This window comes from Aythya marila (genome assembly GCF_965140915.1).
Source record: "Aythya marila genome assembly, chromosome: 2".
Lineage (NCBI taxonomy): Eukaryota > Metazoa > Chordata > Aves > Anseriformes > Anatidae > Aythya > Aythya marila.
Window position 1 is genome coordinate 9,688,348 of NC_139043.1, and position 1,151,794 is coordinate 10,840,141.

The window sequence follows — 1,151,794 nt, forward strand, 5'->3', positions numbered from 1 at the left end:
AAATGCCACCAAATGACTTGGAGATGGCAGAGACACAACACAGAAATCAATTTACTTAAAGGGCTGTGAACATTGGCATGTGGGGAGATTTGCTTTGATAACCTATCAAAAGGTACTGGAAAGGCTGGTACTGCCTGGCTGCCTTTCCATTTTTTTTTTTTTCAGTAAGAGGATTTGGTGGAAAAAGCTGGTTTCATCTGTAACTTGAAGCATTTAGGAATTAGGCACATGTCTACACCAGCCACTTGGGGTCCCTCTACATTCAGTGAAAGCGACAGACACCTTCAGCCCTCTTTGTGTGGGCTCTCAGAGATGGTTATGCCAAGGATCCACTCCTTGATTTTGGGCTGTCCATCCTCAGGAAGATCTAATTCTCCTCTACTGTCCTCTGGTTGTACTGGTTGTCCAAAATGTGGCCTTCCAAAGGAAAAAAAAAAGTCAAAAAGTTCATCTTTAAATGCCTTTTTCATGAAAACCTGTGTGTTCTTTGAAAAGGTTGTGATCCTCCACTTTGAACAGTATTAAAACACTGAAATAAAAGCTAAGCAATGTCTTATTGCTGATTTTATTTTTGCATATTCGAAAGCTCCCTCCTTTCTCTCCATTTTTCTCCTTATTTTCCTTTGCTTTTCCAGCAGAGAGAAATCAGAACATAAAATATGGAGGGAGAGGAAGATGAAGCCTATTTAACCGCAGTGTTAAAGGATCTCTGAACACAAAGCCAGGGATGCACCCAGGACTTTCGGGGTGAGCCTGACTTCACCGTAGGATATTCTCTGCGGAGTTGCATGGGATGAGGTGACAAGGTTACCTCTTCGCTTCCGACTCGGCCATTAACCCCCAGCAAGGTGCTCTTCGTACTCCTGGATTTCGGAGTCAAAAGGATGAGAGAGAATTTGCAGTAACGGCTCGCTCCTGCCAGCCCTGGGCCCTGGCAGCAGACAGGCTGCTCCTTTCATCCACCCGGTGGCTCAAAGCAGGCAGGATGCTGCATGTCAGACCCAGCAGCCCGGCTGATTGTTCTGCAAATATTTTGCTTTTTTTTTTTTTTTTTTTTTTTCAAATTTGCTTACCTATCAAAATATGGGGTTAGCTGATAAAAGCCAACAGCTCCATCAGAGTCCATTACAATCTATCAGGCAAATACTCAGTCATTTCCAAATTAGTACCCGGGCTACAGTACGTTCAAGTGATCTTTATAATCTCTCCCGTTAAAAAAAATAATAATAATCTACTGTTACAAGAATTACCTGAAAATGGATTTACTAGGCAGATAGCTTGCAATGTAAATGCCTTGTGTTTGGATAGGTAGAATGCAGAGCAAAATGCATGCTCAAATGAGAGACCATATTGACTCTTTCCAAGCTGTTATGGTCTATTAGATAAATATTATCTCGGTTCGGGATTGTGGTACTTTTCTATATGCACAGCTTCCTGATAAGCCATATGGGCTCTCCGATAAAATTGTGTCTTCAGATTTAGAAAGTGATATGGCTGAATAGCTGTAATGAGTACGCGGGAGCTCCTGTTAACCAATTAATCAGAATGTGTCAGTGGATCCCCCTCCCCTTTTCTGTTAATATGTGCCATAATACATACGTAAGACATTGGAGTTTCAGCACACATGCGTTGCTTTGTGGTATTTTGACAAAAAATACGTTCTAAAGGCATGGCAACCAGTCCCTGTGGGGATAAAAATACAACCACAACTATTGGTTGTAGTTGTATCACAGCAGGATAGGGATAAAAATACAACCATAACCCCCCGCGATTCCAGCCATCTTTCTGGTTGTTTTCCATATCATTCATACAAATGTACATATATTTACAACCAAAACTCACTGAAATTAGCAGAAAGAACTTCACTGGTTTCAAAGGCATGGATTTCAGCCATGCATTGACCTCTTTCACTTAATAATAATGGTCCAAATACATTTTTCATGGACTAAATGCATTTTTTATTCCTCAATGGTAAAAGTTCAGTTGATTCATGGCAATTCTCCTACAAGGAACATGAGCTGCAGGGAGCCCTGTGCGACCTGTGAAGAGTTCACATGAACAGACCAAGGGCACTTGGAGAACCATCTGCTGAGCCCAGGTCCTAACTTTGCATGTGACACACCTGGCTCTTCTTCTGTCCTTCATAAATGTGGGGACTTGCTCGGTGCATTTGTACTGTCAGTGGGAGAAATCAGGTGATGAGTTCCAGCTTGTTTCAAGTGACTCTTTACCTTTAGGGTGACTATTTTTTCTTCTGCTTTGCACATCTTCTTCCAAAGGAGACCTCTACCTACTACCTAAACAACTCCTACCTGGAAATGACATAAAGGATCTATTTTTTTCTGGACAAATGCACTTTTATCCAGCTTTCTCTGCATGGTTAAAGTAGCAGGTTTTCTTCTGAAGGACAATGGTTCAGCAGCCAAAGTACCTCAGGTACCACAGGCCTTATAAATGATGACCGGAGCATTTCACCCTAAACTGTTGCTCAGAACAGCAACATATCAATACATAAATATCTTGTAAAAAAGTTTCTAAAAGGATCTAAGATTTTCTAACCTGAAAGAGTTAGCCATGAGAAGCCCAGCCCAGCTTGAACCCTGCTCAGGCCAGGAGCCATCCACTCTGTGCTCTGGTTCCTCAGAAAATCTCTCCAGTGTCCTTTCCATGCTCCCTAGAAGTTGGGAGGTGGGAACATGTAGTTTATGCCAAAGGGATGTAGTGGGATATAGTTTTGATGTTAAATGCATGCATGTTGTCTTCTCACGGACACTTTTAGATTCAAATGTGCTTGCTCTGTTCTGCTTCCTACTTGCGTACATTCGTATTTATGAGGCCTTAACTGGGAAACAGTTTTTTTTTTTTTTTCTATTTTTTTTTCCCCCCTAAGAATATCCATATTCTTGGTGAAGCAAAGGAAGCCCAGGGTGAACAGAAGTGTTTTATGTTTTGTATCTTAAGTTTCCTGTTCAGGATTTTCCAGTCCCTTGCTTCGGCGCATGGAGTCACCCAGCAATCCACCTGCTCACCAACCAGTGGCCAGTAAGCAAAGGCCACCTCCACGATAATTCTCCCCTGATGGCTGCTAATGTAAAAAGAAAAATGTCCCAGGCTGCAGGGAGCTGCCAGAGGTCTACAACCACCAAACCTGCCCACACTCCTCCCAGCAGAAGTCCTGCACGAGTAGGATGCTCCTGGATAGCAGGGGATACTGCTGGGTAGGGTGCTCCCAAATAGTGGGGGAGAGTGGTCCCACTTTGGGGAAGGGATGGTCCAGATACAGGCAAGGGTTAAGCAGCTTTATTTCAGACCAATGCTTATTTCATTTCTGGACGCTACAACCTAAGGCAACAGATGGCACACTGAGAAAGTAATTTTAACAGGTGAGGGCTGTATCTTCATTTTGTCCCCTGTTCCATGACTTTCTTCTTTTCTTAATATTATTTAAAAGTAGCTCTGCCTTGAATAGCTAAATTTGTTCTCCGAAGCGTGCTGCGGGAATGTAAACATCATACAACTTTGATTTCCTATGAATATAGAACACATGCTGTTACTGAAAAGAACATACAAGATTGCCACGCTTTTGGAAATCGAATGTTAATTATGAGCTGGGGTTGGAGGATGCAGCTTTTGCCCATTCACTGAGGCCACAGATAATTTCCAAGCAAAATTTACACTTTGTAGATTTGTCTGGGTTCGGGTATTTTACAGCGAGAGCAGTGTTTCCAGCTCCCAGTCCTTCCATAGGGAGCTCTGGCTGTGGGCACTAACATCTCTGCTTACCTGGGTGATGTTTGCTCACAAACATCTTCCCCAAATGAGGGCTCAGACACGCAGCTTTTAAGCAGCTCTGCAATGTTGCAAATGTGCTCTTGACATTTTTACAGAGCTATGTTACACAATGGGTTTTTCATAAAAAAAAAAAAAAAAAAAAAAAAAAGTAATTATTTCTGTGAATATTAGTCTGCGTGTCCAGCTTGGAATGAGGAAATAAAGCAGATGTGAACCTGAAGCATCAAGAGGTGTCAAAATGAAAGCAAGGGCAAACAGGCACCTCTTGTCTAAGACAAGACAAGGAACTGGTTTTAAGTAGTGACCTGATCCACTGAAACACACAACTTACAAATCAAAGTGGCTCGCTTTGTAGATATTTTGGCCTCCCCTTGCTTCTCCAATATTTTACGCAGGTTGTTTTAACTAATGTGAAAACAAATGAGAAAGAGTCGAGCAGTGATAATAACGCTTTGTAGTTCTCCTAAAGAACACTGTAAATGAAAAAATGTTTGTTGACCCCCCCAAACCCTATTGGTAAATGCAGCACCCCCATTTCCAACACATACATCATGTGGGAAGAACTCACGGCTCTGGGCAGACAATAAATGGTAGGAAATAACGCATGCTTTATTCCTGCTGCCACAACATAGGTTATTACAAGAACTCATAATCTCTTTTTTTGTTTTGTTTTGTTTTGTTTTGTTTTTGTTTTTTGGAAAGAGGCTACGTTTCTGCACCTTGTATTTTGGTACACCTTGTGCAGTGTCAGGCTGGCTGTTCCGAAGACAGCTATCCCCTCTGCTCTCCAGGAAATGCTGTTCTCATGAGATTTCCAGCGCAGCCCGTGCTCTGTTCAAAAGGCTCGGATAGGCTTGAATAAACACCTGACCTTCTTGAGGAAGAAAATGTAAACCTCCCTCCCCTCCCACCCCAGCTGTGATCCTTTTGAGGTCCTTTGCTGCTATTTGTCTTTATTTATCAAGCAAAGGCAATGCGTTTGACCCTATATAAGGCTTCCAGACTTAAAGAGGCTTTCGGCTAGAATGGAAACGAGAAGTTCAAAATTGTTAATAGATACAAAGTTTCCAGGATGGATTTTTTTTTATTTTCAGTTTTTACATTGTGAAGAATACACAGAGCAAATAAACACCCCTGTGCTTCTACGTACGCAGCGTGTGCTGAGCCCCATCCCCGGCTCAGCGTGACAAGTGCTCCTATAATTACACCGCAGGTTTTGTGGAAGAATGCAGAACGGTGGGGCTTTATCAGCCAGGATTTGGAAGGTCTTTCATGTTTTTATTTTACCCGAGCAGTGCTATTTTCAGCCAATTTTAATGTGTGCCATTAAAACCCGAAGCAACTTAAATAGATGCGAGTTTTCTGTTTTATTAAATGTATGCTTTTTCACCTGCCTTTTTTTTTTTTTTTTTTTCACTGAACATTTCATGTCCTCCTTCAAGTTGTTCTAGGTTCAGCCTCCAAGCGAGTAGGGAAAATCAGGCCATTTAAAAATAAAATAGATTACTTCTGCACAGCTTTCTTTAATCAAAACCATTATAACTGATGGCTCAGAGCCTTGATTACACCTCTTCAGAGGGCACCCCTTGATTTTGCACGACATCCCTGATTATTTTATTTACTTATTTATTTATTTAATAGCTTTTACTTTCTGCCTTGATTTCTAGGTCACCGAGTTGAGGCTCATTCTTGCTTTAAATGGAGTCGCTTGTTTCTCAGTGGCAGGTTATTTTTCTTACAGGGGTTATGAAGTAAACATGCCCCTCTTTCAGAAGGAGACAAAAATTCCCGTGATCGCGTATACCCGGAGTTCACTCTCTCTCTCTTTTTTCCCCTTAGCCCCTGTGGAGAGCAAGATTGGACCAAGAGTCATTCCTCCCGACCTCTCCCGAGCCCCTGCGGAGCTAAGGGCCAAAAGGTCATTTTCTCAGGTTCCCTCTGGAGGCAGAATCCAAAGGTCACTCCCTCCCTCCCCGACTCACCCCAAGTGCAGCTGAGAGCCATTTCAAACTGCTTTGAAGAGGGAGCAGCGCAACCGGGTCCATATGCTTCACCTACGGCCCCTCAGCGGCACAGAGATGTGAGCCAGGGCTGGGCGTGAGATGGTCACCTCAGAGAGCCGACTTATTTAGGCCTGCGAGGTTTGGCACCCTTTGAACTTCAGCAGGGATGGGCTGAGGTTGCTGACACAGCTGAGAAGTGGGCCTAACTGCTCCTGCTTCCTTTCCATTCCCAAAATCAGCCTTCTCCATCCTCAGGGTCCTCCTTTTTCTACACACAGGCCTGGGTTTCTCAAGGAGCTGACCAGATGCCATGAGGTGGTGGGGCTGAACAGCTCTGAACCTCCTGATGAATGGAGCCTGCTCCTAATTCTTGGGAACGGAGCTGCAGGGATCATTTAATGGGTCTCCTTGGAAATCAAAGCAAGGGGGACTCACACAGCCACATTCAGTGACAAAATTGATGCCCCCTCCCTCTGTCACCTGTGAACGCCGTGGTCTGGTTTTGGAAGCACCCTGCGTTTCCCAGGACAGAAGTGAACAGTGAAAACTCAGCATCTCTAAATTTCTTGCTCACCCATTTCAAGGAAAAAGCTTTTTTTTTTTTTTTTTTTTTTTTTTTCCTGGCTCTAATGACAAAATAAAAGCGAGGGATTTCTCAGCCTTAATTTCCCTGCCCCGCCGGAGGAAGAAAGGAAGGAAGAGAAGAGCAACAGTTATTTCACAAGGTCCCCCGCAGGAGCGGGGCAGTAAGGGTCACTTCCTCTCAATCTGTGCCCTCCGAAGGAGAGCAGGCAGGCTGTGTCAATGCCACGGTCCCTTTTGTGGCGGGTCGGCAGCCGGAGGTCAGCCCCTGCCCCAGCCGTGCTCTCGCTGCGGACGCACACCCTCTCCGCCGCGCCGGCTTTCTCTCGCGCACGGGGGGCGGGAGGGATTATTTCTTCTTCTTTTTTTTTTTCTTCCCCTCTCTGCTTTGTGTAGAGGCAGCTCACAAGTCACTACCTAGGCCCCTTTTGGAAAGAAACAATAACAAAAGGGCCGTTCCCAGTTTTCTTTTCTGAGGAATGTTCAGGGAGGCTGCCGGGGCACGGTAGCATTGGCCGAACGAAGCTTTAAAAGCCAAATCAAAGGGAAATGCTGCGGTGGAGGTTTGGTGTCGTTTGGGGGTCGTGGTGGCACTGCCCAGAGCAGCTGCAAATCCATAGAGAAATTTCTACTGACCTCTGTGTACACAGCAGAACTAGGATACAATAAAAAATGGCTCTCCTGCCTGATGTTTGGGGTTTGAGATGCTGCAGGGGACCCCTTTAGAGCCTGACCCAAATCTTTTGAAATCAGTGCAAGTGTTATGGCTGAATTTCACACGCTTTGGTTTGTGCCATGAGCAGGCTTCCATCTTTGAATGAGTCTCTGGGAATACCTTTAAGGAGCTGATCTGGAATTAAGATCCCTCGTCAAGAGCTATGTTTTCACAGTTGATCTGATTCTTTCATGTCCTAGGGCCAAATTAATCAGAATTTGGGTTTGCAGTTCCCACTGAAGTCCACGAGCTGGTCTTTGCCACCTCTAAAGCAGAGCCATGGGAAATAAGCACTGTGTAGCTGCTCACCTTGGAACAAGAATTTAGCCCTAAGACTAAAGTAGAAAGTGCACTTCCGCACCATGGAGGCATTCTAAAATTTCAGCCTTCACTGTTTTAAATGACAGGAACAGCGAGCTGCTCACAGAAGACCCACAGACTTTCTACATGCTTACAAGACTGGCTGAGCAGAGAAACCAATTCGTCAGTGTAAATTAATTTGTACTCAGATCCTGCATGTGAATTGCTTAGCAAGATTCAGAGATCCTCTTGGAGAAGCCCAAGACCATTTACGGGAGAATAAATTGGAATCAAGACATTTTCTTTTTTTCTTTTCTTTTCTTTTCTTTTCTTTTCTTTTCTTTTCTTTTCTTTTCTTTTCTTTTCTTTTCTTTTCTTTTCTTTTCTTTTCTTTTTTCTTTTCTTTTTTCTTTTTTTTTTTCTTTTCTTTTTGTCTCCTTCCTTCCTTCCTTCCTTCCTTCCTTCCTTCCTTCCTTCCTTCCTTCCTTCCTTCCTTCCTTCCTTCCTTCCTCCCTCCCTCCCTCCCTCCCTCCCTCCCTTCCTCCTTTCTTTTGCTCTCTTTTTTCTTCCTTTTTCTCTTCCTTTCTTCCCTTCTTCCTTCCTCCATCTCCCTCCCTCTCCCTCTTTCTTCCCTCCCCCCGCCTTCTCCTTCATACTTCTTCTGTGGAGTCTGAACGTCTTCTTTTAAGGCGGATGTTGACCCCTGGCAGTGTGATTGCAGTTTGCTCATGTCAGTGCACTGAAATCATTCAAGACTTTCCCATCCAGCCCCTGAGATAATGCATTGTCTCCATGGAGGTAGCAGTGCTTAAATGTGGAACAACGTAGTTTTTATTCCCTAAGTGAAATATATCTACGTGACACCGTGAAGCTTGGGCAGTGAATGGCTGCAAAATGCTTTAGGATCTCTGTGGAAGTGTGCAGTATTATTATTCTACAGCACCTCACCATCGTGGAGCTGAGGGCAGATGCCAGTCATCAGTGCTTTAGATGAAACCCTGAACGAACGAAGGACTTTGTCTTTGCAAAGAGAAATGAAGCATTATTCTGCATGCTTTGTTGCATCTAAGTGGGGTGCTGGAGCTCCTATTCTCACCCATGTCTGCGGATCTGTGGCTCTGCCTTGGAATGTCCCATGCTTCAAATTGAGGATGCCGGGATCCTTTATTAATTGTGATGGTTTCATTGAGGAAGTCACTGCCATGCAGCGTTCCTTGCTAGGAGTAACACAGCGAATTTCAGTCTTTGCAGTATCCTTTCCTCCCCTCCCTCCCCAAACGCAAAGTACAAATCCACTTAAAAAGCTGAGATCTTTTGACTTCTACCAGAAACTTTTATCCGCATAAGAGGATAAGAAATTCATTAGCTTAAGTTGTGTGATTGTAACAGCTCATTAGAGAACACTGCCTTTCAGAGGGAGCAAGCCTCCAGCCCTGCACTGAATCTGTCAAAGTTAAGGATAAAGGTATGGGACAACTTAACCATCCTGGAAGGCGATTTCTTATTTTTAACTATGCAGACCACAGGGTTCATTAAATGATTTTAATGAACAGTCATAGGCCTGATGTTCAAGTCTTCATTTGTGTCTAATTGCAAGTAAAATATGAAATTGCTAAATTGATCCTTCTTGCAAGGGGAAAAAAATATAAATTTTAATTTACAGCCAGTAATTATTTTTCAGACTCATTGCGTCTAATTGTTGTTGTTGTTTGTTTCTTAGGGTAAAATAAACATTTTGATTTCAGGTTCAAATGCTGCAAGACACTGCTGCAAAAATCTTCAGTGTCTTCTCTTCAAGCAAAGGAAAACCAGCTACTTTTAAACAGAAAGCATCGTAATTAGTCCTACTAATTTGTTGAAAGAAATGAATGATAAAGAAGAGTTCTCAGCCATTTGCCAGACCCCAAAAGTTAGTGATAAGGTATTTTTTTCAACTGTGCAATCTCAGAAGGCATGGCCTTGACAAAACAGGTCATTTGCAACATTTTATAAAATACATGAGGGTAGATTGGAATGTATTTTTCAATCTTCCCTTGGCAGCCTTCATGGCTTTAGTCAATGTATGCATCATCTGTTAAAGTTCAATACAGGGCACTGGGTCCCAAAATGTGCTTTGAAGCATCCATAGCAAATCTTCTAATCTCAGCTTTCACTATCTGAGCAACATATGCATTAGAGTGGAATTTGGGATCAGCTTTTAGGTTGAGGGTGAAACGCTTGCCTAGATAACCTGCGGTATTGTGGCTTCAAGTGCCATGTTCAGGTTTGGATAAATGATTGCTTTTCATTTTCCCCAAAGATAAACGATAACAGATACAGTTTTATACAAGGCTTTATAGACCTCTGTACCTGCGTATACACGGATATGCAGTATTTTAAAATTTCCGTTAAATACAAATATTGCAAAAAAAGTATTACCTATGTCATTCTGAGAAAAAATAGAATTATTTTACAGAACACTATAGCTGTAATAAGCTACCATCCTGTGCCTTTAGTGATCAAGGAGGTTTTTCTGGCATTCTTATTTAATTTACACAAAGCTCAGTACCTTTCCTCCCCCTCAAAGAAAGGAAATCACGCATTTTTACGCATGTAGCAGTACTACGGCTTTACAGCACTTAAAACTTCGTGAATGCACTGCACGTGGGAAGGCTCAAAACACTTTCTGCACTTTTGTTTCCAAGCACGGCTTCTACGACACCGTTATTTTTTGGTTGTTTTTGCAACTCTTCGTCGTCCCCACTTCCTGCGTTTTTGCTTTGTTCTCCCGTATGTCAGAGCAGAACAATGGAAGTGTCACACGAGGCAAGAGGAGCTATTAGCAGGAAGGGCAACGTCGCTGTGCATTAATTATTGTTGGAGGGTGCAACTCAGGGAAAAAAATCTGTTTTTTAAGCTGAGCCTTTCAAAAGCACATCTCGCAGTGGTGGTGTATTAGTAGTAGCAGGTTATTTCTGCTTCACAGAAATCAACTGTTTCAAGAGCATGAAATCACGCATTTTACATTACCCAAGTATTTGCAGTTGAAAATGTTTATTAGGGAAGAGCTTTGAACAGGTTTGCATTAGGTATATACATAGCTTTTCTCCTCAAAACAGGTTTGTGTTAGGTATATCCATAGTTTTTCTCCTCAGAACAGGTTTGCCTTAGGTATATCCATAGCTTTTCTCCTCAGAACAGGTTTGCCTTAGGTATATACACAACTTTTTTCCTCAGAAAAGTCATCCTCGAAGTAAAAACGCCTTAGAATACGTGCTCCTGCCTACAATTAAAGGCAACCAATCGTTATTCCACGCCCCACTGATCAAAAGTCACCACACTTTTTAGCGTCAACACACTTGGCGCGCACTCTAACTATACTGTTAGGGTTTGGTTGGTCAGGCTTTGAAAAACCACCCAATTTTCCCCAAAACAAACGCGCCTCCACCCCCGCCCAACCCGGCCCTGTCAGGCGCCGGGCGAGCCGTTAACGGCCCCGCCTCGCGTAAAATCCCGCCCGACCGCGCGGGCCCGTCGGGCGCCGGCTCCTTCGCTTCTGTTGCCTCACGGGATTGGCTGAGCGGCGCCTGAAAGGTGCCCGCCGATTGGCTGGGGCCGGCTGCCGTTGCTATGCCTCTTGTTGCTAGGGCCTGGGCCGTCTCCAGGCCCTGCAGGAAACATGTAATGAATTATGGATGCGTGGCTCGCTCAAAGAGGCCTGATCTGTAATGCAGATGAGCTGCAAGACCCCCCCCCCCCCCCCTTTTTTTTTTTTCTTCTGGGTTCTTAAAAAAAATAATAATAAAAAAAATAATAAAAAAAATCTGAGTTTTAAATCAGAATCTGGCATTTGCGGAGTCCCCAGTCGCAGCGGTGACTCCTGAATACTGATGCTAATTCTTATGCAAAGATGGGGCCAGAGGTCACTGTCTGTTATTTGTTCAGGAAAAGCTTGTAGGATTTTCACTGAACTCTGTGACCCGTTGGGGTATTATTTTTCCCCCTCCTTTGGTTCAGAGACCAAATGGGATACAAACAGCAGAAGTGGTATTTTCTAGCAGTTGGAGAAATTGTCCCCTCGGAGCGCGATGGTGTCAGAGGAGTCGAGCAGCCAGGCTGGGCAGTTCCCTGGGTTTTCTTGCCTCATGAACGATGCCTTTACCCAAATATAACTTAAGAACCTCCTGCCTGCATAGTTCAGGCTGTCACTAATGGTTTCAGCAGCTTTGGCTGGAGAGGGGCGCTCTGTGACTGCCCCGTCTCCCCCATGCCTGCTCCTCACCACTGCAAAGCCACTGTTATTGCCCACAGATGACTCCCCAGCTGGACCCCCTGTGCAAACAAAGCATCTCACACTTTACACCTGAATAAACAGGTTGCTACCATCCATTTAATTTCCCCAATCTTCGTCTATTACGAAGTATGGGGCATGTTATGCTACAGAAATTATTATATTTTCCTATACCTAATGAATACTGGTATCAAAGCAGACACCTCTCTTGTGCCTAAGCAAAGTTTAGAATTTTTTTTTTCTTACTCATGACAAATGACTTCAATCCTCTCTGTGTCAAGCCTCTGTGGACAAATATAAATTGAAAAATTATTTGTCTGGTTTAGGGAAAACAATGAGCCCGATCCTTATTTTGTGTTAGATGTAAGCATGTGTAATTCTGCCATACATTAGCACACAGGCCAGACTCAGCCAAGTGTGGGCATCCTCAGCTGTCCAAATATTGACCACATCAGGGGCTCTTGGTACCTTGAAGGTTCATGACTGATGTGAGGGAAGAGTTGGCCCCAGTCCCCTAAAAGCCCTGCTTTTAAGGTGACCACACACTAAGCAATTTACTCAGCAAGGAAATGAATAGGCAATTAGATGAAATTCTACAGTTTTTGTATTGTAGAATTCATGCTTTTTAGACCTCAGATCCTGACTGGTTCATGGTTCTTCCTCAGGGAGAAGTAAATGACTTAAGTGAGAGTTCTGAGACGAAAATGAAATATATCTGACCCTCTTGTGATTCAGAGTAGAACGATACCTTATTTCTAGGATTATTAAACAAAATGTTCTGTTGTGTAAAAACCAATGAGCACTGAAAAAATAATAAACGAAGAAAGTCTGTGAAACACTGTGTACAGATGTAGAAAACACATTTAACTCTGGCCATCAGCTGGCCTAAAAGCTTCAATTGTGATGCCCCTTACCTTTTATTATTTCCTATTATTAAAATGTTTTATACTGAAGAAAATGCTTAAGGAGAAACTGCATTGCCTATCCCACCCATTCCTGACAGGGCATTCATCAAAATCCATTAAAATAAAAAAAATCCAAGCTATAGATGTGCCATTAGAGACCCAATGGTGCTTAAAGCTCAGAAATGTCTGAGAGATGCAGTATGCTGAAAACAGAGCATTAACATTTGTGTATATGGATGTATTAAATTTGATTTTGTGTGTGTGTGTATGTGAGAGACAACGGTTCTGTGCAACATACATTAAAATGAAGACTACATTAAGAGTTTATATTTGCAGGAAATGTAGGTCATGTTTTTGTGAACCAAATAATTGTGTTTTAAAGTTTTCATTTAGAGATCTTTATTTTTATATGTAATATTCTATTCCTAACCCATTGGAAGATGATTATTCCCACACCTTTATAAATGGAGCATGCACCATGAGATTGGAATAGCTTAAACAGTCAGCAAAGAGGCAGCAAATGACTTAAGCACATATGCAATTTAAGCACATACATACTTCCAGTGCTGTAAATGGCCCTAGTATCTCTCCATGACTTCTACTGAGGAAGCACAAGAAATTCAAACAGATGTGGCCTAGCTCTTTTGGAGGCTGTGCTGCCAGGTTGTGGAAAAGTCTTAGAAAAAACAAGCATCATAATGATGTCTGCAGTCTATCTTCTACTTTCATGAATTGGTCCTAATGTCACTAAAGAGTGCCTGAACCTGCTGAGCAGAGAGACCTCAACTCCAGCAAGCCCTGTGACTCTCCCAGGACATTTTGTAAGCGGCTCCTCAAGAGGAACCTGGCTGAGTTTTCCTGGTTAAGATTTTATAGTTACCTGGCTGTGTTTGTTTGCTGAGGGGTGCAGGAGGGTCTGGAGGCCTTTATGGTATGGACCTAACAATCTGACTCAAATGGATACAATACATACCAGACAATAGCGACAATAGTTCGAGTGCAAGAAGGTCCAGAGCCATCGACAGGGAGAAAAGTGATGCAGGAAGCTTTCACAAAAGCAGCAGCTCTTAGGGAAGGAGCTGAATGAGGGAAGGGAACTTTTTGGCACATGATGAGTGGGAGGTTGGTGTGTGGCCATGGCCATGAGGCAGTCTTCAGAAAGAAGGAGTGGTTATGACAAAGGAAAGTGAGGAAGTGAATTGTATTTTATTTTCTTTATATCTGTACCATCTAATTGAAAAAAAAAAAATCAAATACATGTCCACTAAAAATATCAGTTATATTTTTCTCTTTGAAAATTTTCAATGCTGTTATTTCAGCAGAAGTTTCTTACTTTTAAAATCACAGGGCTTTTTTTTTTTTTTTTCAATTTGCTTTGAAAAAAAATAAAAACTTTCTAAGGATCCTTTTCTATTAAGGACTCTGCAAACACAAAAGCTTTGCATTTTTTAACTAGAACAATGCTAAAACAGTGCTTTAGCACAAGCATATTCTTCACAACAATGCTTTTGTATTTTAAAGCATTTTCTGTAATTTCAACTGGTTTATATCGTCAATAATCTTCATCGAGTTTACATTAATCCACAAACATTGTATGGTGTGATGAAGCTGATGAGAATCAACAAAGGATAAAGTAGAGTACCGCAGCCCAGATAAAGAAACCCACTGTTTAATGCCAGCTGCTCAGGAAATGTCAAAAGCAAAGTGAGTTTCAGGTCAAGGGCACTGGGAACACTCTGTTAGCAAACCCTAAGACAGGCAGCTCTTGTTATTAGTATGAACAGGGATATGGTGAGTCCTTTTTTAATCTATCCCTGGGCCTCTGTCTAGGTTCCCAGACGCAAACCCGTCCCATTTGGGCTCACCTCTTTGAGGCTGCTGGGAGTTTTCCCAAACATACCGTCTTTAGAAAGAGCAAAGTTCCCCTTCAGGTTTGCTAAAGACTGGGATTTCAGTGAAAATCCTGCTCATAGGCTCAGTGCCACGACTGTTGAAGGTGTAGAAAATAGCGGGCAATTGCTCATTTTTAACTTTAAAGGATAGCAAGGATCTTCCTTCACCCCTTATTTTTCTGCAACAGCATTTAATAGCACCTGTGTCAAGCCCATTTCCATCTTGCACACCCTTGCCTTGGAGCACTTGCTGGAGCTTTTAGATGGTGGGTGGTGAGTGTGCTTTGTTTACCACCTGTCCAACCTCTTCCTACAAGGCTAAATTGGCAGGCAAGACTTCTGAAGAAATAGGACAAGAAGGTGGATATGTTAACAGCTTCACAAACCTTTCTATAGGCAGCCCTTTCATGGCAGAGGGGACGCTATTTCATGTGACTAGGAGGCTGAGGATCTGATTAAAGAGGACCAACACCATATGCGTGGATACGGTTTGAGACAATGCCCCCAGTGAGGTGCTGCAAAATTAGAGGAATATTGATATCCTCCCTGGAATGACGGCAAAACAACTTGGCCCCTTAACTTTAGGGCCATGGCACTTTCTGTACCTTAATTTCCTGTGTGTGGCCTGTAGATGTGCGCCAAGTGTGCTGTGAAATACAAGGAATTTTGCAACGATTGTTCATCATTTTACAGGTTAATGGCATGGTTTGACTCTTTCTGTTACTGATGTCTGTATTATCTCTTTGGATTTTCAGGAGATCCTAAACGAAAAATTTAGTCCTTGAATGCTATGTTTTGTACTGGAGGAAAAATGCTGATGTAAAACTGTGCCTTGTACTTCTCAACGTGCATGCCACTTACATATGATGGAATATGGCTCACATATTTGTGATAGAGCTCTAGGAAAAAAATTCTTCTAGTATAAAGTCCAGAAGCTTAGCCAGACTGGTCCAGCTGATGAGGCCTGCTCGTTTAAAAGTTGTCATAATATACAAAAGTGTTGTAACACTTTTACTGTTTGGATGGGAGGATATTGGGAGATACAGACTGGGAAGAGAGATCAGAGTGGCTCAGACACTGCTGGTGCCACAGAGGTTTTTGTTTCTTAGAGCAAGGCAATGTTTCACATTTGATCCTGTTTCATCCTTCTGTGTGTCAGCAGTGAAATGAAGTAAAGCCACTACAGTGCAATCTAATAGAGACCCAGTCCTTCCCCTTCATGGTGATGGGATTTATCTCATTTTAGGTTAGACGTTTACACATAAGACATCTACAGCAGATCTAGTGAGCCCAGACAATGGAGATAAACAAGCCCTTTGTGCACGTAATTCACCTGCTATATTTAATTCTGTCTTCCTCAGGTTGAGATGAGCCCATGTCCCGGAAGGCTGCACATTGGGATCACCAGACCCAAAACAACACGCTGTCACGATGGGCTGAAAACATTAAAGCTCTTCAGAAAACTCACTTTCACAGAATCACAGAAACACAGAATTGTAGGGGTTGGAAGGGACCTCCAGAGATCATCAGGTCCAACACCCCTGCCAAAGCAGGTTCCCTAGAGCAGGCTGCCCAGTTTGGCATCCAGATGGGCCTTGAATATCTCCAGAGAAGGAGACTCCACAACCTCCCTGGGCAGCCTGTCCCAGAGCTCCGTCACCCTCACCGTGAAGTTCTTTTGCATGTTGGTGCAGAACTTCCTGTGATTCATTTTGTGGCCATTGACCCTTGTCCTGTCCTCACAGACCACTGAAAAGAGGTTGGCCAAATCCCACTGTCTCCTACACTTAAGATATTTGTAAACATTGATAAGATACCCTCTAAGTCTTCTCAAGACTGAAAAGTCTCAAGAAGAAAAGACTGAGAGGGGATCTTATCAATGTTTGCATTGTCTTCAATGTAAATGCCTTCTTTTCATTGTCTTTACATTTGTCTTCTTCAAAAGAGCTGTGTGTCATCTCAAAACTTCTTGGCCATGCTCATCTTTGCTGTCTGCTGCACAACCCTCTTCCATGCACAACCATGCTTTCCTGAGCTCGGAAAGAGCCTTTTTCTGAACAAGACAGAAAAAGTTATTCCAAAGCAACTGGTTACTGGCCTTCCTTCCCACTCCTGCAACAGCTGGTGGTAGGATCACTGCAAGCATAGCCACAAAAACTGCTTTAAAAGCAGCTCAGTGGACTGGTAGGTGACTTGGAAAGATGAAGCTAGCCGGTAGGGAGATGTCTAATGCATCTCCAGAAACCACTGCATATTTGCAATGATTGCCATAGTGACCCAGCACACTGTTTTGTCCATGATCAAATAGAATGATGATCAAATAGAATAGGTCAAAATGTTGCCATTTATCCCAAACTGAGATAAAACAATGACATAAGAGGGATAATGGGACTTTGGATATGGTCCCCATATCCCATAATTCCGCCGGATTTCAAATAGCTGCCATTATGCATCTCACAATGGCCTGGGGAAAAAAAGTTCCATGGTGTGTAGGATTCCTCTGTAGACAAGGCCACAATAGCAGAATTCTGGATGTTTCATAAGGAGCAAATGCCCACGTTACAGAAACATTGATACCAGTTGTGTGAATAGAAGTAGCACAGATAATTAATGTGTAATAGTTAATGCTATTTGTGAGCGAGAGCCCCAATTCCCTGTCAGCAAATCCCGTGTGACACAGTGGGCTGCTGCATTGTGTATTGTCTGAGCTTCTCAGGAAGGTCTTGAACTCACAGCCATTAGCAAAGTAAGTTGGCGTGTTCACGTCATGCCTACGTTAGCTTTGAATTTATAGGAATTTTGTTGACGCTGGTGTCAAAACTCATATTGTGATCAATGGAAACAACATTGAGCCTTAATTTCTCAGAGTAATTTCCTCGAGGATAAGGAAGAACCATAAGATCATCTAGCTTGATATCCTGCACAATGCAATCTACTCAGTGCAGCACGATTTTAGATTAAAGCCCTAATGTCTTCGGGGATAACAGTTGTGTGCTACAGGCATGGGGCAGAAAGAGCAAGCTGTAGTGCCAAGTATGTGCGAGGCCACAGCAATGAGTTTATTAAATGGGACGTGCCTAATTGATCACAATTAGTGAAAGTAATACCTTCTCCCATCTTTTAACTAACTTCTTTCCAATTTGACCCGAAAAAAATCTTTCCAATCTTAAATCTGCCAATCAATATGATTCTCTGCATGTAAGCCAGAAATACTTATCAGGTATCTAGGAACATCTTTTTGTATCTGTTCAGAATACAGATCCAGTTTGTTTGGTGCCTTCTTGTCTGTGATGGCTAGTCTGCAATTTCGAATAAAATAAAATAAAATAAAATAAAATAAAATAAAATAAAATAAAATAAAATAAAATAAAATAAAATAAAATAAAATAATAAAATAAAATAAAATAAAATAAAATAAAATAAAATAAAATAAAATAAAATAAAATAAAATAAAATAAAATAAAATAAAATAAAATAAAATAAAATAAAATATCCCTAACCCCCCAGTTACATACACCCAGCCAATTGTGCATGAGAGAGAAAGGGAATCCTTTTCCCCCACTGAGGCTGAATTGAACCACATCTTTTAGGAAGGTGTCTGCTATCACCTTAAAACCTCCAGCCAGCAGTGAGATCCCCACCTTCACTGATAATCTTTTAGTGTTTAATTACCCTGTCTACCAGAAAATTACGTCTTGTTTCAAGGCTGAATTTGTCTAACTTCAACTTCCAGCCATTCAATCTTGTTCAAGCTTTTGTCAACAAGATTGAAAGCCCATTATTAGGTATCTTTTCCACAAGTAAATACCTATATAAATTGATAGAGTAATTCTATAACTTACCTGAGGTTCTGCTTCTGAAAAAGCACTTCCTAACCCTTGCTCTCCCCACATCTCCCTGACAGAGCTTCCTTTCTTCTACGTGCTGCATGGTTGGAAACCAATGCTGTCTTCTAGCAAGTGATGGGGAAAAGGAAAGAAATTATCTAGGAAAGAAAGAAGAAAGGTTCAAAAGGAATTGTCTGGTGATTGATCACTGTTCGTGTATTTTAAACAGACATTTTCTCTTGCAAAGCAAATCTCTGCTGGACACTCTCTCCTTCGCCCAAACAGCCTGTCAGCTCATTTCTACAATTCTGGGAGGTAATGCTTGCAATGCAGTCCCCTGTCTTAGACCACATCTGCCATAAATCAGCTAAGCTCTGGTGAGGTCATGTCCTGCCAGTGGAGATCTCACACTTTATATCATTTGCAGATGTAGAAAGTGCTTCATAAAGAGGTGTGTGGTTGATAATGAGCATTGGCTTTAGCAGTGATAACCTGTAGCATTCTGTACAGTGTTAGGTGTCCTTAGCTCTCCAGCAAAAATAAAGGGGCCAAACGACCATGAATGGGTTCACAGAAAATCCCAACCACTTAATTTAGCAAGTCTGTATCAAACATAAAGGAATAATAAACATTTCACCTTCAATCTTCTGTTCATAATTTTTTTTTCTCATCCTGCCCATCCAGTTATTCAAGTATTCATTTACTGCTTAACTGTTACATTATGAAAATATCAAGATAGAGCTGCCAGTGTAAGACATCACTAGATTAGGACAGAAACGTATCACTGTCCCACTGCAGAAAGCTTGTGGGGCTGTAACATAAACTATTTATAGCTGACCAGATCAAAGCATTTAGAGTAGAAGGAACAAGGGAGCCAAAATAAGAAGGTGAGTGCAGCTCTTCCCCAAGGAGGAGCCATGATCAGAATTCAACATTTGCTGGTGTTGTAGTTTCTGTGTGTACCCTACAGGGGTACATTTTGCAGCAGTGATTTATTTCAAACATTTTTTTTTTTTTTTTTTTTTTTTTCTCCCAGGATGAAGCAAATGTTTTAAATTACAGCTATGGAGAGAGAATGTAACTAAAGCTCAAATATGAGTCACAAAAACGTTTGTGCCTTATTTTGAGGGTAATAACTAAACACCTGCTAAATTACATTTAAAAAAATTACCCAGTATTTCACAGTGCATTTTATTCTTTTGTTTGTTATTTTGTCTCTCAAGCCCCCCCCTTGATCTGCGTAGGAAGATTGCCTCATCCATGCAGAGCTCCCAAAGCTCAGCAGAGCTCTGCATGGGCGATGCTCTGCCCAGGTGGGTCTGATTATGGGACAGTGTCTGAGGTCTGGGACACACAGGGACATCATCAGGCACATCAGGGACGTGCACTTCAGTGCACATTAGGCGTGGTCCTGGCATAACACTGTGCACCAGCACAACGTGAGAGAAGAGATCATTACACACACACACAAATAAAACAGTTATTTTTTGAAAACTTGTGCAACTGAAATAAGAATTACCATTAAAAGTGACTCATCCATGCTGACTCCATTTAACCTTTACTTTCCCACGTTTTGCTGTTTTCCTCTGTTAACAACTTTAGTGTAGTGAAAGAGTTGCCGAGGAGGAGAATGCTGTAGGGTGGCATTATCTCCCTTAAGATGTGGAGTGCTTATTTGCTTCCTGAGCCTCTTGGGAACATGGTGGAGGGCTCGCGCTCAGTTTTCTGGTCTGCTTTTTATGTTTTCTTTAGTTGTTTTTCATTTTGGCACTGAGTGGGCAGACAAGACTCTTGAACAATCTGTAATTATATAGTGTCACAGTTGATGAGGTTACAAAGGAGTAAATATGTAGTTGGTATTAGAGCGGATATTTTTAACAATACTCAACTCTACATCTAATGGAGTGCATCTGTGTCCTCTGCGGGCACTCTGCCTCAGATCATAGAAAAGGAGAGCAATGGGGAAGAGAGCAGCATAATAATATCTGCATAGTCTTCAGCAGAATCAGTTTCTGCAAATACACACTTGACATCTGAACTCTTTCATACCCGTGCTGCTCCTATTGATGCCAGTGGCATCTTTGCCCTTGAATAGGAATGGGATTGAATTTTGACTGTTGAATCTCTTATGACAAGAGAGGTGGAAGTTTCCCAGCGTGATCTGATTGCCATAGTCAAAGAGAAGAGTTTTATTAGGCCACGGTGTCAGTGATTCTTGACCTGGGGTCATGACTGTGTCTCGGGGAGGCACAACAACTCTCCCTTCTTTTTGGCTCGTAGGGAGAGAACGGCAATCTGATATATTTTTTCTGCTGTAACATGGGTCATGGCACAGAACAGAATAAAGCAGTTTCATCAGCCTGCCTCTGCTGGGTTCTTACCTGCTGTGTTTCCACTTCTGCTAGCCAAATTTTGGCGTCTCAGTGACACAGAACAGCCTGCTCTGGACAGCACCGCATGTCTATGGTCATGAAATCATATTGTATTTATACCACTCGGAGCTGAGGGAAACAAGCTTTTAAAGAGTCAAGGGCCAATTTTATTTTATGATGGCAATGAGAAAGGATTTGTTTAAAAGGCCTTTGCATGCTGATGCCTGATATTCCAAGACTGAAGCAGTTTCTAGGCATTCTCTTGGTCATCTTTATTAATTATTTGTACTCCAACATCACCCACAAATTCAGGTATCTCGTCCAAACATACAAACTGCCTTTACTTGCAAGTCCATCATTTCCTTGTTTTGGGGCAGATGTGAGAATAACTAGTCCGAGTGCCATGAAACAGTGCCAGTTCACCTCGTCGTTAGCTCAGCAGTGACACGCTGAGGATGTGACTCAGGCTGTTGGGAACATCCCCCCACCTCTCAGCCTCACCATTCAGCTGATGTTCAGCAATGACATTCCTCCCTGTGCACATCACAACAAAACGGCAGGACTCCCCTGTGTACGGGGATATTATTCTTTGACTTACTGCACAGCAGTAAAGGGGAAAAAAAAAGCACTTTTCAAAACACCTTTAAGGAAATAAGGGAAAATTGAGAAAGGGCAGCAGTGTGCTCACTTTGCCAAAACCCAGGCAGAAGTGCAGACCCGCACAATTTTCTGAATTCCTAAAGAAATTATTAATCATTTGTTTTCAGTCTCCTTGCCATGCTTCGTCTCTTTCTTCCTCAAATCCTGATGGCTTTCGGCATCTGACAATAGCACCACCTACGCAATACAGCAGCAGTGATAAAAAAATAAGGGGAGTGGTTAGAGGATCCGCTTCTCCAGCAGCTTGCTAAAAGCCATCTTCTCTATGAATGAGAGGAGTCAGAAACTGGATAGGTGAAACCCAGCAGAGCTTGCTTGCTTTCCTCCCCTCCTTTCCACTAGCCACAGGAGTGGACCAAAGCAATCCCAATCCCCCTGGGCCTGTTGTGGCATGAAGGGATTATCCCTTCCCCCAGCATGAAGGGTTACTTGTGACTTCTTTTGTCTGCCATCTTCTCCATTTTCCCTGTCTGGAGGATTTCTTTCTCTCCTTTACACCGCCTTGCTCCAGTTTTGGCTGCAAGGTGCACAGGATGTGGCAGAGCCACTCCTGCCTCCATCTTTTTAGGAAAGGCAAAATGGAAATGATCCTTTTCCCTTTGGCTTCAGCATATTTGGTGGGATCTCTGCCTGAGCCGCACCGCTGCCTTTCTCCGCCTCTGCTCCTCCTTTGCTCTGCCCATTCAGACCTTCCTCCTGCTGCTCTTTCCCCCCTTGTCCCCGAAAACCTCGATGTTCAGGGAATGAATGCCGTCTCACCTCTTTCTCTCTACTCACATTTCTGTGGGGTGAATGAACCTAGTGACAACAGAAAGGAGGCGATCAGAAATCCCCCGAAGAAATATCACGGATATTTAAAACAATTTGGAGCAAAAATCCCTGCAGGTTTATCGAAAACACCCCCTTCCCCGACACACACGGGTTTATCTATCAGCTTTACTGCATTTTGCTTACGTCAAGAGCTGGTTTGCTCCCGGACAGCCCCCTCGCCGGGCAGATAATTGCTACATATTCTTTTGTATTGCTGCCACCACCTCCACCATCGGGTGCTTTCTCAAACAATCGCCTGCGCAGCCTTGCCGCGATCCATCTCGCTGCAGACAGGGGTTGGGGGGAGGACGGTGCTTTGATATCAGGGGTCTCCCAGGAGCAGGTGAGAGCCTTGCCTCTTCCCTTGGAAACCAAACACAGGAAATGCCGTGCGTTTCTCCTGCCTTTTCCAGATCATTAGCAGAGATGTTAAAATGAAACCGGGCCGTCGCGGTGACAGCTCCAGCCTCTTTGCGATGGTATCTCGTTGGCCGTCACTGCCACGCAGACACAGCGGCCCGGTGCTGTGTCATTTATCATTACCTTTTGTTTACAGCCACTCAGCCGCTTGTCACTCTGTGTGACCATGCCCATATTCGAGCCAGTATGAATTTAGTTCTCAAGGAAGACTTTCGGAGTGCAAAGCTCATGCCTCACCGAGGATCAAGACCTTTTCCTCCACCATCACCCATCGTATTTCCCATTAAACAAATCATAGCACAGCGTGGCCTCTCTGCTCATGCTATTTACTGCCCAGGGTGTCTTCTATGTGCTCATGCTTGTCTTCTCATCTCAATGTTCATTAAATTCTCTTGCTATATGTTTAGGCTATGGCAATTTTTAGGCTTTCTTTGATTTGCTCCACCACCCGCAGGCCAGGTATCGCTCCCAGGCAGCACACAGGTACCAGCCTCTTCATCTGGACAGCGGACGGGCAGGAGGACTTGTTCACCTGCTTCATTTGCTGAGCTGTCTTCTGGATAAAGCACACCTACAGGCATTTCTTGGCCATGAGATATGTCAGAAGCACGTTCAGCAAAGCAGTTTGCTCCACTGCAGACAAGTAGAGGTTCTCCTTCCACTTTTTTTCCACCGTGGTTAATTTGGGTTGGTTTTCCCATTCGTTGCCGAAGTAAATATTTCATCGCCCAGACTGCTGTAGCCTAAATACCATTCTTTACTTATGTGCTCCCTCCCTGATGGTCTCCTATCCCAACAGCATGCCTGGTGATGGAAAATTGTGCACAAAAATTGGAGGACTATGGACATACCTTAAACATCCTCCAGTTTGTCTACAACTTCAAAATTAAGATAGGAACCACATCCAGGGCCCAAAATACAGAGCTGTGAGAACTTCTTTATTTAAAATTTCTGACAAACCTGGAAGATTTATTGATATTAAGTCTACAGAATACACTTATTTCACTGAGATATTTGTTATAATTTCATAGGCAGTATGCTTCTTTTTAACAGCGTCAGGGTGGTATATTCCCTGTTTTTTATCAGAAAATACATTTCAGCTAGAAATGGTATGAAAATTAATATCAAAACAGTTTAAAATGCTTATATCACAAAGAAACTAAATTATTTTGGCAAATGAAGCATTTTGTTTTACCTGCTACAACGATTCTAAAAATATCTCCCTGTTTGCTGATAACTGGCAGGCCAATTTGGAGTGAGACACAATAACTTCAATGACATTTTTCCAGAGCTACCAGTGAGATAGAAATCCATTACCTATAAAGCTCAGAGTAGATGGTCTCAGTCATGAAGGTTGTGCTGAAAGCATCTTAAGGTCTTTAGGCGGTAGATTTATATATATCATATATAAATGCACATATGTTTAGATATATATACATGTATGAGTGAGTGTACATCTGTAAACAAAAAGAGATTTTGCTGTGGCAGTTTTGTCCCCAAATATAGTAGCTCAATATAGCTTGTGGAGGGGCACGCAGTCTACATTGTTAAGGATATAATTTCTTTACAGCTTTGGACCCAGTCCAAGATTTAAGCCCATACTCATGTCTGAGCGCATCGGTAATCTCACAGAGCTTTGCTTGGAAGTTTTCCTTAAGTCTTTTCTAAAAGTCTTCCATGAATATAGAGTGTGGGGTTTCGTTGCTAACCCTCCTAACAGTCATATCCTGCCTTTTCTTCTGTTTTGTAAACCACCCCAACCCTGCCACGGCAAAGCATGTGCAGCATAGAGCTGTGTGCTGTGTGTGCTGAGTGCATCCCAGCTTTTCTCCATAGTTTCCTTGAGCAGGACCACTTGTAAGAGCAGACAAGACCAGCAGGGCTACTGGTTGGGGTGAGACACGGCGTTGAGGGTCCCAGCTCCTGTTTGGGGTGAGAGAAGCACAGCTCTTGGAGGAGTGCTCACTGCCACCCTTGGCAGGATCAGCATCAGTAATTCCAGCACCAAATCCCCTCCGGTGCCCACAGACCCAGCAACCTGACCCCGTTCCTTCATCCTCAAGGCAAAAATCTCAGTTTTACCTTCCTGCCTGAGACAGACTGAGCAGCCTTTTGGCCCCCATCTCTACAAAGCTTGTGTTGAGCAGAAGGCACAGCCATGCGAGCACAACCTGCTGAGCCATGCTCGACGTCGGGGCTCTGCCGAGGCTCAGGTGCCACCTCGTTCCTTAGGGGACCCCAAAGCAGTCCCCAGTGGCCGGCTCCCCACTGCCGGACAGAAGCGCATTGTGGAGGCAGCGTAGCGTGGCTTGTTTAATGCTGCATTATGATAATGCGTACCGGAGAGCCATTAACACAAGGAAGCTTAGATTTAAAGTATAATGAAGCACACAGTTCAATGTTTTGGAGCAATGTGTACTCTGGAGCCATAAGCACACAATTTTTTGATCAAGTTTCAGCCCAAAGCAAATTTTCACAGCTAAGTAGCTCTCTAATCTGTCTATCCACAAATATATGTATTTGTTTTTAATAAAATTTGTTAATATTTACCAGACGCTTAATGGGACTGTTATTTTTACCCAGGGTGCATACTTTACCTATTAAATGCTATAAAATCTTTTTAAAACCAAATTAAGCAAAAAGATTAGCATCAATCCTTTGTGTGTAGGCACTGTTTTTAACATGTAGATGTTTTCAAACACCAGAGTAAATAGAAAAAATATTGCTGCCTTGTCTGTCAGATTACATTTCTTTCCCATTGAAGCTAAGTGGGTTAAATTAAGTGATTAATTAACTATGCATCTGCACAATTAGGTGGGCATTTTTATTCCATTTAGCTTATATGTTTATTTCTAGCTTGGGAAGAAAGGAGCCATAACAGGACAAAGGGAAAAACATCTACCAGAATTAAGGGATTCCCAATAGCACTGTTATAATATAGGTTTTCTATCATTTCCTGTGTACCATTGTCAATTCATTGGGTTTATAACTTAGCCATGAACATTTGCCCCATGGTGAAATTTCTCAGCTAAAGAAAAAATTTTGCTAGATTTTGTTCACAGTTGTTTGTGGACTAGGAATGCTGTACCAATGGCTAACAAAAGTAACCACCTTTGTGGCAGGTTTTCTGAGTTTCTTCTTGCCATCAGCTGACTTGGCCCAGTCTATCATTGAGGTGCAATTTCTAAAACCAGCTCCTGAGCTGCTACCAAGAATCGTGGTAGTGGCATGGATGGAGGGAAGTAAAGGCTGATGCTGCATTGCAGCTCAGGAACTACTTGTATTACCACACAAGTGTAAGGTAACAGCAACCACAAATTCAGTTTCCTCAATCCTCCTCTGACTTCACAAGTGCACGTGGATGCCCATAGACCCACCCTTAATGTTCACTGGCAGAATTGCACCAACTTGGGTCGAAGCAACAGCAGATTTTATGCAACTCATGCCCTGCAGCCCTCCTGCCGCGGGACGTGGCGAGGAACTTCTCCCTCCCCACTGCAGTTGGACGCTGCCTTGTGCTGGATTTCCCAGCGAATTCCCCCCGAACAGCAAAAACAGGAGTGCTTTTCAGCACTGCCATTTGCCCAGCCTCCTTTCAGACACCGTTTTTATCCCCATCCCTGCCAGAAGCCTGGTAACGGGCTAGGACAAATGCTGTAAATGGACTAATGTGGGTCCAGCAAGTGCCGGACCTACTGCTTTGAGCTGTGCCTTTGAAAATAATGAGCTGGATTGTCCCAGCCCTCGGCCAGCAAGGCAAGAGAATGAGAACCCCACTGCTCCTCTGCTCGCTTTGCGACTCCAGCTGCCGGCAGTGGCAGCCATTCAGCTGAAATTCCCTCCAGTGAGAAAGGGCTTTGGCAACATGGATTTTTTTTTCCTCTGCCCTGTAACTTTTGGTTTTTTTTTTTTTTTTTTTTTTTTTTTTGGCATCAGCTGCCTTGTGTCCTCATACAAAAGTTTTTTTTTTTTTTTTTTTTTTTTTTTTTATGCTGACATTTTGATTCTGCTTTAATTAAACCACTTTGGAAGCAGCATGACTCTGTTTTGGAATGAGTTGCGCTGCTCCAAGTTTTGTGCGGAGGCATCTCTATTTCAGAGTGACTACATCCCTCCTGACAGTCCTCCCACAGTTAGCCCACCTTGCCTTGCTTCAGGCCTCCATTAGCCTGGTTTTAATTCTTACCTGCACGAATCCCACTGCTCCACAAGCATCCTGACCGATGTCACAGGGCAGTTTCTGTGCCAAGAGGCAAACATTTTGCTTTCCTGCTTGCCTGACACCCCTCTTGCTCCTGCCCCCTCCTCCCCTCATCCACTCAATTACTGACCCAGCATGATGCCATGCCCCAGGATCTCCCAGAACTTTTTTCTCTCCCGGAGTAGACCACATCCAATTCTTACTGGATTGTGGTCACTGTGGTGCTGTCACCAACCAGTAGCTGGGGCAGAGCATGCAGGAGAAAAGCAACCATGGGGACAAAGGCAAGAATGCCACTACAACCAAGGAACATCCAGGCATCACTAGAAGCCAAGAGCTCTCTTACTGTCCTAAACCTAAAGTTCTGCACCTGTTTTCTGCAAAGTTACAAGTAGGTATAAATAGTAGTAGTTATAAGATCAGCATTTCTCTTTTTGATGTTTCCCTTCAAACCCGCCCCCAGCCTGCCCTGCTCATATGGTGCTCCTACAGCTTCATACTTTTAACAGCTTTGTTTTCTTCAGAGTGTCTAATTCTGCAATAATTGGCCAAATGGCACACCTTTTCCACATGTCTGCGTGCTTTAACTTTCTCTGTTGTGTCTGTTTAACCACTGTCACCTTCTTCCCCCCCTCCATACAACAGAGTAGGCATCAGGTATCAATATTTTTCATGGCATGTTTAGTAGGGTGGGTTTATGCCTTGGAAAACCCTACTTTTGTCCATGAAAACACAAGTGAACACTGTATTAATTTCTTAACTACATTTATAGTAGAGGAGGTAAATTGCCAAGATTAAACCATGATGGCATTACAAAAATCCACAGGGACGATAAGACAGAAATTCCCAGACATCTTCTCTTGGGGCTCCACTTCCAAGCTCATGAGCTCATCCCCACCAGCATTTCCTGCTTGGGCTGGGTGCTTCAGTCTGCGAAGCACCATTATCAGGAATTCTTAGCTATTTTTAATCGGATCCCTGGGATTTTTAACAATTCAGATTCCTATCTACTATTATTAGGTCTATTTATTTTGAAGTGTGCTTTTAGCATTGAGAAACATATGAAAGAGGATTTAAGGAGAATTTTTTGCTCAGTTTCAGCGCCTGGGTTTTAGAATAATGCACAGCCTCCTCTCAGGGCTGTATTCATTCAGTGTTTCCTTCCTACTCCAGCAAGGTCTTTCTGAGCACTGGTCTGGTACATGAACATTGCTCCATTTTCTGTGTCTTTTAAAGCCTTTTCAAGCAATAACCATTTCTGTTTCACAGCCCAACATTTCCAGAAATGATCCACTTACAGAAAGGAAGTCCATGGAGGTTAAGAGAAATAATTACAAGTCTGTGCAGAACTGTTATAATTACAAATATTTTTACCCTGTGCTGGTAGTTAGTGGTTTGAAAATTGGGCACACTGGAAGAATTAAATGAAATGAAGAAGGAAGAATATTGGGAAGTGATGAGCTGGTCCCTGTGTCCTGGAAGTCCTGCAGTGCACTACAAGGAAATTCACAGCATCCCTGGAGCCAAATGGCCAAATGCTATACCAGAGTATGTCTTCATAGGACACTGCACAGTTATTTTGAAAAAATAAAAAATAAAAAAAAACCAACAATAAACATGAGAATTATCTTAAAAATCTCACAGAATATGGTTAATAAAAACAAACAAACAAAACAAAAAAAAACTTGTTTCGAATACGTTTTCTTAGGCATGAGGCTTAACTGGATAAGAAGATAGAAGGCAAACTAGGTAAGTTGAGTTCTGGCTTGATGATCTCTCTCTTAGAGAAGAGTGACAAAAGAAGCACTTTAATTTCACAAAAAGTAAAGCAGATATTTCTTCCTTGAGCAAGCAAAAAGAGAGGGAAATAGTGAACATTCCCTGTTCTGCCCCTGCTTCAGAGCAGCTACAGGCTGTCTCATGTTCAGGGCAGGCAGTGAAATTACAGCCTAGCACAGCCTCGTGGGGTTGCTTGCTGCCATAACAGCTATGTTTAGTGGTGGGTATTTTCAGAATCAGGACTATGTGTTGTAGTCCGCGTCACACAGCACCTGACTGGCAGATGTCTGGATATGCAGAGAAGCTTTGAGGAATTGGTAGCTTGAAAATGCTGAAGATTTTTTTAAAGCGACTGTTTTGATCACATTGTCTTTATTCCAAAAGTGAATTTCTAACTACACCCACAGGTCTAGGTCAGCAATAAGCTATAGTTCACATAAAAACACTCTCATTTTTAAAGCTATAGAAATGTCAAGATCTTAAAAAATCCCAGATCATTAATAAATTGTAATCCCATGTCAACTTGCTTTGAAATAATTCAGTAGATGAGATCTCATTTAGCTGATAACCAAATGAATTTTAGAACACTCAAAGTGCTTTTTTTTTTTTTAAAAAAAATCTTGTTTTCATTTATGATTGCTTGTATATGTTTATATCAATTTAATAACTAAAAAGCATGTCCACAATCTGCTCCTGGCTGAATTCCTCTGAATAGTTCACTTGTTCAGAGTAGCATTGGCCTGGCTTGTTGGTTCAGTGATCAGCACGATTTTTGAATCAATGTAACACAGGAGAGGGTTTACATTACTGCTGCCACAAAATGTAATCAACCGCCTAGCATATTTGTCTGAAGAATTATTAAAGCATAGAATGCAAGTGGCAGAAATAGAAGTATAATTCTGGTAAAATCATCAAAGGATGCAATAACTGAGTTAGAAAATGCAGTGACAGATCTAATTAACGAACTAAATTACAATTCAGTCCAAAAATAATTGTCATTAGAAGTAAAATCACATTTCTGTCTGAAGCGTCTCAGCATGTTTGCCATAGTGATTGGTAAAACTAGAAAGAAACCCACTCTCATTATTTTTTTAATGCAATTATTACACACAAAAATCAGTCATGAAATCGAATATGCCAGTTGAGCAAGCCATTCCCAGTTACGAGCCTTCCCTCTCACACCACAAGGCAGAGGTTTAGGCGAGTGCTGCTGGCTTACAACATTCTTCTTTTGTGCTCATGTTGATGTCAATGCTATTTTGGGACCGACTCCTTCCTCCCAAAGACTTTTTCATTTTTTGAATCAAAACAACAGACCAGCTAATTTTAATATTGACCTATTTGTGTTTCTGAACCATTTGGAAGATGTATAACAAAAAGAAAATACTAACAGGACATGTGCCAATTACAGTTTAAGTTGGTCTGCTTTTAATATAAACTGAAGAGCTTTTGTATTAACCTCTAACAATGGGTAATACAGCCGCTGAGCTGATTACTTAAGCAACTTCTGGATATATTCACACAACAAATTTGAATTCTAAGTATTTTGCATATTGTTTCCACCTATATAATTGTCCGCTGCCCCTTATCATTATTTATTATGCAAAAAGGATTTTTTTTTTGAAGCGTGAAGAATGAAGTAATTTAGTATGCAAACAGTTAAAACTCTCATGTGGATTCCGATTTCGTATGTGTTGATAAATTCACTTACGATGACTGACAGTGTGAGATTTTTTGGGGTCATATCGGTCACTCTTTCCATGACACTGATGAAAATGATAAACTAAATGCCAGAAGTGTCCCTGGCGCATCATAGGATGAAATGTGTAAAATGTCAATGTCTAGCCGGTGTCTATTAATAACTAAATATGATTGCGTGTAATGAGCAGAGATTTTCATGTTGATTGAAGTATGATTTCTTTTGATCTTCCAGATGTTGCTGCTTAGAAATTCATATTGCTCTTTTGCTGCTAAATGCATAATGACCTTTTAAAACCTTTTAACTGTTAAAAACCCTATTATTTTCAACAACGAAGTCAAGTTTCAAGCTCTCTTTTTGTCTTGATTGGAAGTTCCTCTCTCTCCCCCTTCCTAACCTTCCCTTTTTGCTTTCTCTAGCCGCCTCTTCCTCTCTCCTTGTTCTACCCTTTAAATATATTTCCACCCTTTTAACCAGTAACTCTAATACATATTTCTAACAAAGTTCATGACAGCACACCCCTTCCTGTCCTCAGAGGGACCGGTGGCATAGGATTTCTGGACCCCATTGCCACTTGTGCCCATGCTGCTCCCTTATAGCCCCAGGGAGCCACCCAGCATTGCTGGGAAATTTGGCCCAAGCAGCCATTTCATGCAAACACACAGTCACCTCGCTTCTGAGGTAAAAAAGACACAAAGGCAGGTGTCAGAAACAAAGAATCTTGTAGCTGATGTTGATAGCGGAGTGATCTGCTCTGAAGAAAGGAATTGCAGAGCATTGTAAGCTGTCTGCATGAATAATGCATTCGTGTCGCTCATTTTTGGGCTTAGTCACACCCTGCCTTCCACATTTGGCCCCTTTATAGTTGCACCTGTGCATGAATAGTGACTGGCTGAGAGCTTGCAAGAATAAAACAAGTCCCTGAGTAAAGGCAGCAGCAGCAGCATAAGCTTCCCTTCATTATTCAGCTTTTGTGCCAGCCCCGTGTTAGCGGAAGGCTGCCGCTGGCCTTTATGACTCAGCCATGTTAACGCAGGGAGCTGCTTCTGCACTGTGAAGCTGTTTTAAGGTCTTCACCGATTCATTTGTTGGCCACTGTGTGAAGCCAGCAAAGAAGGGTCTCTGTACTCCTGGCACTTTTGGCCATATGAGCTTTTGGATGCTTCAAAACCTCTGAAAGGGGCCTCTCAGGGCCCAGGCCTCCACCCCTCACCACACAGTCCCAGAGTCGTTCACACAGACGTGGGCCATGGGAGACCGCCTAATCCAGCTTCCACTCCAAGCAGGCCCAGGACTGGCTTGAGGCTTATTTTCCCCCACCCATTTAAAGTATTTTGGATGGGCCTGGAAGGAGAACTCTATCTGGCATGTTTCGTTTGGTACGGTATATGGGTTATGAACCAAATGGGTTAAGAACCAAATCCGCTTATTAGTCCTATTCTGAGCAAATGCAATGTCTTCAAGCAGCATTTACTCCTGGAAATTAACACAAGTATGAATCTGCTTGGAATAGCTTGACCAACTCCCTGAAAAAGACCTGTCCTATCTCATTACTTCCAAACCATCCTCTGGGCCCACTGTCATCCAGCCTAGGAATTGGTTCAGTGCCTCTTATTGCCTGGACATTGGTAAATGATGGGAGGTTGCCAAGGGAAAGAATGAAGTCTAGGGCCACCCTGAGGTATACTTTAGCCTCTGAAATGGGGACATGGCTCGTGGATCTGGTTTAGCTGCTGTGTAACAGGGCAGGAAAATGTGCTAGGCAGAAAAGACAGTAAAGCAAAGTAAAGCACCTAGCAAAATAAATCCCATCTCACAAAGTTTTTTTACACCTAGGAAGCACTGAACAAATTATTCTCGTTTTAATCACAGGTTCTGTGGCACATATGCTATACAATGCCAGACTTGAGATCTTAGATTCCTGGAGGACCCATACGAGTTACCATGGCTCAAGTAAAGAGCTGCTCCCTGTGGCTCCAGTGGTTGATATATGAAATTATGCCAGATTTTTTTTTTGTGTTCTCAAGCAAAAAATGCTGCCCATTGTCTGGCACTTTTGCAGTGTCTTCAGGAAAAGGGCCACATCTTTTACCATCTTCCAATTGGATCTGTTTGCCCCTAATGCAATACTGGCAGTCTAGGGACCCTATTGCTCTCAGCTACTTCTGGTTCCTGTGCAGTGTAGTGTGTCATTCATTATATATGCTGGCCCCATCTGGTCTGACAAGGCTTCTCCATCCTCAGAAGCGATTACAAATAATAATGATGACAAAACCCAGAGAATTTTTGCTTTATTTTGCAAGTGATTGTTTTGTGTTACATGACGGCGCCTCCTGCGTATCTCCAGGGTCACCTGGCAACCATTTGCTAGCCTCCTGCCATCACATCCATATCAAGCAAGGGCATCTGGAAGCTCATTTGGGATGGGAACTGCTCCCTTTCACCATCCCTGCTGGCCTTCCGTGCCTGGAGGTGAGGCTACTGTACGATGGATTCATGACCATTACTGTGAGAGCGGCTATTTAAACACTGTAACAGTTTCATTTGTGTGCTGCCAAAATATTAAAAGAAAAGCTGATGCTAATACTGTATCAACCACCAACACTGCATAATTAAGCATGAATTATTTGCAGTTGATGTTTGTCTGTTTAATAGAATTAGGGATAATTAAGAGAAAACAGTAAGAAGACATCATTGCACAATATAACAACCTACCAAAGCAAGAGAAAGAGTGAAAGCAACATCTCAGAGTAGGATTGATCACCCTGTGTGTTGTTAGCTCCTTGGTTTCTTTAATGGATCACTTAATAGTAAAAAATACGCATTTATATATATACACACATGCACATGTATGCATGTATATACTTATATTAATTGAAGAAGTGGTTGGGGCACATTAGGGCTTTAAAAGCTCTCTTTAAATAGGACACTAATATTTTGAGATAGAAGAACCATTTGCCACGTAAGATGGACACATCCACATTTGTCTCGTCCAGCATCCCTTCCTTTTGTTCAGACTCTAACGCCCTGTGACTGTTCCTGTCTGATCACATTCTCCATTCCCCTCACCCTGAAGCTGAATCTGTGAATTGACTGGAGTAAGTCCAAAGGATGTTAAACACTGGTTTGGCCACATGGGTTTTGCTGCGGGACTGAAAATGGACGAATGGTTTATGTAAATCCATATCTCCGTAAAAACATTTTATTTTGATGTTCCACCTTGGTGCTAAGTCTCTGGCTGTGGTGTCTCAGTTATAAATCACCTTTCTGTTGGTGGGTCTGTCTTCGCTTTAAGGGTCTGTTTCTTTAATGAATATCAGTAAGGACAGCAGAGGGAGTGAGGCTAAGGATGTATTTACTTGAAACATCAAGAGTTCTGAATATATCACCAACATGGGCCAGAATGGCCTGGGGAACATCTGTGCTTCAGCTTTGCTCAACAAAGACAAATATGTCTCAGTGCTTCGCTCTTGTATTAGTTTCCATATTGGTAGAAATAATTCAATGTATCTTGGTAATTCTGTTAAGGCAGGCTTGCCAGTTCCTCCACCTCAGATTCAATAGTAATTGGGTTGATATTACCTGCAGGTATCTTTGTAAGAAGATGCTGTTAATGTCACTACTCCAGAAGCTTTATCAATACATTAATTGGTGCTAGAAAGTTGACAGCCTACCCTTATGAGTATCTGGCTTTGAGCAACCTGAAACTTAAATTATTATTTGAAATTATTTTTGTTTTGGAAGATTATGCACTACAGAGGGACAGTAAGAGGCAGCATCCTTAGACATCCCCAGTTTGATGAATGGATACCTAATGCAATCACTATTTTTATTTGTTCCTGTAGTAAAGGCACACCCAGGGGCTTAGGTGAGGATTAGGGCCTCTGTGCTCAGTACTGTGTACAAATCTTGCAATCAAATGTGGATTCATATATAAGAAAATGAAACCAGCCATTGCCTTTCAGAAAAAAAATGAATTCCCTTCCCCACAGGTTGATAATGCAAGCTCAGGTGGTGGTAGTTGAAGCCACAGTGTGCTGGGAAGCTTCCTTGGGAAGGTCCCTTACCTCCATAGGGCTCCAGCAAGATGAATCTTGGCTCCTGGACAAAGCTTTTGGGAAAAATTGTGCTCCAAGATAGAAGCTTACCCCTCAGTCTTCATTCCTGCAGGGCCACCTTTACGGACAGGCACAGCTGGTGGGTGCCTGCAGCAGCAGGGGCTGGCAGGCTGCCTCGCTCTGCTGACCGGAGTGAGGCATGTGGCATAGCACTGCCCTGGTCCCAGTCTGGCCAGTCACTATCTGCACAGCTACAGAGACTGTAGGAGCCAACAATTACTACTTTAGAGGTCAGCTCCCCCCTTTCCTCCTCCTCAGCAACAATCAAAGTAGAAAGTTCTGCTCTCCTTCCCAGGCCTGTCTTCCTTCTGCATCTCCAGCAGAAGGTCCAGCATCTCCAGTTCTCCACTCACACAACATTTAGGCAGATGGTCCAGTAGCTCAAAGAGAACTTAGAAAAGTGATTTTTTCCCCAGTATGGTGACTCCCATTTTCCTTCCTACAAACCTCCTCAAAAGCTGCATTTTTTCCTCCGGCTTTTTGCAGAACCGAATTTTTCCTGCAGTAAGGATCAGCCTTGAGCTGGCTCTGCACTCATCAGAGAGCTGATACCCAAATGTACTTTTTCCACCTGGATTTTGCAGAGCTTTCTAAGGTCTGGTCCTCCTGACTCTGCACAGAAAGACCTGTTGGGATAATCTCAAAGGGGCAGTGAGGACTACCGCCAGCAGCCAGAACCCAACTGGTTTAATTTGCACACATGGCTGAAATTTAGTAGCCTGGGATGAAGAAAAAGGGAGGGAAACACCCACCTAAATCTCTTCCAGGCAATGCTAAGGCATAAGCAACTATAAAAACCTGCAGAGGTGGCTTCTGTCTGCCTGACTTGTGAGGTATAAGGAAAGTAGAGAAAGCCATGTTAGTTGTCTTCATGCCTTTGAAATCTACTCTATTCCCCTTTCCTAAAGACAGGCGTCTAGTGCTGGTGGTGCCACTTCTCATGTTTTGAATGATGTGGCAGTAGGGCACCGAACTAGGAGGGGGAATATCCATCTCTCCATCTCGCTGCTTTCCTCAACCGGAGGTGGAAATGTTCTCCCATTTCCAGGACCTCCAGAGTGCTGTGACCAGCAGACCACCCTGTATCCTGGTCGAGAGCATTCACCACCTCGTCTTTTCATGCCAAGCCATGCAATAAAGAGAGAACCAGGCAGCAGCCAGGTTAGGCATTCGTCAGGCATACAAGAGCAGTGCTGGGTTTTGCCAAGACTTTTAGATGTTTTTTGCCAAGGCTGGTTTTAGATGTCAAATGCCCAAATCTGTGATTGTTGCAAAGGAACAGTTTTAACAAACTGGACCAGTGCCTGATGTTTGTAAGGCAGAATGTGTATGTGTTATATTTATTCGCACCATTCTCCAATGTTCCAGTTCCCAGATTGGTGTGAGGATAGTTCCTCGGAAATTAATAACTGTTAGAGCTCTGTGGTTCAGTGAATTGTTTACTTCCTTATATCATTAATACTATCCTTGTAAGGAGAAGGAGTGTTGGAAATAACAAACACTCTTTCCTTCATTAATATTCTGAAGACTAAGGCAGCAGAGGCAAGACATGACTGCTAGCTACCGTGGGGCCTCAAAATACACAGCTTCCAGCTGGTGCTTTGGTCCATGTTCGTGTCTTTTCTTGTCACCGTAATAAAAAAGTGCTATCAGTAAACAAGACAAAGTTTGCTTCTTTTCTGGCATAGCAGCTCTTCTGTTGTCTGTCTCTCTTTGTGTATATACATACTGTGTATACATTGCTTAGAAAACACGCCGGTTTTCACATGTGAGGCGTGGGTGATGCATCTGCTGGGCAGTCACCCCTGAGCTGGTGGAGCTGAGGGTGCAGTAGGTGGCACTATTTGCTCTTGATTTAGGACCAAGCCCGAGTCCCAGCACGGTCTGCGTGGAGGCTGGAAGGCTGAAAGTGCCCTGCTTCAGTCCGTTAGCAGGGCTGCTTCTTTCTCTATGACATGCAAAGCTGCATTTCTGGCCTTGGGTGGGAGGAGGACTAACCTTGGCATTGTGGCTAAAATTAAAGTGTCATTTCAGTCTGATTGTATAAATCCCTTTTGTATTGTATTGCTTCACTTTCTGTCCTAGAAACTGTTGTCTGGTATTCAATATATTGCACTAATTGTCTTAAACCAGTTATTGCTGTCTACCACAGAGATGGCTGCATTCCTACAGTGGAAAAGAAATGTGTCCCTACACATTCCTCCCCTCACAACGTTGAATCTTAATTAATTGCCACTTAGAAAGTGTTTTGAGATCCCCAGAGGAAAAGAAAAAAAATACACCAAAACCAACCAACCAACAACAACAAAAACATAAAACTCTATGGAAGTGCAAAATATTATTAATTGTTATTATATCGCTTTAAAAGCATGGCCCTGGCCCTGAAAACCAGCCATAAAAATGCTCTAATTCCAAATTCTGCATGAGAAAACTCGAGGCCACAAGGGAATTTGAAAGGTTCCTAATTAGGCAGAATTCACAAGGCAGACAAAAAACTGGAAGACAAAGGTTAGACAAAAGAGGCAGGAATATATTTCCTATGAATCCAAAAGAGAAGCAGAGAGAGGCAGTGACAGACAGACAGACACTTGGTGTGGACTGCAGACCAGCTGCAGGTTCACCCGGGGAGATGCAGGCGCAGCAGCGCTTCCTGCACTGGTAAATGTACGGGGCAAGCCCATGCCCCAAGTAGCTCCAGCAACCTCGAGCAACGGGATCCTCTTGGTCTCTTTTGTTTAGCTGCTATCACACTAAGGGAGACGGGGGATTCAGCTGATACTGATAACTGCCTGCAGTACAGTCAGGGGATGGAGCAATCATTTGTGTGCTGCTGACACTGCCCCATAGGGTGCTTGGATCTTATGTTTTTCTTGCCCTATTATTCTTTTACTATTTTTGGTAAATCCTAGAGAGAAGGAGCAAGTGGTTAAAAACATTAACTTGGAATCACAAACAAGCAACAGACCTGGGGCTGGATTTACAAGGACAGCTTAGGATACTCACAGCAGTTTTATGTTCTAAGTACAAATGTAAATCCTCTTTTTCTCTTCTCCTCTCCCTTCACAGAAAGCACTTAATTGCCTAAAAGACAAACTTTTTGTTGGTAAAGTTTGCCATTTGGGCTTGTATAGATGGATCTTCCCCTACAATCTGATGACTGAGGTGCTTGACATCCATTTCACTGATGAATTTTCCCTTACCTAGACAAGGGGATCCTGCAACTATTCTTGGAGCTGCTTTCCTCTGCCTCCCTGCACCTTCTCACAAAACACAGTGAAACACCCCTCTGTGCTCACACCATTTCTCTCACACCCTTCCTGCAGTTCTTCTTTCAATGGTGAGGAGAACACCTTGAGTCAAATGCCTACTCTGCCTGATCTGGGACAGAAACTCACAGCTGGATCTCCCCTCTTTCTGGAGACTTTCTACCCAGTGGGGTATGGCAGGATGGAGCAGTCTCAATCAATCCTATAAAAGTCATTTTCCCATTTTGTAGGACCCATATCTTTGCACATGTAATTCAGCATTCAGAGAATGAAGGCCCCAGTGCTGCCTCTCCCCCCATGAAGGAATCCAGCCTCCAAGGCTGCAGAATCGGCTCCTTACGGCTTCTTGTTCCCTGCAACTTAATGAATATTTATGTCTTTATTGCAGTGTGGAATAGCTCAGGTCCCATGAGCACAGCAAGCAGGGGAATGTTTGATTTGTGAGCCTGAGATAGGGAGCAGCAGCAGCAGAAATTCAGGTGCCATAGGGACTCCTGTAGGGGAAGGGAGAGCCCAGGCATCTATGTAATTTAGGTACTGAGAAGGTTTGGAGGATAGCTGGTCTGGAAGTTAATACACAAAATAGTACTTGGACACCTCCAACACCCTGGTGAATCTAGTTCCAGAGGCTCTGGCACTATTTGCAATCCATATTCACATAGTTTGATTATTCAGAAAGATTCTTATCTCCCCTGAAAATTAAGCACAAAGCATCTAATTCTAGATGCTTCAGCAATAAAACTCTTGATAAGTATCACTGGTCGATCAGCAAAACAGCGTTTCTTTGAGAAGGGGATTTATTCCTTACCTACCCAGATAACAGTATTGTCATCAAACTAATCCATATGCTGACAGAAGAAAGTCTCTTGTTTTACAGTTGCTGTAACGTTTCCTCTTTGGATGTTCGCTGCAAATCTAAAGGCTCTTCGGAAAATAGAGAACTTCTCTTTCCTTGCCACACTTTGGCTGATTTAACCTGTTCTCAAAATGCAACAGTCAGTGTCCATTTTCATGACGTAAAATACAGCAGATAAGTGCAATATCCTTAACAGAATACCTCAAACACTCGCTGGGAGGGTACAACATTTACCTGTTGGGCTGGATCTTCACAGGCTTTTGATGTTAAACGTCCTGATGAAGATGTTAAGATCACAGTGACCAGAGTTCACTTTCCTTTATGTGCCTCCAGTGAGTGACAACCCAGGTGTTTCTTTACCTGCCTGTGAAACTTCACCTTGGAGGTGAATAGATGTCATTGCTTCCAGCAGAGCTCCCTGTCCAGCAGGGATACAACAAACTGGACCCAAATGCTTTAATGAGAGCACGCTACTATTGCACATACCACAAAGCAATCTGAGATGGGGAGAGAGAAGACCTAACAAGTGGTGTTGGCTGTGTCAAGAGAACATGGACTTTTTTTCCCTCTGTGTTTGAGCCTAATTGTTGTACTGAGAGTCTGTCTCCACTGGTGTCTTGGAGCTTTAAGGCTCTGTGCTGAAAGCAGGGTAAGTGCCAGTAGCAAAGGAAAAGGGTACTCAGCACCAGAACAACAAAAACATCTTCATGAAGGCAGTGACCTGCAGGACTCTAATTAGCTGTGGTAGCAGCAGGGCCCAGCTGTGATGCTGAACACAGATCTGAAGCTCGAAGAGACTCTGGCCAGCCATAAGCAGGCTGCATGACCATGCCAGAAGAGAAGGGAACAGAGGAAACTTCTACCACAGTGACATGAAAGAGTGCTCAAAAGGTGTCTCGGGCTCTCATGCCAGCTGGCTGAGTGGTTGCAGAGTCTAGGTGTAGAGGCTAATTTCTGGGAAGTGTAAAGACATCTATGGTGAACATTAGAGATTTTGACCCATTTTGTCTGTTTGCTGCCCCAACTGCATGACCATACAAAGGCTCTAATCTTCTTTCATAAGACCTTCAATCATCTGTTGGGAAACCCCTTTTTAAGATGAATTCAGGAGGTTTTGTTTCAGAAATTTTGCTAACGGAGATAAAAACAACTTCTGTGCTGCATTTGCCCATCTGTCCTGTGAGACCAAACATGAGGCAAATAACCCAAATGGCAGACTTTTCAGTCTTAGATCATTCTGACCTTACACTACAGTCTCCATATTTTCTTGAACACGGCCATCTGAGAACCTAACCCTTGCCATGTTTTCATAAATCTGTGTCTGTTCATCACATTTCTCTGGGCAATTCCACTTCCATTTTCTACTTGATGCCATAGTTTTGATTGGCATGTCAAGTTGCCTATTTCTTTGCTTTTGCACATTTTTTTTAGCAAAAATTTCTTTCAGTCTCTCGAATTTACTCATGACTCTGCCATTAATCCCTCAAAAAAATAAAAATTAAAAATAAAAAGGTACAAAATTCATAGACTCTTCCAGAACCTGGTGAAATGAGAATCCTGAGGAACATCAATGCTAAAAGCTGACGTTTATCCATGCACTCCAAATGAATTGATAGGTTACAAAATCAAGACGAGTTTAAGTTAAACAGACGACTTTGTCACTTTGTGGATGACAAGCCTTTAGACTCACAAAATTAATAAGACAATTGAAGCATGGCATGACTGCTGAACATATTTCTCCTTATGTTCCTGCAGAAGCTTGTGCAATTGTGTATTAATGTAAAAGGCACTTTCCTTCCTGTGATTATTTATGTAATCAGTAGGAAAAAATTCATGATGAACTAAACTCTGCGGGTCAGCCTCTGATCACTCTAATTTGAATGCTGGATGAAGAAAAAATGTCACAGGCAGCCAATATCCTGCAAAAGGGAAGGTCTGCAGGGACACTGACAGGGGACTGGCAGTGAGTTGTCACAGTAGACTTCTTTGGTTATTTGCTGTCTTTCTCTCTGTGTATCATCTGCTCTTTTGCTCCTGAATTACTAGCTTAGGCTCCCCTGCATGCAAGACAGATGCCTAATTTGTGGATACCAACAGGAGTCATGTCTGAAATAGATGCTGAACTGCTCAGACTTGTTAAAACTGAGAAACTTCTGGGAATGTCCAAAAATACAACATTAGTTGCCTCAGGAAAACTGATGTTTGAGGTTGTGATGCCCACAGATTTTTAGGTGCCACCAGGTTTCATAAAGCAGTGGTTTAGGGGTGCTACATCTTGAGAACTTAAGCTTCAAAGAGATTTAGTTGTGGTGTGAGCTTGTAAGTCAATTTATGAATCAAGGCAAGCCCTTTTACCCCCTTTTAGTGAAGGAAAGCAGAAATACATTAGCACTTGGTCAACACAGAAGTGATTCCAATGTGGCCACAGCAGCCTATACACTCATCATTTGTCCAGTGATAGCTTACAAAATCTTTCATAATCTCCATAATCCCACCCTGATGTCCTTTGCCCTCATGTCCTTCAATGATAAAGCTGCCCACATTGTTGATGCCCTCTGTCCTGAAGCTCTCCCCAGTGAGAGTAGGAGGACTTAGCTGTGAGAGTGGCAGAGTTTCACAGGATCCTTACCGCAGTTCAGGGAAACAACTTATTGTCACTGCTCAAAGACGGGTCATTAATGGCTTGATGACTGGTTGGTGAGCAGAGTCCCTCAGGGTAGATACTAGGGCTTAATTTATTTATTTACTTATTTATTTTTTCAGAACTTCCTGTGATCCATTTTGTGGCCATTGCCCCTTGTCCTGTTCTCACAGACCACTGAAAAGAGGTTGGCCAAATCCCTGTGTCTCCCACACTTAAGATATTTGTAAACATTGATAAGATCCCCTCTCAGTCTTCTCTTCTCAAGGCTGAACAGACCCAGGTCTCTCAGCCTTTCCTCATAGGGAAGATGCTTCAGGCCCTGTATCATCTTTGTAGCCCTCTGCTGGACTCTTTCCAGGAGATCCCTGTCTTTTTTTTGTACCGGGGAGCCCAGAACTGGACACAGTACTCCAGGTGAAGCCTAAACAGGGCAGAGTAGAAGGGGAGGACCACCTCCCTTGACCTGCTGGCCACACTCCTTTTAATGCATGCCAGGATCCCATTGGCCTTCTTGGCCACCAGGCTCATGGTCAACCTGTCATCCACCAGGACCCCTAGGTCCTTCTCTGCAGAGCTACTCCCGAGCAGATTTTTTTTTTTTTCTTGCACCTGGGAAGGAATAACCACATGTATTCAGGTTGTTCATCATCTTCAACAACAGCCTAGGCAGTGACACATTTTTGCACAACAGAGTTGCAGGGGAGAAAAAAAAGAAACGGGAGTGTGATACAATAGATGTCAGAGTCTCAAAACAAAGAGATAGGAGTCTCAAGACAAAAGGATGTTGGTCAGCTTGAGGTCAGGAGCCAACAGAAAGCTCAGGAGCTTTATTAGAAGAGTGAAGTCTTACATCTTGGGCAGAATTAAGCCTTGCACGGGTGCAGGCTGGGAATAGAGTGGCTGAGCCACAACCCCGCTGGAGAGGTCCTGCTGGAGGGAGATAATATTGGCAGAATATGTGCCAGTGCTGAGCTCTCACTGCAAATAAGGGGTATTAATATAGTCTACTGGGCTATGTTAAGAGGAGTGTGGTCAGCAGACTGAAGAAAGAAGGAAGCAGATACCCTCTGTACTGGGCTCTGGTGAGGTCCCATCAGGGATTCTGTGCCTGGTTTGGGTCCCCAGCTGGAGAGGGACAGAGAGAAGCAGCAGAGGGCCTGATGGAGGGCTGCCAAAATGGCCTGAGGCTGCGAGCTTGTGGCTCACAAGGAGAGGCTGAGGGAGCTGGGCTTGTTTGGCCTCTGCAGAGAAGAGACTAGCAGACAGACTAATGACTAAAATGTCTTGTTGGGCAGCTACAAAGATGGAAAATGTAAATCCTTCTTGGTAGTGCCAGGACAAAGACCACACACTGTGATTTGGGATTTGAGTTTGGACATTAAGAAAACATATTTCAGCAGGAGGGCACAGCAGCAGCAGCAAAGCTCAGTGGCAAGGTTGTGCAACCTCCGTGATTCGACATTTGTGAGTCTCAGCTATACAAAGCCATGGAACTGTTTGTGTGTGGGTGATTGTCCAGCTGAGTAGGAAGATGGAGACTGGAGACATCCAGAGATCCATTCCAATCACCTTTTCTGATTCTGTGATTTAGAAAATTTTGGTAATTTTTGTAGCTGTTATGTAGCACAAATGCAATTCCAGGCTTCTGAAATGACAGAGTCAGACCAGGAGACTAGAACAAAAAGAAAAAAAAAAATTCCAAGAGCAAAAGTGTTATCTAAAAAATCACTGTAGCAGATGACTGGAAGAATCTCATCCATAAACTGGTATAAAATGAAGGGCTGCATGTTCACCATTACATATGAATGGACTGACTGTGAGTTTCCCGTCATGGTACAAAGAGCTGGGGATAATTTCAGAAGGAAATCTGCTGGAAGGAGATGCTGCGTGCTGCAGTGGAGAAAAGCTGCCTCTCAGCTGTCAGCAGAACAAAGTCTTTTTATGCTCTGAAATGATTCTTATAGAGACTGAGGAGCTGCTGTGTAGGGGAGCCCCATCCGACTCTCGACAGTGGTGGTGCTCTGGATTAAAATGTTAGGAAGAGAGAAGGAAATACCCTAAGGAAAGAAGTCTGCATTCATTTTACTTTTACCGGGTTTGGGAGTGAGTAATATCGAAGTCTCACACTTGCAGTCATCCATGTAGCAATAGCCCCCAATTTAGTCTGCAGCAAAGAAGTCTGCTGTCAACACATACACGTCTACACCACCTTTCAAATACCTACTAGCACTGCTCACCAGTTGCTTCCTATGTGATTAACACATTCCCCATGAGTGGGCAAAAGTAGCATTTCCAGGTTTCACTGCACGACAAGTCTTTGACTGTATGGGCTGCCTGCTGCACGGGGAGCAGAGAGTGCGCTGCCATTTCACCTAATCCCGTGTATCAACCCAAAGAAGCAGATTGAAGCTATGGTAGGCACACATCAGTAGGCATGGATATGAAACCTAAAAAAGAAATAAACTTGTAGATCTCTGCGGATCTATTTAAACACAATATTTTATTCTGTTCCATGTAGCTTTTTATACAGTTTTTATCACCATAGCAACAGAGGTCCAGCTCTTCAAAGGGTTTTTAGGAATCCTTCAGCACCCAAATCTGCCAGATAGGTGCTATTGTAGTCACTAAAATCGTATTAAGCTGACACACACTTCTTTGTGTGCTCAAGGTGCCCAAGTAAATATGCTGCCTATAGCTAAGCAGCACCTAGGGGCTTCAGCTCAAGCCAAAAGAGGACCTGAAGATAGGTCCTCAAAGTGAGAGTTTCTCCACTTGAATCTCCAGTGCCTTGAAAACACCTTGGGAAGATGGTTAAATGGGATGTGGCTCACCCAGCAGACAGCATAAGGACAAGTATGTCCATGTATTCATTTCTATATATGCCAGTCTGTATACATCCTAGCCCAGCACAGCTTGGTGGTTAAAGCACTGATGTGTGACAGGCAGGTTCAAAATTTACTCTGAATCATTTGAAGCAGAAAAGTACACCTCCTCCTCCCACATCCTACCATAAACCTACTTCCAGTTCTCCCTGTTTGAATGAACAGGCTGAAGCAAAAAGAATTCCTCTGCAGAACTCTTTCCCCCCAGGGGAAAGGTTCAAATCTTGCCTCAAATGAAGCAAAAACAGGGAGCTGAACTAGAGTTTCCTGCAGCACAAGATTAACAATCATCTGTCATGGTTTTGTCCTGCTATCTATTTTGCAAAAGGAGATATGTGTGCAGTAGAATTTTTAAAATATACATATTTCTGTGCATATAAATTGTGTGCTTCTCTGCATGTTTCTGCTTCTATGCATAGTGTATGTATATTTAGCTGCATTGTGCCGATATTGTATGAATAAAGTTTGCCACGTACATTTTTTATTTCCCCTTCTCTAAATACCTCAATATATATTGCATACAGTGATGTTTATATTTGGTGTGCAAGGGCTGCGTGTGCATGTGCCCTGCTTGATGGAGGAAGGGGATTTCCTTGATACAATACTTATTAGTATCATCAATCATCAGGGGTGTCATTTCCAAATTCCCTTTCCCTTACCTAATTTGCTAAACCTAATTCTTTATCACACTACAGAACCCAGCATGAGAGATGGAAGTGATAATGAGAGGTGGCTTGCTCATCCATGCTCTACTGTACGGAGGCAATGTCAGCCAGACAACTTCTAGAGAGAGATTTACCATTTTCTTTCTCCTTCCACGTAGGGTGATCCGTACCTGCTCAACCCATAGCAATGAACAGCCCATTGCATCACCTTTGCTCTGTGGCTCTATTTACTTCTGGCTCCTCTGTGTGCTCTTAAGTTGCTGTGGAGTTCCTAAGTCAAACGTCTTGCACTGCTCTTAGCTGATGCTTTCTTGGCTTAGATGCATTTGCTAATGCATCCAGTTCAGGACACCTCCAAAATGTGCTTCATTAATCTCAACAACCTAAGGCTATATATATTTTTCCAACACTGGTACTAAATTAACAAAAGACCTTTATCAAAAACTTGCCTTATTGAATTTGCCAGTCCTGTTCTTTTTGTGCAAATAATTACACGTCTTTAAAACTTGCAGGGAAGAAAACAACGAACCATGAGGGGAATCTAAACTACCAACTTCAAACTCCCATCCCTGACATGAGCAGGGCCAGGATTTCATCCTGTATGTGCTGTCACTCCCACCCTACATGCAAGTCTTGTTCTTGTCAATATTTTTAACCCTCCAGAAGTCATTGATTTCCCTGAGTTTATTCACAGGAATGTCCCACACACTGAATCCTAATGGAATTAGTGGATCTGCATCCTGCCCACATAAATTACAGCACTGGATTAGGACAATTATTCACAGATGTGATTTGTTTCACCAACAAGCCTTTAAAATATGCAGTTTCTTCTCACAGAGGAAGCCATAAGAAGAATATAGGAAGATATGAGAACAGTAATAAGGCAGGGCAAGAGCCATAGTAAGAAAATGACCTTCAAAATCTCATACACCTTAAGGAAAAACCCACAATCTCTATTTTGCATAGGATGGGGAATGTCATCCAGTGCATGAAGCTTTTAACACCAACACAAAGAATCATTGAAGCCTGACTCTTCTATTTGATGAGGAATGAGTAAGACTCAGAATACAAAGATGTCACCAATTAGCAGCATCTCAGCTAGAAGTGTGAATATTTTTAGAAACATGGAAAGAATGAGAGATTTATTTTTAAACAAAGAACAGATATTAATCAGATAGAGAAATAGATATTATGGGGGATGCTTTACAAAAACCCTATGGGAATTTGGTTGCCTGGTGTCAGGAGGAATGGTACCTAACTCTTTTTTTTTTTTTCCTTTTTTTTTTTTTTTTCACTTTGGACATTTATGATTTCCCCAGTGACAACACAGCCCTGCAAGCTAGCCCATTTTTTGTTCAGACACAGTCAAGATGACATCAGTCTATGTAAGAACACAGGAAATAACATGATGAAGGCACAAAGTACTGAAGCTTCACAAAACAAAATAAAACAAAACACAAAACAAAACACAGAAGTGGAATCTTTATACAAATACAGTAAAAAAGATCACTTTGGGAAGGACCTACTCAAGAGGTAAAAAGTCACATCAGTACTTCAGGCCGGCAGCAGTCAGGATTTATCAGAAAATTGGAAGAGAACATTTCTGACACAGAAGTAGAGATAAGAGGAAATGTACAGTGAAGGGTCTGTTTTGATAACTGGATTCACGGTGGTGCACCTTACCTACCCCGTGTGTCCCCCTGAGGCAGGCAGTGAGATGTGCAGGAAAAACTATGTCACTCGGACACCTTGTGAGCAGCAACAAGAATTCTGACCATCAACTCAGCTATTTGCTCAGAGGCCCTGAGACCCCAAAGACTGCTTTTCCTTCACCAAGCTAGTACCTGTTTGCTCAGCTTCACAGATGAAAATTGTGCTACAGCTCTAGCTATAAATAAAGGCTTAAACAATGGTATTTGACTACTATAATGAACCAATATTCCTTAGTCTACTCTTGATTGGCTTTTGGGCACCTCTGTAAAATTTATTCTCCAAGAAAAATATCAAAAACTTAAAGGCTAGAAAATTTGCAATATTCCTGTATGAGAAGTACCAAGCATAAGGGAGAACATGTACTTGATACAACCTAGACCTTCATGGCAAATTGTGCTCTGATCCAGCCATTTCATGCCCAAAGGGTTCATGCTAATGACAACGTCCAAGGAAAGGGTCTGCCAGACTCCTTATGTCCTGTTGGATGGTCCATAGATGAGCTTGCTTGATCAAGCCCTCTTTCCTGGCAGCTGCAAGTGGAAATGGTTTTAGCATAGGGAAGCAACAGGGAAAGAAGTAAAACTGACATGGAAAGTGCAAACTGATGGTTCATAGCTTTTTGTTTTCCCAGTGCCAGAGGTCTGATTGTCTTTCACAGTGCATGTTCCAATATTTAGATTGTCTTAGAAATACTAGTATTTTATTAGCCATTTTTTACCAGAACTGTAGAGAAAAAAATCATAAAACAAAGTGTAAGCTTAACACTAAACGTGATGAGACATATACAAAGACAATCAGAATGCTAGCAATACACCTCAATTCCTCAGTATTGAAATAGTCCTTGCAATTCTTTTCCTCCCTTCAACCCTAAAATTGTCCTGTTGGCAGTGTCCAGCTGAGTGTCTCATTGACTTATGTCCTAAAGACAACATTTCACTAAGGGATGTGTGTGGTCTCTCACACCTATAAAAGAGAGGAAGGAGCAACCCCTATGCAGACGAGCAACTCAAGAACTAATTGGTTTAGACCAACTGCAAAGATGGATGAAGCTCCAGCCCATGGTGCTTGTGTTTCCAGTCCACAAAAGCAAGCAGAAGTTGCCCAGGTCTCAGGTGGTTTTTAGTCTGTAGAGTTTTAATGAAGTCACCAAATTATTGCAGGGATAAATCTTTCTCACATACTTTGAAACTGAAAAATATTATACTTCATGGGAAAGAGTTTTTTGACAGCTAAGTACCTCATGATTCACATTTTACTTTCATCAATCACAGTAAAAGTCAGGTAAGGCAAGTTAATACTGCGCCTGGTAGATTTTTCTCAACCAGTCTGCAAGACCAAATGTTTCTACTATTTTATCTAGATAACTGCCACAGCCACCTACAATGGGATGGTTTGTACTAAGAAAAGTCTTACGGATTTTGCAGATCCACCAGGTTATGCACTGGGGTGTAATTTAGGCTAGCATGGTTATGATGGCAGTAGTCACAAGACCCGTGCTTCTCAAAAGTCTGTAAAAATTTTGGCCCAGGAGCCAGCTGTGCAGTGGGTCAAAACACCAGTAATGTTCACCTTGGGGTAAGGTTTAGTGGAACTCATTGGTTTTAATTTGCAGCTTTGAGAAGTGTAACCATCTATGTTTTATAGATTTTTCTTTTCCTGTGAGGGAACTCATCAACTTTGATGTCTGTAACTATTGATTCTCTTTATTAAGGGATTGGTAAAACAGATTAACCACAATAGCATGTTAATTAAGACCATGTTTCAGCTTTCCAAAATTACTCTCTTTTTGCAGAAAACTGATGAGTTGACTGGCATTAGAGACCATCCAAACCAAGGCGTCAGAAGCTACCTATCACAAGGGAAATCGGCTGCATACCCGAGAGAAAGTCTTGGGACAATGCAATTCCATTTTCCCTATGTCATGCGTGGAGCTGTGATATCCAGATCTTTAGTGCTGCTAACAGAGTGCTTTGCACAGGCAGAGCCCTGCCAGCTCTTCAGACTGGGACTGAATTTGCCACTAGAGCAAATCACAGGATGAGGATTCAAAATTAGGAACAGGACTTTGTCCCACAGAAAGCTCTTCTGCCAAGCAAGCCCAGGGTGTCAAGCTGGGAACCTATTCAGGTTTTCTACATTATATTCAGCTAAATCAATCATTTGGTTGCTGCCATCCTTAACTTTAATTTCTCTTGTCTGATTAGGCATCATCCTCTTTGGAGCAGACTCCTGTGGTGGGTTTGTGCCTGGTATAGAGGGTGCAAATCTGAGCCAGGGACATAATGGCTGCCCTTGGATAAATCACAATTTTCATCTGAAAAGCAAATGCAAATGTCTTCTGTGTCTTGTCCTCCCAGACCCCTGCTCTGGGGACAGGACCCTCTGCCTCCTTTCATTCCAGCTTTGCTCTGCCTTTCCCAAGCCCCGTTTCTGACTGCATTCTCACCAATTATTTTTTTCAGAGCCTGTAAACCTCAGTGCCAGCTCAGCTTGCATTAGTGTCAGAGAAGTATCTCTTGGCAGTTTACAAAAGAGAAAATGGAAAGTTGAGCGTTATTTAAGGTGAAATGCGGTACTGTGCCTGTGCTGAACTTCCCTGAGAGGCCTGAGGCTCCGGCTACCTGAAAAAGCTGGCAAAAGCTGCTGTCATCCGGTGATTCAGCTCTCCTCTCTGCCACGGCTCTGGACCTGCTTTGCGTGGGCATCTTACAACATGCATGAACTCTGGTTTTGATTCAGAGTAGAAGCTAGCAGGGATATTCACCCAGCTTTCTCTTGTGTAGAAGTGTTGGTTGGCTTTTCAACTGCCCAGTGTTCTTTTGAAGGTGTATATAGCCAAGAAAATTATGTGTATTTGCTTGTAGATTGCTTTTTAGTTATCCCAGCTAGGAGTGAGAAAACCTGGACTGATGCTCAAGGGATGGCTCTGGTGCTGGTTCATGCCAGTCTGATTCCCTCTTGGAAAGGACAACAGTGCGTGGTGCTAAGAGTCACCTTCGGCAGGCAAAACCTCCTCTCCATGTCTCCACCATCTCCTTCACCCATTATGAGGGCATCCAGCACCTGCAGGCTCTTGTCCCTTGTAGCATGAAGCAAGCTGGGGTGTGGGTTGGGTTTCCAGGAAGAAATACTGCAAGCACAACTCCTCAGGGTTGTGTAGGCACTTATATTCAGTTAATTCCATTTCAATTTAGGTATTGAAAAACTGAGGACAGTGAGCCAAACAGCTTAGGAATATTTCTTAAACATGCATTTTTCCAGGGCAGAAGGAAATGTGCACAGTGTGGAGACCTTTTGAAGAAGCCTCAGTTTTATTATTTCAATTATTTTACACTTCCAGCCTTTTCTGGAAGGGAGAGGGATGTTTGGTTCAGAAGTCATTTTAGCAGGTTCTATCTATTTTGCTGAACTGAATTCCTCCCCCCTCCCGAAAAGCTTTTCTTTTTAATAACAGTAGTTATTTCTTTCCAAGTGCCAAGAAGAGGAGTGCAATAAGCCCTTTCTTGGGTTGCTTCCAGAAAGAAAAAACATTTCGGCTGTCATTCAGGCCCGGCTTTTCATTATTTCTATTTCAATGTGTTTTATATGACCACGCATCTGCCTTTGCAACAGCGAGGAATCTCAGTGGGACACAGCAGCTTAATCGATCAGCAATCCTGGTCACCCAGAAAGGGTGTTAATTGGCCTTGGTACTTGAAGCATGTGACACCACCTGACCTAATCATCAGAACTAGAGAAGTCAATAAATTAGAGGAGAAATGCAGATGGATGAAATAAGGACCCAGTTCCATAGAGCACGCTGTGAACATTCCTTCTGAAACCAAGAGCACTGTATGGAGGAGTCAAGCCAAGCATTTGCTGGATAAGGCCCAGGGGAGCGAAGAACAAGAATAATTTTTTTGTTGTCAGAGCTTTACCTTTTAGTCCTCCGTCACGTACATTCGGTATGTTTTAGCAATTTATCTGAAAGCTCCTAACTGGAGCTGTGAAAATTATACATTCTTCCACCCCAGTGACCCAGCAATGCAGCCTGCCTTGCCCTGGTGAGGCCAGGCTCCCCACCACGCTCCCCGGGGAGGGCCTCAGGCAGCTGAAGCTGCCATCACCTGGCCAGAGGGCTGGCACGGACTCACCAAGGAGTTGGCATGTGCAAGTACATGCTGTCCAGATGAGTGAGGGGAAGGATTACCCTACATACACACACGGGGCTTTCAGCAGGTGGCTGGGTCAGGCAGAGGCTGACAAGACAAAGAGTCCAATATCCCAGCCTGTGTGGGAAGAGAGGCCAGCCCTCTTGAAGTATAAGGCACCTGCCTCCCTTCTGAAAGACTAGATGGTCTCAGTATTGGGTTGGGATTAATAAAACTATTCATTCCTGCCTGCTCCAAAGGCAGCAAGGACTGCAATGAATCCTAAACTTTCCCTTAAAGGAAAAGAAGGAAGCAAAGAGTATCCCTGACCATCTCTTGTGTTCATGGTGAAAGCACAATAGCAGCACTGGGGTGCACCAGCACCTTCAGAGAGGACATCTGAAAGGAGATACTGGCTTCAACGTGTTCATGGCAAGGCCCATGTCCCCAGGACATACCTGTGGAGGATGCAATGAGAAAAACCCTTGATGGTGCATGTATGCAAGCCCGGTTTGGTCTGTGGTCCTCCCAGCAGCCACCTAGGAATGTGAGCAACTCCTCAGTGTGTATAATGCCCACAGCTGGCAGGTTCTGCTGGGATGTGGCAAGTGACACAAGCTTCTCGGATGGTGGGAGAAGAAGCCAGGGCACATATGTCAGTCTTAGGCATGGAACCATTAAAGACTGAAGCTCCAAGGGTGAGGATACTTAAAGTTACATCTACCACAGCTTCTGAACATTAATTTGGGTTCAAAATTATCTTCTAGTTTTTAAGGCTAATAGTAGGAAAGCTACTTGTGACAATTCATGCAGCCATGAGGACAAAGCTCCCCATAGCTGGAATGATTTTGTGATGAAACATTTCTGGCCATGGTAGGTGGCAACTTTTCCCCCCAGAACTTTATGGCATTCTACTACAGTCTTCCGTCTACAGCATGTGCAGAATCTAGACAGCATTTTTATGCAGCTGAAAGTAAAATTGGAGAGTTTCTTATGTAGACCAATAGCTGTAGGGACTGGGCTAAAGTCTCAGTTTGGGATAGCCAAGCCTCAGGGAAGGGTCCTTTGAACCTTGAAGAGGTTCAGCATTTTGAAGAGCAAATATTCAGTTATTTTTTTTTTTTTTTCCCATCGATTTATCACCAAATACTGTATTGTTCAGTAGACATTGGTCAGTTTTGCAACTAACTCTCAAGCTACTTGGAAGCCAGGCATCAATTTTTTTTTAAAAAATGTTCCAATTAAAAATTTTCCAATTGTTTTTTATGTTAGCTCCAGGAATACTTGCAGCAATTAAGGTATCTTAACTTTGTGTTTTGCATCCTGACCCACACGAGGGAGAGAGAAGAATTAACTGCAGATTCTGTCACTATATATACAAACCTCAGAGTAGTTAGCAAAGATGAGCCTCACCATCCCTATTTTATACCTGGAGGAATGCGAGTGTTTATTCATCCTTGAAGATCCATTAGGAAAGTGACTTTCACGTTAGCACTAACTGTCTTGCTTTTTATTAATTTAAACCCATCAAAACTACAGCTACGATGAGAGAGGTTACTGGGAGGTTATTGGGTTTGCAGTTTCCTACCAGTCAGGACCACCTTGTGTTGGTGGAGTCAGCACAGGGAGCTGGTGGGAGAGGGACTGCTGCCAGCCAGGCACAGAGACACCAACTGGGACAGGCAAAATTACTCCCAGCTCCTAGCAGAGCCAAGATGGTAGCGAAGGGGTGGACGTCTCCTACACCAAAAAGCTATAGATGCCCGATCATGAGTAAGTGAACATGTGCTTGGTAGGAGTGCTGTGACGCTATTTTATCCAGCACAAATGTCTGGAGGTGCACGTATCCATCTGTTGGCTATCCACATAGCTGTGCTCTTGATATATATATACATTTTTTTTTTTTCTGTTGTTGTTTATGTGTATATATATCTCTGATATATATAACAGCTCCAGAGATGTTTGTGGAGGCAAACGTCTGTATGCAAGGTATGGTCTGCAGTGGGACAAAACCACTGTGTTAGCAGAAGAGTTAACAACATTTGCAGTCCCATTAGTTGCGATTGCCCAACAAAATGCATTTTCAAATGTAAACAAAGCATAAAAAAAAAGAAGATAATATCAGGAAAAAAAGTGAGCTAGACCTTACAAACTCACTTTGCTGCCCTTTAAGTGCCTGGAGGTGTTTAGAGACAGTAGAGCCATTTATGCTAAGTCAAATACGGAAGGAAAGTAGACCAGATTATAGTGGCCTGGCAGACAGGAAGGAGGAAGGACATAAGGAATAGGGGCAATAAAATCTCCAGACCAGCCAGGTGAAAAGTGCAAACCTGTCCTGTCCTCTCCTTGCCATACCTTTTTGTTTTTTTCCTTTTTTTTTTTTTTTTTTTTTTTTTTTTTTTTTTTTTCCCAGAGACAACAAAAATATCCTTTATCTGCTAGCCTCTCAGTGGGGAAGATAGATTTTAAAAAATAACAATAATAAAGCTTTCCATTTGTATTTTAATGAGGAAACATTCCTTTTTATCAGATTACCAGGCCTGTCATGACTCACCTCTGAGCCCTTCATTTGGCTAATGAATTTATGTCCCTTTCTCCAGGGGCAAAAGCTCTTGTCATTCATGAAACGGTGCCATTATCAGCATATCAGATGCTGAAGGGAGGCAGGGAAAGAAATCCCCTGTGTTGCTTCATTTGTGCGGGTCTCTCCTTCTTCCTCCTGTACTGGGTTGTAAGGGGGCAGGTTCTCATTTGGCTCTGATGCTGCTCTCCTCAAAGACTGCTGCCCCATCTCAGAGCCTTTGAGGTCAGGATGGACCACTGCAAGCTATGAAAAATAACCCACCACCTTTCTGAGATTTTACCCTGATATGGTGCAAAAAGCTTCATTGATCCAACTTGGGTGAAAACCAAGTGAAATAGGCTCCCCTCCCCCATGGCCTAACATACCCCATTGTGTACAAAAACGTTGAACCACGGGTGTAATATTGGCTGAAATGTTGTCTCAGTTGGGCTGGGAGGTGACCCTGTGTCTCTGGTGTGGACACACGGCCACAGTGTCACTCAGGCGGCTTTATCTGGTTCCTAACTTAATTAAGGACAGTTTGTCTTCCATTCCCACTTAGCCATTTCACACCACACCAGGGCAGCTTCTCAGCTTGGGTTCACAGTCCTGGAGGTACCACCTACCACCTGCACTCCTATCATGAACATCCTGTAAACTTAAGTTCAAAGTTGCCAGAAGCTCAAAACTACACCACAATGCTCCCATCAGAGATGCTCTTTTGCTGACCAGAGACCCAGGCATGCTGGGGAACAGCAGCTTTCTGGGGAGACATAAAGACGCAGCTTTCAGGGAGATGTCTTTCCACATCTTGTGATGCTTTCCTTCTGCAGGAGAGGCTATTTCAGTAAAGTCCTGCCTACCTAACGCCCAGCCTGTGTTTTCCACTGGGAACAGTTTTTTTCCACTTTCAGCCCCCAAACAATTCTGGGCTAAATAACAGTGCTTATCTGTCTGCTGATTTGGGAGGAAGCCGAAAGGATTAGCTAAGACTATCACTTAATTTTTAGCTGGCTGGATTAGGGGAAGCAAATCCCACCCTCCATGCCTACAATGCAGGCTGAAGTGTTTGGGAGCAGATGGGATGGGGAGAGGAAAGTATGAGTGTGTGCGTGTGCCCCTGCACTTACACAGCTGGACAGTGGTGTTTGGGGAGTGAATACAAACAACTGGTGCGTTAATTGTCCTTTGTGCATGACCTGACAGAGCATGACTATGGTTTGTTTGTTTGTTTGTTTGTTTTTAATGTTTCTGAATGAAGGTGGATAAGAGATGCAGCAAACAATGCAGCTGTGGGCAATGCCTAAACACCAAGTGCTTCAGACAGGTAATGCCTGAGGAGCTTGGTGCAGTGATTCACAGAAACACAGCCCAAGAGAGACATTCAGCAAATATGTATTGGTGTGTTTCCAAAAATATGTATTAGTGAGACTCTTCTGTGCTGTTATCTATCATCTGCTGGAACATCTAACCTGCACAGAGGCACCAGGCGTTCCCTAATCGCAGGTACATACAGGAGGAGTTTATCAAGATCCTGGTGCTTCCTTTCCCTCCTGCTCATCCCTCTCACTGTACATTAAAAGGAAACACAGAAAACGAATTCAATTAATTTTCCCTGATTAAAAACCAAACCAAACCAAAATCAACAACAAAAAACACGTTAATGATATTAAACGAGCTTTCACAGATGCCAAAAGTAAAAGCTATAATAACATTTTCAGCCAGCATTAAATTGTTAATTAATTGATATACATTAGAAATAGTGTAACAAAGAGCAACAGCCATCTATTCAGAACAAACCTCTAAAACGTGGTGATCTTAGTGACTCGTGCTGGTCAGACCCAGCCAAACTTGTATACATGGCTGTAGGAGTCTGCTTTAGGATGGGGGGAATAGTATCCGTTATTTGTGACAGGGCTGTTGGTGCCTGCCATTTTCACAAGACCTGCTTTTACAGGGAGTAAAAGGAGCTTTGTGGACACTGGTTTTGTGCACTTTAGGTGTTGTGTTACCTACTTGCAGAAAAGCAAGTTTGGGTGGATGCGGAACTGTGAAGGTGTCCCAGGGTAAAAACCAACAGCACTGACAAAAAATGTGTTCTTTTTACTGAGAAGAACAAGATTATTAGAGACTAGGACATGCCCAGATGGTGAGAAGACAACAGTGGCAGATCACAACAGAGGTTTCCATCCCATTCCTTGGCAGATGGCATGGTATGGGTTTGCTGATGCAACCCTACTGCAGAGCAAGGATCCACATTTTTCCTGCAGAGATCACATTAACAGCATTCTTATCTTCAAGGTTTCTATTCTTATGCCTTAAACATTCATGACAGGGGGGCCCAAGCCATGTCCAACTCGCATGTGGAAGTCAAGCATAAGGAGAGGAGAGCAGGGCAGGAACTTGGCATGACTGAGATTCCAAGTGCTATTGTCACTGAAGAGCTTCGCAAGGAAAATTTAGGGCTTTTTAAAATTTATTTTAAAATTTATTTTATTTGTGAGCTTGGAAGCCTTCAGGTTGGCTTTCCCCACAGGTAAAAAAGAAGTGGCAAGAAAGAAACCTGCCCTCTGAAGGTCTCAAGGATTCTGAGTGCAGAACTCATGAGATAGGAAAGGAGAAAACACAATGGAGAATTAGTGGTGAGATGTGGTGACATAAGAAAGTGCAGCAAGATATGATGTAAACTCTGGGGTAGCAAACACAACTGTAACAAAGTATTTCAGAGTGAAATACCTGTAAGTACACACATCAGCAGTGCATACTTCTAGAGTCATCTCAGTATCTTATCAGGTTGATTTATTAGGCCTTTACTCCTTCAACTTCAGATGACTTCTTTATGTTTTTAAAGAAGGTGACTTAACATAACAGACGTAAGTGTTTCTTTAAAAGGCTCAACATTTAGTGTTAAAACTGTAATGAAGGCCAAGTTCTAGCTAATGGCTTGGGAACAGTTTGGTTTGGTTGTCTTTCTTGTTGGTCTTTGCAATAGAGATATACGGGACAGGCAGAACAGTCCTTTATTTCAAAAGAATCCTAGTAGCTCCCATTTCCTTCAACCATGGCTAAACACACCAGATGTTGTTAGCTTCCCTTTTCAAAAAGAGCAGTGTATTACTGCTCATGGAAACAAACCTATACGTAATGAAAAAGCAAATCTGGAAAAAGTGTTGGTTTGCTTTCCCCCTTTGGCCACTTATGAGAGCACTGGTTTCCTTTCAGCCTTGGCAATGCTTTTATCAGGATTGCAAAGATTTGGATCCGCTTTGGCTTCTGCCCAACAGATTAGGTGTAACATCAGTAACGCTGCAAGAACTGGTCTTGCTCATGCTCACATGTTGTGATAATATCCGTGTGCAGGAACAAACATTTCTAACCTGGACAACACAACTGAAATCTGCTGGAAAATGAAGTAGGTTTCCTGCATGAAGGAAATGGATGCCACATTTAGAAACAAGCACTACTAGAACACTGCTGTTCACTTTTTTTTTTTTTTTTTTTTTTTTTTTAACATGAACTCAAAAGTCATATTTTACCATATTTTTTTGGCCACTTTTCCCTTTTTTCCACTCTTGTTCTGCAAAGGAACATTGCCTATGCTCCCACACAGGTCTGTCACCAGCTATGAGGTTCACCAAGCCATTCAGTGCCACCCAGCATAAAGGCTATTCTCCAGTTGTGCCCTGCTGCTGTCACTGCAGCACCTCGTACCCAGGCTTGGCGTACACTCAAACAATACTGTCTGCTGCAGAAGTCATAGCTCTCCCTCTAATCCAGTACTGATAGGTGTTCAAACAGGCATAATGAGGGGTTTCAAAAGCTGCTGCAAGTTTGAGGGTGGTAGGTTATGTTTGGGAAGCTGCTGTCCTGTCAAATTCCCTCCCATACCTTGAATTTCAGTAGAAGCTACAGAGTACAACGGGAAGACACATGATGTGGGATTCAGTTCCCTAAACAGATACACCTAGTGTCATTTGAGGCACCCTGAGAGATTTAAGCCATCAGCACAGAGTTTGCAAACAGAACACAAGCCTTCAGACCTTCAGCTGTTTGGCATGAGTGCTGGAGGCCAAGCAAGACACCCACAGCATCCACAACGCCATTGAACACTTAGAAACAAGCACTGAATCCTGCCCAGAGGGTGGGATTTAACCTACGGATTAAGATACTTACATATAAATGCTTCCATGTGTGCTACATGTCTGAGTACCTGCTACAGTGAATGACAGCCTTGCTGGTGGAGCTGAAAGGGATTTGGCTGGCCAAACATAGGTGTCTCCTTTTGGGGAGCTGCATAGCTACCAATTTGCATCAAGGTAAATTTCTAGTTGGTTTTCAAAAGATATTTTTCACAAATGGACCCAGGAGAATCTGTATCTGTGGATATTCAACACTCACTGGGAAATAACCCTGAGCAACTCGTTCTAAGTGCTGCCACTGCTTTGGATGGGAGGTTGGACTAGCTGAACTGCCAAGCTTCCTAAGACTTTTCAAGTCCATTCAGCAACGCTCCACTAACTCCAAGAGAATACTGAAGTCATTTTAATTTAAATGTCTTACTCAATAAGCAACATCCAACCCCTTGTGTCTAGATCCTATGTAACTGATGGCATAAAGGGGATGTAGAAGCAGCACAGCTTTTGCAGAGGGAAGTCATGTCTCAAAAGCCTGCTAAGAGGCTTTGAAGGAACCAGTAAGTGCTCTGATATGGGTAATTTAGTTGATTTTGTGTATTTGGTTTTCCTAAAAGTGTTTGGCAAAGGCTGTCACATGAAAGGTTCTTACAGAAACTGAGCTGCCATGGGATTACCGGGAAGTTGTTTTGTCGATTAATGAGTGGTTAAAAGACAAGAAACAGGTTGGGAAGAAATGGGCAGTTTTTGAAGTGGTGGTGATTCCCCAGTATAAACAACGTGAAAAAGGAGGAGGTGATAGTGAGGTGACAGAGTGTGGATGACACATATTATCTAGAATCATAAAAACAAAAGTAAGTGTGAAGTGTCATAGAGAGATCTTGTGATAATGCATGACTCTGTGAAGATGGCAGATGAAGTTGCTGTTGATAAACATAAAGAAATGCGCATTGTGAAAGACATCCCTAACAATAAAGACACAATGATGACCTCTGGGCAAGCCAGGGAGACAAGGAAGCTTGGTATTGCTATGCTATTGCTATGAATGAAATTCCAAAGAAAAGATAAAGAAAAACATCACTACATGACAGTGCACTGTAGCCTGGGCCCTATGCACCTCAGAGCAAGCATAATAGAAATAGAAACCATAGATTCGTGGAAGAATAGAATAATCTGAGTTGGAAGGGACCCACTAGGATCATCTAGTCCAACTCTTGGCTCCACACAGGACCACTCAAAACTCAGCCTCTGTGTCTGAGAGCGCTGTCCAAACACTCCTTGAACTCCTGCAACTTGGTGCCATGCCCACAGCCCTGGGGAGCCTGTCCCAGCGCCCAACCACCTCTGGGTGCAGAACCTTTCCCTAACCCCCGGCCTGACCCTCCCCTGTCCCAGCTCCATGTCGCTATCCCCAGAGAGCTCAGTGCCTGCCCCTCCGCTACCCTCGTGAGGGAGCTGCAGGCCGCCATGAGGCCTCCCCTCGGCCTGCTCTGCTCTGGGCTGAACAAACCCAGGGACCTCAGCCGCTCCTCATGTGTCATCCCCTCTAGACCCATCACCATCTTCATAACCTTCCTTTGGACAATCCCTCATAGTTTTATGTCCTTCTTATATTGTGAATGGAAAAGGTAAGGTTTGGGGTAGCAAAGTTGATCAGGCATGGAACTACTTCTGTAAGAGGAAACATGTCTTTGGTATAGTACAGGAAAAGCTGAGAAAGAATAAACTAAGGATGTCTATAAAATCATGACTGGTGTACAAAATCAGAAATGACTTTCCTTTTTCTCGCAAGTGATCTGATGTATGTATAAGGAAACAGGTTTACAGTATCAAAACGAAATTCTTTTCTACCAAACCATCAGCAAACTTTGGAACTCCCTGTTTCAGGGTATGGAGTGAATAGCATGACTCACCTTAAGGTAAAGTAGACATTCAAACCAGATTAGATAAATTACACCTTAGAAGTGGTAATTTTCCTCCATTGACTACAAAGGATGGTTATGATGAGTTTGCAGAAGTCTCAGCTAAACATACACAAAGGTTGGTTAAGATAAAGCCCACCTCTAACCTCTGCTGGAAATGATGGAGTACCACAGTCCTGTATCTTTGAGAGCTATGGTCAAATCTGTTGCAGAGAAAAATCTGGTGCAGGGCAGAGACATCAGCTATATATCCCAAAACTTAGTTTAAATCTGTATCTCCCAGGATGGTATTCCACACAGAGCCTCTTTGCTGTATTGCTGATTTATTTACCCATGTGTGGGGGATAGCCAGTGCTTTCTCAAGGGAAGAAGTTAATTTTTGGCTTAACTTCACTGCAATAAGAAGAATTTCCCCAAGGATTCAGCTGTTTGAAGCACACAATGTACTGGTACTAGCACTAAACCAAGAATAAACACAGCCTACTGGTTACCCCTCCCTGTAGATGCATAGCTCTTTATATTTGTTCAGCATGCAAAACACAAATACCAACCCCATCAGCGCTCAAATTTTACAGCAAGTTCTAAAAATGAAACCCCAAGGTTCTTTGCATAACGTGAGAAGTCTCTGTTTTTCATACTGTATAGGGGATGGCAATAGCTAAAGATAGCTGCAGCTACTGTGTAGGGGCAGCAATAGCTGCACTGGCAGGGTAGTGGATGGGGCAGTTCTTTCCTGCTGCCACCAGATTGTTGAGGGGAAGATGGGCTGGCATTAGGAGCAGGGGCATGCCACAGCTCCTTGTGTGCTGGGATTCACACAGCACACCCCTTGCTGCTGGGATTCACACTCACTAGTGTTAGCTGACTCAAACCCAGCTCTTTCCTGAGCCCAAACAGCCAATGCTCAGTCTGCCTTAGGTAGAGCCATAAATACGAAAACAAGCATAAAAGCCACAAAGCAATGCCCCTTGACAGCAGCTGAGACAGTAACCTACCATCTGAGACCACTGTAAAAAGTGAGACTACATTTATCTGTGTAGCATGAAGCAAAAGCAAGTGTTGGCTGCACAAATCGATGTATGTACAACTGATAGCTTTAGTGTTTGCCTAGAATATACATAATGCTCCAGTAGTTACATAGTTAAATGTATTTCTCATTTAGTCCTCCATCTGATGTTTCCAGAGGCTTCAGAAGGCTATCTTGCAGATGAAAGGCCTCCTAAATTACACCACCAGGAAAATAGCTATGATGGTGTATATATTTTGCTTCCAAGATGAAAGTCACCTTCTTACACTGAGAAAGACACAGATATAAAAACATGCAACTACATAAACAAGGTTAAAGAATGTAAAATATGATTCTTCTGATGGTAAGGGAGTGAACTGGGCCAGGATGGTTTCTACCTTCCTGTTTATTTATATTTTTCAAGTTATTTTCAGGTAAGTGGCAAACTATCTGGAGTCTCCTTCAAAACACAAGTGAAGTTTTAGCACACAATACAGCACCATGCAAATTGCCATAGCAGGGCTGCCTAATCCTAAAGACTGCCTCTGGTAACAGCTAACAATAGATACTTCATGCAAAGATACAGACCTTCATAAAATGGACAGTGTTTATGGGAAAAATCACTTCCTATCCCCAGGGAAAAACTGGTTATTTTATGCTTTGCGGGAACCTTAGTAACCGTGAGTATTTTCCAACACCCATTCTAATCCTTCAGTGAATCCTGCTGCTATTTTAAATCTGAAACCTTGGAGAGCTCACACCACCCATTTTACGATGTTCTGACCCATCAGCCTGCCCTCTCTACAAACATCTCCCTGCCTTTAATGTTACAGAAAGAGGGACTATATACTCCATTTGTTATCTTGCATGCTCTGTGATGCACACTCATGGATTACTGAAGTAGAGTCCAAATTCTTTCCCCTCCCTGTCTGGAGCACCATGACCCCCACCTCCATCAGTGTTGGAAGCTGCACTGTAAGAGGCCATACACCACAGCCAGAGGTGGCTGCAACCTCTTTTGTTCACAGAAAATGAAGCATGGACCTCTATGGGGTCGGCAGGACACCTGAGCCCCTCTTTGTTGGCCCCACCTGGACATCTTGGGAATTCAGAATCCAGCACTAGAGGGAGGAGCCCACCCACCCCCAAATAAAAGCAAAGCACCAGCTACTAATGCTGCATTCACGATACTGCACTCCACAGACAATATGACTTTATTCACAAATATGATTTTTACAGAGGTAGAACAAAATACTTTGTATAATCTTTTTCATTTTTTTACTCTTTTTTTTTTTTAACTATATACAGAAAGAATATAATAGAATGACAAGAAGGAAAAGGTTGTAAATGAAACAATATTATGCCATCAAATACAGTACAAACAGCATGCAAGAACAGCTTCAAATGAAATCTTGCTGGTGTAAATTTATTTCTAATGTGGTAAATGAAGAGTAGTAAAGAGTCATGCTCTAATTGGATTGAGTATGCCACAGCTCTGCAATTTTGTTTTAATTATTTTTTTCTTTTACAATAAACCAACAGGATAGCTTTCTTTTCACTGTGGTGGGGAATGCTTTTGTAATGTCCAATGTAATCTTAACAGAAAAATATAATAATCAAATCTACAAAGTGTACTCTCATTTAAAAAGCAAAACCATAGAAACTGTACAGTTTTAAAAAGCGAATTATCTCAACTGCTTCTTAAGAGAATTTTCTAAACAAAGAATAAAATATGCAGAATAAAAATTAGGAGAGCTATTGTTCTGTAACAAACCTAATCAAATACTTGTTTTCTATTCCAATAAACATTTTTTTTTAATTAATGACTATTCTGGAAATTATGGAGTGGGCTGGGTTTTATTAATGTTCCACTTGACTAATAAAGCATGAACTCCTTACAGGTACTATAACTGTCATTCCCCTGGGGATGGATGGAGATTGGTTCTGCATGCGTGCTAGAGACAGGAACAAGGTTTAGGCATTGGTGTAGATTTTAAAAAATATTTTAAAGTGTCTTAAACCATTAGTAGCATCTATAAAAATAATCTTGCATGTTTTGCTACTGAATTAAGATTTGGATATGGGATTTTCTGGGGTTTTCAATTCATTCTTGGCCCTCAGGATTGCCCAGGACTTCCACTGGATGTTACCCAGGCTGCACCAGGTTCCCCCACAAATGATGGTCAAGGGCAATGGTTAGAATTCATGCCTGAAACAAGTGCAGTTGACAGCAAAACCCACGCTGCTTTCCCCCTGGCAAGTGCCAAACCCCAAACATCTGGGCTTTGGGTAACTGTGCTGTCCTTTCCCTCTGTCCCTCCAAATTCTGGTCATGTTGTGGGAAGGGTGAAGACTGGAGAGGACAATTGGTGACAACCACCTCCCCATCCAACATGTTGACACCTTCTGGGACTACGTAAGCATGGGTTTATGGTCCAGTCACCACCACCATCCTTGGTGCCAACCAGCCATGCTCACTGCCATGCTTGTGGGACAAGTTATTTTCCCTCTGCTTTGAATAGTGAGGAAGGAAACTGAGCACTGGGGTTAAATCATCCTCCTGCAGCTCCCCTCTTAAATGTCATTAAAAAGTTCAACTGCATAAACAGCACCTGTAGATTCAATTTGTCTTCATCAAGAACACGAGGACAGTCAATATTAAACACATGCTGTTTATGGCTGAGCATCAGGCACCAGCACAAGCTTCAATCACAATCCGTTTACTAAAGATCAAGCAGAATATTGAACGGGGAAGAAGTGTGGGTCTCATTTGACCCTGGGCTCTTGTATCATCTTGGCTTCCAGGAAGAAGCTCTGCTCAACTTCACTTGCGAGGGAACATGGGGCAGGTCCCACCTCCAGTGTTAATTGGCCTGGGGCAGCCTGAACAACATCCTTTGCCCATTTGCAGTGAGAAGGGTAAAGAAATACCTGCCCCGCATGAGAAATCTATCTCTGGGGTTCATCAGGTTTGTATTTCCATGGCTTTGGCATCTCCCAGAAAATGGATTGTCAAACCCCTCCGGATCACCCTGGTGCAACGGAAACAACATTTCATTTGTAGGCTCTGCAGCAAAGGCTCACCCCCAGAAGCAGGGCATTTAGTGAGAGGTATCAACAATATCCTACCTGCACAGATGAAATTATCTGTGAGGTAAGTTACATTCAACAGAATAAGCCTGGCACCTTTTTGTGGAAGAACTGTGCAAAACATGGCTGAAATAACAGGATTGTCAATGACATTCAGTGGGAGATATCCCAACCCTCTAAGTAACACTGCATCCTTCTGTTGTGTAAACCAGGCTACCAGTATGAATAAAACAATACATCCCTGCCCCATTAGCCTTGGGGAAGATTAATGCCCTCTAATTTACGCTAGATAAACTCCAAAGCCTGAAGACCAATATTTTAGTCTCACACTCAGCTGCTTGTGAATTAATAGGGATCACCCTGAAATTGCTATTATGAAATGCAAATATTTGCAAAAGAACAATTAAAAAATATTCCTGAAGTGCAAACGAACGGCTTGTCAGCCATGTTTGTAGTATGCACAGGGACGGTCAGAAGGCGAACACTAATGAATCCCAGGGCAGAAATTTGTGCTAAAAACCCATTATCCCATTGGCAGTAGGTAATGGTACAGCATCTTGCACTGGGAAATAATTTTATCTGACAATGGGAGGGCTTGGCTTAGGATGCCCTAATTTTGAGTCCTTGGACTGTTTGTATGGATATAACTACCTGTATTTTCAGAAAGATGCAGTACATGGCTCACAGTAAATCTACTTCAAACACTTGCTGATACTGCTCAAACGGATCTCATCTGCCCTGATCTGCAATTTTGTGTTAGCTAAAGTAATAAAAGAATCCTGTTAAACCTAAATTATCAAATGAAAAAGGCAATTTTCTCATTCATACTCCATTAGTTTTTTTAGTTATTGCTAGGAAAGCTCTAAAATGCTTAGGCCATAAAATAAACATGTGGCTTAATGTACAGTATGTGTACTTAAGAGGATGATGGCATCTGCAGTAACTGCTCTGTACTGCTGTAGTAATGGGATGCACAAATTAAGCAACAGCACATACCAAGAAAAGCATACAGAAAAGTATGGAGAAAAGTAACAAGTTTTCTGCTTTTTTTTTTTTTTTTTTTTTTTTAATAACTCTTTAATTGCTAAAAAGAAGAAATCACCAATATTCACACCTACAACACAAAACTGCAACATGGTTGATTCTGATAGATGCCTGTTACCTCTGTGCCATCAATACTCTCCAATATTGCATTTTTAACATTTCACTGATTATAAATTTATAAAGGCTTCCTCCTTCCTAAATTCAATTCAATTCTGTATTTTCCAGTGCTGAGGTAAATCAATTAGCCTAATATAGTTTCAAGCATACAACACTGTCAAGATTTTGGAAAAAAATAAATTCTTAAATCACAGAAATGTAGAATAGTGTATGAAAAAGTGTCCAAGTGTTCACTTTTGAAAATGAAATTCAGAGCCTATATCACCTAAGAACATTTGATAATGTTACTCTCTGGCCCTACATTCAAACAAATAAGAGTACTTGCCATCAGTAGTTTCATTCCCTTTAGCAGAGTGCCACAACTAAAACTGTGAATTCATATAAGCAGAATTGCATAACCAAGCCATTTACAGACATATTTTAGCATTACTTCACAACAGTAGGCATTAGGATTTTGAGAACACAAGAATCTCTGATATTCAAACTGTGTGCTTCTTTATCCCTTAATAGTTAAAGTAGGCATCATTCAGAACAAGGAAAGAGCAGAAAGGTGCAACAAATGTCTGGCTCAGACAAATGCAATGAGGATCATACAATGCAGACCTGTGATTCTGCATCTTCAGCCAGGCTTTTATAGAAATATACTTCCCTGGCTGAAAAGGATGGCACAGCACAGCTTTACAGAGGGAAATGCAAAAATATAAAGAGGAGAGTCCCATTTTCTTCCTCAGTAATCCCATAAAGTCAAGAATCTGTGTCCATACCAGCTCTGGACATGTACCTGATGCCTGGAAGTGCGTCTACGCTCGCCTGCTCCACTCTGTAGGTACCCGGCCAGAGCTGCCGTGCTCACTGTCCCCCAGGTTCCCATTAACGTGACCAGCTTGTTCTCCCCAGTTGCAACAACTGTGAAGGCCTATTTACTTATAGCTCAGATTTTCTTCCATTCACAGCACAAAGCTGAAAAGTAAACAACAGTTAAGAAAATGTTTGCTTGCCAAAGCCCAGCATGAGAAGGTGCAAGCTCCCTTTGCCAGAGCCTGGACCTGTGTTTACTCACACCCTCAGCACTGCTTCGTGCCCTCGCTCGGCATTGTGTAGGAACAATCACCATCCCTTTCAGGCCCCCCACTCTTGTTCAGCCTTTGAGGAGTTCCAAAATATAACAAAACACTGTTTTCTGAGACTATATTGACTGCACTAATTACCCACAATACTGTATATTTGCTATTAAGAACATGAATGTGTGCTTTCAGAAAGTGACATTCAGGGCTTCCAGGATGTGAAAGGAATTAGATGGTCTATTCTGTCACTTAATCCGAGGCTTCAATGTACTTTTTAAAATTTATTTTAAAACCCAAAAAACAGAATACACATTTCTAACTGTTGAACTTTTACCAGCTAAAGGAGTTTGTAAGGACCCTATCACTATGTGGTTACAACAGAAGATACACAGTTAAGGTCAGGTCGTGGTGTCCAAGAACATTCACAGGGACCGAGGATGAGGAAACGAGGAATGGATCCTGCGGGAACCTCCGGGAGAACGAGCTGCTCACTGTGGAAGTGCCTTGAGTATTGCATTCACTTCTTCTGCAACTGCTGTCAAAGCAAACTCAAACTGCTCCTGCGGAGAGAGCAAACGCATACACTGAATAATAAAACAAAAAAAATTTCCGACAGCCTGGCGCACTGTTCTGCACCCGAGCATCCTCAAGACATTGCTGAAAATATGAATATGCAGGATGAACTCCACACTGCAATGGAAAGGAGTGAAATGTTTAGGGATTATTGATGCTATATAACACGTTTGACAGCATCTTGAAACCAGTCATTTTAATGGAGAAAAATGTTGGTAGCACAAACTAAGCTACTGGGACACGATGATGTATTGCGATTGCTTGGTCAGAAGCATTTGGGAGTAGTTGATCACCAGCCATTTCCTTCTGACACTAAGATGGAAACTTGTTAACGTAGTTGAGATATGAAACAGGTGAGATGCTGCAAAGGAGAGTCTTTGGCTTCTCTCAGGACTATTTCTAGCAGAAATCAGCTAAATAACTATTTCCTCACATTATATCTACCATATAAAACAATGTCTGCTTTTTCCTTTACCTGTTATTTTTCTTTTTCTCCTTTTTTTTTTTTTTAACTACTCTTCTGCACCCACAAATTACCTAGCAATGTTTAGTCCACTTTATTTCTGCTTAGGGAATATTTGGGAACATTTCTGCTACAAATTTACTGTAAGCATAAAACCAAAATTACTAACAGATTTCTGTGCTGGGTTAACAGAGGTGTGAAGGACACAGGCAGGCATGGCCACAACATCTAAGTGTGTCCCTAACATGCTCCTGAACTCTCTAGTCCTACAGAAGGACAAAGGAGCTTTACTTCCTCAAGGTTAACAGGGGGTGTATTTTCTAAGCGAGTAATCCTTCTCAGAAATTTAGCTTACTGAGATATCTGACAGGATGATTTTCTGGTTGTTTCTTATCAGAGTGAAAAAGAAATGTGCATGGTTTACTTGGAGTATAAGCAACTTCAGGATACCATTCACGGACTGTGCAAAACTATTGAGATTTTCTAGAAGTGCTCCAGCGGCTTAAGCCAATGGGGGCTAAGGGCTTTGGAAGAACCAACTTTGAGAATCGAGGTCTGATATACACCCTGCAAAGATCGCTGCTGGGATGCTGTCTGTGCCTCCAATTAGGAAGTGAATGGTCCAGCAGGTGCCTCCAGCAGGAGCTGCCAGGGCTGTGTAGGAAGAACGCAGGTATGGATGCAGCAGTGGCACACAGCTGCAGGATGCAGCCAACCCCACAGCTGATTACTGGATTAATAGCATTCACTTGCAACAGTGGAAATCTGCAGCAAGGATGAGAGAACAAATTACAAGTAAACAACTTGTAGTTCATAAATGGCTAACTTCTAATTCTTGCTTTACATCACCACTCTTCTCTGCCCTGTCTTACCCCACTTCAGAATAATCTCCTGTGTGGAGATGCCTCAGAGAGAAGCGACATGAAGCACAGTTCCAGAGAGGAAAAAGAAGTTTAAAACTGAGAATAATTTCTCAGAGAAACCAACGTTCACGGATTTTGCTCTCTGCCTGGTGCTGTCAAAGTGGCATCCTTGCACATTTGCTGGACTGCATCCAGCAGTTTTTAATCAGACATCAATTCACCCTAAAGAGTAGGACTCACCCTCATTAGGCATAGAAAATGGTGTATACGCTTGCCTGTGCCTGCCTCAAGGTCTCTGCAATTAGAGGAGATGCTGGAAATGCTGGTGGCCATCCAGGAGCAGCAGTTATATTTTGAGCAAGAATCAAAATATACTCTCACCGAATGCGTGAGAGTAGCTGGAGGGCAGAGGAGGCAGAGGAGGCATTCATCTGGACATGCCACGCCAGAACCAAACTGGTGCCATGGCAGTGAGGCTGTCTAACGTGCTCTTCATCCGAGTGTTTTACTGTGAGGAAAAGCTTGTAATATAGGGACTACAATACTTTAATAATAGTCCCATTGCTGAAAATAACTCTTAAGTCTTTCGCTCAGGAAATCTGCCCTTAAGCCCTGTTGGTCCGACACATGTCCACCTCATTGTGAAGAGCTGCCAGCCTGGAGACCTGGGACCTCAAGCAACTCTGCCTCTCACTGATGGGTGCCCCACAGGGCATCACTACACCATGGAGAAGCTGCTATGCCACATGAGGACTTGGACTGATTAACAGCAACTCCCAATTTCAGATGTGGATTTTGGAGACAAGCTCAGTGGAGTCCAGCACCTTTCATTAGGCGTGACCCTAAATCAGTGAGGCTGATCAGAGCATCTTTACAGCCAGAGCTCAAACCTGACTGTGAAACTGCCATAAAGGGGACAACAAAGAAGGCGAGGTGAGGACTTGGTCTTTCTGGGATGGTGCAACTGAGCTCTTCCCCCTCCTTCTTTCTGCACAATACACACAGGCAAGCAGCAGACTGTGCAGCTCCCATTGATGTGTGTCCCCACCCTCCAAAGAAAAGCCTTCACACCCCTCCCGCACCACTGCATGAGAGCAACCACAGATAGATAGACGTAATAGCAATTTTAAAGAGGCTTAGTTTGATGTTTTGTACAGCTCATTCACATGCACTACTCACATATACAAGATTGACTTAGATATCTAGGCTATCAGAAACAGAAATATCTAGGTATTTCTAGGCTTTGCCTAGAAGACAGAGCTGGGCAGGCATATCGTGTTGTCAGTCCACCTATAATGCAGAGGCAACATTAATATATTTAGAAGTAATATATTTAGATAAAAAGAAAAAAGCTTCATTTCATTAAGTCTTCAAATAAAAATTCCCTGGAAAACACAGTAGGTGCATGCAGCATATATGCCAAAATAAAGAACCTCAGCTAAACATTACAGATTGCACGTGGAAAGATACAGGAGAGAGAGAAAGAAAATGAAGAATATTTTTCTCATCACAGAGAATACACTTCCTCCTTCATTAATTTTTCCTCTCACATGTGGCATATCAATTCTATTTTACAATTCCCCTGCAAAAAAATAACAAAACCACAAACCTTCTATTATGCTTCTCAGAAATGCAGAATGTCGTTATGATAATTTCATTACCATTTATTATATACAGTGCTTTTGAATTAAAGATCCCTACCAGAAGACAAAATGTTGCAAGCAAATCTTTCACATGCTTATTGAAAATGTGGAGCGCTGCCTGCTGGAAACACAATAACATTGCTAAAGTAAGTTGGTGTTTATTTTGCCTAGGGATATTCTGTAATTGGCATTTCTAACCTGACTTTTAATCCATTGTTTTAAATTACTCCAGGAGTCTAATATTCCTCATTTGTATTCAGCTGGGAAAGCACAGGGGTTTGTTTAAATCCGTCAGAAAAATTCTCTGGGGATAGTGCCTTGCTAGCATGTAACCAGATATTTATAATTTGCAAGACATTAGCTTGAATAAGTGATTTGGGTGGTTTTGAGAAAATGACAATGATGGAAGAAGGAGCAAGAGGAGAGATAAGCAATATCCTGAGAAAATTTTTCATCCTGGGTGAAACCACTGGATACATTTGCCTTTCTGGAGCTCTTCCAGATAAATGTTTGGAGGGGAGAAACATGTCTTTAGTGAGCTTTTCATGGGACTCGGGTAACTATTTCTGAGCTAAGTAAAAGAAGTTGTTCACATAACCTCATTCTTTGGTACCAGAGCTATGCTTTTTTTTTTCTTTTGTTGAAGGCAACAAACTGTAATTTCTCTGAACTGAGAGACAAATCAGAATCAGAGCCCTGTATTTCTACAGAGCTGCCATATAAATTGGATGCATTTACAGAGTAGCTCAGGACTTGCATCTTTCCGCAGAATAAATATATGTGACATTGGATGCTGTGTGCTATATCCATTTTTTTTTTTTCTCAGTCTGAATAATCAAAGCAGAAGAAAGATTTGTGCAATTTTGTGTCTTGCTTGCTAATAAAGCTTAGCTAGCTTTGGCTGGCTCATCTTAATTTTTCATGCACTTACTTAACTGGTAAATAATAATTAATCCTTCCTTCCCCACCCCTCCCTTGTTCTGCAGCATCACTTCTAATATTAGTGGGAAGATAAAATGATTAAGAAGAGATTCAGAAAAAGTTATGAGCCAATGATTCCTGCAAAACAGATTTATTTCACCTTTGTCCCTCAGCAACTGCAACTCCCTAAATGCTGCAGATGTTCCTATCAGTTCCTGCCTGACCAAGACAGAGTGCTGTCACATCGTTCTGGATACTCAGTTTGGGGTTATAACTTTCATTCAGTATTTTACAGTGTCATATTCAGATTTATTTGGCCTCTATGTTATGAACAGGTTTCTTTACTGTCATATTTGAAGCTCTTAACTTGCAGCAAATACCCAAAATATTCCACACGTCACTGAGAATCACAATAGAAAGTTTCATTCCTGATGTAAGGAACTACAATCACAATATCAGCTATCTTTAAAAGTTATAAATTACATAAAAGTTCGAGACTATTACAACTGACAGTCATTATAGCGTAAGATATTCAACTCACCACGGGGTATAAATGCAGTCACCATGCTACATCCATAAAGGACATTGCTTTAGGCATGGCATAACCTTTTTCTTCAGTGATACTAAAAATGACTTGATTTCCCTCAAAACTGTATTTTCTTTAATTCAAAACTTCCTTTTCAGAAAAAAGCATCAGCAGTTACACTTTCTTTAATGAGTTGAAGCCTTTTAAAAATATTACATGCACAGTTAGGCAGAGATGCTCTAAGAAAACAATCCATATTCAGGATTTAAGCAAGAACATTTTTTTCACGTACGCATTTTCCTTAGTAGACTATACAGTGCTGTCTTGATTGCCCTTCATATATGGTAATCAAGATAGATGTTGGAGATGTTACAAGAAAGAGCAGTAAACACCAAAGAAAGTAGCCTAGATAAATCTTCAGCATAAATAAACCTCAGTTGGTAGGAAGCCAAACAGAGTAATCAGCAAGCGACCTGTGTTAAATTAGGTCATACCCTCTCTCTTCTGTCATGAAAACAACTACTGTGAAAGACCTTTAATGTATTTAAAATCCCGGTGGATTTATTGACAGTACCTTTGTCTGGACCATGCCTGGTCTCTGGTCCCTCAAGTGCTCCAGGGTAGCAGCAATATCAATCTCTTTAGCACCTGCAACAAACCACAAATTGGGCTGAGTTCAGAGCACAAGATAATCCATGCTGCATCTGTCAATCTCTTGCTATCAGGTTCCCTTTGGGCTAACAGTCCGATTGAAAATTATTACATCCATCTCTCAACAGACTTGGCAGGCAGCTGCAATTTTTGTGTTCATATAGAAAAATAAGACGTAGGGGCAGTTTTTATTAACATTAATTCATGAAAAGCCAGAGAAAAACAAATTCTTAAGAACCCCCCTGTACCTAGAGCAGAATATATTTAGCAGAACCTCAGGGTCTGCTGTGGTCGTGCCACCAAGTGCCCCTTTGCCACTTTTAAGAGTAGGCCCGACCCATGCAAATACTCATGCCGTTAAAACAAGATTTAGGTGAACTTTTGCCACCTGCAGCTAAAGATCTAGCTCAGCACCTGGCAGCCTCTTGCTGCATGAGTGCTGTTTGAGATGGCAAAACCCACGGCATTTTCTTTAGGTTTTACTTTGAGTGTCTGGCCAGTGCTGAACAGCAAGGCCAGGATGCAGGAAACAGGCAGGCAGAGCCTAACTGCAGTGGGGACTGGCTTCTTGCCTCAGTGCAAATGGAGGAACTTTCTTCTAAAACATCATCTGTGAAGAGCAAAGTGAGTCCTCATCTTTCTCATCATAACCCGGAGAAACAAAGGGGACAGTGCAGTGTCATTTTCCTCCTCAATTTCCTCTTCAGTTTGAGATGCTTCCCCCTCATTTTCCTTGAGTGCCTAACCAGATACATGCTATTGGAGGGGACTGAGAGAAAATAAGAGTTTGGGTTCCTCCTGTCAATCCCTGTATGAACTGCAAGAGTAGAAGCAGGGCTGGAAACCCTCACTGCTGAGGAGTTAGAGTTTGGCTCTCTCATACTGGTCCCCTTCTGCGCCTTGCAAGAACATCTTGCAGTGCCAAGGCATCAGGCAGGTGGGCAGAGGGTCACCCTGACCATGGTGTGACTGCCCCATATCCACTCCCCCATCCCCTACTGCCCTCGTCTGCACATTCTTCCAGGGCAGCTCTAGAAGGATAATCAATAGCAAGTGCCTCCTTGAAAATACGTTCTTCAGCTGTATCAGAAATGGAATGAATTCATTCAGTAAATATAACAGTGACAACTTAGAAAAGGTATCTGATATAGATATTTTTGCTAACTGCCATGGTTTGAGGCATCACACATTGCCCATGCCCCATTCCCCACCCCCCCATACAATGTACAGGAATTTATGGGAAAGTGTGCTGGACAAAGTAGTAAACTTTTTTTTTTTTTTAAAGTAAAAACAAAACAAAACAAAAAACACATCCTTACAACGGACCACAATACATACCAACATATGCTTTCAAGTCTAAAAACAGTGGTAGTAGTAGTAATTATACCTTAAGTGTGTTGTGGGTTTTAGAGTTGCAATTCATCTGGAAATCATCAGTAAAGGTAGAACCTTTGTGAACCCTAGCACTGGTGTAACACAGTAGCTCATTTCAGTGTTTGTTCTCACACATGCACAAATTAGGTAGGAATTTCCTGTTCCATTACAGCTTTCCATGGGAGCAGAGCAATATGAGTACCGCACGTGCTTTACAGCCTTACTAGTGGCCTCATTAAATTCCCAGGAATTAAAATCATCCTGGTTCAACATAAAAGCAATTCTCTTTCTCAGAAATTAAGATATGAGACACTGACATCCATGGACAAGGTTAATTGTGGTCCTGTACGAGCCTCCGTGGTGTGCTGCAAGGATGAACCCGGAGAAGATTCTCCCAATGGAGCTGGCATGCTCGTGTGTCACGTGGGCTTCCCTGTGGCTGCAGACACTTGTGTTCCCCCTCCAGCGAGGGATGCTCTTTATTTGAAACTCCTGTAGCCTCAGGACAGCACATTAACACATTAGGAACTGGGAAAAGGTTTATGACAAGACCTCATGACACTCCTTATTGGCCAGACAGGCTCCTGAGCCTGCCTTTGAAAGAGTTAATTTCTCCATCTTGGAGATGCAGATTGCAGGCGTTCACTAGTGAACTGCTGCTTACTTTTTTATCATCATTAACAGAATGACACGCCTAATAGTATGAACAATGCCTGGTCATAAAACCCTGATTTAGCAAAACACCAAAGCAATATGCTTTCGCACTGGAACATGAGAATAGTCCTGGTGGGCCAGTGTGCTTAATGGGAAGTTTGCTTTGAAGTGTTTTGCCAGTACAAATCTGAATCAACGTTTTTTACTGATCATTGTTCCCAAACCCATGGGTTGTGATTAGCATGGCACCCTCAAGCCCTTCTGATGTCCACAGCCACAGCTAATAGAAAACAAAAAGTGAGCAAAGCATGGTTTTGCCCAAAGAGGCAAGGCAAAGCAAAGGCCAAGATCGGTCTGCTACCTTTTTTTTTTTTTTTTTTTTTTTTTTTAATGTTTCTGCATGCCTTTGATACTCTGATGATGGGAAGTACCTGAGCCCCTAAAGAAGCTGATCACCAAAACCTAGTGCTGCAAGCATGGTGAGCTGTTTTGGAAGAAAAATATCTTGGAACAAGGAACTTCACAGCAAAAAAGATGAAATCAACAGCACAGGATGAAGCCAGCCTGACTTGCTTTCCCTCCACATTAGCAAACCTCTCTTCCTCTTCCGCATCCACAACTACATGTTCTCCATCTATTCCCTTATTGTGCCTAAAACAAATGAGTTTAAATGTATATATTCCAAGTCCACTATTAAACCTCATTTTGTGATGACAGCTTTTTTTTTTTTTTTTGTTCTATTCAAACTTATGTTAGATTGCTGCTATATTATGTAAATTCAGCTCCCTTCCACTGTGTGCAGTAGTCTGTAGAAAGTTCTCTGGTGACAAGAGGCAGAGAAAGAAGATATTTTCGAGGCATAAAGGGAGGCCTGAGCCCAACCTGCATTCACAGATGATGGGAGCTCAGTGTTTGACTGCATTCGGAGCTTTCAACCCTCTTTTGAATTGTTTTATTGCAATATGCAACAAATTCAACATCTTTGCCATGCTGAGGCTTTCCTTTTAATCTGGGAGTATAACAGCACAGTATAACATGTTTTCATTCTCTAGTACCTAATAATACCTTATTTATGCTTTTAAGCCATTTCAGGTGACAGAATGCACCATGTATTATTACACGACACTTGGAGAGAGCGAAATTGCATCTAAGGACATTAGGGTCAAACCATGTTCTTACTGAGATGGCCCCAAAATATTCACACGCTACAAAGGTATTTTAAACATTGCTTATCTGGAAACCCCACATACAAACTAAATTTGATATAATGTTTTAGAGTAAAAGCAGGAAGAATTTGCCCCAGTGATTACAAGGATATCCCACTACCGGAAATGTTTTCCTCAGGCTACTGAACTGTGAAGTCTAGTGACAGACTTTCATTAATATACATTAATTTATTATCATGCAGCAAATAATCTAGAGGAGGGGTTAAAAATACTAGGCTGGACAGCTCTGCAGAAAATTGTAAGAAAACACAAAATGTGCCCAAACCAGAAGATTTTTTATCTTTTTGCCCCTCCAATATGTATGTTTGTTTAACAATGCTACTGTTTCAGAAAATAACAGGGGGATAAAGGGTGAGCATTTAAAGAATAATAGTTGCCTTTTCACCTCTAACTGTATTTTATGCTATAGGGATTAAATTTGAGTTCTGTTTGTGATAGGTTCCTTTTTCACATGGAATTTCATTGCTTTCTTCAAATGAATGGAAGACTGTAATGTAGAGTGAGGCTGAAGTAACATTGTACTGGTAGTAATGTAAAAAATCATCCATGCAATCCCTTTTTTTTATTTTTTAACAAAACAAAACAAAAACCCACAAACACACAGAACACGTTTGCAATAATTCACTGTGAGCAAGATGCCCATAGCCTTTTCCCCGCCCTCAGCAGCTCAGTGAGCTAGCTGAGCAAATACCTCCGAGAACACTTCCATACCAGTGCAAGGCAGATTTTAACTTCACCAATTAACTGTCATATTTCTCAAGGCTTTAAGCATTCACAGTGAGTGCACAACAATCTGCATCAGAACCACATGGATACACGGAGAGAAAGCAAGAGAAGATGCAAGCTGAATTATATTTTGCCCCCAAGGAGAGCAGCGGTTTCTGAAGTTTAGGGTCATATCCTTTTCAACCCGTACTCTTCCCGCAGGCACCAATGCAGGAAGCACACTGGCACTTAACAGCTGGTGCTCCCGATTAGCAGACCTCAAGGGGTTAAAGTGTTTGCCCTTAGACAGTCGCATGAGTGGAGTATCCAGCATGTCATGAAAACATGGAAAAAGTTGAATTTCCCATTCCTCATGCAATAAATAACAAGCTAGCCAAATACTGCTGCAATAAACTCCACAAGGTGATCAGCAGCAGCTCGCAATATTTAAAATTATTACGAATTACCTAATGTTAGCTTTACTACTATAATAATGAAATCTTTCCTCTTGTCTCCTCCCCCTAAACATGGCAGGGGACCAGTTTTGAAAGGCACAAGACACATGAGAAGCACTCGGTGGAGGATAATCCCTTCCACATTGCAGCAGCATTGAGGCCACCACGATGGTACAGGAATGTGACAAAGTTTGTAGAGAGGTGCAATGTGTTTTAACATATCAGCTGGGAAGAAATGATGATGGTGTATCATTAAAAAGTGTTATTGAGATTAAGAAACTACAGAGATCGTGCACCTGGAAGCACAATGATTTTTTTTCCCAGTTAAAATAATATTCAGCATTTGTTAAATATAAGATTGAAAATTTTGGCTTAATTGAAGCAAGCTTTGAGATTTTATTTTTAAGTAATAAGCTTGAACATACTTGCACTGAAAGCAAAGTCAAAAATCCTATTTTATTCATTACTGATGAAAAGTGCAGCACAGATTCTGTGAAACTGATAGAATTTTATATTAAAGCACTATATTAAAAGGAATATTTTAGATTCTAGATGCTCTGAATTTTCTGTATATTTATAAAAATAAAATGATCCTTAAATACTTCATCAAAGCAGTTATTTGTGGGGGGTTTCTTTTTAAATTACCCAAACTGAGGAGTTTTCTTTGTGAATGTTTCACAAATATGTATCACTCATAAATATTACATTAAAAAGGATTTTTCTAGCCGGGAAAAACTTTCAGATCTACAGGCACATAGCCTCAAAAAGATACAATTATAAGTCTGCAGAATGGCTATAAATCTGCTACTGTGAAACCTACATGGTAGCTTGGTCATTAGGGTGCTATGTTTAGATACATTTGACTTCTCTCCCAGCCTGAGACTCTGACTTCCCACATCACTTTAGTTAAATCATTAAATTCACCCTATGTTTCACACCATCATTTATAAAATGATCCATTTTTTTCCTACCTAATTAATTGTTATAAAGGTAAATCCGTTTACAAGCTACTTGGATAGTAGAGAGGTGAGGACTGAGATAAATACTCTTTTTGTTGTTGTTTTTTCAATACCCTCTGCACCTTTCTCAGCCCTCTTTCTGATCCCCTTGATCATAAAGTGATTCCAAAGCTGAATATATGATGTATGAGTCATGGCAAGCAGTTGTAAATATGGGATTATTAGTACTGGTACCATTTCTTCTTAAGGTGACGATGATGATCTGTGTGGGAAGAAGCATTTATCCCAACAGAAAAAAAAAAAAAAAAGGGTAGTAAGGGGAATACAGAAATGACCAGTCAAGTGACTTTATTTATGTGGCAGTAAGTATTTGGTTTCATTCTAGTCAGATATTACCTTCTTAATGCATGTTTTGATATTTATTACATTTCACAGATTTTGAATTAGGCCTAAAAGTGCAAAGAGACTTGTTAGGTCAGATTAAAAAGCAGCTTGTTAAAATCTTGAAGGAAGGGTCCCTAATACCGTTCTTTCCAATGATGTTGCTAGAAGCTGAAAAAGATCCAATTAATATTTGCAAGAGGCTGCTGATCGGCAGCGTTTTAGCCTCAGAGTCACGCAGTCGGGAACGCTGGGGAAGAATCGCATCTAACAGGACGAAAGAGTGAGAATACAAGTGAGAGAAAAAATAAGGGCAAAAATACGGTGTCAGCAAGGACAAGCAGCTGTCTCATCACTGTGTGTCTGCATTTAGGAAGAATACAAGTCGTTTTTGTGTTGGGTGATGACTGCAACACTCACACCTAAAAGCGATGCTTCATGGCCAAACCAGGTTTGTGCACAGCGGCTTTGTGCTCCCTTTCTTCCCTCCCCACATGAACACTCTGACAAATTGGCTTTCTCGGGTTTAGCACAACACTTTCTGGCCCTTTTCTGCACTCAGCTTTGCCTTAGCAAGGAGGCAGACAGTGAACTGCGGAGAACCAAGGACAGACCCCTCCTGAAGAAGGACAGACACTACCTAGAGCTAGGTCTGCCATGAGCCTAATACACAAAAAATACACATCTATACAGCTTGCTGTGGTACGGTATATGGAAACAGCAGTGGGCTCTCTGGAGAGTTAGCAACGTAAATCAGCACTCACGGCCTATTACACTGTCACAGCTATGGTGTTTCTAGCGCCCAAGCCAGCTGGACGTAGTATGGCTATGCTGTAGATTTGCAGTGCCCCCAAAGCCCTAGATGCCTCCAGCTTCCCACTGACAGCTTGTAAAGGACAGCTCGCATAGCTGCTCCAGCCAGTGTTTGCCCCATTGAGTGCCTAATGTTGCTGCAAAACATTTAATCACACCATATGAGGGGCAAACTCAATCTGATTAAAGAAGAAAGGGTCATAACTAGGGGGAGTGTAACACCACTTCTTCACTGACCATTAGTTTTAATGGCACACTGGTAGTATTTACTAACTAGCTTAGTCTCAAAGGCCCAGCCTCATCTTATCTATTCCAGCCATCCCTGAAGTTCGAATCTGAGTTAGTCATCTCCTCTCCCAACAGCTAAGAGAGAGAGGGAGAGCCCTGGTGGGCAATTCATTTGCCTGAGAATTATTCTCCAGAGGTGTTTATCATTCTCCATCAGCAACTGAGGAGACCTAGACAACTAGGTTAGCGGAGACGCTTAACATTAAATGGTTTATATGGCTAAAGTTAGCTCTAATGAACCTGGGTTGAAAAGAGATGAGTTTTTGCACTGTGGTTTCAGGCTCATGAATGCTGGGATCTGTCAAATCTAATGGTGTTTGAGATCTGTGCTCTGTGGCTGCTGCCTTCCCCTTCCTCCCTAAGGTTTGGAAACCTTAACAGAAATGGCAAAGGAAAAAGCACCAAGGAACCACAAACAAAAGATAAACCATCTGCAGTACAATGTAGGGAGTACCACAGAAGTGAAGAATGTTTTGTAAGAGTAATTGCTGGTTGTAACTGCTGGTTTGTAACTGCTGTAATATAAAACAAAAGCCAACCAACCAAAAACAAACAAACAAACAAACAAACAAAAACAAGAGTATTTTCTTGCTTCAACTTTCATTGTCTGAGTTCCTAGTAAGTAAAAACACCTGTAAATATTAGAGTTAAAAAGGGGAGCTGAACAACAGCTACAAACTACAAAACCAAAACCATGTTTTATTTGTACTTATCCAGACATCTACTGCTGTAGCTGCTGGAATTCTGCTATTGGCCAGGAGGATCTTTTGATGCTTTTCATGGAAAGAAATGAGCATTAGCTAAAGAACCAATGAGGGACTCACTTTTAAAGATAACAAAAAAGATAAATGCATTCAGGCTGGCATTTTCATTAAACACTTACTCTCTCTGAGATGAACAAAATCTGTGTGCATGTGTGTATGTAGTTAGGGATGGACCCAACCCATACCTGAATCTATGAACAGTCTTTACTCTCAGTCAAAATACATAAGTGCTACTATACACTTAAAAAAGACCCAAATTAAAATTTCACTACCATTATTAATACCAAACCAAACAAAACCATAAAACAAACCAAAACAACAAGAAAAAACACCATCCAAAAACCCAATTGGCAAAGGAAGCATACAAATGGAGAAGGGAGTACTAAAAGTAATAAAAGTGAAGAAGAGAAAAATACTGTGACATTCATGCACATGCACACAGAGTATACATTGCATAATGTGTTATTGGTAGCATATTTTATATTAATATTTTAAAACTGCATTTGAACATAACCTGTATGTATAAATGTAAGTTATGTGGCTTTATGCAATCCAAAGGAAGGCGATAATGAAAAAGGAGCAGCCTGGTATTTTAAAAACTGCTACAGGACACTAATTCTTCTGAGCATTCAGTGATTTACAGGGAGAGAAATTCACTACTGACATGACAGTTTTTAAGCTAATATCCTTTGTCAATGCAGAAAAAACATGCAGAAACCACTCACTGTAACTGCATGCAAATGGGTGCTAATGTGAGACCCAATCCTCACTTCCACTGTGCATGAGATTAAGTCAAATCACAGTTTATACCATACAGAAATTGTTTCTCTGTTACATCTAGATTTTATCCAAAAGCTAAAAGCAATAGGAATATGCCTAAATTACTAAATTTGAGAAATAGAAGTTAATAAGCTGTATTCTGTATATGGGCAGATATCCTATAATCACCCATGATCACTCTAGAAAATACTATGGCATGCACCTAAATTTAATTTATGCATGCACGCGTGCACCCACACACACAAAGGGGATGATGAGTCAGCAAGGATCGAGGATGTGCTGCTACTGCCTGTGTATAGGTGTTCCCCCGTGTCAACTCCTATAGAGCTCTAAACAATCTGCTTCCTTCAGCACCTCTTCTACAAAATGTCAGCTAATTACCTCAAAAGCAGTTCATCTCCATGTGCTGAGTCAAACGTGAACAAAGTTAAGATGCTGACTGCAAAAATCACATTTCTGAAAACGCGCCTCAGTTTGCCCTAAGAAATCTTGGAGTCCCCTTTGGAAAATGAGAATTTACTTTGCAGGGCACTCAGAGGCAGCTCGCCCACGTCCAACTATTAAATTGTAAGAACTACATTTCACATTGCTTTCATTTCATGTTGCACGTAGGTGGTAATGCTTTCACGACAGTACATGGATTGAGTATAAAAGATGCAACTACTATGGATTTGTTCTTTAACAGAGTGTATTCTTAAAAGTGACTAAACTGGTCCAGTTTTAGAAGCTGTGGAATAATCACACTTTAGTTTGGTAATATACATTGTACCCTTCAAAGTCAGAAGACTACCATCTTGGTCAATTAAACACTTCTCTTCAAATCATCTACAGACTACTTGCGTGAGATTAACTACAAAGTAGTTCTTCACTCTGTGTGTAACCCTCCTTTTCCAAACATTTGCCCAGCTGGTTCTCAAACTGATAGTACTGTACTTCTGTGACCAGCTTTTCCACTTTTCGATATTCTAACCTACACTTTGTGTGAAAAAAAAATGCTGCCCAAATTCCTTATCTGCTTGTCTCCTCCTTAGTTTCAGTCAATGACCTCTTGTTTTCAAATTAGTCACTATCTCAAGCTGCTTACTGACATCAATACATTCCTTTCAGGGTCTCCTAACGCTCTATGGGGACCCCCCTTCGTGCTCCCTTTCCCAAGGAATAGTCCATGTCTGATCAGTCTTTCTTCACAATTCATTTGCCCCAAAACTTGAATAATTAGGTTTGCTTTCTACCACACTTTTCTAGTCCCACTTCTGTTTCAATAAAATCTTGAGAACAGCAAAGAAGTCAGAAATACAGCTCTTTTAGGGTAATGCCTCACCACTAAACTGTATAAAAGGAAAAAAAAAAAAACAAACAACAACAACCAACCTACAAAGAAATTACATCAATAATGTCTTTGCTTTTGTTTGAAATCTCTATATTCCATCTGGGAATCCATCTAAAAACACAGTCCACACAACATACACAAAGAAACATCAACCAACACCACCTTCCCCATTGTCACTTATTCATTTTATAACCAGAGTTTGTAGAATGTTCTAGGTTTTTATCTTAATTTTATGAACTATTAATCAATGAGCACAGTGTCAATAATGTGGAAAAACCTTAAAAGTTTACGCATCAACATGTATTTTGCAGAGGAAACAAATACTATTTTTAACAGTTTTTTTTTTTTTTTTTCTAAATAGTGAGGTTTCCCTTAGCATCACAGCCTGGACTGTAAAAAGCTGCCCTATACGTTCCCTTTACACTTTTGCATGTAGCTGGGGGCCCAGCTCTCATTGTGATTAATTATCTGCTGGGAAACGCTGCAAGAATGAGCACTATTTGCCTAATTGTGTTTCCAGGGTAACTCATTACATAAAAGTTACAATACATAAATGCAGCTCACTTGAAAAACAGGCCTTATAACATATGATATGTTTACAAGGACACTAAGAACTTCCTTCAGAAAATGAAATAGCCACGTTTCAGAATTCTATGGTTAACATCACTGCTAAGAACTGAGGCAGTCTTGTGGGTAGCACAATAGCACACAAATCAAAAGCTAATTTTTTTGGCTTTACCGGCCTGCATTTTTTCCTAGAGATAATCATCTAACTCCCACAAACCTCAAAGAGCAGTGATGGAATAGATTCAAACTTAGAACATGAAAATAATTACATTCTAAAGTCTTCTGCTGTAAATTCTTCTCAAGAATTTCAATTAATTCTAATTCCAATTTTTGCTCTTTTAACATTAAATACTATTAAAAAAAAAAATCTCTCCTTTACACTACATATTCTCTCAACCACTGTGTGACACTTGTAGTATATTAAGTTTTAAATTTACAGGAGAAACTGTATCATGGGCTGAAGAAATACTTTCTCATTCACCAAGAGTATGTCAGAAACAGACTGCTCTTGACTTGGATCTCTAACACTTAAGACTAGAATATTCTCAGACTTTGCATAAAGGTTGAAGAATAAGCAGATTGTATCCATTTTAACATGAATATGGGCAAGTATTTTCTTTCATAAAATCCTTTCAGAGAGGATCCAACCCTACAACTTCATTATGATTGTTAAATCCACACAGCAGATAAGCAAAACCTCAGCAAGGGTTCAGATTAGCCAAAATCATTTGATCATGATGAGTCAGAAGGCGAACTAGAGAATCTTTTGTTTTGCCTTAAAATGTCATGGTAGAAACTGCATCTGTTCAGGAGCTGACTCACAAGACCCTCAGACAATAGTGTAGTGGGGGCAAGGAAAGGACTTGCAGAGATAACCTCCACAGCCAGCCCAGGCCAGAGTGTGTGCGCTCATCAATTATAATCCAGGGTTTTGAATGGGAGAGAAGAAACCATTGGTTCAGCTTCATTAAATCAAATCTTTTTGCTAGGTTTTAGAATTCTGAAATCAATACTTTAAAAGGATTTTAAAATTCATATTTACTTTCCCTTTCACTCATCTCATTCCAGCTAGTTCAAACATAAGAAAATGGATGGTCAGCAAACCCCGAACAGCTGCTAGCTGGATTAATATCTAAAAATCAAACTTTTATCCACACTATCCAAGCCTTTCAGTTCAGAAGAATGAAAGTAGGAATAATCTTTTTTTACCCGTAATCTTTCTTTTTTCTTTTCCATGACAGAAAATATTAATACAAGTATTTTGAAATATATCAAACTTTTAGTTACTAATACATGCCTGCAGGAAAGACAATAAATGATAAATTTCCCACTTTTTCTCTAAATCACATACAAAAAATCCCCAAAACTGATCAGCTCAGAGTTACTTTGAATTTGGGGTGAGGAAGGAATATCAAGTAGACTCATCTAAAACAGTTTGTCCTCCCTAGTAACAAAAGATAAAATTTGTAAGTACATTAAGAATGTTAAAATTCTCAGCAGAAATCATCCTTTAAAAAGTCCCTGTCAAAAATCCAGCAAGCATTGTTATCTACAAAAACAATCAATTATCATTTTCTGTACTTATTTAAATCATGAAAGCGCACATACAGTTGAAATACATAATTTCTGAACTTTTCACTCAAAAATAAAACTTGCCCTAAGCTGTCTGTCAGGGAAATTGGAGGTAACTTTGATAACTCTTACAATTTTCATATTCATGTAAAAATAGTATGCTACTGGAAGGCCTGTCTCTACCACATAGTTTTTGTTATTACTTTGATGAGGACAGGATTAGGGCCTTGTAACCGTTCTGCTTATGAATCTAGCAATAAAAATAATTATGGTAATAAACTACATGATAAATAGCACTGCTGGGTTACTGGAACAACTAAACACAAGGACACACTTGCATTTAAAACTTTCCACTGACACGACACAGGAATGACAGGACTGAATAGACATCGTTGTTCTCGAACTGTTCCAGTTACCTAATAAGATTATTTAATGTAGCTATTTGGAGTGAATACACAGATGCAGCCATTATATTTATTGTGGAGAGGACAGAGAAATTCATTAAAACCCCCACCCAACAGGAAACCCTTCGTGCAGAGCCTCAGGGAGGCCCAAGGGCCGGTAAGGCAGCTGGGGCCAGGCCAGGCTTGCTAGGCACAGGGATCCTTGTGGGACTCTGTGTGCCCTCCTGCCACCCAAACCCTTGCCCAGGGGACACAAGGACCCTGTGGAGACATTGCCACCCTCCCAACCTTTACCATGCACTAAAATAGGGTGCTTCTTTTCTTTTCTTTTCTTTTTTTTTTTTTTTTAAGTTCCATTCCTGTTTTGGGGCTGTCAGCCTGGTGTGGCAGATGTCAAGCATAAAAGCCCTCAATTTTTTTCTCCCTACTTTAGGAGCAGGTTGCTTCCCGGTGGTTTTCAGCGTATAAAATAACATGAGACACGGCAACAGGCGAGATAGTAGAAGATACCAATTTATAACATGCTTAATAGACTAAGTATTAGCACTAATTCAATGAGCGGTAGGGGAAAAAATTGTTAATGACAAAAGCATTTACAGTTAACTGTCCAAGAGAATGTAGGGAAGTAAATCATTACATGAAAAAAGGAGCTCCTTTTCTCCATCTACCCCATTAAAAACCCCACTAAAGAGCCAAGGCATTTATTGATTGCTTTCTACTTTCCCACTGCCGAAACTAAGTACTCCTCTATTTACTTTGATTTAAAAATGCATTATTGTCTACTTTCTAATAAACCAGACAGTGGAACAAGAAACTCAAATTATTCTAAGTTTATTCTTAAAAGTCCTTTTTTTTTTTTTTTTTTTTTTTTTTTTGAAAGACTGAAGGCCTTAATCCTTAAAAGCCTTTTTGAAAGAAATGTTACTAGATGCTGGCCTTGCAGCTGGGCCCAGATTGAAAGTGCACTTACATTTTTATGTTTAGCACTGAAGGACTCTGAAGTTAGCCCTCGCACTCCACATAAAAGCTTTGGAAACGGCATTCTTTGCCACTCGTGCAATTCATTCTCTAAGAAAAGGAAATGGAAAGAAAGATTTCATGTCCAGGGCTTCAGGCCTTTGATCATTTGATGAACATTGGATCCTCAACCTGGGCCTCCAGCTTCTCAGGCCAGACAAAGAGGGCCCCGGCCGCACAGGCTGGGCCGCGATTCCCGCCCGAACAAAACCTTTGGCGGCCGCACAGTGTGACAGCCTGGGAAAGGCCCACCTCAGCAGGGCTGAGATGCCCGCTCTGCCCTTTGATCTTTCATTTAAACCCCAGCCAAAGCACCAGGTCAGGGGATTTCACGTTGCACACCCCCATCGGCAGAGGGGAGCAGGTCAAGAACAAAATGGGGGTGACCGATCTCCAAAAAGCCCTGTGACGCCTTTCTCTGGCCAGTTTCACATGACTTGTCTCGTATTGTGAAACACTAAGCCCGCACTTAAAATGGAATTTGACATTACATGCTACAATGGAGTCAATAAATGGCATTCTTCAGTGCTTTTACAACAAAGTCAACCCTCCCTTAAGTGCCTGAAAGCCTGTAGCTAGAAAATACTTCTCATTTACTTCTTTATGCAAGTAAATTGCATATACTTTAAATTTAGTTTTCATTACAGCTTCTTGTTGCTGACGACTGAAGTGAGCTGAACAAACACCTAACAAAGGTGTACATTAATTTTACTACATACCATTGCTTCTGTTTTCAAAGACTAGGTTGTCACGTGGAAAAGTGCTGCAAATATCTCCATGTTCTTTCACTGAGGGAAAACCTATTTTCCAGTAAGCATGAAAAACTGATCTCATCCCACTGGAAAATCTCCAGGACAGGGCTAAGGAGAAGGCAGACACAGGAGAAGAGAAGGCCAACTTCTTTTAACATCAGGAGCAAGTTCCCTATGATGCTCATGGACAGAAAACATACCCCTTTATGTGCATGTGTGACCAGACGCATTAACATTCAGAATACAGAGGAAAAAATGCTAAATTCTTCTTTCTGATGGGGCACCAGGTCATTATGTCCCACAGGACTGAGATATGTGGATGCAATATATGACTGCAAAGTGTGGAGTGTATTTTTAAAATAAATCTAAAAATATGACTACTTTAGAAGGTTTAAAACAACCGTAAAGTGATTAGAAATCAAAGGTTTATTATTTCATATAAATTAATTTATGTTATTACAATTAATCCTTTTTCTTTAAACACAAACACATTGCACACAATGGCAGATCAAGGTAGCTTAAGAACTTAGCACAAGAATTAGAAAGGCTAATGACAATTTTTTATTTTCAACCTCAGGGATTACTCTTCCTCTTAAAATGCAGTTCTATGACAGTGTAATATAAACAGTGTGGGAAAGGGGTATGATATATCAAGTTGACAATTATGTCTTTTTAACATACAGTCAGGTTTACTTGCCCACTTTTACCCTCCTTCCTTTTGAAGACTGTGTCAGTATTAAAAATTTGGTTTAATTGTATCATACCTAGATTATTTCAGGGTATCTTAAGCACTTCTCATTGTGAACCATATAATGATCAATAAAAATAATGATTCTAATGTCTAGAGGATCTATAGATTTTTACTTTTAACACGAACATTAAGACATTTCATTATTTCATGAAACACATTTCACTGACAAGGAAACCAAGGTATAGGAAAGTTAAATAAGTTGTTCAACATTGAACATAGAGGGGCAGAACTGCAAACAGAGCACTACAATTTTCCAAAGAGACAAATTTGTGCAAATTTGTGCACTTTGTGCATGGGGACCTGTCTGGTACCAGATTTTCTAGGCACTATGGTGCCAATGGCCAGCTACAAGAAAAAGCAAATGTGCTTGACCATTGTGGCTTAGTAGGTGACAATACTCTGGGCAATAGTCATGAAGCAGCCCAGGACCTAACTAACGAAACCACTAAATAAGGATTGTACAGCCTCGAAGTATCTTCTTCTAAAAACTGCACTATTTAAATGGTAAAGTTAGAAAATTCAAATAGTTCTCAACAGCACAAGAACATCTGCTCATTCACAAAGCATTTGCATTTGGGTTTGTTGTTTGAAATCACTATGAAAATGAAACTTAAGAACATTCAGGAAAAAGTACAATTTGCCTCTAATTTATTCTCAGGTTTTCTGTGAATATTGCTCCCCACGTTGTCATGGCAACACAAGCACATCTTTCAGTACCAACAAAGTAACAAGCCTTTTGATTCTCACCTTTAGCCATTTTATTGAGAACCATGTCAATTAGAATGTAGGTTCCACTTCTTCCTGCACCATCACTGCCAACAGAAAGGGAAAAAGAAAAAATAAGGCCTATCAATGTGCATCTAGATTCAACATAAAGGTACCTGCCATTATGTTATACTGTTACACAAGGACTGAATGAGGGGAAATGTAGGGTACTGAGAAGGGGAGAAAGAGCTTGCCCTGAATTAACACAAGTTGTTCAAGGAAGATTAGCCTGCATGGATACAAGGGCTTTGTTTTGATTTTTTAAGCCAAGCTGTGTTTATGCAATAAAAACATTTTAAGCAACATTGGAAAAGCCAGTAACATTAAACCCCTAAAAGGATGTAATTTTTGTTCTTCAAGTGTAAATATAATGTGCTTATAGTCACTTGCACTTGAGTTCAAGAACTGCAGAATAAGCTAGACCAGCACATTATCCAACACTGTCCCAAAATGTTGTGGATTGCATTTGAACACAGCGGCCAGAGAATACATTGAGACACCAGTCTAAGAACTGATATATCTGATTACTGATGGACTGCAGTCTTTCTTCACTATATATCACAAGTGATTCTTCTTTTTTACCGTTTGCTTCAACTCTTCCGTAGTTGCAACAATCAGAAAAAAATATTATGCAATTCCTGAGAAACAGCTTTAACTTTTGTGTGCCATCAGTCTTGCCTCAGAGATGAGAGACCAAGCCTTGGGAGTGGAAAAGCTCCCTAATGGGAATGCAGCTTGTGTCCCTTTCAGACATCAACATATAATTGCCAGTGTGATGTTCTTTTAGAGCTGCTGTTAGCAAACATAATTAAGACCTTAAGTAAAAGCTTTTTTCTTTCCCTTCCCCCAAACTTTTAAAAGGTGCATGTGTGACCAATTAGACTGTATATAGTTTTATTAATTAAGCCCTTATTTTTATTGATAGCTCAATTTGTGTACAAGAATACATGAAAGGAAAAATAATAGAACAGTGTGAGGCACATTATTTCATTCTGTTTATAGGCAGGCAGGCTATGAAACTTCATTTTTATTAAGTCTTTGTAGAAAGGCTTTTTCTCTTTCAGTTACTAGATGACTTCTTAGAGAGGGAGGTAATGGTAATATATTTTTTTTCCTATGGCTGTGAAGGGAACAAAGGCATAATCTCATTAGTTAAGCTGAATGGTGAGAGACAAAGCAGTGATCAAGCTCAATAAAAACAAAACAAAAACAAAACAAAAAAACAACAACAGAAAACTACTGAGCGAATGGTAGACATTTTCATCCATCATCATAAGAGAGGAACAAGAAACTTTAAGGCTCTTCACTCTGTGTCAAATGTTTCTTTTCTTAGGATTCCTAAAAGCACAGTAAAGGAGCCTGCTCCAGGCTGTTTTCATCTGCAGAATGCCTCCTGGCATCTGGGGGAAGGTGACTGCTGAGCCACTGGTGACACAACACGTTCCCTCTCCTCCCTCCCACAAAAAGTGGAATGTCACGTCAAACAACCTGCCTCTTAGCAGGGCTTTGTTGTTTCTATTTTCCTTGTCTACAAGAGTATTTTGAATAATTAAGTGCAATGTTCTCCTTAAAACTCACAATGTCCAAAATCAAACATTAATGTTACTATGGCAAAATTTTCCATTGACCTACCCAATAGGTTTCCATTGCATCTAGCAGAGTTTGAGGCCTAAAAATAACCTGTGCTTAAAGGATTACTCAATCTGTGGGTTGGTCTCCACTCCCCATCACCACCCTCCTCTTACCATGATCAATGAAAGCAAGTGAAGAAGAAAAAAAATTAACTGAGTGCTAATAAAGGCTAAATTGGGAGGGAATGCATGGAACCACTATCATTTTGTAGGAGATGATTGAAGGAATCAAAGTACTTCTTATATTTGAAAGGCATTAGCCATGCATTCTTAGTTCAAGACACAACATCTACAAAAGCACAGGAAAGGATAATTTTATTAGGAAAACAGACCCTAAACATTATTTAGCATTAAAGAACAGATGATTTATATTTCCTACCTTCAGCCTACCTTACTGTCTTGTTAGTGATTTATTTAAAGCTTTAATTTACCCATTTTGTTTTTACCTACATGAAATTCTTGCACAAAAATCTCTCTGAAGCTATTTTAGAAATTGTACTTGCCTGCAATGAACAACTACTGGACAAGAGCGACCCCTGTAGCACTTGTTTACTTTTCTGAAATAAAACAGACACAAAAAATTAATTAAGCATATTACATACTGTTTCTTTAGCCAACTGTCAAAAATAAGCAATAAGAAAAAGCAAATATTGCAGCCCTTAAAAAAAAGTCCAGTTTATAATTTCCTGATATAACAAGCAGTTGTTACATACATAATCTTGTTTAAAGTTTGCTTCTGCTTTGCTGCTGTAGAAATCCTTGGTAACATCCCATTACCAGTGTTGGTTAAGCAAATGAAATAATCTCTTTTCTCAAATGTCTCATGTGTTAGCTCCAAACTAAGGTTATCACAAGATGCTTTAATTTTAAAGCCAACTATGAGTTCATGAATTTGCTCATGAAGCAACAATAAAAACAAAGCTATAGAACAGGTCTGCCAATATGTAAGTTCAATGAAGGAATTAGCTAGTGCTGAAGCAAACCAAGATGCCCAGTCTAAGAATAAAGCTTGCACAATTGTTTTAAAACTAATTAAACTGCCCTACAAAAATCCAAATCCCAAATCCCTCTTCTGCTCTAGAATGTATTTTACATATGAAGTTTGTTACATACCAAAAAAACACCAAATATGTGTGCATATGTTAACAAGGCAAGCTGAATAAAGGATTAATTGGGAAAGCATTTCCTCAGGAAATCAAAACCTTTCACTTTCCTTGATGAGATGCTTGAGTTTACCAGAGCTAGAAGATCTCCTATATAACCATTTCTTAGGGCAGCTCCATGAGATGCCCAGTTACTCCAATGGTCCCCAGCTTTGCCAAGTGTTGCAGAGGATCCTAACTGCTAAACTGATGAAGTGAACTGCCAGAATTTGGCAACTGTGCAACAATGTTATTATGAATTTGAAAGCATAACTAACCTCCTGAATCATTTAGTTCTTGGCTCTTCATCTATTCACTAACATCTGTGCTGTTAAAGCATGCATATATCTTTAAACATTGCTTACAGTATAGCCTGAAGATGCCTAAACTTCTAAATCTGACAAGGAGTCTGGATATTTGGAAGTCAATGCAAGCAGGCTATGGAGATGCTGATGATGTCCCAGGAAACTGGGTTTTCACATTCTGCCTTTTACTATTCAAGATTCTAACCAAACTTGATAACAATATTAAGTTCTCTTAATGATTCCCTTTAAACACTATGATTTAGGATTTTTCACAATCCTTACTCTCTTCTGCTCATTTATGTGAATTCATATCCACAGAGACATTCTGTCTCTTTTTATACTACTCGTATGTAAGTAATGCAATAGAATAACTTTATCCTTTCTATGAAATAAATGGCAAGCCATTGAGAAGCACCTGACTTTGAAAATTAAATGGGACAATTATTTGTCCATAATACATATACAGCCACTATCAAGCAAAACTCTGCCTCCCACCATGTGCACTAGGAGAAGAGCAGTTTTTGCACTTAAGGTATTACTTAAAAGCTAATAATTACAGAGGGGTATTTACCATTTCTTTTTCTGCTTATGTGGTTCCTTTGTTCCCTGTATGGCACTACTATACTTGCATGTTGTGACTAGCCACCTACCAAAGTCCTAATGTACTTTCAGTGACAAACTTGAACTGAACCTATCAGAAAATCAGACAGCCAGAGACGCATGTTAGGGAAAGACACCTTATGTTTACCAGTTTTATTGAACAGTTTCAAACATTTTAATTATCACACATTTCAGAAAACATAGTAAAACAAAGGGTTTCAATACAGCTGGTTCATAGTTTTGTCTACATATAGTTTATGAAAATATTTAAAAGTGCAGCAACGTCTCATGTCATTCTTAGTTCTGGCTAATGAGAGTGAGCTGAAAATTCATCAATAAGCAAAGTTCTTGAATGTTGAAGAAAATATATATAATATATATATAAACATATACAGGAAGAATTAACTTAGAAAGAATGATTAGTAATACAAACCAACCCTTGGCTCATTGAGTGAAAAAGAAATCATCATGCAAACCATCAGCAAGCAAAGGTCAGAGGTCGTTAGAGGCTCAGAAAAGGGGTTTCCCACATTGTCCCTGCAGCAGAGTCACAGTTTCCAATGATCACTTTTGTGACTATGCAACTGGGCTCATATTACTAGCTGCAACATCACAAAAATGACACTGGCAACCGCTAATTAGCTGGCAAAATAAGAATTTGTCCATTTTTAAAGTGAGCAGTGTTAGTAAATGCCATTGCACACAGCAAGAAGTGATAGCATAATAGATATATATTTTAAGCAAAGCCCTCACATGTGATGCTAATTATCTTTTAGCTTAGCAGTCCCTCTTTAAAGTGTAAATGTGCTCCCTCTGGGCTCAAGAAATATTTAATTACACATATCAGTGCATGACTAACAAGCTAGTCCAGAGCAATAATGATTGGTCTATTGTTCAAAATGAAATTAGGACTCCAGAAGCATTTAAAACTGACCAGTGATTTCTGTAGTAGCCTCACCTCTCAGGGACTGGCTTTGGCACAGATTTTTGAAATATGTAGAATAATCTCTTTTTGGCAATTTATACCTACATTATGAAAGTGTGATAGATTATTCCTCAAGGTTTAATGCATCTGCTAAATACTAAAACACTGTCTGATACACAGTAAGAGAAATGTAAGCTTTCAGTTTTCAAAGAGACTTGAAAAATTTCCTTGAATAAAAATTATAAGGTCCATATTCCCACAGACTCTGGGCAAGGTAATTTTGGGAATCCAATTTTTCTTGGTGATGAATTATAAAAAATAGAGGGTTGGTTATGTATATGCTTAATTTCATATATGTATGTGAATATATAAATATACACACATATCCATATATATATACAAACACACTGAATGCACATAAAAACATAGATAGATTAAAAGAAATGAGAGCAGCCCCTTCCTAGCACCACCTTACTACAAGTATGGCAGTGCTGTCAGACATTCAGGGGGCTTTATGACTCAGCTGTCGTAATCCAGCAGAGCTCATACTTTAAATAGGAAGCTTCAGGTGCAAAAGATGTATTGTATAAATGAATTCCAAATACATTCCTTTTTTTTTTTGTCCTTAAAAAAACAGCAAAATTAGATGACCAAGAAAACTGAGATTCATAGACCAGCCATAGTGCATGCCAAAATTCCTTTTCAGAAGGAATTTTACTATGCATTCAGTATTATGAGTTCATCGTACAAAATCTGCACATAGCAAATGATTACGGTACCCTACGCTGGACTGTGAATACATATTAAATGAACACTCAGAATTCAATTAAATCTTAACAGGTTCATTCCCATACTTGCTTTAAATGGAAAGAATGGCAGCTCAGCTACTTTTCTCATCTAGTTATAATTTTGCTTTTTCAAAGTATCACACAACACTTCTTCAATGAGGCTATTTCATGCTCGCACAGTGTCACTAAGCAGCACGTTCCTGGTGATGTGAACTATGATCTACTCTAGACCTAATCCTGCAGTTCATGCACGGACCTTGAGTCTTATTGAACCAAACAGGAGCTGCAGTGCTCCAAGTTTCAGATGTCCTAGCTGATTTGTAGCCTAGTTAGAAACGATAGCAAATTTCCCATTTAATTCAGAAGGGGTAGAATTGGATGCTGGGTTGCACCAGTGCTGCAGCCTTGCATGGCTTAGTGCAACTCATTCAGCATTTTCACCACAAAAATTCACTACAGGCAACTTCCACAGTGCCAAAAGCACAGGAAAATCAACGTAAAAAATCACATTAAAATCTGTATTTGAACCCAGAGAACCGTTGTAAAATTCTCCATTCTATGGCCCTGTTTCCTTCCTCTGCTATTGCTTTTGTGGTGTAACCCTGGAGCATGTCCAGATGTTCTTACCTAGCCCCAGTTCACAGCGACTGCTGCACTCTGTCACTTGACCTGTAATGCATGAGATGATTCTCTGCTCTGAAAAATCCTTGCTATACATACAAGAACACTGATGGATAAAGAGTGGCATTTAGCCCTCAGTTTCTAAGGGTAAAATATTGCCAACAGACAACTGTGCAGCCAGCTCCCATTGGACATAAGCCAGCTTCTCCCCTCGGGTGCCGATGCGTAACTCCTACCAGCATCAGCCAGAGCTCCGAGCGCTTACTGAAAGAAACAAGTTTGGACCTTTTGAGCACTGAGCCCTGTATAATCACTTCAGGGGGCTGTGGATAATATTGTAGCACGGAGAGGAAAACAGGAGATCCCCGAGGCCGCTTGTGGATTGAGAACCAACTCCCCAAACCTCCTGGAGATTCTTTTCATTAGTCATAAGCGCATCGCTGTGGATTAGCTGGTACATGCTAACACCTACACGCGATGCACTGGGCACGGTTTGCAATCAAGAAAAGATTATTTCACTCCAGTATTTATCATGTATGGCTTTAATTTTCAAATTAAAATTTAGATAGACACAGCAAACATTAGAGAAGGTGACAAGGACTTTCACAGGTTTTGCCTTTGTATGTTTCTATTTTAGAGCCACGCTGACTTCCTTTAAAATTCCAAAGGGCATGCTTTGTCAACATTTTCATCTGCTTTCTCAAATCTCCACCTTTCTTCAGCCAAAAAATGTCTAGAAGCTTCACTGCTTGATCCTCACAAGCAAACACTACCATGGGAATGCCGTTATTGCCATATGACTCCATCGTGACTTTTTTTTTAAAGTGTGTTGATACTACATAATTTATTTGTGAGATTCCTGCGATAAGGATCATAGGGGAGCCACACAAAAGGCTTGGAAGTTGCAGATGGCTAAATACTTGGAAAACAAAGAAATACAGAAGCACTGAAGAGCTGTACAAAGGAAAGAAGGCATCAATCTCTAAATAGGAAGTGAGTGTGTCTATTTGTGAGGCAACACCAAAAATCAATCTATTGCAGATTTTTATGTTAGTTTATCATTGCAGCATCACAGGCTGAGGGCACTCTTTCAAAAAAGAATTACTTAAAGCACTACTAGAAGTACAGACAGTTCAAGTTTAGTTCCTCAGATTTGGATCATCTTAAATAAACTGCCATACTTTGTGCTTTACCTGCGGAAATCCAGAAGTGATCTCGTGGAAGCAGGAACTCTCTGATCGTTCCAGCTGAGGAAATGGAACTGTGTCACCGTGCGGGTCTCATTTGTCTGCAGGTTCTTCAAGTAGAAGCTCCTCACTAGGAAATCCTCACACCAGATGTGCTCAGAAACAAGGTTTACCTACACCACAGAGAATAAATGGGAATCAGGGATTTTGCTTGCATCTTCAGAATTGTAGGTGTGAGTTGTCTTGGATGAAGGAAGTGCACCAAATTTTATTAGCAAATTGGCCAATGAGGTGAAAATATTTTTTTTATTTAGCAATTAATGTTGTCAGGAAGGGGTTTGCTGCCACTCCTATTTAATTGAAAATATTAAAAAATTACTGTCAATTTTAATGGAAAAGAAAAAAAAATCACTAAATTGAAACCTGACGCTGTGGCCGTGCCTTTTGTATTCATGTAACATCATACACATCAGACTGCCAGGTGCTTTTCACATGAAGATGCCCACAAAGCATTGCTCAGGCCACATCTGAGTGATCTTAAAAATCTCACAGGAATTCACATGAGAAGTTAAAAGTCAAATTTTTCACCCACATAGAAAAATAAACATAAAAATACAGCTTATTTTCAGAGTTAGTTTTTCAGATAGAAAGTTTTTTCACATGTTGGTTTAAATGACAATATTTCTTCACATTTTCCTACTCATATTTGGCATTGTGTTGTTATTTTCTTCCTCTGGTCAGCCAGACAACTGGAAAAACATGACAGCCATTCTCAAGGTTACACTTCCAGAAAACTGGTGATATGGTATTTTGGGGTAGCAATGCAAAGCAGAAAATAAAAATCTGTATTTATTGTTGTGACTGAGGCAAGAGGTAAAAATAGCATTAATTACTAAAGCTATACAGAGGCTTTTCCACAAACATATGCATATGGCTTTCCTAGGGCAAAATTCACTAGTTTTAAAAATACTAATTTCCTATAAAATATAAATATGGGCTTTTATATTTCAACCACTTGCAAAAACATTTTAAAGACAAAATCATTGTCTTTTTTTTTCCCGGCACCACTTGGCTCATTATTTACTAGATTTTACCCAGCGCAAACTACCGGGTAATGAAAACAACGCCCAAATTTCCCACAAATCTAAAACTACTCAAAGACACACCAAGGGGATTTAAGAGACCTCAACTCGATGTACAGCTCAGATCAGCTGAAACAGCATTTTGCCCCGTATGAAATCGAGCCATACCCTTCCTGTCACGTTTACAACCCGGCATTTTGTTTAGGTACCTCGTAGATGTGGTAGAGGTTTGACCCTTCGTCTGGCCAATAGTGGTAGCACTGCTTGACTCCGTTTTCCGCGAGGGGTGTCAGCATGACAATAACGACACAGCCGTTCTCCCAGACCATCTGCAGACAAAGAAAGACACCGTGGCCACATTGTGACTGCCTAATTACTGCGTGACATGTATAATTACTGCACTCAGACACACAATCAAAATTTATTCCATTCACAGGAAATTTATTTCATTTTCATTAGACACTTTTACTCTGCAGCTGCTTTCAAATCCCTGAATAAACTGGCACCATATTTTGCAGGCGTCCATGAAATATTAAAGAATTTCCAGCAATTTCAATTTGTATCTTCTACAAAATCTCTCCTTTTTCTCGGTACTTTGTTCAGCTGCTTTTCTGTCAAACTTTCAGATCCACAAAGGAAATACTGAACAATGCTTGCAAAACACACGGCTATGTGGTGTTTGATACTAAACACCAAAGGAGCATGGACACACCACTAAGAGCATATTGACCTGCTAAAGTTGCATTTGCTGAAACCCATTTGTACCTTCAGTCTTGTTTCTCTTTACAGTGTGCCACAAAGCAAAAGCTACAAAACCGCTGCATTGCTGAAAGAATCATAAAAGTTGCACCTAAACAACAAAGACACAATTACAAAAGATTTGCTGCAAATGTGCATTACTTTTTTACTTTCTCTTTATTCTCCTCTTTCTTTCTTTCTTTCTTTCTCTTTCTTTCTTTCTTTCTTTCTTTCTTTCTTTCTTTCTTTCTTTCTTTCTTTCTTTCTTTCTTTCTTTCTTTCTTTCTTTCTTTCTTTCTTTCTTTCTTTCTTTCTTTCTTTCTTTCTTTCTTTCTTTTTCTTTCCTTCCTTCCTTCCTTCCTTCCTTCCTTCCTTCCTTCCTTCCTTCCTTCCTTCCTTCCTTCCTTCCTTCCTTCCTTCCTTCCTTCCCCTTTTCTTTTTCATTGATTTTATTATTTTTCTTTCATTCTCTCCCTCTCCCCCACTCCTCTTCCCTCTTTTTATTTTTCCTTTTATTTTTTTCTCATTTTCTGGAGCTACAAGGGAAGCCCAACCCATGCTGCAAACCGTGCACTGTCAGAGCACAGGTATAGCAGAAACAGGAGGAAACTCTTGTATCTTCGCTATCAGCACAATCTCCTAACAATTTAGACTAGCCATGGTCCAGGATACAGGAATCCAACACATCTTCAGCTAAAAGATCTGCGGATGCCTCACACAAACAGCAGAACAAGCAGAGATACTCTGGTCTGGTGCATCTCCCTTCCAAACACAGCCCATGGCTGAACAAAAAGGCTCCTATGAATTAATACCAAACAGCATAATGACTAAAAACTGTTATTATTATGCTGTACATTGATGTTATATTTGCATACAACTTTCATTGTCTTTTTGCTAGCATATAAAATTACTGAATGAAGAATAAACTACTCTTTTTGTGAAGGGTTATGTTTATTTCACAGAAATATTTATAAGCAACTGTATTGACATGTAAATTTTGTAAACAAAAAAGGCCTTTGTCTAAACTGTGCAAAGATGAGATGATACATTCAATTCAAGGATTATTTTTTTTAATTACATATCAAATAAAAGGTTTCCTATTCATGGATAATGATGTTGTCTTCTCTTTTAAGAATAGCTTGCATATATAGAAACAAATAGCATTTTTCTTTGCCTTTTTTTTCTTTTCTTTTCCATTTTGTAACATAATTGAAATAACTTTTAAAAACAGCTTAGAATTATTTAGAGAAATTAATCTAGGGTTTGCATAGAATAGGGCTATTTATAATTTATATAGATAGAACTGAGGAAAGAAATTGTAGTTGGATATAAGGAATAGAAAAAAACTTCTTTTTTTCTTTTTTTTTCCCTTGAAAAGATTTTTCAAATCAAACTATCTGTAATCCGCTCATCCTCCTGTTAAAAAACTGACAATACTGCAAAAACACCAAAAAATGCTATAAATTGATAGATAATTTATTTTTTCAGACAGATGCAGATTTATCATTTGTATCTTTTTTTGTCTTTGCATGTGTTTTAGACCGCAGCTGGCAACCTTCTTTGTATGTAAGGAAGATGAATTGGTTTTCATTCATTCTATCATAGTTTCACCTTTTTTAGTTAGCAATCAGACTAAGATCAGAATTCAAAACATGTATCTTACTTTAAAACTAGCCCCACTAAATCAGTACTTTCATCACATAACGATTTAATGTGCCTCTAGAAGGTATAGAAGCTCATTGAAGCCATTACGAAAATGAGGAGAAACACAGTTTTTATGAGTGTAATAAAAATACAATGATCTAGACCATAAACTAATCATCTAGCACTCTGCTTGTGCCACCCAAGTGTAACATTATAAAAGCCCACTCGTTTAGAGAGGAATCCTTACAGTTTGGCAGCCCTGTTCATTGGTTCAAAGATACAGCATTTCATTAGAGAGGGGCTGTCTGCATCTCTGAAGATTTCATTAAGCATAAATCCAAATGAAAGTTAATTTAAACAAACAATTTCAAAGTTACTCCGGGGTATAATATTTCTTTTAGGTCATAGCGCGAAAATGTAGAAGTCAAATCTACTAAATCAAGAAGGCAATACAATGTAGTGGCATCACCCCTGTTACAAGCAATTGTCATCGCATCTTGTGTGCTTACCATTGAGATGGGATCTTTACTAAGACTCACAGGCTGCGACTTGAGGACTACCACTCTTATTTGTTTCCTTAATAATTTAAGTATTAGACCATGGGGATGTTATCTGTATTTCTAGCCAAATAAAGCAGAAGAGGGGTAAGTTAGAGGCAGCTCACAGTTTTATACTGTGGCCAGTTCATCACCCCATCTTTAACTTAGTGATGAGTTCAGGCACTTCAGGTCCCAACACCCAACACTCTGCTGTGCCCAGTGTGCAGAAAGGGCTGTGTGCTAGGAGGTGGCCCCAGCCAGTGCGTCCCTGTACTGGAGGAGCAGGTAGCACAGCCTCAGTCTGTACAGCACCAGTACAGCTTCTGGGGAAGTGCCTTTGGTTACCAAAGTGACATTTTGTCTGGGCTCAGAGAAGAAAAAAGGAGGTTCAGACACAATTTCACAATAATTCACATAATTCTGAACTTTATATGCTTCCACAATTGAAAGTAAGCTATTGTATATGATACTAAATTAAATAGAAAGTAAGGTCCTCTGGGCAGAGGCTTTTCTTTTTAGGTATTTGTGTAGAGCCTATCAAAATTAAGCCTTAGGCTCTAAGCGTTAACTACTGTTAGGCAAATAACCATATAAAACTAAACTTCTCTAGATCACTTTGCATAGGCAGCTTCATGTTTGTAATTTATGGCAATACTTGGAGGAAAACAACGTGGAATGGAATCTTCTGAATGAAAGTGATAAAGTCTGAGTTACGCATAAGAGCTAACTATAGAGCTCTGCAGTGCATGCTTTGTGGAAAAGGGAAAACTGTATAATTGTGTGACATGTCTACCTTCAGCCTATATGCCATGTTAATTATCTTTAATGAGGTTCTGCTGTATGCATCATTCTCAAAACATTCCTTAGACAAGAATAACACCATCCCTTTCCATTTACTGCAAATTAAAGGCTGAATCCTGCAACCCAAAGATGAGCAGTGCATTTGACATCCGCAGGATTCCCTGTTGATGAAACCCACCACATGGAGAGACCTCCTGCTGTGGCTATCGAGCATGCCAGTCCCATACAAAGGACTTCTGCATTGGGAAGAATTAAATTTAGTATGAATTACTTGTAAAGGAGCACAGAACTGCTTTTTCAAATAAGGAAAAAAATAAAGGCACAAACAGAATCAGTGCTACAACTGCCACAAATCCTATAAAACAAGCATTTTTGAAAGCTTGTATGCATATTTACAAATTCTGTTGTTTACTAGCTTGTAAATAAAATAGTTGATATGAATCCTCTTATTTTTGTCAGACACTTGATCATTTTGAAACTTCTTTTTATAATTACGGATCCACCCCAAAACCCCTTTTCAGCCATTTTCTTCTTTGTTTTAGTGATAGGGAAATGATAAGATATGTGTTCCAATCAGATGCTGTTCTTTTGACAGGGACTGGTGGAGAAGTTTCTAAAATGTGATGATTTAAAAGTAGAAAATAACTAGGAAAATCGGTTAAATCCAGCCTGTTCACTAAAAATAACAGGCTAATCACACCAGCTGCATTCTGAAAGAGATCTCCAGTAAACTGAAGAATCTACCTTCTCTGTCTTTTAAGTTTCCCAAATAGTTGGTAAATGTAACTGTTTGGAAAAGCGGAAAACAAACAAACAAATTCTAATTCCTAATGGTGATCAAAAATCAACAAAAATAAAAACAATTCCTAAAACTGCAACAAGTAAGGTATTACCACTTACAGGATCAGATTGTACACATCCTATTACACATCTCAACTCTAATTTCTTTCAAGTTCTCCACTGGAAATAGAAAATGTTGTATTGAGACAGTCAGAAAATGGTATTTTCTGGAATATTTTAAAAATAAACCTCAACATTTTAATTAGTTTAAAAGAAAAGAGGGGAGCTTTTAACTTAAAAAAATATTTTTTGGGATTTAGAATTTTGTTTGCTTGCAAAACAAGCTTTTTGCAAAATATTTTGGTTGACGATAGCTTAGCCTTTTGATGTGAAATGGGTCAAATCTGCCAAAATCAGTGTCCGTTTGCAGAGTCACAGGTGTGCCAGAGGACCAAGAAAATCCATAGTTTTAAAAATTAGCTATACGTTTTATGTTTAATTAGAAATTACAGTTAAAAGGACATTTTAAAACATGAAGTGAATGGAAATCATTCCATACGCCGCGTGAAAACAGTACTCCATGTTGAAGTTGAATTCAGGAGCTATGACTCAGAGCTTTCCTCAGTCTGGCCAGGAGCAGCCACACTGCAGCAGTGATGACTTCAGAGAAGATCATATATAAGCAGGTGGCAGTCAGGCTGGCTGCATGCATTATGCTCCTGCTGCTGCAGCAACCCTTCTTTGGAAGTCAATGAGGAAGGCAGACTCAAGATGACTGCATGTGTTGCTGTACCTTCTGCTGTCTCTGAGAGACATGAACTGCTCTTATTCTTCTCAGTAGATGGATAACTCAAGCCTTATTATTAAATAATTTAAATACTCTGTTTAGTATTGCAGTGCTGACAAAACCACATTAAAAGGGGACAGTCTCACCAAAACTTCCATAAATTAGCTTTTCACTTTAGTATTGGAGAGGTGGAACTCCAAAATTAAAGGGGTATTTTTAAAAGGACCACTTCTAATTACCTTCTCTGACCTAAGCCTTAATTAGAAGTGAGCATGGTAAATGCACACTCCTACACAGAACGCCTATGGAATTCCTAATGCAATATTTATTTCACATGGCTTGATAAGTTACTAGAGCTCTAGGGGCTACTGTTCTGTGCCTCTCTCTCCCTTGCTGTTTTTCTTTTATTAAATTAAAATATGCATATTTTACACATTGAATTGCTCTGTTTCTCTTTTCATCTGCTTTTCTTTCTGAAGGTGAAAACTGATTAGACATGCAGGAAGTCCTGTTCCAGGCAAGGAAAATAAAACTTGGGAATCAAGACTGCTTGAAAGTGTTGTGTTCTGCACAGATGAACAAAATGGAGAAAAATAATCTAGTCTGAAAATTAATTTCAGCATTCACAAAACATGCTGAACTGGGAACACAGAAACCAGCAATCAGAGCAGAGTTTGGTACAGTTGCTCTTACTCAACCCATGGGCTTGGAACACCAATTTTGCAAGGAGACTCATTCAGCTACAGCCACATGGTCTTTTGTCCATGGGGATTTGCCTTTGGAGATCACTGATGACTAATCTTTTTTAACACAGGAAACAATCAACTGTCAGTATTTTGTATTTGTTTTTCTGAATTGCAAAATTGGAAGAGAAAAGCAAATGGTGCCAAACAGACATGCAAACATTTATCAAGTCCTCAAGTCTGAAATTCAGGAATTGGGTTCTTTACATGCTGGTGTGATCTGGGAGTAAAACGACAGACAAATTTTGAACTGACTCTGACAATATATTGAATATGGATAGAAAAAAATAGTATAAAATAGTTTTAGATTTAGAAAAGCAGAATAGGGGGCAATGAAAATTAAATGGCAATGGAATTCCATGGCTCAGATCAGGGCTTTGGTCTTTACTCCTGGGACTCTTTCTGCAATTTACATTTAATAGTCTTGCAATAAAAATAGAAAATAATCAAAGGAGCAGAGATGAGGTCTCACCATGCCCAGCTGGAGGCCCCAGTCACAACAGCACAAACCTCTGCTGCAGTTGGCAATAGTGTGTCTTTAACAAGAAGAGCAAAGATCTCAATTTCAAGAATATTTCATGTATTGGTGAGTAGTGAAGGAAAGATGGGGTAATGAAAATCATGTATTTGATTCAAAACATGTCAGATGAAGCTCTTTTTCATATCCTGGAAGAGCATCCTAAGTTCAAAGGGTCAACACCTGCAGTCTGTCCTCCGGGTGCTGTAATGGATTCAGCACTGTTCATGTGTGGTACCTGCTCCAAGACTCCAGTCAGACTGGGACCCTCCAGGGGGATTAAGGCATTGGGAGAACTATCTGGCCTGAGCTACAGATCTTTTCAGGTAAAAGGGCTGGGGATTTCCTAGTCCAAATTATAATTGTTGACTGCATTTAATCCGATGGCTCATTGTTGTAGGTCCTTTGAACCCTTTTGTTTCTCTGTCAAATAAGGAGAATTGTATTTCTCTGTTCCTTCCATAGAAGTCATACGATGTTCATATACTTTGTTAATTATGTTGGTCATGAACACAGGAAATCACAGAAAGACAACAAATACTTATGTAAATATATATCATACTTGATTTGATTTTCCAGGGAAATTACGAGGCCACTTGGCAGGAACTGCTTCATCCCTCCCTCTATTTCACCTACTGTGGTAAAATTAAAAAAAAAAAAAAAAAGTAGTGAAACTGCGCTTCCCTCCAAGAAGAGGAAGGGCAAATGTTTAATAAAAGGCTGAAGGGTAGATGATTAATAAAAGCAAAGCATAATGTGGGTACTACCAGTTCTAAAGGGAGAATAAGACTGTATTTTCCAGCGGGAAAAGCTTATGGACTCCTAAAGAAACCTCCATTTTCAGACAATGAACTTTAACAGATATGCAATTTATAAAACTGGCATAATTAAGAACATTTCTTTCGTGTAAGGACAGTTGGCTCTAAATATTCTAACTCCAAGGAACAGTTTCTTGCATATTATCATCCCTAGTCTTCTTAGAATGCTTTAAAAGTTAAGGCATGTACTTCATGTCAAATACTTCATGGAATTATAACCCAGCACATATGGAAAATAATAAAATTTTATGCCTCCAGAATTATTCACAACATGGAACTCCTGCTGCGAAAACTTGTTATAGATCAGAAATGTTCTGCGTCCTCTTTCTTTTGAATTATGTTCAAAGAGATGTTGAATTTTAATAGTGTTATGTGAAAGAGCTCAGTGAAATCTCACTGAAGCTGCTGGACAAAATCATCACCTTTCATTCAAGATAAATGCAAGAAACAAGCAAGCTCTTTTATGGAGCTTGATAACTGAAATTACAGAAGTTATCATCAAAAACAAGACAAATGTGAAGCATGTGGGCCCATGAGTTTTTCTAGAAACTGATATGCTTAATGCAGAGAGAGAGGCATTAATCAAGGCAAGATGATTAATCAAGATAAGCAGAAAAAAAAACATATGTAAAAGGAATAAAGAAATCACCAGCACAGCTCGACAACCTAACATTGTGATCATGGTAGAAAAAAAGCTGAAAGAGAAGTTGGGGGTAAAATACTGGGTGAAAGAGGTCTGTGAAAGAAGAAAAAAAAAAAAAAAGAATTCATTGCCTGTTATTTGATTCTGTCTCTGTTCAAGGAAATAAAACTCCATACTTTTTTTTGTAAATAAAATGGAACTACATCAAAGCAAAACCCTGTCCTGATGATGAATTCTCTTTCCAGCTGAGAAGAAAACAACACACAGACCTGGCAAATTGTTTAACCACTCAGGTAAAAATGGATTAATACCATGTGAGAAGAGGCATCCAGTTTTCAAGAAAGGGAACTGTGAGGTGGAATTCCCACTGAACCAAAATAGAATCAATGAAGGAAGTATCTCTCACAAATAGTAATTGGTAAAAAGAGATGAAAACAAGACCAGATGAAATTAAAAGAAGACCTAAATCAGCTGGAGGCCTTTCAAAATTAATTAAAGTAGTGGCTGGAAAATTTCCAGAGCAGTCTAAGAGATGACATGCAGTCAGAGATGAAATCTCTGCTTGAGCCGCAAACACAGAGTAACCAGACAGATTAGGAAGCCCTGTGGCAAAACAGATCAATGAGGTGACTGACAACACATCTGCTGCAGGCGAGAAAGTTTTCAAAGAAAAAGGTAAACCAGAAAAGTTGGAACTAACTTCGGGCTTGCTGGCTGATAAGAGCTATGGCAAAGATATAAAGGGTTGGAGAAGAGAACTGGAACAGAGGGGCAGACAACTGTGCAAGTCTGATGCCTGGAAATGGCCTTAAAGCATTGTAAAAGCCACACTAAGACCCATGTCTTTTTCTTTAGCACTATTATTTTTTACAACATAAATAAAGTTGGTTTGAAAACTGTTTGAAAATGATCTATGTACAAGAATTTGGACTATCTCCAGCTCAGAGACTGCATCTTTGAAAGAAAAAATTCCAGCAAGCTAATCCTTCTCAGACTAACATTAAAACCCAAATGAACAGAAATGTACAGAAAATGTTGAATCTAATCACCAGCTCTAATGGCCTAAGTGAGATGGGACTGAAGAACAATACCTGCTGTTCTTCCTCACATTACCAAAAAGGACATAATCTTTCAAGAAGTGATCACTAGTGAGAAGACTGAAACTGGTCCCTCTCCTGTCCCACAGGGGTACTAGGTATGGATCTGTTCATCAGGAGTAAGAATGCTAAACAGGATGAGCTTGGGTAAAGCATCAGCAATGATTTAGGAAAGATTTTTGCCTGGAAGACAGAGAAGACACTATCTTCATTCAGATCCCGGCAACGTGAAAGTAGTAAATGGGAGATTGATTACTGAGTGTCTAACAGCACTTGCACAAAAATACTGGGCACTGGATCAACATAACTGGTTGTAGATGGGCCTGCCAATAAAAACAGGAAAAAAGACTATCCAAAACTAAATAATCTGTTCGGTCTTAAATAGAGATAATGAATGTGACCACATGATCATGCAGAAAACATAGACATGAAGAAGAGCAGGCACTGCTGAACAGTGTTGGAGCTCAGGAACTGGGTTCCTTTTGCATGCAAATACATTGGAAAAAGAGATCCAGAAGTATCCATAGCCTTACCCCCTGCCAACATGCCTTTGGTCCATCAGACCAACAAAAAATTGGTCCAAAGTAAAACCCACAAAGTATAATATAGCATGACTGATGGGTGGAAGAATCCAATGCAAATTTAAGACAAACTGCATTTAGAAACTGTGTGTCTGGAATTTAGCATGAAAACTAGATAGTCAGGACAGATCAGGAGCAGTTCAGATTTTGTGATGGATATCAGCTGTGCTGTAAATGCCAGGAAAGTTGTTTTACATTTACGCTTTCATGCTAAACAAATACTTTGTAGACAAGTGTTTTAGAGAAAACAGCTTGATTTGCTTACAGGAGTGGAAACAATTATACCTGTTTCTTGCTGGGGTAGCCTTACAGACAAGGAAAAATTGACTGGATGGTGCCCACCATGCAACTAGGATCTAAGGCTACAAAAAGAGAAAGCAATAGATCTAGTAAATATTGGCAAAGGGTACGCCACACTCCAAGAGTCTCTGTTGGAATTGCTAAAGCATGACATTATGCCTTTAGACAAGGAGCAGCAGATTAATCCCAGGTCTCTGCTCTGGAATCGGTCACTGTTGTTACTATCAGTAGGATAAATACTTCACTGAGCATACAGACGGGGAAGAAAGAAGCACAGCTCAGTATCAGCTGGTTCTGAGTGGAGGAGGGAGAGGGAGGAGAACCACTGAGAAGATGTTTCAGGAATGAATAATTGAATTCAAACAATCCCTGGTGGCAGTACCACAATGTGTATAAACTACAGAAAACTGTATTCAAGTGAACATCAAAGAATTCTGCCTCGAAAGGAGTTAATACCCTATTCTCCTTAGCAAGTTCAGGTTTGCCTTTCTTTATCTTAAATAGCTACTGTTTGGTGAAAAATGGATATAAACTTTGTTCCTGCATCTGGACATTAACCATAACAACTGAACCAGCATATTGACATGTGATCTGCAGGAAGTTTAAAAAAAAAAACAACCAAAGAAAAGTGGGTCATGGTTGAATCTGACATAGGAAGCTTGTTATTTTGAAGTGACAAACATCATCAAAATAAATGTAACAAATACGCTTGAATGGAAACCAATAGAAGAACCAGTAAAATATCACATATCAAGTATATCACATGAAGAGTGGACACATAGCCACACTTGGGAAGCAGCTGATATTGCCAAATAGTGTCCATGAAGCAGCAGACCTGGTGCCGATGGAGAGATTTTTACTGGGATGAGAAATAGCTAAGGAGAACAAAAAGAAAGTGAAAGAAAACGAAGAAATTCAAGTAACAAATGGCATGAAGAACAGAAGTTGAGAGAGACTTTTGACAATGGAGTTGGATAGAAACAGCTTGGGTCACAGAACGAAGAAATAACTTTTCATTTCTAGTCACTCTCTCTGCAAATATGTTGCCTAACTGTTCAATTTAGAATGGTAGAAGAATAAAATATATTCTTCATACTATGGTGGGATGATTAATTCTGATTTCTGTGTTGGCAGCAATGCTCATAAAAGTTTGTTCTTTAAATGCTTCCTTTAAAAATGATAATGTATAATTTTTCAACATGTAAGGATGTAAAAGCTAGAGGTAAAAATATACAAATATGAAAAAATATACAATTTAAAATCTGCTATTACAGGATAGCTAACATGGTATTTGATTTTGTATGTTTAACTTAAAAAATATATTTTCAGGTAGCATGCCTGATATAAGGAATGCACTCAGCAAGGGAATAAAAAAAAGTCTTCTCAACTGTGTCTAATTGCCAAATATTTAAGACAAAAATCACAAGTTACTTGAAAATTTAGGCTGGAACAACTGCTCAACTTACTTCAAGCAGAATGCATTTGCTCTGCACTTCTAAAAACAAGGCCCAAAATATCTCAGATTGAGCATTTAAATATCTAGACACCCAAAATCAAACAAACTTTTTGAAAATTTATCAGAGAAATGGTAGGAAATTGTGCTATGAAGAGCATATAAAGTTGTCTTTAACAGGGCTCAGGCGATAGTTTAAAATCACAGACCAAGTGATGCAGATGACAAAATACGATGATTTCAACTGAATGCAAGCTCCTAAAATACAACAGCTTTCCTAAAATTTTTCCTCAGATATTCTCTATCTTCAGAACAAAAGTTTCTAAATTCATAATGCAAAACAGAAAATAAAAACATATGCTTGTGTTGTTAATAAGCCCTAGTTAGCTGCAACACTTCCTCCATAAACAGCTTTCATAAGCTTCCAGGCAGACTTTTACACTTACAAAGGAATACTGAATGCAGATACCCATCATGCAAACAGACAGCCTGTTATGTAGGCACACACCTAGCCTGGTCCTGTGTGTATGTTCAAATCCGAGAGCTGAACGAGCACATAAAACGACTGCGAGCAAAGTAAGCCCATATTTGCGCATTGGTAATGAGTGTTTTTAGCCTTGCAAAAATTTGTGGATCTACTTAACTTTATGCAGCAGGATTTTAACTCAACACTTAACTTTATGTGGTAGGGAAAATGTGTAAAAAATTAAGCATTTTGGGGAACCAAAGCATGTGAGAAGTAGATTTTCATGCAAAAATCCACAGCAAACTGTGCTGGGTCCTTTTTGATCCGGAGAATGACAATGAATTCTGACTATGCCCTTAAGAAGGTCAGAGCCTCTAAAATCATCCAGTTCTTGGCAACAGTTTAATTATGGACTCTGGCCTTAAGTTTGGCACTAAAATATGAATACTTTACCCTGAGTTTTTTCTATATATTTTCCAGATCAACTCTTCTTTGACAGGGCTTGTTACATACATAAAATATAATATCCAAATACTAAACTTTAGGAAGACTTTTCATCAAAGTTTTTTTCAAATTCTGAGACTCAAGCACAACAGATTTTACATTAGTTATGTTTTGAGAAGCACAGAAAAACACATGGCTTATAAACTAATCTCAGTTCTCAAGGAGATGTTTAACTTACCTGCCAGAAGTCAGCAACAGTAGCAGGGAGAGGGCCCTGGGTGGCAATATATGCTGGGTTTCGGGGGTCATGGTCCATCTGAAATAAGGAAAGAGAACACAGACTGGATTTGTTTGAAGGAAAATCCCTTGCTGTGTTAGAGACAGAAAGTATGCCAGGGTACTAACAAGTGACTTCCTGAAGGACTGTTTTGCCCCTCCATCCTTCATTGGCAAGCAAAGAATTTTATTTCTATTTATAAACTCAGAGGAGACCTTTTTCCACAAAAGACTGATGCTACCACATGAATATCAGCACACATGATGAGCAACAGCCTATGTCTTCAGTGTGCAGCGTAAGATCATTCATGGTGGTTGACAAAGGCATTTATTTGAGATCAGTACTCGTGGTTTCATAGCAACCTAGGAGCCATATGAAACATTTTTCTACACTGACTGTTAAGAATGCTCCATACAACTAAATATGTTCTCCATTTCCACCGTGCCAGTCAAGGGCACATGTAACTCAGAAAAAGCAAAAATGGGGAACAAATTCAGTTTCTGGCTTTTTCTGGTTAGCTGAGTTGTCTAAATGCATGGATTTGGCCTCAACAGAGGAAGTTCTGCTTAAAGGCCTTAATTATAGCATTTAATTCAAGGAGCAGAAAATTCACTGAGCAGAAAAAATAAAGAATCTAAGAAACAAAGCCATCAAGAGTAAATAGGATTAGTGTGTTACAATGAATGTTTTTGAAGTGATGGGTGGCTTTCTTGGTTCTAAATCATAGGAACCATTCTGCTGAAAAAGAAGATCTGCTGATGGGATTAAAAAACAAACAAACTCATTCTAAACCTGAACTGGGCAATACAAAACTTTGAACATAAAGAAAAAAGACCTGGTTCAGCTCCCAAATGTGTGGTTGTGACTCAGTGACACTGACAACAGCGAGAGTTAACTTATACCCATGTAGCTGAAGGCAAAATTTGTTTCAATACATGATTTTCTTCTATAAATAAAGATCTGAATAAGAATGAATGTGAGTCACATTTGCATTATCAGGAATCTACTGAATTTATTCATAGCCTATCAAAATTTTCAGTGATGGTACATGTCAGTGTAAAAGAAGGCACCTCATAATTAAAAGAGGGAAGAACCATAAAGAACAGATGTAAGTTATTCTAACAGAACAACAATATGATGAATGTTGCAAAAAGGAAGAAAACCCTTTTATGATTCTAATTTTCTGATGTATAATTAAACCAGACTTAATATTAAAATTCTCCATGACAACACAACACAGGTAAAATGAAGTCACTTGAAGCCATTTGGAATAAAAGCTTACACTTCTAATTCACCATGGTTATCAGAAACCTTGACCATAGTGTCTATAATACCATCATTTTATTCTGAGCTTCATTAAGATGCTCCTCTGATCAGCAAACAACTCTTCACAACAAGCAACTGCTCAAAACAAATTTCAACCTTGCCTTTTGACAAAAGCAATTTGATAGCAGGACATTTACTACTGCAGGTATTTTGACACTAGGAAAAAAGTCAAAAAGTAACTTTCTTCAGAAAGCAGTATTAGCAGAAAAAACTTAGGAACTATTTCAAAATGGGCAATTTTTTTTTTTTTTCTTTGTTTTGTTTTGTTTTGCTTGTTTCCTTTCAGAATTGAGGCACCAAACTAAACACTGAAAGCAACAACAAATGCGATTAAGCAAAGTCAGGCTTAAAATTTATTTTGCTCTATGATGGATGAAATAATTTCTGTTGTTTTGTTTTGAATCCCACAGAGATCCATAGGATTTAATCATCTGCTTAAATGTTTTCCTGCACTGTAACTAAAAATCTTAGCTTAGAAAAAGTGATCTGCACTGAGAAGGACTTAAAACTCCCCATAGAAACTGCTGTAAGCTGCATGTACATGAAAATGACATCACCTCACTATTCGTGAGCTCAAGAGCCTGACTTGGAAACAACCAACAGTGAATACACCCAACTTTATAAAAATAATAGTTTACTTTGAATTTCTCCTTAAAATAAATTCTTTTGTATATATACATGCCAGAAAACAAAGGCAGAAGAAATCAAGGATGATGCAAATAGCGCTGTCATGGAAGAAATACTTCTCAACATTCAGCTGATAAATCAGGAATAGGACAATCTTGGCATTTCAGCATTAATCAACCTCTGTCACAAAGGTGCTGTTGGAACGTGGCAAACATTACAATAAGCACAGAGTAGTGAAGTGTATCAGCAGTTTAACAATAATTCAAAAGACAACTACAATTATTACATTCCAAGCACATTGTGTTGTGCAGAAAACAATCATGAGCAGAAACTCTTCTTGCTTGGAGCAAATAGAAGGCAGCAGAAAGCCCTATCACACTATTAAATGATCTTTAACTAAACAACAGTAAGAGCAAAGATTAAACTAATTAAATGAAATTCCTGGTTTCATCAATTTTCTATTATATGTACTGTTTTAAGGCTGAGTATTTTGAGAAAAATGTAAAAAATCACTACTCTGGTCACATTCAAATTAACATGAGCAGGCGACAGCGAAGGACAGTTCTTCAATGTTTTTGTTATGTTCTTTTCTATTCTCTCAAGGTCACCAAGAACACCAACAGCATCTTAATCTATCAAAGTTAACAAAAGTTTGAATAAAGAAATAAAGTCAGTAATGGGTTTTAAACTAACTAATCAAGGATCAAGTAAAAAGCTTTTTTATGTCAGTAGTCATTACCTTCTTTCAAGAATCCCTGAGATCTCTCACTTCACCAAAATAAAGCAAAAAATATATTCTCCAAGAAGAATAGAGAACACCAGGCTCCATACCACCAAGTATTATTAAAACAAAAATCAACTGTTTGTTAATATTTGACTTAGGAAAATTCTTCAGAAATCATCCTACTAGCAATTGCTTAAAAATAACAAGATTTTTCCCTTTATGTTTTATTATGTGCTTTTTATCAAAGAAAAAAATTCACATGAGTAACATTAGAACTGGGCAGAACAGCCATTTTTGGCAAGAAAAAAAGGTGCAATTATTACTTCAGTTTTATTATGGATGAATTCTCATTTTCTGCAGTGATACAACGAAGGCAAGCCTGGTGATAATGGTTCAATCTAGGTTTCCTTAATATTGTATTAAGGGGAAAAAGGGATCAAGGATTACTGCAACTGATCATGCAATTAACTGTGGTCATTTTGGTGGTCATTTTTGGTCATTTTGCCACTGTCAAAGATGGAAACAAACAGGATGAGCATTCATGTTCATTGTTGGAAAAGAAATACCACAGAAAACAGTCCCTAACTATTAGATATGTTAGTATCTAATATAAAAACAAACAAACAAACAAACAAAACAACTAAAAATAACTAATAAAAACTTGTATTTTTCTATAGTAATTTTTTTTCTTTGTAATTATAGCTGTATCTTAAGGTAGGAAAATATGGGAAGAACACTATCACAATTAGTTGCAACTTTGTTAAATTAATACCAGACCACAGACCAAAACTACCCTATTTTTTCTTACAAGAGCTCTAATATCCAGTTGCTTTATTTTTGCATGGTTTCCCTGAAGACTCCTGAATTTTTGTGAGTTTTTACATAGACTTCCTAGCACTGCATGATTTCACTGATAATGCTGATGAAATACAGCAATATCAATACATACTGGGAGAAAATCCTGGTACATATAGATTCTTGTTAAGCAGTTTTGTGTCATTGTAAGCATTGAGTATCAATGACTATTTTGGACTCTCACATAAATGATCCATCGATTTATTCCTGCCCTTTACCTTCCCCATCAGCTTGTCCAATCCTTACTTGCCACAGAGAAAAATGCTCCCAGTTACACTGTATTTGCCTTGATCTAAATCTTCTGTGTCTGGCTGAAATATTCCTAAATCATATGAGAGCAGAACGAGATCCAGTGGAGACTAAACACGATGGAAAGAAAGCTGAACTCTGATTAATTAATGCCTTAAGAATTTGTATGGATTCAAGGTACTGAGTAGTTTCCAGATTCAATGTGTTTATCATGCCAATAAAATCTACTTTCACGTATCTAATTAATGCACTCTAAAGAGTATAGATAATCTATAAAAGTAAAAGTAAAAAAAAAAAAAAAAAAAAAAAAAAAAGTTGTAAAACAAATTGTATCCAGCAGATACTGGTGAACTTTGTAATCACATTTCAGCATTAAAACTAAAAAGGTAGACCAGTCCTCATTTTCATGTTTGAATTAAAATTTAAAACAATTTTTAAATCCTTCTTTTAAAACCCCTAATGGAATGAAAGAAGTAAATCTGGCTGTGAATGCCATTATGAATTTTGGAGTCTATTCTTCGTGATGAAATTTGTATGCTGTGTTTGAACAAACTGTCACGTTAATGACATTCCTCAGTCTGGTGTCTTCAATAATAAGCAAACTGAGTTTTTAAATGTAGTTGATGGGATTTTTTTTCTCTCTCAGACACCCTATGAGGAAAAACAGAATTCCCATTTACTTTCATGACCTCTGATTTAAAAGCAAAGATTGCACATTATTTACTACTGGATGATTTTCCTGAAATTTAATGAGGACTAAGTACAAATATGACAGATGTAATTATCACAGTTTTATTCTGCACAGTCAGGGTCTCCTTGTGCTGTAATTGCAAGCTTTTCATTCAGCTGCCGATAGCAGAGTTATTATCATAGTACTTTATGTTATTTCAGAGAGGAGGGAAACAGATTTCTACCCCACTTTTACCCTGCAAATTCTCCCAAGGACTCATTTTGCCTGGCCTGATGCTACATTGAAGTTAAATGGCTACAGGAAGAACTTGGACTAAATCTCTGCTGATTCTCCTCACCAACCTCCAGCTGTGGTGAGGCCATCAATCTAACCCCAGTTTTCACAACATATTGGAGGGAAAGGAGGTCTTGAGGGGGTAGCATTTTTTAAAAGGCAGGAACATGTGGGCAGGTGGCCAGCCCATTGTCTAGCGAGGGGATTTTTTTACTGTGTTCTGCTGCACTCATTTAGACTTAAGTTAAGGTTGAGTGAGCCCCAGCTGGAGGCTGGACCACTGACCCAGAAGCTGGAGATACCCTGCGACTTGTACGCGACTGGAAGCCTCCCTACCCGAAGCTCAAATATAATTACTTTATTTCACACTCTTCCCTTGCCAGACAGCTCACACGCGCAGGGAGGAGAAATCCTCTTCTCGTCAGTTCAGGCTGTACTGGTCCTCTGCTTTTAGTGCCCATCTTGCAGCCCACTACAACGCTCGCTTCCAACCCAAAAACAGAAGCAACATCACCATATTGACATGGTAATTACTGAGGTTATTTAAGTTGAAAGGCAGCATTCTTAAAGAAAGAAATTGCAGGATTTTTTCAAGAGTGATTAAAGGCAGACTTGCTCACAAAGAAGTGGATCAAATGTGTGTGCTAACAGAAAATGTCTCAAATAAACAGCAGTAGTAACAGTAAGTATGTCCAGCTCAGGCTGCAGAAAATACTGCAGAATCAAGTGCCCAATATAATATTTCAGTAGGTATCTCAGGTTGTAAGCAGCTCATAAAGTCTCTATCACTCCTATATTCTACCTCACTGTTCACAAACAATTCCAGATTAACAAATACAATTACACTAACACTAACTTTAAGATATCTCATTTGTCTTGAAATGAAACAGTTTGCAGGGAGTCTTTCCAAACTATGAGCTTGCAAAGTAGTGATTTCCTCCTACCAACCTCCCACTGCATCACCTTCAGGAAACACACATTTTATCTATGGCTTCCAAAATAGTGAAATGACTACTGAGTTAGCACAAAACCATCTGGAGCATCTCTTTCCTTGGAATAACAGGTCGTCTACGTAAATGTTGGCTGTGGCACTCCTTCCCACACATCAGGATCCCTATCCTACCAAGAGGTAGAGGAGATCATAAGTTTCTCTTGGCAGTTTTCTATGGCTATGCAAGATCCTGAGTGTTCATCTTAACCCAGTGAAACACTTGTGCGCCCACTTATCTCTGAGTATACAAATACTGCCATAAGAGATAGGGAGACAACTAGAACTTTGCTTCATCACTGTGACTTATTTGGACAAAACTCTTGAGTATGAGAAAGCTATAAAAATCTTCTAGTCTCGCAGAAGAAAATACCCTTGTGTGCTGGATGGAGTGGCAAGACTACAACTCCCTGTTAAAACATTACTTAAAAGCTGTGAAAGTGGAGATCCTCTCCCTTCACTACCACAGGGCATCCAGACAAAGCAAACTACTTCCCAGTTATGTCAATGGAATATCTTGGTCTTGCTTCTCCACCCACAACACTACCCAATCTCAAACTTTTCTCATCAGTGTAATTAAGGGAATAACTACAGTATAATCTAAAAATATAATTGCAACAGGCATATACACACATGCAAGCTTTCACCCCTTACCCATGCTAATCTGTGTATTAAAACCAGGATGTGTCCACAATAACTTTTGGGCAAGTTGCAGAAACCCATCCTGGTGTCTTTGGTAAAAACTCCTGCCATCTGTGCTGCTGCCAGTGTTGAACCTGGCTTAGCCCCATGTCTACAAATGCTGCAATTCCACTTCCTGTAGTCATGTGAATGACAACCGAGCTCTTAAAAGAATATGGTATCTTAATTACCGCATACATCTTGCACTTGCTATGAAACCTCTCAGATTTACTACCAAATTAAGGCTTGAACTCACCCAATATTCCTTGGAGCTCCAAGTTACTTTGATGATCTTCTAATCCTAGGGCCAGATAAGAGCTTGGTCTAGGCAGAGACAGACTTAAAAGTAGTCTAAAAACTGCATTAATCTTTGTGCATCTATCCTTGTTTTCTAAAATGACAGCTGGCAATCCCTGAAACATGCAGGTGCTTTGGTCTACCCTCTACCCTAAGCCAAAGACAAAAACATCCTGAAGATGCCCGTTGAGTTCTATGTGTTTTTAAACGCGTATTTATGTGAATAAAACATTTTTATATATTCAAGGAAATGAGGCTTTTGAACTCCACTGAAAGTAAAGACGATGAAGCTCACAGAACCGTTTATATATATATATATATAAAGATATATATATATATATTTTTTTTTTTTTCTGTTTTGGAAGAAGCATTCTCAACAACATTAGAAGGAAGGAAGCAGCCTGTAATTTCATGCTGTTGCAAATTGTCAGCTGCCTTGCCCACATGAATTGATTTAACTGGGGGAGTGATGCTCCCCAGGAAAATGAGACAGTAATGGCATACACAACCCGCTACAGTGAGAGCTAATTCTCCATCTTAAATTCTTTCTCACACAGTTTCCCTATAATAATTTAGATACTTAAGTAATGTGAAAAAGAACCAAGTGCAAAGTGACTCCCATACTTTTTCTCCCTCAAATGTTATCTTGACACTTCCATTGAGAAGCTAGGACAGGGCAATACTACTGGCTCCATCATAGCTGTTTTGTTTCTAATAGTGGAGACCTCTTCTTGTCACTTTTCATTGACAAGAAAGGATCCATATTCAGTTTGCATAGGGTGAGAAAGGGCAGCTGGGCCAGGCTGGAGTATTCAGAGGCAAAAACTGGGCAGACCTATTTTGCAGATTGAATGGACACATGAGTGGAGAGGGAACTTGTTCTTCCTTTTGAAACAGCAAGCTCAGAGAAGAACCAGGAGAGCTACAGAAACATAGAGCTACACATTGGGAAGGCGGTAGATGAGGAAAGCTAAGAGGAAATGTCCAGAAATTCAGAAGCTCATGGAGCTCAGTTGTCTGCACCTGCATAAACCATTCCTCCTCTGACAGCAGTAGGACTAGGTAAAAAATGAGTGAAAAACAAGAAAGCTTTACCTCCTCAGAAAAGGAAAGCCATACTAAGGGTATATTGCTGAATTTTATGATCAGTAAATTACTAACATCAAGCACAGAAAACCTGACATTATTACGAGGTAGAAGAACGACCATCTAGTGACTATTTTCTTAGTACATAATCCTTAAGAGTATTGAACACATTTGTAGGATATTTCTTTCTCTTCAAAGAGAAAGTACACTGAGACATCAGTGTTGTGCGGCAGTGAGGTACCTCAAGTTATCATATTTTAACAACAGGGAAAGACAGGGACCGAATTTGGATTATTTCTCTTAGGTTGTTGTACTTACAATTGGGCTAGCATTAATGTAGTCTGAATTGTCGTGGCTATTTTCAGCTTTCAGACATATCCTGGAATGATCATCTGCAAAGGCAAAAATAAAGAGATGAAAGTTTCTATACAAATATTTTACTCATTGTAAGTTAAACAATGCGAAGTCAGATTTATGTGTTATTTCAAGACAGCTAAACAGTGTATATCGCAGACAGGATATTTCCTTCTGATTCCTAACCTAGCATAGCTTTGATGGAAACACCGAGTCAAAGCCTGACTCAGGAACGAAGCTCTATGATAGTTCGGAGGATGCGTAAGAGAAAGCATGTCTTCATTAGAGAAGGCCTTGTTAGTGTTAGGTCAGAGGTTGGACTAGGTGATCTTGGAGTTCTCTTCCAACCTAGACTATTCTGTGATTCTGTGATTCTACGAGATACACCATAATATGGTGTTGTTCAGGGAGTTTAAGATTTAAACTAGGAAAATTACTAGGAAAAAAAAAAAAAAACAAACAGTATTACAGAAAACATTCCTGTGTTTGCAGGGTCATGGAAGAAGTAAGCTGATGGATTTGGTCCATCTGGTTTCTCTATAAAATGAACAGCCGGAACATCGAAGTACAATTTAGAGCTGGACAGAAAGTTAATGTGACCTGATCAAACACCATTGCTGTGTGGTGCTACATGTGATGTGAGGAGACAATATGACTTGGCGGTGCTCACAGGAGAGACAAAATCAGATAACAGCTACAAATAAAAGTATGATGGGAACACATACAGATGTTCCTGCGCTGTTAGTAATATAGCCAGTTCAGGCACTACTAGTAAAGAAAACAGCAACTCTGGACGTAAAAGATTTACTCATGTTGTTTGTCCATCATCACGATTCTTTTACTGTGTTTTAGCTGGTATTTTACTGGTTCTTGTTCAGTTATGCTTAGAGTAGATATCGTTGCCCTTTAAATTCTTTAATCTTCAAACTCTAGCCCTTTTTTAAAATTTCAGGGTATATATAATGGATGGCATTTATTTGTCTGTATGTATTGAGTGACAATGCAGATGTCTGCATCTGTTCCAGTCATCTAGATTCACTTTTCGTTAAGAGAAAAAAATATTTCTAGGTGATGAATCATCTCATCTTGATTTAGCTGTCTCAGGCCAGACAAATTACACACCAGAAGTTCCTTTTTCTTTCTTTTGACTACAGAGAGAAGACCAGACCACATACAGATAATTTATGCAAGAAATGTCTACATCTTTAAATACGAATTCCAAACAACTTGTATATGATACATAATCAGCATGGTTCACACATCTCAGCAAACCTACCCTGCACAGTGTAGTGTGGAGAGAAGTTGTGGAGCTGCCCTTCCAGTAATCTTCTACTTTGGGTGTTTCCAAGTTGAACATGGAAACTGATGTTTTGAGAGGATCTTTCCACCAGTTACTCAAAAAGCCAAAGTAAGGGTACATAAACATACCTTGACCCCCTTTGTATCTTGTCTAGTGACCATCATGATACCATTCCTAATAGCAGAACTACAAGTTGGCTTTTGAAATTATTAAGTACTCTTATGTTAATAGTAAGTAACAATAAATGGGGTATCAAACATCGTAAGTAGTACACAGGAAAGTAAAGATGGGGTTTGAGCACTACTTATATTTATTCACCAGTAATCTCATGGCAGTTCAATATGTGAAAGGCAAATGTGAACAACATTCTTCTGGAATAAGACTAGAAGTGTAACAAATAAAGCATGACAAATAAATGAAGAACCATTCATTACTATTCACATAAAATTATTTCCTCTGGTGAGTTTTAAACAGAACATGAAGGTCAAGAAGATGAGAAAGGGAGCATGGTCATGGATACTGTTCACCTTTACTTTGGCACCACTGCCCCCAAAAAAATGAAACAGAACAATGAACATCTGAGATCTTGGGACTACCCAAGATTTTTTACAGGATGCTTTACAGTAAGCATTTTCACAGAGTGCTTGAGGAAGATCTACAGATCTGAAACAAGTTTCAAAATGTATAACCAAAAATGGCTATTGGAGATACACAGGTTAAATGCATAAAATCTCACCTCTCACATATCTTAGGCTAGGTAAGCTCTTAAGAACAGACGCATCCATTATACAGCAAAAGTGTTTGAACTAATCACCAAAGAAAATTCGTGAGGTGTTTTCAAGTAATGGATGTGGGAGACATCAGGGACTATGACTCATTGGTATTTAGCAAACAGATGTTAGTGTGGTTCTCCAATAAAAAGTCAAGTATCAGATCTGTAATTTTGGAAATCTTTTCTTTTCTTAAACATAATATTTTATCCAGATTCCCCCCTTTTAGTGTACCTTATCATTATCTTGCTGTCTTGTAGGGTTTATCAGAGGGTGACACAAGTTAATGCTTTCATAGTAGTGAGACTTTGTACTTGCTTTCAGGAAAAAAAAAAAAAAAAAGAAAAAAGAAAAAAACAAACAGGTGCAAAAAAGGTTGGACATGTGTTTTCTGCATATAGCAAGAGTTTTCACCCATGTGTAGTTCAGTTGCAGCATTAAGTGTTCATATTGACAATGAACAGATTGTGCTTGTCTATGCCTGTTATCACCTCAAAGCTTCTAGGAACTAGCATAATAGCTCTCCAGAAACAGGCAGAAAAGGAAAAAAAAATACCACAGACACCCGTTTGCTAAGAATTACATTAAAAATTAGCAATGTTAGCATAAGCAATAAGCAACTATGGGGAAATGCCAAATGTACAAGGTTTTTTGTTTTTGTTTTGTCAACTACACATTGATTATGTCACAGGCAATGAAAAAGGAGCTGGAAAATGAGGAGATACAAAGAGAAAGGAAGGGGATGAAAGAAAAGTAAGAAATATAAGATCAATCTAAAAAGCAAGCAAGAAAGATGAATGAAGAAATAGGAGGGGAGAGGGAAGATAATAAGGAAGTGAGAGAAAAGACAAATGCTGTTACTAGCTACTGCAATCTGGGCAAGCTACAACTAGCCATCATTTCAAATATCTACAATAGCTACAGACAAATGCTGCACTACTTTGCATTTGTTATCGCTCGAGCCAAACCACAGCTGAGAGAAAAATAAAATGTATAGATAGACGTGTGTGGCAGAGAGAGGCTTCCTAAACAAGAAGGCTACTACTAACATATAGCTGAGGAGAAATACAACACAATGTGGTATTTTATACGCATAAGGAATAAAGTGTAGAGAATAGAAGATAAACGATAAAATATAAAGCAAACACAAGTTTGCAATATATAAAAACTCAGCTTATAAACTGAGACACCTAAATTAAGTTGTTTACATAATGGTATCTATGTATACTAGGTCACAGTTAATGGGACTTGAATTAGTTGGCTAAACATCAACTCCATAACATATGAGAAACTGTAGAGTAGATGTTTGCACAAGGTTAACAAATATGACACAAAACCTAAAGGCTTCTTTCCTATTGGACCAGCATCTGAAACTCACACAGGCTATCTGAAGGTCATCCTAGAGCTATTAATTCCACTGTAAACCAGAAGCCTATTTTTGGGCATTGCATAGCTCTTTCAGTACCACTGCACTGACTGAGCACTTCAACGGTGGTAATGGGAGTTTTGACATTTGGTTCACATGGAGCCAACTACATAGAGCCACTTAAATTTATGCATCTTAATCTATGATTTCACAGAATCATGCTCACACTGAATCATTAATTTGATGCTTCAGTGCATATGGGAGACTTTTGGTTGTCTGAAACCTGGCATCGCATAGCAGGGCATCACTCCCAACAACCAAGATGGCACCTTTTGCCTGGACCATTGTTTTCCTCTGTACAGATTTAGACTGGCATTTTCCCCTCTACATACATGCAGATATAAAAGCACTCTACAGAACTACACTGAAGTAAGAAAGTGAAGAACTATTGAGGAGCAAAAGTGGAACAGTCTGAAGACTGTGAAGAATCATGATGAAGAATCACGAATAAGCAGCTTGCTCTAATATATACCACGACCTGTGGACAGAGTGATGATAGACAAGATGCTCACTGCAAAGAATATTTCCCAGATGTTTAAAATGCATGTATATATCTATGGTATACACACATACTCTCATATATAACAACATGCAGTATTGATCCTATTGATGTGTTTTTCAGAGATGCAAGAAGAGAAAATTAAATGCAAAAACCATTTTTTTTTTGACATCAACAAATGGGGCTGTTCATGTGTTCATACAGAAAAGGAGGCACTGCATTACCCTAAATTATGGCAACCTTCCTGTTGCTTGCATAAAATGATGAAATTTTATTAATTTGGAAGGTCTGAGTTACTTCACTTTGAATATTTTAAACTAGTAATTAATTAACTAAGTGCAGTGTTGAGATGCTTCTGCCACCAAATATTTTAGAATCTGTAAAGAGAGAAGACACGTAAAAGAATAAGATAGGATAGAATTGTGAGCTTAAAGATCTTGTTTATCTAGAAATGACATCAGTTATGTAATCAGTAAGAATACTATCCCAATATTTTAGGAGTGGTTGAGAAAGGAAAAAGTGAAGTAAATACAACGTGATATGAAAGCTTCTTTGAAGCCTTCCTAAGATGAAATCTTTTGCATGAATTGGCAATCTTGTTTTACCTTGTCAAGGTGATTATGAATATGAAAAGGGTAAGGAAATGCTAACAAGGCATTACTCTGAGAATACTTTGAATATAGCATAACAACTTAGTAGCATATCAAAAGAATATCAACTTTGCTTCTTAATTTATTCAGGAGCAAATCTGTGACTTTTTGCTACAGTTTTCATGTCAGTCAAAACCTGGGCAAACTGGGCTCTTTCTCAAGTCGGTCTAATCCTAGAATGTACAATAACCACCATCTTATCAAAATTTATTATTGTTTAAGCTATGTGCCATGCTTTTCACCTATCATCAAAGTAGTTTGAGGGGTATAACATGACAGCTGTTTACCAGTACACAGCAACTTTGGAAAGTAAGAGCAGGTAATTTTGTGCAACTCAGTCACAATGGAAAGTTCCAAGTATGCTAATAGCCAGAACAGAAGTTTTCATGTTGTAACAAAGCCATGAAATAGCATTTTCCTCTTGTAGAAGTACTAAGAGACTTTAAGTGCACTAAAACATTTATAATTAAAGCTTTAAATAAACTGCAGACACCCTGTTGGTGTCCAAATACCTTCATGAGTAGTATTGATTCAGTCTGGACTCAGTGCTGAGAAGAACAGGGATACAATGCACCATGGAAGAAGCAAGGGGCAGGGATTTGTAAACTGATGGCTGATCACTGTAGGCTGATTCATCCACTTGGTACAATATGATGAAAAAAAGCTATCAGCTCTGCTCTGAAAATAGCTCAGCTCTCTAGCGTGGCATGACACCCAAGCTCAAATTTTCTGCTCTTTAGCCCTGCTACAGCTATAATGCTTCTGGACTCATGACTAGACTGTTCTAGTCTGAAGGTCCCTATCTCACTGCTCATTGTATCATGCAGACATATTTACTGCATCATCTGAATAACCAGCATCAATTTCTGGCAACACCTGCGACTCCCATGCTGTCTCCAAGGCAGCAAATAGAAACAATCTGGCTTAACTTTGGAACAGGGTCTTGAAACAGCTTAAGATGGTCCACACTGTAAGTTCACATTGACAAGAACAACTTAAGCAAGAAGATCAATTTGGATCAATACACATTATCATGGAACAATTTTCACTTTGTATTATGTCCATTAAATTTTTTCGGGACACAAAAGAGCACAGAAGTCTTGCACTCATTTAACTTTCTTGCATACGTTTTTAGAATTTTCCAATAGGTCTGATCCCCAAACAAATGAAGTCAGTCAGGTGTTGCTTGCAGACTTTTGACCAGCACCATATTGTTCAGGAGAATTTATATTGCCAAACTACTGCACTCCTCTCCCAAGCAGTACAGTACAGCAGAAGGAACGTCTACACTAAGGAGAGCCAAATCCTGCTGAAACAAATATGCAGGCACTGATGGGCTCAGCGAAATTATGCAGCTCCAAACAATCTTCACTCCAAATCTGGCTCTGACATTTACTTAATGTGTTACCTGTCATTTCCCCATTTCTAATGGAGGAATAGTACTTACTCTAGGCTCTCATAGGGAAAATTAATGTTTTCAGGGCACTTTAAAATTTAAAATAGCTATATGTGTTTGCCAAGCTACCCAGTTGGATTGTGGGCACACTGATTGAGAGCATTTTTGTTGCTGTGGTCTCTGCATATATTCTCAGTTTCAGTTTTGTTTCATTGGTTGCTTAATAAAATGTGTGGCCATGGACTACCAGTGTAATCTATGAGATATATATTTGCATAAGAAATTGAGTTTTTATTTCAAGCTCAAAAAAAGTGGCTGCTTACAGGAAAAAGCAAATTCTAGGAATATAAACACTGTCTGCTTTTTTTTCTTTTTTTTTTTTTTTCTTTTTCCTTTCCTTTTCATCGTAAGCCTAGAAGAGAGAGAAGCCAGTTTGCAAGCTTATCCACTGAAACCTAAAGGGGCTCATTCAGTACAGCTGAGTATCTGATAAACAGATCATCTAGCTCTGATTATAGACTGCTGGTATTACTGTTGGATGGACATGATACCAACTTGTCTAAACACAAGCCAAACTTCTTTCTGTTGAATGGCTACAGATGCCACTCTTGCACAGAAAGTATATTCCAGCATTGAAAAACACCCTGGCTATTGAATTTCATGAGACAGCACAGCTGCAGCAGCAGTGCTGGGTGACATACTTGTGCATTTTTGTAACATATATGCAACTTCTAAGGAGATAAACAGCATCTGAAATGAGAACAGGACATGCACCCAGCCAATATTTATAGCTATTATCTTCTAGTACACATATACACAACTCTGTATTCTGTTTGCCTGTCATCTGTAGCTCTCAAACCACTGTGCAAAGGGTATTGAGAATTGTATTGAGAACTTAAAGTGTAACCATGCAAAGTAAAGCATACATACATGGTACCACAGCCCGTGAGCGATTCTTCTGGATATTTTCCTCCTGCTGTGCGGTGGTGGTGGCATTGGGTTCAGCCTGGTAAGCACAAAGAGCTTCCCACTCTTTCTCCAGACGATTCTTATTTTTCAGATGATCTTCCATGTAGGACTGGAAATAAAAGAATACTGTATTAAGCATTGGCTTATCTGGTCTCAAAGCGAAGCTAAAAGGATGTATCTCAGAATAGAAAGCAGAATGGGAAGACTTCAGGTACAATTCAGAGCTTATCCAAGTACTTGCTCAGAGTTTGTTTCCAAGTTTTAAAACTGTTGAAAGTTCAGAAACTTGGACTTTATCCTAAAGGGAGGGAAGAATGGTCAGGAGTCAAAAATCAGAGCACAGGAGTCCTGAGCTTTGGGGACACAGCACACTCAGTCTTATTACTAATTCATTTACTGAAGAGAGATTATGTCAGGCTCATTTGTGCTACTCAAAATATGAACACTACAATGCACCAGCACTAACTGAGAAGAAATGCTTGAAACCCCCAGTCATGGAGCTTTGGGAGCAAGCTATTTCTTCTTCAGTACACAGAAAATACACAGTACACAGGCAGTGGAAAAGAAACAACAGTCCATGGATAAAAATGACTTCATACAACAACAGCTCAAGACAAACTGAAGTTTTTAAAACTAAAGTTCAAGCACACATATGCAAGTTACATGAAACCTGAATCATCAACAATACATCTGCTGAGAAGAATTAAAAAATTGCCAGGCTAAGTGTCATAGTTCAGGTCCTGGGTCATGAGGAGCTCCTACTACACAGGGATAGGCATGGAGCAGGTCTTGAACTAAGAAGGTGGTGTTAATTAATATTAATATTAATATTAATATTAATATATGTTGTCAAGGACTGTGCCTTGTACCTGGCACTCAGCAAAGTCAATAGTGTTAGGAGAAGCATCTCCAAAGAAAATTTAACAGGCTGTCCCAGGAATGAGAATATTGGTGTAGGTTTTGCAGATCTCACAAGACTGGAGGTTCAGTACAGACCCAGATCAGTTCAGTTCCAGTGGTTTGCCAACAGTGAAATAAAATCCTGCTCCTTCATCTCATGGTCCTGAAAATTGTTCCAAGTAGGTAATAGGAAGAGAGGAAGAAGGAGGAATGGTGGGGAAGAACAGATATTGTTTCTTCCCTTTAACAGTCACATAAAGAAAACTATCACCTGGTACTTAAAGCCTACTTATGCAGACAAAATAACCTTTCAGAGCAACAGAAAAATTGCAGATTACACCCAAGTTAACATCCTTAAACAGACTGAAAAACAGAACAGGTTGTTTAGGGGTGAGCTGAGGATCTGGAGAGGAGTCAGGAACAGAGCTGTGGATACCTCAGGGCCCCATGTTAGTCCAAGGGATTCCTGCTGGAGCATATACTGATGCTGTCTAGAAAACCTCCTTGTAAAAAATTACCAAAAAGTATAAAAAGCCATTTAACTGCTTAGAAAACCAGAGAGCACCTCTGTTATGTCAAAGAGTCCTTCCCTGACATGCTTTAAAGAAAGAAGGCTATCCTGCCCTCTTGGCAGGTTTAACAGAAGGTGCAGAAAGCTCCAAACTCATCTGCCAAATGTGAGCGTTGCTAAAGCTGTCATTCGCTGCACTCCCCACCAAACAGGTGAAGCAGGTTGCTGGAATTTTTTTTTTTTTTGGTTACAAAAGAGCTTCTGACACAGCTTTGTCTTGTGCAAGGTTTGTCAGATGCGTGCATCTTTATACGAGATTTTTAAATCGTGCCCGTTTGTGAAAAGCTACTCAAGAAGTGATGCTTCCAGAAAGACTACCTGAATGCTTCTTTAAGGACACAGAAACATATTGCGTTGGAAGAAGGGTTTCTGAAGGAGGTACAAAATAGTGGTGGCCTAGATACAATCAAAACACCTACTGTGTGACTGCTTCCTTGCTCAAATGAAGCAAAAAACATGGCAGGGAACAGGGCCTTGACCTGACTGATGGGGAGCCAAGGGAGCTGCGTGGCCCCATCTCTCAGTGGGTCAGAAAATGTGAGCCCAGCCCTAAGCTGCAGGCTGCTGGGAGGATCCCAACCTCTGACAGTTCGCTTGTCCTTGCCAAATGGGTGTTGCTGCTGGGAAAAGGATCTCTATCCTGCTCTTTTCTCCAGGTAAATCTGTGCCTGGACCTGTACACTGAACGTCATCAGAAAAAGATAATTCCTCCTACACAGAGATATGGGCATATAAGAATTTGTTATGAGGAAAAGGGGGAAAAATGGTGAAATCTTAGAGTACCACAGGGCCAGGACTCTTGCCTCAGGAAAGCAGTTCTGCACGTGGCAGGCAGAGATCAGGCAGGCAAGGGGCAGATACCAGATCTTCCCCATTTTAAACCACAGTTTTGTAATCTGATTCACTTTGACATGCCCATCACCAATGTCTCACTGACTTCAGTGACATTTTATGAAGATACATGGGTCTGCCAACACCAAACCTTTCCAAAATACTGTGAGGTCCATGAAACTGTAGGAAAAGCTTCAGGAATGTTTCACAAGTTCAAGGACTGTGTTTTAAAAATAAAATAAAATTGCTAAATATGTCACAGTTAAGGTATTTTGATTGCTTTTAGTGGATATGAATTTGTAAACAACTCACCTCTTCTTTAAAAGGAAAACTTTTTACTTTTACCTTCCTTTTTAAGGAAATCCTGAGTGTTTTAAAAATGAAAGTACAAATGAAAACACACTGCAATCTTTACTTTCACCAGACAGCCACTTTTCATGTAGTTTCGACACCTGCATCGTGTGGATCAGATTCACAGAACACTTCCTGACAGATCTTGAAAAGCATTTGACTATTTGAACGGACCTGTGGAAGGCTCAGCTCAGTATGAACATCTGCTTTATGCACATGTTTAAATAGCTACTGAGAAAGAAGCCTGCTCGAAAACATTCAGAAGTCAGACAATTCCCTCAGAGTTAAGTAATCTTTCATTTACAGTCCTTCTGAGCCCCTGCTCTCATCCCCATTTTGCTAAACAGAAGCTTAGTGATTTTGAAATGCTCTCGTGGGAACTGCTGGATGTACATTAAATTGAGTGGAACTTCTGATATTTTAGAGATTGTGTGTCTACTCAGATCCACTCCTTAATTAGGATGTTTTCATGAGACATTCTGCAGCGTTTGCCTGGTACAAAAGAAATTCATTACCAACATGTCAAACATGCGCATGATTTTCCTTGTCCCACAGCAGCTGGCAAAATAAATAGAGGTTGTCACCACCATTATTGTAATGCACCACAAAGCTCCTCAAAGCAAAGGGTGGAAGTCTGGTCTCACCAAGATGCCCACATCAAGACATGCCCTGTAATCCCAAGCATGTGCTGATATTTAAACACAACTGCCTGCTCGGCTAGATCTCCTGACATATCTTAATTTTCATTAAGTTCCTTCCACAAGGCCTCAACTGCAAGGACAACTGACATCCCAGTTTATACTTTCTCTTCTATGCACAGATGAGATACTCTCACTACCCAACTTTTCATGGTGTTAAGGAGGATGCAAAGTCACCCCCTCTCCCAGCAATGTATGTGGAGAGGGGACATGCTGTAAAAGCTTGTGTATGTTGTATGTTGTGTAAGACATACCAGTTGCAATGCAACAGATTAGCTTTCAGAGAGAGGATGAAAAAGCATCCCAGGGACAATGAATCTCTGGCCAAGAGAACCAGTACCTGTGGCAAATGCTATGACAGACTCAACATGCCTGATGGGGCTCAGTAGGTCAGGGTGATGGTTGGACTTGGTGATCTTGAAAGTCTTTTCAAACCTAGATGATACCACGAGTCTATAGGCACAAAGAGTACAACGGCCTGGCTTGAATTTGGTAAAGCTTCCTGAGTTCTCGGTTGATATTGTAATATTGTGTCAAACCACTTTATTTTCCTGTACTTTTTTCTTTGCTCAAGGAGTGGCATCCAATGCTTGCTCCATGGCTAAATTAAGGTTAACAAATATCACAGTTAAATTCTATCTCCATGTGGGGGTTTTACCGTGCTGGGCAGCTAAACACCACAACTGTTCTCTCACTCCCCCTCCTTAGATGAGACCCAGTACACTCCAAATACCTTCTTCAGAGATGCTATGGTTTGTATCTGTCAAGTTGTTTGTTTCAAAAATGTCTACTTTATTAGCTGATGTTCAGCTATTTCAAAAAGCAATTGTTTTTGACAACATATTCCAATATGGTACTTGATTAGACACCCTTTTCCTGACTGAGGATGTCTCCTTTAATGAAAAGATAGGGAACTCTTAAATTGACAGGCCTCGACAGGTCTAATTCAATCTCAAATGTCAGCTGAAAAAGTGGATGGGACATTATCCTAATCCTTGTGAACAGTGACTGCTCAAATTCACACCCTTCACCTAACAACGTGAGAACCACTTCTCTGAAACTCTTGCTGCTTTTTCTGGAGGTACAGAGAGAAAATCAAAGCAAGAATTGGATGTGACAGCATCTAAGCTGTTGTTGCTCTGTGCCTCAGTACTTCAGCAGGGAACAGGCACATGGGTGAGCACAGCATTGCTGCCAGGTACATAATGTACTATTTCTCCAACTAAGAAAAATAAGTCTACATCATAAATCCCAGTTGGCCTGGGATACTTTCCATGCTCAGCCTCTGCTCATCCTGCTATATACTCCCTGGACAATAGTAAAAAAGTGAACTACCCAAAATTGGGTGAGAGGAAAAGCAGTTTTACACACCTCTAGGGCATATAACTTCCAGAGGGATCAGTTCCTCCAAAACAGGCATCCTCAGCAAAAGCTGTGAGACCCTCTGCCCTTCCTCCTCTCATTTTTTCCACCAGACCCCCAGAACAGCACAGCACATGCTGCAGGCTTTGGAGAAATGAAACCTTTCAACAGTGGTAGCTGGTCCTGCCTTGCTATGTAGAGGTGGTGGGGACAGAGAAGACCACAGGGCAATGCCATGGTGCTTCACCAGCTTCCTCAGAAGGGATGTAGATGGGAGAGAACTGGCCTTAGCTATTATATAGCAACTGCAAAAATGCTATAAACACCAAAAGACCATATGTGAAAAAGTTATTTTTATTATTCTCTCCTATTGACTTATGTAAAGTTTTTTTTTTTTTTTTTTTTTTTTGGGGGGGGGGGGGGGCTTTGTTTATTGCTAATTTGTAGGCTACGCTGTTCTCTGCAGTTTTGTTATTCAGCTTAGACTTTTGCCCTCCTCCCGCGTATTTCATTAACCATATATAATCACTGTATGTAAAGCGTATTTCATTTCTCTAGGTAAATCCAATTTACTTTCAACACAGCACATGAATCTCTCCTTCTTTTTAATGCCTTACCACTAGTGGCTTCAAAGTAAATTTATCTTTTTCCACTCATACCATTCTCCCTGCCTGCTACAGAAGTTAGAGACTGAAGAGCCCACTCTGGTTACCTGCGTCAAGGCCTTGTTTTCTCTACTTCATGAAGAAACTTTGCTAGCTACAGTTAGGTGCCCCATATCTAAAGTAGGAACCTAAACCACGGCTCATTACTATTCCTTGGGACACAAACTGTTCTGGACTATACATTTTACTCCTGGAAGTATTCAAGTATTTCCAATAAGGGATAGTGCTCCTTATTGGAGATGGCTTTTTCAAAGGCATCCCAAAACTATGGCTTTCCTATTGCAAGCTTAATTTGCTACTGATTGTCACCCTTCCATTCATTACAGCTCTAGTTTGCTTACAAAGTATGTTGGTGTTCTTTATAATTTCCTCTTGTATATATTTCAATATCTTCACTGTATTGATCCATGACTAAATGGACCTATGCAAACTATACACCTCTCCTCTTCTGGTTGTTTTCTTGAAAGATAATTTAACCATGTTTGTTGTACGTGTTTTCAGGTGTATGTTTTCCAAGCTCCTGGATTATCCCTCTGTCATCACTTCTGTGCAGCACCTTGCAGTGCAATACCATTTGTAAAAGTCACTCGTCATTTCCATCCACTTCCAGATGTGGATGTTCCAAAAGTTAAACAGAACTATATCTAACACCAATTCCTGTACTTTTCCAAGATACTACCATATAGCTTTTAATCATTACTCTTTGTGCATCATCCTTTAGCCACATTTCAATCCATATAATTGTCTTCTAAAAAAACCCTGACATTAATTTTTCAATTAACTACTCATGAGACAGTTTCAAGGCTTTATTAAAATTCAGGTATATTACATCTGTTGTTTTCACTTCATCTACTGGTTTTGTAATTTTAGTTAAATAAAAAGTAATCAAGTTTGTCCAGGCAAGATTTAGTCTTTATAAAATTATGCACATTCTTACTCATTGTGCAGTTATTCAATGGAAAGGATGGAGGAGATTAGCAAACACACAAAGGAAAGACTCCAGTCTTCCCCATCATCTTAAATGAGACCCTCACACTTATCTCTCTTTTGTGCCCTTGAAAAATCTCTCGCTAGATAATCACAAATTTCTTTTTTAATATATGCCCCATTACATTCAAGGGTTGGAGTCTGCTCTCATGCAATAGCAACAGAAAGGAACATTTCTCTTCTCTTTCCTTCTCCCCATTCCTCTTTTTTAAAATTATGATTACATTATTCTTCTATTCTCATGCACCCACACTTGTCCAGTACTGCTCAAATAAAGCTCCCTAAGATGTGTCACTATTAGAATTCCAAAAGAACCATATGCAGACCACACAGACATTTTTTCACATTGTATAAGCATTTCCTCTATCTCCTAACACAGTTTCATAGAAATACTGAAGTTACGTTGGGCTCTTCCTTGTATACAGAAGGTCAGCTCTTTACTTCTGAGCTGCTGTGATGCTCCTGCAGATGATGGCTGCAAGCTCACCACGTGTGCTTCCATATTCACAGTGGTGTCCCATGAAAGAAAGTACGGAACCAGACCATACATACATGCCCATTTCTTTCCTACATTTCGTGCTTAATAAAGCAGACCATAAAGACAGGAAGCACTACTTCAATCAATATAGTTCCTTCAGTCAACCAATACACTAAGAAAATCCCAGTTTTCTCCAATAGTTACAGTTCTGTTAAAACAACATAGGTGTTCTTGACGATCTGATCCAACCAACCTGCAATAATGCAGAGTATATACTTGTTCCCAAGAGATGATACGTATCAGATTTCACTCTGTAACTGTTAAAAGCACTAACTTTACTTCTAACATGGCAAATCCAGTTTTCAATTTTACCTGTAGAGAACTGTGACTTTACACAATATATATCTATGAAATAAAATCAAAATTCTGTTGTGGCAACTCATTCTCAGTATCTCACAGAACTCATACCTGGAAGAAACTTCAGTAAATTAACATCTGGCTATACATTCTCAAATACGTTCAATCCTGGGGAACATTCTGCATCTACTTATGTCAATGGCAATACTCCTGGTTTCACTGGAGCCAGGATTTCATCATCTGATTTGTCAACTCTTTTCATAATGGAGGTCCCTTTTTCTCTTCTCACTTGTACCATGTTATTCTGGATCTCCCGATGTTATAATTGAGAACTGTCTAAAGTAACCACAAATAAAAAAAATCTAGGAAAAAAAAACACTGGAGGCGTGCTTTTTGTCTTTATAAAATACGCTGAGAAAATATTCTACTTCTTCAGTGCTTGGAGACATATTACTAAAGTAACATATTTTGATCTATTTTTTCTCATATTTCTCAGTATCTGAATACAACAGTGAAAAGAGTAATTTTGAAGCCTTTTTAATTAAGTATTGAAAGCTACTATGCAGCTTTACTTGTAGCTTGGCATAAACCACTACTAATATCACATATAATAAGGTAGGTGATGAAGGAAAACTAAAAACATAGAGGGAGGCAATTGTCTGACAAGGCAACTACTCAGTCTGGCTGAGAAAAATTCCATTATGTTTCAAATCAGGTGTATTATTAGGAAATAAATAACCTTCAATGGTGATGTCAGCCAACAATAAAAAATGACATTACAAAGTTTCGACTATGTATTTTTAGATGTAAAGATTGCTGTAAACAACTAAGCATGTACGCAGAGCGCACAGTCATGCTTCAGGCATGCCATCTAAAATAATTCAAAACAATTGCCCTTGGGTTTCTAGAGAAATATCATCCTTGCCTGCGCAGTGTATGACATTATGCATGAAATGACTACTGTGCAACTTTTGTGAGAATAACTGTAATTCACAAGTACATTAAATGGCAACCTATGTTCTGTTTACCTAAATTAATATACCCTTAATGTAGCATATATCACTGCCTCCCCCTCTGTTAATGCTCTGATAATAGAGTTTTGTAACTCGTAAAAGGATTACTTCAATCCAATCAGCAGGTGCTGGGATCACTGTGTGTCAGACAAACACTTGCTAATCCCTTTTCTTACAGCTCCCAGCTGCCAAAGGTGCTCAATGAAATCCCAGTGAAATGGATGGATACAACCTGGTGTGGACTGCTGGAGGCTTTCAGCTCTAGAGGAAATCTTGGAAAATACATGTGACATAAACATTGCTCAAGATGGGAATAATGGAAGCAGGTATATGTTTGAAATGAAACATAGCTAAGAAATTAAACATTTTAAAAAATAGCTTAATTATGAAATACTCGACAAAGCTTTTCCTAAATATAGCAGAAGGGAAAGAAATTCACTCAACAAAGAAACCCTTCTCAAGGATTATCATCTACTTAATGGTGTCTTCTGGGCCTTAAAATACAACCACCTCCATCTCCTCCTCCTTACCCCCTTTCTTGAAATCTAAATTATGCCTACGAAGTTTCACCCCTGCAATTACTTTGCTTTAAATAAACCTCAACAAAAAGGAGAAGATGATTACCATAAAAGGAATATAATTTGCTCCCTTACAGTCTCTGTATTTCTATAGCTCCTTCTGTCCAGCTGTCTGAAAGTACTCACATTACTTCTGCAGGGGAGGCAAGTATCATCGATGCTTCACAGACGTGAAAATGAAAGGGCAGAAACATTGAAGTGAATTTCCCAGGGTCAGAGAATATGCTTCTAACACAGCTACTTTGCAGGGAAATTTAGAGCTCAGTCTTCTCGACCACTGGTTTTTACTTTTCTTATGATCATGTTTATAGAAAGAACTAAAGGTTATGCAGCCTTCACGAATACATATCTGATAACATTTTGGTAACTAGAACATATCAAATGTTCTAATTCTAATGGAATTATGACAGCTTTTTTTTTTGTTGTTGTTGTTCTCTTTTATTTTATTTTATTTTATTTTATTTTGTTGTTTTGTTTAGAAGCAGAAGGTTTAAGTGGTTGACAAATTCAGGAATATAATTTATGCACATTAGATTCTATTTATACAAGACGTGCCAAACTAAGTAATAAAAATGTAAAAGATGAATTAGCCAGAATCAGTTGCCAGTCTTTCTGTACTTCTTGGAGTAGATTTCACAATAAAACTCCTAAATAATTAATAAGCTTTAAATAAAAGAAGAATATTATTTTGAAAAATAGGGGGTTAGACCATAGTCAAATACTGCTGTTTCACAGCATGTGATATAACATTTCTTAAAACCAAAAATAAATTCAAAACAAATACCCAAACCTCTCTATTAAAGACAATTCTGCGCTGTACGAACTGACACCAAGGACAGTGTTAGCTGAATTCTTCAAATGGGGCATCTTGAGAAGAGCTTTTGGTAGTTTTGTTAAACAGCAAAAGCACAAGCTATACAGTTGAATAAAAAGTAGTAGGAAAACTGCAACAAACAAACAAACAAACAAACGAACAAAACCACCACCACCAAAAAAGTCAAGTCCTTGAACTCTACAATAAATATTGGATGTCCAATTCCAATCTCACAAGAAATTTTAATTTTCTTCTTACACATTAATCCTATTTTTCAGATTATCTCTTCAGTATATATTTTTACTAATGGTTTGAACATCATACCACAATCCAAGACATATCTGATTTATTTATATGCCTGCTAATGATGTTGTAAGTCTGAAAAGAAAATTTTAAAAATATATTACTACACATGCTAATTACACCTTGCTGAAAACACAAAACCAAATTCCCTGCCTTCTTCCTCTACAAGCTCTGCTAACTCAATTAAGCATCTAAATTTGGGTTCCCGGTTGGATACTGTATTTGCAAATTTAGATTTTAATGAATTAAAGTCTGTGTTTCTTTTCAGAGCACTAGTACAGTCATCTTCATTTACTATATATAAAAATTACCAGGAGATAAATATAGAATTCTGAAAACGTCATGTTTAAAAATAATATTTTCTTCAAGCATGGTCAAGTTCTTCAGAGATAATGAGAGTAGGAAAACCCATGCAACCATGACCAAGTACATCAAAGTGATACAGCACATGATGTGATTTATAGACAGTTGGGCAAATTATGACTCTACTAGACAGTGGCCATCTCGAGGGTGGAAGGAAAATATTATTTCTATGGATATAACATCCCTTCTAGAGCAAAGGGATAAGGAGCGATACTCTTACTACCCTTCTTAAATGTGTGAATAAAAGTGAAACAGTATTCCTCCAGGACCAAATCATGACTCACAAAGGAAAATCCCTCTACTTTTCAGTTTTTCTTTCTTTCTTTCTTTCTTTTTTTTTAAGGTATAAAAATTGGTAATGTGAGTTTGTATATATAAACGCACACAGGTTTGTGTGAAAATTGAGAATCTGTAATATGACATCTAAGAAGTCTTGCAACCCATATTATATCCACAGCCTAGCTGCAGAATATACACAAATGCAAGTGAACATATGGTCACCTGTGAGAAAAAGCAAGGGAAGAACAGACTGGATAATCAGCTTTTTTCTTAGAAAACTCACATAACAGGCAGAGCCAGGAAACTTCAAATTCCAGAAATGGTCAAATCTTAGCACTCAAAGACCAGTTTGGAACTACATCCCAGACCTAGGAAGATCCATGTTTGCAAATTGCTGTCATAGAATCATAGAATGGCTTGGGTTGGAAGGCACCTTAAAAATCACCTAGTTCCAAGCCCCTGCCATGGACAGGGATGCCACCCACTACAGCAGGTTGCCCAGGGCACCATCCATCATGGCCTTGAACACCTCCAGGGATAGGGCAGCCACAGCTTCTCCGGACAACCTGTGCCAGTGCCTCACTACCCTCACTATAAAGAGTTTCTTCCTAATGTCTAATCTAAATTCTTCTTCTTTTAGTTTAAGACCATTCCCCCTAGTCCTATCATTATCTACCTAAGTAAAGAGTCCTTCTCCATCCTTTCTATAAGACCCCTTTAAGCACTGAAAGGCCACACCAAGGTCTCCCCGGAGCCTTCTCTACTCTAGGTTGAACATCCCCAGCTCTCTCAGCTTTTCTTCATAGGACAAAGCTTTCCCACCCACAGATTTCTCAGCCCATGTAGCTATATTGGCAGATGAAGTCTCAGCCATTCACCAGCCAGCGACCCAGACTCTCCTCTTGTGGTGTGGGGAAAGTTTCTACCTGCAGACAAGCAACCCAACTAGAGTAACTGCCAGTGAGGACAATAAGCACCGAAGAAACTCTTTTTTCTTCAGAAGTACTTTCAATACTTTCAGAGACAACTGTGGGAGAAGACTAACCTGGCTCTCCCCTCTCCATGTCACACTCATGGCTATGGCTGAACCGCCATGCAGTAGGAGGCTAATCAATGCTGGTCATGAGAAAGATGTAGCTGGTATCTACTCAGCTCCCAAATGTACAGGAAATATCCCACTTTTAGGTTATCTTTAATCTATGCTCCATGAGATTTTCAGTTGAGGTTGGCCTAGCTCAGTGATGTTCAAGTATTTTTCTCATGCCAGCATTCAAAAGGGGCTGTGAAGTAGTGGTAGAAAAGCTTTAGAAGTATGCAAGCTGAAGACATCTTACCTACTCCTTGGACTCTTGGGTTTACTTGACAGCATGTGAGCCAGTAAGAGACCAAACCATAAAGAAGTTTGAGGAACACTAGTCTAATCTACAAATGAGAATATTTAAAGTGGCAAAAAGAAAATAATAAGGGAAATGCAATGTGAAAGAGGACAGAAAAAGAAGCCAAGAGATGGCTGTAGAGGCCAACAAAGATGTAAAAAGAAGAAAGAAGGCACTGTACTGGTAAGAAAGGAAATCAGAAAAACAAAACAAAGAAACATAAACCAAACAAACAATGCTATGGAAAGAAGCTAATTTGGCTTATAACCAGTAACAGTTCAAATTTCCCTGTGTTCTGTGCCTTTTCATTGGAACACTTTGCTTCCTGAACCAAGGAAAAAAACACTGACACCAGTAGTTTTGAGTAGACAACACAAGTACTACTTACTGCTAAACAGAAGGAAAAAGCAAATTAAAGAATCAAAAACTTGTGGTATGTGTGTGCAGGTCTGCAATGGCTATGATCTAGCAGATTGAAAATACAATCTTCAAGAACACTTATAAATTTAAAAGAGACCCAAAAATGAGTAGATGGCATCCTTTTACATCACAGGGATAACTAACCATAGACTGTACATCATTGGTTTGGTTTTCATAAGGTTTCCACTGTGTATTTAATATTTTTCAGCCAGCTCTCCAAATATGGAATAGTTTGCTCTTAGATAATGAGGCCAAAACTAAACTTGCAGAATCAAACATGACAAACCCAGGTGCAGAACTCCCATATTATTTTATGTCATGCTTTCATGTCCTTAAAAAAGACTAATGAGGGACAAAAAAGGGCAAAAATATTACCCTTCGATATGATCCCTTGTTTATTAGAGCCAATGTGATTAGCTGTGAGAGCAGAGCATTGTAACACCAGAGAATGGTGGTTTACTCCTGGCTCTGCTTCTGACCTTAAGGTTAGTCGTGGTCAGACAGTTCCTTATCCATGCCTGTGCTTCCTAGAATAAAGAGACAGGATAATGATACTGACCTTTAAAAAGAGCTTTGAACCTACTGATCAAAAATGCTATGTAAGAGTCAGCTTATTATTATTTTGGTTACTGAAGTTAGTTGAAAGGCTCCCTGTGGCTTTAATCAAAATTTCTCATTTCAGGCTCCCAAATCCTACCTGAAGGACAAAGTTTCCCAAAATTCAGTTGTTAAGACACACATGTACTAAGTCATTGGTCATTGGCCATCAGCCCAAAGATTTTATGTTCCTGCTTCTCTGTGGCACTTGTGGTTAAACAAATTAGTTCTTCTGGGTGTCTTTCTACTAAAGGAAAGCAACAGATAAATACCTGCATCAGAAATACTCCTGTGTTTAGGAAGATTTTGATTTAGGATTTGGCAATAATTTCATCCTTGACAAATTTTGCCTCTTAACTACAGCCTACCAAGCTGTACCAAGACCACATATTGTGGTCTACAGGGAGTGTTGGGATTTTTACAGATTAAAAAGAAATCTTTATGTCCTTGACCCAACATGTAATTATATTATATACAAAACATGCTCTTATAAAGAAAGTGCTTATTCAGGTAATGTTACTGCGTGCTGTTTAACAACTGCTATGTTTAAGCTAAACACCCTTTGATTTTGCCTGATGAATGAAGTGTAGATACAGCCTACAGTGCTTCCTGCTACCATATCACTGCAAGAATGTTGCAAACGAACATTCATAGGACTACAGACACTAGGTTCACTCTGTAACCTTTCATTTTCTGAGTGAGCCCAGAGAAGTTCCACAAGTCCCCAGAGAGGTACAGCTCAGAGCAGCCTCCTGGTAGAGCAGGTACTTGGGGGTTGTTGTGTTGATGGTACCTTTATGCAACGTCCATCTACTTGCACATATAGTGTCTTAATCAAAGCATTTAAGTGATCTCTATCTATTCAGCTGGTAAGATTTGTCACTGCCAAATGCATGTGACATCTCTTACATTAGTGTTCTTCTTTAATGAGATGAAAGCAAATGAATAGTGTTGTTTAACATATACCTTCTTCAGTCCTTATGTGGCTTAGACCACCGCAAATTACACTCTGTAACTAATCACTCCTTTGCTTTTCACCATTTACGTCCCTATATATTTTAAATTTCCTCATCCTGAGCAATGACAACAACCTTGTCAGCTTCAATTGTGTGCTTCTGTAAGAGATGAAAATTCCAGACTTCACAGAAAAGTTTTAGTTTTTGAAATGTCAAGTAGTTTTCATTAATATTTGAAAGATATATACATTATATGTATTATATCTCAGCTCACAAATATTTATCTATATGTCTATGAGGATATAATTACTGTATATGATATTGGTACACAAGCATATATATAGGTTGCAAGTGCCCATTACTGAATACTCATCTTAAGGTACGTGACCATGGTAAAAATATATGAAAATTGAAAATATACCACAATGCAAAGGAGTAAGAGGGCCTATCTAAACATGAAATAACTATGTTACCAGACAATAATTATAGGCTTTTTTTGTCACATTAAAATATCACCAAGATCTGGGGCCCAATTTTGACGCAGCTCCCACCTGCTAATCAGCACTGTGCAGATGCAGCCTGGGGCACAATTTCAGTTCTCAGATGCTGTGCTATGTTTTTTTTTCTATTGTTATCTCAGTCGACATCTTTACTTTTGTAAGATGGATATTGTACTACCACCCTGCTACACATTCCAGGAATATGCACACAGCAAGCAGCTCGGCATCAGCTCACACATGAACAGCCTTAGCTCCCATAAAATATTCATTCATTTAAAAAATATTTGCACCCTGCTGTCAAACTTAGACAAATTCATACTGAGCTTCAGAAAATAGCTGTTTTAATGGTAAATGATGTTCCAGAAACCTCTTTCAGGCTAAACACTCTCGTCAAAATTATTTTAATAAGAAAGATTAACAATTTCAACATTAGCTGTTAATCCCCTTTCATTTGAAACTGTGCTGATAAAATTCTTTGCTTGTCATTCAAATAGTAAGTAATAATTATAGATTTGGGGCCTCCATCTCTTGCTTCATTAATAGTAAATTGCATGGAAGTCTGAAGCATAAAGTCAGCTTTGATACATCTCAAAATGCAATTTCCATAGCTTTCCTTAGCTATGTACAATTAATTACAGAGTTAATAAGGGGAATATGTTAATGAAAGGAAAATTATTCACTCAGACCACCTGGTCTTATCAAATTTCTTCAATATGTTTTCTTCTTTCTGTGAATTTGGATGACAGCAACAACACAACTCGTGGTATGTCTTGTTGCTCCTTCAGTGTTTTTTTTTTTTTTTTTTTTAACTAGCTAAGATCCACTGAAATTAAATAAGAAAAGAATGTAAGAACTAGTCAGTACTAATTAACTGACTATTTGTATTCTCACATTCAGAATCTTCTAATTATAAAGCAAAAATGTCTTTGTAATGACCAGATTCTCCTCAATCTCAGAGTCTAACTATATTGCATCCAGTAAGGAGACTTATTTTATTTTATTTTATTGTTTTCTTTAAAGGACTGAGTTGCATATGCATGTATTTAATCAAATAAGTACAGGTGCCTACTTCAGTTCACTGCACTGTAACAGCTATAGGAGCTTAGTTGCTCTGCACATTAGGGTTATTGGATGTTCATGGGAATGCTTTTGATAGTACAAACAGCCAGGTCAAAAGTAGGAAAACCTTTACATAATTAAAGTTATACAGTTGTGATACATGGTCAGAGAAATGTTTTTTAAAGACATGGTGAATCTAGAAACCAACCGTCTTTAACAGACCTTAGTGGATTTACTACTAACCAGACTGAGAACAGAAACATTTTAGTACCTTGGTGCCAGCCCTCATAGCTATTCCAGTAAGAAAAGGGCAGGGAATAATTCCCAGAGCAGTAACAAGTCACGCTTGAAGGAGGTGATGCTTGTGAGAGCTTTTTCACCCCTCCTTTCTATTCTTAGTTCAGTGAAATGGTACAGCAAGCAGCCAGAAACAAGAGGCAACTCTTAGTTCTTCCCACCATTGATTTGTTTTCTTTTGGCCAGCTGGGCAACCTCATGAAGCACCAGCACACAGTTTTAGGACAAGAGGATGAGAGAGATGGGACACCATAGAGGGAGAGCTATCAACTAGAAAAAATGAGGAGATATTAACCCAACTTGAAACAAACAAACAAAAAGACTTATATAAAAGAGAGAAATTTATTGCAAAAGTATGTGTTTTATAAAGACATGCTAGGGATGATGGAATATTTGAGGGTAATAGCCTTCCACTTTATCTGTTTTTGACCAAAAAATAACACAGTACTCTCTTATAAAGCACAAATACTATGTCATCCATAACCATACTTCACAGATTATTTTAATGTTTATCTCCTTATTTAAAAAATTTCCCACAGCTGTGTCGTGGGTGCATATGTAAAATTTGATCGTCACAAGAGCAGTTTGCCTGTGTCCTACACATTAAATTTTCAAAATACCACCCAAATTCAGATACCTCACTTATAAAACACTGCCAAATGAAGGCTTTATCCCAGAAAGAGTTTCATAAAGTGAAGTATATGTATATTTTTTTAATCTTGCCCTGAAAATGAGCATAAACAGAATCTTGAATCAATGGATTAAGGTGTCTTTAGCGGCATCTTAACCAGAGCATTTCCAATAACTTCTGCTGGCATAGCCCACAAGAAGAGAAGAAGATCTTCAAGATACTACTGGAGACTTCCTGGGTAGCTTAAACTGCAACTGGTACGTTAGTGCAAAAACACAGTGCCAATATGATATCATAGAATCATATGAATCATAGAATCATCAGTTTGGGTTGGAAAGGACATTAAAGACTATTGGGTTCCAACCCCCTGCCATGGGCAGGGATGCCACCCAGTAGATCAGACTGCCCAGGGCCTCATCCAGCATGGCCTTGAACACCTCCAGGGATGGGGCATCCACAGCTTTTCTGAGCAACCTGTTCCAGTGCCTCACCATCCTCTGAGTGAAGAATTTCTTCCTAACCGCTAATCTAAATCTCCCCGTTTTCATTTTAAAACCAGTCCCCCAAATGATATCTCTTCCTTATAAGTACCATTATGCTAACTCCAGTTTCATCCCAAACTGTTATGTATTTTCAGAAGATCTGAAGTTTAGTCCCATTTACCACACGTTGTTTGATCTTAATGGTGCACCATCTATGCAACCTGCATGAGCCCTTTCATTATCCCACGATGAGTCAAAATTCACTTCCTTTCAATGCCTGAACTCTGCTACCAGCTCAGAAATATATAACTTGTATTATCATCTCAGGACTCCTGCCTGAGAAATCCTTCTGAGCCACCTCCTTTTTAGTGCCCTTTTCCTTATAAATAGGCATTTCCACCTGTTAGATACCAAATATGATCAACTGCTATATCTGCTACACTGTGTTATCAATGACTTTATAGAATAGGAGAAATACAGAGAAAAATATTTTGTTACTTCGGACAAGTCTGGAAACAAAAGAAAAGACCAGTAGCCTCCTTGACGAGTGTTCATCTCTGGTTTTTATCCCTAGTGAGACTTTAACAGCAGCTGTGGACCAAGGAACATCCCTTGTTTTCAATCTGAAGAATCGAAGAGCAAATCTTTTTCAACAACCTCCTATCACCTCTTTTGCTGCTTGCTGCAACTGGTACCAGTCTTGTCTTGACACCAGTTGGACCTTCACTAGAAATTGAGAGAACCTGAGAGAAAAGACCAGGTAGCCACCAGGCTTTTGTGTCAGCTGTGGCTACGATCCCCTTTTACTTTGTGCACATAGCTGCACGAGCTAGTTCAGTATCAAATATTTCTCCCAATGTCACACTTTTAACATTAGCACTCTAGAATGTTAATAGAGATGCTTTCTTCATCTTTCTACTAAAAGCCTTTTTTTTTTTTTTTTTCCTTATGGAACGGGAAGGTACATGATAGCTAAAAGTGTTCAACCAAAGCAGCTTGTACAGAGCTGAAATAAACACCTCACTGTCAAGCACCAGATGAAGATGTATTCACAGAAATTTGGCAAGTTATTGCTAATCATGAATACATTTGGGAAAAATAACCAACAGGGAGAAATTTAGGGAAAAAAAAAGATTTTGAAATTAATTTTGTACAGTATTCGAGATTAATGTTTTTCTTGACTTAACACTGACTCTGTAATTGTCATTTCCTAAGGACCATTCAACAATGTAGAAAAAGGGAGGCAACTGAACATGAAACAAATAAAAATGGAAGAACCAAAGGGTAACGTGTTCATGAATATGTTTTCTGAGTTTTATTGAAGAAATCTATGTACAACATACATCCATTTATTAGATTTATGGTTCTATTAGTTAAGCTGTTTTTCTATGCAAGAAGACTTTTTGTACTTTTCTTTGTAGCTTTTCTTTGTTCCTGTATCTCAAGTCCTGGGTTTAAACAAACAGAAGCAAATGTCTCCAAATGATTTGAAAAGTGAGGGAGGAAAAAAATGGAAATGAAAGGATAAATGCCATTTCATCAGCAAAAAATCTTTCAGGAGGCAACCAGCTCTGCTTGTTCCTAAAAACATGACAACTCAGGGTGAGGGGTAAAGATTTTCCCATCCACAGTATTTATGTCTTTGGGGGATATTGGCTATCTTGTCACTGAGTAATGCTATATGCACAACAGCTTTTTCCCACATGGCTTCTCTAGTCTGACTGTCCGTGATGAAATGGCTTTTAGGTCCAAAGACTTCTTGAGACTTGCATTTTGTGAGACTACTACAACTATTTATACTGGTGGAATTGAAAAATAAACTGGGATTCAGATCCACTTAGCACATGTGTAAGGAGTTCATGCTTTTAACTAAACTTTGCCACTGACTTTTCTCTTTTCTCATGTGAGGGAGGATTTTTGTTTGTTTGTTTTCTCAGTCAGAAGCTTTTTTAAACATGGTATTTATAGTCTTTGAATTCATGAAGAATTACAGCGAAAATAATGGTGGTAGAAGGAAAAAAAAAAAAGAAAACAATCAAACAGAAACACTAAATAATCAAGCATACCATAATTGTGACAAAGACCTTGTTTTCCCTACCTGTACTCCTCACCTTTGTCTCTGCTATCATTAATCACGCCTGCAGCATGTGTCCCCAGGCAGTGCAGTGTGCTTGCATACTGTTCATCATGCTCCTTCACTCAGGAAATGTTTTGTGTGCATAGGGATTAAATTGAAGGTGGAAAGTACACCTGCATCTAGCATAGTGCTCACATCCTGAAATTTGTCTCTTTATTTAGAGAAGTGCACTTAGATGCCTTTTGCTCATGCTTTTATTACATCTTTAGGAGTAAAATCTAGGAATTTCAACAAAATGTAGTGGAGGATTTAACATGCACTTTTTTCTTGTTAGAATGCATCTTGTATCACACAACTCCACACTCTTCCACATTCAATTAAAAGAAAATCTATAGCAGCAACCCCACAGAGTTCATTTTCAAACAAGATTTATTTTAAAAAACGAGAGTGAGGGGAAAATTGCTTTTAACCATCTAAAAGTTATCATGCAGAGACTGTAAGATACCAATGTTATCAAAAAGCCCCAGGTGCAACCTTGGAAACTATTCCCTCCTTGTCATCCTTCTCAGTCCCCACAGCAAGTCTTCCATTGATTAAGCATAACAATGGAACTGGATGCAAAATCCAACATCGTGGGTATGATTGGTTTCCCAGCTGCAGGTCTCTGTCCCATGTCCCCCTGGATGGGATTGTGTCCCAGGATGTGCTCAAAGGCCAAAAGGTGACTCTCCTTTGACAAGAAGTTCTTATATGAGGCCATCCTTTCCTTCTCTATGGGGAAGGTCCTTTTGTTTTTTTTTTTTGTAAGCATATTGCCAAGGGCAAGAGGATCAAGTGGCCTTACACCTCCTCCACACAAGGCCCTTGATTTCAGTCTCTAGTTCATTTGCTCCCACTACCTCATTCCGCCCCATTACAGTACTTTCTTCTCCTTCTGAAATGTAGAGTATGAAAGAACTATCGCAGACAGTTTACCAGCTTTATACCCTCAGAGAGGACTCCTCAGACTTCCACCTTAAACTACTACCAAAAAGGGTCTTTTGGAAATTCACACTTTCTGAAACTCTGGTTTATGTACAATGTTTCAAATGTTGCATGTCTTTCTTTACAAGGGAAAAATAATAAAAGAAAAAACACAGGAAATAAGTTCTGCTTCTGCAAATTCCCTCTCATATATGGTACTCAGAGAATTAACTCAAAATGTTGCCAAAAGCATGCATTCCCTTTTTGCAGCACAGTTCTTCATTAAAAAAAAAAGAAAAAGAAAAAAAGAAAAAAAAAGGTTATAATTATTTCAAGCAAACAAGCATGGAATCAAGCAGATGTGGGACACAACCTCCCTAACTTGTGCTGAACTTGTGCTTCAGCATGAAAAAAGAAACTCCTCGATCTAAGCTGGAGATCCTTGGAGACACTGAAAAACCATCTGGACATGGTCCTGGGCAACTGGATCTAGGTGTCCGGGCTTGAGTAGGGGGGTTGGACAGGGTGACCTCCAGAGTTCCCTTCCAACCTCAAACACTGTGATTCTGTAAGTTGCGTATGTCAGTGGGATAGTGAAAGCAGAATGGGAGGCCTCCAAAGAGAAAACCTCTGTCTGCCTAGTTCTCTGGAGACTTTCATAGCCACCCACTCCCTTCACCAACTAGAAAGTGAATTTATGGAATCAAGTCAAAAACACCACTTCAGAAAGTGCCTAAACTGTAGGTATCAATTAGGAGCCCAAGTCAAGTAGACTAAATCTCTCCTGGACACCTTCAACCCCCTCGGTCCTTTTGCTGGACTACAGTGGAAGTGTGGCATGTTATTAGGCTTCTCCTGGCACTTGCAATACAGATGTACATATGGGAATAAAGTGGATGGATATCCATTTCTGAGTTTCTATTCCTTCCCTTGCTCTGACCTTCTGAAGAACTATTATTTTCATGCAAAACCAATGGTGACTGAAATGAGGGCACGTCTTTGCTGTTGTTGATGCTGAAACCAGCCAGTCAGTGCCACAAACACGACTGCATAAAACATGCTCCTCTAATTACACTTTCCAAAGTGCTTGGATCTTTTAGAAAGATGATGGAATCAGAAAGTGCCATATGGGCCATCCTCCTGCTGCAAATATGAGGAAAAAGAACGTGAAAAAGGAAAAAAAAGCTCCGAATGTTGTTATCACCGTCCTTCTGGGCCTCCTGAGTCCTCCCTACTTTCTACTGCCAATAGTATAAACTACCTCATGCTACTGTCAGCAGTATGGAGATATTGTCTTTGCTGTATAGGAAACTGTCAGAAATGCAGATTTTTTTCTTTGAAAGACTGACTTGAGTCTAAGTGAGGAGACTGCCCCACAGGCACATGGGCTTGGAAGTTTGCTGGTTTCTCCAGACCTTAAGTACTATAAATGTTTGGCTAACCTAAGGTAGCCAGTCCTCTAAGAAAACAGTACCTGTGGCCCACCACCAACTCCAACAAACCTAACGTTCGTGCATTTTGGACATCTCAGGTACAACCTGCTGGCTCTTTCCAGCAAACTAAATCAGCTTTACAGAAGCATTTCTGACCAACAGTACCTGTGGGCAAGAAAGGGATTACATGGAGTCATTCAGCAGTTGCAGATAGATTTCTTCAAAGTTATTTCCATTAAAGGATTATTCTGTTTATATATCAAAATAAAATATTTCCTGCTTCCACTTTATACAGTAATCCATTGTTTCACATTCTCTGGGGAGGCCTTGGCACCTATGAACAATAAAGACTGAGGAGCCCTAACTCAGCTAACTGCTGATTCTCTGCACACTGTGGAGCTGAAAAACACATTTACAGAGCTATAAGTGCATTTACCCTGCAAAGCAGATGGCATTTGCCATTCTTACTGGGTCCCTTGCTAATATATCTTGTTGCTTTTTTTAGGCGTTGAGATATCTTTCATGAAAAATATCCATAAAAATTCAAAAGGTAAGAGGATTTTGGCAGTAGGAAATAGGAAGAACTGGAAAAGTCCTTGCACTGAATGATCTAAAAGTTGCAAAGTGGGACCCCTCGCTCCCCTTGACTTGTAGCTGCAGGACAAAGGGAGAAAAAGCTCATCTCTGGCAAGCCTTTTCTACTGCTGAAGTTCAACAAGCTACTGTGTCTCCAGAGAGAGAAAAATTCAGGCAAATAAATATTACAGATACATGTCTTTATTTTTGAGGAAAACATAAATTGGGTCAGCTCTCCAGTTTCAGTGTGACCCACAGTGACACAAAACATGAGCAATTCTGATCAAGTCCAATCATCTGCCCTAGTGCTGTAGCTGCATGATGCTGATCTTCCCGTGTAAACCTAGCCTAGCTTCGCCTTCATCAAATCTTGATTTTATGGTTTAACTACTTCCCTTAAGTAAACAACCCCACTGCCTGCCTGACCCTCCTATTAGGCTTGCCCTGATATCCAAGCTAAATGCATCCTTTCGACTCTAACCCATATTTTCTTCCTAATTGTATCATCTGTGTCCATTAAGAACAATTTTTCCCCATCCCATATTTCAAAGCACAATATGCAGACTCCCCTGAATCACTGATTTTTGTTTGTTCAGTTTAGACTAAACAAATTAACTATTTTTATTCTCTCTGTGTGGTTTGTACTCTCAAGACACTACAGTGTTTCTTTTACCCTTCACTGAACCCTCACCACCTAAGAAATAACATATGCTGCTAGATCACTAACATATGTATGAGTTCATTCAGGGTTAAATAGGATTGGCTGAATTATGGACGCTGAACACAAGAGTGATCTTGTCCAACCTCATCCTTTTCTAAAGTTTATTCACAGACAGAAGAAAAAATTCTTTCTTGCAATTTTGCAGAAAATTACATATCTAGAATAAGTGGTACCCATATGCAATTTTCTCTCCTTTAAATTTGATATTGTGATTTTTAAAAAGATTTTCATAATAATATAATCAAAAATAAATTTCCTCAATTTAAAGTAGTAGGATTTGTTTGGAAATATCAAGTGCATATTTCCATCTATATAGGATTTTTTTTTTTATTTCCATAGAAATATACTGCCTCAGAACCTTACCACAGGAATTTGTATTTATTTTCAGGTTGGACAATTAGAGTACTTTTAGATTACTAGAGTACTTCTCTAATAATCTACTTCTAGTAGATTACTAGGGTACTTTTTTTTTCTCAGGCATTTCAGTTAACTATGAAATGAAACCCAAGTTTATTTTGTACTAGTTAGGCAAAAGTGGGACAGTAGAAACTGTGACATATAATTTTCTGCCTTGGCAGCTCCCCTTCCAAAACACGCTTGTGTATCAGTGTTTAATACAAGATTTAATTTACTCTTTGGGGGGAAAAGACTGGGCAAGGGAAGAAGTATTTACTCAGGGTGACACACTGGTATGGAGTCTGGTTTTCAAACCTGTCCTGCTTTTGCTCAGTTTTATAGCTGACCTGACCAAGGCTGAAGAAGGTCAGTAATGTAGCTGGAGTCAAATTAGCTCTTTGGGTTTTACCTGACTTCATTCCATCTTCTGTTAGGTGAGGTGGCTTAAAAGAACTCAAAGAGTATCTGAGAAAACTGTACTTCCAAAAATAAATCCCGAAAAAGAGAAAGAAGTTGAAAAACTATGACCCAAATGTATGGAATCATGGAGAGAACCTTCCTTCTCAGAAATACCCCTTGTAAATCTTCAGAATTGCATAAATACAATAGGGAAGTTTCCAAAAGCATGGCAATGCTACCAACTGGAAAGGGTGCTTACATGAGGTCAGTACTACTAATAAGTTGCAGAAATCAAATATAGAAAGCAAAATAACACCTGACTTATTATCTTCACCATCACCTAGCTTCTTCTCAGCCAATTTCAATGTAGTCTACAAAGACAGCAAATAATTAAAGGAGGAGGAAAATAAGGCACAAAACCCAGGGGACTGCTCCCCAGCTCTCCCAGCAGGATGCTAAGAGTGACAGAGAGACAGAAGCAAACAGCAAGTCCCAACCACTAGACTCTGTCCTGGGCTGCTAACATACAGTCAGATCTTCATGTGTCAATCTTCTACACTGATACCAATTGCAAGTCATGCTTGGAAGTAACCCAAGTTTTCCAACGCAGACTCCATTAATAGAAGGTATTTGTATCATTTCAAACATAAAAGAGATACAGCTTAGAAGAAATCCTGATAAGGATAACTAAAATCAGGCTAGTCTCAAAATTCAGGTCCCTCTCCATTCAAACGGTAATGAAAAAAAAACGTTCCGTATTGCTAATATTCTGTTGCATTCTCAGCTTAGATACCTCCACACAATAACGACACACAAGAAAAAGAAGCTGATCAGAAATTCAGCAGTTTTCTTCAGTTGTCCAAGCTGAGTTAACCATAAATTAATAGCACAAAAGGACAAAGCGTGACTTATCTTTTTTAAAGCAAGCACAAAAATAATTTGTATGTCTGAGATAAAAGAATATTCCCCAGAGAGAAAAATAAACAATATAATGAGAAAGAAATGGAAATAAAAATCCTCTTAGTTTTAATTATACAAGGCTAAGCTTACCAGTGAAGCTCAGGAACACTTTTGATGTGTGAACAGACAGCTTCTGTTCCCTTAAAAGTTAACTCTTGTCATAAGCTGAGCAGGCATCTCACATTCTGACAATATTGTATGTGCCGTGAAGAAAAAACACCTTACCAAGATCATGTGGCCGGTGGAGATGTCCATGTTGGACTGGACAGGCTCCTCGCACCAGGACGAGGTGCTGCTGCGGGCCGAGGGGCTGGGAATGGGCCCATCGCTAAATTGTGAAGAAACACTATTGATTCGAGAGGCGTGCAGCGGCTCCGGGCGATCAGATGTCTTCACTGCCATGCGCTGACGGCATAGCTCCTAGAGAGAGAAAGGAAGAAACAACCTACGGTTAAGAGTAATTACAGGATACACTCTACTGAAGACATATGATTTACAATATGTTTCCAGGGCTGGAAGTGTTTTCCCCCTCACCGCAGTGATTTTTGGGAGGCTGTCTGTTCTGTTCTGTACATCTACAAAGATTAAATTCTCAATGAAATTACTACATGCTGGCTCTCCTAACCTTTCAAAAGTTTAATTACAACTGTGTGCCCATTGCCTTTCATGATAACAAAAAATAATATTCTGGAGCTTGACATTCCCAACAGATCTCCCTTTTTCCCCTACCACCGCCCTGCGATCAGTGCAGCCACTTTTGAACTGTGCAACCTACTGAAGTTAATGGGGTTGCACAGGAGTAATCGAGAGCACTGCTTGGCCCGGAATATGCAAACTCAGCAAGCTCAAGGCAACTGAATTGATGTGCCTTACTCTATAAATTCCAGTTGATAGATGCATCATTTCTCTTCATTAAAATAGCAAACTCACAACGCTTCCTCCCTGATGTGGGGCAGAGAGGATGAAGAATGACATTAATGAAGAATAAAAACAGAAATCTGTCATTGTATTGTTTAAGCAGCTTTGGCAAAGAAAGAAAATTCAAGCTATCACACACTCTAATGCAAGCCATGTAAAAACACCAAAATGGATTGCACCGTGAATATATATTTTCACTTGTGCCCGTGCATAGAATTCACTTAAAAATACAGAATTATAGTTAGGTAACACAAAATCCTACTGGCAAAAGCAACTCCCTACAGTACAAAATTCTGACTAATGGGATAAACAGACCCACAGTTATGCTGCGATTGTTATAATGCTCTTAGAATCACTTATGTGTGGTAAAATCTCAGAGACTATAATAAAATTATCATTTTTAACATATGTCTATTGTCCATGAGAGACACTTGGCTGCCTGTGTTGCACAGCAAGAGCGGCTAGTCCATGGGATCTGGACATATTGCACACGCGGTGTGGCTGCACATTTGTCTCGGATTACTCATTCTGCACAGACGAGTCCTAAGAGCGCAGCCTCTTGCCTCAGGCTAACAAAATAATACAGTCTGAAGAATTCATACTGTTGAAATGCTGGAGCCTTTGTTTTTGTATTCACTGATAATACAGTTACAGCCCAAGTGCCATCAGTAGGATGATCTAAAAAACTCCATATATCAACTGCTATAAAATCTTTTTTTCATATGGGAGTTAGAAACGTAACTTTAGGAGTATTTTTTTTTTGACCTTGAAAACTTTAGGACACTGAAGAGGGATCCTAATTCATTCAGTAGCAAGCATTGAGACTCCTCTTGCCTCAATGTGGCAATGATTAAAGACCCATCCAAACATTTTCCATTTGTCTGCCTTTTACCAGAACATCTGTTTGATTTGCCATTAGAGGTGCTTATGTAGAAGTTTTCTGTATTTACAAAATGTAGGTTTTTTTCCTCACTTCCACTTGAATGCTTTCTGTCACTTGGTACCTTAGTTTCTTAGTTATGTACTGACTTTATCTATTTAAGGCCAAGTATTAGAAAACACAAACAGCAACAACAAACCTTGAATATCAGTGTTAAATAGGTCAGTTAAACTATCAGCATAAAATATGATTAATACAATGATTTTTTTTTTTTAATTTATTTTTTAATATAGGGCCAAGGAAAAAAAAATTCTCCTTTTTTTATGAAGGATCACACACGTCATCAGAAAAGACAGCAATAGAACAAAATGGCTATTGCTAACCTTGGAATGACCTTGCGGTAGTGTAATTTCAAATCCCTACTTTTAGCAGATTTGGGGAAAAGCATAACAGTACGGAAACTTTTTAGACAGAAAAATAAATCTGTAGAAAACCAAAAAGCTATTCAGATGTTCAGATACCAGCCATTCTCACAGGGAATAGTTTACTGGACTAGACAAAACTACAAAAAGTAAAAGGTATAAAAATATGTACTCTATCACACAACTGCTGTAAGGATGTGTCTTCTGGCTAGCATGCCATGTGGCGTAAATATGAATTTGTCTTATTCTAATAGACATCCTGCCACTTGACTCACCCCAACTCTCTACTAACAATAGCATTTATACTCAGACAGGATCTTTGTTTTTAAGTTGATCTGTTCCTGCTGCTCATATCCTGCCCCAAGTCATAATCCTCTGCTTTTACAAGTGGTTGCTGTGGAAAGGATTACAGACCTCTGCTAACAAAAAAGAATCAGAAACAAGTGAACTTGAAGAAATTAATATTAGGAAATGTAAGCAGTAAAAGAAGTAATATTATAACCAACTGGTTCTAGATCAGATTAACCTCCAACTAAAAATGCTTTGGACAAATTATTTAATATGCTACTGAGAAAATTTGTTTTCAAGCCAGAGTTTAACATTAATGGTCCTCATGAAGGATGGAAAGGTTGAGAAGCATGACAAATTTTAAGTTTAAAGAAAAACGTAACTTTATTAACGTATTTGTTTCCTGACATATATACAACCAGAACAATTATTCCCAGAACTGTTGTAACTGTCAAATACCTTAAACAAAGCAAGCACGTCACTGTACACCGCCAGAAAAATGTTTAATGTAAACAGGAAGGTCAAATCAGAGTTGCAGCAAAAACACCACTGAGTTTCTTGATTGGTGTTTTAAATCACCAAGACAATGGTTTTTTCCCTGCCTGTAAACAGATTTTTTTGTTTAATTAATCTCTAGATTAGTCTAATGGCCCTTGGCAACTCTTCCTTCCCCCAGTCCCAGCCAGCCCAGGCTGAGGAACCTGCCTATACCCACATGCTAGGGACACCTACAGCTTTATCAAAGCCACCCCTCTACTAAGCCTGACCATCTTGCCCCCTCTTGGGGTTTTTCATGTAGCTCCATCTACACCACCATCTACAAAAGCTTCAACATGTTTTGTTTTGAGGGTCCAAATGGATTCATTCAGGACACATGGACTAGGTATGTCCAACTCAGGGCAGGTATGTATCTAAATGTGGGGTTTGGGTTTGTTTCATCCTTGTGTCGGGCTGCTCTGGCCCTCTCCTGGCTTTGGGACTAGTGGGGTTTCAACATGTGGGGTGTTTCTCTTCTGGTGCTCTCAAGAAGCACTATCCCTGAGCACTGAGGTGGGACCATTTCACAGGCACGCAAAGCCCCAAGTGGTTAAAACCCCCATTACTATCCCCCATACCTATTGTTATAGATAACAATTTGTACACCTCTCTGCATGCTCAGGTATGCTCTTCCCTTTCTCCAAAATCTTGACTCTCATAAGCGTTTAGCAAAACAGCCATCTACCAAACCACAATCAGAGTTCAGACTTGACTAAAACGTCAAAGCTGCATACTGCATGAATGACACAAACAGACGTATTTCTGTATCGTCTCAGCACTTGCACCATTAAAAATATTTTCTAAGAATGAATTCAGTTTACTGCTGCACTTCTATATTTAGCAGAGTGGCTGAGGCTATTTCTGCCATATAGCAACTCTGTAATGTCTAGCCTTTGTTTGTATATAGTTCGGGTGCCATTCTTCATTTAAAAACATCATTTACACCTAAAAAAGCAATCATAATGCATACAGTGAAATATGAAGAAATGATCCTCCTGACCCTTCAGGCTATGATCTAATGGATGGGTTGGACGTAAACATTTATTTAAAAGGTAATTTGAAGTTTATGACATTATTTCCCATCACATGGGAATTGCTATCATACTGAGGCACTTACTCTGTTTTTTATTTCCCAACATTTATTATCAAACTTATGTGGCGGTCACATGCAATATATAATGGAAAAGTAATATCGCTGTGTGACAAAAACTGCCATAACCAAGATAAATATTCTGTAAATAATGTCCAGTTAAATGAGTTCAAAGTACAGCACAATGATCATCTGTAGAGAGCTTTTTATTTGAAACATAATTGATAACCTTAAACAAACCATAAAGAGTATTCTCAGAAAAACCCTGGACCTCTTCCAACAAGGTTTTAAAGTGTTTCTAATACTTGGTTGTCCTCACAGAGATACAGAGAAGCAGAAAGCAGCAATTATTTCCTAAGGTACAAGAAATGGATTTTCAGATCCATACAGTCCACTTGTGAATGAACCACATCACAGCATAAATGTAGTTTATCCAAATTGAATGAAGGGCATCAATAGAGTTGTTGTGCCTAATGGACAACAACTCATGGACAGAGAGCCAGTCTTACCATGCTGCTTTGTTAGATGGGGTCTCTGAACCTGAAGAGAAGAATAAGAAACTCTCCTCTCGACCAAGGAGGCATTGTGCCTCTTCGGAAATGAACGCCACAGACACCTTACCATGTGGTTTACCAAAATATTTGTTTTTGGAGAGGAAACACTGTATAAACCCTGGTAGGGAGTAAGAGGATAGGAGAGTGTGACACTAAAACCAGCCTGGAGGATGGACAGTATTGAATCTTTTCCCCTTGTATTCAGTTTCTACAGGAGCAGAGTTTTGAACCCTGCCAGAGAAGACACCACAGGACCTCAGGAAAGGAGTCCCCACGCGTGAGAGTGGGCTGCTGTCGGGCCAGCACAGACTGGTGAAGGACTCACTCCTGCTGGCTGGGGACAAAGCCTCCCAGGAGTGGCTCTGCTGATGGTGCACAGAGCAAAAATGTCTCCCACACCAATAAAACCCTACACAACTGCACGACACAATCATTATCTCACCCAGGCAAAAGCATGATGTCCACCATCTGTTGCTACTATTTGTAAAAGTGGAATTTAAGGCAAAAAGCAGCCACCTCAAGGCAGATAGTCACAGGCAAAGGACCTACACTGGGCATCCCAGTTAAGGGACAGCCAACATGCACCTCGGTGTTATGTTCATTCCTTGTAAAGATGAGCCACTTCACCTCCAAGCTGCCTGGAGTTAGGATACTGCTGTTCATTAAAATACCCATTTCATGCAATAATCTTCAGGCAGCCCTAGTTCAGCCACCAACTGTGGCATGTGCATTGTTCGCATCCAGCTGGTACCAGGCGTACTATAAAATGAAAAATTTCAGTCCAAAGTAAATAAAAGTAGCTTCCTATCTAAAATACAGTTGTCCTTCCCCAGTCACAATCACCTCAGATTTGTTCAACAGGAACCTGGGATCTGAGGGAAATTCCAACGTTCTAGTTTATATATACATGTATAAATAAATAAATATATATATATACACACAATTTCATTACTATATATTCATGAGTCTTTTTTTTTTAAACCGAGTCCCAGACTTACGTAATTCCAAAAATAAAGTTAAAGAAATAGGCCTGACATTTCCAGTCTTTTCAAAATCTTTTGCTTGACAAATTCAAATGGGTATCACCTGACCTAGTCCAGAAACAAGAGTGGCACAATTATTTTCAGAATTTAAAAAATGTAAGAAAGAATAAACACTTCCATAGTACAATTATTAAGAAAATGCAGAGAAATTAAACCAAGAAAAATGTTGTTTATTAAAACTGGTAGATGAGCGTACACAAAGCCCTTTCAACTTGACCTGCCTTATGTTCTAGCAGAAACAAGTAATAAATGTACAGAAACCCTGTATTTAATTTACATGTGAAACAAAATTGTTTTGCAGAAGTTTTAAATTAAAAATGCTAAATATTAATTCTAAAAGATCCTAGGCTACACTTTTTAACAAAATAATGAAAACTAAGAATATACATAACCTCTTGTAAGCGAGGTGTGGAAAAAAAAGATCTTTAAGAATTCTATTCTTCTCGGTTTTAATACATTTAAGTGAATATTAATCTTTCATTTCCTTTACATTAAGGATGTATCATTCACTGGATGAAGTGAAGTCTGTACTGACAGCATGGAGTTAACCATTTTGCGATAGATGTAGTTATAATGCAGTGAGATTTAAAAAATGAAAAAACAAAGTAAGCTCATTTTTTTTAAACAAATGAATCTAGGACTACAAACATCATTATTCTCTAACCAAATTTGCTTAGTGTTACTACAGGGTGAAGCTAAAGTCATTTGGCTGCCTTTGTTTTGCTTTTGCATACTTAATATGCTTGCAGGTGTTATAAATTTAACTTTAACTTATTTACTGTGTTTGTAGCTTTGGGGATAATTACAGCTTTATTACCATTTATTTTTGAGTTATTGAAACATACTTTCAAGCTTTAGTTTCATTTTAACATGCTTTTTGTCCAGCCGTAAAAGAGCTATTTATATGTGTGGAATATTTACATGCATTTTCTATCAGTGCCAGAAAAGGCAACTACTGAGATCAGCTTGCCTTCAAGAAAGGAACAGAGGGACATAGTGGAAAAATGTTTGTAAGCCATATTTTGAGAGATCACACCTCTGCCACAGCATCAAACGTAGCATTCCATAGCCACACTCTGTTCATTTTGTATTTATGCAGACATGTATGTGATGGATCCCAGAGGGTGGGGAAAAAAATAATTAGACCACAGAATGTATATATTTAATTGTCAGTATAGATTTGGTCTGCAGTGCTCAATTTACTACCCATACTCTCGTACCACACCACTAACCATACATCTTGAGCCCCAGAGTAGGACTTTTGCTTTGTTTTGATTTTAAGAGGCCTAAAACGCAGGGCTGGTGTTTCTCTTTGAGAGAAGTGCAGTCAAGCACCCATTTTCCTAACAAAACCCCAATTTTGATTATGACTTCTGAAATTAAAAAGTTGTATTTTTTTTTTTATTTTTGTTAGCATTCTAAGTGTTTCCTGGTGGGAACTCATGCAATTATCATTCTCCTTTCATCAGAAAAAAAGAGAAAAGAAAAAGAAAGTAAAGGCCATGTGGGAGGGGAAAGGCAAAGAAAACATAGCTATCCCTCAGATGGAAAATGACTCTTCCTTCATTTCTGTATATTTACTTCCTCTTTTTAAATTCAATCATTTGCACTGCCTTATCCCACCGAATCAAACAAACAGCCATATTCCATCATGGTCTTACTCTATGAGGTCCAGCACACATGAACATCTCTGATTTGCACACAACCAGAGACACTGATTAAGTGATACAGTTTGAGGAAAATATTCTTATTTAAATTCTTTCAGTGACTCTCATCAATGGGGTGGACATCTAAACAGCCAGCTGGTTACTCAGTAAGGAGGATATGGCAGCACAGGTCAGACGATATTGCCCTAAAATATTGTTTTCTCTGCTTACCACACCAGGAAAGCGTAAGCTTCTTTGCAGACAATACTACTTGCCAGGGGATCAGGGCAATTTCACGACCATGTTTGGGTGACTATGCTGGGGATTTTCATCCTACACAACATTACAAGAGACCACTCTAAGTGGGCCTGTGAGAACAAGACAGTTCCACCTTTGGTTTCTGAAAGAGGGAAGAGTTTCATCAAACAGATGCCTGGCTTAACATGAGGGCAGTGTAAAGGACTTCACAGACAGAAGATAAAAAGGAAAAAAAAAAAAAAAGGAATATATTTTTTGGTGGTTTCAACCAAACCTGGTGCCTGAATTGCATTTCCCACCTTGCAAGTGTGGATGCATAAGGTATGTAAAAAGTAAATGATAAGTGGGAAGCAAGGAGAGGAAAGATATGTTAAGGAGTAACTAGGACGTTGAGAAATAAAGAGTTCAGCCCTCAGCTCTGCTAAGAAACTTGAATGTAGTGTCCAGATAGGAGCATCCCCACTGGTTCAGTCCTGTATCCATAGCAATCTGCAAAACTGGCCCTACAACCAGTACAACTGTCCCTTTATGTGTAAAACACACATAACCTTTTCTATGGTTTGTTCATATTTAACTAACTCCGATGCCTGCTGACGTGGCCCCAGCTGCTGCATAATATGAATTCGGACAGTAAATTCACCGCACAGTATGGTTCACAAATAAACAGTATTAACGACTGAATTAACCTGCAAGGCCATGCAGAACCACGTGCAAATTTCTCACGTATTTTGACTTTAGCTCACACCCCCGAAAGCTGGACCAGCCTCCAGCAGATGCCCCTGCTCTAAAAGAGAACCGCCACAAATGTTTCCTTTTCCACTCCCAGCGTTTATAGCTGCCTGGGGCCCAAAGCAGGCAAAAAACGCAGTCCCCAGCCAGCTGTAGTTTCTCAAGAAAAATATACATTAAGGCTGTGAAGTCCACTTTTTTATTGTCCTGCAGGACTGAAAATGGGAGACTATTTCTGGTAGAAGTGAGAATTCCCAGCTTGCCGGCAGAACTCAGCATCCACTTCTAGCTCAGAAAGAAACAAACATACAGCCACAACTTGATGTCTAAAAATGCTGTTTTACCCCATTCCAAGGGTTATTATTGCTTCTCCTAAAGTCTGTGTAACTGCATTCCTGGTAACAGAGGCACTAAAACCAAGCAGAGAAATACAAAAAGAAGCCCTAAAAGCTTCCAAAAAGCTCAAATCCTTTTTTTCATGGAAGGCGGCTATACACAGCAGACATGATGCTGGGATAAGGAAGTATTTATCAAAGATGGCCATCGGCGACATTTGTTTTTCATAACATCATCTATCATGACAGTTGAAGGTGCCAGTCATTACCCTCTCCTGACATGAAAACTAACGTCATTGCTTTCCACCCATTCTCCACTGAAAATAAAAGTGAAATCACGGTTTAGCTCTGCTAGGAATAACAAATGCAAATTTTGCGAACAAGGAAACAGCAGAGAAAAAGGAATATATAAAGTACAGTGTTGTTAGTAAGTTAAAGAGGTTATTAGGAGCTAAAAACTTGGTATTTTATTGAAACCCTCCTAAATTCTAAAAAAAAAAATAATAAAAATGTATGAGTTCTATCATATCTCTGAGCACAGACATTCTTTCTATCAGACACAGCAAAAGCCTTCAAGGATTAAAAATGTTGGTCAATATTTCTACACATCCACTTTATTACATTACAGGAGATACTGGAAAAAGTGAGAGGGATTTTGTACTCAGATCTTAGTACTGATGTTCAGAGATACAGGGAGACCTCCCATTCAGAAAAAGCAGCAATAGCACCAAGAGGTTTTATGCATTTAGCATCACTAAATCACTAGTCTTTGCCCTAGGTGTTATGCAGAATTGAGAGTAAGAGTTTTGCTTTTTCTTCAGCTCCTCATCTTATACACATCTTACTTTTCTACAGTGCCACTTTGTTACTGTTTTATAAGAAATAACCTGTCTTTTCAGTCTCTCTTTGTATGAGTTTTCACTACCATTAATCATTCTTGTCACATTTTCCTCCCCCCCCCTCTATTTCTGCAGCGTTCCTTCTGAGATGGAGTGACCAGCACCTACAGAAGCCTCAATCATTGATTTTCACTTAATTAACTTCTAAGGTCTTCGAACAAACAAACAAAATTATTAGTCAACAATGCTTAGAGAGCCACTGGGTTGACCCAGACCTTCAAAAACAAGCTCAAATTTGGAACAGGTTGGTAGGCAACCCTTCTATGTATTTTAATTCCATACACAAGAGCTTTCCAGTGAGGTTAATTAGGAATTGCAGCTCTTTATTTCACTCTAGTGGGTGACAGTATATGGACTTTACACACTCCCATTCCCATTTTACTACATATATTATTTCCCCAGAGTATAGGAGAGATGCTATATGACATAATTTCACTATATCACATGAACTGACATTTGTAAATTGCTCTTGATCCCAAAACTTCATTCAGCTTCATCACATCATTCCTCCTACCCTTTGTGGAGAGCCAGCCACTGGCACCTTCTGCTATGTTCCACTGCAATGAAACCTCCCCCAGCAGATCCCCCCTTTTCACTCAGAATCAGGCATTTTCCCTTCACAGTGAGCCAGGATGAAGTCCAGCTGAGAAGCTGGAAAAAGGCAAAATCCAAGTTTTGGCTCCCCATGCTGTCAAAAAAGCAGTGGCATACTGATTTTTTCCTTTTCATCTTTCCCTCGCTCTTCTATCCATAGTTAGTAGAAAAGATCTATATTTCTCTGATGTGAATATTCTCCCTGATACATTTTGGAAGATTAGTAGGATGTTCAAACCAGCCTAGTAGAAAATAGGTAGGGTTGGTAGTTATGGCTCTGCTGCTGCCCACTTCAAACCAAGTATTTCAGCTGTTATCAGACAGCCTGACCAAGGAAGAGCCTTCGTGCCTCCATGAAATGAATAAATCTCCAAGTTAGGTGACATTCAATGCTTAACCAGCCAAGGTAAGCATGCAAACCCAATACTGAAAGTGAGTTTTATCATGGTAATGATGAGCTTGTCCATGCTTTGCAGGATAAGAGCAGCCACTTCTGAGATCTACATGTTGCTGCACACAGTTCTGCAAAGCAGCAGCACTCTGATGTAGAATGAAAAAGCAGGAATCATCAGGAAGCCTGGAACTAAGTTAGCTAGGTATGAACACAGAAAAATAAAAACCACACAGAACATGAATAGGATTTTATCCATCTGAAATATTAAAAATTTAACAAACTATTTCCCTGATCAAAATCTCTGCTTGTTCAAAATGCTGGCATCCCAAGCAAACATCAATAAAACATCACTGATATGTCCTGCAGAAAATCTAGAAACTGGACAGGAAGGCTTAGAGAAAACCTAATGCATTTTCCCCTTTGGTCAAGCCACCTACACTAAATTTGATTTTCTCTGATTCAAAAGCTGTTCCTTCCCATCCTCCCCCTCCCCCCCAAAGTTAATTTTATTTCTTTGAAAGATTTCACTTCTAAACACACTCCTTTACAGCCTCTCTTCTTTAATCTTGGCTTGGTTATTTTCTAAAAATGCAGGTGATGAACACAAGCTCTACATGTTGCAAGCTGAGAACCTGAACTGGATTACGCATAACTGCAGAAATACCCAAGCAGTTGCATTCACTGCTGCTGTGAGAGTTTAGGACCTGTAATAGCAAATATCACAGCACAAAGAAGTCAGATGAATTGTGTCCGTCCCTTAAACTAGAAAGAATTTAGAGCTCTGTTGTGCCTGTAAATGTATGGAAAACATCTGGGGTAAGAGGTCCTTATCCCCTGAGCTTTGCCCCTGCTGATAGGAACAAGATGAGGCCTCCTGTCCAGCCGGCACAGACCACATCCTCCTTCTACCTCCAGCTCCTGGCAGCTCTGCACAAAGCCCACCCGTGGGTGCCTCTGCTCCCACACATCCCATGAGGTCACCACCTCACCCGGTCTCTTTGGGAAGACTGGGGCAATTGTGCAGCACAACCCCAGCAGAGCTCCAGCCTACTCTACCCAAACTCCTTCTCGTATGGTTTACATCGCAAGAAAACCAACAAAAATGTCACAGCCCACCCAGAATATTTGGCTTTGCAACATTCACTTCCCTCCAAGAGCTGCACAAGCAGGCTACAGGCCAAGAGGGAAGCTGAGGATTCAAACCCTACTTCTGCCCCTCTGTCCCATCCAGCAGCAAAGTCTGCATGGCTTACCAGGGAAAAAACTCAGGTGGCCATGGTCAGCTTCAAATCCTTCATGAAGGCTGAGTACAAACACACGGAGCAGAGAGGACAAAAGATTCCCCACTTCCCTGTGTGAGATCGATGTGCAGAATGAACAGAAGCAGTAAGAAGAACACCTTTTTTTGCACCCTCAGGCTTCAGAGAACACACTGCAACCTGTTCCTGCTCCCAGGCAGGGAGATGCTACAAGACCTGACAGATATCACCTGCAACAGTTGCTTATGTAGGCAAAATTAACCTCTGCTTTCTTCCAGGGAACGCGACCCCAATACAAGATTTATTCTGCAAAATAAAAACCTTCCCAGTTAAAAACTTTTAAGAACATTTTTTTTTTCCTCCCCATCCCCCCCTCATTTTTTTTTCCTTCCAGCATAGCACTTGAAGGGAATAATAGGAAGGGCTCAGAAAGCCAGATCACAGCACTAGCTGCTGAGTGTTGAGAGAGTACACAATAGACAAATGTGTCAAATATGAAACACAGTAACATAGCTGCTCAAAATAAATAAATAAATAAATAAATCTGAAAACAGAAAAAAGGGGCAGGGATATGTTGGAAAGAGAGGCCTGATTATCCTCTGCATAACATCAGGAAAAATGCCACTGAAGACACTACAGTCATTCCAGAAAGAAATCAGGACACTTGAAATGATGTACTGCCTGGGACTACAGATCAAATACTCTCCAGCCCATTAGGCAAGGCTGTGGTTATCTTTGGCTTCTCTCAAAGGTCCAGGCCCTGGGACATAATCGATTTATGGGAGGGAGACGATCCATTGTGCAAACCAAGCCCCGCGGCATGGCCAGGAGCAGCGCAGGGGCTCTGCAGCAGGGGCTGGATGCTCGGGGCTCATGGCTGGTAAAGCAGTAATAAAATTCACCCTCTAAACAGCCTGGGCACAGCCAAACTATTCAGAAGACTGCCCAGAGAATGGATATATGTCTTTTTCTTGGCCTATGCTAACTGTGTGCAAGAGATTGTTTGGGAAAAAGCTGGGCGGCTTGGCCTGAAGCCATGCCAGGACTGTTTGAGCAATTTACTGGTTTAATTTACCAGGCGAGATGCAGCCTGCCAGGCCAGAGCACCTCCAGCACATTTTCTAAGAAAGACCTGCTTGGGTAAGGACTCTGAATTTCCCAGTAATTAAAAATGAGTCACTAACTTCATTTCCCCTCTGACTATTCGTTTTTCTTTGCACTTTTCTACATCCAAAATACCCCAAAATGATACCGTGAGATGCATGGAGCCTTTCTTCTCTTGCTCCACAATACACCAACCCCTTTTTTTTTCCTTTAGACAGGGAAAAATGAAGCAAGTGTGGCAAGGGAAGAGGCCGACCATCACCTGCTCTCTGCTATTTCATGCTCTCTCTGTGCAAACCAACAGCTGACTGCTTGATAAAGATGGATTGCATCCTTCAAACCTAAACCCACATGGCACCTCCTCACCCATGCTCTTCCAGGAGTTGTGTGTGTACCCATTTGCCTTTCAAAAAAAACCCTCTCCCTCTACCTGCCCTCTCTAAGGAAAAGAGCATTTCACCAAGAAGTATTGCTGCACTGCCCCTGCTGCAGCACCTGGCTGGGACAAGCCCCGTTCTCTGGCACGCAGTCACTGACAAAAGTTGTATTCCTCAATATATTCTTCAGTTATATTCTTCTTCTTGGAAGACAGCTATTTGTAATGAGCACAAGAAATATCTTCTACCCATAGGAAGGGGTTCCTTGCAGCTCCCTGCTGCTGGGAGCTTAAAATCATAAAAAAGTTAATAAGTAGGTTGGATCTGCATGCATACACCTCTCGTTTTGCCTCATTGTGCTTTGGCTGTCCACCGTCTGACACCAACAAAATATTTTAATAAAAGGTAAACTCTCTTCTTGCCACCTTTAAACACTTCCCAGCTCTTTCTTTCGTATTGCTACGTATACTTCTGTGCAAACTGTTTGGAAGATTCTAAAAACTGTCTCACCTTAAAGTTCAGTGCTTTATGTAACAACATTACATACAGTGCATTTGCAGGTTACTGGGAATTTATTTTAAGACCAAATTCTAATTAACATTCACAGTAAACAGCCTTAAATGGACAAAGACAACTCTTCTGAAACATATACCACCCATGTTTTATAGCAAACAATTAGTCATTTTACACAGTCACATGAGATAACTTTTTTTCTCTTTTAATAAGGACAGGAAAGGATTAAAAATGCGTTATGTCCCTTGTTTTCCCTGAAGACAACACAAACAAGCCCTTTGCAGCATTGAGCCTTAAGGCAAAATTTTCATCTATCCAAAATCCTTACTAAATGTATTCCTTACTGACATGTTTACTAAATACTCATGTAGTGAATGCTTCAATCCTCAGTGATGCTGAAGTGTAGTGAAGGTCCTTGAAAAGGAAGCAGTCTTACATAGATGCGAAGCACTGCTTTAGGGCACTGATCATTCCCTGTTTGCCAGCTTACTTTGCTCTCGGTCCTGATGTTAATTTGAATATTACCGAGAACTTGAGAAATAGCAGCTCATTTTTCCTTTTTTTTTCATTTCACTTAGTTCACAAAATTCAATTTTCCAAGGACTTGATAAATAATATTGCTCTAATGTTAAGATCTAATACGATAATAACATATTTGCTTATGAAAGTCAGTCTAGAGTCTAAAACCTGAAGCCATATTAGATGCAATGTATTATCTGTATTTAAATACACCAAATAGGCATGATGGCTAAGCAGATTCTTTCTGATGGAGCCTTTAAAAATATTTGCAGCAAAATCCCTATTGTAACTGTTGTGAATACTGTTTTCTTAAAGTCTCTGTCTAACCAAAAATACCAGCAGGATCAAATCTTTAAAAGCACAGAGTTTTTAGTGGCTTTGAATCCAAAAGGATCATGTAATTAATAAGTATGAATTTGACAAAGGAGTATATAATTTATATATAACATAATACATGTAATAATATGGAATTTAACATATAATTTACAATTATATGCCTGCCAAATCAAGTTATTTGAACAAGTTTTAAAACAGCGGATGATGTAACCCAGCTGCATTGATGGTGCACGGCTCATGTAACCTTGAATACCTCAGGCAGCTGCAGAAGGACTTCATTGTAAACTGTTTGGTCTTTGCCCCCTTGCTTTCTAAAGGAAGTTCTTTTGGCTGAGATCAAGGAAAATTAAAAAGCACATTATTGACATAAAATATTAACAGGGAGGCTCGCTGAAGCTAGCTTCAACGCATTTCAACTTTTGCCTTTAAATTCCATTATGGCCAACATTTTGTAGAGCATTAGCAGTGATGCAGAAGATTATGCTCACAGGAAAGTTCTGCAGCTCGACGTATAAAATATGCTGATGATTTAACATCTTGCACAACCCAGCACTCTCCACACAGGGGTCAAAAGCCAGGGTTCAGCTGGACTCACAAATACATCACCCTGAATCCAACGGAGCATCTCTAAATAGCAGCAGCCGCTAATATACACTCATTACGTTAATAAATTGCTCGCTAATGGGAGCGGTGACAAGTAAGATGTGCACTTAGTGGCCCTGCTCACAGCCTGCCCCCCATGTCTGAATGCCCGTTTTTCTCTGGGTGATGTTCGAAAGGCTTCAAAGTGCGGGAGGAAAAATCTGCTCGGCGCTGTGAAATAAATCAAAGGGGCTCTGCTGAAAATTCCTAAAACGCTTCTGCCCTAATCTCCTGGACCAGAGAGGGGACTTGCAGCATACTAAACTTGCTTTTCAGAGAAGATCAAAGCGACACGAGCAACAATTAACAACACAAGCGTAGGTGTGCGCATGTGCACAGGCGCAGAGAGGGTGGCTCGAACCTCTTTTTAGTCATCCACGAACGCTGATGCTGACTTATCTAATCGTTACACATGTGATTTGAAAGGACAGGAGACGTGTTTAAAAGGTACACAAAAAGTGTCCGCCTTTGTGTAAGCTGTGTTTCATGCACATGTAGTGTTTTACGAGATACACTGCTGCCATTCATTCTGAAAAGCTCCTTAGCCACAGTCTAATTAAACCAGGCTATAATTTGCCGTTTGCTTAGTGATTCAAAGATAAATGAAGTTGCAGTTGTGTATCTATCCTTCCTAATGTTATTCTTCAAATAGGGTTAGTCTCGCAGACCTTATTTTAACGCTTTCTAAGCCAGCTGCTTGCCTCAGGAAACCTCCAAAGAAACCTCCAGACCTCAACTCAACCACCTCCATCAGTCTTGGTCCACCTGCCTGGTTAGCGAAGGCACCCCTGGAGTTTTATTTGCCCGCTTCAACTTCTAAGTGGTGTTGGCCATTCTGCCTAAACCCAGTCTGCCTCTACAACAAAAACCCTTGTGCTGGTATGTAGGTGCTCTCGCACAAGACGCACTTGGGCAGTGATGTGGAGTGACACTGGACATCCCCACGGAGCAGGCGCGGGGTCCCTGGTGCAGGAGCTGGCAGGGAACTGGTGCAGAGCAGCAGCTTGGGCTGGCTCCCAGATCTCGCCAGCAGCATCTTAGGAGACTTAGCAGCCAACCTGCTATTTCCCTGAAATACGATTTGTCTGTTTTCCCCTTTTTAATCTGGTATTTCACTGTGTAAACTGCAAGGAAAAAAAAAAAAAAAAAACACACCACAAAATGAAACAAACAAACAAAACGCAACCAACCAAAAAAAAGAAACCACCAGCCAAATAGCTGTGGGAAAAACCTCCTCCAAGTTCACAGGGTGAGGAAGAAATGAGTAAAACCCCGAGTGAACTCTCCTGGCTGAACTGGGTTAGGATGAAAAATGTCTCGGCTAAATCTTAAAAATTTAGGTCAGTCGTGTTTAAGTGAAGATATAAACCACTGACATTTTGAGAAGCACATGAACCAATGTGATGTTTCAGTGCTCTCTCTGAATCACACTGGGCCACTAGGCCCTTTTATACTGACCAATTCTGCACCCCCCCTTCAAATTAAAAAAAATAAATCTGAATTGTCACTTAAGCTGTAACCAGCAACATACTGTGAGTATCATGCTTTAAAGTCTAGCGGCAGCAGCTGCTGAAATATTTCATATTTTTAAAATATACCGAGTTAACTGAGTAGATACTTGTGAAGCCTTTAACTGATACAGAAGAGAACCAAGTAGGTGCAATTTTCAAAGCTATCTGCTTTTTTCTTTCCCCCTATGAATACGGGTCACATTATAGCCCTATGAATATCAGAGAAGATGAGGAAAAGGATAATTGATGCTTTTCTGAGACCTAATTGATGTTATCCAAAACATGCACCACACCAGATACCCATTACATTTAAATCACAGCTCAGCACACGGTGATGTTGACTGTGTGAACAGGGCTCAGTCCTAATTTCTCTTCAAATCCACGTGAATAGTTTATTATATACAAAATGAGGCCTGGTGATTCATTTTGATAAAACGCTACTTAGCAGCATCAGAACTGCTCAAGTATTTTGTCTGCCTGTACTGGGGCCTCCCACTGCTGCCATTGAAACAAATGGCAAAATTCCCATCTACTTCCACGGGAGGAGAGCCAGGCCCTTGGAAACCTTTGTATTTAAGGAAAAACATTTTTCCTCCTCCTCATGACCACAGTTCTCCTGAAAAACCAATGGAAATGTTTAAGAAGTCAGGTGGTTAGGACTGGGCCCAAAGGTCAGGAACAAAGAATATTAAAGCAGTCCTGCCATGGGAACACTGAGCATCCTCAAAACATCGCCTGTTTTGGTTTTCAAACAGAAAATTACTCTCTCAGATCTAAGGAGGGAGATTTTAAAATATATATAAATCCGGGAAGAAGAAATGAAGCACACATTTCATTTAGTGTCTGGATTACAGATTCTTATTAAACAAACCAGAGCTCATTATAAAATCAATATCAACTTAACCACTATACTCCCCAGAGAAACGGCAAAAAAGGTCACTCCAAGAAATTCAAACAATTTTCCTGCTGGAAGGGCACGATTTTAATTACAGATACTATTAATTAGAGCTGTCACTAGGAAGATTGTCCTGTTAATTATCACAAATTCAGTTTCAAGTGTGATTTTGGAACCTGGAGGGCTTTTTTTTTTGAAATTAAGAATTCTTGTATTTATGTTTAATGAAAAAAAAAGACTACCTATTACTTGTGTGGTTTGAATAAGTCAACAGCATGTTCCCTATTAAAAACAAAATTATTTATAGCCAAGGTCTCCTCGGCCAACAAAACTAACCTGACAAACTGCTGGTTTATTCACACTTTGTCCTGTAGGACACTCCATTTTTCCCCTGGAAACGCCTTTGATCTACCTCTCTTTTGCTTTGGAAGTCATTAAATTGAAAGATTTAAAGGAGATTTGTAGATGAAAGTAGATTTGAAGATTTAAAGTAATCTAAAGATTTTTATTTTTATTTTTATTTTTTTTTTACAGTAAGCATTCCATTTAAACTGAAAAGCAAAGCCATTCCTGAGAATGCTAATTGTTACGGAAACATTTGTATTTACCATTCATTACTAAAACCTCCCTGAACTATGGAGAGGCACTGAACATGCCCAATTTTGACCCAGGAGAGGTCCAGAGAGACACAAACTTTGCAAGGAAATAGGAGTTTCCTCCCGTATGACTCCCTGCTGCCGATTTGAATCCATCTGAGCCCCGGAATACCGAAAGGCCATAAGGTCTGATGCTGAGCAGGGCAAGAAGGTAAAACAAAACTTGACGGAAAAGTGCCATTAGCGGGACCCTATCGGTGCAGAGCAGACACGGATACTCCAGCAACGATGTTTACACATTCTCAAATTCTTTTTCTAGCCACTCTCCAAATATTTTGGGAAAGCAGACCAGGGCTGCATGGCACAGGACCACAACACATGCACCACCTCACCACTGCACACACCAGACCTGTACCGGTACCTAAAGCAAACTTCAGGAAGCTGCAGCCTCTCTCTCCACCCCATACTTTTGAAAGTGAAAGAGAAACCCTGAGGTTCCTGATTTATTTCAGCAAACCTCAGCGCAGCGCTCCCGCACTACCGGGGACACAGCTGCTACCATTGTTCTCCTGGAAACGGCCCCGCTTTACCTCCCCATCTATCAGCATTAGGTTTCATTTTATCTGAATAATGGCAGAAGGTGGCAACAGATCGGGTCAAAGGCTCTTTTCATATCAGACCCTGAAGAAGTCGATTACTCAAAAAGAGAGACATCTTCAGATAACCGTGCAATCCATTCCTCATAAACGGTAAAGATTTTTCGTTATTAATAGTGGCAGGGGTGACAGATTATGGATATTAATGTTATTTTTTTCAGAGAATTCCAGTGGCGAGGGATTTTTTTTCTTTTTTTTTTTTTTTTTCCCCCCTTTTAATGTTTCTAATTAGCCACAAATTTACAGCAACCACCAGAATAGCCGAGATTAATCCCCGGCAGTAAGAAGCCGGTCCGGTGAATCTATGAGGATATTCATGGGAGAAAGGGGGGGGGGGCGTGGAAAACAAAACAAGCCCGACCGAGAGAGGGGTCCGGGGAGGAGGAGGAGAAGGAGGAAGAGAAGAAAGGCTGCTGCTTACCTGATAAGCAGCGGTGGCGTCGGAGCCGGCGTCTGCCCCCAGGGCCGAGAGCTTCTCCTTGAGGCGGTGGTGGGCGCGGTGCCGGAGGCAGTAGACGACCCCCGACGCCGCCAGGACCCCGGCGATGCAAGCGAGGGAGAGGAGGGTGAGGAGGAAGAACTTGGCGGACTCTGCCTCTTCCCCGCGCTGTGGGAGCGGCGGGACGTGGCTCTTCTGCAGGGGAGGAGAGAGAGGCAGCGCCTGAGTGGCGAGGAGGGCGGGGGGGGACCCGTCGGGGGAAGCCCCCGGCAGCGCCAACTTTCCGCCGGGGATGGAGCCGAGGGGACGGGCAGGGACAGCATCGCTCGTCCTTCCCCCCTCTTGTCCCCTCCCGTCCCCTCCCGCGGTATTTAAGCAGCGACAAGCGACTAGGCGGGGGGGGGGCGCATTGGATGCGCGCAAAGCCCGCAGCCCCAGGTCCCCCCCCCACCAGCCCCACAGAGAGGGGGCAACGAAGGAAAATCAGATTTTTTTTTTTTTTTTTTTCCTACAGTGAAAAATAAAACACGAAAACACACACAATAAAAATAGTAGGTGGCGGTCCTTCCTTTTGTCTGGTGTAGAAGGAAAGGATTGAAAAAAAAGCCCGATAGTTCCAAACTCCTCCGGATTACTATTATTTTTTTTGCAGCAATAGGAGAGGATCCTTCTCGTGCATTTCACTTGTCTCCATGCGCTAAAAAGTTGTACGATAATTTCCCCTCATTAGCTTCATTATAAGCTATATTAGCAACAATTAAAAACGCAACATGAAAATGAAAAGACCAGGCGCGCAAATTGCAGCAAGACTCATTTGGCCCGCGTTCCCCCTCTCACAATTACCGGGGAAATGAATTGAAAAGCACGCCCCTGCCTCAGTCCTGGTTGCTACAAGATGAGAACAATTAGCAAACTCCTTTCCACCACCTCATTTCGCGTGGTAACAAAATGGATTTTTCCCCATGAATGCCTAGCCGGCCTATTCATTATCTCTCCTCTATTAGTAATTTTCTGCTCCGCATTCAGCTAGCCAGCTCTTAATTTCCTCCTGTCTTGCAGTGTACACAGTGGCTCTTATGTCAGGCCCGGTCCATTTTTATCTTGTAATCATAAAGGCCACCAAAGCAATTATCGCCGGTCTTGACTGTAAAAGCTTGTCATTAATTAGCCTCCTTGCCTTCAGTGCCGCGGATTAGCCGGGGCTGAGGCTGAGTTAATGGCAATGCGGGGTTCACGCAGCCCTCCCGGCTTTTCCTCGCTGCCCGAGCCCAGCGCAGGAGGGCGGCCGCCTTCGGCAGCCCCCGGGCGGCGGGGGGCGGGAGCGGGGCTCGACGGGGCGAGGCGAGGCTTTGCGCAGCCCCCCCCCAAAGCCCGGATCCACCGCCTCCCCGCCCCCCTCCCCACCCGGTAACGGCCCCTCCTCCAAATCCCAACAGCCTCCAGGAGGATGGGGCTGCCCCCCCCGGCTCTTCCCCATCCTCTGTCGTCCCCGTCCCGCGGGGCTCCAGGGTATCGGGGCACCTCCTTGTGTGTCCCCCCCCTTTCTACTATGACCGGCACCTGCCCCGGCTCCCCGGCCCCGGGTGGGGGAAAAGGGGGCTCGCAAACAGCCGGGGCGGGGGGGCATCACCGACGGCAGCAGCCGCCGCTTTCGGCCCCGGGGGCCCGGGGAGGTGAAGGGCCGCCGCGCTTTGCCATTAGCATTTCGGTGAAAGGCCGCCGTCCCCTCGGGGCCAGGGGTCGCGATCTGCATCTCAATAGGCAGCCCCCGCAAAAAAAAAAAAAAAAGAAAAAAGTGCCGGAGACCCCCCCGCCCCATCGACGGCTGCGCCCCGGGACGTTAATCCGCCTCGGCGCTGTGTTTGGCCTCCCATCAGCGAGGCGGGGGGATGCTGACCCCCAGGCCGGGCCCCCCGCGGTGTCCACGACCCCTTCAGACCCCCCCTTTACCCTCCCCTACGCCCCCAGCCCCGGGGGCGCGCCCCACCTCCCCCCCTCCGGGCCGCTCCATCCCCGCTCCCCGGAGCAGGGACGGTGAGGAAGAGGCTGGGGGACACCGCTCGCGGCTCCCCCCTTCCTCTGCTCCCCCCACGGCGATTTTTAACGATTCTCCTTCCCCCGTCGCCGTGTGAGAAAGAGCCTCGCAAACGCCAAGGGGTGGAAAGGGCTGCACGAGGGAAACAATGCGAAGGACGGGAGCAAAGTGCTGTCAAGCGCCCTGGGTAAACACAGGGGAGAGAAAGAGCGTGCTTCGCCTTCTCCTGCCGTAGTTATAGTGACCCGGGATGCTGCTCGCCAGCTCGGCCACGCACTTTTTCCCCGCAGAGCCGGGCTGCGGGAAGAGGCTGGCCCCGGGACAAAGGCGCTGGTGGAGACCCGCACGGCCCCAGAGCCCCGCTGGGAGCCAGAAACTGGGGAAAGAGCTCGAATCCTGTCCATGGGGGGAGGCTGCAGGGGGGTCTTTAGCCTCGTTCACACAACGTCGGGAGGCATTTTCCACGGGGAGCCCACGTAGCCGTGTCCCTAGTGCCGGGCATCGGGCTGCCGAGGCAGGCAAAGGCTTGCAAAAATAAAAATTAATAATAATACTATATAAAAAAAAAATAAATCACGTTTGGGGGATTGGGGCAGCAGCCCCCGCATCACCGCCCCGTCGGGGGCTCGGCCGCGGGGCTCCCTGCCCTGCTTCCCGCTGCCGTCGGGGCGCGGAGGTTCCCCCTCTCCCCTCCCTGCTGCCGAGGGTCGGTGTTTAGGGTCACACACACACATACACGGGGATCGGGGCAGCCCTGCTCCCCGATCCCGCTCCGCCGTCGGGTCCCGCTTCGGCACCGGGCGTGGGGCTGCAGCGACGCCCGGCCCCCCCCCCGCGATGGGTCCCGGCAGGAGAAACGGCCCCCACTGCTCCCAGGTCAGCCCGATAAACCCGCTGCCCCCTCACCCAGCTTGTGTCCGACCAAGCATCAAAGTCTGAAAGGGGTAAAAACGAACCGAGGCGGCTCGCTGCAAGCTCCCTCCCTCCGTCCCTCCCTCCCCCTCCCAGGCAGGAGCAGAGATTTCCCCACCTCGCCTGAACCTCGGGTTTCTCCCTGCAATAAGGCCCCAGCCTGAAACGGAGCCCAGGGTTAATTAGAGGCGTCCTGTCAGACTTGACTCGAAATTGAAAGAAAAATGTTTAAATATTTATGAATTTGACATTTACAGTCGGATGTCTTTTAAGGCAGAACACCTCTCCCTGCACTCGTCCAGGCTGCCATGGTGTGTGTGCCTGGGGTGGAAGGGGAACAATAGCTGTTGCATAACAAGAAAAACAAATCACCTTTTTTTTCTTCCCCCTAAGGCTTAACAAATAAATAGACCACATAAATTACACGTAATTAAATATTAAACCCAGCTCCATGTAGCTATGCGTTTTCTCAACTTTATGTAACAGCATATATTGACATCCCCCTGAAAGATTGCCTTTTTGGAAAAATGGGTAGCACCACAGAGTCCCAGGGAAGGGAAAACAGCTAATTCCTAATCGGGTGGCTTAGGAAGTGACTCTGAATACGCAGGCTTTGGAGATTCAGCCAGGCTTTGCTTCCTTTCAAACAGCCCGGTCCACACTGAAATGCTCGAAGGCAAAGCTTCACCCTGCCTCAGCCCAACATCACACCTACCACTTCCACCCAACAGTGCTTGCTTGAGCTACACCGCTCCTCTGAGGTTGTTCTGTTGTTGCTGTTGTTCAAGAGGGGAAAAAAAATGCATGGGATCTGATCTCACGGAGGCTTTCCCGGTCCCTTGACAGAACGCGCTTGATGCACACCAAAAAGTGCATCAGTAAATAGAAGCAGCCGTGCCGCTGGAGCCACAAATCACTGCTCTAATCAAAGAGCAGCGTCCCGATCCGCGGTGTCATCCCGTGATGCAGCACAACAGCCGACATTTCAAACAAATTCCAGGCAAATGTCAGTAAATATTTAATGCACGCTTTCATGTAAATAAGTTCTCACACCTATGTTGGAAAGTGTGGAGGAAACACACTTTGTAAGAGCTCCCGTGCAGTGATGTGGAAGCTCACCTTCCAGATGCCTCAGCAGAATTACACTTCGTTATCTCCTCTAGGTCACAGGGCCTGATTCTGGTCCTTGCCAAAACAAAACTCTAACTGAAGTTGAGGTTTTATTCCCCTTTGTAAATTTAAAAGGGTATTTCTGAGTCAAAGCCCATCTTGCCAGTTACTGCGCCCAACCTTTCTTTCAGTTAGTAAAGGAAAAATCACTACAATTCATTTAGAAATAACCCGATGGTATATTTTTAGGATTTTTTGCATAGCTTGATTTTTACATTGATATTAGACAGTTTAGTTTCTGAGCAATAATAAAAAAAATGGATTTCTTAGTAAACATGGGCAAAAAGAGGAACTTCAGAATATGATTTGTTTCAAAATATTAGAACGTTAAAAAACTCGAGAGGTGCTATTTTTAATTTGGAATTCACTATAGAATCTAATAAATGAGAGAAGTGAGGCGGAAATAATCATGTATTAATTCTGTGCATTACAAAATCTTTTCAGAAGCTATTATCAGAGCAAGAGGCATTGTGGTTTGGATTCAGGGTGGGAGAAATCCTTTGTGCAACTGAAAGCTATTGTTCCTCTGTGCAGATGAAATTGTACTTGCAAATCTGCCATTCAAGGAGGGAAAAAAGTGCCTAGGCAGAAGAAAAGAATTCTACAAGAAAATCGTTTTTCTTGAAAATAAACTTCAGTAAAATAAGTTTTAGTTCACCATTTTTTTTTTTTTCTAAAAGGACCTTTGCCAAGTCTCGGCCACTGGTATTAGAAGGATGTGTGTGTTATTTCCTTAATACAGAAAACATGAAGAAAGGGATGTGTGTGGGTGTGTATGCATGTACATACAACATGTATTCATATACACCCGTTTTGGCTGCTTGCTGAAATAAATCTAAACTTAAATTCACTTCTAGCAAATTCCCGCTACGAGGTTACTGGGGATAGAGGTTGGGATGCACTGTGCTGCCTAAGTTTTGATAGGTTACTGGAAAACCCGAGAAACACTTTACATCAGGACAAACCTGGCTACCCCCATCTGTCCTCAGGAAGCCTACAGGCAGGGTATTCCTTCAGTAAAATAGGAATGCAAAAAGAAGGGAGAGGAAAGCAGCACTTCCATCAGTCTTGGTCCCTGCTTCTCCTCGCCTGCCTTACACTCCCCCTTGGGTCAGTGTGGGGCAGCAGGGCCTGGGGGTGCTCATCTCAAGAGCACACTGGGATTTTGAGGGTCAGCACTGTGCGTCCGAGCTACATGGTCCAGGCTACTTGTTGGTGTTTTAAGGCATGATTTTTAGAGTTAGTATGGGGTTTCTGGGGCTGCTGTCCTCTGCCTCCCTCTTCACCCCTCCCCAGAAAGCTCGCCTGATGCCAGAATCACTTTCAGCAGATGTCAGTTTGTCACCTGAAATGAGGTCAATTTAAGGCTTTTACTTGGGAGGGTGAAATCGGACGGGAAGGTACTTTTTGCATCTTCCAGGGGTCGGGAAGATTAGACAAATCAACCAACACAAAAGGCAGATGGGTTTCTGGGAACTGCAGCTTATTCAAATCGCTGAGAAAGGTCACTGCAAGAGCCACAGATCTATTCATCTGTAGGAGTACAATGATCTTTCCGCAACCTTCAACACCACAAAGCACTCTGGAGCATCTCTATACCTTTTAGTAGGATTAATACCACGAACAATGACTGAATACAATCAAGAATTCAGCGAGTTCAAAGATCCATTGCTCAGTGGTAGATATTTTCCTCTGGCTTCCTAAAGGCAAACAGAAGTGAAGTTTCTGGTTAGAGTTACAAGGAACGATAGCCATTGTCCTGAATCCCACTACAAGGTGATGCTGAAACGCCAAAATATCCGAGAGCCCCAAAGAAGTTTGTGGTGTGGAAGGCACACGGCTACGAAAGAGGAAAATCAGAGAGCTTCAAGACTTTCCTGAGGATCGAGTCGGGATTTAGGCAAAGCACCGCATGAGAGCCTACAGCATCACTGAGACACCGGGGATAACGCACGGCTCAGGGAACCGGACGGCCACATCCTTGCCCGCGGAGGAGGTAGGTGAGACAGAGATGCCGGAGCACAGCCCGTCCTGCCCGAAGCTGCGCAGCGCCTCTGGGGTGGCAGCAAGAAGAGAAGGCACCACGGTGGAGAAACTTCCATTCCCAGCCCTAGGGGCTCAGCAGCGGTTACGGGTAAGCGGAGGAAGGGGAGCACCAGGAAGCAGATTTCCTCCTTGGCCCCGAGTGAAACATAAACAGAGGGACAGAGCAGGTCCAAGCCACAAAGTGTCAGAGCCCAAGCGCCAAGAGGACGGCCAGACAGAGCTGAGCGTAACCAAGCGTCTTCAGCAAGAGCAACCCAAGCCGCTGTGCCAGCGCTGACCTCATGCTGATGCTGAAGGCACATCCAGAATTTCGGGATTAGATAAAGCGCTCTCAAAGCCCAGTGCCAGCGGGCGAGCCGCCCCTCGGAACCACGTCGGGAGAACGAGAGGCCCCCCCGCGGCCGCCCCGTCTCACCGGGACCGGGCTGGGGCTCCGGAGGCGGCCTCCGACCCCCCTCCCTCCCCGGGCCTAGAGGGGGTCCGGGGGGGAATGCAGCGTCCCGGCCCCGCCGGGTGCCCCCTGCCCGCCCCTCGACGGTTTGATGTCCCCCACCCGGGTACCGCTCGGCCGGAGGCGTCCGGGTTTTGGGGTCCGGAAGGAGGCTTCGGGGGGGTCCAGGAGGAGGTTGTGGGGGGGAGCGGGGGAGGGGGGCGGGCGCTGAGAGGGCTCCGCACCGCGGGCCCCCGACCCGATGCGACCCGACCCGACGGGGCGGCCGGCCGTTCCCCTTGCGCCCCCCCATCCTTCCCCCTCCTCCACGCCCCCCCCGCTCCCAAACCTCTCTCCCCCTACCTCTCCCCCCCCCCCCCCCCCCCCCCTTAGCACCGCATTTACCTTGCTGCCATGGCGCTGCGACCCACGGCTCCTCCCTCGGAGGGCTCGGCGCACCTCAGCGGGTTCCAGCAATCCTCCTCCGGTGCCAAAACTTCCCCCTTTCCCCCTCCCTCTCCCCTTCCCCTCTCCCCTCCTCGGCGGAGACAAAGGCGGCGGCAGGCACAGGCGCTCCCCGGGCGGTGGCGGGGGCCGGCCGGGGGGAACCGGCGGTCCCGGGCGGCCCCGGGGGGCGCGGGCGGAGGATGCCGGCGCGCCCCGGCTCTGCCCTCCTTATATCGGGCGGCTCGCAGCCCCTGCCGGCTGCCGCACATGGCCCATCCACCGGTTGCTATAGCGATGCCTCCCCTCCACATGTTGCTGGCAGCAATTGGCTAAGGAGGTCTGGGCTGTTCAGAAAGCCTTCGCCGGAGTGAGGCGATGAATGGACACGGGCTGTGTCACTCATTTGGAAAAGCTGGTTGGGGTTTCTGTTGTGGATGCGGGATTTTTTTTTTTTCCCCCTACGTGTTGTCCCCCCTCCCATCTTTTCTTTTTTTTTTTTTTTTTTTTTTTTTTTGGGTGTCACTCTTGCAAGATGGAAGCGGGGCTAGAACAATGACGGGGGAGCCAAAAATAAATAAATAAATAAAATCAAAGAATCAAAGCAGGACAGCAAGGAAAACCCAAAGATCATTTGCATGACAATACAGGAAAAAAAAATCCCGCAACGTTTCTTCCTGCAAAGACTTTCCTCCATTAAAAAAATAATAAATAAAATAATTAAAAAAAAATCACAGTAAGGAGGAAAGGAGGTGCAAACTTTTCCCCCTCCCGCCCAGGCTCCCCAAAGAGCCCGCCGAAGGAGCGGGGAGAAATCACGGCAGGGACTCGGCGAGCGGGGCCGCTCTGTGCCCGGCGCTGCACACGCGGGGCCGCGCTCGCGGCGCTTTCCGCGCAGGTGCCAGGGCAGCACCACCCCCCAGAAGGAAACCGACCCCCCCCGGTCCTGCCCGTCCCCCCCAGATTGTAGCACGACGCCTCCAAGCACGCTGCGGGGGCGCCCCCGAAGCATCCCCGGCTGCGGGAGCGGGACGAGGGAGAAGGAGTGGGGGGCTGCTGGGTGCAGGGGACAAGCCCTTGGGAGGCTCCTTTAGCACCCCCCCCATCCCGTGAATCGCCCCCCCGCTTCCCTCTCCCCATTGTTTCCCCTTGCCACGACAGCTGGAGGTGGCCGGCAGGGCACAGCCGGCACTCCGCTGTCCGCGGGCGGGGAGGTCCCCTTCCCCTTCCCCTTCCCCTTCCCCTTCCCCTTCCCCTTCCCCTTCCCCTTCCCCTTCCCCTTCCCCTTCCCCTTCCCCTTCCCCTTCCCCTTCCCCTTCCCCTTCCCCTTCCCCTTCCCCTTCCCCTTCCCCTTCCCCTTCCCCTTCCCCTTCCCCTCCCAAGCTCCCCGGACTGAGGGGCAGCAGTCCCTGCACTCCTCACCCTCCTAAGCTGAGAGAGCCCCAAATCACTGGAGGATCTGGGAGGGGAGCTGCCACCTCCCACCCCGAGGTCCCCCCTTCCCGTCAGGACACAGCCGAGAGGGCTTTGTGCCTTCTTGGCGGCCTTTTTATGGCTTCCCTGGTGACACTGCAGCAACCCCGTGGGTAGCTTTCCCTTTTCTCCCTTTTTTTCCCTATTCATTTTTTTTTTCCCCTTCCCCAGTGATACTCCCCCCACGGCCCCTGTGAGGACAAGGGGCCTGTCCTGATAGCCATGGCGAGGTGGCCCCAGAGAGTCCACCCTGCCCCGGAGTGACACTTAACCCTGGAGGACAGCACAGAAAATGGCATCACCATCGGCTTTATGGGGTCGTTCTACCACACTCCAAGAGTGAGGAGTTGTTGTGCCATAGGCTCAGCCCTGAAAACCATGCTTGGACCCTTCCCGTTTCAGATTTAGGATGATGTTCTTTGCATCAGCAAAACATGAGTTTTGACAACAGAGTTTTGGGGGAGAACAGGTACTCCTGGCGCTCCTACCCAGCTTCTGCTCACAAAAATCCTTTAGCCTCCCCCCAGATTAATGCAAACTTGGCTTCTCCAAACATTTAATCAGCTCCATTTTCAGTGCACGGTACCAACTTATTACTTTGTCAGTCTGTCAGCCTGATAGCACTGCTCTTCTTCCAACATCATCCTGCCCCAGGAAGAGATGCAGCATACATAATTTGCTCACTAACCTGTATTACTTAAGTTGAAAGACAAATGAACCCGCCAAGACATTTCATTAAAAGGACACGTGTGTTTGCATATTGATCCTTTTAATGAACTGTCTAAAACTGATAAATACTTCCATTAGCTTTGTAGTTTATATTTCTTATTTACAAATATTGCAATTATCATTTCCTGGGCAAATATTGCATCTTCCCAGAACTGTTTGGGGACGAACTGCTTGCACAGGAAATAGACTGGCCAAAAGACTCAAGAGACAGCAAAATACTACTTAAAATGCACTTTTTTTTTTTTTTTTTTTTTTTTTCAAACAGTGAAATTTTGAGGAATTTCAAGTGAAATTTAAAATACTTTTCATTTTCATGTACTTTTCATTACTGTCATCACTTGCTAAATACAACATTTGAAAGGATGGCAAATATATTTGAGAGTAAAATCACAGGGAAGAAATTATTTTAACAGATTAGTTAATGTGCTATTCATTAAAACCTAGGATGTGTTGCCAGTTAGAAATAATTTTGAATATTTTACTAATTTAAAACTTCTAAAATGTTTTTAAAGTCCTCATAGAACTGCTACTCACAGCCCTCATTTGTGAATCAGCTTACTGGTACTTGATAACAACTCATTTTCCATTGAATAACATACATTTAGGCGATCTAAGTACATCTTTTCATATGATTTAATGCATTTGTAAATGGAAAACAAAAACCCTGATATCAGCACCATTTCAGTAAAGAATTTCTACAATTTTTCATGCTTTTTTTTTTCTTTGGAAAATACTTGAAATCAAAACTAAAAATGACTTTGAGACACTTTGTCTGTTTTCAGCACATCTAAATTACCGGTATTTTGAAGATTCAGAGCAACATTCATCCAAAATAAAGAGCTGCATTTGAACTATACCTAAACTCAAATTTTTCTAGAACTTACTATTTGAATGGGAATGATTCGGCAACATAATTCCAGTTTGAACAGAACAAACCTCTTGTCTGAGAACGAGCAATATCTGTTTGGACTTCCTAAAAGTCTGTCCTTCATAACTGGATACTAAAAACCACTCTGACCTTTTTCCTGGATTTCTCACTAATTTTCTCTCAGAAATCTGCCTGCAATTCCTTATTTTCAGTTACATCTTTCTGCAAATGCATACATACTGTACAGCATGAAATAGATTTTCACTTTTAAAGGATGTGTGGTAAAGCTAAAACACTATTTAATCAGATTTTTTGTTTTGTTATTTTCTTGCTGAAAAGTTTTACCTAACATCCCTTGCAGCCCTGCTATTTAAATACCAATCCAAGAACGTTGCAGAGGATTTTCCACAGATTTTTCTGTCCACAACGATCTTAAAATCAAAGTTGAATTTCCTTCACTCTTATGAAGAAAAATATTTTCCAAATATTCACTTCCTAAACACAGGTTTTTAAATTAACTTAACTTTGGGAACCCATGTATTAAGGAAGAGAGAGGGCTCCTGTGCCAAGGAAACACCGCACCTTTCTTATAAACAAAACCAACATCTAGGACCACGATTTGAAAATGGACATAGTAGTATTATAACCTCTAAACTTCACTGAGTTTTCTGTCTTATCTTCTCATGCTCATCTATGAAGATCAACACCAGCCACTTTCTACTTCCAAGCAAATTCTAGAGCTCTTAGCTTTATTAAGAAAATGATTTCATTCTGGCTAAGATTTGAATCTAATTAATGTCTTGCATTTTTAAAATGATCAACTAAATTTAAGCTGCATACAATTCTTCAGAGACAGCTTAAAATACTAATTACATAAAGAGTGCATTTTCCATTTATTTTAATTACATTAATACAGTTTCAATAAATAAAATAGTTCTATGCTTCATCAAATCAAACAAACTTGAATGTAATTTTTTCTATTGATCATTTCTCTGTTCACACTGGCCCTTTTGACTTTTATTTTTAAACAGGAAAGTGATGCAGAAATGTTTTAGGGTTCCTGTTTGTGAAATGAGGTCCAACTTTCTAAGGAGATCAACTAAGCCCTTTAGTTGGTTGATACAATCCTATAAAAGTGTCACTCTAATAAGGTATTGCTTGTAGAGATAATCAGTGATTAAAAAAAAAAAAAAAAAAAAAAAAAAAAGGATACCTTGATACCTTTATATACATTTTTAAACAGACTAAGATTTTGTTTTATTACACTTTTCCAAGCTAAGAAAAAAAACAGATCCTTGTGATCCATTTGTCTGCTACAGATAGTGATCCACAGACAAAACATCACAAAGCAAGTAGATGAACTGAATTGTGAATTTTCAATTAAATTAAAGTTGGAATGTTTTAGATTTGCAGGTGAACCTCTTTCTCAAGATAAACCACAGGACAAGATGGAGGCAGCTTTATTAGTAGTTAGATCAAAAAAAAAAAAAAGTGTCATTCTACATAATTCAGTAATAATTCTATCTTTCAAATATTTGAGCAGCAGCAGCAGTTGAAGGAAAACTAAATATTGGAGAAAAAGTTTCAAAATACCTGGGGAGTTACAGCAGGTGTTTTGAAACATGTCCTTCATCTATTTCAGAACAGTTTGTGTCCCTTTGTAATTCAGGGCCCAATCCTGCCAAACCCAGTCTGAGAGCTTCTTTATAAATCAACAGTACTAATCAGAATAGCAACTGGAACACAATACTAAATGTTTTGGGGGTCAGGCTTTGTGTAAATCAATATTTCACCAAAATGCTTGCAATACTGAAACCCTAATTGCATTATGATAAGGTTTATATTCAGAAAATATAAAAATATTAATTGAAGTTTTAACATGAGAGATTAAATACTGTCATTATGAAAGCCTGATTAAGAAGGTTCTATAAAAATGCCAACTCAAAACCTGTTTAATGGTAAAACATTATGAGAAATGCATGTTTTTATACAGGGATCTTGTTGTAACTAAACGTGGCAATGCTGAACTTTACGCATCAACACTATACATGCCAAGAATTCAGAGAACTGTTAGGTATCATTTTTTTCTTCTGTAACATAAGCAGATTAGTTTTGTTAAAGCGCTTTTTTAATATTGTAGTCAAAAGGATATTTATTTTCTCTTTCCTGAGATGAAAACAAACTAGCACCTTTTACATGAGAAAAAGTATTTCCAGAATAGTAGCCACTGCTGCAAATCCATATGAGATCTGAAATCAAGACGTGTTTTTTTCTGCCTTTGACACAAATATTGCTCTATCTTATCTTCTAATACTGATAGCCTCAGGACAAACACAGATTATGTTAGAAAATTGTTCTTCATTATATTGATCGAAAATCACCTCCAACCTGCCTGAATCTAATGTAAGAACATTTTTATTAGTTTTAAATTGTTTACATTATAAATTTAAAATAACTAAATGTTTTTATAAATAGTTTAAAGTTCTAAAGCAGATGTTTTTCGAAGTTTTTATGTGTTTCATGTACTCCCATTGAGTTTCTTTTTGCACTGACCTTCCCTTTCTGCATGCAGAAAAAGACCATATTTGTAGAAAACATGGCAATGCCTTTCATGAGAATGCATCCAGACAGCATTTTAATTGGTATATGAAGTTGTTTTAATGATTGTCAGATTTAATGAGCACTGTTAGGCCAACTCCAGTTTATGCACCAGTAGGTACTCTGCTCTACTGAATTTAAGATTTCTGCTTGTTTACCATTATTTTAGGGTCCTTTAACAGGGTCTTTCTGTCATACTGGTCCTGGGCTTTAACTGGTAATTTGGCAAAGGTGCCAGAGACCCAGTAAAATCCTTCATATACTTGCACTACTTCTAATGAAGTCATCGTGTCACCCCACACCTCACCCCACACACTCAGTTCCATATTTTAGAATCCAACTTATTTCCAGATTTATTTATTTTTTTAATTTTCTCCTCCTGCTGAATCAAATGACAAAATGCCCCTTGATTTCAACTGGTGTACTGGCCCTTGGGCAGTACAGCAAGCAGGCATGTGTTCTGTGTCATTTTTCATATAAGTACACTCCTGAAAGTACAAAAACTTGCCAAAAAGAGAAAGGAAGGGAGATAGACTGGATAACTTTCAGAAGGGCCCTTTTCTTCTCTGAGTCACACAAGCTTTGAAGAGCATTATAACATTCTCACCTTTTCTGGCTATAGGAATGGAAAAATGACTACATCGGTTTATGCAACCAGAAGCTATAAACCTAGAAAAATAATCACGTGTGGCAGCACGTTAAAATAAATACATCACACAGTCATTTAAAAAATATGTGCTTTAAATGTATGCCTTCAGATTACATATGGAATCATGAAGATGATTAAAAAAGTACTTATCCTATGTTTTGCATTTTTCATTTTTCATGTAATGAGGCATACACATACACATTTATTATATTTTTTTTTCTATGAATTTCAAAACAAAATTCTAAAGCTTTAAAATCCTACTTAAACCAGTGAGATTTTAGAGTTATTGCTTTACTGATTCAGGCATGTCAATGTACACTAAATGTAGCTGTGCTCCCCAGGCTTTCACCTACACTCAGTCACTTGGTGTTTGAAATGATTAGCACCAAAGGCTTCTTGTGTTAAATGGAAGAAGAGCAACACTGGTGATTTACACAAGCAGGAGCTTTTATCCTTAAACAGTGGTTTTAGAAGAGGTACTGAGAGCTACGTCCACATGCCTGTCACTGGATTCCCATAACTTCATCAGAAGTTTCCAAAGGGCAAAGGACACATGGATCATGCCAGAGCTTGGTAAGACATGCACTGACAAGCCTCTCATGCAAAGCTAATTACAGAGGGAAAGTCAGAGCTTCTGAAAAGATCTTCTGTTTATCACTTTCCTGCACAATACCTGCCCTAATAGATAAGGCATATACGATAATAATTGAAGAAATTAAAGGCTGAGCATGAACTTTCTTTTTAAACTTAATATTTTAAATAGGATCAGCTGTAGTTCTCCTATTTACTACTATAAGATTGTATGACAAGAATATAAGAAATTTTCTCATTTATGTTCTTGCTGTAGGCTTGTAGCTGGGTGGTTGATGAAACTCCAGCTGACTTCACTGGGAACGACATGCACTGGGTGATGGATTTCTCAGGCTTTTGAAAGAAAAGATAATCTTTCCTCATCCCTCCTTTTAGTTACCCATTCTATATGTGATTACTTTGTTCAAAAATCTTTCTAACAAATCTCAAAGATTCCTCTTAAATAAATATAAAATTCTAAATTGTCAGTAATATTAATGTTACAACCCTTTCAAATGCAGAGCTCAGGAAAATGTAGGGGTTCTTGCACGATCTCAAACTACATATGGAATTTAGTTTCCAAAATGGATTACATATTCTCCAACATAGCTGCTCCTAAGCTTTATGTATTACGTTTCTGTGAGAATTCAAAGGAATTAATGAAACAGTACATGTGGAAAACCTTCCTTTGGATGTCTTTCCAGACTCCTTGATCCTGTTCTCTGTGCTCCTGTGGAGATCTCTGGGTGGACTTTAAGCACACCCAGGAAAGAGTTGCAGGTTTGGTGCCTGGATCAAACATTTTGTGAATGAGAGCATAAGTCTACACCAAGCACGACAGAGCCTGTAAATGCAGGCCACAGCTGAAGCTTAGACCTTCTCCTACTACTTAGCACTGCTTATGGGACAAAAGCACATTAGGGCACAGTAGAAAGGAAATTGAATCTGAAAGTATTCCATTGTTTAAAATGTAAATTTACTGAAAGTTTTTAATATTATAACCTTATGGTTAATAGAAACATTCTGCAGCTCAGCTCTTTGAGCAAATTGAGAAGATGCCATAGAGAAAAGGACAGACAAAGGCATTCTTTAGGGTCTTGATTTTCGTAAGTCATTCTCTTTAATTCACTATGTTTAATAATGTTCCTTTAGCTAAGTTAATTCTTGGGAATTATTACCCTGTTTTCTATTTCGCTAAGCCAAATATTTGACCCTGCATTGCTGGGGACTACTTGTACGCCCATGTCCTTGTACATCCATGCCTCCTAACCATGTTCCCAGTTGTATGCCTGTTCCTTTCACCCTGTTTTCTTGCTTTCCAACACACAAATCAAGTCCAAGAAGCACAGAAAGCCCTTTAGACCCCTACTTAAGGGCTTAAGTGAGGAGCAGCCTGTCCCTTGGCATCCTACTGGTCCAAAAGGGCTCATAACAAATAAAATTGATTCTCATTTACATTAAATATAGTCATTACTCTACTGTTGATCGCAATTAAAAACCAACTGAAACAAATACCGTCTTTTTAGAAAAGTTACCATAGAAACAACACCAGAGAATTCCCTTTAAAAATGTCAAGATTTCCCTCACATTTAAATATGAACTCTCAGGCATTACTCATGCACCATTAAAAACTGCAACATATCCAGTGAGTCATTAGTTTAAAAATATATACATAAATACACACTCTTTCAAAGATAGAGACATTTTTGACTCAGTAAATATGTATTACATGACCCAACTTTTGATTTTATCTCGTTCCATTTTGCATCTCTAGAGAAAACTTGAACACTGTCATCCCTCATTCAGACACCTGATTGAGGAAGGAGAGGACAAAAATCAAGAAGGACAAAATGCACAGAATATGAGAAACACCAGCAAAAGCTAGTCAGAGACAAAGAATAATTTTGAATAGATATGTACATAGAAGTCAACAAGATGAATGGAAAGAAAAATGTCTGAAATGAGACAGTGCAGACAATCTCCACAAACAGAGAGAATTTCAATGTGGTGTCTCGAAATAAGAAATTTTCAAATTGAGAAATTTCCTAATTTAAGCTAACAGAGGCTATGATACTCATTTTCTGTCCTATAGCAGATAATTTCAATTTCTTTGTGCCAATATGTAGTATAACATTAATCTTACTTACTTTTCTACTCCATCATTCGTCTGTGGGATCACTGGCAAACTCTCACAGATTCTGATGAAGTAGAAGAATGTCCATCTACATAAGACACTGATCATATGTAAGAGGAAGAAAATGTGCCAGAGTCAAAGTGTAAGGTACTCCCCAGGTAATAATAATGCAAATGTAAAGAAAATTCAGAGTTGGTCACAAAGAAAGCGGATAAATATTTTATTCATAAACTCTTGCATATTTAGAGAAGATAATAATATAAGGCATTGTGTCTTTCCTTTGCATTACTGGCTCTGCTGTAGATAAATAGCATGGCTGAATGGAACCAGATTAATGATAATAAAGATAGTTTTCTCATTTTCTTTGTAGTAGAGCCAACCTGAAAATGAGGAAAAACAACAAAATTGAACTAATTTTTGTTCTGCGGGCTCTTATAGAAATGTTTCATTTCTTTCATTTTCTTAATGCAAGAATTCTTCAGAAGTTTGCTTCTGAAGTTTTAGTAGTAGTAGTCTTCCCATTCCTTCTTTGTCCCCCCCCCACTTTTTTTTTCCTGTTTCCCCCATTTTACCTCCTGTTTATTGTTTGCTCAGAGAGAGAAGTAAACTCTGAAGGCCAGGCACTTTAAAAAATAGCAAACAAAATTATTTGTTTTTCTTCCAATAATCCAGTCCAAATAGCTATTTGAATTATCAAAGGTACTTTAACCTTTTCCCACATTAAAGAGAAATCTGAAATTAAGTATTTTATTGCAATTTTAGCTATTTTTTAACGTACATAATCATCATACTATTATAGTTACAATATACCTTTTGTTCTTTGCTGTCAGAATTGTCTTTTTTATTCCCACCTCAACTGTAGGACATGGACAAAGAAGAATAAACCCAAGGAATGAATCTGAGATGGAGTGAAGATAAGAAGAGGTGCGGTATCAGGAAAGGTATATGTAAGGCTGGAGACATCAACAGAAAAAAAAAAAAGTTTCGTCAGTGGCAACACATTTTAAATTAAGTTTTAGATTTTGATTATATATTTCTTTGATTATATATTCTGCCAACCGGAAAGATAAGCATTTGTAGTGTTCTTCCTCCTCAAACCAGGAAGGGCCATGCACAGTAGTACAGCTGTAGCTGAGTAATCTTTGATATCATGCTTCTGATCTAATTTCTAAAAGGAAAGACCACATTTGAGAAATATTTAGGTATCTTTTTTTCATCAGCACTTCACATCACTGGTGTCATGAAGAGTTGCATTCCCACATTTAGCCCAGATTGTGCCTCAGCCGCACCGAACCAAGGCTTTGCTCCATAGGCATCTAGCAAGAGGCAGAAGGGTACAGCTCCCAGCAAGGAAAGGCTGAGATATGATACACAGGCATATCTTGGCAAGTTTTCAGTTGGAAGCCAATTTTAAATCTTTAGTAATTATGTTTATATTCAGTGCCGTACAAGAAGTTTCACATAGAAATAAATTGCTTTAAAACACAGGTGTTCCACCTTGTCTGGATCAGCAAAATACAGTTACTGGTTCAGGGACTCAATGCCACAAAATCACGTGGTCCTTGTGAAAGACATATCTTGAATTTCAATATCAAATTTAGGTGATTAACATGCTGAAATCGCCCTGACAGAGAGCTCCTTGCTGACCACATGTGAGCATGGACTATTTTTAGGTGAAGTGTGAGAACTGCTAAAGGGAGGTGCTGGTTTCTTCAGCAGACCTCCTCACCTTGGTTTTTCAGCAGGAGATATTAACTTTCTCTTTCTTTGGGAGAGTTTTTCCATGTTCTACTCTTTAGTCAACTGCCTTCAGACGGGAGAAAAAATGCAAATAGGGACCAACATGAAGGCCTGAGGTTCAGCCCTGAAACCCTGAGTTTTTCTGTAGCTTTGCCATGTATGAGTAACACAGCTCAACAAAATTCTCCGTGCCACTTCTCTGGTCTTCTCTCCAAAACACAAGTCGCTGGAGCTGCGACAGTTTACACTAGGGAAGATCTGTCCTCATCTATTTTTATTCACATGGATGAATCACACTTCCATACACCACAGATAGAAATAAAGCAGTAGTCCACCTCAAAGCTTTAAACTGCTTAGAGCTTAATTAAGAGTATGATAGAATAAATATCAAATTTAAGATGCAGTCAATGGGTAAATTACTGTAGACACAAACTCATGTGACTGCTGTATACCTCAATCTGTTAGTTTCATGCAGAACAAATTTCCCACTCATTTTTCCCCCTAGACATAACATAGAGTAGCGTAATAACTATGATTAACATTATATGAAAATTAAACAATTTTGAAATTGCAGGGTTTGGAAACATGACTATCATATGTATGACAAAGAAAAATGATATCTTTCTACATCAGTTTCTCTTGTACTTGGATGAGGGTTGGATCTTGGCCCACTCGAATTGCTTTGTGATACTCTGCATTTCTAAAGCAACTGCAGGGCTGGCTTAGGCAGGTCCCTGAGAACCCTCCTGCATGAAAGAGGCAGAAGAGTGGCTGCATATCGATTCTTTCCAGCCACTATATAAAGGTTACTCCTTCAGGGTAGAAGTACAGCACGGGTGCATTAAAACACGTTAAAAACACCATGCTTCTTTTTTTAGAGAGCCCCCTTTCACTTGTAATTAGGGTGATGCTGGGTGACTGGTCCCTTGAAAGGGGAAATGTCTCAGAAAGATGACCAAATTCTTCTTCTATCTTATCCGTGTGGGATGACAAATCCAGCATGCTCTTCACAAGCTCAAGCATTCATGCACATGGAAATAAGAGATGGAAGAAGGCCCCAAATTACTTCTCATCTTTGCCATTGGAGTTGGCACTTTTTTCAATGAGACTCCTAGCTCAAATGGAACTATTCTACAGGAAAGTTCCCCTGTGCACTAGGCTGCCTGCAATAAATGCATGGTGGGGCTAAAATACAGCAGATTATCCAGCTGCCTTGATAGCATTTTGGTTCCTTTAGCTGATGAAGCAATACAGGGGATAAGCTTAGGAACAAGCTATACCTTATTTCCCAATATCTGACCAACTTTGGATTTCTCTTTGCAGTGCCTATTCTGTCTCACCATTTATACCACCTATGAAACAATCTCTACATGCCACTTTGGATAATAAAAGGTGATTCATCTTCCTGAAGGCTAATAAGCAGGAAAGAAAGCAAAGCAAAGCAAAACAAAAAGAACAACAATAACAACAACAAAAAAGAAAACAACAACAAAACCTTCAAGACTGTTATTTGTTTTTAATGTTTAATTTCTGTGGGTTTCCCACCAAGTTCTAAATTTTGCTCCCTGTTGCTAAAAAAACAAACAAACAAGCAAACCCACCCAACAACAGAAGAAGACCAAGGATCTAAAATTAAGGTTCTGTTACTTTACATCCCATTACAATACTGCATGAAGAGATCCTAAAGTTTGGCTTTAGTCCTGGCTGTGCAAGCCTTGTTGCTGACATGTGGTAAGGGGGATAAGAGAAATTCTTAAGAGTGTAAGTACTAACAAAATATGGTTTTGATTGCAATTTTGTTAACATGTTAACATGTTTAACAAAATAGATGTTAAACAAAATAAACTCTACATTTGTCCAGAAAGCTGGACCTCATTTTTATCAAGAGCTAGAGAACAACAATGCTATAAATTGCTTTCCAGTCACTGGGAAAGGAAATAAATCTAAAGTCCTTTTCACAGGAGAAGAAATCAGGCAACTGTACTATTTCACAGTTACAGTGTGTGGTTTAGGGCTACAATTACAGATCATCATTTTCAAGGGTGAGCTACCTGAATGAAGAAAACAGGCTGAGTGACCATGTCCCTCAGCTGCATGCTAAGGAATCGTGCCTGGACTGACAGCATTGACACAGCAGCTGCCGTAGCTCCCCTGCATCAGCAGGTCACTGCTAGCTGCAGATGTTCAGAGCAATGCAGTGTCTACTCTCTGGCATGCTCAGAGCTGGGTACTTGTTCCTTTCCCCTCTCCATGCAGTATTTGGCTGAGGACAGGCTTCTTATAGATTTGAGCCATGCTTTTTTGCAGAAGAGAGAGAACATTGCTGGAAGCAGACATGATAGTACTTGAAGGGAGGAGGGTCACAGCTTCCAGGAACTCACACACCTGAGATAAATTTGGCACTGAACATGGGAGACAGCAGGTCAGAAGGCAGGTCCAGAGCTCAGGGCCTGCTTTTTCTCCCCAGCACACATGACACTTGGAGCAGAGAAGCAAAGGATCACCTCCACACCATCGCTCATGCCTCTAAAAGAGACTTTTTTTTTTTTTTTTTTTTTTTTTTTTTTTTTTTTTTTTGTAGCCCTCAGCACATCGCCAAGCTCTGACACACAGAACTGCCCCTGTCTAAACACCAGAGACCTTTACCGCCTCATCACAGAAACATCCCGTGGCCATCATGGGGCAAGTAGGCCAGCCAGGCTTCCTCACAGAGAGACCCGATGGGGATGACAAAAACCAGCATGGACATTGCAGCTAGATGAGTTATAAAAGTTCACACTCTCTTACGAACGCACAGATTCAGAGCATCTTGGGTATAATGACAGGCAATAACTGGAGGAAAGCGAAGTGGGGGCAGCTGGACTGCCACTTTGGATGTTGGCATTTCTCACTTCAGGCTCCTAAATCCTGTAGTGAATTTAGCCACAATTTCAGGGGCAGCAGCTGCTGGCACTACATATTTTCCCTTAGTATCAGCTCTCAAGCTTCTACGAGCAGGGAGAACGTATTCATCATCTTCAGAACTGCTGGATTATTTATCATTGAAGCAAATCAAGCACTCTTACTGATACATTAATTTAAAATATTAATATGAATCTATTTGTCAGCAAAACTCTAAATGGTTATAAAGTATGTGTGGTGCAGCAGTTTTTACTTACAGGAACACCAAAGCATACTTTAGCGTCTCTTTTGTTGGAATTCAGCTATAAACTCCGTGACTAAGATGTGCTTTGACTCTAACACCTTTCCAGCGGCTTGCTGCTTTTCTTTATTAAAAAGGATCCCAGTAGAGTACTTTTTCTTGTTACAGATCACTTTTTGCCCCTTCTAGTAGAAAATGTGTTCTCACACTAATTTCTATGTACCAGCTTATTATTATTATTTTTGCGATGATCATATCTGAACAACTTGTCCTGGCAGAATGATTTATGCATCTCATTTCAATAAGAATAGGACTCAATTTGATTTTAAAGGAAAAATTGGATTTTTTTTTTTTAAACAACTGAAGTAAAAGAGGATTAAAATAAGAGATGAAAACATTTTATTTATTTCCTTACATTTGCCTAATAGGATTGTCAGCCCAACAATAACAACAACAAATTGGAGGCCTGGAGGATTTTTTTTTAGCACAGTTGGTATTGTAGGCTTTTAATGGTAGGTGTAGGCTAGAATGGCCAGGGAGGATTTGGGCAGATGGGAGGGGGACTGCAGATATTATGAGCTGATGGGACCACTTGGAGGAGAAATTAAGATGCTTGTCTGGGGAAAAGTCAAGGTACCTTTATGGAGAGTCCTGTTCAACCTCTCCTGGCCTGCATACTCAAGAAAAATCAGCATCAGCATAAAACCATCTCACAAGGTGGACCAATAAATCCTTAGTGGAAACTGGTATCAGTACACCTACTCCAGGCTAAGGACACAACTGAAAACTTCCGTAACAACAAATTCCTAATGTTACTTGCAGGGCTTATTAGCCTGCTCTGAATCCCCCAAAGTGCCCATCCCCAAACTAAACAATGCATTTTTTGAAATAATAATCTCCTTTTCAAACTAAAGTAATTTGGGGGGCAGATACTATGGTGATCTCCATCTTCAGACTGATGCCAGATCTCATCAGAGCAGCATACAAAGCCCTCCAGAGTTAACAATGACTGGAAGGCATTTTGTTCTACAGATTTCCATACATTTTTGGAACCTGGGAAGGTGAAGTGGTAAGTGGTCATAGAGTTTCTAGTTTGATTCCCATGTCTGTCCATGACACATGGTATAACCTTCTGCAAATCGTTACATTTCTCAGCTCCTGTATTTTCTTATTTGTAAAATGGACACAGAAGAACTTCTGTCCCTCACAAGGCTGTTGTAGAGTTCAATTCATTAAAATTTATAAGATGCATTCAAGTTTTTTGCCAAAAGTTGCTGTATAAATTGCAAAGCCTCACCATCAAATCTTGAAACATCTGTTTCCCTACACAGCAGAATACAAACTAGAAGAAAAAAAAAGTGTGTACAGGTTTTCTTGTACTACCACAACCATCTTCTATCTGTTTCTCTATTGCCCAAGCTGACAAGTTATAGGTATTCACAAGTGGCACGTTCTTTTTGAACAAGATGTGACTCCCCTTTAGGACCACCAAAAGAGACCTCTCTCTAGATTGTGTGGATTTCTAGCAAACAAAAATCATGAACTCACTGTCTGTGGTGTCAAATCTCTGAGCTTGCTGCAAAACTTTGACACAATACCACTAACAAGAAATTGAGTATATAAGACTGGGCACTGAAAAAAATATAATTAAATTAAACAAGATGTCCAAGTATTTTTATCCTGGCTTAAAAATAAGCAAGATGGACACCTTACAGTTAATTTAAATATCACAGCTGATGGACAGATGTTCAGACAGATTCCTGTAACAAGTGCCATAAAGCAGGAATAAACAAAGGTGACTTTGTGAGAAATGCCAAGAACAGAATGACAAGGGACAAAGAGGAATCCTTTTATTTTATTTTATTTAAAATATTATATTTTTCTTTTCTTTTCTTTTCTTTTCTTTTCTTTTCTTTTCTTTTCTTTTCTTTTCTTTTCTTTTCTTTTCTTTTCTTTTCTTTTCTTTTCTTTTCTATTTAAAAGAAAGTATAACTGGACTTCAGAATGATTCAAAGTTCACTCATATCATTATAGTGTCAACACTGCAATTTCATGATCTTGCTGGTATCTTATAATATGCTATGGATATGAGACATCAGACAACCTATCTCACCTCCACCCATAAAATATAACATACAACATATCCTCAGTTTAATGAGGTGTCTGCTAAAGGACAGATAGTTTCATTCAACAACAAGAACAACCTGTTGTTTCAATGTAGTCTTGGAGTGAAAGAGGAAAAAACAAAGAGATAGGAAATAATAAAGAGAAATCGCAAAACCTAAATATACGAATATCTGGACAATGAATTTGTTAATGTGGGCTGGCCAATGGAATGGAGTGCTTGCTGTACCTAGGAAAGCGTGATATGTAATAAGACTCTCACATTCTAGTAATGTGAAAAAATAACAACAATCAACCAACCAACCAAATATCCACCCCCAAACAGAGGAAATGTTGCATACAATCAGTAGCAAATTTATTTTGAGGCCAGAACTCCCAGGCTCTATTGCTAGCTCTTGACATCTCCTGGGCATGCAATTTAACCTCCCTATGAAAGATTTTTCATAAACACCAGAGGGATTCAGAAACATGTCTCATTAATTTTCAATAGATTTGTGCAACTCCACCCTTTGGGTCCTTCAAAAATCTCCCATCCTGTGTTTTATAGTTGACTCCCCTGTTAAGTAAGACTAATAATTTCAACCGATCAACCTGTTTAACTGTTAAGTACAGTTATAATATCACTATTATCTTCATAGATTATATTCAGCACTGAAATAAATGCATCATAATAAATAATGCACAAGTTTAACATCTGTTCTGGTTAGTAAATAATTCACAAGTCAATAATTAATTTTCTAGATGTTCATTTATAATTCATAAATATTTGCCAAATATTCACAATCTGAAATTTTTTATCTGAACTATTATACGAACCTTTTCTTTTAATTATTACATATTCACTATTTGTGTCATTTAGTTTTCCATCTAATTAACATGGTATTATTTCATTTATCCTGAATCAATGAATGAAATTTTTTGAATGTTACAAAAAAAAAGTCACTGTCAACAGCAAATCATGAATATTCACTTTGTGACTTTTTGGTGCCCACAAAAACTCACAGTGCTCTACAGATTCACTAGTGTTTTCACAAACATGATTTGTGGAGTCAGTGCGTTTATTCACAGCACATGCACTGGTACAATTTGACTTTACCAACCAATTTGCCTACCTCTCATCTTTTCCATTAGTCAGTTCTTCAATTCTGTCCCAGTGCTTACCCTACTTCTGTTAACTAATACATGCATGATTATTTGGGATTTGATGATTAAAATATATATATATATATATATATATATATTTGAACAATACCATCATTTACAGAAAAAATATACCTTTATCATATTCATTCCATCATTCCCCAAGACCTTAAATGCCATTCATAAACCTGCCACATTAGGAAATGCGATAAAGCCATCTTTGACACATCAGGTGTTGGCTGTCTTCACACACACAAAAGACCCCAAAAATCAATAACTGCTTTTTGTTCTGTAAAACATGCATTGCTAAACACTGCAGATAACCATTGCCATCAGTGTGCATTTGTAATGGAGCTTAGCAGAAAAAGACCTTAAAGATTCGGATTATACAACCTGAGGCACCTTCCCTGGCCAGTTAAACTGGGTAATTAGTTTCTGTAGGCTATGGGGGCCACAGAAAGAAGCAAATCTGCTCTACAAGGCAGTTCTGGCTGCGGGGTGAAACGTTTTGTAGAGGCACACCTCATTCTTCCTCCATTGACTTCACAGGGCCAGAGCAGCTATGCTTTTTCATGGGGAAACTGAGCCCTTAACTGCCACTGGACATGTTCCTGTTCTTTCAAAACTAGGACAGATAAATATTCACTTGCTACTTTTCCCCTTAAAAGAGATCACTGCATTCACCAAGTGTTCCCGAAATAGTTCTGATATAGTCTGGAATCAAAATGAATAATTCTAGTCAGATTCTCTAGAGGACTCAAAATATGAAACTAGTTTACATCTGGATTGAAATATTTGTTCAGAACAACATTATATGTGCAGACACATCCAAGCTCCTGCTTGTGCAGGTGCATGGGTAAGGGTACAGGAGTTAAAAATGGCACTGGAGGACAGGCTCAGGGCATAGCCTTCTGTCTGCAGCACTGATGGCTGTACTTCATTCACTAATTAGACCTCGTTCACATTAATCATGCACGCAGTCCTACTCAATGCAATGGGACTACTGCTGGGGACAAAAATAAAATGCAAGTTTAAGTGCTGCAGGTGGTTAGATCGTTGATAACTAGAGCCAGAACCTTTCATACAGAAACTCAAGTGGGGAGAGGCTCTTTCCTACCCAGTATTTCCATACCTATTACTTCACCAGAACCATTAGGATTGTTATACAGTGAATATCCCTGAAACAGTAAAGTATCATTATAATGGATTTTTTTTTGTTAAGAGTTCATAGCATCCATAAGCCTATTCACACACCAATGTGCAGCCATAAAGCTTTGAAGAGTGGGGTTTAGAGAGTGGAAAAGTAGCACAAAGGTAATTCAATAAGATGTTGGTCTCGCAAACAGTATCAAAAGACTAACTTTTACATAGAACGTGACATTTACTTTTAAAGCTAAGAAGATTTTTCTTGCGCATATTACTTTCATTAGGAAGCTACACTTGTTATGGATTTTCTTCCACTCAGGCACAGATGAATGAGACAAAAAGCAAGATATTTAAAACATTAGTATAATGGCCTGACACACTGTAAATAAAGCTTTGTCGATTATCCATTTGCTTTAAATGTCTCTTTTGTTAAAACACCATATTTAGGTCATCTCTGTAGTTTAATCCAAAATAGCTGTAACAGGTACTAGCCCTTGAATATAAGCATCACCTACAGATGTAGAAAGCAGACGGCAGGTGTGTTCATTGTACTCTGCTGTGAGGGTCTTTGCACCTTTTGAAAGGGATTTGGTGCAACCTAGGGTAGGGCCTTCATTGTTATTAATGATAGCATAAATTAAATTAGCTTTGGAACAACCTAAATACTGAGAGCAATCCCACTGTTAAGGCTGCCAAAGGCACTGCTACCAGTTACCTTACAGTGGTCTAGGCATTTGTATGCCTGTTTACCAATGGACACATACAGGTTTGATTCTCTCAGTCTGAGAAGAGAATAAAAGAAGAAGCAAAGAAGAAGAAGGAAAGCTCTACAGTGGTTGCCTATGGTGGCATGTGTCCCCTTGAAGATCAAAGATCTAAGTTCTATGTAACTTATTCTCTAGTCATTTAGAGTATACATACAGTTTTCAAAGATTTCTTTTTATCTGCTGCCTGTCTCTAGAGGTCTCGAAGAACCGTAAGCTGTCAGGTTATCAGAGAAGATAACCACTCTTTTCATAACCATGTAAAGGGCTGTTATTGGGTCTGTTCTAATACTAGTGGTGCTAGGAAGGGGGATGATGAAATCTACTGGAATCTGCAGACCAGCAATCCCTCTGCCTGTTTGGTAGGTCCCTGCTCTCACAAATACTTAAAATGAAATGGACTTTCATAGGCAGAAGGTCTCCATGCTTCACTGTAGAGAGCATCCTAACTATGATGCTGACCTTCTAGCCCATTAATTCTTCAATGTACAATGCAACTTGAATAGGACAGCTTCAAAGAGTAGGTCTGAGAATGCTCTGGTAAGTTAAAACATTTCCAGGAGATAGGGCATGTATAATCTCAAAACATGAAAATTGAGACTGAGTGGAAACTGGTGACCTACAGGACAGAAGATAAAGCATCGGCTGTTGTCTCCAACTGCTGCTGTTATATTTTTCCTTGAAAACAGTCTGATGGGTAAAAATCTACTACTAGAAGAAAGTTCAGGTTTTTAATTCCCATCTAGATCTCCTGATCTTCTGTTTCCTGAGAGCTATGTAGTTTTTGCACCACTCTTTGCACCACTTAAACAGATCCCTGCTCAGCATGCTAATTTTATAGATCTCTTGTGTATGTAAGCCCTCCTACTGAATGGGTAACCTGGACTCTGAATTCTTCTGAGAGAGTGGACACCCGGAAGCGCAGGTGCTAAAACACTCAGAACAGGAGTCTTACGTCCTTCTGTGGGATTAGCTTTAACTGACTTCCCTGACTCAGAGCAACATTTTGAATCAACCTTGTGAGCACTGTGCTACTGTCATAATCAAAGGACTATTCTCCTAGAAGAATAGTCCTTTAGAAGCTTCCTACCAACACATTCAGGCTTGTTAAATAAACTAGTTGGCATAATCGTGAGATTTTTAACCAAAAAAATGGAGAAAGTTATTTTGAAAAAGAGTGCTTATGTATCACATCCCCATTATTGTAACCACACTGATAAGGTAAGGCTAAAAGAGGATACATCTAATGAAATCCATGTTGCATCTAAAGGAGTAATCTAAGTCACAACTGTTCCAAGGACCAAAGTATGATGACTTCACACTTGAAAAGAATTGATAAATTCTGAAAGTATGCAAAAGTTGATAAAGATGCCTATTTCAGGTGAAAGCAAGATAGAACAGATCTAGGCAGGCTTATATTAGGAGGAGCAAATGAACTCACTAGAGTTAGACCAACATCTTCCTCTAATTTCAGAAATAATACATGATTAAAAACGAGAGCAAGCCAACATATCATCACCTGATGTACCTTCCTCTCATAAGTTACATCACCATGTAGATTCCCAAAGTATTGATTCACAAAGATGCAGCAAACCTTTTGTCCAAGCCTTTTTAAGAATCATACAACATGCTATTGGAAATAATTTCACATACAACATCAAGTTCACCCTAAGCATATTTGGTAGCATGAGTTCCTAACAAATTGTAAGGCTAGAGATGTATAAGGAAAAGGAAGCTTAGTAAGTCCTTTGCTGCAAAGGGACTAGCATTTTCTTTTTCTGAAGCTATGACATTTTGCCTTTGGATGATTTTCTTGGCAAATACTATAGATGAGTGTCAGAAGGGGAGGAGAAAAAGAGCAACTGTACAATACTTTCTATTATATGCATCACATGGTATCTTCTGGTTCAGTAGACATAAACAGCTTTAAAGTTCAAGGCTAATTCAAACTGGATTTTAGAAACACACAGTCTTAAAACAGTTGCACCAAACTAAGGGATTACACTCTTATCTTATCCTTAGAAAAGCTTTTGAAAAAAATATGTTAGCTCAGTTTTTAAATTGGGTCTTCAAAACCCTCTTGTCTGTAGCTGTGTCATCTGCTTGGTTGCCTATTGTCAAAAGCTAAAATGTCTTATAGAGAGAAGGATTTGCATAAATTGCTATCACCTGCTGGACATCCCAGGTTAATGAAAGTGGGGGAAAAAATAAATGCACAAAGCCTTTGAACCTCAACTTTCTTGATTGTTTCTGTGCCAACACAGATGAGCAAACTCTTACTGTGGTTATCTTCTTAACTTGCAGATCATTTACAACCTGGTCCTACTTTCACTCCTTGCTACCGCTGAAATCTTTATCTCCACCTGCTGAAATCAGTCATCAGAAGATGGAGGAAGCTTTTCATAGTACAGATGCTTTTAGACTTATCCTACCCTAGTGGACTTGAAAAGATGTAGTACAGGATACTGTGGGAACAAGATGTACTAAAAGAAAATTCACCCTTAGTGTTTGAGTTAAGCATAAACATCAATAGGACAGGCTAGAAATAACACACAAACAGAAAGCATATTAGGCAAACACACATATTCTAAGTTAATTGTGCAGGAGGAGAAGGGGAGTTGAAAGGGTTAGTTACAAAGATGGAAGAACCAAACTCTTTGTGGCAGTGCTAGACCACATACTGAGGACAATGGTCAGCAGCTGAGGTAATGAAGGTGGTGACTAGATGAAGAAAGCAGCCCACAGAGGCTGTGAAATCTCCACTCTTTGTGGTTTTGAAGACTCAAGAGGACCATACCATGACTGACCCGAGAGCATGCTGGTGATATCTGCAGTTTGAGCTGGAAGTTGGCCTAGACCTGCTCATGTCCTTTCCAATCACCATTTCTGTGGCTTTATATAATGCTAAGTAGAAAAGTTAACTTGGAAAATATAGCTATTTACACAAAAGATAACAACAAGAATAGCAATTGTGAAAGCATTAATTTAGTTCAGAAGTATAAAGAATGGTGCTGACAATTTACTATGGTATAAGGCTTTTTAACCAGTCATGTCAAATAATTTGGTTTTAATACTGTCTGTTCTTTCCTGTTTAGACAATTCACAGGAATCTACTATTAATATTCATAAGGATTTTCTATTTACATCAGAAGAACAGATCACAAAATAATAGACAACACTCACCTACAGATGAGTGTCATTTCAAAAGCAGTCTCCACACTGCACTCTACTGTCTAACAAAGTTTCCCAAGTATTTTGACTTTCCAAAGTTTACTGTCTTTTGTGCAGAAGAAAGGGTAATTTGTCTTATTGTTGACAACTTTTAAACAGCTGTGGTATTGACCAAAGCTTTGCCTAGAAATCTCACAGAAAAAGTCACGGCACGTGTGCCAGTCAGTTCTGTTTTATATGCTATATTAAACATATTATCACATACGTTGAAACACATTGAGCTGCAATTTATTATAGTAGTGAAAACCTGGATTATGCATTGTAGAGTTGATATATCCACAAGAAAGGTGTTTGAGGCCTGTCTGTGTTATTGCACATGGATAGATTGACTATGCAGTGATTTTACTGCTGCTTGGTGTATCCCAACTGCACCCAGCTCACAGCACGTGCAATGCAACATGTATATTTCTTTCAGGGAACTCTGATAGATCTGTAGGACACATATCTGACTGTTTGAATGAGCATAAGAAGCAGTCTTGTTGTACGTGCGGTGCAAGGAATGCGCACAGAAGGTTAATCCATTCTCAAAATTTGCTAAGAAACAGTACCCTGAATCAGGCTCACTAACCACTGGACAACTCATCTCCAAAATGGCTTGTGCTTTATTGGCTGAACATCACTATTTCCTGATAGTCTGTTTGGGCAGTAGGGGTTGAGGGAGAGGGAGAAAGCACCAGCTTAACTTACATCACCAGAGAATACGACTTTCTCTCACAATTTTGAAGTTTGAATTAACATCTCAGTAAAAACTCCCTAGTTATGAGAAAACTCATTGAATTCTAGACTGGTATATACTAGTATGCCAAACATTATTCACTCCAACTACAATAGCACTATCTTTTTAGAATGTTCAAAATTCATTAAAAGGCAGCTGAAGTAAATTTGATTTTGTCAAGCTATCATGTGAGTGCGGTATTACACAGAGAATGAAGTGCACTTATGTTTTGCATATCCTAGGTACATCATTTCTGTTTGCTGGAGGCTATTTTCTAGCTGCCAGGGATTTTTTTCCCCCTTTTTAAAGACAGAATCAATCAAGTCCCCTCTTCTCCCAGCACACAGGTAAATACCTTTGCACTAGCAATAGGATTAAGGTCAAAAACATAACCAACATTCTCCTGTAAATACACAAGATTAAAATAAATGTATTTCTATTAATGCTGTTTGAAATCTCTTCAACATTTGAATGCTGTGACATTTGAACAATAATAATCTTTCTACCTCTCAGTGAGACGTGCATTTTTGTCAGCAAATACTGTAATATATGGCTTTACTATTCAAAAGAAAAAACAAAACAAAACCAAACCTAAATAAAAAAATCTCGTAGCATACCTTTACATAAATTAAGGACAAGACCAAAGCCAAGGGACGTACATTTGGTTCATGGATGCCATTCTAATGTCTATTTCAAAAACATTAAAAAAAATATAAAAGATACTGGTTCATGTAAAACATACTGAACGTGCCATTCCTTGTGGTGAAAGCTGTATTTTACCAGAGTTTGGCAGCAAGTGCTTCTGTAACTGAAATAAAAATCAATATAATTTGTTGCATAACTTAGACATAGCTTTATCTTCTGCTATTGATATTAATATATAGGTTAGCGATTTATATGCCAAGTCTCAGCTCTCAGGGATTAGAAACAGCTGAGATATACTGCAGCATTGAGGTTTATGATGTGAAAATGCTGACAAAATCAAATAAAATGGCACTGCTGCTACATCAGGTGGGTAACTTGATCCATGAACTGTTATTGGTTGGGTGTAAATGTCTAAATAACTATCCATAGTTTCAGTCCTAAGGGTTGAGGTTTGCACAGGGGGCATTAATTTTCAAATACTCTTCAAAGTAATATTGTACCTTAGGTGAGCTTCAGCTACTTCCAGAAAAAGTATGCTGTAGTGGATCACCAGCACAAGGCTTACATGACAGCTGAGCCTGCTTAACACCTTAAAGAAGGGATTAACAGATGTATTTTCTCAAGCACTGTGTGTGTCTCCTCCTTCCTTCTTTCTCCTCCACCTCTGTCTCAGGACAGCAGTGTGGCGTCTGCCCTGCTCTGACACCCCACATGCCTGCTTACAGCAACGAGATGTCCAGTTCAAAGGCATCCCGATGGAAAAGGACATCCTTCCTAAATGCAGTTTTTGCTCTGTGGCATTTCCCTAAAGCTGGAATGCCGGGATTACGCGGAAGCTCACGGCTAGACCTCAAGCTAATCCCTCTGGATGAGGGTGTTGTGGCTTCCACTCACTAAAGCTCATTGTCAACATTAGTTTGCAGTGCAGCATGTTCATTTTATCTAGGAGCTCTTCTCAGTGCATCCTGGCCATCCTGGGCAGTTACAAAAAAAAAAAAAAAAAATCAACTGCAGCCACTGTATTTGATCCCCACATTGATCATTAGAACACAGCTAAATACGGCTTGTGGTGCCTTGGGACTATAAGGATACTTTTTTATTTCATGGTGCATCTATGCTTCCTACAATACTTCCCCTCAAAAGTAAAAAAAAAAAAAAAAAAAAAAAAAAATGTAGCAAAATAAAAACAAAATGTAAGGAAGAAGACTTCAAATGCTGCACTAAGCATAAAATTCCCCGAGGTGTGAGGTAATTGCAGCACCTAGCTGTCATGGTAACAGGCGCTACAGCAATTAATAAAATTTAAAGTGTGCTATCTTTGGAGATGTGGAAGAGGTTCAGTAGAAATCTCCATCAGCCTGTTTGTTTAAAGCCACTCCCACCTTTCCCTATGTGAAAACTTGCCTGATGCATCAGATTTTCTCAGGACATTTCAAACCTTTGTGCAAACCCAATGCCAGATTGTATAAACAGAATAATGCTAAATTTCTTAGCCCTAAGGAATAATACCAAACACTTATAATTTGGAGAACAGAACCTTCAGTTTTCTATGATGTGTGAATACCAGGAACTTGAATTCTCTTGAATACCAGGAACTAATTTAATATTGTGCAAACCTTTCACCACTCAGCTTTACAGGCATCACATCGGCGTGGTTTTCTAGCCAATGTCATGCTGCCCTGAAACAGAGAAAATCAATGAAGGTTAAACTCACACACATGAAGGCGTTTTGTTGATCTGCACTGCCATTAATTTAAACCATTTGGGGAGACTAAAAAGCAACCCGATTGTTTTCTATTTGCAATGCTACTGTAGGGCTAATACACAGAGCAATGCCTAGTATACAAGGAAATGTAAATCTGTCAGTTTATTGCTAAGTGACCCAGCTTATACAGATGTAATTAGAAAGTTATTAAACCTGAGTCCCTTTAGCCTTGGCTTCAATTGAACAGCTCTGCTGTTAATACTATCCATTAAATTGCATTCATTTATAGCTTGAGCACTATCACTTTTTAATAGCGTTATTCCTAACAATCAACCAGAATACGCTGTTTTGAGCATTAATCTTTGCCTTCCATTGACTATTTATAAACACAATATAAATTAAAATTAAAATAACTATAGTAGTGTTCTTGCAGGTTGTGGTTATGAGGGCAAAATTTAGCAGAAACCAGTCAGTTAACCCTCTCATCAAGTTGTAGCTTATTTTCTGTCCTGGGAGAATTTGGGCCCATACTTGGCCTATCTGCAAACAGCCCAAAGGATCACAGAGCAACCTGACCCAAAATGCAGCGGGGCATAGGGATTTATGCCACACAATTAGACACAGTCTCTCTTCTCTGCCTAGTCCTCCAGAGAAGTTAAATTCTGTCCCCAGGAAAGATGTTCTCGTTATTCCACAGTTCCTTTACTGACACCTTTGGGTACATTTCTAAAATTCAAACTTGTACACAGGTCCATACATGAGTTCATTAGATCCACAAAAAAATCTTCAAAATAGGTTCAATGGGATGCAAATGAAGGCCTTTGGCAAGAAGATGAATTCCCTCTTTTTCCGAGTTGACCTTTTATATTTTCATCCATACTGACTGATCTACATTAGCATGAGAAACAGCATAATTTCAGGTGCAGCTCTTATTAAAATCGAGTGTTTTCCTAACTTCCTGCCCTATCTGTAGGAAGGACATTTTACTAGAGATTGAATCTAGAAGCATCCAGGCTTCTGAGGTAGAACTGCATGGAATAGTTTAATTAGGTAATGGTACATCAGTATTTTTAGGAGAACTTTCATTTATTACACGGGAGTGATCATAAAAGTTGAATGAGCTCTGGAAATAACTTGTTCTTTTCTGAGACTATTCAAAATCTCATCTTTATTTTTAGATTTAAAATACATCTTAGCTTTAAACTGTATAGATACAGCATACTTAGAACATACATAAATACATAATTAGAAATGAGAAGTCTAGATTGCTCTAGATCAGGAGCTGATTTTTTTTTTTCCCCCAAGACTGACAGTTGCACTGAGTGCAGCTTAAGACCAGAGAGAAAGTATTGCTTTGTAATAAAATGGTTTGATTCTCTCTTTTTTTTTCCTTTTTCTCTCTCTCTCTTTTTTTTTTTTTTTTTTTTTTTTTTTTTTTTCAGTCACAGTCATCCATCAGCTGGGTCTGCCAGATCTAACCTCAATTTCAAAGGTATCAAAGCAAACAAAAATAGAGGAATTCTCCTCCTATTGCATCCTCTATTCTTTTCTCTCAACATTTCCCATTGCATGGGCTCTGGTATTAAACTCTAAGCACAAAGGCTACATTAGCCTCTAATGAATTTACCCACCAGTACAATGCACTGGAAGTCCTGCTCTTCCCATGCACCTGTGGAATTTCCTTTCCATTCTGTAGAAACTGTATGTGTCTGATCATATAGGTTTATACACTGATTTGCTATGAAAGCATGCTGATGTAGACCAAAGATTTTTAAAAATGGAAGTATTCATCTCCTATACCCCAAAAGCATGAAATACTAATATACAAAGAGAATCTGTGCTTGAGAAAACATTTCTAAGAAAAGGCCGCAAGCTCCAGTGGGTAAGGCTCCCTGGCATTATGCAGTAGAAGATCTTAGAAGTAACAAATCAAAGAAGTGATGCAGTGCTAAAATACTAATAATGGCACCAGAACCACAGGTCTTGAAGAACTAAGAAATATATGTGCGTTGTCTCATCAGAAATATTCAAGTGAACACTGGAAATATTAACGTGGAAAGAATTGATACAGAAAAAAACCTCAGAGTATGGCAGGCTTTACTGGAGCATGCTGTCTTTAACCATCATTGGAGTTGAGTACTACTCCACCGAGTGGAGTAGTCTTTTGACAGAGAGGTGAGCAAACTTAATTGCCCTGTCCCTCACAATACTGGAAAATCTATAGTGTAGACCACAATATGGCACGATTTTAAGTAAGCTGTATAAAATTCTTGCATGTCTCTTTTCTAATTTCTGCTTGTTAAGTAGTGATTGCATGGACATTGAAGATGATAAATGCCTTGCTGTATTAGATGTTTTATGCTTCCTTGTTACAGCAGTGGACTATATATATCTAAATGTTTTATAAGAGAAGGACACAAAGGTCCTGTCAGGAGAGAACTCCCAAGCCTGCGTATTACCCTGTGATATTATATAACCAGGTCTGACCTGGTGTGGCAGCTTGCTGATATATCGCTGTAAGTAATAACTACGTATATGCATTGTAATACAGTTAAGGCCATTACGAATAAAAGTCAGTTATCTGGCCTCTGACATTTATACAAGTCATAAATATCAAGAAGTAAGGAAGCTAGATCTTTATTTCTTCATTCTTCTCTTCCTGATGATGCAGGGTTTTTTTTCAAACTTGTTAACAATCCTGTGTCCAAGAGCTGTTCCACTTTATGCAGTGGAACACTTTATGCAGTCATTGTGGATGTTTCCATTTGCCTAAAATAAATGCAAACATTTCAGTGAAGCTTTATAAGAGCAATTTTTCTTTCTGTGATTTTGACACCTAAGTTATACTTTCTCTGTGCTGTAAAATGAAAATTCTTAGAGGTTTTGGCACTAAATAATCCAGTTTTGATGTTTGTGTGGGACTCGCTTCTCTCCCAGGAACCTCTTTTCATATCATAAAGCCAAAGCTTGTACAGCAGACCAAAATGATTAAATATTGCAAAATATATAAATAAATAAAAAAATGTACAATAAAAATAGATTTTTTTTTTAAGTTAATGAAGTAGAATTGCAAAGTGTATTTTTCAAAAACATGTAGCCTATATTAGGTACAGTCTGACAAGCTCTGTTTCACTGTTACTCTGAAACTGTGTTCGTAAGTCTCCCCAGGCATTCATGAAATTTAAAAATACTTCTGTTGAACCTTGACACAGCAACACTTAAAAGATGCGTTGGATAGTTTAATACATTTACGAAACATCGTAAGTCACTTGGTTCAGATAAAATCTAGGTAAACACAAGCAAGTCTCCTGTACCATACTTAAAATATTCATTCTGAGCAGTTTTAGCTCAGCAATAAAATACACAAAAATTTCTGAATATCCTGATCTATCCTGAATATCCTGTTGGTACTCAGAAGTCATTCTAATTTGAGGCTTCAGGTAATGAGTACTTTGAGAATTACACTTATTTTAATGTCTAAACATGAGCCTTGCTGCCTAACTTGACTGCCACAGTTACAAGTGCTGGAAACCCCATTGCCCATGCCTGGCGAAGTCAGAGCCCCTAAAGACAAAAAGACCCCCTAAAAAGACCCCAAAGACAAAACTGCACTCCAATCATAGAATCACAGAATGGTTGGCTTGGATGGGACCTTAAACATCATTTAATTCCAACCCCTCTACTATGAATGGTGTGCAACAAGCTATTGCCCAGTTGCGGCCAACAGCTCTTTCCAAGCAGCCAGTTGCTTTCTACCAAATTTTGTAGAGAGGCCTCATCCTAGCTTGCTGGTATCTGAAATCCTCATTTCAAAAAAGGCTCCTTCCTTGACCCTTGGTTTGACTCTTTCATGACATCTCAGATTCTTGGTTTTGTTAAGATTTATCCCGACTTCTTTCACTCTGATTCAACTGAGGTTAACCAACAGGTAGAAACACAAATAGTAGTTTGTCACTTGTAGTTGTGACAAACTAAATCAATGAGTACTTGCTTCTACCAAGTTTGAGAGCCCCGACTACCGTAAATATATAATAAAAACAACTTGTGGGGATTGGAAGACTCTACACTCTGCTCAGTGTAATATTTTCTGTTGAATATAACACGATAAATTTAGGGAACAGCACATCTGCTCTCCTCCACCTTTTCAAGGGGAAAGTTTGAAGCAAGTTGAAGAAAGAAAAATGTATCAAAGGCTATTAACACAAAGATACCATCTGTGGTTCTGGAAGTCCCTTGACTGCAAATCACCTAAAGCTGGGGAAATACATGCATATAAGTGAAGTATCACTGCACACTGGACCTACTCCATCCTGAGGTTGCCTGCAGTTGGACACAGACTTACACGGCCCAAGACGCTCTTCTGTTCTCAGGTAACCAGGGGAAAATTATCACCAATATTTATAACCAATTGTGTTTACCGGGGGAAACCCAGAAAACTGAAAGTGTGACTCCTACCATCCGCTTAGTACAGTCACTGCCTCAGGTACCTCTGCAATTGCTTGAATGCCAAAGAACTGACTGATGGTACCAACAGACATATTCCAAAACAATATTCCTAAATGAAGATCTCCCCATAAAGTTTAAGGGGACCTGCCTCCTAGCCAGAAATAAGGATGGTGGTCGGGACAGGCACCTATGCTCAAGCAGTCTGTTAAAGGGAAGGCAGCAGAGGACCTGCAGATCTCAGCAGGGGAACTGAAGGGAGAAGAAAAGGGGTCAGCCAGACTGCAACAATTCCCTCACCCCAGCCAGTCTTTTGCACAGGTTAGAGGAAATGCAAGCAAGCAGTACCCCAGGCATAGAGAGGAAGCTCGTTTTATGGCCTCCATAAGCAAAGGAGGCCAGAAAGTACAATCCCTAAGCTGGGCAATAACCTTGGATGACAGAATCCCCAATACAAGCAACCCTCCCGTTATATGGTGCATATTGAAGCCTCCCAATCAGGGGAAAGGTGGAATTAGATAACACATTTTGGAGTCTTGCTAAAAGAGTAACGAAGATCAAAGAAGGGAGACCAAGACCTACAGGTGGAGAGCTCTGGTTGCTGGAGAGGCACATGGCAGCTGGGCTGCACCACTGCATGGACTGACGTGTGCCCCAGCCCAGGGCTGTCTGGGGATAGCCCCAACAGCTGGCAAGTCCATTTGCAGCAATGTTCTACACCATTTGTCCAAGATATTCTCATTTCTTCCTTCTCATGACTCTTGTGCAGCAACCTAGGAAGAGCCCAGATCCAATGCAATTAGCACAAACATCGGAAAATGTCTCCCTGTCACAGAGCTCCCTATAGCCAGGACACAGCTTAGATGTGTTTATTCTGTGTGAAGCTTACGAAGAATTTGCATTAGAAAACAGAGACAAATGGAAATTTTGGCTTTTGCTGCTGTTTTAAAAGCAAATGTCACCTAAAGAGCTATTTACCTATTATCTAGATTCTGTTGTTGATAATGTTAGCTTTGCAATATGAATTTAAAAAAAAATATTTTCAAGCAATATTAGGAAATGCATTTTGCACTATATAATTATATTAATAAAGAAATTTGTTTGATGATAAATATTTATTCTTCTCTCACTGTAATCATACTTTTGATGCTGCATACATTTACAATGAAAAAATGCATTTCAAATGTCTGCAACCTGGTTTTATGATTATTTGTTAATCACAATTCATTAAAAACCTTAAGGTTTTGAGTGGAGGTTTTGGATTTTTTTTTTTAATTGTTTTTAATTTTGAATGGTCTGTTTTGCTTTGGTTGGCACTGTGAAAAGAAAAAACTAATTTGGGTTTAGCATGTAGAATTTAACTAAGCTTTATTTATTTTATTGTCAGAAGTAATAATAGGGAGTAATTTAAGTACTTTGAAGATGTGCATTTAGTGGTCTTTGAAGCATAATCCCATTAAGATTAATAATGAATTACATCTGAGAAAGACTATGTCCCTTAATGCTAATGTCTTTTGCAAGGTGGATAAATCGCTCAATTTAACAGCAAAGACAAATGTATAGAGGAGCTGTAGTTACACTGGCTTATTTGACATTGGGGGGTTGTAACTTTGTTTTCTGGGGGGTAGGTGGGTGATTGTTTGTATCTAGAAGATCCTGAGACTGTGAGACTCTTGATCACTGAAAAGGTTTGAGGATAGCCGTACGCAGGGATGGGCAGCTCCCTAGAAAGTCATCGCCCACTTCCCATGACTGCAAGCCTTGTAAATATTTCATCCACTGCCAAATACTTCTGTTTCCCAGGTCTTGTTTGTGATGTGCATGGAAAGCCAGAAGCAGTCAAGATGTGCTGAAGAGCTAAACAATGAAGAGAATGTACATGGCCTATTTCTAATCTGTCTCAATAAACTGCTTTTATTAAGTGTTCTACGTGGTCTTTCACAGGAACCAGTGTTCAGGATACCAACTTCAAACTCCACTTAGTTGTACTGCAGAATTTCAGAGGGAAGAGATTGCCTGGAATCACAATATTTTTTTTTTTTTTTTTTTTTGTGTGTGTGTGATGCACATAGCTATGAAGTAAAAGGTAAATGTAAAAAGTGGCCTGACTCTTTAAAGAGCAAGCAGGATGAACCCAAGGACAGAAACAGAGTCTGCAAAGTGAAGGACTGAGTTATGGCTCGCACCCACAAGACTGAACTAAGGCAGAAGCAATCTCTCCTCAGCCTCCTTCCAGGTCTAATGTTGCAGTAGGGACCTGGCGGGATGGATCTCTGTTCTCACTCAGGTAGGATAAGTATCATGGACATGATATGAGGCAGTACCTCCTTCCGTGCCTTTCTATTACACGTGTCCATCAGCTATGTCTTTATCCTGCTTAGTTTGTAAGAGCTAAAGGGATCACATGGGTGCAACTGCAAAATCAGGGCTGTTTTACCCAATAAACAATGGTCTATGTCGCTTCCGATTACAAGCGGTTCAAGGAGGCAACACACCTCACAGTATGTGCAGCCTTCAAAGCGCCTATTAAAAATACATTTTTATGTTGTAATTTCTTGCTAAGATAGATGCATTGATTTCTTTCCCCCACATCTGAGAAGTAATTGCACAGACTTATATTCAGAAGAATGCACATAATATACTTGAAAAACTAAGCATGAAGAATCAGTTTAAATTTCACTGAGTGTGAATTTGGGGAGAAAAATTATGCTTCCACCTTCTCACTACTAATGCAGTAGGGTTTATTTTTGAATGAAAGCAATATGAGCTTAAATTAAATGTCAAATATAATTTAACATTAAAGCATGAAGTGGCTGAGTGTGTGCGTGGCAAAACTAGCAGCTCTTCTGAGTGGTTAATTGCTATCTACAAAATAATAACCTATAAAAAGATCTCTCATTTTCAGTTGTGAGGCTTAAATTTACTGTGCTGGAATAATTCTAACAAAATAGAGCTCAGAAGCCTTTTTAGTTACCCATGCCACATGAAGACACACAATGCCAAATAAAAACATCTGCAATCTGGCTGACTACTTTTCTGGGAGATGTCTAGACTCCTTTTATAATCAGCTATGAGAAATAGACACTTCTAGGCTGCAGTTCATCTTGTCCTAAACTAGATATCTAAAATATACCAGAAAAATCACATCTGAAAAATGCCTATTTTCCTCCACTGACTGTAAAGGAAGCCAGAAGTGATTAATTCAGTGGCAGAAAGCTACACTGCAATGTGTAGTTTTGATCTTTTTCTGCCAATAACATCAACTAAACAATGATACAATTATATATATATATATATTTACCCACTTACACCTGATAGGTAATTACTATTAGTACTAGAAAATGGCTTCTATATGCAACATGCTGGTCACCTCAGAAATCAACAAAATCCTTGCCAAAAGAAACTTCAGCTCCTCTTAGAAGGCATTATAACAAACCAAACAGCTAAAACTGAGGAAAACTGTTCTGAAGGATCGAACCTTATGTACATTTGTACTTCTGCTTAATTCTTGCAAAAAATTGTCCCATAGAGGAGATCCAGACACCATTTTAATGAAGTTGTTGGTTACCAGTGGGCAAAGGTCTGCACTCTGTAGTACAAGGGTCTAGTACAAGGGAGCTCAGTTTTACCAGAAGGATGGGACAGTTTTGATACTGGTAAACAAAACAGAGAGGGCATCACAAGCTTTTTGTATCTGTACATATATTGATACATGTATACCTCCTTTTTGGTGCTCTGCAGTAGGTGAGTTACTGATATTGACGAATCACTTTAGAGAAACCTTGAAAGGTTCTTTTTCTCTGGGAGTTAAGATACTTAAGGCAAACTTGAATGGAACATCTGATACATGTTCAAATGACATAGGGATCAGTTATTACTTGCCTTTATGTCCTAATTTTCTTCTTTTGTGATATTCCTAAATATATAACAGCATAAATAATACAGAAGATCCAGCCCCAAATGAATTGGAACAGCTAGGCAAAATCCTGATATGCATGAAGTTAACAGCTAAGCTATCGCTGACTTAAATTGATTCATTACTCCAATCCTTCAGCATTTATAGCAACCGAAAACCTACAGGGGGTTCCAGAATATGAAATAACAACACGTCATTGTAATGGCTCTGAACAACTGCTTCTGATAGAAGAAGGAAGAGATTTGAGATCGGAGAAGAACAGAAATCAGTTCGGTAAAGATATTATTATTGGAGTCAATGAATATAAAAACGATAGCCTATAATTTTAATTGTGATTTGCTGTACATCTTCAAGATTACTTTTCAGATGTGTAACACAATTGAACAATTTCTATGTGGTGACAAGGACTTGCTAGGTTCATTTGGGCATATCCACTGTTACAGAAATTTTGACAAGTAAGTCCATTAGGATCACATAAGACACATGATGGAGAGACCACGAGTGCTGGAAAGTTAAATCAATAAAATCACTTCAAAATGAAATATATCTTAAATTAAGAATGACTATGTAATCAGAAAAGCATCTTTCACATGCTAGGTATAAAATGGAGCAAGTGATAGAAGTGAAAGAAACAGAGGGTAAACATCCTGGAATCACAAGGGAAGGAGTAAGCAATTCCTGTCCAAACTTTCCTACTAAAACAGATGCATCCAAGCCCTAAAGAGCTGCCTTTTTTATTTTAAGATGAAGAATTCTGAAATGTAAGCAAGTCTCACTGAAAGGTACTGTTTTGTTTGGTCCCCTAAGTCTGAAGCCAGAGCTGACAGCAGGCAAGCAGCCTGGTGCAGGATGAGGCCAGAGACAGCTCGTGGCTCTGGTAGCACAATCACACTCTGACTGGCCACTGCCAAATGTGAGGATCTGCATGAAAGTTTTACACAGTGCCACAAGCCTCAGGCATGGTGCTGACATCTGAGCCTGCTTGCCAGCTTGGCCTTCCCTGTGGATCACCTGGTGCCAGCCATGAGCAGTTTTGAGTGGATCCCAGCAATTTCTGCCTGCTGTGTCTGAAACGAGGTGCTGCCACATTGGCAACAGCATTGAAGCACCATGAGAGCAGCCCTGAACTGCCTCATTTGCAGCAGCAGGAGCACAGAGCTTCGTCTGCCAAAGCAAAGGTCACTCTAGATAGTTGGGGAGGTTACAGCGGTTCCTCACTGCTGTGATCTCTGACTGATAATGAAAAGCTGTGTTTTTTACAAGCCATAGAACAGCATGCACAGGACACACAGCCTCCTCTGCTGCCACCTCTCCCCCTTGACATACCACAGGCATGCAGAGAAGGTATTAGGGCTACATTGTGCTCCCTAATGAGGCCTAAGGTGGAGGATGATGATGTACTCCAGATTTCCAGTTTGGCTACTGATATGGCACCTCCTCCACGTGCAGCTTGTATGAAGCCTTTTACAACCTCAATGCACTTCTTTCTTCATGACTTCTGTCTACCCTTCACTGTTCTGGCTCATGATGGGACACAGGGACAACCTGCCCTATTACCAGCTGCGAGTCCACACCACTCAAAGTAGAAGCACAAGAAGTAAAATTCCTTGATAATCATATCTTTCTTGTTTTACAGGTATCTGTCGTGGTTCCGCTCGAGTGGACAGCCGAGCTCCACCACAGCTGCTCTCTCACTCCCCCTCCTCAAAGAGGAATGGGGAGAAAATATGTGAAAAGGGCTCAAGGATTGAGATAAGGATGAGAAAATCACGCAATAATTATTGTAACGGGCAAAACAGACTCGGCATAAGGAGATAGTAAGATTTATTGCCTATTACTAACAAGTGAGAGAAGTGAGAAAACAAAGGAAAAAAAAAAACAAAAGCACCTTCCCCTCATCCACCCTCTTCCACCTCCTCCCCCCGAGCGGCGCAGGGGAACAGGGGAATGGGGTTTATGGCCAGTCTACAGCATTTCTTCTCTGCCGCTCCTTCTCGGTCACTCTCGTCCCCTGTGCTGTGGGGTCCCACCCACGGGATGCAGTCCTTGATGAACTGATCCGGCGTGGGCTTCCCACAGGCAGCAGCTCTTCCAGAACTGCTCCAGATATGGGTCCGTACCACGGGGTCCATCCCTCAGGAGAAAACTGCTCCAACCTGGCTCCCCTACGGGCAGCAGCTCCTGCCAGGTCACCTGCTCCTGCGTGGTCTCCTCTCCACGGGCTACAGGTCCGGCCCGGAATCTGCTCCAGCAGGGGTCTTCCACAGGCGGCAGCCTCCGTCGGTGCAGGGCCACCTGCTCCACCGTGGTCTCCTCCACGGGCTGCAGCGTGGAACCCTGCTCCACCGTGGTACTCCATGGGCTGCAGGGGGACATCCTGCTTCACCATTGTCCTCACCGCAGGCCGCAGGGGACTTCTGCTCCGGCGCCTGGAGCACCTCTCCCCCTCCTTCTACACTGACCTTGGCGCCTGCAAGGCTGTTCTCCCACTCCTGGCTGCTGTCTGGCGCAGCGTTTTTTTTCCCTGTCTTAAATATGCTCTCACAGAGGCACAAAACAACATCGCTTATTGGCTCAGATCTGGAAAACAATGGGGCCCTTCCCAAACATGGGGCAGCTTCTAGATCTTTCTCACAGAAACCACCCCTATGGCTCCCTGCTACCAAAACCTTGCCACATAAACCCACTACAGTATCCCATGCATTGATATGCAACTACTCTTGACAGCCCAACACAGAAAAAGCCAAAAGAAGACTGGTACTTTGTTGCGCAAGGTAGAGAAAACACTTTGGTGAAAAAACTAACCAGATGCAACAGCACCACATGGAATGACACACATTGAACATGCATTGAAAGAGGGACATGAAAATCTTTGTGCAGGGACTCTAGTGATTAAGTTTTGAGAATGGAAAAGAAAAGGCCTATATGGAAACTGCAGGAGATGAAGTAAATGGGCACAGGCAAATGTTCCTTAGTCTGGCATAAGGTCTGCTGGCATAAGCCCAGCCAGCAATATGATCTGTTTCCATGTTAGCAATTCTGAACTGGTGCATTGTGGTTTAGAGTAATTAATGGTTTGTGTCATGTTTATTTTATTTTAATTATTATTATTATTATTATTTTCCTCCAGCAGAACACCAAAAGTCCTTTTGCTTACTGTCCAGCTACAGTCTTCTGTTCTCAAGCTACTTTAGAGATCTTGGAAGATTTCAGCTACAGTCTGGTAACCTGATCCTATCAGTGACATGATGTTTCATTTGCTTAATTCATTCAGCAGCAGCTCTGTCTTCTATGTATTTGAAGTAACAATCAAAGTTTTAAAATGATAATCACTTTGCCAAGAAGGCACCTGACCACCTTAGAATATTAGTCTTCAGATTAAAAAACTACCTACAATATTTCAATGCACGGTCTCCTATTCTTCTACAAGCTAAACTGCATCACAAATAATTAAGAACTTTCCCTGAAACCTGAAGATATGCTGATTTATCAGAAAAGATGGGCTGTAAGAGATGAAATCTAGCAAATTTTGTTGAAGTGGTTTAGATATTACTGCTCTCAGTTATTTTTTCAAGCCTTCTGCCAAAGTTACTATCCCTGGACAGAAGAGCAAACCAAAATGCGGGCTTGTATTGCACAGCCCCTTCAAACCACTGGGATATCAGTCTGCAAAGTGATGCCCTTGAAGTACAAGAGTCCAGTCCTTTTTGTTCACCCTTCTACAGGGCAGGGTTAAAAGAAATACCTTCAGTAAAAGCCTTAAAACCAAAAGCTGGTAAAATAGAAATGTCTCAGAACTACCTGTTTTCTGTCCCACTTGTTCTCCCAATGAATTCAAGTTATAGCCCTACTCTCTACAGCTGTCCTGTCTCTGCCAGCTGCTAATTTTATCCAGGGTCCTCTGTTACAGAGCATGATGAAAAGGAAACTATGTAAGTATGGGATCCATCGCTTTCCTAAACCTTTCATATTTTTTAAGTCAGCTTCCCAAAGTCAGCTTCCAAATATATTTTCCCCAGTCAGCTTCCAAATATATTTTCTGGTTCTATCACAATTCCAGCATACAGAATGGAAATACAAAGTGCCAAACAGATTCAGCTATTTGTAAGAAAAAGCCAAAACCTTCTGTCCTCTCTCAATGATCTCTGACTTTCAGAATCTTGCCTGAACATTCATCAAATATTCCCTTTGTCTGTTGTCATCCCTCTTAAATACATAAAGAACTCATTCATGAATGTATAAACTTTTGTCAGTCTCCAAAGTAAACGGAGTTTTCTTTTAAAAGGCTTTCTTTAAATCAAAATCACTCAGTGCATGGTGCTCTGTACTGTTATCCTCCTTTCTTCAGAGAGTGTGTCTGCTTTTGATCCTTTATTCCAGACTTCTTCTCAGCACTGATTTTCTCTGTCAATTTGGGAGCTGTGCTCTGTGTTAATGTTTAGATAGCATATTTTGATGTTTTTCCTTTCTCTCTCTCTCTATTTTTTTTTTTTTTAATCTCTTTTAATATCAGTGCTGATAAAGGTTAAAGAAGCTCAAGGATAATGTGATTGAGGTTTTTGTTCAGCCTCCCCATTCCCACTGTTACTTGAAGGACCAGCCAAGCTACTTCAGGTGGGCCAAAAACTGCATTTGAGTTTGTCAGTCTCTACACCTACGTAGACAGGAACCAGGCTTTGGTCCATTCTACTATAGAATAACGGACTAAACTCATCAAGGTATGAAGAATGTAGTCAAGAAATAAGGATGTCGTTCCTCTTCTAGAAGCATAAATCATTCTCTTAGTTTCTCACTTGGAAATCCTCTGTCCGGTGTATTACAAGCCGAAAGAATTACAATCTCACCGTAAACCCTTTGTGTCACATTCTGCAAAGAGACTGCTACTCAGGATTCAGGAGTCATCTCAGCTGTTTCCAAACAACATTCTTCATGTAATACCTTCCTCTAATGGCTAAATTGTCTTTATTCATCTATTTAGAAGAGTGACAACAAGGTTGGAGAGACTGAGCCAACTCCGAAACAGAACAGAGCCAAAAGAGTAAAGAAATCTTCCTCTGGCTGAATTGCAACTTCTGTTTATATATATATAAACTTCTGTTATACATGTAAGAAAATATATTTTAAATAAACTTTTGCATTGCACTCACTTTCAGAGATAGAGAAATCTCTGTTAAGAAGCGATGGAGAACTCTGAGATAGAGTAATTGGAAATGTGTCCTTCTGCAGCTCCTATTCACTGCTGGTGTTCAGCAATAAAAAGAGAATTGCAACCATGAATCACAAACAGTACCGTGCTGTCTTAATACCGCCTTTCAAGAACTGAAGAGACAAATACCATTTAGACAAGGAGAAACCCTCATATACCCGATATACCTCCAAATGCTCTGTGATTAATCTTTTTTCTTAAAAACAAATAAAACAAAACAAACACTGGTTGAACAAAAAACCCTACATCCAACAAGCTAGGTTTCTAAAGCTTTGATGGAATGAGACCATTGGTAAGCAATAGTACAACTTTACATAGAAAAAAATCCAAACACTTTACGAAGGCTATCAAAAGAGCTATTATTTTAGTTAGTTTTGGAGTAAATAAAACAACACTTACTCCTTTAAGTGATTTGTTTGCATTAAATGATTCATTTGCATTTATTTGTCTAATCCCAGAGAGGTTATTGTGCTGCAGCATACTCACACATTCAATCAGGCTATTCTTTAAAGCCAAGTGCTGTGGCTTCTTAAGTGGGAGCGTGGATGCTGGATTTCAGCAGAGTTGGAATCCACTACATAAATTAAAGAGTTTGCTATTCTGTATTATCCGTATCATGCTTGCTTGTTGAAACAACAACAACCTTTCAGCAGTGGGAATCGGGTGGCCCTGGGGAGCAGGAGGGATTCCTGACATGCCGCGTGGCTCCTTGGGAATCGCTGAGAGATGTGTTTGCAAAAGCTCTGGTGGCTGCCACTGTTCTTGCTGTGAACACTTTTTGAACAGCCTCCATAAGCCTCTTCGGGATTATGGTCCTGTAGTGCAGACTGGAAGGCAGTTTGAGTTTCAAGTGCAGATCCCTTCCCAAAGTCAAGCACACCCTTCATGCCTCAAGGTGGGGCTTGAGTTTTTGGTCAGTCTAGCTTTCACTGCCATTTCTGCCTATGTGCTTTTTCTACTTCTGCCCCAGCACTGGATCAGGGAGCTGAACTGGTAAAAGACTATGAAAATATGAAATTAACAAATTTTCACCCATTTAGCAGTCCGAGCTGGCTCATCATGGGTGACCACCAGCTTAGTGGAAGAAAGGAAGTAGTAGCACGTGGCTGGGGTAGGACAGAAGAGAGTTTTCACACCAGTTTAATTATATTGTTAAACCACACCCTCAGTTTATCCATCAGTAAATAGGAGTAAAGGTCCTTCTCGAACACAATGCTTTAGGAGCTGTGGTTGTAAAAGACACTTACGTAAGTGCTAATGCAATCTGAATAAATGGTGGCATTTAGGCAGGGGCAATGGGGAGGGGAGACAGCCATTACATAATATAATTGGAGATTTATCCACCAAAGATTTACATCTTGAGTGGGACAAACTGGATGTCCTAGAAACCAGCAGTTAAACAAACACCAAATTTGTAAATCCCATTCAGAATTTGTAGAAAGTATTGTTGTTTTATTACAGTTATTTATCTTGATCGCGTTTGTTCTGCTTAGAAGAAATAAAACACAGGCACTCTTTGCTTTAATTGCTGGGCCTATTCTTTAGTAAACAATGAAAAGTGATTAGAGATGTTTTTTGGCATGCACAGTCCAAAACCACCTAGTGAGAGTTCAAAGAACAAAGCAAATGCTTATTGGAAGAAATTACTCAGCTAACTAAACTTGTATATCTTTGAGTCAGACATTTTTTCAGCATCTTTACCCCATTTATCAATGCACAATTACTGTCACTATTGTGTTGTGTCATTAGGCGTAAGGTTACAAGTGCCAGTTGGAATAAAAAAATTGCAGTAATGTTGGCATAATTTTTCATTATCATCTTCATTAACCACAGCTAGTGGGAGTAAGAGTTTATCCTTGCTGTTGTCATCGTCATGACAACGCTTCCAAAGCTTGTCTGCTGAGAGTCCAGCAGATACAAAAAACTGAATGTCCTCATTATTCCGCTTCTCACACTCTCACCCATGCCAAGGGTGATCCGAGATGCACAGGGCCCTTGATTTATCCCCTGTGATTTCTCTTGACAGCCTGGTATGGTGTCTCAGCTTAAGGCAATCGGTCTGATTTCACAGTTTAATTACTGCTAATCTGAAGGAGCGTGGCCAATGCTAATGAGCCAGCAGCAATCAAAGCAATAATGGCTAAACTCACCCTGTTTCATTCTTCTCTTTTTATTAAACCACCCCTGCCCTGAAATAAGCAAGTAATTTCTCCCTCTCTGCACAACTGCACTGAGAGAACAGACAAGTCTGATGTATGATTTTGTGTTATTCCAAAAGGAGACCGTAAGATTCCTTTATATTTTACACTTAAAACCCTGTTTAATGTTAGTTTCTAAGCAGCTTTGACTCAATAAGTGAATCAATAGCTGGAAGAATCACTAGGACGACTCATTAAGGGATCACTAGCTTGACTGCAGAGCATCTACAGTGTCACCATGGGCCAAATTTGGGATGGAGACCTCTTTGATTTTTACAACTGGTCGTCAATGAATTATGTGGAACATGAAAGTATCTATGACAGCCCACTGAAGAAAACCTAGAATATTCAGAAAGGGTTTTACTGCAAAAGGAGCTAGTTGTAAAACTGGGTAACAATCTACCCTGTGAAATGAACAGTGCCCTCCATCACCATCATCCAAAGGCAGTGACTTGAACATTCTCTGTTTTCCTGAGCTTTTCTCCTATTGCTGAAATAGATGAAGAAAAGTCTAGAAAAAATCTTCAGGACTGATTCTTCTCCTTCATACCAGCACAAAAACCATGAGTAACCAGGAAAATAAAAAGATCCAGGCCCCATATCCATCTTTCTGCCCATCCATAGGCTGTGTCACGAGTTCCTTCAGATAAATTTTCATTGTCCATTTTCTTCCTCAGAGCAGAACCTCTGTTTAAAATATTTACCTAACTACCCTGAAATGACTTGATCAATGTATAAAACCTTTTACATGTTAATGTTTAACCAAACAGATAGTCATGTATTACAAACAAGGGCCCCAAAATCCTTGTAAATCTTATGTATTTCAGGCAACTCTCATAGAACTATTTCATATTTACTCTGGTGAGCCATAAGCAAACTCTGGCCAATTTTGAATTAAGCAGAAAAACTGTGTTTTAGTGACACTATGTGTAATTTATGATATATAAATAGGAGGTTAGGCAGTATTTTGCTTGTTAAATGACACAGAAGGAAGAATGATAGATAAATCAGCCATAAATGAAAGGCTTCTGAGCAAATTTTGAAGAATGTGAACTGCTTGTCTGGTTCTTGTCTCCAGATTTGTCTGTCATTAACTAACATTTGGTGTTGTTCAGTTAACCTGAGGGAAAATAGCTTTTTAAGAATTTTGTGTGCACCTGGAATACTGGACCAGAGTGGAAAAACCATTTCGTCTTTGCAGATAAAGGTGTTTAATAAAACAATAAATATTAGAGCGTACCATTTGCTTTTTACAGCAGTGTCAATTTAAATGTGCAATATAGCTAGACAATGTCACTTTACAGGATTAAGTCTATTATAAATCATTTTATCTCATCCATTCATTCAAGAACTGTTCATTCAGTGATCATTTTCGCATTCACAATATTGTATTTAAAAATAGAAAAGACCAGACTGCAATGCTTCAGAGATGTTATTTCGCAGTGTTTCTCAACCTGTCTTACCTGTCTTTTATCACAAGAGAAATAATGTTATGGGTACTCACAAAACATGGCTATTTCCATAAGATATATGAGAGAGCGAGTGTCACAAGAGGGAAACATCATTCTAATAATATTTTGTACTTCATCATAGGACTGTCAGGAGATGCCAATGGAGAATCCAAGTCATTTTAAAGAACCACTTCATTTACAGGGAAGAAGTTCACTCCTAATTAAGTTGGAAGGCCTCTGGGGCTTTCTTCAGCCTTTGCAATTCTGATTTCCTTGGAGAACTCCTGGTAAATCTAAGAGATCCAGAGATTTCAGTGTGATTAAGGCCCTGTTGACACAGACATTAAAACGCCGCTAGTCAAACTATGCCATAAACCTTACAGAAAAACTCCCTGTCCACAACAGCTCAGGGAACCTGAACTAGAAGTCTGCTGGCAATGACAGTAAGATGGTATAACTATGAGGCCCAAGTGGTAACAAGGAAAAGGAGAAGAAAAAACACAGCTTAGGATCTTGCTTGTCTCTATTGGCACACCTGCTCGATATTCATCTGTCTTAGCTAGCTGAGGAACTGGGAAGTGTTGGTGTAAAGTGGGGAAAAAAAAAAAAAAAAAAAAAATGTAATGCACAGAATTGGAAATTTCAAACTGCGTACTAAACAGTTATAATTCCCTGATATTCTAACCTACAATTGTTCTATATGGCAAGAAAGTATTCTTTTTCTCAAGCTATATGGCAAGAATGTATTCTGGAGTCACCAGACTAATCAGACTAATGCTACACAGAAGATCTCAAGCCCTTTAATTGTTAAATTATTCAAATCTCAAGATCTTCAAATAGAATGGCTGTTTCTATGTAAGGCTGAATTCCCTTATTGGGTTCACTAGAAAACTTCACAAACTACATCAGTACACCAGGTGAAAGTGAAGGAAGAAAGATGAGAAAAAAAAAAAAAAGCATACAACTATAAATGGGAATTGAATAACTTGAATTCCACTTAAGCCCCTGTATTATTTGAGTGGGTTGTCCATAAAGAGGCATCCCAACAGAGAAGGCAAGCAAATATCCACTCTCAATTGTAATATTTGAATTGAAATATCTACTCTCATTGGTGTTCCCCTTTTATTTAATATCCATCAGGAGGTCTAGGCTGATAAGAAGTTGTCAGTCAAGAGTAGGCAGCAGACACAAGGACTTTGGCAAAATTGAGGCTTTGTAAATTTGGGTCAAAGAGAGCAAGTTACATTGAAAAGCTGCAGTATAGCAAAGGACTAATATAATGTTTTTCTGAATAATGGAGAATATCACAGCCATTGAGTCATCCTCCTTTTCCTATAAATGGGATTTGATGGCACAAATGTAAAGCTCTTTTGTTTTTTTTTTTTTTTTTTGGTCTCTGAAGTGATAGTCATCAAATAAGAGATGTCATTAGCAAATGTAAGATATTTTAGTAAAATGTGATTTGATGGACCCCATGACAAAGGAAACATAATAATGAGCAAAGGCTTCTAAAATACAATGCAAGGACACATTAGTTGCATGGAAGCAATGCAAACAAAAGAACAGACTGGCAAGAAATCTGAGCTAATTTCCTTCTGGGTGTTGTGAATTTGTAGAAGTCATCGTCTATGGCTAGCTGTGGTTGTGGCATCCTGATACTCTCCCTCAAAAAGAAATTTCTCAGAGATCTACCAAGTGGCCAGACCCAGAGCTATTGAGACCTCACTTCTTGTACAGATTGAACTGGTTCAATTTTTAAGCTGTACTAAAGCAACTGCCTTCTATTATTCTAAAACAATGTTTCTTTTTTTTTTTTTTTTTCTTTTTTCTAAAAGAATGTTTTGTTTTGTTTTCTTTTTCCTCTCTCTTCCAAAACAAGAGTGAGATAGCAGTGGCAGGTCACTGCCATGGAATGAAGGAATCTGAGGAATCATACATGTATGAAAGAAACAGAAGAGATGGTGTTTGAAGGAAACACAAAGAGAGAAAAACAAAATGAATAAAATTGGAGAGATCTTCAAAAAGAAAGAAACGTCAGAGGCAAAGGAAAATAAAAGAAACCAAACTTGGTTTGTTTAGCAACCAAGACTAATTCCCTTTCCCGTTAGAAAAGACCTTCATAGATCAAAGTATTAGAGCGCTCTGAATTCCACTTGGGCAACCAGCGATATCCTGATTAGATTTGTATTTAAACAGAATTCTCATACATTTCAATTATTAGAATCATTGGAGCCAAGTGCTCTTTCAAGTTAGACCTAAATTATCCACTCCTTAACAGAAAGTGAAAAGGCATACAATATTGATACCAAGCATTGTTCTGTAGAGCCATATATACTTCAGCAGTCATGAGCATAAATGGAAGCACTCAGTATTCATGCGGTTTCACTGGCTAGTTGAAAACTTGCTATAGCAAAGAAAAGCTAGCATATTCTTGTGTTTTAATTGCTAAAATATTCAAAGTACAATCTTTTAGGCTAGTCTTCAAAATTATTCTGAAGAATAACTACTTCTGTATGCACAAAGACAAAAGACAAAAGAAAAAGAAATACTACAAAAGGGACTGATTTTCATATATTGGGGCTCAGCACATTGCAAAAGTAAATGCCCTTGACGGCATGCCATTTGAGGATGCAAAGACAGATGTACCCCCAAACCAGGAGCCTCTTTAAGTGATGATGTCCGGCCAATTGTTTTTCATTTTTAGCTAACCTTAATCATAAACAGGAATCTAAAGATGTACTGAAACAGTGCTGGAACAGCTTATTCACAGTTATTAAAGAATAGCATAACAGGTTTGTTTCCACCAAACAAAACATAGAGGTCAGGATCTCTATAAGAGTTCTGGGAGTCGGTGGAAATTACAGACTTTCTTTTAATGCAAATGAATAAAGGGAGGGGACAAAACACACATTGTTCACTTTAAACTTAAACCGTAAATTTTGTAAATAACTGCTTCTTAGACTCAACATCCACATTTTGAATCTAGGATATAAAAATGACAAAGACCTTTATATTTCTTTTGTAACTTGCTTCCATTTTTAGGATATCACTACTACTACTTAAAAATTATGATTTTATAATCTTCTACTTTGATTTCCTTAAAGTACTGTATGAGGTTTAATATCTCAACTTTTATTTCTTGCTATTCAGTAGACCCCAGGGGTCATGCTGTTACTACATTTTATGCTGTCTGTAAATTATGAAGTGTGTGCAGGATAATGGTGAGAATTCAAAAACAGGATATTTTCAGTGAATAATCTTCCTAGATTCAGGGAACTACCTCCCTCCTCCTACTTCCCAGTCTTTTACCACTGAGAAAGATGACTGTGAATCATGATACAGCAAAATGAGTTTAATTAGTGTTTGTTCCTGTCTTGAACCTGTAACTGCTTTGTAGCTACTCCCATACTTTTTACTCTATTGCTAAAAGCAACCTCTTTTCCTCACTGTACTTTCTCACAGGTTCTCTCCGGAGCATCTGCACAACATCCTACCTACTTGTATTCCCAGACACTTTCCTTATTGCAGCAATTTTCTCAAAAAGATGACACTATCTCATCTACAAAAAGCAAAAGAATGCAAAAAATGTTTAAAAATGTCACAGTCATTTGGATATATCCTTCTTAGGAATCTCCCCTTCAATGTCTTCTTGTGAGTCTTAGTTTCTCTGTTGTAACTAATGCAGTTACCTGGACAAGAAACTAGCTTTTTTCCTATCTTAAAAGAAACCTTACATATCTTTGAAATCCTAAAAATAAGAATAAATAATAATAATAAACAAAGAATGCTTGTAACTTTTCCCTTAACCTGATGAAATTCCAAATGAAGCAAACCTAAACACATCAGCAGTATATCTGAATTACATTTTTCTCTCATTTGATAGTTTAAATAATTTAGAAAAGTTTTAGGTGTACACCTGCTGTTTCCACCACATAATTCCTCCAGAAGGAAATAACCCTACTCACATTTGCAATTCTCTTACACGGAAAAATAAACAAGAACTGTATTATGAATTAACCAGTCAGGTTCAGGTCTTATTTCAAGTAAGTAAAATGTCTGGGTTGGAACATTTTGATGTAATTCAAATGTACAGTGGATAAAAAAGTGTTGGTCTGAAAAGAAAACCCCAAAACTTAAGAGTAGAATAAAAATGGCAGATCTTGCTAATCTTTCCCATTTTCTGTATGTATAAATTACTATTTTATTTCTTTGGAGGGCTAAGCTCATTTTATTAGCTCATATGCTTAACTGATACTGGTTTTAGCTATCAGTATAGATATTTATACCACATTGGATCCTGTGTCCTCTTTGAATCTGGTCTTATCATATGTTAAGTGTCTGTTACTATGTTCTACCTCACCAGGCAAAATTTCAGAGTTCCAGTTTGCTTTTAGACACTGAGAGGGTGAAACACCCAAGTACTTTCCACTGCTAGAGAGAAATAGAGTCGTCATCATCATTAAAGGCAATAACAGCTTAAGGTGGATGCTCAGAACCTCTGCAGAGTTGGAAATGCAGCACTGACAAGCCCAGATGTAAATTGTTTTGGATTATCCAAAGCCCTTCTGCGCAGCATTTCTCCCTTTTAAAACCTTTTCATACAAAACAGAAGCATCTCTCTCTAGAAAGGATGTCTGCAGTCTTTTTCCTATCGCTGTGGCAATACTTCGTATTCACTCTGAGGGACTTTTTGGGGTGTCACTAGCTGCAGGTGCCATATTTGTGTGGTCCACAACTGAGGTTTGCAGCCTTATAAGCCCTAGTGAGCTCACCAGCCTGCAGCCTCGAATTTAGCAGGCTGCCACATTTAGCCAATGAGCTACAGAAATGACAAAAAGCAGGAAAGGTCTCTCCTAAAACTATTAAGGAAACACCAATCCCCATGAAGCACTATTATGTTAGGCACAGGACACTAAGAGATTACAAATAAATCCTTCCAAAAGGATATATACACATTTATATATAAAAATAACATGAAGGTGAGAAAAATATCAAAATTCCTTAATTTTGAGCAGCTTACCCACTTCAGTTGAAATAACGGACTAAGACATTTTACCTAGTATTTAATTCTCTCTCTCACATTATATGTACTGTGCCATCCTCTACAATAATCTCTGTAGGACAGGAAGAAAAACAAACACCCACCTTCCAATTCAAATTATTTTTAATAGGACATATGAATCATCTTTGTCAACATAACCCAGAGGATATTGAAAGCCTTTATAAAAACTAATACAGGTTACTGTTTCTATCACATCATTAAGCATGTCAAGAGTTCTTTAAATCATGCTCTGTCAAATATTTTTGGGGAAAAAGATATTAAGCTTCTTAACCATGTTCTTCAAATAAGAAGAGATCTGATTTTTCTGAAATACGTTATTTATAGACAGGTAAAAAGGAGAAATAAGTACATGTACAAGCAATCTTTAGGCTCCCTGTTTCATATCTCACATGATTCAATAAATAACTAGAGATGCAAGAGATATACATGTTTAAAGCAGCTTTAGTGATGCTAGGGAATGATCATTGTGAAGCACCAAAATGAATGTATTAGTCAGCCTTTATTGTAGAGGCTTGAACTGCAAAAAGGTCAGGGAAAAATAAAAAGCTTATCCAGACCAGACATTAAGTCCTGCTAAGGGCTTGGACAGCCTGCTGGGCTCTTGGTCAGAGCCCCAAAGGGATTTAGACATGTAGCTCTTTTGGAGGTGCCCAGCTCATAATCCCAAGGGGACTTCAGTGCTTAAAGGCCATGGAGGATATCTTTGTGCTTTGTTTTTTCCCAGCTGTGTGATATCAGAAACAGGATGGTAGCAAGCACTTGCACTGAACATGAGTATATTATTTTATTAATATATAACATTTTAAAATACATATTATCTACCTCTCTCCTTGAAAGTTCTTAGCAGTGAAAGAGACAATATCATCCTAACTGGACGTCAGGTAATTCATCACTGCGATGAAGGCAGCCTGCTTCTCTCTTGTTTTAGACCATCTTGTGACTCAGTCTGGTCTGTTTACACTTAATTTACCTCATCATTATCTTTTCAACCATAAAAAGATGATGACTTCTTTGTTACTTAAACAGAGACTCAGGACATAACCAAACTTTCCCTGCAGACAAAACCTCTCTGGTTTAAGACGTGTTAATTTTCTCTGCTTAAAAATAATAATACAAAAAAAAAAAAAGTATGGACATTTCTCATTCATCCTAAGGCAAAGGCACCTGGGTTACTGCAAAAAGCAAGTCTTCCCTCAAAGAAACTTTAGAGTTTGCGCCCTTACAATTTGCTACTCAAGCTGTTCAACTGATTTTTAGCTCTTGCTTAAGGATCTGCCTATCCCTGCACCAAGTTGTCTTCCAAAAAGTCTCAGGCAAACAGAAAAAGTCTAAGGGATAACAGTAGAAAGAAGATGCAGAGCTGCATCTGTGGGGAGCTGGAAGAATGGAGAGAGGGAAAATGAGTTTGTGTTTCCTGAGGTTAACCAGCAGCACACACTGAAGCAGGGTGTGGGTGCAGGGAAGGTTACTCGAAGAACCTTTTCCCTTCAGAGACATGGAAAACGTATACAAATACAGTTTTCCAAGCTCAATTCTCAGTGGTCCATTCTTTAGAAAGAAAGCTTCTGAGATATCCAGAAAAAATGAAGAAAGCTGAAAATTCATCTATTTAGTAATCCATCTTCATTTAGCTGAAAGTTGTAAGATGGTATTTCCCTCATGTAATCTTCTAGCTTCTGTCAGTCAAAGAATTTGAGTTTTCCCTGAACTGGAGTTGTATCCAGAACACTGCATTTAATAACCTTTGATGCATCTTTCTGTCTTGAATTTGTCTAGTAATTTCTTAAACCCCTTTAAAATGTTCATCTCTTCTCTGCACCCTCTGGATCATTAATACTTTTATACACCTTTAAACACCATTGAGGTCCACTGTCTCATGCATTTCAAGAGATGACTCCTTCCCCAGAATGAAGAGATTTTGTGCAGTCTCACCTTGCAGAGAAGCTTAATTCCTCTGCTCAAGCATTCACCTTCCAGTTCCATAACATCCTGCTGGAGAGAGGCTAGCAGAAGCTGCACACAGCACACAAACCAGACACACATCACATGTTAGAGCCGCAAAGGTATTTTCTGTACTATTCTGTACATATTCTGTACTATTTTCCAGTAGCTCCTTTTCATTTGATGAGGTTGCATTTCTACACACTTCTGGGCTGTATGCCAGCATGATGTGAGATGACTTGACATTTTTCTGTGTAATTTTTCTAAGCCCCGGCCTCTCTGCAGTTGGCCATGCTGCAGGATGGCTTCCTGGGAAAGAAACAAATTGGCCACAACGGAAGAGCCACAGCTACCAGTGCATAAGGCACCCCTGCTATTGATTTTGCCTGAAAGCAAGTGTTGCTGCTCTGGAAAGGTCCCTCTGGGAGAAGGCGGGTCACACCACGGCTGAGCGGCTGCATTAGATGCTGCAGTATTCTAATGTAATTAGAAAACAGCTGCGAAGGAACAGCCAATTGTTTTTTGGCAGTCACGGCCAATTTTGCACCAATAGAAATGATGAATCAAATCCTGCAAGTTTACAATATCTGCTGAGAGCGTAATGGCAGAAGCCATGCTAATGATTTTAAATCTCATTTATACCATTTTTGGCTGATGGAGTAGTCCCTCATCTCCCAGAAGCCTCTGGTGTGAAGGAATTCCCATAGACTTCACTATAACACCTCTTTGGATGGGGAGAGGAGAACCAATGGGTTGGGTATGGAAACTATGTGGCTCCTTTTAAACCACAGTTTAAATATAGGGCATCCTTCCTTTCCAGAGCAGGAGCTGTGCTATTGAGCCATGCATTACTCACCCTTACCAAAAAAAAGATAAAATTGGCAAGAGAGAATAACATAACACACACAGTTACTACTGGGCTCCACCTGACTACCAAACCCTGTCCACCCACTGTGTATTAACGCATCAGAAATACTCATCCAGGAGAAGAGTGTTATTCTTTTAAACATGTTCCTCATGCCAGTTCCTTTAACAAATAAACACCCAGCTCCATTAAGGCTATCAAATATCAGCCTGTGAACTATCATCTCCTCCTAAAATGTGTGCAACTTTACTGTCTGAACAATGAAAATAATCTCTAGGGCCACATTTTCTTGCTGAGGCCCCCACAAGATCTTCCAGAATTACTGCTTGTGTCAGCTGGGATTGGAAATACTTCTTAGCAGGATAACTGCTAAAAGCATATTTTTGCATTTGTCTCAGCGCCTATTAACATGAACAAATGCAATCCAGTTGGCAATATGCTCACATAAAGTGCAAACTTTGTGATAAAGATGTTAGAAACAACATTTGAAAATGGCCCTTTGCCCTTCTTGTTCTGGCCTGAAAATAGCTACATGTCAGTCTTTAGAAGGCAGTATTTTTGGCCAGATAGACAATAATTTTAATAGAATTAGCATGGGACAGAAATACCATCCAAAAATGGATTCATGTTTAATCTGGTAATCTGATCCCATATGGCACTTTAAAGAGTGGGAGGAATTAGTGTTTGCTGCTTAAAGAAATTACCCAGAAAATGACTGCTGAAGACAGACCCAATAGCATCTCATCAGCATTCAGTGTGAAGAAGACAAACAGCACTGGAACAAGAGAAGTTAAAAGGTGAGCCAGCAAAGAAAGCCAAAATTTGTTCCTGCATGACTGGGAAAGGGATAACAATTGGATGATAAAGGCAACCTCACAGAACACTGGATATGGCTAAGAAGGCATTAGAATATGTTGCACAGAAGGACAGAAGGCAGCTGGAAAGCCAAATCTATCGATACGTCAAGCTCCAGCCTTAAATACTCATTCACCTTCTCTGTTAAGAATGCATCTAAAAGCACAGTTTGTTTCCATATTTATTTCTAATCATTCTGATAAGGGAAATGGAGGTCTCAGACACCAGGCTCACAATGGTCCTCGTTCTCACAACTGTCCTAGTTCTGACCCTTGGCTGTGCTTCAGGTCATAGTCTCAGGGACTTTTTTCTAGGAGGCAAAACAGGGCAGCATGGTTCTCCCTCCCTGACCACATTCCTCAGTACTGCTGATCCATTTGTCTGTAGGGTCTTGTGGTGAACTAGATCGGAAACTCACCTCACCACTAAGTCTGTTCAAGAATTAAAAAAAAAAAAAAGGACTGAGCATCTTTTTAATTCAGCTGAGGTCACCCAGTTCAGCTGCAGCCCTGCAAAAAGTGGCCACGGCACAACTGAGGTGCCACCCTTGGAAGGAACAGTTGGGGATGAATGGAATAAACAGATGGGGATGAAAAGGAGGAGAGTGGGAACAGCTCATGCTGCCTTTGATGCCAAGAGCAATGTCTGCAGAAATGCAGCCTCAAAACTCCCAGTGTGTGATGTCTCTGGAAGCATGTTAATATCTGTGAAAACATAGCAAATATGGCCTCTGTGCTAAAAATAATGATAATAATAACAATGACCAGAAGGGATAAAAATAGCTAAGAGATGAGATGTGATGAACATCCAAAGCACTTCAGATTCTGGGAAGGCATGTCAATGATTTCACGATGCTTTTTCCTATGTTCTTCTCCTTCTATCAAGATGTACAGATTCTCTGACCTGCCCCACGCTGGAAAGCCTCCTTTCATGACACTCAGCTCATCCCCAAAAATCCTGCAAGGCATTAAGAGCCTTCTCCTTCGCTGAAATTTTGGAAGCTGAAGGGCACCAAAATTGTGGCTGGTGAAGTTGCAGCTAAACCAAAGCAGGATTTTGTCTGCTTGCAGGTTGCAAATCTATTTAGTGATCCTGTAATGTGACATAGATGCATAGCACAGGTTAAAAAAACAAAGAAAAGCTATGTCTACCCTCTCACCTACCAGGAAAGGGAAGCATTTAGCAGAACAAAGCGCTTGTTGTAAAATGAAATAAGATGTGAGTGTTGCCATATGGAGATTACACAAACTATACCTCTAAAAAATTATTCTGTTGCTTACTTCTAGGGTAAGAGTACGGGATTTATCTGTAAAAGCAGCTCAGACTAGGGCAGTGCAGTGGCTAATGAAACCCTTGCCAGTATGTGTCCAAATCCTTTCCTTTGTGTCACCAGTTCAAGCACACCAATTTGTGACAGAGCTACGAAATGAAAAATCACAGCCCAGTGCACAGAGATAATATAGACAATAACTAAGCTTTTGCTGCGTGCTTATGCACACATGCAACACCCAGCATTCAGCTCGGCTGGCTCACCAAAGCCAACAGCCCTGAGATAAGAAGTTCAAATTAGAGGAAAAAATAAATAATTTAAAATCTGAATAAAATCTGTCAGGTTCAGTCAGCAAACATGACAAAACACAATACTTTTTTTACTCTTATCCTGTGGTTCTGATCAGCCACAGCCCTTGGGTCCTGCGCAAATATCCAATGTCAGGATTAGTGCTATGGTATTATGTACTTAATGGATATACACTTTCCTCTTAATTCTCCCTTTCCTGCCACCTGCCTCCTCTCCTTCCTTTTAAACTACTTAAAGATGTCCAAAAACTTTGAAAAATATACTTTAAGAAACAAAATTAACAGCATCTATAAGGTCATTTCATAGCTTTGCTGAGTAAAACATCCTTTTTTTAATTTATTTTATTAGTTTTTTGTTTGTTTGTTTGTTTGTTTGTTTTTTAGGTGACAACTAAAGCAGAGGCAGGACAATAGTCATTCCTCATCATAAATAAATAGATAAAATTATTGTGAGATTCCTTAAATTAAATGTACCTCAAGTGTCCATAGGAACATGCTTAGCGAAAAAAGCCCCCTAAATTGTGCTGATATCATAGTGAGCCCACACTAGCCTTTTGCATGTCCCCATTTACAAGCCTGCTTTCCACAGTCCAGTGGCTCTGGACTGGGTGTTAGAACAGCCAGCACTGGCTCTCTCTTATGTTAGCATGGATCACCATTATTTGACACTTCTAAAACCTCTTTAATGAGTAAAAACCAAACCAAACCAAAACAACAACAACAAAAAAATTTATGTGAACATAGTAATGTCTACTCATTAACAGTGCATGGCATGTTAAGGGGGTAGAAAACACAATAAAGGTGTATAAACAGGTTTCCTCCTCATCCAGCCCTTCCTACAGTTTTCTAATCTGCGAGACACAGCACTGCAACCTGCTCTCAGGTTCCCTTTCGCTAAGGAGTGGCCACTTCTGCAACTCCATAAGCCCTCCGTCTCCTTCCACTACCAGACAATTACATGGGTCAGTATTTTATGCGATTAGAGGTTTGGCCTGGTAAGATTACAATTTGCCAGGCTAGCTGGAGCCAAGCTAGAGGGATTCCCCAATTAACAGCAATCCTGTTGTTATCAAGTGACCCTGCCCGGGCTGTGCTCCATTCCCCTTGTCCCACTTCTTTCCCTCCTCCAAAGGCCTTGTTTAACTCTTTGCAGAAAAATACCAAACAGGTCAACCAAGATGACATAAAAGCAATTTCCCTACACCCATCTTTTTTGTGCTCTGGTCAGCCAGGATTTCCTTATTTCACATAAGAGAAAATAGAGCAATGCATCTCTAAACCCACATTTTGTTTGCCCAGCATGCTAACAGGTTGTGTCACTATCAGCATGTCTGGCTCAATAACAGCGCAGTGGTTGCTGCCCATCAGCTTTTGTAAAAGAGAATTTATTGACAGGTCAGAGAGCAAAAATGGCAGATTCAGTATACCTACAGCAACTGTAACTCTAATCCTTTACTAAACCTATCCTAGAAGTGTCCTTCAGTTTCTACAGTGTGATTAAGATGAGGGAGTCAGTATACGGCTTATTTATTTATTTATTTATTTATTTTAGTATCAGGATTTGTCTAAAATAAGGAAGATACCTTGTCTTTTTGACTGCTATGTTATTTTCTTTAAGGTTTTTGCTTTGCTCTCCTTTTTTACATTGATTAAGAAGTAACCAGGTCTTCTTTACGGGCATGTACTGCAGTGTGTCCTGCAGTGGGTACGATAGAAGAAGGACCCTTGCTTCAGCTCAATAACCTTATCCAATTATTGAGACTTCAGGACAGATGTTTGAGACAAGTTCAGAAGAATAACAATGCTGAATTCAATACTTTTATCTAGGTTCAAAACAAGACGGGAGCCAAGTCACAGATTATTGGAGACTTTGGCAAGGCAATCAGGACACTGAGCCCACCCCTTCAAAGGAATTAGCCACTGCTTTAAATTTAGCATGAGTTCCCATGACTTTCACCAAGGAAAATAGAAATATCATCATTTTGCATCCCTGAAAGGAATCACATTAAAAAAAAAATAAGTCAAGCAATTAAACTATGTGATCTAGAAAGACCTAATTGTCCTTGTATCTCTGCAAGTACTTTTCTTTTACAAAAGTTCAGACTGTTACTTAACATGAAAAGCACATGCTGGAGGATGGGAAAGGAGATGGGTTAGACATGTGTCATGAAAAAAAGCTAGAATTAAGGGATGAGTCTCATCAATCTCAGCTTGTATTTGTGATGAAGACAGTGCAAAGTGAATATACACCTTAAATAAGAAAGGGAATGTCAAAAACATGACAGTTATAAATCCAAGGTCAACAGTTGCCTTGAAAGAGCTTTCTTAAGCAGTTGTGACGGATTCACAATTTGCAGAAAGTCTTACGTAAGACAGCTTGACACTTTATTGCCACAAGTTCCACAGCATGAAAATTTCAAGGCTTTCAGCTAACAGCAGATACATTTGAAGGAGATTATAGCCCCTCAACCTCATGTTTGGTACCTATGTTAGTTAGTTCATGAAAAAGTTCCCAAAACATACAGGAGTGCTAAAATTTGCTAAGCAATGACACTCATTTCCTTACTTTGAGTACTTATAAAAACCTGTTTATTCTAAGCCAAAGCCCACAGAATTCTTGGCAAATCTTACCATTGAGTTTCAGATAAAACCCAGTGTCCTTTTCATCCTGAAGGACATGCACACATTCCACACGTTGATACACTCCTGAAGTTCTGCAGCTTTCAAAATTGATACAGAGCAAGCAACTGTTTCACAGTGTAGAGCAAACCCACACTACTTGGAAGAAAATGCGATTTTTTTTCCCTTAGATAGGTATTGTGTAGCCACTGACATATTTTAGCAGCATATGCTTTGCCTTGAATCTCTAGGTAGTCCCTCTGAGAATGTAACCTCATTTGACCTTGTGTTGTTTTTTGTTGTTGTTATTTTAAAACCGATCCCTGTAGCTTTACCCTGTTCTCTCATGGCTCTTTCAGTCTACCCCAAAGTCCCTAACCTCCAGGTGAGGTCTCTAGCCTTCAGGAAACTGCACAGCAGGTCAGGACAGGCTTCCCATGAAAGCCAGCACCTGCAGTTTGCTGGAGTGTGTCTGCCTTATCTGCTTCAGTCCCTGCGGTCCTTCCAGTTTCATCTTCCCACCCCTGATCTGCCATCAGTATTCCTACGTTGTTAACACTGCAGCTGATTCGTTGCAGTAGTGGGCAACCTAGCTCTGTATTTTCCTCCTTCCATCAGTTTTCCATTGTTCAAATATATATTTTTTTCCTGTCTTCAGCGATGTCTATACCTTCACAATTCTACTGCAATTCACTCATACCAGCTCAGAGGACAGATGTTAGATACATGGGCAGACAGACAGACACACAGATGTAATTATAATTGGGATTCCTTCCCATTTCCTTCACGTCTAGGTCAAAATAAGAAATTATTTTTTTCCCCACAGTATATACTGGGAATTAAAACGTGAAAGCAGAAATAGAAACTGATAGTAATTCTACAGAATTACCAGAACAGAGAACTTACATTCGTACTGTCACTCATATTGGCACCAGTTACAGAACAGTATATCCAAGCACTGAAATGTGTCATGGTCTCATTTCCAACAATGGATGCTAAATATGCATCTAGTCTGAAAGATAATTTTCATGAGCAACCAACCTCCTGCTACCAATATTGACTTCAACTGAAGGAAACCCACTTTTGGTGTGTCTGTTTTCTTGCACACCTCCCAAGGGACCTGATCCTTCGCTGCCTTGCCTAGATATCTACACTTCTCCACAAAAGCCATTACATGCTGCAGTTCTTGTGGCAGCACTCACTCCTGCCTTCCTCTCCTGCTGAGCAGGTGAAAATGAGCACACAAGCTGCAAGGCTGCAGAGTACAAATCCTTACACCTGCTCTTTCATCACCAAATCTTTGCTATTGGAATCACAGCATTTAAAACCTAGGAGAGAAGAGAATATTTTTTAAAGAAAGCAAAATTATCTTTTTTTTTTTTTTTTTCCTGCTCAAGTTGCACAAATGCAACCCTATTTGTTGCCCAAAGGCCCTATTTGTTTTAACCTGTGCTGAAATTTTGAAAATGATAGTTACAACTTAGAAAGTAAACAGTGTTATTATCTTTAATAAATTTGAAAAACGCTTGTTTTCTTAAAAAACACATCTTAGAGGTATTTTTTCTTTTTTTGGGGGGGGGGGAGAATGGGGCTTGAGGAAGAGTATCCCTTCCTAGTTTGGCATCTCTCACAGCTTCTTTGCTTCTCCTTGAACCTCATGCGTGAGCTCAGTGCTGCTGTTGGTAATAGCAATCACAGGCAGCAGGGGGGGCTCACACACAGGGTTACTTCGGCCATGTATATTTTCATGTTCATTTTCACACTTTGCTGCTGGTAATGGCAGAACAGAGACTTTCCATCTCAGTACTAAACTCTGCAACCTAATTTTTCTGATAATTTTCCTTGGAATTTCTGTACATGAACACTTTTGATGATAATTTATATCTATTTCTTGCATCGAGACATTCATCAGTAAATCTCAAAGCACTTTAGAAAGGAGATCAATGTCATTATCATCATTTTGAAATTAGCTTAGCAAGAGATTATTATTTCTGCCATGATGTGATTGCTAATATAAAAGCAGTACAAATGCAATGGCATTTGCCTTTGTGCCATAAGATTAAGGCTGCTATCTAAAGATTTCTTGAACCAAATCAGAATAAAACAGCCTTAGCCTTTTCTGCTATCCTAAAATAAATAAATAAATAAAAATTGAAGGAAAGAAGACAGGAGGAGATATTACTATTTTTGACTAATTAAAAAAAAAAAAAAAACAAACAACAAAAAAATAAACAACACATAGTATTACTATATATTTTACTTAATTGCAAATATATAGTTCCAGAGACTGAAAACACTTGCTCGCCAAGTCCTCCACAGAAAGGGCTTCACTGACACCTATTGTGAATGGTGGCCTGACCTAGGGTAATGCTGGGCTTGCTCTCTCACCACAGGGAACAGCCTCCTTCAGAGAATTTCATGCTAAAATGCCATATTGAAAATTGTTGTGTACCATTAGCCATTGTTCTGGGCTGCATCCCTGACAGGGCTTAGACGTTGCCCTTACAATGCAATGCAGCGCTCCTGCAAGCCGTGATAACTCCCTGCAAGTGAGGGAAGATGGAAGGAAGACATTACAAATAAGAAACAGCCACCAATGTCTTCCTGAGGAGTATGATCTCTTACTAACACCTTTAGCACAACACCTTCCTAAATTGTACTTTTGTATATTTTTGCAGTAAGAACATGAGGAAACAAACAAACAAACGAAAAGCATTAATTACATGGGAATTGTACCAGTAATTGTTAACCACAAATAGTCATTTTTGTACTGCCAGAAGAAAATAAAAAAGCAGACAAGCATGTGTTTTGAAACAAACAGAATATGAAGAGATTCTTATTTTAAATCGAAGTGAAAAATGCGGGTTTTAAGAACTCAGCTGTTTCTACTATTCAAGACGAAAAGCACAAAAAGCAAGAGAAAGTTCTGTAACCTTTTCAATATTCTTCATTAGACACCACCAGTCCCAGCCCCTAGAGTGAACTGCATCATCAAATCAATTGCACCAAAGCCTCCTCTGACTTATGAAAGGCCTCACCACGGAGTTTTCATATACCAGTTATTTAAGTACTGAAAAGTCTTACCTATAGATCCTCAAGTAATTACATACTGAGAGAGCTCACGCAGAGCAGATTTCCAGCAAAGGGAGGCCACTGTAGGAACAAAAGCCTTTTACAGCTGAAATCAGGCATGTATTACAGGTTTGTGTTTTTATAGAACTGCATTAAGATCTGAGCCCTGAGACTAGCTCAAAATGAGCACAATGGGACTTTCTCCAGCCATAAATTTGAGGAGTTATAAAGGCATTTCCAGGACGACCACCATGATGAAAGCCAGGTTCAGGGTTTTCCCTTTTCAACTGTCCGATCAAATAATCTTTTTGATGACCACTGGTAGCACACATACATAGACATGTATGTGGTAATTCTTACAAATAATATCACCTTTCCACACTTTTTCATGTTTGGAAAAAAATAAAGAAAAAATTGAATGATCTCATGATTGTTATCCTCTCATCCCCAGCTAGCACAGACAAGAAGAGAACATCCAAGTTACTGTTTGCAGGAACAGCATCTGCTGCACTCCTGCTTCTGGCATTTGTGTGCGTGGCTCCCAGTCTCCACAGTGGTGGAGCATTTCCTCTGAAACCTGTCTTTTAAACAGAGCAGAAACAGTTTTTTAAAATGCTTTTCAAGGGAGAAATATCAATTTGGTGTCTCAGTTCTTTCCGGCTAAGTAAGGATTCCCCCCTCTGCAAAAGAAAAAAACAGCAAAAGAAACTTCAACATCCTCTTCTTTACCAGGGGAGACTATTTGTCACCATTTTCTTCCCTGTCCAAAGTCTTTTTGAGACAGGACTTTGCAGAACCTTAGCTATGAAGTCAAACCAACTTAACCCCTCTGCTTAAATTCAGTCACTTCAGTTGGTAGGTTTTAAATTCATTGATGTTTTGGGAAGATCTCTGCATATTGTGGCTCCCCCAGAAATATCCAGCTTTCCCCAACAGCCAAATTGATCTATGATGCTTCAGAGTTAGTTGCCTCTGCTCATTACTGACAAATAGTTACACATAACCAAATTATATAGAAATATATTTTATAAGTCCCTACCAATGTGTAGCTACAATTTAAGTACAGAAGACTAAGCCATTGTGACTCTGATGCAACTCATGTGAGCAAGGTTTTTAAGATATTAAAAAGTCATTGGTTTAGTTTTTACCTGAAATGTTTATATATAAATATATATTCATTTGGCTATAATTTGATTGATATCCCAGAAGCTTTTGATGGGTGTCTATAGATTTTTTTCCAAGTAATCGAATATCACAGACTGCATTTTGATGGTATTTAAAACAGCTGTTTGACAAAGTCACTCACCTGCTGCATCCCAATTGTTACCAAATAAAATCCACACCTGGGCCATGTTAGTTAGCTAAAAACAACCCAACATCTTCCTACATAACAGAGGGATTAGGAGAAACAGGAGGTCCCAACACAAGTGAGCTAAAAGGTCTCAAAGTACTTGCAGGTGGATGAAAAAGGCATCCTTGAAGTATGGCCTGACCTAAGGCCAAGAAGAAATAGCCTGAAACCTATTCAAGTGTAGTTAGCAGAATACCTTTTATTTAAAATACTTTGGGAATCTGATAATTAGTTTTAATTATAATTAGTTTGTTCAGTCATGAGTTGGAGAAGGCCAGAATAAGTATACTGTCCTGACTACAAACCCTTCCTACAAACTGAAAGGGGCAGGTATTTTGAAATGGTAAAGTACATGAATTTGTTCTGTACTTGTGCTTACACATACCACTGTCTTCACCTTAGCATCTTTCATATAAGGCCTATATAAGGCCTTTCTAATGAAAGCCTTATATAGGTCTTATGTCTACTTTATGTAGACTTAGAAGAGGATTTTCAAAGGATTGAAGCCCTAACTCCATTTAGCATCTTTTCCTTAAACCCTAATCCTAATTGCTCAATGGGATCTTTCACTGACTGCTGTATCTTTACTATTTTTAAAATGCAAAGGCAGCAGAGCTGAGGTTTGGGTCTATCTATAAGAACCTGGAAAAAAAATACAGCATCTGGTCACAGAGATTTTGCTCTCAGAAGCGACTGATGTTTCTGATTTGTCATTGATTGAAGTGCAATTTATCTTCCTAAGGGAAATAAAAATGACTGTGTTTTTCAACAGGTGTGACTAACCATTTTCCTCGAACAAACTTTTACAGGCGAAATTATCATCAGATTTGGCAATGGATGCACTGGTTTTCCTACAACTGCTATTATAGCAGCACTAATGACTTCCACTTGTGCTGGATCACACTGAACAACCGTACCATGAGGCTCCCTGTATCCCGAGGGATGCTCTAGCTCCTCGGCAGCACATACATAACCTGATGTCAGACAGCACCGTCTCCAACGGCAGCAGCATCCATCAGCTGCCATGAGCCAGGAAAGAAAGCAGCTGTTTCCAAATCTTTTTGAAATGATGTGTAATACACTCAGTTGAACCTCCCTTGCTCTCCCCTGGGATGTATTCTAAATATTATGAATTTGTATTATTAATACTGTATGAGTGTTAGAATATTTATTGTAAGTGTGGGGCCTTAACATTTGTACAACTCAAGTGTGCCTAGGGATTCTCTCACTAAGTGCTGATATGCAACTGCTCCCAGATCAGTGTAAATATCACAGAACAAGACTGCAGAAGACTTTAAGGCAGAAAGTAAAAAATGTCATATTATCCAGCAGAACTGATGCTGGAAAGTATGCAGATGCGTGACAGGCAGCCAAGAGTGAATTTTGACAGTGCGTTAGGCAGCCAGTCTGGCAAAAGTGCAATGAGATTGTTAATGAACGAGAGATCAATAGTCTTTTAATTTCTCCACCTGAAGTGCTGCAAAATGCTCTCTGTAACACAAGGTTTTCCACAAAAGGATGTCAACCGCTTGCTAATCAAAACTACTTTCTGCAGCAGTGGTGTGCCTCACAAATCGCCCTCTAAGAAACTGTTCCTGATTTAGTTGTGAATCAAATTGCACTTGCGGTCCAGTGTGGGTATGCTGTAACAGGAGAAAGCAACAAGGGAGGACACCTACTGATATATTAGTTTCTATTTTATTAGCAGAAACCGTGTTAAAGCCAATTAAATTTCATTGAACGGAAAACAGTTGTGCTCTTATGGAGATTCCTGTGAAGGTTTCAAGATAAAATTGAGTGTCACCAACAGAAGCTGTTAATTATAATTGTTCTTAATAAAGAGGGAGCAAAAATGAAGCCAGAATTTGAAACTATTGCTGCTGATTTAGCAGATCTTTTAATAAGGATTCATGTATGAAATCTGTTCTCAAAACTCAAGCTAATATTCCAGCAACACCAAAACTGCTCATCACAAGCAAGCTAATTTTTTGATTTTCAGTCTGCAAGAATGCATTAAATTTTTATTTATTTGATTTTAACATTTCTGTCATAACTTTCTGTTTCATAAGATACTCATTAAGGGGCTTGAAATGCCTGTTAAAATGTATTTTTCCTATTTGGATGCAAAGAACATTCTGCTGGATATTAATTCTCAGAATTAATTCTCAAACAGGAATGCTTTCTAGTGCCCACATTGTTAAGTGTTCAAGAAACTGAGCTAACAAAGTTTAACTTAAATTGCTAAACACATAATGTTTTAGCTTTTAAAGCAGTAAGCTGTAATTTCTATTTTTAATTATATATATATATAAACACAAAACACCTTATTCTGTTTTAAGAAATTCCTCTGACAAAACATAAATTATTTGCATTTCCATTTTTTTCAGATGCTTTTTTTTTTTTTTTTTTTAACTTAAGACAATGTGATCAGGTGTTACTTCAGCAAAGAGCATTTTGTACAGCCATCCCCATAAAGTGGCAACTGTTTCACTGCTGAATTAAAAAAATCCACACAAGGCCAAGTCAGACTATTCCTGCTATATAATCACCAGGCTGCTTGCAGACTCAACAGCTGCAAAATTCTTCTTCTGACCTGAGCAAGCCCTGGCTTTTCAGATTTTGGCAGCTGCCACCCACCTTCTCATATGTACCACATCATCACATCAAACAAATGTTCCTTTAGTCTCATGACTTGGTCCAAAAAATTCTATCATTTTAAAAATTCTGCAGGAATTTGCATCCATCACCATCACAGGCTTCCTCACCACTGGTATTAATTTTCCCAGTTTGTTCTGATCGTTTTGGACCACCACACATCTTTTTTCCATCTGACATAATGTCTTATGATCTTCCACTAGAGTCTATCAGCCCAGACTGAACAGCTACATTTGTGTTCTCCTTGGACTTCTGCCACTTGGACCTACCCCTCACTACTGTGACTTGGCTCCCATCTCTTCCCTTTTCAAAGAACTTTTGTTTCTTTCCTACATACATACAAATAGACATACAAGCATACATATATTGTATAGAAAAAACAGAATATATAAAAAATTCTATTTTTCTTTTTTGTTATTAGTTTATTTATTCTTGTAACAAACTGTGTAAATTCTTCCTGTAAATCAGAAATCAGCTTTATGAAGTTTATAGGAACATGAAAGGTTAAGACTATCTACAAAATTCTACCTGATCTTTTTTGTTTGTTTGTTTGTTTGTTTGCTTGTTTTCCTGTGGGGGAAAAAAAAGAGACATTAATTCCATTAAAAACATTCAGGATAACATTCTGACTCCCTGTTGAAGCCTCATGATGTGAATAGTGTTGTGTGGAATAGTGTTTACTTCCCCTTTTCTGCTCTGTCATAACCTTATTTCCCCTACACAAAGTGTTCACACTGTAGTAAGATGTATGCTATGTAGTAGTATGGGCTTTCCAGCTGCCACCTTCTGGGAGAATAACATTTGCTTTAAAATCTGCTTTAAATCTGCTTTAAAAATGGGTCATTTTTATTCATGCATTTGGCACTTTAAAGCCATGATATATAATTTAATACAAAAATACAAAATCAATAATGATTTAGTTCTAACTATAAAGCAAGTCTCGAGCATAGATCAATTTTCATAACATGCTAGTAATCATTTAAACACCAACTGATGCCTGAATAAAAACAAAACAAAACAAAACCTCCAAGAAACATTTTGACGGTTCTGAATTTAGGAAACATGACTTCTGAGAGAGGATTCTGCATTCAGTAAAAGACCCTTCACTCTGTAGCCCCTTTCTCACTCCATTATTCCTCAGTTAGGATCACCATCCAAGAAGCACTGGATTAGGACTTCACAAAGAACAGTGATATTCTAGCATGTCATGCAAGATTAACAATTTTCAGTCTCAGAAGCTTTCATAGAGCTGTGGTTCTGATGTTAAGTAATCTCAAAAATGCAGGATTAGGTATGCTGTATAAACCTTGCCAATTAGGATAGCTAATGTTATGGAAATGACAATAAGGGTCAGCCTTTCTAAGAGCTGCCAAGACTCCATAAACGTGGACCTTGCACTGCTGAGTATGAATCAATAAAATGGAGATGTTTGGGCTATTTTCAGGGCAAACACGAACAGTCATCATGGGATTCTCATTCTGTTCTTGTAAAATAAATAAAAACAGTACTAAACATATATGCATTTAATCACACTTTAGAATGCCTAGTGTACACTTGTTCGATTCATAGTAAGCTCCAATATGGAACACCCGTATCTCCAAGACAAGGCATCAACCTCAAACCAGCTGTAACTTCTGTTCCTAAACAAGATTCCAGGACTTTTGAGCCCTGAGACATCCCTGTGTCTTTCTAGGCTTGGAACCTGCTGCCTAAAACCACAGGGACAATAACACAGTACATGAATGAGGTTGCCTGAAACTAGCTTGGTGTAGGCATCTTCTAGTGGCCCCTGAGTCTTGCATGCAAAACCCCAAAGTCCAGAAGGCATTTTGGAGCTTGATGTACTCCTTTTTGCCTGGGAAAAGGGAAATCATCTTCCTTTTCTGGAGAAATCAAAGCCAAGAGGAAGTCCTCCAGCTTCCAATTCAACTAACTCTTTTCAGTAAAGCAAACAACATGTATAGCCTGCAACTTGCTAATTATGCCTTCACCACAGTAAGACTAATTTCAGATTCTTTCTTTCGCATAGCATTTTGTTTTGAGCTAACAGAAATACTTAAATGAAAATTTGTTATTCAGTTTTAGTCGACCTTGGATAGGTAACAGCTAGCTAAAGTCAATGGATAAATCAGACATTATGGTATATATCAGATGTTACAATAAAGAGTCTTCCTCTTCAGATCTAGTTTACGAGGAAAGTTAAGCCTTTGCAAAAGTGAAGTCTTCACTAGAAACCAGAATTCCCCCATGAAGGAACATAGGCTCATAAAATGGAGCAGCCTGCACTCACCTTCTCCCACTGTTTCTAGAAGCCTTATATGTGTTTTCTCATACTTTAATTAAAAAATTGGCAAAGCTCCCAATACCCTCAAATCCATGATATTCATCTTTCCCTAGTAAACTGCATCTCGATTTACTTTGGGGACTGTAACATGATCAACTCTAGTAGTCATTTCTCTATTGAGTTTTTTAGTTTGATCTTATTTAAGATTAAAAAATGGAACACCTTTTTAAACTGAGAATTTCAATAGAGAAATGTCACTTTTGCAGAGATATCTAGTGACAGAGATGTTTCTTTACATAGTATTTATAGAGCAAAAGCAAGTATCTCAGAAATACATGACTGTCCTAAAGCAGCAGCTCAGCAAATTATTGTTAGTGCTGACAATTTCCAAGTTCCTCATATTAACACATGAAATTGTGTGGGATTGTGTGAAAGCATTTTTAGGATCGGTTCTGCTCATCTGCATAATAAAACTTACTTTTATGTATTTCCTGTCATCTGAAAGATCTCACAGTCCTTCACAAACCTGAATATAAAAAATAGACTGACAAACATTAATTCCTCCCAGAAAGTCAGCTTCTGTTTAACAATGCCAAATATGAAATCATCTTGTTTTCTCATACCTACTTCTACAAGAGGTAATGAGACATTAATGAACAGAAAAAGATGAGCTCGCTAGAGTACAAGGCAAGCATCTATGAAATTCTGTTGAAAAATAAGAAATAAATTAAGACATCAATACCAGCAAAAAGAAAATAATCCAATCATAGATGTTTTACCCGTTTGGACCTGAGAGAATTTATGTCCCCTTGCAAGAGTCACATTCTTCTGATCTAGATGGAAAATAGAAGAAACTTCACACTGCTGTGGGATGAATATGGAGGCTGTGTCCTCCCACTGAGTCTGGCATATGCTTACACTTGCCTGTAATGAGCAGCACTTGGAAGAAGAGTGGCAGCCCTGCAGACCTTTCTGAAATGAGGATGGCTTTCACCCTGACAGTGTGAAAGAAAGCAAGGCCCGTCAAAGTCTGGGTGTATGGAGGGATATGGCTCATTTTTTCTCTTTCAAAGATCAAAATGAGGGCTATGATCAAATTGAGGGCTATGAAGATGGTGAAGGGCCTGGAGGGGAAGATGTATGAGGAGCGTCTGAGGTTACTTGGCCTGTTCAGCCTGGAAAAGAGGAGGCTGAGGGGAGACTTCATCACAGCCTACAGCTTCCTCATGAGCGGGGGTGGAGGGGCAGGTGCCGATCTATTCTCTTTAGTCACCAGTGTTAGGACCCGCAGAAGTAGTGTCAAGCTGAGGCAGGGGAGGTTCAGGTTGGATATCAGGAAGAGGTTCTTCACTGAGAGGGTTGTTGCACACTGGAACATGCTCCCCAGGGACATAGTCACTGCACCAAGCCTGTTGGAGTTTAAGAAGTGTTTGGACTCTTAGTCATGTGGTCTGAATTTTTGGGTAGACCTATGTGGTGCCAGGAGTTGGACTCGATGATCCTTGTGGGTCCCTTCCAATTCGGGATATTCTGTGATTCTATGAAAATGGGGATTGACCTCTCACAGAATCACAGAATCACAGAATCACAGAATTTTCTAGGTTGGAAGAGACCTCAAGGTCATCGAGTCCAACCTCCATCCTAACGCTAACAGCCCTCCACTAAACCATATCCCTAAGCTCTACATCTAAACGTCTTTTGAAGACTTCCAAGGATGGTGACTCCACCACTTCCCTGGGCAGCCTGTTCCAATGCCTCACAACCCTTTCAGTGAAGAAGTTCTTCCTAACATCTAGCCTAAAACTCCCCTGGCTCAACTTAAACCCATTCCCCCTCGTCCTGTCACCAGGCACGTGGGAGAACAGATCAACCCCCACCTCGCTACAGCCTCCCTTGAGGTACCTAAAAAGAGCGATAAGGTCGCCCCTGAGCCTCCTCTTCTCCAGGCTGAACAAGCCCAGCTCCCTCAGCCGCTCCTCGTAGGACTTGTTCTCCAGGCCCCTCACCAGCTTCGTCGCCCTTCTCTGCACCCGCTCAAGCACCTCGATGTCCTTCTTGTAGCGAGGGGCCCAAAACTGAACACAGTACTCGAGGTGCGGCCTCACCAGAGCTGAGTACAGGGGGACGATCACCTCCCTAGCCCTGCTGGTCATGCTGTTCCTAATACAAGCCAGGATGCCGTTGGCCTTCTTGGCCACCTGAGCACACTGCTGGCTCATATTCAGCCGACTGTCCACCATCACTCCCAGGTCCTTCTCTGCCTGGCAGCTTTCCAACCATTCCTCTCCCAGCCTGTAGCTCTGCTTGGGGTTATTGCGCCCCAGGTGCAGGACCCGGCACTTGGCCTTGTTAAACTTCATGCAGTTGACCTCAGCCCATCGGTCCAGCCTATCCAGATCCTCCTGCAGAGCTTTCCTACCCTCGAGCAGATCAACACAGCGCATAGCTTGGTGTCATCTGCGAACTTACTGAGGGTGCACTCGATGCCCTCGTCCAGATCATCGATGAAGATATTAAAGAGGACCGGCCCCAGCACCGAGCCCTGGGGGACGCCACTAGTGACTGGCCTCCAACTGGACTTGGCTCCATTCACCACGACTCTTTGGGCCCGGCTATCCAGCCAGTTTCTAACCCAACGAAGCGTGCGCCAGTCCAAGCCAAGAGCAGCCAGTTTCTTGAGGAGAATGCTGTGGGAGACGGTGTCAAAAGCCTTGCTGAAGTCAAGGTAGACCACATCCACAGCCTTTCCCTCATCCACCCAGCGCGTCACTCTGTCATAGAAGGAGATCAGGTTCGTCAGGCATGACCTGCCTTTCATAAAGCCATGCTGACTGGGCCTGATCGCCTGCTTCCCCTTCAAGTGCTGCATGATGACTCTCAGGAGGATCTGCTCCATGAGCTTTCCTGGCACTGAGGTCAAACTGACAGGCCTGTAGTTTCCTGGGTCAGCCCTCCGGCCCTTCTTGTAGATGGGCGTCACGTTTGCTAGCCGCCAGTCGATTGGGACCTCCCCCGATAGCCAGGACTGTTGATAAATGATGGACAGTGGCTTGGCCAGCTCCTCTGCCAGTTCCCTCAGTACCCTTGGGTGGATCCCATCTGGCCCCATCGACTTGTGCACATCTAAGTGCCGTAGTAGGTCACCAACCAGTTCTTCATGGATAATGAGGGCCACATCCTGCTCCCCATCCCCTTCCACCAGCTCAGGGTACTGGGTATCCAGAGAACATCCGGTATTGCCGCTAAAGACTGAGGCAAAGAAGGCATTGAGCACCTCCGCCTTTTCCTCATCTCTTGTAACTAAGTTTCCCCCCGCATCCAGTAAAGGATGGAGATTCTCCTTAGTCCTCCTTTTTGTGTTGATGTATTTATAGAAACGTTTTTTGTTATCTTTAACGGCAGTAGCCAGATTGAGCTCCAGATGAGCTTTGGCCTTCCTAATTTTGTCCCTGCACAGCCTCGCTACTTCTTTAAAGTCCTCCTTAGTGGCCTGCCCACTTTTCCAAAGCTTATAAACCCTCTTTTTCCTCCTAAGATCAAGCCACAATTCTCTGTTGAGCCAGGCCGGTCTTCTTCCCCGCCAGCTCGTCTTTGGGCACGTGGGAACAGACCGTTCCTGCGCCATTAAGACTTCCCTCTTGAAGAGCGCCCAGCCTTCCTGGACCCCTCTGCCCTTCAGAACCGCCTCCCAAGGGACTCCACCAACCAGTGTCCTGAGCAGCTCAAAGTCAGCCCTCCGAAAGTCCAATACAGCGGTTTTACTGGTCCCCTTCCTGGCCTCGCCAAGAATAGTGAACTCCACCATTGCGTGGTCACTCTGCCCTAGACAGCTCCCGACGATCACGTCCTCCACCAGTCCTTCTCTGTTTGTGAAGAGAAGGTCTAGCGGGGCACCTCCCCTGGTAGGCTCACTAACCAGCTGCGTCAGGAAGCTATCTTCCACGCTCTCCAGAAACCTCCTAGACTGCTTTCTCAGGGCTGTGTTGTGCTTCCAGGATATGTCAGGGAAGTTGAAGTCCCCCACGAGTACAAGAGCTGATGATTTTGCAACCTCTGTCAGCTGCCTGTAGAATTCCTCATCCGTCTCCTCATCCTGGTTCGGCGGTCTATAGCAGACCCCGACCAGGACACTAGCCTTGTTGTCCCTGCCGATCCTAACCCAAAGGGACTCGACCTTGTCATTCCCAACCTCGAGTTCTACAACCTCGAAAGACTCTCTAATATAGAGAGCCACACCACCACCCCTTCTATGCTGCCTGTCCCTTCTATAGAGCTTATAGCCAGGCATTGCAGCACTCCAGTCATGAGACTGGTCCCACCACGTCTCCGTGATGGCAACCAAGTCGTAGCCTGCCTGCCGCACGATGGCTTCCAGCTCCTCCTGTTTGTTACCCATGCTGCGTGCATTGGTGTAGATGCACTTCAGCTGGGCCATTGCCTTATCCTCCGGCCTTGCCATTGTTCCCCTTGGCACAGCCCCAACAATCCTAGCCTCAGCCCCATCCCCCTTCCTACCTAGTTTAAAGCCCTCTCAATGAGCCCTGCCAGTTCCTGGCCCAGGATCCTTTTTCCCCTAAAAGATAGGGACCCGTCTGCGGCCATCAGGCCAGGTGCTGAGTAAAGTGCCCCATGATCAAAAAACCCAAGATTTCTGCGTTGGCACCAGCCCCGGAGCCACGTGTTTAACAGGTGGGCTTTCCGTGTCCTCTCTGAACTCCTCCCTGCCACCATAGGGATGGACGAAAACACCACCTGCACTCCCGCTCCATCCACTAACCGACCCAGCCCCCTAAAGTCCCTTTTGATAGCCTTGAGGCTTCTCTCTTCGATGTTATCACTGCCCGCCTGGACTATCAAAAGGGGGTAATAGTCAGAGGGGCGTACCAGGTTAGGAAGCTTCCTGGCAACGTCCCTGACCCTGGCCCCAGGGAGACAGCAGACTTCCCTACGGGGCCTGGGGTCCTGGATGTAGATTTGGGTCTGAAACCTTGCAGTTGGTAGGCTGCAGGATCACAGACCCAGTGTTTCAGTCTGCATTTTGTGTATGCCATCCTTTTGGAATTATTTCTGAACTACATCATTCTTTTCTCTAAATTTAAACAGATTTTCAGTCTTTCTTATGAGTGCTTTTTTATTTTAATTTTTTGACTACAAGCATCAGTTTCACAGAGGGTGAGTATTCTCTACAGCAAGCTAGATAATTAGTGGATTATTGGTAACACTTTTGTATTGCAACCTTTTCTATTCTGAAATAGTTATTTAGAAATGTATATTTTCATTCTTTATCAGTTTTACCATTGTTATCTACCTTCAAGAATATTAAAATCTGAGGTTTTCAGTGTTTCTTGCACTTTTGTGAAATTGAAATTTTGGAAAAGTGGGAAAAAAAAGACTCACAAAACTATGCTTTAAGTGTATTAAATCCACACACATCACACTGATGGTATATGATTAGATGCCATAATTATTTTCAGAATGCCTACTTTTCACCTTAAGAGTGCCACACAGTATTTAAAGATTTAAATGCAGAGCCAATATCATTGTATAATTTCACTTCCTGAGCATCAATATAATTTTTTTTTTTCACTTCTAAATAATAAAAATTAATTCAAGACTAATCTGCTTATAAATAAGTGTAAATAACTGGAAGCACTAAAAGGTGAGCTACTGCTACAGACAGTGGAAATGCTTTCATCCCCAACACTGGAAGCCTGACCCAGACCCCTGATGTGATTCCTTGTGTAAGCAAAGCAAAACTGAGGAAGGAGTCAGTGACTGGAACCAAGCTCTGTGTCAGAAGCCTTTGTGGGCAATATATTCCAGTTCCTTGTTCTCTTTTTCGGTGTTCAAGCCATACCTCTCTTTTCCCATTCCTTTTATCCCCCTCCTGAATTGTATTTCAGGATCAGAAATATTTTATTTGGTCTATTCAAAAATGAGTTGTCTATTTCTCTCCCACAGCTACAAAATCCACAGCTGACCTTCACACTGCATTTCAGGATGGCATTGCTTCATTTTTCATGCATAATCTGATTTCATTATACAGGTCAGAATTACTCATAATGAAAAGTAGAACTAATAACAAGGGGCACCATTGATGCTTCTTGTCTCCTCATTAAAGGACTTCAGTTTATTATAAATGGAACCACAACAGAATATACATGCATAGGAATCACCACAGATTTAAGCATTTTGTTCTTTTTCCCCACCTTTCTCTCACTTAAATAAAAAATTCTTATTTTCTGAGTACAGAATAATCGTCTTGGTTTACTTCGTTTTATTTAGATTGGAAAGATTGTCATTAATCCGGTTTGGTAAGATGTTCCGCTCACAATACAACAGCAGCAGCACAGTTTTTAATGCACAACTCTGCATGAAAACAGAACACAAATCCCCAGCTCTCCACCCACTGTGCAGTGGAATCTGTGGGTGACAAAGTGCAGTCAGAAAAGCACATTTGCAGTCTGTAACAAAACAAATGCTATGACGGAGAAGAGAGGAAAAAAGGAAGGAATTTTTAGAAAGGACCCAAACCATCATTTACTCTAGCAGGAATATGTGACTGACTTGCTACTTTATAGCTTTATTGATTAATAAGATTTGAGGATACAGCATTGCTAGATTTTTTTTTTTTTTAAATAACTTCAAAAGATGGTTCGCAGCTATTCAAAGTTGCTCACATTTACTTTGGGATTGAAATGAAGCCTTTGAGCATCAGGAATCCATTCCAGAGGGAATGAATGATGTATTTTGATTTTTTGACTTGCTATTGTACTTTTAACAGATCTTTTTGCAACAATTCAAATTTTTTTTTATTTAGTTTTAAATTGGAATGACTTGCTTATCTGTGGTTGAACACACCAAAGCAGAGGAGCCACTGTTCCTATATGCTACTGTGGGAAATGGGATGCTTACTGTTTGATAAACACAAAACAAAGCTCTAGGTCTGCAACTGACTCCAAGTCTGCAGCCAGCATACATTGAAAAGTCAATTGCATGATCTAAGCTTCCATGTTATCTAAAATATATGGTTTTTATTACCCTGAAAATAGGAGGTAATTGTAAATTACTCTAAATTATAAATTATTTTCACATGAAGACCCTGGCCATTATTGGATCCAGTCAATGTATGTCTGTGTCTGACCTCAACCTCTGACAATTAGGTCTTGAAGAAAACAAATGAATAGGTCTGGAAGAAAATAGTGCAGTTTAATTCTATACTAGTTGTAGCAATGAGTATTTTCCCTAATGCATTTAAAAAAAAAACAAACTAATTCTGATGTGACTGCCACTGCCCATGCCAGACTAGAGAGTCACACTGATATAAAGCTGAAGCAAGAGAAAGCAAGGACCAAAAGAATTTATATTTCTTCCAGCTATTTTCAGTTTTACTTATTAGTTCTTTTATATCACATACAAGAAAGGGTTCTCTTTTTCTTCCCCACAACACTTTCATTAAAACAGAAATAATAAATAAATAAACCAGTAATTCAAAGCTCAGAAAAAAATAAAGGATACCAGATTTCAAGAGTGAAAGATTCCACCCCCCCTCCCCCCTTTCCTTCTTAAAATGTCCTGGTTAAGAGTTCAAAGTACTTTTTTTTTTCCTTACAAGCTAGGCTGGAATAAAATACCATGCCCAAGATTTGAAGAAGCACAATTTTTAAACCACATGTGGAATTCAGTTTGTCAACAGTAGGGGAAACTGGATATGTAAGAAAAATATCCATTTCTTCAGTGTCCCTGGCATTTTTGCAATTTTTAAAGAGTTTTTAAGATATTAGGGAAGTGAACCACAATAACCAAGTTACATTTCCCATCCATTTGATTTAAAGCCACCTGTTTCTACCAAGGACACAGTCACCAAGCAGCTCACCTCTGGCCATCAGCAGGCCAGTGGCAGAGCTGGGGAGGGAACCTAAATCCCTGTGCCCCAACAGAGCATTCATTGTATTCATTAAGCATCACAGCTCTCTGATTTGTAAGCCCCATTTTAATGCCTCTAGTTTTGCATAAGAAATGGAGGCAACCAGCATATCCAGAAAGTTTGAAGATTCTCAGTATTGAAATTAAAATGGAAGCTTTGAAGAAAGACAAGGAAATAACAAAAAAGTGTCAAAGGATGGTGGCTGATGTGCAGATTTTTCTTTGTATTAAACTGAGTTGACAGAAAACCATCAACGATGGCTGTGTCTCTATTCTCTGTCATATCACTTGAAAAAAATGATCTTTTTTTAAAGAAGCTGTTATTTTCTCTGCGGAGCTTAAAACTTCTGCTTTGTAGCACCTTATTAAAGGTCTACACTAATTTTTAGACAATCATATTTACAAGTGCCACAGGAAAGGGGCTTCTAGAGGTAGGAGTCTCTAAAGCAGTAAATCTCTAGCAGCAAGGCTGTTCATTGTGCTATGGACGTTACAAGAGCCATTATTTGTAAAAGCCTCCTGTGGCCAACATTAAAAGTTCAGTTATTGGTCAGTGTTGAGTCCTCAGGGAAACATCATGAACAGCAGAGTTAGAGTTTTTTAAAAGCCTGGGATGCCTTAATTGTGAAGTTTGTATTTGTCTCTGTGTCTAACTGCAAAAACAAAGCCCAATGCAGGCTGTACTGATTCCCACTAGCTGTAGAATGAGCAATCTGCACATTTGCTCTGATTCTGCAACTCCTGTGTCACTTCATAAAGATCCCTGCCATTTCTCAAGAGATGCAAGGCTATCCTACAAGAAACTGACACTGCCCTAATTCAGATTTTTTTCTCCTCTAGAATTCATCAGAGCTTTATGTGGTCTTATACAGATACATCCTTTATGTAACCAGATACATTCAAGACTAGCTACTGATTTCACCCCACACTGCCATTTCCATAAACAGCTGTCCTGCAACATATTCATGCCCACAGAGATGCAACCTGATGTATTAAAAAGCTCAGATCCAAATTATGTCTTCATTTTTCCCTTGAAGCAGTTGTTTCCTATCAAATCAAACAAAAGCTTTTGTTTCAACTGTGTTGAGTGGTGCCTGAAAAGATGGTTTTAAAAACTGTCTTGGAAAACAAACAAACACAAATCCATAAATAATCTTGCACGTCCTCTTGCTCTTTCTGAATAATGTCATAACCTGCCTCATTTGTGAGGTTCATATTACTACTTTGGAAATTTTGGCTGTTGTCCTATTAGATGCCTGTTAATATATTAAGTAAATTGCTGTTGTGCGTGAAAGCAACCAAATTTGACTATTCGAGTGCTAAAACAACTAGCAGTTTCTGTTTATTTCATAGCTGATTAGAAATCTGCCTTTTGAACTGAAGCAGTATTTACAGGATATTCATGTAGCAGACAGACAGTGTAATCTTCTTTCTCTGCAGCTGACAGCACACAGAGATGTTCAATGTAAAACTCAATGATGTACAAAGAATTTGACTGCTATGAGATAACTGGTCCTTTTCTTAACCCTCTCCTGATGGATTGTGGGAGGCAGACAAAATAAGGATCTGCTACCAAGCTGATAAGTCATTTCTGTTCTCTAAAATAGGAAAGCAGGGCCATATTAAAGGTGAAACCACTTATAAATATAGCCTTGTGGAGAAGGAGATGGACAAAAGGTTATATATGATGTTTGAGTACCTATTAAAAGGAGCAGGAACACAAAAACTGAGCAGATCAAGATTTGTGTTTGCATATCCCTATTAATTTTTGAGACAATCTTTTAAAGTATGCTAGCCAATATATTCAAGCTTGAGTAACAGAAATTGGACTAAGTTCACAGCTAAGCACTTAGTAAGTCACTTGATTTTCAGAGGATATTTGAAACTCAAATACAAATTGTAATTGCCTACCTTTGGGCATCAAATAATGAAACAGCTGAGAAAATTACTAATCTTAGCAGCCATGAGTTCAAGGAAGCTCAAAGACTTAGATTCATACACAGGCAAGATTTCTTTTTTGCATGTTTCTCTACAATGTCTTCCATGTTCCAAACTTTTACAGATAGAATCAATACATAATATGCTAAAGCGACAGCCAGAGTGGACATTTAGTGAGTCTGATGGAAACGTTCACATTTACTTCCAGGGCTACTGCTCTGGTCTGCATCCCTTTCTTTGCAGAGCTTCTTATTGTAAAGTCAGTTCTCTCCTTTAGGATTAAAAATTTGTGTAAAAAAGATGTGCTCATCTCTCTAGGATTTAAGAGCAATAATGAGATGCTCTCTTCCCAGAAAACTTTTTCTATGTCTGTATATATACACACACACTCATAAATGCATGTGTGTGTGTATGGGATAGATCCAATATATATTATATTACCTTGAAGTAGTCCTTCCTTCAAATATATAATGATATAATCATCTGGAAAAAAAAAAAAAAAAAGCCCTTGCAATGTACTTTTTTCAACATAACATTCTATCATAAGCCAATGATAGAACAGGAACTTGATGGCAGGTGCTCTGATCAGAGCCCTACCTCTAGGAATTTTTGAAAATGTTTCCTCTTTACACTCTTGTAGAGGGATGGAGATATCTAAAGCGTACTAGTACATAATCACAAGAACTAGGGCAGGAATTGTTCCTAAGTAAAATGTAATTAAACTCTTTAATAATAAAATATTTTATAAGAATACTTCTTCAATAATTATTTTGGTACATATTGGGTTTCTCTATTTCTTTTATCATTAGTTAAAAAGCTAATCTATCATATTTTTTACTTAATCTGTTATAAATTATCTTGGTTTCCTGGTTCCTTGACTGTTCTGCCTAGCATGGCAGGACTGAGATAGAGTTCTATAAAAACATATTTTCAAATCTACATCTTATTAAAAAGGCACAGCAATGTTCTATGGCTTGGATTTTGTAGAAGCCTGTTCTGACAAAACCTATATATTTTAGATCTAACACTTTTTCTTACATGCATTGATTAAAAAGGACACACATACTCAAACACATTTTCTTCTCCACAGGAGCCATGTTTTGTTTCAGTTTCAAACTTCACTGGCAGCATCAGACAACAAACCTTTGCCTCAGAAATTTCAGGCTGCACAGGCAGTTTCTGAAGGACATGCAAGAGTTTTATTTGCATGTTTTCTGTCTCTGTCTTTACTCCAACTGAGCTAACCATTGTGAAGAGAATATGTAAGCATGGATAAAGAGGGTTTGGGTGATTAAGACCCAAGAACACCTTTATTGGTTATTTAAAGTCATACAGTTTGATATTTAAAACAAATATACTGACAGACATCCCCATTTGTTTTCAAAATGCTCTAAATATTCCTTGTAATTTCTCTCCGATTTCCTCACCTCACCTGTATTTGGCAGATAACTTGCATTCAAGTGGAAAGAGACTCAAAATTTCCTTGGAATGGGAAAAATTGGATCATGGAAAGAAACCCTCTTCTCCTTGCCTTTCACCAGGAAGAAACCCTCTTCTCCTTACCTTTCCCCATGGACTGACTTCCCCGTTGGAGAGACAAAAAGGTGCTTTGGGCTCCTATCCAGTGCCCAGAAGGCAGGGAAGCCTCTTGGTCTCAGCAGGTTCAGAAGAGGACTCATCTGTGCCTTCTGATGCCCACCCTGACTGATGTACTGCACTTTCAGAAGAAACATATTAAATATTAAGATTACAGAGACAAGCACTCAAAAATTAGGAAATACCAAAATCTGTCTAGCTCATGAATATGTATCTCGATGCTGTCATTAATTACACAATCACAAACCACTTTTTCACAAAGTCCTCAGCTGGTGCTCCATGAGTAAGCAACTGCTGAATATTTTATCTGCACTTTTTGTCCTGAGCCTTGGGAAAGAAGCAAGAGAAGGAAACCTTCATTATCCATGAAGTCCAAGTATTCACAGGAACAACTGCCATAACAGAGACGAACATGCTTTTGTGTTGCCCGGTTGTGGTAACTTTGCTGTAGCCTAACCAGTTAATTGCATTCTTGGAAAGTATCACACAAATGTATACACTACTTACTGAGGAAATGCCTGTAAAATCATTTCTAAGGAAAAGTTCAGGTTTAACAAAGTAAGGATTGTTTTATTTATAGAAAAAAATGCAAGGATGATCTTATTCTGGAGAGTTTTAGGCAATCATATTGATAGGTGGTGACTCCAGTTCTCCATACACATTAAATCTCTTGAAGCTTTTTTTTTTTACTTATTCTGTACAATTAAAACGAATTGGTACAATACTGGCCAAGCCCTATGTAGAGGCAGTCAGACGAAATTAATTTAGGAAAAAAACAGTAATTAATGGATCTATATTCATCTGGAATGTTAAGACTTTTCAAACGGAAACATTGCTCTTCAGTGCTCAATGAACACAGAAAATTTTCATGGGGAAAGATAATTATATAAAAATAATTCAAAATTGAAAGATAAAATGGAAATCACTACAAACTAGTAAATACAGATTGCCTGATTTTGAAAGCTTAAAGCTGTCTTTATGAATGCAAAAGAATTATCTATATATTATTGAAATTATTACTGCTGAAGTAAGCATAAGCCACTGATTATGCCAATGATTCATTGGATCTCTTAGTCAGAGTAAAGTACTGCTCCCATCAAAGTGGTTAGAAAGGTACAGATTTCACTTCAGCATTACTGAATATCTAAAGAAAATTTAGGACTAGGGGACTCCATTGGAGCTCAGATGGTTGGCTTGATTTGCAGTGAAGATGCTACTAGTAAGGAAGAAAATAGTGCCCTAAATTGCTTCAAGTCTTCTCAAAAGCTTCTCCTTTTCTATCACACACAATGCAACCAAGCTGAGCTGGAAACAGTCTTTCTTGCCTCATAGAAAATCAAGGGATTTCAAAAACTGAATTGTATTAATTGGATTGATTTTGACACATTGCAAATTTTACTAAATTATTTGGATCATCATAAACACTTTAAATAATTTACAATGTTTTGTTGTTTTGGCCATTTTCAAGTTCTAAAATAGCTTCTAAAATATCAGAAAAAAATGGTTGTAGTTATGAAAACATTCCCAAATCCATACCTCAACATTTCAAAACTGATTTTTAAAAACAATTTTTGAGGTCATATAATTCTTTTAAATTGTCTATGAAAATTTTAAAAACCATAGTTTTTTCTAGTAACATTTAAGAGGAAAATTCCAGACTAGTCCCATAAAGTGAACCACATGTGGTGCTTAAAACTGGGTGCTAATTCTAGTTTTTTATTGAGCTTGGAAAGAACATTTCTAAGTGTTTTTGAACATTTTATTTTATTACCATTATTTATTTTGGGCAAACATTCAGAAGTGCCTGGCTGGGACCTTGTCTCATCTCCCAGTGTGCCAAACTGCTGTGCAACAGTTCTGCAGTATCTATGTCCATGTCCTGCCTCCTAGCAAAAGGGAAGATGCCTGAAGAAGCTCGTCTTATCTGTGCATCACCTTTACAAGAATCTTAAGTATCAAAAAAAGTGCTCCTTGCCATAAGGATATTGCTCACCACTAAATTGAATGATCCAAAAGGCAAGGGAAATTTAGTTCAAGGGGCAAAAAATGCAACTGTTCCCAGTGGTCTCTTCTGGCCTCCTACCAGCTTCCCTGGCTGTGACAGAAGTGTCAGAAAAAAATGTGCCTGCACCTCTGTGCTAAATTGAAAGGTTTAATGGCCAGGAGCAAGGGTTCATATTAACCCTCCAACTTTGCATCAAGGGATGTGAGTGTACACCTCCTCCTTCCAGGTCCTCTGTGCAGGTTGTAGCCTTCAGCAGAAGGAGGTAACTGGGACCTGGTGATTTCCTAAGCTGCCTAGAGCTGGGCTTCCCAGTGCTCAGGCCTTGCTGCCAAATTAAACCAGGCTGATGTTACAGAATAACTACTGTTGGTCATATCATTCATAGAATGATGGAATGGTTTGGGTTGGGATGGACTTTTAAAGATCATTGAGATGGTAAGATCTTTATTCTCCATGTAGCTCTGTTATAGACAAACAGAAGTACAAAGAAATATACACAATGAAGGAAAATTTTTGAAATCCAGAGAAACTGTTCTCCCAGCATGAGTAAACATTAGTAGATTTTGATTAATCTGAGTTTTCCTTGACAAGGGTTAGCAGATTCAGATGCATTTTATCTCAGTACTTTAAGCACTGCACTATTTATTGCTATTCTTTCTTATTATTATTTTTAATTGCAATGCTGGAGTTAATGTAATGAACAAGAGCATTAGCATACCAAAGACAATGATGAGGAAACTTCCCTTGTAGCTGTGCCCCCGCAGCCTCAGGCTAATCTCCTGCTTGCACCCCCTGTCCTGATAATGCCAGCTCTCTCCCACACAAACACTTCACAACTTGTTGATATTCAGAATAGGAATTAGGGCAGACCGTTTTTGTTTGTGGCTGCATATTGAAGCTAGTGAAGCAATTAGGAGTGCCCTACAAGTCAGATTTAGTTAAGACTACAGGAATACCCAAGAGCCAAAAAAAAAAACCCACCTCATCTTGTTGAACACAGATCTGTTCTAACAGCCCTCCAGCAAGTATATATTCATCAGCGCCTCTAGGAAGAACATTCACAAAACAGTGTGGACTGCCATATAAAAGTGATTGCTTTAGTATGTGAATAGCTGTATGTGTAAAATTCAAACTGTGCTAGTCCAGCAAACATACCCCCCCCCCCCAAAAAAAAATAAAAAAAAAAAAAAATATATATATATATATATATTGCACTGTGGCATTGCAGATTTAATTAATAATCTTCCCTTACACTTTTGTGGGCCACCTCTCAGCACTATCACACATTTCCTTCAGCACGCTTGCTTGCTTTTGGAGAAACAGCCACAAGATTGACAAGTGCATGAAACAAAATTACCCCCCTCAAACCAGAGTAGGGTGTCCTCTCAAGGTCACGTTCAGACAAATAGCATGAGCTGTGTGCTAAATCTCCAGCAATTTACCTGAGCCCTTCAGTATCCTCTGAAGCTCTAATGCCAACCCCTCCTCCTTCTCCTCCTCCATCTCCAGTATCAAATTCATTGTGAAGTTTCAAGGGGTAAAAGTATTCACAAAGGTTATTGTGAAGCTCAAATCTAAATGTATTTTTAAGCACTGCTGAACTCACTGCAGATGCCATACACAAGACAAAGAGAGGCAGAAGGCCCACAATAATACGCTAATTCCATTGCTAGAAGAAAGGGAGAAGACTTCAATCAATCTTGAAATTAATTTTGCATTTAAAAATGTAACAGCCTCTGCACTGCGTAGAGTGTCAATTCTTTTATCATGATTACTTGTTATGTATCAAACCATTTAGTCTCACCTCCTATTGTGCCATGATTGAGTTCATGGCAGCAAACATACTGGTCATAAAAACGATGAAAGCTTGAATGCTGCCCTAAATATTTGTTCCACCGAAGCTGAATAATCAAATGCACATTATGATTTTTTGTCAACAACTTTTATTTAGTTCTTTTTAACTGATTGCCTATGCTTTACTCATTTTTTTTGCTATATAAAGGAGTCCTGTAGGACAAACAAGAAGTAAAGACAATAGATTAGGCTCATCTTCCTGTAAATAAAATCATGGCCGAGAGCTTTTTGCTTATGTGCTTCTTCCACAAACACTTCCTTTTTCTCACAGTATGTCTTTTGCCTGTTGGATCCAACTGCTGGTTTTAAACCAGTCAACCTGGATTCTTAAAATGTTTTCACTGACCTAAAAACCCATTGAAGTTTTGAAGACTTGGATTGCTCATAGCACATATGATGGTGTGTTCCTTCCCTGTCCCAACTTCTTGCCTTCAGTCTGGCCATTGCCTTGCTAAACAGGGGCTGTTGCACCCAAGGTCTTGCTCAGGCAGATAGTGACCACAGTATCAGCTCAAACTGGGTGCTAGAAGAACTGACAGACAGATGTCTTGCTCAGCAGCTGAGGGCCAATGGAAAAAGCACCAAAAAAGAAAAAATGCAACAGTATCACTGTTAGCTCATCATCTACCCCATAAACAGTGAGTAGGCCAAGGGCCCTTTGAGCTCCTCTGCACAGTCCCTGGCTGCACGACAGGATCTCCCCCTGAGCAGGGATGCTTCTCAAGGTCACACCTGCTGCAGAGATCCCTTACTCCTCCTGAGAGATTCCTCGCCACAACAGATCCTTGGTTAGTAATTAATAGCTTTCTAAACATCATAAACTTTGCTAAGATTTTATCTTGGATTGATTCTGCACATGTAATCCTCAAACCTCTAGACATAAAACCACTGACCAAGTCTGGGACTATGAGTGGATTCAGCTGCCCCGGGCTGCTTAACTCTTTGACTCAAGGAGTTTGGAAAGCAAGGAGTCCACTATGAACCTTTCAACTCAATGGGAGGGTCTACCTGACATGTCTGATTAACCCTGCCCTCTACGCAGTAAATAATCAAGTGTACCTTGCCATCTTGAATCTTGTTAAGTTGCAGTTTTATTTACTGCTTTGTTAGATCACTGCATTATATCAACAAATGTATTGCTTCTTCTCTCTTAGAAGTATATAATTTCATCTGTGACAGCACATATGAAATTGTTTCTTTTAGACATGTCTTGGTGGTTCAAAGTCAGGGAACATCTGGACTACCTGGAACTTACTGCCTGGTGAATGTACCAGTAGGAGTAGCAGAAGCAAATGTGCTCCCTCAAGCGGACTGCAGTAACACAGAGGCAAAGTTCCAACTCATCTGCCATACTCAGCAGCCTTGGTGAGAGGTTGTGCTTTCCACTAGTGGAGGATGTTAGAGCCCCCAGGGAGGGCCACTGGTGCAGGGGGCACAGAGGGGATGTAAGCATCAAACCTCAAGTGCTTCTGAGATCAGGAATATCCTTGGCCCCTTTCACATCTTAGGGCATGCAGGTATAAAGGCATATTGCATACAAAGAGGAAAGTTGACTGAAGTGGCCAAGAAGAGAAAACTAACATCTAGAACTCCAGACCATGCTCCTAATCCTCTGAGAACTGGCATGTCCACAACAGCAGTAGACAGGGGATCCTATGAACCCTATTAGGTTTATTTGTTTGTTCTACTTTCTTAAGACATTTCTTTTTGAAGATGCAGAAAGCTCTAAAATTTCTGTTACAACTATTATGCAAAATCCCTTTATTTGAAGACTTGTGTGAAATTTGTTAAAATTTCTCTGTATTTCTCTGTCCACCAACAGCCTCCCCAACAATTAAACAAATGTTGTGTTCTAGAAATGTAGTAAAATTTTTATCAAATTCCAGTTTGATAAGAAACATTTTACTCTTTCTGTGAAGCTAGGTGCAAATCTTAGTTTCCCTTGTTTATTGCAAAGATATTTTCACCTAGAAAATGAAAATGACATTTTAGCCTTGCTGTGCCAGTGTGGATATTTGAATACAGTTTCATAAATAAATGAAGAAGCATGCCAAGGTGAATATATAAAGAGATCAAAAAAAAAAAAAAAAAAAAAAAAAGAGCTGTTTTGGCTGTGGTTTAGAGCAGAAAACAGGGAAGCAACAGAGTGTCCAAGGCTCCAAGGCCAGCATTGGAATTCACTGTGAATTTTTGCAGATCATTTCCTCTGTTCACAACCTCTAAGTGCTGGTCCACTTTTTAACCTACTCCACAGACCTGAGTGCACCACAGATCTGCCCACAATGCTACTTTATTAACTGCACATAATGAGGTATGCAACACTTCGAATAACAATGCATCAGTCAGCAGTACAGGAAGCCAAACTCCCAGCTTGGCTTGGCTTGCTCTGCACCATCACTCAAACAATTATAATGGCTTAAAGCTGAGCCTGGAAAAATAAAAGATGGTATCATTCCTTTTTTTGTTGTTGTTGTTGCTATTTTTTTTTTGTTATTTTTCTCAAAGAAAAACTTTGTAACAAAGAAAAGTGATGTGATTTTTTAAAGTTGAATTTATGTTTCTTATTAATACTTTACTGGATTATACATTTTTATTTTATACATAGGCAAAGCTAGAGGCAATGTAAGTCCTTTGGTTTCTCTGGCCACTTTCTCTGTGCTAGAGCGCTTTAAATTTAAATTGCAACCACAGTCTAGCAATGATATAGGGAATGGCTTTTGGAAGCAAGGCTGAAGGCTAGGAAGAGTTAGTTTCCTATCTCCTGGCTGCATTGATATGGAAAAAATCCTCATTATAATGATATGGAAAAATCCTCTTGAGCACCTAAACCCAGGTAGGGAATGAACAGTAACTATAGATTTCAAACCCTAGGATCAACAGCAAATGAAAAGTAAGGTAAAAGGGGATAACTACATTGTCCTTTAAAAACCCATTCAGCTTGGCCTGATTTCCACTGGAATGGCTACTGTGTTGTGAAGTCAGACTGCAGGATCGCAACTGTCCTTCTGGGCTTTCCCTCTTTTTCTCTTTTAGTTCCACAGCCCTTGCTCAAGCAAATCCAAGGAATGACCTTCTGGCTCACAGACTGCTTCAGGGTAAGCAAGGAGATAACCAGATATCTCCCACCAGCAGATGACACTAACAACCACTTTCTAGCAATTAACAGGCAAAATAATCTCTTTTTCCCAAAGGGTTTTGAACCAGGAAGGTTTTGAACTTTAAAGATGTTATTGAAATTCAATATGAGATCTATGATACCAGTATAGAAATTAATCTTCCAGAGGGCTTTGACTCAAGTAGCTGCTAGATTATGAAACCTACAGGCCAGGTATTTCCATATGAGTGTTTAAATTTGAGCATTTAAATGGTGATATTTTAACTTCAGACAGGTGAATTTGAAAAGACTTGTATAAACAATTCACAAAATTCAGACTCACAATTTTATGCCCACAGAAAGGGGCATTCATTGTGAGTTAAGGTTACATGGAAGAGGAAGAGCTAAGACCTTTCTTCTTCCTTAAACTGCATTATTGTGCAATGTTACCCTAACCCAGGTGCTGGTGACATTTTCAATAAGCTGTCACAAAACTCAAACTAATTATGGAGACAGAAAATAGTGAGTGGGAAAAAAAAATAAGAAAGAAAGCACTGAGGTAAACTTCTCACAAAAACAGTATTTTGCATCATCAAGACCTTTCTTGACAAGCTCTATCTCTGCTCTTTATATACATAGAAAATTAGCATATCATTTGATAATGACCTATCAAAATCTATGCTTTGATTACAAGCAGCTGCTTTTGATTACAATCAATGAATCACTAATTTGTGCTCAACCACAGAACAGTTGGACTCCATCTATTATTCATTCTTGAAGTGGAGATCCTATTTAGAACTGGATTCCAAATTTCACTAAAGCTTTTACCCTCTTGGCTATTAATAATTTTGTTTTGAAGTTAGGTCTCTAAGGTTTCATTGTGGCCTCTTTTGTTACGCTTATATTCTGAAATAATATGCTCAGCTGTTGCCCAGATCTGTGCATCTTTCTCCCTGACCGTATGTCTAGAATGGGCTAATTCAAGTCTAACAACCACATGGTATGGTTGTCCTTTTCAAAGGCCATCGTCTTTATGTATAGTATAACTGAGCTACACTTACATGAGACTAATATAATATGGTCTGTGACTGTGTGACCCAGGATTTGCACGTTTATGAAGTTCTTTACAGGGTATGTATACATGATATGATAAAAAAAATACACAAATATTAGATGACTTCTCAATTCGAGGTACTTAGCTTTGAGTTGTAGGATATAAAGCATTGTGTGCATAATGTGTGCATAAACACATTATTCAGATAAATCCAAACCTTTTGAGCTCCAAGATCACATGTTCAACAAGCTTTGATTACATTATTTCTAGTTCAAGATAAGAAACCATGTAGTATTTCTTAGATTATCAGCGAGACTTTTATGAGAATGTATGAATGACTTCTAATGTGGAAATAGCCCTCTCTCTTGTGTAAACTGTTTCTAGTGTAAGTCTGTCTGGCTCACAAATTTGCATGGGTCCATCAACCATTGACCCATCAAGTAGCATCTCATTTGATAAATGGATGATGACTAGACTCAAAATGAAACTAATAATCAACATGAGTTAGTTTTCTATAAAAACAAACAAACAAACAACACAACACAACACAATAAATGTTGACCATCCACTAGGCAAACTAATTTACAAGCCAAAAATGTCAAAAAGATCCTGGTACTCAATTTGGGTGGTAGGTCTGATTGATGTATACTTCTAACTTAAAAGATCTACTCTAAACAACTGTTAAACTCATAAATATGTATGGATACATTTTCAAAATGCAGCTCATACCACAAACCCTGAATATTGTTCTTAGGTTAAATCTGAAGCAGACTGCTCAGGCTTGGGTCTCATTTTCCAAACACATTGCCAGCACTTGGTGCATGGAATCACAACCCCACTTTCCTATCAGGAAAAATGTTTTTACTGTGAGGGTGGTCAGACACTGGAACAGGATTTCTAGTGAACTGGTTGATGCCCCAAGCTTGTTCAAGAGGCATTTGGATAAAACCCTTAATAATATGCTTTAACTTCTGGTTAGCCTTGAAGTGGTCAGGCAGCTGGACTTGATGATCTTTGTAGGTCCCTTCCAACTGAACTGTTCTATTCCTATTCTATGCTACACTACACTACACTACACTATTCTTTTTCAGCCGTGAACATTCTCCTCAGAGTCCCTCCTGAAATGTGGCAGAAGCAAAGTCACCAAAAAAACAGCTAGAAACCTGTACCAAACATTCTGGAATACATCCCCCAAACTGTAAACCTGGGAAAAGAAAATGTAGGTAGCTGTTTATGAGCAGTGAAGCCCCCCAAAAAAGTTGATTTTTACAATAGAATAAAACACTCTGCCAATATCCTCTCTTAAATTAATTTATAAATTGGATTCTAATTCTGCAAGTGAGATTTCGTAGAGCTTAGGGATATGGTTTAGTGGGGACTGTTAGTGTTAGGTCAGAGGCTGGACTCGATGATCTTGAGGTCTCTTCCAACCTAGAAATTCTGTGATTCTGTGATTCTGTGATTTACTGCCCATGATAAAAAGCTGAGAGAAAGTGAGATACCTTGTTAGTTCAAAACTGCGGGCACAATTCATTGCAAGTGTGAAGTGGTACCCACAAAACCAAAGACACAATTTAAAAATCACACCTCAAACTTGACCAACACAGGCTCCCAGGGACGCTGGTGCAGTCTGTCTCTCTAATGAATATTTCCTGCTCCTCCTATCTCTCTGCCCATTGACTTTAATATAAATTGTGTCTCGTGATTTTTTAAACAGTCAACAGAATGCTGTAATCTGTAACTCTTACTCATGTTAATAAGTACTTAATCATCTCAATAGGATTGAGATACACATTGGGACTGCTCCTGAGAATAAATTACTTCCCATTGAACATGAGGACTCAGGCCCATTTTTATTTACACATTGTATGTGAGATTCACAAAACAACTGTGAAAATTCAGCCAGAAGCCTCATTATAAGAGTTGCTGGGAGCTAAGTGCCTTTGAATATCTGGCACATAGTACCAAACATCTGACAATCAATCCATAAGATACAAAATTTGCCCTCAGATGTACGTTGCTCCCTCTGAATTCAGCAAGAGTTACACATACTTCACCAGGGAATTTGACCATAATATAGTTGTTAAGGCAGGCTGGCATTTTATTGTTCATTTTTAAGTAAGGCAGTTCATTAGAAAAATAGCCATGTAACTAAATGTTTAACCACCAACATATAGATTTGAAATGTCAGGGAGGAATAAATGTTATGTTTGAAAGTCTTTATTTCCCAGGGAAAGCTACATAACTCACTAGGCTTTTTACAAACAAACAAACAAAAAGAGGAAAAGAAATGGCTTCATGCTCTTGAAACACCTCTGGGAAGCAGACTGGCTGAGCAGAGCAGCGCAGCAATTCAACTACAATGGCCAGTACCTTCAAACAACACAAAGCCTGCATAAATGTCAGATTTCCATTGCTGGCAGACTGAAGTCTTTGCAGTAGAGTTGTTTCTGTTAAGATTCAACATCACATGCACTTTAATTACTGTTAAAATACTGTCTATCATGTCAGAAATCTTGCAATTTATAAACATATCTGCAGCTAGGGGCTCAGATGGATACACAGACAGTATACACCAAATCTGCTACTGATGGTTATCATCACAATAAATGAAGCAGGCAAAAATGACTCACCAAAGTGATAGACATGGGTTTGGTGCTTACTGCTCTCTGTAACAGACTTTTTAGGACTCTGGGATCAGATCCCAGAAGTTACAGCCCCTGCTTTATAAGATATGGTCTGCAAACTAAAGCTGAACATCTGTGGCCAATTGTAGAAGCCTAGGTTGAGGGAATTAAACTAATGAAATCTATGTATTGAGCACCCTTATCTTATTTTATATGCTTCTTGGTTCAACTGAATTTGCCCATATGTAAGTTAAAACAAATATGAGACCCTATAAAATTGATCTAAAGGATCCTGAAATGTCTCATGCTGTTTTAAACATATGGATATAAAATATCTATGTGGTTATAAACTTACTTTCCTATGAAGACAAAGAAGAAGGTAGGATGAGTTTGTATTGACAGAAGTATTATGAATTATCATTATTTGCTATACCACAGAAATACAAATTTGTTGCTAGAAAATGCACAATCATGTGAAACAGCAAAGATCGATTCAATTCAAAAACAGGTTCCTTTTTGTTTTCCGAGGATGTTTGCCTAAGTGTGGGGTTCTACTGCCAGAATGTGCTACCAAATCATGCAATACACATACGCAGTTGTGGGAAGTAACCCTCCTCAATATTAGGATTTGGGGTTGTGGCAGACCGTGTCATTACATTTCTAGAAGCCTGCTGTTGGCTGTATGTGTCTGTCTCTTCACATGTTTTTGTTCATGGAGCATTCGATTTGTTCGATGAATACACACAAGGCAGCACACATTGCTCTTTCATTCAATGTTTATTTATTTTTTTAAATCTCTTAGCTTTCTGGGCATAACCAAAAAAACTTAGCAAAAGTGAAGAAATAGCAAATCATGTAATTAAAATTCAGTAATTGGTAAGTTTTGAGTGCTGCTTCAGAACATGAGTGGGGTGATATTTTAATGCAATTATTAATGAAAAGAAGTCTTATTGGTAGGATGAGCATGATATGCAGCACTAAAAGACTGATATTTTCCAGAGGTAGCAATTATCTGATGTGAGATTTTAAAAACAACAGTGAAATGTATGTGACTTACTTTTCACGTGATAGATAATTGCACATTCCCTAAATTTCCTTATGAAATTCTGGTGTTTTTTGAAAATCAAGTTCATCAAAGTAACAATATGAAAGACAGAGTCTTTTATAAATAGCTTTCTATTAACTACCTTTCTTGTCATCTTACTATAATCTTTTGTGACATATCTGCCCATTTTGCCATAGGAATAAGGAACCATGGATAAGGAGGCCACTGAGAGGAGCAAGTAATTTTCAAGGCCTGTAGGTACCCCCATATGATCTTCCTCTGTCTGTTGTGTGATTAGTAATTTCATATTTTTATTACCCTTGTATCTTTACCTCTAGTTAGGGCTTCTTTGTAACACTGCTAGAGATCTAGGGATAAACCGAGTTTTATTTATCATCAGATTTTTGATAAGCATGAAAAAGCAGACAGGAGAAATGCTGTGCACAACAATCTGCATAAAAGCAGACAGCAAAACAGCAGCTACCTTCAGAAAACAGTATTGTTCCTAGAAAAGCGCTTTGCTGTACCTTAATCCACACAAATTTTTCTGCCATCCCTCAGTCTAGTGCTGGTCAGATTTCCTGGTCTTGTATTTGTGTTTTCTGGAGGCTTTCAGAAGGAGAGGCAGGGCCATAGCAAAAAGAGAATATCATTCTGATTTTAAAAGAAGAAAACTATAGTTCCCTGGTATCCACCTGGATTAGTATATTGTGAGTAAAAAGGATGTTAATTAATGGTGAATTTTAAAACACTAAGCTTGCAAAAATTGGAAAACCTGGACAGTTTGTACAATCAAAGTGGAAAGATATAGATACCCACTGCCTACTGCCCGGTGAGCAAAGGGGGTGTAGCTGCAAGAGCAAGAAACTGGTTGTGTCCTTTTTTCTCCAAAGTTCACTCCCACAGAAAAAGATGGTCACAGCTTGGCTTTATCTTTCAGGAAGAGTATATCAGAGACATCATTTCAAACCTGGCTATGGTGAAAGTTTAATTAAAAGAATGTCAGCATTCCTGATTGCCTTTCCTTTAGAAAGAAGGTGCACAACCTAGGAACCTAGAATAAACCAATACATTTTTTAAATTCAGCTTGTAGACTGATGGTTGAACTGGTTTCAGAACCATCTTCCTTCTATTTGAATTTTCTTTTACTGAGGGAAATGAAAAGCGGAAGACATATTTTCTGAGAGAAAAATAAACAGCAGAGATTAAAGCTAGTTTTGTGTGTTCTACCTGCAATGCTAAAACAATCTTTCAGATTACTGCTACAAAATTTCAGATTACTGCTTAAAGGGAACTGAAAGCATGACCTATACATTTATTTTTGCTCACACTTTTCACTGTGCTGTTGGTTTTTATTGCAAGGCTTAATTAAAATTAATAGAGAATCAGGCTGGCTACAGATTGGAAATGCTACACAACAATTGTATTGTATCTCCACCTACTGTTAGCACTCTGTTATCTTGAGAAGGCTACATCTGCAGCATCTTAAAGTACTAACACGTGTGATGCTCCAGGATACAAGCTGGACAGGTCATGAAAAAAAAAGAGAAACAAACAAACAAACAAACACAAAAATCAACAAAACACAAAAACCCCACAAAAAACAGCAGACTGAATCGATGGGAAAACTCTAGTTTAGGCTAAAATCCATGTGTTATTACTCCCAAAGGGCTGCAACTGAGAGCTGTGAGCTTCTTCTGTCTAGTGTTTCCTTTCTTGTGTCAAAGTCAGGTGCATTCATGCAAGAGGAGCATTTCCTCTGATTTCCATATATTACTTTGGAGATTTTCTCCTCTTTTGTATATATGGGAAAGTTTCTTGTGAAGCAAGGCCTCTCAGAAGCATCAGCGTGCTTTGAAGTGCATAGTTTAAACACACTTCAGAAAAGGTTTCTCAGGAACAACCTTGTGTCTTACATTAATGAAAAGCTTTCCTCTGAGATTATGCAGATTTCCCAGCAGATGCTACCTATCAACATGTGGACTACATCTTCCCCATCCCTAAATATCCCCCCACCCCCCTCTTTTTTTTTTTTTTTTTAATATATCCTTGAGCTAGAGTAACCCAAGGAAGTTAGGCAGCTTCATTGCAACAACTACCTCTCAGACACCCTGTTGCTGAGATCATTTCCCAACTCCGAATTAGGCAATTTGGGTTACAAAAAAGGCCAGACTGAAAGGTTCACAGCTACCGCCTAACTGGATCACCTCACTACCCAGCCTACTGAGTAGAATCACAGAATAAGATGTCAGATATTTAGGTATGGGTTCAGCCCTGCCTCACTCAGGGAGTCACTAGCACAGGGGCATTTATTTGCACTTAGGGTTCACATACAAACATTATTCTGAAATGAGATAGCTACACCCCTTGTTTAGAGAAGCAAAGAAGGTCTGGTCTTTTCAAAGGATGAGGACAAGATGATAGTGCCCCTTTTCATCTAGTAGCTCAGTAATTAGAGCAGCTGTCTATCTGGTGTGGGCCCCTACCTTGATCAAACAGCTCCTCCACCTATGGGATCAGGACTTGTTCCTCCTGCTGGTAAGCTGAAGCCACCAGAGCTGGGGTTTCCCACTGAGGTCTCTCTCAGCCCATTCTGCTGAAACTCTTCCTCTTTGCTTGGCCCAATTAAATATTCATTGGGCCAGAGAGTGAGCATTGCACTGCAGCTTAGTAGCTGTGATGTTCCCCAGGGAGAGATTCCCATCTCTCTCTGATGAATGTTGAAGTATTTTCTATGAAGTATTTACTGGAACAAAGACACGACAGCATTCAGTTCAGTGCACAGCCCAGAGGAAAGTGCGTGGGTGAAGTGCTGCAGCAGGGTGGAGGGATTTGACTTTTCATTCTGCATCTGGGATGCAGGAAAAGTCAGCTGATACTTCCCAAAACGAGAGTTTTGTTAGTGTCCTGTGGGACTTACCTGCTGCTCTCTGCTGGAACAAACTGTTCCTGAGAAACCTTTTAATTACTGGGCTGAGGTTGGAAAAACAAGCACTCAAATGGCAGGAAAAGCCAGGATTGAGGTTACCTATTCAGCTCAGTCTTGTGCTTATATTTTGAATTTATGTTTTTTCTCAAAGATTTGTCTGCGCTCACAGCCCTTAGTAGTTCACCACTACTGAAGAGTTGTGCAGTGCATTTATGTCTATATTTGTGTTTATCCATTGGCCTTATTTACCTTACATTACACAAAGCCTTCTCTGATGACAGTTATCAGCCGTAACGATAGATTAATATTTTTCAATATTTTCATTTCCTTCTTTGGTACTCATTACTCCAGTATACAACCACTCCAGAATTTTAATATCCTGCCTATGACATGAGTGGGCCTTATTCCCTCTTTAAAAAGAGGATCTGAGGCACGGAGAGATTTATGTCAAAAAGTACTTAGTTTTTGGGTACCCAGTTTGAGATAGCTCTGTATTCTGTAGTACTTCATACATTCACACGCACTCTCCAATTCATATTTTTTTTTGGTTAAGTGCTCAACAACCTGATGATTCAGACCCTGTGCAGAGTGTCTTCTGTATCTAGAATATGAGAAAGAAATATCTCTTTCTGACATAACTGGGCTAAGGGAACTATCTAAGTACATATAAAGACTCTTGTAAAAACAGAATAATTTTGCTGTTTTAACCGAGAGCTGTTTTAACTATCCAATCTCATTCACTCTGCGTTTTCTAACTTACTTAACAAATGAGGTAGTGGCCTCTTAATCATTTGCTTTACCACCAAGTCCTAGTTCACTGCCAAACCTGGCGCTTTCTGCATACAAATGAAGCTGGAGTCTGTAATTAAAGATTTCATCTTAATATACATGGAAAAGTGGGACAAATTAAGGGTGCATAAACAATATAATTCAGGTGTTTTCTAATTTTGAGGGCTTAACTTCACAATGATGTTCTTTCAGAATAATAAAAAAAACAACCACCAAATTTTGATTACAATAAACAAGCAAACAAAAAACAAAAACAGACACAAATACCCTCTCTCTAGTTTGAATAAATGTACCTTTACAGCTCATCACAGAACTTAATATCCATAATCCAGACCTCCACTGTTTGAGTTACTGGAATACACTAAGAACAGTGAAAGAGGTGAAGCGTTACAAGTGTCCCCATGTATGCATGTGCTGATGTAGGACTCTGAGACAAAACCTGTGACTTCAGACCAGAATGTTGAGGAAGGTACTATAGGCAAAGTTTTTGTGACTACTGCCTTCTAAATATGAACCCTTCTTTTTCCTTGCCCCTTGTTCCTTGCCTATCCAATCCTAGATCCTTCTGCTAGGGTGTCTCTGTAGTGCCTTGGTTGTAGCTTCCCTGGTCATTTCCTCTGCAGCCTCAACTGATTGTGTGGTCTGTAACAAACTCCCGAGTTCATGACCCACAACCAACTTTTTGTTCATCCCCATCTGTCCACCCATAGGGATGTATTCCCTGGTGAATTCAGATACTAAAATACCACCAGTTTCTTTAGGGCGTGTTCAAACCACACATATACACAGATTTAAAACTAATTTGGAAAAAATTATCTGGGTTTCCATAAAGAAAGAGCAAAAGGCAAATTCTTGTCACATGGATCGCACGGCCAATCAGCTCTGAGCTAAGGTATCAGGGATGGACCGCTGGAATATTTGAAAGAAAAAAGCACCATAACTTTTTCACAGTTGGCTAAGGCTAATTTTCCCTAGTGCAATTCTGAAATCTCTGGGTTGTTTGTGTTGAAATCTTCCTAAGAAAATTCAGCCATAGACAGAGAGTAGATGCTGGAAATTTCCAAATGATGAAAGCTTGCAGCAGAAAGCACCAAGAAACTGTAATGGTTGGTAATCCTGTCCAACCTGCTCCTAGGTATAAGCTATAAACAAACTACCTAATAAAGAAATTTCATTTTGTCTAGATGGGACATATTTTCACCGTACTTTGTATGTTACCATGAATGAAGACAGTCTGTACTTCCATCAAAAGTGTCTTTTATCTTCCAAAGAGGAAACACACAGCATACAAATGTATCGTCTGTACTGCTTCCAAAGCAGAAAACAAGAACAACTTCAAAAACTGAGCAAATACTCAATATAAGAGCACAAGCTACAGTGCTCAGCTCTTGTGCTGCATTGTTTCACATTCAAGTGAATTAATTTAGGAATTGCAGTTGTCATAATTATCTGTTAAGCTCTCAAGGATGGCAGAGACAGCTAGCTTAGAGGGAGATTAGAATAAGCATCAGCAAGTACTGCTGACAGTCCCAAAACAAATGAAAAAAGGAATGGTCCAGAGTTTTGTGGGGCCCTGGTAGCAGCCTGGTCTTTATAACGTATACCATAATGGATTTATGATATATGGTTCAAAATGGGTGCAACCTTTCCTTTCTATTTATTGGTTATGCTTTCTGGGTTACCTCTTTTAAGTTAAGGCTGTGATTAACTTTGATGTGTCTATCACCACTAGATCATAGGCTTACTTATCCAGTACTGCTGGGGAGCTGAAATATTTTAATGACAGTCTAGAAATGAGAAAAACATTAAAGAAAAAAAAAAAAAAAGTACAGTCCCAGTAAGTAAGATAACATTACATAAAAGCCTTCTTCTAGGGTACCCATGTACACCTCAAACACCCATTAGAAGACAGAGATGAACCTTAAACTTCAGTGTTGCTAAGCAGTCTGTCAACTATTGACTACTATTTGCATCATGAATACCATGTGAGTTGAATGACAGTCCAAAATTCTGTATCATTACTCAAAAATTATGAAACTACTAGATTATGAAAATACAACCTAATTATCACAACTTTTAACTTCTGCAGATCTTACCCAAGCAGCAATCCATAACTTTAAACAATCTTTGTGAGAAATTCCAAAGGATGGCACAGATCTATCAAAGCCTCCTGGAACATGAATTCCTGATTGACTGCATCAAAAAACAAGCTACATTCACACTGAGTTATTTGAATAGTCCCAGGAGTCAGTTTTATCTGTAAAAGCTAATGCCAGTAGGAACAGGTATTTTGTGTCTCAAAGTGATTCAAAGATAATGATATAATTACTGTTTCTTATCTGATTTTTTTTTTTTTTTCTAATACTTTGTAGCATAGTTTGTTATTTTAAGCAGCCTCGTGGTATCTCCCTATGTGTGAGGCAGGGCTTCCTCCTCCTGGAGCCACCTACTCCAATGTTGATTTAGAGGTATGTGCTGGAGCCAGATGTCTGTGGGAATCAAAGGTCCTTAAGAAAATCAGCCTTGCGCTCAGGAAAAAAATATCTTTCTTAAAAGACCTCCTCCCCCAACATTGCAATGGTAATTTTAAATGGGGGGTGGGATTTCTCCTTTTATGTTTTCCAGTGATTGTGCTGATGCTAGCAGAAGATGCAGAAGAATGTTGTGTTATTGCAAACAACTTTAATTTTGATGTATGTAATTCATTTTTAATCAGGACAACTACATATTTTTCCTTAGAAATGTTTTTTAAAAGAGTCTGTAATAAGCCGCATTCTACGAAGCAAAGCTATTTATAGGCAAAAACAAAAATCCAAGTATGCTGTTTTCAAAGAAATTGCTTAAGCAGGTGCATACTAAAAAGCTGATTTTGTTTGTGCACAAAAGCCTATAGACTTTTATTGGTAATTCAGAAACTTGTTTTGTGTGTAGGTGGGTTTAAAAGCAGCAAGTATACAATATTTCCATATCAAACAAATTTTAATATGAAAGATTACTGCAAAATATAAAAAAGCAACAACTTTCCCTATAAATAGGGATTCTGTCTTCAGAAACAAGTTTTTAAGATTACATTACTGAAAATGGAGGAAGGTGACAAAGGATCTCAAATGAGATGCCCAACTACAGTGGCTTAGTGCCGCTTCAGCCTCACCACTTTGAAGGCTGTCCCTGTATTCCCCAGAACTCAACTACCTTGCTTTCAGCTCCTGACTACATGGTGGGAACTATAATGCTTGGGTTCACAACTATTCCAGAGGCTGTAGGATACAGTGGTTTATGCCCTACAAATATTGTTGGAGTAATACCAAAACCACCTTTATTTATGCTTGAACAATTAGTCATGGCCTAGGGGTTTTAAATTTGGGTGCTAATGCAAGTAGAAACTACAAAGATTAGGTTGGCTTCCTTAGTGGTCTGTCCCTTGGAACAAAACTAAGAATTCTGCAGCAAAAAAAAATAAAGGAGTATGTCGGAAGAGTAAGCAGGTTGGCCAATTTGCCCATTGTTATGACCAAAGAGATCAGGGTTTTCATACTGGTATTCTGATTTTAACATACCCCATTGCCAGAATTGAATAATGCACTCCAGGATCTTCTATAGTCTTTAGTTCCTGTTATTTGTCACCTGGACCTTGCCTGCTACATGCCATGCTTGCATGCAGTTCATTGATGTGAGGACACTATCTGGTGTCATGAGGCCAGAAAAAATGCATCAAGTTCCTTGGGTGCTTCAAGGGAGAGAAGTGGATGAGAGGCTCGTGATGGTCTTCAGTGCCCATTTAAATTGTACTGGTACAAAGGACAGTAGAATAACCAAAAATAAATAGTGAATGATGACATTTGTAGGTTAAACTCTACTTTTAAAAAGAAATGTACTGGACATTATTGGCCTAAAGCCTTATGTGAATTTCTATGTTGTGTTTTCAGAAATAAGAGGATTTTTTGAGTTGTTCAGAGGCAGCTATACTTTTCAAAATGGCTTGTACTGTAACTGTACTTTACACTGCACTAATGGACTTTCCTGATGTAGCAGTTCTAATCCACTTGGGTTGCTATGGATGGCTACATTTCTGTAAACTGAAGATAGTTTTGTCCCCGGTTCAAAAGTGGATTTGAATGAACATTAGTGATCAAACTGAAATTCTGGAGGTGTGGTTTGGTTTGAAAAAAAATAGATAAATTACTTATCCAAACCTCGGGGGCTTATAGAAAATGCAACTGCAAGTGGTCTTAGGAAAAGAAAAGCTTTATGACACTTTCAGCATTTCATGTATCCAGTGGAAACTAAACCCACAGATACAGGAAATGCAAGAGAATAAAAATGTATTGTTCAAATAATTACTTGAATATCACTAAACTTTTGTTAAAGTTTTGGGTTACATCAGTCTGGAAGATGAAGAAATATCTGGTTCATTTATTCGTACTTCTATTAAAATAAGGCTGGAGGGTATCAGGGAGTGTGTTGACAGTATTTCCATGCTGCTTGTTTTGACTTTTTAGTTTCCAGGATGTGTGATATTGCTCTGGAAGCATCTTCTCTGATATACCAATGAAAATCTAAAACCCCTAGCATTCTCTCAGGGCATTTTCTCATTTTCTCAGCAACATTTTCTCAGCAACAAACACATTCAGCTGTTATTACTGCCTAGTCTATATCATCCTGCTGATATTGTCTGCACATACAGTCAGTTTACTGAAGAAGAGGTATTATGCAACCTGTCCAAGGGCACACATCAGGTCAGTGGTAAAGACCCAGGAGTTTGCCCAGGAAGCACTTAGGCACATGTAAGCTGGGCAATGGAATGAGTGAGGAAGAAAGCCAGGGCTGAGGGGGCTGTGGTGGCTCTGAACTGTGGCAGCACAACACAACCCCCTGTATTGCCAAGCATCCCAGACATGCCACAGGGTGGCACTTTCATGTTGAAACCAAGCTGCAAAAAGTTCATTGCACTCATGATAAGAATAGGAAATATGTGGATGCAGATAGAAATGCTTCACAGATTTCAAGTCTTTGGGTATTTCTTGATGCCTGTCAGGTGCCATCCAGAATCATCTCCTTTAAAAATATATATATTCTTTCTGAAGTATGTTGATTTCAAAATTTCTGTAACAATAATGGATGTATATCTTTTTCTCTACACTAACTAAACTGATTATTAATCTATATTATAACTTTTATGAATTTATTCCTATACAGAGAGGGAGATTTTATTTGGAGTTGATCTCTTATGCCTAGGAACACATTTGCCAACAGTGCTGTAAAGGTGCAGGAGGGATCCTGATTTGATTATTTAATTCATACCATGAGTTGCTGTAGGTCTATTGACTTCTGAATGCCTTAATTTAGGAATAATGGCATAAATAGTGTCCAAAGGGAAGGGCAAAAGTAGGTATTTGTCATAGCCTCAGCCTTATGAAAGACAAATGATGATTTGGATGCTTCTGGAAAGAAGAAACAGAACTAGAAAAATATATTGAAAACATCTTTTGGGAAAAATGTTGACCATGTCTTTAAAGGAATGCTGTTTGCCTTTCTGCTGATAAAAGCCTCATAGAAAAGCAAGCCACAGTTATGGCTTTTTTCCCCTTTGCCTTTCCTCCAGATTTCTTACAAATCTTTCTTTAAAAACAGCATCCAAGTAATTTTTGCCAGAGAAAGAAATGGGAAAATCTATGCTACTTCTTTTCTTCTTCTTTTCCTTTTCAAATTAGCTACATTTGGTCTTACCTCATTACCTCATATAAGTACAACTTGTTATGAATGGCTGAAAGCAGGGGAGTGCAATTACAAAAAAAAATATACAAAAAATAAAAACAAATAAAAATGCAGCTATTAGAAGGAAATATTTTTGCTTTGATAAGAGTATACAGTTTGACATAGCTTAAAAAGCAGACAGAAGTAGTATAAATACACATTAATTTGGGGGGAGGTCTGGAAAAATATTTCAAGTAATTCATATTGATTTTTCAATATAAAAGATGAGCCAAATATGCAAATTTTGTCTAAAATGTACTTCCAAATTCCAAAGTAATCACAGATAAATGCACTTGGCTAGTAAATTTTTTTGTAACTAAAGGTGATGGCAAGTTTTGGGCATTCCAAATGCATTCCTGACCTTGTCAGGCCAGTGACAACCAGCACCCCTACTCGTATTTTCTGGACTGACAGACTTCGATGCTGCCTCATGTATTATTCAATACCAAGAAGGACAATGAATGAAATAGACTTAAAAGATCTCTTAAAAAAGAAAACCGTGATAGAAAAATAAAGGTTAATCAGAGAACCCAATATTTTTTTTCCTACAATTTATAAAAAAAATTGCAGCTTTTATAGAGTTGGAAGTGTCCTTACTGGTTATTACAGGAACACCTTCAATTTTGTGCATTTCTCCATGCTGACTTGCAGTCCACAGGGTGCTTGTAGAACAGCATATGGTACACTGTGGACATTTTTTTTTCCTTACTAGAGAACTGTAGTACAGCTTTAGCAAGCAAGCATTTTAAGGATCAACAGAAAACCTGGGAGTTTATTTTCTGTGCTGGTCCAATTAGAGTTACCCTGAAACTCCCAGAGTCTTTCCATTCTCTGACCTGACATAGCTGTCAGGAAATTGGAAGTGTGTACTCATTTAAATCGATACCAGATTGTCTTAAACACACACACAGATACAGTATACTTTAGACTGTTATTCTCTATGAGTCGGTATGAGGTCTGTAAGACAGTTCCATGTTTCCTTTATGTAAGGTCTTTTTTTTTTTTTTTTTTTTTTTTTTTTTAAATTAATTTCCATTTAGACCTCTTACCTAGTGTTGATTATTAAATGTAATGCTTTCACTCTACAAAGATGATGCGGAATATGTATATGAACCCCATGCAAATATTTGCTATAGCTAGCACACCGATATATTTTAAAAAAGAAACACAAATGGACATGCACAGCCTTTGTCCAAGTATGGAGAGTAAAAAACATTTATTTGCATCTAGTTTTGTATTTCTGTGTTTTGTGCAATATTTTCATCTATAAGTTTCTAAAAACAAAACTATGTGCTCATCTGATGTATATAGGCATTAGCATATTGCTATTGCAGTTAATGGGTGTCTCATTTGCTAAAAGTCAAACGTGCTTGAAAAAAATTGAGATTTCTCCACATCTAAAGGACTCAGGCTAAAAGATAATTGGAATGCAGTTATACTGGAGATTTAGAAATTCAGTTCCATTCAAACTAGTAGTCCCACTGATTTTTCTATTTTTTTTTTTTCTTTTTTCACAAATTCTTTGAGAGCATGAGAATCTGATGCATGATATATGGGATGCTACTTTTATATGTATGCACAGGCCCTGAGAACTCTATATAAGAAATTACACTAATAGAATTGAAGACCAGCTGGCAATACATGTTGGGTAAAAAAGGAAGATGTGACAACTTCAGCTAAGCCAACAGTCAGAATCACTTGATTTGGTCTCTGCACATCCTTAAAATCATGCTCTGTGAACATTGTTATGACAGGGAAAAACAAGATTTTTTTCCCTGTAAAATTAAATGTCACTCTTGATAGCATAATATCTGAAACATCATCCTTCCAAGTCCACACCAATACTTTACACAGAAAATTAAACTCTCTCTCTGTTTATTGAGTGGATAATGCAGTCTTCGAATGTGTGAGAACCCCTGCTAGGTGAGAAATTAAAAAAGAAGCACTATAAAGTCTAATGGTATGTATGAAATACAAAAAAGAGAGGAAAAGGTAACTTAATTGGTAATCAGAAGAAATCATAAAACTAATCATGCAATTAATGTCTTAAAAAGCCAGCATATGAGGTGTGTATAATTACCAGAAAACAATGCAGTGATGGTTTCAAGGATTAATGAATTAATGATTGTTGGGGGAGGAGGATTTGATCTGCAATTTTATATGTTAGCATTAAATCCATCCACTATTACTTTGCTTTGTTTACAGGAAATGCCCTCACCTTACATGTAGAATTTATCTTTGAAATTAGTGTTTTTCTTAATATTAGATTTACAAATTTGCATTGAGAGAGACGCAGATGTGTTTCCTTCTCCTTCATATAGCTCCCCATCCTCCCCTCTTGTTCATGAAAATAGAAGACACTTTGCAAGGGGAAGAGTTTGGACAGCACATACATCAAAATGACACAAAGCCCAGAGAAATTCACCAATTGCAGGTGCTGGAATAAATTAACAAATATATTAACATACATAAATATTTCTATTTTCCCTTTAAAAATGTGAAGTGCTACACCACACATTAACAATTGCCCTTTGTTTTGTACACACATTAAAATATAAATTTGTGTTCTGGTGCTGATTGCCAATTTACTGATGATCTTATATATCAAGATGTTAATTTGTTGATAAAAGGAGGTGATAGAAAATTACAAATGATTTAAGACTGCTGTACATCAAAACATAAGTATTCCTTTGATTTAGTTGCCAACTACAAAGATTTCAAACCATCCTATGGTAAACATTGGTCTTTGTTCCTTTTTACTTTTCATGTGGTTCAAATGTGTGCATCTGCTTCTCAATGTGATAGCAATGCATGACGGACGGATGGATGGATGAAAGGATGGAAGTGTTTGTTTTTTTTTTTTTTTTTTTTGAGAGTAGAGTCCCATAATTCCATAATTCAACAATCTTCAAGGACGGGCAGAGAGAGGATTGCCAAGTGATGAGGGAGCTGGTCTAGGACTGGGAAGACCTGGATTAGCAAATGCATCCTCTGGGACTAGGGCTAGCACAGCCTCTCTATCACTCCATTTGTAAGTAAAGGATATGCAATACTTCCCTACCTTGATGGACAGTCAAAAAACAAATACTTTCAACACTACTAGGTAGCTGGATTCTATAGTAAGAGCACACAGCTGAGTAGCATGAGTACAAACTGATAAAATAGTTTGGCGAACAAATTAGAGATTTTTTTAAACTAAAAAATGAATGAGTCCTTGTGAAATGTGCAATTGGTAGGAATGAAAGCCCTTTCTATGAGAAGTTTGACAGAGGATGATTCCCACAAGACCTGTGAACCATGGTGCTCATGGAAGGAGCAACTCCTTCCTAAGTCCCCAGATATTGCTTTCAGTCAGAAAAAGGAGCACAGTATGGAAAAAGAACAAGAAAGAACACAAAAAAGAGGGTACAGAAATGAGACTGAGAAGAAATGAAGCTAATTCTCAGGTCTGGTGCTGACTTTCCGTGTGGGCTTAGTCACTCACAGTGAATTTCTACGCTCCAGCTCCCAGCTGTAGGAGTGATTATAATACTTGACTGCGCCTCAGAGGGGTTCCCAGCATCCCTTCATTAACGTCTGGGAGCACTCACACCATGGCAGTAATGGGGGCTATAAGAGAGGCAGAATTAGTATCACACGTGAAAATGGTGTTTGCAGATAGCTGTATGCTAAGAACTTGTGCGAGGCTGGATAACAATAGCCACTTCATATCAAATAGCCACCTAGGTCTGATAAACCCTACTTCCCAAAATCAAGACTGATTCAGCCGCTAGTTGCTGCAGCCTCATTGTTTTCCATGTAGCAGGAGGGAGGCACCAGAAAGAACAGGACCATCACACCCAGGGGTCAAGGTCCCAAAGGCCACCACTTGACCCAGAGAGAATCCAAAAGGAAAATGAAGAGCTGTGATTTTTGGCAGGGCATTTTCTTCCTTCAGTGAGTTTGGGACTGTTTTCTATGAAAGTTAAAGAGTCTTACAGATATTTGGATATTTCTAGATAACATTTTCTGTTTTGCTGTTGCTGGGATGTTTGTGACCCACCATGTGAGACAGTGACTGCCCAGTCATCCCAATGAAGTAAGTGGCACAAGGCTGCTGGGAGGACTGGGTAGGGTCATATTTTGAGTTGGCATGCTAACAACTTCACTAAACTTCACCACTGAGAGTAACTGACCTTGTTTGTTTTTGCACAGAGTTGGGCTTCTGCAGTCCTTTGAAATCACAATTTTGGTCACATAAATAGGATTTAGTTTTAGAACCATAGAATCATTTAGATTGGAAAAGACCCTTAAGATCAAGTCCAGCCATCAAACCGACCTACCAAGTCCCATCACTAAACCATGCCCCACAGAGCCACATCCACATGTCTCAAATATCTCAGGGACTGGATCTCCACCACTTCCCTGGGCAGTCTGTTCCAATGCTTCACTACCCTGCCCATGATGAGATTTTTCCTCATGTCCAGTTTAATATCCAGTCTAGCTCTGGATATCAATCTGCTGGACATGGACAGATGTAACAGTTGCAGACAAGAAAGACATAATTTTTCAGGATGGAAGTACTGCTATGGGTTGCAGGGGGACAGCCTGCTCCACCAGGAGCCTCTCCACAGGCCACAGGGGAACTTGTGCTGCATGCCTGGAGCACCTCCTGCCCTCCTGCTTCACTCACCTTGGGGGCTGCAGGGCTGCTTCTCACTCCTCTCTCCCAGCTTCTGTAGCACAGAAGTTTTTTCCCTTTCTTAACTCTGCTCTCCCAGAGGCACAATCAGGGTCACTCATGGCTGGGCTCTGGCTAGCAGCAGGTCCTTTTGGGGATGGCTGTCTGGAGTTGGCTGCTGGGCCCTGCTCACAGAGGCCACCCCTGCAGCCCCCTGCTATCAAAACTTTGCTACTTAAACCCAATACAGCATCTGATTGGCAGAGACATAAATAAATAGAATTTCCATAATTTATTGTTTCAATAAGGAAATCGTTGTTTGTTATTTGAGGAGGAGAATGTCTGTATGCCATATGAACAAGTGGGATAAGCAAAGTTGGCATATCAATTTCTATCAAAACCAGCTGCACCTTTGCAGAAAGGAATGAAGTTCAACTAAAGGTATGAAACTACTTGACTAGGCAGGTCCAAATCAGCTGTCTTAAAAATGAAAAACTGATGCGGTGGAGCATGCACAGAGGTATGATTTCTTGCACCATTTGCTATCGCTTGTAGCTATAAAAAGTGAATGTTCAACATCACTATCCACATTTGGGAGCACTCTATTCCCACTTTGCATAAGTGTAGTTAACTACCTATAACTATATAGCTCTGGTGGGATTAGCCATTAGAAGAGAGCACATCTGAATTTTATTCAAAAAACAAAAACAAAATGAACAAACAAACAAACAAACAACAACAACAAAAACACAGCATAAGCAGCAGTTCAAAAGAGAGGCACTGTTCTGTAACTTCCTCATTTGGAAGAGAGGGTTGGCTGGAAAGGGGGAAATTCAGAAGGACCACCCTTGTATCTCTCATAGATGATAATTAGGAAGAAATTTTAGAACTTTTATATCCACTCATAATCTTAAGAAATCCAGGAATAGAGCACTACTGGGTAATGCACCAGGATTATCAAAACCACAGTTACTCCTGCTGTGATATCCCTATCACTGGCTATGATAAACAGCTTGGTAAGGATCATGTGCAAGTTGGTTTTCATGGAGACATCTCTGGAAATCCTATTATTGGGATTTGTGTAAATGCCCTGCTACTGAAATTCTGTATTACAGTGGGGAAGCCAGTTCACTGGTTTCTGCCTCTCTGTCTCCAGCAGTTTTCTATTTTGCATACTGCAGGACAAGGCTTATCTTTTCCTACATTTGAACAGAAGATATATATAAGCATCTTTCTACAAAAGCAGAATCTGATCTTTTCTTAATTACTAAATGAAACTTGAGATGTAGATTTCTTTAAAAATGTAGAAGTGGCCATACTAAGGTAGAGCAAAAAGGCATGTAGTACAAAACACCACCTGTAGCAGCAGTGTTAGGGGGTACCTGTATAAAAGTATAAGAACAGCTGGAGAGGCAAGTCACAATGCTTTCTCACATCGTTCATGATCTTTCCAGTATACATCCTACAACACGGTGGGATTTAGGTTGGCGGCTGAAGGATCTTGAGCTCTTCTGTGGACACCACATGATATGAAACACGCTCTGGTATCCCATTATCTGCTCACACACGTTCATGCCTCTAAACAGATGAGGGATGTGTATTACTGCACCTCACAATGTACAAGCACCCTGTTTATATGGACTTCATATATTGAAGTTCAGAAATCTCTCATCTAGTTAGAACAACCTCATTTTTTTTTTTTTAATGACAGTGTAGATGGAGATTTGACTGCTATGCTTTATCAAGTGGAGCTTACATTCAACATTTAATTCCCAAACATAACAATTTCTTGAGATGAGAAAGTACTGTAAAGAAAGTCTGAACCAACTGATCCTACAGTTCTGTAGTGGTTGTCTGTCTCCTTAACCATATCCTGCAAAATGATGCAACATTATCCAAGAAATTTGATAGAATTATGCTTTGCTCTGACCACCCATAAATCCAACAAAAATTTAACTCCTTCATCTAAATGAATCTGCCTTGTCAAATATACAACACCAAGAAAATTCTATTTCTGGAGCCAACAGGAAATTTTTCAGCGTGTCTTTTCTAGGCACCAGAGCCGCTGACAACATGTTCACTCTAAAATAGCTAGGTCAGTCAGTTTTCCTTCTCAAGTATTGAATGCTCAAAATTGCCAATTTAATATCATATAATCTGAAAAGTTACCATTTCAAGTTGATGTAACTTTTCAAAACAAAATTCAAATTAGTTTTAGTGAATTCATTCTTAAATACTAAATGTGGAAATAAATGTTTTAATTATTAGGACTTAGTAATGCATGAGATGGAAAACTAGAAATTACAGAAATTTCTACTCTAAAACCACATTTACTATTTAAGGAAATTCTAAAAATAGGAGCGTTGTGGTTTAACCCAGCAGGCAGCTAAGCACCACACAGCCATTCATTCACTCCTTCCCAGTCCCATCAGAGGGATGGGACAGAGAATTGGGAAAAAAAGGTAAAAAATCATGGGTTGAGATAAACACAGTTTAATAGGACAGAAAACAAAGAGGTGATAATAATGATAATAATAATAATGATAAAAGAAAATAAAAAGCAAGTGATGTACAATGCAATTTTTCACCATCCTCTGAACAGCACCCAGCCAGACTCCCATCAGCGCCCCTGAACAACTCCACCCCAGTTTTATTGTTCAGCACAATGCTATGTGATATGGGACATCCCTTTAGCCAATTAAGGTCAGCTGTCCTGTGTCTCCTCCCAGCTCCTTTTGTACCTGCAGCTTTCTCACTGTCAGGGCAGCACAAGAAACTGAAATGTCCTTGACTTAGTGTAAGCACTGCTCTGCAACAACTGAAACATCAGTTTGCTATCAGAATTATTATCATCCTAAATCCGAAACACAGCACCATAACTCTATCCCAGCTGAAATCAGGACAATATCCACCCATTATTTTCTACCATCAACATCATACTCAGGTCCCACACTTCCTGATGCATCCCAATTAATCACCACCACCTTTCCTGTCTTTCTAAAAAATCTGAAGAGTTCAAAATTGAAAAGTATTTTTGAAACTCCATCTGTAAGAGCCTCAGCAAGAAAGAAAAATACAGTTTTTGGCAGCATAAAAGAAATTCTGAGTCTCCTAGCTACCAATGCTCAGCCATGGCCACAGGACTATTCTTTACACCTCTAAGTCATGATCTGCTTTGGAGAATGCTAATGTCTTCTGTTGCTGAGTTGTTCCTTAGACCAATCTTTCCTGATTGTTTGTGTTTTTCTAAGCAATTCAGCAAGATTTAATCTTAAATGACACTCAGACAGTGACTTAATAATTAATATGCCAAGCAAAGCAGGTAAACTAAATCACCACTTAAATTAAGAAACCAGATCCTTTCTATTAGAGCATAAACATAATTTAAAACATTGGTCTTAATAACTCATGCTCTATTAAGAAAAGAGCAGGTGGCTTAGCGTTGCTAATGCTGAATTGATATTACAGAAAAATATGAGAATCTTAGGTTGGTGTATAATGTACTTCAGTTGCTTGCTAGCTGTACCATCAGCATTTAAATCATGAAATTACATTCCTATTCATGAGCCACACTCTTCTGAATTTTAAGATGCATATTATAATTATTTTTAGAAATTAAGGGATAACGTTTATTCCCATTGGATACTCTTTATACTCTTTTTTTAAAAATTATTATTATTATTATTATTATTATTATTATTATTATTATTATTTTATTTTTGGTCTCATTAAAATAGTGTGTTTTTAAACATTAGCTACCTAACTGCAGGAAGCAGTGCAAATATCCACTCCCTGAGTCAATAATCAAACATGCTCTTTCCATTAGCAGGTTGGGTGAAAACAGAAGCTAAGCTGAATTCAGTGTACACTGAAGTGCCCCCATCATTAAAAGGTCAGGAAGTCTCACTGGTGAGACTGCAGACAGCTTTATTTCACTCTTATTTCCTCAATTATCATTTAAAGTTTTTATTTTGATCTTTTGTGTTCACAGACCTGCACCATAAAGCTCCTGTGCATAGTTTGGCTGCTGCTCAGCATGCCTTCCAGGCAAACACTGACAAATTTGTCTCCTACTTGTTCCACAAGCCAAAATTTAATCTTAGGTTCTGCAGCATAGCTTTGTTGTAAGTCAGTACCTTACACTGGTTACATATTATTGAGAGTAGTGAGACCTTGTCTTTTGCTGGGCTGTGCATCAGTTTTGCACTGTTTTTTTTGCACTTTGATGGTGAAAATGTAGTATTGAAATTATATACTGTAAAGCAAGGATGAAAACAGATGCCTAAAAGCTGGTACACAGAATGTACTGTCATGTCTTCATAAATTATGAACATAAATTTATCACAACAACCATTTACTCATAGAAGTTTCCTGATTTCCTGGTGTATATTTTTGAACCTTCAGGCATTCATTCACTTTCCATCTAGTGAAACAAAACCTCTGTTAAAATACTGTCAGTTTTTACAGATAGTTCTCTGGATTGATGTAAATGGATACATTGGATGGATGTAAATGACATATTTAGTAACACGACAACAGAATGAAACTATCATAGAGAAGAAATGCCACAGGAGGAAAAATATTTGTACTGTGAAGTGCAAAATAAGATTATCTATTTACTTAAGCCTAGTATGAAATGCCTTATCATACGACCTGTAACAACCCTGTGAGAAATGAACTCCCAACCTGGATGTTGAATCACTCGTTTTAATTTCAGCAGGAATACCACTTCAGACCAATCCCTAAGTTTACTCTTTTAGGTTAAATATAAAGAGAAAGCAAGAAGCAAACAAACAAACAAACAACAACAAAAAAAAACAAACACCACCACAACCACCAAAATAAATAAATAAATAAATAGATAGGTAAACTGACCAAAAATCCACCTACAATAATGGATGTCTCCTGTTGGAGTTCTTTACTTGATAAGTTAATGGCATGGTCTAGGGCTTTCTTCTGATTCATCATCACCCATGCCAAGCCTATGTAGTTTAAATACTATAAGATTTTCATTAAACATGACACCAAGGGTTGACAGAAATTGTTATGAATTTAACACTAGGATGGAGACAGAGTTAGTGATCTCACAGATAATTTAACTTCAGACAAGTCCTTTCACAGGGAACACAATTTTCGAAAGAGAGACCACTAAGAGCTCACCAGTGAATGTTAGAGGTGGATGTTAGGGGCAGATGCTGCTCACATCTGCCAGGCTAGCATTTGTGTCAGGGTACGTGATACAGACTTCAGGTAAACCACTTATTATTTATCTGTTATTTGTATCTAGGATGACTTGTTTTTTCAAGTATTTTGGATGTGAAGGCTCGGCTCTCAATATTAACCACTTATACATGTATGCACAAGCTGGTAAAACAGGTGTCTAAAAAAAGGGAATTAAAACTTTTGTTACCCAAAGCCAGTGGATGCAGAAGCTCCCACATTCAATGCTTTTGTTGACTGTGAAATATGGCATTAAAACAGAAATAAACACATAGCAGAATACTAACCTGGGAGATAAAAAACCTTAACGCAGTCATTGTTAAATAATACACTCATGTCAAATTGAAAAATAAATATGACCAGTGCCAAAAAAGCCTGGCATGTGAAGTTGTCACTTAAATAACAAGGCAGTGCTTCTCCAGTGCACGGCACAGGGTTGTGTACACTCCCCTGAGGATGACAGGAAAGCTCCATTCAAAATGTCATTAGTAACTCCAAACCTGTCTGCTAGGATTTGAAAACCATTTATTATGAAAGAATAAAAAAGGATATTTGAACATGGGGATGAGGGACAGGAGTCTTTGGTCCCAATTTTGATCTCATTTTTATCGGGTTAATTTAACAAATAACTTCCTGTAACTTCATGCTGCTGCTTGAAAACTGCTTTTGATGAGACCAGAAGCAATCCACCTCCCTGTACTTTCAGGCAGGGCTTGCATCCAATGCAGTCAGTTAAAAAGCTAATGAGGCAGGGCTGTAGCAACAGCTCCTTTCACCGGGCAGATCGACCACTTTACAAATGAACATGGTAGTTTTTTTTTAAAAAAAGCCAAGCATGCTAAAATGGTAGTTAAGTAAATCTCCAGCTACATTTCCCCCTCAAAACACAAAGAAATGAATGATCTAAAGTTGCTGTGCAGCTGACTGAAAGAAAGTCAGAAACACAAAAAATACTGTTCTGTGGAGAACAGCACCTGTGGTGTAGCACCACATAGTGGTCTGGGGCTGCTGTTTGATAAATGAGAGCACAAATCCTGCTGCAATCCCATAGAAAAACTTCTGCAAGGCCAAACATCTTGTATATGGGCAGTGATAACCACACATTACAGAATGAAGCATAAATGGCAATATCCATCTGTTGTACCTGCAGTTTATATTTAATACTGTGCAATAACATATCTCAGAAGTCACATAAATCATTATGACAATCGAATCTAACCCTTGTGATCTCTGTTTAGAAATCTCAGCAGCTGTCTTTAAGTGTCCTTTCCAACAGTAACAAAATCTGACCCTATTAATGAGAGCAAATCTTAAAATGACTAGATAGTAGTCAAAGATAATTATTGTTCTAATTGCCAAAATGCAACCCTTGCATCCATAAAGCACTTCACATTTTGCTAAACTATAAATATATTCTTCTTTAACTAACTTAAAAGTATCAGTAGGAACATGATGCATAGGTGGGGATCATGGTCTAGGAATTAGAGTAGGAGCATAAAGTTTATAAAAATGAGTCATATATCTTTATCTTGAGTTCACAGCACACAAAGAATTATTTTCTACATTCACTTTTTTTATCAACTTATATTGTCCTCATCACCATTAGAATTAGAGCAAGCTTCCGTAAAAAATACAAGCTGAACAAATCTCTGTCTTTTCTGTGCATGTAAGAACAGCTTGCAAAGGTACATAAGATACAAATAACAGTTTGTTTTAGTTTTCAAAAGTCTTGAATCTGAAGTTATCCAAAACACAATCCATCCTTTAAAGGCTTGCAAAGGTTATGTGGTGGGTACTTAAAAGTCAGACTAAGGTTGTTTGGAGTGTGTCCACACCAGAAACCTGAGGAGGATCCCTGAAGGAACCATGACAATGCAACAGGCAGCTACACCACTCCTTCCAGTGGGGCCAGCTCTGCTGAGTACTATAGTACTATATATAGCACTACATATATATATTTAACAAGTTTGTCCAGTGGTGTTTTTGGCTTGAAATTAGGCCAGAAAAGTGGACCTGAGGGAGTGGGGTTATATGGGAAAGCTTCTCATTCTCCTTGTCTTTCCCTTTTATGCAGACACAGTTGGGTATAGTAGACTTTCTACTATCTGTGCTTTATCTTGTATCCTAATGACCCTGATGCATTTGTGTGGCACCTAATTCAAAGCAATTCTTCCATTGATTTCACTGCATTTCAAATCAGATCTATTGTAGGCTCACGGTACTGAGCTTCTTCAGAGCTGGCAGCAGGCACAGGGGAATGAGCTCTAATAGCGACAGTGTCCAGAACAATTCCAGTCAATTCTAAAAGTTTCACTAGGGCCAAATAAGACTGCAGCACACTCATCCAAAGCCCCTGGTAATTGATAGAGGGAAAATAGCTGCAGGGAACTTTAGATTTGTTTGTCAAGGCTAGCTTGCACCAGCCAGTCCACAAGGTAGCAAGAGAGTCATAAAAATGACCGCTTTCCTCACCCTATGTGGGAGCACTGGGCCATCACCATCCTGGCCAGGTAGGAATGGAAAGGATGCTTTCTGGGCTCACTGGTGATCATAAGCCCAAAGACATCTGTGACAGATATTTATATTGCATGCAGAGTCTTTGATGTATACCTTTGAGTATGGATTTTGAGCAGGTTAAGAAAGACAAAGAGAACAGTGTTATTTATCATGTGTCAAATGATAGCAATGCCAAGTTCAAGGTCATTGTCCTGGGAACACACCAAGGTCATCAGAAGTCAGCAAAACTCAAAGATCCTAGAAAACGAGTCTTCAGAAAAGACATAAGGCCAGTTTGCACAGGAAGTTAGTACTAGGCTTCACCTATACTTCACCTGAAGGATGACATTTTCTTACATGTAAAGTAGTAGTTCACTCTTTTCCTTCTGTCTTCACATTTAGTCCTTATCTACTAACACTGAACCTCAAGCTGCCTGTACAAGAAGGAAATCTGCTTGATACAGCATTGGCAACTGCACTGTTTTGAGCAGGAGATGGGACTAAGTGATTCCAGGTCCCTTCAGCCAATGTTTTCATAATTTTGTTTTCAGTTCTCTAGATGCTTTCTGGAGTGAAAAAAAAAAAAAAAAAAAAAAAAAAAAGGTGAAATATGAGAGCAATATGAACAAATTTGACCATACTTCTCTGAAACATCCTCGCAGGTGGCCAAGGAAGGGCATTACAGTCATGGTTATTTGGGCTATGGGAAGAATGAGGCAGAGCTGACAGTACACTGGGAACTAGAGATGCTCCTGTCCCTCTTATGGGCTACAGGCTTCATACAGAACCAGATGCTGTACATCTGATGAATGTCTGATTCAGCTAAGCAGTACAAAAGTCTGCTTTTCCTGCCAGGCTAGGGAATGCATCCCTCCAATTTCAGAAAGTCATCATACAGAAGAGAGAGGATTTGTTAGGTATTAGACAAAAACCTTATGCTCAAAGCTAAAGGATCTTTTGCGAACAAAAGCAGTTACAGACAAAAAAAAAAAAAAAAGTACATGATTTTACTTGAGCTAAGCATGTGGCAGTCACCTCCCATTTATGCCATGTTGTAAAACCTGCAAAGGGTGGGTCATGACTGCTAAATCTGAAAGACCTCTCCTCTTGCGCAGACCTAGTATGGTATGAGAGATGCGGACAGTAAGTTCTTTAAACACTTCTCACGTAAAATTTAAAATATGAACAAAGTTCCAGAAAATTACACTGATATCTTTTTGGGACTTCATAATTTTCTCTTGATAATGTGCTTAAGTTGTAGCAATCACTTGGAAGACATAAAATATGATAGAAAACGTGGGTGAAGGAAAGGAAGCACTTACTGGTAACTACATACTGAATAGATAAGCAACCGTCATGATCTGACCTGATTTTAATTTCTGTATGAGAAGGGGTTTTCAGAAGAAACCAAATGCTAAAGACTTGGATATAATTGTACAATCTGTAACCTGTGAAGTCATGGACTATTAACTAATCACTATACTTCAGCTAATGACAGCAAACAGTCACTAGGTGACTCTTGACCAGACATGTGCATTGCTGCCTGAGAAGTACTAGAGAGAAGTGATTCCCTCCACCACCATCAAAACCATCTCTGACTCAAACTGATTACACAGGATTTTCTGTTTTGACTGATTTTACAGGAGATAAATGCTGACTGCATTGTGTTGAGACAGACAAAATCTACATACTGGTTGATAAAACCTAAACAAATGCAGTCGCTGAAGTACATTTGTTGCTTTTTCAAGGGTTTCATTTACCCCTGACATTGTCATGCTGCATACTGGAATCCTGAGATCTCTGACTGATTTATTTTTATATACTGTGTTATATTTCATAAGATGTGAAGCATCAGATGGCTGGAAGCTGACGCTGAAAATCAATGAGGAACTGGCATATATGAGTAAAATTGCCCTTTTGCAATTTTAAAATACTTTTATACTCTCTGTGTCACACTACTGCAATTATGTGTTTGATAGAAACCTGAAATTTAATCCTATTTGAGCAACCTTATTCTTGATTTTGGCTTACCAAGGTAATGTTAAATGAAAATGAATGCTAAGCCAATTCAGTAAACAGTTTTTGAGGGAATATTATACTGTCTGATTTGTTCGGAATAAACAAACAAACAAACAAAAAATAGACAGGGAAAAGATGTCCCCAATATGAAGAAATGCATGGACATGGCTTGCAGAATATACTACGTTTGATGCTTTTTAACCAACTAGTATTCAGTATAGTACATATGCTCCACAAACTCTTAGCAAATAAACTTGTTCTGTCACTAAGAATGATTTTTAATACTATTCCTTTTCCTGGAAAATCAGGCCTTCTCCAGCAAGTTATTTAAAAGGCATTCAGACAACTTCAAAGCTATTTCACCGTTCTGCTCATGACTTCTATAATGTGTGTGCGTTGTCTCCCTCTTCTGGCTCAACCAGACACCCTAAGGGACCTACAACGCTTCCCCTTCAGATGTATTAGGCTACAGGTTTGGTGCAGAGAGCCCAGGCCCAGCTTCTCTGTGTCTGTGAGTTTTTATGCAGACAGCAGTATCTACCTACAGGTACGGATTTGCAACTGCACATTTTCTTCATGCTATAGCACTCTGTCCTCTACCATAACACTACCTATCATCCCCTAGGAAGGGCTGAGCAAGCAATGAAAGAAAGAACAAAATAAAAGATGACAACATTATATTTTTCTTGTGAGTTAGCTTTGAGGTTAGGGAACACACTAGGGGTTTCTACACTACCTGAAGAGAAACACAGTTGTTTGCATACACTACAAGTGGCATGACTATTTTTGTATCCCAATCACACATCTCCTCTGTTGGCATCTGCCAGGGCTCTTCCCATGCCATACATTGCTCACAGCTTGATGCAACAAACTGCCCAACAACTATATTGAGAAACAGCTTGTTTTGCTTTTCTAATTTGGAAAACAAAGGTGTGCTGCAAGCTGTGCTGACTGGGAAGTCATACATCTTTAACACAAAGGAAAAAGGAAAAGAAAAGAAGGAAGTATCCCCTAGTTACAGCAGACGCCTTCCTCTCTCCTCTCAAAGTGCCCTGTCAGCATGGCCACCCTCAAGCCACTTTTCAACACCAGCTGAAAATAAATGAAATCTTTATTGTCTTTGTGTTTCAGACAAAGACAATATTTGGCAATTTGTTGCCTGTAAGGAGAGGGCTTCAGGTTGCTAGAAGAGACTCTTTCTCCAGTGGGATCAGCTATGAAACTGATGTAGATTATCGAATAGTGGCTGCAAAGGCCAGAGTGTCTCACAGGGCTGACATGGAAGGTAAGTTGACCACTGGGGTATCAAGATGCAGCCTGGTCCAAAATAGCATGGTGCAGTCTGAAGTCAGTCTTCATCTTCCCTCACATTCAGAGTCTCACCTTCTTCTCCCAGAGAAATCCCTCCCACAACAGGGGCCATTTCAACCCCATTCCAAGAAATCACCTCAACCAAGTATTAGAGATAGGGAGCTTAGGACAGGCCTGAAAATGGCCTCTTATGGCCTTTCAGAAGTGTATAGGATCTGGGAGACCTGCTGGGCTTTGATAAACTGACTGTTCCAGCTTGGTGTGCTCACACAGTCCAGTAAAAACACAGCCTCAGTGCTCAGATAATCAAGGATCATAGAATCATAGAATCATAGAATCATAGAATATCCTGAGTTGGAAGGGACCCTTAAGGATCATCAAGTCCAACTCTTGACACCGCACAGGTCTACCCAAAAGTTCAGACCATGTGCCTAAGTTCACAGTCCAATCTCTTCTTAAATTCAGACAGGCTCGGTGCAGTGACCACTTCCCTGGGGAGCCTGTTCCAGTGTGCAACCACCCTCTCTGTGAAGAACCCCCTCCTGATGTCAAGCCTAATGCCCACAAATGGTTAAAGATCACACTTGGAAATCCTCAGAACAAGCTCAGCAGACCAATATGGAATGAGACAAACATGATTTCTACCATTCACATCTTCAATGAACTGATTGCAGGCAGATTCTGATATCTCAAATTTACCTAGTTATTTGTATGACAGGTTCATCTTGGCACCTCAGATCCAGTGGAGATCCAACCTATTAAATCTTAGCTTTGAAACTAAATCCCATTTAACTATGCAACTAAACCTTTGTCTTTCCCTGTAATCACAGGTGGGAAATAGAAGGCAATTCCAATCATGGCTGGACTCTGCTGATTATAAAGCTCAGTTGACTACACTCCAATCATAGATGATTCAGTTAAATGTCTGTACAACTAAGCTGGGGGGACAAGGGTAGCTACTAATAGACCTTTCTAATCAGTGGGCTCACAGCTTACTGGAGCAGGTAAGGATGGAGGGAAGGCTTGGAAACTGCGAACCAGTCTTGGTTTGTATTTACACTATTTTAAATGCTCTGGAAACTGGGAGCCTGGAAACTGGGTGCCTGCATCTGCCTGCTCCTCCAGTGTCCTGTGAAACAGAGTTGGAGTGCAATTTCTGCAAATGAACAGAACTGCACCAATGAAATAACTTGCATTTATCATTCATCTTCTCAGGAAACCCAAGTATTTACTCATCTGTCAGGTATTTAGCGTGAGGGAATCCAGTCTGGCAGTTCCCTGTAGGTGCTGCGTAATAGTAATTAATAAGAAATATATTGGACATTGGCCATGCATCATGAATGAACTGGGTGGGAGAAAAAAGTTCATACATTACAAATTAGTACTTTTACAACAGAGGAATTCTGTTGTGCCACATCTCCTGAGCCAGAAAAACCATGGCTGATACAATTTTTCTGTCTGCGCTCCTGATGTGTAGTCTGATGGCAGGTTTCTAAGATCATGTTTTAAATCAAGGCCAGGTGCCAATACAATATATCATTGTGTCACTGTATACCTAAAGGTGGCTGCCTTCCTCTGTTTCCTGGAGGTTATTCACATTCTGAATCAGTGAGAAAATTTGGCTGAGCAAATCTGGGAGTCCCCAAGATAAAGCAGAAATTTCAGTGGAAACTTAATTGCTTGAAATGTATCAAGTTGCCATATTTTGTTTATTTCCTGAGATTCAATTACGAAATTGCCAGGCTGCAACTCCAAATTGCATGACAACTGTTGAACTTACAGTCTCGCAAGAATAATCACCCCAGAGCACAACAACACACACATCACTCCACTACCATAAATTAATATAAGCTGCCAGTAATTGAAAAAGGCAGAATAAACTCCACACCTCCTTCATTCACTGACTGGTATAATGAGGATATCAGTTTATTGTCTCCTGGGTGGGATCTTTTGCCACCTCTGTTGTTACAGGTTTTTTCTAGACACATTGGGTACAAATATGGTTTCTCTTCACAAAATGTCTCTGTGCCCTCACCAGTCTGTTCATCCTTGTCAAATCAGGATTTCACACATTGTTTTCTGCACATTCCCTAATCTTAGCAAAAGTTTCATTTCCCCAGCCCATTGCCATAGGCTATTAGTCTGGCACAAAACTCAGGCTCAAAATGAAAAAGATAAAACAGAAAAGACAGCAGCCATAGCTACTGTTGCTCTGCTTTCTCTTGTCTCAGCTAACAAAATATGCTTAGCAGCTCCATTGTGTTACTGGAGAGCCAAAGAGACAGGTGTATCTCATCATGCCCTAAAAATATTACTGATTCCTGAAATATATCAGTCCTATATCAGTCCATTAATGTTTCCAAAGTTCACAACAATGAAGAGATGTATGTTTTGTTGTCTATTAGATACAAAACAGCAATAGCATCGTGGCATTAACCACTGTGGATGCTACTGACTAGAGAGGGCACAAACCACACCTGGATCAGCTCGAAGCTTTGACAACTGAAACCAAAATACCTATATATGTATTATGTATGTGTAATGACAGTTCAAAATTTCACACATTAATTATTCATGTTTTTTCTTATTTTATTTTATTTTATTTTATTTTATTTTATTTTATTTTATTTTATTTTATTTTATTTTATTTTATTTTATTTTGGAACCTTCATAAGATCTTATTTATCCAACAAATTTCTATCATTTTTGTCTACTTCACAGAATCATGGAATCACAGAAAGGTTAAAGGTTGGAAGGTTCCTCTGAAAGTCATCTAGACCAATCCTCATGCTCAAACAGGAACACTTGGTATCAGCAAAGAAATTGAATTTGTTTAGAAAAGAGCTGAAATTATCTTGCATTAAAAGACAAATATGTTTCAAAATGTAATGAAATCCTGACAATTTGTTTTAAAAAACTTGCTGGCAGATTCTGGCTTTTATAGGTGAAAAACACTCTTCTCTGATTTAAAAAAGAATGATTTTCCTTTTAGCATTCAAATTTGCATGCCAATGCACTTTGCATATAATTTACATACCACACCATACTGCAGCCACTTTGTCTCTTATTGTAAAATCCAAGATCAGCTCCTAGCATTTCACAGCTAGGATTATTAAAACATTTTGTTAAGTCAAGTCTGAAGATAAGCTTTCTTCCTGATGTTCCTGGAATTGCATACTAATGGACAGGAAAGGCAAGCATCTGGTTCAGGCACTGGATTGGGCTTTGGTATTTCTCACAGACTTGTTTTCAAGTTCAGGCAATTTCATTTAATATAACTCAGAACCTTATTTCTAAAACAAGAACAGTGACAATTTTTATTCCCTTTCTTTTCTAGTTTTGACTTTTTGAGTGATTATCTGTAATCACTCAAAGGCAGAGTTTTTCTACCACTCTGTGTGTGGGAATGTACCCAGTGAGATCCCAATCCTGTTTAGAAAGTGTTACTGTAATGTCCCTGTGACTCAAATCTACTCAGCCTATTTTTTAATTAAATGACTTATACAAGGAAATATCAGTTTGGTACAGAATGATTTTTTTCTTGGATCCACACAGGTTGAAGGCAACTTTGAACAGTGAATTTCTTTCATGCCAAAGATTTGACTTTTTGTTAGAAGTTGGGTGGCAGAAAGCTTTACTACAGCTTTACTACATCTACAGCTTAGTGTCAGAGCATTCCTGTGGGAAATCAAAGTTCAAGCCTTCACCTGCTTGACTCAGAATAAGCATCTTGGTGTGAACAAGGAGCTATATTGAATACCCATTTGTCCCAGGTTCTCATAAAAAGTCCAGAATATTAAAACACCTGCATAAAGTGAAATAGTCACAGGAAGCTACTACCCAGTGCAGTTAGTGATGGTTGTTCCATTGAACTGAGACTTGGAGGAAGAGGAGTGCAGAAAATCTGAGTCTTCTTCCTTCTGCATGAGGACTTAGAATTCTAGTCTAGCCTGGCTTTCTGCTATTGTGCTTTCACCAAACACACAACAAAACAAAAGAAAACAAACAAAACAACAACAAACACACACACGCACACACACACAAAACACCAAAAAAACCCAGCAACAACAATAACAAAAAACAACAACCCAACCACTAGGTAAAGACTTGATTTCATCTTAAATGGAAACCACGAATGCTCCAGAATATGAAAAAGCTCTGCAGCACACAGAACTGTGTCCTTCTGAACATGTGTATGTACTTTTATGGGGAAAATGATAGCACACATCTATAAGCTACCTGTGTTACTTTAATAGTCAGTGTGAGTAGCAGCTGTCCACCAAGAAGGTGGCTAGAAAAGGGGCCTGGGACAACTGAGGACACTGAGGGCTGTGGAGCACCTGTTGTCTCTCCCTTGCCTGTGGTGAGAACCCAAAGACATTACTCACTACAAAGTATCTTAAGCAGTTAAAATAGGTTATGGAGGTTAATGGTGTGAGTACTCGGTATTGTATATATTAATTATAGGAAACACTGTATTGCTTTTCCTCTTGCTTGAGATGTATTGCAGCTTAATGCTTCTCTAAACAATGTATCGTCATCATCCCTCTACTTGAGCTAAATTTAAATCAGTATTTCAGTAGAAGCTACTATAACTGAATAGATCTTTTACCCTAAATATTGATCTATTGTAGTTAAAGTTACTTAGTTGCATATGAGGCATTCCTTATTCTCTTGGTGATGAAACAGGTTTTATTTACACTAAGATTAGTAGCAAAACATGTAAGAAGGTGAAGTGAAAGAAGAACTTGAATCAAGTTGTACAGCCTCATCTGCTGCTTTTCTGCTGCAGAAGACAATAACCTTAAGAGAACCAATTTAATATCTTGTGGAAACATAAAAAGGTAGCTCTGGTCTAAGCACCTTTATGGTCAAATGGGTAACAGAAGAGATCATTAATACTCCCAGGCACATGTCTTTCTAGTGCAGGTGGCACTGGACGAATAGGTGACTCTTTCTTTTAAGAACAAGTAATGGGATTTCCAATAAAATATCTAAATGGCCTTACAGTTTCTGATACCTGTGTGCCAGACACCTGTATGCTGTTGAATACCCATCTGCGTATATGCCACATGCATTTCTTTTTTTTTTTTTTTTTTTTTTTTAATTTTCTTTTTCCTATTTTTTTTAAGCTTGGTAAAGCAGTTGATTAGGAAGATAAAGTCTCTGGAAAACATTTTGGACAAAGATGTCAGTATAGATTACACATTAAAAGATACCGGGTCTGCCAGTGCAAGCACACCACACTCTGCAGGCTGCTTATACTTGCCTATCAATGATTTACTGCACAATTATTGGAATACTGAAATAGTACAAGCCATATCTCTGTATTTCTATTTGCTATAGATTTGATAATGAAAGGATGCAACTTCCTCAACAAGCAGTATTTATATTATAGCTATTCTCCTCCTTTGGTCAGCAAGAATACCCTTTCTTTCAGAGCAGTCTCTGCTTATCTTTCCTTTCTGCTCTTTCCTGCTACAGGCAATAAAACTGAATGCTCCTGATATGACTGTTGTCCAGTTCCAAATCTAAAAAACATACCTTATGCAGGACAATGTCTCCAGGAATTAAATAAACTTACTGGTGTTGTTTGGAGTTTTAAAAGGACTGGTCATCCATAACTTTTGTATGCACAGTGATCAGTGCCAGATGGTACTGCCAAGTGGCCAGTAACACTCACTTGTAGATCTAAGTAAGTAGATCTAAGAAAACAAAACATCCTCTTATAAAAGGATGTTCTCATACAGGTGTAAATTTTTGGAATATCGGGAACTTAATGATATATTTAATTTAAAAACTAGGTCATAAAAATCACAGAAAGTACAAGGAAGGACAAGAAGCTATGTACAACTACTGGGTTTCCCAGTTCGGACCATTGGAAAACATCATGTGTACTTGTTGTAGAATAAAATAAATAAATAAATAATCTGAAAAAAAAAAGTCGAGGCAAACATTTCTGTTTGGAGACAAAAAATACAGTGTCAAGATGTATTTTTTAATGGAATGTTTTAACAGTATTAATTGAATATATTAACTGATACAGAAAGCGTACTACGCTCACTTTTTGGACATATAACAATACATTTTATTCATGTGATACATTTTTTACTGTAAAGAACCTATTTTGTTCTCCAGCTGCTAATTGCCCGACTCTTCCATTCAGTGCACAACACTAAAGTAGTCAGAAAGGTTAGCTCTTCAGGTTGTGCATATACACAGCTACATAGATACACACACAAAACCCTAAAGCAGCATACTGCACTTATCTTCTTCCCATTTTTAGATCATACATATTTCATTAAGCTTCATGCAGAGTGTCTTCTGATTTATGGTAATTGTCAACAAAAGCAAAAAATGCCAACAATTTTAATCCTGCAGTACTGAGGATTTAACTGGGATAAAATTAAAACGTCTGGGGGAGGGGTAGGGGGAACAACCCAACACCCTATGCCACTGGGAGGTTGACCCTTGAGATGTTGTCAATTTTTTATTTTATTTTATTGTGTTTGTTGTCTGTAGAAGCAGATGCCAGCAGCAACATCTGATGTACCGGACACCTCCAGTGTTATCCCAGCATGCTCATGGCCTGGAGGACTTGGAGTGAGACTAATTTCCATATCAAACCCAATTTAGATGAAACATCTTGGTTTAAAAAAAAAAAAAGGAAAAAAAAAAAAAAGGAAAAAAAAAGCCAGCGCATCAATAGCCCCTTGATTAGATTTCCATCTCCTGAGCAGACAAATATGAATATTTATTACCATGAATGCAGATTTCCCTCTTTCCATTGCTCTGATCTTGAATATTACCCACTGCTAATTTTTATGAAAATTTGGGCAACATAATGTTTTCACATAAACTGACAGTTCTTGAGATAATCCCGTTATTGTTTGGTGGGAAATGACAGTTTCCGCTTATTCATGTGTTAACAAGGGATTAAATATTGTTTTTCATCACCATAATCTAAGATGGACTGGAAATTAAAATTCAAACATTGTGCATTATCAGAGCTTTGAGGACCAGGATTTGTTTGCATTCACTTAGTAAAGATCTGTAAATTAACAGTTTAACAACCAAGTGAAACCAGTATCATAAAAACAGCACTGACATTTGTGAAATGAAGTCATTACTCCACCTGCTAAAGGTAAAGAGCCAGAGAAAGAAGTTGTTCACAAAATGACATCCTTTTGCAAGAGCAAAGTGCACACTGAACTGTTGTCAGCCACAATGATCCTCAGGCATAAATGGACCAGGTCATTTTTCCGTGGCACAGAATCACCTCCCTTTTCCTTGTCACAAGTTCTGATGCTCGAACACTTGATATCCTCAGCTCACATTGAAAAATCGCTCCATGATAGATCCATTCATTGCACTAAAAGCAGTCATACTGACCCAGGAGCTGTTTTCCTGCATGCCAAAGTGCTGTGCTCACACCTACCTGTACAGGTCTTGGTGTGCAATACCTAGGCACATACAATTCTTCACTGATATGGGTATTTTTCTGGAGCTGCAGTGTATAGCTATAAAGTAAGTTACTTTCTCAGTGCCTCTGCCTAATGTCCAGCAATGCCAATCAGAGATACCTGCATGTGCCAAAGTGAAAATAAAGAGCCCTATCTGATATTCTGCAGTTCATGAGCCATTACTTTGCTTAATGTTTCCATAAAACTTTGAGTTACAATTTCAGTAAATTCACAGTCCTATTTAAAAAGCAGCATTCCCCTTTGATATCAGTCAAAATACAAAAATACAAACAAAACTAAAACTATGCTTAGTGAAAGCAACACAAACATCCGCCTAACTAAATCTTTAAACTACTTCCTCAGTAAACACATTGCTGATACAAGGGAAAAAAAAAAAAAAAAAAAAAAAAAAAGCTGATTCACTACCTGCAACTCAGGCTTGAATTCTAAGGAAAACAGATGCCTTAATGTTTGTAATGCCCAAAACAGATCACAGTGAAGCTGTCTGTCATGGATGGTCCCTGACCTGGATCTTCCTTAGGCTTAGACTTGCAGGGTCATTGCAGAACATTTGGTGCCTAGGTATTGCTACAGGTATGGGGAAGGAATGGGAACTGCCACCTCTTCCTCTCCTTAGATTACCAAATATGTATTTGAGATTGCTTGAAATCCATGTGTTCCTCCCAGGATTGAGCACCACCCTCTGGAGGTGGCAGGATCTCCCTTCCCAAAATTTCTGACCAGCTCTGTCACAATCGAACAGAATTTAATCTTCATGTGCAGCTTCCCCAGCCATCCCATCACAATGAAAATTTTGTTTCCCTTTGAGTCACAACGAGCTGGCTGCTGGTAGAGGGAGGATGCTGAATTTCATGAATCAGTAAGATATCTAGTACAAACAATCACATCTTCCTACGTAAAGATCTTACATATCTTCTCTATGAATATATCAAATGCAGGCTGCTAAATCATAGGGTAGATAATAACATTGATTTTTAAGCAGAATTACACTGCATTTTGCTTATGTAGTCGATGCTAGTATCTAAATCTTTTTCTCTGCAGATTTATAATGGTTTTTAAACAATGCTTGGCTTTAAAAACAGTGGCATGACATGGCCTAAAAAAATATATATATATATATATAAAAAGACAAATACTTAAAACAAACATATGCTATTTTTTAAAGGAACAATGTTAAAAAAGACAAAAAGAAACAACATGGGTAGGATGCATAAGTTCCTGAAGCCACAAGGCAAACAGTATCTTGTTTCATTTTACATGATACTGAATAAAAATTGAATTGCTGCAGTTGCTATAGCAACTGCCACATCACTTGGCACTTCTGCTCCTTTAAATCACACAGTGCTACTGTAAAGGAATTCATGAACCAACATGACACTTGAATACTTGTGCTTTTTTACAATATTTCATGAGGAAAACATAAATCAATATACACTGAGTGTTGTCTCTGAAAATTGGGTTTGCTATACTTTTCTTAACATTATAATCTCCTCATTTTCTTGTCGTGTTCTCTACAAATTTGCAAAGAAGGTGGAGGGCGTTGTCACAATCAGAGCACAAGAAAAGAAATTACTACTGACACCTGATTTTCAAACTGAAGCTGTGACCTGTCACTCAGATGTCAAAATACCTCTGCTATGCAATATTCAAATCAAATACAGGGGATAAATATTGGAATTTTGCCCCTCCACAGCCAGAGATGGTGTGATATGTGACAGAAGACAGTCTCAGTAGCAACCAGGCATCTCTTTAAACTTATCAGTAGCTTAAAAGGGAAGTCTAATGATACATCTACAGCTAAGCATATTCAAAATATTTGCAGAGTTTTGGCCATGATTTGTATTGTTTAAGAATGTCCTGCATACAAAATGCAGTCACAGAAGGTATATGACAAAATAATGGGGTAAAACAATATATATATATTATGGTGTATATTTTTTGTTTTTATTTTGCCATTTATTAACACTCTGGATGCAATTTATTAGAAAAGCAGCCCTCTAGTGGGCTATGTACCATAATGAATAGTTAATAAATAGCATTAACATTATCTCTAAATATTAGCTAAAATGCATTTTGCAAAAACATACAAGATCTTAAATAAATGAGCCATAGAGCTCCATCATTCTCTTTGGAGAAATTTAATGTTCTGTTTAGCTTTATTTCTTAAAGCCCTTGAAGCATTACTTTTAAATGCTGTTTTATGACCAACTTCTGATTAGTATCAGTCTACAATACATGTATATTCACAAAACTGTAAGAGCGCGATATTATTCACTGTCAGTAAGACTCCATAAAAGATGTATATAACTAGTAGAATTCTATTTAATATATAATCTATGAGTTTTTAAGGATTACACAGCTTTAGAATCTAAATTTGTGAGTGGGGGTAGAGGGAATAAAGTAAATCATCCTCATTTTGTCTTTGCCAAGAATATTTCAAAGATTGTACTCCTTGAAGTTTTTCATTTAATTATTTTTCCTGTCTCCGTAGCCCTACAGTTACATGCCATAAGGCAAAGAATCCATCTGTGACCTGAAGCGTGCCTTGCCCATAGCAATGTTTGTTGGTCCAAAACACTGTCCTCCTGGAAAACCCTGTTCAACTCTTAAACAACACAGCCACACCAATTAGCAACAGCCAACACTGAGAGCCTGCTGCAGGATATGTGATCACACGTTGCAAGTACCAAGGAAAAAATGAATCTGATTTTTTGATCCCTTAGCTATGTTAGTTTTTTGTTTTTGTCCTTTCCACACTCCCCCCCCCCCAACCCGTGGCTACATTGCTGTCCATATCAGAGCTAAGTGACCTTGGGTCCAATGTCTCTTTCTATGTCAGTGCACCACCTCTGGGTAACATACCTGTTGCATATCAGGAGCATTGCAAAGATGGCACTGTAAGAAAGTCAGCTAGCATAGGTCCCTGGATAATTTGGGCTTTGCAAGCCAAAAGCCAACCATTGGAGATGCTACTCAGCAGTCAGAGAAGATCAGAAAAAAAATGGTACCTTACTCTTTGGCAAATGATTTGTCAAGTTCTTCACTCACTCTATTTTTTTAAAGGAACTAAACTCCAATATCATTCTGGATCACATCTGGATACACAGACATTAATGACAAAATCTGGCAAAAATGAGAGATAATAATTTAGAAATCTGACCTCTCCCAAAGATTGCACATTATTATTGCAAATCTTCTAGCCTCACTAGAATGCAAATTCTAGTTGCAAATGCAAAAGAAAAAACTAGAGTTTTTAAATGCACATTTATTTTGTTTATTGTAATAACATCACTTTATGCAATATCAATATAATTCTAGGCCTATCAAAATTTCTATAATTGTGAATATCCCAAAACACCAAAATATCACTGATCTATTTTAGAACATCTATAGATATGGTGAAATGTTCATTTCACATATATTTTGGGTTAATTCTGCTTTGTTTAAAAAACTTTTAAAATTTGTATATCGGTCATAATGTTAGAAAAATGTTTCAAATTCTACAAACATATTTACAGGTTGAGTGATAAGTATATTTTGTGTTAATTTAAAATAATATATTCCAGGGTGGGTGCAGTTTTACCAGGTCAGAGACTGTGCCATTCCCTTGGTTTGTTTTGGGCCTTAATTCAGAAACATTATTATTTGAATCACACTCCTAGCCCCCCAAACCTGATTCGAAACATTATGATTTCTTGAGCCATTGGAGACCCCGACTTGAAATTGTGGAAATTTCAGCTGAAAGCTGGCTTAAGCAGTTATTTTTGCATGTATTTGAACAACCATTTGAATATTTCTTGAACTGGAACTGGGATTGAACCAGAGAAACGCTGATCACAGCTAAACTCAGAGTGGCACTGAACTGAGAAATACTGTGGTTTTGTAATAATTTCAAAGTGCTTAAAAGGCGAGGGGGGAAAAAAAAAAAAAAAAAAAAAAAAAAAAAGTGGTTAAATTCCTAAAGGTTTTGGAAGGACTTCCAGGTCGCCCAGTGGACTCTGTGTGGGCCCATGGATATTGGTGCCTGCCGAGCTCCCTAGAGCTGCTGAAGCTCCTGGGTACAAGCCCAGTGGGATGACCTCTGCATGGGATGGGGATCCCAGCCCTGCTGAACCCTGAACTCAGCTGGAGTCATGCAGCACCCTCCACATGGGACACAACACTCCCTGTCACTTTGGGAGACATGAGAATGAGTCCTGCAGTTTGGTTATTCAGGCTTCTTACCAGTGCCAAGCCTCTTATAGCATTCTGTAAATAGGAAACAGATACAACAATATTTACGCTTACATTTTCACATACACTCAACCATGGGAGGTTCTTGAACTACTAAAGGTGACCTTAGGACTGTAGAGATTTGCTTCACAAGGGGGAGATCAAAAGAAAATACCTCAAAGGCATCTACATCCTATCTGAATAACCAGGAAGGTGTGAAAATCTCATGATGAATTTGTGACGCACAAACACCATACATGACAATCATAGAGTCATTAAGGTTGGAAGAGATCTTCAAGATCATCTGGTCCAACCATCCCCCTACCACCCATGTCACCACTAAACCATGTCCCTAAGCACCACGTCCAACCTTTCCTTGAATGCCCCCAGGGACAGTGACTCCACCACCTCCCTGGGCAACCCATCCCAATGTCTGAGAATGACTCAAGCAAACCTTGGAGGGCTACCATTTAGGAGTTTCAGAGTGTTGTAGGTGCTGGAAAACTGTGAGTAGAAAATAGATGTCTTGGCAAATACAATGCCATAGGTAATTGGTACTATAGCGATGTGCACACATCTTCAGGATTTTTACATTGGCACTGGTTTTCTCTACAGCAGTTATTACTTTTTTTTTTTTTTTTTTTTTTTTTTTTTCTGGTATAGCCATCTTACAAAAGAGATAGGTGCCAAAATAATTAGCTCTTTAGGAGTGATGCACAGCATCTCAAATCGCAGTCCAACTCTGTGGCTTTCCAGAACCCTGAATATTCTGACAGCAAATGTTAGATGTTGAAGCAAATTTGCTGTAAAAGGGTCTGTTTGCAGTAAGGGTCTGTTGTTCTGCAATGACCTAAAAGCTCTGCTTATCTGCACTAGTTACCAGACCATGCCTTGCACTACATCACAGAATGGCTGATGCTGGAGGAGGCCTCCAGAGGTCACCTGGTCCAAACCCTTTCCTCCAGCAGGGCCACCTAGAACAGGGTGCCCAGGTTCATGTCCAGGTGGCTTTTGAAGATCCCCGAGGAAGAAGAAATATATATATCAACCAAACCTTAACATGAAATGTATAGAGCTTTTAAGCTAACATCCTGACACATGAACTGCTTTTCTTGCAGATAATGAACTCATTTTTATTCCTCCTGAATTAGAGCCAGAACCTACTCTAAACTTACACAGTGCAGCTAAATTCAGCTGTATCCAAAAGACTCACTGAGGCTGTGGAAATCTTCTGTATGACATAGGGATAATGAAGTGCGTTGTAACAGTGGTAAACTTCAGACCCATATTGTTAATGACTGTATGGCACATGTTTATGCAGTGGCATAATAGGAATTCATCAGCCCTTCCTAGAGTTGCCTGAATGGTTCAGTAAACTTGGCGTGAATTGTATTGCTGCTTTTGAAATGCTTTTCTTGAGAGAGAGGCTGAGGAGCTCTGAGAAGCATTTCACCTCTCCATAAGAGAGAGAACATTTCCTTCTACCAAAGCATTTCTCCTCACTATAAGAGAGAGTTTCCTTCACCCAAAGCCTGGCATCTAAATGTTTCTAGCACAAATCCTGTTCATAAGAGACCAAGACCTAAACCAGATTCCACTGTCCAGAGCAACACATGAATTATTACTGAGCTTAGAACAGTTCCTGTATTTGTTTATATAGCTGTTCCATTTGCCACCAGTATCTCAGCCATTTTTCTCTTGAGCTATTTCAGATATGAAACTTGCCATACAAAATAATCCCTTTTATTTTACAGTCCCGCATGTGAAGATTTTATATCCATTAATTTTGTCATGAATCTGACCTACTGTCCAAACAAAAAGGCCATTTCTCATTCTGAAACTGAAGTTTATTCTAAGTACTAGAATAGATCTGAGTATCTTGATTGAAATTTACAGTTAGTATTACATATACATTTATTCTTACAGTGTGAAGCTAAAAATCTCCTTATTCAATAATTTTTTTTTTTCATTGTGTTAAAATATGTACTTTGCTATTTCAATGTTGTTAAACACCAGGATGAATCAATAACACACTGCAGAAATGGATTAACATAGTTTGATTTAACCTGAAGTAAACTGAATCTGATACTCTATCAACAAAGAAACAACTTGGTTACAGCACTCCATTATTTTTCATGTAGGTGAGACTGCAGAAATGTATTCATTATGTACACAATCATAAGTGATAAGACATAGAAACAGGAATATACACAACTGGAAGAATTCACATCTAACAGAAAAATATATATATATAAACAGCTGAATAAATGCTCTTCCATCACCTTAATTTTTCCAAATGTAACCTGTAATATATTAGGCCTCAAATGTCTTCTTCTCTTTTGTTAATTCATTTTCACTTTTTGCCTTCTAAAAATACATATTTGGCAGAGTGTGCAACACAAGTTTCTGTCAAAGGCTTTATTAAATCAAGTAGTGTCACCATTAAAAAAATATGATAACCTAAATATATGAGAGGTGAGTTCTGCAGTGACAAGTGACTACTTTTACTAGCCCAAGCACAAGAACCAGAGTAAGGAGATCTCTAGCCTAAAAGCTTTCAATTTTTCCCAGTCCTACCAGCTGGTCTTAAAAGAACTAGGAGCTCCTTGAAGCTATGTTGCCAATACATGCTTAGACTACCATGTTTACAACAACCATATTATTACAACATGGATTAATGATGCATTTAACAGGTGGCGATTCCTTGCATTTCAAATGCCTGAAAGTCCTTTCTTTCTCCATTGACTGTTATATGTATAAAATAACAGTTCATTTAATGGTAAGCCAGCTGGAATCCATTCAGTGATAGGAATTAAGTGAAATACATGGAGGTATTTCATCAGCATGCAGAATTCCATTGAATTCTGGGTAACAAAATGTACTAGATATGGCTTCCATAGTATAAGCAACAGTCGTAGTTCTCCTGTTGTTTACCAGAAAAGAAAGCTTGGGATTACCACAAACACAAGCTTCACTCTGGCCTGAAGTCAAGACATCCTGAGGTGTGCATTCATGCTCCAGGATACACCTCCCAACTCTTGAGTTGAGGCACCCTTGAATCCCTCAACTAGTTAAATCAGCTTCAGTTAAGGAGAGATGCTGGCTTTCATTTTCTAATGATTTTACCTACATTGTTTCTGAAGATCAAATTCAAGTTTTGACCCCAAGAATCTCATCATGTCTTACTGATAGTGCCTCTTCAGGACCAAGTCTTTTCAAAATGAAAATAAAGTTATACAAAGAATCTCAGAAATACTGGCAAGGTAAGTTCTTAAGCATGAACTTATAAAAACCAGAAATATCGAAAATAAAAATCAGTAGGAAAAAAAACCAACACAGTTGAATTCCTTCAGTATGTTACAAGTTATTCATTATTCTCAATACTTAGAATAATGTAATCACAAGAAAAAGGCATTTGTCTAGCCCTATGAGCATTCACCACTAGAAAAATTACTTAAATGGAAAGGAAAAAAAAAAAAGATAACTGTGTACACAAAATTAGCACGAGAATTAGCAATCAACTGTAGTTCATACAAGGTTCTTAGCAGATAGCATCATCTTTATTAATAAATGATGAACTGCTTAGTGGAGTTTTTGCTTAGTGATATCACCATAATAACAGACACGTTTTATTTATGTTTCAAGTTGCATCCAAAATAACCAAATCATTCACTGACAGATTCTCTCTAACAGCTGAAGAGACTTTACCCCAAATTTAAACTTTCATTGATCTAGATGAGCTACCACTCCAACAAAACCAAGGGGAATAATACAATGACTTCAATTGCTGTGCTCATCTTTGGGGATTTTGTTCCTGTGATACAACAAAGCAAAAAACTGCATTTCTGAAAGCCGGCTGCACTTTCCTCATAAGGATGGTATTTTTTTCTCTGTGGGATACAGTGCTATTTGTGCAGCAGATTGTATTTTGACAGATGCAACTGTATCATAAAAAGGCCCTTAGCACTATCAGACTGGTAGTTCACAAACGTTCATGAGCTCCAGGATTTCATAAAAAAAACCACAACAATTAAAATGTTTTTGAGAGTGTAAAATGCCCCCAAGCCACTTACCTCCCCCACGCCAGTCTGCAAAATTCTCAGCCCAGTTGTTTTCTCAAGCTTCTCTTTGTTCAGGGCTGCAAGGAAAATTAAGATTGAAAGAGTTATGGGAAAGCTGAAATATGCACATTTTTGCAGCACTTATAATATAACCAACCTTCCTTCCTATCCTCCATCATCAAATTCATGACAGTCCCTACCTACACCATCTATGGAATATTTTTCTCTGATAGCAACTCCATCTATTCAGTGTTTTGAATACATAAGTGTGCCATTAATTGTTCACTGTTATATAAAAAAGCAAGCCAAATTAATTTTTGCTCCCTTGTATACAGAGTATCACATATTTAACACATGCACAATATATATGGGAAGTTCTCTTTTGTAGAAGCTTCACACTTTCTTGCAGCAAGGAGCAGAGCAGCATCTTACCACTGCAACGGAACTGTCACTGTGTAAGACATTTCAGAATAAATGACAGTCTCACCTAGCAGGGAAGATAAATAGTTTATCTGACAACACTGGAATGTGATGCACAATATTTTTCTTTCTAAAATTGAGATATTTTCATATTTATCAGCTTCCATATCAGTAAAAGCATCCAAAAATAATCAAGTATAAAACAGCATAGAAATATAAAATAGAGATAGTAATAACTAAAACTACATCTGTACTTGTAACCTAAAAATGTCCTGGGCATGGACTTGAGCACTATTGCCCATACTAAACACGTATGAGATTATTTTCAGCTGAGAGTATGGGTAAGGTCACCCTGTTTTGGACAGGAAGATGTTAACTATCTAGATGCACACTGTGTCAGTTGGACTCCTGGCCAAAAAAACAGACTCCTGGCCTGTTTTATTTACTAATAACAATGAAACCTTACAGCCGTATTAAACTCTCCTTACTTTAGCCGTCTAGTCATTGACTATCTAATCCAAGTGAGTCATCTAGGTTCTCTCTGCAGTCAATGGAAAGAGATGGACATTTAATACGGTGAGTCATTCCACATATCTTACACACATCAGGAGGCACCCTTCTCTTTCCATTGATTACTAGGACAATTGGGACAGACTTAGCTTCTCAATTTATGTTGGCTGAGGGAAATATTCCTACCAGAAAGCACAAGAAGTGTGTCAGAATATATCATAAACAGTTAAATTACTGCTGAAAAAATATCTTTTTTGTTGTTTTCATTTTGGAAAAATACGCTTTAATTGCTGTTGCTTGAAACATTCAGAAAAAATCACGTTGCAGCAGACAGTTCTTAGAAACAATATTGTGAGCTGATGTTTTATTTAGTTTGTCTAAAGTGCAACCCAAATGACTCAAATTTATATCAGAGGCGAGTCATTTCATCAGGTCTCATTTTCACCTCATATATCCAAAATGTGAAATTATTTTTGTAAGGCTTCATATGTGCAAAGAATCAAATGTAAAAATTCAAGCAATTGTAATACCAAGAAACTTTCCTGACTTCCTCCATCAAGGGATGAATTTTTCACATGGTTTAAATGGAGAGGAAAGCTCTGTCCAGCTTTTTGACCCAGCTGTTGAGCTGATGGGAGCATGGAGTCCCTAGACCAAACACATGGTTTGCTGGATTTGAGCCTAAAAAATAGGCACAATACTCATATACTTAATAGTTATACCATGCTTTACACATTCACAAACATATTTATCCCACCCAGAGTCACTGGGACTGCACTACAAGCAGAGCTGCCTGGATCACATGATTTGAGGCTTTTAGTATTTCTTTTGTTATATATGTTGTGCAGTAGCAATTTCCAAAAAGTAAATCTTTGCAACCAAGCTTGATTTTCATCCTTGAGATGGACTCTAGACTGTGTTGCTTCATGCATGGCTGATGACCTGCCATGCTGACATTTGCCTCTTTGGATGTGCTACGTCATTGAAAGATGTGCCAATCTAGCACACCAACAGTCTCTCACCCAACATGTAACGGCAGATTTCTAACAAATGCAAAAATTTAGAAGATTTATAAAAACAAGAGGCTCTGTGGCGTCCTTCAAATAAACTGGAGTCTGAAAAATCATTCTTCAGTAGTTTGGGATAAATAAAATGTTGGAGCAAAGTGGCTGCAAAATAAATGATGTACAAGTAAACAAAAAGGCTTAAATCCCAGTGTATAATTTTCTATCACACGAATAGGTGACAGAAAATACTAGGTCTGCTGAATCACTGGGTTTTGTAATTACTATCACATATTTGACCAACCTTCTTCTCACGGGTTTCCTGCAGACTTTATTTTCTGAAGCTTTGCTACATAAAGTGTATTTAACACTCCCTTCCCCCTTGATATTGGCTAAAAGAAAAAGGACAGCTCTGACAGTCATGCTAACATAAACCCTGCTGAAATTAAGAGGCATGAAGTCACGATGTGTTACTGATTAAATCAGAACCTGAAAATGGTCAACTCAGGCACTGTCAGATTGTGGAGAGAGAGACAGCCAACTGTCTCCAGCATCTTCACTCCAGGCGTGTACAGGAGCATATTTTAGCTACCCTTGAACTCCACAAGCAGTTCAGGAAGGTCAACAAATTCTGTCAAAAACAGTGGTGCCAAGGCTAAAGCGTCAACCACATATTGAGATGCTGCTTGAAGCTGCTGAACATTGAATAGAACTTCTTAACTTTTGCTATCTGTAGTTGAGAATTTAAGACAAAACACAGTCGATAGCCTATAAATAGATGAGGAAGGAGTGGTGGGATATTAGATTCAGATATTTAGAACAATCTACTAATCCTTTGAAAACTGGTCTACATTTTAAAGGGTATTTTAGTGTAGTACCTACGAGTTTGTACTCCAATACAAATATTCAGCAGACAATGTTTTTGCTGCAATGTCATGAACTAGAAACAATAATCCTAGGTAACATGGTATATTACACATTCCACAAAAGTTGATATTTTATGGCCATGGCTTATGGTCCAGAAATAATAATGCAGGACTCATGCACACTCATCAGCAAAGAAGAATAATAAAAATAGCTACTCAATAAATAAATAAATAAATAAAGAAGAAAAAAAAAATCCTAACCCAGTTAGCTACATATAAATCTCCTTTTTTTTAATCTTCCACTGAAACAAAAAGGGCTTCCAAACACACAAAAAAGGAGGCCTTTAAATTAAATTCACTAGATGAAGGATATGCAAATTACCTGGAGAAGCGGAGCCCTATAATGTTCTCAAAATTCTGCAATAGCCTATTTAATTAGTATTTTAATTTATCAGAATAATTCTTTGCACTTGACAATTTATGCAGTATTCCATATAATTAAGCACGTAGCTACAGTGGAATAATTTTGCCTACTCTCTGTATACCAGTTATTTTAACCTGAAAAAATCTGTGGAAGTCTCTTCTGTGATCTAAATTACAATGGGGACAACTTAATGGCTTTGCTCTATTAGAGAGCACGATGAGGGTGTTACTGAGTGTTTAAGGGTAGCGATTGTCACTGTTCATAGTCTTCACTAACCGGAGGGAGGTCTGATGTGTTTTCTGAGGGCTAACATTTATTTCCTTCAGCAAAGTTATCCGGCAGTGGCATAGTCAGGAATTTGAGTGCCTAGTTTTGTCATTGGCAGGTTTGACCTCAGAGCCTGTTGGTTATTAGGAGAAGCAAGTTACAGATGGCTTTGAGCAGACCTCCAGTCTCATTACAGCACTTCTGGAAGAAGAAAGTACTAAGAAATGAGTAGTTCACAAAGCTTTGCTTTAAAGCAGGTTGCCAAGCACAACTGCACCCTTCGGTGTACTTGTGGGAGCGGCGTGCACACTGGCACAATTGGGATGAGGGAAGGGTTTCTGCAGGAGGCTTTTGCAGTCCATCTCCTGCAGTGCTGCAGGATTTACCCACTCCAGGGAAGAAACCATCCTAAGTATGAAAAGTATTTATGGGAAGATGGTGTCACTCACTAGGATACTTTATTTTTCTGCTGTGAATCTTACTTTGAGGGTGTGTTTTACCTAATTAAACACAAAAAACAAAAGTACTTACAGACATACAATTCCCCTGACCTCTATTATATGCCCATTTTAGAATAAGTCAATTCATGCCCTGGACTCACTAACTATATTGACTGGACCTCCAGTCAATAAAACGATAGAGATAAATTAATTCAGATTTACTGTCTGATGAATTCTATACCAACCGTCCTCTTTCCATATTTTTGTTGTAATGCCCCTTTCATAAAGACGCATTCAGAATAATTTCATCTATTTTCCTGTCTTTGAGGAAAGAAAAGGGAAAAGGAGGAAGGGAAATCCAGGAAGATGGTATTTATTACAGCTTTAAACTTTTAAACACATTTCCCAAATCTAACACAAGCAGATGTTGCCTTTATTTACACCAAGTTAGTTTTTGCTTCCTCCTGCCCTACCTTCAGATTATATAGAAAGTTTTTTTTTATAAAGTGAACAAGAAAGTCTGTCTTTATGCCTGGTGGACCCATGCACATGGGTGGCTTGCATACACGGCAGATACAAAAGCCTTTGTCTCTTGTGATTCAATGAAAACGGATTCCCATAATGCTCAGCCTTTCTGTTGAGAAGTCCCAGGGTAAGCCTGCTTTTGCATGGTTGATGCACCTCCTGAAACTGCTGAGGCATTCACACCACTAAATGAAAGGAAGCAGATTTAAAAAAGACACAGGCAGTTCAGCACTCTCTAAGTTTTTTAGAATATTGGATATCTGGATATGTTATATTGGTTTTCCCACCTGCTGTACTTGTTGTTGTTGGAAGTAATTAAAGTGAATTTTAATGAACTTTGAATTAGATACTTAGGTACCCCCATGTTCAGAAGAACAGCATACACCTATGCGCCTCCCTGGGCTCTCCTTCTAGGAGATGCACCCTGTGAACTCTTCTCCCTAGGCAAGAGTAGAACCAGGCTGCAAGTAAATAAGTCATGAAACACAACATAAGAATCCAAAATGCTCCAGCTAGGAACAAAAATGACTAACTGAAGTAGATACAAGGAGAAGAAGGTTCCTTTTACCCAATTTTACGATTCAGTTAGTGATGGACAAGTAAGTTTACAGGCTGTGGGCAAAAGGTATTTTGTCCTCCATTCGTTACTGGGTGATGAAGTGAGATTGTAGCTTCATATGTAATTTCTAGTTAACTGGCAGCCAGGCCTAGAATGAAAATGGTTACAGAGAAGTCAAAGCCACATATCTGCACTAGCGACAGCCTGCTAAATATTATGTCATATTCAATTTTCAAGTCATTTTTCAAATGATTTTAATTAGATATTGTTTCAATCTCACGTGCATTAATTTAATTTCTGATATCAACATTTCAGCTTTCAATCTGCTCAGACGCAGTACCTTGCTGCCTGGAGTAATTTAAAATATCGTTTGCATCTCCAGCAATTTTCAGGGCACACATCCTTTACAACCTGCTCTAGCCAATAAAACTAACAGATGGAAATTCAGGCAGTGTTCACCACTCCCAGTGCACCTTTGGAATCTCACAGTTTTTGGTACAAGATAGACAAATCTACATGTACACAATCAAGGAATTTTCCTTCTCTGTTTGTCTTTAATTCTGTTAAAAAATACACAAAAACTCAATTTGTCAGGCAAATAGCACTGCATACTACCATAAGAGAAAAATTGGTGCATACTTGAGTAGCTAGCAAGATCTGTATGTTTTTTTTAAACCCTTTCACTAAAATGACGTCACTTTTTCTTCTCTAAAACATTTACCTCCCATGTCCCCAGAGTCCCATGGACAGATAATATTGAAGCTGAGAGCTGCAAAGATCTAATATATCAGGACCTCACATAGCTCTCTGTTTGCATAGATTAGACATGTATTTTAAGCATATTCTTTTTGCCTGACTGCTTGTATTGATTTATTTTTACTGATTTAATAAATAGCTGCTCAATTATATGTTTTCTCGTATATGTTCTTTAAAATGAGCACACTACTATTTTAAAATATGATATTTAAGTTATAGTAAAGGAGTTTGGTATATATTAGATAATATTCTCGCATTTCTCCGGAGCATTTATGTTAATAGCGGGATCCCTCTCTGCTTACTCTATCTGTCTCAATTAAAATGTCAGTTAAAGTTCCTTCACTAGTCACAAGGAGCAAACAGGTATCACCTGAGGTTGACTTATCTCATCTTGAGATAGGTATCATTTTCTCATCATATAGAAACATATATGATGAATATATATGATCATATAAATGAGATACATATGTAAATATCTTGGGTCAACCAATCCATTTTTTTTTTTTTTTCCACAGGCAAACCCTTGTAAGAAATGTATATATACAAGCTCCAAAATACTTCAGCAGTAAAACAGCCTTACAGACTTAACAGCTACAGAGAGGAGCTTCGAAGGCACAGTATCAACTTGGGGCAGCTTCTGGACTCCTCTCACAGACGCCAACCCTGCAGCCCCACTGCTACCAAACCCTTGCCAAGAAAACCCAATACAATGCAAGGGTTGTGTTCCTGAAGTATAAACAATACCAGTTTATATGAATTAGCATTGTAGAAATGCATATCCTTTATCTGTTGTAGATACTGTCTTGCAGAGCTTCAGAAACCCATTTTCAAAAATAGTCTCCTAAATTATATGTCTATATGCATCAACAGAAGAGTATTTTATATATATAATATATATTACTAAGAATAAAAATAACCATGTTTTAGTAGTGTATGTTCTACAATAAAGAACATACTTCAATGATTTTTCAACAATGACAACTTTTAATACTGTTAACCACTTTATCAGTAATAATTACATGTTGCATGATTCCTTATGCTTTATACAGTGTATGTATGTATAATAATTTGCTTCCATACTTAAAATATGGATCCAATATTTACAGCTAAAGATAAATATTACCTTTAAATAGGTAAATAAAGGTAAATATTACAGTTCAGCCCGTGTTAGCAGAAAATGAAAAAACAAACAAACAAACAACAACAGTGTTGTTCCACCATGGGGAATCAGAAACCAAAACATTAAAATTTGTTCAAATAAAGATTTGGTAAAAAAATAAAGAGTTGGCAAATAAAGTATGGCAAGTTTCATCTCCATACAGAAAACTCAGATAAAACACTGCAGCATGTTGAGCAGAAGCCAGAGCAGAATATATTCAAGTAGACCAATGCAGCATGAGCACTGATGCAAGTGCAGACCATTTTTCTCAGTGATCTCCTTTCTGGGCTGATTGCTAATGTCTAGACCAACATTTTAATTGTACTTTTTAAAGTCCCAGTCAGCTTAACATTAAACTTCACCATCATATGTTCAGCCTTAACATTTACAAATTACAAGGCAAGCTTTGTGGTCCCAGGGGATGGAGGGTAAGAAGGACCATCTGGATCTCTCTCAGCTTTTCCTAGTGCGGGAAAGGCTTTGCCTCCTCACCTTCACAACACTGTGGAAAATATAACACTCCATAAAATGAGCTTAAGGCCAAAGCTGCTTCTTTTTCCTTTAAAATGAACAGGATTTTGGAATAGCATTATAGAAGACCAGTTTAGCTGCCTTCTTTTATTTATAGTTAAGGATTTAACAGATTGTTTTAATTTTCTTGTGATGAAAATACTACATAAAATCAAACACTGAGATAACAGTTAGTTGGCTTTTCAAGGGCAGCTACATATTCTAGAGTTGTGTATCTGCTTTTTGCTTCTATTTGAATATTTTCTCCTTCCATATACCTCATTTTAGTCCCTCAGGATATCCACTGCATCTCCTTTCTGTGTATTATTGTTTTCATATAGGCATTGTCTGTACTCTTGAAAAATATAAACTGCTATGTAAGATCTGTTCCTTGTCCTTTCAGCATTTTAGGAAAAGTGGAAAAATTAGAATTTTCTATGGCTATCTCCATCTAATGGGAACAAAAATGTCTAACTACCTAGTGTCTGGGGAGAGTAATATCTAAAATATATTTTCTTGCATGTTCTCTCTTTTCTAACAATATTAATTGTGGTGTTTTCTAAGCAGAAAGGACCAGCAAAGTGATTCAGAAGTTGCTACTTATGATGGTTGCAGCTTCACAGAAATTAAAGAATTACAGCTATCTGGACTTTAACTGCACTTATGTGGTTTCTCTGAAATGGATATGTCATTGAGGCAAGGGAAAGGATTAGACCACGTAGCCTACCAGCTACGTTTTCTATCATTTCCATTATTTTTTTTCAATATGAAACAAATGAAAAGACTCAGGAAAAGAGAACTAAGAACTATTGTTGCTCATTTATAGCAGGGTTCCACTCCTCTGAAGACTACCCTGGTAAGTACACTGACCCTCTTTGGTATTACAACACAGAATATTTAAAAGTACACATATCGGCTTCTAGCTGGTAAGCCTCATCTTCATTATGCTATACTTTTTTAGCATTCCTGTTTATACCACTTGGAGACTTCTCATGGTAACAGCCTGAAAGGTAGTGTGTAAAGCACACTACAGCCTGTAGATGCTGTAGCGTGTTTGCTTTGGTATATGAGAAATTTAAGGGGCAATACCACTAATTCTCAGCATGCCAAACTGTCTCTATTTTTAATAAATACACATGCAAGAACTGTCATTTTTTTCCCATTTTTTTCTTCAACTTCCACAGTTAATAAAGCAGTACCCTCTAGGTTCATTTCTTTAATGATCCAAAACAAGACTACAAGCCATGCTATTTGTTATTCATCTGCAACTACACTTAATGTCATCCTCATGGCACAAATGTAACAAGACTGAGTTGGGAAAACATTAGCAATATTTCAACTGACTGGTTCACTAAATCATGAATAACACAGCTAATGCACAAGGTCATTCACTAACAAAATCTATTTGCTGTGCCCTCAGCATAAAATGAAAATATTTATTACCAAGGATGCCACTAGTAACAAGAGTCACAATAAAGCTTTCAGGTGGGAGTGAACAGGGATGATGTTAACTTGCCTATCATTACTCATAATGATTTTTCATAATACTATTACAATGAAAATCTGGAAGGCGATTTTGCTAGCTTTAAAGAGTTACTTCAAAAAAAAAAAAAAAAAAAGCAAAAAGTGGAAGATTCTGGAAAACCTGATTGTAAATTCCAAAATACTGGCCCAATGTTTTTTTAAGAGCACTTTAATCACATAATAAAAAAGCATCATGTTTACTGTTGGATTGGTGAAGTACGAAATAAGAGGATGAATGCTTGTCTACAGAAATGACTGAGTCCTAAATGCATTTATATAATTTGCATATGCATGTGTGCACATGTATGCACATTTGATAGGAACGATGAGAAGGATTTAACGGAAAAGACCTATGTATGTGAAGAATTGTTACTTTGCAGGCCATGGGGACAGCTTTACAGGGAAAGGTTAAAGCCCTTATTGCCAGTCTCAGAAGGTTTTTCTTCAGAGTTTGTTGAGTAGCTATCAGAAGTACAAATCCTGTACACCAAAAAACCCAGTGAGCGTTTCTACATTTTCTTTTTCCCACAACCATCCTTACTTTAGGCAGAAAGGATTGCTGAAGTCATACTCAAAATATTACTATCTCTACTATTATTACATAATAACTTCTTCTTCTTCTTCTTCTTCTTCTTCTTCTTCTTCTTCTTCTTCTTCTTCTTCTTCTTCTTCTTCTTCTTCTTCTTCTTCTTCTTCTTCTTCTTCTTAATGTTGTTATTGTTAATTATTAATTGTTATTAATGTATCACCTATTCTTCTCAGAGCCAGGAACCTCAAGCATATAACACTGTGCAACACAAAACTAACAGGTGGTTCCTGTGCAAATGGCCTTAAATCTACCAAACATCTGGAGACAGTGAATAGCTACAGACAGGAATAAAATGACAAAGAATTAATATTAGGTAATAAAATAGCAGGATACCAAAGCAACATCCATCCACACAGCATTCTTTCTCTTATGTTTTTTGTTTTTTGGCACAGGAAATGATGTGATCAGCTAAGCCTTATAAATCCTTTAAAAGCTGCAGCACTTTCCCCGCTTTAATGTTTAGAGGAGCAGAAGAGATTTATTGGCAGGGGTTAAAATAAGGAGAAATGGCAGGAAAGGGCACTATGATCAGCTCTCCCAGAACTGCTGGAAGCAAAAGCAAAGCTTTCCTTTTCTGTAATTGGAGTGATGGGGAGATCTCTCTTTTGCAGTAGGCTTAACCCAGTGCGTATTGGCATGAGTCTCTGCTGGCATTGTCTCTCCTCTAACAATGCTCTGAAAACATTTTTTCAGACTTCTTTACAAAGTGTTAAAAAGGATACCTGGGTTTCCCTGCTCCCTGTAGGTTCTGTTCAACCCTAGTGGATTATAGGTCAGATTATAAACCTCTTGTTGGGCAAAATGCCATTCTGTATTTCAGAGCTCTGTCCACTTTGTGGGGAAATTGTACATTCAGAAAGAAAAGCATTTCTGTCACATTTTTAAAAAGAAATCATTAAGAAACTGAAGAAATATTAGAACTGAAGAAGATTAATTGAGAGTGGGAGGTTGTGGAGTAATACTCTTTATCAAGAGGTAGCCCTGCAGGTAAAAACATTTACTGTCACTTAAAATGCCAGCTACGCACTCTTATGAGTACTCCTTCATCCTTTTGACAAAATGTGCATCATTAGCAAAAAATCTTCCATTTGTACTTTCTGAGCTTTCCTGGTAAACTTTGACTGACATGGTTTACAGAGCAATGGCAGAGGCAGTTCCACCATCTGATACCAGATACGAGGCAAAGGTAACCTCTGTCAAGGGTACGAAAACAACTTTCATTGGCATTGATGCATTCAGAAGAGGACATCGGCCCACAGCCTTTATGAGACTGTCAGACTTGTATGGATTATGCAATTTAACACATAGAAATCATTACTGCATACAATTTACGATAAATGTAAATGAAATGACTATGCACTTTATGCATACACGGGCATAGGTCACTATTAGAGTGTCAGCAATTTCAAGCAATTTCTGTATGCCATTTTCTGCAAAAATTAGCACAATAGCTTCCTTATGGGGTGAAAATCTATAGGAGAGTTAAAAGCTTGGTGAGATGTTTGTTCCATTTGGGCAGGCAGACTTTCTCCCACCAGGACAGGTTCTAAGGCCACCTAGGGCTATGCATGAAGCCATCCATGCAGCACCCTCCCCTGCCTCTGCACAGGCAGGTTTCTATAGCTTCCACTGCATGCACCTTACAATAAGTATTTGCTACTGGAGAAGCGAAGGAACTATCAAAAGGCCAGTACAGACAACAACTTCCTCAGGAAATAATTTTGTGAGGAAATGGTTTGCATATATTCTGACTCCTCATTTGTAGCCTGCTGGATCCATGACTGATTTCTAAAGGAAAGGATGCTCTTGTGAAAGCAATTTTAAATTCCTTACACATACAAATAATATATATATTATATATATATAATACACCAGGGTCCTACACCAATCCAAACATATGCATGTAACATACATAACATATATGTCTCAACATAAGATATATACATATTGCTTATTCCACCCACTACGCTTCAGAAATGACTACAGAACAGCAATATAAACATAAATTAAGTATGAGGTATACATCTCCACCAATCCAGATGAATGTATATTATTATCCCTTGACCCCTTCTTAATGTTCCATTTTACCATGTTTCTAAAATATTTATACCATACAGGGTGTTAAATTATAGCAATTAAGACCATAGTATGGTTTTATTAATATTTCATCAAGAATGTTTCATAATTTGAATTTCCCCGGTGCCCTTCTATTGCTTTGCTGTACACTGTGGGGATGGAGGGCAGTTCTGTTTCGTTCCTCTTCATCTTTGCAGAACTGTACCAGCATTCAGCTTTATTTAGCCAATGTTTTGCAGCTACTGTTTTTTTACTCAGTGATGGATTCATGTAATATGCTGGGGTCCTTAATGTCCAGTTCTTCCCCCCTGAAAACTAAAGACATCAGCAAACTGGAGAGAGACCAGAGAAGGGCCACTGAACAGGTGGGAGCATGACTATGAGAAGAGGCAGATGGGTTTGTTCAGCCTGGGGAAGAGGAAGCTACATAGTGATTTCACTGCTGCCATCTGACACCTAGGCATGGATATAAAAAGACAGAGGCAGACTTTTGCGGAGACTCATACCAAAAGGATGTAAGGCAAAGTTCACGTCACAAGTTGGTATGTAGGAAAATCTTGTTGGGCAAAAGGAAGAAACTGTTCACTTAGTGAGGTGGTGATGGTTAAGCTCTGGGGCAGGTTGTCCTGAGAGACTGTAGAATATTTATGTCTTGATATTTCCAAAATTCAGGTGGAGCAAGGCCCCAAGAAGCCTAACTTCAGATTTGGCATTGCTTTCCACAGGATGTTGGACCAAATGACCTCCAGAGGTCCTTTCCAACTTAAATTTTTCTATGACTACAAATATACATATAGCATCTTTAAAGGCAGTGATTCTTCACAAGAGACTATAATTCCATCCTGTCATTTTTGAAATACTGAAAAACCCTTACTTGAAATGGGCACTGCTTGTTTTTATGAGGAAAGGTTGCTGTCCTCCAGAGTGCCATCACCGCTCAGACTCTGGTTCAGCAAAGCGTTTTTATTTCTGGTTCAGTCTGTTCTCAAGCACTTTAAGATATGTTCAACTGATGAGTCACGGTCCAAAAGCAGTAGAGCAGAGTGAAGAATAGAAACACAGAAATTTGGAAAAAATCAAACCAAACTAATATTTGGGGTCCTCACAGACCCCAAACCCAGCTGGGTTTGCTACATTTTGACAGCAAAACCAGAGAGTTTGGGGAAAAAGGTAGAGGGGTAACGAAGACAGACTCAAGGAAAGAGAGTGATGAAGGTTATGGAAAAATTACCCAGGACTTCTGATTAACTTTGGCTATATTTTGCATTCTGTATTCCAAAGATGGACTCACAATGCACTTTTAAACATCTAGAAAGTAGGCATTTAGTAAAAGCTTCTTACCTACTTTCCCTACAGCTGACAGAGAGATAGAGGCTCTTCCAGACAGTACTTCATCCTTTCTTAGAAAAACATTCACGTGTGGTATGGAAATAAGTAATAAATATCAGTATTATTTCTCTATCTATATACTTGTATTTTCTTTTTTTACATAATGCATGATATTATGTAGTAGTGAATAAGACTGATGATTGACTAAATTTAGCAATGAAATGCAAGAGTTAAAATTATATTTGCAAAATATTTAATTATTTTTCAGAAATAAAGGACAGTTTTTACCAGGAACAGACTAATTTTTTTCCTAAATAATTAAATTATCTTTTTGTGTGTGTGTGTGTGTGTGTGCGTGTGTGTGTGTGTGTTGCAATTATGCTGCATTAAATACTTTGATGACTTGTTTCAGTCAATACTCAGCACCTTATTTTCAAGCTAATGGAATGTTACAGTTGTTATATTTTGATTTGAAACACACAGCATTTTGTGTATTGTAGGAATCAATTTTGATTAATTTCTGATAAGGTCTACAAAAGCTTCCACCCCCAAAAAGTTTTCTGAACAAACAAAGTTGACAAATTATGACAAGGAACAAATGCCTGCAGGGTTATCCTGAAAGGATTTGGATGTTCTGGGAATTTATATAAATGAAGGCACCAGCAAAACAGCACAGCTCTCTATATTACATTGTCACATAGCAGGAAGAGTTGATGCTCCTTCAGGTAACATTGTGCCACATATAAAAAACGAGCAAATCTGAGCAATTAGTTTCACCAAATGTTGAATGAGAATCTGAACTTCCTGCTGTCTTGCAAGAGAAGCTATGAAGGAGAAAGGAGACTTGTTTGTCACTTTTAGGATGGGTGAGAAGATGAATGCAAGATAATTAACAGGTTGCTGCATCTCTTGTTTCTGATAGCCAACTTAATTAGATGTTCTGTAATTTTGTATCTGGACAATTCCTTGGGTCAAGTTAGGAATTTAATTCCCACAAAACCTCATCTATAATGGGTAAAAGTGCCAAGGTCTTGTAAAATGGAGATATATGTAGGATATAATTATATGTAAAGTGTATGTGTTTTGTGTATATGATGTATGGTGCTGGAATAGGATTTGCATATATTTGAATATTCATTAGATCTTCAATATCTTGTGAAACAAAATGCAATAAAGGAAGGAATAGAAACAGAGATAACAAGGAGAAGATGCATCTCTTTCATTTTCCTAATTTCACACTGTATAATGATCTACCCATCTATTTTCTTATTTAAAAATATCAACAAGATGTTTTATATTATAAATAACATTAAATAATAGACATTAATAATGCATGATAACCTTGCATTCAATTACAATCTTTAAATTAAATTCAAACATATTAATACTTAAATAATAATTATTATAAAATTAAGCTTTAAATATAGGACTGTAATACTTTGTGGAAATTATATTAGTAGTTATAGTTCAAATACCTTAAGAACATAAACCTATCTAAATCAAACAGCAAGCACTGTTGACAGTTCATCAGAAGGAATCAAAATCCACCACTTATCTGACAATTACAAAATATAAATACATTTTCCTTTATCATATCAATCATAATACTGCATGTACCCCATTCTGTTAAACTATTATTACCTGTACAATTTTATTATCGACTTAAAACACACTATGCCACATTTTAAAATTATTATTTCAGCAGCAGTAGTGCTAAAGGAAAGTAGCATTTTTATAAAACCTAATACATCTGAAGGGAAAAGCACTCAGAGTATCTAAATATGTTTTTTATGCACAGGTTGAACTCCAGCTGTTCAAAGTGAAGTGTCGCCTTTGGTGTGGAACATGAAGTACTTGGGATAGAAAAGCAGAACAGCATCAAAGGAAGACCAACCATCTGATGCCACCAAATACATTTATTGATTTCAGATTCTGAAGGATTCCTTTACCTTCAGTATTTGGCAGATCTAATGAAAGTTTGAACTGACCCCAGTAAGTTTAAATCCTGCTTTAACTAATGCAGTCTTTGAGAAGGACATACAAGTTATTCTATCATTATGCTTGCTATCAGAAATTGTAATAGGAAGAAGATAGTAATTCAGAGAGAGATACATGACACATTGGGCCTTTGGACTACAGACATTACAAAAACTACAAATGTTACCCACATTTACAATCCTCACTAGACCATGAAAAATAAACTATTTTGAAATATTTTTTATAGAGTAGGTTACTTTTTTTTTAATTATTATTATTATTATTTTTTTTTAACATCATCATACTTAAAATTCTTAAATAACCCATTTTTTCCCCCAATGGTTAATATTATATATCATGTTTTCAGCATTAGACAAACTATAAAGAAATTAAATTAATTTGGGAATCGAACTTTAGCATTGAGTCTTTTTTCACACTTACTGAAGCTTTTCATTCTATTCACTATTTATTTTACTTATTAGTAAATATTGACTTTCAAAAGGACCGTGTTCATTACTTCATTTGTAATAAAATCAGGACTTCCTTGTAGAACAAAGAAATTACAGAAACAAGCATAGAAACAAACACACACATGCAATAAATAAAGAAAAATAAAAATGCAAGATTTAACTTGAAAAACACAATATTTTTACTTTGTTCACCATTTATTTTGATTTTTTTTCTAGAACTAAACACTTTAAAGGCCAGAACAGAGATTAAAGCACAACTGAAACCATGTATTTAATTCTAATAGAAATCATGCAAGGTGATGTTGAAAAGGAGACAATTGCTCTTTACCTAAACCAAATTAAAGACAATCTTTTGCTGTTTTGGCTAGCAGGAAAAATATAATCCAGTCTCCATCCCTTTCTACATCTCTGAGTCACGTTTAAGGTGATAAATAATAAATTACATAATAAAGGAACTATAATTTGATTTGGCTATTCTACTGAATCAGTTTGGAGCAGTCTTTATCTGGAATTGAGACATTATAAAAAAATGTCTTTCTTTGCATGAAGTGAAGATGCACCAGTATGGGAGGAAGCATTGCACATATGTTCAACAATTTTTTTTGAAGAACCAGAGAAAATGATTTTATGAAAAGTGAGAACAAAACAAGTAGACAACTCTCTTTAGCTTCCTTTATTGCCTTTGCTTTAAGTGTATTTTAAAATATGTTTTCTTAATGGATATAATTCTTGCCATTGTTCATATAATTCACATCTGATCCATACACAGGCAAGCTCCCTGGCAGAGTCTGGAGCACATACTTGGGGGAACCTAAGACATTGCTAAATAATCGTTGCATCTAGTAGTCCATTCATACAAATTGCTATTGTAGAGCAGAGTATGAGTGCCCAAGCTGCCAAGGTGAAATTCTGCATCGCAGAATTCTCTGCCCTCCCCAAGACTGGCAGTGACAGGGGATGGCTGGACACATGCCCCAGTCGGTTGATCTGCCATGGAAATGATAGCCCTTGGCAGAATGAATGAGTAGGAGCCATACATAACATTTCACATTTTGCAGCTAAAGCTATCTGAGCATGTCTGGCCGAGTCCTGTAGCTGAAACTATCCTGTGTGCATCTCTGCACAGCCCAATTAATCTCACTTTATTAGGAATTCAACTCTGGAAAAAAAAAAAAAAAAAAGACATTTTCCCTACTGAGCTTGCATTTTTTTTTCTGTTTTGCTACTTTGTTTGAGCACAGTGTTGGTTACCTGCCTGATAAGACCAAAGGTGACTGAATAATTTGCAGTTATCATGATAGCATTTAAAAATAAATATGACTTTATTATACAAAATTCTTTTACATGTTTGTAAATCCTCCCCAAACAGGTTGGAATTATGTCTTTGTTAGATCTAATTTGAAAAACAGTGCTTTTAATAATTTTAAAATTATGGCATAATTTTTATGCCATAACTCACAATTTGATTCAGGAATGAATCTTGGTGTAAGGTCATAACTATTTTGTGCCTCACTGAATTCACTGCCATGATCCATAGAGGCACTGTCAAATGGGAAACTTACCCTCTTTTACAGGGTCACATTTTCATAGGGGTTCAGTTCAATTCATTTGAAATGTAACTGTTGTGCATTGATTATAGTTGGACACAAAAGGAAACAGAGCTGCTTCTGTTTTGTGATTTGGAAGGAAATATATCCTTTATACAATCATACCTATGTCAGTTAAAGCCTTCGTCTTCAATATGAGATGGGAAGGTTGTGAACAAATGAGATAAAAGTGATTTGCCCCAAGTCACCCAGCAGCCTACTACCAGAACTGGAAATTCCTCACTGTCCTGAAGCCAGATTTAGTGATACTACATTACATCCCTTGGTTCAGCAGTGAAAAATGTCTATAAGTATTGATTGTTTAACATGTTCACCCCAGCCTGGAATTTGCAATCAAACACTACCATGGAGTATTTCAGAATGAAAAAATATATATGCAAAAGTAAAGCAAAATTATAGAGCTAAAGAAAACTGGACAAAATACCTCGTATTTACCCTCAGCTAACTGCCATTTTTCTGAAGAAAGATAAATAAAATTATTCTGGGAAAAGGAGAAGCTACCTTTGACAGAACAGCAGCAATCAATGCACAATAATAAAATCATAGATTAACTGAAGGGTTCTTTATTATAAATACATCTAACAATTCATTGTACTTGGTACTTTGGGCCCATTTAAAATTGAGCTGATAAAGCAACACTATTTCTTAGACTGATAACCAGCACACTTATTTTCAGAGAGGTCAGAGGCTTACTTGTTTATTTATCTGAAGTAGTCTTTTAGCTCTCTGATCTCCCCAGTCTATTGTCATTATTAGTCTTCCTCGAGTTCTGCTTTTCAAATACCTTGTCTCCTGCTCACTTTGCATTTCCTATTCAGCAATTTAACCCTACAGACAGTTTATAAAACAAGATAAAAATCCATAAATTAGGCATCCATGGGTGCTTGTGCCCTATATCTTTGTCAAGGATGATCACAATCAAATGCTTGTTTCTTGAGACAGGCTGTCAGCAAGCACAATTACAGGTTCTCAACTTGTCCTGCCTTAACACAAGGTAGAAGTAAGGCTCTTGTAGCAAGGGAAATAGCTTCATACTCATTCTTCATCTTTTTCTTTGTGCCTATTTTGTTAATTCTATTTATTTTCTTTAAAGTTTCTAATTAATACTCTTTTGTAAAAGCAAAACACAATTACATATGCAAAATTTATATTCCTTTCAGAGACAGCATGACAACTGGAGTGTAATGCAAATGCAGCCAAGTCAGGTTTAACCCGGGGCTTTGGCAGCTCTGCCATGTCACCACAACAGTGTGAATGAATGCCAAGGTTAGGTGCTGGTCCAAGGTGCCACCTTTAAACTGCCAACAGAACCCCCAGTAGTTTAAAACCTTTGGAACATTGGTATACTTCTGATCTTTTATTTCCTCACGTGAAGGCCAAATCCCACCATCATTATGTTGAGCAGAAATTTTGCTGTGGACTTGAGATCAAAATTTAAATATATATATATTTATATATATGTATGTATGCATATATATACATATAACTTGACTTTAGACGAAGACATACTCTTAGGACAGAGAATGTGACTTAAAACCATGATCCCTGACCCTTGGATAGTAGGAAGAGTAGACTCAGAAGTATATGTCCTGTAGTGATAATTTTTGGATGTATGCTGTGGACCACCATCATCTGAAGCAGGACCTATTACAACAAATTCCAAATTGTGATCTATGGAGCATGAAAGATGATAAGGTTGTTATAAAACCCTAAATACCACAGGTCATTATGATGAAGTTTAGTGGGAGGGGAAAAAATATTCTTCTCAGAGGAAATTCACACTTTTAAAAGATTCATCCTAAAGTGAGTCTTAGTACATTGCCAAAAAGAAAAAAAAAAAAATCAAACAACAACAACAACAACAACAAAACTCCTTTCCTTGATACCCGTCTCCCATCCTCACCCTAATATGCTCCCTAAGGAATCCTCACAGGACAGGCTCACAGTCTTCTGTCAGAGTAACTATTTGAAGAGTCTACAGACACCTGTGGATTTAAGACCCCTGCATTCTGCAAACATTTAAATATAAGTCTCTCAACTTAATTTCCTATTTCTTCTTAAAGGGAGCAAATATCTCATCTTTAATATGAGCAAGCATCTAGACAGCCAAGCAATGTACTGACACTGGGGTACATCTTGGTCATGACTTCCACTGCTCTCTCCTGGCTGTCACATTTTCTGCTTCTAGAAAATATTGCTGGTTACACAATGTTTTTTCAGTCATAACATACAAACCATTAATTAGCTCCCTTTGATTCCAGTAATTCAGGCAGTTTTTTACCCTTGTACTAATCCACTCACTGAGACTGAAATGTCTGAATGTGAATTCTGACATAGGAGACTATGTCAATAGCCTTGCTTAGGTCAAAGTAGATAAAATCCACTGTTCTGTGTTCATCCACTGAGACTGTCATTTCATTGCAGAAGGCAGTAAGGTTGGTCAGGCATGATTAGCCCTTGATTAATCCATGCTGGCTAGTCCCAGTCATTGTCTTGTCCTTCATTTGCCCAGAAACAGCTTCCAAGAGAACACAGTTGATAATATTCTTTAGACCAAAGTGGCCTCTAGTTTCCTGGGTCATTCTTTTTGCTCTTTTCAAAGATGAGTGCAATATTTGCATTTCTCCAGCCTTGCCTCCATATCTTTCTACCATTTAAGAGGATAGAGTGGCCTTTTGGTGATTTCAGCTACCTTTTTCTGCACCTTTGTACGCATCCCATCTTGTCCCAGCGACTTTTCTGTATTAAGATTTCTCAAGAGTTCTTTGACTCAGTCACCTTCTATTGTTGTAGATTCTCTTCTTGAAAACTGTCTCTGCATGTAAAGTCCCAGCAGACCTTTTTGGTGGAGGTCACAAAGACAATACTGAATATATCTGCCTATCTGCATTTGCTGTCACTAAATCACCTGCCTCCTTCAGCCTTCATGAGAGCCCTCATCATTTTCCTCTTTTTTTTTTTTTTTTTCTTCTTCTTCCTAATTCAGTGGTAGAACCTCTCTTCTTGTTGCACTTGATGTCTCTTGCCAGTTTGAACTCTGGTGCAGATTGTCTTTCCTAGCACCATCCTGGGTTCTGTATTATTTCTATATGTCTACATTGCCTTTCTTTCCTGTATATAACCTGTTTGTACTGGAAGTCATTTTCCTGAGTAACAGGACAGAGCATTCTCCTGCTTTGTTGTTCCTAGAGACCTGCCAGCTCCCCTGAACTGTTTTGTCTTTTTTCTTCCACAGAATCCTACCTAGTGGTTTCCTGATAAGTCTTATCTCCTGACGTCTAGGGTCTACTACCTGTCTTCTCCATTCCCCTCTAAATCACAAACTCCTTGATTTCATGGCCAGTACTTAGCATGTATTTACTACAATTATATATTTTGATATGAGTAGAGAAAATTGGCTCATTCTATCAGGATTTTCACTTTTCCTACAAGATTCAAAGTGTGTTTACACTTTATTCAGAGAACCTAGGAAGAACCATCAGGGTGTAGTAGCAGGCTTGCTATTCACCTACATTGTACAAGGTTACTGGCCTCCTTGTGCCTTAAAAACACCCTCCTTATGACCATACTCTGAATTCACTCTGACTTCACTCTGACTGCATTCCCTTTTGTTTCAATGTTATGGCTCATAAATTGCAACAGTCCATACCTTGGCACCATATGCTGTCATTTACAATTTCTGCAAGGTATTTGCTTCTAAATCAGACAAGCTACACAGCTATAAATTAGATGTGAGGCAGGAAAGAATCAAATCAGTGAAAAGCAATGCTGTCTTGACTGATGTTGTCTGTGTTTTGGAAAATCTGTTTTGTCCTGGTGAGGCGGGGCACGCAGAATGGCATCCTAAGTTTTACTGCTTCACATTGTTTTTCAGTCTTGCCTTTTTGAAAAGGTTTAAAAAATTTGTATTCCACCTTATCTTAGGCATCATGGGCTTTATTCATCCTAACTTACAGATACATTTTTTAGAGAACTTAAAGATACATTTTTTGAGAATTTTAACATTTTTTAAGTGCATCATACTCTAAATTAATTCAGACAGGTGACCCCAAAATGCAAAGGCAACAATATTTGAGGCCTCAGAGCTCTTGTGGTCTCGGCATTATCTCATCTCACAGAATTTCAAAGTCTTCAAACAAGTATTCAGCCCATCTAAAAAATCTTTCTGCCTTCAGGAACCAAAGCTCCAGGGTTTTTGATCTCAACTCTTTAAGTCTTTCCTTAATCTTAAAGGCTTTAGATTTGGTAACTCCTTCTCTGCTGACAGACCTTGTTACTAGAACATGCAGGGTCAGAATCAGATAGCTGGTTCCCATTTCAAATGACTCTTTCTATGTGATTATTTATTTATTACAACTAATATTTTTTTTTCTCCTATGGACACCAGATAACTGGAAAATTATTACTCCTTTGGTCTTTACTTGACATTTACCAAAAGGCACTACTGAGGAATGAATATTAAAATTATCACCACGTGACTCCTGAACTCCTGATGCTCTTGTGGTTCTCTCTTTTTTTTTATTTTTTTTCTCCCCAAATTAAAAAAGCCTATAAAATAAACAGTTTGGAATTCTGTATATCTCAAGAATGCAAAGGTTTCCGAGTAGAGGAAATGATATGGAGCCCTTCCTATAAACCAAATGGAAATTTGTTCCATGCTGATCTTTGTTTTCATTTTGCCAACACCAGTCCCCTTCAGACCTTGCCTCCACCCTGTAGTTCTTAGTGCTGAATTTGCGTTTGAATGGATGAGCCAGAGGGGGATGAAGCAAAAGGCCCTATCTCAAGCAGTAGATAAGGGTAACTTGAGGTAGGTTTGGGAAAGGAGAACCCTTGCTAGCAATTTGAAGCATATAAATAACTAAGAAGAGCAATTCTCTCAGAAAGCCCATAGAGATTTTTGCACAGGACTGGAGTGGAATTCAGATAAGATGCATTAATATAAGTTCAGGAAAAAATAATTCCTAAAGGTGAGATCTATTAGGTTGTGAAACAGTCTCCTGCTGGAAGTGGTGAGAGGTGAATGGTTTGGGTCATTTAAAATTGAAATGGACAAAATGCTGAAGGATAGTTAGAAAGGCTGTTATATCATTGAAATGCTTCACATGGAAGTATATTTACACTGTCAACACCAAGCATTTCCATTTAAAAAAAATTGCTGCTATACATGTGTGTCAAACAGTCTATGTTTAGAAAAGCAAAAGGTAATATTCTCTTTATCACCCATTCTATGTTTCTTGTTATTATTCTGCTTACCAGTGGGAATGGTTTTATTGCTTTCTTTAATACAGATGCCAAAGAGAAGAACTGCAAAATGCATAGTGTTTATAACATTATAGACAGTTAGAGTTTTGATTTTTTTCTTCTTTTGGAGCGTAAAGATCAGAATGAAAATGTCTTCTGCGATTTGATGATTTTTTATTTTTATTTTTTTCCTGAATGGAAGAACACCTGAAGTTTTGAAGTGTAATTTGGTGCAGAATATGCAATGTTACATTGCAAGCAATGTATTTCCCAAAGAACTTTTCTTAAGGCAGATATGTAACTGCCACTGACAACAGAAATTACACATCTGCCATAGCAAACTGCTGTGTCGTGCCCTTATATGGCCATTTTGTTACACCAGTATTTCAAACACTTCACATCCTTCACTAACCATAAGAATATCACATACACATGATTTTTAATTAGCATAAAATTTTATATATGGAAACACAGAGACTTATCATTGTTGCTTACTAATGTCTACACTTTAGAAGCATAATTTCTATGGGGAAAAAAAATAAAAATCTGCATGCAAATACAAAAGAACACTTCATACGAAACTAGGCTGAAAATCCGCAGGTGTTTTACAGTATGTATCTGTTTGAACAGAGAATGTAACATTACCTTCTATACAAACCCCAGATAGCTGAGAGGGGTTTGGTCAAACCTAAGAGCTGAGCATCTCAGCACAGCTCTGCAATCCTGGCTCTCCATGGCTGCTCTAGGGCCCCAGCAGGACTTTGCTGATAGCTGGTAGCCCAGATGACTTCTCATAGTAAATTTGACACCAAGCAGATATAGGAGGTTCTCTTTTAAAAAGAGTTTTGTTACACTTGGTAGCAAAGCCATTTAATCTGGCACTTTGCCGAGGTTAATTAGTCCTGCAGAGAAGATGAGTAAATCAGTTCAAATCACCATAATGTAACCAACCTGTTCTTCGTACCTGAGCTGGCTCACTAAATGCTCTCTTAGGTATCTGTTCAGGGTGCTGCAATTGTGGGTTATTATGTAGTGGTGTATCCTAACACATCAAAACACAAAAGGAAGCAAGCTAACCAGAATGTGGAGAAAGAAGTCAAAATCCCATTTTCTATTGCATTTAGTCTCTCCAACATATAATTATCTTTGAAATAGAAAACTGGGACAAAGCTCTTGACTGGACAAACCTATTTTCAAATCTTGGGCTTGTATGAAGGTAAAGTAGTGCAACAAGTCTGATGAACACATTTCATGGACATGTAAATTATATTTCCCAGAAAATTATTAGATCTATTTTTAAAATATCTGTAGGTTGAATATTTTCTGGAATGTTACTATGGCCAGAGCATTAATTATAACTTTCTTGGCTTACATTGATGCAGTTTTCAAATTTACAAAGAAAACTGGCCAAAAAAAAAAAAATAATGGAGAAAGTTATTGTAGAAATGGAATAAAAATTTTGTGTATAGATGCAATTGATTTTGAAGTCACAGTGAGGTAAAGAACATCGACATGACAAAAGATATATCTATTTATTTATTATTTATTTATTTATTATATAATAATATTTATATATTATTCTTAATAATTCTAATCTAAACTTAAAAAATACAGCTAATAAAGTAAATCCTATTGCTAGTTCTATTAGCACAGAAGAAAGAAAGAGTCACAGGTTTCAAGGGCATAACTCCAGACATCTGAAATGTAAGCATCCTCTTTAATACTGCTGGGGAAGAAACACAAAGTATTTGAGATGGACTTGAATGCTGAAGTTGTCCTGTTCTGATCTTATGTTTAACTAGCCCAGGAATTATTGCTTCCTTCTGCATTTTCCACAATGAATATTTATTCATTTAACAACTGTTGGAGCTTGTAAGATTCTATGATCTAAATTAATGTTAACTACTGTCACAGTCACAGAAAATCATAAATTCAAAACAATAGGTTGCTGAGAACGTTGTCAGAACAAAGTTACTCACTGCATGACCAAATTTGATCGTATTTCATATTGGTTACTTTGGTATTCATTCGTGGTTTTAGAAATCCCACTAGTCTGCTTACTTGCCCATGCTTTTCATTTATGTGGATGACACCTACTTATCACAGGTCATCTAACACTTCCTAAATGCTTTTGTAATTTTACTGCTACTGCTTCAACTCAAAGTGCAATGTTGCTTGGAATAGTATTTGATCTATATCAGTCACAGTATTTAATTCTTTGCTTCAAAGAATATTCTGGTATCATAATATAAATCCTATGGATTTCTAAATGTTGTTTCAAAGATCAAGCTTTACATCTCAAGCGATAAGCTTGTGTGATTTTATTTATTAGTGTTTGTATACATGCACTCTTATTAGTAACAGTATTGTTGCTTTTCAAGCTCAGAACAAGATGCAATGAAAACTTTGAATCATCAGAGCCTAAGGCTCTGTTTCTGCTTTCCCTGGATCACCTTTGATCCAAGATTTTGCATGAGTTATGAATGTGTTGGCACTACGCTGGCACTGAACAAAATGTGTAGTGGCAGAAGGAGAAAGCCTGCAGTGATCAAGGCAAGGACACTGATGTGCAGGTTGCAACTTTCATGTGAAGGAGAAGGGCATTAAGCTAAAGAGACCACATTTGAAGCCAGTCTACAACTAATAATTAGCTGGTTGACATTTTAAACTTCAGTGTTTCCTACTGACTGTTCTGTTTCATACTTAAAGAAAAGATACTGCCACCACCATCTACTTATAGTACATTCAGATCCACCTGCTGTGGTGCTAAGTGATGCAAAGAAAAAACCTCTAACTAGAAAATCTGAATCATGGATTTGTGATAGCTCACTGTTCAAAACTGAGATGTTGAAGTCCACACTTTATCACCTGTGTAATGACACAGGCAGATCTAGAAGGAAAATCTCTGTCATATCCTGGATACCTACCTTGAAATAAGGCAAACAGAGGTACCTTCCTCTCTCTACTGACTACAAGGGAATATAAAGTGACTAACACAGACTGACATGGCTAATTTTTGATGTTTAGATCACAGCAGATAAATGCTCTCCACACTGTGAAAGAAAAAGTGACTTAGAAGGATGGAGCAGAGAACAATCAAATATACGCATCATAATTTTTTATTATTATAAAAGAAGAATTGTAAACACCATCTATATTCATCTGTCCCAACCTGCCCACTAAGTGATTTATGTTGACACTTACTATGAGACAAGATTTGTAAAACAAGGCAACATCTTTTATTCAATGGATTATGCATTTTACTTGTTTTTTTTTACAGCTATAACAGTGGGTCCAAAATATTTTCACCATTAGAGTCCTTCCTCCTCTCACATCCTTAAGGATCACTACTGTAAAAATTTTACTATACAAAGAAAATAAGTGACAGTAAAGATACATTTTTAAGAGTAATTGAAGAAGAAAATACTGGCTATTAAGACAGGTTTAGGAGTTCCAAGTCTCAAATTAGGTAAAGGAAAGAGTTATTATTTCCATAAAAATAGAAAATTAAAAAATCAGAGTCATTACATAATGTACTTATTCAAATAACAGGTCAGGATAAACACTGATTATACAACCCTGTGAGAACGATTTGCATTCTAGCACATGCACACAGTAAATTAGAGGCTGGGGTGCTATCAAACACAAACTCCTAAGAGAAATTATTGTATTTGTTGGTCCTCATCAAGTAATTCAATCAGTGTAGAGTTCAAACTGAGCCAAGTCTTAACACAAAAATATATTGTAAGTCCATTACAGGAATAGCTCTAGTGAAGGTTGACCTTCTGGGAGTTGCACCTCTGCTCATCATGGCAATCTCAGCTGGCATCAGAGTTAGACGGACAAATCATAACATCCACTCTGAATAGTCATGCACCACTTCCCTATCTCTGCAATCAACTGAGCAATCCCTTCTGTATTTCTTCCTACCGGACACGTAAAACAATGAATTTCTGCATGCCCTTGTAACAACCTGTATTTGTTAGAACCACAGAGTCCAATAAACTTCAGTGCAGAAGAAAAAGCCAATAAAAATACTGATTAAAATGAAAGAAATGGCTTTGCCAGTAAAGCACACTGGAAAACCAGCACTTCCGTGCTTGTGTGCTGATTGCTACATGTCTGATAGGATCATGCTTTATCATCAGCTTCTTTATTGTAAAACCATAGAGAAAGGACAAGAGAAAAGAGCTGGGACTTTGGTGAGAAATCTAATATGTAACAAAAACAGAAGCACTGAAACAAAAATAGTGACATTCAGAACAAATTCTATGAACCTGCTTGAAATGGAAGATACTGGGTTGTGGGCTTTCTTGTCTCCCCCACAGAAAACTGAAGAAAAGACAAAGGGCAAATTCTGTTTGAGAACAGAAAGATGGTTGTGGAAAATAGAGAGGACATCAAAAAGGTTCTTCAGCATTTCCTGGACAGTGAGCAAAGTCTGGAAGTGCAGTGCCCAGTCACAGCTCCCAGGGACGAATATCAGTGGTGGCTTTAACCTGTTGGCCTGTGGTGGCTCATGAGATGTTCCCATCACCAACACCCAGCTGCCATCTTCCTCTTTTTCAGTGATTTGCACTGAGTGGTGTTGAGGAACAGTACTTTCTGTGCTCTCCAGTGCAGTATACATTTTCATGCTTCATCCCCTGACCTCACATCCTAGTGATGACATTCCCCACAGAACACAAAATTGGATAAATATGGAAAAAGTTATTATGTGAGCTTTGGCGGAAGGGTTTTTTCCCCCAGTGTCAAGTTAAAAGAGGCTCCAGGTGAGAGGAAGCCAGCTGCATCTTCCAGGATAAAAAAGGCAGCTATTTGAACCTAATTTGATATTTTATTTCCAGCAGCCTAAAAAGCCTTCAGTTAACTAAAGGCCAAGTGATACTCAGCAGAAGAAAATTAAAAAAACTGTAGAGAGAGAAGGACACTTTTTAGTCCCTCTAAAGTGAAATGCTGTGAACCATACAATTCCAATTTCAACCTCCCACTTAAGTATTCATGTGGATATCCTTTGCACTGCAGTGGGAGTAAAGGCACTCCCAAAGTCACAGTAATATAGCTCTTTCTCATGGCAATATACTTCAAAGGAATAGGTTTACAGATCTACTTACAGGTGCTTAGGATCGATTTGAAAATGTGTGAGGCATCAAGGCTCAGCTGACCTCACAGATTAAACATGATATGTCATTTCTGCAATAACTTGGGAAACCTTCCCAGGGCTGTCTGCCTCCCATAAATCTTGGGTTTAGTTAACCAAACAGTGAATAGGAACTTCTGTCTGTTTGCAAGTGGCTCTATAAGATATTTGATCATCAGAGGACTCAGTCACACTGTGAAGTATGTCACAGATACGGAAGCAACAAACATTATAGTAACATCCATTAATGCAAAAGAAGAAGAAAACAACCAAATCTGGAAATCAGAACAAGGGAAGTGGATTTTCTAATTTTATGCAGTCAGATCAATTAAAAAATGTATTCATGACCTAACAGAATGAGGTCAGTTCAGAGCAGAGAAAAGAAAGGTTCAGACTGAGCAGTGTGGGAGTGAGATGTGGTACAATTTATGATACTATTTCTCACAGGCAAGTACAATGTTAAAACGTTTATGTTGTCTTTTGAAGCTGTAAACACTCCAAATATTTCTATTAACTAGAGAGAAGTTACTCTTCCAATTAAAAAAATATTACACAGTAATGCTAACAGTCCTCCCGCAATAGATTTTTAGGCATATGAAAGAAGAGAAGGTGACTGGGAACAGTCAGGATGAATTCACCAAAGGTAAAACATGCCTGATCAACCTCACTGCCTTCTCTGAAAAAATGGATTTGTGCACATGCAAAAATGTTTCCCTCATTTAAGTGCACTCTTGGCAGTAAAGAGAACATGCTTAGGAATAATAGTTATCTTGCAGTTCTAGGTCATGATGTATATTTAAGTTTCAGCATATCTGAGACACCAGGAAGAAGCCTTACTTCATGGCAGAAAACATCAAAAACTTGAATATCAAATTATGATGCTATTGCAGTAAAGCTCATTTCATTCTGAAAACCCAAATCCTATTTCTATTTTTCCTTTAATGAGCATTTTACTGAGGAACTCCGATACTGTGAAGTTAAATAGCATCATTAATTTCTCAGAGACAGTCAGAGGCCAAGCAGGATTCCATTAGTTCTCAGAAGCCTTTGATGAGGTGAGATCCAAAATACTACTCTACATATAGCACTTGATGGACCCAAAATGCAGTGACTCCAATAGCTTCTTTCTATCAAACCTGAAAGAGTTCTCCAGGATTGCTCTTCCTTCCTTTAACAAAAATCACAGAATCATAGGATCATTTAAGCTGGAAAAAACCTCTAAGATCATCAAGGCCAACTGTTAACCTAGCACTGTCAAATCTACCACCAAACCATGTCGCTAAGCACCACATCTACACTTTTTTTGATTTCCTTCAGGGACAGTGACTCAAATACTTCCCTAGGCAGCCTGTTCCAATGACTCACAGCCCCTTCTGTGAAGACTTTTTTCCCAATATCCAACCCAAACCTCCCTTGGTGCAACTTGAGGCCATTTCATCTTGTCCTATCACTTGTAACTTGGGGGAAGACAGTGACTCCCACCCAGCTATAACCTCCTTTGAGGTAGCTGTAGAGAGCAATAAGGTCTCCCCTGAGCCTCATTTTCTCCAGGCTAAACAACCCCAGTTCACTCTACCACTGGTCACAGGATTTGTTCTCTAGACCCTTCACCAGCTTCACTGCCCTGGACATGTTCCAGCACCTCAATGCCCTTCCTGCAGTGAGGGGCCCAAAACTGAGCACAGTATTCAAGGTGTGGCCTCACCAGAGCTGAATACAAGGGGACAGTCGCTTTTCTAGAGATTCTGCCCACTCTATTTATGATACAATCCAGGATGCTGTTGGCCTTCTTGGCCACCTGGGAACACTGCTGGCTCATGTTCAGATGGCTGTCAATCAATGCCCTGAGGTCCCTTTCTCCTGGGCAACTTTCCAGCCACTCTACCCCAGCCTGTAGTGTTGCATGGGGTTGTTGTGCCCCAAGTGCAGAACCCAACAATTAGCCTTGTTGAACCTCATACAGTTGCTTTCAGCCAATTGGTCCAGCCTATCCAGATCCCTCTGCAGAACCTTCCTATCCTCGAGCAAATCAACACTCGTGCCTAACTTGCTGTTGTTGCCTGCAAGCTTACTGAGGGTACACTTGATCCCCTCATCCAGATCATTGATAAAGATATTTTTAAAAAATATATGAATAGTAAATTAAATATAAATATGAAATAATATTAAAATTAAAGATATAAAATCATCATTTGTGGAAAACCATACTTTTGTCTCTTCCTTTCTTGCTCCAGGAAAGATATACATTGAATAAGTAGTAGAAGTTGCTGATATTCAACTGTAAACTTTGTTCTTCACTGACCATCACCACAATAACATTAGAATACCAACAAGAATCAACATCAAAAATCATCGTACGTAAAAAGAGCAGCTCTGAAGAGCTAGGGATGTGTTCACTCTACCTTCAGCTGAAGGCAGGCCTTCCATTTCCCAGGGCTGTGCAAACCTTTGTGTTTTATCGCTTTCCAAAATGCAATTTTGGATTGCATTAAACATATATTTTTAAATCGTTTGTAGCCTTCAAGGATTGTCACTTCATGCTAGACAAGGTATTAGTCATATATATGAGCCATTTGTGTTACTTCCTCTAGGCTGGACTATTTTGATTTACTATATCTGAAACTGAATGTGAAAATACTATACTGCTGTTTCAGAATTAGAAAGACCCACTGATCAGCTTAAATAATACTATTTTAAATAGAGAGTAATTACGGGACGGAAAGCACTAATTAGAGTAATGGGATGGAATTGTCAAAAAACACTAGTTACTTTGCACTGTGAGGCCGAAGCAAAGCATCCATTGGTACCATTTATGCCACAGGGTCATTCACCTTTGCTTTCCAATACCAGAACAATATGGTTCAGCAACCCTGACAGAAACACAAATGTTTATTTTATATAAATGTTAATTTGTGCAGCATAGATGGTATTAATTCTTTTTTAGATATACACGAGAAGGCAACATAAATTAGGCAAAACAAATTTTATATTTGTCAAACTGTTTTATGGAAGTAACAAGAACTACAACATTATGAAAATGAAGCAAATAGAAGGGAAAAAAAGGTGTCAAACCATCACCAAGAGAATTCATTCTTTCTGGTGATAAGGAAAATAAAATTTAAAAGAACAAATAACTCTGACTCCCTGTCACTATTAATGAAATTTCATTTACCTTTTCTATTTAGCAGCTATCAGTCTTCATATATCAAATTTAATTTTGCACAGTTATACATTATTTTTCAGTTGTATCAATAAATTAACCTCATGGATTGTAGAGACAGATGGGACCACTGCGATCATCTAATCAGACCTCATAAACCAAAGAACATTTTTGTTGATTAAGTTCAAGCTCAGCGTGTGTGTGTGTGCACGTGCACTTGTATACATATATATATGTATATTTTTTAAAATGAGTCCCTACAATTATAACAAAACCAAGGTCTACTAAATCCGGTGGATGATGGATCACAGCCTTAAGACTGACATTTTAAACAAATATAAACACATTTTCCTTCTTTGGTTATTTGGCTGCCAAATTGGAAAGATGTTGTCAGCTGCCTTTTAGCATACATATTTCAGTGTGGGAAAAGAATCTACATTTTAAAATTAAAATTCATCGTTACCTTTTACTTACAGCACCTGAATAATTGTTAAAAACAACTAATTACCTGCATACCAGAAAGCACATTTAATTAGCTGCTCATAAACAGAGTACATTTCAAAAGCCCTCCAGGGGAGATAGGTGCAGAAATTCCATTAACCAAAGTTGTGCGTGAATTTGAGCACTTCCTCGAAAATATACTCTGGAGAACACTTTTATGCATATTAGCTTTTCTCTTCAAAGTACTTTCCTTCTTCCGCATGTGCATGAATGAAAAGATCTGTCCACCTACAAAGGTACAGGTTTTTATGAATGGAGGAGTTGGAGTGGGGTGTGATGTCTCTTGTAATTGCACTGTTAAGCACTTTTTTAGTGAAAAGTTATAGAAATTAATTCATCAGAATGGGGTGGAATATGGAACATTCATATTTAAGAGATTAGTCTTATCCACAGAGGGACCCTGGAATTAGCTTTTTGGGTTTGCCAGGCAGCTCTGTCTGAGATCATGAGTCATTCAAAGCATCCTACCCTGCTTCACTACAATACTAAGACAAATAACATGTGAGAAAGCACACACTCCCTCTCTCACCCCAGTGATATTATGACCACTGAGACACATGCACACACATACATTTGATCTCTCCCATGCATTCACTCAATCCCATTTCTTCCTCTTTACAGTCCAAAATGAAGCTGCAGCTAACATAAAACTTACTGAAACAAACAAATGTACAATCCCCTTCTCTTTTAAAAGAAATAAGTTATCTGGATTTCCTTTTGACGCAGTAACATCAGTGCTTGTCTACCTTATTCCTTCACCACAGAAATTGTCACCTTCAAAATTAATGGTCCTTTCCAGAGGAGTGCCTATCTCAAAGCATTTATCTGATAGAGCTGGAAACATTTTTCCAAAGACCAACCCTCAACAGAAAATGCTGTTTCATTGAAATTGGAAGTTTTAAGTGAACATGTTGATTTTTATAGTATTTGACAGAAAAATTCAAATGCTTCAAATAAAAAATGGAACATTGGACTTTCTTACCTGATTTTGTCCTGTTGATACAATCTTGTTCCATTTCTATTTGCACTTATTTTAAAATGTAATCTCTAAATAATGCAATATTGTTTCCTATAATTCAATATTACATTCTAATGTGCTGAGATTGTCAGGCTTAACTGTTTGGATGTTACTGAAATGAAATTTCTAGCAAGAGTGACCTAGATGCTTTAAAATACATCTATTTCAAAATTTCTTCTTGGAATTTTGTAAATTGCACCTTCTTATTTCAATGCAGATTGAGACGAAGTTAAAATATTGGTATTTTCCCAAAGGAGAAATTTTATTTTTGATGAAATTTATAATAATTGTATAAATAATTGCATAAATAATTATAGATAGTTTAGATAGTTTTGTATATAGTGCTTCCCCCCCCCCTTGGTACAATTAGTTCAATATGTTCTGCAATGATAAAACAAACACATGGGAAGCTTCCACATACACATAATGACCAATAGATTTCCTGCAGTCTATAAATATTATTATCTTTGTTGCTTAAAGAAGGCATTTTTAACTAAGCTATTTGTATCTGGTTGGAGAAAATTATTTAAATCTATAACTCATATATTTGCATTTACATGCATATTCCTGTATAAACATTTACCCCCATCCCCTGTTAAGTTTTGACTACACAGTTACTTCCCTGAGTAAATGTTTCCCTCCTTCTTTTGTATCCAATGTAATGAGCTGTGAGCTGTGATGACGTAAGAATACTTTAGATAAATCCCTTATGGGAAGCCTCCCAGTTTGACTATCTAAGTGATAAATTAGAAGGTAAAGCCAAATTTATTCCTGTGTTATTGATCTGCTATAACCAAAGCAGCTGCATTTTCTTAATCACAAGGGTATTTTCTCTCCTGTGATTTCTGCATTAATATGCAATTTTATTGTAGTCTTAGGCACTTCTTATATTGCAATAACAGTGTCAAATAGCCTAATTATAACATGATTGATCTCCTGGTCAGAAGAGGTGAAAAGTTGTTGAGTAGGCAAGATGATGAATGAAACCTATCCATTTGCCTGGAAATACTAAATCCCTCAGCAGACTGCTGATTTATCTTAGGTAGCAAACAGTGATAATGTTTGGAGAAAGCTACACATTTCACATGTACTTTTGCAAAGGTTCAGCCACCTATTGACTATGTTGTGGCCAGGTCTCCTGGCTCAGTTGGTACAAAAGAAACCACTCTGTCACCTCCATTTCCTTGCCTTTGAAGCATAAAACTCCACAGTCAAACACCTCCCTCCTTCAGTGGGTAATTTTCCTTCCGCTTTTATTTAGCCCAAATCTATATAATTTATCCTGAGGAATTAAAAATTATATATATATATAAAGAACGATCAACAAGCCCCCGAATGTGTCTAGCTATGAATTTAAAGTTTATCTTCATGCACACTTCTCAGATAAAGTTGGTCACCATGCATGCTCTCCAAAATGAGCCAAAATTCAGTCTGAAAAGTTTCACCATTTCTTTTGCACAAAAGACAAAATACATAGAACAAATTATTGTTGATATTTAAAGCTGTATGTATTAAAGAATAAAGTTTTGCTTGTTTTTTGTTTGTTTACATTGTTATAGCACTTTGAAGCTACAAACATAATTATTAGTTCTCTGGAATTTCTTATAATAGCATTAGTCATGATGAAATCATTCATGGTAAATTAGGAGTTCTCAGATACCTCCACAGTATTTCCACTGTAACTCAACATTAAGTGAGTAAAGTATCACAGCGATTTTTACCATCAGCTAAGGGATGATGCATTTCATATCTGCATTAAGACACAGCTCCTAAATAAATAAATAAATTAAATAATAATAAAAAAAAAAAAGTGTTGTGTTGCTATGAGAAGCCTGTGGTGAAATAGCAAGGTTTTTCTGGCCCGAGGCTACCACAGCTACTAGTTTAACTCGATGGTCAGAGCACTCCCTGGGGAAACAAGCCTTAATTCTACTACTGCCAGTAACTTTCCCTTTGTTAGCACCACATGTAAAAAATTATTTTTAAAATAACATCATATGTATTACGCACTCACTCCAAGGTAACTTATAAAAACAATGTTCCATATGTGCAAATGAGATTTTGGCAAGCACAAAATTATATGCAGAAATTTCATTTGGGTATGGAAAGACTCTTTTCACTAACCCAGATAGATATTTAATTTCTATGGGATAAATTGCATGCTACCTATTCACTAACATAATTTTCCCACCGATGATTGACATTTAGATATCAAAGAGGAAAAAAGATAGCATAACATTAGATTGCACATCTCGGAGGAGTAAAAGGTATTCATTAGACTAGGTATTCCAGCAAATGGCATGCTAAAGTCTTGACAAAAATCATGTCAAATGTCATGTCAATCTTTTTTTTTTTTTTCCTGCTACTTCAAAAGCACATCTGTCTGTGGATGACAATCACTCATGCTGGCACCTGAAATATAACAAATAATACCCACTCTCGAAAAGATGAAAGCCAGAATCACTGTGCGATACACAGCATTGCTGACCGGTATTCAAGGACATGAAAATGCAAATAAACAATGCCAGAGTATTCCCACTGGGAAGGCATGCAGTGAGGGGCAATATGCAAAGAAGGAAACCATGGCAAAGGGACTCAAGCTCTCAAGGGTGTTTAACCCTCCAGGAGAGGTGCAATGCAGAAACAGCAGTAAAGCCCTGGAGCAGGGGGCAATTGCCACATGCCCCTCAGCAGCACTTCTTTCAGCCAGTTGAGAAATAGTGTATCCTGACTCCAGAGAGAATACAAGCCAGTGCCTGTAGCTAAGAAGAAGATGGTGTTTTTGATTAAGCCTTACCAATTTTTGTGCAAGGGTTAAGTCGTAGGGAAAATGAGGAGTAATTTTTTAGAACTTTAACAAGGACGGAGAAAAATCAGAATTCTCCCCCTGGGACAAAGCCAGGACCTATGTTAAGAAAATAGAGTGCTGCATTGCAGAATAGCTGGACAAAAATGACTTCCTCACACCAGCCTGAACTATTCAGAAGAGATGCACTATGTATGGGAACATGTATCCTGCAGCTACTGCCTAGCTAGGCTTCCCTCAAAATGAATAATGCTAATATAACAATAGCAAGATAATACAGAAAAAGGGGAAGATTTGTGTTATCTGTGTTCATTAACCCGAACTATAATGCTTCCCTTAAATATTAAATACCTTTCTATCATTAGATATACAATGTGAAAGGCTAAAGAAATATATTATGGATATATTATGTGGTAGATTTTTTTTTTTAAAGATTTTATTTATTTATTTTTTTTATTTTTTTTTAGAGACAATGAGAAAATCAACACAGCTCCTTTAATCCTGTAATCTCTCTGGTAGCAATCAGCTTGGGGTACATTTCAGTTTGTTCACTTGTCATCTACATTAAGAGTCCTTCAATGAGCTTTTCTTTTAAAGTAAATACAGAATGACACATTTATAATTAGATCTCTCTGGCCATTCCTTTTTAGGTTTGAAGGATATGAAATGTGGACATGTCATGCAGTCCTCACTCCTGATCAGTGTGCTAAGGAGCTTAGACTTTCACTGTTGATTAGTGAATTTTAAAACAACTGAAAAATATACTATGGGTGCTGCTGTTTCAGATATTGTTGTCTCAGTCGTTCCCTGCAAGAGAGAACAGTCAGAAACTCAAGAAATATTTTGAACAGCACTGAAAAAAATGTTAAAACCAACCCTGAATTTCAACCAAAGATTATTGAATCATTTAAGAGCAACATAGACCCTTGTGAACATACTAGAAAGAAAAACTCCTGTTTCTGTTGAGCCTAAGAACAGTAGGTATGTTTTAAGATCATTAGGAATACAGTACAGTATTATATGTTAGTGTTTGTAATTCATATCATGTCATAACATCCGTGGCTATTCAAACTGTCCATAACATGATTTGTCACTGAGGGATAATTTTTTTTCTATTTATTTTTTGTTCATTCCCTCATGGTTTTAATCATTTATGGCTTCAGTATCTCTGAGTAAATTTCTCAACAAATGTATTATATAATTTTCTTTGATAGTCTGGGAATAGTCTAAGGATGCTGAATTTTCATAATTTTTTCAAAATAATATTTTTTTTCAAAATAAGAACTGTATTCCAATAGAAATATCTGTGCTTGTCAGCTGTTTTTTTTTTTTTTTTTTTTAAACTTTACTTTTACTGCCTTAAAACAAAAATCAAAAATATTTGCCCCAAAGGTGTTCCTTGCTTGTATTCACTGATCAGGGGAAAATATAAGAATCATCCAGTACTTCAGCTGTGTCCCTATAATATTACTAAGGGAAGTCAGCTCTGGAGATTTAATGAATCAGCAACCTTCTTTAGCCTTCTGATTTTTACCAGGACTATTCAGCAGTAACACAGACCTCCTGGGACCCCAACTCTTCCACTTCCATCAAGACTATAATGGTAAAAACAGCTTAAATTTGCCACTGTTCCAGCCTCACTCATTATAACATGAAAGCCATTTATAACTTCCCCCTTTTTTTAACCACAAGTAAAACTTTCTATACCAATGCTCTATAGCCAAAATATTTTTATTTTGTCCTGCAACATACACTTTCATCCAATCTTCACATTGTGGTTTACCAACTCCCCACACAGTATCATCTAGAATTTTGACATCTATGCTCTATTTTTGACTCAAACCTACTATTTATTGACTCTTGTCCATAAAATCTCTTTTCAAACAATGACATTATTACAAATCCTAAGAATCCTAATCCTCCAGCTCGTGTAACCATGGCAAGTCCTCTGGAGCTAAATAAAACATGTCTAGTGACTGAGCCCCTGAGGCCCCTTCAACTCTACCCCACACTTGGTCTCCTCTGGGCCCTCCGTGACCATAATTATTAATATTTAATTATTAACATAGTAAAATCTTTCTTATAAGTCCCCTTAAAGTACTGAAAGTTTGCAGTGAGGTCACCCATAGCCTTCTCTTCTGTAAGCTGAACAGCTCCAGATATCTCAGCCTTCATAGGAGAGGTGCTCTAGTCTCTTGATCATCTTTGTGGCCCTCCTCTGGACTCGCTCTAACAGTTCAACATCCTTCTTGTACTGGGGGCTTCAGATCTGGATGCAGTACTCCAAGTGGGGCCTCAGAAGGACAGAGTAGAGGGGGACAATTATCTGCTGGCCACTCTTCTTTTGATGCAGCCCAGAATGCAGTTGGCCTTCTGAGCTGCATGTGTGCACTGCAGGCTCATGTCAAGCTTTTTGTCCAGCTTGACATGAGTCAAGTCCCCAAGTCCTTCTCTGCAGGGCTGCTCTCAATGAGTTCTTGTCCCAGTGAAGCACTACCTCTGTATAAAGAACATACACTACCTCTGTTATCTCCTTTCCATATATCTTTCTGCAAGGAACAGAGGATCCTCCAAAAGATAAGCTGAGATAAGAACTGAAAACATCTTAACTAAAGTATGCAGTCTGAAAACAGTCTATTGCGCCTGAATTTAAAGACATTCTGATGATTATTTCAATAGGTCCAGAGCTTTAGCTGAAATTCCTTAGTTGGCAACAATTATCTCTCATACATACCAGGCCCTGGAAAGAACTATTACACCATCATAATGCATATTATGTGTCATATAATATTTGGGATTCTGAGAACGCTGAAGTCAAATCACTGTTTGAAAGTCATATTGCCAATAATTCCTAATCCAGTATTACACTTCACAATTCCCTCTCAAGTAAGTAAATTTTTACCGCAATGAAATATTTTATTTCCAATTATCACAAAATCTACAGTCCTGATTTCCTTGGGCACTACAAGTGCACAGCTCTTCAGAAGAAAAAGATTTTTTTTAGATGTGGACCATTAAGGTCCACATTAAGTGGATTTGGAAGCTTAATTTTAGACATTTAGCTTTATAGACTAGAAATCTTACTTGGAAGACTATTAGAATAAAGAACTAAGAAGCATGACTGAGTAATGACCAATGCATACAGGCCAGGGAGAACCAAATAAGGAAGGCTGTAAAGAATGCAACACAACATTACTATATAAGACTACATATATATATATATATGTTTATGTGCAGCCTATAGATGAAAAATGAAAAAGTGAAAAGAATTGTAGATGACTCCCAGGTTGATGGGGAAGATGTTGCCATCAGCAGTATATCTATTCCAGCAGTTACATACATGTATGTCTATTTTCTAAAAGTTACAGGCCAAAATTGAAGAGGAGAAGTTCAATGTATTTATCTTTTTTTTTTTTTTTCTTTCTAAAAGTCTTTTTATTTATTTATTTATTTTAAAACTCAGCTCTGGGATGCAGATTGCCTACGCTAAATACTACAATTCAGTCACAAATTTTCCAGAAAATACTGAGGGGGTATCCCTTGGAAAAAAATAGATAAAATAGTTCAAGTGAAGCCCATACTAGCTGCCAGCAGAACACTGCCAGTTTACTCCATGCAAGATTCTGAATCAATACATCTGACTGATCTCTCCAAACCAAGACAGAGATTGACATTAAAATACAAGAATCATAAACAGGCAATGAATGAGTACAGTGACAATGTATGGCATTAAAAAAATAATAATAATAAAGTGATTTTCCTTTTAATGTCTTATTACTAGTAAAAACAGCAACAAATTAAAAATCATGCTGATTTTCTGAATTAATAGAATTACAGATGAGAAAACAGTGGACTTGATTTTACATTCATAGAATTTAATATGAGATCAGAACATCTCATACTGGTACAGTTCCATTGGTTTCAATTAATTTAACCTTCTGACTAACTATAGAGAACACAAACAGGACCAATTAGTCTCAATGAGCATGAGTGTCACAAGGAGCCAACAAACCTTTCAATTTAGGCAATATTTTACAGCTCTCTGTGGAAGACACTAAGCAGTCAGTGTTAGCTTTGTATGGGTTTTCATAAGCCCATGTACTAGAAAAAACATCTTAATTAAGCTAATTTAGAAATGTTCTTTCTGATCAATGTATTGATTTAGTTATAATTTGATTCCTGGCCTGGTGATCATCTTTATGTAGCTCTGTAAGTGTATTGTGAATTTGAAATGCACACATTTAATGTAATGAAATCCATTAACTAATAAAACAATGATCAGTCAATTCATGACGAATGGTGCAGATTTTCAAGATAAATGGCTAGTCTGCTGGTTGGGATTCTTGCACAAACATTTCATAGTCCACTGCTTCAGCACCATCTTATTTAATAGTGAGAGAACTATTATAAAGGACAGAAGCTTGCTATTCATCATTAACTCTAGAAGAAAATCCATCTGCAGAAAATTCCTGCTGAAGCCAAATGTAGAGTTGAAGTTGTTCTTTTATGTAGGACACTAAGTACACACCAATATTCCATTAGCACATTTTTTTTTTTTAAATACATTCTCTGTTTTCATTGGACCTCAGTAAGGTTCTACTTTGAAGTGCTGAATTGGTTTTCCTGTTCACTAACAATTCCCTAAAATTGTGTGAATCTACTTAAAAAAATAATTGAAGTCTGATCTTGCTCACATTTATTGAGTACTCCCACAGAAATTGTGTTCTTAAGGTGAATATTGTTACTAAGCTGATGTTTACAGCGTGAAAACTAGTGCGTAACCAGTAGATGCATTTGGACCTCACATCACTGTAATTCAAATCTCTTATAGTCTTTGCAATTAATCTAGTCTAAATTAGATGATTTTGATTTCCTCTCAAAGTGTTCCTGATTTCCTTCTGCACAACAAAGAACAGAATGATTTCCCTGAGACTACCATAGCTCAGGGGATTTGTCAGTAGCTCTTCTGTCTGCATTGGGCACAAAATCTCCAATTTTCTTTGACATACTAGGAGCAGAAACATTTCTTTTTCTATCCTTCATATTGTGTTCTAGCAAACAGTGGAATTTTACTAGAATTACAAAAGTTGTAACTTGAACCTTATTATTTCCCAGCCTCTCAGGATCATTACTTCCTTGCATTCAAAATCTCAATTCAAGTTGAGCTGGAGGCAAAGTTAGGTTTTTGACTTTAGATTTTCATTCGAGCTCATCTTTCAAGCACTTATTATTTTTCTTGCTGGCGTATGTTTGCCCATCGTCAGTTAGAATCTGCATGATTTTACATTTATAAAGAAAAGTTAAGCAATTTAACCAAAAACATAAACTTTTTTTTTTCTTTTTTTTTTTTTTTTTCTAAGGACCAAAGTAGCAGTTTTCTCATTACATATCAATTTACAGCTCAAAATCAGGAATAGATCAATGCTAACCATCTGCACCTTGCAAGTTTTAACATATCTCCCTTTCGTCACTCTCAGTAAAGCAGAGGAAGTTATGCAGAGCATGTGGTCTGCTTTCACAAATAATTTCTATGGAAAACAGCAGTCAGACAGTAATACAGGCCCAAGGTGACCTCATTACTGAAATTTGTTCTAGTTGTCATTAGACATATCACACTGTGTCACTCAAATCAGGAAAGGAATAAGAGATACTGACACGCAGCACCAGTGATTAGAGATGAAAAATACTGTTACACCATAAGAATCCCTTGGTGGAAAAGAAATATGTATAGTGTTTGAGATTCAGTCACCCCCTGATCTGTCACTGCTGCCTTTATGGCTCTATTCTTTTTCTAGTTGTTAATTCTCCTTCACAAGGGACAACACCTTTTCTTGAACAATATTTCATAGGCAGATGTTCACTGGCCAGCTACCTCATATAAAATATTGATGAATTCTCAATAGCAAAGCCCTCATGTTGTGTAAAGATATTTACTGCAGTTATAGCAGGCCAACTTGGACAACTGCTTTTTTGTGTTTATTGTCACTGCCTAACTTTAGACATGGCTTCATTCTTCAGATTTGTAAGCTATGGTTAAACTAGACAAAAACTTTACCTGATCTTTAAGTCCATAAACTAAAAGGAATCATATCAGCCATTTAGAAACTGGTACCTTGTTAGCCAAGAGCAAAGCATGGTTGGCAAAGAATTTAGCAGAAGGAATTAAACTGTCCAGCCAACTGTCAGTTCCCATTTTTAGCTTTTACCACCTTGGTAACCAAAGATCTGGGTCAACATGGCCTTTGGGATTTAGTCCCACTTGTATTCTTGATAAATATTCTCCTGCTGTGCATCCCCATGGACGGAGTCAAAGTCCCTCAGTAGTTTCAGGACACACCTCTTAAGGCACGATAATTTCAGAGAGACTTAGTACCAGTTGCTAAGCCTTTGCTGATTTATCTTGACTGAAAAGAAAAAAAAAAAGGTCCTTAAAGCCAGGTGCTCACCATTTATCATTATCAAAGATAGCAAGATGCTTTTTGCAGCAGTGTCCAGACTAAGAGCAAAAGTACTGGAGATCATCCCAAACGTTATGGCCAAATTCCAGTTTCACTAATTACATTCTGCTTACCAAAATTCTCACTGCTAAGCAAAAGGAAAGGGATTTACTTTCCATTTCTGGCCTTGATAGTTGTTACTGTGCACTTTAACACTATTTTTTCACCTGAGAGCATATCAGTCAAGGGACATCTTCATGCGAAAGATCTGTGGAGTACAGGATGAAAGACTTTTCTTTACAGACTTTTGTAGCTGTTTTGCTGCTGCAAATAATTAATTTTTACACTGACCTCGATTTGGGAGGGGAAAGATGAAACTTACAAGAATTTTGTGAAATGCTTAAAACAGATGAGATCAACCACGAAACAACAACAACAACAAAATTTTATCTCGATTACTTAACTATAAAGCTCCCTTTTAAAAGTTTCATCTTTCATGCCTCAAATTATTTTAACCTGGCCTCCTCATCTTCTCTTGAAAGTATTTCAGTTATTTTTGCCATTCAGACATCTGTTCCAGTTGCATGTTTTCTTGAAAAAAAAAAAAAAAAAAAAAAAAGAAAAGTATTTATGGTTACCCTCCTCTTTCTGAAGTCTAATTTTGATCACTGCCTTCAGAAGGCCACTATTTGATTTTCAGTCAAATCTAAATACAATCTTTCTTAAGATTCTCATATTTTAGAAATTTTCAGTAAAATTCTTTCCAACGTTAACAGTACTGCAACATGTGAAAATATCTACATTTCATTCAACCATAATACTGATTGGCTAAATTTTTCTCAAGGTGTATATATTTTATCAGTGTATTTTCAGGTTGGTACCTACTACTTTTATTAGTCCTATCTGAAATCAGTGACAGTCCTGCCATTAACTTCACTAACAAAAATATAGTACAATCTAAAAATGAGAAGTCCAGTCTGAGACAGTTCATCATGCATTATAAACCAGCCTCAGTGCAACTGTGGGTAAACTGTCTCTTGTGAACAGTTCTACAGCTGTTAAGGTTCATGTTGGTCCCTTATAAACTAGAAATAGGAATTTTTATTACCTCTGGCCATAATTTAAATTGCATGAGCCTAGCTCCATGCTGCAGATTAGTATACTGCCATGCAGCCTGGCTTTTATTTTGGCATACTACAATGCAGCTCACACATGAACTTCACCATCAGTAGACATGTGATAGGAAAAGAAAGGATAAATACACACAGTATTAAAAATGCTAGAACAAAACCTTAGGTCTATAAAGAATTATTATTGCACTTGCACCTACTCTCATAGGTTATATTCTTGGCAGCTTTACATCACTAGAGTGGATGGTTCAAGCACTTCGCTCGTACTCAACAAACACTCTAAAGGTCAGTGCTGTCACCTTTTCACTAAACATCACCAAAAATAGCTACCTAGCTGTTCTAGGAGCTCTCGCTTCATTTATTAAATAAAACTTGTGCTATATATGTTTTTTTCTAAGTCTTACATTGAAAAAATAAAAAAAAAAAAAGGGAATTTTTTAACAATGCTTAAAAGTCAGAATTTGTGAGATATCTGTGCAAATAAAAAATCTATTTCGCTCCGTTATTCTTCAAGATTAATGTACTTTCAAAAATGTAAAACGTAACCTATCAAGACTAAGAATGGCTTTGCTCTTCACAAAAAATATCACACACTCCCCCTCCTCCTTACATGTCTAAGTATAAAAAGGGATTATTTAAGAAATATGGAGAAGCCACAAGAGAAATAAAAGATGTAGTCCAACTTGCAGTTATCTGAGACAAAAAGAAATAACAATTTCATAAATATCAGCAAGAAGCTGAAGTTGTCCCTGCGTAGATTTAACCTGAAATCTGTCCTTTCCCACTCAAGTGTAAGCAGAAAAACATAATTTGGCACGTACATTTATAAAAATAAATGTTATAATCTTTTTATTATTATTATTATTATTTTCTTGTACAAAATAGTATATTCATTACATTCTTCTGTGAAGTCTTACACTTTGATATACCTTACAGTGAACAGCATTTTATATGCTGCCAGAACACAAAAGAACATGAATGTTACCTAAGCCTGTTTCAGCAACTTGCTTTAGAAAGTCATAAACATTATGGCTAATTAACAACCTAATGGAACACTGAGAATGAAGGTCTTGCTTCCCTGTGCACTTCTGGGCTCACCTTTAATTGGTAAGAAATTTCCAGGGCTATAAACAGAATGCCACATCTAAGCAACATACAAAATTTACTCCTAGCTTTTCATCTCAAATAAAAATAAGAATTATCATTAGCTTTCTGATCATTTTTTGTAACTCATCATGGCTTGGATAAAGAGTTCCTCAAATCCAAGATATGGATTAAGGATTTTTGCATGTCTTCTCTTTGATTTCACTTGTTTCTTCATTGTAGGAAATGATGTCTAAATGAGCAATTATTCCTTTGTTTTGATTGCAGGACAAAATGTATCAGACAATCATGGTTTCATGTCAAGGATTTGTGGTGGTTAAAATGAGGACCTGGATTCATAAACTCTCAGGAGTCTCATTCCCTGCTCTGCCCCAGATTGAGCCACATGACCTTGAGCTAACAGCTCACTCTCCCCCTGCAATGACGAATAATAAGCATTCCCATCCTTGTCTCTTGAGACCACATGCTCAAAAAAAGTAGGGTGGCATCAAACCCAGATTTGCATACAGCCTTGGACAGCCCAACATATGACTAATTTTGCTGAACTGTTCTCATCCTCATTAGGAATATTGAATTATTTCAAAAAGCAGTCCATGAGAAGTATTTCCCACAGCTTTTTAATGGTATATAAAACATCTGATAAAATCTTTTAAGATGTGCAGCATGTGCAGTGAACAGACATGATTTCCTTCAGGAATGAATAAATACAATTCTGGCTCTAAAGAACCAAAGGAATTGGTCAACAGTTTGAAAATAAAAACAAAGAGATTTTTGTTTGTTTGTTTTTATTCCCAAACAAAACAAAACAACAATTCCAGATGTGAGCCTTACCAATACTTGTTTATTAAATGCGAGGCCTTGCTCCAGCAATTAAAACCTTCGGGAGTGTATGCAAACCAGAACATTTGCATTTGGCCTTGAGCGATATACCTTCTGCACGACAGTGTGCTCCCCACAGTTTTGAACATGCTGACAGACTAAACTAACCAAACCTCCAGAGAACCAATGGCTAGAACCTGCAATAATCCAACAGGAAGGATTACAGGCTTTATAAATAATAACATGGCAAACTAGCAGAAAGTTTGTGCAAGATCCAGGCTCTGAGGTGACCATTACTATAAAGGCCGAAAGGTTTTATCATGGGTGCCAGACACACAAAGGTAGAATAATAAAAACAGGGGAAGACTCATTATTTTGGAGCTGATGAATGCAATTTCTGTTGTTGACCTTTCAGGGCCAGATTCTGATCTCAAGGGAATAGGCTGACTGTACAGCTTCTGTTGTCAGCTGCATGAGCTCACACAGATCTAATGATAACGTGCTTGTGTGACCTATCTGGCCAATTGCTGTCTTTAGGCTAGGAGTTCATAATCTTTGAAATTAAAATGCATTTTAATATCTTTAGAAATGACTCAAACAGTTTCTAAAGAAAAAATCTTGTTTCACCCTGAACAGAATAATCATGGGAGTTTTTATTTATATACAAATAAAAAATTAGGTTGAATTTTGAATCTGTAGCTATTCTTACTTTTATTTGCTCACTTGTGAGAAAAAGTGTGCTTTCTTTTTTTTTTTTTTTTTTTTTTTTTCAATCTGTCCACAGATCAATAGAGATCTATGGAACTCAGTTTGATAAACTCTACTCCTAGATAAGGTTAATTTTATTCCTGAACAATCAGCAGGACATCGTCTACTTTTTTATCACAGAATCTTGAGAACAGAATTTTAGTGGACACAAACACTGAGGGCTTATTCAGTCAGTGGCTTATTCTCACATTCCTTTTACATCTTGGTACACATGAGTTACATAACTCATTTCTATGCAAACTGTTAATGATCCTCATAAATTCTAAACACTTATAGCACATATCACACATAGCACATATCCTAAAATGAAATGAAATAAATAAATAAACAAATAATCTGATTAGACCAGAATGAAGGCCAAAAAGATGCTTGACATTACATAACTTTTAAAGCTATAGTTTAAAATTAAAAAAAAAAATAATCTCTAAAAATTCATGGGGATGGATTTCAACCAACAAAAGAGATGTAAAAGTCACAGCAGAAATCACGATCAATGTGATCTTAATTCTTGAGCATAATTTATTTATTAAGAAAAAAAAAAGTCAATAAGGTTCTTAAGAGTTACCAGGAAACTTAAAAGAAATTCTATTTTCATGTGAGGCACAGCTGCAGTAGGCAAACAGAAACCTGGGTGACTTTGAAGGAAAATATACAATATGCAAGCAAGCCATAGCTTCTTTTGCGATCTGACATGCACTAATAGCTAACAAACGAGAGGCTATTTCAAATGAGCTGGTCCTGCACAGCTGAATTATGATAGGCAAATGGGATAGGAATAAATTATAGAGCAACACTCCCTGTCACAATTCTCCTTTGCAAAAGCTACTTCTCTTCATAAGTTATCGGCACCTGCCAAAGTCACAGGGATTATCCTTTCCCTAAGGCAGCATGTAACAGGAGAGGACATTTTGGCTCCTGACCAAGAAACCAGAAACTGAAAAATATACTAACAAGCGAAGTGAGAAAGCTAAGCCAAAATTCTTTAGGAAAGTAATAGATTTAGCTGTGCCCAAACCTGACTCATTGACTTTTAGCCTCTGCACTGCAGCATTAAAACTGTTCATAGAGCACTGTGGAAAATGGCAGACAAATCAGGATATAAAACGTTATGCTTCATCACATAGCCAGGAGTAGGTTAAGAACATGAAATTCATTGAAGTTTGTCCCACCAGTATCCTCCATCCCACATGTAAAAAATTGACATTATATCATGTGACCCCCAAAAGCCGAGTCTAAGCATGGCAGGAAGCCCTGCCCTATGGGAAGTATGGGATTGGTGGTGGGCTGATGCCAGCTTCACCCAGAGGCATTGCTCTGAGCTGATCTTCAAAGGACACTGATGTAGCCTGGGACATCTACCCAGTGAGAAACTCTGAATTTCTGTTGGAGGGAGAGAGAATCTGGAGCCCTTCAGAAAGGAGAGTGTGGGACACCACATGATTTCCCAACTCCAGGCACTCTCCTCTGCATTCCAGCTTTCTGAAGGTCCTCAAGAACGTAAAAGCATTTCAGCTCAGTTACGTACTACTCCTATTCTCCAAACATTGTTATCACTTGTAGAACCTAGATAGCTCACGCCCTCGCCTCTTTTCCTTTTATCAGTTCCTGCAACCTGTTAATTAGCAAATATACCTGTCCACAGAGAAATATTATGTTCTGAAGTGCATGATGGCAAAAAATCAGTGAAGAAGGGGCAGAACTTGTGTAGAGTGAAGGGACAAACAAGGTACACAAGGAGAGAAAGATAACCTAGCCTTCAGAGTTGATAGGTCTTCCCTGTCTACACTGAAGATCCCTCTAGACTTCTATGCAAAGGCAGAGGTTTCTTTTTTTTTTTTTTTTTTGAAAAGAATGTGCACTTCATTTTCACTCTAGTGACTGATTCCTATAAAAGTTAAGTAGCCGTCTATGAATAACATTTACTTTAAGAGCTCAGGTGCTAGTCGTCTCCACTATAACAATGAAGATATAAATTCTGATTATCTAAGCTGAAGTAAAGTATTGTTCAACAGAAGGGAAATTCTGTTTTACTGTTTCTTTTCAAAGTATCAGAAATAATTACTAAGGATGCCATTCAAATTCAAGTATTCAAAAGGTAGGAAATACCAGATTAAAATTGCTTATGCAACTCAATTTGGACCTCTTCAACATATCTACTATGAAACCATCTTCAATTATGTGATCACAGACTATTTTTCCATGGCATAGCTGCGGCTCTTTTTGTGTGCACTGTGGACAGTATTCTGAGAAATGGTATTCTGGGAATGAATCAGGTTTATGTAGTGAATGAGGCTTTCATTTCTCTCTGCCTCATTTGTTTCAGGAACTGGAAGGTATATAATGAACCAGCAAGGGACTACAGAATGAGAAAATAAGATTTAATGGTTAAGGCAGCTGCCACTGAAGACCTGAATTCCATTTCTGGATCTGCCACAGAGTTCCTATGTGATGTTGGACAAATCACTTCACATTTTCTATAGATGACTATTAGTTTGATGTTCCTCATTTTCTGGCCTCTATACAAGACAATTGAGCTGTGCTATTAAACACTTACAGCTGCAATTGATGTCGATTAAAACTGTACTTATATACACATAAAGATTGATTACAATTATGAAAAAAAATATTATTTAGAAATTAGCTGGTACATTGTCAACTATTTTATTCTTCATCTGTCAGTGCCTCTGTCCATCACCTGTGAAACGGGGATAACAAAACCATGAATGACCAGGGCGTTATGCAGATACTGTCATTACTCTGTGTGAGGTATTAAGGTATGATAGCCATGAGAATAATGAAGCAACTAATAATTTTGTATTCGTTGCAGGTTTTGAATGTTGTGTGGTAAGAAAAGCCCTGGGGTCACATACTACATGAAGAGGATGGAAAGAAACACAAGCTAACTGCTTATAAAGCAGGGTCATGTGGAAAAAACAGTATTTGTTTTTAAAAGACTGTCATGGTGCCTGCACTCAAAGGGGCCAAATTAATTTTTGCAGAAGCAACCTTGGTTCTAACATTACGTAGTTTCTGTGTGGGCTTGATTTTTTCAATTCACACAGGTGGCAAGTGGTCTTGTCTGCTTCTAAGAAGCAATCAAATTAATAATGTAGGATTTTTGTGAAGAAGAGAAGAATCCAGGCACCTACCACCCCTCCCATTTCTAAACTAGATAAAACAGGAAACGGAGTTGGAGTCTAAACCTATGTTTCATACAGGTGTGAAAGAGGTGTCTGATGAACGTGTCATACAGGTCTGATGAAGGTTCCCTTGGCCTTGGGAATTAAAAGAGACCCTCTTGTGTCTTTGCCATCTTGACAGGTTGCATCTAAGCTTGTCCTCAGAGACAGGTCTGCCTCATCTTGGTCTACAAAAGCTAGAGGATCCTATGGGGAAAAGATACCCTCTTGGTATCTGGACCTCATTTTCTTCATCATTCCCTCAGGTAGAGCAAGGATGAGTAGCCAAACACCCTAGACTGACATCCAGTCATTATTTCATGAGCTCAGAGGATGTTAAACCTGAGCTGATCCATGAGATGGGATAGCCAGGCTGCGATCTGCCATGGGGCTCATCTTTTACTTCACAGCATGCCTAAGCTGGGCAACTCTTCCACAATGTTTGCCATATCTGGGACAGGGAGTGTGACCACATTTAAAGTATTTTCTGTCTGATTAATGTACCTGCACTTAGGCCTCCCACTTTTACTTGTGTAGATGAAAAAATAAATGAGGGAGAATTGCTCTTTCTTATTAATAGAAACAGATTCAAGAGGCAGAAGTAGGTAATTTTTGTAGGTACTCTGGCAGTTCAGTAAAGCTTGGAGTTATGATAAGAAAATCACAATGCAGGGAAGTCCTATCTTGTTACTAACTTTTCTATTATATGAAAGCCATAAAAGAAATGGATATTGTGACGGGGTCATGACTTTGCTTATAAAACCTGCATATTAAGTTGTGAGAAAGATTACTGCTGATGCCTTGTTGTACTTTCTACCATGCTTTGCAGCCTTCTATTTTCTTATACCTCCTATAGCTGATTCTCACTTTGCCAAAATATATCAGAGGCCATACAGATCGTATATCAGCAAATAATGGAATCAAGTTAAAAGTTTCCTATAATGAACTAAAACAGCCCATTTGCATGTTAAGTTCAGGTGTTATGTCAGGAGAGGACATACACCTTTGGGTACATTTTAAATTTTATTGCCTATGAGAATGCAAATATGTAACTTCAAAGTTTCAGGAAAACATGTCTGCTTTTCTAAAACTTAAAGCACTTTCATTCATGAGGTGTATATTTTGTCAAAGTATTTTCACTAGATTTGCATGCAAATTATGAAATACAAAACCTAGTTAGCACAGCAAAGAAAATGATTTCAATCACTATGGGAAATAAAAGTAACTTTTACCTAGAGCATGAGAAGAAAGGAAAAGCAAACAAGAGATTCAAACTATCCTCTCTTGATGAATTCCAAAGTTTGGCCTAGAGAAAATTAGCCAGAAGAGGAAAAAATATTTAAAAAAAAATATTCATAAAAATTACCTATCCTAAGTCTACAGGCTGAATAAATTAAATATTCCTAATTTTTCACATCTTCATTCTAAGCTTTCCGTATCAGAGCAGAATAAAAAGTATAAGTTGGATCTTTGGACCAAGCACTGGCAAGAAGTTGCTAATTCTAACTCCATCTGGCAGAAATCATCATAGACTCATCAAAGTCCTTTGAGCTGTGGTATTTACACTATATGAAGAATCAGCCCTGCATTACTTCCCTCTCTATATTAGTTTATGACTATGTTTATTTTGGATCACACCAAACCTGTCTGCATTCTGCTACCAGTATTCAAGCTGATGAAGTAATCCGATGTTCATGCGTTAGTTAAAACAGTGTTTTAGTACTGAGGTTGTAAGACAACAAACTGAGGGGAGTAGTTTAACACTCAATTGAAAACCTTCAACCAAGTATATGTATCTCACCTAGCATCTTATTCATATCTGGAAAAAAATACAATTCCAGATTTAAAAGTAGATGGCCTTTCTCTTCCTTCTCAAATACATGCACATACATGCACAATTTTAAGCACAACAGCACAGTAAGAGAACCAAACAATGACTACCCTCTTAATAACTGTTACCAAAATATAAAACAGGTTAATTCTACCTATTCAGTAACATTCTGATTACAAACAGACGTTTTAAAGAGTCTTCTCATTCATTTCTGTTTTAGTATCAAGAAGTCAGAAGTACATGGCTATTTTTGTTAATTTGGCTGATCACCTTGCAAGCAATGAATGATCTATGGACAAGAGGTATAATACCTTCCAGGATTGAAATAACATATTTATTTAACAGACAGAGTTAGATCCAGGTAAATAGGCTTCTTTGATTTTTGATCTAAGCACCAGGAAGCTTCTTTCAGCCAGTATTTTTTTGTCTGGCTACGTAACAAAACAGTTTTACATTCCTGGACAGAGTATTAATATATTTAGACATACATGTAAACTTCTAGTATGTTACCTTTTTGTATTATTTTAATGACTACATTGCCCAACCAGTATTATGTTTATGTTTTGGCAATTGCTGTAGGAATATAGCAGAAACAAAAAAGGCAATTTATTTATTTATTTATTTATTTATTTATTATTTTTTTTTCTTATACTTCCTTGTGGACCTTCCAAGATCAGAAGAGGAATGATGATAATGATGACGATGATTTGTCAAACACCTTACAAAATACATGACACGACAAGGTTTTAGGAAAATGCAAGAGAGAAAAGGAAAAAGCAGAGAGCAACTTTAGAAAACTGTCTAATTTCTTATGGCAGTAAATATGCAGCAAAAACAGCTTTAATGGAGCTAAATGGTTTTGTATGTGTTCATCACAGATATAGTAGATAAAATAACAGGAAAAAACATTGTCTTCTACCACTGAACACTTTGGAGACCAAGAGTAGCATTTATTTAATGCACGGAGAGCCACAGCCCCTTACTGGTTCTATAAAAGGAAAGAGAATTTCCATAAAACTTGAGAGAACCATTGCTCAGTCAAGTTTATGCACTGCACAGCACAGCAGAACACTGGCAACCATGCATGACCGCAATGAGAATAAATAGCAGCAGTAAAGCTGGAGCTCTTGCTGCTCCTGCCACCACTGCTTTCAAACAGAGGTACTTAATCTTGTGGTGTAAGGAGGGGAACCCACAGGTAAGCAGGATGAAGGCCCTCACACCTACCTCTGACTTCAGTCTCACCAACAGCAGGATAAAGATCATTTGGGAAATGTCCATTGCAGTCAGCAAGGGATACAGTGGTATTTGCAATGAGCAAATATAAAATACATCAAATTCCAGCATATGGATATCGCTCTTAAAAAAGACACACTGTGAACCATTTCTTTAGGCAACTTCTTGACTTGTGAAATCAGCCAGAGGTACTCAAAGACACAGGAAATCATCAGCCTATCTCAGGAAAGCAACTAATTTCTGTTTGCACTAAAGCAATATCTTAAGATTTGTTTCCTAGAATAGTGGTACAATCTGACAAATGTCTGGCATGATATGTAGAAAGTCCTGATGTGCAAGTACTCCTTAACACAAATCATCGCATAATTTTAGATACATGTGAAGAGAAAACTCCACACTAAGGAGATTTGATTTTATTTGATGAAATGAGCCACAGATGTTCATCAACCCAAAGGGATGGATTAATTTGCAAGGGAAGGAAACACACAAAACTGGAGCAGCACAGAGCTATCACATTCAAGCCATGACGCAAATATGAAAAGCATGTATGGATGGGAGCAGCTACCTGTACTACTTTGAAGTCTATAGAAACAGACTCTACATAACTCTGCTTCCCAGCTGCACAGCAAGGCCTTAATTAATTAATTAATTAATTAATTTATTTTTGCCCGCTTCTTGTTTTTCTTTTCTATTTAGACACAAAAGCTCCTGAATTGAAGGACCACCATTACCCACACCACTCTGCTCCACCATGGTTGCAGCAATTGGAGGCCACTGGCATACAAACACAGGGCTGTGTGTCATGGTGCGGGTGTAGTCAGCATTAGGAGGATCTCACTATGCACGTACTCCTACAATACGAGCAAGCACAGTCATTTCATGCATGAATTAAGCCTGCATGACAATCAGAAAATTCAGCTCTTCACACCTTTTAATGCTATAGCTGATACTCAGTGCAAAATGACAGCAGATTTCCCCTTTCATGTGAAGTTTACATAGGAACATTAAGGTGCAATTCTTAATATAGAGGATGGAGTGTATGTTTTGAATATTTTTAAAAGCTCGCTTTTACCAAGTGGAGTTGAAGGAAGAATTTTTCATTCAATGTTTTGTAATAGCTTTTGTGTACTTATCATCATTAATATTTAAACAAACTATTTAAAAACAAGGCTATTCTTTACTGAGATGCATTAGTCCAAGACATTTACCTGCAATTAAAGTGGTAAAATATTACAAAAAAATAGCAATTATTACTATGGAACTTTAATATAACTGCAGAATTATTTAATTCACAATTTATCTTAAATGCACAATAACTTTTAGAGCTTTGAAATTAACACCAAGGTATGCATTTTACTCCCTATAAAAGAGACTGAAAATAGATTTCTTTTGATATTTATGGAGGAGCTGAAGTGGGACTTAAGTTTTCTTAAAGAAAAACATGAAAACTCGCCAAAAATTACAGGTTACTTTTCCTGAAGCCAATGCCTCAGGAAGATACTAATGAAGAGTACATCAACAGAAGTGCAAGAGCTCCTGACTATTTGGTTGAGAATGACCCCGGGAAACTTGTGCTAATACTGGAGACTTAGGCCCCAGAATTTCTGAAGAACCAATTTGGTTTAATTGCATTCTGCACACCTAATTCACCCCCCTAAACTCCTAAACTAACTGTATCTTCCTAAACACCTAATGCACTTCAACATAGGAACCTTTGACATTCTTTGCCTATATTTCTGTGTTTGATTACATATATTTGCTGTATTTTGGGGAAGCGTTGTTTTGCAATAAAAGCCATTCCAAACATAAGTTTTTAATTTTGGTAGAAGAACCATGAGACTATCAAACTGAATATGGACAGAATAGTATTACATGAAAAAAAAAATAGTGTGCAGGGATTTTTATTTCTGGAATTTATTTAACATTCTCCTTTTGTGTTGGCTGTTTCTTAAAAAAGTAAATGGTACCATCTGTATAGACCATCTGAACTGAACTGGCCCTGAACAGGAACATGAACAGAATGAACCTACAGATAATCCACAGCACTTTGTCAAGCCTGATGGTAGCTAATTTACTTCCAGATAATATGGACAGGCAATTATTACCAGAAAACTTTAATGAATAAAAATTGAGAAGAATTCTGCTACTTCTGCAAACATTCCTTTCTACAGGAACTCAGTCCAAAGCAAAGTTTTCAGCAATACAAAAACATAAAGAAACAAGTCATAGGGGTTGGTTCTGAAACAAGCATCTGTTTTCCCAGCCCTGTCAAAATCGTTTACCATTATTTAGTGTGAAGTTTGGCTTGCACATTAGTAAAGCCTATGATACAGAGTATCAGTATATGCTTATGAGAATTGCATACGCTGCACAGACATCTCCAGTGTGCCTGTGTGTCCAGTCCCACAACTGCTGCTGGTTCTCCATATGCTACCCATAGCAGCGAATAACAAGCAAAGAGAGGCAGATGAAGAATAATTATGTTTAGGGAATGGGGCAAGACACCGAAGAAGATCATCACACATCAAGACATCCCTGAGTAGATCTTGGTTTGTGTGCTTTGGTTTCATTGTCTCTTGGCCCTGAAAAGCTCTGTCTCTTCCTTCCCTCTGCTAGCACCCGGCCTTTGGGTGCTCCATCCCCCCACAAGGGCTGGTGGCATGAAGGGAAGTCACTGGTACAATTCTACATCCTAATTTCCTCCAAATGCTCAGCTGCTGCTGCACAACCAGTCTGTGCAGGTCTGGAGCTTGTCTGCCCCGCAGGGTAGTCAGGATAACTCGATTTGCTCCTGTCAAGGAGATGGGTGCCAAGCCAAGAGATTTGCTTCTGCCGAGCCCTTGGCACTGAAATCAAGCCTGCGGTTCTGTCATGCCCTTTCTGTTGCTTGGATTCACAAGGAAAGTCTGTAGGACTGTTTCCTCTCCCTGCACAACTAAACCGTACCACCGTGGGAGGCTTGAACTGTGTTTTTAAACAGGCTCCCTGCTGTTCTGTGTCACATTCTTTCTTCTTCTCCTTCCACAGCAATTTCATATATATTACATTCTAAAACAAAGGGCAAACTCCAAAAATGAGCATCCTGCACACAATTTTCCGATGTTCATGGCCAATTTGCTGTGTTCTGCTGTGAATTCCACAACAATGAATTCAGAAAGTATTAATATTGCATTTGATCCCTCCTCCTTTTTCCCTTGTACCCATCAATGCTTGTGTTGCACAATATGTGAAACAAGACAGGGGTGTGTCCAAATTCTAAAATGTTACTGCTTGTGCATTTTTATGTGAATTAAATTAAGCCTGCTATAATGATCAGCTGACTTTAAGAAAAAATAAAATTAAAAAAAAAAAAGAAGAAAAGATGATAATTGATATTACTACAAAGGGAACACCAATTAATGTATTTAGTCATGTTCATTGGATCATGTTTAGTCATGATCCAATGTAGAATTTAGATTTATTTATGCTTAATTCTCATTTTAAAATTGTGTATCTTTTTAGTAATGTAAAATAGGCAACATGTTAAATTCGCTGCTAGCCTTACACTAAGAATTACAATGTATTTTCATACAGTGAGGTGCTTCACAAGAGAGAATTAATGCTAATCATAAAGGTAGGAAAAAGTTAAAATCATAGGATCTCTTTGTCTGTTAGTTCATTATTGCCAAATACATACATATGGTTGTGTATATATATGTATATATATATAAAATTGGAAGCAGTGAAATAAAGATTTTCTTTGATTTAATTTCAAGAAAAATGTCAAACGCAAAGACTCATCTTCTATCCTTTCCTAGACATCAAAGCTATTTTCAACAGAAGGGTCTCTGCTCAGCCAAAAATATAGTCTGTTTCCATACTGCAGCTGAAGTCTGCAAAAGCTCAGAGAGAAAGAAGAAAAAAAAAATCAGTTTTCATGGCCATGTACCAATTTCTACAGGATGAAAGATGAAAGCATTTTTGGTTGAATCAGCCAGTATCTTTTAATTAGGAAAAGCGTTTCCAAAAGTGTCTAGCTGTCTCTAGGAACACAAGTCTCGGTCAGTGACTTCAATTTTCGAACAAAAATTACACTATGACTTAGCGACATCTTTCACAAAAATGGGTCAATTTTTCTTTCATAAAAAATGCACAAAAACCTGCCTTTCAAGTCATTTGGCCTTTTATTATAATATATTACATCCCATGCACCGTCTTGATGACATTTACTGTTTCTTATGCAGGATCCCACAGTATGTACAAGTTGTCCGAAGTTCAAAGAGGGCAATCATTAAAATTTGACATTTATGTCAATATGTACACAGGGAGTTTGCCTTTTCATTAGCTGCGTATACATGTATATATATATATATATTTTTTTTTTTTTTTTTTCTGGTGAAAGATGCTGGATATGAAGTCATGAAGGACTTGGAGCAATCACTTTAGTGTGATCCCAATTGAGCCTAATGGGTAATTCTATATGATTGCAATTGAGATTACTGGGTAAAGGAATTGATTAAAGATTTTTTTGCTGTTGTTATTTGTTGAGTTGTCAGGAGGTGTTGAGTCATGCTGTGAGAAGTTTGAGCGCTGAACCTTCTGCTGTCATATACAGAAATGTCATGTTATATTACACAGCCTACAAAACCTAGTTAAAAAAATCTTTGTACATATCGCAGTAGTTTGGTAAACAGAACCTATCAACTTTACAACTCTGGTTCTCCTTCCAATTGTATGCTATTTTTGATGCCTGATAAGCTCAGTTTTTCCCAGTGCACAAGTCCTAGCAGATGTCTTTCTCCAGATGAGCAAAGTGACTGGAATACAGTAATGATGTACATGTTGTCAACCAAGCTTTAATAGGTCTTTCTTTTGGTTATGAACTGTTTCTCAAAGTCCTTCTGAAAACAAACTGCATGTGTTGCAGGTTTTCCTTGTTTGGCCAGGGCAAGACAGTTCAGAAAACTTCTGCCTCTTAACTCATCCCAAAATACTTCCATAATTGCATTGTGATTTACTGAGAAGACAGAGACTGATGGTTATGCAACATCCAGTATCAGCTTGCAGACCCAAGGGAACAGTTTTTATGCCTGGCATAAAAAAAAAAAACTGGTACACTCAACATGAAGATGACTGCAGGAAGTTTTGCTGTGACTTTTACCATTAACCAGCTTAGCTCAGATCAAACAGCACAGCCAAAATGCCATAAAGGAGTCTTGGCTTGCACACAGCTACACAGCTGGGCTCTCCCCATTGGGAGGGAAAAACAGAGCCACTTGGAGGAAAAAAAAAAAAAAAAAAAAAAAAAAAAAAAAAAAAAAAAGTTGCCTGTGGCTCATGTGGCTGTGAAGGTCAATAGTGACTCCTCATGGGCTTTATAGAGAAATCACCTGGAAGAAAAGCATCCTGACCTCCAAAGCCTGGCACAAAGGAAGTTGGGGATGATTACCCATGTTCCATTTAGAAATTCTTCCTGCAGGAGCCCAGCCCATCTGGCAATATCTAGCCAAACCTTTTGCATTAGTTCTTATTTGGTCTAACTCTAATCTTGTTCTTTAATCCTGTGATTAGAAGGTAGGCTAGGAACTTTAGGAAGAATTTTCTAAAATTATCTCTGTGCTCAATAGAGTCAGTGAGCATTATACTTGTGAATTTTCTCAGCAACATGAACACAAACAGGTCTCTCCTGTTATATTAAAGGCAAGACTTTGCCATGCAAAAAAATATGGACACATATTTGAGAGGAGGAAGAGAATCAATGATCTAAGTGTATTCAGGAGCCCACATTCAGTAACTCTTATTCAAGGGCATTTAAGAGGGCAAATTTGTCTTTTACAAGTGGATTCATGATAAGCAATCAAATAAATGTTCTTATATAGCCAGTATTCCTTGCCTGCAACCTTGGTGAGCTGAGACTTGATACCAGGCACCAAAATCCACCTTTCCAGGAAGAGTTCCAGAAAAAGTTATTTCAATATGATTTGTTAAGGAGCAAAATACTACATAATGTGAGCAAGAGTGGAAAGAACTGGCTGAATCAGTCCAATAGGTAGTATTAGGCAAAACTTACAAAATGACAGGTGTTTTACTTCAGAGCTTTTCTATGTATTGTTAATATCTTTACTTAAGAAAGAGAACATCAATTAGGTAATTTTCATCTGAGCTCTCTGCTTTTATTATATTTGGCGTATAATAAAAGCTTGTACAAATTACAGAAGACTTTTAAAGCAGCAAACTAGAGAATATAACATAAATAAAACTCATTAATTTTCATTTCTGCAGAAAACTTAAGAAGGAAAACTACTCAATCAAGATAAAGCAGAAATTCATACCTTCTAAAATCTTCTAAAAATGAGATTTTTTTCCAATTAGATCAGTACAAGTATCCTCTACATCTCCATTCTGAATTTCTATAATGTTAATAATTTGTATGCTTAATAATAATAATAATAATAATAATAATAATTTTTCTCTATTTTGTTATTAATCTGATTGCCTCAGTAGTGAGAGGACTTTGATAAGAATATTTCAATCCCCAATATGGCCATCCACAATACAATTCAATGAAGGTATAATTCGGGCCAGAGTACCATGCCCTTCCATTTTTTTCCATCTCTCTCTTTAGAAATAAACAATCTAACTTTAAAAATCTTTATTTAAATATCTGTGTTGCATTTAGTGTTGAAATAGTTGTTCTGATAGTTCTTTTGGACTAGTATGTATACATAATTATTATCATAGATGCAAAATAAGAGACTTTAAAAGCTGCCCAAAACAGGGTGTGGGGTATGTGTGTGGGGGGGTTGAAGTTAAAAATTTTGTGGCTGCAGGTAAAGGTTTCACTTTGCTCAGTTTCCCTGTGCTACTTTTACTAACTAGCGTGCAGCTTCTAACACTCTGCTGCCAGCCACATTTTAGATTTCTATAAATCTTTTAAAGACAATTACTGAATTTACCCAATGAGCTAGACTAGGAGCATCCTAATACGAGTGTGAAAGGCTAACAAGCTGGAAGCCTTTGAGGTGGCATCAGTGTCTCACATCTCTTGATGTCAGTGAGTTGATAATATTGTTACTAGTTCAAGGAGGCACGCACCCATGGTTTCTCCTTTCAGGCATTCCCTTCAACTAAGGCTAGATAGTTAAGGTCTTGTATTTCAGATGCAGTAAGTGGGCTGAAATGTCGGAATTCACTCCCAGGGAACTTCATAAACAAGGGAGTTTTATGTTGCAAGGAGGACTGAGCTGTTAGCTGTAGGGAAAATTGTCTCATTCCCAACTCACCTATAATTTTTTTATAAAGTGAATGCCATCTCCAGCTTCCTTACCCCTATAATCTAAGCAAGGTGTTGATGAAAAGACAAAAGTTCTTTTAAAGTCTATTCTTTCCTGGAAACATCAAGCACGATGCAGCTGTTAATTGGTCACGTTTGGTCTGACAATCCTCAGTTGAGAGAAAAGACATCCACTACATGTTCAGCCCAGGAAACCACTCAAGTCTGTGAAAACCATCCAAGATTTAACTTCTCAGAGCTGACAGCCTCCCAGCACGGGAGCGGAGTCAGCCAGCCTTGCTCCTTGCCAGGCTTTCTGCATTGCCTCACTGACATCAGTGGGATTATTTCAGCTGCGGGTACAATTTGCTGGGAGCCAAAATAGCAGAACTTAACACGGAGCTCTGCTAATAATCATAACAACAGTAATAATTAACCCAGCAGCTTCTGCGTTCAGTAAAACTGTGAACGTGTCCACTATCAAAGAGAAATAGTGAATGTCACCACCACCACCACCAGCCATTAAGAGTTAGGAGCACACAGGTATATGAGAATTCAGGGCAGCAAGTAGGGACTATGTAGTTGACTCTGCAAGTACCTTTTGCGTAAACTCTGCCTACTGAAATTGGATGTAAACAAAGATACCGGTCCTGGTATCTCATATAGAAAACAACTAGCACTGTATAAAGGGCTAGATTGATGCAGAGCAAAGAGTGCCACCTACAGAATTACTAGCAACATTTCCTTCAACACATTAGGTCCCTTTCCACTTGCAGACCATCTACTACGATGTTTATTTAGCACTGTCTGTGAGCTCAAATCCAAGCTGCAGTGTTCCCAGGAAATTAACTGGAAAATGAAGTAATATAAGAGAAAAGCTGCAAAATGGAAATAAATGTTTTTAAAAATTGCTAATACTACAAGAAATAATCTTATGACTTCAGAACAAACCTGGTTTGGAAGTATAGTCTTCCCATGTGCTTGATAGTAATACTACACATTTAGTACAGAAAATCTGCAAGGCTTAGCACCACGAGAAAACCTCAGAAGTACTGCAACTGTGATTTTAGCTTCATAAGGGCACGCAGGATTACAAGATCTCAATGAAAGGAAGCACAGAAGTTAAAATCTATGCATTTCTTCCTATTCTGCCTCCTTTAGCAGAAGACCAGAAATATGCTGTGCAGTAAGGCTAACTGGATGGCAGCTTTCTCAGTAACTAGCAGCTAGTTGGCAGTTCAGAAACAGATGGTAGGTTAAATTGTCTCAGCTGGTAGGAGTTTTTGCTTTGGTCTTTTCCACTTCCCTTTAGACTAATATATGACCATATTGTGGCAGGAAGATTTTAAGTAGTAGTCAAAAAGTACAACAGGCGGCCCTTATCCACATGCAAATATTTCCCTATCCAGCCCAGAAACTGCTGTCGTCCATTTAATGATGACCGTAGAGATAATACTAATTACGTGCCTGGACTGTGAGCTCCAAATTCTGTTAACAAATATGGTTGTTCTGGGGGTGGTAATACTCAGGTATTGGGTCTAAAATAAACAAGGAGAGCAGAGCACCATGGCAGAGAAGACGGACAAAAAATATATATATATCTTTCCTTTTGCATCCAATATCTGTAAAAAGTTTTAAGAACATTTTTTTTGGTGAATGTGTCATATGGCTTGTGTATCCTGAAAAATCAGACTATTTGGGGCTGAATCTCCTCAGTCTGCTCAGCTACTATGTGTCTGCCAAGGTCTGAGCCAGTAACATATTGCAAGAGCCAGTGCAGTAATTATACAATCTGATCTCTGCATGCTACCAAAATAAACTCATAGCTAATGATGGCAGTGCTACCACCATTTAGCAGGTTGAAGATGTGTGGCATATTTAATGCCTCCTCATGAGATTGGTTTCCTAATCTGAAAGAGATTTAAGACACTTAGAGGGAAACGTGCAGCTACTCCTTTCGGCTGTTTTCAAACTCCTGGCCACACCGGTCCTCTGCTCTATCCTTCAAATAAACAGAAAAGCTGCTTTCACAGCTCATCTCCAGATACAAAATTACTTTCATGGTGGCTGAGCGCTCTCTGTTATCCAAATTTCTCACAGAAAGCATTGCTTTCATTTTCTTGTGCTTCTGAGCTGAACAAAGATAAAAGGAGTCAAATCAAGATTATTGATTTAATGTTATCATTTATCATTCTTTCTCCTCCTTAGGAGTATTGTTGTGTATTTTATACCAACATATGCAGGGGCAGCAATGCTGTGAACAAGTCAGCTTTGTGACAACTTGCAGGCTTGAGTTATCAGCAGCTACCTGTGCCGTACGCTGTACTGAAGAATTAGTGATTTGGAAAATTATCCGATCCATACTATCAAATCAAGGGGAAGATCTACTGTTTGCAATTACTCTCTCAGACTTTGATGCTTCTCCTCCTTGCATGTGATAAAATTCAGCTAGTGAACTACAGAACTGGCCCTTTGCAAGCGAGAGTTCATCTGGCTTTATAAGTATATTCTCAATGCCGCAAACTCAGATAGAATTATTACTAAGAGATAATTGTAATGCTTTTTTCCTCTCATGTTGAAGTTAGGTTGTACAATTGAGAAATTATGGTTTCATCCCCATTCCTGCCATGTATACAAACCGAAACAAATATGAAAATTAGAAATGCAGTGTTGCAAAAGATAACATCCTCCATGATTGTCACTGATAACAAGAAAAAAGTGGTTTTCTCACTTTTTTTTGTAGATGCCTCATGGGGCAACCTCTCAAGATTCAGAACGCAAGCAGGCATGAGGCCTCACCAATGCCTTTCTAACAGTGCCATTAACATGGGTTCATTAAATACTTCCATGAAGGGTAGAAAAATAAGACCCTGTCCCCAACTGGAGATTTTGATTTTATGGACCCTGAATCTTGATAAAATCCCGGTATAGTCAATGTCTCAACATCTGTGAAATGCAAAACACTGCAAGTGTTTATTGGAAAGAAGCCTCAATAACTGAAGACTTTTTTCCTGAAAGAAAGAAAGAGAGAAAAGGAGAGAAAGAAGAGAGAGAGAAAGAAGAGAGAGAGAAAGAGAGAGAGAGAAAGAGAGAGAGAGAAAGAGAGAGAGAGAAAGAGAGAGAGAGAAAGAGAGAGAGAAAGAGAGAGAGAAAGAGAGAAAGAGAGAAAGAGAGAAAAGGGAAAGGGAAGGGAAGGGAAGGGAAGGGAAGGGAAGGGAAGGGAAGGGAAGGGAAGGGAAGGGAAGGGAAGGGAAGGGAAGGGAAGGGAAGGGAAGGGAAGGGAAGGGAAGGGAAGGGAAGGGAAGGGAAGGGAAGGGAAGGGAAGGGAAGGGAAGGGAAGGGAAGGGAAGGGAAGGGAAGGGAAGGGAAGGGAAGGGAAGGGAAGGGAAGGGAAGGGAAGGGAAGGGAAGGAAACTCATCACATAATCACATGACTTTAAAAGTGAAAACTAAGAACAGTGAAAGCTGTACTTTATGAATGTAGACCGTCTTTCACTGTTTTGGAAACAGTTGGATACATTTAAATTTCAGGAAGGCAGACTTTACATTTGTATTGCTAAGTACACAACCCATGCTTTAGCATGTATTTTATGACAGATTGGGAATAGAAACAGGCTAACACAGTTCCCCGCTTAGGACAGACACCTCAGGCTGTGGTGAAACATGACCTTTATAGATATCTAGCAAAAAACATTTAAGAAGCAGATATAACATCATGACCTTTTTAGATATATAGCACAAAACATCTAAGGGGAAAATCCTGCCCCTCTTCTATTCTGCCAGAGAAGCCAGGGACATAGAGGAACTGCTCAAGGGGCTGGTGGTGATATTGGGAGATGCAGGTTTTACTGAATCCCCAAATGCTAATAACAGCAGGACTGATTACACCCAATTTTGCCACCTGTGTATCTGTTTTTTAATGCTCTGTCTATAGTTGCTGGAGGCAGGCAGGCAGCTCTAGAAGTGGAGTTTAAAATAAATGTCTAAACCAGAATATATGACTTGTAAACCAGAGTATCTGAATTGTTTTTTGGAGGTACTTCCAATGCACTGACTGCAGAGGGACTACTAGTTACTAACCAGAGTTAACTCAGATGGCCTGCACCTCAAGGGATGGCACTATTATCATATCTTTTGGTGACCAGAGGCTGTTTATATTGCTCTAGCATGCAGGAGAGCTTGCATTTAAATGGAATTGATAAAGGACACGAGACTTCCTCAGTTGAACAGTAGCCAAGGGTTAGCATTATTTTTCTGCTGTTGCTACATCAAATACTTTTGGTTCTTAATGGAAAATAATTTTGTAAAAATGGAATTCTCTGTCACAGATTTTTGTTTCTTTTCCTCCCATTGTAATGGCATAAAAAGCAAATGAGAGTTTATTCTCTCTTGTAAGTCTGAGATAATAAAGATGGGAATCCTAGGAAGCACTGGTGTGCTTAAAGAAAAATTACGAGGGTATCAAAAGGCCTGATGGAGAAGGCATATGATGAGAATAAATACTTAATGGCAAGATTCAATAGGTCCGTTAAGTTGGATGAAAATTATTAAAAATTTGGAAGTAAAGTATTTGATAGAGACACAATGAAAGCTACAACCACAAAGAGGAAAATCTGAGACCCTAAAATGATTTTGAATTGAAAGCCAAATAAAAGATACTTGGAGGATATGAGAATGAGAATGATAAAAAAAAATTTGCTCAAGACTACCAAAATGTAATGTATCAGTGAAGGAAGGGAAAGGTCCACCTGACAAGCCAAATGATCATTTGCCTCAGTGAAAGAGGAGGCTCATGCTCCTTTCCAGTAACTAAGATGAAATACTGTCAAAATGGTGATGCCAGGCATTCTGCAAGAAATAGCAAGTATCCAAAGCTCTTGTAAAGCTTTTTTGAGCTCATCTACAAGTTATTTGAAATGTTTATAAAATGTACTCTGCTGCTTCTGCTGCATGCAGCACACCACAGCTATATTTAAAATCAATCCAGAGCTATAGAATCACTCCAGTCAATTACTGACCAGTAGATGTGACAGTTCAAATCAGAAAAAACAAAACACTTGGAAGATGATGATAATAAAGGGGCTAATCAGCACTGTTTCTGTGAAGAAACACCATGTCTTGTCTGATAGAATATAGCTGTTTTACTTTCTAGTAAAGCTATCTTCAATAGTCCACCCCCATGATTTCTACTCCTTTGACATATTTTATAATGCCCTTAACCATTGCACTAATACAGTTGTTGGAGAATTAGTATGTCACTTAGATCAGAAGTAAAAAGAACCCCACCCCCCAAACACACACACAAAGAAAACTTGAAAATGATATTGCGTAATAAATTTTAAAATCAGCTCATATAACCCTTCTCCATAAACTGTTGTGTTCACTACAGAGGCGGTGGTAATAGTGGCATAGAACAAAAAACAAGCAAGATGTTCTTTGAGTTTGGTTTTGCACTGAAAAAAACATGTCTTAGAAACTTTATATGTTGATAAAGTAGTGAGAAAAAAAAAAAAAAAAAGAACATTTTGATCTACTTTATTCAGATTGGCAAAATGATTTTTAAGGTCCCTTATATACAAGTATAGGTAAAGAGACGTAAAGTAAAGATCAAAAGTAAAGTAAAATAAATACAAATAAATAATTATAGTGTCCAGAAGAGAAAAACAACAAAGAACATGATTAAATGGTGCATTTTTATCATAGTGAAAAGTTAATGACAGGGCATCTCATGGTTACTTTCTAGGTCCCTAGCTATTTAATAGATTCATCAATAATTTAGAAAGGGATGGTGCATAGGTAGGCAGCAAAACAGGTACATAGTAGTTTTTCAGGTTATTCAGGACAGAGAATATAGCGAGTTCAGAGTTTTGACATAATATAGGTTTGGCTGTTTTCTGACTATTCTGTATTAAGTTTTCACTAACTAACACCACCAGTCTAAAAACTAAAAACTAACTAAAAACCACCAGTCTTCTCAATGTAGAATGCAATAATTTTATCATCATGCAATTCTTTATCAACTAGAAAATATTTTGATTTCACCAAATAAGCCTACAAGTTACACATATCAGTTGTATATTTTATTTTCTCTCCTCCTTTTTTCTTTCAGCAAATCTACCAGAAAACAATGTAGAGTTTAGCAATAACACTAATTAAGATATCAAAATCAAATATCAAGAAACTCCAGAAACTCCAGGCTTAATCCAATAATGTAGATTTATCAATGCTGAACTTACAGATTCTTTCTATTTTTTCCTTTGCCCTTTAAACACTAATCCCCCTTATTTGACCTATCCTCTTCTTCTGACAAAGGAAAGGAAATACAGTATTAATATTTTTTTTCTTTTTAAAATTTTTTTCATTCTCTCAAATATTGCATACAAACAACAACAAACTTATTTTTAAGTAAAATCAAAACTAATCATGAAAATGATCCTGTTCTTACCAGATTTCTGTACCTTTACACCTTTAAACTTTTATATTTAGAAACAGAAGTTTATTTTTGAGGAAATATTCAGAAAAGTTTGCTTTTACAATGCAAGGTTTGGGAGATTCATCTGCCTTTCTGTCTTGTGTGAACACAGAGACTTTATAATATATCTTCTAATTTCTTTGTCCCTCACAGCCCTAAGAACAGAAAAATCGTCAAGTTCTTGAAATCAGCACAGCAGCCTTACCCTGTATACAAGTGTGGAATCATAAGGCTGTTTCTTAAGGTCAGTGCAGCTTATGGTAATGAATATGGAAAGGTTACTATTGTTGTCTTTTGTTGATTTCTCCTCAAAAAATGCAAAGAACAAAAAGGTCACTAAGCAATGTTTCTAAGCTACTTTGGAATTTACTAATCTATCATTGAAGAAAATAAAAAAGGGTTAATAAAATATATTGTAGACACAGAAAATCAGATTAGAGGTGGCATTTCACTGTGAAACCTTCTTTAGACAGAGAAAAAATAACCCAAAAATCAGAAAGGAAAGCTACTTTCAGACCTTGATCACTAAATAAATATTTACAAACCGAATAAAGCTTTTTAAAGTACAATGCTGTAGCGCTATAACACGTCACTGAGAAACACATCTGTGACAGTGGAGCTGACATCTAATACCATAATGCATGCTAGATGCAACAATTTTTTTGAATACTGTACTTGCCCATATCAGTGAAAGAAGTTCCTGTATATGGAGTTTTACAGACCCAACCTCTACTGGAAGGTGACAACGTAACGGCAAGAAGAGACTGTAGCATTACACACCAAATTGCCAATTGAGAGATTTTGCACTCTGATTCCAAGGAGGATGCAAACCGGCATTGTTAAGATTGAATATCAAAAGATTTTGTTTGAAATTAGAGGAACTTTGAAATGAGAGAAGAAGAAACCCAACTGAAGGCAGTCTAGATTCACAGGCTAGCAAAGGGACAAAGGGACCAGGACTCTGCAAAGCATGTCTAAAGGCACTGCTCATTTTTGCATCCAGGCTGGGGAAAACTTAGATGCAGTCTAAGTTAAAACACAGGTTTCTCTGCTCTGATATGCTTTTTTTCCTAAATAAACGATGAATGGCTTTCAAGTCATTATTTGGTTCCTGCCAGTGTCTCAAAGTGAACACATCAAGGTCTGCAAATAAGTCAGATCGACAACAGAAGCACCTGTTGATATCTCAGAACTCTAAGGTGCACTCTGAGGTGCACTTCAGGAGCTATCTGAAATAGTGTGAATAAAAGGTAACATTTAACCATGGAAAATTAGTAAGTGACCAATTGTGTTTCTATATGGATATATATGTCAACAGAATATGAACAGCATAGATTCTGAGTTATTGCATATATTTATACTTCTGTTGTATTCTCAAGTTGTGTGGCAATTTAGCTTTGCAATAACTTGCCTACCTATTTGTTCTGTCAATGACAGAGTGGAATAAGCGGCATAATCTTGACATTTTGGCATTACTCTTCATCTATCTTGTCTTCTGTGGCCATTACTATGTTATTTAAAATGCCAAATGTTCAGACTGTATAGATAAGCCAAATTCCATGAATTTTAATGGGAATATTTTATACTTTAAACTCAAAATAGTTCTCTTGTTTGAATGGAGGATCAGCTTTGAAAATAAGTGCACAAATAGTGACATCGTTGAATTGAGCCATTTGGTAGAATAAGTTTTTTATGAAGTTTTTAACATATAAGTATTTTCATGAAGCAGCCTTTTGACTGTTTTAGGATGGGTTAATCTATTAAAAATTCTAAAACTCATAAAGCAATGTAAGTTTTCTATGTAATGGCTGATGCTGCAGGATTTATGTGATCATTTGTTCATATTATGTTGAAAAATAGAGATTACAGAATTAAGGGACATAATTAGCCATGTTGCACTGGAAATAAGCACCACTAATTTATCCATTTTCTATTATAGAGAATGACATGTTTAACAAAAGGATATTTAAATAGAATTTTTAAATGGTAGGACAATTTTCTCATGCTACGCTTATTCTTTTGTGTGTGTGTATATAGGCAAAGACTTGAGACTGAATTTGCTTCTCAAGCAAAATTTATATTGAAACCACACATGATGTTACGTACAGATGAAGTGTACTGAGAACAAATGAATTTCAGGTCTCATCTGAATTTTCATTTCAGTTTATATGTCAAATGCTTTCCCTGGTTTCGATAAAGGTCAAGAAAACACAGAGATTTTTGTTTTATCTTAAGAGTTTTTGTAAAGCCAGGAAAATGTAGCTGGCATGTTTTAGAAATGAGTTTCTTTTGAAATTCTCTATAGTGGTCAATTCAATTCCTGAAAATATAGTTTAAATGTTGGAAGATGTATTCTACACTGATAGAGCCTTAACTTCTCCTTTGTACTGCAAAGAGGAATGAGCACAAACTGAAAAACATGACAGTCTGACACGAACTGTTCCAGAATAATGGAGAAGGTACTGAGCATAGCAGTTCTGCACAAAGAGAAAAGTGAAATAAAATAATTATTTGTCCTTTTCCTCTGTAATATTGTCCTCCAAAGTCTCTGTGGAAACTTAGCTGTGGATGTATGCTATTTACTTCAATAGCTTGAAGTTAACCACGTGTATAAAAATGAGGATTTAGGAAATGTAGCCCTCCTTATCATTAAATTGTACCTTTAAATATTGCAACCAATAAATGTTTAATATTTATTTACTTTTCCCATTACTTCAGAAGCTATTATATTTGGCAAGGTATTTATAACAAAATTGAATAAGTACAAGACTAAACTGAATACATTCCAAAAAGATTCCCTTCAGTTTAACTTCTGCATCTGTCTCAAATTATTATGGGACATGTCAGTTTTCTTTTTTCTGAAACAATTACGAGGTTGATACCTGTGTTATTTACCTGCTTTCAGGGTGTTGTAATGATTGACTAACTCACACTTGGACAGAATGGCAGCAGAAAACCCGTGCATTAGCTGGACAAAATCAGTAAAGCACTCTGTAACTGATGACGATAATGACTCAACAGTGATTCACCACCACAAGTTATCAAGGTAGCAAGGGATGAAAAACTACTTGAGTACTCCTGTAAGAAAGCAGTCATAATGCCTTTTCACTCACTATGGGAAAAATAAAAAAGATACATTATTTTGTGTCATGTGTGCTGGAAAAAAAAAAAAAAAAAAAGGTATAAAATATAGCAAAAATTACCTAATCTCCTTTTACATTTTGTTTATATCTACAAATACACTAGGTTGAAAGTTAGGTATAGAAAAGTGGCTCTAATTTGATTTCTAGAAAGAATTACCATCATTATAACCAAAGTGAATAATAAATGGAATAACTTAATTTCAATGATTTCTATCAAGCATAAACAAAAATAGATCAATTTTTTCATATATCATTAAGATGACAGACAATATCAAGCACAAATTATTCAGGCAGTCCAGAATTTATTTTTTTTTCCTCCCACAATAATGTAGAATTCTTTAAAAAAATGGAACTGTTTGAACAATGAAATCAGACATGTCAACATATATATGCACAAGAATAACAAATTTGACATAAATTCTTACACAGAAATGTTTCTTTATGTGAATATATCAGATATGAACAAGGAAAAAAATAATTGAGAATTAAAAATGTGCCTCTTTTTTTTTGTATTTATTAGAATGGAAACTTAAAAAGTTTCAAACGTAGTGGAAAAGCAACTTTAATAAAATATTTTGTATCAGACCAAAGACTATGTTTCCATTCTGACATATTTTATTTACTTTCTATAAAAATGTAACATTGGTTTTTCAATATATTTTCAATGTATTTTGATGCCAGAATCTTTTCATATATATATATATACACTGAAAAAAAAAAAAAAAAAGTCAAACTGTTGTTGGCTTGATTAACATGAGCCTAAGTATGTACAGCAATATAGACGTGGCACATTCATATCTTTTAGAGTTAGATACTAAGGAAAGATTGTCTTACTGAGACAGAATATACATGTTAGAAAACTGTAAATAGCAGCAATATTCACAGAAATCCTTTTCTAGTTCGAGGGACAAAATTCAGCTTTCCATTTCTGCTCCCTTATCTCTTTTAAAGTGCAAATAATACATTTCCTATAACCATGCTTTTCAAGCAGAAAACAGCCAATGGATTGTGTTTTGTTGCTGTTGTTGTTTTTAAAGGAGCCTTTTCAGAGAACACCATAACTAAGAGAAATGGAACAATTTAGAACTTTGTGCTTCCTCACTGAAGACTTTGAATTGACTTTACTGGCATTGGGATTAGTGCCTTAAAGAGGACGTAGAAATTAGGTTTGAACAGCCTACTAAGTAGCTCTATCTGTACTCCTTGACCAGATACAAAGCTGATCATTAATAAGCTGGTAATTTAGGGGAAAAAAATCAGGGTTCTCAAGCACTTTTCAGAACTAGACTGGAGGACTGCATTCAAGGAATAATGACAGAAAGGAAAGAATAAAACTGCAACTGCTTTTCTTCCTATAAAAAAAAAATAAATCAATTTCTAGATAAACCGAGGGTCTCAGACACTCTTCACACAGGAGAACAGAAGGCATTGCCATTATTTTTTTTGAAATATATATGAAGATAAATACCTTAATTGGTGAAAGAGAAGCACCTGACAGTGATTTGAAGGAGATTTTCGTTTTTGTGAACATAAGTCAACTCTTGTAAAGAAGGTCAGCAGAACTTCAAAAGGATAAAAAAAATAAATCAGTCTAGCCTTTACTTTATGCATTTTTCTATCTCATTGAGAGAAGAATCAAAGTCCTGCATGAAAATGCCTGTTTTGTTCCAATAACACATAGCAGGGTCTCTTCCTGAAGCCCTTCTACAAATAAACAGCTTTGAATTGCAGCCACTGCTAAGTTATCACACCGTTCTGTTAGGCTGAAGAAGCTGCAGCCAACAATTTAAATCAAATTTATAAAATGCAGGGATTGGTATTTTCAAAAGAAAAGAACAGCTAATACAGATGAAAATAAAAGAAGGGTTTATATTAATCTCCAGTTTATTTCATTTTAAAGAACAAAGCTTGGAATGGGGAGGGGGTCAAGCTTAGAAATTATCCATTGTGAATGCAAGGTGATTTGATACTGCACCAAATGACCAAATTTTGTCAAGGGAGGCTTGGAATGACAAGGAGGGACTGAAAGCTCATTCAGCAAAGGTTTAAAATAAATTCTCTGCAGCTCAGCTAAGGAAACACCTGATATCTCAGTACAGGTTTCATCCCTTTTCCCCAGCAAGCTGGTGCCATAGCCCCATGGGAGAGCTGCAGCAGGAGATGAGCACCTTCAGGACCACAGACACAGGCTGGTGCCATTCACTAAGATTTGCTTAAGATTCGAAGACTTGACCCCCGAGCAGACTTGTAGATCTTTGGTATTTCTGACATATTTCCTACACTGTGATAATAATAAAAGAACAAAGGGACTTGTTATAATAGGGACATAGCCCCCTGTATATTATTTATCTCATTTCTTTATTAATTGCAAGGATCAAAACTTTCAAATCAAAGATTTTTAAGTGAGGAAATAAAAATTTGAGCATGCTGGTAGACAAAACATTCCATATAGTTCGCCTATTAAAAACAGTCCCTTTTTATTCCCTCTTATTCCCTCTGTTTCAATATCTTCTCGGCATTCTTGATGATCTTCACCATCCCCACTCACTTGAATGGTGGAGGTGGATATAGGTAGCTGGGTCATTTCCAAATTATTGCAGAGTAATTTTATTTTTTTTTTTTCCTGAGTTCAGCTTCTTTTCCTTGCTTCTTGTCATTTTCTGTTTTTCTCCTCAACTCCCAGTCTTTATTCAATCTTTCTTTGTCAGGTGTTTCTCTGTGGGGTCTCTCTACCTTCAGAGCCTCTGTCTCCCCCATGGGAGATGCTTTCAAAAGTGCCTACTCATGGACTGCTTGCAGGGCAGGGGAAGAGGCATGGCGCCAGCTTTCCCAGTTCTCTCCTCCAGGCAAGAAGCAGCAAACTTCAGGAAGTAGCAATGTTTCAAAGCGGAAGCCAGCCCCTCTCCTGCACATCTCCCTTCCACTCCACATTGTGTGGCCCTCGCACCTTGGAGGCAGGAGATGCACCACCTTGGTGATGCTTTTCCCTTAGACTGCATCTCAAAGCCAAGGATATTTCCTAGTTAACAATTAATACATAAAGGCCAAAACTCTACCTGGTCAACATGAATATTCTGCCTAACACTGAGGTGCCATTTGGTCTGTAGGATTTGAAAACAAACCCACAATGCTCTGTATGAGTTTGACAGCTCCTATATTAATTGGCTATCATATGGCATCCATGCATGCAGTGCTGGTAATTAAGGCAGAGTCAACAGTTATACACCCCCAGATTTAAAGAAAGATTGCTTGGTTAATTAGGATACAGTTTGGTTTTGTATGCTTCTGTAGTGTTCCAATAATGTTTGTGTACTACTATTGCCAAATTCAAAACAGTCAGCAAAGCAGCTACAATTGTTTCTGACTTAAAAGCATGTAAGAATTTTGAGAATTATCTTTTTAATTGTATCAGAAACAACATTCTTCAGGTTTAAAAGACTGAGTCTAAATGGGCTTAAAAAGAAGTGGAAAGTCAGGTTTCTCCCTATTTTTCCATGATAACACATCTTACTCAATTTCTCTTTTATTATTATTATTATTATTTTTTTTAATCAGATTTAGATTAAAAAAAACCATTATTACAGCCAAAACTGTGACAAATTCCCGTATCTCAATAGAAGTAGTTGCAGTTTAAGGACCACAAAAACTTTGCATACTGTACCTGATACACCGTATCTGTTACCAAAGATATGCATCTAAGCACTGCAAATTGTAATTTTTGGGGCAACACATAGCAGGGAACAGCAAAGAAGGAAAGAAAACCACAACAGCATAAGCTACAATAATAGAGTTTAGGATGTAATCACTTAGCTGCTGTCTCTGACCACAGTGGTAGAATACTACTTTCCAGCTGAGTTTAGTCTCTGAAGGTCATTAGAGATGTGTACCAATAAACATGCACTCTGCTATCAGATTAGCAGACAAAACAGTTTCCATGGCAACCATTGGACAAGAGAGCTTGCCTGCATTCAGCATTAATTTAAAATATTTTTTTTTCCTCCCTCAGTCTCCTTGGAGTCAGTACTGTGAAACACAAGTGCTTGCAAGCTCTCTAATCTGCGGCTGTCTTTGAAAACCCATCCAATGTGTGTTGAAGCTGAGCCAATTAACGTTACGAGAATTGGGTGAATTGCAGAGAATCTGGCAAGGCTGTGTTTACCAATTAGGGTTTTTTTTATGATGCAAATGTTGCACACCATGCAGCAGGAATAAAAGCCAGCTATGCTGAATATGAAACTGTTAATTGCATTTTTCAGAGACACAGCTACAAGGTGAAACTAATCATACAAATGATAACTGGGTTTTACCACCTACAGTGCTTTGGTATTGCACTTTCACTAATCTGTATTAAGATAGCCCATAAATTTTTACAGCGAAGGAAAACGCAGACCTTAGTACACCCTTCTGAATTTTGGGGGACATAAGGAACCAGGGAAATTAGATATAGCTAAAAGGGAAAGCAATCAAATTATTGTTAATAAATGCCAAACTGTTTTTTCTGTTTGTTTGTTTGTTTGTTTGTTTGTTTTTTTAAGAAAAGATACATTTGCTACAAAACAGAGAGAAGTATAATCTCAAATAAAAATCCTCCTGGTAAAAGAGACTGGTAAAGATGTCAATCAGTAAGAAGTTTCCTTGATGAATTGGTTCAAAAGAAGATTGGGGATGAGGATGGAAGATGCTTGGATCAAAACTCCTACAGAAAAAAATATAACGTATATTTATGGAGAAGTTTACTAGACACTTTACTAACAGCAGGGAAGTCCAATATATAAAGTCCCACGCTGATGACAGGATTTAGGCTTACCTGAAGAGAGGCTTATGAAGAGGTCTAACCAGTCTGAATATGTAGCTTTTTTTTTTTTTTTTTTTTTTTAAGCGAAATATTATTCATTTTCTAGTAGCATAAATCAGTATAAGATAGGCAGGCAAATGAATATGGTAACTAGACCCTCCCATAAGTTAAAGCTCTCCAACAGTAAAACTCACCTCAGTTAGGGGACCTGTTCATAAGAAATATCTTGAAAAAAAAAAAGTTAAATGAAATCTTTCGATAAAGATTTTGATGGTATAGCAGTATTTAGAAAAAAAAAAAAAAAAAAAAAAGTGAAATTTTACTTGAATTGTATTTCTCCCTCAAAAATTTCTCAGTATGGAAAATGTCAAAGCAAATTTGTTTTCTACCTTATTCTCCTGTATGTGACACATCGAAGTTTAATCATTAGATAAAACCATTATATTACTTTTCTGATATTGCACCTCTTGAATAATTTGACAGAAAGATCACCTCAATCTGTTACACCTAACTCTACCAGTAAACCACACATATTGCCACCAACACTACCACTATCTTAGCCACTTGGCTAGGTATGAAGTACATTACAGATACGTAGCTAATTGTTTGCTGTGACAACTTAAACTGATGAAAAATAAAACCAGAGCCCAAGCACATTTGAATAAGTAGTCTTAATTGTCTTCAGGTCTGATAAAGACCACAGAGTCCCAAAACGATCAAGAAACTTAAATCAATTCTTCTTTGCTGAAACTTTATGAGAAAAAGCAGTAAGATCTTTCCTGTTCTGCAGATAATTTGCATACCTCACTTTCCCTAATTATCTCAGTCACATAGAATTAGAAATAGATCCAAAATCTCCTGTCATCAATTGATTTGTCAAAAAATTGTCCCTATGCCTGTACTTTTGTGTTTTAGAAGACAATGCATGCATCACGACAAACATTTGGAAAGCACAAATATTTGTTAAACTAATGTATTTTGTGGTCAGCAATCACATGTACATGACACTTAGTAAAAGAAGAAAAGCATCCGGCAAAGAGGGGTTTCAAATGCTGCATTTAGAGAAGAGGATCAAAGTAAATGCTGCAAAGAATAACCACAACTGGAGTAATACACTAGACAACTTCAATTGAAAGTGGCATGGCTTAAAGTAACAAGATAATAGAGTTGAATAATGCAAATGACCATATCCCATGTGGGTTTGCACTACAAGAGATCCTAAAACCACAGAAAATTAGGAAAAGGCATTGAAGAGGAGATTCTTGAAGAGATTTTCCTAAAAGAATAGAGAAAATGAGGACAGCTGGGAACCTTGAATGCACAGCAGGATGAGGGGCAAGGGAATGATTTGCTCTATAATAAGAACTGAGAGAAACAGTGACAATTGTAGAAAGTGCATGAAGAAAACTAGCCAGGAATGAATGGCCCATGTGTTTCTGAACTGCACAGGCAATCAATCATCTATTTTCCAGCAAAAGACAAAATACAAATTTGAATCGCAACTGCTGCCAGAATGTGCTTAGCCCAGATCGGTACAGCATTAAGACAGCAAGAGAAACTCTGTCAGACTTGATAAAATGGTTATTAGGAAGGACTAGTTTTTGTGTGCTTTGGGAGACAGATGGGTCATGTCAGAAATGAACTGCTTCTAAATGACGTGCTTCTCTTGGTTCTTTTGTGTATTTATTTACTTGAGCTTTTCATATTCCTGGGTTGATTAATAGGACACTAAAGACATCCAATACCACTGGCATATACACCTCTGATAGCTAAAGGTTTGAATTCTGTTCAGAGTTTTCTTCTAATCAGGAATTTACTGCAGGTCTGTTCACTTCCATTGTCCCTAATGTTAAAAGATAAAGATTTGTAAAATTTGTTTTGCAAGAACTTAGCAGCTACTCAAAAGTGGCCAGAAATCATTTTGATTTCTATTGTTGCACTGTATAAATTTGAAGACCTTGAATCTTGGGCTAAAAGAGAAAGAGAAAAATTAAAGTAATCAAGATAATGATCAATGGATAACAAAACACAATTGTTACTGAGGATTATAAAGCACTGAAAAATCTGACTGATTATCTCTGCAAACAAGCTATCAGATTGCTGGAAATTGCTGGAAGTGTGGAGGCTATTAGGAAAGGATAGCTTTGCAGTGAATGATAAAATTATGATCTGCTTTGTATCCCTGAAGTTGTAGAGAGATGAGCAACAAATCCTCTGATTTTTTGAGAAGGAAATCTCACTTTAAAATTATTTCATGAAAAATTACTTCATGCCCAGTGTCTGTGTATAATGAAACTCACCTCTTTCCAATAAGATTACTTGGCAACAGAAAGCAACTAGGACAGGCAGAACATAAAGTGAGTATTACAAACTATTAGTTTATGGTTGTAATAAGTTAGATGCAGGACATTTCCCAACACTTAACTGATCAGGTGGGAAGTACTCATATACTCAAGTAATAAAGTCAAGGAAGTACTTTAGGCCAGAAGATCACCAAGATTAAAACTGCAATCTTTCAAAATTCTCTCTTTCTTTTCAAAGATGTTTTCTGTTGCTTTTCACTTTGTTGTTGTTGTTTGTTTGCCTTTTGCAAATAGGAAAATACAGTTTTGCATATAATGTAAGAACAATACAAACCCAGCCCTTTAATTTTATAATGTAGAAATAAAAAAAAAAAAAAAAATAGGGCCAACAAACACATAGAAGGATGGATGATGCCTGTCTTGAAATTTGTTTGATACTAAAAAGACAAGAAAGAAGGAAGAAGGTAAGAAGGGAAATATAAAAATCATTAAAATGATAACTGGTCAAGATTTCATGGTGCTGCTGATTATCCTTGAATGCACTTGGATGGGAATGCATGCCTGAGGATACACTGCTCCTTGTTCTTAATGTCAGTTAGCTTGGCTCTTACTGGTGTTGTAGAAAGGATTCAAAACCAGAAAATAATGCACCTTAAGTGATCTAGCCCAGGAAGAGATGCCCCATCCTTTTAAAGAAGTCTGAGAAAGATGTGACTATCTAGGACATGGATAAATCAAATAAAACTATTATTTTCTATTGCTGGAACCCAGATGTTTCATCCTGCTCCAAAGTTTGTAATACCAGCATAATGTGCCTATACACAACAGGTAGTAGAAATGCATTCTGAGTATACTGGAAATCTGGGTTGTTGCTTCTTTATTATTTTCTACTCAGTGTTGCTACTTTTAAGACGTGATATCACAGATGACAATCTTTACTATGTTAACAGGGAACTTCTCCAAGTTATTATTATACAGAAATGTTTTCTCCCTCCCAGGCACCATGGTGACTGCAGCACTAAAAATAAGCACTGTCTACAGAGAGATGAATGAAGATATGAACGTGGCATTCTGCAAGCCACAGCCAATAAAATCACTGAAGTTTGGATGGAAATGATATGGAAAGAAAACTCACTGTCATTTTGCCAACAAGCGTTTGAAATTCAAGTATCACAGAGATGGAACCACATCAGCATGAGTCAGTAGAATCATACCTGGCCTTCCACTAACTGAGACAGTTTGAACAAACTTCTACACACAGTTGATATAATTGCTCTTGACTCAGACTGGATACTATAGTGGCTCTAGGGGTTGTAGTTTCTTAAGATTACAAAATATAGAAAAATATATTAATGACAAACCTAGTAAGTAAAATATCTAGACAATTTGCTCTTGCCTAAGATGAATCTCATTTCCATGCTATTTCTGCTTCTCTCAAGTTCCATGGGTTAAACCTGTGCTTTCTGAGTTATAGGATTAGGTACAATATGTACCAGAGTAACTCATTTGATAAGTTATGTAGCTTCTGTAAAAAACCTACTGGACATAAAAATGTTAAGAATACCCGAAGACTGTATATGTTGAGAAATATTTTTTTGAACCAGGAAGTATTTAGATTTTTAATCTGACCCTTGTTATTGTGTATATGTGTGTACTACTGGTATCTGTAAAAATAGAGTGAAAAAGAGCTGTTCTTCTCTAAAGGTCATTGAGACCTCCACAGAGAGGAGGAACAATCAAAGTCCAGGATAAGTCTGAATAGTGTATAATTTACAATACAAAGCAGTATTGTTCATTAGATTTCCAAAATCACCTGCTACACAGATTTGAGGTAATACAGGAAAATAAAATTCTGGCTTATTCCTGCAAGGTTTCCACAAGTGGAGTTTGGAAGATTCACCTACTGAATAGAAAAGCTTTAGTTTTCTGAGAAATAATAGGAAAAAGAACATTTTCACTTGTGGATTGAAAGTAAATGAAAAAAAGTGATGCTAGAACATCCCTTAATCTGTGTTCCCAGACTTCTATTACTATTATGCCTTTCACTACTCCAAGTGGTATGGTTATCAAGTCAAAAGTAAACTGACACGCACATAATACATAAAGACCATGTCAGTTTTCAAAAGTCTGAAAGGCATAAATTTTTTGGAGAGTGCAACATTAATCTCCCACCCTAGCTGTATACATAACTGCAGTGTCAACCTGCAGTTATGGGACGATTGAGAAAACAGATGTAGCCAATTCAGACACCACTGTGAACATTGGGATCTAGCAGCAAACCACTGTTGGACAGAAGAGGACACACCAAGTCCAGCTGGAGGCTCACTATACGGGACTGCCATTACATGTGACAAGGCTGGTGATTTGGTTGTGTGCAACCGTATGGATTCACTGGGCTGAAACAAACAGCTAAGATAACAAAGGTAAAACAAACAAAATGTAACAAAACAAAACAAACAAAAACAAACAAACAACAACATGGCCTTGCAAGAGGTACCACAGCTAATCTCAATAGTTAAGTTAGAAATGTTCAAGTGTTAGTACTGAAAGTTTATAGAAATGCTTTGGTGTAATTTTAGGTGTACTGAAATATTTCAATACAATTTGCAATAAATTCAGTAAAGATACCTTGCATAAATAAAATTGTAGCTACTGAATCTGCACATATTTTAAATAACATCATATGGATTTAGAAGAGCAAAATACATATGACGCATGTACTGGAAATTCTCAGTGGGAATGAGAATCTCTTTGGGATGACCGCAGATAGCAATCTGTTATGTTAAATACGTAAAAAAAGATATTATTATTACTTTTTAATTCTAGTCTCCTCAGACCTATCAATGAAAGATTATTAATGCCATGGGAATGAAAGAATGGGAATATATAATGTTTAAACAGCATACTGAAAATAGAGATAGAAACTAAAAAGAAACCCAAATAAATAAATAAATAAATCCTTGCACCATTTTCTTTCATCTTTCTCACTTTTTTTAAGGATTTCTTCTCAAGTAACAGCACAGTGTACAGTCATGATTACTAGAGTGGTTGCTCAAGAGTTGCAAATGTATATTTGTATATATAATAATGGTCCTCAGATTCTGAAAGTAAAGACAAGAGATGTATGGCACTTTTACTGTACTGATTGACCTTTGTGTATGACAGAAAAATGCCATTACTTTTTGAACAAATCTTAAAAACAAAACAAAACAAAACTAAGGCAATTTGGACTCACAGACTTCAGTTTCTTTTTCAAACTACAGTAAAGACCAAAATACAGTTCCACTGCTCCAGTGTAAACACAAATTGAATGAAATTTAATGTTTCCTAGAGCCCCCTCAAATTTGGGAAGAAAAGCTTACTGATAAATGTGTTACAACCACATATTCCTCTGAGTCCCAGCCCAGGCAGAAGTGTGGAACACAGCCCTCTTTGTAGGTCCCATCCAACTGAACTATTCTAAATTCTAAATTTTCTAGAGCAATGAATGCGAGCAAAGGAAAACCTGGTGTTCCCAGTACATGGGAACTGCACATCAGCTGTGGCCATGTTTGAAATATGAAACTCTTTGTTCTCTTTGAGATATCATCAGGACAGGCTACTTTTCAAAAGCCAGGACAGGTTATTCAAAATCTGCATCACAGAAAACAGGCTGTCCTAGTTCACAAAGTTTGCACCTGTACCTACAACTGATGTCACATGCAAAAAATATGTCCTTTAACAGTAGAGAAATATTGTGACTGCTGAGTCATTATTTGAGAAATACTCTGAGATTTAATAGCTCCCTGTTAATCCACCTCAGGAAGACTTAAAAATGAGGAAACAAACCTACTTCACCTTTTACAAAGCTGCTACCCAGGAAGCATTTCCTTTCCCAGTGATATGATAAAACAATCATATTTTGCCAGAGGCTTGTTTTGTCTCCCATACATTTTCAGCCCTGGCTGAAATAATACAACCACACAACAGTTAGGAAGTCCTCATCAATCCCTGAATTTTAGAAACTGGCTGATATTTCTGTTGCAGGATCTTGTAAGACATGTCACCAGTCATTACATTTTATTTCACTGTTTTCATTTATAGTACTCAAAATAATAATTCAAATATTCTCACTTATTTCCAGTACTGCTACAGGGAAAGGAATGGAACTATAACTTTAATGATGGCTCAAAATTAAATTACTGCTGTGGATACAAATATTTCTCCATTACATCAACAAAAAGACAGAGACCAAAAAAAAAAAAAAAAAAAGGGAGAAGGACAAAAAAACAACAAGCACTAAAATCACATAGCAGGCTAAATTCATTTATGTCTATAAGAAATGCAGTATGTTGTCAAAAAATCATGTAGTAAAAGAGATAAAGACAAGAGACAAATGCAAATAAAGATTTTTTTTAAAGTATATATTACCAAAGTTAAGCTTTCTGGGTCCCTTCCAACTAAGGATATTGTATTCTATGAGAAAACCTGCTATGAATCAAGAACAAAAATTTCCCTTCGTTTTATTTTCTGTTGTATGGGTTACTTTTCCATTTCACTGACTTTTGTAATGGAAGCAATTGGTCGTTATTGACCATTTATATGGGGCTTCATTGGCAGTAGCATTTTGAGGGACAAAATACCTTTCCAAAAGATCCTATGTTGCTTTAAAGCATGTAACAGTTTCAGTATGCCAAATGCACGTCGTGCTGTGAGCCATCACAGCAGTACACAGATATTGATTTAGATAGAAACCAGAGGGCTGGGGAAGATAGAAAGGGCACAGTGTGCTTTCTGATGTGTATGCATTATTTAGCTTTCATAGTTTCATCTGAAGTTAGTGCCTATTTAGATAAAATTATAGAATTGGTATCACTGCGTTCAATACAGGTACATCAAATTACTTCAGAACTAAGGAGATACAGACGACATGACTTATTTGTTCTTATGGCTACCAAGAAAGTGGCTTTTAGTGATGATCTATTTTTGTTTCTTTTTGAAAAATACACCTGGAAAAAAGTGTTTCACCATATTGTGAGAAACAAAGAAAACTACAGTCTTATCAGCTTGGTTCACAAACATGTTTTCTGGAGAACTCTCTCATACAAATTCCGCTGATGCTAATACCTAGAAATCTCAGATGATTGATTTGAGACAACTAATTGGGAATTTCTCTAAGATTGAAACCTGCTAAAATTCACAGAAAATGAGAGGCAAAGGAAAAAAAAAAAAAAAAAAAGGAAGATGTATTCAGCTAATAAAGGTAGGAAAGAATAGAAAGGTCAGAAGAAATCATAATATTTACATTAGTTATTTGGATTAAAGTTCAATTTTTTTTACTGCTATTTTCAGATTTTCCTAACATGTATTTTACTGAAATAGACAAAGAGTCAAAACTTAACTCAAATGAATATATTTGCTCTATACAGCCCTACTTCATATATATAATATTTTTATTGGGCCCGATTTTGCACCTGAAAATGAAATCACAGTAATTTATGCAATATTTTATGACTTCACATGGGTAAAAATGAACATGAGAAAAAGCTGAGACCCTTAGATGCCACTGAAAGATATTTTGAATACCATTTGATATCTAGAGTGCCATATTTTGCAACACTTGGCACACTTATTTTTATAGGGACGTGTTAGAATGATTGACCAAAGCTAGAGATGTCCACTACCTTTATATTTACCTGTTCAATGTAATCCTGATCTACCAGCCACTTGTACAGAAAAAGTCTAAAATAACAGTATTACTATTGGAAGGAATTATTCTTGAATAAGAACTTGCAGACCAGACTGAAACACTGCAAAATCTCTGATAACAAACTGGTGAATAAATGTATTCACATGGAAACACTTATTTGAGTTAGTAGTGCAGAAACATCAACTTCCAGTCAAACACACATGAGCAGATGATTCTTGCACATTAGCCTATTAGGGATAAAAATCTCTAATAGTGATGAGTAGTTTTAAAATAAACAAATGAACTGCCTCCTGTTATATCTTTCTACCAAAATATTAGATATGGATTCAGTAAACTTTAATATTTAGATTATGATTCACCTGACATGTAAGTTCTTTTTTTCAAGCAAAAATAAACCAACTATGACTGTCAAAAGCATCTTCACCAACTGCATAACATAAATTCATACCATAATGTAAAGTTATATAAATATATGTATGTATTTAGTATAACATTAAGGAAATAATAATAATAAAAAGCCCAATATTGATACCATCAAAAATATAAATTATAACTGCAGGTGATTTTTACACTGAAAATTACCTACAACCATCATAAGAATAAGAGGGGATAGAGTACTCCAATATTGCATGGTATAAGGAGAAACATAATTTAATCAAAAAGAAAAGTTTCCAACAGCCATTAACACCAGCCATTGCATTTTATAATGCTGATGATACCTTATAAACATGGAATCCTTCTGGGCACATTTAAATTTGTATCTTTTAAGTTAGGATTCTATCTTTATTAGAAATGTTATTATTTATAACCTTTCATAGAAGTGTGCAAATAGACTGAAAGCATATATTTTGCTGTGGAACTGCATGTGAAAAACATTGCTACAGTGGCTTCTTTTCTATTATCTATTTTCTAATTTATAAATCCCTTGAAGGCCTTAGCTAAATTAATGAACTGATATCCAGCAAAACTTCAAAATGACATTTAAAATTAGAAAGAAGCAATATTTTATTATTTAAATGGAATTTTAATCACATTTTGTCTAAGAAAAATACCAAAATACCCCCCCCACACACACACACACAATAAAACACACACAAACACGCAAATACCCCAAATCATATCTTTTCCAAAATTTACTTGGAGAACATTTCTAATAGCAAGACGAAGTCCTGAACATCATGCTGTAAATATCAGTTAGGAAGATGGGCAAGTCAGGACTGGCAAAATATCCTTTCCCACCCTTAGACCTTATAGAAACAACAAGAATGGACAGTTCACCAGCATCATTATTTGGGGCCTGGGTCCAGCTAGCTTTTCTGTGCACTTTTCCTGCTGAAAACATCACAAGACCAGCTGCTTTCACAGGATTTTTCATGAAGTCTCAGGGGATCTTCTTGTTATGTTACTGCAGTATTTTGAATGACAGTCAGCCAGCAAAAAAACAACAAGAACAAGATCCAAAGAGAGGAATGAGTGGGGATAGGGGACATAAAAAGACAGGGAAGTAGAAAGAAAGCTAAGGAAAAAATGGATTACAAAAATGGAAGGATCAGAGAACATCAGCAAAAATATACTGCAGAACCAGAAAATGAGGCAAAAATAGAAATGAGGTAAAAAATATTTAGAGGAAAGAAGATTTTTAAATAAGATAAATGAAAAAGAAAATCCGACATTGCACTACATAATTTAATAAAAAATTAAAAAAGAATTATAAGAAGAATTAAAATGGAAGGACAGAATAAGTCCTGAATGAAACTTGCAGTAAAATCTAAGGGAGGCATATAGACACTGTCTAACCAGAAAGAAAGAATAATCAAATGGTGAAAAATAAATGACATTCACAAAGCTAGCCCAGCTAAGAATACATGTGTTATTTTATTTTCAATTGGTAATAGATGGGTGTGTTGAGTTTTCTAGTATCCATTTATATCTTCCCTAAAACACTGTAAGAACAGGTAGGACTAATTGTCTGACACAAGTCTGGTAAACAATGATTGATATTTGTATATTTATAAATCATAGTTTTCGTATGCACTTCTTCCATTCTTTGTAGTAACATTGATGAAAAGTCAAAATGCATTGTCCACACACACATATAAATGTAAAGTGAAGATGTGTTTGTTTCTTTTGCACAACATCAAAAAATAACTTTACAAATACTGATATTGTATAAATTATTGCACTAGAAAGACAACAGTAAGCCAGTACCAGCAAAAGGACTGCTACTGACTCTTAAAGCACAGCTGAACTTTGATCCTGATGTTTACCGGGCGCTGGGGAACCATCTATGGTGGGACAAGATGTAGCCATAACAGTGGATACTCAGATAGGAGAGGGAACAGATGAGTCATGATTTGAATCATGACATGAGAGTCATGATTCGAAAAGAGGACTTGAAAAGGAATTAAAGGTAGCAGCAATCATTGTGTGTGTTAAGCCTGAGATAAGGGCTATGGATGTCAGGCAGAAAGCTTTCATTAGCAGCTGTGGCCTCTGACTCGAGTTCTTTTACATCCCGGAGGACAGGAAGGATCATGTTTTGGAAAGCTGAGAGATTGAAATCTTGCTACACAGGTTTAAAAACACTTCTTCTCTGCCTTCAACACAGCATCCCAGTCGTGGTCCTGGGGCAGGAGTCAGCCTGGAAACTGAGCCCTGGCCATGAGAGTACAGCTGCATACAAATAACCTATCAAAGCTGGACAATATTTTCATATTTTTTCTCAAGTTACCTCACCAGCTATTTTTCCCTCTTCTTCCTATTGTTAGTGAAAATAACACAGAAACATATATATATATTAGAATGTCTAGTTCTGTGGTGTTTCTATAAAATAATTGCTTCCTTCAGATTCTTATAAAAGTAATGTTAACGATAAGATGGTATTTTGACTAATTGGTGAAATTACATTTCTTCAATATTAATCACAGAATCACAGAATTTCTAGGTTGGAAGAGACCTCAAGATCATCGAGTCCAACCTCTGACCTAACGCTAGCAGTCCCCACTAAACCATATCCCTAAGCTCTACATCTAAACGTCTTTTAAAGACTTCCAGGGATGGTGACTCCACCACCTCCCTGGGCAGCCTGTTCCAATGCCTCACAACCCTTTCAGTGAAGAAGTTCTTCCTAACATCTAACCTAAAACTCCCCTGGCTCAACTTAAGCCCATTCCCCCTCGTCCTGTCACCAGGCACGTGGGAGAACAGACCAACCCCCACCTCGCTACAGCCTCCCTTGAGGTACCTATAAAGAGCGATAAGGTCGCCCCTGAGCCTCCTCTTCTCCAGGCTGAACAAGCCCAGCTCCCTCAGCCGCTCCTCGTAGGACTTGTTCTCCAGGCCCCTCACCAGCTTCGTCGCCCTTCTCTGCACCCGCTCAAGCACCTCCATGTCCTTCTTGTAGCGAGGGGCCCAAAACTGAACACAGTACTCGAGGTGCGGCCTCACCAGAGCTGAGTACAGGGGGTCGATCACCTCCCTAGCCCTGCTGGTCACACTGTTTAAGTTCTACCTTTTCTCATCAATGAATATTTTAGAGAAAAATTAAAAATGTTTTATAAAAGAGGAAATATGTGTTCTAATTAGGTAATAATTCTTAAGTCTCTACTGACAAAAATGGCTTAATAAAATGCAAAATGTTATGTTTGCTCTAGCCTCCCTCTCGTTTCTTTCTCCCCCTACCCCAAGTCACCAAAATACATTTGAAAAAAATCTAATGACAGCATGAATAAAAAAGTGAGACTCTCAGAATAATTTCGTATCTATATATTTTTCTCATGCAGTTGTCTAGAAATAGCTTTCCAAAGGGGAAAAAAAAATACATTATTGTTTCTAAATCTCTCTTTTCTATCTTAAAATATTGAACTATTGCATGAACTGAGAGGGTTATGTCTATTTTTACTTTAGAGAACATAGATAAAAGGAAGGCAAAGCATTTTTTTTTTCCTGGACTGCTTCACATGCACATACACCCCTTTCCAATGTTGTTTTAATCTCAACTGGAGGTGACTACTCATTTGTAAGAGAAAAGAGGTTAAGAGGCACTAAATAAAGATGACAGATAGCTTCATAAAATAATTTAAATTACTCTGAAACAGAACTGGGTAGAAAACAAAGATGATGCTGTTTACAGTAACAATATTTAAAATGTATTAATTAAACCCAGAGCAGAACTACAAAAGAGAGAGGTGCTTTGAAGATGGAAAGCTCTGAATGCCACAGGAAGCTTTGAAGTTTCTCAGTTTCCTTTGTTTCTCACTCATAATACATGAGGACACTCTGCAGTAGCTAAGCTTTAACTTTCAAGGGACCTTTTTCTGTTTGTACCACCATTAATGAGAAAAAAAAAAAAATCATACCCCGCTCTTGCTATCAGTCTTTAGAATTCATGGCAGAGAGATTCACTGCTGCTGTGAGAGTTTCTGGTTCCTATTTGGATAGGCTGATTTAATCTATTGAAGGTTACTCTGTAGTCAGTTGTGCCAAATATATGCCAGATTTTTGCATAAATTAATCAAAGAAGTCACCTAGTACTGTTTCAGTAGTACTAAGGAGGTAGCAACACTAGAGCCAAGGCTGGTTTCAAACCTGCTCTTAAAACTGAAGCTAAAAATATCAGCTTCATATTCAATTATTTGATTTTGTCTCCTCTGGCAATCATTTAGCAGAAAGTCGTGTCAACAGTAGGCAACACTGTCTAGTGGTACCATCTTCATGTGTGAGGATCGAGGAATTCAGAGATCTGGAAAAGGAAGTTTTAAGCGTGTTTTTTTCATTCCATATGATCTTCCTAGAAGCTGTTGTTGACTTCAGTATTTGAAAATATTGAATCAAAAGGTGAACTCATTCACACTTACAGGTTTCTTGAACTTCTAGTTCACCTAGGGGAAAAAAATGCCTTCATTTCTTATACACGATCCCTTCAGCAACAAAGTTGATTTCCCTACACCTCTTCCTCCAGCCCACTTTATAGGTTTGGGTAGAGCAGTTCCACTATGTGTTCTATGTGCATTATCTCCAGAGATAACACCATCACATTGTCATGCAAACATGCAAATCACCACTTCTAGTTGCCATGGTTTCAAATTGAAACACTGGCATCCTTTTATCATGGCCCAGCATAACTTAAAAAAAAAAAAAAAAAAAAAGAAAAAAAAGCAACTCCTGGCCTAGCTTGCATTACAATAGAGGAATTTACATAGCTGTATTTTGTAGAGGACTAGGTATATATTTTTTAACTTCCACTAGAACTTCTGATGCTGCGACTGGGTCCTGTTAATTAAAACATTTTTACATAAACTGACTCACATTGCCTCTAATTTAAACCTTAATGAAAGGAAGGAAAGTCAGGTTCCCAGCCACAGGACAATACCACTGGGAATGTTCAATCTTCCAGTTTAATGCTCAGGAAATACTTCATTAATGCGGTCAGAGTAGCTTTATGTTAAAAAGAAGAAAAATAAAGTTTTACAAGTATATTTATTGATTGCTTTTACAAAGGCTTAAGAATGAAATACCACAGAAGAGGTGAAATCCAGGAAAGGGCAGCACAAAAGTCTGTGTTGTCCTGACAAGACATTCCTGTAGCCATCAGTATGGGCTGGAAACAGTGACACAACATCGCTGTCAGTGCCAGGACTGGACTGTTGGAGGGATGCGGAAAGAATAGTAAGACTTCAGATTTTCTTATATAAAATTAGCCAGCAGATGCTAACAATCTTGAATATCTATTAGCATAAAATAGGTCCAAAAGAGGAGAATAACTGCCATTACTGTCTCACCAACCTGTATTCCACCACTGGGCATCTCATTAATGTTAGGCATCTAACTTGCGGTGCTTATATGAAGATGGAAAGAAAGAACCTCCTACACAGAGCAATTCAGAGTTGCAGCTTAATTTAGATTCTCTGAGTTGTCCTTTGGGGAAACTTCTCATAGTGCAAGGTCTACATAAGGAGACTGTGCTCCTAATTTAGTTATATAAATTAGGTAGTCTGAAGGCTGGGACCTGGAAGGGCTTCCCAAGAACTCAATAACCTGTGTATAGATAGGAACTTATAAAATGAGATTAACCATACAAAATGGGATTAACCATAAAGGACAGGTTACAGAGGGCACCTCTGGTTATGGAAAGCCCCAGGATGAGACCTGGAGGACCCGTCTTGCCCTTATTCTGAGAAAATAAGAATTTTAAAATAAGAAAATAAGAACTTTACTGTGTCCAGTTCTGGGCTCCCCAGTACAAAAGCAGACGGATCTCCTGGAAAGTTGCGTAGGGCAACAAAGATGTTATGGGGCCTGGAGCATCTCCCCTATGAAGGAAGGCTGAGAGACCTGGGTTTATTCAGCCTTGAGAAGGCTGAGAGGGGATCTTATCAGTGTTTACAAATATCTTAAGCGTGGGAGACAGAGGGATTTGGCCAACCTCTTTTCAGTGGTTTGTGGGGACAGGACAAGGGGCAATGGCCAAAAAATGGAGCACAGGAAGTTCTGCACCAATATGCAAAAGAACTTCTTCCTGGTGAGGGTGACAGAGCACTGGAACAGGCTGCGCAGGGAGGTTGTTGATTCTCCTTCTCTGGGCCCGTCTGGATGCCTACCTGGGCAACCTGCTTTAGAGAACCTGCTTTGGGAGGGGGGTTGTACTTGATGATCTCTGGAGGTCCATTCCAACCCCTTCTGTGATTCTGTGAATTAAAGGAGCCTGGGCATGGTCCTCTGCAATAGTTAGCATGGAGAAGCTGCTGCTGCATGTATGGATGTGGCTGTGATGTGACAATGCCTTGTTCCTGTTTTCTCTCCCAGAGCAATGTTTTCTGAGGGTCTATGCCTCAAAAACATGAAATGAGTGTTTTGAATGCATTTCATCCGAGATGAGCAAAAACAAAATCATTTATCTGGGAGTTAATAAAACCCTAACATTCTACATCTAAAAACAGAACCTGAACTCAGATTTACAGTATTTACTGTACAAGAATGCTTACTGTTGTCTTCTCTCCCCAAAATTAATATTTATTATATTTAATTAAACTCTCTCTTACATCCATGTATAATATACACTTCAAGCCTGAATACTAAATGTTATTAATAATTATGGCTAGTACACTGATTCATGCAAACACAAATCACATATCTCTAGAGTCCAAAGAGGTAGTCAGTTTTCATTAGGAGAAATCCCAAGACATGAGCTCTGGCACTCCTGATTTTATGGAAGATTTTCTGTATGTTTGTGCCTTCTTTCAGGAAGTTAAAATAGCATGTAACTTCATATTACTTTGAAGCCTCTTGTGGCTTTTTTCAGCAGCTTGAGGGTAACCTTTTCACTGCCTGTGGCAACTGTGTTCTGCACCCTTATGTCAATGCCAAAGAACAGAATCTTTTTGTAAGTTGTAATTTTAGTGTCAAAGAGAGATGTGATCTCTTTGTCCACTGCTGAGACAGAGAAGCATAGTCCAAAAGAAGTGAATATTCTAGCAATGACTTCAGACAAACCACCAGTCTCCAGCCTGAAAGGGCCTTCAGTGGTCATTCTATGGTGGTTTTGTTGTTGTTGTATTATTTCATTTACAGTTGCCATATGAGTCAAACAAGAATTTTGACACTTTTACAACAGACTACATTGTGTTATAATTAACAAACCTAATCTTCAACCAGAAAAACAAAACAAAACCAAAAAAAAAAAAAAACACTAAAAATCTATTATAAACAACAAAAAAAATCTATTATAAAAAATCTATTATAAACAAAAATAGTATTTTAAAATAAAATAGCAGCAATTAATCCTAACAGTTTTGTTTCTATTACACCTTCTGACTAGTATCCAATTGCTTTCAGTTGTCATCTCACTTCTCTCTTAATACCATATTTGAGGGGCCAATTACTCAAAAAAATTCAAATGGACTAAAAGAAGTTTTGATTTAAGGAGATGGGGGCTAGGGCACTCAAGAATCCTTATCATCCTTTTAAAGAAGGGTAAATGAAATTTTCACGCCTAGGAAGCCTTATCATCCTTTTAAAGAAGGGTAAATGAAATTTTCACACCCAGGAAACACACATTAACAAAAGTATATCCAAATACTGCTTTTTTTCTACTTTATCTTCAACATATGACACTTTCCCTGGAAAAAGATAGCATATGATTTGTCTTAAGTAGGAAAAGAAGCATAATTTTAATGTCTATTTTTGTATTAAGTCTCCTAAGGCAAATGTTCTGCCCCATCTGTCAGCACAAACCAAAAGGATTCAAAATTCTTTCCTCTCCAATTTTCATTGATGTTTATTCTGCAATGTGTTCTCTTCACATACTCTCTTTTTGCCACATGTGCTTGTCAGATGATTTGAAAGTATGTAACTACCTTGTGGCTTCTCTATTTGAAATATCTTTACCAGCCACATCTATATAACATCTTAGTCTTTGAAACCAATAGAGGAAAACAATTGTCCTAAAGCAGACTTTATAACCGTTGTTACTTCATTGATTTCAGATAAATTCAAGTATAAATATATCTGGACCAACAGGATTCTAAATGGCATTATTCTGTTAGCAGCCCTTAAAGATTTCCTAATTAGTCTAAATTGTTATTATGATACCAAGCTGTAAATGTAAACATCTTGTTTATTAAGTTGAAAAATGTAAATGCAGAGCCCAAAATGCAATACAGAAGTGGCAGAAAGCTAATACAAGGCAGGATACGTAAGTCACTTGACACAGTTGATGGCACAAGTAACTTGCCTTCCCTGCCTGCAGTATATTAAAGCAGTCATAGTGAGTCAGAATGAAGTTCCATTTAGACTAAAACCCTGTCTCTAATGATAACCAGTCCTAAATATTTAGGGAAGCCTAGGCCAAAAAAGGCAAAAAGGGAGACCTGTAGATGTATTGTCCAGAACAGTGCTGCAATCAACTGCAGCTGAGCCAGAGCTGCTTTTTATTTGTTTGTTTGGTTTTTGTTTTTGTTCCATAAAAATTTAAGATTCCATATAAAATGTCATATTCACAACAAACTTTGGCAAAGACTTTGTCAGATTAATACTAGGCATTGTTTGAAAAAAAAAAAAAAAAAGAAAAAAACAAACACAAAAACAAACACTTTGTTTTGGGTTTTTGTCAGCTTGTTTCCCAATAGTCAGCACTAAGGATGTTGTATATGCAGTGTTTAAAGGACTGTTTGTCATACAAAAGATAACAAAACTGATGGCCCCTAGTTCTTGTTTGGAAGAAAAGATATATTAAAATTCTACACAACTTCTCCATGCCAGACATGATTTTATAGACCTCTATCATATCTTTCTATCAGTCACATAGCTTTAAATAGGCTTCTATTCTATTTAATCATTCCCTGTTCACCAGATGTTCCATACCTTTGATCTTCCTTGTCACTCCTCTCTATACCTTTGCCCATAATAATATACCTTTCTGAGAGGAGGAGCAGAACTCCATGCACTTACATGGGCACAATGTGGATTTGTAAAAATGACAAAATAATGTTTTCTCTTTTTTTCCTCTCTTCATTTCCCTAACACCTAATTTGCTTTCACTGCTGCTGTTGAGCACTGAGCTGGCATTTTCACAGAACTATATATTATATCTTCAAATGTCACTCCTGAGTACTTACAGTGAGCTCAGTGTCCATCACTGTATATGTAACACTAGGATTGAGGCTTTTTTCACCCCTAAATATCACATAACGTTTTTAAAAACTGAATTTGCTGATTTATTGCCCAGTCACTCATATGCCCTTCTTAAACATTACACAGTCTTGAATATCCTGAATATTTCAACATCCTCAGCAAATGATTCTCGCCCTTTTACAGACCATTTGTAAGTCTGTTGAAGACCAGAAATCTCTGTGGAATTCATCTGGTGACAACATTGCATTGTGAAAACGGCACGTTTGTTCTTACCCTCTGCTTCCTTTCTTTCTCCTGACTATTTATCCATGTGAAGAGCTCTCTATTATCCCAGAGCAACTTGGTTTCTTTGGTGAGTGATACTGTCAAAAGCCTTTTGGAATTCCATGGGAACCGCATCAATGGCATCTTCCTCCTCCACACGCTCATTATTGAATTCAACAACCCAAAGCTGGGAGACAGGACTTTCCTTTTCAAAACCTGAGTCATCCTCAATATACCATACACACCCATGTGTCCACTAATCTTGTACTTGGAATAATTTATACTAATTTATTCAATGTAGAAATTGCATTTAGTAATTTGTAGTTCCTGTGAATCTCCTCTGATGTCTCTCCTAAAAACCGGTATTATATTTGCTATCTTCTGGCCTGTTAGGATGAGGCTTTCTCATCACACTTAGTACCTCAACTACTCCAGACTGGAGATTTGTTTGAATTATTTTGTGCAAGTATCTTCTAGCCTTCTGAATCTGGCCTATTTGTTCCATAGATTCAATTTCAGAAATTGTCTACATAAGGAAAAAATTATTTCATAGAAAGCTTGCTAAATGCTTGAATAGTGACCATAGCTTTATAAAGTTAACTTTTTTTTTTTTTTTCACTTATGGTGTCTTTTTTTTTTTTTTTTTGTAGGCTATTAATAAATACCTTCAATCCCATGGGCTCTGTCAATGGCTTCTAGCACCTGAATCATTTGGAAGTGATTTCTTATCAGGTTTTACGAATTTTCAAAGTTGCTTTTCCAATCTTTTTGTTTGTTTGTTTGTTTGGGGGGGGGGGGGGGGTCTATTTCACTGTTTTTGTATTTAACTTGCCATTACTATTCTTCCTATTTTTCTCACATGAATGTACTTTTGGTTTCTTCTCATAATTTCCATTCTCATTCTGTTTTACTGTATTGGCTCAATTTTGGCCTTTCTCAAGTTTGTTTTTTTTTTTTTTTACTACATGGTAAAAAGAGTTTGGTTTGAGTTTCTAGTATGATGTCTTTAAATAATCGCCATAAAACTTGAACATATATAGAATTTTTCACTAACTCTTTAGTATATTTTTAACCATATTTCTTCCCACTTAATGCATTTTCTGTCTTCAAAATTAAGTGAGGGAACAGTGAATTTTTGTGCCTTTGCCGGGATTTGAAACTAAGTAAAACATGGTTTCTGTTACAGAGCAGTTCACTGACAGGAACATTTTAATTCTTTCACTAGTGTTCATGACCAAGCTTCTACTTCATACAGGTTCCCTGCCTGCCCAGTTCCATCAACCAATCATTAATGGGGTCAACGAAATGATCTATGGCAATTCATCCAGACAGGACAAAGACTTTCTAAGGTCACTCAGCAAGTCTCACTGTATCCACTAATCCATAATAAATCTAACATCATAGTTCCCCTACTGCACCACATATTTTATTAGTTGTGTATAGCATTTATTTGTTTTCTGTTTTACTTTCTTTCTCCTGTGTGAGCATGAAATTTCAATCATAACTTGCTGACATGGCTTTGCATGTCGTACTAATCTGATTGTCAGCTTCAGCATTAAAAGCCTTGAAACTGAAACTCCACCAAATTCACAAAGACACCCATACTGTCCTTTGCATATTTGGTACCCTAACACTGCCTTCCTTCCAAATTTGTCATATGTTTCTCACGTCAATTGTTAGATATTCAGTTTGCACTTCAGCTGAGGGTGAGTCTTGGGACTCCTTCTATCCCTATTGCTCTTGCAGAGAGATAAGGCTAGGTTACTAGGTGCAAAGAGTCTGAATGAAACCCATGTCTATACCTTGGACAGGCAGAGGAAAATGAACTGGTGCTGTATTTTTGGAGCAGCCTGCAATTCAAAGCACTCTGTGTGTACTTCATGACCTTGCATGAAGATGTAACTATTAGGAATCATTAGCTTTGGTAAAAGAACACTACAAAGATTCATTTTTTCTTAGTAGGGTAAAATGGCAAGACAGAAGAACATTTATGGATAACATATTCATTGATTTACTGAATAATAAAAACAGCAAGCATCATTAAAAGGTTATGTTACGTATCAATGCCATTTATCTAGACACAATCCACCAACAGAAACATCATAAAATACTTTTTACAATTCAGAAAACTATGGCATGATACACACACAGGTTTTAATAACATCGCGGGTAGGCAAAAAATACACAGAAGTTGAAGCTCAGGTGTTGAATACATAGAAGCCTTAGCAATTTTTGATATTACCACTCTGGAAATCTCAGTAACATCCAAGTTCTAAAATATATTTTCCATACATTGTACATGCAGAGATGACATGCAAATTTCCATGCCTTAAGCCTCCTCCCATTTCAAGGGGAAAAAATGCACACATGTTCTGCCTTCATCTGTGCTGAAGATACAGAATCTTAACTACCAAAGATTAAATTGTAAATCTTCCCCATGCTCTGTGGCATGCAGAGGAAGTGTGTATTTTCATGCCTCTTAAGCAGGCCAATACACAGGAGCACTATACGGCCAACTCTGAGTAAAGAAATGTCACTATTTACTGTTGCTGTTCACAGACAGCGAGGAATCTGAAATAAAAGCCAATAACTGTTGGGTATACAGCAGCTGTGCAACCAGGGATGTGTTTTTCATCACTCCACGTGTTACATAATTCGTGCATTAGAACTTCTTCTCCTTTGACAGTCGCACAGCCCTTTGCAAACTTTATCAAAGCTCAGAAACTTGTCTCTCTGGCTTAGGCCTTCTGTTATTTTTCCCACTTAAAAGATGATCAAAGGGACTTCACCAGGGTCACACAAATGGCACTGGTTAAACTAAAGGTGTGTTTCAAACTGACTGAGTTTAATACGCAGAAGATTGTGAGAGACTAACACACACTGGTCCTCTCAATTCATTTGGCCTTACCCCAAAAGAAACCCAGAAAGTCAGCTAATGTAAGCAAAATAACAGTGTCTACAAAGAAGTACACATTAGCTTAACTAGGCAGCTTTAAAAATATTTCATCTAAACTATTTAAACTAATTGCTTCCCTATTTTATGTTTCAAACATAGCTTTTTTTTTCTTTTTTTTTTTTTCTTTTTTTTTTTTCCTTTAAATATATACAGGTAAAAAGTAAATAAAGCAACATCAGGAAAGTTAGAATTTCACAATGAAAAATTACAACATACACATAAATAGATTTGTATCAGCAATTTTCACCAGTTTTCCCCATCCCTTCAATGGCAAGCCAACGATTTAGAGACCCTATGGCTTTATTTATACTCGTAGTTGTCTTTTTCTTGTGTTTGAAATCTAAGCAAAATTTTACAAATTAGAGGATGACTAAGCATAGCCATCCATAGAACAGAAAATAACAAGAGTTAGTCAGAAGTGGCCACAAAAGAACAGATCCCAGAGCATGTTTTAAAAACAAACAAACAAACATGAGTTAAAGAGTATCATCTTTAAAACTGCCTTTAACAGTGAAATTCAGGCATCAGTGGTAAATGACCAGAAAAGGAATGCAAGAGTTTTGTAGGTTTGTTTATACTTATACCTATATTGTAGAGGCTTTATACCAGCATAGGTTGTTTTCTCTTTAGAGTAAACCCATTGCACCTGAATAAGTTTGAGATTTTCCTATAAAATTATATTTTAAAAATGTATTAAAAATACTTGAGCAAATCCCCAGGGCAGACAGGGCTGAAGTCTAAATGTCATTGCTCTTTTGGAGACAAGATCAACCTATAACCTTATCAGAACACAAATGATGTCAGTGAACAACATCCAAAACCTGCAGAGGCATTTCAGAGATTTTTGGCATTCTAATTTATGGCTTTCTTGCTGTTTTATAACTTTCGAGTTGCTCCTTTGTAGAATTTTTTTTTTTCTTTTATATTTTCCTTATTGGTTACAAAAGTCCTGAAAATCTATCACTTTTATCTTTGCACTTTTTTATGATGCATAATGCTGATTAGAAAGCGTCTCAGCTGGTAATAAGTTCCCTTCATATTTTTTTTTCAAATGCTGTTTTTATGCAGTTCATACAGGAATCCAATTAGCATATCATTGTGACTGATTAAATATGCCACACGTAAATTTACATGTCAAAATACATACTGTACTTAAACAAACAGACAAGGATGCCAGTCTTCTGTAAACAGCTTTGCATGCATAAGCTAACTGAAAAGCACAAAAGCTTATATTTAAATTCTCAATGACTACCTGAATAAAGATAGAGTGAAAGGGAGACTGAAAGGTAATGTTACTCATGCATGAAGTGAGAGAATGAATATAGACATTTGTCTCTCTTTGTCTCTGAAGAAAACTATTGACAAGAGATTCCCCATCTGCATATGAGGCTGTCACGTCAGATTAGCTCATCAGGTAATGGAAATTTGGCCTCTGATCCAGAAAAGGTCCCTATGCAATAAGAATCGAGACTGTTTCAAAGAGATTGTATTATCTTAGACAGCAGGATTAAATTAATATGGGAATGACTTCTACTGGAGGAAATTTTTTGTTAAACATGTGCTAATGTTTATTATGCATAGCATCCACTTCTCATAAGTGATCTTTCTTGACATTTATTCATTACTTTTTGACCTTCCTGGCAACTGAAAAACAAACAAGTGAAGTGCACCCCCTATGAAGCATGGATGATATGGTTCACACCAAAACCTCTAAATACACATTCATACTAGAGCATATTATGAAACAGAGAAGAAATTACACCATTGTCAGATAGATTGAATTTATCCCCCCTAAACTGAAAAAATTATTGAGGTCAGTCAAAAAAAGACTATTCACAAAATGGATGTTATTACTATAGTTCTCAAGCAGCAAAAGGAAGACCTTAGTTTCAGTCCTTTCTCCAATGAATAGTTCACTAATTTACATTAAGTATGCAAAGAAGGAAGGATTTGGAAATGAGTAATGAAACTCCTGGGAAGCACCTGCATACCAGGCTACAGTGCATTGCTTCTTTTTGCTCTCATGAACCCCAGGCCAGTGAACATTTAATTACTCCATCCAGGGTGGGACAGCTTCTAGAGGAAAGGCTGAGAATCTCCTCCCAATACTTTACCAGCATGTTGATTGAGGCTATAGCTTCAGACTCCCAAGTCAGATGAAAACAGTGAACCCATACCTATATCCTGGCCCAGTGCATTTCTGAGATGAAAGCTGAGATGAAAGCTGAGAGCTTTCATCTATAGAAATTAATCAGGAAGTCCAATTATACATATTTACACTGTGTTTTTTATTACAGACCAGAAGGAATAAGTATGTCAAAAAAATAGTCAGCGGTTGTAGTTTACAAGACAAAAAAAAGAAAAAAAAGAAAAAAAAAAAAACAATGTAAATGCCTAGGTATGTTTAACAGCTGTGAACCAGAACCATTCCATGTGAAGTCAAAAGTCTTTTCAATGACTTTGTTAGAAAATTGGTTAGGCTATTACTGAGCATGCCAGAAAAAACAGAGACCACTTCACAGCTTTGATTTTAATCATGTTGCACATGTAAATGAACAAGGAATTAATTTGACCCATATCATCTGCTTCTGATGTCACACAAACCAGAAAGGAATGAGAAGACAAATAGACAGCATGGAGATATTTTCTGTAGAGTAATGTTATGTCTCATAAGGGTGAAAGAATCTAATTGCATATGCATATTAGTATTATAGCGCCTCAATCTTCTTTATGGAAGATTCCACACTAGTATGGAAAGATGAACTACGTAACTCAAGAAAGGGAATGAATTAAGAGATGTGATTGAGGGGCATTTCAAAATAAATGTAGCATGTTGAAATAATAGAAATATCGGGACAATGAAATGACATCTTATTGACATTATGAAAAGCCCTGGTCCCATTTCATCTAAAATAATTGATATGCATCAGTGATTGTTATTAAATCTAGATACAGGTTCTGTTATTTTATTTGATATATCAAAAATTTAGAACAGATTCCTGCACTTTCCAGTATCTAAAATCGGTAATTTAGAATATTTCTTTGCCAGATTTAATATTAGTAGAATTAAATGTAGTTTAATTTTTATCCCAAAAGTGAAGAAATATTTTTAATGAGGTTGACTCTACATTATAACCTTCAGTCTATATTAATAGCAATCTGAATTGTGAATGTTCTAAAAGAAACTAAAAACAGAAATGTATTGTTATAGCTCTAATTGCTGTCAAAGGGATGATGATGTTATAATACTGACAGTGATAAATGATGTCGAATTTTCAAATGATACAGAAAGGAGAAAAATGTTATTTTAGTGAATTCAAATCAACTGCCTACCCATTTATTTTATCTTTGCTAGAAGCCAGGTATAGATGCTTAAAAAAGTACAATGAATTGTGACTGGACAATCACAGAAGAAAAATCACCTTTTCACTTCTTCCTGTTTCTAAAAATGAAGCATATCCATTCACGAACACTTACCACTTGCATTGTGTTACCAGTGTGTTATCGCTAAAAACACAAAGCAACTAGCAATGTTTTCATTACTCGTGGAAAGCAACAGACAAGCTCTTATCTTAATAAAATAAATTAGTTCCCCAACTTTTGTTTATGACTAACTGGAAATCTGAAGGATGTCTCACACGGTTTCTACTGAAAATTTTGGCCTGTGCCACACAATAAGTGTTGACAATTCTTTTGGTGCTTAATAAGTAGAAATATTAAGAACTCTGGTACACCAAATTCAGTTGAAGTTATGAATGGAACTTTGCCCTCGAATTAAGACATCTAACCCTCAGTGCCTACGCAGATATGCCTGCATACTAGCTGGTTGCCTAAGTTCCCAATGTAGTTAATAAAAGACAAAGCTAATAGAGTTTTGAGGGCTATTCAGATCTCTCTGAATCAGACACCTACTTTTGTCCATCTGAATAGCTCACTGCTTTACTCACTGCAGATTGTTGAGAAATACGGAGTCCGACTTAGCAAACTAAATGTCTAGTCCTCTTTCAAGTGTTGCTGGTTACCCTTCCTGGCCTCTAGAAAGATGCAAACATCCCATAGGTGAAGCCCCAGGCAGGTATCTTGGATTGCTACAGCACCTCAAGTGGCCCCAGATGTTTCCATGTGGTGACTGAATCCCACGGATGTTATAATGAATGCTTACACATATAGGTCACATGTGGACACAGGTATAAATCCACTTCTAAGTAGGTATCATTATGAGCCAAATATCATTTGAAACACGCCTTCAAAGTCCCATCCCCTTCTTTCTTCCCAAAAAGTACTTCAGGATCAAGCCCATGGAAAGAGACAGAAATATAAAAGATAGAACATGCTCAAATGCATGTTCCAACCATTCCAAAATTTCCAGCCATTTTGGTTGGAAATTGCTTTTAGTAACACTACTTATTCAGTAGTATATCTAAGCACTTTCTTCTGATAAGCCTGTGCTTACATTCACACACATGAGAAACTAAAGATGCATTCACCTATGTGGAAATTTCTGAGAAAATAATCTACCCCACAAAAATTGTTTGAAAGAAAGTTAGTATTTGATCTTCATTTAGATTGTGTCATTAACAATTGTAAAAATGGTGGAATATATCAGTAATTACACTCCATGAAAAAAAAAAAAAGATTTTGCTTTGGATTACTGAGAGAAAAATCCACTATTATACAGACTAAAAGAATATGTATGTATGCTGTGTGAAAAGAAGTATATATATGATTTTCCAGAGGGGATTTGTCTTCAAAGCAGTGTGAAATTACATATCTTGTGGCTTAAAAATATATTATTTCAGCTTTATCTTCAATGAAGACATAGCTTACTCTATGTAAAAAAAGAATGTCCACAGAAAAGCTTCATTAGAGAAATACATCTTTTATGTGTTAATAACTCTGTAATTTGTTTCTCTTAACAATCAGCACTATGAAATTTGTACCTTGTAGTTTTCAGAGAATGTATAAGTTTTGCAGATGGTTACTTTCAGATTCTGTTTGTCTACAACAGGGAAACAACTAAATCACAATTCTACTAACAATGCACATATTATTCCTATTCAAGCTAAGAGAAATCACAAGAAAATACTGAAAAATCAAAAATCACAGTGAATAAAAGTGATAAAATCAACATCTGTCATGTAGGAGAATACGATTTTTTTTTCTTATTTTGTAAGAGCAATGGCATTTTAAGCCGCTAAATAAGATAATACATTCAAAATGGGAATTCATGAAGGTTTTATTCATAACTCAAGTAAAATTTGAATTACTCTCAGAATAATAAAAAGATTGTTTAATAACATAGTAGCTTATTTGATTAGAAAGTGGCACAAATAAGAGGAAGAAAGGCACTGCATGCTCAAGCAGCATAACAACATGAATTTAATGGCTGATAGAATTTTATATGCTGAAACATCCTCTTCCAAGTAGAACACCCAAATATCCTACTTTTTTTTGTTTCTTTTGTTATCAAATCCAAACTTCAGTGAGGTGATGGCTTCAGCAAAAGACAAGGCAAGGCTAAAACATGCTCGTCTAGGAGAAATGACCACAACAGGGATACAACATTTCCAAGGAAGAAATGAATAAATTTCAATGGAATAATGATGTTCTGCTGCTTTTATCAACAAGTGAGACAGAGATTTAGTTATATATGTGCATTAGGTGTAGGAAACTGCATTTCTTATTTATATTAGAAGATTTTATAAAACCCATGGAATTTGAAAGAACACTTGGAGATGATCCAGGCCACAACAATGCAAAGAGTTGCTCCTGATTTGAAGAAGACAGAGGGGAAAAAGAGTAAAAAGAAGTAACACTTTATATGAGAACCAAGCTAGCCTTTAAAATAAATTTATTTCAATATTGACTGCAACCTACCAGAAAACATCTTTCAAAAATGCCTGCTGTTCTCATGCACTGATGTGCAAACTGATGACTTCACGTTTATCAAATTTTGCCAACTGTTGCCAAAAAAATGGCAGTTCTCTTGGAGCAGAGTCAATGTAGAGCCAATGACTGCTACAGAAGCACTAGAATTGCAACAGGCAATTCTGTAAGGACATTTTAGGTTTTGTTTGTGCTTTTCATAGAATTTGAAAGGAAGAATATGTACTACTTAGTTATTTTTAAGTGGATGGAGTTTTTCTCAGCAGAAGCCAGATGTGCATTGAAGTAGAAGAAACCATTACAAAATGACCTGCAACTCCTTTTGAACACCCAGGATACTCAGAATTAAAAAGCCACCCAAAATAAATAATTCTGTACTGATCTAACATAAAAGCAGATATATGCAGGTGAACACTATGACCTACCTTGCCACTAACATTTATCTTCACTTACATACTTATGTTAGTTATTTCTATTCTCAGACCATTTTCTTTAATTTGTAAAGGATCGAAAATATCTCACATCTCCTTAATTAAGAGTATGGGCTTCCATAAATAAATAAAATAAGTTTAAAATTCAAAACATATGTCCCAGTGGTGGTGGCTTAGAAGGTCAAGGTCTTCCAGAGAATTTGCAATTACAAACTTCATTACCAATTCAGTAATATTCTAACTGAAAGGAAAGAGTCATAGCTCAACTACATAGGGCCGGAAATCTCCTAAGACTCAAGCAGGCTTAGAACAAGTCTTTTCAGATGCTAAGAAATTTGTCAGTGTGAATAGGGCTACACAGACACTGAAGAATATTTTCACTGCCTTACACTCATCCTAAACCTTACCTCACGTGCATAGGCAGATGCACAAGTGAAGCAGGTGCCATGATTAACAAAATGACACCCTTCCTCCTTTTCCCCCATTTTTCTATTCTGTTGACTAAACACACATGACCTTGGAGATGGCCCAAGCACCTCAGGTATCAGCATGGGACTGGCAGAGATAACACAAAACCCTGAGAAAGCCGTCACTTTTCAGAAGCAGCATTTGACAGCATAACACAGGATATTGCTCAGTGCCCACACTGCTTCCAGAATGTAGAATTTAGAGAACTGCGTCCCATCTTCTTTGCACAAAGGAAGGCAGAAATATCTTGCTCCATAAAAATGGTACCTATCCCTCAGCAACAGATTTTTGTCTATATTAATTCTGAAATGTGCTCTAAAGGTGCTTGAGACAGATCTAAGGGATTTGCTTTCATTAGGAGATCTTGGTTGGCCTTAAATTTAAGCAACACTCCCATTGTAGTCAATGGAGAATAACAGGATCCTCAAGGGAATGATATACTCGACCTATCTTAGACACCAATCATAAGTGCAATAGACATGTATGAGATAGATGAGATATAGGAGATACAGATGAAACAGACACCTCTCATGGGATGAAATGAATTACCCTCTGGAAGCACTTATTACATTCAACTGATTGTGAAGGGAGCTGAGGTTGACTAGCTTACACTTAAAGTACCTAAAAGACAGACACCTGAGTTAGAGAAGATGAAATCCACTCTTACGTTTAAATTTGATTACAAATAATTGAGTTAGCTGACACAATGCTGACCATGACTGATTGGGTCCGTGCACAGAAGGACAACTCCAATTCAATGCAGAGCTGCAAGGCAGACACTGTAATTAGTTGACACAATGCTAAACACAACTTTTTTTTTTTTACTTTTTTTTTTCCCCCTAAGACATACACTCAACTCATTTTTAACACAAGCAGAATTGTTTACCAGTCAAATGATGCTAGTCTCAGAAATATAGGACAGTTGAGGATGATGCAACTGAGATTTTTATGTGAAAAATACATTGCAGTTCCATTCTGGACACTCTTTAATATAAAATATAAACATCATTAAATACAAGCACAGTACCATTTCATTAAAAACATTTGAAATGGGAAATTACATATCTTCTGATGAACACATGAATTAGTTTGGAAATAAAACCTAGAATTTGTAATTGCCAAACTGAACACTTTTTTTGAAAAGCAGGACTGTATGAATTCAAAAATTGACACATTTTGTGTAAACCCATATTTGTTTTTTTTTCTTTAAAATAAAATGTGAAATTAGATTCCATGGTGTTATAAGCTGTGTAAAGATATCTGTTTCTAAACAGAAAAATTTTTGTTACCATAAGGAGAGACAAGAGAGTTTATACATGTATTGAAACTTTTAAACACCAGTACAGCTTATACATATTAAAATCTTTATGTAAAATACAGGCATAGAATTATAAAGAGAAACAAGTGACAGCATTAATGCATGAATGGCATTTTATGTTTTGCTAGAGATGACTAACGAACTGAATTCCTATGGAAATATAGCATGCATGACATTCTCATACCTACCCAATGAGTTCATAATGATTACTGCTATTACAATGAATACAAAATTAATGAATAATAAATTAAATCCTTACACTAAATTGATATTAGGAGCCTCTTTAAGTCATTAATTTTTTGTAACAGTCAAGTCACAATCCATAATAACCTTCTGAGAATAACAAGTTACGGATTTAATTACAGATAAAAAGAAATGTCTTCTATTAAAAATGTGGGAAATTATGCCCTAAAAAATTAAAAATGGAGCAGATCTTGGAAAGTAGCAAAGAATGTTCATAAACTAAAATAATAACATTAATAAAAAAGGAAATTAGAATGTCATATTTTTACTTGTGATACTTTCAAAAGAAATATTCCAGGATTAGGATAAAAGATGAACTAGCCAAGCATATTTCTCAAAGTTTGATTGGTTTATGACATGTCAAGTGCAGAGAAACTCATTTTTATACACCAAAATCCTGTCATAAGAATTTAGTTAACAATCACAATAAATGTCATATCTAAATCTGGCAATTCTCACTCAGGATTTACCAGGAATCTAAAATACTAAAGTGAATTTTTCTCCATCTGATCTTCCCAGATATCTTCCTAAATAAAAAATAACTGTCAGCTTTAGAGATATATGGAATTTTATAGGTTTAAGCCTTCATGGAAATAAAAAGTAAAATTTTTTTAAGCCGGCGTGTTCTACCTCTGTGTGCTACCACATTTACAGCTAGAAACTCTGTACACCAATAGTTTAAGCAATGTGGACAACTTTCAGAATTAAAAATAACTATTTCACAAAAAACAGAGATTTTGATTTACCATAATAAATACTATCCTCTTAGAAGTGATCCTGAGAGAGGAGCACAATATACACTGAGCTCAATTTACACTGAGCCTATACAAGAGCATAGGCTCAATGTAATGCCAGAGGAGACCTGTGCTTTCCATCACCCTTAGTGCAAGGGCAGAACCTATCCTTGTCTTTTGTAATACATTCAAGAACTCTTTTAGATCCGTGAATAGAAGAAACATTAAAAGTGCAGGATGCACAAAAGGCCAAGTATTTTCCATATGTTAAAAATGTAACCAAATTCAAGATCATTCCATTTCAATGAAACATTTTTGAATTTCTAGCAGGTATAATATCTGTTTCTTTAAAAATAACAGTGGACAATGGCAATCTAATGGAATTCCTTGTATTGTTTGCTGTATGAAGTTCAGGCATGAAAAAATGAGAATTATACAGTGAAGGATATATTACCCTTAAAAATGCGAAGTGATGTTTTGCTAGAGTTGGTTTCTATATGAATGGCCATATCTGGTTCCTTTAGCCATCTGTTTGATCTCCAACAGTGTTCAAAAGAAAAATACCAGGCAAATTCAGATCTAGCTGGTTTCACTTTTTTCTTTTTTTTTTTTTTTTCTCTTCTGGATATGTAAGTTACTTTCCATATACTATCTCTTTAATGAAATAAGGTGTCAAGGAGTGTAGAGTATATATAAATATAAAAGGTATAACTGTGCTACCAAAGTCTGAGTATAAACATAGACAATTTCTCCCACTTAATTGCCTGGGTGTGGTTAGGGTTTGACAAACAGAAGTTCACACATCTCTAACACAAACTCAAATTTGCCTCTTGTGATAACAGCCACTAACAGTAGTTTTATATACATATGTAAAATGCATATGTTTATACAGAAGTGGAAGTAGGAAGGATTCTCAGCAACAGTAACAGTACATTCTGAGAAAGGCTGATACTCATTACCAGATGGGTACTAAGGGCCAAAGAGAAGCTATACCTAGGGGCACCAGCATCTGGACTTGAATGTGTGTAACATGTGCTAGCGAAAGCAAGCCGTGGACTGTCTGTGTTACTAATCAATCTGTCTTGATATTTTCCACTTTTTTTTTTTTTCATTTTCTTTATGGAGAAATCTGAGATCTAACATCTTTTGGAATGAGGAGTCTTAGATACCTACTGCCTTATTTTTAAAGCAAATGTTTATTTAACAGTATGGCAGTACTCCACTCAGTTTGTTTAAAACTCTTTGGGACAACTTATAATTCATTTTGACACATAAGCTTTTACACATAAATATATGTCAATTCTAATGCTTATGATTGCTTGCAGTATTACAGATCTAAAAGACCAAATGAGGGTTCTTAAATTCTGCGATAGTCTTTACCTAACAAGCAACACACCAAGAAACCACTATAACATAAAAGATGGGTGCATTTATTAATTCTGGCAAAGAGTAACTGGAGCAGTATGTTCAACAAAATGTGATAAATATGCAAACTCTGCCTCATCACTAACCTCACCAGTTCAATAACAAGAGAAAATGATCAACTTCCTCATCCATACATCACTTCTGGAAATAGCTACCTGTACCTCTGATATTCTAGGCTTCCAACATCTCTCAACTTTCACTTATTTTTTGTCCACTCAGCTGATTTCAAATGTGTAATTATCCTATGAGAGAGTTGTTTCTAGCAGGAAAAATAGCAATGGATAGAATATGAGAGGAAAAGGGACCGGAAAGGAAAAGCAGAATCACAGGAACACTGAGAAAACCCTTACAAACATTAGAATTCGTTCATGTTCTTTACCTGATAACATAACAAAATATGAATTTACCGTCATATAATAATCATTAATGTATTTTCCTAAGGCTTATATAAGGCAGAGTATTGGGAGCTGCCATGTTAATGAAATGCCTAAAATGTCACCTAACTTTGAAAACATTATGCTGAAATATAAAATAACTGTTTTCACAGCAGGTAGATTTCTCAATTTGAAATGCATTAAAAATAATGTTAAAATACTTTTAATTTAACATGAAATAATACAATAACCCAGTCGAATTCTCAGCTCCTAAGTGGAAGTAATTCTTGTTTGAACATGCCAATCCGTTTTACAGCCAAGGGTAGTAACTACACTGAGTGTGGTTGATTTGAGCTGCACATTTCCCATTAATGTTAATGTGAGTTTCACAGCTATATCGCTGCACATGGGCAGAGAATATACCCTCAAGTTGTTAAATGGCAATGAAAGACGAGAATGAATATGTGGTGATTCCTCTGAAGAGGAAAAATGCCAAGGAAAGAAATGTCACAAAGAGTAACATAATACACAAAATCCATTCAGAGAAGGAAGGACAGAAGGAAAAAAAAAAAAAAAAAAAAAGCATTCTCTGATCTCCTTCCAAAACCAGTATGTTCTGGATTTCCTGCAATGATTTTACAATTGAAAAAGACTTAACTGCCTCCTATAAAAGCCCTATCATGAAATCCAGAAGAAATAAGCATCTTTTTTTCTCAATTAAAGTCTATGTTTTAGATGGATCTACTGCTCTTCAGACATATATGTCTTTATCTCTTATTTTTATTCTTTATCTACAAGCTTTAAATCACATGTAAAGTCAAAAAGAAGTACAGGAATATTTTCATGAGTGTTGCATCCTTGTTATTATTGGTGACATCCCTGGCTTTGTTGGTGACAGTTCAACAGTTTGTCTGGCAGAGCTGATCAAGGTTAACAACAACTTGGCAAAAAAAATGGTCCTTTTTGTCTGGTACTACTACAAGGTTCCTGTCCAGCTCCAATTGCAGCCTCTAACATAATACATCTTTATCTTCCTACATTTAGATCAAGGATTAGGCTATCCAATCGTGACCTGAATTCCAACAGTACATGTCAGTCTGTCCAAAGATTTTTAAAGATCTGCAAGGTCACCACATTAGCTATTTCACTTAAAGAAGCAAAATTAGAGGGTATGAACAATTAAGTATGTGTGAAATCACTGCAGGCTTGAGGTCATACCCGGGGTTTGGGAGCATAGCTGAACACCTCGAGCTCCTATGAAAAACTCCCTATTTATCTCTTTCTGTCTTACCCACACATACCTGTACACAGACACACTTATTGTTGCACAAAGAATAGTACAGCCGCACAAAAAAAATTACAGAATGGTATTTTTTTTTTACTTAATCCCAATTAGAACTGGAATATAATGCCTTGAAGAGGTAGTCAAAACTAAAAAATATATACTTTTTATAAAAATCATAATTTTCATAATTATTTTATTTTATTTTATTTTATTTTATTTTATTTTATTTTATTGAGGGGGTGCTTACTTTCTTATATTTCCCCAGAGTACGTTATCAGTTTAAAATCCGTAATAGGAGTTCATTCATAGGGTTAAGTGCATTAAGTGACTGATATGTCTCATAAGAAAAACAGTTTTTCACATGTACTGAATTTTTGCATATGAAATTTACAGCAAAATTCAGCAGCCTAGTCTAGTTCTATAAATACATTTTTTTTGTTGTTTTCTTTGACTTTATTTTATGACCAACTTTTTTTTTTCAATTTAAATTGAAAGTACTAGCATTATGCATCTCTGTTTATATGTATATTCAGCTACACACACACATACAATATATACATACATGTGTGTATATATACCATACTAATATATACGCATTTATACAACACCATACATACATAAATATGCATACAAATATATATTTCATTTGTACCACAATATCAGTTTTCCCATAGTTCTCCAATTTCACATGGTTTGCCTACTTCTAGACATCCATTTAGCTAATTTTGTAAACTATGATAAATGAAATTACTCTGCATTATTAGTTCACTTCTACTCAGTACCTAACTACAGTGAAAACTGGTTTCCACAACTTCTAATTACAAAACATTAGCTACCTGAGTCTTCTCCAGCTGAGCAGATTAGCATAGATCTTCTGCACTGACAGCTTTGACCTTCACTCCAGCAAACACTTGTCAAAATGCCAAAAGTAATTACCTGGGTGTTTAGGAAGGAGTAATGGGGTGTAGCTACCTACCTTTTCTTGTTACTGATCTAAAATGTCTATAAAACTTTGCCAAGAGGCACCCTCCGGATTTTGGCACACACATTTTTTTTTTCTCATCTGTCTTTTCCTTTTTTTTTTTTTTTTTTTTAATTTAATAGACTATCAAATATTAGCTATATGATCTTCTGCCAACCAATCTCATCACAATTCTGGAGGATAGGCTAAATAACCTACTAGATGGATCTTTCAACCAAAATGATTTTATGATTGCTGTCATCCTGATGCAACCAGGGAAAAAATACAGAAAAGCAGCAGAGCTAGCACAGGAACAAATGACAATAATTATGCAACAGAAGAACATATTGCCAATTCTCTGAATTATCTTTTAAAAATCATTATGTTACAGTCTTTTGTTCATAAAAAAGCCTTTTTCCTATACACATTTCAGATTCAGAATTAAGAAAATAGAGGCACAGAGAATTTATAAGTACTTCTTGAAAATCTGTAGCTAGATTAAATCTAGCATGTCTTCTGACGTTAGCCAACGAAAAGCTATACAATCTCTTAATCTAGAACATTCAAATTTATAGAAAACATTTTCTAAAGAGAACAAATGGATTTAGCATGTTTTCCTAAAGACTAGATAATACTAGAAAGATTAAGTATTTGTAGATTATTACAATGGTCATTAATCTCTAAATCCTGCATACAGTTTTCGTCAGACAATAGCAAACATCATCTCCAAATAAAATCAAGATCAAAGGTCTATAAATCTGATTCTATCTTATCTTACATGTCAGAACGGATGCCTGAGGTTCAGAAAGGTTAGGAAAAAAAAAAAAAAAAGAAAAAAAAAAAAAGAAACTAACTTTATTTGACTACCAACAGTCCAGAAAACAAACACCTAATGAACATCAGATCACTTGCCTTGTAGTCATGACATAACCTAACAATTTTGCAGGTTCTTAGGTGGCAGCAACAGCAGCTGCTGGAACAACCTTCAATCCAGAGGAGAAAGACTGCTCCAAATGAAGGCAGTATTAAAATGCAGGACTGCATTCTACTGACCAGTGTGCCCTTGTGAGTGCACCCAACAAACTTCTCTTCGCAAACTCTCCAAAAGCTCTCAAATAATTCCTTGTCCCACTGTCAAGAGCTCATTATTTCCCTTCTCAGATACATTCCCCCATGAGCTATCAGCAGTAGGTCATGCAAGTGGTTATTTTCAAGACAGATGACACATGAATCTTCTGGACCTCCTAACTAAGCATTTGTCAGGCAAAAATCCTGCACCTGCCCTTTCATCCCAGGTCATATTTGTGCCTCCTTCCCAAGATGTCATCCAAAAATAAATTGTCCTCTACCAAGAAAACAGATTCAGGTCAGCCACCCCTGCACACTGTTACCAATAACCGTGCTTTGGGAGAAGTGCTTTTCAATGTTATTACTTTTTTTTTTTTTCCAACAAAAACGGATCACAGTCTGATTCTAAGCAGAATTCTATTCTCTGTGTAACTGATTTTTTTGTTGTTGTTGTTCTTGTGTTTTAAATAACAGTTATTTTTCATAGATCTCTGAAGTAGCACTGCTCTGCCTATTTTATTTTGTTGATAGGAAAGCCAACACTTACAAGATTGCTAATCATCCAATTTTATATATTAAAAGTAGGATATTTAGTTATATCAGATAAAGAACATTTTCTTGTTTGTACCAACTAAAGTTGCTGGCATGACCTTGTTCTCTGCTCCACATAGTGCCCACTGTTTATTTGCATGCATAGTTTAAAATTACTAGTTTTATCTTTTTTTCCTCATTTTGAAAAATTATGGTGGTTGAAAATCTACTGGTTGTTCTTCTCCAGATAAAGATTAGGCTATAATACTATCTGACCTGTTTCTTCAATTGCCTTGTTTATCCTTACCTAACAAGGTACATATGGGGGTTGGCCTGTTCTCCCACGTGCCTGGTGACAGGACGAGGGGGAATGGGCTTAAGTTGAGCCAGGGGAGTTTTAGGTTAGATGTTAGGAAGAACTTCTTCACTGAAAGGGTTGTGAGGCACTGGAACAGGCTGCCCAGGGAAGTGGTGGAGTCACCATCCCTGGAAGTCTTCAAAAGACGCTTAGATGTAGAGCTTAGGGATATGGTTTAGTGGAGGGCTGTTAGTGTTAGGTTGGAGGTTGGACTCGATGACCTTGAGGTCTCTTCCAACCTAGAAATTCTGTGATTCTGTGTGATATTTAGCAATAAATAAATAAATAAATAAATGAATATTAGATCAGCCTACCTATTCTTTACAGAAAAGCTAGCATGATAGAGGTCTTTTCCTCACCAGATTTCTTCTTGTATCACTTTTAAATAATTTCTTTAAGTATGCTTAGGATCTGCTGTGAACAGAGATAGTCTCTTAAGTGTACTGGACGCAAATACGTAACATTTTATTGAAGGAATATAATGTTTAAAGATGTCTGGAATTGTGTTATTTTTGTTTATGACATATTGTATATATATTTCTAATATATATATTTTCCTGGAAAAATGGTAGCTCATCCTAAAAATGTTAAACAAAATAGCAGCAATTTTGCCAAATAATATCATGAAATATGATATTAAGCAGGTTGTTTTGGACTTGGCGATTTCTGCTTGCTTTGCTGTAAATTATAATATAATTTAGTTCTCAAATATTTTATTATAGGGACTTTTTGATACTGTCTTCATAGTTGGATCATAAAGTACCAATGCTACACCAAAAATAAAAAAAATGAAAAATTGTTTCAATCACCCATTCTCAGTGCTAAGAGCTCCAGAGCATCTATTTGTTGATTCATATCAGCTGGAAACAGTGCTTTTAAAGTTTACAGGTCAGTTTGAGATATCTGTGAAAGGAAATACGTAGCAAGTTTAATATGGAAAAAGACTTTTCATTTCCATAGTAAAAAATGTACTGTGAGATTTCACAAACTTGAAAGAAAACCACTTTGCACTTAAACATAACTGTTTCACGTTACAAGCTGTAGGTGTGAACAAGCTGACTGCAGGAATTTGGTTGTTTAACAATATTATAGATGGTAATATTTCTTAAACTCAAAATCTTTTTAAATTTTCCCAATCTTAAATTAATTTGGATTTCTTAGAGAGCTTTCAGTATGTTACCCAAAGGTATTGTTAACAAAGGAGACCTAAGCAGAAGAATAAAAGGTTTGCTCTAGAAGACTTAAGAGATCTAGAAACAGAAAAAATATTTTTGAATATGTTACCATACAGAAAGATCCTGAAAAATTCTACAATCCTGACTTCAAACAATTACCCTAGATTTATCTGCAGTATTTACATATGGCAGTCCTATCATCAGCATCTATGCACCAAACAATAAATATTTTTTCCTTGAATGTAGAGCAATCTACACAACTAGTTTAGAATAAATATCTAACTTTCAGACAGCTGCAACTGAGTTAGATAAATTCTACCCTACCATGCATTATATTACCAGAGGGCTCTTAAACAAAGTCAACCCTGTAATCATGATTAACCTTTAAACTTTCTTTTAAAACCTTTAAACCTTTAAATTACTTTAACAAAGACCCAAATTTTACCTGTCTTTATAGGCCTGCCTATCACAGTCAGAAGGAAGTCACTGGGGAAGAGTCATAACCAGAGACATTTCCTCTGTTAAGGTCTGAGGCACATTTACCAAATGGTAGCACCCATCACAACTGCTAAAAGTCATTCCAGGATAAAGAGGATATTGGCTGGCATAGTTGTAATGTTTTTTCAGTAAAAGAACAAGGTGGGAAGGAAATGCCATCTAAAAAATTGTTAATCATAGTAACAGATATTTGATAGTGCAGGAGACAGTTCACATTTTGAATAATACTTCAAAAATATAATGACATCCTACATTCAGCACAGGAAGGATTTGAGGAAAATACTTCAGATAGATTTGACAATACAGTAGGAGAAAGGCAATTGATCCACTACAGAGGGGACAAGAGGTGAAAAAGGACAATGTGAACTAAGGAGCCTTGAGTGGAAGAAATCAGGACTTGCACCAAAAGATTTAAGAGACTAGAAACAGAAAAAGAGCTGTCAAAATTATACGTTTCACATTAAAGACCAAAGAATCGTAATCCTTCTTATACCAGGGCAACAGCAAATGCAATCAGATGGACCCCATAGCCTCCTGGCTACAGTGTTCAAAGTTTCTGACATAGAAGCTGTCAGTTCACTTCAAAGATCAACCTCAAATTATTCATAGACACTCAACTTCTTACCAACTCAGAGAGAAAGATATCTAATTGCACGATCTACAAAAATCTAGATAGAGGGAAGGGATTCAACCGCAGACTTTCATCTTGCTTCGTTCACTTCATCACAGCTGAATTATGAGTCTGACAATGACTTGCCAATGAATATTTTCAAAACAATCCATCTCACTGTTGTAGGACAGAAAAAGGAAACCAAGACAGTGTGCTACCACGTACATTTTTGTGACAAAAGCCACAGAGTTCATCTTTCTGAGACTTTTCACGAGACATGCAAAACTTGTGCTAAAAATCAACATTTTCTGGATTGTCTTAATCCAGAAATAATTCACGAAGGACCTCTTCAAGAGGAAAACTTTTAGCATAGAAATGTATTTCCTGCTTGTATGGATGATCACCATGAAAAAAAAGGTGGCAAGTTGCCACTGAAGTATGTTATCCAAAGAACATCTAACCAAAAATGGTTTAACAATAGACAAAGGCCAGACAGTGTTTAATCACAAGCAAAAATAATGAGAGAAATATTACGAACTCTTTGTATCAATTGACATTTCCCAGGTTTTGCTCAAATTCCTTGACATTGGAATTTGATGACTAGAAGAAATATTAGTAATATCAATTATTCTAAACATGCTTTTAACTAAAGACATGTATATCTACTACAAACTTTGCATAATCTTCTTGATGATTTATTCCTCACTGACATGCTGTCGCTATTTCTCCCTCTACATTTCTCTTCACACGTACATATTGTATGTAGTTATTATATGAAGATACAATAATATATGAAAATACATCTAAAGAGAGTTCTCTCTCTTTTTCCTTCCTGAAAGCTTTCTAAATTTTTGTTGTTGTTGTTGCTAATAATGAATAATAAAATAAAGGTATATATAATTTTTCTGTCCACAGTGGTATGGTCAGTGGCCATAGTTATTGTTTAGAGAGCAAAGTGAGCCTCTGGAGTGTTTCTAGAAATTAAACAATTTAAGCTGTATACCGGATCCTCACCAATTGATTCTCTGATGTAGGGTAAATTCTCTTCCCTCTCTTCTTTATTTTGCTAAATTTCAGACCATTAAGTTCATTATGTTTATTCACATTCTGTAGTAAACTGAAAAGATAATCCCCACCACCACCAATACAAAGAGGACCACACTTCATGACTAGAATGAATACAAGAGAATATTCATATAAAATTATCTGTAATATCTTAGACTTACGTTTGCTAAAGTTGAAATACATCTTTCAGTTATGCTGCACTTGCTGCAAACAGCTAAAAATGTGCCATTGATATAAACCATTCATTTGTACTTTATAATTAATTCTTTTAAATATATCTGTAATGGATGTTTGTACCAGTGAATTTATAATAAAATGAAAATACATTCATGTCAGTCTCAGCCCTTTTCAGCAGGGCTCAGACTGGATGTGTGACAAAACTGTGATTCTGCTGAATCCGCTTTACAGATGGGAGTAATAAACTGGAGTTTCTTCAGTGGTTGTGTGCTCATTACAATCGATGAGGCAGGTTTCTCATCAATATTTTCATATTCATATTTTTCAGAATTAAGATTTTCTTTCTTTTTTTTTTTTTTTTAAACATCTGCAGTTGTTTAAAATTCTGAAGGAATTCTATATGCATGTTATTATCCATTCTAATACTTATCAGGCTGTATCTGTATTCAAATTAACTTGTCATACAGTTTAATTTTAATGATAATGATTTTTTTTTCCTCCCCAAGGGGAATTAATTCTCCAGTGCATTTTTTGCAGAGTTAGAAAGTTGGTAGATAAATAAATTTTAGACAAGAAGTTTATATGATTCAGCAACTCACTCCTTAAGTTATGATTAATGGTCCAATCAATCCATGCACTTTTGGAAAAACTGTGTTTTACCAGCAAGACAAGAGAAAATTAAAGAAACATAAATCAATAGCCTAGTTAAAAGTTAGAGGAATTTAAAATAAATAAATAAATAAAACAAAAATCTAAATATTCTAATATATGTTGAAAACCCCCTATTTACAACAATGAAATCAAGATTTTTGAATTGCTATAATTATATATATCACATATAGACACAAGAAGCTGCATACAAGATCTGCTAATTCGCTAATATCTGGTTTTTCATTGCCTTCCTCTGTGCTACCAGTTCCCCTTTACTAATATACCCATGTTATGAATACATTGTTTTGTTCTTCGGTCCTCTTATTTTTTTTTAAACACCTAAACTGTTGCATTTTTATACAATAGTAAATAAAATACAAGCAAAATTCTTATTTGTTAAAGGCTGCAACTACACATAAGCAATTGCTTTTATTTCATTTTGGCAATGCTGAGTACTGTGCACAGACTTTTCTCTCCTGCATCTCCTCTTCATGTGAGCAGTATATATGTTGTAGCCACCCTATCCAAAAATTCTGTATTTGGAAACTTCAGACGATTCTTATTTTCTAATTACCATTGTTACTTTACATGTCTTTGAATAAATTGTGTAATTCTGGACTACATATTAAGTTGTACAAATTCAAATTTATTGCTTATTACTATAGTGACTATATTGCAATTTTAGATAAATTGAGTTATCTTACTGATAGTTGTTCTCTGCTAGATTTCTCCTAACCTTTAAACTGAAGAGAAATTAAATCCATACTCATTTGTCTAAATGATGTCATGTGCCAAGTGTAATTACTTCTAGAGCAGGTCATCTATGTCTAGAGAAAGTTTATTTCATCAAAATGTTGAGATGCACCATTGAGCCTGACTTATTAAACAGAAATAGGCCAGAGGACAGCTACACCATGCAAGATATGTTCTGTATTATGAACATCAGTGTGCAATGCAGGCAAAACATTGGCAGTCCTTCTGCTCTGCAGTGAAAGAGCAAATAAAGGTATTGTTAATGGTATTTTGTATAGCCTGCTTTCTCAGGCTGTACAAAAATTTAAATTATTCTGTTGTCAGGTTTCCCTGTAGAATTATGTAGCCCTAGAAAATGCAAAAAGAAAAGTAATCAAAACATTTACTTAGCATAGGAACTATGGATTACTAGAAAACAAAAATGTTTTACCAGCAAGAATATGGCTGAAGGATTTTAGGGAGCTTTTTCTCTGCTCAGTGTGGTTGTTGTGCACACTGAGAAGAATGGATCTCAAATGCTAGGAGAATACAGTAAACTATTTTTATTATCGTACTTCCCTATTTCTATTTTTCAGTAGATATTCTAAGTCAAACATCTATTTGCAAAGCTGCTGTGGAGTCCCATGCCTTCTCTAATCTGCACATTTGTCAGACTCCACAGGGGAGGATGGAAAACTTTAAATATAGTTCCCCATATGGAAACTTAAATAATGCAAAGAAAGGAGCAATTTATTCATTTTGGTAACAAAACTATATATACTACAAAAATAATGAGAGCAAGTTCCTGCAAAGAACCTGTTGCCACAGATAATAACGAGACATGGACATTATAGAAATAGATTCCTTTTGGAAATCTGGATAATTTAAATTCTCATAATTACTATGGCATCTGATTACCTCAATTTCTAAGTTCTTTGAGTTTCTAAGGATGTGATGAATGGTGAAATTCTTCACTCAGTTAGGTCTATAAACAAGATCTGCTTTCAGATTTCCTGGATGAATGTTGTTACCTAATAGCAGGACACCATGGAGTAATACATTTACCCATGCCTGGAAGTATGCACCAATTTATTCTGCATCAGTTTCCTTTGGTAAATTACATTTTTGGAATGATTTTCTTTAAGACATTGTTGACTTTTAACATTTATAATTGCAGCTAAAACCTGAAAAAAAAAATCTTATGTAAGTATGTACTGCTGTTGCTCGTTTTACTATTTATATTTTTGGCTTTAGATATCTGCAAGTTCACAAAAAGTTTGCTAAAAATAAAACAAACTGATTAGCAAGTACATTGATAGGCTACTGCAACTTTATTTACTGGTTAGAAAAGAGAAAATTGATACTTTTAAAATTTAGAATGTTTGACTCTTGGGCATATATCTAATTTTATTTATTTATATATTCATTTAGGCAAAAGGCTAATTTTCAAAAAAAAAAAAACCACAACAATTTCCTTGTTTGATAATGACTGAATTGTTTTCATTAATCTATTACTACACTAAGATCTTATTTCAGAGCAGTAATAGTCTATTCAGACCCACAACTTCATATTTAAATCTTTTTTTTTTTCTCCATTTGAATTTTTTACATTAATCTCTAATGAAACTCATCTGCCATTTTGAGTCCAGTCACTCAGTCTAGTATGTTTTTTATACATTTCTAAGATCAAGTTTCACCTTTAATACTGTAAATAATTTAGTACTCTTAGCAGGCTTTCTCATCACACTGCTCACCATTCTTTTTCAGCTCATTTGTATGTTGCATGACACAGTCCCAGCAGAGATCTATTTTTTTTGAGAAAACTAGTAAGTTATTCTTACTCTCTGTTTTTTATTTGCCTCTTAACCAGTTACTGATCTGTGTATTTCTTGTTCCATATTCTAAGAAACAATTAGTTTCCTCAGAAACTTTTACTGAAAGACCTTGCCAAAAGTCTTTGGAAACCCAGGCAGGCTGTACCAGCTGCATCATATTTGTTGATCTCTTCAGAGACAGTCAACAGGTTTACAAAGTAGGACACTGCTATATTAATTTTTACCAGATAAATCATACAGATTTGGGTGTCCCATAATTCAATAATTTATTGTAATTTCCTAATTTTGATATATTTTTTTCTTTTATTATTATTTTTTTCATGTTAAACCTACTTAAAAGTGAGTTTGTTACTCTACTCACCAGTTAACAAGAAATTTCAAAGTGAAGAGTTTCACACTACCAGTGCTTAACCATTTTGTCCTTGTGCTACTTAAAACCGGAGTGGATACTTTATGGTGTTGGTAACCTCTACACATTCATTTGACTGTTTTTCATACCCTAATTTCATACCCCTCAACACATTGAGACAGATCCTCCAGAGCCCCGCACAAAGAATGGTTCTGGCACTGGAACTACCCCAGTTCCTTCTACAGCTGAATTCATCCATAAGGAAGCAGGAGTTGTTAATGGACAGTTTGGGGCTCCCAAATGTTTATTTAAATGAACTTCTTTTATTCCTATTTGCAAGCAACATTGTAACTTGTTTATTCGTAATTTTTAAAACCTATCAATTGGGTAATTTGAAATCATTTATCAATTCAGTTACTTTGCAGAAATGATTTCTTTCAGTCAACAGCTCCTCCATAATACTGTTAGTAGCCAAATTGATAAGAAGCCAAGAGCAGTACATAGAACAGCAGTATTTATTCAGAAGCAGTTTAGCTCCAGATATACAATGTTTACTCTCAAGATTAACGGGTCATGGAAATTGCCTAAACCGCACACCAACAAAGGTACCGTCTTTTGATCCAGAAATTAAGGCTAACATGTAATACCGTTTTTGTTTCCTGGAACAAAGTATCAGAAAAGCAAGGGTATTAAATTCTCATTTGCAAATATCTAATCTGTTTTTCTGAGGTCATGACAACACTGAAGAGTTTTTCACCATGCTAAGCTGTGTCTCCATGTCTGTATTTAATCCATTTCCTCTACAAACAATGAAGTCTCAGGCAGTTTTAATTGACTCAGAGACGTTACACTTCATTTTCCCATATGTGCCACTCACCCCTCAGCCACTCTCCCTAAACGCCAATCTTCCTGGGAAAGTGTGCTGCCTCCATCCATGTTGTCTGACTACAGTCCTCTAAACTGAAGAGTGGAAGGCCAGTTTGGGAATGGAGGATAAGGACTCTTACCTGCTGCTTTGGCAATATCTGCAGTTGAAATGTTTTGGAGGTTTGAGTGCACTCTGAAGGTCACAGCTGGTCCCAGCACGCTAGAAGAGATTATTAAAAAATGTAAGACTCATAATCAAGAGACATAGCATAATATTCCTTTTCAAAATAGGTTTTTAAGGAGAAACTATTAAGACACCATTTAGCCCTCTTCCTTTTGCTTCATTAGCTACATTTGCATACATTTATATACCTCTTGTGGAAGTTTGTGTGTATCTTGTCTTGTGCCTTTCTGAAAGAATTTCAGTGACATTAACTAAACTTCAAAACATTCCTGTAAATACTATTCCCATTACAAAAATGGCAAAATAGAGGCACAGAAATTGTTATTCTCTCCAGAACACCACAGAACATCACTGGAATTCAACACCTAAAGATTACATAAAGCTTCAAATTTTATTTGCCTAACCTTCACTCAAGCTTGTTATGAATCTCAGTCAGAGAGACAATAAAGAGAGTCAGAATATTTATCTTGATCATGCTCTACAAGAACATATTTGGAGAAAAGACTTTGGATGTATCTGATCCAAATGTCTGATTTGGAAAGATGGCAAAAATTACTTAACTTATAACAATAGACGTAATAATCTATTTGGACAATTTATAAAGAGAAGTGATGGAACTCTGTGGTGAACTTTTTTGGTGTAGCCTGATGGTCTTTTATGGCTTAAAAACCTATGAGGCATTACAGAGCACAGTACTAATTAACTAGATGAAGAATGGCATAGTAAGGTATTCAGGGTTTCAAAAAAATGTTCATTGTGTGTTTTTGCAGAAAAATAAATCCATATACGTAATGTTGCATTCATTCTCCACCCATCCCAATAATATCCAACCTATATGCACATCTGAGGAAAGGAATAAAGAACTTTCAGTTGTCATATTATGCTAAAGTACATATATATGAAAATCGTAAGAAAAATGTACACACAAAACTATAGTAAAAGTATTTTAAAGAAAATTTCCAGTTAATAAGCCACAGTAGAAAATATAATATAAATTCAGAGGAGCACAGTTCAAGGGCTGAACAAACAAGAAAACTGGCATGTATTAAATGTTTACATGCATACCGTGTTTTGTGTGAGTGCCTTAGTTTTTATTACTCACACAATCAGTGAGAAGAATTACATTTATACTATGAATAATACCTGCTTCATGTGTTTCAGTGGTTAAGCACTTTGGCAGGAGCCATACATGTAAAATGCTTTGACCTACTATAGCTGTGGCTTATGAGAGAATGAAATCTGAAAAATTGCTACGTAGAAGAAGTTGAAAAATATTTTTGCTGCAGGGCTTGAAATGAAGTATTAAATTATTCTTTTACTACCATTCTGCATTTGTATTTTGAACTCATACAACTGAGAGCAGTTAATGAAGTGCACTTAATTGCATCACATATATCCTAGACAGCAATACCTTTAAACTTTTTAAATTTTAGGCTGAAGAAAACTATTATTGATTGTAAGACTTGGCTTTGAGGTCACAGAGGGATTCAAAGTAATACTAAGGAGCATCCTTTGAATCTTTTACTGGCAGAGCCTGTCCTGTGCACATTCTATTCCACAGTTAACAGGAACTGTCATTAATCAATCATTTTTCTTTAAATACTCTTCTGGGTGGGAGAAAAATAAAGCAGAGATTATATTGCTGAAGGACACTCCAGATGTCAAGTCATTAATGTGCAAGAAATGTATTTTAATAATGTTAGATAATTATAAAGCATTTGTCAGCATCATTTAAATAGTACGTTCAGCTATAATACTCAACAATTGCAAAGTATATCTTACTTAAGATACATAAACTTCTTTAAAAAATTCAGGCCATTCCCCGATTCCATTACTAACACAATCTAAGACAATCTAACTAAGACAATCAACCACAACAGACACCTGGGAGTCTTATGATACCATGCACTGAATATAACCAGCCTTTCACTGTCCTTCTTTCTGTATTCCCAGCCCAAGAGAAATGATGATTCCTCTCTGGCTGTTCAGACACTTAGAGTGTAATTAGCAATCTGCTTCAAATAAAAGCAGGCAACAACCCAGTACACAGCTGTCCCATGACAAGGACTGTGTAAACAAACAACTTCAGATATTCCTTCCAAATTATCATAGAATCACAAAATCACAGGATGGTTAGGGTTGGAAGGGACCTTAAAGACCATCTAAATCCCACCCCCTGCCATGGGCAGGGCCCCCTTCCACCAGCCCAGGCTGCCCCCAGCCCCATCCAACCTGGCCATGGGCACTGCCAGGGATGGGGCAGCCACAGCTACTCTGGGCAGCCTGGGCCAGGGCCTCACCACCCTCTGAGTGAAGAATTTCCTCCTAATGTCTAATCTAAACCTACCCTGTTTTAGTTTAAAGCTCTTACTCCTTGTTCTGTCACCACACCCCCTGAGAAAGAGTCCCTTCCCAGCTTTCCTGTAGGCCCCGTTCAGGTACTGGCAGGCCACTGTAAGGTCTCCCTGGGGCATTCGCCTCTCCAGGCTGAACAACTCCAACTCCCTCAGCATGTCTTCATAGGAGAGGTGCTCCAGCCCTCTGAGCATCTTTGTGACCCTCCTCTGGACCCACTCAAACAGGTCCACATCTTTCTAGTGCTGAGGGCCCCAAACCTGAACATGTGAAAGCTATACCACATATTCCATTACAGTCAAGAGCCTGGAATTGATGCCAGCTTTCAAGCATGATGGCTTTATCTGCAAAGACACAAAATGTTTCCTCTGCTCCTCCAATTGCCTGAGTTTTTTGCTTCTGTCTCTGGTCCAGATCTCATTCATTCCTCAGTTGTGCACTGCAGCTCACTGCAGCTATGCACTTAGCAGCATCATTAAAATCATACAGATTACAACTGGATCCTTTCACATATCCAGCTCCAGCAGGGATTTTGGACAAGCAAGCCCTGATGCTGCAGCTCCAGGGACCATTACAATTCTCCAGTAACTCCACCTGGGTAAGCCAGGAGCACACCAGGACCCAGTGTAGATGAAGTCTGCCCATGTAAGTACTGCCACAGGCACTGGCAATGCTCCTTATGTGCTTATGGAGAGAATGTAGGTAAAGAGAGGAAAAACAGGGTGGGATAAAAATTCCTTATGGGACAGGGAAGATATTAGTTAATAACCATCTTTTTTTTTGTGGGAAAGAAGGAATCAGAATCATTCCAAATGCCCATTCTTACAATCTTGAGAGGGATAATAAGGAATATAAGGTATAAGGAATTACTCAAGCACAACATAAGCCCAACTTCACTAAGAATATTTGCAAAATATAGAAAATAAAGCAGCTCCTGTCACAACTTTTTACATATTGGCATTCTGATGATTATTTAAAAGTAAACAAAAGACCTTGAGATTGTTTGGCCAAAATTGCATTTCTGCTAGATGTTTTGGGAACTGACTGCTTGAGGAGCTCATAAAATGAGATTTTTCTCATGGGGGGCTTCTGGCAAAAGCACTCAATAAATAAACATTTCAATAACAATAGATGCCCTCTGGGGAATTCCTCATTGTTCATTATGTGTTGGACGAGAACATTTAAACAAAACCAGTAATTATTTGACTGCAAAATATTTTTCAAAAAGACTCTTTAACAAGATGGTAAACCTGCCTGAGAGAGGGTTCAAAGCTGTACAAAATGCACCCCTGGTACCTCCTAACCAGGAACTTTACGTTAGATAGGCAAGACTGCTTTCTCATGCAGCTGTCAAACCCTCTGCAGCCTAGCTAATATTAATGGCAGTTGTCTTTACATCACTCTAAATACCGAGGCTTGCTGAAGTGCACACTAGCGTTTATGACCAGATGAATTGCAAACAAACCACTGCCACAAATCAAGGCTGGTGTGTCCCTGCTCAGTGGCAGGCAACATCACGCCAGTGCTCAGCCAGCTGTGCTCAGGAAAGCAACTGCAAATGTAAAACACACCTGAAACGTAAACTAAATCTAATACACGTGATGTAATGTTTCTTCTGCTCTAACCAAGAGATTAAAAGTGTTAGGTAGCAGCACCTTTAATCTAGAAAGACAATATTTTATATTACATTTTTTGTTTAACTTCTTTTTTTTCCAAACAAGGTGTATGTTACTACAGTTACACCTATATAAATGTGTAGTTGACTGTACTGACATAAATGAACTGAAACACAACTAAATAAGATCGTGAGTTTAGAAGGTATTTGGACTATATTATTATAACCATACCTACCTTTTTTTTTTTTTTTTTTTTTTTTTTTTTTTTCAGAATACCATTTTATGATTTATTTTTGAATAAAGGTAAGCAACTCTGTTGCCAAGGCCAATAAATGGTGACTTCTCCCTGTGCAAAACGTAATGTCTGTTGCAATGACCTGCTAAATTTATTACTTGAAATTTACTGACTAATTAGCCCCTCTGTTGGCTGTCACAACTTCTGCTTTTTTTTTTTTTTTTTTAATTTCAATAATGTTGCCTTCAGCCATAATAGTTTTTTTTTAACAAAGACATTCAAAGCATATTGCAAATTGTCACCCTTATGTGCTGTTGTCTTATATTCTGTTTACTAGAGATGAAATAATTACAGTGTTTATACCAAAATGACTTGAAGGTTGATTGCTGATTTAATAATATTCCCTCCCCTTGGGTTTATATTTCCCATCTGAAGGTGGGAGGGTGCACAACATGTACAGAAATAAACAATATTCTTTGTGTGAAATAGAAGTATTTCTTTTATTTAATTGTTTTACAGACTAACAACATTCTTATTCTATTTTGTCTGTCAGGAAATGAATGATCTGAATAAACAGAGCTGGAGCATGATCAATATGGCAAGGTCCGTATTACTTTCAAGCCTTTGGTTATAATTATATTTATGAATGACAGGGTTTGAATCTCCATAAATTATGTACCACGCTTTGCATGCCCATTCTTCTCCCTCATGTGTGTGTACTACAATATCATATGAAAGGTTTACTGTGAAATACAGTCACAGTCTATCATACCCCCTAGTGGAAAAGGATTTGAGAAACAAGTGCCAACATGGTTATGTGTATTCTTGAAGATGAGACATAGAGCTGATGCCAGATGGAAATGAGTTGAGATTGCACCAGATTTTTAAAAAATACAGGCAGAGTGCTATTTCTCAAGATTGGAGTAAGATGAGGAGATCAGGATTGGATACTGTCAACATTAAACATTCTCTTAATGACCCTATTTCGTAAAACAGAGCTTGCCTTAATAAAGCTTAGATTTGAAATTAGAGTCACCACTTGTCTATATGTTCATTTCAAAATCCTTTAATCTCTGGGGGTTAAGAAAAGCAATTAGTAATGCTCCAGAGGCTTGTGCAAAGTAAATTTTATAGCAGCAAAGGTAATTGTCTCAGGAAATGTTTGGTGGGCTTGAACTAATGACTTGCAACGTGTACACATTTCTGTGCTTCCCGTGTTTAGGAATTTGAAGTTTTATGTCCATTGTTTATGTTGCACCAAAACCTCCTTTTCACCTTCTCAATTTTGGAAAAACTAAAATGGTCACACTTGTGTAAGTGGGTTACATACTTCACATATTGGTTATAAACATATTTATGTCAAATCAGATTGACAGAAAAAAGCTCATCATTAACAGAGGCACTTTCGTAATACAGTATGTTTGAATAACATGATTTACAGAGCAAGGCAAAGGCAGAGCAGTGCAGCTGGTCATCCTTATATAATACATAGAAGGATTAAAAAGCGTACTCATGCTATTTTGGGCTCCTTCTGTTATTCAATCTAGCTATAATCTCATCAGTCACTTGATTCAGGTCTCGCCGATATTTTTGACCAGAACTTTTGACCAACATTTATTTTGTGGATCATTGCTTCACATTCTATTTATATTATGTAAGCAGGTACTGACTAAAGCTCAAACATTCCAGAAACCAGTGAAGAATGTATTGTGAAGAATGTATTGTTAAAACCTGTGAAGAATGTATTCTACAAAATAACTTCCCCGAACTGTTGACTAGCATATATTGATCATCACCTAGATATATTACTAAAAAAAAAATAAAAATAAAAATTAAAATTAAAATTAAAAAAAAACCCTCATCTTTAATACCTTTACTTTTAAAAAGTTTGCCTAATTTTCTTTCTGAATGGATCAAAAGTCAATATACAGCCATATCTATTCTCACATTTCTGCTTACATGTATATATTATGCACGTGTGTTACAGACAACGATCAATTAAAAAAATTTTTCCTATTACAGCTAATTGAGCTTCTTGTGTCTTGCCAGTTCTTGGAGATGGAAACTCTTAAACTGCAGAATGGCACAGTGTTCCACAACATGCTGCATTATTGCCTCAAATACATTTTCTTAACTATTCATATTTATATCATCATATTCTAAGTATGCATTTGCAACACTGTCTGCAGAAATATGGAAATATTTTCTTGTATTCAACTTGCAGCTAGCATAGAGAGAGAAAGTTAAAGAAGATTATGTTGTATCAACACCTGACAATGGCCAAGTACTAAAGAAGAAAAAGCAAAATCTCTGCTACAGTAAAGACACTAATTCTTACCAATTCACCAGTTAGTGGATGACTTTGTATTATCAATTACATTTCAGCAGAATAATATAAACAATGCAGCTGGGTGTGGTGGATTCAGCAGACAGATTAGAAAGATCAGATAGATTGACAGTTTCCAAGCAATCACATCTTGCAAATGTAACTACATGGAAACAAAACTTATGGCTGGATTTGATGGTTGCAGCTCAGATTTACCTCTGTAAGCCCCATATACATGTACAGCTGTCATAAATCAGGTAATTATCTGGACACCTTGTACTGCCCTCTTCTCTTCCCCTGAAATTATTCTCCATGAAGTCACCCTGCTGCACTGATCTCACTGATTCTCATGCTGTGTTTTGGAGTTTTGATAAAAACAGTGCTGATAATTCACTGATATTTTTAGTTCTTGCAGAGCAGCGTTCACACAGAGCCAAGGACTTTTCAGCTTCTCGTGTTGCCCTGCCAGCGAGGAGGCTGGGGGTGCACTAGAGATTGGGAGGGGACACAGCCAAGACAGCTGACCTAAACTGGCCAAAGGGATGATGTCCCATACCATGTAGCATCATGTTCAGCAATAAAAGATGGGGGAAAAAAGGAGGAAGGGGGAGGATGTTCAGAGTGCTGGCATTTGTCTTCCCAAGAAATCATTGTATATGATGATCTCCTTTCCTGGAGGTGGCTGAATGCTGTCTGCTGATGGCAAGTGGTGATCATTCCTTGTTTTGCTTTGATTGCACACACAGCTTTTGTTTTACCTAGTAAAATGCCTTTATCTCAACCCATGAGTTCTCACACTTCTACCTTTCCAATTCTCTCCCACATCCCACATGGGGAGAGTGAGCTAGCTGCTGTGTGGTGCTCAGCTGCCTGCCAGGGTTAAACCACAACATTCTCTTTGCTTCTTTAGGCTTCCTGCTTGTGTTTGCATTTGTCTAGGAGCTCATTGCTCCTCCATGCAGAACTCCTGGCATTTTTGCCTGGCTTCAATTTTTTCAAATCATTTTTTTTTCTAAATACACGAATGCTCATTTACAATGCAAACGATGATGAAGGGGTATTTTAAAGATTTTACAATTCAATTCATCTAAGGTGAAGATTTTTTGCTAAGCTGACAATTTAAATGATTTAAAAAATGGACAACACTCAATTTAGAGATTGAAGCTATACTCAGTTTTTCCTATTTTTATTCTTCACAAAATGCAACCTCTGATGATTACTCAAGATCTATGAATAATTTGCAGAGTTTTAAAATAATTTTTCTATTAATCTGTCACAAACCATGAAATTTGACACTTTCACCACGCTGAGTACATGAAAGTTGCCAGCTTTGCCCGCAATGCAAATAAGGTTCTTAATTACAGTATTTAAAGGAACAAAACATACAAGTGCTATATTTTTTTACAGGAAAAGACTGTTTGGACCCTTCGAGAGTGGGAAAATGATCTAAAAATACTGCTTGAATGTACAGTGATTTTTTTTTTCACCCTCCACTGGTTAAGCTAAATAATAATAAATTTATGTGATTAAAAATTATATATATAATTGTATTCTATTTATACTTCCATTCATTATACCTTTTGGTGGTCTGGCTAGTATGCAGCAGTCTTAGGTTTTCAATGTATTTTGCTGACATCAGGCCCACTTATCTTTAGCACACCTGTGTTAATGGTATCTTGAACTCACATGTAAAATCTGTCTTCTGTACTGATAGTCTCCCTGCCCTGAGTTTGCACAAGTGACTTTTATTCGTAGTATCATAGAATGGCTTGGGTTAGAAGGGACCTTAAAGATCATTTATCTCCAACCCCCCTGCCATAGGCAGGGATGCCACCCACTAGATCAGGTTGGCCAGGGCCCCATCCAGCCTGGCCTTGAACACCTCCAGGGATGGGGCATCCACAACATTTCTGGGAAACCTGTGCCAGTGCTTCACTACCCTTACAGTGAAGAACTTCCTCCTAATGTCTAATCTAAATCTATCCTCTTTTAGTTTAAGACCATTCCCCCTTGTACCGTCACTATCTACCCGCATAAAGAGTCTTTCTCCATCTTTTTTATAAGACCCTTTTAAGCAATAGACCCTTTTAACTTCAATAGGAGCCTGATAGGCCACAAATTTCTTTGATTGATTAGACAGCACAACAGAAGACCAAAGAAAACAAACTTTACTACAGCCTCAATTTAAAAATCTTTGAAACTTTGAGCTAGAGTGCTACTGTGTCCTACTGCTTGCCCTCTCAAGAACCTGTTGGCTTCTCCTTTAGTTCTGAGAAGACCACCTAGAAGATTTGATCTTGGGATTCCTCCACCAGCTGTGAAAGAGAGACATTTGGCATCAACCTACTTCCTTTACAAAGGAGGCACTTCAAGGGGAAATTATTGGGATCTTTCAGTCACACCTGCAACAGTGCATTTGTTCCCACTGCATTTATGATTTCTTGGGAATACAAACTCTTTCTAGGTAGGTTGTGGTGCAGCTCATGGGTTTGGATACAAAATATTTACTGGCTAGGTGTTAAATAGAAAATGTGAAAAAGAATGATTTATCTATTCAACATGGCCAGCAGGTCTGTAATATTTATTTTATTAATCTACCCATCCATAAGGTAATGGAGAGAGAGAAAATGAGAAAAGGAGAGAGAAAAGGAGATCAAGAAGCCAAGGGAGAGAGGATCAAGAAAGTCATAATTTGTATATTTCTTCATTTCATATATTTTTAATGAATTATACTTTTAAACAAATCTTTCAAAGAATCTTTTCTTAAAAATATATATAACCAGTTTCCCTACATGATAATCTTTTTCCATTTCTAATATTGGTTGTGCTATTTGTAAAGCAAGTTTTAGTTCAAGAGTGAGAATCACAGTTCTATGTTTCTATTCTCATATCTGTCACCAAGTTCTGTACCATTTGGGGGAATATCAAGAAAACTGTCTTGAGTTTCAATTTACCCATCTGTAGAATGGAAATAATTACATGTTAATATGTGAAATGTTATATAAATTCAACGGAATGGCACATATTCAGTGTCTTGCTTCAGACAAAGCAGTTTATCCACCATAGCATATTATATTATGGAATTTAATTTTGTTTAAAAAATGGTTATGATGTACAGACAGTAATATAGAGAGAAAGCAGAGAAAAAAGAGGTTAAAAATTGATAAATTTTAGAAGCTCACTTATCCATAAAAAATCTTCTCTTGAGTAGAGACCTATGAGTACATGGATCTGTATCTATAACATGGGATTTCATTCTCCTTTTGATTACAAAGGTACAAATCCTCTGATTTAATTAGATTAAATGTTGTAATGGAAAGCCAAACTTACTACATTTTTATTTATAAGAGTCTCTGTAGATTTTTATGGTCTTTCTATTTTGTCACCTAGAATTCATAAAATGCTGCAGGCCAAAGTCCTTCTTGTTATTTTAATATATTTTTATATTTTTCTAGCAGGAAAGTTACAGTGGAGAAGGCAAAATGATCTTGGTTATATGCACATTTATTAAAGAAAAGCACACAAAATATATTATACCTCAGGGGAAAAATCCACAAGACTAATGTATTGCTAAGGCTGAGAAATCACTCATTTTTAAGTAAAGGAATGCAGAGTTGAAACTTCCACCTTATTTTTGTTTCCTTACCCTAATTTCTTTAAAAATTGATGCATCTTTATATTATAAATTAGTTGTCAAATAAGACAATATGTACCAGAAAACACAATGTAATTTCTTATAAAAGCCTGCATGCAATGAGTTACAGCAGTACATTTTTCAGACAATTTGTTTTCCAGACTCATTAAATCTGTAGAAGAAGTCAAGTTTGAATAAAAGTGGTACCATTATTTCTGAGTTATGCTTTTATAACATTTTAAACAAGATTATGCCAAATAGCCTTAGTCTGTTGGTTTGCTATTTAAAATCAAGGAATAGATGACAAATATTTTTCAACTTTTTTGAAAGGTATTTGTTTATTGAAACCAAGCATAGTAGAGTTCAAACTGGAATAAAAATGTTGCTTAATATCCGGACAGTAAATGCAATGCAATGCAGATAAAAATTCAACCTATTCCTAGGCAATGGTGCTGCATATTATAGCACCCTAAGGAGAACAGCATGGACTGTATGTTTTTTCTTTAAAAGCACAATATTTTGAAAATTTCTCTCAGTAGTAAATCTAAATGCTATAGATGGCAGAATCTGCCAATCTGGGGAAAAAAAAAAAAAAAAAAAAAAAAATCTTTGCAAGAAGATTCACCCACAGGTGTCCAAGAAAAAGGAAAAAATTAATCATACTTAATCATGGAAAAATGAATAATTGCGCTTCCACAGTAGAGTGAAGTTTACATGTTACAGGTTGATACCAAAAGAGAAAGAAACTGAAGAAAACATTGTACTGCCTGTCCCACTACAGATCACCAGGTTAAATAAGCCTCCATCACACTATCCTGCCTCTTAAGCTACCGACAATTTCCTGAGATGTTCACATTTAGAGTGTACATATACCAAATGTCATAATCCATCAGCATGATGAAGTGAAAATACCAAGTACCGTTCCAGTGTTTAGGTTCTGGATGACTGAATATGATTAACTGGCTGATTGAGTTTTTCAGGTGTTAGAAAAATATGACAAACAATGAACAAAACCTATACAGCACAATTAGGACACTACAGCCAATGCACATGTTCATAATAGGTGAGGCTGGGAGCTCCACTCATCAGTGTGCCTACTCAACACTTCTGATTTGAACACATTTAAAGCTTTTCCGAACTTTCACCACTTAGTTTGATTTTCAAAGACCTTCCTCAGTCCAAGTTCTTTTTACAGGGATGGTTCGCTGACTTTTCAGATTGTATTATTCCAGCCCAACCGTTCCAGACCTTCCTAAGAACAAAGATAAAGATAGGTACTGTTTGGCTATGTGAGACCTTTTCTTTGAATAGTGGAAAGTGTTTCTAATCACACTACTTAGAAACAGATTTTAAGTATATCAAGAATGTGTTCACAGCTGCCCTCATGATGACGACCCAAATTCAATCTTTTGTTAGATCACTGCTTATATAGAATACTTAGAAACATAGTTGATGCTAAGGACATGCCAGAGTATAAAAGGAAAAATCAGTCTTGACTTATTTTGTATCTACAGATGCAGCTTTTCTCTTCAAAGTGGTGTTTTGTTGTTGTTGTCGTTGCTGTTGTTGTTCTATGTTGTTTTCCAGTAATATTCCTAATGAATGGTGGTCAAGTGCTAGATAAAAAAAATATATATATATTTCAAGGGGCCTCAATGTCATTGCTGGCAGACCTCAGGTAATATTTTGCAAACCAGGCATGTTACTACAAGGACATAAAGGTCTATCATTATCTTGAATTCTGCTGGTACCATCCAGTTCTGCTTCAGATTCAGATTCAGATTCAGATTCAGATTCAGATTCAGATTCAGATTCAGTTCATTTGAAGCCAGGTCATTTCAGGCATATTTTTTTTTATGGAAGCAGGTAGCATTGTCTAAATTGACAGCTGACTTCTGGGACTGCTGAGCACTTAGAATGGTAACTGAAGGCAACGGGACTTGTGTCTCAACGTGTGAAGATCTTCACAGAAGAGGCTGTATAAACCACACTCAAAGCCATTGGACTGGACACCTTGAATTAGTAGATACTATGACATTAATCTTTTCATGCATAAATGCCAGCTCTGTATGGTCCTTATAATACACCATATCTCGTGTGAGCTAAGTGTATCAATTTATGTTAGTCAAATGTTTTGATAGCCTTGTGAAAAGCACCGTAGGAAAACAAACCAAACCAACCAACCAACCAACCAAAACAGAACAAAAAACAACGAGCAGAAATGGGTTTTCTGACCTCAGAGCAGGATTTGAATAATGTGCAGTAAATAAAGCCTGAAGCCACACATTGAACAATGAGGATAAAATGGAACACTGAAGATCTGCTCATTAACTGAGCATTTTATTTCCTGCATATGGAGTAAGACAGAGGTCTGCTAAAAAAAAAAAAAAAAAAAAAGTATTTCAAGGCTATATCATAATTCGTGATTATTGAAAGACTGGTATTTTTGGTCAGCTGAAAAAAAAAAAAAACACAACAAACAAAACAATCACTTGAGTTCAGTCGGAAATCAATGTTTTTGTTTATTTTGCATTTGCCTTATAAGCCAAACATAATTAAATTTTGAAATGAGTCATTACCTTGAACTGAAAAATTATAGCATTTTACTTTCAAAATGTCAAACCACACTGCTGTGGCTGCTAGAAATTTTGAAAGGTGTTTGCCAGCTTAAGCTTCCATATAGTTTTCATACATAGCTTCAGTTAACCTGAATTTTCATTTTTCATGGAATACACTATTCAGCTAAAACACTGAGTTCATCTCTAGTCTCAGTGTGGATGGGGGAAACAATCAGGTGAAAGCCGAACAACCAGCTTGAGGCTTCTGAGTTTGAGCTTTAGACACTAAAAGCTTGGTGAGGGGTTTTCTTAACTTCGCCTTGGATATGGATTGACATACATTTGCCTTGACACACATGCAAACTGTACATGATAAGGAATATATTGGTTAAATTTTATGTTTTTGCAATCCAGTTCATATTAGATAATTAGAATGATCTTTCAAAATCTATTTACATTAGCACTTGAAATTTAGCATAAGCATCCTGTTCATCCCCAAAATTACATACATAGATTATATGCTCATATAGACAATTACTGTTACACTCCAAAACAATGGTAGCAGATAAATATTAATGTTTTTATGGAAGGAATACAGGATGTTCTACTACAGGTTTTCCATTGAAAAATTATGGCACACTTTGTCAAGTTATCACCTCTCCTGGAAGGACAGTTCTTTGAGTACTGTCCATTAAGATGTACAGATGGAGGAAGCCAAAACAGTAGAACAAGATTGGAAAATAGAGACACGGACAGTAAGAGATCTTCAATAACCATAGGGAAAATCATATAAGTCTTAAGAGAGAAATAATAAGGAAAAGAAAAATAATACAGTATTACTGCAACATCCATCAAAGGATGAAATATTCAGCAGAAAATTTCACTTTTAGCTGGAGGCTGAGAATGCTGAGAATGGTAGGATATACAGTCTGAAATACTATGACATCTGAATGTCATGTGCTTTCTTTCTATGTAAAGGTATTCAGCTAAATTGAGCTGAACCCCTCCCATTAGCAATGTTCACAGTAAATATCTCAAGTATAAGAACTTTACATAAGAGCATAACAATGATTTGTATTTCTCTGAGAACCCAAAGAAGTCATATATGTTCTAACCCAGTGTCTTTGATTTCCACTACCTTCACAGTTGAGCTACCAGATTTAAGTAGTTTTATTATATTTGGACTTCTGTTGACAATCTCTTATGTTTGTAAGTTTTTTCTATAATGTGTGAAGAACTGTAATTACAGGAAGAAGGTCAATGTTGCAGATTGCAGTGGTAAAATTATTTTTTAAATAAATACAAACTCTCCTAGTACTACCACCCATCTGACTTCAATCCATGATACCAGTCCAACAATCAATCACCAGAGGCATTGGACACCCATAATTAGATTTTAAAATCATAACTATAGTCATTTTACGTCTGCTTGCATAATTACATCAGCATGCTAATATCCTTTTAATGGTCTCTAATGATGTAATAAGAAATAATGGAATTTATTTGACAGCTACATAACCATTAACAAAACATATTAAGCATAACTATTACTTCCATAAAGATTCAGGCTGTATCCAAAAGTGACAGCTAGCATGTTGGATCTTTTCTTCAATGTTGAAGTATTTCTAATTATGTATTCTCCAAATCTATTCCCAATCATCTGCTTCACAGGGTGAGCAAAGTTTATATCAATGCAAACTTGACAACAAACCAACTGTAGAAGTGGACTGAACGCTCTGGGAGCCAAGCCTGAGGCTACACTGTGAATTGCAGGCCATCGGTTAAAACTGGCAGGATTGTGAAAGAGAAGATAAGATAAGCTGATTACTACCATGTATAAACTAAAATCAAGAACTAACACGGGAATCGGTAAAAACCCATGGCAAAAGCTACTGTTCATTTAGCCAAACTCCAAGGCAAATGAAAAAAGTAAATATATATATATATATATAGGGAAGAATGAAAGATATTTGCAGACAAAACTAAGTAAATGCAGTAATGTATTTGCAAAGCAGTGCATTTTAAATCACTTTTTTTTTTTTTTCCAGAGAAAAGGACAAGAACATTTTATTTGAGAATTTAAAGAACTTTAAAAGAACTTAACATTTTAAAATAACTCATCCTCTGTCCTCAGTTCTTCTTACACTATTACTATTGAATATGATTGCTTTGTTTGTACTCTGAAATTAATGAGAACTCTGGTTCCCATTAAAATTACTTTAATCTGAAATCTTTGGAATAGTCTAAAATTTTCAGCCCTATATTGTCTCTTCCTTTTGAGAATTCCTGGAAGACTAAGAGAGTTGAAAATTTTAATCCAAGTTCATGCTCAGGTCAGAGTTCCAACTAAAATAGTTTATTTTCCCATTTCCTCTATAAATCTTTGGTCTCGAGCTTATTAATACTTTTTTTTTTTTTTTTTTTTTTTTTTTTATGAATCTCTGAGAAAAAAGAAAGCTAATAAAATAAAATATTTCCTGAGAGGTCTCATTTTCATCCTTCATTATGTCAAAGATGGATAAGGAATAACCATGACATCAAGTCTTTCCTGAAACCCCTCTACATGAGGCCATTCAGAAGGTAACCAGAGCCTTCAAGTAAATACAGTTTTCCAATAATGGATGATGATGGAAGAACAAATCCAAAAAGCGTTTATTCTTTTCTCGGTGAAGCCTTTTTCTAAAACTTTGAGTTCTACTCTATCTGCTGTCTGTCTCCACATTTCTGTAGCACTTCAGGGGTTTAACCTGAGTCAAAACACCTCATTTTCTTGAGTAAATACCATTTGTTTTGGACAAATTCTTCTCTTACTTGGGATTTGAGATAACCTTTTACAGATACATAAAAACCAATGAAAGCTTTGTGCTGATAGACAGAATACTCCTGTCCTGTTTGGAATTATCACCGTTTATAACACAATTTTAAAATACTGACCATACTATACCAGTAATTTTGGTACTGTCATATGACTGTATGTTAATGGATGCAAAATAAGCAGCTTCCCTAAAGTCACATATTAAAGAAAAGAAAAGGGTTTTTCATAGCTTGCTATTTCACTGGAGGGATATTTTCCATTAGAGAATGAATCTACAGCTTGCCAATTGCAATGCTGTTGTGATTTATCAAATAAAAAAAATAACCAAAAGGCTTTATGCTAACAATTAGAAAGGTAGGTGAAAGTGCTCTTGTATGGTAAATGAATGAAGTTAATGAAGCAGAACCCATTGATTCCAGCAGAGAACTTGTTCCATGGAATTATCCCTTTAAATGTACAGCAGACATTGATTTATCTGCTACTATTCAAATTCAAGGTTGCAAATTCTTTTTATAAGGAAAGCCATAAAATATTGTCATTTTTTGTAATTACAAAACTCAGTTTTCATAAAAAGTACATTTCATAAAATACAAGTAAAAAGTCATTCAGCGATGTAAAGAATAGCTCTAAAAATATATATATATAAATAAATAAATAAATAAAAATGTGAATATTTTCCTTCTAAACAACTAAACTTTATATGCCTTGTATTTGTCAGATTTCTAAAATGACTCTTACCAGTAATCTATTTCCCACCATATATTCAGATATAGAAGGGGTAGATTTTTTTTTTTCCTGATTAATAACAAACTCTTCCAGCAAAGATGCAACATCTTCAGACTACTGCTTAAAACATAGCATTAAATGATGAATTATATTAACTGGAGATGAAGGTTAAGCAAAAGCACAAGTAAGGCTGAGAAAGACAATGCCTTTCAGCAACACGACTCATGGGGAAAAGCAAGCAACCCCAAACACTCTGAAACAGGCAGAAATTGGATGTTACACAAACATTGGTCATTTTCTGTGAGCCAAGTTATGACTTCTTTTCTAGCAAGCTGTCACAAGCCACCCACAGCTGACCCTTCTTTTCTGTTACTTCTCTATCAAACTAGTTTTACTTTCTGTTTTATGAAGGAAGGAGTAAAATTTTGCAAAGTAAATGCTCCTACCAAAATATTTGAAGAAAATCCCAATCTAAATTTTTTTACCAGACATGGTAAATCATAAGCTTGTAGCTTAGGTGATTAACATGCAGAACATTTATCAGTACAGATAATATGAAGAAAAAAGGGTTCTCAGCATAGCTGAACTCCCTGTGACTTGTTAAATGAGTAGCTGTCCAGGAGGCATGACCTGTTGTGCCACATGCCAGACTGAAATCCAGGGACTGAAGTTCTTCTCCATCTGTTGGGAACAACCCATGTTGTTTCCCTGTCAGCAACACTAGGTATGATGACCGTTCACAATATTTGCCTTACCCAGATCCTGTTAAATAAGATAGTAATATTTTTACAGCACTTTGAATAGACTGTTTTTCCCTGTGGGAGCATAGGGTTATTTCAGTCTTTATAGTGTTTATTAAATAATTTGTTTCTAACTGTGTGTAGGAGACATTATAAAAATCATCACAATATTCTTTTTTTCTCTCACATGCTCTAATTAATTTTGACATTAAAGAGTAGATATTTCCTTGTAAGACAAAACATTCAAAAACAATAAGAAATCCAATAAAGTAAAAAGGGCCAAATTCCATGTACATACTTGACATCATCGAAGGCACTCATCTGCAGCTTCAGGAGATCTGCCACATCCTTTATTAACTCCAAGCCCTTTTCCACACTCAGGGGGCTGTTGAAAGGGAGCAAGAAAACAGACCGTTACGAAAATGGAACTCATCAATACTTGAGAGGCTAAAAGTCCCAAAAGAGTTATCACCTTGGCCTCTTAGAGCCTGAAAGCCACTACTAACTGTATTCCTGTCACATAGTGATCGTGATATCAAGGGAATTGGGATCAGGTGCTTCTTCAGGCATGATGAATCACCTGAATTTTCCAGCAATAAGACAAACAATAAGGTGTAAATGGAATTGTTAGGAAGTGTAATGGGCCCATGATGCAGCAACCAGTTCATCTCAGTCCTCAATAAAAAATGTAATAAAGTAAAAGGACAGAAAGAGAGAAAAGGATTGATGAGACAAGGAGGGAAACAAACAATGAAAGTCAAATTGCAGCTCAGTATCAAATGGACAAGGGAAAAGCATATTTTTAAATTCATTAGTTTTTAAAATGAATCTTTGCCCAGTGAAAGGATACAAAATTATTATGGATTTGAGAGTAAACAATGGAGCAAGGCACACAGTCCAGAGGACACTGATTAGATACATAGGATTTGGTTTGGTGTGTGTATGCACTGCTGACAGAACCCACTGTAAATCTTTTTAACCTTTGTCAATGCCGCATTTACATTTTTTAATTTAGAAAACAGGTTGCAATCAAGCATAACACAAGAGGACTGCTATCATTTAAAAAAGCAGTTATCTAGATGCAAAATTTGTATTTATAAAAAATCAGGTTATTAGAGTTGCTACCACTCTACAGATGTTATGAATGTTGTCCCTAATAGACAGATCATAACTTGTTTAACTGTTGTTCAGTACTGTGAAACCAAATACAGAAGTATTAAGAAAGTAAAAAGAAAATAAAATGATATCTCAGTGTCTAGTGAGAAAAACAGATACAACATGCTCTAAATTGTGATTATAGAATTATTCTCAAGCCCCAACACTCATAGAATTAAACCTTACAAGCCTGATACTTATCTGACTTATGCCACTTTAAATCAGAAACAACTTAGATGAAGCTAACCCAGGGGAAACAAGGTTCTGTATTTTTCCTTCAAGGGTTTATAACAAGTAGGAGAAGGAGGTGTCAGAAAAGTACGTACTGTTAGACATGATCTTTTCAACTGGACTAAGGGGGAAAAGATTTGTCAAAGCTCTGTACCTAGGTTATTATTTCTGCTTCATATTGAAAGTTTTTGAATCTAATTTTATAGCACTGTAATCATGGCCACAAATTTATTTATTGTCTGCAATGAGTACTGTTTATTTATTTATTTATTTTCACTGGGTTCTGCATACACTGCCCTAAGGGCACCTCTATTTAAATAATGGGATGTCTCGTGGATCTTGGTTAGGATGGAATTGTTCAGCCTCCCTTCACGCTACTAACCCAAAATGCTCAAGAGACCTCCTGTCACACAGGCAGAGGTAGCCCCTCAAGGCACCAGATAAATTTAGAGTTTTTCTAGATGTCTGAGACAGAAATGTTCTTGTCTGAAAGTAACAAAAGAATCTGATTGTTTCTGTAAGGAAAAAAAAATGTACTATAGATTATTCATAAAACCCCTATATTTCAAGGACTGACAGTGGGTAAAAATGTGATTATTCCCATCACTATAAAAGCAGATTATCATAGTGACTCAGGGGCTTATGTGTTAATTAAATCTTTTCTCCCAAAGATGTTGGCTTAAATTTTACGGAAATGATTGGTGTCAGCAAGTGGGCTTTTACTGTAATAGCAAGTATGCACAGAGGTGCAGGGAAAGTCTGCTGCATACATTGGTGTCATTTTTAACCAAGGGAGTCTTATTTGTAAAAGCTCAACCTCCCATTCCGTGCTTACCCCCTCCTCCCCTGCAAAAGCTTGCTCCAACCTCAAAAACGAGGTATGCCGCTACAAGCCAATATAGTAACTGTAAGGTGGGATGCAATCAGAGCATTTGAATGCTACAACACAGCAAGAATACAGGAGAGGAAATAAGAAAGAAAATGGTGCTGGAAAGCCATTCTTTTGGAAGCCTGAGCAGTCTTAGTAATTTTAATCCAATAGAAAACTAAGGCACACAGGTTCACAAGCTCACGTAGGGTATGTTAGGCTAAGAAACCATCATTCATGACAGCATGGCAGAACTGCAGAACTGGTACCTGTGTACTTTACAAAGGCATAGTGCTATCTATTATCCTCTTTGGTACCAGTACTATTATTGATCACACTGTCACATTTGAGGACTCACATCAAGAATAAGTAACTTACGCCAGAGTAATTTCCAATATTATTTTTCCAACTTCTAAACACTGCCATATACTTTTTCTGCTTATTACAGTTCTGTGACATTTTTGCTATAGATGAGCTGAATATTCAAAATCTTTCTCTAAAAATGCCACAACATCATTACCCGCACTTTATTTCCCTCCTGCTTTGATTCATGTTGAATTTTGCTCAGTGTTATACAGTATGTGCTTGTACAGTGATTGCCTCTAGCTTGGTTTACGCTGAGTGAGTACACTGTTCCCACCAGCATGGCATCAAGCAGACTAGCCTACATTGTGACAGCTCCGTACACCCACATCACCCATCTAACCCACTTTATTCAAGGACTGTTAAAAGAACACAATTTACAAACATCTCCCATCCTCCCGCACACAGTCTTCCCATTCCCCCACTGGTGCACGCACACAATAAATGTGGAGCAGTTGTTAGTTGGGATCTTTCGTGTACTGTGCTCAGTTTTCTGCTTGCTTGATTCAGCCCTACATGGAATGAAGTTTCTGTATTACAAAGGTGAGAAAAACTGAGAAGTATCAGTGTCATTATTCATGAATATGATTCTTCTATTGATAGTGAGGATTCATCTACTACAGAATTAATATAAGCAAAGTGTTACATAAATCAAGTAGCAAAGAGAAAAAAAAAAAAAAAAAAAAAAAAAAAAAAAAAAAGTGGTTTGGGTAAGGAACCAATAGACAGGCAGAAATTGTAGCAATAGAAAGACTCTTTGGATTCAATCATGATGACAAAATAATTTTATCAAGACCAAATACTTGGGGGAATGATTGGGGTAGGATTCCCACGACTTTATTTGAACCATTAAGCTTGTGATTTCAGTTCCTTAAAGTGAGGAAAGGTCAAGGGCCCTGGAAAAAGAAAAGTAGTAAGACCTACCAATGGGGGCTATTTATGCTTTGCAAATTCTCTTGAGGCTGTCTAACCTTTTATTGTCAAAGAAAAATAATGTCTCATGTTGTGTCTTTAACAGTCCTTGGTTTTGCCACTCCAATTTTTTTTTTTTTTTGGATTGCCTTTGAAGTTTCTGATCACATCCAGTCTAGATTTTGGCCTTAGGAACAATAAACTGTTGGATGGCATTGCGCCTTTTTGAAGATGACGTGGCTGTTGCTATCCAAGATCTCAAGATAGTTCTTACTTTAGGTTTTCTATCTTTGCTCTCATTTCACTTGCAGTAGATTTCTCTTTTGCATCTTCAAGTTAACTGTGCTAAGATCGCAAAATCACAGAAGGGCTGAGGCTGGAAGGGATCTCTGGGGGTCATCTGGTCCAGCCCCTGTTCTAGCAGAGCCACCTAGAGATGGTTGCCCAAGATTATGTTCGGGAGGCTTTTAAGATCTACAAGGACACAATCTCTCTGGCAACCTGTTCAGTTGAGTACAATAACAACTGTGTTCAGTTGAGTACAATAACAACTAAACCAAAATGTAATACATCTCATAGTTTTTTATATATGTATATGTCTTTAATATGTTATATATATGTATATGTCTTTTCAGCTTTCTGGCTTCAGTTCTCTACAGCTTGGAAAACAAAAGGAGAATCAGAAAGTATGGAAAATTCACATACAACTAACTTTCTTCTATTGCTTTGTCTTCCAATGCCATCTCTTTCTGTAAGTCTAAATACTATTGTTCAGCTGACAAATTCAGATCCTACTGAACCAGTAGCAGAACTCTGTTTCACTCAGATGACAATCTCTATCTCATATTATTTGTAGAATATACTTTGATGGATTAAAGACAATGAAGAAATAAAGGGGGAATGAAGTATAAACATTTCCTTTAGAGTTGATATAGATACAAAGTTTTTAAGTCTGGAACAGCCTCATCTGAAAAATATTTCACTGCTGCTTTTGTTTAATCTCACTTTGCAGCAAAAAGCTTTTTACAGAACTAGTTATACCTGGTAGAGCATATGGTTTATCTTTCCGCTAAACACGGCCAACATTATATGGTAGCACTTCATCATGTCTTCAGATGAAATGACTCCTCAGCTCATTGCAAGATTTTGATGTCATGATTTGACATCGTGACATAGCTATGAAAACTCCCATATCCATTTACACATTGTGAAAAACAACTAGCCCTATACATAGCTACTTGTCTGTGCTAAAATACTCATGATCCAATCAACTTGATTTAAATTCATCATGAGTTTTGTCTAATAAGGAAAGCAGACTGAGGCTATAAAGCTATTTTATTTAGGGATGAATCTTAAATGAAAGGGGAGGAATAAATATCCCTTTACCTTAATGTGAACTGTTGAGCACTTCTGAAAATTAAGTAATCCACTGAAATGCTCAAGAGAAGATTTGGGAGACCAACTTTATGTAATTGTTTGTTAAAATGTTTCCACAAATCGTACTGGACATTGAACAGGAAATTAGATTGCCTGGTGAAAATAATATTCTGTATCTTCCCATGCCTAAATCCCCTTCATTGAGGGAGCTGAAAACAAAAATTTTAAGGAACAATCCACTTACAGGGGTAATTCAAATAATAGAACATTGGATTATAATCTTCCTCTGCTATTGTCTATTAAATATTTCACTTTTCATTTGCTCAATTTACCAGAAAAATACAGGAATGAGGAGTCATTTCTAAAATCTCGTTCCAAAAATTTGGCATGACCTAGAACAGTCATATTAAGTGATTTCCTTCTCAGTCATTGCTACATATGAATTTTGCTAGCCTTTTTTTTTTTTTTTTTTTTTTACTCATGTAAACAATCCCATTGTCTTCGGTCACTTTACACATAAGTGAGAATATCTGCTGTTGAACAAAGGATGAATGAGGAAAAAAAAAAAATGTTTTCATCTGGAAGAGGCCTATCAGGTGACCCTGGTCAAGACATCTTTGTGACCCTCAATTTCACCATCTGTAAAATGAAGGCAATGAGACCAACTTTCTATGTCAGATGTCTAGTATTGTTAAATAAAAGACTATTATCATTTGACTTGCTTGCTTTCTGGATCCAAGAATAATAGAGTTGCAGTACTGGGGACAATTAGTCCCCAAAGGCTAAGCATATTTCTCCCTACCAAATAAGGAGAAGATACAGTAGCAAAGACCAAATAACCTGAAAAATATTTTTTAGCTATAATAGAAACTTCCCTCATTTTCCTACCAAAAAAAAAAATATATATAAACTTTTTCAGCACAGTGGATCTGACTGTCTTTACAGTATATCTGACTGATTTTACAGCATATTTAGAGCACCTGGATCCAGGGGAAAATAACTTCTCTCTCTCTGCTGAATTGGTAGCCTTGCTAAATGGCTGCTGTAGGCAAATGGACTAGGAGTCAACAGTTTTATGGACCAGATGTGCCTCACAAATGGCCGATTAGACCATTCCAAAAAATAGTAGGGCTGAATATTGGATGCTGATCTCAAGACCTGGTCAGCTTCATGCCACAATTATCCAAACAATGCTACAGACGGATGCCACATTTCCAATAAATTCCCAAGATAAACTAGAAATCTGATGAGCAAGAACAACCATTTTGAATAATGAATTGTGTATTTTTGACCTGGACCTAATGATTTATGCATTCAAGGCTCAAAACTTCCCCTCCTGGTTAAAGAACAAGGAAGAAACATGTAAATGAGGAAACAGGAGGAGTTCTGCAGGGAGCAGACACTAGCAGCATGTCCAGTTCTGCATGCTGAGTTAAATGGAGCTCAGACTCTAATAAAAGCCAGTGGGCAATGTCAAAGGGAACAAGAGGAAAAACAGAAGTAAACAATGATGAAAACTATATGTTCTGTATTTCCCAACATGCTTGTCAAAATAATCCCATAAATTGATCAATTTTGGTTGTGAAAAATCTGATCCAGTTATACAGATGGTTTGATTGCTAACGTTTGCCAAGCCTGCTCCCAGCAAGGAGAGCAACTTGTAGCTCAAAGTTATGCTGAGGTTATGTCAGTCTCCCAAGCAGTTGCTCTCATTTGTTTATCCTCCTCCCAACTGCCAAGTGTCTTCAAAAACCTACTTACCAGACTCTAAAATTCTCCCTTAGTGCCATCATTCAAATTATGTATTGTCTTTACCAGTCTGTACCTAGTGCCCTTCCAATATTCTGTTTAGCAATTGTAATGCAGCACTATAATGGACATCCAGTCAGCCCTGTCAGATTAGTTCAATTGAATCATTTTCTGTAAAAATGAAGAATAATCTACAGTACAGAAATAGGCCTGACATAGGGAATTGCACTCCTTAAACCCAAATGTCAGTCTAGTCCCCAGTGAAATCTTAAGGTAGGATTCAATCCACCTAAAATTTGTTTAAATCAGGACATAAGCAATGAAGTCCAGTTCACCTATTTTTAAGTGCTGAGCCTTGCACCCAAATTACCAGGCATGACTACAGCCTGAAAGTTGCCTGAGTGCTTAACTACAGCCCTCCAAGCAGTATCAAAAAGCGCATTTTCTATACAGGTAAGTGTCACTCACACACAGCCTCTCTTTTGCTATCCAAAGTCAAGCACAGTGGCAGCTCCACTCCACCTACTTCCCCTGAAGAAGGTTTGAAAGTGTGGTTACACCTGTGTTCAGATAGGTTGAATCTGCACCTCAGCTGGAGGAAAGCAGAACCTGAATCTAGCACCTAGTACTTTTGGGAGGAGAGATTTTTGATTTAGTCTAATGTTTACTTCAAAAACTTTTCTAATGTTTACTTATGCAAAACACACACATGCTCAAAAACTGTTTGGGACAGCTGCTTTTCTTCCAAGTGATGTGAGTTACAGTTATATTCTCTCTTGCACTTTGCCCACCTTCCCCTGTCACTTCTATGCTTGAAGATTAACCACAGTGCCATCAAGAGGATAATGGACCTTAGGGCTGGTACGCAGAGCACCCTCGATGATGTACAGAATCACAGAATCACAGAATTTCTAGGTTGGAAGAGACCTCAAGATCATCGAGTCCAACCTCTGACGTAACACTAACAGTCCCCACTAAACCATATCCCTAAGCTCTACATCTAAACGCCTTTAAAGACTTCCAGGGATGGTGACTCCACCACCTCCCTGGGCAGCCGGTTCCAATGTCTAACAACCCTTTCGGTAAAGAAGTTCTTCCTAACATCCAACCTAAAACTCCCCTGGCGCAACTTAAGCCCATTCCCCCTCGTCCTGTCACCAGGCACGTGGGAGAACAGACCAACCCCCACCTCGCTACAGCCTCCTTTAAGGTACCTGTAGAGAGCAATAAGGTCGCCCCTGAGCCTCCTTTTCTCCAGGCTGAACAAGCCCAGCTCCCTCAGCCGCTCCTCATAGGACTTGTTCTCCAGGCCCCTCACCAGCTTTGTCGCCCTTCTCTGGATTCGCTCGAGCACCTCCATGTCCTTCTTGTAGCGAGGGGCCCAAAACTGAACACAGTACTCGAGGTGCGGCCTCACCAGAGCCGAGTACAGGGGGTCGATCACTTCCCTAGCCCTGCTGGCCACACTGCTTCTTATGCAAGCTAGGATGCTGTTCGCTTTCTTGGCCACCTGAGCACACTGCTGGCTCATATTCAGCTGACTATCAACCAATACTCCCAGGTCCTTCTCCATCAGGCAGCTTTCCAACCATTCCTCTCCCAGCCTGTAGCTCTGCTTGGGGTTACTGCACCCCAGGTACGAGTTAAAACTGCTCAGAGTAAGTCCCGTAAGATTTCTTTCACCTCCTGCTTCATTTTCTAACCCTGTAGTAATAAGAAGAAGGCAGTCGGGATACACTCCAAAAAAGGTACCTTTCAGCGCAGGCCTGCTGGATAAGGTGGATCCAATAATAACCTGTTATTATATTATTACTGGATCCAGTAATAATGCTTTGGCATGTCTCAATGAAGCCAAGAATATTCTACCAAAAGATCTTGTCTGACAATTGCCTAGGAGGGTTCACCAATGTCAGCATCTTCTAGTGTTGGTACTTTGCTCTAGAATTTAATCTGAGGTTCGAGCTGCCAAACATAATTTTGTTTGTCCTGCATACCTCTGAATTTGAGCATTTGTATCTAAGATATTTTTAAGCAGTTGTTAACATAGCAGGAACATACGGGAACATCTTGGTAGAAGGTTTTTTTGTTTGTTTGTTTGTTTGTTTGTTTTTTTAATAAATGAATTCTTTAGTTTAAAATACCTACTTAACAAAGTTCAGCCTGGCCATTTTTCAATGCTGTCTGTACATTGACATCAAATAGGCTTCCCTTCATTGACAGAGCAATGCTCTATAATGGCATCAATTTCTTAATATGCAGCAGAATCTCCTTAATACAAGGTAAATCTTTATAAATAACTAAATAAATAAATAAATGAAAGGGAAAGTTCAGAAATATGTGTCTGGAATACCATATGGAGTGCTTTAGAGAGTCCAGTATTCAAGAGGCCACCTTTAGAAAGAGTAAAGTTGATGACCAGTTTGCTCCATCTGCTTAAACCACTTGCCAGCAGCATGAGCATTGATTAGGCTGCAAGCAAGCACCCTGCTGATGGGTGATGGGTAATTGGCAGCAGCAACCTGGCCAGCTCCAGCACAAGCTGCCATCCTTCCTCAGTTCCTGGGAAATAGCAGGTATGTTGGGTACATTCTGGTCACAGGGATGAGACTCTGAATGTATGGATGTCTTTCAGAGCTTCTTCGAAATGACTTACAGATACACGAGGAACTGTCTCTTTTTTTTTTTTTTACTATTATTTTCTCTAGTGAATGCAGTAGATTAATTCCAGTAGAGGTGCACTATTTGAATAAGTGACAGTAGCTTCAGCCCTTTTAACCACCCACATTGATCAATTGCAGGATCAATTGCTGCAGGGTACACATCCCCAGTAGTACGTACTAACCCCAGACCTAGAGGCACTTCTCAGCAGTAGCAAGGAGCACAAGATGGGAGATTGTTTTTAAACAACTTGGGCATGCTACTGCCTGATTTTCTTAATCCAGTAGTAAGAACAGGAGAGTTCAAAAATAAGAACCAAGAAATAAAATGAAATCCAAGATAATGCTAGAAAAGTTCTAAAGAAGAAGGGTGAGAGTAGTGCTTTTTTAGACACAGCTTTGCAAGGACTATCTAGGGAGCAATCTACCCTGAGAAAAACAATGCTGTGACAAACAGAAACTTAGTTTTGTTTGTTTGTTTTCCTCTTGAGTACTGTTTCATTCATGCTGCTAAAAGTCAAGGAACTAAGATGTTAAGGTAGTTGTCCAGAAACTGTACTCAGCATTGGCCTCAGTTCCCAGAGGAACTGCTATGAAATTGTCAGTAGTCTGGCAGTTTTCCAAAACTCACTCAAAAAGTAGCAGAACACCCTACCTCAGAATTAGCAGTTAATTATTAACCTAATAAATGAGAATGTTACACGAGAAAATGCCAGATTCCAGCCAATCCAGTATCTGACTCCAGAGGCACAAGAACAGTGACAATTTTTCCTTGCTTGTTCCTTGTGAAATGCACAAATCCCATGTTTCCACATTGGGATGATAATGCACTCTATCACCATGCACACCCACTACACTGCAGCCTAGAGAAAGATTGGAGAGAGATCAGGAATTGGTCCCTCTTGCCTTATACCCCGCACCAAAACTATTCCTTCTAAAAATAAGTACAATTATTGCTGGATTCTACAAATAATTGTGATTATGTATGTACTCATTATTTACTAAAATCTTTCTCTTTTTTAAAATCTCCTGCTGAATTCTTGACCTCAGTGATACATTGGACAGATTTGTGTTTTAGAGATGGGCTGCTTAATTCAGGATTTGCATGCCTTCTTTTAAATTTTCAAGTCTGGAAACATGTCCCACAATACCAATGGATTCATGTATCTAAAAACAGAAAATCTTCTCTTCAAAATTTTCCACTGCCTCAGAGCCTCAGAGTCCAGACCATGAGGAGTTTTAAGAATATCTTTTTATTATTATTATTTTTTTTTTTTCCCAAAAGGACTATTTTTGTTAATGTCTATTATTCTGTCACACTTATTCGAGCTGAATTTCATCTACCATTGTGCTCCTTAATCCCTCAATGTATTTAAATCCATCTGGAATTTTTCTAAATCCTCCATAGTTCTTCCTAACAGAGACAATTTGCCCATGGGGTACCACTAATCCCTCTTACATGCTGAGAAGCAGCAGTTCATGACGAATCTTTCTCTCCTATCTCATAACCAGTCCTTAATCTGCAGTGACACCCTGGCCCTTGCTCTGTGAGTCACACTCCTTAAAGTCGGTATGAAGAGCATCCCATTTATCTCCTGTTGATTTGGAGGGTAGGTACAACTTGTGGTTTTGCTGCAGCAGCAGCTTTTCTGCCAGGAGAGTCTGACGCATCCCATCAGAAGGCACTTTGCTCCCAAGGGGCTCTCAGGCCTGGTGTTGCCACAGAGGAACAGAGAGGGTCCCTGGCATGGTTTTCTGGAGGCTGAGGCACAGAGGTCTTCAGATATAAATAACCAAGACATATGATGTGAAAGTGGCTTATCACTGATGTGGTTTCAGAGACTGATCACAGCAAATCTGCAGCTCAGAGAAGCTGAAAACCTTAGAAGACCTTTTATTTTAAGGACACGGCGTTTTTTATTCATTTTTCATTTTTTCTCTTTTTTTCTTCATTTTTGTTCTGTTAAGACTAGTAAATATTTTAACATGCAACATAATTGGAAATTCAGTTACTGAAGTATGAAATAGAAAGATGTGAACCTCTCTTTGTGTGCAAATTTCAATAGTAACTGAACTATGGAAGAGCTACTGATACCATCACAATACGCAGACACAGCTTCAACAAGGTTCCTCGAGAGACCTTCAGTCCCATCTTCCCATTGACTCCTGTCTCCAGGAAACTGGCTTGATGATGCTTTTCCTCATGCCACAACTACTCTCTGACTCCAGAGGTCACTTAAAAACTGGCTGATTTAGCTGCTAGCCACCAACACAGGCTTTGTGATCCAGAGGAAAGCCGTTGTGTTTTCCAGAGGGAGTAAATGGTGCATGGTGTCAGCTACACATGCTCCACGGTAGAAGAGTGGAGCATGTGCTCCTGCACCTTTAGGTGACATGGCAAGTCAGAGAAGACATGGCAGCACAGGGGTGATGACTCTCTCCCATTCTCATTAGGTCTGCAACAGCCAGTATAAACTACAACCAGTATAAACTGCCTTCATCAACTCTTAGTTCTCATTTTCTAGACACAAAGGGAGTCTCACTCAACCCAAGACAGATCCCATACAAAGGAGAAGAAACTGAGACATTACAGGGGTTCATTTCAGGTCACAGAGGAAGTAAGTGTTACAGCAAGGACTACTGGGACCATTTTAACATCAAAGTAATTTATGGTGTTACCATTAAACTCTTCCCGAGCCCACCAAGCCTAAAAGATATTTAGACACCAAAATTGTATTTGTTTCTCTTGTCTGGCATTGCCCCTGAGAGTAACTCACATGACAATCTATAATGTAAGTCCTGGGCACTGGTGCTTCATCAAGCCCACAGTGTTACAACAGCCTGCCTTGTCTGTCTGAGTTTGTGTCTTTTGTCCATGTTTCAGTGTAGTTTCACACATCTTGAAATACTCATTCCCAGTAAATACTTAGAGAAGAAATGTATTTCAGCACTGAACAGATTTTGTCTGGTTTGAACTCAAGTCTGTGCCTTAAATTTAGTTATATCATAATGAATTTTGTAAATTGTTCACATTTATCCAAGATTCATGAAAGTAACCAAATAATTTTTGAGCACAGAGTGAGTCACCGGATTGTTTGAGAGCTGCTTCACATCATGACAGTGTTATCATAATCATTTTAAGGACACTGCAGTTTTATTGCATTAGTCTGCAGATTTTTTTTTTTTCCTATGTTTGTTTTCCCAGAGGCTTTATTAGCCTTTAAACACTTTAAAATTTACTTTTATTTTGACAACTCAGCAATTTCCCACTTTTCATATTTTTCCCTCTTTTCCCACCACCAATAAGTGTGAATTTAAACCCCTTAATACAGACAGATTCAAGTCCAGACCAATTTGTAACACATATGACACCTGGTAAAAATCGATGGCAGTGGTAAGGCTATGAAGGTCAGAGAGATAACAGCATCATGGAAACACAAGAGTGATTGAGAAGTCGAGAAGGATCAACTCTCTAGAGTTATAATTGAAGCGTGACCCTGTGCCAGCTTGTACTTGTATTGCTTCAAGTAAGCACTACCCCCAGCTATGTTAATAGTGACAAATTCATACAGACACTTTGTTACTGGCAGAAACATGGAAATAATGGCAATAATCTCTGCTATAATAATGGTATCTTTCTTTCAGAGTCTGGACCCCAACAAAGCACTCCTTAATGGATTTTTTTTAAGCTGGATGCATGAAACAGTGGTGAAGTTCACTTGTCACAAGCCCTAAACCTCAGATACAAAAAAGCCCTGAAAATACAGAATTGTTTTTTCAAATCCAACTACTCCATCATACAAGTAATTAATAAATGAGACTGAGGGCAAGTGGTGATACACATTTTAATGCACCTCTGACTTTTCGTATCTTCCCTTTCTTAATATCTCAAAAATGAGTGAAATTTAAACCTCTTCCTTCAAGGCAACGTAAAGCTCAGATCAACACAATGCAGATTGTTTAAATTACAGAAGACCAAGAATGTCCAGCAGCATAACATTAATATAATGAAATTAAAGAAACACAAACATTTCTGTAACAGATCCAAATATTTAAGATTTTTAAAATGGACTTTTCCTAAAATCAATCTCCGTTCTATTAAGAAATTAACTCCAAATTTATTTCTTAAGCAGATACACACAGTCCTTAGATTGTGCCATACCTTATTCCAAAAAGTGCAAATGGAAATATCTACTTAATAGGTAAATTGAGTTATTTTCTCTGTTCTGATTCATTCTTGGTGTTCTGAATTAGTCTTCATTGAACTCCTACTTAAAAAGTTTTTATTTGTTTGTTTTTTGCATGTCATAAAAATGATTTAGAGTGAGATAAAAATGACTTCATTCTAATTTTTAGTGGTCAGATGTTTACATTGTATACACATTATCTGAGTCAGGAAATTCAAAAACTTTATCAGGCATGAAAATTAAATTATTGCATCTTTATAGCTGAACCTTGCAGAACTGGGCAGAACAGCACTGATGAAAAAGTACTGGGAGATAATCGACTGCATTAAAATACAGTTTGATGCATTCCCAGGAATCCCAGTCTTTGTCTTTCTCCTTCTCACACATTTCAAAAGCTTAAAATTCATCACTCTTTTATAATGAACTACATGGTAATTACCAGAAAAACACTGTAATGCACTAGAAGTATTGACCATATGGTATTGTGAGATACTGCAGCATCTCAGGGATTTAATGACTACCACTGTTGATAAAAACAAAACACAGCTTACCACCCCATTCCTATCTCAGAGATATGTAACATGCAGCCCCACCACCTAAGGGTTGGTAGTGTGGAGACAGCATAGTGACCTGAACCTGTTCACAGAGAGCTTGTGGTATCCTTGCACTGGCTGCAGGTGCATGAGACACAAAGTGAGGTTGCTAATGCAGCACATTAGGTATGGAAAGAGAGAAGGGTGGAACAAGGAACATCTTCCAGCTATCTCTTCTCAGCTAAGCAGAGAGATACAAACATGAGCTAGTCATTGTGACAGTTATGTCAAGTCAAACTCTGGCTCTGGATCTTTCTCTAGAAGTGAAAATATAAAGTTTGACCTAATAGCAAGTGGAGCAAAATACCTGGGGAGGTGAAGAGCTAAGAGAGATAGATAGATCCCTAGAAGGACTCTTCTCTTGTAGAGCAATCTACTTCAGCAGATGAGAACCATGTTCCAGGATACACATTTTGGAGGCAAAAAAGCTAAGGGAAACAGAATTAGAACAGACTATCATATTACCTCTGAAAAAAGAAAAGAAAAAAAAAAAAAAAAAAGAGTATATGAGCCGGCTATATGGTCTTGCAGCCTAGCAAGCCAGTTTTGTCCTGGATTTTATAAAAGGAAGTGTGGCCAGCAGGTCAAGGGAGGGGATTCTTCCTCTCTGCTCTGCTCTCTTGAGCCACCACTTGGAGTGCTGCATTCAGCTCTGGGGCCAGCAGCACAAGAAGGACATGGATGTGGTAGAATGAGTCCAGAGGAGGCCACAAGGATGATCAGAGGCCTGGAGCACCTCTCCTATCTCCTACAGGCTAAGGAGGTTGGGGTTGTTCAGCCTGGAGATGAGAAGGCTCAAAGAAGGCCTTACAGTGAGGCCAGGGGCCTACAGGAAAGGTGGGAAGAGACTCTTTTTCAGGGGTTGTGGTGATAGGACAAGGGGGGAATGCCCCATCCCTGGCAGTGCCCAAGGCCAGGCTGGATGGGGCTGGGGGCAGCCTGGGCTGGTGGGAGGGGTCCCTCCCTGCCCATGGCAGAGGGAGCTGGGGGAGTGGTGTGAAATCACATTATCCTTAAGGTCCCTTCCAACCCAAACCATTCAATGATTTTATGATTCTATTTTGTGCTCTCTACGGCATAGTTACACATAACTACTGTATTTCGGTTATTTTCTTGTGCACAAATAAAATGCATAAAATATTATTTTCCTGTGGGAATATATATCATCAGAATTAAGGTGAAACACTACATTAAAGCAGTGATGTAGGGGATGTGATTTCTGCCACCAATATCACAAGGATACTGGAGGATTAAAGAGAAAAGAAGAAAAAAAAAAAAAAAAAAAAAAAAAAAAGATTTTATGTCTAAAAAACACTAGGGATTATAAATAATTACATGTGAACAGTTAACCAAGGAAGATTCTAGATTTACATTTATCTATTGATTATGGTGCTGAGAAAATGACAGAATAGTTTCTTGTCAATAAATTCATAGATAAGTATTTTCCACTTGTATCATTTACATCATCATGCCACTTGTAGGGAGTCAAACTGTATTATCAGAAGCAAAACTTTTGGCTTTAAATTCAATGATGGACACTTATGGAACCTGTTTATACAAGAGCAGAGTCTTTTAGTGAAAATGATAAAGTAGGCAATAAAAAATTTCCTTTTTTTTCCTTTCCTGTGTGCAGTGCAATCCGTTGCTGATCTTAACAGACTTTAGTACCAAGAGCTTTTCTGTTTTATGTATGTTTAGAATTTCCCGTAGTTTAAAAGTAGTTGACGAAGTTAAGTGAAAAATATGCACAAATCTTTTCCCCTTGATAATTCCATATGGAATAATAATTTCAAAGAAGACATTGAGATATGCAGAGAAGGTCAAATCAGTGTTTCTGTTTGTATATATGTATTAAAGGACAAGAACATTCTGTTATTATTTCTAAAGAGACCTGAAAAGCCTTGTGGAATACAAAAACTCAGCTTCTAAGAAACATCAAGACCTTCCAGTAACAAAGAATAAAACCTATCATTCTTGTTTCATTGCTGTATATATTGTGATTCATTTTTATTTCATATTTCATTTTGAAATGCAATTAAAATGCCCTACATATCTCTGTTTGAGATAACAAATGATGAAGACCATAAAATACAATTCTTTAATGACTTGCCTAGGAAAACAGAAAACTTGGTGAATAAACTAAGAGTTCTGTACAATGCAGCTTCAGGGTCCTAACCTGACCATCATCCTGTGGAAAGTAATCATTATATGCAAAGCAGTATCATTTAGCACCTTTGTAAAGGTGCAGAAATAGTATCAAGCATTTAGAATTAACCTAACCCTTTGCACATTAAATGGGTCAGACTAATCATCTTTCATAGCAGTTTCATACTATGAACTGTAGATCAATTTTCAGCTTTTTCAGAGTAACTGAACAGAATTCCAGCTATCTCAAATTAAAAGCACAGAAATGATTGTATGATCCAATTAAGTTACAATGTTGTGAACAGATTTACAACCTATATAATTTTATATAGACAGTCCAGAATTGAGAGTTAACATATGACAAAACATAAAATATCTAGGAATTGACTAATGCAATAGTGCTAGAAGTTGGTTCACAAGCCAATATGAGCAGTCTGCAATCTTGAATGTACATGAAAAGCCTTAGAATATAGATGAAAAATCTTAGAATTTAGAATAGTTCAGTTACAAGGATCCCTAGAAGATTCTCTAGCCTAACTTCTTAACCTCTTCAGGGTTAACCAAAAGTTAAAATTTATTACTGAGGGCATTATCAAAATGCCTCTTGAATGCCGACAGGTTTGGGGCATCAACCACCTCTTTAGGAAGCCTGTTTCAGTGTTTGACCACCCTCACAGTTAATATTTTTTTCCTAGCATCCACTCTGAAATTCCCCTGGCACAGCTTCATGACATTCCCCTGCATCCTAGCATTGGTTATGAGGGAGAAGAGACCAGCACCTCCCTCTCCATTTCCCCTCCTCAGGAAGATGTAGAGAGCAATGAGGTTCCTCTTAGCTTTTTTTTTTCTTCTCCAAACTAGACAAACCAGGTCTCTTCAGTCTATCCTCATAGAACATGTCTTCCAGTCCATGCCTTAAAGCATTTATATTTATAATTTAATGGGTGTCATCCCTGCCTATGGCAGGAGGGGTGGAGTTAGATGGTCCCTTCCAAGCCAAGCCATTCTATGATTCTATGATATTATGATAAAATACAAAATAGGGTGTGTTCCTCTGCACTGGAGGAACTGGGTGTCCAAGCTTGGCTTCAGAAAAGTATGACTTGGCTTTGAAGCCCAAAAGATTATGATTGTTAAGCAGTGAAAACAGATGAACTTTCTATTCTCAAATTAGAATTTCCCTTAGTGAATTTAAGTCTAGCTACTCCATCTCATATTTTAAAAATTGCACACAAACTTAACTACTTAAACTGTTGAGCAAGCAGAAGTTAGTTTAATTTTTCTTGAGATGGCAAGAACTACATGTTCTGGCTTTGGATTGCCTCATGAGGGACTCAGGAGCCTAAACACTGTTTAAAATGTTTTGAAGATACTGGCCCTCAGCTTAGAGCGTATCCTGCCAGAAAAATGGAAGTGCTGGCATTTTTTCCAGTTAAAAAAAAAAAAAAAGAAAAAAAAAAAGTTTTCCATACATGAAGAACTAGAATTTGGGAAAATAGGAAGAGTTCTTTGGTCCCACATTTCTCTGACTTATTCTCACTGTATATTACCACGCATATATTCCCACTTTAACATGCAGATATTTTATAATTATGGCCGAAGCACCATGCAAGTGAAAATAATACCTTACGGATATCAGTATTTTATAAGATTACTTTAAAATTTCAGAGTTAGAATTAGTAGAAACAGATCAAAGCACTTACACTGAGAAAGAAACACACTTCTTTCACACAAATCCTACAGTGGTAGAATACCAATTTTCTGAAGGAGAAAAGAGTAAACAAAGTAAATCACTCAATTTGATTGGTTTCTCAGCATAATAAAGTGCTGAAGCAGCACGGTGGAGGATTTGCTGGACAATTTTCTACACTGAAACTGTCAATTCATTCCGAAGCTTAGTGCTGATGGATATTATGGATTGGTATGGATTGCACTGCTCCAACCATCTGAAAGGTCACTAGACAAACACAGCAGGAGTGACCTATTGTTCTTGCCATTGACAACCACACTGCCATTTTGACAAGTCTTTAAACTATCACAAATCTTTTCTTCAAGTATTACATGGAAATGTTTATCTTTGCTTTGTGGCACAATTAAAAGCTGGCATCTTAGGAGTTCACTGAAGCAGTCTTAATATCTCCTTGGGTCACACTCGCAAAGCCATGGAAGCCTGAGAATCTAATAGTGAATGGATCACCCCTGACATCTGTCAACTATACCACCAAGTATAATCTTTTCAGTTCCATTTTTAGATCACAAGGTGAAAAGAACTCAAGCTATTATCCTCAGTGTACAAGTATGCTGGACTACTTCCTTTCTCACCAAAAGACCACTGTTTCAGTCATGAAAAAGAAGCTTTGCCGCTCCAAAAAAATCATGGCCAATAAAATTGATGGATTGGAACAATGACCTGTTAGTTTATGGAGGAAGAAGAAAGCATACAAAGACACTATTACAGGAAAATAAATAAGTACCTCTGCTGTTATATTTCAGGATTTCATTTCATGTGCACAAGTTAAGGTTCAACTAAAAGAAAGAAACCACACCCAAATCATAATTTTAAATCGATACTCTTAAATGTGTTCATTACTGCTAGAAAAATACTTCACATATGACTTTGTCTAAAACTCAGGCTGTTAGGCAAATATAAGTCATACTTTCCCTTATATTTAAAATAGAGCATTTTTAAAAAAGCATAAATATCTAAACACAAAGTATCAAAGATCAGTTGTGAAATCAATTTTCTGAGTATTTACAGACTTTAATCACCTCTCAAGCAGCAGTTATTCCAGACTGACATAGATTAAAGAATTTACTAGGAATAGGTCCAGTCCCTTTACTTCATTGTCTGAGAGTAGATGTACAGTTACATACAAATGTGTAGCATACACTTATTGCAAAGACATTTACTACAGTTATTTATTTACTGCAGACACCCAGTAAGATTTTCAGTACAAAAGCAAACTCATACAGGAAATTTACTAAAGAAATGTTCATTAAATGAACATTAACATTTCCCTTCTGTGCAATAATAGTTAACAAACATTATCACTCTCTCTACCCTCTCTCCCCCCAGAAAAAGTACAATTGCAGCAACATTCATGAAAAGAAGTATTTACTAAAACTCTCAGCTACAGTGACCCAATTGCTCTCTAAGGCCACTTTATGTACTAAAGAAATGGTTCTGGGAAATATTAGTAAGTAATAGATCCATCTTCCACTGCAGAAAATATTTCACTGTTCCTGCATGGTGGGCAGGTCCATTTTTAGCATGTAGAAACTCCTGAACAGGTTTCATTATCCTTAAAAAAACATATCCCTATAAAATTCCAGAATATATAAAAACTTATTTTGAAAAAGTATGAGGTTTTCATTTTACTCTTACATTTCAGTTAAACCTATTTAATACAAGTAAGTTTAACCTCCCACCTTTTGTTTGGGGAATGCCCCAAACAACACAAAACAAAAAAGTGTATGTTGGTAACTGAAGTTCTGAGGAAAGTCACAGAAAATCACAGAAAAGTTACAAGCCACTGGCTAAGAACCCTGCAATAGTTTGCTGTAGAAATTAAATTTCATTCTGGTTAATAAATAAATAAATAAATAAATTACTTTAGTTCATCTTAATCATATAATTCTCTTTAACAATTAAACTTTCTTGATTAGGAACTGAAAAAAGCATTAAAATATATTCTCATTTTCTCTACAGTGTCTTTGGAGAAGATGAGATCTAGTAGTTCTCAGAGTGCTAAGAATGTAGTGAACAGTTAATTTAACTGGATGCTGGTCATATGTGCTTTGTGAAACAAGCTGGTTAACGTTATAAACAAAAATTGTTTGTTTGTAAAAATTGAACTTTTGGGTTCAAAACATTTGAAGTAGCTTCATCTAACATTACAAAATGCACCTGAGAATTTTTAACCACATCCTTATATTTACCTAAAAGCATCTTGCCTGACAGTTACTAAAAAATCTAATAATCTAGTATGTAAGAAATGTCTTTTTGTCTTTCTTGTATTAAAATTAGTAAAGGAGATGAATAAAACTACACTAAATTGTATTTGTGTCCTCTAGGACCAGGAAACCTTGAACAAAAGAACCTCTTTAGCAAGTTTAATTGCATGATATTAGACACAAGTTGGGGGAAGACAATCAGCTGGGGGCTAGCAAGGAAGAATAACAGGTAAAACGAGTGGAGAATCTGCCTGCTATGAAGACTGGAAGTCCGAGCATCACTCTTACAGATAGTTGTGAAAGCTCTAAGCTTTTAGAGAATTTATGAGCCACGTACATCAGGATGGTCAAGGGAGGTGTTGTTAACAGAATACTGTTGGACACAAAGTTAACTTCCAGACTGAGGTGAGTTTAAAGGCCTTGGGAGAAATAGCACTGAGATGGCGGGGAAAAAAAAAAAAAAAAAAAAAAGAGAGAGAGAGAGAGAAAGAAATTCTAGTGCTTCAAGTAGCATTCATATGCAGGACACAAGAGATGTGGTTAAACTAGGGAACTAGGGTCTCCCATCAATTTCTGGTAACCTGGTCTCAAAAATTCAGAAGGAGATTCCTGAGTGCCCCACTGGCAACCTACCTGATGGACCAAGATATGACGTAAACAAAAGACTAGAAGTATAATCTGTTAATTATCTGTAGTTTGAATAAACATGTTAATTGACGATCAGAGGGCTGGAGCACCTCTCCTGTGAAGGAAGGCTGAGATAGCTGGGGATGTTCAGCCTGGAGAAAAGAAAGCTCCAGGGAGACCTCTTTGCAGCCTTTCAGTAATTAAAGAGGTCTTATAAAAAGGATGGAGAAGGGCTCTTTACACAGGTAAATAATAATAAGACAAGGGGAGATGGTCTTAAACTAAAAGAGGATAGATTTAGATTAGACATTAGGAGGAAATTTTTCACTGTAAGGGTAGTAAGGCTGCCCAGAGAAGCTGTGGGTGCCCCATTCCTGGAGGTGTTCAACGCCATGCTGGATGAAGCCTTAGCAAACCTGATCTAGTAGGTGGCATCCCTGTCTATGGCAGGGGAGTTGGAGTTAGATGGTCTTTAAGGTCCCTTCTAACCCCAGCCATTCTATGTTTAACAGAATCACAGAATAGCCAAGGTTGGAAGGGACCTTTGAAGATCATCTAGTCCAACCCACCTGCTGAACAGGATCACCTATGGTTCTGTGATTCTATGATTAAAAACAAGCTTTCTCCATAAGGAGGTTTTAGAGAATGATTGGTGGGGCTAGGGGTTCCAGCAGGAAGAAGTCAAAGAGGCTGAACACGTTACATGAAAACAACAGAAAATGGTAATTGAAAAAGCAACTTACACTGGTTAATTAAATCCAAAGCACTTGATTAAGTGATCAACAATGGCTATTGACACACAGAAAAACTAACAGAAGTATGAGAGGAGGACAAATCATTTGGGACTTCCCTTAGAGCACATACTCCAAAATTCCCAAAAGATTCTTTCTAGAATTGGGTTTATTTAAAAGGGAATTGAATTAAATTTCACACTAAAATGGTAAAATTAAAAGTCAGAATGAGACATAATAGCAATTCAAGCATCTGCTAACATAACTCTCCCTCCTTCTGTGTCCTTGTAAGTTGAACCCTTGCCTTCAGGATTTCAAATTCTGATAACTTTTATTTTCTGAAGGGTTACCTCAGAGTCCTTATGAAATATATTCCTTCCATTATCTCTGAGAGCAGGTCTTTGTTCCCTACTTTTTGCCAAGCCACTGTCTATCTCTGGCTCTCTCTCTGATGTTTGCATGCTGCCGAGCCTCAGCTTTCACTCTCTACTGTCTGTCTCTCCATGCATTACATAAAAACTCTTCCCCAAAACGTCATCCTTTGTGTGTGTGTGTGTGTGTGTGTGTGTGTGTGTGTGATCCCATCTTTTTCAAGTGTAGCCCCTTGGAAAATGCCACAAGCATTTCAAAGCAACACAGTGTGGTCAAAACAAGAACATTCCACAATCCTGCTGCCTTCAATCCCATTAATAAATTTTAATAGGCCAAAAGAATCTATCCAGGCTATAAAAGTTTCTGTCTCAGTTTCTTGAAATGCTGGGCAGATATTGTAAGGTCATCCTAGAAATTCCTTATTTCTCACACCGAAGTGTTAGGATGGATAATCAAGTAAATATAACATTATTCTTACAGGGGGATGAGGATGTAAAAATGCTCACAGTGTTCTAAACTCTCAAATGCTCCTATAACAAACTGTGTATCACTAGGGGAAAAAAAGATGCCTTTTGAAAGTATGGTATTAAATGTCAAATTCATTAGTGACATGACCTGAAATCATTAGGTCTTTCTTTCTAAACTAGCTGCATATGTGATGTTTGGATTCCTATTTGTGTTATTTTCAGATCAAAATGAAACCACACAGAAAATATTGTACTTTATTATTGTGTGTCTTTTTTTTTTTTTTTTCAAAGAATGACTCAGGCCTTGATATTTAGGCTACTTTCAAGTCAAATATTTAAAGCCCACATCCTAACCATAAGCACACTTACTGACATATTGGAAGGTCACTGGAACATGAGAAGATAGAGTGAGGTCTAAGCAAAAGACCTACAAACTAAATATCTTCCACACTGGAAGAAAGGCAACTGTAAAAAACTAGAACTGTTTTCTTATATTTTCATCAAAGTACAGAACCAGTTGCAAACAGTTTCAGATGTATTAAAAATCAAGCCTGTGGCATTTTCTGCTTGTGCATTCATATTTCATTAGGTGCAATGACTTTATCTTTTATCCAGCTAAAAATGCCATTCAAATTGGCTGCTATACTTACTCTTTCACTGTCACAATATAGCCATATTCTTTCTCCTCGGTAGACTTCACTTCAAGCTGTAAACCTTGTCCTGCATTTTTCTGAGGCTGTTCATAGGAGTTTCCATCCTGCATCAAAGCATTCTTAATCCAGTAGTGGGTCTCATTCGGGTCTTTGGAGTCAGATTCGGTGCTCTTTTCAGATGTCAGCTCCCTGGAGAAAGTCTCGCTTTTTACATTTTCCACACCCACATTTATTTCTTCTGAAGAAGCAGAGTCAGTGTCTTCAGATTTTTTGGTTTCTGACTTGGTAGATTCTTCAGGTATTACATCTTTAGGCATATTTTCAGGTATTGCATTCTCTTTCAATATCTTAACTAGTTTTGAAGTGTTCTCCTGTATTAAAAGAATATTATTATTTATAAAACTAAACACGTGTTATAATGAACCGAACCTGGATATAATCCTTCAAATTCACACTAATATGATAGTGTCTATCCTTACAGATGACTTATGGTCATTTTCTTAATTTCTATATTCTGCAAAACTATGCAATAACACAATATTTATTCAGTAATAATAAAAGAACATTAAATTATGCCACTGTTCAGTAGGTGAAGAAATTCTATTAATAGTTATTTCCTTCTTCAAATATCACAGAATCTTGATAGCCCTTTCTTTGTCTTGAACAGCTAGAAAAAAATGCTGATGAAATTTTTCATAGTGTTCATTTTCATGAGTGTGTGTTTAAGTGTCGATAAGAGTGGAAGTTTGTTATCAAATAGGTTGATGAAAAGGAGAAATACTAGAAATATCCATGAATATTTGCAAAAGTGTTGGAACTGGAAACATGCATATCTCTTTTGGGTCTCAGAAGTCATAACACAGGAAAGGAAATATAATAAACATATAAAGGAAAACACATGTAATTATGTGACAAATTATATTTCACTTATTCATATCCAGAAACTGTTGTGAGAAAATCTTTGTGAGTGATCCACTAAGTTACAAATATAATCCCTGAGAAAATCTGTCTCATACCCTTAAACAATAAGCAAATGAGTAAATGTCAAAACACATGCCTGGAACAACTCGTTAGCTAGTTTCATTACACAAAAATTTGTTGCAGCCAAACATTTGAGATGAGATGATGGTTTATGGGCACTTTGTGCTCTGCGTCACAATACATTCTTTTCTGTCACATCCACTATTCAAACTGTCACCAAGAAATCTACACATAGGATCCTCTATAAATCAATGGTGAATGCAGCACTTCATCCCTACAAATAATTTCATGTGGGTGGTTAAATCTCCTGCCAATTTGCCCACCTGTGTGTTTTCCTTGCTTGGTAGATGGGCAGCTATTGAAGAGATTTTACTGTGAACAGGAGAGGGTTTACCTATTTTGATTCTTGCAGTTTTAATTTTTGATAGAGGATATAGCAGGAAAACTTTCACTTCAGTTTTTAAAAATGTCTCTTTGAGATCTCTGTGCAACGCAGAAAAAGAAAGATAAATAGACCTTGGAAATGGCTGATTATAGGACATAAGCCTATAGGGTATGATTCAAAGCTCAGGAGGAATTGTCATGGTTTTGGCTTGGGACAGAGTTAATTTTCTTCGTAGAGGCTTGTATGATGCTGTGCTTTGGAATTCTAATGAAAATAATGGTGATAACCCACCAACGCTTTAGTTGTTGCAGAGCAGCACTCACACAGAGCCAAGGATTCTTCAGTTTCTTGTGCTGCCCTGCCAGCGAGGAGGCTGGGGGTGCACTAGAGACTGGGAGGGGACACAGCTATCCTAAATCTGATGTTACTACCTGGGGAATTGGTTTTAATGCCTAAACCTTTGTAAATATCTCTGATACTCAACAATTTGGAAGAATTAATTATAAAGTGAAAAACTGAAGAATGATAGATACCACGCAAGGGGAGGGAATTTTGAACCCTCCCATATGTGTGTGCCTTCATGTTTACTCCAGTGTTTACTCATCTGCCTCTCAAAACCAGAAATTATCTGAGCAATGTCACTTACATTCCCCAGAACCAGAAACCAAATGACAGGGGAAAGTAGGGTGTTCTTAATAGAACACCTCAATACTCAAAATTTACTAACCAGGGGAGAAGTCTGAATTTGTCTGAACTTTGGGATCTCTTATAAACTCTGAGTATTTACAACTGAAAGAAAGGCAAAACAGGACTTGATTTTTTCTTTAAACTGCAACACCTGTCTTGGTTAAGGTTTAGAAAAATCTTCATCTAATATTTCAATGTATCAACAACAATCTCTTTATGCTGTGATACTGAATTATACCCGCACAAGATATAAAACCAGTCTTATGATTCAAAAGTGTGTTTTTGACTTTCAATGTATATAGACCTAATATTCTGACATGGAATACTTGTGTTTTAAAATACTGGTACTCTACCTCTTGATCAGTTCTGGCACTGGCTTCATGCAATCCATTGTCTGTAAGATGTGAAAAGCACAAATACATAGTTATGAAGGGAAAACATCATATGTGAAACAAACACTGCTTATAGGCTGTTTTATTTGTAGCAGTGGCCTTTTCATGCAATTTAAACATTAAGACATCAAAGCTGAAAGGGCAAAGTAAAGAGCACTGTATAATTCAGTATTGTTATTCTAACCCCACTTTGATAGCCAATTAATGCAAGATCAATAGACGGGGTACTTCAAGAGCCAATCTAATGGTGTTATTTTGCTAATTAAGTGTCTGATCTTCATATCAGTTTATCAATATCTAAGAAAAATAATTATTTTAGCTGGCTGAATGGGTCATTAAAGAAAAAAGAAACATATACACCCCTCACACATATTTTCGTCATGAAAAAGAGCTATTTCTACGTACTATTTTCTACCAAAACTGTGTTACAGTTTAACTACAGTGATGATATGCGGTCACATCATTAACCTCAGTCAAATAATGCTGGCTCTTTGGTTTATGAACTAAGACTTATTCATTTCTCCCAGCATGAGTCAGGACAAGCCCTCAAGACTGCTCATTTTAATCTACAAACAGAATTGGCAATTAAAATAACCAGAGTATCCCTCATAAGTAAGGCTTTAAATATATCACCATTGTAATAATTCTCCTACTTTTGACTGGAAAAAAAAGACTAGTTTAAAATCACTGTTTGTCACTAATATCATATGTTTTTAGGTGTCCTAGATATCGTAACATTCCTAAAGTAGACAATGGATAAATGGTAACTTAAGGACCATTCTGGAATCTGCTCATGGATGGTAAATACTGTGGCTCCTGGATTTGTATCAACATGAAAATATGTGTTCTGACAGAAGCAAATAACCATAATAACCTTTTTAGTTTCCTAAGCTTGAAAAGGAACAAGTTGTTTTCTATGTGTACCTGTCTAAGACTTTCTTCTGCAAAATAATTGTGGTATATTAAGGAGTTATTATCTGTAAAATGCAATTATTTTTTTTCCACATATTTTGAAACACATTCTTGGAATATAATCATTTTTCATTATCATTTTGCTTAAACATCTCATTTTCAAGAATGGAAAATTAGAACACACAGCATAAAGCAATTTGTCTTTCAATATAATTGAGTGTGTAGGTTTATCTTGTTTGTGAAGCTTGAAGGCCAAGGGTTCACAAAAAAGATGTATTTTAGGTAAATAAACAATACGCTGTAAAAAGAAAACAACAAAGCTAACATTTTGTAGCCTTTGGGGAAAAATACAAAAATGTTCCCTTCTGTCTTCTTTAAAAACAATTAAGAAAAAGTCTAGCACTAATATGAATGAAAGGAAAATTAGGATAGCTATCTTTTGCTGCACTTAATTCTCAGAATTAATACCTGGTATGTTAACATTGCTTTCCGTTAATGCATTATGGATTTCTGTTCTTCCTTGAGCATCTCCTGTCTTCATTTGTGCTTCCATTTTTTCTTCTCCATTTTTTCCAGCACTCTCTTCTGTTTCTTCCTGAATACCAGCAGTCTGAATTGCATTGGCAATAGTATCAGCAATCTCATCCAGTTCTGTTGAGCTGAGATTCTCCACATTCACTTGGTGTTTCTCTAGGTCCTTCAATACACCTTTAATAAGTGTTTCTGGATCACAAAACAACATAAGCACAAGATTTAGCTGCATACAAGAAGTATATGTGCTTGTATCTGTATCTTTCATTCTTTTCTGAAAGGTATCTTTTCCTTAACGAAGACTGTCTTTTTTTTTCAAAGTTCACTTATGAGGGACCTACAAAGATCATGTGGCTCAACTGCTTGACCAAAGTTAACCAAACGTTAAAGCATAGTATTGAGGACATTATCCAAATGCATCCTGAATGCTGACAAACTTGGGGCATCAGCCACCTCTCTAGGAATGCTGTTCCAGTGTCTGACCACCCTCACAGCAAAGAAATTTTTCCTGAAGTTCAACCTGATAAAGGGGAAAATATTATCAGATGGGTTAAAGAAAACGTTTTGCTTCTCATAGCACTAGGAAAGAAGAAGTAGTAAACGGCTCTTCTGCTCCAGGGAATAGGCAGCAGGACATCTGTGATTAATTGTCATTGGGAAAAGAGGATGAGATGTTGGACACATCTGTTTTGTTTTGTTTTGTTTTTCGGTTTGGTTTGGTTTTGTTTTGATCCCACAGTGTTAGAATCATAGAATCATCCAGTTTTAAACACACCTAAGTGTGACTCTTAATAAAGTTTTGTCAGACTGTGACAGCCAACAGAGATTATGGTACCACGCTGAAATAGTAGAGTATTTTGTGCAAGAAAACAAGTATTCAGTAATGAGAATCAAAGACTTAATCTGTGTCAAACTCTACAGGCCAAGATGCTTAGGACTAAAATTTGGTGGAAGCTAACAGCAAATGCTGAATATTTTCCTTTCTACTTTTTATTGTACTGTATCCATCCCCTATATAACAAAATACAGTACATACATAATGACTAAATGCTTTAATTTAGAAAGACAATCTGCAAGATAAAATTGATCTAAACTGCAAAAAAAAGTTTTCACCAGACCTGATCAAACTGAATTCAAGAAACTTTTTCAAGAAGCACACCAGCTGTTTAGAAGATGGTCATTAGGAAAGGGTGCATAGCAGAAATGCAGGAAATTAAGCTGTAGGATATACCAGCACTGCCAGATTACTACAGAAGTTTTGTTTCTGCTTAGGTATCACTTGTGTTCTTATGTTTTATAGAACTATCGACCAATAACATGACAGAAAAACCTAAATTATTGAAGCAGAGCTAATAAAGTCAGCAAAGAAAAGACAGAATACATGTCAGTTCAAAATCAAAACTAAAACTTTTCAACTAAATGTATAAAGACACATTGCAGGGCACATCACAGTAGCAAAAAGTATTCTTGGAACACTCTTTGATTACCTGACATCACTGCATCTACAAAAGAATGAAAACCACCATGATTTCAGTGACTGTGTTTTTAAAGAGCTTGTATCCATTTATCCATTAATATGAATAAGCCATGATGTATAGCAGTTAAAAATCTATGAATTAAATTTTGAAGGTTTTTGAAAACATCTGCAATAATATTTAGAATTGTTAATGACCATATTTAGTGCAGATGAAGGATCTACCTCTGTATTTCTGAACTCCTTTGAAAATGTGGTATGGACATGCAAAATGTCTATGCCAAGAGTGAGAGACTTCTAAGAAAACCCATCATTCATTCATGTCATTTTCTTCTTACACAAACATACCCAAAACATCTGATTAGAGCTCCATACGTGAGTTTCCCACAAGCCAGATGTGTTTCCTAACTATTGAATGATTCTGACAGCTTTAGGGTCCCTCACCTTTTTGAAGCATTTTTGATTTGTTCAGCTTCAGAACAAAAACCACATTTCTTTCCTGTTGCATTAGAATCCCTGTTTTCTAGCCATAACACATTGAGAAAAATGTCGATCTGGTTCTGTGGCTTCCAAGCTATTAGTAAACATTTTACCTAGAAATTAAATTTATGAAAAACTTTCAAAAACACATACATGTGTTTAAACAATTGAAGTACTTCAGTGTTTAGTAATACTATAAAATTTTTAGTAAAATGCATAGGGAGACGTTTCCATCAAATCTGAGCAAACAGAACACAATGAAAGCCAATGTCATTGAGTAAAAGTTGTATAAACTATGTACATTCATTCAAGATAAACAAGCCAGTTCAAAGTACAGGTATTCTGTAAGAGACTCAAGTCTAAAGAAGCTCGTAATTCTGATTTGAAAAATCAGCAATGTGGGGTTTCCAAGCAGAAAGTAAGTTTTGAGTCTCAGAAAAATAACTCACTCCTGCATTTGCCTGTCAAGTTTTATTCAAGCTAGGTTCTGGCCATTATATCAATATTTTAAGACAAATCTTGTTTAAAAATTTGTTTATTCTTGCAGATCATTAGCAAATGATTGGACAAGGCTGATACACAAATAAATATAAATGCATCTATTAAAAAAACACTCTTGGGTAATTTAAAAGAATTATTATGAATTTCCTAAAATCAGAAAATATTGTTATAGAAAGATCAAAAAGCAGTGTGATACTGCAATGGGACAGCAGTTAAAGAGCACATGTACTTGAATACACATATGCCTGTATACTCATATGCCTTTATACTCTCCCTCAAACCACTTTGAAAAAGAGTCAGCAATGCTCAGCCATGTTTCACAGGACTTATACTGCAATACAGATACATTTCTGCTTTAGCTCCAGCTTCTGAATTGAAGGAGGCACACTGTGTTCCGTAGTTACTATGGAACTGTGATGACCTTAAAAGCACATATATCATAGATGATATAAATTTTAATATCAGTTTCACCAGTTGAATTCCCCCTAGTAGATAACAATAGCAGCTTAGCAAGGGAAAACAGCTTTTTATTGTAGAGCACATAAATCATGCTCCATACACCACTGATGCAACTGCCAAAGCCAGTTTGCTCAACAACAAGTGGTGTGGCAACAGTAACTTTACTGAAATCATAATGCATCCCTTCCTCCTCAGGATGAGTAGTCCCACATGGTGGACTGTCCCTTTCTAACCCATCATAACACCACATATCAGCTGTCCTCAGCAGTTGAGAATCACCCAGACAAGACAGATCTGCAAGACAGAGAACATACACAAATATTTGTGTTCCATAAAACATCTGAATTACTAATTTTGTGACCTTAACAAAGCAATGGAGAGAGATATATTCTGTAGTATTTAATGCACTGAAAATGAGTAGACTAGAACAAATCACTTAAAACTGAGGCAAATTCTAAATACTGCTGGTGCAGAAAGCATATTAATGATTCCCCTATTGCACTGTGACTACAAAGGCAGCACCCACACATATCACGCTACTCCTAGAAGTAATAGTTTCCAAATCTGATAAAAAGTAGCTCCACATTTTCTTCTCTTGTATTCCTCCCTCAGGGTGCCTTGTTAGCTAATTTACCTGCCACTGTTCCACCACGATTCTCAGTGTTAATCTGCTCAGTACCTTCTGGATTGTTCTGCCAGTTAATTTACTTTGTCTAATCCTGTATTAGATGCAGCAGAGAACTGAGGTCATGTGACTGCCCTGCATACTTTCCAGTTTTTGAACAGTTCTGTGGTTTAGATAATGTAAGAGAGAAACAAACGACAAATACACAAAAATCCTGAAGCACCAGAGAGACTGGAGAAAGACTAAAAGCAGAAAGTGATCTTAAAGTCAGCCTGGCAAATGTGAATCCAAACCATCATCATTCCAACAGACAGCACTTCAGACCATGAAGACAATGTTATCTGTCCTCACTGCTTCCTTAAGAGACTATTAAGTGGCTCAAAAATACAAAGGAATCCATATTATTTCCTACTCAAATGATCAGAATTTTATATCTATGCAACATTTAAAAGCTAATGCAACAGAAGAAGTTCCTACAGGGCACGTTATGTATGTGAAGTCAAAGCAGCACAACCCAATGAATTGTGAAACATGTTATTCCCTCTAAGTGTTAAGCATTTTTTTCCCAGTTGGCTCCTACCAGGAAAGGTGAAGTGGAACAGCTGGAGGATAATGAAACCAGCATGTGCCTAGTTTGTTTTGAGTCTAGCAACAAAATTGTCTAACCTGTGCAAGAGACTTACAGTGCCACCTGGATTTGATTTTACATTATAGTTCGTTCTTTGAAACCTATTATCTCTGGGCACCATACCAAGAATGCTTTCACTTCTGAGCATCCGTTAGATTGCAAGCATTATCTTTTCTCTGCTGCAACTTTGATGTTTTTGTGTGTTCTGGTTTTGTTGATTTCAAAATTAAAACAAATAAAAATAAAAACAATCAAACTGAAAAAGAAAAGAAAAGAAAAGAAAAGAAAAGAAAAGAAAAGAAAAGAAAAGAAAAGAAAAGAAAAGAAAAGAAAAGAAAAGAAAAGAAAAGAAAAGAAAAGAAAAGAAAAGAAAAGAAAAGAAAAGAAAAGAAAAGAAAAGGAGAACCATACCCACAAATCAAAGAACCTTAAACTTTATGGAGGATACTAACTACAGAGGCAACTCAAAAACAAAACAAAACAAAACAAAAACTCATATATCACTAAATTCATTGGAGTACTGTTAACTACAGTGTAACATATGTAATTGCTTGGCAATGGCTGAGAAAAAATTCTATCATTTTTCAGGCATTTTTGACCACTGGAATAACATCAATAGTTAGGTTAGTTTAGAGAAAAAATGAAGTGAATGAGAGGTTTTTTTTCTAAACTCTTCTTGATCCGCAGCCATGACATGAAAATCCACCTTGCATTGCAAAGCAGCACTTAAAATGCTTCACAGCATCCTATGAGATGTTACGCTCCATGTTCATTTAAATATCTGTCAAACTATCACATACAAAAGAAATCAGGATGTTGTCATAGTTAAGTAGCATTAGCAAAAAATAAAAAAGATGCAAATTCAGCAAATGGGTTGGTCATTATATATTGTCCAGCCACATCTTACTATAAACCTAGCTGTTTGGATTACTGTTTTTCCACATAGCCACATAACTGAGAGATTCCTCCCCTTTGTTCTATGTTCTGTGCCAAAATTTATGTCAGTGTTAATTTCTGTGTCTAACTGAATTTTACCCATGGTCCTTGAATTTCTAGTTAGACATGGAAAAATTTAACAAAACTAGGCATTTCTATATTACCTATATATAGTGTGGGATGCATGCATAAGAACAGATGTGACAGCAAAGATATACCCATAATTATGTGTTGTTTGTAAAATGCTTTGAAAATATAATGAGTTACATAAATGCTACGGCTTACCAAGTGCCATATATTTCTGCATGCATATGGAAGGTGGGTTGAAGAATGTGGGTAGATGTTTGCAGGAAAAGAGTAGTTAGGATGGAGAACATTAGTATTCTCAGTATTATGGTAGAAAGATATAAATATGTCAATAGCAAGAGATGTATCTGAATAACTGTATATATATATTTCAAAAATGCTCAGTGAACATGAGGGAAACATCAGGTACATTAAAATAGATAAATATCAACTTTACCATCCACTACACTCAGAGGGTCCTTTGGTTCATCCTGGGAAGCAGATTTATGATTCAGCTTCTCAGAGGTTGGCCCCAGCACTCCAGACGCAGGCTTTGTCTGGAACGGTTTCTTCATTTTGAAATCTTCTGCTTTTCCTTTGGCAAAAGTTCCATCAAAAGGGCTGACTGGAGAAGAGTAGAATCTACCAGCATAAATGTGAGACCCTTTAGTCCTGCTGTGAGAGCTTTTATCATTGCTTTGTGCTGACAAGTTCTGAGTGATGTACGTATGCAGCGCAGCCATCAGAGTTTTTTGGTCAAGCCCCACTTCTGGGTCTGATGAGAACTTGTCTGGCTGAGGCTGGTTGAAGGTTCTCCCATGGGGATTTTCAGCGTACTGTTGATGGGATGTTGATGTGTGGGCCAAAGGAGGTGCTCTTTCTTTGGGTTTTTGCATCATGTAGTACCTAATAGGATCATTATAGATGTAGCTCTAGAGAGAGTAGAAGGTAGAAATAAAGGCCTGGGTCAGTATTGCTTTGTAACTGTTATTGTTATGCAGGAATCACAGGCACAACCCTATGTGTTTTACTGATCGGGAAAACAAGAATTAGAATCTGTAATGTGTACACAGATTGCAACCCTTAAACTGTTAAGTTTGCAAAGAGGCACTATCACTTTGGTAAAAATTTTGCAAAACAATTTGTTAGATTATTAAAAAGTAAGAGACAGAGATTAGAGAGAGAAAGATAATATTCAAACTTGATGTTAACTGTGTATCCACTTTTTGTATTCAGTTGGACAAAGACAATTCAGTAAAAGCAATTCTCCTTTGTATTTCACTAGACTTCAGAGAATAACTTTTTTTTCTTAATTACTTACCAAAAACTAGCAAGAAAAAATGAAAATGACATTTTTTAAAGAACACTGAGAAAATGTAAAAAAAATGTTGTATATAAAAGATACTTTGTTCTATTTTAAATGAAATTGTTCATTTTTTCACTAAATTAAATTTGTAATCAGGATGTCCTTTGAAAGTATAAAGAAACGTAAAAGCAGCCATTAAATAGATTTTGAACTCCTTGATTATATTTAAGTAAAACAACTCAGCAAATTAAACAGAAATGTGTAAGATGGTTCAATTACCCTAAAGACACATTTTAATTTGAATAAATGCTGGGGAAAAAAAAAAAAAAAAAAAAAAAAAAAAAAGTGGTAAGAGTGGGCTGCCACTAAAGTTTTCTATACTCAGTTTCAGATTTTCAAAGATGTACCAAAAGAAAATCCAAAATTGCAAGACAATATCTGTTGTTTTCATGTACTACTTTTTGTTGAAGAAATTTAATTTTGAGGACAAATTATAAATGCCCCATAACCACTTTAAACCTTAAGAAAACTTTTATTAGTGTTACATATACTATAATTTAATCCTAAAATCATTTTTTTTTAATGATTGCAGCCTGGAGGCAGGATTTTATCTTTTTAAGAAACTAGTTTTACCATCTCTGCTGTGTTATTTTTTTGTTGTTTGTTTGTTTGTTTGTTTTGGTTGGTCAAATGGTCATACAAACCACACGACAGCCTGGGAAACTTCAGATAGTAATAATTTCAACTCTCAGTTCTATGAGTTATAGCAGATCTCTCGTGTCTCTGCACTGACAGCAGAATGGTTTGGGACAGAAACCTGTGATATACATCCACAGAAATGCAAAAACTGCACACCAGAGGAGAGAAATTAGTAGAATTCAGATAGAAAATTCATGATTTATATATTTCCTATTAGAGTTTTTAAAGGCAAAATATATAAGGTCATGAAACTATTCCAGAAATGAATAAAATACTTTATATTTTATCTAGTTCCTTATTTATGGACAGCAATTTTTCTCTCCATCTGAACAATGCATTTCTTCTGATAACAGATAGTTGATTTTATAATGCCCTCAAGGGTTATCCTCCCCCTGAGAAGTGACTGAAGAGGTTCAATCCATGATTCCATATCATAATTTGTATATTTATGGCTCATGAAACTTTTATTACCAAAAAAAAAAAAAAAAAAGGCATTTGGCTTCTTTGGCCTGTGATCCACCAACACAAGGCTTTTGACTTTTGCTGTAACATAGCATAGCATGTTTTGTTAATGCCAAGAAATTGGACTAGAGTAAGACAGTGTCAAAGAATATAGCGTTAGAGATCAAGCAGCCGCGTGTGTGAAATATTTTGATGTCCCCCGGGACCTGTATCAAACAGCAGCACTGTGGCTCTGGTTCAGTGCCCCAGCTGCAGGCAACGCATGGCTCTGCTCAACACCAAGGGGGGAGCCAGTTGTCAGAATACAAGTTGAATGCTATCTACATACTTAATGGCAAATCCTGGATGTGAAAAACTACTAGTCAAGCATATTTCTGTCTCAGTGTCCATGGGTCTTTGCATGGGGTAATTAACTCTTAATGACACCACCCAGGAGGAAGTGCAGAGGACAACACAAAGCAGACACAGACACCAAGCGCTCTGCAGACACGTGCACCCTGTCACCCTTCCCTACCTCCATGCTCCCTACCTTGCCATCTTTCAGAGGACCTTTTGGGGACTAGGGCAGGGAGAATATGGAAAGAGAGAAACATGACAGGGGGAGAGGATGTCTTCAGCCAGGGAAAGACATTATATCAGTTTGATCTATCTCGTGTAACTATACCCTGATTTGGATTGCTCTCTGATGTACAGCCTCCTCTTTTGCATTTAAGGATTTAACAATAAACCAAATCCTAGGGAGAGCATAACTGCTCGACACTCTCAACCACTTCTGAAAGATTAGGGTCAGGTGATTTGGGCTGGCTTTTGATGAGCTATTTAACAAGTCTAAATACCCTTTAACAGTAACAGATCTATGATTTTCTGCTCTTGCAGACAAGCACATCTAGAAAGAAAATGCAACACCGAGTGATTGTATACAAATTGCATATAAGTAAGAGCCAGTCCTGGGTTCAGAGCTGCACCTCTGTCAAGAAGGGGCAGCGTCTCGGCAGCTTGACAGGTCACACTTTGGGCAGCAAAGGATAAAATATTAGAAGTTCTAATTAAAGCCTAGCATCGACAGCTCAGCTGTCTTCCCAGTGCACTCAGTTACCAGCCCATCTGATGTAGCTTAGACTGACTTAATTAAGGTTCTCTCACAGCTGTATGGCAATCCTTAACTTGGATGACAAAAAAACAAACAAAAAAAAAAAAAACTTCCTTAAAGCCTTCCTTGCTCCTCACCATCTCAAAGAAAACAGCACCAAAAATGTATATGCCAACAGAAATGTGCAAGATACATAAAAACGCAGCAACGGATAACTGCAGCCCTAGACTACAAGAGTGTAGAACTACAAGATTGCAGAACTACTAAAAAATACTCTACTAAGTATAAAACTGGTTTATACAGAGTAAGGTTAGTATATAATTCCCTATTATTATGACGAACAATTTTTTAAACAGATAAGGTACTGTTCAATTATCTCATGTCATTGATATAACATCTTTAAAAAATACTCTGAATTGCTAAAACACTCATTTAAAAAAAATATTTCTCCATCTGCAAAAGATTTTCCTCTTGTTCACCACCTTTCAAATAAGTTATCTCAATAATTCACACATTATCAAAAAAAAACCCACAACACACTAACCTTTCTGAAGATAGAATTGTTAGGGCAATGTCTTCTGTAGTTTAGGTATGTAGGTAACTGACATTTTCTGTATGAAAGTTCACAGAAGGGCACGTTAAATTACACCTTGCAAATGCATTCTGCAAGTCTATGAACTATATTTTTGTTTTTCAAGAAATAAAATAAAAGGGGGAAGGATGAGATACATACATCACAAGGCATAGATAAATACTATGCAATTTATCCACCAAGGAGCAGACAGATTTGAATGTCTGGCCCAAGAGCAGAAGGAATGGAATTAAATTTATGACAAAATGGTTAATTTCTTGAGAATACATCTGCTCAATGTTATAGGGAAATAGGCTAACAAAAATTATATAGGAATGCAGAAGGAAAATATGTCCCTCCCTCAATTTCATTTAGCCTTTTCTCTTTGTTTTCTGTTGTTGTTGGTTGGTTGGTTGGTTGTTTTTGTTTGTTTGTTTGTTTGTTTTTTTTTCAGTTATTAATTCATGTTTGCTGCCACATAAATTTGGTTGGACTATGACTCCACCCACATTGTTTTATTTACTGTGTCTATGTGAGATAGTGACATTACACTCCCTAAAATTAGAAAACACAACAAACACTAGCACCAGGCCTTCCCTCATCAACAGTGAGTTAAAATAAAAGTTTCCAAGGGCTACTAAAAATAAAATGATCTCATACTTAACTCACTGTGTGGAGGGAAAGGAGTTTAGCTTTTTCTGTCAGAAGCAGTCTAAGTACTTTGCAAACCACACACACTTGCCTCATTTCAACCTGCTACATGAGAACTTGCACGTACTCATGTGAACCCCAATCTCACCTGCAGCACAACAGAACCAGCCGATTGCTAGACCAAAGTGTGAGCTGCGAATTCATACACCTCCATTTACCTTTGCCTTGAGAGAAATTCAGCCAACAATGAAATATGAGGGCTGTATCAGTGTTGTGGAGTGGATCACAGTGCAAAAGTCCTTGGGATGGAGCTGGGTAAGCAGTAGCCATCTCTTTACAGCATCACTGCTAAAGCAGCCAGTCTTGCACAGCCCCACACTAACAAAGGTTTAATTCTTCACTGTTCCCAGGCAGTGCTGCACTGTCAGGAGGATACCTTAGCAGGCTTCAAGCTAGCTGAAGGGGAAATCTTTGCTTTACAAACCTGTGTGTGCTGTAGACACGATGTTACACACTGCACCAAGTTCATTGTTAGGTTTGTCTGAAAATAACAGGCAAGCCCAATGAAAAAATTCAATTTTCTGAGAAATAGTGGAACAAAAGCCTTTTCTACCAACTGATAATGGCCTTTTTGCATAGAGTAGAGAGTGATATTATATCATGCAAGAAATCACTGGGGGGGGGGGGGGGAAATAAAAAAAAAAAAACTAGGAAGATGAATATATAATCCAGATTCCACTAAAGAGGCCAAGACAGTGCCTCCTGCAGCAATGGTACAATACCAGGCCCATGGTCTTCTGACAGATTCACAAGCTTAAGGCAACAGGGGCTATTACGGTCATCTCATATGATCTATTATTTCACTAATAATTTTCTGTAGCTATCTCATATTTTCTCCCTGAGAATTATAACAGCTTTGAAACTATTTAAGGACTACATCAGAGAAGTAAAGATGGCAAAGATTGTTAATTAACATCCTGTAGTTTGCAATGCCAAAAGCCTGATCAAGCAAAAGGACTTCTCAGAATCTCCTTTGGTCAAAACAAGTGATGACTTTGCTTCCTAATTCTGGTTGTGAAACTGCAATGTAACAGAACTGTCTGGGGCCTGACTGTATAGCATTCAATAATCTACACTTATCTACACTTATCTACTACAATTTCAGTTGACAGAGATTTGATTGTGAGCAGTTTATTCTACCATTTTTAAACAAAACAACCTCCAAAATAAAAGAGAAAACATAGGATAACTACACTGCATTCTTTCATGTATAAGTAACTATTTAAAAAATTCACTTTTAAGTCACAAATGTTCCCAGTCATTCTTGGTCTCCTTTGGGATGTTCTTAGCTGCACGCCTACCCTTCAGCCTTCTCTAGCAGACTCTCCTGCATAAATAATTCTTATCATTAGTTGTCATTTCTTGTGCTGCTGAGGAACTTGCTGGCTTTAGTCTTCATAAGTAACTGCTGGTTGTTGTCTCTGTTTCTGAGAAATCTGCATCCTATTGGATAAAATGAAGTTTCTACAGCACTGGGTGAGGAGCTGTCTAATCTGTGTGCCATGCTGGTTTGACTGCCAGCCTCAGAGTGCCTTCAGCTCTCTCCAGCTACCAGATTCAGGAGCTCCCTAACATTAGAACAAGAACCAATAAAGCGACAAACAGCCCCTAGTGGATGGTAGAAATTGTGCAGCGTGGTGATCGGTGCCGATAGATATACCAGGGTTTATCAGCCTCCCTTCTATGAGAACAGTTTGCTCATATGTCAATAAGTCTGTTACTTAAGGTTTCAGCGAAAGATGTTTAAACACATTTTCTCTAGGCATATGCTGGTATATTGAGCTAACTCATTATCTAAAGATGATTTACATAGAAACATGAAGATCTTCATCTGCCAAAAGTTGAGCACATTAGCACCAATTCAACATATTTATAACTTCAACATATGAGATATGAGTGTAGAGACTACCTTTATCCGAAGAAATGCAAAAACTTTAAACACATGGAAAAATAGAGTTGTTTTTGAAAGGGTGGGGAGGGGTCTGAAAAAGAAGGAAATCTTATTGTCCAGTCAGTATTTGAGATTTTAAAACCATCAATCAATGCTTCACCCATTAGTTACTAGAAAGAAATGAATTGGCTTTATAAATAAGCCCCCAGACCTGACACACACCATTTATAATACCATTTCTATAGCACTTGCACCTTCAAATCATTGAACAAACTATTAATCTTTATAAGACAGCTGTGTGATAAGGGATTAGGATTTCTATGTGAGTCATGGAAGTTCTGTCACCCCACTGTACACAAACCCATAGATTGTAGGTAAAGCCAGGTGTTAACTTTGTGACTCAAAGAGCATGGTTCTGGCACTAGAATCTTCACTTGCCAAATTATTAACCTCAAAAACTAAGTCACATGTTACATTAGATCACTAAAGTCTGTATGTATGGCACAAACAGCTTTCACATAATTTTATTAGGCTTTTTAGCCATGATTCTGTTAGACCCTTGAAAGTACAGGTACCAGTCCTCCCAGAAAAAAAAAAAAAAAAAAGAAAAAAAAATCCTTGACAGATGTGTGCAGATGTGGAATTTACCATGTTTTATTTTATATATTTAGAAATTTGTATAATTATAATATGCAAGACCATTATAATGTATGATATATATATATTTTTATATTACAAGTTATGCATAACTTGGAAATTCCTTTTTCTCTTCACTGATCATAAAATGAAGTTAGGCTGACTTGCACTTACACAAACATTAGTATTTGGTTAAATGAATTCTTCTCCAGTTCTTGTAGGGTTTTATCTGTTTGTTTGTTAGAGGACCTTAATGTTTCTATTTAACTGAAAAGAGCCATGGAGAGGAAAATGATCCAACAGATGAAGTACTCATTTGGGATTTGAGGCTTAACTTTAAGTCTACACTCTACCAAAATACTCCTGCATGACCTCAGAAAAGCTATCTAATCTGTGTGTGAAATAGGGATATTAGTTCTTCCCTACTTTGTAAGGGCATTAAGTAAATAAATACATCAATGTTCTGAGACATTCAAATATTACTCTAATGGTTGTTGTGTAGATATGCCAATAGACAGGCAATTCTGTAGCTTCAGGGAGTTACTCTATCAATTATTACTGATATTTTTACTAAACTGTTTATGCACAGGGTGAATTACATTTTTCTTGCAGAATCCAACATATATGAAATATTAATTTTACCATTTATACAAGCAGAATTTAAATGTATACACTGCAGAAAGGTTTTTTGCTTTTCAACAGTCAGCCATCAAATCAATTCCTGACAATCTTCATTCAGCACTGTATTTTAATCAATGTTAGACAAATAAGGGTCCTGCTTTTCTGAATTACTGCTCCAGATTAAAATAAGCAATGACTGCATAATTTCTGACTAGTTAATCAGCATAATCACTGTTTGCAGATAAGTTCAGAGTATATCTTGCAGCATTTGTGCACTCTGATTTTCTAAAACAAATACTAATCCTTTTTAATAATTATTACACATCTTAGTTCTTTCAGGAGATCAATTACAAAGACCCAATCGATTTTCAACCCAGCAAAGCTATGAGTACTCTTCCCTGAATGTGAAAGGGGAGAGTGGAAAGTTTCTCCTTGTGCCAAGGACCAAAATATAAGATTTACCCTGCCTAACCTTCATAAGCTTCAAGATTCCAGCAAGCTGACTGCCTTGAGTATTTACTTGTGCCTTTTCTCCTTTCAGCACCATTGAACTGCTGATCTAACAACCAGCCATAGCTCACTGCCACTAACCAGTCTCTTTATCCTCTCATTTTGCCCTTCATGATTCTTCAAAGACCTTCTTTGATGAAAATAAAGATTGTTTTTTTCCAAACTGTCCTTTAAAACTTAGAAGAATACCTGAGACTCAGAAATTTCTGCAAACACAATATTTATACACAAAGTACGCCTTGCAAATAAATACATGTAATTAAAAAACAAAGAGGAAACTCCAGAAAATGAATGAAATTCCCCAAAGACTCTGAGTTAATCAATTTTCTCTCCACACTATGTCCTGGGGCCTAAGCAGCACAGCAGCCTGAGGAAGACCCAAACTGCAGGTGGGACCCACATCTGAAAGCCTCGGAGCCAAGTCAGACTGAAGAAACAAGAGCAGTAACTTGTTTTTTCCATCCTTAAAAACCTAAACCACAAAACAGAGACCCCTGCAACAAGAAATGCAGCATTAGTGTAAGTGTAACAGACAGCTTTCTTAGTCCTACAGTCCTTAGGTGGTGGATGTGGCTGCTGCATTTGAAAAGAGCTTGTGCAGTGTTATGGCAGCAGAGCAGTGTACTTTTATCAGCCTGAGGTATTAAAAAATTAAAAAGCCAGACTATCAGAAAGCATAAGAATATGTACAAACTGTACATCGAGGAAAAAAAAGGAAAAAAATAAAAATAAAAAGCCAGTCCAGCTGAGTTATTTTTATTCTCTTTCTGGGTTTGAGACTTTTAAATACTCTTGGACCACATTTCAAATCTTTTCTCTTTCTATGACAACTAAAAAATTATTCGTAATCAGATGAAAGCAGTATAATTGAAATCACATGCAATTATTCAACTGCAGGCATTTGGACTTTAAAAAAAATATATATATAACATGAGATCACTGCCTACTGCCTGAGCTAATGGTTGCTGAAAAGTAGGCAACAGCAGCATTTGTTTCCATCCTGATCGTTTTTACTGCCTCTCTTTTTGCTTTGTTCTAACAGCCACTGTGGACATGGCAACTTTTTTTTCCGTATTTTTTTTTTTTCCTTTTCCAACTACTTTACTTAAGTTCTCCTCAAGGCTTCGCACACACCCCCTGCTATGTTCTGCTCACGCAGAGCCCAGCAGCAGGGCTACCAGCAGCAGCAGCAGCGCAAGTGAGCTCTGGTTTTACAGCTGGATGGCTTCAGAGATATCAACTATGTGCTATCCCTTACAACCCAGCAAAACTGTTTCTCAGTTTCAGTAGAAATGTATAAAATGTAGTGGTTTTTTTGTTTGTTTGGTTTGTTTTGTTCTGTTTTGTTTTTATTTCGGTTTTGTCCTTGGGTGTGTCTGTGTGTATTTTGTTTACTTGTTTGTTTTCCATGGAAGAGAGGTCTGCTCTAACTGGAGAGATGAGCAGGAGAATTCACACACCTGAAGCCTTTGGATTTCTTGCCTCAGTAGGTAAGAGAAGCCAAGCTTTCTCATGCTGTGCATGTGCCTAGCTATATGTTATTTTTCATACCAAGTCCAGGTTTAGCAGAAACAAATCACAGAGATTGATAATGCAGCATTTTGTGAATGGTAAAACCTTCATTAAGTGGAGTGGAAAAAAAAAAAAAAAAGAGAGAGAGAGAGAGAAAAGAAACAACAACCCAAATTCCCACTAGCTAATGCTTAAGTAACAAATGCCACCAAGTGCTCATTTTCTGAACAACTCTTTCCAGCTGAACTGAAGTGAAATGTTCTTTACAACTGTAATCCTCAGGAAACAAACTCACCAAATCTTCCAATTTACTGTTATTTATCCACTGGCAGAGTTATTATCAGCTGGCTAGATTACAGCCTGCAGTAGATACTGTCTAAATACTGAGAAAAAAAAAATAAAAATCTAAGTTAGTGCTTCCAAATCCACTCAAAGGAGCTCTTTCTATAAATGGCAAACTTACAGGTTTTGTTCCACCACATGATTTAAGCTTGACAGTGTTATTTCTGTCACTGTTGTATCAAGCCTCTATCTGACAGTTGTTTGAACAAGAGGAATATGAAGAGAGTTTCCTGTTTTAAGTTTTGTTCTGGCTCATTTTTCAGCTTTGTACATAACTGTATGCGTGTTCTGCCTGTTAATGGTGAATTCTGTACTTTAATTCTGGTAACATGCATGTGGAACACAGTAGGAAAATACCCAAAGTTTATAAAGACTGATTAAAAATTTTTAAGTTAAGATACTAAATAAAACTTTTGGATGCTTTTAAACTCTCTTAGTCTCTTCTCTTCCTTTCTTTTACTCTTGTCCGGAGTCTTCTGATGACAGTTTCAGAACAAAACAGAACCCACTCAGGGAGTCTGCCTAGAAGCACTCAATTTCTGCAAGATTCAGCTATACTTCATAGAAGGTAAGGTATCAAAGCAACCAGAGCAGCGTTACATCTCCTGCTCCCCGACAGCAAGGCTGAAGTAACAGAGGTAAATATATACTTGAAAGAAAATGATTTTGTAAGAAGGGCAACAGCCCAAAAGCTGTGATTCTAAGTAGGGTAAAGTACCTCTGTCTTACCCTTATTTTTAATTAGAATATGTCAAGAAAGCTAAAAAAGATAAGAACTTGCTACAACTGTGTAACACATGTTCATTGTGAACTACAAAACAAGACATCAAGATTTTGTTGAACATGCTTATGATAGTCATTTACGACTTCAAGTGGTATGACCATATCAAATACAGTTCTTGCAATTACTTTCCTTCATACTCTTTTCTAGCCATTAAATATTTATTTATTTTTATTTTATTTTTCCTGCTCCCTGGAGTAGAATACATTTTGTCTTCTATTTTGTTTAAACTTATTCCATTAATGACCCAATGAATCAAGGTACAAACACTGTGTCCCTCTTGTTTCTTTTTAAAGAACAGCAGTCACATTTGATTTGCAAAGGACAAGAAAACATCTCCAGGATCATGTAAAATTCATGATTTATTGCTGATTTTTAAGATATTTTTCCTCTCTGTCCCTCTCTCTCTTCTTTTTTTAAATTTAAATTATAGGTAACATGTCTGGCTCAATGTCTGCTGCTTTAGAATGCTCCTTAGTAAATAGAAGCGTATGGTTTGCTTCTATACGTGCTTCATTTCCAGATTTCCTCGTCTTTATCCCACTCCCCCAGGCTTCAGAGTACCCATCTCCATGGCAACACTCGATAAGGTTGGTGGGTGGTGTTATCACAGCAGGCTTCCCCACAGAAGGTCTCAGCCATATGGATTATTTATGAACTTGCATGACAGCACCAGACCCACTGAAATACTTCTTGGGCAAGTTTTCTCTTCTCCTAAAGCCAGCGATATAAAGCGGGGCATCTTCACTGCAGTCAGTGCCCACAAGTAAAGAGCTGAGGCAAAGCACCACAAAGATGGTAAGCCATCCATCCCCAAAGCTGCCTTGCCACTGCCTGCAGGTTTCTTCTGCCCCAGCTGAGTACCCATTGACATACGCTATGAATCGTAGTTTAGTTATACATCCCAACCAGTGAAACTGGAAACTTGCAGCTTCTCAACAGAACAACACTTCAGATGTGCCATGATTTAATCGTTGATACAACTTACACTGCTGTTGGGAGCTGCTGATGCAGAAACACTGCTGAAGTTCTACATTTCTGAGTTAGTTCTTGGAAAAAGCTAGCAGTATGGCTTGGACATAATTTCTTCACCTGTTTTTTTCCTAAATCTTAAGTGTATTTTTTAGATAAGGTTGTTGCATTTACACTGTATTCATGCAAACAGCGCATACCAATTTTTTGGAAGAATCCCCATAACAGCAGTTTATTTCTTTAAATCAATGCTTTTTTTTTTTTTTTTTTTTTTTTTTTTTTTCACCAACATGCTTTTTTTTGAGCAAAAGATGTAGGACTGTGAGGGCCTGTCATATGCATCCACATCATCTAAACATTTTACAAATTTATCAAACTCCATTTGGAACCAGATAGATTTTTTCTAGGAAAGGAAAGCATTGTTGTAGTTCTCAAATAGGCATTATTTAAAAAATAATAATAATTAAAAAATCATAGCCAATACCCAAGATTTAATAGGTGTGATTTATCTTCCTAGCTTTATTTATTATGTATACAATCTGCACCTTAATTGGTCACCATAAGCTTCCTTTATGATCAATAAGAAGTAGGAATAAACACCAAGAATTCACAGGCTAGTTCTGTCAGCTCTTCGGAGAGGAGCATTACAGGTGCTGTAATGGGGGGCAGGGGGGTGTTCAGATCAGCCAGTGAAGATGCTACAGCTTTTATCCCACTCTCTTTCTTTCCTAACATAGAATCCGTCCCTAATTTAGGTAAAATGTTCCAGATTAGAAGAGATCTGTGGTTTACAGTGTTGAAGCTGACTCAGCTCATTTGAGAAGAACTTGGTTAGTGCAGTTATGATAATCAGTTGGAGGAGGCAATAAGAAACAATGTCTGGTGTCAGGACAGAAGGGAAAATTGAAAAATAAGCAAAGTTCACAGGAAAAGAAAGCCAGAAATCACAGAATGTAGGAACTATATTAAAAATACAACCTTGACAGAAGCTTTGTCGTTCTTCTTCCTTGGATATAAATTTGTAGCTGCAGACTGGGAGAGAATATTTAGATATTTAAGATATTGCTGAAGTGACTTGGCCAAGTTTACATCATTTTCCAGATCAGAATTTCTTTCATTATCTGCATTCTGTTCCAAAATCCTGTACAGCAAAAGCAAAGGAAAGAACATTACCAGCCCGCACAACATACAATGTGCACAACATAAAAGGTAATGTTTTACACTGCAAAACATTGAAGTTACTTCTATTCAGCAGTTCTTAACAAAACAAAACAAAAAAAAGGCATTCAAAAGCTTAACAACCACAAAAGTACAGAAAATTCAATGTTTCAGCAGAAAGTGTAAAAAAAAATCACTGTTAACAATTTATTTCATGAATCAAAGTTAATGATCCAACAATAAATCAAATAAAATGCCTACTTTGAGGCCAAGTCATATTCAGAAGAAAACACTTGTAAAAAGAAACTATGCATGATTAAATTACACCCCAAAAAAAGATACAAGATAGCTCCTATACTTCAAAATATTGCTGGATGATGACAGAAATCAACACCATTAGGGCCCCACAGCAATTTACAGAATATGGTAAGACTCCTGAACATGGTGAAATAACTGAGCAAGTCAACTCCAGCAAGAAACTTAATGAGGGAATAATGAGATGGGGAAAGTATCTCTTCTGATCTTCTCATGTGCTTGGGAATCATAGAATAGCAGTGTTTCCTGACTGTTTTAAACAGATCTAGGTGACATTTGCAAAGAAAAGCTAAAAAGGTGATTAACCAACAGCAGTGTAGAAGCTTTTATATGAGCTTCAGAATGTTGTGTGCAATGAATCTGAATTATTACCAGCTCTCCTCATCTATCTCAACAACATGTCAATGATGATGATAATTCAAATGTCAACACCAGCAGCTACTTCATTCCTCATGCAAGACAGCAGAGGGAGGGTCCCCAATCTGTTTCATTGCCTGCGAGTGTCACATCATATTGAGGGATGCAGAAAAAGGTCACCTCACCTTTTTCCCATTGTCACCATTTCCTACCTATGTGCCCACACACTTCAGTGAAGAACAATTCCAGGTGGAGGAGCCTTCCAGATTAGGAAGACAAGGCATCACTTCACTTTCAACACCTCCACACTACTGTAAGCAAACTTTTATTCCACTAGTTCACGTCATGGTGCTCATTTGGGAGCACAGCTTGAGAGTACCTTTATCTTATTTTCCAAATCTTGGGTTTAATTATATTACTTCATGCACAAAGTATTAGACTTCCTTCAATGTTCACAGCTGTATCAAATGCGTGTCCTGACTAATTTAATACTGATAAATGTAATTAATAATCTAATTTGCTGTGGTGGCACCGCAACCAATAGTGCTCGCAGGGTTGCTCACTTTGAAGAACCAGAAAAAAGCATCCACCCCCACCAAGAGGCAGCTTGTGAGTGGGGAAAATTTAGTTTTTCTGCTTTAGCAAGGAACTTGACAGCTTTGGATGCAGAAACAAATGCATCATGGAGCTAAGGCAGCGGGGCAGGAGGCCTGAATCAGGCCTGCCACCCCGGCTGGCGCAGCTTGGTCTCCTCAGGAGGTGAAAGCCAAGAACTCAGCCTGCCTCAGGGTAGAGCCATGGCCTGGCCTTTGCAACCATGTGCAATTCCAGGAGAACCACCAGTTACCGAACTGGTAAACAAAATCTAGGAAAATAAAGTTTTCTGCACAGAAAACTACATGTATAGAGAACTTGACAACTTTGCTTCCTTCTCGTGCTGTTCATATTATTCTCTTATTGCAGAGTTCTAAATTCTGCCTTTCTATGGAGGGTGGATGTGCACGTAACGTTATCCACCTCCTTTTCAACTTAACGCCAGGCTAAAACTGTTCTGCACTTTTAGAAAGAGACGGGCAGTATGCTTTCTGCTTCAATAGAGATGAACTAATCCAAAGAGGCTCTCATCATAGAAGGCATCCCAGTTTCATGCACTCATCTTTCATTTATCAATTAATTCCAACATCTATCTTTGCCTTTCTTCACTAACTTTGAAAAGAAAGGAAAAACAGAAATACCAGACCAAATTCTGCCCTGAGGATTTCCACTGGAGCTAATGGGAACTGAATGCACAGATAAAAGACAGTATTTAGGTTAGCTTTTCAAGCCATTATTTACAGTGTATAATCACTTGCACTGGTGGTAGAAGCAAAATCTGAGGTGTATGATTTCTCATTTTTTCTTAAGAAGATAGCAATTTCTCTCAAAATTGTGTTTAAATTCCATATTAGATATAATATTTTATCCTACAAACTGAAAAAATAACAATTAAAATGTAAAAGACTGATAAAGCATACATTTCAATTGATGGCAACTTTAGTAAAATCCTTCAAATACCTCTGAAAGATTTGTTAAAATCTTTGTAGTTCACCAGTATATCACTGTTGTTCACCTTGTTAACACAGAAGGTAAAATGCATTAAATGAGCTATTATTGTAACTGAATTAAAATATTTCCTTTAAATTTGACAAAGTGATAGTAGAAAATGGATGAAAGAGGACTATGTTAAAACACCTGGTGAGTACAAGAAATGACCGTCATCTGAGTTCTTGTTGTGCACTTATTTGGAAGCATTTTCAGTTTTATTTTATTCAGAAAAAAAGGACTTTGTATACAAAGAACTACAGTGTATAAAGACAATAATATACTTACTTATTTATCCATAGAAATAATTATACTATCCTACCAAAAACAGGGCATTGGAAGCTTTTACATGGAAATATCTGAATCTCTGCACCTCAGATATAATGCTTTTCTAGAATGTTCTCTATTAATAGATACCACACTTTTTAGAATAAAGAGTTTCTCCCTTTTAATACTGTGAGAATCTTATTACTGACTTAATGATGGTTTTATTATAGAAATAATGCTATACCCCACTTTATACATTGAAGCTTGCTGGAAACGTTTGTGGTTTTGCCTAATTGCACCAATGAACACAACTGACATTTATCCCCAGTGTGCAGAATGGATTTTTTTCCTTTATCTTGGATCCTCTTTCAAGAATGGTTTTTTTTTGAAATTTAATAAGGGCCCGGGAAATACCATGTACACTCCAGTTAGCCACCAAAGAAAGAACTTTCATCTTGAAAACAAGCTCCCAGTTTCCTTTTTTTTTTTTTTTTTTTTTTAAGATGAAATCCATGTCTTCTGTTCCATCAGATTTCATACGCACTAATTTAGCCTAAGTCAATTTACCTTTCAAGTGTCTGAGTCTATTTTCTTGCTCTCACTAACTCTGTGGGGATTAATGACTCATTAATATGACTTCATATTGTCTTATTACACACTTTATCCTTAATAAAAGGTCTCCCTGCCATAATGTTTCTTTGATAATGAGATACCTACACTAAGTTGCTTTTTTAATTATTTAATTATTGTCTGATAATACTTTAGCAAGTGTATTGAGCACACTAAGCATACAGCACTTTTTATTAGAATCTATAAGAAGCCATGAAAAAAGTTCCTACTGTTCCCTGACCTACAGAATACATTGCAAATGGACAACCAGAAAAATCAATTAATGTTTTAAACTGTTGGCACATAAGATAATGCTTTCAGAGGCACAGCTTGGTAACTTCAGAAAATCTATCGACAATGGGAACAGCTGTAAGTGGAACACATTTGAAAGTCTGATGTTCCTAAAGTGCCAATACACAAAATGTTGTGTTTTTTTTTTTTTTTTTTTTAAGTATAGTTCTAGTTAAAAATGCAAACCAGTTCAAACCTGATCTCAGCAGGAACTTCTGAAAGTGATCATCTGTTTTCAGTATAAAACCTAAATTATTTTTCGTATCTTCTTATACATTTTTTTTTTTTGTTCTTGTGGAAATCTGGCCTATTTTATCTTACTTCCATGAATAAAAGTTACAGGTACAATCATTAAAAAAAAAATCCCCAAGATATTCAAAATCATTTCTGATACCAGGTACAGTACTATCCATGCAGTAATGGCATTTAGTGCCTCTGTGCAGTGAGAACAGATTTATGGATTCTACCATGTGTTGTTATCTGCTTTGTGATAAATTATGGATTACTGTCTCTTGAAGTTACGCTCATACCTTACTGCTCTCCCAAAGTATACAGCACTGTAACTTTAAGGTATGCTTTTGTTTCTTTTACATTAAAAGAATCAGCATATATGCAAAATACAGGCTCAAATTCTATGAACTAAATCAAAACAAACTGACATAAACACAGATGAAGCTGCTGGGCATTTTCAATTACAGAGCTGCCTTTTTTTTTTTTTTTTTTTTTTCCATAAAAAGAGAACAGAAATATTTTCATCTTCTTTGCAACATATGAAGATCCAACAACAAATGTATTGCCATTGAGGCTAGAAGCTTGAGCTTTGTTCCACTATGAAGAAAGTTTTCTAGCAAAAAGGAGTTGCTATGAATTTCACTGATTTTGAGATTGTTTTTCATAAAACCATGTACGAGAAAGCCAAATTCCCCATTTTTAACATTTTCTAAAATTTTACACCTTTTAAAATTTCCTTTTGGGGGTTTGCGTGATTGGGTTGCACTTGAAGACTGTAGGGGCATAATATAACAGGTAAAAGAGTAAATTTATACGTGTCTGTGTATGAAGATGACATTACATCCAAAACATCCATATCATTCTATGCAATTAAAGATGTTGTGTCTCTTGCCATCAATAACTGTTAAATTGCCCCTCAGTAAAAATTGCCCCCTCAGTAAAGCCACAAGGAAAATGGTTGCTATAATGTAAAGTACAGGTAGAAAGGTCCCAGCCTTTTCTGCCATAAGATCCTGCAAGAGTCCTCCTTCAGTTACAACTGTGTATTGGAAGAATAAGATTTTGAAGATATAAGTGGATGCCCAGAATCTAATTTTTATTCCCTTTGTTTCTTTTTGTTGGCTTATTCCAGATTAAAATGTTTACTGTACAAGCCTCCCTTTTTAAGCCATTCATAAGTACAGCTGGCTGAACTGTGACTAGATACTGCATGAACAGGATAAAAGACCTGACATTTGGTTTTCTGACACCTAAATTAACAATAGAAGACATATTTTCTTAATCTGATGATAATCGTAAGAACAGGACTGGGTATTTTATTTCATTCTATCTGCTGTTTTCCTAACCATGTTTTCAGTACTGTTGTACAACTCGTTTCCTTTTGTCACCTACACAGTATTTTAGTGATGTATTTAATTCAGCTTCTGAACCAATCTGTTTCTCATCATTTCCAAAACCTCCCCAAAACCTACCATGCAAAAACACTGTTGAAGACTTACCTTCCTGTATCAGATGCTTCAGATACAAATATATCAGGGTGTCTGTTGTGGATTTTGTGAATGTTTGACAGTTCCTGACCAATAACATGCTGCGTATAATCATCTTTCCAGGTAAAACCTGATAAATAATGAAAAAGACAAACAAATAAACAAAGAAGCAAAACACTGCTTAGTAACTTTAAAGTTTGGCAATAATATGCTCTATATTAACAATATAAAAATAAAATTTAAAAAAGAAAAAAAAAAAAGCTTTATTCAATGTGAATCCAGCAGTGAACTACAGGTTCCTCTCTACTGTAAGAAATTTTATTAATCAAACTTTTCGTAAAATGGAAGGAATAGAAGACATGATGAGATTTTAAAAGATTCTGATTCTTAATAGAATTTTAGCTAGTTACAAATAAGCTTTTATATATATATGTGTGTGTTAAAAAAAAAAAAAAAAATTGGAAATACCTATGGAGAAGAGTTATCTCACTAGCTAGCTATTAAAAGGCAGAGGGCTTTAAAACTGGATGCTAGTACTCATTGAATAGTTGCTTCCTACAGGTGGTTCCATCACTTCTCCTTCATTCACACCACATTGCCCCTTCTCTTCTCTCTCTCTATAAAATTACACTTTTACACTATTAAGGAGCTAGTATTGCAGAAGAAATAAGTACTTTGAGTTTTAATCTAAACCATGTGGAGGGCAATTTATGTTATCTTTATACTTAAATGTTGTGACAAAGAACTTTACAGCAAGGGGGAAGTGCAACTATGAAGGCAAATTCCAGTGATTACTTATTAATTACATGCACTGCCAATCTCATGGTAATCACTGCCAATCTCACTTATAATAATGATATAACTCCAAACATAATTGTTATCTGATTTGTAGATTTTAGATGTTGCAGTAACTCTTTAGTTCATAGAACTTGCCCATGCAATTCTCTGTAATTATCTAATAACTAAATATCACATAATTGCGGAGAATTTCTGCTTTTATGCCACGTGCAATAAACCACCACAAAACCCCCGAATGAATATTAATAAAAGTTCCAGATTTGGTGATCCTGCTAATATCTTACTGTAAGAAAGTGCCTAAAGAAAAATCCTCTCTAGCTGCAGATGGGAAGGGATGCATCTGGTTGTTAGAACCAGCCTCAGAAGAGGAATTTCTGGCTCAGTCACTATTTCATGCACATGCTATAAACTTCAGCGCCATTCAGTCAACAACAGAAGTGTTGGTATAGGCACTCTCTTAGGATGCAGCAAAAGCATCATCAGTCTCAGCAGAACCCAGAACTTGGCCATTTCACTTCTTGGCTGAGTGCTTTATCCAGCGGGCTATTAAAAAAAGGGTTATATTCTTCAGATTTTTCCAGGGTATTAAGGTGGTGTTCATTCTCTGTTTACTTAAGCCTGGATTTTAAAAAAGAAGCTTAAACAGGAAATTTGTCCATTCTGCCAAAGGAGACAGTTGGGAGCATGCAGAAGTAAAATAACTTCAAAATTTATTAGATTTTCAGCCTCAGTGAAGGCCTTTTCCAACCTTAATGATTCTATGATTCTATGAAGTTGGGTGTAAGATTAAACAGGCTGAGGAAGTATTCAGTCTGTGCAGTTGTCTGGGATTTAGACAAGTTTTAAGGAAAAAAGTTCCCATTTTGGAAAGATATAAGTATACTGCAACACAAACTTCATTTTTTTTCCAGTAATGAAAATAATAATACACAATCCAGAAGTAATGTAAGCATGCATGGGATTTAACAAACAAAAAAAGTTCTTTGACACCTGCTTTTTGTTCCTTTTCACTGTTTTCTTAAATAAAAATATTACTCAAGTTTATTGAGGAAACACTTCATCTGAAATCATGTCAGATGTTAATGGCTACAGTAGATGATTCCAGACCCTTGGGAGGGGGAAGAATCTCCAAGATATTTTTAGATCTGATTCATCCTTTTCAAATGCAAATCTCACCTTTTCAAATGTGCCATGTAAGTAGATGGATTCAAATCAGTTCACAAATCTCAATCTAAGCCTGCTCAGAACAAGTTCTTATGTGAGTACACAAAAATGAGTCACTACGCACCTATGATTATTTTGGCGTAGTGTTATTAAATTTATTTTGGAGGTTTATATATATATATGGATGTTTATATATATATATATATTTATATATATATATGTTTCACTTTACTTCTCTGTTGCCTAGCATTACACATTTTTACTAATGTTAAAAATTCATCCAGGACAAGAAATGTGATAACATTCAAATTTAGAAGTGCAACAAATAAGTTCAGATAAAGTACGTATACATATATATATAGCTATAAAACTACTATTCTATGTTTCCAAAATCACTACAGTTTCAATTTTGCAACTCTAAGCCAATACTAGCCTTTTTAAACGTTAAAGATTATTCAGTAATTACTGAAAAGATTGAAGAAAAACACACAGAGCCACTCTCAAGAGTTTTGTTGAAATTAAAGCATGAAAGAATTCATCTGCAGTATCTGCATAAAGATAAGAAATTAATCTCTCTCAGTCCTGAGCAATATATTTAGGAGCAGACAGAGGTGTCAATAGCTAGGTAGGTCTTTATGCCTCCATGAAAGAATGTTTTTGGTAAAAAAGAACAGCAAAGCACTCCCAATTCTCAGTAGTCATAACTGTCTTTTGTTAACTTGGGTGTACTTTCTTTCTCCTGACGCACAATTTTAACATTTTCTCAAAATGCATTTCCAACCAGTACAAGCAAACAGTACTTAACACCGAAAAAGAACATAACTGTGGCATTAAAAGAGCAAACAGATGAAAGAAAAACAGAGTATTTATTATAGAGTTTAAGAAACTAGAATTAAGGGATTATGACTTCTCAACTGTATCTCCCAGCACTTATAGCTCAGATAAGAGTCAGAACACATGGATGAAAAATGCATGCAAAATCATCAAGGAAGTCTCCTCTCTGCAACTGGTGAACTTTGCTGCTCCTTATGCAACTATCTCCAGAACTGCTTCTAAAGCCAACCTTCTGCCAATCATTTTCCAGCATTGTTTCAGTTACAAAAAAACATCTCTCCCACACACTGAGCTCAATAGAATAGCACATTCAAGAATTCTAATACCACGCTGACAGCTGCAATCAAAATTAAGGTTGGGAAGAGGCACATGATGCCATACGGCGATTTCCTGTCCCCTTTGTCTTCAGCATCACACCTAGTACCCACTCCCGGCTTACCACCCAATTATAACAATTTGTCTCCACTGGCTGAGCAGGATCACAGTGGTGCTCTTGTACACACATTACTTCCATGTCACTAATGGGGAGCAGTACGGGGGGACACCCACACCTGCACGTCCTACCTGTGAGTTCTCACAAGCAATCAATGCCGATGCGTGAGCAAGAGAAGGAGACTGGTGGCCACTGAAATGACGCAGATACAAAATTGTTCTCAGCTCAACAGCACCGATGGTTGTGAGTCCCCATGAAAAAAAAAAAAAAAAAAAAAAAAAAAAGCTATAGGTAGAAACCTTACCCACAAGTAGTTACCCTTCTTGGTAACATAACCCAAAGTCGAATTATTTTCTTGTTTTTTAAATTGAAATTCCGTAACCTCTATTGGGTTAAGTGAAAAAATTGTGATCATGTAGAGGCAGCAAATACAAGACATTAATACCTTTATAAATCCCAACCTGCACATAGAATCATAGAATCATAGAATATCCTGAGTTGGAAGGGACCCTTAAGGATCATCAAGTCCAACTCTTGACACCGCACAGGTCTACCCAAAAGTTCAGACCGTGTGACTAAGTGCACAGTCCAATCTCTTCTTAAATTCAGACAGGCTCGGTGCAGTGACCACTTCTCTGGGGAGCCTGTTCCAGTGTGCAACCACCCTCTCTGTGAAGAACCCCCTCCTGACGTCCAGCCTAAATTTCCCCTGCCTCAGCTTAACCCCGTTCCCACGGGTCCTGTCACTGGTGTTAATGGAGAAAAGGTCTCCTGCCTTTCGACACCCCCTTGCGAGGAAGTTGTAGACTGTGATGAGGTCTCCCCTCAGCCTCCTCTTCTCCAGGCTGAACAGGCCCAGTGACCTCAGCCGCTCTTCGTATGTCTTCCCCTCCAGGCCTTTCACCATCTTCGTAGCCCTCCCTCCTCTGGACACTCTCCAACAGTTTCATGTCCTTTTTATACTGTGGTGCCCAGAACTGCACACAGTACTCGAGGTGAGGCCGCACCAGCGCAGAGTAGAGCGGGACAATCACCTCCCTTGACCTACTAGCGATGCCGTGCTTGATGCACCCCAGGACACGGTTGGCCCTCCTGGCTGCCAGGGCACACTGCTGGCTCATATTCAACTTGCTGTCTACCACGACCCCCAGATCCCTCTCTTCTAGGCTGCTCTCCAGCGTCTCATCGCCCAGTCTGTACGTGCAGCCAGGGTTTCCCCGTCCCAGGTGCAGGACCCGGCACTTGCTCTTATTGAACTTCATGCAGTTGGTGATCGCCCAGCTCTCCAACCTATCCAGATCCCTCTGCAAGGCCTTTCCACCCTCATTCGAGTCCACAACTCCTCCAACATCAAAGCCAATGAAATTACTCCAGATATTATTATCATCATCAGGGATCTCCCTGGATCTTTTCTTTCCACTGCACAATGACTGTAATTACCAAAAGTTTAAAAATAATAATGAAATTAGCATTGTCTAGGTCTCCATTATGTTCAGCGCCGTGTCAATGTAGAGTCTAATAATCATTTTATTAATTGAAATGAAATTGAAAGCAAGATAGTGAAGAAAACAGTTTTCACAAATTCACAGTGGCAAAGATAATACTAGCTTCTGCCTCCAAAAGTTAAGTCAAAGTTTTTTTCACATGTATCATACAATTCATTTTTAACTCGCTTCACTGGTTTTGCCACTATATCAATTACAGAGAAATATATAAAAATAATCAATATTCAAATGTCTTTACTTTTCTTGGCTGTTCAATTTTTTCTACATAATGGCTTCCTTTCCTGTGGTTTTGAGTCTGTTTTTCATCTTAGAGCAACTTGATGCCTCTCCTTATGTACCTGACCACATCTTTAGTGCCTGCAAATTAATTAGCAACTGTTGAAAACACTCATCTGCTACTTCTCCCTCGTAACTTAATCTAACTCAGAGTTATTGATACAAACAAAATTACTGATACAAAAAAATCTTCATTAATCTTAATGCCTAGGCAAGAAAATGACAGCTTTTTAACTTAGCAAAGGCATTCTGGTGTAAATCAGTAGAATTTGATTTAACTACTTTGCAGCACTAACAGCTCTCAGCACCTGAGGATTTGGCCATGCAAATCTTCCTGCTTGTAGTCCCAAGCAGCCAGCCTGGGTAAGGATGCTCAGGCTGCTCAGGGATCTGCGGGCACTTTCAATGAGACCTGTGCCTGACAGCCTAACGTGATGAGGCTCTTCCAGCTCTCGTGCCACTTCAAATCCAAAATGATTAGTTCTGCATCAATATTTTGGCAACAAAATGATTTTTACATATCAAGTCCATTCAAAGTGACAGGAGATTATTATATATTGGCAGAAACCTATATACTCAAACCTGATCCTTCTTTGTCAGGAAAATCCCCGTATAAAAAGGCCAAAAAAACCTCAGAAGTATTCACACTTGAAGCCAGAACATATTATTATTTTTCAATTGTGACATTAATTTTTTTCCACTTTTTGGTTTTATTATCCATTTTGTCCTTGTGCAGCATATGATAAAATAGGTTTTTCTCTGAGCTACCTTCAACTGCTACTTCATTTCAGCCAAGAAACTCTCAGTTGTAGAGCTCAGAGAGTTTCACCCCCCATGCCATGTGTTGCAAATTGTTAATGCCTACTTGAGCTGTCAGAATGTCTGCAGAATTGGGAATGATTGGCTTTCTTCCCTGCTTTCACAACAGACAGGTCAACGTATAGACGTGGCTTTCTGCAGGCTGTCTTTCCACATCCTCTAGAGGATCTGCACTTGTTCTCATCCCAGACCTCCATTTTCAGATCTCAAGGACATGCCCAGTAATGTTCACATTTCAGGACTAAGACAAAATTGCAGCTTTAATACTGAGGTTGGTGTGTGTATTAAAATTCATTCTTTCAATTATTGTTTTTTCTAACTAAGTATGCAGACCACAGATAAAATCTTGATGTATGCCATTACGGTAAATGAAAAATAGAAATACTTCTCAAAGCAATTTTGAGATACAAGTTGCAACAGTAGGTTAATGGCAAAAAAAAATAATAGAGAAGTTAAACCCACCTCCGCACAGTAAAGGTCACTACCAACTTTCACTATAACCTATTTTTTGTTGTTGTTGTATCTTTCCCTTTCCCCTTCCATTCCCTTGCAGTAGTGCCGAGTACCACATTCACACTGCTGAGTTTTTTGCCCTCTTTTGGAGCTTCTAGTGGGAGCTTCTCTATAATATGCAAGAATTTCAGTCGCTGAATTCAGCAGCAATTCACTCACACTCACAAGGCAAAAAGCTTCTACTTGAAAGAACAGATGAAAGGGCTGCCTAAGGATTACAGTTTCAAATTTTCATATATTGTTTTATTATACATAAAAGTGATAATCTCCATAGAATTAAATTACTAGCATGATCTTCTTACAGCCCTGATTTTAATTTACTCTAAGTAACTATCCCAGAAGGTAGAGGGAAGGTTTTTCTCTTCAGTTTTTTTGGAATTTCTATTATTTGAAAAAGCCAAATGAGTGCTTCATTTGCCAAGAAGATTATAAAATACTCTCACAGGACTCAGTATGCAATGTTTCCTTACTTTTATTTCATCTCTTGTAGACAGCTACAAATAATTGGTTTATACAAGATAAAGTTTCTAAGTGTTACATAAGATTTTTCTGCCACTAGAGCTGATAGTAATAAAAGAATAATATGATAATGTAAAATATGTCATCTAACTTTCAACTAGAATAGGCTACTTTCCAAAAACTAGAACAGAGCGGATACATGAAAAGGATTTTGCGATCCTTGACATAAATCCCATGCTATCCACTATGTCATATAATCCTCTTCGCAAACTGATGACCCTCAACTTTGAAAGCAGATGGTTCTGTTCACAGGAAATAATTTTAGGAAGATATGCAAAAGGAAACTTCTTTCATGGTTACAATTTTATATTAAAGTTCAGCCTAGAATTAATTCATGGTCAGCTACATCTCTAACTTGAATGGCTCTCTGTGATGTCTGGGCTGTGACATACTTATCAAAAAACAAATGAATTAATATAGGGTGAGTAAAGGTGCATCTTCTATTCCTCCATTCCCTTCTGCCCCTGGACTATGCTGTCATTTCCTCAATGTTGTTACTCCTTGAAACATTCAAATGTATCTAAAGTAATGATACTAAAATAAAGATGAGCCTGCTTTGCTTGTTTCAGTGAGCTTTGAACCCACCTGGGCCAGCTGACAAACACATCAAAGAGCATGTGAGTATTCCAGATTTATCCCCCAAAGCTTGACTCTAGCCCTACACTGTGAAACAGCTGCCTTTACCACATTCATCCTCTGCAGTCTGTTATTAAATTACAGAGTGGTGATCTTTCCTTTTTCTGTTAAAATATTGTTTTCCTTTTTTTTATTCCTTTCTCCTTCCTTTTTCTTTCTTATTATTCCTTTCCAAGACACCTTACACCACTCTAAACTTCCATTCACCCACCTCATAATGCAAGATCTTTTTCATATGTGGAAATTGGTTGTAATACTAGACCATACAAAGTTAAGAATGGAGATATTGTCCAAATAGTAGTTAAAAATGCATATAAAGTCAGCAGCCTTATTTCCCATTTCATTTTTTCCATTTCATTTCATGCTAGCAGTAGGATGACAGCCTTACTGTCATGAAAAATACAGTTCCTGGGGAAGGACTTTTGAAGTGCCTTCAATCTGGGAATTAAAACATCACTTGTAACAAGGCAAAATTGGTCAGAAATGTCCTGGCACTTAAATAAGTATATAAAATTATGTGGCTATACAGGTTACACATATATTAGCAAATTCATCTCAGATCTGCAGTTCTTCATGTATTTTTAAATGCCTCAGAGCAGAACTGTTCTTTCAGATCCACATAGTGGTTCTCACCCCCATTTCATGTAGCTGCTGAATGCTCACTGATGTCTGTGAAAAATCAGTTTTTGGCTTGCAATTGCACATATATAAAGTCAATATATGGGAGCGCAACACTGGGCACTACAGCAATGTCTGCAGCTGCAAATGCATCTTGGCATTTGGTTCTGATATGTCTTTAAGACCAACGTACAGATCATTGTACAACAGTATAGAGGGAATGTTAGCATGAACCAGACTAAAGGCTTCTGCAGTATATTCATGGTCTGTAACAGTAAAGTCTGACATAAAGTCTGACTTGAAACAATTTCTCTAGCAGAAGCCTTCAGTCTCCTACTCACTGTACACTATCCTGTATCAAAAATAATGCAAATTAAAGGAGAAAAAATAAATCTTTGATAATTTTAAATGACAGGCAGATGAAACTTCCATAACTCTATGTAATTTGTGTGAAACTTTATCCTCCGTTTTTCACTTTTACGTCATTTCTCCTGGACTGCAAACTCCTCCAAGAGGAAGTCATATATTGGAAGCATTTGTACAGTCTCTTGCTACAGCAGTAACAACAGCAATAACAATAATTGTTAGTGTTGGTATTGTTATTAATAAAAACACAGCAGTTGAAGAAGTTAGGGTTCCCTCAGGAACCCTGCAAAGACCTTGGTGGCTGAAAGCTGGGGGGGGTTTCCAGGACAGTGTGTTAGCCAAGTTGGCTTGCCTGAAGCAAAGACAAGCAATCTGCAGGTCACACTGCTCCCCCAAAAAAGCTGATTAATGTTCCTCAGGTTTCATTTTGAATTCACCCCACGTATAGAAATGAACCCTATGTGGGTTTGTGAAACTCAGGAAGGCAATGTGTCATTTCAGCCTGAAGACTTCTTCTTTTCTATTCTCTTGTGCATGTAAGCTTTGTGGGTTTACACCTTCCAACAAATGAACCGCAGGATACAATACACTTTACTGCACATGGGATGTCAGGAATGTTTTAATTTAGGCATTTTTGGCCTGAGCACTTCAGGTCTCTGATTTACAAGCCAGTTACTTTTAACAAATTACTGTACCACATGGCAGTTAAGGAGCAGTCTCCGCCCATGTATCTAGCTGATGTCCACAGGTAAAAATGAGATTACTTAACTTATTTTAGCCAACAATGAAAAAGATTTGGGATAAGAAGCTCTGACCAACATGGTTTACTACCTGATGTACATTTTCCCTCCCTTGTTTCACACAGTTAATACCTCAGTGAGCTTTAATAATATTTTTGGTCAACTGATGTAGTGCTGATTCACAGATTCACACCAGTGCTCTGTCAAATGCATATAGTCTGATTTCTGGCTCCTTTTAGCTCCTTTCCTGCCTTTTGGGATGATCTCTGAATACTTAAAATGTGCGGTGCTTATGAATAAGTTTTTCTATTAACTAAAATATTTACAGTGGAAGAGCTAGACCATAAAGGTATGAACTAAAAGTCCCTAAAATTTCAATCTTCGTGAGCACAGTTCTAGCTAATGTCCATTCACAATACATCACTTCAAAAAGTGTCATCATTTTTTTTCTTGTAACAATCTTATGCATTAATTATATATACAACTATATAAATCTAAATTTAAATGGCATTTACGGAAACTTTGACATTAAAAAAATGCCTCAAACATGCCACAATGAAATAATGCTAACTTGAAACATATGAAGGGAATATAACAATCTTAACTTTCTTGGGAGACATTTTACCCCACCGATTTTTAGGTTTTCCTTTGTGTGTTCTATGCTCAACCTGGATATCCTGAAATAGCTCCATGATTATACCACGAAGGTCTATCATTAACTGCACTGTGCTCCATAAGAACTAGAAAGTACTTGCTCTGGGCAAGGACTGGGCTTTGAGACAGAGCCTGGAGCTGCAGGAAGCCACATGGTGCTAGCACCCACACCAGAGACCAACAGCATGGACATCAGGGGATTGATAGCCTTTGCCCTCTTCCCAATCCACCTTTCAACTTGCACATGACACCAACCCAGTGACTCACTTCTCTGTTTGCAAAATGAATATACCACAGCACAATTTCAGGGGTTAACATTGTACTGTGCATTGCAAGCTCTTTCAGGTACCACAGAGCTGCACTGGCGTAAACAAGAAGTGGTGTGAAAAATGGGGTCCACCAGGAGCTGTGGCGATGTGTCATTAACTGAGCAGCAGGTAGTTGCTTTTTTCTTCACTTCGGTGTATTTCCACTACTTAAGGACTAGCAACTACAATCAAGAAAGTGAATGCATTTTCAAAAATACCATTAATTCCAGAAATTTGTCCATCAGTAGTTCTGAATGGCATACAAAGCAGCAAACCTCCTTTGGAGCAAACAATGAAGTGAAACAGCAATAACATTAAAGCATTTCAAAAACATTGGTGGTGTAGCTTATATTTATCTCTTTCACTTAGTATTGTTACAGAAGATAAGTCTTCTGATCAGTGGCTGCTAGCATTAAGAAATAGTGATATGTTTCTAGATAATTGAGTACTACCTATTACCATACTTTTGATGTGGTGGAACATTCATGTGCCTTGTTTTCCACTTCCTCAGGGTATCCTGGTTAAATGTCACATGCATTTTTCTCCCACATTAAGAAAACAAAGCCTGCATATTAATTCATTTTTTAAGAGAGGTGTAAACGTAATAAGAAGGGAATATTGATTATTCTATTCGTCTACAAACTACTCCAACAGGCACATATAAATAATACTGGAAAATGTAATGCACCCTTAATTATCAACAGTGCTACCCTCTGTTTATAACAGTCATGACAGAAGAAACTTGTAGCAATTAATCTGATTGCTGTGATAGCAGTTTAAGCTAATTCACAACAAAAGATGCAAAGTAAAAAGCAAGCTATTGCACATATTTTAAAAACATATTGTTATTTAATGTAAGACCTGTGTTTCATTGACCAGATCACTGCTCCTTAGTAATGAAATTCTGAACAATTGTCCCTGCAAAGGTATTTGAGAGTTGAGGTGTCCAAGAGCTCCATGAAGTCCTCCTTAGCTGTTCCCAGTACAACACTGGAAACACAAAAAATTGCCCTTCTCTCATTCCAAAATGCTTGTGGTTTGGGTCCCAAAATCTGTAGCCCAGAAAAACTGCCTAGAAAATGTTTGTTATCACTGCCCCCAAAGGAACAAATGTTGGAAAGGAAAGTGCAATGAGTGAATAAACAATTGAAAGCATCCTGTTTCACTCATTTACTTGCTACAAACCTAGCCTTCAACTCGTGTTCCGTTCTCACCACCTCACACTGTGCTAGCAGCTGCAAACAGAATATTCCCTTTTCTTAGGAAACAACTGTTTTATTTTACACTTCATGACTACTTGTTTCAAGGAGTAAACCAGAATCTGGGATTGATTTGTTTTACTTACTACAGACAATAAAATATAAACATGGGGCATCAGAAATTCAACAAGCTACTGTTAATTTGCTATTCCTACTCACCATTGACTTCTCTCTATATATATGTATGATAAACTACATTTATAGATTTTACTCTACTAATGTTAGATGACATAGGAAAGAACATACTTCCTTCTGTCAATTACTTCTTAACTAAATGCCAAAGGTTCAAACTAAAAACCAGAATAATTCTGTCCTGGCAACCACATAAGACTGCCTTTTGCACATTGCATTATACTTAGCAGTATGTCGGGTTTGATTCTTTTTCCTATACACAGTATCAGGGCACGCACTTGAATCTTTTACATTTGTAAAAGATACATTCAGATCTAAATGTATTCATTGTTTCTCAGAAAGATAATTTTTGATCATCTTATTTACTTGAAAGTACATTAAAATTGGTCAAAATTCAAAGACTACAGCAAAGATAGTCCTATGTTGAATTGATATGTAGTCACAAACAATCAAGTTTCTCTTTCCTCACCCATTCTGTATTTAAAAACTGCTGTCAGGGTGACAGCAAAGTTGCTATACCTTGTGTGTGTGCAATGTTTTGTATTTACTGTGATCCCGCCTTACAGCCAAAGCTACGTAAGATCGTCTTTCAGCTGGTCCAGTAGAAGTGCTGCAGTGCAGGCAGCACTCAGCAGATATCACCACTGCCAAGGCACCTCCATAGCACAGAGCAATGGATGGACATGGGAGCTTCTCCTCCAGCACTGCTGGGGACATTCAGCCAGAGGGACCCAGTACAGCCACCACTCAGCCACTGCACAGCCTTGAGTGGCATGGGACTTCACAGGGGATAGATGGGAACTCATGTAATTACTGACAAAGCCAAATCTGGCCCTTTCCACCTCTTCCCACACTACCTGGCCTTGTGTTGCTAACAGGATTGGGAAGCCATATGAAATGTTTCTATTACTCCTGTGATCATTTGCATTAAAGTCAAGTTACACAAATGTAGCAGTGCAAATGAGAATCCTAATAGTTGTAAATTATATTTCCTTCCAGTGTAAGTTCTTCAAATGCCACTGAAGCATTGCGTAGCACTTTTGTTAAAACAAAAGTTAGACTCAGGAAAGAGTCTACTTCAACTTCTGTTGAAGTATTATGATTCAGTTGTCCCTTGCTACTACTCAAACATCTTCATGCATACATCCTTCTCCTATTATTCTTTGCATTATTTTTGTTAGCCAGGGAAAGTTTCCCTTATACAGTTTTGACAATTCCATGTTTAATTTGTCTTCATTTCCTTGTGTCCTTAATAACACTATGTAGGCAGCAGATGTCAAGTCCTTCCAAGTGGAATGAAGCAGAAGTGAATTCACATCCCTAATAAATTGTTTATTGAATATTTATTTTTACTTGGATGACAAACCGCTCGTGTATCCGCTGGTGGTAAAGCCCATGCTTACATGCTACAGCACAACATTTATTGAAGCAACTATTCTAGACAAATCTATATTGCATTTATAAATCTTCAAAACAAGCCCTAGTAAACGTCACTTCTTCTTAAACGCTCAGCAGAATCAATGACAAGTGATGCTGTCTTTGCCCTTGAAGAATTCGTGTGTTCGGATCTCAGTCCAAATTCTAAATTCCTTGTTCAGAAACACATGCAATGTACCAGAAGTGTTGAAGAAAGAAAAGTTACTCTAAATGAATAGGCTGAATCCAAATAGAAAAGCTTGTCTTCTTCCACAATCCCTATGAAGTAGCCTACAAGAGCCATTTGCTTATTTCCCTTTGGCACTGAAATATTTTCCTGTGGTCTTCCACATGCAAAAGCAAACAGCTGTTTCTGACGTGTTTTTATGATCATACCAGGTACCTCCTGAAAGGCACCTAATAAATATCAAGACCTATCACCTAGGTGTATCACAACCTAGAGAAATGTTTTTCTATGGAAAGCATTGCAGCTTCTTCATTTTCCAGCAGGTTTTGTAACAGCCATTTTCTTGCAAAACCTATACTTGTTTTACTCCCAAATGCTGCTGGACATGTTAATTAAACAGAAATTAGTCAGCAAAGTTTGCTGCAGAAATGATGTTTTAAAGGTAGATGAAATCTTGGGGAGATATTTATTGATAAAATATAAAGTGAAATTGAAAAACAAAAAAAGAACACACATCGATTCAAATAAAGATCTTCTGCGTATTGTTAGAAAAAGTCATCATAGTCAAAATAATAAATAAATTAGTTTCCACCTATTGACAGCTGCCAAGCTACTAACTGTCCTAGAATAGAAAACTGGCTTTGAAATGGGAATAGTTAAAAAGCAAACAAGAAAAAACAGCCAAATAGTGACAGTGTGCAAAAAATGACTGCCCAAGCACACATTCAGGAAAACAGAGGACAAAAGAATTATGAGATACGTTGTTACTTTTTATTCCCTTGTTGAAAAAAGCACATTCACCAAAATAAATAAATAAACAAAATAATACCCCCCCAAATATAAATCTAGTTCTAATCCTTTATACTTATATTTGAAAGACACTCAGGTCAGATGAATAACCTAAGTCAGCAATTTTACTCTATTTAGTAAAATCCCTCAGGACAGTGTGTGGTAGCTGGTATGAAGATGTTTATTGTGCTCTGTGAGAATTTAGAAAATGTGATTATTACATTACTGCATATTTTTATTATAAATAAAAAATAAAGGCACTTCTTTTATAATTTAAATTCATATCTACATGCATTGATATGTAAAGCTTATAAAAACTCTTAAGCATGCACTCTTCTTTTTCTTCTAATTCCTGTACACCTTGTTAAATAGGTATTTTAATGAAACAAAAGCAGATATTTTGGATCTTTGCAGAAGAGATGGATTACATGGCAGCCATTAAATAGCAGCAAAAGCATCACACATTACAGAACATTTCCAAACTTGTAATGCAGAGAGTCTTTCTTTTCAACCACCAACCCTGAAGATATCTCAATTAATAGAAGGAAAGATTCCAGCCCTCTTGTTTGAAACTTGCTGAAAGCCAGGTGTGAAGGTGCTGGAAAGTTGCCCTTTTGCCAATTCTTCTGGCTTTATGACAATGAAGTGAGAAGCTGCTGGAAGCAACAAATGATTCTCTGTAACTATCTTTTCAGTCTTTGTGGCTCTAATCCCATATCTTTAACTGATGGCCATGATTTGTAATAATTTGGGTGACTTTTTAATGTTCTCTAAGTGCAATGAATTAATCTGGGTTAGAACAAGGCTTGAAGAAAAAAAATGTGACCTGTTTATAGTATGGAATTCAATGAAATCTAAATAAGATACAATTTCCTGTTTAGTTCTTCCTTCTCCTCATTGTGTCTCCCTACAAAATATTTAGGATTGTATAATGGAGATGAAGTATGACAGGTCCCTAATCTGCAAAACAATTGAAAAATGTTATTTTCTGCAGAGACAATCCCACATTCATCTGCTGTCTGATTTACAGTTTCCATCTGGACAGTTGGCAGTCACTCCCAGCAGCTCAGGCTACCTCAAAACATAGCACAGAGACTTTGGTGAACTCTGATTTAGATACTTAGTAAGGAAAGAACAGGTTCTTACTAAAATTACTTCCAGGTATACTAATCAAATGAACAGTGGTTTTATTTCCATTTTTCCAAAAACAAAAAGGAAGAAAACCACTTGAAAGCTGAAATTATAATCACGGTAAATTTATTGTTCCCTGAATCCCTCAATTCAGTGTGACAAGCAGACAGGTTTAGTCCATTCATTTCTTCTCTGTAACTTTTCTGTCTAGAAATAGATCTAATTAAGATGGTTTTCAAAAAGAAAAAGAAAAAATAAAATCACATGACTAAGAGAAAAAGGCAGTATTTCCAGAAACATCATTTCATTAGGGATGTTTTCCCAGCATCATTGTTCTCCCCACCACATAAGAAAATGGAAGAGCAGGCACCTTCTCCTCTTCCTCTTTCTGTTACCCTGTAGTTAATTCCAACTGTGAAGCCAGTGACCCTTGAAATTATTTTCACATGCCTGGAAAACACATGTGGCTTTTACTTACCTTTATCTTTCTAGAATTGTTCTTTCAAAATTCTGTGTGCTCCCAGGAAAATATTAATTCACCCAGGATTCTGTTAACAAATATCAAAACTTAGCCTCAGTTTTAGCCTTAGAGACTTAAACCTCTAATGAGGGAATTCAGAGTTCAGCTTGCATTATTACCCACCAGTAACATAAAAACAGGTTCAGCATATGTAACACTGCTGCAGCTTAAGCACAGCAAGATCTACCCTGAACTTTCAAATCCCTGCTTCTTATTTGTACAAGCCAGGCTATGAAAACAGACATTTTTAATGAATTCACTGAGAAATCCTTAGTAGAAGTAGCAACGGCAGACTTAGAGCTGTAATATTTAAAGCAACTGCAAAATTGTGCTTTCATCAGGAAAGGAACAAAAGCTTTGTTATTTTTTGAAGCTTACATTTATATTCAGCATAATAATTCAAAGTATCATTCCCTGCCACTATTAGGAGACAGAGGTCAAATATGGCAAGTAAAAAAAAAAATTATATTCACAAGCTATACAAAAGAGAAAATAGGCTCAAATTGTATGAAGTGCAGTGACATTATTTAAATGTCTTTGTTAATCAGGGTCCTGACATAAGAGATGGTGCTGCGAAGAATTTGCTCTTCAGACTCTTCTCAGCATGGGTCAAATCTGCTTAGTATTCCAAACGCTGAGTCTAGCTGAACCGCGTTACCCCTTTATGATCTCTCATCTATTTTTTTTTTTTATCCTTTGAATTCAAGATGCACTGGTATTTTCAGTTTTCATCACTGCTAAAAGGCAGGGAAGCTATAGTATAAACAGTGAAGTTCCTTTCAAGCCTTGTTTATAATGATTTATACATTATACAGCTGTTACACCTGCAGAAATTTTTGCAGAAAGTCAGAACACACACAAAAAAAAGAAGTCTGGGAATGTTTACTTTCAAGCTTATTTATTTTTTCCAGTTACTCAATGAGAGAGAAAATGGGGCTATCTGCTGATTCATAAATGAGAAAATAAGAGCAGTCTGGTTTTGCCACCCCATATAGCCACAATGATGTAAAGTCCCTGCAGCACGAAGACCAGTGAGGCCCACACAAGCATTCAATGTGCAGATGATGATGCTTACTTATCTGCACCAACATCCTATTTGAAACACCCCTATGAAAACTATGAAGGACGTCCCAGATGTCCCAGGTCAATTTTCACTCTTTCATGGATAAATAAAAGATTAAAAAGGTGAAAGTCATGGGGCTGTCAATGTTGGCCTGTACATTACTGTCCCCATTTTCCTGTGATTTTCCTGGAGAGCAGAAAGGGTTACATTAAAAGAGGTAGGTCTAGCCCTCCAGTTGGCACCACACTGGACAGGCTACACTCTTCAATCACAAAATCAAGGATTTGTATTCCTCTACATTTCCTCCTTCCTGCAGCACTTGTGTAGCTACTCCAGCCTTCGACAAGCCCCAGCCAGCTGCTTTCCCATCATACAGTCTGGCTACCTGAGGGGTCTGAAGGCTGTTTTTGTTTCCCTACCAAAACCCTCAATCCATACAAGACTTTCTCCCATTTCAAACAAGACATACAGGGCAATGGGAGGACATAACAGAGCAGCTGGCCAGTTTATTTTGATTTATTGCAAACATTATGGGATTGCCCAAAGGCCTGGATCACAGTCCACTTGTGCTCAGAGCTCTTCCCCCTGTCTGCAGTACTGCAAAGCAATAAGATGGATGAGCTTGTGCTAGACGAGATGAGATCCAGCCTACGTGAGTGCAACCATATTTTCAGTGGGGATTTAGGAAGGATTTATTAGTATTAAGACCAACTGCACGTTTGCTGAAGATTTTGATAGCATGACGTAACTGAAAGATATGAGAAGTTGCAATGATACAGACCAGACCTCATCCAACAGGATTCCCTCCAGGCATTTGGGTAAGTGTACTAAGCTTTCACACTACTGACCAGCATTTGTTAAAAGACTGTTTCCAAAATCTTCCAAAATCTTCCTTCCTGGAATCAAAACCAAGCCATTCCTATCTACACACTACACATATCCTATATTTACACTTAACAATGTTATTTTTTTAAATTGTTCATAGAGTTTCACAGGAACACCCCACATGTTTTAGAAAGGGCTGTTTAATTCAGCTTTGAAACAATTCTTCACTCAACCCATGTATGACACAAGGGTTTTCAAATGTAACAGTGAAATGTAATGACCAGCAAGTTACAGTACCTCCTGAGTCCAGTAACTGGGCTATTCTACAGAATATTTTCTTTTTTTTTTTTTTTTTTTTTTCAATGGGTTTACTGAACATTTCATTGTTTCTTGCCCTTGGCTCCAATCCCGCTCCCCTGTGTTCACACTGCTGTAGACCCAAACCAGTGAGAGAGCTTGGGGGAACAAGGGGGTGTTAATTAGAGCCTTGGAAGGAGGAAGAGGCAGAAGTGTCGGAAAGGCTGAAAATGTTTTGATGCCTTCTTCCATGATCAGCACAGGCAGCAACAACCAGGTGCTGGTGCTGAGCCACTTCTGGAAAGGGTGGTGCCCTACACATTGTATGTACAACATAGCATAAAGGCACTGTGTGTTATTGGAGATGGGATAATTGCACTTCACTAATAGCAAAAGCCCTCGGAATAACAAAGTGAAATAACAAAGAATAGATGACAGGGAGATGTATGGGATAATAGATGGATTTTAGAAAAGAAAGGAGAAAAAGATAGTTTAAGTTTCTTCCTCTCCTCACAATTTTCTTCACATTTTTTTCCCCTTTATCAGAACCAGCTTTGGAAGGCGAGTATTTAAGGATTGAAAGAGAACTCGTCCCTTCAGAGAACCAGTTTCACCAAATGTAATGTTGACAGGCACTGTACAGCTACTGTGTGTATTTGGGAAGACATAATAAATACGAACTGAAAAGGTCACATCTCACACAGGCACCTTTGACGACTCATGCAGACTCTCTCCTAAAATACAGCTCAGAAGTAGATACAGTAACACGTTCCTTCCCTCCAGCATCCACAGTAACTAGGGTTTCAAAACAATTTAAATTTCCTATTAGAAATCTCGATTCAGGAATATACTCCACTTTGATTTAACATGTTCCCAGCAAGGCGGTCGTGCTCTTGTATTCCATTCGGCAGTCCACATTGGACATTAAATTGTTTCTTTTTCATGACAGTAAATAAAAACTGCAGTTTTCAAAAGAAACAAAATAGACAGCAATGTATTTATGATAATATCCTATTCACTCATGCTCATACCATATTGTCAATAAATAATAAGAGATTAATGAGACTTCAAATTGTAGAAAAACAATAAATAACTGCAATGCTTTTAAATAAAAAATTGTGCATGACTTGATTTTTCTTCTTTTTCATGGTTAGCTCTTGGGATTGAATAGTTAATTTATTTTCTGAGAAAGAAGACCTTAGATAAGCTCAGTGGTTATGTAGGCATGTCTGGGTTGCTAGGAATTTAAACTATCAGCTTGCAAATGGAGCTATTTCAGATCCCAGGTGATCCAAAGAAGAGGTTCTCCTCCTGCACTAAACGATGCATGGATTATGGAGAGAAATATAGTATGTGATCATGTCATCAGACACTGCACTGTAACGCACAAACACAAAGATGCTGAATTCAGGCAGTACAGGCAATGCTAGAATTACATTTCTCCACCTTCTGAATGGTGGAGATGGTGATTGGCAGCCCTCAGAAGGTTGTTGTGTTGTGGTTTTGTGTTTTTTGTTGTTGTCGTTGTTTTGTTTGTTTGTTTGTTTGTTAATCTTAACTACTGTGTACAACACACACAGAGGATATGATACAGTACTGGGTAAAAATGAGACCTCTTGTGTGCTGCTCCCGCCTCTTAACTGTCCTGGTATTTTCCTTCCTAGGACATGGGTATTTCATTGGTTAATGATATTATATCCTCTGTATATGAGTTCACTCAAGCATATGACCACTTGATTGCCTCACATACACTGTTTAATCTAATTATCATAAACACTGATGTCTCAAGAATTTTCTGTGACTCCAAGATCTGTGGCCTTGAAAACAGGCATAGGTCTCTAAGCAATTTCTGAGCCTGGCCACAATACAGTAAACCTGTGCCACTTCGCTAAGCCTGATGCATCATAAACACTGCTGAACCAGTTTCAACAATTTTCTGTACCTTGTGCTACTGTTTGCATTAGAACAAAAGCTAAAGCACTTATAGAATAAGGGCAGGAGCTTTGGGGTAGGGAAAATGTTGTTTTTGTTTGTTTGTTTTCTAATAGCTTAAGAAACATAAGAAACATAAGAAAAAAAGCATAAGAAACACCTCAAAGCACTTAGTAAAGGGGGGAAAAAGCAGGCTTGAGTTTATCCAACAATGAAAGTAATCAGAACCTGTCACACAGTACATAAAATATGTTCAAACACATACTTGACTTTAATTTATTGGTGCTAAAGCTCCCACTGAATTAAACTGGAGTTCAGGGTGCTAAGCACCCCTGTAAATCAGCAGCTTCATGCACTCACGACTGCAGTCCCAGACTGCCTGCTGAACAGGAAATCACTTTTATCATCGCAGCCAGTCGAGGAGCGAAGCCCATGACCAGAACGCTATTTTTATCTCCTGAATCTGTGACTCTGTGTAAACTATTTCTACAGGAAATAAATATGTAAAGGCAATTATTACAGTTTCAATTAATGTACTGAAAAGGAGGAGATGCCATGCATAACAGAAATGACAAATTTGAAAAGGAATAAAGTCTATTTTTCAGATAAAGCTGAAGTCATTTTTTTAAGAATTTAGGCAGGATATTTATTCTCTTTTCAACAAAGCAGATGACAGTATCCATGTATGATAAATATCTTCTTACTTCCTCTTCCAGACAAAGGTGGAGACACAAGGCTCATTTTCATATTCAAGCCCCTCAATTATTAGTTTTGCTACCTTCTCAGCCCTTGCCAAAAGCCTCAGCTTTCCTCTTTTCTTGAAGATAAAAGTAAAAACCCAGAATATGCGTTCCGGAACTTAGAAACAAGACAGATATTAAATACATGTGTGTGTGCACCTGTGTTTAAATCACCAAAAAATAATAGCTCATGTATCATTGTGCTAAAACATCTTCGCAATTGTCCCTGATACATGATTACTGATTTTTACATGAAACAATGATGAAGAATATGATTTGTAATGTTTTGGGTCAGTTCAAGGGTTTGAGAAGAAACAGCAGCAGCAGCCAAAGGAATTTGCAGAAATTATACTGAACTGATTCTCTTTTCACTGAATTTGATGAAACTGTCTCATGTTCTACATCCACCCCAATTAGCCCACCTCCTAAAATTATCCCAGAATGGCCAGGAGTGGGGGAAATCCTTGCAAATCATTAGCTGAAGTGATATTGCTGCTAAAGACTCAGTACCCTACATTTACATAGTGCTGGCCACCCCATGAATGCTAACACACCTAGACCTCTTGCAGAAGTCATCCAAGCAGGGTGAGGTCCAAGCGTGGCCCAGGCCCTGGCTCTGACTCTGGACCAGGACAGCTGATCGTTTCTCTCCAAAAAAAATGCATGAAGTTTTCCACTTGGTAAAAAAGGGAATCTCTGATCTCTCTAGGTATGAAAGAGCAGCCCAGATTTAACTTCACACGACTCAGATCCCTCTCATGCCTGAGTCTCTTCTCTGCCCGTATTTCTCTGCTTTAACTTTTCTTTCCCTCCAGTCAACTGCGAACATATATGAAGATTTGATTTTGGGGAAGCACCTCCAACTCGATTCACTTCAGTTGCATCTTCAAACGCTCAGCCTCTCTGACTACCAGGCCATAAATATAAGAGAAGTAAATATCTGTACCCTGCAACCTCCCCACTTCCCTCTGTGTGCCAGTGCTGCTCACAAGCTCCCCAGGGACTGATTCCTCCACACAACTGGCATTTCACATTCAAGAACGTGCAATTCATTTTTGCTGCCCTCAATGATAACAAATACTTACTAGTTTTTAATTATTGAATGATTCATTTAACTTAGGATGCCTGAAAATGATCATTTTTATGGAAAGTAATGAATTGTAATTGCAAGTAATAAAAATATAAGTAAAGAGAACACCCAGACATGCCACAAAGGAAATACCTCATTCTGTAAATGCGTTTAATTAATGATGATTTCTAATTGTAACACATTACTTACAGAATTAACATGTTTTATAACTATCTACTAATCCTGATTTTAAAAGTTATTTCAGCTGCAAATGATTCATAACTTTTTTTTTTTTTTTTTTGAATAATAATTCCTCTGAGTTCAGCCTTCCTAGAAGTAGCAGGAAGCAATTACAGGCAATTATGGTATCGTCAAGCAGGAACATAACCAACTGCCTGGATTAATGTGTAAAATGATAAAAAATATATTATAGATTGCATTATAGGTTAAAAATAAAATAAAATAAGGAGTTAAAAAAGCAAAAGGTAATTTTTATCTCAGTATCTTGCAGATATTACAGTAATTTCTACTTTCCTGTTTACCTTGATTAAACTGCAGTACTGGATGCTATCTGCAGCACTACCCTCACTGCAAGAAACATAGAAAGGCTTGGGTTGGAAGGGACCTTAAAGCCCAGCCAGTTCCAACCCCCTGCCATGGGCAGTGATGCCACCCACCAGATCAGGTTGCCCAGGGCCTCATCCAACCTGGCCCTGAATATCTCCAGGGTTGGGGCATCCACAGCTTCTCTGGGCAAACACAGACACCATTCCCGGGCAACATATGTTTCTTTGACAATATAATTTTCCCAAACAGTCCCAAGTGGTTAAATACAAAGGCCATCTCCTGCTGAAGACAACAGAAAAGCTCCAACAGTATCAAGAAAACCATTCATTCTGGCTGCTATAACACTGCTTGTATGAAACAAAGCATTTACCAGTGTTAGTGGCTAGTCTGACATTATGACTGATTACAGCAAAATTCAAAATTTGAATCTAGATCTTCTCAAAATTTGCCAGTGATAATATTCCAACAACATGGAATAATCCTTTGAACTTTTATTCTCTATTTATTTAGCAAGCTTGGAAATAGTAATACTGTGCTTAGGGCTGCCTTATTCAAGGAAGAAATTAGTATCTAGACTTTCATTTTTCATATAGTATCAAGCATAATTAAGGTTGTTTCTTCTGTTGTTTGTTTATTTGTTTCTAATTTCCCATTTGAATTCATCTGGATTCTGCTTCCAGCCTACTCAGCCAATTCTTGTCTTTCTCTGCTATATTATAGAGGTTTCTGGTAACCAATATTTTCCACACATTAAGGCACTTCTGCACTGTAAACAAATCATCTCTCTTTCTTTGAGAAAAGCAGAACAGATGGAGCTATAAGCTTCTCACTGTAAGACATTCTCTCAAAACTATTTTTTGGCCCATTCCTGTACCTTCTTCAGTTTGCCAACATAATTTAAACAAACACAGACACCAAACCGAACACGATATTCCAGTATCTGCCTGACTAATGCAATAGATAAATCACTTCCATCCCCATAAGTCACTATTCTAATTTGTACGTCCAAGAGCATGCCCTCTTTGCCCTAGCTCGTACAGAAAACCCTGAGGAGTTGAATGTCCACCCTGGCCCTAAGATCCTTTTGAAGTGCAATCTCTGAGAAATATGGATAACCTCATTGCAACCCCCAGCCCACACTCTCCTTATGCATTTTGTTTGAATGGCCCATGTTGGCAGGCATCCTAAATTTTGTGTTAGGCCTTAATTACTCTTCACAGTTCCAATAGTCTTTAAGTCATCTGGAAGGTGTTTGTTTTTTTTTTTCCCACTGGCAGCCAGTACATGTGTATCTCCAACTTACTGACAAGGCTGTAGACAAGAACTGGTCCAGCATTGACCCCTGTGGAATTTCACTAAAAACATTCTTATTTAAATCCCATTATTATTTTGGGAGTGGAAAGCATCCATCTATCCAAATAAGGAATGGTATTCACGTTAATTAATGGTATTAATTAATAATGGTATTCATATTCAAAGATATGCAAAGCCAGACTTCCAAAGGCATAGAAAATGATGGGCTTCACTGTGTAGAAACATAAAGGCCATATATGAAAATAATATGTGTGTAGCAAAAACAGTGGTCCTTAAAAATCTGTTTCTTTTGGGCAATAATACTTAAACCTTGTGTTTTGCACAACAAACATGCCTTGGAAGAACACAAAATTATACTAAAAAAAAAAAAGTAAAGAACGTATATGTTTATACACGTTTGGACCTCAAAGACAAGAATTAACCAAAAAAAAAAAATCACATAGCTACAAAGCAGTGTAGAAAGCAGGCTAGATGGAAGCACATTAATGCTTATATAATATTGGTATTTTAGTCGACACAGACTCTGTCAAGGATATAAAACCTATCCCCCAAGTCCCCAGGCCCAAAATAAGACCAGATTAACTCTCATGACAGACTTTTTATTTTTCCTTTGGGGAAGGTGTGTGGAGGCAGAGGGAAAAAACATGTCAGTGTGAAGGAGAGGGTCTAAAAGCAGATACAAATTCAAAACAGAAAAAAAAAAAAAAATCATCTTAATTATTTTTCAAACTACCTGTACCCCAAAAAACAGTAAAGCACTGAAATGCACAGCACATGTGTTCCTCTGGAAGCAGCAAATACAACTGACAGCCATGCTAAAATATTTCATGAATAGGAAAGCTTCTAAAGGGCACCTGTGTTACTGCTGCCTGGCTCCTCCTCAGTCGCTCCTCCTCTGCTCTCTACTCTCAGTTAGATGGCCAAGGCTGCAAATCTCAGAGCAAAATTTCTAATATAATCAATAAGATGGCACACAGCTGAATATTTGATGCTAGTTTATTATTCTCGTTGTGCTTCTGCAGGTTCAGTCTCCCCCTGCAACCTGCTTTCGTCCCTTTCTTCTGCAAGTCCCCTCCAGAGGCACCAACAATTCCAGCTCAAAAGCTGCATTACCTCTCATTTTATGAAATTTCTGCAAGGAATAACCTTTAACCCATACTTTGCCTCCTCCCCTTCCCTGCCAAAAGCTTTATTCATTCAATTCTTTTTCAACCTCAATTACTTCCCATTTAACAAATGGTTGGTATAGCCGTGAAGCACTACAGTAAGAACAAAGGTTGGTGCTCCATTGCAATCTCTTCAGGGTAGAATTAAAGGCAAATTCTCTATCAGAGAAAGCCACCTCTCCTCGATTTTTCTGTCAACGCGGTATTATTATACAGTTGTCTCTGAAAGGAAGGCTCTCAGGGTGTCATGAACTCTCAGAGAATTTCTAGTCTACAATGCCTCTCGGTAAAAAAGGGAATGCTCCAGAGAGAAAATAACCTTTGTGTAAGGAAAGGTTTGTTCTACAATATTGTCTGAGCATTGCCTTTACAGGGAAGAAATGAATCTTTGCATTTGCATCACCAGAGCGTAGAAACTGGTCCAAAAGAATATTGCTGTGCACAGCTGAGCTACGCTGCTCGCTTCCCTCTGACTGAGAGACAGGGAGACTTGAGCAGGATTAGGCAGTTCATCCAATTCCTCTGCTACTGATATGTGTCCACAGCAGAACACACAACCCAAATTCATTAAATGGGAATCCTATTCATTTCAAAAGATATTCCTTAATTAAAAAAAGCCATGTCACTTATGACATCTCTTCTCTGATCCAATTTGGAGCTCAAGGGAAGAACACATTCCTAACTGCTCTCTCCCCCATTCTCAACCATTCTCATTTTTTTCTCCCACTCTAAATACTTTAAATGCAGGCATAAATTCCTGCCTTTGGCTGGCATGTCTATAGAAACAATTCATGTCAGCAATGGGACAACACCCTCAAAGAGACAAATTAGTGAGGATTATCCAGGAGAATACTAAACTGCCTTGTCTAGAAAAAAATAAAGAGTACCTATAGCACTCATATATTCATACATATATAAACATGCATACAAACAAATTCTGGCACAGCAAAGAAAGAAGGACAGAAAAAAAAAAAAAAAAAAAAAAAAAGAGAAAAAAAAAAGGGAGGGAGAGAGAGAGAGAGAGAGAGACTCTTAAAAAAAGGGAGGAAATGAGGAGGCAGATTCCAAGCTGTGTGAATTGTTAAATGCCCATTGAAATAAATGGAACTCTGATAATTAATTTCAGCTAAGGATCTGCCCCTGAGAAATGAAAAGTGCCTCTCAACCTGCTCACATCCTGTTTTCCTGAACGACTTTAATTACACAAAAAGTTAGTCTTTTTTGTTATTATTTCATACCATTTTATGTATTCCATTGGCCATTTTAAAGATTTCATTATTTTCTGTTTTGTTTTAAACTGGAATATCTTAATCCAAAAGAGACTAGAGAAAAAGAAAGTTGAATACAAAAGAAAGGTGAAATGGTTAATGGAAGAAATGACTTAGAAGAAATACATGGGGGAAAAAAAATAGAACAGGAAAAAGAAGGTAAATTTTGCACTATTCAGATTCAGGTTCGAGCTCAACAAGAAGCGTGATCAAAATGCATCCTCCCCTGAGAGTTACAGATTACTGAAGATAGTGGCACTTCATATGCTTTCCTTAATACTGTTTACAAATTACATCCTTCTGGGAGTAGAAGGAAAAATAAATTGTACTTTAAAGGCATACATGTGGGTTATTAGCTAAAGATAATGGTCACAATTCCCCTATATCTGACAGATTATTTTTTCCCTGAAAGAAAAATAAACCTAAGAAAAATTACATCATATTTGATGTTCTGCAAACATTTTAATAATACATAAAGTCTCAGTTATAAAGGAAAACGACTCAAAAACAAATCAATAAAGTCTGTAATATTCAAAAATTTCAATTTAGCCTCCAGTTACTCCATGTCAGTGTTTACTGCATGTCATACACGTACATACATGCCTAATTCTTACTGTCAAGAATCCCTTAGATGTTCCCCAAATGCTGAGATAATGTTATTTAATTCTCTGAAATAATAATAATAATAATAATAATAATAATAATAATAATAACAACAATACACTAATGCTGTCGTTCAGTTATACTTTAAAAATAGCTTGGTTAAGCAGGTGGTGAGCAGTGATTACTGTGATTGCTGTCACCAGTTGACTGCAGATTGTGCACACAGCAAATCTATGCCAAGATATCCAGTTATTTTTGTTACTCATCATCTCTTCCTACTCATCAACTTTACCTAAACGGGTTTTTCAGCTGCAACATGCTGAGTTCTAAACTGTACGCTCCTAAACGCAGGGATTATTACTCTAAACTAGGCTACTACCTGTAGGACAGGCCTTAGACTGCGAACAGAATTTTCAGTCCCAAACTTTGGCAATGACTTAGCGCCATCTTCAGAGACAGACTTGACCCCGTGAGGTTAAATATGAACAATGAAGGGTTAAGCCTTTTGTCTCCTGAAGACTTTTTTGACAATGTTAAATGCTGAAAAAATGAAAGGAAACCAGGATTTGGTATGCTACTGAAAGGAGCAAGCTGCAGGTTGTAAAATTTTAGACTACCCATTTGTTAAATTACCATCTATTTGTAAAATTATTTCAAGTTTGAATGATACGAAAGATGAAGATAGACATAAATTCAGTATACTGCAGTTACCTGCAGCATTCACAGTTCATTTCCAGAATATTTTGGGTCTTGTACTCTATGGCTCTTTTGTATAAATGGTTTAGTACACCTGGCCAGCTCATCATGACAGTACTTCTTCAGTATGATGCAGGAGAAATCATAAGAGGCTTTTAAAAAGGGAAAAAAAGAAAAGGTTTTCAAAACCATTGTCAAAATGAGGGTCCAGAAATCAATTTGTAATTATCTGCCAACACAAATCTAAAGGCTTTTCTGTGATAAGGGTGGTAATACATAGGGCTGTAATGTGAATTATTTCAAAGAATAAAAGACTGATTGTCTTCATGACCTATATAGCTTTTAGTGAGCTTTAAAACAAAATTACATTTTATACTTCTCATGAATGGCTTTCTCCCCCCTTCTTCCCCCTTAAAAATGCAGGGTTTTTGTCCCATCTAGTAGGCTTTCAGCTTTAAATAGGACTCGGTTTCTTCCAATGTTGATACATTTCGTTCCACTGAAAGTGAAGGCTCCGGCTTTGCAAAAGAGCTGAAGCTTTCCCTGTACAAAGACAACCCTTTCCAACTCAGTTAGAAGTAAACTACAAACCATATGATCACATTATTTTTACACAGCTCAACACTAGCATTTAAAAAATAAAAAAGAAAAAAAGAAAAGAAAAAAAAAAAGCACAAACTTTTAGCATAGAAAAATCATAAATAAAATACATATTTCATGAGATACAAAAATATGAGAGAATAGTGTTCCAGAAGTTAAAATAAATTAAAAAGACTTTTGGGGAAAAAAAATAATAATAAATTAAATTACAGGATTTAGCATTTGCAACTGATTTAAAAAAAAAAAAAAAAAAAAAAAAAAGAGTATGAGAGTATGAGGGCCATATGCAGATCCCAGTAAACACTTCAGCTCCTAAGCTGTGCAAGCCTGATGCCAAGAAAGTGATTCCCGTTGTCCCTGCAGGTGACTGCAGGCCGGGGTTTTGCTTATTCAGTGGTACTGAATGTGCCCTGCAGCCTCACAGACCTGAACCCTTGGCAGTTTCTGCATGTGATCCCAGCTGCATTTTCTAAGTTGCCTCTCCATGCTGTTACTTATGGCTATAGCCTGCTTGAAAATTGCTTTTGAAGGAGACAAGGTAGTTTCAGTGAACTATTACAATAAAAAATAGATAATATCATTAATAAAGTAGAGAGTGTGTTTCTATATAACCATTTAATTTTTGGAAAGAATTTTTGGTTTTGTTCTGTTCACTTTATTCTGAGATTCACATTAAGTGTTACTTCAGGTGCATTTGTCTGAAAGCTTTCTGGATCTTGTTAAGTATGAGCTCCCTGGGATTAATATTTACATCCCACTCTTACTAACAATAAGCCAGGAGTCGTTACTGAAGTGCCTGCTGTCATGCATGTTGGGATTCCTTTGCACTAGCAGCTAGATCATACTTTGAAAACACAATGAATTTCTTTACTGTTCTAAGATCCATAAAAACATTTCCAAATTAACCTAATTATTCTGGATTTTTAGGACAAGTGTTCTTATGAAAAGAAAATATATTAAAAAAATCGCAATTGCCATGGCTTTTTTTTAGCTGATCAACCAACTTTTATATAATAACTCTGTGGTGAAAAATAAGGAATGCTCTTTTGCTTTGACTTCAGAAAAGATTAGATGAGTAGTTCTTTCTTTGTACGCTGTTCTAATCTTTAAAAAAAGGGGTTTCCTAATCTATTTTGGTGAGATGTTTCCTACCTGCATCTATTGATTTTTCTGAGGTTGTTTTTGGAATATCATATTCTTCCTGCTCATAATGCACCACACAGTTTGGGCATTGACCCTGCATAATCATACACTACCTACCACTTTCAATGCTGTATCCAGAAGTCTTGCAAGGGGCCTTGTAAATAATAAATAAATAAATAAATAAACAAAAACAACAAACACAGTGCCAACATATCCCTGCCAACTTTTCTGCAATTGGCAGGCACTGCTCATTTAATAACTTTACTTTTCACTAGAGAGTAAACCTGTCCCCATAAGCCATATGTCTTTCTAACATTTGTTTCACTTGAACTTAATTTCTGAAGGGACAGTAAAGTACATAATGTCACAACAACTTGCTGATATATTTGTTAATGCTTCAAGCAAGGTTACCCAGTCTGTTCTCAAACTCCAAATGGCACCTACTGGGACAAAAAGGTTGAAAGGAAGCAAGGTGAAGATCAAAACTGTTTGGTTCCTTCTTATTTCCCAATTTGTGTTAGCTTTTATTTTCTAGAGAGTAAATTAATGGTGAGTGAGCAAGATGATGAAAGAACAAACAGGATGGTTCATCCAATCTGATGCAAAGCTACCGAAGATTCTCTGACAAATTCTCTTCTGGGTTCTGACTCCCTCCAGTTGGCAGAAACCTCCCAGATAGTACGTTAAGGAAAAAGGATGTAAAAACACTGTAGGAAGTGCCCTGATAGCACTCAGCTAACACCCAGTCCTTTGGGAAATGTAATCATCTGAACACAATTAGGGATAGATCTGAGGCTATTCTGAACTACTCCACAGACAAAGAAAGATGTCAATACTCAGCTGGCATAAACATCCAGACATGAAATTACCTTCAGCACATTACTCTTTCCCCACTTTTTCAACCTGAACACAGCTCCTGGCCTTTGAGCCACGTTGTGTTCAAATGTGGCTTGAAGAGGCAATTCCACAAAACTTCCAAAACAAACTTTTGTAAGACAGAAATACAACTCACTGCACTATTAATCAACTCTTATCTTTTAAGGGAAAAAAATGCAAATGTAACATCATTAAAAAAATGATAACTTTTAATGAAAACAAGAATTACTCATACTACTCCTCAGAGGATAAAAGATCTCTCTTTGGATTCCACTCTAATCTAGTTTCAGGGTAATTGTTAAAGTGTTTGAAATATCTTATCTCTCCCTCCCCCATATTTATATTCTTGACTTTGTTACTGCACAGATTGCCTTTACTTTGGTTGGTTGGATGTCAGTTCTGTCTAAGGCTGGTGTGAAGAGGTTCAACAGTGACCACGGGCCTGATAGTTTACTCAAATCCCACTTAAATGAGCATTTCCCAAGAAATAACCTTCCCTCTCCTCCCCGATACCTCAGGCCCAGAATCCTGAGGTATCGGGGAGGAGAGGGAAGGTTATTTCAGTTTTTAACACTGTTCCCACATCACAGGAAATTTTATCGTCTTCTCCTCAGCCCATCTTGCAGGTTCCTTCCCACAGATCTGCAAGGCCTGAAGTCTGCGTGACCTCAGACCCTGCTTTCTTCTCTGCACATGGAATGACTCTGCTCAAAAGAGCAGTCAGTCCTTCTCTGACTTGGTGTTAACAATTTCTAGATCCTGTTTTGTTTCTCCATTTTCCTTATTGTCAGTGACTTTTCTGTGCTAAGCAGCTTGGATCTTCTGTTGCTAAACAGTGCTTATCCTGCAGAGTAAATGTTAATGACCTTTATGTAACTGCCTTGTTTGCACACACTGAAGTCTGTATACCAGAAGCACGTATCACTATGAAATTCTGACTATAGTCTTGTTCGCTTCAATTACTTTTCTGAAGTTGTCACCCCTCTGTGCCTTTGAATAACCCTATATTTTTTTTGCATTATTTTCCTGGCTGCCTTGAAGCAGGGAGATCAGGGGAACTGAACCTTACATAACCCAGCAAGAGACCTGTAAAAGTTTCTCAACTTACCAACGATTTCCTCCAAACAGTCACCTCAAGGCACAGAAGCTGTAATAAAGACCGTGTAACATATTTGAAAACACTTGTTCTTTTCTCTGGCTGTATCTGCCTCAGTAGGAAATGATCCCAACAATGCAGAACAGAAAAGCCTCGTAGGTCTTAAAATGTGTCTTACAGTTTGGGGTCAAAGCTTTTTTGGCTTTCTTTTCCTTCAGCGAGGTAATGGACAGTGTGTGGTAGCTCAGCATGCTCGTCACTAACTTCTCCCCTAAAACTCTCCACTTCGTAGTAAGATCAAAGCAGAGGAACACAAAGAAGGATTCTATCGGATGGATCATGGAGAAAGACCTATTTTTCATCCTCTTTGTATACAACAACCCTTCTGATTATGGGCATTATGTTCAGTTCCTCTTCTCCTTTTCTAAGTCTCTGCGGTATTGATTGGTTCAATGCCAACAAAGAAGTTCATTCAAAAAAGGAAACAGCCAACAGAAGAAAACTACTGATAATCAGAAGAGGAGCTGTAATAATTACCAATGTCTGAGTGAAACTCAAGCATGTAGCGGTACTTGAAGAAGTCCATTGATTCCAGAGTGATTGCAAAAAGGCAAACTGTCAAGACAACAGCTAGCCAGCCTCAGGTTCAGCAACATCTTCTGCACATTGACAGTACAAAGCAGGCCACCTTAGCCATGTAAATGGTAAACTCACAGTGATTCATCCCACTGCAATCCTAATTCCTTCCACTGAACAATTCAAAAGCAGTGTCTCTCCAATTTCCATTAAATATAATAAGGTTTTTTCTTTCTGCTTTTACTGAACCGAGTAGTGCCTTCTATATTTCCATCAGTCACAGTATTCCTGCCTGGCTCCCTGAAGTGGCCAACAGCACACAGTGATGGCTGAGAGAAGTTACAAGATCAGAGCTCACCGTGTGTTAAGTTGACTCACAGCATCCCTACAAAAGGCTATACAGCAAGCAGTCATTCTCAAAGGTCCCATCTTCATCATCATTCTGCACTAAGCCAGGTACATTCACGCATCTATCTTTTCCAGCTTTGCCTAATGATTATTCAAAGTTTTACATTCTTCCTCCAACAATCCTAATAATATGTTTTGACAACTTGAACTCCATGCCAATTATCCCTTAGGGAATCAAAAGAACATCCTATTATTAGTTGGCAACATCACCTTGCACAAAGTAAAAAATCAGGGTTGTTATCAGGTGTTTTTTTTTTTTCCTGGCACAGCTGATTGAGATCTTGAACTGGGACTAACAGGAGGGACACTGCTGGGCACTGACTGTATTAGTGACCCGGGCAGTGTGTCTGATAGCACCACTGAGTATCTGTGGGCTTTTGTAACATCGCTGTTATGACTTCTGCCATTATTTGCTATATTGTTTTCTTAAATTCAATCAATGGTAGAGGAACGATCTCTCATGATGTGTTTGTACAATGCTTAACATGGGGAGTGTGGGGGAGGGTTAACTTCATGTAAAAAATAAAACAGTTTATATTAGAAGCTAAACCACTGGTAGAAAAGAAGATATATCTTCCTTCAACATCTAGTGTGCTTATTTCATTTTACTCTTTGCAAAGTTATGAGCATTATCTTAGCCATCTCAATAGGAAAAAAAAAAAAACAAAAAACAAGACTGGCAAGAATTATTCTAAATTAATGTAGGATTTTAATCTTATTTAGTCCTGTTGTTTTTTTGACTTTCAAAAAATAATAAATTCACAACCATATTTTTCATTGATGTAGCTGCATGAAAACTTTATATACTGAATAATGACTGTTGATTTTTCATTTTCTCATTTTCAATACATTAAATTATGAAAAATTTACTTTGGAATTGGTGTAGTTTCAATTGGGATTATAATATCTTTTTACTGGTGAAGAATACAGATACAGAAGAATGCAGATATCAGACAGAATTCAGACAGATGTCTGAATATTGTCACAAGATGGCTTTCCTGCTGCTAATCAAAGGCAGAAAGCAATCATAGTGGTTCACGGCACTAGTTTAACTGTTGTCAAATACTGCCATATAAGAGTAACTCTATGCAAATAATGGCAGAGACATGACCCACACGCAGGTCACTGCAAATCTAATTGCACTGCATCAAATTTACCAGAAAATCACAAGAGCAATCACCAGGTGATCACTGCCCATACTAGAGTATATTCTCTCTAATGACATCCCTAAGCCATACAGGACGTTATCTGTTTAGCACAATTTCCAGACAAAATAGTTTAACCAATATTAATGCAATTTAGAGTTTAATGCTCCCTCACACAAATGCTTTCTCTTCCCACTCCAACAATCAACAATCTCTTTTTTCCATCTCATTTGAAGCAGTGATTTTCTATCAAGGAGGAATAACACACCTGGGGTTATACCTTCTCAGCACTACTGGAGAATATTTCAGCTTTAGGCCTGTAGGATGCCTAATGATACAATTTCAGATATTGAGAAAAAATATTTTCCAAAGTAAAGCCTATGGCTTTGTTGTACTGCTGTTAGCTTTGAGTAGACAACAGTGACTATTCAAAAGGAGGCATAATTTGAATCTTACATTAGTTTAGAACTTTTCAGAAGAAGTGGCTCTGTTTAGAAAACATTCTGGAAAATATTTCACAGAAATCTGCTTTCCTACCCATTAGCCTAGAAAGAAAAGCTGTACAAAAAGCCCTTGGAGCTCCAGCCTGCCAGCAGAGAGCCAGGCAATCCTAGCAATTCTTCAGTCCACATGACTTGAAGCTCTGAGAACTTCAAGTAGATGGTGCTTCTCAAACCTCTGGGAGTTCTAAAACAATGAGTTATATACAATTTATTTAGGAATTATCCAAATTTACTGCCATACATCAATCCATATCTCCCAAGATAACTTGTCTTTCAAATGTTAGAATTTCTTACAGATGAGAAATTCTGATTTAGTTATTTTTTGCCCTTCCCTTCCCTATTTTTCAGTTTAACTCTACATCTGTTGTTCTGCAATTTGTTCTGTCTCAGTACTGCTATTATGACACTCCTGGATTCATTTATTCCAAGTTACTATGGTTCATTTTGCCCACATTACTCAAAATTTAAGAAAGCAGCTAAACATATTAATGGAACTGTAACAGCCTTCCAGTGAATGGCAATGCAACTGCACAGGATACTCCAATATGACAGTGGCACAATCCATTTCAGGAAAAATAATTTCAAAGTAGACTCAATTTTAAATAATGACCAAAGTGAAGCTTAAATCACTGTCAGACTATAACTGTCTTTCTCTGGTTTTCTTCCTTTCCTTCCCTTGTGCCAAACCTTCAAAAAACTATCTAAATATATATATATATAAATAAATGTTAAAAATTTCAGCAGGAAACAGAACCACACACATTCTATTACATAATAATTTCTATTCTGGGTCTTTCCCTTATCCTATTTCACAGGACTTCAGTTCCTTTTGGAATAATGTTTTCTAGGTTTGGGGCTCTAAAATTATTTTCATTTTCTTTTGTAAAAAGGATTTCAGTGCCTTAATTGGCATTTCAAGTGAAAGTCAAAATCCCACCTTTCCTTTTATATGCATACTTAGCTCTTTGGAACGGTACTAAAGCTGAAAAACTGAGGTCTGAAAACAGAAAGTAAGCCAGAAAATAGTCCATCATACTATCTCATATTGAAAGCAATTTGTTTTCGGATTTGATCTTACTAGTAATCTTTGAAAAAAAACTGGCACTGAGCAGTTCTTTCATCTAACAATGTATGATCTTGCAGAAAAGTCTGTGGAATGTTTCAAAGAACTTGTTTAGATATATTTACTTTATTGCCCTGCCCATGGGAGAAGAGAGCCTTTTTTCCTGCCACAGACTTCTATAATTCAGTACAAGGCACTGAGGCTCCCTGCTGCAAAATGAAAAGCTGCTTCTGAAGGAAGATAGTGTTTTTTGTTCTGACTGGAGTTACCCAAGGTCTTACTCAATTCCAAGTCATCTCAATTGGCCATGACTTCTCAGCTGAGGAAATAAATGAGTATTGATGTCTATTTTTGAATTAAGACTGTAAAATACTGCAATTTTCTATGTGTTCATGCAGTTAAAGATGCCATCATGCATGCATTTTACTTTTACAGCATGATGGCTGTAAAAGTAAAATTTGAACTTGACATTCATATTGGCATTGCCTGATTACTTGCACAGCTGTTGAATGAATGCAATGTTTTGCCTCTAATGCAATGTTCATTTGTTACTTCCTGTGAAGTCAATTGGTTTTCACACAGTACTTTTTTTTCTTAAAATGTATTTATAAATAGCTGTATATTGTACAATCATTTGTCTAAGAGTACCTTGACAAAATTCACTTGTGTCCCTTAAGGCAGATTAGATGAACTACCATTTAATGGTATTGATGATGGATGTAGTAAATAGCTTTAGGCCTGGGAATATAATCTATGACTCCTAGAAACTGCTAGTGTAGCAAGAAGCTCATTTGCAGCATTCAGACAGCACTAACTATCAGTCTATGCCATGTAAATGGGAAGAAAGAGGTTGCGTTTTGGGATGCAGAATGTTCTGTGAAAAGTAAAAGGGCTATGCCTCTAATCACAGCCTCTCCCCGGTGAGCACTTCAGATCCACTATGGCAGTGCAAAGGCTTGGACCAATTATCTAGTAATAACATTATACTCCTCGGAGATCTAGGCAGAAGAACACAGAGGAGTGGCAAAACTTCTTTTTCATCACTCTTTAAAAAAAAAAAAAAAAACTTTATCTTTTTTTCACAGTTTAATTCCTTCCAAATCTACTAGGTGAAATTCCTCCTTGTGTGCAGGCTGATATAAAACTAATTTATCACTCATTTCCCATTTAAAGGGCATTCATGGGGAAGCGCTCAACACCAGTACTTATTTATTAATACATGGGGGTGGCAAAGTAGGGGAGCCTTGAATTATCTACTCACCAGAGATGTAGGAGGAGTATGTGCTTCACCCAAAATACAAAAGCATTGATTCACTAATTTGGAGAACGTTGAATTCAACCATTCATCATTTAGTCTTGGGCCTGTTCATGCTCTGGCTTCTCTACTGAGACCAGATGCAAAGGCAGAAATTTTGGTAGATATATTTTTTTGTAAATTGGACAGTCCATACTCAACTGGATCACAAGTCTTAAAGCCCAGAAATCTTGTAGCAAAGAAAAGAAAAGAAAACTCGTACATGTAAACTCACTATCACTCCAAATGAAGTAATCCCCCAGGGAGAAGGACCAGACTACCGATGCTTATGGTAAAAATATGAAGATATTTGCTTTGTAAAGGTTCCCTGCATACAGACCAAATTTTACCATAAGTGGTAAGATTCACATGCTAAGTTATCAATAAAATCAAAATCTTTTCTTTCTGAAAGGAGAAGAAAAGCACCAAACTTGGAAAGCCTTCTACTCTGTAAGCTATTTCAATGAAGGAAGTCCACCCACACAAGACTTGTCCAGAAATCTACTTAAGCAATTATGCACAACCTACTCTATTTGTAATAATGAATGTGATGAAATCACTAAAATTAACTAAACTTAAGTAAATATAGTAAATAGAGTAAGCACAAATCTGAAACCTGAAATATCTGACCCACCCGCCTTAACATAAGGGTTGGGTATTTGTAATGCCAAAAAAGTAAGACTCTAAAACTGACCATAAAGAGTATATCTACACAGCAAATGGATGAACATAAAGAGCTACTTAGCTGGAACTGACAAAGCTATAATGTGTACAAAACAAAGCACTGTATAGCTTAGTACAGCTAATTAACCCAGGAAGAGCACTGTGCTGACACGGTTATATTGAATCCTATCCAAGCTATCTTGTTCAGTGCTAACCAGGATTCAAAGACATAAAAGCATAATCTGCATCTCTAACAAAGACAAATACACCTTGGAAATTTTCACTAATTATTTTAACATTACAATGTCTACCCATCTTCACTCACTGGAAGAGGATGAGCATTCTAAAAGCTGAACCTGGGGACCTATTAATAAAAATATTTGTGTATTCATCTCTGGGGCATTATGGGGAAGGAAAATCAGGAACCAGATGTAAGAGAAGAAACAAGACTTGATTCAGTGTTCTGAGTGCTGTTTATGCTTACAGGTTATTTACAGTTTAGAGCAAGCATCATCAGAGGGCACAGGATTTTTTTCCTTCATACACTAAGCTCACTTCTTTCAAAATGAGGAAAAACAGAAGGGAAAAGTAATAGAACAAAAATCCGAACTATGCCTTTCTCCAGTAGCAGCAACAATAAAGACAGGATAAATCAGAATACTCTTAATGACAACTATTTATTTATAAACTATTTATTTTATTGTGCTATTTTATTTGTTATTTATGCTATTAAATTATTTATTACACTGCTGTTCCTACTTGCCAAAGCATGGTTTCATCTCTGACCTGTAAATAGAGGCCATCATCCAGGTCACTTTTCCATCAAGTCCCCAGGTGTAAGCCAGCACCCTAAGCTGCTTTGAGCAGGATAACCAGGAGTAAGTGTAACTGCAGAACTCATCCCATAAACATCACAGCCCCATTGTGATGGGAGATCACAGGGAGATCTCATACAGCCCCGTCTGCTTCTCACCTTCCCAGTCATTGCTCCAGATGAGCCTGCCCCGACCTGAGGTTTGATAAAAAGGGGGCCAGGGGCCTTCCAGCTCTCAGTTTCATTTCATCACCCATCCCTTCCTTAGTTAGCAGCAGAGTATGACACTTTCTTTTTCATTTATCTTTGGCTCCATGTAACTGGCACTATTCCTGGCTCTGGAAGAATATGAGCTTTGCTAGAATTGCAACTCAATTTTGTTGTAAAAGCAACCTGATGCCAATGAGGCCTTGGGAAGAGGCTTTGTTCATTAACTCCTGTAGCAATTATAACTACTTTGTAGAGCTACATGATTACCTCTTTGCCTGCAGTAACGAGGTTAGTGCCCTTGGTGCCGAATCCCTGGGCCCCATCTCAACCAACAGCTGACGTGCCTGGAAAATGCAGGCATCTTTCCTTACACATGAGAAGGGGTTTGTTCTTTGTTTAATATTTGATTTCTGTAGCAGAGGACAGAAGAACTTTAATCCAGGTTGGGAGTTTCCTCTAGCAACCATTGCCATTGTGTCAATTTTATTTCTAAAAAAAATAATTATTCTATATCCAAAAAAAAATCATTGTTATATATAAAAATTTTCCAGATATGCAAATCTTTTCCAGGCAGTCCAGGAGCTCTTATAGTCTTTAGCACAGATAGATTTTTTTTTCAAAGTAGCATAATGTTCTTTATCATTCACCTCTTGCGATGACAAGCCATTTTGAACGCTTGCCCATCCCTGCCTGTATCTGATGCACTTGACACCAGACACACATTTTAACAGAATTTCTAAAAGGGCTCTTTGAGAGAAAGGGTAACCTGACAGGAAGAAAATGTTAGTAAAAATCTTTCAAACTACCTTCCATGTGAAAATCTGTTGTGTAGCCACACCAAATCTGTGCATACTATTACTGCTTCTGGTAAAAACAAAAAAAATGCAGAAAGAAAAAATGAGAAATCACTCGGGGAAGGAAAGTTTACAGAAGCTCCAAAGATAATATAACATTTATCTAAGAAAGTAATCACATTCTCAGTTATTAAATGCATTACTGCACATCATGGAAAATAGTTTGCAGTGAAAATATTTTGAAGTAAAAAATATGCTACTTAGTTTCATTTCATATATATTTTAGTGTTAAGAAAATGAAGAGAATAAAGCAATTTCTACAGGATAATGGGGGAATGAAAAATAAGCTGTTAGCTGGACTTTCAAAATATTGCCAAATCAAAAAGTACTAAGCATAAAATAATTTTTATTATGGCTACCAATAACTTTTAGCATGAAAGAACTGGAAAAATTATAGCTTTTTTTTTTTTTTTTTTTTCCAACTGAGATTAATATGTTGCCCTATGTGGGCTAAAATACAGCGCCTGTCTGATAGCATAAAGCAAAACTGAACAGCTGATGAGGACAACGATTAAATAAGTATAATGGATTTTATACGGGTGTGGGAGGAATTTAGGAAAGAAAATTGTCCAAATTAAGTTCGTGTCAGTCACTGAAATTTATATTCTTCTTCTTGCAAAAAGTGTCTATCATCTTTAAAATCCAGAGGGGATCGAGGCGTTGAACATGTATTCCTCAGTGGCATCTACACTTCTCTTTACTGCATTCTCTATGCTGCATTATTGGTTTAATGTTTAAACAGATGCAGAAAGAAAAGATTAAATGAAACAAAACAACAACTACTTTGTACAGCATTTTCAGTTTAGCACTGCTGGTCTCTGATTCAAAAACTGACAGAACTCAGCTTCAAAAATTAACTCTTACATACTTTATCAGTCTGTTATATATTAGGTCTGAATTATATCAAAACTCCAATCCACGAAAACAAATATATAGCCTTTTCCATACTGAAAATATAACCCAATGCTGTTGAATCTCTTCTTATTGGTGCAGGTAATTTTTAATATCCACTCTGTTTTGGGATTTCTGTTTTCCCCCCTTTAAGAAATTATGACACTTTTTGGCTTTGACATATTGCTCAATACTTAACAAGAATCTCACCAGAAAATAAATCCATAGTTGTTTTCATGACAGCAAATTACATGCCAAAGTGTGACATTTAAATGCTGAATTTTAATGGCTTGTCAGCAGAAGTGAAATGCATTTAAAAAAATTAATATGTGAGAGAACAATGTGTCTGTCTATAAAATAATTCTGTTCATAGTAGACATGAATGGTAAATACAGTGTCAAATGTATTCTATTTCTCAAAGCACATCTTCATTTGGTAAGAAAAGAGCTATATGAAGAGGGGTAAAATTCGGCTCATCTGCTGGCACAGTGGATCTCTACTGGTTGGGAAACTTGTACCAATATCCATTTCCAAGAGGTTGCCAACATGCAGGAGAATTTAAGCAGAGGCAAGAAAAGGCTGATTTGGGGACAGGGTCCTCCACCACTTGCCAGCACTCAGTTATAACTGCTACATGCCTGCAACCCACCCATTTCCTTGTATGTAGTCATGATTTTGATTTTCAGAGAGCAAATGAAAGAGAGAATCAACCAAAAAAATACTCTAATTACATTGAGTCACATGTGAGCATTTCCTCTCCACTGTTTATCTTAAACATTTCCATCAATGTATTTTCTGCTTGCTACCAGTAAACACTCGTGTTATGTAAAATGTTTCTATTTAAGCTAAAAATACCAGTAAGGTGAATTCTCTTTTCCTCCTGCAATTATAATGATATAAATAACAATTCTGTGTCAGTGTTCTTAATAACATGTAAGGTCCCTTAAGAACCTTGGATTATTTAATAGTGAGTGGTGTATGAAGGAGGTGTGACAGGTGGTACCAACATATTCACAGGCTAATAAGTATCCTCAGATTAAGCAAAATCTACAACACTGTGAAGAATTAGGTTCTTGACAATGTGTGGGAATGTGAGAAAACAGAAAGTTAACTGCAGAAAAATGCAAATTTGTATACATGGGACAGAATAATCTATGTCTATATGCTGCTGGGAACCAACTTAATTCTGTTCTGCTAGGGCAGAAAAATAAATGAAAATCTTCTCTATGTGCAACTGTGGACAGTGAAAAACTGCTGAGAAACACAGGAAGGCTGCTACTATTACTGAAACATTAGAATGTCTGAATTCCTTCCCTCACTAAAATACTCTGAGCAATTTTGAGTGCAAAATAATCTTAAAGGAAGAAATGGCTCAAAATCAGACAGTGAGAATGATAAAAAAAAAAAAAAAAATAGAAACCATGTTTACAGAGGAAGATTGGAATGGCTCTTCGTAGCTTGGTGGACAGAAGAGAAGTAAAAGAAAATGTTAGAAAAAGGTACCAGTTACAAAGGGGAAGCAAACTCAGAATTCAAGAATATGATCATACATGTAACAGCATATTTTATAAGTTATTCTTCAAGTAAGAATAAAGACAAATGAGTCTTTATCCTTCAGACACGTTCCACCTCCATAGAAATACCTTTCAGTTTTCTCTGCTGCCTTCTGAAGTTCTGCCCCGTTCTCCTTATGTCAGCAGAGTTCCTATCCCAGTTTCTATATTTTTCACCTTTATTTACTTCTTTCATCACTTTAAAATGTTCACTCTTTTCCAGATGCCTCTCTGATTTTTGTGGGTGGTTTAAACATCTGTGTATCACCTAGCCAAACACATCACCCAAATCACTGACAGCTCCTGTAGCCTCTCCCACAGTAAGGGTATTTATTTAGGAATCTTTCCATTATCCAACTACCAATTTTCACAAAGCTCACAGACACTGAATACATTTGAGATTTTGCCTTCCTGACAAATTGGTTACATTCAAAACTTTACTGAAGGACAAAAAAAATTATGGACGGACTGAGCTGAACTGATTCAGTGGGCATACAATACCCATCCTTAGAAGAGATTTAAAAAGCAAAATCACATCATGTAGATAATTGAGAGGGTCTCATATGTGACATCATGGAAATCCTAGTAGGACGGCAAAAGGCATTTGTATGAGTAAATATAAAGATATACAAAGGCATATCAGGCAAGAGAAAGAGATTTCTTGTGTAATTCAGGAGAGAGCTACCCCACAGCAGTTCCACTGCTAGTTAACATAGGAGGGAAATGTCCGAATTACAGAACCACTGAATCTCCAATATCTCTTCATATATCTTGTTCTGGCACTGACAGCAATAGGATACTGATTTACACAGACCAATATGGAATAGGAATTTTCCCTCCTTCCTAGACAACCAAAATGCACAGATTTACTTGGATCAGTACATTTCTCTGATCCATCTGCAATTTTAATTATTCCATGTACAGATTTTTTTTCCCCAAAACTTACACACAGAGCCATTCTTTCTCCCCTAGAAAGCTTCATGTGACTTCTAAAATGCTGTCAACATCAGAGGCTAAAATCTCTCACCCAGAGAACAAGTAGGGCACAGGAAAAGGCAAAGAATAACTCCTTAAATGCCTTGACAACATGCCCCCACCCAGGAGTACATCAGTTCAGTTGCCATGCCTGTTCAATGCCTGCCCTTTATATTTTAGAAAAGGGCTGACAGGTCAGAAACTTGACCATTTTTTTTCCCCAAGAATATCAGCTATTACAGAAATCATATTACCTCTTCCTGCAAAGTACACATCACTCAAGCTGATAGTAATTTAACTTTAACTTCTTTCACATAGCCAAACCATATGAGAGTAAGTGACTTCATACCACCTGCAGTAAAGCTCAGCTGGTTAGTCCAGAGAAGAAAGACTCGCATTTTTATCATCATCACTCTCAAATATTCTGATAGATGTTATCCTGATGCCCACCCTTACAATGATGATAACTTTTATTTAGTTAGTTTCAAGTTATATTTTAAACAAGACCGGGCACTGAGTTGTCTTACTCTTCATATTTTATCTTTGATATTTGCGTATGAGACACTGAAGTTTTTTCCTTAGAAGACGATGTAACTCCCTGTCTCTCTTCATGACTACAGGCTTCAATTCTACTTCTGGCCTTGAAAAGCCAGCTAAAAAAAGGTGGCACTAAGATCACATCTATTGCATGGCAATGAAATGAAATGCCTTTAATCAGTCAAGCTTCTTTAGACTAGATGAAATTAGATTTAGATTAGATCTAGGCTTTGCAGTTAAAAATATTTTAGTGTGTCAATCAAGCCTCAGCCAATTAGCAACATATAAATTTCATTTTTAAAAATATGTACAAGCATGTTATGAAATTAGACAAACCAAAGCTGTTCTCTATAGTGCCAGTTTTCTAACTACAAAAGGAGACTTTTAAAATCATTCTGAATATCTCTATAATGAATTTTTAGAAATACTCAAACTGGAGACTATGTTCTGCAAATCATATATATTTATACACAAGTGACTGGTAAAGCCTGTTATTTTAAAAGTACAACTATTGGGCAGAAGTGTTGAAAGCAACACTGCCTAATTAAGCAGCAGTGACCTGAAAGAAATGTCTTCACTGCCACTTCAGCCTCAAACATTTAGAGAACCTCCTGTTGAATGGTAGCATAAACGCAGGCAGTTCAGCTGCGAGGATGAAGGGTTGTCAATAGAGTGACATTAGCATGCACTTTTGATTTTCTCCAACTAAATATTATTAGACACTTAGTTTAATAAAGTGAAACAATTTTACTGCCATAAGTGCTAATATCAAGATATCGAATGAACAGAATCCATAGCAGAACAGTAATGAGGCTGCAGTATTGAATTTTCACTATTAAAATCCGCAGCTAAGTTTTCAGTTTTCTCCCAGACTTTCAACTGAAGGAAAAATATGTCATAACACACAGGAATAACCTCCTGATTTCCTTTCACCCATTATTTTGAAGGTACAGAAACAACTGAACTGGAAAAAAAAAAATGTCTTTGTATATATCAGACTTGAGGTATCTAATATTCTTGCCTAAAGCTGTAAGTTCAAGTCTTGATAGAGTGAATTGTTTGTGCAAAGACATATTAGCCTTTCCTCAACTCCACAGGGCTCTTGCTGTAGCAAAATTACTGCCTATATACTGACCAATATTGTTTCAGAGCTTTCCTAAGCTGCGCTGGTGGTCTTCGAGTGCTGATGTGCTGTCTCTTAACTTACAGGTTCCCCAGAAGCTCTCTGTACTGATTCTGTACTGTATTAACCCCAGTAAAGTCCATAAGAAGAGCATCTAAGCACTATGATAATACTGTAGATTATAGGTAAATGAATCACAACTCTATGTTTCAGAATTTATTTAATTTGGGGCTCACAGTTTAACAAAAGTGTCTGGCTAACCTGCATGTACATAAGAAAAGGCTGCTTCACTTTTCACAACTGTGTTCACCACAAAAAGGGAAGTACTATATAGATATAGATACGGAATAAGTAATTATCTTTAAGTTTATCCTTCATGACCAAAGAGACTAAAAAATCCTGTTTTTAAGAGCAAGCCAACCTCAGCCTAATTCAGTAAGATCAAATCGTTTATTACCTTCTTGAACTCGGAGACCACATATTTGAAGGCAGCAAGCTTTTTTAAGTATTTTTCCACTATTTTTTTCTAAACTGTTTTTTTAAGCAGCCTTTCCTTTATTCTTTCTTTTTATATTTAACACAGAAAAAAGGCTACTTTGTTGCATGCAGGGAAAGAAAATGCCCTTACTATAACAATCAATATAATTTCCATGTTATCCTACATTTTGATATTTACATTCCTCTCCAGAATTAGTTCCCATAACCTTTGCTACTGTAGCAACAGCTCTTACATCAAAGTGGAAGCAAGAGACCATATTTATTTATTTTAAAATCAGATCTGTGTTCCCAGTTGCTGAAACTGAAGAGCAGAGTAACTGTTTTTCAACGCATTTTGGAAGATATTTTGACCTGCATGTTATTGCCAATACTGTGAGTGTCAGTGCACAAGTGACAAAAATAGCAGCAATATCTTTTTATTGATGCTGCATTCATTTTATCCCCCTGTGTTGAATTTATAGCTTTCCCCAGAGAAATGATACCATATTCACATACCCATCATTACAGCTATATGAGCACCACTCTTTAGAGCCGGTATCAACCACACCATATGTTGTCCTGAAAAGCAGATAGCACAAACAGGTCATCTCACCCTTTAACCCAGAGAATTAGAGTTTAATTCTGAACACAGACTTCATCTCCTTTGTTTTCAGTTGTGTCATATTACAAATGAGGTTATAAATATTCAGAAACTATCACAGTTACCTTCTCAGTGTTCCCATTTCCCCCACTACCCCACATTTCTTCTGATATTGATCCTTTTAACAGTACAGAGAGATTTTACTTCTGTCTCTCCTACATGTATAGCTTCTGATCCAACAGCAGTGGCCATCTCCCAGCAAGTACCAGGTCACTTGTAAATGCCTTTTTAAAGTCATTTCTGCCTTTTTGAAGTCATTTATAATGCCCAACACAAACAGCTATCAAAGCAGCTTTCCCCACCTCTGTCCCATTGTGTTAAAATCAGCTTGGTGAGAATGGAAGGCTTAGACTTCACATAATCCCAGCAAGCACAAAACAAAAAGATGAACTCAAAGAACACTGAAGGGTTTAGATCCCTGTGCCACTACTGATTTCCTGTAAAATCTCAGCTAATCACTATGGTCCATGTCCAAAAAACATATTTAAGCATCTTATACAGGTGGGAGACTTGCCACTGAAATCAATGGAAATATAAACATTTACATATCTCTGTGAACCTGATCCTTTAGTCCTCCCCTGTCCCACCTGTTAACGTTAATGTCCCACCAGGATAATGTTAATTCTTCATCTGCCAGAGACAGAGTGAGAACAGAAATACTGAAAAGTAAAAGGTGCTTGGATTTCACTGTAACAGAAAAATAAATAAATAGATAAATAAATAAATGTTAAATGGGATAAAGCTTTAAAACTTTGGAAGGGCAGAGAAACATAGATGGACTCAGTGATGTATTAGTCTCCAGTGTAAACCTTCTGAGACACACAGAAAAGATTCTAGCTTCAATACTGCCTTTATCTGATTGCTGCCTTGGATGTTTTGCTGCAGAGGCAGGCAGTGTATGATACAGCAGATGATGAATCTTTTAAGTCTTTGACAGTTATGATTTTTACATAAGTTGTAACACTAAGCCCAACCATTCTGTTACATGTTTATGCTGCCTCATTTGGATGTCTGCTCCTTCAGCAGGAACACAGAAACAAAATAATCAAACTAGTTATTTGTCCAGCATGCTGGCATAGTGTTTTTAGGGGTGCTAGAACATTTTTTGAGGTCCATCAGAACACGGGAATAGTCTTAACACTCCTCCTGAGCCCAAAGAGATACTCAGGCATCTTCCATTATGATGTTTATGCTCTCCTGTGGACAGCAATCAAGTGAATTGAAACCACTTATTCCAGCATTCTCTTTGAAGAGTTGATATGACACCAGTGAGCTCAACGTCTTCACAAATTCAAAGAACAAAAATCTGATGAACATAGTTTCTGAAGAGCACCTGTTAAAATTTATGTTTGCATACCTCTACATGTAAGCAGCTTCTACAGAGTTAGTGACTAACCCAACAGGAACTTAAAGAGACATCTTGTCCAAAATAGTAATCCATAGCAATGGCTGCAACAGAAGGAAGACACAGCAACCACAGATCCACGTAGACTGCTTTGGGGCAGTTTCTAAAGTATGCTGGCACGTTTTTGTTTTTGTTTTGCTTTGTTTTTTCTGGCAGGATCATAACACTGCTTTTCTGTGAATATTAAATTTCAAACAAAATTCTCCCGAAGCAGCAGCCTTGACATTGATTCCATACAGAAAGAAAAAAAAAAAAAAAAAAAGTAGAGAAAAATTAAAAGGCTTTTTTTTTTTTTTTTTGGTTGGTTGTTTTTGGGGGTTTTCTTTTTGAATAATGAAAATTCATTAAAGAACTTTAAAAATTAAACTTGATCCCAGAGAAAGCAGTGGGAGATATGGCCTACAACATCATTTCAATGGGGCCAGAATTCATACTAATTAACAGCAATATCAGAAATCAAAGGGTAAATGGACCTAATAGATTATCTACTAAGCATACTGCCCGTAAAGAAACAGTGTGTCTAACAGTCAAATGATGTATCATATGGCACAGCCACTCTGAGTCCCAAAGCTGTCCATCTTCAGAGGCTGCAGCATTTCTTAGTGAAAAATCAGCCAACACACAGATTTCAAGGCAGATGGAATGCAGCTTCCAGGAGCTCAGCTTGCAGAAGACTAAGGGGCATATAACTGGTTTCTTTCCACAGCTGGATCACAGCTAATCTCTAGCCAAAATAAGTTTTGAAAGGGATCCATGGCAGATTCCATTTTGCTTTTAAACTTTTGTGTACTTTTTCCACAGCATCATCATTTTCAGCAAAATCTGTCCATCTGTTTCACAGCCCAAACCAGAAGGTGCTGATGTTTTCCTTTCCCATCAAAAGCACGAACACATGATGTATGAAAAATTCATAATAAGAATCAGCGGTGGTATGGCCAAAGTAAGAAAACAGAAGACGCCGTGGAAATCTCTCTGTGATACCCTGAAAAATGAGGAAGTGACAGTGGCCTGATGGCCTGTTATCATGAAAACTGAAAACAAGTCTCCTATGAAATGCATCCCTAGTAAGAATATTCACTTTTAAATAGGACTCCAAGAAACCAGTTAGCCTCATTTATAAAGGAATACATTTACTGCTGATAGGCTCAATAGCATTAGTATGAAAATACTACACCCAGGCTTCATTTACACCACTCCACATTAATGAGAATCAAGGAGAAAGAGTCCTCTGGTGGAGCAGGCAGGGGAGCAGTGTGCTCTCCGCAGGCTCTGGCACAAGTGCAATGCTTTCCCTTGGAAATGCAGAACTTTTTCCGACTGTGGCTCTGCTTCAGAATAACTCAGTTTGTTTTGAGGGATGCCAAGAGGTGTTCTGTTCACAAAGGGCTTTGGAAATCCTGTATGAAAGAAGGAACTATTAACTACTGTAGGAGTTATTTTAATGAAAAACAGGACAGCTATCCTAGGATATACTATATGGTTTTCTTGAGAGAACTCAAAAGTCCTTATGAATAATAAAGATTTTTTGCTTATGGAAAGACAATATTCCAAAAAAAATGTTTCTATTATTTATACACTGAATTTGAGAGAAAGAATGAATCTCACTGACCTACAAAGGACATTTACGGGAGCACTATTTGTTCTGACTAGCTGCAATTATTGCTCTTTTTTTTTCTCCTATTTCATCATAGGTCATGACTTCTTTGCTTTAGCATTAGTATTTTAGTTGCCTCTATGTATCATAAATAGTTTTCCTTACTAATATACAAGAATTGTGAAGTCCTTAAGCCACAGAATGTCAAAAGTCATACAAGAGAAAAGCTTGTATGCTTTGTAAAGCTTCTGTACTCACTGTCTCTCTTCCCCTTCTTCCCTAAATATCTGCCACTGATAACTATCAGAAAAGGATGTTCAGCTAGACGAATCATTGAAGTGAGCTAATATTGCACTTCTTTATCATTTACCAGCCCAGAGCAGTAGGTTTTTAAGCCTATCCAGACCTGCTAGATGGTTAAAACAAATGATCGCTTCTGGATTCTTTCTTTCAGTTTGTAGAAATATGTCAGTAGACTTAATGCCTTAAAGGAGAGAGCAGGACCAACAGTAAAAATTCAAAAGAGCAGTTTGCTGCCACAGGGTAATAACAATATTTATTTCAGACAAAGCTTGGCTACAACTAGAAGATCTAGCTCTATGATAGGACTGCACATTCCAGCAGTTAAATACTTTTGTGTCTTCCAGGTATCTTCTGACAAACTTTTCAGCCTGCTTTGCCAATACGTGAAAAGATGTTGGGCTTTATTCTGCTTCCCATCTGTGCTAAGTAAGGAAGCAAAACAGAAACAAGTAATTTGCACAGCTCAAAGACTCTCTTTGGATACTCCCATTGCAGGTTAAGTTCACACTGTTCAATATTAGAAACATGGGATGCAACAGTGACAATTGAAGCAAATAGCCCAGGTCTCAATGGCCCTTCATCTTTAACTTGTAAACAAAGTGAATAGATACAGAGGTTAATGAAAATTATTACTGGGGTTGATAATGTCATTTTCACAATTCTGAATGTAGGAGTTACAAAGTAATTACTTGCACAGAAGCTATGCAATCTTAACTGGTGATGTATAAGATCAGTTCAGATGAAATGAATACACAGAATTCGATGTTACTGTACTTGGTCCTACTATAATAAATCCACTGATAAAAAATTGCTTCCTTCCAACACTGTGTCCTATAAAAATACACACAATCTGCAATGACTGACTTGTTGCCTACCCAACTCAAGGAAAGCAAGCTAAGCAATTCTGCAGCCTGGAGACAAATGATCCACTTTATTTTGATCTTAAGTTCCTTAAATCTCTTATTTATAGGAGTTGTAGCAAGTATTTCACAAATCTTCAAGAAAGTAAGCATCACTTGTACTGTACTTATTATGAGAGCTCAACCTAGAAGTACTGAACTTAAATCCATTAATCAGCATCACAGCAGAGCAGGTAAGGAGCCTGATCATCGATTATTCTCCATACATTCAACCCCAGATCAACAACTGTTTCACAAGTAGACATGGATACCTAAAGAACCTTACAGAACTGGAAAGAGCACATGGAAAATGTAAGATTCGTTATCCAAAGTACTGAACAATACAGCAAGCACCACCATAAAGAAAGTTCTGTCTTACTACCAATTATAAGGTGCATAATAACCACAGGATATTTTCTTCCATCTCAGGACTGGTGGCACTACTCTCAGGGTTCTTGGATTTTGTTTAAACCCAGTTTTCTGGGATTCAATGTCCTGCAGTGCAAAAGTCTTTTAAATCAATATGCATGCTCCACCTGCTGCTCACTCTTTATTGCACTGCTGAAGTTGCAGCATCTACACAGGGTGACGTTGAATGTTTTGAAAACTCTTATAAAAGGTTAGAAAGGCTCTCTTATATGAGGTTTCAGCTGGCTTCTGTCATTATGAAAGTCAGTATCTAGAGTTTCCTGTTACACTTCGTTAGCTCACCTTGTTCAAGAGGACATACAGTCAGCTAATCAGACATTTGCACAGATATATTTGTGAAATTATTAGGTGGAAAACTTAAAAGAGAAAACAGGTTGAAAAAAAATCTTAACAGGAGATAAAATAACAGCAGCAAAAATAAATAAAAAGAGTGTAACAGTTTTTTTTATAGAACTTTTTTTTTTTCTTTTAAAGAAAATGCTCCAAAATGACAAAAATGCTCCTGTTTGACAAAATGCAGAAAATCAATGCCATTTCCTTCTCAGCAACACCCACCCTCAGCAGCAACTTGCTCAGTAAAACAGCAGGGAGGTGAAAGGCTCCAAAATGGAAGGTTTTATTATAAAAATTGATGCTTTCAGTAGCTTAAGTGAAGAGTGACTAACACAAAAACACAGAAACTGGTACTGTATTTTGAAATTAATGAAACATTTTCAAATACGGAAGTTCCGGGCCTACTTTCTTTGTTACACAGAAAATATGCTTATTGCAGTTTGATTGTTCCAACGGATCCATTACTACAGCATTTGAGAAAATTACAAAGATAGTCTATTTTTTTTTTTATAATTTTCAGAGGAGACATAGAATGTTCTGAAAAATCCAAGTCAATCCACTCATCATCTCAACCTACTGCATGATTTATAAAATTGTTTTAAGGAAAATAATGGAAAATAATACCAGGTAACATGGAGTCACTGAAAAATAAAAGACACATTAGCAGGTTTATCTTATCCCTAGCTTAAAGAAAATTGATGAAGTAAAGGAAATATTAAGACTATAAAATATTTTCAAAGCTAAGAACTGAACTTGTTTCCAATGAGAAAAGTTCATAGAATCAGTTGTCAGGAAAGGCCCTGCACCATGACCTGTCAAACTAAAGTTCGAGATAAATCCAGGATGTATTCTAGCATGAGTTGCACAAAAAAAGTTTATGCCAAAATAGCACAGCAGGATTAGAAACGGCCTAAGCACCTGCTATTCAACAAAGGTCAGAATTTGAGCACTGATTAGTTTATGCTGCTACACGGATAACTGATGAGTACCCAGAGGATTTCAGCAAAATAATTAAAATGTTGCAAGAGTACAGGCCAGGGCAAACTACAGCAAAGTTGTTTTGTATCTTTTTTCAGTGACCCTGGCACTGGGAATTTGAAATTGTTTCTCACGTTCTGTTCAGCCTATATAATACTGCATTAAAGCTGCACCAGAGCTGCTTATCCTTAAAGTACAACTTAATTCCTCTAAACACCTCTCCATAGGGCCTGAAACATGGCAGAATTTGAATATCACATTCAGTGAGGCACAAAGGACAAAATTCATGCAACTAAATGAAACAGCAGAGGTAATCAGCCTAGGACTCCCTAGCCATCGGAGACCAGAGCAATATGGTCAGAGAAATCTAGGATGTGATTCACTTCATCCTACAGTCGTCTAAAATTACACAGATGAATCACATCCTGAAAGTGCCTCTTTTCTGTTTATGGAGAGCCCCAGCAGACGCAGACCGTAGACAATGGCTGTGTGAGATGAAGGCCATCCCCACAAATTGAGCATACACCTTCAGTGCACCGAGTCAATCCCAGTAGTGGAGAAGCTTCAGGCAAAATGCAGCCTGGGCACTGCCTGTCGCTGAGTATGGACAGGGCCAGGAGGAGGTGAAGGTGGCAGGGTTTATGGTTCTGCAAATTTCCAGCCCCTTTAAAAACGTTTACTGCTGAGATGCACACCCATTGAGTGAATGTAAGCCACAGAGCTGCTGAGAGCAATTGATTTAACATCTCCATCTGTACAATACATGCTGGCATTACCAGAACTTGGGTCACCTGCCTTTGTACTCATTGAGGCAACTGGCGTAAGGAAAAAGATCTACATGTGTAAGGGGAGATGGTAGACTTGTGCATGTTTTTTCTGCGATAAGATGCTAGCCTAACAATAAGATGTGAATGCCATTTCTTCCCAAGGTTCAAAGGAGAAAAATTCATCACAAGGAACATCAGATGTGGTGAAGGGCAGAGCCCCAAAGAGAAGAAAACTGAAGAGCAGACCAAGAGAGGGGTGGGCAAGGCCTTTTGTAAGAAATACTGGAGAGGTACTCACATGTGTTGTTAAGGCACTACTCCCCAGAGAGAAAAACAGACTGGATTTTATTAAAATAAGCTACTACTTTTAGAATCTCTCTTTGCATGTTTATAACATTTTACATATTAAATTGTGTGCTGAAGGTATGTATTTAAGTTCAACCAGAACCATGTCAGTAATGCTTTACTATCAATATTTGGCCTTCAAATAATTTTTATAGCATAATGCAGGAAGGAAATCTGTTGGTTCCTAAAACAGACGAATGCAGTACTGAAGATGAAACAATCCAATTATTCTGAAAGATGTCAACAGAATAGGTAGTGACCAATTTTATCTAAAATCTTACTGAAACATGAAGTGGGATTTCTTATATACTAAGTGCTAAAGTTGAGCACTTAATTAGACTGTCAAATCTAGGAGGACCAGAAGCAGATTAAACTTTAGATACTTATACATAGAGATCAGACACTGCAGTGCAAAGGAAAGATTAGATGATCATAACTAATCTAAGTTTTAATTAAAATTTAAAAGCAGACAGGTTTCACATTGCCCACAAGGGAGAAAAGTCTGTGTTCCACCAAGATGGGTTCAAGTTTTTTTCCACATTTCTGAATTGAATTTGGTATCCAGCCTTTCTAATATTATTCTCTGCTTTAAAATAAATAAATAATTAAATAAATTTCCCATTTTGAAAAATTCACACTGAGGGCCACATTCCATTTGTATTTATTGACTGGTTGAATTAGCTCACAGGTTAATAAGTTGGTACTAAATATTTTCCACTTCTGATGAACATATTCCTAAATTTTCCAAAATTTCAAATCAATATATCACTCTATGAACATCTCTGCCCTCTGCTCAAGCCTGAAAGTTCATTTTGATGTAAGGAAAGGGAAGAATGCATTATCACCTACATAGATGCAAACACAAGATAGTGCCCAATCTTGCAGAGATTTTCCACTGAAGACTGGGGGTAATGACAGAGATAAAACTCAAAACATATGATAATGTATTTTCCTTCCTATTTTGGGCTGATTGACTTATTCATTAGGATTTCATTAGATGGTAAGTTTAACCCTTCTTCCATTTATAAATTGTTTCCAATTCATTTCTTACTTCTGAAAATGTATTCATTATTCATATGTATTTTATGAAGTGTTTAGGTGAACAATTTTAAACATAATGATTTTCTTAATCTCTGTTTCTTTTCCCGTTGGGAGTGTTTGGCTTTAGTCACACAGAATTGACCTTAGCAAATATTTTAAGCACGTGATGATACCTCATTTAAGTTAGTATATGTAGGGTTTTTTTCTGGAATGAGGGTAAACACAATAGGCATATCAGGTTAGAAACTAATGAATGATGAACATCAAGTATTGTATGAAGTATCTAAGTGTTATTCTTTAAAAAGAAAAAGTCCAAAGCTTCAAAATGTTGCCTTTTTTAGAAGAGAGACCACAAATTCTTCCTACTTTTGGCTGACAGTAAAACAAAGGGCAGAAGTCACAAGTTTGGGAGACTTACAGTGGATATGGGAAGGACCTCTTCTATTTGGGGCTGGCCAAAAAGGTCACCCAAAGAGGTTTTAAATCCCTATCCTTGGAGGAAAACCTTGTAGGTTTTCAAGACTCCTGTAGGACTTCTGATATAGTTGCCAGCTGTCCTGCTTTTAGCCAGTGACTGAACTAGTCAACCTCCAGAGGACCCTCAAACTAGCACTTGTGTGATTTAACATTTAACTTGTTTAACTATTTAACATTAATTATTTGAATTACAGTTGTTAAACGTTTCACATAAGGATAACACCAGAGGAAATTATACAGTAACACACCCTAGTAATTTCTCACATGGTCTTTTTCACTATGCATAGATATGTAATACTAGATATTGGACATTTACCACGAAGGACTGACAGCTCCCAGCTGACAGCTCCCAACAAGGACCGATGTGGAATTTAAAGTCTGTGAAAAACACCCTGTCAAAAGATCTCACCTTGCAAATACAGCAATAAATGGAAGCAGCTACTTGAAGGAAGAGGAGAAAAACCTTTTGCAAAATCTATACTGGTCTCAGCTAAGGGATAGCTCAGCAATTACAAACCACCTGGAAATGCAGAGAAACTCAGAAAGTTGGGTAGTCAAGACATAAAAAGTTGGGGCCAGTTTCAAGTTGTGCAGTTGGGTTTGTACACAGGTGCCATCTGTCACTATGGGTGACCTTCATCTTATTCATTTAATGCCCTAGCTTAAACAGACTTTTGTTCATCAAGGTCATTTCTTAACATTCAAGTATAGCAAAGTTATTCCAATGGGTTACTGATCAGGCATTTACAACACAGGGAAAAAAACAAAACAAAACAAAACAAAACAAAAAAAAAACAACACATGATTAAGTAAAATGGAATGATTATGGAATTGAATTTGTGGTAAAGACAAACATATCTTTACCATTTTTAGATATTTTTATATTTTTAACACTTCACTTGCACCATCAATTACATGAAGCAGTGTTGTGCTGTCTACAAGGGTAAGTGACTCTCTCAGGGGCCAGACCCAGGACACTCTCAGATCTCTTGCTGGTTGCCAGCTGGCCTATCCCTCCACCCAAAAGCCTTTTTAGTCAACTGCTTTTAAATTACAAAAAGGGTTTGTCAGTACCATGGGTTTCCACTCATGAGTCTGATATGATTCTCCCATCTCAGTTCTACCTTATTCCAGTTTCCCACATGCCATCCCCTGTCGGACTTTGCCCCCCTACAGTTTCCTGCTCTGCTTGTGGCTCCTCTCCATGTGTCCCAGATAACCTTTTCGGTGTGTCAGCTGGGTAAAACACAGGCTGGGGATGATGAAATACAATATACCCCCAAAAAATGTATTGGCTGTAACATATGTATATGACAGCCAGCTGCTTCTAAACAAATGGGTAACAGCACACAAATGGTATTTATTACACATAAGAACTTCAAGCTTGGTCCAATAATGTTGAAGCTGAGAACAGGTGAAAAAATACTAGAAGAGGAAAAAATACTATAAAGATGGACAGAGAGTCCTTCCACCTCTGACAGAATTTTTTTTTTAACAAAATTAAAAAGAGTAGTGAATATGAAGGAGCATTTAAAGAAAACACAGCTTTCTAGGATCAAACAGTCAGCAGTTGTTCAGGCGGGAATTTGACTTCTTCACCAGAGCAAGTGGAGATACAGAAGCTAAAAGGAACAAAAAGATGTGTTTCTAAAAAATTAAGGAGTCAACATTGTGAGTCAGAGGTTCTGCATTGTTGGGAAACCTGTAGGTAAAATAAGGGAAAGAAAATCTATTATCTAACCATGCTAAAGGAATGTGAAAAATAGTGCATTAAAAATAAATTAATTGATTAATTAATCAATTAACAAAACACCCAACAACAAAAACAAAACCAGGGCAGGGAAGTAGTTTTATAACTGTATGTTTGAAATATGGCAAGTTAACCAGAAGAACTGTCAAAGAATTCCTAAACGACTGAAGAGAGTTTAGTTAAGCATGCAATGTGGGTCTGTGCAATGCTTAATTAGAAACCAGACAGCAGACAGCAACAGGAATCAAAGACTCAAAATGAGGTGAAAGTCTGTTATACAATTTTAAGGCTGTGCAAGGCTTCAAAAGAGAAACTGAGCAATGGACAAGTGTTGGAGGGAAAGTATGACTTTATTATTGTGAGCTGCACTGTATAACCAGGACCATACACATATGTACAAGCAAAACAAAACAGGAGAAATGTGTGAAATACAGTAAGTATGTGCTAAGAATCGGCAGGAAAGATAACAGAAGTAGATTAAAAAAAGAGACTTAATATCACCCAGTCTTTGCAGAAAACTGCTACATTTTTTAGATCCATTCTGCAAAAGCCATAAGATAAAGAATAAAAATATCCAAAGTGAAAAAAGTATATATATATATATATATATATATATATATATATATATATATATATATGCATTCTGTATAGCAAAGTGAAAAAAAAATCTTTTGTGGGAATTTGTACTGATGGCTAAAACAAGCCAAAGTTTAAATCATACGATGGTGTAAAAGGGGGACCTGATCTACCTACTAAAGTTTTATATGAGTAAGTTTAAAAAGCAAAACAATTTTGAAAAGGTAAACCTAAATGTTTCAGAATTTAGAACATATTTTAAAGCTAAAAATGTCAAACACTGGGTGTCATTAAGAGTTGATAACAATAGAACGTTAGGCCATGTAGACAGGGATGAAAGCTGTAGATAAAAAAGAAATGCAGTGAATTTAGAAATAGATGAGGAAAATAAATTCCTTAATATTAAACATATAAAGCAAGGAAGAAATCACCAGTAGTGGCACAATGATAAAAATCAGACTTACATTGAATGTGTAAATGTGCTATATAGAATTATAGATGAACCAAAATTGCATAATTAGTTTGGATATCCTAGATTGTTATTCACAATTTCCAAAAGTAGTATTATTAGAGAATAAAGCACCTAAAGAAGTAATCTCATGCTTCAACTGGTATTAGCTGACATTCCAAGTGTGGGAACAACTGATAAGAACTGCAATTTGATTACTGTGTTTTTAACGGTGTTTTTAAAACATCATGTACCTATACCACTTCAAGCCCAGTGCATTCATAGGTCCTCTGGAAGGTATTATTTTTTTAAAAAGAATGATCTAAGAGAATAAGAATGAAGATCAGAGTCGCATATGACATCATTAATAGGGCAGCATGTTAATGAATAACCTGAATACAAAGACTTTCTGCTGTTGAGCTGTTGTTCAGTCCAATGTTGAGAACAAGGCCATCCAAAAGAAGCCTGTTGAGCTTGCTTAGTGAATTCCAGCAGGAACAAGAAAAGACATCTTTGGTTTCTTCCACAGAAGGAGGAAACACAGATGGATTCCAAATTTCAAAGATCAGAAATAGAACAAACTGTATAAGAGGCAATACAGAGAGCTTCATGGAAAAGACCAAGCATTAATTCAGAGGTTAAAATCCAAGAGGTGCTGCAGAGATCTTCAAAACAAAGAAGGCAAGACAGGAATTGATTGACAGTCTTTGATATTTGCATTATATTATCACTAATTCCTATGTTTCCTTCAGAAGAAAAGCTGTAAAGTTATCTGGGCCACAAAGAATTCTGATCCCAGTCAGCAATTGTCACTGCTGGTTGACAGAAACATGACACAAAGGAGACATGGAGACCTTTTCTCCTTTCTATAAAACATATTAGTTAATGTGCTATTTTAACAAAAAACATAAGTCAAAGCTCTGATTGATCATAATTTTAAACAATATATATATAATGCTATAGATATGACATACATATCTTCCAAAGAGGAATATTCAAACGATGCAAAATCAAAAAATGTTGTATATTAAATTTATATACATGTAAATGTTGTATATGTTGTAAATTAAATTTATGTATATATAAAGTTTTCTTCTGTATTTTCTAATATCTTTGATGGAATACATAGGATCTGTTTTGCTCATATAATCAATTTCTGCAATGCCAGCACATTCTTCATAAAGACCAAATTCCTGAGAAGAACATATTTCACAAATGTGTTATATGGTAAAGAGCAAGTCAATGCCATTTCAGATTATGTCAGGTGAGCGGAGCAGCTATTCAGGGAACCAAATGGAAGTTGTCTGCATTTTCAGTTCTGTGCCATGCAAAACACATGAACTAAACCAGGCATTCACAAAAGGTTTTCAAAATGTCTACTTTTTGCTGCTTAGAAATTCATTCTAAATTTTTGGAAGTTCTACTTACATTTTTGAAGACCTAAAAAATATCAGTGGTGCTTTAGCACTTAAAGGCAGGAATTCTTTGCTACTTTTTCAGTGTTATTATCCACTGAGCCAAAAAGTTAAGGCAGTGTGACAGCGATACCAGGAGAAGGTAAATACATCCAGTCCCAGCACCGTTCCTCCAGTGTAGCATGTCATGGGGGTTTATGCTTCAATTCCTGGCTTCAGCAACCATTTAGGAGAAGAATTTGCTAAGTATAATGATGTCTGCAGCAAGCTGATGCCCAGGAAATTTGATGTAAACACACTGTTCTATTCAAGTAAAGCCCCTAAGGCCAACAGAAGAGTTTGCATTCCTTTACATCAATATTTGAACCTAAAGAAAAAAATGTTTTCTCCTACCTCATTCAGCTTTCTATATACCTCCACAATGTAGGTAATACCTCCATAATGTAAATAATCACCTTGAAAATAAGTACAAGAATTGCATTATACCCTTTAAGTTTATTTCAAAACTGAACATTACAAATTCACTTTCAAGTCCGTCACCTTTGTTGCAGTAACAAATTATACTTTTTTTTCTAATTTTCCCTGAAATATAGCCCCAACTGAAATATTTAGCAACCATTTTGTAATTCACAAGCTTCATATGACAAGCCACATTCATTTCAATTTTCAAGTTAACTGATCATACATCATTTCAGTTTTCAAAATGAATTTGCTATAAGAGTATAAAATTACTTCTAGCAAAGTTATATTAATTACCTTACATTTAACTGGCTAAAAAACTTAGCACAAATACTTTTTACTCTCCACCAAGAGCTTCCTGGGTTACAAAGAAGACAAACAAGAGGAAAAAAGTGGTACTTTTTTCAAATGTTCAGTAAATCTATTGTCTACTTCCACAGCCCACAAGCCTCTTTTTGGTTCTTGTATTAGCACTGTTGATAGTCAAATAACTCAAGTAGGACTCATTTCCAAGTAGTGTGAAAGAAATTGTTTTCCTTGCAAGTAAAGTTGGGAACAAGGTGTTAAAGCAAAAAAGTAAGTAGTGACAAGCATGCTCGGGAACATTTAGTAATGGCTCCAGCTTAGACAAGCAAATGAAAGCATTAATGTGATTGTTTTTTCAAATAGTCATGCTTGCATGGCTCCTGCAGTAAAGGGATAGCATTGGTAATTTGAATCATAGATTCTAAATTTAATTAAAATCTAAGTGAAAGAGAAGACATAAGCTGAAAGACTGATTTTTAGTGTAACATGCTTTGTTTCTAATGGACAGTGTCCTGTAGATTTGTGCTAGAAACGGTGTCCACAGGACATACAAAGAACACAAAAAGAGGACTTCTGGCTCAGAAGAACCATATATCACCAAGCATATAACACTGAGAGGGTGTATCATGTGAAATGCTTCTGTATGCTTGAACTTTCCTTACATTCTTCCCCTAAACAGGCACAGGGGCCCCTCCCAGAGGCAGAATCCTAAGATAGACACTTGTCATGTCCCTGAGCAAATACCTGACCCTGAGCTCTTTAAGGTGTCTTTAAGGCAGTGTGTCTTCAAGGCTCCATCTCTGAACTCTTTATTCTACCAATGTAATGTGCTATGGCAGTTGCACTTTCACACAGTTAGTCCCATGTTATTAGCTAGTCTCCTGAATCACTGGTTAGAAACCATTCTGTGAAACAAATATAATTCCCTCTTGGAACAAGCAAGTTGAACAATACTAATATCCTCTTTTATTATTGCTTTTGCTGAGATTTCAAGTACTATTTATGCACTGACACTTGAGTTATAATGTACCATGATTAGACCTCCTATCGCATTCCATTGCTTCTAGTCGTATAGATCAACCATTAGAATGAAATGAAATGTTTCCACAGTCTTGCTAAGAATCTTAGTAATTTGATCACTTTGCTTTCATAGTAGCATTGTTGGGACAAGAAGAACACAAAACATTTTATAACATATTTAATCCATTTCAGTAAAAAGATATGTTGTATATTTAAACTCAAGCAGGAAAGTATATGGATGATTTATCATTCCAGGCGTATTCCAAGCAGTATCATTTCCCAGATTGGACAAGGAGGATGCAAAAGACCAACCACAGTGATAAGTATTTCCAGTTCCTTCAGGCACTACTCAATCACACCTCTGTGCTGGTAATTCTTTCAATTCCCTTTTCTAATGTTTTAGTCCTATCTAAACAGCATTCTTTTGATTGTTCTGTTTATCAGACAATGAGAAATGTTTCAGTTCCTCATATATTATAAACTATAGCACCACTGATTGCAAAAAGTGATTCATCATGATGTTTCAGCAACTGTAAGAAAGGCTTTTCCCATATAGATACATTTATAAAAATTGTATATTTAGAAACTCTTATTCTTGAGGAGTATTTTGAAAAAAAATTGACAGAATCAAGGACAGTATGAATGAAAATGCTGTGAACAAGGATATTTGAATAGATAACAGATAATTCCTTCATAGGAATATTCCAAGGATTATATTCTAAGGAATTAATTTCTATCATCAATCTACTAGTAGATAGTTTGGACACATTACACTCAATGTGTAATGAAGACATAAAATCTATATCATTATGAAACCTGAATTCAATCTTAGTCAAAGTCCTTTATTAAAGAGATTATCATCAAGTGTGTCACTCATCTGAGTTTCTGTCATATGGTTCCTTATTGTAGTAAACATTCTGAGATAGCAGAATCACAAACGGTATTTGCTATTCCCATCACGTTGTCTATTGTATTATAGCATCTGACCACATAATCTTCCATTTGGACTTTGATCCAAATATGGGAAACATTTAGAAGTGATGTGCAAATATGAAAATATGAGGATGTAAATTCTATGAGATTTTTGATCTTTTTTTTAACTCTAGGGAAATAGATGCCAGCAGACCATTGTTACGAAAAAAAAAAAAAAAAAGAAAAAAAAAAAAAAGAGAGAGAGAGTAATGTTGCAAGAAGTCATTATGAAGGAAACAACAAACCAAACAAAATATGATGTAAGGAACATTAAAAAAAATAAAAATAAACTAGAAAACCACTTAGTTATCTCCAAAGTATCTGGTACAGTTAAGTAAATATGACTAATAAAGCCAGAAAATGTCTGATGTAGACATTGTTAAAAGATTTACTTGTCTTGGGACCTACAATGTAAGCCTTCCAAAAGAAATGTGTCCCACTCTTCACAAAAAGGAGAGAACAGATGCTGTACTTATCTCTTTCAGGGAAGTTGGGCATCACTAAGTGGAGCTAGGCAGTGCAAATAAGACTTCAGAAAAAAATGAAGCCCTTCCTGGAGGCTAGCTGAAACACTGAAATGGGTTTGACATCTTGCTCATCTATGCTGCAGACATGGTCATGATGTTTTGCACACTATTTGCAGGGGAACACCTGCAAGTGTTCCTGTGTGCAAGTGACCATCACGGCCAGTGTATATTTCCTAAGGGCTGAATGTATTACATCTGATAGTACCAGAAAACAGCAGAGTCTTCCCTGAGCAACTGATGTCAGTAATCCATTAATGCGATAGCCTGTATTGATTCTGCTCCTTCCATATTTCTGCCCTCACTAAACACTTCAGAATTTGCCAAGGATACTGAGAATTAAAAAAAAAAAAAAAAAAAAAAAAAAAAGTGATTTTATCACGTCAATCACTTTGAACAAGGACATTCTACTATCTTTTACAGATGTATTTAAGATTCTCATCATTAGGATACCCACAGGCCACAAAAAGAGCCTGCAAAAGTTTTATATCAGTTCAAAGCGTATATGTATTTGTGCATGCACCTCTAAATGGCATGAGTGAGGAAAGATAAAAGCAAAACTGTCATTCTCTACCACAATTTCAATCTGTGTATTCATTGTCATTCTCTTTCTATTATATATATATGAGACAAGTCCAAATTTCAACACCTCAGTTTCCTTAAACAGGTTTTATTAATCAGATAAGCACAAAGTAGCAGGGGCCACCTCAGTTCAGTTGAACTGTCCAAAATCTTATGGTAGGCAAGGAGACGGAGGCAGGTGAGCATTATTTGAAATGGCCTGGGGTATCCCATTGGCCTATACATGCCCTCAAGAAGGGTGTGGGAGTCCTGCAGGTTTTTCCTCAGCTCTGACATCCCTGTGGAGGAAGCTTTACATGTGACTTATCAACAATATTCAGGCAATGTAAATGAGCGCTGACATCGGTTTAGCTGTCTGAGATAAGTTTGTAATCCCTTCTTCACCATATTCAGACAGAGATTTTCCAGCCATACCATATTGCCCTGACAAAATAGTATTTTCATAAATTTGCTTAAGTCATCCTTTAGACAAATAGATGTGAAATGCCTCAAGTACTATATACATATAACTGTTAATCAGCCAGGAGATACTACAATCAAGTTTCATCAAAAGTTTTTTTTTTATTTGGATGGGCTACTGAACAGGAAATAAATCCCTGGAAAATTTTTGGATCACCTAACCCAGTGTTTTCCAAACTGGAAGTCCAATCCCAAGTATAGTCATGAACTTCTGAGAAATCCACTTTTTTCTCATAATCACACTTGCATTATATTAATAAAATATGACTAGTTTGTAAATGAGATCGTAACTGGAATCTGTTTAGGAACAAACACCCACACAGATGATGCAAGTGCAAAATTAACCATTCCAACAATGCTTTAGGAATAATTTAGATTAAAATGATTTCATGGTTCTGCAGCTGTCTCCAACAGAGGTGTATTACATGTATTAGTACCTAAAATGTTTGTTGACCTTATCATCTTTCACTTTATCCAAGTTTTGATTTGCTAGTTCAAGTTAATGCCATTCAGAGGGTAGAACATCCTTTTCATCTTTGGAAAGAGCAAAGAGATAAACCTTGGAAAGCTGAACAAAAATTAAAAGGAACACAGTAAATGCAGCTTGTAGTGAAATCAGAGAAGCTGGATGCATCTCAATTTATCAGAAAGTTCAGAACTTTTTCTAGCTAACTATTGTGTTTTCTACATATGCACCCTGAAATATGCTGTGGTGCAAAAATATACACAGAAAATTATTTTTCTTTCCTGCTGATTTATTTATATGACACCGGCATTCACGGATGCCAACATTTTATTGTATACAGAGTGTCAGTCACAGATATGCACTGTGCAAGGAGGAAGTACCTCTCCTGAAATTGCTTTGCCAAGCCCTCGTTGCAGATTCAGTGAGTCAGAAAGCTTTTTACTTTCATAAAGTCTGCACCACCGGGCCTGGAACACACTGCGCTCGACAGCTTCTGAAGACATCCCCACAGAGGGAGCACAAAATAATTGTAACCCCCAGTGCAACTAACTCTCAGTCCTGGGTTTTCACTATACCTCTGTGTGAGAGCTTCTCCAGGATGATCCTTAGGCGCTGAAGAACAGGGGGTGAAATGTCGTATTTGTATATGTCTATTACTGGCACTTGCTGACATCTCCCAAATATTCCATCTGCAGGAGAGACAAAAAGAAAAGGAAAAACATACATTTCATTTTCTGAGAGTAAGAAATGTGTGATGAGACGCGCATTTCCAATGTGTCCTAATTATATACTCAAGGGACCTTTTAAAAGACACTTTAAAAAGTTATCAAAGGACTACTGAAGTCATGAGGCAGGGTATTTTCTATCAAAATAAATAAATACTGGAAAGAATATTATTTGGGGGAAGAGTCTACTGTATAAGTTATGACTGCAGTTTTCTTTATAAAGTTATTTCAGATTTCTGCCTCCCAAATCTTTTGATGTAAGACTTCTTTACTGCCAATTCAGTAGGAAAAAATTGGTGTTCAGAGCCTACTATGTTGCAGATGAAAAGCACAGCATCCAGAAATATAAATATTAATTTGCAGAAACTATGAGGATTTGCTGAAACATTTTTAATGCAAGATCTGTGTGTTAGGCATTGGTAAATGAGAACTGAATCCATAATGGCTAGCAAAGGCTCATTTCAAGAAGTACCCTCTAATGAATGCAATAAAAGAAAGCTGCTCACAGAACAATGAGATATTAATGTGGCCTAATTTATTTAGCTCCGTTCCATTTGTCTAAAATGACAGACTCTTCTCATCAATGTCTTTTCAAATCACACCTTCTAATTAATTTAGCTTCTTATTAGTCTTTATTTAGAGAATTGTTCATTTTGAGACAAGCTTCCTGTGTATGTGTGGGAGGAACAGAGAGTTCAAACATTCAAATTACCTTTCTCTCTTTCACACAAAAGACTAATTCAGAGCCTAGGTGCTTCACATGCAATCTGACCATCTGCAATCCTAGGCCTCTGAGAAAGAAAGTGGGTTCATTTATTGTTCAAAACAGTTCAGTTCCATACAGTGATCCAAAGGAAGCAATTTAAATGCAACAAGTTTAATTAGCAAAATATTCTGCTGCAGTACTAGTTTTAACATAGTAATTACTTCTGCTCTGATATTACATCCATGCTCAAAGAGGAGAGCTACATCAGATTAGCAGAAAATAACGGTAAGTATTAATTTGCAAATGTCCATTACTTTCTCTGCTACTTCACAGAGCTAAAAGACTACAAATGGAAACTACAGACACAGCTGTTCACTAAACACAAATAATGGCATAAAAGAAAATAAACCAATCCAGGATGCAGAAAAAAAAAAAAAATAGGCATTATTAGCCTTCACTGTTAAATACAAATACCCCATTGAAATTAGCCAACTTCTGCTTTCTTCACCTTTCCAATCCTCCAGCCAACAGTTACAACAGCTAAATTAAGTTAATCCAAATTAAAAAATTTACTTCTCAGTCTATTTTTTTTTTTTAATGGGAAACTAGGTTTAGAAACCACATGTACAGAACTGTTTTATTTTTCTGCCATATGATGTATAAAGCAGCTTAACAGCAGATTAAAATATTATGGGTGGAATATTCACCTCTGCTTAAGAACCTGTTGCTGTTGGAAATGAGCAAAGTATATAAATATCAGTCACTCATAAGTGGGTGGATAATGGGAATAAATAAGGTCTTGATTCAAAAAAGAACAGAACATTTCAGTTTAAGGACAGGACTGTTCTTAAAGAACCATGATTTGAAATACCACCATTACTGGATATAAACAATTAGGACAATAAGCACTTAATATTATTTGATTTTTAAAAAAATAATATACATTAAACATAATTATAAATTTATTTCTCAGTCCAGAGAAGCATTCATTCTTAAACATAGACTAAAAATGTTCATATTAGTACCATTTAAAAACATTTTAATGGATATAAAAGCTAATTCATCCACAAAATCGAAGAGGCCAAAAACCAGTTTTCAGAAACCTTTTGCCCACTGCTGTTGAATACAACAAAAAGTATTTAAATTCTAAAATTAACAATTATCATATGAGCTTGGGCAACCCAAACACCATAGGGCTTCTTAGGAAGAAACTGCAAATTATTTTGGCTGTTGTACTTGAAATATGGGCACAACGAGTTTTAAAGAGCTGCAATCCTAAACAACGCTCTGCTCTGCTATCTGCAGCACCAGGGTTGAGGAAGCGAAATATGCCCCATGGAGCGGTTGGTAAATACCATCGGTAAAATAGGAGGGTCTTTACAGTGGGGATTACAGTTGGACTGGAGTTGTGTAAACATTGGATTTCATAGTTCAGTGCAGTAAAAAATAAAATAATAAAATAAAATAAAATAAAATAAAATAAAATAAAATAAAATAAAATAAAATAAAATAAAATAAAATAAAATAAAAACAGTAATCTTCCTAGGTTGTTCTGTTAGATTTTTATTTGATTGCAAGGCTTCTGTGCCAAGATTTAAAGACTAAATAATTAATTTGAGGTTGAACATTCAATTTTCAGGGTACCTCTCCATTAAACCTGCTAAAAGTTACATAGATTACAGGGGGAGGGGGGGAAGCAAGCGAGAGAAATTTTTTAAAATATATTAATAATAATATTATTATTAATAATAATAATAATAATAATAATAATAAGTAAATGCTTTGCCTTCTTTCTTTCCAAGAACACTGTTTGGCAGATTTGGCCCAAAGTCATAAATAGCATTGGTCCAGCACAAACCTTGTTTTAATAGAATAACAGAATCACGGAATATCCCAAGCTGGAGGGGACCCGCAAGGATCATCAAGTCCAACTCCTGGCTCCACAAAAGGTAACTAAAAATCAGCCCCTATGTCTGAGAGAGGTGTCCAGGTGCTTCTTGAACTCCAGCAGGCTCTGTGCTGTCACCACTGCCCTGGGCAGCCTGTCCCAGTGCCAGATCACCTCTGGGTGCAGACCCTTTCCCTAACCCCCATCCTGACCCTCCCCTGTCCCAGCTCCATGACGTTCCCTCGGGTCCTGTCGCTGTCCCCAGAGAGCAGAGCTCAGAGCCTGCACCTCCGCTCCCCTCGTGAGGGAGCTGCAGGCCGCCATGAGCCCTCAGTCTGCTTTGCCCTGGGCTGAACAAACCAAGGGACTTGAGCTGCTCCTCATACACATTCCCCTCTAGACCCTTCTCATAGCCCTCCTTTGGATACTCCCTAATAGTTTTATGGCCTTCTTATACTGTGGAGCCCAAAACTGCATGTAATGATTGATTCAAAGATCGAAGCCGAAATTCCTTTAAGTGGTATATTCTTTATTGCAGCGCTGGATGCACGGGGGATCTCTCCACCTATCGTGCATACCTAAAGCGGAAAGCAGTCTTGAATTTATACAATCAATCTATCAATATTCTACAAGCACCTATACATATGCATTACCTATCCCCGCCTTCCCTCGCTTCTCATGCTAATTAGCCTTTTGGCACCTTGCGCCTGCGTAGAGCCTTCCAAGAATTGTGGGCAGGGGTCTTTGGGACGTGGGCAGGGGTCTTTGGGAGGAAGACCCCGAGTCTTCCTCACAGTGTACTTTTCACCTTTGGTCAGGAATCTGCTGAATTGGCATGTTTCTTAATTGCGAGAGCTGGTTGTTGCCAATTCTTCCGTTTGTTGTATCTTTATAATGAATTCCAATGTCCAGTTTTGAGATTTATAGTCCTTACGTTTGTTTCTCTGTCCGTCTGCCGCTTCCTTATCATGAGTTTCAGTGTCTTGTTTCGAGATATACAGTCCTTGTCTGGGGATTGTCCTTGCCTCCCCAATGCCTCCCCAATACCTCCTTAATCATACTTAAGGTACTATGCAGCACAGAGCAGAATGGGACAATCCCTTCCCTTGACGGCTAACCATGCTTTGCTTGATGCACCCCAGGACACAGAATGCCACCCAGCTTACCCTGCTACAACCTATCTAAAAATATTGCAGTCTTTACAGGGAATGACTACATGGTGCACCCTTCCAGATGAGCAGCCCCCACCTCCAGAGCAGGGTGATGCAGGGCCACTGCAGCCGACAGGACCCCAGAAGCCCGCAGTATGCCTATTTCACTGGAAATTGAAACATCCCTGATGAGAAAAGCCCAGTGAATTGCCCAGTGTTATCCTGAAGAAAAAAAAAAAAAAAAAAAAAAAAAAAAAAAAAAAAAAAAAAGGAAACTAGAAAAGCTTCCAGATTTTACAGAAGATATCATACAGTGAAGGAAGTTCAAAGCATGACTGATGCTTTAATAACCACCATCCAAGGAAAAGCACTGTAGGCCCACAGCCGTTAAGAGTGTGTTCGCACTGAACTTTGATTAAAATAGTATTCCAAGAAAGACAGTAATATGCGAGAGACATCTGCTCTTTACACATGCCCAGAATGAGGGAAGGTTGAGACAACCGATCAATATACACATATGGTTGCTATTAAAGTGCTATCATTTGCTAACAGTTAGCAAAAAGTAGTATCTGAAATTTCCATAGTAATACCGTGTAAGTTATACTTAGATCTGGGAACATCTGCGCTGGCAGCATTGTAATGTTGACTTTTAGATAGCTTCTCCATTTGTTTCCAAAGAAGAGACTAAAACACAGGAATAATATACCCAGGGAGATGGTGAGATACTTCCTTATGTATTTAGCTACTTTGTTACTGTGTTTAATATTCCATACATATTTTTTAGGAGCTCCTCTTTAAAAGCTTGCATTTTGACAAAGACATATTACGTAGTTAGATGTTAATACTAAAATACAGAAATTTAACCTAACCCAGATGCCCAACAAGATCTCAAATGAACCTCTCAGATGAATCTCTTCTATTAGAGACAACACTATGGACCATGGTACATTATTTACATGAATTAGTGGATATTTATGCCACCTACTGAGGAAGGAAGCACCACACACACTGCATTCATGAATGACATCTAGGTACTGAATTATGTAAAAGGAGGCCATGAAAATCTATAGTTTAAAACAGATTTTTTGGAAGTTTATTGTGTCAACATGTTCAGTTGGTAAGGTAAGCAGGCATCATGCTGAGCAGGTGGTCAAAAGTCTTTAGACACTTACGGAGTGACCACCTTTACCTTGAAGGCAAGGTTATTTGTGGGCAGCTGATTCATTCATTTGTAGTGTTTACTACAAAAGAAAAACAAGCAAACAAAAATATTAGAGTCTGATAAGCTGTCCATGGCTACAGAAACATATCCCATCCTGAAACCATACTTGGTGTATGACTAATCTGAGAATCCAAAGATGTATACAAGATTTGGCCTAGTTTTAAACACCAGGAAGAAAAAAAAAAAAAAAAAAAAAAAAAAAAAAAAAAAAGGAAAAGACTGAGTACTTGTTGAATGAATTTTGCTGCTGAGCAAAGCTATGAGGACTGGTAGAGGCATTGGAGTTTATCTGCAGGCAGATGAAAGCTTAATAGATGGAAATTAAAAGATTGTGTTCTGCAGTAATTAATTATTTAGATCTACATGCAGTGAAATTTTTGCATGGCGCTGACAAGTGACCTTTGCAGAAGAGCCTCCAAGCTGCCGATTTGGAGCACCCAGTCTTGCTGCTGCCCAAGTTTCCTGCAGCAGCAGGGAAGGAAGCAGACAGAAACAGTATTTGCATACAGACACCAACCAACACTTCAGATTCCTTACTCTAATTACCTGACAATTGTTGAAGAATTATGAAGTAAAGCTTTGTCTAAAAAGTTTTGCCCTATACATGTATTGTAGGCATTGTGTTTTTTTCCTGTGCTGTAACGTGAACAAGAAAGCCCACAGTAGATGGATAGTACATGAAAGGTCCAGCAGTAGATGAAAGTGCATCTGCTGCCACCTCTGTCTCATTTGCGCTCATGTAGTTATTATCAGAGAACTTCCCCTAATGCCTCTTCACAGATTTCAGTGGGCACCAGCCTTCAGCAACCAAACCTTCTGGAAGAACATTCTTTCTTCTCACTGAGCATGTACACTTCACTCACCTTCCCCTGGCTTTGGGTTTAAGGAGATGTAGGGTCCAAGAGTAGTCCAGGACTAATGAGAATGCCAATACTTAGTGTCTAATAACCCAAGTTTAGAGCCCCATTTGTTGACTGGAAAGAACAAACCATATTCCAATGAGAGGCATTATATCTACACCTCAAAAGTCCCATGATACCAGACTTCATGGTTACAGAGATTAAATGTTCTAGAAAGTATGAAAGAGAGTGTTGAAGCATTTTACTTTTCTCTCCCTGCTGTTTCTGCCCAGTAAGGTGTTTGGTTCCAAAATCCTTTTGTAAAAAAGAAAAAATGGTACCATTCCTTGAAGAGTACATTAAGCTGCATTTTGGGAAGTTTATTTCAGAAGACATAGCCCACAAATCTACACTCATTTACAAGGAAGCTCTTCAGCAAACAACATATTTTTAATATTCCCTTAAAAAAAAAAAAATGTTCATACTTTAGATGTTTCCTTTTAAATTCTCTTTACGAGCGAGGTAGAGATCACAAAGAGCAGCAGTGGCTTCCACAGTGTCATTTCTCATGTAATGTTTTGAAAATATTACTTCAATGCTTTCAAACAGCAAATGCTTACAAGTCTCACTGCAGCAGTTCAGCAAAGCTACTGCCTGCAAGCATGGTTAACTGCATTGCAAATCTGCAGTGCTCCATGGAGAATGCTGCCTTCATAGGAGGCAATCCCCCCACCCCCCCCACCCCCCCCCCCCGTTAAACTTTTAAAACCTTTTTACCATTTTATTTTGCTTATCTAGGCGCAGCCTCAGTAGTCCTTGGTTATTTCCATTTCGGAGCAGTAAGAGTGGCATCTAGTGGACAGTTTCGTGCTCCGGGATCAGTCCTGGAGCAATTGCTATTCACCTGCTAAGTTTATTGCTTTCAGATGCATTTGACTTCATCTGGAAAACACAGCTATGAAGTTACAGCCACCCTCAGCGTTCCCCATCCTAATGGTTGATAGGTGTGGGGAAGTTTTTAGGGCAGTTAGTTAAAATTAAGGAATACAATACTAAAAATATACTTATGGCTATTTATTTCTAGAATTAACGCATTATTAAGAAAGCAAACAAAATGCACGCATTGTTTTTAAAAGAGTAGGTAGTGGTATTCGGCTTTTTCTAGCACTTAGGGCATAATACATTACATAATAAAAGTAAATCCTCAACTGTAAATAAAACACAAATAATATTTTTGTAGATTTATGGTTTAGATTTAATAGAGACACCATTAGAAACAGAAAATGATAAAGTTAGGAGTTCTAAACTTGAGAAAAAATACCCAACAAAAAAACACCATGTACTGTGTATTAACAATGGTCCATGAATACACTCCTCATCAGCAACTACATAAACTGCTGCCTGAAAGTCAAAGGTAACATAAATTCTGCTGAAAGCCAGATCACTTAACAGTCCTGTGAGAGGGCTCTAACAAGATTTAACACCTTTCTTCACCTCGTTGGACACAGACATTTAGGGATAAAACTGCATGGCTGGTTTTCAACCAAGAAACCCGAAACCTGATTGAACATCTGGAATATTTCTGATTATGGAAACAATTTGATGGCATGCTAGCAATTATGAAAGTGCTCATATTAAATGCTAAAATTTCACAATAACAACAGTATTAGTTAACTCATATGCAAATGCTGTGATAGGGCTGGGATTTGCAAAGCTTCAGATTCTCCTGAGGCCCTAATGAAAGCTCCTCTGAGGTTTGCAGTCTCCTCGAGGAGCAATTCTGCGAGCAAGTTCTGGAGGACTATGTTCTTCCTTCATCAGAAAACAGATATAACCTTCAACAGAAGGGAGATGTCATTCCAGGAAGTGTTTCTGTGCTAACCTGTAATTTAAGTGGTGGATTGCATGGTCCCAAAATATAATGCACACGTTCCCTTGAGAATTTTTTTGTTACAACTAAAACATATAAACTGTAGAGAAAGTAACTAAAAAAAATGCTACTCTCAGTTGAGTATAACAAAAAGAGGGAAGGAAGGGATTGTGACAAAGCTATCTACAGTTTAACAAAGCAAGAGCAGTCTAGCTATGAAAATAAGTGCTGCCTACTTCCCCTCAACCCCCCCCCCCAAAAAAAAAAAAAAAAAATCAGCCAGGAGTACAAGCTGTCCAGATTTCAATGTCTGCTTTCTGTGATTCACAGCACAGAAGCAAACCTCAGTCTTAATGGGTCCTCCATCGGTCTCCCAACCAGAGCAACAATGGCTATTCCTGGGCAGGAAAGGGCAGGAGGGAGTTCAAGAAAAGGAAAAAGCAGAGGTGTAAAGAGAGCAAGTCTTAATTTTTTTGCTGCTTGAGCTGATGTTCCAATAATAACGTGCAATAATGCTTAGCATTTCTTAGAGATCCAAACTCAAATTTTCCACAATCTAGGTAACCATGTGGAATAAAAACTGTGAAAACTGTGGGTTTTGTCTCCATGATTAAGAAGAGAAAGGATGACAGAGCTCTGCCTGTCTTGCTCTGTGACATTTTCCACATCCAGATGATCACTGCAGACTGCAAGCCACGAATCCACCTGCACCTACTTTTCATCACAGAGACCAACCCAGATTTGAGGCAACCTTTGAGAAAATACCCAAACTCTAATTTTAATATATTAAGAGGCATTTCTAAGCAAAACTACATGCTCAATATTAACCATGATGTCTTTAAGAAAAAAATAAAAAATAAAAATAAAAAAAGGAGTTTTCAATCCAAATTATCTGAATAGCAACTTCTTTTTTTTGACAGTAATGGTACTAAAGAGAAAAGAGAGGAAAGGCTCAAACATATAAATCCTTCTCCAACTGGAAAGATACCTTAAATTCAAGTATAAGTCAAGTATTAATAGACTTACATTAAAGCTATCTCTTTAGCACATTTAGTCACTGGACTGCAGGATTAACATGGAAGTTTTTATTTTACATTGCTATCTCATTACAGATAAATCTGAGCCATGTACCACCCCCCAACTAGAAAAAGCTTTTTCCAGTGTACAGAGAAAATACTGCACTAAATTCTGAACAGATCATTACTGTGAAAATATGGATAAACTACAGAACAGATAAAGAGAAAATGGAAAGAAAGGTGATAGCCACATAGATCCTTAAACACTGAGCTATCTGACTGAGGGTGGTGAGGCCCTGTCCCAGGCTGCCCAGAGGAGCTGTGGCTGCCCCATCCCTGGCAGTGCCCAAGGCCAGGCTGGATGGGGCTGGGAGCTGCCTGGGCTGCTGGGAGGGGGCCCTGCCCATGGCAGGGGGTTGGAACTGGGTGGGCTTTAAGGTCCCTTCCAACCCAAACTGTTCTCTGATTCTATGGTTCTTTATGGGAAAAAGACTGGAAGTCTATGCAACCTGGTTGATTAATTATTTATGACATTCTTGGGAGAAATGGAGTGAAAAGACAAAAGTGAACAAACTGAATCAGAACAAGTTTCAAGCAGGGAGAAAGTATTTTGAAGCTGTTCCACAGCTTCCTGAAAGAGCAATGCAGCTCCCTTTTGCTTGGACTGTTTACTATTGAGCCAGTGCAGTGGGGAATGATGAAACAGGAACAATTCTTTTTTTTTACTGAATATGCAATTAGGAACAGAGGTTACTGGAGGGACTAAGGATTTATTTATGGAAGCAATGACATGCAAATATACTAATGCTTATTTATGCACACTAATTTTCCAAGTATCACTGAGATGTACTTCAGTCACTTCAAGGATCCCCATTACATTTTCGGTTGGTGCCAAGAACCACTTTGGTGCTGGCAATGTCTTCAGTGTGTGATCAGACTAGAGCTGCTCTTGCATCTGTATTCCCAAAGCAAAAATAACTCTGCAAGAAAACATGTTCAGCAAAATGGATTTCTGCATTAATTTTCATTTGGTATTAAAAACAAAGTAGTGAAGGTTTTAACTGGAGTCCAAGAGCTAAGTGGCTAAGTGCCAAGAACTCGTATTTGAAGAGTTATTTATTATGGGTTTGCAGGAGACAGTGTTCTCATGAAAACATGACTACTGACCATTGCATTCATATTCATTACCGGCAATATCTACTAGTTAGGTCAAATTTCCTTGCTGACCTTTGCCAAACTTGAAGCTTCCTAGATCTTTGCAGAAAAATATTTATTGAAACAGCAGATGACTTTTGTAATCTGAGCTACTGAATTTATTCCTAAATGGAATTGACTTCAAACATGCATGAAATTATAGTAATAAAGATCTCCATCTTGTTCCCTAGCTGCAAAGTATTACAAAAATTATGGAAAATTATGTTATGCCCACCTGAACACATCAGCAGAAATTCCAAATGCATTCCTTTACAAAGGGGAGGAGAAACTCTTTGAAATTAGGGTAACTGCACACAGTGCACCCAGTGGACTGATTAAAACTTTTTGGAGCTACCTCGAATATCATACTTGCTTTAGTATGAAATATCAGCATGCCTATAGAAGCCACAGCACCAAGCAAGCCTACAAACAGGCACTGGGACAGCCAAGAACCTCACCTCAAGCTTAGACAGAGAAATGCTAACTGCTTCTGCTTCTTCTGACAAGACAATGAACAATCTGACCTTTTTCAAACAAAATATGTTTTAAGACAGCTAAATATATTACATACCTAGGACCACCTATCAGAAGCTGCATCCAGCAGCTATTTCAAAAGCAGCTTTGCTAATGGCAAGAGGTGACAGGAATGACAAAATCACAGTCCTCCTTGCTTGGTTCAGACCTCAGAGTTCAGTCAGAGACAGTTCCAGGACAAAAACACTCATAAGGTTTGTGAATAGATGAACGTGACAGCAATAAGTTGGAATAAGGAGGTGATGTCATTCACTGTGCAGCATTGATGAGGTCAGTATGGGAATACAGAGTTCTGGTCTCCAAGTTTTAAAATGAGTGATAAATTTTGGAAAGGACACTGAGAGAAGCAAAAGAGATTATCTATGGGATGGAAAAAGCCCTACAGTGAAAAGCCTTTTCCAGTGCAAAAGTCTGCCTTCAGCACAGAGGATGATCTTTTGTATCTCTAAGTAAGCCCACAGACAGATGAAATGATATGGGAATGGAGATGTGCAATAGGACTGGGAAGTATTTTATTCTCCTCAGCTTTACTGCTGCACATAACTTCTTCTAAGATTTGCAATGTCTGGAGTTATGGTAAGAATGTATCTGAAAGGCCACATTTTTCTGCTTTTGCAATGGGTGCAAAGACCCCTCAATACATGTGGATTGTGCAACACCAAATTGCTTCCTGTTTTATTCATAGAATGCATACAACTCACAGGAAATTGCTAACATTTGAGGATACTTATAAATAGTAATGTGCTTTTTAAAAATAGTGTATAAAACTAAAATCCATTATTAAACTGGAATTGAGGGGGAGAATTTAAGCTTCAAGTTAAGCTTCAGATTTTCCTGGAATTTAGTGGTTAAATGCAGGAACTGTATATTCAGTATAAAGACTTCTTAAAAGACTTCTATAAAAGATTCATTTTGAACAAAGCACCTATGCTACCAAAGGAGGAAGTAGCAGTTCATCAAAAATGCAAAATAAAAAAATTGGAAGCGCAGACTACAGGATCAGGAAAAAAAAAAATCACACACTGGAACAGTATATCACTAATGAATGCCATCTAAATTTCTCCCTCATTATTATTATCACTATATTGCTTATCAACATGCTTGGTTGGGACAACAAAACTGTACAGAATACAGGAGATGTTCCGCCTGTTGCCTCTGCTAATACTTCACCCTTGTGCTCTTCCAGGTAGAAACCAGCACTTTTTTCAGCACGTTGCAACAGAGCTCACTGAAAGGATTTCAATCATAAATGAAGATGCTTCTGCCCAAAATCTTTTATTCTGAAGTTTCTGCTGGACTCAAGAAACTAGTCACACACATTTCAAGAATATTGCTGAACTTATGATGCATATTGACTATTCACCCAAGTCTCTGCACAAAGACTGCTTGGAGTTTCACTCTTCTGCCCGTGTTTTGCCATCCTCCGGGTATTCAGCCACAGCCAAGCCTACCTCTTGTTCTGTCCAGAATAAGGTTGGCCAAGGGACCCACGAGAGGGTGATGATACAGGCCTCACTGGAGATGTCTCCAAGGGTCATGTAAACAGAGCTTTACACAGACTAATGAAAGCGAAGGGATAAAATGACATTTTAAAAATATAGAGGAAAAATAAGATTCTTGAGAAGATAAAAAACCTACCAGCTTCTATTCCTCACCATACCCTAGCCTTGACTTTCCAGTCAACAAAATGCTGTACCAAAACCAGAAAGATGCCATGTACATGTATGTATAGATGTAATTTTCAACGTAACCATATGTCTTTGTTTAATCTACAACAGCATTTTCTCTCAAAAGCATCAACCAAAATCCTCTAATCCAACTTCTGCATATTCAGCACCTGTAGTAGTTTTATGGCATATTTCAGTTTTCTTTTATATCACTGAGAACAGGAGCTTTAGAAAAGTGTAAAAAGTATTTGTTAGTGTTTTCAGTGTTTATGAATGGACAAGGTAGGAACAGAGCTTCCCATTTCTGTCACATCTGGGGCATCACCCTTTCAAATAAAAACGCTCACCCCAAATTCAAGGAAGGGCAGCCCAGCAAACAACCCGCACATTTTAATAAATTCCAGATTTTAAAGGCAGCACCCTAAGTCTTTTGTACAAACTTCATTTGCTGCAAAGTTCATATTCTGCTTCAGCCGCTGACTGCTGCCATATTCGGTGCAACTTGTTATGGGTGGAAAGATAAGCAGCAGGGCAGCAGAAAGAGGAGGTTTATCTCTGGCAGCTAATCTCCTCAATCAACAGCACTCAGCTCTGCTTAACAGCCGTTGCCAAGGAACGGGAAGCAGCTTTTCTTATCGGCTTCATAATGTTTCATTGACTATTCAGACTAGAATAGAAAGCTCTGACACTCAGGGTTATGAGCAGCACAAAATGAAAATGGCATATTATGTGGTAGGAAGAAGAGAAATCTTTTAGCCCTCACCTTATCTGGACAGTGACAGTTACTCCAAAAAAAAAAAAAAAAAAAAAATCATCTATCATTTTCTGCTCTGCTTATTTTAATATCACAAAACAAACAGAAAAATATATCTACATAAACAAGATATTTTTTTTTTTTAATGGTGTTGGCAGGTCCTCAGCAATTCCCTGACATTACTGATACCTCTTACACAGAGAAACCAGGGTTGCACAGATCCCTATTACATTACTGCAAAGTGAGCCTTCACTGCTTATTCTAAAGCTACTGTGAGCAGCTTCAATGTGTTGAGGGATGTCTTCTCACAGTAGGTGGGATCTTCTTCAAACCATGATAACCATGACCAGAATAAGACAATCTATGCAAAACTGACAATATTACATTTCTTTACCAGTGTTACTACTTCTCACTCCTGTCTTCATCCCTGCACAGATTCTGATTTTCAGTTCAAATATTCATATTCTTCATGCACAGGAGTAGTAAAACCTTATTGCATCTCTTCTGATTCTGATTTTTAGTATAAACACCTTATGAAATAGCTGCTTATGAAAACTTAAATCTGGGCCCATTTGGAATCACCATGAATTATAACTGTTGCTGTATTTGCATGATTTATAAAACACGTACAGGATATTATCATTACTCACCAAAGGCAGTGTTGTAATTAAGTAAGAGAATGTACCTAGATCTATTCACCGTATCACAAAGCAATAATATTAGAAAATAAATTTAAAAATTCAAAAATATGTTTGTTTGTCATTGTATCATCCCAAAGTCACCATATGCAGAGAGCTCTCACCCCTCCAAGTTTTGTCTTTCATATATTAACATAATCCCAGAAAATGGGAGGAATATCCTGCAATGAATTTTACATTCGTGGAATTCTCTGTCTTTCATACAAAGCTGAGGTTTAGATTTCAGGCAAATATTTTTAAGCATATGAGTTTGCAAGTACTACCAAAGGATGTCATGCTACCCATTCTCCTTCCCACAAACTCCAATGCATTCAGCTACTGTTAAGCACATGACTAAGTTTAAATTCATTGCAAATATCTGAGATGTTACTGTGAACATTTCCACGGTCAAAGATAGCTATTCACTTAAGCAATTGTCTCTAATGCATCCTCAGTGATCTATGGCTGTATTGCATTCTAAAATTTTAGAAAATCTGAAAAAAAATAAAAATAGTTGCAAAATGCTGAAAGCATCATATAATACTGTTTTGGGTTTACATATTTTGGCAGCAGGGGGCTTCAGGTGTGGCCCAGCAGCTGCCCCATGTCAGATCAGAGCCAGTTCCAGCCAGCTCCAAAAGGGACCCACCGCTGGCTACAGCCAAGCCAATAAGCATAAGATATTGCTCAGGAAATTTTAAAGCTTTATTCTAATATGTAGCCCATATGATCTACTGAAGCATAAATTCAGCACCTTTCTTTGGTACTGAACTTTATGACAAAGATATGACCTCCAAATACTGATTGAGCTTTCATTGGAATGTTTTACGTGATCACAATACAGTGTGATGTGCCTACTGGCTTTCTCTAGATTTAGAATGGGATTGATGAAGTAATTTCACAAAGATGTAATTGGACTTCTAAGATATAATACGAGACTCACCACACTCTCACTAGTAAACCTGCAGTTTTATCTAGACAATGTGTTTAGATAACTGGGAGCAATGTTACCAAATTCTCCACCTGCTTATATCCTTCCATTTTTCACGATAAATGAGAATAGGGAAATAATAAGAGAAAGTACTATTTCTAACAACAAATAAATAAAAGCAATGTTTCTTTTCATATTTAATGACCAGAGCTTTAGGGAAAGGTGTTCTTAAATTTGATTCAGCCCATTAAACCCTACATATGAGACTGGACAGGTAAATTAGGAGTCGCTACAAGTTTCCTCCAGAACCAACAGAGAGCACATGCTGAAGGTGATTCATCTAAATTAATATCTAATCATGAAATTGAACAGATACATGTTTTGGTATGAATAAAGTCACAAGGCTTTGATGAATGGAATAGCCATAATGAAAGAACAAACTCTAAAAATCTGTGAATTCAACCTTAGCTGAAGGTGCTACTCTCAGTTTTCAGTTAACTTCATTTTCTGGCTAATAAACACTAAGAGGTCTTATATGTATTTCAGATTGCTTGGGTACAATAATAATCTAATTAAGAGATGGTTCAAAAGAGCAGTGTTGAGTTTTCTTCTACTGCTCAATTAAGTAAATTTATAAACTTACTACTAATTTGAATCTCCCAACATAATCCAAAAGAAAACAAAAACAGCACCAAGGTTCAAGCTTCTAGAGACCTGACATGTCCATTTTAAATATTCATATCTGTGTATCAATTTTATAATAAAAATTGCTATAAATAACTATAGAAAAATTATCATTATAATTTAAAAAAATATGGAAAATTATTTTAACTTGAGTGTGACACCATATATTTCCAAACATATTCCCTTCACTACACTTCTATGAAATAGAAATTTTAGAAAATAAAAATAAAATATAAAATAAATATTTAAATAAATTAAAATATATTGTAGGGGAAAAAAAAAAAAGTAACTAGGAACATCAGTAATTTTGGTTCTTAAGACTTTTGCTTTTTGCTCTGAGCCAGGGACAGAATGTTAAGATCTTAGTCATGGAGAGGTGACAAGGTTCATTAAAAGGAAATGATAGCATAGACTGAAAGAGGCAGAATGTACTTCATCTTTTCATCTCAGAAGCAAATACAGCCTGATGAGAGGCCTATTCAGCCATGAACACCTACTGTCATGTAGAAACACTCAGAGGTGACCATAGGACTAAAGTTTCCAATCCCATCATTAAGACTGCACCACATTTTGGGGCCAAGCCCTGTTACATTAGGTTGTGTGCATCACTAAAGGTACTTCTTAAAATACTAGTAAACAATTAATTCTTTTGCCGTTCATAAAGGGTATCAGATTTCAAAAAATCCATTTCAATTTCTCTCTCAGTAAAGTGTAACTGTTTTTAATCCTGTGCCATAGCAGTAGTGACATTACTTTCGAACATTCACATCAGGATTCCTAAGGGCCAGATTTTCAAAGCTGAGCACGTACACATAAGAAACAAAGGAATAAAAATACCAGATAGGCATGGGTATGGAGATCCATATTTTGTATCAGTCATACAGACTGTGTCATAGAGAAACAAATACTAACTGCAAGTACCAAGATGGGAAGCATTTCCGTCCTATGATGTACAATCTGGGGAACATGGATAGGCCAAAATGAGAGCAACGTCTTCTGTTACTATATTGACTTCTTTTCCATGGGGATACCGTTTGAAAACTGTAATTTTAAAATCCCTGTCATGTTGTTTCTGTCCTTTTATGTTTCTAGTGTCTGGAGTGAAAGAAAGGGGAAAGAAAGTGGCTTAATTAAATCCACGGTTCGGCCAACAATACTGAACAGATGTTGGAAGAAAAGTTTTGTGAAGAAATACGAACAAATATTACTTTACTTACTTTACTTTTATATACAAAACAAGATTTTATACTCAAAAACAAGAGGCTTGTCAATAATTACAGGAATATAGTTCCCATACAGATCCATCGTTACGCTTAGGTATTTTAATAGAACCATTAGAAGTGCCCTGCTTTTACCTACAGTCAAAGCACTTTTGCTAAGCTGCTTCCATACATTTGAGGAATTGCTTTCAACAACACTCTGAGTTTGGGTTTCCTTTTTTGTGTGTGTAAGAAGGCTTCAGAATAATTTCTACAAAACCAACATGGATCATCTTTAATTACTGCATTGCAACCATGGCTATTTAAAAATCCAGCCTCAGCAAAGTGGATGACAAACATTAATGAGCAGTAATGCACACATGGTATTGTAAATGAAAGGATAATGAAAGCAATTTATTTGAAAATTAAAATATGATTAAGAATGGCAGTCTGTACTAGGACCCAGATGCCAACAGAAAGCAACCAATGTGCAAGCAGACCGTCATTAATTTGGGAAGCGTATGAAATTGCTTTCCTTTCTTTGACAGCTTTTAATATAAAGTAACTTAACTAATGGGCAGCATGTATACACCGGAAGTCAAAAGACCTATGGAGATTTTTAGATGTGATGAAGAACACTACAAAGTCTCCAAGAAGAGACTCTCCAAGAGGAAAGGTAGGACATTTAGAAGATACTTCAAACTTTAGGTAGGATGAATTACACTTTCCAGAAGTGCCTCTCTACATTGACTCTGGATAGATTCTGTTCTAACCTTATATTTGGCAGCGTGCCTGCACCGAGGTCAGGTGAACCGAAAACATATCTCCAACAGCAGGTGCTCATGCCAGCACCATCACTGGGAGCAAGACTCTCTGGGAAAGTCCAAAAATCAGGTAGTTAGCTAAACACAGGCAGAAGCTATTATAAAAAAAAAAAAAAAAAAAAAAAAAAACACTTCTCCTTTCTCCTTCACATCTTCACATGTGTTAATAAGCATGTTTTAATGAGACCATGCAAATATGTTTAGGATCTAGACTGGTTCCATCCATACAGTGCAGGCCACTAGTTCAAGTCTCCATCACTTCAAGGACCTTTGTACCCTTCTCCAAATAAAAGCATCCCTCCCTCCCCCATATACATGTTTTAAAGAGTGACTGCTTACTCCAAGTTTCTGTTGATGCAAGAGCTAACCGTTCTCAGCAGATTGCTATTAAGTTGTCAGATCCACTCATATTTAAATGTTCATGTTTGAAAATTTCAACCTTAGTGTATTCATCAAAGGCAGTATGTCAGAGATACCTGAGCTCCATGACAAATTGCTAAACCATACAGCCCCAGACCTACATATATGTCAGGATGTACCAAAAAAAAAGTCACTGAAAATGGTTTATCTGTTTTAAAAAAAATAACATTCCTTGACAGACCTGATTAAATGGAAGCAAGAGAGAACTATGGTGAACAAAAGCAAAGGTCCACTCTGTCCTGATGATGCTAAACCCACCTGTTTTGCTCCAGCTGCAAGCCGGTCAGGAGCAGGTACCAATCATTTATCAGTCTAATTTCAGAAATTAAACATAGCTGTTTGGATAGCTCCTCCAAACTTGGCATAATAATGCCATAACTAAAGTGATTCTTTTAACTAGTGTGGATATATGCTATTGGAACAGCAGACGTCTTCCATCCATTTTTGTCTTAATTATCTACTGTACCTATGCATTACAACTGCAGATGTAAATATCTAATTACCTAGGGCACAACTGTCAAGAATTTAGAGCTAATAACTGTACCTCAGTTGAGCCTAACTTCTTACCATTAACAGCATAGTAAAGACAAAGAAAACAGTTTTATCTGCCTTAACAAAAGACTACTCCCAGGCCAGAATATCCTGCCTTTTTTTTTTTTTTTTCTTTCCCCTACTGTTGCACAGCTTTGGCTCTTACTAAATTTTACAAGGATTCTTAACATTTTCAGCTTCTAGTTATTTTTTTTTTTTCTATCAGTCAATACAATCAGTCAACAGATCTTCTTAAAAACTGTTTCAATCTCTGTCTGAACAATGCCACTTTTGGGTAGGTGACAAGGGCTAATCATCAATGAAAAAAATATAAATAGAACCAATGACTGCTTAAAAATATATTTTAATCCTTAAGAAATCCACTGGGATATTAACAAAAGGTGGTTTTGTCTGCAAAAAGGCATTAACATAGCCATTTATAAAACTAATAGGAAAGCGAGCACTGCTCCAGTAATAATGAAAGTACACTGCAGAATAACATTATGGAAATAGGATACCAAATTGAAGAATTGACCTTGGGGCCCTGGCTTATCCTGGATGAAGATGACTTGTGAAATGAAAATTTGGCTGTAATTTGTTCTTGCTTTCCCTAAAAGGTTGAAGGCATTTCTACTCCAAATGAATAAAATGACTGTTAATTTCCTAGCATTAAGCTGGATGTTCTTAAATATAGTTATTTAAGTGTATTCAAATACATTTTCAAGTCTTATTTTTATTCTTAGAAAAAGAGAACTGGTTTTCTGTGATTTCTATCGCAGTCAATTTCTGAGAGTTAATTTTTAAATCACTTCAGATTGAAGTACCTGCTACAGCTGAATCAGTTGGATGCACTATACTTACGTATCAAGTGTTTATTCTTGATTTAATAGGATGCAATGGTCTGAGCATTTGATACTAACACTGAATGTGAAATACAGAACGTAAGGACATTCCTTCAAATAATTGGATCACCTTCAAATAATAGAATATATATATATATATATATATATATAATGTCTTTTAGAAAAAAGAAAAAAAGAAAAAAAAAAAAAAGAGCTAAAATTATGAGCTTCATGAAACTCTTAATAATGGCCATCAGTGCATCCATTTCAGGGAACAGGAAAATGTCATAATATGGCATAAAGTCAGAACTGAAATAAACCAAAACAAAGCAGAAGGCACAGATAGATCATACAATATGGAAAGTCAAACATTTCCATACAGTACTGTCCTCAAAAGTAGCTGGTATATATTAAGTAGCACCAAGAACCAAAGGAAAGGAATATGGGCTATAAGTGCTGCTAGTTTTCCACCATGTCTTTTACAGCAGGAGTTATTTTTGATACCATATCAGTACCTAGTATCCTCAATGATTGTTCAGATAATATGTTTGAAATGAAAGCATGACAAGAAAGCAATATATGTATCTATATATGTATACATGTATATATTATTGCATATATACCCATAAAATAAAATAAAAATAAAAATAAAATAAAAATAAAATAAAAATAAAATAAAATAAAATAAAATAAATAAAAATAAAATAAAATAAATAAAAATAAAAATAAAAATAAATATGAAAACAAAATAAAATAATAAAGCAATTCTCCCCCAAAGAGATTGAGAAATGAGTTTGTGTCATTCATATTTGGATACACAAACAAGAGGTTGGCAATACAAGGCAGAATAACAACCAATACTAAAACCAGTCCAGCTCCCTGAACATACTTTGTATTCTTGACAGAGGAGAATTTCAAGAAGGAATCTGAAGGACAGCTTTAAGTTGGCTTACGAATGGTAACAAACAGCTTCTGTCAAACATAGGGGATATAAGGAAGAAGGGCAAAGGTGCTTATTTAAAAATGAATACACAGAAGATAAATCCTGATGTAACTGGTAAAAACAGAAAAAAAAAAAAAAAAAGAAAAAAAAAAAAAGAATTCAAAACTGTATTATTTATAAGAAATAAGCCTAATACATTCTGAGCCTGTATTCAAGATGAGAAAAAATCTCAGATATTTGCACACACGGATTCTAAATTTCCTATGTATTTTACCAAACAATTTAAAAAAATAAATAAATTAGCAACCTGTTACAAAATCTTACTGTTCAGTATATTTATTATTTTTAGTAAGGTGGAATAAAGAACATGCGAGGAAAAATTTTTATTTAGAAATGCATGATTTCTAAGAAAACATTAATCAGCAGAGGCTTAAAAATTTTTTAAATATGTATTTTTTCATCTCATTCTGCAACAGATCGATATTTGATCTATTGTTTTAGAGTAGAAATAACAAAAAGTTATAAAAGTTGCATTTCATATGCACATCAAGCCAAATTACAAGGGAGAGCACAAGGCCTGTGTATGCACAGGTGAATTAAATCATGCTACAGAACAACCCTGGGCACTAGGAACAGCCCTGTATTGTTAAAAGTCAGAATGGTCTTTAGCATGGTTTTATCCCAGCTGAAACTCTTTCCAGTAACCATACACATAGCTCACGAGCTATAACATTTCATGGAGCACTTGAATATAGTGCGTACCTGGCTGTCTGTTGACCAGAGATGGACCATCCCACGCCATTCAGATGCAGGGACAGACAATGGGCCCTGGTCCTGTTTGTAGCCCATATATCCACATATTTTTAAGCACACACCATAAACAGCAGTGGATATTGATTCTTTTAAGATGTCTTTTTTTCTTTTGAAGCACATGTGCATCTCACAAACATCTGAGACCATTAACAGAAGTGTAATTTTGTGTAATGGACAGCATAGAAACAGAAAGATACTCTGCATCCAAATTTACCCAGGACTCATTAGTACCTATCCATTCTCATGCTAATTCTTGCCGTTAGCTTACATAGCCAATTTCTCTCCCTGATATTTATCGATAAAAGAGAGATCAGCTGTATCATCAGGTATCATCTGTACATCTCTCAAGCTTAATCTGCAGGGCTAAATAAAATGTGCTGCTCTAGCATCCTCACTGAGAAGAGACTTCATTCTCTAATCTTGTTACCAGCCTTCCTTCTGCGTGCAATTCCAGTTTCAACTAAACCTTCTTCAATCCAGCTGAAAGGCAATGTCCATACGAGTATTGTAGGCGGTAGCTCGTTGAGGCTACCCCCTTCTACTCTGCCTCCATGCCATAGATAGATGCATATTAAAATTGTCTGTGGTTCTTCAGAATAGCATCAAGGTAACTGCATCCTGCAGTTTACAAATATGTTCAGGCCCTTCTCTTCTGCTATTTCCAACTGACAATTTTCCAACAGTTGAGCTTTTATTTCTCAACTGTATGGCCTTTCGCTTTGTACTATTCACATGACCCTCTAACTCTACTTCTCACAGCTCTTTGCAGTGTAAAATTCCTCACCTCTTTTTATCAAAAAAGTTTCTCAGCTTCCATTAGTACTATCTAAATATTTTTTTTCTAAAGTCACTAATAAAAATATAAAGTGAGATCTTTTCCAAAATCAATTTGTCAGAAATTCTTTCACTAAGCTCAGTCCAAAGTACTTTTCTCACTAATACTACCCACTTCCATGTTCCATCCTAACATTTTTTTTTTCACTTTACAATTCCTTTCTTAGTCTGCACACACTGAAATTTAAATAAAAGTTTCTTATTTGGAACAATCTTAAGAGCTTTACTGAAGTCCACTTGATGCCATTGCTTTCATTTCCTTTGTCTAGAAAGTTAGTTCACCTTCAAAAATGAACCAGAACAAAACAAAGCAAACCTCTTCAGGTCAGTCTGGTATGATGTATCTTGGCTAGATTTATACTGTCATCTTCCCATTCAACACAGAGCAGATTTACAGGTTTTCTTTTCCCTGCCTCACACTCCTTGCCTTCTTAACCATAAGCAAAATGATCTTTTCTCCACTCTCCCTTGCTGCATTTACAACATTTACTGGCAGACCTCCCATTCTGTGTGCCCCAAAAAACTGGGATGGAGGTTATTCTGTTCACCACGGACTCCAGCATCAAATTCCTTAAATGGGTTTTCCTTTAGTTACAGTAATTTCCATTTCTGCTAATGATTAGTCATCTTGGTTAACATCAATCTTACAAAAATTGAGGCCAAGTGTTAACAGAGCCATAGAATTGTCTCCTTTGAAAACCTTCATTGGCATGAAAGTAGTTCAGCTGTCAAATCTGTTGCTACGTTATTACCTTAAATATTAACTGCTAAGGGACAGTTTATTGAACTGTAGTTTTGTTGGTGTTTCCACTGACCATTTACAAGGCCACATGTAGAATAACCACTTCCAGACATACATTAGTGGTCCAAGCAGACAAAGACATTAACTAGACCTCCCAAAAAGTTATATATATATATGTATATATACACACATATATATATGTTGTGATAATTAGATTAAGTTTCTTGGCTCTTATTTAGAAGATTAATCAGGAAAGCATTAAGGGAGAAGTATGAGAAGAGGCCTGAGGCAATAACAATGGTGTCTCTCGACAGATTTCATGTTAAACAAAAAGTCTAATAAGTAGATGCCCTCAAAAGTACTCAGTGCCTCTGGCACAGGCACTCTTTTGTATTCATTCAGCAATCACCCCTCAGTCTTTTCCAAAACATAGCACCTGAGGTGATGGCAAGACACACAGGAGCTTGCAGTTCTGCATGCTCACAAGTAGCTCTCCTTTCCAGTAGTTTCACACCTACTAGTTTTGCTGGAAAACACAATAGCAAGTGTCATTACAACAGTTAGCATGACTTTCCTAAATGTTTGTATGTAGCAATATTTTAATACTTCCTTTAGAAAACAAATGTAGTTATTTCAAAATCAGAGAACACTTGTAAAGAAATATTAATACAGGTGTTTCTCATATCAGTTTATATAATTCACTACCAAATAATGGTATTATGTCAAAGAGATTTTAAAGAAATATTTCAGATTTGATTCATGCAACACAACATGCAAATTCCTAAATAGGATTAAAATATATGAAGTCTATCTATCATGTTTCATGGCAAAGAGTAGCAATACAGTCATGAAGCCATTCCTGCTCTGAAATTTGCATGGGGGTTGAAAACTGTATTCTTTTGTTGAACCTAAAATTGTTCCTTTTCTGTTCTTGCATCAAGAGAATTTTTAATGATAAAAGCATACACTCATTCTTTGTTGGTTTACTATTTCAGAGATAACAAAATAATATACAGAAAAATGCCATAGTTTGTTAAAAATCTGAGATATAGAATATTTCCTCTCTATTTCAATTTAATAGCATTTTTATTACTAGACTTAAGCTGGAAGTCTAACTAAAACAAAAAATAATACCATGAAAACCAGGACTGACAAAAATAAATGACACAAAAAGCTCTCAACTCTCTTCAGTGCTCAGAACAGTGAATTAACATATTTATTGAATTACATTGGCAATGAAGACAGCAATATATTGAAATTCATTGATTTTTTTTCTTGACTTAAAAGCAACACAGATGCTTATTACAAAACAGCAGTTCCTCTTCTCATTTTTATCAACCCTTTTTTAACAGCCACTGACAGTGACAGTTTCAAGCTTAATTGTACATTCAGCCTGTACTGTTAATGACATTAGATAAATGGATCACATCAGAATGCGGTAGCGTCAAAAGGGACCACGTGCCAATCTTACAAATTTAAAATCAAACAAGTAACTCTGTAGACCCTGACTCTTCAAGTTGTTTATCAGCTGAGTACTAGAGAATATTTTGAATGTCATTATACATCAAAAGATGAAAGATGTGCCTACTACAGCCCATGTTCCATTTATACAATGAAATTTAATTACATGTTATAACTATGCTGTCTTAGAACTATGGTAATTAAAGGGGTACTGTACATTGGTGTTTTATTCATTGTAAATCCTTATTTTCAGAGGGCTTCACTCAGCCATGCAAATTTACTCCCTTATCAAAGGGAGGAGTCTGTCATGAACACAGCAATGCTTGCTTCAACCGTGCTAAAAAATAGTTGGAACCTCTTCGCAGCATCATTGAAGATGTTAGAATAAGCCTAAAAACACTTCTTCATAGCAATATGGCCTCAGAACAGCTGTTTAAAATATCAGTTTATATTTATGGGCATGTTTTGTTTGTATACATCTCTTATGAGATCTCTGAACAAAATACTCAACCTTACACAAAACGTCTTTCAGCAAGCCCATTATTAGCAGAAGTGGTAAGCCTCCCAAATAATTAAGAACCTTTTCGGAAGCACAAAATCAAGGTCCTTAAGCAGCAGGGTGTTTGGATAAAATTTTCACCTGTATAGGCAGCTGCAAATTGCAATCCTCTGCATCTGCGCGGGTGTCCGAGCAGGAACCGGCGGCTGAGCAGGGCAGGGTAATTGCCTGGCCGCACCCCGGGGGAGCAGTGAAGACCAGATCGGAGAGGTGCTGAATTAACACATCTCATAGGTTTCCCAGCCCTTACTCATTCCCTGCTTTATGAGACCAGCTCTGCCCTGACATCTTCCAGATACCCGAGGTTATGCTGGCCGGCTTCGTGTATGTGCGGTGGCATTGAACACACAGATTTGTCTGCCAAGATGCACACAGACACTCAGGGAAAGCAACCCTGTGTCTTCTTTCCAGACAAACTCTCTGTCCACAGGCTCATGTATTCTTGGATTTACAAAGAAAGTGGAAACAAATCCATAATATCAATTCTCCATAGACTAGTCAAGACTCATTCCACTTTCCTCAGCCAAATCTGGTATTCTTCCTGTTCTTAATCCAAGGCAATTTAAAACCCGTGCTCATGACCAGCTTTAAGGGAGTATAATCTCACTAGATTTCTTGCTTCCACCCAAATTACAGTGTAAGGTGTGTGGTATTTCTTAGGGTAGGATGTTGGGCAAATATATCTTTCTACAAAAACATACAAAAAAGGTACTTGCATAAAGCAGCGATAAATAATAACTTTATTCTCAATCCATTGAAATAGGCATATGATTTCTAATAGGCAGTCATCCAGTGTAGCAAAATCCTGTGATAACCAACAAAAGGGGCAATTTAAGGATGGAGCATTGCCTTGCTTCTGCAGATCTAAGACTTATTTTAAGCTTTTTTGTGTGTGTGTGTGCGTGTGTGTGTTTGTGCGATCAAATCAGCATCAACCCAATTATGCCTAAGGTCTATCTTCTTGTTAGATGGCAGGGTCAGTCACAAATGAGCAGCCTCTTGCAATTTGCCATCGAATCAGCTCTGTAATTTCAGAGCTAATGCAGACATCTCATGAAAACAAATCATCAGACAGTGTCGGTTCTCCCTCTCCTTCCCAAAACCAAGCATTCGAAGAGATTTGGGTTTCTCTTTTAAAAGCCAATTCTCCTCTACATGAAAGCCAAAACAATCTATAGTAAACAAAAGTCAGTAGTCACTTTTAAACCTTCATGAATATTTCAAGCCTCTGTGCACCTTTTTTTCCAAAAGCATTCTCACTTTGTATAGGTAAAGGACAGATTGATTACCAATTTTAAGTAGAGGTAATTTTGCAAGAAATAAGATATTTGCATGAGATTTCAAAATACTTATCTACAATAATAAACCTACTTGCTGGGAGCTCAGCACCACTATAATAAACATGTTCACGGGGAAACAAAAACAAAAAAAATACACCTTTCCGTTAGGTGTTCTTTATAATTATAACTAATAAATAATTAAATGAAATCTTCAGAAAAAAAAGATGGTTATTTCCAAAAGGGGGAGAAGGAGGCTGTGCACAGTGAAGTTCAGACAAAACCCAACGTGAGCTGTTTCATTCCCCCAACCTCTGCCTTTCTTCTGACAAACTAAGGCACTGAATCCGTACATCTAAACTGCCAGCAAAACCAGTAGGATGATAAGGAAGATCCCTAAATTATTCAAAGTGGTTTCTGGGCTTCAAAAGACTCCTTCACTTTGTTCCTCTCTATATCTACAGCTATTTAAGTTCGCCTCCAGCTCTGACACAGGCAGCATTGTGTCTGTGATGTTGAGGGAGAGGAGAGATTCTGCAAGTTTAGGCAGATGCTTCTCAGGCTGGAGCCAACAAAGACGAAGATGGCCACTCTGGCAGGTCTCGGGATGCAAGGAGTCTACAGGAGCCACCCCCTTCCCCTCTTTCCCCTTTCCCTTGCCTTTCCATTTCCAGTTTCTCCCACACTACAGCACTTCTGCATACACCAGATGGAACTTGTCAATCTCTCTGAGGATCAAAATGTAAGATGCTATTAACATATGCTTTTACTGCTTAATAGCTTATAGACAGCACTCCCAAAGGGGGCCTGAGGCTTCTAAAGAAGAAAAAGAAACAGATACCGGAGTCAACATCCTGCCCTAATTCACAGGTCTACCACTGGTAGAGCCCACAAGTGTTATGCTGCTTTTTTGTGTTTCTCTAATGCCAGCAGTCTCATTCTTAACAGCAGATAATAGGCTGACAGAGACACCGAGCTCAGGAAGGTGTAGAGATTTCTAGCGCCTCTTGGATACAGATACCTTTTTACTCTCCTATCCACAGAACAGACTGGAGGAGACACCCTTCTAAATCCTGCCAGCTGCTGGCAGCGGGCTGGTGAGCACCCAGCCTTTCATACAGCCTCCCACTGCAGTCAATAGGTTCGCTCGCACGAATACAAAGTTGCTAAATCAGGCACTCGAGAGGAATTGAAAAGCCATCTGCTAATTAACTTAAAAATCTATTTTCATCACATATGTGAATACACAGGATGTGCTGCTCCGCGTGCTCCTCAGATTTCGAGCCCAAAATGCTGAAAAAGTCTGGGACTTGAAAACACAGGCACAGCCAGGGTGAGGACTGAGACCTCATACCAAGAGAGGAAAATATTAAAGCAAGAGCTCATAAAAACTTTTTTCCTCCAGCTAAATACTCACAGCAATGCAGCTGGTGTTGTCTAGTTTAATAAGGAGCTCCCGATGACCCTAAATCCGTTACGTGCACAGCATTGCTGAGCCAAAGCTGATCAGCAAAGCTGCAGAGACTTCGGACTCAGCTGCCCTTGGATAGGAAAGGTCTGGGGAAGCAGCTGAGACTCAAGACCACAAGCAAAGCCCAGCAAAGGACAGCACATAAACACACTCTCACCTCAACTACCACCTATTCCTGAATGACTTCTATACCTACAAAGGAAAGGGGTAGCAAAAAAAATAAATAATAATAATAATAAAACAAAATCCATCACCCCCCTGGAAGATAAGTGTTTTGTTTGCCTCCTGTTAGTCCTTTAAATCTGTTTTTCATCAGCAGTCCAGGTCCATCTCTGCTTCTGCTCACACTAGCATGCGTGAGATAAGACTTATAAGAATTGAAGGTTGCTTTCTTGGATAAAAGAGATTTTCTAATGTCTGGCCTTCTGGGTGTTTCTTGTGTAGTTATTCTTGTGTAGTTCTGGCATTCAGAAACACTGGCTGGGTCGTTCACTTCCAGGAATCTCAAGAACTAATTTTGTACTTTACCAAGGACACTGCCATGCTCTGTACACTCATTGGATCCTGGATCCCTCTATGCTCTTTCCTATAGTACTGTGATATATTCAGAATCAAAATATGTACATGTAAGTTTTACGAAGAGGCTTAACCTTCCCAAGGCACCTGCTACAGCAAAGTTCATGTAGAATATATTATGTATGTATTAACAAGATGTGGTACTGTCTATACAAACATATATTATGGATTGCATGTAATAGCCACAAATACTATGTACCTTTATCATAATGCAAACCTAACATTCAGAAGACTGCAGTTTTGGAAATATCAGTCCAGCATCAGCAACTGTAGTCTACATGCAAAAATAAAATGCTTTTAAATCGGCTTTTCGGTGGACCTGCTAAGCTGGATGCTGGAAATACCCACCACCCAAAAGAAGAGATGCTGACCTACACAGAAGATAGACACCAGATCTTCAAGTTGCAATATTTTTAAACATAGATTTGAGACACTTTTGAATATTTTAATGATTCTGAGCCTTTGAGGGTGGAATATAGTCCCTAAAGATTCAACATTAGACTTCAAATACATTCAAGGCCCACAGTAATTCCCTAATAACATTTTGCAACACGTTTTCTGAGCATGTGGCATAACACGTAACTTCAGCAATAGTCATTTGATATGAGCTTTCTGCATGCACCCCAGAATTACTCAGTAGCAGCCAGAAGAGGACAAATCACCAAGGTGAAGATGTAGCTGTGGCACAATTTCCATCATGACTCTATTCATGACAAAAAAGTGAGAAGGAAAAAAGCAGCAGCGGGAGCTGATACAGGCTTTATGGCCAGGGGCTGTGCCTGCCCCTGCATTAAAAGTCATGTCTCTATTTCTAGTGCCCTGGATTAAACCAGATATCATCTGACTTGCCATTTACATGTATTTGTTCACACCAGGTTTCAGTCTACAGGGTGCAATGGGAAGAGAGTACTGAAGGGTTACTTAGCACGGAAGCTGACAAGGCTGCCAGCAAACAGTTTTATTTTCTGTAACTAAACTAATAAGAAATGTGCTTAAAATTACCCCAATCACAGTTTCTTTTCTTGGGTATTTCCTTTCTACATCAGATATTTGACTTTTTTTCTGATGTCCTGAATCTCCTAGCCAGTTTATCTTGATAAATTTGTGAATCCGTGCAAAGGTCCTTTAAAACCAAGCACCACACAGATTCACGCTGGTGATTGCTGAATCAAGGCTTTGACGAGGTTCTGACCAATTTCAAACTAGAAAGCAGCAAACTATGTGTGCCAATAAGAAACATTGCTCCGTGCAATAAGAAATGCCAAGGTCCTGCCACAAAATCCATTTATTGTACATCTCCTTTGGCAACATCTTTAACTTGCAGTAAGTTAGCACATTGACCACATACTAATATTGCAAAGCACCAAGTAACGACGATCAAAGCAATCTGTGGATCTGATAACACAAACATACAAGTTCTCAACACACAAAAATTCAGAATGGGAACAATCTGTACTGACCAAATGTCATATGTGCAGGACTGAGACCTTTTGATATAATGCTTGAACTGGGGAGAATTATTCTCATAAAAACTGGAAGTTCTCATCCAGTTGCATATGTTGTAAATGATTCTTCCCTTGTATGGTTTTCATCTGTCTTCTAGGGACACAACGAGAATGAATCTCTAAATATTAGAAATATTCATATATGGGATCTAGAATCTGCTCAGGCTATAGGCTGAGGAAATTTAAAATAACAGCAATTACATGCAATATAAAAATAGATTTCTAGTTGCTCTGACAGTATCTTACAGAAAATTTACAAACGTATGCAATTTATAGCCTGTAACAACAACTAGAAGAAAAATAGCATTAATCTAGTGGGGAAAAAACAACCCTGCCATTGTCAGAGCCAGGATAAAACTGTAATTCCAGCAGGTTATGATGAAGACATAATATAAAGCAAAGCACTAATATTATTTGCTTTTTTTTTTTTTTCAGATTCTTTTTTTCTTCTCAGTGGCTTCTGCCACTACGGTTGCAATATCAGTTATTTTCCAATCTTTTGCAAATGGAAAAAGGGGAAGGGGAAATAAAACATCTCTTATTTGCTCATGTTTGGATTTTCAATATTTTTTCCCTTGATAGCTTCTCCTTTGAGCAGTAGCAGTGTCAATTCCCCAAGGGCAGAATTCAGGTCTCAGAAATATGTACACAGCATACAAATCTTCCATAGTGCTCTTTATAATAGTTTGTTAAACTCTGAGAAATGCTACCTATTGAAATATATATATGCATTTCATAAGCCCAAAAACACGTACTGATGCCATCCATAGCAAGCCACAAGAACCACTTATTAGCTTTATAGAAAGAGCCCACAGTTTATACAGATAGCTGAGTTTTAATAGCTCCTGCCAAGATGAATACCACACCTATCGATACACAGTTCTCTATACATTCCCGAGAAACCATCTTCCACGTCTGCATGGCAGGATGCACAAGCTGCAGCTCTGTGAAGTGCTTCAGAAATTACTGGACAGACCTGGCTACAAACTTCCAGTTTTCTATGCAGCCAAAGAAAGTCCTCTTTGTACATCTATCCAGCCAGCTGGCCTCAAGCCTGAATTTATTCCCGGTGTCACAGAAGGGCAGTTCTGCTTTCATAACCTGTGAAGCTCTGGATCTTTCTGACAATCAGCATAAAAGGTTGTGCTGAATTTGTGATGTGAGACGTAAGAATGCAGTGGTCACCACTGTGGTTGCTAAACACCCAATAATGGAAAGCACTTGTAAGTGCTCCTGATTATAAATCAATGTATAAGCAATAGGCTGTTAATGGTCATAAAATTTTAAAAGGCAGACTTCCTTTTCTCTCTCAAAACCAACATCCAGAGTGACACTGACTTTCTGAGCAGACTGTTATTGAATCAAGTCTGGAAGTTTGCAGTAGCAAAACCATTCTGCTCACAAAAATTTAAATTGCATGCATTGTTCTCAACTTTCAAAATAACCTGCCACTTCTTTTTTTTTTTTTTTTTTTTTTTTTAGAAAGATAGCTACCAGTAGCTAAGACACAAATGCACAAATGTTAAGCAAAATGACAGCACCTGTATTGGTACAATTCCAGCTTACCTCTAAATAATATTTCAGCTCTAAATGTTTTGTTCTATAAAATTGTGTCAACAAGCATTCCCGTGACTGCATATATATTTTTAGTGGGGATATATTCTTCTATCAAGTATCAAAACCTGTTTCTCCTTCTAGACCTTGCCTCTAATTAATCCATTAGTTTAGGTGGAAGTCACAGCCTGAAGATGAGCAACATGAGCCTCTTACAAACTAAAAATTATGCTTTTTGTTGTTGTTGTTGCTGTCTTTTATTAGAGGTTTTAAGTCAAAGTCAAAACACTTTCTTGGAATTATTTAGTGGGCATAATTTATGGCTAGAAATGAATGTTAGAATTCCATATTCTCATCTTTTATAAGTTATTAGCGAGATACAGCAAAAGATGCACGTGTCAATGCCTCCTCCTTAGCTCACCTGCAAAAATAGTCTTTATGAACTACATGTCTCAAAGCATTCACTTCTCTTAGAGCAGAATTCATTTTTTGAGACACTCACTTAGAGCCAGAACTGGCAAATTTAATGAAGCAGTTCTCAATGCAGCTCTGAGGTCTCTGAACTGGAGCCCACTGGAGAAAGAGTTTCTAGCAGGAACGAAGAGTATCGTAGCAGAAACACAAAACACAATGCCATTAACAGCAGTAAAAGTTCAAATCAGCCATTAATTCTCAACTTCCAGGCCATGGCTATTTGAAAAAAAGTGTATATGCTCAAAAAATAAATACATTTTGGATGTCTTCCTGATTCTTTGGCCTTTATATATAACCTTGACTGATAACACACTTCTCATTTTTATTAACATATGATGCGCAAACAGAGACGGACACAATGGGGGTGGAACATTCTAACGCATCTGGAAAAAAAAAAGAGCAATGTCTATCATAAGGTACAAGAAGTACCAGTATGTTTTTGTTGTTGTTGTCGTCGTTGTTTTAAATCAGCCACTTTCAGACAAAACATAGTGATTGCTAGAGGATGGCTCAGGCTGAGATGTCGCTGAAAGTGATTGTGCCTATCGAAGCAGTGCCATCTGAATGGCATGTTCCCAAGCATGCTTTCCAATTCAAAGAGGCACTAGAAGTTTCAATGGAAATTTGGTAGAAGCACAAGACAACAAATGCTGAAATGCTACCAAAGATTATGCTTTTGATTAAAGATCAATACTTCTAACTGGAACAAAAGATTAGAGATATTTCATATTGGTTTTATTAAAATAGCCACACTAAGGGAGCTCTCAGAGCCAGCGCCACATACCAAAACAACAGGATCTCCTGAGCTAACTATACCCACGACATAAATTGAGGTGCTAAATAAAGTAGACGTGCATTATGTATTTTCTGGAGTTTTTATCTTCCTTTTCCTCAATTTTACATACGAAGTTTTCATGGGAAAAAAAATTGGCCAGGTCACATGGCTTAAACGAAATCAAGATTGAAGTGGTTCATTGATTTATTAATGGTACGTAATTAACTGGCAATCAGTGAACTATACATTCAGGATCAATATCAGTAAAACAGACAAACCACAATAGGAGGCACTTACAAAATGACAGTAAATGCTTATAATTTTCTAAACACCCTTACTGCTAACTTCAAAATCCTTAATCTCCATGGTAATGTTCAGTTATGTGCACACACACAACCATCTCCCAGGCACATGCACCTCCTTTGGGAGATGGAAGGCCTCCAGCTCTGTGCCTACCTGTCCTGTTTCCTTCAGTCCAGCAAGTTGCAGGAGTGAACAAGGCCTCACAAATCCAGGTACAAGACAACGAGGTGGGTCCTGGCAGTGCTGGGTACCCCAACCTTCAGCAGGGATGTGCCGTCCCTCCTGGCTGCACGCTGGGATACTGCTAGGGCAGCGATGCCCATTTTGACTCCTATCTTTTCATTTCTCTCTCCCTGCTGTAGGAAGTTATCATGCTTCTATTATTCTTCTTTTCAAGCTATGTCCTTTTTTTGGTTGTGTGTTTTTTGTTTGTTTGTTGTTGTTTTTTTTGTTTTTTTTTGTTTTTTTTTTGTCACTTTTCATTTGATTTGTTTGTTTGTTTTTAGCTCCTGAATGTCTCCAGGTAATCCCCTGGATACCATTCAATCCAGCTGATAGTACTGTTAAGCAAACTTTCTTCTTTTTAATTTCTCCCTTAGTGCAATAAGTTCGGGGGCAAACATCCTCTCAGGCAGTTTTGGATATTCTGTTCACACACAGTTTATTCTTGCATTCCTCTCTGTGGTTATCCAGGCCATGCTGCTACGAGGGAAGTCACACTGACTCCCCTACACACGTTACCAACAGGTGATTATATAATCACTGTATCTATTTTTGCTGGGCACAGGGCAGAAGATGTGATAAATAAGCCAAAGGTTAATGGTTGAGTTCAACTAGACTGCAGCAACATTTATAGTTAAACGTATAACTGTTAAGTCTCAGAAGTAACTTAATAAGAATGAATATCACCATGAGAAAGCTCGTAGAGTCATGCACTAGCTACAATATGTATTAAGCATAGATTTGCCATAGGATATTTTATTCAACAACAAAATAAATGAGGAAGGATGCTTGCAGTGGCACTGATGTTGGAAGAACAGGCAAAACACAGGTCTATAAGACAACACAGAACAAACAAGTTGACGCACTGAGGATTTGAGTAATAAAATCTTCACAAAATTGAGATAGTGTGCATATGCAATAAAAACAAAATGTTCACTTGCCACAGATGACTTTCTAAGATGATGCCCTTTGGTCCTGCAGTGTTAGTATACCTTACAAATACGTGTAACCTTTGCAGAAAATATTGCTTATTCTTCAGGATAAAGGATATCAAATCTGCTATTTTGCCTGAAAACTTCTCAAATAAGCATCAGTAATAAGATAAGAAAGATAGGAACAATGATGTAATCACTTCAGTGCAAATGGATAAATGAACTCTTGATTCTTCAAGGTTAGCTCAAAAGGCTAGGAACAAAAAAAAAAAAAAAAAAAAAGGACCTGAACATACTTCAGCTCAGTCAGAGTTTAGCTACATCCATTTTAAATATTCTGTTACATATTTTGCACCACAAAGTGTGTACAGTTCAAACAGATAACTTTACTAATAAAGAAGAAATATGGAAGTCTGCTTTGAAAATCCTGATATGATATAGATGTCCAGGTTGTACTCAGTGATGGAGTGAGCAGAGAGACACCGAATGAAGCAGATCTGTGAAGTGACCCATCCAATGATGATTTCTGACCACAACTTTTCCATTTGCTTTCTCCTCTATACCATGGTCCTCACCAGCAAGGCAGAAGCAAGTAAAGTGAAGTTTCAAAACCACATGAAGAAATGCGGTCATCCTTGTGTGCAGCTTGTGTAGGAGTCTGAGCACCACAGGCATCCAACTAACTTAAAGGATCTTGGTGGTGACAAGAAGGGATTCATTTCTTATTAATACTTCTGAGCAGTTCAGGCTCAGTTATGTGTCACCAGAGGAAACTTATTCTCCCTCCTGCTATCTTGGCCCTATGTCTATTCTGTAAGGGCACCACTGCAAACAGCTACAGAGACTTCCTTCTCCTGGCTATCATGATTTCCCATCCACCCCTACCTTAGGAGTCTCCAGCCTCCACACATTAACATGCAACCTCTAGCCATCCCTTCTTCCCTTCAATGTGGGGTTCGGGATTTGTCCTGCACTGCTTATAACCTCGGCCTGGACAGCCACAGCCTCCATCTGGAGCTCCTCTGTGACGTGCCAGGGTGGTTGGTCCAACACCTGCTGTGTGGGGCACATCACAGCAGTGACAGTGCAGTCCCATATCATCCTCAACAGTACTTCTGGGTCCATTGGCAACCCCTTACATGGGAGAGTGCCTTGTAAGCAGCTGATTTAGCAATTCAGTTCTGTGTGCATCTTCACAGTTAAATACCTTCCCCCATCCCCCACAAAAAAATATCTATACTTTAGGGAGAGATTAGAATTTAATAGATGATCATTCTTGACTCCAGGAGATACCATTAGTTGGTTTTGTGTAAATCCACTAATATGTAATGTACCTATAAGCCTCAGGGGGTGAAAAAAACAACTTTATACATGCTCAGTGTTGACAGTTTCAGCCTTACTCTCCCTGGTTTCCAATTTCCCAATTGGAGAAATATCATTTTTCCCCATTGAGCAAACTCATTAATCTTTCTGAAACATTTATATGGTACAGTAGTGATTGACACTGAAACACTCAAGAATAAATTAATAATTATGTATTCAGCATACAGTGTGGATACAGTGCACTGTATAGACAAACTGATGAAAATACAAATAAATACAGAATAGGTACTATTCGTTCAGCACAGAGACCCTCTCAGATGCTTACAATCAAACAGTTGTTTAAATGCAGACTTGCATAAGTCCAGGTCTTGTTACGTGAGTAAGTGTTTTTGTGAATCTAGTCCACTGACTCACAACCTCTTCCAGGTGACGAAACCAAATGGCAGTTCCCTATCCCACTCATGCCCAAAATAAGTCATTTCTGAACGATAGATAATAAATATCACTTGTGACATCATCCTAAAGGGTAAGAAGTGATTTATATTTATACGAATAGACATAGAGGACAAATATGACCTATGCGAATATGCTAAATGTCTTCATGTGAAAACCAGAACTCTAATATTAACAGAAAATTTGTTTGAAAGATATTTTCTTGAAGCCCAACTGGTATCAACATACACATCTACTAACATTTGTGTTGGGTAACTCAATTTGCACACCTGATCATCTTTCAAAAGGGCAAATTCCTTGGTTTCATCAGCAATATAAACGGATTTGAAAGCAATATATATATATATATATATATATATATATATATATATATATATATTTTTTTTTTTTTAAATGTAAGATAATAAAACTACTAAAGTGGTTTGAAAGTCCGCAATATAAAAATTTAGTTTCTAAAACTCTGTGGTTTTGAAACAAAAAATATGATTACTATTACCTTTTAATTTAAATTTAGGCTTTGTAGCTTTATTTATGTTGGCAGATAAATGGATTCAGACCATGGTGTATGCCTAGTAAGTAAGCATCTCTGAGGAAAAAAGCAGGTCACCAGTGCATAAAGTGGATTTGAGAACTGTTTAACTATGTTTCTCCTCTATATTCATTACAGCAAAGCACCCAGGGCATCTATTTGACTTTACATTGTTTATTGTGATTTTCTCTCCTGAAAATTTTAGACCTTGACAACCAGAAGGTACAGAACTAGCCCTCCAACCAAATTCACAGGAGAGTGGTGCTCACATTCAGTGAGAATGCAGGAGCTGAGTTAAACAATACTAGAGTATTGAAATGCTTGTGGGTTTTGGTCTTGACACCAAACAGTAACAGTAGCTCAGCATATGAAATCACTTTGACAGAGACTAGCTTTTTAAATAGTTTCAGAAGGAAACTGTTCTGTTCAGCCCAATCTATATTAGTAGGGAGGAAGCACAGAAGAAAAGTGACCGATTTTCATAACATTGCATATGGGCATGAAGCAGAATTTTGAAAATCCTATATTTTAGAGTTTAAGCAGCAAGGTATTTAGTTGCATTTTGTTGTTGTTGTTTTGTTTGTTCTGTTTTGTTTTGTTTGTTCAATGAATTTGACCTTAATTATCAGAATTAAGCTCTGCAAATTAGGAGAGCTCGCTGGTGATCAAAACAATACTCCTAAATTTCAACCATTCTTATTGGTAGGTAGAAGTGTCAGTATTGTAACTCAACAGAAATGAGTCCAAATGCTACTGAGACTTTTCTTTCCTCTATACCCTTCACCATACTCATTGTGAGTGAACGAATATCTTAATTTTCCAATGGACAGTGTTGGGCAACTGTCCACTTCCAGTGAGCAAGTAATTTCATAAACTAGAAAATAAACAAGCGCACAGAGGGTTGTTGTTTCTTCCCAGTGAGGGTGAGGAGAAAGGAATGGAAAGACAAATAGAACAAGAAATAAAAGGTGCACAGACACTGTGAGATTAACATGCACAAAAGAAAGGAAACATTTCCAACAAGAAGCAGCAATACCAGACAAGAAATCTCGTAACACTGGCCCAACTGCTTTGAGAAAAGCCAGCTCAGAAATCATGAAAAAGACAGAAGAAATATATTAAGTACCCTGAAAACTTTTGTAAGTTGAAAAGGGAAAAGAAATCTGGAAGAGAAAAGATCTGAGAATAAGTTTTATATTTTTCCCATGACTTTTCTGGCCTATGAAGTTACAGGTTGCCTTTGATTTTTCTTTACTGATAGCAAACTGGTGTGGAAATATCAAAATTCTTTTCCCCACCTCTAGTTTCTGCAAACCCACTTATGAATGTTCACCTGAATTAATCCTCCTGTGTCTCTGACTGTTCTTTAATTTGTTCTTTGTAAAGTATAATCAGCTTGGGGTCTTAGCTATTAATGGTTTCACAAAGTGTATATAAAGTATCTGCATTTCTTTAGCTGCTCGGAGCTGGTAAGGACAACCCTATGCAGAAGATAGGGTTCTTCACTTGCAGAAGATTTCCACAGAGGTAAGATAGAGGTGGGCTGGACAGAGCAGTACAAGCTCCCAAAACTCTCTGAATCTCTATTAAGATTCAGGATGAAAATCAAGATGTTATCACTCATTTCTCTATAGGCACTTAATAAAATGTTTGACTTTTTAAAACCAAATACAGCTTAAAAGGTATAGACTGTAAAGAATTCACCAAAAATTTAGCGTACACTTAAGTAGTGTTATTGGATATTTAACAGGTTTCCATTGCCTTTCTTGCATCCTCCACTATCCTCCCCCAAAAAATTACATTCAGCATAATTTTATTCATTTCACATAATACCATAAAAAACTCTGAGGACACAGGTGGAAAATCTAATATGTCTACTTTCTTTCTTGAACAAATTAAATTTTCCATTTCAGTACTAAAATTCAAGTAGGGATATAGCTTCCAGTAGATTTGAAGGCATCAGCAGTGAACAACATAATTCGTAAATCTTAAATGGAATTTTTTGACTGCTGGCATCAAGAAGACTTTGGCAAAAAAAATGCAATATATTACATTTAAAAAACAGTAATTAATTCCATACAAAGCCAAGAGCTCATGAGTGATACAGTTATGTTTCTCTATTTTCTTCAAAATCCATACCATAAAAATATAAGCTGTTTTCATTCAGTAGCTGCAAACGTTTTCAGATAACTACATAGTGCTAGTCAAACTGACGATAACTGACCCGGGTATAGCCAGTAATTTATGACATCTGCTATTCACAGAAAAGAAGAACAAAACACTGATCATGTCAGCCTGGGATGTTTTCTTTTAAAACATGCCTAAATTTTATCAGTAAAAGTGCTAAGACCACTATTTTCTGAGAGAAAAATAAAAAATTATTTGTTTTGAGCATACATAAAATACCATTAGCAGAAGAAAGCAAATATATTCTTGTTGGAATTCTACTTGGAAACAATTTTGTAAAAGATTTATTCTACAGCCTTGGATTTATATGTACTCCCTCTATAGAGCGAAATGATTGGCATGGTATAGTTGTCCTTGTGGTCTATACATATGAAAGATACTACTTTCAAAATATCAACTTGAAAAAATGGCAGCAGGAGAATACTTAGTGACTTCATTGCCAAGATTAAGTCAAACCTAGCTTGGACTAAAACTGTGTCTAGCTTTTGGTTTAAGCTTCAGACATGTAGGTTCATTAGAAAAAGATTTATAGTACTTTCTTCATACCTTGTCAGTTCAATTAATTCTCTGGTTGAAAAATGGAGAACACCAGACTGTGGAACTTCTTAAATTTTTAAGATATTAAGTAATGTGACAGGTCACAAATTTGATCTGAATTATGAGACATTCCTTCATCCCACCATGAGACCACCCTTCTGGCTACATACTTTATAAAATTATCTATTTTTATATCATTGTAATACATACATTATTTATAAAAGTAGTCCTGTAGTTCAAAATAAGATCATGCAATACTAAAAGTATTGTGAATAGAATCTATGTTAATTTTCTTCAATTTCTTTAGCTGAGCTTAAAGTCTAGATACCAAAACTACAGAACATCTGGAAGATTGAATTAGGATTTCTATTTAGAGTTTCATCATTAAATAAATTGTAACATATATGGACCGTCATGAACAACAGGCATTCTCCAAACAATTACTCTATTTATTGCTTATTTTTAAAAATGTTTCCCATGAAAAAGAAGAATAACATATATTGGAGAAATCATTAACTCTGTTCAAAAATCATCAGGTAACCACAAGGCAAAATTCAAAAGACACTTGGTATTTTTTTCTAGCTTTCTGCAGTTTTATTCCTAGGTCCAGAAGAAAATAAATTTAAAAATGTTTAGCAAGATACAAGTCTGGGGGATCTGCTTCCCTTCAGCTGGCTGAGATACTCTACAATAGTGTTGCCATGAATTTGACACTTTTTTTTTTTTTTTCTCCAAAAGCAAAAAGCACAAGCAAAATAAGAAACAGAAATGACAAAGGAGAAAGCAGGGGGAATCAAACTATAAATATTTAGTTGAGTTTCAAAGTTTATTATTATGCTTCTTAATTTAGTTCCATGATTCGCACATTCTAGGTTGACTCCCTTTTTCAATTACCAAACTCATATGCAATTTTCTAAGTAGCACTTTCATTCTAGGGTTAAACTTAGTGGCATCCAGTTTAGTCTTCACCTGGTGAAAATGCACAGCTGGAGACAGCTCATATCCAGTCCAGATCTACACCCTACTACTGTTCAGTGCACAAAGGTTTTCTTGAATTATCCTGAGGTTACTGGTACCAACTACATAACTATTAAATACTGTGTACTACTAGAAATCTCATTTAATCCTCTTGGCTATATTCAGAATTTTATTTCACCAATTCAGTTAACGATTTTCACCTTAAAATGGCCTAAGAATAGTCTGTAGAAACATGGTAGCCTGTGTTTCCCTGAGCTGAATTTTAGCTTTCCACCAAGAATTATGATCTTTTCCATAAAATGTCTACTAATAACACAAATATCCCTTCAAGAGGAGGCTGTTCTAGGGCTGGAAACACAAGGAGCACATGGCAATAGCATAGCTTCATTTCCTCTCCAAGAATAGGACAGCATATTCTAAGGATATCCTACAGTGACCTGACAGAGAATACCTGTGGAAGAATAAAGTTGCAGATAACCTGGAGGTTTTGGAGCAGGACCACAACTGCCCAATGACTGCAGTGAAAGGAGAACTTCTTAATGAGGGATGTGACCTATGACTATTTGTTTCAGGAGCCTGTGCCTTCTTCTTGGTGACAGAATTACGGATGAGCACAATCAGGTCATCTGCTATTTGTTATTACCTTTTTTTTTTTTTTTTTGTTAACCTCTGATTTCTACAGCCCTGCAGCAACTTGTTTTCATAAAGGCAGCTCTTTAAACTAGGCTCTGCTGGGTGAATTTCTTCTCCCAGTTCACCAGTACGGCATTCCCAGTTACCGTTAATAGTGAGCTCTTGTGGAAACCCAGCATCCAACCATTCACTTGACTCCCTGTCAAAACAATTTGCAAATTTCTTTTCAGGCAATGGGAATGCAGTTATATGCAGTTATATTGTATACTGCAACCTACGTCATTTACCTACCACATGGAAGTCAGCCAGCAAGACTAAACTTTGACTTCTAAAAGCCTTCAAGCCCAAATTTAGAGGCATTAGTACCTGGATGATGAACAGGTTGGGGCACACATTGAATAAGAGTCCACATTAACCTTGTAGCGAAACTCAGTAATACTGCGGATAAATTAGTTTGCTTCTCTTTAAAATGTAAATTTATTTGTTTCATAGCATAGGTGTCAGTAGAGCCATAGTTTTCAGTTATGTATTCTGCTTAGAAATAGAACTGTTTGGGGTTGTGTTTTGTTACTATTAAAAGTCAAGGCATCAACAACACTAGAAATGACAAAAATGCTATGACAAAAATGTCTGAAGCCTTTGAAAAAGATCAAAAGTAGAGTGATTTGTTTGATCTAATTTGCTTTAAAAGTGAATATTGAAATATTTAACATGCTTAGCTCCCATATAAGAAAATTACTGCACATTTCCCCTCCTTCCTCTAACTCTGAAAACTCTCTTTGATAGCTTCTCCAGCTTTTTTTTCCCCAAAAAGCTTCTAAATCTAAACATGTAATCAACAGGAAGAAATAAAATTACAATTGTAGAGCAATATTCTATTCTGTAGTAAGCTGAATTCATTTAACCTCATGATCAAAATGTACAGTACATCCTAGTATTTGCTCTTGTGTTTGTAGGAAATTAATATTCTGGCAAGGTGCACTCAGTGTGTGACTGAATTCACAAATGATACAATCGACAATAAAAAAAATAAATCATGTTTCATACTAAGACATCATGGCTTTTTTTCAGATGAAAATTATCATTGAAAACAGACATAAAACATAATCAAATGGACCAAGAAAAGAATAAAAGAAAATCTCAGAAGGGTTTAAGTATTTGGGATAAAAGACATAAAATAACTTTGGATATAGAAAAAAATGCAGTTGAATAACAATAGAGAGAGATACTGAACAGGAGCAATATTTTTGTGCTTCAGAGTCCATGCTTCTTCCTTTCAGTGATCCCCAGTGAAACCAATAAGAATTTACAAAAATATGTACTGGAAGAGCAACACTGAAAATATGCAATAAATGTGACAGGAGAAACCTAAAGATCGCACCTACGCCCATTATATGATAAAGTACCTCATACCTTCCTATTGCATCTATACACAAAGGATTATAACATTTCATATAGATATTTTATAAGATTCCTTCAATGTTAAAGCAAGAATTACAATGGAGAACATGGAATCAATTTTTCTGACTGTTAGCTTAATAGTAAGCAAACACTTCCACACACAAATCACCAAAGAGATCACATCATTCAGCATTAATTTGCGGTGCTATATTCTTTAAAGCCCATTCTCACAGCGTATTTCTATTTGTATTTGTATCTTGGTCATGGAACACACAGTCACAGAGAGTTCCCATTGTATTGTCTAAAGCCTTAGTTTATACAATTCAGCCCAGATGACCTTAAAAACAGAGACATGGTTCTCCAAGCCCTGGGGCCAGAAGCCCACTGCTGTTTCCCACTGGTTTCCCACCAGTTCCCCACTGGTGAGAGGAGACCAGCTCAACACAACCTGTGCGCCTATGGAAGTCACAACTTTCACAGTATATCCATTAAATGCATTCAGAGATCTACAAAGGTATGGAGCAGCATTACCTTCCCCCCTGCCCGTCCAAAATCATTTTGCTGGTGCTGCTTTCACAGTCAGTTATCCAAGTGGCAATCACAGGATGGCTTGGTGTGAAGCTGAGCACCCACCTCCTGGAAGGTGCCCAGCACACAGGCTGGTGCAGTGCCTGAGCTGTTTGTTGCATAGGAAGTTTTCAGCCTCGGGGCATAACAGCGTTCTAGTACCAAATGTCTCACTTTGCCCAATTAAAGCCTTAGAAATTCACGAAGTAAATATCTGGGGATTACTTGGGTCATCACATATTTCAGGGCACTGCATTTCACATGTTTATGTTCTATTGTAAATATTTTAGACGTGTATTAGCAACATAGAGACAAATTCACCAACTCAAAGCTAAAACTGAATCAGCCTTGACAATGCTGAGAAAGAAAGAAAGATTAAATCCCATAATCAATAGGCACTTAAGCAGACAAATTTTCCACAAGCCTGTGCCAGAAAGTTATGGAGAACAGGAGGACTCCACAGGACTAAAAATTGAAAGCAATGATGAAAGACAGACTGCACTGAGACTAGGTCATAAGCAATACTCTTCAACTTGGCACAAGAAAAAGTAATGGAAGTTTCTTAATTGGCTAAACCACATCTGTCTAACATTTTGACAGAATTAACAATGAAAAGTAAAGTCTGTTGCTGCCACTGAGGCATGTTGATACAAATCTGGTAATTTGCATGATTATAAGCCAGTCATTTTTATAAGTATTTCTGTGAGAAGTAACACGTTCATAAATCTCAAACTCTAAGCTCTTGAATGACATAGTTCTCTTCTGAGTGAATTATAAGTTTGTGTTCTGATGTATGCAAGTGGCTTCACAGATGTCAATAGGATGCTCTAACTGGGCAAGGATTACAGAGCTGTACCCTATATGCCATACCCTTGCAAATGATAAACAAGCAAGCAAAAACAAACAAACAAACAAACAAAAAAGGAAAAGTTCTTTCTGGATGACCATTTACCCTTTCAAGTGTGTATTTACCCATTTGCAATGAATGCCAGGTCAGTGCTAGCCAAACTAGCACATTTATACAGCACCATGCAGGGATATTAGCTGAGGTCTCAGAGAGAATATAACATCGTTAGGGCAACATTGTGCATGGGCTAATTAGGCCTGCCTCTCAAGCAAGGCTAATTATTCCCAGTACAGCACCACACCGATATCTCTCTGCTGCTTCTGGGTTTTGGAGCTTGACTATTCAGCAGTAGCTCAGGGATCTCTGCCCCACGCTGTATTCAACATGGTAAACAAAATGGTGAGAAATGGAAGTATTATTCTTAGATAGCTGCATGATGCACTGTACTGTCTCGCTTCATCTATCAACGACATCAAAATGAAGGATTAACATGTCTATGCACTGAAATTGTCTTTTAAATGAGAAATTCCACCACTAGACCAACAGTTGTGCTACAGAGAAAAGTTAGGCTGAAGGGAACAAATTGCCCAGGACTGGAGCATCTCACCAGGCACATGCCATACTCAGTAGTTTCTGAGAAAGAAAAGGTAAGTAGAGGCTAGAGAGAGGCTAAAGACTACTGTAGTTTTTCTTAAAGATAAGCTTTAAGTCAAAGCTAGCATAAAACAAAGGTTTCTTATTCTGTTGGCAAAGAAGGTCTCAAAAGCATTGAAGTGTAAAGCAGAGTTCCCATTCTGTGCTGAAGCATTGGGCACAGTTAACAGAGAAATCTTGCAATGTCTTACCACAACTTCCAAGGCTTAGGAGAGTTTGTTGTTTCAGATGCAAAAAGAAATAGCACATCTGTGTTGACAAGTGACCTTGCAGAGCCCAAACTGGAACCAGCAGCTGTTGACCACACCAGGTCCTGAGTCTGGGTGCAGGTGCAGACCCCTGCACTGGGTGGATTCAACCAGGCAGCAGAGTAATCGGCACCAGATAGGGAAGGAGGAACTGACATTCCACATAAAAAGGAAGCAGGGCCTTTACATAAAGCAGAGCTTGTGCAGATGGAGTAGACATAAAAATTACCAAGAGCACTGCCTAAGAAGGCCAGGAAGCTTCCTGTTTATTCAGCGGAGAAGTTGTCTTTGTGCCTTTAATTCAGCTATGAAAACAGCCTTTAAAACAAAATGGCAAGGTGAGGTCTTTAACATCACCACTGCAGCTTGTTTCTACACATCTCTACCAAGCAGCCTAGCCTGCAAGAACGAAGCCATCATACACTCTGCTAGGGTTTGAACCCTGCACTGCTGACACGCTTCTGTGATGAGACTGAATTTACAAGAGCCTTCCATTCAGGACAGTGTTTCTGTCCAGGTCTTGTTACCATCCAGGTAATAATAAATCTAGTTTTCAAAACAAAATCTAACAGGAAATGTGAAATAACAGAAATAGACGCTAACATTTTAAGCCATTAGCATATAGTAACCACTTCTCTTCTTTTTCTAACTACTAAAAATAACTGCTAGTTGTTAGCAGTGTAAAGATTTGAAAGTACAAATAATTGCTTCTAATGAAAATGGAATAAGAAAAAAAAGAAAGAGAAAAAGAAAGAAAGAGAGATTCAATGACAGCTTGTTCCTTGTAATTCCAATAGAATTAAACAATCAGTTTTGATGAGGGGAGCACAGGGACAAGGCAGAAAGACATCATCTATTTAAAAGTCAATTTACCTTTGTGGTTACCAAACTGTAAATGAACACCTCTTCTGTAATAGCATAAGCAGAGATTTCTTGGCAGGGGGTTGCCTAATACCTGCCTTATACAAAACTTACAGATCCAAATTCTGAAATCCTGGGCAATATGGTAGTAAAATAAGTAACAAGAATATATGTATTTATTTGGTCCCATTCCTTCCTGCTGCACAACCTGTCCATTGTAAATCATATATGTATATATTCATGTGCTAGAACAAGAACATTCAGATCATAGCCCACATCTTCTCTCATCACACAGACCCCATACAGACCCAAAACACTGCGTTTTATCTTCAAAACAAGAGGCAAAAGCTATGAAGCCCACTAGGTATTAGACTACTGAAAATTTACACACCTGGGCATAAAGAGCATAAAACCTTAGACATGAGGAAATAGTGTTTTAGGGAAGAGAAAGAAGGGAAATCTTGCTCAAAACTAATTCATAAATGACACACACACACAAAAAAAAAAGTCTGAAGAACAGAGAAATGCTGATAGCAACTGAACATTTCATCTTTAACATGCATATCCATTTTCCACTCCATTTTCAGAAATATCGTTATCTATTCTGTACAAGCTGACAAAAAGAAACGTTTTAGTAACTCAAAGCTTATCCCACCCAACCTCTGCACTTGTATACTGTTTAATGTGCTAATGCCTGATTGTTTCTGATAAACAGATATGGTATATCTTGCTGAAGCTGGGGATGTGTCAAGCACTCGGTGATGCAGTGACAAATAGCCTTCTTGATTCCTGACAAAATACTCCCTCTGCTGTACAATACACACCGTTACATAAAGCCCAGTGCACACAGAAACATATTTAAACTATAGAAAGGTCATGTGTATAGACAGGTTTTATAAAACAGACAAAGAATTCAATCTTCCAGATTTTTTTTCTGAAAATAGAAGTATCATTTGTATGCACCAAATATGAAGTTATTTGTGACTTAGTTCAAACGAACAGGGTAACTATCCTAAGGTATAAACATATAGCAGGTGCCCCATACTCAAAGACCATAATGTTCCTAAAAGTTTCAGTTCAATTTGTAGTGAGTGTTAGAAAATAAAGACTCAAGTGCCCAGTTTAGAGATAGAAAGGTCAAAATACAAGTATCTTAATATAACGAATATGGAATGAAGGAATTAATTTTGCCATGATTTTGTTTTGTGTTTTACTGCTACTATTGCATAACCAGAATTTGTCCTCACTCAAAAATGCTCTCTACATATAGTTTCATCATGCCTACCTAAGAAATAGTAAGATGGGTAATGACTGAAAAGCTTAAATTTTCTGTTGGGCTGGAGAAATGTTTCAAGCTAAATTTTCCATTTAGAAATGATGTAATCCCAGCTGTATATAGAATCTCAGAAAAGCAAAGCCATTCAGGAGACCATGTCTGGAACAAACTGAAACAGTTGTGCTGAATAGACTAGAATGAACAGGCTGTCCCAAATAAAACCAGACAGACTTGCAGTACATGAACTCCTGGAGTACTATCTAGATGCCAAGCGTGTCACAGAGTCCCTGCTCCTAAGAATATGAAATGACCTCTCCAAGTTTATCATAAGTTGGTCGTAAATCTAGTTAACATCCAGAGCGCACAGCTTCCTCCTCCCCCAGAAAGCTGAACACTTCTAGGTGGAGCATGCAGCGAAAGACAGGCAGAACCGTAAGATAAGAAGTTACTTTTTAAAGATGGAGATTAATATTATCGGGGAGATATATATACGGGGGGAGCATTCAGATAGTTCCCAAATCTGCTTCTGTTTGTACCTCCCCACCCTGCCCCAGGCTCTTCCACTGGTACAACTTCAACTCGTAGAAATGTATTTAAGAAAATAGTAATTGCGGAATAAACTCATCTGTATCTCATGTTCTCATTATATATGTTTGGGGTTTAACCCATAGAGATGTTAAGAATATAAAGTCTTAGGATTAATTTAAGGTTTATTATCATTATGCACTAAATTTCAGTAAAAATTCAAAATTTATCTAGCTGTCATGAAGATCACATGCAGAAACTAGCCATTCCACGCCAGGGAGACAAGAACACTGCAATAACAATAATGCTGGCTTATATGTGAATATAAGAACAGAATTCCTTTCCAGAAATTCAGTTAAAAATATTGTTTTAAAGTAAAACTAAAGACTAATTGCTTCTGCTGTATGAACAACTAGTTGTGGTTTTGTGGTGTTTTTTGTTTGTTTTTGTGGGTTTTTTTGTTTGTTTGTTTTTGTGGTTTTTGTTTGTTTGTTTGTTTTCTAATTTTAACATTCTTAGTTGATATTGCTTCTTTTCATTTCAAAAACATATCAAGAATCTATAATTATCCAAAGAGCAGCATTCAAAAGAATTTCCCTCTGTATTATGCTTCCTGTGAGAAAAATAAACATCATTGTTTGCTAACAAACAACAATTGCAGCTTGCTGCAGGATATACTCAAGTGCACGTATGGAAGAAAATCCAAATTGTTCCTGTCATACCTTTGAGTCATGTGCCACACGGATACAGACGAGGAACACAAACTCCATTCAAACAGAACAAGGATCGGGGCACGACTGATCACAGCCCCAGCATCACACGGCAGAGTCCACGTTTAAGGAAAGCTTGCTGAGATCAGCCCTTTGCAGTGTATCAGGACTGCCACAGGATGGCAGAAACAACATCTGAAATTTTCACTGGCTTCACAAATTCCCAAGATGCCAGGGAAAGGCAATAACCAGATGAATTTTGCTGCTGCCTGAACTCTGTTGCAGTTGCAGAACAAGTGCCAAGGACATGCAGAAGTTTACAAAGCACTGAAAAGCCATAAACACTATAAAAAAGATAAAAATAAAATTGAGTAGTTTTAGTGCTACTCATTTCCACATTATAATCTCCTAACAGCTACAAGAAATAGTTGCAGTTTATGCCTTGCTGGAAAAAATAAGCATCCGCTGAATTTTTAAACAACTGGTTCATGGCAGGTGGAGCATCCCCTTGTGCCAGGCTTATGACAAGCTTTGTGTGATGTGCCTCAGAGCACGCAGTCTCAGATGGAAAGCACTGCCAGACAAACCTTCAGGCTTCCTGTCCAAGGAATGTGTTGTCTGTGCACAGCTCATAGGAAAAGCAGAACAAACAGAATGAACCGGCAGCGCATTTGCACCACAGAGCACATCAGGCCCTCAGGCAGGAAGTCATCCCCGAAGATCTTTTATTTTGCTTTTTCAAGCTGTGTAGTACCACTAACAAGCATCTGAGAGATGCAGAGTAACTGAGAGACTGTCACTTAATGAGTAACTGAACTATGGCACAGCGTACCCCAAAAGAAGAGCTTGTCTACATGGGACACTCAACTTCTTTGGTCCTACAGCTTTGCATGTGTGTGTTTTTCCTGCAGTCATAGCATTAGCAGCAGCCAGGAAATGACAAGAAATGTCTGTTTACCAGCTTACCTGGATGCAGCTTCAGATATCCTTCGTGCTTGTTCATTCAGCTGTTTGGTCAGCAAGTGACTTGTGCTTGCCTACAGCCCTGAGAAGGGAAGACCCCAGCACATGATGTCTCCATTCCTCCCCACTGCTCTCCTTTCCTGCCACAGCAACCTGATGTTCCACAGCTGAGAAATTTGGGGTGGGGGAAAATCTGTGGGAAATTTCTGAACTTTATAAGCTCAGAAAAAGCAACCAGAACTTCAATCCTTTAACTAAAGCTTACTGTACTGTATTTAAATCTTTTTGGTGTTGCAATCAAGCTGAGGGAAGTCTTGATCACAGATTCCACAACAGATTTTAGAGACATTTTTCCTCCCTAGATGGGAATATTACAGGATTTCATCTCAATGCTTTTGATCCTCCCTGAAAATATGAAGCCTCCGCTTTTTATTAGGCTAGGTAATTTTAGCATGTCTGTTGAAACACCATTTGAGATGCACCTCTCTTTCTTGCTGCATCAAGTAATAGCCTGAACCGTTTTTTTTTTTTAATTTCTTCCTTTTTCCCTTGTTCTCTTCCTATGAAAATGAAGACATTTTGCATTAAAATTATTGTATCTCCTTGTTGCTGAAAGAAAAAAAGATGCAAAAGTAACTGACATTGTAGGCAAGGCCTCTTTGCTTTAGCTGTTAAAAAAGAAAATACGGAAAGAAAGAAAACTTCAGAAGCTCTGAATAATAAGAACAAATAAATAAATTGATTTTTCCAGGTTTTGGACACAAATAAGGATACAGGGATTTAGTCTATTGAACTAATCATATATTATAGTTAATCCAAAGAAATATAAGTGCTGCTTTACTGCTAAATTTGAGAAAAATGTTTACCATGCCCCTGGCCCAGTCCTCCATATGGCATTTGTAACGTAACACCTTTCTAGTCCTTTAGCAACAGACTCACTAGATGTTTTCTGTTAGCAGTAAGGATCTTCTTTCCCAGTGGAACTTGTGCTTTCTGGGTTTATCCAACTGGAATTAATGGAAGTCAGTAGCCTCGAGAGCAGCTTTTATTTTCCCAGACTACTACCCGTTTCCTCTTGTTTCTTCCTTGGAAAGCACCACACACTGCTCTCTGCTTTATTAAGGCACCAGCTTAACCAAGTTGAAGCAGCACAACAGTAGTCTTAAATTAATTACAGTGTCATCCATCCCTTCCCCTGACATCTGAAGATGGCACCTCACAGCAGCTTCTCCTTTAGCATCGTCTTTAGAAGTGATACATGGCTGCAATTTTCTTCATCTGCTAGGACTGCCAGCACAGCAGCAAGCCTGGGGACTTTGTGTTGTTTCTGGTACTTTTGATGATAACAGCTTTGCACCTTTAACACGTACAACGGTATTGAAGGTGTTCAGGAAAGTGCCAGATTTTGACCTGCTCTGCATTTGTGTCTACAGCTGTCTATTCATTTTACACAGCCCAATGCACCATTGAGAAGCTATCGATTTTTCAGCGTGGTGAGCCCTAGCTTTCTTCTCTAACTATACTTGAAAGTTGCTGCTTGTGGATAAACAAATGCATCCCAGATTTCAGCCACAAAGGAACTTGCAGATCTCCAATGGCAGAGTCATTTCTAGAACATACACCCTGTCCCCTGTCCCTGTTCAGTGTTTTGGAAAAAAATGATAGTGCATTTTACTAGTCTTTCTCAAAAAAAAAAAAAAAAAAAAAAAAAAGTCTGTTTTGCTTTGCTGGATTATGGATATCCACATCTTGACACTGTGACCTTTTTCTCCATGTTTCCATTAGTGAACCTTAGCAACTGCACAGATCACCCAAAAAGCAAGTGTATAGTCTACATTTTAGCCTTAGAAGCAGTATCTTTTCTAACTGCTTTTCAGTTATATTTTTATTCATAATTCAGTGATTGGTTTACATTTGCATTTGAGCAATCTCACACAGAATCACTTAGGTTGGAAAAGACCTCTAAGATCATCAAGTCCCACCGTTAACCTAGCACTGCACCACATCTACGTGTCTTTGGAAGACCTCCAGCGATGGTGACTCAACAGTTTCTCTGGGCAGCCTTGTCCAATGCCTCACAACCCTTTCAGTGAAGAAATACTTGGTTTTGCAGTTTAAATGCCCTGCTTTTCTGTTACCTGCCATTCATTTCTTTCAAGCATTTATTTTATGATTGAGAATACATACCGTAATATTTAATATGTTTTCATGTCCAGCCCAGTGCAAATTCATGCTAAAAATAAACATGAAAGGCTTTACATAACAAGCGAAACGTCATTAAGAGTATGTCATACTCCAGAGCAGATGGAGATGATAACTGTATCATGAGCGTGGATGAACCACGAGCAGTTGCAGCACCTCTTCGTCAAGTGTATCACATATACATTCGTTTTCCTTCGTATGCGAATAAAAAATAATTCACAGTACTTACATCTTGACGGGTGGAGAAACTATCACTTTGAAGTGAATTTCCAAATATCACTGAATTTCATTTCAGAAAGACAGACAGTAGATGTTTTAGCAAGTTCTGCCTAACTCACACCATAAAGAGGTTAGGAAAATATACTACTGTTATAATGAAGTACAACACCTGTCAGTCCTGAGGTATGCAAAAAGGCAAAAAAAAAAAAAAAAAATGCCTTTCATATCAACTTTCAGAAGTCCAGCTCCAGCTCTCATTTATTTATGTATGAGAGACACTGAAAACTCCCCTAAACGTTCTCCCCACATTAGATTTGTTCTGAGTGCAACACACTTCAGACTATAAAGTAGAGAAGATTGCTCATCATCTTTACAGCTGAAAGGCACAGGTTTGCTGTATTCTTATACTGAGGGCCTTTTCATGGTTCCCCCCTCAACCCTCAAATCTTTGAAATACCCTTAGTTGGTAATCTACTCATCAACTTGAGATATACTTTGGGTTGCTCATTCAGCTTCTTAGACACCAAGAAAATACTGCAGAAGATAAAATTAACCAAAAACTAGAAGAAAATCTAGAACTATAAAACAGAGGAAAATAGAATAACCTTTGTGAAATTTGAGTCTGCATCTGAATTTATATTTTTATTTTTTAAAAAAAGAATTTCAGGAGCAGGTTGGGAGAGGCAACCCAAAAACATACTCAGTATCAAAACCAACAGTTGGTTGCAAGGCTCTTCGTATCACAGTTGTCTTCTCAATGACCAACAGAGGGTTTCCGAGTAAGCAGTTTTTAAAGATTATTAGGAGCACAGTGTTTTAATACAAGAGGATGACTATATCTGACTGTCTGCACATTTGGGTAAATACCAGACTGTGTTCACAATTTAAAAGTCATTTTCATAACTACAGTGGCCAGTGAGAGAACAGTGATGTAAATTTTGATTTCAGAACACAAGATGGCAGCCTCCAAAAGGGAATAGGAATTTGTCCCAAATTGCTTCCAAGAACTTCAAACAGTATTCACAGACCTTTTAATAATGACATTATGTTTGGACAGCAAGTGTTTAAAAGGTTGACCGTATTTTTCATAAGGATTAATCACAGAAATCATGAATAGAAGCCAAAAAAGAACTACATCTCCTTAAGTATTTCTTAGGTTTGTAATTCATTAAGGGAAAAAAAACATATTCTAAGTAGTTTATGGGAAATATTTAACATATTTCTCTGTATGATTTCTCAAAAGGTTTTGTTTCCAAAGATGAAAAGACAGATTGCTATTCCAAAACTAAAATTTATAAGTAAAATTTACAAGGGCACAATATATAAGATCATCCAAGAACTGGTTTTATCTTTACCTTGCAAAAATGAATGAAATGAAACTTTCTTCCCATAAATGACCAAATGTTTTATGTGCATGGCTATATTGTGATTTACAGGGGAGCAGGCAGAAGACAGATCTCAGTAACAAACACTGGATCATATTAATCCTCAGTAAGCTTCACTGACATTGCTGGTTACGTGAGACTGTGTTAAGTATGCTACGCACCATGCAAAGTAGAGACCTAGCACAGTTTACTTTCCTCCTTAAATAACATGCAAATTGTTTGCAGGCAAATAGACATACAACTTCATGGATGGGATTCATCTTATGTAATTCCTACCTACAAAATCCAGACAAACTCCTCCAGACTTTCACACAGCAGAGGAAAAAAAATTAACTACAGCTGTCAGAAGGAAACTGGGGAAAGAGAACCTGAAAGGACATGTTTTGACATTGCCTTCCCCTTCAAACCAGTTTATTTGTATAGTAACGACTATCATAGGTTGTATACATGAACCCACAACAAAATGCCTGTTCTGTTCAATGCCATTCCATTTGTATTCACATCACAATCATAATAAGGATTTGTCTTAATAAGTCAAAATACCTTTAAAACATACATATGACTAAATCAAAACAAAATCATCTGAAATAGTTCCCTTGTTTTTCACCTTTTTAAGCAAATATATTCTAATGCTAAAAAAAACAGTACACCAAAAAATTATTAACGTAACAGCTAACAAAAAATAGATGCTTTCCACATCAAAGATAAATCATGCTTCCCATTCCTTTTGTAATCAAAGCTTTCACTTCCCTTTCCTTCCAGATGCAAAGTCCTTTCCTTCAACTTTACCAATAAAAACCCTTGCACCTATTGCCATCGACCTCCCAGAAGAGAAGCCTAGATTGTTTAGGCTACATACCTAAACCCCTAAATTGCTAAAATTAGGCATTTTTTTTTCCCATATTCAAAGCTGAAGCATCCAGATGAATAGGACCTGCATTGGCACCAGTGAATAATAGTGTCTGTGACTGGAAAATTAGTTTCACATCATTTACTTAACATTTTTATTAACTTATGTAAATAAGTTCAAGAACGGACAACAGAGATACTTCAGTAACAATAGGCAACATATGATAACCGTTTTATCTGTACGGTTTCTATACCATCCAAATACTTCCCCACAAGCCATGTGATACCTCAAATGATTTGTAATAAAAAAGACCAAAGTGACAAAAACTTTGATGTCTCACAAAGTTTAAAGACAATTTAAAGCTTGAGGCTGGCATACAAGACAAGTGTGTAGGCAGGCAAAATCCTTTACAAGAGCGAGGCCTGAAGGATGCTGCAATGAGAATCGTAACTAATATAACAGATGGTAGAGCACAGCACACCCTTGTATTCTGGCACATTTCAGTTACTGCCTATCATTTGGTTGCACCTGTGTCTTTCTCTACTCAAAGATTAAAGTCCTGGGAAGCTGAACATATTTTGCTTCCATTTTTTGTCTGTACCACACAGTTCCTCTGGCTCTCGATTCTCTGAGGTCTCCACCTATGCAAGCTGGCATCACAGGGAAAATAGGATGTGTGTTCAGACTTTTTGAGATCAGACAGCCCATCACCCACCTCTGAGCAGGATCAAAAATCCCTGAACCTCTCCTGTAGGCTACATCTCACTAGGAACCTACTTCAGTACTCCTTATCTTTAGGTTCTGGACATTTTACCTCATGTTTTCTCTTGATATCCCATTCTGTAGTTGTTTTTGGTGCAGGGAGACCTTTTCTCTCCCCTCACAGGCTTTTTTTTTTTTTTTTTTTTTTTTTATTTATTTATTTTGAAGTCTAAAGAACACCAATCCCTTCACCAGTCTTCCTTCACATCATCTCTGCATCATGACAAATGGATGCCTTCCAGCATCAGAACTGGGCCTTCCTCCAGAATAAACCTCACCAGTGCAGACTAGAGTAGGATTATCTCCCAGACGTTTGACACAACATTCCTGCTTAAACATACTAATAGGACACTTGATTATTTGGCAGTACGATGATGGGACTGAATAGGGACAGCTTGTGATGTGCATTACATCCCAGCGTTTTCTGCTTCTTAGCTATCTCTCCCTTCTCCATGCATGCAATACTACAGAAAAGTGCAGCACTTTATATGTTTTACAGGATTGCACCACATTTATTTCAGGCCATTTATCCTTTTTTTTTTTTTTCCTCCCTAAATCATTATGAATTTCAAGCTTGTCATTGGATATGCTGACAGGCCCTCCTGGCTTGTACATCACCAGCAGATTTCATAAGCACACTCTCAGCTGCATCATGCAAGTCATTATGAAAACACTGCAAATTACCAAATAAGCATCTCCGAACAGGCAGCCAGCCAATCTGTGACCACCTCCAGGGAGGCATTCACCAGAATCACAGGGGATGGGCTAAAATCCCAGCGATGCTGCTGTCCCCAGGCCTCCGCCCATACCATACTCCATCCTGGAGTGGGATTTATTCCATCAGTGAGGCATGCACCATGGTTAGGGTTTTCACCTGGACAATATTTGTACAACTTCCTTGTAAGGAAGCAAGTGTCAAAAACCTCCCAGAAGTCAAGATTTAGTCAGGTTTATTGTGCATGCTTAGCCCTGTGGATTATTATGCTGTCACAGGATTAAATTAGGTTGTGAAGTATTCTTATTCCAGTCTTTTCCCAGAAATTTAAGATAAGCTGAGAATGTATCGTCCCCATCTCGCATCCTTCTTTTTTAAGTTAGCTCTACATTACCTTTTATTTTTCTGGAACACCGGACTCTTTCTGTGATTTCTCTGGGATTACTGCTGTAAAACTGGACTGAATAAATTTCATTTGGTTTCTGACTTTTGCTTCTTCCCTGTTCCAGCAAAGCTGTGACTACTCTACTGCTTTTGTTAACTATGCAGAGCTAACCTTTTTTTTTTTTTTTTTTTTTGCAGACTTAATATTGAAGAAGGGAGGACAAAACACAAAACATTTGCCATTCCCATAATCTTCTGTTATCTTTCCACTTGGTAATGAAACGACTTCGTCATTAGCACACGCAGAAATGCGAGGAGTATAAAGAGGAAATAAATATTCTTATCATCTCTTCTTTTTTTTATTCACAATTTTATTGCAATGGAAAGGGGGATTTTGTTTGTTTAGTTCTGATTTTATTCAGAATGACAGAGTGCCCATAAACAAGTTTAAACAAAAATAAAAAATAACAATAATAACAAAAAGGCTCTGGATGATACATGAGAATCTCAGGTCCCATCTAGTGCAGTGCCTGCACATGCTGTTCACAAAGGAAGATAAAGGTTAAAGTTAAACGAGGCTGTTCATGGACAAATACACAGGGAAGAAAAAGCAGACAGAATCCAAAGTTGAAAAATAACATTTCAGAAAGCACTGCGGCTCTGATTGCAGGAACCAATCAATATTCCTGAGGAGGACAACTGCTGAAAACCACATCAGCAACCAAAGGAAAAAAAAAAAAAAAAACAACAGTGACCATCAATACTAACTTGGTTTTGAGAGCAGCTCTGTAGATGAATGGATGAATAGGATTGTTCTGTTTTAGGGGAGACTGTCAGCACAGTCCCTATGTAAACATCATTTAAGAAAAAAAAATAAAATACTAGACTTCACCTTTTCTGTCCTCCCTTTCAACAAAATAGTCTTACATTAACTCCTATCTTGCAGAGGCTGGTAAGCATTTTGGTAATGGAAAATGATGTTGGTATAACACTACCAGCTACATTGCTTTTCTCTCTAGGAAAATACACGATTCCTTTTGATTTTATGCTAGAAAACATGTTTCTGCCAAAATCTGAGTTTAGACAGGGTTTCCGTATGAAATTTTGCATGTCAAACACAATCCTTGGCATGACGACTTATAAAAATGGAAGGATGGTGTATTTACAGTAGTGTTTTATTTCACAGGAGAAATGTGTTTTTGTAGCAAATCTCTGCATCCTCCTCACTGAACACACTTTGGTTTCAATACCAGAGCACACGCATTCATCCTTTCAATGCAACTGAACACATCCAGACCTGGGACCAGACTAGAGGTTTTCCAAGGGAAAGCACTTCCTGCAATCCGTGCAAGTTTTGATTTCAGGTTTGCAAATCGAGTGTTTTGCTTGGTAGGCCTGCTCCAATTGTACCACATTATGTGCTAACATCAACACAGCCAGAATCTAGCTGAGAAACATTTTGCCATCCTTCAAAACCTATAATCACATTTACACAGTCTCTTTCTCTCTCTTTTACAGGAAAACATTCTGTCATACCAAATGTTCCCACACTATTGATATTTACTTGTTCTGCGAGTTTCTTTCTCTCAGGAATGGTAAAGTCGCTTGCTAATTAGGGTCTTCTTTTACCAGATGCTTTCCTTCCTCAATGCTCTAATGTTTTGTGTCTCCCTCTTGTGGGAGAAGGACTGAGACTACACAAGAGACCACAAAATAATATTTGAACCTAATGCTCCTTTTCACAATGTATGATTGGAGACACATGCAATGCATACACACACAACTGAGAGCAATAAGCTCAACTTCACAGTAATTTTCTGTTTGTTCATGTTTCAAAGGAACTGAAGTGGCAGCATGACAACTAAGAGATAAGGTGGCCAGCCTTGTTTCACACAGGGTGCCCCAGGCTTGCAGTCAAGGAACGGGCAGGATACATGGAGGAAGAACCCAGCACGACAGCTACAAGTATGCTGCTTCCACAACAGTAGCTCCCATCTGCACAGACACATCCTCAGGGTAGTGGCACAGACCAGATGGTTTTCCATTCACATCTCCTATCACAAAGCTATCCTCACGAGGAGTTCTAGTAGAGTAACAAATACACTTATTTTCCTGGATAAATTCCCAAATAACTGAATTCTTGCATTCCTCCTAAGTAGAGCCCCACATTACAAATTTCAGATATTTCTTTGCAAAGAACAGGGTCAGAGAAACAGAGTGCAAGAGGTAAGACTGAGAATAACAAGATAGCAGAGAGATGTTAACAGATTTCCATCCATCAGTGTGAACTGTGGATGACAATAGGGATGTACCTACCTCTTGACCTACTTTTGTCAAAGAATAAGAACGAAATATCCAATACTTTAGTGTACAGAGAAGAGGTAATGGAACAGGCACACAGGATGAGAAGCAATAAGCCACCAACCGGGTCACATTATCATCTGTACCAGAGTCAGAAGGACAATGATGCTTGAGTTCTCACAGCCAAGCATGACAGGTTTTAGAGTGAGAAAGACAGCAGGTGAAGTTTTGATGTTGTTGAAATCAGTAGAATTTATGCATGGCTTTAATTCACAATGCTGTGCTACAGCATTTTCATGAGTTAATTCTCATGGATTAAAATGTATTTTAGGACAGATCACCAGCCAAACTTTGTATGGGAGACAGGAATACTTTGTATTATCTGAAGCTTCCGCAGTAGTAGTTGAAAAAATTTTTACACAAATTGAGGTCGAGCCCACAAGAACCGTAAAACGTTGTACATGTTAAAGCCTGAACATCACAGCATCTCTTATATGATATATATGCCCTGTAAAGTGAATTACGCATATTTGCAGAAATTACACATCTGCTCTAAAAACGTCAGATCTTGCTGACACAAGGAAAAACACAGAAGAGTTATGAGAGCAGTATATTATAGATGAAAATTCTCCAATGAGTACACTTTGATTAATGGTGCTGCTGCATTCACTAATGAGTGACAGGCAAGGTCACAAGTAATTTTGGTAGTCCTCCATACTACAGCCTCCACAGCTCTGTAAACAAAACTTCACGTCTTACAGGAGTACTTCCCTGAGATGAAATAAAATATTTTGCAAACAGTTATAACATACCTAAAGCTGTGACGCAACTACATTCAAATGTCCAAAACCCTAAAAAATAGTACTCCATGTTTTCTTAGGAAAGATGAAGACATCTTAAAAATCTTGAAGTTACAGTTTCTGGCTCCGTAGAATATCATCTAAGTTGCAAAATCTTAAGATCTGAAAAGTAATCTCCAACTTTAACCCAGTGAAGCAAAGGGGCCTGAATATACGGACTAACTGGCAAAGCTGGAACATTATCCTCCACTGCCTACTGGGAAAACTCAAAGTGTCTGCAAAAATACTCTACTATTCTGTTGTTCTCTACTAATCTACGCTATTGAGAAATCGGTGTTATGAAGCACCAGAAATCCATATGTTACGTATATCAACCTGTCATTCAGACATGCCTAATTTATACAAGACTTAATTCTGGATATTAGGTAAGATGGGCAGTGAAGAGTTAGAGGTTTTACCCATATTTCACAAGATTTCTAAATCAACATAGAAGAACAGTATCCTACTGTAGCTTTATCACCTTGAGCCCACAACGACAGGGTCAAGTACATGAGCTCCCTATGTACCTCTTCACTTTTGTGCTAAAAATCACCTCAACTCATTGGCAGCTGCAAACAGTTACAAAAACAAACACAACCTACCACCTCAGCACTGAGGAATCCTAGTGTGTAACCCCAGTGTGTCCACAGCAGATGCTATTAACATCCAAGGAAGAGCCCTACCTTCAAACTCCCCTCTCACTGCACTCAACATGAAACACATAGCAAATGAATAGTATCTTCGGCCAACAAGTTTATTTAACACTACCCTAAGCAGTTTAAGACTGCTAAACATTGGTCACTTTTCAGACATATTCGATGCCCCCTGATTTTATTGGGCTTTATATCAGTTGTAGCTTCTGCTTTTTTATCTCAACCACTCCTGTTTGCAGAGCTAGACAGAAACAGACTGCTGCAAAGGAGGAAAGAGGAAATAAGGCACTTTATGCATTTAATACCTGGCCATCTGGTACCTCAGAAATGTGTTCGACTTCAAAACAGCAAAACAGCAAGAAAATAAAATGAAGGGGACAAAAGAGGCTCTGCTGCAGAAAAAAAAAAAAAAAAAAAAAAAAAAAAAAAAAAAAAAAGCATTTATTCTATACAAACAGAGCAACAGGCAGCTGATGTAGAGGATGTACGCATTAATCCAAATGCTAACACGAAGGGATTAAATGAACAGAAGTAACATAGGTAAGCATTATCAATGGAAGTGAAATAAAGCCTCTGTCCTTGACATCTTTATTTGCATCACTTCTTCTAATTATCTCTTCTATAGCTGACTAGAAAAGTAAGAAGAAAACTGAACAGTTAAGGTCCTTGCCTTCATGTAGAGAAGAAAAACAAGAAATGCAATAATACAAAGTGACATTGGCATCCTCAGCAACATTTGTTGGAGGTCTTGGGAGAAACCTAGAGAACCCAGGTGGAACCTCTCATTAGCACAGCACCTGCTGCCAGTACTGGAGAGAGGGAGCTTCTGCCCACTCTACTTCAAAATAGGCCTTAAGACAGGTACAGATAAACCTATTTACCTGTACTGAAAGGTGCTGATCCCACACAGCAAGAAGTCAAATGGGGGAAGCCGTCTAATCGCTTCCTGAACACTTCCTGAACTTAATTCCTCTCTTTTTGCCATCTGAAGGATGCACGGGGAAAGAACACCAACCTGTGTTTGGCAGGAAGCCATGGGACCTTCTGGCAAAAATCTGTGTCTAAAACATCAGATTACTTAAGGCCAAGCTTCCCATAAGCCTGGTAAGTGCTAAACTCTTCTATCTGTTAATGAAAAGCCACATGTGCACAGTGCTGATGCGTCCATCCTGACAGCTTTGCTGGGATACACACAATGCACAGAAGAAAAGAAAAATGCACGTAGAAGGTAATTTCTGGAGAAACAAATCTTTCCTGAAGATCACTACTTTTAGACATATTTTATTATTTCTAATACTGATCATAAAGCTGCAAGGTATGGCTTTGAAAAACAAATAGGAATCTTATTTACAAGAGTATCGTTTTTGTCTGATATTCAATATTACATTTCTTAGAGGCTTCATGGCAGCTTTAGAGAGCTCTAACTATCCAATTTCCCCTGTGCTAATGTTTTTTTGAAACGCAAATGACTTAAAAATTTTCAGTACAGTAGACAACAACTGAAATTACATTATTTTTGCCACAAAGTAATAACAGATAAATGTCTAAACAGTGTAAATGTTGAGTCACTGCTATACATGTAGCTAGTGAGGCAGAAACAAGGAAGCAACACGGGGAGATTCTCAAAGACAGAGGCAAAACTTGTCTGCATAATGTGTCCTAGACAAGTTATTGGTTCTAGCTTAAAAAAATAAAATAAAATAAAAAATAAAATTATTTGTTATGTGATTTTCCCCACATTATGAAATTGTTTGTATATTATAATTTTACCATAAGTCCCCAAATATTTTGGTGCTTTCAAAAAGGCCAGACCCTGTAACATTTCAGAATAAGAATCTCAGTTTTTATTTTCAAATATGAGTTTATATCTCACTTCACTGTAAAGAAATATGCTATAGAAATATACTATATATATAGAAGCATACTATATTGAAAATTCAAGCCAAATGAAACACTCAGGAAGGCAAAGTGGCATGTACCTTCTTACACACACACACAAAAAAAAAAGCTTTAAAATAAGGAAAAGTGTAACATGCTATAATAAAAATTACAGAATATCAGAAATATTAGGATTTGTCTAAATTAGGATTTGAACCTCTTCTACAGCTCCTTAAATACAAGCGCCTGAAGAATACTTTGCACTAATGCTAAACTCCACATGTGTTTCTGATCTGTACCAACTGCAGCCACACTGGTAAATGTACATCAGTGGCACCATCCCAGGACATATAGAACTCGTGCTGCCATGGAGTTTCTAGACTTAAGATTTTGGCATTGTAATAAAAAAAAAAAAAAAAAAATGAGCCAGTGATGAAGCAGCAGTTCAGATGAGTCAGCTGTTTTCCAAGGACAAAGGCAGGCAGTGTCTCTCCCCTAGTAAATCTTTGCCAAGACTGAATCTTCGGTGACAAAGACTGATCGTGTCACATAAAATGTTTCTGGGAAACTGCAAGAGAATGGTTGTGGAAAAACTGAAACAGTAAAAGAATAGTGAATAGTCTTAGGACCACTGTAATGCTAACACAACTCAATGCTGGGTCTATGGAGGTATTTACGTGGTGTCACAGATCCAAGTGGGTGCTAGAGCAATCTTCACAAAGATCACATTTTAAATTAATTATAAACAATAAAGCTTGGCTAGACATCATGAAAGTGCAGTCCTCGAGTAATGCCATGAGCACTGAGAAGCAGGTACCAACCAACCTTTGGCAAAACCTTTACAAAAGTAAATCAACAACATTTTCACTCCAGATTGCTCTTTGTATAGAAATACATATTTCTGTAGGCATCAACTTACACATTATGTATGCTACTGAACAGCATTTATAGGTTTCTGATGTCTTCATCAACTACATAAGAAAAAAAGACAAGGACACTAAATGTAAAGTAGAAGAGTAGAGTTACCAAATGCTCACTGGAAGCAGAATGCAGCAGGACATTATGTGCTATTTATTTACATAAAAGCACGTGAAAGAGATAAAGACCTGAACAGCAGATTGCTCTTGCAAAACAGAAGGGCTTTTGAAGACCCCCTCAAAGGAGCTGTGGGTGCAAAAGATGGTGAAATTGCAAAGGTCATGAAGTTTTCACAAGAAAAAAAATAATGAAGTAAAAATTGGATTCTGGATTGGATTCACAGAGAGATCTGATAAGAAGATAAACTGCAAATTCTTCAAAAGAAATCACTTTGGAAGTCAAATTTGTAAGCATATAAAAATACCAAGAGCACAGTGGGACAGAAGTTGGAAAGATGAAGGTATAGTATACAAAATGAACAGGTAAAAAGAACATGTTCTGAGGACACAGGAATAATGAAAACAGTCAGAAAATAGGTTATTTAATCCTTCATGGTTTCACTCATCTATGGTTGGTAGATTGCCTGTGGTCCATCAGATGATGGTCCACATAATAGGAGAAAAGTAACGAAAAAGACACTCATACACTTTGAAGATATTTCTTCAATTTTCTGCAGGATTTAGATGAAAAATACAGAGGAAAGAAAAGGTAATAAAATCCTGCAATTGGCTCACAAATAAAAGTCCTTGCAACTGCATTGTACGAAAAATACATGGATTGTTTTAAAATATTTGGGCATGGAGCTGTATGTTTTTATTCCCCACAAAAATAAGTAAATTGAAAACTGCAACTGCCTGTTACTCAGGGGAACAGGTGACCATGAGAAAATATTCAAATTACTTCAGCATCATTTTTCATTAGAAAGAGAACAGTTTTCAGGCAATTAATCACAACACGCTAGGAAATGGAAGACGAAAGCAAGGATGAGGTAAGTGAGCATTTAACCAAATTCTACACTTTCAAATCATAGTCCCGGTGAAACTCATTCTTAGAAAGCATACTAAAGAATATTTAGAGCACTTGGTAGCTTGCCCTATAAGAAAACTCAAGGGAAATGCGTGGTTCAAGAATGCTGGAAAATGCAAGCCAAAATTCTTATCTTCAGAGATCAGAGTAAGAGAAGATATAAGCATTTGGGAAATGTGGATGACTCAGCCTAAACTGAAGTCCCAGAAAAGCACTGGAGCCAGTGAAAAACACCTAAGATAGGGCAGGTTACACAAGTCTTGCCAATATGGATTTTTAAAGAACAGCCAAACCATGTTGATTTTCTTCATGACAGGATAAAACCACTTGTGTGAAGGGAAAAATCAGTAGATGTCAACCTCAGCAGGGCTTCTGGTACTGTCCCACATGACATTTTCATTATTTTCATTTCAAGCCTAGATGAAACCTCTTAACAATGGCAAAAAAACATTTTGAAAACCATATTTAGACCTATCAATGGATAACTGTCAAAACAGGATGCCAGAAAAGGATGCATCAAGTAGGATTCTGCAAAGGGTCTGTCCTGGGTCTAATAGCATTCAGTAATTCATTAATCATTTAGATGATGGAATGGAATGAATGCTTATTAAATGTGACATTTGTGTCACACAACACAGGGCCTGCAGCTTCTCTGAAGCTCCTGAAGAACAAAATTGGAATCAAAATGGTCTTAACAGATTGGAAAAATGGCATAAAAGAAGGACATGATTCAGTAGGGAGAAACGTGACATGCTATACCTATACCTAGGCAGAAATAATCAGCTCTATGGTACAAGATACGGAATAGGTGGCTTGGATGACACTTCCTGATGAGAAATTAGGGGACTGTAAAGGGTTACCTACATGATTCAGCATGGCATACCATTACACAGTATGAGTTTTCGTAAAATAATATATACAGTTTGTAAGGCTCCATTGAGTTCAAATACAAGCTCACATTCCAGTTCAACAGCAGACAGTAGGCAGAACAAAAACATCTGAACTTTCTGCTCCAACGATGCTAGCATCAAATTCCCGAAGCACCACAATCACATGTTACTAGAATAAGAGATAGCTACGAAAGATGGCACATCAGAAATATTCTCAACTAAAGATGTGTCCTCAAACTTGAGTGACTTTAATAAATCAAAAATCAAACTTTGTCTTTAGTGAAAAGACAGACATTAAAGTTGTTCAAACAGTTTCTTACTAAATTCTCTTTACTTACAAAAAAAAAAAAAATATTTGTACAATCAAAGAAGTTTCAAAAGGCAACTCTGGTGTACTATACTATCTCAAGACCCTTAGAAAAAAAGTCTCCTATGAGACTCATGTCAGGCAATGCAGGCAACGAAACAAATAAACATGGTAAAAAAACTGATAATCAGAATTGGTAGGGTAAATAATTTTTTTTATTTACAAGGTAGGATTGAAGACAAAATCAAATTAGGACTGAATACCAAATCAACTGAAAATGCAGGAGACAACTGAGTTTCTACAACGGGGATCTGAATTGTACAAACTCTTTTTGTTGCATTTGAGCAAATAAAGTACTTAATTTGTCATTTAATGCTGTGCTACATTTGAGATTTAGTAGCCACACCCAAAATACTAGTTTTAATATCATTCATATTCTTAGAGGCAGCTTTATCATGGCGCATCTTTTTGTGGGGTGGAAGTGAAACAGTAAATGCAGAGAGATACCTGGACTGTTTGCACTGTGACAACTCTTTCAGAATAACTGAGGTTATTTGTATCTTGCAGTGAAAGTAGCTTTATGCATATTTATTATTTCCAGAAAAGTTCCCCAAAATCACATTTCATCACATGTCACTACCATGTAAAATGGCTAGAGAATTCTCAATGGTGAGAATCTCTTTCTGCTTAGCCATGGCTTAAATTGGGGTATCTCTGATTATTTCAACGGAATCACAGAATTTCTAGGTTGGAAGAGACCTCAAGATCATTGAGTCCAACCTCTGACCTAACGCTAACAGTCCCCACTAAACCATATCCCTAAGCTCTACATCTAAACGTCTTTTGAAGACTTCCAGGGATGGTGACTCCACCACTTCCCTGGGCAGCCTGTTCCAATGCCTAACAACCCTTTCAGTAAAGAAGTTCTTCCTAACATCTAACCTAAAACTCCCCTGGCTCAACTTAAGCCCATTCCCCCTTGTCCTGTCACCAGGCATGTGGGAGAACAGGCCAACCCCCACCTCACTACAGCCTCCTTTGAGGTACCTATAGAGAGTGATAAGGTCGCCCCTGAGCCTCCTCTTCTCCAGGCTGAACAAGAGCTATCAACTGACAGTTTTTACGCCTGATATGCTAGCAGAATCTAGTCATTGATACTCTGATAATCCCACTCACAGGATTAAGACTTTACATTACTGTGAGAACGAATCTATTACTCCCTATAGTCTCTAATGCCAGCCAAACCATTCAAACCTCTTGTTGTATATATGTAAAAGTGATCGTTAGAAGTAAAAGTTATAAAAATTCATGTCACTGAAAGTTTTCTTTACCTATTAGTTTTCTGTTTTTTTTTTTTCCCTAATACTTAGGTTTTCTGTGAAGCGTTCTTCACAAGCACACATCAGAAAGCAATACATTTTCAAAATTCGGTCTGTATGGTTGATACAGACTCTTTTCAGTCTTGTGTGTCTTACTGAATATCTACTTTATTTTCCTTAAAAGATAAACCATTATAAGACCTAATGTATTTAAATTTGTGAAATGCTTGGAAATCCTTGGGTGGAAATAAAATTGCAAGTTTATATTAAAATATTTTAATGAAATTTGTACCACTATATAAAATATGAGTTTCATGTTGGGTAGAGAATCATGTAATTATGTAAAGCTATCAGTTGGGGATGAATCATCACCAAAACAAGGTCTGATGATCTCTTTTCACAAGTAGATCAAGAAAGAGATGCATCCATCTGGATGCAACAATTTCAGATGTTCAGTTGATAATTCAAAGCAAATACAAAACTTAGTTTCCCACCCTCATAGCAACAATGCCATCCTCAGATCCATAACACAAACAGAAGAGGAGCATATTTCTTGTGGCTGTCTCTTTAAATGAGAAGAAATGGTTCCAGCTCATTAGCTACTATCTTTAAAATGTTGAACCAGAAAAAAAAAAAGAGAGAGAAATTAGATAAAAAATATAAATAATTTTCCTCATGACAAGAAAGTCAAAGTGGGGCCTTCTTGTTGTTTCAGTTGTCATACTGTATTTATAAGTCATTGCATGACTTCCATGAAACATCTCTTACATTAACTATTTTCTCAACTGTATTTTTTTATTATTTCTGTAAAGTAGCTAATGTTTACAATTTTCTGTATATACCTGTGAAGCAATGGTTTTGGGTTTGACTCATGACAGACCAAATGGGGTGCAAAAGTGGTAAAACTAGTCTAGACCTCCTCACATCATTTTCTAGAGCCAATATTCCTTCCTGTTGTCCACCTGCAAAATTTTAATACAAAGGATTCTTTACATAAGGCTTTTGTGGGGAATATCATAGTGTATTATTAAACCTGGGAAAACAAGACAACAATAGCTTTAGAAACACACTAAATTTCCTAATACTGAAATAAATAAATATATATATAAATATATATATAATATATATATTATATATATATATATATTTACACACCTAGAATTTCAAAAGCAGCTTTTGATGCTGTGAAAATACAACAAATCTCCATAGCTTTTATAACTTCTGGCTTTGATGACTTCTAATCAACCCATAAAATAGAAGAAATAATTTTTGCACAGGCGTGCACATCTGTGCAGCAGTCAGAAGCAAAAGGAAATGGTAACTGAACCACAAGGCCATATTGATTCCCTCTGCTGTAATGCAACTCATGAGTGAAGTGCAGTATCATTATCAGAGATGCTGTACATTAAATTTTCTTTGCTCTATGAGTCCTTAATTATAACATATTAGCAGTGCATGCCTGAGTGAGCACTGCTCTAATTTCAAACTGAAACAATGCTTGCGTCCTGCCGTGAGCAATATTAATTAAAAGTCTCTGTTCTGTTTTCCCTGAACTCTCCTTCTGACATTTCCAGGTAAAGTGAAATAAAAATGTATGTCAATATGTAAAAGCTACCTATCAGCAAAGATGTCACGTAGCTGAAGTATCGGATGGTGAACGCCAAATTAAATGGTTCCCCTTTGGAAATTCTGTTTGTTTGTCCATGCAATTTAATTTATGGTCTTATTAATAACAGTAATCTTATCAGGCATTCTCTGCACATTTCACAAGTTGATAATATCACTAAATATACATGCATGCTTTCCAGGATATTAATTTCAATAGCAATTGCTAAATAATTTGTACATTTATTAATAATATTACTTCACATACTCAACCGCTCAAGCAGCCCTTTCCTCAGGGAAGTAACAAACATTGCTTATGAAGTACCTACAATCATCTATTCTCAAGATATAATATTTGATAGAATACATGCATAGTGTTCATCTGTATATAAAAGAATTTTTCACCAACAGAAATTTAAAGATACCCAACATACACACAGACCTACGTCCAAATTACTGCTGTTTGATAACTGAGTAATGCCCATGATGTCCATTCCCAAGGAAAGAGACTCCGTCACTTGAAATGCTGGTTGTGTTGAGCACAAGAAACAATGTCCCAGTAGAACAAAGCATCCAAATTGCAGTGGTCTGTTACAGTTGTGGTAACAACCTGATTAAGACCATAAAACTTCAAATGAAGCTAAGTTTAAATTTTACTAGAAATGCCCCATTTCTGAGACAGTATACCACTTGGCCTAAACATTTTTGCTCTGTTTGTTTTAACTTTCTGCTGGATCTTAATTTTTCTCAGCTAGCTGGATAAAAATGCTCAAAAATGTTAAGAGGCCATACTGAATCACTTTCATGATTTTCCATCAGAAGCGTTATATTCCTGTGTATCGTATTTCAACCACAAGCATATCAATCAACAGCAGCACATAAATTGAAATCCCACTTCTGTTTTTTGATTATTTTTTTTTTTAACTATTCCAGTTTTAGACATTCAGTTATTTTTGAATTGAACATCTTTCTGTATAAAACAGAAACAGTTTTGTAATGTAATTAATCTAGTTGAAAATGTTTTTTTTTGTTGTTGTGGTGGTGTTGTTTTTTTGTCTGAAAAGGTGTTCTGATCACTTTTAACAAGAGGAACTAAACTTGTAATTTAACTGCCCCCAGTGTAACTTAATATAACTTTGCAATACATTTTTTATTAACTTGTAAGTACATTAAGCTCATGTAAAATTTAAGAGCACAAATTGAATTACTATAGAAATATAGCTGAAGATCTGAGATACGTTCCCATGGTGTATATAAAGAAAACTGTGTGTTACCTGCTACTGAGAACACACTTCAATATGCTTCTACAATTTAGGAAATTAAGCAAGGATGCCCCTCGTTTCTTACGTAAAGCATCTTCAAAAGGATAAAAATCTATTACAGCCAGCCACACGCATGGGCTTGCCAGCCCCAGCTGTGGGATATCCCATAGCCAGTTCCCAACTCTCATGTTGGACAGGATGGCAACCATCACCAAACTGCTTGTGATTGAGCTCCCTTCCTCCTTCCAGTAAGAGATTAACATAATTTGTGACTACTTAATCCTGCCTCCCTACAGGGCATTGGGATATAGTCATCTGCAATCCCCAAGCTACAGGAGCTAGCTCTGTCTCATCCTGGTGTGATTACAGCTCTCGTGGCTTCACGTGGCCTTGCACTCAAGTTCCAAATGCAAGGCTGTGGGGTTTTGTTCCATGGCTTAAAGCAGCCACATCCTCAGGTGGTTTACAAGCAAAGCACTATCAACTAGAGCAAATGAAGTAGGATATGGCATGGTTTTAAAATACAGTGAGAGTGATTTAAAAAAAAAAAAAAAAAAAAAAAAAAAAACAGGAATTGTCACAGGTTTCTGAACAGATCTAAGTACAATGCTTATGAAGCTTTGACTAATGCAATGGTTTCAGTACAAGTTTTTTCTCATTATGAGAGTTATTTTTGCTTTACTCCACCATTTCACAAGCAAGAAAATCTTTGTGTTCAGGTGGCAGAGAAGCAGGTTCTCAGTAGAAGACCACAAGAGGTCTTTTTTCTCCTGCTTGGACTTACCCGAGAATGTTTGCTGGACTTCTAGGACAGTGGCCAGCACTCATTTTAACCTTCACATAATACAGTTTCTCAGATGCTTTCAGGCAACAGATGGAAGAGCATTACTGATGCACAAAGTATTGTGAAAAATCAAACTGAAGTCACACCTTAAAATAAGAAGTAGACCTCATTCATCTAAATCCATAAACCCGGAGCATAATGGAGTCTGACTTTCTATCAATTACTGCTGCTAAAGCAAAGGGAAATGTTTTATAAGGCAGCGTTTTGTGAACCCCAGCAACAGTACTAGGAGTACTACTTTATAGCCTTTGAAAAAGGGTGGGAGAGTGCAGTAGAGGGAAGAAGTACATGAAAAATAAACAGAAGCTTTGCTTAATGCTGTGGTAAAGAGCTACAGAGAGTTATGACAGCAAGCTCTACAGATAATAGTTGTTGTAGTACTTAAAGTGAAACCTAGCCATTTTCAAAACACATAATAATTTGAGTTAGCCAGAAATATCAAGTAGCTTTCCAAAAAATAGTTCTGTATTTGCACAAGTTTTGCAACAAACCCACCTACAAATAGCTGCAACTCCCATAATACTGATGCCAGTGTATTCACTGATGATAAAGCCCAATGATTCATAAACAAATGTGCTACGAGGTGTCTTAATTGCTGCCCTTAAACTCAGTCTAAGAGAAGCCTTCTGAATCAGCTATGTACATGTACATTCACCAGTAACCAAATCAACCTGTTGAACAATCTCTGGATAAGACACTGCTTTGCTCAGAACTGACTTTAGCATAGTATATAGAACACGACTCCTCCTTCTATCACCAGATGCCCTCTGACTTACCACCTCAGATCAAAAACAGTCACATGGGAACAAATGAAAATGTCATAGAAGCATTGTGTATTGTTATTAAAAGGAAAAACATTCAATTTTCTATCTATGCATAGTTCATTAAAGACGATCGCTTGGTGCACTGTGCATTTACATGTCAGGCAGGACAGCATAGCAGGAAAAAGAAATCAGTGGTATTTCTGTTAAAATGCAAAAGGTATCAATAATCTCAGGATTAAGAGGAGAAAAACACAGTCTAATTCCCTCCTTATGGAAACTATTTTAATTGTTAAATTGTTCTAGCCTTTCATTAGTACAGAAATCAGTATTACACTATTTACAATATTCTAGGTATAGTGACAAAATTATGTGCCCCAGTTCAAACCCGGTTTAAGAAAATAAGCCTTCCAATAGACTGCAGAATGCAAACAGAAGTCTACAACAGTGACTTGCTCCATACCAGCAATGCTCAGACTAAATATCCACATCTTATGGATGCATTAGGAAAAATCATACAAAACTTATTTTCTTTATCTTGGCAGGTTGAGGATTGCAGCATACCCCATATGAAAAACCAAATAATCAAAACCACAACACACATCCTTATGTAGACTCAGCACAAGTGTTTCCCAGATTGACCGGAAGGCTACAAGTGATTGCAGCTCTGCTTCTGAAGGCTGGCATAAATCCTCAATATTAAGTCACCAGGAGCCAGGCTACAAATGAAAGTCTAGCCAATATCCAAAAAATACCAGTAAATCCCTTTATTTTTCTGTTTGAAAAATATGATTCCCACTTTTATTGATCTTGGTAACTAACTGGAACAATCTCAGAACAAGCCAGGAGACTAGTCCACAACACGTGTTGAAAGCATCAACTGGACCAAATACAAAGTAATACAAAGTGAGGTGAGATGGAAGATACCATACTTGGTATATTTCTAAAAAGCAGCTCTTGGCTAGTAGGAAATTTGAGGGAATTACAGGTATGTATGGATACATACAAATACACAAATATACAGCCTACTGAGAAGCACTTCTGCTCAGGCAGTGAGAAATCAAAAGTTCTTCAATCTGAAGAGGGCTCAGTCCCGCATCTGCTATGTCATAGGAGAGACCCAATCTATTAGGCTTGAAGAGGGGCTGGGACAGCTCTCCTTTTTGTTGAAGCCATGTCAATGAATAGAAAAGCTGCATGAAGCCAGAAAGAGAACAAAAGGAAAAGCACAACTCTCTCCAGTTGAATATCCAATTAGATTGCAGAGCACAATTATCAATTCCAACTTTTGCTCCCAAGATAGTTCATACATTGTACCTTAAGCAGCTATTCAGTGAAAATTTGACATAATCTTGAGAACGGGACTCAATCACAATTTATCCACCAGGGTACAGTTCTGTTCCCTCGTCCTCTTTTCCCAGCTCTGTAAATCTTCTTTCCTATACAATGTCTTTAGAAAAAGGGAAAGTGTGTCTTCATGGTGCAGTAATTAGTGTGCCACCCCAAGGAGTTAATAAGATCCTAGGCTGTACTTGTGGTTGCTCCTGCTGACACTTTCTTTAAAGAGCCTCATCAGCAGAAGTTTGGTAAGAAGGGAAGGGTGCAAGGCAACAGCTACATGTACTTACTTCATTTTCAGGCTTCAGGCAATCAAAGGAAGGAGATAATGGTTATCCTGGGGAGTGCTGACTGCACTAGCTGCTTTGTACCCTGCCACTTTTGGTTTGCCTGCCAGTACAGAAACTGGCCGTTGTTTGAGACAGCATGGATGGGATTTGTCTGGTTACAGTAGGTTTCATATATAGAGCTGACCTAGACATCTTATCCACACCTTTTGTAGCAATGGAGTCAAGGGAAATTCACCTTTGCCTACAGCAAAGACCTAAAATGTGTCCAATCAGCTGACACCCAAAAATGCCTATTTTACTTTCAGGCATAAGGGGAACTTTGGGCAACCAGCTCAGACTGACACCCAAGTTGAACATATCGATGGCTAAGCCTGATGAATCTCCCTCTGTACTTCTTTGAGGAAGAGTACTGACATCATCCATTGGACTCCGTACATTGACATAAAGATACTGACCACAATCCTGCTTTGGGCTGAAGCAGAAGTCAAGAAAATCCCAAAGATATACTGTGTCTTTTCTTAGTGATTTGGGTAGGTTCTAACTCGATTGAGCACTGGGACAGATCTCAGTAACTTAGACGTTCTCTTTCTGTATCTTGTTCTCTCTTCAACTCTCAGTAATTTACACAGTAAATTGGCATAATTGTCATCAAATTTGCAGTACAATCAATCTTAAATCCACATACAGTACTCAAAAGGAAAAAAAGAGCACAGTTCACCCATTAGACGTAATGGAAAAATGCCAACAAGTCAGTCAGTAGCTTTACAGTGGAACTAAGCATAGGGACATCACCATTAACTGGTAGAAAAGATGTTTTTCACATTTGAATGTCAGATTGCACCTTGCTGATAACATGGGTATTCTGGAAGAACTTTCTCTTCAGGGCCAATATCTTTTCAAAAAGAAGTGGAATTGGATAGACCAGACAATGAATAGTTATCATATCATATAAAACACACATGGTAAAAGGTCTAAAAAAAAAAAAAAAAAAAAAAAAAAAAAAAAAAAAAAAAAGCTGAAATTATTCTGAGACAAAATTAAATGAGAAAAGATTAATTAAGAAGCCTGACTAGAACGCCTCCAGAAGTGCAATAGACTCTAGGCCATGAAAGAAACATCCCCTACAAAGCAAACAGTGAACTAAGGATTCATTTAGAAAGTGACCCAGGATTAAATTCTCTCTCTCAGACCTTCTCTGCTTGGGACATTTTAATGAAAATTTTGTTGCTGTTATTATTAAGTGAAGCACTGCTAGTAATAGCAACCTTCTGATTAATATGAGTCCCTACTCTAGGAGCTGGGTTGGTTAGATCTGAGCTGGTCAGAGCTGCTTAATACCATGCTAAAAATGTTAGCAATTGCTGTAACTCCATCATCATAATAAGCTGCATCCCCACAGTAGTTTGCAGGCCAGAAAACAGTGCAGAGCACAAAATTTTCTAGTTCCCAAATTATATACCAACTGTCCCTTAGTGCATTTAGAGTAACCTCCGTTCCTGAATTGCTGTCTGTGTGGTCCCATCCATTGATCTAGCAAGTGACCCAAACTGCTCCATTGCTCTATAAAAGTTGAACAACTGGAGTTGAGGCCACAAGACAGCACATCAGGGCATTTAATTGAACTCTTCATGCTTCTCAGTCTTCTGCTTCAACCCTCTTTTCATAACAACTACCCAGTGCTGCAGAAAAACATCTAACTAAAAAAAAAAAAAAAGCATATTTAAAAAAAAAAAATAGTAATTTTAAAAAGACTTATTTGAAGACAAGTGAAAAGTGACAAATAACATTAATACACACTTTCTAATTTCGCCCACCAATTCACATTAGGAATGTCTTCATGTCTGAAGAGGTCCTAGTGCACAATATTTGCCAAGAGTTAAAATACCATCACACTGTAGTCATGCAATCTCATGCAATTCTTTGAAAATTGAACAAATTGAGTCGTGTGCCTTAACATTTTCTCGAACTTAAAAATCATTTCAGTACCTCTCTTATTTTCCCATTCAATTTTGGGTAATAATTTTGTACACTTGCATGACAGTTTTATGCAGTACTCTCATGCTGACCTTATCATTAGACTTGATGAAAGTTAAAGAAAAAAAGAAAAAACACACACCCCCAGCTACACTTTGCTCTCATGGCATGAATTACATTAACCTTTTTTTTGCCATAATAATGGAGTGAAAACCCACGTTGAGTTGTTTTTCAGTCATATCCACTACCGAGTTACTGCTTGGGAGGCGGTCCCTCCCTATTTTGCATGGCACATGTTCCTCTGTTCTGGAAGTGCAAGTTTACATTTGGATGGAACAGAACTATTTTTACTAGCAAGCACAAAAGCAGTCATGCCCTTGTCACAAACCATTCCTCCCACCCCTCATAGGATTTGCACTAATTTATTTTTAGGATAGCAATTATATAAGTTCTTCCTAATCATTTGTAAAACTCAATAGAACCGAACCCTACTTTAAAATCCAGTTCAGGACTAACATCGGTCAGGGTTAACATTGGTCAGCCATCCAGTTTTTATTCCATTAATATGTAATCAACATGTTTACCACTAAATTTTTGTTCAAAGTGTTATAGAGTTCAAAGTATCAACAAAACTCAGTACCCTCCAAATGCAATTCAACTTTATCAGCTAAATCTAATTACTTTCAAAGATTATTATGTTTTTATGTTTTAAAACTTTTTTTAATGATATCCTACTCCAGCTTTGCATTAATTCTGACTGAGATCAAGATTAAGTAAACCAAGACATACTCCTACTTGCTTTGCTAACTTTACTTAAAACCTTTTGTTTTTCTGCTATTATTTAAACAATACTCATACTTATCCACCTGTTAATGAACTTACACCATGGCTAAGCTTTTTTCCAATGGTAATACTAGATTCATGCCCTCAAATCTCTTAAGAAATTCTTATTATTCCCCTAATAATAATGATGACATTACAGATGCTTTTTTCCCTTCAGAGGTGATCTGGGAAGGAAGCAGAGCATGAACGGATAATCACAATCAGCACAAATAGAAAAATGTATTTAATTTTATTAATACATTTAAATAATGTAATTAGTATTTTAACAAGCTAATTTAATTAAAATTTAATATAAATATATTAAGGAAGCATTAAAAGAATCAGCAAAAGCTGTAGAGACCCACATTTTGTTGTTAATAGTTGTATATTCATATCAATGTATTCAATATTTTAATGTTAGGTTGTTACTGTTTTGTTCATACTTTCCATATCATCATAGCTCCTTCCTGCCTGCATTTTCTGTGTCCACTGGAAGCATGCAAGAAAGCTCATTTCTCTTCTGCTTGGATTGCATCTACTACATGACTGAAGCTCCTTGCTGCAGTGTGAATAGTGAAAACATAGGAGCGTAGGAGTGTGCAAAATGTTTTAATTCTTCATTTACATAAACACATACCATACTTGAAAGTTAGCATATTTACAATTGTTGACTATTGATTTAAAAAAAAAAAAAAAAAAAAAAAAATGAAAAACCCTCCCATGTCCAGCTTTCTGTTCATTACAATCCCTCTTGCAATTACAGAACTAGTTAGCTTCCTAATTTGCTTCCTGAGAACTTAAACTAATGCTTAACTTTAATTTAGGTGCCAATTCCATTGCAGATGTTCTGCATGATGCTTGGTTAAAGATTTTGCAATTACATTTTGTAGATTTGTTTTTAAATCTCAGCTCTATTATCAGTAAAGCAGAACTAAGCTCTGGCTCAGCATCATTCCTGCCCTCTTGAGTTCTACATGAAACTGAGCTTTTTGCTTTATGTTTGGAAAGAAAAAAAGCCACAACATGGGAAAAGGCAGGACAAGAAATTATGGAGGATTTTATAATTTAAGCTTTTACCTTAATGAGAATTTTTATATATATATTATATACATATAACATCATATAACATCATTTTGTATCTATGTGGAGATTATCTATATCTATTATTATGTATCTATCTGGAGATTATGTATGTGTTCATTTTTTCCCCACACCTGGTCATTCAATATGCAAAGCTTGTTAAATTTAATTATGATATTGTGCACCTGTGCTTCCTTCAACTGCCAAGAAGCAACCCTCTCCCTTGAAACTTGCAGTTTTCATAGCAAAACGGAAGTATTCTGCGAAGTAGCTGCATACCTCCTCCTACCCAGCATACTTCACAGCAAGGCAACCACACCAACACAGTTTCACAATTTAATTACACCTTTGGATAATATCTTTAAAATCAGGTTAGGCTTTTGGAGATTGGAAGCCCTGTGAAGCCTTCAAAGCAATGCCATAAGTCCAGCAGTCATTACATAGCTAGCACACATTGCACAGTCATTTTCTAGTCCTGGGAGGCCTTATAGGCTGAAGAATTTCTGATATCTTCCTTTTTGGGTGCCTCAATCAAAACCACAAATCAAAAAAAAAGAAAAAAAAAAAAAAAAACTTTCTCAATAAAAGTTTTTCAGAGCAGAGCCTATTTGTATGCATGTCTTCCATTTGAATTCATAAAATCAGTTTTACATTTAGAAAAATTTATCATTAGCTATAGAAAATATCAAGACTTTTTTTTTTAATATTGCAGCTAATTATACCTTAATGCTATCACTAAAGAGACTAATTTACTCTGAAGAATCTGCAATCCAGTGCAAAAGCTATTTAATAAAAGATGGTAGACACTTGATTTATTACTCAAGTCTCTTTTAATTACACCCTCTGAATAAAATGGAATTATTCAATTTTGATTCTACACCAGTTTGTTTCTAAAAGAGAAAATAGATCACTTCAAAAGCCCACCTTTCCCCTGGCAACACTTGGACCACAATGCACATGACAGGTAAATTCATTGAACTCCATTATTGCATATTAGGTTGCAAAAAAAAAAAAAAAAAACAGAGACTAAGGCACAGAGACACTTCAGTGAGAGCCAGACAAACTGAAACATCTCTGAAGTCTTTTCTGGCACCCACTTGAACAGTCTGCTATGGATGCCCACCTCCCCCATGGAGGGCGTTGTCCACCATGAAGACTTTGTGAAACCCAAGCAGATCTGAAATGAGGGTTCTAGAACAAGAGAAACCCCCAGATCCGACACAGGGAAAGCTGCAGGGGCTCCTGGCTGAGAAGGAAGAAGAGATAAGAATCACCACAACAGGGACCTGCTTGGTTCAACCATAGCAAATTGCACCCTAAAATTCACCTCTGAGAAGACCACGTTAGGTCAAGCATTATGCAGCTGCACAGGCTCTGATTTCAAGACCTGTATGGTTAGCTTCGTTCTTCTAAAAAACAAATTAAAAATATAAGTTTTACATGTTGCAAACTTCACTTAGGGCATTCATTTTGCAAAGGAAAATAGGGAGTGAAACTTAAAGGAAAGTCTGAAATTAGTGTTCCCAATATTCCCAGAATTTTGGCAAACTGCTTGATCTGAGTCTTTGCTGAAGGTGTATTCCACAAAGGGTGAAATTTCACACACACACACACACGTACACTGTATATTATTTTGTTAGGTCAAAGTTGTATCACTTAAAAATGAAATGGACAGGGAATTAATTGTTTATATGGTTCTAAGAAAATTATTACTCTAACTTCCCTTTAATTTTTTTTTTTTAAAGTACAAAAAAAAGTACATCTGCATTTGTCATATGTGTAGCTGCATCCTTAGCACAATTTCTTTCTCCATCTTAAATTAAATGGACCAAATGGACTGGTCCAATGGACTTTTTCAGTTAAGGTATTTACCATACTGCACAAAGATAGATTATTCACAGTGAAAGTGCAACTTGTTCCTACTCTGCAGTTTTCTCATTCATATACAATGCAATAATCTCATGTCAAACCCACTTCTAAACATTATACACTTTTTCATCTTAAAAAAAAAAAAAAAAAAAGCACATCCTCTTACATGGTGTTTTTGCTTCAAACTATGAGCTTCTGAACATTAAGAAAAGCATTCAACAATCATTAGTACCACACATCTCATTAGGGTCTAAATGGTAGGAGATCAATGAGAAGAAAAACATTGCCACTCTCCACTGCAGAAGAGTAATTTTTTTTTTTTTTTTTTTTTTTACAGTTATTACTGTAGACTTGGTCCAAATCAGAGCAGCTATTAAGGCACCAAGGAGATTAAAGTTACAGAAAGGAAATTATACATCACTAGCTGAATACCAAGAAGAAGAGATAGAATTAAAGAAAATCATTTAATGAATGATTTCCTTGTGAGACTGCATCTGGAGTACTGTGTCCAGTTCTGGGCTCCTCAGTATGAGTGAGACATAGACACACTGGAGAGAGTCCAGCAAAGGGCCACAAAGGTGATGCAGGGGAAGAAACACCTCTCTTATGGGGAAAGGATGAGAGAGCTGGGACTGTTCAGCCTGAACAAGAGGAGGCTTAGGAACGATCTTATCAAAGTCTATAAATACCTGAAGCGAGGGTGAAGAGAGGATGGAGCCAGGCTCTCCTTATTGGCACCCAGTGTCAGGACAAGAGGCAATGGGCACAAATTGAAGCACATGAGGCTCCATCTGAACACCAGGAAGCAGTTCTATACTGTGCAGGTGACTAAGCACTGGCACAGGTTGCCCAGAGAGGGCAAGAAACTCCTTGGAGATATTCAAAAGCCATCTAGACATGTTCCTAGGTGGCCTCCGTGAGCAGCAGGGTTGGACCAGGTGTCTTCAAGAGGTCCCTTTCAACCCCAACCATTCTCTGATTCTGGGAATATAAATCTATGTTCATCTCTTACAGTCTGTGCCACATCTAACAGACAATGTCATATTTTTGTGTGTATACATCCATTTTATTTCATATGTGAGATCACCTGGAAGACATTTCAATACAGATTTTTCAAACTACATAATTGATGATATTGGGTAGTACAAATTTACAACATGCAACACATGAGAGGCATATTCCCACAACTATTGTATTGCTTTTTTCTTATTTTATTGTGAACCAGTAACAGGAACTAATCAAATTATTATACTTAAAACTCTGATTTTACGTGTATTGTGCAGCTGTGACAGTATAAATACTTTCACCAACATCTAATTTTACCACCTGCGTTAATTGTCACTGGCTGAATGATTAACTGACAATATAGTCTCCTCAATTGAAATTATTTGACTTCAAAAGGGAAATACCTGCATGAGAATTGATAAAAGGCACAAAAGAAGATGTGCTACTAAGTAATTATTCCACATTGAGATGAATCTATTTTAATTAATGTATTAACAACATAGGCAAGGAAACAAAAACAAGCAGTGCTAGAATCTGTATTTAATATGTGGATCATGGCATGGAAAGCATTGCAGTTCCAATTGGTATCTTCAGCGGCAGCCCAAGGAATTCTGATAAATCAAAATAGAGGTTTTCGCTTCTCAGCATGCTCCTTACCACTCTTTCCATCAAACAGAAACCACATACTTCAGTGATTAACTGAGTTATAACCCTTGGGGGCATGGACATTTATGCAGCAAGTCAGGAACTAAAATAGAAACAACACCTTGGAGGCATTTACATGTAGTTCAAAAGTGTTGTTTTGCCAAAAGAAGAAGCACTGCAAATTTAAGCATTTACTATATAGAGGGTAATTTGATTGCTGTTGCTTGTCAAAGCATCTTGCAGAAACACAGCATTGCCCCTAAGAAGTCTGTGTGCAAAGTCATGCACTGAAAGAATGAAAATTATATAGGTTACCACCTTAAACCAGTCCTTTGTTCCTCTATGTTACGACAGAGCACCTTATCCCTATAGATAAGATTATCTTATCCCTATAGAAGACTTTCACATCCAGACTGCAGTTGAAGTTCACCACTGGGCATCACAGTCTGTGGCTGCGAGGTTGCAAACTGATTTCAGGCTCAAAACTTCTCAGACTTCAAGAGTATTTCCTTATGGGCTTTCACTACAGTATCTAAGCTGTAGAGTTAGACCCGGCCAAAAATGAGCAGGTATAAGCTGTCATTACAGTTCCCATAGCCTTAGCAGAAATATTCTCCTGCAGTTCTGTATGTGATTGAATTGGGCCCCTGATGATTATGGCACACGCTGTACTTATACAACACACACCTGTTATAACTTCATGCTGACATATATCCGAACAATTTTCTATTTTTTATAAACATACAGAGGTACTCCAGAAACCTGTTCCATTACACAACTGTGCCACTACAAATTAAATTTCCTACTTCTGTATTACATCTGTGCTCTGGTAGCAAGTGACTGCTCGCCAAACTACTACATTCTGACATTTTGTACTGCACACTGCTACCAAAAAGCACCAGCTTGAATCCTTACCCAGAAACCTGAACAGCCAATTGCTGCAACAGGGCAGCGAGATGAACAAGCCTTCCCCATGCAGCAGCACGTTCCCTGGCTTTCCTAAATCCAACTTAATGCAGACACAAGGAAAATGGTGCTAAAAGAGAGCAGAGCTGAAATAACCTGTAACCCTCTGAAATCCAATCCTCCTGTTGCACTTGCAACCCTGTGATGAAGGGGTCATTAATATCCTCCTCTCCACGGTACACAGCAACCATGGCTCAACCTCAGCTTTGCAGTCCAACTCCTTTGGCAAGCCTGGAAGCCTGTGTCTTTCTCCAGGATTTCCTATGCCCACCCCAGCCCCAAGGAAAGGCACCACACAGTCACAATACCTGGGCTGTTCTCCAGCCAGCTTACCCAGAGATGGTAGCAGTGAGCTCATCACACCCAGGACTTTCAGCCTAAGGTTTACTTTTCAGTCTCACAGGCTTTCTCTGGCATATGTACAAAATGTTTGCCACACCATCTGCTCATCTATGATATAAGCAGGGTCAGCACTATGTTACATCAAAGTAATTTACACCTATTCACGCTGACTTACCGATAAATAAAATATCAGTACTAAGATGAAACCATGTACAGGCTTCCTGAGGTGTGCAAGCATTAGTGACAGACTTCCCTAGCTATACTCTATGCATAACCACCAAGCACCTCATGTAATACAAGAACCTACCACTGCTCCAGCTACCACTGAATGATCACACTTAAGCCTAGTTGCACTGCACAGCAATCCTGGCTTTAAGGGCTCAGCTCCACAGCCTTCTAACAGGCCGGTATTTTACTTAAAAAAAATAAAAATAATGTGTTTTATAAAACTTAAGCTTTAAAATTCCTTTTCCTTGCAAAATTTCAAGATTTACCACAATGTCCCAGCCTATTAATGTTACTTTCAGACTGGCCCTGTCATCTCCCTTTGGTGACATTCACTGGGTGTATTTAGATATTTAGCTGGGGCTCCTGCATGATACGCTCTTGTGTTTGCTTCTGAAGGATGCCTGCCTCAGTACGGTACAAAAGAAAGAAGCCGATGGGGAGTCAAGAGAGCGAGCTGCATTAATGCAGGAAAATAAAAGGTCAGAGAACTCAAGGAGGGACTAAAAAAGGGAACAGGAGGAGAGGGAAATTCATTCTGAGGGAGAATTGACTCAGCTATTTAAATTTCATAGGAAGTTAAGACTTTTCTTTCCACATTAAAAGATTTCTTCAATACAACAGTACTGCTAAAATGATTTCCTTTCAACAAATGTAGTATTATAAAAAATTGAAATTAAACACACCAAGTCATTATGTCATAATGCAAAACATCGCATTGTGCTGAAATATTTCATTTCCCCCTACTACTACTACATAGGAAAATATTATAAACTGAAGTCATGCATAATTGAAATGTAAAATATTTTAATTATAGATAAAATTGATGTATTCCAGCACTTTTAGGGTTTTTCCTGTTTTTATCTGTAACAATTTCTCATATAAAATTGCAAATGTAACACATCATATTGATCATATTACTGACTAAGGACGAGCACTTGCTTAAAATACAGTTTGCTTATATTCATAAAACATTTAAAACAAAAGTGCTGACAGACCCTCAACAACAATATTTCCCCTAAACACCTTGCATATAAATTCATCTTGTTTAATAAGAATGTCATCTAATAAGCAGGTCAGAAGAGAACTGCAAAGCAAACAGGGTAGTTCTGCCACTGCAACTACTCCCCAGACAATACTCTCATGGCATACGAGATAACTATTATGCTATACACATGTTTATTACAGAATAAGTCATTTTAATTGTGCATTTTCCAGATAGCGCATACTGCTGTAATTTCTCCTTTAAAAATAAATTTGGCTGTTAAAGCTATACTCCTGGATGTGAACACTGTATTCCCCTGGACTGTCTAAAAATGGAATCTTCCTCATTTCCACATCTGTGATTAGCATAGCAAAATAAACCTGTATATGTGTGGGAGAAAGGAAGAAGGATCAGAACTGGCCAAAAGGGACATCATGATTCACAGACATTATCAGTAATTAAGAGGTTTGGTCCAAATTATGTTCCCAAATCACATTCAACAAAAGTCATTTCATGAGGGTTTTAGTTTGGTGTGTGTGTGTAAACGTCACTTCTGGTGAAAGGGCTTGGAGAAATATCCTCAGGGCTGCATTAGGCTCATGCTATGGGCACACCCCCAGTCAGAGGAGGATTTCACAAAGCCTGGCAGGAATCACCCATGGTTAGGAGACGCCTCGCTCCAGCAGCACGGTCACAGCACAAGGGAACCCCACTGCCCGAATCCATGCTTTCAGCCACCATATACAACCAATGCATACCCTGTTCTACCTGGCAGTCAGATTATTTTACCCTGAAGTGGGCTCTGAGCCTGGGCCTCTACCAGGTCAGGAGAAGAACAGTAAAATAGTTTGGGTTGGAAGGGTTAAAGACCATCTAATTCCAACCCCTGCAATGGGCAGGGCCCCCTCCCAGCAGCCCAGGCTGCCCCCAGCCCCATCCAGCCTGGCCTTGGGCACTGCCAGGGATGGGGCAGACACAGCTCCTCTGGGCAGCCTGGGATAGGGCCTCACCTGCTTCACAGCAAAGAGCTTCCTCCTAATGTCTAATCTATATCTTTCAGTTTAAGTCATTCTCCCTGGTCCTATCACTATATTCCCTGATAAAGTGTCCTTCCCCAGCTTTCCTGTAGCTCCCTTTATGCCCTGGCAGGCCTCTGTAAGTTCACCCTGAGGCCTTCTCTTCTCCAGTCTGAACAACCCCAACTCCCTCAGGATGTCTTCATAGCAGAGATGCTCCAGCCCTCTGAGCATCCTAGTGGCCCTCCTCTGGACCCACTCCAACAGGTCCCTGTCCTTCTTGTGCTGAGGGCCCCAGAGCTGAACACAGGACTCCAGGTGGGGTCTCAGGAGAACCTTCCCTGACACTATTTTGCTGAGTAGGAGTGAAGATGGGGACGCTGCACTTCTGCTTCTGAATTTTCTGATCATTGGAGAAAATACCCTTACTGGGTAGGAAACTGCATAATGGACTGGATACACTCTAATTCAGGTTTAAATGCCAATATCATCTTAGCTTACAGACTTTTGAGGTTAGGATATAGGACATGCTTGCAATGTAGCCTCTGGCACACCACTTTCCATTTGCACAAAGGTCACATGCAAACTGTGTCTGGTCAACATTGACAAGCCTCTGGCCAAGCAGAATACATAATGCATTGCAATAGATCAATCTTATTCCGCCTTCTCTCTTTTCAGTCCAAGAACTGAAAACCTGGGTGAACATCTTCCTCCCTCTTGCCACCCTGCCAGCAGTTCTAAGCGGCAGAGGAGACACTGGTTCTGGAATACACCCAGGTCTTCCCAATGCCAACAAGAAGATTACTTCAGCTGGACCCAGGGTATTCCTGGCATGAAAGCAGAGGTGCATGCCAAGGACAAGACATTTCTATAAGGAACACCTAGCTCAGCAACCAGCCCTTTCCATACTGATGGAAAGGAAGAGTATCAGGGCACTAGAGACCTCTGGCAACACTGCACATCCCTAATGACCACAAAATCTGGGCTCCACTACCAGCTTCAGCAGCCTCTTTTCACAGAAGGCCCATCACATCTGACAAATAAGCAAAGCAAATACAGCCTCACAGGCAGCCTGCCAGCTCTCCATCCCAACACTCACCAGGCTTCCCCAACCATGACGGACACAACCCTCATGGGGGTCTTAGTAGAAAGGTGAGCCCACATTATCCTTCTTGGCATCAGATCCTGACACACTGAGCCCAGACAATCTATCCACACTGCTCAGAGAACAGCAAGTGCTATTTACACATCAGCTGTATATATGAGCAGAGAAAGGAAGGGAGAAAGGCAGACTCATGCGAATGGCCAGACTGTCTGCTTGTGCTCATGAAGACACCAAAGATAGTAGGGAGGGAGTGTCTGGAAGCTGGAAAGCACAGCTAAGAGTCTCAAAGGGGGCTTACAATTGGGAAAGGAGATACTGGCCACAACAGCACAAAGACTGACCTGCATGAGCTGCATCTGCTGAGGCCATGCCTGAGTCAATATTTTATTATCATTCACAGTAACAGCATAAGAGTTTTCAAAACTTATATAAATTATGTCACAGGTATGCAAAACACAAACATCATTTTAAACTCCTTTCATGTAGCAGGAGAACATCTCAATACAAATTTTGTTCAAGGCTACATATCACATTTGATCGTGTTTATGTTGCTTACAGGTAGGTACACGTGAACTGTTTTTGTAAGACCGGTGGCACGTCACAAAAAAAAAAAAAAAAAAAAAAAAAAAAAAAAACTGCATTTCAACATCTTACTGATAAGACATTAGAAAATTAATAAACATTTTCCTGACAGAACAGTGGTCTTACTAAGAGAACACTTACTATGATAAAATGGTAATGATAAATGATAAAATATCAGTCACTGCTGCCACTTGCAGCTGACAATGAATCATTCTAAACAGCAAAGATTTGCAAAGTTCAAAGTGTTCGTGTACATACTGGAAAACTTTGCCATCTGAATTACTTCTATAAATCTTAATATTTCTTTTCTTTTTTTCTCTTTTGTATCTGCCAGCTCTATCAAATTCTCTGAATTTTCTGCAGCTATGAAATTCCTTGCCACCTCTATTATCTGTTTCCAAAAAGCAGTCCTGAATCCATCAGACTTCCACATCCCATTGTGTTACTGCACACCGATTTCAATGATTCTCTTTCATTCTCTGACAACTAATTTCAGAAGGAAAAGGTACACGGTTGAATATAAGGCAAATTAACTAGTATTTCTAGTTCCCTCAGACTGAGCTCAGACATGACAATTTCATTGGATTTCCTTTGTATCATACACAATGCTGCTGTATCTTATAATTCATTTATCTCACATGAACACAAAAAGAACATACATAAAGTATTTGAAATCCAGTACCAAAAGCTACTTTCTAAGCCATGTTTTTGTTACTCAGGCTCACCTGAGTAACAGGTGGTTTTAAGAGACTAAACTTAGCATACTGAATTCACCTCTAATGTTCTTGCTTACCATCTTCACATTGTCTGCCACTGAAATAATGATGGAAATAGGAAGAAGGTTATTAGATAGTTCTGGAGCAGAACATGGCATCTGGCTTTATCTATTCATTAGGAATTGCCCTGTAATATAGATAGAGTTGCCGCTACGGCATCCATCCACAGTTCAACACATTGCATTGGCATCAACTCCTGACAGAGCATGCTGCTGCTTAAGTAATGATTTTTTATTTTTTTTTTTCCAGAATCACTGATTCCATTGCTCCACTTATGCTGCCCTTTGCAGTAGCTTCTATCACAGCCCCGACATCACAGGGCTGTAAAGCGAGCCTGTCCGGCTGACAGCTCTGCGCCACCAGCACCTCAGCATCCCAGCAACTGCATGAACGAAACAAATACTAATAGGATTTAGAGATTAGCTAATTCATCCAGTTACTGCTGAACCACTGCTGGTTAGGGCAAGGTGGTAACATGCTAAACCTGTTTAAGCAGGCACAGTGATTAACAGAGGTAGCCAGGCATTTTAACCCACTGTGCCTGCTTTATTCAGGCACTGGTGACAAACTCAACTACTCAGAAACATCAGGTGAGGGTTATTAAAATATATTAAAAAGAAAAAAAAAAAAAAAAAACACATATCAGCCCAGTAAAGAACACCTGCAGACCAAAAGGGATGTCCACACAGGTGTTGCATCTTACAGCCCTTTTTGACACATTCTCTCATAAACTCACTTCAGACCAAATGAATTTAGTTTACTGTTTTTTTCATGCTTCATATTCTCTGAGATTAAGATCATCAGACATCCAAAAAAAAGATTCAGAAAAATAATCCTTCTTCCCCTTATGTCTCTCCATCCTGGATATGACTTTCCAGAGCTCTGGCACTGAAGCTAACCTCACTGCTCAAGTAAACCAAGACTTTTAGCCTCTTCCTTATACAAGCACCCCGGATGCAAACAAGCTGATAATTACTCATGGAATAAGTTACAGAGTCGTTAATTTTATCCTTTCCCAAGAGCATTGCAATCCCCTCCCCACCCCCCAGCATTTCCCATTTTAAGAATAAGTATTATTTTGAAAATATAAAGTCATATTCTATATAAACTACTATAGATTGATTCAAATAGTACAAAAATCAAAGAATGCCTACAGAAAATAGTATGTATTTAGAAATAACATGTAAATTCCATTAATTTAGTTTCATTAACTAATAACTTTTACTAACAATTTAGATGAGAAATCAGTGAGTTGTACTTTTACTAAAACATTACACATCTCTTAGTCATACATAAACTTTTAGAAACTGCTGAACTACAAATATACTCTGACTCCTGACTCTGCTAGAAAACATCACTGTAGGACGTGTGGATGACTCCTGTGAACCTAAAGAACAAATATTTGAGATGAATATTAATTTTGGTTAGCCACAGCTTGGGGAATGGAAGATGCGGTATAAGGGGTGTCAATAGAAACAATGTCCACGGTTTCTATGGAGGTACCTGGCAGACTAAGCTATTTCTGTGCTTTTGACCCAACTGGCTGCTGCGAGAGATGATAGACAAGCTATTCCAAGAGCCAAGAAAAATGAATTATTTACCCAATCAGGTGAACCCCCACCTTCCACAGTCTGCTGCTACCTTTGTGAATCCCTCACTTCCTTCTCCCTCTCTTACACTTATTTGGGTCCCTCTCTAGTCTGCAGTCCTGAGGCATCTCCCCATGCAGTATCCTTTCAGTATTCCCATACTCAATTTGAAAAAAAGAATTACAGAATGGCTTGGGTTGGAAGGGATCTTAAAGACCATCTAGTCTCAACCTTCTGCCATGGGCAGGGACACCTCACACTTGGCCTCATCCAGCCTGGCCTTAAACACCTCCATAGCTAGGGCATCCACAGCTTCACCTCTTCCAGTGTCTCTGAGTGAAGAATTTCCTCCTAACCTCTAATCTGAATCTCCCCTCTTTTAGTTTAGAACCATATAATTGCATTCCCTTCGCATTCCAGAACATCTCAGGCCACATCAAGGAGAAAAGGTGTCAGGTCACAGACTCTGCTCTGATACCATGAGGACAGCGTGGCAGGACTTGGAGAAACAACAATGAGTCAAGGAGGTCTGGAGAACAGTTTTCTGAAGTCCAGATGAAAAAAAGAGCATGCTGCTGGCTTTGGGGACCCTATCCCATCCCCTTCCCCCCTCCTCCCCCCCCCAAAGCTGCTGCAAGGAACAGTTCAAGTCACAATATCCCATTGCTATCTTATTAATCTTCTAGAATCAGCTGTATTTGTTCACCACTGCTTTGGTTGGCATGGACATTAACAGCAAACCATGAAATCATGAGTAGATAAACCCCTACTCTGATTCTCTTCCACCTTCCATAAAAATGGCTGCTAATTAGTACTATTCACCATTTCTTCAAGTGCAGTGGTGTAAGACGTTTCCAAGACTCCTCTCTGTGAGCTGTTCATCTCCCAACACCCAGACACCTCTGCAGAGCACGGGTTCACCCAGCGCACACATGGGCACAGCCGGTAAACAAGTAGAAATCAATCAATCTTTTCCCCCATAAAATTTTTGCCACTTGATCTGCAGCATCTCCCACACTGATATTGTGGATGATTCGGTTTCATCTTGATTACGACCAGCAATAAAATTTTTCATATTCTCATTTTATTCAAGCCAAAGGACAACCCTGCTGCAGTGACATATGGCTCTGCTCCTCCGCGAATATGTTAGACTGCCTACAAAATCTCCTTGTCTAGCAAAGGATAATGGTTTTTAAAATCAATGACCTGCATTAATTTGTGTTTTCCATCGAGAAAACCTCACATATCATCATAATCATCTTTCTATACAAGAGATAAATGAGATTTCTCACATTGTTTGCATTATTTCTTCCCTTAATGGAGTGGTTTTAGACTATGTCATTGATTAGATAGCTGTAACATGTGTGTTTTTTTCAGAAAAAAAAAAAAGTCAGCTTGGGGTTGAAAGACTGCAGAAGAATTCCTGGTATAAAACTAACACATAGCTGAAATAACATAATGAACAGCCTAGGGGATATGGATTAAGTATGGGAAGTTTTACATCAGCTTGAAAACAAGAAGCAGTTCATAACTGATTAGTAATGTGCGATTTTCAGCCTTCGGGGATTTGGTATTGTCTCTGGATTTTATTTTATTCTTACTTTTTAATCCAAACACCTTTTCTATAGGATACATACATGTACAGCCATCCAGGTAAGTGTCCCAAACTCCATGCAACAGGATCAAAACAGCTCCTGCTCTTCTGGCTGCATGCTTCCTCACTGTGTTATTTACTGAAAGATGACCAGCTACTGTACCAAGGGTGGAGATTACCCCAGGTCACTCCCCTGGTGAGCAAAAATTAACATTTCCATCTCTGAGAGACAGGGACCCAAAACCAAGATCCCCCATGCTCTTGCAAGAGACCTTTATGAATGGCTCCTTTTAAGTGTTCCTTCATGAATGGATCTGTATTTTCACATGGTTAGGAAGTAGCTCTCTGATGAAGATGTATGTTCACATAACAAGAGCTGCTGCTCCATGAAATTGTAACACCTGATGTTACAAGCACCAGTTCATTAAAAACAGGCATGAAAAGGTAAAAAGAATTTATGACTCCTCCTCTTTTTCAATCTAAAACTACACTTCTGAAAGCAGCTGATTACAGACCAAGAAAATTCTGTTTATTTATTCTGTTTTTAACGAAATGTCTTCTGTCTGTGCCAACAATTTTTTAATAGTAAATAGGATGTAAACTGCATGACATACAGGAGCAGATTTTGTTTAGCAAATTCTTAATGTCATTGTCATGGTTTCTAAAAAGGCAGCTTGTAATGACACTGAAATTTGCACTTACTGCAGCTTAATTAACAAACGCCCATTTCCCGTTTATATCTCATGTAGAGACTTTCAAATTAAAAAGGGAAATATTTACTCATGGACTACTGTATGCAGATAAAGTGTATGATGAAAAACACTTTACCCTGGAACTCTGAACTACCATTTCCTTTGGTCTGTGATGCAATATTGTAAATCAATACTAAAATACATTTTTAAATAAAAATCTTGAAATAAACAAATTCCCATCTTGCCTGACTAGTGAAAATCCAGGAGGATCTAAGATCTGGTCTTCAACAGACTAACAGGTACAGAATTGTAATTTTTGGACAACTAACATCAAGTGCTAATCAAGCACAGGAATAGCTAATATTATAGCCATAAACATAAAAAGTAAAAAAAACAAGAATGATTGAACAAAAGCAGAAGTGTATGAAACATAACTGGGAAAAAAAAAAAAAAAATCATAAGGTATTATTTGACCACGCTGATCTGCATTTATGGGTTACTTGTTTAAGCAACATGGGATGGAACCACTACAATTACTTCACAAGACATTGCAGCCCTGAGAAAGTATGGCATCTCCAGAGTTCACAGTCTCAGTCAAAATATGTTGGCCAATTCATGCTCTGGGATAGAAAAAGTGTGTTTGTTTTTTGTTTGGTTGTTGTTTTTTTTTTTTTCTCTTTTGTTGTTGTTCTGGTTGATTTGGTTCTCAGATTCTTTCTGCAGATTGTTTGAAGCTGCAGATGCCTTGCATTCTAAAATACGATGTTAACCTCTCTTCCAGTCATAAATTATTTTCAATTACTATGTCACTGCTAAACTATAAATTAAAACCTGTAAATCTTTTTTTGCATCGTTTGTGGAGGATAATTTTTAATGACATGCCAAGCATCATTACCAATGACCTAAATCCTTAGGAAAAAAAAAAAAAAAAAACTTTGGGGGGCTATTATAAATCTCTTAAATAAGTTGAAATAAAGCCCAACAAGAAGGAGTGACTTCTAACTCACAACACATTAAATCTAGGGAAGTGAAATGGGCTCCAAATGGCTGATTACCTTTTCAGTGAGCACGGATTTATAATTTGTACTGCAATGTTAAACAGGCCCATCAACACTTTGCCAATGAGCACTCTACCCTTCTGTGACCGCAGTGCTGAAACGGGTTCTTTACTACCAAAACATGTTTCAGAGATTTTCATTTCTTCATTCATAACAATTTTCCGAGTCAAGTGTTTGTATGAGTAAGCTCTAACAGAGGAGGAAGATTAACAGTTGGGATTCCAAGGCAAAGGTGATGACAGTACTGACCAGTAACTGATCTACTAATAGAAAATAAAATCTTACTGTTAGACTCAACTTCAAAAAAATTTTAACAAAACCATTAAGTGGAACTTTGGTATCCAAAGTTAAATTTGCCATAATGAAACCAAAGTGAAAAATAAAAAAAATATTAATAATTCAGGACACAGGATAGGATTGATATTTCTTAAATGTATATCAGCATCATATTATATTAGTGGCCCATTTTTATTCAACCAATTTTCACAGAACTTGTTGAAATCAGAAAAAAAAAATGGGTTAAAAAAAATAAGAGATTACTTTCTTTAAGAATCAAACATTTAGAACACATTCATCAAAGAAAAATAGGAACTTTCTTGCATAAGTCTAGTAAATCTTTACATCTGGAACTGTGAAGGTAAGGGAACATTTTAAGAGATGAAATCATATTACTACTAGGTGACTATTACAATGCAAATGCGCTTTCCAAACTCTAATGTCATCACAGACACCAGAAACAGGTAAGTTTATTACTTGAAGTGAGAAAATTTAAAAATCAAAACAAGCAGAGAACATCTTTTGGAGGTGAATTAATTTAGTTTTGCAAATCTGCAAAGTTAAGCTACTTCTTCCACTGTGATTGTGTATTACAGTTCATTATTTCTAAGTGTCCAATAAAATATGAAACTGTTGGCAAGCCTGTTGTCCAAATGTCCATTTACCTACCTGTCAATCTACCCCAATAGCTTTTTCATCCAAATTTCAGAGAAACAGAGATACAGCAGCAAGACAGAATCAAGAAAAAGAACTATATTACAAAGAAAGAAACTGAAACCTTACTTCAGATTTTACCTCCACCCTCAAATTCCACCACCACCGCACATCAGCACATAATAAAGTTTTTGGATGGATAATTCACCTCTCATCTATTCTAAAGTTCAGAGAGAAAAGATCAATTACAGGTAACAGACCGAGAAAGATAGCAAAAGAGATTCTTACCATTGAAAATTGCAGTGTGCGCAACTGCTCACAATCATGCCTATCCTGCTACTTCCAGAAAACAACTATAATGGTACAGTCTCATAATCTCACAACGAGTCAATGAGATGATGAATTTGAAGGCTAAATAAAAGTATTTAAAGGACTAAAAATAAATAGAATAGATTAAGTTAGGAGTTTCACTATAAAAATAGTGCAAGCTTGGTAGCTATATAAGTATTAGATCCATTACACTAAGAAAAATAGATAATTTCATCTTGATAGACACCTTCCCTTTGAAGCGTTTACAGTCCAAAGTGTAGGCAATGACCTGCAGTTCTTTGCAGCTAAGTGTTGTATTCCGTGCTACCTCCCCCTTAACACCCACTGCTTTTACCAACCTTCTTAAATCATGCTGATCCTACCTGAGAGCCAATACAGGAACGTGCTGATGCAGCAGCTAAAGCAACCAAGTATTTCTCAACTTATGCACAGCAGCAGCCAAAGTTATTTAAGTAACGGACTACAATGCAACAAATAGTTTGGGAACATAAAATATATTTATTATTCTTTCTACCTCTAGAGCAACTTCTGTTGCTGTTGCCATGGAGGCTGCAGGGCATTAAAAAAAAAAATCTGTTTAAATTAAAGGCTTTGAATGGCTTACAATGGAGTGAGACTTTTCATTAACAGGTCTTTACCTATTAATCACCAGTACTCCAATTAGTTCACTTTCAGAATGTTCCTATTTATTAAATGAGGACAGACACCATGAAAGCTTGCCACTTATTTATTACAGAGTTTTAAGCATTAGAACAAAGAGAAGGTGTATATTTTCTAGTTCTTTCTGGATGAATGATCTGCTTGGGACCCAATCCAACCCAAAATAAGGACTTCCTGTAATAGATCCACAGTTTAAGACAAACCTACATTCTTTTAAATAAAAATGAAAAATAAAAATGAATCTTCCATCTGTTTAGTTGATCTGTTCAGAACTAGCACATTTATCTAAAGCTATTTTCATATGTATTAAATTTGGTTTTCATATGCACATCAGCTTGCATCTCATATTTAGATTATTATAGATTAAAGTAATCCCCTCCTCCATAGCTCATTATGTGACATCGTGTTATTTATTATTGAATGTATTTTCACATACAAGCTATCTTCAGACCAAGGAGCCAAAAATCCATTAGTGGTTATCAAATGCTATGAAGTCTGCAACCAAAAGTGATTATTAATGCAACAGCAGTCAACCGATGCACAGTCTGGATAGGAAACAAGGAGGATTTTTGACAGAACTTCTGAAGAAATATTTATTTGGGGCAGGGGGGAGGAATAATGGCTATGACATCTTCAACATGGAGAATCTTGTAGTTGTCAAGAAACATTCAAAAGAATCCTATTCAGGAGACATTTAAGAAGTCTACAGATTTGCTTCCCACACACCCAACAACAAAACACAGTGAGTGAACAGTCAGTCATTAATGGCCTTGCAAGAACGGTATGTTTTTGAAAATATGATCTGATTCACTATCCCATATTTTAAGCATATGTACTACTAGACAGGTTTACAGAAGTTTTCAAAAAAGATACAAACCGTATGATGAAAAAGATTTTCTCAGGCAGAAAACATGTTCAAAGTTTTCTAGTCCATCTTAGTTCGGATGCTCTTGTCAATGACATTGTTAATTATCCAAGTAGCTTGATAATCAATGATAATAATTAGTCTGACTCACCCAGTTAACTACTGCTGCATTGAGACAGTATTCACTTATTGACATTCAGAAGAATAAAGGCAAAGACCACAGATTCACATCTAACAGAGATTAGGCAAAGAATACCAAAGACCAAAATAAGCAAATAGATTTGAAGTTTTGCAGATATGTTTTAAGTAGTCACCATACTAACTAGAAGACTTCTTTTTCTTCCTGGGATTAAAAAGAATAACCCTCTCATTCAAATGTGAAGTCGCCTAATAATAGCAATGTAACTGCATAGCGAATACTGCCAACTCACCAACTCCACCTCTACTTTGTTTTGTATTTCTTTTTATTATTATTCTTTATTCATAATTATATTTATGCAGGGTTTTAGTAGAGGTGAACAGTTCAAAGAAAGAAAATGCCTATTTTATTTTGTTCAGGAGCCACAATCCAAACACCTTAATCAAGAAGTAAACTGTAACTCTTCCATATGCCCCCTTGACACCAAGAAGGGAGAAAGCATGATGGACTTTCCACCGAGCCACACTGCTGCAGCGTCACTCCAAAACAGAATTCATTTTCTTTCCACCTCATTGCCAGCACATTATCCCTTGGTGTTCTCTTCTTCTCTACAGACCACACTGTCCTTTTCAGGCTTTCATGTTTCATGATTCATCAGGCACAGATTTTATTGAGACTCCCTAATGCCTTTATCAAACTGTCTGTACTTTTCTGTAGTCTCCCAGATGTCAATTTACAATTATTTTTTTTGCACACACACACAAAAAAAATAAAAGAGTAATGAAATAGAGAACATCTCTGAACATCTCCAGTAAATGGGCCACCAGCTGCTACATAGCTTACCAAAAAGAGTTAATGAAGGGGTCTACCACATACTCATAAAAGATACATGTACAAACAGCATCTCAAATACATTTAATGAAAAAAAAAAAAAAAAAAAAAAAAAAAAAAAAGTAGTGGAACATACATTTTCTAAGTTACCATAGATTATATGCATCCTAGTAGAAGTTTCAAAAACCAAGGAAATAGGATGCGATTTTGTTTGCTTTTTGTTATAAAACACATACACAAATCTTGTAAAAATAAAGATTTCATATCAACTAAATTATTCAATGAATAAATACTAAATATTTTCAAGAAATAGCAAGTCAAAGAATTTCAGAACTTTGGATATGCATCCACATTATAATTCCAAATACACAAATTTGGGTAAAAGGAAGAGGTATTAGGTAAGTACATCTATTCACTGGTGACCTATGCCCTCCCCACCCTCCTCAAAAACCATGTATGGGTGGCGAGGCAGAATCTTTTACCAAATCACCATGAATTAAACACCAAACTCCGTTTCCATCCCTTACAATCATTTAAAATGGTTGAACCATTTTACTTGCAGTGCTTGCCCTTGTTTTGTGAAGCTCAGTACTGATATTTGGAGAGAGAAAATACACTATTGTAAGTAACAACACTAACTTTCCAGATGACGACACACCAATGGTCTTTCCTGAGTTGAAAGAAAAAAACAATGTCTGTTTATTGAAGTAACACTGTGCAACACTCAGCAGCACCAAGCCTTACCAGGACACAGGAACATAAAGGATTTGCGATGGCTGCTGGCAAATTTATGGGTGCACATACTTACAGACAGCAAGCCATCAGAGAAGCCTGAATGATGGCTTTGTGCCCTGCAGGAGCTCCAACTTGAGAGTCTTCACAAAAACCCACAACAGATCCTTTAGCAACAGCTGGAATCGCAGACAAGCATAGCTGCATTATCATACTAAGCTCCTTTTCCTAAGGAAAAGATCATAACTTGACCTGTCATCACTACTCCAGTTTTAATGCCAGTTGTGCTTGACACTTCTACCCCGCTATCACATAGGCAGCTATTTTAGCATCACACTGAGATAAACAGAAGACAAACAGATTGACTGGAAGATAGATGGAGCTTTTCTTCAGCATTAAAGAGAAGAAAAATAGGCACTCTGTAGCAGAAGTCATCCCTGCGCTGGCGTTCTTAACCTCATGGTAAAATTGTTATTTCTGTCCCCCCACCCCATGATTTCACCTCAGATAGCTCAGAAATTTTCAGCAACGTTAAGAATGTTCTTGTTTGTGAAAGCTGGGCTGCGTACACTCCAAGTTTAGGAACTCAGCTGATACAATTTATTTGTGAGGCAGCAGCACAGTAGGGTGGAGGAGAGCTGAGAAAGCCTCAGATTCCTCCAGGCAACAACTGCTGGATTATCACCAGTCATGCTCCTCGTTAGGTGCTGCAACTTAAATTCTCTTCCAGACCCAGAGGATCTCTGACACCATCTTTAATACAGGTGCCCTTAGAGCTTCGTAAGACAAGGGGAAGCAAGAGCTAATGCAAAGGGAGAAGGACTGCCCAGGCTGATGGGAAGTAAGAGTCTTCATCCCAAACAAACTGTATGCCATTGCCTTGCTCTTCACCATCATAGAATGGCTTGGGTTGGAAGGTACCTTAGAGATCATCTAGTTCCAACCCCCCTGCCATAGGCAAGGACATCACCCACTAGATCAGGTTGCTCAGGGCCTCATCCATCTTATAACATGACTGTTAAATAACCTAATGGGGGACAAGCATGGGGATAAAATGAGCAACTTTTGATCTTGGTTTTTACTTCCACAACTGCAAGTACAGAATTATTTCAAGAGATTTGAACTCTAAGAAATGTGAATTATTTTATCAACTAAGGCATCATTTTTGCAACCAATACTTGGGAATATTTAAGTGTTGATTTGCCCTTGATTTCGGTTGAATGAACTGTGTAAATATTTCTGAACATTTGTATTTTTCAGTTTTCAGAATACTGTGGTACAATGGTAGATTTTTAAATATTATCTTTGAGTATCATACCAGATTCTGACATCCTTCCAACATACTTATATTTAAAAAAAACTCAGTGTCTGACAAAAAAAAATCCCACAGTGTCCTTAAAACAGTGTAGAGGAACCATTGAAAATAAATCATTGTATTTAATTCAATTAGTTCAGTTTTTACTCTAAACATACACATATTTCCATTTGCCTCAGATGTTATTTGTGAAGAGCCCTCACACCTTTGGAAAGCACAGACATTCTGTCTATACATAATAGAGCAGCAGTACATAGAGGTAACACTTGGCATTACTCCTCAGAAGTCTGAATTTAGTTATAACAAGCACTGTTGCTTACTGAAAAGCTTAGGCACAGATTTGTAGAGATATTTGACAAAAATTTGATATCTTTTGTAAGAGCAGTGCCTAGCAAATGCAGATGTAGCTGGAGATACCTGTTAGCTAAACAATGCTGAGGTGCATCTCCCTCTGTAATTCTGTCCTAGTAGGCAATGATCTGGAAAACCTCAAAGCGGAACACATTAAGTTCAAGAAGCCATTTCAGGGATCCTAACTCTTCCCCTTATCATCTGTAGCACATGTTTACCATTTATGGCTCATCACCAGCACATGCAATCACTCATATTCCAAATGTTCGAGAAGCCCAATGGTTTAGGAAGAAAGGCCATTAATATTCTGAACTGTTTGGAGCCATCCAAACTTGGAAGGGCTCATGACTTTGTACTGCCATGCTTGGAAGCCTTTGACACACGTCACTAGCTTAAGTCTTTCCTAACAAGTACAGCTTGCATACATAAAGCAATATTGATTCAGCTGTGCATAACTGTTTATAAAGCCTTTCAGAGACATGGCATCTTCAAGCTTTACTGCAGACATTAGACCATGGCTTCCTAGGAGAGGTTTAGTGGCTGTCAGCAAGGCTTGACTTAATGATGCACACTATGCCAACCACTGTATTTAATTAACTTTCTTGGTTGGCCTCACAGAGCTGTTTTCTACAATCTGATCTTGTCTGCATGAACCCTGCTACAATTGTGTGCTGGAAGGAGACTTGCAGCCGCAACATTTTCATAAATAAAACTACCTCAATTTATAAAGGCTGTGCTGATAAGAAGCAAAGATATTGTGGTATTCACAAACAGATAAAACACAGCACAAAGCTTCTTTCTGAGGCAAAATATCTGGAGAGCAAGCCTAAAGGAGAAAATGCTATCCTTCTAAATGAGCAGTTCCAACAGTTTAATAAAGAGAGGATCCAGGACAATAAGGAATGGCTGTTTTGAAATGAATGCCTTTATCTACACCACATGGCATCTTTCCCAGTGGCACTACCAGAATTCAATAGCGTGGTTTCATAAGAAAGGATAAGCACTAGTCTTCACTGTGCTGCTTTCAGCAGCCTGTTTGTTTAAGACTTCCAGCTAGGAAGCCATTTAAGCTGACACTTTACATGAACTGCTTTACCTGTCACTTAAAATGCAAAATGGAACATGACTATGACATATTCCCACTTAACCAACTGCACTAGGGTTAATATATACATTTAATATATATAAGAACAGGGAGTGTTCAAGGATAAATGAGGGAGTTCTGTTTCAGAGCTCATCTAGAATTCCTTCCTGATGTTTCTTTTTCTTTCCCTACAAGCACATTCTAGGCATAATGGTTAAAAAGAATGCCACATGCAACACGTGGGCTAGCTCATTTACTTAAACTTCTATCACAGGCAGTGAGATGTGTGTGAATGTGAGTGCTATAATGCTCCTTAACCACAGCTGTCACTACACCTGCCCTCACTTCATCTCTTTTTCCTTATTCTTTCCCCTTCTATAGATCTTGTTTAATTAAGACATTTTGTTACTTGCTGTCATTGGCATCTGTAACAGCTTATCAGCATTTACTGGGGAGCAAGCATTTCCAAATTTACAGTTGCCAGATTAGTTTCTATTAGTGTCTGCAGCTCATAAGCACATCCACCTTTCATTTCAAGTTTTTTAGCTTCACATTTTCAACCTTCAAGCATTTTGTACAGGTGAAAATATCAGTTCCTCCCACTGTAAATGAGAAGTAATGATTTACTAGAAGTGAAATAAATGACACCTAAGCCATTTCACCCCTAAAAGCTCTAGCTTGGCAAAAAAAAAAAAAAAAAAAAAAAAAAAATCCAGGAAAACTCAGTCTTTTTGCTTGGCTTATCCTCATGCCATTAAAATAAACATGAAACAATATGTTCCTTTTTAACCACTTGATGAGTCAGTGCAGCTCAGGAAACTGATAAAAGGTTTATGGAAATAAATTAATATTGCATGAACACTGCTGGAGCTATTAAACAAACATAAGTGAGAACCCATCACTGAAGCCAAGAGACCTTTATATGATAAGAGAAAATTGCAGAGAAGTCAACAATCATTATTACAGCAGGTTCTTTGCCCTACAAAAATGGCATATGACCTAAACAGATGTAGTGATGCAACTGATACAGTTGTTGTTTATACCAGATCTTACAACTGGATTAAATTGCTTTTGACAATTAAATAAGCTACTTTTAATATCCTTTTTTTTTTTTTTTATTCATACTAGTTATCACTTATTAAAAGCTTTCAGAATTAAAAAAAAAAAATCTTTAAAAAGGTGGGGTGTTTTTTGTTTGTTTTGTTTTTATTTCTTTTGAAATTGTATAACAGCATGGAACAGCTCAGTTACTGATGTTTTGGTTATTCTTTTACAAGCCTGACACATGACTAGTACTCAAGGTCTCCAGATGATAAAACTGTATGAGATAACAACAAAGATTGTGACTGATGTTTTCAGTAAGCAAGCCCAATTTCATTTTTGAAAGCATGCTCAGTTCAGCCACCTTTGCTGGAGGCCAAGAAAAGATCAAAACTACCAGCCTTCCTGCAGGAGCCAGACTCAGACCTGCAGATCACAGATCCTTTAAACATGTTGCCTAAAAGTATGTCCTGTTTCTTACCCACATTGGCACTGTACTTAGAAATATGCACTTGTGCAACCACGAAGGAGACAAACTTTTCTGTGACCTTGCAATACACAAAGTAAGCTCTGCTCCCAAGCACAGAGACCTCCAAAGACTTAAGCTTCTGAGCTTTCAAGTCAGCAAAGTATTCTCATTTCAATATATCAGGATTTCTGATGAACTTCAGGGATGCACTTGAATGAGGAGGAGTTTGGGCAGGAAAAATTGGAAGAAATACGCAGAAGCAAACATGTTTTATCTTACATATAAGAAGTTCTGAAAGTATTTTAGTTCTTCAAAGTATGATCTTTGAAATATTGTGTTGATTTTCTCAACTATGATATATTTTTATTTGCATCAAGGACAGCATTTAAAATCTACTCTAGACACCACACATCCAATTGGGGAAGAATGAACCAAATGTTTTGCCGTAACCTTAAATACAGTGACAGAATCCCAAAATATTTTCCTTTTTTTTTAATTAAGGTCAGACATTACAACATATCATTGATTGATTGTCTTATTCATTAGTGATGTCTCTTTAAGTTACAGTTACACCAAACTAATAGTGGATCTACAGAAGGCATCCACTCTGAATTCAGAGACAGTTTCCACAGTTAAAGTTTGTACTCTAATGAAAGTCACGCTGAGTCTTTAGAAACCGTGTTTCAAACTATGGAAACAGGTTTAGAGCAAGAAACTAAGAAGTAACCTTCATAGGAACATCGTTATTGAAGATTCCTGCTGTCAAAAGAAATATATATTTTTACTATCATCATCTCTTGCATAAATCTTCCATTACATATAGCTGTTGCCTATAATAAAACCCTGTTAGCCATAGCATTGGGAAGACCTCAGCTAGGTGCTTGAGATCATTGCTATCAGCAAAACACACCACTGAGGAGAACTGCCCTCCCCCCGTTGAGCACAGAAATCCTCAGTTTTAGCATAGTATAGAAACAACCTCAAATTATAATTCCGCATAAGAATTTTCTTTGAAGATGTTAACAAATCTGCTGTTTCTAACTGTCTATCAATTTTATGGTTGAGGAATTGGGAGAAAATATTTCTGTCTTTCATTCCCTCCTTTGTGTGTATTTAACTGACGATGAAAAATACTGGGAGTTTAACATCAAATTCATCTTAGATATTCATTAAATTAGGATTTTAATAAATTTCATTTATAAATAGACACATTATTGGCTCCTGTGTTTCATGGAAATAAATACATCTGCTTAATGTCAGACACTCACCAACAGAAATTTTATATTTAATAATTTTTAAAAATCCATAATTATGGATCTACATACTTCATGACAGTAATTGCTTCAAAAGATCTCTTTAAACAAGTTTTTTCATCAAGACTTAGATGATTTCATATAGCACATTAATGATTTTACAGTATTGTCCAAAGAGTCATTCCTAATCTTCCATTAGACTTATTCATACGTTTGTGTTGGCTTTTTTTTTTTTTTTTACTTACTGAAAGGAAATTGAAAGAGAGCAGAAGAAATCTGCTTCTGCAAATCTAGTTCAAGTGAAATCACAGAAAAAGGAAGCAGTATAATCAAGAACAATGGTAGTCTTTCTTTGAGACCTTCTATCTTATTATAATAAATAATAACCTTTTGAATAAAAGGAGACTGGTAATTACTCAACATCATCCTCTTAAAAGATGAATAACCTGAAGTTATTTTCATCCTGTATTAAGACAAATTAAACGTTAGCATATTTCGGTGTGTTTAATTTAATTACTATCTATTTCTCATGAAAGGACATGTTGTTCAAGGTTGACTTTTTTTTTTTTTTTTAAAAAGTCTATTAAATTTTCCCCACCTGCTGACCAGAACAGTCATGTCTAGTTGTTGATGTCTGTCCTACACCCTATTCATATATAGATTTGGCTTATTAAATTGACCACACAGCAATTACACTGCAGAGGACAGAGTAGTCAGCAAACTAAACATTCAAGACTTACCATTTACACAGATTTCATAAGATTTGCAAAGGTCATCTTCAAACAGGCAACCTAAAAACACAATAGAAAGGTAAAAATTAATACCGGTTTCAAACTGTGGATAATTAGCACAGACTGAAGTCCCCTCAGGCTATTAAATCCTCAGCAAGAGTCAGGCATTTGGTTGCCCTTAGGAGTCTAAATTGGGCAGTACAGAAAGTTAAGAACACAGTAACAAAGCTGGTTAGACAGCACATCTTTCTAACTGGTTACATCCAGAAAAACCTTTGCTTTTTTTTTTTTTTTCCCCCATTATTCCTCTGCTGAGGCTTTGGTTTTCTCAGTGCTCCTCTTATTTAGTAATTTGAGGAACTTTACATTCCCTGACTTTGAACACAACACACACGACAGTATAGTAATACTGCTACACACTGCCAGAAATCAGGAGTTTCCTCAAGCTATTTACACTGCAATGAGACAAGACTAGAAAGCAGATATAAAATGCTTGAAATAGGTTAAAAAGCTGCAGGATTTGATTCAGTAACTGCAACCACAGACCATGCCTAGATCCTCAAGAGCACTTACTCTTTGGAGAGAGGCTTAAAAATGAAGCCATCCTTACCAACAAACACCATGATACCTTCACAGACAACTGACAAACCAGTGCTGTTCCCAGCATTGTGGCACCCCCCATATTTGAAGTAGGAAATTTGTTTCCATGCTGGCTCCTTTGCAGCTCCCTGCTATGCCAGCCCACCCCTCACCCTAGAAACTGCACCCAGGTTGGCAAACCCAGCTCATCCACTTGGACACATCTTCACAGGTGGCAGCCACAGTCCACCTGTGGCTGATAGCACCAAATGAGGTAGAGATATTTGTTATTACCCCCTCTGTCTGCAGCTGAAATGAGCTCCTGCTGATATTCCTGAGAGCAGAGAGGCAGGCAGGGTGCTGTCTGGTCACTCCACACTGGGGGACAAGGACTAGGACTGAGAGCAGAAGCAAAGTGAAGTATCACTCTACTGGCAAGGGCATCTGCTCTATGAATCCAACCACTAGTTTCTTTACTTTGTGTTCTCACAAAGATAAACAACTAGGACTGGATAAACTCCAAGGAATGAGGCTTTATTTTGTGTACAGACACTGCCCTAGAGAACACCTTTCTACAATTAAGCTTTTTAACATCTCTGGGAAGTACCTTAAGTTGATAAATAACATGGAGTTATAGAAATCAAGTGGTCTTGAGTGGTTCCACACTGTTTCACCACACCTAAACACAAGAGCACATCCTCTCTTCCCAGAAGCAGAGTACAAGGATCTCTATTCAGAGTCAAACTGATTAAGTAGGTTGATTTAACCAAGAAAAAACAAAAGGCTCAAGACTCTGTCTATGAAGTACCCAAGTCTTAACCCTGCCAGAAGAAAAGTTCAGGAGGAGGGAGTGACTTATGTATGCCTGCACAGCCTTTCAGTAGGTAACTGTATTAGCACATCATTAAGCCTGAACTAATAAATTATGTCTCTCAGCAGGATTTATTAGCACAGCGCTAGGTCTGAGCTAAGCATCTACACAAATTCAAGTCACACTGGTGCACTGGCAGAACCACTTATGTCTACACCCACACCTACCCACAAAGACCACAAACACAACCTAACAAAGATGACAGCCTACAATATGCATGTTGATAAAAGTGTTCTCTTGTCTTTTTACCCTTGCACCAAGGAACTGTGAGTATTCCTTCGGTAGGTTGTGAAACGTGGAGAAAGCTTCAGATTCAGAAAGAATTCTGCAAGCAGAGCACAGCAGAACAGCATGTGTCTAAACAGTCCACAAATTCCAGTTTGTGACATTTCAGAGACATGTAAAGTTTTGTTCCAGACAAGTCTACGGTAGCAGCTGCTTGACCTGAAACAGCATCTGAAAACTCCCTGAAGATATCTGATTGCAGCCTTGGTGCCAACCCAGCAGAGCAGAAGGATGCCTTGACTGGGTATTGACTCATAAAGAACCTAAGAGAAGAACAGTGGCAGGCAGCGGCCAAAACACATCAGCACAGGCTACACAGCACAGAAGCTCTAATTAAAAGCACAGTAATGATCATTTCAAAAACTAAAATCTTGCAAGAAAAAAAAAATAACTTTGTGTACTACTAGATAAATGACAGGTGTACTTCAATATTTCCTTTTTCAGAGATTTGAGGTTGCCAAAAGGTTTTCTTCTAAAATAAAAGGTTGTTTTTTGAGGTTGTTTTTCTTCTAAAAGAAAAGTTCTCATGGTTAGGAAAAAATCCCTAGCAAAACCTGTCTGCCTTGATTTTCTGACTAGATCTCAAAGGGGTTAAAACCAGAATCCTGAGATGGCCTTTTCCTCCGAAGCACTACAGAAGGTGCCCTGTGCCCAAAGGAGAACAGAAGTCTTGTGGTTGATTTCTCACTCCACCGTGGCTGTGCTGTAGGATCCTAAGGGCATCAGATGAGTTTGAACCAGAAGCATTTCCAGTGGAGTCAAGGTAAAAGCAGTGACTGGTTCATGCAGCCCCTTCTGATTTCAAAACACCTGGCAGCTGCTAATGAGGTCCACAGCCACCTGCTGCCAAAAGCCACCTGATAGGCTATCCCACGGTATACTGAAAATCTGGATTTTTCTGCTTTTCAGATTGAAGAGGAACACCATGATTACGTGATACAAAGACACGAAGAGCCAGGCTACATGAGTACAGAACTCTGACTCAAATGCACTCTGCTTTTGCTAGATACACTTCGCATTATCACCTAATACATTTCCATGAAAAGCACAAAAGAAAACTGATTTTGTCATGTTTTAGTTCCTCTTTTGATAGTAGTTGCTTATCAGATGCTGACTGCAACTAGGCATTTGATGCCATTAGCCTTGAAAATTTATGTCTTGGAGAGCAAATTAATAAAGTCAATGCATAGAAAACTATATCCATCTATGATTACCCTAAAATAGACTACAAGGACCTCTAAATTCCTTGGAAAATAAAATAAAAAAGTGTATTTCAAGTTATTACTAGTGTTAATTATTATGTATATTTCACCCAGTCAATGTGCTAATTTAACTGCTAATTTATCTTTTGTTGTTATTGCTGTGACATTAAGAAGCATCGTATTTCATTTAAAATATCATCTACCAACTAATAGTAATGATGGCAATAAGTCACCACTGAAGAGTGAAGAGGCGTTGTCTCCAGTCAGCACTTAAATCAGTTCATGCCTCATGGGATTAAAATTAAATTTCATTTTCTATAAAACAAATCCTCTACTGGTGATCTTCTCCCAGAATACATAAGCCTGACGCAATACACCTCAACACCCTCCTGATCCCCCAAAAAAACACAAACCCACCCCCCAAATTTACTTCATACAGCAACGCTTAAATAAATTCTCCATATATCTTCAATCAGATGAAGGTACACAGATGCACTCCTTTGATTATATGCCAAATTAAGTTTTCCAAGAATTCAGTGCAGGCAGTGGATTCAAATATGTCATTTATGCAATAAAATGTGAATACAAGGACCTGGCATTGCAGCACCAAGACTATTTTACAAGCCCAATTCTGCTAGCCCCATATGTCTTCTCAAGAAGAGATCTTTTTAGCATTAATTATCACACATCAAAGGGATAGTCAAGATTTTGTCACCTAATGAACTTATTTTAGCACTGTGTTTATTATTACTTTGCTTAATCTAGAACACAGGTTTGTTACTTGACCTGCATTAACAGTTCACTTTTTCACTAACACTTATATGGCCCTAGTGATAAATCCCATATCTTAGTGGTGACAAAGACGGCTGGAACAATGCCATAGTGGCACATAGGTGCACCAGCACCCATATAAACAAGTTCAATTGTAAGCTTCATCATCAACTCCCCATGAAACCAAGTCTACATTGCACGACTTATGACATAGGGAGAGTTTTTCCTTTACACATACAGAAGTTATTTAAACTCCAAGTAGCAGAACCTTAAGGATTACCCTATATACTTATGTAAATATATACTTTACACATTCTTAAGCATAAAATTTTGCAAAGGTTTGTCATGCACCCGCTAATTTCTAGCAATGTAACTCAGTTGCTTACTATTAGACTGCGTCATGTAGCAGGACCATTTGTGTTAGACCCACTTACATATACACCTTTTCTCATTTTTTTTTAAAGCTTTATAACTGCCTAAATAAGGGTCGGTAGCTATGCTGTATATTACATTACACTTGCATGGAATAGTCTTTGTTAACTAGACAAGAAAGTACATTTCATAGAGCTTATCAAAGTCTTCCACCTTCTCAAACAGTTTTTCAGACAATCAATAGTACAATATAATTGGAAAAAAAATGCTGTTGCAAACCCAAAATATTATACTATAGGATCCAAAAGTTTAAGCTTCTTTGTCAAGATACTCTTATCACAAGACACTATCAAAACTATTTCCCTCCTCTTTTCATCAGGCTTACAGCAGCTTTGCTTTTCTGAATTCAAAGACAAGTTAGGCTTATTTAAGAGTTTAAACCATTAAACCATACTGGATTTTTGTTTTTGTTTTTTTGATTTACAGGAGACACCTCTGAAGATTGTAATAGTCAGGCATGAGCTGAAGTCATCTGAGCTTACTCTAGGAAAAAAAAGCTGTATTTATTTATACATTGAGAAAACTATTTTATTGAATCCATTGATCAAATAAATTGTATTGCATTCATTTTTCTATCCTTTTCTGTTAACCAACCTGTGTTGATTTTACATTAAATACATCTCATATGAAAATGCTCAAAATTTGTAAGCAGCTTTACCAGCTACAGCAAAAAAGAGGCCTTGGGCTCACTTTATCAGAAATTATCTTATATTATCAAAATAAGAAAACAAATAATATACAATGAAAGCTAAATTTCTCCTATGCTTGTCAATCACAATTTAGGAAAATAAAAATCTCCAAAATCCTTACTGTTGTTGGGGCTTTCCTGTCTCTTCCTTCTGTGATCTTTGTTCAATAGCTGCGTAACCACCTAACATCTCTTGACATTTGCAGACCATAATGATCAAATGTCATCACAAGATTTTAATCAATAGAGGTTTCTTCAATTAAAAAAAAAAAAAAAAAAGTTGTTTTTTTGTTTGTTTGTTTTATAACTTGGGATGAAAATGCACTCCTCATTTATCTACTTCTTTCAAGTTTACTTGCTTTCTGGTAAGGAGACCTTGAAGCGTAAATTCTGCAAAGCACTGGTGATGGAAAACAAAAAGGAAACACCTGGCTGTGACAACTCTGGGCATGCCTTATGGACTTCACTAGTTCATTAGCACCACCTGTGAATGGCCCTAGATAGAGCTCTTTTTTTTTTTTCTTTTTTTTTTTTTTTTTCCTGTAGCAGCATGACAAAATAGGGCTTAAGAATTATATTTTACAAGTATTGAGCTTATATAACTTTAAACCAACAGAAAAAAAAGATAGTGTATAACAACAACGAGCAACAAATTGATTGGAAGGAAGTATCAAGTATAACATTCTACATAAAACTGAAAGGAAAAGTTGACTGACAGAGAGAGAGATGCTCTTCTCAGTGGTGGAGGTGAAAGATAACGTTGTCCAGCCTGCTGAAGCTGTGATTTATCCAATACATCCTCATTTGTCTACTGCACACTTATACTTAACAAGTCCAGAATTACACAAAATTGCAAGCATAGTAAGGAAGAATACGCTTTAAGCTGATCATGGGTTCCTCTTGTTTTCCTTACTCTACTGTATATGGTTACTCTGTGTGGTTACATAGGCACTATAGGTATAATGTATTATTCATTACTCAGAAATTGCACGTGGAAAATCAGCTAGTGCTAATTTTGTTCAGCTTTATTTTGGCATTCTCTCTGATAATAAATGTAGATATTCCCTATTTCTTCAACTTTCCTCTTTATCCCATTTTTCTTTGCCTTTTTTTTTTTTTTCCTGTCCCTCTTTTTTATTCTGTTCTATACTCCTTCACTGTCTTTCCTAGAAGTGTATTTTCTACCTTTTATTTGTTCTCTTCTACTCTCCAAAAAAAACTTTGTTCTATTCTTTCTGTCCCTCCCAAGTATTGGCATAGAGTACTCAGGCATTACACTTCCTACCCTTTCCCCTCTCTTCACTAGCCCTACAAATAGCCCACCTGTCACCTCTTCATCAGTTTCAATTGCTGGGAATTACTGGATCTCCACTCATGCTTTCCACTCAGGTGCCCTCCATTTCCCTTCTTCCAGCATTCTCAAGCATTCCTCATCTGTCACCCTGATGGTGAATGTGCTGAGTAGGCCAAGAAATGAATAAGAGGGGCAGAACTTGCGCCATCGTGCTCCCTCTGCTTGGTGCTCCTTAGGAGTGGAATATGTTTTGGTGCGTTCTCTTTTATTTTTCATGTGTTCTCAGGATATCCAGAATAGTCCTCATTGAAATAGGCATTTCATGAAAATGTCAGAACCTCTGACATTTTATCAACTGCTTAAAATAGTAGTTTAGGTACTGGTCAAATAATATTAAAGGAGCACAGAATACTAAAGGATATTTCTCCCAGGAGAGAAAATAAGAAAAATATGTGACAGCATAGTAAGTACTGAGTTTTGATCTTCTGCCCTTACTCCATCTTTGATGTTTTGTGAATGTAACAGGTGTCTGATGTTTCTTGTAATACTGTAAGCTCTTGAGAGTAGAGATGTTTTTATTATTTTTAATCATGTGCATGTGTACAAAGCCTAGTACAACAAAGCTCTGATCCCTGGTGAAAGAATCCAGGCCTTCCTGCAATCCAAATTAACAATTAGGAAGATGACACATGAAATCCCTGCAGTGGTTAACTGGAAGATAGTGTAGTCTCTTATATGAAAAGTTTCCAAAGTAAGAAAAGATTTCCCATAAGTGTTAACATATGGCGTTAACACTTCCCTAACTCTGAATTATTGCTTCTTTCAATCATTTTTCATGCACACTGTATATTGAAATATGATCCTAGCCAGGATAATTCACCACGGAATAAAGAGTTCTCATTCAAAAAGGGAAAATGTCAGTACTAAGCTTATAGCCAAGACTTGCCCCGAAGCCTCAATCACAGTTCATGTTAGTACTTCACTTGCCTCCTTTATATCACCTACTATTCAGCATGTGCGGATTGATGCACTATGTAAGCAAAATAGAACAAAAATGCTGTGATGTAGGATGCTATTTCTCTCTGTGCAGTGGGGCTATTGTGTCTTTTCTGTGTTTAGAGGGGAAAAAAATAACATTTTTTCTTTTGCATGTAATTAGTCCTGAGCCTGTCCACCACTAAAGGGAATTGCTTTGTGGTGAAAATACTATTAACTTATCTGATCACTAATGTCATGATTGCAATGATGTAGTTCTTTGCTGCTGGAAAGCACCAAGGAAAGGTCACTATTAAGAATAACTGAAGATGCAATCAGTAATAACTGTTCATGAGGGGAGGTGACAGGGAAAGGCCATCACTAGAAAAGCTCCAGAATAGCATTTGCTTTTTGCCCAGGGCTCAGAAGGACATGGCATGTCATGGACTGATACAGGCAATGTATGATTTAGTCTTTTTTTTTTTTTTTTTTCATAGTAAATATTAAAAGAACTTGCATTGTCTCCACCATGAAGAATCATGTTGCTAGCCCATATTGAGAAGAAATTAGCACCTCTACCATATAAAGCATATGATCTGTTCTTTCAAAATGAGGAAATGTTTAGTGCAGTTCTTACAAGCTGTATACAGTATCTCATAAAAATCCAGAGCTGTCCTTTAATAACTATGATACAGTATTTTCTACTTGTTACCAGCTGCTAAAAGAAATTTCCTCACTGGCCACTAAACTGCCATCACCCATTGAAATCACAACTCTGACCTAAGCAAAAAACTTTTTTGTGCACTTAGCAGAGTAGTTGAGGGCTGAACATCACTGAACCTAAATGAAGAATTCCATGTTGCTGTTGAAATACATCTAAAAGCAGCCTGAAATTTTTAGCTGCTGTTGCCTGCATGATATCCTGCCCCCTAAAATCTGTGTGCAGCAAGGCCTTCTAGTGTTTTTCATAGCCATAAGGTACTGAAAACTTAAAACTGAGGCTTACGTAAAGCAGAGAATGATGTTAGGCAGCAAAGCCTTCATCTGGTATGATCATAGAATCATAGAATCATAGAATATCCTGAGTTGGAAGGGACCCTTAAGGATCATCAAGTCCAACTCTTGACACCGCACAGGTCTACCCAAAAGTTCAGACCATGTGACTAAGTGCACAGTCCAATCTCTTCTTAAATTCAGACAGGCTCGGTGCAGTGACCACTTCCCTGGGGAGCCTGTTCCAGCGTGCAACCACCCTCTCTGTGAAGAACCCCCTCCTGATGTCAAGCCTAAATTTCCCCTGCCTCAGCTTAACCCCGTTCCCGTGGGTCCTGTCACTGGTGTTAATGGAGAAAAGTTCTCCTGCCTCTCGACATCCCCTTACGAGGAAGTTGTAGACTGGTTGATGATTGCACGTAGACCAGCAAACATCGCAGTTCAGTGGCCTCTGTCACATTTATTCTATGAAAGATCTCCTGCCATCATTATATCTGTCAATCTTGTTTTACCCATCAGTAACTGTCAGTCTCATCCTGTAAACATGTTTTACAAAACAGCGGAATGGAATGGATTCGAAGTCCTAATTATAACTCAATTACAGTCTTCTTCCACTCTCTGGGTTAAGACGAGCTGGGTTGAAGAAGTAATGAACTATTAGATAGAGGAACTAGGAACTGTCTGTCTGGGGGTCATGTGTTTTGGAAGATAGTTCTTAAGATAAAATTTTCCAGAACACTTACATGGGGAACAAGCTTATGACCTATCATCTGGCGTTAATTAGTCTCCACATCCAGTGACAGTTTTTTTGTTTTGTTTTGTTTTTTTTTAATAGTTCTTTGAAGTTGCTCCTCATGCTTTGGGAAAACTTCCAGTATTCACATAATCAAAGGAAGGAAAAGAGGTATGTTTATCATTTTCCTCTAATAAGCACCAAAATTTTGTTTTCATTATGTGTCAGAGAATCTTAATGAGTATCTGTTTGGTGCTTGAAAATAGAGAAGAAAAAAAAAAAGATAACCAGAATTCACAATTCTCATACAGTCATATCGCCTCCAAAAGTAATTACCCAATATTTAAGTTTAATACGCCTCTCCCAGTGCTGTCTTGAGCAGACTTCAAAAGCAGAAATAATTTGTAGCAGAGGACTGCTCTGGAATGATTGGCTTTTCTGTTCTAATTAGCAAACAGTACAGCATCTTTTAGCTGATGATGTCTGTGTGGACAGCGGCAGTACGACCAGTATCTGTCACATATAAGTTTTTTCTTTTTCCCTTTCTCTTCCTACTTAGAAAATCACTCACCTTTTTGTTCGGTTCCTGTTGCACAGCTAATTATACCATGGTAAATTATCATGCAGATGTGGTAAAAACAACTTTTTCGGAAGAAAAAAAAATGCAGTTCATAGCTCATTTGAGCCTGAAGAGCAAGTCCAAAGTCATTCACTGCCAGAAAGAATTCCAAACTAGAGAAAACAGCAGAGAAATACACTTTGGGAGATACACTTTACAGATGAGCTCCAAACAGGGACACAAGAACCAACCAGGACTCTAAATCTGTTTATTTCTGCATACCCATATTGAAGTCTCCTAGATATTGAAAACATTTTAAACTGATATTATTGGAAGTGTGTGAAAAAACAGCCTCAGAACTTTATCGTGCAATTTTGAATCACAATGTTTATTTACAGTGATGAAAACACCCACATTCGTCTCATGAAAGAGACACTGCTATATACATTTGGTAATTTCTTTAATAAAGAGTTTAAACAGCCCAGGGTAATGCATATTAAATATTCATGTGCTGGAGAAGAATAATGAAAGTCAATGAAGAAAGTCATAGTCTCAAAGTTCTCAAAGGAAAAAAAAGAATAATATTAGGTAAAATGCAATGGACTGTGGCACCAAGATTTATCTATAGTTTACCCTGGGAATTTGAATTGTGAATGAAGCTGCAGCACTATCTATCAGGAGACGGTTATGGGAAATAAATCATACAGGAATACTGGTAGCCCACCAAAATTGAGTACTCAGTGAAGATGCCTAAAACTTTTCCTTTTCCATAGGAAAAAATACAAGAATCTCATAAACATTTGTGTAGTAGAAATTCCTGCAAAGTTTCTAAGAACTAAGCTGTTCCAATCAATACAAATTAATCCTTGACATATAATCAATGTGCAGCACCATGTGGCTTTGTTCAAGTCCTGGTGGTTTTGTAAGGCACTGTGAATCTGGGCATCGCTCCTTGTTCTTGTCTGGGATTGACGTTAAGGGGCAGACCTGGGACCATTTTGTTATGCTGATAACATAGCATAACAATCTCTCCTATATTGATTCAAAAATCATTTCAGACAGTAGTTTATATTCATTACAGGGTAAAATGATTCCCTTCTACTTATTGAAATTACACCAATTTCAAAGAAAAACCAGCCCTGCAAGTGAATGGTCCTGATTTTGACCACTAATTGTGCTCTAATTACTCCTGAATCACCCTGATGTATATGAGGCTGGCATTAGAAGCAGCTGTCCCAGCATCCATGCTGCTGATGTCTCTGTGAAGTAGCTCTGCCTACCCTGTAATACCAGTGAGATGTCTTTTTCTCTAGGCTAGCTGTTGAGAGGCAGGCACCATAATGACATATATCAGAGAACTAGTTAAGAAAAAGGCTTAAAGCAATTTGATTAAAACAATTTGTGGAGGAAGACAAGAAAATCAGAGATAAATATGAAACTTGAAAAATCTGACGTATGCTGAGTAGCATCAGAATTCATACTCTGGTTCCTTCCTAAAAAGTACACAAAAGACAGTTTTTCTCTCTCTAGGGAAAATATATATATATATATAAATGAATAAAATAAATTAGAAGACTTTGAAGTTTATCTAGCCATTAAAATCCTTCTAACAAGAAAACACTGCCCTTGAGAAAATTCATTTAAATGGGAAGTAAAACCCTGAAGTCTGGATGTCTTCAAGAGTTTATGTAGGTGTCTTTCAACTTTAAGAATAGCCAGAAGTCATTACTATATTATAACAACATAGTCCCCAACTCTCATTAACTTAGCATCTAACACCTATTGATTTTGATAGAATTAATGCATCTGAGCAGCTTTGTGAATCAGGGACCAAATGCCTCCCTTTTTATGTTGTTGTTGTTCATTTTCTTTGCTATTTTTCCCTCTGTACATAATAACCTCCAATGTGTGTGTGAAATGTCGGCAGTAGGAGGAAAAAACTTACGAGCTTTGATAGAACGGGTGAGAAAAGAATGGAAGCATGGTCATGTTTGGACTGCTATTGATCATCGTAGTATAAATAATAACCTTTGTATACCCTTATTTAACTTCTCCACATCACAGAAACATTTTGAACCTTAAAGAAAAAATAAGCAGCTAAAGGTACCAGGAAGCATTTGGTACAACGCAAACAAGCATCTCCCAAGGAGTATTTTTAAAAGGGTGATTTAAGTAAATCCAATGCCTTCCATCTCTTCTCAAAAAGTGCTGGAGTTTCAACAGAAAATATAAATCAGCTCCTTGCCAGCCAGGGAACTCTAGAGCACATAAGCTTTTGATTTTTATTCCATAAGAAGCAAGGAAGGGGATGGCAGGGGAAGGAAAAATACCTCTGGGACAAGAATTCTCATTATTACCCTGAAGGGGCTGGGTAGCAGATAGCCAAGGAGACCTCCATGCCTCAGGAGGCAAGCTGTACACATCTGTATGGCTTCAGGAGCATTATCTGCCATTCTTGTTGACTTGACGTATTGATTAGATACGTCTAATAAAGGGATAGAGTGTTTTCAAGTCTCTGCCTGGATTGCTTCTTTCTACTCAAAGGTTGACTTTTCTATAAGTTTGATTTTAATGGAAAGGAAAATACAACATATATAAATACATGTCCAAATTATCTGTTCATCCTTTATCGTATTCCTTTTGAAAGATCAGGAACTACAATCAGCATGATTACATGCAGTCACAATTAAAAAACAACTGTACAATGCATGTTATATACAGCACACTGCTGTTCAAGGTTATGACAAACTTAATCATAATTAATTTCTGAAAACAGCTGAATGTTAGTCTTGCATATCTTTCATATTCCCACCTAAACTTGAGCTGAAGACTGAAGCTGAGGAAATAATCACTCAAAGTCTCCAAAGCATATTTGCCAAAGATAAATTCCATACAGAGGGCAGCTTATCCCCCAAAATTCTTACTTCACTGAACTTCTGTGCATCTCATCTTGACAATACAACCTATAAAATACCGAACATCTTGGACTTCTTACACTTTTGTAGAAATCTTTACACCGTCATAAGAGCTTCCTCTCTGCCCATTCCCTGTGCTCCTTCTTCTCCTGAGTTACTAGGCAAATAGTGGAAAAGAGAAGGGAACAGAGATTTTTGCATCAGTATTTACCAATGGAAAACTACCTCCCAGCTTCCTCCAATGCCTCACGAGGCTGCTCTGAACTCCAGAACTGTCTGTGCCTGCAGGATCTGGGCTCTCACTGGTAATGATAGCCCAAAGTCTGTGCAACAAAAAGGAACAGGGCAAATTAACTCCACAGAGGGATTATCAAACTTACTTCAGATAAATTTATTTTATTTTAGGAAACACAGAGAATGGAGATAGATGAGGAAACTCAGAAACTTGGAAAAAATGAGAAATTTGAAAGAAAACACTGCAGAGAGATGATGGCACACACTGCACTGTGATATGGAAGAGGAATGTGCAAGAAAAGAGGAAACGGGAAAATAAGAGAGTCTGAGAAAGGAAGTGAAGGAAAATAACCTTTGCAAAAATGTGTGTAAAGCATAATGAGACTAAAGTGATAAAAAGTCTGAAGTGCAGAGATTAGCCAGTAGCAGAGATAAGAACAGACCTGAGAACTCCTGATGGCACGCTGCACTGACTTTACAGTAGTGTTGCCTTCAGATTTCAGTGTAGCAAAGGGGGCTCTCTCAGTTCTCACAGGCATCCTGAGAACAGAAGTTATTTCACAACAATTCTACGGACAGTTCGCAAGCCTATTCTGAAGTTTCATTTATTCAAGACCAGGATTTTTTCCGAAAATTCTTAGTGATAATATTTCATGAAGTTCTAGTCATGAGTCTTCAGTCCACAGTTGACTGTAAGTTGAGTGGCATTTGCATAATTCTGAGAGACGTGATATTCAGTGAGGTTTAGAGTCAGTCTGGCACCTCATATGTGAGCCTTCTTAAGAATTCTTAAATTATTTTAATGAACCAGTATTATTCAAAAAATATTTTTTTTCCTTCAGGAGTTGAATTCCAGCCAAAACACTAAACCAGAGTCTTTAACAGCATACTTGGAAACTTTCTATTTGATAAATATCTTACAAATATGATCTTGTGCTGTTTCTGAATTTAATACTCTGCAGATAGCGAAGACCAACGTGTACAGTGCTCTGTACATCGATGTAGTGTTTACAAAAATTCCTAATTATAACACTGTTAAAAAACAAGTATATGAGAAAGAGAAAAAAAAAAAAAAAAAAAAAAAAAAAAAAAGGAGGAAAGGAAGAAAAGAATGAAGGAAGGAAAGCTTTGTGACCTTTATCCTCTGTTCTGCAAAGCATACATCATGTAGAAGAAGTACAGGAACAAGATTTTTTTTAAAATCCCAAATGCAGAAATAACTTTTTTTTTTTAGTGCCACCTCATTTGAGGTGTTCTTTCAAACATACAATTGCAATGAAAATGTCTGAAAGTTGTCAGCTCTGAGATTGCTTCATAGAATTTATGTCAATTAATGCAGAGCATGGCAGAGCAGGCTGTTATCATGTGCTAGCCTGTACAAGGACACAACACACTGCTTCTTCCCTTCATCTGGCTCTGCCAAGAACAAAGCTTAGCTATCACATTCACATCAGGTCCCAGCCTTTTGGAGAACCTGGCTTCAGTTTCCTGCAGACAGCTGAAGAGTACCAGGTCAAGGACCAGAACAACAGCCAGCGTAGCTGCAGTTCTCCTGCTTTTGTGCAATTTCCTGGAACAGTTTCACTGAGGGGCACATGGAAAAAAAAATGGAGTTCACAGAAGATGAGCTGTATTGTTGTGTTGCTGTAAAAAAACACATGCCCTTGGCAGACTTGGCTCAAATTTGGTTCAGGATTTTTACTGCTAAAAGGTTTTATCTATTAATTCAACTTCCCTTTTGCTATTTATTAATTATCAAAACAAATAGAACAAAAATTATTTTGTGTTGCTTTCTGTGTAATCACCACAAACAGTTTTAACAAATTCACACAGCTAAAAACGTGAAGTTAGGCACATAGGTTAAACAAAACAACAGCCCTTGGAGCAGCCACATTTGCTGGAGTCTTACATCAGGTTAACCCAGCTCTCCATCCTCCCAGGTTAAACAAAGCATGGGGACACGGCACAGCTGTGACAGATGGGCAGAGAGCAGCTCCTGGCTGACCATATGTGAACGTACCTGCATGCCCTTTCACTCCCAGAAAATCCTGGCTTTCCTGATCCTTGGCAGCGCTGTCCATTGACATAGGATGATTTAATGGCATCCAATTTATGTATTTATGGGTTAAAGGTAGAACACGAGTATAATATATAATTACTACATATTTACTCCTGGTTTTAGTTGTACTGCTTTATTTACAAAGATATGAAAGTGTTCGCACATTTTAAGTTTGGGGAAAAAAAAAAAAAAAGACAACTGCTGGGTGATAGAGACTTTTGTCACTCCAGAAGTCCCAAACTTGTTTGCACTATGCATACAACCATTTTTTAGGGACATGATTTCTTTGTTAATGCTCTCTGACTAATCTGATCTCTTCAAAGATCTTCACCACCTCTCTGCCACAGCTCCATCACCAGCCTAATATCACAGCCTGTACAGTTTACTGACGTGGACCTTACAGAGAGGATCCAAGTTTAGGCCATGGATTTCCCCCCCAGCTCCTTACCTTTCCAGCTGTGTGAACTCATTGCTCATGCTAGCATAGTGTATGACTACAGAAAGCTAACAAAGAACCTCAGGAAACATATCCCAGGCTTCTTTCCTTTCCCAATCCACGTAGCTCACTTCACAACATTTACATTCCCGGATGGAAAAATGACTACACACTGAAGTTTTTTCTTTTTTAAAAGAAGGGAAATAAATAAAAAGGAGTGACTTACTAGTCCATTACTTCATAGAAGGTTTTTATATAATTTTTACTAAAATACCCTAAGAGATTTAAGGTGACTCACAAATGCCTAAAAATATGGAAGCTATTTTCTCCATGTGTTTTTTTCCCTTTATGACGAAGGCAGACTAAAACTACTCTGCTTTTGTTTCTTGTTATTTTCTGCTTCGTTACTACCTTCCTTTTTTGTAAGAATAATAACGTACATTATGCCTTTACTTGAGAAGCTCCTGACTGCAAGCCACCTGTAGCAGCAGGAGGCACAGCAGATAAAAAGCACTAACCACACAGTTGCAATTACAGATCAAACATGACTGCTAATCTCAATAATTGCTACGTGTTGGTTTTCCCACTTTCAGCCAGTGCCATCCACTTTGACAAAACAGAATCAATGACTGCCTTTGGAAACTACACGAATATATCCATATTTTAAATGTACAGATATGCATATTACATCTAATACACATGTACTTAAATGTGTAGGATTTTTTTTCTGATTCTTTGCATGCTATAATAAGGATGAAATTTTGTGATACAAAGACTCAAGAAGAAAGAACTAAAAAGGAGGCACTGTACAGCATATTTACCTTTTTTATGAGGCTTTAAGGTTTGTTCAGAGTTTCCAGTCCATAATAGCTCTGTTGGCATTGTCAGCTTGGCCTGCCTGCTTCTACATGCCTCATCTTATGCCATTGTGGGTGGCCATACTTCCACAGTAGAGTGCCACCGTCCTCAAAGGAATAATCTTGTTCCTGTTCATTGGCAAACCACTGACTTTACAGAAAAAGTCAGGATCTTGGATGTTCAGAACAGGAATGAGAGTTAAAGCAGGCTGGAGGAGTTCTCTTGCTGCCTTACAGAAGAGATTCCTCAACCAAACTAGGAACAACAGAAAATAAATTAACCTTTCTTTCTACTTGACAAAGGAGAAATACGCTTCTCCTTCCCTTCATTTTGCTTTAGTCCCACAGAAAGCCTTACGTTATTTATAAGCAGCTCTTTGTTAATCCAAAATAACTCCACCCTGCCAAGCATACAGTTTTTCCTGGAAGTATTATGTTAAAGATGTAGGGCTAGCACAAGAAAAAGCAGGCCCACTTTGGCTTTTAAAGCAGAAAATAGTAAACAGCTAAATAATATGGAATCTATTTTCAGCATCTGTCCCTAAAAATGTTTTGTATTATCTAAATATTGTTGAATATTCTTAGAAGATAAAGACTAAGACATGAAGATTTTCCATGGAGACCTAAGGCTAAGAGCTTCAGTCAGCATGCCAGGTCACTGGCACATACTGAAAGACAAGTTTGTGCGATTAAAACAAACCTAATGGGTTTATTTTTAAATACATTCATTTCATAATGAATATTCAGCAAGACAGCTGCAGCCCAAAATCATCCACTGAACATAGCCAGGAATGTTTTCAAATAATCTTTGCAGAAATGAAAAAATCCAGAATATTCCTCACAGGTCTGTCTCTAGCCTATATATTTGGGATTTTTTTAATTTATTTTCTGTGCACGTGTTATGTATTTTTTAACACCATTTTTAATGGTGTTAAACAGCATTTAAAAGGCAGTTCGGGAAGCTAACAAAGCAACACCTCTGGAAGCACAAAGATTCCTCATTCCAGAAACGTTCATCTGTGAACTTAGGAATGTTTGTCTGTGGACATAAGGTAATGATTTAGATGCTTCAGCTTGGCTTTTTCTGCTTTCAGCTAATGGGAACGTAGAATCCTGTGCTTCTGCAGTCAGTATTAGAGCTGAAATTGGTTAATGGGGTTCACCTTACTTTGTGCTGGCTGCTTACTTAAAGAACAGTAGGGTAAAGGAAACAAATACTTCCATCCTTCTTGCATCACTTTTTTTTGATTTAATCAGTGTAGAACTGTGGGGTTCTACCGCCATACAACCAAAGGCTGTCATCATACAGGCATATATATGCTTGTGTGTGTAAAGAAAAAAGATAGCAGGACAGTACTCACCTTCCTCAAGCCTTCACAGATGTTTATGATAAGGTACTAAAATTCATTTTTTTCTCCCATTTCTAAAGTTATTTGCACATGGAAATGGTGAAATCATGCCATCTTAAAATTATCAGCAAACTCCCATTTGTTACAACTGGCTCTGAATGTTTCTCTCCAGATTTATATTACTGATCAGGATATAAAATTTCATTTCTGGATACAGTGAACAGGTATGACAGAATAACAAAGGGCATATTTCTAGACCATCATCTATGCTGCTAGAAATCAAGCTACATTTCACACGTGCAAACTTAGATATCACTTATTGCATTACGTGTTCAGCACAGAGCAAGAGGCTCTAATACTGTGCAACACAGAAAGTGGGCATGAAGAGAGATTCTAGTTATCCAAAGCTGCCTTAGTTCAGAGGTTAATTTTTAGCTGACAAGTGAGAGGTTCATTCTCTATTTCTGTACCCCACTGCATCTGAATCCCTGAATGATTCCAACAGAAAAAAGTGTGAAGGAGCAAAAATGTAAGGCTATTTCAAGTCTATTTCAAGTACTGTAGGAGTTTGACAGTATTTCATTTTTCAACATATGCTAAAATGCTGTGGGATAACTCTATAGATTCTACAGCTCCATGCAGATAAAAAAAAGGCTAGAAGCGATCTGGATGTTTCATGCACTCAAAAAGATGAAAGGAACAGCACCAGCAGGTTATTTTCTGCAGGAAGGTACAAGTCCTTATGGAGAAGAGCAATGTAGGAGCCCTCCATAACTAGTTGCAGCAGCTGGAATCTAAGCACAAAGGAACAGCGAACACATTCAGGCTCATTTGCCCAGTTCACAAAGAAAGGCTACGCAGGCTCTGAATTGTATTTAACTGTAGTAAGCTGGTTCACTTGGGGCCAATACCTCAAACATGAGCTGATGACTAATTTATGATGACTGACTGAAGAGGTTTCATTTTTAATGGAAATCATTCAAAGCCGGGAAAAATAATGAGAAAAGAAAAAAGAATAAATTCCTGCTATGTGACCCAGTTCAAGCTTCACTTATGTACACTGTTCCTGCACAGTGAGCTTTGTGCTCCTATTTTGTTTCTGTTCTTCCACTCGGTAGAAGGCAGCACTGCTGACCATTTACAGAAGAGACCTTTTCAATTTCCATACTCCAAGGGCTCTTTTATATCTCCTTGGCTCAGCAGAAGGAAACCCAGGCGACAGGAGATGTAATGTTTTGCTTCCATTTTTATGACAGCAGCCATTCGGTCGACTGAGGTGGCACTGATAGCACAATAAAATCACCAGCCTGAATCTTAATGCTTCCCCACAGCAGCGTGCAAATTTTCAGAACATCAGGGCCTGATTTGCATCAGGGGAGCTGTGTCCAGACCTGCACCCTGGCTCCAAAAGTGGCCAGTGGCAGATGTTCAGGGAGAGAGCATCCTTTCCAGTGTGAGGCAATGCATGGTTTAAAAACTTTGAGTTAGCAGCAGTACCTGGGCTGTGTTGTTTGAGAAGCACTGATTCTCCTTCAGGGCTCGTTTATTCCTTGGGTTTCCATAAGACTCTTCAAAGCCCTTGTGACAGGCAGGTAAACAAATATTATCTACTTTTAGCAGGCAGGAAAAAAAAAATGTGTTATATCATGTTTGCCAGATGTTGTGAAAAGTAAGCAATTAGCAGTCCTAGCACTGGTCTGTGTGCCACTTATGCATCTCTTTTTGCCTTAAAGATCTTACAGCCTAGACAGATGGCATAAAATAGTCCAGTATAAAAGGAAAAGTTTCTAGACTGACACTTTGTCAAGTTATTATTATCATGTTTAAATATAGGAGTGGGTGACTGCTGGTTTTTTTGGTATTTTTTTTCTCCTAGATCAGTACATTAAGCTTTCTGGTTCCCAATATCTAATACAACACTACACTGTTAAAGCTTCCCTGTTTTTCTCTTACCTTCTCAGTACATTACTTTTCCCACGTACCAAATTTGAACTCTTTTTTAAGACATCAGAAGATAGACTGCTTTACAGCCCAGAAGCATTACCATGTTCATTACAGTCCAACTGGACCATCAGTAAGGTGAAGATAATAGTGGTTTCCTATTCTTCACCCTAAAATAAGTTGTACAGTGTAAAAGATTCAAATACTAGAATTCGGGCTAGAGTGGAAATCAGGTTTTAATGTACTTCATTACTCTAAGCAGCAATTTTTGCTTTATTTAAAGTCAGGCATAGACTTCTGGGAACTAAATGCCAAGGAGATTTAGGTAGGGTAGTGTATTTTGTGTCCCTATAAGGAGAGTTATGCAAACATGCACAGATTGTATATAACTAACAGCATTTTTCATGCTAATGAAATGTTCTTCCTTTATGCTCTGAGCAATATTTTCAAGCTGAGTATTTTAAGAAAAGAATTTTATTTCATTTATCCAAGCAGTAATGTGTATCCAAAGGAAAATACAAATGCTAATGTTCATATATTAGAGTTTTACAGCTCTTTCAGCTACTGTAAAATTTCTGACTTTTTCTTTCCACTGGGCAAATACATCTAATTAAATTATTTAAAACTTGCTACAGATTTCCCAAGTACATGAATCCTTTGAGAAGAACAAAACTTTGAGAATTTAAGCCCTGAAGATGAAACTTTTGTAAATGTATCCACATGTGGTAAAAAAGGTCAAGAACAGCAACTTTTTATACTCACTGTGTGATCTGTGCCACCTGTTCTTTATGAAAGTGCTCAGTTTGCTTCTGCATTGCTCTGAAAATTTTATGTAAGTACAACGTTTTTGATACATCTGAGGATTAATTGATACTGGCAGTTTAGGTCTAAAGAAAATTGTAATATTTATAATTGTGCAGTACAGGCCTAACACTTTTTGGAAGACCATTTACCCTATAAAACAGCTCAGTGTACCTAACTGTGTAGTAGTACTCTACAAAAGTGCCAGGGGGTATGATATTTGCCTGCAGTTGCTTGTATTCAGCTTTCCATGTGACAGTTAATGACAAGCATAACTGTAAAACTTCATTGCAAGAATAATTACACTTTACATACAGATTTAGACAAAAAAAAAAAAAAAAAAAAAAAAAAAAAAAAAAAAAAAACATTATCAGAATGTATAATCCCAGGTAGGCAACAAAACACCTTGTGTACTTCTTACACATACATTTGCTCAACAGCATTCACAATTGCAAATTAAACAACAAATCATCATATTTTGCTAGACAGGAAAGCAAGCCTCCAACTTTGAAAAAGGACTAAAGAAAATGTTTGCAACTGGTGCCTTTCACAATGGTCCCAATAGCCTCCCTCAATGATGGCAGAAAAATAACAGCGGATAACATTTAAGCTGCTTAATATGTTGGTGCCTTCTCCATTATGTATACAAGAAATTCTCATTCTTCAGAGGATGGCTTTAAGAAAACAATATAAAGGTTCATTCATTTTCTGATTATTAGAGGTCATTTTATCACCCAAATTACATTTGAGAACGCTGGATAAAAGGCAGAACAATTTACTACTAGCAAATGTGACCTGTTAGAAGTCCTATTTTTAGCGGCTTGTGCTATTAATCAGCAGCACAGATCCGCATTATGATAGCAAGAGCAGGTTCCTGATGCTTGACAAACAAGAAATGGAACAGAAAATACTGTGTGAGCAAACTGAAGGTGACAGCTGTAGTAGAGGAAACAAAACAGACCATGTGAGAACCTTGCTTTACAAGTAAAGCAGAACACCAACTTTCTGATGGTCAACTTCCCTGTATCTATTGTGTCCAAGGGATCAGAAGCCAAAGTAGAAAAGATTGTTCGAGAGTCAGAATTAGCAAATAAAAAAATGGAGTCTAGAGGAGTGCTAAATTGAAGCAAGTATAATATTCAGCTAAATTAAAGCTAGTGCATTGGAAGAAAGCGTAAGCACACAGAAATTTGAAACCAAGAATCTGTCAACATTTAAGAAGCCCAAGTGCTACAGCAGCTTATGATTTTTAAGAAATGCTTACTGTGGTGTAAATGCCTGAAGTAACTAGGAAAATAAAACTAACATTCACATTTTTAAGGAAAAGGTACAGCATTGAAGAGGCTTTCAGGGTAGGGCATAACTGCATTATTTGAGTGTTCCCTAGGCTCCCAACCTTTGATGCTATCGCGCTGGGGAAACTTGGTGTGCTAGCTCTAAGGAACAGCACGGAGTGTAGAGTGGAGTGGAGACACCACGGCTAGGCTCTTTAATCAGATGGGGCCTCGATTGTTCTTGTGCACACAGCTGCACTTTTTGCCACCCTAAGCCAAAGACCTGTCATGTTTTGACAAATGCTGTACCCTAGTGTACTTTTTGCTCATTATAATATCATTATAATACCAAAACACACCTCCATCCCAAAAGCTACCCGCCTCCAAGGTGCGACCACCCCTCACTGAGCATGCGCTCTGAATTTCTCGGAGCCTATTACTTTAAACGGAGACGGGAAAACTTTACACCAATCATAACTAAGATATGCTTGACTAGAGCCACTCAAGCTCCACCTAAAAGATAGAAAATAATATAAATTGGCCCAAGAGAAAGGGGATGTTAGGGAAGATACCACCGTCAGGGGAGATACCACCCCGAGGACAACATCCTTAGGACCTCCTGACTCTTGGGATCAGTCGACGGGCTGAGCCTCTCTTCCCCCCCCATTGGGACGCCTTTGGGTGAGATCTGAATACTTGCTTATAAACCTCTATAGAGTCTTTGATCCTTTTAACGCGTTTATTTCTAGGCTGCGCACCTGTAACACCTGTAACATCTATAACACCTGTAACATCTATAACACCTGTAACATCTGTAACACCTGCAACATCTATAACATCTATAACATCTGTAACACCCATAACACCTATAACACCTGTGTATTTTATGCATACTAGCTTGCTTTGCAGACAGTCACTATCGCCGGCAATCCAAAAGAACCTGATTATCTGTTGCTGTAATAAACCATACTTGATTGCATTGTGATAACTCTCATTGAGTGCAACGAGGGTGAGGGTGGTTATCCGTGATAGTTCAGTGTTCTGAATCTAACCAGACCCCCAGGCGGTTAATGCATTTTTGGTGAATGTCCGAGCGGACCCCCAGATGGTTAATGCGTTTTTGGTGAATGTCTGAACGGACCCCCAGGCCGTTAATGCGTTTTTGGTGAATGTCTGACTGGACCCCCAGGCGGTTAATGTGTTTTTGGTGAATGTCCGACTGGTTCAGTAACCTGAATCTGACCGGGCCCGTAACGGTTAATCAGCTACACCCCTTAACGCGACACTTACTAAATGAATTTGCTTTTACTCCCTAGCAAACAGACATACAAATAAATAAATAAATAAATAGAAATCAGTTAATTATCAGTTAAAAGCCTTTAGCAAAGGTCTAGTCTCCATCCTACAGATGTATTACGTTCAGACTTTCTGGCACACTGACTGCATTTCATGGCACACAGTATCTGCACCTTTACAGAGGTAAATACACAATAGAAAAACTGAATATTTTATCTAAACTCACCTTTCTAGTAATTCTTTTCTTCAGAAATACCTAACTGAAATGCAAGCAATTTTGTATTTGGCATTCCTCTAACTTTTCAATATTTCTCATACAATGTTTGATTTCTAAAATAAAAATTAAGAGGTTTTCATAACCTTGCATGGTTTGCTCATAAAGAGTCCTCCCAGACAATATACTGCTTGAATGAAACAAAGCCACATGCTAAGAATAGCAGAAACAAAACACTGAGGATGATAAATAATACACATACTCAGCACAAGTCAGACAGTTATTATCGTAGGCTTCTATATTTAAACTGAATTTGCACTGTACATTTTCTAGTAATCTTAGCATGAAAGGAGATCAATCAGAAAGAAAAGCAGAAAAAAGTTCCTACCACTGATTTATTTGTAAACAAAATGTTTAAAGCCTACCCTGATTTAATTAATCCATATAGTTTTCTAGGGTGCAAGAAGTAAGCTATGATACATTCAATTACTTTTCCACGCTAACAGCAAAAATTAATCTATAAATAAATAAAGAGATAATATCTCTGCTACTGCTAGAGAAAGAAATGCTTAATGAATCCAAGGCTATTTAAAATATTTACATCCTAAATAAACATTCACCAGTCACCCTATTAAGTTCTTAAATTGCCAGGTGGTAACGTATCTCTGGTTGCATACATCATTTTCTCCAGGAACTGGGATGCAGAGGGCATGTTTGCCATCTGTCATTTATCAACAGCATCTTACTTTCCTGGGAAAGATTTTAAAATTTCTTTGGTGCTAGATTGTGTATCAGAACCCTGAGAAATTACCCCAGCCACTGCACCATGCTAGTGCAGTGCTAACATTTGAGTATAGCAGTCTTTATCCATACGTAACAAGGGTCAAGATGACAGCTTAAAGAGACAGCAGGCCATCCAAGAGATTGAGAGGTTTTCCAAGTCCCTGTCTCTATATTCTTAAGCTGAATTGTCTGTTCTCACTTTACTCAGAGTGAAGAATATTCAAAGTATTTAAATTACCAAAGGTTAACTCCCAAAAAGATGGAGCACAGAGGAAACAGAGTAGGTATGGACTAAACACATTATAGACAGTCTGGTTGGATTAGGGAGGAAATTTTGTCTACCAGCAAGCCCCGGAGTTGTCATGGCACCGCTCAAAATAACCAGAGCCATCACATGCAACTCCTACACTTACATTTCTTGGACAGAAACATGATGGCAGACTGTATACCAAGGTCTTCTGCAAACAAACACTATCCACTCCCTAGAGAGAAAACATCTACATTTCTATAAACAAATACAGGTCAGACAGCAGCAGGGGCAATTTTCTTAAAATAATAAAGACCTTATGAACAACAGCTCAGTTTTTATGACCCACTGACAACGAACATGGTTCAGGCTCATCCCATGGGCTGCTCTGCAATAGAGGAAAGCACAGTCTCCTCAGACATTTGTGCTTACAGGGATAAACAGGAGTACCTGAAATGGTGCTTCCTCTCAGAATGAAGCCCATGGGTCATCACACGGGCCTATGCTCTCAGTCCTCTGACTTGCATTGCTAATTACTAATTACTAACTGGGCTAGCTAGTGAGAGAAATTGCACTGAACTATCAGCAATGCCTTGCAATATTCTTGCAATTGTTTCAATTCAGACATGAATGGCATATTCTCCTACTGTTCCGACAGCCTGGCTGAAGTCAGCACTTGACTGAAGACCAGATGGCTAATCCCAAAGCCAGAAAAGAATGAGGTGTGGAACTTGAGCAAAGGAAGCCTTCTGAAGAACATATTATAAGCAATAAAGTAACAATTAAAAATTCCAGATAACATGCCTTTTCCAGGCATGCCTCAGGGAATATATACCTTAATTATCTTTTAGCTTTTGTGTACATTTAAGTTCTATGTATTCATTAAATCAAAATTCTGAAAATTAAGGGATGGCAAGTGTGGCCAGGCAACCTCAAACCAAGACTTATTTGCTGAATGGAGGTTGACTACAAGAGAGATCTGTGGGAAAACTAAAAAAAAAATGTCCTCATGCAAGAGGAGAGACTTAAAACAGGTGTTTTCCAACTTAAAGTGCCAAAGACTCAGCCACAAAGAAGAAAGCCTCGCTGAAAAGAAGGTCAATGGTATCCTGGGCTGCTGAGGCGTGCTGCCAGCAGGTGGAGGGAGATGATCCCTTCCCTCTGCTCAGCCCTGGTGAGGCCTCACCTGGAATATTGGGCCAAGTTCTGGGCTCCCCAGTACAAGAGAGACATGGACATGCTGGGTAAAGTCCAGTGAAGGGCCATGAAGGTGGTGAAGAGACTGGAGCATCTCTCCTATGAGGAGAGGCTGAGACAGCTGGGACTGTTCAGCCCAGGGAAGACTCCAAGGATCTTATCAATGTGTTCTCTGAAGGGAAGGTGCAAAGAAGATGGCGCCATGCTCTTCACTGCGGTGCCTGGTAAACTGACAAGAGGTAATGGGCACAAACTAAACTAGGAGAGATTCTGTCTGAACACCAAGCAGCACTTCTCTACGGCGTGGGTGGCAGAGCCCTGGCCCAGGCTGCCCAAACAGGTTGTGGGGTCTCCTCCTTGGAGAGCTTCACCCACCTGGCCATGGGCCTGGGCCCTTGCTCTGGGTGGCCCTGCTGGAGCAGGGGATTGGACCTGATGACCTCCAGAGGTGCCTTCCAACCTCAGTCATCCTGTGATTCTGTGGGAAAAGCTAGCTAACCAGATAAGCTGAACTCAAACGAAAAGTGCTAAAGCACTTTACTTCTGAGCGCCCACACAGAGTGGGCGTGTAACAGATGTAGTACAACAAATCCCCTTGCAATTCACACATTTAATAAATTCAAGTTATCTTGTTTATGTGTGCACATGCAGAAAAACTCTAAGCAGCAATCTTTTCGTACTTTTTTCTTTCCTTTTTTGTTTTAATGGGAAATATATATATATATCAATTCTAATTATATACAACTTCAGCAAACCCTGGCATCAGCAGCAGTCTACTCTGTAGAAGAGGTCTTTAACACCTAACCCATAGGACTACACCTTTGCTAAAAGGAGAAGAAGATTGTGAGACTGGCACTGCATCAAGCTGACCTCGATCTGGAAATTCATTTTCCGGAGTCCACCCTTTCCCTGTATATTTGCAGATTTCAGGCTTTCCTTCTGCAAGGAGTGTTATTTCTGCAAAGACGGTGAACTCAGGGTGGTTCATCATGTTATTCGATTTTGGCAATAAAAGTGCAAAGAACATTTTCAGATCAAAGCACAACAAAACATTTCCTGCCATAAGTTTAATCAAATTTCTAACTGCATAAAAAATATTTATTGCACAAGTTGATATAGCAGGCCAGTTTATGTTTAAAATACAGAATAGCACGTGATTAGATGTACATGTATTTCTTTAAAACATTTTCTACCTGAAGAAAACTAATATGAGAATTTAAGGAAAAGCAACATTAAAGGCAAACGATAGAAAGTGAAGATCATGAGCAAAGACATTAACCTGGTTTGTCACAAAATGTTGCAACAAGAATAAAACAAAATAACAGCAAATAGCATAAAATACTCTTTATTTGCTCTCCTTTTTTATTTAGAATGGGTATATATGCAAATAAAATATCTTTATTATTTAAAAATGGAAACATTGTTTTCAAGTTGAAAGCATTTCTTGAGCTTTTCCTTATATAAGTTAATAAGAAATTTCCTAACTAAAACTCTATCACTATTTTAACATTAAGACCACTCAAGGAGAAGGGACATCACGCTTAGGGAGATTCCAAGTTGTCAACAGTGCCTTATTTTTCACAGCTAGGTCTTTGCCAAAGCATTTAAAAGCAAGCTTGCTATTTTGCACATCACTAACGCCTACCCATCCTTCACATTTCACTCCACCAGTGCCCTTTTGTATTATACATCAAAGCACAGACCTCTTAAATAGCATGTTGGAAAAAAAAAAAAAGAGACACTCTAATGTTACTTACATTCCATCACACTGTTACTCCTTGCTTTTACTTGTCATTCTCTTTGAATCCCCTATCGATGTGACACATCGGGACGTGGATATACTACAGATGCAGCATGATTCATCAGGAGTATGTAGCCCCACTTTCAAAACAAAAATGCTTTCAGAAGATATCCAAGTTCATTGACTCGCTGTTTCTCACTAGGAGACTCTTTTAACACTGGCTTTCTTAGTTTTCTCATGCCAGGGTAGTGTTGCTATATTTCCTGCATCCCAGCCTCTGAAGTCAAGTAGCACATCGCTGAGTTTCCCCAGGTGTAGGAACTGGGCTAAAGGAAAATAAGCCTCTGCTAAAATACTGGTGCTGCTTGCTAGATTGTTCTCTTCAGTCTGCATTCTTGTACTCAAAAAGAGTATTTGAATTAGCTTTATGAATGTATGTTAGCAAATTCTGATGACTTATTGACCTGACAAGTAACGGAAAACAGCCCTGGAGTTGTGAGTAACTGCAGCAACCTAACTGGGATAAAGGAGTAAAAAGTGATAAAAGGAACTGAGGGCAAAATAAAAATAATCCTGAAACAGGATATTTCATTAAGGATTTTAAAGCACTTGTGGCAGAAAATCCTCATAGCTGGTAGAAATTTCATCTGACAACCGTCTTGAACTTCTGACATCTGACAAGTTAATTGAGTCATTTGCAACCCATTACCAGCTTCAGCTAGTTTCATTTGCTAAGAAAAAATACCTGTCCTGGAGCAAATCTTTCCATGACACCAGAATATAGTAGCTGGTTGATGATAAGCAAGGATTTTACTGTGGCTCTGCTTCAGGGAGGAGAGGACATAATTATCTGCAGAGATAGATGGAAGGAAAGAAGCTCTGGAAAATAACAACTCCATGAGCATAAAGCAGCATGACCACAGCCCTGGTTATTCATTCCTGCCTGTTTCACCCCCAATGAGTTTTCACTGGGATCCCTTCTCCCAGCCAGCAGAGGACAGGGGCAGTGGAAAGGCTGTGGGAAATGACTGCCAGCCCAGGAGAAGGCAGACAAGCAGGACAGCTTGTATGGCAGCAGGGTAACTTTGTGCTAGCTTAAAACATGCGTGGAACTACTCTGTAAGTATTTATTACATTGTCACCAGAACTACTTTGTTGTGTATTTTGTAGACCAAAAGAGTATTCAGAAGCATCACTTCAAGTGCTCAACTCGCAGTTGTGGCCAAACCTAAACTGAAACCCAGCTCAGTATCTGTATTCCTTCCAGACTACATCCCCTCTCTACCCAAAGCCTTCCTGCTGCTTGCCCAAACTCACCTTAGCTCCCATGGAAAGATCCCTTACTCTAATGCTTAATTGCTGCTAGCAAGCAATGCTGAATGAACTTCCACTTCCAAATCAAGGTCATCATTTTTGCAGCAGAATAATGTCTAGAATAACCCTACCTGCCATTGTTACCCTTGAATGACAATGACAATCCACAAGGAGGATGAGCAATCCCAGAAAGTCTTTCAGAGATGGTAAAACTTTTTTCAATACTCTGTTTAGCTTTGTCAAGTTTACTAGTATATATAAAGCTCATAAGCATTCACATCAAAGCCAATGTACATATGTTCTGTAAAGTAATATTAACTTTGTAGTTGCAATTAACTGAGGAAAAATCTGGCTTCTTAAAAAAAAAATATCTAGGACTCCCTGCACGTTCCCTGGCTCAAACATAACTTGTCACAAGTTTCACAATTAAAGACTTTTTGAGGTATAAAAAATCTTCTAGAGGACATAAAAAAACAATCCTGATTCTAGAAGGCATCTCATGTTTTTTCATTTTTGCATACTGAGTTGCTTTGACTATTCAAATCTTTCAAAGTGTTACATCATTTCTACTTCTGTACTTATTAGAAAGAAATTTCTAAACACATAATGGTACAGCTATCTCTAGCTCAACTTCTATTTGGAAATTATCATTAAAACTATTTCAGATAAAATTAAATTATGCTTTAAAAATGTATTTGAATGGAATTTTTAAAATTAAAAAACTCTAAGATGTACAAGCAACAACAAAAGCAACCAGATGTGGAAAATGTACAGCAATATCAAAAGAATCCAAAATAAGAACAAGCTTAGTATGAAAAGGAACGTTAGCATAAATTATAACCCAGGCCTCAAATTTGGCTAAAATACTAAATTAAATGTTAAAATGTTCACACAGGTTCTTGCAAAATTAAACATTACTCCAAATCTAGAAACCTGAGTAATCAAGTTAGAGTAGAAGTATTAACTCATTGAAGAATCTCTACAAATCTAGGGGATAGATCAAAATAATTACCTTTCGTCTGCTCTGATTTATATCAGTGAAGAGTCCAGAGCAGTTACATGTTTGCTTTAAAAGCAGTTCAATAAGTGAACGTGACATGCCCAAACCTGCAAGATGAATGATAACTGCTTGCTGCAGGAGGTCACCACTTTAACTCATCTCGGGGCTTCCATTAAATTCAACAACTAAATTTAACACATCCACAGGACATATTTAAAGGGAGACAGAAACATGTCACTTCCCTTATTATATGTCTAAACAGAAGACGGAGAGAGAAGTCTTAAAGCTGCAGATTCCAAGGGACAGTAAATAACAGTGTCATAATACCTTTAATAAGTCATAATATAATACACAGAAAATATCTACGGAGAATGAAGAATAGGGCTTTTTGTTTTGTTTTGTGTTTTGTTTTTTTTTTTTGTTTTTTTCTCCTGGCCTGTTTGTAAATATTCACAGTTAGGGAAAAGATACAGTAATTTATTGGTGCTTGTCAGAAGAACAGAGGAGGATTTTTTCTCACAAGTAAATCACTGCTCTGCCTGCCAATAAATAATCTACACTGCTACAGTGTATTCTACACTGCTACATCTTAGCTGCTCTTACTTGTCACTGTGATGCATCTCCACTTTGAAAAAAAGTCCCTAAATATAAAATTCATAGTACTTTATATTTAATGCAGTTTTTTCTTTGATGCAGATTTACTTGGCAAAGTAGCTCAGTGGAAAAAAATAATATTGGTCAAATTCTATCACAATATACTATATGCAGAAAGATGGCCAATGTAGTCACTCGGGCCCTGAGATGGTGAAACAGAACCTGGCAGACAGCTGAAGCTTTGGGGATGGGGCAGGTGAGGAGGACAGACAGCACCTGGCATCTCCTTCCCCAGTGACGCTCTCTGAAGCCAGCCAACTTCATTCCAGGGCTCAAAGTGAGAGGCAGAAAATCCCAGCTGACCTCACTTCAAAAGCAACTGGTATGTATCATCAGAGCTAAAACCTGCATTTCCAGAGCTGCCAGCTCTGCACCAGGCTATGTGCAAAATTAGCTACTAAGGCAAAAAAAAAAAAAAAAAAAAAAAAAAAAAGAAAGAAAAAGATGAATTAAGCTTAACATATAGTTCAAAGAGATGTAAAAAAATAAAAAATTCTGGCAATTCCATCCAAACAGGAAATTGACATTTTCATTCTAAAACTCTTCTGGATTTTGTCATATAAGAAAAAAAAAAGTAATATAAAAGTAAAATGTTAATAAATTTTAATGAACATTATTGACCTGATATTGTTTATTAATAGTAATTATAAGCATGAAAAAAAAAAAAAAAAATTGTCATCTCTAAAGCAAAATATAACTTTCATACTGATATTGTTTCTTTGCACTTAAAAAGCTCGTTTATTTATGACCAAAGATTCACTAGAACTGTATTACCATTCACTTCCATCCAAATGCTTCACAAATTATAGGATCCTTTTTACCTCAACCATTCTGTCTGTTAGACTTTTCCAAGCTATTATAATTACTATAAATCTCTTCAAATAGCACACACACCATTTTCTAATTTTTACACTTTTCAACATAATTTGCAGATTTAGAACTAGGTACTAAATAGTTTAGGCAACAGCATCTTTGCAATTAATTAATTTCTTATTTAACTTTTCAAAGTCTACCTTATTTATGGTTTTCTAGCTGGAATGCATATCTATATGTAATGGCATGAACAACTGCTCTTTTGTTAAGCTTTAATATGGAAGTTAAGCAAGAAAAAAAAAAATCAATACTAAACTATGGAATAACATTCTCAATTTGCATAAATATTTTTAACAGGAAAATATTTGGGTATATTTTGTTATATATTTACATATTTGGGTATATATTGCTATAGGGCAAATAAACTGCAAACATTTCTTGCTTCTATTGATATTCAGTTTTCAGCCTGAGTAGGCTGAGAAATATCTTTTATATTTAGAAAATATGTTTTAAGACATTCTAAATAATTTTCTTTTATTCTGATTTTCTGTTCCTCTTGATACCTACAAAACTGGAGTTAATGTTTCTAACAAGAACTTTCTCAAATACTGGTGATATGGAGATGTGATTTCAAGTTTTTGCTTCTTTCTTTGTTTTTGTACTTGAGTACAACAACTCCCCAAACTCAGGTAGTTCATGGATATCCTTTGCTGCACATTATTGTTTATTTTTGACCTGATGTACTTTAATATTATGAACATAACAGTAAAGAAGCTTGAATGCAAGAGTTTGCTAGGGAACCAAATCAGTTTCTTATTGATTTAGAAAGCTGTGATTAACCTTAATTTTCTTTCCCCTTGAAAAGCTTTGATTATAAAATATTTCTCAATTTAGCAAAGTCCAAAAGGTAAAACCACAATTATTGTGAATGAATGCTTTTACTTACCTGCTCCCTATGAAGGAAGTGTATTTGACATCAGTGCAAGCTCAGATTAGGCTAACAACACTCAGGATGTAAACAGTGCTTGCCAGAACAGAGGTTAGATGAACACTTCTTCTTCTCACTATTATAACCAAGGAACAAGATCTTAGAGTTACAAGTTAGAGGAACAAGGCTCCATGAAAACATCACCTTAGGCAGTAGTGGCTGAATAAATAAAATCAGAAAAATCACTAACAGGTTTTGGCTGATTCCCTAGCTGAGGGAGTGGGTATGAAAGAAGACTTAAAAATTCATACATAGCATGAAAAAAAGTAAATAGAAAGTACATGTATTAAGTACATGGCCCCTTCTAACACAATAATCACAGGACATCAAATAAAGTAACAGCACACTTTTCAACTAAATTATTTTAAAACACTAGAAATTAGTGCCCAAGAATGTTATGACAGACACAAGTTTGCAAGAGTCCAGAAACCAGTGAGATGAACTCATGGAGCAGAAGTCTGTCGAAAGCAGCTAAACATAGTGATGTGACCTTTGATTTGGGAGTCCTTGAGCTCAAAATTTCTGAAGGCTGGCAACACACAACCAGAGAAACGTGACTATATACTTGTCCTGCTCTTTTGTGCTCTTCTAGATAAACACTATAGACAACAGGCAAAGAGAGAGTACAGGGCTGGATGGATCCTGAGCGTGACCTAGAACAGCTCTTACCAGGTTCACTGGCAGGTAGCGATGTTCCCCGATTAAAAATAGGACCAAGGTTACACCGAAGTAAATAGAAGCCAAAAATAGATGAAGGATATGGGAGTCCCACGTGATATTCAATTCCAAGTATTATTTCTCTGTAACATACATTTCTGGGTGTTCGGTTAGATACAGATATTACAGCAAAGAAACAAATTTTAACTTGACACAGTCGATGGAGTGACCAAAGCATTTTGGAAATAATTGTTTGTTTAAAATGCAAACACTGCAGAAGTTTGTGATGAATCTGACTAAAGGCATATTGCTTCTGAAGAATGAAGTATCTGCAGTAGATAACTAGCAGACACAAAAGCCAATAACTATTCAACTCCCTTTAACTTAATTACCCATATTTGATCAACTGAAAAGCGCTCCAGACTTGCCAGATTATACTGACTATAAGAGAAGCTTAGATAACTAATTCATGTATGGGTACCTAAATGGAGACATCTAAACACAGGTGTCTTAATCTGTAGCTGAATCCTGCCACACATAATTCAAATATGCCTTGACTATTCATATTTAAGTAATGAATATTATAATACTTTTATGATTTTATTATCTTCCAGCCAGGCTTTGATTGCTGACCCCATTTAGCTTCCCAGTTAATAGCTGTTTGATGATTTGCCAAAACCGAAATCATGTGTACAGATTGTTCTTTGCTGAAATGATTGATTCAGGTCTTATTTTCAAGATCATGTCTGCCCCATTTGCAGATGTTCTGTTCTCCTTAATAAGGACAGGAAAACTGACAAGTCTTGTTAGAAAATTCATATCACTTCTCTTCTGTTATTCTAGTCTGCAGCTTGTCTGAAGACTTGCTGCTACTATTCATTTTTTAGTCAGAGCCAATAAATCCCACACTTTATCCACTTTTTATTTTTGGATAGGATTTTCAGAGAGACCTGAAGGATTAGACTTCTCAGCTCTCATTAGCAGTCACTGGGAACTGGGCTTTTAACTCTTTTGAAACTCCTTATCTTACTCACGTTATAAGCTTTCACATTCTGAAGCTCTTACTCAATACAGACAGAATGTAATTATGGACACAATTCATGGCTCAAAGGGCTGGTTTCAAGTCAAGGAGCTACTTACCTTACCACAACCAATACCCTTACAGCCTGTCTTGGGGTTCCTTAAACACCTAACTTCAAATAACTCTGGGATGCTGTTACTAGTTCTTCCAGGCTTCTTCTAAAAATAAATGCGATGGGCCAGCAATAGTTCTCTGCCCCTGATAATGATTAGCGCAGGATGGCTCACATCCATTTGGCTGACTTCTCTCACTCTACTCCTATCTCCCTGCCCTCCAAAACAGACCATCTGCATCCTACCTGCCTCTTTGGAGAGGTCTTTGACCCATAATATAACCCAAATCCTTGTCTTGGTAGAGTCTGAAAAAGTACATGTTTGGAAATCCAAAACAGTTTAAAAAGTTCTATTCTGCTTTTATCCTTCACCCAATCTTCTTCTGGATGCCCAAGTTATGTATTTTGTATGTGAGTTCTTCCTTATGCGAACCACCACGTTACTGTGATGCTCTCAGGCACTGCAGGAAGGCAGTTCGAGGCCAGCTTGCTGACAGGAGCTGATGCAAACAAAATCCCTGTAGAAAAGCTCGGAGAGCTCCGTGCTCTGCCTTTGGGAGCTGCTGCTGTTAAATCAAGACCTTGGGCCCAGCCTGAACCGCTCTGCAGCTGTGTTGGTAACCATATCAATGCCTAGACAGGCACCCTATTGATCCAGACCCAGACCTCCAGACTTAATATCCTGGCCTGACCTCAGGACTTTCTCATCACTAGGGGTTGCTCGGTGGCCTGGGCAGGGTCACCAGATTTTCCCTGCTTGCCTTGCTCAGGCGCAGTGGGACTGGACCCTTGGTGAGGCTACAGCCTCCTCTGGCAGCCGTGTTACCATGCCCAGCTTCTGGCTTCCCCTCAGGGAGCAGCCTGCCTTTGCTGCTCCCTCTCAGATTTCTTCTGAGCCATTTTCCATTCAGATATTTGCTTCTACTGAAATAGCACTTGGCTATTATCGTCTGAGAGACAAACACATCCAAGCAGCTCTCACTTTTTTGATTATTGTTCTTAACTACTTTATTTAGATGGTGTGTATCAATCTTGCTTTTCGTGATAGAAGCAGGTTTCTATTTAGTCATCATGACATCATTTTTTCTCCTATTTTAGCAAACTTTCAGGAAATTGGGGGATTATAATCTCCTTACGTTATTAATATGTGTCTCCCAAGAGCCTGATAATTTCCTCCTTACCACTTTCTAGTGCTTTCTTTCTTTCACGTTCCTTTCTTAAAAGGCTTTCTTCTTCAAACTTTCAGTTTCTATTCTTGAAGACATGCCTGTCCAGTATTTCTCCATTATCTTTATTATTTCTTCTCAATTTAATTCTATTGACTCCATAGAGACAAACAACTGAACAGAAATATAGACAAGGAAAATCCTAGTCTTCCCCAGCTGTTACCTTTCTTTACTACTACTTACAGGTCACTTTCTATCCACCTGCACGCCCCTTATAATCCAAACATCAATTTGTACTGGGAGATCTGGGCTGTATCAGCTTTCTACCTACTGACCAGTCTTTTAACACTTCTAGAAATATGGTTTTGACTCTTGCTTTCTACCTTTTTTTTCATATTTTAACCATTACTGTTTACCTCAACATCTATTCCCTTTGAACACCCCTTCAAATGACTGAAGCCACCAAGTTGTTTTGTTTCCAAAACTTTCATTGCCATGCCCTTCTGTGGTTCTTATCCATTTTTTTTATCAAAGACACTACAAATAAAATGGAATTCCATGCAATATTAGCAAGAATCTTATTTTTCTATTCACCTGAAAGCTTCAAGTATTCTCTAAAGCATATCCTATCCTTTCACATACTAGATGTTATTCTTCACATCTAAGCTTAATATGGAGAAAGTAGAATACTTACTCAAAGCTGATATTAAATTAGAAAGTATGTGTAACTATATTTTTAATAGAAGTTCTTTCTTTTACAGCACAAAAGCTGAAGGAAAAGAAAAAAAATATATACTAATTGTGCCCTTGGAATATGTCTTTATTGAGAACATTTACTGTCAATGAATCAATCTTTTTATGAAAGAATTTATGCTGTTATGATCTGCATTTGTGTAAAATCCTTTGCTGTGAGTCATTCAGCTGATGGCTACTTTCCAAAATATTGGAATTACTCACCACAAATCTATTGCAGTGACAAAAATGTAAGTTTTGAATAATGGATTTAAGGACTGTATATTACTTTTTGGCTCATAAAATGTATTATCGTAAAAGAAACATTAAATACATGTGTGCAGTGCAGCAGAATTCCAGAAGAACTCAACAACTGGGTGACACATGGCACAAAAAGTTTAAGATCTTCTTGAGTTTTCTGAAAGCAGTTGGGATCCAATTTAGAAAAGGAAAAAAAAAAAAAAAAAAAAAAAGCTAGTCTTGAAATCACAGACATCTAATCTTGAACACCAGAATTATTATTACATTTCTTGGTGATGTTAACTGAAAGCCTTAATCTATTTTTCAAAGCAATGAACAAACCTAGTGATAAAAGAGGTTTTCTTGATGAGCAAAAGTAACAGAGAATGCAGGATCTTCATCTTCTACCCTTCTTCCTCATTTTCGTTCTGACTTTTCCATTTTATACAAGGTTCTGCATATTAAATACGGATGTATTAAGATCCTCAAACAAAGGGTTTCCTCCTTTTTGCCAGCTCCAAGAAGAAATATTTTTATTTTTCTTACCAAAATACAATAAGGAGAGAAGGAACTGAAAGAAATTTTGAAAGACCATGGCATTTTAACAATAGCAAAATAAAGAGAGTGATATACACTGAAGACCTTGACTAAACTGAAGAAGTAAGATAAATACATTACTTTTCTCTGGCCTTTGGAGGACTTAAGTATTTGAATATTTTTAATATAGGCACTGTCATAAATTATTCAGAGTTTGATTTTTTTCCACAATGAAGTGATCAATCTGTGCTACTTTTGAAAATGTGAATGGCAGTTTGTGCAAATTACAGAAGTTAATAAACTCTGTTTTAATTGTCTCTGGTCTGTCACTGTGGGTCAGACTGTGGGTCAGACATTAGGTTTATTAGCATAGACTAATCATGTTTTGCTGCATATTTGAGAACCAGCATCTCATTGCATTTTTATTTTTGTGTTTAATAAGCTACAGAAGACCTTTCATATATATTGATGATTCTGTGACTCCATTTGGGTGCAGGTTTTGCACAGACTCTCATCATTAGCAGATAATTACTGCTAACCCTTATTTTCTGTCAAATTGCACTTCTGATCTTACTGCAGAAATGAAATAAAAATAAATAAATAAATAAATAAAAGACTTAATTTGACACCTACTTCACTACCACAAATATTTTAATATTAAATACCATGCTAATTTTTAGTGAATTGGGCATTTTCTATTTTACTCAGGAGATAGCTTGTTATGGAGCAGTACGGTCAAAGAAAAATAAATGACTATGCCCTCCAGCTAAGAATAAATGTCATCGCATGCAGCTGAAAGAAATATGTTAGCAACAATATTACTTTTAAAAAAAAAAAAAGGGGGAAAACTTTTTTTCAGGAAGTAACACATAGGCAAAAATATTCTGTATCAATTTTAATGAGACGTGGTAGTACACATCAACATTTCTCTTATCTTCCTAAATACTTGTAGATTTTTCTATTTGTTTTCCAATACCATGGCAATCTTTGGTTGGTTGGTTTGTTTTATTATGTTCTTTTCAATCCTACTGTTGCCCCTCTACATACATGCTCTTTGTCATACTGTTGCTGTTCTAAGCTTGCCCTCTCTCCTCATTTTTTGGCCAATCCTTTCAAAACTTGCATTACTTAAGGTTGATTATATCAATCTTGATAATAGTACATAGCCATATAAAGTAGTTTATCAGAAAGTGGCCAGCTAGGCTTGTAATAGTTTTAAATGAAGAATACTTTAAATCACAGCTGATATCCAAATTTTAAACTATGGATATAAAACAGAATTTTTCTAAGTCCTTTAGTGTAGATTAAACTTTTAAAGGAAAGAGAGCAACATATGGGAACAATATCTCTTTTGTTTTCAGAAACAAATGCAATCCATCTGAATGAGGAGTTAGATTAGTTAAATTAGTTAAAATTAAGTTTAAAATTAAAATTAAAATTAAAATTAAAATTAAAATTAAAATTAAAATTAGTTAAATAAGTTAAATTAGTGGTATATGTGCCTAGCAGCACATGGGTATCCCCACATTACATGGAAGTGGCTTGACTTAGTAGAGGAGGGTACAGACTCCTTGATCCCTTCAAGTAAATCTGCACCTGATAGTATTGCGGAAATCCTGAACAGGAAAAAAAAAAAAAAGGTAATACAATAAAAGCAACATACTGACAACATCTGGAAAGCACGCAAAAACATTCTTAAAAATAATAAAGGGCTATGATGAAAGTTCCTTTGGGAATTGTAGTTCAGGCATTACTCTGTTCTTACTAGCAGTATCTTCACACACATTTACTTTGCTAAGATCTCAGGATTCACCGTGTAGCATTTATGGTTTTTGAATCTCTGGAATCTAGGGAATTTTTTTAGAGGTCTGTTTACTGAAGAGGATGACAAATAATTTAAATAGAATATAAAACGCATTTCAGGTGTTCCTGTGGTGACTGGGTAAAATCAAATGAAATTTTAAACCAGTCCAGTTTTACTGAACCATCTATAAGTTAAATTAATGGTATATGATCTCCCTGCAGTACAGAAGCACTTCAGAAACAACTAGAGAAGCATTTAAACCTAGCAACAAAATTGTTTTTCTGAGCTGCCTTCTATCCAGCATCCACACACAAACGTTTTACACAGATCATTTCAATGACTTCAGGGCACATAAAGGTATAAATCTTATCATTTCCCTCAAAGTCTCTCAGCACTCTGGGCTGCTGGAAAAGATAGGAGATTCCCAACATTTTCACAAGAGTTTTGGTCCCTAACTTGATTTGAATCGTAGCGATCGTAATGTCAATCAAAAATGTCAATCAAGCTGGGGATATGTCTAGGACATATTTGCCTTTTAGATGTATTTCATTTTTTTTATGCACCCATTCAAGCACACTTAAAGGTCCTCATCTATTTACATATTTAATACATGAAGTGTAAAAATATGGGCCTGGTCCAATGTTGTCTTATTCCAAAAGAATTCAGTCAAAGAAGCTCTCAGTAAAAAGTCACTGAACTTTTATCTGAAGCTCTAGTCTTTTGCTCAGGTCCTGGTGTGTAAGATAAGTAGTCTTTTCATTAACCTTCCTATTTTCCAGTAAGCTTCCTTATTCTCCTGAGCCAACAGCACTCCTGTCTTCAGCCTTGGATATCATCCAAAGCTTTTAACAACAGTTGCTGAAGTTCGCTCAATACATCAGTAAATAAAACAGTTTTACTTGCTGCTTCATTCTGGCTTTCAGCCATCTTCCATGTTCCCAAACAGCACTGAACCAATCCATCAGCAATAACTTCTAGCTGCTACTTTGGAAGAGCTGAGGCTGCGAATGTCTCTTCAGATAAACAGTTAATCAGGGAGACCTTACTCCTGTGATGGTCTTAACACTGCTTTCACTTCTGTGTTTCGCTGTGAGCTGTCTATCTCCTGAGCAAAACAGCCTATTCTCATTGTAATAAATTATTTTGACTGCCTTCTGCTCCCTTACCATACCACAAAAACAAACCCGCATAACTTTTTTCCCATTAGTGGGTAAGAAATACAAACAGGTTTGGATTCCTTAGGAGAACCGCAAGATCATTCATTCACTTTCAAATAATAACCTGAATCTTGAGCACCCCTTTTACAGTTCACTGTGGTTTAACCAGGCTAGTCTATGGGGTTGTTTATTGTTACCCTACATGTTTATGATGTAGGTCAAACAGCATGTTTGCCTTCTAACTGATCAGATATGCCTAATGGCTCTTTGTGGGGTTTGTTTTTATTTTTTCCCAGTTCCTATGTAATTCTTTCTAATTAATCCCTTAAAATGTATATTTTCTCATGCCACTGCTTTATATTTGACTAGATTTAGCTGAAGGTTTTCAGCTGAACACCAATGTGCTTCTACAGCAAGGAAGACAGAAATGGTTTCCAGTTTGGAATCGCGTTACATTGTGTGTCAATGTTGATCTTTTCAACTCGTTTCTAATAAAGCATGAAAAGATAAAAAACATGTAAAGATAAAAGATGGAAAAACACACATCCGTGGAAATATAGACCTCTGCTATGCAGCCAGCCAGATCTGCACCTTCATTACTACTGCCTCACTGATAGCAGACTTAAAATTGTAAATTGGCTCTAGCAAGATGCTGGCACTTTCTGTCCAAGGATGAATGTAATTCCCAGTAATTCTCGAAAGAGTGGAAACTCTGATCTATCAGGGTGAGGAGAAAGAGAGAAGGCTGAAGCAAAGCCAGTAGTCTTCATATTTTCAATATAATCACTGAAGACATATTTATTCATGAAAATTCCCAGTAAGAATGAGCATCTAACTCTCTTAGGTTTGTAAAAGAACCAGTGCAATCTTACTATTCTCCTAATCCATTTCAGAGGTAATAAAGAAAGACTGACAAATCCCCTATTACAGAGATTATAAACAGTCAGTCTGCTACATATTTACTATGGAACAGCAACAAAGACACTTGCTGAGATCATTCAACATCTGTCAACTAGTTAGAACTAAATCACTGGAGACTTTCGGGGGATTTTTGCCAGTCAAGTAAGAATCTAAAATCTATGCAAAACCGTCTGTCTCACTTTGCTTTTGTATTAGGTTTCACACCTCAACAGACTGTATTTTGCATTTTTTTCTATTCTCTTTAAAATAAAATAAAATAAAATAAAATAAAATAAAATAAAATAAAATAAAATAAAATAAAATAAAATAAAATAAAATAAAATAAAATAAATCTGTATCAAAAGCCATCTGATAAAGTCCTTCCTTGAGCAAAACAAAGAGAGTTGATAGTATAAACTGCTATTCCTGCCTTTCAGCGTTTTATCACTGTCCTTCACTCCAAGCAGACAGAAATATTTGAATTAAGTGTATATTTCCTGTAGGAAGATGAAGGCAGAAGAAGAAAATGCACATAGACACTTGCAATTTTATCCAAATTTGAATAATAGACAAAGTACATACTGTCTGCAACAGAAGGAAAACATAGCCTGTAGTTACCATTTCTGAGAGCACTTTCAGATGGTCAGAAACATTACGTTCAGTCCTTCAGCTACCAAGGTGTCTCTGGCTACATCTGCCATCTCTTCCAAATCACTGATTCAGACTGTCACGTATTAAATTCTTTCAGTCTGTGTTCGTGATCCAGTCAACCTGATATAACTCCTCCAGCCAGGCACTGTACATCCATTTGCCTCCTTCATTTGGATTTCTTTCTGCGCTGTTTACACTTGGAAAACTGGCATCTGTTTTCCAGGCATGGTGAACCTCTATTTGCATTGCAACTAAGCGTGAGTGTAGATCTGTAACAGTAGCAAAAATTTGCTCTGAAGCTGAAACAGCCATGCTTACTGGAAGCAAAATGCAGAGGCTATTTTCATGCAATTAATTTCCTGCTCTTTACTATAAAGCAAATCTATTTTAACATCAAGCTTGGGCATCACACTCAAATTGATATGTCCATAGTGCCAGCCCATCAATGAACTGTATCTACAGAAGATGGAATTTGTTCTGTAAGGGCCACCTCAAGTAATCCATTATTGGGTTTCTGCCTTTATTATATAAGGCTCTGGGGAAAAGAAAAAGAAAAAAAGAAAAAAAAAAAAAAAAAAAAAGGAAAGGAAGAAAATCGACCTCAAACATTTACTATTAGCTGGATAATAGCTGGATACAGAGTTTTTAGCTAAGTGTATAAAAACTTCACTCAGCTTTTTTCTTGCTGCCCACAAGTTCAGTCAGTGGAGCTCAATGTCTCTTTTAATCTTCTCTTTCTTCACCCTGTTTTGCAGGTAGGCTTTACCTCATTATTATAAACTCAACAATAGCCTGTGAAAAACTGGATTTGACAGCTCATTCCAATCTGCGCCTCTAGGATTCTGTAAAGCAGCAATTCTCAGGCTTTTTGGAAAGGTAACCCTACTTTGGTTGTCTGTCTTGGGCATGATCTCTCCCCTTCCTGACAGCTACTCAGGTTTAACCTAATACGCAGCGTGGTCCAGCAGTGCCAGATTTCATAATTGTTGGTGGGAGCTAGAATCCTCCAGGGCTGCAGGGTGTGAAGAGGCTGTAATTACCAGTTATAGGTGTTTCTTCTTTCCAGGGAATTGTTAACTGTCAGCAATTAAAAATAGTTACCACTCAAATGGAAGTATGTGCCTCCAGTACTGATAGCTGCTTGTAATTCTCCCTCCTGGACAGAATGAAATGTGATTGTCTTCTCCGAGGAGAACTCCGAGCAGTGATCCTGGAATCTCATTCTGGCACTGGCTGGCACAAATATCATCCATATACAAAGCATGGATTTCTTACACAATTTAAAATTAACAAGGCAAAATAAAAAAATACAAGCTTGTTGTTACAAGATCACTAGTTCACGGAAGCATTAATCCACCAAATTACTTCAAGGCAACCTCGATTTCATAAATCCACCTCTAGTACAGTTATTTGAGCTGAATTTTGTTTGTTGTCCTGATGGAGGAATCACAGTGTGTTTAGTGCTTTTTGCTATGCTCCATCTCAGCAATTAGGCCTATCAAAGACAATGGGAGGAATTTGGTTAAAAACACCCTTTTACAAACACTTTGAGAGAAAAGACCTGCACTAATTGCCTTCAACAACCCAAACCCCCAACTCTTCATTTCCAGCTTTCTTTATTTTTACCTATGAAATGTTTGTATTTTTTTCTTAAAAATTAGCCTAACAAAGCATGTTTGAAAATCAAACAATTTAATTTCAGGTCAACATAAATTTGTCACGCCTCAGTCATTAATAATTTACGTTGCTCTATCCCTTTTATTATGGTTCAATTAAAGCAGTTTAAAAACAATATCTTAAATTTAAGTAGATTCTGTACATAATGGGTGTGACAATTCCAAACCTTTTTAACTATCATTTGTGTCACTTATCATCCCAGGTACCTACAGTGTGGAGCTCTATGGAAGAAACAAAAGCCCCCACTGTGCTGGAACGTCCCCGTGTGCCTCCTGGCTGTTGGTCACACAACACGTTTGGGGCAGGCTCATCATCCTCCCGGTCTGATTATGGCTGTGGTGGTACTTATTGGATTACCTGGGCTGCCACAGACACATCCCAGCTCCTTACTGCCTGAAGAGAAAACACCGATCAGAAGTCCAGACACACAGCAGCATTCTCCAAGGCTTCTCTCATGCACTTACAGATATCAGCTAGCAGCCTTTTTTAATGATCATCAAATATATTCTTTATTTCCCGTTTTTACTATCTAAAATTTTCTGGCTCGCTTTCAACATTTCCTGTCATTTAGCAAAACAGCCGTGACACTTATGCATCATGAGCTCAAACAAGCTGAAGATGGCCACACATGAAAACTCTCTGTCTACAAAGACATCCCTTTAGGATGATGTACTAGAACAGCACATCATTTTGAAGGACCTCGTCACTATCACAGAGATCTCCTAATAATTTCAAAAGGATAGAAAATCTTCAGTAGTTTCATTACTTCAATATTTAGAAAAAAAAAAAAAAAGTTTTTATTATATTTAAAAAATGCCAAAGAATACGGAGTAAAAGAAACCTCTGCTGCTCCAAAAATAGCTGTTCTTGTCTCACTTTTTTACAGATATCTGCTATATCTTCTGGCATGAGAAAATTATACAATGATTTTTTCACTGTGAAAGCCAGTCATTTATCTCCTTATTGACATTTTCAGTTACACAAACTCTTGCATTGTAAAATGGAAGGAAGATACGGTTAAATTATTTTATATAACCAGTTTTATTATGCGAACCACAATTGCTCCTGCTGTCAACAAGAAAAGTTTAGTGCTGCTGGAAAGCATTTAATCTATTCTTGTAAAATGTGACATGAGCTGCATGTAAATTAGACCACACCTCCTAATGACTTATGGCCCATTTGTCTTGATAGCACAGATACTTTCACAGAAAATGACTTAAAAGGCATACTTTATATATATATATAAAAATAAATATGTATTGTTGCTGTTGCTACATGTAACATGTTTCTAATGCAAACAAGCTAAGGGCAGGGAACATCTTTTCACATTTCTTTTGGGCATGGTTATTGTTATTATTACTGCATTGTCTACCCGTTATTTTCCCTGTCATTTCTAAGAGCCTTAGAAATGCCAATGTCAAGTCTAAGAGACTAAGAGGCTTTGAACAGCAAGGGTGAGCTATGAGGAGACCTTTCTAAGCACAAGAAAGATGAGGGGCCTGATCCTGCACTGATTGGGTGTCACGGGATACGTTTGGCTTTATCAGTGAGCAACGCATCACGGAAAGCTGCAGAAAAAGGCGTAAAAAGCTGCACTGCAGTAAAAAAAAAAAAAAAAAAAAAAAAAAAAGCAGGCCAAAAAGAATAATGATCCCTCTTCTATTGAAAAAAAAAAAAAAATCAAAATCCATTTAGTGCTTTAGGGTCGAAAGATATTACTGTGATATTTCAAATTCAGATAAGTCTAATTTTTCTCTGTGTGACTTCGATCCCAGTTACCATAAGACCAGCCAGCCATACTTGGATTATGCAACCCCAAACCCTGCAGAGGGAACTCAATAGACAAATGCAGAAGAATCCAGTGGTGGCTCCAATGCTTTCTAGTGCTGGTGGTGAATCTCAACATGAAACTGAAGAAGCCATAAGTGTACATGTGTGTGTGACACAGAGGGTGTTTAAGAAAACAGTGAGTAGCTGTGAGCACTACTGAGCCAGTGCTTGAATGCATGAGAACTTGGAGTGGGTTTCAGTATCAGTAACACACACATACGTACACCTACCTACATGGAAAACTGCTACATGTTGAGGATTTCACTGTCTGTCCCAAAATGTGGCAACCTAGACTGAGCACTGCAAGTGACATATGAGAGACCGCTAGAAGGTAATCCTCATTGATTCTGTTTTTCAACATTAAACTACTAAATGTTCTCATCTTAGCATTGCCTTTCCAACATGTAGCTCACACCAGTTTGGATTCATGTGACTTACTGCTTACTTGAAACTCCAATGCATCATGTGGCTGCTGCATGTTACTTAAGACAGAGCATCAAAGACAGATTTTAGTAAGGTGTATAAAGTTCTAGCAGAGATGAAAACCACAGTCCTCCAGACAAGATCTGTCCTTGGAAGAATCCAGGGACAGATGAAAAGCAAGAGCTAGGAAGAAGTCTGATGACTGTTCATTTAAAGAATTATTTCTGGTTTATTCCTTCAGAATTTATCTTCTTCCTATTGACTTGACTGTTTTAGGATCAAGTCCTCAAACACCAATTTAAAAATAGCACAAAGGGAACAAATAAAAAAATGCTTTTAGTTAGCACTCACTATAACAGAATATGAAGACCTCCATCCTTTTCTTCTGCAATTTGTACACAAACAGTAACATTTAGATATAAGACCGGAAGCAGTCGATGCAAAAATAATGAATACAAACTTGGTCAACGGAACCAACTTCCTACACATCATCCTATTACAGAAGACTTCAAAACAAAACAGCACTTTGCAACCAAAGAAGACTTTGACTGAAACTGATCAGCATTCCTGTCTTTGTTTTGCTGGTAAGTTTGGCCAGATTTTCTTAGAACCCATTACTTAGAACAAGCACAAATTGCTTTGCTTAAATCATAAAAGCACCGTGAAATCGCTTGGCTGTGGAAGAATTATTAGGTCCCACCACTCACATTGTACCAACAGTGCAGGAACAGCGAAGAGGGGAAGATCTATACAGAATACATTTCACAGGGATATGTGACATGTAATGCTCCCTAATGATAAACAGAAGCATGATTTAGAGATTTCAAGGTCAGAAAAGACCGTGGTGAACACATCAAAAACACCAGAGAATGTCATCAAATGTCATCAGGTGCCCTCTGCAATCAGTCCATGATTTCTGTGTGAGTACAACTCTTGCATCATATGCTCCATTTGAATCAGTTCAATGGTTTGTCATCCCAGTGATTAAAAAACACTCATCTTTAACGATGAATTTCTTTAGCTTCAGCTTTCAGTTTCCTCAGCTCACTATGGCTTTTTCCTGACAAATTTATCAATTTCCTCCTTTTACCAGAACTCCATAGCTGCAGTCAAGGAAACCCCCCCAAACTCTCTTCAGCTCGAACTTCCGTGTTTCAAAACCCATTTTTTGCACAAGTATAGAGAGGATTTCTATTGCACTGCCTCTTATAATTGCATTTTGGTTCATAATCATTAGTCATGATAATTGTAATAAATATACCAGGAATATTAATTGCAAGTTGTTCATTATAGATGAGAGAAACAGAACAAACCCAGTTATAACCATTTTCATTTGAATTTACTAAGCCAAACAACAGTCCCACATTTTCACGCATTCAGATATAGGTTTTTCCTAAATCGTGCACTCATTCTGCATAAAATATTATATTCAGAAAATACAATGTAAGTTTTTTCAAGTGATTATCATCTTCAAATATGAGCTCCATCCTATTTTTATGAAGAACTCTATATCATTATCTGTTCTGGTTTGCTGTCATGTCCAATTGCTTTCCAGTGCATGTCAAGTGATGTGACTAACATATAACTTCTGGAAATTGTTTTCTCTCTGCTTCTCTCTCATTTTTTCTTCATAAATGTCTCTAACTCTTGCTCATTCACTTCCTGAGATATTTGTTTTGGTGGATTTTTGCTTATTTGTCTTTCAGAAATGATGAGCATACTGTGCTGAGTATTTGTATTAATGGATAGAAAATAAAAGAGTGCAACCTACGTAAGGAGAGCATGTGACAGTTCTCAGAGGGTTCTCAGTCTTCCTTCACATTTCCTGTATAAGTCTCAAACTACTCAAAGTTTCTCTCCACTGTACAGACAAGATTTGTCTTTGAGAAGCAGTTTTTTACCAGCGGTCCTCATCCTACATCTGTGGTGGAGCCATTGCATATCTTGGATTATTAGAGGATCAGGAAACTGGCTGGTGAGTGCCTGGTAAACAAAGATACAGACTTTGAGCTTGGCCTGTAGGTCTGACCAGCGTTCAAAGCAGAAAACAACCCACATGAACTTACCTCAGACTGTAGATGAATACGTACAGCATCACATTCTGTGTTACCCTCTCTCTATTAGGAAACAGTAAGTTTAAACCAAAGTGTATTACCCCACTGTAATCCAGATGAGAGGCCAAAAAAAAGTGCATGAAACCCAGGTCTGATCATCATCTACCAGGACAAGACACTGTATGCTAGCCAGATGGAAACCATAAACAGCAGTGCTTAGAGATACTGCTGTGTGAAATCCTCAGGGACCTCACTCACAACCATTCTTCACACACTGCTCACAACCAGATTTAATTCTTTGCTATTTTCTGCCTTCAACAAAAGGAACTGCAGTCTCTTGCTGAAACTCCCCGTGCAGTTTCAATTTATGGGCTCTGTCTGTGGTGCAGATTAGAATTTCATACAACCATGGAAGAATATGTTCCAAGTAAATTAAAAAAGGGTACCAAGTAGCACTGCAAAATGGCACATGAGAAACAGGTAAGAAGGACATTGGTAGAATTCATTGTTTTCCTGAACTGTTTGAATATTTTCCTCTTCCAAAGCTGCATTCAGGAGACTCAGGCTCAACCTCTACAGTGAAACCTTAAGTAAATTACTGCTTTTATGCAATTTATCAAAAAGCAGTTGATTTCCTTCTGTCTTTGGCAAACCTGAATCATTACAACTTCCTCATTTGTCACAAAAATGGTCTACGTAAACTAGCAGTTCCCACCAGAATGATGCATTCTCTCTGCCATATTTTATTCTGCTTTTACAAAATGTGCCACTACAAGCACATCTTAGTGGCAATACACTGAGGTTTGAATCTTATTTGGGAAAAAGATCAATACATCAGCTGATGCAAGGGTTGCTTCCATCAGCTGACAATACTATTTTGCATGTTTCTCTAATGTAATTAAATGAATAGGGACACTAAATTTACGAGTTAGTAATAATCTCATATCTATGTATGTCAAGAAAAAACTTAAGATTGTAAAGTCCAAAAAGATGCAGTCTTTCTCATTACGTCTTCTGTATGCCTACAGATTTTACAGAAATGCACCTTGCAGAAACTTGCCTTCCATAAATAAAAAGCTTTACATACAGAAGTCAAGCTCTGCAGAAATCTTGATTATGGCATAATATGTAAATTGGTGCTACTGAAAAACAGAGCACAAGGTCAAGGAAATTGTAAATCTAACTCATTTACTAAGTTCATTCAAGTATTTTTGAAATTCGTATAAATATTTCATTTACATTGCATCACTAACAGAGTTGGCACCACAGCTCCTCTACTTGGTATGCAAGCATTATCCACATCATCTGCTCTTAAAAAAAATAAAATTAGAAATTTCATGATTTGCCTAATGTCACATAGCAGGAGACAAAAATCAAATCCTGTTCTATGACCACTTGACATTCAAATCTCTTCATTATCTGCTTCCTAGTATTCCTCTCCTATCTTATCAACCCCTCTTCGAATACCCAACTTGAGTCCTCCAACTTCTTGTATTTTTGCTTTTATCACCCTGTTCACTCTTTCCTTTCATGCAGCTAATACATTTGGACTTTCTTCTCTAAGACTCGACAGAGCTTCTCCTCTATCTGTTAATGCATAGCTTAAAACACGCTCCTTTGTGACTGTCATGGCCAATGCTCAGTCCTTACCCATACCTACAAAGAGTTTTGCAGCCTATCTCACCTAGTGCAGTTGAGTTGCCAGCACACAACTAAATAACAAGTCGCCTTTCTCCAATGAGCTGAAAAAAAACTCCTCTTACTACAGAAGAGCATTCACTGTCGTGACTTCAAAATAAATTAATGCAAACAGCATGTTGTTAACCATCTTTATACTACTATTCATTTAAGCAATTTCTGAATCCTTGCATTTATTATATTTTTGACCTAATCTGTCAACCCCTTTAGGCTGAAAGTACATCTTTCCAGAGGTCTTTAAAATTCCTGATACTGCCAATACTCAGTGGCAATGTAAAATAAATAAGCTTTATTATAAAATCATGAAGTCTGTTGTACAGTAGAATGAGAGGGAAGGAATATATTTTCAGTCAAGCGTGTCTGCACTGGTACATTTTCATGATCATTTTTTCATGGCCAATATGATTTTTTGAGATTAGAAACAAACTGGCATTCCTATGTATCTTTTCAGTTTAGAGTTAATAAATAGAATTTTCTTGAGAAACTGTTCTTTAATTGTTTATTTATATATATATATTGATTTGTATATATATATATGTGATAGTTGTATATATATATGATTTTGTATATATTTGTATATATGTTATATATATATATATATATGTATATATGTTATATATACAAATATATACAAAATTATATATATATATACAAATATATATATATACAAAATATATATATATATATTTGTATATATATATATATATACAAAAATCAAAAAGATTACTTAAAGAAATTAAAATAATTGATTTTTCAAAAATACTATTTACAGAACCACAGAATTGTCTAGGTTGGAAGAGACCTCAGGCTCATCGAGTCCAACCTCTGACCTAACACTAACAGTCCCCACTAAACCATATCACTAAGCTCTACATCTAAACGTCTTTTAAAGACCTCCAGGGATGGTGACTCCACCGCTTCCCTGGGCAGCCCATTCCAACACCTCACAACCCTCTCAGTAAAGAAGTTCTTCTTAATATCCAACCTAAAACACCCCTGGCGCAACTTTAGCCCATAATTTAATCTCAGACTTTAATATACTTCATTGTTGTAAAGCTGTAATGTACTTCAAGAGAGGGAAGATCATGCCACCTGTCTAGAGAGTTCCTATTACTCTGGTTCTCTACATTTTTAAAACTATGCCTGAGAATACATTCATCTCTTATGTGACATGTTTTTTAAGGTGCAACAAAGATGCTGCTAAGAATGGCAGCATTAAGAAGGATGCAAACCATCCCATTTTTGAAGGCAGGATATGGATCTCAAGTTTTAAAAAATCGTGGAGATGTATTAGAAAGTTTGGATGGGAGTTTACACTTTGCCTTTAATACAGCCTCCACCCACCCTGTGCTTCTTCAGTAGGCGATGGAAAGCTAAGGAGTATTTAGCCAAATGGTTCTGGAGTACCATTCATCTCACCCTGAAGCAGACACGTAAAATAGGTCAGATCAATTATGCCCTATAAGTGTCTTGTTCTCTTCAGGGACTATAAATGGGCCACAGAGTGACTGCCTCAACTACAGACATCTGATGTTACCTGAAATGAATCCTGCACCCACAACTAACCGTCCTGCTGAAGTTTTCTCAATAAAATAAGGGTGATGTGTTTCTTACCAAAAGGATGTTATAAAAAATTGACAAAATTTTAAATTTCTAATCTAATATCTGAGAAAGTACTAAATTGCTAGAGCTGAAAAAGAATTTGTTGCATGTTGTAATTTCTCATAGTGTCTGTGTTAATAAGTATGATTTCCAGTAAATTATTAGTAATTACTATTAGTAAATAATTAAAAAAATTAGCAGAACCAATTTTTGTTGTGATTCCCTCTACAGGACAATATCTACACATTTCACCATTTTTGGAAAAGCTGGAGCTTTTAGAAGTTCATACAGAAACACCATTTTCATTGAAATCATATTCTTTGAAGGCAGCTGGAGAAAAGGCAGTAGGTTGTTTTCCTCCTACAAAATAGATCAGGCAGCTGATAGCTTAGGAAGGAATTGTGATATCTTAGAAATATCACTTCCTAAGACAATTCCACTCGCATTCTGCTCTTAAGCAAGCAAAATTATCAGATTGTTTTGCTTTGTAAGAAATAACCCTTCCAACTTCTCTGAATATTCTGATCCTTACATAAACTAAAGGTGTTTGGAGACTGTCAACAGGTCTTTCAATTAACAATGGAGTTTCCAGAAAATTGAAGTTATACAAGATACTTCTGGTGAAAATGTTCACTGCATAAACTGAAAAATAAATAAATAAATAAATAAATAAATAAATAGATGAAAACATTTCAGTTAATCAAATCAAAATATTTAACTTGGGATTAATTTAACACTGCAGTGATCTGGATCAGATATAACTGGTGAGACTTTGATTTCAGGTGTTTGAAATCCCCCTCCCAAGGTGTGTCAGTGCACCATGGATGGGCTGAACACAGAAGCCTGGCCCCGTGTCAAGCCTGGGGCTGGCTGATGCACAGCAGTAGCTCAGCAATTTCCACCCTGCCCAGCCCAGCCATAGGAGGAATTGCAGGTACAGCTCGCTACAGCTTCTATCACCAGGAATACAAAACTTTCTCTCTGCCCTCAGGCTGCCAAAGCTGGCGGTTCAGGCTGGCAAGGTTCAATGTTACCTTAAAAAAATGTATTTTTTTAATGTTTCAGTACTTTGCCTTCTCCAATAATAATATTTTTAAATGTCTTATTCTACTAAAACATACTCATTCTACATTTTTGTCTTGATATGGAGCAAACCCAAGTACTGACATATGAGAAAGTCCCATTAAGGAAAAAAATTCCAAATGTTGAACATATAAAATTTAAACCTCTCCAAACAACATTCACAGCTGCAATTAAGGAGTGAAAGCAAATATATAGAGAGAGTAAAAATCATCACAAAATAACATTTATTTCCTTGTTCTGTTTGCTCCTGTAAAACATAACTTCAGTACCTACACTGCATTTTTAATCCAAGTATCACACAAACCTAATGGCTCAAAAAGTTAAAAGTAGCAGCTCTGCGGTATGTGATAGCACTGGGGGCAATTTGAAATCTCTAGCTCTTCAAGCGAAAACTCAGTCATTGCTCAAATAACCTCTACACAACAGCCAAAGATGAGAAAAACAACAGATTTTCTGATATTAGTAATTTTGCGTGAGGATTTAAATGTATTTATTCTGTTGCATTGTATTTATTCTAAAGAAAGCAATATTTGTAGGTTTATTTTAGCTTAACAATCCTGTTCTGACAGCCAGAAGATTCAAGGAATTGCTCTGTCTTAAATTGCCTACTCATATAACTCACAGCACTATTACACAGAACAAAGATGCTCTTGTTTAGTTAAAAATCTCACACCTTCATTCTTTAAAGAAGCCTTCAAATGTTCTGCTTTTTTAAACTGTCTTTGAGGTTACACAACAGTAATGGATCTTCGTAAAGCTGTCTTGACTTTCTGTTAATATTATCATCTTTTGCTTGCTTATTTCCACAACTGACTATTTTTTCAGACTTGGTTCATCTGTGAAAATAAACCAAGGCAATGAAAAACGGGTTCAGCCAAGGTTACAGTATCCTCCAATCTGGTGTAAGATCATGGTAAATCAGTAAAATATACACCTACTGCACCTCATTTCTACCTTATTCAGTTACATATCTCCACTGTGCTATTATATATTTCATATTTACATACAAATTTTATGCATGATTGTTCACTTTTATTATTTCACACTAATTTGAGGGAAAAATTAAGCTAACAGAATTAAGAAAAAAAAAAAAAAGATTCTGCTGTTAATTATATATTTTTTTCTATGTGCAAAATCCAGTACCCTGGACTAGCAGCTGACAAATTCTTACAAACTGAACAGGGATGGACCTCACCAGTGTTCACTCAAAACCTCTACATTACAAAAGCATTGCAGGAAGCAGAAACCATAATTTTATGAATGGAATGCATCTTCATAGAAGAGCAGTGAAATATTGCTCCAAAATTAGACAGAGGGTCTAATAAAAAATAGTCTTTAAAACAAGAAATAAAACAAATCCTTGACCTATTCCTTTCTAATTCTAAGGGCAAACAAATCAGCTGAAGGGTATATGCAAATCCTATATTTTGCTTACTCTAAAGTCCACTTAAAGTCATTTCAATAGCTTTCACATGCTATCATACAGAACTGCTACAGATTTTTATACTGCCTCCTTCTGCATCAAGCAGAAGGCTTTAGTGATGGGATCGCTTCAATGTATAGAAAAATCCAGCTCAATATGTGAAATCTGTCTTCTGTCTTAATGTGATGTATTTTCCATTCACACATCCTCACGTGTACAGGAATCCAAAGCATTATACAAAGGCATGGCATTTTTTGTACTGCCAAAGTTATATTTGTACTTCCCATGGCTATGGGAAGCCACTGGGAGCACTTTGATAGAGACACAGACTTCTGGCTGGAACAGTTCTGAAAACACAACATTTAACCTCGTGTATTTTCTGCCCACAGTGGCAAGAAATACTTAGCACTATGCTAACAGTTACTACTAAAAACTGACTTAATTTTATTTCTTATAAAATATTAGTGTTTCGGGGGTAATGAGCAAATTCTGGCATCATTTCCAATTCAGTTTCTGGGACTAAATCTTGGTTTTTTTTAGGAGAGTTTGTGTTTAGCCACATCTAGAATATTTACCTGCTTCAGGATTGTTCTGCCTTTAGTCAAAATGCCAAAATGTTACTGTATATAAGCATTTTAAAGCAAGAGTGATTATCTGAAATCATCCCTTTCCTTTTTGCCCCACTTGACTATTTTTTGATAATTCATCCCACAAATACCATGTGATATTGACAAAATTCCTATTGTGAAATCTGGAAAAGATTCAGGCTTTTTATCAAACCTAAAAACTATCACTTTACTGTCGCTACATTATCATCTTCCTAACAAGCTCTTTAAACTTAAACACCAGCTTAAGAGAGTTCTGGGTCAAGTTAAAAGCACAGGGAAGCTCCTCAGAGGAATCAAGTTTATATTCAGCATGGATAAGAATGCAGCGGAAAAGGTGACTGAAGTTTTTAGCAATTTCCATAATGACTTCTCACTTGCTGCATTCTGTCCTACTTTCTTTCCCCACAGCCACCCAGTGGTCTCTCTTCTGCGGAGAAAATTCTCAATTGCCTCAAAGGGAAAATTCCTAATAATTTTTAATTCTATAGCAATGTACAATTTTCATAAAAAAAAAAAAAAAAGCTTACATTTGCAAAAAGATGTATTTGCAGATTTAACTTTGCACCTCCTGAGATGAGACCAAGAATAAAAAGCTATTTCCAATTTCTCACATATGGAGAATAACTACACATAGATAATATATGAACTGAGAAATTGCAGAGTGAATACAAAATTCATTCATCTGGAGATTATCACAGGAATGTATATTTATTTGCTCTCTAACTACAAGATACCTGGTATTCTCTCCTTGATCTTTAAGATCCAGTTAAAGTTATTCTTTTGAGGGAGAGCTGGCAATGTGCATACTGGGGATCAGCTTTGGAAGAGGAGAAACAAACTCCTTCAGGTTTCTTGCAGTTGTAAAGCATCAGTTTTGGCACTAATCCTCCTTCAGAGATATGTTCGGTTAATTTGCATCTTCTCAAATGTAGGTTTTTACAGCCCATCCCAGATGTCACCAGATACCTACCCATCAGAGGAGAATGAAAACCAAAGCTTCTAACTCATCCTAAAGTGGTGTGCCATATCAATTAAGAACAAAGTAAATGACAGACAAAGTATTGTTATTGCAGAAGACATTCCAAATAGCAGATTCAAAGTAATTTGAGGAATTCGTACCTATTCTCAATTTAAAAACCCTGCTCTAATTATCTTATCTGGCAATACCACAAATTCTTTAAGTAACCCTAAAGATGCACATGGGTGACAGCACTGTGAAATTTGTTATTACAGACTCTTCCAGTGTGTGAAATTTGGATGTTGTTAAAGTTCTCAAATACAAATGAAACAAAGTCCTGATTATATACAAATTCAAGGTATAATCAAAACTGCTTTGTAACCTACAGTGAAAGCAAAAGGGGGGAGCAGTCCCATTTCCTAAGTGACAAGAGCACTTCCCTATAGTTAAGAATATGCCTAAGTATTTGCATAGGCAATCAGAACCAAAATTAAACAGGCAGGCTTAATCATAGCTTTCAGGTAACAAACTATTATAGAAACAGCTCTCTAGTGATTTATGACACGAAAAAACTATCATCATAATACCTGATGCATTATTCACAAATGAAATGTGACTAAAAATAGGTGTGCATAAACAGTGTGTAAAATACAGTGGAATGAACTAGTGTTGAGAAAGTACATAATGAAATTAATCTCTTTACAACAGAGCCGCTAGTTTACTGATTGTTTACTTTCGAAGACTAGGAAGAGGAGATGCTGTGTCCGGACTCCAGCAGAACAGAGAGATGACACTATGCCAACTTCCACCTTGTCACATTTAAAGGCTATTTATTCCTAACACTCTCTCTTCCCTTTTTTTTCTGTTTTTGTGTTTCCCACATGTCTCTATCAGAATTCATTGCTTTCATTTATACACATTTGTATAATTAACTTCTGAAGCTCTACTTTACAAGCAAGTTATGTACTTTATCTAATGTGTATTCAGGAAGTGTCACATTTGCAGGCAGCAAATGGTTTCTTTTTTTTTTTTACAAACCAGGAAGGACTTTCCAAAGGTTACACAGCAATGGTGAGGCTGGTCAAACAGAGTTCTGTTAGCACAGCTGACAAAAGCTGAAGGGACTCAAGGGTGGGAAAGAAAAAAAAAAAAAAAAAAAAAAAGGTAAGAATGAGTCTTCACTCAACAGAAACCACGGTAGATAGATTCTTCACCTGCTGGAAAATGTGGGAGCTCCTGAGGGAAAGCTGTCTTCCAGAATGGAAAAGAGATGATGGAAAGTTGGCTAGAAAGACAATGTTCAAATATTTATTTGCTAATACCCTATCTTAAATAGAGCTAATCATATTCTATAAAAACAGCTGTAGGCAAACCCTGTTCAAACATCTGATGTCTTAAATCACCTTAAATCCAGGAACTCTGGACTAAAACCAGCAATGTCAGAAGGAACTGGACCTGCAACAGTTCTCATTTACACCAAACACTGAACAGTTCCAGGAAAACTGGTGAAGCTCTTCATGAAAGGCTGGATGTTACACTTCTGTTGGGAGCAGAGTCTTCTCATGCAGTGATGAACCCTCACCTGAAAGCCAGCTAATACTACCCTAATACCGGATGGGTAAAAAGAAAGATAAGGAAAAGATGCCCACCCTGTTAAACAAGCAATAGGTGGCCAAACACACATACACCTCGGTTCACATTCTGGCACCTCCATACTGAGGCTTAAATGAGTCCCTCCCTCTGTTTACACACACTCCTATTTAATTTAGTTTCTCTCTATATAAAATTCATACTGCATGACATAAACCTCCCTAAACTGCAAGCTCAGAGAAAGCAGCACAACTATGATCCTAGTAGCCAGCTGCACAGCCAGCCCGGCACTGGGGAGCTGAAAATTTCAGAGCTCCTTCCTATCTGCTGAACTAGAAAAACAGTTCCACAACCTGAAGATGATAATGTATTGTTCTAAAATCCTCTCAGGTAATTATTTAATTAGGAAAATTTGACAACTGGGTGTGATCAGATCCTCCATTCAAGCTGGATCGGATCCTTCATAAAAGCTGTGCTCTGCTTTCTAAAATGTCAGCCATTTGACAGCTGTTTATTCTCAAGCTTGTGTGCTGTGTCCATTTCCTCCTCCCTTCCCAGTTATTTACTTTCAGATTACCAACTCTATAGAGCAGGTGTTACCCAGAGAAACAAAAGCAAATGGACAGGGAAAAAAAAAAGCCCTCAACTGTAGATCTTTGTCTGGTAGGGTGGCATAAAACCAAACACGCAGAGTACTAAAACAGCCTTCCCATTCTGCTTTTTAAATGCTGTTTGATTATAGCATTATAAATTCTATCCTGCCTAAAAGTGTAATTGCTTCCGAAGAACATCGTTTCATTTTTCTGTCACTCTGAAGATGGAAAATAACAGATAGCACAGAAGATCGTAGTTAACTTTGTGTTTTTTTTTCTTCAACATTTGTTTTTACTATTGTTGCATTCATTTTGAATAAGCAACTTTTATTGCTGCAATTTGCCCATGGAAGTCATCCCCTGAATGTAATGCATGTTGGTAAATCATAACTAAGAGCTGACCCAGTTAACCAAAATAAACCTTCAGATAGGTAGTGCTAACGAGAGTATTTTAAAATCTTTGGAATTTCAGTTCACACGGAAATTTCATTCAGTTCAAGGAAAGGGAACATTGCAGAACTGGACCCCAGATTTTAAGTGTTGCAAAAAATAAATAAACAAAAAAAAAAATGTTTCTTAAATATGAATCAGTATGATCAAATGAAATCAAAAATCTAAACGGAAAACACTCTGCTGAAGAATTTTTGGGGTTTATCGCTGTCAGCCAAGTCACTAACTCCAAGATGTGTTCACCTTCATTCATTTGCTTGATATTTACTTTGGGATCTTGTCTTCATTAACATTCGTCTATTTCCAGAAACCCGTGAGAGATGCCTAATTCCCAACTTCCCCTCCTTCTTCCTTTCTTTCTTCTTTGAGGACAAAGTAAGAAGTAGGATAGTGCCTGGTGACTACAGCCTCCTCCAACAAATGGGAGCAGTCACTATAATCCATGCAGAGATGCCGTGACAGTCTTCTCAGTCTGAGAAGACATGAGGGCAGGACACAGAAGAAGCTGGGTACAATATTTTGCCAGTGTAAGAAACTAACTCCATACTGGAATACCGAGCTGTGCTCAAATCTAGAAAAGATTGCATGATAAGAGCAATAGCTCACTGAAGATGTTTGATAGCCTAACATCTATCATATCAGATAGCAAATAAAGCATTCCACATTCCAAAGTATAAATTATAACAAATCATTCTGCAAGAGAAATACACCATGATGTCCATATTCTTTAAAAATAGAATTAACATTCACATTCTTTGGTGGTGTCTTATCTCCATTAATCACAGATTATCATCCTTGCTGCTGCGTTTATAATTCACATCTGAAGAGTAAATAGAATATGAAATCTGACTTCCAAACCCTTTCTGACAGAGAGCTCAGGTTAATAGGAGACTCTCCTTTATAAGGACAACCCATGTCAAAGTTTCATGCTGTGGAGAATTCAGGGGCACTATCAGCATAAAACAGTTCTATCCCCAAATGCACCTCCCTGTTGCCATTTCAGGGACACCAGCACTAACATCAGTCCTGCTATAACTCATGAAAGAAGCTGTGACTTTTTTTTTTTTTTTTTTCAGCAAAACCAATACCCTGTCCAAAGGCAAGATCAAGCATTTCCTGGCAGGAATACCATAAACAGTTGCTACTGCCAAACATTCTGTATTGCAAAGCTGCTGCCTGGTAATAGTTGAAAAAACACAGACCATTTCTTAGCACACAAACTCGTCATCAGGCCTGAGGATGAGACCTTCACCTTCCAAGTAAAGCAACTGTCAGAAAGAACTGCTCTGAGTTCAGCTGAATTGTATTAACCACCTTTAGAAAGTTTTAGGGGAAAGATAGCCCTTCGGTGCAGACCAGAATGTAAGAATATCTTTAGCCCTCTTAGGACAGCAAGAGATAGACAGGTAATTATCTCCTGCAGAATAATGGGAACAGAAAATGTTGATGTGCCAGAAATCCCAAATATCTATCTTTCAGCACCAAAGATTGATTTTGGTAAGGTATTTTGTAGAATGTGTTGAGGTGCAAGCCTGAGAGATCAAAGACAAATGGGGAGGAGGGTAAACAAGTTTTTTACATGTGTCTGGGTGTTCCTGCCTTTTTCTGAATTTTGTAAGCTCATTATGTAATGCATGCTTGGTCTCACTTGCATTATTTTCTCTGAGGGCATCTGGAAGTATATTACATTTTGGGAGGCATGTACATCCTTCTGCTTTACCTTGTACTTGTTGGCTCTGATTTCAAGCTTATGTAACCATCATTGCGTGCTGTTAAGCTATGACTGAAAGAAAAGACCTTACACCCACTACAGCCAGCTGTACTTCCCTTAAAACTTCTAGTTACTGATTTTTACACCTTAAAATAGCTTGTTTTATCAACTTATTAGTTTGAGGCAAAGTAGGTATGCAATGTTATGTGCTAACTACCGGTTGAGAAAGGCTGTGCATCAGCAGACTGTTTAGTACTTGTCAAGTATGTTGCACTGAAAGAAACTCTAGAAAAAAATAGGATGCAGTAATTTCCTAAGCTACTTTACTTCTCAAAAATTCCTTCTCAAAAGGAATAAATTCTATAAAGCTAAGCCTTGCTAATCTTTTCAGAAAAAAAAGTTTTTTAAGTTTTTGATGAGCACAGCTGTTCTGAATGCCCTACTGTTACTGGGAATGCTATAGTGTATTATTGACACTGTGAAATTGTTGAGATAAAAATAGAGTCATCCCAACCCCCCTCAAAGCAAAGGCCCTAAAACTCACATAGGAAAACTCAGTAATCCTACAGACACATTAACCTCCGTGCCCTTCATGCTCTCTCTTGACTGTCCAAAACTAGGAAGTCCCATGGTGCCTTCCTTCAGCTCTCCCACCACCAGACTCCCCCACATTTTTCTATCATCTTACCTGCAGACCATTTACCTGCTCATTTACCTGCTTTATTTCCTTTACTCACTCAGTCCAGTCTGCGCATTTCTTCCATCTCATTCATAGGTCACTTTTATCTGTTTGCAATTACCAGAGGTGACCGTCTCAAGGAAAAAATTTTCCAGGTCTAGTGGAGTCCTTCAGCAGCATTACTCATTTCAGCCCCTTATGTGACAAACATGCTTGACAAATCACAGGACCTTCCTAACCAGCTTACTGGTGAGACCTACACATCTCAAAGTCATGCCTGTGGTTTTGAAGTAATACAGGAGGTGATCCTCACCCAACCTACCTTCACTTTAAGCTAAGTCATTAGGCTCTCTTCACTGGGGGAAGAAAGGTGAATGACTCCCCAGGTGTGCTTGCCTTTCCCCAAGCATAACCTGAGCGTCTGATTTTTGCATTGTTATGATGCAATACCAACCACGTAGATATTTATAGCCAGAGAGATAGTCTCCCTGTCCTGGGAATCTTACACAACAGAGGACAATACCAAGTGGAAAGGAATAGCTGCATTCTGGGAGATATTCATCTGACCCGTGTTAGCTATGTACATTTGGGAAAGAAAAATTGAAATGTATAAACTAGATCTAGGTTAAAAGGTACCTGGAGTGATTAGCTCAAATAATCACATTTAGTTAGATGAATCCCAGCTCTCACGTTAGGAGAACTTCATCCTTCTTTGCTATCCCCAGACAACTTTTCACAGTCTACACACATTACCTGACTCCCCTGTGGCCATAGGTTTGGCCTAAATGAATGAACTGATGTTTCTGCTTTTCCTTCCTGTCACCTTGCCTCATTTTCTCATGCCTCCATCAGGCCCATTGAACATCTCAATTTTGCTGCTGCATTTGACTGGCTCCTCTATGAGAATGAGTAACCCCATCGAGTCATCAGTTTACATATTTGTAGAGCCTATACAACATATTAATCTTCATTCATGACCTTCAATTGCAATGCATTTACTTTAATACCTCATTTCTCATTTCCTTTTTTAAACATCCACATTCCCCAAATGCCTCTACTCCTTGGCCTCTCTTCTGATTGTTCCCCTGAAAACATGCTGTTTGTCTCTTCTTCTTCTGCATCTTCACCTGCTTGTTCTTCACCTGCAAACATAAAGTCATTTCACCAGCAACAATATTACTTAACTTCCTAAATTTATCAAGAATGACCATGCTGAGCCTGACCAAAGGCACATCCAGCTCAGCATCCTGTCTTCAACGGAGATTAGCAGTGGCCTTTCCCTCTTGGATGCTTTCCATCCTTTGCCAGCTTTATCACCAGGACCAGGTTGATCTTTCCTTCAGTCTTCATTGGATGCCCTCCTAAATCTGCTTGTAAACACTAACACGGATTTTAGCAAGACCTTAAATATCCGGTACTTGTAAGAATAGCTTCAGAGGTTTTTCAAAATTTTAGGCTTACAGTGAGGTCAAAACATTTATTGTTTTGAGGAAGCTGGCATATATACTATTTTGGGCTTCCTTCCTGTGGATTTGGATATATCTGACCAAAGCCAATCACCTAAATGTAAGATCATATTCTTATGCTCTCAATGTAAACCTGATCAACAAACCTCAGCTCTCCACTTATCAGTGGCCTCCACTGCCTTCAGGGACTGCAGTTGCCCTTTTCTCACTGAGGGCAGTCTCTCCACACTGATGTTTAAAAACATTGCTGTTCACTGTGGCAAAGTTCACAGGCAACTGATTATTTATCATCAACGTGTCAACATCAAATACCCTTTGCTGTTAGCAGAACTGCCCACGTATTCCAGGATCTAACAGCTAAGAGTAACCTCATTTCCTCTTGGTAGACTGACTGATGGCATGGCATGATGATGGTACAGTATGATGAAGTTTTGGGGTCTGGTATTCTTCCTCGGTAACAAAAAAAGAAGTAAGACAAGTAGAAATACTATTTTACTTCACCAAACAACAATGAGAAATGTTTAAGTATGCTCAGGTGCGAAGCAGAAAGGAGCTTGTATTTCCAGAACTTCATCTGTTTTCTCTCAATCAAGTAATCAGATAAAAGAAGAAAACCTCTCTAGAAATCCCATCCTATGGACAACCTCCAGAACACCCTGCAATGACTTCCTTTTACCTATAAATGAATTAATTCACTTCCTGTCTATTTGACCCTCTCAACAAATACAAGTCAGATGACAGTAAAAGAAGGTGTGGACAATACATTTCAAGTTGGAAAGGATAGTGTAGAACAGTCGTGACCTGATGCCAAAAAAATCCATGCATATTCTTATCTCCTTTTCAATTGAACTAGCAGATACGCATACCTTGGTATCAAGATAGACATAAGCATTGCTTTTTAACATGACTGCTTACTTAGAAACGTTTCTAGAATACAAGAAAGCAAGTAAATACTTTTGATGAAGGGAAAATTCTTGCATTGAATCCTTCACTTTATGAGTACATAGCACTGTCTTACTTAAATTATTGTCTTGTTAGGTTTCTTTGCTACCATTGTACCATAAATTACATATCATTGATAATTATATCAAAGCAATACGATACCAAAATAACTCCGTGCCTATAAGAAGTCCCAAATTACTCTGTCATGGCAAAGTCAAGCAATTCTATCTGCTGAACAGATGGTAACACTAATTCCCAACTTTCTCAGCCAGTTGCTGCAAGACTCAACTGGAATTTTGATCCAAATGCTGTGGAAGTCAATGGGAAGGCTGACATTGACTTCAGTGAGCTCAGCTCAAAGTTGTGGCAGGAAGCAAAATTTAAGTCTGGTTTCAGCCATGGCTCTCCAAGATAGTTGACAATGAGAAATGAGAACAATAGTTACGTTAATTTTGTCATGGTAACATCCACCCAACAAGAACTAAACCAAGATCCACATTTTTGCCATTCCCCATGCAACAGCCACAGGCAAAGGCTCTCTATCACGACATCCTTTGCACCATATTTGAAGCACTGACTCAAAGCCAAAGGTTTTCTATTTTGTTATTTGTCCTACTATTTACTTCATCCTCTTGTAATGTAAGAATCCGCACTGAAGAAATTCTTTCCACCATTGGTAAATGAAATCCCTGTTCTTATTTCTTACTTCTGTTCAACTACAATCAAAGGAAATTCCTAACCTATGCTGAAATTATTTCTTTCCACCATTAAACATTCACACTGCACTTTTTGAGAGTCCTACAATTTACATGCAACGTTATATAAAAGTCTTTGAGTAAAGTCAACCTCATTTAAATGCTAATGAAATGTAACACGCTCACAGCTATGGATTTGAAAGAATCTTACATGTTTATAAGATGAAATTTGACCAACTTGTCTTTTTGTTAAAAATTAAAACCATAGGCATGCAACTGGCAGAAATTTGCAAATGATGATTTGAATACAACTTTGAAGGAACTTCTTACATGGTTCATGGAACAAATGCTTCTAGAAATTTCCACAGCAGTACACATTTAAGAAGAAACTTCAGATTAAAAAAAAAAAAAAATCAGGATGATGAGCAGCACAAAGGATTAATTTCTATTCCCAAAGTATACTCGCATTCACTGAAGGTTATACGCATCATTTTACACATTAGAGGTCAACGCGAAGGCACTGCAGCATGCCCAGACTTACTCTCTTTACCAGTATATATCAGAATGATATATGGTATATACCAGTATATATTGGAATGACTTCTACTATAAAGTATTTTAGGACTAATGAAATAATTTGATAATCAATGTTCACAGTTTACTTTGGTCTCTACTTCACCCAGCATATCTACTACAAAAATTAGAAGTTTAACTATGAAGTTTAAATACGAAAATTTTAAGTTTAACTTATTCCTCAGCATAATCATCTGCTAATAAAAAAGTTACTTATAAAAAAAAATCTATACAGCCATCATTACAGGAGCAGAACAATCCAAGTCTGAAGAATTTAGCAGGCATAATTGGGATAGATTGTTTACAGAAGATTACTTTGTAAAACACTTTTTAAAAAGTTCCACAATCTCAAATGGATTGTGTTTTATAAACAAATAAAGATTAATTTAGAATATTAAATTCCCAGTCCTGCTGTTTCACCAAAGACTAATGAACACTAAAATGTACTCGGTGTATTTTTTGTTGTGGAAAGATAATATCTTTCCTGGGCTAAACCTGGGAAAGAGGCAGAGAGAGAAGGGCCATACTTTTCCTTATTTGTTCACATTTTAAAAACTACTATAAATGTCAAGAAATGGAAGAAGCAGAAAACAATATGTGCTCTTGTTGAGAATAGCATCTTATAAAAACACCTCCCCACAGGAACAATCTACAAAGCCTCATGAATTATACAGGCAGAAGAAGCACAAATCCAAAGATACATTATTTTATTTAATTATGACTTTAAAACTTCCAATTTCCTAAACAAGTTTGTAAGTATGTGACAAAAGAAACAGATCGCCATTTGGAGATGACTACCATGATGGGAAGCACAGAGAAAAGTTGAGGAAAAAAAAAAGACAAAAAGAACAAAATAAGATGAAAACACCCCATCAAATAATAAAGATCATAAACTTCTACTTCAGAATCAGCTTTTAGGAAGACTTTCTGAAACACTTAATAGAAACAAATTAATACAAAAAAAAAAAAAAAAAAAAAACCTGTTTCTGTAATTACATGGCTTTTAAAGCAGTTTCCAGCACGTGTTATAGAGGTTTTATAATGCATGTGTTTAATTTTCAGTTAAAGAAAATGGGACTGTCCAAGAAGAAACTAAATGGGTATCTTCCACCTATAACCATAAAGAATCCCCAGACTCAGATACCTTGTAAAATTACATTTGCATCTCCTCTTTGTGCCTAAAAATTGCAGTCTACAGTTGTATGGAATCTACTATAATAGATAGTTCGAACTTGAGATTACTAAGATTGGTAACACTGGTCGATAAAAGAAAGAAGGGAACTCTAAAAGAAGGGACAGCTAAAACTGTTTCAGTTTCAGCAATGCAAACATTTTCCTGTATCTTGTCAAATGCAATAAACCCTTCTTGTCACATGCAATAAACCCAGAACTGTGAGATATCAGATATTTCCCCATCCCAGACAGAAGTAGAAAGGTTGAACTTGCTTCACTGCTATTGACAGATCTCTGAACCATACCTCCTAGACCACCGGATTCACTGTGTAAATGCAGCCTGCTCTGCCCCCACTCCTTTCCAAGGACAGCCTTTACAGGCTGGCAGGCATCCTTGCTGAGGCAGAAGCACAGGGAAGCTACAGGGAAGTGACAAACACACAAACATTGCTTTGTAGCTACAACACACTGAAAAGTATTTTGTGACCCAGATTGATTGGCACTTCATGTTCAGGGAGAGTGAATCAAAATCTGGCTAGTTTGAAAGCACAATGCATAACCCAGCACATTATTATTAAACATAAAAATTGCAGCTCTTACTTTCAGTATTTTTATGCAAGCTTTCTCCCCAGAAGATTAGGAGAAACAGTCTATATCTATAGCAACCAGGAGAGAGAGAAGGAAGGGAGGGGTATATCCAGTCCAAAATGTTTTTCCTTAAAACCTTGCATCACCACCTTCACTAGAGCAAGCATTTAATAGATCATTTTTATTGCCACTTGACTCAAGCCTCATTTAAAAAAAAAAAAAAAAAAGTCAGCTGATTTTAATTCTTCCTTAATAAACAGAGCATACATGAGGATACTTTTGTGAAAGGCTTGCTTTGTTACTGAAAGTCATTTTATATTTTGTCTTCCGAAGAAAAGGTTTCTTAGAGACAGCTAGTTTAGCTTTCACTCTCTGATCTCCATAACCACTCTAGGTAGCTCTTAAACTGGGACAAAAAACAAGTTACGACCTTCTTGGTTTAAGGTGAGTTTGGGGAAGATACTGCAAGTGAAGTGAGACTGACTGTGTTAACACGTATCGTTGGTGACAATTCTGGTGAGCCTCAGTGCAAGGGGAGGACTGACTGCCTGGGAGGGTCACAGGGGAGAACAGCATCGACCCTGAATGCACGGAGTTTGTTTTCAGGACCCCTCCTTGCTCATGAGGAGGATTTTAGCAGGTGGGGAGTTCTCCTCTAGATGTCAAATCCAGAAGGTGTCCTCTAAAAGAGGAGGGGGTTTGTCTGGGCACATCTCAGCAGAAGGAGGCTGCTTAATGGTCTTCGTGGGGTTGGACTGGGTATTTTTAGACGCCTCTAAACCACCCTTAACCACCTCAGCCCTGCTGATTCCCACCTCCAGCAGAATGACTGAGGGGTGGTCACCCCCAAAAGCCGGGGGTCTGTGGCCTAGGGTTCTGCATTTTCCAATGATGATGGCTGAAACCCCCTCAGCTGGGGCGAGGGGCAAACGCTTCAAGGCTGGCTGCCTCCCCACTGCACCACCCCGACTTCAGGGGCCTCGCTGGAACTTCGCAGCGCTGAGGGGAGCCCAAGAGCCTCGTCCCCCCCCGCGGTGCATCCCCCTGGGACGCGGGCGAGCCGGGAGGGAGCCGGGGAGCCCGGTGGCGAGCTGAGGATGCCGGTGGCCGTGAGGTGAGCGGAGGACGGGCGCGGCCGCCCGTGTGAGGCCGGCAGCTCCCGAGGGAGGGCAGGAGGGGAACAGCTCGGCCCCGCTGCCCGCCAGCCCCCCTGCGCCCCCCGCCCCGCTCCCCACTCACCGATCCGCGCCTCGCCGGCGGAGGGCGGCTGGCTGCGCGGGGCGGCGGCGGCGACGACCTGCAGCAGCAGCAGCAGCAGCACCGCCAGCAGCAGCAGCAGCAGAGGGACGACGGAGCCGAGCGCCCCCATCATGCCTGGCCCATCGCAGGCTGCCTCCCCGCCGCTCCCTTGCCCGCCGCCGCCGGCCCCCCTCACTCCATGCCGCCCGCTTTCCCTTTCGCCTCCTCCCGCAGCCGGTTCAACACCCAGGACAGCGACCGCCGCCGGGCCGGCTCTGCTCCGCTCCGCTCCGCCCCGGCCCGCCCGGCGGAGGCGGGGGCTGCCCCTTCCCGCTCGGCGGCGCCGCCTCCCCGCTGCCTGCTGAAGGCTCCCGGCTCCCTCCTTCCCCGCCCGAGGGCGCCCGGACCCTCGGGGAGAACCGGGGACGAGGCCTGGGGCTGCCCCCGAGCCCCTGGGGGCTCTGAGCCTGCCCCGGGTGTGAGGCGCTGGTCCCCTCATCCTCCACCTCCCGTCCCCATCCCCAGCCTCTCTGGGACTGGGAGCACTGGGTCTACCTTTGGGAGGGAGCAGCGGGCTCAGGCACAAACACGGAACTGAGGGAGCTGGGGTTTTTAGTCTGGAGAAGAGGAGGCTCAGGGGAGACCTTATTGCTCTCTACAGCTACCTGAAAGAAAGGTGTGGGGAGCTGGGGGTCAGCCCCTTCTCACAGGTAACCAGTGACAGGACCAGAGGGAATGGCCTCAAGCTCCACCAGGAGAGGTTCAGGTTGCAAACAAGGAGACATTTCTTCTCAGAAAAAGCAGTCAGGCACTGTGATGAGTTGCCCAGGGAGGTGGTGGAGTCACCGTCCCTGGGGCAGCTCAAGGAAAGGTTGGACGTGGTGCTTAGGGACATGGTTTAGTGGGTGACAGTAACAGTAGGGTGGTGGTTGGACCAGATGATCGTGGAGGTCTCTTCCAACTTTAATGCTTCTATGCTTTTTCTGTGATTGACTACCTCTTCACTCACAAACTCTCAGTGTCACATACTGAGTCCTCAACGCAGCAATTTGCAGTCCCCAGGCTGAAATAGCACAGCTGCTGTGTTTGCTGGCAGGAGATCTGTGTTTGGACAGGACACCCAGCTCCATGCTGCTGTGAGGGATGACTGGGTCCCAGCCCTCTCCGTCACCCCAACATCTATCTGCCTAATTCCTCTCTTGCTGCTGAAGTTCAGATTCTTCCAATCGTCTTCATACTTGAGGTAAACAGCTCTCTACTCCCTGACAAACTTCATCCATGACTTTAGTCAGAGTCATGACAGACACACTCAAAGGTACTTTAAAGGATTAAAATTTGTAATACATGAAGCGACTTTGCCATAGACCAGAAAATTAAGAAAGCCCACAGAACAAAATGATCCTGGAAAAGCATGGGGTGGCTGAAGGGCTTTCTGCAGCCACTTTCCCACCTTCTTCCTTGCTCACAAAAGTGGCAGCTGGACCAGGGTCAGCACACGGCATCCAGCCACCACAATGGAACCAGCTGGGACCGTGAGGTGGTTAGGCCAAAGCTGGTGGCCCAGGGGCAAGCCTTGCCCCAGGCTCTGGGTACAGGGCTGCGTGGAGGTCTGCAGGGCCCAAACAGGGCTCTTACAGCTCTTGGTGCCCTGATGAACAGTTGCAGACTCCTGTTTTACTCAGGGAATAGCATGAACCTCTATGCTAGGGAAAAGTCATGGTTTCTAGAGCTTAGTGCAAAGTCCCCTCCTTTGCTGGGTGGTTAAGGCTGGCATCTTGGCTGCAATCAAGAACAATATTTGATTTGGAAAACAGAAATTTCAAAAAAAATATATGGACACTGGTTGCTGGGTGCTGGCCCAAGGTTTTCAAAAGGGATGGGTGATGTTTTGAAGCATTTCTGTCCTTGAGGTGTGTTACATGCTTGCTTACACCTTGCCTGGGAGTGGTTTCATGAACCCAAAAGGTCCCTTTAAGCCAAATGTTCTTTACCTCAGGAAATCAATTTAAACGATTCCGAAAGAAATCTGAGCACTGAAAGGGTAGAGGCAAAAAAAGGGGGGAAAAGCATTATATGGAAAGGACAAGATGAGAAATGAAAGCACTGAAACATAAATTAGTATATTCTCATGGGTTATGCAAACCATCTGGCTTTAAAAGCTAGTAGTAGGAACAAGGAAAAAGGTCATTTGAATTAGCAGAGAACTGCAAAACAACTGAAGGTAAGAAAGGAGCAAATGGCAGGCACACCGAGAGAACAAGTTGTTCGTCAAAATACAAAATAGTGGTATTATTGGAAGTCATTGCAGCTCTGCATCAAACGATTTGCATAGCTCCTGTGAATTTATGGTCAAATACTATGCAGATTTTAAAATGAAATTAAAATACTCGTAGCCACTTTGTACAGGGGATTAGCAAAATAATCACATTTGTTCAAATGCATGTGAAGCAATGTGAAAAATTAAGAGAGAAAGGGCATTCGGTAAAGCCAGGAAGAAATCCTTGAGTACACGAGGTTAGGAAAGGCAGGAGCAATGTGTCAAGAAAAGAGTAAAGAGTCAATTGGTAGGTGAATGGGGCATTTGGAAATAACTCAAGTAGCAGTTCTCAGGACTGGCAAGTCTGAAGTATTCCCTGCCTGGCTGTATTTTATGGTTTTATAGTAGGCTGCACCTAGGAAGGATACACAGTCCTGTTTTAAAGCTCCGGGAACAGACAGATTGAAGTCAGTAGGATTACATAAAATGAGTTTGATTAATGACATGGGTAAAAACTGCAAGCCTTCAGTCTGTGTGTAAATTAGATGAATAACAGAATTACAGCGTAAATATGTTATGACACATGCAGGTTACTTGCCGGTTCACAATCTTTTTCTCAAGACATTTCTCGGTGCCAAGGTTTTTAATAGCCTGTATAATAAATTAAGCATCTGAGCTTAGGCCTAACAGCCTTTATGAGGTTGTTTTGATTGTGGTTTTTATTCTGGTGTTTTCCATGGGTTTCAGAACTGTGGAAGAAGAAATCCTGAAGGGTGTAAGTCATTTGGGAAAGACTAGGAAAAATGAAATTCTATTCTTGAAGTCAGGGATGCTGTGGGGCTCTAACAAACCTTTAGGACTTGACAGTTTTGAAAAAGGAATAGAAGAGTGCATCAGTAAGTTATTTCTGTAAGGACATATTTATATTTATTTGGTAAGGGGTTCTAAACTGGTAAAGACACTGAACGGTCACTAGGAGGTGAGAGTGTCAGTTCTCCATTGGCAATGTGTCTGGAGGTGAATGAGAGACTATATGGGAGGATGGCGTTGGGAATTACAGCTCTGAAAATTTCAGCACAGTGAATAACATTAAAGTTTATCATGTCCTTAATTGCTGGAGCTGAGTCTATTATTCCCTTACAGGTGTAAAAAAAACGTGGCAGGCAAAGTGAAAGGAGAGCTGGGTAATCTATATGATTTTATACATATGAGAGATTTGCATCCTTATCCATGGTAACCACAGCTGAACAGAAGGTTTTCAACACTTTGCTGGTTGAAAATGCTGTGTTGTCTGACTAAGGCTTTTCATGAGAAACATGTGGTTTAAGCAAACTTCCACTCGGAAGGGGATTTTTCTGAGAATGATCCCAGAATGACAAATTGCCTGGTAGCCAGGACACCTGCCCGGCATGAGATCTTAAAGGTTCATGTTTTCTCTGTTTGATTCAAAGAGGTGACCTAACACTAAGAAGGTCACTCTCTCGCTTTTTCCCTGTCTCTCTCTTTCACTGGGCCATTCAATGCTGTTATTAAAAGCAAACAGGTTAGAAAGGACGTTGGTAGCAGAGGTGGTTTAGCATGGAAGAAGCTGAGTTAATGATAGAGCTTTTAGAAATGTAAGAAGAAATGGTACCAAGATTACATGAACAAAAAAATGGATGGTGGGAAATAAATGTAGATAAATATATGATTCATTTAAAGTAGAGCACTGCCAGAGAATGATCTGGGCATAAAAAATACACAAAGAGAAAATACTCATAATAGTTACATAGATTCATAGCATATCTGAGTTGGAAAGGACCCACAAGGATCACTGAGTCCAGCTCCTGAGTCCCCAAAGGACAACCCCAAAAAAATAAAAATAAAAATAAAATCAGATCCCAGACCCTGTGTCTGAAAACATTGTCCAAATACTTCTTGAACTCCTGCAGCTTGGTGCCATGACCACTTCCCTGGGGAGCCTGTTCCAGTGCCTGACCACCCTCTCTACATGCTTATAAGCAATTAAGTGATGTGAGTAAAATGTAGTAAACAGGATTAAAATAATAAAAGCTAAGTGTGAGGAATATAAAACACAAAGGTAGCATCTGAATTTCTCCATGTACTCAAGTAGTGAGGTCATGTCTGTGAACTTTTGCAGACCTGTTTTTTATTTACAGCCGGGAATTATGTATACACAAGCACAGGTACATCTGTGGGATCATAGGAATAGTACACGTGTATTTGTGCACGGTACAACTGCGTGCTCTGTCTCAGGATCACAGAGCTGTTTGTCAGTTTATCCAAGTATAAAGAGCCTGAACAAAAGGTCAATTCCAGCTATGCTTAAGACCTGCATAGAAAAACACACCTTTTTTTTAAAAAAAAAAAAAAAAAAAAAAAGATATTAAAATTACCTTATTAATTTTTTCTTCCCCTTGCCGCCCCTTCCCCTCTCTTCCCCCCACCCCATCAAGGCCTCTGAGTGGGTTAATTGCAGATCATTTGTCCTGTTAATGGGTCCAAAATCCACAGGGAACAATATCTATCAGGCAGTTTATCTAAGATTCAGTAACCTAGATATCTTGGCACAGCTTTAAGATGTCTTGGCGGCGAATGAGGAGAGAAGGAGATAGAAAGGCTTATGCTATATCCATGCCCAGACAAGACAGCATTTAGACTCTTTTACTATGTACATTTAATGCTTCTTGAGGATGTAGGTAAAATATTCTCAGACTTTACATGAAAAATGTTAAATACTATTAACGTCAGAAATAAGTGCAGTGAGATGATTTAGCTCAATAACGTCTTCTATAAAGACAGTTATTTAACCCTTTGTCATACAAGAGTCTTAATGGCGTCTGTGCACAGATTTCATTGCAGATTTTCTGTATGGACCCAAATGGAGCTCTTTAGAGGTTTGGCACTGCACATGTATTCTCTGATACCTTCTGTACTGGTTTCAGGGCTCAGAGAGCTGGTTGAGCTGCAGTAATCCTCCTGCATCTTGTTGTGACTTAAGAACTTCTTGCAGAGGCCTGTGAATAATGAGAATAGAAAAACCATCAATGGAGCCACAACTTGGAGGACCATGAGGAATACAAGAGGAATGGTACAATTGCCACTTGGCATATTAAGGGTGCGAGCAACCATAAACTGCTTTAGGAGGCTGACGAGCTCTGGACCCTGTTCAGGACAATTTGACAAAGACAGTATTTGAACAGTGACTGAGGTACTGGTCACACGTTCAAATTCTTGCAATTGACATTTTAATTATTCAGTGTTATTGATGGAAAGTTGAAACAGACAAGATTAAATATATATATATATAGTGTTTTCCTTTTATTGCAACTGTATTGTGGAGGCTGTAATAGCTCTTGGGACTGAAAGTATTCAGAAAGTTACCAGTAATGTTGCACCATGTGCTTACAAGTAGCTTTTTTTATTCAGGGATGTTGAAAAAGTCTGTGCATGTTTATCTAGCTGTGTGTGTTCAACCCTTTCCTTAAGAGAAAACATCTCACTTATTTGTTCCACATACACATTTTAAAAATACTGGATTCAAGCAGGCTAATATTTAATATGTAGCATTTATTTTGAATATTTTAAAACTGTTAAGAATGAAGAACTTTATCCTGCAAATCCTGCCTCAGGTCATATCAGCAGTGATTGTGGTCTCTGTTTCTCAGGTATTGAATATTTCATGGTATTACTAAAAGTACTTGAAAGGATCTTAGCATCCAATACAGAGATCACTGATCATCAGTGTTAGATTGATTTCATATCTATAAAACTAGCAAAGTCTGAGAGATTTTTAAATGAATTCTCACTTGATCCAGTATTTGCAGGGTGTAGAAAATGTCAGATATTGCCATCAGATGAGTACACAGTGGTTTCTATACTTACTCTGTACCTTATTGCAGGTCATTTGGCTCCGGGATACCTCTGAGCAGTCTGGGACAGGGTGACCAAGTATTTGTTATATAATTACAAACCCAAACTACATTTTCCCTCATGTTTGGGAAGAATGGAAAACTTTTTTAAAGATAGTAAAGAAAAAATTGCAGTGGTATCACCCAATGAATAATACTAAATGAATGCCCTTTCAGCATGTTGTATGTAGTTAGATAAAATAGTCTCCGTTGACAGAAGATTGTGGTGGGATTCATTTTATGAATATCACAGCAATTCAGTTGTATCTAGGAACAATGTTTTAATGTACTGTTGATTTCAGCTATTTTAAAGCTTTCCTTGCTTCTAAAACAGTATTAGAAAATGGCTTTACTCTGGAGCACGTTAGAATTTTTACTCGAGGTATTTCTGCATCACTGAGAAACAGGAGTTCAATACGGAGCCAGAAGGAAAAATCTTCAAGAACTGTGCAACTGGATGACTGACAGAGGTTTTTTGGAAAAGGAAGAAAAAAAAAGTAGGTTGATTTTAGTTATGACTGGGAAGCTGTGAGCTGGTCTTTTATTCCCTGTGCTGTAACAGAATGATAATGGTTTTTATGCGCTGCTGGAAAGAGCAGCTGGAAAGGAGCCTAAAATGGAGTCTTCAGGGCCCGAGAGAGGAAATGCAGCTAGAGAGAAAATTGAAATTACCTGTGAGAATAGCAGGAGATGTGACTGAAAACTATAAATGTGACTTACATTAACTGAAGCCCTAAACATCTCAGTTTGTGAGTGCTTGCTTAGGTTAGTGCGTTTTGAGTTGGTTTCTAAAACTGTAGGAACTCTTGGTACCAGCCCAGCCACTTCAGTGTGTGTGGTACTTTGGGTCTGTGTGAAAAAATTCCACAATGTTCTTTGCTAGGGAGGCAGCAGAGAGCAGATTCTGTAAAGGTAGGTCTGGACTGAACCCAGTTTTATTTGATGTACATTTACAATTCTAGCTGACTTGTTCAAATAGCACTTCTGGCAGTATCTACATCAAATGGGGTGCTGTGGCTGTGCCTGATATCCATGTGGTGGGAATGAAGGAAAAGGTAGAACGAAGCACCTGCAAGCAGCAGTGTATGGATATTCCAACCCAGTGCAGAACAGCCCTCCGGCGTCTCAAGGTGGGGCTACAAAAACATGAATCCAGACTCTGAGCCCACTTCTGAAATCTGTGCATCCAGTGTCAGGCTGTGAAAGGAGCTTGTACTTCACTGGGGGAGGGACGACCTCGGTGAGCACCAGCACAGGTCACAGACATGCACTAGAGCCAGAACTCCTTAAATCAGAAAAGCTTTGGCTCTTGCTAATGCCCATCAGCTCAAATCAATACAGAGGCTAAACGCCGTGGCTGGCCTGTCCAGAAGTCAGTGGAGACAAATTTCCAAGTTAAACCCACCTGAATTCCTAATGATTTCCATGGGTGTGTAGAGCACTTAGCACATCTGAAAAAATTACCATTTGAGCATATCAAGACGGTGTATCCAGATTAAATGATTAGACTTCAGATGTTTCTCTGTGAATGGATTCTTGTTCCTTGAAGAACAGGTTGAAACCCCTAGGTGTGTGATCCATGATTACATTTGGTTGCCATTGCTCTGAACAGATTTCAAATGTCAAGAGGGAGCCACATTTTTAAATGCATTAGGAGCTCTGAGATGCTCGATGAGAGGGAGGTCAGAAACAGTTAAAAAAAAATAATCTGTTTTTACCCATCTGCACTGTGATCTGTAAAGTATGAAATTTGGTGAATGGATTTTACAACCTATAACTAATCCCCTGAGAAATCTATTCCTCAGGTGCTAAATTAAAAGATGAATGAGATTAATGCACCTCGTCATCCTGAAAGAATAGACCTGTAGCTCTACCAAGGTGGAAGCTGGAGGAGTACTGTGGCTAAAAATACATGAATGGGTAGCTGAACAGGAGAGAACTTTATAAAAAATAATAATAACAAACTTAAAAATAAAAATAAAACTTTTAAAAAACTTCATAAAAGAAGCCTATGGGACTGAGATGCTCCTCAAAGCAGGGCAGTGATGGAAGGATAAGGAACTTTCATCTTGAAACGATCTGAGATTTTGTTAGCATAGTTAAGATTATGTAAAGTTTTGCTTTCCTGATTCATCAATCACCAGGTAAATTAAGATGGGTGTATTATCAAAATGTAAATTAAGAAAGAAAGAAAAGACATTCAGTTATGACTGTTGAAGTCACAACCTAAAAATAGTTGTTGTGTAGGATATATGTATTCAGAAATAGCCTCCAAATTTGAGAAAATGTGACTGCCTCTCATTTTCTAGTAACTGCTAGATTTTTTTTAAGATTTAAGTTATGAATGAACATATACACATGTGTAACCTGACAGTGTTAGGCAATATTAATCCAAATATGTATAACTCTTACAAAGACACATCCTATTTCTGAAGGGCAAAAACAAGTTTCCAGTTGCTGAAAAATCAGCTGAATAGCAAGAATTGGTTATTTTGGCTGAAGGAAAATAGCAGCCTATTGTAAGATGTCAACAGCTGCAAGAAAAATAAGAATTACTTGGAAATTAACCAAAGGGTCCTGACAACTGGAGAGATAAAGACTGTGTAATGTCGCTTTGTTCAGTATCTGTGCTGAAATCCATAGGGCTTGTTCTTACAGTATTGTTGTTTTCAGGCCTCTTAATTCCTGTGTTGCAGGACAAGATGACTTACTTGATAAATGTAAGCCTTTGTCCTGTAGGCTTCTTTTGGCTGACAGCATCTTTGGAGTCTACCTATGCTTCCCCCTTGAGTGCATCCCATACTCTCCCTCAGTTAATGACCAGTACAGGCCCCTTAGCAGGAGGAAGAAGATCAGTGGAGTATGAAGGAACAGGACATCTTGGACAACCACACAGCTATGAAGTTCTCTCCTGTTCAGCTACTAATTCCTATATTTTTTAGCCATGGCACTCCTCCAGCTTCCAGCTTTGGGGAATTTGGGTGGCTCGCTAAACAGGATGGCTGTCTTTGCCACATCAGTTGAAATTAGAGACGTAGTTCGGGGGAAAGTAAGAGCATGAGGAGAAAATCATGGCTGAATCATTGGCACGTGGGCCTGGTGCCCCAAGGAATTGCTGTACTCCCCCTGGGCATTGTGGTTGTGTGCACCTCATGTTGTCTGACCAGGGCCTGATTCAGAGGGTGCTTAGTGCTCAGCTGCTGCTGAAGGCAGGTGAGAGCTGTGCTTTAAGGTAAGAAGTGCTATACAATGTGGCATCTCATACTGAGTTCCCAAAATTCACAGAAAAAAATTAACTTAGTCTCACTATACATTTGTAAAATGGCAACAAGGAAACCTACGGGGAGCTGGCAAAGCAAATGAATCATTGTGAAAATCTGGGGCTGTGGTGCAAAGTGCCATAGTAATGTCACCGTGGAAGTTAACAGCTTTGTCCTCAGTGCTGGTACGGATGGCATGCAGCAGGTTAGGTGTAGAGCTGTGTGCTGAACAATGAGGGGAGAAAAAGCACCTTTACACTGTTCTCAACAGCGAGGGGTTTGAATCATCCACAGAGCAGAGATAGAGTGAGATCTGAGGAGGGAAGTTCATGTAGAATAAGTAGCTTGTCTTATTGTAACTAAAAATACAATGACTTCCAACATAATCTCACTCAAAGGTGAGGTTAAAGCTAGGCACGTCCTCATTTTGGTGTCTCCTGACTGTTGAGTGCCTGACTTTTCATTTCTAGGAGAGCTCCACGCTGTGCTGTCAGGTACTGCATAGCAGGATCTGGTTTCACAAAGTACCCAGCGTGGTGCTTGCATTTTCCAGCCCTGTGCTATGATGGTGAGGAAGCAAGGGACAGCAAACAAAGCCACTTGTGCTCCTCTCCACTTCTTTCTTCAGCATCTCCCTCTTGGGCTGCTCATTGCTGAAGACTCATTGGGCTAAGCTCATCTCTCTGTCCTATCTGTAAAATATTCCTCTGCTAAAGACCAAAATATTTGCTATAGCTGTTGTACAGCTATAAGCACAGAGTATTACTGAGAAAATTTCTGGGAGCAAATCTAGAATTGAGTGTGTTTGATAGCAACTTAGAATGGAGCAAGAACTGAACTCAGCTCATTTTCACTTTGGTTTTATAGCTTAATTCTTGCTAAGATGGGTTATTTTGAGTAGCATAAATAAATAAATGAATAAAGTGCATAGTTTCTAGTGTAAAAATGCTAGAAATTCTTCCTCGGGGCATTCTGGTGTCTCAAAGCACAAGACCATTGCTTATGAGGTGTTTCTTTTAAAGAAAGGCTACTGAGGATTTGCTGTGACCTGAAAAATAAAAGTAGGGAAAGTTCATGGTAATGGCAGCTGGGTAAAGGAACATTGTTTGGACTCCACTGAAATTACATCGTGTCTTTGTAAGCACAAGATTACGTTAAGAATATTCATAGGCTTTGGTGCAACTATTATAAGTTGAATAATAGAAGAGACAGGATGCTCTTTTCCTGTTCTGAATCACTGCTCTAAAAAGCCTTCGCTTTGCTCTCTGTTATGGTTCAGAGTGTTCTGGTGGAGCATCACAGACCAAACAAAAACACTTACTTGACTTCTCAAGGGAATCTTCCTCCTAGGCTGAGCATTTCTCATGAACTTTCCTGCTCTGTATAATGGAGCTTCCACTGCGTATGACTGGGCAGGTTGAATCATACAGAATTATTTTCTAATGCAATGTTAATAACCGTTGATCCATTGCTCTCAGTAAAGGCAAGGAGTCATGACAAACTTTGAAAAAGCAGGCCACTATTGCAAAAATCATAATATTTAAACTTTGTGTTTTCTTGTGCCATCCTAACATTCAGTGAGAAATTTATGGAGGGGTTGGCAGCTCCTCGCTTATTGAAAAACAGGGGCTGAGATGCTGGGCCCAGAGCTGGGGCTGAGCACTGGCAGCCACACAGAGGGGCAGGGAAGGCTCAGAGGTCGGATTTTGGGGGTGAATTTCTCCCTCACAGGGCCCTGGGCACAGCACTAAGAACCACCTCGAGTCCTGACCTGGCCTGGGCCCACTGTGCTGGAAAGAAGCCCAGAGCAGAAAGGGGAATGCCACCTTGCAGCAGGGGAATTTCTCCAACTGATTCAGGAGGCAGATGAAAAAGGTCCCTGCTTTGAGTTTTCTGACAGATATTTTAGTATTCTGCCATAAAATCCCCTATACTACTGATGAAGAATGGAATATCACAGTGAAAAGGTGGCAGAGGTACCATATGTCACTAGCAAGGGTTAAACATGGTTTGAAAGGATACTAAGACAAAAATTAACTTGTAACTGCTATTTTCCTTAGGAGGTGAACTGCCGCAGGAAGTGTAAGAGATAAAGGGAAGAAGATGGTCTTTGTTGTAGGTTTGTGAAGAAAGAATTCTCCTCTTCCCCTTCAACACTGTTAAAAATAAATAAAATTGTTTCCATATATATATAGTTCCACATATTTAACATATTTCAGGAGCCAAAAGCATGATGCCTGTTCCACTGGGCTACTTGCATAGGAGAACCTATGATAGAGCAGCGCTTTCTAATATTTGATCCCATTGAAATGAGTTCGCTTTCAAGCATTCAATCAACGGTTCGTGATACACTGATAAATTAAAAACTGCAAGCTGGGTTCCCTGCTCTCAGCATGATGCTCAGGGCAGTTGAAGGCTGTGATCTTCACCAGGAAGATAAGAATTCCCCCGAGGCAGGCTGACTTGTGATGGATGGCTCGGGAACCAAATATTGCTGTCTATGCCCGCGCAGATCAAATCAGGGAACGGGGAGGGCTGTAATCAGATCCCTCTGTGAGCTCTCTCAGTTCCTTGCATCAAACAGATCTTGATTTCCTTGCGAACTGACTGGTTTTACATTTCTTCCTTTTCAGTCTTCACATAACCTAAACTTTCTAAATTCTGACAAGAGCAGACATCTGAATGAGTAAACAAACAAACAAAGCCCTATAAGCACCAAAAGTTAATACCCCCCCTTTTTTGGTTGTTGTTTGTTTGTTTAAAAATGAGATTATTGGGTCATATACCTCTAGTATGCCATGCAGCATAAGTCTCAGATGTTCTTGCTACTGTCCTTAAATTTGGATGTTGTTGCAAGGATCCTGTGTGGATGGACCAAAATGTGTGGTCATCAAACTGAACATTCCCCTTATAGCTCTTGTACGCGGGCTAATTCAACTGCTAGGCCTGGTGACTGACTAAAAGCAGCTGATGGAAACAGCTTTCACTGTAAAAGAAGAATTTTACAGCCCCACAGAAACAGCCGTCCTGCAGGTCAAGGTCCATCAAAAGGAACCCAGGGACAGAGGAAGAGAGAAAGGGAACTAGTTTTGTTACTAAGGATGGTCACTTACTAAATAAACGACCACCCTTGGAATTTCTTTTGGTGTGAAGAAATACCACAAGCAAAATCATTTTCTATATACTGTGTACTAGGAGCGTGCAATCCCAGAGAATCGCAGAGAACAGTGTAAGAAAGGGCACTGCTTTTGTCATTCGGGATGCAAAAAGAGCCCCCACAGCAAAAGGAGCTTTTCCCTTCGTGGAGCAGTCAGTGGGTGACTTGGGGCATGCTGGCCTTAAATAGCCTGGTGCAGGAACCAGAGTCACTTTTTTTTTTTTTTTTTTTTTTTTTTAAGTACTCTTAGATTGGTCTAATTGGATTTGTACCCTCTTACAGATGCTGCATTTTTACTTCAGCTGCTATTCTGAGAAAATGAAGTTGCTAATACGTGCCTTTTTTAATAAGCACAGCAAGATTGCCGAAAGGTCAGCGCATGAAGCTGACATTTCTTGATAGTCAGCTGGTACTCAGGTACCAATTTAGGCAATTAGTAAGTACGGATTTTTATATTAAGAAACAAAGGGAAAAAAATGCCAAATTAATATTCTTCATTCACATGAACAGCACAAACAGTTGGGTTTTTAATAAATGCCCCAAAAGGCAAAGAAGCACATGGCAGTACATATGCAAAGAGCCCAAAAGGAGGCTGGGCTGGCTCTGTCCTGTATGTTCTTGGATGTAGGCATACGGCCATACAGAATTCATGTACCTTTCCAGCAAAGATATACGTACTTAAAACGTTAGGCTTTAAAGCAAAGCATCTGTTACTGCAGCATGTAAAAATTATTAAAACCAGGACAAGGATTATTCCAGGAATAGTAAGGCGGGTGAGAAAGTGATTGAACAGAAGAGGGGAAAAGTACTGAAAAAAAAAAAAAAAAAAAAAAAAAAAAAAAAAAGACTACGGTGGTCCTCTGGTAAATCATAGTGGAGAAAAAAGTTGGTAACAGCTGCTACTTCCTACAGTCATAAGCAGTAAGAAAGTGCCAGAACTACCACTGTGACACTGCTTTGAAAAAATGCTGACTAACAGAGCAGAAGGTGAATTTCCGCCATTAGAGCTTCCTCAGTGCTAATGGATGTGTAATTGGTGCAGCTTTTCTAGGACCATGATGTGCAAGTAGACAAGCAACCCACTGGTATTGGAGGACTATGAACAAATCTATGCCGAACAGCAAGACTTAGTAAAAAAAAATCCCACTGATTTCCAAGTAAATTGAAGCTACAATTAGAACATAATTAAAATCATGTAGCACTTGGTAGCAGCAGCACACGTGAGTTTGAATGCACAGTGATGTACCGCTGTCATTGGAGTAAACATCAAGAGGCCAAGGCAGAATTTTTTCCTTTTCCTTGGCAAGCCACAAAGTTTTTGTAGTTGGATCCAAACTTGCAGACATTTCTTAGCTAAAGAAAAAGCGTGAGGACTTCTCCTGGCATTTCTTTAGTTTATGATTTGAAGCTGTCATAGATGTAAGACTGCTGGACTTTGCTTCCCAGTCAGAAAACAGCAAATGAACCTTGTCATCAAAAAAGGGACCAGACCCTTTACTAAAAGAGATTAAGCTTAAAGCAGACACAATTAGTCTAAAGCTATTGGTTTCTTCAGTAATATTTAAACTGGATATATGTGCATGAAGGGGAGAGCTCCAGACATGCCATTTACAGGTACAACTTTGACTAGAAAATTTATTCTTTAGGCAGTTATACATTAACAGTGATTGCCAGTGCAAATTGCTAAAAGGTTCTCTTAGAAAGGTTTTATCTTGTTCATATTTCAAACAGTTTTATTAGTTAAGTTCAACTTGGAACAGATCTCAGTGGGTCTGTTCCAAAACTGTGGGACCTTCTCTGACATACAGGTTGGAGAGCACAGCGAGCCAAATCTACTCTGATTATCAGTCGTTCCGTAACAAGAAGCAAAGACCAATCCTTCTCCCCCAACAGCACTTCAAAGGCACTTTTAATCAGTAAGATAAAACAAACCTGATTTACAGGCTTCAAAACGGTAATTCAGCTTAAGAAATATACTATTTATTTATTTATATATATATATGTATATATATATAAAGATAAATACAAGGATTCAACATTTTGGCAAGACTTAGTTTGCAATGAGAACACCAAGTAAAACCTTCTTACATTGTTGTGAGATTTACCACAAAGACCCAAGGAGAAAGCACTTGACAGACTTTGGCTCACAGAATTCAAAGAAAGAACATCATTGATCGTGTTGCAGAAAGCCCGTGGCTTTTCATCTATCAGAGGAGTTATAATAGAGCCGGACTGGATCTCAGGCTGAGATCCCTACACCAGCTCCACTGCCACCACAGAACAATTTCAACACACTTAAGAACCACTTGAGTATCAGCCATGATAGAATACAGACAAAAGTTCATCTCTAAGTTTTCTTACCTTCCCTTACAGTGTCACCTCTTAAGTTCTTCAGAAGAAATCAGTCTATTTCTGATGTTGGTAGTTACCTTTATTTCTTTCAGGCTCTGGGATATTGGGTCTGTAACAGGTACTCCATAAAAAATGGAAACTGAAAAAGCAGCGCTATAGATCAAGGGAAAAAAAGGCAGTAACTTAAATTCTCTTCTAATCTAATATGAGCAAACAATGAAAGATTGAGAAGCAGAAAAAAATGAAAGTGATTTACATATTCATTAACTAATTTGTATAATCAGAAGATTTAAAAGGTCATTACTGGAACACCTGCCTGTTAACAGATGTAGAAGACTGAAGGCCAAAGAACACAGTTTTTATAAAGATGTTGATGGATAAACAGTTGGCAGATCTACAGCTACCTGCTGGGGCAGCATTAGACTTTTTGGCTCAGGCTACCATCGTGGATAAAGTAAATCTTCTGGAATTCACATATCCATACTGACTTGCCTGTTGTAAAGCCTGACAGTTGTTTATTCAGGATTTGATTATTTTTAAATATCAACATTTCTGCTAAATATGCTTCTGTCTAGGAGTGAAATTTTATGCACTAAAAAGGTTACCAACTCCTACCACAGAAAGATGCCTGATAGATGGGGGTACAGCGCTATGCACAGATCCTAATCAAGAATAAAGAGCCTGTCTTAATTTAGCTAAATTTGCTAATTTCTGTGTCAGTGCCACTCTGTAACATTGGAGATCTCAATGAGCCATTTATATAGATACTAAATGCAAAGCATACTGCCACATTTTGAAGATAATTAAGTGTTAGATATCCAAGTTTAAGCTAGTCCCTGTATGGTCTTTACGGCCTTTGGCTGAATCATTTTCCTGGGGACACCTACTAGATCCACTTCTAAAATAGGTAAAAAAAAAAAAAAAAAAAAAAAAAAAACAAAAACACAAACAGTATTATGAACTTAGACACGTAATTTATAGATGCCTCAGTTAAGGCAAAATAACATTCTGCAATCAGCATTGTATGACTAGTTGTAGGAGAGCATCTGTTCACATTAAAAAGTTAGGTAACTGGCCTACATGTCTATGCTACCTGCAGTATTAATTTATAAAAATAGCCAAATGTACAGCAATTAAACTGGAAGGAAGCTCAGAAGATAATATAGTCCAACCTCCAGATCAGACAGGGTAATTTCAAAATTCTGTCATGTTCATCAAGGCCTTGTCAGTCAAGTTCTCCTCATCTCCAAGGAAGGATCTTCCACAGTCTTTCTGGTAAACCTGTTCCTGTTCCACTTTCAGTTTCTGTTCACTTTCATCCTTTTTTCTTTCATATGTCCAAGAAGTACTTTTCTTGCTGCAGTGTGTCTGCTGCCTTATGTTTTCTTGATGCGTACCTCTAAGCAGTCTTTTCTTAATCCTCCTCATGTAGAGGAAAACAGTAAGGTTGCTCTTCTGCACTTGCTGACGCTGATATATAGAATTAGTCCACTACAGGTGAAGGACTTTGTGCATGTCCAAGTTGAACTTTGAGATTTGTTGTTCCTTATGTCCAGCTTGTCAGGATTCCACTGAATCAGACAACCCTTCCCCTCAAAAATATCAACCACTGCCCCCACACGGGTGTCATCTGCCAACCGACTGAGGCAGCATTTCATTCCATTGCCCAGGCATTTAATTAAGATGTTAAGTAGCACTGGCAACAGCATCTGCCCTAAAAATTGCCACTAATCATCAGTATGACACTGTAGCACCCTTATTCTTCAAGTCTGATTGTCCAACCAGTTTTCCACCCTTCTTGTAGATCATCCATACAGCCCATCTCCCTCCAATTTGGTTACAAAAATACTACATAAGCCTTGGTGAAAAGTCCTGCGAAGAACAGAAAAAGTGACATCCTCTGCTCTCCCTTTTTTCACAACAGGAATGAAATGAGGTTGGTCAGGAAGAATTTGCCCCTAGTGAATACATGCTGGCAATACCCCATCGCTATTTTGTCCTTCATGTGTCTCAAAATGACTTCTGTAACATCTAGGAATAGGCTTTATAATTTTCTCCAGGTCTGAGGCTATGTGCTACCTCAAGGTATAAGAATATACAATTATTATTTGTTTTATAAAAACAAAAATACTTTTTTTTTTTTTTTTTTTTTTTACTTCCTCCCCATATGACAGTTTGATACAAAATAACCTCCTTATGAGTCTTTGAGAATCTTTACTACTACACGATTTCTATACACACTTTTGTACATTTTGCCTGCTTTAAATGTACAGAGTAACAGAAAATAGAACTCTTAATAAATTTACATAATCATATTATGCTTTTTAACACAGTTCATCTTCCTTCCTTTAATTTTCATGACAAAAGCTTCCATGTGGTCAAGGATTCAAAATTTCATCCAAAATTTTCAGAGATGATTCATACAGGATTCTGAAACTGCATAAAAGAATGAAAAACAGGATTAGACATGCTCATACTAAGATCAATCCTCACCTATTTGAGTCTAAGAGAAATCTAAGAGATTTCTTTGACAAGTTATTCCATATCTGCCTTTACAAAGTTAGTTTTGAAATAGTTGTTTTTCTTCAACTTACCCATTTTTCTACTGACCATTTCTAGCTCTACTGAAATCTAGAGAGAATCAGTTCAATTTACTACGTGAATTCAAGCACATTTTCAAATATTTAATCATCTGTATTTCATGTGTATTTAAAAGCACAACTAATTTTTTTCACAGCATTTTCACAACATTTTACATTTTTTAAAACATAGTCAAATCCTTTACTGCTAGTTTATAATAAGCTGTTTTTCAGTCTTCTACTTTTTTTCTTTCACCCTCATTCTTTGGTCTTTATAATTTTTCTTCTCAACTCAGTAATTTTTTTCCAAGCCTGAGCTTTCTGTCTTATCCTTATTAACTACATGCTTCAGCTGCTTGTAGATCCATCTTAGTCACTTTCTTACTCTTTTGTTTCACATTACTCCCTAAATGGTCTCAAAGGTCAGCTTTGAAATTTCCATTTGGAAGGCCCTTTTTATTTTCTTGCACCCCCAGAAATTGTCACTCACCGAGCCTTTGCAGGTGCATTCTCACACAACTTCTCCTAATACTGCTCTAAGACATCCTCAAAAGGCAGAACAACTGTGGTCTTCTGCCAAAATATTATTTTATTATTATTCCTCATAAAGCACTATAAACTTTATTCTTCATGTTATTTTTGTAGAAGATTCTGCCACCTGTATTTCTCTCTCTCTCTTTTTTTTTTTTTTTTTTTTTTAATTACAGTCCTATACCGATGGCCTGGAATAAGCAAGGTTAGTCAGACATTAATCATGCTGAGTTAGGGCATTCATCAAGGAGACACCAAGACTATAAATACAACAAGAAGCCGTATTTTCTTAACAGTGTATTTGATGCCAGGTCTTCCTGAATTCAGATTGCCATCGTTGTGTCACATACTCTTCCTCTATAATGCTAACAGTCTTCAAGCCATAATCAATCTCTACTGACAAAATAACATAGTGTACTAATTTTATAGCACATTTTAATAATTAGTTAGTTATTGTAATAATTAATAATTGTATATGACCACAGTGGTCATATACACGATGTTACTTTGTATAATTTTTATTTTATTACAATCTAAGGCTAACAGAATAATACTTCTGTAAAGTTGGTCCATTTATCAACACCACACTGGCCAAGCTGCAGACAATAAGCTATGATTCAGGATAACCGTAAGCCTCCCCAAACAAATTTAAGCTAATTTTACTAGGTACCACTACAGTGAACGTGCTGATAGGAGGCAGACAAGCCATACACAAAGTTATGTCACAAAACAATGCAAGAATCAGTATTTATAGATGCAATGAGAGCGCAATAAAGAGTTTTGGAAGCTACTTAAATGATAATATTAAGAAATATCTTTCAGCACGTCCATTAGCTCAGTTTAAATTCTAGTGCCTACCTACTAAGATGCTAAATACAGAATATCAAGAAAAAGGTGTTATTTTATAGCACGTTTGTTTCACAGAGCATGGAATACTTCTCTAGCCTCCAAATCACTGCACTGGAAGCTTTAGTAGCTTTTTTTTTTTTCTAGAAATAAATACTTGCATTTTATAAACTAAATTAATGTCTGTGGCATTACTCTTGAGGAAATTCTCTCAATATACAATATGCTGTCCAGAATTTTAAAGTGCGATGAGCAGCAACTTTAGACCCACAGGGCCTTTTTAAACTGCTAGCTCAGCTTGAAGAGGAAAGACTAAATTACAATGAAAAATTTTGCTTCTAAATTAGTATAACAACTCCTTGTTTAATGGCAGCATTTTAAGTACTCCACCGGACGGGAGTTTTACTTATTTATTTCGTTGCTAATATGTAATAGATGACTGCTACGTTAAATTTAAGATGCTGGCACAGAATGCCAAGTCTCTTGGGAAATTAAAGAATATCACTGTTTCGTGGTATACCTGGGTATTAAAAAGAAATAATCCATCAGAGTTGCTGTGAGGTAATGTATTCAGAAGTAAGAAGCAATAATACCTTAAAGTATGAATTAAAAACACAGTAATATGTTTTAGCATGCATCAGTGCAACATTGTGCCTTTCAAGATTATGGTCAAAGCAATTACCTGACATCTAACTTGCAGCATACCATAATTAACATTTAGGGGCTTGCTAAGTAGAGTGGAAAAAGACAAAGATAAAATCATTTACAAACAACAGTGCACATTTCAGACTGTATATAATCACCTTTTAGCTATACATTAGCACGCTAGTACTAGAGCACTAAAAATAAGTGTCTTCAGACAGTAGCAGCCCAGCCTGTCCCAGCAGAACACCTATCTGAGAAAGGCACTAATAATTAATCAAATTTAACACAAATACACTAATAATTAATCAAGGAAAATCTAATCATTAAAGAACTTCCTCTTAACCTTTTCCTACATGAATTGGGGAGAGAAGGGAGGAAAAAACCCACTAACCTCACAACATATTTGTGGGAGTTCTTGAATTCTATAATCCTCCCAAGATCAGAAACAATCACACAGCTCTGCAGAGTTTTGTTAGCATACTGTAATTCTGATTTGGGTTACAAATACTTCTCACCATCATGCTCATATTCCTAACCTTTTAATTTTATCTACAGCTATCTCTTGTTTTTGTATGATACAAAGGGAGTCATTCATATATCACAGAACTAAAGCACTGTGTAGCATCTTATGCTCTTCATCTGTCCCAGCTTGAAGGATGATTTGTCCCTGTTCACTGGGCAGAGATGTTCATATGGATCCACAAAGCAATTATCTGTGTTCTTACTGGAATTTATAGTCAGTAGTGCACTCAAGTGGTAGCAATTATTCATTTTAATACGCCTATTTATTTAATCATGTTAAGATTTGCTTTAAATTCTCAGCCACTGTCTTGATTAAAAGAATTGCATAACCGAATCATGATACTCTGCTGTTCACCTTTCTTTTCCAGATCATAATTATCATTTTTAAAAATATTCTGGTAGAACACTTGGCAACCCAGCACTAAATGACTCAACGAAAAAAAATAGTTTATTTTTGCTTGATTTTGTTTCTAAGCTAAGTCCCAACCAAAAGAGCTTTGTTCACAGCCCAGTAACTAATTAAAACAAGCCACCCAGGAAGCAGAGTCACTTTGATGAAGTTTTAGAAATCTAACTATGCAGTGATTATTTATCTACTTATTTATTTTTGTTTTCATCAATTTTATGTTACACAAACACAATGTCCTCTGCAGAAGTCACTCTTAAAATCTGGATAGCAATATTTCTGTTTTCTGGTTACTTAGGTCAGACAGAATAGGGAATAACGGGTTGACTTTTATTTATTTATTTATACTTCCTTTTTTTTTTTAATAAATCTATTTGTTTTGATTGCATATAACTGAGGTAGATCATATCACAAAACTTTCTGGTCTACTTCTTAAGATTATATATACAATTTAAAGAACTACATAACACCCCTTAGGCTCTGATATAATAGCAGATTTAAATGAGCAAGTAAGTGTTTTGTTAGCAAAAAAGCTACTGCTGTACTTCCTGCACTTCTGAATCACATCTAAATGCGTATTTACTGCACAGCCCTTTAAAAGTTCTACCACTGCCAGAACAAGGTAGTTGCAGCTGTTGGGCTTCTTGACAGAACTCAAGTGCAAATTCTAAGGATTTAAATAGAAAGAAATAGAGCCTATGTGGTCCCCTCAGTAAATCACCTGCTTTTTCATACAGTAGCTTCTCATAACTTTAATATTAACTTTAAATGAAGGACACAAGTTCAGTCACAGCAGAGCTGAGGAAGGTCTCTGTCTTGTCACAAAGCAACGTGCCTCAGGCCAATGATCCACCAGAAGAATGTGGTGTGTTTATGTTTGAAGGGCCATGCATGAAATGGTTAAATAAAATTATGAATTATTTATTGATTGATTGATTTCAACAGCCTCCTCCTGTTCAGGACCTGGTGCATTGCTAGCTCCTTTGGGTATGGATGAGTGTCCATAACCAATTTGGTTCTTTATCTAGTTATCCCTATACCAATTTGTTGAATATCTTGGAGAATTATTTTCCACAAAATAAGTTATCTGTTTTGTTATTCAAGAGTAGGAGAGAGAGAAAAAAACATTATGTAAAGAAATCAGTTATCCTTCCTGCAGCGTGCCTACCCTTCTCAGTTACTAACCCTACCAACCAGGAGACACAGGGAACTATAACTTAGTTTCTGAAGTACTTAAATATGTATTACATTATTTAAATTCCAGTAGTCTTTTCTTCACAGTCTGTTTGTGCTTCTTAACGTCTACACTGCATGTTTTCTATTTCCACAGGCAGTTCAATAAACAAGACAGAGATCAAATGTTAAAATTTTATTTTAGACTTGAACAATTCTGAAACATTTGAGGCTAAATTATTCATAATTGTCTGCCTGAGGCGGGTCTGCAATAAATGCTTGCAAATGCAACTTAGTCAATAACATTCAAGAAACCACCCAAAAAAATCATCCCAAAAAATCTAAAAGTCAACCACATGTAAAACAGAAATCTTAAAAATGACCAAAATAAAATCAACTGTGGAAAGGTTTGAAAGTCACTGTTATATTCACTTAAATGTTTAACATCTGCATATGTGTTCATCGATACACCTACTACCAAGAGCCATGAGAAAAATCTTCTACTAGTAAGAAACCTTAAATAGACTACTTGGTTTGTCCTACACCTGCTGCAAACAAAACTGAGTTTGAGTTCCGTGGTATAACAGGATGAAGTCATAATGCATTCAAATTAAATGCAAAAAAAATCTACCCTAAAATATGTAAAGATTACAATCACAGCAAATGTACTGGCAGGAAATTTAATACTGTGCTGAGCTCAATATCTCAAGATTTTTACTCACTATTTTAAACCTTGCAATCATTCAGAATGCTCCAACTGTATTACCTAAGTATAGAACACAGCCATTTACTGCAGAGAGGGTATAGGGGAGTTTAGTGTTCATTTCCCGTAGCACATTTACCTTTCTGTATTGCTAGATTCTTCTGTGGCAGTTTCCTTGTATGTTATCAGCTTTCTTTGAATGACAGGTGCAATATCCTTTAGAAGTGAAGCTCTGTGCTTACCTATTTGAAATATGATTATGTTGAAAAGTTGGACAAAAATAATGCTTTATCAAAAAATAAACTTGTGTATTTTCATAGACTATCTTTTTAACACTAAAGATTCTTCAATTAAAGATTAGATATGACATATATGACATCAGATTTTCACTGCTCTGGATTAATTACTGTGTGTTTCAGCAAACCAGAATAAGGAGATGGACCATATGAATTAGCAGATAAATGTATTTTTAAATTCACTGCAAAGATTGAAAGTCCTAAGCTTAACAACATCATGTACAAGTGATATGTCCTTAAATTCTTTAGAAAAATGGAAACTTAACAGGATGAGGAAAAGTGCCTGTTGAATTGTATAAGAACTTGGCTTTTAAAGAGCAGCATAGCAAAAAAAGAAAAATTATTGTACAAAAAGAGTTTGACTGACCTTTAATTATAATCACAATGCAGACCATAGCTGTAAGACTAAAAATCTCTTCAACTTCTTTGGAGAGAATGCATTCCATTAATTCATTTAAAAATGACCTAAAGAAAAAACAAAGGAAATATACTTAATAAATAATATTTCCTTCAAAACAGAACAGAAAACAACAAGCTTGTGACTACGTTACCCTGCCACCATAGCTTCAAAGATACCATGCAGGATAAAGGATATTTATTGGGTGACTGAAAACTGCATGCTTGCCCTAGAACTATAAGAATATTTGAGTTAGCAGAATGGTAAATTGTTTGGGAAGAAAAAGTTTGTACACAGAATAAGTTTTTATGAGAAATGAAGAGCTCGTGGAGTACTTTAGGAAGGATAATCTGAAAAAGGTACTAGATTTACTGGAATTTAACTTATGCAATTTGTAGTGAAGTTTCTAATTTCAATTTCTACTGAAGTTTAAAATATATTTATATGGCTCCAGTGTATTATTAGTAACAACTCATGCCCTTAAATCTATTTCTATTTGTAGCTTAATTAGAACCTGGAGTTCAGTTGATATTTTAGTCTAAAACATGTATGTCATAAAAACAAAATGGAAACGTTTCCAATTCAAGAAGAAGCACTGAAGAACATTTATAGCTGAATATAGCCCTGAAACACTTTCCAACTACATTTTAGATATCAAAAGCATGGACACACTAACAACTTTTCATTGTGAAGCTTGAGATAAATACTAACAATACAATCAAATGTTAAGATGCAAAAAAGCGTCTTAAGATCTTCACTTTTAGCAAGAGATGATAGTATTACCAGGGAACTTCAGTAATATTTGAGGAGAATATATTAAGAGAAATGAAAGAACGGAGTCAAGAAAGAGGTCTGTTTCTCTAGTCAAATGCAAGGGTGAACATTTTCAAGACAGTTTCAAATTTAATGGCTCTTCCTTTTAGCATTTCAGCACAATAGAGCCCTTAAGTATGTCATTAACAAAAGAACCAATCTCCACTAATGATTCAGTGAATAAAATTTTGAAGCAAAGTTTGAGCTTCTATAAAGATCAGAGAACGATGACACCACTTTAAGCTCTGAAATCAGTATTCATGAAGCTGCTGGTGTAATGTATAGCTTTATTGTATCATTGTGGAATAAACTGACCAAGTGTCAATTCCATTTCATATCACCCTTAAATTGCTGACTGATAGGATTCTGCCTGGAGTTTTCACTTTGTTACCACACTGCTTACTTTAGTAAACACAGTCTTTAGTTCCATGAAGGAACTTTATAATAGTATTAACCTGTAATAAGACTCACTGCAGAGACAGCACAGCTGCCTCCCCAGCACAGGAGTCACAAACTGCCTACCACCACAGGAGTCACAAGAGCCTACAAGCAGAGATAAAATAAGAATATTTCAGAACAAGAAGCTATTTCGGAATACACATATATAAGAGAGGTAAGTAATTGGTTCCTACACGGATAGTTTCCTACTAAAGAAAAGGACATTTGCTGAACTGTCAGATACTGCTAAGTGACAATATTATCACTGGTAGGAAGACTGAAATTAAAAGTTTTAAATTAAAATTTAAAATTTAAATTAAATGTAAGTGAAATTAAAAGTACACAAGACTGAGTCATTAGTAACTGAAAACATAACAGACACTGCGGAATCTGGTGCAAAACGATTGCTTGTCCACAAATTACAAGTTTGCATCAGATTCTGTAATGTTAAAGGCTTTTGCTTTGGACAAATTAATGGAGAAACATTTACCTGACCACATTAACTGTCTTCATAATTATGGTCATTAAACTGCTTGAAAGAGGTGGAAGGTCTGAAACAGTCTTTGGTATAGTTAAGTCTCTTTCACTGGAAGCCTAAAAAAAAGAAACAAATCAACTTCTGCAAATTAAGAACTATATGTTTGCAGAAAATATCCTGGCAAATCTATACTTCAGTGATTATGCTAACCAAGACATATCCTTAAATAATTAAAGAAACATTCACACGTATTCTTTGAGCACCCTTAAACCAAAAAACGCGTAGTCCAAATTAACAAAACGATTTTAAATTAGAAAGGCTAAAACTAAAACAAATAAACAGAATTTTTACCAAGGGAAATGTTTATTACTAATTACTATTTGTAAAGGCATAGCACACTAAACAGAAATTAATGTCTTTTTTGTCTCCAAGTTTAAGTATGCATACATCATTTCTAAATATAACCTAGATAACAGCGATTCCCTGATTCCCTGTGTTAGGTCTTTTTGGTATCAGGTTCTGAATAGTATGGCAATGGTAAAGTTTCCTGTTTGTTCCATACCAAAACACACAAAATCATTATCTGCAGTAGAAAAAACACACTTTCTGAATGCAGCTCTATTATTCTAACATTAAGTTTAAGAAGAAGTCAGTGTAAAAAAGAGTCAGCATTAACTTTACCTTTTGTAATGCATAATTTATCTCCGCTACTATTGCATCTAGGAGAGTAGAGAGCACACCTTGGTGAACTGCTGGGCAAGATGAACGCCAGTACTGGACTGCATATATGAATTCTCCAAGAGGCATTTGAATAGAGCGAATTAACTAAAACAGAAGAAAAACTGCTGTTTGAGATTGCTTGAGTATAATTAAAATATTTCAGCAAACTGTTTTCTGCAAAGTGCAGATCACACCTTGAAAGCTATTGTGGTATTTCATTCACCAGGTATCAGAGAGGAAATCAGCAATGCGTGGAAAGTTTGCTCATAAGTTTGAAAGAAACAAACAAAACAACAGTTGAACCAAAAAAGAACTTTTTTTCAGAAGTCCTGGAAAGCAGATCATCGTATTTGCCAGTTATCCACCTGTCTCACTACTATCTAGTCTCTGTTAAAAAAAATACAAGAAGCTAACTTTTCTGAGAAGATAGGACAGTCAGAAGAACTCTGGGACATGACCCGTATATTGAAGCTGATACAATTCAAGCTGAAACAAATAAATAATATAGGTATATTTTTTTCCCTCTGTCAAGATCATAACATATAGAATTAAATTCTTTGCTCTGGAATGAGAAAATTCATTTTAATTGCAGATAAGGTTATTAATCTACGAGTACTAGGGTAGTTCAAGAACAGTTGCAAGAGAATGTCTTGTTCTTTATTTTACTAGTTTTTCTGCTGCTACAAGACCAATAACAGTTTTAAGAAAAAAAAAAAAAAAAAAAAAACACACTGGAAATGAGGAAACCTAGAATAATATTAGAAAAAATAACCAAAAATCTAATTATATATTGAATGGGACAATAACCTCAAAGTAACCAAGTGTAACACCACTTCACATTTGAAGTAAAAAGTATGAATTCATCTAGAGGTAGGTAGAAAATTTTAAGCATAATACCTGAATCCCTTCTTCCAGCTGTTTCTTGAGTCTGCATGAGACACATTCTAAAATTTTCTGGAAGACAGTCTGTACAGCATGGAGAAGACTTTCCACTTCATGTGTCTCAGTGTTTTGAGTCAAAGAAGCTTCAGTAATTTCTTTTAGAACACAGAGTAACACTGGAGTACAAAAGCCACCTCTCTCTAGGGAAAGAGATGAATACAACAATATGAAAATTGTTATGAGATATTCTCCAGGTACAAGCTCAGAATGAAAACTCTGCTATATACCATAAACAGCGATAGTTTCCAAGTCTCGACAACACATATAGTTTCTGAGCACCTTTAGCTGAAATTTTCATACAGTTCAATCAATATTTCAAGTATAAACCCAGTGTCCCTTCCAAAAATTCTTGAAGCATGGAGATTAAGATTGTACATTTCTTCAGGAGCACTATTTTAGTGCTACAACGTTGTCTCCTAAGGCATACTGAGAATAAATTTTGTGATACACACAGAATCACAGAGTGGTTTGGGTTTGAAGGGATATTAAAGATCATCTAATTCCAACACCCTGCATTGGGCAGGGGCACGTCTCACCAGACCAGGCTGCCAAAAGCCCCATCCAGCCTGGCCTTTATTATTAACATTTATATAAAATATGTGTATGTATATAATTTGTATATCAAATAGCAGTAACTGAAATGTAACAGCAAGTAAGCAACATTAGTTATCAACAGTGTCCTGACTCTGGACTGCTTCTCTGCTTGTTTTCTGTTTTCTGAAAAGCTGCTGTTACTTCTGACATTGATTATTGATGCTAACATAATCTGTAAATACCATGTTTTGAGAAACAGACTCCAAAATGCAAATAGCAACAGTTCTGTTAATACAAAAAAAGTCATCTAAGCATGTATAGAGATGCTAACATTAGCACAAAATACCATACCTGTTTGTATAACTGCAAGTGCTATATCTAAAAGGTATGCTTGAAATTTAAAATTTCCAAGGCCAACCATTATTAGATCTTTACACACTGTCAGGTAGTCCTGGAAAAGAGATGCAAAAATGTATCAGAAAAGAAAAAAATATATATATGTTTAAAGCAACAGTTCAGTAGTAGTGAAAAGTAGTAAAAATATCAAATCAAAGGAATCATTTAATCATATTTTACATATTGAAATTAGATAAGGGATGGGATGGGGGAAAGTCTTCAAAGAAATCTTCACAGTACTAGCATTTTGTGAGACATTATATTAGATTAATACGTATAAACTCGTAGGTGTTTATCCATTTTCACTTTCACATTGCAGAAGAGAAAAAGTAATACGTGTATTAAGAATTCCTGCCTCACAGGACATCAGCTTTTCCTCGACAGAGGTAGTTCATAGCTCCACAGTCCAGCAGAATAAGCATCTGTCTATCCTTTCTTGAAGGTAAAAATACTACTTAGTGGACAAATATACTTAAAAATGCAAATGATGGGATCCAGTGGTAAATGCGCTACCACACAAGGTTATTATATAGGTATAAAAATCCTGATATATATTTTTATGTTCTGGGACACTCCTATGTATGGACAGGAATACAGAAGTAGCATCATCTTCATTTTTGACACCAGCTGTAACATGTAAAAGGTCAAATGCAGTGTATGAGAGCAGACCAGTGTTATTGTTAAAGAATCCATCCCTTTGTTTCTTGTTTCCATTTTTAACACAATCCTGTGTTCTCAACTAAATTTGAAAGTAACTCAGAGTAGGTGCACCAGATATGTTCTCAACCTTTGATAAGCAGGAGTTCCAAAGACTGTTCCAAACACTTTGCTCTTTCTTCTAAAGAAAAATGTTTCTCAAAAAGCAGTAAATCCTCTGTCTTTTTCACTCAGGCTTTAGATCAGAGGCACTGACACTGAGCATTTACCCAGACCTCTCTAACAATCTTGAATTGCAAAATTAAAAAGGGCATAGTAAAAGAGCATTTTCCTGCACAGACACACACATGTTACATGGTAAGACTAGAATACTAATGCAGACAGCATAGGGAATTTCTAACCAGTCTATGTTCAGGTTAGTTGAGTCACTCAAGGACACGGATTGCAATTAAAGTTAGTCCAAATCCTTCCCTTGATCAAAATCTGAAAAGAACCATAGCTCAATGGTAAAATCCACACTGGGTTAAGTAATACATCAGAGAAATATAACAGAAGACTATTCAAAACTAGCTTAAGCATTATCTTATCAAATGTTTTCTGTGAAGGGTAATTGAAGATAAGGGATACAGAACAATATTGTCAAGAGACAAAAAGCCTGTGGGATGATCCAAAACCCTTTCTTTGTCCCTAGGAACTAAAGGAACACTCTGATGGCTGTACTAAAGGAAAAAGGAAAATCTTGGCACCAAGAATAACCGAGTAACAATGGTTTGGTAAACCCACATGACACGAAGAGACATGCTGGAATGTCACAATATGGTCTCAACAAACGAGCAGTCTAAATACAGTGACCCTCCAATGAGTCCCTGCCCATGACAGCAAGTGCAAGATTTAGGAAGGAAGGAAAGAAACAAGCAAGCAAATATTATTAGATCTAAATCCTATCTCTCACAATCACACCACCTTCCTTGCCCTTTAAGTCATCTTCTGTTGTGATCCAAAAGCTCCACTTTATTATGCCACATAAAATTGCCACATATACAACTTATAAATCAAGCTGTTGCCAATCCAATAAGAGACCTCTAACCTGGATAATTAATTGAGAAACATTACTCTGTTTTGAAATGCCGTCCTCTTGATCAGTTGCTAACAAACAAGGTACAACTTGACTTTCTATCCAATCACCTGTCTCCTTCAGAATTGACAGGTAATCTTTTCCGTCTTCAGAAAACTGAAAAAAAATAAACAAAATACAATAGAAGTTTATCATTTTTCTAATTTCAATTCTTTTGGTATTTCCTTATACTGCCAGCTGTAACTCCAGCTACTGCGAAATGTTATTCTGAAAAGATATAACCATACCTTGTTTTGAAGATGAATACTCAACCTGCAACATAGGCTGAAGGCTCTTAAGGCAGTTGTTTGATTGCAGCCAACAGAACTTGCATCGGTTGCTTTCAGAATTGAGTCAAGAACTTCCTGAAATATTACAGTTTACATTAGATTTTCCAGAAAGTCCTTTCAAACGTTTATTCTCTTTTTCTCAACAGCTTTAAACAAAATATTTTCAAGTAAGAAAAAAAAAAAACAATAAAACGAAAAGGTATAATTTCACTTTCATTTTGCAACACTAGAATGGATTTTCAGACTATTCTGTACATTGTAAAAGTCAGGTCTCTTAAAAATGCTCAACACTAGATCACAAAAGTTGAAGACACCTAAAAACAATAAGGCAGTTAAAATCTGCCACCTATAAACAATTTTGAACTAATGTACTTCTAGTTTCAAATATTTGTCTGAAGCACAGATAAAAAGGAAAACCTTTTTATAAAGGAGAAGAAGGTAGAAGTGAAGCTTATTTATTTATTGTTGCAGAAGTTTAACTTGAGTAAGACAATATATGTTATGATATGAAGCACTCTTTTATAAGCATTCTTTAAAGGTACAATACCTTTGCAGCTCTCAAAATTTTGAAAAGCTGGCTCAGCTTCTTTTTAGGTGCAGAGAGTAGGCAACCACGATTAACAGGATGAGTCAGTAAATATTCAATGTAATCAAGCGCTAATTCTGGCTTTGATTCCTGTGTTACATGGATACGTACTCGCCGTTCAGATGTTTTAAGACTCTAAATGAGAATGAAGCACAAAACCAGTACAATGATGTTAGTATTTTAATTCTGAAGGAGGAAAATATAGCACTGAAGAAGCTCTTTCTTAAGAAAAAAAAAAAAGCACAATAAATTTATGTATTCTTGTAACTCCTTGATGTATGCACACCTTTCTTGGGGTTAACATGTCTGACAACCAATCACCGGCTAATTCCATAATGTGTCCCACTTGTCCCCAGTGACACACGCAGTCTATCAGGGTAGAGTATTTGCTTTCATCAGCTCCACTGTCAACATTTCTGAGTTTGGAGATCACACCACAGCTTAGAAGAAGGAAAGGAAAAAAAAAAAAAAAAAAAGAAAAAAGGAAAAAGGTATGTTAGTTTTACAGCCATTAGTGCAGAAATAACCCAAAGATAATCAATCAATATAATACCAAAAAAACATACCACGTAGATTTTACTAACTAACTCTGCAAATTTATTTAGTGGATTAATTTATAAACACGGTCATTCCACACGTCAGCTTGTGAAAAATTAACAAAAACAGTCAGCAAGAGAGTTTTTGTCATTCACATTTTGGATCGAAAGATAGTACCTGAAAGTAGGAATAGCAGCAGGGGGCATAAAGGATGCAAGAATAACCAACGGAGTCATGCAACGGTCATCCTACAATAAAAAAAAGTGTATGATATGATGTACGTGTTCTGTCATACATGGAAAATTAAAGAGTACTCATTATGATTAAATTATCTCAAACTGAAGATTTTATTCTTTCCATTATAAATGGAAGTGGAAAAAAAATCCTAACAACACATGGCTCACAGTCTGAAACTTCTGATTCATATTGTTGGAGATCAATTATCAACTATTTTATCATTTAGCTTTCCAACAACTATCAGAACAACCACCAAAAATTATGGCTCCATTAGACAATAAACCATTGCAAAAGAAATAACAGCTCTAGCTTACACTTTTCCAAGAAGCAGCTGTTATTTAATTTCACAATTATGATACCACCTAACTCTTCTCAAGTAACTAGTGCCTCAAACAAGTATTCATTCAAATCAGAAATTTTTTAAAGGCGACTGTAAAAAAAAAAAAAAAAAAAAAAAAAAAAAAGGTGCTTAAATAGTAATAGTAACGTAGAAATACACTACAGGTTGTTACAGCACATCATAATACAAAGTATAGACCACTACATAGTCTCGATTACATTACATAAAAGCCAGTCTATGTGAGAAACTTTTCAAAATAAAAATAGTGTATCTGTTGTCCAAACTTTATGAATACAATCAAATGAAATTATTACCTATTTAGACATTTGAAGAGCTGAAACCTTTTAAAGATGATTTTTAAAAATAATGTGTTAAAAAAAAAAATCTAGCTTTTCAGGAAAGAGACGTTTTGCCTCAATCAGTCTTTTAGAAAATAAGCCCCTGATGACGAGTCTTTTTGGATCCAAGCTGCTTACTCACATCAAAGTCAAGAAGTCCTATCCAGCTAAAGCTGGATATCTTGTCTGCTCATCAGTACCTATCAAGAGGGATGTTACATCCTCCAGCAGAAAAGATTTGTAACATCTTTGACAACTTCCAAATGCTTTCAGGGTAGAAAGATATTTGGTCTATCTGTACTGCAGAATATTATGTAGAAATGAACTGCTTTCCACTCCCTGATTATCTAAAACTGACTTGAATGTTGCTAAGTATAACAACCAGCATAACTCAGTAAACTTCACTGCAAAAGCCGTAAGCAAAAAAAAAACAAACACTTCCACTAGACCAGGCTTCCAAATGCACTACAGGATGATGATATAAGCCAATGTCAAAACATCCCAATCTTAAGAATAACACAAGAACAATTAAATCCATCAAGGAGACTTGCCTTAAATACTTTTAAATACTCAGGAAGTACCGAAGCAAATTTTCTGATGGCATAATCTTTGGCACCTTCATTGTGATCTAGTGCTTTGCGAATACTTCTCCAGAGAATTACTATAATCTCCAATAAACTGGCCATGCTTGCCACATCATTTACTGATAACACATCATTGAACATCTGAAATAAAAACACTCAAATGATGTTACCTATTACATACTAAAATACAAATTTGTTAAAATAACGTTTCAAAAACATTGAAAATCCTTGCATTCATTTCACAAAGGTGTGGTGTTTATTGCAAAATAGCAACTCCATGATTCATTCATAACCTCTAACTCCATTCATCTTACTACATTATTTTTGGGGAAAATATTTAATTGCAAAATCTAGCAAACTTATTTTAAATAGTGGAATTAAAGAAATATTCGAGTATGCGCCACATTCCGTCTATCTTATTCTACACACTTCACCAAGTTTCTGTTTTTGCAGGGCATGAAAACCCCATGATAGTGGTTTTCCCCTTCTAATTCCACAGATGTTCAATTGCTTTTCTTCAGATTTCTGTCATATCATTAACTGCCTATATCTGAAATTAAGCACCACAAAGATATCAAAACTTATCATAAAGTGGACTTTCTTACACTTATGCTCTCCTTCTCAGTTTCTTCATCTTCATCATCATCATCATGAAGACTCTCTTTTGTTGCTTTCTGGATGCAGGCATTTAAGCAGCGCCGAATTGTTAGCATCAGTTTAGCTACATTTAAGTATAAGAAGAATAAATGAGATCTCTACTATTCCTGAAGAACATTGTTAGTAAATGCTTCTAAGTACAATGCTAGGTTCTGAAAAGCAGGCAACAGAACCAGAAATAGCTGGAAAAAAAGATGTCAAATTTCCTGGTAAACAAAAATGGAAAAATGGACAAATGTTTTATATACTCAAATATAAAGAAATGGCAACATTATCACAAGGCTCTTTAATTTAATTGTTAAAAATGTCTACTCAAAAAAAAGTCAAATCAGGATCAGAGGAAGCTCCCACAACTCCTACGTTCATCTGGCAGAGCTATTAATTTAATGAATGATGTCTAAAACCCCATTTCTTCCAATGTACATTCCAATTATTTATAAAAGACACAGTAGCCAAACGATTGCACTACTTAATGCGGATCTCATCTTTAGATCTAAGTGAAAAGGTTATTCTTACTCTGGTGAAAGTATGACAAGCTGAAATACCATAACAGGGTATTTCAAAAGTACCCTACTACAGTAATATGATCAGTCAAGGGGCAATGGCTTTATTTTACCCAAGTCACCCCATGCTGACTACTTTGTTTTTATAGCACCAAAATTCATCTGAAACATTTTTTTTCCCAATCTTACTTGGTTCAATAACACTTTTATAAAATCTCTACAGTGCATATATTTGTCACAGAAAGCCTTAGAGTATCAGATTATCAGACATAAATATTTCTCACTTCTTATAGAAACTTCTACATAGAGATCTCAAATCCCCCGAGACATCAGCTATTTTACTTCACTGTTTTTGCATGATAAATATATATTGACTTAGACAGTTTTACGGTACATGGAAGGAGAAATGGAAAGAGACACCAAATAACAATATTGGTTATGCACACAGTACAACATCGAAGAGCAAAAACAAAAAGTTTACTGTAGAAAAGGCTTATGACAGTTGTCAGAGTTTATCGCTGGTGTCAAAAACACAAAGACATATGAAGTAATATACTAAACCCCAAAAGAGCTACCAACAATGCGTCAGTGTGAGGTAAGAAATTTTGAAAAGCAATTACATTGTGTGGTTTTGGTATTTCCAAATGGTTTGTGCCTTACCTATATTGGTGGGGGCAGTATATTCATAAGCATATTGATAGAACTTTCTAGCTGCTGCCGAATTCATCTGGATTAAAGTAACACAGCGCTCACACCACACATACTCAGGCTGGTTAATGGGGAAGAAAGAGTTGAATAAGAGGTTCACTATGCGTCGTGACACAGGCCGTGAATCAACTTCAAGGCGAGCCAGAAGATGCTCCATAGGACAGATTTTCCAAAACTTTAAAAAATGAGAAAATACGTTAAAGTAACTGGAAAAAGAAAAAGGAAAACAAAGTCACATTTATTGTAGTCTGCATCAAAATTCTCAACAAATATGAATAGCATTTACCTGAAAAGGTATTTTTAATTTTACCAAAATACCAGGATATACTTCAAGTCATGTAGTGCTTTAACAATGCTACTTTCTTGTTCTGATGCTCCTCTAAAACTCCTGGTACCTCTAATAGACAGTAAAATTCTAGTTCAGGCAATTCCAGCTCAACACAACTGAAAAGCTAATTGAATTTCACATATATAGGAAGGAATTATTTATTCTAAAAAGATATCACCACAAAAGATAATTATTTGTTGTTATATGTCATGTTTTGTATTTTCAGCATGGAACAAAGTAGGACCAAAGGACTTAAAAGTATGTCATGCTCCCTAGAAACCTGTATAAAGCAAGACCCTTTCCAAAAGGTATCCCAAATGTTCATTGCATCCCCACCATTAGCAGAGTTCTAGCTTATTTGTAAAGCAGTAATTGAAGGCTATGAAATTCAAAAAGAACAAACAACTTGTTATGCCAGCCATAACACTACTCACATTTGCCACTTTTGTGAAAATATCTTGAATTAGTTATGCTGTGCACTTCCACATAAAAAAAAAGCGACCCAAAAAACTCCCTAAAACCACAATTTAGGATTTCTTGGCATTGAAAAATATTATTATACTCTTGAGTAAAAATAGCTGCAGCAGCTAATTCCCTTGGGATTCCTAACTATGGGCATTTCTACTAAAATTACCATAAAAAGAAAGTGCTTGGAATACACACTGAAGTAACCTCAGGACTTCAGAGAGATGTACATTACAGGTTTTAAATAAACAGCAAGTCAGTGACAAAACAAACATTTACTGTTATTTTTTTAAATACATAAACCTGATCCCTTTTTCTTTTTTAGAAGACACGAGTTTTTTTACTATGTAAAAACAAAGCAGAGTGGATGGAAGTTTTCCAATATGCCTGAAGAACAAATAACAACTAAGAAAAAGTCCCTAATAATTTTACACCTGCAGTTGCAAATTATCTTTTTCCTCTGTGTTTTATGGTATATTCATAATAATTCAGGAAAGCCAAAAAGATTGTTTGCTTGAAATTTCACACTGAATGAGAAATAACTTTTAAACAAGAATTTCTTATATATTTAACAGAAGCACAAGACTTCCTTTCTGTGTTTTGAAAAGACTATACACAAATCAACAACATAAAAATTTTATTTAGTGCGTTTTTGAGATTGTATACAACTTAAAATTAAGCTTGTTCATATTTTATTATACAGGTAAAAAAAATACTATTTTACTATAAAAATAAAATCTGATTTTATGATCTGATAACTGATACTAATGGATCAAATCGTGACTGTAGATGTCAGTCCTTTAAATCCTACTTGGATCAGCAAGCTGACATTTTAAAAGCAAAGTCTGCAGACTTAAAATTCAGCACAAGTGCCAAGTGCCTGTGAGGTTACAGAGTGAAAGGGATATTTGAAAATAAATAAAACAATTATAAAAATGACATGTAATCAGATTAAGGGAATATACGCTTGTTGAGTACTTTAAGAATAAATAATAACATTATGGAAATCATGATTAAGATTTCAAAAACCTTTCAGAACTACAGTACTGTAATCAGTTGTTTCTGCTGATTCTGTGAATCAAGTGATATATCTTCCCCTACCGGTTAATTCACAGGCACAATCTCTGAGGTTCAATTTCACAGAGATGACTTCTGCCACTGTACATTTACATCCTTATTGTAAACCAAAGCCAGCATACAAAAAGCTGAAAACTCTATTCTGAAATGGCTTCCCCTTTATCCTGTGTTTTGGGCCTATTTGGGGAAATTTGGAAGGTACTGAGGTGGTCTAGTCTTAATATAATGTCTCTGAGGTCTTGTGATCAAAGCTGGAATGCACACATTTGGCAAGTAGGTGATTCTCATGTTCTGGGGGGATGTGTTTCTGGAGTATTGAAGCCTTAAAAAACAGACGGAGCATTTATTCAAAGGTTAATTCTGTCACGAACAACAGAGATTCATACACATGACTACAGCATGCATTTGCATAGAACAAGAGAGGCAATTCCTAATAACTAGGCTCAGCGAGAGACAAAACCATGATTAAAATAAAATATAAAATTGACTCTAGTAAACCATTAACAGCAGAGATTATTGCTCTATATAGTAAGAGTCCACGGCAGAACACAAAGTTGTTTAAAATCTCTATGAAAGGAAACAAAATGCTGGAGGACATGCCCACCCACAAAAGGCAAATAAAAATTATAAAAATAGGTAAATAAAAAGTAAGAAAGCAATTCAGTAAAGGCATCAAGCATTTTAGGTGAAAGAGTCCTGCCTTGAGCTAAGCAGCTGTGGCTGTTCTGACTGTCCTACCACGGCACGGCCACAAGAGGGCAGGGAAGACAAACTCCCTGAGAAAACAATATTGTGGAATTGTTGCAATACCACCGAGTAAAAAGTAGTAAGCACAGAGAAGTCTGCTGGACCTACTCCAAATAATAATAATCCAGAACAAGCGAAAAAAATGTGGGAGAGAAGAGAACAAGAGTTCACTTGGCTCAATCAAGAAGCCAACTTTTCCACCATGTCTACAAAATCTTTGCCACAGCGATATCCAGACACAGCATTATCACCTATGGTTATCTCATCCTAGAGGAACAACTGTAGAAAGCTTGCAAGTTCATCAGGAGCAGTCTCAATTAAAAAATAAATAAATAAATAAATAAATTTAAAAAACTATATATCATTTTTAAAGGATTCTTCATGAACACCATAATTTCAGTAGAATTCACAAAATCATTAATAAGAAGTACTTCCATACTACCACCTACATTTGGATCAAAATTTTTAAAATGGATGCTTTAAAACAGATTAATAGCAACAGAATCCACAAGTCTTAGAAATAAACTATCAGTTACATGCTTAATGATATAAGGAAGGGAAAACCTGAAATTAAGAGTGTTACTACATTAAATATGTATTTTTTTTCTTTCAATGCTAACTGCAGTAGTCTCAAAGGTACAATTATTGTTAAAATAAATACTTTGATTTTATTTTCTGTCTGCTACCTATGAAGCAACACTTATCCTACCTTAGCTGCCTTAGTAGCTTTGATTTTCAGCAGCATATCAACAAAGGCCACTCGCACTTTCTCTGAATTGTCATGAAGGCTGTGTTTAAGTGCTGGCAAGAGCTGCTCCAGTAATGGGTGACTTAGTTTGTTGTCCAAAGTTATCGGTAGGCACTGCAAGAAAAAATCATTATGCTAAATACAAATTTTAAAGAGTAGATTTACAAAAAAGATGTAGCTAAAAATTGCTGAACTGGACCACGACACTTCTAAGGTTAAATTATGCAGGGGCATCCTGTGCACGCATATTTTTCCTGTTGTATTCTTTCACAAAAGTTACATCAAATTTCCAGTGAACCATGTTCTGTGAGCTCACTTCAGGTGAAGCAGCTTCAGATCTATGCTGAGGCCATAGTCCTGCCTTCTAAGGACACAATGTCAAATACTTTCTGTGGCAGCAATAATAGCTCCCTAAACTCTGCTGATTTCAGATTAATAATTAGTCTTTATTTGCTGAGCTCCTTTTGACTCAGCACTTTGTTTATTCAGTATAGAGCTCTGCTGTAGTGGAGTAAGCGTGGATTAACACAAAGATAGCTCCAAATTAAAAATTAATTGACATGCACAAAATTTTAAGTGGAAATACAACTTAGGGAGTTTCTCTAGGGATATGTTAAAACTAGTGACGCAGAAATGTACCAGAACCCACCTGCATACTAAGCATAACTTCTAATAGCTAAAATGATGAAGTTACCAGGTCCAAACAACATACAAAGAATATCAGACTAGAAATGCGAAGTGATTGGGATTCATAAAGCCAGTCACCATTCTAGAAAACATTTTGTTTGTTCTTATTATGTGACTTATAAAACGTGCGCAGAATTTGCTTGTACTAGGAACTTTATTCCATCTGTCATTTTGCAGAATAAGCAGCATCCTTGACTAAAAGTGGCCTATCCTAGAAACCTTTGCTCCAGGTGAAATGTAGAAACGACAATCATGATTTTACATTTAGAAAAAAGACTTACTTTAAAAACAGAGCATCGAACATCAGCAGATGTTACATCACATGCCAGCTCTATAATTAGTTTTTTTAAAAGATCAGCAACAATTGGTGGAGGAATCATCTCCCAGTATTTGGATGTTATCTGACTAACTCCAAGTATCCCTGTAGAACGGACAACTGGATAAGGATCTTCTAAGAGATTCTGTAACAACCAAAAGAACAATGTGAGTACACGCATTATTGCAAATCCGCTGCTATATGACAGATTTTTTTTCTTTTTTACTTCTTTTCAGAAATATTTATTAATACAGTACTAAACTTCCATTGAATCCTTACTAAATAAATGTAAAGCACTCTCCATCAATCCTAGGTTAAATAAGGATCACCATCATTACTCACGCATCTAGTCTTTCAAGAGCATTCTTCATTCACAGGTTAATGAATAACAATGCCAAATATTTCCTTTTCAGAGTCAAAAATGGTGCAACGTTGTCTGTTGTCAACATATTACAGAAAATTAAAATATTAAGTCTATTTTTGTATTTTCTGTATCTCAGTATTTCCCTGTGAATACTATCCTAAAATTCCATACATTTTAATTTTATCAATGCTTAATTTTAGTTAGTTTTCAGCATTTCAGCTTAATTAAAACTTACAAAAAGTTCTTCAAATTGTTTCTGTATTTCGTTGTCCATCTCTTCAACATTAAAACTAGGATCACGAATAGGAAAAGCATCAATAAACAAAAATGCTGCATTTGATCGAACTTCTGAGTTTCTAGCCTGTTAGAATGAAGGAAAAAGTATATTTTTGGTAAGTACAGTATTACCAAATTATTAGTATTGAAAAGCATACCCTAGGAAATACGGCTCTCTAAACACTTCTGGCAATCACGTATTTCTAATGTAGTAGGCTGAAAAGATTAGCTTTTATATATATGGAAGAAGTTATAGTAACATGATTTTTTTGCACTTTACATTTCTACTCATTCAGTAAATCCCAAGCTAGTAGCACAATAAGCTCTCAAAGCATTATCAACTTTAATGATCCTGAAGAGTCACAGTCTGAGCCCTTCTGCTTTCTGTAATGCTGAATAAATTAAAAGCAGTTAGGATTTCTCTTGGTCACCTGACACACATACTTGGGCTTAAATCCTTAAAGCTGCTCTTCAGAATACAGGAATCTGCAATTCAAGCAAAGCTTTAACTATTAAGTTTACACAGAGAAAGGTAATTTAATTGAAAAGCTCAAGCCTATTTCTTCAAGAAAACAGCATTCAGAAACTAAGTACCAACAAGCCTGGACGATAACTTATCCAACGTAAACATATTCCGTTCTGTATCTATGCACGTAAGTAGTAGGACCGTGTTTTTTGAGTTGCAGTCAGCTCATCAAAATTCTAAAGCAAGCCTCATAACTCTCAGACATTTTACCATTTGTAATCATTTTCAGGGTGTTACACTATATGTTTTGCTGGCTGTAGAGCCCCAAATGTAAAGAAAAATGAAATAAATGTGTATTTAGACAACCGGTGAAAAATAATTGGCCCTGTGGGCTCATAAAGAGTAGTAAACACCAAGCAGTCAAGGAAATGAAGATGAAACTCAGTGCATCTCAGGAAGAAACCTGAAATATAACTACAAGAGAATATTTTATTTATCAAAGACAGTAGTCTTTGATAAAAGCCTGTGCTCACTTCTCTTAGAAGCAAGAGAGAAGGAAAAATTCTGTTCAGATTTTGGGTCCAATTAAAAAAAAAAAAAAAGCATACATAGAATCTTATGAAACAAGCAAAGTAGGCTTAATCTTTGGAACAAGATACTAGATAGTTCAGGGAACATCCTGCTATAATTATTCAATTTTCTTCTTCCCTTGTCATAAGAATATTCGGACAAAAGGCAGGGATGAGAAAAAAAATGTACAACCATGTAATATTTAGAACTAAAGAAGTTAATGGCAAGTAAAACCAGGAAATTACAATTACTTTATTTACAATTTATTTTCTATTTCCCTTCTGAATTGATCCTCATTGAGGGTGGAGAGGGAGTTGTCTCATCTCCAGGTAGAAAAAAAAGAAAAAAGCCAACAAAGTTTTAGAAGGCCAAAAAAATTAATCGCAATTCTAAATTTAATACTGTCCAAGTAAAGCCCATCTATATATTATTTAGTTAAGGATTTGTGCTTTACTTGATTTTATCATGGATAATATAAACAGGCTAAAAGTGGAAAGATTATAAATCTTAATAAAGTCCTATAAAGATGCAGAAAATCTTTCAACAACAAGCTTGTCTGTATTGAGGATTTCTGGTGAGGAACAAGTCAGTATGTGAATTAAGGGTGAAATAGTTCTTTACCCTAATATTTCATATGAAACTGAACTTAAACCCTCCTTAAAACAACCCACAAGCTAGATATTGTCTACCATGACCATTCCAAAAAGTCAATTTTGATAAACTACATCACACTGAATTCCATTAAGCTCATTTTAATTCTGAACTGGATATCAACATTTTAAATTCCTTCCTTCAATTAATTGGAATTTATCCCTAATGTCCTTGCATATTCAAGTTCTTAATAGAAAAAATGCCTTCAATTTAATAGTGTAGATCCTGGGTAGAACCTAGGACTATTCTATGTCACGGTGACTCTTCAACTTAAGAGGAGCCTTCAGTTATTCAAGTGATTTTACCTCTATGTACCTCTCTTTACCTCTATGCCCGTACTACTTTAAAGAACTGACAGAATCTTTTTAAGCAGCATTTTCATTTTTTGTTCAGTTTGTTTTCAGAGCTTTCTTGTAAGTTTCATCTGATCTTACAACTCCTGAAATTCACTTCCCATTATTTAAAACGGTATTTTTCACCAGTCAGTTAGTTTTAAAGTGTATGATGATAAAAAAAATTAAAAACACCCCTTTAAAGAAATCACTTTCTTGAACAGCTTGACTTCCTGGAGGAACAGTTCTTGATTTTTTGAGTTTGTTACAAAATAGCTTAATCACTACTTATCTCACAATAAACATACACTTTCTGGTTAAAGAACAACCTACCACTGCACAACTGTTTCTGCTATCTTTGCACATAAGGATTACTTTTCATAATAAACATGTGAATACAGATGAAGAAGTTACATAAGGGTTTATATTATAAAAAGGTATATTAAGGTTGCATAAAGGCTATAAATGCATGTAAATAAAAGCCACAAAGTAAGCTTGTCCTAAGTATCTGCAAAACAAACAATTAGGAAAAACAGAACTATGTGTAACAAACATCCATTCTCAGTTTAAAGGCTTAGAGAGGAACACAAGTAGTTTCAAAATGAACAGCTCTAGAACACTTATTGTTACAACTGAAGTAGTTTTTCTTTTTGCAAGAAGTAGGGGTAAAGAGGCCCCTTTATGAGTTCTTTCTTTTATATAACCAGTGTTCCAGAACAAGATTTGTTCCTCACTATATTAAATTAGGGGTTTATACACTGGCTAAAATAGGAGCATCAAACTGGTTATCTAAAATTAAACTGACATTTCAAGCTTGGGAGAGGAATCCACGCTACTAGGAACAACTATTAGCTTCCAGTCTAAGTTCTGTATCTTAAAGTACTGGTGTTTCTGAGTCACAGCAATGGTTCTCTAAAAATGGTAAATACTTCGGCAGCACTATGAGAAATATTAGCTATACAAAAGCAAGACAGAGGCCTAACCAAAAATCAACACCCAAATTTTGATGTTCACTCACATAATATTTCCTTTCACCTATCACAAATACAGTATTGAATCATCTGGAATGCAGAATCTTTCCTTGTACTGAATCATTACATGATTCATATAATTGCCGTATTCAATTTTTGAAGATCCTCCCTGTACCTTTTTGAAGTCTATGTTCACAATAGTTGGACTATTTTGCCATATTAAAGCAAATTCTCTGTGACCTACTTGATACGTCTGTTAACTTCTCAGTTAAAAGTTCTTTATTCCTTACATAGAAGCTGTCAATGTAAAACGCAACAGGGGGAAAAATAACAACAAAAAAAAGACAAACAAACTAAAAAGCCTTTGTTCTAGTGATGGAACCATTAGTAGTATGAAAATTATGTATGTATATATATGTAATAAATAAATAAATATATATATAATATATATACACACACGTATATTATTAAAAAAAAGACACGTGGGAGGGATCCAAAACTTGATAGCTGGAGAAAGGTAGCCTTATATTCTGAAAAGGATAATTACCCTCAGTGCTCTCCAAAGGATAGGTTGGTACAATCGATAGAGCATTTCTTCAACTCCTTGGCGAACTTTACTTTGTTTATGAAAGTAACTCAGCATCTGACAAAAACAAAAAGACCACAAATATTTTGTACACTGCTATATACATTCAAGAAAGGGAGTGTGCAGTGGTGAGGAATTACCTCATCGTTTACTTAAGACTAATGAATTTTCCATACTAAGTAAGGGACATGATATAACTAGACACATCAACTGACCCTATATTTTATTAGTAACAAAAATCATTAAAAAAAAACAAATCTAGTAAACACCATTATTTATTGATTCAATAAGCCTGTATAGACATCTACACATAAGAATGGCAAACATGGCTACAGAGTCAGCTTTGCTGCAACCTTTTTTTTATTAAGGTAAAAAACTTGTAATTTGTTTAAACTAACTGGCAGAAATACATTGCAACAATGTAATTATCAACTGCAAATAAACGAACCCATTTCTATGTTAAGAAAAAAGGAATGCTATTTGTTAAATAGAATTATCCAAATAAAAATCTACAGATGTAATAAACATATAGGCACTGACAAAAATCAAGAAGTACCATAGTGCTTAGCTACCTAAACCCCCACTATACTCAAACTATGCAGGCAAAAAAGTAAAGTAGAAGACCAGGGCAGAGTAAGAGAAAGGACATCATGTAGCTTGGTATGTTTGTATGATATGCATACACTGGGCATTTTGAAAAGAAGGCCCCTTCAGTGTCAACCCTGACTAATTCAGGTAATCCCAACTACAGCTAGACTGGGAAGTCTGTGAATCAGTTCTACAGAAACAATGCTATAGTGGAAGAATACTTTTTCCTGACTTTCAGATGAATTTAAGTAAAGACATTATGTTATTTACAAGAGGCTATGTGACTATAATTTGTATTCAAGAAAGACTAATCTAATCTTGCCAGAATTAATGGCAAATCACTACTGTATTGCAATAGATTTCATTAGGAGAACAGCGAACGTTGGATATTTGACAGACTTTTTATAATCAGAAATTTAAATTCATGATGGAGGGTTGTACCTGTTGCCCCCCCCCCTTTTTTTTTTTTTTTTGTAAATCTACTGTTCTTTCAATAACGTAGCCTAAACATTGTTCAAGCGAATAACTGTATTTTGTTTGTGCTATTATTTGTTACAGGAACTACTGTACTCTAACAGGATCATTTTAAATTAAATTCTTGCATACTGAAAAAGAATGGGCATCATTACAAATTTATTCCAAGACTCGTGACCACCCCTACAATTCAAGGCATTTATTTACATCACCGTACTCTTTCCAGATCATATGCTTCTCTGATTCTCAATAAAATGAAACACCCTGTCAAAATCCTACTCCATCAAAATTCTAAACTTGAACTTTGTAAAACCTGTTTGTTTAATACGATACATTCCCAATATAGCTTTTGACATGACTTTATTTTCATATTCTTGGAAAAATCTGGAACTTATATTAGAAAATGAAAAACTATTTTCAATGCATCAACATTGCAACAGAAGCAATTCTGTGCAGAGCTGTGCAGCCATGACTAAACATGGTAGGGAAACAGGACTTCCCCCTGCTCGTATGTGGATTAGGCGTTACCACTGAACGTTGATAACTTTAGATAAAAGTAGGCATTCTGGCTTGAGTTCCTGAAAAATACTCACTGAGCTCCTACTCACCAACAGACTATGAAGTTGCTGAATGGGCACTCATTCTTTGTTGTTATATATATTTTTAAATAATAATCTCTGTTATTTATATATATAATGTTACATACATATATAAAATAGTCTCTGTTGTTTCTGTAATGTTTTAGATCAAAAGCAAAAAACAAATACAGTAATTCTGAGCACCGTATTCCAAGTACTGGCTAATAATAAAAACGTGAATTAAGTTTAAAAAAAAAAAAAAAAGTTCTGTAAATAATTTTGAAACAAGAGCATCAACGAGTCAAATTCATGGAAGGGATAGCCACAGCTTACTGTGAATGAGAGACCTTACACAGTCTGTAGAACAGTTTAAAACAGTTTTTGCTCTCAAATTATTAGGTATTTCATTTCCCTGGGGACAACCAAAACTGGTTACGCTTGCTGGACCACATACTTAGTCCCTTTTTGCCTTTTTACACAACATCACTAGCATAATGCTAACCAACAGTAGGGGAAAAAAACTGTGGCACACAGACTTGTATGTTTTCTTGATACAATGCTACCAATCGTTGGTAACGGATACGTTAGTTAACGCCTACACTTCTATGCCTTAACAGCTGAACATGTCTTGTAATGATAAAACATAGGATGCTTATGCTAGCTTGCTATATTTACCTGAAATACATTGGGTCAGAGGACAAGGGAACCCACTAGATATGAGATAGGATAAATATACTGGTATATCAAGCTGTTTACTGCACATACTGTACACTCTAGCTTCTACATATTTGGGGGAAAGCACAGGAAGTGTGAAGGTATAGATCAGATATGAGTGCCTTGTCTTAAAAAGCTACTTATTCAACTTTGGCAGGGAAATCTGTTGCCAAACTATAAGCAAATTCCTCTTAAAATTTGTTCTAATAATATTCTGAAAGACAGATACTACGTTTCAGATTAGTACAGTGGGTTGACCCAGTCTCCAGCTAAGCACTACACAACTGCCCACTCACTCCCCTCCTGGTGCAATGAGGAAAAGAACAAAAGCAAGAACACTTGTGGGTCGAGATACAGACAGTTTAATAAGTGAATGAAAGAGGGATTCAGAAAAGAAAAAAAGTGATGCCAATGCAACCACTCACTTTCCACTACCAGACCAATGCCCTGCCAGTCTCCAAGCAATGGCTACTACCTCCTCAAAATCCCCCTTCCCTCAGTTCTTATTGCTGAGCACGACACTACAGGGAATGTAATAGACCTCTGGTCTATTTGGGTCAGCTGTGTCCCCTTCCAACTTCTTGCTCACCCTCAGCCTACTTGCTAGGGAGACAGAGTTGGGAAAAAAGACAGCCTGGACAGCATGCAAGCACTGCTCAGCAACAGCTAAAACTTGGGTGTGTGTTCACTGTTTTAGAACACCAAACCACAGCATCATATGTGGCTGTGCATATGTGGCTGTTCATGACAGCTATGGCTGCTATGAACAAAATTATTTCCATCCCAGACAGATCCGATACAGTATTTCAGTAGGAAATGGAAAATTTCTCATTTATGCTTATGATCTGAGTTTGATGCTACTAGATCATGTCATGCTTTACAGGATCTTACCTCTCTAACTTTAGAATGAACAGAAGAGCTCCTGGGAAGATGAATTCCATGATGCATGAAATCCTGAATACAATTATGTTCAAGTATCTACAGTAAAAACACATACATGCTAATGTTAACACACAAGAAAACAGTAATAAGCAGTGGAGTGGAAATTTGACTGGGGCTTTGCTGTGATGCTGTAATTACACTTTTGATCATTCCCATGGAAATCTACAAAAACTTGGTAAATATTTAAGATACCAAATATGTAGCCCAGCACATACTGAGTAAATGTTTCAGTAACTCAGGTAACTCCTGCATTTACAAAAAAAAAACAAACATTAACGTGCATAGTTGTATAAAACAACATTTCAGCAGCAGAATTAAAGCAGCTTAAGCACAACCAAGCCAATCACAGTGGCCAAACATTCATAGCATAACTTGCTTATTCTTTGGCAATGCAGAAGAGGCCGTTTTCTTATGGAAAGTACTCCTCGAGGCTTGCTTAGGAACCTTTCCTAGGTTGAAAATTCATATAATCTCCCCATGTTAAAATACAGAGTTATCCAAACAAAATTTCAAGCACAGTAATACCTTTAAAGCTTCTCCTGACACCTTCTTCCATGCTCTGAAGTAAACTTCTGAAATGTATTCCATTAAGGACCTGCATTAACATATGGGAAACACTATCAAACAAGCATCCTATGTAGACCTCATAAAAGTAATAACAAAGTTTTTGCTTAGTATCATTACTATTCTTAATTCTGTGAATCAACATTACTTTTAGAGGAAGTAAATATCTTGAAAGTCTACACTGATAATTACAGAAAAACAAAGTTAATTGTCAATTAATGAACCCAAACACTCATAAAAAAAAAATTGCTTACAGTAGGAAAGTCAAAATTCAGCACAGATAATTTAATCTCTTAATGAATGCCTTAACTTGTTTACAAATGCATACACAAATTATTTTAACTGAAAGCATTAGAAAGCCTCTGATTTTAATTCAAAGAATAACCTATGTAACATTTCTCTGAATAATCAAAGGAAAAAAATCCATGCTTTTCACCCATCAATCAAGTTCTCAGACTATGATCCTACAAGTTATTTCTTATTTAGACCATCTCTTGTTAGAACCTTACCATACTAAATCAGAGGTTGTTAACAGGAAAAATAACAACATCTTGCAGAAGCAGGAACAGACCTGCAGTTCTCTAACACCAACTTTGCAAGTAATGCAGTGCATTTTAAGTAAAAATCATTTGCTTTAGCTATTGCTAAAAAAGCACTTTACTACACCTATAATTGTATATACAGGCATGTACAAAGCAACAATTAAATGAAATTGTTGAAACAATACGGTATTTATATTCAGCAGATTTGAAGGTCTCTGGATGCTGATATATTTTTTAATCAACATACTAGGTTTTTTAGCTTGAGACAAACAAAATTTTAGCCAAGCTCCTGAAGATCATTAAGAACTGTAGCTGTGATGCATACCTTGGAAAAAACTGTAATTGGTTTTTAACAGTTCCATGTATCATTTTAATGAAGTTGACATTCCAGCTGAACAAAAAGCTCAAGAATCTTCTTCCCTGTTGGCAGAGGGAGAGGGAGTAAAAACAAAAAAGTAAACAAAGCAATACAAAATGGAAGTCAGACCCTAGAGGAACACCCAGTTTAAGAGCCACTTCAGCAGTAAATAAAGATTCTTAATTTTTAAACCTAGTTCAAGTATTGCTGTTACTCTGCTGGATTGTGTATTTGCCTGTCTTCTTTTCCAATGTCCAATCTGTTCTGGACTGACTTCAGCTAGTATTCTATAATGATAAGGGACTGTGCAGCTCAGGACCCTCACATCAAGGGTCATCAGAGCTCTGTCAAGTGCAGCATCATTTTGGGATGACACTGTACTGCTGGTGAAGCTACAGATAAAATAACACAACTCTTCCAGCATTAGATGCAGAAATAATTTTGAACAAAAGCACAGAACAGCTGGGCCACTGAGGAAAATAAATGCTGTGATTAGCAAGGACAATTCCTTTCATATTGTCTCATTGAAGGCAATATTGCCAGCCTCCTAGAGATGCCTTAATTCGTAAAAGCAGAATAAATATTTTTTTCTGAATTAGGTTTTCTTTCCTTTTAGCAAATTAGAAGTAGTAACGACAACTTTACTAAATAAGAAAACATTTTGCAAGAAAAGGGAGTGGAAGGCTGTGGAGAGAGGAAATAAAATCTTGCTCTTCTGGACTCAGCAAGAGCTGCCAATGGAGCTAGAACCTCATAGTATATCTGTACAGGCAGCCTAGCTCTGTGCCATCCTGGAGTGAAAGTACCCAGCTTCTGAGACTCTGAGAAGTCTGATCATACATAAGAGCAAGTCAGACAATTGCAAAGGTCCTTTGTACTTTTCTAGACAAAATAAAGCAGGAACACTCATAAGATGAAGTAATAAAGCTCAAAGACTCTTCCACTCAGAGCATAACTAACAGTTATGTCGAGACCAATGAGAAAACAGAGGCTCGAACAAGGCTGATAATGCCAGGCACCTACAACATTATAGATTAAGGACAGAGGGAAGGAAGTATATAGGCAGAAACTGCTTAAGTGGAAATGATGAGTTAAATGCCTGCAGGTCAAGAAGTAAATGCAGAAGATCATTAAAATCAAGACCTAAAAAGCTAAATACAATGTCATGATTCTTGTTGACAAGTCTGATAGAATCCTTTCTGTTGTCAAACAAGAGATGCTACCAAGAATGAAAAACACCAGATAAAAATAAAAAGAGCCACTCATCTCCAGCTTTGGTGGTCTAACACATATACTGGAGTCCCAGTGGTATACTCTCCCATCAACGTCCTTGTCAAACTGAAAAGTCAAGGGAGTCTTGACCTACAGCTCCTACCTCAACAAGGCAAAGGTTAGGCCATATTCAAACTCTTCTCAAAAGATAAAGAAAAAGAACAAAGTACCTTTGAACCTCCTGAAGCAAGGAGCAATAGAAATTTGTATTCAACTCTGTCCAATTCCTTTTTCCTTTGATCTCAACAGACTGACCCTGATCATGAGAACAATAGCGAATGACTCTAATCAAACCTGCCACTTGTGATCAATGGATCTGAATTGATTAGCGCCATCAGCATCCTCGGTATCCTGAGACGTAAACCAGTGGTAGGCGATAAGACTGTGAACTTGTCATCTTTGGGGTTAGCCCATCAACATGGTGCAGAGCAACTCATACTGCTGTGCTTGCAGCCATAATACTTTGTGACTTTGGCACTTGCATTTACACACACATGGCTAGCAATGAAGACAAGAGAACAGGCCTACCTTTAAAACAAAGTAATAGATGCTATGCAGGGCTCTCCAGTTGATTGGAAATCTCACCTGAACAAGAACGGCTTCATAAATTGCACAGAGATAAATTCAGAGGCTCACTCCAGTAATGCAGCCTTAAAATAAGCCTGCGAGAAATATTACTTCGTGGTGAATAGCATGGTCATGGAAGGCAGAAAAACTAAACTCCCTGATCTTGCAATGAAGCATAAATGTGCAATTCTGTATCAGTCTAGTCTGGTCTAAAAGTCAGGATACCATATTCCTGGCCCTCCCATTCTCTTCATCCTTGCATACGATAAACCACTCAAAGCAATTTATCTAGCTGACAATCTTCCTAGGAAGAAAACTGATCAGCTACCTCTTTGAATGAACTCATCACATAGCTGCATGAGCATTCATGCTGCAGAGAGGAAAATAGGAATGCTAGCCCATGGTAACACGGGATCATTGCAACTGGAATTACATCTCATTAAGCTGCGATGGAGTTATACCCATAGATGCACACTCCAAAAAGAATGAGGAATACTTTTTTTATGAACTGTAGAACAAGCCTGCAAGTGATAAATCTTTAAGGGAACATGAGCCCTGACAGACAATTCAGACATGCTGATATTAGCTACGACTATTAGCATTTTAGACACAGAAGTTAAGAAAAAGGTACAGCAGAGATGCTTAGGGTGTGTTAGATGTGTTGCTACAAGAAACCTATCATTAGCAAAGTGACCAGACAGGACGACTAGTGAATATGCATGAGCTGGAGTGGCACTAAAACCGTACTCAGGATGCAAAATCCCCAAACAGAAGGATTTGCAACTGAAGCACAGTAGTTTCACAGCAACATTAAAATGGTTTTTGTACTGTGAATTTCAAGACACTAAATCTTCTGTCTGCAGAGCTACAGAAATCCCAGTCACTGTTCTGAAACTATATAGGCAGTTCACATATCGTAATTGAGCCACAGCTGACAAACTGAGACATCTAAATTTGGATGTTTAAGTCTCCAGAATATTAATTGCCTGAAGAGTGATTCAGGTGATCGGTTGTCAAGTAACTGCTTTATGAAGATGAAATGTTCTGTTGACTCCATGGACTGGGGCAGTTTGCCACTGCCTAAACACAAAACAATTTTAAACTTTCAGGTGGTTTTCCAGAAAGCAGAGATCTACGACAGATCCTGTGTTTTACATGCCAGTCCCACATGGATGTCTGAAAGAACTTAGGTCATTTAATGTAGCATTGGTCATTTACTTATGCTTAAACAATTAAATCCTTCCCAGGACTTGAAGTGATTTGGCTCCCACATAGATGCCTAAATTGGTTGCAGACACAATTTAACTGAACTCTATCTCAGAGTCTTCCAGGATGGGTTTTGCTTCCCCTTGTATTGTGGACTAGAAAGTAGTTTCCTCAAGCATGGAAAGTGACCTGCCAGGCATATAGAGGAATAAGAATTAGTTTTCTACCAAAGTAAGACTCCCATTAGACTGATCACTGAAGAAATTGCAAAGGTGAAATAAGTGATGGCAAAATACTGCACTGACCAGAAAAGGCTCCTGGGAGGATTAAAAAAATAAAAAAGCTTCCCTGAATGTAGCAACACTTAACCACAGCACTAAGGCTGGTTAGACATTTTCCAAACGGAAGATGAGGAAAAAAAAAAAAAAAAAAAAAAACAGAAAAACCTGTCCTGCAGTAGCATTTTCAGAAGATGACACATGCATTACTCTGCACATGTTTGAACTTTAGGTCAGAACATGAAGTCCTCTGGGCAAAAAGACACAAGTAGTGTACCCCAGAGCATCAACTGGATGGATGGTCACACTCAAAGAGTTGCAGTCAATGGCTCAATGTCCAGGTGGAGATCAGTAACAGTGGTGTTCCTCAAGGGTCAGTACTGGGACTGGCACTGCTTAACATCTTTGTTGGTGACAGGGACAGGGGGATTGAGTGCACCCTCAGCAAGTTTGCTGATGACACCAAGCTGTGTGGTGCGGTTGACAAAGAGTTGACAAAGGTTTAGATTACATATAAGGACAAAATTCTTCACTCAGAGGGTGGTGAGGCACAGGTTGCCCAGAGGAGCTGTGGCTGCCCCATCCCTGGAGGTGTTCAAGGCCAGGCTGGATGGGACTTTCAGCAACCTCATCTAGTGGGTAGCATCCCTGCCTATGGCAGGGGTGTGAAATTACATCATCTTTAAGATCCCTTCCAACCCAAACTGCTCTACAATACTGGAATAACACTGTTTAAAATGTTCATTAGTGACATAAAAGTACATGCTCAGCAATTTTGCAGGTGATTCAAAACCACAAAGCACTGTGGTAAAACAACCAACTAGCACACCAGATTGAGTGTGTTCTTAGTGGTATTCAGTGACAAGATAAGATGCAAAAGCACAAGATGAAATACAGGAAATTATTTTAAATAGGTTTTTGTTAATACTGTAACAAGTTGCCAGAGAGACTATAAGGTCTCCATCCTTGAAGATGCTCAGAATGCAACTGGATATGATCCTAAGCAACCTTCTCGAGCTGACTGCCTTGAGCAGGGGTGTTACACAAGATGATCTCCGGGGTGCTGTCCAACCTCAAACTCAGTAAATCTGTAATTAATGCTTAGCAACATTACTTACTTAGGACTAGTCAGAAGAAAAATTAGGAAGAGCAAATGATATTTCACCTCCCTCCTGCATTAAACTTTTGAAAAACAAAATAAACCACTCCAAAATCAAAAACATTTGATTTTCAATAATCAAAAGCATTCCTATTCGGAGACAGAAAAAATAGCAAGAAGTCTGATAACAGCCCCAGCATCGTTGACTGTATGTCAGAACTTATCAGTCAAAAGGCTTAATGCAAAACTGTTAAGAGTAATCAAAGCCCACTGACAGAAGAAAAGCAAAGAATAAAATTTTGCTTACCTCTTCTTTTTTAATGTGTCTTACACTCATAAAACACTCAAGTAACAAGTCCTTGACTTCATTACTGTCCTCTGAATCATAATCAAAATACAACAGTGTCTGATGTAGATTCCAGAGACGAACTACATCTGCACCCTGACAAAGGAAAAAAAAAAACATGTTATAGTGGTATAGGTATACCTTTAATGTGAAGAATTATTTAAAGAATTTAAAATAATGAATTTGAAATTCACTGTTACAGATAGAAGGTTTTCAGACTGCAAAATTATGAACATTAATTGATTTTCACCACTATAATTGGGAAAAGATTTCAAAAACGTGTAACTGCAGAAATACTGACTTCCAGCAATGGAAGACATGCTCAAGTACAGAAAGCTGGTATTTCATGCAAAACAGATGCAAACTGCACTATTCTACTTCTAAATCTTTAAACAATGAAAGCAGTTAACAGTGAAAAACAAAGGGAAGGAACAAGTAAGGGAGATATTTATTGGGTTAGTGCAAAAGATATGAAAAAAAAATCAGTCCATCAATTGAGAAATAAGCTAGAAATAATATTTGTAGAGAAATAAAGAGGAACAGAAAAGGACACTTTCCACTTAAGAAGTCTCTTATGAGTCATTGAGCATACCACTTAAAACCTGAATTAAAAAACAGCCAATTGCTACTCAAACCTTTGTCACTGGACTTTACAAATGAGTGAAGAAAAAAAATGATTGTAAAACAAACTGTTCTCTTGTAAAAATGATGCCAAAAAAAATCTTAGAAGTTCATTCCAGGGAAAGTAATATTTTAGTATGTGGTTTATGCAAGCAAGCACAAAAAGACAATTTGTAACAAGTATGGTATCATAGGTTTCATTAACTGGGAAGCACTAAGACAGGGAAAATAAATTAACTTGAAAAAAAGTTTATTGTGGAGAGATTCTTCCTTAGAATATTCACTAATAATTTAAAATTTAATATATCTTCACATACCGTAGCAGCTTTATTCAGGCTTTTTCTTAGCAACATAATAAATACAGTTTTCCCTAGCTGCTCCTTCCCTTCCAGTCCTTTTTCCCACCACATTTCACACATATGTTGGATGGCACCCTGTAGGTTTTTTTCAGATTCAGGTAATGCAGGAAGAATACCTACAACAGGAATAAAGTAATTATTTATTGCAATGAATAATATTATACATGTAAAATGCTAGTCTCTTAGTACACTAAGTGTATCTCTCAGTCTATACCAGCTGTTGTCACATTTACACGTCTTAACAGCTTATTCTTACTGCGGGTATTGAGGCAGCTTTGTTAATTTTAAGGTTTTGGCCGAGTTTTTGGATCAGCAGCAGTAGAATCTCATTTTGCCTTCAAAATTCTATAAGCCACAGAATAAGTAAAGTTGGGTGAACAGATGGGGGGAAAGAAAACTATTTAAGTTCCAAATTTTAGGTTGTGTAACTGATTTTTAATGCTCCCTTAAGTTTGTTTCATAAATTAGAACTTACATCAGTAGCAGCTCTGTCTTTGAAATTTCTTTTCCATAGACCACTTGGGTCAAACAAAAAGCCCAGTACACCCATCTGCTAAAAGCCAGTGTAATGATGTACAGTGTAACAGACAAGTACGCACCATTCAATATGAAAGCACATTCTAGAAGAACTTTGTAGTTTACAGTTTCATCCACTACGGGTATGGAAGCAGTAACGACAGCTGTCACTCCTTGGATCACAGCTACAGTTTGTTTCTGAAAGAAAGCAATGTCGAGGAAACAATTCTGTGGTTTATTTATATTCAGAAGAAAATTATGACAAGAAATCAACCTTAGCAACAGAGAGCAAAGCCGAGTTGCTATTAAGCTTCTATTTTGAACAAAGAGTATACTGGCACCTAAAGTCTATCAAGAAGAGGCAAAAGCAGTTTTTAAGGTACATCCTTTACAAAAAAAAAATTTAGAAAAGCTCTCAGGTCTAGCCAGTAGGTAACTTTTTGACTGTATATATTTATCCACTCCTCCATAAAAAAAAAACTTCATCCGCAACAAAACAACTCAGACAGACACCCATTCCAGAGCTAGAAAGGGTGTTGTGTAAACGCAAGATTTCCTGATTCCTTTAAATCTAGGTAAATGTGTCTACTTGTAGGTGAGGTCTCTGCACAAATGATGATTTCCTACAAGCCTCTAGGTCTCCCAAATTATTTCCACACTGAACTTCTTTTTTTTTCCTTTCAGAATTAAATAAACCTTTCCCAGCAGTATTCTAGTGAGTTAATGAACTGCAGTGCAGAAGCAGTAAATGAGGGTCAGAGTTAGGATAATTCTGTATAAACCAAATATAATCCGGGGGAGGAGCACTGAAAGCTAGATTTCACAGTCTTAATTCAATAAACTGACATACTAAAACAGGTAGTGATTTTTTATAGTATATGCCAGATATTTAAGGCACATCGGAGATCAGCATTTGTTTACTGAAATAAAACATACAAAACAACCACTCAAGTTTTGACCAAACCAAGTCCCATCTTTTATAATCAAAATCATCAGCAGATATAATCTCTTATAGTGTAGTCCAATCATAACTTCAGCTTAATCCACGCACAGTAATTAAAAGGTCGGTTATGAACATTGTAAGGAGATGTCTGGAAGTGACTTTGATAACCTTTCCGTGTTTCGAGATGCTATGAAAATATTCCATTTTATTTCCCAAGGGAATATGAAATAGCTATCATATTGCTGTTTTACAATATTGTTACCATTTCTGGAACTATGTCAACATCCATGCAATCATTATTTTCATCATCTCCAGTCATCTGCCATGTTTCCACAGGTTTCTCCACCAGGGTCTCTTTCAATAGGTGTGTCAGCTTCTCCCATAGTACTTCTTTTTGTTTTCTTGGCAATTCTTGAAGTAGTTCATTCAAGTCGAAAGGATCGAGTGTATTTTTCTGTGGTCAGAAGATATCACAATTCCACATTAGTGTTGAAGCTTATTTTTCATTATTTCATTTCCTAAAATTAACACCTTTCTTGACACAAAGGATTACTTCCCATTCCTTCGCAGTTACAGAGACAAAAAGCCTTCCATAAGATTTATTTCTTTAAAAATAGCACGTGAAATTTCTGCTGCTTAACTTTATCATGATACAAGGGTGGCTTTTTAAAGACTTTAGTCCTTAGCTCTTCATAGCAACATTACTAAGCATAAATCATCCCTCTGCAACACCAAATTCTGTCTCTCATGTTCCAAACACTTCTTTCCTAATGAAGACAACTCCATATCCTCAGGTAAGAAGCTAACAACCACATGAAATTGCATTCACTGATCACATCTTTGCTATCTTAAATATAGATCGATGACAGCTGTTGAAAGGAAAACCTCATGCAAGGACTTGAAATGTAAGAGTCAGGAGGGCAGCACTACAGATTTTGGAGCACAAACTGCATAAAGCAGTGCTGTGCATACTGCACTATTTTAAAGCCCCTCTATCAAAAGTAACTCCTGAGCACAGCAACCCTACAGTTCCCAGCCTCTTAAGCTCTACTGAACGGGAAGCCATGATTAGTAAGAGACAAGTTTGGAATTTAGTCAGTTGAGTCAGTGGTCACCATATCAAACTCTCTTCTTTAGCTTTGTAGATCCATTCAGAGGATGGGAGGGAATTTTGCTGAGATACAGAACTCTTTGGACTTACTTAAAGGATGTACTTAATTACTTAAAGGATGTTTTACATGGAAAAATCCATTTTACTAGAAGACTGATCTGAATGATTTCAGTGAAAGAAACTTACTGGAAGAATCCACCTTAGAGATGCAAAGAGCCTGTTAGCATGAAAAAAGGGTGGGCAGCCGGCTAGGAAAGGGAACGCGCAGAGAAAAGGCAAGAAGGAAAAACAGACTAGAAAAATAAACAGACACAGCCAAAAGGAAGTACTGGTAATTTTTGAAATGTAATTTGCAATACTGAAGTGAAGGTTTATAGGATTAAGAATGCTTTGGAGAAAAGAGGCAAAATGGCCATGATCCAGTAATAAAAATATTTTTAGTTTGCAGATGCATTAACAAAAGAAGATTCAGAAAGCAAAATGTTGAAGGTAAAAAGAAAAATTGGAAATAATGAAAGAAGCAACAGTGAGTATTAGAAGGTTCCCAGAAGGCCATGAGAAAAAAGATCCTTTTACATATTTATAGCAGAATTTCTATTCTATTCTACAGTTGGAAACAAATACAATAAACCAAAGGCTGCACAGGGAGTTCTTCAGCCCTCCACTTCAAACAAACCCAGAAGACAGGATATTAAGATTGTACCGTTTTGAACAAAAAGAACAGATCCATAATAAGACTAGAGCTTTCTGATCTTTCTCTGGGATGATATGATAGAATTATTACAAAACCTTTGAGGGAAAAGGATGCCATTGTATGCTAGTCATATCTGTGATTCATGCTCTCCTCTCTAAGAAATACTGTGCTTTCTTGAATTGGAACAGGACTTAGTGGAGAAATTTAACAGCGCCTGATAACGACTTTGATAAATAGCACCATAATATAGAATAGCAATCTTCTAAAAACAAAGAAGTGTGAAAAGTTCAAAGGAAATCACAAAGGGAAAGTATCAAAACCCTGGCTTTGAAAGCTTTGAATGAAATAAAGCAACGAGAAGATGGAAAAGGAAAATTAAAGCAGGAGAGGGGAGAAATGAGAGACATTTGAAGAAGTAGCAACGCTAAGAACAGAACGTTAAAAAAAAAACTTTAAAAGGTAAATTCTGAGGCTACAGCACTAAATAGATGGAAAAAACAGAGCATAATATAACATGAAAACTATAAAAAAGTATGTCATACACATATACTTCCAAAGGACAGAATATACTATCACAGCCTCCTTCAGAAAATCAGTCAGGAATTTCTCAACAAAGATCCTAAAGTGAGGGTCCTCATCCTAAGATAAGATGTGGTTAAACACCCTTCATCACCAAAGGTTTGGAAGGAAAATGAACAGTGTAATCCAAGTCTCTTTAACAATCAAAAAGTAATCTGGAAAGTCAAATTTCCTTACGCTATGAAATCATGAAGACAATTTTAACCAATCTACTCATTACAGCTGCTGATACACAGTTTCCAGAAATATTGGCAAGAGTCAGGCTGATGGGAGTGGAACTGCAGTCTAGAAACAAAAAGGATACAGACTAGTAAATTGTGGCAAAGAAATAAGCCAACCAGTAACTTCTATAAAAGAAAGGGTTGGCCCTCCTTTGGTAAAGGCATCAAGTTTCATAAAGACGTGCAGCTGAAATCTCTTGCAAGATAACTCTTATGCATTGGTGATGAAAAACATTAGGATGAAATAATACATTTTTAAATCTAAAAAGATGAAGATATATTAAGATAGATCAGTGGATGAGATGAAAATGGCAGAAACAAGATGACCAAAGTCAACAAAAACAAAACCTTGGAAGTACTGTATGTTATCCTAAATGGAACAGTTTCTTAATAAAGTGTTTAGATTTGGGAAAAAATGGGAAGGAGACTTTAAATGATGGCAATCTGTCATACTGCTGTCATCTATAATTACACACAAGAGTGCAAATTACTTAGAAAAATAGATTCAGTGATGTTTGGGAAACAAACAAGCCTAGGCTCATTACATGGTACGTGACCTCTACTGTAGAAATGAGAGATTTAATATCTAGGCTATATTAGTATATTTGTTGCATCTCTATGTACACAGATATGAACTGATCAACTTACTCTATCCTGATACAGGTAACATTAACAAAATACTGATTAGATTGGCAAAAATCCAAACCAAGTGATATCAATTGAAACGGAATAGTCTTACTAATAAAATAACACAGATCTTTTTTAACATCTAAATTAAGATGATAAAAGGTAGGTAGCTAGGTACAGATGCTGAGAAAATGAGGACAAGAGAAACAGAATAAGAAAAAGATTCCCAGCTTAAAAAAAAAAAAAAAAAAAAAAAGTAGAGATATTATATGACAAGATCCTCAAAGGTGTGAAACTAAAACTAATTCTTAAAAACAAAAACATCCCACATCTCTAGCTTTCAATATAGCAAAGCAGAACTAACCTGAAGACACCCTCTTTGTAATACCTGGTTTATAATAAAAGAATAGAAAGGCTGCTACAGAGAAAGCTTAAGAAACTAACCTGACAATACCATTTACTAAGGCTAGCAGAAGATGATTAGGAGAAACGGGTTGTCTTCACAGCAGATCGAAGCTTAGCAGCAAACACCACAATGCAATTTTTTAAGTGAAATATCATATAAAAGAAGTGATGCTGAACTTTTAATTAGTGAATTTCAGTGTATTTGTTTTCTTCTTCCTCATGCTTCTCTCCACATTGCATTTACAGCCAGCAATCGCTCACATCTCTAAGATGTTCAATGGTAGCAAGAACTACCAAGTACAATTACACATGGACTAAAGAACGAGTATACAACCTAAACTATCAGATGAATGAATAAGCACTAGCGAAGCATACCTCTGCTGTGTTTGTGTATTAGCTCATATTCCTTACACAGCAAGACAGTGACACTTTCACAGGTTAACTTTTTTCTTTTTTTTAGTATTACCATAGTATAAACCATTATCTTAAAAATGCAAACTGCACGTGGAACAACCAACTCCTAGGAATAACAACTGGGCTGTGACAGCGAAATTTCAGATTCCACACCTTTATATGTTCCATTAAGTGTCATAGGAAGCTCTTTCCTATGACAATTATTCTTGCACATTTGCAGATACCAGAAAAATAGTTTCTGTCCCCATGCCACAAAAGCCTGTGCACTGACAGCAGACTTTAGATCTTATTAGTCAGGTATGTGACTTACGGGAGTCTGAGTAAAACGCAAGAAGTCTTCAATCGACTCTTTAGACACAACTTGCAAAAACTCTTCACGTTTCATTGTGGTCTTGTTTCACCTTGCTTTATAAACAAAAGAAAAAGAAACATATATAAAGTTAGAGAAAAATACTGTGTCTCAAAACATAATCGTTTATGGTCTCTGTGAATGGTATATAAGCATATATTTATGTACAGCTTTATCTACGTGGTTGTGAGCAAAATATGTCCCCCGAGCTCATTACAATTACCAAAATCAATATTTAGATTTGTAACTGTACTAGGCTGCCTTACTTGTATGCGTTAATTCACTTTAGATTGATTGAGAAAGCACGAAAAGCAGATTTAGAAGAATGTTTTGGTTGACGCTTCCACTTTTTAACAAGGACAGCGTTCCCACCACGAGCATTGCTAAGCAGGGCATCTACATGGCCGAAACTCCAGCCGGCAACGTCCACCCACCCGAAAAGCTCTGACGGGCACCAAGACACCACAACTTTCTCCCCTTTTCCCTTGTCAAGCGACGACCCCGGGAGACGGGCTGGCACCAGGGGCTCCACCTCCTCCCCACAGCGCTCCCCCTGCTCCTGACAGCCCCGCTTCGCCCTTACCAGTTCCGCTGTCCCACACAGGGCAGGCTGTGGGGCCGGAGGAGCAGGGAATGGGGGACACGGGGCCGGGGGGCACCGGGCGCGGCCCCGCTCACGCTGAGGCGACGCCGGGCCGGGCCCCGCCGCGCGCGCTCCGCTGCCGGGTTCGAATCGTCCCGCGGCGGCCGTTGGGCGCGGGCGGGCGGGTGGCGCGGAGCTCGCGTCTCGCGAGAGCCGCGCTGCTTCCTTCTTCCCCTCAGGGCCGTCAGGGCGGGCTGAGAGGCTGCGCTGCCATGGCGGGCAGGGGCACTGCCTAATTGTGGAAGGGGGGTTCTGCGTGTGAAATCCAGGAGATTAAAGCGAAAAGAGAAACGAAATATGCGTGTTTGCCTTCTTTCTTGTGCCTGGGTGGGGTTTTGGGGGCTGAGGAATGTGGTGGCGGGGCTGGGGTCATGGTGGGATCAGGGGAGGTGGGGAGATGAGCTGGGTTACACAGTCTTGTTGATGGATGCGGCTGGACAGCCCAATATAGGCAATTCTGCTCTGTTTTAAACTTGGGTACACAGAAATGGTGCTATACTGTTTTCACCTTACAGTAAATACTCACTTGTCTTGAGACGTGCTGTTTAATATCTTTATCAATGATATAGACAGTGGGATCGAGTGCACCCTCAGCAAGTTTGCAGATGACACCAAGTTAAGTGGTGCAGTCGATACACCAGAAAGAAGGGATGCCATCCAGAAGGAGCTGGACAAGCCAGAAAAGTGGGCCCGTGTGAACCTAATGAGGTTCAACAAGTCTAAATGCAAGGTGCTGCACCTGGGTCAGGGCAATCCCAGACATGAGCAAAGACTGGGAGAAGAACTCATTGAGCAGTCCTGAAGAGAAGGACTTGGGGCGTGCTGCTGAACAAAAAGCTCAACATGAGACAGCAGTCTGTGCTTGCAAGGCCAACTGCATCCTCGGCTGCATTGACAAGGGAATGGCCAGCAGGGGAGGGAGGTGATTGTCCCCCTCTGCTCTGCCCTTGTGGGGCCCCACTTGGAGTGCTGCGTCCAGGTTTGGGGCCCCAGCACAAGAAGGATGTGGGGATGTGGAGCTGGTCCAGAGGAGGGCCACAAAATTTATCAAGGGGCTGGAGCACTTCTATAAAGAGAGGCTAAGAGACCTGGGGATGTTCAGCCTGGAGAAGGGTCTGGGGTGACATCATTGCAGTTTTTCAATACTTAAAGGGGTGATATAAAAAAGTTGGAGAGCAACTTTTTGCTCAATCAGGTAATGACAGAACAAGAGGGAATGGTTTTAAACTAGAAGAGGTGAGATTTAGATTAGAGATTAGGAGGAAATTCTTCACTCAGAGGGTGGTGAGGCACTGGCACAGGCTGCCCAGAGAAGCTGTGGATGCCCCATCCCTGGAGGTGTCTAAGACCATGTTGGATGGCCCCTGAGCATCCAGTGGGTGACATCCCTGCCCATGGCAGGGGGGTGGAACTAGATGATCCTTAAGATCCCTTCCAATCTCAGCCAGTCTATGATTCTATGATCTCATCCAGTCAATTCCTGTCCAGTCAATTACCTGGAAGGGGCAGATGGAGTAAATCTACATACAGAAGACACTGCTGTCTTCCTGTAGCTCTTAAGTCTTGATGACTTCATACTGGGACAGTATACATTGAGTTAAGTCCATGTATAAGAAACAGCCTAAATACAAAATGGAGCCTAAGTAAGAAACATGCCTAAGAAACAGCATGTCTTCTTCCACGGATCTCTGGTAACACAGATATAGTGTTCTTGCAAAAAAAATTTCTGTCAACACACAAAGCCTGCAACAGCCAGCTGATTACTTTGGTGACTTTTTCCCCCAACAATGTTCCTGTTGCTAGTGTTGACAGCTACACATTTAATCTCAGTCACGGTGAACAATACATGCATTACATATTCTTCATCCAAAATGATGAAGACCTAACCAAGCTGCTTGCCACAGGAAACTGTGTAGGCTAGATGATATTTACACTTTGATAACTTTTTTTTTTTTTTTATAGTGAGCAGAAATAGTTGGACTCAATTTCTTGAATTAAACATAAGCAGGTTTCAAATTTTGTAAAATTCCCTGTTCCATTTGCTTGAGCTCCTCTACAAACCAAGAAGAGTCAATATGTCAAGAAGTTAAGGGCTTAACTTCTACCTTTCAATTTTGCATTTGCAGTAGCAAATAACACTTCTCAATATTTTTCAGTGTTGTTAGCTGTTCAGAGGAGATTCTTGACTGAAATTTTTTACTTTCTGTCTGACAGTAGTACAGCATATGCTGCTTTTCTTCACAAACAAAAACCCAACAATTTCCATATAAGTTCTTACATCTCACTGGACTTTCCTGGATTGCTTTTTTTTTTTTTTTATGTGATCTAATTCTGATTAAGTTTAATATTATATGTACAAATTCCCTTTTTAAAAGTAGTGTTTATGTATTCTGTTAACATTTAATTTTTAACATGGAATTTTCTTTGATGTTACTCTCTCTCACGGCATTAGTTGATAATCAAAATTAAGACTGGAACATTTTATGCCATATATATTTGAATTACAGACTTTTCCTGTTACATTTTTAAAGTAAACTATATGTTTGTTTTTACATAGTTTGAAGACTATAGGATGAAAAAATAGTTTATTATAGGATTATCCCATAGTTACTGCTATTTTGTATTGGTTAAAAAATTTAACAGGTGACTAATATGAGAAACTTTTGGAATAACTTGATTTTAACACAAATATTTGCCAGATAGAAATTGCTCTTGGAGTTGGTGAATGGGTTGTGTTACTTACAAGTGGTAACCAGGATGATTGTGTACCCAAGGAACAATAAAGCAGAAGGAGTTAGAAGCCAAGAAATTCATTTTCTTGAGCAACAAAAATAACCTGTCTTTTGTGCACAGGCAGTTCAGTGCCACTCTTTGTCTCTACCTGAATCCGAAGAAGCACGTACCTCTTAACATCATTTTGCATCTGTACAAAGGCCTGTCTCCTTTGAAGTGTGGAAGAGGCAATCCAGCAAATTACCAACATCAACCAACCTCCTGGCAGCCACAGAGAAAGGTCCCTGGAGAGACAAATCTCTGCCCAACCTTAATCCCCACCCTGTGAAAGCATTGCCTCCCAGGGACAGAATACCAAAAGAAGGAAGTATCTTGCTGCTCTACTATAAAGAAGGGTCAAGGATTAGGTTTGTTTCAGATCCCAAAGACCTGACTTTTTTTTTTTTTTCTTAAGATTCAGCTAACTGCAAAAAGATTGTGAAGTGGTTTGCTTGAAATAAGTTGTATGAGCAATTATCACACTTGGAGAATAGCAAAAGCAAATAGAAAAGTATGAAAACTGACATTTCTACATTGTGCTAATGTCTACTCTTTTTGCATATATTAAGAATCTTTGACATTTTAGATCCAAACTGATGGATTTGTTTATCATGTTTCTTGTGTGGTCTGAATATTTCATTAATACCTTGATTAGTCTTTTAATTAGATGCTACGTTAATCACCTGGCTACTGTTTATTTAGTCAGGCACATATCCATTTAGCAAATGAACTAAAACATATTTTAGCTTATAATTTGTGTTGCATAGCAACCACAGAAGGATTTTTTCATAGTATTGAAACTAAAAGTTAACATAGGTAACAACAGACTGAATAACACTGTATGATTCATTTTAAAGAACTAGGTAGAGAAACTAAGAGAGGCAGAATAGGGTTTTGTAGGTTTTTTTTTCTTGTTTTTTTTTTTTTTTTTCTTCAAGAATCGTGCATGAACTGCAAGCTAGTAATGAAGCTATAACCCTATTTTCAGTTTCTCTAATGTTCCCCCGTTCACGAGTACCAAATAACATGCCTCTTTTTGACATGTCTGTTCATCTGTTCAAAATAATCTATACCCTTTGATAATAATCTCGTATTTATTATCATTTTCCTGTCAAGTCAAGTTAAGGCAAAAATGAAAAATGGGCCTTCCACACATGGTTGCTGAGCAACAGCAAATAAAGATTTGCTTTTGTGCTACCACTTCATAAACTAGTCTTTATTCTTGTTGGTAGCCTGTATGAGAGATCTCAATTACAAATGTCTCTCACAAGAATATCACAGGTTGGACTGTATCAAATATTCCATTTTAACCTGTATGAGTCTACACTATAAATACTTGTAAAAATAAACAAACAGGCAGTGCCCTGAGTATCAGATGCTTTCTTGGCACTTATTTATTTATTTTTTCCTATTTGCAACATTTTTTTCTAGATGATAATTTCTGATGAGATTATTGTACACGTTATCTACTAACCTTTTACAATTCACTTCTGTTTCTTTCCATTTGAATATATAATTTGTTATAGTTAATACAGTATCCATGAATCTGCTTATCCTCTGAGGCACACTGTTAATAATTTACATGCATTCATTTCATTTCCTTTTTTTTTTTTTTTTTTTTTGATCTTCTCATACTTTGATAAATAATCTGAACAGCATGGGAGAGAGATGAAGTTTCACACTATTCCACTTCTCCAGATCTCCCCTTGCCTGAAGGTAATACTGCCAATCATCCCAGCCTTTATTCAGGGGCAACTGTCAGTTTTCAACGGTGGCGTGATTAGACCATGAAACTGCTTATTTCCCTTAAATTATTAATATTAACATGGAACAATTTGGGAGTTTAAGAGATTAAGTAGAAAAAAAAAAAAAAATAAGAAAACATTCACAACAGATAAAAAAAAAAAAAAAAAAAAAAAAAAAAAAAAAGGTACTTGTTAACTGGAACAAAAATACGGAAATAAAATGCGCCCAGGGAATGCAAAAGCTTTTCTTAAAAGCCACTCCCTGGAGTAGCTCTCGATGCTCTTTAAGTACTGAAGTGCCACCCTGTGGGACCTTACTGGTACTGCTGGGTGACTTGCACGTTCACACCAAGATGAGTTTCAGCTGTGAAAACAGTGCAACTTTATTTATTTTGCTTTATTATGATGCGTTATGATCAAATAGTTGTTATTATGCTCTTACTTTTAGACCTGTTTCGTTAAAGGCAGTGTTTTAAATCACGATAATTTTACTCCATTAAATATTAGTACCATCAAAATTAAAAGAGATTTCTGAAATGCTATTAAACGCCCACAAAAAGAAACTATCATGTCAGTATCTGTGTGGCTATATCCATCTTGCTGTAAACAAAAGAAGTATTAGTATTCATAACTACAGAATGTTATAGCATAAAGTCATGAGCATCTTCAGAATATTATGTATCGATGAGTACACTTAGTCACTTGTTTCAGATGCAAAACACTCCAGTCACCAGTCACATCTGCCATGTCTAGACTACTTTAACCCTATGAAATGCAACATTCTGAATTATAAGAGACCTACAGCTCTTGTCAGGGTTCCATCTCCTTTCAGCTATTTTAGACTTTATGGATAAAGAGAAGAACTGTTTCAGATGTACAAAAATACTGTATAGAGAGGCATCAGAGATAGGAGATTCTCTCTGTTCCATCTGTTTAGTATGAAACATGAGTACATTGTATATCAGAATGGACATGATTTGTTTATGGTTGCTTTTATAAATATATAGACATATATGTGCATATATGTGTGTGTACATATTAATGTGGCAAACTACTTTACCCTGGTTGTAGAACCCACCAGCATTTATTTGTCTCTCACATCGTTGTTGGCGTTGTCAAGGCTGAGACATGACTATTCCCCGTGTTCCTGATCCAGATCAGGAACCTAACCAAAGCCCATTGTACTATTTTTCTTGCAGACTGCATGCCCAGTTTCCTTCATTCACAAACAAATAAATAGGGAATTAAGGGAGTGTAATACTTGCTCAGTGCAATATCATCTGGGGTTATGTTTGGAGTCAGGCTCTTGGAAGTGCTCACAGATTTAGACATACCTGTCAATTATTCCTGGTCTGTGTATCAAACAGATCTAGCATCACAAGACCTGGTGACTATGTCATTTGGCATGTATTTTCTGATCGTGTCCTGAAGCAAAGGAAAATTGTTTCATAATATTTTTCTAGTACAGCCTTGTCTTTGCCCATTTTTCCCTATGTTTATGGTATTACTGCATGATGGATTTTACTGTTGGACATCCTGAGTTCCTAGCCTCATTCTTGAGCTAACAGTAGAAATACAAATTTAAAGTGTAATAATGTTTAAATATGCTGGTCAAGAACCTTTCCCATGTCTTAAACTGTAATTTGACTTCTGTCTCCCTTTAGAGTTGCATCAACTCCTCTAGGGAGTAATATAATCAACTCCAATTTTACAGGGCAGCTAAATTTACAGGACATGAAACACCTATCTGAATTGCTGACACAGATGTACACTAGATTTTGGAGAATGTAGAACCTGAATCTTCCAGAAGTTTCATGCTTCCTCAAATCATGGACCAGTTGTTTTATTTCCAAGTGCCTGATGAGCAGATGCCTTTATAAAAATGTTTTGGCAAAATGAATCCCCATGTTATTAACCCCATTATGAAACTCAGTTCTGTGCCTCAGATTAAAGAAGGAAAGCAGAGCACATTGGGGCGTATGCCCATTTTTCACTGCTTTTCAGCAACGTTGACTTCAGGCTCCACTTCCAAAGATACCAGGGATCTATACCACTTAACTACTGTGCAAGAAACAAAGTGAACAGGCAGATTTCAGAATAGGATCTGCACTACCATCTAGTGGTATATAAAGGTGTCTTCAGGAGGAAAAAAAAAAAAAAAAAGGCACTTATAAATCCCAAAACTTTAGTGTCTCATTGTGAAAGACAAGCAAAATTAAAATGCTTTATAAGCGAATTCAATGTTAAAAAATAAGTATTATTTTCATTCCCAATAATCTGAACTAGAAAGAGCATGTTAAATACAATGAAAGCTATGATGTAGAGCAAAGTTACATAAGACTCCAAGATTTACAACCGTTTCAGAAATCTCTCTTAGTATCTTAAGGCTTCAATTCCAACTCACTTTACCTGCATATTAATGATTTACCTAATGAAACATGAAGATTTAGCATTGCCACAAATACCAGTCTATGAGTCACAACCATTTCCACGAACTCATTTTCACTTAATTACATTTTATTTCATTTTTCATCACCTGTAGGAGCGACATGCCTTAAAAAAAAAAGTTCTTCATTTGGATGCTGCTGTCAGAGTCTGTCACATTTATCCAACTAAGCTCTGAACTGAAAGTCACAACAGAGCACCTGTTCACTGGTTATCATGTTTACTTTAGCTTAGAGAATAGTTTGATTCAAGCCAAACCAGATAAAGGGCCTTATCAATTCTAGGTTGAAAACACTGAAACCTGGTAACTTGAACTTAACTTCTAGATAGCAACTGAAAAGCACACAAAATACCTGGAGTATCGGTGAAGGTATTTCTCCCATGCTGAAGGCTGCATGGAACTGACTTGCAGAGTATTTATTAAATTATTAATCTGCACGAAGCTCCAGTTATCAGTCTCTGAGTGTTTGTCGAATAACACATGAGCTTGCAAATCCACTTGAATTAAAAAACAAAACAAAACAAAACACTGTTCTGAAATTCTGTGTTGGAAACAGTGACCATTAAATGTGAGCACTTTTTTTTCTTTACTTTAGGGATCTCTCCCCAGTTACCAGTAAAATCAGTGATCTTCATTCAGAACCTAGAGACAACTGTCATTTTGCTAGCATTATCTATGTTATAGCTCAAATTATATACGTAACATTTTTAATTACTAAATAATTTTTACACACTCGCTTATCGAAGATTGCAACTTTTCCCTGTTTTTGTGCTCAGCCAGTGTTGCTCCAAGCCCACCTCTGAGAGTCAGGAAGCAAAATGCCCATGAAGACCTGCTGCAAAGGACCAAAAATGCATTTACTTAACATGAAAAAATGTACTCAAGAGTTATAGAATAATTCATGTTGGAAGGGACCTCCACGTCTTCTAGTTCAAACTTCTGCTTACAACAATTCCATTAAGCAAAACAAAAATAAAACAAAACAAAACAAAACAAGTTGATCCACACAGCTACACAACAGGTTCTCACTATGCACTGGTAAATGAAGTCACAGGACAGCCAGGATGCTGGGACTTCGTGACTTTCTTCTGTACGTCACTTCTCAGGCTGCACAGCCATCAGTGGGGGCAGTTGGGTTATCAGGTTCTGGCAGTAGTGGGTCCCACGGTCCCATTGTCCCCATGCCAAGAATCACCCCAGCTGTGGTCCCCTGGGATGTTAACATGTACAGCCCCAGTATAAGGATGGCATCTTGACTGGCTTTGCGTCCTCATACCTGTTTCTGCATGGAAGTTAAAGGGAAGAATGGTCCCTGCTAGCCCTTAACTCCTTTGCAGTGAAGTGTATGGCTACTGAGCGCTCACAGGAACAAAAGGAGACAGGTTGGCTTCACTTCAGTTGCATCTGAGGAAACAGATATGCAGCAGTCTGCTCAAATTGGATCCCACTGTAGGTGACTGGCAAGCAGTATTCCCTGCAGATGGTGAGAACAGAGAGCATCACCCCTACCACATGAATACAGATGAGAAAACTTTGCTCCCAGAGCTGCCATCTAATCTGGCAGCTAAGCTCACGACATAGCACTTATAGAAATACAAGTGGGTTTCTTACTTCAGCTGCTTTGCAATTTTCAGATAATGTATTTCAGAAGATGGCAGAGAATATTGATGAGAGCCTGACAATAAGCCTTAGAAATTAGCAGAAGAGCACACAATGATAAAGGTAGACACTTTGTTAAGGTGTATAAAAACAATATTTGTCATGAAATAGCTCAAATCCTTCAGCAGCCAGCTACAGCCACAAATAGGTCTGGGGACCATCTGAATTTTTGGTTCTTTATACCAAATGTCCAAGGTACCATCCAACATTCAGTTTGTCTGGGGGGGGGGGGAAATACACATAATTAAAATAATTAAAGCAGAAACCACACAGGAAACTATTTTTTTATTCAACTCTTAGCTGAAATAACTGTATTGGTATCAATATTGACAAATACGCTCTAAGATGGAAACTAAAGGATGGTCCAAAACGGTTTACACATTGCAACCAATATTAAGAAAAGTCTAGGTTTGGCTGAGCCCATCAGATCAGTAACCAAGCCCATCTGGACTGTTATATACTCTGACAAGTTCTCATGAACACAGGCAGCATGCTTTGCAAGTGCGGGTCCAGTTACCACCTGAAGGGAAGGTTTGATTTGGATCTAAATTTGTCCTCCCTTTGATCAACAGAAAACATTTATTCTGCTACGAAGGAAGATACCTCCTCCAAAAAGCCCTTCTACAACCCAAACCTTGTAATTTTGTAGTTAGCACCAATAATGTGTATCCTGTGGGGTCCCTTCAAAATACAACAGTGTCCAGGTTATGAACATCTGCAGTTTTTATCTACGGATGATGAAACCTGATTATTAGGAATTGAGACACGTTTTAGCTGTTTAAGGGAAGAGGTGTTATAAATATTTAAGTTCCACGTGCATTTGAAAACATATTTCATGACAATTAGTATGTGCTAGAATTGTAAGAAATTGTTTAATTGATTATATTATGAGGAAAAAGAAATAAAGATTTAATATGTTCTTTGTTCAATTTAAGTGTGAACCTGTTCCAAACCAACAAGCATGGAATTCCCCAGTTCAGGGATTCATCCTGTACTTCTCACTCCACTTTCTCTCATGTAAAACCCCCAAATCTGCCTGTACACCTCACAGCAAGGCCACCTAGGTTGCAGTAGTTGGAACATGTGGCTATTTTAACAGGATAAAATTTGCTTAGATTACAAATTCAGACAGGAAATACAAAAGAGAAAAAAACGGGGTGTGTGTAGAGGGAAGCAAGACACTGACTTCCATATGAACCATTTATTGAATACATGCATCATAATGTAGAATTACATGAGCAAAAAAGGCAATCTGTACAAAATTGATTACCCTTTGTTCTCATTTCAACTCTCACCATTAGCTGCAGCTCTGATAAAGGATTCAAGACGAAACTAAAATTCTTTTAACCCAAACTTGATTGATATGCATGCTGATTTGAGTTTGGGCTGTATCACTGCGGTAAAAGAGAGCTGGTTTTCACGTCAGTGAAGCAGAGTAATCCTAAAAACAGTTTCAATACTAGAGACTGTGGTTGATACATACATGTAACAAAGCTCATTTTAGCCATTTCTTAAACATCTTCATATGTTCGTATTTTAAGGCACAGGATAAACAAGAACTACATGAAAAGCTATCAGTTGATACTGAGTACATTGACTTGATAATGAAGTGCAATTTTTGCCCAGAGGAAAAGTGGTGTTTGTCCTCGCTACTTCCATACAAACAGAACACTCAGAACCTGGTAACTACGATACAAAGGTTTGCTTCCACTACCAACAATAGGCAATCTTATTCTGATCCAGATTCACTCTCCTAAACATTTCTAAATACTGTGGCATCCATGACTGCTACCTGCCAATCGGAATTATGGAATTTGCATTGTTGCTGAATTACATTCTCTCCATTTCAGATTCCTAAATAGGAACTGCACTTCTCTTACGAATCTATCCCTAATGGGGGGTCCTGAGCTTTTTTGAAAACCTGTCCTCTACAATTTATTCAGTTCCTCACTTTGTGGTATCATCTTGTGTTTACCCAAACACAGCACCTTTTCCCCTGGAGACTTCAGAAGACAAAATACGCGCTCTTTTTGTTCAAGTGCAGACTTCCAACATCAGTCCCCAGACCTCACTTAAGACTTGAAGCACTGTATCAGTCTAACTGCTTATCTGCATGCTTGGGATCAGATTCTGCTGAGTTACTGGCTAAGATGTAATGCAAAAGTCCTTCCACCTCTGGCTGAATCAAGGCAAAAGACAATTGTGCTGAACTACTGCATGCACACCTCTTTCTTAAAACGCCTTTTGCTTTTTGTATTTCCACTGTATTAATGATAATTCCGTTTTTTCATTCCTAGCATTTTAACAGAGATCTAGCAAAGAAAATCTGTTTCATAATATATATATTTTAGATGAACAGATGAGTGTATATGTATATAGACACTCATACAATCCAATATAAAGTGAAGCCTTCAAACAGAAACATGTCTTACATAGAACCTCTCTCTATTGCCCAGTCCCTCAGAAAAACAGCAGCAAAATCTATAACGTAGGTTTGTTTGCAAAAATTGTCTTGTACAAAATGTGGCAATAAGAAGGTCATCACTATATAGAGGTGTATGTGTGTCACATCTATGTGAGAAATGTTAAATTGAATTTTGACAAACTGAAGTAAGTCAATTCTTAAACTTGAAAAAGACAAAAAGCTACATCTATGGTAGGCACTTTGGTACATCTAGTAATGTAGGCATATTCTACATCTAGAATTAAGGTTCCATCAGTAATTTTACAATAAAGCTAATTTCAGGAGTTTATTGTTATGCTTTAAAATTCTTTCTTGGCTGAGAGATCATTCTAGAATCTTAGCTAAATAATGTACTTCTTCTGTCTAATTGCATACTTATCCAAGAATGAGGCTGTTGGCTCTGAAAGAGCTCAACTGTTCTCTTGGATTCATAATGCACATTTTTTTTTTTTTTTTAATAACAGTCTGAGAAAACTTACCAGCAAAAGAAAAATCAGTTCAGGATACAAAAACACCCCATAATTCATAAAACTAGAGCTGTGAGCTCAGCTGTTGAGGCTGATACTCTCCCTTCAACTTGCAACTGTCTACTTTTATCAGTTTGAGTATCACTACTGATCTTGCAGCAGACTATGGCAATGCTTCAGTAGAACGCCATTATTTCTCAAGAAAGCTGTGTGGACCACTGACGTGCATTTTCTTCATGCACCAAACATGCTAGGTAGCAATGAGGCAACTGTAAAGACAGTCACTTTCAACTCAGTTTCACACTTTCTTACATATTGGTGTTCCATTGTAGTATTACAGAAGGTATAGAATAATAAAACATTTAGCATAGTATTCTATAATAAAAAGGACATATGTTTTGTACGTATGCCTACTGTATGAACTTACATTGCACGCCGATTTGTATTCCTTATCGGTGAAACAAGGCAGACAGGACAGTTCTAAATAGAGATTTGTTTATAATACAGTAAAATCCATGTCCTCATGCCTTCAAAGGGTCACGTGTTCAGTACTGTAGAGTACAGGAATAAATAACAAAACCCAAGTGAACCTGTATAACAAACTGTACTGTTTGTAATGTTTACTCCATTAAATGAAAACTCAAATTTATAAATTGTGATTCATGGACCTCTCTTTATACAATATTTATAGAATTCTCATTTCTGTTTATAATATTCTATAGCATGATTTTCCAATAATACATTTATATATAAATACTAAAATGTTAATGTTTTGTACATTTTAAAGTTGCCACACTGGGCCAGAAGCACAATAAAGTAAAAACATTTTTCTGCAGTTTGTTTTTGAAGAATATCACAAAATGATTAACATTAAGACCATTGTGCTGCAAAGACAAAAGAGATTCATTTGAAGAAATTAACATGCATTTAGAAGAAAATACCTATATCCTTTATCTAATTTTCTTCTTAATTCAAACCAGCATGAAAGAATTATAAAAAAATAGTATATATTTACATGGTACAGTATAGCTTGGTGAGATATAAAACAAGGCAGGAAACATCTTTTCACTTTCTAATAAGTATAACCACCATAAAGATGAACTTAAACACAAAAGGTTACTTTACGATTGCACATGACAGTAACGTGGAAAATTGTTGAGCAAATTAAAATACAAAATTTAACAATGAGAAACTGTATGTCTACATAAAATGACCAAGTGTTATAAAATTATTGGGGATGTGTCTAACAACTAAATTGGTAAAGCTATAAAAATAATATTGGTACATCTGTGAGAACAATGCTTAAAAAATATATAAAGGTTGGCAAAGGTATGTGTCGGGAATTCCCATTTTCCATGGACCTAGCTTGCACCGTGTGGTCTTGTACCATCCTCTGTTAAGTCATACCTGAAAACAAAGAGAACAAAGGAAAGTGTTTTTACATTTAGCATATATTATTAACACTAATAACATACAAGTTATTAGTATGCAATATTATTATTAATAAAGGAAATATACTTACCACTGGGTCCAGCCTTTAGCAAGTTCTTCAGATGCCAGAGGTATCAATACCTGTGGAAAGTTGAAATTAGTGATTAACACCTTGTCTCTTTCATTCAACATCTTTTAAAGACTAAATTTGACAATCCTGTCAACTACAGGATAAATAATACTATTAATAAACAACATGTTTTACAATCTCACCATCATAGCTAACTTCTATCTGTAGGCTTGTAATACAGTTTCAAACTGCTAGTTTTAAGCTAAAAATCTGCACCCTTAAACTGGTCCCAGAGCACCTCACAAGCATAACTTCTGAACAAAGGATATGGCAGTCAAATGATGTATTTATGCTAACAGACGTCCTTGTAAACAGGAAAATTAAGAACACCATTCGCCATAAACTGAGAGAGATTAGAATCGTGGTCATCCTCTTTACAGAGTTTGAATATGGCAATCTGCATGGGTGTAAGAACACACTGTTCCTATGTGTAGGAAACACAGTGATTTAATGAGTGCCTGTTGAACAGTGAAGGTATAAACACAGTAGCTGGTTCTGGCATTAGGAATGCCTCCAGTAGTTCTTTTTCATGGATCTTCTGGAATTTTAATTACTAAGCATAAATGTGTAATTTTTCTTGTCCTTTAGGTTTGACATAATGCAAAAGCTCTCACCGCTGCTGCAAATAAGATGTCTGAACCACCTGTGTTTAAGACCAGCAATTTTGCCAGACCATTTTCTGAGATACCAGTAGTTTTCTACTGGCTGTTATTTAGTTTCTCTGACTGTATAATTAATAAATCAGACATGCAGGGTTATTATTACTTTTTTTTTTTTTTTTTTTTTTTTTTTTTACTGCCAGCCTCAAAACTTACCATTCTCTAGAAGAGATTACTACCTCACAGTCTGATGTAGGTCCTCTCATCCTTAGCACTTCATTCCTTCCTTTACTGAAGCCTGACATCTAAGCCATCTATAATTTTTGAAAGCTTTCTACCTGAATCAGCTATGTCAGTCAACACTAACAAGCTCATTGCACAAGAGAATTTTAATCTTTATATAACAACATACAGTACTAAAGGAATTTGCTTATTTTCAACTTACTTTGCCAAGCAGCCCTTTATCTTTGGACAAGAAACCACCACTGTTCTTTACTGCTACATCTAGTGTTCTTCTCTGTACTTCAGGGAGGGAAACACTGAAATCAAATCTGACAGAAAAAAGTGATGCTTTAGAGAGAATGCTGTAACTGAAGTGCAAGTTCAGTTCCTACAGCAAAACAGCAATTCAAATCTAAAACAAATTATGCCCCTCCCCAAACAAATTCCCCCCAAAAAAGCCTTGAGATAAATGATGAGAGAAAAAATCCCAGAGTTTTGCCGAAAATTTTTCTTCTATACTTTGATCAATATTAATACCAAATCAACATCAAACATTTGATACTTCTGTCCCATTGCTAAAAGCAACAAACAAAACAAATAAAAGGCCAATCACTGACTCTACAGAGAAGAAAGTGAAGAATCCTACTATCTTGACAGCTCAGCATTATTCTCCAGAATGAAAAGACTGATCAGTCTTGATCTTCATTCCTCTAGAACCAGAGCTCATTTTCACACCAAGGAAACTATCAACTTTTAAGAAAGAACGCATTTTGTTTGCTAGATCTGAAACTTACAGAAAGTAAGGGCAGGATTGCACCGCAACCTACATCTGTTTGTCACTACAGTTTTTAAGCAGCTTTACCGCTTTGCAATACCTTTTACTTTGAAAAGCACAGAAGAACAAATCCTGGGATAAACAGGAGCGAGCTGCAGTACCAGGTGTATCTACCAGAGCCTCTAACTAACAATTTACAGATTTCCTTGGACAGAATGTACTGAAGTGTTTTTTTTCCCCAAACTAATTTCCTATCTATAGAGAATGCTCTTCGTTATTGAGAAGTGATGGGTGAGGGAGGAAGAGGTATGTATCTGAGTGAAACCATCATCAGAAAGCTAAGTACAAAGATAAGGATCTGTATGCAATGAAATTCTGCACAAGCTTGCACAAATCCCAACCTGTTGGTCAGGATTTAATCCACATGGAAATTTCCTGACTCACTGGATGCTGAGAAGTACCACAGAGTAGATTGACCAAGCAATTTGATCATGTACAAACACTGCCTGGCCAGTCCTACAGAGGAGACAAGCCAGCAAACTGGCCAGTCAGAATCTACATCTACATGCTTCTTGTCAAGAAGGCTACATTGGCAATACCAGCCATACTGGCCAACCAAAAGGCACTCATGTTCCAACCAGCTGCCCCAGGAGTGCGTGTTGCTTCTTAGCTACTCACACAAACAGAATGCAACATGGGATAAGGCAGAAGAGAGGAGTGGCTGGTGACAGAGTAAGAAGGGTTATAGTGAAAACAGGTAACAGAAGGATGGAAAGAGCTATCTGTAGAGGAAGAGAAATGTATGAGCAAGTCTGGTGGTGACAACTGGGAGTTTCAACAACTCACCCATTCAGGTAAGCTGAGAAACCTTGGTTTGGCAGCTTTATAATTACATGATATAGAACTACTACACACAGTTTAGAACATACATTTGATCAAACACTGGGTTTAAGGTCTTCTTTGATACATGTGTTTTTCTTCTTCCTGATCTTCTCTTATCAGGCAATAAATACATTCGAACATATGGATCGGATCCTTCTTCAGAAAATGCTATTAGATTTCTGTGACCAGTGAAGAACAAGGAAAAACATTTTTAGAAAATAAATGAGACATTGCTAAGCATGTGTCCACACTACTATCCCTTAATTTAGCACTCTATATTTAAACAAAGTTCACTTCATCACCACATACATATCTTTGATGTTTCCCATGCATGAAGTATCAAACTTGTGGAAAAATATTTCTAGAAACATAACACCCGTTTGAGAATCATCTGCATCTTTATGATAACTGTATTTTAGAATCCTTACATAAATCAGTTCTGGGATATCCTGCACAAAGTATGGCTACATATTGGCTACATTCTAATACATAAAACAGTGGAAAAAAAATCTAAAAACTGCTAAGCAGTAGCTTGTACAAGGTCAGATAAATGGTAAGTAGACAGCAGAGCTGGAAACTTAATGTTTCTTGAATCCAATTCAGTGCTTGCATGTGGCTTTCCAAAAATCATGCTTTTTGTCATTCCATGAAAAAGTCATGCTGTTAGATAAAGATTTTAGACACTTCTGGTAGAAATCTACATACCATTTCAATCTAAAATCTGATATAGGCAAAGGAAAAAACACAGCGAAATCCTCGGTTTTAACCGATTCTGTTGTAAGTCTAGCTCTGTATGATTTTGTATTTACAAATAATTACAGTCAGCATGTCATTTTAAAAGTAATGAAGACCATCCATGCAATCAAACAGTTTAAGAGGGTATGTCAAGATATGACAAAGTCATATATCAAGAACTAAAAATAAAATTTGGTGTCTTATGCTCACCTGCAGGAATGCACTACCACAATCAGTTTGTTTCTTTGTGAACTATGACGAATTGTTAGCTGTATCTGTCCTAATGGAGACTGCCCCAAAGTTGTTCCACTGTGGTGAAAAAGCAGAATATTATACGCTTTTAAGTAACATGTTTACAGTAAGATCCAACTGAAATTCATTAAGTACTTCAGAACAGTATTTCCAGAAATATTGTATTATCTATTTCAACTGTCACTGCACCAACGTGAAAGACGAGAGAACACAAATGTGAAATCTTCACATCAGTTTCAAATCTTCATCAGTTTCTCATAGTTTAGGCCATTGATCAATAGGCTAGAATGAAATATTCCTGTTCAGTATTTTCTTACTAAAAAAAATAAGAAGAATAAAGGTCAGAGTACCTAAATACATGGGGCTTGCAATAAAGGACCTCCTTAGCCATAGCTTTACCACTCTTGGCAAATAATGAAGTATTAAATTTGTGTGTTAAATAATAAGTAGTATTTCAACATTTATCATAATTAAGTCTAACCCAGTTTTGGACTAAAAGAGAGACTGACAAAATGAAGACAAAGGACCCTAAAGATGAATAGGGAACTGGAGCACAGAAGCAGGTAGGCTTGTATAGATTGAAGAGACAGTCAACAGCAGATTAAACCATGGTCTTTAATTCCTTAAAACAAACGTTATATTAAAGACTGAGTCATACTCCTCTGAGTACTCTCTGTCTTTCTCTATGAATCTACTTAGATTCATAGAGAAGCTTCCAACTTAAACAGGGATCTAATGGCTTCTGTTCTCCTATTCAGAGTAGGATAGCTGCTCTGCTACCTTGACTGGTAAGTATAGCTGCCCTTTGAGGTAAGTAAAAAAAAAATAGAGAATTTAAGAAATCATAGTTGCAGCAATCCTCATTAACTGAATAACAACTGACCAGTCACTTAGCATTCTTTATAGTCAACTATCCCTCTGTGTAATTTATGAAGAAGACCAGCTATAGTAAGCTTAAATTGGCTTAATGCTAATATGATTCAGTGGTGAAACAAGCAACTACTGGCATGAGTGTGACTAATGTTTTACCAACACAAATCCTTCCTTCTCACCATTCTACTCTTTTCAGCACTACATAGTCAGTGCAGTAATGAGAGCAAGGTGGACTTTATCTTGCAGATCACAACAATGGTGTAGTAACTTCTAATTGCAAAATCTGTCTAACTGAGGTACCAAGAGGAAGCAGAAAGTTCAAAGGCTGATTTTCTAATTCCAGGCTCAATCTGCAACAGGAAAAATATTACTGAAATGCAAATTGAGCTATTTCTTTGGCTGCATAACATTTTCTTATAAAGGAACTTAGATGCATTGCAAAACAAGTAATTAACATCATACTTTTCAAGTTGTCGTAGTCTTTGCCGTAGCTCCTGTGTAGCAATGGGCAGAGATATGTCTGAGGCTATGCTAGGAGTTGGTTCCTTGACTGAGAGGTGGCTGGGAGAATAATTGAAGTTAGAGGCATGAAGACTCGAAGAACTTCGGCTGAGATCTGTTGGCCACTGAGGACTGGCATTGGGAGGCTGACTTTTTTCAGCCACATCTGTCTTTTTATCACTGTCAGTCACTGGGGAGGCTGGAACAGGTTTGTTTGAATCAAGTGGTGGTGAGACAGGAACCTGAGGCTTAAAAGATGATTTTCTTGCATCTTTGGAAACAGACGGCCTTTTTACTTGGGCTGAGTGTTGATGATCTGGAGATCTTGCTTGCTTTTCAAGAGAAAGGACCTAGATACAGTTAAAATACATACAATATTACTATACTACAAAAAAGAGGAATATATTTGTTTTTACAGAGAGTACTTAGTGACAAGTTGTTAAATTAAGACAGTAAACCAGGACCAAAAATTTTGGTCACACTCATTTACAATAGGAAATAGTTTCATATTACAAATATATTACATAAAGTGCCATAGAAAAGAACAAATAACAGAAATTAACAGAAGTGTTCCAAAGAGGTGCCCTGATGTATTATGCAAAAAAATTACCTGGGGGAAAACAAAAACCAACTTTCAAGCATGCAAGCTTTTTGATGAAGTCTCCAATGTACTTGAAAGTTGGTCTGAATTTTTCTAGTACTACGAAGGTACTTCCTTTCTGCGTAAACTTTATTATTTTTTTTTTGACCATGATGACCTCTGTTCCATTTCTGCAAGATAACGATTTCAGTGATCTTACAGTGACTGTAAGATCAAGATTAATTCATAAAAGACTAGCAGGAATTCAGATTCCATACAGTTTCCAAGCCTAAAAACAAGGGGAAACTCAGTCTTAATTAAAGCAGATTACTGTTTTGTTCCAAGAATTTCTGGTTTTGAAATAGAATGTATTTGAATTATAGAATATCTTTGTGTACTTCGTATCACTGCTGGCCAAAGGACACAAGGCATTGTGACAGACAGCCAAGGAGAGGTACCATCTTCTTCATAAAGACAAAGGACCAGAAATCATAATAGTCTTAAATACACTTTCATATATTTACAATGTGAAAAGTTTTAAGAGTACCCTGAGTGCAATCTTCATGTTTATAGTGCTGTTTGGACCAGAGTTGCTCAGGTGGAACCGCTGATGCATAGTTAAATCTTCACTCTCTAGCAACTGACTTAGAGGCAGTTTGAGGTTCCCCAGAGAACACTGGTGCTGTTCATCCCTCACCTGAAAGAACACAGAAGGTAAGTAATGTTGTTATCATCTACTTTGTAAAAAATCACAGAAAGAAAATGAAATGACAGTTTTATTTAAAAAGAAAAGCACAAAAGCACAAGGAACATAGATAGTTCTTCAATCAAGCTTCCCTGATCATAAAACTACTTTACACTGAAGAAGAAAATAGCAAATATACTTCATGCCTACTTTCTTCATCCCTATCTTCTACAGAAAGACATACTAACAAGATAACTACAGCAAGACAACTAACCAACTACATCGACATCTAGAATATATATCTAGTTGATCCCTGATCAAAATATCTGTGGTTTCCTAATGGCCTGTGCAAAATGAGTTCCCATAACTGTTAGAGAAATAGCAACTATGACAGCCCTCATTTACTACATGGATAACATTTCAGCAGTGTAAGGGGATATGGTATTTGGATAAAGCAAAGACTTCCTCAGTATGAGAAAGGTAACAAAATCAGCCATACGTAATGGTATTTCTGCTAGCAATTGAGAAGACTTAAGATTGAAAACAGACATCAAAAATTACTTTTCTTCTCATAGGTTATGTATTTAAATATAACAGTCATCAAGCATGTTCTACTGAAAGACTGGGTATAATATTTTTTTTTTATTTTTAATAACATTTCATAGCCTAGTATTAAAAAACAATTTAAGCATAACTGTAATGGTGTACACAATATAATAGTTATGTCGTAACAGCCTATAACATCTAAATATTTCTACTGAAATGTCTTAAAAAAGAAAGGTATCTAAAGAGTGAGACAATGTACCTCAACTTCAAGATCTTGTCTTTTGGGGTTGTGTACAAAGAAAGTAAAGTTTTCCTCCCATACTGGTTCATTGGTCTTGTATCGAATCTAAAGTCAGAGAACAGAAAGAACAGGACACAGACAAATTGTAAAATATGTTTGTCTAATAAAGCTCTTGTCAAGGCAGTGGAGGGGGGATCTAATCTAATATCTGAAAAGTAGTTATAGACCAGGTGGAGGTACTCATTGACAAGGATACATAATGGCAGGACAAGAGACAATAGCCACCAGCTGCTTCAGGGGAAATTCTTATTTTTCATATACATAAAATTCTTCACCATGAAAACAATAAAACATTGAAATAGGATGCCTGTAGAAGTGGTAGAATTTCCTCTGCTGGAAATACCCATGACAGCTACACAGCACTTTGGTTAATCAAAGGTCCTACTTTAAACTGAAGGTTGTACCAGATGAGCTTCTTGGTCCCCTCCAACCTAGACATTTCTGTCTACGCATTTTCAAATCCTGATCAGTGTTTTGAAGCCTGTGTTTTGCTCACAGTGTTACTTACACAACTACTGTGGCAGGAATCCCAGCTGCAGATCAGAACCTACTATGAAAGGACATTTACAAATCTGGTCTCTACTCACAGACATCTTGAATTAAGAACCCATTCAATACTTGGGTCCTCATCGGAAATTTCAGTTCTGGTGATAACTTTTAGAGCAGTGGATGTGCTCAAGGGCTTGATAGCCAATACCAATCACAATGTGCTACGAAATGTCTGTAGACAGAGACAGGTACAGAGAGCAGGAACTTACCTTACTTTCCTGTGCCTTGTGTCCAACTGACAGCAAAACAAGTGGGTTGGGATTGCTGTTTATTTTCTTTCCTGACTGGTAAAGAAAAAGCAAAAACTTTGTCTTCAGACTAAACTCTTCTCCTAAATGTCTCCTCTGAAACTTAAATGTCTGCATCTTAAAAATACAATTAATTTGCATTCTACTGTATGACTATCTATTATTCTCAGCATTTTATTCAACAGGCTGGAATGGCAGACTGGCTAGTGGCTGGTGAACACATTAACATGAAGGTGTCCAACTTCCCTAAGTAAACTAAAACAAAACATTAGAAATAAACAGGAATTTTAGACTCTTTTCTGTTTTCTTTGGATGAAACTGAAAAGGTGCAAATCCTTTAATGAGTATACAACAACGCCCAAAGCCCATGAAGCATAGTTAAAATTGCAAAATGAGTAAGGCATATAGATGGAAGATATGGAAAAAACACAAACTCAGAAAGTTCACTTTATTTACATGGCAGTATTATTGTTAAGCTAGATGTAATACCAGAACATTGATATTCCCCACTTTCAGTCTGGGGAGAAAGAAGATTCACTATGATGTACCTGACGTATATTTCTACAGTTTACCAAATACTCTTTACTAGAGAATCAACCATCTGCCATATCTGAGCCTTGCTCACCAGCTGTATAGCGTTACATCAAACTGTGAAAATAAACATCAGTTTAGAAACAAATTACATACACAAAGGAACATTCCCAATAACACATTTTTTCAAAAATTTTAAATTAACTACAAAAATTGTCAGAAAGAAAAGTTAGACATGAAAGTTAATCATCTCAAGTAGGTGTTAATGCAGTTTAAAAGGCCTAGACAGTACAGTATGCATAGTTAATATACTTTGAGTTCTACCTGTAGGAAACTGTAAACAGAAAGTTAGTTAAAATCTACTTTATGCATGTAAGGTCACAAATAATTCAAATAATTTATTTTTTTTAAATTAATAATGAGTGTATTTTAAGGTAATTTTGGATCTGAATTTATGTTTTTGACATCATACTTCTACTAATATTAGTTGATTTTAATGTGACACTGTGACACACTGCTTATTAACAATAGTTTCCTCTAGAAAAAAAAGCTGGTAGAAATCACTCCTTTCTTGGATGAATGCTGCCTTTCTTTTGTGATTTCTAATAAAAGGTATATAGCCTTAATCAAAGACAACAGCCTACAAGGTCTAAGGAATACAAAGAAAGTCAGATTACATTCCAGCTGACGGTGGGAAAAATGGTAAGAGAAATTTGTTTCATTTTTTCTTCACCCATAAAAAGGTGTCTAAAGCTCCCTTTTTTCATAAAATGAAGAAACTTCACTAGTTTGCAAAAAGACCCTGTTGCTTATTCTCATACATAAATATAAATAATAATAATGCATGCTAAATAGACAGTAACACACCCCTAACATCTGCCACTTTGCTGTTGACAGGATATTCAGTCTACTATAGCCTGCCTATTGTCCAAGTTCCTCCAGCTGAGAACTTGGTTTGTGCCTTCCAAGTTTGCCAATCAACATGAAGTCTTCCATATCAAAAGGCTGGGCTGAATTTATTCAGCTTTCATATAAAAGATGTAAAAGCTTCCAAAAACATCTAACAGAAAAATGATTAATTCAAAAATACGTAAGACATTGATTTTGTTGGCTAGTCATTCAGAGTTGAGCAGTAAAGTATCAGTATGTAAAAGATGTCTTAGCTTTCATGTCGGCTTTGTTCTTTAAATACTTCTTCACACTAGTTCTCAGGATTAATTTATTTTGGTCTTCTAAAGCAGCCAATGCTCTACTTGACTGATTTAAAATTCAGATTACCACACACCATAGAATTTTACCAGCATCTTGACCATTTCTTGAAATCAGATGGTAAATAAAACTGAATTGCACTAAATACAGATCTGGCATAAGAAATTCCATTCACTGTTGCAAGGAAAGTGTTGCAGGCATTTGTGCACTTCCAATTACTGTTGTGACCTTAAATGGACAACTATATTAGTTTTACCTTTAGGGCTTTCTGAACAGCAGCCTTCTTCAAGCCATCAGGGTTAAATTCTAATGGATTATGCTTTTAAGTCAGGAGAGAATGAACACAGGAAGGGTTAGTAAAGTCATGCAATGAAGCAATTTCATTAGGTTAATTAATTATTACATGAAAACATAGGACCAAAAAAAAAAAAAAAAAGACCACACAAATCTTTCAAACAAAACAATGATGGGATCACTAAAACAAACAAACAAAAATAAGTAAATAAAAATGGACAAAGCTTTTTTTCCCCCATATCCTCTCTGAATGTTTGTATTCTGCTTTTAAACTGAGGTACATCCTTTCAATACACTTATCAGTTCTTATCAGCTCTCCTTAACAGCTCTTTTATAGTAATAAAGAACCTTCATAAAACAGATTGTATTGAGAGCTTGCTGTCCTAAGCACTACCTTCTGTATTAACCTTTTTAAAATTTGGCTGCATATATTTTCCCAACATAGAAGCTACTGTGGTAAATCAAATGGTTATGTGAAGGAACGCTTTTGTAGGAGGAATTACTATGCTCGAAGTATTAACAAGACATAGATTATTATAAAAAATTTAGTTGTTTGAGACTCTTAACCAGATGAATGATATAAAAGACTGCATGCTGTCTAGAAATAAATATACTTTACTTGCATGTCTTTAACTGAGTAAACTAACAGGAGGAGTTTGAACTGATATAGTTCAAACAAAACAAAACACCTGACTGTTTTCCATTAACTAAGCAAAGTTTTGCATTTTATTTTACTAACAATAGATTGTTCTTTAAGTGACACGTGTAAATTACAAAAATAGGATGGAAAATTTTTGATAGCATTCGATGCAAAAGAGGTAATTTCAGGAAATATATTTTTGACGTAAAACCTATTTCAAAGCAGTATACTTATGTCTGGCTTTTTTACAAGCACATATTTCTATTTAAAGGGAGAATTCTGCTTTAAAGCTGTAATATATGGCAAAAAAAATAATTGCATAGTGGCTTTTGTAAACATGCTGGATGATGAACAGAAAACAAGATAATTAATGCTCTGCCAAAAGAAATGCTTTCATGAAATACAAACTTAGAAGGGACTAAAAATTGAAAAAATATTTTAAGCTTCATGCAGAAATATTTTTTTTTTTTTTTTACATTTTCTTTGGGGATGTCACATCCATATATTGGCCAGCCTGTGTGACAAGATTCCTAGCGTTCAGTTTTGACATTTCTGTTTCAGAAGGAACATACAATATAATGAAACTGGGGAGGGGAGGAAGAAGCTTGGCTTTTTTAAACAAATAAATAAATATTTTTGTGTGTGTGTGTAAAGTAAAATTAAGCAGTCTTCCAAAAGTACTTATTTAGATATGTTAGGGTCTAAGATTATTGTACTTAAGACCTTCAAACACAGATACTGCACAATATCCCCAGACACATTGATCAAAACGTTTAACTCTCCTTATCATTCAAAGGCTTTTTAAAGCCCTACTGGTATGTTCCTTGCTGGAATTTAAGCTTTTTGTTCTTTGATGAACATGTAAAACTCTCTGCAGCAGTCTTGTGTCCTTTCCTTCCTCATTTTTTTCTCCTAAGGCTCAGCGCATTCTTGTTATTCTTTCTCTGCTGGTCATGTTTTCTAGCTTACTCATTATCATCACTGCTGCCCTCCAGATTCATTTTAGTTGGTCTCCATCCTCAATAGCTGTGTCCAAAATCAGGGCCTTACTAATGTCAAAGCAGAACAGAAGGATTAGTCCACACATCTTAGAGGCGAGGCTACACTCCATTCTATAGTCAAGATGGTATTTATGTTTTGTAACAACATGATACAGCATGACTACAGATCTATTCCTGTCAGACAGCCCTTCTTATTCCATGTTAATATGGGATAACATGTCCTCTTTTGAAAAGCACCTAATTTTTCAGATCATACGTGCAGATCATCAGTATCATTTTAATTTATAAACTGCCCCTCAAACTTACTGGCCATCCTTCCCTTGCATTTTGCCTGCAAATGCAATACACAGTTTTTCCCCTATGTTATTGTTCCAAGGGGTTTTAAAAGCCCAAAACAAACCTCTGTCATCAATTATAAAGGTAGGCAACCAGTGATTCCTGGCTATTGCACAAGTCTCAGTTCCTCTGGAATCATAGCAAGGAAGGCCAACAGGGATACCAGCTGGGGCAAATATGTTTAAGCCAGACTTCGGGTTTCAAGGGAAGGAGCTGCAGGTCCATGAGGAAGGTGGCTGAAAGGCTGGGAGGGAGGAGACTAGGAGAAGAAATTGGAGTATTCAATAAAAAAAAAAGGAAAGGTCTTGTCTTGGATTACAAAGTTGTCTTGCTATGGTTCTGAGCGTCTCTGAGTTACATGAAAAGGGGACAGTTATCCAAGAGTAATACTGACAACTAACACAATGAAATAAATCCAACTTCTGGTTAGTACTCTCTAATGGCTAATGACTTTTGCAGTAAATCCTAGTATAGCAAGGCCATAAGTTATATGGCACCTAACAAGCTGTTTTATTATTAAGCCAAATGCTATTTTGATACGCTGTGGTATGCAACTCATTACTTATGCTAACTCACTAACTTTTTTCTTGGGCTTCGAATGGTGCTTTAGAAGTTTCTAAATCTCTCAGCTGATAACCAGAAGACAGTGACTGACCTGGAAGAGCTGATTTAAAATACAGATAATTTAGATGTTATATATATATACACACTAAATTAATATGTATATATATGACAATATATCATAAAACTAGTATTATGTACTTCTAGAAATTATACTAAGAGCACAGTTCATAATCCTTAAGATAAATCAGATTTAGATGGGTAAACGTCTGAATTAGGTGCCATGAATCTAGGTTTCCAGCAGTCAATAAAAACAACCAGAAAGAATCTGAGCATTCAGGGCTTTGTTTGTTCCTCCCCTGCAAATGAAGTAAAAGCCCTTTTTAACAGCCACCAAACACATCCACAACCCCCCAAAATAACTCAGACATGTCAGTTAGATACCTGAACTTAGAGGTGTGTGCATAAGACATTTAAAATGATGGGCAGTTCTACAACTGTTATCTCTAGGCTATGACAGTCCTCTCCTCTCTCCCACCTTCCAGCCATAAATTGTCCCTTTGCTTGCTGCAAGACTGGTACCCAACAGCAACTGCAGAACAAGCCAGCTGACAGTGTTGTTGGAGAAAACCCAAACATAACTATCTTAAAACAGTTCCACCCTGACTTGCAAATAGCTTCATGGATTTGGAAAGTTTTGTCCTGTGTCTCATTAGGTGCTGTCATATCTAGATGAAATGTTCTAACAATGACATCAAGTCGACGCTTTTATCAAACTTTTTTTTTTTTAAAATGATATATCTATAGTTTTTATAATTAAAACAGCAACTAATCAGTTTTAGCACCAAGAGAACTAAACCATGCAGTATGTGGTTTGAATCCTTATGACACCAATAAATTACACGTGTTTCTCCAAAAATATAAGTATCTATGATTAAGAACTGTGTATCTTAGTCATTAAATTTTATTCGATTTGGTTAGTAGATGCAAAGTTTTTTGATACTGGAAAATGAATCCCTACAAAGAAACTAACTGAAAAGACCAAGAAAATGATTTGGTTTTGTTGGTTTATTGGAGGGAGAAGGAGGAAGAATGTTTTCAAATCAAAGTTTATGATACGAATGAAAAGCAGCCATCTACAAATTAAATCTGCACAATCTGCAGTGGCATAACAACCTCCCTGGCAAAAGAGTTCTTATTCTGAACAGACTCCTATTCTTTCTGGGAATACCAAGGTTGTGTTTACAGACTTAGGTGTAAGTATTCAGAGGCTCATTAGTTTACAATAATCTCCTATCACTAAATTAAAGCAAAAATATTAACTTTTGGTTCTCCCTAGCCTGGATTTTCCTGACTACAGACTAATTTGGAGAAAAAAAAAGAAAAGAAAAAAAAAAAGGAGCTTGGGAATTTGCAAAACAAGGAGCATCATGGAGTGAAACAGAATTTACAAGGGAATTTATAGTTTGGGATGCACAAAGAATCACACCCATTTTTAGCTCAATACTTGAACCTGTGTGGAAAGGTTGCAAGTTCTTAGAAATGTTGAGTGCATCACCATTAAAGATTCTGAGATGCTGGCTGTAGTATTTATTACATTTTCTTTCCTTTACAATAAAAGCCAACAATTGCCAGCACACAGCGTACTAGTATAGTATGCATTTTGTTTCTCAATGAATCACCAATTTAAGTTAAATGTAAAAGCTTTTACAACAAACTTATCTTGGGTTTTTATCATGAAAGGTTAATTACTTACCCAATGATATGCTGATCAATGAAATTTAAATAGCCTTTAAAATGCAAGAAAAATAGCACAAAAAAAACAATGCACACTTGTTGAAACCATGCAGCAAAACAAATTGCATGCTCTCAATCCACTAGAGTGAGTGGCTTTAGTAGCACTAATACACACTCTGGCAGATAAAAGGTACAATACAAATAACACCAGAGAACTCACAAATAGTGCTCTATAGAGTGAGGTAGTGTTTTCACAAAAGACTAGTCCCGATGCTCTCCTCTCTTTTAAGTATCCACACCCAAAGTTTCCCTCGTAGATACTCTTAGGAAGATGGAAATGGAAGGAGAAAGCAGAGTGATGGGATTGTGGCAGAATGAATGCATAAGCAGCTTTACTACACAAGAAAGTTAAAGAAGACAGTCAAAGGATTCCAGAGAAAACAGCAGATAACAAAAATATTTGTCATTATGAACGGTTTCAACAGTTAAACAACTTTCTGTAGCACGGCAACTTGATATTTTTTTTTGCTTTTTTATTAATTAATTATTGAAATATATTAACACAACTTTCCTGGTTTATTCTTGGTAGTTCGGATTTATATGGCAGTTCCAACTACGTTTAGAGACCTGACTTCTAAACCATTTCTATTTCACATAAAACATATTTCTGATAAATCATCCTAATGCTCACAAGCTCACAACTACAATGCATTTGTGAAAAAAAAAAAAAAAAAAGTCTGATAGGGATCCACTGTAACTCAAACAAAATAAGGCTGATGCTAAATCTAAAATGTATCAGTGATCAGCAATAACTTAAAAAAAATCCGTTTTGAAGGCAATAAAAAGTTCTTATTCATCCAGAAAATATTTCATTTTTATCATAAAAGCTGTGGACAAGTCTTCAAAACTATTAATAAATAGCATAGTTCTAAGTGAGACTTTGTTGTCTTTTAACCTTTTGTTCCCCATAAATATAAACAATCCAAAAAAAGCAATTTTACTATTACACTACAGCAACCCTATCAATGAATATGAACACAACTTGAGAAGCTAGCCTGTTTAGCCTATGCTTAATCTTGTAATTGTTGTTCCATATCGCAACCAAATGGACATAAAAAGAGCTGTATTCACTATAATTTTCTGTATTTTGTGTAGGAATTCCCTTACATGATCTAATTATTGTCATTACAGAATCTATAAAAATCCTTTCAGTCCTGCCACAAGAAGCTGTCCTCCCATGGTATTTTCCCTCCAACCCAATTGTAATGCCTTTTCCTATCTGTTCCTGGACAATTTGAATTTAAAACAGTATTGTATTTATTATTGTTGTAAGCGTGGAATTTTCAAGTGTTCAATGCTAGTTTCTATCATATTCTTTAGCACATTACTGGACAGAGAATGACTTGCAATTAAATACTGAGTTATTTGTAGCAACTACTTTTATGGGCTGGCAGAACAGGAAAAAAAAAGTGATAAACGGGTTCCATGCTATGACCATCCTTATTCCCCAACACTACCCATGCAATGCTATACCGTAAACAAAATAGCAATAAGAAATTTGGGATTCTGTAGCTAAGTAGTCAGCTTTGGGCAAGGAACTTCCTTTCCCTTTCCATGCCCTAGAGTTTAGAGATCTACTGATCAGAAGTACTGATTGAAACACTGAAACAAAAATACCATCTCCAAAAGTAGGTAAAACATGAAGTTTGCAGCTTAACCTCTGTAAGGGAGGGAGACAATGCTAGGAAAAATAGGAAAGGAACAAATAGAAAAATAAATAGAAAAATAGGAAGGGAACAAACCAAAACTTATGACAAAGCCTCTACATATTTCCTAGATAAACTATTGTAAAACAGAAAAGCAAGATTGTAAGGAAAAACTTAGGGGATTGTTAGGAGATGGTGGATAAGAGAACTATAAATTATTCCTTTTTAATTAAGAGGCTTCAGTGTATTTTAACAAACTTTTAGAGCTTCATTTAAGTAAAATCCAGTAGTTTAACAAAAAAATAAAGACGTGGGTTCAATTTAATCTAGCACACAAAACAGAAGGCAGACACATTTTTGTGTGTTGCAGTATTATGAAACTAATATTAAGCATGCCATAATTCTATTCTATTTATGTTTACTCTGTATTAGAGTAATTTTACTCTCTCTGCTAATTTATGGAGTTCCCCCAAATTCAATACAGTGAGGTTAAGAAGATAATACAGGACTATTCCAAATGAGGTACATCTCTTTAGCTTTTAAAATCTCCCATAATACTTCTTTCAAGCACTGCTCTATACATGCTAGAACAGACTATTTACTAAATGAAATCACTAGTCAGTGATGTAAATTGTTCAGGCTACTGTGATTCGATTTGTTACACTTCAATGCAGTATTTTATTTTAACTGAAATTTAAGGTGAGTGGACAAATTTGCAAAATGCAAAAAAAATATGAGGCCTGAAAACTTCCATCTTTGATTAGTATTTTAGCCATCACTCCCAAAATTTCTCACCTAATAGCAATGCTAAAAAATGGAAAAATTCAGTGCTTCCTCATTTATGGTGGGGTTTACTTTATTACTGCCATAATTTCAACCATGAACAGAACACTGCTAACCTGAAATAAACTAAATACAGTTCGTGCTCACCACAGACAAATTACTTCACACTGCCATAGTATAATCCATATAATGACAGAAACATGTTTTATGTGCATTTTACACAGGCAAATAAACATTACTCCAAACGCCAACCTGACAGAAATCTCATACAAATATTCTGCCACTGTAACATCAACCGCACGCCATAAATTTCATGTTGAGGACTTCATTTCCTTCAAATCTACCACAGATATCCTAAACCAAAGCAAGCAAGTTTACCTGAATTCAAGGAAGTAGGCCTTTTCCCAGTTAGTTCTTATAATTCCCCATGCTGATCCCATACTATTTATGGAAAACACTGCATAATAAAAACATGCAGCCTTTCAAGTCCAGGAAAGGAGCATTCTTTAAAGAAAAAATCACACTGATTTAAGAGTAATGTTTTATTAATTATATAAATATATTACCATACTACTAGAAATATGGACCTTACATTACACATTTTGAAAAAAAGAGAAAGAATAGAACACATGGCTTAAGGTGTGTTAGTGAAGCAGTGTGCCATACTACCAAGCAAGACATGCTGGAAGTAAGCAAGAGATACCTATGAGAAAAGGGCATCCATGAGAATATAACTTACAGGCAGGTTTCTTGCTGAGTCCAAGTAGAGAATAAGTAATGCAGAAGAAAGTCCATCATTGGCTTGGTCTTTATCAGCTCTAATGCTAGTTAGCACCTAAATAAAAACCATACTGTGAGTAACCATACTGAAAAATGTTGGCTGATATTCTCAAACCGTAACATTAAGAGAAAAGAAAAAGAAGGAAAAAGCATTTTAAAAATCCCATGCCACAGAAGTACGTTGACAGGTACGACTCATTTGAGATTTCTAAAGACAGACAGCTTGGAATAAAGTTAGAGGTTTATCCAAATTTGCTACAGCTAAAGAATTAAATCACTTACATATTAAAATGTGCACACACACACACACAAAAAAGGGGGGGGGGGTAAGATTAGGAGAAAATTAATGTGTTCTTTCAATACCTTGTCTAGGTTTTCTGCCGTTGGCATCAATGTGAGCCACTCCAGTTTTAAATGCAATTTTCCTTTGGACACTTCATCCAAAGTAAACCACTAAAAGTTAAGCAAAGTAGTGTGAAATAATCTGACACCAGAGAAATACATAACTGCAATCGGCTCTTCATGAAATTTAGGAAATTTTAGAACACACTAGAGATCTATTAGGGCTGGAATTTGTATAAGCTAGAGAGATCTAATTTATTGTTGGAAATGTCCTGTATCACACTAAATTTTACGACAATGTATAACTATTCAGTTCTGTCATACAAAACCACCGATGCAGACCTCTATGTTGTCCTGTGAAGGCATTTTTAAAACATCAAGAGAATTCTTTGAGTTCTTTAAAGCTGTTCTGCAAATACAAACTAATACATTACTAATACATCAAACTAATATATAACATCACTAATAACACTGCTGGTTTATGTAGGATAAAACTTCCACTTTCCTCTACATTAGTTTAATTAAAGTCTAAAAGTAGTTAATCCAGGCAAATAACTATTCTCATGGAAGAAAAATCCCTTACCAAATACTTAAGTCACCATTTTTTGCATTCACATACTAGTGAGCTTAAAACCCAATGGCAGAAGAAGAATGGCTTCATTCAACAGTTCAGCTATCCTTTAAACCACTGCATTATTCATCAAGGGATCTATTTCACTATCATTAAGATTATTCAGGAACTATCTTCAGGGAAAAATGTGAGAACAACTAAATGTACAACATGTTTTGTTGCATTTTTTTTGTTTGCTTTTTGTTTTGTTTTGTTTTTTTTTTAAAACCATAACTTACCCAACACTTACCTCATCTAGAAGTCGTTCCTTTTCAACTTCAATTAAATCTATCATCAAACTAGGAAAAAAAGAAAACAAACAACAACAACAAAACAAACAAAAAAGTGCTTTAGACAAGAAGCAAAAGTCTAACGCAGAGCTCAACCCCCACCCTGTGCTTGCTGAGTATCCAGGTTTCCACTGATAGCAAAAGAGCAAAACAATACTATTCTTTTAGCCCCTAAGAGAGAAAAAAGTAGAGAGAAACTGTCTGAGCCAGGATGGAATGCAGGATGATAGAAAATATGCCTGTACTAGAGCCCATTTTGTAGCTATGAGGGCAACTGGCAAAACATGGTTCATACACATATGACTAAGCTCTCAAAACCATGACCACATCCAAACTACCCACTGGAATTAGCCCCTGGACATATGTTATGACCAAATTCATGCTTTAGAATTGTCTGACAGAGACAATTTGGTTTGGTTTGCACAAACCAAAAGTGTACCAGGGAATTTGCTAAAAATTAAATACTGCAGACAAATGCATGCTGGTGTATGAACATTTGTCTTGCCTTTTGTTTTACTAGTACTAGTATACACATTATGATCAAGTTGCCACTCTTCCCCCCCACCACTTCAATGTAAGATTAGGGTAGTGCAAAGAAAAGAAGCCTTAGTACTACCTACTTCTTTATTTAAATGAGAAGAGAAGTAGGTACTGTTGCTCCTGTTAAGAGAGAAGGAGCTGGAAAGATAAGGGAGTTCTACTCTCTATGGAAAGCAACAATGGGAAGCTCCAAAACTCTGCAAGAAATAAAGTTGACAAATTACTGGTGAAAGAAGCTGACTAAAACCCTGAAATGCTTATGGGTAAACACTAAACGTAGGCCTATGGAATCTAAGAGTGAGTAATGTTTGGGAAAGCATTATAGCAATACTTTTTCTTTAACCAAATTGCTAAGATCACCTCGTAGAGGAAAAATAAACTGAGCTAGCCAATTAAAAAAATACTCTCATGAGGAAAATACACATTTATAATTATTTCTTCAGATGAAGTTAATGTATTTTAAGATTCAATGCTAGCTTAAGAATATTAAAGCAGGTACAGTACAATTCATAAAAAATCAAAACACCCTTTTCTGGGTATCCACAACACTTACCTTAATTTATTTAGATGAATATGAAAACATACATATGTGTATAAATACACACAGCATATTTTAATACAAATTTGTTTTCATTACATGTAGAGTCCAAGGAATTAGGAAACTACTTAATAGCAAAATTTGAAAAGTAATTTATAAATGCAGTAACACAGCAGAAATACAAGTGCAATAAAATTAAAAAAAAAAAATTGAAAAAAAACGTTACATCAAAATATTTAATCTCTTTTCACTATGTACACACATTTTCTCCATAACATTTACCTTCCAAGGAAGTCATCTTTATCTGGATCTTCATCAAAGAGCTCAATCTCTAGCTCCTGTCCTGGATGTTCATATACTAAGGCCTGGAAGTAGAGTAAGACAGCATTGTCCATGGTAAAACTAACTGGCTTTGTCAAATGGCACAGTAACAATAAAACACCGAAACAGCAGTGTCTTTGTGTATTAACACATATCAACAAGCAAAAACTTTAAAAATATGCGATTTTATGAGTTGAGCAAGCGTAAGAGCTTTTCAGTTGTGTTTTTGTTTTTTTTTTCCTGTTCATGTTGGTATTAGGGGACAACTTTTCAGAATTACTGTTGCTAAGTCTAGACAAAGTCACATACATCAATGGAGAATTGCTGTTTGTTAAAGAACTTTGGACTTTTAGAGGGAAACATCAAAAACTTCCTCAAGAAAGTCTCCAGAGTATTTTCTTTAGTAAAAGAAATTTTAGACGACCACATTACAAAATGTGAAACACATTTCTATTGATTATACCTCATAAACTTCATTCCATTTTGGATTGAGATTTTCTTTGATGACCTTGCTTTGGAAAATCTGGTTGCCTACACGGATGATTCCATAAGGATCTGACTTTCCTTTAACAATCCCTTTTAGGTAGGTATCTTTACCCTCCAGGTCCTGAGCTTCAATAAAGTGTATCCTTAGAACACCCTGAAAAAGGAAAGGATGAGTTTATGTAGTAATCTGAAAGTTTCCATGCCATGACAGTTCATGTAATGTATGTTTTATAATTTCCAATGCAGTTTCCTTAAGATGAAACTTGGTTTGGACACACAGTGGATCAAGAGATATCACACAAAACACCTAAGACTCAGAGAAATTCTTGAAGAAAAAATAAATTGGCATCAGTAATCCGAAATATACCAATTATATCAAGAAATGCCATGCTACTGGAACAGAGTAGCACTAAGTAGTAACAGCTTTCAAGTAAAAAGCACATTTTGCAGTAATAATATAAAACATGTTACATAATTTTTAATCCACACAGTTGAACTATGCTTTACAGGTAATATGTGAAAGATAACAAAACAAAAAAAGTCCTTCTCAGTGTTATTATCAAACACCATAAAATTATTTATAAATGGGGTTATTTAAAGCGAACAGATTCATTGTAACCTCTACTACTGCAATAAAAAATATTAGAAATTCATACGGATGTACATACCTCAGACAATTACTACAACAAAAAAATTAAATGCCAAACTATTACTATTAACAGAAACATACATACCTTTGGAATAGGAAACCGCAACTGAGCAATCTGCACTTCACTGACAAGGGGAACAGTAATTCTATTTGGGAGGACCAGGTAGTTGGATATTATATCCAATATTATTGTATCCGATAAACCACTGTTGGAGAAAACAATACTCAGTTACTTCATGGGAATTAAACACACTATGTCACACTAACATACTGAGGCAGCTCAAGCATGAAACTTTATAGAAAACCATATTAACACTTGAGATCCCTTTTTTTAAGGGATAAAAAACCCACTGAAATAAATCTAAGTATTAATGTAGATTTTCTAATCACGTTTAGAAGCTAAGAGTATTTATTGCCACTTTTAGAATAAGGTAAACATGTCTTGAGGGAAAACAATGCAGAACAGAAAACTAATCTCTACATCCTCATAGCATTGCAATTTGTTAACAGCTACCACTTATATCTTTTGCTGCTTAACAACCTAAATGGACAAATATTTGCCCTTCTTGAGGGGTGTAGAAACCAAATCTATTCTTAAAAACTTTTTTTTAAACTTTTTCGTTTTTTTAATAAAGTATTCTTGCCAAAATGGCCACCAGGTGGAAGCAGCTGATATGTGAATAACACAAACCAAGGACGGGAATATAAAAGTTCTCCCAAGTTCCCCCTCGCCTTTTCAAAGCCACCCAGGGTAAAGGGCTATTGCATAAGTCTTCTTGCCTGCATTGCATATAACCAAGCAGATGTTAACTGTTAACCTACTTTTATATTTCAGTAATGACTTAACTGTCCCTGAAAGTTTGGCTAACTGCTGCTGTATTGTTATGAAGCAAGTTGTCCTCTGGAGCTAGAAGAACTGTCATTTAAACAGAAACACAAAGGAAGCATGCTCTGTGGACAAGTAAAATATAGCCTAGGGAAGTAAAACAGGTTTTGTGCTCGTAAAAAGGGAGTGGCGGTACAATCATAGTGGTAATGAATCACTAAATAACCCAACCTCCTAACATTTCCTAAGCCAAGGGTTCACCCAGTTTGGGTCTGAACTGAGAACAGATCTGGACGCTGTCAGACAAACACCCCTGATTAGCTGCACTGCCTACACTGGCAGAAGACAGAATACGAGTGGAATAATTCACTGAAGACGAGGATTCAGGGAGAGGCTGGAAGTATCTAGAAAGGCTCAGAGAGAAAATGATGAAAAGTACTCGAGGTGTTCTGAACTGCAGGTGCACTCTTGCTAAAGCTGGTGAAAATGTTCCAGGGATAAATGAGTTCTCCACCTAAGTACACTTCCTTTAAGATTCTCCTTTTACAGTCTTTATGAAATTCAGATGCAGATAATATGTTTGATTACTGCATGCATTTTTTCACATTAAGCACTTGTAAGTAATCACCTTGCGAAGCTTTTCTATGACTGAACCTGCAGCTGAGAGTAGTTCTGACTCAAGCAGCTAGCACATTTATACAGTGTATATATAATAAATGTACATTACATTATAAGTAATATATGTTACATTTTCATTTTGGGAGAAAATTTACCAGATAACAATAAATAAAAACATTATGGTAGAGAAGGGTACCAGAATTAACCCATTAAATACAACCTGGCCCATTTTATATTTTTTTCATGTCAGAGACTTGCAACCTGTAGAGCATGCCTCCCCTTGGTGGCCCTTCCTCACCACAAATGTACCCACTAGAATGGGCGAGGACAACTCAGGATTACAGCCTGTGAAGCTGCACTTTTCACTTAACTCATACGCAGCAGCCTGGTTTCTAGTTTATATGGGTAAACACACAAGGGAGCTGTCTGCATGAAATCTCTCTCACTAAAATACTTCACTGAAACTTCTGCAGCAGTGAAGCAGTTCAAACTCCTAAGTGAAAATTTATCTTCATTAGATGGTTGGTCATGAGCTAAACAAAAGATCTGAGATGTGCTACGCAGAATTTCTACAAAAAAAAAAAAAAAAAAAAGATGAAAACAAGATTCTTGAGCAATTTTTGCCCATAATGAGAGGTTTCAGCCTTCAAATAAAACATAGCAAAGTGAAGGCATAATGGTGTGACAACAACTGGAGCCTGTGATTACAGTAATGGGTGGAGTATTACCAGTTAACCTCAAATACTTACCATCTTAGCTCTGAGTGCTAAACTGTAACAGAACAGGATTTGCTAGGAATATTACTAAAAAAAAAAAAAAAAAAGAATAGTACAGCCTGAAGGGAAGAAAACTTGCTATTGACCTCAAAATGTAACATTATTGTTGACTGGAAAAAAAACAACGCTACTGATGCAACTGCCAGTACCAATGTCTTTTAGTCCCTACAATGTCTTTTAATCCCTACAGATTTACAGTTTCAGTATTTCTTAAAACAACTACCACAAGATAATCATATTTTTGAAAATAAATAGCTTCCTTTAGTTGTCACTGTAACACGTGGTGCTTTTCAAACTTCCTCAGTTCAGTTTTGCCGAATGTCTTGTTTTCAAGTTATGAATGCCAAACATTCTCTGACGAGCCGAGAAGACAGCTCCCATTATTTTGTTAGGGTTGACTCAAAGTTTTAAGATAAACATCTCAAACAGTCTTAAAACTGAAAGAAGACAAAAAAAAAAAAAAAAAGGAAAAAGGAAAAGCTGAGGTGACGGTAGCTACACCAACAACAAGCATACTTTTCAAAATACAAATCTGATTACAAGTCTCCAACAGATAGCTATCAAACATCAGAAACTTTGTTCCTGCTTTTGTTAGTTTGCCTACCCAATAAGAAGAGAAAGCTCTGCCTTTACATTCAGTAAAGTGCATGCCCGAAGACAGTTTTTTCGATTAATCATTCTACATGACCCAGGTCGGAGAACAACAAGCAAGCAATGGTACCAAAGCTACCTTGAAAGAAAGGTTGTTGTGTTCTTGTAAATAGTTTTGATCACATACATTATGAAATAAGCTACAGACATAAATATACCTATCCCAGCCTAGCAAAAGGATCAGAGATTAATTCGTGTTCAAAGGGAGCTACTGAAGGCCTCCCTAAATAAGACAAAAAGACAATCATTTCTGCTGGGACCAAACTCCCACTCTGGGATTCTGAAGGTCGGTCTCACAGTGTTGTCCCAACATGAACACTTGAATTTTGCTAAAACATCAGAGAAATTAATATGAAAAATGAACTGGCATTCATGGAATTTCACAGAATTTTACAGAGAGAAACTGGACTCATACGAGGTAGTAGATACTCACTCTTTAAAACACAGAACATCCTGAAAAAGAACACTGAAGCTTGTAAATTATGAATTAAGTGAATTTTAAATAGCAACATGACACTTTCCAGATGTTTAAAACTTATCTAACCAAATATTAGCCAAGTGGGATACTCTCAGTTGAAAATCATTCTTTATAAATACAAGGTAAAAATAATATATATTTTTTTATTATTTCATTACTTAAACTAAGAAGTGTGACCTATGGAAAAGAGAGGCAAATAAATGGTCAAGCAATAGAGACAGTTGTATCTATTTAAATCTTTATGTTGATGTAAAAGTTCTTGGTTAATTACATAGTCTTAAACTGTTTCAGTTGTTGGTACTTAGTACAATTATTTTTTCAGTTCATGAAAACAATAGAAAAGTAAAATGCTTGAGGCAGTTTATTACAGCGTCTTCAAAAACTCAGCTTCACTGCAGAAAAATAACAAGCAGTTACCTACTCAGTTATATTACTCTCTAGTTAGAGCTCTCTAATTTTTAGGGGCAGAAAAGGCAGCTGTGTATTTTCTTACTGTATTGTCTTCTACTCATAGTGCAGAAATGGCACAGATCTGACTGCACAGAGTACTTTTAGTATATCTCAACCAGCCATAATAGAATTCATCTTCCTGTCCTCCACATCCCCTCCTGATGTGACTTGAGTATTCACACAACCTGGATCCTCCTCGTACAGAGACTTGAATTTGACTCCTCTTGTGAGCTATACTAACAACAGAATATGAATTATATTCTTGTCCTTTTCCTCATGGAGTTGTATAGAAAGAACAATGGAAGTTGATACCAAGCTTCCAGCAGCAACTGCATCAAATTCATTTAGTAGGAGACATTTACAAAGTACAAGTAAGTAATGTGTAGCCAGCAGCCACAGGACGTGAAAGGTACCTGTGGCAGCACCCATCTCGTGTTCATCACTGTTTATAACAACAGTATGTCAAGCTGTCATACCCAAATATACAGCCTATCCATACAGATAAGAAAAACAAATACAGCACTGAAGAAATCTAGTGGCAAGGCAGAGCATGAGTCACCCCAGTTACGGTTACTATAGGAACCATACCACATCTAGACAGCCCTATTATACACATATGTGGCCAAGCTTAGTTGCTGTGGAAACCGTAAACTTGAGACACTTAATGAGACTTTGTTTACATTTGAGGTTTTCGTGTTTCCTGTCAGGCATGGTATGAATCTCAAGAGCCTTGTAAGCTTAAGTACTAAATGTAAATTTATTAGTGTTACCTCAAAAGAGCAAATTATTACTCAGGAGCTGTATTTTGGAAGCCATTTTCTCAGTCGTCAAGAAAACCTCTTTCCTCAGAGGCAGTGTTAAGCAGGCTTGAAACATAAGCGATCCTTGCAGCCATTAACCTACTTCATACAAGTTCTAATTTCAAGCTGCTCAACTGGGATTCCATGCAACGGCCTCCCATGTCTCAGCAAAGCAGGAACCACTTCAGTCATGCAACTGAGCACTGCAGGATTAATTTAATACCTAAATTCCATCTCTTGGTTTGAGACGATCAAAATAAATCTGGAATCTGCTAACTCTTGAGAGTCTGGGATCGAATAAAAGGACTAGTCGCAAAACCCAAGTGTGTATCAGATTCATTTATTATCCCCTTAGCCACTGCCTCAATATTAAAAAGCCCTCAAGTAACTATTACAACTTTGACAATTATTGCAATGCTAAAAAATAATTTAAAAAGAATGGTTTTCCCCTCTACTTCTGCTTTTTCCTTTGTGGTTTTACCATTTAGTATTTTGAAAAGCTCTGAATAAGCCAAGCATTTTCCCTAACTATATATGGTCAACGTTTCTGCTACTCCATTTGATCCTCACATAATAAATTGAAATCTTTAAGCACACAAAAAGATTAGAAAGTTTATTTAACTTTATCACACTCTTAAGGTATTTCTTACTATCTTTACACAAGCAACTAGAGATTTATTGGCATACAAAGTCATAAGCCAAGATATTACGAACACTCTAGCCTGAAAAATAAGACTCTTTATCTTTCTGCTGTCCTAGGAGATGGCACACAGGATATTCACAAGAATCTGGAAATCTGCAAAGGCTGAGAACACTAAAAAAAAGCAGGTTAAGAACTATCTTTTCAAAATATTTTTAGCAAGATCTGCTAGATATACTTCTGACATACATTTACTTACACGCATTATCATTACCTTTTCCATATTGAGCAATTTTGCTTAATTCTAAATTAAAAGATAACTGATCAGAGACATTCAACCTAAAATGATTTAGCTTGGTTTTATTATGGCTTTATGGGGGCTGGGGATGGGGGGAATGAAGTATCAAATACTGCTTTATATATACTCACTTCAGCCCTGGAACATCCAGAAGATTGGTCAGTCCAGTCCAGTTAATTTCTAAAAGCTGTGAATTACAGAGGAAAAATAAAAAAAAAAAAAAAAGGAAAAGAAAAAGAAAAAGAAACAGAAAAGCAACTTAGAATTCACAACACTGAGGAAATGAATCTGATGACTAAAGATTCTGATCAGTGGAAGGCTAATAACCAGTTTCCAGGAATTTTTTAAACAGCAAACCAAAACCTCTTCCACTCCAAATAATTTGTGATAGTTTTTAAAATAGGATAAGGAAGACAACGCACCATCCTCTAATCCATCCTTGTTCTTCAATGTAAATAAATAAAAATACACATGCACACTCCAACATACATAAGTATGTAGTAACTACTTTATGCAAACATCAAATGATGAAATGTGATTCTGTTCAAGAGTGTATTCACCACAGATCTGGTATAGATGAGCAGTTACTAACATGAATACAGCCTAGGTGGTATGTGGATTGAGAACAGCCCTGTGGAGAAGGATTTGGGGTACCGGTTGACAAAAAACTGAATACGAGCCAGCAGCGTGTGCCTGCAGCCCAGAAAGCCAACCATATCCTGGGCTGCATCAAAAGAAGCATAAAGAGATCTAGAAGACATGAGCAACAAAAAGAATGAAGGATTGGGATTAAGAAGGCCAAACGAGGACCTGACAATAGTTTGCAATCACAAAGGTGGCTGTTATCAATGACAAAAAGACAAATCCATTCTACCATTAGCGCAATATAGAAAAGTATCAAAATGATTAGATATTGAAGTGAGAAAAGTCCTCAAAAATAATTACTAGGCATAATTCATTGCTACATCATATACACTTCCTTCAGTGAAGATCTTTATCTAAATGTTAGACATAAAAACGCTGTAAAGGTACTTACTCCGTTTCAGTGCTGTTGGCATTAACGACTAAATTCTAATATCCTTTTCAGTCCTATAATCTTCTCATTCTAGATAAGAAAACTAATAGAACCAAGCTTGCTTCTTTGCTTTTTCACTAAAACCTTTATATTAATTGCTTAAAATTTAATTGAATATATGCAACAAAGCCGAACCCATTTAACTAACACCATGCTTCCAAATCCAAGTAACCCAGAAGAACTATGAAAGGTTGCATGAAAAAAAAATTAAAAGTATTTTGATATTCCTCAGTTGAGAAAGTAATCATGGTGGTCCAGTTAAATGCTGAAACAAAACAGATTTCTGCAAGAAACTATGTTGCATCTTTCTACAAACTAGCAAAAAGAATCTCCCCACATTCTTTTTCTACTTAAAAACCAGCACATACCATTCTTCATAAAGGATCTATTAATAGTTTATGAATACTTAGACTAAAGATAACACATAATACGGTTACTTACATAAGGTGCACTGTTACTTAATGTACTTTTGTAATAGTGGCCAAATATTTCAACAATGTTATCTATGAAGCACTTAGCCTACCTGTAACAGATAATTTGGGAGAAAAAAAAAATACATTTGCTCATAATCATTATCCTCTCTTTAATGGAAAAGTATTAAGATTTAATGCCTAAACATTCCACAGTAAAAGACAAGCCATATCATGGGATGTACTGCAAGAACCTACATGAGCCAGCGATGTGCCATTGCTGCAATGAAGGGTAATGGTATCCTGGGCCACATTAGATACCATATTGCCAGCAGGTCACAGTGGTGATCCCTCCCTTCTATTCAGTCACACCACACCCCAAGCACTGTGCCCAATTCTGGGTTCCCCAGTACATGAGAGACATTTTCCAGAAGGAACTGGACTAGTTTAAGAAGGGCCTGTGCGAACCTCACGAGGTTCAACACAGCCAAGTGCAAGGTCCCACACCTGGGCTGGGGTAATCCCAAACAGAAATACAGGCTGGGTGGGGAATGGATTGAGAGCAGCCTTGAGGAGAAAGACCTAGGGGTGTTGGTGGATAAGAAGCTCAACATGAGCTGGCAATGTGCGCTTGCAGACCCAACAGTCAACCATGTCCTGGCCTGTATCAAAAAACACTGTGGGCAGCAGGGTGAGGGAGGGGATTGTCCCCCTCTGCTCTGCTCTCATGAGACCCCACTGGGAGTGCTGCGTTCAGCTCTGGGACCCACAGCACATGAATGACATGGATCTGGCGGGTTGAGTCCACAAGGATTATCAAGGGGCTCCTGCTAAGACAGGCTGAGGGAGCTGGGGTTGTTCAGCCTGTAGAAGGCTCCAGGAAAACCTTATATCAGCCTTCCAATACCTAAAGGTGGCCTACAGACCTACAAGAAAGTTGGGGAGGGAGTCTTTGTCAGGGGGTATACTGATAGGACAAGGAGTAATAGTTTTAAGCTAAAGAAGAGTAGATTTAGATTAGATATTAGGAGGAAATTCTTCACTCAGAGGGTGGTGAGGCACTGGCACAGGTTTCTTAGAGAAACTGTGGATGCCCCATTCCTGGGGGTGTTCAAGGCCAGGCTGGGTGGGGTTTTGAGCAAACTGGTCTAGTGGGAGGTGTCCCTGCCCATGGCTGGGTGGTTGGAGTTAGATGTCCTTTAAGTTAGATGTCCTTCCAACCCAAACCATTCTAGGATTCTATGAACATGCTGGAAAAAGTCCAACAGGGGGCCAAGAAGATGATTAAGGGGCTGGAAAAGGGATTTGGAAAAGCTGAGATAGCTGGGACTGTTGAGCTTAGAGGAGGCTTAGAGGGGACCTTATCAATATCAATGCCTGAAGCATGCAGAGAGGACAGAGCCAGGCTTTTTCCAGCAGTGCCCAGTGACAGGACAAGAGGCAATGGGCACAAACTGGAACACCCTCTAAGCATCAGAAAGCACTTTTTTACTGGCTGACAAGAGCACTGGCAGTGTTGCCCAGAGAGGTTGTCAAGTCTCCATCCTTGGCAGCTTCAAAAGCCACCTGGACATGGTCCTGGGCAACCATCTCGAGGTGGCTTTGCTCAAGCAGGGAGGTTGGAGAGGGTGATCTCCAGAGGTCCCTTTCAACTTTGAACATTCTGTGATTCCACAAACCTACTACAAGAGAAAAAATTGCATCCGGTAACATCCAGGCTATAAGATTAGTGCCTTCCAAACTATGACGTTGAGAAGGGTGAATAAACCCACAGGTTCCAATATATGCTTAATATTTAGCACTTGCTCTACTGGTAGCCATTCAGAAAATGCCTTCAAATTTGTTTTAACCTCCTTTATATTAACACTCTTGCATCTCTGTGTAATCAGAAGACACACAGAAAGAGGTCTTCTCTAATACAGACATCTACCTTAATCTCTGGGGAATGATCCAAAGCAGCTTTCACTCCACCTCCGTCAACTAAAACGTGACTTAGTTTAACATTTAGAAACCGAGGCACTTAGGACTAAATAACTACAAGGTTATCCAGATCATTGCAATTTATCTATTTGCTTCCATTAAATGCAATTTTTCTAAACCCTTGAAGTTTCCCAGACTGCAAAAGAATCAATGTCAAATCCATTTTTCATTCTGTCATTACATAATCAGACAGAAGGGAACAGCTCTCAAAATGACAGCAAAATTTCATTATTAAGTTCTATTCAATTCATTTTCTTTCTTCACATAATTCTATATTGTGTGGGTTGAAATGCAGTAAACAAGAAATTTCAGCCAGATGTATGTATTTAATTATAGAGTAAGAGAAGCGAAATGGGCCTTTCTGTCCTCCCTTTTTCCCTTCCCAATTATGAAGTATTTCCTTTACCCATCCATTTCCTATAGTGATTTTTGCCCGGGAGCTATGTTCAGTATCTCAACAGATACAAAAATTACGAAAGTGAGACAGCAATTAAAAAAACAAAACAAAACAAAACACATTTTTATTGTTCTGCCTCAAACCCCAATAACGCTTTCCCAAAGTGTCCACAGCAAAATAGAAGCAGTACAGAGAACAGAAATGTGAAGTTTTAGACACTGCTCAACTATGAATAACATTCTTCCTTTACCTTTAGAAATAGCAGGAGCTTTCTAATAAGATACTGCAGAATCAATGCTACTATAAAAGCTTAGGTCCATTTTTAAGAAATTTCTAAAGCCATATTTTGCAAGTTTCATCAAAAAGATATTGTACTAAAAAGTAAATTTAAAAAAAGAAATGCATTATTTGCCAGTATCACTTATTTTTTAGCTGTTACATCACTAGAGAAATACACAGTTGGAGAAATTGAATCTGAAAACTTTTATTTGCCTGGTAGTAATTGCATTTCATAATTAAGTTATTTTTGTCTTCATAACTAGTATGCTCCAAAGACATCCTCTCACTTACTTACTTGTTTCTGTGTATGGTAATTATCTTGCAGGACAAAGCAGAAACATAATATCAGATATTATCTAATATAAACCTGAACTTCCAAGTTCGTGCTTCCAGATGCACACAACAGTAGAGGTAAATGAAATAACACTATGAGGAAAGATATTGTCTGAATGTAATACAAACTCTACTGACCAAATTGCATGAGCAGATGGTAAAGGGTAGCTTTCCAAAAACAAGTTCTGTGATAAAATAATTAATTTTTGGACACTAGAAATTGTAATTACAAGTGTCATTACTTATAGGTTGGAATACCTCTAAAATCCCAACTTTTATAAACACAGGGTAATCAGTTATCATCTATTTGCTCATCTCCATGGTATAAGCAATTAGTGTTAGATGGCTACTCCTTAATTATTTAACATTACCTTATGTCTCACTTAGAAAATTTATGCAGTGTAGCAAGACTCGATGTTACACTGTTTTAAGACAAGGAATCCATTTTGTTGCAAGATTCATTCCTTTCCTTCATTATTCATAAGCGAAGTAGAAGGAAAATACACTCCATAAAGTGGTCCTTTATTCTAAAGCGCGCATACCTGCATCACACATACCTGCATTTAACAGTTTTATTTACTGATATTTTCAGAATAAATAGAAATTCTTTGCATTTCCTTTTGATTTTTTTCATGTTTCACTTGGCATTTGCATACAGCAGTTAACAAGGCAAAGTCCCTCACTGTCACCTAAAGAGGCTTAACTGAATTGAGCAACATAATGCATGCTGAAATTCAGCATTGAGAAACATCTCCTACATTAGGCTGAAACATTTATAATAGTGCTCTCTGTATTAACAGCCACTGCTCAGAACGAAGTAAAGAACCTAAGAGATATCATTGAGAATGGAAAGATTTTCAATTAGTTTGACTAGAAAGTATTCTGTAGGGTTGCATCATAGCATATAAAACACAATCATTCCTATGGTACAACCTCATTAGCAATAGTTTGATTATTACACGCCTCTTCTCAAAAGCACTGCAACCAGTTCAATGTCATTGGTTCTTAGCCCCCATTAAGCCATGAAGCATGTCAAATTTACACATACAAAGAAACTGAAAAACGATTGCTAATAATAGTGGGCATTTAGAGAAGAAAAGCAGTAAGTATTAATCAGAAACTTCTAATCATCCTTTCATTGTACAGGAACAATTACAAAAAGCAAAAATCAGGTCAATTTCTGAACTGTTGAAGACAATTCCTTTTCCATTCAAAGCTGGAGCTAAGAAAGTCAAAAACATTACTAAGGTTAAGCACTTTATAGGATTAATAGAAGAGCTTTGCAAATAAATCTTAAACCATGAAATGTTTTGGAAGGGATATAAGCCTTCAAACTCCTGGCATAAATCAAACTTTAACTATTTGGGTTTTGAAGGTAAACTCCACTTGTGGACAAGACTTGCTACATTTCCCGGTACTGTGCATCCTTTCCAGTTCTACCTGAAGAGACCAGTAGTAATTGGAAATACACCTGACATCACTGTAGTAAAACAAGCTGCTCTCTGATCTTAATCTACAGCTGTTAGTGACAGATGCGCTTTGTTTGTTTTTCCTTCATGTTAATTCCTCTTAAAACCTTGGTTTACACTTTTGCCTTCCAAACACAATCAGTCTCCAGCATAAGATACACATTTTGTAATGCACAAAAATAAGAGTTTTCCAAAAACCAACACCAAATTCAGGCAGAGAAACTTTTATCTGTAGTACTACACGGATGAGCACTGACAACAGAAATACTCAGTGAAGAAAGAAGAAAGGAGTCAAATTTACAGCACTGCTTGGTATGCATGATGAAGGCCTTCCAGTCACAGCCAAGTAACAAGGCTTTTCATTCTACATCCCATAACTTGTGGGAGAGGAAGAAGAACCCCTAAAACTTGTGGTTCTAATAGCAAGCTAAAGGATCATCGCTAACCTAAAGTGCCCTAAGGAGGAAAAGGGAGCAAGGAAGACTGCCAGTTAATCAATCGTTTTATGAAGTACTGCATACAGAAAAATCCATACTTAAACATTAATCAGAAAAACGTCTGGCCTCTAAGCATCCAAAATAGCTGAGCAATAACATTTCCTTCTCTGTCAGTACTTTAAGCAATGCATAATTCTCTTGGTTTAGCTAGATTCAAGGGATGCCAGCTGGTTCGCTGCAGCAGAATGAGCAGGGCACTGGAAAGACTACATGCAGAATTTGTCACCGGGTGAAACTCTGCCAGGAGCCAGAAACAGCGTGGTGTCTTTCCATAACTCACTGCGACAGAGAGGTGAGATGCGCTGCAAACAGACAGACTGCTACCAGACAGCAAACCAGCCTAGGGCAGGATTTCAGACAGCCGTTCAGGTTCCCAATTAATGAGTACATTTGTCATGTTAGTCAAACTTCTTTCAATTCTTCCTCAGCTCACAGCAGTGGGGAAAAAATGTTTCTTCCATGAAAACCAAGAAATTTGTGTCTTATCTAGGCTATACTGAAGACTAATGCAATACACCTGAAAGTACAGTCGTACCAAGACACAAATCCTTCTTATTCCTGTAAATGTTTTATTATGTAAGCTGGAGGAAAGAAAAAGGAACATAAAATCCTTATGTGGGGAGCCAGTGATTGTCCAACAGATGTCCAACAAACTGATTAGATGTACTTGTACTCACAGGGTTAGGTGACTTTGTTATTGCAATTGGTACTTCCTTAACAAAACATGTCTATGTTTAAATGCTTGGTCCAACCAAATTTTCATACCACACACAAAGGCCTATTTATGTGATGACCTTGCAGTACATCTGCCCAAGAGGGTAGATGAGACAAAGGAAAGAAAGGTCCCTGGATGTCCAATCAAGGCAGCACTAAGTCAGTAATCAGAAATGACATCTCCCTGCTCGACAGACTCGCACAGGGAGCAGTGATGCTGCATGGCCAGGGCAGTGATCTGACAGCTTCTCCTCCCTTCTTGCAAGGTGGCAAGGACCCCAAATGGAAAAACACTCCTAGCAAGTTTTTAAACTTTACTATTTGACTGACTCAATATTAAAGCTGGGATCTGTTTGAAAAGTACCCCACCTACTTTGTGTTTTAAGAAAACTCAAGGGTTAAAACTGTTTTTGGGGTACCTTAAAACCCTGGCTGACTTAAGGTGTGATCAATTGGTTATATAATTTTAGAGTTTATTAATCAAACATTCAAGCAAGATTGGACATCATGCATAACCATGTCATATACCATATAATAGAGTAGAAAATCCATCATAAGCTGAGTTCTAAATATTTACTGAAATTTCCTTTGTTTTCCTTCCTGACATCTATCTGCAGTATTTGAGGCTTTAAAGCATGCCTGGTGTGGGGAGCCCTCAAACACACTAGTTTGGGAATTCACCTAGATAACGCAGGGGCAGAAGCACCACGAAAAGTGGAAAGCTTCTAAAGCCTATTCCAGAGACAGCTTCAGAAAACAGAAATGGAAAGTTCCCAGATATTCTCTACATGCGAGAGATGGGTTGAATTGGTTACACATAATGCTTATTAATAATCTGGAAAAGTGACAGTAAAAAGAACCAGAAAAACAGAACAAAGGAATTTGCTACTTTTGCTATTTCAGGAGACTGTGAAGGAGTTCAAGAGCATCTAATGTGCAAGGTGCATACCTAAGTGTGGATAAAGCAAAACAATGCAAATGAATAAACAGGTGTTATTTAAATTCTGTTGGAAAAAAAAAAAAAAAAAACAAACTTGCAGATGTCACAGTAACCACATAAAGCTCTCCATCAATCTGCTACTACATTAACAGGTTTGCTAAATCCCTAAATCAGTTGTATGCAACAGAGAACAAGTACCAGGGTAATAGACAGAATAAGTAACAGACAAGAATAGTTCTGATATTCATAGATGTTTAAACCAATGATAATAGGACAATCCTCCTAAAACAAAGTGAATATCAACAGCCTTTATGAATTGAAACAAATGTACTGGAATATAGTAGAATACAGAATATACAGTGCCATTGCAATAGCTCATCACAGTACAAAAGGCAGCCTCTAAACACTGCCAGAGTTGTGGCTTTATTGGCTGCCAAAAGCTCTACTAATTCTCAGAAGAAAAGCCACAAAGTATTTTAAAATGCTGATGGAAAGCTTCCTGCTAGTCACATTATGGAAGTGGAAGGTTTCCACTGAGCAAATTTCAGCCCCGCTAGTGATACAACTCCAGTGCTAAGTTGTAATTTTTCTTAGAAATTTATTATAAGAAGGAAAGTAATATGCCCTCTTCTATTATTTGTGAATGGTCATGCAGGAATACAGTAAAATTTGTCTGCGTTAGCAGAACACAGCCCACTACCACTGTACTGCAAAACTGCAATATTACTGTAATAATTTAATAAATGACATTCCCCAGTGCATTTCCCCAGTAAACAGATGATAAACTCAGTCTCTCAAGCATGGCTAGATCATACAATGTCACAAAGTGGAAATTACACTGGTTTTCATCATTGTTCTAAGAAACAGATGTCTATCTTTGCACAGGAACCGTGTTTACCAGCAGAAGGTTTTTCAGTTGTAACTATCTAAAGATTAAGCAAGAGAATAACTACACAGATAAGGTGTACATTGGGGGGAAGACAGCAGAACATTTGAATGAAAGTGACCAAGAGAAGTTTCATGGTTCGTCCTACAAGAATCCTACGCACCTTGCTATTCTTCTTAGTGTCATCTACTTGAAGTTACAATTCAAGCTGATTGCCTCTTCTTTCTACTGTTTTCTATCCTTCTACCACTCCTGCATTTTTGCTCAAACCCTCACACTAGTATGGGCACACTGACTCCTTAGTGAGACAGCTCAAGGTGCTAAAAGACACAAAACAAGAAACTAGTCACTTCTTGCTGTGTTTAATATTCTGTGTGCTCACCTCCCTGAGCAAGCTTCCTTCAGGATCTGAAATTTTAATACTGGTAAAAGGAAGACACTAATACTGAAAGAAAGGAGGGCATAGGGAGAGGAGACTAAGGTACTGTGGAAGCAGCAACATTTATTTATTTAAAACAGTCATGAAACCATCCCACTGCCTTTAAATTTAAAAATAAATAAATAAATAAATAAATAGATAGATAAATAAATAAATGTTAGAGCAAATTATAAGCATTCAGTGTAACAGGGCAAATGATTTTCACTTTATAATCAAGAGTAGCATGAGTAATTTAAATATATACATGTATATATATTGTAGCAGTACCTACACTCCACAATTTATCCAGGTGTTCCACAAGGCCCTTTAAAGAGGTTAAAAAGTGAAGATACCCATAGTCCTATACATCCTGAAGGCTTTTTTGATCAACTGAGAGCAAACCAAACAATATTCTTCTCTATTCCACATAACCACTTCATTTTTTTTTTTTTTTCAGGCATTTCACTACAGAGTACTTTTTGGTGCAAGGATTCCTTTAAAGTCTAATTTTCATCATTACTGATGATTTTGAAACTCACATCCAGCACTGAATTTTCCAAAGACAGCCAATAATAAATGAAACAATAAAACAATATTACATCAAGCACAACGACAGGACAGAATCAATCTGTAAAGAGTGCAGAGCACAGCTTGATTTGGCAAGTGAAGGGCAAAGTGTGAATATAAAAATAAGTGCTTTGGAATAATTGCCCACTTTTCCTGGAAGGCATCTTACTTTCCATCCTTTTTTTAGAACAATAGTATTATGATTTGCTGTGCTTTTTTTTTTTTTTTTTTTGGTGGTGGTAGTGTTTTCTGGGGGAAAGGAGAGGGTGGGGTGTGGCTAGGTTTTTTTTTGTTGTTGTTGTTGTTTTTTTAAGAGAAAAGGACTGAGTTAGAACTGGTTTTCAATATTAAGTATGTCACTAAACAAACTTTTGAAAATTACCAATTCACAGTACAGCTGTAAAAGCCGTATACTTTTCTATAAATGAACAAAAAATCAGATTAATTAACTATGTGATAATTTGTTCTAAAGCTGAAAGATAACTACACTTTGAGAAAGAGAACATATGCTAAAGATACATTGTACTAACATAATGATAAGTCATGAAAAAGACCTTGTGAAAGACCTTAGCCATTTACACAGCACTAACTTCTCTAGCATGGAAGCTCACAGATTTAAAAGAAAACTTCAAAACGTTAGGAATGCACATATTTCTCTCTCTTGAGATGTCTTACAAATTTGGGCATACTTTATAAGCTGATGAAAATTTTAATACCTTCACAAAAACAAGAGCAAAATACAGCATTTTAAAAGTTTATGCAAAGTAATAAATAACTCTCGCAGCATCAAAAGCCCCATGAATTACTTGGAAATATGATACTGGCAAACTCATTAAACAAGCACGTTCAGAACTATTAATTTAGGCAGTGTTGCCTTATATAGTCATTAAGGCCAGCAAACAGATGATACAGAGCAAGTGGAATTGTTGCCAGTTACTTTAGACTGGAAAATATGCAAAGAAAATCTCCGGCTAGCTGCCAACTAATTCCTCATCCCTGCTAACAGAAAAACTGAAGAAAAGCTTTTCTTGGCTGCAGTCACTTGCTCTCTAGTAAGGTGACAGAATTTGGGTACTGCTATAATAAGCCCTATTTTACATTTTTCTACAGAAGTCAGAAAAACAAATACCAAGAAAGTACACTGGAGTGTGGAAAGAAGTCTGCTTGGGAAAAAAAACTGAAGAGCTGTGTATAACCTAAAACCATGGAATAAGTTGCTTCCAGATACATTTTCTGTACTTTAGGTTTGCTTGAAACTTGACCACCAAGCTTAGTTTTTAAACAGAAGTAGGGTGAAAATACTTCCAATAATTTTGTAATTTTTTTTTTTTTTTTTGGGGGGTGGGGGGGAGGGGTGCTTTTTAATGTTAGTAGTTTAGTCTATTTCTCATCCTTTTTTGTACCACTAAGTCAACCAGACCCGTATTAAGATGGCACAGGGGTAGGACTAAAAAGGAAATTACTCTGGACAAAGTTTTTCCCAAAGTCACTTGTTCAGCAAGCTACTGACTACAAATGAGAGGTGTTTCATTTGCTATACTTTCAGTTTACTAGCTAAGTTGCAGGTTGATTGAGATGAGCACTTCACAATTGTGTAGACCTTAGAATGGGTGAGGGATGGAAACATTTACTGCAGCTAAAATGCAACTGGAGAGGTCCTGAAAGTACCAAGAATGAAAGGTTAGGACAAAAGCTATTGGAGGATGATGCCGAGAGGGGGAAACAGAGGAAATATTTGGGACAACAAGCACGCCAGTTGTTGGTCTCTTCCTTTAGGGCTATGCTACTACGTGAGTTTTCCTACCTCTCCCCTAGAAAGCAATAAAGAAGCAATAGCTGCAGGGCATACCCTAAGGACGCAGTCCAGACATAATACATAATAATATTGTCATGGCTCAGGCACAGAGTGTGCCAGGAGAAAGGCTTCTGTCTGCAGGAGGAGCACATGCTAGCTTCCATCTTGGTGAAGTCAAAACAGAACAGAGAGATGACACAAGCCACACTGACAACATTAAGAACAGGTCATGGATCATTCTTAACCCCATAGATAAGAAATAAAGCCTGTTATCACACAGCTAAACTCTTCTCCCTGCTGCCCCAGAAAAGATTGTTTGCATTTAACTTGCCCATTGCATAGTCCCTGTAACAAACTGTGTGCTGTACTGAGTCTGGAAGTTGTTTGGGAGAGCACTAAACAGCAAAATAAGAGCAGGGAGCAGCAAAATAAGAGCAGGGGAATAAAATGCTAAGGATTACAAAGTGCAGACTGTTGTAATGCATTGTTCAAATCCTTGTCATGGCCCTACTTATTTTGCCAATGTAAACATGAACATTAACAGATGCCCTAAACCCATACTGCTCATCTCAGAGGATAAAAATGAGACAAAACTAAGCAGACGTCTCCCTAATGTTTAGACCCACTTCAAAGAAACGTGTGGAAATTGAAATTTGGTGCCCAATTCTCTCCAAATAAGAGCAATGATGTTTTTATCAGTTTGGCATGAAGTACATCACTTCTACAAAAGAGCTCACTAAATTATCTGCAAACCATTTCCTATCTCATACATGTTTTACTGAGACTTCAGTCTATATTCCCCCTACCAAAGCAAACATGGTTTCGCTACAGAGATGAAACAAGCCACATGAAAGAAGAAACCAGCACTAGAAGGTTTTGTTATACCATACCTGAACACTCTCAGAAGCCCATCTTTCCATTAAGTCAGCAAAAATTTACCAGAGGACATTTGCTCAAAATAATTGTTGAAAGAATGGGATGAAAGCATGATTTCTGATGTTATTCAAGTAAAGAATACACGCACATCCCTTAACACCTTCAAAACTAGATCAACTTTTCAAAGTTGCAGACTGATGAGGAAACCGAGGTGATCAATCTGAGACTGTTTCAAAATGCCTAAACCCATATACTTGCAATGTATGACCTGGCATAGTCTGAAATTGTTAAATGTTGACACGATTTTTACAGTGTAATTAGAACATATCTGAGACACAAAAGCTTCCAATGGAATGTATACTTCTGAATCATAGATGGAAACGATACTTTTCTTTAAAGAAGTCTGCATATAATAAGAATTTCCATTATGTTCCTAATTGCTGTTAACCCCTCTTACTGGTACCTGGGTCTAGCCCTGTTTAACATTCTCATTAGCAACCTAGACAATGGGGCAGAGCGTATGCTCAACAAGTTTTGCAGATGACACAAAACTGGGGAGAGTGGCGGATACACCAGAGTGTTGTGTTGCTACCCAGAGGGTATTCGATGGGCTGGAGAAATAGGCTGACAGGAATCTCATGAAGTTCAAAAGGAAAAGTACAAAGTCCTGAACCTGGGGAAGAACAGCCCTATGCACCCTGCTGGGGACCACAAAAGCAGCCTGGCAGAAAAGGACCTGTGGTTCCTGGTGGACACAGGGTGGACACCATGCCCTTGCAACAAAGAAGGCTAACAGTATTCTGGGCTGCATTAGGCAAAGTATTGCCAACAGGCTGGGGGACAACATCCTCATCAGAACCTTGTGAAGTGTTAAGGGTTATACTTATGTATAAATCCTAATGGATGCACATCCAATCTGTTCTTAGAAGACATCAGAGATTCAAAATGTCTCTAGGCAGCCTACTGCAGTCCCTCACTAGCACTACCACTCAGGCTTTCCCTTATTCCACTTGTCCATCCTGAATCTTCCTTGCTGCGATTATTTGTTATCCTATCTGCCATGGATATGCAGAAAACATTGTGTGCTGCTCTTCTGTAACAGCCCTTCACATTTTTTAAGAATATGTTCTCCTCAGTCTTCTCTAAACTAAACAATTCCCATTCTTTTGGTCTGTCCTTGACGATCAACTTAATTCTCATCTCCCTACTTTGGATACTCTCCAGTTGGTTAATATCTTTGCTGAAATGCCATACTTGAAACAGAACATGTCTTGCAGGCTCTCTTCTTGTTTACACATCCTGGTCTAGCTATGGCATTTTAACTATTTTATGGCATTAACTAGCAAGACACCGCTGGCTCAGCCTTGGCTAGTATTCCTGCTCAAACAGGCACTTTGGCCCAGCACTTCTTCCAACTGAATTACGAGACGTATTCTCCCCCTCCAACTTCTGCTACTGTCACAATTGACTTGAATGCCAATTCCATCTCTGGGCTTCACCTGTTTTCATACTTCAGTCTCTGGTAAATGTAATGGAAATCACCTACCTGCTATCTAAGATAAAAACTTTAATCAGTAGAGTAGGCAATCTCAATACATCCACTCTGACTTTAATTTGTGGTGAGTAGTGCTGTCACAGTTTTCCAAACAACCGCACAGATCTTGTGGAATTTTAACACAGACCATGCTCCCTAGCAGACTGTCAGGGGGAACAGCATCAAAAGCTTTCTTACAAATCACCTAGACAGTACCTATTGCTCTTCTCTTAATCATAAGTCTTGTAAGGAAAATTTGACAGCTCTGACAACACACTTCATAATTTCCAAGTAATTATTATTCACCTTGTTTTCTTCTAGCATTCATAAAATGTGTTCCACTATTTTTCTGAGAAATTAAGCTCAATCAAATAATAGTGATTTCCCAAGTTCTTTCCTTTTGCTGCTTAATTCTTACTCCATCATTTAGTGACTATTATCATCAACAATCTAAAATGACTAGAAACAGAGATAATCGTACTTACAGGTTTCCTAAGGAAAAAAAGTGATAGTGCTCCAATTAGAGGCATGTCTCCAATCAGTGGTTCCAGGATAACTCTCATAGTACCATGGATCTAGAGAAGGAGAGGAAAGAAAAAAGGCAATAGAATTTACTTTAGTTTGAGTTTTAAACAAAATCTTTTCACTGGCAATCCTCACACTCCTAATTCATGAACTTCCTGAGTATGGAAGAATTTTTTATATCTATCTGTTTATATCATCACACCATCCAAACCAAAAAAAAAATACACAGGTTCTAAACAATTGGACTTACAAACTTGTTTCATTCGTCTACATGATACTAGGTCACATCAGTAGTAATTTTGTAGTAATTTTGCTAAAAATACAAAGTAGATTAATTACATAGTTCAACATAAACAAATATGGTACCAAACAAAACAGTAGAATCCATACGTATTAGAAGAAAAGTAGGTTCATGCTTATAGGCATCTCAAGACAAAAAAAAACAAACACTTTTTTTTTTTCTCCATGTTAGATAGATCTGTCACCAGAAATTTGAGGAAACTTGTGAAACATTACCAAAAGGTAAGAGCACCACTACCTAAAACTAATAATCACATCTAACACTGAGATATTAAATAAAAAAGAGTTTTGAGGTCCACGATTCCCCTCATGAACCTACATCTCACATGTACGCTTGCACTGGTTTGATGTGAAATGATGTCTATCTTCTCCAGCAGAAAATGGTTCTGATTTAAAAATGTACCCTTTCAGTTATGTCACTGAAGTTTACATAATATCAATATTATGCAACTGTGAAAAAAACAGTAAGCAACAAAATTACGCAGTTACTGGTGTAGTTTGGCAATGATTTCATCGGCAAACGACAATTCAGTGATGACTGGCTATCAAAATAAAAAAGGAAAAATAGTGAACTTCACCTGTATACTTTTCACACCAGCTCTGCAGAAGTATCTCTTGATCTCCAAGTCAATTTCACAGTTTCCAACAAAACTAAGAAAAAAAAACATGGAGAATATTTCATTTTTATAGACTAAACTGCAATAGTGTTAGTTTTACTCTGCATATGGCCATACTTTGCATCTGTCTACATGTAAAAATGCATGCCAACATTAAAACATAAAGTCAAGACAGTAAAAAAAAAAAAAAGACATGCACCTCAAAATATCACCACTATCATCAAAACGCTCAGAAATTGATACAAAAAAGTATGTTAGCATCTCCAGAAGTATGCATAAGACAAAACACAGGTGTAGCCTTATTTAGGGGAAATAATGGACACACAATTCATATTCCATTTTAGGAAAACTATTATGCAAGTCTCATTGACACTATGTGCTCCTAAACCCACTTTCGCCTAGTGTAACCATGAGAAGCACTATACAGAGGCTGTTATTTTGCTACAAATCAAAAGTTGTCTGAATTATTCAAAGACTTGCTATAACAGTCATATTTAGAAACTCAATAAGCTGGACATGCTGAGCTGGATGAATTCACTAAGCAAGGCTTAAGCCAAAACAGAATCAAGCCCTTTCTGAAGGGAGAGGGAAGGAAACAAGAAAACAACATATTAAAACAATGAAAGTTCTCCCTTGAAGAGTTCTTGCATCCCATTTTGGGCAGCACCCCTTACTGGGTCAGAGGATTAAGATTGTGCACATGCTGGCCTACATATCAGGGAGAGATTTGTAGAAGATCATAAAATCCCCAACTATTTCACGCATGTGATAAGGATGAAAAATTAACTGCACAGAACACAGACTCAGATTATAGCTGCTGCATTCCCTGAAGCTCCATACAGGTCAAATGCGTATCAGCAGATAGCTGAGTGAATCTTCTCCTAGAACTGCAGATGCTGCGAGTGTATTAGGTTTACATGGCAAGGGTTTGAGAGCATGAGGCTGCAGGGATAGCCTCTGAGCAGAGCCCAGCAGCTGCCCCATGTCAGATCAGGGCCAGTTTCAACCCACTCCAAAGGGACCTGTCAGTGGCTAGGCTAGAGCTAAGCCAGTAAGCAAAGTTGTTTGCACCTCTATGAGAGCAGATTTAAGAAAAGGAAAAAAACCTGCACAACAGCAGCTGGGAGAGAGGGGTGAGAAGCAGCCCTGCAGCCCCCAAGGTGAGTGCAGGAGGTGCTCCAGGCACGAAGCACAAGTTCCCCTGCAGCCTGTGGAGAGGCCCCTGGTGGAGCAGGCTGTTCCCCTGCAGCCCATGGGTCCCACATGGAGCAGATCTCCACGCTGCAGCCCCCCCATGGGTGGAGGAGCCCCCGGTGGAGCAGGTGGATGTGGCCTGGAGGAGGCTGCGGCCCATGGAGAGCCCCCGCAGGAGCAGGCCCCAGGCCGGAGCTGCAGCCCGTGGAGAGGAGCCCACGCAGGAGCAGGGGGTCTGGGGGGAGCTGCCGCCCATGGGGGACCCGTGCTGGAGCAGTTTGCTCCTGGGGGATGGACCCCATGGGATGGAGCCATATGGCAGCCCCTGGATGCTCAGTTCAGGAAGGACAGCATCCTGTGGGAGAAACCCCGCGTGAAGCAGGGGCAGAGAGGGACCGTGAGGGAGAAGCAGGATGAAGTGTCAGGGACTGACCACAGCCCCTAGGCCACCAGCCAGGGCAGAGCAAGGCAAATGAGGTGGATGGGGAGAGGTGTTTTTAGTTTTCTTTTAGTTCTCACTGTTCTAGTCTGCTAGTTATAGGCAATACATTACATTATTTTCCCTACATGAGTCTATTCTGCCTGCGACAGTAATTGTTGAGTGATCTCCCTGTCCATATCTCAACCCTTGACCCCATTTTTCATAATATTTTCTCCCCCTTTCCCTGTGAGAAAGGGGGGTGAGAGTTTGTGGTGGAGTTCAGCTGCCCAGCCAGGTAAAACCACCACAGTGAGGCATATTAGGTCTAGAAACAAACTAATTCTGAGATTTAACAAGGAATGTAGGATGACAGCTTGTGACATTTCACAAGAAAATTAGTATTGTCAATGATTCTACAGAATAAGAGACAAGAACAAACTAGGAGCTGTACCTACTGGCTGGAGAAGAAGGCTACCTATGAAGATATGGGTTATAAGGAAAGGACAAATGAAATCTGAAAAGCTTCCTGAATAGGCTGCCTAATTAAAGAAAATGAAATAAGGAACTAAGAGAGGAGATAAAGCAGCTTAAGTGAGGCCAGACGCTGTTGAAAAGAGATTTTTCCTCTACAGGGCATCTTTTTCCAGATCCTGCAGTAGAAGCAAGGCTTCTGCAAGTTAAACTTTAGTCTCTTGGAGCAACTGCAAGATTTCCTATTCCCTTTTGAATTAAAGCTCAATCATCTAGCACTACTATTCCTCAATTTGTTGTAGTAATTGGGTGATTTTTTATTTTTATATTTTTAATCTGCTATCTGCTAATAAAAACAGGTAGGTACTGTTCTTCCAAGCTTATCCTTAGAAGCCCAAACAGCTATAAACAAAAGCATGAGAACAGTGTTGTGTTATTAAAAGCTGCATCAAGATCAATTGCTTGAGAAATCCTAGAACTGATACACTTCAGTCCTGAAAGCTGAATTGGTTAGTTTTATAACTTAACTGTGGATTTTTTTTTTTTTTTTAAATATTTGCAGAGGTTACAAATTGATACTGGTGGGACTTCATATGCTGAATAGCTCTGCTGAATTACATTTTCAAGTTTGAAATCTTTTCCTTACTATGGTGCACAGGAACACCAGCCATTACCAAGAAAGGGCTACCAGTGCAGGATTGTCATGTAAGGTATGCTAGTTGCAGAACTGTATTAATTTTGAATTCTCAAAAGGCTTCTTATTTTCCAGTAACTTGTACAGTGAAAAACTGTTCAGACATTTTTAGGAGTCTGGTGAAATATTATGGAAATGTCTGGGAAATAACAAAAAAAATGGAGTTGCTCTTCTCATGGCTTAAAGATCAACAAGATAAAATAAATTACTCTCACAACATAAGCAGGAGGGTAGGACCCCTGCCCCTTTCCCCCGACAACCAACAGGTGCAATCAAAAGAAAACAAAACTCAGAGTTACTGCATTCATGACATCCTTTATTCAAAGCATCTGCAGTCTCCTGCACTCCATGTGTGATGATGCCATCTATGTGAAGTCAAACAAATGCAAATCTTATCAAGCCATTAAACAGAAGTAAACAATAGTTCCAAAACATTCTTGTAATGTGCAACATTGGGATTTATTTCAGACTATTTTAAGTGTCCAGTTTGGGGAACTGGTAGATGACATAATGACAGGGGTCTATGTGAAAGGAAAGTGACTACTGCTTTCTCTGGAAAGAATGTGGAGTGACTGTACAGTTTAAAAATAGGTTTATATTTTTTAATTCACAATTTAAAACAATGTAATTTCTATCTATATCTTTCTATCTATATAAAATTATATGACAACATGATAATGAGAGCAGAAAGGTTAACTCAAGTTATTTGTGTAATGAACACTGGGTATTAATATGTTCATTTGAAAAATCCACAATAACATGCCTACCAACTGAAGTAAAAGAATAATAAACTGCAGTTGAGGATATAAAGTCAACAACTTTCAACCCTGTAATAAAGTTAAATATGACATTATCTGCTAAGATACTTGGCTGGGTCCATCAACAGTCAATGTAGTATAGAATATTCCACTGTAACATAACATACAACTTGAAGACTCATTTAGTAAGCAAATTCTGTACATTCAGATCATAATATCTGAGAAATGTGTGTGACCCCTGTACAGATCATAGAGATAGATTACTATTTAATGAGGACAGTATTGTATGAATACAGGAACAGCTGTATTCAATCAGACCAGAAGCAAAGCATACTTTGTAGTCAATGTAGCCAACAGGAGATATCCAGAAAAAAAAATAAAATAACTAAGAATAGCACTATTTCCCAGATTACGGTGATCTGTGATTCTGTATTTGGGACTATCTTCATTATTTTTAGAAGGTCTCCATATTATTTAATAGTTAGTTTAGTTAAATTCTAACTAGTTTTTTAAATAGTTAAACTAATAGTTAAGTTAAATTCTAACATGAGTTTTGACAAATTTTGAACATAAGAGAAAAGCGAAGTGCTCCTTTGCAAATGTGATCCTGATACTTAATTTTTACAAATTTTTAGCAAAGAGAAAACTGAAGAATTTTTTCCTTTCAGTACTAACAGCATCCACCCAGTGAAACACTCCCTAGAAAAAATCCTGCTTGTATTTTGTCCAACACCACCTAGCACTGATGTGGATAACTCTCTTCTTCCTACAGATACAAAGTGATTCAACTCAAAAAAGACATTGGCCCCTGCTTGCAGAGGTCATCAGCCTCCCAGCTCTAAAATCCAGGAAAGTATGCAGCAGCCAATGTAGATCTTAGCACTCTGAGGCCCATCTTAGATAAAGAAGCCTATAATCTTCAACATAGTTGGGATTTAGATAAATCAAAATTAAGAATAACCAAGTTCAAAGTTCAGAACTGATTTTGGAAAATGGGCTGAGAGGACCAATCATCCTGCTGGTTACTGCCAGGGAAGCAGAAAGAAATGCAGAAGGCAGTTGGATGGATTATCAACTGACTGACAAACATGGTCTTTCCACAAGCTACAAAAAGGCAAAAGTAGTCACTGTAAGATTTATCTATGATTGCTAAATACAAATGATGCTGGATTCACGGGGTGTGCTTTCAAAAAACTCTTTAACTGCAGATACAGCGTTGAGAAAGACTTTGGCAAGCATTGGCTAGATCTATTTATAAACCTATATAAAAGGGGTCACGAGGAAAGGGCAAAGAAACCTGAAGCTGCTGAGCATTATATAATACATAGATTTACTTCAGTTGGTGGTATGAGCACAAGTCACTTCAGCAGCTATCATTCTGTTTATCAGAGTGTGTTTATAAAGAATCTAAGTAACTGAGAAAAGACAAAAATACCTGAACATCTTGTATCTGAAATTTTAGATTAGACTTAACCCGATGGCAAAGTTTTATTGCATTAAAAAATACAGAAACAAACAAAACAAACAAAAAACACGCAAAGGTCATGCTTTAGCTCTAGGAAGTTTTTGTTTTTAATTAAAAAATGTTAGTTTAGTGGTGCAGTCACACACTGAGTTGATACACTACTTCCCTCAAATTAATTCTATTTACAGCATGCAGTTCCTTCCTCCATTCATATGCAATCAATTAGAGGTAACTATATTTATGCACCAAAACAATTATTTTCCTCTCACCCCAGCATAACTGCCCAATCAAACAAGGCACATATTCTAAAGTGTGGACACAGCTGCAATATGAAAATAAAGACTACCTGATTTGAAGATCCAAAATGATCTGCCTTTTGTCCACGTTTTCAGTGTACACTTTTACACCATTTATCCTCAGCGGCTGAAAAAAATGAAGCAAATTAAAGTTGGATGCTTCTGCTGTATACATCATATCAAACTCTTAAATTAGAAATAAAAGGCGAATAAACAAATATTCATGTCCAAAGGAAAACAAGTTAGACATTTACTATAAGCATTATTAAAAGGCATTAAGCATTATTAAAGAAGCAACTCTCTCAGTTCAGCTCTAAACAATCAAAATCATCCACTCAATCACAACCCTTCTGGCAATTAGACTGGGTTTAGACTGCTAGATTTCAAGATTTACCAAAGATTTATTATCAAAGGAGCTTCTATGCTCCTCCCTTCCCCCCCAGTCAACACACATCTGATTTCTCTGTACTAGAGCACATCTGACACTCAGACAAAGCAATCTGTCACCTCCCTGTGCAACTAAACAACTACTCCTTGGGGGGAATTTGGTCAGAATGGATGGAAAATAGTCCATAATCTCCACAAAAAAAAAAAAAAATAAAAAAAAAAAATGAAGTACTTTGTGCGCCTTTTTAAAAAAAAAAATCTCAAAAAGTAAAATTTTGGTTCACACAAGCAAGAATAAGTACTGCCCAACCGATTGCAAATAACGTGAACTTATTCTTAGCTTGGACTGGTCAAACAGGCTCTTCTACAGGCATGTGAGAGTTATATACCATGACCCTTTCTTTCATGGGAATGAACAGCAGGTGAACACACCTATCTTTTCCTTGAAATTCTTACATGCAGCCCTGGAAAAAGCTGAGCCAGCAGCCTTGTGACTGGACTCCATACATCACATGCTGAAAAGCGAATTTGTTAAAAGACAAGGTAACTGCACTTAGATCTTCTGATAAGAAAAGGATAGTGTTTCCTGCTCAATTAATGAACAGTATTTAAATCACATTGCTATGTGCTCTTCACATGACTAGGAATTACTTTACTTTGAGTCTTCCCTCTTATTCTCCAGCAGATTTCTACGGAAGACACAGCAGGGAAAAGAACCCCAAACAGTGTTAAAAAAAAAAAAAGCCTAACACATTTTTATTTTAACATTACAACAGAAACCAGAATCAGGCTTACCACCAAGTGTCATCGAGAAGTGGTTTTGTGTAGATTTAAACTAGATACATGAAAATGGTACATAAAGTAGAGCCTCTTAAACTTCAGCAGAAACTAACCTGATGACCAATATCAATCTTCGTAAAACTAAAGGTGCTGAGGTGGTTGTTTGCTCCTCTTACTGCTGGTTCTATGGTCTCCCGGAAGAGCTTCTCAATAAATTGGCAGATAAAAGGCCACATCTGTTTTACAGTCTAAGGAAACAAAAAAAAAAAAAAAAAAAAGGAAAACTACATTGAACATAACTTCAAACATAATCAAAAATATTTTTAAAGGCTGATGTTAAGAAATGTTTTGAACACACCAGATCTCTAGACAGTTCATTACAGACATAAGAAGTGCTAACTTTTTACATACATTTACATATACTTAACATACAAGAAAGCTATCTGGACTTATCTCAATTATTGTGTGTTTTACACACCTGCACAAGCCAACCACAGGAATAGGAAAGAACGTATTATTGAGAAGTCTTGTCTTTTATCACATTAATTCAATGCAGTCTGCACATGCTGAACACTAGAAAGAAGGGTGATGAGGGTTACGTCTATTTGCATTATTTGCTATTTTCTAACTTGTTCTCCTTTGTTCTTTGAATGAAAAGTATTTTAAAATATCCAAGCTACATAGATCTGTACCCTCTATTATTACAGTTACAAATCAAAACTGCAAAATTGGTTTATTTTTAGATTCTAGGTCAGGAACCTACAGTAACTGGAAAGCATCCCAGACAAAGAGAATATAAAAAACTGTGTTTACAGCTGGTATGACTTCCATGCAATTATAGCTGTCATTATTTTAATGTCATCTAAAGTCATTGTCCAAAAATCACACGCAATCTCAACATCATGAAAATAGAATCATGATAGATTACTTCTCATGGCTGACTGAATCAACAAGTAGAAACTTCAAATGTACACAGAGCATAGAAAGTTAAAACAATCCTGTTCTCAGATTCTTCCCCACTATTTATTTATTTATTTTAACTCAGATCCTCCTATCCTCCTATCTCCTCCACTATGTGTTGTGTTTTGTTTTTTTTTTGTGGACGCAGTGCTAATTACTACCCTTACCTTGTTGAGCCATTCTGCTCTCTCTGTATCTGGAAAATGGACCTAAAGAAAAAAATGAAAAATTAATACAAATACAAAACATGTTTTAGTTAATCATGTCCAGTCATTTATAATACAGAAAAGTTTATTGATTTCCATGAGCGGTATATACAAGTAAACAACACATTAAGTACTCAGCGTTCTTGACAAGAATATTAGAATTCAAGGAAATAAAATATGAACTCATTTTTGAACTACATAAGTGCAAGTCCAAGAATATATTTAATAGTGACATCTGGAATAATGTATTGCTTTAACACTAGAAACAAACTAAAAAAAATAAGCTTAACTGACACAGCTAATCCAAGATGTCAACAAAATTTACCTCTCATGTTTCAAGGGTTTCTAACATGACATACATGACTGCAAAATTTTTGACTGCACTTCTTCCATTTGTTCCAGATCTTTTGCAGTATCAATAAATTATAGTTAGAAATATTTATTCAGTGAAGCTGAAGCTCAGGTATACGGATGGAAGTTCTACCAACAGCCCTCCATTTTCAATAATTTATTTTTTTAAGCAACTGCAGAAGTCAGCGAGAGAAAAAGAGAAAGAGATATATAGTGGATGAAAGCACCCATCACAACAGGAAAATGCCAATTAAAAGCTGGAAAAACAACTGCAGCTTTCTAGACACAGAAGGAAAGCATGGTTAGTAGCCTTACATACTCCACATACAAAAGACAGCTAAAGAATTGAAGTAGTTCAGCTGAAGCAGACCTATGCTTTTTTTTTTTTTAAGCTGTGAACAGCTTCAATGACAGGATGCAGATCACACTTGTGAAGCACAAAAAGCCTGTGAGCACACGAAAAAAATGTGACCTACATCTAGCAACTTTTGTGAAGCAATGTCTCTGCTTAACTGATCTGCAAAGTCTTCATCTCTTCATAGCACAGCAGACTGTACTACTGGTTTTAACAGCAATGCCTACTGGTTATTTTTATTACATACACATCTCAAATGAGAACAGTAAGTTAGATACACACTTCTTAAACTAAAGTTTAAAGTACCAGAATTTGAAAGCAAGCCCCCTTAATAATTTGAGTTAGATTTTTATTGAATTCTTGCATTAATGATGAGCGCCACCATATTCTTGAGTATGCTCAAGGTATCTTCAGAGCACTCCTTAATTTCTACTAACCATACGCGTTTTAGCTCTGCTGGAGGATTAGACCCTGAATCAATATTGTCAGTTATTTCTCTAAACAACTTTTTACAAGTGTATCACAGATCTACCAAACCCACTACAAGTGGCACAAGAATGATCAACAGCATCTGCTTCTGACTGCAACAATCCTCATCAGCAGGATTTATTTTTATGAGAAATTCAATCCCTTAGTGATAACAAAAAAACAAATAATTATTAAAAATTGAGTGGTTTCAGAACTGTATTATCACTTCTTTTTATTTAAATTCCTAGAAAATTATGGTGAGTAGGATGTCAGAAGTCTGTATTTAGAGGATGTTTCTTGCTTTCTTAGAAAAGTACTTTACATTTTCACATTTTCAATGACTTGGTTACCATATGTACATGAAATTACAGCTGAATGAAGCTTATGCCCAACTTTTGTCTCCCAGGATTCTCGAGTTGCTTCCAGTGGTCAAAAAGTCAAAGGACAAAAAAGAACCAACACTACGCCAGCCCTACTGTTAATAAGCAACATTTTGGTCTCTTTCCTAAAACATTTGCCTGCTGAATCTGCAGACAGCAAATGTGCTAATTTGCAGTAATTACTCATCTCTGAAGCATGATGTTGGACCCCCACATGTAATTCATTCCAATTTGCTGCCCAGATTTAAAGGTTAAAGCATAGGCCACACAAAGGATGCTAAACACACAGCTGACACTCAATGCACCTGAATGCACTGACAGAGGCAGCAGCATCTCCCTCTTGTACCCACCAAGCACCCTTCCCTTTCTGTCCTGAATTACACAAAATAACAGTTTTGGAAAGAACCAAGAGGCCACTGACAAAATTTATTATTTTGGAATTTTCTTTATCTACGTTACAGGCTTTGGTACACCTTCACAAGGCTCAACTCTTAATTTTTGACATATTAATAGTTACTAGTCCTTTAGCATGCAACACCCATTGTGCTCCTACTGCTTAGGTTAGGACTACATATACCCAGTTTACTCCTACAGTTGCACAAGTTAAAGGGTAAGAAACTGAGTTTTAAAGCATAAAGAATAATTTTGATGCCTTATATATAATTCCTAGTTCTAAGCAAGAGAATATCAACATAAACCAATCATTTTTTTCATGAACAGCATATTACAGCAACGTAGGGAAAAAAAAAGCAATAAAAGCAATTCAGAATATTTTTTTTTGTTTGTTTGTTTTTTAAAAAAAAAAGCTATCCTATGATATTGTAGCTATTTTTTTTCCCTCCTTGTATTTTGCCTCAAGGATTACAGGTAGAAATTTAGACTCCAGTAAAAATAATGTGTTGTATTAGCTACGTTTAAAAGATGCCTGTCTGAGGCCACATTACTTCATTTATGTCTGGTTCCTTCCAGAACTTAATTATTTATTGCTCCAGCTGAAGATCCAAAAGACACTTGACCAGTCACATCTAGTTTTATTATCTGGTCACACGACATAACCAAGATCCTTGATATAGTTACGATATAACTAAGTATTCTTGAACAGCTTTCCAGTTACTTAAAAAAATGTCTCTCCAATGAGATACCCCTCCCCTTCTGCTTACTTTGGAAAGTTAAACTGCAAACAAAAACCCTTCTGTATCAAAAGCATGGCTGTCCAGATTAAACATTAAAACTTAAAAGGTATCCCACCTAGTCTTCATAGGCCCTTCATGCATCATCAGTGGAGGGAGAGCATCCTGAAGGATGCTCAGAACAGAAGTGCAACTTTGCTGCTTTAAATCACCTCCTGAAAGTACAGCATAAGCAGTTACTTATACTTAGCCTAAAGCTAAATGGCATGGAAAAAATACCAAAATTATCTGAACCTTTGAATTATAACTGTCAGATTAGTTTGTCTAAGCTCATTGCACTTTCAACTCAAATTGACTGGAGAAATTTGGTAAATCAAAAAAAAGGAATCCCAGCACCGAGAGAATTAAAAGTATAACATATAATATAGTCTTCTACTCTGAAATGAAAATACTGCTCAAAATACGTGAAAATACTGCTCCTCAAACATAGACTGGGGACAACCACTCTTTTCCAATGAGAAGTAAAGTAATTCTAAGTAAATTTAAAGTAAAATGAGGGTGAGCTGGAAGGCAGAGCAGCCGGGTCTGCCTCCTCTGACACTGTCCGTCTCCATCTTCTCTTCCCAGTAATTCACCTCCACTGTTATTCTAGAAATTTTATCTTTTTCAACCCCAGAAATGCTGCAGCTCCCTTATCTTCTGAATTACAAGGAAAAAAAACCTCACTAAACATCCACTGTTGCAGAACTGCTGGATTCAGTATTCCTGAAAGAATCTGAAATAGTTAATAATTAGGGTTCTTGAAAGCACTGCAATTAACCACAGGCACTTGCTGACTAAATTAACAAACAACTGCTGTTTCCATTACTTTCTGGCAATCACAGTTTGTTGCTGTTCAGCATGCTTTGGCATGGATTCTGTGTTTGCAGTCTTAAATATATCAAAATTACTAGCCTTTGCACAGCAAAATTCATATTCAGTATTATAAATGCTGTAAGCTGTCAGTATGGGAATTAGGCAAGGACCCTTGAAACAACTTTATTGAGAATCGTTGGGCGTGTGTTGCATACGGAAAGGCTTTCAACAGAAACATCTGGGAGATCCAGAAGCCGGCTGAATATAGGAAATCAGTTCTGTCATATACACTGTCACAGCCCACAGGGTACTCCTCAGAACTCTAATTACAAAGGCCTATGTAAATCAGCGAGACTAACCACATCCTAGAACAAAAACCTATGTAAAGTAAGCAGCACAGGTTTTGACAGTAATTGCCTGTACCCAAAACTCAAACATCTGAAAATCTAAAGGAGTGGGGGAAGGGCCCTAGGATCGATTGCTACGGCTCTCTGAGCACTGTAAAAACCTGAAAGTAAAGTGGAAATATTAGAAAAATGGAAACTTATCTAAATGGAAGAAGCAGTCACAATGCCAAGCAAGGTTAAGGATTGTATTTATTTATAAACTGGAATGTGAGCCATTGAAATGCTTGGACAACATGTTGGAAAACAAAATAAACCTTTAAAAAAAAAAAAAAGAATTACATGCCCTTTGAGTCAGCTCTGCACCTATGAGATGAGAGCGGGATTAGACACACATACTTGGTATCACATCAAAAGTTCCTACGACGTTGTACCGGCACAAACATCGTCATCCCACGTGAGCTGCCGCTGTCAGTTCAGCAAGTCCTAGGAGCTGCCACGACAAGCTACAGAGCTCTGCTCAGCACAAGCTTTCCAGCGCAATGCCTGCTGTGTTGTTCCCTGTCCCACGGGCTGTCTGCCTCGGAATCCATGCGAGCACCAAGGTGAAGAAGTAATCCTTTCAACAACACGACAATTACACACAAAAAAGGTTGGCTCTAGTAGAAAGCCTGAAACAGATTTTCGACACCTTTGGATTTAAATAGTAACATAGGAAAGCTACTATAACAAAAGTGATATCCCTCAAGTATTGGAACTGAAACTCCTTAAATGGTGTAAGAAAGTTGCATTGCACTGCAGCCTCCTGTCACCTTTGCTCCTCTCCTCTTCTTCTTAATGTCTAAAGAAAGTCCTAATGTTGGCCCATTTAAGATTGAATGGAACATTAGCTCACAGAGACAGGATAAATATCCTGATAGTTCCTAATGGAAACTTTCTGACATTTATTTCTGCGTATTATATCTGGAAAACAAGGAAAATGATTAGCAGTGTATAGGCTGGTTTTGTGGCATAACACAAGTCTTCCTGAAATGCTGCAAGAGGCTGCAGCACAGTCACCTATACACACACTGCTGAATTTCACTAAGACCCAAACTATAGAGAGGGGTCACACACCCAAACTTTCTGCTGTGCTAGAATTAAATTGAAAATACTTAATGTCTTTAAATGCACAAAGTACCGGTATGTAAATTCTTTTTTCCTCAGTGATTACAAAAGTATACAATCTTCTCATTTAAGCAGTACAAGGATTCCAGTTTGTTTCAATATTAAAAAAATACCAATTATGCATATCTGACTAATTGAGAACACCGTCCTGTTTCCCCAGCCCAGCCCCTCTCATTTCTGAAGGCACTGAGAATCACACTCAGAAAGCTGGCAATCCTGCAGCTCTTTGCTATCTGGATGTTCCACCAAGCTGCAATGGCAAACACTGTCTTCAAAAACTCAAAACGATGCTGTTATTTGCAAAGAAAAGCTCTGGTGCCCTGATACAACTGATATGGTCGCCCAGAAGCCGGTCTTACAATTGAGAACTGAAGGACGCTGAGGCAGCACAAAGCCCAAGTTCAATTTTCACCACGCATACCTCTCACTTCAGCATCTGTTAAACATGCTTCACTCATAATGGCAGCGAGGCTTGTTGAGAACTACATAACTTTTCATCAATTTGACTCACCAGCACAAAAACTAAATAAAATTTGCTTAAGTGCTGCTATTTTTGCATTCGAGTACAAAGAGATGGAGCGAGCGTGCTGCAAGACAAAGTTACCCAGAGCCCTCCTATTTAGCAGCAGCTTGCCATAATAAAATCCTCCGGGATAAGCATTCTAAGCAGCTGCTCTGGAAAAATGACAGAACAGTAGTCTGCTAGCAAGGAAACTGGGAAATCCTACTTCTAGCCTGACACTCAGCCTCTGCAAGCCCAAGTGGAGGAACGCCGTTCAGCCTAAAAACTCAGCCTCAGTAGCTTCCAGAACACACAAAGCAAATGCTATACCCTTGCTGTGCCGCTCCTTTTTACACAATTTCCTTTCAAACAGCATGGGTTTCTGTCATATCTGCGTGCAAAACCCACCCTACCCACAGAGCAGACTGCTGCTACCAGAGGAGCCATGCAGCTTCCCTCCGCCTGTTCATCCCCAGTTGCAGTGCACCTCTTTATAGATAGAAAGCTTTGAGCCGTCAGTCCTCCAGCACCGACTGATCTACTGCAGCCTCATTTCAGAAGCATCTTCTAGTGCCAGCAGATAGTACCAGGTACCAGAAATCAGACTTCAATATCGAGATGAAGACCACCAGCTAACTGTTTCATTCCCATTGTAATTTCAGAGGACCTCGTATCACTTTTCACTATTGTTGTATTCAAAGTTCTTTTCTACTTTCAGCTCCAAAAGGATCCTAAGTTTGCAGTGATCTATTTGGACTGGGCCAGGAAGGCCAAAAACCAGCCAAATGAACAAAAACCATCAGAATAAAAACAGACTGGGAAAATTAAGTTATACTTCTCATAGTTAGATGGCAAGGCTTTTTATTTTCATTTTAAAAGTCTAATCTAATAATAAAAATTCCATTATACTTCATGTAAAGGGATTTCAATTTAAAAGCACTCAGGAAATCACTGGATACAGTTGCAAAGCATGGGCTAGAAGCCTGGTTAGGTACAATATGCACAGAGACCTAACAGACCCCGTGTGTTCACCCCCTTGACACCTGGCCTGCAGACCTGCCAAGAGCCAACTCTCCCATTACACCCTTTGGTCACAAACCATCAAGAACAAGGACTCACCAAAATCAGTCCCCAAGTTTAGGGGGAGTGGAAAATTCATAACAAGAACAGTTCAAGGCATCCATCATCTAGTGGTTGAAACAAAACACTTACTGTTCTTGGAAACTACCACTTGGTACAGAAGCGACATTGAGCACTTCTTAATAAAGGGAGGCGACACCAGCTCTAGGGTTTGCCATTTTGATCACTTCCTAGCCACGTTTAGAGCTGTGACTTTCACTGCTTAAGTGGTCAGAAGGCCAGAGCTTGATCTCAGCTGCTAGGACAACACAGTGCCCTTTGCCCATCTCACCTGCACGGAACATTCACCACTCTAAGTTAGATTTTAAATGCCAATGTCCAATGACAGTCCAGGACAAGCACAGTTAAATAAGTGAAGAACTGAACAGCACGACCCTCCACACGAACAAAACCACCAAAAGCTGGATTTACACTCCAAGCCTTGCTGTCACACCAGGTTACAGACATCTGGTGTAAGCAGTAGTTACAGGGCAGGGCATTGCATGACAGCCCCCGTTAGCACATCTCTGGATTCCCACAAGCTTTGCAATCACTGCTGGCAGCAGAAACCCAGGTTTTAAATGGTGAGGCTGAGAAGGGTGCAGCATGAACAGCAGCTGTAAGGACTCTTGTTGAATTCTGCTACCTGAAGCGCTGCACAGTCCTACATCTTGACATGTTGCCTACTTTATCCTGTTAGATGTCATTTCACTCCTCTTCCTCCTTTCCCTAGCAAGCTTAATTACCTTGAAATTTTAGCTTTCGGGCTTTGTAAGTTTTATAAAGGTATTAACACCTTCTTTTCAACTTGTCACATTTCAGGAACATCTTTTGTATGTCTAAGCCTACATGACAAATGCCTTTTCAGTTCCCTTGGGAATCCAGACACGTTCCCAATGATCCTGCTGCATACCAGATCGTTCTGCTGCCTTAATGAGCAACAGAAGAAAAGTTTTCCTCTCCGGATTGCTAAATATTAGCTTTCAAACTGCCTTATACAACCAGTGTGGCAGCACAACTTCATGTCCTTTGAGTTGTCTACAGCTACGAAAAGAAGCGCTGGGCTCTGCACCAAATTGCCAACCACTCTTAACAGACTAAAGCAGTGAAAATTTTGTCTTACTTCACTGACACACCACCCACCTTCCTAACTAACCCCTGCAGTCAGGAGCTCTGACTCATTACACTTAAGGTTCCTCGCTAGGGAGAACTTACCCTGTTAACACTTGGTAAATTATACAGCTGATCTCTAACGAGACCGTGCAGGCCTTCAGTGCAGATTAATACAGACAACAATTTTCAGAAAAAAGTGTTCAAGAATTACTGACCATCTTCTGCAAGACTCAGTGCCCTCCTTGGCACGGAAATTCAATTTCCTTTCCTGTTATTTAACTGGCTTACCAGCTGCTAATTACTGAAGAGTACAATTATCTTCTTGACTCAATGTGCACATCTTGGCATGAAACCTCAAAAAAAACTAAGTGAACTCAGACAAATATCGACCACTTCAATGTTACTGGTTTTGGGATGAGCAAACTGCAAACCTGGGCTTGCAACAAACAAATGAGCAAAAGGGAGAACTTCCATTTTTTGTGCAGTATTCAAGCTAAAAAAAAGAGTATCAGAGCATGCAAATCCAAGCTGGGTTAACCTGCATCCTGAGAAGTCAAACAAGTCTGTAGAATGTGCTCATTATTCAGTTTTTAAACTGGAAAAAAAAAGTATAAATGCAAACTCATGTTTTGACTGACTCATAACAGGAGCAAAAGTGTGCAACATCGTACATCCTGTACTTCATCCAGTACATCTAGCCAGTTTATTCTTCGTATTAAAGCATGTTTTTTAAACATAAAATCATTCAAAGTATAATGGACATTTTGAAATCCCCCTGTATCATTTCTACCTGCACCACTACAAGCTTACGACATAAAATCTGTCCACATGCCTTTTACTTTATAGATGATGTGTGGCAGCGTTGTTGAACCTGCAAATACTCCGTGATAAACTCTCAAGCTATACTAAGGAAGTGACAGAAAGCAGAACATTATAACAATGTGAACACATTATTTGGGTCTCAGTTAACATAGCAATAAAAATTAGCAGGGAGGAAAACCTGAGATAACTTGACAGCACCAGGCGTGGCATTGCCAGCTTACATGGACACGTGTATCTTTCTTGCTCTTGGGTTCAAGCACTTCATCAGCCACCCACCAGAGCCCTCTGACACTTAGCGGGCTCTTTGCTGTCTGTGTTCATTTCTTTCCTTCATTGCTTTAAGTACACCACCCACTCCACAAATCAGTTACAACATGCTCACTGGTAACACTACCATTTGATCCAGAAAGGGCAAAAAGCTTGCCCAAACAAGTTCTGAAACATTCGAAAGTCCAAGCAAATTTCTTTAGAAAGTTGCAGACACAGAAAGGAAGTGTTATTTGCATATTTCTGTACTGGTTCTTATAGAAACCTCAACCGTTTTCCTATCAGATTACCTGAAAGCGGATGCACTACAATTTCTAACATCAGTTCTCCCTATTTTGTGTTGTGTCCCCAACCTCCCACCCCAGCAGACTGTATTTGAGCACAACACACTGCTATTTCTTAGAAAAAGACACCCAAAACACATCCCACGCTTCCCTGGCACCACTTAACATAAGGACTCCTGCACCAGGTGAGATCAAAGGCCCAGCTCACCCAGCGACCACAACTGATGTTCAAGGGAAAGGAACAAAAGCAGCACTGTGATGCTAACTCTCCTTGAATATCCTCACAGATTCTGCAGGGGCTGAGTAACCCTCGTGGCAGGACCATGCTGAAAACAGGAAACCGATGAAATACGCAACTGGAAGACGCTCTGACCATTGAATTCCAACTCAGTGCAATCGCAGGCATCACTGTGCTATTTCTGGTTATAAACCCCACCCCAACACCATGGGGTTTGCTGCCATTGCTCAGCACAGAGCAGTAACAACAGCCTCGGTGTGGTTTGGGTAGCTTGGGTTGCTAAGGAAAGACTGAAGCATGCCCTGCCAGACCAAGTTTCTAAGCTCAGGTGTGTGACATCGTGTGTCTGAGCTGCATGGTGGAGCCAAAACCCAGCCTGCCACCCAGATGATTAACTGTTATCCTCATACACCAGCCTTATTGTTTTGGCTCTAGGTGAAACCACTGAAAAACACATCCACTGGTGAAAAGCAGCACACTGGTTTCGCACATTGAACCAGTGCATGTGGCATCTGCACATTTACACCCACCAAGCTGCACATCTGCCACAAGACCCATAGTCAGTCACACAGCATCCAACAGAAAGATAGTGTGGGAAGGTCAGAAGCAGTAGGGTTTTCAGATCTAAATGCAACTAAATTTCATTATTGTGGCATTAGGAAAATAGGTAAAATTCTGGCTCAAAGGAAGTAAGCCACCCAACTTGTACAAATTCTACACTGCAAAAACTGCTGCAGGAAGAATCCTTCTGCAAGTGGGAACAAGGCATGGAATAGGGAGACTGTGTCTATGACAAATAAATATATTAAAAATAGACAAAAACAGACTGACAGCCAGTACTGAGACTTAAGTTTGTTAACTTTGACACTGAACTCAATTTTCATTGAAGTACAAATTGAAATAAACAGGATTTAAGCCTTCTAAGAGCTGCTGTTTCAGACCACACACAGAATAAGCAGGAGGGCAAAGCTTGCTTTCAGTCTGTCACTTACCAAAAAGCTGACCAAGCCCTTCTAGTACATGGACACCAATGGGCACGCAGTACCTTTTCTCCAAGGCACTACAGTGTGTTGCAATATCATAGTTAAAACACTCCTAAGTATTCGAATGTCCCGTTGATCCTTTGACTTGTGTACACAGCAGCATTTCTCCAGTCACTTGACCTTCCCTGCAAGTCTTTACAAGTCAACAAAACCAAGGAGAACAAAATATTGCTATGGGTAGGAAATCTGGAGTTTAAAAATCAACATTTGACTTTTTTTTTTTATTATTATTTGCAAGTAGATTCCAAGATGACGACATCTTTTAAGGAATCAGTAGAAAACACAAAAATACATGTATAAATGACTAAATAAAGTAAAAACCCCAGTCGTCAGCTGGCAATGCTTTACCCTACTAAATTCCTGTGGGCCCTGGTACCAGATAACATCCCCTGAGATTCCAGCTTCCCGTGGACACAGATGCTCTCTCTCATGGCTGCAAACCAACAGCGACGCCATCTCTCACAACAGTTGTCTTGCAACACTCTCTGCCAAAACATTCTTCAGCCTCTGTTATGAATTCCTCCATCACAAAAACAGGGGAAGAAAGTAATCACAAAAATCTAAAAAAAATAAATAATAATGCAAGTGTTCTTTCTAAGCCTGGCTATTTTTAAAGCAATACTAAAAAAAAATTAAAAAATGAAAAAAAAAAACAAACAAACTAAAGAATCTGCCTCCTCCTGTTCAGGAAGCTTAACATTTAGAAATGTATTTCTTGAAGGATACTTCATTTTCATTTCTCTAGTTTTAATATAAATTCATGATGCTTATTTTATTTGCATGTATTTAGAGAGTAAGACGTCCATTTTTAGAGAGAATAGGCTGCAGATTTACTGAAGCTGTTACAGAACCAGTGGAACTTTAAACTGTGAAATAACTGCCCTCTTGAGTATACAGCCAAGATTTTCAAGAACAACACTGGTTTACTTCCAGGTACCAGGCCCAATCAAGCATGAGCAGTGACGTGAACCACAGAAAGTTGTTTCTGTACACACAGCCACGGCTCCTGCACAGCAAGTGCTTACAGCTGCGGGTATACCGCAGGTAACCAGCACTGGTCTAAAGGCAGTTCCTGCCCTCCAAACAAACCCTGGGTACCAAGCAGGGGAGTGACTAAGATTTAGTGTTGTCTTGGACATAGAGAGGGGACATTCCAGCATTAGACTGCTGGAGTTGTTGGGTGTTCAGACAGCAGGGAGAGGGAGCAAGAGAGTGGAGGGAAAAAAAAAAGTTGGATACATTTTTCCTTATATGAACGCAGCACAGAGCTGTTATCTCTTCCCTCATACTGCTGATTATCATCAATCCTTCAGATAACCCAAGCATTTAGGGATCTCTTGAATATCCTTTTATCCTAAGCTCTACCGCTACAAACAGTCTATATTCTTCTGCTTCACAGTTTGGCAGTAAAAGTGGTCAACATAAACTACTACTGCTTTACTTGGTGACAGCAGCAGTAAGTCACTTTGTAAGCACAACGCCTGCAATTGAATCATAACATGAGGCACACAATGGGATTTTTAAAGACTGAGTCACTTCTAACTGACACTTCTCCATTTCTGCATTTTGATCTCTATCTGTGGTCCCACCTTGGATGTTTGCACGTTGTACGGCTGCAATGGGGTAATCAGATCGCGCCCACTAGGTCCTGGTTGCAGCTCCACGCCAGGAAGACTCCTTTTACCTCTCGGCAACTTTTCTCCTAAGTCCAGCTCACAGCAATTTCAAAGGTTTCCAATTTTAAAGATTCAAATATTGGTGATCACTAGGATGATTTATTCTGCGCTAATTTTTAAGATTTCTATCTTTTACACGTCCAACAGAAATCTAGTCAACCTACACCTGCTTTATCATTAACAGAGAGAAGGACCTCTGGAGATACACACCTGGCATCTTGAAACACTTCCCCCAGGGGCAGATAGAGTCCTCTGGAGATGCCTGTATTGATCATAAAGAAAATCTCAAATGAATACTGATTTATGTCTAAATTTCGGTTAAGCAAATTCTAGTTCTGAATGGAAACCAAATGTCCTAGGCCTAAAACCAAAGTGAATATCAGTTCTATGAGTGGGAAGAAATTTCTATCAGTTAAAGACAACAGTCTGAGCTGACAAGAATCAACCACCTAGTCCAACAGTTCGCTAAAATCTAGCTTCAGGGAATCATGCACATGACAGTGACAGAATAACTACAGCACTTAATTGGATTGCCCCTAAGCAGAACATTCCTTAATCTGGACTTTTCTTGAAGGAGGTTATGTTTGTGCACGTGCAGGGAGTAGTATCTATCTGCAACCCAGCCATTCTTATCTCCTAAACTCTGAGCAGATTTACAACAGAGGCTTGCTTCTGTACCATACTAATCTTTTTTTTTTTTTTTTTTTTTTTTACGTTCTGTTGTAGAATATTTACTTTATATGTTAATTAAAATCTAACAGCTGTGGCCCACAGCACTCTTTCCTAATTTTAGGCAGGTAAAAAGTAGCAATGGAGTTTCGACCTTGTTACTCTACATTTTTGTTTTACAGAGATTCTCATTATACAGAGAAAAGGGACCTTGTGCAAAAAAATTCAACTCACTCCTTCCCACTGACTGAAGACAGATGGCAGAAAAAGGCTTGCACCTCTCAAATTTGGTGCCCAAATTCAGCAGGATGAACCTACATTTCAGTCTGCAATAGCAAACGTCATTATTTGTACTAATCAGCAATTGATTTTTTTACAGCTTTTACTGCTGATTGTGTTGTTTTAGGCCTGAATCCCAGCCCCATATGATTAATAGGCATTTTCAGCAGTCTATGGGCTGTATCCAGCTCTTAATCGCATGTAATAGTTTTCTTGCACAAGATACCACTTGAATTTAGAATGCAGCGATGACAGTTAAAACAGCTTCAAACCCCGAGTAAAATACCACAGTTACTTTCAGATATCTGCATAAATAGTAGTTAATTTGCAGCTATACCATTTCAACTTAAAAAAGTTATCTTGAAGAATTTGATAGACTTTTCCAAGTAGCCAAAAAAAAAAAAGCAAATATTTTATTTCTTTTCACTCTAAAAGGGATGCTCAATCAAAATGCACCATTCCAGTTGCCAGATATGATTTGTTGCATCCAATACAACCCAGACTCTGATCAATATATTTGAAAAATTATTAGGACATCAAATAGTCAGCCAGCTTACCATTCACCTACAGATGATTTTTGTTTCAACTAAGTTGATTTTTTTTTCCTCTTAACTACATTGTTAAGATTTGTTTGCCTATGTAGAAGTCCTCAATCAAGTGTCTTGCAAAGGACAGTGGAAAAAATTAACACCATCTTTGAGATATGTATTTCCATGTCTCACTCTCAATGTTCTTTTTTGTCCTCAGAATCTCAATACAGTTACTTTCTGTTAAAATAGTGACATGCCAAATCCTATGTCGTTAACTGATCTGGGCTACCCCAACTCAGAGATTTTTTCCATTTCTCTTACTGAGCGGGACATTGCAGCATAACCGTCTTCCTTAGACATTGTGTTTGCTATAGTAGGACAGACGGGAATGCAAACAATCACAGCAGCAGAAAGCAGAGCTGGAGTTCATCACTTCAAATGTTGGAAGAGACTGGAACAGCAAAACCCACAAAACGACAGACTGACAAAAAAGGAAGATCATTGCCCCAAGCAATGAAAGCCTCAAGCAAAGAAGTAAGCAACCTTCTAGCTTCTCCCAGGTTACATCTAATCTTGGATCTCGTGTTCTCTGTTGGAATCAAGAACCAGAACTTCAGAGAAGAAATTCCAAAGTGATTTGTCAAGAACTTAAAACCCATTAATTTTAGGAATAAGGAATAATCTCTCTGGCAAGTGGATACATTTCTATTGCTTTTCAAGGAGTCAAAGTTGAAGTGATGTTCTACAGTTTTCTTGTTTGCACTGTGAGGACACAGATGTGAATCAATGTCATTACAGTCAAGGGTAAGTGCTTTAGAGCAACTTCAAGGAAAAGCTACCATCATCTCCATCCCTTCAGGAGAGCTTCACTTCAAGCAGAAACGCCTCCACTTCTCACCGGAAGAAAAAAGCTGCCAAATATTCTACATCTCAAATACCAGATTCACTTGAAATGAAGATGAAAGTCTGGATGTCTTCAAGGAAGAACAACCACTGCTCCTTGGTATCGCATAACAGGTTTCCTATTACCCATTTCCAGGGTAAATCTTTAAAAATTGTCCAGCAGGTCCTATAGCCACTCACTGCCCACTACAATCCCTCCCCAGTTCTGCCTAACAGAATGATATGTGCAGGCTCTCCCCAGACTTAACATAAAAAGCCCTAGGAAGAAATGGGAAACAAAAAAAATAAAGATACCTACTTTCAGGTATCTCCACTTCCAGTGACAGCTTTGTCAGAAGCACTGTTGTGGTGTAACTAGTACAGACTTCCCTTCCAGCAGCGCCACAAAACCAGAAAGCTCAGTACATAGGAAGCAGGTACACTAAAAACAACACACATGTGCTGGAAGGGAAATCCTGAATCCCTGCTTTAAAATAATGTTTTTGTAGTTTTTCATCTCTCATACATTAAAATTAAGGTTGTTAATTGAGGTTTTTGTTCTTATATGAGAAAATGATTTGTAAACAAGCAAACAAAACGCTATTTTCCAAAACAAATCCATGGTTCTATGGATTGCTCTAACGAACTAGAAAGGAAAAATAATTCATTGGGGAGGTTTTCAGTACATCAAAGTAACCAAGTGAACAGCTTGGTAACATTTTGTTATTCACAAATACACATTGGAGAACTCGTAAAAGGTAGGACACGTACTGGAAAAAAATTCGCAGACAAGTTCAACCTAACACAAAGGAACTGGAAAAACACAACTGTTGGCAGAAGTTTTCAATTACCATACGTCTGTAAGACCAAAAATAACACAAACACTTACTATGCACAGCTCTTTAAAATGGTTTATGCATAGCCAAATCTAGCAGGGAGCTAATTACCACAATAAAGCCTTAAATGATCAAGACAGAAGTAAGAAGAGTGATGTTATCAAAAGCAGCACGGACAATTGAAGCACGTTCACATCACCACAGTGCTCATACCTAACACACCCTACAAAGAGGAGGGGGAAAAAAAGACACATTCCAAAGCTCAAATACTTTCCCTAAAAGATAAACTGGGATGAAGACTACCACGAGCAAATAGAGACAGAGAAACAACTACATTTTAATCTAATTTATCAGCCGTACCTAATCAATCACCTGATTTATCACTATCAGATATTCTTGTACCACATACAACTCAAAAGCCAGAGCCCTGATTCCCCCCCCCCACCTCCCTACCGCATGGAAAAATTCCCTTATTTCCTGGCTGCTATTTGACATTTAACTGGCAGAGGGTGGGTGGGTGGAAAAGCGTTCTCTTTCCAGTTCCAAGTATTTTAGGAGGAAAGTAATTGGGTGAGGAACACGGTAGTTTAAAATATATATAGTTAGTCAGCACCATAAACCTGATTACTAGGCTAAGACAACTTCCTAGCCACGCACACAGGAGCGGTTAGCATCCTAGTTCAACGACTAACCGGATCCATCAACAGCCTGGGTGGAGGGAAAGGAAAGAAATTACAAGATATTTCTTGAAACGAAATATATATTCTCTGCGGTAATGACAGTCTGCTTGGAAACATGCAAACGGGTGAAACGTGCTAACTCCCAACAAGCCCCGAGGGCTCGCTCTGTAAGGCTGCACAAACACCTCAGAGCCTGTCTCGTAAAACTCTTCCCTGCAGAGGAATGCCACACCAGTTCTCGTTGAGATTTTGGATGTAAAGTTGTAAACTTACTCACTGTTGGATTTCAAGGCTTAGCAGCTTGCAGAGTATGCTGTGTGAGAAACGGCAGCCGGGAAAGCACACATTGTTTTATATCGAGGTATGCAGAGCTGAAATAAGGTTTGAAGAACGGACATAATAAAAAGAAGAAGTAATAGTGCATAAATACCAAACTAAGAGCTTCCTCAGCTGCTAAGCTCTACCTGAGTTTTCTTCCTTCCCACGAGCCATTTTTTCCCAGTAAGCAATTCCTAACTGAACACGTACAACTTTTAAGAACAGAAGAGTGGATGGTAATACTGCAGGGCTAATTCAAACCAGAACACTTCAGGATTTATGGGCACCTTCACACTTAAGCCTATCCTGTGGTTACTTTTAAAAACGAAGCAGGAAGGCACTGCACTTCTAGACAGTTTCACCTGCTTTCCTCCCACCTGCCCTTTAAAACAGACAGTGATGGGATACTGACAGACAACAGGTCGGGAATACATTTTGAATTTCACATGTTAATCTTCCAAACCTTCCCCAAAGCAACTATTTCAGTCGGTCTGGATAACTCACGTGAGCCAGTATCTATCAGAAGGAATGCAAACAAAGGTTATGAAAACAACAGGGCTGGAGCCTGTACTGAACTCTCTAATTCAAGTCTTCATTAAAACAGACGAAAAAAAGGTGTGCAATTGAACTCACAAACACAAACCTCTCAGGGGAAAGAGTCTGCTTTTGACCTAACGTAAACTTGACCCAGGCTGCTATATGATAAGGACAGCCAAATGACAATGTAATGCCCGTCCATCATGTGATGGCTATTTTCAGCCAAGTAAATCTAGTTTCGTATTTCTAGTAACAACTTCCTGAGGCAGAATCCTGGGCTGCTTCGGCTGAAAACCGTTAGCCCTGCTTCAGGTTTCCAAGCGCTGACAAGAGTCCTGTAGTCACATCAGGAGTGTAGCAGACAAAACTTGGTGCAGTGACTCACGCAGGAACACTCCTCTCTGAAAGGTTATTTATATAACTGGAGTTCCAGCGGAAAATGCTGTGTTTTAGCAATTTGCTGCACAGAGCCTTAATACTAGCTATTTAGCTGACAGGCATCTGAATGACTTCAAAAGTCTCACTGCCTCCCACAGAACCTCTCTCTAAAGATAGCCATCATCTACTTTTGTTGCTGGTACACTTAATAGTTAAGTAAATACTGGTGCTTTATGCAGAAAAGGTTTCTTACTAGTTGTAAGCCGCAGCTGGAGACTGAAAGCTAATTAAACGATAGCTTAAAACAAAAACAATCATAGAATAACATGTTGGAAAGGACCTCTGGAGCTCATCTGATCCAACCACCCACTAAAAACGGGGCTGGCTTTGAAGTTGGCTCAAAGTACTTAGGGTTTATATGTTTGATAATTAGGTATGTTAACAGGCCTGTTTCAATGTTATCAGAGAAGCTGGATGTGCAGCTCGGCATTATAAACTGCTCAGGTTCACACTGTGCTTGCCATCAAAGGTATCTCGGCAGGGTTACTTGCCACTCCCTGCTAAGAGGGTCTTCTCACGAAAGGCATTGCTTCATTTCACATCAAAACTGACCACAGGCTTTGTAGAATCACAGAATGGCTTGGGTTGGGAGGGACCTTAAAGCCCATCCAGTTCCACCCCCCTGCCATGGGCAGGGACACCTCCCACCAGCCCAGGTTGCTCAAAGGTCCATCCAACCTGACAAAACCTGTGATTAGCTGGCCAGGTAAATGCTAATGATGGCACAGGAAGGCAGTGGGAAATGCACCTGGGTGTAGGACAGCTAAAATTTTGGCAGGAGTGCACTTTTACTTTGTTTGGAAACTGCAGCATCACTTTAACTATTTTCATTGCAGCATCATTCACTTTAACTACTGGTCTCCCTGATTCTCTCTGCAGTAAGCTTATCGAAACACAGAGGAAAGCAGGACTTTGCTTACAAATAAGACTTCACGATGCTGGTTTCTTCCTCATAAGAATGTATATAAATCTTTAATGGGAAGAAGCTTGAAAATTCTCACTTTCTTCTTTTAAGATCACAGGGAGCACATAAATGGAACAGAACTGTCAAGATGCTGCACCATTTAAACTGCAAAGAAAACAAGAGCTCTGCAAGTCCAACAAAGACTGGTACATGGAGCTTGGTAGAAGCTATGTGGGAATAAAAATTGGGCTGGGCATGGGGATCAAATGACTGCAAAAAGGCTGAGGAGCATCTCCCCTCCTAAAACAACACCCCAATGGGACTCAAGAAGAGACAGGACACAGCTCACCTGAAAACAAGAAAAAGATCAACGCAAAGTATCTTGAGATGAGGCAAACGGAATGGATTTAGCACAACATACATGCTGAACACAGGCCCTCAAAAACCAGTAAGGGACACAGTGGGCTTTGGGCAACCTGACCTGGTGGAAGGTGTCCCTGCCCACGGCAGGGGGCTGGAACTGGGTGATCTGTAAGGTCCCTTCCAACCCAAACTATTCTGTGATTCTACAATTCCGATTCTTGAACCTCACCTTTGTAATGAAACTTCCTTACAAAGCAAGTTTAATCTGGACTAATTGAAGTCAATGGAGAGCAAATCTGTAAGTGCTACCAGTTACTCCATTAGCTCATGCGGCAAGTTTGAACAGCACCACTATCCAGCCACGACAATGATCCATTTTGTGATTGGATCATTTTAGCCACAAATTTTACATTAGAAGCATAGTGAAGAAATGACAGAAAATGACATTCATGGAATCAGAACACAGAAAAGTTGGGAAATGCCAGAAAGAAAAAATTAAATTGCATCCTTATTTTCCAAAACAAAAACGTCACGTACATCTTCAGTCACACTGTCATCCTTCCCTGCTTGCCCCAACAGAACTCTACTCCCATCCAGTGAGAAATCAAATCTTCCTCAGAAAAGGTATTAAGACTGCATAAGAAAAGCAACTGCTGTTTTGATCCTCTCATCTTTTGCTGCAAAATGAGAAAAGCATTTAGCGTATGGCACAGGGGACTGAAAAGGGTCCTGGGTGAGTTCAAGCCATCCTGGAAAACCACATACACTGTCAAACACACCACACTGGCAACCAGCTTCAACCATTGCACACATGGCCAATGTTAGCAAATTCTTGATTTGACTCTTTCCCATCTAACATCTTCTTTCTTTACTCTAAAGAATACTTTCCTCATTCAACTGATAGAAATCTTAACCAGAAGTATCAAAGTGCCATACAATCCAAAAGTTATACAAACGATAAGATGTTCGACCTAAGTAGTTCAGTTTCATAACCTATTTAACTCAAACAGCTGTTTAAAGCTAAGACACCCCCCTTTTCTTACCAAAATACCCTTTCCCACTGTTCTTACTCACACTTGAGTAACTCGTATTTTATTTTCATTAAGTGCTCACACACACCATCAAAAGACAAGGATTGAAGTTTGGCTGGTGGGGTGACCATTCCAATCTTCCACAGGAAAGAATAGTATCAGATTTAATTTATATTGTCTGAGAATAAGGAAAACAAAGAGAAAGATGAGACTTCATGGGCTGAAAAATGTACGGAACAACTCTCTACCTACATTATCAGTGTCTAATACAAAAATCTCTTGTTTATGTAACGCTTCCAGAAGGACCATACTCTTTATTTATTGATTCCTTTGTGTTTACATGCTGACACACACCAAATCAGTGACACAGGTCAGTTTATAATCATTAACCATTGCTTTCAGAATCTGATACACTACATAAAGCTCTACCAAAGCATCTTTCAGACACTACAGGGAATATTTAAAAAACAGCATTCTTTTAAAACCTCACTTCAAAACACGTTTTGAAAACAGCTTCCATAAACCCATACCTCATATTCAGGCATATGGTCAGCAAGAAATTGCTGCAAAGCTCCAAAAAGTTACACTTGAGGCAATTTCAGCAATTAGAAAGCTTTTTCTGTGCTATAATTAACGATGGCTGGATAAATGGGAAATAAACTGCAATATAAAGCAAATTATTTAAGACAAAGATTTTTATCTTACTAAAAACAAAATGCTACCTCTTCTTTCATTTTAAAATACAGGAACGAGACACCAAAGAATTGTTTTGAATGCTTAAAATTTCTACAGCAGGCTGTCATTACTGTAAACTACTATGAAAATGTTTTGATAATAACCTTGATTCATCTTCCTATTTTCCAGCAGGCTCTCACATGCAAAAAGATAAAAATAAAAATATAATTTAGAATGCATATCCAACTACACTCTGTGATGTGCCAACGGTCTCGAGAAGCAGTAAATTCTTCTCTAAAGCCAGAAGCAGCTTGTGGAAGAGGCAGAAAAGGATGACTGTTACTCTAGCCTTCCTTCCTCCCCCCCCCTCCACAAAGCTTCAGTCTTTACTGACAAGATCTTTATGACTCCTACCTATTCAAATATGGCTCAAGGTGGCCCCACCCCTGTATTCAAAGACTATTCTGGCATGGAAACAACCCTGGCAGACCAAAGTGAAAGTAAAATTTAAACAAAATACAAAGGCACAGAACTTCAGTTACTCAGACAAACAGCACATCACAAAAGTCACTGATAATTGTTGGATAGCATCAGCTTGTTATATTGAAAAAAAAAATCCATTATACACAGACAGTTAGAATGTCTGTTGTACCTAAAAACAGTTCAAAAGCATACTAATATTTTCAGGTCAATATTTTTCTTCTACAGTATTTTGATATGTTGATAAACATCAGCTCATCACATGGTTTTCTACCATAAACACTCTGGAAAAGGATCTTTCTGTATGAATCATACAATGATGCTTACCCCATTACTATGTGACAGAAAGCAGTATGAGACAGAAATCAGCACAGCATCATTTTGATACAGTAAATTTGAAAACTTTGAGAAACAGAAGATATTATCAATGTCAAACATAAAAGTGTCCCGTCCCCTCTCCCCCCCCCACTGGTTCTCCATTCCTAGCACCATTGTTCACATGCCTCTTATCTATGGTGTTCTCTTAGAAGTCACCCAGGTTACCTTCTGAGGTACAAAAAGTAATACTGAACCAAATTAAACTTTTTTTTAAATAGAAAATCCACAGCCACTAAACCATACAGTACATGTGTGCATACATACACTATCAGGCATCTAGAACAGAAGGCAGTTGTCACAAGCATGCGTCAGGCAGAAGGATGTGGACTTCAGTTGTTCAGTACTCACAAGTTATTACTCCATCCTCACTCACGCTGTTTCATGCTTTCCAGATGCAGGCTGGCAGCCCACAGGATATGGCCATCTGCAGCACTCACCATCGAAACTGATTAGATGCAGCTTAGCATTAAGGAGATAGACATGGAAGTCATTTTTCTATTGAATCTAACTTTCTTAACTAACATTTGGGGAAAGGATGAGGAGATGTGTAACAATGTCTCATATCCGCCATTTTATGTTTTAGTATGCTGCATAAAAACTCACCTATAATTCACATAGCTAACAGCATTAACTGAAGTCACAAGTTGAGAGCAAGCTCTTTTTGTTCTATGGAAATTAAAAAACAAGTTAGCATTGCAGAAGTCCTTTTGCTTATCAGGGTTAATGAGTACATATTCAAGAGCCATCAGTACAGAGTCTTTGGAGCTTCCTGTCTTAAATTATCACTCTAAGATCCAGTTCACAGGTTTGATTTTACAGCACTCAGAAGCTGTCATATCAAATACACGCAAGAGCACCACCACCTCGATCCTCTATAGTCCGCAGATGCAACTCCGTACAGGATATGACTCTGCACTTAGACCTGCTTAACTGTTCTTCTTCCACGAACATACTGAGTCCGCCTTCCTAATATCAGTAACTACTAGAATCTTACTGATTCCCCTAACCACATAGCTGCAGTATTTTACAAGAAGCTCATAGAAGGGTTTTAAAAAAAGTATACACATGATTAAATACAAATCATCTCATAGTTACAAATCATAGTTTCCTTTCTCAAACATGTTCCAAAGCCTGCTTTTACCCAGAACAGTCTGTGATCCTTTGAACATTAGGGGTTTGTTCAACATTCAATCCAACACTCAGCTAACAAGTATGCAATTACCACAGAAGCCATACTTTGCTGGACCACTGCAAAAACACTCATCTAATCCTGGGTTGGTAATTCATGGATTACTGGAGCTGTACATCAGCATCTACCAGAAACAGTACCCACAAGTATCTTCCCTACAGGTGTAGCGATGGTACAGCAATTCAAAATACTACCTGAGCACAAGAATTTCATACCACTTCCCAAGAGGAGTAAGTATCAAGTTTCTTTACCACTGTATATCAGCTTAGTTGAACAGGTGACTAGTCACACATTTATCTCAGTTTGGGCAGGTTTTTTCCTTTACCTTAAGGTAGATAAGAAAATCAGTAATGCCACCATAAAAATCACCCCAAACTACAGCAGAAGCTCAAGTCTATAATACGCAAAATACTACCACAAAGTTGTAATCAATATATTAATATGACACTAATTTTACTACAAAGATGTACACTACTTCAGTTTCTGTATAATATAATACATGGAAAGAGAAACAAAAAAAAAAAATGTCCAAACATGTTTTCAGAATCAATTATCTAAAACCGCTAGGATTTGTTCCTATTTTGGTCTCCTGCTGACTGCTGACAGACTGCACAGATACAGGCCCTGGTACAAGGCCAAATTTACAATTAATCCGGGGGAAAAAAGTCAGCATGGCCTTTTATCTATACTTTGAAGAAAAGAGGAGTAAATTTTACTTATCCAAAACAATGCTGAACAGTAACTGCAAATATATCAGGAAAGTAACATAAAACAACCCCAAATCCCCTAAAATGGTAAAACGAGGTAACTTTTTTGGTTGTTTTGAGAAAGAATGAAGTAAATTGGTTACTCCACTTCTATTTCTAAAACAGTAATGGAATTTCATCATCTAAAGCAACATGATGCCTTGCCTTTAAAGTTTCAGTCCTGGTTTCCTACCTTCCCTATTCAAAGTAAGGATTCTTAATTGCTGCTTTCCTTATATATGTTTGCATCTTAATTACATTTATTCCAGTATAAAATACATACAGTGTATGAAACGTTGCTAAGACAGGGGAAACACTGACTTTATTTAAAGACCATTTTGATCTCCAGTCATTTTGCATTGTAAATTCTGTTGCCTAATTCAAATGACTTGGCAAAGCGCCCAACTCTCCTCCCTCCTACCCCATGTAACCAGTGACAGCTCCCAAACATGCAGCAGAGCTATAACTACACGTTAGCAGGCCTATGAGTACAGATCTTATTACAAGAGTGAACAAACTATTTCTTGATCCCATCCACTTGTATTAGTAATACAAAGTGCAAGGAACAGAGAAGAAAAATTGCTTCCCGCAGAGTTTGTGTTCTAGCGTGTGATCTTTAAGCATAATATTTTAAATAACGGAGTATTTACATTTCAAATGACTTATATTCATGTTGAATTCATTCCTTTCACAGAACAGAATGTTCTTATCATATAACCATCTGGTTATGGAAAAATTAAATCTTTTTAGGAAACTAATAATTAACATTACTAACTGCAGTGTGATAGCACAATAGTATTACTTGCAAATCATTACTAAGCATAGTCACAGGACAAATCTTAACACATTACTGACTTACTTATTTTTAAGAAAGTGGTTATTGCAGGAGTAAAGTATTACTGAGATAAATGGCTTATGCAGTAATCACTCCTAATGCAGGTTTGAGAAAAAATAAAATAAAAAACTAATAAAAATCACACCTTACATACATTGCTGCTCACCTGAGATTCTTTTCCAATAACAATAGAAAAAAAAAAAAAAGAAGCAAGTGTTTGGGATGTTAGGTAATATTAATTGAAAAAAACAGCTCACTACATCTCAATTTCAGTCCCTGAAGAATAGAAAATGCCCTATATTTTAACTTACTTGGGTAGGACAGTGCTGCATTTTAACTCTATTTCCACGATCAGAAACCAGAAGAACACACACTAGTCCTACGAGGAGCGGCTGAGGGAGCTGGGCTTGTTCAGCCTGGAGAAGAGGAGGCTCAGGGGCGACCTTATCGCTCTCTATGGGTACCTCAAGGGAGGCTGTAGCGAGGTGGGGGTTGGCCTGTTCTCCCACATGCCTGGTGACAGGACGAGGGGGAATGGGCTTAAGTTGAGCCAGGGGAGTTTTAGGTTAGATGTTAGGAAGAACTTCTTCACTGAAAGGGTTGTGAGGCACTGGAACAGGCTGCCCAGGGAAGTGGTGGAGTCACCATCCCTGGAAGTCTTCAAAAGACATTTAGATGTAGAGCTTAGGGAAATGGTTTAGTGGGGACTGTTAGCGTTAGGTCAGAGGTTGGACTCGATGATCTTGAGGTCTCTTCCAACCTAGAAAATTCTGTGATTCTGTGATAGTTTGGAGCTCATATTAGACAGATGAGCTGGAACAACAGTAATGAATCAATAGTAAGAGATATCAGGCTCCATACACTGTCTTACACAAAATGATTGAAATTTGTGATACTCTAGGATAACAAATAGAAAAGAGAAGGAAAGAGAATAGCCATTGTCCGAGACAAGTTACACAGATAGCAAAAAGAATAATTAGAAGCTTAATGACTATGAGAGCAGACAAAAAACACTTTTGAATGCAGCCTGGAAAACAGAAGTCCAATCAGTCTGGAAGCTACATTTATTTGGATGCATGATACTTCCAGAATATAGAATACAGTTAGCAGAAGGAAAAGAAACAAGACCTTTAAGATTTAACAATATGATTAAAGGGGGGGGGGGAAAGAAAAAGGAAAGAGTGATTTACAATACAACTGCCAACTGATGTATCAGACAGTCACACCTTCAGGGAAACACTGCATACTGATCAATTGCTTTCTGACAGCACTATGATATGCAGGTGCTTGCAGCCAGCACTCACTTCTCTCTATGAATTTCTACCCACAGCATACATTCAAGTCAAGAGGCCCCTTTCTAAATTTGTGGGTATTTGGCCAATTCCATGCAAGAATTAATTGCTATTTTATCAAAGGTAACTAATTACAATTTAGAGTTCACACACAGCACTAAGCTGGAGTATCCACTGCCTAGTTACTGGCACATAGTAACTTACACAGCCCTCACAACAAACCCAGGTTCAATTAATTTATTTTAAATGCATCAAATCAGAACATTTCCATTATATGACTGCATGGTAACAGGAAAAAAAAGAGAACCCATAGAGCTAACGTAAGAGCTATTGGACACTTTATTTAAGACTCGTATCTCAGCTTCAAGCAGTAAAATCACCTCATCTCTTTTTATACACAGTTCCCATGTTTACCACGATCTTGTAAAAAAAAAGAACTAGGATAAAAGACGCAATAAAACAGAAGTAAGAAGCCTCCCATTTCACACCTATACCCTATATTCACTCTGGATGTCTGAAACTCACATAACTTCCTTGTTAGAGCTGGGATGGGTCACATCAGGTACAATTTGATGACAAGAAGACCACAACTTACATACTGAACATTGCAAGCCTGCCTGGTGCACAGGCACACAGAGCACCCTGCAGAGACATGCATGGCTATCACTGAGCAGAGAACAGGCAGCAACAAAATCCCATGGAAAGATTCAGCAGAAATCCCCAAGACTTCTGATGTGGAGACTAAGATAGCACCAAGCTCCTCACAGCCGATTACCCCAGCAGAACAGGACACCCGAGGCCTTGATGAGCGCTGCTGGGTGGCTGGCTGTTAGCTGTGTTTAAAGAAATTTAACGCCACAGGTAAAAATTACAAAGAGCTAGTAGCCAGCTGTGAAGCTGAGCTTCAGCTAGCTGTAAATATCCATTAGAAAGCCCCAAACTTTCACAGGAATGTTCCACTTTCGAAGAAAACCTTTTAAAGCCAACCACAGCGATGCTCGAATACAGCCACCTGAGCGCCCTCACCTTAGCCCTCCCCTCACAGCCCTGGAACCAGCCAAGAATCCCACCTCATTTTTCTGTCATTGCCTATTAAGTAACACTTTATTTAAAGCCGTTAAGACGCTGGTTTTGTCAGCCTCTGCTCTCAACTTTTCAAGAAAAAAATAAAACCTTTCTCCCCAGTCACAAGACATCGCAGAGACCTCGCGACGTCCCAAAGGCGGGCGTCGCTGCCATCCGAGGGGGGAAAAAAAAATACAAAATAATTAAAAAGGCAACCCAAAGCCTGAGGTAAAGTTTATTTCTGCCAGGGAAACCCGGGCCGCGGCGGCGGTCAGGGCACGGCAGGGCGGCCGCCTCAGGCGCTAACGGGCCGGGAGGCGGCGGCGGGGCCAGGCCACCGCGGCGGAGGGACGGTCCCGGGTCCGGGCACCCCAACGCCGGCATCTCCTCGCCTCCTCCCTTCCAGCTACAGGCCTGCAGCGGCCCGGGGAGGAGGAGGAGGCGGCCACCAGCGGGCCCCAGGCCGGCCGCGGGGCTCGGCTGCTCCCTCGGAAGCGCCGAAGGGCGTTGTTGGGCACTCACCCAGGCGGGCAGATCCGCCGAGGAGACGCTGAGCCGCACCGCCTCCTCCTCGTCCTCCAGGAAGGCGAGAGCCCGGCCCAGGCGGGAGGTTTTGCCGCCGCGGTGCCTGCGGATCCAGAAGAGCCCGCACAGGGCGATGAGCACCCAGCTGAAGCTCAGCCCCAGGTAGCCCAGCACGTAGACGGGGAAGATGAGCACGAAGCTCCTGGCGAACTGCGACACCAAACCCGTCACGTCCACGCTCAGCAGCGACGGCGGCGGCGGCTCCGGCACCGAGTCCCCGGCGGCCGCCGTCGCCTTGTCCGCGGACCCCGCTCCGGGGGGCTGCTTCGCCGCGGCCCCGCTCATGCTGCCGCAGCGGCGGTTCCTCCGACTGCTGCCGCTCCTCCCGCTGCTCCTCCTCCTCCTCCTCCTCGCATCCTGCGCCCGGCCCCGCTGGCCGCGCACCGACACCAGCCGCCGCCCGCTTCCGCGTTCGGCCCGGCCCGGCCCGGCCCCAGCCGCGGGGAGGCGCCGGCCGCCCCTTTCCACGCCTGTGGCGGCCGCCGCCTCCCGCAATCCCGGGCGGCCCCGAGGTTCCCTCTCCACCGCCCCGGGCCTGCCCGAGGAAGAGCCGGGCCGTGAGGGGACTCCCTCGTCGCTTCCCGGCTCCCGCTCGGTGGCGGAGCTCTGTGAGGAGGCAGGCGATGGCGGGCACCTGGGCGCTGCTTCGTGCCCCCCCACAGACACGCCGCGGCTTCTCCCCTCTCTCTGTAGCCACGCGTGTGGTTGAAAGGTTTCCACCTGTTACGCCCTTCTGTGGAAAGCTTCGTATTTTCCTTTGCTTGCTGTTGAGGGATGTTATTAAAAGATGGGCTGATACACGGCTTGGGGGAGCCAGGAGTTGGTCACTCCACGCCTGAGTTACAACAGGTGCCGCCTGAAGTTTTGCTCGCACATCCTCAGATAAAGCTGCCTCCTTCGTCATCTTGTTAATATATAGGAGTACCTGGGGTGGTACCGACAATCCAGACTCTTGGGATTACACAAGTCCTGCTCTGCAGAACTAATAAATCCTGATTTTCTACAGGTTTGCATCCTGTGTCCCTTTGTAGATATGCTTGCTTCACACACCTTCCTCCTACCATTCCTTTATCTTGTCAATAATATAACCCCACCAATTTTGGGAGGGGCAGCTGTTGCTTCTCCTTGCTTATCAGTTTGCTGGTACACCCTTGCTGATTAATCTCAGCATTTATGAGGAGTGTTATTTATCTGGATATAAGTGCCCAATCTTCCACTCAGCGGGGCAGTCAAGGCTCTTTCTCCTTTCTTCGGCCAACTTTCACAAAAGTTGCAGGGCTCTGAGACAGGCAGGGGTGAGCAAATTTAGCCCATAGGCTAAAAAGTTATGAAAAACATAAATGACAAACAGGGAAGCTATGTTAGCTTCACATCCTTAAAAAATGAAAACAATCTCATCTCAATTATCCAGAGAAATGGAAAGTCAGAAAGGAAATGGCACAAAAGATAAAGCTGTTTGGCCAGTATTGTACAGCAAAACTGGAAACAGTCCAGATCTCGGTACCTGATTGTGTTGTTCTTGTATCATCTTTCCAAATTCCCTTCATGCTTGCACTTAAACACAATGGATGACTCGAAGAAAAATAAATGGCTATAGATTCACAGAATCCAGAGTGGGTGAGATTGGAAGGGACCTCTGAAGTGCTCCCTCACATTGAGCCAGAACCTCCTGTGCTTCAGTTTGTGCCCGTTGCCTCCTGTCTTGTTGCTGGGCACAACTGAGAAGAGACCAGCTCCAACCTCTCAACACCCTCTCCTCAGATATTTATATATATCAATGAGATCTTCCCTCAGTCTTCTCTTTTCCAGGCTAACCAGGCCCAGTTCTCTCAGCCTGTCCTTGTACGACAGGTGCTCCAATCCTCTGATCTTTGAAGCCCTCCTCTGGACTTGCTCCAGTAGTTCTATGTCCCTCTGGTACTGGGGAGCCCAGAACTGGACACAAGACTCCAGGTGTGGCACCACCAGGGCTGAGTAGAGGGGGAGGATCACCTCCCTTGACCTGCTGGCAACACTCCTCCCAAATGGTTAGGAAACTGCAGGGCAGCATAATACTCTATAAAAGCTTTTTTTTTTTTTTTTTTTTTTTTTTAAACTGGGGGTATTGAGTGTGACTGTGACCCATTTGGATCCCAATAATATCAAACTACTGTAAATGTGGCTGTGGGTTGTTTGTCTGTGTGGTTTTGTGTTGTCTGTTTGTTTGCATTTACTCTATTCCTAAATACTTGTTTTGCTTATATAAACTTTCTTGTGAATTCTTCAGTCCTAAGGTTGAGTAACGCCTAGTACAAGTGGTCATATTCTTTGATGGCTCCTTCAATTACTGCAAATACTGTCATGATTTTCTCATTTTTTCAATCCCTTCATTATAGGTCTTGGACTCCATTGCTCCATTTTACTTCCCTATTTAGCTTCACAGTATCAGAATCAGGATATTACTGTACCACAAACCAAAATTAAAATTCAAAATATGAGAAAAAAAAGTGATTGAATTAACATGATGTTACGCCAACTAACACTTCACCATATGCAACATTTTATTCTGCTGTCCTTTATGTCTCAGTGTGCGTTCTGCAAATGAGCTGGATATAGAACTGGTAGAGTACCCCGTACAGTCAATATATCATAGAAGCACAGTAGAAAAAAAAATGAATCTTGTAGTAGCATTTGGTATGACGAACACATAATTGTAGGCCTGACAACCTAGCATTGATCCTGGCCAGACTGATGAATTAGTCAATACAGAAATCTGATTAATTAGAATTAAAGGTGAGTGATACAGCACCAATCAAATAGGAAAACAAAAGTGAGATCTTCTGATATTGATTTGAAAGCATTTATCTGTAACATCAAGAGAAAGTTCTGATAAAGAGGTTACAGCTGACTTCTTAGAACTTCTGCAGATAACCAACTTGGCCTCATGCAGTATTTTGGTGAAGAAACTGGGTGGTATGAAATTAGCATACCATTATTATAATAGAGACAAAAGAGTCTTGTTAAGATACAAACGCTGCTGCTTGAGGGTTAAGTTCAAGTCACTCTCTTAGAGTACTTGATACAATGTTCCTGATAAACAGAAGTTATTTGTTTACTCTTTTATTTATTTATTTATTTATTTATTTATTTATTTATATTTTTGTTGGTGTTGGCAAATTGCTGAATAATTTGCTCCAGAAACTTCAGTTTGTTAAGCTAATTCACATATTTCCTGATCCTGCTGTTTTTTTGATACTTACAATAGCTGTCTTCTTGAACATGTCAAGAACACTTGAAGTACTTATACCACAGAGATCACTCTGGCTTTTTCTTAAGTATCCTATAGTGAATTATATCAGCTACAGAGCTGATTACGTTTATCTCAGATAATATTTATTCTTTTCATATCCTGCTTTGTAGGCCCATTGCCTCCTTGGAATTTTAATTAATACTTTTTGATTACAATATTCCTTTACACACATTCTTAGTCATTTTTGTTTGTTCCCCCTTTTTGTAGGATTTCTTCTTTATTTGGTTAAAACTCAATAGCTTCCATTGGAGTAAAACCTGGGATTACAGTAGTTTGCTGTGATGCCTTTTATCCAGTAAGTACCAATACTATATTTGAAAATAGCTTCCTAGAAAGATCTTGTTTATAAAACTTTTTTTTTGTTTGTTTGTTTGTTTGTTTTTTTTGGGGGGGAGGGGTAGGAATGAGAAAAATTGGCAAACTTTAGTTAATATGGTGAAAAAGAAAAATCTAGGTTTCCCCCAACTTCTTTGGATTTCACACAACAAAATATGTTTTGGAAGCAATTTTAATTGTTGCTTCCAGATTAACAATTATTCTTCCTGAAGACCAGTATTTGATACTTACTTGATTTGACCTTATTTTAGTCAACAGCTTTGTTTCAGTATGCAGCTTTTCTCTACAGATTTTTAACTACCGAATAAAAATCTTTAACTATGAATAGAAATATGAGAATGGTTACACAGATAGGAGTTTTAGCTTTAAAAAAAAAAAAAAAAAAGAATTATTAATGTAAAACATATTTTTATTTAAGTGTACTTCTGGGTTTGATTTTGTCCTGCTGTCTCAACCTGCTTCAGATCATCTAGCATATAGCATGAATATTTTCTACCTGCTTCAAATTATCTAATGTGTAGCAGAGAAAGAGTTAGAAGACTCTACCATCAGTATATAGAGCTTCTGTTGTTTGGAACAAACCCATGTATCTCTGATATAACCCAATCTGCCTTCATTTTCACTGAATGCATAAATTCTACTAATGATAAGATGCTCAAATATTTATTGTTAGACGTATGTATTTTCCACTGTATGTTCTTAAGTTTTCACCTTAATCATCATTTGTTTTTTTTGTTTGTGGTTGTTGCTGTTGTTTTCCCCCTAACAGGACTCTTACAAATTATGGCTCAAAACTCAAGGCACATAGGTCACTTCAGAGATCCACGTTTTTGCTGTTTCTGTTTATGAGTCTGGAGGAATGACTACCAAAACGATTTTGAACACTTTGTGAGAGATCATTTATGCACCTATACTGATGATAGTATTTGAGTTTTCTTCTTATCTTCAGCAGAAATTGGTGAATCTCAGAATTCACCAGAAATTCAGAATTCAACAGAAAAGGGGGGGGGGGGGGGGGGGGGGGGGAAGGGGGGAAACTACAAAGTCTAGATCCTGGTAAGTCTCTTCCTTCATACAAAACATTTATTTATTTATTTATTTATTTATTTATTTTTAAGTAAAGGAATGATCATTTTTAAACACGGTGTAGGGTTGACATGTTTTCCCCATGAGAGTACATATTTCTCCTATTTTTTTTGTTGTAATTCTGTGGTATGTAAGTCCATACACAGATGGAGAAAAAAGCGATATTGCATCATAGGATTAGAGGAACATCCAAAGACAAATAATAGCACATTATTATGAAGTGTAAAATGCTGTTATTATGTATTCCTGTTTTTCAGATAGTGCAGGTGAAGAACAAGCCACAAAATACAAAAGCATGTACTATCTACAATCTTATTAAAATTCTCAGGGCTACCAAAGGCCTAGCTTACAACACCTTTTTCTTTCCAAGAGAAGGTAGGGCATCCTTTTATGCTATATAGTGATAGAACAGATGCATGTCTTTTTTTTTTTCTTTTTTTGCATGTGTTCACATGACTCTAATACCCATTTTTAGAAAAACAGTAGAACTGACATATTTTTCTTTTTTTTTTTTTTTCCTCACTAGATTGGTGATAAACTATCATTTATTTTGATAAATGATGGAAAAACAAAGACATGCACAAATTTTAGCTCTGTTGTTCCACAGGTGTTCCTCCAACTTGCATTCTCATGCAGCAGTTAAGCTTGTTTGATCACTGGCTTTAAGCTTTGAAAAATTCTGTACAGTCCCTCTAGTGGTGCCTTCCCACATCTGTGATTTTTGTCATAGAGCTACTTGACTAGTATACTCTGCTAGGGGGAATAAAAAGCTACTGGCAGCCAAAACTGTTATTTTGTTGTTTGTTTGTTTTGGTATCTAACTCATACGCACCCTCTAAAGAAGTAGATGGTACATCCAGAATTTGAAAAAAAAAAAAAAAAAAAAAAAGAGATTTTGTTCTGTCCAGTCTTTGGTATTGCTGTCACATTTACTAGTTTTAGTAATATGTGCTTGCTGTATTGTTATTAAAAATAAGTTGAATTAGAGTACTTGTAGGTAGCTTTTGTCCTTCAGCTTCTGTATGGAGGACATCACATGTGCAGAATATCCTTTACTCAGCAGATGCATAGTTCCATGCGCTTGTAACACTTCACCACCTTGGCTAAAAAGCTCTTGGAATTAATCCAGGATGATTTGTACACGCATTTCTGCTTTTTCAGGGAAGAAGATATAAAAAATGCTTATGGATTATTATTGCTCTGCCAGACAGCTTAATTATTCATATGAATGTTTATAAATAGTTTAGTATTCATAGACGCTTAGTGCAATATAGCTCTTAAAAGCCATAATGTCTTTTCTTTTTAAATATCATTGTTTTTATCCTAATTGCTTAATTTGCTTTAGTGATACATGATAAAGGAACATACTTCATATTCCAGTCAGAGAGATAACTTTACAGCTTTTTTGTTATGAAGCAAGAAAATATGGATACGAGAAATCTGCATGCAAGGATGTACTGCATTGTATATACTTGCCAAGTGACTATTTAAGGCCAAGAACTCAGGGTTAAATTTTATCTCTGAAGTCTAATGACAACTCCTGTTGAACTTCACGATTGTTTCCCACATGCCAAAATGCCTTTTCTTTTTCCCCTCCGTAAGCAGCTTTCTACAAGTGTTAACAGCAAATACTTCAGTAAACTCACTCCCCCCTTTCATGTAGTTACAACTTTATTTTTTTGTCCCACTAAAAAGAAAACAAACAAACTTCAAGCGCCCAGGGGAGTTTTTAGTCAGCCCCTTAAATCGCGCAGCACGCTGACAGGGTACAAATATTCGCCGTGCAAGCAGCGCCCGCCTTCCCCGCAGGCCGTCCTTTGCTCCCTGCTGCAGAAACCAGCTCTGATGCTATTTATACGATTATTATCATTTTACATTTGCAGCTCTTTACACGTGCTGCTGCGGCGCCGCCGTTTCTCCTCACGCCGAGGCTGAGGGGCGAACCGACCGCCATTTTACACCGCCCTCCCCTTCCCTTCCCTTCACGCCGTGCGGCCGCAGCACCGCCCGCTCCGGGGCGGGCTCCCCGCTCCCTCCCCGCCCGGCCCACCGCCGCCGGTCGCTAGGCGAGCCCGGACGCCCTCCCGCCGCCGTTTCGTGCCCTCTCGGTGGCGGTGGGACGCAGCTCCCCCTTGCCATGGAGGGCGATAAGGTGAGCGGCCGGCCAGCGGGGCTGCGGGTGCGGCGTGAGGGGACCGCCTCGCCCCCGTGCCCCTCAGGAGGGCCCGCAGCCTGAGGGGAGGAAGCGGGGGCGGCAGCCGGGATCCTCCGCTGCTGGTCGAGGCCGTTCCTCGTCCGGCTCGGCCCTGGGGGTGAAGGGGTGCAGCCAGCTGGCGGCCTCAGCTGCTGCCGCCCTGGGGCTCAAGTCTCCCGGTTTTGTCACCGCAACGATGAAACTGTCACCTACGTGGCGTGAGGAGGCCGTTATTCCTTGCATCCCCTGAGGAATAAGGGTTATTCCATTAGGGGAATAACTCTTTTCGTTGGGGTGGCTGCATCAGGCACAGACCTCCCTGCTGAAGGGATCTGGTTGTTGATGAAAACACCCGAAGCTGTTCCTGATTCAGATCTTGGATAGCTGCTACTTCTGTAACTGATGAGGTTTGGTGCTTTAGGGACCCACGTAACATTTGCATGGTGCTGCTGTGTTGTGAAAAGTTCATAGAGCTCCAAAACAAAGGGAAAACCAAACAACTTCTACAATGTATCAGTGTGCAATTATGTTACATCTTCACTTGGAAAAGCAAGGGTATCACATAACTTTTTTGGAAAAATCATGAGCGTTTTTGCAAAATTGAAATATATATATATAAATCGTGGTATAATTTTTAGAAAAAGTAATTTAGAAAATCACTTTTGTTGTTACTATTATTTTCAGTGTGGATTTTACAGTTAATTATTTAGTGAGCACACAGAACAAAGCACCGTGAAAAAAAGCATGGCAAGGTTTGTGGCACTTCATTACACTGAAGTCTAAAGGCTTGAAGCACTCTAAAGGCTTTCATTTTGACACCGTTTCACTACCTGTGGTGCATCACAAACCTCTTTATTGAAAAGAGATGGGTTAGTGAATTGTGGTGGAATGCTAAACTTTGATCTAGTTTTTTTTTCAAGTGTGTTGGCATGTTTTTAAGACCGCCAAAGATCCAGAGGCATTTGTACAGCCACACTGTTTGAGAAAGCCTCCTTCTGTTTTTTCTGTTCTGTCAAATCAAGGCTCTCACTCATGCTGTTTACCAATTTGAGAGCTCTCAGATAGTTAACTCATATTGGAAATGAGAGAAAGAAGTATTTATATGTGAAGAATGAAGTACTTTTCTCTGGCTTTAAGACTGCAGAAATATATCATACTGCTTTTGTTTCTTTTTCTTTAGAATCATAGAATCATACATTCTTAACAACGATAAGAATAACATTTTAAACAGAATGTAAGAATAAGTTCTGAAAAACTCCAGTTTTTCTAGGTTATGAGTGAAGAGCCCCCTCTTGGTGTCTTAAAGATGTTCTCTGAGGTAGTGAGGATGCTTAGTTTGCTGACTTCATAAGGCTTGATCTTTAGTTTAGGGGACAGGTGTTTAAAAGTCAAATTGTTTCATAGAACTTCTTGAGTTCAGTAAATTGTGGCACTAACGAGCTCTCTGTGTTCTCAGGTGCATGAATTGAGTTAAACCTCAGTGTGGCTTAAATAACTAATCTTATTTTGGATTTAAATGAGTGTATGGGGACTTTTAAATTAGTAGCCAGGTGAGCAATTTAGATAAATCCTTTTAAAGTTTGTCCTAAACATTTATTTCTATACGTACAGCAATTCCTCTGACACTTTTGTACTTACTGATGGAGGGACAGTGCTCTCAAAGGTATTACATTTCTTCAAACTTTAAAAAGGGTCCCTCTATTTGTTAGTCTTCTGCAAAAGCAAAGAATGAAGTGGGAAATCATCATATATAAAAAGCATCATATTCTGGTGGTGGTAGTGAGATGAAAATTGTTGACCTCAGAAAAGTGGCAGATGTACCTTTTTGGGCACTGGAAAATCAAGTCTAAATGTTGGCTACATTTTTTTTTGGTCTGTTTTAAAAATAAATCTCAAGCTGCCTTATCTAATATCTACCGACTATGCTCTTTTTAGGCTATTAGCATCATTAACATTCTTACTTTGTTTTCTGATATGTACCTTAAAAAAAATAACAATCATGCATTATATGTTTGGGATTTTATATAGGGTACTGTACTACTTGCCATATATAGCTTGATCCTTTCCTTTGAAAAAATATTCTTTGTTAAATGATTTTTCACTGCAAATTGATTACTGCCTTTTGTTGTCTTTTCTGTTCTAGAGAAGAACCAAAGAAGATACTTGGAAATCAGAAGAACTTAAGAAACATCTTAGGGTAATTTTATTTTATTTTTATTATTTTTGATGCTAAGTTACCTTACAGAAATCACAGAATCATTAAGGCTGGAAAAGAGCTCCAAGATCATCTGGTCCAACCATCACCCTACTACCAATGTCACCCACTAAACCATGTCCCTAAGCACCATGCCCAACCTTTCCTTGATCACCCCCAGGGACTGTGATGCCACCACCTCCCTGGCCAACCCATTTTAATGCCTATCTACTCTTTCTGAGAAGAAATGTCTCCTAATTTCCAACCTAAATCTCCCTTGGCACAACTGTCATTTATTGACAATCTAAACAGAGAAGATTAGCAAACATGAAGACTTGTTCCACTAGACACTATGCCTTGTCCATCCTCTTTAATATCTTTATTGATGATTTGGATGAGGGAATTGAGTGTATCCTCAGTAAGTTTGCAGATGACTCCAAGCTGGGGATAAGTGTCAATCTGCTGGAGGGTAGAGAGGCCCTGCAGAGGGACCTGGACAGGTTGGGTCAGTGGGCAGAGGCCAATGGGCTGAGGTTCAACATGGCTAAGGGCCGGGTCCTGCACTTTGGCCACAACAACACCTTGCAGTGCTACAGGCTTGGGGCAGAGTGGCTGGAAATCTGTGCAGAGGGAAAGGATCTGGGAGTGCTGACTGATGCTCGCATGAACATGAGCTGGCAGGGTGCCCAGGTGGCCAAGAATGGCATCCTGGCTTGTGTCAGATATAATGTGGCCAGCAGGACCAGGGAGTTGATTTTCCCCCTATACTGTGCTCTGGTGAGGCCGCACCTCGAGTGCTGTGTTCAGCTTTGGGCCCCTCACTACAAGAGGCCATCGAGGCCCTCGAGAAGGGCTACAAAGCTGGTGAAGGGCCTGGAGCACAAGTCCTATGAGGAGCAGCTGAGGGAACTGGGATTGTTTAGGTTGGGGAAGAGGAGGCTCAGGGGAGACCTCATTGTTCTCTACAACTATCTGAAAGGAAGCTGTGGGGAGCTGGGGGTTGGCCTCTTCTCACAGGTAACTGGTGATAGGACTAGAGGGAATGACCTCAAGTTGTGCCAAGGGAGGTTCAGGTTGGAAATGAGGAGACATTTCTTCGCAGAAAGAGTGGCCAGATAAAACAGTGGTATCTGACTTGCCCACTGCCCAAATCTAAGCTGTACTTACTCAGTTTCCTACACGCATATTATATATTGTAATTGCTGTCATTATCTATTATGTTTGTCATGTGTTTTTAAACTGGTTAATCACTTTCTCCAAAGACGTTTGGCCAAATACGCATTCAGTCACCAGTTAGTAACACCATTCATATTCATTCTGTGCTGCATTTTTTAAGAGGTGTTTTACAATACATATATTTCTTTCTGTCTTGTGCAGATCCTCATTAATTCTTTGATAAAAGATACCCTACTTGTTCATCTTGTCCACCTAGCTTTCTGCCAATTACATTTCAAAGCTCCCCATTGCTTCAATGCCAGTGCTACAGTATAAGTACTTTGTACTTTTTAGATACTCAGTAACATTTCTTCTACTTCCAGATAGGGTAAAGCAAACAAATTTGAGACAAAATGGTTTGGTTCCAACAGAAGTAGTGTGGTTGGGCTTTCATTTCTGTGAAACAGATGGATAAAGTTTAATTCAGTGTACTCATTGACTGCAATCAAAGAAAGTTCTGTTTGTTCTGCATTAAATAAATAGCTGAAATCGTGGATGTAGTGAAACTAGTGGGAGTTTTGGTACTTGATTCAAGAAGGTTCAAATATGATCTGTTATAATGTTAAAAATAAAAACAAAGATAGGAATAGTAGCATCATCATGGGATCTAGGCCAAAAATTTTCTTTCACAACTTTTATATGCTGTATTTTGCCTTCTCTTCAAGTAAAAGCAAATCTTCTATTCTAAAGGCAGTTATGGGATGCCCAGTTATCTATCATTGCTCTTTATTTCTGTTACGTATTTTACAAGATGGCATAGTTTCTGTCTACATGAGCTAACAGCTTTAAGATAGTAATTTTTTGACCTAACTCTAAGCGGGATGCACAGTTCTACACTATTTGTTTTACCAAATTATTTCCACAGACATTGAAAATGCAGCTTATGAATCTCACTTACTAGTTCTCTTTACAATGAATTACAGACATGGTGTTTTACAATTTTACATACAAAGTAAGCCTAGAGATATATCAGCATTTTAATACAGGTAAGGAAATTAAATTCAGTTAGCAACCCAGAAATTGATTTTTTTTTTTTTTTTTCACGTGTATATATTATATCTAAATAGATTGCTAAATTAATTGATATATTATTATTATTGTTATTTGTACTCCAGGCATCACAACTGGAGGGTCAAAATGAAGACAAAAAGCACAGAGAAAAGAAACTGCAGAAAGAGAAGGCTGTTGATGACACAGGCACTCATAAAGATGAACGCAAAGACAGAGGGAAGAGCAAGGAAAGAACAAGAGAGAGAGAGAGATTTAAATCTGTTGAAAGAGACAAAGATAAAATGAGAGAGAGAGAAAGGGGAAAAGAACATCACAGAGAACGTGACAGAGAGAGACACCGAGATAAGCTTCGAGAGCCAAGTTTGGATAAGGAAAGATACAGTGTACCGAAAGATAAAGACAGGGAGAGTGATAGAGAACGTGATAAAAAGCATAAAATACATGAGATAAAGCAAACAGACCTGCAAAATAATCTGAAACCATCTGAAGGAAGAGAGAAAGAACATTATAGAAAAAGAGAAAAAAGCAGACATCGTTTGGGTATGTTGCTTTGTGTTGCTCTTTTACTTTGAAATATTTGATATTTAGGTAGAAGTACTGTGCAGCTGTACAGAGAGGATGAACACAGGCACGTTGGAGTAACTACTGAAATATAAATCTTTACAGAATCCTCTCATAACTTAGTTTTATTTTGGTGCTTTTTTGAATTTTGATGTTGGTTTCTTTTCCTTTGAAGAGATAGTGAATTTCACTGCTATTGTTGGTCAGTTGACTTGAAAAGAATAAGTACCTTCCTGCCCAGGCATTGTCTACTGAGTGATCAGTTTGAATCCCAAAGTTGCAGGGTTATTGCTGAAGTTAGTAGCATGTGTCATTTCTCTTACCATTACAAAAGACAACTTAAAGCAGGTGGGTTCACCAGGAAGGAAACAGGAATAACCAGTTTTGGAGAGAAAATTTCAAATGAACAATCTGTTATTATAGAAAGCTATTATGTTTTAGAAATCAATATCCCTGAAATGCTCTTTTCTAGTCTGGAGCTAATTACATACAGAGTTTGAATATAATAAAGTCTGCTCATTAATTTTTACATATATTTTTCAGAAGAGGAGAAAATAAGAGATGAAGAGCGAGAAAGAAGACATACAGGAAAGAAGGTAAAGAAAGAGAAAGGAATGAAGTGTTTTGTAATGAAATAAGATAAAATTGCAAAATAATGAAGAAATCAGACCCCAGCCTAGAAATTCAAGATTGCCATATATAGTAAGGTTCTCACAAGTGTACAAAATACATAACAAAATATATCTGAACCATTCTGATTTAAGGAAATATTTACTACCTTTTTTTTAAAAAAAATAATAATTAAAAAAAAAAGTAAAATGAAATTTGGGTAGCAAACAGCTTTATTTTTGTACAGCTTCATCAAATTTTTCCTTCTGCTATATATATTACAAGGATATTGGTAAGTATGCATCCCATTTTATGATAGATCACCTAGTAAATAAAGAATTAAATTAGTGTGTAAAGATTACATAATCCAAAGACTTTTCTGTAGCCGACTAAGCAGTGTTTCTGAAGAATTATTCAGAATCTCAAGTGATGTGATAAGTTGTTAGTTGCTTCGCTATTATATTTGATAAAAAATTTGGCTGGAAGATCCGCGCTGTCAGAAAGAGATTTGGTATTTAACAAATCTGTCTATTTTTGACCATTAAGATGATGGATTTGTAAAATAAAACAGTCTTGTAGAACTTTCTAACTCTTTAATGTTGTTTTTCTCATTGCAGGATAACAATACCAAAAAGGGCATTGACAAATTTTTAGCAATTGGAGTTGAAGAAGGTGAACGGGGACACAAGTTGCAGAAAGATCAAGAGCTGGATAAAGAAGAAAAGAGGAGATACAGGGAAAAACAAGGACATTCTTTTAGGTCAGGAAAAGAGAGGCTTTCAAAAGAGAGAAGTCATAAACCTTATGACAAGGAAGAGGAAGAAAAGCACAAGTCAAAAGGATCTAAAGAAGGATCTTCCCATGGAGACAGACGACATCCAACAGAAGCTAATAAAAGAGTAAAAAGTGGAGAAAATGAAAGAAAGAAGCATGATCTTAGGGTTAGTTTTTTAACGCTAAAATACATTAACTTATCACTCTAATTGCTGATATATTGTTATTTATGAAAACACTAGGATCATATGTCAACATTTTCTGAAATTTGAGGCTAAGGTTGTAGGTGAACATACTACATATGCATTTAAGTGTCCTAAACCAGAGCTGATTCCACCCGTGAAATCTAAATGGGAAACTTGTGTATGTTAGAAGTTTATTTTTTCATAAAATTCTTGATTGCTATGACTTTGAAAATTTTCATTAACACTGTGAAGTAGAGATTAGGCTAAAGGTCCGTTAAAATGTAGTGACTGTCTGAAAAAAATAAGGATTTTTTTAAAGGCTATTTTGATGCTTCTTATAAAGGGAACACGTACGTCTAACTCACAATTAGGCACATCAGTATAGAGCCCTTTATATTTGTTTGTTGTCTTGACTTCTGAAGCCATTAAATATATTTTATATATAAATACAGAGCATTACAATGTATCATAGAGATTTAATCAGAAACTTGGAAATGTTACTGTTTTCTGTAAGTTCTCATTGTACTAGAATGAGAGAGGAAATCTGTAGCAATTTTTAACTCTTAAAAATCTGAGATGAGTTTTATAGCACAAAGAACCATTCAGGTGGTCTAGGGTAGTTTCTTCTGCTTGTTAAAGAGTATGTACCTGTTTCTCAAAGAAAAGGTCAGAAATGTATGTTCTAGTGAAAATACTAGGCATTTTCAATGTAGGGACCCACCACAAGTAGTTCCTGTAACTGACTTTCTTCAGCAGAATTCAAAAGTCTATCCGCAGCTTGCTTGGGGATTGACTTCCTTGGAAATTGACTTCCTTGGAAATTTACTCAAGTAACTGTTACAATAATAGTCACCTTTGCTGATTCTTCTCTTTCAAAGTTCCTTTCTCTGTTAAAAGCAACTTTTATTTTGAATCACCTGGTTAGTACATTTCCAAACATAGACAAATCCATCATAACAAAGTTTAAGAGGCAAGTCATATGCTGCGAATTAAAAGTGCATGAGACTGATCTTTGTCCCTGGGTCCAACAGATGTGAATTTTTGCAGTCTCTACTGTTGAAATACCATTCTTTGAAGGAGTCTGGCCACATTCAGATGCCTATAGAGGATAGCCCCTAGTCCCTACCAGTTTTTCAGCCACATCTGGGGATTGTTTAGGAAAATGCTTAGGAAATTTGGCCTGTGGCAAAACTGGACCAATAACTGGGCTAACAATTCACGTGTGGACAAGCACTTTACAGTGGGCCCAGAGCATTCTTTAGCCATTGTTACTAATACAGTGACATGAAGATATCCTATAAAAATTGTGAATGTGTGACTTCTTTTACAGAACAGTGACTACAAAAAAGAGGAGGAGAATCAACAAAAAGAAAAAATGAGCCATCAGCATGTAAGGTAAATTCAGAGATTTAAAATAAATGTGTATTGTATGGCATCTACTAAGATACAGTCACAACCGAAACATTAAGCATGAACTCATAATATCTCATACTAACCTCATAATGTCTAGGGCTTTTCCTCCAAGATGATTTATTTAAAAATGTGTATATTTTTATTCCATTTAATTTTTTTTCTACACCAGGGTAGTATTAGATATTGTGCAGTTCTTGCAAACTACAGGTATGTTTATATAGGCACTTAGTTTGGGAGATAGAAATGCAGTGCTCTACCACGTGAAATTCATTATGCAGTCATGCGGACAAATGTATGGTTCATGACAAGCTGTGTAGGACCCTCTTCAACTGTTTATTTCAATTTGAATATCTCTACTTAGCTGCTCCACTGGATGATATCTAGTTGTTGTAAAAGGGGAAGGTTGAGGTTGTCCTGATTAGGAAGAGTAAATTTTAGGGTAATGTTTCCATTTTTTTATTTATTAGCAAATGGAAAATCTCTTTTTGAAGTTTTCTATACATCCTAGTTCTCTTTGCATTCTTTAATGTTTCGGCCTTGTGAAATTCCTATACACCTTTCTGAAGTATAACTCTCTGGGTATTTCATCAGTCACAATTCTTGTTCCTGAATCCTAGTTTAGCTTCCTAGCTCAATAGAAGACAGCCATGCTGGTGTCTGGGGACACTGACAGAGACAGTGAAGTCCCTCCTGCTGTTGGCTAAGTATAATTACAGTTTCTTAAGAATGGGACAAATCACTTCAGTGTTAGTCAGTTTACACTGTGGAAGTATATTCCTGTGAAAAGAAAACCGAAATAAACCCTCTGTGTTGGGATGCTTCCTAGCAGCAGCACTCAGCTGTGTCAAGCAGCACAGACTACAGAAGGTTGTATTTTGCAGCTGTTGCTGATGGGGTGCTGTGGGGTAGACTTTGGCTGTGCATAGCTGGTAAAAAGGAGTTAGCTATTTCTGAATGGTATTATAGCATATAGGAATGTCCCTAACTCCCAGTTCAGTATCCAGCAAATTTTTATTGTTGCTTTTTCATGTTCAATCATCTGTCCAAACACCAGTATAGATGACCTCTCACTCACTTAAGAACTCAGAACGCTCCCTTCTTGAAGTCTGATACTCAGCTTCTGAAATAATCAAACAAATCGCTACAGAGCAGAGGTGGTTGCTGATCTACTCCTCCTCTCTGGCCCTGATTGTGTTGTCCTCATAAATAAAACCCCTCAATGAAACATCAGGTTTGAATGTCAGTCTGATTTACAACTTTAGAGCATATTACACCAGTCTGATCTTGATCTACAGTTGGCTGCAGATATTAATAAAACTCAATGATGTGTAGGTTTCACATTTTTTTCTCTTTAATTTTTATTTTGTATTGATGCAATTATAGGCGTTACACTTAAACAAGTAAACAAGTTTTTATTTCGATTCTTGGCTGATTAATCACTTGCTTTTTCATTATCATTTTATATCATAAACAGATCTATAAAAATTATTTGTAGAAATATTTTTTTTTGAATTTTTCATTTTTTTTATTTTGTGGAAAAAACAGCAATTTTTTCTTAAAGAAAGCAAACAAAATAACCCCAGTGCTTTCTTCTGAGTTAACAAATGAAATTTACATTATCTTTTTCAATAGGACTGCAAAAGATAAAGAAAAAATCAGTGAAAAAGAGAGAAGGGACACAAGGCAAGAGGTAAAACTATTTGGTTTTGGATCTTAGAATGTTGTGATTTTCTTGCAATTAATGACAGTTACAATAAGTATTATCATATGATATATGATAAAATAATGTTTATGTATATTGATTGATCTTCAGATATTTATTAGTCTCTCTTTATGGATACAGCATTAGAAAACAGATGTATTCTGTATAAATTTGCCAAGCATTAAAGGTAGCTATCTACTCAACTTTATGTCAGTATCTTCTACGCATGAAAAGTAATTCTCAGTAGGTGGGAAAAGTTTAGACATAAGTAATATAAAAGATGTACACATACCTATATTATATCATTTCTTTTTATAAACAGCAGACATAGGCAAATAAAATGTAGTGCAAGCCAAATAAAATGCAGTTAGCAATGTAGTTTGTATCTGTTACTTAAAAACGGTTGCCATAAGAGAGAGGAAAGTATTTTTATAAATGGACAGTTTTTAAAAATTGTTACTTACCTAGGTTTTCAGCAAGTGTAGAAGTCAAGCTGTATAGATTTGGGTTAATTTGGACTAGTCTGTGCAGATACAACCTAACTTTATCATAAAAAAAATAAATATGTATTTTGAACTGTTTGTAACCATCCTCAAGAAGCCAAATTCTCTTGGAATGTTGTAGGATTGTGGTCCTGATCTGAGAAAATGCATTAGTACCAACTGAAGACATGCTTTTCTGTGCTATGGGCAGAAAGTTATCTTTCATATATCTTTCAGCCATATATCTTGCAAAAACATACTAACTTCTATTAGCTTTTATGCCATGAATATGTCTATTTCAAGGCTGATCTAAGACCTCTGTTATTCTTTCCTTCTAATTTCCAATACGTTTCTATTATTATTGCTTTAGGACTAACATTAGTTCAAATACTTTTTTAGGGTTTTCTTCCCCTATGAGTTTGTAGGAAGCAAGTTTGTTCTTTCTCTGACTTAATTTTGCTGACCTTTACAAGCCAAATTCTTCATTCCTTTCATCATCCTAGCAGCTCTGTATTTCAGTTTGCATTGATTTTTCTTGAATATGGGTGGCCAGACTTGAACTCTGACTTTTCATCGGTGCTTCACGTAATATTGTACGTGACATAAATACTTACATGTTCCTAAAAGAAGCCTTCCGATGTATTCTTTGACTTAATTTGAATGGCTTGGCTCTTATCCCTGTGGTGACTAATACATTCAAACTGTTCTCTTCCTCTGTTGCTTCCAACAGCTGAGGTCCAGATTCAGCTCACCTTTAGGCATGAGTTGTCTGCTGAGAACCTAAATTTCCCTAAATTGCCTCTGTAATTTGTGGGGAAAAATAAGGAGTTTGGATTTCTTTTCCGTTAACTTCTGTTTCTTCATTGCCAATGGGAGGCAAACCAGGAGGATGAGATGCTTACTTGGGAGCTAACTCAAAAGGAATAATTGTCAAATTCTATGGGTTTGCGCTTTTTTTTTTTTTTTTTTTTTTTTTTTTTTTTTTTTAACTATTTGTTACTCCAAATGCCAGAGTCATTTAGGTAGTCCAGCTTGTCTTCCTCATCTTGCTTTGTGTTGACAGTATATTCTCCACAGGCCTTTTAAAGTAGGAACTAGCTGTGGTAGGGTGATTCTGATTTCCTATGAGAACTTAAGAGGTTCTTAGGAGGACAGTAATATTTTGACAACTACTGACAGTTGGAGGTTTCTGCTATTTAAAAACTACATGTGCAAAAGATGCAGTGTTATAAACATATGCGTTAATAAAAATGAAAGCTCTGTATACAAAGATTCAGAGATGTTAGTGTAACAAAGAATATAGATACATTTATATGTGTATTACTACGTTTATTTTCACTAGAGTGAGTAAGGAAAAAAAAAAACATTTCCATATAAGCTAGTTACTGCTGGGTACCTGCAACCTTACAGGCAGAAGTAATTGGGGAAGTCTTGCCCAATTTCAGCCAGTTTTGCCCAGATGGTCAACCTGACAAATACAATCTATTCTTGATCCCAAGACTGATCTGGGAAATGACTCAAAGTGGCAACCAGAATGACTGAAGTACTGTAGTGCTAGGAGTCTGATATCAGACTCTGAAAAACAAGATATCCGTGTTAGCTGCTTATACTTGCATAATGTCTCTGTTGCTTAGGAGAGGAAGGCACTACATTCTGTGAAAAGTAGATGGCTATGATCATGCTGTAGTTGCAGTTGATAGAATAGGATTGCAGGTGTTGAGCTAGTCAAATTGCTGAAATAACCACAATGAATTTCATGAGTTTCCAATTTCTGGTCCTGGCAGGGACTGGAAAGATAATGGATTTCTAGAATGAAGCCTATTATCTGAGACAGAAAGCTCTTGAACAGTCACGAAAGGATCAAATGTGTGCCTAACTTGGTGTTTGACAACTAGCTGTTATCCTTGGATTATAAATGAAGAAGGAAATAATAGGTGCTTCTGGATAATTTTCATAAAACCTCACATTTGTTTTTGTTTTGAAGTCTGTTGAAATCCCTTGCATGTAGATAATTTAATTTATTACTTGGAAGAGACTACTGAAGGAAGAGGCTGAGTAAGGATTTGATATATTGGTGTGTATTGTTTAAACTCTTTATTTTTTGATCATGTTAGGGTAATTACCTGATGTTATTTTAATCAATAAGTTAGTGAAAGACAGCTTCTTTGAAGTTATTTCAGGGATGCCATAAATCTTATTGCAAGAAAATAGTAGTAGATAATTCAATGTTAACAAATTTATTTATGTATAAAACTTATTTTCTCATTGCATCCATGTATCTGTTTTCCTGGTTCCAACATCTGCACTCTTTTATTATCAGATAGAGTCCCTTGGTATTATTTAGGTGTAGAGATAGATATTTTGGTGTAATCCCCTCAAAAATTCAACAGTCTTATTTTGCTGTTACACTATCGTGAAAGCTACTGTATACTATTGAATTTATAGGCAACAAATCAGTTTTTGTGTCTTTTCTGATAAAATTACAGGTGGGAAAAGCAGTTGTTCCTCCCAATGTAGAGCTGAGTTCTCCTTTGTCATCTTAAATTATTATTTTACATCAGTAATAATCACTAATACAGCTTTTTTGTATTTCTAAACTGAATTTGTTGCATATTTTTGTGAAAATGTAGAAATATATTTCAGAAATAGAACAACTATTAGTCTATCTTTATGCTAAGATTTAGGAGATTAAAAAACTAATTCTTGATAAGATTATGTAACAGTTTCATTTATTACTTTTGTTTAGGAAATTAAAGATACACACATCTATAAATCAGACACAGGATTTGATAACTTCTCAGAAAATTATGAAGATGATTTTGAAGTAAGTAAAAACATACAATTGTCCTTTTTGAAATAATTCTTAGGTATCAAAATAATGGTTAATTTTATTAGTAGAAATGAAAACTACAGGTTGTTGCATGGTTTTTAGTTTTACATTCTGGTAACAGTGACCTTAATGTGTCTAACTAAATAATATGTAAATACACTGTTATGTTGAAACTCTCTGCTATATACTTAGATTTCATTGAAGGTTGGGAACTTTCTCTTTTGTTGAAGTCTTCATAAAATTCTTTTTCTATCTTGCTGGATTTAAATTATTTAAATAGTTTACTGTGAAAAATGCTGAATATTTTAAATAATGGCATCAAATTATCAATTTAATTAGAGAGAAAAAGCCTCATTACTTTTCATTGAAAAAAAAACTTTGGAAAAGGTATTGATGCATGGCAATCCCTTCACTAATTTGTTTAATTGGATTCTCATTTTTAGCTCTCTTTTGTTTACTTTAAAGTTGAGATAGAAGAGTTTGCAGAGTGAGCTTTCATTGCTAGCTGAACCAATGACATTGTCATCTTTGTTCAGCCAAAGTAGAATTCATCTCCACTTTGGTTATGTGTGATGTCTGCCATTGAGACATTAATTACATTCCCTTTACATTCAGTGGAGAGAAGAAAGCACTTTTAGGCTTCTTCATATCATTTGTGAGATGCTTACTTCAGCATGAGACGGATTGTCTTAGCTGTGCTCCAAAGAATTATTAAAGCATGTGTCTAAGCATGCACTTGCAAGCAGGTAGAATGGAAGTTATGTAAATTTGAGGGTGCCGTTGAAGGGCAACTTGAATTTAAACTAGCAAATAACTTTATATGTCTCTGAATCATTTATTCTGCTGAACACCATTATGTTCTTTCTTTAAAGAACACATAACTCACCTGAACATATAGTTCCTACTTTAGGATACTAAAAAAAAAAATGTCTATTTTGGGCAGTGAAGGACAACATTGGGGGATTTTCTTTTCTCAGTTAAAATTGCCACACAATCAACACGTTATTGTTTTTATATCAAATGGTTATTTTCAAGTGCCTTTCAGTCAGAGGGTTGTAGCCATCTGTATGATAATTTTGTTTTACTGTTAGTGCATTTCATGATTTGTTAAAAAGATCCTGAAAAATACAATATCTGCAATCCATGTTTATTAGTACTATTACTTCTAAAGGATTATGAAGATGATTTTGATGATGATGATGAAGAAGACAAAAGTGGTGAAGAAAGAGATGCAAAAGAAAAACTAGGAGAGATTCCTTTTTTCAAAACATCAGAAATTGAAGAAATTCAAAGAGCAATTAATGCAGAAAATGATAGAATTTCTATTTCACTGCCAAAGAAAATCAAAAATGAAAAAGAGGAACCAATCATGGGTATGTGACTAGGCACCAGTCTTTTTTTTTTTTTTTTTATTAAATGTATGAGTAACATATAAAACTTATGAGTAAACACGCCCCTTCTTCTGGAAGTCTGCTCAAAGGCAGAAATCTGGTCCTTTGGATGAGTCACTTGGGTTTGTGGGTAAGTGCTGTAACTTTTCACATTGCTAAAGAATGATTCAGAGGCATTACTAATCGTTTAAAATGTGAAGTATAAAAATTTACAGACTAACATTTCATATGTCTTACTTTGGTTAAAAGGAGAATGAGAGAGTTTAGATTTTGAAAAACTGGAGGAGTGCTAGGCAGTTTGGGTCTTCTGGTGACGTTAATTGGCCTTCTTTTAAGCAAGGTTGAAGCCACTGCTCTGGTTGTGAAAGTGAGAAAAATACATCTACTACTTAAATGTGTAGTTTTATGTTACTTTTAAGATGCAGGGTTTTTCTCTGAAAAGTGACTGTGAAATTGCAGTTTTACATTCAGTTGATCTGATACCTCTGAGCGCCCATTCTGTTTATTTAATGAATTGCATCTCTGGTTCCCCTTTGCACTCTCTACTCATGTGAATGGCAGTACAAACTGTGCAAAAAGAATCTTAGGTTTGTACTCCAGTTATCATATAGTAAAGCAGAACTAACACAGTGATGGAAGAATATAGCATGGAGTTTCTCTAAGTTTTTACAACATTAATACATATTCAGTTAAGTTGTTATTGCAAGTCAGAACCACTCTTGCAATATGGATTTCTTCTTGCAGATTTCTCTGTTCTTATTATTTTTCTAATAAACATGTGGAATCAATAACAGAGTTGAAACTCTAGATCTAATAAACAGTATAGAATTCTAATAAATAATATATTAGAATATATAGAGAGAATATATATTCTGAGCTATAGCACTTACTGCTGTACTGTAAATTACACAACAAATTTATTTGACAAAATGTTCATTGATCATTCTAATAATAATTTTGGAAGGTTAAGAGCACTTTAAAAATGCTACCTAATAAAAGCAATCTTCCTCAAAGGTAGTGAAACATCATCAGTCCTGGATGGAAGTTAGATATTAAGGTCAATTGGCTACGATCTAGCCAGGACAGCGAGTAAAATCAAGACAACATCAGATACTGGACTTACTCTATTAACTGCTGCTTTTAAAACAACAGTTTTCAATGTTTTGCTTATTCATTCAAGGTCATCAGTTATATTTCTGTTGATGAGGTTCTCTGGTAGCTGTAGAGATGACTTGAGGTGTAGTATGCACCTGGTGTAGTGTGTGTGAATTTAATACAATTTTTAAATTGGTCGTAGGGCATTTTACTGTATACAGGGTAACAAGGGACCTGCTAATGACAGAAGAAAGGAAGAGTCACTTTCTGCATCAAAGTCTTCTAAAAATGAAAATTACAATTGTCAATCATCTTGATTGACTGCTAAAGGACCAAAATAAGGGAAAAAGACTGTCTCATCACTAAAGTTAAAAAGCTTACTGTACTGATAGTGTGCTAGAGGTTGTGTAATGTGCAAAGTAAATTTTTTGGTAGCTTTGTGGTAATAAATCTGTTGCTTTTTGTACTTGCTTCTTTACATTTTAGTGCAGTGTAAAGTGTGAATTATAACACTAACAACATTTTATAATATCACAGAAGGGCAATATCCTCCTGCCAGAAACTCGTTTTGTGGAATATTCATGGATTTTGAAAAGGCAAATCAGCGACAAAGTAGCAGAAGTGTGGCTAGTAAGCAGAAGTAAGTGTGTTTTAAATAATCCATATAAAATGTCATCTCAATATGTGATTTGTCATTTTTTCATATTTGAAATATATGAAGTTTCCAAACTTGTGGGTTTTAGAGTCAAAATATAATTTTACAAACTAAAAGTAATTAGTTAAGTAGGCTTTCTATATGTCATTTTACAATGGAAATTTATCTGTGTATTAGTTTGTGTAGCATTTCATTACAGAATGAGTTGCCAGCATTGTTATTTCTCTGTATGTTTCATCAGTCACTTAATTAGATACCAACTTGCAGTACTAAAGAGCAAGCCTTTTAGCTGTTCTTGGGACTCTGCAGAACTATAATTTCTTGAAATATTCAAGATACTATATGGTATATACTGTTGCCAAAATAGCATATTCCCTTTTAGGGATAACACCAGTTGGTGTAAAAACATGTTATTACTGATTTAAAATTGATCTAGATTTCAGACTTATATGACATATCTGTTTTAAAGAAACAAATTGATGCCTGTTTCTTCTGGAACTTTCTAGGAGTTCCTGATTTATATGGAGCTTCATATGTCTCTCTGATTTTCAGTTAAATCAAATGGATGTATAAAACCAAGAACATTCAGTTTTATTGCTAATACTAGATTTCATTGCTTTGTGGCTGTTCATCAGTGGCTGATCTTCACATAAGGGAAATGTTATTGTCTAAGCTAAATCATCTTGCTTAAATTTATATGCCTAGATTTTATGCGAGTTCATTGGCTAGGCTTTCTCTTTACATAATGGAGAAAGATTACGAAATTCAGTAAGACCTCTCTGTGAAGAATTGCCTTCTGAAATGTTTGTCAATCCCTCTCCTGATTGTGGAGGAAATATGGGCAAGCAGTTCAGATAAATAACTTCGGACTACTGAAGTTTAATAGAGTGAATCCACCAATCATAGTCTGATTCAAATGCCTTTCACACAAATGTATAGAGCACCACTGTATAGAACCTATCTTAGATAACTATGTATATAACTTTCTCTACATGCTAACAACATAGCTTGTGAAGGGTTTGTGGAGTTTAATACTGTGCTAATACATTGCTACCAATTAATAGACTGAAAAGATCCCATAGATGAGCTGTGGCACTCTGTACTTGTAAGTATAATTATAAGGCTTATTCCTTTAATGTACAAATTTGTCTGAATGTGTCATTAAGATTTGTAACTAGGAAGCAACATGCATGAGTCTGAATTATATCTCAGCAATCTGTTCCCACAATAGTTGTGAAAAAGTAGTATATGAAGTGTATGAATGGCGTGAAGAAGAAGTAAAAATAGTAACAGGGATAAGACAATGCAATATATATAGTTCAGTAGCAAAAAGGAGATGGGAAAATTTCCTGTATGTACACAGAGAAATCCAGCCTAAACCACTGGAGGAGCAATTCCAGTTCACGTTGCTCTAGTCTATTCCCTTTTTAAGGACTTGTCTTACTGAGAAGAAATTGCAATTAAAATATGCATCTGAAAGACTGTTTAGACATGTATTTGGTACAGACCCATAATTGTGTTTGGATTGTATTTGTACTAAGTGTATTAGAAAAATCTGAAAGTGGAAGAGAGAGACAGAGAAGTCAAGAAAAATTTCTGCATTGGCTAGATGTCTGTATTATGGCAAGAGCACAGGATTAACTTGTAAACAGACATCTATAATTCAACTCTTGAAATATTATCTTCAACAGTTTTATTACATTAAAATTGATGATTTATTGTGGAAATTGTGACGGAGATTGATTGTTTTTTCATTATCCACACATCCATACAAGTGGAACAATAGTATTTCAGATAGATCAATGGATTTTTAAATAGGTGGTACTGTACAATATCAAGTTGTTTTTCCTGTGGAATAAAACATACTTGGTCTTAACTATCTTTGTATTTCTTTCTTATAATGCTTTCTACAGAAAACGGATCGCAGAACTTCTCCCACTTATTGATCTGGACTTCTCAGTTACTTTTTCATTATTGGATTTGCCTCCTGTAAATGAATATGACATGTATATTAGAAATTATGGTAAAATGAACACTAAACAAGTGAGTAACATACATAGTAATATTTAAATCCTATAAGTGCTTTTTATTGTTTTGGAAAACAGTTTTCTTTGCAAAACAAAGCTACTAAACTAATAGGATAGCTTATTAATAAATAGTTATGTTTCATATGAAATCATTTCAATAAAGCAATAATATCAAAGTTTTTTGGGCCAGATACACCATTTCCTTTCTATATTAGAAAAGGAATTTCTTGTTTGCCTTCCCATTTTATAAAGAAGTTTCTGTATGTTTGTGGCTCACTGTCCCAGGTACTCTAGGTTTTGTCTTTACATGTAATGGGAGAAGTTGTGTATTTTTTCAGTAGGGCTAGTACTCTTGTGCAAAATGTGGCTCAATACGCATTCACAGAATGCATACACATTCATGCACACTGTGTCAGCATGCTTAGGTCTGAATTTACAAATAGAAGAGGTTGAGCACATCAATTTTAAAATAAGTATTTAAACTCTGTTCGATTACGTGCTGTCATTCTTCACTGTGTTACCCATATCACTTTGTCTTTACCCATATTGTTATGTCTTTATACTTTAGGCATATGTTCAGTGTAATGAGGACAATCTTGAGAGTGATGTTCAGACTGAGGAAGTTGAGACGTTGGAGAAGTGGACACAGCATCCAGGAGAAGGTGCCCTTGTATCTGGAGGTAAAGAATGTTTTAATCTTAGTCAATTATGGATGTATGCACATAAGCTTTCTCTTTTGAATCCTCCTAATGTCAGAATTTGTATCATGGCAGGCTGTGTTGTATCAACTTGCAGTTTGGCACTCTGAAGCCCCTGGTGGAATAGGGTGGGGAATAAGTGGCAGAAATAGTTTCCTCCTCCTGAATTTCTGTTTCTGTTGGCAGTGGGTATGATTCCCCATCAGAACTTGTTATTCAGTACTGTAATTGCTGAAGAGAGGTTGATTCCTGCCCCTCTCCTCTTGTTTAAAAATTACATTTTTCTCATGGTTTTCTTAATCGATTCCATTTTGAATCAAGCTTCAAGTTTGTTTTTTGTTGTTGTGTTTTTTCTTAGGTCCCATAAAAAGCCAGGAGATGTCAGCCAATGCAGCTCTAACACCTAAAATTGATTCACAAAGATTAGCAAATTTCCTTCGGTCTGCTGGCCAGGTACACTTATGTACTTTATATCTTCTGTGAGTTGTGTGCAAGTATACTATACCATGTGATAGATCACTCACAGTACTTGTTCTGACTAATTTAAATAAATTACTTAAATAATACTCATTATCAGTGAGATTTATATCTCTTCAAAGGCATGGAACCAGAGCTATGCAACTTTTACGTCTGTGTTAAGCTGTATTTGCAAAAGTATAAAATTAATAAAAAAGTTGATAAAGGTTTATTAAATTCATCCACATACTTTTGAAAGCTAGAAGTAGCAAAGCTGAAAGATAAGACGACCCTTTTACTTCTGTAAATGTAATTATGTTTGAAAGGTGATTGCTGTTTTGCTAGAGGAAGATCAAGTTGCAACACAGCCCAGGTGGAAACTAAGATCTCGACAAACCAGTCTGTCTATTAGTGATAGCTGTTTCCAGTTAAATACTAACCAGCCATTCCTCCATGGTAAGGGAACTTTATTATACACCTTTTAGTATATAGCGTGAACTCTTCCTTACACTAAGTACCATGCTCTTAACATGTCATAACTGAACTGCAAACAGCACATATATATGTATATGACATAAAGCTCACTTTATGTCATATACATGTGACATATGTCATAAAGCTCACTTCTGTTTTAATTGTTCTAATCTTGCTGTAACTCGGTGCAGAATGGTTTCAAATGGGTTACATCAGAGCATCCTAGGTGCTGTGGAATCAGAAGTATAGCCAGTGATTAGCATGATATCAGGGTGTCCTGCATATATTTTCTTGCCCTGGTTGCTGAAGATCCATCCCACAAAGTATCACCTAGGTTTCTCGGGCTGAAAATAGGGCCAAAGTTACAAATAAAGCAAGGCCATTGAATGGGGCTTTGAATATCGCCTGATATATCTGAACCGCAGCTGTATCTTTCCCATATAAACAGTGGCAGTTCAGATGAAAAGAGAAACGAAAAATAACACATCTGTAATTGTGTGAGGAAGATTTATTATAATACGAAAACATACATATCCTAACATGAACACATGAGATGAACCAGAAGTCTGGCCTGTGCTGTTTCCTATTGGAGACTTAGCTTAATTTTCTGTGTATATAGTGACATCAGGTCAGACTTCTTAATTGGCTTGCTTATGCCCAGAATAATCAGACTATTCACTTCCTGAATCTATTCCTTTTTGCTTTCTACTTTACTTCTAATTTTGTTGGATTCATTCTGCAGTCCTTCCTCTTTTCTTGTATAGCTTCAAAAGCAATCTACTGTTAACAGAAATATTCTTCATAATTATGTATTAGGTTCTTTGGTTGTTGCTATAGCAGCTAATTATGGTTTTTCATCTGCAATGAATTTACTTTTTTATTTGTTTCTTTGTTTTCTTGATTTTTTCAATGGTTTAGACCGGAAAATATCCTGCCTATATGTGTCTCAGGTTCAGAGGCAGGCACTACTTTCTGTTCATGGATTACCTGAAAAAGCAGATGTTGCTTTACTGAAAAAAAAGAGCATCATATGTGTTTGGAATGTCTGGCAGCCATCCAGCCCTCAGAAAGTTTTAATATGTGACTCAGAGGTATGTCTTAACTACATTGTGTAGTCACCCATTATTGAGTAAATTAATTTATTATTTGTGTGTGTATGCATGTATATACACATACATATATATTTGTCTTGCTGCAAGATATGGCATCTTCTATAAACACATTTAAGCCTAGTGCGCAGAGTACTAACCTCATTCAATTTTATGCTCTAACACTAGAATTTAGAGAAAGTTTTATTTTTGTTGTTGTTTTAATGTTGACTCCATTTCACGGATCAGATGTTGTCAAGACTTCTTGCTACTCTTTTGAGTGAATTGTCCTTCTGCAGCAAACACCTGAAATCTGTGTTTTTTTTTTTGTTTTTTTTTTTTTTTTTCCTGGTTTGGCATGCCTAGGAAGAACATATTTCAAGCTTATCAAAAATTAGTCTTTTTCATAATATCAGCCATGTATATTTTTCCTACTCAACAGGTGTTATGTTGCTGCTTTAGTCCCAGTAGAGCAACATTAGTTTTTGCTGGAACAATAGATGGTTCATTGTTGGTGTGGGATCTTCGAGAAGACTCAAGAATTCACCCTCATATGACATTTGGTGAAACTGACTGGACATTTAGAGTTCCGACTTTTTCCACTGGTTAGTATCATTCTGAGACTGAATGCATTCTGATTAGTCACTATGTGGGCAGTGAAACAATTCCACTACAAATTCTACTAACACTGATTCTCAGTAGTCTAGTTTAGGCAGTTCAGATATGATATTTAGTCTAGTAAAAGATACTAATCAATAATAGCTGTAAAGAAATGTTAGCCAGTTAAAGTATGCATCGAGCAATGAGAATTGGGAGATGAACCAGATTTAGAACCCAACGGGTGTTGTAATGTTAAAATGGAATACTCATCTACTACCTCATCCGAAACCACTAGATAAACAAATTTTCATCATTATTTGCCTTAATATAGTCTGTTTCTTTTTTAAATCTACATTTAAACCTGCATATTAATTTTGATTTAAAAAAATCGAAGTAATTTAAGACTGTAAAGCACACAGTTTTTTCAAACACCATTTAAAGGTCACAATCTGTGCAAATTGTCACCTTAACGTTGATGTTTCTTCATGTGAGATATGTAAAGCATATACATGCATAACTTCTGTTAAAATCAGTGCAATGCTACTCCATAGGATCTAGAAAGCTATTCATCTCACCCTAATGTAGATATCTGTGTATGGTTAACTGGATAGATCGTATAGATTAGATTTAGTTTGATTACAGATCTTTTACAGCTGATTTATATGTAGATACCATTATCTCAATCTTTGCTTTGAAGCTCACCCTTGTGCATTTCTGAAAATTACCCGTGTAACTTTATCAGTTCTGAATTCTATGTAGATAATCTAAATGTTGAATCAGGTTTACGCTTGTTTATTGGCAGTTTATCAATTATTGCAGCCATGTATAACCTAGTATTTGTTTAGGATATACATGTACAAGTAATTTTGGGGAATAACACCATTGCAAACAAGTAGTGTAGGCTGAGTGTCAGAGGTAACTTATGTAATGGACTAAGTTGAATTCTAACTCCTATAGTCAAAAGTCCATTACTTTTAGTCTTCTGTTGAAAGGATTCTGAAGCTGTGACTAAACTTTGTGGCCTGGTAGCTCTCTGGTATTAATCTCATGTTGGACCAAAACTTTGCCATACACTTTTCTGTCATCTGACTTGTCATATGAGTAAAATCTCTAACATTGGTGCCAATCGAGAGTCATGGCATGCTCCTTCAAGGTTCCTAATATAGCACCACAGGAAGAAAAAATAATGTGGTAGTCATTTCATTATTTAGATACAAGCTAAGTTAGAGTTACTTTCATATTGGGAAGCCAGAAGAAAATTTATTTTTCAAAAGTGTTTGTGGGTGACCTTTCATCTCATCTGTTGACATTTTCTTGTTATTGTATTTCCTTTTTTCTACACCTCTGGTCCTTTAGTCTATGATCCAAATGTTTTTCTAAACTTTTTCTTTATAATCCATAGGTGACGAATTCAAAAGCTACATAACTTTATTTACAGCATGTGACTGACATGCTAGTAGACCCAATCCTAAATACTTAACTCTGCATGGAATTGGTGTATGAGATTCTCAGTTTATGAATCTGATGGAAATAAATGGGTCTTTATGCTTATTATCATTGCTTTTCAGTGCAAATTTAAATAGAGGAGCAAGTCATTAATCTTACTGAAGTTTTCAATATATATGTAGTTGTATGTTGAGAGACTGGGAATGAGGTGTACATTCCACCAATTTGACTCTTGATTCATCTCAATCTTATTTGTAAATTGGTGCCATTTTACTTGTGCCCTTTAATGAAGAATTACATATAACAATAAAGGTGTGTTTTTTCTCTTTTTTTCTTCCTTTTTTTTTTTTTTTAATAGTTTTATGATTGCAAAATGAGACCCTCTATTTATTTAAGTTTCCTTTTCTTTGGTTGAGGAGACAAAAGAACACACACGGGACACAAGGACACACAAACACGTACATGCACAAAACTTCTGTTCACAAACATATTTAATTGCAGTAGTCATGTTAAAGCAAACATTAGCTGATTGTTGATGGACATTAAATTTCTTTTAGTAGATTGAAGACATTTGGTCTTGTGTTGCACAGTGGGCTAGTTGTCATATGCATGTTTACAATATCATGTAGTTGCTTAAATAAGTAAGCAGATTTTAATGCTGTATTCTTAGGAAGCGTTATTCCTTTAGGCTTAAATAAGATTAACCTCAGTGTGCAAATCCAGAAGTCAGGAGTAACTGACAAAGAATACATATTGAAATAGCTCTAAATACACATTTATTTTAAAATGTTATTAAAGGGTAAATGCATACTTTTTCATGGTGAACTGTTTGTTTCAGGATAACTACTGTCTGTTAAATAAGACTTTATAAAAGCCATTTTCCTTCAATTTTGTCTTTCCTGTTTATTAAGCAGTGATTTATTTTTTCCTCTGTTACTGGTGGAGCATGAAATTAACATAGCTGTCTTCATGCTAGCTCTGAAATGGCAAATTTTACTGAAATGCATTGTACAGTGGCATAAATGATGCGGCAGTAATTTGGAAAATGAAAAGTAGAAACAGAAGGTGAAACATTGATTTGTCTAGTAGTGGTTTGTTAATTTAGGAAAGAGTTTGCAATATGTACTTGAGACTTTTACAAACAAACTCATGAAGTTCATTACTTCCACATTTTTGTAATCATAGTTCTCCTATAACCTAGTAAGTGAGTAGGGTTTTGTTGTTTTTGATGAAAATAGTATAGTGTTTACTTTTAATTATTCTTTATTGCAGATGGTGTTCTAAACTCAGTAAACCACACCTCTCCTATAGTAGCAGTGGAACCTGTCTCAACCTCTCTCTGCACTGATCAGAAGTATGGACTCTCAAGCCTTTCTTATCAGGAGGGTATGTAAACTGCTGTGCAAGGGATCAGTCTCAATCTCAATCTTTCTTTAGTATCCAGTAAAACAAATATATCATAGCCAAATTCCAGTTTATAGTTGCATTCTGGCTTCTAAGTTCTATGTAGTATCAATTACAAATAACATTCACATTTACTTGCTGTTCTCATTTTCATTAAATGTTCATTCAGTGCAGTTTCACATCTGATAAGTGTTCTTGTTTGTTAAAATGTCTCTTTTTAAGATATTTTCTTCTTCCATGATAAAATAAGTTACCACTCAAAAACTACCTTTAGAAAAGTCCTAGTCCTACTGTAATGTCCAGAAACCCTATCTATTATCTGTGCAGCAATTTGTGTGTATCTGACAGCACATAAAATGTGTGACTGTCATTGACGGGCCTTGCTGTGTCTTCTGCCTAAATTTTCTTATGACCAGCCTTTGCAAAGAAACTTTCATACTCATGCCTCCAAATTCTTAGGCAGTGTGCTAGAGGAAAGGTCATTAATGCCATTGCAGATTTTCATTTTGAAAACCATAATTGTCCAAAGAAATGTTCTACACATTGCAGGTTTTACTAGATTTCATTTACATGTATTACATCTTAAATTCTGTTCTGAAGTCCATGCAAAATCTAGATACTTTAAAAGACGTGGACAGAGATCATCTGCCTTTCCTATAGGTGAAATTGAACACACTAGTTTCATGCCTTTTTCTTATTTGGTAGAATTGGGGTGCTTTATGTAGCTAAGAGGAACACAAAACTTTTAGAAAACATATTAGTCTAGCAAATGTTTAAAAACCTTTGATATCGCTCAGGATGAAGGTCAGTGTATGAATATGTGTTGTTACTGTTACTGTTCCTTCCATAGAAATGTCAGGCCCTCCATTTCAGATAGCTTCAATGGATGAAAATGGAATCCTCAATATGTGGGTGAGTAATATATGTATGAAAAGAAGGTGTTACATGTTGGAATAATAAAATACTTCTTGAAATACAGCAACGCAAATCTTGGATTTCCAATGAGAATTTCCTCCCTGAAAACTAGCCATGCTATTGGAATTCTCTTCAAAATCTTTGACCTGACTCCCTAATGCCAGGATGTTTTCTTTAGGCGAAACTGTTAACAGGTGCATGAATTCATGAAAACATGCAAACGGTAGTTCAGCATGTTCAAATATTTCTAATAATTAAATAACGGACCATGGTCCTCTTCCACCCATCTACTTTATTTTATTTGAATCACAGTGGGTTCAGAGATTGTACTGTGAGAAGTCATATTTGTAATTATATTAAATAAATGTTCAAGAGGCAAAATGTGAAAATCTGTGGATAAGATAACCCTGCCTAAAATATGACAGGCAGGTAAGCACCAGGTCTGTTGCTCTTAAATACTGTCCTGACAGCTCTACTTTCTATTGGATGTTTTCAGTCTTCTGTTTTTCTGATGAAGCTTTGGCCCAGGTACCCCTGAACCTGTTTTTCACATATAAGTTATCTTGCTTGAGGAACTGAATAGATACGTGAATATTAAGGGGATAAAAGTATTTCCCTTCTGTAGCACTAGTTAAGTCCCTTAAAGCTCTAAGTAACTTTAGTAGCAGTGGGTTTGAGCCAAACAGACTTTCAATTGGAGTTCATGGAAAGGTGGTGAAAAACACAGGAAATATGTTATAATTCCTTACTTGAGGGATTTAGGCTGGTTTTTTTTGGTTGCCAATCAAACCAACATGATGTCAGTGAGCAGTTAAGTATAGAGGGTGACTTCCCATTTTCTGCTGCCAGTAGGGAATTTCCAGCAGGCACATGCAACTGTTTTTAGCATTGCAGACGTTAACAGAGGATAGAGAGTCTACCTGCAGTCATTGTAATATTAGACTTAACTCTAAAGGAATATTTAGATGGGTATGTCATACATTATTACAGATAGTTTTAAAAAAAAAAAAAAGAAACAACTTTAAAGTCTGGTAAATACTTATTTTTTTAATAATGTTGAATATTGACTTTTCAGGTAGTTGTAGAATTAAAGAAAGTGGATTTATCTGGTTCACAAACTGATTTAGGTAAGTACTGTATAGTAGAGATAGAATAAAGTGCATGGATTTTGAGATGATGAAGTTCCTAAAGAGGAGGAAGAATTAGTGTTGACATCAAATGGTCTAGAAGAGGACAAAATTGTTGAGAAAAAGATCCATCCTGAATAGGACATATATCTCCTATTTTGGGTTGTAGGTTAGGTATCAAGAGCCTTATCTTCGCTGCAATCTGAATCTTATCTGCTAATTCTGCACTGGCAATTGCTGCCTACCACAGGCAACCACATTTCTTAGAACATCAAAGCAGATACCTGTATCCTCAACAGCTGCTTTTTTTTTTTTTTTTTTTAAAGAGTACAAGATTTTATGTCATACTTGGTACACTTGTTCTTTTTTCAGTTTTAACCAAATTTCTTATAATATTTTTGTTACATACATCTCCATTTTGATAACTATCCTAGAAATTCTCTTCTGATCAAGGTACATTATTAGAAAAAAGATTCTGTCAAAATGGTAAGAAGCAAGTCCACTCAATCTTTGTTGAGTCATCTGAATAACTTTTGTTCTTTTTTGTTCTTGGAACAAACTTAGACCTACTTAGCTGGAAAAGGCTGCCAATAAAATCCAGATCCATTTTTGAATGCAAATATAAACAATGAAGCAATGCTAACAAACTAGAATTATTGATCAGTTTTATATTTTATAATCTCCTGTGCCTTGTCTGTCTATGTTGAGTTACCAGATTTGGATATGTACGTCTGCGGAGAGGTGTATTTTAAAGCTAGGCTGTGGTGATGTGTTGGACACAACTTTGCTTTTGCCAGCACTCGTTTTCTTTTCATCTGCAAAAAGTTCTTGGGTTTTCATAATTTTAATCATTACGCTATTCTCTGCTAACAAGTAGCATGGAATAACTTTATGGAAGCATTATTACCATTTCTTATTACCATAGTTCATGGTTAAGGATCCAAGTGACATAAATGTTCATTTTCACCATTGATAGAATTAGGTTTTTTATAAAAAATTTTGCAAGATATTGCATGATCTTATGTGCATACTGAAGAACTGAAACATAATTGAGTTCACATATTTCACTTTATCTGTCCTCTTTCTTTGATTTCTTTCAAATATTTCAACTCTTTAGATTTGAATTCTGAAATAAAGAGTTCAAATGATTTAGGATTCTTATGTATCAAAGCTATTTCTGCAAGAAGCAATTTTACTGTGCAGTATCCTTACATTTATTAGCTTAGGTTTTAATTTGCTGATAGCGCTTTCTTAATGCAAAGTTCTTAAATCAATTTAAATAATTATTTTATATAATTTTAGGTTTAATTCCTGGAGGGAAAGTGAAGTTAGTACATAGTTCTACTATGGAATTGAATAGCAGGTAAGAAAACAAGCCTTTGGGCTTGTGTATCTCATAAAGCTGATTTTTATTTTACACATGTGATACACGTGTATCTTATAAAGCTAATTTTTCCTATACTTTAAGTTACTGTTATCTATTTAATGATAGATATTAAATAATGATTTTTTTTTTTAATGCACACTTTTCCTAGGACTATCAAGAGTTTCTGTAATGTAGATGCATGTCTTCAGGAGAAAATTCCTGTACATTTTTGTTTCCTTTTACCTTTATGTTTTTCATAGCCTTTTCCCAAAAGATGTGCGCCTGAGAACACCCCAAACACTGACTATTAAATTTCTGTCTTCTGATCCTAATCATTTCATTGTTGGAACAAACATTGTGAGTAATATGCTACAATTCATCTCATTATTTTTTTCCGAATGCTGTCCCATTTACTTGGATTTTTACCTGAAAACTATATGTAAAATTTGTAATTTGAAAATATTGCTACAGTCTTTTATTAGCTATTAAGGACCTTTTAAGATAGCTGCTGTGTGAAATATTTAAGTTTTAACTTTTGAATTATGAATTTCTAATATTGATAGCGTAGTTGTGTTGTTTGTTTGTTTGTTTTAATTCTTTTTCCTTGTGTTTTTTTGTAGGGTCTGATAGGCCATGGTACAAGACATGATTTAAAAGTTCTTCCAAAGCTATTCAGACCCCAGGAGAGTGGAATAAGATCAATACGTGTCAATGCAATTGATTTCTTCCCTTTTGGAAAGTCACTTTTTTTGGTATGAAAACACTTTAAATTAATATAAGTTTCATTTTTAATTACCTATGGAGGAAAATTTTCCAATTTGATGTATTTAACTAGATGTTATCGTTGATTTACCTCACTAATTCCAAACTGAAATGAAGGGTAACAAACATACTATGTCCTGATGTGACTTTGGATATGTGAAAGATGGAGGATCTGGCTCACAGAAACAAATGTCAGTCTCGCTGCAGCCATTAACTTTGTAACTTACTCTGATTTACTGAAATTCAGCATTGCTAGCAGGTCTTCTGCTGTGAGTTAAACTTCATCTGTTTCTCACTGTTATCACATATCTCTTAGTGACATAATCATTTTGGAGACAAGATATCTGTGAAAGAAATGTCTGTGGAGCAGCTGTGGGTATTCCATGCCATACTTCCCTCTCCACTTCATGGTTTTGCAGCCAGCCTGCTGACAAGCTCTCGGTGTATGCCTGGCAGCATATGCATCCTACATGTGAACAGTTATCTTCAAATCTAGCCTCTGCAGTTCAAATTGACACACAGTATTTTAATTGTCTGCCTTTTCAAAGTTAATTCAATGTAAATTGGCTCTAGCTCTGGTAGGATTTTCTAAATACCTAGACCTGCATATACTTGTACTTGATCCTCTATTAAATAGTGTCTAAATATGCTATGGTTTACATTGGGATTGCCTGAGGTATAAAATGAATGTGTTTGGCTATTGGGTATGTATTTTGTGTCATCATGTGCGGAGTCTGAACTTTCACTTACCACTGTGGAAGTTCTTTCCTTTTTTCCAAATGCTTTTATTTAGTATGATACTGACTCCTACAAGTTAGTATTTTTAGTATTTTTCTGCCTGGTGTTTTCAATAATTGATTTGTAGTTTCTATCCTGCTTAGTTTGTCTTCCTCCCAGGAAATATTTTTTTTTTTCCCTATGATACAGGTTGGCTGTTCAGATGGAAGTATTAGATTACACCAAATGACATCAGAGTATCCCCTCATGCAGTGGAATGACAGCACAAATGGCCAGCCAATTATTGCCCTGCAGTGGGCTTTAACAAGACCCGCAGTGTTTTTTGTCCTGGATGCATTGTCTAATATTTATATTTGGGATCTCCTGGAAAATGATCTGTTGCCTGTGGCAAAGCAAACTATTCCATCAGAGAAGTGAGTACATTACACTAATGTATTTTTAACAAAATATTAATAATATTATCATTGACATTTTGGTTTGCATTTGGAGTGGGGAATTTTTTGCTTAACATAAAATGTGAATTACAATTTGCATTTCTAACTGTATTTTTTTTAATTGCTTGAAAGAGACACCACAGCAAGTGTAATTTCAGATTATGTTTATATATTATTTTATATAATCTGACAAGAAATAATGTTAGTATAAATCAAATTCAGAAAGGGTGTTATCAGCGGGATGGATGGATGTCTGTATGTGGACAACTTGCTGTTTGTATGTAGAGAAAAATTTTGTTGCCACTAAAATCACTGGACTGCTTAAGCTCAAAGATAACTTTTCTGAATCAGGATCAACCCTATAAATGTTCATATAAATGTTCAAGATATGTTGGAGAATATTTTAAAATGCCTATATTACCATATGTTTACCAATATAAATATATTATGTTTATTGTCACAAAGTAAACAACGTTTTTGGCTAGCATATATTCACCAAGACAAGTCACCAAGACACGGCAGTCACACAAGGCTGTTCCTGTAGTCAGTGTAGAAAACTGAGTATCCTGTAGATTGAGAATTGAAGTTTCTGAATTAACCTTTCTGAATTGAGGATTTTCCTTTCTCCCTGCTGGGTGCCTTGCTGGGAGCTTCTGTCTTCCCTACGCTTAAGTTAGTCTTGGTGACAATCCTAACTAAAAATTGTCATTGCAGTTTTGCAAGCTGTAGCGAAGTGCTGCTAGTTTTGGGAGAAAGTAATGCATTTTTTAAGTTGTTATACTGTACAGTTTAGGAAATACCATAAAAAGTATCCAGTTCATTTTTACAAGCTTGAAATAACTTTAAGTCATGATTAGAAAATGATGATGGAATCTGTGAATGGGCAGAACTTCCTCTTATTAAAACGTTAAATGGTTGTGACTGGTTAAAAGCTAAATGCTGGGACTTGAAAGGGAGAAGTACACTATGATGATAAGCAGAAAAGGAAGAATTGGTTAACTATAAATAACTTGCTAAAAACACATTTGAAAAGACCATTTTCTATTAATTTTGTCTCAACCCACTTACCCTCCTCCCTTCTTTTGATTTCAGAGTTGTAACTATGGCTCTGCTTGGAGAACCAGAAAAAACAAATGGATTGTTAGGAGTTGTGCTGGCCAAGGACTCTGGACAGATAGATATTCAATGTGTAAAGAAGAAGTGGGCATTACCTCAGCCTGAGGAATCTGAAAAGCTAAATTTGATTTTGCTGCAGTCCTTTTAGAAGCAGGATATCTGTGTGGGTTTATTACTGCAAAATATTTATGCTTTTTTTTAACCGCAATTAAAAGATTTGTAGTATAGTTTTGTATTTGTATATAACTTGTATATATTTTAAAGAAAATGTGTATATTTTTTCATCTGAAACAATATATTTTATCTTAAAAAAATGACAGAACCAACTTTTGCTTATAGTGCTCAAAAAAATGATGAACTGTATTTCCGTATTGAAAGAATTCTAAAAACGTATATTTTCAAAAAAAAAAAAAAATATTGGAAATATATTCCTATAAATTATACTACTGTTTTTCATTATTCTACTCAGAAATAAATAATAGCAAACCTTTCTCTGGTTAGCATAAAACTGTGCTCCTGTGTAAGCAACACGAATGTATTGCAACTTGTATCTCCGGGCCTTTACAACACTGATGCTTGGTAAAGATTTCTTATATCTACCTTGAAACATCAGGTAAACAAATTTCCATTTCATGAAAAAAATGATTTGACTCCTGATTTTGTCCCTGGGGCACTACAAAAGCAATACCTGAAAGCTCAAGTTGTCCTGATATATAGTTTGGATCAAACACTAGAAGTAATGTGCTTATGACACTTACTGAAATTCTAATGTGATTTCTGATGTAAAACAGAAAACACTGACCTGTTTAATGCTGTAAATCATTTCAAAGCTCTTGTAGTGAGGCAGAGGATAGTTGTCTGTAATGTTATTCTAAGTTTTGAACATCATTGGTAAAATTTGGAACAAAATTAACCACAGAAAATACCTTTAACTTTTGTAGCCTAACAACTTCCAATTTAAAGATCATGAAGGAAAATGTGGTCAAACAGAGCAGAGATTTAGGGGGGAAAAAAGGACAATTGGAAAAAAACGTTCTAATGCATTCAGAATTTAGTGTATGTATACTTAAGCTATGTATGTTCTCCTTCTAGAGTAGACTGAAATCATTTGTAAATTTTAATTGATTCCTAGCAAAGTGTTTTCTATGTAAACTGTTACTTAAAGTGAGCAGACTCAGAGTGGCCACATGATGGTGCCAAGTCACTGCAGTATAAGAGTGCCTTACATAAACAGTGCACATCACTTAGGGAATTAAATTGTGTTCTTTTGCACATTCCCCTCTCAAAAGCAGCAGCCACAATCCAGAGGGCCAGATGAAGTACTGCTTCATCAACCCCTAAAATATGTTGGAGAGAGATGTTGGGGAATATTTTTAAATGCCTTTATATAATATGTTTATATTGCTTCCTTTCAAATATCTTATTGAAGTAACCTCAACAGTTGCAGTGTGGAAGGTATCGTGTTCTCAGTTTTAGGTTTGGTGTTTTCAGGTGGATAGGTCTGTCTTCACAGCTGCAGTATATGTATGGATCAGTGGCACTAAAAGTTAAACTAGAACAACTTTAATAATTCAGGGAGCAAATAAGAGCAAATGGTAGGTATTTTTTGCAGTAGGGTATCAGAACATGACTACTAGGACCCATACACAAATCTCTGTCCCTCTCGCTCTCATACCCACATGCATGGAACCACTGCCCTTCTCCCACCCACCCAATTTAAGGTCAAAATAAAGTATTGAAATTATACTGGTCTTCTGAGAGAAACTGTTACTTGTTATCATTTCATCACTTTCAGTGCTTACCATCCTGAATTTTTGTACTGAAGAGTCTTCTGTTCATGGAAAATGTAAACAATGGTTTGGGTTTTCTGTCCTGTGCTGTAAGCAGTCATCCTCTCCCTCTTCCTTTTCCTTCTCCTGTATGCAAAAAGGAAAGAACAGTGGTTACCTTCATACAGAAGTATCTGGCACTACCTCTGAACAGTTCATAGGTATGCTAGAAGATCCAAATAGTTTATGCTGGAGACTTGAGTGTAAGTCAGTTCCCACACTGAGCCAATGTTTCTTGCCTAAAAGACCATGTTTCTCCCTTAAGTTTCTCCCTTAAACTTCAAACTGAAGTAATAATATGACTGTATCCTGTGCTGGCAATGGCTGTCTTGAGAACGTGAGAAAAAATTTATGGAAGTTTCTGCTTTTTTGCTCATTTTCCCACTGAGTAAATGCAGACCATTAGACTGGCACTGCATGTAACCTAGCAATGGGGCTTATTGATGTAAGCATTTTTGACCATGAATATGATCAGAAAAGTAGGAAGTACTGGTATGCTGTAATAGAATGAAAGTACTCCATGCGTAAGCACCTACTATTTGTTTCAAACAAAAAAAAACACTTAATTTTCCATCACCTACTTTGAATGACTGTGAAATTAATATTGCTAGCACAAGGTATTGGATTTTTCTCGTGTTTCAGAAGCAAGTAAAAAAGTGATTAATTAAAAATGAAAAGCTGTATATGAAAGAAAACACATCCACTGTTGATTCCAAAGTGTTTTCACATTTACAGCGTTTTTCCTGGCAGCTCTGATATGTGTACATATGTGTACACATTCTACTGAATGATCCAAGCTCAGATCCAGGCTGGGCAGAAAATGGATTGACAGCAGCCCTGAGGAGAAGGACCAGGGGGTTCATGAGAAGCTCAACACAAGCCAGCGATGTGTGCCTGCAGCCCAGAAATCCAACCATGTCCTGGGCTGCACCAACAGCAGTGTGGGCAGCAGGGCGAGGGAGGGGATTGTCCCCCTCTGCTCTGCTCCTGTGAGACCCCACCTGGAGCCTGCGCTCAGCTTCGGGCCCCCAGCACCAGAAGGACGTGTACCGGTTGGAGTGGGTCCAGAGGAGGCCACCAGGCTAATCTGGTGTCTGGAGCACCTCTGCTGTGGAGCCAGGCTGGGGGAGTTGGGGTTGTTCAGCCTGGAGAGGAGAAGGCTCCAGGGAGACCTCACAGCAGCCTGCCAGGGCCTAAAGGGGGCTGCGGGGAGCTGGGGAGGGACTCTTGTTCAGGGGTGTAGGGATAGGACAAGGGGGAATGGCTTTAAAGCCATTGTAGATTTAGATTAGATATTAGGAAGAAATTCTTCACTCAGAGGTTTTGGCTGCTCGGAGGAGCTGTGGCTGCCCCATCCCTGGCAGTGCTCAAGGCCAGGCTGGATGGGGCTGGGGGCAGTCTGGGCTGGTGGGAGGGGGCCCTGCCCATGGCAGGGGGTTGGGACTGTATGGTCTTTAAGTGATATATAAGGTCCCTTCCAACCCAAACCATTCTGTGACTCTATGACCTTGATTTAGGAGGTAACAACTGGTATTGTGAAGCATTTAAAGTAGTCTTAATAATATATGTATCACCTTTGGGCAATTTTGGAATATGTGTTTTTTACAGAATCAAGCATGGTTAAAATTAACTGACCCATATAATAGAAACTTATCATTTTAATGATATAAAAGCTGAATCACTATCCACCCATATTAATAACTTTTATAAAATATCACATCTTGATCTTACGCCAGCAAATCCTGGCAGCAAGGCTGAAAAATTTTAAATATGCAAGATGCCAGAAAGTTTTGGATAAACTTCTGCTTTTATTTTCCACTTTATGAACATGCTTTGAAAGCCTTTTCTATTTAGAACATAAATATTAATATTGTTTTCATTGGATTTTGTCATCTCACAGATGGGAAAGTGAAGTTTTCAGTAGCTAAATAAGAAGTTAGCTGAGGAACAAAATTCCTGAATCAGATGGCTGATTTTTTACAACTGTTTAGAAATGCTTTTATTAATCTGTCAGCCTATATTTGCAGTAGAGCTTGGGAGAACAGAAATAGCATGGTTCTTCTTTTGTACCAGAACACTTATTTTTAATTGTACCGAAGGTGACCATCCTACCAAATGCAATTTTGCTTTAATTAATCGTGGCTGTCATTTAGCTGAGTTGTGTTGAAAGTCACAGGAGCATTGCAGCTTCCATAGCAAAGGCAAAATATTCTAATAGCTGGAAAAATTTCAGCAGAACACAGATAAATCATAAAAATAGTTATTCTTTTTAGAGGCAGATTTATTGTTTTTATTTATTTGTTTGTTTGTTTATTTTCCTGAGGGAGATGGAAATCCATGTTTATTCTAGGTGTAGAAATTGCCTGAATTAAAGCAGGCAAATCTAAAGGTTCACTGAATGACACAGGCTGTTGGAATAGACCTATCTGTAGGATTCACATAGTCAGGAAGTGACCAGAATTTGGCCATCAGTAGCATGTGCAGTGGCATGCAAACAAGGAAAATTTACCAAGATACTGGGTCCAGAAAATAGCTAATGAGCCATATTTTCATTGCTAACTTAATTTCCAATCAACCTTTTCAGTTATCTATTTACAGACGAATGCTTCTTTGTCCGTGTGTTTCTGAGCCTGCTAGGTCATGAAAAGGAAGAAGGCAAAAAAATCAGCTAACTTCTCTTCTACCAGCAGTTCCTAAAGGTTTCAGAAAGTATATTGATAGAAAATATATCACCCTAATTCCTGATGTCATATTATTCAAACTGGTGTGGAAGGCCCTACATCTTGATGTTACAACACGGTAAGTGGTGATTTGGGTGCCGCTATGTGAGAACTGAGTAGCATGCAGAGTTATTCATCTTTTTCTTTATTTAGTGCTACATGAAATGTCTGGAGCTGGACACTGGAGCTATTTAAATATGAGTCCTGTCCAGCATTATTTATTTTTTAAGAAGTCAGCAAATGCATTTATGCAAATAGAAATTGACTATGGCTGGGGAGAGGAAGAGATGTCCCCTTCCTTCCTTGTAAGGTTTTTCACAGCCTTTCCCTCCCCACAAATGCTGTGATTCATCCAGCCTTTCCTTTCTACGTTCTGCATCCACTGGTAACATGCCCACTGTACCGGTGATGAAAAGATGCCCATCAATCAGATCACCTGAGATCTTGGACTGTTGGAAGGGTTTTAATAGCTGGTACCAGGAGCTGGGGACTTTTACCTCCGGAGCAGATAGTGCATGGGCAGCTGCAATGCAGATTTCCTCTGTGTCTGACAAGATGCAATAGTGAACCAGTCCATAATGAATTTATTTATTTATTTTTATACACCACATAGACTGAATTGAAGCCAGTAGAAATCAATGGAAATTTTTCTATACATAGGTTATATTTCTTCTATAAAGACTGTGGAAAGTAATACGAAGTAAATTTCTCCCAGCAGGTCTTTATTTTTCCTGTTTTCATATACATGTGTTTATAGGCACTGATTGCTCTCCTGCATTCCCAGACACATGCTCTTTCCTCTGTGTTTGCTTTCAGAAGCTAAATTATTTTCTCCTGGACAGCCAACAGTAATACAGTTGGATGCTGGTGACTGTGACACTCGAGAGAGGTAAAAGCACTCAATCATTTTTCTGTAATTTAAAGGTGTTTTAGGTGGAAAAAAAATCTCTGAACAAGTGTTGAAGAAAATAGTTTGTAAATCCAGTAAAACGCTCAGAATGAATTGAGCTGCACAACAAGAAAAGGACTGGTGTGTGTGAGGTCGGTCTCTGCTAACCTGAGACTCTGGTTGGTCTCTCCCCACCTCGCTGCTGAGGTGCCGCATCTGCACCTGGAGATCCTTCTCTGCCCTGGGTGTGAGGGGGTTATGGTAAACACTGAGAACTGTCACATACCTATGTTATTAAGATATTTAATGCGTATGAGGCATGAGGAGGTCTAAAAGATCTGGATTTCATTTCCACCCCTCAGTATTTCCCATGTTCTGAGGAGCACTGGCCCCAGCCAGGGAGGGAAGAGGTTATACACAGCTGCTCCTGCCTGGCTGCCGTTCAGCGCGACCTTGGTGCGCCCGAGCGTTTGCAGCAAGATAAGGCCAGCTCCGAGTGTCCTGCTTTCCATCAAATCCGCTTTTGGGACGACAAGGGAACATATGAAACACAGATGTAATTGTGCCTTCTTGTCCTCTGTGATGATGCTAATTCAGGCACTCGGGGGCCTGCGCTGTGTACACGTTTTTCATTTGTAACCAGAAACATATTTTCTTCTCAAAATATGATTTATCAATCTCAGTAGCTTAGTGCAATGTGGTTCTGAGTTAAACTGGCTTTAGATAGATATGATGGGATCAGACCAGACAGACAGAGGTATTCTTCAGTGTGATTCTTCAGTAAAATCGAGGGGTTTCATTTGAGTGCAAAGAAATCTGAACTTTTGTCTTCATATGGGTTACTGACAGTGTCACATGCAGACTAATAAAAGCACCAACACTTGTACATGTTTAGAAAAATATATATGGGTCGTAGATCTAGTTGAAACTTTTTGACATTGTGCCTTTAAACTGACTGAATCTGAGCTTAAAATAATTTATATCATATTTATAAATTAAAGAGGCCTAAGTGCTCTCTTTGCATTTTGTGCTGGTGCAACCCAGTTGAAAATAGTGATGATATCCTAGTAAAAGCAGGAATAAAGTAATTTTGTAATAGTCCATACTACCCATTGACATTTATAGCATGATTATTTTTCACCTTTAGCTGAACCCTTACTTCTATTGGATTCATTAAATTTTGTAATATACTTGTTGCCTTTTTCCTCTCAGATGTCAAGTGGTTTTTGCTTTTCGGAGTCTGAAATATAACAGCCTCATTGGAAATTAATCCCATGCACAGGACAGACAATCTGTTGCTGCTGACTAGGTTTACTGCAATAAATTAAGAGCAGTTAGCATATATTATTAGTTTTCTAATGCAGCATAGCTACAGTTTTCTTAAGAGGTCTTTCCTCATAGCCAGGAGTTCTGCCAGGAGCTCACCAGCTGATAATTTCACTACCATTTCTCTTTTCTGTTGCCTGTCTTGCGACTAGGCGAAACCATTCAGCTCATCCAAACCACAGTTGTTGCACATCAGGGGTTTCATAACTTGCTTCAAACTCAAACTGCAGTGCTTTTTTTTTTTTTTTTTTTTTTTTTTTGTTTTTTGTGTGTGTGTGTGTGTGTGTGTCTGCTAGAGAAAAAAGATGTAACACAGCAGCTGGTTAGATGTGTATTTTAAAAGCCACATCTTTAATTCACTTGGGTCTTCTAAGAGACAGAAGAATGGAGGCCTAGGTAAAATGCCTGTGCCTGTGCAGAGAAGCTCTTCCAGAGGCTTAGAAAAAGGATAGTCCATAATCAGGTATTTGCTATTGTCTTCAAAGAGCAAAGTCAAACAATGAACTCTTACACTGAGCTACTTAAAGACTTAAATTACCGTGACCCTGCTTGGTACTGCAGACTTCAAATGCTGTACCTTAAAGGGAAAGAATTAAGAGAAAAAGTTAATAAACTTTCCTCATCTAAAATCATCTTTGACAACCAGTCAGGAGTCAAGTTCTGTTGTGCTGTTGAAATAAGCAACCAGGAAAACACCCTATCCCACAGAGCTTATGTGATTTGGGTGGAAGGGATTTTTGTTGATTGCTGCATTTATTTGCAAGGGTAACACGATACTCTTCAAGCCCATGCAGTTGAGCCAAAGGGCAGACTGATTAATTCCAGAGAAGTAGAATAATGACAAAAAATAAATGTGAAACCACCCTTCGAACCCTCACTTGGAAGATTAATGATTACTAAGGTTACTTTAGATATCCAACTATTTTTCACATTAGAGGACAGTGTCAAAGGGCCTCATTTAAAGATTAATTCATCCAAAACGATGGAATTTGCACTGAGTATAATGAAATTCCTTTGCTGGAATTGTTGGGGTTCGAGCCTAGAACCTAGGTTACAGAAAGACTCTGCATTACTGTATATTCCCTGAGTTTCCTCGGTTTTCAGTTTACCTGCTCAATACTTAGCATTTTGGCTGTTCAGAGAGGTCATTTCATTAAACAAAGACATCGCTACTAACATCAGGACTGCATGGAGTCCCTGTTGTGCAAACAGAAATGAAAACCACCTACCCACAATTTCAAAGACTAGTAGTTTACATTTGTTAAAGCTCCAATTCACATTCGTTTCATATTTTACAAAGAAAGGGATTGCACAGTGTTCTACATTTCATATCCTTTCATCTCTGTCTTAAAAAAAAAAAAAATCAGCCAAACACCCCAGCTGTTTAGTGTCTTCATTGGTCCATGAAGTTTAAGGTCTTTTTAAAACCTATCCATATATGAAAGTTGCCATATTTAGACAACAGATCAGTCTCATCCCATCCACATGTGCCAATAACAAATGCTGAAGAAAGAAATACAGAATAACACAGGAAGCACACTATGATGTTTTTCTTCCAAGTATGGTGTGTCTTCCAAGCTTCTGGCAATCTATGGCATAGGAATTTTCTGACTCAGATGGTAACAGATCACAGTGTTTAAGTGAAAGGAAGGCATTTTTTCCCATTAATTCATCTAATAGCTTTTTTAAAACTTTTTTTTTTTTTCCTTTTTTTGGCCTCCAAAAAAAAATGTGGTAATGTATTCCACCAGATAATTACATTGTATAAATAAACACCACTCTTTTAAGCCTACTGGCTGATCATTTGATCTTCTGATCATTCTGGAGAAGAGAAGACTGAGAGAGGATCTCCTCAATGTATACAAATATCTGAGGGGTGGGGGACAGAAGGATGTAGCCAACCTCTTCTCAGTGGTTTGTGGGGATAGGACAAGGGGCAATGGCTGCAAGTTAGAGCACAGGAAGTTCCACACTGACATGTGAAAGAACTTCTTCATGGTGAGGGTGACAGAGCATTGGAACAGGCTGCCTAGGGAGGCTGGGGAGTCTTCTTCTCTGGACATATTCAAGGCCTGTCTGGATGCCTACCTGGGCAGCCTGCTCTGAGGAACCTGCTTTGGCAGGGGGGTTGGACCCGATGATCTTTCGAGGTCCCTTCCAACCCCTACAGTTCTGTGATTCTGTGATTCTGTGATCATTTCATTCATTGTGTCCTAGACCTTGTGTGATCTGAAATGGGAAACTAGCTGGCAGGTAAATAGAGAAAGGTTTATTTCCCATACTGTCCCTGTTTATTAATGACTCCTCATAGAGAAACTCTCCCAAATTCTCATCATCCATCTTTATGTTGAGATGAGTTGTATTTAGAGCAGAATTTAGGCTCAAACATTGGCTCACTTTCAACTTGCCCAGTAGTACAATGGTGCTTTCTGTGATGGTCACACCTGAGAATACCAATGAATTGCATCTGACCCTGCTGCAAGGACACTTGTTTAGATAAGGAAGACAGATGTGTGTAGAAATCAGCCTCAAGCAGAGCCCAAGAGTTTCGAGACTGCACAGTATTGCTGTAGTCTGACTCCAGGAAAGGTCAGTATAGGAATATGTTGTTATCCTTTAAAATACAGATTCCATATTTTGGTGTGGAATAAGGTGAGTGATGTGGTAGGTCAACCAGGCTGTAGCTGACATGGCAATAGCAATCCATGTTTGATCTCCCCAGAGACACGAGGAAGGTACCTTTCCTTTAGAACTGAAGACTTCCAAAGCAGAGCAGTAACAAAGGAACGTTACAGGTAGGGCAGGACAAGCTGAGGTGAGTGAAGGGGTTACCATCCTTACGGAGAACCTGAAAAAGAGCAAATGCCCAGCAATCCAGTGGAAACTATGGGCTTGCAAGTTACAGGATCCAAATCCGCGCAAACCTCAGGAAGAGACAAGTTCCAGGTTCTTGTGACTCCTATCAATCACTCCTTTGGCATAGCTGTTGGTGTACCCGGTAAGCCTCATCTGTCAGAGGATGGGCTGTCTTTGAGCTGCTGGCTGCTTGACTGACTTTACACAGATTTGTCATTTTGACAACAATAAGTGTGTGCCCTTTTAGTGTTTTGGTTTTGAATGTCTCCAGAGAGATGTTCCATTTCAAAGTGCAAAAATAAAAACAAACGGATATCCAAGCCTGAGCTAGTTAGAGGAGGGTTGGTAGAGCCAGTGATGGGAATCGGTCCTCTGCATTATGCAGTGGAAAAGCTATGATGCTGTGGAAAGGAACAGATTATCTTTGACTTCATAGAAGACAGTAATTCAGTTTTTATTAATCATGCCTCAGCAGGCATCTTTTTCATGTAAATGATATTTATTTATTCCATAATATGACCATTTTAAATGTTTTCAGATGGAAATTACAATATCAGAGCAAGTAAAAGTAATATTTTAGCAGCTGGCAACTATTGGATTAAACTGGCACTGGGAAATTACTGGGAAATTGTTAGAAAAAACACAGTTTATTGATTGGTATTGATCAGCATTGATCTTTGAAAGTGAAAATAACGAAGAACAGTGACATCATGCAATTCCTATGAGAGAACCAAAGACAAGATATAGTTATCTTCTTTTTAAGACTCACTTTCAAATATACTTCTGAAATACTGAAGTGAGAAAGGAATATGGGAAATACTGATCAATGGAAGTTAAATATAAATGGTAACTAAATAATATATTTTTTATATATATACACACACACACACACACTTTCCTGTATCTAAAACTTAGATAGCTTATATCTAAATTTAAGTAAGCTGGAGATCAAATTTAGAGATCTAAAACCTCTATACCTGCACTCTGCCTATATATCACCTCTCTCTCTCTTTTTTTTTTTTTTTTTTTTTTAATACTTCTTTCTTTCTTTATTTATTATTGAAAAAATCAGGGCCTAGTTCTGAAGAGCTGCTTTGTAAACATCAGCTGCACCTGCTGTGTGGTCGTCATTACCTCCTGCCATGGATAAGCTTGCCCTTACCTGAGTCCTGGACCAGGGCCAGGAACTGTTGGAGTCTGCCAAGTGAGAGATGTCCCATACATGTAACGGTGAGATGAGACAGATTTAGGACTCAGCATGCTCCTACAATTCCCCAACATAATGGACTTTATGGTGATGTATTTCAAAGAGGGAGAAAAATGTTCCTCCATGATGTTTCTCAGAGCTTTTTATGACATGATCCAATTGACATGTTTCAATTGTAATGAAGTGATACTGAAGGAAGATTAGTCTCTGTAAATCTCATAAATGCCTTCATCTATGTCAATGGAGATCTAGAATCCTCTCTCCCAAACCCATCATCAGTGTGACAGACTAGGATGCTCATTATAGCTATATTTTATCTCCAGCTCTCAAATGACAGATGCAAGGCACCAGCTTTGCAATAAAAAAGTTAGTTGTGGAAAGCTGCAGAGCACAATTAGAGACAAAATATGTAATCCTGCAGTGCAGCACAATTGGCACTGCCTCAGAAAGGGCTGCGCAACTCTTCTGCTCTGCCCTTCAGCCATACCCCAGCTTGTGCTGAAACTGGTACCAAAACTCTATAGGCATATCTAGCAAAGAGGTCTCAATTGGGTTGAAAAGGCTGGCAGCTGACAGAGGGAAAATCTGCAGTGTCAGGTTTATGCAGTTCTTGATACTGGAGTTATCTGTAATATTTCTATAACTTACATCTTTCAGCAACTGAGTGAGGATCTAGTGAGCGCTCTCCCTTAGGATCATTAATGTCTCGTCTTCAAGAATGGCTGTGTAAAATTTTGGCTAAAAGTGACATGATCCAAATGAAATGAAACAGCAAGGCAAGACTAGGAGGTACATATATTTCATAAAGATTTTCCCTTGTGTGAGTGTATTTGAAATCTTTTTTACCTTACCTCCATCATGCCTCTGACAGACTGCATTACGATACATAGATTTTGTGAGGTGTGAGAAGGGACGGAACTGGTGTTACTGTGTCCCAGGAACAGAATAAAAAGCAGACACAGATTGGGGGTGTTTGCATCAAAATCACTCTGGAAGATGTTTTAACTGGCGGCCTGAGGATTGCACCCTGGGGGTGCCAAGACTGAGCATCTCCATTCAGACACCCAGCAAAACTTGGTGAAGCTTTCCAAACTCCAGATTAGTTCCTCTGTGGAAGTGATGTCTCCCAACTGGATCCTGTAGAAGAGAAATCAAAATGTACTAAAAAATTCTTAAAGTTGAATGATTTTTTATAGTATCAGACCGAGTGATCAAAGGACAGTCCTTTTACTTGAAATGCTGTTAAATACTTAGCATCTTCTGATGCACCATCACATCATCTTCCAGCATTTGCATTGACAAGAACAGAGGGAAAAAGAAAAATCAAAAAGGGCATAATAATCAGAGCAGCAGGGCTTCAGTACAGATTGGCCCTGAATTGGCTCTGAAACACAGTTATAATAGCTGGGACACTTAGAGATATTGGATTAAAACAACAACAACAAAGCACTGAACAACTAGAAATATACTCTGATCTTAGACTTAAAATGGGATTTTTTAAATATATTTTCTTTATGTGCCTCTTTGCTGTCATTCTGTAACTAGAAATCTGATTACCCATCCAGCTGAAATGAATCATTGCAATGTTTTGCCCTTGCTTAGTGAGTGTTAATGGCAACTCTAAAGGAGAAGCTCACGAATGCGGTGAACACTGTCATACTGGACAGATAAAGCTGAGTGAAACAACAATCCCCAAAGGATCAACAAGCCCCAGCAAGTATTTAGGAGTCCTTTGGGCCAAGAAGGTTTGAGAAGGAGTTTACTTATGGATATACAGCACTGCTACTGTTGCCTTGAGCTCCAGGTAAGCCTTGAGCAGTTACTTTGTGCCTTAACAGCCTGGAGGTTTACGCTCTGATGTTAAGGCAGATGCAGTAATTTACTTGGAGCATACAGAAAAGGCTCTCTGACCCTTGAACACTAGCTCTCCAATACTTTTCCACAACCTCTTCCCTTTCCATTTAGGTACATACAAACTACCAATGCGATTTTCAAGTACAGAAGTCCATGTTTGGTAAGTTATTTTTGGTTATTCCATCTACTGAAATTCATCCAGAATCCAATCTACTATGCTAGCAATGTAAGACATGATGGGAATAGTGCTTAAGCATTGCATTTCTGCTCAGCTTGTATTTCAGAGACTCAAGTTAAATCCTACTATAGTGTTTTTTTGTTTGTTTGTTTGTTTGTTTGTTTTTAATACCTTTTTTGTGTGCACATTCTAAAATTCCGAGGTATTTGTAACTCCTTTAGAGAAAACAGGTCTTCATCTTCTTCCAAAATTAACTCATTTCACCTCTTCATCAGCTTAGCACTAACTGATACCCACAGTTGTTCCCATCACAAAAACATTATTGACTTTGATTTAAAGCACTTCTGTATTTTGGCCTAAATGTCCTCACTGATTATTTTGTCAGTCTGTCACATCCATTGTGTTCTGGTCACAGCAACACCCAATGAACCAGGTTAGTGGGCAAACTGTCAGAAAGTTTGATGCTTGACTTAAGACTATTCCTCATAAAGCTCTTCTATCCTAAAAGAATTAACTGCTGAAATCACTTTAAAGTAATTTTCTGTTCCAAATTAAAGTGCATCTTTGCAGCATAATTGAGTAATTTAATTTACAGACAGTCATTATTTATGGCTTATCATTCATATCTTATAAGTAGTTTGCTGCAAACTACATTTGTAACTTTGATAGGTACATTAACATACATAATTTAAATCAATAAATTCTTAAAACTTGAACATCCATAATGGCCTACTTAGCAATCACTGTGACACCTTAAAAATGTAGTTAAAAGTACCATGATTGTCACAAAGGCTGTTTGCATTATAGCACATTTATATATCAGTTTGCAATAGTAGCAATAGCATCACCTAACATTTTGTTTAAACATATGTTTCTAGTATAGAATAAATCATCAACAGGAAGGAAGGAAGGAAGGAAGGAAGGAAGGAAGGAAGGAAAGAAGGAAGGAAGGAAGGAAGGAAGGAAGAAAGGAAGGAAGAAAGGATGGAAGGAAAGGGTAAATATTTGATGCCAGTTACATAAAGAAAAGGCAAATATATCCAAATGTGAAAAGCTGCCCATGGAGAGCTTTGGAGTGTACTGAAATTTGTCTTGACATATGTGTAGACTTAACAGACTGCAGTGGTGGTTCATGCATTAAAAAACACGGATTTACTAGCATTTGTTTTCCATTTGTCTTGTAAAGTTTTGAGCATCGTTTGAATGAAAGTACTGATTATGTTTTCAACCCCTAACTGCCATGACTGCTCAGCAGCCTTGCAAGGGGCTGCTGAAATTTCATGTACTGTATTTAATGCTCAAACAGCACAGAAACAGCTGCCTTAAAAATGCTTTATATGGAACACCACAGTCATCCCTGCTGATTGAATCAACATTTTCATGTTGACCACACAGTTATGATCCTGTGAAAATAATTAACTAGATGCATTAGAGCAACACAGCTATGCTGCTGCATGGATGTACACCAGTAGTGTAAATACTTGTGTATCCACAGAAAATAACTATAAAATACTTACAGATAAATGAAGATAAGTATAAAATTCTAGCAGCTCTATCCTGCTGTAGTTCTGTATGAATGCTGGGGATGAATCAAAGTGTGAGGCACTGACACATCAGGATGTATGGATGGATGTTCGTAGCCTTGAAAAGGCAGGAGCTCAGGAAGGGGCTGGGATCTGGGCAAGATTTGTCTTGATAGGCAGTGTGCAAGATGAGGGACACAGCAAAAGAAGAAACCTCTTACATCATCACATTAACCTTTTCTGACCCCTCTTTCTGCAGGCAGACTGGCTGTTCACCGTTCCTCTCTGGAGCACGCATTGTAATTTTATATATTTCAAATATATTTCATATATTTGTTTGCTCCAGCAGCATGGGAAATTACGTCTAATTCCTCAGCATATCATTTTGGGCTGTCATGCTCTCAACTGGACAGTAGTCTTCATTGTTCACACTCATAATTTTACAACATTTTTTTTAGTTTCATCCTATCATTCTCTCCCCCTGCCACCTCATTGTGCCAGCACCTTGGATACCACCACCCTACCCATCAGGCTGGCCCAAAATCTGGCAGGTGCCTTTCCACAGCATCCTCCAAACAAGCTCACAAGCAGACTGTCTGAAACCCTCTAAAACAAGGGTGTTAGAGGGCTTCCTCTCCCATAGAGCAACAGTGACAATAATCCATGCTGGCACTATTTTGGATCTTGGTTATTTCAATGCCTGTTTCTTTGGCCTCCATCAAAATATGTAAATAAATATGTCATCCAGAAAAACTATTACTGAGAATCCGGATGATGCAACATTTTTGAGGTAAAACCTTTATGATGATATAAAAAGACAAATAAAGCAATCTCTCTCTGAGCTTACATATCTGATATGCCAGTGACACATGGACTGTTCTGTGGGTTTTGTCCACCTAGATGTAAAGCTGGGGCTTTCAGCTTGCTGCCAAATTCCACAAAAGAAAATCAGTATTTTTCAATACTCAACTCCAAAGATAACAAATCCATGTCTCACTGTGAATCACTAACAATTCCAGAATTTTCTAAATGTTAGGCTGACAATGCCCAATATTTTTTTGTGTGTGTGTTTTAGTTTTCTGCCATTTTCACATCCACAAATACAAATAAGTTTTCTCCTTCTCAGCACTGATAAAGTAATGCATGCTAGCCATGGAGACATTAGCGATGTCTCAAGACAACAGCCTTTACTCCAGTTAGTAGAGTGTGGTTGATTCTCACTTCTCCCTGAAATCAAGCCATAAAACACATTTTTATTTTTAAAGAGAGTCAGTTCATAAGAAAATAAAATAAAATCCCTGGCAGAGACACTGTTTGTCAAGCCTTGAGGTCTCCAGCATTTTATTAGAGCTCAGTCTAAAAGTGTTGGCTACAAAGATTTATGCTGAGGGTGCTGAAAACAATCTTCAGAGAAGAATAATAGTGCCATAAATGACAGCGCTGTAACAGCCTGCCTGCTACATTCGCTGGGTAGTTGGCAGTAGTTAGAAAAGTAACAGTGATAAGAATTGTGCTGTTCATCAAAGTGACACTTGTTTACCTGGACATAAGTGGTGACAAGAGAAGGACCAGTGATGGGGTGTGATCCTTATATAGTGGGCTGGCGGGGAAGGCAGGCAGGCTGGAGTGGGAATCTGGAGCTTTCTTGCTGTGTGAAGCACATGGGGTGTTTCATCCCTTTGAGTTTTAGCTCTGATGCTGATGAATTTACCAACAAATTAGGAACCTGAGATATCTCTGGTCCTTTGGTCAAGAGAAAAAATACTTGGAGCCTGAGACTCACCTACAACCACCCAGAGTCTGGTATCACTCAAAGGTCTCTTTCAGGCCCCCCTGGACCTGCCTGCTTTGCCTGCAGGCTGCAGGCACCCAACTCTAGGCCTAAATCAAACTCCCAAGCACCCAGCTCTGGAGCAGGAGCTATGTCCCACATCAGTCTGCCGTGACTTGGCCGTGCCTCATGCCTGAAACTACAGCTAGCTAAGGTCTTTTGCACGTGGGGCACTGAACAAAGCTTGAAAGTCTGAAGTTCAGAACGTACTCTTGCTCGTTTTTCACCAACAAATGCCTAATGGCACTGCATGAAGGCTGGTACAGACTACTGCTGGACCACAGGAGTGCTCCTGCTGTGCTCCTTTCAGCTTGAACAGTAAGCAGTAGGTGCCTCGTGAGAGACTGGATGTTGTCCGCTCAGCCTCACAGCTTCAGGAGATGCGTACGTTATGGAGATGACACAGATATCAGGCCTAGGCACTTAATGGGACTAAGGAATAATTCTAGCGGCTGAAGGAACTGGGGTGGGTTCATCTGGAGAAGAGGAGGCTCAGGGGAGACCTTATTGCTCTTTACAAATACCTGAAAGGAATCTGTGGGGAGCTGAGGGTTGGCCTCTTCTCACAGGTAACTAGCAATAGGACCAGAGGGAATAGCCTCAAGCTGCACCAAGAGAGGTTCAGGTTGGAAATGAGGAGACATTTCTTCTCAGAAAGAGTAGTCAGGCATTGGGACAGGTTGCCCAGGGAGGTGGTGGCATCACCGTCCCCGGGGGTGTTCAAGGAAAGGTTGGGCATAGTGCTGAGGGATATGGCTTAGTGGGTGACATTGGTGGTAGGGGGATGGTTGGGCCAGATGAACTTGTAGGTCTTTTCCAACCTTAATGGTCCTATGATTCTATGAATTTGGCTCTGTTTGCAGCATTCCCATTTGTTAAAATGTTGATAAAAGATCAAAAGCATTGACATAGCTGTAAAAATGTAATGCAGAGCCAGAGTCCAATGGCTGTCATTACAGCAGATCTTATAGACCTTTTCTCATTCAATTGGCATGGAAGGCACCCTCTGGTACTACACTGCCCCGTGGGGCATCCTTGGATTTTGGACAGCACTAGCTCTGCCTATGTGTCTTCGCTGCTGGAAAGGATATGAGGCTTTTCAGGGTAGTGCCCTTCCTGAGGAGGAGGTGGAAATCATCCTCTATTAACTAGACCCGTCGAGGAGGGATTATGCAGGAAATTATGAAAAATACAGATAAAGTGCATGCATAAGTGGTAATACTCTTCAATAAATAATAATATCCTAAAATATATGTTGCTGATTATTCTGATAAGGTAACAATTACTGTTCTCTTTATAATGCACTGCTCCTCCAGCTAAGTAAATAGAACAAGCTAAGCATCACTTGCCTGCCATCCAGTATAGAATAGGAAGGGGTCAGGACCTGAGAGGAGAATTTTAGTTGCTTGGAAAATATACAGATTGAAATGCTCTAGCTCTTCTATTTTTTTTTTTTTTTTTTAAATCTTATTCTTTTAATAACAAGCCAGTCTCTTTATGGCTTTTTCTAAAAATAAATGTGTTCAGGCAAACAGTGCCGGGTGTAAGCTGGAGGTCTGCCTGGCTCCCAGTCCGTGTGAGGTGTGAGTCCCAGATGACGATGCTGGACTGCTGCCAGGCTACTGCAAGTCGTGCCTGAGTGATGGTGACTGCCTCCAGCACTGGCTCTTTCCAGCAACAACGGCATTATTTACAGCTATGCGCGCATTTCCAGATGGGTCTGGAGGGTGAAAAGCAGTAGCAGTTACACTTGCATTGACTGAAGCAGTCCTTTTTAGTTTATGATCCTTGCAAAGCGTCTGGTGTCTCTGTTGGATTTGGCAGGGGAAGGGCTCGTTTTGGGAGAGGGGTCCAAGGTCCCTGGCCCCTGAGAGGAGGTGTGCTGAGGCTGCAGCTTATCTCTCTGCATGCAGGAAAAGACTGTTCTCTTTTTTTCCCCTTTTTAGCAAGGCTAAAATCAGCTCACAGCTTTCCAAAGTTTTGCAGAAGAGTGAAATAAATTTGTATCTACACAATAAAATTTAAAGCCTTGCTTTGCGTTATTAGTTCTATAAATCTCTCCCTTTTAAAAACACTGCTACAGGGAAGACACACAGGACTAGACAGCTGGCTTCTAACTTCATCTGTCAGCAAAAAGCCTATTTTTTTGGTAATATTAGAGTAGCATAACACAATTCCCTTGGTTTCTCTCACTTGCTCATAGGTGGAACCCTGCCACTTGGAGCCATTCCTCTCCCAGGTGGAACAAAGCACTGCAAAAATGATCTTTACAGAAGATCCTACAGAAATTCTGATCCTATTAAATGGAGCAAGGAAGAAGGAGGTATCTTCAACACCTCTTTTAAGAGAGGATGAACTGTCCCCTCACATCTCTTCACCATGGAAAGCTCTCTCATCTTAGGATGGGTAAAATCAGAGTCCCCAATCCAGAGGCCAGGTTGCATTTGTGAAACTCTAATAAACATGGACAATATCTTAATAACAAATTACTTTTATTTAATTTTCCAATACCTTCATGGAAACCAAAAGGTCAGGATAATACCAAGAATAATGAGGATGTGGCCTTAAATTGCCAGAATGCTACTTAACAGCTTTGGACAGGCTGGAAAACAGAGATAATAATTGTCTCAGTGAACATCAACATGGAGAGAAACTAAAAGTCGGGACTAGCATATGGTTGCTGCACAGAGGTTAATGTACCCTCTACTCCACAAAGCTCCTAGGAAATATGTGTTATCCCAAATTCAGACTACCAGATTGGGTACCAGATTTCTGAGAGATGGATGAAAGGGAGTCTTTTTTTTTAGTTTTTCTGCAAATGTAGCAAAGAGAGTGACTGTATAGGTCACACTGGAAAGACTTCTGGAATCCAGAAGTACAATTTGAAGTCAGTTCCAAAGATTTTCATCTACATCAGTGAGATCATGATTTATGCCTTTCTCTAAAACTTCTGTGTAAGGGACAGAGAGTGGTGTCCCACAGAGACAGGGCCTGCACTTGGTGATTGCTGATGGGGGACCATTTCTGGAGCTGATCAAGGGAAATGAAGTCACTTTTACAGAGTGGTTGCTAAATTTCAGCTAGCCTCACTTCTCACATACAAATCCTGGTCATCTGGGTTATTCATGTGTGTGGGTCAGAATTCAGGTCCATCAAAACTCAGAAATGTTTTTTTCCTTTGGGAAAACGGGGTTAAACAGAGTGAGTGCTTTGTAAGTTCAGATAAAAGTACATGATTTGCTGCTGGTGAACATGGCATTTGCTCATCTCTCTGGGGATGGTACTTGCTGACAGCCTGAAGTTATAAATGAAATGATTTGGCATCCTGGCCACAGTTTTGCTGCACCTACCTATCACACAGCCTTAATGATGCATGATATGCTGCCGAGAGCTGAAATTCTTCCCTCTGCTGAAAACAAGGCATAGACCAGCCCACTCCTTTTCAGCTCTGTCTCTTTAACCACCCTGCAGTACAAGCTGAAATGAAGCATCCTTTTAAATGTCTTTTGACATTTTCTATTACAAACACACTATGGTGCTCCTGCTCCTCACTGGTGTCTGCACAATCTGTCCATCTTCTTCTTCCATCATACACACTCTCAGGGACCAGGTAACTGGCACATGATGCTGTGTGCTCCTATGGCAGAACAGAAATAGCCAAAATATGCAAGAAAAGATCATCATCCCATCAGCTGTCTTTGAAGACTAGTGATACTATAGGAGGAAGAAAAAATGAAGGAGCTCAACACAAGCTACTGAGGATGAAATCATTGTAGAGTCAGGGAGTGAAGTTAAGCCTCATTTGCTTTGGCTGTCAGTTCTGTGTATGGTTTACATACAACAGATGCACATACATACGCACAAATATATATATATATATATACATATATATATATACATATACAATGATGTCCACTGTGCAAATGCCAAGTTGAACACAAACACCATTTCAGGTATTTTTGTTGTCATTGTAACAACTGATTATCATTACAATTTGAAAAATTACTAAATCCTGAATGTTTGCACATTAGTACTAGGGTGTCACAATCAGTGCTTGGCTAGGCTTGCTCTGCGCTGCACTTCAGTCACATTTTTAAAGCACAGTGCATCAGTCTGCATAAAAAGTCGTTTGGGTAGAAGGAAGGCAGAACACATTTTTCTCCAACTCCTTCTGAGCCCTCAGAGGCAAGCTGCCTCTCTTGGCATGAATCCAGATAAAGATTCACCAAACCCTTGGTAAATGTAAACTTAGTTGACTAAGGGTGGATTTAAGCATACGCTTGAAAACAAATCTGTGCTGCAGGACGTGGCTGAACAGTTGCTTGTTCTCCACTGCTCAAGAGCTGCTCTCCGGGATCTCTGCTAAATGGCCTTGGTTGTTCTCTCCCCTCAAGAGAGTATAGCTGCTTTTGTACATTGGTCACTGATCATATCCATCCCGCATGTAGAGCAGGAATTGCTGACAGCTCCAGCCTCCGGTTCCAACTGCATTTCCCCCCCTTGGGCTCTCTGGCCTGTGCCAGAGAGGAGCCTGAGCATGAGCCAGAAGATACTTTGCATGGACAGTAAGGAGACCACAGTCTTGGTGCAAATCTGGCTCTTTCAGCATGACAAAACAGACCAGGGTCAGCAAATCTGTATAATTCTGACCAAGCTAAAGTCTTCTGGTAAGCCTCTCATTGTACTACTGCTGGGAGCTGTGGTGGCAGTTTGCATGGACTATTCCCAGAAGAAACAATACTGCTCAGCTCTCACAGATGGGCAGTACTCAGGGTTAAAAATACCACTTAAAAACAAAGCAGCTTACAGATGAAAAATAACCTAAGCATTTGTCTCTTTTCAAACAAGTACAACTAGTCATAAATACTGAGCATGTGGGCGTCCTCGCATCAGAAGAACTGTTCATATTATATCCTCAACTGCAAGCAGCAAAGCAAGTTTCAGCTCCTTTAACTGATTGTTTACATACTCTTGGACTGTCCCAAATGTGCTGAGACAAGTCAGGTGGTTTCAGCTAATTCATTTTATTTTGCAATTAACATAAGCAAAAAGCAAGTGCTGGCTCAGCACATCATTGGAGATCGAGCAGCACAAAGTGGTTGTAGCCCAGCTCCTGATGATTACAGGACATCCCAGAGGAAAATACAGCAAGGTCAAGCAGAGAAATGTGAAACCATGGGGTGTACAGTTGCAATAAATTTTCCTTTTGCCGATTCTATTTTTTTCTTGTTACAGCAAAGAGAGAGGGAGGCTAGTTTAAATTTTGCTGTGTAGGTTTGCATTTTTTTCAGGTCTTCTCAGCTTTTGATTAAGAACCAGGTGACCTCATACTTTGTATATGTACTGAAAGATATCAAGATATTTCTTTAGGATCTTATTTATTTATTTTTTTTTTTTCCTTTACAATTCAAAAGTGCAGTAATTGTTTTTTAAATTAAAATCCATTCTGTAGTACTCTATTGTGTCTGGCTATTTTCAAAATACTTTTATCAAGGTTTCTTAGATTTATTGTTGCTAACTGACATCAGCAGCAATACTTCCTATTAAATTTGCTCAATTTCTGCTCCTGCTATGTTGTTCCAGCATTGGAATATCTACTAGAGCCCTTGATAGTATTTTGTCTGTCAAAGTGATGTTTACAATTTCACCTTAATTTGCTTAACTTGATTTCATGTATTATTTTTAGTGATTTACATCATCCAGGCACTATCTTACCAAGCTGACCTCTGAAGATTTATAATATTTAATTACAAAAATAGCATCTCATACCTCATAAACAATGTCTGTGCCTCAAAATTTTAAAACAGTAATTTGTAAATAGTATATGGGGACTCTTGTTACATTGTCTGTAGCAATTGAAGTGGAGATAGATACACTAACCTCTTGAACATCTCTCTTTAAAGTCTAAAGGCTATGAAGATCTTAATACATGAGGGTAAGTAATAGAAAAGGAGAGTGATTAAGGTTTGTACCACTGTATGTAAAAATCCTGAAAAATCGTGAAAAGGCAGCCTGGTAAAGAATTAAAGGATAATGGCATACTTAGTGCCAGGCAGCATGTTTTGCACTGAGGGTTGATCAAACATCATACCTGAGGGAAACTGCCATGAACCATCAGTTCACATATATAAGGCAGACAGTTGTGTGGTGATGGTAAGTGTGGTACCTTGCATTACTATTTCAGCAGATGCATCTTGGCTGGATATAGGGGTGGATAAGCCTCAGGCTGAGTATTTTGGACGCAGTGATCCAACAGTGCAGAGCTGCAGGTGCTAAAAAGGGGAGGAGATGTGAGAAGTACATAAACCTGCATGGAGCTACTGCATAATTTTCATGAGCACATGATGGGCTAATAAGGGAGCTAAGGCAGATCTCCAGGGCTTTTTAGCTCTTGCTAACTTCCTGAAGTTATTGCAAATTCAGTCACTACTTGCAAAAGTCGGTAGCTGGTTACGTTCAAAACAAGAACCTGGTGGTATGGTGTAAGGGCCCAATATTGTTTTTCCCAAGCAATGAAAGTACTTCATAACTACCATGTCTAGTCAGATAAACTTTTACAGACTCCGGAGTTTCAGGTTATCCAATTAGTTTAAAGCAAGGTTGTGTTCCCACATCTGAAAGTGTTGGAGTTATTGCAGACGGTTCACAGCTAAACATCCTCCAGTCTGAAAGGTATCCAATCCAGATGTGAGAGGAAAACCTCGTTTCTGCTGAAGATAGTGGAAAATTTCTCACCAAGGCCAATGATGGTAAGATTTCAATTTGAAATTTGTGAGATAACCTCGCACCATCTAAAGAAGAGTCATTACCCTGAAGGTGCATTTCTACTCCATGACATGACCGCTGCTGTCCAAGCTGGCATCTTCAGCTGGGATACCAAGGGATGTGTCAGTCCCATCAGTTTAGGAAGAGCCCTTCTCAACCCATCTATCAACACTAATTTCATAGGAACTGAAGGAGTGGGCTGTGATTAGAGTAAATGTTAGTTGCAGGGAGGTACAGAATAGGCAACCTTTTCATGTCTACTTAAACTTGCTTGAAGAACAGCAAGCAGATTTCTCAACATCTGTCTAGACACTGGTACTGCTTGAGAGTGAGAGCTAGTGATCTTCCCTAGAGGTTTTATGATTTACTTATCATGTTACCTGCTGAGTGGGCTGGACTCTCTTCTGAGATACCCTGTTATAAATTCAAATAAATTATGAATAGAAGGAATGGGAAAGGCCTGCTCTTCCATTACCCTGCTCTGCTTCTGTAAGAGAAGCACATCTTTAGCAGATGTATATCTAAAAGATACACATGACGTATAATCCAAGACATATATCTTAATGTATATTCACGTGTTGGAGATTCTTTCATCTCCCTTGGTGATCTACTCTAGGCTTTATCAGTTCCTGCAGCACACATGCTTTCCTAAACCAATCTCCTATGACTGCAAATGAAATTGATTCCATATGGTTTTACATTGTTGGAAATGGGAAACTGTGAATTATCTTACTCTGTAACAACCCCTGCATGTGTATGAAGACTATTATTCTACAACGAATAAAGGTAATTTTTCCAGCTTTTTCTAAGATGTTAATGAATGTTATATATTTTGTTATTTTATTTCTCTCCTCTAAACATTTTCCCATTCGTCTAGGGCATTAAGTGAAATGTCCAGAACAAAGTGCTGTTCTACAGCAACAAATCCATTACATAAATTAAGCTGTATAAAGGGAATGAAAAGCAGAATGACTTGCACTGAAAATAAAATTATTTCAAAATGCCGTTATTTATTCCCATCACTACTCTCACTGAGTACAGACCAAAGCAAAACTGTCACAGATAGATCCACTGCCAGTACCATTTAATTTATTATAATTTAAAAGATGATTAATAAAATAGTTATCCTGTTTTTTCCTTTGTCTTCTTACTGTTCCAGTCCAGCAAGAAGTTTCCCTGGCATTAGTTTGGCCCGGTGGTATTATTCGGCTCCTGCTGTGGAAAAAGGACCAGTCTCATTGGCGACCATTTAATCCTGATTTATTTTCTACCCTAAATATCTTTCAGGTATCATAGCCTTCAAAGACAGACTGAAATGCAACATCTCTCCATTTTAATATCTGAATGTCTTCCAATAGCCCACAGGGTGACTGGGCTCACATCTGTACCTAGCTTCACTGGGCAGCTGGGAGCTGATGTGACACCTGGTATAACAAAGCAGCGAGGAAAATTGAACACAAACACAGCGTCCTCCCAAAGAGTAATTGCTGTTCAAGATGAGGGCAGATTTTCTCTGATTATTAGAATATGTAACTGGAGCAAGAGATATATCCTTCCCTCTCTGGGTTAGCACTTAGTCTCCACAGCTGCCTGCCAAGAAAGACATTTAGTTTGAGATTGCTGATAGCATGAAGGAAATTTTCATTTCCCTTTAAGTACAGAAATACTGCTGTAGGACTGAGACTTTGAAATATGCGAAAGAGGCTTACGTGTAATGGGACAGAAGCACTCTCCAGCTGTGGAATTGGCCGAAGTTATGAAATAGGAAGTGCTTGTTTTAAAGTGTGTGAGACATTGTGCTGGCTTGCAGCATAAAATATGCATCTTCCCCTTCCTGCAGGCCTGCACTGTGTGCTCATGACTGAACACACAGTTCTTGGCCACTGTGGAAAGAAGCTGTCTGGATAACAAAGGAAATGGAAGATTTGCTACTAGGCAGAACAGTCACTTCTTGCTCAGCCAGTTGTCCTTAATGACACCGGAGCATGCTGTTAGGATTGATGCAGTGATGTTCATGAGGAAGGAGCACTCTAAAATTCAGTGCTCAACTTTTGACAGTCCATCCCAAGTAATTATCGTGTCAGTGGATGAAGGGCAAATAAAATTTAAAACTTTTCAGGGAAATTAGGATAATTCTGAAAAGCTTTCTTAAATGCTGTCTCATTCCAAACTGAATAAATCTTGTGGACATCACATTATTCAGACCTCTATGCTCCTTTTCTCTCCCATATATTTACACTATTGGTTAAGAGTATGGTTGAAAAGCCAGTTTAAAATTCAGCTTCATTTGCCATTCATACTATTACCATGCAAAAACACAATCAGGTTCAGGCCCAGGGCCCTGGGCACCTGAGACCCAGGGCATCCTGAAGGATACTTCTGCATGTTCTTCTTGGCAGGTTGGGCTTGGGTTTATGCGCTCAGAGCTGGAAGGAAAAGCTCACAGCTGAATTTGCCAAAACCACTGAGAACAAGCCTGAGTATGGAGCAAAGTGATCCCAGCATAGACCCTGTATCAGGGAGAGCATCCAGCAACACAAGGGGACAGTGGCAGAGACAGAGTGACAGAGACAGAGCACGGAAATTTGCTCTGCTCTCACTGGTAATGCAGAAGCACCTTAGTGCTCTCTGGTGTGCAGAATACATAAACTTGAATTTCTCATTGCTTTCTACCACCAACCATGAAAAATGTTGTGAACTATCATCTCCTCAAAAGCATTTTAAATGCTTTTTCTTTTTCCTGTACCATCTCTTTAAGTAAGTATATGACAGAAAAAGCAGAGGAAGAGTGCAATATAGAAATTAGAGTTTAACATTACTATTCTGTGATTCTGTGAAATGATAGTGAATGCTACCCAATGGAACAACTCCTTACAAAAGAGTATAATCTGCTGACTTGATAATCAACGTGACTGTAAACAATCTCCACGTGAGCATGAAAGAGCACATGCACAGAGCATCTTTGGAGCAGAGAAGCCAGTGCATGGGTTGGTGGTGCTGAGCTCTAACTCGGAAGAGAAATCCTCCAAAGTCAGTAAAGCAACCAAAAGACGAAATGTGTTCCCATCTCATGGCTACAGAACTGTATACTTTGCATTATGTGCTCTGGAAGACTGTCTGTTAAGCGTTGTATTACTTCAGCTGTGCTGGGAGATATATGCTCTGTTTGCTACATCCAAGAGCAAGCTATAAAGTATAACAAATAAAGACCAGCCATTAAGAAGGCACTGACACTAGTTTAGTTTAAATTAGGGAGTAGTCAAGTTATGGCAGTGATACAGAACATATTCCTACAAAAGATGAGGCTATCTCTCTGACTGCAGCAGGGCTATCCTTTTACATTTCTTTGTGAGAAAAGCATACTAATGCAAAATACTGCTTGGCCCTCATAAAACTGTACTCCATCTCTGAGTGCTTTATTTATGGGATATGAAGTTCAATGACATTTTAAATGCTTTTTCTTTGGATGGTAATAATGATCTAATGATTATTTAACCATTTTTCTCGAACAGTCCTTTATTTAGGAAACTGAAATATGTGAAAAATATTGCCATGTAAATGTCAGTGAAAGTAATTAAGCAGAGAGGAATTTAAGATTATATCACTTGTTCTCTTTTTTCCTCTCTTTGTAAGATGTTAAAAAGCAAGTAGAACTCTGATGTCCTTGGAAATATTATGAGATGAGAATATGGCATGATTTAAGAAGTATTTTCCATTTCTTCTACTGCAGTTGCCGCATGGAATTTCTATAAAAATTCAAAATGCAGAACAAATGAACTGTACACTGGAGTCTTTAAATGTAATTTAATGGCGAATAGACATGTCTGAGTGTAAACTCCTATCTCCATTATACCAGAAAATAGTTTATCAGGGGACTGATAGTCTGAAAGATCTTGACCACCACCAAATAAAAAGAAAAAAATTTCTAGCTGCTAAGCATGTTGCCAGATGACTGTGTGAACCTCTGTTAATGGAAGATTTTTAGTAGAGATGAGGTAATATGCCTTAAAAAATGGTTTATCAAGAGGGGTCCTTCAGTCTTCCTGCCACAACAATGCTGAAGTAACAGTTTAGGCTCAGATAATCCTTGAGAACAGAGGTTGCAAAGCAGTAGATTTCTTGAGGTTTCTTACAGCAGGTTCTCTTCTATTGACACCCTGATTCTATGATTTATTTACAAAAACAGTCAAATTAAGTAGGACAAATTAAGATTAAAATACGACAAGGCAGTACCCTCTAGAACTAGAACAAAAGTCCTGATCTTCCAGATTTGTTTCAATTTTTATTTTGTTTTGTTTTAAGTTCAGTGTGGCTATCACCGAAAAAATCTCTTTCTCTTCTTGCATATTTATGCTAATTCCAACATCACGGTGTTGATGTATCTGTATGCTGACTCATTTTTATATACACCGTGCTCTCTTCTCGATGAATTATCTCACTGGTTAATTTTCTGTACAGCAGCATATATTTCATTAGATGTTTTTCCCTCCTGCAGAGGTAGATATCTCTGAAGAAACATTTATCACTGATTACTGCAGAAAACATTCTTGAACTGTGAGCTGTATACTGAGTTTCCCTTTCCTTTGATTTTTTTTTTTTTGTTGTTTATTTTTCCTCTTTTCTATGTAAAAGTCCAAGGTAAAATCCCCTATGTGGCCCTTCACTTAAGTACAATTAATTATTAGTTTCAACTCTTTTCCAGCTATTGAAGATGCTGCATTATTTTATGAATATTTCCATAATTGAGACAATGCTACAACTTGTTTTTATCTTGAATAAATTGCAACTAAAGAGGCTTTACTCTATTTAAATAGATATTTTACCAAACAAAAAGAAATTAAGAAACCAGCTGTTGTATGCAGTGTTTTTCCATGGCAGTTTGTAAATTGGATATTTTGAATACACATGTATACTATACACACACATACATATGAATACATATATATACACACATATGTAACTAGAAGTAGAACAACATTCTGTATCAGGAACTTAAAGGCTGGTGCTTCTGTAGCTGTTCATGGAAACAATATTTGAAATATTGTTACTTTGGTGCAGAGATATTTGCATGGCTTCAACGGATAACAGACTTTATCACATCACTCTAGCATACGGGCTACAACTTTCTTGCTAAGTGTGGAGCATCCTGAATCATGAAGAGCACGAGTTGGCTGTTCGTTGTCCTTTGGGAAAAAAGTGCCAGGGTTTGGAGTGGCGCAACCCACTGTACACACAGATTGGAGTCCAGTGAAACAAAGTCACTGATGGTATGCTGCAAGTAAAATTCCATCACTCTTCTTATTTATTTATTTATTTATTTATTTATTTAGGTTATTTAGTATACATCTTCTCAGCTGCTCTCTTCTCTGAAGTGTCTTCGTGTCATCAGTGATACCTATGTATCCATAAGGATGAGTTTTTCTCTGGGGTTCCAGTCATCTTCTGGCATCCGATATTTATGTCTCTCCATGATCACAGTACCAGACTTCTTGCCTTGCCAAAGGGCTTGATCAACAAAGTTGCTGAGAAGTTACACTTCACCAACAGACATGACTTGCTTGGTGATGAAACTCGACTGTCATTTTCAGGATATTAAGAAACATATCTTCATCTTCAGCAAGGACCTGGTACATAATGAGCCACTTAGGACCAGTGAAAAGTTCTATGAGCTTCAGAATAAACAAACAATTCATCTCCTTGCTCTGTATCCTAGCCATGACTCTGGACAGCCCACTCCCACACTGCTGAAATGTTCACCTCCTGCCTTCGGTACAGTAGGAGTGTCTCTCACCCTGTGTTTTATTTTGACTGCCAAAAACTTTTAAGGCCAAGGACAAAAGGTCTTCTTTCTGTATGATTTTCTGTGAGTGTATTTTATTCAGTAGTTTCAAAACTCTACATATTTTATAAACATTAGCTGGATTTATCGCCTATGACTTCATGCTTCTTCCAGGAATTAGCTCTTTGAAGTGCTTTCCCAGAGAATATTGCAACTGAGATATGTCTATTCCATTGTAAACTTACTGACATTATCTTTTCACATAGATAATTTGAACATTTCCCAGGCTGCTAGGATTTAAACACATCCCATAAGCATGAACCAGATCAGTATAAGGAATAGGTATCCCTGACCTGCTTCCATGCTTTACAGACTCCAAATCCTAAGGTTTCTAGCAAAGAAGGTGAATGAGTCAAGCTAGTACCTACTCTAAATCCAGCGACTTGCTCCAGTGGCTATTCTATCCAACTGCAGATGTCATTGCTCAAGAACATGTTGGTCCTCAGTGTAGAAGTACTCAACAAGGATGGAATTGTCCAAGGAACTGATAAACATGGAATTTCTTGAAGATCTATAATGTCCCATGAAAATAAAGATGGTCCCATGGCTTCCTGTTTTCATGAGAACAACAAAAAGGAGAGAGTCCTGCAGGCATAATATTTCTGTCATTTCTGTTGGTGGCCAACTACAAAAAGAGCTCTAACTACACAACACTGAGAACCTATTTTGTACATGTTGTGGTTTAACCCAGCCTGCAGCTAAACACTGCTTCTCTGTCCTAACTGAAACCAGTACAGTACAGCATTGACTTGTTTTCCTTTAAACAATTATTTAGATAATTCAGCCACATACATGTACATAAATGCTGTCATTCTCTCGCTTAAAGGTTAATGCCAGACTACAAATTGAGGCAACCCTTTATCCTTCCTAGTGATGCTGAGCCATTACACTGAAATGGAAAGAGGGGGTCTTGAACCAGTGTTTCTTGTTGATGAGTAGTCTCTCTGGGGTATGGTTACAACCACCAACCTCAGTCAGTGGTCTTTAGCATGAAAAACATGAGTACCAGCAGGAATTGGGACTGGTGACTGGATTAAATAATGAACAACAATTAATCATTCATTATAAATTATTTAATTAATAATTTTAATTACTTTGCTAATGCCTTGCAAAAGGAAATGATGAAATTCCCTTGTAGAGAACAAGAAAAGCTGATTCTCCCTGTCTCTAGATGGCTCTTTGAAAGTAGTTGTTCGAAGGTGACTGACACCCTAATCTGTATTTTAGGTTAAAGAATAAAGGGAATATTGACCTATCTTCATGATTCTGACCTTAAGAACTAAATTAACAACACAGATTCTTGTGCTTTCAGTCACTACCTCGGCATACCTTCTGCTTCTTCTCTTGGTGCCTGTGGTTTTTGTGTGCTTTGTCTGCCATTGTAGAGATAATCATAGAACACTGTATCTAATTGCAAGAAATAATGAAAAGACAAAACCAAAAGACACAGTACTAGGCTTTAACCTACTTTGTCAGAACTAGGTTAAAGGTTGGATGATCTAGATGATCTTAAAGGTCTTTTCCAACCTGAATGATTCTATGATTAATAGTATGATATTGAAATGTGCTTCTGGGACTGAACAGTTGAGTAAGATGGCAAGCTGAATAAATTAATTAAAACACAGTCACTTTGCAGGGCAAAAACACTCCTTAAATGAGAGAATAAATATCACTCAAAAGTTAAAGAAATTTGGTTTAAGAGTCAATAGAATATGTTCTTTTTACCTCAAAACACATACACAGAAAATAGAAAACTGAAAAACGTTCATATATTTGAAAACTGTTAGGAATTCAGTCTTGAATTTTATCCCAAATACACTTTAACATGGATTTTTTACTTGTGTAGGTGCCCTTTGTGTTGTTCTTACTGATAGCACCATTGTTCCCACAAAATATATTACATTTTGTCCTTCTTTAATGATTAATCACTCCAATTTCCTATTAACAAAAGCAGCAAGTGGGATATTAGTTTCTTTCCCCCCTGATGATCAGAACATTTTAAGCAGTTTCCTTACAATAGACAATATGTAGAAATAGAGACTGGTTACTGTGAATTGCTGCTATGGATACAAGATTCTTGTCTTTGTCACTGTTTTAAGGCTACATGGAGTGCTTGTTAGCATATTAACCAAAAGGCATTTAACATTAGGTATAAGTACAGTGCATTAAACAATACTGCCCATCTTATTTGGTTGAAGTCCATTCTGCAGAAACAAATATAAAAAGGTCTGTTTTCCCCCCAAATTATAAATTAAATACAATTATAATTTATATCAAATTATTATAAAAACAAAAACTAAGATATACAAAACCACTAGTGTAGATGTTAATATAAGCTGACGAACAGCCTCAGAGAGTGGATAAAAATGATCAGAACTGAATAAAGAATCATTTCACATACATATAAACCCTTACCCACAATATATCAAATATTTTCAAATAACTTATTAAACAAAACTTGGAGGAAATGAGCTTCTGATATTCTTTGTATAGTGATCCTTACAATATATATGTAGGTCAGTGCTGTTTTATCAAAGAACACTCAATGGCACATCTCACCTCTCTCTGTTATGTCAAAAACCTCAAACATAAAAGCAGCAAAATGAACAGACAAATAAACAAAATCAATTGAATTCAGCAGCAATAGCATGTGGGTTATATTTCTTACCAAGATTAAATAAAAGGACACTTAAACGACTGCTGTGTGAAATGACTTTGTTTCTTTCACGCATATTAGGTATTGTGTGAGCAATATATCTTATGAGGAATAATAAAGGAAATAACTCTTGCTTTGACTGTAGTAGTAACATGAGAGCACAGTTGCTATTAGTGAAAAGCTCTAGATGTCACTCTGCAGCTCTCTGAATTTTCTCTCATTTTAGACTCCCTGAAGGTGACATTCTCAAAGGCCCTCAACCTTAAGTCATGTAAGCTATGCAAGTGGATATTTGCATATGTAAACTGTGCACTAGCACACACGAGTGTGTATTATAGCTATGAGCTGACTTAGTCGGCTTGAAAAAATCACAGCTTGAGTGACATGTACACTGAACATTTGTGCCCAAAGAACATTTCACATGTTTTTTGAGTATTGCTTTTAGTATCAAACTGTGAGCCCAAAGAAGTGGTAAAGAGAATCAATAGCCGATAACATCTTTAGTAATATAATATTTTGCAGTACCAAGAAGTAACTCAATAATATTTAACCTGTGTTTTATGCCCTCCCTTCACTCTGTCGAATAACGTACTGCTTATAAAATAAAGTTTCAGGACCTTTTCAGGTTCTTATCAGTTAAGAGAGTGTTGTATGGAACTAGACCACTGCAGTCTGGGACTTGATCCAAAGCCTATTTAAATCTCATGAAAAACAGGTGATGACCGGTCATACTGTATCTCAGGCACATGCTGCATCTGTATGGGATTCTCAATTGAATATAAATGTTTTGCCAGATAAGCAGGCAAATAAGTGATTTGCTTAGTCAAGGGCTATGAAAAAATAAGATTATCCTGTCAGCACATAATGCTAATTATCTTACGCTGCTTGGCTTCTGAGGCACTTCCTTGTAACTTGAACTAATTCAATACTAATTCACTGAAAACACTAAACCAGGGATACTGGGCCATTAAATTAACTTAAAGAGGTTTGTAGCAACCCGGCAGCAACTCAGCTGGCATTGCATAGATTGTCATCATTGGTTATCACTGGTGTCCCTACAGACTGATATGTTTCATGTGGACTTCTATTGCTGAGGACGCATCAGTTTAAGTATGAGCTATTGAATGTGAGATTAACAATCCATGTATTCTGCTTGTTTTCCTCAGGCAGCTGATTAAATAATTTTGAAAAATTACTTGGTGTTTTTTTTTTTTTTTTCTTGGTGTTTAACCTCACAGTAATTTTATTAATGCTGAGATATGAAATGATCATAAAACTAAGCTTTGTTTGAAACTCGTTGGGCAGATTTTGAGACTCTGTGAAGCAATTTAATTGCCTACTCTACAAATGGTACACGCCAAGCAAAACCACAGACTGCAAGACACTGCACAAATACAGGCTTTGTTTAAAAATTGTCAGAGCAGGCAGATTTGGATTTATCTGAATGGATTTATTTACTGTGACAATTTATGCCTTGACTCAGTTCACTGAAGTACTTAGTAGATGAGGTATTTCATAGATTTGCTTTGGAGTAACCGCATACTAATGTTCATAGACAAGCCTCTGCTGAGAATACATTCACAAACTTGTTGCATTTTGATGGAAACCTTCATCAAGCAAACCCGTGCATGGGAACTGTTGCTCTGTGCATAATGCATGATTAACGGGCAAGTGAGAATGGGCCTTGAATGATGTGAGTGGTTCTTAATGAAGAAAGCTGTAAATAATTTATATTAAGAGTGAAATTTATTATCTGTCATTGTTCAAGTGTAATCCTTTACTAAATCCTGTAAAAACAGGCTGTCATGGCCCTGAGGGTGTCCCCATATTAATATTTTGGCCGCCACAGCCTAGTGCTGCAGGCAGCCCTTTCCCTGGGCCCTCCCCTCCATAGGGAGGGGGATGTCTGAAGCTGGGGATGCCCCTAGTGCCCCTTGGCTGCTTTGCTCCTGGATGGGGGCTCTGGCTTCCAGGCCAGGCCCTGTTGCCTTGTGGACAGCCTCCATGGCCTATGGCCCAAAAGGGAGCCGCCATTCTGCACTGCCCTGGCCCTGCCTGCAGCCCAGGCCTGCAGGGTCAGGTGGGAAGAGGCAGTGTGTTTCCATGACATTTTTCAAGATTTAAAGACTTTTTTCTTTTTCTGTTTTATTTTTCTTTTCTTTTTCTTTCCTTTTCTTTTTTTTTTTTTTTTTTTTTCCAATAAAATTAAATTAAACATGAACAAGACTGTTAAGTGTGCCAGATAAATTCCAGACAACCACATTTTATCTAAGACATCTGTGCAACAGTCAGATTTGTTTCACAAACAAATCAACCACTGCAGAACCCCGCAGGAATGGAAGAAGTAGCTCAGAAAGTCAAGTGACTAAAAGAGAAATTAAATCTGCCATTTTCAAGTTGCTTTGAGGATTTTCTATCACTCTGGAAAAGGCAGAATAAAATCATCTAGTGTAGAGAAAATCACAGGTGTGCATCATGGATAGTAGCAAATCATTTCTTTTTGAGATGAACCTAATAACAAAACAATTCCATGAAAATATTGTGATATAAACTCCGATCCTTCAGGGAGTGCACAGAAGATATGCTGCCTATGAGAGGTGCTGGCCCAAGTGCCATGCATACTATCTTTAAGAAGCACGTTAACTCATTATTGTACATCATTTTCCTTTCTTAATAAAGGTTTTATTCTGATTCAACCTTCCTTGTAAAAAGCCATTACAAGTTAGTGAAGACCCAGTGAAAATAAAGCAGTGTAGCTGTTGCCATGATATGGTGCAAATAACCTTCTCCCTCTCTCACACCTAGGGGAAGTGCTTTATAAGCACAGAATGCATTGAGTTAAAGATCTGAATTATAATGAAACTTGTAAAAGAAATTAGACTGGGGAATGTGCAAAAGAAACCTTTAGTCATAATACCGGCAAGAAGACAAATTCTGTGTATGCACAGCATTTTGCATGACTATAGACTGGAGAATACTCTAGAGAAAAACAACTCATTTTCTTCTTAAATTGTGGCTTTTGAAATAAATGTTTATTGTAAGAACACAGAAAATGAAATAGAATGTTTTGTGTCAGAGAATTTGGAGTCATTTGAGTATATAGCACTAAAATCTTGTCTTGTTAAAAGTCAGATTGCTCTAGGTGCAATGGCAAAATAGGGAGCAAAAAGCTGAACACAAGCAAAAAATGATGGAAGTGCCCACCAATAAAGTTCTATAAACTGTTAAACCAACTATATAATAAAGTGAAAGTAAAATTTGTATTCCCTCTTCCTCTAGTTCTCCTGTTGAAAAAATAGCATTTTTATCCTTCCAGGTTTGTTTTTCATGAGTTCTGAAAATATAAAGTATCACAATTGCAGGTGCACAGCAATTACGAAAAAGCCAAAGTTAGAGTAGCCATATGAAGTACATGTTGGAATGACCATCAAATCAATATTAGATACAGGAAAAAATAGCTAGGAAAGTACCTGCAATTTTTAAGAAAGGGCAAAGACAGCCTTTACATAAAAACAAAACAAAACAAAACAAAAAACACATGGACAAGCTAGATAAGTGGGCCCATGTGAACCTAATGAGTTTCAACAAGCCCAAGTGCAAGGTGTTGCACCTGGGTCAGGGCAATCACAGACACGAGTACAGACTGGAAGAACTCATTGAGAGCAGCCCTGAAGAGAAGGACTTGGAGGTTCTGGTAAGCTTGACATGAGCCAGCAGTGTGCATTTTGCAACCCAGACGGCCAACTGCATTCTGAGGAGCGGGCAGGAGGTCAAGGGAGGTGATTATCCCCCCTCTGCTCTGCCCTTGTGAGGCCCCACTTGGAGTTCTGCTTCCAGATCTGGGACTCCCAGCACAAGAAGGATGTGGGGCTGTTAGAGCGAGTCCAGAGGAGGGCTGTGAAGTTGATCAAAGGGCTAGAGTACCTCTTCTATGAAGACAGGCTGAGAGACCTGGAGATGTTCAGCCTGGAGAAGAGAAGGCTCTGGGAAGACCTCATTGAAGCCTTTCAGTACTTAAAGGAGGGTTATAAACTTCTTTATATATGGAAAGCAACTTTTTGCTCAATCAGACAAGGACAGGACAAGGGAGAATGTTTTTAAACTAAAAGAGAGGAGATTTAGATTAGAAGTTAGGAGGAAATTCTTCACTCAGAGGGTGGTGAGGCACTGGAACAGGTTGCCTAGAGAAGCTGTGGATGCCTCATTCCTGGAGGTGTCCAAGGCCAGGCTGGATGAGGCCCTGAGCAACCTGATCTAGTGTATAGCATCCCTGCCCATGGCAGGGGGTTAGAAATGAATAGTCTTTAAGGTCCCTTCCAACCCAAGCTATTCTATGAACACATTTTCATTATTAAAGCAGACATGGGGAGGACTTGGCAAGATGGATACTAGCTAGAGAAAACAGTGATTAAAGAGGTATCTCCTCACCCGCATCTGTGCTGGCTCTTGCAGTTCAATGGTTCCAAAGGTAGCTACTGCCCAGAACACTCCAGGACTTGGCAGAGGAGGGAAGCAACTGCGGTATTCAATTATGCTAAGATGGGGAAATCTTGACTGAGGATCTGATATGTTCCTGAAGAGAAGACATATTAACCTTCTGTTATTACCTATTTTTAATAGTCACATAAAGAGGAAAATAGTAGTATTTCTGTTAGGTTTTAAATACCTAACCATTTAATATGCATCTCTCTCACAAATTCCTTCCTTAGATTATTTTTATTCATCTAACTTAATTAATTAACTTAAATTCCATGATGCTGTTCACCTTTTCCCATTTTATAAACTGTTTAGATAGTCCATGATAAACTAATAAGTAATACTTGCTTTTAGCTGAAATTCCTCTCACTATCTCTCAACCGTTTCTGATCTTGACTATTAGTGAAAAGAACTTACGGCTAATATTTGAGAATTAATATTTATGTGGTTTTATTCATTTAGAGAAAAACATTTCTGTTGAAGGAAGAGACATTCTGTTACAAGTTTTTTTTTTTTTTTGGTACAGCCATACCAAAAATTTGAAGTAACTTTTTAGTTACTGGGTTTCTCTTTTTCCATTTCCTTAGGTATCAAATTAGTTTAATTAAGGGCTGCTTTGATTTTACTTGAGTGTAATTGCAGTATTTCCTAAGACAGGTAAAACCATGTGAGGAAAAAAAGCTAGAGGCTCATCTACAGATAGAAATGGGAAGAAATGGATATTAAATTCTTTTTTTTTTTTTTGTAATGTTCTCTTTTCAACTGATTATAATCAACTCAAAATACTCTTGCTGTGCCATATGAGGAAAAGAGAGACTAAAAGTTACAGGAAAGAAAATTCTGCTATGAGAAGGATTCACGTTCGTGTTCAGCAATTCTTTTTTGCTCAAATATTTCAGGTAAATCCATAGGATTTCTGTGATAGGAGGCTTTCAAGGTAGAGTATTCTGAAAAGAAGAAATCAAATAAATTACAGATGGGATTCAGAAATTTATTTTTTGAGCTTCATTTTGTTTTAAGACAGTTTTGTTTGGGAAGTGATTTTTGTCAGCTACTCCTGACAAAGTAATGCAGATGGAGAATAAAACCCGTAGGTGTATGTATACATAGCTATAACCACATGAATGTAAGTTATATCCACTCAGAAAGCTTCCTTTATATGGTTTTGTGGAAATGGTGGCTTGGTGCTCAAAGGTCATCAAAAGTAAAAGACAATATTAAATAAGGATCTTTAAGATCCATTTATATGTATTTCTTAACATATCATCACACTGTAGAAATCAATGGTACACCCACTTCTTTATTGCTATGTACAGCTGTGTGTAGCAGAGACAGAAAATAGAAGATTAAAAGAGAGAAGAACATGATCAGAGGGACAAAACATTTTTCATATCAAAACAGATTAAACGGCCCAGAACTTTCTCATTTAGAATAGTGATGTCTGTAGAGAGGTACCAAAGAGTCAGCTCACAAATAAGAAAACAACGGAAGCATTATTCATAATTTCTTTATTATAGTAAACTTAAGGGATACTGAATTAAATTATTTCGTTACAACGTTAAAATAAAAAGATTTTTTTTTTGAGACACATAAACAAATTCTAGAATTTGATCTTAGAGGATGCTGTAGAAATCAAAAATATACAGTTGTGTTGAGACTAATTCATGGAGGACAGACCTAGCAATGAATATTAAGTTATGGCTTAGAATATTGCCAGGCTACTAATAGCAAACTGTGAGAACACAAGCAGGAAAGAGTTATCTATAGTTTTTATTTTCTTTCCTATCACAGTCCCCCTACAGCCACCACAAGTTCCTGCCAGACAGACTAATTGCGTAGACTTATCTCTGGACTCATAGATTATGGCATTTATGTTCTTATTCTCAAAGAAATTATTTCCATGTGAACGTAGGCTAAGGCTGAAGAGGTAAAAATCATCAGGCCTAACATGAGCAGGTAAACACCTGTAAAAATATTGCCATCCAGGATATTAGGAAAGTTAGTTCACATTGCACATTCATAGCATCTTTATGAATAAATTGAAATGCATCTGTAAAAATAAAGCCGTTATGAGACATGAATTAAACGGTTTCACCTTGACAAACAAATATTTAAAAGAATGGAAAAAATCTCTCAACCCTGTCCACACATTTATATAAGCAGTAAATGCCGTCATAACCTATTCTTACAATCAGTTTGCTGTTTTCTGCAATTGTCAGGGCAAAACATTTCTGTAAGAACATAAAGATAATGGCATAGTTAAATTTAGTTGACTATTTTAATCTTAAAACTCAGCCTCTAAACACATGTAATTGATAGTATATGAATGAGTCATGGAAACTTGCTTTTTATGAAGAAAATTACTAATGTTAATTTCTGGCTTTTCTCATTACTTTTTATATCATCAGTTTCCTTCCAGTGTGCAGTTTAGTTATCATCGATCCACAACATTTACAGGAATTTAAATGTACTTCAGATGCTGGGTAACCTGGCTCCTGCTATTTCAAAGCGCTCATGAATTTTCAAGCTATTCTGCTTCCATCCTTGTTCTTTATTAATAGGTCATTATTTACCACGTATTTAATGATGAGCTCCTGCTTTCCCCAGGCTGCAACGCATCACTTTCACAGACAGCTTGCCAGGTCTTCTGCACTGAGCTTCTAGTCCAGTACAACTGCAAAGGTCAGCTGTGGCCAACAGGAAAAAAGGTGCTAGGTCCAGTAAGACAAAGGAGGTCCTGGGAGATGGGTCCCATGGGACTGCCTGGAGGGCTGGTAGATAAATCAGCCTTTGGGGTGCCTTTGGGGTGAAAATGAGCCAGCTGCATCATGATGTTGTCGCAGGACCCTGAAGGAAGATCCATGGTTTCAGGGGGGTCTTTTATACATAATTTTTGAGATCCTCTTCTTTTTAGTTATCCAGCATATGTGGAATATTACTCATGGCTCTTGACCATATGAAATAACTGGTGCACAGCTCACAGGGTCAGATGTATTGACACACTTCAAGTATTCCAGCAAAATGCTCCTGTTGCCATAGCTGCATGGGAAATGGTAAAACAACTCTGCTCTCATTCACAATAATACATTTCAGGGACTTGTCTGCTGGTGTCTGTAAACAATAATTTGGGGCTATAAATCCCCCGAACAATTCAGTTCCTTCTGGCCAGAAAAGAAACTCAGAAATTAATTTCCAGTCATTTGAATAGTTACCAGTACCTAGGACAGAAGTTTCTGAGAAATAGATTTGGGCTACATTAAACTGGTTGCACAGGAGTCAGTTCACTGTCAGGGTGTCACTCACCATTAAAGATGCCAGCTACCAGTTCATATCACTCACTGGCACTCGGGTCTTTTAGTTCTCTAACAAGATGTCAATAGTCCATAGCACCAAATCCATTTCATATGTCTGGAGAATAGCTTTAAAGAACTTTTTTAAGAAAAAAGCGGACTAAATAGAAAATGGGAGGAAATCGGATATGAGTTTGTCACAGTTAACTGTGTTGGAAAATCTCTTATGCCTGTTTGATAAAAGCAGATATCTTAGGCAAAAAGAGAGCTATATATACTTCAATTAATTCAAAGCATTTAGTATGTGACCCTTTAAAAATGTTAGTTAGGCAGAGAAAAAGAAAAGATGAGGATTAGACTAAGCTGTGTAGAAAACAAGATGAAATGTCAGGCAATACTTTTTGGGGTAGAGGGAGATATCAGAGGAATTCCTTGGTAATCAGTCTTGAGAGTGATCTTTTTAGCAGTGAGAGATATAAAAGTCTCAACTTTTGTCCAAAAATATAGGATTTTACTGATGGAACCTGCTGATGGCACAAAATCAAGAAAAAACATCCTTATACAGAGATTTGTTGTGTAATGGAAATATACTTACAAGGCCCTTGGGAACTGAAATGTTAGAAATTAGTTAAATGTAATGATGTGAAATGGAAGCCTGTTGAGCAAAAGGGCTGCTATCAAATATTTTACCTTCCCTGGAGGCTTCAAAGCTTGGCTGGACAAAGCTAAAGCTGTCATCAGCCAGGATGGCAACAGTTTACCCCTGAGAGGAACACTGGGCCAGTAGCACAGAGATCTTTTCCAACCACTTATATTTTTGTATGAAAATGAAATAAAGACTGTGCTGTAATAGTCACACCACAGACCATGAACCGCCATTGTTACTCTGAAGAAGAAACTGTAGCCCCAGAAAGTGTTTGGTAATGTGTTTTTGGTAGAAATAAGAGGTGATTATACAACCGTAGTAATCTGTTCTAAAGAAAGATTAATTTTAACTTTAAAAGGTGTTGACAAAGCATGGTAGGACTATGAGTCACCCAGGATCTGCCTAGACCTTTTATTTAAAAGAACCATGTCATGAAAATACTAAATCTTAAACACAAAATCAAGCTTTAGTAGAAGATGAGCTAGACCAATTAACATTTTAAAAATAAATAAGTAAAATGAAATATAAATATCAAGAAACCTAATATGGAGAATACCCTGGAGTGGCTGCTGTCTGGACTGCAGGATACATATCAATGTTACTGTCATACTTTTTTTTCCAAGCTCTGAATAATGCAGGGTTTGAGATACTCGGTCATACTGATACTCTGATAGCAGATAAGGGGGGAACAGAGAATAAGAAGTTTTAACTCAAGAAAATCACATTGCAAAGACTATCTTCTCCAGAATGATATCATAGGACTAGCCCAGGGCAGTCTCTAAAGTGTCTAGCAAACTTGCACTTATTTCTAAAAGAGGAAAGAATTGGCAGAAAAATGTCTGTTTTGACTTTGTTGTGATCCAGAAAGACAGTAGATTGTGTTAGTGACAGTCTGATTCATTCTAGTGCACTTTACATTCAACCCTACATCATGACGACTTCAAACTTTACAAAATGTCTGTTCTTGAAGTTTTTGTGTTCTCTCTTCTTTATCAGTGCAAATTCAGGATATCTGATGGTAAATTTGAGAGTTGTCTCCATGTAAATTTTCACCAGAAGTGCCTAAATGCACACCAAAATCATACCCTTTATCTTTTTTTGGATTAAAGCTCTTTTGGAGGGAGGGGAGGGACAGGGACATTTTTTCAGACTAAGGGATGTGACCCAAAGGAAGCCAAGTTTAAGGAAAGCTGAATTCATAGCTAAATAGCAGGGCTGGGATTCAGAAGGTCTGGATTATATCCTGGACTGCCACAGACTTCCTGTATCAACTGAGCAGACTTGAAATATTCAATTTTCCTCCGAGGAAAAACACGATTTGTTCTACCAAGCTAATAAACTGGGAGAATTTATTAACTGAAATCTTTCAAGGACTTTGACACATTTATTTGAGATAGTATAGAGCTGCAAAAGATTAATATAAATTATATTTCATTGCTGTGTGTAGCAGGGTGTCTACACTTGGAACTTAATCTGTTTCTTGGTAGGAGTCTAAATGATTCATGCACTGCAGATTTTTAAACATGACATATTGGCATAATCTTACCTTTCACCTGGTAAAATTAATTTTATTTGAGTTCTCTTTTCATTCACTCTTCAGTCCTAAAATTTCCCTATGTTCATGTCAGGAAAACTGGCTAAAATGTCTGAGCTTAGAGGGTGAGGATCAGTGGCACAAAATCTAGTTGGAAGCCAGTAACCGGCAGTGTACCCAAGGGGTCAAGGCTGGATCCAGTCCTGTTTAACATCTTCATTAATGATCTGATCAGTGGAGCAGAGCGTACTCGCAGCAAGGCTGTAGATGACACAAGACTGGGAGGAGTGTCTGAAACACCAGTGTCATGATGGCGTTCAGAGGGACCTGGGCAGGCTGGACAAAAGAGCTGACAGGAACCTCATGAACTTCAGCAAGGGGAATTGCAGAGTCCTGCACCTGGGGAGGAAAGCACCATGTTCCAGTACAGGCTGGTGGCCACCCGGGTGGAAGGCAGCCTGGCAGAGAAGAACCTCTGGTTCCTTCTGGGCATGAAGTTGAACTAGAAAGAAGGCCACTGGTATCCTGGACTGTGTTAGGCAAAAAATGGCAAGAAGGTCGAGAGAGGTGATCCCCTCTACTCAGCACTGGTGAGGCTGCACTTGCAATCCTGTGTCCAGTTCTGGGCTCCCTACCACGAGGGGGACCTGGACACACTGGAAAAAGTCCAACAAAGGGCCACAAAGATGATGCAGGGGCTGGAGCATCTCTCCTGTGGGGAGAGGCTGAGAGAGCTGGTGCTGTTCAGGCTGGACAAGAGGAGGCTCAGGGGGGATCTCATCAATGTCTATAAATACATGAAAGGAGGGTGCAAAGAGAATGGAGCCAAGCTCTTTTCAGTGGTGCCCAGTGCCAGGGAAAGAAGCAATGGACACAACCTGGAACACAGAAGGTTCCATCTGAACATCAGAAAGCACTTTACTGTGTGGCACAGGTCACACAGAGAGGCTGTGGAGTCTCCTTCCTTGGAGACACTCAAATGCCATCTGGATAAGGACCTGAGCGCCTTGCTCTAGATGGCCTTGCTGCAGCTGGGAGGTTGGACCAGATGGCCTCCAGAGGTCCCTTCCAACCTCAAATAGTCTGTGATTCTGCGATTCACACTTTACTGATTGCTCCTGCTGTAATAAAACACAACCTGTAACTCTTCTGAAAGGCTGTAGACCTTCCCACACATGGGTGCAGTCTGACAGGTGTTTCTTTCTGGTTTAAGCAGCCTCTGACCCATTTTTCCCACTTCCATCCCTATTTCTTTGCCTGCACCAACTCTCAGTGTGCCAAAACAACCGTTTGTGGGGTGGCATGGTGAAACAGAGCTGGGAAATTTCTCTAAGCTAAAAATCACCATATTTTGCAGGCTGATTTTCTTTTGGGATAATTATGCAGGGAGGCAGAAGATCAGAGACAGAAGGCCAGACCACTTAACCAGCACACCTTGTGTCAATGCTAAAATAGTTAGATCCCCTTCCCTTGCCTGCTGGACCAGGACCTGAAAAATAAGATTGCTCTGCACCAGTTATCTGCTGCTGGTTTCCAGGAGAGAGAAAGAAACCAATCCCTTAGGTGTAAGCTGCATTTCAGTGAAAATAATCTAGCAAATGATGTGAATTGACAACCCCTGAAGTAACAAAATTAAAACAGTTTGATTGCTTAATTTACTGCCTGATCACAACTTTCCAACAAAAACAGTTCAGTTGCTGTTTCCAGCTACATCTAGAAGCGAGCTATGCTTCTTCACAGAAAATCATGCAGAATTAAACTGCTCTTCCTTGTACAAAGTCACACAGAGCTTGCTATACAAGGTACATGCTGCATTATTTAAATTCTGCAAATCACCCTCAGAAGTAAATACTGTGAATTGGAACACACAAGTACTGCCAATATGCTTCATGGTTTATTAATGAATGGAATGGTATATGAATGGAATGGGCTCCTAAACACTGTGTATTAGGGAAAGGGATATTAGTCAAATTAAGTAGCTTTGTTCCACTTCCACCTCCTTAGATGATCTTTTTACAGACTCATGGGGAGAAAAATGTTTTGAATCTGGGGAGAAAAAAAAAAAAAAAAAAAAAAAAAAACATTTAAAATTATTCACAAGATGATGCATAAGGTTTTACTAGAGCTTGCTCAGAAGGACATGACAGATGAAAGCAGAAATATGTGAATAAAAGTATAAAACAGGCAATATTACAAATTACAAGGAGAAATTTTTCCTTTACAGAAAAAGAATTATCATAAGGTGTTCAAGTGCAACTGAATGAAACACAAAAGCAAGGTTCTGTAGCAGACAAATGGGCACACCAAGGCTTTATAGTTTGGGTGGGCAACCAAGGAGAATATTTGCTTTGGTGTTCAGTCCTTACAGAGGGAGAAAATCAAAGGGAGGTGGGAAGCAGCTGCTGCTTTGGACAAAAATAACAAGGAAAAATTCATCCTAACATCACAGAATTAATTCCACTTTGGTGGAAAGTGGGATGAAAACAACCAAGGAAGATTTTATTATTAAATAATGTCTACTGCTATTTTGTAATTCTGTCCATTTTTGCAAACCTGTAATGTTTAGGAAACAGTAGAGTCTGAGAAATTTGATGTGCAAGGAAGCTTTCCATTCCTCTGGCAGTGGAAATCCAGGGGAGGGGGGTGGTAAGGGGAGGAGGGGAAGCATTGGTGTATCACAGTGCTTTCATCTGCATAAGCTGCCTGGAAATTGCTACTTTAGGGGCTGGGGGAGGGTAAGAATCATCCTCCGATGATCAGCAACAGCAAGAAAATCTCTTGGTGTGCAGCAAAGCAGCATGGAGCAATGCAGAGCAATACTGAGACCAGAAGTATTGAAAACTAGCAGGCATATACGTTGTAACTCAGTTTATAACAGATATTTGCAGTCTTTATTATCACTTTATATTGATTACTTCCCTTTGCAGGGTCATCTCATAGAATCCAATTGAATGACTCTTGGAGTCAGAGGGTATTTGAAGTAAGTTTATGAGAATCTGACATTATGCAGACAAATAGAAAGCCAGCCCTATTGTGTAAATCCACATAGTTGTCTTTGTGTCTATTTCTGGAACATTATTTTTTTTTTCTGTAGGCAACCTCTGATTTTCAATCATTGTTATTGTAGTTGAGTTTGGAAAAGTCCAAGTTCTAGCTTTTTTACTTTTCCCAGTCAGTGACATGACTTTAACAATAATTATCTCATTTGGATGGTGTGAGATGTGCTAGAAATCCTTAAGTACTTTAAATATGCTTTACAATTCTCAAGTATAATCATTAATTGCACAGAAACTTCTGTGCTAATTCTATAACAGAGATCACCATCCTATCTTTTTTTAAAGTCTAGTCATCATCTCTGTGTTTCATTAATTTGCTACTAAAACAGTGTGTAATAAATCAGAAACAATATTGCAGTGTGGGGGAGAAAAGATGAAAGAAAGTGTGTATGAAAAACAAGGCTGTAGGAAGAAACAGGAATCACTGTAAATGTCATTCAGAATTACTCAGCTGTTCAAGTAGTTACATAGTCTGCTGTTCTTATAATCCATTCAGAACAACAACAACAACAACAAAAACAAAAAATTAAAAACAAGTTTTCATTTGGGTTTACAAGGAAAATCTAGTGGGCTCATGTCTCCACTTGCCTGAATTCCTCATCTACATTACAATGGATGAATTTTAGAGAAAGGTAAGTGATACTGCGACCTAGATGGACCTTCATAACTGTTTGCTTGTTCAATGTTAGTTGAATTTCAGTTAGAAGAGAATGCAGAGTTATTTTTCATGAAGACAAGAAGAAACAAAATCTGGCCTACTGGCCCCTGTGCAATTGGCTGGTCATTCTTATGTCTCATGAATAGCACTGCGTCCTATGTCTTCAACATCTGACACTGTTAGTTTATTCAAGCTTTCTCCTTCCACTGAAACATGGTTTATAGGCCTGCTAGAATCTATTTCCATCTATTTCAAACTGTTCCAAGTAGTGCTACAGCAAATCTCTCAAGTTCTTATTAATTAACTATGATAAAAGCTATCTTGATTTGAGTAACTCCTGTCATATTCTCAAAACATACATCAGATCCATAATTAACAGTGACCTCAGTACTTGACACACCATGTCAGGAGTCAAAACAAACATTTGCAAGAAGATATCTGAAAAAATAAACAGAAATCTTGAGCTATGATAGTGAGACCTTCTGATGTATGAGCCAGAGACCTCGCTGGAATCCACACTGGAGGTCATCCTGCAAGGTCAGAGCTGTCTGCACTGCTGTACAACGGCCCCAGATAACATTGCTGTCCCTTAAAGTCATCCACTGAAATAAGTAAACTGAAGCCTACCAAATAACTCCCTTAGACAACACTGGTGCAGCTGATCCAAGCCATCCCCTTATGTTCTTCTAGTGGGATGTTGATTTATTTCAACACCAGGAATATTGGGAAGGGGTTTCAGACCCCTCTGTGGGAAGCTCTGCTCATATCCACCTGTCTCTGGCCATGGCCATATGGGTGCTCAAGGCTTTTCCTGGCAGCATGGTCATAGATGTTGGTCTTCCGGCCTTGGTATTGGGCCTCTAGCTTAATGTTCATCTGCTTCCTTCTCTGAGTGGTCTCATGACTGTGTCATCTCAGCTGTAGCTCTGTTCTTGTTCTCCTGCCATAATGATTCTGAAAACTGTATCCAGAGACAGTAACAAGGTGCAAATTAATGCTGGCAAATAACTAATATATAACTAGTATAAGGTCAAGGGAAAATTGCAAAACTTCATAAAATATTCATAGTATTGCAAAAGAATAAACTGTGTCATGTGAAAGTGCAAAAACAGAATTACAAACATGCTATATGATAGGTTACTATTAGGAACGTATTCTCAAGATCATATATAATTTGTATAGCTGAAACCATGAAACATAAGCATGGGAAGAAAATGCACTGTTGCTCTAAACTCTATTTATGATCAGCAATACCCTGGATGAGCTCCTTAGGATCCACTGATGTGTTGGGAGGTTTTTTTAATTGTAGGTTTAAAGCTAGAAATATGCTAGGCTAGATATTTGAATGGGTTAAAGAAAATGTTATTTTGTAGGAGTTGGGCAAAAATTCCTAACTGGTACCATGTTGTCACCTATATACCTCCAGCAGATACAGTAGAGCAGTAGTTCAAAATTGAATACTTAAAGTGATAAAACCTTATGGTCCATGGGGCACACATGTTCTTATGGTTTCATTCCAATGGGTAATTTATTAAAGTCTTTAAGTTAGCCAGACTGACTATAGATGGGATTCACAGAAAACATAATCCTTCAAATAGGATTGACTCAAATAGGTTCTTCAGCAAAACTATTGACTTCCTATCACAACCCCTTTTCCATCCACCTCCTACTACATGTGGTCCCCCAAACCAGGCTTCCTTTAGTTCTTCCATTTTCCTACCATAATATCTTATTGCCATTAGGTAAGAACCTAGTTTTGACCCCATTCATTCCACATATTCATATCTTTTTCTTTTTTTTTTTTTTTTTCTCAAACTCTCAAAAACCAATCTGTATGTTTTTCTTTTAATTTATTGTTATGAGTAAATCTAAATTTTAAAAATGTCCTTAAGCAGTCAACTGCAAGTTAGTTTTGAAAGTCAGAAACCCCTTTCCAACTTATAAGCCAACCAAAGACTCAAGTATCCAGATTGTCCAAAGAAACTGCTATTTTATTTTTTTTTAAATTTTAAACCTGATGACACATTAGATGAGAAAAGTTAAAAACTACTCAAAAACATTGCCAAATGCTGAGAGGAATAATTGCAACTCAGAGGAAATAAACTATTCATCACAGACATTTTGGGAACATATATAGAAGTGCAGTTGTACTATTCATGGATGAGTATATGAATAGGTAATTGGAAGAACTTTTCTAAGCTAGGGATGAATATAGAGCACAATAGAGGGAGAAGATGATCTAAGACTAAAAATCTCTTTATAGTACTCACATTTTCTTCCAAATTATCTACATCAACAGTGCTGTTCACCCAGGCACGATGGAGCGATGTTAGACTGAATCTACAGCTGAAACCAGGGTCTGAAATAGCATCAAGAGAGTATCTTACAGCAAATGACAAAGTATTAAAAAATAATAATTTTTTTTCTGTGATTTGGAAAAGTTTGTAACTTTTTTCTAACTTCTCTGATTTCTTTCCAAAACATCACACAAATTCATGCAGTTAAGATCCTGTAGTCATATAAGGGGAAGTATATGTGCATGGGTCATGCGGTTGAATGCTCCACCATTTTAGACTCATACCACATTATTCTTCTAAGTCATATAAATAGATAACTAAAATTGGAATTTTTCTTAGATGCCACTATGCTTTTCCAAAGCCTGTCTTCTGGCGATTGCAAATACTTTTCTAATTTCCAAGCCCAGGTTATGGGATGCCAGTCAACAGCTAACTTTCTAGGGAAATTTGCATAGGTAGCAGAACCAAAAACAAACCAAAAGATCTTCCTGCATTTGTGCATCCAAGAACAATTCAGTGTTAATCATTCTAAATAAACCCCTCCCCCTTCTCACTGAGTTGTTTCAAAGCATTACTGTAAATTCAATATTTCACTGCAGTGAAGCTAGAGAGGGTTGTAAAGTAAATAACTGGATGTCATGGGAGTATGACAATAAAACTAGCGATCATTCAGTTTAAATTAAAACTCAGACTTTACACACAGCTGGAAGAATTGGAAAACCTCAACATATCTATAGCACAGCCCTGTCAGACGGCCAAAGAAAGTGAAATGTGTGTCGGAGGGGCAGCAGCAGTGCCAGAGTTTGCTGAACACATCATGGGGACAGGACTCTCCTCACTGCAGGCATCAGGCAGGTCCTTCATGCAGCCCTGCCTTGGGGCAAGACATGTGCTATCCCAGAGGCAGGACCACGGGATTTTTGGCTTTGTATTCAGCAAAAATTTAGATTTATAAATAGAATGCTTAACTGAGATATTTAAAATTAGATAGAAACAAATTAGACCGACATGATAAAAAGTCACTACTGTCTGTGTCTTCCAAGCTAGAATCAGCTCATACTAGGGGCATCAGGGCAAGTAACCAGAGCTACAGACTGAACAAGGTGCATGTTGGGCTTTTAAAGGATCGTTTTGAACGTGTTTTACCAATATTAATTCCATATGTTACAACTCAAAAGGGTATGTTCAAGCATCTAAGTTGATAAATTGTTGTCCCTATTCAAGAAACAGGATGTTATGGTCTTTACAGGCAAAATCATGAAAATGATTCTTTAAAGATGTTGTGTTTTTGAGGAAAAGAGTATGTTTCTTCATGTTTTTATTGTTGAGTAATAAGGTCAAGTTAAGTGTTTTTTAACAGAGGCCATATGGTTTGGATACTTACCTGAATAACAGAAGCTAGAATCTGCAGGAATGATTAAAATGTCTAATTCATCACCTGGCTAAGACACAATCACTCTCTACAGCACCATTTTCTATAATACTTAGATTATATTTTAATTTTCAAATTGCTTCTCATGAATACAGCTCTACATAACAAAATATACCCCGTATTCACAATCCATTATTAATTATATTGTTATAAACTTGATTATTGATTCCTTCATTATTTGTGAAGTATTTTTCATATCCCACAGAGACAGGCAGCCAAAGCCCAAGGCACTAATTAAGAGCAGGTGTAGAATGTAAGCAGGAAACCAGGGATAAGCAGTGGCTGGGGGCTATTGCTAAATAAAGCCTTTATGAACAGAGAATTTCACAGCTCAGCAGGCTTCAGTTGAAAAGCAGTCTCAATTACAAAGACACCAGCTCAGAAATGCAGAAGGACTTCAACATAGAGCTTGGCTCTTCATTACAATTTTGTTTTCCAAATCTCATATTCATATTAAATTGAATAACCCAGGGCATTGATTATATTCTCTAGGATATCTCTAGAAAAATATTTATTTTCACAGAATCACACAGAATTCACAGAATTTTCTAGGTTGGAAGAGACCTCAAGGTCATCGAGTCCAACCTCCAACCTAACGCTAACAGCCCTCCACTAAACCATATCCCTAAGCTCTACATCTAAACGTCTTTTGAAGACTTCCAAGGATGGTGACTCCACCACTTCCCTGGGCAGCCTGTTCCAATGCCTCACAACCCTTAAATTTTGCCCGTGTGAAAAATCTATAACCAGTTTGGTACAATATATACTTCCCTATTATTATTTGAGATGATTGTTCAACCTAAATTGCATGTCAGCTAGCTCACTACACATCCCAGCCTACATTAGTAGTGGAAGATGAGGGTGTTAAAATGCATAATAGAACTTAATTATTAGGAACCATTTTATTTCATTCCCCCTTGGACACCGGGATGACCTCTCCTCTGCCAGGAAGTTCCCCTCAGCCTCCACTTGGAGCACAGTGTTGTAGGGAGGTAATACATGGGCCCTACCCTTGTACAGAAACCTGCAGCTTTGGGGATAGAACACTGCTTTTCCTGAGCACAGGCCGTCAGGGCTCCTGGGGTTGTCTGCTGTGGTTCTGAGGTTCAGCTGCTTGATGGAGAGGAGAGAAAGGCAGCCAGACTTTCTTACTGCTTTACCATCCCGGGCACTGACCTCCTCTAGCTTTTCAAAAGCCCCAGTTAGAAGCTGCTTGGTACAATCAGATGAAAGTGGGGGCTTTGTGCTTTATCCAAGCCTGCCTGCAAGGCAGTGGTTGGTTACAAAACTGGTAAGGACTCCTGCAGCTAGTACTGCCTTTCATGAGCACGTAGAAGTTGTAACAGAAGTGCTTGATTCTTGGAGCTGCTTCTTGAGTGAAGTCTCCCTTATTCTCTCCCTGATATGCTGATATAGAAAAAGGGAGAATAAGGGAGAATAATTCTTTCCTGGGGACATCCATTTCTCTAGCTATGGGGGTCTGACAACATCAAAAGTGTAAAAACTTTTAGGTTTTGTATCTGACAGGACTCTGGCCTGCCATGGAAAGCTTGCCTACACTGGTAGGAAAATGATGTCTTGTTGCTGGCTGCCTCTGCTCACCAGCACCCTGGCTCTCCTGCCCATCCAGGCTCATCAGCCCTAAAAGCAGCTCACCTGTAGACGTCAAGGTTATATGGCTCTGGGGCCACCTGATTTAGCAGCTGGGGAGAGAGGACTTGTGAGCAAGGGCACTGAAGTACTTTGCAGTCATGTAATTGAATGTAAAAAGGTTCAGACTGACATTCAGCACACAAAGGCACACACATGAGCTGGGATAGGGGAGATCTTAGCTCTCTCAAAGTGTTGGAAGACCCTTACTGGTGACATAACTTCTGTGATGCCTATAGATACACATAGAAGGAGCCAGACTTCCTGATCCATCAGGGACAGCAAACCAGCTCTCCATTGTTTGTCCCTGCTGGGCATTGCTGCCCTGGGGGATGCACTGTCCTGTGGGGCACCTTGCTTCTCCCATGGCACAGCTTTTTCGGTCTGTGCTCACCTCCCTTCCTGGCCCACACCACTGTGAGCCTCACTCCTGTGAACACCTTCTATGCATCTCGTTCCCATGGCAGGAGCTGCCTTGGCATTTCATTTACCATGCAATAAAATTCAGTTTCAAACATATTGCTGAGGAACCCTTGGCTGCCAAGGGCAGAACACCATTTTCAGCTGTGAGAACCTGGTTTCTGAGCACATCTAGTTTCCAAAAAATACACATTGTAGATATATGGATGCGTGTCTTCTAGGGAAGAAATACATGATACATAGCATTCCTATAGAAGAAATTCCATAGCTTTATTTTTGTTTTAGGTCCATTATGCCGTACTTCTGAAAGATATTTGTCGGCTGAATATGAGCCAGCAGTGTGTTCAGGTGGCCAAGAAGGCCAACAGCATCCTGGCTTGTATCAGAAACAGTGTGACCAGCAGGGCTAGGGAGGTGATCGTCCCCCTGTACTCGGCTCTGGTGAGGTCGCACCTCGAGTACTGTGTTCAGTTTTGGGCCCCTTGCTACAAGAAGGACATCGAGGTGCTTGAGCGGGTCCAGAGAAGGGCGACAAAGCTGGTGAGGGGCCTGGAGAACAAGTCCTACGAGGAGCGTCTGAGGGAGCTGGGCTTGTTCAGCCTGGAGAAAAGGAGGCTCAGGGGCAACCTTATTGCTCTTTACAGATACCTTAAAGGAGGCTGTAGCGAGGTGGGGGGTTGGTCTATTCTCCCACGTGCCTGGTGACAGGACGAGGGTGAATGGGCTAAAGTTGCGCCAGGGGAGTTTTAGGTTAGATGTTAGGAAGAACATCTTTACCGAAAGGGTTGTTAGGCATTGGAACAGGCTGCCCAGGGAAGTGGTGAAGTCACCATCCCTGGAAGTCTTTAAAAGACGTTTAGATGTAGAGCTTAGGGATATGGTTTAGTGGGGACTGTTAGCGTTAGGTCAGAGGTTGGACTCGATGATCTTGAGGTCTCTTCCAACCTAGAAATTCTGTGATTCTGTGATATCTGGACAATGCATTTAAGCAAGATGGAGTAGGGTAAGAATAGCTGCCAGCCATCCAGGTGTTGACATTCACCTATGCTGTATGCGTATGACATTCTGACATCCATGTAAGCACACCCATGTTTCATGAAGCTATGTATTCTTCAGTAGTGTATCTTGGGTAGGGACTGATTTTTTTTTAAAATGCACAAATTTCAGTATGGCCCTGACCCTCTGAATCAGGGAGAAAACTGCATCATTATATGCCTTGAAAGAAATAAAAGAAGTTCTGTGCAAAACCTTTAAAATTTTTATTCTCTGATTCCTCTTCAGTCCATTATGTGTTATTAACTACTATTATCACTGATAGCATAAAGATGTAAACGCTTATTTGTTCACAGCTTTATATACATCACAGAAAAGGCTGTTAGGTATGTGACATTAAAAACCGAAAACAAAAAAGAACAAAAAAGCAAAATCAGAGGAAATGTATGGTGAATTACAGTATGAAAAGGAAATCTATTTACACACATTAATCTATACAACATCATAGTCTGTACAATTTGTAAAAAATAATCACATTCATTTACATCATCTTTAATTTTTACTGAACTTGACAGATAAAAAGTTATGAAGACAACAAAAGAGAATTTCAAAACAATGCTCATATTGATGCTCCAGGAGAAAAAAAGCTGCAGGTTATAAGAAATTTACTACAGTGCTTTGGGAAATAAAGGAGTTTGGGACATTTCAGTCACTGGTTTAGCGGACAATGGAAATGTTACTAACTTAGATTTAACTACATGCTGTTATCATTGGGCAGAACCAGGTTCAACACAGAATGGTTAAACCATATAAAAAAATGCTCTTTTAAATGTTGTGTTGATGTAATCCTATAACACATCAGAATTTATTATTATCATCATTAATTCAATACTTTTTTTATTCAATACTTTTTTTTTTTTTTTTTTTTTTTTTTTTTTTACTCAACAGAATAGCACTGTGTACTAACTTCTGCTATTTGGTTATGTCAGGGTCGTACTGACAGCCCACAGCTTATATAGGCACTCATGGTAGTGTGAAGGTACTTCATTAGTAAAAGGTCTTCCTGTATCACAGACAGCAATTGCTCAGGCAATAACCCTTACTTACACAGAAGCCTTCTCTGCAGGTTACTTGCCAGTAGTACTTTTTAATCAGGCATATTTAATGTTCTTTTTTTTTTAAAGATGTCTGAACAAAACCTGTGGAAAGTGAGTTTGGACTTTACTCATGATCACTGCTAAAATGGACAAATTGAAAGTCAACAGGAAAAGTTTTTTAGGACTCACAAAAATAGGAGACAAATAATGGCAATGACTCATCTCATTCCGAACACTTGGAGTGTGAGACCCGTGCACTTAGCAATGCCTTATTTCATAAGCAGTCAGACATTCTCCAGTTTGCTGAGGCTCTGATTCCTGCTTTCCCCTTCATCATGTTAAAGGCAGAGGGAAGCCGGTCTTGGGGTGTATCAGGATGTGGAGTCAATGCTCAGATGGGCAGGCTGCCTCTGACTTGACTCTAGAACGATTTTTGTAAAGTGTTTTGTCATCTTTTGCCACCAGTAAGTTACTGCCACTAAAGTACAGTTCCAACATATGCTTAAACTGAGCAGTTTCTCAGCTGGCTATGTGCAACACTCATCACCACCCTGGTCGGGTACAATCTGTTGGGCTCATGTGAACTCCAGAATGGTGTGCACGGAGTACTTACTTAAATATGTCTAACTCAAAATGTCATGAAAGACATCACAGCTCTCAACGGCTAAAAGGATGCTTTCCACAATCCTAAGGTTATTTTGTAAAGCGCATTACTGCACCTAAGCCAGACTCCAAGGTCAACATATTTTAAACAAGTTATTACTATATACAGAAAAAAAAAAAAAAAAAAAAAAAAAAAAAAGGCCAGTAGTGTTTTCACTTTATACCATTAACCAGTTCCTGGTCAGCAGCTGAAATGACTATGCACAGATTGTAATAGTATGACCAGGTGAACTGCAAGTGGGAGCGAGAAATGTGGTCAATGGTGTGTGCACTCCTGAAGGGATATACTGGAATACTTCCACCTTCTTGTGGCTGAAACCATTACAAATTGAATGGGGCACAGAAGAGAAACAGGAAAAAAATGAGAAAATGCCTTGCAGTCAGGGTTTTAGAGATTTTACATGTTTAGTTTCTTGGGGAATTAAGACTTGATTTCAGCAATGATTCAAAAGACTTCACTTAAAGAAAATTTCTGGTATTCAAGAGCACTTTGTTTTGGTGTATGACCCCTCTACAAAAGACAAAAAGCCAAACACCTAACATAATACAGGAAACAACTGAAAGTTGAAACCAGGCAAATCAAAACAAGACAGAAGGCCATTGGTTTTATCATGTAAGGCAGTCAACCACAGGGACATCCCACCAAATGAACTGAGGGATCCTCCATTGCTTGAACTTTAGAATCACATTTTTGAAAGATAACTTTGACCAACCAAGTTATTTAACCTAAAAATCAGTATTTAGGTATCATCTACTATCAATGTAACTGAATGGCCTCTTCTGGAGAGCTCTGTTTAACCTAACTGTAGATGTGAAGTGAGAAATATAAGTTCTATTCTATTCTATTCTATTCTATTCTATTCTATTCTATTCTATTCTATTCTCATTGTACAGTAAGTACAGAGAAAAAGGTGGTTTAGTTTACATGCTTGAGCAACTGAACAAAGGATGAAGCATTTACAACTAGTGCCTATCTCTCTATGAAGACTACTGAAGGCACTTAAAAAAAGAGTCTTTAGCTCAGAAAAAGATATCTACCTTTTAGATACCTAAACCAGGACAGATGAATCTCACCTGAGTTTATCAAGCACCTAGATGAAATCGGCGATTCTGAAAAGGAAAATTTAGGTCAACTCTCTGTATATTTGGATTTTGGTCACAGTTAGCAACTGAAGAGTAATCTGTCACTGTTCCTCATGGATCATCAGCAGATAATGCTGATACAAATCACTTAGAATGAATGGTGCCACCATTCAAAGCCTGTCAATGGCTTTTTAATGGGCACAAACAAACAAACAAATAGTTTTCCTGCTCTGAGGACTTTATGACTCAGTTTGGACCCTTCCACCAAAGGGAGAAAGGCAGTAAAGGAATAACAATGAGCAGGAGAACTAAGTGACAAGGCCATGTGAGCAAAGCACATGCCTGCCTAAGAATTATGTTTAGGGATGACAGAGGGCTGAATGATGTTTTCCTTTTGACCCTCAGAAAACCACAGCACAAAGCAGGACCATTTAACTCCAGTTTTGTGCAACATCAAATGCAAAATGAAGCCATGAGAATCTATCTTGTTTCTTTGCATTGTAAAGATGCAAAACACTGATCAAGTACTAGATTCATCAACTGGTTTTCAGTTTGTGCATACATTTTAATATACTGTGTACCTGTGTGTGAAAAGGCAGCCGGAAGTCAAGCAGATCCCATAATGATGGGGTTGACGCTGGAACTTTGCATAAGGTTATTTGAAGATCAGAATTTTCTGGAAGTAAAGTGAAGTAAGCACAGCACCTTCTGGGCTTTTATAGAGATAGTTCTCTCTAGGATACAACGAATTCTAAATACATATCATTGGTGATGCATCTTGCAGAATAGACTGATGGAACTGATGCTTTAAGTCCCTATATCTATAATGTTTTTCTCTCTCTGTGTCAACTCAAAGAACCTCCTTTGAACGTAATGATAAGTGTGTTTGAATGCTTGTCAGGCAGGTGCACCTGTCCACTCTAGGAATTCCAGGAAAAAAAAAAAAAAAAAAAGTACAATGTGCATTTCAAATCTCAGGGAGCTGAGCAGTCCCAATGACACTTCAGTCAAAGAAGCCTGAAGTGTGTAGTTTGAGGTACAAGAGCAGTCCCCAGAGATCAAACGTGTCTTCATATACTTGCAGAGTTTGTTGATAAAGTTCTTTAGAGATCCAGGAAGAAAGCCTAAAGGTTAGTAGCTGTTTCTGAGACTAAAGCCTTTGGGAATATGAATATATGTGGTTTGAATACAGGTGAAGGGGATCTTTTGACTCTGTAGGATTGCCATTAGGCAGCCTACTTCACTCCAGAATTTCATATCTCACCAAGTGACAGTCTATAACACTCTGAGTAACTGAAGGTAATTGCTAACTTCTTTAAAGTCAAATTTGGCGAAGTAACGACTCATCTACTGATTATTGTTTATCAATACCTAGATATACCTAGAATACCAGACAACACCTATTACATGGAGGTTGGTTTCATGCAACACTCATGAGTGCAGCCCATGGGACAGTCATGGAGCATTTACTCTCTTTGATCTGACATAACAATGTATCACTCCAGGGTAACCCCATCAAAAATAAATTGTGTTTGACAGATAAATAGCTAAATTAAATCAGAGCAAGAGGTGTACAGACATTTTAATGGCTGCCAACAATATTCTCAGTCTTGTTAGTATGTTCAGGAGTGTACGTGTATGACTGCCAAGACATACTCTTGCTGTCATTCTTCCCCTTCCCTGGCAATATTATTGACCTTGGATTCTGCTGGCTCCCTATGATCTATTATCTGAAATATCAGTGGAATTGCTTTTATCAATCAGAGGTACTCATGCAAATGTACATTATTCCCACTTGTTACTTAGAGTGGACATGGTGAAGCGTGACATGAGAAGTAAACATCACTGGGTTTATTTCTTTTAAGACTGCAAATGTTCCATGTGTATTTCTAAGAACTTATCAGTTCTACACCTTCTTTTAGAAAGTGGCAACATAAGAGGCTTGGTGTTGTTGAGAATTCCTTCTATTTATGCCCTTTATAATATTTTTTATGGATTGTGATTATTTATTTATTTATTTTTGCTGGAGTCATGGGCAGGACTGAATCAGCTTAGATAGATAAAGAATAGTATTAAGCTTAAAAAACTTGTAATACTCCTTAAATGGGAGTTATATCTTTATTACAATATTCCTTGTTTTAGCTGCCAAGTATGTAGTTCTAGAGATATACTTCAATGAAACTATTATATAAAAATGATATTTCAATGGGTAATGTGATCCAAGGCTATTTATCCTATGCCAGACTGTTCTAGCAATAAAGCACCTCTTCAGAAAATTGTTTAATAAAAGATCAACACAAATCTCTTTGATTTTAAACAGAAGAGTACAACTGGTGATTACAACAGCACTATTGGCAAATGCTGATGTTTTGATCAAAACTATTACAGTAGCCATTTCTATGTGGAAGGACTGTAAAGGTAGTCCTACTTTCTGCATCAAAACATAAAAACCAGCCACTTTCAGAAGGGACTCAAACTCTGTGGAACATCATCTTTGAAATTCATACAATTAGCCAAGAAGCACTGCTTTTTTTTTTTTTTTTTTTCCTTTCTGTATGATGTTAATGATTTCCTAGATTAGCACATTAAAGTCCCAGTGTAGTTAATTATAGCCTTACATTTTTCTTTTGTTTTCCATAATTAGGAAGGAATTTCCTGGTCCTTAAGGAAATAAATGCTACCTCAAGTATAAATATAATGTAAGAAATTTTCCTGCTTCCCATCATAACCTTTTCAACATGTACCAAAGTAGTCTGCATTGAATGGGATCCCACACATCTGTCTCATAGACTGGTTGGAGGGAAAAGGGACCATTACAGCAAATGAGTTTTTGTATAGTTATGGCTAGTAAATGGCAAGAGAACATCAGAATTAATGTGAAAGTCGTAAAAAAAAAAAAAAAAAAAAAAAAAAAAAAAAAAAAGCAGGAAGCATGCATGGGGCAGGTGTTTCTGTTATTACCTGGTTGGCTGCACAAACCAATTTCCCAAATACCAACATGTAGAAAAGCAAAGCACTAAATTTTACATTTTAGAAAATACCTCATCAAGCTGCATATAACAAATGATATAACCCACAGTTTTTGCATGTTTGGGGGGACATAGTTGACTTAGATCATGGTGGTCTCTGTCTGCACAAATGACTGAGCCCTTGAATTCCGGTGGAGCTGAGAAACACTTTCTGATCCATTTCGAGAAATTGAAGAGCTGTGGAGTCTGTAATCTCTGCCTGCTGTCTGCTTCCAGCACAAACTCCGCCATTTTCTTTTCAGCTCTCCTTGTACCTGTGTTAAAAAGTCAATGCACAAGATGGGCTGAAAACATCCTTTCTATGTGAGGAACTTTTCCACATTTATTGGCTATCAGATGGGGAGCTCTGGGAACAGCTTCTAAACAGGTTTTACAAAATTGAGAAGGCTGTGCCTACACTGTCTGTGAGAAGCCCCAGGGCCACTTTCAAAATCAGATTTGCATCACTTGTGCTGCCACAGTGGCTTTTATTAAAATACTAGCTAGTTATTAATCACTTGTACTTAAAACCAAATCAAGTTATTAGGCCCAAATGAGGCATCTCATGAATACCAAAGACCAAACTAGCGCTCAGGAGACCTGTATGTCAATTCCCTGTGCAAGCAAGTGCCTTTTTCAGACAGATTCCTCCTGTCATACACTGAATGCTGTTTAATATATATTGTACCTTAAAAAGTGGCTGGAACAAGGAAGGAATCAACAGGAATTCCTTCCATCTTCCTTAGTCAAGATGAGAAAAGCTGCTACATGCCGAGCACATCTGAAAACCTGCTGCTGTGCTGGAGTTAGATTCTCTCAAATTACCCCTAAATACCTACTAAAAGATATTTCTGGTTTTGGATGATTTTCTAGTCTTGTTGCACCTCACTTGCACAATACACATTACTTGTACAAAGGCTAGAATTAGTTCACACCAAATAAAGATGCCCTTACTAATACCTCAATTTGCAAGGAATTAGATTTCAAATGGCTCTTAAGTCTCCACCCAAACATGCTAATTTCTCCCATTGCACAGAAATGTATATTCTATAAACAGGAATGCAAACATCTGCTAAATCAGCTTCATGTTACATAGACTGTAATTATTGGGACACTTATACATTTATTGAAAAAAATAGCTTATATCCTCAGTAGGAAAGGTGAGACTTACCTCACTGTTCAAAAAACAATACAGGACTGCAACAATCAACCCCTGGAAACAGACAATATTCATTAGTTAGTATGCAGTATTAACCTAAGTCAATAAATCTTGAATAAAAACCTTAAAATTTACCTGAAAAGATCCCAAACACAACTCAAAGATTATTTTGTAAGTGCTGGAAGTGCGTTCAGGAAACAGAGCAAACACTGTGTAGTGAACTCCAAATAATGGAATAAGCAACAATGTGGATTTTGCAAGTCTCCTGGGTAAATAAAACAGAAAAATAAACAAATAAATAAAACGAGTTTAGTGATAAATTGTTATTTTACTAACATAAGAAGCTGATGCAATGTTGTTTCAATAAACCTCATATAACTTCAGTTTTATAAACAAAATGACACTTATGAGTAAGTGTCATTTACTGATTTTTTTTCCTTTCAAGCTTGCTATGAGATTAGCCACACAGTAACATTATAAATTAATGTGTGCAGTTCCATGCTGTATTTGATCTTACAGATCTTGCAGTCTTCCAAAAGCTGGTAAAAAGCTGCAAGGCCTTTCTAAACCAAAAGACCCTTTTTCTGTTGACCTCTGGACAGCCGCTGGGGTTGGATTTAGATGGTCTTTAAGGTCCCTTCCAACCCAAACCATTCTGTGACTCTATGATTCTATGATTCTATTCCTTAGGACCATGTTTGACAAAGCATCATGATCTGTGATTAGGCCTTTTGGGACATTTTCTACTTGGCATAAAGGGTTATTTGAAATTAATATTTTCATTTCCTTTACATTTGCAACTGTAAAGTTTGCCTGTACATTTCATATGCACAATATGGAAACAATACCTCAAAGATGCAATCCAGAATAATCTCAGCTGTGAAATTTCCATCAGAAATTTCAGATTTATCCCCAATTCCTAAAACCTCATAACTATACTGATGGTATGAAGCATATACCCATGAATCATTGTAATGTCATCAATTCTGTAATACAATTTAACACGAGATACTACTGAAGTTAAGAACTTTAAATTATTAAACTGGGCAGTTTTGACAAACTGCCTGTGAATCCACTGAGATGCTGAATTGCTAATTATCCCTTATCTGTCACTCAATTCACTCTAATAACATCAGTTTTATAGATTATACAGGACCAGTCATGCATGATTATGGATGTCTGGTATCGGATGAAATTCAAGAAATTGTAATGTTGAGTCCCAGAATTCATCACTGTTTTGATGAATATAACCAGATTCAACAAATAAAGGAAGCTGCTGTGATTTCACCTATGTTAATAGAAAAAAGTCACAGTGTCACAAGCAGTTTTATTTATTTATTTATTTATTTACTTCCTTTGCATAAAGTGTCCCAGAGTGCATCTGTTTATGTGGAAATAATCAGTTCTGACAGCAAAGTTTCTCAAGAATAGTAAAACCCTCACACTTAAAGGAGATACCAGTAAGTGGGACCAACAGGGTTTCTGTGGCAGAAGAAATTCATTTACAACTGAAGATGATGATGTCAGCAATTTTCCTGTTTTCCCAAGTGAAGAGGAAAAGTGATTTTATTTCAACTTAACCCATCCCACTGCAAAAGTAAAATAAGCAATGAAAAGGACAGAACCAGGTACAAGCAAATGGGACACAGGAAGGGAAGAAAAACTTGAAACGAGTAGTATTTGTTTTAAACTCACCTTTCACTTCTGATTCATTCTTGTTTAAATAATTTTTGTCTAGGTGATATAACTTCCTGTATACTTCATTTACATTTTAGTGAAGGAAAGAACCAGGCAAAAATAGCCTTATTCTTCTCTATATTTTAGAAAGTGCATTTGCATTTTGAAAAATGAGCCTCCTAGACCTTTGATTTGATCTGTAGAAGCACTATTTCTTGAGGAGGTTAATCTACTGTTCCCATGGGTATCTGCTAAAGACCATCCAATCCAAACTTAATCAGGCAATCAATTGCTAAAAGCAAAGAATTCACAGACCTAACAATGAAGGACAAGGTTGCTATTACAAGCACTACAGTAAACTGTCAAAAATAATGGGACACAATGATAATGATAGCTAGAAAATGCCTCATTTTCATAAAATATGTTAATACCACAGGGAAACAAAAAAAATTTTGTGTCACAAAAAGTAAACTTGAGTAGATTTCCTGCCTGTATGTATATATGTATATATGTATATATGTATATATGTATATATGTATATATGTATATATGTAATTGTGTTAAATAATGCTGTGGTGACTGCATAATTTCCTTTAGGTTGATTTAACTCTCCCAGATGTTCAATTAATTCAATCAACAAACACACACAAAAAAGGAACTGTGTAGGTCTGTGAAGCACAGCCTTCTGCCTATCTAGTAGCATCTTCTTGATGCATCAAAATTCTTTTTACATTTAAATATGTCACACATTGTAAAACACAAAATGTCCTCTTGGCTTTAAAGTTATCCTTTACTGTAGCACACTATGATCTTTGCTGTTTTAGAACAGCAAATTCAGGAATTCAGTATTTTTTAATTAAAGAAAAGAGGTATTATCCAGGAGCCCATTTCCAAATGATACTTGTATGGTTTTGAATTTTCAGCGATCATCTTACTTTTTGTCACTGAAACATCATATTAGTGTCAAAAAGTGCCAATTCGGAGTCTATATTTGGGCTTTCAAATAAGACCTAGTAAAACAGAATCTTGATTACAGGTTACAGTATTCAGCAGCTACTATAATAAATAATAATAGCTGATATGGTAATATAACAAAGAACAAATCCAATTTTAGCAATGTATTTAAACTACCCCCCAAAATTCTGTGATTCTAAAGCTGTGGAAATAACAGATGTTAGGATTAAATGATGAAATCAGAACACAAAAAAAGAAAGCCTAAACAGAAATTATGTTGATCTAAATCAGAAAGTTTTTGTTGTTGTTGTTGTTGTTTTGTTTTGTTTTTTAACTCTGAAAAAACAAAGACACTATTTTAAATCAAAGATGCTATTTCTTTTTCTTTTATTTCTGAGAGCAACATAACTTCCTTCCAGCTCTTAAAATGCATGTAAGTATTAAAGTGTATTTTGGAAATGGAAAAAAAAAAATATATATATATATGTTTTAAAGTAGATTGAAGCAATAAATTTTGATCTTCCAAAAACTTTTTTTGATCTTGAAATATAATAGATATACATTAAATGAAAGATAGTACTCCTCATATTTCTTGCATAAGCATATTATTCATGGAATTAGACTCAAATTCAAGAGTAGTTTCTTGGCCGTTATGAAATTGCTTTTTTTTTTTTTTTTACTGAATTTGGTATTTGAAAAAAAGTTAAACTCTACTTCAACATAATGTTAAGATTTTTATTAAACCACATTTAAAAGTAGTTACTCCTGAATTAAATGTAGTTATAGTATCATAGCAATGGCTGCTAACAGGTTTCAGCACAGTAAATCTTACCAAGATTATTTTGGTTCTGTATGTAATTTCTAAAAATATGACTCACTTGTACTGTGACTGGTCATTTCCTCCAACATCTGGAGATCTTAACTTCTGCAGTAAGATTCTTATAATACTGATGAAAAGTATAAAATTCAACTGCAAAGAAAACAAATAGAACAGTGATTTCTGACTTCTCCATTCCATACGCAGCACAAAGAAATGCTTATCAAGTCAGACTAATCAACTCAGCAGCGAGTGTTTTATATCTCCTGCCAGAACATGTTAAGCTCTACACTGTCAAACCTATTGTCTGTTTTCTGCCTCACTAGCTTTGTTACGTCCAGTGCACCTCTACATGGCTACCAGTTCCAGTCTGGCTGGCTAAAGCCTTTCAAAGCCCTAGTTGTCAGCAATGACCTTCTTCCAAAATCTCAGTTGGTCTCAAAACAGATTTCTTGTCAGGATGGGATGTGGGATGTGATCTGGTGCCATCAAGCATTGCCCTAAATTTTCATGTGGATTCACAACTGGAAGCCCAAAGGACAACACGAGTCCCATATAGTTTTGACCCTCTCTTGCTTCTCATGTTAACTTTTATTATTTTCTGACTGGATTAGGGGAAGAGAAGTTCGTTGCATAAGTGATCTGCCCACTCCCATCAAGCATGAAGAGGACTTTTCACATATCTGTCTGCCTTGGGTACTGATGATCACTGATGAATGAAGGAACTGAATCCTTGCTGTTGAAGATTTTAGTTTCATAACATTTCTCTGAGACGCAACAGTAGTATTGTCTTCTTTCATAGAAGGAGAATGGAGGCATTTCATTATAAACATTATGATCAAGTCCTGATCAGTCTAGAACATTCAAGATAAAAATTCAGTAGATCCTAAATCTCATTCTCATAGTATCTTTGTTGGCGTCTTGCATCTTGTGTTCACCATGTTTTCAAGTTGAATGACTTTTTGTGTCTTCTCTGAAATACCCAGTACAATTTGTGATGTTAATAAATGAACTGTGATAGTAACAACTGCATATCCCCCGTACTTTATACTTTGTTTGAAATGACAGGTAATGTGAAGTGACAGAAACTGACAGGGATTAAATAAAAAGCTGGGAAACTTCAGTATTTTTGAAAAAGAAAAATAAAAAAGAAGACGTTAGAAAATATAGGCCTTTAATGAAGGCCTTTAATGAAGTAAACACACCTTATTCAGGAGGTAGACAAATTTCAAGTTGTACTTGATTAAAGTCTCCTATAAAAGTAATAGGTAGCAGCCAGTATTCTTGGTGATTTTATCTACATAATTACATATCACAGCATAGTGTACAGATCAATGGAGATACATTTAGTATGGTACTTGCACTGGAGCTATTATTTGTGAACAAGGAGAGAGCTTCCACTTCATTGTATATATGTTAGCCACAAAATAGGAGAAAATAGAAAAAAAAATCTTTACTCTGCATTTGCACAGAAGCAGAATATCTTATTATTCTTGACAGGTCTCCCTGTTTTCTACTGCAATAGTCATCCTAGTACAACTGTTATTCTTTTGGATTCTGAGGCATCACATCAGCTGCCAAACTAGACACAGGTGACTCACATTCTTGACTGTCATTCATGTACTACCTTTACATCTGTTTTCAAACATGTCTCTTTCTCTCTGTAAACACAGTTTTGGATTAATGAAAAACATGCGTTCTTGTTTGGAGTTTGTAAGACTCCTTGACACTAATGACCTTGTAAATCCAGCCAGAGGACACTGGGTATTGGGATCTAAAAGTTGCAACTGCCACTGCCTTACTGCAGTGCAGCAATTTAATTTATGTAAGATTATCATTGAATAAATCATTTGTTAAAATCCTTTGAAATATACATCTGATCTAGAATAATATGTTTCAATGAAATATGAAACAAGCAGCGCCCTAAAGTTTCACTTTTAATATTGCAGCTTTTCAGCCCTGTAAAACGACAAGACAAGAGACAGTGGGTACAAACTGAAACACAGGAGGTTCCACCCTGGTATCAGAAAATGTTTTAACTTGTTTTTGCTGAGGGTAACCAAGCACTGACACAAGTTTCCCAGAGAGGAGATCTTCAAAAGCCACCTGGACATGGGCAAGCAGCTTTGGGTGGCCCTGCTTGAGCAGGGGGTTGGACCAGTGGACTTCCAGAGGTCCCTTCCAACCTCAGCCATTCTGTGATTTTGTGAAGATCCTCTGAGCATGACATCTTTAAATAGAGTATAATATGTATATTGTTAAATGAGTATCTAAGAACAGTATAAAAAGAAAATAATGTGAATGCAGAGAAACTGCAAGAGTGATGACAAATGATGCCTCTTTGTTGGAATAACACCAAGATGCTGCTGATACTCTTTTTTACTTGCTGACTTCTGAGTTTTTGAGTCTAAACACATGGCCTGAGCATGCATCATTTAAACTATCTTCATATTGCTCTTGATATTTAGTCTATCACACTAGCTGCAATGTGAGATGAACATTTTTCAGATACTTTGAAGTAATGTAAGTACTGTTTCCACCTGAACACCACTCTTTCTCAAATGAAAGCAGTTTATTGTAGTAGAAGTATGGAGAAGGCAGCTGTGGAAGCATTTGCCAAATGGGTGGTACTCCAAATTAACTGTCTGGAATAGTCATCTCCAATTAAACAACTTTGAAATGTGTACAGCATGATGCATGGAAACCTGCCAGCTAACTTTTCTCAAGCCAATATTGTCAGAATGAGATGCCAGGGAAGGCTTCTGACACACTGCATTAACTGAAGCCATTCCCACTTTGAGAAGTGACTTCAGAACTCGCTCTCACCAAACTATTTATTGTTGGGTGATAACAGCATAGATAATACAGTCTTCTAACCAGTGAAAATGTTTGGAGGTAACAGAGAAGTCAATGGAAAAGAGTGAATATGGCATGAAGACGAAGTGAACTTCCAGGTAAATCAAATGCAGTTAACCTACTGCTCCCTATTTGATTTCCTCCTTCTTTCAAAAGTATATTCATGGCATTATCTTCACAAAAAGGCTCTATTCTACTGTTTTTTCTTTACCCTTCTTCCTATCTTAAAGATTTTCGGTATCACCCATTCTCTGTGTTTTTCTTCCATGCCATTACACAAGACAGTCTGTAATGGTTTTCAACTCCTGTGTTCTACTCTCCTTTATTTTCCTGAAATCCAGCTTCTCTCAGAATCCTGCTTTGCCCACCTAATTGACTAATTACAAGTCTTTGTCCTTCCTAATAATGAAACCATTTGTTACTCATCATTCTTTTCACTATTCTAAGTTTTCCAATCCTTCTACATTCTCAAGAACAGACTGAAGGTTCTGTGTGAGCATGACATTGGCACATCATACTTTCATTCAGAAATGTCATGACTTTCACAACTCCTATTCAAAGAACTTGCAATGATCTATTTTAATTTTTGAATGGGAGGCAGCACCGATTCAAATACTTTTATCTTCATATTTTATTTTTTCTTAAAGGGGAGTTGGACCCGACGATCTTTCGAGGTCCCTTCCAACCCCTTCAATTCTGTGATTCTGTAACTGAAAACACTTACGTATAATGAATACAATTTTCCCATGCATGCAGTATTTTCATTCATCAATTACTAATTTTACATGACATTTCACTAGCTACTTTTACTCTATGAATGCACTCTGCACAGCAGTACAGCAGTAAACTTGCAAGGCATCCTAGATGCCACAACAAATGTGATGTCTGCAGGTTGATGCTCCAACAAGATATGTTACTTATCCAGCAGGAAAGGGTGAGTATCACTGCTTTATATAACTCCCTGTACTTCTGAATTCTCCTTTCACAGCTTAACTTCCTAAAAGCAAAATGTGAAAATGATCAAATCTTCTGGAGACTCATCTAATCAGAGAACTAAGTGGTTTCACATAGTACATAATGTTGCCGAATCACTTGGCCATCTTTAGCTGCTCTCATCCCTAAAACATGCCACTTAAGACAAAAGACATCTCTGGAAGGCAACAGCAGATTCTAAACATGTGCATCTGGCAAACCAGGAAAGGTCATTTGCAAAATGTTTCTGCATGTTGTATGCATTCTGCATACAATCCCATTGTATGATAGCAGTAATAGAATCAGTATAAAAATAGAGCAAGGCTGTTCCTTCACCTCCGTGATTAGGGTCCATGTTTTATGATACACTGGACTTTTGCTGACTGACCAGTTAGTACTCCATTTTCTTAATGCCTGATGCGTTTACTAGTCTATGCTAAGATCCAGCTGGAGTTCAAGTCTGCCAATGAAGACTTGGATAACTTATGTCTCTTGGTCTAGGATTTCTTTGGAAATGTGCTGCTTTCTGGCACATGAAGTCTCATCTGTCTACCAGATAGCTGTTTAAATAGAACCTCCAGAGAACAGGCTTTTATCTTTCTGTAAACACTAGGTGGTTTGTTTTGCTTTCACCTTTGAGTATATTTTCTTTTCTCTGCACCATACCCCGTCCTCCAGCTCCTCTGAGGTACACATATCTTTTTCATGCTGTAATTCTGTTGCACACCTATTACCTGTATAATAAAACGTCTTTTCTAGGAGTCCTTACCTCATGTCATTTCACACATATATGTACTCTGTTTCTCTTTAAAGACTGTAGAATTCACTCTGATGAAAATGCTAGGAAGTTCTCCCAAAATTATTTCAAAAGGACCAGACTGAAAGGAAAGCCCAAGTGTAAACGCTGGACTAGTTTGGACTCCTGAAATCGTGTATAATCTAATAACGCCTTAACTTTCTGACTGAAATGTTAAAAACAAAGCACGTGTATCTGAAATGAATTAATTTGCACTGTGACTATTTTCAGAAGTGGACATAAACAATAGAATATTATGCCCAAATTTAATCACACAATCATCACAATGAACAGGAATTTTGTTATGCTACTCCAGTAATTCTAATGAGCTCCACATATGAAAAGCTCCATGAAACATTCTCAGATAGTATTCTTTTGCAAATATTTTATGTTCATTATGTATTTCAGTAGACTACCAATTAAAGAAAGATATATACAGCTATATTTTTTTATGGCTGCAATAATATCAGATTCTTAGTTGCAGGGCTATCTATTTACAAGCAAAATCAAATCTGCATTTCATTGAAAAGTGTAATTAGATTTTTGCTTCCCCCAGGCTCATAAACAGAAGGGATGTTAAAGAAAGAACAACATACAAATAAAAGCATTTAATAGGAGGCAGATAAATTTTGAAGGCAACAAATTTTAATGGCCCTGGCATCTGTTTAACATGTCTCCTACAGTGCAATTTCTTTTCATTAAAACAGAATTCTGGCCTGTCTGTAACTAGCAGTAAAGAATAATGGCTATATGCACTGCACAATGCTGAACTGATATATAATTCATGCTTCAAAGTTTACTTACTATAATAGAAATTAAAATTGGTATTCGTATAACCCACCAGGGACCACCATGCTCATTTGTATCCCAGCAACTACAAAAAAAAAAGAGGGAGAATGGTGTTGACACTAATAACATCTGGCAAGCATGACCTATGAAGAGAAGTATTTGGTATATACAAATCAAAGAGCACTAAAAAATGTTCTAGCCTAGAATTTGGTATTTTTTTTTCTGTGTTTACTTTTTGTTTCCCTGTTTTCAATATGCATATTCAAATCAGCTGAAACACCACGCACCATTAGAAATTATGGAGATCATCGGCCTTTAGGGAAAGTAAGCTCAGTTTCACTTTGAGTCAGGATACTTCTACAGTAAGCACTTAACAATAGCCTCTAGGTAGCAGGAAGATCTAAAGCAACTGACAGATACAATTTAAATGACATAATTTCCTCGTGGGATATTTAGGTTGCGGATGGCTGAAACTGGTTTAGGAAAATATGAGACTGAACCTGAAACTTCGTCTGAAAAAATGAAAATTTAATTTTCATTGTCAGCTCAACAATTTTGGTCTGAGTACTCTGAGAATAAATATTCTAAAAGACTAATTAGAAGCAACAGCAATACCCTTCAGAGTTCCTCTAACTATGATAGTAACAATGAAGGAGAAAGGAGTTAGCCTACAGTCTACATGGTCTTGCAAGGAAAACTTAGAAATTATTTAGGACATGATTTTTCAGTATAAAAAAAAAATCAATTGAAAAATATAAGACAAATCGAAAAAAACGTGAGTGTGAAAACCATTTGCCCCACTAACTAAGAAAGCTCTCCCATTCCTTGGGGCTAGCAGAAAGAAGTCTGATCTTCCTACAAAACTCTTATCTCAGCTCGCCTTCACATGCCAAGAGCCAGGCTTAGCTCTAGTTAGTGACAGTTTTACCTGAATACATGCACCTTACATTACATTGCTTTACAATTACATTACATTACATACACCTTTACATTACATTGCTTCTTTTCTGGGAATATATTTTAGATATACCAAAAAAAAACTAGATTTCAATCTTTTGCATTGCTAGTTAGCAAATTAGGATGCCCAGCAACTTACAACACTGTATGACAGCACTGAACTCAAGGACCCCCACTGCTATTTTAAGTAGTTTGACCTCCAAGGCAGATAGTTCTACATGTGGGTTTCAAGGGGTAACATTAGTAATAACCTGTCTCTGCCCACTCCCGCCCTTAGCATTTCCAAATAAACAGGAAGTATAGGCTGCATGTCAAAGAGCTCCTAAACACCTGTGCCTTTACTGTCATTTCTGAAATTTTAAGTTCTGTGTTTGTCTCCTTCAGAACAGCAAACTACTTTAGGATGAACAACACCACATCCAAGGCAAGATTAGCATGGGCTAGTCTTGATGGAGGCTGTAAGCTTTCCCTCCCTGACATACTTACCCAGTGTCCTCTAAAATAATCCGTGTCACTGTCCATGTAATAATGAATATGGTAGGAATTCCTAAAGAAAAAAAAAAAAAAAAAGAAAAAAGAAAAAAGAAAAAAAGAGGTTTAGAGAACGATCATAAGAAAGTAAGTCCATTTTGCTAGTAAGCATCTATTTCCCAGATATGCAGCATACAGAAAACAGTTTAGTGAATGGAGGGAGAGGCCCATCTGATGAGCTATATGATGTAAATGATGTGTTTCAAATACTGTGAGGAAGTGAGCATATTTCTTATAAAAATGTAGCTATAACCACTAATACACAAAGCATGTATCTTAGATTTCTTTCAAGCTGTCCAAGTGATCTATAAGGATATAGATACAAATTCAACATTCCCAATGTATTTGCAAGGACTACAATATAAAACCAAAGAGTAAATCATTTCATAAGGAACCATTCCCACACTGGTTTATTCTCATTTCCAAGCAATACCTAATGTTTTATGACCACTTATTACTGGAAGCTTTAAACTGCTCCATATATATATCATTGCACTTTCTGTAAGTGAATGGAACATGTATTTAGAAACAGATGGAAAATATTATTGTGCTTTTGTAAAAGGCAAGTAGCCTGGTGCTGTGCAACTAAACTTCCTCTCCCCCCTGCTAAATTAGGACAGCCTGAATCATAATGTTTTGTGGTGGTAGTCCCACACCATCCCATCCCTGAACAACCCATGAGTGTTGTCAGGGAGTGCAGATTGGCAGAGGTCGGAGCCAGCCAAGAAGCAAGCTAGCATTTACAGGTCTGCAGAAACTAGAGGGATGAGCATGGAGGTTTTGTGCCCACTCTCCTCCATGCCGCAGTGGCTGTACCTACACTGGAGCTCAAGAGAAGAACTAATGCACCCAAGAGCTCATGCCCACAGGCCAAAGTCATCCAACAGAAACTGCATGAATGCTTGGTATGAAATACTGAATTTGACTAATACACACATTAAATATATATATAATTGGAAGATGCTTAAGTTCTTACCCCAACCAATCAGCAGATAGACTGTGAAGTGTCTGTTGGGGGAGAATATTAGCACAAGGAGGATGTGGAGGTAAAGTCCTTCAACTAATAGCCAGTAAAAGTTTGCCATAACGCCATACTGAAAAAATACCAAAATAGCCTTGCAGCCCACCTGAAATGTGAAAACAGGGAGTAAGATTTTTTGCAGGAAAGATGCTGTATAATTCTGTTATTAATATATCCTACACATCTTAACTCTCCATGTAAAGCTAGTCCCAGGTTCAGTAGAAATTATTTTCCCTCAGTCAAGCAAATTGAGACATTTTAAGTGTTACAGTATATATATAAAAAGAAATTTAATTCTAAGGAAAAAAAAAGCACACATTTTCAATAGTTAGTTAATAAATGGCTATTAGATTAAGTGATTGTCCACTAGGTGGCTAATAAATACATTAAAATTTCATCTGTCTTCCTAACAGTAAAAATTAACAAAGCAATTGCTTTATTAGTTTTTAAAGGCTAAACTGGAAACAGTGCAAAGAATAATTTCATATGCTGAATCCTCTAAGCAGACTTAGAAAAAAAAATCTGAATGGACTTTTAAAAATTTTCTCTTTATAAAATGCTTTAGTGTTTCTTAATTAACAAGACACATAAGCATGTATCATAAAATGAAGTCCCACCATACTTAATAGTCTCTGTGCTGTTCTTCAGAATTAATTTTCAGATTTCTGCTCTGCTGATGTTCCACAGTGCTGGCTGCTGCTACTTTGGCACTTCCCAGCAGGAATCTGGGATGTGTGAATTGAACATAAAAATGCTCCTGCTGAGACTGAGCTGAGAAATGTGATGATATGGTGAATATAGCAGACTAAACAAAATGGACTAAATAAAACTTTTATTTTCTTCTATTTTCTGCCTGCTTTATTCTTTTCCCCACTTTAAATACCCTTCATACCTGCACTGTTTCTGTTAAAATTCCAGGTACATCAAATACCTAAGTAACATGCTCCTTTAGTGATTGATTCCACTGTCTAAACAGGTGTCTGTTAAGTGAAATGCTCTCAGGTACCCCAGCCTTCAGCTACTGGTCCACAATGGCATGGGTCTCCCAGAGACATCTTTGTATCCATCAGCCCCGTGTGGTGTCTTGGATAACTCACTGCATCCCCAGTAACACTATGTGCCTGTATATATGTCCATATTCAGACAACTAAAGAGGAGTCCAAAGTCTTGAATTCATCTCATCCAATGTTAGCTGCCCAAAAGTAAGGCTTCTGGTGTAAGCTAGACACCTACTTGCCCCTTCTACAGCTTATAGAGACAGGTATGTCTTGAGAAAGCTCTCCTGAGATAAGTTGCCCAGTGAGAAAGACAGAAACCCAGAGAAACAGCTTAGTTCGGTCATCTTGTTTGGTAAAAGTAACTTTAGCTCCAGACTTTGTATGCATGGAAGGAATATCCATTGCAGACCAGTATTGGGCCAGAAAATATAACACGGAGAACATTAAGTATTTTAAAATGGAAGTTAAACTTTGTTTCGATGTTTATGGCTGCTTGCGAACAGATTGGCAGTGAATGTCTAAATTTTTTGTAAATCTCTTCAAAATTCCACTACAGATTTACCACACATACTCTCCTGTATTATATACTTGACTTACATACCAGAACCCTGTGTTAAAATATTTTCCCTTCCTCCTGCAGTTAATCCTGTATCAGGCACATTTCTAGATGCTGAACAGTCTATCTCTCATTGAAGAGTCAGCCAAAATTATGGTTCTGTGTTATTCAGATCTAGTTACCCTGCATTTTGAAGTGTGCACTTTCAAGCATCTTTGTGTGCAGCAGAACTGTGGAACATCACAACCATGATGAAAGGGGTCACTCCTGCATGCTGTTATGTAAGGAAGGTAGGATCCTGCCAACACAAGACAAAACAGCCTTGCCCATCTGGTGTCAGATCACCCCACATATAATGCAGTAGACATTATTCAACAGTCCACAAAACTGGGCAAATTCATTTGCCCAGTTGCTGGATGCCTGATATAGCTGCAGGAACACTTCCAGACAAGCTGCCTTTCACCCTTCCCATCTGATGGCACTCTTAATCTTAAAATCTCCCAGGATTAATGCAGTGGTTATATTTATTCTCAGCTATAGCAGGTTGTGACTTTTTTTTGGCAGATTGACCTGCTGTCCATACATGGACATGCAAACCAACAGTAACTTCTTACTTCTTCTCTGGTTACTTCTAATAGACCTCTTGATTGGTCATTATATTCTCCGCAGAACTGTCTACACAGACAACTCAGTATTTCTGAATATTTACACGGACCCAGGAGGAAAATTTAGTGACACAACAGTATTATACCAGGTAGTGAATAAGGTTTATTACCCATGAGGTTTGATCCTCTGCACAGGGAGTAGTGTTGGAGCTGGAATAGAGAATATCATCCTTGACTAAAACAGAGATTGCTCTTAGAATGAAGGAGAGGAACAGGTTCAGATGGATGTAGTTCCGAGTACAGTGAAGTTTCCTAAGAAATTAAAAAACAGGCATTTTAGATTTCAAGACAGAAAGGCTCTTGAACAGGCTTGTATTACTCTCTGGTTGTTTCTTAGTATATAGGAACCTTAAGAGCCTACCCTTTCTTTCTCTGTCATATTGTCAGTACTGCCTTGTTGTTTTCTTTTATCATCACCATCATCATTATGTGCTGTCCAAAATATACAAATAAAGTTTCTCTTCCACCTTTTCAGTATCACAGACCAAAAGATCACAGTGGTGTTTTAACATAAGTTGACAGTAAACATAGGTTATCATATCCTTCTGTGTGTGCACTCGTTTTCTTGCAAATGAAACATTGACTAGCCTGGAAACATTTCAGAAGTGCTCCCTTCTATTTTCTTCTGGTTTCATTTTTTACTTTTTTAAACTCCTTTATTTCACTATATAATGCTTTTTTTATCCTACTATGTGAGTCTATGCAGAACAATTAAAAATACATGCAAAGCATTAGATGGCCTATCCTTCCTGTCCAGTGAGACATAAAGCTTTGCTTCTTTAGTCCAGCAGCCATGCAAAAGCCTTACAAACAAACGACAAATTAAACCTTCCAAGTAAGTGAATGGATGCTCAGGAGGAGTGAGTTAGAAGCCAAGGGCATTTCACTTAAGACACACTCCTGCTAAGATTTTTTTTTTTTTGGTCAAAACCAGAACCTTGAACTACATCAGTAATGAAGCCAGGGCATTTTAGCAAGTACGAACAATGAAAGAATGAAGATGCAATAGGATGCTATTGCTAGTCACTGTGGTGTGTGATGTCAGTTTCCAAGCAGTCTTCAGGTTTTGATTTTTACAGAACACTGAATAATGCATTCTGAAGTAACTAAAGTAAGCACAGTTACAGTGAGCATTGGGAAATAAATAATAGATCCATCTTGCTAGCCTACGGTTTGGCAAAGGACATAATACCAGGCTAAATTTATATCAGTTGTTAAAAAATCAGTGATTTCTGTGGCTGTATGTATCCTTTGCTGAAAATGGTTCTGAGAAAAACTGAAATACCACTATTACTCTGGACTGTATCACATGTTCCTATAGGACTCAGAGATATGTGCAAGATGCGAGTGGGAGAAAGTACTTTTCATGAGTGACTAACTTAGATTATTAGTTCTTCATCCCTTTCAGTAGAGGAAATTATAAATGTTAGATCTATAAAAGGCTGTCAACATTTTGGAGGCGGTGGGCAAGAAAGTCTCTTTAATTAGGGTTAGGTGTTATGATTCAGAATAACAAAAAATGCTGTTTTTTTTTAGCAGTGAAACAAAAGGTGCTATCCTCTTTTCCTGTGATAAGGCTAAGTTATGATAGAAAAATGTCATGTGAGGAATGCTGACAGTTAATGCACGAGAGCACAGCTTATAAAAATGATTGAGATTGATATTTTTCTCCTTGCTAATAAACACATATTAGAAAAACTGACACGCTTTTGGTAAGGTTTTACTATACAGGAGTTACCCTGAAGAAAGTATATTAAGGTAACCAGAATTTCAGTGTTAGGCAGAAATATGCTATTCTACAACTTGTTTTCACTCTGAGTTGAAACAAACCAATGTTTTAAAATATCTGAAAAATACTTCTTTTCAAATCAATTGTTTTGTTTCCACTTTTCTAAAACTTTATGCCATGTTAAAATTCAGACATTCAAAATGAAGAAACATGCATTCTAAGAATGGTAAAGGCACTTCCCTTGACTAAATCAAAATTATTACTTTTGATGTTCATAAAATATTTATAGAAATGAGAGTGTGCCTGACAAATTGGCAACCTCCAAGAGAAAAGTATTGTGCCAGAAAATTTACACTTAGCTTTAATCATAGTAAGTACATAGAGGATTATGTGGGGAGTGACACTGTGGTAACTTGAAAAATGCTGCCAGTTTAGTCAAGCAAGGTATTCTGAGACATTCAGATTGTATGTCTTTGTTCTGAGATTAGAAAATCAGCCAGAGATAAGATCCTTTTCTTTTACAATGCTTCTAAACCTGTCCTTTATATTAATAATGGGAGCCTATATACCATTTCTATAAAAATTAAAATCTAGTAAAGTGGCAACCATCTTTCGAATAAATGTAAAACAGGATATTACAACCGCATGGAAACTTCCACCAAAAAAAAAAACAAAAGAAAACAAAACAAAACACAAACACTTTTCAATACCTAACAGTTCTGCCTTTCATGTGTTTAAAATAGCTGGTACTTTAAGCTGATGCTCTAAACTGCAAAGCCCTAAGGCTGAATCTGCTTTGCCAGACAACACATAACAATTTATAGTGGAGTGCAGAAGTAAAGCAGTAATACCTAAAAAAGAATTTCCACTTCTTTGTCATGAACACACAGCCTACAATTAAATTAAATTCCACAACACTCCATGTTCTTTCACAAAATAATACTGCACATATTTGGGATTACATGCAGTATAATTTGAAGCACACATATACAAATCCAGCAATGCACAATTTTAATTATCTCTGGGTTTGGTAATATCCAGAGTTCAAAACCTAATCCTGCTGCAAGAAGTCAGGATTTTTACAACTTTACTGCTTTAACAACTTTTTAACTCACTGCTTAACTACCAAATCTCCTTTAGATAGTTTCACTTAGAGAAGTTGTTCTTTGGTCTGCTTTTTAAACATAGCAAGGTGAAAGTTTGCAGGTTACATTCAGAGGTGAATATATCTCAGCAGTGAGTGAACAATCTTAACAAACTCAATATTGACGTTGTCTATAAAGAACCCTGGGAGCTGTCAGGGTAAAGTATGCTTTTTGGGTAGGAGGTGTAAATAGCTGAGTAATAAAAAGTTAAACCTTAGAGAAACATCCAAATTTTCCAGTCTTTGTCCCTAGAAAAAAAAAAAGAAAATGTATGGGATGTCCTAAAATGTGTCAGAGATGTGCACAGACATACATGCATAGCCCCTTGCATTCATTTCTCTCATTGTTACTTTACAATTGCTTTAGCTGCTTTAGCTAAATGACCATTCTTTTTTTACATAGGCTGTGATGTCTGTACATTTTTTAAGTGCTTTGACATTTTTAAAATGATTAATACGCTAGCAAAAATCACGTTAGCATCACATTACTGTCAGCTGTTTGAGAAAAAATGTAAAAATTATGCATTTTCTAAAAATCAGAGCAATCAGTTATCAAACAACAATTAAAACTGCCTTACCATTGTTCATATTTGCTCATGAAAAATACATACCTGAAAAGGCAAAGAATTATACTTCCTGTTGTAAGAGCAATCAGAGATACGCTGTGTCCAAGGGTATAAATTGCCTTCACCCTTACATAGAAGTTGACCTGCACAGAAATATATATATGCAGAAAGTACTTACTGACATGCAGAATTGACTGAAATTATATAATTTTCCATTAAATACACCTGGAGACTAAAAATATAGCATTGTTTTAATTCTTTGCTCTACAGAATGTGATGAGAATGTCTTACATTATTCCATCATATTTTTGCAATCCAGCACAACAAGCCAATTGACATCTGCAGAAAATTCAGCGCCAGGAACTCAGATGCACAAACTGGTGCAATTTCAGCTGATTATTCCATGTCAGTGAGGTCAAAGAAAGTATGAGATTTTAAAACTTCCATAAACAATTGAAATGAAGAATGAGCCACAGTTTGAAGGAATGTATCATCTCCAAAAAGACAATCTCTCTGTCCTTCTGCTCCAGTGTGCTTAGTAATGCATTTATACATGAGCTTAATTTTAAAGACATGTCTAAATCCCATTAATTTTGTAATCCATATGTTCAAATACCTGTCACCCAAACAACCCTTTCCTTATTTAGTTAAGTTCTTTGCTATAACTTGGAAAGGAATTTTTTCAACTGAGGAAAAGCAGACTGAAGCACACAGTCTGTTGATTAACTGAAGTTATGTGTAAATTTGCCAGCTACATACTATATTAAATCCCATTCTGAATGACAACATCAAATAATGCTAAATACCTCAGAATTAAGCAGCTTCTTCATTTGTGCCTACAATGAAGTCATTAGACTGAGATTGTTTTCAACTGAAGCTAAATAAAATATTAAAACTGTTGAGTTCTTTATTAGTCTGAAATTGTTTTTAATAGCAGTGTAGAATGTGCTGTGTAAAACAGACAGAATTTCAATATTTATTGCACACAGTTATAACATCCAGCTTCTAAAGCAATGCCTGTAAAAAGCAGCGAGAAAGAAATACCTTTAAATAAACTGAGTTAGCAAAAGTAAAAGTAAATCACTTAATATATTTATTTTTATAAAATTTAAAAGGCCGAGTGAAGAGGCAACTTCAGCAACTTCGACTCATGCTGAAATTAGCTGGACATTCATTTAACAAATATTATACAGATCGTGAACAAGACTAAATGAAATGTGTTAAATGAAATTAAGAAACTTGGAACTACAAGTTGTGGTTAAAGGGCAAAAACAAGGAAAACAGATTAACTGCTGTAGTTCTGAAGACTGTTCATTGCAACTGTCACGCTTGTTAGGAGCTAGAAGTGGTACGCAAGGTATCAGAGAAAACAAAAATCTCTTTTTTAAATTAGAGAAGGAAGATAATGACCTTTTTGACAGCAGTCCTGACATTATAATGCTTTGTATGCTTTACGTAATATTCATTTACTGCACAGTAAATACAAATACAAATACAAATAGAGACTTACTGAAGATTCCAGTGTAACTAGAATGACCATAATAAAGTTTTTCAGTTAAAATCCTGAACAATAAATATTGCTATAAAAAGGGGGGGGGGGGGGGGGGGGGGGTGGAGGAGGAGAGGGGAACAGGGGGATAGGGTCCCTGACTGGTTAAAATAGTAAAAGATAAAGTATTATTTTATTGCTCTCTCTAGGACTTGACCCTATAACAAGTCTGCAGCATATTTGGAGAGCGCCACTGACTTCCTATGGACTCCGCAGGCATAAAATATAGGCTCAATTTCACCTAACATTAGGTGTCAATACTGCAAACATTAACATTTAAGATGGTGTAGTGTCTCTATAAAGCCTTCTATGAAGCTCTTACTTTAACTATATAAGCAGTCAATATGGACTTCACTGGATATATTTCTACTGAGAAGCCCCACAATGACTAATTCTAGTGTAGCTACTCACAGACTACCAGCTCGCACTTGGATGCCTGACAAAGTTCCTTTCTCTCGACATGAATCCCATGTTTGCTAAATAGGACTTCAGTGTTTCTTGAAGTTATTTCTAAGGTAGTTCGCTAGGATAATTGTAAAGTTGTGTGTGTCTGTTTGTTGTTTTTTTTTGTTTGTTTGTTTGTTTCCAAAATCAACATGATTTCACACAAAATCAGTTCTGAACTGCCCTTCAATTCCCTGCTAAAATGGCAGTATTATATTCTCCAATTTGGCTCATTTTTGGACAGCTCTAAAAACTATGCCTAGAGACAACTACTCATGAGCACTGCTGTGCTTCTTTAATTTGACTTTTGTCATAGCAAAAGGAACAACAGACAATCTCCAGGCAATTTTATGGTAATAATGTAATAGTTTCTCAGCAGCAACTACTACAGATCATGGCAGCAGGAATGTTACAAATACATTGGGCACCCTATTTCACCTATTCAACCTGACCTGCTCTGCATAATCACAAAGAAAGGATGTTCCAATAAATTACTTATTTTGGCAGCCTTATATCCCCGTCATCAGTATTCTGGGAAAAAAATGAAAATGCTGATCTTGTGCAGATCAGGAGTTGCAAATGTAGTCTGTGAAGTTTGGAAACAATGCACAGCAGAACCACAATATGTTCTATTTGTTATCATCTTGTTGGCATTTGGAGGCCCCATTAAAACACATTTCTACAGAATGTACAAACAGAAATCAGTAGGGTCTCTAAATCAAAACTTAACGTCCACTATGTAAATATTGTAAACTTGAGGGAGATAAATGTCATTTGCAAAAGAAGTTGCAATGACAATAAATCTGTGTTGTTTAAATACTGACTGGAAATTTTTATTGTTCTCTTTCTCAGGGGAAAAAAAAAAAAAAAAAAAAAAAAAAAGCAGAGAGACCCTTTTACTAACAATGATGTTCAGCTAAAGAGGAGTGCTGTAATAGTAGAGTCAGGGTTTCTCCAGGTGTGCTAAAGGCATGCATGAAAAATCTGGTAAGAGTGGACACAGTGACAACTTTAAAATGCTCTCTTCTTGTACTGGGAACTACCAAGTAGCTTAACCAATGCTTAACCAAGTAGCTTTAAAACAAACAAGCATTGTCTTCCTGTAAATGGTACTTGCAGTCTTCAAAAAGTAATCAAATAATCCAGGACTTCTGATGTAAATTGTGTCCTGGCCCAGTGAAAATGTCTTCTTCCCTCTCATTCAGGTTTTTCACTGTGCTAGAAAATCTTAAAAAAGCTGTAAGGTCCCTTTCTGCTGCACAGTAGTGGAGTAGTTCTGTGAATTGGTTATAAGAACTGCTCCAAAGACAGTCTGAGGTCTGCCTGGCTAAGCAGTAGAAATAACTCCAAGATAAGTTTGTGAGTTTGACATGTGCCAGCTCATGCATTTGCTGTTAAACAGATGACTCAGGTGACTCAAATGTATACCTCTCTAAGTACCATGGTCTCTGTTGTCCAGACTTAAGATTAGTTCTCTCTGTCTAGAACCTTCCTTTACCTCCTTACTTGATTCAAAAACTCTTGTGTTGACTTTCTCATTGCTGACATTTATATTAGGCCTTGAACCCCTTTTCTGCAGATTCTGTGAACAACTCTGCAAATATATAGAATCCTAGAATAATTTAGGTTGGCAAAGACCTCTAACAGTCCAGCTGTTAACCTAGCACTGCCATGTCTACCACTGAACCATGTCCCTAAGCACCAGATATACACGTCTTTTGAATACCTCCAGGGATTGTGTCTCAACTGGGCAACCTGTCCCAGTGGCTCACAACTCTTTCAGTGCAGAATATTTTCTCATATCCAATCTAAACCTCCCTTGGCACAACTCAAGGCCATTTCTTCTTGTCCTATCACTTGTTCCCTGGGAGAAGAGTCCAACCCCACCCCACTACAACCTCCTCTGAGGTAGTTGTAGAGAACAATAAGGTCTCTCCTGAGCCTCCTTTTCTCTAGGCTAATGAATGACCCCAGTTCCCTCATCTGCCCCTTGTAAGACTTGCTCTCTAGACCCTTCATAAGCATCGTTGTCCTGCTTTAGACATGCTCCAGCACCTCGATGTCTTGTTGAACCTCATACAGTTGGCCTCGTCCCATCAATCCATCCTATCCAGATCCCTCTGGATAGGATGCCTTGGAGAGAACTGGGCCTAATACTGAGCCTTGGGGCACACCATTTGTGAAGGGTCTGCAACTAGATTTAACTCCATTCACTCTTTGAACCTGGCCAAAGTTCTTTACCCAGCAAAATATATGCCTGTCCAAGCCATGAGCAGCCAGTTACTCTGGGAGAATGATGTGAGGAACTGTCAAAAGCTTTACTAAAGCCTAGGTACACAGCATGCACTTTTCATTGCTATTTTGATGTAAGGAACCATAAGAATATTTAAATTAATTAAATACATGTACTTGCAATAAAGATACTAGCAATTTTGTTTATATAATTCTGTTGCTAATGACTACTTATCCAACGTTTACTTGAGTGATCAAATAGTCCAGCAACTCTAAGAAGTAATTTCAGCTTATGCATTTCCTTTCAATAGTAGGATGTAGCTATTCTTGAATGTTTCACTTTTTTTGAGAACCCATTACTCAAGTATTTGGCTTTTGCTTGACACTGAATATAACATTAATTTCTCAAAAATGAGTCATAACATCTTTTACTATTAATTGACACAAAGGATTATCACATCTACAGGGAGTGGATTTCAAAGACTGTTCTATGGGTACACATCTTTATTGTTCTGAGTGACTAATCCAGGCTGCATAACAGACACAGACACAAGCATACTACATGTCTTACTATCACACAGAATGATGTAAGAAAATTCTGGTAAGCTATATCAGCACCTTAATGTTTAATGTCTTAAATCATATTTAGTCAGAAGTATGCATTTTACTGACCAGTTCAGAATACCACAGTTCATTGATATTCAGTCTCCTTTCAAATTCATAAAGGAAAAACAAATAGAGAATAACAACCTTCTAGCTAAGAAATATCTAAGCAATAAGAAAACCATTATTAAATTACATTTTTGCTGGTCAGAATAAATAAAATGCCAAAATTATTTACTCTGAAACAAGCATGCCAGATCTAGCACTAGCTGATTTCAGATCAGTACATGAGATAAGAACAGCTTTGTCAGTAATCATGAATGATAATTTATTACCAAGTGAGACAGGATGGAGATCTAGTCTCATCTGCCACAGTCCCACTTGCAATATTTAATGTTGTCATCATGTTTACCCAGCTTTTCTGACTTTCATAGCAACACACATACTAGCTCTCCTTCTGCAGCCAGAGATACTGATTACAGAAACAAGACCTGAAAAAAAAATGCAGTCAAGAGAGACATTCAGTTCATTCTTAAGTAGACATTACCTTTTGCTCAGCACAATCCCACTAATGTAATTAAGTACGTACTTGCCTAAATGTAGTCAACTAGTACCGCTTGAAATGCCCCATGGCATCTAAGACATCTGGATGGTAGATATGACAAAGGGCCTCTTTGCTGGAATGTAAGTGGTGCATAAAATGATGCCAGATGTTTAGGCAAACACATTAAGCCCTGTTTCCACACACTAGTGATTAGTCAGCTACATCTCAAATAAATATCGAACTTTAGGAATTCTGATTTGCAAGTTGGATTTCAGCCTTCCAGTTTTTAAAATACATGGTAAGTAAGCTTATGTAAATGACTGGAAAGAATTCAATGTGGTTGACTGTGCAGATATGGACAAGACTGAAAGACACAAGAAACTTGTTCCAGCACAAGACCTGATATTTGCTATTCAACAAGCCCATTGCTTGCAAAACAGACACCACTTGTGTTATCATCTAATTCTCATCTGTGTATTGCATTTTTATGATGTTAATAATATTTTAAAAGGCCTAAGCATACCAGATCTAGAGAGGGATAGTATATTCTCCTTAATTTTTGTCTTGGCTTGGAAGTATTTGCTTGGGAAATATGTAAATTGTTTGGTGCCAAGTATATCACATTTATATCTATGTTTAGTCTGCAGTGCCTTTGCTCACTTTTTCCATATCTTTGCCCATCTTCACTTCAGAATGACTTGCACTGCTCCTACATTCATTTCTTCTCTTCATTGCCACCCTAGACACAGAACCTTGTATACTTACATAAATAAAGAACACAGAATCAACTGATTTACAGACAGGAATGACACAAGGTCACTCCATTCCTTAGATGGCATGCACCAAGAAGTTTATAGGAATGATTCTGGACCAGAACTCATTATTGGGAAATTGTAGGCAGACCACTGTTCCCATGGGAAACCCTCAATTCTGCTTATATGTTCTGAATTACTCCATGTCAAGAACAACTTGAACTCAATATATCTTTTCCTTTCCCTGTTCTTGGAATCACAAGGGATTCCATTACACTGAGTAAAAGCACTGACATTTATCTGCTTTATGCAATTCATATAAGATTTTTTTTTTATGGCATAATTTTTTGGAGATCCCTATAAAATCGATCTTAGGAAAAGCAATTTCACTTCCCTGTAAATATTTTCCATGCCCAGGAATGTACAGTTTCTGTTTACTTCCTCAAAATAAGTTAGAATAAAGTGCTGGATAGTACAGTGAAATAACAGATGCACTAATGCATCTGTTACTGTTACATCTGTTGAATGCAACAGATGCACTTAAGCTGCTGAATTTTGCAAAGGTTAGTTCATCTGAACTAGGTACCAATTTTCTCATTATAACCTAGGAATAGAAGCAGCAGTGTTATTCATCTTGTCCTACAAGAGACATCTAAAATAATTTAGAGGGATAGTGAAGTAAAAACACCTACTTCTTCATTAAGTACAAAGGGAACCTAGAAAGACTAGAGCAGATGCAGATGATAGATGTCTACATTTAGTCAATATGACTATCTCAGGAGTTTCTCCACTGACTTTGTTGGCCTTCCATCAGGCAGTAAAAGTATTACACAACTTTGGCTCTTTATTTAAGATTTTTTTTCCTTTATATACATATAGATATATTTTTTATTTTTTTCCCTATCTTGTTTTAAAGGCAAACATTTGAAGTTTAGCATTTGTTTTTCTTCTGTTTGGAAGTTTTTGCAACTGAGGTTCAACTCCCACAGAATTTCAGATACGTTTTCTCAGTAATAATATCATGAAAGCAACAACCCTAATATATTCTTTAAAAAAAATTCAAGTAACTACCAGTGGCTAGGTGAAATGAATAATGTAGGTCTCCTTTAGCTTAATCCATATAATGATGATATCTAATCCTTCTAAAGGGTAGGCAGCTCAACAGAACTAGTCATTCTCTCTCCTGAGAGACAGGGAGTCAGTGGAGGAGAACAAACTCTTCTATGCTATGATTCATGTTCTTCACTGTGCTCATGATGATTCAAAGCAATTAGGAGGAGAAGATTTGCATCCAGGCTCCAAAGACTTGGTCTATTTTGACAGGCACGGGCTGTCTGGAATAAATGCAGGTGTGTACATTGTACGATGTAGTCAGACAAAGTTTGTCAGTTTTAAATCTTAGTCACATAAAAGTGTGTATTTTTTTTTTGTTTACTATTCAGAAATATCAGTTTTGTGATGTGTCCTTATGTTACCAATATTATTATTGTTGGTAACTACACACAATCCTATAGCAACACCAGCATGTAACACAAGAGCATGTGTCTCAAAGTTACTGAAAAATAATGAAAGAGAAAACAGTAGTGTTTGGTACAGAGATAGTACAGAGAAGTAAGAGAGGAGACATTTTTTAAAATGAAATTTACCTACAGATCAGGTGTTAGTAGCTACTGATTAAGGTGTGCTTTAAATAAACAATCTTTTGAAATAGAAATATATAAAAATTATGGGTTTTTATATTCTGTTGCACCATTCTTACAATATATAAGACCTTTAATATGTATATAAAGCTGTATATGCACATATGTTATGTATATTTTATAAATCAGTTAGATGCTAAGGTAGTTCAAGTAAACCTGATTTAATCAGACAATGTTCTTCAATTCAACTTAGTTCAAAACCAAAGTTTAACTGATGAAAGCATAGCCAGAGTTTGAGACTCCATCTTTTTAATTCCTTTCTTCTGTTACTATTTACATTTATTCAGAGTAAGACATCGGTGAAAGGACTTGTCATTAGCAACAGATCTACAATGAGCAAAGTTCTTCACACAGAGGACATGAACACATCACAATTCTAGATATTATAATCTTCAGATGTTATTTTTGTTCAACATATCCTGTCCTTTTCTCTTAAAATGCATCTTGCAGAAGACAATACTGCAGAATGATTTTAGAGCATGTCAAAAAAAACCCAAACAAACAGGATGTCCATTTCAAATTGGTTCCTTCTTAATAGCATCCCTATGTTACATTTGTGCAAATAAAAGTTTTGATAAAAACTTCAACAAAAGTTAAAATCCCTTCTCTAACACATTTTTTATCTTACAATCAATGTCTTAGAGCTATGTTGCCTCTTATTAACTCACCATATAACTTGCCTTTCTGACTTGTGCCCTCTATTTCCTGAGCTGTGAATCTAAACTTAAATAGGTAGATAGTGAGAGAATAATGTCATTGAAAGGTATTTTTTGCCTCATGGCCTCCATACCTTAGGAATAAAATACTATCTGCTGTTTTTACCAATGAAGTAAACTCCACTGTATGGAGTTCTTGACTGAGCTGTCCATAGTAATATTTCCATAATTTCCTGGAGAGTTGATATCTAATTCATAACCCCTGGGTGCTCTTGGTTAAATGGACAAATTGTTCCTTTCAGGTCTGCTTTCAGCTGGCTGGTCCAGACTATGATCTATCATGTTGCCACGTTACCCAACTTTGGCTGCTGCAATTTTGCAAAGGCATTAAATGAATGGGCAATAGCAATAATATAGTAAGAAAAAAATGAAGGATATTCCTATCAAGATTGTTCACGAACACTGAAAGAGAATGAGAGCAGTTTAAACGGATTTACAGGCTGTCTCAGAATTCAACACAAATTTGTCTAACAGCATTTCTGACATTACTGTTGTTTATATAGTGAATTTCCAAAATCAGTAGTAAATAATCTGCTAAAGAAAATGGTGAATGGTCAAGAAAACCCCTGAAGGAAAAACGGGATTCCCATGTCCTTTACTCCAGTTCTCTCCTGGCTCAGCTATTATCAACTTGTTACCGAGGTGATCTCAGTCCTTAGAAATTTCTTGGAAAATTGGGAGAGGGGAAGGAGAATACCTTGGGAGGCACTCCTGAAGGGCAGAGGAGTCCAGGAAAGCTGGACACTCTTAAAGGATGAACTCCTAACAGCACAGGAGCACGCTGTCCCCATGTGCTGAAAGATGAGCCAGAAGGGAAGAACAGCCTGGCTGAACAGAGATCTTTGGCTAGAGCTTGGGAAGAAAAAAAAAATATTTATGAAATGTGGAAGAAGGAGAGGACTACTCAGGAGGACTACAAAGAGGTCATCAGGCTGTGCAGGGAGAAAATTAGAAGCACCAAAGCCCAAGCTTAAACTCAATCTGACTTCTGCTGCTAAGGACAATAAAAAAACACATTTTTATAAATACATAAATGAGAAAAGGAGGACTAAGGAGAATCTCAATCAATTACTGGATGTGGGGGGAAACACAGTGATGAGAGATGAGGAAAAGGCTGAGCTACTTAATGCCTTCTTTGCCTCAGACTTTAGTAGTAAGACCAGTTGTTCTCTGAACAATTCAGCCCTCTGAACTGGAAGATAGGGATAGGTTTGCAGATGAAACCAAGTTACGTGGGAGTGCTGATCTACTTGAGGGCAAGAAGCCTCTACAAAAGGATCAATGGGCCAAGGCCAACTGTATGAGGTTCAACAAGGCTAAGTGCTGGATCCTGTACTTGGGGCACAACAACCCCATGCAACGCTGCAGACTGGGACAGAGTGTCTGGAAAGCTGCATCGAAGAACCTGGGGGTATTGGTCAATAGCCAGCAGTGTGCTCAGGTGGCCAAGAAGGCCCACAGCATACTAGTTTGTATCAGAAATGGTGTGGCCAGCAGCATCACTCAGGAAGAGTTTGTCCCCCTGTACTCAGCTCTGGTGAGGCCACACCGTGAATACTCTGCTCAGTTTTGCGCCCCTCATTACACAAAGGACATCGAGGTGCTGGAGCGTGTCCAAAGAAAGGCAAGGAAGCTAACGAAGGGTCTAGAGAATAAGTCTTACAAGGGGCAGATGAGGGAACTGGAGTTGTTTAGCCTAGAGAAAGGAGGCTCAGAGGAGACCTTATTGCCCTCTATAGCTACCTCAAAGGAGGTTGTAGTGGGGTGGGATTGGACTCTTCTCCCAGGGAACAAGTGATAGGACTAGAAGAAATGGCCTTGAGTTGTGCCAAGGGAGGTTTAGATTGGATACGAGGAAATATTCTGCACTGAAAGAGTTGTGAGCCACTGGGACAGGTTGCCCAGTTGAGACACAATCCCTGGAGGTATTCAAAAGACATGTATATCTGGTGCTTAGGGACATGGTTCAGTGGTAGACTTGGCAGTGCTAGGTTAACAGCTGGACTGGATGATCTTAGAGGTCTTTTCCAAAGTAAATGATTCTATGAAATTTGGTGGGTGATTCTATAGTAAGAAACATCTGAGCCATTACATTAACATTCTCCTCACACCCTCCATTTATACACTACAATTCACCTATTGAAGCAGATGGAACTATATCAGTTATATTCACTGTATTCATAGGATTTGAAAATTGAAAGGTCCTTCATCTTGTCAGATTTTGAAGACATTGTAAAACCACATAATTCAAGCTGGGAGCTGGATTATTGTATAATAACACTAACTGTGGATGTACATGTATGTATATAAATTGCATTCAGCTGCATAAACTTACAAAAGTCTTTGCAGTCTATGAACAAACTTACATGACAGGTTTTGAGAATACAGAACTGAAAATGTTACTTTAAATATTTTTCAGCCATTAGACTATAATAAGAGAGGGTTTTTAATTTGGTGTAAAGAAAGTAGTTCTGGTTTGAATCGCAGAATCAAAGAGTCTTAGAATGGTTGGAGGGGACCTTCAAAATCACCAAGTCCAACTCCCCTTCCATGGGCACAGATAGCTTTCACTAGAACAGGTTTCTCAACACCCAGTCCAACCTGACTTTGAACACTTCCCACGATGGTTCATCCACAACTTCTCTGGGCAGCCTGTTCCTGTGTTTCACCACTCTCGTGGTAAAGGATTTTTTCCTTCTATCCCATCTAAATAGTGTTTGGTTGATTGAAACATGCCCAAAGACAAAGCTGGACTTGTTTCATTCTTCTATCAGAATTTCTCTGATAGAAGTTACTTTTGTACTGTCTTGAAAAATCTGAATATATTTCAGAGACAATCCTTTGGCCAAATCTTTTGAAATTGAACTTATCTTACTTGTATCTGAGTTCAGAATTATTAAATGAAGAAAGGATGAAACCCCACATGAACTTTCTAACAAAACATCAGATATCCAGCCACACTAATGTAATAGTGCCTCTAATTTAACCTCTAGCTACATACTCAGCTTGACAGTAACTGTCAGGCAGCTTGGATGTAAAATGACTCCTGTCACTTCTACCCAGTAGGAAGAGGATGTCTTCCTGCAGAAGAAAAAAACATACATTATTTAAAATAACGTTTCTGGCTTTCTGTACACACACATGACCCCTACAACAAAAAGTCTGACTAAAACTAAAACAAGAATCCTGTGTACTTTTAGTTTAGCTTTCAGTGCCAGTAGGACTGAATCTATCTGCTGGCCATCCACCTGCCAAATGAACAAATACGAAATAGCTACATGGAGGTATAAGTCAACATTGAAGGAGCAGACAGCTAATCAGCCAAGAGTACTTTCACATTACCATAACACTGACCATGGCCATTTTGTTCAAACTAAGTACAAGCAAATAAAGAACAATTACACAATAGAAATGATTTTATCATACACATTGTGCACACAATGCACAGATTTTTAGGTAAATCTATTCTACACTTGAAAATGTGGTGAATGAGCACATTCCTTCTTTCAGGTCATTTTACTGGTCAAGTATTATATGATTTTCTACTGATCAAAAGATAGCCTTGCTTCTCAAACTATTACAAAGCTAAGTTAATGCAAATAGATCTTGAATCTGTTATTTCAAAATTTATAATTATTTGAATTTGTGTGTTAAGATTTGCAGAAACAAGTAAAATATTTAGCTGATTAGCATTACTTTACCAGGTTCAATATGAGAATGGATGTAATCCTACTCCTTAAATTTTCTGTATGAGAGTAAACAAAATATCTTACTATGCCTGTAAGACCTATGTAACTCTTAAAGACTCAGAAAAAAAGGAAAAAAGGAAATGATGTTCTGAAATTATGTATTTAATAAATATTAAAAAAAAAAAAAAGATGAAAACCCACATTGTGTCATGGCAGTCAAAATACAGAAAAATAAATTACTTTAGAAAAATCCTGACTTAGATATAACTATCAAATATTTGTCACTACTCTATATTTTACATTGTACAATTTAGAAACAGACTCTTCATATTGTATTACTCCAAAACAAATAGACAAAATAATACAAAATCTGATAACAAGGGAAAATTAATCTCTTTCATGTAATCTGGGCATATTTTATTCCTTATTCACTATTTTGTGTCAAACATAGTCTGCCATAGTTAAACTTCAGCTTAACCTCTAGGCTTAATTAAAAAAATTAGACTGACAGAAGTAAAATGAGTAAAATGAGTATAGACTGACCAAACCAGAATTTAAAACTAAATTATATATATATTTTTGAAAGATATTAACAAAGAGAAAATATCAACCCCCCTTCAGAATTTGTAACTCCATTCAAATCATAAACTGATTTAAAGCACGCATTGAAATGACAATTAAAAATTAAAGCACGGAATTGAAATGACAATTATGAAATTGAAATGACATGAAAATTTCTGCATGTGTAACAAAAATGGCATTTTTGTAATGTGATTAAGAATAGGTGGCCTTGCAAAATATTCACATGGTTATTTGAGCAATACTGATTCCAAAACTGAAATTCAACAATTTACTTTTTGTGTTTTGAGGAAAATACTCAAATTACAACCAGTAAACCAACTCAGTTGGTGGTTAGGCACTACAAAAAACAGTAGCTTATGATTTTCACAATTGTATGGAAACATTTACATTATGTCTAACTATTTTCTAGACAATAAAGACCTAATACTAAGAAGTTTAGACTTTTTTTTTTTTTTTTTGTGGCTAACTAATTTTAATAGATTTTACAAGTATATGAAAACACTACATACAAAAATAACTTGTTTTATTATAAATTTGTGTAATTTGTGTAACTTGCCATACATTTTTGGTAAGATTTGTTCTTACGCACTCTTGTTTTGTTTACTTTTGGACAAAAAATGGACAACTTTTTCTGCTAATGCATCCTTCAAAGTTAGTTTCATGTTATTTTTATTAAGTTTAGGAGACAGAAATACTCTTTGCTTATAGAACAGACAGTGCAGAAAGTTCCTAGTAAAGGATACAGTTACCCAGGGGATCTTTCCACGTCAGCCTTGGTTTGGAAGGACCTCTAGGGGTGAGAGGGTAATTCTGTGTTAAAAACGTGTCGAAAGAAGTGAGGTATAGGAGTGGATTCTTTGTCCAAAGGAGTTTCACTATTGACCAGATATTACCATTGACATAAAAGATGAACACAAACCTCCCTATTTATTTCATCAAAAAATATAACTACTAATATATATAACTACTAAAATATCACTACTGAAGTATGATCATTATAATCACAGATGATGCTATTTTATTTATTCTGGGGTCCAGTGTATTCCTGTAATACTGTACGTAACAGTCTAGTATTCACAAATGTGATTTTTGCAATTATATTAAAATATGAGCTCTCACGTTTTTATAATATAGGTGTCAGAGTACATTCCACAATATTCAAATGTTGATATTGGAAGAATGTATCAGAAAACCTTAAACTGCACAATCAATATAAAATTATTTGGGCCTCATAAATTAGTTCAGTGCATTAGAAATACTGAAACCAGCAAATGTAAATATGAATATTACAAAAAAGAAAAAAAAGTTCCTTCCTTTTGTAAAATTAACTTCAACAACACAGTAGCCATTTCTAAACACTTGTAGCACTTAATATGAGAGTAAAAATATATACTGAAATAAAGAAATGGATGATATGTTATGTACAATTTGCTTATTTATTATTAGGCACACATTTTTAGTTGACATGGCATGGAACAGAATTTACTAAAAATAAATCTAATAAAATTTGTATTCCTCAGTATTTAACCATCTTTATATAACAAATTAATGATATCCCTTTTTCAACATGGTTCTCCTTCAGTTCACTTTAAGCCTAAATATCATCCAAGAAAAGAAGAGACCAGCAATGCTTAAAGTACCTATTAAAAATAGAGATTAATTTTAGCTGTTTAATAAGAATATCATCTTATTCAAAGTTCAAATAATAAAGGAGAGATGACAATTTTAACAACATAAAAACCTCATTACTTTCCTGTGTAAATATATACCAGTATATGTGTACCGGTGAATGTGAACATTCTCAGTATGTACAGACATTTCGCAGAGTCTGTGGGCAATCTGCAATTAATAAATTAAATTTCCACTGCACTCCCACAGAAGAGAATATCAGATTATATTCAAGCCCGGTCCTTCTCACTTGAAGCCAGTAGAAGAAGATTTTGTATTTATTTTAAGGTATACTGATCTCTTAATTGCATCTTATGAAAAAGTAATGAAAACTGCTGAATGTAATGTAAATAACAATAGCATGACTCACAAGCACACAAAACAGCATTGGTAGACAGCAACCTGCATTACATTTTCTTGAAAGGGAAGCATTCAATTTAGATTTGGGACAAATGATCTAGGGCAATGATGCACTTCATGGATAGTAGTAATTGATCTGTTTTCTAAAGGTAGCTACAGAAATTCAAGACAGAGTTTGTCCAAGTCAGACAAACCTGACCTCACTGCCATGACTCCAACTGTCTTGGGTTGTGTACCTCGAGGAACACACCTAGGATATTATGACAGCAGCCTAAGAGCGGTTGCTTCAGGCAACTTGCCAAACAGGAGGACATTTCTTTCAGCAACAATGCTTCCACTTATACACAAGCAGCAACAGTATCCTCATGTGTAATAGCACTGAGGATCTTTCTCTTCATATGACCCAAGTATTCAAATCACATAGCCTGTGACTTATATTTATTGTATGGTGTGTGATTTAATAAACCTTGGGCCAATTTAGACTAAAATTAGATAAACTGTATTGACTGACCCACTCAGTACTTTAAATAAAGTGTACATATTTCAGTCCTTTACATTCACCATGCATCTTGCCTTGTGTTAGTAATGCAGAGAGTCTAATACCCTATGAGGACAGCTAATACTCATGAGTCTAGATAAAAGATGTCAAAATATGTTCACATGAAAAAAAAAGGTTGCAACAAGACTTAGGTTGGGTTAACACACCTTGACATATTTTTCTAGCATGGTCAAATCAATTCACTCATTTTGCCATTGTGGTGCCACGAGCTCAACAGAAATACACAAGGAAAAAAAGAAGATACTTATTTGAACGACTGGGATGAAGCTAAAACATGATCTTGAAGGTTAGCAGCATTTAATTTTCTTATAGGAATGAGATTGGAAGTATATAATAAAGGTTTAAATACACAGTCTTATGTGATGACAACAATTGTTCAGTCACACTTGCCAAAGTGGTGCTGAAAGAGCTGGCAGATGTCATCGCGGAACCTCTATCAATTATTTTTCAACGATCCTGGGAATTTGGAGAGGTCCCTGTAGACTGGAAGCTGGCAAATGTTGTGCCAATTTTCAAGAAGGGTCAGAAAGAAGACCCTAGCAATTACAGGCCTGTCAGTCTCACGTCAGTGCCTGGTAAAATCATGGAGAAGTTGGTTCTCGGACTCATTGAGGCGCACCTGGGGGACAAAGCAGTCATTGGTCCCAGCCAGCATGGGTTTGTGAAGGGTAGGTCCTGCCTAACTAACCTGATTTCCTTTTATGATAAGATCACCCGTATGGTGGACCAAGGGAAACCAGCTGATGTGATTTTTTTGGACTTCAGCAAGGCTTTTGACATGGTTTCCCATAGGATCCTACTGGACAAAATGTCCACCATACAGCTAAATAAAAACATCATACGATGGGTGAGCAATTGGCTAACGGGCAGGGCCCAAAGGGTTATGGTAAATGGAGCTGCGTCAGGCTGGCGGGCGGTCACCAGTGGGGTCCCTCAAGGCTCCATTTTAGGACCGGTACTTTTCAATATTTTTATAAATGATCTGGATGTAGGAATAGAGGGTATTTTGAGCAAGTTTGCTGATGACACCAAACTTGGAGGAGTTGTGGACTCAAATGAGGGCGTAAAGGCCTTGCAGAGGGATCTGGACAGGTTGGAGAGCTGGGCGATCACCAACCGCATGAAGTTCAATAAGAGCAAGTGCCGGGTCCTGCACCTGGGACGGGGAAACCCTGGCTGCATGTACAGACTGGGCGATGAGACGCTGGAGAGCAGCCTAGAAGAGAGGGATCTGGGGGTCGTGGTAGACAGCAAGTTGAATATGAGCCAGCAGTGTGCCCTGGCAGCCAGGAGGGCCAATCGTATCCTGGGGTGCATCAAGAACGGCATCGCTAGTAGGTCAAGGGAGGTGATTGTCCCGCTCTACTCTGCGCTGGTGCGGCCTCACCTCGAGTACTGTGTGCAGTTCTGGGCACCACAGTATAAAAAGGACATGAAACTGTTGGAAAGTGTCCAGAGGAGGGCTACGAAGATGGTGAAAGGCCTTGAGGGGAAGACGTACGAGGAACGGCTGAGGTCACTGGGCCTGTTCAGCCTGGAGAAGAGGAGGCTGAGGGGAGACCTCATCGCAGTCTACAACTTCCTCGTAAGGGGTTGTCAAGAGGCAGGAGACCTTTTCTCCATTAACACTAGTGACAGGACCCGCGGGAACGGGGTTAAGCTGAGGCAGGGGAAATTTAGGCTGGACGTCAGGAGGGGGTTCTTCACAGAGAGGGTGGTTGCACACTGGAACAGGCTCCCCAGGGAAGTGGTCACTGCACCGAGCCTGTCTGAATTTAAGAAGAGATTGGACTGTGAACTTAGGCACATGGTCTGAACTTTTGGGTAGACCCGTGCGGTGTCGAGAGTTGGACTTGATGATCCTTAAGGGTCCCTTCCAACTCAGGATATTCTATGATTCTATGATTCTATAAGTAGTCTATAAATACAGACAAGCACTGAAGACTACTAAACTAAGATCTAATATCAAATAAAATATTCTATTTAAGGATTCTGCATCAGCAACTTATTGTTAATTTCAAAATGTTATCCAAATATTTTCTTTTTATAGAATCTGCTAAAATACCATTTGACATAGAATAAAAATTGAATGCTTTAACTCTGAGTAAAATCAATGAAAACTGTGGAAACAGTGATATTTTTCATACCCTGAACAGTATCGGTGACCTTGGCAGAGAAATAATGGGTGACCTGCTTTCAGTATCTTATTTAAACTTTCTCATTTCAGTGCACTTTCAGTCTAAAAATTTGGTACCTATGAATTAATCACCTCTTCAATATTTGTTCGCCAATGTCTTTCTCTCAACCTCTTCCATAATATTCAAAATTGCTTGAAACAGGTGCATATCTGGAGATACATATACATGTGTGTGTGCATACATGCACATATATTTAAATAAATATAAAATATGTATGGAAATATACATACTTATATTTACACATATTTATACACATAATACACATATTTATAGAAATATACATATATATTTTGAAGTTAGAGATATAAGTCTGTATCCTAAAAGACCATAAAAATAGAGAATAAGTAGTTAAAATATGTAAAAGACCAGAATAAATACTTAATTGGATATCTAATGGAAATTCATTCAGCAGTGAAGTTACAGGCAGCAACCTGCAAAGAGAGTTTCTATCTCCTCTCCAAACATTTTCTTCAGAGAAAGCATACAAAAGAAAATTTAAGACAATTAAATACAATAATTAAATAAAACAATAAGAAAAGTATTTTGTCACCTTTCCTAAAATATTATGGCCTTAGTTACTGTAACTCTGAGAGTAACCTCATACATTGCCTGCAAAGCATATTGTCACATGAAATTTTTGTGTCCAAAGTATTTTGTACCTGAAGACTTAGGATTTAATTTTTAACTCTTTTTGTTGAAATTCTAGGTCAAATGCAAATGAAATATGATGACTAATGTTGAGGAAAAACATTTTGTTTTGAGGTGCTACCACTGAGCTCTAAGATTCAAATAGAAGAAAATATCTCCTTTCTGTGTTAACAGTTGGCATTTGAATGCCTCCTGAAATCTCTGAAATCTACTGAAAGATACTATCATTATTTATATTTCCTCCCACAAAGAGATGGATTTAAACATATGCTTTCCTGTTTCCCTTTTCAGATTATATTCTGATAATTTCATCCTTTCTTTAGCTACCAAAGCCAACCAAACAGCCCTATGACAGTTGCATATTTGCATTAAAATATAGTATTTGCACAGGAACAACCTGCCCTGTGGCAAGCCAGCACCATTGTATAAATATTTATTTTTGACTTGTCAAATTGAGGTTGAAAAAGAGTTATTGCCATGTCTCACCAAAATAACCAGCTTATGATAGTCAGGCAAAGAATATTCTCAGAGCAATGACACTGGTAGGTGAAAAAAGAGGACAAAGACCCTCAGGCCATGTTGCTTGAAATGCATTTTCCACTTTCCATCCCTGCAACATGCTATGCGCTCGTGTCATATAGTATCTATGGTAGATGTCTAGGATATTCTGTCCATTGTGCTGTTGCTAATGTTTTTTTTTCTGTACCTGCTTTCCATATTTCTTCTTTTTTTCTTCCTTGTTGGTTTATTATTTGCTCTTTATCAGGCTTATTCAAATGTCACTACTACTTCCTATTTCCAGTTTCTCTAGGTTAATTCCTGCAAGTACAGTCATTTCAAATTACCTGCATTTCAATTTTCATTCAAATTTTCAGTACTTGCATTTCAAATTACTACTTCAAATTACCAACAAATACGTAAAACAAAAACTGTTTTTCAATTCATACTACTTCCTTCTTCTGCTAATTAAGTAAATCTTACTACTTGAAATAATATCGTTTGTTAATTTAATTTTTTTATGTCTTGACCAATTTTGCCACCATATGACAATGTTTCAGATGACTATAGTGTTTTAAAACAGCAGTTTTAGCAGTTACGTGTGTGTTATGAGCAATCAGATGACACTGATGTTTTGGAATGTGTCTACAGAAAGGACAGTAAAGCAACATATTCTATTTTCTTTATTACCTGTTTTCAACTATAGTGCTGGAAGGGCTTTTAAATACAGAAAGAGATGACAAAAACTGCATATCTTAGCTAGAAACCAGCACACCTCTGTAAAACAGCTGGAAGAGGTCTGCTAGAGTTGTTCCACACATACTACAATTCAGGAAAAAACAACCAGCAAAGTATTCATGAGATGACTCCATCTGTTCATGATAACAAAAGTTCTACTGACTCTGTGAGCTCATGCCTGTAAACAAAATCTTGCACTGCTAGTCTCAGCAGACAAACTGATAGAAAGTAGGTAAGATGTCATGGAAAAAGCACTACCCTCAACAACAGAAAACAAGGAATAGTTTTACAAATTGAACAAATTAAAGTTTCCATTTTTGCTATATTTAAGATATCTCAATAGCTTTTTGAACCATTTCTATTCAGTAATGCAATTTGAAGTCCAATGTAAATCTGATAACTTAAACACACACAAGTGATCAAGTGGTACATATATTATCAACAGATTATTACTTTATATACACTGTTCACAAGCCCAGTAACACTGCAGTATCAGAAATACAGACCCATGGTGTTACAGACAAAGGTGTTACTGAAATTAACACTTGTTTATAGTCTTGAGTTTCAAGAGGTCAATGAGTTCCACATTTCTGTTTTTGTCTTTGTCTTTGAAATCCAAGCATATGGCAATTGATGTTACCAAAAACATCTACAGAATTCCATTAATTCTGATAGAGCAAAATGTGAGTTATTTGGAAGCAGACCATGTTTCTTTTGAACACCAGCATCTAAATGAATAGAAAGAATGTTTTTCCTACCTTATACTCATCCTCATAGTCATTATATCCACAAGTACTGAAGATGTCAGGAAAAATATCTGACCATCCATTACTCGTACAATTTTTGCTAATATTTCCTGTAAAGCAAAATTTGAGAGTTTAAATCAGGAGGACTCAACAGTCTGCTCATTGATGAACTGTTAATCAATCTAACATTGCCATCTTCTGTAAATAACAGAATAGAGCTAACATGCTCTATTTCCTAGCTCCCCTGCATACTCAGCCATTTCCTCTCATGTACTCTTCATTAATTTTACTTTGGCTTTTAATGTTGTTCTGAGTTGCCTTTGCACTGAAGAAAAACAAAAGCAATTCCAAGCTGTGATTGCAGGCTTCTGCTCTGGTATAATAGCTATTTCTATGACATCTGCAAAACTCTGAAATTTATTTTGTCTAAAGTATACTGAATGAAGGCTTTCAGCTCACTCTATAGAAGGGCTAATTTGTAGATAAGGTAATCTGATAGAAAAGAAATTTAAGTGATAATTGTTCTGAACTCCTATTTAAGCTTTCTTGAGAAGGCAGTAACAAATGAACTTATGAGTTATTAAAGCTCTTAAATATTAAGGTGAAAAATTACTGCTACAGCAAATTTTGGTAGGGTTGGTAATGCATTCTAAATGCCAAATTTGGTGATATGTTGAAGAACAATGAAATAAATACATATCTTGAATCTCATCCTTTGAACCAAACATTGAAACAATGTAGTTATGGAAGGTACAGGAAATGTGTAAGTATAGTTAGAAAGTAATTTTGAACAGTTTATTTCAAACTAAGCTTTTGATTGGAACTGAGAAGTTGACTCTTTTCCCCTGTAAAGTCACTCAAATGAAATTGGGACAACCCATGATACTACTCCTTACTCTAACAAATATGTACTAATGTGTATATAGTATGGAACAGCTTAAATAGAAAACTGAAGAGTCTGATGTCAAAGTAAAGGACAGTCATTAAAATTATTATAACATCCTTACAATGTTAAATCTTGAGCTACTTCCCTTCACCTTTCCTAGAGAAATTTTTATATCTATGATGCTTGAATTTATAACAACATATTGCTATGGTTTGGAGGTTACTACTGGTCTTTAACTGATATGGAGAAGTCTGTTTTCCATCACCCAGAAACAATTTTACGTGTCACAGATCAGCTTTGTCCAAAAATAACTAAATGTGTTTATATACACTCCAAACTAAAACCTTTGTGATTTTTATCTTGCTCATTGGTTACTGGAATTTCTTCTTTGTATAAAGTCTTCAGCTGAAAGTTGTAAATATCCTACCAAAGGGTTGACCAACAAACTACAAAATCTCTCTAGCTTGTAACTAGACCTTGACCTCAACCCACAGTATCTTCTCAAACTACAGAACCACTTCTGCAGTTTGGCATAGACATTACATTTTTTAAAGAAAATGTAACCTATTTATACATTCTGAAGAGTTTTCATTTTAAAAGTACATGAAGATTCTCTGATCAGGCAGAGGAACATGTTAACAGAACTACAAACTATGTCAAAGCTATTTTTGCAAGAAAAAGACTATGTATGCAATATGCTATAGTATTTTCTTCTGTAAGTATTTTAAGGCCATCTAACTTAAACAGTTAGGCCAAGTTCTATGGAAGGCATTGGGTATTTCTGTACCATCTTTCTATGCAATTAATATTTCAGATAACAACCAAACTTAAAACCTATGATGTTACTTGACACATACATTTTAATATGAAACTTCACTGAATAACTACCTGATATTCATATATGTACATTGGTATGTAATACAGAAGCACTATAGAATAATATGACTGCTTTTATAGCAAACAGTCATTTAAGGTGAAGTCATTAAATGTTCAGTAGAGAATTGCGTGGTATGCTTAAACTATAATTCTGATCATCACAGAAGAAATTAAGAGCCAGTTCTCCAAGAGCTGTGAAGATGAGATGACAACTATTTTTTTTTAAATTCCCAGTTTAAAATAAGAAATCATTTAAAGAAATGATGGTATTAAAAAAGTCTACACGTAACTTGGAAGAATTCTGTGAATAATAAAGTACTCCAGATATTTTTTGTAGAAGAATTTAAATTTCCTCCCAGGAAAAAAAAATACATCTCAGTAGTCTAGATAAATAAAAAGATTTAGATTTCTCATTTATAGATATTTTGATAATTTCCTGTCATAAGATTCAAGTTAAGTTGCAATGTTCTGTATACAAATTAAATAAACAATATATTGTGGAACATAAACAAATTATAAAGGTGCTGAGATACTTAATTAGGCCATAATTGAATCACCCATGCAAGATGTTTGCTGTCTTCCTTCTCTGAAATTACAGAATTACAAGATTTTAAAAGACCTCTTAATTGAACAGGCACCTCTAAAAAAATCACCCTATTAGTTCCACAAGCGAGCAGTAAACAGGTGGCTATGAAAAAAAAGCTGTGTATAAGAAAAATTATGGCAAATGATAAAAAGGAAATGACCTTTTTGTCCTGATGCCCAAGTGAGATAGAGTTTAAAACATTGTGAAGAGTTTAGATAAGAAAAAGAAAATGTTATTGTAATACAAGATACTAAGAGTTGTTAAATATCAAAAGTCTAAACTTTACATAGAGAGTAAGCATGTTCTAGCTTTTGGCAAAGAGAAGTAGTGTGATTTAATTCACATTAAGAATGTTTGATATTTATTAGTTTGCCTTGTCTTATGCCAACACAGTATTTTCTACTGAGTAATTTGAATGCTTTTATAGATTTCACAAGATTTTGTCAAGATTACACATACTCGCTCCTTTATAAACTGTTTAGACTATCCGTGATAAACTAATCAAGATTCACCAGCTCCAGGAATGAAAACCTTTGCTCATCTGTAAATTGCTTTATTTGTCTGCTTTTTACTGGAAAAAGACTTAATCAGCAGTTTTCAGAATAAAGGTATTTTACTCATATCCCAAGATAGTATTTCTGCACAAAGTTTTATTTTTAGAAAAGGTCTCCACAGACAGATTTAGAAGATTAATCATAATTAAATCACTGTGGTAAGTTTTGCGTAGTTCCTCATGACAAAGATTTCTCACCTGGGCAACAAGGATAAGAATTTTACTGCTGCATTTTGAGATACATATGTGAAAAGCTAAGATTCCATGATCTATTTTTAAAACCCCACTGACAAGGCAAAGTGCAAAATTAAACTGTAATATCACATGATATATCAACAAGATTGTGCAGAAGACAGTGGACTTAAAACAGGTCTCAGCAATCTGATGAGACAATTGGGAAGCTCCTTTCAAGTTTCACTAAAAAGCAGTATAAAAGGAATATAAAAAGCACAAAAGGAACAACCTATATGTGACCCATTGGCAACTGTTAAAGAGGTCTGCCAGGCTTGGCTGCATTAACAATTAACATAAACAGGTCAGAAAAAGCAAACGATGTCTTCAGCCTGGATGAGCAGTATCAGAACGTATGTTTAGCACCTCAGAGAATACCATATGGACCACAAAGACAAATTGGTCTTTTCACAATGTATCATGAACAGCTCTTTACAAAAATAAAACCGATTGCAAGTAAACATTTAAAACATATTATTTTATCAAATACTAAAGAGCACAGCAAAAATAAACCTTAAAATGAAATACCTGGTTTTCCAGAAAAAAAACTAAATACTTTTGGGCAAGGGACAGTGACAGTCTCTCCAATCTTTGCAGGACGCCAACAAGTGATGTTATCCCAAACTCCAACACATCCTGTAACAAAAACATTGATAACAGACATGAAAGCTCAGTTTGGTTCTAACCACCCTACTGTATATATCCTGTAAAAAGGTAAGACTTGGTAGAAGCTTTGGATAAGTAGTTCAAGAAAGTTTAGACTATTTAAAGAAATAGGCAAAGATAATATTTTCTATGAAATTTTTAAGGGAATCATAAGTCTGTTGATTAACCAGCTTCTTTTAAGTCAGTTAATATACTTGTTTGCAAAATGTCTCATCAAAACTATGTCATTTTGATGGCATAATGCTAAGATACAATAAAAAAATGTAACAAGCAACTTCTGAGTATTAATAGTTTACAGGCAATCCAAAGTTTTGAGACTCTCTTAATCACTGTTTAATGAACTTTTTAATTTGCATTAACAGACAAACTGATAATCACAAAGAAATATTTAAGTAATTTGTTGAACTCAGCAACACAGACATCATGACTACATCATTACTGGAGAATTCTTGGAACAATGTGTATGGACTCACAAAATCATCTCTCCAAAACTAAGTAACAGAGAATCAAAGAATGCTTTTGTATATTTATTTCAGCTGAGGGTCCAGAAACACAGGTAAGTTTCCTTTCTAAGTTAGGTCCTCCCCTACATCCTGCCACTGTCACCTTTTATGCAATTTGTAATAAAGAAGATGCTATTTCTCTCTTTTATAATGCATAAATACTTGTCATAGTCTAATAGCATTATTGACTAAGTGTTGTTAGTGGCAGCTGATGGGCAGGTAAGAGGAGGGGGAAGAAGTGTTTCTCAGTTATGCCACCTGCCATCTTCTGTATTGCCTCACTGCTACAGACTACTTGTAGGCAGCTTTACTACGTGTTTTTGCTTATGCAGTAGGCTGCAGGATGGCACTGAGCAGCCAGGATGCCCTCCAGTAGTATATGGAGCTGAGCATACAGATTCATCTACTGTCCTTAGAGTAGGTCTGGTCCTGAAGTATATTCAACTGGCCAGACATGCCCACTGTTTTCTTCATGGAAGTACACGCTCTTTCACTCTCTCCACCTCTTCCTCTCCATGACTTTATTTTATGTTTTATTAGATTGGGAAAACTGTCCTGATAGGAGGCTTCTGTTAATTATAGGAGGTGGAAAGAGGTCAAGAAACAATCCTCATCCTTGTTAGACAACAGGAGGAATACTTGTTCTGATGCAACCTCAGAAATAGCAAAACTTTTCTCAACATCCCATATACCCATGTTAGTAAGACCAGAAGATCCAAGCAATGACAATTGCTTAGGCCAGGTCCTTCTGTGTCTCTGCGTATTATGCATGAATATTTATGAAGTGAGCTCCAGGAGATGGGGTTATTTTCTAAGTCAATCTGTGAGTAAACATCGCTTGGGCAGGTCCACTAAACTTTGCTTCTTCCTTACAGTTAAAAGATCAAGAAAACTCTTCACAGCTTAGAAAAAAAGGAGTTTGGGTTATCCTCATTCTTCATTATTAAAAGAAGAAGTAGTAGTAGAAGATTAATAGTATGCTCTAATAAATTAGGATGTGGTTGTTAGAAGGCATCTCAATATTTGAGAAAGGCCTTCCACAGTCATGCAGTTCCCACTGGCCGTGTTTTACACAACTGACACTTTTGCACTGTTCTTCCCACATTACTTATAGCTGGTGAACAAAACCACTTGAGGCTCCCGGCTCAATATCACACCTCCTTTTCAAGGTGTGGAAAGTTACTGAACAAGAATTTCAGGACACAAATTTCCATATGATTATTCTCAACTTATTAACCAAACACTATGACTTATACTGCCACCTGGACTTTTGGGCCCGTACACAAAAGCAGTTTTTCCATTTGTCAGCACATTGAACATTCAGATTTACTTCACTAAATGCAGACATTGCATTCAGTGAATATAATTAGTGGAACCTAAGGTATAACTCATTGAATCACGGAATAATTGACCTTTAGTCAAGGTCAATATGAAACTGGGTCAACTTTAAACTTGTATCAGATTAGTCAGTGGTGTTTCCAGTTAAGTGTCAAAAATCTCCAAAGATGGAGATACCACAACCTGTCTGGGTAACCCAGCCCAGTGTTTGACTACTCTGTGAAGAATTTTGCCATGCATCTAACTAGGATTTCCCTTGCTACAGATTGTTTTCATTGATGTTTGGGTTTCTTTTGTTCTAACTGATCCCTTGTCTGTTTAATTCTTTGTGTCTAACCTTGGTTTGTTAAGTTTTCCAGTTTCTTCAAAATGGACTAATTGCTTTGGTTCCTTTAGTAACTCTGGACTCCTAGACCAATATATCTGACTTCTTTTAACCTTACCTTAGGGTAAAGACTTAGGACTAGGAACTGTAAGAGTATTCCATCTGTATTCCAAAGTCTGCTGAGAAGTTCCTGTTCCTGTGGACAACTCACTCACTCACTCTTACCTCTTGAATGAGCGTTTTTAACAACTGACTGACAGTGCAACCTGATTCTTTGAACTCCATAATCACCTTCTTTTTCTCTTCATAAGCAAAAAGCATGTGTGCTTTTTAGTGTATCTGCCCCTACAGTTCATTCACACATTTCATTAAGAATTGGCTCACGAGTTTTACCTTACACTCCCTCTGGCACATGTAGGCTTTAATTTATTTATTTATTTATTTATTTATTTATTTTAGTGTTAGTAGTACACTAACACATGGCTCTGAGGCCATGCTGACTTGGCCATCTGTATGTAATTTAAAATACGAACTTTAAATCTGAGCAAGTCATCTTGATACTCATTGAAGTCAATGGGACTTAAACATGCTTAGGTGCTTTCTGAGTTTAAAATTAAGTCATACTCTCTATGATGTAACACCAGGGCTTATGCAAAGTAAAAGAATGCTAACCCTAGCCAATTCAGGTCATGCTTCCTTTCCAATTGATTTTAAGCCAGAAATAACGTCGACAACATCACATAGAAGTAATCAGAAAGACAAAGAAACTATTTTCTTCATCTGCCAGCACTCAGAACTATAGTGGCAAAATGAAACTCGTTTGGCTTGGATGGATGCACTGCTTGAGCCAGCATAAACAAATCCTGGAGTACACAAGAATAATTAGCGTCTTGTGCGACTTCAGACCTTTTTAGTTCATCCCCATTTTCAGTAACAAGTGAGAGCTGAGATGAGTCATGAAGTGTTCATGCTGGCCATAAAAGCTGATGACTTTCACAAATTTTCTCTTCTATTTAACACATACTCTGTAAGATGGTGAATTTGATACAGCAACCTGCAAACTGTTCAGAAGCCTTTACAAATTGATGCCATGCAACTAAATGGACTGGATTAAGGCTTTGCTAAAAAGGCAGCTGAACAATGTGGACTTCAGAGCTCCATTAGTATCTGCCCTGCGCCCCAATTCTTATTCAAGCTCACTTACATAAAATATCATATAGAAATATGGAAGTCCAAGTCCTATTCCAACCAAAATCATCAATAAAATTTGCAACAGATCTTGAAGCTACCTTGAAGAAAGTAAAATGATATACAAGTTTTTGATGTTCAAAATATTACAAGTCACAAACAATTTCCAGGGAATATACTTTTTACCCCAGTTTTTCCGCAGTATCCTAGGACTTTACAGGTATATACCCCAGAGAAAAGAATGACACTTTCATACTCCTTAAATTAAATAGATGAAATAACACAAAAGATGTATTTCTGAAAACAAAACAAAACAAAACAAACAAACAAACAAAAAAAAACAAACAACAAAAAAAAACCACCCTACATTCAAATTCATCAGCAATCATGAAAGTGAAACCTGAGTGGCCGTCATCAGAATTCCAAGAACATTAGGTCTCGATTTATGCATATTTACTGGCTTATTTATTATTGTACAGGAAATCTGAGAAAACTGCTGAAATGTCCTGGAGGCATTTATATTTACTCAGTGACTACAGTGTGTTTCTGAAAACTGGTCTATGGATGAAAGCTGAAATTCTGGTGTTACTGAACTCTGTGCTGACAGAGACTGCTGAAAGTACAACTGCTAAACAATATGCACTTTTCTGGTCTCTCAGCTTACACTTTTCCTCATTTCCCCCTCCTATTACTACATAGTTTTGACAAGATTGCAGTCATATATCATTTTCTTCTCTTAGCAAAATGTACCTGTTCTGCAGAGGTGGGATACGATTAACAAGTTCACACACTTGCATGAGTTTGTCTCTTCCACCCCAACAACATCCATCTACTGTATAGCATAAGCTTAACCATGCACAATTAAAAATAGCAATTAGTTTCCCACTGATCTTGGAAATTCAAGATGTGTCATACCTGGAGACCTAGGTGGGATTCACAAGACTTTAAGCAGATACTGCTCTTTTGCCACTGTGGTCTCCTTTTACAGTTAACACAAAAACATAAAATATTGTCAGAGGGTGACAAAACACAATTCACCCCATTCTAAGACACATGAAAATAGGCCAGGTTGATCACTCCCTACAATTGACTGGTTTTCCCCAGTGGCTGTAGAGCTCCCTAAAGCGCTGCAAATATCTATACTGTTGGAAAATGAAGGCGAGATAAGGGCTAGGTTTAATGTGTCTCTGTACATAGAATATCTAGCTTGATTGATTTCTTTCTATACTCACTCTCTACTACTCTGTCAAGACATTTATTCAGTCAGTGTTAGGATTTCTGGACTGTTATTCATCACTTCCACATTTCAGAAAATCATTCAGTACGCTCATTCTCTGGAAGTTTCACCTATCTCCCACATACATAAACCTGATTCCTACTGCCTCCAAAGGATATTAAGTAATTCTTATACAAAACATTTAAATGAATATTTTTAAGTAAGGTTTTATGCCTTAGTTATAATAAGTATTCTATCAATAATTGCAGTAATATTTTTAAAAGCTTATTAGAAAATGTCAAAAAGTAAAATGTTCCAATGTTTATTTCATATAGTCCCTGCAATTTTCTATATTTAACACATTTAACCAAAAATGTTTATTTTATTCTAAGTATCCAAAATTATATTTATGTTCATTTAAAAAAAAATAAATTATGCTCATTCATGGATTTAGCCTCTGTGTTTGTATACAGCTGTAATAAATTCTCAAGCCTTGAATGTTTTTGTACTTTCACCTTGATATTTACACACAGAAAAATCAACTCAGCTTGCTGCTCTGCCTTGGCTCCCTAACTTTTCTGAGTATCTCTACTGCCATTCTCTTTACCTCCTACTTTACCTATTAATAAGGCTAGCAAAGGAAAAAAAAAAAAGGGGGGGGGGGTTCTTCATCCCTATTTCTGTGACGCCTAGAAGAACTCTTCTGCACCCTACACATAAACTCTTTTCATCCTCTTCATGTCCATCAGTTACTTCCCTGGTGAGTCACTCTCAGTCACTCTCTATCCAAGCAAACAATCCATCTTCCCAGAAAATCTTTGTTCAATGACTCGCTCATAAGCTTGGCTACTGTGTCACTACTCTGATGCTCCCCCCGTTCCTCCAGATGATATTCTTAGTTAGTTGAAAAGAGATTACTTACTTATTTGAATGTTTGGTCTTTAGTGCTTGTGATGTATTTGCAGATAATTCATAGTGAAAGGAAATGTAACAGACTATAAGCATCATTTTATTTCTCTTTTCTTTTTCAGCTTATGTATTGCCACTGCATTCATCATCCTGCTGAAATCCAGTCTGCGAGCTACAAGTTTGCTTACCTATGTCTGCTTCTTCACTTGTAAAAATATGTAACAGTGGGTTTATACCGGAAAGTTTTGTTTATATACACACCTTACCCAGATATTGACCACTAGGTGGCACTTTGCATTTGTATTTAAAAATTGCCAATTCAAGGAGAAGTTTGCCATTTTTTTAAACTAAGCGTGTATGATACATGAAAAAAAAAATGAAAGAAAATTTGCCAGGAAGTTGTCAGGTAGTCTATGGTTTGTTTTTCAAACAGGAAACATTTTGATTTTTGTACTTAACTTGACAAAGCAAAAGCAAACTCACCTCTTACGGGCAATCTTTTCTAGACTGTAGGTCTGAACACTGCAGCATGCAATTTAGGCTGCATGAGAATTTATGAACATATAGAAACTGCAAGACTGAAACATTATGAATATATAGAAACTACAGACTTTTTTTCCTGCAATTTCACACAAGTAATAAGAAAGAAAGGAAAAGGAGGAGCTCAAGAAAAAATGAGTTAGCAAATTGGAAGCAAAGAAAACACAGCAGAACTGCTTAAAGTGGTAATAATCAGAAGACAAGGTACAAAAGCACCACTGCTCCGAGCTACTTTGCTGAAGTTATTTGCATCTGTTTGTCCAGACCCTGAACACTCCAATAGGCCTTAATGTCCCTGACCAGCATCACCTGGGGACTGCTCTGCTCCCCCTTCCCATCTAACCTCAGTTTTGGGCTCACCTTCAGCTGCGCTATGGTCTGTCTTCAGCTTCCTCACCAATGCCTGTGCCTGCCTTGGCCTGGGCTCTGATCCACCCCAATGGTCCTGCCCAGCCATCCTGTGGCTGTGTCCAACCCTGATTCTCTGTAAAAGGCTTGATCCTGACCCTCACCCAACGGCTGATGTCCCCAAGGAGGTGCCTGATGGCCCCAGCCTGCTCTGCTCCCTGGCTGTGGGTGGGACAGGCCCCAGGAGCTGGTGGCCTGTGCTCCTGTGTACATGAGGACACGAGCTGCAAAACTGTCCAGAAGTAGCCCCATAATGCCTATGCTGAACTATAGCACTGTTGTGAAACCATGCAGAATGTATACAGCCTCTGATCAGGCACAAACACTGAGGAAACATGAATATAAACATTTTTTAATTATTGACCAACTAAAATGACTCACACACAGCAAGTAGAATTTATGGACGTTATACAGTATACACCAGATTTAACTAGTCAAACAAAATGAAAAATACAATAGGCTTTATTTCATATCCAACTAAAATGTTTTCTGTTTATAGATTTTTAAAAGCCAGTCCTATTACTAGGAATGGCAAAAATGCTGCTACTGAGGCTTCTGGGGGATTACTGGCTTTCACTAAATTAAGAAATTTCAGAAATACCATAGCTCCTTTCTGAAGAACAGTTTCCCACCAGAATATCAAAAGTATGTAAGTCAATTTTAGTTTTAAGGTAATTTACTTATTAGAGTACTGTAATGAAATACAGAAATTTTGAGCTAAACATTTGAAAAAAAAAAAAAAAAGCTCTGAAAAAGAAAATACATTTCCATTCAAATTTTCTACCAAGTAAATCTTGCTGTCTAATTACTTAAAATGTTTCTTGGAGACAACAGCATATGTTTTTGTATGAATATTGTCTTATACTAGAAAAATACTCACATGTATAGGCAAAGCTGTAAGAGCTATGTTCACCTTTGTCTTGCCCCAATTCAGACATGCTGTCCATTCTTAAGAAAATATCATTAAATATCAGTCCCCTTTTCATACAGAATTCACAAAATATTAAAAGTCTGTGTAAGGTGCTGTTACTATACATTTCTGCTTGGATTACTTCTCACTCATGTGCTATTTTCTTTATTATTTGGCATTTTTTTAAAGTGCATTCAGGACTGTTTCTTCATGGCATGTGAACTTTGGATGTCATGGAGAGTAGACTGTCATGGCCAAAGCTGTCTCTATCAAGACTCAAATTCAAAACTATGTGTGTCTAGTGTTTCTTTCAGAATCTTCCAAAAGCTATAATAAATTATTTTATGGTTGTATAATTAATTTCTTCAGGGTTCCAAATGCCATTTGTTAATATACACTGATTAATTTCTACTCACCTTTTGGAGGCATAGAAATTTTAGACCTTCAAAATTGTAGAATATCGCTCTTAGTAGCTTCATGATGTGAGATTTGAAATGAGGCTGACCAGGACATTTTCTTGGTCTTCACCATTTTTTTCACGTTGATTAGTTTTCCATAGGCAACTACACTTCCCATACCTCATTTCATTCAAAGTGCTTTCTCACCTATGGCCCAGCTCCTTAAAAGACTAGTCAGCTCACTCTGTCTTCTGTTCTCAGATAATTAAGATCTTACACCAAAGCCCAGACGTTGACAGCGTTTTATGTGGTTTCATTAACACTCCAATTAAAGGAAGCCACAAATAACCAAACATTGAAAACAGTCCCCTCAGCTTCTTAAATATTTGAAAAAGAAAAAAAAAAAAAAAAAAAGCATGAACCAAAATTTAGCAGCATGCCTTTTCCACAGCTAGAAAAGCAGCAACACAGCTCATAAAAGTTGTCCTGACAAGAGCTTACTGGTGCTGTGTGAAAGGAAGTTCCTTGGTCCCTCTATCTTTAAACTCCACTTTTAATGCCACCTCAGATAACTCTAAGCAGTGCTGCAGTCTAAACTATTGACTCATCTTACAGAGAGAACAGCTGCAAAAAAAAAAAAAAAAAAAAAAAAAAAAAACAAAAAAACATTAACTGATTAAAGACCTTGATGAGATTGGGAGGATTAAGAAAGAGGGAACCTTGAGGAGGTTCCTTTTCATGCAGAAAAAAGACCTCATCCAGCTTTGTGTACATCTCTTATTTGCTGATGTGGAGGAGAAAGTGATCTTCAGGCTGGTATACTTACACTCACAGTTAGTCCTTCAGACGTATGTATGTGTGTATATGTGTGGGTTTGGAATACACGATAGGCACCTAACTGTAGAAATAACCTTAACGGCAGAGATTTGTTAGACAAACGAATTTTTCAACCAATATTTGAATCCCATTATTGTGAACAGCCTTCAGAGAAATTTGGTGCTGCAATCACTGAGGGAAATTCTGGCAGTGTAATTCAGGAGATTAGATTATAAAGTAACATTGCTTCCTCTTGCTTTAAATGTATGAATAAGTGAACATATCATTTTGGTAGTCCTGTCCATTTTAATTTCCCATTACTAGGGGCATTAAGAAGCTGCTCTTTGAAAGGTTTATGAAATTCTTTCCAAAGACATTTTTCTTTCCATCTACATCCTTTCCCCAAAGTTAAGATGTCATATGTAAAAATAAATACATTGTCTGGCATATGGGTCTCACAAAAAAACATTTTGGAAAGAAAGAAATGAAAAGATTTATTTAACTGTGTAGCCACTCAAGCCAAAATGCTTTATATATTTTTTTAATTGACTTCATTTGTTCATACTGAAATCATTTTAGAACTTTTTATTGTAAAACCCTTTCATAAAGCCTAATAACTGAGTTTCAACATTGTTGATTATAAGATTTCACTTTTCATTTAAAGGTGAACAGAAATTAATCAATTGTTCTATAAAGGTAAAATTATAAATACTGAGCAAAGACAGAAACTGGCAGAGTATTTTTGTGCATTTGTAATCATTTGTATTGAGATCTTTTTTTGTGTGTGTATGTGAGAACATAAGTCATGGGTAGAATGTAAAATATGAAATAGTGTTTTCTCATATGAACCTCAAAGCCCATAAGTTACGGGCAACTTAGAATGGAATTATTCTGCCCTTCAAAAGCAGGACAGCAACAGCCAGAGGTCTCTTAGGCTTCAAGCTCAGGTGCATCCATACCTTTAATGTCAAATTATAGAAGGAGAAAACAAATGTGGATGGAAGCTAATGCTGTCTACATAAAATAAACAACTAGATTTGCTAAGATCACGATCACTACACAAACGAAGGCACTGCCATGGATCCTTGGAGAGTGTCTTTTTCCTTAAATGGAGTGTAATACTCTCCACTATGGAAGTAAGGCTAATGCCTGAAATTCCCCCAAAGGGTGCAAATGAGAAAGTCATGTGCTTTTAATATATCCTTAACATTGTTCAGAGGATGTTTACAGAGTATTTATACAGTGTTTCCTTGCAAAACCCACTATTGCTTTATTAAACCATGAAGCAAGCAGGTCCTCCATGGACTTCATCACCAATCATTTTAGGCACACTACGGAAATTATGCAGTGAAGTAACTCTTCAGCACTTTATAAAGCAGCTCATGATGACTATAACGTTTTATGGTATAAAAAAAAAAAAACAAAAAACACAACAACAACAAAAAACAACAACAACAACCCACAGTCATCATTAAATCTTTCCTTTATGTATTCCTAGCACATAGATGCGAAGTATTAGTACACATGTAGTTGCTATTTAGGCCAAAGGGACAAACTGCCTGTCCTAGTCCTATGAACCATCCAAAACTCATTAACTGTGCATGACAGTCAAATTCTGGAGCATGTTACACAGATGTGAAAGCTTCATGGGTTCTCAAGAAGTTAATGGAAAAATTCCCACTGATTTTGATAATGCCTTCAGTGAACCTGCATTTCCAAATTCTAGACAGGATCTTGGATTTCACTGTAACTTTTGTGAGGCAGGTATCATATACTGAAGTCAGAAAAGTGTGACAAGGGTTGTATAACTGTCTTTCCTGTTCAGGAAAAAGTGAAGTGGGTTTTGTGGATTTATTGTAATGAATTATGTTTCAAGAGCAATACAAGTTTTAGGTGTGCAGCTAGAGCTTGTACTAGTTCCAGCTTGCCAATTTTCATTAGTAACTCTTCTTTATTAGCAGCCAGAGTATTGCTGTGAAAATCTGCATGTCTCTGTTCAAAATACTCCTTATATCTTAGTATGAATTCAGAGATTTTATTTGGAAAATAAGGACACATTAATATTTTAGTAAAAATATTTTTAACACAGGCTCTTCTGGACAGGTTGTTGATAAAGGTATCTATAACATGAAGCATAGGATAAATTCTCCTGTAACATTAAACATAAAGTTTATTACCATACAGGCTTTATTACAGTCTCCTACAAAATGGAATATTCCATTTGTTTCAGTCAGGCATTCAGTTAAATTCATAAATTCTTCCACTGCTCTTTTATCTCTACCCACACGGCTAAATCAACAGCATCAAAGATACCGTCTACTTCCAGGTTATAAAGTTCTTACACAGTATTTTGTCTTCAGGAAACCCCACTCTTCCAGTGAGAAGAGGCTTTGAAGGAAATATTGCCAGAAAACCTCTTCACCAAGGAAACCCAAAATAAAACTGGCATGCATGACAAGGATATCCTTAGAGCAGCCCAGCATCTGGATCACAAAAATGCATCTTGAAGAAAACTTCACTTTCAAAACCTGGTAATAGCTAATAGCGAATTTACTAATTCATAATTTAATTCATTAAGCTAGGCTAGTAATTATTTCTCCATATGGCTTCACACTGGTATTATCTATGTAACAGACATCTCTCTTATCACTCATATAAATAAAAAAATCTAAATGTAAATAAATTATTCCATTAAGAATTTGCTTGGAAGAGAATCACTGTTATTATAATTTTTCTAATTACTGATCTGGATTAATCAAAATGAGAAATGATAGTAAAATACAAACCGATGATGATCCTTTTAATCATTGTATACAGATTGGTATTAGAATGTGCACTGAGGGATTTATAAATTCAAATCAAGAAAAGAGGTGGAGAAGGGATTATGATTTGGGACTTGTGTTTATGCTCAAAGGGCACTGCAGATGACAGGTCCTTGAGGTATCACAATCATCTTCAGAGACTATTCAAAATGGATAGATTATGGAAAAGCAAATATACTACATATCACTTAATTCAGCCAAGGAAAAAATACTGCACTTGCAGTCTTGCAAGGAACCAATCTGAGATGATATGTAACGGCACTACAACAGCAAAACTCAGGACACCAATGAGACATTTCAACTAATTTGAAGTGAAATCCTTCCAACCACTTGAAAAACATTTGACAACAGAAAGTTAGTGATTAGTTTCAGATGTGACATTACTCTGTAAGAATCAAAATTTTCTTCTGAATCCCAAAATGTGCCCTTAGGTCTAAATTTTCCTTCCATTTTTTGTACATCTCACTGAGAATCCACCTTTCCTTCAATATTCTACATGTTACCAGAGGAGTGTTGGGCAAGTAATGTATACAAATGAAGCACTCCAAGAAGCACTTTTACCTTTTCACTGGGAGGGACATAGAGACTGCTGTCTGCTCACAAGTTCTGGCATATGGCTTACAAAATATAACTAATTACAAAACATTAGTACATTTGGCAGTTAAAACAAAACAAACAAACAAACAAAAACACTAATACACAAATGTAATAAATACAGATTCCAACTTTCCTAAAAAGCCCAACTTAACCAAGTTCCTGGCATCCTACATTAATGTTACAGATTTGCTTTTCATTTTCTGGCTGGATTTATCTGTCACCTTTACATTTTGCTTGCTGAACAAATGGCTTTATCCACAGCACCAGCTTAAAAGAAAACTGTCATACTTTTCTGTTTGTTTGTTTTTGATAAGATTATATTGTACTCACATGAAACTGTAGCAGGGAAATCTAGGAAAATTTAAAATAAAATTTTTAAAAAATAATACATATATATATACATACATTCTCCTCTTCTTTTTTTTTTTTTCTCTATCAAATTCCCGTCAGCTATATCTGCATCTGTATATTTCTTTCTGTCTAGACAGAAGATAAAAATGCTACAGTAACAGAGTAAATTCATTTTCTGAATGTAACGCTAGTGTGCAATTTTTCCTTTGCATGACTGTGGCCTTATGCAGGTGAATCTGATCTCATGTCTAAAACATTGCTCAGTGATCATTCCTGCCACAAGTATTTTACTTTCAACCAGTAAGACACTTGGAGTGAGACACTTGGATCCAAGGCTTTCAACTTTTCTCAGATTTGCTCTTTCTGCTGGTCCTATCATCACCACCCTGCAGCTTCTCTGCCTGTGAAAAATAGTAGCAGCAACAGCCTAAAACAGCAGTGCAAATTTTCTCCCATCTAGCATGCCTAGCCCAGCACACCTCTCACCACATGTTTGCTGTGGCTGTAATTTTAAGGCAAAAAGCTTTTTAAAGCTTTTTTTTTTTTTTTTAATGCATTTTAAAATACATAGAAATTATAAGCACAATACAAAGAAATATGACAACTGCAATTGAGCTAGCAAAGAAGGTAAAGGGAAAAAAAACTCAGTACTCAGTTGTCTCGACATTACAGCTCGTCTTTTCTTACCTTTGTAGTCCACTGGTTTGGCATTCTTTAGAAGTTCCATGCACCTTGTTTCCTCCTTGTGAATCTCCAACTGAAGTCTGCATTCTGGATGGACACCATTCACCTGTGTCAAATTAACAAATGGGCCAGAGTCTTGAGACATGAATTAAAATGCTTTATAAAGGATCCAACTACCAATAACAAAATCCACAAGTTAAACTGATACTATTTTTGCCTAAGTATGTGCTCAACATTTTATGCACACAAACGGTGCCCATTTTAGCTTCTCACGCACTGACTTTTCAAAACAAAAGGTTAAAATAATGCACTAGAGCATACACTAATTCCTGCCTGCAGCATTCTAAGGCTAACTTTCATTTACAAGAAAATATTTAACTTTGTAGTGCATTTGCCAATACTTTCTTCCTCCAACAAAACAATGAGTTAAACTGAAGCAACAAAGTAAACACAGAACATAAAAACAAATCAAACTGCATTATCTTTGACATGGTAAATTTTGATTTTCATCCCTTTTCCACCATGTATATTTTATATCATGAAGGCCTCAGAACATGATTATTTGATTCAAGCAAGTCCTACACAGGAGAAAAAAAAAATAAAAAATTTAAATGAACACAATATTGCCTTTACTCACTTACGGCCCTGCCCCCATTTACTTATGTCCATGGGAAGAGGCAGGGATATAGATGGGGAGAGAAACAAGACACTAGGAAGCTGTGCTGATATCAGTGGGATTCACAGAGATCATAATGAAATAAAACATGAATATGCTGTTCTTCAGTCATTCTCACACTTTAAGTTACAAAGAAAAAGGTGTCGTCTCTTATTTTTTCTGGGAGACATTTAATAGCAGGATCTGCTAATAGTCTCTGGTTCTTCAGACACTATTCTTCAAAATTGCAATACTTAACGAAGCTGTGATTGGGAACCTGGAATTCGGAGTTAGGACTGACAGCCCGGTTATTCCATAGGCTCCCTGTGGGCAAGCCAGTTGCACAGCTTTTAAAAATACACCATGATAACCATAAGCATAGCATAGCTTAACCGTAAGATAACAGCAGGAGATGCTACAGAAACTCCAGAAATCTGTCTCTTCTCCTCAAAGTTTGTCATTTCTTCATCTATGAAAACAGAACCTTACTTCCACTCCCTGTATTTTGACTATTTAAATTATAAGCTTTCTGGACAGGTATTTTTTTAAAGGAATTTTTACAAATCCTTAACTTAAATTAGGATTCCTAGCCGTTACCATAGAAAGTTCAGAGTTAAACTGAAAATAACAGCATATTGTTATGTATTATGTGCTTTCCAGATAGCTCCTATTTAGAATAAATGTAAACATAATGACTTTTACTGCATTTTCCTTCCACATAACAGATTTTGTAATAAATAAATAAATAAATAAATAAAATAATAATTTTAAAAAAATGTAATTTTGTCAATTGCAAGCATTCACTAGCTGACTGTAGACCTCTTACTCATCAAAAAGTATGAGAATTAATGGGTGTTGGAAGGGTAGATTCCAGTTAATGGAAATGTTAAATAAATGAGGAGTAAATCAAAGCAGCTACTGCCCTGAATGAAATTTACAAAATAAGTACTTAGAAAAGAACCACAACTTTCCCACTACTGGTGATCTAATATTGAAGATTACTTCAAGAACATAAATTTGGTAGTACCCTAAGGTAATGCAACATTACTTTTCAAACACGGGATGCATGCCAAACTGTAACATACTTTGTTCCAATACACAGCCCAGTTTTCTTCAGATGAACTTCACCCAGCTAAAAAGATTTAGGGCTCAAGACTGTGTGGCACTGATGGTGTCCCAAAACACATCAAGAACCCCAAAGTGAAATTTGAGGGCACTCACCACCCTTCAGGGCTGGCCAGATACGCGTATCTGTCTTTCCTTCTGCTTTACCAAGTGTAGGTTATTCTTTGTAAGTAGTGGTTACTGACCTGTGTGCACTGTAGTGTGTATTATAAAGGTACACAGGGACTTGGAAATCCAGCTGAAGAGACTCTCAGCATTCTTAGTGGCTGAACAACCTTTAAGGCACCCAGAATAGCAATCGGTCGGCAAAAACATTTCGTTTGACAAGTAGTTTACATTTACCTTCAGCATGTTTTCCCAACTCTTGTTGGAAATGGTCTCAGATTTTAAATTTACAGTAACAAAGCGGTTAGATTCAGAGGGTAGATTTTTATTATTTGAGGTCATGTTTTTGGAAACATTGTACTTTTAAAGACTGAAAGAAACTGAAGTTTCTTACTACTGAAGAAACACTTAAAAATATACAGATGTGGAAGGAAGATACCTTAAAAGAAACTATTTTAATATTCTGAATGCTTTTTTTAATGTTAATATCACAGAGGGATTAACCGTGCACGTATTACAATTGCTAATGACCCTCCAGACCGTACCACGGCAATGCTCTGCTGTGTCTGTGGAAACTCTCGGTGAAACAGTTTTCAGGGACAGCCGAAATAACAAAAACAACCGTGAACAACCCACAGCCCCAGGGAACAAGCCCCAATAACCGGGAACAAGCGCCAACCCCCGGGAACAAGCCCCAGCCGCCGCCGCCCGCTCCCCTCAGCCCCGCTCGGCCGGGGCGGAGCCGTCCCGGCCCTCGAGGAGCGGCCGGGGGCGCGGGGTCCCCCCGGCACCGCCACCTGCCGGGGTGCCGGCGGGGCTGAGGAGCCCCAAATCCCTGTTGAGAAGTGGGGGACGCTCGCCGTTCTGCAGTTACAGCGGGACAAGTCGCGTATCTCCCGCCCGGAGACTGTTTGCCCAGCCGAGGTCTCTCGCACCTGCTACGGCTGCCTCGGAGCCCCCTCGGGGGAACGGGGGGAAACTGCGAGGGAACCGCCACGGGCGGCTCCGGGACAGGAGCGGGGCAGGGCTGGAGGTGCGGAGCGAGGGGCGAGCGTTGCTCTCCCGCCGCAGGGTGACTTACCCGTCCCAGGCTCCAGCAGAGGAGGAGGAGGATCGGCAGGTTCCTCATGCCAGCCAAGCGCCGTTGGGCTCCGCTTGCCCCCTCGGAAGGCGGCGAGCAGGAGCCGGGTCCCGCCGCGGCACCATAGGGCCCGGGGGCCGCCGCTGCCCGGGGCCGCCGAGCCGAGCCCCCCGCCCCGCGGGCGGCCGCCGCCCTGCGGCTGAAGGCAGCTCCCGCACCTGCCCCCGCCGCCGCCCGCTCCGGCGGCCGTCAGCTCCCGGCCCCGCCGAGTCCCTGCCCGTCTCTTCTCAGCTCCTCCTCTACGCCCCGGCTCGCTTCCCTCCCGCTTCTCTCCTCAGCCCCTCTCCGCCGCTGCCTTTTCTCCTCCTCCCCCTCGCCGCCACTCCCGCTCCCCCCATGAGGTGCGGGTCGCCCCCGCCGCCCCTCAGGTGCTGCCGCGCCGCCGTGGGGCTGTGGGCAGCGCTCGCCCCTCGCTGCCAGCCTCCAGGAGCCCGAGAAGCCCCCTCAGGCTTCTTTTTGAGGGTCCCGGGTGCCCGTCCCGACGGTGTGCCGGGGCACCGGTGCCAGCTTTGGGATTTTGGGGTCCCTGCTGCCTGTCAAAGCACCGAGGCGATCAGGCGCGGTGCCCCCGGAGCAGACCCGCACACACAAACCTACACGGTGGGGTGGGGTCGGACAAGAGACCCCTGGGCAGATCAGCAACTGTATTACAAAACCTTTCGTGCCACCTAGCTGTTTTTTTTTCGAGGCACAATGTTTTAAGGCAACTTTGTAAGATTGCCGGGCGGTTTGTACTGGGTGTAGATCTTGCTTTTGCCTCACAAGGCATTTACAATATATAATGAAGTGAGAATCGTGTTAATCCCTGTCTATTGTCACAGAAAAAGCAGAGTTCATGCGCTGGCTTTTAGCTGAGAATGAGAATAAATTGGATTTATCTTTCTGCTGTCTCACATGTGCTGTAATTTCAGTGGTGTATATTGAAAGGGACTGAGTAGGCAACATAAGACTTCTAAATAGCCTTATGCCACCCAAAATAATCAGCTATAAGAAAAGCCAAAGACACTCCTGAGACAAAGCTGAAGAGAATTTTCATATTTTTTTAATGTATTTGAGAAAATTCCCTTCATATTTTAAGAACAAAGATCTGATTATAACCTCTGCGATATCATTAAAAAGAAACACTACAAACTGTAATGAGCAGTGTTATGACCTGCATGCTGAGAGCAGAGGGACATATTAATGTAGAAATAAAAACTTCTTCTAGGATGGCATAAGATCAAGTAATGAAAATATTTTCATTATAGCAGAAAATTGTACCCCTTCAGATTTACTTTGTTCTGTATGAGACAGATGAACTGATATGTCAGATTGCACCTACTCCTAAAACAGCTGGGTCGGAGGAGAACCCGGGTATGCCGCTAACTCTCAGACTCTCAGGTCAAACCTCTTGGAAATGAAGAATTGCACGTTGCATCCCCTCAATTCCTGAGACCGGTGTCCAGGGTTCCCCTTTGGGCTCCTGGTTGCTGACACATGCTGACTGGGGATGCTCTTAGCACTTTCTTAAGAGCTATAGGGCTTTCCAAAATAGCAATCTCAAAACAATTTCTCCATTTTTTTCCCTGTTACAGGAATCTGATGTCTTATAATTTCAAGGTTTTGGAAAATCCTTACTACCTCTTTCTTTAGAAGTTATTTCTTGAACTTTGTGATGAATGGCTAAGAAAGCAGTCATTAAATGCAGTCACTCTGAAATTTCTGTGTGTCAGGGCTCTTCAGATACTTCACGTACAGCAGTAAACCCAACGGCAGTCCCTGTGTAGAGGAGCTATCAGGCAGACTGTCCACCAGCTGGACTCCCCCAGCAGCTGAGGACACAAGGGATGCCAGACACCAAATCCCAGTGTTTGATTCTTTGAGCAAATGATTCATTAGGCTGCTGAAGCCGAGTAGCCTGGGAAACCAATTAACAAATTAGTGTTAACGTTCTGTGTAGAAACAGTCTTGGGAACTGTCATCATTACTCCTTTTGTTGAATGACAGAAACTCATATCTTGGGTATAAGGCAGTCCCCATGTCCCAGAACTAGCAAAGAATTTTTGGAACTTATATACATTCTGTCAGAAGGTTTTCCGGAGTCAGATTTTTGTCATGTTTTGTTTTCAAAGAATCAGCGTTTTTGGACAAAAAGAAAAATTATCAGATATTTCCCAACCATCAACAACAACAACCATAATGATGGTTATTACTTCTGTCACTATTCCTAATGATGACTCTTTGACATGAAAGAGACAACAGATGAAAGAGATGCGTCAAATACTAAGATTTTGTTTAGATACAGATGAGTGCCTTTTTTTTTTTTTCCTGAAGAGAATACAAATCATTCACAGATGAAGCCCAGAAAATATGGTTAGAATTCTTTTTACTTAAACGTAGCACCATTCAGTGCCAGTTGTTGAAGGAAAAAATAAAGAACAAAAAGAAACTTAAACTTGATATATGGAGATATATAAAAATTAGTCTGATACACTTATGCAACAAAGACTGGAGAGCATTATGAAGGAAGCAAGGGGGCATATAAATTTAGATAGTTTGTGTAGATTTGATATCATTTCTAAGAATGTCTTAGTGAATTTGAAGGAAAGAATAAAGAGATATTCTGTGGAGGTTGTGGAGGTATCCTCTAGGCACAGACTGCACAGACATGGAGGAAAAGTATGAATTCCAAAAAAAGGGGAGAGAATTTACAAAAGAGATTGTGGATAAGTTTGACTGAAATGTTTATTCCTTGGAATCAGCAGGGCACAGGTGTTACAGAGGGGGCAGTGAAGTGATAATGGAAAGTTCAGCATCAGGTAACAGACCCATTGACAAGCAATGCCAAGTTCCTGCAAGCTCTGTGCTCCCCTAACACTTGGAGGAGCCAAAAGGTTTGCTCCATTTCCAGATGTTGGAAAAGTATAACATCATAGGAAAGGTCCATGTCAGTAGTTATCCATGACAAGTACTTTCTGTTCTGCCTGGCCAGCTGTCTCTTCAGAAACCTCTAATACATGGTGTAGGCAACAAGTAGCTGATTTTTGTCAGGCACATGGAGGAGCTGACAGCTTTCCATATTGAAGCAATGACATCAGCCCTATTGAGCTGAATCTTTATTTATGTTGTTTGTGGAGTTCAAGATGTTTTGACAGTTTCCATTCTATCCACAAATCATGCTCTTGTCATGTGTATAAAGACTAAAAACCTTGCTTCCATTGTTTAAAAGTTTTTATTTTCTTCAATCATCTAACAATCATTGTTTACTGAATTCATAACACACAGTTGCCAGAAATACCCAAGCAGCATGAAAAACTTAGAAGGCATGTATACAAGCTGTCTTAGATAACATACCACTTTCAGAGCTGGTTATCTCTTTAGCTGCTCAAGTTATTTTACATGTTTCCAGTCCTTTCTAGACCTCAAAGAGATCTTTTTCTCTCACTTTGTGCAGAACACAGTACTAAGTCAAAGTGCAAAAGGAGTGCTCTTCACACTAAGCCTTCATGAGATATTCCTAATCTCCCAAAGATTCACTCTACAGTTATCTTGCCTTTTTTTTGTTGTTTGTTTGTTTGTTTGTTTTTCTGCAATCCAGATGTTTACAGGAAAATTTCATCAGCAATAGAAATAGACTTTAGAGAGGGTTTCCATGAAATAGGGGAGTTTTGCTTCTGCCTTTAATGTACATGCTGTTTGGATCTGTCGTATTGAAGAAAATGAAAGTTCCCCCAATTTTTAACCTTGGTAATTTTTCTTGAACTGTTAATGTATGATATTATTGAGCCTGGTTCAATGATCAGATCAAAGCACAATAGAAAAGGTGCCTTTTCTATGTATGTATGCCTGAGTGGGGCAAGCGATTTTTGTCCAGCTTGTGCCAGTGGGAATTCAAACCTTGCCAGGCTCCAGGGGACTGTTGGCTAAAAAGCCATCTTATGAGAAGCATCATTGTTGCTTCAGATGACCCATCAGTACCAAATGCATTCAGTTGCATTCAGAGGTGAATGTGATGTACAAATTCTCTGAATTAACAGAAGAAACATTAATCAGTGGGTTTCATCTACACCTCCAGCAGATGTTCATGTTCAAAAAGTCATCCTAGCTATTTTGAACTTTTGCCGTCATTACTGGTCATCTTCTGTCTACCTAATCTCTTGAACTCTACTCTTGTTTCTTAGACAAAGAAGCAGCGTGATATTGAGAGGAAGTTTTCTAAGGAAAGGCTTAAGTGTAATTTCAGCTTTTTCATTGTCTTCCAGTTCAATATCACCAACAGTGCCCTTCTGTTTCTATGCATGAAGAGAGCTTGAGGCTATAGTTGTTATTGTGCCTGTTAGTAGTAATGTTCAAATACCTCCATGAACTGATTTTTCATTTTATCAATGGCCTGCAAAATGACAGTTTACCAACTGTCATTACCAATACATGCCAAATACATCCAAACAGTGCAAATAACTAACCAGCAAAATAATGATATAAAGAAGTCTTCAGAGTAATCTTGCTATAATTTGCAAGTATCTTGGCTACTAAAAATATATTCCTAAAGACAGAGAAATTTTATATATATATATATATATAAAAGAAAAAAAAAAAGCCTTTTCTTTTTGCTACGTTAAGAACTCATATACTTTAAATTGGTTTAATTAAGATGTCTGTAACAATGAAGTCTTCAGTCTGAAGACAGGGACACTGTTCACGGAAGACTTAGAGTGTAATCTATAATAGTTAGTGTAAAGTATGCAATTTCATCCTCTCTCCCTAGAATTTGCAAGACTCTCAAGTCTTCTGTGATTTCAAAAGAGCGAGAGAAGGTCTCTTCAGAAGATTTTCCAATTTTGTGACCAGAGTATTCAGATTTTCCTATTTCCCTTATAGGCTGGTCTTTTCATAAATACCTATTGAATGCATTAAATTAATGCATATTCTGTTCATTAACATGGACAGAGAAAATAGAATCTGATATTTTAAATTTATGAATTAAATATAAATAATTTGATTATATGACATATATATATGGCTAGAAAATTCTTGGCTAATGCCATGTCAGCTGTGATTAACTACAAAGTTTCAGGTTTGATCAATGATTTTTGAGCCCTCTGTTGGACATGAAGTAATTAAGTATTTATATTAGTGAAAATTACAAGTATTTTATATACTAATACAATGAAAAGAAAATTGCCCCTCTTGGTTTTAGGGTTGTTTTAATGCCAGCAAGCCCTACAGACAAACCTAAAAAAAACTCAAAAACTGCAGGAAAAAAAGAACTGATAAAATGGCAAACATGGCTATAGAACTGTAAAGAAGAGTAAGTACAGGAGGGAAGACAAATGAAAAACAGAATCACATACTTTACTAAGACATATAATCTATGGAAAGAAAATGCATCAGACTTAGTCTCAATAGCTGTCAGTGAATCATTTGATACAGTGTCATACAAATAGCTAGTTAAAACTGAAATGATGGAGCTTTAAAATTTGTTATTTGGCCAAAATGGGGTAAAATGAACCTGGCAAATAATGCAGATACGTAAACAGGTGGATAAAAAGAAATAGCAGTGAATTTCCTCAGAGATCAGGCTGGGGTCCTATTTTGTTAATTTCAGTAATGATTTTCATTCTAACAAAAAAAAAAAATCTCTAGTGATTCAAGATGTCAATAGAAAGCAGGATCTGGGTATCTTATGGAACTGGAACACCTGAAAATGAAGTACTACAAAAAAGTTGGAAATTTAATAGAGCAGAATGGAAGGTCATGTGCTAAAGAACAATGAACAAGTGTTTCCTCTATAAGCTAAAGTGCAGTAGCAGGAATTTGTGTGTGTACAAGTCAGTGTGTGGCAAATATTAGTGTGATATGGCTGTGAAAAATAAATGTGATCTTAGGACATAGAGGAGTGATAATTGCTGTAGAGTTAGAAAAGTAATGAAGCTAGGTGACACACAAAGGATTGTTCATATCTCGTCAAGAGTGTTGTGTATAGTTTTAGCAATCCATGGTCAAGGCAGATGAATTCAGCATGTGCAGAGCAAAGAAATTAAGACAAGAATTCTAGAGAAAGCTTGGTTCAGTAAACTGCTAAAATATAAACTGAGATAAAAGGAAAGAAAATGAATTATATAGGCTAAAGAAAATATGGCAGAAAAGCAGGTGGATTAACCTAGGTGAGAGTAAACGTAGGCATTTATATCCAGGTAGCTGTTCAGTACAAATATTTTAACAGCAATGGCAAAGACAGAAATCGGTTTGTAGGGTAGAACTTGATCAGCCAGTGAAAAGGACTTCGTAAACTCTGTGCATCAGTAGATCAAGCTTTTCTAGAGGTCTTTCCCAAGCCCCTGTGCTATTCTGTGGTAAGCAAACCCTCTCCAAATGTTTCCATCAATATTGCTGTTCTATAGAAAATTGACTGCTGGATTCTTTGGCTTTTTGCAGAGACAATTTGGTTTTCTATATAAAGCGTCTGCCTTTGTGGAAAATTTCTATTTTCCATCACAAATAAAAAATATGATGACTATTTTGGGCAGAAATACAAATATTAAGCATTGGGATAAATTTTTCCATTTGGAGTTTTTCAAAAGCAGCATAAATTTTGCTAGAGAGGAAAAGAAGTGTACCAACCTCTACCTTCTGAGGAATTTTGTTCTGTGACACCTTCAAAACAAAGCAAATTTAAGGTCAGTTGACAAGAGTTGGATCTCGATTTTCATTTTTTGGTAATCTGGGTGTATTTGTAACAGGAACCTTATACTGGGCTCTTCTCCAGCAAGGGGGAAAATGTACTAAAGGATGATAGAAAAAGAATGAAAAATCCAGGCCACCCTTAATCTTGGTAAAGAAGGGAAGAAATAACACTGGTATAGGTAAAAGACTGAGTGCTATTTTGCATGACTTTAAAATCTTGGAATAGAACCATACAACTATGTAGTGAATATTCAGTTAGAGTAAGTTACAGTTTGAGGTTGTCTTGATTCTTGGTTTTTTTTTTGTTTTTTTTTTTTTGTATCTTTAGAATAGAGAAAGAACGTTGTTTAGGACATGATTTTATTTTTTTTTTTTCTCTTACTCCAGGAAGAAGACTGAAGCTCATCATGCTTTAGGAATTCAGAACACCATTCTGTCAAAAACTTCAACTAACCATCAGCCTAATACAAAAAGCTAGAATTTTAGAAAGAAGAGATATGAGATTTCAGTGTCATCATCAATATGGTTTGTGATTTCTATTGCTTAGCTCAAGTCTACCCAGGAGATATAAAAGGAGAAATTTCATCTTTAGTGTAACCAAACTTTTAAAAAGTCTAAAATTACAGTCTCCATTAAGAGAAAAATTCAATAGCATATGGTAGTAAGCACAGCCTAATAGTCCAGAGCAGTATGATATGAATGACATTCTAATCAGGAATGGATTAATGAAGGTCATATGAGAAATTTTCCCATGTAATATGAGGATGAGAGAAATATATGTTGACAAAGCAAACCCTTGTAATCCTCAGGAATGTTCTACAGACAAAATCAATACCACCCACTTCAGGTGTCCAAGTTAAACAGTAAGCATCTAAAAAGCAGGAAGAGTCAGGGTAGTTGTGACACAGGCTGCCAGTGTTAGTGGGTGAAGAAAGATAGGCATTCAGGTAAGCAGGGATCTGTCCACAAAATGAAATATTAGGAGCAGATGTGTGCTCTGTCATTCTGTAGAGATTGCGTGTCTTTGTCCATTCATTATCTAGAAGGCTTTGTGAAGAACAAAGGCCTACTTGAACAGAATTCATTCCTAAAAAAAATAAAAAATAAAAAATAATAATAAAAAAACACACTGAAAAACAGAAAATAACCTTAAAGTAGGAGGAAGTAGATATGAACTGTTGTGGTGTAGCAGTGTAAGGTTTGCTGAAGACTTTGTTTCCATGTCCAACTTGGTCCAACTTGAATCAAGGCTATTGTTGTGACTGAGAAGATTGTGGCTGGAGAAGCGTTGAGATTGTGCTATTCTCTGTCACTTAGTGGTGGTGACAGATAAGCCTCTTTCCTATTTGGTCATCTGTTTCCATGAAAATTACATCTTTGATACTTTCTCTCAGGCTGAGACAGGCTAACTGGTTTTAAAGTTGTTAAAAACAGATGGATAGAAAATAACAGCCACCCCCTCAAATATGTGCTCACTGATAGTCCTGATTTTATTACAGCACTAGTTTAAGAAAACAGAAACAGGGACCAGGACTTCCTGACACCCAGGCAATGGCAACCCTTTTTGTCTGGTCTTTTCCTGGCCACATTTGTGGCTGCATAATGGCCCAGCTTCAGGACATGTGGAGGACATCATTCAGCAGAGCCTGGTGGACTGGACATCTAGTTGTTGTGTCTAGGTTTACACGGCCCCGGACACACACATTTTTCACTTCTTGGGAAAATGCATTTATTACAGAAGTATTACACAAAATGTGGATATTACATAAAATATGGTTTCAGTAAATTTAATGAAGTGTGTGTAAGCCCTAGATGCTTACATTTTGCTTGAGAAATGTACGTACATGAGCTGAATCTTGCCCCATATTCCCTGAATCTTTCTTCATCAAATGCCAATGAAAACCTGAGAATCTAATTTCAAAATCTCTTGCTCTGACTCTGAATGTCCTTGGGATTGGGTAGCTGCAATGGGTATTGAGGAAGCTCAGACTGGAATCATCGAACCCTCAGGACAAACCAAGCCTCGTCCTGCTCCCTTTAGCCCCACATTTGAGGCCCAATCCTGTTTACCTTGAGATCAATGGCAGCAATCCCATTGACTTCATCTGGGAGCAAAACCAAGCACTTGGCTATGGAACCATGTAAATTCTGCTCAAACCTAAAAATTCTATAAACCACCCTGCTCTTTTTGAGTTGAGTGGCTTTATGATCATCAGAGAAATAATGGCAAACACTGTCCTCCTTTTTAAAGTATCTTTTGACTGCTGTAGTGTGGGACATCTTCTATACTGAGCAATGATATGCATTAACTATATATGTCAGCAATTATCTGACCGAATCTCCAGAACTGAAATGTCAGTTCAGTTTTTCCCCAATCACAATGGGTTGGAAACTTAGAAATTAATCCTAAGAGATGCAATTTTTCTGCTTTAATATATACTGTTTTTAATGGAATTGTGCAGCATGATTAGTGAGAGGCAAATGTCAAAATACCAGACAGAAACTGACTCACCAGTCTCAGGACTTAATATTAAGGTCAGGCTATGGAAGTACAATGGAGCTCAGTCTTTATTGCCTTGCACCTTATGTGGTGATTTACGTTTTAGCAAAATGACTGGAGTGGATGTAATGAGCTGTTTTTCCAAATTTGACGGTATTTAACATATTCCTTCCACAATTGTTAGAGATGACACAGGGCACAAAGCAGTTGAGACAAGAAACCAAAACAAAGGAACAAGCTCAGAATGTCCTAGATGATGATTATAAAAAATTGGGGAGATTTTCAAATGTGTGGTTTTGTTGTTGTTGTTGTTTGTTTGTTTGTTTGTTTTTTGTTTGTTTGTTGTTGTTTTTTTTTAAGGCTGGATTGTGATGCTAAAGTTCTGTCCAAACAGAGCAGAGCAAGCACATACACAGTGCATGCATTCCCTTCCTAGTCATTCCACATTTTTCCCCTTTTTCCTAATACATTTGCATATGCCAACTAGTAAGAAACCCTTAATGTTGATATTTTTTATTTGAAAAACAGCTTTCATCGCAAAGCTTTGATTGCATGGACTGCTTTAAAGTAAATGAGCTCCAAATTACATTATGCTTGAAATAACTGCATCCACTCACTAGAAGTATCTCAGTCCACAGCAGCACAGGAAGACATGAAAGACTGTAAGATCAAATGCTAACACCAGCTTTCATGCAATGTTAAGCTTACATGTTGATGTTATTTATTTGCCTCTTTTGTTTTAGTGAAAGAGCTCCCAGCTTTCACATCCTGTAAGTCTTTGGTACAGTTCTGTGCCTTAACTGCTATTCATCGCCCTGTGTCATTGACTTGCATTTTGGTTGCAATATGACGATGAATTACAGGGCTCAGATTCAAAGTATCATCTACTAGTGTTCTCACTGTTTATTGTTTTGTCTTCCGGCCTTTCTGCACTGCTCTCTATCCACCTTGTTCTAACTGAACACTAGATAGCATATGGTAGTAATTTCATTCTTGTTTTCCTCGGCAGCTTGTTAAGGTCATTAACCAACTTCAACTTGTCAAGCCATGATGCTAACTTACCAGGGGAATGCAATATATGGTGAATATCTGGATTTCAAAATACCCAGCAGCTACAATTTGACCACAGTAGCCACAGTCACTTTAATACTACTTCATTTTGAATATATTGCTCATAGAGGTCACTTACCTAATTAAATTTGAAACCCTTAGTTTCAAGTTCCTTTCTGTTATTTCTGGAGAGAGAAAAAAAAAAAAAAAAAAAAAAAAAAAGTGTTTCTGAAAATGAATTGTATGTTCTACTTTTCTGTAGCTACTCTTGGATATGAAGGGTTTGCCATTCTGCCAAGGTCTGAGTGCATTGATTATGTTAATGTTGTTGGGAAAAAAAGATGCAGACATGACACTGCAGAAAGGATGCATTAGGGAAAAATCAAATTCAAGGAGTTAACACAAAGTTGAAGAAATAGATGATTGGTCATAGAATGATGAGTTGCATTAAATGTTCGTGGACTGATAAAGTATGAAAAGATTTTTAGTATTCTCAACAGACATACAGTTTCTATGGAGTGTGTTGCCCTTGAGCCTCATGAGTTAAAAGATTAGTGATGACTCTGGGAAAGTCCTAGATGTTGGTGTCATTTTGAATTGTCACAGGAGCTACATAATCAAAAATGCCACTCTTGTTATTCTTGTTTTAAACAATAAGAATTACATACAGGGGAGAAAGCTCAATAAAAGGGGTGGTCAAAGGGCAAAACTGTGGCAAGCAACAAGGAAAATATATAAAGACTCTATATAGGGCAAGTGTTCAATTATAGAAAGACAAAAAGAAATCTGGTATGGCTGTACAGAAGAGTTGGGGAGGTTATTAGAAGGAAAAAAAAAAAGAACCTTCCAAAAGCTGAAACTGTGCCCAAATGAGGAAAACCAATAAGATCGACAGATTGCGCTTGAAAAAGCAGAATAGAACTGAAGATGAACTTCCAAATGAATCAGAGTCATGGCATCATAGAATGGCTTGGGTTGGAAGGGACCTTAAAGATCATCTAGTTTCAACCTCCCTGCCATGGGCAGGGATGCCACTGACTAGAGTAGGTTGACCAACGCCCTGTCCAACCTGGCCTACAGTTTGCTATGTGGCTTTCTCAGCAGACATCCAGGTGGTTGAAATACCCCATCACAATGAGAGTGTGAGTGTGATGCTTCTTGTAGCTGACGCCAGAAGGCCTTGTCAACAGGCTCCCCTTGATCAGGTGGCCTGTAGTAGACCCCAACCACTATCCTTTATTGGTTTGATCCTTAATTTTTACCCACAAGCTCTGGACCTGTTTGTGTCTGTTTCTCAGAGGCAGCTCTTCACAATCTATCCAGCTCATAAAATAGAGGGCAAAATCCCTGCCCCTCCTTCACTGCCTGTCTTTTTTGAAAAACTTGTTGCTTGTGATTGCAGTATTCCAGCATGTGTTTCATCCCACCACATTTCTGTGATAGCAATTAAGTCATAGTTTCCAACTGTGGTGGTTTCCAGCTCCTCCCACTGTTTCCCAAAGTGCCTGGATTGGTGTAGAAGAACTTCACCTGGTCTGTTGGCCTCATCACCTTTTTAGAACAGCCCTCTCTAATTCCTTTGGGACAATTCACAGGTATTTGCCTGTTGCTTCCTAAAGTGTTGGTGTTCTCTGGTTCTTCTCTGTCACTCAGAAAATTGTATCAACACTAATAGTTAAAATCTTTTCCAAACACTTCAGAAGCAGCAAGCCTGCCAGAGCATCAGTATAACAAATAGAGGATCAAAGTACATCAACATTTTTAAAAAGATAAGCTATAAAAGAAAAATTGAATAGATTTTTTACACCTGTGATCTCACCAGATGAGTCTAGAGAGCCATTAGCAGAGCCTTGCTTGTAAGCAATGATTCAGTAAAAATTTGGTAGAAGTTATGGAACAAATACATAAAAAGAACCATAACTGCCAGGGCTGACATTATCCCCAAAGGATCCTAAAGAAATTTGCAAGTGAAAGAACTGAGCTGCTAACAATAGCATGCAATTTCTCACTTAAACCTTCTTTGATGTGGAAGATTAGCAGTAAGTTAATATGGCACAAATTTTAAACAATATTCCAAGGGAGAAAAATAGGTGGCATGAAGACAAATACTGAAAGATTGCTGGTACTCTCTCTCAATACAAAGACTAGGGGGCATGAAATTAAACTATCAAGCTATAGACAAGCAAGGGAGATTTATTTTTTTTTCCCCACACAGTACATAGACAATGAATGGACCCTTAAAGATGATGTTAGGGTTGGTAAATTTTTATACAGATTAAACATTAAAAAGAAATAATAGAAGAACAACCCACAGAAGGTTAAATACAAAGATGTTTCCTCCGGATTAGGAAACACAAATCACTTGATTCTGAGGGAATACTTACGAAATACCAACTGTCTTTGTCCTGTTCTGACATTCTTCCTTACATTCCCTGCTGTTTGCCACTGTTCAGGACAGGGTGCTGGATTAGTATGGAAGTCCTATTGGCATTAGATTTCGTTTTCTAGCAGTTTGAATAAGCAAATGTATCTTTAGCAAGTAGTTCTTTGGCAAGTAGGAAACAGTAAGAGAAGGACAAAATTCCTTCTCCAGAATCCTCCTTGGTAACCTGCAGCTGTGCAGGATCTGAGATTAGCTGTGATTTCCTGGGAGCTGAACAAGTGATGGAATTAATCCCTGTATTTTTAACTCCTCTACAGCTCTACCCAAAATATGTAAGAAGAAACTGAAAAAAGATAAAGAAACAAAGAACAGAAGGGCAGCCAGCATCAGAACTCAACCTTTTTTTTTATTATTATTATTTTTTTCATTTTTGTTTTAGTTTTAATTTTCTCTTTGGATTTTCACATGCTGTGTAAGTGTGTGCCCATTAATAATCACCTTGCTTACTAGTTTGAAGTGCACATTTGTTTTGTGTTGACAATCATAATTATTCATATTTTAATGATATTATATTTGCCATTTTATTTTATTTTTTAATGAATTTCTGGTGTCCACATAATTGTAAGAAATTGAAAGCTGCAATCATATTGACCTCAAAATATTTTTTAAAGGGCAGAAACAGCAACTAGCAATATGTATTAGCCAAACCCATGGTACACTGTGTTCCCAACCTAGCAAGCAGAGAAAGATCCATTTTAGTTGATATTTTATTTGGCAAATAAATTGATTCTTACACAACTTATTCCATAAATTAATCAGGTAAAATATACCTCAAAAAGTCTAGGAGTCTTATGCTTGAAGCTTAATGTAATATTTCAGAACAGGAGCTCCAAAGACTTGTAACATATCGGTAATGACCACAATAACTCACTGCTCCCAAAACAAAATTTGCATTAGCAATCAGTTAGTGTCTGCAGCATGGCTCACCTCTGTCAAGAAGCAGAACCGAAAGATCTTCCAAGATGCTTTTATTAGTTCTCGGCAGCATGAATGTGGTATTTATGTACTATATCATGTTCTCCTAAGCAAAATAATCACACGGAATTTCCCTTTAACACAACCCCTTACACAGGCTGAACATTGCAAAATCATGGAACAAAAAACAAGTGGAACATAAAGAAAAAAAAAAAAAAAAGCAATATGACTCTTGAAGGGGAAACCAATATACTGTTTTGCAAAGCTACAAAGGGAAAAAGTAATAAATTTCCATGAGTCTCTGATGCGTAATGCTGCAATCAGAAGCACGCTTAGGTTTCCTCCCAGCTCAGGTGTAGGACATTCAAAAGAGGAACATCTTTTACAGGTACTGGTAGGACTGAAAAGCCTCTGGCTTAAGAACATGAGTGTCTATGTAAACATATCCATAAAAGTTGTCTCCCAAAGGAGAGCTATCCTCAAATGAATGTCAACGGTGATTTAGAACAGTCTGTGAATGTCATCCTTAGAGAGCTTGTTGTTACTCTACTAATAACTGGGAAGTTACTGGTTTAGCAAGACCAAACGAGTTACTTGGGAACATGTAGCTTCCTACAGTGATTAATAAGTAACTTGACAGAATGAGCCAATCACTTCCATATTGGTGTGGGAACTTGGGATACTTCTTCACAGACCTTAACATTGCACACAAGTTTGAGCTGGTATGGCTAATGCAGAAAAGTGGGGTACGGGGTGTTTTAGAAAAGTTTGTGTGCACACAGGAAGGGCTATTTATTTGAATCTTGTTAGGTAAATATGAGTAAGGTGCTAACTGTTCCTATAGAAGCACTGTATGTCAGGGTCATCTTAAGATATATGAAAAGATGTTATTTCTTTTTTTTTTTTTTTAATATTCTCTATGATAGTATGGCTAGCTTTGGTTGGATTCTCTCTAAAGACTATCCAGATTTCTCCCACAGGTTATTTTATTTTATTTTATTTATTATTTAAATTAAAAACAAACTTGCAGGGGTAAGTTTAAAAAAATATTGTCCAAGGAATGGCTAAAACAAATGTTTTAAAAAGGAAGAGTGCTGTAAGTCTCAACCCCAATTGCTAGTGGACAAAAGAAAAATGTGCTTCTGAAAACTCTGGGCTCAATCCTGGTACTAGCAGGCTGCTAGATGAGAAGAATTGGTATATTTCCAGCTCGTGTTCATGTTCCTGGAAGACTGTGGTTTGCAAAAGCTTTTGACAGTGTTTCTATACTTTGGCTATGCTTTAGGACTCCATCCTAAAAAGGTGCTACAAGGTGAAGCAGCCTTAACACCACAAAGCTGGACTCGGTCCTAATACAAATGGTCAAACTGTTTAGTTAGCTCCAAATATTTATGCTTTTAAAATGTACTTCAGTAACAAACTGTGTATTATTTAGCAAAGTTTTCTCTGGAATTACCCAGAAACAGAAATAAAAATTAATTTCCTGCAAGGTCAGTATTGCTGAGATGAATACATATCCTTGTTTATTATTTCTGTTCCAAACTGCTTCATTCCTCTATAATAACTTTCTCTGAAAGATAAATCTAATTTCCAAATCCTTCCTACTGAATTATAAACAAATCAGATAAACAGTTATAAACCAGTTCCATCCACAAACAGAAGATGGAGAATTTCTCCCCCAGATTTAAAAATATATAATTATGTATCAGGTCAAAGAAAATTAAATACATTCCTGAGTGTTAGCACAGGTCTTTGCTGCCATGCCAAAAGTTTTGATCAAGTCATTCTAATTTCTAAATACCTCCAATGCAACGTCTTCTATTATATCAAATCCAAGCTTTCATACTATTTACAGACCTCTATAAGGTTCTTTCTTCTTGTAGCTGTTCCTACTCATTCTGAGTCAAACCTTGCCTCATGAGTTCTTTGTTCCCAGTTACAAACATCTGTCTGGTAGTTTCTCAGAGACTTGTGCATGACCTGTCTCTATCCATTAATCAGTATTATTATGTATTAATTGCCTCTTATCCCCAGAGCCTGTAAAGTGAATGTGGGATTTTTTCGCATCTCAGAAATGCAACCACAAACACTGTGAGTGGGGGCAGCCCAAACCAACCTATGAAAAACACTGAAGACAGATCTGTGAGCAAAGGCTTCCCTGTCTCCCCATCCCATGCAATGGGGCTCTGTGGCTCAGACCAGCACATTGTGAGGTTTCATCTCTTGGACCTCCCTTGGACATAGCCACCTTCATAAAGTCCACCGAGAAGAACAATTATCATTTAGCTCCAGAGCCTTGCAATTAAAGTATCAAGTTAGCTTGCAGGCTAGCACAGTCTTTCTTTACCTGACAGGGTTTAAGCCCAACTCTCAGAAAAAGTGTATTTTTAGGGAGTGAGCATTTGTCATTTCCCATGTTAAAAGTCACTGGGAGATGATGCAGCTTTCATGAGGTCAGTCTGTAGGCCAGGGGGTGAATTCCACTCTCCAGAGCCTTAAGACTTCAGTCTCCAAGGCTGAATAAAATGAAGAGATGGTCTTGAAATTTCCTTGAGACTAAATTGTGGCATATGCTCAAAATACTGAGGAAAATATGACCAAACATAATTACTGTAATTCCAACCACTAGGGCAGGAAATAGTCAATTCTTCTCTTTTTTGTCTTCTCCAGTTGCTAATCAAGCAAAAAGTAAACTTTTTTTTAGCATCTTCCAAAATGAGACCATAGTATTTCTCAAGTCCAGCCTTTTATTTCTTTACTTCATTGCATATACATAGACACACAAGGGAATGAACTTACGAACTTGGTGCATAAGATGTTCTCCACTTCCCACTCCAGCTTGTAAAGTATTCTCCACCGCTTTCCCAAATGCGCTGTCCCAAGATGCATAAACATAGGAAAACAAGGTGAATTAAAACTAGTAGGTTAAGAAGATGGCATAAATTTGTTGCAATACTGTGTCAACATAATTTTGGTTAAGGTGCTTTCAGTTTCACATCAATTGGCCTCAAAATAATAATAAAATCGTTTTCATAGTTCCAATTCTTAGAGCATTACTTTGACATTTTCATTTTAGGGTAACATTTGTATACACTTTTCTTTATAATATTTTTTCATTTACTGACCATGGAGAAAAACATCTGTTTGGTTATAGCCTGTAAATTGTATGTCAGCTGGGTCTCAGACATTAAAGTAAGAAAATTTATCATCTCTCATGAATGTGCATACTAAGATTTAAGATGAATAGGTTTATTTGGAGATACTTGTCTGAAAATTTGAAGCCCTCTCATTTAAAGTCAGTCTGGAAAAAAAAAAAATATATATATATATTTATTTTATATATACATGTATATATATATATATTATATATATTATAATATATATGTATATATTATATGTATAATATATATATGTATATGTATAATATGTATATATATTATATATATTATAATATATATAAAGTATATATATGTATATATATATATACATGTATATGGTTTCCTAAGGCTGTGAGCCCTTTGTGATCGCACTGCTGATATAGATCTGTTATCTGCCATTTGTAAAAAATAGGTATTTCAATAGAAGGCTAATGGGTGATTTTGTTCGTCTGTCTTTCTTTTCCTGTTACTTTAGAAACCTCCATAAATATCAACCCTTACCTTATTTTGTTGGATCATATTTTGCGGAATTAGAGGTGTTTAATGTAAGTTCTTAACACCTTCTTTTTTAAATGGGATGCCAAACAAATTTAAAAGGGTTAGTCAGTTTTGGAAGTAAAATAGGGAATAATAAAGAGGCATGAAAACCCAAAACATTGTAGTTAGCATGAGAGCAAGTCCTTTCTATTCTGAATAACTCAGATTTCACTGCTTTAGTCCTTGAGGTGTCACTTCTGATCTGAGGAATGTCACTATTCTACTCATTTTTCTAGGCAGACTTTATAGACTTCCCATATTAGAATAAAAGGGATATAGTTTTTTATTTTATTTTATTTTATTTATTTTATTTTTTAAGGATTTGTGTTTAGCTTTAAGTGAGAGCATGAGTGCAGGGAACTCCCATGGAAGAACAATCTTGAGGGAGGAGCGAATTCATCAGTTCCTAATAAGGTAAGGTTCCCACTGACACTTTTCCCATGGTTAAAACATTTCTAACATTTCTGTCCTCTTTGTAGTAAGGCCTGAAGTATGATTGCATTCTTCTCCTATGTGGGGACTGATAGTTTGATAGAGCTTTTCCTTGTTTGATTCAGCTTTCACTTTCATAAAATTTCTGGGAACTTAGTATCTTTCTGTGGTAAATAAGGTGGCATGAATTTTTGGGGTTCATACTTGAATGCAAAAATCTCTGTCCTCAGTATACTTTACTGCATACAAAAGTCCACTGCAAAAAAAAAAAAAAAAAAGAAAAATTAAATAGACCAAAAATATTTTTCCAGATACCACCTTTTTAGAATGAGACAATTGATTTATACTGCTCTAAGAATATACGCCTTCAACTTTATTTTGAGCATCTACCTTGGATAGTTATATGCTATATTTTTATTTTTTTTTCACCATGCTTCTGTTTTTCACAAAATTTTGAATATAAACGTTCACATAAAAAATATTTTACCTTTGGTATAATCATCAAATTACCAGCCTGAAACTGGATTTTTGTTGCAATTTGCATTTATTTTTTTTCTGTGAGTTGAGTGAGGACATTGTAATTCAACCAGGTGCTTACAGAAAAAAAAAAAAAAAAAGAAAGTTAAATTTACTTGAAATGCATTTCCTTGATAACTTTTTGCTGGCTTTTCCAAATTAGATACTACCCCCACTCTCAAATTCCTTTGTTGCTGGAAAAAGTATTTTCTGACCTATACTAATAGCCATCTACTAAGTATCTCATTTAGCAATAGGGTAGATATCCTTAAACAAAGACAGATGTTGAACTGATGAGATTTTTTTTCTTCCTGAAATAACTGCTGTAGCTGAGCTGAGACTTGGTAAAGGAATCAGTCAGAGAATTTTAGTTGCCTATACGGGAGGTCAGACTGCACAATAATAATATTCCATTCTGTTTTTATAACATATTAACCTGATTTTTAGTTATTGTGCCAACATTAATTTTCTCACAAAGTGCTCACAAAAATATGTAGGAAGAAGACGGTACAAGGTGAGCTTGTAATCATTGAAATAAAAGCAATCAGATTTGCAGAACTGCTAAGCTCCCACCAGCTCCTTCAGTGTGTGGTTCTTCCTCTGCTGTGACTTTAAAACACATGGAAACCTTCAATATGTAGGAAGCATAACTAGTGTTTTGCAAATGCTGCCAAACATTTGTAAAGATTCAGCACAGCCCGAGTGTTAATAAGGAGTTGTGTTACTGTGGCACCTTCAGGGACAGCTCTAGCCCTGGGCTCCATGCTGTTAGGTGCTGCTCAAACATGTACTTTCAAGAACTGCGGGCAAAAAGAAATGACTTGTCCAAGATCACAAGCCAAGTACACACTGTGTATATACCTGTTAACACTAAGGGCAGGCTGTGTTTTTGCTGCTCAGGTCCCTGAGATGAGGGATGAGACGTTCTTTGTCTGTGTTGCTGCAGGGCAGAGAACCTACAAGCTTGGTTTTCATCCCGTACCTCAGTGTTATCTAAGTCTTTCCTCACCCTGCCCATCAGCGCTGTGCAATGATTTGCAACTATAATTTTAAAACATTCTCTAAGCCAGTAAATGTAGCTGTATGGATCACTTACCCAAAATCTCTTGTTGGTTTAGGAATTTTATTCCTCTTACAAACATAAACCAAAAAACTTTAACTGTCACTTTGGTTTATTGTTCTCTGAGTCCTTGATCCAAGTTCTGCTGGATCTCAGCACACATTAAGGATGAGAGTCACATGCTCGGTGCATTAGAGCAGAAACATCTGAAGATACTGATTTTTTAATTAGCTGTCTTTGAATGCTATACAAGATCTGGATGCTATCAGGCTCTAAAAGGCTGGGAAAAATCCAGTGAATTTGAGATGCCTGGAAGTATTTTCTCTCTAAAAGTCACTTTCATGGTGACAGAAAATGTATTGCATTCAAAAATGATATTCTAAAAGACAATGAAAAAGGGAAAGAAATGGGAGAAAGGAAGGGAGGAAGGGAGGAAGGGAAGGAGGAAGGGAGGGAGGAAGGGAGGAAGGGAGGAAGGGAGGAAGGGAGGAAGGGAGGAAGATGGATGCACCACAGTGGTAAAGGCAAGCATTCAGAACTTTCTAAATGGAAGACTTGAGTTTGTCTGTAACTTGTTTTTGGCCTTTTGGTGTGTGCACTGCAATTCGGACTGTTATTATGTGATTATATTTTTCCCCAGATCTCTGCCTCATTCAGTGCATGGATATATAACATTTCCTTTTATTTTTATTCAGTATGTGACCTTAGAGATCTTACTTAATTCGTGCTATCCAAACCCTCCTCAGAACAGAGATTTGTCAATTTTCTCAACAGCTGTTCTGTGCACTCAGAGTATTTGGATACTTCACAAATGTAATGGATTAATTTTCATAGCACCCAGCTGAGGTGAGAGGAATTATTATTAGCCCTTTGTAGGAACCTAGAGATGAAGGCCAAAAGCTAACTACCTAATTTCGTGTTCCAGGCTGAAATGCTTGGGGTCTAATTGCTTAGGACTTCTTTCAGTACTTCCTAGCAGCCTACATATTGCAATTTTAAGACACTTTGGTGACAGTGCTCCAAGCAGTGCCAGTGAAATCAACTTTGAGTTTGGCATGATCATCCAGTCTTTTGTAGCAAAGAGAGAGGGAAGCCTGGCTGAACTTCAGCCTCTGTGATACTTATTTTCCCTTCTACTTCCAAGTGCCTGTCCACAACTAGAGTCTCAGCTCTTTTGAAAGAAAGCATGGCAAAAACTCCTCTCACACACAATGTCATCAGGCCAAGACTACCAGCATGACTGATGGCTATCATCTTCTAGGTACTGGATGCCACCTCCTGCAGGATGCCTCTATGCCAGGCTAAAGACAACAAAACACATCAGCACCTTGCATGCCCCCCTGGTGACAGCAGTCAGACAACTCTCCATGAGCTTTTTATGTATATGGGGTGTATATCTGGGAGATAAACCTTTGCTATACTATCTAGGACAGATCTCCTCAGTCCTAGCTCAAGCTTCCTTTTGCTTGTAGTTCAGCCTTCAGCTCAAAACAATGGCTTGTTTCCTCACATGAAACTGAACTGGACAGAGAAAGACAAGACAACCCACTATCAAGGAGAAAAGTAGCAAATAGATGTCGGCAGACCCACACCTCCAGTGTACAGCAGCCATTTTACAGCTGGCACCCTCAGCAAGTAGTTTGTTACAAAAGCATAAGCCCTTCCTTGATTGTCCTTGTTCAGTTCACAGGGCTCTGGCTTCACAGGTGGAATAAGAAAGGTCTGGGAGGACCGTTTGGCCAAAATGTTCCTGTGATAAATATAACAAATAATCCCTGAATGATCTGTAGACCTTGTCTTATCAGAACGTAAGCAGTCAAATTGAGAAGAAACCAACATAAATGTTGTATAATAAGAGGATCTTTCCCTCTTTAGCATGATGAGCCTGGGAAGTCCCAAGACAGAGCTATCCGTGATAATAATGATTTAAAAAGATAAGGGGAAGGGAACTTTGTGGACAGAGTTATAAACAGGATGTAACCAGACCAAAAGACAGATATTCTTGACCTCTCCTCTGTGTCCACTATGCTCTACAGCCACCACAGGTGCATGGGTGCTCCCAGACTAGTGATGTGGAAGATCACCAAGATGTAGATCTCCTGGACCTCACCATAACACTTATGCACGTGACACCTATGCACATCTTGTTGTATTTCTTCTTTTAAAAGCTTATTTTTTCAACCATTACATTACTTAGATTAATTTTGGATGTCATTGCAAGTTGCCACAAAGGGAAAATAACATCCATGCATATGCCATAGGGAGATATCCTGCTGATAAGTGTTTGTCATGGGTTTCAGCATGCTCTTCTGGCATATATTCAGGATTCAGGATTCCAGTTTTTGCTAACAATGAATCACATTTATATTATGCCCTGAACAATTTTTCCTCTATTTCTCCAGTTTCCTCTCTCATACAGACCCTCTGTCCCCTGCTCCCGTGCCATTACTTTTTCATCCCTATAGCAGGCATATTGACAGAGCAGTGAAACTTTCTTAATGGTTTCAGCACCATCAAGAGAAAAGAGCAATTGCAAAGAAAGAAGAGCTCAAGCTGTGCAGGCGGATTGCAGTATTCTGAGTACAAATAAAATCTCAGGAGAGTTACCTAGCTATGAAATACTTGCAAGCTTCTTCTGCTGAATGATTTTTCAGAACTTTGCAATGTGCTCAAATTTTGGAAGATTTACTTAGGAATGAAGCCAGGACAATCCTCCAAACCACAGGAGTTCCCTAACTTCTCAGCAGAGGATTGTTTTAATGTGAAATTATTATAAGCAAAATGTTGCAGGGAACCTCAGACAGAGTATTAAATGGAAAATGCTAGTCAACATTGGTCAATTCTGACTGCATTAATCTCTTCTGGAATAATATATAGTTGTGGGCTTTTATTTTTTATTTTTTTATTAATGCCACGTTAGCCTTGTCATCATGACATGGGTCGGCTTTTAACAAGCAAACTTGCAGTATATTTGGACTTTTTATTAAACAGCTAATAATTGCAGACCATGGAAAGTGCTGGTACTGTCCTGAGAGTATTACAAAACAATAGTTGCTTTATTTACTTTGCAGGTACTCTTGTTTCATTTGATATTAGTGAGTTGCAGAGAACTGGAAACAGTAAGCACCTTGTTTAAAAAGAATAAAATAACACAAAAATATTGCAGTCTAGATATTATGAGCTTTAAAGTTATGCATAAATTTATTAATTAAATGATAGAACGAGGTCAGTGGCTTTTGAAGATTGTGGTAGTGAACCCAGACTAGATGGCAGCTATAAAAACGAGCAAAATAGGGTTTTCCATATTGAATCTGGAAAACCAACATCCTTAAGGCCTTCAAGAAAGCAGGCATTTTGCTGTTTCAGGGGTCTTGCACACAGAGCTCTCTTTTGTTTTCACTCTTTTCGGGTTTAATCTGTAGTTGATATTTTCTGGGATTCAAACCATTGTCATCAAATCTGTGCTGTGGCAGTGAACTCAGTTTGCCAGGCACATACCTCCAGCTATGCTCCTTTTTCAGCTCCAGGTGCAAACCAACAGGATTTCAAGTGCTTTCTCTCACTGCCTGTCATAGTCCTGAGCCCTGGAGTGACTGTGCAGTCAGGGATGGAAGAGAAGGAGGATGCAGAGGAGCAGGACTACATGCACGTAGTGTCAATCACAAATGGGCACTTCCCATGCTGACTGCTTTTCACATCCATGTGGCCAGCTAAGCCTCCAATCTTCATCACTGGCTCATTAATACCAGAGAGGAGAGCTGAAGTGATGGACTCAAGTTTTAAGTGAACTGCTGACTTATATGAAAGGATATGTTGAACTTAGCGATATGGTTTAGTGGAGGACTTGTTAGTGTTAGGTCAGAGGTTGGACTCGATGATCTTGAGGTCTCTTCCAACCTAGACAATTCTGTGATTCTGTGTGATTCTGTGATACAAAATAATTTTAAAACACTTTCTGGAGTTCATGTATAGGCCAAGCTATTTGTACAGACACAGCTGATGTGTTTTCTTTCTTTTTTTTTTTCCTAAGTGAAGTTTAATATGAAGACATGTGTTAGCTGGACCCAAAATTTCACTCACACAGCCTGTCTGAAATCAAAAGAAGGGGTGTAGGAAAAAGACAAGCTGGCAAAAGGAGAACTAAATAGCTATCATCAAGTAACATGAGATGGGTTTGTTGCAAGACTAATTTTCACAACATCAGGCTGTAGTAATCCGTTTTTCAAAAAAAAACAAAACTGATTTGCTGGATTACTGGCTGGTAGAGGTTGTTGGTTGCTGCTTCAGTAATTGCAGACTATGTCTTGAATACCATTTTGTAAGAAGAAAAAAGAAAAGACATTTTCAGATGCTGTGAAATATTAATATGGAATATATCAAGAAATTTCTGCAAAATCTCAGGGTTGCACTATGATACTATAATGGAAATCAGTGCAGCTGAGCTTTACCGACCAGTGTAAATTTTTTCCTGTTATAAATTCACAGCTACAAGATGTTTGTGTAACTACTTTTCTGCAGCACAGTCATAATATTTCATCTACAACATGAAATGATGAAGAGTCCAACAACAGTCTCTAAACAGGGAGAATTATGTTCATCTGTAGCTACTGTTAGCATTGGATTATTTCTTTCTGCAAGTCATTTACTCATTAGGAAGTGTGCTTTTGAACAACCCCAATCATCTGCAATTGCAGATCAAATTCAGAGAAAAGTTGATAATGGAAATTATTACTTAATATGCAATTGCTATATATTATTAAAAGTTATTAATAACTTTTATTGTATTAATGTAAGAGGAAAAAAGAGAGTGTGCTGTAGCTTCTGGCCTGAGTCTCCAGTGCTCTAATCCAGATAATGCTAAACAGAATACTTATTCCTTTGCTGGAAAAATATCTGTAAAAGGATTTTGTCATACAAATTAACAACATTAACAAATTAGCAGCATTTGTATTATATTCACATTACAACAGCTCCAGTCAGAACAGGATCATCTTATCACGCTAACTGTACAAACAAATGTTTCTGACCTGTAGAGCTTACAGTCTAAATTCAGACACAATAAACAAATAAAATAAATGGAGAGACTGGAGAAGAGGACAGGAGGGAAACAATGATAAGAACACTTAGTTGCATAGACCATGTACATGCATAATTGCAGCTCTATTTATAAGCTAGAACTAAACATGAGATATTAATGAGGTTAGTAATCCCTGCTGGCCAGCTGCCTAGCCATTAAAGGAAGGACAATTTGTCTGTAAGGAGAATATTCCTACACCCTGCTGTGTTGCTGAGCAGGATTTTATAAATGCCATGGGGTTTATTCAGTTTCTTAATACTGCTGGCCTTACCTTCTTCAGTCAGCTATGCAAAGTCAGAAGTAGTACCTCTTATGGCTATATATTCTCTTTCATCCACTTTAATGCTAAAACTAACGGAGCCCTTTCCCATATCATTATTTGCAAGGGGACCACTTGACCTATCAGAGTAGAAAGTACACTTCTGACCCTAGTGAGTTAAATGTTGCCTCCTTTTAAATGACAGGACATTCTGTGATTTCTGTTTTAGTGGTAGCAGAACCTTTTAGAATATGCAGATATATTACATGGTCATAAACATGTTTCAATAATAAAAAAATGGATCGAGATCAAGTGGTCTCCTCCCTTCCTCTCTGCCTTATGAAGCTTAATCCTGATTTAAAAGACTGTAATTGCTTCTTGTGACATTGGGATTTGTTATTAACATGATGCTCTCTGCCATTTTCCACTTAGCATGTGGCCCTCAGCCCTGGGCATGGATGCACTGCTGTCCTCGGGTGATGTTTCCTCACCCTGGGATCTGTGCTGACAGACATTGAGGGGGACAGTGTGTTCATGGGAAACACACACATGTGCCTGACTAAATACTTTCCTGACAGGTAAACCTGCCTCTGGATTGCAGAAGCTGCCTCTTTCTGTGTTGGTGCCTGTCTCCTGGGAGACGGAGCTCTACTCTGCTTTTGTTCACATGAGATGGGACCTGAATACAGGGAGAAATTAGCTGTAGTTAACAGTAGCAGTCAACAGGAGGGAGGTTGATCTCCCATTTTTCCATCCACCCTTCCCTCCCTCCCATCAGTAGTTTTGAAATTGTTTCCTACCTGGGTGTAAGGCAAACTTCCACTCAGTACTTTGCTGATAAGATGCTCGTGCCCTGTGAATGGTCTGATGTACGTGGAAAGACCAGCCAAGACCAGCAGGCGTTGCTTGCTGAAAAGCAGGAAAGCTGTTGGTAGGTGGGTGGTGAATTTCGAGGTAGAAAGAAGATATGTAGCAATTGTAGTCTCCCTGCACCCCATGGGAAGGGACTGCACAAACAATCTCCTGAACAATCAGTGCTCAGCACTGGGGTGCCATCACCAGTTTGAGAAAGCCGTAAAACATGAGCCACTGGAAGCAGCCCTAGGGAAGTACGAATATGTGCTTGTGTTGTTCTTGTACTCTTAACTTGGCATCTGCTGCTGGTCAGATACCAGGCTAGACAAGTCTTTGGTCTGAGCAGAGCTGTTCTTGCATTTTTATGGTCTTGTCAACAGTCACGCTAATTTCCTATGTTTAGGAACTCATCTCAGATCAAATTACTGGCTTCACCATCTACTTGAGTCCTCTTTCCTCAACCCATTCATCATGAGCCTCTCTTTCAACTTCAAGATTTTAGTCAATTTTAAAAATTATTTTCCATTTTTGTTTTCACACTGGCCCAGATCTCTTGGGACTAGAATGGGAATAACTGAAATACTATGAGAAAGCCTTTTCTCAGGCTATTTACAGCTTATAGAGAAGCAGAAAGGACTAAAAAAAAATCATAAAAAATAACAGTTCTCACAAGACTGTCCAACCCAATTTAGCAGATAAAAGGGATTTGAATAGTTTTGAGAACTATTCAGAATTTTTTGTGGTTCTCAGTCCTGATATGATAGGTGCCTAACTCGTGTGCACTGCATGCATTTCTAGAGCCACCAGAGACAACACATTGGACTTATGCTTATTATTTAGTCACCTGCTAAGAATCAGTGTTGAATATTCCTGTGAGCCTTAATGTAACAAAATTCTTGCCCCAAAACAGAAGTCTCAAAGTCACCATTGAGAGTGTCCATGCTGTGGTTTCATTCAACAACTGAAAATTGTTTTTCAGGCAATAAGCAAAGCTACCTGTGAAGAAAAAAAAAAAAAAAAAAAAAAAAAAAAAAAAAAAAAAAAGTCTAAAGTCTTCAAGCTTACCATGACTTTTCAGACAGGGCTAAGAGGTTGTACAGAAGGTGAGAAATTAGATCTTTTTTGTATTTCATGTCTTGCTTGAAAGCTGAAAGGACACTGGTACTGAAGAGGATTCACTACAGGTCAGTGCTTTAGCTCCTATATTTTCCCTAGCAGGAAAAGGCTGATCAGATATAGCAAGAACAGATCCAACAGTGTTGTAAGACATCTACAATCCTTGAGGTGCAACACTGGTCACAATAACTTTAATGGAAAAACTCCCATTGCCTTTAGCTGGATCCAGGTTTCTCTCAGATAATGTTGTCAATAAAGAGCTTTTTCCGTGAGGTGGCTTTAAAGAACAAACAAAATTTATATTACAGAAATGACTGACATGGTTATAAGGAGAGTCCAGCCCACTTCCACCTCTCCTCTACCACAACCTGAAAATAAACCCTAAATCCCTGAATCTAGTACAAAAGTGAGCTTTTGCTCCTAAGTTTTGAGCAGGTGAGTGGCTGCCTAATCAGTAGAGTTGTGGTACTCTTGCTTGAGTTAATTCTGATATGGAAGACCTTAACAAAGGCTTCTAATACTGAGAATCAGTCTGCAATGTAGTCATACCTATCACACTCAGTCATGTATCTACAACTGATTATCAAGAAGAACAGAATGGACCACAAACAGTATGACAGCACTCTGTAGCTCTTCCCTCTCTTTTTAGTCACTTGTGTAATGCTAGAGTGTCAAGGACAAGGTTTTAATAAATGAGGCCCTGTGTCATTCATCACTGCTCTGTCCAGGCCCGAAAGAAAAACAGTTTAGCAAGCCAAAATGTCAGGATAGAATGGGAAACAGCTTGATGGAGAGCACTGCATGATTTTCTACAGCTAAAACTCATGCTGAAACAAAATCTTCTCTTTTTAAATTACAACTCAGAACTTGCCTATTTGCAGCTAACATTGTAGCTGCCCACCAGCTAAGTGTGTCCCACCACGCCAAACACGAGCAGGCTAGCACTGCTTGTGCAGCAGCAGATCTGGGGACCTGTTCTCATCACACATTGCTTGTGTTTCTCTTCCTTTTTTATGGCATAGTAAAATGATTTTCTGAGCAAAGTTGGTGCAAAATCCTCAAACTGTCCCTTTGCATAGTTGAGCAAAAATTGATTAGACAAGAAGAGAATCAAGGGGGCGTCACAGTGAAAGGAAGAGTAGTCAGTGTGTCCAAGGTTAAGCCTGCATTTACAAAGTTCTTCTACTGCAGATATAGCTAAAACAGAGTCATGGTCAGATTCAATGGAAATTAATTGAGAATTAACAGCAAATTCTCATTGGATTTTTTTTTTTCCTCTTCCAAATCATTAAGGTTTGCCCTGGGGTAACAGAGACAGTTTATTCAGGATATAGGCAGTATTTTATGAAGGATGGGTGGGATTTGGGTGCAGTAGTGGAGGAGAGGGAGGAAGGACAAGGACCCACAGGCCATTTGGAAGTGGGGAGGGAATGCAAGGCCAATAAGGGTGATGTCAAATAGATGTGAAAGGATGGCAACAGAAATAACAGAGTCAAGGAAAGCTTAGGCTGCGTGCACATGTGGTGAGACCAAGACATCTCCCATGTCTCACTCAAGAGGAGACTTAATTCTGTTTGATCTCACACTGGCCCAAGAGAAATTCGTGTCTGAATGACACAAATATCTGTCCTGCTCTGTTTATAGCACTTTCAGTCAAAAATAGCTGGACAGGAGGGAGTCATTTAAGGAAAGCAGTTTGCTTATGAAAATGCTATTTTCCTGTTTCTATATAATTTATATACACAACCACACACTCACATGCGCTTAGCTACATCTTACAAATGAGTTTTTTTTCCCTAAAGAGGCTCAGAAAAGCAAACACTCATAATATGTTCTCAGAGCTTTGCTTACTAGCAATGTTCAGAACAAAGAGCCCAGTTCAAAGTCCATTGGAATCAGTGGAAAGATGCCCATTGACTTCACTGAGATTTGGATCAGGTCCCAAGTCTCTCCCTATTTAGAAGCTGGAAAATAGGCTGCAGATTCTCAGCAGTATGTGCTGGGCTAGCTGGGCCTGAAGCGAAGTACTCAGAAAAGCCCCACATACCCACGGCTCTACCTTGCAAATGAATCTTTTGTCTCTGTCTGCTCACGGATCATTGAGTTCTTCAAAGTCAGTCAAACAAATAATGCTCCCAGTCATTGGATTTTCTGTCCTTACAAGGTTTGGCAGCTCTCAGAGATGTTATCTGCAAGATGTAACCATCCATTTGGTCATGCCAAAAGATACAAAGTTGGTCTTCAACAATGAAAACTAATCTTTTTTTTTTTGAAAATTGGGGTAGGGGAAGGAGGCAGAATATATTTTGAAGAATTTTTTTTTCAGGTTCTTTTCTACAAAACAGATATTCTTCAATCCTCCAAGAGGCTTGAATATAGCAAAGTGTCTGTGGCTTAGTCTTGGGTTAACCTGTATATTTTCTCCTAAAGCACAGTTTTACCAAAGCAGTTTGGCAAAACATTAAAACAAATGAGCAGTAGAAGCTTTTGGGATGTATTGACCATGCTGGTTCTTAAGTGTTTCTGAGAATTCTTTTATCTACTTTCATTTTTTTTTTTTTTTTTAAACTGCAATAACATTTTGAACTAGCCCACTAGATTTTTGGTTTGCTTTGCTTTTAATCAAGACTTAAAATTGCTACTTCAAGCTTCTAAAAGGAATGGATACAAATTACAGGCTAGATCCCGTCTTTTGTCTATGAAGAGATCTTTATTTTTGAGCCATTTTAGAATCACTAAGAGTTTTCCCATTAGTTTTAGTGTGAAATCTATTGATTTTAGGCTCAGGAGAAGGGTTGATGGGAGGCAAAGGTAGCCTTGAGATGGAAGTCAGCACTGATATTTCCGCAGCAGAAGAATCCATTCCAAGTCTATTGTTTTATGCAGCGTTGTGTTACAAAGTGACAATTATATGGGTGGCATAAAAATTATTATATCCTTAATTATTCATTTCTTTAAGTGCTTGGAGTTGCTCCTAATGTGACAGATGTACAAAATTGTCATGGCACCAGCAAAGTGCTTTATTTTTAAAATAAGTTTATTTTAAAAAACAAACAACAACAACAGAAAAAAACACAGATGTTAGTAGTCATTTATTTTTTTGAGTTTAATTTTCAGTCAGACTCATAAGAGAATTTGTTTAATTTTCTTATCTTTATTATATTTTAACAGCAATTTAATTATTTTAGAAAAATTAATAGTTCCTCCACTTCTTTGTGTTGAATATAAGAAGAGTATTATACAATAATTGTAATGAGTGAACTACAACTGACATTAACAGAATTTGTGTCCCTACACATATAAATGAAATCAGAATATTGTGTAATAACTGGAAGACAGTCTAAGAAATAACATTTTGAATACTATATTAATGAAGATGCTGACTAAAATGTTCATTTAGCTTAAGAATCTCTGTGGAAATAGCGTTCTTGTCTACTGACTTTCATGTAGTCTGGAAAATGCAAATAAGCTGATTTCCATGCTAATTCTGCCCAAATGTAGTGAGTCATATTTAAATACATCAGTTATACTTCAGTTAGAAATTGGATTTAACTTTAATGAAGCCTGATATAGCCAGAGGACTACTACCACTTTCAGGGTAGTAGTCACATCTGTAGTCACTGTGAGTGCAAAACAAGTCAAAGGCTGAGAAGAAAACTCATCTCCAACTCCAGGATTTTGAAAAACAGGTGAAGTCTGGCATCCTCCTACTTTTTGTGCACAGGAGCTCAGTTTACTAATTTGCCATCAAAAAAAGGATACCCTAGATTTTCATTGTTGGCAACATTTATCCCACCTTTTCCTTGGCATAAGGGATATTCTTTTTGTTGCAATGCTACAAGAACAGGACTCATCCCTACATTAGGGAAGTTTCTGCAGATAGTGCAGGAGTAAAACAATATTTCTCCATTCAAATATCTATTTCATAATATCTCATAATATTCCAGAATATATATATATATTTCTATTAAAAAACACTATTTTTAGCACTATTTTTTCTATTTTTTATTAAGCTGTCAATGAAGACTATACTCTTATTCTGTAAGAGTTAAACACTGGACACCAGCAATTGGAGATGCATTCATGCTGCAGAGATGATGTTTCTTGGCTGCAGGTATGCAGATTGATTTTGTGTAAGTGAAAATTTAGAGCCATGCCCTTGGTATTGCACATACATATCATGGATCTGAGAGAAGACAAAAAGAAATCATCTTACTGAACCTAGTGCTTGCCCTCAGTAACTTAGATGTCGTATGACAGCCCTACCCTCATCGTCTTATGAACCAAAGAATGTGAATGGAAAAAATGTATGTGTGTGTGTTTGTGTAATCCTTCTTGGAGAGGAGCAATCCTCTTGAATATATGCCTTGAGCAGAGTGTCAGATTACTCCAGTTTCCCTCATTTAGCTGCCAATTACACATAGCAAACACTGAGACAATAGACTTCTTTTAATATTTCCCCTGATCCCTGGATAAGCTTCATGTTCACCGAAGAAGGTGAGTGAAAATGCTATTTATCTTTGCTGGTCTCTGTGACAATGAAGATGTTTTCTGTTAAACAAAGAGAAAAGATGACTTGGCATAAGGATTTCTAAGTCACACTAGACTAGACAAATTCGGAGAGTGACAAGAATTGTTCCTATTTGTTTCTAATAATCAAGTAATTGTTGAGGAAATTCCTTGACATCTGATGGTATTTTCTCAGTCTTCTCATAACAAAATATGTAGTAATGGTTGATTTGGTTGCATTCAAAGTTCTTCAGGTTTTGGAGGTAGAACTGCGAGTCCTTGGTCCTGAAAACTATGACTATGCTAATAATAATTGAGGGAGTTTTACAGACAAATACAAACTTTTATTAGAATGCAAACTAAAACAAGGTGACATTAAATGGTTAGAATTCTGATTTGGAAGATAGTATAAAATGGTAATAAAAATGTATTGAAACCAGTTTTCCCTCCTATACCTGCAGTACAGTTTTTTTCCTTCAAGCTTTTACTGAGTCTGGAAAGTTTTAGTTGCTACTGGATAGCAGCAAACACTTCAAAATCTCCCTTGGTCCCTGGGAAAGCCTTGTTACAATTACAATTTCTGCAATACATTTCTGAATGTATTTGCTCCCTGCATCTTTTGCTATCTCTCACCTCTGTTCTCTCTCCTGTTTTTTGTACCCTATATTGACTGTCCATCCCTTCACATGTAGCATAGAGGTTTCTCCAGCAGACCATACTCCATACTCAGCTTTTCCTTCCCTGAAAGCAATCCCTTGGGAGAGACCTTGGGGCCTTTCAATGACCCAGTCCCAGAGATGTCAGCCAGAACAAAAACTACAGGCAAGTATTCTTTTTTGTCTTCTTTTCACAAGCTTTTAAATGCCATCACAACACTGTCCTGGTTCAAACTTAACTGATTATATGATTAAACCGTACCAAACAGGTGAAATGTAAATGTCCTTGCTACAGTGACCCATTTTGACAATGTCACCTTGATCCCATAGTCTGTCATTTTTTCCAGGTCATTTTGGTCAAATAAAATTATGTTATTTCCTTGCATCCTGTTTTCTGCATGTTGGAATAGGTTCAACTGGAACAGTTTTGAGCACAGCCCATCTCCAGAACAATTCGAAGCTTTGTGCTGAGGGAGTTCTCTGAAGAGATGGGTGCAGAGCTGTTAAGCTTAAGACATACATTAATTTCCTTTTCTCACTTAGGACTCTGTGCTCTTAAGTACAATAGTGTAAAAATAGGGAAATCATACCTATGTTTAGAGAGGAAAAAATGTTTTACTCAGGCCAAAAAAGAGAAAACAACACATTCCTCTTCAATGGATGGTTACAGACCATAGAACTTGGGAATATAGTGGAGCCTTTGTACAGCTCAGAGAAAAGTACTGCAAGGTGGACTGTGTTTCTCATGTAGCCTCAGATTTTGCTTTTAGTTTGCTAGAGGTGTCTGATGAGTATGACAAGAGCTGGGTAACCTCGGGTGCAGAGCAAGGATAAGTGTAGTGGTCCATGTTCAGGGCAAGGCTTTAGCAGTTTGAAGCATCTAACATCACCAGATCAGATAAAGCATGTAACTCTTAAGTTCCTAAATCTTTAGATGTAAGCTTAAGTTTCTGAAAGTTAACTTATCCTGGAAGCTGTGAAGAAATAATTCCAACAGGCCAGTTGGGTAAGAAAAAAATAGCCATTTGAAACTGAGGTAAAAATTTAATTTCCTTTTAAGGTTGTTATATTTTGCTATATGGTGAGAAGGAACTTCAATGTAGAGCATTCAGGATTTCACAGGGTCTGGTGGGCTACAGTTTTTGTTCACTACTAAAATCTACCCAATGTGTTAAGCATATCACTTTGATCCAATTTCTATTTTATTTAATTCTTAAATGTTGTCCTCTACAATGTTTCGTGTGTGAATAGACTAATTTATTTTTTTATTTTTTAAGGGGAAGAGGACCATCCTGTTAGAACTGGCAGTCTCTGTTTACCCTTCCAGCAGCATACAAACTTTAAAAATTCCCATAACTACCTGATATTTATAGGCACATTTATTATCCAAAGCATAATTTTACTTGTGGGAAGGCACACAAATGCCATGAGTTACAGAACTTCTGTTTTTTGTTGTTGTTGTTTTTTGCTTGTGTTGTTGTTTTTTCCTCCAATATTTCTTTGAATATATTATTCTTAAATTGGAGTCACTTCACCTAAGAAGAAAGTATCAGAACAGAGCTATTGGTCCCCTTCTACCAGCAGTTTATAGTAACAGGGACTTGGGAAGAAGCAATTCATTCCAGCTGTCTGGGATATTTAAGTGAGAGAAGTCCTCTTCAGGACTTGTTTTTGTTTCATCATTATTGGTAGATGGTGTTTAGATGTGCTACATACATTTCAAATGGTGATTACTAAATGAATTTAATTTTACACTGCTTATTTCAAAAATACTTCACACATTCTGGGTAATATTTTGATGGATTTAAAAAGAAATACCTATACTGCCTGATTACAAAGATTTAACCTATTCTTTCTGAGAAGAATCTTCAATCTGAGGACTCAAAGAGTTTTTGTAACAAAAATATTTTAATATGAAGAAAGAAATAAGTTGCGTCAGTTACAGAGATAATGAAAATAATGGTTTCATGCAGAAATTTTAGTTTAGTTGCACAAAACTATACTATGAACACCAATGGTCTATGCAGTTGGTATCTAGGTTGTGGTTACAGAATCACAGAATCACAGAATTTCTAGGTTGGAAGAGACCTCAAGATCATCGAGCCCAACCTCTGACCTAATGCTAACAGTCCCCACTAAACCATATCCCTAAGCTCTACATCTAAACGTCTTTTAAAGACTTCCAGGGATGGTGACTCGACCACTTCCCTGGGCAGCCTGTTCCAGTGTCTAACAACCCTTTCGGTAAAGAAGTTCTTCCTAACATCTAACCTAAAACTCCCCTGGCACAACTTAAGCCCATTCCCCCTCATCCTGTCACCAGGCACGTGGGAGAACAGGCCAACCCCCACCTCACTACAGCCTCCTTTAAGGTATCTGTAAAAAGCAATAAGGTCGCCCCTGAGCCTGCTCTTCTCCAGGCTGAACAAGCCCAGCTCCCTCAGACGCTCCTTGTAGCACTTGTTCTCCAGGCCCCTCACCAGCTTCGTCGCCCTTCTCTGCACCCGCTCAAGCACCTCGATGTCCTTCTTGTAGCGAGGGGCCCAAAACTGAACACAGTACTCAAGGTGCGACCTCACCAGAGCTGAGTACAGGGGGACGATCACCTCCCTAGCCCTGCTGGTCACACTGTTTCTTATGCAAGCCAGGATGCTGTTGGCCTTTTTGGCCACCTGAGCACACTGCTGGCTCATATTCAGCCGACTATCCACCATCACTCCCAGGTCCTTCTCTGCCTGGCAGCTCTCCAACCACTCATCTCCCAGCCTGTAGCTCTGCTTGGGGTTATTGCCAGGTGCAGGACCTGGCACTTGGCCTTGTTGAACTTCATGCAGTTGACCTCAGCCCATCGGTGCAGCCTATCCAGATCCTCCTGCAGAGCTTTCCTACCCTCGAGCAGATCAACACAGCGCATAGCTTGGTGTCATCTGCAAACTTACTGAGGGTGCACTCAATGCCCTCGTCCAGATCATTGATGAAGATATTAAAGAGGACCGGCCCCAGCACCGAGCCCTGGGGGATGCCACTAGTGACTGGCCTCCAACTGGACTTGACTCCATTTACCACGACTCTTTGGGCCCGGCTATCCAGCCAGTTTCTAACCCAACGAAGCGTGCGCCAGTCCAAGCCAAGAGCAGCCAGTTTCTTGAGGAGAATGCTGTGGGAGACGGTGTCAAAAGCCTTGCTGAAGTCAAGGTAGACCACATCCACAGCCTTTCCCTCGTCCACCCAGCGCGTCACTTTGTCATAGAAGGAGATCAGGTTCGTCAAGCAGGATCTGCCTTTCATAAACCCATGCTGACTGGGCCTGATCACCTGCTTGCCCTGCAAGTGCTGCGTGATGACTCTCAGGAGGATCTGCTCCATGAGCTTCCCTGGCACTGAGGTCAAACTGACAGGCCTGTAGTTTCCTAGGTCTGCCCTCCAGCCCTTCTTGTAGATGGGTGTCACATTTGCTAGCCGCCAGTCAACTGGGACCTCCCCCGATAGCCAGGACTGCTGATAAATGATGGATAGTGGCTTGGCCAGCTCCTCTGCCAGTTCCCTCAGTACCCTTGGGTGGATCTCATCCGGCCCCATCAACTTGTGCACATCCAAGTGCCGTAGCAGGTCACCAACCAGTTCTTCGTGGATAGTGAGGGCCACATCCTGCTCCCCATCCCCTTCCACCAGCTCAGGGTACTGGGTATCCAGAGAACAACCGGTATTGCCGCTAAAGACTGAGGCAAAGAAGGCATTGAGTACCTCCGCCTTTTCCTCATGTCTTGTAACTAAGTTTCCCCCCCGCATCCAGTAAAGGATGGAGGTTCTGACATTACTTGTGGACAATCCCCATTTATAGTGCAGTCAGAGGATTTGTGTGTGCTATTCTCCTATTTTTAAATATATATATATATATATAAAAAAAAAAGCGTATACATAAATCTAGGTACTTTGGATAAAAACAGATTTTTTTTTCCATATGGGAATGTTACCCCAAATGAGAAACACAGCAAGAAGGAGCAGACGTACAAGTAAATGAAGCAAAATTCCATTTCTGACAGTGGAAAATAAAGAAAATATGATGTGTTAGGCATATCTGGATCTATATTTGACTAAAATTTGACTAAAAAATCAGGGATTCTCTAACCACTCCAAAATCTTTTCCAGTGACAATGCTAATGTAAATCTAAGTAGTTCTGCAGTGAGAACAGAACTGGATTCTCTATCTCATACTGACTGTGTTGCATGGGAAAGAAGATTTTCATCTTCTCATTAAGTTACGTTTAGGGGAGCACACTTCCCATCTGCAAAAGAAAAAAAAGCAAAGGGATTCACAAACTGCAACAATGACATTAATACAAATAACTCGGATGTCCATGCACCCAACCACAGCTATACTGCTACTTATGTCCTGTGTATAAGGAAGAAAGATTGAAGAAAATTCTCAATTTTTTTTTTCTTTCCTATCCTGTGAGTATAAAGACCATGGACATTTGGTGTTGTTACACTCCCCTTGGGCTGTTTTTTTCCAGCACATGGGGCTCTGTGCCTCAGGACTCACAAAATCTCTGACCAGGCAAGAAATGATATAACTCAGACCTTTGCTCTTAGGGAGGAACCACTACAGTGAAATTTCAATACTTTTGAAGAGGACGTTAAAATTCTTGGCAATCATTATTAGAGAAGCAATGTAGACAGTTCTCTACAAATCCAGTAATGCTTCATAGTAAATCCAGCAATATTCAAATCCCCATACACCACCAACTTTTAACAGCAAAGAGATGAAGCAACATCTTCTGTTACCAAGACTGCATTATCTAAACAAAATATGATGTACCTCGCCAAAAGCACAAAAAAATAAGCACAAGAAGTACCAAAAACATGGGCTGAATTTTATTCTGAATTACCATGATATAAACTGAAGAGAACATGCACAGAGTTTTCTTGCACTTCCAGCAAGTAAACAACATTTGGGTGCTATGCTTTGAGTTGCATAAAAAAAAATTTTGTTTGAAGAAGGTTTACAAGAAGATCACAGAACTTGGCATGTTGATGCAAATGCAGAAAGTCAGAGTTCTGGGACACACAGGAGACAAAAGAAACCGCTACAGCTCTTGACTGTGGCCAACTGTCCAGACTGTAAACAGAATGACTAGAAGATTGTAGACAATATAGGATGTATGAATAGATTTCTTCCTCTTAACACTCTTCACAACCCACTCTGAGGGAAACACAAACACACAGAGCATGAATAAAGTTTCTGCTGTCTTTCATCTTCCCACTCTTCAGAAACTGGGCAAGCTTTCAGCCTGTGGCTGCCTATTACTAACTTTAGCTTGTTTAGTTGCTTGTTTGTGCCCAGCTAACCGATTCATCATGAGAAATGCTCCATGCTGGCTCCAGAGCTGGCACCTCTGAAAAAAATTACTTCCCCTTTTCTTTTGTTATTGTTTAGTCTCCTCTATTATTGTCAAAGTCATATTACACACAAGAGATGGGCTAGTCTCCCCGCTGAAGTATAAGATTGATATGGGAATATGCTTAGAGCACATCTACTCGGCACTCTCAGAGACAGATATTTAGTGTACTGAATTTTATTGTTTATTTTTTGGTCCTGAACGTAGTATTTATCTGCTTAGATGTGAGAGCTATCTTGAACGTCATCATATACTTATCAAGGCCCAGTTCCTGCACAAGTTGATTCTGTACAAGCAAAAAACATCTAAATGTCAATGAGGTCCTACCAGCAAGTTTGCTTTCTTGACTAGGACCTCATAGTTTTTCTTAGTAGAGCAGAATGTCTTCTAGACTCCTTTGACCCTATGAACTCAAGTCTGTAATTAAAAATATTGTAATCTATGTGATCAATGTAATAGATTATTTGTTTTCTGAAAAGCAAGGATGTTAATTTTTAAGACAGTCCTTTTGCAGATTTTTTGCTAAAAAAAGGGAAGTTCCATATGATGGTCATAAGAAATGGCCCAAATCTACATGATTTGATTTTCAAAGCAATGTGAACACAAATTTGTTTCCAATCTTCTGTGAACGTTCAGTTCTGGAGCATGTAACAAAGTTTTGGATGAGATATTCTCATTTTAAATAAGAATCTTACTTTGGATGAAATAATCTCATTAAAAAAAATAAATGTAAGACCTTATTTTAATTACCTCATACAGATCTAGAATATGTGCTCTGATGTAAGATTTTCTTTTCTGGAATTGTAACTTAGATCCAGATTTGTTCTTAAAAGTAATATATCTGAAACAAGCTATTTCCTTTCTCCTTTTCCTAATCTCTAATATCTAAAATAATACATGAAAGAAAAGGTTGCAGTTGAGGGAAAAAGATTGACTTGTTTATCTCTAAGGACCATAAGTGACATAGGCCACAATCTTTGTGAGAACTGCACAGGCCATTCAGGAAATTATAAACACATTATGATAGAAATATGGTAGATACAGTCATGGTAGCTCAACAATACTGTTGTAAATATTTTTTTTCCAGCTGAATTGTGTTCCATTTCTTCTTTTCAATTCCTTCTCCCTCACTTCACTTTAAAGAAGCCTAACAGAAAAGACAATAGAAATAATGGAATCCACTCAACTAAAAGGAATGTTTTCACAGCAAAATTAAAATAAATAAATAAATAAATGAATAAAAGCTATTAGGATGAAAGAAAAACATCTCAAAGGTGCCCTTTATGATGACCTCAATCATAAACACTGAAATATCAAGAATGTGAAAATGAATTTTCAGTCAAATAAATAAATAAATTAATATCATGTCTTTCCAGATTGGAAAAAGGAAGAATCAAAAAACAATCCATTCATATTAAAGACACATGGAACAAAGTGAAATAAGGGATGTATCCTGACATATTTATGGTCTAAAACCACAGGAATTTCCACATTTTTCGACTAATTACATTCAGAAGGAACTTAGCCTTGGAGCAGGGTATATCTTTATAGTTACTCCATAGACTTTTCCAGCACAAAGTAAAACACTAGACTACTTTCTTCATTAGCAGAGCAAGAACTGATGCACTTAGGGCTGATAACAGTAATGTAAAGACACAAAACCCCTGAAAGAAAGTGGAAACAAGCTCTTTGGCATGCCAGTCGGTGTGTTCAAGTGATTCTGTCTCAGCTCTAGGCTCAGGGCTTATTCACATATAATGTTTGAGTGACTGCAGCAGAGGCAGTGATACCACCTTGGATTTACTCCTGCAAAAGCAAGCAGGGCAGAGGACCAGGTTGGCTGAACAGGGAACTCCTATTGAAACTTGGGCAGAAAAAAAAGACATATGATCTCTGGAAGCAAGGTCAGGTCACAATGAGATCACAGAGCTGCAGTTCACATTTGTAGGGAGAAAACAAGAAAAGCCAAAGCTCAACTTGAGTTGATGGTAGCCATTGTGGTATCAGACAAACAACAACAACAACAAAGGCTTTTTAAAGCATGTCAACAGCAAGAGGAGATCTAAGGAAAATATTAGAGTGATACTTGATGAAGATGGTCACCAAACAAGTAGGGATGAGGAAAAAACAGTGGCATATAATGCCTTTTTTTGCCTCAACTTTTAATATCAATGATAGATCTTGGGTTGCCCATTCCTCTGATTTGGAGGACCATGACCATGGAGGAGAAGTGATTTTCTATTTGTGGTCATCAAAATTGTAATGGGCCAATTTTATCAGATGAATGTTCATAAATCCATGGGGCCTGATAGGGTTAACCCCAGAGTACTGAAGGAATTAGTGGATGTTATATGAACCCCTTTCAACAATTTACCAAAGATCGTGGGAATCTGTGGAGATTCCTGCTGCCTGGAAGCTAGCCTGTTGATCTACAAGAAGTGTACAAAAACAAGACCCAGGAAACTACAGACCTGTTAGTCCAGTCTCAGTACCTGGAAATTATGGAGAAAATTATCCTGGGTGCTATGTTCTTATAGATGGATGGGACTTTCTGAAGCTCTTCTGTTACTTCTCTGACCCGTCTGGACATAAACTTTCTCCAGGCTGGAAATCATTTTAAAAGGGCATACTCCAGCAGGCTTTTAATGTGGCTGGCGAAACCCATACTGACGAAACCCATACTGATGAAACCCAGGTCTTAGCTCATCCACACTATACGTACAGACATACTTTCAGTCTGTAGTACCAGATCAGAGCCTCTCCAGAGTGTAGACACCACTTCATTTTCATTCTCCTGCTCCAAAACTGAGGGACTCTCAGATCTGGCCATTTCTGCTGAAAAAGAAAGGGAAGAAAGCATGAGATAATCCAAGTCAGACCAAGGGATTGATAAAACACAGCAATGGAGAGCTGCCTGCCAGTAACAGAAAAGGTTACTACTGCTTCTGGGGAAAGGAGAAGGGGTTACCAGAACCCCTACCTCCTGCCACATACCCAATGGTCAATGCAGCAATGACTGTATATTTTTTTTCAGGGCTTTAGGGCAGAAGTAAGTTGTGGGCCCATGGCATTTTTACAGAACTTTATCTGTGCCTAGAAATTACCCTGCCCAGTCAGTTACCTGCAAGGCCAATTCTGCCATGGCATCTGCATACCCTAACTGATTTCCACCCACTAGCTGAGTGTGACTGTGGGGCTTGGACACTAGTGATTGGCAACAAAAGCAAGTCTTCTGGGTTGCGTATGAATATCTGCAGGTAGAAGGGAGGAAGAATGAGCTCTTCATTTCAAAAAATAGTTCCTCAGAAGGATAATCTAATCCTAATGACTTTCAAAAATTAGTACTGCATATTGCCAATAGAAGAGGCTAAGAACTTTCTGTGGGCATTCTAAAGTGCTACTTAGCACTATAATTCAACCAGCAATTCAATTTTCCAAGGTCTAAATTCAGGATATGATGTGTAAAAAAGACATAATTCAAAAGACATATGAATGAAATTGGAAATGTAAGCATGTGTGATTCATTCTGCCAGCATCATCAGCTTTATAAATGCAGGTTTGAAATACCCAAGGTCAGTATTTCTGATAGAAAAGTGAAAGGAAACTATATTCATGAAAAACAACAACAACTTCAAAGCTATAATGAGGGATTTTGTGAAAAGTAATAGTTTCTTTCAGAAATTAGTTTTCCCTGTGGCATGAAATGTAACAAAAACAGTGCAAAGATCTGAGTGTCAAAATTGTCAGTGGTTTGTCTCGATCTGGATTCTCCCATACAATCAGATGAGAGCTATAAATAAAGAGCTTTTCTATTCCCTTTTCTTCATCCCCTTTATATTCTGTAAGTTTCCCCTGCACATTGCTGTACCACAAATTGCTCTGCTCTTTTCCATATTTTCTGTCAGGTATTGATACACTTGTTATAATATGTCCATTGCCTAATTCTTAGCACATACTGAAATTAGTGCTTTTGGATAAGTCTACACTTCTGTTGTAAATTCATTTATGTTCAGTATTTACTATTTTCCTGAGGCATTTACTTTTAAATTTGTGGAGTCTATCATACATAAATGTTGAAATAATATATTTGAAACAAAGATTAGTGTGATCTCGAGTTCCTAAATTTGCAGAGACAAAATTTCATTTGATTTAATGAATAATGCATCTGACTTCCCAATTCATAATATCATGGTTATCTGATTATTCTTTGCATCTGCGTGTTACATATAAGGTACATGAAAGCAAGTTCTCTTAATATTCATTGCCTTCTAATGGAAAGCCAAAATTAGAAAATATTAGGTGCTCAGTATGCTCAGTATTGCTTTTTTATGACTGCTTATTAGACCATCATTTTTTCTTTTTTTTTTCTTTTTTTTTTAATGATTAAAACTTCTGTTTTGTTTGTCTGCTAGCTGATTGTCTTATAAAAGAGCTGTATCATTAGCAAAACACAAGCAATGTTCTGCTGTCAGACTATTCTGTTCACATTTTATCTGTCTTGACTTCATCTCCAAATCTTACAAATTCAATGCTAAACACCACGTTGAGAGAATGTCTCTGATATTAAAATCTGTAGTGTGCATTTTAAATATTCACTCCTATTTGATGAATCTTTGATTTGTCTTCTACGGCTGCAAATGCGTTTGAAAACAGGTTAAAATCTACCCTGTTCTTGATAAGCTCTGTCTTTATTCTCTTAAAAATGTTTTCATAGCATATTTGGTTTATTAATTCTCTTGTTGATCTTTTCACAGTTTGAGCTTCATAATTTATTTAGCCATTATAAATTAGAATAGTATAGATGAATATAGCAAATCTTGTTATTTACTACCACCTCTTCCAACAGTTGTATCAATTTCCTTATAACTCATGTAAATCCTCTTGGCTTTTTCTGTACTGCTTCTATTTATGTGTTTTTTATTGATTTTGCTTCACATCAAAGAGTTGTGGTTTTGTTGAAGTTTTTGAAAACGTTTTTGAGAAATGAATGGTTATTTTGGCTAGTTCTGTTGATAAAGGTCTGTATATTCTCATTTACATACATGAGGGGATTACTCCTGTATTTAGACGGTATTTTTTCTAGAGTTTATGATACTGTCATAGAGGAAAGGCTTCAAGATGATATCTTGTGATAAGTCAAGACTTTCTGCACCTCAAATCTTTACTTCAGTTTGAAATTGCTGCAATAAATGGCACTATTCTTGGTCCATTGTGGTTAGTGCTGTTTTACTTTGGGGGATTTTTTTCCTTTATTTTATCTCCTTTCTTATCACATATAGCTTGTTATATTTAGTTCCAATAATCTGGATATCCAGATATTCATGTCCATTTTTTTCTATATGTATATGGTACCTGATAGTTCTGTTGGGAGAAGTCCACATTTACTTTATGAATATCTTCACGAGGAAACAGATATAATTCATGGGCCTCTCTACCAGAAACAATTCAGACATCTATGCATCATTCTGTTTTGGAAATTCATGCTATATTTGTACATTTATTTCTGGTTGTTTTCCCAGCCACTGGGTTTGAAGTTCCTCATTAGCCAGTTTGCTGTAGGCTTATCTAAACAAGATGAGGTCGAAGTTTATTTGAAAACTGGAAAATTTCTTGCCTTTATTTTTTGTTTAGTTCAGATTTACTTTTTCTTGCTTTTTATTTCTTTGTTTCTTTTTATTTTATTTTACTTTTTCAAGTCCTCAAAAAGTTTCACACAGATTTAGACTTAGATGCTATTATAGGAATGGAATGAGACACAGTAAGACATTAAATATTTCTTTAATTATTCTCTCAATGTCCTTGAAAGTACATTTTTACTTATCTTTAACAATTTTAAAAATATAACTTTTGTAAACAGGAGTGTGTGCCGGTAAGAGGTGACATGCCTGGTGTACTAGCAATCAGGGTTTAGTTTCCAGTAGAGCCTTACTGCATATCCTCACTGTCAAGTTGTGCTTAAGCCTGCAAAATAAACATTAATCTCTACTTCACAGGAATAACCAATGTTTCCAATTCTATATTAAAACATATGCTTTAGTTTGAATTTAGAGGTAAATCTCTTATTTTCCTTCTAGCTAGAGACCTAGCTAGTTGTTATAAACAGAGGTAGATGGCAGAAGTACCATTCCCATAACCGTGTTATTTTCAAATATTTTATAACTTTTTTTAGTACTATATTGTTGATATGAACTAGGGGTTAGTAGCACATGTTTTTGTTTTTCTTATCTCTAAGTGACCAGTTTTCATCTACTCCAGTACATGATAAGCATATATTGCCATGGATTGAATAGAGTTAAATGAGAGAAAATAAAACTGGAATGAGGCCTCTTAAATTCAGTTATCTTCACCATATGGTAAGAATGATAATTATGCAATTCACAAAGGTAAAGTATTGTTTTAAGATAAAACATTCAGAAAAGCCTTCCTAGAACTCCAAATGCCTTTAAAAAATTCATCCAGATTCCTAATCCCTGAAATGCCTTTTTGACCATTAATCAAACCATACTGGCTTTTGCCCTTCACATTTTTCTTCCGACTAATCCACAGAAACAAGCAAATAAATTACACATTAAAATTTATGAGTACAAGTTTTTCCTTCCCTCTAACTAATGTGTGTGATTTTCCCTGGAGAAATTCCCTCCTGCATAAGAAATTAAAGCTTTTAAGCAGAGAATAGTTCCACTGTCAGAAAGAAAAACAAAACCATTGCCATAACCATGTTATTATAAAATATTTCATAGTTTTGAATACTATGCTGTCCATATGAATGAGGGCTTAGTAGCATATATAAGCACAGTTAGCTCCCGATTGTTGCAGTATAATATAGGACAAAAAATCGTTTTGTAGTTTAAATGTTGTTTTTTTTCTGCCAGCAAGAAAATTTAGTGATGGTTTATTGTGTAAAGAAGCCTCAAAAGAAATAAAACTCTCAAAGCAGCAAACCTTTCAGTTCTTTTGCTCCCCTGGCAGTTGAAATTAACAATTGCAGAGCCTGCAAAGACTTTGTTTTCCAGTCCAATCAACCACATTTGAAGGAGATTATCTGTTTATAGTGAATGGACAGAAAAAAAAAACAGACTCATGACTTGAGAAGGCTGTCTTGGTTTAGAGGAAAATTTTCTTCACTTTCTGAAGACTTTTCAAAACCCAAAGATAGGTTGTTGTTTTAGTCAAGAGAAACACTTTGAGGTCAAAATGGACCTTTTGAAAACCACAAAGATGAAGATGTCAGTGGCATTGTAAACTCCTGTTTACCTGATAAGTTACAATGATATTGCTGATGCAAGTTACTGCAGCATACTTGTTAACATCATTTTTGCATAATAAGCTTTTCAAAACCAGATTATTTGTGCAGAAAAGTGAGTTTTTATCTTTGCTTCCAAGAATATATCCAGTGCACAGTTATCTGCTACACTATAAATACACATTTTTGCAAGTGAAAGAAAGCATAATTGTCTACTGCCAGTAGAGCTGATTGTGAAAAAAAGATAGTGATTTATTATTATTATTTTTTTTAGGTCAGATCAAGATGAAGCCTTGATTAGTTCTATATTAAGCCAAACCAAGCTTTGCATCAAACATTTCAGCAAAGCAAGCTTTAGTTTTAACATAATGTATGTAAGAATATTATCTATACATTCCCAATGTGATTTTTCCAGTCGTAGAGTCCTACAAAGGAAGGACAAGGCCATGGCTGCTGAAATTTCATCTGCTGTCCGCCCAATATTTTAAGCATGTAAATCTGGTTGTAGGCCCCTAGCAATGAGGTTTAACAAAACAGGAAGCAGTGGACTAACATTCTTTGCAATCAAGCTGTTCAATGCAATTATACCTAACAGTCGCTTAGGTAGTTTCATTCTTCTAAATGGCAGAACAAGGGGCACTACTTTTTATTTGAATTACCTGGCAAGCCTGGATCAGCTGGGTATTATTCACAGAAGAAATAAAGTTAAAAAAAAATAATAATAATCCTAATTATAGATTATGTTTGAATCAGCCCTGCAATAAACTGGCAAATGGTTTTATTCTATACAGCACAAAACAAGAAAAGTTCATTTTTCTGACTTATAAAAAAATAATAATAAAAAAAAAGCATGAAAAATATTAGAAGTTACTAGAAAGCTTGTATTTTCTCATTTTATCTTCAAGATATTCAAGACCTGGAGGACTTGAATTTTCCAAACTAGGGGGTATTTTAAGAGTGGATTATCAGAGAAATTACACAGATTTTTATTTAGCAGCTGGACTCCAAAGTATTATTTAGAAGGGAAATGCAATCCGTTTGTAATAAGCATTTCTAATGAGTCTTAAAACTAGAAAATTCAGAATATAACTCCCAGTTTGGTCATGGCTGCTTAGCTCCAACTTTTCAATTTCAAGGTAAATTTGATTTTTCTTTGCAAAGCAATGGTTTTCCATGTTCTGCAATATTCAGAAGAGAGCCAGTAGTGCTCCAGAATTGAGTACTGTCACTTTCACTGGAACCTTCAAGTTGTAGTCAGCCTCTGGTCATGTTGAAAAAATGCAGAGTCTGTCTTGAGTTAGTTGCTGAGCTTTCACCCAGAAAGAGATTTAATGGACCCAAGAGATAGCACAGCTTCATACATTTTGAGGGAAAGTAGTTTTCTGGAAAAAGGGGTTTTGTTTTTGAAATAACTCAGTGGTACTTCAGGGCAGGTTGGGAATAGAAAGGTCTTTCATGTCAAAATAAAAAAAAAAGGGGGGGGGGGAGGGGCAAAGGAATGGATAGCCAAATAATTGCATAAATTTATTTGATATATCTAAATTCTCAGCTTGACTACAGACAGATAGAATTGCATATCTGAAAAAAAAATTACATTCATGTTCTACTTTTTAGTCTTTCCAGATCTGCTTTAAAGACTGAAGAATTCCAGTAAAGCCACCAAGATTTTGCATGTTTAGTCTAAGCCAAAATTTACTGCCAAAATGTTCCTTAGCTCACTACAAGTATTGGAAAAAAAGCATGACCTGAGTTGGTACTACTTGTTCTCATAGTCTAGAAGAGGAAGGTGGGGAGGAGTTGTTATTTTGTTTTGTTTGTTTGTTTGAAAACTTAAATATGAAAATTGACTATGACTGTGAGAATGGGTACTCATAATAGAGGCATTTTGTATTTCTCTTCACAAGCCTAATCAAAGTATCTGATAATAACCCTTCCCTTAGTACTTCATGCATTGTCTGCTTGAGAGCACAATAGATATAATTTTACTCTTTCAGACTAAACGATTTTCATGCTAATTTCATTGCCGTTATCCATCCCACACGTGGTGCTTTTGTATATAAATGTGTCTGACCCATGGCTTCTCACTAGCAGTCTGAAAAAAGTAGCTTTCAAACATAATAAAAGGTAGAAGTCATAGCAAGAAGAGCTAATAACAGAAAGTACAGATATAAAGGCACAGCTTGGACAGTACAAATTTGTTAAACAGAAGCTGAGTTAGAGGAGGATTACAAAACCATGCTTGATTACTCTTCACTTGAAATAGTTCTTGTAAGCATACCATAGATGTTAACTCCTGCTAGATAATTCTGCACATTGAAATTTTCATTTACTTAAATGTCTGAGGTGTCACACAGGTGTTTCTGTGTCTGAAAATTGTGATTCACCTTTGTCTCTGCTCAAGTATTACAACTATGGGAAAAAATTATGGGGTAGCTGAAACATTAAGAGATCACATCCTTGGAAGGCAGCAGAAAACAGTTGTCCGGTTGAAGCATTCTACTGGTAGTCACGTAAGAACGTTCAACTTTACTGCTTAGACATAATCACAGCATATCTTTTTCAGTACAAACATTGACTTCTAAAATGTAAAGATGATGAAGTAGAGTGGTACAAACAACAATGTGGAAGTATATGGCAAGTTATAACATGCAGGTAACAAAACCAATTTTGTTTGTTTATCCACTATTCAGCTATGGAAAAAAAATGAAAGAGAATTAAGCTGGAAAGGACCCTAACTCTAGAGGAATTCAAAATTCAGGACCCCCTTCACATAAACCCACTACAAACACATGAAGTTCATGTGGAGCAGTTAACTTTTTGCTGTTCCCCAACAGTGTGATCCCCAACAGCTACCTTGGGATTCCCAACTGGGACCTGTCTCCTGCAGTTAACCACCTGTATTTATTCAGATCCTTTCTTGTAAGACAGACCCTCACCTGATGGCAGCCCTCCAGTACATAAAGGGGGCCAGGAAAGTTGAGGAGGGACTCTTTGTCAGGGGGTGTAGTGATAGGATAAGGAGTGATGGCATTAAACTAAAAGAGGGTAGGTTTAGGTTAGACTTAAGGAAGAAACTCTTTACAATGCGTGTGGTAAAGTCCGGGCCCAGGCTGCCCAAAGAAGCTGTGGATGCCCCATTCCTGGCAGTGCCCAAGGCCAGGCTGGATGGGGCTATGGGAAGCCTGGGCTGGTGGGACGGGTCCCTGCCCATGGCAGGGGGGTGGGATTAGATGATCTTTAAAGTCCCTTCCAACCCAAACCGTTCTGTGATTCTATGATCTATGACAACTGTAACATTCTTCAATACACAAAGCATTCTTTGAACATAATTTGTGTGGTGTTTGTTTCCTATTTAAAAGGCTTTGTCAGAAAGACTTAGTCAGATATGGAACCCAGGATTGTACTGGAATACAGTTTTAAATTACTTTCTACTGATTTGATAACAAAACCCACCCTTACTTTAGAGTGCCAGTTTATTGTATTGTGCACTCATAGTAGCAAAAGTCACTGTGTATATACTATTTTTTCCAAAAGCATAATGTTTCATGAAGGAAACCTTTACTTTATTTACCTCAAGTGAAACCTGAATTTTTTGATAGACCAAGTTGAAGCCATCCAGCCTCAGCATTCATTCTTGGTTCAGTTGAAGTTTCAGGTTATCTTGAAGTAAACATCACATCATGTGGGCTTGGACCACAGCAGAGCTAATACAACCTGCCTTGCCAGGGGTGGTGTCCAGTCTCCAGGGGATCCTGCAGCTCCTGCTGGCAGTGGTGTGCCACCAGGATCTACATCAGTGACTGTGAGTGTGCAGAGTGGGAAGCTTGTCTGGATGGATGCAAATGCTGCCTGCCCCTCTGGTGTGCCAGCCAGCTGAAATTGTTTGGTGTTGTGAATTTAGGAAACAAGAGGAATAGATCCTGTCTTGAATGATGTCTTCATTCACAGCAATTGGCAGTGTATCATAACCACCATACCCTGTAACGGTTTGGTGTGCCTCTGATATTCTCAATCCTAATTTTCTTGCTGCTTTCCCATTGTGCAGTGGGAATGGCTTTCTGTTCCTGTTTCTATAGAATCATTTATTGTCTATTTAGGTTTGCTAGCTTGAGTATGGACCATAGCCAGCCCTGCTTTTTCTTTATTCTTTGTCCTTCCCTTTCAGAGGACTTTCAGGAGAGCAGTCCTTACACCCCCTCTCATGGCCTGGGTGAATGTCTAAGCAAAGCTTGGTAACATAACAAGGTGTCCCAGAGCCCTTGTAGGCCCTGTGTGACACTCACTATCTAGTCCATAGATGGGACATTTGTTATGGAAATAAAACTACATGGAAACACTAAAAATAAAGCTGGCCAGACAAGCTTGATAGTTTTTTAGGCAGAAAACCAAAGTGAGGTACTGCCATGGATATGCTTGGATTTCAAACAAGCATTTGATAAGTTAGCATATGATAGTCTAGGGAGAAAATTAAATCAATTTGGCTTAGACAACAGCACAATTAGCCCAATCAGAAACTGGTTTGTGAGCTATTGACAATGGAAAACTATAAATAATTCATTAAGGAGAGAGAAATTGGCTGGTAATGTCCCACAAGAATCGGTATTCGGCTACCTGATTGATGTCTGGATAAATATACCTACAAAACTGCATAAAGAATAAGGAGTTTTCCAAGACACACTTAGAGGAGAGAACAATTTGGACTGATTCACTAAAGTAGTGACTAACTAATATGAATCACCATACTAATTGCTGTGAGTAGTGTGTGTTGGGGCGAGACTGATGAAAATGCATGACCAAATTTTCCGGCCTTTCCAACCCAAACACTTTGGGCTTTTGCCTGCCAGTGCAACCTTTATGCAGGTAAGCCTTATTTTACATGGCTCCTTCCAGCAGAATTGGGATAATAGTTCAAAGAACTGAGCTTTAGTTTTATTGGATGGAGAATCAAAAAAATCCTTCACTCACATTTTTCTCATATTCATACCTACATTTCCCAGCATTTCCTTCAATATCAACCATATTGAGTAGCAGAATAACAGTAGGCCAGCACTGTAGGTCCCCAAGCTGGTATCCAGCAACGTTACAGAACACACAAACCTCTTCTCTATTATCAGGTATCTCAGTACGTAACAGCAACGTTATTTGGAGGTGTGAATATGCATGATTAAGCTATACTCTTGCTAGGAATGTCTATAACATAAAAAGTAATTATTTTATTTTACCTTCTTAATAACAAGAATATTGTTATTGTCTGATCTCCTGTACTGACACCTTTACTGCAGAGAGCACAGTGCTAATAAGGTAAATGTACTACACAGAAATATTCGGGATGGCTATAGTTTTCCAGACTCTTACACTATTATTAATCATTGAAGTCATCCAACTTTTGCAAACATCAACTTAAAATAAGCACCAGCAGCCAAACGTATAAATACTTCAGGAGTCAAGACTTGTTTATATTTGAAAATGTGGTGGAATAGTCAGAATAGCTATTTCAATGTAAACCCACAAAGCACTATTTTCTTAAACAGCTATTTCACTTAATTTTTTAAGATAGGCAACCTCTGAGTCATCAAAATTGTCTCCCCTGTCACTGAACAGGGCTTTCCAGATAGCCAGTTTTATTTTAGATCTTTTCCTCATAGTCTGCTGATTTATCTATTATTCACGTAACTGCATCTTCCTCTGTCCTTGAATTATTTAAACTGTTGTGCATCTGGAAAAACACTCTTTCCACTCTTTCCAGTTAGATCCAATTATAAGTAGATATTTGCATCTAATCACAGGTATTAGTGAACCTAGAGACTTAATATATCTAGTATTATGACCTTTCTTAGATGCAAAACCCATCTATACTATTTATAAGATACTCAGAGCTTTCAAGTTACATTTTATCTGGCAATAACTTTTTTCATTGTTGTTGTTATGAAACCAGACTGGCTGTGCTAAGACCAGGTTCTCCCACAAATTGACCTATAGAACCTTAGGCCGAAGACAAAATTTATATTTGTGAATTAAAACTGCCATCTTAATGAGAATATTATTGAGTTATTACCCTACTGCTCAATAATCCATTTCTTGGAGATATTTTAAATATGAATCAATAGTTGATTCCCCTGAGATCAAATAAGTTAAGGAACTGAATGATGCAAACAAAATCTATTTCAAATTAAATCTGGGAGGTGAGTCGGTTATCAGGACACAGAGCTACCCAATGCACAGCCTCTGCATTAAGCCCCTGTCTCCTGGAGGACAGGGGCCCATCCATCTCTCTACTGCAGGCAAGTGGGCAAGGAGCATGCTGCTCAGTACACGCTCCTCCAAACCCACCTTGCATGAAGAAGGGGTTTGTTTTTCCTAGTAGCTCTGAAGCTTTAAATGCCATTGCACTGAATCAATCTCGTAGGGTTTGATGCCAGTACATAGGGGGGCAGATTTGCATGCAATACTCCAGCAGCCACAACCTGCACAATGTCATTAAAGCTACTCTGTCTCTAAAGAAAGTACACAGCATACAGCAATCCTACCACTGCCTTTCATTTCTGATGGGTGCACAGTAACAACAGATCAAAGTCATTCTATAATCAACTAATTCAGACAGATTTCTTTTTATTGCAGTGCAAAGAGGAGATAAACAATAGCCAGTGAACTGGTTTTTATTATCCATATTATCCCTGTACAGTGCACGTTCAGCTCTGCTCCCAAACTTGCTACTTCTGCACTGAAAGAGCAGTTAAAAACCTCAGGACCACTGCAACCAACCTACACAAAAATCCAAAGAAGACTGAAGGCAAAGGCTACACAAAAGAAAGGAATCTTATTTATAGCAAAGTGTAGTTTATTGTGGTATTTTATCCTCCTATGCCACACATTATTGTACATACAATAACAATGTGCGTGTAATAACAGCGTTTATTTATAATCTCACAAAGGTGCATTAATGTAAATGAACTATAAAGTATTAGGGAAAAAAAAAGTTAAATGTACTAAATATTAGCATTCCATTTCCACACCCCTGGATTCAAAGGTGTTTGGATATTTTATGTAGAAATATAAATAATCTAGTGTTTTATAATATAATACAGAAAAAATCTGGAGGAAAGTGCTATTGTGATGTTGCTTTATAATTAGGAAAACATTTTGAAATTAGCTTCCTTTATGGCATGAGTAGTTGTGAGTATGAAAAGAAATGCATTTTGGCTTTCAAAGCAAATTATGCCCTCATCTTAGAGCACAAATTGATGTAGGTCAGTCTGTAGTTCTCATGCATTTGTGTGATTCTTTGAGGTATGTGTATCCAGCATGGCAGAAACAGGTTTAATTTCAAAAAATATTATTGTTTTCACTGACATTTTCAAAAAGCTTGGAAGTATTTGTATCCTGACTAGTCCATTTTAGGAGAAAATCTAAACCTCTGAGTCTTAACATTGCCTGAAAACTCTCTTATCAGTGCCTATGTTACCAGCCGTAATCCAACCAGAACTTTCACTGTTGAACTAAAGAAGGAAAACAAGGATTTCTATTTTAAGAGACTCATGAACCTTGTTGGAATTAAAATACACTGCAAATGTAACCCCTGAAGTTACAAGGAGTCTTTTAAATTGTTTTCTGAAGTTTTAATGAAGCTGCATATATGAATAAACTTACTGAAATTCTTTGAATCTTTTTAGCCTAAACTTCAATTTCCCTGCATATTTTTTGCCAAAAGGGTAGAAGGTGATGATCAACACCTGAAGAGAGTTTCAAAACTGAAGGCCCTCAAAGGTCCCCTGCCAAGCAGGCTTACAGCCAACAGCATGTTATTTTTAGCAGAGAAGAACCAACATCAGACTTCTGCTTAAAGTCTGAGATTTCACAAATTTGAGGCATACCTGTAGTTTTGCTCTGAATTTTTCATTCCTCCCATAATACAGAAAGAACTGTTTGCTTAAGTGCCTGGATCAGACTGAAACTGAAAGTTTTTATCGTCTTGCAGTGAGAGTGACACTGTTACTAAATACTAGTGATGTGTGTTAAAAATGGAACAAAACCATCAATGCCTCCCACCCAGGAAATTCAGAAATGAATGGTGGGATACACATTTGAAACAGCAACTGTCATTGCTATAAAACCTCATTTCAATATATCAATTATGCTGAAAAGAAGAGAATCCTGATTCCTAATCTGCGCTGCTTGTTTCAAGCTCAGTAGCTTAGTTTTTCCTACTGGAAAATCTTTCCTCATTGCTTGTGACGTCTACGTTCCAGAATAGTAATATATGGGCAACAATTTGCCCTAACCGGTTTTATTCCTTGTGTATCTGTAATATCATCCAGCTCATCCTTTTCAGGCTTTTTTAACTCCATCCAGTGAACAGTTAAGCAATTTTTCCTTTTTAGGCTGTTGCCCTAAAGGCAGAGATAGAAGACATGAAAGACAGGAAGGATGGAAAAGAAACAAAATGAGGAGAACCTTCATGGAAACATGATTGCTCATGTGCACCATATGTGAACTATGGCATAAAGTGAATGAATCAAATTTTGCCTTGCCATATTATACTTCATCAAGAAGCATCGCACGCTACAAAATGTGGCCTTGGAGGAAACAGAGTACATTGGTTCATCGTGACAGAGCAGCTGGGGCAGGGCAATGAGAAGCAAAACGAATTAGAAAGTTCTGCTAAGGACCCAGAATGGCTCTGGCTGCTGTTTGTCGCCTCCAGGAAGAGTATCTCCATGCTCTGCAGTATGATTCAGGATACAGTATTTGCTGTGGTCCCATTTTACAGGTATGGAGACTGAGCTCTGGAAAACCTAAAGAATTTGCTCAGAAACTTGACCCATTCCTCAAATCTTCCTTATGCTTCCTTATCCTCATTTATATATTCCAAGAGAAAGCTGACAAATTCTGATATGTTTTTCCCTTTATGCTCATCTCACCACATCTTGTCCTCTTTCCTGTGTCCTCTAGTTACTGACTTTAGTAAATAATCCCTCCTACCTTTCTAACTGTTCATTCAGCTAAGTTCTTCTGTGAATCCTTGTCCTTTTCCATCCCCTTCTGGGGATTCCCTACAGCTGTATTTTCTGTGTACATCTTATCTCAGTAAATGTCATCTACAAACATAAATTCTTCCCTTGTTCCTATGCCTCACTTCTACACCTGTATTCTGTCCCTATAGATGGGATTCATATCTATAAATGTAGATATTTCTGAATCAACAAACGCAGGCTCTCTGTGTAGTCTGAAAATCAAGCCAATAATATTCAAAGACCTGTAGTATTCACATCATCCTACTGCTAAAAAGCATCTCTAAGACAAGACACCTGAATGATATCCTAAATGTCCTTGTTTTTGTTTACTGTAAAGGGTAATATCTGCATTGTAGCTATATAAATGTAGGTGAGATTAAATTTACTCTTTTTTTCCAAACTAAAATCCTAGTCTATCTCTAACACTTTGTAGATGCTTAGGTTCAACATAGCTAATTTAAAACTAATATTCTCCCCAGTATTTTTCTGCTTGTTCTTGTGGACAGACATATCAAGCATTTGGTTACACAAGACCATAGCCTTACCTTCATGTTCTTGAGCACTCAGTCTAAGTCTTACAGTGTCTTTCTGTCTGCCATCTCTAAATACGCCATTTCCGATTCATTCACTCAGCTAATATTTCAGTACTTGAAGGGGACTTATAAAAAAGATCGGGAGCAACTCTTAGCTTAATCAGATAATGACAGGATGAGGCGGATCTGTTTTAAACTCAAAGAGAGGAGATTTAGACTAGATTTTAGGAGTAAATTTTTCACTCAGAGAGTGGTGAGGCACTGGCACAGGTTGCCCAGAGAAGCTGTGGATGCCCATCCCTGAAGGTGTTCAAGACCAGGTAAGATGAGGCCCTGAGCAACCTGATCTAGTGTATAGCATCCCTGCCTACAGCAGGGTAATTGGAACTAGATGATATTTGAGATCCCTTCCAACCCAAGCCATTCTATGATTCTGTGATAATCTGTGATAATTCTGTGATTGTCATCAGGTTCTTATCTCATGAATATAACATGCTTTTCTTGTGCCTGAGTAAGTCCCTTGTCTTATACCCAGAACATATACCCAGAACACCTTTGCAAGGGTAATTTTTCCAGTCTGTTTATCAATGCCACTAGTCTCTTTCTGTCTCTCTCTGAAGTTCCTTGTCTCTATCAAATCTAAGAAAGGCATTTGAGGACCTTCGCAGCCATCTTTTTTTTTTTTTTTTTTTTTTCTCTGATTTGCCTCTGAAGCCAACTTCAGTCCTTGTTCAGAGGATGTAGCTAGCCTGTACCTGGCCAGATTTTCAAATAGCAGCTTTGTGCTTTCTTTCCAGCTGCAGCTTATGTTTGAGAGCAGCCTCTTACAAATATGTGCAAAACTTACCAATTTATCTTCAAACTCTTTCCTAAACTTTCCTTTTCCACTATGATTCAACAGCCCTTTGGTTATTTTAGTAATTTTATGGAATCACCATCCTAACCCTTGTTGTCATGTACTTATCTGAATTTTATTGATCTGCTGCCTCTTGGTTAGATTCCAAGTTTTCAGGGCTTTAACCATGTTTCTGATCTTTTTTTTTTTTTTTTTTTTTTTTCCTGTACAGAGCCTACAACATCAGTCCCAGCATGTGCATTCTAGTAGACCACATTAGCTCCTCCAGCTCAGCAAATATGTCAGATTGCAGAGAATTTTTCTACTAGAAATATCCATCAGACATGAGGATTTTGACCAACATGTTCATGAAGCATCTATATTATGCCATAATTGATTTATTTATACTTAATTTTTTTCCCAGCAGAAAACAACTTGCCCTTGCAGAGCATAAGAGACTGTCAATTTACAGAACAGTTTTAAAAGTATAAATGATTTGTTGTAAGACAATAGGCAATAAGGGAAAGGATATTTATGTATTAATATGACTGTCCGGCACAAGGGAAGGAAAGGAAACCCCACTTGTTTATTTAATTATTTTTACTTGGCTTTATATTGCATTCTTAATTAACCAAATCCAATAGCAACAAAAAGCTCCTGTGAATATTCTCCAGTTATCTTGGAGGTATAAGGACATTTTGCAGGTGGATTTTCTAAAATAATTTCCCTTGTGGAAATAAAGCTTTTAGTACATAGTGCATTGAGGCAAAACAAAGGTAGTGACAGATGCTTTTAAAGCGTTTCTTAAGTGGACAAATGGCCTTTGTTACACGGTAGAGACTCTAAGTGTTATTTCGTAAAATCTGTGCAAAAGCTGTCATCTAACCTTAGCTGGGGGAGCTGGAGTTTCAGTTCCCTCTTGTGTTACAAATTCTGGGCAGCAGCAGGTTCTGAAGAATATAAAGTGATCCTCACACACAATCATTAAGGTGCTACTTCCGTGGTGAACAAAAGCTGAACACGGCTAGTAAAATGAACTAATTGAAGGTGAACTGAATGATGGAAAAAAAAATAAATCTTAGCTAGCTCCAACTGTTCCAAGTGCTAGTTCAACTAATCAAAAAAGATTAGTAAGAGAGTAAAAGGAAAAAGATAGAGTAAGACTTAGACTGAGTGCTCAAGAACACTCCTCCCTCTATCTACTTCAGAATTTCTATGCCTTGCTAAATCTGTTTTATTTCTCCACCTGTGCTACTTGGAAAGGTCTGATTACCAAGTAGACAATAGTTATTTCTCTTTCCTTTAGTTATTTATCTTTCCTTTAGTTCTGCAATGCATACAGGTGTAATGATGCTTTCAACCTTGTTATTTCCACTTTTTCTCAAGACTTACTCTTGAAAACAAGATGAATTCAAAACAATGAGGTGTCCTGTTCTCCTCTACAAATGAAGCAGAGATGATAAACTGAAGTGGTTGTAAGATGAAGGCTGCTATAAAGAAGAAATTAAATAAAATTAATTTTAAAAGAAACTGAAACATATTAAGGCAACAAATGTAAGGCAGAAAAATATAGAACTAAAATAACCATATGTTTGCCTGGAAGGAAACTCACAAAGAGGAAATATCCACTTCTTCTGAAATACATAAGCTAAAAAGTAAGAATAAGAAAATGCTCCTGTCATGGTAATAGGGCCATTACATGTTTTCATGGTAGAGTAGGTTTACAGTTGCCCTAGTACACTGTATGCCATTTTCAGATTTAACTTGTTTAGATTTTTCCTTACAGTAACCTTTCTGAGCCCTTAAGTGGAGGTAAGTAATGATAACCTAGAGTGCTGTGTTCAGCTCTGGGGATCCCAACACAAGAAGGACATGCACTTGTAGCAAGTCCAAGGGAGGTCCATGAGGATCGTCAGGTGTCTGGGGGCTTCTCCTACAAAGACAGGCTGAGGGAGCTGGGGTTGTTCAACCTGGAGAAGAGAAGGCTCTGGGGAGACCTCACAGTGGCCTGACAGGGCCTAAAGAGGCCTACAGGAAAAGCTGGGGAGAGACTCTGTGTCAGGGAGGTGTGGTGATAGGACAAGGAGTGAAGACTTTAAACTGAAAGAGAGTAGGTTTAGGTTAGCTTTAAGAAACTCTTTACTATGAGTAAAGAGTTTACTATCAGTACACTGACACAGGCTGCCCAGAGGAGCTGTGGCTGCCCCACCCCTGGCAGTGCCCAAGGCCAGGCTGAATGGGGCTTTGGGCATCTTGGTCTAGTGGGAGGTGTCCCTGCCTATGGCAAGGGGGTTGGAACTGGATGGGCTTAAAGGTTCTTTCCAACTTAAACCATTCTAGGATTCTAGGATTCTACAAAGGTTTGGTGTTTTTATTGTTGTTGTTGTTTTGATGTTTTTTCTCCTTTTGTTGTTGTTGTTGTTATTGTTGATGTTTTTTAATCACAAATACAAACTCCACGTTCTCAAATTTAGCATTATATTCAGTGGGTGTGGATAATAATGTGAATATCAGTGCTTTAAGAGGTGTAAAAATGTGCATAATGTCAAAGAATTTAAAGGTTAATTTGGTTCTGATAAGAAAAGACAAACAATAATTTTCAAAGAAGGAAATCAATTATGATTATTTGAAATTGAAAACAACCTTGTGAATCTAGTAGCTCAGAAAAAAAAAAAAAAAAAGCTAAGATTAAATGTAATTTTTATAGTGTAATTACTATACCATAATCTTGTTATACTTTTTGTTGATCTAATTGTTCATGTACAGGTGTTGAAATCTGATTAAGTTCCCTGGATGCTGAGAACCAGTTTGAATCCAGAGAAATTAGCCCAACACTGAGTTGAGCTGCCAGGTTAGCTGGGGAAATGTCCTTAAGTGGCTACATGGAGGTACTGTGAAGAACCTCCTAGCGTAGCAGTAACCTGAGGACATCAGTTATGAAGAGAAAACACACCTTAGATAATTTTAACCTCCTTCAGAAATGCTGCTTGGTGATTACTGTTTCTTCTCTTGTGTATCAGCACTGCAACCCCTTGGAAAAAATAGTGCCCAGGAGATTGAAGGGATTTGAATTTGAGCTTGAGCCCCAATTCTGTTTTGAATCATTAATGGCTTATTCCTGCAGGTCAGGACTGAGTTCACATTAATTTCAGCTAGGGAGCTATCTACAAAAGCCCTCTGGTGCTTGGATGTTATGTGCCAATTGAATAAATATTAGACCAACATGTAGCAAGGAAAGACCTACAAGTCCATTTATCTCTCCAGTGGCAAAAACACTTTTACATGTGAGGGCTCCACTGGGCAAAACTTGAGGATGCCTTCAGGAACCAAAAGATCTCAAGAGTTAGGTGGTTTCTTGGTAGACCTCTCAGGAACTCATAGACACCTGAATTGCACCTAAGCTCCTTTGCATGATATACCATCACTGAAGCAAGGAACCAGAAAAAATTGGGCCTGGATTAAATGATGATTTTCAAGTCCCCAGTCCCAGATCCAAGCACTGGAAACCTTCCCACCATGCAAAAGCAGACCCCAAAACTATAAGAATACACCAAACTACAGCAATAAGATGAGGCAGGTGGCAAGTCTTGGTTTGTTGTGCCTCGTTCATTCAATTGTTCTTATCTATAGTCATCCTGTATTTAATGGGGGTGTTTCTTTTTACAAACACATTTGTAATTAGCCTCTGAGTAGAGCCCGAGTTGGCACCCCATGGTCGTAGCAGATTATATGTGAATCCAGAAACATATCATCTATTTCAGTCAGACTTCATGGCCAGAAAAACACTGCCCAGTTTTCATTAAAAAAAAAAAAAAAAAAAAGATGTGTCATTATTTGGCTTGCTGTGCTGAGTCCCTTCTTTAGGCCTCATGGGACATGTTTGCCATTATTTATGTTAAAAAAGTAAAGTGGAAATCGTAGGGAATACAAGAGGTATGGTTCAGTATGTTTGGTTGCTCACACACCCATATACATACCCATATTAAACCAGTTATTGCAGTGGTTACAATGGGAGTATTGGCTGAACTAAACCTATGAAAATGACTATTTGAGACCATTTACAGGAAAATAAACAGACAACAATAAAACAAACAAAAAACACCAAAAGGAATGAATGCGTATTCACCTTCTTTGCTACCTTTTAGACAGGCAGTAATAGCACATATAACAGTTTGACCTTGTAGCATTTGACCAAATAATGTGCTCTTTAATGATCGATTTTTTTTTAACATGAATCAGTGTTTCAGTCAGAAACAGAATATTCAGTGAGACCTGATTCAGGACATTTATTTTTGAGAGCTTAATACCAGAACTTATCTGATTTATTTTTTTTCTCAGAAATTTTCAAACAAATGGAAAGCACAGAATTCAATGCAACTTTACGAAAGAATCAACGTTTATCATCCTCTAGACATAGCTGACAGGACCCTGGGAAACAGGACACTGCATAATGCAGTAACAGTGGGCACTGAAACAATTGCTGTTTTTGTTTGTTCATTTGTTTGTTTTGTGGTAAATAACTTGTAAATTAGTCCTTTTTGATATTAGATATGACTGCTATAAGTCCCTGGGGTATTTTAACTTGAGCTTTTTTTTTTTTTTTTTTTCTTTTTTCTTTTTTCTTTTTTCTTTTTTAATTCAGTGCCCTCTAGGCAGGATAACCATTTTTTTTCTGGAAAGTTTTCATTTACCTTTCCAAGCAGACAGGGCTGCAATTCCACAGCACACATTTTAAATAGTGTGCACAGGACTTTGTTAATGGAAGACTGCTCTTATTATTTCAAATGTTATTCCAGGTGAATTGAATCATTCAATAGGAAATTTTGCATTTGTTTTCCTCCTTTTGCTGTGCTTGTCTGACAGGAAATGGCCATACTGCCAGGGTAGAATATAGCATCTGGAAAACAGAGCAAGAAAGGAAAAAAAAATGCGGCAGGTCTGGTTAGGAGTCTTGTCCTTCTGAAAATTGAATCAACATAGCCCTCCATCTGGATGTATCACAGAAGAAGTACAATGAAGTTTCATTCCCTACATTTTTTAAGCTACTGCTATATTTAGGTAAAGAAAGAGGAGATTACTGGTTTTAGTTTTCTGTTTATCAAAAACTAGATTCAATAATTTACTGAAAGAACTAGGTTTCAAATGTAATCAAGAGTCAAAAGGAATTGTCTTCATTGAGAAAAACAGGCTTTTTTTCCTCTGTTTTGTGTTGATGACTGCATATGAGATATTCAAAGACATAGTTAAAAGGAGCAATTTTCAGCTTGACAAAAGCCCCCTACTGCAGGGGCAGATGGCTGACCTTGGCCAGTTCACCTCTTAGTAAAATTAGACCTTTTTTCTTTACCATGCTCCCTTCAGATAACACCTACATTACTTACAGACAATAAAAGCCATGAAGAAATTGGTAGAAAAGCAGCTTATTTGCTTTTGAATAATCCACCATGTTTCCACTTCATCTTTACCAACAAATATATTTGAACGTACTTCTCCACATATTCTAGGATTGAATCCTCTTTGAAATATCTATATAAATTAATCACATAAATAAACAGCAAATATAGCAGTAAATACAGCTTAGAAACCCTGGCAAGGGATTTAAAGAATATTTATTGACTCTTGTTAACACAGGGCTGATGCCCAGGCTCAGTGAATGAAATAAGTAAATGTAGCAGTAATAATAACACTCACAGATTCTCTTTTAGCTTCCCACAGCTCAGAAAAGGAAAATAAAGTAACCCAAGACTGGTTTATATATGATTTGGTTGTACTGAAAGATGTGTCATGGAACTTGGCAAACTTTCTCAGGTCACAGACTTTGTGACCGCAGTGCAATGTGAGCGGTTTAACCGATCGAAGTAAAAATAATCATTTCCTATCCTTTAATCATACAATGTTCCTAAATAGACCACAGATAATTTCCCCACCATACTACAGAGATGCAATTTGGATTTTTTAAGCACGTGAAGTAAGAAGGCAGACAGCTCTGTGGTTTTTAGGATCAATTTCTGTTTCCAAGCACAGCATCAGATTAGGCCATTCACTTCCATAAACCAAAGAGGAGAACCCTGGAGATGCTTCCTGAGATACAGAAAGCTCTTCCCTGGTAGTGTCATCCCTACCTTGGGGCTCTGCTAACCTAGTTTCTAAACTAAAGGAGGAATGGGCTCCTGGAATATTTTGGAGTTTAGGCTACTGTCTGGATTAATCCCATTGGAATAATGAAGTTAAGCTGTCCCGTACACCTTGGAAGATGTTATTATCTCTGCAGATCCTTTCTCACTTTGAGAAGACGACAATCATTGGAGTAATCACCTCACTGTGATTTGAGGACAGGTTGGGATTGCAGCTGCATGCAAACCATGTAGAATGGGAAGGCTGGGAAAATTAATCTGGGCTTTAATTACAGACAATTTACGGCTAACATTGAAAGGCATTTAACAACAGTTTTATTTGATGAAAATTTCTAGTCTTATTTATTTATTTCTAACAAATTTAAGTATTTCACAAGCAGCAGGATCAGTTCGGCCTGCATGTAAGAGTGTGATGACGGCCCTGTAAATCATCCAGAAATCATCTGCTTGGGACATTGATAAATAACAGGCCAACTACCCAGCCAGATCTTGGAAGCAGAGCCCCTGCTTTGGAACAGTGTGAAACCACAAATACTATCCATGTGCAAACAAATGTGACTTACAGTTTATCATTTATATTCGAGCCGCCCTGAAAATGTCTTTCCTCTTCCTGAATCATTAGCTTGTCTGAAAAAAAATAGAATCAGACACATATTAGAGGAGGTCAATAGAAGAAAAGCAAATGACAAAAATTAAACAAAACAATAGGCTGTGTTATGTTTCCATGGAAAGGCAGCAAAGGAAAAAAAGAAAGGCCAAAAAAAGAATGCTGAAAGGATTAAACAGAACATAACCAATATTTCAGTAAGCAGTGGCATGTTTTGAAAATGTTTTGTGTGTCAATTGTTGCATATCTTAGGACAAGCAAGCAGGATGTGCTGGGGAGAGCCCACCCTCCTGAGGGCACCCCCTCCCCACTATACACAGATGTATTTATTTTGCAAATGGATTTGAAGATAGCTTTTTTCATTTCTGAGGACTTCTTTGTGCATTCAGAATTATGTCAACCAAAGAGAAAAAGGGTATTTCCTACCGGAGTGACAGACAACCACTGCTCTCATTACAGCCAGAGGCTGAACATGCAGCGCATCCCCCCATGTCCTGAGAGACTGAAACTAGCTAAGTGGGTGTTTGCCTCTTCATGGAGGCCTTGATGGAGCATCTAGGGCAGATTTCACAAAATACGTTAACCTGGTGTTTGCAGAAGTGGCAAGCAATCTGCAATTGTGAAAACAGTATCAGTAGGCAAATATGATAGGCAACTGTTGAACCTGTTGTGGTATCAGGACTGTGTGAAAATGGGACCTGACTTGAAAGCATTTACTCTGTTTTAGGCTTGTGCTACCCATTCTATTTCCACCAGGAAATCCTTTTTTTTTTTTTTTTTTTTTTTTTTTTTTTTTTTTTTTTTTTTTCCGATCAAAGTGTGCTGCTTTGACTTTGTATGTGGCATTAACACAATTATATTTTGAAGACACAGAGCACAGTTTGCATTTTTTCCACATGCACTCAGTTTTGGGGGCTATTTTTACCAAGAATTGAAGCCATAAAATAAACACTATTCTAAATATTTGTAAAAGATATTTTTCCCATGTTGCATTTATGTATTTTCTTTTACATTTGATTTCCATTCTGCTGTTTCCCATTCAGAAAAGGAGCTAAAGGGAAGAGAGGTTGATAAAAAGCAGATATCATACAGATTGTGGTTTCCTTGCATTCTATTTTCATTTGTCAGCTGTGCAGAAATAAGTCTGGCAATGAAGATTTGGCTTCCTTTAAGAATTACAACAGAAAACCTGGTGCAAGTTTGCATAGAGGTGATATCTATTTCTTGTGGGTTGTTTTCCAGCAGGTAAAAGAGGTGTGGCTTATCCGCTGTTCTGATAGCATCACAAAAATATGCATCCTGAAAAAGAGAAAATGGAGTGTCCCTTAGATCAGGATGCAGGCTGTAACTATAGGAGCTATGCCCAACATTATTCTCAACCCCCCCCCATTACTAAACTGCCTCTGCTGGAGTCTTCACAAGGGTTCTGACTCCAGCCTGGGGACTGAGGACCAGCCCCTTGCCATGGTAAGTGGTCACAACCCCACTGCAGTCAGAAATGCTTCCTTAAGTCACACATGCCTTTGGTTTAGAGAATCCTGAAAAATACATACTTTTTCAGTAAAATTATACAAATACCCACATGGAAAACCCTTTACAAGGAGGTTGAATATTCCTGTCTGATCCACAAAAAACTTCCTCCAAGGCTAAATTAAATAGCTGGTCTTAAACTTTCATTATCTAAAAAGATGAGCATGACTTTAATAAATAGAAGTACAAATTAGCATATATTTTATATGGAATATTTGAGTTTACAAGAGATGTAACAAGCCCATAAATTTTACACTAGGCACAAGATCATGCTTAGGAGTTGCTGTATAACTTAATTATCAGAGCAAATTCATTTGATTGCTCATCTCAGCAGAGTAGGCGTTGGTTTCCAGGATTTTGTCAGCATGGAAAGTAAGGAAGTCTTTTCTGGGGTAGCATGGGAAGCAGTCACTTTTCAGTACTGTGGGAATCCTCAGATAATCATATTTGTGTTACATCTGTGGACTGATACTGGCACGTCTGGTTTCTGTTAAAGGAGATCTTTTCTGCTGTCAAAACCCAGAGCGCCATACATAATGCTGTATCACAACTGTAGCAGGCTGCTGGAGTTACTTTCCAAGAGCATTTGTGTAGCAGGAGATGAGGGACTGGAAGTATGAGAGGGGTTATTTCTGAGAGGCGCTGCCAAGAAATCCCTGCAATCATGAGCTGTCCAATGTGGCACCTTGCATGAGGAATTCAGCATCTTGGACCCATGGTAAGGATGCTGTAAATTGTTCAGTCATCTAACTTCTGAAACAAGGTTTGTACAGTACCCCTGCCAAATGCCACCTAATGATAACACTATTAACTTTATTTTTTGGGTGGGGAAAAAAAATGACAAAAACCTCCAAAGAAATCACAACTTCCCTTTTTCTTTTCCACTCTTTCCCTTATGAGCACAAAAAAAGCAAAATGCAATCCCACAGAGTAGCAAAAGACATACATTATAAACCACCTGGTAAGTGTAATCTGACCATTTTGCTGTTTTTACCATGATTCAAACCTGTGTGAAGCACACGAAGAAATCATCTGTTGTGCTGGGAACCCTCCTAGAAGAAAGCAGAACTTGGAGGAGTTTGCTGTGAGGAGAGGTAACACAGCTCCCAATGTTAAGTGCCCGCCCTATCTGAAGGAGTTGATTTCAGGATATAGCAACTGGGGAAATTGCTGCATTTTAAAAGCACAGGGGTTTTTTTGGTTAATTTAATCTAGATAGATGGCACTTTACATGATTACATCTGTGATAGAGAGGAAAAAGATTAATATTCCTATAATGGTTTTCATGATCTGTTATACTATTTTTGGACTCTGTTAATCCTAAAAAACAAAGAGGCATCTGCAAAGCTGCAGCAGCCCCCTCTTCCCTCCCAGGAGCACCTGTGAGTCCATCCCCACACCAAGGATATCTGGATGGGGTTCCAGGAGGAGAGGGCTGCATCAGGGCTGCTGCCTCAGGAGAGGCATGGCATTAAAGGGAGCCAGCCCCAAGGCATCTCTGCACGTGCTTGGGATGACCCACCCTCAGGTACCAACATCCTGATACAAGATGGTTCAAAAAACTAGCTGAGGAAGTATGTGTAGTCCTTCATTTACACCAGCGTGCTTCTCACCAAAGCACCCCAACGAGGCTGTCTCTAAGAGCTGTGAGGTGGTGATGGAGACTGCCTTGGCTATGTGGGATGCTCCTCACCATTTGGCAGCATCTCTCTACTCTCTGTCTGCTCTCTGCCCTCATCTCACAAAGCAGAGAGGCAGTCTCTGGTTTCAGCACTGCAGCTCCCAGCCCAGCTTGTCCTGGAGGTGCTTTGCTTTCTCCACCACAGGTGCAGCCACCCCAGATGAGCAGGGTTTCCTTCAGGCCACATGCAGCTGTTTAAAGAGAAAATAGATGGACAAAAAGTTTAAGATGCAGCCTTGAAAAAGGAGATTGCTTGTTTATCTTCATTCTACAGAAATGTTTTTGTTGGACTTTCAATTGTGTTTTAAATTATGGTAAATAATGGTTTTCAAGAAGAATACAGCTCTATTATAACCAGGACTATATCACAGAATATAGTGCTACATGCTGTAGTAGCTGGTAGCTGCCAGGAGGCTGAGAGAAGCCCCAAGACAGGTAACCACCAGGTCACTTTCTTTCTATATTTTTTTCTTTTTTTTTTTTTTTTTTTTTTTTTTTTTTCCCTTGAAACTAACTTGCTCTAGGCACAGAACTAAGCAACCAACAGGGACAATACAATTGCATGTGATCCCTCTAGCCATTTGCCTTGTAGGAAGGGCTCTGCTTTGGAACACAGCCTTCCTGTTCCTTTCAAGGCCCCATGTGAAAGGCAGTCACACTGAGAGAGGCGAATGCTGGATGCCTTTCTTCTCAGCCTCAGCCGGTGCTGGTTTGGAAATTGCCACAGGATGGTACAGAGCAATGCTGTGGATGTTCATGTTCTCTTCCTCTGGTCCAGAGCTCAGACAGCTGCCTTTGTTGCCATTCCCACACGGCCTGCATGAGAAGCTGGATACTTTATTCTATTTTAGATTTTAAATGTTAATTAACTTAAAACATACTTTAACTGAGGTGTTTTTGTGGCATCTCAATAAAATAACTTATTATTTACAACTAATGACCTTCTTCAAGAGCTCTTGACACTGGATGATCTGTGTGTCAGGTAAAAGACCTCCAAGTTAATAAATCCTGACATTAAAAGTTCTGTCATGGAGAATGTGATTTACTGCAAAGCTCCAGTAATGGCTCAGAAAATAGTTTACTTCTTCAGTCTCTGTGATCCTTCTAAAGTCTTGAAATCAACTTGAAAGGAAAGGAGAAAGGAAAGGGGACAGAGGGAACTGCCTGTCACCCTTATGGGGCAGAGACTCCACTTCTTTGGGCTCTACAGTTTGCTGAGATTTGAGGTTTTTCTCTGGAAATCTGTGTATGCTCCAGACATGCCTTACCGACTTCAGAATAGAAGGTATCTATAGTCTGGATTCATACATCTTAGGATGCAGATGTAAATTATATGTCACACAATGCACACAGTAAGAACATGAGAATTTTTGGTTAGACCTGTGTGGTGCCAGGAGTTGGACTTGATATCCTCATGATATCCTTATGATATTCTATGATTCTATAATGCCTCCATGACTCATCTAGCTCAGCACCTTGAGGCCAATTGCTATTGACAGCACATGCCAAGGAATGACTATGGGAACAGGGGCAGGCATAAAGTGCATGCTCTAGTGTTGTGCTCTCCTGCCTTCAAAACATGTTGCAGTTTTGGAACTTGTTGACTCAGGTTTTTCTGTGCCATCAAAAGGCATGGCTTGCATTTGAGACGTTTGTCTCACTGATTTTTGCTCTTTAGGCATTTGTAGCTTTGTGACAGAGTCATATTATGTAGAAAAAAAAATCCACAGCACTTCTTTGTACATGCTGAATCTGTCATCTCATAGTACATGAATTAAGGGGCATTAATGCAACTAAAAACCAATTTCCTATTTATCTACATGCCCTTCCTGATTTCATATGCTTTTTTAGAAATGTTTTTCCGTACTGACTAGCCCCAGTTCTTTTACTTTTTTTCTTACACTGTGACCATTCCACAGATCTGAACATAATCCTCACATTTCCCTGCCTTTTCAGGCAGGGAATATCCACATGTAAAAACTAGAGCTCAAATGACAAAACACCTCAACAGCTGCAAATTCTCAGGAATGAACCTGAAGAAGACAAAAACTGCAGTAACATCCCTTCTTGATTTGTAGTTTTTCTAAAAGCTTTAAGGTTTCCCTTTAAAATCCATTAATTATAAGGCTTTTGTTCACACCTACCTATGGAAAAAAATAGGTTGGAACAATGTATGGAAAACCATTCATTCATAATGGAAAACTCTTGTTTTCCATACATTCATTCATTTGTATGATGAAAAACAATGTAAGTTCTTTAGATCAAACAAGAGAACTTTTCAGTTTATATGTAGTGCATAACATCTGTATCATACAATATTATTCATAGTCCAGTATCATATGTAATTTACTATTGTCTTAGTACTTGTCTTTCTCAAGGCTGACTATGAACTTTCCACCTCTCACCTGTAACATTAAAGATATTTGGTTAAAAATGTCTCCTGACAATGGAGGGAGGCGTAGAGGTCAGCATCTGTTCACTCCTCCAACTCTCATTCATACAGGGGAAAAATGAACTAACATTTCTAGATTCTTGGTTCATCATAACCTGGAGATCATCATCCAAATTAAGAGGCTTATTTTTTTCTGCAGGAGCTGAAAAAAAAAACAGATTTCATCGCTAATGCACAATTAATTTGTTTAGTGAAGTGCTTTTCTTTTACCTATTAATTTTTCTTTCCAACACATCTTATTTAGACCATTGATTCTACTCCAAGAGCCATCTGTGACTCTTATGAATGACAAGTGAATTCCCAAAGAATAAATAGGAAAGGGGTTATTCACTACAGATTTTTCAATCACATCCATTTCACTTACAGACTTCAACAGTAACCTGGAATTCAGCTGTTGGTACTATTGACTTACCCCTACATATGATATCAATAAAGCAATTATTTTAAGTTTAACTAATAAAGATAATGGACTATGAGAAAATAAAGAACAATCAGAAGAAAAAAGTAATCTATACAGATGCTAAAATAAAGTTAAGCAGAGAATATTTCTTCACAATTGTGAAAATATTGGGGATGAGTCACTACAGAACCTGTTAAATGTTGCCTGTGGAGATGAGGGGTCTAATAAGGGATGAGTCTTAATGAGTTACTTGCTCTTAAGTCCTTCCTCTTATTGTTTCTTTGTCCTAAAACAAACCTGACAGTATTATTATCAGGTTAATGAAAGATGCATGTGTTGTGAAGGTCGGATAAGGTCTCTGGTTAAAGAATTTTCAACACAAAAGCCTGAAGCAACTTGAATTTTTCTTGTGCTTCTGATTTCCTAATACATCCACTAAAGAGGCAGTTAGACAAACACAAAGCGCTCAGGGCTTTTGTCCACAGTTGTCAACTGCTTTTTGCTCGGTAAAAGCCCAGCAGAAATAAAGGGCTTTAAATAGTCATTTTGTTAACATAGAATTTGGATTTAATACACATGCATCTGTACCCAGTGGTGCTTTTTGCACTCTTCTTTGTAAACTGTAAATTGCCCATATGAGGAATGTGCAATCTACATATGGGAGCTCATCGACCTTCCCCTACTGTTTTTGTTTAAAAACAAACAAACAACAAAAAAAAACTTCTTTAGCAGTCATTAAGGGGAACACAGCATGCAAAAGTTTTTACAAATAAATAAGTAGATTATTTGAAGAATTCATACTTCCATTTTCCTAATTAAATTTGCATTTCTGAGTGTATACATTAACATATCTATTTTTAAGTTTTATTTAAAAGATAACTAGACCTGTCTGTCAACATTCAAGATAAAAAAAAAAAAAAAAAGAAAAGAAAAAAAAAAAACAACACATATCAGTGGTTTTGCAGAACTGTCAGTAGGAAGGTGTCCTGTCAGTGTCAAGTGCTTTATTCCCTGTGTTTTGTTTGTTTGTTTGTTTGTTTTGTATTTCAATCTTTGTTCCCTGGTTCCATTCATGGAGAAAAGGATACATAAGAGCTAATAATATCTATCAACTAAGAGTGGTGGTTCATAGACATACTCTCCTGTCTCTTCCAGAGACAAATGCCAAAAGCTTGCATAAAAACCCAAGCCACTTAATTATTGGTTTCTTCTTATTATTTTATTTTATTTTATTTTATTTTATTTTATTTTATTTTATTTTATTTTATTGATTTTGTTGTTGTTTTTGGTGGTATAACCAACTGTCAGGGAAATACTAATTTACTTACACCCTTCATTGGCCTATAGGAAAATGTTCAGAAACTTCCCAGGAGCCCAAGGCAAAGCTTGTAGGTTAAAGACAAGCAGCAGGCAGTGGATGGACTTTGGAGACAATTGTCCTCTGGGCATAGGGTACAATAATTAAGATTCACGCTTAAAGGATTAGGTATTAAATTTCAGAAAAATGATTTCTAGAGATGGCAAAAGCACTGCAGAGGGATGTTATGTGCATGGGTTTGTTATGTGCAGAACTTTATGATTTTCGGTGGTTTAAAATGATTTGATTTTGTTGTTCTTCAATGCAAATACCTATCAGGATGGGATCTGGCTCTGGCACCTGGATCCCCATTCAGGTTGGCATATAAAACCTTGTCAAGACTGCATGAGGTTAGTGGCATGAGGTCATTTTCAATCCCAGTCAAACCTTATCTTGGCAGGAAGATGAGAAATCCTGGGGACTGAGCTGCCTTGGGAGGAATCTGCAGTACTTCTCAGGGCCTCTAGGCACAGAGATTTGCTGCGGAAGGATAGCATCTAAAGAGAAATCTTGTCCTTGGAGAGTTCCTTACACATGAATTTCAGTTAAACTGCCACCAGGCAAACACATTTTTTCAAGCCACATCAGCAGGACTTGAAGAGGTGTTAGAGGGGCATTGCTAATCTCTGTTAGGTGAAAGAGGGTGAGGTATCTTCTGATCATTAGAACAATTGAACTTTTACATAGAAACAAAGACTCAAAAACTGTAACTCAACTTTTCAGAAAAACTGCACTGCTGAGTAAAGCTGTCAGATTGATTTACCAAAAAACTTAGACTATTAAATGCATGTTCGTAAGAGTATGCTTAGTGATGCTTCACAATTCTGACTTTGCTTCTGGGATTTCTAATGATTCTTTCATTGCCTTGTTTTCCAGAGGAAGTGAATTTTGCAAGAGAAAATGGTTGAAACTGACTTTTAGACCTTCTACCTCTAGTACTGTAAGGGGAAGACGGTGATATCAGGTCACATCAATGGATGGTGAAACCATCATGCTCAATCAGTGCTGGGAAAAATCAAGGAGTAAAAGTCAATTTGAAGAAAAGGAGAGAAGAAAACTGGCCGAATCTCTAGATCTCTAGATCTGGTCTTTCCTGCATGGTAGCTCATTATACCTACCTAAAATGTGTGCACCAGGATTTATTCTCATTAAAACGTGTCCTAATTTGGGGGCTTTTTTTTTTTCCTACGATGTTTTTTTCTCTCCTTTCTTCTTCCATAATTCGGATCATATTACATAACCTCCTGGTAGCTCCTCACAGCTTCACATCCTCTGTATGTTTAATTAGTATTCTTGCTTTCCATCCTTCCACAGCTAACAAGGACAGGCTCTGAAGCATCTCCCTTGATTATCAGTGCAGAGTACTTATTCTCAGACTGTTTTACACCTCAGCCTATCGAAGTTCTATTTAGAAACTTATTTTCAAAGCATGCTTGTGAAAATGTTCTATAAAGCATTGTCAAAAGCATTATTACAGGCACAGACAGGGAATCTTCTGCTTCTCACTCATTCACAGAGCTGCAGAAGGAAGTTTGAAAGGTCTGACATTATTTTTTCTTGCCAAGCCCACGCCAGCCATCGCTCAGCTCTGTATTCAGCTCCCAGCATTCCTCCTTTTATTCTGGCTCCCATGCAGCTGCTCTCACCTTTGCAGCTTTTCTGCCAGCAGGCTCAGGTCCCTTCCACTGACAAAACTGTTTGCTCTCTGCGGGATCCCCCCATTACCCCTCTGATTTACCTCCTTCCCATTTTGATTTACATTTTTCTCCCCCCTTTTCCAAATATTTTAATGCTTTTCTATCTGTTGTGACAGCTTACGAAAGTCCCTAATTCTTTGCCTCTAATTATATTCCACCTCTCAGGCTGCATCCCCAATTTTCTTCTCACTGCTGTGCCTGTGTTTTCCCCTGTGCCTCTAGTCCCTCAGACCACCCTCTGATTTCTCTTCTTTCTTCTCTTTCAAGAGTCCCCACTGCTATTTCTATCATCTTTTCTTGCCATTCCTGCTAATTCAAACCAACAAACAAAAAACTCTTTTTACCTCATCTGCATCAGATTATGCTCCACAACTGAGAACTGATAGATAGAAACCTTTTAAGTATCTTTCTAACTTTTGAAAATGAAGAGGAAAATATTAAGCCACTTTTACTGATTTAATTTGGGACCCACGAGTGCTACCGTAATGCAGGATTAGATTCACAGTTGTTTTTTAAAGTACATGACAATATTCCTTTGTGTTTGTCTGACATCACAGTAACATAGTCATAACCTTTCACAAGCTGACAATGATCCTAAGGCTTCTGCCTTCTAAATATAGCCATTCCAAGTTTCCAGCTCTTATAAAGTAATTATGTTTTGTACCACATTTACAATGGAAATGGATGAATTCAGTCTAAAGAAATAGGCCTTTTCAAAGGAAATCAGACAGAGGGAAAGTGGCTCTGCAATCTGAGAATTCACACAAAGAAAGCAGCTGATCTTGCCTACACACACACTGGGAATTTCTTTTAAAAGGAAAGGTCTAATTACAACTGGCATTTTGAAGCCAAAGAATTCTGCTTTGCTGAAAAGTGACATAATTTTTCTGACACTGGAAGCATGAACCGTAATATGCAATAGTCCCCGTCCTCTCACCTCCAATTCAAAATAAATAAAATATAATAGGATTTTTGTTTAATTTTTAATGTAAGAATTTCAGCATTTCTCTCTGTGTCAGGGAAAGGGTTTAGAGAAAGATCAGGCCAGCCAAACTGATGGAAATCAAAGGGCTTGTTTAATTCCCAGCACAGTGGTCATAAACTCAGTGCAACAGTATTTATGCTTTAAAAGTATCATTTGAAGAATTTGCAAATGGTATTTTTAAAATCTGACAGATGACCTCAAGAGGTAAATCCACTTAAACAAATCATATCCTCTTAAAACAAATGTCATTCTCTCTACTCACATCAACATGCCCCCATTTGCTTATCAGCACTTTCTCTAGCACTCCAAAAACTCTTCAGCTGATGCTGAGATCAGCAGTACGAGTGGGAAAGCAGACAATTGCTCTATGATCTGAGAGAAAGGTTCCTTGCAGAAACATGAATTGGACTCTTCAGATTGTTTGGGTGGGAATCAGGCAAGGGCTGCCTACCTGGCTCAGTCTTAGGACAGGGAAAGCCCCGGAGTACCAGCTAGGAAACACAAGGGTAGCAAAGCCTACCAGCGTATTCATGAAGGATGAAAAAGGATCTGGGTAATTTCATCCAGGATCATTTCCTGAAGTTCCTCTAACTCCATATTAAAGCCTGATAAACCTATTTAAGATGTGTTTCTTATCCCAGTGAGGTGTGACTTTTCTCTCCCTTGCTATTCCAGACTGGAGTACCTGATTTTCTTCCCCATTCATCTCTTTTCACAGTGTCACCATATTTTATATAAAAAAGGCTTCAACAACATTTATCTGTTACATATGAATTTAGAAGTCTCCAACCCTATAGAACGACTAAACTACCAAAGTACAGACTCTGAAAAGTGTTACTCCATTGTCCTACTTGCTTTCTAGCATCCCACAGCATGGAGGTAAACCTTGAGGTGCTTCTGCATCCTCTCCTTGCACTTGGGTTTTTCACTGAACACTGGCTTCCATTTTGCTCTGATCATTGCTTCTCTGTTTAAAGCAGCCTGAATGGCAGAGTCAGCCCATCTCCACAACCAGTCTGCCTCTGAGCTGACTGAAAAGCAATCAGAAGTACATTGTTTGCAAAAGTCCAAGCTTTAAAATATCTTTTTGGTCCTTGACAGTCAGACCGTCAAACAGCTGCACAGCATTTACACAAGAGAATTGCGAAAGTTTATATTCTTTCAAGCTGATAATAACAAAAATTCAGTTTCTTCCCTGTCTGCCAGATTTATCAGTCATGAATGACAAAATGAGAGAGCAGAGGCAAAATAGGGTAAGAGAGAGAAAGAGAAGAAGACCTGGCTTCTCTCCGTGTATACAGCTCAACCAAATTATTTCACGGTGTGGCTCACTTCACCTGTGCCAGAGGCAGTGTGGCAGGGCATTTCCAGGAGGGACTTACTGTTATTTGCAAGCCCTACACACAATTTAAATTTAAATGCCATACAGAAGCCTCTCAGACAGGTCTATATAAAGGACCAGTCCCTTTGCTAAAACGGAATACGTCTATGTCTCAGTTCAGATGCCACATCCCCTTTGAGGCAACATAACCCTTAAGTTTCCTAGTTCTAACCAAGGAAATTTTTGGAACTAAATTCCCTAGTTTCCAAAACCTGCATGGCCAGAAAGCCCATATGTGCTTTGTCCATGCCCAGAACAATATGTCTCAAGTGCTGAGCAATTAGGCTGATCACAAAGCCTTGAAAATATCCCAGATCCCTCCTGAGGTCTGATCTGGAAGTCCTGCTGTAAAAACCCCAACCCAGCTGGACTCGTGCAATACTCAGCTGTGGGGAAGGAGTGTCCATACTGCAGGGTGGGAGGTGAAGGAACACTTCTCTGACAGGACATCTGAACCCACTTCTTCCATAGAGCCCTAAATCACTAGGTCAGAAGATAGATGAAGATTGTGACCTGTTCTGTGGAAGATGTGCTTTGTTGCATGGGAAAATTAGATATGCATTCACGCATATGATAAGGAAAAGCGGAAAGAGAGAAGAGGAAAATTACTTTTCATCCTTGCGGTTCATCTGGGACCAAGGATATCTGTTATTCTGTTCCCATTCCAAAGAATATCCACATGTTGTGTCAAGATGCAGTTGTTCTGGCTTGTAATAACATGTGATTTTAAACCCAAGAAGTGTTGGACTACACAGTGAATGTGCACTTAAAATTACTGCATTTGGGATATGATCATTTTTAAAGAAGATAACATCTATTTGAAAGCTGAACAAGAATTGAGCTCATGGGTTTGCAGGAACTTATTTAATAGCATAAAACAGATTATCTTTCTTTCATACCTTTTTTTCATAAGACTTTGCTTGCTTTTTTCTTTGTTCCTTCTTTGAAAGGAGAATTACAAGCACCATGAGAAATGAAGTCAAATGCTGCTAACACTTTCACTCTACAATGAGTGTTTGCTAGTATTTACTAGATCAAGCCAGTATTAGTTGTGGTGTATCCCCACTGAAATAACAACCATGCAATTTTTAAATAATATATATCCCTATATCATTGCATCTTGTCTCTGCAGCCTTTGCTAGCTTTAGCTCTGTCTGTGTTAGCAGAAATAGTGTGTCTACACACAGGTGGCTACATGAGAATTTCAGCTTCCTAACTAAGGTATTTTTTAAAACTCGGAGGTGTTCGTTTCACATCAGTATACCTGTTGAGTTTTACAGGTGTAATGTTAAGAAGGGTGAAGCATAAAGGTATGTTTTAAAAACTTTAACAGTGAGAAATTAGTTTCTTCTCTTAAGCATGTGATGATATATGTTGTATAGTATTTTAGGTGATAACAATATTGTTATCACCTAAATCATCAGCATAAAAAATCATCAGCATAAAGTGGTCAGTTTAACGTGACCTTTTGAGGAAAAAAAGGGTGAGACTTTTGTTTAGGTGGGCTGTAACTCAGTACCCTCACTGCTTTGAGCACCACAACAAACCTAAAGCAGTCCCAGAACAGTGTGGTGGGTGGGCCCCAAGGAGGCTCAGGCTGACAGCACAGGGAAAGGATGCAGATGCCTTCCATAGGCAACATGGGGTCTCCTTCTGTCATCAAACCTTAGCATCATCTTTCTCTCTCTATTGACTATATAGAGAATTTACATATTTTATTTATGTTCATGAGAAGTCTCAGTGCAGGAGAAAATTGATTACTTAAGCAGGTAGATGGATCCTTCTGTAGATTCCAAGCCTGATTATTTTATTTTTCAATGTAGTCTTTCCTTTTCCTTTCTCTTTTAACCTTATTTCTTTAGTATTTGCACCCAGAATATTTTTCACAAATTCATTGGTCTGCCTGTGGATGCTTTCCCTTTCTCCTAGGTCGGTTTGCACCAAAATACCAAAATTTCACTACCTTTGAGTTTCTCCCTCGGTAGTCACAAGGACCTATGATTTTGGTGTGCCCAGCAGTATGGTGCACAATGACTCCCAAACACGAGAACATTAGCAAGATGAACCGCCTTCCAAAGTCCAGGCCAAGCAGAAGAGGATGGGATAGGGAGAGGTAGTGAAAGAAGGAAGGGCAAAAGAGAAAATTGATACAGTCAAGCCCACAAAATAAAACTTCTGATAATCACCACACTAGAACACACTTCAGTGCTGGGGAAGTTCATCACATTCATGTAGTAGCACAGCGATTCTTCATATTGTATAACAAACACTGTCAGCTGTATGAAGTGACCACGTCTGCAGCTCTCAGGGAGAATTACACTGTTTTCTCATCAGAAAGCAAAAATATACATTGGACGAGAACAAACTGTGAAACTTGCACGTATTTATTTTAATTCATTAGTGTTATCTTATGAAGCTTAAGAGGTTTTCTATATAAAAACACTAATAAATGATAAAATAGACATGAAAAGCATTTTTTTTCCTGCTAAGTACTTTTTACTGCTAAGTTGTTCTGCTAACAACATGTGCAAACAAATCCAACAGTCACTTTTATTTTCATTCTCTCTCAAAGACAAACTGCTCCTGCCTCTCTCCTCTGTCAACATGACTGGCAAGACCCAGCAAGCAGATTCATTTTTTTCAATAACGCTGCTCTTGGTTGATTAGTTTGCTGAAGTTTTAGTGGTATGTTCCCACTGAGGACTACAGGCATTGCAGTTTTTGTTGTACAAGTGTCAGGTTATATTTTAGCCCTTTCATGAAAACTTTTGTACACTTGAGTGTTTGTGCATTAGAGCCAGCCATGCAAAAGCAATGCCCAGCATTATTTAGGTCATGCAGAGCAACAAAAGGCACTACACACCTGCCAATACTCTGAATAAAGGAAATGCTCAAATCTTCAATTCAGATGCAGAAAAAAAGCCAAGAAATTCCTCTCCTCTGAACTACATGCCCTCTGCCTCTATTATTTAAGCCTCTTCTAGCCACGGAAACTAAGCTATCCATTTCATAATGTTTTATGAAGGCAACTTGTTAGCTTTGTCATAACTGTGTTTAATGGCAATTTGCCATTATTCAAGTTTTTAAGGATTCTAAAGCACTTCACAAACCATAACACAAACTATTAACTGGGGTTACTCTGTTAAGCAGCCACATGCATCTGTTCCTAAGGCTGTTTGCTGTTCCTTCTCTTCCATTATGTCTATTTTGGCCTAACAAGTAGGTTGTGTTTTTTTTTGTTGTTTATTTGTTTGTTTTTTATTATTATCATGATTCTGAGTCTCAGTATGAGAACACTCTAGGCAGGATGAAGAAAATTCTGCCTCTAAACATAAGATTAGTATGAACGACTCTAATACTGTATCTTGGAATGCATGACTGGAATAAAATGTACTTACCTGCTAATATAAACACCAGAAAGTAGTGCTCCCAGTACATCAGTAGATGTATTTCCCAGAATAGAGATAAGAGAACTGAAGTGTCAAGAAATATCTATTCACATGCTCTTTCTAAAGCAGTGGGTTTGGCCCATTCCACTGGCTGCAGACATTTTCATGTTTTTCTTTCATCTATGACTTCATTAGTACAGTACTTGATTGCCAAAGGGATTATTTAAACCATTTATCTTTTAATGATAAAAATACAACCTGTTTGCTACATGTATGCCATAGTGCATATATAAAACCTTCACACGTCACCTCTGCAGTTTTCCAAGTAGCGACTTCGAAGGTTGAGAAAAAACAGGTCTGTAGCTCCTACCCATGCTATGCTTCTACCAGCTTTCATTAAATATTACTCGCTCACATTTTTTTTTTAATCAGAATTATTTACTTCTCATTGTCCTTTCCAAAGCAATTCAAAATTCCTAAATTTCTAGTGCATTGCAGTCACTCTGTCTAGTTACCTACTACATTACCAAACCTTGCCACTTTAGCCAAGTAACCTCTCCATTTTTGAGGTATGATATAATTAGTTTCTAGGTAGCTACATAAATGACTGGAAATGGCATCATGATTCTTACGAAGCTAAACCCATTAAATTATTTCTCAAAGGAGTGAAAAGATCACACTGTGCATTGTGGTAGCATTGTAAATGTAGCTAACATTGGAATTTTTCTAGTGAAGAAAAGGTAGTCTTTTTCCCTGAGTGAAAAAAAGGTAGTCTTGCATTGGTCTGGTATTATATGCCACCCATTAACAAAGCATCAAAACTCAGATCACCTTTGAAATAAAGGAAAAGCATTTTATCTTTGCCTAGATAACTGAATTTACAGCTAAGAAGATGTATATCTGTATATATAAAACATACTGTGGTGTATCAGTCCCAAGCAAAGTTTGTAAGGTGTTCTAAAAAATGTTTCTCCTTGTAGCACACTCTGGACTCCAGTTCTCTGCTGAGAATGTCTGTAAATAAAATTTATTGGAGTCTGAGTCATCACAGGTCCAAAAATTTGTCTATGGAACTGATTCAGGACACGAGGTATGGGAAGTCCACACTTTGGACAGCAGAAGGTAAATATGTACCGTGCAACATAAAAATTCTCAGAGGCAACTGAGAAAAGTCTTGAATTGAGCACCTGTGTGCAACAGAGAAATAATTTCATCTGACGCTCTAAGTTTGGCTGATTAAGCTTGCAGTGGCTCTAAATCCCTTTATTTGTCCCACTTAATATTTACTTAAGGCATAGCAATTTAGGTGTCCATCAAAACATTGTGAAATTTTGTTGCCAGACAGCAAACATTAGGAGATGCAGCACTGAATATTTCATTGGGTTTTTGATTCCTTTCCCAAGAGAAATCTTAGTTTTCCTAAAGGATGCTGTGACCAGAAGTCCCATAATTAGTCCCCCTACAGTTGTCAGCTCCTCTAATGCATAAATACGACCTAACTAAATTGTCTGCTTGAGCCTTTAATCATCCGTTTTGATTCTGTGATCCTACTGCTCTCTCTATGATGATTGCATATTGGACTCTACAACTTCCCCTGGCTGTGTGCCATACCAAGAGAAGGGGTGGTTACTAAATTCTGTACAGCTCCTCGACCTCTCTGAAGCTACCAGCAAATTACCGGTGCAGCTGTCAGCTGGGTGGCTCGTGTTTGGCTAAAAGTGAATGTCAATAATCATCAGCATCTGTTGTGGGTCCTACACTACTGGGCACATCTTCAAGTGTGCAGCACAGCTCCGAGCAAGGACACTTATTAGATGCCTAAATATGGATGAGGAGCTCCCTTTTTTTGTTGTTGATGTGTTGTTTTTTTTTTTTTTGTCTGTTTTTACCACCTTGGGATAGACTTGACTACCCCATGGCTAAGAGGAAAAGTTATTCAATGAAAACTAAAAACTTCTTACTTACAACTTAAAGTTTGAGCTAGGGACTTAAAGCTTCTATTAAAAGGATTAAGTTTTAATCCACAGTGAACTCCCTGTCTTACATGATGCTGAGTTATGCCTGATTGTTATCTGTCCTTTTCTGCAGAGTGGGTGAGGTCTCAGGGAGGACGAACTGTGCTGCTTATCCCTCAGTTAATCTTTAAAAACTCATAAAATTTTATGCAACTTCGGACTACAAGTAACTGTTCTATCAGTTAGTCTGACTACTTGTATAGCACTTTTCACTGAAGTTTTGAATATATTAAGGATTGAAATCAACTTAATTAAGAGACATGCAACAAAGGTAACAGGAGACACCAAAATACCTCTGGCCACCACAGTGGCAGAGAACCAGCTGGGTCAGATTGGCTTAATTGATCCTGCAGGCCTTTACACCTCATGATGAGGACAGGAAAAAATGATGCTCACATCCAGACTGATCTTGAGTGAACAGAGATCTGTATGGGAGGGAGGGACAATTTCAAATCTTGCCAACTGGGCCTTAGGGCAGAGACAGTCTCTTATCTCATGCATCTGCCACTCTACAGCATGAAATTAATGTTTTAAAGAACTGGAAACCTCAGGAGAACATTTCTGGCAGAACAGGACAGTTCTGCTCTCCCCAAGAGCTGGGAAGAAAGAGAGCAGACAACTTTCAGTGGCTTTCACAGATAGTCTTCACTCTCCTGCATTGAATAATTTCCTCCAGAAACCTGCAAAAGCATTAAAAAACTTCTCTAAAGAAAACATCTCTAAAAAAAAAACAAAAACATCTTTAATCTGATGTAATGCTGTCTACTTCACTAGAGCTTTTGTCTCCCAGAGTGTCCCATCATGCAGGGACATCTCAGGTTACTTCAATCACCTTCCAGCAATCCACTTACCATATACCATATTCACTGTCCCAGAAAAGATATCAATCTCTAGAACATCACATTTTGCAAAATATACCGAGGATAAAGTTTCCCTTAGGAACGTTTAGTAGGAACAATTATAGGAATTAATGATTTCTAGAGAAATTCCCTCTGTTTCTGTTAACTACCTTTCACCCACAGAAGTCCAAGTCAATGCGGTATACTCCTATTTAATCTCAGTTTCTGGTGTCAGGGATAACACTACTACACCTGGACATAAATGGAAATAGAATACTCTTTAAACTCAGATGGCTTGCAGTGCTGGAGGAGTACTTTGTGCCTGCACACTTCTCATTGCCAGGATTTACAGTTATGTAATAGACCTTAGGTTCCTTAAACAAGGATTCCTGTGATATTTTTAGCTTTTTTTTTTCCCCTCATTTTTTTTTCTCCTTCTTTTAGGTCAAAGATTCAGAACTCCTTCTGTTTTTATCCTCTGGGTAGGTTTCCTCCACATGTCTTTCTCCTTTAAATAAGAACATTTGCCTTTCTTTTTTTCCTCCTGCCTGTTGAACCGTTCCTGTTGATAGGATATGTTCTCAGCAAAACGGGAGGCTTTTAAAGCTCTTGAAGACCTGCTCACAGCTCAGGCATTTTGCTTATGACAAATATAGTTGAAATTCCTTGAAAATTGAACATCTCATTCCCACAGCCTTCTTAAAAATAAAAATAAAATAATAAAATTATAATTAAAACAAAACAAAACAAAACAAAACAAAAAAAAAAAACAGAGTGTACAACTGTTCTAAACATCACACTGTGCTGAGTTCATTCTTCCTACTGCACACTTACTATACAGGCTCAGATACAGCTGCATTGCTAGCCTACAAAAAGAACATGGAAAGCAAAGAAAATGACAAGTCATCCAATAAATATACATGACCTGTATTTCTCAAGATAGCTGAAGAATCACCATCTTATCAATATTTTATTTACAGCTAGACCTCATGTTCCTCCCATTTCAGCATTTGTTAAATTTTCTTACACTGCCATTTTTCCATGGCCAGTTTGACTGATCACCAAAAATATAAACATCTCCAGATTCATTTATTTGAGCCTTCAAAATCAGTGTAAAAGTTTAAACAGGAAAGTAATAGAAATATCTATAGCTGGCTCTCCATTAGTGTGCATATACCACCCACTTCAGCTCCAAAGGTATTTGTTATGATCTCTGTTAGTACTGAGAACACCATATAAATTAAAATAATAAGACAGCTAAAATAAAGTGTTACCAAACCTTAATCTCTAAAAGTGTTATGAAATATTTTCCAGTAAACAAAAGCAGAAAGAAGTAATGATCTAGAGCTTTCATCCTGTTTCTGTGGAAGACTAAAATAAACCTAGATACTAAGCTTTGATCAGTGATAAAAATGTGTGGTCTAGAAAATAGGCAACATAGTGTATGTATATCTTGGGCTCCAGCTGAAAATGGGACATTTGTTATTCGAATACTTTGGAGTGGGATTCACTCTGCAGTTTGGGGGGCTCCTTGTTAGCTTCAAAAGAGATGTAGCTATTTCTGTGTGTTATTACAAGAAATCATTCATAGATCTAGACTTCTTTGGAAAGAATGCTAACAATTTCAAGTGCCATAGGGCAGTATTGACATGTTCTTTGGAAAATAATCTCATTCTGTGTAAAATATAGATTTGGAGCAGCATTTTAGCAGCCACAAGAAAGGTGAAGGCCTTGAGTAATTCACAGGTGGTCTTTTGTTTTGTTGTTGTTTTGTTTTGTTTTGCTTCTCCATACATAAGATCATTGTGGAAGAATGAGCAAATTCACCTTCTCATCAGACAGAAAGAGGAAGAGTGTTTGGTTCATGATGAGGGCTTGGGACCTTCTTTTAAAATCCTGTCTTAGCTTTGCAGAATGTACAAACTCAGAAGAAATGATGCTTAAACTTCAGATGCTTGTGACAGAAAGAGGGCACAATTTTTTAATCTTTTCACTTCCTATTTACTGTGCAAGTAAAAGTAACCTTCATATGTTTTTTTCTAGGACACAGTCAGATCCTTCCTAACATCCCGATCAGCACAGTTAATTCAGAAATGGTGAAGGATGGGGGAACAGCAGGGTGATTTTATTCAGGAAATTCACCACATCCACCAGGGAGGTGCTGATGACCACTGTCCCAGAGAAAGACCTGCAGGAGACCATGCTTTTTTATGCAGAGGAACACATTGACACAGCAGGCTTTATAGCCCACAGGACACCTTCAGCTGAACGCAACAATTCGGTTTAATAGTCTCTGGGGCAGAATGCTCCTGAGCAGCACCAGCATCACACCAAATCTTCCAACATCAGGAAAACATCTAGCAGCTGACTCTAGCATCAGCTGTTGGCTGGAAACATGGGGAAGACAGGGCAAGGAGAAGTCATCCAACAAGCCATCAAAGTCATCACAAAACTATGCCTAAATCTCATCTTAAGTTTAAAAAAATGTGAACTATAAATTAAAAAATAATTATTGTTCACTTTATTTTCAGATTAAATAATGTTAAGTGTCTGAACATTACATTCATACTGCATTCTCAACAGGTGGTCAGGTTCTGTCCCTAGGTACAAATCTCTCAGCATTCAATTCAGTTGCCCAGCAGTCACTCTATTACAGGTTTTGAGATGGCGCAGGACACCCAAGTCACCTGCATGGGGCTGGGAAGACCTGTGGGGATAACCATGCCCTTCTGGAGCCAAGCAGGTCCAGGGCATCCCAGACGTCACTACACACCTAAGTGAAGGCAACTGAATTGAACATTGACTGTCACTGTTTTAGACACAATGGAAAATTAAAATAATTTTTAGAAACATGGTTTCAAAATATTTTTCTTCTAAGTGGTGCACGGAGAGTCATGGAGGGTTTGTCTGATGTCAGTGATGAGATGAAAATCTGTGAAACAAATTCTTTCTCTTGTCCCCTTCAGTCACTTGCCAGTCATTGCTGCCTTACCAGATTTTGTACTTTTTACATTTGTTCTTGGCTCAGCAGATGAAGATGAGTTTAGAAACAAATAAAAGAGGAGTAAAATACAGATGCTAAATAAAGTAATGCATGTTAATGGGCATCCTACAATTTTTCCTGCTTTAGCCAAAATTGTCTTGAACGGTGAATGAAAGGAAGAGGATGGGAAGCAGCTGCTTCTTACTGTCTGTAGCAATTGATTGTAAATTGGCCTGACACTACCCCAAAGAGTTTGTCAAGAACATTTGACTCAGTGAATCAGTCCCAAACACCAGAGTCTCAGTCCTTCAGCTAAAGCGACCAACCACCCAGGCTTGCTGGGGGATAAAAAACAAAAAACCAATCAGATAAAATATTTCAGATTTACAGAAACGTATTTCTTTTTCCAGAGGCAAAGAATTAAAATAGTAAAATAAACCTTGTGGGGTAGCTACATCTCATATCGGTAGCCTTGGAACTTGTTGTTGATCTCCATGAATCCAATTTAGGCTTCAAGCAGAGGTGAAAATAAAATAAAATAAAATAAAATAAAATAAAATAAAATAAAATAAAATAAAATAAAATAAAATAAAATAAAATAAAATAAAATAAAATAAAATAAAATAAAATAAAATAAAATAAAATAAAATAAAATAAAATAAAATATTTTTCTAGACTGTATTCCCCTATAAGGTAAAACTACCATTTGGGAGTACCTGTCACCTCTGCTCAGCTGAGGCACATAGAGGAATAACAGATCCCACAGGCCAATTGCAGGGCATGTGTTGAACTAAATGGAAGAAGAAAATGAAGAGGAAAAATCAGTCTGAATTTAACTAACATTTAGATTTAAAACTGCAATTTAGTCATTAGAATCAGGTTTAACTGAAGGTGCATAAGTCTTATAATGAGATAAAAGTATGGTCTAGTGTTAGATCAGAAACAAAAGGCATAAAATAGAATAAAATTATTTTAATGCAGCCAGTGATTTTAATTTATAGCAGTGAAGATGTACAGAGACACTACTTCAGTTTGTCAGGAAAACAAATTGGAGTAACAATCACGTTTCCCGTAAGGAGAACCTAAAACATGCACTCACAGGAAAACTAAGAACAATATGTCCAGATTTTGAAGGATGAGTAAAAAGCAAAACAGCTGACAAAAGGATAATAGAGAAAACAGCACAATGAGAAAAAATAGTAAAGAAATGCATTATTAACTCTATTGCCAGAACGTTGCGCAATGGTCACTTGTACGAACAAACAGAACTGGGACTTGCTTTCCAAGAAACTTCCAGTGAGTCAGGGCTGTGACATGGCTGGAAAGGACGCTGGTCTCTTCCCTCTGAAGCAGGGGAAAAGTGGGAACTTGTTTCTGAGCAGCAGACATGTTCTGCTAGCTTTTCAAACCAGCCTCATGTTCTGGCCATTTTCTGTCCTCGCTGGGGAATTGAGCAAAACACTTTAAAGATGATGGAACTTGAGACTTCATCAAATTCAGCTTTCTAGAGAAACAAATAATGCATTTAATAGAGTCTGGAAGTATCTGTTTTTCTCAGCAACTCTGAGCATTAATTTCAGTCACATTTTGTTTTCCTGCATTTTCCTGGTCCCTGTTTCTTTCTGAACTGAGATAAGAGGGAAAAGAGGGACTCCACAGGGGAAGGAAAGGTTGTTCTTCTAAATAAAACCAGTGCAGATCAGTGTGTGCTATGCCCTGAGGTACAACCACTGTGGGAACTATTAGAAAACTGAAAGAAGATTAAGGTCTGCTAATAAAAGCTTGCAGCAGTTCAGTCTCCTACCAGTGGGAGAAGATAGAAGAGGTATCACTGCTGCTGCGGGTGCAAGCACATGTTCTCCCTCCTCCTGTCCCATATCCCCTCTTTACAAATGAACTGCTGGCAGGAAAACAAAGTTCCCCGGTGGACATCAACATTGCAGACAGTAATTATGGGATGTTCCTGGGCAACAATTTAAGGCAGAATGTCATAGTAGCCCTGCCAGTTGAAGGAGCTCCCTCAGTATTCCAGAGTATTCCAGCTCCCCCCATGTGCTCCTCTCCACCAGCACACAACCACCTTTATCCCTGGACCATGGCTGTCCCATGCAGGAGAGCTAAAGTTAAGGTTAGCTGTCCCCAAAATGCTGGTCGCAATGATGGAAGAACATTCCTGTGAAGGCTTGAAATCTGAAGGGGAGAATGAGTGTTGGGCTAGGGAAGAGGTGGTTAAAGGAAAATAAATGTGGATGTATCATACCTTATCGTGTTCTTCTGGCCTGGCTGGGGAGCAGGATGCTTTCTCATTTTGACGAATTTCCATTTGCATGAGGGCTGCTACTCACAGCAGCCTAGCAGAAAGCACTAAATAGAACAGGTCACTGAGGTTATGTCTATGTGTGTAAAATAACTGGTATATCTACAGCAGTAAATAGCACAGCCCATTGCTGGCTCTGAGGGACCAGTTCAGTTCTCTGCCACCTATCAGAGAGCTACTAGGATCTGCATCCAGTCCCCTTAGCAGGGAGTTGCTCTGGTCTGAATTACGCCCTACACAGTGTGTGGAAACAGTTGGGAGAAGCTGTAGTCATGCCAGGCCAATCTTTACAGCACAGTGTTTGGGAGAAATGCAGTGCTGGGGTCCTATCCCCTGGCCCTGCTTCATTAGCAATAGAGACATAGCTAACAAGGCTAGGGCGTTAAATTAGCAGCATAATTTTGGCCCAGCACTCTCCTAGGCAAGGTGTAGATGCAGGTCCAAGGACAGGAAAGACTGGTTCCAGTTAGCAGCATGGACCAGTATGGGCCAGTATGTGCCACCCGTTGTCAGGGTCTAATAATGTGCTAATGCAGGTAAAGCAAGTGCACAAGCTTGGACTTTCTGGGCCTGGAAAATGGATGGCTCAGAGATTACTGCAAGATAAGACTGACTATACAGGCTCCACAAACTTTCATAAAGACACATTTTTCACGGCTGCTCCTAGAGAAGCATTCATCCTGCATAAGTAGACATTTTAAACTTATTCTGAGGGCTGACATGGGATGAAGCAAAGCATTTACATTTTACACCTTCTACAAAACAGCAATTTAAATTCACAAAGGTACAAGTTTCTTCTCAAGCCACTGAATAGCAAGGTACTATGTTTAGAGAGAAAATAGGTCCAATTACAGCAAGAATAGTCTATGATGGTTTATTTTACAAGAAGGTCCAATGAATTTCTATGGCTAAGATCACACACATGTTAGTACTTTAATCCAGATCAGAATGGTGCTTTGTTACCACTTCCTGTGATTCTATTCACTTCACATGAAGATCTCTGAGAGCATAAAGACTTTCCTTTCAATGAAACCAGAAGATGACTCCAAGCACACTCTTGGGCTCCAAACCACAGGGGCAGTTCAGCCCAACTCAAAACCTAGTGAAATGTGTATGGTGTAAGTTTACGTTACTTATCTGCTCTCAGTATCTACACTACTTGCAGGTGTCAACATAACCTATAGAACTTTCTTTCCATACCTTATTAGTGTCTTTTTAACATTTTAAAAAATAGATTACACAGGTGAAACAGAATTTTAGTATGTTATTTTGACATTTTGGAAAGAAGAAAGCCATAACCACTGTACTATGACACTTAAGAAAATCCAGTCTTTTGATTCCTTTGGGTTCTGTATTATTTATGCCTTTTTTTCTTCTTCTTCTTTTTTCTTTTTAGCCTGAAACAGTAGATTTGGTGTTACATCCAACCACCAGCAAGTTGCCAAATAGTTAGCTTTACCATTCCAATTGACTGTAGTAGATTTAGCTTAGTCAGATACCCTGGCTGTTTATTATGTTTTTTGTGTTGAATGTTGCCATCTCTGTGAGGCATTTGTGGAGTACCCATGGTGCAATATCTAATTTCTGCAGATCCAAATGAGGTGTGATACAGCAGTTTGTGAGGCTGTATAAAAAACACAGAGCTTCGGGTACTTGCCATCCTAATTTCTTCATTATTTAAACATTTCCACTGAATAGTAGCCAAAAATGCTTAAAACCTACCTAATCAACAGTAGGAGAATAAATCATAATCCCTTATGTCATGCATGAGCATCTGAAATGACAAATCTTTATGTTTAGAGTTTTAGGGCATTTGGAAGTCTGGAGAGGGGAACAGAGTAGGCGCCCGATGTGTATCCCTTATTTCAGCGGCTGCAGTAGCTGGTAGCAGATTCTTTGTGTCAGCGCAAGAACCACAACTTAGAGTTTCATAAATTAGTTGTTAGCTGAAGGAAGAAAAATATTATTTTTTCAATATCAAGGAGTTCCAGCTGTAGAAATGAAGCCAGTCAGAGTGGTTAAATATTATTCTCTGGTGACTTTCTAAATACTGACGAATGCATCACTGAGCTTTACTTCTGTACAAACAGGATACTGGCTGAGCATGGTACAAGTGAATCCACCAGTTAAGCACTTAAATGCTTGCAGAATGCATCTATCTGTGAAGAGAAGCATTATGTACTATTCACAGGCTATAAAAAACAAGAACTGAATATGGAGTCTATTATAGTGCCTCACGGCACAGTGGAAGCATATACTTTTTTATAAGGGCACAGTAAAATTTGAGATAATGATTACATACTGTTATTAATGCTATATATATGTACAGTATTATTTTTCACTTTTTATTGCTAGGCAGTAAAAAAAAATAAAAAATAACAGTGAAGGGTCCTTCGCTCCCTTTGCATCTACTCCTTTGAGTATTTCCTCATTTTTACACATGCAGTATTCAGAGTCTGGAATCAAACTAGAGGAGACTGTCTGAGAAGTTGGAATAGTCAAAAACCAAAGTCAGATATAACCAAAAATTTGTATCTGGAAGGGCAGATGAAAGGGCAAGAAGTGCAGACACATGAAACAAAGCAGAACGGCAAGGCTGGAAATGAACTGAGGATGAGCAAAGTGCACAATAATCGAGGTGTTGAAACAAAAGACCATACAGCATCTACAAGAAAGACATCCTGTACACAGGACGTTGAAAGAAGTCAAACAAGCATACTAAGACAGACTTGGGGTCTACTTTCCAACTAATCTGTATGCATATTTCCTAGTAACAAATGACTCTGAAGAAAGAATATACCCTGGGCTACATTTTTTCCAAACAAAGGAGACAGCTGAATGGAAAACTGGAGCACAGAGTGAATCAGGAATGGCAAGGAAAAGAAAAAGGAAAACAGAACTGGAGTAGGCAATATGATAAATGTGGTGCAAAGGGAGCCTGATTAGAAAAGTCCAACTGATGCCAGATGACTTACTGAACTAACATGAATGTAAATAAAAATCAAAGTCATTCTTCAAAATATTGATGTACATATCTGTTGCATTTATGTTCCCTAGGTGGCGTGCTATAAATAGCCCAGAAAAGGTAGTTGGAGGTCAGAGACCTGCTGGAACCTTCCAAGGGCAGGGACGAGGCTGGGAAAAAGCCAGGCTCTGCAAACTAAGGAGTTGAACTGGAGTAAACACAGGAGCACATCGGGAACGTGCTGCTCACAGGAGGGACAGCGACAGCTGCCCAGCACCACTGTGGTTGCTGTATCCCCTGAAACTTTCTCACCAGCAGCACAACAGGTACAGCTATGTACTCTACAGCTATATTTCAGGCTTGAATTTTTGGTGGTATTTTCCTGGACAGATGTTTTATCCATAATTCCAGTTTGGAATATTGTCTAAGTAGAGTAGACAAGATTTTGATGGTTGTTTTCCTATGTCCTGAATCCATTCACGAGATCTTATGTTGAGATCATTTCACAGTTGCTTTAGGAGTTCTGTAGATTGTTACACAAATATTTACTTTTCAGAAGGAGAAACAAAGTGCATTAGACCCAAGTCTCAAAAGCTTTTTTTCTTCCTGCGGGGGTTTGACAGGCTGAAACAAATAAGAAACATGAAGACAACACTGTGCATGGTGCTGAGTGTCATTAAAAGGTTGGAGCATCACCTAGGAGCTGCCGTGCTGCAACATCCCAACAGCAAGCAGAGCACAAGGAAATGATGCAACTCGGAAATGCCATATGGAGGTCCTCTCTGGCACCAGTAACTAAGAGCTATTTACAGCGGTCATTTGGAAGCAGTCTTTAGCACAGAACAGTTCAGCCCAAGGGAGACTCAGATGCACGTGTTCCTCTGTAGGGAGATGCATTCTGATCCACGGTGACGTGCCTTTGCTGTTCCACCTCCTCGCAGGAGAGCAGGGCATGAAAATGTTCAAAATTACTGTGTAGCTTAGGAGCCAAAGTTTCACCTTCAAGGCAACTTAAGATGTGAAAACAAGGTCCAATTTCTATCATCTCAACAGTCTGAAAATTGTTGAGGAGTGCTCCAAACTGGGGTTGGACCAGATGACCTCCAGAGGTGCCTTTCAACCTCAACCACCCCATGAATTTTGGGAGTGAGAAGCTGGGCACCTTCACATCACTGAAGACAAACAAATGTGAGCTCTGGAAAAGCAGGTCCCATTAAAGCAGCTTGAATTTGCTCAGGCTCTAAAAAATCTCCCATCACTGACTGCTTTTGAAAACTTGTGGCCAAGCTGCTGTTTTCTGGCTGCAATCATACCTCGCATAAATCTGGATCACAAAATGATATCCTCACCACACAGAAAGAGGTCAGTCTGAAATGACTCCAAGGGCTACATTTAGGCATTTCTTTTCATTTAAATCATAGGCAAACAGTGTGATCTCAGGTTGCTATGAATAAGGGCAACTCAGAGCATACAGTAATGGATGTACGGGAGGAATGTCAGCTGTTTTTCTTTCTTAGGTAGATGTGCTTTTGTATTTAAAAATAGATAAGACAATTAAGTAGCTATTATTGGCTATTAAAGGCAATGTAAAAGTCATTCTCTCTTGCTATATCAATACTTTTCCATGGCAGCCAGATTTGATTCTGCCCTGTGAGTAACAGTGCCAGGTACCTGCCGGTGTATTACTGAGCTGGAGGAAGTGAGAAGTCCCAGTAAGACTTCAGGGAGGTTCATAGTGGTTGCTTTTAGAGGACTAACTCTCAATTTTAAATGTCAACAAACTTTACATGGAATGATCAAAAGAAGACATCCCCCCCCCCTTGTTTTTTTTTTAATTCTCTCTTTGTTGATTAAACTCACCTTGCAAAGTTATAATGTTCTGCTCTGTGTCTCCTCTAAATAACTTCCCTGCAGAGGCATAAGAAGGTCACTTAAGGCATCCAAAGACTATAGCAACAGAATAAGTAGCATCTTCCAGGCCAGGATGACCGCCTCACTAAGAAACTACTGGCAACAAAGGTGACTATCTACCACTGGTCTCCGCAGTTATCTTTTCAAGAACCAGCAACACCAGACACTCATTTATATAACTTCACTGACCTGGATACTGAGGTTTCCAGCTTAGCACATGTATTCTCTTTACATGAAAATACTGGTATATTATATCTTAAAAACAGCAGTAAAATATTACCCTACTTTTTATTAAGATTGCAGACATGTCATCTTCTAAATTTCCACTCCTGACACCCACCTTTCAGAGCGTGGTGGAACAGCAGAAAGAGCAGAGCATGGCACTGACTTCACGTCTGCCAAATGCTTGCTGAGATTGCACGAATTCCCACGGATTTCCCACAGAAAACCCTGCGAAGAGCTCCCTGCCAGAACTGCTTGGGCTGGAAAGCCACAGTGTTGTTTTGATTCCCAGCTAGAACAGAAGCACAAGAGACTGAATTCACAGTGCTGAATTCAGCACAGAGAGAAGGATCATTACTCTGTCGGCCGTGAGAGGTAAATAATTTTTGCTTTTCAGAATATCCTCACTGATTCTGTCAAAATTCATCATGTGCAAGTGTTTGTTCAAGCAAAAGGTAATACAAAGTAACACTAAAAAATCCCACAAATTTATAGCCTAACAGTGAATATCTGAATTTCAGTCAGTTGTTGTTCTCATGACACCTTTGCAAAAAAATACCAGCTTTACCAGTATCAAGCTGTCATGCACAATGCGGTAACACGCAGACTGCAGTTCAAATAACTAATTTTTTTGAAAATGAGAGGTCCAACTTCTGGTATCCCTTACGAACTGTGAATTTGGAACAACTCCACTAGCCTCACAAAGCAGGTTACCTAATTCTTAATTGCAACCAAGAATGCAATTAATCTGCTCTCCAGGAGGGTGACTACATGTGGGAGTCTCCCCTCTGCCTTTGCAGGGGTGGGGAAGGGAGAGAAGCAGCAGCGACAAGACAGAGCCTTGCCACATCACCACCTGGGACATCTGCCCTGTGAAGGGCTCCTCCAGCTGCCAGAAGAGCAGAAGAACCTTCATTGTCACCCCCAACAAGATCCCACGAGGAATTTAAATAGCAGGGAACCATTGCCTTATGTGAACCCAGGCACATGTGGTTCGAGAACTGTATTTTGTCCAGGTCTTAAGCCCTTTTTTCCCCACTTTAGATTTATTTCCAGGTTGACTACTGGGAAACCTGTATTTGATTATATTTTGAAGATGCAAGTTGGTATGATAACACACTGTTGGATGCTTTCAATGGTCCAGTCCAATGGAAGCTAGAAGTCTATACACCTAGAGAAACACTTCACTCTCCTAAATTGAACACAAATCCAGAAGCATAGACAATAAAATAAATACATACATAAATAAATATCCTGTTCTTTTGGCTTTCCTATCTCTGCAGGATACCCCTAGCAAGAGTATGACTGTGAGTTTTTCAAGATCATTGTGGATTCTGTTTCACAGCACATTTAGATTAAACATCAATTTCAAACTAAAAAAGGCTCCTCTGAACCAAATTTGGATTTATTAAAGAAAAAAAAAATAAAATTAAAAGTTGCCATTAACTGAAAGGTGGAAAAGCTATAAAATCATATTAGATTGGGAGACTGTAACAGTTTTAGTAATAGAAGAAAATAAATGCATAGGGACAGTGAAAAGCAGCTAAATCTGATAAATAATTCATCGGAAAGATAAAAGACACAACTTAATCTGAATATCTGTTTAGATATTAAAGTTGTCAAAAAAAAACAATGCCTGCTTTAACAGATAAATTGTGTGCAGACATCACTGTGGTAATGTATATAGAACCAAATAGTCTCCTAGATATCAGGACTGAGCCTGCTTTTCGTCTTCTCTTTTCCATTTTTGTCTTATTGGCTTGTGCCCCAGATTATCTTACCCTGTTACTGACAGGCTCTGACAGGGCATCTTTACAGAAGCTGTCAAACTTAACATTTTGATCAGTGATACTGAATGCTTTCTTTTATCTTGTGCCCTCAGAAGGGAAGCAACTACCACATCCCATGGCAGCAGCAAAGCAGCAGCTGTCCAGATTAAGTGTGATTGCTGCCATCAAATTTCAGAAAACCACTTCTATCCAGATTATTTCTTTCATAATTTTCCTCGATGTGCACAGTATATTCATATGACCCACGAATGAATTCAGACTGTCACTTTCAATTATGAATATTGCTGTACTGATGACAGTCAGAAGTATGGTTATTTTTTAAACAAAGAAGCAAAGAACCAAGCAATGTGTTTTGACTCACAACATATTTTCTTTTAGGAAGAAATTAATTAATTAATTATAATTAATTTTAGAGACAAATTGATCTTTCCTAACCAGTCTTGCTGTATGTCTTCAAGCACAAAAGTTAAGGCAGACTTACAACCCAAATCCTCTTGCCTGCTTGGTCATTGCCTGACTTAAGCATCCCTAGCTCCCCTAACCACTGACTCAGGCTCCTGAGCTGGGGCCTGCCCCAGCTCATGTAACTGATTAACTCTGAAGTTAATACAATTCTTTAAAAATGTTTCCAGTACCTTTTTAATTACATTTTGATATGATTGTGCTTACCAAACAAAATAGGTTTCCATATGCTTCCTCCATGAACTTAAATATTCTTCCAACACCCCGGTTTCCCTTATCCTGTGTTTTTTAAGAAACTCATTAAGACTACACATTACAATCATATTTCATTTAAAGACTACACATAACAATCATGTTTCATTAACAGCTCTTAGATTACAAACACAAACATTTTTGTCACTAAGATTGTTAAAACCTCAGGTGGTGCTAGAACTTGGCACAGACTTTGGCACAGAACAGTTCTTGCTGCATCAAATTAAAACAATTCAATCTCATTGACTGAATTCCAGAAAAAAAGGATCCATCTGCAGAAAGGAGAGGCTGTGTTGAGTTTGCCAGTGTTGCCACAGGTAGCTACTATTTGCTGGTTGAAAGGCCAAATGTCATGCAACTAAATGATGTGGGTTTCCCCCCTCAGGTGATTAGATTTGCCCTGGGAATCAGATTCTTTAAAAATAAAAATCCAGCTGGATAATCCTTTTCAGCTAGTGTTAAACAACCAGATTACAAAATTACTCTTGTTCCTAATTCCACCAAGGCAAATCTACTTAGCCATGGATGAGGTGGTGGTGGGCAGGCAGCTGGAACCACAAAATTAAGCTTTAATGAAGCCAGAGTGTAAGTAATCACTTCATTCTCTAATGACAAATTAAAGTTTGAAAATTAGTATTTATTATGGATTTTTTTTTTTTTTTTTTTTTAATGAAGTGACAGTGTTTATACTGGTATTGTAGTCAGGAGCTCTGGTTAGTTTGCGAGGGATTAATCTAGACGAGGGTTGCATGGCAATTGATTTTAGTCATTTCTGGATTTTTTTTGTTTATTTTTTTTTCCTGTTTCAATTGCTTGCATGAAAGACTAAATCAAAGCCACAACAGTAGTAATACTATACCACAACACAGAATTGGCAGAGAGAGCAGATTGTGAGCTTCTAACAAGGGTGACCATTTATTCACAGACATAATTATGCAGGTGCTGGTAGAGCCACTTGCACGAGGTTTCACTCATTTATCTCACTAGAATTTCTGGGGCTGGGGCACAGAAAGAAGGAATGGCAGCACTGGGTGAGACATAATTTTGTGAGTCCCATTGTAATGTAGCAGACTTATCGTGGCAGGTGGAGGTCAGATGTCTGATGCAGAGAAACTTAGAAACATGAACAAAAAAGCCCTTTTTAGAAAACCTTTGCCATTAGCCCCAGTGTGAGAAAGCACATGGATCTTCCAAAACAAGTCAGAATCATTCAGTTTGGAAAAGACCTCTAAGATCATCTAGCCCAAACTTTAACCTAGTACTAAAGTCCACCACTAAATCATGCTACTGACTTCTACATCCACATATTTCTTGAAGACTTACAGGGATGGTGACTCAACCACTTCACTGGGCAGCCTATTCCAATGCTGCACAACACTTGCAGTAAAGAAATTTGACTCAACTCTCTCCATCTCTAGGTGGGGTCAGGGATTCAGAAAGAAATCCCCATATTAAGTTGTACACAAGTTCCCAGTATTAAAGCATGCAAATTTGCTCCTGAAAGTAGCATCAGATGAGCATATGAACATGGGAGAGCACTGGGTACAGAAAAAGGGAGAAAAAGAGAAATAAATGCCTCTGTTGTCTCAGGCAAAGCTGGCTCAAACAGTGTTTCATCTGTGCTTCTTCTGAACAGTGGAGCTTGGAAAAAAAGGGAAAAGTGAACTGCTTGGTGGATTGCTTTGAAAACTGTGGGCTACATCAAGGTTCTGAGTGGAGATATTTGAGGGTACTCCCTGCAAACCTAGTCCCCTGCTCTATATGTCACTGGAGCCTGCCAGAAGGGCTGGCTTTCTCCCTGTGGAAAGCAGAGGACAGGGATTGTTAACAACACAGGTCTGGGGCAGCACACTGCACCCCAACGTGACCTCCAGGCTGGAGGCTCAGACCGGGATATGAGCACATACATATCGAGTTATTCTCACTTTCAAACAGCACTGCAGAAAACAGAGCTTAGCCTCAGGTTGCTGATATTTGCACTATATTTTCCCCCCTTCCTGTGTGTAATTAAGCACCTGTGGGGATGCAGCCATTATTACTTACCCTGCAGTGCAGGTACCACAGCATTGAAACTACACAGATGAGTTCTTGCTGTTTCTGTTACAGCTGTCTTGCTCTAGACCAACAGCACACCCCACAAAGCAACAGAAGATAGCTACCTGATGCAACCTGTGTCTTACATTTAATAACGATCTAATTAAAACATTAATTACATTTTTTTTTTTACTTAGTTTAAATATGCAGCTGCAATCAGAAATCAGCCACTGTGAAAGTATCAATTCTCTGCAGTTTTCACTGAAGAGGCCATCCACTTATGCACCCACGTCAAATCAAGGAGCTTCAACTTCATCATAACAATGCTCAGTATTTCCTGGTTTTCTTCCAAGTGTTGTGCAACCACTCACTAATTAATCCTCATGACGATGAGAAACAGAAACATTAGATTTACTTGGTGTTGTACAATGAATGAGATGGTAAGCTGGCAGTAGGATTTCTGGGGAAGTGGTTCGTAGCCTTTTCCTCAATTAAGTTTCTTTTAATTTTCCTCATATAATTCATTTGTTAATTTTGCTCCCATTTCTTTTTCTTTTATTTTTTTTCCCCCAGTAATTACTATCAGCTGGTTTAGTGCCTACAATGTTGTTGACATTTTCCAGACATACAACCAAGAAAAGTAATTTTTACAAGGCTGCCTATAAAAATACATCACATGTCTGAGATCGTTTTGAATTAGAGAGGCTGGGAGATTTTAAAGATTGGTATGCATAATGTATTCAGCATAACTATGTAGATTGTTAACAACAAAGTTAATTTTTTACTCTTGCTTGAAGTGACTGGAACTTGTTGCTTCTTCCAGTTACTTAATACAAGATGACAAAAGTTAGTGAAATTGGAGTTTCCCTTACCATGGAAGCTCTTAAAATTACATACTTTTCCACATTTCATAGTTTGATCCTAGACTCACTTAATCACAGCTTTCTATCTGTACCATACTAAAGACTGAAGAAACCGCTGCCAACTTACTGATGTAAGTAGTTTCTTCAATATTTAGCATTGTAGAAATGAGAGGTAAATATGAGTCAATTATTTTTATATATCTGCCTTTCTCAGGTTTCTAGTAGGGCCAATCAAAATTTAAAACCAAATCAATTTTCCTCATACTTACCAGAAATATATATTTCTAAATGCATACTATACATATATATACACATTCACTATGTACATATATTTTATGCTACATATTTAAATACTTCCAGATGTTTATATATTTTAGTAGATAAATATAGAAAATACTTTACAGAAATATCAAAACTTGCCACTTCTCATAAGTCAGGCTGTCAAGTTGTGTCTGCAGATGTCTGTTCTCTTCTGCCATCATGCGGCTATTATTGAAGTGCATAGTTACAGCAGCCATAAAAGAGGTAACCCGCACCTTTTGGGTATCCTGGGCAAACAGCTGTAGCTGCCTTTTCATTTCAGAACTATCTGGCAATATGCACGAAATCTATAATGCTTTTCCATACCTTCAGCTCTTTTATTATCTATTATATTATATTCAATGCATTTCTAAAAATATAAATAAAATTAAATTAAAAAAAAGCCAACAACTTTTCTGCAGAAGTGTCTTATTGGAATACAATGCCGTTTGGGATAACTGAAATTCAGGGTGTTTCTTCTAAAGCAGCCCGGGACCTGAATCCCTCCAGGGCCTTGCACATTCCATCCATGTCTCCAGAGCTCCATTTCACCAGACCCTAAGGGCTGTTATACAAATATGCTCTGAACATGCTCCACTCAGTTTAGAATATTTAATCCTATCTCCTTGTGATTATGCTACTGACAAAATATATCAAATAGAAGATGTATACAACACAGCTACTTCAAATACAAGATCTTTTGTCTTTACAACTAACTAGCTGAACAGGGAATTTTCTATTGAGCTCCTGTCTCAAGGATGTTCTGCACCTTCGCACTCCTCTAGTAATCCTAAAAAGGATGATAACTTATTAAAATTTTTATCCATTAAATATTGTTTAAAAGTCACCATCTCTCACGAATTCCTGTACAGTGGCATTCAAATCACTACAGTTTTCCAGTTTTCCACATAACCAGCAGAAAAAAAAAAAAAAAAAAAAAAAAAAAAAAAAACTGATTAACCTTGGATAATGCTGAAGGATTGATAATGTAGTATATAGGCACTTGTAAATCCTGCATTTGAAGAGTCAGCGTGTGGGGATTTCACCCTCACATAAACAGTAGTATTCTGGTTAAGTGCACATTTTGTCTTTCTATTGAAAATAACAAAAGAGGAAAAAGTAAACTTATGTCTTTTCATTAAACAAGGGATAAAATAATGCCTTAGAAATAGGCTACAGAAGTGTTTTTTTCCTTTTTTCCTGAATGTATCCTAAGTTTGTAAATAGTTAATATTTTCTTTAACACCAGTTAATCTATAAATATCTTTTTGACCTCTGGATAACAGCAGACTTAATACATCTGAATGTCAAACACCGCAAGTTTTACTTTGATTCTCCCACTTTAAGATAAGCCATCATGTGTGCCAGACAGCTGTTTTCTCTCATAACTTCCCACATAACTAAATCTTCTGCATAGTTACAAAGCAAAAAATGACACCAGAATCAGAGATATATGTGCATTACTCAGGACTAAATGGCTTCTGCTTACTTGCTTCAGCCAAGTGTAAACCATGAAAAAGTATACTAGGCTAGCTTCTAGAAGCGAATTTCTCATCAGTGTTTCACTCCAGTAGTAAACACTCCATATTCAGATTTTTCCTCCTTTGCTGAGTGTCCGAAGTAAGCAGCAGAAAATATGCAACTTTTATTCAAGGTGGTAAATACAATTTGCACTCAAAGCTCCCTCTGTTACACAGACTGCTTTCCACAACCTGGATTGTCCAATATAATCATCACATAGTTTAATGCTAAATAATTGGCCACAAAATTCTCATGGTATGTAGCAGAGCCCTCTAGATCTAGTCTTACATATCTGCAAGCACTTCACAAACATTGACACATGAACATTATCAGCGTTAACACTTTAAAACCCCTTAAAATAACACAGGTAAATGATTGCCATCTTACAAATACTATGGACAAGGAGACACTCTGGAGCTTGTGTGATTCCAATTTATGTCTTGCAGTGCCTAAAAATTAGGTGGCTGGAGTCAGAGGATGATTTAAGAGAGCCAGAGGCTGGTCTGCACAGTCAATGGAAAGAGTGGAGCCCTTCCAAAGGTCGATGTTCAGTGACTGAGAAGAATTAAGTCCATTGGAGGGTGTTCCACAAACAGTGCTTAGAGCTAGACAATAGGAAATCATTGAAAGAAATCAGAAGGAAAGAGGTATAGAGAGTGCAAAGATTGTGTTGAATGAAGAAGCACAACTTGGAAATAATTTGGCTTCTGGGAGGTCTAGGAATGTGTAACAGAAGTAGGAATTGCTTTTAACAATGCTAAAATAGTTCATTAGAATGAGATCATGTCCCGTAATACCTTAATTTGAGTGATCAGGGAGTTTAAGGAAGATTTTGTTAGAGCACACAATTTTGAAAAGATATCAAACCCCCAAAAGTTTGTAAGTTCTTCAAGACCTACATGATGTTAGAAATCCATCAAAATGCACATAGAAATGTAAAGCAAAACTATTCATGTGTACCATGCAATATATACAAATATTGTTAATTATTCATTATTAACAATTCATTAAATGATTTGGATTAAAAACAGGTTTGACTTGTTGGTTTTTATTATTTTTTTTCCCTTAGAGCTTTCACCAAACTGGTAGGTTTTACATCTGTCCCTTGTCTTGTTCTGCCAAATAGGTGGAATGCTTTAAAGGATGGTAACTGCTGCCAAGGTTTGCTTTGCAAAAATGCTTTGCCTGTTTTAGAAATAAATAATACTCAGTCTACTGCACGTTCTCTAAGTAAGGTTGTAACTTCCTTTCATCTCAGTTTGGTGAGACAAACCAAGAAATATTAATAAGGGTTAATTAATCCCTATATAATCTCAGCAGAATGTAAAAATCAATAGGAAGCCAGAAGCAGCCTCACCAGAGAGCAAACACTTTGGCGCTAGTCACTGCCAGCGTCTTAGCTCATGCATTTTACATGCAATCAGCACTATATAAAAAATACGGTGACTAGGAAACACAAAAATAACTACTGCAAAAAGAACTGTAAGGCCAAACATTCCCTCAAAAAGAGGCTAGAGTTGGTTTACTCATTTTTTTTCCTTTTATTGTGCATTTCTGGTGTTTGAGATTATACCATGGGTCAAATTTAAGGGGAAAGTTGTGTTGTGAAGTTTCTCCCATGGCCTGGTGATTTGGGCAGGCTATGGGCAATCCCCACCACACGGCATCCCAGCTTTCTTGGTTAGTCTGTGGAACCAACAAGGTCATTATGAAAAGGCAGATGGTGGTGTATCCTCTGCCCCTTTTCTGGAGAGAATACAGAGGCAGCATCCATGTGTTGTGCTGGGTTCAGGCACGCTGCTGTGTATTGGGATGCTAGAAGAAAACTTTAAAGACCTGGTCTTTGATGGAGAAATGTAGGCACCTGCTGGTGTGGATCACAGAAGAATCAAGGCATCTGTTTACCTAGAGGACTATTTCTGCAATTACTGAAATGTCAGGCCAAAATTTTAGCATGCAGGACATTTGAGGATCTCTGAAGCACAGTTTACCAGAGCCTTTTGCAGATTTTGAACAAGAACTACTGCGGGCAGCCTTTTGTTCCCACTTTGAGTGATTTGTTCTTGTCCGTAGGAGTTGACGTTGAGTTTGGCTCTCTCCTGAATTTCATTATGATCCTTTGCTTACTAGGCTAGGTACCCTCTTCATTTTTCTTAGTCAAGTTTAGTTTTCCATGATGTCAACAGATTGTGAGGAAGCTGTTCTGCTGATCTGCTCCTTCCAGGACTGAATAAATAAGTGGAACTTGGTAATGTTACATTATTATTATTTCTCTAGCTCCCAGAGCTATGGGACCTTCTGACAGCTCATGCAGAGCACAGGGCTGTTAGTAGTTATCTTTCAATATAATACACTAATGAGAAAATTTCTCATCAGATCTCAACAAGTGTTTTGGTTCCTTACAATGTAATGTTGACATATTTGTAGGCTGCTGTTCTGATCCTGGACATCCAAGCATATTAGGCTTGTACATTGTATTCATGAATTTGGTTGGTAAAGAAATTAATTAACAATTAACTTATGCAGTTCTAGCTGTTGATTTGGTATTTTCAGTTCCACTGATAATAAATTTACAACCAAAAGTCAGGAAAAATATTGATTAATTTAAGAGTTAAGGTCATCTCCCTTATCTGAAAATCACCAAGGATCTCAAAATCCAGTGAAGGCTCAGAAACGTAAACAGGCCAAGTTCAACTACAGATTCTTAACCTTAATCTTCAGTTTCTTAAACATCTGGAAAAGCAATGACCTCAGTCATTTCACTAACTATACAGATTAAAAAAGGATTCAGTCTGACTTTAGACTGGCAACTATGAATGTTTTGGCTTTCATTCATAAACTTGTCAGAGTTCTCATGTCTTTTCACCATGCGTGGTAACCCCTGTAAGGACTGAGCATGAAGTTCTTACCTTAAGTGTATTTATTACATACATACAACCCTTCACAAAAACAAAGAGGACATAGCATGTGGTCAGTCATGTACATGGCAACTAAAACCAGGATCTACTCTGACAGTAATGAATTCTGACTGTGAAGCAGTAGTTATTTCTGTCCTAAATGACAAACTGCCATGTCCTATTATCAGGAATCTTTAAGGCCTGACACACTCTATTTCGTCTAATGATAACAGTTTAAAACAAGTTAGCATATGCCAGTAGGAATGGATATGGAGCTATATTTCCCCAGGTAGCCAAGAACTAAATACCAGTGATTTTTCTAACCATGGCTGTTCATTTTATTTCAAGGTGTTCTTAAATTCCAACCAAGTACTTGAATTAGCATCCCAGCAACACCTTATTTTTCCCCAAAGATAGAAAAAGGCTTAAGTTATCACAAGGAATTACACCTAGCAGAGCAAACATTTTACCAGAAATGTGACAACCACAATTTATTTTCAAAAAAAGAGAAAGTGAAAGCTGACACCTTGTTGCTTCTATGTTAGGAAAGGATGGTTGTAAAGCAGTTCAAACTAGGAATGTCCTTGCAGAAAAACCTCACAAGACAAGACAGTTACCCTTTCCTAGGGGTAACTCCATTTAGTAGTTAGCTCTGAATCAGCCTTTTGCCTCTTGTAATTTGCATTTTCCGTGCTGTGAGGGGATGACAGCATTTTTGCTTTGGTTTTCTTCAGTGCTTGAGCCATGATTAGGGCTCCCACAGCAGCTGTCACTACCACCACTGCATACCCAGACATTCAAAGTCCCCTTTCCAGGGTTTTCTCTGTCAGACTAGCATTTCCAAACACAAGCAAGAATTTGGCTCTGAGAGCTTACTTCAACACTGTTATCATAAACCGTAGGAGTACAGCATGCCCTGGAAAGATTATGTGCCCTGGTTTGTCTTCAAAGACTCACACATTTAATGGAATTTTATCTTCCCAAACATTTTGAAATTTTTAAAAGGAACAGTACTTCTTTTGGGTTCCTGGAAATAGTTCATTTATTTGTACTTGAAATGAAGGATTAATGTTATAGTAACTAACTGTCAAAAAAGTCTGTTTGCTAGAAAGGCTGCATTCTTGAAAGGCAACTGAGGAGTTGCTTGAATTAACAACACTGTGGATATTAATTTCTTCTATACCAAACTAACAGAGACCAAGGACCCAGAAGTATGGTTCAATGACAGGACTAAAGCTTTATAAAGCTTCACATCTTTCTTTTTAAAATTGCATAAGTATTCCTTTGGGCAAGGGAAGAACACGAACCCATTGGACAGAGGTAGACCTTACAACTGCCAAAAGTAAAGTTTTTTAGCACAGATACCACAAATGAGCAAAGCAATTATCAGGTATTAGAGGGACCGCCTTCAGGCAGATGACAAACATTGAATGGACATGTATGAGAAGGTATTAAATGCTGTTGAAGGGTTCAAACTGCAGGCGGAAATAAAATACATCCAGTTCAGTTCTTTATGATAGGGCCTGCCTTCTGGTACGCACCCACAATGAGGTTGCAAAAAAATTGTCTGCAGAAGTGAAGAAACAAACACTGTTGTACACTATAGAAAAAGATAATCAACACTATGCACAATGGGTATCTACCTCAGTAACAATCAGTTGACTTCATCAAAATTTATTTCATCATTTAATAGTCTCAATACAACTGAGCAGAGAGCCTAAATGCAACAATGCAGCATGGCAAACCACCAAAACCATAGGAACTACTCTGGGAACCTCTAGACCTTATCTTGTGTGTTTATCTGTATCAGAAAGAGCAAAAAGAGCGTTCACAAAAACATAGGTCCTGCAAATGCGATGAAACAGACGGGCCAGGAATACTGGATGGCCAAAACACAAATCTCTGTGGTAGGATACAAGTCTTCAAAACAAAAAGGTTTGTTTTCCTTCATACGTAATGAAAGGGGTAAATTCTGTCTATCCAGGCCACAACTTCAAAAAAATCTAGAAACATTTTTGAAAAGGCATCTACTACTTCAGCTTTGCCTTTAGCAAGCTCTATACATGACCAAGGTTAATCAAAAGGTTTCCTTACAGGGAAGTATCTTTCCATGCTCCTCTGTCCTCTTGTGTTATCGAGATATTGAGTAATTCCTTTCAAAAAAACACTTTATCTTCGATTTGGCATTTTAAGAAAAAAGTATTTTGCTTCATTTTCTAGATACCAGTGCTTTTTTGTCTCTGTATACAGTATTTCTATTTCTATCTATAGATACTCTGGCTTAGAACAAATTTGGCAGCAATTCTATGGAGACAGTGTTAAGGTATTAGAGCGCTGAAGTATAATATACATCCTTCGCATATGTCACAACATACGAATTTGTAGCTCTCAGGCTCTGCTTGTTTTAGTTTATTTTCAGTGCCTGGATTTGTATACATTTTGCTGGAGGACATAATAATATAGCGCTCTGAATCTGCAAATAGCTTTACTAGATTTTTTTATTAGGCTTTACATTTAAACTAAGATTCTCTATTGCATAACTCGTATTGTTTGCCATCTGCATGTTAATTGAATAATTCAGTGCCCTAAAACTGCGATACATGTGTGCTAACACAAAAAGGAACACAGCTGCTAAATGCACTATTTATCTGAAAAATTAGCCGAAGTCATAACATTTACACCCGGATCTGCATTCCCCTGTTTTTCGGGTGATGCAGGGCTCTTTTCTCAGTGCAGGGCTCCCTGTCAGCCTGCATCAGGCTCTCTGCTCCCTCCCTGGAGCAGCCAGGCAGTGCCGCACTCTTCCACTTGTAAACTTGCTTGCCGATGTGATGGGAAACAGTGAATGCTTTGGCTACAAATTTAGACTCCTCATCCCAAGAGGTCCCACCAGATCCCAGGCTCAGGGACAAATCCAGGCTCTTTTTTCATGTCCCCTGTGTTCCAGAAGGGTAATTCAAGACATATGCGTTCGCCCGCTGAAAGCCATGAGAACAGCTGCTCCCTCCCCATGCAACGTGAGTGCTCCTTCCCCTCACATGGCTTAGCGGCTGTAGGACTCGCTGAGGACCAGGAGGGAATAAATGAAGGATCAGAGCATGTATGTTATTATTTGCTATGTGTTGCTCTCACCAATCTGTTTATAAGGCTTTGGTCTTCCCAGATTGTGTGTAAATTCAGCTATAGGTATGATGATTGCTACAAAACATATAATAGATTGTTTATAGCCTAACAGACTATAAAAGTCTGAGTCCAAAGGTGTAGGTACATTTCAGAGAGTTCTCCTGGTCTCTTTGAACGCTCCAGCAGCAATCTTCCAGAAGATTCCAGCAAGCAACAGACTGGAAAACACCCTTAAAAGTGCTATTACCAGCAGATATGTTTATATCTAGTTAATACCATACTTTTGTTTTTAAACCTTTTTTCTTTGTTATTTCTCATTTTAGAATTGTAACTAAACTTAAAATAATAATAATAATAATAAAAAATTTTCATCTACTGTTGTTTCCAGGAAGACCTGCAGTGCACCAAAGTTTGCAGAAACAGCAAAAGGCAATGTGCTTTGAGACAGCACATATATGAGATTTTTTGTAAAGGAATTGATGCATGGTGTGGAGGGAGGTGAGGGTGGAGATGCAGCCCCATCATTCTTCTGCCCAGCAGATCATTATTCTGCTAGGGAGACAGTTTGAAAAAGACAGCCATTATCTTCTGAAGAAGCAGTATGGATGGGAGAAGTCCAGAGTTATTAGAATCATTTATTTTCACTCATGAAACTTAATGATAATGAGGACTATCAGGGCAGGAATACCACAAAAATAGCTGTTTCAATGTCCTCTCTAAAACTGTGTTGTTTGCACTGCCCAGGAAAGCAAGAAAATAATTATGAAGAAACCAAAGGGGAAAAAAAAATCACTAAACTTCTTCCAACCAAACCCAAACCCAAAGATATGAGCAAATAAACTTATACTAATAAAGCCATGTTTTAACCAACATCAGTTCATTGTCAGACAGGACATTGTTTGTATCCTGGTTTCTGAAGCAGCTGGAATAAATCACCCAAGTAGCAACTGTTTGAAACACAAACAAACAATATCTTCTTACAAGTTGACCTGATGTATTATGACAAGAAATATTTTGGCTTCTGCACTCATGATCGCTTGGGTTTACAAACTGTCAGCTGCTTCCAAGGTGTAAGCTTATTACCTCCAGAATATTAAAGTTCCAGAAAAAGAACATGTCTAAGATGTTTGAGCAGAATATTTATAAAATGGATTGCTGGCAAAGTTGCTGTTGTTAGTTTTATGCCAAGGAGGTTTATGGGTGAAAACCTGTCTAGTTTCTGTATATATATTAAATGAGAAAGATTAGTTAAATGTCCTTTTTAGAGATGGATTATGTGAACTCTTAAACATTCTTAGTATTCATTTAGAAAAATAAGTCTGACATAAGCGTGCCATTAACATTGCATTTCTCCAGGCTGGCTATACAAACACACACCAAAAAAAAAAAAAAAAAAAAAAAAAAAGAGGGGAATAAATAAAAGATATATGATACACAAAATCACTGCAACAACAATGTTAAGAATTTTACCTTTTCAAACATTCACTAATTCATCAGTGTTCATACTTCACACTGGTGGAGTGTTTCTACCGAGTAACCTCAGATTTACGTAGAAGCAAATCAGAGCAAAACATCTTATAGAAAGCAGTGGATTTGTCTTGCCAGGCATCAGGACAGAACAAGGACTGTTTTTCAAAACTGTGTTTATGCTCCTAGGAGCTGAGCATTGGTGGAAATCTTTACCTCAACAGTGATTATCACCTGTTGCCACTTTTCCCCTCTAAAAGAAATCTGGTACTTGTCTACTATTGCTAGGCAAGCCTGAACATTCAGGACCAAAACCAGTAAATATATTCTGAAAGTACAAGGGGTGAGATCCAGGGTTTGACACAATGTCTGTGCAAGGAGGACACACACATACCGCTGTGAAGTCCTTTGCAGTGCAGCCGTGAGCTTACAGGGTTTTCATATACTCATGCATGAGGAATGCAATGCCCTGTGAATTCAATTGTGGGTCAGATTTGTCTTTTGAGATTAAAACTCTGACTAATCTGCTGGGAGCATATGATTTCAAAGAGTGTGTCTGACTATGATGAATGCCACTGCTGCGTGCTGAGCACTCCTGCTGCACAATTAGCAGCATGCATCTTGCAGACATTTTTCTTGTTTTAAACCCTCCCTGGGTTTACAGAAATCCACCACATAGTCACAATCTAAAAGTTTTTTCAACTTGGAAAGATTTTGCTGGTATGAAAAAAATTCTTTAAACAATCTTCTGGCCCCACAGGTGTTAACAGTATTTTCACTGATTTGAGCAAGGCCAGAATTTCAACCCTGTTAACTGAAGGGATATCTGCAAAAAGAAGAAGTATTCAAACTGTTAGCACTTGCACTGGTCAGGTCTCTGTGTGGTTAGTGCCTAACTCTACAGCCTTCATAAAAGCAAAGGTTTAACTTATAAGGACTTGGTTCCTATAAAGGTACTTTCTATTTTCACCAGTGAAAGTATACACAAGTGTAATTTATTCTGTTTTGGGAATTTTATTTGAATATGTAGTAAGTGAAACAAACAAATTTGAGCTTAGATTTTATTTCATGTGAACTAAATGATATTAAGTGTTGCTCTATTTTTCCAAACACCTTTGTGGAGTTTCTTCAGCAGAAAAATAGGCAGTTTTCAGCAGGAGGGAAGAAAAGATAAATAAATAAACAAACTGTTCTGAGAGCTACATGAAAACTTGAGGACCTTGGGTGTCCCAAAATGTACTGCCTGCCCTCTTCAGCATCTCTGCATCTCAGAAAAAAACTACAGGTGAGTGAAGGTGATTTTTTACTGTGTCAACACTTCATCTATGAGACAATGGCTCTGTCTTGATGGTTAGCAAGGGAAATACCTAAGCAGATCTGTACACAAAATTCAATCATAATAAACGTCATGCTTATTTGCAGCATGGTCTTCGTTCTTGTAAGGCTTTCACCAAGTGCTCTCCACAACCAAGATTTGTGTTGTAAATAGCCGGGGAATAAAAAGTCTTCTTAATCATATGAGATGCACCTGTTAGCCCTTCAAACAAGGAGCCTGACACTGAGGACCCCCATATACAGAGCATGTTTTGTTCTTAGAGTTGGTTTGACATCAGGGTTATAATAACATTTTTTTAATATGTGACGTGGCTATCAGTAAGCATTAAGCTGTAGAAATAACTTGTTTGTGTCATAGTAATTCTTGCTCTAAATTTGGGGTTAGTGGGATATTTTGTCTTGAGGCTCTAAAAATTCTAAATAAATAAATAAATAAATAAATTAGAGCACGCAGAAATAGCATAGGGGCCCCAAATGCTGTTGACTACTTTCCCAAACAACCCCCCTCCTTTACAACATCTTCCCAAAAGAGTGTGGAAATTAAGTTAATGTCAGCTACAAACTTCATAACATCACTACCAGGAAACTGGACTGCACATTTTCAGGGAAAAAAAGATTCAGCATATATTGCATTTTTCATCCTGCTTTTTATCCTTTTTCTCCATGGAAAATATTCTCATCTTGGCTGCAAACTTAACTAAAGTTTCAGCATGCTAGAGGAAAATAATGTGTTTTTCTTTTTCTGCTTTTTTTTCTTTCTATTTGAGATTCTTTTAATCCTTCTTGGAGAACTGATATAACCTTAGTTTCCTACGTTTTTTGCGCTTGACTCAAAGATCTGACTGTGATAAATGGCCACAATGAAGCTCCTTGGAAAATCTGATGGTATCACTCCTGCCTCTATTGCAGAGCTCCTAGATTGCAACAAGGATATAAATGCTTTATCCTGATGACCTCAGCTCCAAGAAGAGGGAAACAAAAAGAGAATTATGGGAGAAATGTATTGACCTTGTTGCTTCTGTGCCTAAGATTTGTTATACTATTTAAGTGCATTATTACTTTTACATGATTCTTCACTTGAAAAGGATTTTATGAAAAATTCAGTGCAGCTAATCATTGAAAAATAACTGCAAAAGAATAACTAGCTTGGTGACAACGATTTCCCACAGAAAGCAGAGGAACACAGAAAAAAGCTAAACAGTAAGGTCTGATTTATTTTTGTGATTAACTGCTGATCTCAGTGATACACTGGAAAAATTCAGAACATGCAGGACCAGCATTGACAGGATAACTAAATGCAATTAAATAATATTTGAGTGCTCACAATGAAGCGTTGCATACTGTTTACAGCTCATATTAGGATTTCAAACCTCAGAAAGAGAGAGGAGTGACTCAAACGCCAAGCTCTTTTGAAATTGTGATAGACACTCAGACTTAAAAAGATGCAGATTTTAAATCAGGTTCACCTCCCATCAATAGGTGTGGGCTTTGAGCCTGTCATTTTCAGGCATTTTTAACATCCTCTGACATGCATCTTAACAGAATGTAATGGATTTGGAAAACTTGTATGAAATACAGAACATTTATATATAGAGAGAGACATATTTGTATGTATAGAGAGCTAACAGGGTGCCACACAGAAATCTTTTGGAAGTGGTGGGTGTCCAGCTCCCTCAGAAATTGAGCTTCTACCTTGCTGCCCTCTTCCAATACCTTACAGGTAGTTGTAGAGAAGCTTCTCATCCTTCCTAAGATAAGAGCTCGTCCTAGATCTTCTCTGGGATGCACAGTAATAGGACAAGAGACGACAAGCACAAGTTGTTCCATGGGATATTTCATGTGGATTTAAGGAGAAAAAAAAAAAAATAATCCTGAGAAGAATTAAACACTGGTATAGGCAGCCCAGAGAAGTGGTGGAATCTCCTTTGCTGGAAATATTCCTTGGCTAGACAGTGCTCTGGTAAACCTAACCTATGGCCTGGCTTTTGTCTGGTGGATGGATAAGATGGTCTCTAGAGGTCCCTTCCTCTAATAAAATGAGAAATAAGATAAATAAATTATGTCCATAAAGTTCAGACAACGGATGTTCTGTGGAAGTCAAAGGAAGATATTCACCCCTCACTGGGGTGAGGGTCTAGAAATAGCAGTCACTAGGCAGTGTCTATCCCAGCTGAGCCCAGCTGAGCATGGTGGGGTATGTACACCCAGGAGCAAGGAGCCATGTAGCAAACTGTCCTATTCTCCAAAAGAAATGCCTGCTAGAAAATGTTTATCTGAGCTGATCCCTGTCTGGTCCTCACCACAAATGGTCCTTGTGCAAGGTCTGAGTAAGGAAAGTGCTATAGTGACAGGCAAAGCTCCTGCTAGAGAACATGCAGACAGCTTATGTGATAGATAATGGTTGTCCAGGGCTCAGAAACATTCCTGGGCAAACTAGGATTTACAGCCTAAAAGTACAAAAAGCATAGGAGTAAACAAGCACTTATTCCACTGCACATGGGCCAGCAACTAAACATTGTCCATACAAGGCACAATTAGCATAAAATGATAATTCTTTGCACTACAAAAGCACTTTTAAAACAAAATAAATATTAGCATATAGAGTAGATGTGATAAAGTTATTTAATAAATATGTAGAGTGTAAAATTCTCAGTTTAATTAGTCAAAGGAAGGATGGGAAATTAAACAAAAAGAATGTTTGTGCTGTCTCAAATGAGATATATTGCTTGCATGAGTACACTCAGTGTCACGGTGCAGCTATGCTATCAGTTTGACTTACCACCCTTTTTTCCCTGGCACCTGGGTCATTGTTAACAATGCTACATAACATATCTGGATATTGAGCTAGATATTCCCAAAAGGAAACCTGCATGCTGGTTACAAAACAGTCTGCGCTGTGGTCCAGAGTGAGCATATTCACATGTGGCCACCACATTCCTCTGGCACCACCACAAAGGTCCCACTATTCCTGATGTACAGGCACCCTGAGCTGCTCAGATGTTCTGAGCCAAACAAAATTTGCTATCATCATTAACACAGGGGCAGAGTCATCCTCTAAGGTTGGATCCCTCACAGAAGCCTGTGAACAAATCCACTTCACCCCCAAGATAAGGAGGCTGCCCCTGGCACACAGGAGCATTGCAGCTACTACAGGATAGCACAACAGCTTAGTGCCATCAAACGTGGCTCCAGCACCAAGCCATTTAAAAGCTACTCTCAATGCCGCTTAAAATTCCAGAGATTAAAAAGTGGCCTTTAAGAAAGCCTGGTATGGCCAGACATGATCTGGTGACACATCTGTACCTCATGCTACTCCATGGACTCCAAAGCAAACCCATTGGCAAGGCTCTGGTGTACCCCAAGACGTGTTTGTACCTTGTGTTAGAACACTCCGCTGCCTCCAAAGCAGACCTACTGTCATTTCAGGTTGGTGGTCTCAGAAGCTTTCTACCTCCTTGACCATTAAAACTTCTGGAGGAGCTGTCTTTTAGGGTTTCACCATTGCCCCTAGTAACATGACGGCAGAATGTAAATGGACTCTGTGCAGCATGGGGGCTTTCACACAGCACTTTTCACTTGGCCATGCTCTTTTCAACTGCCTGTTTTACAACTCATGAGCAGGCTCAGGATACTAAGGCACCCTGTGCCATGGCCATCCCTACCATGAAATGAAGACACTTCTCAGCAGCTAACAGATTATCACCTCCAGAGAGCTTCCTAAAGGTCTGGACTCTAGAAATGTGGGATGATGTGCTGGGCAGAGTCTTTATTGCAAGAACACTGAATTTCATACAGACTTCATGTACGTTCATTACGCCATCCCTCAATCGTATGGGCAGTTGGTGAGACCCTGTACTCACGTCGGACGTGTTGTGAGCATGGAGCAGAGCTCCCCACACCTTGTTCAGCATTAATTCCAAGGGAGGCCTTGGCAGCCTGCTCTCAGCCAGAATGCACATCCATGGACAAAACCCCCTCAGAGAGACAGCAATGACACTGTCAGGAGCTGAAGGATGGGTTTGTGGAGCATTGTGTGGCAAGGGAAGCAGGTAGTGTGCAAATACAATGTATGTTCATACACTGCCATCTTGTGACAGACAAAGGTAAAATTTGTGCACGCCAGATTGTTAAATGTAACAGATGGAGTATTTTATATAGTAAGTATTAGTAAAGTGTTAGTATTTTAAATAGAAAAGTATTTTTTTAATATTGCTTACAAGCAATTTCCAGTAACATGCTTCTGAAAATTACTGCATGTGGTCAGCCTGCTAATTAGCCACATGTCTTTCATTACTCTTAATTTATTCCTCTGGAATTTTGGAACTTCATGAATCACTGCAATTTTGAACATTTCTCAAAGAAATTCAATAACAATAACTGTCACATAGTCTTCACAAGTCTCCATAACCCATTTCAGATAAGGGTCCAGTCTGGGAACAGTAAATTAATTTTTAAAAAGCCATGCCAATTAAAAGAAGAAAAAAAAAAAAAAAAAAAAAAAGCCATTTAACTTTTTGGTTTGTTTTGTCTTTTGAGGGGGAAAAGCTGGCAGAATTTGAAGACTTAAATGCCTTTCATTTGCTGAAAAGGATCTTTCAGAGTGCTGCATTTCTCATAAAAGATCAGGCCCCTATGTTCAACAGATCTCTTGGAAGTTTCTTTGGACCTTTCTAGCTTCAAATGCTTTACTTCCAGCTCTCTGATGCTAGTCTCACGCTCTGTATTGTTCTAATGGCACATTGCTAATTTAATAGTTTGAAATATAATAACTTCCTCCTTAATGAAGGTGAGGGGCCTGAGTCTTAGACTGACTGTTTTGAAAAGTACCACTAAAACCTTAAAGTGGTGTTGGCTGGAAGCCAGGAGAGGGAGTATAACCTGAGGCTACTATTCTTACTGTAACGTAAGCCATGGGAAAGGCTCTCTATCAACGTCTCATTCAGATTCAAATAATAGTAACCTGTTTCAAAATTTTCAGCAAAACCTCAGCACATCTGGGATTTGAGATGCTTTAGATAAAATAAAATTAAAAATAATAATAATAATAATTCTAACGGCAAAGATAAAACCAGTTTATGAGATTACTCAAGCCAAAAATCTATAGCCTATTGCAGCAGCTGCTAACTTCCAAGCTATTCACTCCACAGGACTGTATGCCTCTATTCTGAATCAGCCAAATTACCTGCAAGGTCAAACTGATACACTCAAAAATCAGATCCTTTCATCTGTTCACCTGGAGTTCTCCAAGTTATTATATATGTAACTTATTGTGCTAGTGTAAGCAGCTGTTCTACAGCTGCTCCTGCTTTCTCTGAATAACTTCTTTTTTTCCATTGCCAGAAAGACCTAGAGGTGCTCTGCCATAAGACAGTCAGCAGTATGTACTGTCCCATCCCAGAAACTCAAGTGGAGGGGTGGCAGATTGCTAAATGGAACTGGGGAGGGAAGGGTGGGTGAATAGCAGAGGACTGGCCATTTATTGCTTCTTCATAGTCCCATTTGGAAGGTCAGTCTGGATAATTAATACAGAAGTCTCCCTCCCTTAGTGAGTTGCAAATAGAAAATTATTTCCTCTTTATTTTAATGATTTGTGATATCTTTATTTTGAGACCTAAAATGGTGGAAAACATACCTTTAAAATGAAGAAAGAAAAAAGACTTTTCTACTGATCTTATCTATACTTCGTACATGTATGTGGCTATAAAATTTCCAGCTATATTGATATAATTAATTCATAAAGTCATCTATACTTTTACTGGTTGTACATACAGTGTCCACCTTTTCCTTATGTAAATTTTTGCAGACCTGAGTTGTGTGACTCTTCATTGCAGCACTATAAAAAGGTAGGCTAATATCTGCTATGGCAGAGTTTGGGATTTGTCTTTTCCCACTTTCCCAGAAATCTAGAAAACCTATTGGTCTCTTGATGTCATTTGGCTGTAAAATATGGAACATATAGTCACATACAAAGTCCTATACTTTCAGTAGAGAATACCTCAAAATAAGAAAATAATATTCAGGATTGATGTATGGTATTCATCTTACCCAACTTCAGACATCAATAGCATAGCCACTCATAACTAAACTAGTCACTCCAGAGTCTCTTTATAGGTTAAAGGGTACTGTGGGATGCCATTCTTCTGATATATTTCAGCTATCTACCTGGAGAAAGAGATTAATTTCTACCTAGACCATACTGACAAAAGTAATTACTTCTCCAGAGACTGAGGTAACTAGCTCAAAGTAAACCAGCCTTTAGTTAGATGAATGCCATCCTCACTGTACAAAGACAACAATGCATTAATGATGTAGCAAATTAAAGAACATCTCTCAGACATCTTTTTAGTCAATATTGTATCACTGTAACATCAGTCATTTTTCTCAAGGCTTGTTGCAAGGTTTATACTACCTAAATTAGTTTGTCTGATAGACAGCAGAGCCATATATCTGAATCTTCTTCAAAAACTTAATTTTGTAATCTATAAATGTTAACTAGAGTCAATGCATGGTCTTACAACAAATGTCTTACAACATTTGACTGCATTTCAGCTAACTCAGAAACAGAGAGGAGTTTTTTACATGATGTGTTATCTGCCTTGATAGGTTAAAAATCTAACAAAGACTTGTATTTCTTAATGGAGAACTCTGTCTCCTATGGGTGGGAAAAGGGTAAGAGAGCATATTTTCCTCATTATTTGGGAAAAAGATGTTCAAGAAGATAAATAGTTGAATAAATAGTCTAACCTCCTTTTGATCTCATGTATGTTATTATTATTGTTAGACAAAATTTGGTAGGATTTTAAACCATAGTAACCAGTTCACAGAGAAATATTGAGAAATTCCTGCAGAAATGTTCTGCCATAATATACAGAATATCAGAGTCCAGATGTGCAGTATCGTGGAATTTTTGTCTCTGGAATATGAGGCTTAGACTTTAGCAAATGATCAAAAAATACAAAACAAACACACAAACTAACAAACAAAAACAAAAACAAAAAAAACAGCCTGCCTTTGCCTTTGCCTTTGCCTTTGCCTCGCCTTGCCTTGCCTTGCCTTGCCTTCCCTTCATTTCCTTTAGTTTCCTTTTTTTTTCTTCTTTCTTTCTTTTTTTTTTTTTTCCTGAAAACTTACTCTACTTTAAATAAAATCCCTTCATCTGCCATTATATTTAATCTAACACTGTTGCAATATTCTCATTTTAAAAATGATCAAAATTGTCCTCACAATTTGTACAGCACATTGTACTGTCCTTATAGTATTTGATATCCAGTGCCGAATTTCAGTTTATTAGCAACTCCTACCTTTATTGATTTTCTCTGTGGAACCTTTTGACCAGCACTCTGAAAGCTGAGCAAACATAATTAATTTAGTCTCACTTCTCACTTTCAAAATTAAATCGAAATACTAAGCAGATTCTAGAGACTGAAAAACTGAAGCACTAATGTCTCATCTTTGCAAGAATAAAATAACTTATAAAATAACTTCTCATAATAAGTTATGAAGTCAAGCTAAATAACATAAGGTGTAAGTCAAGTTCAGACAGTCTGCAACTTTGACATGAGTTTGCAGGTCAACATAAGTTCCTAGGCGCAGCTTTTACCCGATCTATTAATTGATGTGAAAAACAAAAATAGAGTTCAGCTTTCAATAGAATTTAATTGCATCTTAGTTGACTCAATTAACTAAAACATTTTTTCCCCTGGGAAAAATATCACCTGGATTTTTCAGGGAAAAAAAAAAAAAAAAAAAAAAAAGATATCTGTAATTCAGTTTCAATTCACGTGAAACAACAGTGCTTAGCAGTCTAAAATAGTTAGTCAGAAATACAAGACAAGATTAGGAAGATTCTGTCTAATTTCATGAAATCCAGCTTTTGCCTTAACCTACCTGAATCTGGCATGTTACAGCACCTGCTGAAAGGTTTTAGCTGAAGTGTTACTTTACAAAAAAAAAAAAAAAAAAAAATCAGTAACTGAAGAGATTATGAAAAAAACATGGTCTCCTGTAATCCTTGAGCAGCCTGTTTTCCTTCTATTGCACATGCCATTATCTCAGTAGTGCTAATGGGAGTTGGAATCACAGAGAACATATCTTTCTTTGAGAATGTGAGCTATTAAACATCTGCAATTCTCAATGCCCTTACCAAGAATTATCAAGTTTGGGGTCGTAAACACAGCAATTTTTCAGTCACATATAATAGCATGTTGTGGCAGAAAATCTGGACTGTGAAAAGAAAGTGGAAATTTTTAAAAGAGATCTAAGCTAGATCTTACCAGTTTTTATGTATTCATGGTCTGTATGTATGCAAGTAGCCACACAAACATAAAGATTGCACAGTCAGGCAAAGATCGAGAAGAAAAATAATAAAATTAAATAACAGTTAAAAAATCACAATCCTCTGAAAAATCATCAGTAACATATATTATTTTTTTTTTGCATTTTTTTTTTTTAATTTTTATTTCCCCACATTTCTGTTTGATGCCTCTTTCTTTGAGCCTCATCCAGTAAGGTCTCCCTCCCACTCCCTCCGTCTGGGATATGAATCTAATTCTTCACGTACTTGCTCTTCCACTTACTTTTCAACTCTGTCCCCAAAGCTCCTGAAATTTCAGTGATTAATTGAACAGAACCTGGAATGCCGCCAAGCCTACCTCGTCCTCATTGGCTTGACAATGTTCCTGTGCTGTGGTCATTAGTACAGCATGACCCTGCAGGACTAACTCAGCCATGAAGCAAGTTAATCAGTAAATGAATAGAGTTCTTGAACAGAGAAGTTTTATCCTGAGTTCACCAAAGCAATTATGTGTTAATTAATTCTCTGCCAGGCACAAAGTAAGACAAATATAGGAAGTATGATCTTCAGAGAAATAATTTTCTGGGGAGAAGGTCAAATCCAAAACTGATGTAAACCATCATAGCCTGCTTTACTTACATTGAGCTCTTATCATTTATACTTTCTGAGGATCTGGCCCTATTATAAGAGGATTCACTGTTTTAATTTTGTTCTTAATCCTAATAACCAATAGAGATTCGATGCCAGCTGAGCCTTTCTTCAAAGAAATAATGAGTTTCCTCTGAAAAATTGCTCACAGGACTTAAATTATAAATAACAAATGTGGTATGTCTCCATTTTCTATATATGCATAGCTGTCTCATATCAGACAACATATAAATATCCTGACTTTTTAAATGTTCAGTTTCTTACAGATTTATACATGTAACTTGCTAAAAAGAGAGAGCATTAAAATCCCTGGGAATATGCGGACTAAGGCTTGAAAGAAAGCTTTGGATTTTGTATTTTCCTATATTTAAAAAATAATTCCTATGAGCATAACTCAAGTAGAGAATAGTTCAAAATGCTGAACAAGCAAAACTCTTGCAAATCTCAAATGAAAAATACATCAATTTTCTTGTTGTTGTTGTTCCTATTTAAATCAGCAAGATTTTTACCATTGATTTAAATGGGAACCAAGGCAGGTTTTCAACTGGGCAACTTCTTCATTATTTCAGAATATGCATGTCAGCACACTGACAGGGGTATCCTAATTTTCAGATGTCCCTTTTATGACACTTAGGAGGGATTTAATGTTCAGAGAGTTCCAAAGTTTAGTCAATAAAATCTCAAGGTGCCATTATTTGAAGTCACCAGAAAGAAGAGTCCATCTATCTACCAGCAAAACATCGACTGTATATGCCTTGTTCATCCTGTGGATAAGAGGCTAAGTAAAAATTGATCACTATTAGATATTCTTTGAGACAAAGAATATTTCATACATTTCATGCACTGACATTTCATACACTAACCATACCAAAGGTGCTGGTTGATATGTTTGTCCATGCATTGTAGCTTCTCAGGAAGAAAGGTGTCAAGTGGTTGTGCTCCATTTCCATCAACATCCAGGCTTTATTGCTCTTCCATTGTGCTTTCAGTTCCATAAACATAATTATATGAGAGTGAGATGAGAAAAGCATTACATACTGGACTCAGCTGAATAGCAGAAGTGTAGCTGAAAGCATACCATTTCGTGCCAGAACTTCATATAGGATGTGCCTAAGGGCTTCTGATTAATAAAAGCTTCTCAAAAGTGTAACACTGAAATGTCTTCACCGGAAAATTGATTATAATTCCTCTAAGCTAAGCCAAGTCAGGCATTATATATATAATACATAACACATAATTTTTCCTATAAAATCTGTAGTTACCTTTCAATATTTTCAATATTTTTTTGCAGTCTGGACAGTCAAACGTGTACAAAATAGTCATGATAGATGTGTCTTCTCAAAAGCTATTATTACTTCCAAGCTCATTGAAGTGCCCACAGAAGGGTGCTTTGTAGATTCTTATCTCTGTAGAACAACGGGGATGGTATTGTTTGCAGACACAACAGATTGAACAATCAAAGATGACACAGAAAGGTGTAATATATGCCTGTATGTAATCACAATTAAGTATCAGTAATAGCCCTGACAATATACCTGTTACAATTATTTGGATTGCATGCGATGATGTGTTTTTTTACCACTTCTGGTGATTTTCTACAAGTAATATTTATCAAATATTGTTCTTTGTCCTTCATTTCTGATTAATCTCTTGTTGAACTATTTGCTAAGGAAAATAGGGTGTTCTAAATTTTAAGGAACAGAGAAATATAATAATTCTGTCCTACTGCATATTTAGATGTCATAGTTCTTTGTGCAGAGTAGGAAACTGCATCTTTAAATATCTAGATAGATGTATGAGTGATCATTAAAACTACAAATATATATTATATGCTGAAACAGAGTGCCAGAAGAGTAGAAGTTTATCAGTATGCACAAGCAGTTTGACGTTCAGCAGAGCTGCTTCCTGTGGCCTTTTGTAAAAACATTGCTCCAACGTGTAATAAAGGGTACTGTACTCCCTTTATTAGGCTCTACCCATTTTACCATATACTTACACAAAACTTGTAACAATGATTTATTTCTCTCCTGTCCTCTCTCTCACACTAACTAAATGGGATCATGTCTCATTTCCGTAGGAAACAAGGGTGAAAAGAACAGTTAGGATTTTGTATTTGTAAGGGAAAGTAAGAGTGAAAAAGGGGAGTTAGTACCCAAAAAGCACTTGGAAAAGAAACCATTGTGTAACAAAATAATGAAATGATAAGAATACTTCAAATATAATTCAGCATAATCCTATTAAAATCTAATACAAAAGTTGCTTAATTAATATTTCTATGTTAATAGAAATATTTCTATGTTAATATTTCTATGTTAATAGAAATATTTCTATGTTATTTCTATGTATTAAACCTTTTCTCCCTGCCTTTCCTGTGTCTGACCCTAAAGACAATAGAGTAAGATCTTCAGGGAGGAAAAGCATTTTTCTATATATCCTCAAAGAATTTAGTACAATGTGGGCCTAATCCCTTTATGGTTTTGGAGATTTAAAATAACACATAACTCCTAGCTGTCACTGTAGTAAAATGAACTGAAGCCAACGAAAAGACAAGAATATGTACAGGGACCGTTGTGAATAGGAATCGGCAAGTTTCTTGGAGTTCGACTTGCTAATATGTGCCAAAAATTCATGTTCCTGCTTGTTTATAATTTGCTTAACATAAAATAACTTCCATTATTTTTTTTTCCAAAAAATTCTGAAATGACATGTCTCTTTTGTGCACAAACCAGCCTGCTTTCGTGATAACAAACTACTGTGGTAAAGAAATGAAATGCCAGGAAGACTTTCTTCCAACCGTATCACTTGTCTAAGTAAAGGTAGTGGAAGATTACTGAGACTCACTGTTACTTCCCTATAATCCTGTTACGCTATTAAAATAATGGTATTAATAATAATTTAAAAAAAAAAAAAAAAAAAAAAAAAGAGCTATTTTAGCTACTCGCCTACATATAGAGTAGGCTAAAATATGTTTTAGGTTTCTTTTGATCCTTGACCATGCCATAAGCAGTCTTTCACAATATTTTTTCAGAAAGAAATGCATGTTTCTTCAAAAAAATGTCAAGTTTTCTCCTTTAACAGATGGTTAAAGTAGTTCTTATCATATATTCTCATCCTCTAAATTCCTAGCAAAACATGTTGGCAAATGAAGAGTTATAAACAAAGATTCAGACATTTATTGAAGAGCACATAATTGAAATAAATCATATTTATGAATGTCTGGCTGAGCAGAAGAATTGATTGCCAACACATCCCCTTTGGGCCTGGGTTTGTTATCTGATATTTATCTCAAGCTGGAAATCACAGTGTTTGAATCATTTATCCATTTTGTACTTTGCTTTCTCTTGCTTCTTAATATTTTCCAAATGACTATTTAAAAATAGAAAACATTTATTTGAAATATACTAGTATGCCCATTGTTTGGCACGTGGGAAGCTAAATAATTAAACCGTAGTTATTAGCAAATAAATGAATTGAATGAACCCTCAGTATATGCCCCATTCCCTCTCCAAATAATCATATACAAAGAAATTCTTACATTGCAACATGGAGCTTTCAAAAACTTGTATTTTTCAGTCCATCAGCAGCAGGCTGCAGAAACGGGACTCCTCTGCTGAGCAAGTTCTGAATTCTTTTCTGTGAGGTGTAACGCTGGGAACATGCTGCTCCAGCAAAGTAGGCAGAAGAAAATGCCATGAAGGAACACAAGATGAGCAATGATCTTTCAGATCACCAGACCTGAGACAATTCTGAGTCTGTAAGCCACACTGGCAAGTTCAATAGGTGCTTTCGCATTCTCAGCAACATTGTCATTGTATCTGGATTGCCCTTGATTACTTGACTCCCATCTGTACCATCAACTGACCTAGTACATCTAGTATGGAAGAAACTGAAAAAAAAGAAAAAAACAAGCCACATTTTCAAGACAGAGGGTAAGATCATTGACTGCACTGTAGCTAACAGTAGCTTGCAGGATAAGCAGTCTGTTGGCCTGAGAAGAAATTTCAAATAGTCCTTAACTCTTCTGTGTTCTTTCAAAGACAGGAAAAATAATCTTACAGAGACTGTACAACTATCTCTATGAGGTATAAGAAACAAATATTCAAACCACATAGTGACCATCTTATTTTTATAACTCCAGTTGTAATGAAAATCAATAGGAAAAATGAGTAGTTTTTGAAGATGCCCATGCAATGAAGGTGCAGCTAGGGTTTTGTTTGTTTGTTTCTTTCTTTCTTTCTTTTGCATTGAATGATGCATGTTAAATGATGCATTCATAGATGGTAAACTCATATATCCTGATGTGCATGTGTTAGTATCCATATCAAGAATTGATTTCCTTCTCATTTACATTTAGATATGACTATTAAGTGGATGGAGTATACATTCAGCAATATCTCAGGCTGTTTAAAAACTTTATGTTCTGTTTCCATCTTTGATATATGCCAAGTCTGAAGTCCTTCTCTATTACAAAGCTTTCATAACTGCAATTCTGAGTGTCTCCTTTCTTATCTCCTCCTAAAGTCCCCCTTCATCACCTCCTGCAATCTCTTATTACATATTAGTTTTTATATAAGTATTGCTACAGAAAGATTCACTCTTTCAAAAATACAAATTCGAGTTGTTGGTGGTTTTTCTTCTTTTTCTTCTTTTTCGTTTCTTTTTCCTTTTTTTTTTTTTTTTTTTTTCTGCTGTCTTTCTGGAATAGTTAAATTTATTTTAGATAAGAACATGTAAAATAGGATCTACTTCAAAATGAATATATTGCCATTGGTTGAAGCTATTTCAATACTGGAGGAGCAGCAATTTTCTTCAATATTTAAATCTCCAACCAGCAAAATTAAATCACATTGTTCTCACCTTCATGTTTCCAAGGTGAATGGTGGCTGAAGAAGAAAATGTTGAGTATGCCCTGGGTGGCAACAAATTTAATGAACTTCTAAAGAACTTTTCAACAAAGATTTTTTAAAGAATTAATTCAAAAGGCCTTTAAACAGAGGACATCACTAGGAGCTGCTCTCCTTGGTTAGCAACCTAGTCCCAGACTGAGCTGTAGCACAGATGGAGGAGTCATAATCTGGTCTTTGCCAAGGATATCAGAGAAGCCACTGGTGTCTGATCCTCACTGCAAATAGCCCAGGTAGTGAAGATGCTGCTGAATACCATTTTTAATGGATTTTAGTTGTATGGTGAATTATAATAGCATAATCTCATGTACTGGCTTTGGCTGGGATAAAATTAATTTTCTTCACAGTAGCTTGCATGGTGCTGTAGTTTGGATTTATGATGAAAAACAGCACTGAGAACACAGGGATGTTTTAGTGGTTGCTGAGCAGTGTCAAGGCCTTTATGTACAGTGTCAAGGCCTTCTATGCCTCTCACGCTGCCCTGCCAGCAAGGAAGCTGGCATGTTGTAGCATGTTATGATCAGCAACAAAATCTGTGAGGAGAGAAGGAGGAAGGGGGAATGTTAGGAGTGATGGTACTTGTCTTCCCGAGTAACTTACATGTGATGGACCCTGCTTTCCTAGAAATAGCTAAACGTCTGCTGCTGCTGAGAAGTAGTCAATAAATTCCTTGCTTTGCTTTGCTTGTGGGAGCAGTTTTTGCTTTACCTGTTAAATTGTCTTTATCTCAACGCAGGAGCTTCCTCACATCTACCATTCTGGTTCTCTTCCCCACCCCAGTGCAGGGGAGTGAGAAAACAGTTCTGTGGTGCTCAGCTGCCTGCTGGGGCTAAACCACAACATCTTAAAATGAAAAAAAAAAACCCTACTCATTGTGATAGAAAAGTATGCAGCCATTCACAGAGAGCATAATCAGGCCAGATTTCTATTTTCAGTGACTCAAGAGGACATACCAAACATTTGTTTCAAATGTAGACCTGGTGACAGTTAGTCATACTTCAGAGCCAGCTAGGAGAATGATATCTTAGACGGCATTCACTAGGAGCACCCTGTGCTTTAAGGACATAACTATGGCAATGAGCTCTGTTTGTCCTTATTCTCTGAAGTGCTCCTTCTTTTTAAAGAGCTTCTTAAAAAAGAAAAAAAAATTAAAAAAAAATGTTTACTTTTAGCTGTTCTTGAGTGAAAGTCTTGTGATTTTCTTCCTATCAAACTCAAGCAAAGAGGTTTGGTGAATCATATTTGTTTGCCTGCAAGGCATCTGTTTTACATTTTTCACAAATATACAGTGTTTTCTGCAAAAGACCTAGACCCCCAGAACTGATTGTCCACCTAAGGCCTGTGTGATAGAAGACTCACATGGTCAATGAAGTTAAAGGAACACTTTGAAGAGTAATAACGATAAGAAATGAAATGGAATAAGTATATATTAAGGGAAGAAAGTTGTTGGGAGAAAAAAAATAATAAAAAAAAAGCACACGTTACTCTACTGATCTTTCTTTTTCCATGAGTACTTCTGTTTACTCTGCAGTTGTTGAGCAGGCTTTCAGGTCTTTTTTGTCCTCACCTTCCTGGCTGCCACCAATATCACTCCATAGCAGATAGAAAATGAATGCTATTATGTCTAAACATTGGCATATCTATGTTTTCTTCTTAAATACTCACTCCCCTGTTCTCATACCTCATGGGCTAAGTTTTGTATATGCCTTGTGATCTCTTCTCCCACTGTGTGAGTCAGAGGACTCTCTCCACACAGTTTCACTGGAATACAGATTAGGCTCTTACTACGGCATAGAGTGGTTTATTGCTTCTCACATTCATTCAAGCAGTTACAAAAACTTCCCAAGGTAAGAAGTAGGCCCCAGCTCATTTACAACTCAGAAATTCAACAAACTTTGGAGCTTAGGAGAACTGGAATGATTTATTGGGTCTGCAAGAAAGAAAGAAAGAAGTTTCCTGTTCTGCTGTGCTAAATCACTTCTATAAAATATTAAAAGTGGGCTCCTATTTCTCTTTCGTATGCATTCCTGTAGAAAAATACTGCAAAACTATGACAGCATTTTGCTAGGTTTCAATGTAAACAAAAGAAATAGAACAGCCTTTCTAAAGGCCTCACTCAACCTAAATTTTCTTAACTTCAAAGTGGCTTCAAAGTTCCTCTGAATTCAGGGATAGAGAATGCAGCTTCACAGAGGGTCCAACACTACAGATGACATGGGAATATGAAAGCATAAGGAATCATACATGATTCATTTTTTTTGACTCTCAGAGTTATGCTTACAAATTTTGGCATGGCAGGGACTCTTACTACATTTTGCAAAGAGCTTTCAAAATTCTAAACATTTACCAATGGTTCTCATCAGGTAGTAGAAAGCATTTTAGAAACTCATTGTAACTTGAATTTTCTTAGTCTCTACATATATATCATGTTTAGAGGCTTGACATCTCAGTTCCTGGCCAAAATTTATCTGTGATTTCTTAAATTCAAATTTTATACCTTCATTTAGGCACCTAAGTAGTACAGCCTTTATGAATTTAATAAATGTCAGATGGATATACCCTTATGTGATATGTTCAGACCGAGTTGTTGGGGATCAGATTTTCCCATTGCCCCGATCATGAAATCCAGTAATATTAATTTGTTGTGCCTTCTCACTGAGTATTTAGACAGTGACAAAAAAATATTTTTCCCAAAAGAAACTGTGGAATAGGAAGCAATGAGTAATACTTCTGTATAAAGAAATAATCAGTATGATCTGTCTTCTATTGTTAAACTGAAAAATTCATAAATATGTTCTTGTAAGCCACATGCATGATGTGGCTTACAGTAATCTTTCAGTGGGTGTTAGTGGTTATTACAGTTTGAATACGACAAACAGCAGTACAGTTTCACTATTACTCTCTATTTCATAGGACCACAGGAGGAATACTACATAATCACAGCAAGTATTTTTATTATAAGCCTCAATTTAAAAATCTCTAGCTTCTTGGATGAAATCTTTCATACCTGCTTCCTTTCCAGTGCAGTTCTAAAAAAAAAAAAAAAGTTTAAACAATTCTATCTAACCCTTTTTAACATCTGACCGGGACAAAAATAAATATGTGATAGAGGTTGCTATTACTACAGACCCTATTTTTTTTTTTCCATTTTTTATGATAGTGTTCTTCTAAAGGAAAAAAAAAAAAAAAAGAGAGAGGTTTAAGGAACTTTAGGTTATATCAACTTTTCTCACTTATGAAACTTAATTTTATATTTTAACATCTCTAATGTTGTTAATGAAGGAAGGCTGTATAATTATGCTTAAATAAATTTTTCAGATATCATTGTTCTTGCTAACTTAAACATGTCTTGACAAGTTAAGAAAACTTGTTTAAGTAGTTCCTACTAGTACATTCAAATCACCCTCTTATTGCTTGCTCTATTTGTAGTTGCTTTGTAGTTTGCTAGCATTAGCAGTAACAAGCTTAGTTGTTTAAGGCAATAGTTACAGGAAATTTGCTTTGATTTCAGGGTGGTCTGTGAATCAACTTACTCTGGATTAAGAATTGAGCTCACATAAAATTGCATAAATCAGAATATATATATATATATATAAATCAGAATATATATACTTATATATATATATATATATATTCAATTATATATACTTATATATAAATAAGAAACAATGTCTATATATTGACAAACTAAGTGCTAAGGTCCAAATACATGGTCACTAATTTTTTTAAATGGTTAACATGAGAGAAGAGAAGAGAAGAGAAGAGAAGAGAAGAGAAGAGAAGAGAAGAGAAGAGAAGAGAAGAGAAGAGAAGAGAAGAGAAGAGAAGAGAAGAGAAGAGAAGAGAAGAGAAGAGAAGAGAAGAGAAGAGAAGAGAAGAGAAGAGAAGAGAAGAGAAGAGAAGAGAAGAGAAGAGAAGAGAAGAGAAGAGAAGAGAAGAGAGAAAAAAGAAAAAAGGAAAAAAGGGAAAGAAAAAAAAAAAAAGGAAAAGCAGAACTCAGGAACAGTACAAGCCAGACACAATTCCTAGTGGGCTGTTCAGATGAGAACATTGTTTTTTGGAGGTGACACATTTTAGGAATCTGAATGTAAGCCATGATGTGTCAGTTGGTTTCAGGGCTAGAAAACTGGGAAATAATTTTATTTACTAACACAGACATAATGTTTTTGGTACGATCAAAATAGTAACCCCAGCTTTTATTCAAAGATTTTGTAGAAGGCATTCTGCTTTTCACTACCTCTTTTTGAAGCCTCAGCTACAACAAATTCATTTAGTTTCTCATCAGTAACTACGTATACCATCTAAACCTTAAGTCAATAGTGTAACAGCATTTCTATAGACTTCCAACTCAAATACAGTAAAGGGTTTTTGTTTCTAATTTCATCTTCTTACTCTTCCTCTAATCCATTCTACTGTATTTATTGCAATAATATTCTCTTTCATTAACTACACAAGTTCATGTTCAACTAGTTATCCACGAACACCAGGTCCTTTTAGAGTCACTAAACTATTGAGCCACAACATAGATTCTCTAGCCTTATTACTGTGATCTGTATTCCTTGGGTCTGAAAGGAAGAATTATTTATTTTATTTTTTTTAAATAATATGAGATCACCTGTCAGGAAAGTTGGAAGAATCTCTTTACAACACTTCTGGTGAGCTTGTGAGCTTCCCCATTTTTAATTTTATTTTTTTTATATATATATAATTTTCATTATCATACTTGATCAGCTATTCCTAGAAGGATAATGAAATTACATTGCTGTCATACAAATTGTGCTCAGGTTTGACTTTCACACTCCCAGGAACACTAAGCTAGAATTCAAGAGCAGAATTTTGTCAGTCTGTATTGTGTCAAGTGAATCTAGTAATATTACCCAAACCTCAGAAGGTACATCTCCTCATTATACTTTGTTTCTGGGAAGATGTTCAGACAAACTGCCACCATTACTTCATGGCAAGGCAATTCCTCACACCTCCCCACTTTCCTTGAGACTGGGAATTACACAGAATTGAATGAAAATATGAAAATGCTTGCAAATAGCACAATTTTACAATACAATTAATATTCTGCAGAAGTTCTGCAGATTATATCTTTTTCCTCCTGGACTTCACATTTTAGAACTGGATGCATAACTGTTATATTTTATCTTTTTTTTTTTTTTTTTTTTTTTTTTTCTATCATCAGGAAGACTCAAACACTTCCACTGTTTTAATGAAAAGGCAAGAGAAGTTTGCTGCTAGCACTCTGTCAATCATCTGGGTGGATTTACTACACAAATGTGGATACAAATTTGGGATACTTTACCTCAGAATTCACAGATATTAAAGCACGTAGCAGTCATGCCACTACCAGAAAAATACTTTAAGTTCATCCTCTAGTCACTGAAACTCCCATGAGAGGAAATATTTTACTCTTGTAACTCTCGATTGAACATGATATTCATATACATCAGACAGTACTTCCCACTTGACACAAAGTGTTAATTTGTTTCTTCATGTATCCCTACATCTATATAAAGTTTGTGGAAAAAAGTCTTTTGGCTGTTTGAAAAAAAAAAAAAACACAAACAAACAAACAAAATATTTTGTTTTGGTCTTAGAGTTTTAGGTGTTTCTGTGTGTTTGTTTGTTTGTTTTTTCCTCTCCTAATATTTTTCATTACCTGTTCATCACTGCCCCCTGATTTCCAGAAGACATGCACTACCTTGTTTCTTCCTGATATGTAAGGTGTTCACTCCCACCTTATATGATCAGTGTGCAGTACTAGGAAGCAAATACAACTTTGTAAGTAAATTGTCACCTGTTCAGGAAAATATGTGATACAAAGTTTTGTTTAAAATCTCTGCAAAATTTTCTTATGGACATGAGGAATAAATTAGTCCAGAAAAAAAAAAATATATATATATATATATATATATATATATATATATATAACCATAAGCTTTGCTGTGTGTAGATTTGCCCTGTTCTCAAGCACTATGAATTTAATTCTAAAATACAGAATGTTACATAAGAGGACAGTTTTCAAACACAATTCTGTTATTGTCATTCCACAATTTTTGTGTTTGTGTCATCCAGAGATTTCAGAACTACCACTGTGTTTTATTCTTGCTTAAAAAGTAACAGAATTTGCTTAGACTCAAATATGGTACCAACACTTCATGTTTAGTTTGATCTTATGCAATGTAAAGTATTTCTACTAGTATAACAGTAGTGTTTCTGCAATTTTGAGAGGAGCTGAGCTGAGACAAAAAATGTCTTAAGACCTGTGCAACTACATCACATACAACAGAGATACAGGGGAAATGGGAAGGAATCAGAAGAAAAATTATTTTGGATTCCAGCAATTTGGAAATCCTTCTTGGTCCAGAATAAAAAAATAATTATCCAAGTCCTGATCCCAGGGCTACTGAATTCAGTGGGAGTCTTTCCGGAGACTTCAGTGGGCTCCATAGGCTCTGCTCCTCCATTTGCAATTTTGCATATAATGATAAGCTTCAAAGCTTGAATGAAGGAAATGGGAGCATTTTGTACACACAAAACTTAATAGTTTTAAATATGTGTTTTAAGTTAGAAGCATGAAAAAAAAAAGTGCTTGCAGGATTGGTGGCTACAGCTTGTTCCCTTGGAACAATCCATCTATATTTGATGAGGGACATATTAAATGGTAGAGATAGTCCAGGGAGACAAATATGTTGGATTCAGTATTCTGCTTTTGAGCCACAGTCTTCAGAGAAGTATAGTACATATTTCCTAACTTGAAATGTTGCTATTGTTGTTGATTAAAAATAAAAATAAAATAAAATAAAAAATTAACTTGCACCTTAGCAGGATTCTTTAGATCTTTAGAGACATCTGAGAGAAAGAAGGAGACACAGATGGCTGTATGCCTATGCCAATACCTTGATGCTGTGTTAAGCTTCTCAAAGGCAACTTGAGAAAGTTTAACAAAGGCAATTATTTCCTAAATGAATGTGATAATCATTGTCATCTAAAAGTTGTCATCTATGACATCCACGTAAATAACTGAGATGAAAAGTATTATAACCTACAGCCAAGGACTGTAACGGGTTAGGGCTAGAGATAAATCTATCCTTTTATGTGAACAAATAAACAAAAGTGGCAGTAGTCCAGTAGTAAGCAGAGGCTATAAAACATGCAAATACTGGAAATAAAATATGTGGGGTAATTTCTCAGCATGAAGGATTTATTACATGCAGGTATAGAACACAAAATGGATTATCAAGATTACCATGAGTGACACACACTTTTTATGTGACACACACAATCTTTTGTTCAGCATGGCAAAATCTGTGTTTTTGTTTGTTTGTTTGTTTTGTTTTGTTTTTGTTTTTAATTTATGTTTTCAAGACAGAGAAAATGGAACTTTTTAAATTCAGCAATTAGGGATATTCGAAGTCACTGGTTCAATGGTAACTGTTCTCTATATAACCTCTTAATAGCTAACCATGACTTTTGAATAGTATGCCTGGTTAATATAGGAGATAAGTTAAAAAAACACGTTATTGTTATTAAAGTTAATAGGATGTTATTAAATTCCTGTTTTAATATTTCTTATTAGTGATTGCAGTGGCATCTGCTGAATGTAATGCAGCTATTGGGTAAGATAAATAGTAAGGTACATAAATGGTATCTATTAATTCTTGTACATATTACTTACCCTGCATTGCATTTAAGATCAAACAATATATAATCTATTTGTCCCAGCACTCTTTTCAAATCCTATCTTTTCAAAGAGTCGCATTTTAAGTTCCACTTTGGTTACTCGTCATGACATTCTCTTTCAATTCTGTCAGTGTAAGAAGGTTGTTAGTAATAGGAAAATTAGACTTGAATATTATGATTGGTTTTAAGCAAGCATTTCCTTGCACCTGCTCAAATTATTGAGCTTCTTCCTGGCAAATTCTTGCTTCTTTCTTGCAAATTAAATTGGTGATAGTGGATCAGAACTAATTTATCTTATCCATCATATTATCTTAAACTCTGTATTATAAAAGATGCTTTCAAATAAGGAGTCAGAACCACAGAATGACAAATGTAGTTTTGTCTGTGTGTGATTTATTTATTTATTTCCCTACATTAGCTTTCATCTTGATCATAATGGTTCAAAACCAACACAAATGTTGCTATTAATTATGACTATCCCATACAGCCAATCAGTGATATCTCAAGGAGGTTTATTCAAGCTGCAGATGACATCAGGCTACATCAAAGCTGCAAACACATCACCATGGCTCCATGCCAGGCCAGCTTCAGTCTGGAAGGGATCTTTAGCTCAGGCAATGTGTTAGATTCGAGAACGGTTCTGTTCCAGAAACAATTTTACCACTTTTGCGTAGCATCACAAGTGGCTAATAAGCTGTCTGAGGCTGGAGCTAATGCCATGCAAAACACTGAGTTCCTGGAAATTGGAGCTTGGGAAAAAGCTGTACAGAGCCACAGCTGGGTAGCTCTGCATATGATCAGCTTGGGTCCAACAAGGCTTATTAGCTTCAGTTCAGTACTAGTGATAACACATTATCTCTTTCAGAAACATTTGGATGTCTCAGCTCTATACACCACAGAATTGTGTTTACTGGAAAGGCTTGTTAATCCCAGTGAAGTGCCACATGAAAGGATGCACCAGCTTGGGTCCAGCACTGTGTCGGGGCTAACAAGCCAACTTTGAACAGGGAAGGCTTTGAAGCACGGGGTAGAGACAGAGTAACCCTGCAATAATTAGCTCAAAGCCAGTGCTGGACCAAACTCGATCGAGCCTGGCTTGTCATGAACTGACTCTTGTGGGCACTTTGCAGTCTTTGCATGCTCCTAATGCACGCTGTAATAGCTCCTGTACACAGGTTTTTTCACTGTCTGGCAATGGGAGACCCCACTTATCTGGAATAGAAGATATTTTTTTATTATTATTGGCAATGTTGGCATTTAATTTGATGCACAATGTAATTCTAATTTCCCTGCAGTTGCAACACTCATGTCTCCTTCCTTAAAAACTCCAGGTTTATAATTTCTTTTAGTAACAAAATATATCACGTATTTCCTCATAGTGATAGCTGTTTTTCTGGCATGCTACATCTCCAGTCACTACATCCTCATAAAATAAGAGTAGATCCTATTTGACTCCTTTTCACTCTAATAGCAAATTTCATTTTTGTGCACTTATTTTGCACATAAATAAATTATGTTAGATATTACACCAAGAATAGACAAACCTGTGTGAGATAAATTCAGTATACACTTTGAGGCATACATTAAAGCTTTTTTTCATGTCACATGTTACAGCACCTGCTCCTGAATCTAAAATACAGTAGCCAGATGACACAAAGTATGAAACCAGTACAAACTCACTCTGTTGTTTTGAATTAGTGAAAAAATATTGAGATAAGTTTCCTTTGGCAGACTGTATGCTGAATCAGGCATACAGTTTTCATGAAGCATAATGCTGGCATAAACACGTGTCGTGTCATATGTCATAAACATATGTCAGTTTACTCACAGGTAAACTTTTTAGGATAAACCACTATTCCCAGCTGTGCATGAAAATCTAAGGAGTGAACACAGTGAAAAAAAAAAATGCATTTTGTATCTTAATTTACATCTACACTTGCCAGGCTTTTCTCTCTGAATTATTACCAGTGATAATACCTACAAGGTTCTCATACGAATATAAGACTGGCCATACAAAGTCAGACTAAGGTTCACCTCTCCATCAAGTACTGTCATCAACAAACACCCTAGGTTCTGACTCCTCTAGAAGATCTTTTTGAAATTATTCCTGTACTTTCCCCCCACACCTTTATATTTACATTCTTCCTTTCCTGTGTCCCACTGAGTCACAGAATTCCTCATCAAGCTCCAAGAGTCACACCTAGAAAGCATTGGACAGCCAGTCTGCATGGCCAAGGGCAAAGCCAGGAGAAGGAAGCCAAAAAGAGAGGATCCTGGCTGCTGCAGGGTCCACTTCATTCTTCATCATATCAAATTTGCAAGGCCAGCACCTCTGGGTAGCATGCGTTATCCTGGGATAGCTTCAGAGGACAGCAGACATTGCTGGGGGTCCTCTGCTCTGTGTCCTCCTCCGGAGGCTGCTCTTTTCTTTTTGATGCCCAGGGAGAAAAAAGGAACAGCATAAGCTTCTCCCTATGACTCTCCCATCCTCCAACTGTTTTCAGCTCAGTGGTTTCCTGAGTCTGTTGTTATTAAGGTTTTGTTCCCTTCCCCCCAACTTCCTAAATAAAATGCATTGCTGAGATTTTTACTGCAAAGAAAACTATGTTGCTAAGCTTTGTTCTGATGAAAATTTTACACTAATTTGCTGCATTAATACTTCTCTGATCACAACACAGCACAGACCTGCCTCTCAGGAAACACATTTAAGCTCCGTTTGTTTGAGTGTGGCTGGGAGCTGAGCACGCACTAAAGTGGGCTGGCACCATCTGCAAGAGGCAGCTCTCCTACAAAGATCTGAGCACCTAATGGTTCAGGAAGATGGTAGAAAGTGCTGGAGGAGAAGGTTGGGCTGCACATTCATTAGCCTAGCAGAGGTCCTGTGCTGGCAGGACATGACACCCCCTGCTCTATCAAGTGCAGCATTCAACATTTTCACAGTGCCGAGCCTGGTGTCTGGAACCCTCCAGCTATGGTCGACTTCTTTTCACCCATGCTTGTTGTATCACTGAACAAAGAGCATGGCAAAAAAAAAAAAGTGAGGTATGAATAAAAGGTCCTCTCCACACATGGTAGCATTGTCCAGTACTAACACTGAAAGCAAAATGATCTCTTGAAAAGGAATAGTAGTGTTTAAAAGGAAACTGGGCAGCAGCAGTCTTCTTGTGCCCAGAATGTGTACTAGCCATAAGAAGATGCCTTGGGAACACAGCACCAGCCAGGCACGTACGTATTTGTGCCTACTAGAGTAGCTTCCAACTGCTTTCAGCTCAGGGACATCCCAAGCCATGTGGATTGTGTGGCTCCAACCTGCAGTGGATTTCTTTTCCACGAACCTGTCCAAGGACCCCTTTAATTCACTGCAGCAAATGTCACTCTTAGGCTGGATGCACGTGCTGGCAAAGCTGTGCTTCTGCTTTCCTCGGCTTCTCCTACCCTCCAATATTGCCTACAAGTGAAACAATACTGACAATGACACTATAGAAGACCTGACCAGCATATTACTGGCAAAAGTGTATAGCACACGTGCAGCCTGATATATTTCTATTGTATGCACTTTTACTTGAAAGGAAGCAACTTTATTGTGTTTGCTTTCTAACACTGCAGTAGTGGTGCATTTTCTTTTCCCACAACCAAGTAAGAAAAGAGATTGATGTCTGGACTCCTTATGATTACACTACGAGCTATTGGGTTTTGATGGGTAAACTCGTTCCCAAACTGAGCTCCTTCAGCCTGAGACGAGCCTGTCCAGCTTCAGACACCCAGCTCCGCGTTCGTCCTTTCCAGGGACCTTCGAGGCTGAGGAGGGAAGGAAATGCCTGAATTTCCCCCAGCCTCCCTTCGCCTCTCGCCCGCTTCGGCAGCCAATCCTCGCCCTGGGGAGGGGGGGCTGGAGACGGCCCCAATCCAGCGTTTGTATTAACAAACATTTCCCAGCGCCTATGAGGAAACATGCTGCTGCCCAGTGCTGTGGGAGGGTGGGATTTCCTTCCTATTGTCTGCCTGTCTCAGCCTGCACAGCTTCGTGGTGGAGTTGCGCGTTAACTGTTTAAAGCTCTTCGCTCGCTTTGCCGATGGAAAGTTAATGGCCAAAAGGGCTCTGCGAAGCGTGGGTAGGAGATAGCAAACTAAACGCTGATAAATGCAAGAACTGAGGCTAACCAAGACCAGCTGGAGTGACTTCAATTCTTTATCTTAATGAGCATAAAAAAGTCTTTCCAATGCAGTGAAAAATAAAACAATTGGAAAATGCCTCATTTTTATCCTTCAATATGCATCACAAAGGTGATATAATAAAAATGGTTAGCCGGGGGATCTAAAGAGGATGTCAAAGCATTTCAAAACAAGGCCCACCAACACCCGTATATAAACTATATGCCTGTTTCTCTCCAGTCGATTTAATTCACTGCCCATCAGCTCACACAAGGTAAAGTAGTTATGGTTGTAGACACTCCCTAAATGTTTGCTTTAGGATACCTTGTTCTTTAAAAAATCAAATATTTGTATCCTGAAACAAATATTTGGAGACGGTCCAGACTACCCTTTACAAATATGTTAACTACAACAAATTGTTGGCAAGCAGTGGATTCCAGGAAAAAAAAAAAAAAAAAAAAAAAAAAAAAAAAAAAGGAAAAGAAAAGAAAGAAAGGAAAAAAAAAAAAAAAAAAAAAAAAAAAAAACCACTGTAAAGTAAGGCAAACCGTAAGGATTCAATCCTGCATATGCTTCCACGTTCATGAAACTGCGGCCTAAATATTTATTTGACAGCTCTCTATGGGCCCTGAGAGATAAAGGGCTAAAACCTTTTTATACTGAAGATAGCTGAACTTCTGCCTTAAGTAAATATTTGCATAGGTAAGGAGAAGACACTGTGTCAGAGTAATAAATCTTCTCACTAAAGAACCAGAGAGTGGAATTGGAGCTTTGTCTTGGATGTATGCCAAAGAATCCCCCCAGCCAACCCAGTTGTATGGGGTATCTGGATGGTTTAGCTGAAGAATTAAAGATGGTTCTGTATGCTGCTGGGTAGGCTTCTCTTCTCTTTGCTTCTGGTTGCAAAAATTGGAATGCCTAAAACACACCCACTTGAGTAGACCTGCCAGCTTGACTGAATGGTGGAAACTGTAGAAATGATAAGGACCCAAACATTTTTCTTCATATATAAATATAGCTCAGATACAATTTGTATAAAGCAGGTTTCAAAGGAACTTAAGGCAGCCAAGCCACCAATATCCCATGGAAACTTGGCATGTATTTCAATCAAGCGTCTTTTGAAAATTACAAGTCTTAACAAAATCTGAGCCAAACATCACAACTAAATGCTTAACGTAAGGTAGCCTTTTTGTAATTACACTGACACTAAATCTCTTCCTGAGTGTCCTTCTTACTTAAAAAATTGCCTGTAAATCTAATTTACTTTTTATTAATGAAAGCAATATAAAGCAGTTAATAAACTATAGTATCACCGTTTGGTATCCGCCCAACCCCTCAAGTACCCTTTGAAAACAGATTACCAGCACTTTCTTTCCTATCTATTTATTTTAGATAATGTAAAATGTTCTTTCATATTTAAATACACAACATAAGTAAAGCTTTATCACTGCCATTCAACAAGTTCTTATTTGCATTCTATTTTTTAAAAGTGGAGGTGAAGTCCTGGTGTAGCAGTCTCAAACAAAATGTGGTTTTAGACACTACTAAAAATTTTATTTACTAAACACACCACAGAAACCTTCACTGTTCAGAGTGTAAATTTTGTTAAATTATTTGACTGAACAGGCAGAATGGATGCAACTTTTTCACTATTAGTATTCCAAAATTATTTTAACAATACTAGTGACTACTCAGGTGAGTAAAATTATTTGCATGCATAAATTTTACAGGATTAAACTTATAGTGTATTTTAATAAAGTATGTCACAGTGCTAGTTGAGTTTAATCAATTATAAAATATGTTACTGTTCCATTATTTAATTCCTTGAGTATTTCAGAAACTTTAGAATTCATTTGCTTAGAAATTTATGAATAATTAATATTTATCTCATAGTCTATGTAAAAATAGGATTGAAAGTCCATGTTTTCCTGCTACTGACATACATACATATATATATATATATATGCCTCTACAGTTTCAT

The 1,151,794-nt window shown here is 37.9% G+C and overlaps 5 protein-coding genes across 6 annotated transcripts; 1 reads left to right on the forward strand and 4 right to left on the reverse strand.

The window, feature by feature from the left end:
• Positions 1 to 61,327: 61,327 nt before the first annotated feature.
• Positions 61,328 to 715,661, reverse strand: PTPRN2 (protein tyrosine phosphatase receptor type N2). The gene is made up of 23 exons (XM_082755144.1): positions 715,437 to 715,661; positions 649,919 to 649,969; positions 549,874 to 549,987; positions 487,144 to 487,261; positions 481,814 to 481,976; positions 469,189 to 469,663; positions 463,500 to 463,754; positions 462,081 to 462,121; positions 459,672 to 460,045; positions 436,932 to 437,018; positions 419,585 to 419,664; positions 302,527 to 302,591; positions 166,517 to 166,729; positions 147,326 to 147,520; positions 122,669 to 122,816; positions 115,662 to 115,735; positions 107,508 to 107,585; positions 95,128 to 95,247; positions 93,843 to 94,009; positions 88,772 to 88,825; positions 86,620 to 86,684; positions 71,004 to 71,077; positions 61,328 to 66,000 (listed from the first exon to the last, which is right to left on the reverse strand). Exons 1-23 carry the CDS (start codon positions 715,567 to 715,569, stop codon positions 65,929 to 65,931), a joined length of 3,216 nt encoding a protein of 1,071 aa, XP_082611270.1. The 5' UTR covers positions 715,570 to 715,661; the 3' UTR covers positions 61,328 to 65,928.
• Positions 715,662 to 731,306: 15,645 nt separating this feature from the next.
• On the reverse strand, positions 731,307 to 775,019 carry NCAPG2 (non-SMC condensin II complex subunit G2). The gene is made up of 28 exons (XM_082754384.1): positions 774,878 to 775,019; positions 774,256 to 774,350; positions 770,157 to 770,348; positions 769,035 to 769,149; positions 768,394 to 768,551; positions 767,417 to 767,551; positions 762,655 to 762,749; positions 761,749 to 761,818; positions 761,173 to 761,259; positions 757,889 to 757,984; positions 754,311 to 754,436; positions 753,677 to 753,856; positions 752,670 to 752,822; positions 749,296 to 749,518; positions 748,081 to 748,196; positions 747,443 to 747,616; positions 746,154 to 746,224; positions 745,726 to 745,879; positions 745,401 to 745,574; positions 744,812 to 744,928; positions 744,537 to 744,680; positions 742,748 to 742,847; positions 741,818 to 742,002; positions 740,882 to 741,025; positions 740,213 to 740,316; positions 738,442 to 738,539; positions 737,918 to 738,020; positions 731,307 to 732,809 (listed from the first exon to the last, which is right to left on the reverse strand). Exons 2-28 carry the CDS (start codon positions 774,328 to 774,330, stop codon positions 732,752 to 732,754), a joined length of 3,447 nt encoding a protein of 1,148 aa, XP_082610510.1. The 5' UTR covers positions 774,331 to 774,350; positions 774,878 to 775,019; the 3' UTR covers positions 731,307 to 732,751.
• A 10,098-nt stretch (positions 775,020 to 785,117) lies between these two features.
• ESYT2 (extended synaptotagmin 2) lies at positions 785,118 to 865,192 on the reverse strand. 2 transcript variants are annotated; one of them, XM_082754385.1, is made up of 23 exons: positions 864,698 to 865,182; positions 837,896 to 837,937; positions 836,882 to 837,016; positions 835,652 to 835,728; positions 830,264 to 830,336; positions 829,346 to 829,435; positions 814,822 to 814,877; positions 809,239 to 809,359; positions 808,482 to 808,658; positions 807,980 to 808,062; positions 806,580 to 806,628; positions 805,741 to 805,830; positions 805,337 to 805,432; positions 797,796 to 797,858; positions 795,761 to 795,835; positions 794,961 to 795,047; positions 794,018 to 794,167; positions 792,852 to 793,240; positions 791,475 to 791,573; positions 790,577 to 790,708; positions 789,096 to 789,201; positions 788,013 to 788,062; positions 785,118 to 787,897 (listed from the first exon to the last, which is right to left on the reverse strand). In XM_082754385.1, the coding sequence occupies exons 1-23, from the start codon at positions 865,043 to 865,045 to the stop codon at positions 787,852 to 787,854; spliced, it is 2,634 nt and encodes an 877-aa protein (XP_082610511.1). In that variant the 5' UTR covers positions 865,046 to 865,182; the 3' UTR covers positions 785,118 to 787,851. The 2 variants fall into 2 exon arrangements, with proteins under 2 accessions (XP_082610511.1, XP_082610512.1); XM_082754386.1 differs by lacking the exon at positions 797,796 to 797,858 and having other exon boundaries at positions 864,698 to 865,192.
• A 6,334-nt stretch (positions 865,193 to 871,526) lies between these two features.
• DYNC2I1 (dynein 2 intermediate chain 1) lies at positions 871,527 to 903,714 on the forward strand. Its single transcript, XM_082754779.1, has 24 exons — positions 871,527 to 871,623; positions 873,809 to 873,862; positions 876,190 to 876,625; positions 877,190 to 877,242; positions 877,873 to 878,196; positions 879,545 to 879,609; positions 881,260 to 881,317; positions 884,558 to 884,635; positions 885,813 to 886,014; positions 887,665 to 887,767; positions 889,696 to 889,825; positions 890,378 to 890,489; positions 890,866 to 890,960; positions 891,290 to 891,419; positions 892,356 to 892,528; positions 892,968 to 893,130; positions 895,844 to 895,957; positions 896,826 to 896,887; positions 897,966 to 898,017; positions 899,320 to 899,380; positions 899,644 to 899,740; positions 900,004 to 900,135; positions 901,073 to 901,296; positions 902,410 to 903,714. The coding sequence occupies exons 1-24, from the start codon at positions 871,609 to 871,611 to the stop codon at positions 902,579 to 902,581; spliced, it is 3,105 nt and encodes a 1,034-aa protein (XP_082610905.1). The 5' UTR covers positions 871,527 to 871,608; the 3' UTR covers positions 902,582 to 903,714.
• A 51,571-nt stretch (positions 903,715 to 955,285) lies between these two features.
• VIPR2 (vasoactive intestinal peptide receptor 2) lies at positions 955,286 to 1,018,773 on the reverse strand. The gene is made up of 13 exons (XM_082754161.1): positions 1,018,392 to 1,018,773; positions 1,015,429 to 1,015,531; positions 1,002,283 to 1,002,390; positions 998,635 to 998,732; positions 978,442 to 978,539; positions 975,068 to 975,209; positions 972,694 to 972,844; positions 971,673 to 971,733; positions 970,245 to 970,314; positions 964,878 to 964,969; positions 961,504 to 961,633; positions 961,381 to 961,422; positions 955,286 to 960,484 (listed from the first exon to the last, which is right to left on the reverse strand). Exons 1-13 carry the CDS (start codon positions 1,018,437 to 1,018,439, stop codon positions 960,311 to 960,313), a joined length of 1,317 nt encoding a protein of 438 aa, XP_082610287.1. The 5' UTR covers positions 1,018,440 to 1,018,773; the 3' UTR covers positions 955,286 to 960,310.
• Positions 1,018,774 to 1,151,794: the final 133,021 nt, after the last annotated feature.

What these genes read in the sequence shown, in the direction of transcription:
- VIPR2 (XM_082754161.1), bottom strand. Translation starts at nt 1,018,439, where the DNA reads ATGAGGAACCTGCCGATCCTCCTCCTCCTCTGCTGGAGCCTGGGACGG. An exon ending in TCTGCTGGAGCCTGGGACGG is followed by an intron (nt 1,015,532 to 1,018,391) that starts GTAAGTCACCCT and finishes AATTTGACACAG; the next exon opens with GTGAATGGTGTCCATCCAGA. An exon ending in TTTTTTTTCTGGAAAACCAG is followed by an intron (nt 998,733 to 1,002,282) that starts GTATTTCATTTT and finishes TTTGCTTTACAG; the next exon opens with GAAATATTAGCAAAAATTGT.
- NCAPG2 (XM_082754384.1), bottom strand. Translation starts at nt 774,330, where the DNA reads ATGAAACGTGAAGAGTTTTTGCAAGTTGTGTCTAAAGAGTCGATTGAA. An exon ending in TCCTTTGGAGAGCACTGAGG is followed by an intron (nt 754,437 to 757,888) that starts GTAATTATCCTT and finishes TCATTCTAACAG; the next exon opens with GCTAGAAACTCAGAAGTTCG. An exon ending in ACATGTTAACCCCAAGAAAG is followed by an intron (nt 745,575 to 745,725) that starts GTGTGCATACAT and finishes ATTCTCATTTAG; the next exon opens with AGTCTTAAAACATCTGAACG.
- ESYT2 (XM_082754385.1), bottom strand. Translation starts at nt 865,045, where the DNA reads ATGAGCGGGGCCGCGGCGAAGCAGCCCCCCGGAGCGGGGTCCGCGGAC. An exon ending in ATTTTGGATCTTCAAATCAG is followed by an intron (nt 830,337 to 835,651) that starts GTAGTCTTTATT and finishes TTTTTTTCTTAG; the next exon opens with TTTTGTTGGAAACTGTGAAA. An exon ending in AAAGATGACTTCCTTGGAAG is followed by an intron (nt 806,629 to 807,979) that starts GTAAATGTTATG and finishes TTTTTTTCCTAG; the next exon opens with TTTGATGATAGATTTAATTG.
- PTPRN2 (XM_082755144.1), bottom strand. Translation starts at nt 715,569, where the DNA reads ATGATGGGGGCGCTCGGCTCCGTCGTCCCTCTGCTGCTGCTGCTGCTG. An exon ending in ACGCCACCGCTGCTTATCAG is followed by an intron (nt 147,521 to 166,516) that starts GTAAGCAGCAGC and finishes TTCTCTCTCTAG; the next exon opens with GAGCTATGCCGTCAGCGCAT. An exon ending in CCACCGGCCACATGATCTTG is followed by an intron (nt 122,817 to 147,325) that starts GTAAGGTGTTTT and finishes TTTTATTTCCAG; the next exon opens with TCCTACATGGAAGATCATCT.
- DYNC2I1 (XM_082754779.1), top strand. An exon ending in TAACCAGCCATTCCTCCATG is followed by an intron (nt 891,420 to 892,355) that starts GTAAGGGAACTT and finishes TCAATGGTTTAG; the next exon opens with ACCGGAAAATATCCTGCCTA. An exon ending in ACTATGGAATTGAATAGCAG is followed by an intron (nt 899,381 to 899,643) that starts GTAAGAAAACAA and finishes TGTTTTTCATAG; the next exon opens with CCTTTTCCCAAAAGATGTGC.